General features: G+C 39.5%; 14 protein-coding genes and 2 long non-coding RNA genes across 31 annotated transcripts; 5 read left to right on the top strand and 11 right to left on the bottom strand.

Annotated features, from left to right (window-relative positions):
• Window positions 1–522: 522 nt before the first annotated feature.
• LOC130920890 (PRELI domain-containing protein 1, mitochondrial-like) lies at window positions 523–16659 on the bottom strand. Of its 2 annotated transcripts, XM_057844418.1 has the most exons (8): window positions 16458–16659; window positions 12465–12536; window positions 12080–12274; window positions 11785–12010; window positions 7605–7718; window positions 7232–7310; window positions 6833–6858; window positions 1227–1402 (listed from the first exon to the last, which is right to left on the bottom strand). In XM_057844418.1, exons 3-8 carry the CDS (start codon window positions 12169–12171, stop codon window positions 1367–1369), a joined length of 573 nt encoding a protein of 190 aa, XP_057700401.1. In that variant the 5' UTR covers window positions 12172–12274; window positions 12465–12536; window positions 16458–16659; the 3' UTR covers window positions 1227–1366. The 2 variants fall into 2 exon arrangements, with proteins under 2 accessions (XP_057700400.1, XP_057700401.1); XM_057844417.1 differs by lacking the exon at window positions 6833–6858 and having other exon boundaries at window positions 523–1402; window positions 16458–16658.
• Window positions 16660–18713: 2054 nt separating this feature from the next.
• Window positions 18714–24458, bottom strand: gpank1 (G patch domain and ankyrin repeats 1). Its single transcript, XM_057844415.1, has 4 exons — window positions 23702–24458; window positions 22577–22718; window positions 22439–22508; window positions 18714–19336 (listed from the first exon to the last, which is right to left on the bottom strand). The coding sequence occupies exons 1-4, from the start codon at window positions 24104–24106 to the stop codon at window positions 18901–18903; spliced, it is 1053 nt and encodes a 350-aa protein (XP_057700398.1). The 5' UTR covers window positions 24107–24458; the 3' UTR covers window positions 18714–18900.
• Window positions 24459–24603: 145 nt separating this feature from the next.
• On the bottom strand, window positions 24604–47501 carry LOC130920885 (zinc finger protein 420-like). 4 transcript variants are annotated; one of them, XM_057844410.1, is made up of 3 exons: window positions 46721–46905; window positions 34207–34278; window positions 24604–31172 (listed from the first exon to the last, which is right to left on the bottom strand). In XM_057844410.1, the coding sequence occupies exon 3, from the start codon at window positions 31096–31098 to the stop codon at window positions 28033–28035; it is 3066 nt and encodes a 1021-aa protein (XP_057700393.1). In that variant the 5' UTR covers window positions 31099–31172; window positions 34207–34278; window positions 46721–46905; the 3' UTR covers window positions 24604–28032. The 4 variants fall into 4 exon arrangements, with proteins under 4 accessions (XP_057700393.1, XP_057700392.1, XP_057700394.1 ...); XM_057844409.1 differs by lacking the exon at window positions 34207–34278 and adding an exon at window positions 45024–45142; XM_057844411.1 differs by lacking the exons at window positions 34207–34278; window positions 46721–46905 and adding an exon at window positions 47420–47501.
• A 5073-nt stretch (window positions 47502–52574) lies between these two features.
• LOC130919974 (uncharacterized) lies at window positions 52575–54417 on the bottom strand. Its single transcript, XR_009064057.1, has 3 exons — window positions 54278–54417; window positions 54125–54216; window positions 52575–53419 (listed from the first exon to the last, which is right to left on the bottom strand). It is a non-coding gene; the product is annotated as an uncharacterized LOC130919974 (long non-coding RNA).
• Window positions 54418–61291: 6874 nt separating this feature from the next.
• Window positions 61292–681308, bottom strand: sdk1b (sidekick cell adhesion molecule 1b). 4 transcript variants are annotated; one of them, XM_057843727.1, is made up of 46 exons: window positions 679987–681308; window positions 475393–475549; window positions 467406–467512; window positions 467184–467331; window positions 382559–382692; window positions 317633–317659; window positions 305070–305172; window positions 300797–300972; window positions 286654–286737; window positions 279996–280190; window positions 274757–274873; window positions 273136–273303; window positions 267044–267146; window positions 266758–266931; window positions 259233–259369; window positions 250015–250162; window positions 226826–226966; window positions 217148–217329; window positions 194661–194776; window positions 180499–180694; window positions 175862–175960; window positions 172462–172653; window positions 158660–158781; window positions 158457–158569; window positions 151607–151757; window positions 148010–148244; window positions 145016–145131; window positions 139598–139784; window positions 136926–137024; window positions 125221–125415; window positions 111042–111243; window positions 104407–104510; window positions 102741–102811; window positions 100060–100192; window positions 99493–99549; window positions 96248–96349; window positions 87882–87997; window positions 79083–79269; window positions 78046–78183; window positions 77802–77963; window positions 76409–76534; window positions 74956–75120; window positions 71844–71981; window positions 66665–66788; window positions 64476–64605; window positions 61292–62505 (listed from the first exon to the last, which is right to left on the bottom strand). In XM_057843727.1, exons 1-46 carry the CDS (start codon window positions 680123–680125, stop codon window positions 62194–62196), a joined length of 6528 nt encoding a protein of 2175 aa, XP_057699710.1. In that variant the 5' UTR covers window positions 680126–681308; the 3' UTR covers window positions 61292–62193. The 4 variants fall into 4 exon arrangements, with proteins under 4 accessions (XP_057699710.1, XP_057699711.1, XP_057699712.1 ...); XM_057843728.1 differs by lacking the exon at window positions 317633–317659; XM_057843729.1 differs by lacking the exons at window positions 382559–382692; window positions 467184–467331; window positions 467406–467512; window positions 475393–475549; window positions 679987–681308 and adding an exon at window positions 362216–363145.
• Window positions 681309–792846: 111538 nt separating this feature from the next.
• On the top strand, window positions 792847–794035 carry LOC130921075 (uncharacterized). Its single transcript, XR_009064282.1, has 3 exons — window positions 792847–792889; window positions 793062–793128; window positions 793498–794035. It is a non-coding gene; the product is annotated as an uncharacterized LOC130921075 (long non-coding RNA).
• A 13891-nt stretch (window positions 794036–807926) lies between these two features.
• Window positions 807927–815440, bottom strand: LOC130920445 (protein-glutamine gamma-glutamyltransferase 2-like). Its single transcript, XM_057843669.1, has 15 exons — window positions 815343–815440; window positions 815104–815271; window positions 814610–814843; window positions 814423–814541; window positions 812848–812976; window positions 812525–812702; window positions 812028–812163; window positions 811822–811925; window positions 811598–811740; window positions 811418–811517; window positions 809587–809732; window positions 808940–809069; window positions 808690–808850; window positions 808255–808391; window positions 807927–808166 (listed from the first exon to the last, which is right to left on the bottom strand). Exons 1-15 carry the CDS (start codon window positions 815356–815358, stop codon window positions 808013–808015), a joined length of 2055 nt encoding a protein of 684 aa, XP_057699652.1. The 5' UTR covers window positions 815359–815440; the 3' UTR covers window positions 807927–808012.
• A 45764-nt stretch (window positions 815441–861204) lies between these two features.
• On the top strand, window positions 861205–915221 carry gna12a (guanine nucleotide binding protein (G protein) alpha 12a). Its single transcript, XM_057843096.1, has 6 exons — window positions 861205–861938; window positions 865798–866016; window positions 895379–895429; window positions 895502–895702; window positions 898970–899176; window positions 904241–915221. Exons 1-6 carry the CDS (start codon window positions 861621–861623, stop codon window positions 904400–904402), a joined length of 1158 nt encoding a protein of 385 aa, XP_057699079.1. The 5' UTR covers window positions 861205–861620; the 3' UTR covers window positions 904403–915221.
• A 15933-nt stretch (window positions 915222–931154) lies between these two features.
• Window positions 931155–968519, bottom strand: ern2 (endoplasmic reticulum to nucleus signaling 2). 2 transcript variants are annotated; one of them, XM_057843411.1, is made up of 24 exons: window positions 968095–968519; window positions 965831–965948; window positions 964772–964805; window positions 964618–964690; window positions 964478–964550; window positions 960839–960961; window positions 960656–960781; window positions 954588–954647; window positions 954292–954511; window positions 946875–946953; window positions 946570–946720; window positions 945415–945557; window positions 945167–945343; window positions 942595–942739; window positions 942343–942441; window positions 942192–942282; window positions 941936–942125; window positions 941681–941777; window positions 940781–940980; window positions 940552–940699; window positions 937772–937899; window positions 936938–937061; window positions 933830–933897; window positions 931155–933741 (listed from the first exon to the last, which is right to left on the bottom strand). In XM_057843411.1, the coding sequence occupies exons 1-24, from the start codon at window positions 968152–968154 to the stop codon at window positions 933559–933561; spliced, it is 2910 nt and encodes a 969-aa protein (XP_057699394.1). In that variant the 5' UTR covers window positions 968155–968519; the 3' UTR covers window positions 931155–933558. The 2 variants fall into 2 exon arrangements, with proteins under 2 accessions (XP_057699394.1, XP_057699395.1); XM_057843412.1 differs by having other exon boundaries at window positions 931156–933741; window positions 960656–960757; window positions 968095–968517.
• A 162-nt stretch (window positions 968520–968681) lies between these two features.
• Window positions 968682–987570, bottom strand: LOC130920305 (carbohydrate sulfotransferase 12-like). The gene is made up of 6 exons (XM_057843413.1): window positions 987409–987570; window positions 983056–983645; window positions 980393–980535; window positions 974699–974827; window positions 972610–972802; window positions 968682–971860 (listed from the first exon to the last, which is right to left on the bottom strand). The coding sequence occupies exons 2-6, from the start codon at window positions 983524–983526 to the stop codon at window positions 971585–971587; spliced, it is 1212 nt and encodes a 403-aa protein (XP_057699396.1). The 5' UTR covers window positions 983527–983645; window positions 987409–987570; the 3' UTR covers window positions 968682–971584.
• A 7385-nt stretch (window positions 987571–994955) lies between these two features.
• Window positions 994956–1008715, bottom strand: eif3ba (eukaryotic translation initiation factor 3, subunit Ba). Its single transcript, XM_057844736.1, has 19 exons — window positions 1008484–1008715; window positions 1005435–1005627; window positions 1005242–1005361; window positions 1005108–1005165; window positions 1004888–1005016; window positions 1002098–1002255; window positions 1001841–1001972; window positions 1001713–1001779; window positions 1001589–1001635; window positions 1001297–1001507; window positions 1001143–1001215; window positions 1000928–1001050; window positions 1000762–1000840; window positions 998197–998335; window positions 997959–998084; window positions 996128–996205; window positions 995905–996013; window positions 995701–995813; window positions 994956–995413 (listed from the first exon to the last, which is right to left on the bottom strand). The coding sequence occupies exons 1-18, from the start codon at window positions 1008581–1008583 to the stop codon at window positions 995713–995715; spliced, it is 2043 nt and encodes a 680-aa protein (XP_057700719.1). The 5' UTR covers window positions 1008584–1008715; the 3' UTR covers window positions 994956–995413; window positions 995701–995712.
• A 152-nt stretch (window positions 1008716–1008867) lies between these two features.
• Window positions 1008868–1020349, top strand: brat1 (BRCA1-associated ATM activator 1). Of its 3 annotated transcripts, none has more exons than XM_057842860.1 (11): window positions 1008868–1009172; window positions 1010882–1011030; window positions 1011383–1011530; window positions 1012196–1012574; window positions 1012687–1012880; window positions 1012956–1013059; window positions 1015201–1015405; window positions 1015669–1015742; window positions 1015806–1015890; window positions 1017137–1017399; window positions 1018229–1020345. In XM_057842860.1, the coding sequence occupies exons 1-11, from the start codon at window positions 1009046–1009048 to the stop codon at window positions 1018946–1018948; spliced, it is 2448 nt and encodes an 815-aa protein (XP_057698843.1). In that variant the 5' UTR covers window positions 1008868–1009045; the 3' UTR covers window positions 1018949–1020345. The 3 variants fall into 3 exon arrangements, with proteins under 3 accessions (XP_057698843.1, XP_057698842.1, XP_057698841.1); XM_057842859.1 differs by having other exon boundaries at window positions 1012953–1013059; window positions 1018229–1020341; XM_057842858.1 differs by having other exon boundaries at window positions 1012687–1013059; window positions 1018229–1020349.
• A 1493-nt stretch (window positions 1020350–1021842) lies between these two features.
• On the top strand, window positions 1021843–1039324 carry LOC130920042 (GRB2-related adapter protein-like). 3 transcript variants are annotated; one of them, XM_057842864.1, is made up of 6 exons: window positions 1021843–1023361; window positions 1023480–1023604; window positions 1023706–1023803; window positions 1026572–1026691; window positions 1032266–1032578; window positions 1034500–1039324. In XM_057842864.1, exons 2-6 carry the CDS (start codon window positions 1023527–1023529, stop codon window positions 1034677–1034679), a joined length of 789 nt encoding a protein of 262 aa, XP_057698847.1. In that variant the 5' UTR covers window positions 1021843–1023361; window positions 1023480–1023526; the 3' UTR covers window positions 1034680–1039324. The 3 variants fall into 3 exon arrangements, with proteins under 3 accessions (XP_057698847.1, XP_057698849.1, XP_057698846.1); XM_057842866.1 differs by having other exon boundaries at window positions 1023485–1023604; XM_057842863.1 differs by having other exon boundaries at window positions 1021843–1023604.
• Window positions 1039245–1098569, bottom strand: slc5a10 (solute carrier family 5 member 10). Its single transcript, XM_057842867.1, has 14 exons — window positions 1096725–1098569; window positions 1094033–1094137; window positions 1093069–1093128; window positions 1092653–1092757; window positions 1092464–1092569; window positions 1090433–1090513; window positions 1090161–1090366; window positions 1082344–1082479; window positions 1061331–1061438; window positions 1061092–1061242; window positions 1059288–1059456; window positions 1047520–1047735; window positions 1044481–1044574; window positions 1039245–1040542 (listed from the first exon to the last, which is right to left on the bottom strand). The coding sequence occupies exons 1-14, from the start codon at window positions 1096968–1096970 to the stop codon at window positions 1040355–1040357; spliced, it is 1971 nt and encodes a 656-aa protein (XP_057698850.1). The 5' UTR covers window positions 1096971–1098569; the 3' UTR covers window positions 1039245–1040354.
• On the top strand, window positions 1066372–1091376 carry fam83gb (family with sequence similarity 83 member Gb). Of its 2 annotated transcripts, none has more exons than XM_057842862.1 (5): window positions 1066372–1066486; window positions 1078129–1078296; window positions 1079441–1079565; window positions 1080223–1081525; window positions 1087659–1091376. In XM_057842862.1, exons 1-5 carry the CDS (start codon window positions 1066403–1066405, stop codon window positions 1088019–1088021), a joined length of 2043 nt encoding a protein of 680 aa, XP_057698845.1. In that variant the 5' UTR covers window positions 1066372–1066402; the 3' UTR covers window positions 1088022–1091376. The 2 variants fall into 2 exon arrangements, with proteins under 2 accessions (XP_057698845.1, XP_057698844.1); XM_057842861.1 differs by having other exon boundaries at window positions 1066383–1067678; window positions 1087659–1091373.
• A 3716-nt stretch (window positions 1098570–1102285) lies between the features above and the next one.
• On the bottom strand, window positions 1102286–1146966 carry LOC130920765 (FERM and PDZ domain-containing protein 1). 3 transcript variants are annotated; one of them, XM_057844206.1, is made up of 17 exons: window positions 1146756–1146966; window positions 1134782–1134886; window positions 1133171–1133293; window positions 1131430–1131593; window positions 1128897–1128999; window positions 1128721–1128766; window positions 1123381–1123485; window positions 1119860–1119955; window positions 1117447–1117572; window positions 1117196–1117315; window positions 1114964–1115100; window positions 1114653–1114872; window positions 1114156–1114338; window positions 1113593–1113737; window positions 1111253–1112527; window positions 1109343–1109630; window positions 1102286–1109246 (listed from the first exon to the last, which is right to left on the bottom strand). In XM_057844206.1, exons 3-17 carry the CDS (start codon window positions 1133287–1133289, stop codon window positions 1106440–1106442), a joined length of 5934 nt encoding a protein of 1977 aa, XP_057700189.1. In that variant the 5' UTR covers window positions 1133290–1133293; window positions 1134782–1134886; window positions 1146756–1146966; the 3' UTR covers window positions 1102286–1106439. The 3 variants fall into 3 exon arrangements, with proteins under 3 accessions (XP_057700189.1, XP_057700188.1, XP_057700187.1); XM_057844205.1 differs by adding an exon at window positions 1136262–1136339 and having other exon boundaries at window positions 1102286–1109630; XM_057844204.1 differs by having other exon boundaries at window positions 1102286–1109630.
• Between the last annotated feature and the right edge of the window lie 6467 nt (window positions 1146967–1153433).

Here is a 1153433-nt window from a genome sequence, read left to right on the forward strand (position 1 = left end):
CCTCACGAGGGTCGCGGAGGTGCTGGAGCCTATCCCAGCTAACTACGGGCAGTAGGCAGGGGACACCCTGAACTGGTTGCCAGCCAATCGCAGGGCACAAGGAGACATACAACCATTCACGCACACACTCATACCTACGGACAATTTAGAGTGTTCAATCAGCCTACCATGCATGTTTTTGGGATGTGGGAGGAAACCGGAGTTCCCCGAGGAAACCCACGCAGGCACGGGGAGAACATGCAAACTCCACACAGGAAGGCTGAAGCCCGGGATTGAACCCTTGATCTCACAACTGTGAGGCAGACGTGCTAACCACTCAGCCACCGTGCCGCCTATACAGTATATATATATGGGTGCTTAAAAACAAATAGGTATGAAAATACATTTTGTCACAATGTATTGATGTTTTATGGTACCTCAAGGTTGTGAGTTGTTTTTTTCCAAATACAGTGGGGAGAACAAGTATTTGATACACTGCCAATTGGCAGTGTATCAAATACTTGTTCTCCCCACTGCACATATATATATATATATATATATTTTAAATTTTGCTTCATATGGTCACACAAGGCAGGTTTGTACATCATGAAGTTTCCTAGTAAGTATAATGCATACCAGCAGATCTCGGGAGCATTTTTTAAATTTATAGATTACAAAGAAAACCTGTTTTTGAAGCGTAATTACACGAAAAATGACAGTAGCTCTTTATTTAAAAAAGACATCTGAAATGTTTAGAAGTTTAAATTCAAGCAAGTTAAACAATCTCAGCTCCAAAGAGAAAAACATTTAAAGCCTAATATGAAAAACATTGTTATAATCATACCGCACACAGTTATAATCTACACAAATTCTCGCACAATGGTTCATCTTGAAGCTGATCATTGATGTTTCTTAGTTTCACATTGGCAGGCAGTGTGACAAAATTGCATATGTACATGACTTTTCAGTCTATAAATAGAATTCAATCAGTGCACTCCCACTCTTAAAAAAAGCGTGTTTGCCTTTACGCGCACACGTCAAATTCTGGGTTGATTCCAGTTGACATGAAACACAAAGGTGTGACTTAGAATACCTTACTAATCAAGCATAAACGATTAGTAAACAGCATCACCTGCAGGGTGATGTTACAAGCTTTCATTGTTTTGTCAAACCAAAATATCATGTTTAAGTGAGATCGAGACAAAAAGTGATAATCCTTAATAAAAATGCAAGTTTATAATAATACAGTGTGTCCAAATGATGGTTGCAGCGCCATTGGTCCTTCAATGTGTTCTCCGTCAGACGTATTGTGGAGGGTTCTGCGTGGTAGAAGCAGTGCTCGAGGCCAGACTCTTGTGGGCTCCTTTCGTCTTGTCGGGGCACTCCATCACCGAACCCCGGAGCAGCCGCTGGGGCGTCTCTCCTATGTCCACACAAAAACAAAACACCGGGTGTGACCTTAACACCAGTTTATTCAGACATGCTGAAGTCTATTTATGTCTCGACTTGATCTAAAAGCCTCGCCACTCACGTTGTAGAACATGCTGGTACAACGAGCCCATGAGTCACATTGAAAGTTGGCAACAGACAAGCCGACTGGGAAGGCTGGCAGTGAATGATCACGTTTCACTGCCGTTGACAGTGGTAGACACCCAATCTATTTGACCTGGGAGGGGATGGCAGCATTCGCTCACTCACTGTCAGCTCTCCCAGTTCAAATAGAGTAAACGTCTATCACCAGTGGGTCAAAATCCCAGAAGTACTAGACTATTCTAATGCATTCAGTGCTGGCAAAAAGTATTGGCACCCCTGCAATTCTGTCAGATAATGCTCAATTTCTCCCAGAAAATTATCGCAGTTACAAATGCTTCGGTAGTAATATCTTCTTTTGCTTGCAATGAAAAAACACAAAAGACAATGGGAAAAAATTAAATCATTATCATTTTACACAAAATTCCAAAAATCGGCCTGACAAAAGTATTCTCACCCTTTGAAAAATCATGTGATGCTTCTCTAATTTGTGTATTAACAGCACCTGTTACTTACCTGTGGCACATAACAGGTGATGGCAATAACTAAATCACACGTGCAGCCAGTTATAATGGATTAAAGTTGACTCAACCTCTGTCCTGCGACCCTGTGTGTACCTCGTTGAGCATGGAGAAAAGAAAGAAGACCAAAGAACTGTCTGAGGACATGAGAAGCAAAATTGTGAGGAAGCATGGACAATCTCAAGGCTACAAGTCCATCTCTAAAGACCTGAATGTTCCTGTGTCTGCCGTGCACAGTGTCATCAATAAGTGTAAACCCCATGCAACTGTGGCTAGCCTCCCTAGATGTGGATGGAAAAGAAAAATTGATGTGCACACAAGCCGGAATCCCGCTGCGTGCACGTTCCGTCAACAACATGAAACGGTCGCTCTGATAACGGCTCTCTTTATGGCATGAAGAGGAAATACATTCGTTCATGGACACACAAGAATTAATACTTCCTCTAAAAGGTGGCCATCCTATGTTCGAAATGCGCACCTTACGCCTATTCTCGGTCCCAGAATACACAGCGCGCATGACGTAGGACAATAACAGGAAATGGACTGGTTGGTATGGGAACAAACCAGCATACCCATGAAATCTGTCTAACAGGAGTATTAAAATTGCTAATAAAATCGTTTAGGATTATTTTAGATGCATATATGTTATGATTTCTATAGAGTATTCGACGAGGAATACGATGGACCCATTAAAACTTTTTGGGGAAAAAACCACCATTTCTTTAAGTAGTCTCATGAATAATGACTTGGCCTGTGAATACCACTGCTTTGTGACTCGGCTGGGACACCTTCTGGTACTTTTAGGTGGTTACACTGTGAGCATTCATGTTCTGATGTTTGCTTGCTTGTCGGTGTGTGTCATGCGTCAATTTTGTGACATTGATTGTAATGTGAGAAATCTATAAGAAAATCGTTAAATAATTTGCCAAACGATTCCATGGAATTGATACATGTGGAACCGGTTCTCGATTCCCATCCCTACTTTTGGGAAAAGGCATCAACATAGAGTTTACAGGTAAATAAAAATGAAGCCTTCAAAGAAAGGAACACGGTACCCACAGTCAAACATGGCAGAGGTTTCCTGATGTTTTGGGGTTGCTTTGCTTCCTCTGGCACTGGACTGCTTGACAGTGTGCATTGCATCATGAAGTCTGAACACTACCAACACATTTTGCAGCATAGTGTCTGGCCCAGTGTGAGAAAGCTGGGTCTCTCTCAGAGGTCATGGGTCTTCCAGCAGGACAATGACCCAAAACACACTTCAAAAAGCAGTAGAAAATGGTTTAAAATAAAGCACCGGAGACTTCTAAAGTGGCCAGCAATGAGTCCAGACCTGAATCCCATAGAACACCTGTGGAGGGATCTGAAAATGGTAGTTTGAAGAAGGTACCCTTCAAATCTTAGAGACCTGGAGCAGTCAGCCAAAGAAGAATAGTCTAAAATTCCAGCACAGCATTGTAAGAAACTCAATGATGGATACCGGAAGTGGTTGTTCCAAGTTATTTTGTCTAAAAGTTGTGCTACCAAGTATTAGGCTGAGGGGGTCAATACTTTTGTCTGGCCCATTTTTGGAATTTTGTGTAAAATTATATTTAAAAAAAAAAAATCATTCTCTTTTGTATTTTTTCATTGCAAGCAAAATAAATGATTACTACCAAAGCATTTTTAACTGCAATCATTTTCTGGGAGAAATTGAGCATTATATGACAGAATTGCAGGGGTGCCAATACTTTTGGCCAGCACTGTAAACGCATGGGAGCTGAGGACCTTATTCCCCCCCCCCCCCCCGCCCCCCCCCCCCAAAAAGAGACGTGTCAGTCCAAATTTGTCATGCTTGCACTTTTTTCTCCATACAAGGCGTGCACAATGGCAGGATACACGCATGCTGGATAGGATAGTTTACGTACTACTGCTAGGCTGCAACAAAGACAGTGTTCTTTTTCACCTACAGTGTGTGTTGGAGTTTTTGTATTGGAAATAAAAGCGCCCGTGTATTATAATGCAAATCCCGCAGCTAGACAGCGCAATGACACAAACACATTTGAAAACTAAAATGTCCAATAAACCTTGGTTTGACACCCACTTTTCACACCACTCAAATAAATTGCACACCAATATCCAACAGTGCTCTGTACGGTGGTGGCAGCTCGAAAGTAACAACAAATAATAATATGGCTACAATGCAAACTATCTGAAGTTCTCCATGGTTTAAAACGTTTCCTCGCTGTACACTACTGTAAACTATCATAATCATCTTCATTTTCGACTTCAAATTGAATTTTAGAATTTTTTTCCTGTTTTTGTAAAGAAAAGAAAAAACAAACTAAATCATTTTTGAGCCATGATAACGCCTAAATATCTTGTGCTGCTTTCTGTATGTGTAAAAGCGCAGTGTGCGCATGCTAGGAGATGGAAGTGATTTACTGTTCATTTTGACCCTTGCCTGAAAGGTAAATGATGATTGAATACAAGAAAAGAAACATTTTGTATTTCAAATATTTAATGCTACATGACAATATTCTTTTGCTTTTACCGTTATTGAAAGTGGTTTACCAGTCTGCTTAATATTTGATGAAAAATTCAGAAAAACAGTGAACGGCACACTCCAGTACTTTAAATGTGATGGAATACATGACGCAGATGGTGCATGTTTTGGTTTGCATATTGGATTAGTGCCAGTCAGTTTTATTAAATTTGGATTTTTGTCTGTTAAAAACAGTGGTACCCCGACATACGATCGCTTCGGCACACAACCTTTTCGACATCCAACGTAAAATTTGAGTCGCCATTTGTTTCTACATCCAACGACATGCTCGAAATACGATTTATGACAGCGCCGCAGTTTCTTTGTTTTCAGGGTGGATTTTCTTGTGAGAGAAATCAACATGGGTTCAAGAATGTTAGTGCAGGTGGTAAAAAATGAAAAAGGGGAGGCTTGTCATTGAAAGGAAGATGGAAATGGTAGAAAAATATGAATGTGGTGTGCGCATCCATGAATTGGCTCAAATATACGGCCGTAGAAATACCTACATTCTCAACAGTCCTCCGACGACCTCCGTTCACCAGTCTTTATAAGTGAAGGTAACAATTATTACTGTTGTAACATCACCAAAGAAATCTCCATCTTCGTCAGGTTTATAGTCATTTATTTCGGAACAACAGTCCTACTGTCTGCCGCAGCTGGACGACAGAACATGAAAAGTGAAATTAAAAATTCCTCTCTCAATTTGGCACGTCAGCCACGCGGTGCGTTCAGGTACACCATGGAAAACACATCTGCCACATTAGAACCTGATTCGTTACATTATTACAGCTATTATTATTATTACTATTATATTATTATTCCGAATTGTATTCATAATTTATTTATTTTTGCTCTGTGTAACTGCTATTTGGCAGTAGTACCAGCAGTATTTATTAAGGATTTAGTGTAAGTTTTTGGGCTGTGGAACGAATTAATGGAATTGTAATGTATTGTTATGGGAAAATCCTACTTGACATAAGACCATTTCGACTAACAAACAAGGTCCTGAAATGAATTACACTTTGTATGTAGAGGTACCACTGTACAAGTAAGACAGTTGACTGCACAATCCAGGACCAGAGGTGGGTAGTAACGTGTTACATGTACTCCGTTATATTTACTTGAGTAACTTTTTGAGAAAAATGCACTCCTAAGAGTATTGCATTTTCTCTACAATTTACAAGGCAGGGGAAGAGCAGTAGTTTCATTCAATTAACTCCTCTTTTAATCTGTAAGGTGTACTGAGTTAGTTGGGTGTGTCCAGATACATGTGGGAATGTATGTAAATTTAAAATTATTTCTAAATCATAACAAGCTTTTCAAAAGGTGCATACTACATCCAGTGCTCAACATTTCTTTGCTGCTATGAGGCATTATCTCAACACGGGGCATCCAAAAAGACACAAACTAAACCTATTGCAGCTTTTCACCGCGTACATGCACACACTTCTCTGCTACGTCACCCTCTGGATGCCCACAGGCCACAATACGAGGTAACCCTTGTACCACGCAACACAAGAGCTGCATCTGACAATTTACCATTAGACATTTTTGTGGTTCTTAAAAGGGTGAAGCGTACTTCAATTGCACCACACCTAAACAAACACGCTCATACCATGTGACCAGGATAAAGCGATTGAGAAAACAAACATGTTTTTGCAATGTCAAAAAAACTAAAGTCTTAAGTCAAACTATGTCACTTGATTTTTCATTCAAATTTTGAAAGTTATCACCTTAAACTAAAAATTTGAAGTAAACTGGATTTCCTTTAAGTAGTCTGAACTCAAAATTTAGGTAAACTGGATCAGGTTTAAGTACATATATATTTCATGAATTCAAGTGGAATTCAGACCAGAGTTGAACATAGACAATTGAGCTAAACAGGCTGACGTACGATGTTATTGCCTTTCAAGGCACTGGGAGTGAGGCTATGTTCATACCACTTAACATTTCAAGTTCACATTACTCAGAAATTTAACTGTAGCATACAAACTACATAATTCAAGTATATACAACTTATTTTTTTCAAGTTAACAGTATTAACTTGCCAAAATGAGTTAGGAATAGTGAAAATAGCAATAACTTCAGAAATCTTTAGTGTAAAATGTACTTAAAATCATAGGTTAGCATCAGCTGTAAGGAAGTGTTTTGGGTTTTGTGAACAGTATGGCTATTCTTCAGGTGAGCAGTAGTCACATAGAAGTACCCCTGCAGCTCTTGCGTTTATTGGTGCATTTGTACCTAATGTTGTGACTGGCGGTGCTGCTCGCATACTCACCAAGCCGCTCAGCCTGAGGCCGACATCTGAAGGTGAAGGCGGTGGAACAAAATCACACAAGAGGGGGACAGCGGTGACGCATCGGCACCACACACAACACATGCCAAAGCATGCATATCATATTGTGTGCTAACTTGTATGTCTGGCAGTGAACGTCCATGTTTGAGTCAAATGGGCGTCTATCAATGAGTTAACTTAAAATATAAGGATTCGGTTACATGACTGAGCAATAAAGTAAAATTTGTCAAATAGCGCCGCAGTGCAAATAAAGCCAGCATTAATGGCAACTGCTTGTTATTTTGCCAGTGTTGTGTTTCCACGAACTCCTCACAAGGGGCTTTTCCGCTAAATTAGATGCTGTGTGTTATTCATAAAGTGGATTTAGGCACGTGCACCGACCTTGTAAGTTGGACAATGCGTATTCCAGCCCTTTCATGGCTTTCACTTGGTTGCTTTTAAAGCGGGCCAATCCAAACTCCTGTGCGAAGAGGGGGCAAAAACAGGAAACGGGTTTACATAGAGGACAGATATGAAGAACACAACTTCCTGTTTTGAGGTTCTGAAGAATTTTTATCCCCATTGAAGTGGAGAACAATTTGTTGTTTTTTTGTTTGTTTTGGTTTTGACATTAGCAGAATGTACGTAATTACTCATTGGCTGCCATTGACGGCATCTACAATCGTCAATGGATCTGAAAGAGTTCATTGGAGGAATAAGCGCTCGCGTGTGCGTAAACATGCACTAATGAAGAAAGGAAAAAACACTAAAGAACCTGGATAGGTCTGGAAAATCCGTAAATGCTGGAGGATATCCATGCCTCTCGTTTCAGCTGGGTGACACCCGGTTGTTCTGCTGCATCTTGGAAAACGCATCGCTCCTCCACTGACTGGCCAAATGCACAGAAAAAAAGACAACAGAGCACTTGAAAAGAAAGATAACCACATTTTTATGCAACAGCTTCCAAATCTGCTTTGTCACAAGGAGAAACCCAATTTCATGCCATGTGACCAAGATCACTTTCTGCCAAATAAACTAGGGCTGTCAAACGATTAAAGTTTTTAATCGAGTTAATCACAGCTTAAAAATTAATTAATCGTAATTAACCGCAATTCAAACCATCTATAAAATATGCCATATTTTTCTGTAAACTATTGTTGGAATGGAAAGATAAGACACAAGATGGATATATACATTCAACATACGGTACATAAGTACTGTATTTGTTTATTATAACAATAAATCAACAAGATGGCATTAACATTATTAACTTTCTGTTAAAGCGTTCCATGGATAAAAAGACTTGTAGTTCTTAAAAAGATAAATGTTAGTACAAGTAAGCCTGTCGCAATATGCAATAATTCCATTTATCGCGCGATAAATAAAAATGAAGGCGGTAATTTTTCCGCTGCGATTCATCGCCTTGCGTGCACGTGCGTGCGCGCGTGCGGCAGACGTGCTGTTAAAAGTTAGGATTCCTCGTTACCAACTGCGCAAAATGCATCTTCGTTCCAGGTCCGGCAAAAACTCGCCGGAGCCAATCGTTCCCATTATATCCTATTGTTCAACGTATAGTGCTCCGGAGTGACTGTGGACCATCTATGGCGCGCCGGTGTTGTTGACGTGTGGACGCTCCCGTCAGGAGTGACATTTCACGCGGGGCGGCTATTTTTCGGCACAACGCCGGATATTTACAACGAAGTCCGCCAAAACATTGTTACCGACTTGGCTGCTACGAACAACCTCGCTTTGACAACGAACAGCTGAATGAAATTAAGAGCGCTGTGCTTCAAGCTCGTCCTGTTTATGAAAGTCGATTGTCATATGCTGGTATCGTGTCGTAATGAGCAGACGTGACTTGAACGGCGCTTGCTAACTTTTTTAATGCGCGCACACACTAGATATCATGAAATGGCAAACTAGATGTACTACGTCCCATGCCATTGGCTACGTGAGCCCAGAGTGATTATGGGACACGTAGTCCATATACTACATCGATGAATGCTAAACTGTCATGACTGAATGGAAGTTAAGAAGGCCAAATCAATCCATACCAGTGACTCTAGATAATGTAGCAAATATTGTTAATTCAGTACGTGACACAGATGGATTGGGACCACAAATAGGATGTCTTGCTCATGTAGTAAACCTAGCTGCTAAGAGGGTAGCAATCAACAGTGTGCCCTGCCTCACTTTACAAACAGTAAAGATAATCTCAGCACTTTTATACAAATTTTTTTCAGATCAGTAAGCACATAAATATTATGCACTAAAATGCGTGTGTATATGATGGCAATTGAATTTTTGCTCATTAGCAAAAAAAAAAAAAAAAAAAAAAAAAAAAAACCAAAAATATAATTGTTTTTTTTTTTTTTTTACAGCGCATTAAATGTATTGAATCGGATCGAAAATCGTGTCCCCCGTATCAAAAATTGTACCGAACCATGACTTAACTATATCGTTGCATCCCTATGGAACACCATTTCAGAAGCTATGACGGGAAAAGTTTTCATTTGCCTAAATGCTTAAGTTATTAAGTGCAATTTTTTTTTTTTAAACACATTTTATTTATCCTGTGTTTTTGTGCGGTATCAATATTGTTGTTTTTTACTTAAGAGGCATGGTCTATTGTTTTTAGTTGTGATTTCTTAAAAAGTATTTTTGAATTTAAGAGTAAATATCGTGTTTAAATGGGTGTACTTGATCTATTAATATATACTGTATTCTCACTGTGTTATTGTAAATTGGTTAAAAAAAATTGAGGGGATGCAATAATATCGCATTTCGCAAAAATTTATGAGAATAATTATCGCACACTAAAATTTGTTATCGCGACAGGCCTAAGTACAAGTTATAGAAATTTTATATTAAAACCCCTGATAATCTTTTCGTTTTCATAAAGTTTGTAAAACATTTCAATCAAAAAATAAACTAGTAGCTCGCCATTGTTGATGTCAGTAATTACACAATGCTCATGGGTGCTGAAACCCATAAAATAAGTCGCACCCAAGCGCCAGCAGAGGGCAACAAAACACCAAAAAACAAGTAACAAGTGGAAAGGACACTGTGCTGTCATTTTAATCTGTTTGAGCGGGGCATGTGCGTTCAATGCGTCAAATATTTTAACGTGATTAATTTAAAAAACTAATTACCTTCCGTTAACGCGATAATTTTGACAGCCCTAAAACAATTAACACATGTCAACCTAGTGTCTCACACTGTCACCAGGATGCGGAATGATGAAAGGAAAAAAGAGAAAATTTAGTAAGTTTTACGTGAATATCACCATTTGTTTTTGTAGAAACCCCCATTTTTCAGACTATAAGTCGCACTGGAGTACTGTATAAATTCATTCATTCATTCATTCATTTTCCATGCCGCTTATTCCTCACGAGGGTCGCGGAGGTGCTGGAGCCTATCCCAGCTAACTTCGGGCAGTAGGCAGGGGACACCCTGAATTGGTTGCCAGCCAATCGCAGGGCACAAGGAGACACACAACCATTCACGCACACACTCACACCTACGGACAATTTAGAGTGTTCAATCAGCCTACCATGCATGTTTTTGGGATGTGGGAGGAAACCGGAGTTCCCGGAGGAAACCCACGCAGGCACGGGGAGAACATGCAAACTCCACACAGGAAGGCCGAAGCCTGGGATTGAACCCTTGATCTCAGAACTGTGAGGCAGACGTGCTAACCACTCAGCCACAGTGCCGCCCACTGTATAAATTGCACCAGCCAAATATACACAATGAAGAGGGAAAGAATATATATATTACGCAAATGTATGAGTTGCATTTTGGGGGAGTTACTTTATCAGAGATCAAGAAAAAACAGAAAACTTTCACCAGGTAACTTGAGATTTTAAATTAGTACAACTCAAATTTTCAATTTTTTGTCAGTCAATTGGTTATTATGAGTATTCGCAACTTATTAAGTTGACATCTGGATAAAATGAGTTGTGCCAACTTGAATGATCAGATTCTGGGCATTTTTGAGGAAGCATACCTTGAAATGTTAAGTTGTCTTAACTTGAAATTTGACTTGTGTTTACTTGAAATTTTAAGTTGTGTTAACTTGGCCATTGCCTCACTCATGATGCCTTCAAAATGAGTACAGCGTCAGCTAGGTTCAAACCTGCTTGGGTTACCTTTATGTATGTACAGTGGGGAGAACAAGTATTTGATACACAATGGGTTGATACACTGCCAATGGGTTTTCCCATTGGCAGTTTATCAAATACTTGTTCTCCCCACTGTACTTAAAGTTCGGCTTACCTCCATTTTTATTTTCTGCTTACTTATCACAGGTTTTACTTAAATAACATTTTAAGTTGTGCTTGGTTCAAATTAATTTTTCAGTATTTGCTAGTTTTCCATCAAAACATGCAAATGCAAGTGAACTCCATTGAAATTTCAAGTTCTGCTAACTTCTCTTTTTCACAGTGTATGGATAAAATGGAGAACAACAGGCTAAAGAGGCATCTGTTAAAAATAACATTTGAAAAGTTATTCAGGTAAGTATGGCGGAAATACCACAATTTCATTTACTAAATGCTCAATCTCACTCCAAATCACAACCAAATCCACTATGTCCTCCTCATCAGTATCTCTGAAACTCTGAAAGTAAGAGGGCAACCCCAGAGCGCCTTTCTCATGGCTGTCAGTGCGAGAAAAATCAAAACAACAACTTATAATTCACACCTGCGTCTAACTTGTAGGCCCAGCAAAACCATGAAAAAGTACGATTTATATTCCGAAAAATATTGTATCAAGTTCGCGTGACACTTCCAAAGCGCCTCAATGTTAGAAATTGACTTTATCATTTGTCAATATTCCAATTTAATACTGTAAAAATGTTAAAATTGTCCATTTGGGACACTGTAAATTATCAGGTTAAGTTGTTTAAATATCACTGCACATTGTGCAATCAAAGCAAGAAAGGTTAATCTCACCATGAGAGTGGTGTGGTTGAGGTTCCAGGTATAGGTTGTGAGGCTCCGGCTGACCGGGTCCACGACGGAGTCCTCGATGATGTACACGGAGCGTGACATTCCGGCAGGGAAGAAGCGCTCTGCCCAGCGTGGAAGCCTGTTTGTCTTTGTGAGCAAGCGTCTCGAAAGAAGCCTGTGGTCTGTGGTCACCTCGCGGTACACGACATCCTCCGTGAGAACGTGAGTGCTGGCGAACCCACGAAGGCACTTTAGTGCACGGCAATACCTGATTTGGCAGTAAAGTGTCGTGCAGTACCTGAAGGGATTAGGATAGCGCTGCCAAAACGCCGACACGACATGGTCCCAGACGCTGTTAATGTCAATTTTGCTAGTAAAGTACTTGACCATTGTTTTTCTGTTGATGGGCCGATTGACGCATCAATGTGCAGTCACTTGTGACTACACAAAAAGAAAAACGGGATATCAACTCCATCCAAAGTGTGGTATGATCCTGCATAAGATGAAAGACAGTACACACAGTATGTATTTTAAGTGGGCATTTGGACTAATTACACAAAATGTTATTCATACATAGTTGTGTCTCCTGAGTGCATATGGTATTAAAAATGAGGGGTTTGTGTTTGGTAATGTCATTGTCTGTAACAAAATATGTTCTTTTCACATGCGTGACCCGTGTTTACCTTTGGTAGGAGTAAAAATGTCCTGATGCCGTTTTTCATCCAGGCCCCTTCACAAGCCCATATTCTGCTCCACTTTGGGAAACACAGGCAAATGACAAGGTTAAGGACAGTGATTTTTCCACCACCTTGCTTTGGCACATAGCGAAGACATTAGTGCAGTGTTTCTTAACCTTGTTAAAGTTACTGAACCGTACGGGTTTAACAGGTGAATTCACCGAACCTTACGAAATTTCATAATAAAGCCATTTCCTTACGAATTCAATACCTAGCAAACTAACATCTAAGTGAATTCCTGTTCAAATTTCTTCCAGATTTTAAGTTTACTGCAAATAATTTTGCCTTTTACCAGCGTAAAAATCTACAGCAAATGAAATAAAACTAATTTCATTTCACACTGTTCCTTTTTTGTCTCATGTCTACATTGTCATTTTGTTGTCACATACTATTTTCCTGACATAAAATGACGCAGTTTTTTTTTTTTTTTTTTTAATGATCTACGCAGTTCACCCTGTCTGTAGGTCTGTTATGCTTCTTCATACCAAGAGCCATTCAACCTTCCACTGAGCAAACAGATTTCTCCTCCCATTTGATAGAGGGCTAGCAGTTGAAAGAAATGGAATACAGCCTGTAAACTGAGGGCAAATCAGTCCAAAACCTGGTCTAAAATGCCACTTATCCTAGATTTAATACCGTAAAAAGTAGGGGTGCACGAAATCCATTTTTTAAAAAACCGATACCGATAACTTCCTGCTCCTCAAGGCTGATACCGATATGATAACCGATAGTATATATATGTAATTTTTAAATGTACTGTATATTAACATGGGTTTTTGAACACGTGTAGGTAAAAAAAATACTAGTGGTGGATTCAGCATAGACTTGCCTTTGACCTAACCAGAATTTTCATGATGACATGAACATTATTATAACGAACAACACAAACACAAGAACAGTTTTGACTTCAAATAAAGTGCCCATATTTATTTTTTCAAATAAATAAAATTTGAGTCAATCACAATAAATTTGTCAATATCATTGACGATGTGTTCCCCTGAACAATGAGCACTGAACTAAAACAAACATAAACCCAACAGGTATTGTGCTTTGTCAGCAGATAAAACATTTGGTGCAAGAGGAGATGAGACAACTCAAACGCACACATCCCAATCCACCGACACCGTGCCAAAAATATTATGTATTATCGGGCCTATTCATAATGTTATTGGATTTATTGTGATGAAGTCAAAATTCCTAGAGGTGCACGATAATTATCAGTCCGATAATTAAAGTGCACATCTAGTAAAAAGTAGGGCTCTGCAATTCTTAAGCTTCACCGAACTCCTGGGGTGCGATCTAACCCCAGTTAAGAACCACTGCATTAATGCCTTCCCTTTCTGCAGATTTCTCACTGCTTCACAAAGCTGCAATGTGTTCAACTGTATGTCAAAATGTTCTCATTAACACATGCAACACCACAGCACATTTGCTATTTCCGATTGGCTGCAAAAAATTATGAGTCATTTTAAAGTTTAAAATAAATAAATAAATAAAGCGGATATAGCAGTGTGAAAAAATACATAGCTGCCGCTGTGGTGTCGTTGCTTTACCCACAAGTCTAAAAGTTCCCACACTCTGGTCGCTAGACATTGTGTACTACTAGTTCGACAATCTGAAGGTTTGGAATTATTATGATAGATCTTAAAAACACTTATAAATGTTCAGGTTTGTATGACTTTTTTTTCTATAACTGAGGCGGTGGGATATAATTTTACAACAACTCTACTACATGTGGACAAAGCATCAAGCATGTCATTCTTTTTTTCTGAAAAAGCTTGCCAAATGGGAACAACACAAGTTGGGTAATTCACACATCGCTCGCATCAATGCGGTTCTTTAACTCATTCACAACCAAAAACGTTCAAACAATGTTGTTAATGATGTTCAACTAAAGAAGGAAATAAACTTTTTTTTTTTAAATGATGAAATATGAGATTCTAATTCTGTGTTAATGTAGCCATAGAACACAATATGTTTGGTTCTGTTTGGTAGTGAATGAATTAAACAGTATTTGGCTGCTGTGTTGCATTAAGAGCCATCATTATCAAGCCAGAGCTGAACTACGTGTCAAAGCTAAAAAGTAAGCATCAAGATATCCAGGATAGGTTTCCTTCCCACCTGTATTTAAGACCTAGCAGTGTGGTACTGCCACCTACAGGATTACAAGTGTAAATTTCATTAGTCTTCATGGATGTATAATCATTTTTTAAAAATCATAATGCTTGTCTGCTCCACAATTACCCAGGCATTCCTGTGTATTATTCATATGTTCTCCCCAAAGTAGCGTTGATTTTGTCCAGAGACCCTGGCTTTCCTCCCATGAATTTTCCCCCCCAAAAATGTCATCTGAACTGTTCACAAGTTTCAATTTGTAGTATCCATGTTTTTTTTTAAACATGTTTATTTATTTATATAATTAATGATTTATTAATTAATTTTACTTTGTTTCAAGAGTGACTTGCTTTCGACCAGTCCAGGGTGTATACCCCTCATACTCCTCCTTTTTCCCAAAGCCTGCTGGGTTAGGCCTCTGCTCACCTACCAGAGAAGATAAGTAGTATAGATAATGGATGATTGATAGTAGGGGTGTAACTAATTTCATGATGATATGATATCAATTCTCAATTCTGCCACGTTTCAATTTGATGCAACAGCCTTCGATCAGTTTCATACGATATGTACATATTTACCACACTCACTTGTGTTTCGCAAAAAAAAAAAAAAAAAAACAAAAAAAAACATTAAAATAATTTTTAAAATGCAGTGGTTTTTGACAAATTTGTTGCTGAAAATTTTCAGATACTTGAATTGAAAACCTTTGTTTTAACAAAAAGGCACATATAAAAGATTAGGATATTGATTTAAAAAAAAAAAAAAAAAAAAAATGTTGTAGCACTTTGAGATCCGTGATACAAAGAGCTTTAAGTAAAAAATTTATTTTTATAGTTTTGAGTTTCCACTGATAAGCAATTAACCAGTCGATATATTACTCAGTTTGGTGTATTATTACACCACTAGTTGATAGTACTTTACCCTTAAAGACCTGCAACTTGAAGCAATTATCAGAGAATCCCAAAATTTGAAAATATGGTCCTAATGAAACCTTTTTTTCAAATTTGTAAAAAGAAATGTCAAAATGAATATGTGTACTAATATCGAAACCCTAGCTAAATCCTGTTTTTTTCTCATGGAACCTGCAGATGCTTGTGTTGACTTGCATCCATCATTTAAATAAAAAAAAGTCAAAATTCTGAATTACTCTCCAAATCATGAAATTTTAGGTGCATCAAATGTGATACATTTGCCAATAAAGGGTTAAGATGGAAACTACAATGGTATTACAACCAAAGCAAAATATAACTACAGTAACATATCATAGACAGTAGTGATAATACGGTATAAAATATTGCAGTGTTTACTCAGCTGTCGACAAATAATGTCAATTAATAAATTTAATTTAAAAAAATAAATAAATAAATAATGTTGCCATAAACCACCCTTTACTTTGTTGAAATATTTAATGGTAATCTACTCATACTATCACAGGCATTAAATCATCGTTGATTAACCCATTTCAAAGTGTTTTTATGTTAAAATGACTTTGTCAACTCGACAACACTGACTTTCTGAAAAACGGACATTTTGTACATAGTGAAAACAAAGATAAATTTAACACTGACGTTTCGCCTTCTTCAGGTAAAGGCTAATTCTTTAGCGTGCTAATGTTGCTAAAGCTAAGCTACAGGGAGCGCTCAAATTCAAAGAAACACATCACATGGCGTCATTGTTGCTTCGTTGCATGACGCCACCTGATAATTTTCATTTGATACAATTTCTCCTGGGAAGGGACTCAAAATAAGTGAACGAGAGAGAAAGTTTGCTGGCAAATAGTAGCAGGGCACACGCCACCAACAATTAAGAAACATGAGCATTTACCTCCTATTTCGGCTACTGAAATGCTGGCAGTGGCAGGAGTCACCACGGACTCAGTATCTTCTTGGTCAGGCGTCTAACGGTTAGGATTTTATGCTAAAATTAGCCATTTTACATCATATAGACGGTTCGACAAACTTTGACACCATCATATTCACACGACCAAACAAGGAACTGCAACTATGGCGCTCGTCACGTGACCAAAAGATTAAAACAATAAACATGGCGGAAAACACTAAGGTCAACTGAAGTTCCGCTCTGAGACCCCCAATTTGGCCAACTTTCAAAATTGTCCGATATGCATGTGTGATACATCATTTGAAAGCTTAAAATGAAATCTCAATTTTCTGGGGGAAGAAAAATTTTGAACAGGGGGGCATTATTACTATTTTTTTTTTTTTAAATGTTTTTTAAACAGCAAAACCATATCGCGAGGTGAGAGCACGCGAGAGCAGAATTACAGACGCCATGACGTTAACGAGACATTATCGCGTACTTACCTTGTTTCGATCCAAAAACTCCATGTAATATGTATCACGAGTGTCAAGACACAGCTGTGAATGGCCACAGCTGGATTTTTGGGGGGATTTTATGGGTGAAACATGGTAATATAACAAGAGTCGCGATGTAGTAATCGCAGACATCAAGGAGTGGTCGAGATTTTCTTTTTCATAAACGTTATTTTTCAATTTTTCTTTGTTTGGATCAATTATTTATCATCTAACATAACGGAGAAAATGCGACAGTAACACACACACACACACACAAAAAAATACAATTAATTAATTAATTAATTTTTTACAGACGCCATTTGTTGTATTTGTGACATAATTTGTTTAAAAGTTCAAAATATGTGAATAATTTTTTAAAGTATTTTTTAAAATGAAATATTAGACATCAATTAATGATTTTAAGCTAATAACGACAGTAATTTTGAATAATAAATATAATTAATTACTTTCGTTTTATGGCTGGGTTGAAACAAAAGCGTTTTTGCGACGTCTGGAAACTGGGGTTTTCAGGGTAAAACGGACAAATTAAAAGTAGTTCGGGTGCTTAATGTGCCATGATTCTGCGATGGCAGCATATAGACATATTGTTCTATCAAACATAACAGTTGTTTTGGCTTAAAATACCAGTTTCTTTTAAAGAGTGCCAGAGCAGAAACTGCTTTTTCAGTCTTGTCTGTTTTCCGCCACATACATTTATCCCACTAACGCACTTGATTACAATAATCACATTCCAAGACACACGCACGCATGCACAGAATATGCATTATCAGCTCTTATAACAAATCGAAGTAGCCTTGGGAGATGTAGCATAACATTCAAATTACAATGATTTAATACCTTAACTGAATCATATATGTTATAGAAACTAAGCACAAAAAAATAAATGTTTTTATATAGTCCGTGGGGACTATTTTGGTGTTTCTTGACTCATTAAATCAATTCAAATCAACCGAAAGTAAAGTGTTTATTCCATATCTAAATGAAACAATTTTACTTGTCATTCACTTAAACAAAACTAAACGATGACGATAATCTGCCTTGAGCCAGAAAATCCTCTCTGTGTTCGACTGTCTTGGGTCCTTCCCACATTCATGAATCATTTCAAGCAAACTGGAACACCATACCGGCTGAAATGTGTCAAAGGCTGATCACCTCAAAACCGCATCCACACATATAAATTAGGAAGCCAAATTAGACAGTCAAACAATAAGCAAAGGAAGACAACCTGGCTCGTAAACAATAAGACAGTATAACCATCAAAATCAACAATATGGACACTAGGAGTGTCCAGAACAGGAAGTGACCTGGGAATCACCCAAATAAATAGGCAGTGACTCAAACTCAACAGGAAATGACCTGTAAATGCCCTACAATGAACAGCAAGTGACCTGTAAATACCCCGAAAATCGGACCGAATGACTGTGAATGCTCTGGCTTCGAATGAACGAACGTTCCCAGTCTGAATGGATTGGGCGTCCAGCACAGACAATTGCAGCCTTAGAGTTAACTGAGACACTATTATAGAGGAAGATTTTGGTAGCAACTTGATATTTTTTGTTTTTTTTTTAAACATTGACTCCTTTTCAAAACGATATCTCGATTCTTGACAGGAGCATATCGATGACCTTTTGGGATAGAAAGTATCACGCTATATCAGCATTTTGATATTTTATCACACTCCTAATGGACACTATGGCTCATACATTGTCATTTAGCTTAACGTTAAAAAACGAAACAACAATATAATGATTTTGAGAACATTTGCTGTGCAATGTATTTATTTATTTTTTAAACCTAGGCAGCTTTGCCAGCACCAATAAGTATGTAATGACATTAACATGTGCTATTGCAAGCTGTCGGAAGAGTCCAAATCTATCAAAAATAGCCCACTGGGCAATTCCAATTACCATGTGAAATGCCAAAAGACAAACATGTCAGGCATCACAATAAAAAGAGGCACGGAAATCTCGTTCCCATTCCTTGTCCTGCTGTTCTTTCCTCCAACTTTCCTCTTTCGTCTTGCCCTTCTCTTTCTTTGCAAGTGCTATTTTCACTGAGCCCCGATCACCCGCTTTGAAGTGAGTCACTCTTGCTTTCACCATCGGTCCATAGCCGAGGCCTTTCTGGTCCCTCTTTAAGACTGTGGCCACAGGTTGCATGGGCCCCTGCCCATCTGGGCCGAGGCCCTCGGCGGGCTGCCAGCCGCAGCTGAGCATCATTTTGTAACTCTTGGCTGAGGGCGGGAGACAGTAGTAGGGTACCAGTGGGGCGCGCTTTACATTGAACTGATGCAGCGTGGAGGAGAGATGTGATGACAGGTCGCTTGTGTACTCCACAGCACACACTTGGCACCACTGAGGCTGTGCCGACCTGGGGACACACAAAACGTTACAACGCTTTTATTAAAAAATACATAAGTAAGTTTTGCTGAAAGTATTGCTAACTCGAATATGTGGTTACCCATTTTATACAGTTGAATTACATTTTATGTATCAACCAAATCTGAAATATATATATAGTGGAAAATACTCAGGTGACTTGAAGTTCCGCTCTGAGACCCCCAATTTGGCCAACTTTCAAAATTGTCCAATATGCATGTGTGGTACATCATTGAAAAGCTTAAAATCTCAATTTTCTGGGGGAAGACAAATTTTGAACAGGAGGGCTTTTTTTTTTTTTTTTTTTTTTTTAATGTTTTTTAAACAGCAAAACCCTATATGGAGGTGAGAGCACGCGAGAGCAGAATTACAGACGCCATGACTTTAACGCGATATTATCACATACCTAACTTGTTTCGATCCAAAAACTCCATGTAGCATGTATCACCGAGTGTCAAGACACAGCTGTGAATAGCCACAGCTGGATTTTGGGGGGATTTTATGGGTGAAACATGGTCATATAAAAAGGGTCGCAATGCAGAAATGACAGACATCAAGGAGTGGTCGAGATTTTCTTTTTCATATACAGTGCCTTGCAAAAGTATTCGGCCCCCTTGAACCTTGCAACCTTTCGCCACATTTTAGGGTTCAAACATAAAGATATAAAATTTTAATTTTTTGTCAAGAATCAACAACAAGTGGGACACAATCGTGAAGTGGAACACAATTTATTGGATAATTTAAACTTTTTTAACAAATAAAAAACTGAAAAGTGGGGCGTGCAATATTATTCGGCCCCCTTGCGTTAATACTTTGTAGCGCCACCTTTTGCTCCAATTACAGCTGCAAGTCGCTTGGGGTATGTTTATATCAGTTTTGCACATCGAGAGACTTACATTCTTGCCCATTCTTCCTTGCAAAACAGCTCGAGCTCAGTGAGGTTGGATGGAGAGTGTTTGTGAACAGCAGTCTTCAGCTCTTTCCACAGATTCTCGATTGGATTCAGGTCTGGACTTTGACTTGGCCATTCTAACACCTGGATACGTTTATTTTTGAACCATTCCATTGTAGATTTGGCTTTATGTTTTGGATCATTGTCCTGTTGAAAGATAAATCTCCGTCCCAGTCTCAGGTCTTGTGCAGATGCCAACAGGTTTTCTTCCAGAATGTTCCTGTATTTGGCTGCATCCATCTTCCCGTCAATTTTAACCATCTTCCCTGTCCCTGCTGAAGAAAAGCAGGCCCAAACCACGATGCTGCCACCACCATGTTTGACAGTGGGGATGGTGTGTTCAGGGTGATGAGCTGTGTTGCTTTTACGCCAAACATATCGTTTTGCATTGTGGCCAAAAAGTTCAATTTTGGTTTCATCTGACCAGAGCACCTTCTTCCACATGTTTGGTGTGCATTTATACGAAGACTTGATTACACACAGTTGGATTCTATTTATCATCATTGGTCATTTAGGACAACATTGGATCATTCAGAGATCCTCACTGAACTTCTGGAGTGAGTTTGCTGCACTGAAAGTAAAGGGGCCGAATAATATTGCACGCCCCACTTTTCAGTTTTTTATTTGTTAAAAAAGTTTAAATTATCCAATAAATGTTGTTCCACTCCACGATTGTGTCCCACTTGTTGTTGATTCTTGACAAAAAAATTAAATTTCATATCTTTATGTTTGAAGCCTGAAATGTGGCGAAAGGTTGCAAGATTCAAGGGGGCCGAATACTTTTGCAAGGCACTGTATTTACCCTTTTAAACGATTTTTTTCTTTCAATTTTTCTTTGTTTGGATTGCTTATTTATCATCTAACATATCGGATACAATTAAGCGATAGTTATGAGGTAGATATGCATGACTTTTTTACAGACACCATCTTTTTCAGTGTGACGTCATTTGTTTAAAAGTTTAAAATATGCGAGTGAATATTTTTTTTAAGTAGTTTTTTTTTAAATGAAATATTAGACATCAAATAATGTTTCTAAGCTAAAAATGACGGACATTTTGAATAATAAATATAATTAATTACCTTCGTTTTATGGCTGGGTTGAAACAAAAGCGGTCGCGCGACGTCTGTAAACGGGAGTTTCCAGGGTAAAACGGACAAAATAAATAGTTTGGGGGCTTATTGCGCCATGAATCTGCTATGGCAGCATAAAGACATATTGTTCTATCAAACACAACAGTTCTTTTGGCTTAAAATACAGCAGTTTATTTTACAGACGGGTGCAAGAGCAGAAACTGCTTTTTCAGCAGTTTTATGCAAAATATTAAAACATGCAGTTTAGGAGTATGTGGTGGCTAGCACTACCACCACAATTTAGTGTTTCAAGATTATGTTAATTATTAGATATTTTTTTGGACTGTTTGAATGTTTACCGGATTTTGATTTTCTAATTTGAGGTAACGACCACAGCTGTTTAAGATCTGGCACCTACCACTCTGGAGGGTGGATATTTAAATTAATTTATTTATGATGGTTTGGAGTTGAGTTTTCACTGTTTGTTTAAATGCACATTGGTAGGTTATGGTTTGAAGTTGATGTAAGTTATTTTTCCATCTGTTGACAATGTTGGCAATTAAATTGGAAAACAATTGTACAGTGACATGCAAAATTTTGAAGTCTGCAATTATGAGTAAATGTACTTCATGTGAGAATTTTTCTTCTCATGAGCGAGACAAAAGAATGTGTGAAATTGTTTAAAAAAAAAAAAAAAAAAAAAAAAAAAAACAGGAGTACCCCCTTAGCTATGAAACAATTTCACTGTTTGTCAGTACAGTGACAGTAAAAACAGAATCCTTTTCACTGATATTTTCATAATTTATCATAATAACAGCATATTTAAACCAATTTTGAGGCAATTTCTCGACCAATCACTGAAAAAATATAAACTCATTCTTTCTTTGACAAACACACAACCTTTCACCAACTTTGATGACCGTGGAAAATAGTCTATGAATAGAGCGGGGTAAACAGACAGATTCTTGTGGATTAAAGTGACATAAAAATATATCCTTGGTGGAAGTAAAACAAATGTTTTAGGTGCATATGACAACACCCTCACACAATCAGTAAAGAAGGTAAGCTAACCTGCTATTAGCTTCTCTTGGTGGACTTCTACCGTAGTTCTCCAACTCTTCTAACACACCGCTGTGGCCCGCTGAGGAGGAACACGTTAATACTATAGCTAATGCAAACATAATCGATAAGAGGCGGGTGTTTACATACCCTGTGAGGCCAGATCTCTAGCATCCCGACCCTGAGTGTCCACAACACCCACCCAAGCAGCGCCTCTCTCCAGCAACAACCTCACGGCAGCTCTTTGTCCCGAAGAGCTCGCACACATGATGCCTGTCCAGAAAAAGGAATCCTAGAAGGACAATAAAATGTTTTGATTTTCCAAGCATCACTTCAATTGGGATGGAACTCCTGAAAATGCATCTTCTCTGAAAGTCACAAAAGGTTAGTATCTCTTGTCAAAATGATGTTTTGACTTATTGAGCAATGTAAAATGTTGTATTAACCCCTTCAAGCACAAATTATATATTTTTCTTCTTAAATGTTGCTGTGAGTCAAATTAGAGCCCAGGGGCCGATTACAACCCGCAGGAAACAATTTTGCGGCCCCCCTAACTGTAGTATTAATGTTGCCCGAACGTGTTTTGCAATGGCAAGAAAAATAAAACAAAAAACAAAAAAAATGTAGAATTCTATATAAAATTTTAAATTACAAGACTGAATTAACCGAAGGATTCATTTAAGAAAATAATCGAATTATTTCAACAGCAAGAAGTTAAAAAAATGTCATATTTTGGAAAAACATTCAAACAAAAGCCATGTGTAATAAGGAATATATAAATAAAAAGAAATCTATTAAAAAACAAAAAAACAACAGATTGTTATAAACTGAAAAAAGTTTAAAGACAAAAATTTAAATCAGTGTGCCCGTGTGAATTTTTCTCTGGGATTTTCTTGATTTTAGTCTTTTTTTCCTTCTTTTTTGATCAATCACGTGACCTCAACCAGCTTAACCCTTTGGTTGCCATTTACGTCGTTTTCATTCCAACTGGGAAGGGCCGTAAGCAATTGTTCTATCACATCCCTCCCCTCTTAGTTGAAATGGATTGGACGTCAATTGCTGTCAATAGGTGTGTTCAATATCAATTTCCCCCACTAAATACCACAACTCATACTAAGTGATAACTTTTGATTAAAGTCCACTGTAGTGACCACTGTCCCTGAAAGGGTTACATTCACAGTTCAGTTTCTTTTAATAGCTTTAAGAAAACCCTATGGATAATTTATGGTCATGTTTATTAGTTAACCAAAAGTCTCAAATCAAAGTATGACATACCTGGAAGTTGATGTCCACCCCTTTCGCAAGCAAGTCTTCCAACCCAGCAAGATCTCCCTCTTGCGCACAGCGCAACAGCTTGAGACCCAGGAGTTCTAAGGACATCTCAGAGTTGACGTATCCGCCGGTTGCGTTTCTTGTTCTGTTTCCTTCCCCTCCTGCTGCCCCTCTTCTTTGCATTATGCTAGAATCAGTTTCAGCCCTCCTTCTCCTGTCTCTTCGTCTGGAGCCACTCTTTGTCTGCTCATTCCAATGCTGTTTGAAAGTCACTTTATCGTCTTTCACAAGGTTTTCGTAAAATTCTCTGGCCTCTTGTCCACTGCAAGTGTTGCTTCTTGGTGAATTAAACGTCTCGATACTGAAAAGGTCTTGTTTTCTGGCAGGGGTAAAACCTAACCCAGCCATCGTAATGATTTATTAAGAATGACACGAATGTTACATTTGACAGTGTTTTGAAAGTTTTTTTTAAGTGTCGTTTAACCTAATAACTCAAAAAAGAGAAAAAAAAAGTCTGCTTATAAAAATTCACGACCAATCTGTACGTATCGTGACTGTTAACAATGCTACGGAGCTAGCTCTCACACCAATTAGCTTAAGAATTAAATTTACAGTTCACATGACTATAACCCAAAATCTTAGTCATTATAACGCAATACTTCACCTGCATAACGTTTTGTAGCTGTATATTGAAATATTCGAATGGAGAACGCAGCAGCAACAAGAAATTAGAGAATTAGCCTTAGCGTGATTTCTTCTTCCTGGGTAATAGAACGTAGCTATTACCCGGCTAAATATTGAGTGCTTCCCCCTACCGTGCTAGGGTGAAAGGTGCTGAAAATTTTGGTGGCATGTCACATTTACTGAATAACAAATTTCTTATTTTTGTTTATGAATCCAACACCGTTTCACTCAATAAACAACAAAAACAAAAATCATGAAAAACAAAACACATGCACTTGTGTTACTAAAAAAGGCATTCAAGGAAATATCAGAAACAGGTATGACTGCAATGTTTATTAAACACGATTACGTTATTTACAGATGGCCATTTGTGCGCATGTATTAAGAACATAATAAGTAGGTAAGCAGCAGAGGGAAAAAAATGACGTGATAGAGAAAAACCGAGATGAGTTTTGGATCCTGCATGCCAGCTATCAGACCTGAAACATTTTTTGAAAATTAAATTGGCCCAGTATATTTAACTGGTTCGATTGGAGAGAAGACAAAAAGGACTACCACTGATTATGAGCAAAGCAGAAGTCATTGTGATTCTTCTGAGCTACTATCAGAGAACTGTCACTTTCATATTATATTTCAATTCAAGTGGTACAGATGAATGAATGGCCAAACGCACACATAATTTTTAAGAAGGGGGGCCGGAGGGTATGTTCCAATTATAGAGGGATCACACTCCTTAGCCTCCCCGGTAAAGTCTATTCAGGGGTACTGTTGAATCTCGGATTCAGGAGCAGCAGTGTGGTTTTCGTCCCGGCCGTTGAACTGTGGACCAGCTATACACCCTCAGCAGGGTCCTTGAGGTTGCATGGGAGTTCGCCCAACCCGTCCACATGTTTTGTGGATCTGGAGAAAGCGTTTGACCGTGTGCCTCTGGGAGTCCTGTGGGAGGTGCTCCGGGAGTACGGAGTGCCGAACCCCTTGGTAAGGGCTGTCCGGTCCCTGTACGACCGGTGTCAGAGTTTGGTCAGCATTGCCGGCAGTGAGTCGAATTCATTCCCAGTGAGGGTTGGACTCTGCCAAGGCTGCCCTTTGTCACCGATTCTGTTCATAATTTTTATGGACAGAATTTCTAGGCGCAGCCGAAGCGTTGAGGGGTTCCGGTTTGGTGACCTCAGCATTGCATCACTTTTTGCAGATGATGTGGTGCTTTAGGCTTCATCAGGCAATGACCTCCAACTCTCACTGGAGCGGTTCGCAGCTGAGTGTGAAGCGGCTGGGATGAAGATCAGCACCTCCAAATCCGAGACCATGGTCCTCAGTCGGAAAAGGGTGGAGAGCCCTCTCCGGGTCGGGGATGAGATCCTGCTCCAAGTGGAGGAGTTCAAGTACCTTGGGATCTTGTTCACGAGTGAGGGTAGGAGGGAACAGGAGATCGACAGGCGGATCGGTGCAGCGTCTGCAGTAATGCAGACTCTGCACCAGTCTGTTGTGGTGAAGGAGCTGAGCCGAAAGGCGAAGCTCTCAATTTACCAGTCGATCTACGTTCCTTCCCTCACCTATGGTCACAAGCTGTGGGTCGTGACCGAAAGAACAAGATTCCGGATACAAGCGGCCGAAATGAGTTTTCTCTGCAGGGTGTCCGGGCTCTCCCCTAGAGATAGGGTGAGAAGCTCGGTCATCCGGGAAGGACTCGGCGTCAAGCCGCTACTCCTCCGCGTTGAGAGGAGCCAGCATGGTAAATGGTGTTATACTTGTATAGCGCTTTTCTACCTCTCAAGGTACTCAAAGCGCTTTACAATACATTGCCATCTACCTACTGGTGACACAGCACCAGGAGCAGTGCGGCGAGTTCATCAGGGTGGAGAATCGAACCCACAACCTCTAGGTTGAGGGACAACTACTCCACCACTGAGCACCGCCATCTGGTTAGGTGTCCAGGATGCCTCCTGGACACCTCCCTGGAGAGGTATTCCAGGCATGCCCCACCAGCTGGAGGCCCTGGGGGAGACCCAGGACACGCTGGAGAGACTATGTCTCTCGGCTGGCCTGGGAAAGCTTTGGGATCGTGCCGGAGGAGCTGGTTGAAGTGGCTGGGGAGAGGGAAGTCTGGGCTTCCCTGCCAAAACTGCTGCCCCCGCAACCCGACCTCGGAGCAAGCTGAAGATGATGGTATGGTACATATTGCATTGCTCATGGATGGTGCAATGCACCATGAGTTAAGTACCAAAAATTTCAGACTATAAGCCGCTACTTTTTTTTCCTTCATTCATTTATTTGGGTTAATAGGTAACACTTTATTTGACAGCGGGGTCATTAGGCTATCATAAAACGTCATAATTATGACATAAGCATTCAGTAATGCCAATGATAGTGTCATTAAGCGTCATCCGGCAAATTATGTCACAAACTCAATTTATGTCCAGTTTGGATCTTTTACATCCATTCAAAAGTAAGATAATTTGCCGTATAACACCAAATGACATCTGTTATAAGCATTCATTAATGCTCATGACAGTGTCATGTCCTAATTTTGATTGTCTATTGAGTCTTGTGATGGCACTGTCAAAAAAGTTACCAGATACTATAACTAGAAATTAATGAAACAACTAGAAGAGTACCTGAAGAAATATTTAGCAAAGAATATGAATTTTGATTGTTATTTACATCTATAGCGCTGCAGTGCATGCTAGGAGGCATGTTGGACAACAACAGTGTTGACAGCAGCTGGAAGCAGTGGTTGTATGTCTCCCCTAAGGGAGCAGTGATGGCCAAAATCAAATTTGGCTGCTTCGGGTATTCGTTTAATTAAACTGGCGTTGTAATGGTTTGTTTTGAAAGTGTTTGCATTTAGTTTTATTCATTTGGGTGGATACACTGCCCTGTAGTCTGCCTAGTTTCACATAGCTGACTTTAGCTGCTCCCTGTCAAGACCAACATAAGCTAAGTTTTTGTTGAAGCTAATTTTTTTTTTTTTAATGAATTTGTAATTTAGTTTATAGGTATACTTAGCAGGTTTTTGTGGGAATATGTGTCTGAATCATTTGTTAAGAGAATTGTAAAACAAAAAAAATAGCATTTTATAGCATTTAAGCTATTTGACTTTTGCTATGTAAGTTAGCCAATTGTTCTTTTGTTGCACATATCATTTATTTTTTTTCATATCGTTTGACGCTCAGTTATTTTAATTTTTTATGTTCCTTGTCCGCTTACTCGATTATTCGAACTAACTAATTCATCAATTAATCGACTACTAAAATAATCGATGGCTGCAAGCCTAGAATGATCATGGTGGTTCATTTGGTCTTATGACAGTCGTGTGATGTCTCTGTCAAATAAAGTGTTACCGGTTAATATCCTTTGGTGTAAATATCACTTAATACCGTGAGGACAGCGGCGGCTTATAGTCCAGTGTGGCTTATTTATGAACAAATGCCGTTTTCGTGCTAAATTTGGTGGGTCGCGGCTTATAGTCCGGTGCGCCTTATAGCGTGAAAATTACGGTAACAGATTTTCATCATGGCGGCTTAGAAAACCAACTTATCTGAACTGTAGTGCTTAGTGGAAACACGTCTTTTTGATTGGTGTGTTACTCGATCATTTCATTTCCACTACAAAATGTACAATGAGATTTACAGATCACAACCCAGCTATGATCAACCTTTGGTGGAAGTCAGTTCAGAGGCATTCGGGTGGAACTTATTCACATGTCTGTTTCTGTCTCCAGTCTGTCTGAAAGTCTGTTGACAGTGCGGGCATGAGTACGGCCTTTCCCCAGTGTGTATGCGAGTGTGCACCATCAGCTTGTGTTTGCTGATAAAGTTTTTATTGCAACTGATGCACGAGAAAGGCTTGTCTCCTGTGTGGTAGCGCTGATGCATCCTCAACTCGGTTACCCGGCCGTAAGTCCTGCCGCATTCAAGGCACTCGAAGCTAGGCGGCACGTCCATGTGTCGTCTTCTGTGCACCCTCAGTCCGCCGGCTGTGCGGAAGGTCTTGGTGCACTCAGAGCACGCAAAAGGCTTTTCGCCAGTGTGGGAAAGAATGTGCTGCCTGAGGTTTGCGGCGGTCGGGAAGCCGTTGCCACAGTGTGGGCACAGGTGGGGCCGCTCGCCCGTGTGGACGCTCAGGTGTTTCTCCAGCTTGCTGGCGTTGAGGAATGTGCGGGCGCAGATGTCGCAGCTGAGCGGCGACTCGCCTTTGTGGCTGTCCAAATGCGCCGTCAGCTCAGCCAGCGTGGCAAATGCGTCGTTGCAGCGTGTGCAGTTGTACGGGTGCTCCTTTCGGAACTTCCTGTGCTTGAGACAGTGGCGCTCCATCTCCTCGTTGTACACAAAGGTTTCCATGCAGTACATACACTGGTAAGGTCTCTCCTCAGTGTGTGTTTGTAGGTGATACTTAAAGGTTGTGAGCTTGAGGAAGACGCGCTCGCAGTGTGGACATTTGTTCTCGCGTCGATCGTGCACCGCCTTGTGCCGCTTGTATTCCAAATGGCTTCGGAAGTGCTTGCAGCACATAGCGCAGTAGTACTGCTGGTCTTTGTGTTTCTCCTCATGCTTCTTCAGCGCGCTTGCCAGCTTAAACTTCTTCCCGCAAACGCTGCATAGGTAGGTAATATTATGGGCCGCCATGTGAGCCTTCAGCTCTTCTTGGCTGGGGAAGTTCTGGTTACATCGCAGACATGTACCGCTGTTTTCTTTGGCATGTCTCTTCAGGTGTTTCTTCAGGTCCTCCGCCAAGGCAAAGTCTGCTTTACACTCTGCACAGGTGAAGTACCCTGTGTTGGCTGCTTTGTAATGCATCACCATGTGCCTCTTCAAGTGGTATCTCCGGCCAAACACTTTCCCACATTCGTCGCAGATGAGGGACAGGGGTGTGCGTGGGATCTTCGCATGTGACTTAAGATGGTTCTCCAAGTCATCCTTGTCTTTGAAGCTCATTTTGCAGGAGGGGCAAGTCAGGATTTTGTGAGTTTTACGATGCACCTTTAGTTTCAACCAGCTGGCAAACTTCTTGCCACACTTGCAGATGAACGTCTGCATGCCATGCTTTTGCCTCTGATGCCGGGTCATGTGGTACGACTGACTGAAGTTGAGCAAGCAGACTGTGCACTGGAAGGGCTTCTCTTTAGTGTGTGTACGCATATGTCGGGTGAGCTTGTTAACACCGGGGAAGCTCTGGTTGCATATAGAGCACACGTGGGTCTTCTTACAGGGGACGCTTGCGCCGCTTCTGCCGTCTATTGAAGCTGATTCTGTTTCAGTACGTACGTCTGATACCATACTTTCATCGGTTACACCGTCACCAACACTACAAATGTTTTCTTTAATCAATGACTCCAACATATTGGTTTTAACCTCCCGTCCTTGATTCATTTCGGCTCCTAACGGATTGTACTCTTTATGAGATGCTATGTGAAGTAAAAATGTGGAGTTGTTCGGCGACTTTTCGGGACAGTAGGGACACAGCAAAACATGCGGTGCGTGTGTAGCCTTGTGGCTCTTGAGTTCAGCGACGCTTCTGAAGCTGCTACAACATGTTGGGCACACGTGCTGGGCGGCGTTATGCTGGACCCGCATGTGCCGAGTCAGGTGGTATGATTGGCTGAAGACGGTGGCGCAAATTGGGCAGCAAAATGGTTTCTCTTTAGTGTGCACTCTTAAGTGTCTGGTCAGCTTGTGCAGACTTAAGTTTTTGTATTCACACATAGGACAAGAAAAACATGTAGGGGTCTGTGTGTTGCCATTCATACCCAGCTTGTCCTGCACGTCCCGCTGTATCGAGTTAGGTGGTGAGGACTTAGCGTTGGCTTTATAATTGTAATTTTCATCATCATCATCGTCATCATCAACTTCATAATTTGGGTCGTTTTTATCATCATCATCTTGCTGCTGTTCCTCCTCCTCCTCCTGCGGCTCATTTTCCTCCTGACCTTCCTCCTGCTGCTGCTCCTCCTCCTCCTGATCTTCTTGCGGCTGCTGCTCATCCTCCTGCTGCTTCTGCTGCTGCTCCTCCTCTAACTTGTGTTCACTGTGGCTATGGTTGGCTTTAAGCCCAGTCCTTTGGGTTTCAATTTTGACTTTCTCCGCTCGCCGAGGCCTTCCTCTTTTGCGTCGTTGTAGGCCGGGGTGATTGTGGTCCTGTGGCCTGTTTAAGGTAGTAGACTCCACGTCTTTGGCAATGCGCAAGGCGGCGGCAAGTGTGAGAGTTGCCCTCTTTGAGCATAGCCGCTTTCTGAGCTGTGGCCATTTTGTTTTCTCGATTAGCTGATTAAGGATCTTTTCATCGCTTCCATTGTTGCCGGGCGGCAGCAACTCTTCCAACGCTGCCACAAACTCAGCTGTGGTCTCGCCTGCCTTTTGATCTCTTTCGTGGAATCTGAGCAATCGCTGTCGGGTGGTGCGGCCGGCGGTAAAGTAGGCTGTCAAAGTCGAGATGACTGTTGCGTATGATTGGTCCTGCTGAATGAGTGCTGCGAAGATGCGCTGACCCTCTAGGCCCAGGCAGTTTTGCAGAAGCATGCACTTACTCTTGTCGGTCAGCTTCTCTTTGCCGAGTGCTTCGAGGTAGCGTTTAAAACCATTGAGCCACTTGGGCCAAACAATGGTCGGTTCACTGACCGTCGGTAGGAAAGGGGGCGGTAGGGCCAGAATGACTAGTTGCGGCTCTGGAAGAAGGACTTGTCTCACCATCTCATCCACAACGAGAGTCACATCACCCATCTTTCTTGATCAGACCTCTTTTTCAACTGATAGGCTTTCCAATGCTTCTTCACAGTCAAGTTGGTGTCACTACACTAAAAAACAAAAGGTTGAATCATGTTAATGGTTTGAATAAGTATTTAAAAAAACATACTGCCAGATGGTACCAGTGTGTGCACAGACAATGCATCAAAAATCGACATCAATATGTATAGGTTATCACCACACAGGCTCAGGAACACCCAAGAAAACCAATGGTAGTAAATACAGTTTGGTGCTACATCTGTGAATGCAACTTAAAAGCTAACTATGCAAAGTAAAAGCCATTTATCAACAACACCCAGAAATGCTGCCAGCCTCTCTAGGCCCGTGCTCATCTAAGATGTACCGATGCAAAGTGGAAAAGTGTTCTGCAGTCTGACGAGTCAGCATTTTAAATTGTTTTTGAAAAATTGGAGACAATGTGGCTTCCAGGCCAAAGAGGAAAATAACTACCCTGGGCTGCTATGGAAGCTACGTTGAAAAGTCAGAATCAGTGATATTATGGGGCTGTGTCTGTGCCTATTACATGGGTAACCTAAACTTATGTTAAGGCACCATTAATGCTGAACGGTACATAAAAGTTTTGTTGTTGTTTGCCATCCAAGCAATGTCTTTTGATGGACACTCCTGCTTATTTCAGCAAGGCAATGCCAAATCCATCATGCACGTGTTACCACAGCATGGATTCATCATAAATGAGTGCAGGTACTAGAATGGCCTGTCCAGACCTGTCTCCAATTGAAAATGTCTGGCGTAAAATATGACAATGGAAACCTCTGACTGTTGACCAGCTAAAGCTGTAGATCAAGCAAGGTTGGTAATTAATTGACCGACAAGGTTTTAACAATGTGTCCTCAGTTCTGAAATGTTAATTGAAAGATGTTAAACGAAAAGGAGCTGCAACACAGTGGTAAATAAGACCTTGTCCCAGCTTGATGCAGCCATAGTCATTACCTTAACTTAAAGCGGAAGTTCAGGATTTTTGCCATTAGGCTTAAAGAGCATACGACAGGAGAAAAAAAGTCCTAAATGGCATTATTATGTGAATTATAATCATATTTTGAGACGATTCGACTATATACAACAATTTAGCAAAGCGCAGATGATGAGAAATTAGTCTTTTAATCTGCCGGTTCGCCACGCCTACCATTATAGGGCTTTAGCGTCCCCAACAGGTGGATGACGTCAGCGGTAGACTGGGCTCATCGGTTTTACTATTCAGCCCATTGAGGGGGAATTATTCAGAACGAGGAAAACGCGACGAAGAGAGCCGCAAAATGTCATTGTTTCAGTCTCTCTACTCCAAAATTTTTACAGGATATTCTTTTTATCCAAGTATTTTTCCCCCCAATAGCTATATAAATGGCTTGAGAAGGACCAGTTAGCCCGTTGTGGGGGAACTATTCACAACGAGTAAAACGCGACGAAGAGAGCTGCAAAATGTCATTGTTTCTGTCTCTTTACTTCAATATTTTTACAGGATATTCTTTTTATCCAAGTATTTTCCCCAATCGCTAAATAAATGGCATGGTCATGACAAATAACAGTCTTGTGCTAAATGGAATATGAAATAATAAAAATGCATTTATTCAGGATGACATGGCAAAATTACTCCATAATGGTCAAAACTGTCGACTTCACCTTTACTGTCGCACCTCCCGAATAATATTTTATGACACCTAAATCGGACATATGTCATTTCCCTTCCCCGGCTTCGGAGAATGTAAACAAACCAAAAGGTGTGACAGCTAGCCGACATGCTAACCCGAACCGAGTGATGTTTCAAAGTCTTCCAAGCGGAAAATCACACATAAACTAGCCTGGATTATTTGACATGACGACTGAGTTGTCGATTGTCTTTGCGGATCGGCAAACCGCCCGGCGGAGAGCAATTTACAGTTCGTTCCCCGGAGGAGGGTGGCTGCAGTTGTTGTGCAGCTAACGTGCTGCTAATGTGCACGAGGAGAGCTTTTTACATGCCTATCAATGATCAAACGTAAGTAGTCCTTTATTTAAAGAAAGTTTGTAGTGTTTACTTTGTAATCGCTGGATTCGTATTTGACATAATACAAAACAAGATGTTTACTCACTTCCTCGTAAGTCCAATTGTCCCACAGTAAATATCCACGGTGAATGGGAACCTTTTGAAACTCCAAAAAGGCGCATACGCCTCTCCCTCATACAGAATGGTTTTTCTGCAGCCGTTTGGCTGGCGTGATGCGAAAAATAAATGTATTAATCCGCAAAATCAGCTGAATCCTTCGTCCTCATACACAACAGTACGCTGTATAGTGAAGAGGACGTCTTCTACCGTACACGTCACAGCGCCCTCCTCCTCAATGCAAGACCGAAGCCGGAAGTCACTCATTTTCATGGCGCGGGATTCAAAAAACTAAATAAATATAGCTATCGCTTCCACACACATCCAAGCGGTCCATATCATTCAGGAGCATAAAATACCGCGTGTATTATGAAATAAAAATGCTTTTTCGTGTCACATGCACTTTAATCTTTGAGTTAGCAGGGGTTTAGTTAGGTGGTGGAGTTGATTTCAAGAAATTCCGTTTCGTTTGCAAGTTATTTGTTAGTTCCAGGGCTCCGTAGTGGCTAAGCTCGCGCGAGTCAATGGCACCATTATAGGATGCAAATAAAAAAACGACACAGATCTACGAACAGATCCAACATAGTCAAATAAATTCCAAACACAGATCATTGTTTCAAAACACCCATGCAGCCAAAACAATGTCACACTAAACTGCTGTAATTCAATTCATTCTGCAGGACTATTTTTTTTTAGATGCGTAATACTACCCCAATAAAGAGGAGTGCTTCGATCACTTGTTCTCACTCTACATTCGAGGAAGGTGGGAAGTCGGACTTATCCTGCTCGGAGGGTACCAGTTGCGACCTTAAAGCATTCCAAGAGAATGTAAACAGCAAAGATGGCTGATCGCTACAAGTTGTTTTTTATTGTGGCCTTCAAAAGACGTTTTCACCTCCAGCAAACCTGACTTCTCATCAGCCGTCAAATAGTGGAGGCGTTCTAATGATATTTTTCCAGATCAGAGGTTGGAAACTGATTCCCACCTTCCTCGAATGCACCATCAGTCTGCTGAGTTAACCGACGGCTGGCAACATGGCGAAATGTCCATTTAGAGGCTGTGGAAACATACAGAAGAAACAGGCAAAGGAAAGTTCTCTATGAAGAACACGGAAAAATATAAAGTGGTCACTTGCTGCTGGTTACGACATAAAAAAATCAGCCGTGAAAAAAACTCGATGTGATATCACTCCGCCCTGCTCCTCTGCAGAGCTTCTGGATTACAAATATTGATCATACTGCAATTACTGACATGCAATGGCAAGAATAAATAATTTTATCCTGAAAACTAGAGGTGGGAATCTTTGGGCACTAGACGATTCGAATACGATTCAGAGGCTCCGATTCAATTATAAATCGATTATTGATAACCCCCTCGCTTTTAATGTTTTGTAAATTAGTTCCAAAATTGTTCAAAACTCCTCTCAGGCTAAACCAAACTACTAGTTCAGTATCAAGTTAACAGTTCAAAATAGCAAATAAAATACTCAAGTCCCCATTGTGTATCAGCAGCTTTAAAGTGCCTGTGACACGAAAAAGCATGTTTATTTCATAATACACATGGTATTTTATGCTCCTGAATGATATGGACCGCTTGGATGTGTGTGGAAGCGATCGCTATATTTATTTAGTTTTTTGAATCCCGCGCCAGGAAAATGAGTGACTTCCGGCTTCGGTCTTGCATTGAGGAGGAGGGCGCTGTGACGTGTACGGTAGAAGACGTCCTCTTCATTATACAGCGTACTGTTGTGTATGGGGACAAAGGATTCAGCTGATTTTGCGGATTAATACGTTTATTTTTCGCATCACGCCATCCAAACGGCTGCAGAAAAATCATTCTGCATGAGGGAGAGGCGTATGCGCCTTTTTGGAGTTTCAAAAGGTTCCCATTCACCATGGATATTTACAGTGGGACCATTGGACTTACGAGGAAGTGAGTAAACATCTTGTTTTGTATTATGTCAAATACGAATCCAGCGATTACAAAGTAAACACTACAAACTTCCTTTAAATAAAGGACTACTTACGTTTGATCATTGATAGGCATGTAAAAAGCTGTCCTAATGCTCATTAGCAGCAGCAGCACATTAGCTGCACAACAAGTCTAGCCACCCTCCTCCGGGGAACGAACTGTAAATTGCTCTCCGCCGGGCGGTTTGCCGATCCGCGACAACAATAGACAACCGGGTCGTCATGTCAAATAATCCAGGATAGTTATGTGTGATTTTCCGCTTTGAAGACTTTGAAACATCACTCGGTTCGGGTTAGCATGTCGGCTAGCTGTCACGCCTTCTGGTTTGTTTACATTCTCCGAAGCCGGGGAAGGGAAATGACATATGTCCGATTTAGGTGTCATAAAATATAGTTCGGGAGGTGCGACAGTAAAGGTGAAGTCGACAGTTTTGACCATTATGGAGTAATTTTGCCATGTCGTCCTGAATAAATGCATTTTTATTATTTCATATTCCATTCAGCACAAGACTGTTATTTGTCATGACCATGCCATTTATTTAGCAATTGGGGAAAATACTTGGATAAAAAGAATATCCTGTAAAAATATTGAAGTAAAGAGACAGAAACAATGACATTTTGCCGCTCTCTTCGTCGCGTTTTCCTCATTCTGAATAGTTCCCCCTTGACAGGCTGACTGGTCCTTCTCAAGCCATTTATATTGCTATTGGGGAAAAATACTTGGATAAAAAGAATATCCTGTAAAAATATTGGAGTAGAGAGACTGAAACAATGACATTTGGCGGCTTTCTTCGTCGCGTTTTCCTCGTTCTGAATAATTCCCCCTCAATGGGCTGAATAGTAAAATCGATGAGCCCAGTCTACCGCTGACGTCATCCACCTGTTGGGGACGCTAAAGCCCTATAATGGTAGGCGTGGCTAACTGGCAGATTAAAAGGCTAATTTCTCGTCATCTGTGCTTTGTTAAATTGTTGTATATAGTCGAATCGTCTCAAAATATGATTCTAATTCACATAATAATGTGAAACTTTTTTTCTCGTGTCGTATGCTCTTTAAAGCGGAAGTTCAGGATTTTTGCCATTAGGCTGAAAGAGCATACGGCAGGAGAAAAAAAGTCTTAAATGGCATTATTATGGGAATTATAATCATATTTTGAGACGATTCGACTATATACAACAATTTAGCAAAGCGCAGATGATGAGAAATTAGTCTTTTAATCTGTCGGTTCGCCACGCCTACCATTATAGGGCTTTAGCGTCCCCAACAGGTGGATGACGTCAGCGGTAGACTGGGCTCATCGGTTTTACTATTCAGCCCATTGAGGGGGAATTATTCAGAACGAGGAAAACGCGACGAAGAGAGCCGCAAAATGTCATTGTTTCAGTCTCTCTACTCCAATATTTTTACTAGATATTCTTTTTATCCAAGTATTTTTCCCCCAATAGGGAATGGGACGTACTACGTCACTGTTTGGCTAGGCCGCCATGCTGGCAATATCCTTCCGGCAGACTCAACGGGGATTGTAACGTGTGGTAGTGCTAACCTAATTCCTTCGGTGTATTAGAAAGAAAATATGGGTGTGCATTGTTGTGTTACCGGGTGCAACAGTGTCTCCTGCGACAAAAAAAAAAAGGGCGAGGAAAACTGGACTCACTTCTCACCGTTTTCCTGCATGGAGGACCAAATATCAGATCACGAAGGCACGGCGGATGGCTGGGTTGCAGCGGTTCGTCGGAAAATCAATTCTTTTGATCATATTTCTGCTGGAATGAGAGCGTGTTCCCGTCATCTCTACTCTTGTAAGTTGAACGATTTATCCGTTTTGGTTTCAATACGTTTTTTTATTTTTTTTACCATTGTGTAAATCTGACTCGGTAGCAATGCTAACCTACTCCTCCTCCTCACCTACCTGTTGTGTTACTAGGTAAACCTGCTGACAAGACATCCCGATTGGTCACCATCTCTCTTCTTGGATTATTTGACAAAGAAAATTTGTTCAATTGAGTGGTTCCATTTGTCTTGTGTCGGAATCAAACAAGCCCCTGCAGCAGACGCCGTCTTGGTCTGCCTTTCTTGCTGATAAACTGCGGGCTTTTAACTTGTGAAAATGCAAGAACTTTAATGCACATATTTATTCTGCCTGGCTATTTAACTAAGGCCAGTGAAGTGTTGTTGTTTTTTTTAACCACTTTGACAAAGACACGTTTCATTGTAATGTTGAATTGATAAATTCTATTATTATTTATAATTATTCTTGTTTGCACTAATGTAGACTTTAGACTGTCAATTCAAATAGTGTTGGAAAAGTTGCAATACCTAAAATAGAAATGCAAGAACTGTAATGTACATATTTATACACCTTTATCTACCTGAGGCCACTGAATGTTTTTTAACTGCTTTGAAAAATACAGGTTTTGTTGTGATCTTGTATTTATATAGTATATAGCTTTTTATAATGTATTATGTATTATAATATTTGCTACCCCCTGTCAGAGTGTGGGCCATTTTGCACTAAAAGGATTTTAAACTGTCAGTTCAAATATTGTGTTGGAGAACTTGCAATACTTAAAATGGAAATGCAAGAACTTTAAACCACATATTTATTCTGTCTGGCAATTTACCCAAGGCCAGTAAATAGTTTTTAAACTGCTTTGACAAAGACACATTTATGTTAAACTTGTATATATTACTTATAATTATATAATATTTGCTGACCCCGTCAGAGGGTGGGCCTTGTTTGCAGTAATTTAAAGATTTTAAACTGTCAGCTCAAATATTGTATTGGAGAAGTTGCATTACTTGAAATAAATCTATTGCAACTTATCAGTCCCAGTTCTTGTCTACAACACTGTCCACACATTGTCAATGCATATTCCAAATAGAATAACAAAATTAAGTCACCTGACTTTGTAATTATTACACCTGTTTATTATGAAGACCTGAAGTAAACAACAAGCAGTTACAGTTTGTCAAGAAGTTGTTCAAGTCATGTTTTGGTATTCATATTTTATTGACTTTTCACAACAACACTTGGGATCGTGTTTGTAAGAGCAGAGCGAACTGAAGTTTCAGCGTGCACTCTTCGCCTTTCCAACCTCTCATAACGCTCCGATGTGGTGCGCTTGACCTCAGAATAACCCAAGAAGAGATATGGTGACCAATCGGGATGTGTTGTCAGCATTTCATATGCAGGTTTTCCTAGTAACACAACAGGTAGGTAAGGAGGAGTAGGTTAGCATTGCTACCGAGGCAGATTTACACAACGGTAAAAAAAATAAAGAAACGTATTGAAACCAAAACGGATAAATCGTTCAACTTACAAGACTAGAGATGACGGGAACACGCTCTCATTCCAGCAGAAATATGATCAAAAGAAATGCTTTTCCGACGAACCGCTGCAACCCAGCCATCCGTCGTGCCTTCGTGATCTGATATTTGGTCCTCCATGCAGGAAAACGGTGAGAAGTGAGTCCAGTTTTCCTCGCCCCTTTTTTTTTTTGTCGCAGGAGACACTGTTGCACCCGGTAACACAACAATGCACACCCATATTTTCTTTCTAATACACCGAAGGAATTAGGTTAGCACTACCACACGTTACAATCCCCGTTGAGTCTGCCGGAAGGATATTGCCAGCATGGCGGCCTAGCCAAACAGTGACGTAGTACGTCCCATTCCCTATAGCTATATAAATGGCTTGAGAAGGACCAGTCAGCCCGTTGAGGGGGAACTATTCACAACGAGGAAAACGCGACGAAGAGAGCTGCAAAATGTCATTGTTTCTGTCTCTTTACTTCAATATTTTTACAGGATATTCTTTTTATCCAAGTATTTTCCCCAATTGCTAAATAAATGGCATGGTCATGGCAAATAACAGTCTTGTGCTAAATGGAATATGAAATAATAAAAATGGATTTATTCAGGACGACATGGCAAAATTACTCCATAATGGTCAAAACTGTCGACTTCACCTTTACTGTCGCACCTCCTGAACGATATTTTATGACACCTAAATCGGACATATGTCATTTCCCTTCCCCAGCTTCGGAGCATGTAAACAAACCAAAAGGTGTGACAGCTAGCCGACATGCTAACCCGAACCGAGTGATGTTCCAAAGTCTTCGAAGCGGAAAATCACACATAACTAGCCTGGATTATTTGACATGACGACTGAGTTGTCGATTGTCTTTGTGGATCGGCAAACCGCCCGGCGGAGAGCATATTACAGTTCGTTCCCCGGAGGAGGGTGGCTGCAGTTGTTGTGCAGCTAACGTGCTGCTAATGTGCACGAGGAGAGCTTTTTACATGCCTATCAATGATCAAACGTAAGTAGTCCTTTATTTAAAGAAAGTTTGTAGTGTTTACTTTGTAATCGCTGGATTCGTATTTGACATAATACAAAACAAGATGTTTACTCACTTCCTCGTAAGTCCAATGGTCCCACAGTAAATATCCACGGTGAATGGGAACCTTTTGAAACTCCAAAAAGGCGCATACGCCTCTCCCTCATACAGAATGGTTTTTCTCCAGCCGTTTGGCTGGCGTGATGCGAAAAATAAATGTATTAATCCGCAAAATCAGCTGAATCCTTCGTCCTCATACACAACAGTACGCTGTATAGTGAAGAGGACGTCTTCTACCGTACACGTCACAGCGCCCTCCTCCTCAATGCAAGACCGAAGTCGGAAGTCACTCATTTTCATGGCGCGGGATTAAAAAAACTAAATAAATATAGCTATCGCTTCCACACACATCCAAGCGGTCCATATCATTCAGGAGCATAAAATACCGCGTGTATTAAGAAATAAAAATGCTTTTTCGTGTCACATGCAGTTTAATCTTTGAGTTAGCAGGGGTTTAGTTAGTTGGTGGAGTTGATTTCAACAAATTCCGTTTCGTTTGCAAGTTATTTGTTAGTTCCAGGGCTCCGTAGTAGCTAAGCTAGCGCGAGTCAATGGCACCATTATATAGAGCTGGGAATCTTTGGGCACCTCACGATTCGATTACGATTCAGAGGCTCCGATTTGATTATAAAACGATTATTGATGCACCCCCCTCCTTTTTTTTTTCTATCTCTTTTTTTTTTTTTTTTTAATCTTTTGTACATTAGTTCCAAAATTGTTCAAAAATACTCTCAGGCTAAACCACACTACTATTTCAGTATCAAGTTAACATATAGCAGTATACAAATATACAAAAATAACATTAAATAAAAAACTCCAGTCCCCATTCTGTATCAGCAGCTTTAAACTACATTCAATTAATTTAATGTTGTGAATCAACCATTAAATTTGTCAAAATTGCTCCCGTTATTCCATAATTTCCCTTTTGTCTACTTTCGACATGTGAAAGTTTTAAAACTATTTTAAAGATAGATTCAAGTCAATATTTTACCGATTTAAGAGTATTTTAGATAAAAAGTTAATTAGGTTTGCTTGGAAGGTTCGCTACAACAGCCTTGCAGGGAAGTGTACTGCTTTAAGATGGCGGCCGTTTGTAACGCCCGCATCTAGCTTTTTGTAGATGTGCTGCTAACACTACCAAATTTTATTGCATCTAGTCCTATATAAATGATATCCACCGTAACATTATATGGATGTACTTTGGAGCAGCTTTTCGGCAGCAGTCAGGTATGTTGTTGTGTTTTTTTATCTCGTTGCATGAGTTGAGCTAGAGCCGTGAGTTGCGCATTGGCATTACCCGAGGGGCCGGGTAATGGGAAGCATGATGTTTAGCTACTCTCGCTCCGTTCCGTCCCGAAGACCGCGCGGCGCGCTGAGTGTTGTGTATTTCCGCTTTACTTCGCATATTTCAGTAATCGGAATTTGGATGTTTGTGAATCGTTCTGGAATCTTCCACGGCCGAATCGCGAATAATCTAAGAATCGGAAATTTTGCACACCTCTACCATTATAGGATGCAAATAAAAAAACGACACAGATCTACGAACAGATCCAACATAGTCAAATAAATTCCAAACACAGATCATTGTTTCAAAACACCCATGCAGCCAAAACAATGTCACACTAAACTGCTGTAATTCAATTCATTCTGCAGGACTATTTTTTTTTTTAGATGCGTAATACTACCCCAATAAAGAGGAGTGCTTCGTTCACTTGTTCTAACTCTACATTTGAGGAAGGTGGGAAGTCGGACTTATCCTGCTCGGAGGGTACCAGTTGCGACCTTAAAGCATTCCAAGAGAATGTAAACAGCAAAGATGGCTGATCGCTACAAGTTGTTTTTTATTGTGGCCTTCAAAAGACGTTTTCACCTCCAGCAAACCTGACTTCTCATCAGCGATCAAATAGTGGAGGCGTTCTAATGATATTTTTCCAGATCAGAGGTTGGAAACTGATTCCCACCTTCCTCGAATGCACCATCAGTCTGCTTAGTTAACCGACGGCTGGCAACATGGCGAAATGTGCATTTAGAGGCTGTGGAAACATACAGAAGAAACAGGCAAAGGAAAGTTCTCTATGAAGAACACGGAAAAATATAAAGTGGTCACTTGCTGCTGGCTACGACATAAAAAAATCAGCCGTGAAAAAAACTCGATGTGATATCACTCCGCCCTGCTCCTCTGCAGAGCTTCTGGATTACAAATATTGCTGATCATACTGCAATTACAGACATGCAATGGCAAGAATAAATAATTTTATCCTGAAAACTAGAGGTGGGAATCTTTGGGCACTAGACGATTCGAATACGATTCAGAGGCTCCGATTCAATTATAAATCGATTATTGATAACCCCCTCGCTTTTAATGTTTTGTAAATTAGTTCCAAAATTGTTCAAAACTCCTCTCAGGCTAAACCAAACTACTAGTTCAGTATCAAGTTAACAGTTCAAAATAGCAAATAAAAATACTCAAGTCCCCATCGTGTATCAGCAGCTTTAAACTACATTCAATTAATTTAATATTGTGAATAGGAGTGGGAACCTCTTGGTACCTCACGATACGATACCCGATACAAAGCTCACGATAACGATGATCTGACGATATGGTGATACAACGATTACCGATACATTGGTCAGGAAATCTTTCAATGATATTCTACAAACGACTAATAAACAGAAAAACAAGCTTCTGCTGCGAATTGGAATGAGTTGATCACTAGTAGACGTCCAATCCATTTGAACTGGGAGGGTGGCTGCGAATGAACGAATCCCTCCCACCTCAAACGGATTGAATGTCTATGGCCGTCAGTGGCAGCCAATGCCAGGCAATGAGGTAATTTTGGGCCATTTAAGGTCATTTACCTGTTGATTTTCAGTTACTTCCTGTTGATTTTGAGGTATTTTATGGGTCACTTCCTGTTTATTTTGAATTACAGTACATAACAGAAAGTGACCCAGGAATCACCTAAATGAACCGGCAGTTACTCAAACTCAACAGGAAATGACCTGTAAATGCCCTAAAATGAACAGCAAGTGACCTATAAATGCCCTGAAAATCGGACAGAATGACTGTAAATGCTCTGGTTTTGAATGAACGAACATTTCTAGTCTAAATGGATTGGGCGTCGAGCACCGTCAATGCAACCTTAGTTAACTGAGACACTATTATAGTTAGAGGTGTGCGAAATTTCCGATTCTTACATTATTCGCGATTCGGCCGTGGAAGATTGGAGAACGATTCACAAACATCCAAATTCCGATTATTGAAATATGTCAAGTAAAGCGGAAGTAAAACACACTCAGCGCGCTGCGCGGTCTTCGGGACACAATGAGGAACGGAGCGAGAGTAGCTAAACATCATGCTTGTCGTTACCCGGCCCCTCGGGTAATGCCAATGCTCAACTCACGGCTCTAGCTCAACTCATGCCGCGAGATAAAAAAACAACAACATATCTGACTGCTGCCGACAGCTGCTACAAAGTACGTCCACATAATGTTAAGGTAGATATCATATTTATATAGGACTAGATGCAAAATAGACTCAGTAGCGGTAGCAGCACATGTGCAGAAAGCTAGATACGGCGTTAGTAAACAGCCGCCATCTTAAAGCAGTAGACTTCCCTGCAAGGCTGTTGTAGCGAACCTTCCAAGCGAACCTAATTCACTTTTTATCTAAAATACTCCTAAATCGGTAAAATATTGACTTGAATCTATCTTTAAAATAGTTTTAAAACTTTCACATGTCGAAAATAGACAAAAGGAAAATTATGGAATAGCAGGAGCAATTTTAACAACTTTAACGGTTGATTCACAACATTAAATTCATTGAATGTAGTTTAAAGCTGCTGATACAGAATGGGGATTTGAGTATGTTATTTATTGTTTTTAACTGTTAACTTGATACTGAAATAGTCGTTAATTTAAGCCTGCGAGGGTTTATATATATATATATATATATATATTTTTTTTTTTTTTTTTTTTACAGTTTTTGTAACTAATGTACAAAACATTAGCAGCTAATAGCGGGGGGGCATCAATAATCGATTTATAATCGAATCGTAGCCTCTGAATCATAATCGTAATCGAATCGTTAGGTGCCCAAAGATTCCCACCTCTAATTATAGTGGAAGATTTTGGTAGCAACTTGTCGGTTCCTTTATATTTATTTATTTTTTTAAGACATTGACAGCTTTTTAAAACGATATCTCGATTCTTGGCAGTAGCATATCGATAACCTTTGGGGATACAAAGTGTCACGATATATCACCATTTCGATGTTTTGTCACACCCCTAGGTGTGAATCAACCGTTAAAGTTGTTAAAATTGCTCCCGTTATTCCATTATTTCCCTTCTGTATACTTTTGACATGTCAAAGTTATAAAACTGTTTCATCATTTAAAGATAGATTAAAGTCAATATTTTGCCGATTTAGGATTATTTTAGATAAAAAGTAAATTAGGTTCTCTACAACAGAGCTTTCTAGAGAAGTCTACTGCTTTAAAGAGCATACGACAGGAGAAAAAAAAAAAGTCTTAAATGGCATTATTATGTGAATTAGAATCATATTTTGAGACGATTCGACTTTATACAACAATTTAGCAATGCGCAGATGACGAGAAATTAAGTCTTTTAATCTGCCGGTTAGCCAGGCCTACCATTATAGGGCTTTAGCGTCCCCAACAGGTGGATGACGTCAGCGGTAGACTGGGCTCATCGGTTTTACTATTCAGCCCATTGAGGGGGAATTATTCAGAACGAGGAAAACGTGACGAAGAGAGCTGCAAAATGTCATTGTTTCAGTCTCTCTACTCCAATATTTTTACAGGATAATTTTTTTATCCAAGTATTTTCCCCAATTGCTAAATAAATGGCATGGTCATGACAAATAACAGTCTTGTGCTATATGGAATATGAAATAATAAAAATGCATTTATTCAGGACGACATGGCAAAATTACTCTATAATGGTCAAAACTGTCGACTTCACCTTTACTGTCGCACCTCCCGAACGATATTTTATGACACCTAAATCGGACATATGTCATTTCCCTTCCCCGGCTTCGGCGAATGTAAGCAAACCAAAAGGCGTGACAGCTAGCCGACATGCTAACCCGAACCGAGTGATGTTTCAAAGTCTTCGATGCGGAAAATCACACTTAACTAGCCTGGATTTATTGAGATGACGACTGGGTTGTCGATTGTCTTTGCGGATCGGCAAACCGCCCGGCGGAGAGCAATTTACAGTTCGTTCCCCGGAGGAGGGTGGTGTGCAGTTGTTGTGCAGCTAACATGCTGCTAATGAGCATGAGGAGAGCTTTTTACATGCCTATCAATGATCAAACGTACGCAGTCCTTTATTTAAAGAAAGTTTGTAGTGTTTACTTTGTAATCGCTGTACACGTATTTGACATAATACAAAACAAGATGTTTACTCACTTCCTTGTAAGTCCAATGGTCCCACAGTAAATATCCACGGTGAATGGGAACCTTTTGAAACTCCAAACAGGCGCATACGCCTCTCCCTCGTACAGAATGATTTTTCTGCAGCCGTTTGGCTGGCGTGATGCAAAAAATAAACATATTAATCCGCAAAATCAGCTGAATCCTTTGTCCTTATACACAACAGTACGCTGTATAGTGGAGAGGACGTCTTCTACCGTACACGTCACAGCGCCCTCCTCCTCAATGCAAGATTGAAGCCGGAAGTCACCCATTTTCATGGCGCGGGATTAAAAAAACAAAATAAATATAGCGATCGCTTCCACACACATCCAAGCGGTCCATATCATTCAGGAGCATAAAATGCCGCGTGTATTATGAAATAAACATGCTTTTTCATGTCACATGCACTTTAAGATGGCGGCTCTTTACTAACACCGCCGTCGTCTGTCATTTTGCATCTAATTCCACATATATGTGATATCTACTGTAGCCGTATGTTTGTAGCAACTAGCAACTGGGCGTTGTTTGTAGTGGCTGTCGGCCGCAGTCAGGTATGATTGTTTTTTTTAATCTAGCGGCATGAGTTGAACATATTTACTCTCGGTCCGTTCCTCATTGCGCCCCGAAGACTGCGCCGACTGTGTATTAGTTCCGCTTTACCTGGCATAATTCAATAATCGGAATTTGGATGTTTGTGAATCGTTATCGAATCTTCCATGGCCGAATCGCGAATAATCTAAGAATCGGAAATTTTGCACGCCTCTACTGAAAACACAGCCAACATTATTGATTTCATGGGTCATTGAGGATTTTCATGTGTGCATATGTTGCTTTTTTGGCATGCTATAATGGTGCCATTGACTCGCACAAGCTTAGCCTCTCCGGAGCCCTGAAACTAACAAATAACTTGCAAACGAAACGGAAGTTGTTGAAATCAACTCCACCAACTAACTAAACCCCTGCTAACTCGAAGATTAAGCCTAATGTCAAAAATCCTGAACTTCTGCTTTAAGTTAATGGTTATTTGCTAAAAGCGGTATCAGTTTGAACATTAAATACCATGTCTTTGTATTCAATTAAATATAAATTGAACATAAGCTGTTTAATTGCAGTAACCTTGTTCATAAAGTGATTTATTTTCTAAATTAACATTCGGGGTCACAGTATTGAATCTAAGGGCCTGCTTTAACTGGGGAAAATATCAATGTGACCACTTTCAGAGGCACAAAAATGCATTGAATTTCTGTTATGAGTGGGACTGCTGGCGACATTATTTTTTTATTTCCTTTGGGAAAATGTAAAGTAACAGGACACTTCAAAACGTTAGGTACATGACGCTTTGCCGCCCTTTATTTACTGATGTATTTAAAAGGTTTTGATGGAATTTGTGTGCATGCTATTTTCAATTTGGAAGGACGAATACATTTAGAATATAGAACCATATTATTGGTACTCAATGATCAGAAATCGACACACAAATAAGAATTATAATATACGCTACATCCTCCATTTGTTTGTAGAGTGATGCCGAGCGCATAACCTGATTATCATAACCTTAATAGTCACAATATGCCAAAAACACTAAGCTGAATTATCATATTGCCCAAATCGAAACGTAAAACTTTATTAGAGTGTTAGGTTCTAGGGAACCGTATACGTGAGCACTATAGACATAACGATTGCAAACTTACCACACCGAACACGAAAGCAGTCAGCGGTTTACCCGAACCGGTGTCGAAATTCTACAGCTTTCAAACAAATGCATTTGAGCGCGTCAAAAAGCATTCAAACGAATGCATGTATTGATTTGACAAACAAATAATAGCCTTGACGAGGTTTGTTCAAATTATTCCACCATGTTGAACTCTCAACGTCATCGACTATGGCAACGAGAGAGAGCGACCGACAGTGCTACCCTATGGCTGGGAGGTCCGTGAAGTTTTCGGTCATTCATTTTTTTCCCCTTCTAATTTTGGAGAACAAAAAACGGAACACGAACCTAAATTGGTCTGTTCTTTTGTTTTGTATCGGTGTCAAAGTAGCGTGGTGCAGGCAAATAGCAGTGCTTAATTTTATTGTGTTCTTTGTATTTGAATACAAAAAAACTTACACATTACCAGTTTGGCATGGCCAAGACGTCCCATGCGTATTCGCTTTAAAATGCCTCTTACATGAAACCCACTTAGCATATACAAATAAGAGTTTTGGCAAACCATATTTCATCTTTAGAGTATACAATGTTCGCTCGCTATTACTACCATAAAACATAGTCATACATTAACATACTAAACGTTTGACTTATTTTTAAACTATATTAAAATAAATACACATCAGTCTTTATAAAACAAATCAATCGGTTAATATACACATTCAAACCCCATTTTGCTCACCTGAGATACAAGAAAAAGAACGTATTTCAAACACAGCGCCAGTTTGGCTGGCATGGATGCTCAGACGGCTCCAGCGTCTTCTTCGCTCTAAAATGAGAAGCCGTCCTTCCCATGCGTGCCGAGCAGCGAACACTGTCCCCTGCTGGTTCAAATACGTCATTACGCCACTCTTTCAAATGAGACTTGTATTTTACCAACATAAACAAATAAAATGAAAGGATACATTTCAGACGGTGAACCAAATAACAATGGACACACCAAAATAGTAAAATCATTATTTTGAATTTAAGTGATTACCTAACTAGATCTGAATTGTTTCCCAATTAAAAATGGGTAATTCAATCACGGAAAACGAGCCTAACACTTGAAAGGCCGTAGTTCTACTGACCCAACCCACTCTGACTGGGTCAAGTCACCCACGGCATGATATGAGTTTATTGAACAGATTCTGGAAAAGCTATTTATTTATTTGATGACAGTCTATCTGCAACGTAGGATGAAAATTTGCGGACACCAGTGAGTCCTCTTACCACATAGGTTATGATTATTGCCTTTGTCAACAACAGAACAGTGTGAACAACAAAATTAGGCGTGGCACTCCAGTATAAATATATGTATTTGATAAATAAAATAAATAGAAAAATATATGCTCTGGAGCAATAAGAGCATAATCATAGCTTACTTAGAATGAGATACGTATGGTTCCAATTGCTTTATTTTCAATGTGCTTAATTCCCCAGTGTCACCCTGAAGTTCTTAATCAGAATTATCTGCATTATTTATCTAGTGCAGTGGTTCTTAACCTGGGTTTGACTGTACCCCAGGGGTTCGGTGCTTAAGTCTAATGGGTTTGGCGGAGGTAAAAAAAATGCAGAGCCCTATTTTCATACGTTGATTAAATCTAGGCATAGTGGCTTTTTAAACCAGGTTCTGGACTGGTTTGCTCCCAATTTACAGGCTCAACCCATTTCTTTTAACTGCTAGTTCTTGATCTGATGGGAGGAGGAACTGGTTTGCTCAGTGGAAGGTTGACTTGCACATGAGGGAATACAACAGACCAGTGGGCGGCGTGGTCTCAAATTTTGACCTGTTTGTAAAACATGCTGTCAAAATAAGAATTCTGAATTGGAATTTGTTAAATTATTAGCTTGCTAGCTTAGGTATACAGGTTCTGATTTGGAAAAAAAGTTGCTTTATTATCTAATTCCAAAGGGTTCGGTGAATCCACATCTGAAATTTGTGGGGTCGGTACCTTTAGCAAGGTTAAGAACCACTGATCTAGTGGTTTCTCAAATAAAAGTAACACAACTACACTGCGTCTTTATTACTTGCTCAGTGGCGCCTCTAGAAATTTTTCATAGGGGTGGCCAGATGGGGCCACTTAAAATCTTGGGGTGGCACACCAAAACTAACAGCCATAATTTCAGGTTTTCATTATATTATTGCAGTGAAAAGGTCAGGGGAAAACTATCAGAAAGACTTAAGGACACGGCTACTGATATACTTTGGTGTATTGTGTAATATTTTATGTTACTAATGATTTAATGTGCATAGTCCATAACTGTCCAGTCAACATTTTGAGTTCCACAACAATTCTTTTTTATTGTGTTACTTATATATTAGGCATAAGGTGTACATTTAACAAAACAAAATAATTACTGGGGAAAAGCAGGTACTGGCAGATTTGCATTTGGGATGAAATGCATAACTGATGCTACAACAATCTACGATTTACTGGCAAGCAGGGTGGCCAGTGGGGTGGCCAACAAATTTATAGGGGTGGCCAGGGCGCCACTGTACTTGCTCCTTGTTCTGAGCTGTGATACGTTCAAGTGTGAAGTAATGCTATTCCATTCTTTACCAGACTTGTTAGTGCTCTCCTCTTGTGGCAATTTTGAGGCATTGCAGCCAGTAATGATTTAATGTCCAACTGCTTGTTTTCCCATAGTCCTTAGTAGGGGTGAAAGTGGCTAGAATTTTTTACCGGAACTTCCTGACATGAAGGTCGCCACTGAGCCAGAAATTGTGTTTATTTATTTATTTATTTGGAGGGGGTGGGGTGGGGTGGGGGGGTCAAACCGCTGAAATGCAAAGAAAACTGTTTTGGCACAGTTATTTCTGTAGACCCTACCCACGTGACGTCACAACTCCGCCCTCCTGACTGGGGCCGCCCAATTGTCCGTCAACACATCGTGTTTACCTGTTACGGCTACGTACATTCCTCCTATTTACGGCGTGTTTTTCTGCTCGTTAACATTAATAATCAAAATGGTGAAGGCGTGTGTGGCGGTCGGTTGCAATAACAGAGAAGATAGACGGAGAGACTTGAAGTTCTACCGGATTCCGAGAGACCCGGAGAGGAGAGAGCGAAATGGGCTCGACGAGAAAACTGGGTTCCAAACGATTACCACAGATTATGTAGTAGTCATTTTATATCTGGTAAAATGCATTTAATATATATTTAGAGGGTTTTGGGCTGACAACCACAATTAAAATCATTGCTAGGCTAATCGCCGACAACATACACGTATGTATGTAGTGAGAGTGCTATCGCTAAACCATATAAACATTAAAAGCCCTAGCTCCATTGACAAATGACATGGAATACATTAGACTTGACAGTGGATGTTAGCAAGAACAAAAGATTTTGAATTGAAAATTTCGTAACTCACCTTTCCAAGCACAAGATAGATTCCTGCTGAATTTTCGTGGACGAGGACCTGTTTCACCCAACCAGCAACGAAGTATTTATAAGCCTCCAAGCTCTTGAAGTTTTTCAAACTTTCGTGAGAATAGGCTGATTTTGTGTGGACAAGATAGTTGTAAATATCAGGGTAGCTAGCAGATGTCAGGCAAATACGGCGAAGACAGCAGGTCGAAAAACATCGATTTAGGCATCAAATATGGATCTGGCGAATGGATAAACTGAAGCTTTTCCACATAACGCCTTTTATGCAACGCATCCAGTGAGTTTACGGCATCCGAAAGCACCGGGTCTTCCATGAAATGCATTATAAATTGCTCGATCAATTGAGACCATTGATAATACAGACACAAAATGACGGCTAAGGGGGCGGAACAATACAGCGATCACGTGATTTTGTGACGTCGGTGGGTAGGGTCTATAGACCCTACTCACATGACGTCACAACCACGCCTCCCCGCCATGTTGTCCGTCAACTCGTCCTGTTGACGCATTACCGCTATGTAAATTCCTCCTATTATGGCGTGTTTTTCTGCTCGTTAACATTAATAATCAAAATGGTGAAGGCGTGTGTGGCGGTTGGTTGCAATAACAGAGAAGATAGATGGAGAGACTTGAAGTTCTACCGTATTCCGAGAGACCCGGAGAGGAGAGCGAGATGGACTGCTGCAATTCGACGAGAAAACTGGGCTCCAAACGATTACCACAGATTATGTAGTAGTCATTTTATATCTGGTAAGATGCATTTAATATATATTTAAAGGGTTTTGGGCTGACAACCACAATTAAGATCATTGCGAGGCTAATCGCCGACAACATACAGTTTCAAATTCAAGATGCTTATTTCTTCCACCATCATTACATTTTGAATAATATTTAGCTGGAACCAAGTGAAAGAAGCCGGCCTCGTCTATGGATAATCAGTTAAACAAGTGTGTCCAAACCTTTTGCATAGGGGGCCAGATTTGGTGTGGTAAAAGTGCAGGGGGCTACCTTGGCTGATTTACATAGAACAATATATTTAAACATTTTAGCAAGCCCTTCTGTGTGTCACATTTGCTTTATTATTTTTTAAAATTCATAATTTCAACAGTCTCGTCTTTGTGGCGTTCTCTTTCGACACTCGGGCTCTTGCGAAATACTGATGCTGTGAAATTAAACTAGCTTCAAGTTGCTATAATTTCTCGCTGCGTATCTTCCCTGTAATGTTGTCGTACATGTCAGCGTGTCTTGTTCGGTAATATCCTTATCGCTAAGTGAGCAGACTGGGCATCGGAAAGGCTTTTCTTTAGTGTGTGTGAGCATATGTCGGGTGAGCTTGTAAAGACTGGTGAAGGTCATGTTGCACACGGAGCAGACGTTGGTCTTCTTACAGGGGACATTCGCACCGCTTCTGCTGTCAATGAAAGTTGTTTGTGTTTCAATACGGGCGTCTGTTTCCTCATTTTTAGATTCACCATCAGCAACACAACTGACATTATCTTTCTTTGATAACTCTGACACACTGGTTTTGACCTCATCCCCTTGTTTCGATTCGGCTCCATTCTGATAGTCCTCCTTGTGAGATGTGATGTGAAGTAAAAAGGAAGAGTTGCTTGGTGACCTTTCGGGACAGTAGGGACAAAGCAAAACCTGTGTAGCATGTGTCTTTTTGTGGCTCTTGAGGCGAGCCTTCTGAAGCTGCTACAGCATGTCGGACACACGTGCTGGGCAGCGTTGTGCTGGACTCGCATGTGCCGTGCCAGGTTGTATGACTCTCTAAAAACGGTGGCGCAAAATGGGCAGCTGAAGGGTTTCTCTTTAGTGTGTGTGCGCATGTGTCGATTTAGCTTGTCAACAAGGGTGAAACTCACGTTGCACATGGAGCACACGTGGGTCTTCTTAGATGGGACGCTCACACCGCTTCGGCTGTCTATGGAAGTCTTTTCTGTCCCAATACAGATGTCTGATTCCTCATTTTCAGATCCATTATCAAAAACACTACAGACAGTATCATTTATCAATGACTCTGATGTACTGGTTTTGACCTCCTCCCCTTGTTTTGATTCAGCGACTTTCTGTTTATATTCCTTGTGAGATGTGACGTGAAGTAAAAAGGCAGAGTCATTCAGCGACCTTTCAGGACAGTGGGGACAAAGCAAAACCTGTGTTGTGTGTATCGCCCTGTGGCTCTTGAGCTCCGCGAGGCTTTCGAAGCTGCTACAGCATGTCGGGCACACGTGCTGGGCGGCGTTATGCTGGACCCGCATGTGCCGCGTCAGATGGTATGATTGGCTGAAGACGGTGGTGCAAACTGGGCAGCAAAAGGGTTTCTCTTTAGTGTGCACTCTTAAGTGTCTGGTCAGTTTCTGCAGACTTAGGTTTTTGTACTCACACATAGGACAAGAAAAACATGTAGAGGTCTTTGTGTTGCTATTCATACCTTGCTAGTTCACGATGTCCTGCTGTAAGGTCGGTGGTGCAGATGTACCATTGGTTTTATAATTGTAATCTTCAGAATTGGGGTCGTTTTTGTCATTTTCTTCCTCTTCTTGATGCTCCTCCTCTTCTAACTTGTATTCATCATGGCTATGATGACTTTGAGTCCTTTTCATTTCAATCACGACTTTATTCCCTTGCCGAGGCCTTCGTCTTTTGCTTAGTTGTTGGCCGAGGTCATTGTGGTCCTGTGGCCTGTTTAAGGTAGTGTGAGACTTGCCCTTTTTGTGCACAGCCGCTTTCTGAGCTGTGGCGATTTTGTTTTCTCTATTAGCTGATTCAGGATTATTTCATTGCTTGCAGTGTCACCGGGCGGCAGCAAGTCTTCCAACGCTGCAACAAACTCAGCTGTGGTCTCTCCAGCCTTTTGATCTCTTTCGTGGAATCTGAGGTATCGCTGTCAGGTGGTGCGCCCGGCAGTAAAGTAGGCTGTCAGAGTCGAAATGACCATTGTGTAGGCTTGGTCCCGCGGGATGAGTGCTGCGAAGATACTCTGACCCTCTAGGCCTAGGCAGTTTTGTAGAAGCATGCACTTATTGTTATCAGTCAGCTTTTCTTCCCCGAGTGCGTCAATGTAACGTGTAAAAGCATTGAGCCACTTAGGCCAAACAATGGTCGGTTCATCAGCCGTTGGTAGGAAAGGGGTGGTAGGGCTAGAATGACTAGTTGTGGCTCTGGAAGAAGGACTTGTCTCACCAGCTCATCCCCTACGAGAGTCACTTCACCCATCTTCATTACTCAGACCAATTTTTCAACTGATAGAGGACTTCAACTCAGGTCTCCCCTTGCTTCGTCACAGTCACATTGATGTTGCGACACTAAAAAACACAAAAAATTGATTCATGTTAAAGGCTGAATTACCGTATTGGCCCGAATATAAGACGGCCCGGATTATAAGACAACCCCCCTCTTTTTCAAGACTTAAGTTTGAAAAATAACTTTTCGAACACAAAATTAATTTTTATACAGAAAATAATTACAGTACATCCGAAAAAATGAGTATAACAATATATCTGAGAGAAAAAGCATGTTATTTTGCCTCATTCAAATCTTAATATCTGAACATGTAAATATTTAAACTAAAGTGCACTCATATTGGTAAATGAATGGCTTCTGGTTTTTGAAATATAAATAAACCAATCTATTGTGATAAAACAACAAAATTGCAATAACTGCATTAACTATCAAAGGGAAGTCTAACTGTAACTGTAGTCTTGAAAAAAATCTGAATAAGGAAAAAACATTGCAATAAAATTATGCAAACTGGTTAAACTTGAGAGTAGCTAAAATCTGTCATGACAGAAAATCGCTTTAATGATATCTGGCGCCATCTAGCGTCGTGAATGGGGAGCGTAGCTGAGAGCTGTCATGACAGACCATTGCTTCAATGATATCTGGCGCCGTGAATGGGTATGACGTCTAGACCGCTAATATAAGACTACCCCCTCTTTTTCATTCTTATTTCAATGCAAAAAACACAGTCTTATATTCGGGCCAATACGGTAAGTATTGCAATTACATACCGTTAAATGGTTCTTACTCAGACCACTTTTTCAACTGATAGAGGACTTCAACTCTCCCCTTGCTTCGTGACAGTCACATTGATGTCGCGACACTGAAAAACACAAAAAAATTGATTCATGTTTACGGTTTAATTAAGTATTGCGATTACATACCGTTAAATGGTGCCATGGTGTTTGGTTCCTCAAGTTTAGAGATTTTTGGTACAGACAGGATTCCCAAAAAGTTGGGACGTTAAACAAATATTCAATAAAAACTGAATGCAATGATTTGGAAGGGCTACTTTTCAATATTGTATTCAAAATAGAACCCAGATGAATGATCATAAGTTTAAACTGACAAAATGTAGCATTTCAAGGGGAAAAATACGTTCATTTGGAATTTCATGGTGTCAAGTCAACAAATTTCAAAAGTTGGCACTGGTAGCAATAAGAGGCTGGAAACGTCAACTTCTCTTATGATGAACAGCTGAAAGACCAATTACCACTAATTAGGTCCAATGGCAACATGATCCATGACCCAAGTTGTTAACAGCGCTCCGTTGTGAAGTCTGCATCTGTGATGGTTCAGGGTTGCATGAGTGCAGGTGGCACATCTGGAAAGGCACATGTAATGCAGGTACATTCAGGTTCTAGAACAACATATAAATTTTGCTGCTTCAGGTATTCGTTTGTTTAAAGTGGCGTTGTAAAGGTTTGTTTTGAAAGTGTTTGCATTTAGTTTTATTGATTTGGGTGAATACACTGCCCTCTAGTCTGCCTCCTTTCACATGGCAAAATTCAGCTGCTAAGTTTTTGTCGAAGCTAATGTTTTTTTTAACAAATTCGTAATTTAGTTTATAGGTATACTTAGCAGGTTTTTGTGGGAATATGTGTCTGAATCATTTGTTAAGACCATTGTAAAAAAAAAAAAAAAAAAAAAAAAGTTAGCATTTTATAGCATTTAAGTTAGGACTTTTGCTATGTAAGTTAGCCACTTGTTCTTTTGTTGCACACAGATCCTCATTTAATTAATTTTTTCATACCGTTTGACGCAGTTATTTAAATTTTTTATGTTCCTCATCCGATTACTCGATTATTCGAACTAACTAATTCATCGATTAAATCGACGACTAAAATAATTGATAGCTGCAGCTCTAGTAGATTTCATGTAAAGTGCAGTGAAACGGTGCAAAAACACGAATGTAGTGTAAATAATCCTATTCCAATTCAATAATCACTCCAGTGTAGCCAACATTTTTTTCTTGGGTGCTCCTGGTGCTCCTGGGTGAAGCTTTCCTGTCTTCCCCTTATCGCCCTCTGGAAGTTTCCCCCGGTTCGGTTGTCGTAGCAACAACTTATAATTTAAAGAGTAGGCAATTATAACTAACGATTTTCAAGCTATACCATTGTTATGATGATATTATTTTCTCCGAAGTCACATGTGTAACATTTAAATTTTAATTCAAAAGTTGTCATCATTTTGAAAGAAAATCCAATTTAAATGAAGAGTGACAATCAACCCCGCAGGGTGTGACGACACAGTGTCAGGCTGACTGATAATAAAAAAAAATAGAAATGAAAACGAGAAGGTCTCACTCTAATAAATGAATGCTTATTATAAGATGTGCTGATTAGAGGATATTCATGAAAGAGTGAAAAATGTGACAACCAACACCACTCTCCTCTACCTACCGTTTGCTTACCGTAAGCCAAATGGTTCATTTATTTTCAATCATTATGCTGAATCCATAACCGATTATTATTACCATAACAGCAGCAATTTACCAAAATACGAAACGGAATTATTATTTAATCTAAATTTAAATGTAAAACCTTGTAGTGTGTTAGTGAAACGTATTCGAGCGCAGAAGTGACTAGAGTAGACGATAGCAAATTTACCACACAGAACTCGACAGCAATCAGCTGCATATCTCAACCGGTGTCTTAAGACTGAATACATTAAATTGAATTAAAAAAAAAAAACATTTAATACATTCTTTAATGATATAGACGTGACTGTTATTAAAATGTGACATGCCACCATGTTGTTACTTGTACATTTGGCTTTTAGAGAGCGACCAACTCACACCAACTGCGCCAATCCGTGGCTAGGATGCTATTTACACTAGATATTTTAGGGCGAAGTCAGCAGCGTTTGCAACGAGCGACCATCTTGGAACAGAAAGCTACTCTTGCAGGATGGATTTAAAATACTCTTGACGCGCTGAATTATTGGTTGATTTAGGAACGTTTCGGTCAATCCAAAAATTATATATTCTTTTTAAGAATATAATAAAAATACGGCATTTCTGACGCTCATGACAAACTATGCCATTTGAAACTTAAGCAATTTACAGTAAAGTTATTTCAAAGTACACAATCTTGAATTGAAGGGGTAGACAGCACCGAGTATCAGTGGTTATACCAGGATGCCAGGTGTGGGTGGGCATTGGTCTCACCTGGGGGGGGGGGGGCAAAACATTTTTTTGAATTGAAATTTGAAATTTTCAATGTAATCATTTAATTAAAAAAAATATTTAATTATTGATTTAATAATTAATTAAAAATTAAATATATATATATATATTATTTTTATTAATTTATTATTATTTTTAAAATTTATTTAATAATTTAATTTTGACATTTTTGAATGGAATTTTTTTAAAAAAATCAAAGCACCTTAATGTTTTCCCACACAGCCGTCTAGGGTACGTATTCAGAATGGGTTGTTATGGACGATCCAAGTTTAAGAAGGAGCACCCACTGCAGAGCCAGAGTGAGAGGACTGGACAGGAAGAACAGGAGGGACGCTTTCAGACGCCGTTGGCAGAGTGGCCGAGCTGCCGCCGAGACATGATGCGGCTGCCGGGCGCACATCACCTACAGGCCTAGGCTTGCCACCCGTCCCTTGAAATATGGAATCGTTCCGTAACTGGGAATTAAAAGTTGCGTTCTGCAGCCTTTTTGGCTGAGTGAGTCATGAACACCACATTTAAAAAAAAAAATGTAATTCCGTGAGAGCCATACAATATGTTTAAAACTAAAAACACAAGTAATGTGTGCCGTTGATGTAATTTCAATACTTTTATAGTATAAAGGTTTGGGTTACTCTCGGAATTCTTTTTAATAACATTGTTATGCTGTTGCTAATCAATGATGAGTATTTCTTACCATTAATGCGACTTCTGGTGCTGTATAGTTTTGCTGATGATTTTGCTTCATGAAGGAGTTCAGAAACTTAGGATGCGTCTCTTTTCATGTTCACGAAGCACTACGAATTCTGTTTTTCCCCTCCACGAACAGAGCACAATCAGTGCACACCGAAACAAGTTTATTCATCGTTAGATTTTTTTTGTGAACTCATTGAAGGACTTCAATAAATTCTCCCCTCTTGTTGTCCCTTTCATAGTCAAAACCTTGCAATCACGCTGAATTGGGATAAATTGCTTACGTCTATTGACTCATCCAAAGCGAGAGAAAAACGGTACCACATTTGTGTGCTTCCCCTGCGTTGCCTCAATTTAATTTGACATCATATTGGTCTTTATCCGAAAAGTCGTCAAAAACTCTCCACAAAGGCAAATTCCTCTGTCAGTTCCTGCTGAAAAGTACGATACTTCTCGTCATTTTATCTTTTTCCCATCTTCTCAAAAGGGTTTCTAAAATTAGCTGACAAACGCGGAAAACGGAACTAAAAACCAGGGTAGTTTACTTCAAGCACATGCGCACATCAACCGATATTTTGAACAGTGTCTCTGCCTCATCTGCGTTGGCAATTGCGATTGATAAATAAATAAAAATATAGACTGACACAACGACATGTATGTTTGCCACTTTCACACTAAAATTACTGCAAACCAGCTTTCTAAACGCCGGTTGTAGTATACGGACTACGTGTCCCATGATCACACTGGGCTCACGCAGCCAATGAATGGCATGGGAAATGGGGGATCTAACGTGGCACATCTAGGTAGCTACAATGGGTTTTCCCATTGGCAGTGTATCAAATACTTGCTCTCCCCACTGTATATGACGATATCTAGTGCGAATTGTGCAAGTGTTGTCGGAGCATTAAAAAAGTTAACATGCGCCGCAAAAGTCACGTCTGTTCATTACTGCACAATACCAGCATATGACCAGTGACCGTCGCTGTTTCGGGCAAAGTAGTATTTTAAAAAATAATTAAAGATTTGTCTGCAAGCCAGATGCAGCTGTCAAAAGAGCCAGATCTGGCTCACCAGCAATAGGTTCCCAACCCCTAGTATATGGTGCGGTATGATTTGGCATGGGCCGATATCAGTTTTTTACTGTGAGATAGCCTTGACCAAAATATTGAGGTATTATGGGATCAAACTTAAATCTCTAAAATGTGTTTTCAAAAATAAAAGAATGAATTATATGAATGTTATGACAAGTGATTAAAAGTATGACATCAAAAGTGATGCTATGAAAAATGTGGATGCGCTTTCATTTTTTGTTGGTGCAACTTAAGAAAAAAGTTAGCCGCACCAGTGCAACCAATGCAAAAAGTGAGTGTGGAGCCTTGGCAATATATTCACAATGTTAATATTTCCCAATATTGTTCAGGCCTATCCCAAAAGAGCTTTTCAGGTTAGCTGATTTTTTTCCTTTTATCAGAGGCAATTATTTTAGGTTGTTTTATTTACCTGACATGTTGTGGCAACTACCTTCGCCTTCATCAGAATGTCACTGGTGTTGGTGTGACTCGTGTTTATCAACTAATGGATGAAGGCGTCACTCAACTGTCAGATTTGACGGGCGAGTCACGCCCTCTGCTGACCATTCAGCCCTCCAGGATGCTGGTCCAGGTAGTAGAGAACATTTAAGCCCCCTTGTCCCTGTTGATGGTCCTCGGGCCCCGTTTGTGGATTTAAATGGCCTCCCTGATCCCGCGCTGATGTTTGCTTTCTTCAGTCCGGATGACTCTGGCCTTTGTCAAACCACACACAACACCCCGCCAGATACTGGTCTATCCAAAGGACAAAATCCACCTAGAAAACAAATGCAACTCCATATATGAAATTCATGCAAATCATGCAATCAATCATTTATCGGGGAGACAGAGAGGAACTTTGTTACATGAAAAAAAAAAACGGAGTGTGAGAAAGAGACAGCAACAAGAGCAATAAAAGAACAACCACAACAAGAACAGCACAAGTCAGCCATCACCGATAACTGCTAAAGGGAAAACCACATTATGGACTGGGAAAAGGCCAGAGTAATCTGCACCGAAGAAAAACATCAGCGCTGGATCAGGGAGGTCATTGAAATTTGCAAGCACAAGTGAGTCACGCCTTCATCCATCGGCTGATAAAGACGCGTCACACCAACACCAGTGACACTTTGATGAAGGTGGAAGTACCGTATTGGGCTGAATTTAAGATCGTGTTTTTTGTAATGAAATAAGACTGAAAAAGTGGGGGTCGTCTTATATTCGCGGTCTAGACATTATACCCATTCACGACGCTAGATGGCTCCAGATATCATTGAAGCGATGTTCTGTCATGACTGATCTCAGCTACTCTCAAGTTTAACCAGTTTGCATTATTTTATTGCAATGTTTTTCCTTATTCAGATTTGTTTCAAGACTACAGTTACAGTTAGACTTTACTTTGATGGTTAATCCAGTTATTGCAATTTTCTTGTTTTATCACAATAGATTGGTTTATTTACATTTCAAAAACCAGAAGCCATTCATTAACGAATGTGATTGCACTTTAGTTTACACATTTAAATGTTCAGATATTAAGATTTGAATCACGCAAAATAACATGCTTTTTCTCTCAAATATGTTGTTATAATCCTTTGTTTCAGATGTAATGTAATTATTTTCTGTATAAAAATTAATTTGGTGTTCAAAAAGTCTTTTTTTCAAACTTGAGTCTTGAAACAGAGGGGGTCGTCTTATAATCAGGGCCTTCTTATATTCGGGCCAATACGGTAGTTGCCAAAACATGTCAGGTAAATAAAACAAGCTAAAACAATTGTTTGTGATAAAAAAAAAAAAAAATCAACTAATCTATAAGTGTAGACAAAATGAACTCAATACAGCTATTAAAGTTACCTGGTGAAAATAGTTTTAATGTCGCAATATAATATCGCAATATTTCGCAAACCGCCAAAAAAATCATGCGGATAGTTTTTCCCAATATTGTTCAGGCCTAATTTACATGTTTATTTTACTTTTTACGGCTAAAAAGTTACGAAATATTCCAGAAATACAATTGCATTGCCAAAAGATACAAAAAAATTACACGAGTTATACTCCGCAACACTCCTGGCAAAAGTGGATGAGGAAGAACTGTCAAAAGTACAGTACTGTTACATGTTTGGAACTTTTGACCAAATAATAAAAAAAAAAGAACCTTTTTTTCGGTATCGGATCGGGACTCTTTTCCGCAGATTCTCAAGATCAGGTGACTTGGGTGCAAAAATATGCGATCGGGACATCCCAGGCTCTTCTATCACGAGTGGGCTATTTTCAGAAATTAAGTGGGCTATTAATGTGGTCATTAGCAACTACCTGATGCCTGCAGGCACCATGGTGCTGAACGTTGCTCAACAGACCAAAAAAACCCAACACATTTTTGCCCTGAACCATTTTCATCCTAAACCATCACGGACGAATAACAATAAACATTAGAATATGAACGTCATAAAGTAAATATTAGAAATATCATAAAAAGGTAGTAGTGGGATTCGAGAAAATAATATAAAAAAAAAAAAATTTTTTTTATCGCAACACTTTTTGTCCCTATTAAAAAAATAATAGTGATTGGAAATACATACACACAAATGTTAATATATGTTAACATTTAAATTTATAACAACACATTTTACCTGAGAAGTTGAGAAGTCTGATGGTTGTCTCTCTGTGTGTGTTGGGGGGCAGGGGGTTGCGTGTGTGTGTGCACGCAGAGTGCATGGACGTGCGTTTTGACAGCAGCTCTTGTAGCATAGGGCCATTCTTCATACCTCTCATGGTAATAAAGCTACTGAATTGCATCAAACAACTATGAGTATCTTGACCACAGCGACAACCTAACTCTATACTGTATACATCGTATACAGTATATATTTAATTAAAATGATTCAATAGTGATTGGGACACAATCACTGCGGGAACAAAAAAATACCCTTGTAGACACACATTTTAACAATGACCATTTATTCACACACCATATGGGCTTCAAAACGTGTGACAGAGTGCTGTAGGCTGCTGGCTGGCTTGAAAATTTAAATTATACATGTGGAGTACAAAGTATGTGTGTATCAGCTCAGTCTGGTCGGGTCAAAGCTCGGCCAATTTGAATTTGTTCTGACATATACAAAATCTATTTTGAAAAAATACAAACACAATGGCGCTCGTTGCGATTAAAGAAGATCCTTTCTGAGCGCATGCGTCGAACAAACACACTCAAAACTTGTGAAAAAAAAAAATGGTAAAAGAAAACGGAAAGGGGCATCAGCTGAGTAAAAGCATCACTTGTTGGCAGCATCAAATAAAATTGAAAAAATACAGTTTTCATGTAATCAGAAAGCACAATCACACACAATTCCAAGTGCTGGAGGAGAGTCCACACACGCTCACCTCCTAAAACAGTGATTTTCACTTACTTTTTCATTCCCCAAAAGTATTTTAAAGCTGTCATCTTCATATTTGTGCACAAGTCCACTCTTCTTGCTCCTGTGCCATCTTCTCCCCCAAAAACATGTCCAATCAGATGGTGCATGTGTGTATTTTGGGAGTGTGCGTGTGTGTAGGTAAAGACAGATGACAGACAAGAAGCTTTTTTGTGCTGATTTTTCCATGTACCACCGGCTCAGTTCTCTCCTTCTGAGAGTCTCTGTAGTGTCCATGTAGACGTGGACATGTGTGGGGGGGATGCTAATAGTGTGTGTATGTGTTGTGGGAGCACAGTGACACCCAAGCATGAAAGAGTTGGAGAGAAGAGTGTTGCATCAGTTCTTTTTTGTTTTTTTTTCTTTTGAGGCATTAAGTTCAAGTCTCCCCTTCCCTCAAGGCTTCTACTCTCCTGTCAAGGAGTGTCACGGTGTGCACACCCTGCTCAAACAAAGGAGGAAAATCCCGTCACGGGCGTGCGTGAGCCTTGCGGGTTGGTGTTTGGATTGGCGTGGGTGAGCGCCGGCTGTCCCGTGGGCGTGTAGACTCCGCCTGCGCTGTGTTGGGTGACCACGGTCTGGTAGTACGGCTCTGAGTCAGGGGCGGCGGTGGCACACTCCTCGTAGCTGAACGGCGAACCCAGTGGCTTGAGACCTTTGGGCTGCCGCTTCCACGAATTGTAGTAGGTAGGGTCACTCATGTAGTGGTTGACGAAGGAGTGCTTGGGCTGCTCGTCCTCGTAGTCGCTGTCCGTCAACTGGACCCACACACAGAAGAAATATGATAAGAAATATGACAAGAAGACTACTTTCCTCAATTACCGTATTGGCCCGAATATAAGACGGTGTTTTTTGCATTGAAATAAGACTGAAAAAGTGGGAGTTGTCTTATATTCGGGGTCTAGACATTATACCCATTCACGACGCTAGATGGCGCCAGATATCATTGAAGCGAATGCTGAACTTGAGTAATGTTCTCTCGTGACAGATCTCAGCGACTCTCAAGTTTAACCAGTTTGTATTATTTTATTGCAATGTTTTTCCTTATTCAGATTTGTTTCAAGACTACAGTTACAGTCAGACCTCACTTTGATGGTTAATGCAGTTATTGCAATTTTGTTGTTTTATCACAATAGATTGGTTTATTTACATTTCAAAAACCAGAAGCCATTCATTTACGAATGTGATTGCACTTTAGTTACCATATTTAAATGTTCAGATATTAAGATTTGAATGAGGCAAAATAACATGCTTTTTCTCTCAAATATATTGTTATAATAATTTGTTTCAGATGTACAGTAATTATTTTCTTGTATAAAAATTAATTTGGTGACCAAAAAGTCTTTTTTCAAACTTGAGTCTTGAAAAAGATGGGGGTCGTCTTCACAAGGAACAGTCATTTTACAAACAGTCACTTTACAATAGTCATTTTATAACAGTTACTTTATAAATAGTCACTTTATAACGGTCATTTTACAAATAGTCATCTAGTCATTTTATATAACCATCCCTTTTTGCACAACCATGTATGTAGGTATGTATGTATGTATGTATGTCTATGTGCGTAACTGCATGAGTATATATGCGTGTGTGGGTATGTACGTACATATGTGTGTATATGTGTATGTATATATATATATATATATATATATACAGTATGTATGTGTATATGTATGTATATAAGTGTGTATGTGTGTGTGTGTGTGTGTGTGTATGTATATAGAACAATACATTTGCACTACTGCAGTCAGCTTCTTTTCTATTCACCTGTTTTTATAATGTGTCTTGTTTCATAGATATTGTCAGACTGTACAGTTGTCTATTTTTATATATATTTTTATTTTAGGGCTGTCAAAATTATCGCGTCAACTGCCGGTAATTAATTTTTTAAATTAATCACATGAAAATACCTGATGCAATTAACATACATGCTCCGCTCAAACAGATTAAAATGACAGCAGAGTGTCATGTGCACTTGTTACTTGTGTTTTTTGGAGTTTTGTCGCCCTCTGCTGGCGCTTGGGTGCGACTGATTTATGGGTTCAGCACCATGAGAATTGTGTAATTATTGACATCAACAATGGCGAGCTACTAGTTTATTTTTTGATTGAAAATTTTACAAATTTTATTAAAACGAAAACATTAAGCGGGTTTTTAATATACATTTCTATAACTTGTACTAACATTTATCTTTTAAAAACTACAATTCTATCCATGGATCACTTTAACAGAATGTTAGTATTAATGCCATCTTGTTGATTTATTGTTATAATAAACAAATACAGTACTTATGTACAGTATATTGAATGTATATATCCGTCTTGTGTCTTATCTTTCCATTCCAACAATAATTTACAGAAAAATATGGCATATTTTATAGATGGTTTGAATTGCGATTAATTAGGATTAATTAATTTTTAAGCTGTGATTAACTCGATTAAAAATTTTAATCGTTTGACAGCCCTAATTTATTTCCTTTTTTACTTGCCACTGAGGTTAGAGAGTAACGCAATTTCAATTCTCTGTCTGTCCTTGCACATGTGGTAGAATTGACAATAAAGCAAACTTTGACTTTATAATCAGGGCCGTTTTATATTCTGGCTAACGGTATATTTCTAATCAAACAGACAAATTCAGAGACAGACTCGTTCAGCCAGCATCCTTAATGCAGCTTTTAGTAAATGAATGTAACACAAATGGGCTGAATGGACAATTGAAGAAGAGCTACCTCTGACTCAGAAACCTCGGTTGGTTTCTCAGTGAGTGTAGTGCTCTCTGTCAGAACCGCTCCATTGTAGTTGTTGCAGATGTCCTCATCTGAGTAGTGAAGTCCGCCTGGACTTGGTCTGGGAGGTGACCTGGAACCGTAACGCATGAACGTGAGAAGCTTTGTCTGAAACTAGGTTGAGGGTACTAAAAGGGACAGACAACACCTAGTACAGGGGCCGGCAACCCAAAATGTTAAAAGAGCCATATTGGACAAAAAAAATATATGTCTGGAGAGGCAAAAAATTAAAAGTCTTAAATACGCCTATTAATAAAGGCAACACATGCTGTATGTATCTGTATTAGCTTTATTAGCCTACTATCAAAATGACTAAGTCGGCTAAAAATACATAATGAGCTTTCATTATTTAATGTTTATTTTCTCTGCAGCACATTCAATGCACCACGTGACTATTCTGTTGTATGATGCTACATGAAGTTTAACTTGATTACAATATTGATGAATTGTTTCATTGCTTGTATGAAATTACAGAAATGCAATGAAGACATTCGATTTTTGATGTTGTTTTTATTTTGAGGTTTCGAAAAACAACAAAATGGAACGTGTAAATATTTTGATTTCCAAAAAAGAGGATACTCGGCCCGGCCTCGAGATACTTAAATTTTATTCAAAGTTCACTAAAAGATGCCTTGGCACTTTAATATATTTAAAGTGTGCCTTTTCCGTCTGGATAGAAAAATTCGTTTAAAAAAAAAAAAAAAAAAGCTATATAACCAAAGACACAAATTCAGATCCGCATACATTACTTAACAGGCTTTGTTATTCCTAAAATAATAAAGCAAAAAAAATGCCTCTTCTGTATTGGTGAATCCTTGAATCCTTGAACAAAATAATAGCTGTCATTTCAATTCTTACTGCACAAATAAATAATCTGACACAATGTTCTAAATAATACCTCTTCTTTAGAAAATCCAGCTTTAACAAAAAGATTGTTTCTTTTTGCAGTAAAATAATTTAATATAAACCGTAGCCCCAAGACTACAGCTACAACTGGTGTTGACAAATTGTTATTCCCATTCACTTATTATTCTCATTCAATGTTATAGATTACACACAATCAATAACTTAAATAAACAGGCAAACAATTCAACCAGCATGTTTCCAAACGCAGCACTTCAAAATTACATATCCCATAATGCCTGGTGCGGCTTACTTCACTGACACCTAGCACCGGTAGCCGAGGCAAAAATCAAACATTGCTATAGAAGTTTACAATCATCGGCAGCGTAACAATGCGACACCAAATGGGATTTTACAGATCACACCAGTATAAAGCTCCGACAGAAGTCAACAACTGCCGAAAGGTAAGTTTATCAATTGTGCATACCGATAGCCTGTGAGCTCCTGTCGTCACGACTCACAAAGGTTTGTTTGTGAATGAGAATTGACAGTTGACGCCATGATAAAGCCAGTCTATGACTGTGCACGCATGCGCAAATTTGTATCCAAAGTAGAATAAGGGTATTTTTGACGTTATTACACTTTTAGGCACATGAGCATTTGATTATGTATGTATTGAACACAAGTCTTAACAATTGGGCAACATGTCACAGACCCGACAGTACCGTAGTATTCTGTGCAAATTGTCAGTCAAAAAACTGGTCATTTTCATGAATTTATAAAACCCCGCCGGACGCCCCTGACAGGATGTAAAAAGTGGACATGTCCGGCAAAAGAGGATGTTTGGTCACCCTAAACTAAGCTATGTGGAACTTAATATGCGTGTGTATGTGTGAATCTGTGATGTTTCGTCATGAAAAGGCACATCCCATTAATTCTTCGTCTAATGACAGATGACAAGATTTAGCCAAGACATTGCCACGGAGACAGTCAAGAGGGTGCCTTGGGGCAAAGGTCTCAGGTGGACGGGAAATTGTGGGCGGGTTAAGCAAACGTAACTTCCAGGAGATTAGCTCCTCCCCTAGGCCAGGAAATCGATAAAAATCATTGTTTTGGGTGTTGGCAAACACAAGATTTTTGCATCTGCTTCTGAGTTTGTATCTGATTCAACTGGATTGTTTCCATAATTGAGATGTAATAGTGATGGTGTAAGAAGTAGGATTAAGTTGTATTAATCACAGAATACCCCCCATTAACAAATGTGTGTATATTTGTGTTAGACATGGCACCTTGTTCCGTTCTTTTTCAAGAAGGTGTTCTTGGTATTGGTAAGCGCTCTGCTATTGAGCTCCAGTGTGGTGAAACCTCCATTGTCCAGTGTGACAGACTCCTCTACTGAAGACATGTGTTTGCCTAAAGGAAGACAAGATGGAGCACATTGAAATAAAATAAGCATCAATGTTAATTATGTTCACTTTGTACTTTCAGTTGTTTCTCTTAATGCTGTCTGATTTAATTGGTTCGACTCATTTGCTTAAAGCAGGAACTTGAAGATTCTTAGACCACAAAATGGAATCAGTAGAACAACATAGTACCAGAGGTGGGTAGTAATGGGTTACATGTACTCCGTTACATTTACTTGAGTAACTTTTTGAGAAAAATGTAGTTCTAAGAGTAGTTTTACAAAGATATATTTTTGACTTTTACTTGATTTGTTTTTTTGTGAAGAAAAAAACACTACTCTTACTCCGCTACTTTGGGCTGCACAAGAGTTGAGAGACATTTTGCGATGCCAGAGTAGAGATTGTATTACCTGGTGTATTAACGAGGTAGCTCTACCGATTTCACTAATGAGACATCACAACAATAATCACATGATTACATTATACCAATCAGACGCAAGCTTGCTGTTCTATCTTTACGGCAGCCTGTTCAATTTTCAAAGCACTGTAAAAAATGAAGTATTTGATATAGAGTGCTGCCTTCAACATGATTGGAAAGCGTGGATTTTAACCCCTCTCCCAGTTTTTACCGAATGACCACGGAAAAACGGAAATATGATCCTTTTATTTCAAAATAGTAATTATGAAGGAACTCTTCACTATTCAAACTTGGAACTAATTCCTCCATCAGAGGGCAGTCATGCTCTTTAGACGAATAATGCTTCATTTATGTAATTTTTTTTCTCTTGCCGGGATTCAATAGTTTTTTATAACTTTTATTTCTTTAGCTTAATGTGGTTATAAAATGGGTTATTGGACAGTATCATTATAACAACAGTCCATATAGATTTGTGCTCAGAAAAAAATACCACTGTTTAAAAAAAAAAAAATATATATATATATATATATAATCAGTTACTCAGTATTCTTTTCACCAAATACTTTTATACTTGTACTTGAGTACATATTTTGGACGACTACCTTTACTTTTACTTTATATTATTGTGATACTTGAGTAAAATTTTTGGCTTCTCTTCCCACTTCTGCGTAGTAGAAGCAGAAATTGACTGGAATTTATAACCCCGGTTTTACACCAGGCGCGTCTGCGTCAACGCGGCTGTTAAAGTCAAGCGGCGAGTGCACACCAGTTGCAGAGAGGCTGCCTTTCAGATGCGTCCCAGAAGCGGTTAAACACGTCACATGTGTCGAAACGAATGGCAGACTTTATTATTTGTCGCGAGAGGGAACCCTCCTGCGTCAATCCAACCAGTTAGGATCGGTCAGACCGGAATTCAGTGGTGTACAAATACGGTGGATCCGGTCGATTTTCAAAATAATATGCATGTAACTTTAAAAAAATCATCAATAAAACTTTTTAAATCCTTTCATAAGAAAAAAGGATTCATTGAGGAGTTTGATTTTGAAAATACATGTTAAAGTCTTTCTTTGTCATTGCAATTTTGTTTATCTTCAGCACAGGACTTCTTTTTCTTCTTTATTTCAGAAAAAAAGTTGACCAACACACAGGGTCTGAAAGGCAAATGGTTGTTGTATTGTTTTCTTTAAATACCCGCTACTCTTGGACTCTCGCACGATCTTGCAGACCTCGCCTGAACTGATCGAGCAACTCCACACATGTTCTGCTCGTAGAATGCATCCTGTTGAAATTGGGTGCTAGCGTCAGCGTTGAGTTGACGCGCCTGGTGTAAAAAGGGGTCAGTCTGAGTTTGTCAAACGTGAGTCACTGTTTAATTTCCATTGCTGCAAGATACACAATTTGGATGAAATATGAATCAAAATTGGTCGGACAAAATGAAAATTTTGAGCAAATTAAATGATGTACAGTGTATCACAAAAGTGAGTACACCCCTCGCATTTCTGCAGATATTTAAATATATCTTTTCATGGGACATCATTGACAAAATGACACTCTGACACAATGAAAAGTAGTCTGTGTGCAGCTTATATAATAGAGTTAATTTATTTTCCCCTCAAAATAACTCAAAATATAGCCATTAATATCTAAACCCCTGGCAACAAAAGTGAGTACACCGCATGGGAACTACGTAGATCCCTAAATGTCCAAATTGAGTACTGCTTGTTATTTTCCCTCCAAAATGTCATGTGACTCATTACAGGAGTGCTCTCAGGAAATAGACAAACTTTTCATTGTGTCAAAGTGTCATTTTGTCAGTGTTGTCCCATGAAAAGATATACTTAAATATCTGCAGAAATGCGAGAGGTGTACTCACTTTTGTAATAAACTGTATATTGAACCTATAGTCTTGCAATATTTTTACATGATTTTACATGATTCTTACATATTTCCCCTCATTATGATATCACTTTTTGCTCACGATATTTATTGAAATTGATTTTTAACCCTTTAACACCTAAGCCTATTTTGGCCGAATTTGCATGCATTTGATGTTGCCTTTATATTTCAAAGAAAAAATTGTTCACAATGGCCAAGTTGAGTCCCTTTTTTCAGGACACGTTGAACTTCATGTCCAAACTGTTGTTTTCTTCACTCACCAATTATAATCCACATTTTGGACCCAAAAAGACAAAAAAAAATTTGTAATGTTGGTGTCCCATTGACAACCAAACATGCTCGACCAACCGTTTTGAAGCTTGATAATATTTATTCAACTTGTTAGGATAAACATTCAATCGAAAAAAATAAGATTGAATAGTTTTATGTTTGACTATTCAAAACAAACAGCGGGTATGGTCATAGGCGTTTTTGGCCTTTACACATACTATGGTCAAAACAGGTTACAGTATATACAGTGCAAAATAGTGAGAAAAAAAATTATATATATCATCTAACACAAAAAAGGTTTGGAGGATATCTCTTTGTGAAGTTAGGTATGATACTCATCACCTTATCTAAAGTATACGTACATGCAATCAAGCTTCTCGAACACACATCTATATAAAAATTGAAAAGATTCATAGTGAAGAAAAATATATATATAACATTGAAAAAAAGTATTTTCAAAAATATTGACAAGTAGTTCAGTTCAATTAAATTTTTTCAGGCATGCGACCCGATAGTTTTTTTTTTCTTCTTCTTTTTTTTTGCGCACTCAATAAAGTTTGTTTTTGAACAGGTCACTGAGCTGCGTCACATACAACGTCACACAGCCTATTCTTCTGCCGTTTGAGCGCTGCTATCACTTCTACTCGCCGAGACGCCGACTAATCCGAGGAAAACAACGACAAATGCAGCTCATCCTATTCCTTGAGTTGATGTAAAAATGCATTAGCTTGCGCTAAATTTAGTTTTCGATTCATTCTGCACGTTTCAAAGTCGCTCGCGCAATCCAACCGGTGTTCATGCCTCCTTTTCCTTAGTTGGCGCCTAGCTCGGCAATTTATTAAAAATGTTCACATTCGGTTCGTCCTTCTTGACATCACAACGGCTCTTGGGATCTGTAGTTTTTTGTGCTGCTTTCGGTTTTGAAAAAGGACAAGAAATGATGGAAATATGGAGATAGATACATGGTAAATGCATCGTTTTAATGCATATTTATGAGTGCAATAAAACTATAAAACTCAAATGACATTATCTCCCGTTTTTCTTGGTCGATTGACTTCAAATAAAAACTGACGTGGACATCAACTTCCGCACTTTCAAATGAGACCAACCAGCGGCACGTGGGTGACGTAATTACAGCGTGACGAAGCTTCAAAGACGACATGCGTAAACGCGTCGCTGCCGACACGTTCGGTGTTAAAGGGTTGATCACCTTTCCAGGAACAGCATTTGACATAGTATTAGTGGAATAGTAGGAATAGGAAGTTACTTCTAAAATTAATTAGTTTTAATCGCTCAAGGGTGTATTACATTTTGATATGACAATGTTCTCATTGAATTGTTATTTATTAACTACAAAAAAATAGGTATACTTAAAGAAATACTACAAGGTAATATTACACATTTAATTTTTTTGGGTCAATTTTGTTATTTTTACAAGCAACAAACTAGTAAGGAAACAAATCCATTGACTACAAACTATTGCATAAATACACATATACGTATGCAGTTCAAGGAGAATGTTTTTACAGAAATCGGATCACCAAAAAAAGAATGGGGACTTGGAACACTTACCAATCATCAAAAAAGTGGTTGATATCTAATTTACAATTACAGAAAAACAATCACTAATGACGCTGAACACTAATTGGCCCGTTAATGCAGTGAGCTATAGTAGATCACCCTTTCCAACTATATAAATTAGTTCAACTACTACTGGTGTAAAACAATCATTTTGTGGAACAAACTGATGAGTGAGTTTTTTTTTTTAGGGAATTCTCTCCTTAAACAGCCATCTAACTACTAAATGTCACATTTGCAAATTGTACCGAAACAGTGAGCTGGTAGCTATGATAATAATTGTTTCCATTCACTTTATTATGCAGTGATAATAATGTGTGTAGTGTATATCTCCAAGGTTTCACTCTTGAGTAGACTTGCCTGTTTATTTTTGGATTAGAAAGCAAAACGTACTGAAGCTGAGATAGTTTAAGCTTTAATTAAAAAGCTATTCCCAGTATCTGCCTGCAGCCTTATTCAGAATAGATTACAAAGACTATATACTGGATGTATACATTGCTTTGTCTTTTTTTTAGACTGAGATGCTTGAGGGCACCAGGGGAGGAATAAAGATACGACCTGGTTTTCGTCTACGAGGCTCATCTTGGGCTGCCCTAGGCAATCTTACTCTTAACTAGTCACCTTGTTGAAAAAATAGAACTCAAATTAAAAAAAAAAAAAAAAACATGTTTTCAACAATGATGTGCATATAATGAGCTGTCATATGGAGTATCAAATTGTCATGAGTGAATTGAACACATCAGTTTAAAAACAGTGTTGAAAAGTAATAAGTACAAATGCATACTGAACTTGAGTTTTTTTTAATTTTTTTTTTTACGGTATTCTATTTTTCTGGCGTCTCTGTGAACTTGTACAACAACAATGCAAGTACTTTTGTCACCCCTGGTTCCCATGTGGTCTTACCTGTGCCACAGGCTTTGTACTTGCTGCCGTGCCCATGCAGCAGCAAAGTGAAAACTAGGATGAGAATGAGGATGAGGCCCACCAGCGCCATGACCAGCAAGAACCACCACTCCTCATAGAATGGTCGCTCGGACAAAGCTGTAGACATAAAATAGGTTAAGAACGTCGTAAAAAGTGTATGACTAGCATGACATAAAAACAACTCAAACAGTTAAAAGAACGTCCCAGACTTTTTTGGGGGAGGTTTTTCGAGGTCATTAAGCACAACCTGAATTCATACATAAGGCGCACTGTCCAGTTTTGGGAAGAATAAAGAATTTTAAGCGAACCTTATAGACCGTAAAATATGGTACTGACGTACGAATTATTTGAAATGGGATATTTAAATATTTGTTCAACTTCCCTATGACCGTAATTTTCAGACTATAAGGTGCACCTGACGATAAGTCACCACCCACCAAATTTGACATGAAAACGGCATTTGTACGTAGATAAGCCGCACTGGACTATAAGTCGCAGCTGTACTAACTGTATTATGGGATATTTTCACAAAAAAAACCTTCTTAACCGGTAACACTTTATATGACAACAGCGTCATATGACTGTTATAAGACGGTCATAATTATGGCATGACACTGTCATGAGCATTAATGAATGCTTATGACGTCATGATAATTTTCATACAGAAAATAATTACATCTGAAACAAATGATTAAAGCAATATATTTGAGAGAAAAAGCATGTTATTTTGCCTCATTCAAATCTTAATATCTGAACATTTAAATATGTAAATCAAAGCAATCACATTCGTAAATGAATGGCTTCTGGTTTTTGAAATGTAAATAAACCAATCTATTGTGATAAAACAACAAAATTGCAATAACTGCATTAACCATCAAAGTGAGGTCTAACTGTAACTATAGTCTTGAAACAAATCTGAATAAGGAAAAACATTGCAATAAAATAATGCAAACTGGTTAAACTTGAGAGTAGCTGAGATCTGTCATGACAGAACATTACTGTTAGGGCCTCTGCTCCTCCCTCCTGAGTTCTCAGCTGCCTCCGGCAGGTGTGCATGTTTTATCCTAATTACAGGTTGGAGGTCAGACGGGTGGAGCAGCCACAGGTGCAGGCTATCACCATCAGCAGCCTTTAAAAGCCAGTGGACACCTCGCCTCGTCGCCAGATCAACTCGTCTAGTTCAGCTGTCAGTTGCATCACGCCTTGCTTATATATTGTCTTTGATTCTCGGCTCACAATATTCTGCTTTTCGCCCCAGGACCTGTTTCTGCACGCCACTTGTTGGATCCCAACGCCTGGTTCTTCCCTGAACACTGCCTGCTTCTCGCCGGTCTGTATTCCAGGAGCTTTGCTCGCAAATAAACTAAACATTTGTGGATCACAGTCAGTTGTACCGTTGTCTGCTCCGGGATCCCCTCCTATCTGCGCAACCGTAACAATTACTCCTCAAGTTCAGCATTCACTTCAATGATATCTGACGCCATCTGGCGTCGTGAATGGGTATAATATCTAGAGCCCGAATATAAGACGACGCTCACTTTTTTCATTTCAGTGCAAAAAACACCGCCTTATATTCGGGCCAATACGGTAGTTATGTTTGAGGCTAAGCTCAGGCGTGCATCCGACACCAGCAGTTTTGACGTGCTAAAAATGATAATACAGGATTTAGTTGAGCTTTACTTCCATCTTGGACTCAACTAGCAACTGAGCTCAGCCTCAAACAATACAAAAAAAAATAAAAAAGGAGGATCTAAGTCCAACAAAAGAACAATTGGCTAACTTGCATAGCATCTTAAATGCTAAATAATGCTAATGCCAGATTGTTTCTAGTGCGCACCACATACTATCTGCTGCGCACCAGATGGCTTAAATTTATTTTATTTCTGTCGATGTCTCTTTAGGGGCTTCGTAGTCAAGTGTCATGTTTGTCACCAACTCCATTTATGTCCAGCTTGGGTCGTTTACATCCATTCAAAAGGGAGATAATTTGCCGGTGGACACTCAATGATATCTGTCATAAGTGCTCATAACAGTGTCATGTCATAATTATAACTGTCTTATGACAGTATTATGACACCACTGTCAAATAAAGTATTACCCATTAACCCAAATAATTAAAAAAAATAAGCCGCACTGGACTATAAGCCGCAGAACTCAAAATGAAGGAAAAAAGTATCGGCTTACAGTCCGAAGATTACGGTAGTTTGGGAATTTCCTTAAAAAATAAAAATAAAAAAAAAACAAAAAACAGAATGAGTTCCTATTTTGACATTGAAATGGGTTTAACTGGAAGAGAATGCGGAAGTATAATGGTTATATAGCCACTAGATTGCAGGCGAGAAAATACAGTGTATCACAAAAGTGAGTACACCCCTAAGTACAGTATATCTTTTCATGTGACGACACTGACAAAATGTTACTTTGATACAATGAAAACTAGTCTGTGTGCAGCTTACATAAGAGAGTTACTTTATTTTCCCCTCAAAATAACTCTAAATATAGCCATTAATATCTAAACCCCTGGCAACAAAAGTGAGTGCACCCCTATGAAAAAACGCACATCCAAATTGAGTACTGCTTGTCATTTTCCCTCCCAAATGTCATGTGACTCGTGACAGGAGTGCTGTCAGCATTGCTGCAGAGATTGAAGAGGTAGGGGGTCAGCCTGTTAGTGCTCAGACCATACGCCACATACGACATCAAATTGGTGTGCATGGCTGTCACCCCAGAAGAAAGCCTCTTCTGAAGACTGTACAAAAGAAAGCCCACAGACAGTTTGCTGACAACATGTCAACAAAGCACATGGATCACTGGAACCATGTCCTATGGTCGGATGAGACGGGCGGGCTTTCTTGTGTACTGTATTCAGAAGAGGCTTCACACAGACTACTTTTTATTGTGTCAAAGTGTCATTTTGTCAGTGTTGTCCCATGAAAAGATATACTTAAATACTTTTTGTACTTTTGTATGTATGTTTTAAACCAACTGCTTTCATTTAATCGTCATCAAAATCAACTGAATGGGCATCCCAATTTTAATTTAACAGTGTGGTTATGTGCGTGTGTCATAGTATATGTGTGAGTGTGTTTACCAGCGAGTGCAGCTGAGGGTTTGCTCGGCTGACCGAAGCCAAAGCGGTTGACGGCAATGACTCGGAACTCGTAGCTGACCCCGGGTCGCAGGCGCTCCAGCGGCACCGCCACGGACCGGGTGCCGGGAGACAGCAGTCGGATGAAAGAGTCCCACAAACCCTCATCTGAGCACAAAGGGGGAAGGAAAGTTCCAAAAAAAGAACAAAAAAGAAAATGTGAAACCTTTATATTACTGTTTCTAATCGTAATTTTTTTCTCATAAAATTTGGACTTCATTCTGAAACAAGTAACTATTTTAATTTATGTATTGTATATTCACTTAATTTTAATATCTCGACTTTGTTGTTTCACATTCATACAAATTTAGGTGTTATTTTTCACATTTTTATCTTAATAATTCAACATTATTCTAGAAAAGTATGAACTTTATAATTTTGGCCATTTGTCGAGATATTATGACAATTTTAGAAGAAGGTGTCAACATTACTTACGTTATTATATACTGAATATTCATGAAATCCATTCTTCTAATTTCGCAGAACTATTTTTTCAACTAATAAAGCCATTACTTTGATAAATTTATTCAACTTCATTCTATTACTTTATAATTTATTATTGATAATTTATAATTTTATGATTTATTCCTTCATTACGTCTCGTAATTCTTGTGATAATTAGATATCTTTAAAATGATCTATATTATAATTCCAATATTTATTGTACCTCCGGCATTAATCTGGTAATATTTGCATTTTATTATCTCATAATATGAATAGAGAATATTTTTTAAGTAAAAATAATTTCAAGTGCTGTTTTTTTTAAAATTTATTTTATTTTAATTAATTCTTGGTATAATCTTTTATAACACATTTTAATGTAAAATTCTAACTATCTCTTAATATTACAAATCTATAGGCATAAAGTTGGTACTTTATATATTTGAATGATTCACATATGGCAACAAATTCACAATCATATACACATCTTGATTTTCTCATACTATCACAACATTAAAACACATTTATTTTAGTCATCATTGTTTGACTTTATTGTTCCAAGATCTCAACACAATCTTCATGCTATGAGCAAACATCTCAATGGTTTTGATGTACAGTAATTGCTCGATTTTGATGTAATGTACATAATGTTGAAAATTATGTCTTCATAGAGTTGTATTTATCTATTTATGAAGGTCTACAATTTGTACTTGACGAGCCTGCACTGTTCTGAGTAGCACTGGAGTAGTAAATATAATGATGTTTGATTGAGTTTACAATTCCAGTCGGGATCAGCATAATAGCCTCATATTTACCAAGGCCATTAAATCATTTGCCACTGATCATCTCTGATAGATCATCTCATTACAATATTGCAGCTGAGCTGATTAGTGTGGCGGGTGCATACATCCCGAGAGACGGAGACGTTAAAATACCCAAAAGGTCTAAACTTCACCTGAGGGACGCGACTCGATCACGTAACCGCTTATGGGCGCAGCCCCGTTGTCGCCCTCTGCCCAGTGGATGGTGAGTGAGGAGGACTCCTTTGTGATGGAGATTTCTGCAGGCGACCCGGGTGCGCCTGCATGGCCAAATAGGGACGCACACATGTACATATTGTATCAGATTGAAATAGTTTGCTGGTAGAATGACCCAAACACAAGTAAGGCACGGTCATCCTTTGTGGCCATGCAGTGGCTAACAGTGGAATTTTACCAGAAATAAATGGAAAGCAGAGAAAACTGGTGTAACAAAACTGTACATAAAGACAACTTTGCTATGCGGGAACATGCGATGGAGGTTGATTACTGAATTTGTTAATATTAAGTTTTTGGAGGTAGTTTAAGGAAAATCATATTTGGTAGCCTAGCAACCGCCTCCTACAATATGAGGCTTTAAAAAATAAAAGAAACAAGAACACTCCTATAATTTTGTGAAAAGCAAAAAAAATAGGAGTAATTTTCATTTGTATCAAAAGCAACAGAATATTAGTAAAGCATATTCCAATCAGTGACATAATTACTGCAATAAATTATAAAACTAATTCTTTGGAAATGACTTTTTTAGAAATTAGTTTTTTTTTTTTAAATAGAGAATTTACAATACTTCAAGTTACCTTTAAATGATCAAAAATATTATTATCCAGCTGCTTTTCTTGCTCACCAGTGCACAGCAGTTTACTGCTTGTTAGAGTCAACGATGAGTGACAGTTGTGGCTGACTTAAAAGACGCCGCATCTGTCAATCATCGTTGAGCTTGTTAAATACTTGCGTGTTCTATCAATGTGTTCTCAGCAGCCTGAGGAGATATGGGTGGACTCACTCAATGAAGCATTTAATAAAGGCAAGTATTTTTGTACGTTATTCTCGTTTAAAAATAATTCGGTGGGACAGCAACATGTTTATAACTTATCGTAATTATTACATTTGAAGTGCTTAAAAACCATTTATTAAAATGTACATAGTGCAAGGAATTTATTAAAAAAACCTGGCTCACAAGTTGTCTTTTCATGAGGTATGTAAAAAAACAAGAAAAAAACAATACTACCTCATCAGAGAAAACTAAGAGACCGTGGAGCGTAGAAATGTTGTATTTCCCCAATATTATTATTATTTTAACCAATAACACTATCATACTAATCATCATCATATTAATACTTTAAAATGTGCATCTTTGAGAACTACTTTTTTTTTCTTCTTATGAACCAGCAAGGACCAACACATTTGATCGATTAACTTGTCACTGTTCACTGAAATGGACCTTTATTTGTTTGCGATAAATGATCACAATCGATTAATTGCCTGGTCCTAATACAAACACACCACACTGACACACTGATTAATGCCCACCTTTCACAGGCTCTGCTGTAATGTTTGCACGTATCGGGGGTCCGTAGCTGACGGTGAGGGCTTGGACTGTGAACGTGTATGTGGCTCCTTTCACCAGGTCTCGAACCTTCAACCATCGCTGCCAGCTGCCCTTCACATCCACCGTCACCACTTTGCTGACGCCTGGCCAGATGTGGTACGTTGACTTTGTCTTTATTTTATATTGTAGTAAGAATCTGTGTGTTTACAAAATGAGTGTGCATACCTTGCACCGGAGCAGTGGGTTGGTAGATGACCTGGTACCCCTCCAGCAGGCCATTGGGGGTTAAAGGAGTCCCCCATGAGACGTTGACGCTCCCTTCCGTCACCTCAGAGAAGGAGAGGTAGCTTGGCTTGCTGGGGGCTGCAAGGTTGTCATGATGGTCACATTGTGTCCTCGCAAGCTATCCGGTCTTTTTAAATAGGGTTAACTTATAGAGAGTTTTCCTTTTCTGAATATATCTTTTAATATACACTGTATATATCTATATACAATGCTGGCCAAAAGTATCGGCACCCCTGCAATTCTATCATATAATGCTCGATTTCTCCCAGAAAATGATTGCAATTACAAATGTTTTGGTAGTATTATCCCAATTTATTTTTGCATGCGATGAAAAAGTACAAAAATGAATGAAAAAAAAAAAAAATCATTATCATTTTATACAAAGTATAATATAATATTTGTGACACACATTATTTGATGTGAAATATTTTTTTCTTTATGTGGGATTTTTTCCCCACTGAATAAATGCACTTGTATTGGAGGTTGGATTTTTCTCTTTTTTTCCCATTAAGGTCCCATATTATTTGAGTAAAAAAAATTATTAGAAGCTAAAAAACACATCTTTTTCAGGGGTGCCAATAATTATGGAGGGCACTGTAGTTTTTGCCACCACTTGTTATGTGCCACAGGTAAGTAAAAAGTGCTGTTAATTACACAAATTAGAGAAACATCACATGATTTTTCAAAGGGCGCCAATACTTTTAACCAGCCCATTATTGGAGTTTTGTGTAAAATGAAAATGTATATTTTTTTCCCCCATTCTATTTTGTGTTTTTTTCATTGCAAGCAAAATAAATGAAGATATTACTACCAAAGTGTTTGTAATTGCATTTGTAATCATTTTCTGGGAGAAATTGAGCATTATCTGACAGCCAATACTTTTGGCCAGCTGTGTATATATAATTGCTTTTTTCATGTTACTTTACAGCAAACACTTTTTAAAAAAAACTTTATCAGAACATATAAGTGTTTCTTACCCGACTGTAGGGTTTGTGCACCGCGTGGGTCGCTGGGCGGTCCGTCTCCAGCCGTGTTAAAGGCGGTGAGAGTGACCAAGTAATTTGTGTAGCTGCTTAGGTTACTCAGGAGCATGCGGGTGTCCGGTACAAAAATCACCTTCACCTTCTCTGTCTGGTTCTGCCTGCCCTTCTGCCAGTAGTGTACCTGCAACACGAGAGGAGCTGTAACCAACCCTGACCGACACCTCCACAGCCCATTTGTTGTTTTGCCTCATCATATCCACTGTTTACGTACAGACTGTTTGCTCCTCGACGCCCTCTCATTAATTCTGATAACATAAAACGGTGACAATGCTGCTTCATTAACAACAGCAGGACGTTGCTGTCAGGACACAAACAAGTACAGACAAATGTGGAGATTGAGTGGTTCATCGTGCAAATAGTTGTTTTTCATGGGTTTCTACTGAAGGGGTATTTCCTCACAGGTCACAATTCGATTACGTTTAATCCTGATACTACTCTTTAAGACGAGTATCAAGTATCTTTTTTTTTTTTTTTTTAAACAATATTTATCTATTTTATGTCCACTTATCCTCACAGGGTTGTGGGTATGGTCACCATAAATATTTTTGTTGCTTTTCAGGGAATTAAATGAGTGAATTCATTCATTCATTCATTCATTCATTTTCCATGCCGATTTTCCTCACAAGGGTCGACATTTGAATTTATTTCAATGAATTCATCCATTTCCAGCACTGCTGATCAGTGACCTTGCAACTACTGAAGTAAATTAAATTTTGGTACCACTCACGGAAAAGTAATTTAATATAAATGTAAACACCAACACATGCTTGTCAAGAGCTATTTCAATTAAAGCAGGTTTAGTTGGAATAATTAAAAGGCTATACACTGTAAGTGAGCAATGCACTCGCCAAGAGCAGACTGTGCAATGCATCTGATGCATTGAAATAGGCCTCCTCTCACCCGTAACACTGCAAGTGCAACTTCATTTCTTTGATCCACTTTAGCAAAGCACAACACACACTGATGGATCTCCACCGTGCGGAAAGGAAATAAATGAAGGTGCTAAGCGGCTGCAAATAAAGGCTCGACATGAAAAGTGCTTGAAAAGTCGTCCTTCTATCTGATTCACACTAATTGCAACAACTATGTCGGCTGAGCCTTGTGCATTATAAATGAATTAAGGAGAGGAAAAAAACGTATCTTGTATTCACAAGAGCTTTTAGAGAGAAGAGAGCCAAAGCAGATGTGACAGAACTTTTCACTTACTTGGTTTATTTATAGCTTTGGCTAAACATGCTAATTGAATGAAAAGATGGTAACAATGCATCAGAATGTTGAGCGCACATTATCCTGTACACTGAGATACATTGAATATACAACATAAATATAAAACTGTATGAAGAAATTTAAACATATGAATAATAATCTATATCTATTTAACAATTTACGTCATATTGACATATCGTATTTCATGTAATGTTTTATTATAATAATGTTTAACCGATTTTTACACATGTGTGACAGTTCATGTTTACTAAAAAGAGATGCATCTGTGATGTGACTAATGCCTTTGTGACATATTAATAATACATTTGTCAGTTGCTTTAAATAACAACAACAACAAGTCAAAAATAAAGCTGGAACTCCATTTGTAAATGAGTCAAATGCAAGTGCAAACTACTATTCAGCATTATCATCCCCATTTACAACCTTGGAGGCAGTCTCTTAGGAGAAGCACTTGAGGGCAGCACTATACCAGCAGTCTTTAGGCAGAGTGACTCAGGAAGCACAGCGGATGGTTTATGATAGAAAATTTCAAGAATTCTCACTCAGATTTACAACCTTGAAGGAATTATGGAACCATCTATGTTTGAAAGAACAATAGAATTAAAATTAACAATGCTGTGTTCTATTTCTTCGATTACTCTCTCAGGGGCGTTACCAGGGGTGAGCAGTGCCCACCCACGGACACGCTACTAACGGCAGTCTGGGCACAGCGTATGGTATCCCATTCATATAGTACTGATGTGTTTTAAGTTTTAACCTTTGCGTTGTTACCTCCTCTTTCACCTTAAAAAAAAAAAAGTAAAAATAAAAAAATAAATGTTGGTTTTGTTCCTAGAGGGCGCTACACATTTATGCATATTTTTTATTTTATTTATTTATTTATTTTAATCAAAGTTTTAACCACTGGATTTTCACCTGGATGTTGAGTTTGGTGAGTTTTGAAGCATTCTGAGGGGGTCAAAGTAGGGCTCAAAGCGTCGGCGGGACAAAGAATGACTGCTAGGGGGCGTTACGTAGTGTATTTGGAATTTGTCTTTACACGGTATCAAAGATTGCACCCGTCTTGACCTGCCTGCCGATTTTGGTGCATTTGAAAGCATTCTAAGGGGGTCAAATTGAACTCAAAGGGGCTGCGGAACAAAGAATAACTATAACTAGGCCTGCAAGCAGGACTGAACGGGCCCTCGCAATCTAGCGCAACTCGGACTATGTGCAGGTCAGGGTGGTGGCAGATCCTCCTCTCTAATCATCTCATTAGAACCTAACAAGCTCGAAAGTCGCCTCTTTACATTCACACACCTAACAGATTAAAAAAAAACCTAGTGGAGAGAGTACTACAAAAAAGGAGGTACTACTGAGCTGTGCAGCCAAGCCCTTATTCAAAACCAAAATTAATATTCTAACTGGGCCAATTCGACCAAGTGTGCCAAATATTGTGGCTCTATAAGCTGCCTGAGTCTCTGAAAAAAAGTATTTCCTTTAAATGGCGAATAAAGGGTCGTCACGGCAACAGACAGAGACACGTGGACATGGGCCGTAAATAAGTATTTTAATAGGTCTTGAAACTACAATGACCAACCTGAAAAGAACTGGACATCTATTGGAAAAACGAGTGACTTTCTATTGCCACTAGTTGGCGCTGTAGGGTTGATGCAAATGACCCCTACAAGGCCCTTCAGGGTATGACTCTCAACAAGCACGGGAAGTTTGGCGCAGATATGTTGTATATCTGCCGAGTTATGACTGTTCAAAGTTTTTGGAGAGAAAAATTGTTGACAGTCATTTTCACTTTCCTGTTTGGACCCCTCCGCTTCAACGAAACTTCAATATTTTTTATCAGGCACCTGAAGACAGGTCTTAAGGCTTCCCTTATGCAGCTTTGAGGTAGATTGATTTTTTCCCTTTAGAGGAGGAGTGTGTCCCGTAAAAAAAGGGCATTTCCTGTTCCCACTAGGAGGCGCCAAGCACAAATGGTAAATTTTCAATCCAGTCCTGCTCAGGCTGGTATACCTCACACACATGCCAGATTTAAAATAGATTGAACGTTGTATGAGGGAGTTATCAGTCATTTTCCGAATTCGGTGTTTTGGCGAAAAAATGGCCGACTTTGGCACCCCGCCCAGGTCAGGCCCGTGAATGAAAACACACCATTTTGATAACTTAAGATTTCATATGCCTCATGAACAGTCTCGCCAATTTTGAGAATGATCAAACTAATTCCCTAGGTGCCAAGGTGTAAAATGTGCACACTGTAAATCGATAAAAATTTCACATTCAATCCAAAATACCCGATTTCCTGTTGGGTTTGGAATACGCATGCAAGAGACTTTTTGGAGCAGTTTTGTACAAGGTATCGACTCTCCGAATTTCATACCTCTACGTTGAAAAAACCTAAATGGAGAGGCCTTTTTGAAAATTTCAAGGGGGCGCCACTGAGCCATTTTGTTACATGTTTTTGTAACGTTGCAAGATTATTGAACGTTATCCAAAGCCACATGTATGTCCAAATTTTTGTGAGTTTTCGTGCATGTTCAAGCCTCCAAATGTAAACTCCTACTGTGAACCGATAAAAATTTCACATTCGATCCAAAATACCCGATTTCCTGTTGGATTTGGAATACGGGTGTAAGAGACTTTTTGGAGCAGTTTTGCACAAGGTATCGACTCCCCAAATTTCATCACTCTATGTTAAAAAAACCTAATAGGAAACACCTTTTTGAAAAATTCAAGGGGGCGCCACTGAGGCATTTTGTTACATTTTTTCGTAACATTGCAAGATTATCGAACGTTATCCAAGGCCGTATGTATGTGCAAATTTTTACGAGTTTTTGTGCATATTCAAGCCTCCAAATGTAAACTCCTACTGTGAACCCATGAAAATTTCACATTCGATCCAAAATACCCGATTTCCTGTTGGATTTGGAATATGGGTGCAAGAGACTTTTTGGAGCAGTTTTGCATAAGGTATCTACTCCCCAAATTTCCTTGCTCTATGTTGAAAAAACCCAATAGGAAAGGCCTTTTTTAAAACTTCTTTCTGTCGCCACTAGTTGGCACTGTAGAGTTGATGCAAATGACCCCTACAAGAACCTTCAGGGTATGACTCTCAACAAACACGGGAAGTTTGGCGCAGATATGTTGTATATCTGCCGAGTTATGACTGTTCAAAGTTTTTTGCGTGACAAATTGTTGACGTTCATTTTCACTTTCCTGTTTGGACCCCTCCGCCTCAACGAAACCTCAATATTTTTCATCAGGCACCTGAACACAGGTCTTAAGGCTCCCCTGATGCAGGTTTGAGGTCAACAGATTTTTTTCCCTTGGAGGAGGAACCTGTCTCGTAAAAAAAGGCATTTCCTGTTCTCACTAGGGGGCGCTAGACCTAATGGGTAATATTTCAATGCACTCGTGTTAAGGGTGGGATACCACACATACATGCCAAATATGAAAAAGATTGAACGTTGTGTCAAGGAACTATAAGTCATTTACTGAATTTGTCATTTTGCCGAAAAAATGGTCGACTTTGGCACCACGCCCAGGTCAGACCCGTGAATGAAAACGCACCATTTTCAAAACTTAAGATTTCATATGTCTCCTGAACAGTCTCACCAATTTTGAAGATGATCCAACTAACTCCCTCGGCGAAAAGGTCTCAAATGTGCACCCTGTAAATCGATAAAAATTTCATATTTGATCCAAAATAACCGATTTCCTGTTGGGTTTGGAATATGCGTGTAAATGCTTTTTTGGAGCGGTTTTGGACAAGGTATAGACCCCCTAAATTTCATTGCTCTACGCTGACAGACCCTAATGTTATAGGCCAATTTTAAAATTTCAAGGGGGCGCCACTGAGCCATTTTGTTATATTTTTTTGCAACGTTGCAAAATTATCGAAATTTACAATTTTCCGGACGTATGTGCAAATTTTGGTGACTTTTCGTGCATGTTCAGGCCTCCAAATTGGCCGTTTTCATTTGCCCTGAAAAAAAAAAAAAAAAAAAAAAAAAAAAAAAAATCCTTTGCAAAACAATAGGGCCTTCGCACGCTTAGTGCTCGGGCCCTAATAATTATAATAAAACCGAGGAACCACAATAGGTTACCTAAAAAAACATTGTCACCTGCATCACCTCAATTATGGATGTGTTCTAAGTCAAAATCAAACCAACTTATATTTGTTTACACCAAATCACAACAACAGTTACAGTGGGGAGAACAAGTATTTGATACACTGCCAATTGGCAGTGTATCAAATACTTGTTCTCCCCACTGTATCTCAAGGAGAAAACAAGGTGCAGTAGCCCTACATTGTAGCTTTTTTTCGCTGTGAGTCACGTTCCGCATTCCTACATTGGGTATTGAAGTTTACAGTATTATTCACTGCATTGCTAAATTTAAACTATTTGATTATCTTCGTTGTAGCAGGTATATGTCTGCTGTAACATAATGTAGAAATGTTCCATAAATTAGAACATCGTGGAAGAGGAATGCTTCTCTGGTAATCAGTGGAACATTGTCGTAGTATACGTAGGAATGCTTCTCTGATAAATTCTACCCACTTGAAATAAAAACCCAAAAGGATGAAAAAAAGCACAGTTGTCTTGTGTGAATAACTGAAAATGTGAAGGAAAGAATGTAAATTGTGTTCAAATTCTGAAATGACCCAATAGAGCATCGTTGTAGCATACATAGAAGATAGAATGCTACTGTGATTACGTAAACGTGCACAATAAACACAGTTGTCAGACTGGCATACGGGAACCCTATCCTGATAAAGTACGCTGGTCTGGCAGAACACCGTCAGTGTTTAATCTACCGCGGTGCAGATTTACAGCATATAAATCTTGTGTGTAAATTTCTGTTACTTACTTACTCATCACACTCTCCCCACCCATATTGTTGGATAAGTTGTGGAGAGCTGCCAAAATTCCCGTGCCTTCATTTACTTATATTTAACGGTTTATATTTCTCTTTTATTGAATCGTGATTATTTTCTGCCTTGGATTTTTCGGAAGTAGTCGGGAATCTACAGAGTGGTAGTGGTTTGTTCATCTTTGCCGCAAAGTAATCTGGGACAGGGATTTAAACGGGCAGCACTTATATACGTATCTATATACATATATGAAAGCAATTTCCTGGATCGACTGACACAGAGAAGACGCGCAGGACATTTACCGAGTCGCGTCTTAGTATAATGTCAGGGACTATGCTGGGAAGCGGTGTGCGTGAAAGCAGGCGTTAAATTCATGGGTAACAGCACGATAGCTGATGATGTAAATATCATGGGGGGCCGTTCGTCACTTCGCGATAAACAAACATTGCAGTTATCAACATAGCAAGCTGGAAATAGCTAAATTAAACTGAAAACATAACAAAATTAAATTGCTACTCGATCGTAGAGCCGAGGAAGCGAGTCCATCGTCCATCTTTGGAAATGTGTGGTTTGTTTTGTTGCCGATGTTAGGGTCCGCAACTGCGGAAACAAGGTTGTACAGTACCTCAAAGCAAAAAACAACAGAGGGAGGCGTTCAAGGGTTTATTAAATACAAAAAAAATACTCGTCATCGCGGAAAAGGGGAAATAACATAAAGGGTCTGTGACAGTAGGTCGACTGGGATCAATAATACTAACGTAAGTGGTAGGCTGAGAGCAGCTAAGACAACAAAGCAAATACACTCAAATACCAGCACAACGTAGGGGATTTGAAAACAAGGGCGGCAGACGAACAAGCTTGCAAATACACAAAATTCGAGAGTACAAGGTGTTGAATTGCGCCTAGCAAGTTAATATCTCGGCACCCTTCTCTTGGAGCACCTGGGCTTGAATACAGTCTTGATAAGCTTGAATTGGCTGCAGTTACAACGTCGGGAACGCTACCACAACCGGCTCTGTAACAAAACACGATCTGACCAAAAGAATGTGACAGTCGATGCCGACCAAAAACGACGTAATGTCCGGGTTTTAAAATTGCACCAGCAGCCCTCTCCGCACAGAGAGCGCCGAGTGGGCTACACGGCACAAGTCTGTGAAAGTGTCCAACCCGCGTCATTGCCGGGATATTGCATGCGGGAAAGCAATGACGCAAGTAAATCCTGTGTCAGCTTACACAGGAATTTAGCGGGATATGTTTGTGAAAGGCGCTCAAGTTTGCTCTGTAGCTGATGAGGGTGGCGCGAGAACAACATCCGGGGACTCAACCGTTTTTGTTCTGATGCAAATTTAGGATTGGAACAGTATTCGGTCTGGCTCTGATGACATTTCACGAGCACACATGAAACAAGCACAGAAAAAACGCATGTTGAAAAACGGTCACAGAGAACGACGCAGTGCTCTGCTTCCAGCAATGCACTCTTAAACAAAGCATTACAAATGGAAATGGGGGAAAAAAAAAAAAAACAATCACATTTTGTTTTGCACATCTTCACAAAATTGGAATTTTGAATCTCCAAAGCTGCTTTTTTTGGTTATATGGGCGGATGTGTTTCTCTGGAGGAAAGATAAAACTTATTATAATTTTGCAGCTCTGATATTGTATTAGGAATCAGAACACACCATTGTCTCCAATCACAAACCTACACGAACAAACTTACACGAATCTTAAACCTCAAATTTGTCAATGGTAGCCAATCAGTGAATAAACTTTGGAAAAAAGGAATGTTTCCGTTAGCGTAAGCCCTCTGTCATATCTGACCACGATCAGCAAGTTTCAAAACGAACAATCCCATCTTCCATATTACTTGTATTTAAAAAGTAAACTGTAGACAAATGGTAACGCAACATGATGTTAGTACACCTGGTTAGGCATTTAAAAGCTAATCAAGAGTTGCCACAGTAATATACATCATTGATTTTCACTCCGCCTTCTTTGTTGACAACTCAATAGCATGTAATTTTGGTGATTGATTTTTGCTGAGTGCTATGATTGTTTTGTTTTCTATCAATGTTTCTAACAAGACCGCCAGGGCAATGCACTGAGATTGACTGGAAGAAAGTCTCTTCTCTTAAAAAGAAATGTTCCTTGTGCGCTACCTGAGGTCTGAGTGACTATTAGCACAAGTCAGAAGCTATCAATTCATTAAACATTCATTCTTTACTCCTATTGCTCTCCTCTTAATCTGCTTAACCTCGTCGCCGTGTCCGTACGTCTCTGACACTTTGATGCACTCCCCCTAATCAGGATTCTACAGGGACCGCGCTCTCGTCTCGTTCCTTCGCTCGGCAAATATTACATTCCCGTCTTTCTTCTCCATTCCACCTCTGCTCTGCTGCAGAAATCAATGTGTCCAAAGCGGGACAGATAACCTTGTGTTTGAAGTACTGAGAGCAGAAGGGAGGGGGTGCTTGTCAGGCTGAGTGGTGATAGTGAAACCATTAAAGTCCATTTCTCTAACTTAATTCTTTGCCGCTCTGCAGGACACTTGAAGGTGCAGCACAGCCACAGCCGCAAGGAGGAATGAAATAGTTTAATATTGAAACGACGCCGCGTGTACGACGGTTTGCGGCCCTCACCTTGTATCCTTGGATGAGTCCATTCTGGGTCTCCAGAGGGGGCGTGTCCCAGCTCACTTCCAGGCTGGAGGGAGACATGGCTGACACTCGGATGGAGTGCGGGGCCACCGATGGAGCTGGAAGTTAAACAACATTGTGAGATGTTGAACCGGGGCGTCTTACATGTTTGAGTTCAAGGCCTTCGCAAATAGTATTTCTTTTTCCCAAGAATCCCACCATAATCCTAATGACAGTTGAATAAATAACTACCATGTGTACTCCTGAATCTCCCAGGAATTTAAAAAGGTTGCTTATTTTTGCAGCACAAATTATCAGTAATGATTATTATCTTGGTCTGTTTCTAACTAATCATCTTAGGCAACTCTATATGTTGGCAATGCTGTGTAATTATTTACATATTGACAATATATTTTTTCTTTTCACAATTTACTATTTTGTGTATATGCTGCTAGTAAAAACTGCATTTTTCATTTCAGAAAATAAATCGGAACCTTGACAGTGGCCCGGGAAAGTTGCTTCTCCATTGACCTTAGCGTCAGCAACAACAACAACAATGGAGTACAGTATATGTGGTAGTTACTCTTGCAGGGTAATGATTAGAGATCAATCGATAAGAGTTTTTCAGGACCGATACGATTATTAGTAGTTAGAGTGCTCGATAACCGATTTTTGGAGCCGATATTTATTTGCAGTAAAAGTGTTAAAATTGGCATAAAAAATGGAATAATGCAAACACTGAACTTCATTGAAATGCCAAAAGCATGTTTATTGAATCAAACAAATAGAAAAATAATAGCTATAGAAGTGCCGGAATTTCCTAGATTCAGAAACATCTCTTATGAAGTTGAATAAAAGGTTAACTAAGTAGCTCTACGGGAAAAAAAGTGTTGTTTCAAAAAAAAAAAAAAGTTTTAAACATGCTACTGTCCCAACGTGCTGCCTTCATAATGCGAATTATTTTTTAACAAGAATAACTTAGAAAACTGCTTGTCTCTATTAAATGCTTCATTGAGTGAGTCCAGTCAAATTCGCTCACTGCTGAGAACAGCCGTACACACACACACACACACACACATAATGAGTTGCCCCAACACACTAGTGTTTAACAAGCTCAACGATGATCGACATATTCGGCGTCTTTGAAGGTAGTGCTGCCAAGCTTCTCTGGCAAGATCAAAGTTTCAACGCCTGTCAATCATCGTTAACCCTTTAACACCTATTTTGGCCGAATTTGCATGCATTTGATGTTGCCTTTATATTTCAAAGAAAAAATTGTTCACAATGGCCAAGTTGGGTCCCTTTTTTAAGGACACCTTGAACTTCATGTCCAAACTGTTGTTTTCTTCACTGACCAATTATAATCCCCATTTTGGACCCAAAAAGACAAAAAAATCCCTACATATTTTTTCAAAATTTGTAATGTTGATGTCCCATTGACAACCAAACATGCTCGACCAACCGTTTTGAAGCTTGATTATATTCATTCAACTTGTTAGGATAAACATTCAATAGAAAAAAATAAGATTGAATAGTTTTATGTTTGACAATTCAACACAAACAGCAAGTATGGTCATAGGCGTTTTTGGCCTTTACACATACTATGGTCAAAACAGGTTATATACAGTGCAAAATAGTGAGAAAAAAAAAAATATATATATCATCTAACACAAAAAGGGCTTGGAGGATATCTCTTTGTGAAGTTAGGTATGATACCCATCACCTTATCTAAAGTATATACGTACATGCAATCAAGCCTCTTGAACACTCATCTTTATAAAAATTGAAAAGATTATAGTGAAGAAAAAAATATATATAACATTGAAAAAAAGTATTTTCAAAAATATTGACAAGTAGTTCAGTTCAATTCAAATTTTTCTGGGATACGACCCAATAAAGTTTATTTTTTTTTTTTTTTTGCGCACTCAATAAAGCTTCTGCATGAACAGGTCACGGAGCTGCGTCACACACAACGTCACGCAGCCTACTCTTTCACGCGCTGCTGTCAATTCTACTCGCCGAGACGCCGACTCATCCCAGGAAAACAACGACAAATACGGCTCATCCTCTTCCTTGAGTTATGAAATAATGCATTAGCTTACGCTAAATTTAGTTTTAGATTCATTCTGCACGTTTCAAAGTCGCTCGCTCAATCGAACCGGTGCACAACACCGGCCGTTGCTTGCTTCGCATGCCTCGTTTTCCTTAGTTGGCGCCTCGCTCAGAAATTTGTTAAAAATGTCCACATTCGGTTCGTCCTTCTTGACATCACAACGGCTCTTGGGATCTGTAGTTTTTTGTGCTGCTTTCAGTTTTGAAAAAGGATAAGAAATGATGGAAATATGGAGATAGATACATGGTCCATGCAGCGTTTTAATGCATATTTATGAGTGCAATAAAACTATAAAACTCAAATGACATTATCTCCCGTTTTTCTTGATCGATTGACTTCAAATAAAAACTGGTGTGGACATCAACTTCCGCACGTTCAAATGAGACCAACCAGCGGCACGTGGGTGACGTAATTACAGCGTGACGAAGCTTCAAAGACGACATGCGTAAACGCGTCGCTGCCGACACGTTCGGTGTTAAAGGGTTAACTTTAACAGGCAAAATTTGCAGTGAACTGCTGACCAAGAAAAGCAGCAGCAGGGAGAGTGAGGCTGTATGAGCATGAAGCATAAAAACATAAAAATATATATTTTTTGTCACGGGGGCACACACCGCTGGACTCAAATGCAAGAGACGATGGGAGAAGTGCAGTTTTATTTTACTGGCATGTGACACAGGTCAGCTTCAAAGTACAAAATAAAGTGACAACATAAAATCTTCGGCAATATAGACTTGGGACAAAAAACATGCGAACAACAAACTTACTGAAGACGGAGTATTAGCTTACTGCAACTTTTCTCACAAGAAAGACACACTGGCACAAGAAAAGGAAAAAGAGGGGAATTTAAGGCCTAGGGCTAATGATACACAGGTGTGGGCACTCAGGTGATTAAGGGGAAGGCAAGGCAAGACTGACAAAAGTGAACACTGAGCAACAAAAGGGAACCCACCATAATAAAACATGATATGAACTAACATAAATCAACGCAATACTTTTCACCCGATTCTGATCCTCTGAAAAATGGCGTGATCCCTAGTCCCTATCCCTAGTTTTAAATGGACTTTTTCATATCGGCCGGTAGGATTAAAAGAACGGCGGACACTGACATAAGTAAGATTTCCAAATATCAGTCTATCTCTACTAGAGATGATTCCCATAAATTACTTCTAAAACACTAAATGTTCTCTTCAGAATTGGCCTGATGACCAACCCAATCAGGTCATCACTTACGGCTCATGATAAATATTCACATTTTCCATATTTGCTACATGGTGAACCCTCCCAATTAAAGTTGGCCTGGGGCTGGAGCCTTTTGACCGCACTGTGACCACACATGCACAAGCAGTATGCAGCCATGCACCGGAGGCACACACAGAAAAATGCCATATCACCGCATTTCATCATCATCACCCTCCAGCCATTTCCGCCACCCCGCTGGAGGCTGCTTATCCTCGAGTCATTTCTCATCATATGATACGTGCGGCCTTCTCAAGTCTCCGAAAAATGCACAACCCCTCATGAATATGAATGTGCGAGATTGCGCACCAACACATATCTTGGCCCGTTTTGTTTTGTGTGGTGAAAGGTAAATATTGGTGAGACTTCAAGATGTGTGCTTCTCCACAGCACACAAGGCTGGTTTTCTGGTCTATTTGTCATTCAAACAGTGGCACACAGCCGCCCGCAATGTAACATTTAAGGCTCAGCTGCAGCCGGCTCTTTTGCCAAACAAACCATCTCTCCACAATTTCATCAGAAAGAACATTCTGGACTATTATTTATTGCAAGCTGCCAATAACAAGCTTAGCAGATCAGTCAGTCACTCTTATATTCATAACTCTGCTACTGTTGACACAAAACATAATGAAATATCAGAAGCGTGTGGCAAGACTGAACATAACAGTCATGCAAAGGTTATATTTGAAATGGTAATTTGACTACTATTCATAAAGGGAGGAAATAAAGTATGGTACAGGACATTCATGTGTTGCAGTAAAAAAAAAAAAAAAAAAATCAAGGATATAAGCAAGTTGAAAATAATTTGAAAAAGCAAAACGAATATGTGATCAAAAATATATTTCTTTTAAACATAAATGCAGTACATTGTAAAATAAATAATGCAAAATGAAAAAAGTAATCGAAAATATGAAAGAAATATCAATTATTAAAAATACGTTATTTTTATTTATCGTGATTTTTTTTTGCCATTTCTTTGGTTTTTATTGTAATGAAAAAATGAGAAAAAAAGCCATATTTAAAGACCCCATATTATGGATTTTCACCTGATTTAATTGAAAGATAATCAGAAAGATGACAATTGCCACGTTTACATGGAGCCAAATATTCCAATTACAATCGGAATATTTTTTCAAACCGAATAAATGTGTTCCATATAAACACCTCATTCGGAATGAACAGGCCCAAACCGAATGGAATTTCATTCCGATTCACAGGGGTGGAATATTCCTTTTCCCAAACCGATTAGAAGTAAAATTATATCATGTAAACAGGGAAGCGGAATGGTGTCTGGTTGCGTTCTTTCTGCGCATGCTCCGTACTGACGTGGTGACGTCACTCGGTGACGTAAGTAACGGCACTTGCAACATGGCTTCCAAGCACACGCACAGCGCACCCACACAACTTTTTAAATGAACGGCGTATCATTCTGAAGTTTTGTTTCCACTCGAAAAGTTAAAACAGCAGCTGATCTGACGATCGATCTCCATGTTTTGCAACGTGACGCTTTGTTTTGATTAATCTGCGCATGTCAGACGGCAGTTGTCAAACGTCCTTTCGGAATAAAGGCAGTCACATGTAAACGCTGGATCGGAATAGATGAAGTGACATGTAAACAGCTGATGTGAAATTTCCATTCGGAATGATTTGAATCGGTATGAATAAAAGTCAGCATGTAAACGTGGCTATTGTCAATGAAGGGAAACCCTTTAGAAGCAAAATAAATAAATAAAATGGTCCAGAAGTTGTGTACTTTGTTTGTAAAGTACTTTTTTTTCTTCCAAAAACCAAGTTTAAAACAAGCAGTTTCATTACTCCGATACGTCTATGTCACATAGACTGAGCTCCCACCCTCAACTTCAAGGTCCCGCTTTCCCCCTCCTTTCCTATTACGCTGCACGCACCCTCCAGCCCCGCACATGCATGTTGAAATTCAACCAATCAGAAGGAAGCAACTGCAGCCAGAAGTTGCTTTCTTCTGATTGGTTGAATTTACTTTATTGGGTGTCTCTTTCTTTTTCAGGGGTCAATGTATAATTGGCAGACCAACTAAGGCTACGTCTACACTAGGACGGATAGTGGCCTTAAACGTGTAATCAGTTGGACAACACGGCATGTCGGCTACACTAGTATGCCTCTAATTTGGATTAGTTGTCATACGGATAATGTAGGCGGGTAACATTACCTGCTGCCTAATATGGACTGCTGTCTCCGTACAACAATCGGATACCAAGGAAGTGACATGATGCAGTTGCCATTTTTAGTGTGGCATGACGGCCTCGTAAACAATGGAGGCGGACGATCGTGACGTGGCATTCCCGCTCCTTTTTTCTTTTCCACACATTTTTCTTGAACCGTCGAACTACTTTACAATAATATGCTTCAATTCAGTGCCCATTTGTTGTCCTCCCATCACGGATGACGCGGAGATGAGCGTTTTTTTACAGAGCTCGTCCCACACCTTGTCTCCGATCAGCCAGCTGTGGGGCTGCCCCCCCCTGGGGCCCCCCCAACTCAATACCGACCGAACGTGAGAATGTAAAAATCCGTAGAGGAAAATGAAACCCTGAAAAGTGACCATGCGGGGTACCCCTAGTCAAAGAGGCACGCGATCAGTTTCAAGACATTTCTGCCTGTCAAATCTCGCCAATTTCTGGATCGCCACTGTTATGCACAAGCACTCCTGGTTGCGGCTTTCAGGAAATATATGTATCGCCACATCATATGTTTCATTTGTCATTTTCCAAGTGATGAGAACGCAACTGAGCATCCCAACATCCCAAGTAACGATGTCAGGCTTTTGTTGTTTTCTAAAGATTTATTTCAATCACAACTCGGCGACTGCTCGTAAAAGCAGAGATGCTCTCCCTTCAATCTCGCTCCCGCGTGATGCGTTCAATTGCGTTTACAAAAAACAGTGATAGCAAGATGGAGTTCCCGACCCTTGGTCTAGAATGTGTAGTAATTTAGAAATTTCATGCCAGCGAGTAATGATTTCCCAGTTCAGAGGTAAACTGCGCGGACAATGATGTAACATACGAGGCTGCTCCTTTCAACGCATGCGTAGTTTGCGCAAATGCAGGGCTACCTTGCAGAAGCGGGGTCCTTAAACGCACCTTAAACGTAAGTGTGAACAGGGACAATGATGTAACATACGAGGCTGCTCCTTTCAACGCATGCGTAGTTTGCGCAAATGCAGGGCTACCTTGCAGAAGCGGGGTCCTTAAACACACCTTAAACGTAAGTGTGAACAGGTACTGTATAAAAATAGTCAGCAAAATATCCTTGAGAAAGTTATCCGTCCTAGTGTAGACGTAGCCTAAATGGTGCGTTAACGCTTCCTCCACGTTAGCGGTTCCTGACCATAGTGGGTTGGGCTGTTTTTGTTTTTAAATTTGCTAATGATTTTAGGCATACATTACATCACTAATATTGCCTGGCACAGCCAGACTGTTCTCCCTGTATTTTTCAAACACTGTGAGAATAGCCTGGGACCCAGCCCACTAATGGCCTCTCGAGCAAGAACAAAATCAACCGTCCAATCAGATTAATTTATTTGCGTGCCGTGTTCTTGACGAGCAACGTCACTCTTCTGTATCGGAAGTTGTCTCCACAACAACACAGATGACAACCAGGAGAGCCGAAAATATGTTCCAATTCACGGTAAAATAAGTTTTAAATTAATAAAAACACATAGACACAAGTCACTGACAACAGGCTGTCTCGCGCTAGCCATGTTAAATAAACTTCTCCGTTCTCCGCTCGCGCCGCGCGAGTTGTCGCTTTACCAACGTCACGTCTGCCAGTCGCTGATTGGTCCACTCCGCTGTCTGTTTGCTGTGGGTTGCTCCACCCTGGAAATTTGATCGGCTCATTGGTCGCCAGACTCTATAGCTGGAATAGTGGTGAGTCTGGTGTACCAGGCTATCACTAATACATTACATCACTAATCGACACACTACTATTGAGGCTAAGTCTATACTAGGACGGATAAGTAACAGTTTATATTTATTTAGCCAACACCAAATGTAAGCCACAATAACCTACCTCCTCTCCAGAGATGTTTTTAAACGGGGTAGTTTGCCGTTCAATTTAAACCGCTTACTATAGAATGGGTCTCCGTTAAAGAATCATAAAGAAAGTGATTAAATAGACGTGACTTTGCTGCTCCTTATTTTACTGTATATGTATGGAAGAACTACGGAACATCTGTAGTCATTTGTTACATTCAGAATTATCCACATTGTCATCTTTAGTGTGGCTCTACTGGATTGTAGAAAAATGGAGGCAAACAGTACATATGCTCCTTATTTTACACATTGAAGTGCTTGTAGTCTGTAGTCATTTGTTACTCTCATTAACGACAACACCATTTCGTTCGTTTACACTATGAAATGTTTACGGTGTGTTTCTTCTCCAAGTCCAACTCCAAAATGAGCTTACAATTTCTTTTAGAAATTCCTGCCGGCAAATGAGCTTCCGGTTCAGTGGTATACCACGCTGACAATGACTCCTTTTCGTGCATGTATAGTCTGTGCAAATGCGGGTTTACCTGTCAGCGGCAGGGGGTCATAAACGTTCTTTAAACGTCTGTAGCCAGGTAGGACGGGTAGGTGTCAAACAACTTGTATAAAATCATTCATCCTACCGTAGACGTAGCCTGAGTGTATTATGAATTTGAGAAGTTTTTTTTCTTTCCCAAACGTGGGATGAAGAAAGCGCCGAAACATTAAATGAACTTTGCGCAATAATAAATAAAAAGCTCCAGTTTCCACCAAGAATCAAGATTCTTAGAAATTTAATGCTGATGATGAATTCCAAATGGAGTCCATAAGAGGGCTGCAGGGAGGATGGTCCGGAAATGATGCAACACATGCAAGATTTTGACCAAATGTTGCAGCAAAAGCAAAACCCAATAAAGCGGACAGAAGCTAATGAAGCACTTTCATCAATGACAGCTGCCACCTCACAAAGTGTCAGATAGGATTTGCCAAGAAAAAAGTGACAGGTTTTCACTTGCCTGCCTCTCCAACGGACACCTCGACGGGTTCAGAAGGAGGACTCTCGCCGACGATGTTGTAGCTCGTCATGACAATCTGATAGCGCTTGAACTTCTTCAATTCTGAAAAAGCAAATCGAGAATAATTCATTGATGGGTATAATTTAGTCCCTCAGTACTTGTTAGATTTGACAGCACATAAGTTTTTCATGCCTCTTTTTTTGAAAACATTTCCAATATAATTTTTTGCTTCTTTTAGGATAAACATTTTTGAATTACCATCGGTTCTTGTCATTAGTATAAAGTATTGTAGACATATATTTATTTCGTTTTATTCATATAAACATATATCTGTTCATTCCACATCGTCACTCATAATCATTTAATGTCCCCATAGCACTGTGTTTTGTCTACTTTGTGAATACCGTGGACAAGTACTGTTTCGCTTACAAGACGAAGGTTACTGATACTAATGTAAAGAGAGTTCTCCCTTTCCCCGAGATCCACATTTTATTACCTCAAGTGTTTTTCCACTGTTTTTCATAAAGAGGCTGGCTCTTAATGGGGGACCAGAACCCGCTGCAATAAGTGAAAAACTGCAAAGTAGCGCACCCAAAAAAAAAAAAAAAAATTGTGTGTGTTCAATGTATTTATTCAGATTTAGCATTGGAAAGAGATACTGTGGGGCAAATAAGTATTTAGTCAACCACTAATCGTGCAAGTTCTCCCACTTGAAAATATTAGAGACCTGTAATTGTCATCATGGGTAAACCTCAACCAAGAGAGACAGAATGTGGAAAAAAACCCCGAAAATCACATTGTTTGATTTTTAAAGAATTTATTTGGAAATAATGGTGGAAAATAAGTATTTGGTCAGTACAAAAAGTTCATCTCAATACTTTGTTATGTACCCTTTGTTGGCAATAACAGAGGCCAAACGTTTTCTGTAACTCTTCACAAGCTTTTCACACACTGTTGCTGGTATTTGGGCCCATTCCTCCAAGCAGATCTCCTCTAGAGCAGTGATGTTTTGGGATTCTCGTTCGGCAACACGGACTTTCAACTCCCTCCTAACCCCGTGGCGTCAAAATGATAACAAGAACGGTGAGAAAAAATCCCAGAACCACACGGGGGGACATAGTGAATGACCTAAAGAGAGCTGGGACCACAGTAACAAAGGCTACTATCAGTAACACAATGCACCGCCAGGGACTCAAATCCTGCACTGTCAGACGTGTCCCCCTGCTGAAGAAAGTACACGTCCAGGCCTGTCTGTGGTTCGCTAGAGAGCATTTGGATGATCCAGAAGAGGACTGGGAAAATGTGTTATGCTCAGATGAAACCAAAATCGAACTTTTTGGTGGAAACACAGCTTCTCGTGTTTGGAGGAAAAAGAGCACCATACCCACTGTGAAGCATGGGGGTGGAAACATCATGCTTTGGGGCTGTTTTTATGCAAAGGTACCAGGATGACTGATCTGTGTAAAGGAAAGAATGAATGGGGCCATGTATCGAGAGATTTTGAGTGAAAATCTCCTTCCATCAGCAAAGGCATTGAAGATGAGACGTGGCTGGGTCTTTCAGCATGACAATGATCCCAAACACACAGCCAGGGCAACAAAGGAGTGGCTTCGTAAGAAGCATTTCAAGGTCCTGGAGTGGCCTAGCCAGTCTCCAGATCTCAACCCCATAGAAAATCTGTGGAAGAAGTTGAAAGTCCGTGTTGCCCAACGACAGCCCCAAAACATCAATGCTCTAGAGGAGATCTGCATGGAGGTATGGGCCAAAATACCAGCAACAGTGTGTGAAAAGCTTGTGAAGAGTTACAGAAAACGTTTGGCCTCCGTTATTGCCAACAAAGGGTAGATAACAAAGTATTGAGATGAACTTTTGGTATTGACCAAATACTTATTTTCCACCATGATTTGCAAATAAATTCTTTAAAAATCAAACAATGTGATTTTCAGTTTTTTTTTCCTCCCACATTCTGTCTCTCGTGGTTGAGTTTTACCCATGTTGACAATTACAGGCCTCTCTAATATTTTCAAGTGGGAGAACTTGCACAATTAGTGGTTGACTAAATACTTTCAAATGTAAATTGCGTTATAAATAAAATATATTATTATTATTATTGTTATTTGCCACACTGTACATATAAGACATGTTTTTTCCACATAATTTCCCAAAGTATAATGAAAAAAATAACAAATAACAAACAAATAACAAATAGTTTTTAAGCACTTCAACTGTAATAAATATTATAAGTTTTAAACATGTTCCAGTCCCACCGAATTATTTTTAAACAAGAATAAAGTACTGTACTGTAGTAGAAAAATGCTTGGCTTTATTAAATGCTTCTGTTACCTCCCTTGGCTGTGACTCCTGGAGTGACATGACACAGTGATAAAGAGCCTGTCTGTTCCAAGGCAGCACTTCATTGATCTCACTTACACACAATGAGTTGCCACAGCAACTGTTTAACAAGTTGAACGATGATTGACGCATGCGGCGTTTTTGAAGCCTGTGACTCTCGCAAGATCAAACACAAACATCTGTCAACATCGTTAACTCCAATTAGCAACTCCAGTGCACTGCCTGCCTGGGAATTGCTAAGATCAGGGAGAGGGAGGGAGGGAGCGAGAGGGAGACTAAGCAATCGGCTCGGGACAGCTCATCTGAATTTGATTTTTTTTTTTTTAATTGGAAAAAATCCGCGATAGTCTGAGGGCACAAAGTTTTAAGCGCGAAGTACCAAGGGATTACTGTATAAACTGTATGATCTCGAAGGTCGGGGCAGATCTACTTGGGGGCAATGCGTGGGACTTCCAGGGACGTTTTTCCTGATTCTTTCCTTAATAATGTTTTTATCTTAGATGATTATGGCTTTCTTTTTGTTCCTGAATTGGGTCGTCATCCCCTGTTCGTTAAGAGAATAAAAGAACCTGAAAAAAGAGGAAATCAACTTTTTTTCTTCAGTATCTCTTCCTATTTACAGTATGATTTGAACCATTGAATTCAGTTTTTCTCCAATAGGATGATACAATTTAGTCAATGACAAGGAATTCAAAATAGTGCATTTCATTGTTTCCAAGTGGCCCAAACTTTCCACACTAGAGGCAAATAGCACAATCTGATGTAAACAGCTGCAATAAACAAATTGCAAGTTGACCAGCGACTGTTTGATTTAAGAGGTTATCACTGCATTTTGGTCCTTGTACAAGCTGTGTGTTCATAAAATTAACTAAAAATCAAGCAATATGACTTACGTGTCAACTCAAACTCTGTTAGCGAGGAGCTGCTGACTGTCTTGAAGGTGCTCTTGGCTTTGGACGAGAAAAATTAATGAATGAGAACACTGATAAATGGCTTCTGCAATTCAATTCATTTAACATTTATCGACAAAAACTAGACTAATGCAAAAGGAGAAATTTGATAACCTTTACACATGGAACAATTAAGGATGGTTTTTATCAGGGTAGAGCAAAGTATGGCCACATACAATTCCCGGTATTTTTTAATTCAGTCCACTAAGCAGTAATGGTGTACATGATAAAGGGTAAAACTTTAAACAGACAGTATTTGCTCCCCATGTGATCTAGGATGGACCCGGCTACTGGTGCATTTTCAATTGCTTTAATAAACATAATAAAATAAAATAAGGATCTCACACATTTGTTTACTTGGCGCATAGCCACACTGGCATAATACAAATGTTCTATTCTGCTGCATGTTAAATAGCGACCAAACAACACAATAAGAATGTTATAAAAATTTATCTTGCGAAGTTGTGTTTAAGGTAGATTTTAATAAGGATGTTGTGTGTGTCATCGTACTTGTAATGTGGGCGTCTGTGCTGCTTTTGCTTTGCTGGACATTATCGACAGAGGAAGACGAGTTAAACGGCAGCTCTCGGTAATACAGCCGGTATCCCGTCAGCACACCGTTGATGTGATCGTCACTCGGCCGCTGGGGAAACACACAAAAGAAATCAGTCTCTTTGTTCATTGACAAAAAATTCCTTGTTTTGACGGGAAATTCACTGGAAAAAACGGCCACTTCAAAAATGTGAAAAAAATATCTTTAAAACAAGTTACTTCTTATAACAAATAGAATAATCTGTTAGTGATAGCAGGAAAAAACGTCTTAAAAATATCCTTTATTTCTTACTAAAATTTTTAAGGGGTTTTATCCTTTTAAGTGATTTTTTTTAACTAGAAATGACAGATTCTTGGCAAAACTGATTTTTTTGAAGTGTAGAGAAGCTGACAAAGGCGACCTCTAAAGAGTGATGAGTTTGAGTTGTAATATTGGACACAAATGCTGGTGACTTTGTTTTCACAGCCTCCTGCTTTAGCTATTAAGCCAGAAGAAGATGCTACACGACTTCTGTTTCAACAGACGCCTGTCACGCTACACGACTTCTGTGTTTCAACATAGGCCTGTCCCTCTACTCGCGCCACCATTCCTTCAATCGTCACTTTATTCTTGTTTCCCACTTTGATGAATAATGTATTAAACACAAACACACATTCTGCAGGGCTTTTATCACCCCCGGTGAATTATTAACGTCTGTTTGGACTTTACTTCAAATGTCTTAGCATGTCAGGGGAGTAGATAATGGTCAGTTAGGCTAATGGGCTGGTTTTAGAGATAGCCATAAATGAGATTGGTAGCACAGTCGGTTGCAAAATACACAAGTCTGTCTTCAAATATGACAAAACCACATGTGGTATACAAGCTGATCTGAAATGCTAACGCAAATTGATGTGGTCCCTTTGACTAGCTCATTCAATCGCATATCAAAGACACAATCAAGACGCCACAGTTGGAAAATTTTGCAACCAACCACATAACACAATTACATGTTTTCAATACATTATTGAAAAGTATTACCTCTTTTAATAAAAAGACGAGGAAAGAAAAACATACTATTAAATAATCATACTGTAGCACAGTACTTCTCAATACTTGTGGTATGATGATGCCTTCTCATGATACTCAAAGATTTTACAGAATAAATTGTATGTAGATAAGTATATAAATTTGACTTTGTTTCTTTAAAATCCAGTACAGTAAAACTAGTGTACTAGTAGGAATGTGACGGTATGAAAGTCTGACAGTATGCTAACCTTAAGCCAAAATATCACGGTTTCACGGTATTGCAACTACAGCTCTAAAATGTGTTACTTTGAGATATCTGGGTTAAAAAAAAACAACATTTTCCCATTGAACAGGATTAGTATTTTTCAAAACATATTAGAAAATTGGAACATAAGTATGATGTTAAGTTAAAAAAAATATTCTAAATGAAATTAAAATAAATGCAGTCCTTTAGGTGAGCCTAAACCCACAGCCACAGCTCAAAATTATTACCAACAGAACAAAAATAATTGAAATTTTTTCCATAAAAAACATGTGTGTATGACTCGTATCATGTTTACCTCATACACACACTCTCTTTGTCAACACAGACAGTTGCCAGAAAGAAAAAAACACCACGTTTTACCACCGCAAGACACACTAACCACGTTAACTCTCGTAGCTGGTGGGAAATGTTCATGACAGTGTTAACTAACCTATAATTTTGTATAAATCGAAATCATATTGGAGGTATTGCCTCCTCGGCAGCCACCTTCCGCAAACATGTTTTACATTTCGGATGGCCCTCCTCCTCTAAGCCGTGGCCATCTGTAACTTTTCTGTAGCCGAAGTATTCCCATACCAGCTATTTCCTTTTCTTCAATGGGGGAAAAAGTTCAGGGGTTTCACCTCCTCCAGCCATCGCGTCATACAGCTGACAGTCACTGACACTGAGCAACAACCGGTGAGGGAGGGTTGAGCCTTGCAGCTGCAAGCGAGGGATTTCTCCGTACATTTTTGTGATATAAAAAATAACCAATACGGATGGACGGTAAGACGAAATATTTTGGCAGTTTTGAAACCTTGAAGTTTTTAAACCACGGTATACGCTGAAACCAGTAATCGGCACATGTCTATGTACTTGTGTACTGTACTGGATTGAGTACAGTTCAGTTAACTTACTGTATAACACATTTGCAATTAATTATTTTTTTAGTTCGTGTAATAGTTAAGCTATATAATTTTTTTTGATGCCACGATCTGCCCACAACTGGTAGATCTCGAGCGAAGTAATAAGCAACCCTGTTGTCCATGAACACTTGGGCTTACTACTGTATTCTAATGTTTGTCATTATGGTGGTACTTGGAGAGACATTAATTTTGGAGGTCATATTTGGTGTCCAAAGTTATAGAAACACTGCTGTGGATAGTAGCAAGCCTGCAGTTGTGTTTTGAAAATTGGTTTTGTGACCTGAGGGCTGAAAAAAATGTAAATTATATCGATTAGTCACAGTAGGAGTTGACTTAGAAATTGACACAGAAGACCTCTTATACTGCATTCCAAGCATGCTCTATGCAAATGCTATTCCTGTAACAAATATTGATGTTCACAGTTTTATTACAGTAGTAAAAAAAATATAGTCACAACATTTACCTTCCACTGGACCAAGATGGAGGTCGTTGTTGATGGTTTAACTGTGATGATCTCAGGCGGCTCATCAGGAGCTGGAACACAAGCAGAGTACATTAATATAAAAAAACTTCACATCTTTGCAGCACAGTTCTGTGCTCCTGTTGTGTTAGTTATGAGCACATATATTTACCAGTAGGTAAAATCTACGGAAGGGGAAGGTTATGTATTCGGTTCGGTGCGTATGTCTTTTTGCATGATTGTGCTCAAGATAACTATGCATAAAGGGGTTTCTGTCAAGGTTGCATGATGTGTTTGTAATATGACATGAAAGAGTTCATTGGGTCAAAGGTAAAAGAGAATTTCACTTTTTAACTTGATGACATACAGTATTAGCTGATTTAACTGAAATTTGCATGGTAAGTAATATGATGAGAAGAGAAAGACTGATGACATTTTGGGGCAAGTGACTGCGCACTCTACCAAAAAATGGCGATGCTTTGAATTGGGTTACTTAGGCATAAGTGTGCCCTATCAGATTACTCCTCTAGTGTATTATATAGTGGATATTTCTCCATCCAAATTAACTGCTGAAAGTGCAGGACATAAGAAGTTATTATGTATTTCATTACCATTTTTTTCTCCTTCATTAATACCGTATCGGCCCGAATATAAGACGCCCCTGATTATAAGACGATCCCCTCTTTTTCAAGACTCTAGTTTGAAAAAAAGACTTTTTGAACACCAAATTAGTTCTTATACAGAAAATAATTACAGTACATCTGAAACAAATGATTATAACAATATATTTGAGAGCAAAAGCATGTTATTTTGCCTCATTCCAAACTTAATATCTGAACATTTAAATGTGTAAACTAAAGTGCAATCACATTCGTAAATGAATGGCTTCTGGTTTTTGAAATATAAATAAACCAATCTATTGTGATAAACAACAACATTGCAACAACTGCATTAACCAGCAAAGTGAGGTATAACTGTAACTGTAGTCTTGAAACAAATCTGAAAAAGGAAAAACATTGCAAGAAAATACAATAAAATAATGTAAATTGGTTAAACTTGTGAGTAGCTGAGATCTGTCATGAAAAACATTGCTTCAATGATATCTGGCGCCATCTAGTGTCATGAATGGGTATAAAGTCTAGACCGTGAATGTAAGACGACCCCCTCTTTTTCAGTCTTATTCCAATGGAAAAAACACCGTCTTATATTCGGGCCAATACGGTAATACTATCTAAGGAGAAGTATTTCCTAATACAATTTAATGTGCAATTACAATTGACATATATTACCAAGATATGAAAACCATTCCTACTTTATAGGTAATTTTTTATAGTTTCATAATAGTGGGAAAAAAACCTTCAATGTCATTGTATATAATGGCATTGTTGGTGCAAATAAATACAAATAAAACATAAATAATATACAAGTTACATAAAGTAAGCTACTGTATATGTGAAAAGTAAAAATATAGTTTGTGGTTCAACTAACACCCATTCAACTGCTATTTTTTTTTCTTCAGTAAAGTTGCATTTGACATTAGAGCACTATTTGGTTTAAAATACTGTCCCTCTAGCCTTAAATGAGTTTTGAGAATAAATTATTGAATGAAGTCACAATTAAGTCAAATTCTGGTCATCTGCTCAGTTGGCGTCCATTGTCCAGCTCTCACCATCTTGCAATGTTGTGACAGCATCAGTCTCCTTACTGAAGACACTGTGTCCGATGTCATTGGTAGCCAGCATCCGCAGTCTGTATGAGGTGAAGGGCTTCAACCTGTACAAATGCGAGTAAACACACACATCATATTTCTTAATAATTTCCATTTGCATTCACATTCTCTTCTCACTATAGTACCATTAAAGAAAAATGAGTAAATCAATGTCTGGCAAGGCCATGGGGCGACCTAAAATTGCACTGGTTTTAAACAGCTGGAAAGGGTCCAGAATAATAACAACGCACATTTCAAACTGTTGTATGACCACAATATCTTATCTGCATTTTCTCCTTTGCGCAAGGTGACTGCATTAGTATGCAAAAAGCAAATAGCATTACACACATTGAGAAATACCACACTTCGAGTCAGCACAATAAACATGCACTCAAAACACAAACTAAAATTTCAAAGCACTTTAAAATGGTTTCTTTTTTTCCTTTGTACTTGATGTTAAAACATGTACAAAAGGTTTAAAATAGTTGTATTAATTCAAAACAAAACATCTAAGTTATCTCTAATGGATACGTCATTACACTGCTTTTCATACCTACAAATCATTCTTCACATTCTTTACAAAGAGCCTGAGAAATGATGGGAGATACTGAGACTGGGCCAAAAAGGAACAGGAACAGGCCCCCGTGGGGTTGCGGGTCTTGTAGGATCGAAACTACAAAAGGCGTCTAGCTCAGAGAGGCTGGTCTTACAACAACGCAGTGGGACCATGTTGAGGACAAGTGCCTTGAAGTGTCTGTTCTGGCCTGAGGACTTTGGTGTTTTTGTGTTCAGTGTTTTCTCAGTGGCACACTCAAAATGTCCTGGTGGCAAATCAAATAATTACAAAGGTATAGAATCCCAGCAATGAGATGGGAATATTTCATCAGGGACGGATGAAGGACGCATCTACCGAGTTCAGTCCAGGGAGTAAAGCTTAGTTGAGATTACCATTGTAGTGTTTTTGGCTCGTGTTTCAACTGCCAGAATGTAAAAGTGAGAAGGCGACACCCAAAAACATGTCGAACACCATCGGACAACTGCTTTCAATACAACAGGGCAGATGAGAAAGTGTCAGATATTAAATTTCACACTTCCATCTTGACATCAAGGAATCCACTTTCCAGTGTTGTTAATCTTACTTTTGAAAAAGTAATTACTTACAGTTAGAAATTACTTCTGCCAAAAGTAAATGAGTATGTAACTCAGTTACCTCAACGTAAGAGTAATTAGCTACTCCGCAAAGTAACTGACGTTACTTTTCATGTTCTACACGTTATTACATGATACATTCTATAACGTCTTTCACATCAAATATGTTCATATTAATTGATTGAACTGTGTTTTCATTTAAAAAAAACATACGTAACCTTTTTTTACATATTTTAAAATTTCACCAATGCAAGAGTGTAGTGGTATACAAACTATAACCATGACCCCAATACAAAGGTACGTACTGGTGACTTGTGTGTACTGTCACACCCCTAATATATATATAGAATTTTTTTCAATATGCGAGTGAGGCTGTGAATCTCTTCCCTCTTCTGTCTTTGCTCTAGTTGTTATGATTAAAAAAAAAAAAAAAAAATCACACAAGGTTTATGAATATGTCATACAAGAAAGGTTTAGGGCAAGTGACTATTTTTGGTAATAAACAAAAACAAATTATTATATTGTACCATCTGCAAGGACAATTTGGTGATGACAATGCATACTGAACAGGAAAACAGACAATTATTTTCAATTAATTGTACCCACCTGAATGCCACTAACTGTATGTAACTTGCCACGCTAAAGCGAGAACGCGAATACTATGCTAATGCTTAGAGCCACCTAGTAGGGATGTCCCGATCCAGGTTTTTGCACTTCCGATCCGATACCGATATTGTTTTGCACTTCCGATCCGATACCGATACTGGCCGATACCGATACCGGCCTATCTGAGCATGTATTAAAGTTTAAAGTTATTTAGCCTCCTTACTTAGTTGTCAGACTCATGTTTAAAAGGGTTTTAGTACTTTTGATAACAACTAGCCAGCTGAATTAGGTGAGTTTGAATAACACACAATGGTTGTTAACAAGAAACTGACCTGTTTATTCAGTGACAAACACAAAACATTATAAATGACAAACAGAAATGGCATAGTCAGTCAGTAAAATGTGCAAATAATATTGTAAACTGTCAGTGGAAAATCCCACAAACCCCGCAAGTTATTAGATGCTTTTAATGTTTCGTGCATTAGTTACAAAAATTGTATAAAAAGCCTCTCAGGTTTAAATAAACGACTATTTCAGTATCAAGTTTACATTTTAAAACAGTAAATAAAATACTCCAGTCCCCATTCTGTATCAGCAGCTTTGAACTACATTCAATTAATTAAATTTTGTGAATCAACTGTTGTCAAGTTGTTAAAATTGTTCCCGTTATTCCATAATTTCCCTTCTGTCTACTATTGACATGTGAAAGTTTTAAAACTGTTTTGAAGATAGATTCAAGTCAAGATTTTGCCTATTTAGGAGTATACTGCTCCCCTTGTGTGTGTAAGCGGACACAAGTTCGCAGCAAGCCAAACTCCATTCAAAAATGAACGCGGGAGTCAGGAAGTAGCATCCAAGCTCCAGGTGCTTTTATTTAGCTGCACTGTCACATCCAAAAATGAACCCAGGTGAAACTATAAGAAATAGAATGTACAGAACGAAAATGATTGACAGGTTTGACTATCCATATGCTATATATGTCAAATATATACGAAGCCAATTCCCATACAATGCCTCTCAATATTCTAATATGCAAATGAAGCATGCAGCAGGTACCAAAGTTTACAAAGTGGTCAAAACGCTCCAAATATGGCACATAAATCGCTAAATACTATATATAAAAAATGTTGTACTTACAGACGATGCCTTCGAAGGCGCAAACAACACGACAAGTTTAGGATAGCGTGAGCATAGTAAACAATGCTGCCCAGCTCTCGTCAAACGGCGGACTGACGAAATGACTACAAACATGGCCTCCGCACTACTTCTTTCCTGTCGGACGGCTGTCAAAATAACAGCAGGGACGAAAAATGCACATGGTAAATCGCGAAATGAAGGGCAGAACAAGGAGTATTTTAGATAAAAAGTTAATTAGGTTCGCTTAGAAGGTTCACTACAACAGCCTACAAGGGAAGTCTCCTGCTTTAAGATGGCGACTGTTTACTAACGCACCTAGTTTTCAATGCATGTGTATGTCGCTCTGCTCTCTCCATGTCTCTCAAACATTTCTCGTCATTCAACCAAATTGTAGTAACACACGGCATCACATCCTCAGTAACGGCGTTGCAAAGATGGGAAAAGTAATTAATTAGATTACTCACTAATGACAAAAATAACGCTGTTAGTAACGGCGTTATTAACAACACTGCCACTTTCACACCAGAGGCTCCTAAACCTTAATCTAAAAGACATTGACAAAAACAGAAAGAGAAATACAACCCTTAGCTAACTTCTAAACAAAATGTGGATATTAGTGGATTGACTTTTGGGTTGAAATTTTGGGGCTTGCTACAGGTGGTGTAAAAATGAGCCCTTGCTGCCAATTTGACTGTGTGTGGTTATCGAAGTGTGTAATTGCAGGTATAGACACTGGAGTGTTGAGCCAGTCAGCCGCTTCTTCAACACATTAAGCAGCCAGCTGCCTTTTCCTAGGCTGGTCTTAGACTGCACCACGCCGCCAGATCGTAAACACTCAACGTCAAACCTATTTCCTCCTCCCTGGCGCTCCTGCTTTAGTTCTTTTTCCCTGTCGGTACGAGGATGGCTTGCATTTTTTCCTGCCAAGAGCCTTTCATTTTCAGGGATTTTCATTACTTAAAAAAGAAAATTTCAATCTTATATCCGGTGATTGAATGTTTCTTATTGGCACCCGAGACAATCGGAACTCTACTATAACATTTACAACCAAAGTATATTTAAAAACAAAAAGAGGAAAAGCGTCCTGGACAAAATGGCAGATGTATGCAGGCTTCAAGTTATGTAAAAATGTTTTAAAAAGTGCTTTGTATTCTTTTCATTCCATCTTAGTTGGTGCACCAAAGTTACCATTCCCTCCATATGTCTCTCTCCATCTTTGAGGTATCAATACCACTGTCCTTGGGAATCCAAGAATTAGTCAATCTAAGATCAATTGTTACTGGTAGTGATGCACCGATACCGATAGCAGAATCAGCAGAGGGGGCTGATCCGGCCCGAAATGGTGGTATCGGTGAGTACCAATAAACAGGGCACCGATACCATTTACCGGTCCAGTAACACTGAACGCAGCCTTTTTTTCTCCTGACACTCACTATACTCTGTGTTGTGTGATCACACGTGATTACTTTGTATGCCAAGCAGCTATCGCTATTGACCTGCTCCAGACCAATGAGAGCGGGCCAGTAGTTGCTCTCAACCATGGCCTGGGCAGCCTTTTCATATGGAAGAAAAACAAACTAGGAGTAGAAGAAAATACTGGCGGTTTCAGAATATTTCAGTGTTGAGTACAATGGCTGGGGATGGACCGCAGCAACCAACCCTGGGCAGTGGGACGAGTGAAGCAGCAAGACAGGTGTCCGAAAAAAAGCTCAGAAATTACTGTTGTCTGTAAACTGAAAAGACTGTTGTCTGTGACCTGCCCCTTGCTTTCTTTGTACGCTGTTTGCATTTGTACGTTGCTATAGATGGAGTTGAGTTATGTTGATGCTGGTGCACAAAGAGGGAGGCTAACAGAGAGACAGGGTGCTTTGGTCAAATATAATTATTATTATTACTTATAATTTCATGAAAGTTGCACTGTTTGGCCTTTGAGAGTTTTAAAACAGTTTATTCAGTTCATTCAGAGTTAATTATTATGAATTTATTTTTACTTTCTTACTATTGGGATATTATTATACATGTTTTAATTTCACAAATTTTGCACTATTTTGCCCTTTGAGAGCCAAAGGTTTATTTAACTATTGTCACTCATCAAGATGTGCAGTTAAAAGTTGTACTGCCATAATAGGAATGATTTCACTTCCAAGTATGTACCTCTTTGAAAAAGAAAAAAATATAATGATGTATCGGTCGATACTGCACAGCCAGCTATCTGTATAGACCCCACTCACATGACGTCACAACCACGCCTCCGCGCCATATTGTCTGTCAGCTCGTCGTGTTTACGCATTACCGCTACGTAAATTCCTCCTATGGCGTGTTTTTCTTCTCGTTAACATTAATAATCAAAATGGTGAAGGCGTGTGTGGCGGTTGGTTGCAGTAACAGAGAAGATAGACGGAGAGACTTGAAGTTCTACCGTATTCCGAGAGACCCGGGAGAGGAGAGCGAGATGGACTGCTGCAATTCGACGAGAAAACTTGGCACCAAACGATCACCACAGACTATGTAGTAGTCATTTTATACCTGGTAAGATGCATTTAATATATATTTGGAGGGTTTTGGGCTGACAACTTCAGATCATTGCGAGGCTAATCACCGACAACATACAGTTTCAAATTCAAGATGTTGATTTCTTCCGCCATCATTATTTTTTGTACAATATTTAGCTGGTACCAAGTGAAAGAAGCTGGCCTCGTCTACGGATCATCAGTTAAACAGGGGTGTCCAAACTTTTTGCATAGGGGGCCAGATTTGGTGTGGTAAAAATGTGGGGGGCTACCTTGGCTGATTTACGTAGAACAATATATTTAAACAATTTTTAGCAAGCCGTTCTGTGTGTCACATTTGCTTTATTATTATTTTTTAAATTCATAATTTCAACAATCTCGCCTTTGTGGCGTTCTCTTTCGACACTCGGGCTCTTGCGAAATACTGCTGCTGTGAAATTAAACTAGCTTCAAGTTGCTAGAATTTCTCGCTGCGTATCTTCCTTGTAATGTTGTTGTAAATGTCAGCGTGTGTTGTTTAGTAATATCGCGTCACATCGAACTCTTTGAAAACAGCGACTGTCACTTTGCAAATGATGCAGACACAGTTGTTGCGTATGTATTGAAGAAATAGTCCAATATCCACTTATCCTTGAAGCGTCGGCCATCGCAGTCAACTTTTTTTTTATTGATTGTCGCCATTTTAGAAAATTGAAAGTAAAGGGTCACACGGGGTAATGTTGCTTAGAGTGCTGCTCTTAAAGTTTTTTCAAAGTTTCGTGAGAATAGGCTGAGTTTCTGTGGACAAGATAGTTGTAGATATCAGGGTAGCAGTATGTCAGGCAGAGATGGCGAAGACAGCGGGTCGAAAAATATCGATTTAGGCATCAAATATGGATCTGGCGAATGGATAGACTGAAGCTTTTCCACAGAACGCCTTTTATGCAACACATCCAATGAGTTTACAGCGTCTGAAAGCACCGGGGCTTCCATGAATTGCACTATAAATTCCACGACAAATTGAAACCATTGAGAATACGGATAAACAATGATGGACAATATGGTGGCCGGATACAGCGACATGTCATTGTGTGACGTTGGTGAGTGGGGTCTATAGGGGCCAAAAAATGATATCAGTGCAACACTAATTATTGGCATATTTCAAGCCAAACAGACACAAATTTGCGCCTCACAGTTTGGAGGCCTAGTACGTACCTGTCAATTGTCCAGACAGTTACGTTGTGTGGGATATCTGCTGTATTTGGGATCCAATCGCCATCGGGCAGCTCTTTAATTTGTACGGTCAAGTATCTTACTGGGGAGGAACCAGAGCTGCCCATAACCCAGTGAAGGCGCAGCCGACGTGCTTCCACCCCATCCTGTGGAACTGACAACTTCCTAGGTGGCTGTGGACGCTCTGTAAATATGAAGAAGGACAGTAAATAGGAAATCATGAGAGAGAAATTCTGATTATACCATGTTTTTTCCTCATGTGTGCATTCATCAGATATGCGTGACTGCATGCTCTTGCATACATTTTATGAGGTCATTTACTTATACATGTAAGTGAAAATGAATCAGGAAACAGGATATTTTCTTTTCATGACTTATGTTCCACAAATTAAATTTAATTGAGTGGAAAGCAGAAGAGGTAGAAGTGACAGGCAACATTACAGAGATATTTTTACCAATGATGCGGAGAGCATCCCAATACAGAGGTTGTATAAAATACATACTTACGATAAGTACAAATAATATATCTGTCTGTCTGCCTTTAGTATGCTGCATTAATTTTCCTCTACAAATTGTATATACTGTATATGTATAGTACAACCACATATACGATATTATATCTTATAAGGAAACATCACATACCAACTCAATGCCGTGATGATAAATTACTATTTTAGCGTAATACACTGCGGTATCAAAACAATCTAGCATGGCAATGTATCACAGAACAAATGGATTGTAGGCTATTTAATACATTTCATGACCTACAGTATAGTACACACTTAGACTTGATACATCACATGATCAAAATCTTGTATTGATTCCTCTAAATTCTGACCCTATACTTTGTGATACAAACACAAGACATTTTGATTGCCATAATAGGCATGGCAGTCTTGATATAATTCATTGCAAAGATGACTTTGCATCTGTAGGACAATTAATCCCACTACCAATATCATGCATGAAAATGTAAGTACCTACGTAATAATGCAATAATTATCATTTGTTGGATGACGGGGCGTTTCAGACAAGGCTTTGGTCATTTTCGGGCACAGGCGCAAGTCTTTGCTTTGTGTGAACATGACTGTTTGCATTGTATTACCAGGCTTTAATTCATTCCATTTCAGAGCGGCACGTTTGCTGGTGCACAAATTCTCACTTGTAAAGGGCAATCTAGAAAAACACACTCTCACTGGGTCGGCACACCTACTGTATATTGACACAGACCAGTCTACCAGATTCCAAAAGGCGCACACAAAACCAGCACAAAAATACATTTCCCTCACATTACATGCCAGGGCGCACGGGAAAAGTCTACAAATATAGAGCTCATTGTACAATTTTGTAAAAGTATTTAAAAAAAAACAACATTTTAACATATATTGAAGTTAGTGGTGTCAAATTTATCGCGTTAACGGGCAGTAATTTTTAAAATTAATCACGTTAAAATATTTGACACATTTGCATAATGCATGTGCGGAATGACCCGCTCGTGCATAGCTCTCAAACAGATTATAATGACGCCGTTTTTTGCACATTGAGAGCTAAGAGGCGTTCAGTGGACCGCACCGTTTATTGGCATAAGCTTCGGCAACTCCTTCACAACAAACATAAGTATCATTTTGTGAAAGCACAACAAAAATAATGTTCGTATCTCTCGCAAAAAAAAAAAACAAAGTTCGTTCCCAATCAAAATAGATATGCAAAATACACATAAAACTGACTCAGACTTTGGTCAAACTCTATTCAAATATTTTGTTTAGCTCAACAAATACACTGGATGGCAATATTTAGTCACAATATACAAACTGTCAGTGGTCTTGTACGTTGTGAAGCCAGCACTCAAATGACTGTGTACACAGTGTATGGACCAGTAAACAGGGAACTACGGCGTCAGTCAAGGGACAAAACACACTCATTGGCTTGATTTCTAAGTAATTCAAACGCCATTGACACCTTGTGGTGTATTTTAATCACTACCTCACATAGTTAAAGACACTGTGGAAGAATGGCAGGGAGCCAATGTGACGTCACCGCACGGCGACGTCAACAACGGCGAGCTACTAGTTTATTTTTTGATTGAAAATTTTACAAATTTTCTTAAAACGAAAACATTAAAAGTGGTTTTAATATAAAATTACTATAACTTGTACTAACATTTATCTTTTAAGAACTGTAAGTCTTTCTATCCGTGGATCCTTTTAGCAGAAAGAATGTTAATAATGTTAATGCCATCTTGTTGATTTATCGTTATAATAAACAAATACAGTACTTATGTACAGTATGTTGAATGTATATATCCGTCTTGTGTCTTATCTTTCCATTCCAACAATAATTTACAGAAAAATATGGCTTATTTTAGAGATGGTTTGAATTCCAATTAATTACGATTAATTTTCAAGCTGTGATTAACTCTATTAAAAATTTGAATCGTTTGACAGCCCTAATTGGAAGTATATGATGTCAACAGAACATGCATCTCGTTTTCTTACAAGGATGAAGTACCTGTATGTTGTGTGATATATTCAACAGCAACATAAAATAAGTATTTCACATGACATGACTTTGCATTCATCCGTTATGAATTGTTGACAGATTGGCTGTAGCTTTTTAAATTTAGCAATGATTCACACTTCCGTGAAGTACAGGGCATGCATATACAGTACATTTTTATCACTTGCACTTCTCTGTGACATGCACGTTCGCACTGATGAAATGAAACAAGACATAACAGCTGGTACCTCTAAGGTGAGAGACTCAATAGCATTAGTCTGTGTCTCGACTATTCAGTTAGAAAGATGGCATTCAGAACGTTGATGACAGAATGTGTATGGAGATGCTTAAAAAAAAAAAAAAAAAAGAAAACACAGTTAAAGGAAGCATGACTGTCTAATTTTCGGGCTTTGGAGATATTGACTGGGCCTGGAAATAAAAGCATTATTGATTCACTCTGAGGTATAATTAATCTGCACACGCATGCATAGAGAAAAGCATGGGTGCACACAGAAGCTTGCAATTCTCCATTCATCCTTATCGCAAGTAATTAAGACAAATCGGATTGCCATCCTTCTCTCCTTCTCTCCCCTTTTTTCCATCAATCTCCTTAAAATGATTTGACAGGACTAGGACCTCTGAAATTGAACAGAACCCAGTGAGTATAATTTAAAATTCGGACCAAAAGTAAACCAGAATAACTTTTTTCTTGAGCTTGTGTTTTGATTTTCCCTCCGGCTTTTGTAGCATACACATTATTATTAGCAGTAACATTTCCCCTTACTTTTTACCATCGTTCTAGTTTTTCAAACTGTCATGTTTCCTGATTTGAAATGATTTGCACTTGTCATTTATCATTCTTGTTTATATTTCAGCAGATTTAGAGTTATTTTAAAAACCTGTGAAATTATGATGTTGAAAACCTTTTGCACCCGACTAAGTTGAGGTGCAGAGAAGGCATGTGCCTATAAGCGGTTTCAAAGTATACCGAGGTATGATAATGTCCCGGTTTCAAAACCGCAAACATTTTCTGTCGTACCGTCCCTAAGGCATCAGCTATTTTTTATGTTACATAAATGCAGGGAGAAATCCCTTGCTTGTAGCTCAACCCTCCCCCACCGGCTGTTGCTCAGTCTCAGTGAGTCAGCTGTGCTACACAATGGCTGGAGGAGGTGAACCTCCTGAACCCCCGCCCCATCAAAGAAAACGAAATTGCTGGTATGGGAATACTTCAGGTAAAGAAAAGTTACAGACAGCCATGGCTTAGAGGAGGGGGGCCAACTGACATGTAAAACATGAATGTTTCCCATCAGCTACGACAGTTAACTCCAGCGTGTTTAGTGTGTCTAGCGGTGGTAAAACATGTGTTATTTTCTCTCTGGCAACTGTCTGTGTTGAGAAAGAGAGTGTGTGTAAACTGTAAACATGATACGAGTCACACACATGTGCTTTTTAGGGAATATAATTCAATCATTTTTGTTCTGATGATAATTATGTTAAGCTGTGGCAGTGGGTTTACGCTCACCTAAAGGACTGCATTTATTTTAATTTGATTTAGAATTTTTTTTTCTTTTTTTTTTTTTTTAAATATTTTAACTTAACATTATACTTACTGTATGTTCCAATTTGCTAGCATGTTTTGAAAAATAAAAATCCTGTTTGATGGAAAAAAAGTTTTTTTTAACCCAGATATCTCAAAGCACATTTTGGAGCTGTAATTGCAATAACGTGATACCGTGAAACCGTGATATTTTGGCTTAAGGTTATCATACTGTCATCATCTCATACTGGCACATGCCTAGTGCAGAGGCAGGTGTAAATTTGATCCTACTTTTATGACAACAATGGAGATGAAGTCAGAATGATATAATGCTCTGCAATGGTAAAATTAATGGGAATCACAATAATGGCTTAATGTTTGGACATTAATCAGCCAATCGAGACCCCTCAGTTGTGAATAAGGGTTAATTAAAGGTTGAATTTTAGAAGTTCAGTGAAATTCATTACATAACATTACATTGAAAGTGATTATTTCATGGCTGGAATGTACAAAGTTCCACAAGATGTCTAGAGTTCTGGTTATGTCATTGGGAAACGGATACTTCACTCTAGTGGTTCTGCCAAAATCTCTTTATAAAGTGAGTCTCTGTAACTGATTTTGCTGTGTTGGGTCACATATATTAATGTAGTCAAGGTGGTGTGCTGTTTCTACAAATCTTAAAGGCACGATTGTTAAAAAAACTCATCACATTACATATTTGTCCTAAAAAATGACTGTTTAATTACACAGTTACGTCAGCATAGCATGTTAAACGATGCTTAAAACATTGCTGGAAGACCCATATAGGATTAATTAAAGATTTGATTGATCCATTCATTCTATTAGTTCCTTCAAAACTAAATTCTAATAAATGAGATAGGTCTGTACTTATTGGCGATTCCATTGTCTGGCCATCTGTCCATCTATGATTATACAACAGAGATGAATTCCTATTCTGACAACGACCTTGTATTTCTGAGAGCAAGGGCCTTTTGTTAACTTTAACTGAACATTTTACCAAGCTAGATAAAGAACAGGCACGGAATGACATGTTTGATACTGAGAAAACTAAAGCAGAATGTCAGAAGTGATTCAAACGCCAATGGCAAACAGAACAGGTATTCAATAGTTAGAGCGTTTGTTGTAAATTGATTTTTAACCTTTCTGCCGAAAATATAAACATTTCTGGGAGAAAAGGAGTTATAATTTTTGTCACATCTCTCGACCCCCCCCCCACTCCAACACACACGCATCCCCATGCATGTGTAATCAAAGACCCTATTTCAATTTTGAGAAATTAATTTTGGCTTACAGTTTTCGCCATCATCTGAAAGAATTCTAAATGAGGCTATTCTCAATTGACTGCCATGCCAGTGAAGTGGAACAGCTAAGCAATGAATAGTGGTCTTGAGAAAAGCAGATAGGGATGCTATGTATGTGCATGTGCGTGATAAAAGAGCCAATTGAAGTGCTCATGAGAGGTCGTGAGGGCAGCGACATTTCTAATTGTCTGTTTCGTGTAAAGATTCACACCTTTAATACCATTTCAATGCTCTCCTGTTGGTCGAATTAAACAAGGACAGTTTAGTGTGAGTAGCGTTCAGAATATTTTTATTAGTGTTAGTCACCTTTCTTTATTGCCTCATAAGTACCACTATTCATCTGAATGTCAGTTTATTTGATCATCCTTCTTGGAAAATTCCTTTTTCTCTTTCAAATATCATTGTAATTTGTAACAGATGTGGATATTGCACCATATTTTCAGCAAAGCTTCTTAAGTCCAATGTAACAGATAACAGAGTAATAGCACCAGGCTGCAGGGGTGCACCTGCTGTGATTGTGCCCACAAATTCTTGAGAATGATTGACACCTCATCAGTCATGCATCAGTCACAAGATGGAGACAGAGAGGGTGCAATTTTCCAAAGATCATTTTACCCAATTATGCCTGTCAGGGCGTGCTGACATTCCCTCACCCTTTCTTTTTCATGTACAAAAATGACAAAAAGTTATTTTAAAACATCTCCTTTAAAAATGAACCAAGCTGCAATGGCACCTTTTTACTAGAGATGTGACTGAAAATTCGGCGCTGAAAGGTAAAATTGCGTTTTCGGTTGAAGGCCGAATGTTTACCACCAAAAAATGTGATTCATTTTTTTGCGATGACGTGATCAAAACACGGCGTAAAGCAACACGCTGGCTACTACTGGCTCACAGCCAACATCTCTAGGGTTTGGAAGATACGCGGAGTATAAGTTTGGTGGCCGAAAAGTATCATTGCATGTAATTGACTCTTCTCTATATGATTTTAAAATTTAGAGTTCTCCAGTAAAATATTGTCTGTATAAGTTGTAAAGCAATTAAACAAACAAAAAAAAATTAATGTAATGAACAAAATTTTTTTTTTTATAATGGGTTAATTTTTTTTTTTTTTAGAACATAGCATGTGACTAGCACCTTAGACGGTCATTTGCTTTGGTTAGCCAAAACCACCTGAGGACCGAAGAGGCAAGATGGATATACTGTACGTAATTTTTTCAAACCTAAACTTTCAAAAGCGACAACAACTACTGAGCAAAGAACCAAGGACTGAAAATGTGGACCATGAAACGCCAGCGAGCACCACCAAAATGGTGAGCAGAGTTTCAATTTGCACCACTAAAGGCGCTAATTGTACAACAGAGCCACCAACGGCGGGCATACCATATTCAACGGATGACGATCCTGGCGAAAGTTGTAGCTGTCCTAAGCAGCCTGATTTAGAATTCACCTTAAAGATGATGGGGAAACAAAAAAAAAAACAACCACTCACTTTCAACTTATTATTATAAATATTCTTGAAAGTAAATCTTATTGCTGACACTGCGTTTTGGGGTCATCAATATGTTGTGCGCTCCCTGCACCGAAAGACAAACTCCGCCTATGGTTTGGAAGTATTTTGAGGATATCAAAGAAATATATAAATTATTAAAAGAAGGAAAATAAAATAAATTTGCTCCATGGCTGCTACATGCTCATTCTGAAGTTGCTTTGTCTGTCCCACGTCATATCGAGTACAGTGCTTCGAGCCCGTGCGTGAGTAGTGGTTTAATCAAGTTTAATCAAGCGAACAGAATACAAATAGTATTTAAATGCAACATGTACATTTGCTGTGGTTTAGTGCAATACCTTTTATGGCACGACCACTTCCTCTTTTTGTCACATTTTTTTCCCGCGACTTCCACACCCCTTCTGACAGTCGCCGTTTAATCCGGTTGGGAGCGACTGTGCTCGGCTTCGTCGCCACTAGAACTTGGCCCACTTGCCTGGCTCTCGATCGATTCCACTTGCTTTACAAGAAAACAGCGAGTCTTATTTTAAGGAGTAGGAGAGATTGTACCGTATTAGCCCGAATATAAGACGGCCCTGATTATAAGATGACCCCCTCTTTTTCAATTAAATTTTATACAGAAATTATTTACAGTACATCTGAAACAAATGATTGTAACAATATGTTTGAGAGAAAAATCATGCTATTCTGCCTCATTCAAATCTTAATATCTGAACATTTAAATATGTAAACTAAAGTGCAATCACATTCGTAAATGAATGACTTCTGGTTTTTGAAATGTAAATAAACCAATCTATTGTGATAAAACAACAAAATTGCAATAACTGAATTAACCATAAGGGGTCGCTTTGGCCTGGGGAGTCAAGTTCAGCATTCGCTTCAATGATATCTGGTGCCATCTAGCGTCGTGAATGGGTATAATGTTTAGACCCCAAATATAAGACGACCCCCACTTGTTCAGCCTTATTTCAATGCAAAAAACACCGTCTTATATTCGGGCCAATACCGTAATACTGTAGCCTTGTAAAGGGGTTTACAAGTTTCGGCGAGAACGGAAGTTTTTTGATGTTGTTGTGAACTACAGTTCTACAGAAGCGTACATCGAGATCTCATTTAGTTTAGCAATTGGAGGTGTGAGAACCATTTTACGAGTGGGCCAATCTTCCAAGACAGCGCATTTACCAAGGTCTCTTCAGCGTCTACGTCCACCGAACAGAATGCTATGACGACGCAATTGCTCAATGCTGCCGGGAACGCCTCCTCCCATAGGGTTTCAGATTCTGCACATTTGAAACTAAATTTCTCGAGCCTCCAGGGTTGTAGAACCAATGCCAAGGAAAAGAGCATTATTTCGGAAAATAATTAAACAAAATATTAAAAAAAAAAAAAAAAAATGCATGTATATTTTTCAGCCGTTTGGTTTTCGGCCAAGTGCTTCCAATATTCAGTTTTTGCCAAGAATTTTGCTTTCGGTACATCCCTAATTTTTATCTTTGGGTCCTTTTCATACTCAACTACATTTCCCTCTCATAGTAAAAAATGTTGTCAATTTTAAATGATTATTTTAGTGTTACTTTTACTTTAAGACTATTGTAGTCCAAAATTTTGGCACATTTTGTGGTTTGTAACTTCCATCCATCCATTCTCATGCAAAGGGTATATAGCTTGGACTGGTCAGCAGACAATCATAGAGCTTATGAATAAAGAGAAACAACCACTCTTATTTAAATCTACGCATAATTTGACATGTTCAATCATCTCAACATAATGGTTTTGGAACAAGTCTGAATGTTCAGTGAGAAGATGTGAACCATACACAAAATGATTTGAACCTGTGACTGGTGAACAGGCCAATTACCTGCCCCCAATTATGACTCACTTTTATGAATAGATGGGCAAGCAAACACGCGCACGCAAAATTTGTTTATACATACACACCATTACCCAAATACAATAACGGCACTAAAATATAATTTCAGTGGCAAGTCATCTTGCAAAAGTCATTAAAATGTATTGAATGTTGCTGCCTGCTTTTCAGGGGAGAAAGTCGCGTAGCCTGGTCACCAGTAGAAAAATTCTCTTTTGACCTGAGAGAACAAATCAAGACAAAGTTGTCCATTTTTTTTTTAAAACTAAGGATTTTGTATGGTCAAAAACAGAATAATTTCTAATTTCCAATGACATCAACCACTTTGCTATTATGACGTTTCATCTTTGACAAATTGTGACTTGCTGGGTGGTACGTGCATCTTCTGAATTAGGAGAAAATTGATTCGGAAAAAGGTCCTTTTAGTTTATTAGGAAATTAATTACTTAGATTGGTCACACTGACAACGCTTAAGACCGAGGCATATCCAGGTGGGGTGCTTTGCATGCTGATGACCTGTATGCTGCCTTGTTTTTTTGTTGTTGTTTTTTTTTGTGTGTGTGCCACACACTGTACCTGCCTCTGTGAGTATTGTTTTATTATCTCATGGATCATTTTAATTGAACGTGGATTCCATTGCAGACAAGCGCATTCCTGTGCAGTGAATTTAACACAAGATGTGCGGTAAACATGTCAACTTTATGCGGGTAATTGAATTCTGCAGGCGATTGCATGAGTTCACTTTGACATTTCTATTTTTATGTACTTTTTCATATATGCATACTGTTTTAGAAATAAATAACACATGCAGTATTGGAGAGCTGAGATGGTGACAATATTTCCATTAGGCAATCTTTTTTATTTTTTTATTATTTTTTATTTTTTTATACTTTAGCACACATCTCTCTTCCCCAGGGGATATGTTTTTATGATATGTCACCAAAAGACCATATCACATTGCAAGCATTTCATTGTGCTGACACTGCATTCGTCAGCGTAAAACAGGTAGATTCACACATGAATATTTTCATGAGCAGCACAGTGGTTGAGTGGGTATGAGTTTTACAAAACCTTTTACCAGCTAATGGAATAGCTTTTGATTTTTCTGCCTGTCACTATACCTTCGGGGTACTGATAAGAAACAAGGAAATAGGTATAATTAACAAATAATAAGTTTCAGGCATATTGAGGGAAATTGGATAATTTTCCATGTCAGCCCTGATAACCTCTAATGGCATATTAGTGTGCCACAGCACCCTGGTTGGGAATTATTAATGTGATACATTTATTGCATTAGTCAGCACTTTTTCCTGTCAGTTGTCAAATGTGTCTTTTTTTTTTAGATTGCAATTCTTATTTTTCATTTGTATGTTTCATACATCTCTGGCTCTTCAGCAAATATTCAAAATCAAAATGTGTGTCAGTGGACTGAAAGTTTGCGCCTTTCCTTTTACTTTTCTATTCACGTAAATGCAACTGAATGGTTGTCTGTACATGTAATGCAGATGACTGGTGACCAGTCATGGGTGTGCTCTCCCATAGCAAAGCAAAATTGAAGATGAGATCTTGTTCATGTCTCATTTACATCTCTGAGAAATGAATCAGCAATAATCAAGACCAGAGTGGTTTTATCAGTTTTCTCAAATTTGTCTCATGAGAAGTAAGTCTCATAGTGAGCATTACATGAGAAGGTCTTGAGAATTGTTCTACTGGCAAGATTTTTCAATAATGTCTCACAGTTGTCTCCTTTCAAGATGTCACCAAGAGACAACTATTAGTACTTGTGTCGATCTCAAATGTGTCTCAATATACTGTATGTCCTTACTTGGAGTCACGATCTCAGAAATGTCTCAGTAAAAGATATTGATGAGCAAAGTATTTTATTTCTTCAACTTGCCTCAAAGCTGCCTCTTTTACTGATCTTGCAGAGCAACCTCATATTGTCCCAGTCACAAATATTTCTCAATTTGATCTCCTTCCAGTCTGCAAATGCTCATTTTGGGTTTTCAAGATTCTTTCATTGTAAGAAAGAGTAGTGTCTGCTCTGACATGTCCAATCACATCTTAATTCATCTCATGCCAAATCCAAGAAAATATTATAATTGGTCAAATAATTAAATAACATCTGGTTCATTTGGTTCATCTTGTTCAATGTAAAAATTAGAGATGTGACCGAAACTTTGGCACCGAAAACTATCGGCCGCTACAAATGCATTATCGGATTTTGGTTTCAAAGCCCGAAAGTTTACCACAAAATAGTGTGAAGAACCTTAGTCCTCTTGTTTGATGACGTAATCAAAACAGGCAACACGCTGGCTGACGATGTCTCGCTAAAACTACTGGCTCACAGGCAACATGTCTGCGATTTGGAATTTTAATTTATTTATTTTTAATATCAAAGAAACATATACATATTATTAAATGAACCAAAATATAATACATGTTCTTATTTGCTGCTACACGCACTTTCTGATGTTGCTTTCCATTGATGGTCCGCGTCACATTAAGCACAGTGCTCTGAGCCCGTGCGTGGCTCAGTGGTAGAGAAGTTGTTCCTCAACTCAGAGGTTGTGAGTTCAACTCTCTGTCCTGATAAATTCAAGTATCCTTGAGCAAGACACTGAACCCCGCGTTGTTGTGTCACCAGTAGGTAAATGAGGATATAGTGTCAAAGTGCTAAAAGTGCTGTACAAGTGTTAACTTCATTTTTAATGAAATAATTTCTCTTCTCAAATAATGCTCAAATCTGGTTTTCTAAAACCAATCTCCTTTGTCTCAATGATGTCTTTGCTCATTTTGACTCATCACTTGCTCCCAAGGGAACCCTTAGGAGCACAAACTCAGAAATAAATAAGCAGAGAATGAGATAAATTTGAGATGATCAAATTCGTCAAATTCGTCGTCAAATTCGAGATTAAGTAACAGATAAGTAACAAATTTTGCACACTTGCATAAACTCAGCACAAACTCATCTTAGGTAGCGTGCAGTTCACCCACGATCTGATTGAGGAGAAAGAGAAACAATTTATCAATATATTTCCAGCACCTCCGCGACCCTCGTGAGGATAAGAGGCATGAAAAATGAATGAATGGACGAATAATCTTAAAGGAACACTAGGTATCTTTTAAGTTTAGGTCGATTTTAGCAACGTAGGTGGACACAAGTGGTAGTGCTTTGACTTAAGGATGACTGCGTTTTCCATGAGGACCACGGCATAGTGTCGTAAAATCCTGATCTACCGTTCGCCTGCAGAAGGATTAAACGACATTTCTGTTTCCAGCAGCTGTGTGAAGGATGAATAGTAATGAGGTAACGAATCCTGAATCCTAAACAATAGCATATGACGATGTTGAAAATAGAAACATTTGATATGCACCATATTCCCCCACTGACCCTCCGAGGGGGGTAACGCCAGCAAGTGAAAGCCAGGCCAATGTTTATTCCTGGGTGTCCTTTTATCCTAGTAGCCTTCCTTTGTCTTTATTTTCTCATCGGAACAAAACGTTTTGTCTCTTTTGCTGCTCTGCCATCTGTGCAGAATTTGGCATCGACTTCCGTCTTCATAACGAATGGGGAAAGGGGGAAGTGACATATGCCGTAAAGAAGTCAGTACATTTGTAGTTTTTTTGTGTGCCAGGGTTCCTGCCAACCTCCTCTAAGTTAACTAGTGCCTGTGAAAGCGGTACAGACCCCCTCAAGATATAAGAGAGGTGTCATTCAACTATTGTCAGTCGACATAGCATCACAAATGTTATGAAAATATTTTTTAAATGTTGAAAAGTTACCTAGTGTTGCTTTAAATGCAATGTTATTCTCTTTAAATTATCAGACTTATGCACCAACTAAAAACAACTGGAAACAGAGATATGAGTTTAATTGGTTGCGTGACCCTGCTCACAGCTTAAAACACTCTAATCAAGAATTAAGCAGTATTAGTTATTGCATGAATTGAATGGTCATAAGTAGGGATGGGAATCGAAATCCGATTCCAATTCGGAACCGGTTCCGAGTGTTTCGAGGCCTCGACATCACAATCCCTTCACGATCCCTTTAACGATTCCTAAAGACGCGTATTGCGTCGTGACGTGTAAGTTGTTGTCCAGACGCATCAAACTAGCATGGCGCCAAGAACCACTCGCTCCAAAGTTTGACTACACTTCACCAGGAAAGAGTGTGAAAATGAAAGGTTACGACGGGTAAGCACGAGCATTGCAGCCATAAACATAACAATGACAGCACGTAAGTTCAAACGCTCGAAAGTGTGTCTTCACTTCATGAGGAAAAATTACAACAAAGCGACTTGCAGTCATTGCAAGGTGGAGATAACTGCATCGGCAGGGAATACGATTGCGCTGTCCTCACAGAGAGGATAAGGCTCAGTCCTGGCTATTAAAAAAAAAAAAAAAAAGTCCGGTGCTATACAGCTAGCTAAACTCCCAAATGACATGCAGAAGACGTTGGTATAATTTGCTGACTTTATTCAACCATCACTTGAAGAGTGAAACTAAGAATAGAAATGAAACAAATCAATTTCGTCCCCAATAACAAACAGGTTTGCATCAACGTAAATCAGCGATGATTAGCTGCTAATAACAGTATGGTTAGCATTCGTTCGCTAGCATTAGCACATCGTTCAAACCACTACACAACTGGATTTAAGTGTCCGATCGCGAGTGGAAACACAACAACAACAACACAAAAGATGATACATACAGGCGTTGCCTCTGTAGATATTAACATTAACAAAGAACGTAGGCTCGTAGAAGTGTTTCCCTCTCTCACTCACTTGGATGCGGCATTTCTTCTTTGGGTGTATGCGCGCTCCAGGAGTCCTCAAACTGCGGCCCGCGGCCCGCGGCCCAAATACGGCCCGCCTTCACATTTGGTCCGGCCATTTTGAATTTTTTTTTTTTTCCCCCTCAATCGTGTTATTTATTTTCTGGCCTTTTCCTTGAAGAATTCAGAGAGGGTTATTTGTTTATTATCTATTTAATTAATAGTGTTTTTATTATTAATTATTATTATTATTATAAAGAATCCAGAAAGGGTTATTTGATTGTGGCTTTCTGAAAAACAATAATTTTTTACATTTATGCACTTCTGCAATCGTCACACTTTTTCTGTAACAAACTGACCCCTGATCCCTTTAAAGGTTTTAAGTGTTGCTACATTGATGCTGTTAAGCATTAGAATTAAATTGGTGGACAGACAGGCTCAGCTATAAGGTTGTTTTAGATACATTGTTTTTGTTTTATGTTAAGTGTGGCAGTATAGCTTAACTGAGAGTGTGTGTAAACAGCTTGAAGTCTGTAATAAAGTTTTTTACACATAGTGATTGTTGACTCACTTGTATCTGGAGATGATGCCAAAGACTGAGCATGTTTTACATTTGTTCTTGTCTTGTTATTGTAGAGTTTGTCAATCTTACCTCTTCTTTCCGTGGTGACCACCAAGGCAACGTGTTCTTGGCCCCAGCCTACGGCGGTTCGTGCTACCAGCTGGAACACGTAGGTCTGCTCTGGGGTGAGTCCTGTGACAGTGAACTGACGTCCATTGGAGCCCACCTCCACCGTGGTCCACTGTTGACTGTCTCTGTGCTCCAGGCGATAGGCGATCTGGTAGCCTTGAGAGTGACAAACATAGAGTGATCGCTTTGTGACTATTGTCAATGTTCTGATTCTTCTTTCAAAAAACATGTTAGTAAAAGTGCAGATATAACAAACCATGAGGAGGAACAAAATCAATTCACAGCTAATGCTTACCCTTATAAAATTATTGACTCAGACCTAAAATTTGATAGCCATCTTAAGTCCGTCAATAAGTCCGCTTATTACCACCTAAAAAATATAGCCAGAATTAAGGGGCTTCTGACTCAACAAGACATGGAAAAACTTATGCATGCATTCATTTTCAGCAGATTGGACTATTGGAACGGTATATTTACAGGTCTTGATAAAAAATCAGTCAGGAAGCTGCAGCTAGTACAGAATGCTGCAGCCAGAGTCCTCACAAATACAAGGAAACTGGACCACATTACACCAGTTTTGAAATCGCAACACTGGCTTCCAGTGAGTCAAAGGATAGACTATAAAATACTACTGCTCGTCTACAAAACACTTAATGGCCTTGGACCAAAATACATGCTGGATTTGTTAGATTCCTATGAGACATCTAGACCCCTAAGGTCATCTGGAACCGGTCTCCTGCATGTTCCAAGAACAAGAACCAAGCAGAGTGAGGCAGCATTTAGTTAGTTGGCTCATCACCTATGGAACAAGTTACCTGAAGGTCTGAAGTATACTCAAACTGTTAGCTCGTTTAAATCAGGGCTAAAAACTCTATTTGCTTTCTATTCCTCTTGTGCTCATCTCCATTGCTGATTTCAGTTATTAGCAGTAGTATTTTTTATTTTTTTTTTCATTTATTTTTATTCTATGCGTGATTAAATGCGATTTTTATGTATAATTTTTAGGGCTGTCAAACGATTAAAATTTGTAATTGAGTTAATTACAGCATAAAAATTAATTAATCATAATTAATTGCAATTCAAACCATGTATAAAATATGACATATATTTCTGTACACTATTGTTGGAATGGAAAGATAAGACACAAGACGGATATATACATTCAACATACTGTACATAGGTACTGTATTTGTTTATTATAACAATAAATCAACAAGATGGCGTTAACATCACCAGGATTGCGGGTGACCCCACCCACCCATCCCTCTTCAGCTTGCTGCCGTCGGGGAGAAGACTGCGGAGTCTTCGGGCCAGAACCAGCAGGCTCAAGGACAGCTTCTTTCACCAGGCTGTCAGGGCTCTGAACTCCCTCCCTGCACTACCCCTTCGTACCCCTCAACCTTCTGCCAAATAAGGTAACCCCCCTTCCATCAACCCCTGCCGTCCAATGCACTAGCGTACTTTAATATTCACTAAGGACTGTTATATTCAGCTGCTATTTCTTTCTCTCTTGAAATGCACTACCTAACTTCAAGCCACTTTTGTACACATCTTTGCACCATATTACATTTCTAAATTATATTCATTTTGTTTGTACATAGTCCAGTTGTTATTTTATTTATTATTATTTTTATGTATTATTATTATTTCTTTATTTTTTATGCTCTGTGTTTTTATATGCATGTTTGCACGTGGGGAGAGAGGAAAGCAATTTCATCTGTGCTGTATGTTCTACGTATATGCGTATTTGACAATAAAGCTGAACTTGAACCTTGAACTTGAACATATTAACATTCTGTTAAAGCGGTCCATAGATAGAAAGACTTGTAGTTCTTAAAAGATAAATGTTAGTACAAGTTATAGAAATTTTATATTAAAACCCCTCTTAATGTTTTCGTTTTGATAAAATTTTTAAAAATTTTCAAACAAAAAATAAACTAGTAGCTCACCATTGTTGATGTAAATAATTACACAATGCTGAAACCCATAAAATCAGTCGCACCCAAACGCCAGCAGAGGGCGAAAAAACACCAAAAAACACAAGTAACAAATGGACATAACACTTTGCTGTCATTTTAATCTGTTTGAGCGGGGCATGTGCGTTAAATGCGTCAAATATTTTAACGTGATTAATTTAAAAAAAAAATTACCGCCAGTTAATGCGATAATTTGGATAGCCCTAATAATTTTATTTCCTATTTTGATTGTCTTTGTTTTTACGATCTAATTGATTCTAATGTGATTTTTATGATCTTCATGTGATGTAAAGCACTTTGAATTGCCTTGTGTTGAATTGTGCTATATAAATAAATTTCCCTTGCCTTGCCTTATTGGCAATCACTGTGTACTCGCACTCCCTGTCTCTTGTGCAGATGGCAATGCAATAACACTAACATCACTCAACACATACAATGGCTTCAACCCTAAAGGCATGATAGGTTAATTTAAGACTAACAGTGAGCACAGTCACGAATGCTTATTTGTACATACAGTATGTGTCCAACGATTGGCTGGCGACCAGTTCATAAAGGACAGATTTACTCCAAAAAGTTGTAAATCTTTATCCGGTACGTGTTCGGGCTGAGAAAAATAACAGCTCAATTTTCAAGAGCGGCGGTTTCTTCTTAGAATCTATCAAACTACGGTGCTATTAGGCGTAGTTTAAAAAAGAAATGGGGGCAATGCTTGTTGGTGCGCTGTCACACAATTCAAGTATATATCCTTTCACTCAAAATCCTGCTAAATTCACATGAGAAAAATCACAGCGATTGGTTCAGGTAACACTGTTGTGACAATAATCTGCTGACAAGCACTTAATCTGCTTGCTTTTTGCGATAATCTTATCAGATAGTCCGATTGTTTGCTCAATGTAAGCGGCGAGCGAGGCAGATTACCGGATAACGGCGAGATGGCAAATCCAGCGGCATCAAACAATCGTTTTCAGAGCTCTGAGTAATGTTCAGAATATCTCTGGGACATCCCTGACGATGAGATCCGTGCAGCCAAATCTCCATTACAAAAGGGGACGTTTCATTTTCGTAAAAAGCCCCTCTCTTACTGTTTTTTTTTTGCCGTGGGAAATATCCAGTGCATAAATATTTCATGTGGCCCGCTGGCTTTTGGCAAAATGTACGTCTATGGCAACGCTAGCGGCTCAGCGTGCTTGGCTGCGCTTGTATAGTTCATGAAATACTCATAACTGTGGCAACTTAACAAGCTCGCATGCGTTTGAGGGTATTTTTATCATCTTTCTTCGTAGTGCTTCAAAGAACATACAAGATGGCTTGTATCACACACATTGACACTTATCAACACTCTACATGAACTCTGTTTTACTTCTAAAATAGAAAAACCAAGAAACAAAATATACTTGTTTTATTGTTTTTGAAATGTGTAACTTGGAGCGTGCAGCATTATTTTATTTCATCATATTTCATGTTTATTTACATTTTTCAGTTTATCAGTACTCTGGAACAACACACAGCTTATAAAAACAGTGAGTATACTATTGATATTGGATAATACAGTTTTTCTCAATTGCTTAAACTAAAAATCCAACTCACTAAACCAAAGGAGTAGATGTCTAAACCCATTTAATAAACCAAGCCCCCATTTGTCAATACTCTAAACACATTTCACATGAAAACTGAAGTCACAAAACACAATCATCCTTTCTCATAAATCTGAACATAGACTGCTTTAAACTACAGTAGTTTGTAAAAAAAAAAAAAAAAATCATCACTGTGCAATACAAACTCAAGGCATACCATGTGCAATACAATTGGTGTGTCATATAACTGTAATGCTCAATAAATTAAATTAATAACAATATCTTATTTATACTTAGACCTGTATGTTACTCAGTTTTTATTAATTAATTATAGTATATTTTTCTCAGTGTATATGGTGGAAAACACTCAGGTGACTTGAAGTTCCGCTCTGAGACCCCCAATTTGGCCAAATTTCAAAATCGTCCTATATGCATGTGTGGTACATCATTGGAAAGCTTAAAATCTCAATTTCCTGGGTGAAGAAAAATTTTGAACAGGAAGGCATTTAAAAAAATGTAAACAGCAAAATCCTAACTGGATGTGAGAGCATGAGAGAGCATAATTAAAGGCGCCATGATTTTAACGAGATATTATCTCCATTAACTCCATGTAGCATGTATCACTGAGTGTGAAGACACAGCTGTGAATGGCCACAGCCAGATTTTTGGGGGATTTTATGGGTGAAACATGGTAATATAACAAGGGTCATGATGCAGAAATCGCAGACATCAAGGCGTGGTCAAGATTTTCTTTTTCATATATTTACGTTTTTCAACGTTTTTTTTTTTGTCAATTTTTTTGTTTGTTTGAATCAATTATTTATCATCTAAAATATTGGGGAAAATGTGACTAACAAAATACAATTAAATGATAGTTATGAGGTAGATATCCATGACTTACTTACAGATAAGTTTAAAAGTTTAAAAGCTTAAAATATGCAAGAAAATTATTTTAAAATGTCGTCTTTTTTTTTTTTTTTTTTTTAAACCAAATACTAGACATCAATTAATGATTCTAAGTTAAAAATGACAGACATTCCAAATAATGAATATAATTACTTACTTTCTTTTTATGGCTGGGTTGAAACAAAAACGGTTGCGCTACGTCTGTAAACAGGGGTCTCCAGGGTAAAACGGACAAATTAAAAATAGATCGGGGGGGCTTAATGCGCCATGAATCTGCTATGGCAGCATATAGACATATTGTTCTTTCAAACACGACAGTTGTTTTGGCTTAAAATACAGCATTTTATTTTGAAGAGGGGTGCAAGAGCAGAAACCACTTTTTCAGCCTTGTCTGTGTTTTCTGCCATATTTTTATACTGGCTTTATAGTTCTTTGTTTTGAATTTTTTAATTTTTAAAAATTTTTTTTATCATTTATATTTGATATTTTGTGTATTGATATGGAGAAGCTCCAATTTTATTTTGTAACTTGTTGAAGAAATTACAATAAAAGGCATTCTCATTCTGTAATGTGCACGTGTGTACGTGTGTGTGTGGGCCTGTGCACGGACGTGTGTGTACTACCATAGGGTTACATACAGTGAATAAAAAACTTCACACGCTGAACATAAATAAATACTTTTGTGTGCGATAAATTCTGTTTTTGCATTGAGTTGTGTAACTTGTTAGTTTGGTAATGTAGATAAAGTGTTTACAATAGATGTAAAACTCTTCCAAAGAAACTCACAAATCTACATGTCCAATCCTCTGTCCTTTCTAAGAACATCTGTTCTAATTTCTGAAAGTACGCAATGCTTGTTGTGAAACAGAAAACCTTCTCACAAATTGAACAGTGTGTTTTCAATTGTTTTGCTGTAGTGAGTATTAAGTAATAATTTGTACAGTGTTTACTGTTTTGAAAGCTTCGAACTGCTCTTTTGGTGTGAGTTTGGAATTAAGAAGGTGTGGTTGTGTTTATGAAGCTTTAGAGAAGTGTGTTGTGTTTAGACATTGGATAAAATGAAGGAGACTTTTATAAAATGTGTTTTAGCATTTGAGAAAATCTGTAATTGTATGCACATGCGATTCTTTATTTTATCTTTCGTTTAACAGCAAGCTGTGTGGCAACACACTGGTTAGATACTTTTCCTACCAAACTGCTCCTTCAGGTGAAGTAATTTGAGTTAGTCAAAAAAAAAAGTCGAACTAGTGGTTAAAAAAATTTGTAAGTTGAGTCACTCATAACTCAAGGTACCGCTATACTATACGTGTCATTTCATTGCATTTAATAATATTAATTTCAAGGTCTACCTCACAATTCTGAGGATATGGATTCAAATATAATGTTGTTTTTTCCTCGGGTACTTCATTTTGCCCTCGCAGTTCAAAAGTAGGCATATAAGGTTCACTAAATCACAAAATTGTCCATAGATTTTTGTGTAAATGTTATCGATGTCAGTTTACAGTATAAGTGCTCTCTGATTGGCTTGTGACCAGTCGAGGGATAGAGGTTCCAGCTAATTGGCAACTCTAATGAAGATGAGCACTATAAAACAAAAAATGATGCATGGATTTTAAGGTGTGTACTGACTGACCAGTTTGACCATGTTGCGTAGTACTGCGTAGCAACAGGATGAAGACAGTGTTAAAGGGCACACAGTAGCTATTATTCATAAAAGGCACCTTGCGCCAAATTAGATTGTACACTTTATGTGGACTTCGCCTCAATGCCACTGTTCATAAACATGCACGTACGCACACCATGGGTCCGAGCAAGGACACAGCAGGATCGAGGGGCTGTTGTGTGTTTCTGCCAGTGAGTGGCATAATTCTAAATGTCTTCCTGTGTACGTTAAGCTCTCCCATCATTCACGCTGTCCTGCTCAACTGACTTCCCCGCTGAGTGCGTTTCTCCACCCTCGACGCTGATACGTGTAAAACATAAAAACACACGCACAACCCTCATCTGCTACTGCAATGAGATAGCTGTCATGTGGTGCGCTTGTACCTCTGAAACCTTATCATTAATCTGCTGATTTCGATTCCGTAGGCTGTGTGTAACAGTGCATATATTTGTATGATGCTTTTTCAGTATGGTTTAGAACATATAGTATAGGCTGAGTTGCCAGGGGGAGGACATACTCTGATCACACTTTATTGGGTGCAAGCAAATGCAGGGTAGTTCAACAGATGGCTACAGGTGAAATCTTTATAACAATATGTTTAGGTATTACGCAAATATTAAGATAATCACAGCACAAAAAAAAAAAAAAAAAAAAAAACAAAAAGCCTGCAGGGCTATGGGAACTAAAAGTCCTGGGTAAGTTATAGAGGCATTTATTTATGTATTTATTTGTAAACCAAATCATAATCATTAAAACAAAACAAAAAATGCCTCTCCGCTATCTTGTTGGAGCCTTGTTACAAAGCACTGCTGGATGTTGAAAGGAATTGAGGAGCTTCACTTAGATACAAGTGTCAAATAAATATGTTATAATGAGTTTTGGAGCTTCGTTCAGTTAAGAGCAGTGCTTTGCCACTGTCTTGTTGGATATGGGCAATCCTAAACATTTCTGCGAGGGTATTAATTACTTAGATTATAATTGACATAAAAGGGTATACAAAGATTTTATTTTTGATAAACAGATAATTTTTAAATGATTAAGTGAAACTGGATACTTTTTAGGAGGAAATATTTCAACGAGCACTAGTTGGAAATCACTGCAAACGGTAACATTCACACAGTTAACTGGCAATCACAGCAGTGCTGTTAGTCCCAGTTGTAGAGTTTTGTTGTATTTTCACTAGGGCTGCAGCTATCGAATATTTTAGTAATCGAGTAATCGACTGAAAATTCTATCGATTAATCGAGTAATCGGATAAAACAAATATATTTTTAGATGAAGAGCAATTATAGATATACATGAGAAAACAAGACATTTTATCATTTTCAGTCAATCAATGTCTTTATTTTTTATGTATATTGTTGAAAACAGCCAACAATTGCATCTCAGATGTAACTAGAATTTTAAAAAATGACTAATTCACTGCTTTCACTCAAAAAACCTTTAGATCTTATTTTTTAAAAAGTATATATATATTATATATATATAAACACACCTAAAAATGCCTTTACGCTTGATAACACACATCACTTAAAAGTTAGGATTTTTCCCCACGTTTTTCAATTAAATTTCTATTTGTGTCAAGCCATTTTTAAGTTCTAGTTAAGTTTTAAGTTAGTCTAAACTGTAAGTCCTGATAGGATTTTGAGTTTTTGCACTGTTCAAAATAAATGTATGATACAGGCTGTATTGGAGCACATTAGGGACTAGTGCTACTTGTGGTATTTTCCAGCAATGACTACTGAGCTAAAATTGATAGTTAGCATTATTGAGTTTTTATTTGACACCCTCATCACTCCACAACGCTATGTTATGTTAAGCCTGTATGTAAGACACGTTAGCCACGCATCGAAAGCGGTCTTAATTAATTGAAACCTAGCCCTCCGCAGTGCTAACGTAAGGTGAGCTAGTAGTGACAGTAACGTTAATCTTATATATCAGCGCTTAGCGCTCTTTATTAGCGCTTAGCTCTCTACTGCTTTAAGATGGAGGCTGTTTGCTAACGCTGCCCAGACGCGGCCTAGTCTGTCATTGTGCATCCAGTTCAACATACATGTGATCTCTATGAGACTCATTGGACGCTACCTGCAACTAACGTAGCATGAGCGGGCTAGTATTTAGCAACGTCGGCGTCGTTTGTAGCGGTTGTCGGCTGCAGTAAGTTTTTTTTTTTGCTTCTTCCTCTACGCACGTGACATCAGCGCGTTGTCCCGCATTAAAAGTAGTCCGAGCAAAACGTGATGCTTAGAGCTGTCAAAATAAACGATTACTCGAGGTGAATAAAATTACTCGGATCAGTTTTTAAACTCGAGTTACTCGAGTTGCTCGAGTATTCGTTTCAGCTCTAATTTTCACTATTTTTTTCTTAGTTTTCAAGTCTTGGTAATTTTTTATCTCTATCTAGTTTCTACCAAGATATGAGTGACAAGCAGTGGGGGCTGGTGCTGCTGTGGCCTGGATGCTTTCAGACACATTATGGTTTAACCGGCTTTTTACCACTCATACCAGTATGTTCTCTCCTGACAAATAACAAAATGATGGTCTCCGACAGGTTTTTTTCTCATTCTGTCAATGTTGGGCAACTTTGGAGCACATTTGTGGCCCCACTCGGCAGATTGATTAAAACTTTACAGCCAGAGTCGGCGTCAGCGCTGAGATCATACTGTCACTTATCAATGGCTGACGTCAGCACTGAGAACATACTGTTTACTGTGTACTATTAAATATTAAACACTCACTCACTCACTCACTCACTCACTCACTCACTCACTCACTCACTCACTCACTCACTCACTCACTCACTCACTCACTCACTCACTCACTCACTCACTCACTCACTCACTCACTCACTCACTCACTCACTCACTCATGCTAGCAAGCAAAGTCATGAGATTTGCTTTTAAGTTTTTGGGCTTACTTTTGAATGTATTTAATTGTGTTTTTTTCTTTTCTTTTTATTTATTTTTTTATTTTTTAAATTTAGTGTATCTCAGTTTGGAGGTTCTCGATTTGCATAATTGCCGTTATACTAGTACATACGTGAGTATACTGTATACTTGCCCTGGTGGCCGAAAAGTGTCACTGCATGTAATTGACTTTCCTATGTATTTTTTTTTTAAATCAAGAGTTCCGGTAAAATATTGTCTATAAAAGTTTTAAAGCAATAAAACAAACAACAAAAATAATGAAATGAACAAAAAAAAGATATTTTTATAATGGGTAACAATTATTTTTCGAACGGATCATGTGACTAGCACCTTAGACCAGGGGTCCCCAACGACCGGGCCGCGGACCGGTACCGGTCCGTGGCGCATTTGGGGCTGCGCAGAAATAATAAATAATTTATTAACAACTGCATTCTGGCCAATTGACTTTGGCCTGTGCCGCTTAACACACCAATATCCCTGTCTACTTTAGATATACAACTACAGGATAGGAGGTCGTCATAGAAATGCATTGATTGGGCTGTTAGCACTAAATCTCGTTTTGTATATCTATGCGCACTTGGACTCGGTAATAACGTATGACGTAGGTTGTCGCCAATCGCATTTCTTCCCGGAAATAATTAGCCCATGGCTCACACTAGAATGACTGAATAACAGACGTCTTTGGACAGACACTTTTTATGGGGAAAAGGGAACCTGACGAGCCAGAAGATGTGCCTACAACCTCGAAGAAAACAAAATTTATGTTACTTCCCAATCACTAACGACCCACGAACGGCGAAGGAGTGAATTCGTGACCCGTATGTGAATAAACAGAATTATTCGAGCATGTCTGTGGAACAGGAATATCAGCTTGTAGAGATCGCGAATCACGGTGACTTAAACGTACATTTGAGACAACAACTCTACCGAAGTTCTGGATTAAAGTCATTTCGGAATATCCTGACATCGCTAGGAGCGCGCTGAAAACTGTGCTACAATTTCCAACATCGTGTATTTGTGATGCTAGCTTCTCTCACTCTCCCATCTCGGGACCATCTCGTCTCAACGAAACAAACTCAGGCCTCCCACTGATTCAGCGGGTGAGTTGTATTTTTTCCCTGCACTTAACACGATGGGGCTAAAAACAAATGCTATTTTATATTTGCTGTATTTTTCTGCCACACATTGCCAGTGTTCTGACAAAGTTGGCATGCGTGCAACGTTAAAAAGGACCGCGAATGCAGCGATTCTAAAGTACACACTTCAAACTTTCTTTAAAGAAAGGAATATTAACTTACGTTTGCCATGTTAGGTGCACACAACAACTGCACATAGTCCTCTCACTTAACGACTTTGCCGTGTCATTAAGCATTAATTTACGCCATTTCCGTGTTGCACATGTATGTTTATGATGTAAATAGTTTTTTAGCACCATTGGATAACATTGAGAGTCCAACTGAATATAAAAGAGGGCTTTTTTCACCGCCACAAAAGCTTTGGGAGCAAAATTTTATAAGGTTGCAAAATTTGACACGACACCGGTCTGTGAAAAAAAGACCCAAATCACACCGGTCCGTGGTGCAAAAAAGGTTGGGGACCCCTGCCTTAGACTGTCGTTTGCTTTGCTTAGCCAAAACCAGCCGAGGGCCGAAGAGGCAAGATGGATTTTTTCAAACCTAAGCTTTCAAAAGTGACAGCAACTACTTAGCAAGAACCAATGATTTAAAATGTGAACCATGAAACGCCAGAGAGCACCGCCAAATAATTGAGCGGAGTTTCAATTTGCCCCACTCCAGACGCTAATTGTACAACAGAGCTACCACCGGTATCTTGCCAATGTAGTTAGCCCCGTCAAAAATTGTATTCCCTGGCTGCGGGAGCACACACATTAGTTATGAGTTATGTCGACATATACAATTAGTTGAGGCCAGAAAAGAACCATAGTTATATATTTTGGACATTGACATTTATTAAACTGGAGGCTAAACGCCATACAGGACTTGAATTACAGTACTAATAGTTATAGGTCATCCTTCCAGTAAAACAGTAGAACATTGCCTTTTTTTACGTTCAGTATGTATGTTACGTTACACGACAGAAATGGGCCATGTTTTAAAACCTCGTAGATAACTACTGTACATCACCAAAACACGGAAATTAAGCAAATCATTGCACCGCAGTGGCTTCGCCCAAGGGGTTCAATTTTTGACAGGGGTAACTACATTGGCACGACACTGGCGGACGTACCATATTCAATCTTGGCGAAAAGTATAGCTGATTCTTGTATGTTAATTTGACTGCTGACACTGCATTTCGGGGTCATCAACATGTTGTGCCCACCCTGCACCAAAATTCAAACTCCGCCTATGAGTATACAGTATAATATAAAACTATTACTGGCACAGTCAAGCAAAAAGCTGAAGATACAACCATTTACCCACTAATTGCTTTCCTTTAAAAATAACCTTGTGTTCATCACTGTGTGCGTGTTCACTTTGTAAGTGCTTTTCTGTAAATGAGGATTTGTCCTTGAGCTGCACTAAAAAGAAACTACTGGATGATAATGTTTGCCCACATCCTTCACGGTGCATGTGTGTGTGTGTGCGTGTGTGTTTAATACCTAATATGATGCCGTTCGGATTTGTGGGAGGCTCCCACACCACCCTGGCTGATGACAAGTGGACCTCTGGAAACACCACCCTGACAGGTGACCCTGGGACTAAAGGGGTAGAAAAATAGAAGTAGGAGTTGTCAGCATAGCGGACAACTAATGACATACAAAGAGCTGCAGAGTATCTCAACATCAAGCACTTACATTTAATGTGTGACTATACTCTATATGAGGCAGAGAGGATGGTCCCCCCCAGCCCCATCACACAAACGTGTGCACACCCACGAACAGTATAGAGTGAGTGTCTTATAAATTTTTAAGACGTGCCTCTGAAAGATGCAAAAATAGAAAATGTAATTTTCTCTTAACCTCGCCTCATCTGCCTTTGAACCTGATAGAAGTACATGTTCCACACCATCAAATACATGTCAAAGTGACTCACACACCTACGTGTTCCTTAAGAGTAGTAGAGACACACATACACACACATGCACACAGTTCAGGTTCATTATTCTTTGACAAATTGACTTGTTCAGGTTCCACCTCGGAATGAGAAAAACTTCAAATGTGGCAGTGCTCACTGATGTGTGTGTGTGTGCTTGTGTTTTATTATTTTTTAATAAAGGCAGTAGAGGTTGCTGTAATGGTTACTACCTAAGATCTCTGCGTCTTCCAACATGAGTGCACACAAACATGCATGCTCTTTTGCTTCGTTCAACGTGTACAGCTGAACTGAAACTTGTGACACAGTGCCATAACACATACAGGTGAAGAGAAAATGGCGCATCTACTGTTCTAGATAAACTTTTGAGGAGTCTTCGGAGTGTGCCTAAGGAGTCTTTTTTTCTTACATTTGGAACTGAGAGAGATTCTGTTTAAATTAATTATTATGACTGATACTTTTTACACAGCAAAAGCATTCACACATAACCTAATTGAGCATAATAGGATATTCTTAGAGCTTCCTTAATTTGCCAAATATTTCTTATTAACTTTTTTGTTTTCTTGTTTATTAATTTAATCTTTTGTCTACTGTATTTCCTTTATTTCCTATAAGAGATACCTAATTCTGAAAGTTCAGTCTGTTGGAAATGTATTCAAACTAGGGCTGTCAAACGATTAATTTTTTAAATCGAGTTAATCACAGCTTAAAAATTAATTAATCGTAATTAATCGCAATTCAAACCGTCTCTAAAATATGCCATATTTTTCTGTAAATTGTTGTTGGAATGGAAAGATAAGACACAAGACGGACATAAACATTCAACATACTGTACAGAAGTACTGTATTTGTTTATTATAACAATACATCCACAAGACGGCATTAACATTATTAACATTCTTTCTGTTAAAGGGATCCACGGATAGAAAGACTTGTAGTTCTTAAAAGATAAATTTGAGAACAAGTTATAGTAATTTTATATTAAACCCCCTCTTAATGTTTTCGTTTTAATGAAATTTGTAAAATTTTGAATCAAAAAAATAAACTAATAGCTCGCCATTGTTGACGTCGGCGAGTGTGATGTGAGTTGAGCTCCCTACCGTTCTTCCACAGTGTCTTTAACTATGTAAGGTAGTGATTGGAATACACCACACGGTGTCAATGGCGAGTTTTAAATTAATTAGACATCTAGCCAAGGCAAAGTCTGAGTAAGTTTTACGTGTATTTTGCATAGCTATTTTGATTTGGAATGCCAGTTCTCTTTGCATTGAGCACTTTTCTTTTTGTGAAAATAATTTTTTTGAGAGAAAGGAATATTATTTTTGTTGTGCTTTCACCAAATGATACTGTAGCGGCTTAACTGTTCCGCTCAAATGCATGATGGGAAGTTGGGCAACAATGACTGTCAGTGGTGGCTGCAAATGGTATACAGTATGTTCTGCGTTATGTTCAATTAGGCTTGTTAAGAAAATGATTGTCTCCTGTGAGAGATAGGATTATTATTTTTGTTATGCATTCACTAAATGATACTGTAGCGACTTAACTGTTCCGCCCAAATGCATGATCGGTAGTTTGGCAACCATGACTGTCAGTGGTGGCTGCAAATGGTATACAGTATGTTCTGCGTTGTGTTCCATTAAACGTGTTAAGAAAAAGATTGTCTCCTGTGAGAGATAGGACTATTATTTTTGTTGTGCTTTCACTAAATGATACTGTAGCGACCTGTTGCGCCCAAATGCATGATGGGAGGTTGGGCAACCATGACTGTCAGTGGGGGCTGCAAATGGTATACAGTATGTTCTACGTTGTGTTCAATTAATCGTGTTAAGAAAAAGATCGTCTCCTGTCATTCTTCCCCACCTTGTTCGCCACAATACTTAATATTTATTGTGAAAGAGTTGCCAAAGCTTAAGCCATTAAAAGGCGTGGTCCAATGAATGCCTGCGTCCACACACATTTCTCTGCCTTTTTGCTCTCAATGTGCAACGGCGTCATTGTAAACTGTTTGAAGCAACGCATGAACGGGTCAGTCCGTGCAAATATTTTAACGTGATTAATTTTAAAAATTAATTACCGCGTGTTAACGCGATAAATTTGACAGCGCTAATTCAAACCTATTGTTTTTACTGTTTGTCAAAAATAATTATTGGTAATTAAGGTGAAAAGAGTTGAAGATGAAAATCAATCAAGTGAGTAAAGCTTGTAGATTAAAACTTGTTGTTGCTAAAACAGGTCTTACCATCTTCTTTGGTCCTCTGCAGCACAGGGCTGCTGGGGGGTCCGTCTCCCATCCGTGTGTATGCCAACACCTGCAGCGTGTATAGCGTGTACTTCCTCAGCATGCCGAGAAGCAGCGATACATTCCGCTCTCCTTCCGCCAAAACTACACTGGGGGGTTGTTCCGAGTCCTTCTCAGAATAAAAGACCTGAACACACAAACACAATCATTCTTGAGGGAAAAAAATTAAAGAAGACAAATTATCATATATGACTTTACATTAGGTGGATACTACATATTTTGTGACATTTAATGCTCTAGGAGTCTGATCACAAACAATGCCGTGGCCACAAAATGTATCTTGGTATTTCTCAGCATTCCTCCATGTGAGACTTGTTGAAATTGTTATTAATCTTACAATTACCTTCAATTAATTTGAATACATCGGCAAGAATGTTTTACATTATTAGAAAAATGTGTTTGTCCAAGGGCAGCTTAATGTATCAGTGGTTAGCTAGTTTGTTTCAGTTTGGAGGTTTTCTGCGAATAGCTGGTGAACAGTCCAGGGTGTACCGCCTCGTCTTAAATCAGCTGGGATAGGCAACAGATGACTGAAGGCCTCCCACATAACAATATGTTGCTCACTATGTGAAAAAATATATAATTTAGCAGATGTACTGGGGCGTTTATCTGTAGTGCTTATAATGACTTGGGCCACAGGTGAGTGGGAGCACTTAGCTGACTCAAGGCGAGAGGCAGGCTTCACCTTGTACTGGTCATCTTTGATCAACTTCACAAATTCACTGCCATTGTCGGATAGACATCATATCCATATTAACCAAGATGGCAGGCATTAAATGACCATGTTTCAGTGTCATTGAAAACTGCCAGCCCCTCCCAGACAAAATGGGTTGGACATCTAGCAAAATCAATACCAGCTCTTGGGTTAAAGCGCAGCTGAAGAGCTTTTCGGATTTCGTTCTTGAGCATTTTACTTGGTTAAATTATATTAAATGCATCATTTGCTGTCTCAAAACTCATCAAAAAAAAAATTTTTTTTTTAAATTGACCACATAGTTTTTGAGTTACTGCCATAGCAACACCTATTGCAAAAGTATAGCACCATGCTATCCTTGCCATATATTGCAAATATTTTCTTGGTTTTACTCGAGAGATTCGTCATGCCATCTCGATTGGTCGCGACGAATTGCTCACACGAAGGCTTGAGACTATGAGTGGCCCAAAAAACACTTCTGCACAGATTTGGACTGCTTTTGTGAGAGTGAAGCGGAAGAAATCCCTGGCTCCTCAATCGGTTCTTTGTTTTCATCATTTCAGCAACGACAGCTTTGAAAACCTACAACAACACCAACTTGGTTTTACAAAGATGTACTGGCTTTTCTAATTCTAAAATTTGATGCAATTCTGTTGATATAGGGTTAGGGTTTAGGGTTACTGCTGCCTGTTCGTTGAAGTGCAGCATGTTTTTTTTCTTTTGTTGTTGTTGCTTGCCTGTCAAAAGTAGATAGGTTAGCTGACAGGTCGTCTATTCATGTGAATTTGATACATTTATTGCTAGATCTATAGGTATTATGTAAATTAAAATGTCCCCAGCACCAAATAGGTCCTCTGCTAGTTTTTTTTTTTTGGGGCCTGTCACAGGGTAAATATAAAGCCTACTAGCCTAGCTGTGAATTTGGATTGAGCTTGATCAGTTGGTCATTACTTAGTTTGGTTGGTTATGATTTTGGGCTTTGGGTTGACATAAACTCCTCAACTGTTTTCGCAGTGACCACTAATTATATCACATAATGACTGGTGAAAGAAAGGCTCATAAGTAAAATCACGATGCTGGACATGTGCTTACCACTCTTCCGTTTGTGAATCTCGAGCTGGCAATCACCAACATCTGCTGTGCCGAGTAAATCATCATCTAACGCTTCAGGTTCAAACATGTAGGGATTAATTGTAGATCATCTTTCCTGGGAGCACTTGCTATCGTTAGCGTCATGACAGAGCGATCCTGAATTGCTACTTTCGGTTGAAATAGCATTGATATCGCTGCTGCTGCTATGTTTGCTGTGGAAAAAGTCCAACATGTGTTCAGTTCCCTTCTGGAAGTTACGTCACACTTCCGGGTTTAGGAAGGGACTATTAACGGAGTGAAAAAACGCCTAAAAAAATGCAAATTATCGTTGAAGTTACGTATTAAAAATTACATGGTTCTTTTGACCAACTGGTCCAAAGTTTATATTTATAAAATTACACCACATTCCAAAAAGGTTTCAGGAGTGTAAGCATACCTGTCAACCCGAGGCCGTTGGCAATCTTACAAATTGTTACGTATGCCCTTACAAATTGGTGACTAATCTTACAACGTTGTATATAGCGTGCAATATGAAACAAAAATAAAACTCAATTTTTAAAATAATATGAATTTATTGGTAATATTGTAAGACATAACTTGGAGCAATCAAAGAACAATCAATATCTTCTGCTACATCATGATTACTAAAATTTAACAGTAACTTTGTTATAATTGTACTGTATGTAGCACTTTTAACAATTTCTATCATGTCTTGATGGTTGCACTTCATGGCCATTCAGCTCGCAATTCAGTTTGACTTGAAGGTAGTTCGTTAGTGTGTCCAATTATAAATTAAAAAGGTCAATTGATAAAATTAACTTACCGATGCAATCTTTGAGTCAGGGAACATTTCTTTTGTTAATTCTGAGAAGTGATCAGCAATAGTTGCAGGCAAATTGTGTTCGGCAACAAATTGGCAGAATAAAATCTCCGCTTTCGTCACTTTTAATTCTACAGACTTCATGTTTATGACCAGTGTTGTTAATCTTACTTTTAAAAAGTAATTAATTACAGTTACAAATTACTTCTCCCAAAAAGTAATCGAGTTAGTAATTCAGTTACCTGAATGTAAGAGTAATTAATTACTTGGCAAAGTAACTGGTGTTACCGTTCATGTTTTTTTTCTTCATTAAAAAAAAAAAAAAAAAGTAACTTTTGCTATGTTTGGAAGTCATTTAATGTTGTGAATGAACTGTTAAAGTTGTTAAAATTGCTCCCGTTTTTGCATTACTTCCCTTCTACTTTCAACGTGTAAGGTTTTATTACCGTTTCATCATTTAAAGATAGATTCAAGTCAAGATTTTGCCGATTTAGGAGTATTTTAGATAAAAAGTTAAGTTCGCTAGGAAGATTCACTACAACAGCCTTTCTAAGAAGTCTACTGCTTTAAAATTTAAAATAACGCTGCCGAGTCTGTCATTTCGCATGTAGTTCTACTAGTATATGCATGTGATATGTAGGCGTAGATTGTAGGCTGTCGGCTACCGTCAGGAAATATTGTAGCCACCTAGCCTAGAATCGCATTTGCTACAGTGTCACAACAAACACTTTTCTCTCTCCGTGTCTGACTTTTCTCGCGTCATTCAACTAACGTAGTAACGCATAGTAACGCACAGTCTCGTTGCCAAAACGGGGACAAAATCCAAACGGAGAAAAAAAAAACGTAATGCACGAAAAATGTACAGATTTTGAACGTACGACGTACACATTTAAACATCAGTGCTCACTTGTACAAACTACGCCGAAACCGTACAACTTGACAGGTATGTTTAAGTGGTAATATGCCAAATACAGTTCATTCTTAGACCAACTCCAGTGTGTCTCTCAATGTCAGTTGCAGCCATTGTTCTGACATGCAAGTATTTCTGAGATGTATACAAAAAATAGGGAGTACATGCAAAGTTCACAAAGGAGGCCTGAGCTGAGATTCCAACTCAGAACTTTAGGACTGTGAGGTAAACGTGCTAACCACTGAATTGCTTTGCTTTTTCTGTGTGAATAGTTTTTTTTTTTTGTAGATCCTCCCTTAGCTTCTCAAACTGCCAGCCGCACCTTACAAGAAAGCAGAAAGGAAAATGTCAGGAATGACTTGAAGGGAGCGCAAAGCAAAAAGTCAGGAGGTGCTTGTGGCAGCTGGGAAAAAAAAACTATTGGGCCTCTAACGGCGAAAGGAAGCGAGCACTGCTGGCAGCTGCTTGTCATCTCAGCACAGTGGGCACGATCGCATGCTGCCACACACACCAGGGAACAATATAAGTGTGCCATGCGCTCGAGGCCTAACGGATTATATAAGCAGATTTCTTTCCTCTTTTTTTTTTGAAATCTCCAAACAATGGCTGGTGGAGTTATTTTGTTTCCTGCATATTAACACGAGCATGTCAACACAAGTGGAGACAAATCCTCCTTTATTCATTCCCTTTGCAGATTAAGACGCATACACAATTTCAACATCACATTAGCCAAAATAGTTTTGTTCTTCTCTGTGTTGGAAAAACACAGAAACAAAGCTACCAGTCGTCTCACTATGCTCAGATCAAAACAACAACGTACATTACAATAAGACCTCAGGGGATGTGAGGGGGAGGCTGTGAAAAGCAGCGGTACAGTGTAGCGCATGAAGAAGGAAATAGGAAAGATGAGCACATCTTGTAGTCTAGCTCTTCTATTTATCTATGTCTTGGTTTCGATGAAGAGGTTTGTGACATTGCGCAGGTTTGATAGATTGTATTTTTCTTTTCTTGTGGATGACACTCTAATGATGAATCACCGTCATCTTTTCTTCTGTCATGTCAATACATCTTGTTTTATGGCCGTGCAACTACTTCCTCTTTTTTTTCCTCATTAGCATGTTGGAATACGTTTGTCATGTATGTAAAGTCTGACATGTACATAATAGCTCACTCACAGACAGATTTTCAGAAAAAAAAAATCAGATGACTAAAGATTTATTGTTGTGTAGCTTCTCAGTCATTCAGCCATCTGTGTCAAACCAGAAAAGCTATCTCTACACAAAAGAGGAAGTTTAAGATGTCACCTAGCATCTGCCTATACAATGTCCTGACATCTCTCATCACTGAGATAACCTTCTTTCAAAGGGAAGCGTGGCTCTAATGAGCTGGAGAGAGAACCACAAATTGGTATGCAGTACTAACCAAGCCTGGCAACAACAAACACAACTTATCATTGACGGCCCACTGGAAAAACACTCACCGAGGAAAGTGTGGGGGAAAAAAGACTGCACTTAAACGCGAGCAGTCCAGTTGCCTTGATTCAACCTTTTTGGAATAAACATTTATTTTATACTTTGGGCAGCGTATTTGCCATGTGAAAAAGCCTCACAACAACCCATTGGGATATAAAGTATGCATCCCAGCCAGATAGATAACATTGCAGGAACTCATAGTTTGAAGTTATGTTTAAATAATGCAATTGCAGTTACTGGACATTACATCATGTCTAGCTTTTTTTTTTTTTTTTTTTTTTTTAACCCCAATCGTGTGAGAGTTGGGGTGTCTGTGTGACAACGAGGGCAGGGTGAAGGAGTGTAAATGGTGTGTCCATTTTGTGTGCACCTTGTATCCGAGGATGGCCCCATTCCGCTTCATTTGGGGAACGGGAGACCACATGAGCAGAATTTTGGAGGAACTCACGGCATCAGCAGTCACATTGACAGGAGATCCTGATGGGACTGTAGGAAAAACATGTTTGGGTCAGGTGTACTTAACGCTTGCAATCTACTTGCTCCTTCATCTGAATCACCTCCGCATTCCTCCTGTCAGTCCTCTACTCATTGAGGGGGAAGGAGAGAACATGATGTGAAAAAGAGGCTCAGGTAGTGTGGAAGGTTAGATTCTCTATGTGACTTACATTTAAATACTACAACATTAGCTACAGCATTTCAACAAAGGAGTAGATTCAATAAGGTATCAAAGAGCAGACATTAACTTGTATGTTCATTCTCAAGGCCTTTTCACACTAGCAGTGCAGGCAACGCACAGTTCATCTCTGACTAATGTATTCGTTGTGTCGTTACCCCCGCAAAGGAGCGTTGCTGGGCCTTTTAGGCAGCATGGCAAGAGTACATTTGCGCAATGCTCTGACCTCAAAGTGCCTCCAATAAGAGAGGTTTTGACAGAGAGATCTCATGCAAATAACAGTGTAAGGACAGTAGAGGAAGCCTTAATAAATGAATTTTCCAAACATTGGGACACTATAAAAGGCCATTTAAACTTCTCGTTCGGCAGCCTTAATGATATTTTTGGACAGTAAAGTGAGTTTGAGATCTTTTAATAGTATCTCAAATGCTGGGTGCTGATTTGTGTGTTGGCTTACTCTGACAAATCTTGTATGCTGTTGGCAAAATTTGTAAACAGTGGTGGAAAAAAACATATTTATAAAAAGGTTTAGCACTTGAGTTACTGCTATTGTTTTTAGTTTTCATCATGGAATTTTCTTGACTACATTTTAAATACAAAATAAAGTTTGAATTGATCTGATTGGAAATGGCAGTGGAAAAAGCAAACAGATAATGTAGTAACAATAAGTAATAATAATAAGGTAGAAGAAAAGGAATGTGCCTTTCCAACTGTGTAAAAGATGTTTTGCTTGTTTTTACATGTCTCTGAGTTTTGAAATGACACAGGGAAAAGAATGTTCTGAAAGGAGAATCAATCAAATGCTTATAAATTGCATTGCTGAGTACACAAAAGGCTGCAATTATTATTTTTTAAGAGGTAAAAATCTGTTCCTCTCTCGCTTCATATTTTGCCAACGTAACCCCTCTGTCTGAATGACAGGAGTCCTAGTTTGTATCTGCCTTTCGAATACAGTGCTTGAATATACAAAATCAGCCACCACTAGAGTTGTCTGATATTATCAATAAAAACATTTTAAAATGATATTGACATCGGTTTTTCATTATCGGTTTTGGGTCAATATGCATATAGCAGTGCTGCCATGTCCACTTATTGCCTGCCTGTGTTTCTGGTGTTTTGACTCCCCCTGCTGGCGCTAGCTGTAAATGGATTTGAAAAGTTCCAGCACTTTCTGCTGATGTCATCATATGTCGACCCGAGCTCATTGTGAATAGAGAGAGCTTAACGGACAAACTAACGTCTGCAGCCAACTTACAAGAGCAGTTCTTGCCATTCACCACATTGTTTTTGCCATATACAAGCATCACTTGTACCGTAATTTTCAGGCTATAAGCTACTACTTTTCCCCCTCATTTTTAATCCTCTGGTTTATAGTCCAGTGTGGCTTATTTGTTGATTTATTGGGTTAATAGGTAACGCTTTATTTGACAGTGGCATCATAAGACTGCCATAAGACAATCATAATTATGAGATGACACCATCGTGGGCATTAATGAATGCATATGACAGATGTCATTAAGTGTCATCGGGCAAATTATGGCACTAACTCCATTTATGTCCAGCTCACATCTTTTACATCCATTCAAAAATGAGATAATTTTCCGGATGACATAAAATGATATCCGTCATAAGCATTTATTAATGCTCATGCAGTGTCATGTCATAATTATGATGGAGTTATAGCGCCACTGTCAAATAGTGTTACCAAATACCACAACTAGCAATTACTGAAATAACTGGAACAGTAACTGAAGAAATAAATAGCACAGAACATGTTTTTGATTGTTATTTACATCTGTAGCGCTGCAATGCATGCTAAGAGGCATGTTGAACAACAACATTGTTGACAACAGGTGGCAGGAGAGGTTGCCTGTCCCCCCTTAAGGGAGCGGTGATGGCCAAATGAAGCTTCTTGAAGCAATGATGCTTTGTAGCCAATTGGTTCAAAGCTTCATGGTGGTTCATTTGGTCTTATGACAGTCTGATGTGCCGCTATCAAATAAAGTGTTACCTGTTAATATCTTTTGGTGTAAATATCCCATAATACAGTGAGGACAGCTGCGGCTTATAGTCCAGCGCGGATTATCTATGAACAAATGCCGTTTTTGTGTCAAATTTGGTGGGTGGCGGCTTATAGTCAGGTGCGCCATATAGTCCAAAAATTATGGTAAGTAATATTCTTCATTTGTTTTATATTCATGAGCATTGTGAAGTGTATTGGAGATGTGTATATTTCGTTTTGTTTGCATTTGTGGTAAAATGTGGTTACATTATGTAATTGCTTGCCAGCTGTACTACCAGTTGCTATTCAAATTGACACGTAGTGCATACTTTGCTTTATTTGAGTTCAACAATGAATATTGTGGAACATATGCATCTTTTCCATAACTTCAGTTGACGTGGTTCTCCTATTTTTCCACAGAATGTTTATTAGGAAAAAACCTTGAAGTTGTAACATTTATCATTGTTAAAGCATCCGGTGGGGGATCACAATACAATTAGCCATAATATGTTAAGTCCACGACCGCAAAAATCGGTATGGGTTTGATATCCGTATCGGATTTTGGAATTGGACAATACCGGGATATCGGTTAAAAAGTCATTATCGGATGACTGTAGCCACCACAATTCTTCTCAGGTTTGTGCCTGGTTTTGTACGGCCAAAATAAATCAGGCCCAATGAATTCTTACCAGATTCAGCTGTGCGTGCAGAGACAGCATCGCTCCAGGGGCCGGGTCCAATGGAGTTGTAGGCCTGTATCCGGGTCCGGTAGTGGGTCCAAGGATCCAGGCCTTCCATTGTGACCTCACCCGCGGCACCCTCGACCTCCACGGTCCGGTCCTCTGCCAGGCCGTCTGTCCTGCGTACGCGAAGCCGGTATCCCACCGTCTCCGGGCTGCTGTTGTACTCTGACTCAGGGAGAGGCTGGAGGAGGTTCATGATTACATTTCAATATTTGCTTCTTCAGTTTATGAAATAATACTATAAACTAAAAAATTTTTTTAATTACATATATTTTTATCATTTTTTTGTTCCATTGAAAGAAATTAAGGATCTGAAAGAAAACAAGGGGCAACCTATAGGGCCTAGCTAAGCACAAGAAACTATGACCTTATACGCAAAGATCTAAACATAGAGAAGTCAGTTTTCCTTGTTAATCATGACCCTGAATAAAACAGGAATGACTGGATTTGATTTGATATATTATTAATAATGTCTAAAAAAAAAAGTTAAGTCAAAGGTCTTTGACAACTTTTAAATCAATGTGTTTCACAAATTATATTAACATCCACAGTTTAAAACATTTTTAATAACTCAATTATTGTGCTCAATAATATAGTGGTACATAAAATGGATGGATGGACTGATGGATGGATGAATATAATCATGAGATCACAATTTAATGCTGATTTATGATATAAGGAACCTAGTAATTAAAAACAACCCAACACACAAACAACAAAGTAAACAACCAAACACACCCACCCACAAAAAAGACAATAAAACCTATACAAAAATGGATGCTTAGTCCAAACAGTTGACAGGAAGTCATTTGGTGCTAGCGAGATAAAATCTTACTATATTCATTCGTATGTCAATTTAAAATATATATGAAAGTCATAATTTAGACCCAAAAAGGATTGAATATGCTAATCTTGAATACAATTTAAGTTGCAGTCGGCAGTCCTATACAGTCGAAAAGATACCGCAAAAGCATTTGCTCTTCTGGTCATTTGAATGACACAGATGGTGTGGGAATCTTAAGTAGATCTTAAAAAAACCTTTTACAATCTTCTTCCCTTTGACATGCCGTCTCCTGATCACCTTCCTCTCCCATGTACCGTTCACCCTTCATCATCATCTTTGTGCTCGCCTCCTCTCTCATTTCCTGTCACCATCACCTCATGCGCCCTTCTACCCTTTATGCTTTGTCACCTCAATTTCTCCATCGTGTCATTATTTATTACCATCCATTCACTGTGTAAAAGAGCTTCCATGGCCACGGTTGCCTATAGCGCGTTTTGGACAATGTGTGCTATTGCACAGTTTACTTCGAATTTAACTTTTATTTATTTAATTTTAATAGAACCAGAAAAATACTTGCCACGCTTCTCTCTGCTGTGCAGACGGCCTTGGATGGGTGAAAATGTGTGCTTGTTTGCAGGTTAAAAAAAAAAAAAAAAGCCATTGACATGCTGCACAGGTAGTTGCATGCTGTCTACGTTTGATTTTACAGGGCAAAACTCTCATTCGAATTGCTTAAATGGAAAATTTCTCTGCTTCACACATTTACTTTGCTAGCGAGAGCTGGGAGCGACGAGGGGAAAAAACGGCTGCAAGGATAAAATGACAACGTTGTGCGGGGAGCGGGTGATATGACAGGATAAGAGGTTGAATCAATAAGGAGCAGAGATTTCGGAAGTTTTCAAATAAAACCTTGGCGACCTTACGCTGACCTATTATACTGTTTGCCCAGAGAAGAATTTTATTTGTGATACTAAGACAATGCTTTCTGATTTGTTTACTCTGGTTGGTTGGTTGGTTGTTTTGAGTGACTGCTGACTACCCCTTTAAGTACATTTCAAATATTATGAGTTTCGAATGCGTTTTTCTAATGAATTCATTTTATAATGTATTGACGGGACACGGGGCGCGGGGGCGATAAATAGGGGCCTGCACTGTTGGCGAGGCCGTCAAAGCTGACCGAGTGCAATCACAGACAAAGAGCTTTTTGCATTGAAAATTCTTGTGAATAAATGCTTAAATCCCTGAATTCTTTATAGATATCGACGTAAAACAGTCTCGATTCTTGGTTAAAAGCAAAAAAAAAAACAAAAAAAACGGACAGTTAGTATTTATTTTATTTAAATATGTCGACTGCGCTGCTAGTTAAGTCATTGTGGCGGCCCCTTAGTACAACAAACAGCTTTTTGCGTTGAAAATTTTTGTGAATAAATGTTTAAATCCCTGAATTCTTTATAGATGTGGACGTAAAACAGTCGCGATTCTTGGTTAAAAGCTAAAAAAACAAAAAAAAAAAAAATGGACAGTAAGTATTTATTTTATGTAAATATGTCGACTGTGCTGCTAGTTAAGTCACTGTGGCGGCCCCTTAGTACAACAAACAGCTTTTTGTGTTGAAAATTCTTGTGAATAAATGCTTAAATCCCTTAATTCTTTATAGATGTGGATGTAAAACAGTCTCGATTCTTGGTTAAAAGCAAAAAATCGAGCAGGTAGCATTTGTTTTACGTAAATATTTCAAACTATGAAGCTAGTCTGTAAAGAAATTAGCAGCCATATGTAAAAAAAAAAAAAAGCTTTTTCCGTTGAAAATTCTTGTGAATATATGCTTAAATCCCTGAATTCTTTATAGATATGGACGTAAAAGAGTCTCGATTCTTGGTTAAAAGCAAAAAAAAAAAAAAAAAAAAAAACTGGCAGTTTGTATTTACTTTATGTAAATATGTCGAAGAATGACGCTAGTCCGTAGCGGTTAATTTTTCCCATTTACTTTTTCACAACGATTCAAAATGCATGCATGGTACGAAAAATATAATAATTTCCTTGAATCCTCGAACAAATCGCTTCTGAGACAATTCGTTATATTTTTAGGCGGTACAGCTTTCGTACTTTTTCAATCCTACATCAGGTGTTGGATCACTGGATGTGTTGACTCTGCGACCGACTGTGAATAACTGAAGCGGACTGAAGGGTGAGCCCCAACTTAAAGGCGTTGTGCAGTGAGGGTGGAATCTGACCCGTCAACCATTATGAAGTCTATGTTACAGATTGTGAGTGCTATTGCTTCCTATGATTACAGATTAGTTGGCATTTACGCTGGTAAGCACACGCACGCAGACGAGACAGAATTAACGCTTCACAGACGAAACCCTTTAAAGCAGAGTACAGGTAGTCTCCAGGTTACGACATGAACGAGTTACGGGATTTCGACTTTACGATGCTGTAGTTTCATCCGCCATTTTGTCTCCAGTTTTTTTTTTTTTTTTTGTAAGACGCTTAACAGTGTCTTGGCCGCCATTTTGAGCTCCGTATTTTTCTGGTATCCATCAGCATTGATGGTCAGTACAGTATCTTATTTTTTACTTGATTTTATTAGTATGATGGATAATACATATTTTTACAGAGTTAATTTGAGATTTAGGGGGTATTTAGGGGTACTAAAAGGGTTCATTCCGATTTATGCAGAACTTCGGGTTACATCGCCAGTGTAGGAATGGAACTCTTCGTAACCCGGGGACTACCTGTAGTTTGTATGCGAATACCTTCCAGCTGAAGCAAATGCCGGTCTGCGTAGTAGACCGTGCTGTGAGGTCAGATGGGTGTGTGTCAGGGGCAGCCTGTAAGGTTTGGATAAGCCTGGAGGGGTCGCTCAGAGGGCTGGAGCCCACAATGTTCACCTGCTGCATCCTAAATCTAAGGAGAACACAAAAACAAAAGGAAAGGTAAATCAGCAGGAGGAAACAAGTTCACAAGAATACAATTAAATGAACAAACAGAGCAGAAAAAATGAATAAATTCTGTAGTAATTTGATAATATTTGATGTGCAACAAATCACAAATGTCGGCGTGTCTAAACTAACTTTAATTCATCCCTTTTTAACACTACTTTTCCTATTAAGATTGTGGGGTTCAGAACCCAAGCCTATGGAGGATCAGGAGTGCCAAAATTACATAAATAAATACACTAATAGATAATTAAACGTATCATTAAAATGTTATTATTTAGGTATTTAGTTATTTGTTTCTATATGTATTCATTCATTTCAATATTTATACAAGGTAATTGATTTATCATTTAATTTTTTTGGGATGTATTACTTATTTCAATTTTGATTTATTTGTATTTAATTACTTCAATATTTCCCTATGAATGTATGTATTTATTTATTCCAACATTTAATTATTTCAATATTTTATTTATTTATTTCAATATTATTCATTTCTAATTTTCTTTCTTTCTTTCTTTCATTATTTATTGATTTCAAAAGTTTTTTTTTTTTTTTTTTACCTTTTATTCATTACATTGTGGCCCTCTAGTAATAAGAACATTGTTATTTGGCCCATCAAACTGGGTGGGGTTAATGTTGATCAAGTCATGTTTGTTTCCTCACATGGTGGCAATTGTGGAAGTCCCGCCTGCGCTCACTCATGAGTCAATAACGAACGTATTCATTTCAGCAGAAGATATTCCTGTACGTTAAAAAACAGAGCAATGTATTGTTGTTATAGGTGTTATCTCGGCTCTCTGATCAAGATATTGATCAAAGAGTATTTGAAAATTTCAAGGACTTTTCCAGAGCATCTCCGTAAATGTAAATTCAAGGGCACATCACAAAAGAGACCAATGGTTTGTGACTTAGTAGATGCTAAAACTTCATGCAGTTCCCACCCAATCTCTTAAATTTGATGGACTAAATGAGTTATCCATTTCATGCTGTTAACGGGCAACCAGAGAATAGTATAGAATAGAATAGCCCTTTATTGTCATTATACAGTTGTACAATGAAATTGTGGAGCATCTCTCTTCATAGTCCAGGACAAATAAAAATCTCAAAAAGGACTTGCTAGTATAAAATACCACAAATTAAAAAGTTAAATAAATAAATATTGTCAGCAGGGCCGAGAACCAAAAGTGGTGTTTGCCATGTGGCATGTTTTTTTTCCATTTTGCCACATGGCAAAAACTTTTTGCCACATGCCAAAAAAATGCCACATGGCAACATTTTTTTGCCGCATGGCAAAAAACACTTTTGGTTCTCGGCCCTGCTGACCATTTACGTCACAGGTGTCAAACCGATTCCAGAAAGGGCCTAGTGGATGCTGGATTTTGTTCCAACCGATAACGCGCAGAGAGTTTAACCAATGAACTTCCTGCTGAAACAAGCAGCACCTAACAAAGTTTTACTGATTACATATGTAAAAGATCTAATTGGTGAAAAGGTGTCCTCTTCATTGGTTGGAAAGCAAACCTGCACCCACTAGGCCCTTTCTGGAATCGGTTTGACACCTGTGATTTACGTGTATGTTTATAGGCACATTTGTCTTTTACTTAAAGAAATGCTGCAGTAATTTGGGAACTGTTTCCAAAGTAGGGTTTCAGAAACAGAAGTAAGGGACTCCCCCAATCCCGAAAAAAGGAGGCTAATAGAGAGACGGGATGCTGTGGTCAATTATTATTACTTATAATTGTTAGCGTCCGCAAATGCGGAAACAAGGTTGGACCTCGAAGCGGACAACAACGGGAGATACGTACAAGGGTTTAATGATTGCAAACAATAAATAACACGTGGGATAGTAGAAATAACAAAAGAAGTCCGTGACAGCAGGTCGACGGAGCTCAATACTACAAACTCGAAGGTTAACTAAGACGATAGGCAGCGAGCCAAAAAGCCAAAATAAAAACACTCAAATACCTGCACACGGTAGAGGTTACAAACGAGTGCAGCACACTAACAAAAAAAACCCAATGCAGGGGCGTAACAAGCAAATGTAGCGAGATGTCAAATGGCGATCAGCAAAGCAAATATCTCGGCAGCCTTCTCTGAGATCACCCGTGCTTAAATGCTACATTGATGAGCCTGCATTGGATTCAGGTGCGACGTCAGGAACGCCCCCACTAACCCACTAGCCCAGCAACAAAACACAATCTAACCAGCAGCAGAATGTCACAATAATTTCATGAAAGTTGCACTCTTTGGCCTTTGAGAGGTTTAAAAAAGTTTACTCAGTTCATTCAGAGTTTATTATTATGAATTTATTTTTACTTTCTTACTGTTGGGCTAGTATTATACTTTGTACTAGTCTTTTTCCTATTTTGCAATGGTAAGCAACAGCCTGACAAAGTCTTGATAGCAATGATTTCACATCCAATTATGTAGCTCTTTGGGGAAAAAAAAAAAAAAAAATATATATATATATATATATATATATATATATATATATATATGTATATGTATATACATATAAACGGGGTGGTATCGGTATGGTATCGGTATCGGCCAATACTGCACAGCCAGGTATCGGTATCGGGGCCAAAAAATGGTATCGGTGCAACACTAACAAAAACCTGACGAAGCTGGTGATTTCTTTGGCGATGCTACCACAATAATAATTGCCCGGGCCCCGGGGGACCACCCTGGGTCCCGGGGGGGGGACGGTGGCTCCTTTGCTGGGCGGTGGGAGGAGGGATGGGCTGCGCATGGCCCCCCCATCCCCCCCGCCCGCCCTCCCTCCCCGGGCTGGCTGGGTGGGGGCCGTGGCCCTGGGTTGGCGCCCGCGCGGTTTCTCCGCCCGTCTGCGTGGCTGTCGCGCGCCCGGTGGGGTTTGCGTGCTGCTGGATGTGGTAGGGCATGCTCGGGTTGGGGGTTCCGGTGCCGGGATTGGCGATGCGGCGGCGTAGGGTTGGTCGCCAACGGGCTTACACTCATAAGAGATTCACACGATTACTGGGTTCTAGATCACAGAACTGATTTGTGTACACTCTACCCCTTTCAATCACTTAGCTTATAGTCTTATAGACACCCCCACCCCCATTCTCCTCTTTCACTGGCCAATTGGCCCCCACATGGTGTAAACCGGAAATACATCTCGCTGACGATAGCACCAGCATATTAGTAACTAGTTTAGATGTTCAATGTATTTCTTGTTGTTGTTTGTGTATGTGTTTCTTTTCTTTCTTCTCTTGTATTTCTTTTCTTCTGTCCCCCCATAATCCCTTCCTGTTCGCTGCTTTGTCATAATAAAAAGGTATTTTGAATGATCACAATGGGAGTATGTCAGACTCTCCATGTGAAACATTAAAACTGTTCAGAATCCGGGCACTTAGACTTCCATTCTCTGTGTCAAACAGCTGAACAGGACAGGTTTAAAAAAAAAAAAAAAAAAAAAAAAAAAAAAAAAAAAAAAAAACAATAATAATTGTCACCTTAACTTATGAAGACTGGCGAATGATGGTCGAAGGAGGACCATGGAGATCGTAAACATTCTACGGCTGTATTGTAGCTCACTAATGTGCACCCCACGCTCATATTTTTCTATCATTTGCATCTCCATTTCAATGGTAAGCGTCTGGTTTTTCCTTGTTTCACCACCTGTACCATTCTTTTCTAAACCTGTGTTGATTTCTCTCACAAAAAAACTGTCATGTGTCGTATTTCGAGCATGTCATCGGATGTAGGAAAAATTGGCGAGTCAAATTTTCCGCAGGATGTTGAAAAGATAGTGTTTTGAAGCCCTCGTACGTCGCGGTACCACTGTACTGCTTTACTCTCCTCAGAATCTCAGCATTAATGATCAAGCAAGAAATGTAGTTCATGTTAGAGGTTACTTTTGAAAGTCGAATTTCATATACACGATCCAAATCAAATGCATCACACCTTCACAGACGGAACACAACATGCAAGATATGTGGGGAGAAACAGAGAGAGGCCACACAGCTGTGTCACTGGCTACATATTTAAAAAGGTGAAGAAGAAAAAAAAAAAACAAATGTGATGGCATATATCTATATATATTTCTATTTACAGGAGAGCTTTTGCTGCCCAACACATGCAGTCACACGTATGATTGAGAAACGGCGTGGGCAGAAAGCGAGCACGTCTGTGTCGGTTATTTGAGAGAAGGGCTGTAAATGTGTTAAAAATCAACATACAAGTATACCACTTCACCTAATGTCCCAGTGGGTCCACGTGTGAAAATATAATCCACACATGTGCGCACACACGCATGCAGTGTCACATCCCATTACAGAACGAGTTGCATGCAGAGTGGATTCCAAACAAGAATAAAGTGATACCTGGATTTTTTCCCCCTTAATTCATTCCATGATGCTGTTCCCAGGTAATATTTACAACTGAAATGGAAATCATCCAGCCCTAGCAGAATTTAGTAATTATATTTCCCTTCGTCTTACCCTTTTTCTCTTTGCCGCTGGCAGACTCACAGCTGGGAATGAACCGCTTTAAAGTAGCCTCCGAAAGGTGAAACTCAGTCACACTTTTTTCTACCATCCAGCTCTCATTCTTATTTTCTGTGGAGTTCTGAGTTAATTGCTTCGTTCATAAGCCTATTACCAGCAAGCACTTCTCTGCTACCCAAATGCACATTTTTTCTCTACATCTTCAATGATGCCAATCGTTTAGTCACATTGCCATTTTGTTTTTCAGGATAGTGCAAATGGATGTTTAGCGGAACAAAACCGAACATACTCATGCTTTGTGGTGAGTTAAATTAGGCAGTTGACAAGAATGTCGTCGTTGAAGCTCAATTTTGGATTCTGGTTGACAGGTTTTCTCATTATTGGCATGGAAAGAGTAAAGGGGATTTGACAACGTTGACAAAAACAACAGCCGTTTGTAGGGATGGGAATCGAGAACCGGTGTGTACCGATGCAATGGAATCGTTTGGCAATTGATGTAATGATTCTCTTATAGATTCCAACCAGCACGATTTACATTTCGAAATTTAAGCATGTTACACACGTTTGAATCGGCAAGCGCGGCTACATAATTACTCTTGGAGAGACTTCTCATCAAGTGCAACCTGGAGAAAGTCGTTGACAAGTGAATTTGCATTGACTTTCACAGGCCAAGTCATTATTCATGAGACCACTTAAAGAAAGATGATTTCCCCCCCCCAAAAAAGCTATTAATGGGTCTATTGTATTCCTCGTCAAATACTCTATAAGAAGAATATAACATACATGCATCTAAAATAATCCTAAACAATTTTATTAGCAATTTTAATACTCCTGTTACAAAGATTCCATGGGTATCCGTTCGTTCCCATAGCAAACAGTCAGTTACTTCCTGTTATTGTCCTACGTCATGCGCGCTAAGTGTTCTGGGACCGAGAATAGGCGTAAGGTGCGCATTTCGAGCAGAGGACGGCCACCTGTTAGAGGAAGTATTAATCCGTGTGCGTCCATGAACGAATGTAAATATTCCCTTTTCTGAAATCTAAAATCATACGAGGAGATTAAGGAGGAGCCGGGGGGGCATAGCTCCTCCCTGGTGGCCGAAAATGTCATTGCATGTAACTGACTTTCTTATACAAGAATTTAAAATTAAGACTGCCGGTAAAATGTTGTTTATAAAAGTTGTAAAGCAATAAAACAAACAGCAAAAATGAATTAAATGTACAAAACATTTTTTTTGTTTTGTCATTTGTCAAAATTATTTTTCGAACACAAGTGACAAGCACCTTAGAGACGGCCATTTGCTTTGCTTAGCCAAAACCACCTGAGAAGAGATTCTACTTCTCCACTAGGTAAGCCAGAAAAACACGCGCTTACAGACACACGCACGCACGCACACACACACCCACACACACACAGCTGGGATGCCAGTATGTACGAGCAGGAGCTGAGCTATTATCCAAGCATATATTTTGAAAGTTAATTTTATTGCTGACACTGCGTTTTGGGGTCATCAACTGTTTTGCCCCATCCCCCCCCCCACTACAAAAGTCCAACGTTTGTACAACTTGAACAACTGTACAACCATTTCTGATTATTGCTGTTAACTTCTCCAATATACTAGTGACTTCATGTATAACAATATACTTTAATATAACTTTTAGTTCTTAATACAACCAATTAACCTATTTCTACACTTGCATGGCAGTTAAGAATGTTAAAACCATACTTTAAGTATTACTAAAGTTATTAGAGGCTGTCGACATATGTCATGTCAACTATTTGACATATTATTTCTCAGATTTTTTTACGAGGGAAAAAATAACCATGAAGAAATTGGAGTTAGCTAAGTGTCACGCTCTCTACTTCTCTACCTCTGTCTACTTTGTAATGAACTCTGTTCTCTCTTCGCTCATCTCCTTTCTTCTCCCAGTAACTCGCCCCTCTCTCCCCGCCTTGCTCACATCCCCACTATTTGCGAGAGGGTAATGAGGATCTGCATGCAGCAGCTGTAAGGTGCTGACAAACAAAAATAGTCTCATATCGAACTGTCTATGTGATTTATCTGACTTCACCTGAGGCTTGCAATACAGCAAAAACTGCCAGAGAATAACATTTGGGAGAGAGCCGATGTGTGAGAGTGGACAGTATATATAGAAATACTTTTCTACTATTTTAAAAGAGTGTTTCCCGCTTACCTATACTGAGTGAAGGGAGTGAGGTTGGGTATCTCCAGACTGTCAGCACCTGCCTGGTTGTCCAGCTGGTAAACTACCCTCCATGAGTCTTCAGTGCCATCCTGCTTCACCACCTAGGAACCACAAAGAGATGCCATTGTCTGATGGACTCTCTAAGGATGCCCAGGCTTTTGTGTGAATGCTGTAGGGACGCAAACACATACCTGGGCTTCTACAATCCAACGGGAGATAGCGGTCTTCCCGTCAGGACCGGGTCGAAAGCGTAGAGTCACGGCCCGAGGGCTGATGTTGGAGATGATCAAGTTTGAGGGTGCACCAGGAAGTTCTATAGAACACAGGGAAAGTATAATAAAGTCATTTTAAAACAAGGAAATACTCCAATTTAAAGCAATACTAAGGTAACTTTTCAATCTTTATAACATTTTTGTAACATTTGTGATATGTCGACTGACAACTAGTTGAATGATACTTCTTTTATATCTTGAGTGGGTCTGTATCGCTTTCACCGGCTCTAATTAACTTTGAGTGAGGAGGGTGGCAGGTAATGTTCCCTCTAATTTTTCATGTGTCTGAACAGACACACAAGCTCCTTGAGCACTCTGCGGAACACAGCAACATCAGATGTGTACAGGGTGGCCACTAAAGGTGTGCGAAATTTCCGAATCTCAGATTATTCGCGATTCGGCTGTGGAAGATTCGAGAACGATTCACAAACATCCAAATTCCGATTATTGAAATATGCGGAACTAAAACAGAGTTAGCGCAGTCTTCAGGATGCAATGAGGGACGGACCGGGAAAACACGGGCGGCGCAGGGCACTGAGAGAGGCAGGCTGCCACCAGACTCTATTGGAACGTCATGCTCAACTCATGCCGCTAGATAAAAAAACAATCGTAGCTGCTACAATCTACACTCACATAATGCTACAGTAGATATCGCATATATATAGAACAAAAGGCGAAATGACAGACTCGGCGGCATTAGCACATGTATTGAAAACTAGACGCAAAATGACAGACTGGCCGGCGTTAGTAAACAGCCGCCATCTTAAAGTAGTGGACATCTCTGGAAGTCTTTTGTAGCAAACCTTCCGAGCGAACCTTATTAACGTTTTTTCTAAAATACTTGACTTGAATCTGTCTTTAAATGATGAAACAGTTTTAAAACTTTCACAAGTCGAAAGGAGACACAAGGGAAATTATGGAATAACGGGAGTAATTTTAACAACTTTAACGGTTGATTAACAACATTCATTCAATGTAGTTTAAAGCTGTTACTGTTTTGAAGTGTTAACTTGATACTGAAATAGTTTATTTAAGCCTAAGAGGTTTCTTTTTTTTTTTTTTTTTTACAATTTTTGTAACTAATGTACGAAAAATTAAAAGCAGCTAATAGCTGAGGGGGGGTGCCTCAATAATCGATTTATAATCGAATCGTAGCCTCTAAATCGTAATCGTAATCGAATCGTTAGGTACCCCAAGATTCCCACCTCTAGTGGCCACACACCAATATCACACCTGTTCAAAACCTTGGATCAGAGCAAGTTACATGGCTTATTTAAAGAATGAAATTACAGCAGCATTTTATATTAGTTTACTTTTAATTTAATTTATTTGGCCTACTTAAAATTAAAAAAACCAAACTCTTGTTCATGAGATGTGTACTATGTTATATGTGAGATTCCTGTTTTAAACATAGGAAGAGGCCTGCTTTGGTCTGGGTAAGGTCCTGTTTGTGTTGACTTTTATCTCGTGCGCTGCATAGATTTTCTTGTTCGCTGAATATATGCAAGCAGTGCGCAATTGCGCACGCACACAGCTTAGAGGGAATATTGGTGGCAGGAACCCCGCCACACAAAAAATTACAAATGTACTGATTGGTTGACAGCATACGTCACTTCCCCCTTTCATTATAAAGACGGAAGTCGACGCGAACATTTTTGCACAAATTCTGCAAAGGTGGAAAAGCAACAAAAGAGACAAAAAATTTTGTCCGAGAAGGGAAAAAAGGGAGGCTACCAGGGATTAAAGCATACACAAGAATAAACATTGGCCCAGCTTTCACTCGCTGGCCTGACCCCAAGCCCCCCCCGCCCCCCAACCGAATTTGTCAGCGCTGATAAATTCGGGTGCTGCTGGAAACAGAAATGTTATTTAATTTATCTGCAGGCAACCGGAAGAACATGATTTTACAACACTGTGCGGGTGTGTGCCGGTCCTCATGGGAAACGCAGTCCTTAAGGCAAAACACTACAACTTTTGTCCACCGGCGTCGCTAAAATCGATCAAAACTGAAAAGTTACCTAGTGTTGCTTTAACTATGTAGCAAACGCTTGCTACATTGTTTTAATCTTTCACATCCCGTAATTCTGCATGGTAAGCCATCAGCCTTATGTAAGATATGTGTAGTGGCATGTCCCACGCTAAGCTTAAAAAATAGTCCCAGTGAGAATACAGTGGTGCTTTGAGGAATGAATCGAATTCCGTTTTTGACAACACTCTTATTTTCAAATTACTAATCTATCAAATCATTATTTACTTGCTTTTTGGCATAAATGAATGTGCCATTAATTCATTCCAGCATGACTCTAATTAAAAAAAAAGTTCTGCTCATCAGTTACAAAAATAAATGACACTTTCATTTAAACTTTTTTGTAAAAAAAAAAATATATATATGTTATATTTCTTTACCAGAGAGGTAAAATATTTCTTTAAACATCCCAAAATCCTCTAGGCTCACGTAGGTTAGGTTGCAAATTCAAAGTATGCGCAACTAAGGTTAGAGACTGATTAAACTTGTGATTGGAATAATGTGACTCAATTTGTTGCACCTTCTGGCATTCAATTGCATGTTAATGACCATTTGCAGGTTTGGTAGACTAGCACCTTAAAGAGCATACGACACCAGAAAAAAAGTCTTAAATGGCATTATTATGTGAATTGGAATCATATTTTGAGTCGATTCGACCATATACAACAATTTAGCAAAGCGCAGATGACGAGAAATTAGTCTTTTAATCTGCCGGTTAGCCACGCCTACAATTATAGGGCTTTAGCGTCCCCAACAGGTGGATGACGTCAGCGGTAGACTAGGCTCATCCGTTTTACTATTCAGCCCATTGAGGGGGAATAGTTCAGAACGAGGAAAACGAGACGAAGAGAGCTGCAAAATGTCATTGTTTCAGTCTCTCTACTCCCAATATTTTTACAGGATATTCTTTTTATCCAAGTATTTTCCCCAAAAGCTATATAAATGGCTTGAGAAGGACCAGTCAGCCCGTCGAGGGGGAACTATTCACAATGAGGAAAACGCGACGAAGAGAGCGGCAAAATGTCATTGTTTCTGTCTCTTTACTTCAATATTTTTACAGGATATTCTTTTTATCCAAGTATTTTTCCCCAATAGCTATATAAATGGCTTGAGAAGGACCAGTCAGCCCGTCGAGGGGGAACTATTCACAATGAGGAAAACGAGACGAAGAGAGCGGCAAAATGTCATTGTTTCTGTCTCTTTACTTCAATATTTTTACAGGATATTCTTTTTACCCAAGTACTTTCCCCAATTGCTAAATAAATGGCATGGTCATGACAAATAACTTGTGCTAAATGGAATATAAAATAATAAAAATCCATTTATTCAAGACGACATGGCAAAATTACTCCATAATGGTCAAAACAGTCGACTTTACCTTTACTGTCACACCTGCCAAACGATATTTTATGACACCTAAATCGGACATATGTCATTTCCCTTCCCCGGCTTCGGAGAATGTAAACAGACCAGAAGGAGTGACAGCTAGCCGACATGCTAACCCGAACCGAGGGATGTTTCAAAGTCTTCGAAGTGGAAAATCACACATAACTAGCCTGGATTATTTGACATGACGACCCGGTTGTCGAGTTTCTTTGCGGATCGGCAAACCGCCCGGCGGAGAGCAATTTACAGTTCGTTCCCTGGAGGAGGGTGGCTGGAATTGTTGTGTAGCTAACGTGCTAACAGCTAACTGCTAATGAGCGTGAGGATAGCTTTTTACATGCCTATCAATGATCAAACGTAAGTAGTCCTTTATTTAAAGGAATTTTATAGTGTTTACTTTGTAATCACTGTATTCGTATTTGACATAATACAAAACAAGATGTTTACTCACTTCCTTGTAAGTCCAATGGTCCCACAGTAAATATCCACGGTGAATGGGAACCTTTTGAAACTCCAAAAAGGCGCATACGCCTCTCCCGCATACAGAATGATTTTTCTGCAGCCGTTTGGCTGGCGTGATGCAAAAAATAAAAGTATTAATCCGCAAAATCAGCTGAATCCTTCGTCCTCATACACAACAGTACACTGTAGCGTGAAGAGGACGTCTTCTACCGTACACGTCACAGCGCCCTCCTCCTCAATGCGAGACCGAAGCCGGAAGTCACTCATTTTCCTGGCGCGGGATTAAAAAAACTAAATAAATATAGCGATCGCTTCCACACACATCCAAGCGGTCCATATCATTCAGGAGCATAAAATACCGCGTGTATTATGAAATAAACATGCTTTTTCGTGTCACAAGCACTTTAAAGGAGACTTGAAATAACAAATCTCAAAATGTCAGAACTTTCTGTTATGTTGTACTAGCATATGTACATATCTTTAGCTGATACAGTGGTACCTCTACATACGAAGTTAATTCGTTCCAGGACCTTGTTTGTAAATCGAAATGCTCGTATGTCGAGCAGGATTTTCCCATAAGAATCCATTAAAATTCAAGTAATTTGTTCCACAGCCCGAAAACCTACAATAACCTACTGCCCATAGTTCGCTGGGATAGGCTCCAGCACCTCCGCGACCCTCGTGAGGAAGAAGCGGCATGGAAAATGAATGAATGAATGAAATCCTCAATAAATACTGCTGGTACTATTATAAATGGCAATTACACATAGCAAAACAAAGAAATTATAAATACAAATCATAATAATAATACAGTATAATAATAATCATAATAATAATTCCTGTAATAATGGAACAAATCGATTTCTAATGTGCCGGATTTGTTTTGCGTACTGTACCTGAACGCACCGCGTGCCTGACAGGTGTGGTGGAGATTTTACTTTCTTTTTTAATGCTATGTTGTTTTTAGCGTCAACTTCAGCAGAGTGTAGGCGTGTTGAGTTGTACAAGTTCTGAAATACATGGTTAACAACCTGACGAAGCTGGCGATTTCTTTGGCAATGTTACCATTATAATAATTGTCAACTTAACTTATAAAGACTGGTGAACGGAGGTCGGAAGAGGACCATCAAGATCGTAGACATTCTACGGCCGTATTGTCAAGCCAGTTAACAGACCCGCACACCAGGCTCATATTTTTCTACCATTTCCATCTTCATTTCAATGGTAAGAGACACCTTTTTCCTTTTTTCACCACCTGCACAAACCTTCTTGGAACCCATGTTGATTTCTCTCACAAGTAAATCCGCAGTTTTCCCGTCTTGCGGCAAAACAAAGAAACTGGGGCGCTGTTATAAATCGTCATATTTTGAGTATGTCGAAGGATGTAGAAACAAATGACGAGTCAAATTTTACGTCGGATGTTGAAAAGATCATGTGTCGAAGCGATCATATGTCGAGTTACCACTGTATTTACATAAATCTACAAAGTATTTGCTGTAAATATATGATTAAAATGTCAAATCTGCCCAACACCTTGATAAATCATTAGTTAAATACTGTAGGCCCAAAAATGCAAATGTATTACAGTGGTACCTCAACATACATTTGTTTCGACACACGATCTTTTCGACATTTCGAAATTTGACACGCCATTTGTTTCTACATCCGACGAAATGCTCAAAATATGACGATTTGTGACAGCGTCGCAATTTCATTGTTTTTCGGCATGACTGACGCACAGTGGATTTTCTTGTGAGAGAAATCAACATGGGTTCCAAGAATGTTAAAGCAGGTAATGAAAAAAGAAAAAAAGGTGAGGCTTACCATTGAACTGAAGATTGAATGATAGAAAAATATGAGCGTGGGGTGCGCGTCCATGAACTGCTCGACAATACTCCTCCGACCTCCATTCGCCAGTCTTTATACGTTAAGGTGACAATTATTATTCTGGTACCATTGCCAAAGAGATCACCAACTTCGTTAGGTTTTTAATAATTTATTTCAGAACTTGTGGAACACAACATGCTTCGCCAACTGATAGCACCACCAGGACGTGAAAAGAGAAAGTCAACTGCACTCTCTCACTCTGTTGTTAGCCCCACGGTGCGTTCAGGAACACTACGCAAAATACATAATGTATTTGTTTTGCTCTTGTAATTGCTTTTTGCAATAGTAACAGCAGTTTTTATTTAGGATTTTGTATAAAAGCACTGCAGATAGTCCGGTTAGAACAATAATGATGCCCGTCCCGAATTTATCAGGCCAAAACTTTCTCTTCATCAACGCGTTGCCTTTTTATTTTCTTTCTATGCGAACGTAGGTCTTAACTTTCTTTAGGTGGCCAAAATATGCCTGATCAGAAAAACAACAAATTGCAACTCGCCACCAGGGGATCCAAGACACTTAACATGCAGGTTCTTGGGCTGTGGAACGAATAAATGGAATTATAGTGCATTTTTATAGGAAAATCCTGCTCAACTAACGACCATTTTGACTTACAAACAAGGTCTTGGTACGAATTAACTTCGTATGTAGAGGTACCACTGTAGTTTTTAAAATTATTTATTAATATAGTGATAATGCCAATGGTCAGCTGGGATTGGCTCCATGAGCCTCACGACACAGGCAAGCACACTTCTCTCTTTGAGAAGCATTGAAAGATGATTTTAGATGATAAGCGGTACGGAAGATGAAATATAATTGGATGAAAGACTGAATATGGTGCCGGAGTTTGCCATCTATAACCACGCCTTCAATTTTTCACAAAGGCAAATGTCTGTAGTTACATCACCTTCTCCAGCTTTTTCAAAGGTCCTTGGTGCCCGAGTTATGTAATGAATACAATGATAAAAGGACTAAGCAGTTCAATAGAAGGATATAAATCTGCCCACCTTTGTTGCTGACAAAGTATCGTGCCCCAAAGCATTACAGTGATCCTTTTTAACAAAACAGGCTTGTCCAAATGTATCTATCCTATTTATATTTATTATTGTGTGACACAAGAACAACAACAAAAAACAGCAGCCAAACTGAATCTTGAGGTGACACTTATGCCAAGGTGTGCGTGTGGTAATTATTTGGTCTCAAGCTGTTTTCAGGGGTTTAACATGGTTAATAATTTGTAAAAATAACAAGACAACATGGAGATAGACCAAAGGTACAGCAACTACAAATCCTACCCTCCATCTGTCAGCGGCAATTCAACAACAAAATTTGAGCAATGCAACAACCTTACTCAGATTAATTTTAATTAATCTGTTTCATTCTTATTCCATGAACAAAAAAATCATTTATAGGGTTTAGTTTCCCTGTTTTCAAGTGGAAAAATGTTGGATTCAAACCAAGAAAAAGAACTTAAATATAAGTGTCCATGACTGAGCATTTTTACAAGCAGCTGACAATATAATACAGGGAAGATAAATGTCAGGCGGTGAGAGATGAATTAAAGGTGCAGTGCAATGTAAGTTCATTAGAGGCCAGACAAGTATGGGCAGCGAGCCTCGTTAATCATGTTTGACCCTCATTAATTGCTCCATCTCCGCAGCAGTAACGGATGAAGGGGAGCCATTGGCGCACTCAAGTATTGTGGCTGCCAGCAGAAAGGTGAGAATGCCACCGACACATTTCAGAAAACAGCTTACACCACGTGATTGCAACAGCGAACCTCCAAATGCATTGGATGTGGTTGGTCGCTGCCTCACAGTGCAGACAATTTGAAGCAAAAGAGAGAAAAATAGAAACAAACAGACATTTTAGTCAGATGCAAATTACACTTTATAGTAAAGCTACTGTATTTGTCTACAAATAACTACCGTAATTTTGGGACTATAAACAGCTACTTTTTTCTTTCATTTTGAATCCTGCGGTTAATAGTCCAGTGCGGCTTATTTTTTTTATTTATTTGGGTTAATAGATAACACTTTATTTGAAAGTGGCGTCATTAAACTGTCATAAGACAGTCATAATTCTGACATAATACTATCATGTGCAATACTGATTGCTTATGACAGATGTCATAATGTGTCATCTGGCAAATTATGTCACTAACTCTATTTATGTCCAGATTAGATCTTTTACATTCATTCAAAAGTAGGCTAATTAGCTGGATAACACTAATTAACATCTGATATAAACATTCATTAATGCTCATGACACTGTCATGTCATAATTATGATTGTCTAATGACTAATCTTTTGGAGCCACCGTCAAATGAAGTGTTACCAAACACCATAACTAGCAATTAATGAAACAACTGGAAGAGTAACTGAAAAAATAATTAGCACAGAACTTTATTTTGATTGTTATTTACATCTGTAGCCCTGCAATGCATGCTAGGAGGCATGTTGGACAACAACAGTGTTGCCAGCAGGTGGCAGCAGAGGTTGACTGTCTCCCTCAAGGGAGCAGTAATTGCCAAATGAAGCTTTTTGAAGCATGAAGCTTTGTAGCCAATTGGTTCAAAGCTTCATAGTGGTTCATTTGGTCTTCTGACAGTCTTATGATGCCGCTCTTAAATAAACGGTTACCTGTTAATATCTTTTTGTGTAAATATCCCATAATACAGTGAGAATAGTTGTGGTTTATACCTATGTGAGGCTTATAGTCAGGTGCGCCTTAGAGTGCGAAAATTACGGTAACTGTATATTGTTAAATTACTGCATCTCTTGCATTATCTTTACAGCTCTTGAGTGGGATGTCATTAAATGCAGTTGCACTTAATGTTATGGCCAGTGAGCACAATGCACAATTTGTATAAGACAATTTGCCGCAGTTGGTAATTGCATGGGTTATTTAGTCCAAAGGCATGCATAGCGACTATTATTCTTCTCCAGGTATCAGCTGAAATACATTACACTTCAGTGATACACTTTAGGTTTCACAACTCGAAGGAAATATTAAAATTTAGCCTGCTTCTCCAATGACAACCACTGGAAACATGCCTGGCAGGCAGAACACTAGTAATGTATGTACAAGCTTGTTTCTGTTAATAAAATGTCAACGGGCAAAAGTGAGTGTGTGTGGAAGGGGGAATAAAAAAAAATCTCATTCCATTTTGCCAAGGATCGCCTCACTCAATCTCAAGAAGGGCGAGCACTTGAAAGTATGTTGGGTGAATACTTGATATCTGTGGACGCTCTGAGTAGTCTCCCGTGATGAGCTCTGATCTGTACCATTCTGCTACAACATCATATTTAGCTAACGTGGCAGAATACAGATGGGAATAGCCTAGTGTATATATATTAAAGAACTTCCCTTACGAATAAGCATTAAAAAGATAATACAGAGAGGGATTCCTAGTGTATTATTAGCAGATTGGTGGTATGTGCATATGTGTGACAAAAGGACAACTTTAAGCTGGTATTGTGATGATGATGTTGACACCAGGCGACTGGCTGTGATGAATGATCAAAAGCACTGAACTTCATGAATATATGAATAGAGAAAGATGAGAATCGAGGAATCCCGAGTCTCTTTGTTCATTCTTTTGCTTCATTTGAGCATCTTTAATCCTTTGGCCCCTGTCTTTCTTTGACTTGTTTTGCTTTCATTATTTAATGAATATCCTGTGAATCAGAGAACTGCCTGCATTAATCTTGCTCTCAATCTTGCTGCTTTTATTCATGAATTAGTCATCAGAAAGTATAACCATGCACGCATACACAAATCCTGCTGTATGAGCTGGGTATCGCTTGCTCACTCTTCGATCTCCTTTTTAAAATTTCACTGCCTTTAGGACACATTTTGTTCTTCCTCATTATGCTTTTCTACATTTTTTTCTGACCTCTCGTCTGTCCAGCCAAAGACATTTAGAGTCAGTCTGCTTGTAGAATGACTGCTGATGATCTGAACAAGTGCAATCAAAGTAACTCAGCAGGCACACTGAAGAGAACTTGCACAAAGTTCTCTCCGAGAAGTTAAAAATCACAAATTCTGTGTGTTGGTCTGACTCAGGCTGATGGTTCATGCACAGTAACGCGTTTTAAACAAGATAAACCATGTATTACGCCATTAAATCAAAAATGAATAAATAAATACTATTGCTTAGATTTGGAATCCTTGGTTATGTTAGATAATACTGCAGTACTTACTACTTAATACTGAAAGAAACTCTGGAAAATGACCAAAATCTGAAATGGCTCAGTTGTCAAATAACTTTCATAAATTCCATGCCTGAATATGGATGAAATTGTCATTATTCGGTATTAGCTGTTTCAATATTCATGTTTTTCTTGGTTTTGTGGGGAATGTCGCAGTAATAAGACTAAGATAAAATGGAATACTATCAACAGTCTATCAACAGTGTTCATCACAGGTGAGTTTTAACTGTTTTAAATGAGTTTGAATAGAAGCAGAATAAATTTTTTGTAAAGGTAGCTTAACTTAAATTTTTATCATTTATACCTTGACGAGATTAGTTTATCCGGTAAATGCAAAATACTCACATTTTTTTTTTCATGTCCAAAAAGGATTCATTCCAAATCATGAAATCTAAAAATTAAATTTGCTGTTTGCTTTGTTAAAATATTTAAGAATAGTAGAAAGAAATGTTTGAAAAATTGAACACTGAGTAGGCTTGCTTTGTCATGTCTTACCCTACACCCTTGGAATGAAAACTGTAATCTACATTTACTTGAGTGTGACAAGTGTATGTCTTATACTGAGCTGTAGCAAGCCGTCTGAAGTAAGCACACTTAAAACTGGAGACAAGTAGTGAGCTCATGAAGAGACAAAATACTTGCTGAAAGATACGTACTGTAAGTCTCATTGAAAGTTATACAGATCTTTTGAGTGCAGTGTTGGACTCAAAAGGTTGTACAACAGAATATTACGTTAAGAGGACAGTGCTACCTAGTTTTTCGCGGTTAACGGGGACCAGAATCCGCTGCGATAAGTGAAAAGCCGAAGAAGTAGCAACCCCCTCCTCCGAAAAAAAAAAAAAAAAAAAAATGTGTTCAATGTATTTATTCAGTTTTAGCATTGGTAAGAGATACATCTAAGACAAGTTTAATAAAAATAATTAGAAATAATAATAATAATTTAAAAAAATATATTATTTATACTGTATATGTTTCTTAAGTGATTTTTAAGCACTTCAAACGTAATATTTGAGTTTATTTGTAACAATGATGAGTTATTAAGTTTTAAAAATGTTACTATACTTATTATTTATTTGTAACTATTTTTTAAAAAGAAAAATGTTTGTCTTGATTACCTCATTCACTCCCAGCCATTTTCACCAGAACAACCCCCTTCGCTCCTGGCCGTTTTACTGGATTTTGACTGATTTTGCAATGCCCACAGAAAATTCTGTTCTATTGCTATATAAACATGGAACCCACCAAGAGAAAGATTACTCTCATCTTTTAGCAGGAAAAAAAGTAAGTTCATATCTTTTCCATTCTTTAGATATCAGCTCTGGAAAATAGCTTGGTTTGAGCAATTTTCCAATTTCTGATGAAAAAACAGAAATTGAGCTTTTGTAAAAGCATACATTTCAAACATATCTTTGACTTTAATAAAGCTATTTTTTGCTTTTGTGACATCCCAAACATCTGGATAATGTTTTCCTTCTACAAAATAACATAAACAACAAGACAAATAGAGCCATTGATAGAAAAGTAACAATTTATTTGTACATAACTTAACTAGTGAACTGAGAGATGACGCTGCTGTGGCTGCGGCTGTATCGGCAGACGGGGTAAATTTTTCCCCCATCATCGCCTGTCTGTCTCATCAAGATAGATTTTTTTTTTATCTTTCTTTTGTAGTGACCACTACCTCATAAGAGAATTCACCTAGGGGAACTTGTGTGGGGCATGTGCCTTGTGTTTACATCGTTCTCCACATTTTTCTCACGCTTCTTACTTCTTCCAACTTCCATTTCCTGACTATTTCTCTTCATTCATTTCCTTTCGCGGTTCGATAAGAGTTCTTACCAAATGCGCTACTGCCCTCCAGTGGCCAGTTTTATTGCTTTAAAATGGATTTTTAGCGTTGTGCTTTGGAGCGAACTTGCCTCAGAACCTAGAGATGTCCCTTGTGAAAAAAAAAAGGTAAAAGACCTATAATAACATTTTTGGTACACTGAAACAATTAAAAATAGAACGTATTTATACATTTTTGGGAGGAAATTAGTTAAATGCTTCATTGAGTGAGTCTAATCAAATCCACTCAAACTGCTCACTTACACACGATGAGTTGCCACAGCAACTGTTTAACAATTTAAACGGTTATTAATAGAGATGTCAGGATCGATCGGCATCCCGATCAATCGGGTCCGATCACGTCATTTTCAAAGTATCGGAATCGGCACAAAAATGTCGGCCATGCCTTTTTTTAATATATATACAGTATATATATATATATATATATTTATATATTAATTAAATCGTTTTCTAATTGTATTTAACGTTACAGACATAATATGTTACACTCTTCCAGAGTCTTTAGTTTAGGCTTAAGGTAGGGTTATCAAAAATATCCCGATAACGGCGGCAATTAATTTATTTAAAAATGTGTCACGTTAAAATATTTAACACAATTAATGTATGCGCTGCACGACCCTCTCACTCATTGTCGCGCTCAATCTGTAATGACACCGTTTTACCTATATAGAGAGATAAAAGGCAGCGCACAATGAGTAGAGTGAATTTTGGCAGCCTTTGGAGCCTTTTTTTAATTGGCTAAAGCCTTGCAATCCCTCTCCCTATGAATAGAAATATCATGGGAAGCAATGTGGGGAAGCAAGGTGGCAATTGATCTTTGTCTTAACACCTAAAGTTATTTCCCAACGCAGAGAAGATATATCAATTGGTAGCACGACGCACAGTCATGGTTCCACTTCCCATCATGCATTTGGGATGGCCACAGTATCATTTACTGAAGGCTCAACAAATACACTAGATGGCAATATTTAGTCACAATATACAAAGTCACAAGCCTTTGTAGCCGTGGATCCCTCTCACAGAAAGAATGTTAATACTGTAAATGCCATCTTGAGGATTTATTGTTATAATAAACAAATACAGTACTTATGTACTGTATGTTGAATGTATATATTTGTCCGAGTTTTATTCATTTTTTTCTTAATGCATTGCCAACATGTATATGATCAAGAAAAATTATCGGGAATGATTGGAATTGAATCGGGAGCAAAAAAAAAAAAGCAATCGGATCGGGAAATATTGGGATCGGCAGATACTCAAACTAAAACGATCGGGATCGGATCGGGAGCAAAAAAAAATGATCGGACCAATCCTAGTGATTAATGCATGTGGCACTTTGATGTTTCGGATCTCTGGCAAGATCAAACCTTAACGACTGTCAATCATTGTTAACTTTAATAAGCAAATCCAGTGCACTGCCTGACAAAGAAAAGGAGCAGGAGGGAGAGTGAGACTATGTGATCGGATAGGGACAGCTCATCTGTATTAATTTATTTTTTTGATTGAAAAACAAAATCCGTGATGGACCGACACCGCAAACTTTGAAGCGCGAAGTAGCGAGGGATCACTGTTCTATTTTTTTTTTTATTACAGCCAATTTTCCCCAGTTAGTTAAATATAATTTGATTTTCATATAATTTATAAAAAAGTATATTTAAGAAAAAAGGTTTCAAACACCTTTAAGCACAATTATGGGTACTGTTTTTTACCAATAAGTGTTTAAACTTTTGCAATTAACTATTTTGAAAACTTCAGAAAATGTTTTTTTTTTTTTTTCTCCTCTCTCCATACAGTCACACTCTAAGATGTCACTATTAACCATAACTGACCCATCTAAGAACTTGAAGACATTTATCCATATATACTTTATTCATGCCAGTATTCAATATGTTTTGTGGTACCTGGGGGAACGCCCGTGGAGATGTTGGACGATGTGACAACGCCCCGTCCGGCAGCAGTGAGGGCGGCCACCTTCAGAATGTACGTAGTGGTGGAGGTGAGGCCCGTTAGCTGGTATTGCAAGGTGGAATTGGACAGGGCTCGCTCCTCACGTCTGGATTGCACGCCAGACACCTCCCACCACAGCATGTACCCTGAAGGATGCATGCGGAGATTAAAAGGGACACTTGACCTTACACATGAGTTCACATATTGGCATGCGAATGGGGCAAAGGGAAAAAAATGCTAGACTGCACAGAGGTGTAACTAAAGTCTAAATCTGTCTCTGTCCGGTCACATCTTTACAGTCATGCATCACACGCTGATATCAAATGTGTAGGAAAAGCATGTTGCTGTGTTTGTGTGAAGCCCAGAGGAGAATATGCGGTCCCTCGTGAATCCCTCTGTTCACAGGGCGCAGGATGAAAAGCAGGTAGAGGATAAAAGAATAATGTGTGAGGTGAACCTGATTGAATAAGCCCTCTCACACTCTGCTGTGCAACTAAGACAGATACAGAAGTGCCACCACAACCTTGTGTCATTACAGTGTTCTTACTAGTGTCCGGTGAAGGAAAGGGTGACTGGAAGTGCAAATGGAATTTCTCCATCATTCCAGCAAAGAAGTTGCAAAGCACGGCCAGTGCTAGGGGATTATGACAGCTAGAGTATGTTTGTTTGTTGCACCATTCCTGCCGAAGGGATGTTGTGGCCCATAAAAAGAAGTTTACAAAACATGATCCACACTGAGAGATAAAGTTAGGTGTGTATTTATCCATTTGAACATCATGTACGTTTGGTAAAAATACTGGTCAATAAAGATAGGAATGTATGTGTGTTTCACCATTTCAGCCTGTAGAAAGTAGTAGTAATTTTTCCCTTCGCAGGTGATAGCTGGGTAGGCAATGGATGCCATACAAGTGAGCTAATAAGATTTTTAGGGCTGATATCAATAGCCGATAACTCTGGTGTTGTATTGTTTAATACTGCCACATCTTATCGTGGAGTAAAAAAAATGCATTTCCTCTAGCTGGATCTCTCTGCTGAGCGATTGCGTTACGTTTCTGTCACATTCAGGAAGAGAATTCTCAACAACAGACAAAAAGGAGACACCTGACATAATCTTAACTCAGAAAGTTAAATTATAACATGGGTTATATACTGAGTATGTGTCGCCATTGATTTTTTTCTGTTCCATAGTCTGCCATTGCCTTTCGCATTTGGTTGTTTTGCCATACTGAAATGTTGGGAGCAATTTGGTGCATTTTGGTTAGATGAGCGCAACGTGAGCATCTATAAAGCACGAGCTTCGGATACATATCCACATATAAAGGATCAGGAAAAAAATATATTTTACTGTTTACAGTTAAATGTCATATTTGGGGCCCCCAAAAAGGGAATGGACCTGCAGTGTGACCATCGGCAACCTAAAGAAAGGCACATATGCATGTCACACCATTCCTACCACAGAAAACCATATGGTCCATGAACATTTAAGAGTTAAAAAAATTAAATCATCTTTCGATGGTTTTCAAACAGAGAACTGCATGTGTGTGTGAGCGCACATTCGCGCTTCACCACGCAGGCTCTGTGACACGCGACTGAAGCCATGTTGGAGATAATGTGAGAAGACAAGATACGCGGTGTGAAGATTAGAGATTAGATTGACCGGGTGATGAATCGGTTGCACACAATCAGAGGCCTTGGGCGCTAGGTCCCAAACAGCAAATGAAGTACACCACAGAGAGTGTACGTGTTTTACTAGTACAGCAGAATTGGGGTTTCATAGATATGACATCCCTTCCAACCCGGCATTGGGTTATGACGGGGGTCGGCAACCCGAGCTTTGAGAGCCACATGCGGCTCTTTAGCGCTGCTTTAGTGGCTCTTTGGAGCATTTTCAAAAATGTTGGAAAATGGAAAAAGATGGTTGAGGGAAATAAGCTACAGTACGTGTTTTATATTATTTCAAATACTGGGATCATGGCACACGTTTTAATAAGGAAGTGGCTTGCATTTTATGGATGAACAGAGAAAATAATCCCTGTCCACCGAGAAGGCCACACGGCTGACGACCAGCGGCTTGTCCCACACCATGGTCACCGGCCAATATAGGCGTGCCCGCCAAGAATGCCCTTTTCTCGGCTTGGCTACGGGCATCACCCCGCTCCAACGTCAGCCGTTTTGGCTGGCCGATCCAGTCCGCTCGGTCATATTTGCGTGCCCGTTGAGAATGCGTTTTCCTCGGCTTGGGCACGAGCAACAACGTCAGCCAGTTTGTCCACCGAGACACCGGCGTTCATTCCCGGCTTCGAGCACTGCTGTGGCCGCAGCAGAACGGCGCTCTTTCCTCTGTGTCTGAAGCCAGGGCAGGGCAATGACAAAAGTTGGACTCAACTCCAGTGGCATAAAATACCGTTCGGCAGAGGACGAAGTTGCCAGTTTTGACCATTATGCAGTAATTCTGCCCAGTCGTATTGAATAAATGCATTTTTAATATTTCATATTCCATTTAGCACAAGACTGTTATTTGTCATGAGTCATGACCATACCATTTATTTAGCAATTTGGGAAAAATACTTAGATAAAAACAATATTCTGTAAAAAAAAATTGGAGTAGAAAGACTGAAACATTCATGACATTTTGTTCCTCTCTGTCGTATTTTCCTCATTATGAATCCCCCCCCCATGGGCTGAATTCTAAATCAGATGAAATCATGACCCTGCCGACACCATCATCCTGCTGGGGACGCTAGAGCGCTATACTGACAGGCAGGTCTAAACGGCAGATTAAAAAACTAATTTCTCGTCATCTGCGCTTTGCCAAGATGTTGTATATAGTCGAATCGTCTCAAAATATGATTCTAGTCCACAAAATAATGCTATCTAAGATTTTTTTCTGCTGTCACAAGCACTTTAAGGCTTGCAATTTTTTGCGGCTCCAGACATTTTTGTTTTTTGGGTCCAATATGACTCTTTCAAAATTTTGGGCTGCCGACCCCTGGGTTATGAGAAAGGTATGTGTCACATCAGTGCTTCCCTACTTTTGAGCGAAGGCACACAATTTAGTACACCACACGACACTTCACCCAAAAAAATGTTCTCAAAAGTATATGACTGGTAAAAGGATCTTGTCCTTATCTATTCAACTTACTCATATAAAATCTGAGCTCTTTTAGTTAGAAGGGAAACTCTTATTTGGCTGAATAAATGTCAAAAGGATCAAATATAAAATTATCAAATACTCTAAGACCTTTTGAATTAACATGGATTACATTATTTTCTTTTGTGCAACTGATTATGTCTCAGAGCACACTAATGGTCCCCGCCATAAAGGTGCAGAATGATTAGTATCAGTTTACTTACCAGTAACAATGCCATTCTTTTCTTCAGGCTCTGCCCAACTGACTTGCACGGACGTGTCCAAGATTTTGGTGAAACTCAAATGACGGACAGGTCCAGGGGCTGTAAATACATACACATAACAAGGAGGTATTGGACAGAATACAGTCCTGCTTTATCTTAATAATAGCGCCCCGGAATCAGAGTTTTTCAAGTTACTGCGGTGTATTAAGATGGTGATTTCCTGCTTCGTAAAATATGTTGCTTTTTGAGTGTGGTGAAAAAAGAGCGCCACTGTCGTCTAACTCATATGTAATGTTACTAAGTAGGTAATATAGTATTATTAATATTAGGAAAAATCTCACATAATTTAGAAGGAGGAGGAATTCATGGCAGGGCATCAAACATTTGGGGATGAACTGTATAATAAAGGAGGGGGCCATCTTTGACAAAGTGTTTTTGTATTACACCTTATAAATATGGCACAATGTGAAGTCAAAGAACATTTGGGTAGTGATAGGCACAAAACACAAAGAATAGCTGCCAACCAATAACCCCCCCACCCACAAACCCCCACATACGCAGGCGCGTGTCCAGGCGTGCCTGCCATTTCTCATCTCATCTATGGTTCTCTAAGCCCCTGTCCCAGCAGAGCGATTAAGCTATTCAGCTGAGGCATTCAATAACACACACACACCCACACGCATACAGGCATCATCAAGTAAGAATTACACCCACCGTTAACACTGCAACACACCCAGCACCCGATCAATGGCCATCAGCATTTATGTGCATATGTGTGTGTGTGTGATTGTGTGGGTCTATGCATACAGTATGTGCGTATCTGCACATGGCTTCTCATAGCACTCTACCACTCAATAATTGCTGCTCTGCCATAATGGCTTGCTCGTTCGCCGTCGGCTATTGTGTTTACTTGACAGTGCACCCGTGTGTGTCGCTATTTGCGATGCCAAGTGGTGGCCATTGTGTTTATCCACTGACCAATTGGCTATAAATCATTGCATGCCTGAAATGTACGTATATATATGGATTGGCACCTCGACTTTTGAAGTTTAATCTGTTGCGTGCACACTTGCAACTGAAATCCAATCAAATGTTTCTAAGCAATGCACATGGAAAAAATGTTGACACGTTTTAACAACCATGTGTCATGTGATGCATTTCATTCTGTTGCATCTATATTGAAATGCGCAGTAACTTTTTTTTTTTAATGTTAGTTTTTAATTTGGTTCAATTACGGTGGTTAAATGGTTAAATTGGTTGGTAAAAAAAAACACAAAAAAAACAGAGTCCTTTAATTTACAGTGTCAATTGCAATACTAATTAGAGTACATATTTGAAAATTACTGAATAGTTTTTGCTCTTGCCTTCATTCGGGATTAAGGTTAGGCAGGTGTGAAAGGGGCTACAATTTCTGCCGGAACTCCGTGACATAAAATTCGCCAATGAGCCAGAATTGTTTTTATAGTTTATTATTAATTAATTTATTTATTTTGGGGGGTAGGGGGGGGAATTAGCAGCTACGTACTTCTGGTAAATTCAACACATTTGAAAGCATGTTGTGTTTTAGAATCGGTTTTATAAATAATGATATCCTTAACATTTTGCCTCATCTAAATCGAATTACAAATAATGGAAGGATTTATACTAATGTTTTATCGTAGCTCCAAGCTACGGTACATGTACGTAAAGCGAGTAGCAGTTTACAGCTACATTGCCCCTACGTAATAGTCCGACTTTTTTCTCGTAGGAATAGTAAGACTTTAATCTTGTAGTCATTGTTTTTTTCCCCTCCTTAATTTGGCCCTAATACTCCATTGTAGTATGTAAATCTGGCGTTGGTAGACTATTTTCTTCTTGGAGATGAGACGCGTGTGTGGAAGCCTGGCAGTTTTTTTTTAAACATGTTTTTTTTTTGACAGCTGCTGACATAATTTCGGGATCAAAGCACCGTTCCGCCTTGTTCCAGCTCCAAATCTTTTACTGGAATCGCGTTCCAGTTCACTTTCAACCCTGGGGTTAGGAGAATTTACTCTGTAAAACTGAAACAACACAAACATATGGTACCTACAGTTGCTATGAAAAAAAAAATCAGGGCTGTCAATTTTATCACGTTAACGGTTCGGTAATTAATTTTTAAAAATTAATCACGTTAAAACATTTGACGCAATTAACGCATACACGGAATATGACTCGTTCATGCGTTGCCTCAAACAGTTTACAATGACACCGTTTTAGCACATTGAGAGCGAAAAGGCAGAGAAATGTGAGTGGACACAGGCGTTCTTTGGACCGCACTTTTTATTGGCTTAAGCTTTGGCAGCCACTACTAACAGTCTTGGTTGCCCAACTTCCCATCATGCATTTGGGCGGAGAAAGAGATGATCTTTTTCTTCACACGGTTAATTGAACATAATGGAGAACATATTGTATACCAATTGCAGCCACTAATGACAGTCATGGTTGCCCAACTTCCCATCATGCATTTTGGCGGAGCAGGAGAAGTTCTTTTTCTTAACACGCCTAATTGAACACAAAGCAGAACATACTGTATACCATTTGCAGCGACCACTGACAGTCATGGTTGCCCAACTTCCCATCATGCATTTGGGTGAAAAAGTTAAGTATCATTTATTGAAAACACAACAAAAATAATATTCCTAATAAGCGCTCAATGCAAAGAGAACTGGCATTCCCAATCAAAATAGCTATGCAAAATACACATAAAATTTACTCAGACTTTGCCTTGGCTAGATCTTTAATTAATTTAAAACTTGCCATTGACACCTTGTGGTGTATTTCAATCACTACCTTATGTAGTTAAAGACACTGTAGAAGAACGGCAGGGAGCCCGATGTGACGTCACCTCTCGGCGACGTCAACAATGGCGAGCTATTAGTTTATTTTTTGATTGAAAATTTTACAAATTTTATTATTACTATTATTGTGGGATAGTGATAGGGAAAAACCATTATGGAGGGCGCGGACAGTAATTGTGTACCGAATGGCACGTAACTTCACACAGATGTCTTGTACCTAAAGACAAACAAAAATAGCCTTGTGGAGGAGACATACATGTCGTCTAATATACAGTATATATTTAGTCAATGTTTACATTATCTTCAATTTTAATGTACTACACATTATATCTAATTAAGTAACTAAAATTGAGGTTTTGCATTTATATGTGAGGAAATGAGAGGAAAATAAAATTAAGGAGCTGGAGGTTGGGGTTAAACAAAAAAAAGTTGCTATGAAATGATGAATGTCAAACAAATGCAAAATGCAAAGTGTTATTTTGAAGAACTGAGCACAACTTGGAATGTAATGTAATGTGAAAATGTACTTAAGATTGAGTGCAACATTACTGCCATTTAACTGTAAATGTATTTTCAATGGCTACGTACAATGAAGACAATACACTATTACCCCTTTCCCACTGGCCAATAAAACCCATGTCAACCCACTAACAATTGGCTTTTGGTGGCAGTGGGAAAGGTGCAGCGACCCGCTTCGACCCGTGTCAATCAACCCGCCAAGCAACCCGCGTTAAAATCACCTCAGCTCTGATCCATGCAGCGTGAAAGCAAAACCCCGGGTCAACAGTCAACACCCTAATCTACGTGGTGACGTAGGCTCTTACGTGATGCGTCATAAAAACGTGCTAGTCGCCTCCCATTTAACACGCCCCACAACCGTAGTTACGTCGATGTGTATACGTCGATCAAACCAAAATTCACGTCGCCTACGTTGCCTCAGCACAAGCAGAGTGTTGATTCTTTGCTGCATTTCGACCATTTTGAGGGCAGTAAAAAGCATGAAAACAGAGAACACAAATGGAAAGGAAGCTTCCATGTTGCCCTGCATTGTTTACTTCCTTGAACTGAATGAATTTGGGCGCACTTTTCGAAGCGCATCTTAGCGTGGTGACGTCACGTAAGCTTACGCACGGCTGAGGAGGGGTGGAGGTTAGACGGGTGAAAAAAAAAAAAAGAGACACAGCTTTTTTTTTTGTCAATGGGCAAGGTGCCAAATCCCAATTGCTAGTGGGTTGCATCAGCTTGGAAAAAATGCACGTTTACCCACTAGTTTCAGTGGGAAAGGGGTGTATGTGATTCAAATTACAAAGTAAACACTACACAACCCAACAGACAACAATCTCACAAAGCACAAATTAGCACGAACAATGTAGGTAAACGATCAGAGGACATGTATGCTCAGGCACTGAAATAAAGCACTGAAATGTGTTTTCAATCGGTCTGGTTACCATCAGTTGCTTCGGAACCGGTACCAAATTGCTAAAGGGTTTCAATACCCAAGTCAAATATTTGCGGTTTATTATTGGTGAATTTGCATGTCTACGGATATACAGTATATATTTATATTTTTGAGGTGGTTGTGTTTTCTGTTAAACAAACCTATTTTTATTGTGCTGTGCTGAAGATGTCAATGTCAAGAAGAGCATTGAATTGGTGAATGACATTTACTGACACTTTGGCAAAAAAAGACAAACCGACTTGCTTATTATTTCTTCATGCTAGTATTCAATCTGTTTTTTTGTTGTTGTTGTTGTTGGGTTTTTTTTGAACGAACTGGGACTTAATTCCCACTATTGGATGTTACTAAGTGTGTACACTCACTGTCTTCATGTGTTTGGAGCAGTTTAGGAGGGCTGCGTGGTCCGTCTCCAGGTGTTGTGAAACACAGTATTGAGCTGAAGTACCAGGTGAATTTCTTCAGTCCGCTCACCAGGCCCGTGTGGCGCGAGCTGGGATAGTCTGGGGTGATGGTTACCACGGTGACATCCTCAGGAGCCTGTTCTGGCCAGACTAGCAGCTACAACAGGGAAAGTGAAAAGGTTAATATTCAAAGTTCATCTATACTGCCGTCAGTGTCTCAACATTTCTAGCCATTTCTGAGGTTGTCAGTAAATCCATCCATTCATCCCCCCTTTTTTTTTTTTTTATAACAGTGCTTATGTTCAACAGGGCACAAACGGCTAAATTTATTCATGCTCACTGTAAAATCAAAGGACTATTTAAAGTTTTGGGAGAACTTAACATAACCAACCACACCACCTATATTGTCTCAACCTGATCATTGAAATAAATATAGCCTAATAATAATTATAATACACCTATTTATATTATGCATGAATGGAAAAAAAATAGACATAGACCAGTTTCCCTCTGTAATTTCCATATTAAGTGTGGTAATCACACACGCTATCATACTCTTTTATGACAATGATTATATGGTGCTGGATATATTGTGACAAGGATCTCAGTCTTTCCTAGATTTTCTTTATGAAATTTCAGGCCTGGGAACTCCACCTGTCGAATCGCATCTCTGTCTACCTGCCCGCCCACTAACAGTGAATTAGCGGGCTGGTCGATCCCTACCATGTATTAAAATAGCATTCTAATGGAAATCTAAATGATGCATTAATCCCATATTGCTGCCGGCAGCACATTTACATTTGTCGTTGTACTGCCAGCGGTAGAGCAAATCAAAGAGGTGAGTAATCGTTTCTGAGGTGTGATGCATTGTGTTCACAGAGTGTTGAGATATCTTAATTACACTTTGCAGGTGTAAACGATCAACGATTACATGAACAAACTGTGTTGATAAGGCAAAACTAGCGTGTGCTATGAATAATTGGCGGGGGTTCCTTGCAAGCTCCCTCCAGGATACACAGCACTCCATTAGATTCCATCTTAATCTTAATGCAGCATGGCTTTCTTTAAGGAGTCTCTTTGAAAGGCAAATTATTAATTATAAGCTACCGTGTCCACAGCCACCAGCGTGTCGACAGCTTTAATCTAAAACGTCAATTGATCATCTCCTTTTTAATGGCTGAAAGTATGACACATAATGAACACAGTGGTACCTTGGCTTACAGTATGAGTTGTACTTATTCAGAGACTAAGGTCGTAACTCTATTTACTCATATTTTAACTCGATATTTCCTGCTGAAATGAATTGGAAATGTAATTATTTAATTTAGGCACTCTGGCCATATTCACATATAAAACACCACTATTTGTTGTTAGTTTTTTACAAACAAATAACATTTAAATATATAAAACAGGAATACAATCAAATGAAACCAAACAACCACTGAGCAGGCACACACACTTAGTCTTATACCTTTACCTGAATGAGAAGAAGCAGTCACTGAGAATAAAAATCTCCACAGAGCAGACCAACGGTTTGAATGAGGGGTGAAAGAGGCCATCTACATGAAGGTGGTAAGACCTTCTATAAACTTAAGCTGTATTTCAACACCACCTATCCATCCACAAACCATGACAAGAAAAGAAACCAAGTGATTTTGACTCCAACAGGAACAACATTTTGAGGAAAGCATGAATAATTCTCCGCTAGCATCACCCCGCTCGTCTCGTCCTCTCGAAGGGCACACAAACTAACAAAAGCCTCTGTTCGCCCATGGCACCATTTAGGCCAGGACCGCCTCTGACTACACTTTCTGTCAGTGGTGCGCAAACTTTTCCAATTTCGCAATTGGTGCGGGTTTTCGTTCCAACCTATCAAGAGAACACTTTCAGCAGGGCCGAGAACCAAAAGTGGTATTTGCCAGGTGGCATTTTTTTTTGCCATGTGGCAAAATGGATTTTGCCATGTGGTGTTTTTTTTTTTTTTTTGCCATGTGGCATTTTTTTTTTGCCATGTGTCAAAATGGATTTTGGTTTGTCGCATTTTTTTGGGGGGGGGGGGGGGGGGGGGGGCTATGTGGCCTTTTTTAGGGTATATGGCAGCCACACATGTTTTTCTGCCATTTAATATGAATGGAAAATTTGGACGTGCATAGCCTTCAATGGCATAGCCTGACTTGGGTGTCATTTGCTCTAATGTAAAGTGTATGGTCAAAAATCCCAGCCACACATTTTTTTTTCTTTTAAAATGAAAGGAAAATTTGGACGTGCATAGCCATCAATGGCATGGATGTGTATGGCCTGCAAAACTGCCATATACCCCTAAAAATGCCAATAGCCCCCCGCCAATGCCACAAACCAAAATCCATTTTGCCACATACCAGAAAAAAAAAATGCCACATGTCCAAATCAATTTTGCTACATGGCAAAAAAAATGCCACAAGGCAAAATCAGTTTTGCCATATGGCAAAATCAACTTTGCCACATGGCAAAAAAAAAAAATGCCACATGGCGAAATCCATTTTGCCACATTGCAAAAAAAAAGCCACATGGCAAATACCACTTTTGGTTCTCGCTGTCTCTCCCTTTTGACCAATCTGGTGTCTTACAAGTGCAATCACTTAATTACAGTCAGGTGCTTCTTGTTTCTGCAGAAACCTCATTGTTTAAACCAGTGGTCTCAAACCGGTCCTCAAAGGGCCGCAGGGGGTACTGGATTTCATTCCAACCAAACGAGACAAATACCTTTTCACCAATCTGGTTTCTTACAAGTGTAATCAGTTGATTGCAATCAGGTGCTGCTTATGTTAGTAGAAACCTCATTGGTTGAACTGTTTGTGCTGGATCTGTTGGAACAAAAACCAGGACCCACTGCGGCCCTTTGTGGAGTCGGTTTGAGACCGCTGGTTTAAACTGTTCGTGCTGGATTGGTTGGAACAAAGACCAGGACCCACTGCGGCCCACTAGGACCGGTTTGCGCACACCTGCTTTACGTAAAAAGCATCTAAAATACAGTCACTTGTAGACATGTGTCGATTACCGGTTTCAATGTATACCGCGGTATGAAAAGGTCAAAGGTTTCAAAAGCGCAAAAATCTTCCGTCATACCGTCCCTAAGGTATTAGCTATTTTTTTATGTCCCAAAAATACATGGAGAAATCCCTCGCTTGCAGCTGTAAGGCTCAACCCTCCCCCAACGGTTGTTGTTCAGTGTCAGTGAGTCAGCTGTGCTACACGATGGCTGGAGGAGGTGAAACTCCTGAACTTTTCCCCCATGGAAGAAAGCTAAATTGCTGATACGGAAATACTTCGACAACAAAAAAGTTACAGGCGGCCGCGGCTTAGAGGAGGAGGGCCAACTGACATGTAAAACATGTTTGCGGAGGGTGGCTCATATTTGAGACAATACCTTCAGTATGATTTCACATTTATACAAAATTAAAGGTTTGTAAACACTGTCATAAACGTTTCCCACCAGCGATGAGAGATAACTAGTGTGTTTAGTGTGTCTAGCGGTGGTAAAACATGTTTTTTTTTTCTCTCTGGCAACTGTCTGTGTTGAGAAAGAATGTGTGTGTAAAATGAAAAAAATGATACGAGTCATACACACGTGCTTTGTATGAAAATTCATTATTTTTGTTCTGATGGTAATAATGTTGAGCTGTGGCTGTGAGTTTACGCTAATTTAAAGGACAGCATTTATTTTAATTTTATTTAGAATATTTCAGTTTTAACTTAACATTATACTTAGCTTCCAATTTGCTAATATGTTTTGAAAAATAAAAATCCTATTCAATGGAAAAAAGTTTTTGCTTTTCTTTTCAAACCCAGATATCTCAAAGTAATACATTTTAGAGCTGTAACTGCAATACCGTGGTACCGTGAAGCCATGATACTTTGGCTTAAGGTTATCATATCAGAATCTCATACCGGCACGTGCCTCGTCACTTGGATTCCAAGAGAATGATGGCATTCGTGATATTGGGTTGTGCCTACAACTAGGAGCATATATAGCTGAATTTTCATACTAAAACATAGGTTGGTGCTGTCCTAACCCAAGCTATGTTGCATAAATTGATGGCACCTGTTCAGATAAGAAGTGCAATGTCTTCTAAGACAACCAAAATAGCCCACTTGCAACTGATTCAGTGCCCAGAGAATTAAATGGAAGGGAAGAATGATAATATTTGCAGGTATAAGAATATGACAAAAAAAACAACAACACAAAAGAGCTGTGATTCCCCTGGCAACCAACTCAGGGTGTACCCCTCCTACTGCCCATAGTTAAATAGGTTAGGAACCAGCACCTCCGCAACCCTTGTAAGGATAAGTGCAGGGGTGAAAGTGGCTAGAATTGCTTGCCGGAACTCCCAGATGTGAAGGTCGCCACAGAGCCAGAAATGTTATTTATTCATTTATTATTTTTTTTCCTTTTTTTGGGGGTGGGGGTGGGGATGGGGGGGGGTCAAACTTCTTAAACAACTGAAATACAAAGAAAACTGCTTTAGCACAGCTATTTCTATAACGCATACAAAAACAGATTTTCATTCAAAATTGTATTTTTTCAATGATTTGCAAAATAAAAGTTAACAAAAACAGCAAAAACCCCGACCTCCTTCTCCTAATTTTAATTTTCCTCATTTCCTCACATACTAAATACCAAATCTCAATTTTAACTACTTAAGAACATAGGATATATATTAAAATTGAAGTTAATGTAAACATTTACACTTTTTAAAAATACCTAATAAAGATATAAGTAACATACATTCAGCAAAATAAGCACAAATGACTTATATTATGCAGAGTGAAATGTAATATATTTTGAAGATCGCGCAAACATTGACTTTTTTTAAATCATAAGGAAGCGAATAAGTAGCCTAACATAAATGAACATATATAAGTCCAAAGTGCACATTGACAGCTAAGATGTTCTGAACCTCCCCATCAGAGCAAATAAAACTAAATATGATAAATACGTCTCGTCAACTCTTTCCTTGCTCTTAAAGATTTGATCCATTTTCTGTTGCATTGCCCTTTTTTGTCGCATCAATTCATCAAACTTTTTTTTTTTTTGCTGTTCCAGAAAACATGCACATTTGAACTAATCAGAGCTAACTATCTCTGCTGATCACGTCAGTATGTCAGCCAATTGAATGGATAGATGAGTCCAGGCGTTTTGCATTGCTGCGTGCATTTGCACATTGTCCGACTCGGATAACTGCAGCAGCTGGGGAAACCTCCATGCCGTCCGTGGAATAAAATTAAAAAAAATATATTGGTGGAAACGGATTACGCTACACAAGCACTTTATTATGCTTGTTGTTAACACTTGTGTATGTAAATCTGATGTTGGTAGATTGTTTTCTTCTTGGAGCTGCAATGCATGTGTGGCAGCTTAGCATTTTTTTTTTTTTCTTTACATAGCGTTTTGACAGTTGCTGTCATATTTTCGGAATCAAAGCACTGTGTAACGGAACAGCACTCCGGCCCTGAATCTTATACCGGAACTGCGTTCTGTCCCTGAATCTTATACCGGAACTGCGTTCCTGGCCCACTTTCACCCCTGGATAAGTGGCACAGAAGATAAAAATATGAATAAATGAATGTCACACATTTTAAAGTATGTGGTATAGGGAGCGATCCCAGTTAGTTAAGTAAGTGTGAGAGTCTTCTCCATGTTCCGTGGCTGTTGCCCATTTTCTTTCTTCACTTTTCTCAGGTGGAGTGGGTGCTCATCATTCAAATTTTAGGGGGGAAAGGCTGCAGCTCACCCATGACCCTTCAAAAAGTGATATAAAAATGTTTGGATAGTAAATTGTATTTAAAATAGAACATAAGAAGCTCTCTCAATACTGTATGACCAGAGTACTGCTTTAGAGTTCTGTTGTGGATGCAACTCAACTTACCATGACTGACATTATAGTTTTTTTCTTCTCTCCAAACTGCAATCTATTTGAAACTGTATTACACTTTTTAAAAGAGACCATTAAGGAAAAATCAATTCGATACAATTGGCATGACAACCATAACACGCTTGGAACAGAAAAGCATTGCAGGCTGTTTACCAAATGAAGAAATCATGAGAAACACTTTACACCGAAAGCCAGCAGTCTTATTTTCACCCCAACGGCAAGACCCCCAATCGACACATTAAATGTAACAGTAACCTCTATTTGGGAAGAACGCCGGTGACATCCGGTACGTTCTCATGGCCATTTTTTTCCTTGCCTCAGGGTGCAGCACTGCAGCCTGCTGTGATGAGATAAGGCCTTCTATTGTCGTTTATTATCAGCAAAGTACAGTTTTGGGCACAGTTAGAGAGTGCTGATTTGGCACCCAGAGCATCTGATTTTAGTCTCCCCATTTTCCCTTTTTGTTTAAACAAGGTGCCAATATGGATCATTCCTGCTGTTGCTAGTCACATGTTGATCTGAACTAGAAACGTGGAGGAGAGTTCAATTCACTGAGTGCTGGTCATAAGCAGGTAATGTGTTCAACAGAAATCACAGTGTTGCCATTTTTAACAGGCTCAGTTCACATTTGAAAGCCTAAGATCCACAAGCATTCCAATTTTGTTTGTATTAGGGACAAATGAAAACATGCACATCATAGTTGACTCCACAACAGATGGTCTCGCACAGTCTAAAATGTGTCCAACAGAGAGAAATTGCCAACATAATAAATTTAAATACTTTTTTATTATGCTCAAACATGTAGCCTGGTCTGTCATCCCTACCTTGTCTTTCCTGACTTTAACTGCCTGCTTTTAAAGTGCAACACAAGGTTTTGAGGAAGTGCATCTCAGAGAAAGTAAGAAAGAAAACATTTCCAGGAGGCAGGCAAAATAGCCTTTGTCAAAAATGCCAATAAGAGTTTAGCCAATCAAATGCGAGTATTTCAGATTGTGCCACCTACATCTCATGTATTGGCTACCCACTGTAATTTTCCTGGAGAAACAAGCTTTAATGGCTCCAGGAAGTGAAGTCTGCTTTGCCTGAGTCCCAAACAAAGAATGGAGAAAGACAAGGACAAAATTTCACAGGTACAGAAACTATAAAGAGTCTTTGCTTATTTTTTTAGTGTTACCTGGTTCATGTGTATCAGCATTTATGTGTTGTACGTGTGTAGCGTGACTGACATTACATATGTCGCACAAGGCTGCTCTCGTAAGCAATTTTAAAGTGACTGTGACACCAAAAAGCATGTTTATTTCATATTACACGCAGTATTTTATGATCCTGAATGAAATTGACTGCTTCGATGTGTGTGGAAGCGATCAATATATTTATTAAATTTTTTTGTATCCTGTGCCATGAAAATGAGTGACTTCCGGCTCCAGTCTCGGGTTGAGGAGGAAGGCGAATGTGACGTCAGCGGTAGAGATTATCTTCACAAGACAGCCATTAATGTATAGCATGCAGAAGGAATGCGGAGGCAACTGATTTTGCGGATTAATTTTTTTATTTTTTGCGTCATGCCAGCCCAATGCGCTGCAGGTTTTTGTTGCTACACCAGGGAGTGTGGTGTGATGCTTTTTTGGATTTCCAAAAGATCCATGTTCACCGCGATGGCCAAAACAAGTCTGACAACCGAGGAACCACTGGATGGACAAGGAAGTGAGTAAGCTTCGTGTTTTATATTATGTCAAATACTGGGATTATGGAAAATGTTTTAATAAGGTGGTGGCTTGCATTTTGAGGGTGATAATACTCCTCCTGTTTTGTTTACATTTTCGGCGTTTCCCCTTCTCTCCCCGGCGATGAGCACTGCCTGCCCGCCGGGGCGCAGCAGAATGACGAGCCGTAACTTGCTTGCCGCCAGAAGCTGGCCGACTGGTAAAGGCTGTCACCCTCGCCGCCGTGTGTGACATGAGTTGGGGTAGTTTTGTGTGACTTTTCGTTTTCACAAGGCAAAAAAGATTGGAACAGCCACTTTGTGGTCATTTTCCTCCTGCTTCCCCAGCAACGAGCACTCCTGCCTGCAGTAGGGGAACGAAGAGCCGAAACTTGCTCACCGCCGGGGGATAGGCAGATCGGTGAAGGCTGTCACCCTCGCCGCAGTGTGTGACATGAGTCGGGGGAGTTTTGTGTGAATTCTAAATTAGCTGAAATCTTGACCCTGCCGACGTAATCTGGGGACGCTAGAGCGCTATAATGAGAAACAGCAGATTAAAAGAATAATATGCGCTTTGCCAAATTGTTGTACATAGTCGAATATTCTCAAAATATGATTTTAATTCACATAATAATGCTATTTAAGACTTTTTTTTTATCCTGTCACAGGCAGTTTAAGTTTAAACATTGTTTTCTCTGTTATGGTAGTTCCAAATAATGTGTGCTTTTGCTTATTTGGATTCTTTGAGCAATCATATTTTACATTGTTATATATACTAGCTCTTGTCTTTTCCTTTAAAGTTCACATTTAATTTGAAATCTTTGCTGCAATTCCAAATGCAATAATTCAACACAACAGACGAGCTCTTATAATCAAGAAATACCCAGAATAAGTTAATACATCTGTTCAATCCATCCATTTTCTGAGGCAAGATTGGTCACACATAGTTAGCCAGCTAATCCCAAGGCACACAAAAATAAACAAACTTTCACAATTACCTTCACACTTTTGTCAATCAATCGATCAATCAATCAATCAATCAATCAATCAATCAATCAATCAATCAATCAATCAATCAATCAATCAATCAATCAATCAATCAATCAATCATGTTTGAGAATGTGGGAGGGAGTTGTAGTATCCGGAGGAAAAAAACACACACAAGCACAGGGAGAACATGCAGACTACACAATGGAATCTGGCTTTAAAACCTAACCTCTGAATCAGAACTGTGGGCCAGCTTCAAAAACCTTTTTCTTTTCATCAAATAGTTATAAAATAATTCAAGTCATACATATTTCAAGCAGTGTTGCAAGCAGATAAAAATGACCAGCTGCATTAAATGGAGATTAACTTCACGACGGCAAATATTGTCTTGCTGTCCACATGATGGATATATTATCGAACGGAGAAGATTTACAAACCCGACAGACGGATGGGTAAAAGAGCAGAACAAATTGAGAAGTTAGATGAAGACAAGTGAATGTAAAAGTCTGTGGTACATCTACTGTCATCATTCATTCCGTGGGGGAAGCTGTGCATGCAAGTAGACAGGTACGCTTTCAGGAATTACAATATCATGGAAAACCAAATATATTTCAGAAAGTCCCCTCAACTTGCAAGTTATTTTGGAGACTAATTGCAAACTGAAATATCTCATCACAGTGTTTTTGTTTATGTTGCGAGTGTTCAGTGGCCTGTACTACGAAGCCAGTTTTCTGGCTTATCAGGGTAACTTCATCACGTGCAACATAACTTCCCGGCCCACCGGGACTATGAAAGGTGGATATGTTGAAACTGGAGAATATTGCCATGGCAACACACGCTACACGTCAAACCTGGTCGTCTCAGAGTTCGATCTTGCTTAACTCCTGGTTTCCGATTAACCACGATCTATTTAAACAGCACTCCTCCGTGGACGTGTCCTCTTGACAATGAAAGCGTACCTGGACGACCCGTACGACATTGGCACGCGGATTGTGAGGGGCTCTCTTCGGAGGGCACGAGTATTTAGAGACCACCAGAATCCGCTGGCGTACCCGGACGATGTTCTCCAAGAAAGATATAGATTTTCAGCTGAGGGAATTTGTTACCTGTGCTAGCTGATCGAGGCGGACGTCTCTAATGTGACCCGCCGAAGTCAGGCGCTCACAATCGAGCAGAATGTGTGCCTGTTCTTGCGCTATTTCACCAGCGGACAATATACTAGTATGTATTCCATCGGTAATACAGTGGTACCTCAACATACGATCGCTTCGACACACGATCTTTTCGACATCTGATGTAAAATTTGACATGCCATTTGTTTCTGCATCCGACGAAATGCTTGAAATAGCGAAATACGACGATTCATGACAGCGTCGCAATTTCATTGTTTTCCCGCAAGACTGATGCACGGCAGATTTTCTTGTGAGGGAAATCAACATGGGTTCCAAGAATGTTAAAGCAGGTGGTGAAAAAAGAAAAAAAGGTGAGGCTTACCATAGAAATTAAGACGGAATGATAGAAAAATATGAGCGTGGGGTGCACTGTCCGTGACCTGTTTGACAATACCTCCAACCTCTGTTCACCAGTCTTTATAAGTTAAGGTGACAATTATTATTCTGGTACCATTGCCAAAAAGATCGTCTGCTTCGTATGGTTTTTTAATCATTTTTTTTCAGATCTTGTGCAACACAACACGCCAATTGAACTGATAGCAACAACATACGTGAAAAGAGCCAACTGCACTCGCTCACTCTGCCGTCAGCTACGCGGTGCGTTCAGGTACACCATGCAAAATACATCCGCCACATTAGAACCCGATTTGTTACATTATTACAGGTATTATTATTATTACGTATTATCATATTATTATTCCGATTTTTATTCATAATGTATTTGCTTTGCTCTTTGTAATTGCTTTTTGCAATAGTAACAGCAATTAAGGATTAAGGATTTTGTAAAATAGCGCTGGGCTGGTGTGACTAGAAGAATGGATACCTTTACAGATAGTCCAGTTAGAACAATAATGATGCCCGTCCCGAATTAATCAGACCAAAACTTTCTTTTCATCAACGCGTTGCCTTTTTATTTTCTTTCTATGAGAACGTAGGTCTTAGCTCTTTGGAGGCCAAAATATGCAATTCGCCACCAGGGGGGATCCAAACATGCAAACAACCTGGCATTTTTAACAGATTTAGTGTAGGTTTTCAGGCTGTGGAACGAATTAATGGAATTATAATGTATTCTTATGGGGAAATCCTGATCGACATACGACCATTTCGACTTACAAACAAGGTCTTGGAACGAGTTAACTTCGTATGTAGAGGTACCACTGTACTGACTATCTGAATAAGAACACTGTACGCCGTGTGATATGAAAGGCTTCAAATTGATTGTTGAAGATGCTATACAGAAACCTGTGTTGGCTTCGGTGAATGGTCTCATACGAGAAATATATTTAACGAACTTTTCCAGCATTATTAATTTGTTGTGTAAATGCATTTATAACGATCATAAAAATATGTAGACTATTTAAACATTGAGAGAACTGAGATTAAAATAAATATCAAATCCACTGATAGAACAGACACACAAATATAAAATATATAAATGTTTATTGAATGTGCATCTTACATTCTTAACCGTGAGAATTCGTTGCAAAAGACGGGCTTTAAGTTGTTATCATTATGCACAGGCATCGTCAAAAATGTGATCACACAAAACGCAACCATGCATCGCATCCCCACATTTCCTCCTTCTCCTGAGTCCTCACAAATATAACATAAAATTTTGGGGGGTTTTCGGGCTTGGGCCTGCAAATCAAATTAATTGAACGGGCTCGGGCCGGGTCGGGCTGGATTTTTTTAGGCCCGATCTAACCTCTACCCTGAAGATGTTCAAAGGACATACATACTCATACAGTCAAGAGGACTAAACATACAATCATCCTGCTTCATGTGGTGATGCACGTACAATAAATTATTTCTTATAGTTAACGTACCAAATCCTATTTTATTGTTCTGACAGGAGGCTTTATCTCTTTTCATGGACATAAGTAAACTGGCATATTGACGCATTCACACGATCTGTAATTCGCTGCCAATAGACCAGTCGCGCTCTACTCGCTGAAGCGGTGTTGGATTTCATGGCGAGGGTGGATTTAAATCCTTCATAACTCTGCATAATTATCACGCATTCCTCGTCTGTGAAATAAGGTGCCCGTGCCTTCGTCAAAAGTTGTGTTTGACTGCGGTATCTGCCCCTTTTTACGCGAACGCCTATTAACTCTGATTAGGTTAACACAGATTCAACAAATCAACCTCATAATCAGCGTCGAAGCAGCGATTGACCCCAAACTAGGTAACCAGGTTTTTCAACCCCTGTTTCCCGCTGGTACCCTGGGTTACTTCTGGGGAGGTTGAACTCCGTTCGTAGTATAGGCCACAGATAACCAAAAGCAGAACTTTGGATTACTACATGCACGAAGAGTGATCGCTTTGAATTGGAAGAACATGGAACCTCCTTCGTTACGACAGTGAATTAAGGAACTTTCGGAAGGCATAGCAATGGAAAGACTGACTTACATCGCTAAAGGAAAACAAAATAATTTTATGGGAATTATATACATACGTACATTGTATCAACACTCTAAAAAAATCTGGGAATGTAATTATGTCTTCTATATACATATATATCTATATATCTTCTATATAGTTCATTTTTTTTGCAAGCTGTGTGAATGCGTGTGTGAAAGTGTATGAGATTTTTTTTTTTTCTAATATCCTTAATTGGGTTGCGAAACATGAACTTGTGGTCATCATGTTTTGAATTTTCAGGGTTTTTTTGTAAAATCATAAAAATATGGGGAAAAAGCATAGGTTAGAAATCCTATAAAGTAAAGTATGTTTTTTATTGAGTACAGAGTAGTGATACTACTTCAACTACAACATCACAATATATACATACATATATATATATATATATATATATATATATATATATATATATATATATATATATATGTATGTATGTATGTTAGTATACACGCCATATATATATGTGTTAGTATACATGCCATATACATACTGTAAATTGTAAAATTCAACATTTTTTCTTTCTTTTACAGTTGCGATTTTCATCGATTGTAGCAGGCTTTTTTTTTTTCATTCGCGTATTGAAGCATTTAACAACAAAAACAACAAAAAATAGGTAGTTTGAAAGAGTGATTTTTTTGGGGAGGGGTAGTCATACTAAATAGTCAAGAAATTATATCATGTAATGTACAGTGCCAGTCATAACTGAGTACACTCCAATTGATGTTTCAGAAAACGTTTGACATTTTGAACGGCAAACCTCACTGCAAAATCATCCCATCTCATCAAAAGTGGGCTAGTGGTTTACAGCGATATTAGTTAGTTCGCACTTGTAAAAAAAAAAAAAAAAAAAAAAAAAAAACTGTTTTAACAAATTTGTAAAGCTCATGAAGCAGAAATGAATACACCCCTATGAAAGCATTGCGGTAAAAACAGGCAAACTTCTCCCTGACAAAATTTCAACCACAGAATAATTTTTCATTACATTGGGGTCGGGCAGGGAGGTGACTATAAAAGGGTATAAAGAAGGAACCCCTCAAGAATTCATGCTGTCATAAACGGCACCACATGGAGAAAATAACCTTTCTATAAAATTATAAATATATTACAAAATTATGAGCAGGATAATTACATGCTGGCCCAAAGGGAGGCAATGGGTTATACTTGTGACCTCATTATTATTAAAATATTACTGCTACAGTCTTGCCTTTTTAATACAATGTCTGTTTTTGGCATGAGAGTTAGACGTCATGATTACGCTTTCAAAACTGTAATTTTATCAGGTATGTTATTGAACTCAGTGGTTCTTAACTTTGCTAAAGGTACTGAACCCCACGAGTTTCAGAGGTGGATTCACTGAACCCTTCGGAATTTCATAATAAAGGCCTTTTTTTTCTTTTCAAATTAACGACAAATAATTGAGCCTTTTGCTGTTGATTTTCACATTGGAAAATGAAACTCATTTCACGCTGTTCCTTTTTTTGTTTTCATGTCTACATTCTCATTTTGTCGCATCCTTGCATCACATAATATTTTCATGGCGTAAAATGAAGCAAATGTTTGTTTGTTTTTTAATTATCTACGCAGTTCATGTTGTCTGTAGGTCTGTTATACTTCCTCATACTAAGTGCCAGTCAACCTTCCACTGAGCAAACTGATTTGTCCTCCCATTTGATAGAGGGCTAGCAGTTGAAAGAAATGGAATAAAGCCTGTAAATTGAGGGCAAACCAGTCCGAACCTGGTCTAAAACGCCACTTTGCCTAGATTTAGTCAGCGTACAAAATAGGGCTCTGTGTTTCTTAACCGTCACCGAACCCCTGAGGCTTACTCACCTAACCCCTGGGGTTCGATCTAATCCCAGTTAAGAACCACTGATTTAACTTTTTGAAATGTATTTTCTATTTGCATTTCTACCTTGTCTCTGTGTTTACCTTATATCCCTGGTTGATGCCGTTAATGAACTGCTGAGGTGGTGAGTTCCATGTGAAGCGGATAGTAGTGGAGTTGATAGCCAACACTTCCACTTCTTGTGGAGGCGCAGTGGGAACTAAAGACAAAGACACACATTCACACACTATATTTAGTTGTGTTGGTTCACCAAGGAGACAGGGTTGAATATGAAATACATTACACACTGTATATTTGTATGTAGGTGACTAAAATCAATCATTTGTTCTTGCAAAATACAATACATTCTAATGCAGTTATACGACAACTTTACCATACATGGAACCAATAGGATTGACAAAAAGATAAACGTCATTGCAAAATTGAGTGACTTCTCATGTAGAATCCCACTGTAATCCTGCATTCATCTATTTTGCATAGCATTGTAATGGAAAAAAATCAAATTAAGTAGGAGTAATGTAAAACAGCATGGCTGATGAAGACCAATAGCAGCTCATTAGAGGAGAGGTCATACTGCATATCAGTGATCCCCAACCACCGGGCCGGGGACCGATACGGGTCCGTAAATAAATAATAAATAATTTGTTAACGACCGCAATCTGTCCTGTGCCCTCTGGACACATCAATATGCCTGTCGACTGACTATTGACTAATCCGAGTAGAGATTTGGGTAGCTCGCCCTCTATTGATTAACCGCCATTACTGAGGTGTTTGCACACCTATAGCAGCCCAGTGTCAGTCAGTGTAAACACTAACTATAGCTGCTGTTGACTGTGTGCTACGGGCGGCGACGTCTCTGAACAACTTTTTTACGGGGAAAAGACCACCCGCTGAGCCAGAAGAGGAGCCTAAAAACAAGTCCATTCTGCATAATATGTGTCTAAAAGCTAGCAAACAAACTGGCAAACCGTATTGCAAAAGCTAAGAAACCTTTCACGATCAGAGAAGAACTCATTATGCCTGCGACCAAGAATATTTGCCGTCAAGTTTTAGGAGAGGCCGCAGATAAAAAAGGTTGATTCAGACACTGTATTTAATGTTCATTTTGAGCCCTGTCGTAGTATTTACGTATATATTTACTGTAATTTTCTGCCACACATTGCTGGTCTGTGAAAAAAAATGCCAACATCACACCGGTGCAAAAAAGACACACACATTCCAAGGCTAGTAGCTTGACAAATTCCTTTTAGTGAGTTGCCCAAATGAGCGCAAATCAGTTGCTGTTATTCTGGACAGATAGTAATGCTTTTAAACGGTAAAACTTTTAAATTTGTTTGTTTGAACATGTTTATTTCGAATATTCAATACAGTCACAATAATCAAATATGGGAAAAAGAAAACAAAATATGAGTGTTCGAAAAGGAGTGAGAAGAATAAAAACGTATTTACTCCCACGCCTTTTCCTTAAATTCTGACTTATCAGTTTCCGTCCATACATTTAAACAGAATTCTTATTTAACACATATACTTGTACAATCCCACCATATAACTCTACATGTTACCTATACACAAATGTCGCAAAAGCATAGTCCATAAATCAAACCCGGAAAAAAATAAAAAAATAAAAATAACCTGAATATCCCATATAAAAGTATGTGTCACAATTGTCACAACACACCTAGGTATTATCTACATCTCCCTCATCCTTATATTTTTCTAAACACATACCTTTATACAGTTTCTTAAATTGCCCCATTTCTGTATTCATTTAAATCCACATTAAATTTCTTCAGTTGTCTCACCCCACACAATGATAAGCAAAAACATTTTTTGTTGTCCGAAATCTGGGTTCTTTGAAGTCCCAATATCCCCGTAAATTGTAACAATTTTTATATTTCGTAAACAACTGCTGAATATTCTGAGGTAATCATTTTTTTCTAGCTTTGAACATTATTTGTGCTGCTTGGTATTGTACGATATCAGGAAACTTGAGCATTTTGAGAATGTTGACTTTAAAAAAATAATTTCTTTGTGTGATTCTGATAACCAGTTTTGTGAATGATCGATCCATAATGCCCTTTTCTGCAGTACATTTACTGAATATAAAGAAGTTTTGTAATTATTGCCACAAACCTCAGCACAGTATTCCAAATAAGGAGAGACTAGGGAATCGTATAGCATGTGGAGAGATTTGCAATCTAATAGCCTCTTTATTTAATATTGCAACGTTTTGTGAGATTTTGCCCTGTATTTATTTGATGTTGTTTCCAGTCAAGTTTTTCATCAATCATTACCCCCAAAAACCTAATTTCATGAACTACAGCTCCTAAATAATATTATTTTGATCTTCCTTAAAATTAATGATTATTTATTATTACGGAACCATATTTTTAATTTGTTCATTTCTGTTATATACTGCTATATTTGACACTGAATGTGGACAAAGCATTGGTAAGAATGTTGGAAAAGTTATTTTAAGCATTTATATGTTCTTTTAGGCAAATTCCAGGGCTCATACTTTGACAAACCACTTCCAAGTGAGCGCCATCAGGAAGAAGGTATCCAGATGTGTGAAAAGCTTTTTTTTCTTTGCCTATGCCACGGCTCCAAACTAACATTTGTTTTACTAGGACCACAGTGGCCCCAAACTTCAAGATTCAGGGGACTTATGAATCTGTATTTTACTCTCTATCAGTTTTAACATCAACAAGTGTACTGCTGAGAAATTAGGTTAACATGGGAATATTTTTATAGGGAGACCGAGCTGTAACATGGATACGTAGGGTCCCATTCATGACCAAAAATTAAATATAAATGAAAAATAAGTTAAAAAAAAATCAGAATCTAATGGTACTCATGGGTTTAAGTCAGAGGTCGGGAACCTTTTTGACCAAGAGAGCCAAACATTCGGTATATTTTAAAATATGATTACATGAGAGGCATACATTGTGTGTGTGTGTATGTATATACTGTATATACTGTATATACACACTGTACTGCATATTCTATGTTCTCTTGCCAGCTTGTCAGAGTCTGTTTTGTGAGCATTGTTTCTTTCGTGAGCGCATTTGAATGCATCACACGGGAGGGAGAGCGTGGTCACGACCAAGGGGACGTGTGTGTCACAGTGGCCGAGAAAGGTAGGTGGAGCCTCTCCGGCCGCCCGTTTTGTGAGTCTCGCTCTCCTGGAAGTGGCGACAATTTGACAGTTACTGTGTACGCCTGTGTGACTTGGGGTGCTACGCTGTTCCCTTTCGTGGTTTTATTTTCCCTTATGTATTTTTATATACTCCAGTTCGCTCGGAATCATGTCGGGACGGGCCGACCCCGTCGCTGGCCAAGCGGCGGCCGCTTGACACATGGCCCACCTTCTTTTTCTTTTGTTGTATTTTCCCTTGGCAAACTAGCTTGTTACATTACTGTCAACTAGTGTATTTTACCGTGAAGGAGTTTGTCAGCAATAAAAAACAAACAAAACAAAACAAAAAGAAGCCTGCAATGTCACTGGTTGTGCATGTGCAAGTAGATGGAAAAAAGTACTCGCACTGGCTCCAATTTTAGTCGCAAAATGCGAACATTTGGTGGCAGTCTGGAGATGGCCTATGCCATTTGATTTTGTGACAGTATCGTCAATTATAAAGAAATTCTAAACTGTTTTCCCATGGACACTCGGTTAAGGTGATCAACACAATAATACATCACAACACGATGTAGTGTGTCGTGTGTGCCACTCATGCATGGCCGAAAATGAACAGGGAGCTAGCCCTTTCCATGGTTTGACGCACTCTGATGAGGGAAGCCACTTAATTGAGCTCCAATAGGAAGCAGGTATCCAATAACAAATCACAAAGCACTATTTTGTATAATCAAATATGGGTGAAGTACGGGGTCAAAGTTTGACAAACAATTCAAGGTTTTTGCTGTGAAAAGAATATCTTCTAGTAGCTTTGATTGATACAATTAACAGTGTTCTTTCATGATGATAAGAAATATTGATGTAACGCCATAAGGTTCGTAAATGAGCCCTTCTGCCAAATGTCTCTGATAACCCAAATCAGATAAACTTACTACACTATACTTAAAGTGGGACCCCTGAGCCTTCTACACTCACCAGCCACCTTATTAGGTATGCTCTATATCAGGGGTCCCCAAACTTTTTCCTGTGAGGGCCACATAACTTTTCCCTTCTCTGATGAGGGGCCAGGGTCAGTTTGTAACAGAAAAAGTGTGACGATTGCATAAATGTAAAAATTTATTGTTTTTCAGAAAGCCACAATCAAATGCCCCTTTCTGGATTCTTCACGGAACAAAAGTAAATAAATAAAAATAATAATATAATATAATATAATATAATATAATATAATATAATATAATATAATATAATATAATATAATATAATATAATATCATATCATTAGGGCTGTCAAACGATTAAAAATTTTAATCGAGTTAATCACAGCTTAAAAATTAATTAATCGTAATTAATCGCAATTAAACCATTTATAAAATATGCCACATTTTTCTGTAAATTATTGTTGGAATGGAAAGATAAGACACAAGACGGATATATACAGTGCCTTGCAAAAGTATTCGGCCCCCTTGAACCTTGCAACTTTTGCCACATTTCAGGCTTCAAACATAAAAATATAAAATTTAAATTTTTTGTCAAGAATCAACAACAAGTGGGACACAATCATGAAGTGGAACAAAATTTTGGGATAATTTAAACTTTTTTAACAAATAAAAAACTGAAAAGTGGGGCGTGCAATATTATTCGGCCCCCTTGCGTTAATACTTTGTAGCGCCACCTTTTGCTCCAATTACAGCTGCAAGTCGCTTGGGGTATGTTTCTATCAGTTTTGCACATCGAGAGACTGACATTCTTGCCCATTCTTCCTTGCAAAACAGCTCGAGCTCAGTGAGGTTGGATGGAGAGTGTTTGTGAATAGCAGTCTTCAGCTCTTTCCACAGATTCTCGATTGGATTCAGGTCTGGACTTTGACTTGGCCATTCTAACACCTGGATACGTTTATTTTTTAACCATTCCATTGAAGATTTGGCTTTATGTTTTGGATCATTGTCCTGTTGGAAGATAAATCTCCGTCCCAGTCTCAGGTCTTGTGCAGATACCAACAGGTTTTCTTCCAGAATGTTCCTGTATTTGGCTGCATCCATCTTCCCGTCAATTTTAATCATCTTCCCTGTCCCTGCTGAAGAAAAGCAAGCCCAAACCATGATGCTGCCACCACCATGTTTGACAGTGGGGATGGTGAGTTCAGGGTGATGAGCTGTGTTGCTTTTACGCCAAACATATCGTTTTGCATTGTGGCCAAAAAGTTCAATTTTGGTTTCATCTGACCAGAGCACCTTCTTCCACATGTTTGGTGTGTTTCCCAGGTGGCTTGTGGCAAACTTTAAACGTGACTTTTTATGGATATCTTTGAGAAATGGCTTTCTTCTTGCCACTCTTCCATAAAGGCCAGATTGGTGCAGTGTACGACTGATTGTTGTCCTATGGACAGACTCTCCCACCTCAGCTGTAGATCTCTGCAGTTCATCCAGAGTGATCATGGGCCTCTTGGCTGCATCTCTGATCAGTTTTCTCCTTGTTTGAGAAGAAAGTTTGGAAGGACGGCCGGGTCTTGGTAGATTTGCAGTGGTCTGATGCTCCTTCCATTTCAATATGATGGCTTGCACAGTGCTCCTTGAGATGTTTAAAGCTTGGGAAATCTTTTTGTATCCAAATCCGGCTTTAAACTTCTCCACAACAGTATCTCGGACCTGCCTGGTGTGTTCCTTGGTTTTCATAATGCTCTCTGCACTTTAAACAGAACCCTGAGACTATCACAGAGCAGGTGCATTTATACGGAGACTTGATTACACACATTTGGATTCTATTTATCATCATCGGTCATTTAGGACAACATTGGATCATTCAGAGATCCTCACTGAACTTCTGGAGTGAGTTTGCTGCACTGAAAGTAAAGGGGCCGAATAATATTGCACGCCCCACTTTTCAGTTTTTTATTTGTTAAAAAAGTTTAAATTATCCAATAAATGTTGTTCCACTTCACGATTGTGTCCCACTTGTTGATGATTCTTGACAAAAAAATTAAATTTCATATCTTTATGTTTGAGGCCTGAAATGTGGCGAAAGGTTGCAAGATTCAAGGGGGCCGAATACTTTTGCAAGGCACTGTACATTCAACATACTGTACATAAGTACTGTATTTGTTTATTATAACAATAAATCAACAAATTATTAAATCTTATCTTATAAATCTTAATGTTTTCATTTTAATAAAGTTTGTCAAATTTTCAATCAAAAAATAAACTAGTAGCTCGCCATTGTTGATGTCAAAGATTACACAATGGTCATGATGCTTAAACCCATAAAATCAGTTGCACCCAAGCACCACACCAAAAACCGCAAGTAACAAGTGGAAATGACACTGTGCTGTTATTTTAATCTCTTTGAGCGGGGCATGTGCGTTAAATGCGTCAAATATTTTAACGTGATTAATTTTAAAAAATTAATTACCGCCCATTAATGCAATAATTTTGACAGTCCTAAATATAATATAATAATAATAAACAATAATAACATTATTAATTAAATAGATAATAACCAAATAACCCTCTGGGTTCTTCACAGAAAAATGCCAGGAAATAAATAACACTATATAAAAAAAAAAAAAAAAAAAAAAAAAAAAAAAAAAAATCAAAATGATCCCTGTTATTGTTCAGGGGGCCGGACCAGATGTGGAGGCGGCATGCGGCCCGCGGGCCGTAGTTTGGGGACCCCTGCTCGATATGAACAAAAATTGCATAGAAATTGTTGTACTTAATTATGAAGGAATGCAAAGAAGCCTTTATTCCAGCAAAACTTAATCCAAAAGGCAAAGCAAAATGGCAATCATTTGCAAAATGAAAACAAGAAAAGTGTTTTGAGCAGACAGTGAGGTAAGTGTGAGGAAACAAGGAGAGGAACCAGGAGACGTAACATTTAAATGCCAGCTTCATTTTTATGACTTATTATCAATTTGATTTTAAAGCAAAGAAGCTAGTATTAATATGGCTAAGAAAGATTTCTTACATGGAACGTACCAGAGTGGTCAGACGTAAGACGATCCAGCGGATTGCGGCGTATGACTCGAGCATGTTGAAAATGTTACGGTGATTACATGGTAAGAAGTTTATGCTGCTGCACGGGTAAGCTGGAGAGTGATAATACATGGCTGATATGATGGGAATGCCCTTTTATATCATATATAGGAGCCTACGGTAGAGAGCGGAATAAAACGCTGGTGAAAAATTGGAAAAAAAGCGGAGAGGAGGCTAAGGAGAAACGGGAGCGAGAAAGCGAAAGAGCAAGAGAGCGAGGGAGACGGAGATTAATTGATGCTAAAGATGCTCTCTTCCCCCCTGCCATGCTGAGTGCACTCGTGGGGCTCGGCTTCTTAACCCTGGCAGCTCACAGCTCCAGATAAAAGACTAAACTCTGTCCTCTGGGGAAATCTCACTATGCATGTATGCCAGAGTGTTGGAGAGCAGCAGCAGGAGAGAAATACTATTAGAACACAACTCAACTTCACATAAGACTGAATGTGACTCATCCACTAACTCCACGCCCTCAAAATCATGTTAATGAGCCACAGTTTTGAGTCTATAAATCTGTCCGCAGTTCTTGGTAATGACGACCTGGTTTATGGCCCGGTTTTAATTACAAGATACTCAAAATGATAAACAACAAATTGAAAATCTCCCCACCTTAAGTGATTGTATTTTATACAACCTTGATCACCCTGATTTCAAATTAAAACCACCAGGCCAGGTCAGGGAGCCAAGCACCCCTATGTAGGGTATTTGAACTCCCATAGAGACAAATTCAATGATGTGTGGTCTTTCAATCATGGTGTAAACTCTATATTTTATCCATCTGTCCATCCTGTTCTGTGCTTTTCCTTATTAAGGTCAAGGGGGAGCTATCCCAGCTGACTTTTCATAGTCATATTCACACCTAAAGACAATTCCATAAAGCTACAATACTTGTTTCGGAACATTAAGAGAAAATCACTGCACACGGATTAAAATCTCATTTTGGGAAGAACATAGAAAATGCACAAAGACCCCAAATTTTAGGACTCTAAAATGTTAGATCTCTGCTGTGAGGCAGAAATGCTAAAAAATAGGTTGGGCTGCTGAACAAAACTAATTACCGTATTTTTCGGACTATAAGTCGCAGTTTTTTTTCATAGTTTGGCTGGCAACTTATACTCAGGAGTAGGGATGGGAATTGATAGGATTTTTACGATTCCGATTCCATAATCGATATTGCTTAACGATTCGATTCTTTATCGATTCTCTTATCGATTCTAATTTGGGGGAAAAGAAGAACAAACGTTTTGATTGGCCTCGAGTTTGTTTAATCAGAAGTCACAACCTTACAAACTCACAACGAGATCAAAAGAGGCCCAAAAAAAATAATAATTCAAAATGGCCGGACCAAATGTGGAGGCGGGCCGTATTTGGGCCGCGGGCCGCAGTTTGGGGAATGCTGGGTTAACGTGTATTATTTACCATTACATTGAAATGCATGCCTTTTAGTTTTTGTGGCGCTTACACGCTCAAGTGGGGGCGCCCTTGCGCTTCCTCACGCGAAGAAGAACGCGCTCACGTGAAGAAGAGCGCGCCTACACCCGAAGAAGAAATGCCGCATCCAAGCGAGTGAGCAAGTTATTGAGAGAGGGAAACACTTCTACGAGCCTATGTTCTTTGTTAATGTTAATATCTACAGAGGCAACGCCTGTATGTATCATCTTTTGTGTTGTTGTTGTTGTGTTTCCACTCGCGATCGGACACTTAAATCCAGTTGTGTAGTGGTTTGAACGATGTGCTAATGCTAGCGAACGCATGCTAACCATTTGTTATTACTGTTATTAGCAGCTAATCATCGCTGATTTACGTTGATGCAAACCTTTTTGTTATTGGGGACGAAATTGATTTGTTTCATTTCTATTCTTAGTTTCACTCTTCAAGTGATGGTTGAATAAAGTCAGCAAATTATACCAACGTCTTCTGCATCGTCATTTGGGAGTTTAGCTAGCTGTATAGCCAGGACTGAGCCTTAGCCTCTCTGTGAGGACAGCGCAGTCGTATTCCCCCCCGATGCAGTTACCTTGCAATGACTGCAAGTCGCTTTGTTGTAATTTTTCCTCGTGAAGTGAAGACACACTTTCGAGCGTTTGAACCTACGCGCTGTCATTGTTATGTTTATGGCTGCAATGCTCGTGCTTACCCGTCGTAACTTTTCATTTTCACACTCTTTCCTGGTGAAGTGTAGTCAAACTTTGGAGCGAGTGGTTCTTGGCGCCATGCTAGTTTGATGCGTCTGGACAACAAGACACGTCACGACGCAATACGCGTCTTTAGGAATCGTTAAAGGGATCGTTAAGGCTTCTTCATTGTGATGTCGAGGCCTCGAAACACTCGGAACCGGTTCCGAATTGGAATCGGATTTCGATTCCCATCCCTACTCAGGAGCGACTTTGTGTGAAATTATTACCACATTATGATATCATTTCATATGTTATTTTGGTGTTTTGGAGAGACACTGATGGTTTGGTAAACGTGTTAGCATGTTCTTTATGCTATAGTTATCTGAATAACTTAATAGCTATGGCCACGTTCACGTTCTGCCTTTGGCAATGTGTGTTCAATTGTATTATCGACTTTTTTAGGGCCCGAGCACTAGGCGTGCGAAGGCCCTATTGTAATGCAAAGGATTATTATTATTATTATTATTATTATTATTCTTTCTTCATGGCAAATGAAAATGGCCAATTTGGAGGCCTGAACATGCACGAAAAGTCACCAAAATTTGCACATACGTGCAGATTCGCGTAAAATTTGATAATCTTGCGTCGTTTTGAAAAAATTTTTAAAAATGGCTCAGTGGCGCCCCCTTGACCCTTAAAATTTTCAAAAAGGCCTCTCCTCTCAGGTTTTCAACGTAGAGCGATGAAATTTGGGGAGTAGATACCTTATGCCTAACTGTTCAAAAAAGCCTCTTGCACCCATATTCCAAATCCGACAGGAAATCGGATATTTTGGATCAAATGTGAAATTTTTTCGGTTCACAGTTGGAGTTTACGTTTGGAGGCCTGAACATGCACGAAAACTCACCAAAATTTGCACATACATGCAACTTTGCGTAAATTTTGATAATCTACAAAAAAATTTAACAAAATCGCTCAGTGGCGCCCCCTTGAAATTTTCAAAAAGGCCTTTCCTATTAGGTTTTTTCAACGTAGAATGATGAAATTTGGTGAGTCGATACATTGCGTAAAACTGCTCCAAAAAGTCTCTTGCACCTATATTCCAAATCCAACAGGAAGTCGGAAATTTTGGATCAAATGCGAAATTTTATCGATTTACATTTGAGACCTTGTCGCTGAAGAAAATAGTTGGATCGTCTTCAAAATTGGTCAGACTATACAGGAGACATATGAGATCTTAAGTTTTCAAAATGGTGAGTTTTCATCCAAGGGTCTGGCCTGGGCGTAGTCCCAAAGTTGGCCATTTTTGGGCAAAACACCAAATTCAGAAAATGATTAAAAACTCCGTGATACAACGTTCAATCTTTTTCATTTCTAGCAAGTATATGAGATATCCCAGCCTGAACACGACTGCATTTAAATTTTACCCATTAGGCTTGGCGCCCCCTAGTGGGAACAGGAAATGGCCTTCTTTACGAGACAGGCTCCTCGTCCAAGGGAAAAAAATCTATTGACCTCAAACCTGTTTCAGGGGAGCCTCAAGACATGTGTTCAGGTGCCTAATGAAAAATATTGAGGTTTTGTAGAAGCGGAGAGGTACAAACTGGAAGTGAAAATGACCGTCAACAATTTGTCTCGCCAAAAACTTTGAACAGTCATAACTCGGCAGATATACAACATATCTGCGCCAAACTTCCCGTGTTTGTTGAGAGTCATACCCTGAAGGTTCGTGTAGGGGTCATTTGCATCAACTCTACAGTGCCAACTAGTGGCGACAGAAAGAAGTTTTAAAAAAGGCCTTTCCTATTGGGTTTTTCCAACATAGAGTGAGGAAATTTGGGGAGTTGATACCTTGTGCAAAACTGCTCCAAAAAGTCTCTTGCACCCATTTTCCAAATCCAACAGGAAATCGGGTATTTTGGATCAAATGTGAAATTTTTATCGGTTAACAGTAGGAGTTTACATTTGGAGGCTTGAACATGCACGAAAACTCACAAAAATTTCGACATACATGCGGCTTTGCATAACGTTCAATAATCTTGTAACGTTACGAAAAAATGTAACAAAATGGCTCAGTGGCGCCCCCTTGAAATTTTCAAAAAGCCCTCTCCATTTAGGTTTTTTCAACGTAGATGGATGAAATTCGGAGAGTCAATACCTTGTACAAAACTGCTCCAAAAAGTCTCTTGCATGCGTATTCCAAACCCAACAGGAAATCGGGTATTTTGGATTGAATGTGAATTTTTTATCGATTTACAGTGTGCACATTTTACACCTTGGCACCTAGGGAATTAGTTTGATCATTCTCAAAATTGGCGAGACTGTTCATGAGGCATATGAAATCTTAAGTTATCAAAATGGTGTGTTTTCATTCACGGGCCTGACCTGGGCGGGGTGCCAAAGTCGGCCATTTTTTCGCCAAAACACCGAATTCGGAAAATGACTGATAACTCCCTCATACAACGTTCAATCTATTTTAAATCTGCCATGTGTGTGAGGTATACCAGCCTGAGCAGGACTGGATTGAAAATTTACCATTTGTGCCTGGCGCCTCCTAGTGGGAACAGGAAATGCCCTTTTTTACGGTGACACACTCCTCCTCCAAGGGAAAAAATTAATCGACCTCAAACCTGCATAAGGGAAGCCTTAAGACCTGTCTTCAGGTGCCTGATGAAAAATATTGAAGTTTCGTTGAAGCGGAGGGGTCCAAACAGGAAAGTGAAAATGACTGTCAATAATTTTTCTCTCCAAAAATTTTGAACAGTCATAACTCGGCAGATATACAACATATCTGCGGCAAACTTCCCGTGCTTGTTGAGAGTCATACCCTGAAGGGCCTTGTAGGGGTCATTTGCATCAAACCTACAGCGCCAACTAGTGGCAATAGAAAGTCACTCGTTTTTCCAATACATGTTCAGTTCTTTTCAGGTTGGTCATTGTAGTTTCAAGACCTATTAAAATACTTATTTACGGCCCATGTCCACGTGTCTCTGTCTGTTGCCGTGACGACCCTTTGTTCGCCATTTAAAGGAAATATTTTTTTTCAGAGACTCAGGCAGCTTATAGAGCCACAGTATTTGGCACACTTGGTCGAATTGGCCGAGTTAGAAGATTAATTTTGGGTTTTGAATAAGGGCTTGGCTGCACAGCTCAGTAGTGGCTCCTTTTTTGTAGTACTCTCTCCAATAGGGGTTTTTATCTCTTGGGTGTGGGAATGTAAATAGGCGACTTTCGAGCATGTTAGGTTCTAATGAGATAATTAGAGAGGAGGATCTGCCACCAGCCTGACCTGCACACAGTCCGAGTTGCGTGACGTCCGAGTTGCGCTAAATTGCGAGGGCCCGTTTAGTCCTGCTTGCAGGCCTAGTTATTATTATTCTTTCTTCATGGCAAATGAAAATGGCCAATTTGGAGGCCTGAACATGCACGAAAAGTCACCAAAATTTGCACATACGTGCAGATTCGCGTAAAATTTGATAATCTTGCGTCGTTTTGAAAAAATTTCAAAAAATGGCTCAGTGGCGCCCCCTTGACCCTTAAAATTTTCAAAAAGGCCTCTCCTCTCAGGTTTTCAACGTAGAGCGATGAAATTTGGGGAGTAGATACCTTATGCCTAACTGTTCAAAAAAGCCTCTTGCACCCATATTCCAAATCCGACAGGAAATCGGATATTTTGGATCAAATGTGAAATTTTTTCGGTTCACAGTTGGAGTTTACGTTTGGAGGCCTGAACATGCACGAAAACTCACCAAAATTTGCACATACATGCAACTTTGCGTAAATTTTGATAATCTACAAAAAAATTTAACAAAATCGCTCAGTGGCGCCCCCTTGAAATTTTCAAAAAGGCCTTTCCTATTAGGTTTTTTCAACGTAGAATGATGAAATTTGGTGAGTCGATACATTGCGTAAAACTGCTCCAAAAAGTCTCTTGCACCTATATTCCAAATCCAACAGGAAGTCGGAAATTTTGGATCAAATGCGAAATTTTATCGATTTACATTTGAGACCTTGTCGCTGAAGAAAATAGTTGGATCGTCTTCAAAATTGGTCAGACTATACAGGAGACATATGAGATCTTAAGTTTTCAAAATGGTGAGTTTTCATCCAAGGGTCTGGCCTGGGCGTAGTCCCAAAGTTGGCCATTTTTGGGCAAAACACCAAATTCAGAAAATGATTAAAAACTCCGTGATACAACGTTCAATCTTTTTCATTTCTAGCAAGTATATGAGATATCCCAGCCTGAACACGACTGCATTTAAATTTTACCCATTAGGCTTGGCGCCCCCTAGTGGGAACAGGAAATGGCCTTCTTTACGAGACAGGCTCCTCCTCCAAGGGAAAAAAATCTATTGACCTCAAACCTGTTTCAGGGGAGCCTCAAGACATGTGTTCAGGTGCCTAATGAAAAATATTGAGGTTTTGTAGAAGCGGAGAGGTACAAACTGGAAGTGAAAATGACCGTCAACAATTTGTCTCGCCAAAAACTTTGAACAGTCATAACTCGGCAGATATACAACATATCTGCGCCAAACTTCCCGTGTTTGTTGAGAGTCATACCCTGAAGGTTCGTGTAGGGGTCATTTGCATCAACTCTACAGTGCCAACTAGTGGCGACAGAAAGAAGTTTTAAAAAAGGCCTTTCCTATTGGGTTTTTCCAACATAGAGTGAGGAAATTTGGGGAGTTGATACCTTGTGCAAAACTGCTCCAAAAAGTCTCTTGCACCCATTTTCCAAATCCAACAGGAAATCGGGTATTTTGGATCAAATGTGAAATTTTTATCGGTTCACAGTAGGAGTTTACATTTGGAGGCTTGAACATGCACGAAAACTCACAAAAATTTCGACATACATGCGGCTTTGCATAACGTTCAATAATCTTGCAACGTTACGAAAAAATGTAACAAAATGGCTCAGTGGCGCCCCCTTGAAATTTTCAAAAAGGCCTCTCCATTTAGGTTTTTTCAACGTAGATGGATGAAATTCGGAGAGTCAATACCTTGTACAAAACTGCTCCAAAAAGTCTCTTGCATGCGTATTCCAAACCCAACAGGAAATCGGGTATTTTGGATTGAATGTGAATTTTTTATCGATTTACAGTGTGCACATTTTACACCTTGGCACCTAGGGAATTAGTTTGATCATTCTCAAAATTGGCGAGACTGTTCATGAGGCATATGAAATCTTAAGTTATCAAAATGGTGTGTTTTCATTCACGGGCCTGACCTGGGCGGGGTGCCAAAGTCGGCCATTTTTTCGCCAAAACACCGAATTCGGAAAATGACTGATAACTCCCTCATACAACGTTCAATCTATTTTAAATCTGCCATGTGTGTGAGGTATACCAGCCTGAGCACGACTGGATTGAAAATTTACCATTTGTGCCTGGCGCCTCCTAGTGGGAACAGGAAATGCCCTTTTTTACGGTGACACACTCCTCCTCCAAGGGAAAAAATTAATCGACCTCAAACCTGCATAAGGGAAGCCTTAAGACCTGTCTTCAGGTGCCTGATGAAAAATATTGAAGTTTCGTTGAAGCGGAGGGGTCCAAACAGGAAAGTGAAAATGACTGTCAATAATTTTTCTCTCCAAAAATTTTGAACAGTCATAACTCGGCAGATATACAACATATCTGCGGCAAACTTCCCGTGCTTGTTGAGAGTCATACCCTGAAGGGCCTTGTAGGGGTCATTTGCATCAAACCTACAGCGCCAACTAGTGGCAATAGAAAGTCACTCGTTTTTCCAATACATGTTCAGTTCTTTTCAGGTTGGTCATTGTAGTTTCAAGACCTATTAAAATACTTATTTACGGCCCATGTCCACGTGTCTCTGTCTGTTGCCGTGACGACCCTTTGTTCGCCATTTAAAGGAAATATTTTTTTTCAGAGACTCAGGCAGCTTATAGAGCCACAGTATTTGGCACACTTGGTCGAATTGGCCGAGTTAGAAGATTAATTTTGGGTTTTGAATAAGGGCTTGGCTGCACAGCTCAGTAGTGGCTCCTTTTTTGTAGTACTCTCTCCAATAGGGGTTTTTATCTCTTGGGTGTGGGAATGTAAATAGGCGACTTTCGAGCATGTTAGGTTCTAATGAGATAATTAGAGAGGAGGATCTGCCACCAGCCTGACCTGCACACAGTCCGAGTTGCGTGACGTCCGAGTTGCGCTAGATTGCGAGGGCCCGTTCAGTCCTGCTTGCAGGCCTAGTTATTAGGGCCCGAGCACTAAGCGTGCGAAGGCCCTATTGTTTTGCAAAGGATTATTATTATTATTATTATTATTCTTCTTTTTTCAGGGCAAATGAAAATGGCCAATTTGGAGGCCTGAACATGCACGAAAAGTCACCAAAATTTGCACAAACGTGCGGCTTTGCGTAAATTTCGATAATCTTGTGTCGTTTTGAAAAAATGTCAAAAAATGGCTCAGTGGCGCCCCCTTGACCCTTAAAATTTTCAAAAAGGCCTCTCCTCTCAGGTTTTCAACGTAGAGCAATGAAATTTGGGGAGTAGATACCTTATGCCTAACTGTTCAAAAAAGCCTCTTGCACCCATATTCCAAATCCAACAGGAAATCGGATATTTTGGATCAAATGTGAAATTTTTATCGGTTCACAGTTTGAGTTTACATTTGGAGGCCTGAACATGCACGAAAACTCACCAAAATTTGCACATACATGCAAATTTGCGTAAATTTTGATAATCTACAAAAAAATTTAACAAAATGGCTCAGTGGCGCCCCCTTGAAATTTTCAAAAAGGCCTTTCCTATTAGGTTTTTTCAACGTAGAACGATGAAATTTGGCAAGTCGATACATTGTGCAAAACTGCTCCAAAAAGTCTCTTGCACCCATATTCCAAACCCAACAGGAAGCCGGAAATTTTGGATCAAATGTGAAATTTTATCGATTTACATTTGAGACCTTGTCGCTGAAGAAAATAGTTGGATAGTCTTCAAAATTGGTCAGACTATTCAGGAGACATATGAGATCTTAAGTTTTCAAAATGGTGAGTTTTCACTCAAGGGTCTGACCTGGGCGTGGTCCCAAAGTCGGCCATTTTTGGGCAAAATACCAAATTCAGAAAATGATTAAAAACTCCGTGATACAACGTTCAATCTTTTTCATTTCTAGCATGTATATGAGATATCCCAGCCTGAACACGACTGCATTGAAATATTACCCATTAGGCCTGGCGCCCCCTAGTGGGAACAGGAAATGGCCTTCTTTACGAGACAGGCTCCTCCTCCAAGGGAAAAAAATCTATTGACCTCAAACATGTTTCAGGGGAGCCTCAAGACATGTGTTCAGGTCCCTGATGAAAAATATTGAGGTTTCGTTGAAGCGGAGAGGTCCAAACTGGAAGTGAAAATGACCGTCAACAATTTGTCTCGCCAAAAATTTTGAACAGTCATAACTCGGCAGATATGCAACATATCTGCGCCAAACTTTCCGTGTTTGTTGAGAGTCATACCCTGAAGGTTCTTGTAGGGGTCATTAGCATCAACTCTACAGTGCCAACTAGTGGCGACAGAAAGAAGTTTTAAAAAAGGCCTTTCCTATTGGGTTTTTTCAACATAGAGCAAGGAAATTTGGGGAGTAGATACCTTATGCAAAACTGCTCCAAAAAGTCTCTTGCACCCATATTCCAGATCCAACAGGAAATCGGGTATTTTGGATCGAATGTGAAATTTTCATGGGTTCACAGTAAGAGTTTACATTTGGAGGCTTGAATATGCATAAAAACTCACCAAAATTTGCACATACATGCGGCTTTGGATAACGTTCGATAATCTTGCAACGTTACGAAACAATTTAAGAAAATGGCTCAGTGGCGCCCCCTTGAAATTTTCAAAAAGGCCTCTCCATTTAGGTTTTTCTAACATAGAGTGATGAAATTTGGAGAGTCAAAACTTTGTGCAAAACTGCTCCAAAAAGTCTCTTGCACACACATTCCAAATCCTACAGGAAATCGGGTATTTTGGATTGAATGTGAACTTTTTATCGATTTACAGTGTGCACATTTTACACCTTGACACCTAGGGAATTAGTTTGATCATTCTCAAAATTGGCGAGACTGTTCATGAGGCATATGAAATCTTAAGTTATAAAAATGGTGTGTTTTCATTCACGGGCCTGACCTGGGCGGGGCGCCAAATTCTTCCATTTTTTCGCCAAAACACCAAATTCGGAAAATGACTGATAACACCCTCATACAATGTTAAATCTATTTTAAATCTGGCATGTGTGTGAGGTATACCAGCCTGAGCAGGACTGGATTGAAAATTTACCATTTGTGCCTGGCGCCTCCTAGTGGAAACAGGAAATGCCCTTTTTTACGGGACACACTCCTCCTCTAAAGGGAAAAAACCAATCTACCTCAAACCTGCATAAGGGAAGCCTTAAGACCTGTCTTCAGGTGCCTGATGAAAAATATTGAAGTTTCGTTGAAGCGGAGGGGTCCAAACAGGAAAGTGAAAATGACTGTCAACAATTTTTCTCTCCAAAAACTTTGAACAATCATAACTCGGCAGATATAGAACATATCTGCGCCAAACTTCCCGTGCTTGTTGAGAGTCATACCCTGAAGGAACTTGTAGGGGTCATTTGCATCAACCCTACAGCGCCAACTAGTGGCGATAGGAAGTCACTCGTTTTTCCAAAACATGTCCAGTTCTTTTCATGTTGGTCATTGTAGTTTCAAGACCTATTAAAATACTTTTTTACGGCCCATGTCCACGTGTCTCTGTCTGTTGCCGTGACGACCCTTTGTTCGCCATTTAAAGGAAATATTTTTTTTCAGAGACTCAGGCAGCTTATAGAGCCACAATATTTGGCACACTTGGTCGAATTGGCCAAGTTAGAAGATTAATTTTGGTTTTGAATAAGGGCTTGGCTGCACAGCTCAGTAGTGGCTCCTTTTTTGTAGTACTCTCTCCAATAGGGGTTTTTATCTCTTGGGTGTGGGAATGTAATTAGGCGACTTTCGAGCATGTTAGGTTCTAATGAGATGATTAGAGAGGAGGATCTGCCACCACCCTGACCTGCACACAGTCCGACTTGCGTGACGTCCGAGTTGCGCTAGATTGCGAGGGCCCGTTCAGTCCTGCTTGCAGGCCTAGTTATTCTTCTTTCTTCATGGCAAATGAAAATGGCCAATTTGGAGGCCTGAACATGCACGAAAAGTCACCAAAATTTGCACATACGTGCAGATTCGCGTAAAATTTGATAATCTAGCGTCGTTTTGAAAAAATTTCAAAAAATGGCTCAGTGGCGCCCCCTTGACCCTTAAAATTTTCAAAAAGGCCTTTCCTCTCAGGTTTTCAACGTAGAGCGATGAAATTTGGGGAGTAGATACCTTATGCCTAACTGTTCAAAAAAGCCTCTTGCACCCATATTCCAAATCTGACAGGAAATCGGATATTTTGGATCAAATGTGAAATTTTTTCGGTTCACAGTTGGAGTTTACGTTTGGAGGCCTGAACATGCACGAAAACTCACCAAAATTTGCACATACATGCAACTTTGCGTAAATTTTGATAATCTACAAAAAAATTTAACAAAATCGCTCAGTGGCGCCCCCTTGAAATTTTCAAAAAGGCCTGTCCTATTAGGTTTTTTCAACGTAGAATGATGAAATTTGGTGAGTCGATACATTGTGTAAAACTGCTCCAAAAAGTCTCTTGCACCAATATTCCAAACCCAACAGGAAGCCGGAAATTTTGGATCAAATGTGAAATTTTATCGATTTACATTTGAGACCTTGTCGCTGAAGAAAATAGTTGGATCGTCTTCAAAATTGGTCAGACTATTCAGGAGACATATGAGATCTTAAGTTTTCAAAATGGTGAGTTTTCACTCAAGGGTCTGACCTGGGCGTGGTCCCAAAGTCGGCCATTTTTGGGCAAAATACCAAATTCAGAATATGATTAAAAACTCGGTGATACAACGTTCAATCTTTTTCATTTCTAGCAGGTATATGAGATATCCCAGCCTGAACACGACTGCATTGAAATATTACCCATTAGGCCTGGCGCCCCCTAGTGGAAACAGGAAATGGCCTTCTTTACGAGACAGGCTCCTCCTCCAAGGGAAAAAAATCTATTGACCTCAAACCTGTTTCAGGGGAGCCTCAAGACATGTGTTCAGGTCCCTGATGAAAAATATTGAGGTTTCGTTGAAGCGGAGAGGTCCAAACTGGAAGTGAAAATGACCGTCAACAATTTGTCTCGCCAAAAACTTTGAACAGTCATAACTCGGCAGATATGCAACATATCTGCGCCAAACTTTCCGTGTTTGTTGAGAGTCATACCCTGAAGGTTCTTGTAGGGGTCATTTGCATCAACTCTACAGTGCCAACTAGTGGCGACAGAAAGAAGTTTTAAAAAAGGCCTTTCCTATTGGGTTTTTTCAACATAGAGCAAGGAAATTTGGGGAGTAGATACCTTATGCAAAACTGCTCCAAAAAGTCTCTTGCACCCATATTCCAAATCCAACAGGAAATCGGGTATTTTGGATCGAATGTGAAATTTTCATGGGTTCACAGTAAGAGTTAACATTTGGAGGCTTGAATATGCATAAAAACTCACCAAAATTTGCACATACATGCGGCTTTGCATAACGTTCGATAATCTTGCAACGTTACGAAAACATGTAACAAAATGGCTCAGTGGCGCCCCCTTGAAATTTTCAAAAAGGCCTCTCCATTTAGGTTTTTTCAACGTAGAGGGATGAAATTCGGAGAGTCAATACCTTGTACAAAACTGCTCCAAAAAGTCTCTTGCATGCGTATTCCAAACCCAACAGGAAATCGGGTATTTTGGATTGAATGTGAAATTTTTATCGTTTTACAGTGTGCACATTTTACACCTTGGCACCTAGGGAATTAGTTTGATCATTCTCAAAATTGGCGAGACTGTTCATGAGGCATATGAAATCTTAAGTTATCAAAATGGTGTGTTTTCATTCACGGGCCTGAGCTGGGCGGGGTGCCAAAGTCGGCCATTTTTTCGCCATAACACCGAATTCGGAAAATGACTGATAACTCCCTCATACAAAGTTCAATCTATTTTAAATCTGGCATGTGTGTGAGGTATACCAGCCTGAGCAGGACTGGATTGAAAATTTATCATTTGTGCCTGGCGCCTTATAGTGGGAACAGGAAATGCCCTTTTTTACGGGACACACTCCTCCTCTAAAGGGAAAAAATCAATCTACCTCAAACCTGCATAAGGGAAGCCTTAAGACCTGTCTTCAGGTGCCTGATGAAAAATATTGAAGTTTCGTTGAAGCGGAGGGGTCCAAACAGGAAAGTGAAAATGACTGTCAACAATTTTTCTCTCCAAAAACTTTGAACAGTCATAACTCGGCAGATATACAAGATATCTGCGCCAAACTTCCCGTGCTTGTTGAGAGTCATACCCTGAAGGTTCTTGTAGGGGTCATTTGCATCAACCCTACAGCGCCAACTAGTGGCAATAGAAAGTCACTCGTTTTTCCAACACATGTCCAGTTCTTTTCAGGTTGGTCATTGTAGTTTCAAGACCTATTAAAATACTTATTTACGTTCCATGTCCACGTGTCTCTGTCTGTTGCCGTGACGACCCTTTATTCGCCATTGAAAGGAAATATTTTTTTTCAGAGACTCAGGCAGCTTATAGAGCCACAATATTTGGCACACTTGGTCGAATTGGCCCAGTTAGAAGATTAATTTTGGTTTTTAATAAGGGCTTGGCTGCACAGCTCAGTAGTACCTCCTTTTTTGTAGTACTCTCTCCAATAGGTTTTTTTTTACCTGTTAGGTGTGTGAATGTAAAGAGGCGACTTTCGAGCTTGTTAGGTTCTAATGAGATGATTAGAGAGGAGGATCTGCCACCACCCTGACCTGCACACAGTCCGAGTTGCGTGACGTCCGAGTTGCGCTAGATTGCGAGGGCCCGTTCAGTCCTGCTTGCAGGCCTAGTTTTATATTGAAATGCATGCTTTTAGTTTGTGGCGCCTTCACGCCCACGTGGGGGCGCACCCGCATTTGTTTACGTGAAGAAAAGCGCTCACACGCCAGAAGAAGACAGACAGCTACGCTAGTGTCTCTGAGCGAGTGGGCGAGAGAGAGAGAGAGAGAGAGAGAGAGAGAGAGTGTCACGGCTGCGAACCTACGTTAATTGTTTATGCTTATAAAATATCTCTACAGAGCTAACGCCTCTCTGTATGTATAATCTTTCCTGTTGTTGTAAGTTTTCCACCTAAGATCGGACACTTAGAGCCAGTTGTGTGGTTGTTTGAACGATGTGCTAACGCTAGAGAATGCCTGCTAACCGTTTGTGTCACTGCTGTAATAGAACCTAATATCATTTATTTACGTTGATGCAAACCTGTTTGCTGTCGAGGAAGAAATTGATTCAGCAAATTATACGGATGTCCAGCATCGTCATTTGGGAGTTTAGCTCGCTGTATAGCCAGGACCGAGCAGTAGCGTTCTGGTGAGGACAATATATTCGCATTTCGTTGTTCATGCATCATGTAAAATCATACTGTACACTTATTCAGCATGTTGTTCTCTATTGTATTTTTATATTAAATTGCCTTTCAAGATGACATATCTGTTCTATGTCTTGGATTTTATCAAGTAAATTTCCCACAAAAATGCGACTTATACTCCGGTGCGACTAATATATGTTTCTTCGTTTGGGCTTTTTATGGCTTGTGTGACTTATAGTTCGAAAAATACGGTATATTATTGAAAATAGTGCATGCCCTCCTGTAAAATTTGTTATTTTTGCCAACCACTGAGTTCTGCAATGGATTTATCCCACACACCATCAGAATGTTACACAACTCTTGAGTCATCTCTAACACACTACTTTTACTGACTCATTAAAATCGCTACTAGCCTCTACAATCACCGGACTTGGATGCAATTTGGTCTAGATGTGACTCCAGCTCACACAGTAACTAACACTTTGTCATTTCCGGAAATAATGGCAGCATTGGTAATGAAGTGGAACATCCTCGAGCCTCCCACAACTTTAAGTTAGAACATGAACTCTGCCTGTACGTGTCATGTTTCTATGTAAGATCACATAAAGAATGGGCTTATCCTCCAAGGTAGGTGGTATTAATATGCATTTTAAAACTGAAGACTGTGTAATTTAGTTACATGGTAAAAATTCTTAGAAACCAAAAAGTGATTTGAACAATCCAGAACATTTCTCATATATTACGTAAAAAAATAGTCAAATACATAAAAAGCACACATTTTTTTTCTGTATTAAGCATTTTCTTTTCAGTATGTTCTGACCTCCTTGCAGCGTATATTCAGTAACGGGACTGCTGTAGACGCCGAGGCCGGCGCCCGTGTAGGCAGCCACTTGGATCTGGTACTGGGTCCAGATGATCAGCTCCTTCAGCAAACAGTAGTTGGTCTCTGGACTGCTGATGTTCTTCTCTTGGTAGTCGCCCGGAAGCCCTGCTAGACGATACCTTTGCAGAGACAAGCACACACACATGTATAGGTTACACTAAATAAATTTACCTTTCAAATTGTAGATTAGATACTGAGTAATATGTTCTGCATTAATCTGAATGTGTACAAAGTGTTATGTGCCACACTGAACTCCTTATGCATTATCATCATTTTATAGAAATAGATTGGTAGTGTCGTAGAGTATTGTGTAAATTTTATGAGATTTCTTTACAATTTAAACAAATTTCAAACATATTTTAGCAGTTATATGCAGTACCTCTCATCCCACTGCACCCCCCCCCCCCCCCTCTTAAAAACTACCTTTTGCATGTTGTAATGAAATACAAATGCCAGCCCTTTGAAATGCCACGTACCTGAAATCTCAAATTAGAATATATCAGATATTCAACAACAGTTTACGGTGATCCCTCCCCACTTTGCGCTTCAAACTTTGTGCCCTCAGTCCATCGCAGATTTTTTTTTTTCAATTAAAAGGAAAAAAAATGCAGATGAGCTGTCCAGAGCTGATAGCATAGTCTTACTCTCGCTCCCTCCCTCCCACTTCCTGCTCTCTGTTGGTCAGGCAGTGAGTGCACTGGGGTTGCTTATTAAAGTTAACGACGATTGACAGACGTTTAATGTTTGAACTTGACAATTAAGTGGACTTCAAAGGGACGCATGTGTCAATCATCGCTTAACTTGTTAAAGAGTTGCTGTGGCAACTCATTGCGTGTAAGTGAGCAGCTTGAGCAGATCTGAGTGCGCTCACTCAATGAAGCATTTAATAAAGCCAAGCATTTTTCTGCATTATTCTTGTTTAAAAATAATGTGGTGGGACAGTCACATGATGAAAACTTATCATTATTATTGCATTTGAAGTGCGTAAAAACAATTTATTGAAATATATATATATATATTAGGGCTGTCAAAATTATCGCGTTGACGGGCGTTAATTATTTTTTTTAAATTAATCACGTTAAAATATTTGACGCAATTAACGCATGCACTGAATGACCCGCTCGCACATTGCCTCAAACAGATTACAGTGACGCCGTTTATGGACATGAAGAGTGAAGAGAATACCACCGGCCGCTTGGGGGCAGCGCCGTTCCATACTGATTTTATTCCTTCTAAACGTGGGAGAATTAGTAGTTGTGAGACGTTTATGCTGTTGCATTGTGCTATTTGTGCTCCACACATATTTCTGTAAGTTTTCTTTCTTTTATTGGCAATTATGTGTCTCTTGTTGTATTTTGGGGAAGATATGTACAGAGATATATATGTTATAAAGGCGAGTGGACACAGGCGTTCTTTGGACCGCGCCGTTTATTGGCATAAGCTTCGGCAACTCCTTCACAACAAACATAAGTATCGTTTAGTAAAAGCACAACAAAAATAATATTCCTATCTCTCAAAAAAAATATTGTTCCCAAAAAGAAAAGCACTTCAGTCTATAGTAATGAGGCCCTATTCTCACACAGTTAAACAACAATGCAAAATGAACGGCATTTCATATCAAAATAGCTATTCAAAATACACGTAAAACTTACTCAGACTTTTGTCACTCTATTCTTATTATTGTTATTTTTATTCTTATTATATTAACTCTACTTTTTGATTGAAAATTTTACAAATTTTATTAAAACGAAAACATGAAGAGGGGTTTTAATATAAAATTACTATAACTTGTAACTATAACACTTATCTTTTAAGAACTACAAGTCTTTCTATCCGTGGATCACTTTAACAGAAAGAATGTTAATAATGCCATTTGTGGATTTATTGTAATAATACACAAATACAGTACTTATGTACAGTATGTTGTATGTACAGTATATATCCGTCTTATGTCTTATCTTTCCATTCCAACAATAATTTAATTTACAGAAATATATGGCATATTTTAGAGATGGTTTGAATTGCGATTAATTACGATTAATTAATTTTTAAGCTGTGATTAACTCGATTAAAAATTTTAATCGTATGACAGCCCTAATATATATATACAGTGCCTTGCAAAAGTATTCGGCCCCCTTGAACCTTGCAACCTTTCGCCACATTTCAGGCTTCAAACATAAAGATATAAAATTTTAATTTTTTGTCAAGAATCAACAACAAGTGGGACACAATCGTGAAGTGGAACAAAATTTATTGGATAATTTAAACTTTTTTAACAAATAAAAAACTGAAAAGTGGGGCGTGCAATATTATTCGGCCCCCTTGCGTTAATACTTTGTAGCGCCACCTTTTGCTCCAATAACAGCTGCAAGTCGCTTGGGGTATGTTTCTATCAGTTTTGCACATGGAGAGACTGACATTCTTGCCCATTCTTCCTTGCAAAACAGCTCGAGCTCAGTGAGGTTGGATGGAGAGTGTTTGTGAACAGCAGTCTTCTAGAGGTGTGCATCGGTACTGCCATCACGATTCAATTCGATTACGATTCGGAGGGCCACGATTCGATTCAATTCGATTCGATTCGATTAAGAGGGTCACGATTCGATTCGGTTCGATTCGGCAAAGCATTGCGATGCCTTAAAGCCTGGGATGCATTAAAATTCTAAAGCAAAGCATATTTTTCGTGAATCATGAGCCAACACAAGCGGTCAGACATAAACAATAATAAATAATAAATAAATAATAAAAAATAATGAATTAAAATGAAGTGCAGCAGCATTTTAGCAGCCATAACAATCTGTTTCAACATGAGGAAATATCATTTTTTTGCAATTGAGAGAGCAGAGAGATAGTAGAGGTTAGATGGGGCCTAAAAAATCCAGCCCGACCCGACACGGCCCGCTGGTACTGAAGCCCGACCCGGCTTGGAGTGACGCGAAAAAAAAAAAAAACGCAGCAGCAGCAATTTATTTTCATTTCTCCGAGATGGCAGAAAAAACGCATGTTTCTTAATGTTTAAATAGTCTACATATTTTTGTGATCATTATAGAAGCAACGCGTTAACGAAATAACGCTGGGAAAGTTTAATATTAAAAAAAAAAATCCGATTTTGCAAACACACAGAGGAGAGGATTCAAAAGGATCACATTTGTGTTGCCTTTGTGTGCATAAAAAAGTGTCTTTCGTAACGAATTCTCAGTTGGCAGGAAAAAAACGCAAGTTTTCTTAATGTTTAAATAGTCTACATATTTTTGTGATAATTATAAAATCATTTTCACAACGAAATAACGTTGGGAAAGTTTAATATAAAAAACAAAAAAACGAGTTTGCAGACACACAGAGGAGAGGATTCAAAAGGATCACATTTGTGTTGCCTTTGTGTGCATAAATAAAAGTCTTTCGTAACGAATTCTCAGTTGGCAGAAAAAAACGCAAGTTTTCTTAATGTTTAAATAGTCTACATATTTTTGTGATCATTATAAAATCATTTTCACAACGAAATAACATTGGGAAAGTTTAATATAAAAAAAAAAAAAAAAAAACGAGTTTGCAGACACGCAGAGGAGAGGATTTAAAAGGACCACATTTGTGTTGCCTTTGTGTGCATAAATAAAAGTGTCTTTCGTAACGAATCGCAAGCGCCACAGCGGAGGAGAAGAAGAAAAAGCGGGCAGCGCCACTGCTTCATGTGAGTGCACAAGCAAATGCACAATACAGAGAGCCTGCTCTTGGTTTTATCCCATTTTTTTTTATTAGTCCAGCGCAGGGCGGCCCGACCCGACCCGTCCCGACCCGAACGTGAATGCTTAACATTTTGGGCCCGAACCCGAACTCGGGCACAAGATCTAACCTCTAAGAGATAGGACATAACATAACAATGGCTGAAGCGGAGAAAGAGGGTGCAAGAAAGATTCTTGATGCACCTAAGACATTGGAAGCTGACATCTGGAGACATTTTGGCTTCTATGAGGTTGGTGGCAAACTTGACCAGAGTTATGCAGTGTGTAAAAAATGAAACATGACAATAATAATACAAATGGGGAAACCAAATCCATTGCATCACCGGAATTGCGCAGGGAAGATTTTTGAACGTACTTATATATTTTAAAATGCGCTGAATCGATTCGGCTTGTTGCCCGCATCGAATCGAATCGTCCATGCCCCGCATCGGGATGCATCGCCGCATCGATTATTGTTGACACCACTACAGTCTTCAGCTCTTTCCACAGATTCTCGATTGGATTCAGGTCTGGACTTTGACTTGGCCATTCTAACACCTGGATATGTTTATTTTTGAACCATTCCATTGTAGATTTGGCTTTATGTTTTGGATCATTGTCCTGTTGGAAGATAAATCTCCATCCCAGTCTCAGGTCTTGTGCAGATACCAACAGGTTTTCTTCCAGAATGTTCCTGTATTTGGCTGCATCCATCTTCCCGTCAATTTTAACCATCTTCCCTGTCCCTGCTGAAGAAAAGCAGGCCCAAACCATGATGCTGCCACCACCATGTTTGACAGTGGGGATGGTGTGTTCAGGGTGATGAGCTGTGTTGCTTTTACGCCAAACATATCGTTTTGCATTGTGGCCAAAAAGTTCAATTTTGGTTTCATCTGACCAGAGCACCTTCTTCCACATGTTTGGTATGCCTCCCAGGTGGCTTGTGGCAAACTTTAAACGTGACTTTTTATGGATATCTTTGAGAAATGGCTTTCTTCTTGCCACTCTTCCATAAAGGCCAGATTGGTGCAGTGTACGACTGATTGTTGTCCTATGGACAGACTCTCCCACCTCAGCTGTAGATCTCTGCAGTTCATCCAGAGTGATCATGGGCCTCTTGGCTGCATCTCTGATCAGTTTTCTCCTTGTTTGAGAAGAAAGTTTGGAAGGACGGCCGGGTCTTGGTAGATTTGCAGTGGTCTGATGCTCCTTCCATTTCAATATGATGGCTTGCACAGTGCTCCTTGAGATGTTTAAAGCTTGGGAAATCTTTTTGTATCCAAATCCGGCTTTAAACTTCTCCACAACAGTATCTCGGACCTGCCTGGTGTGTTCCTTGGTTTTCATAATGCTCTCTGCACTTTAAAGAGAACCCTGAGACTATCACAGAGCAGGTGCATTTATACGGAGACTTGATTACACACAGGTGGATTCTATTTATCATCATCGGTCATTTAGGACAACATTGGATCATTCAGAGATCCTCACTGAACTTCTGGAGTGAGTTTGCTGCACTGAAAGTAAAGGGGCCGAATAATATTGCATGCCCCGCTTTTCAGTTTTTTATTTGTTAAAAAAAGTTTAAATTATCCAATAAATGTTGTTCCACTTCACGACTGTGTCCCACTTGTTGTTGATTCTTGACATAAAAATTAAATTTCATATCTTTATGTTTGAAGCCTGAAATGTGGCGAAAGGTTGCAAGATTCAAGGGGGGCGAATACTTTTGCAAGGCACTGTATATATATATATGTATATTAAAAAAAAAATATATATATATATACATACAAGTTTTTTTAAATTATACTTCGGGGAAAGAAATTGAAAAAACATGTCTTATATATACATCTCTTTCCAATGCTAAATCAGAATAAATACATTAAACACAATATACATATTTTTTTCTTTTTTTGGGGGGGGGACACTACTTCGTGGTTTATCGCGGCGGGTTCTGGTCATCATTAACCGCTGAAAACAAGGGATCATTGAATTTCAAAATGTGATTAAAAAAAAAAAAACAACACATAAAAATCTCAGCAGACATAACATTAGGTCTCAACATCCTGAGACTCATGTTTTGTTTTTGCAGAGAAAGATCCCCCCCAAATTCTTATGGCAACAAGTCATGCAGTGCATGCTAACACTTAGTTAACATCCAGCTGTTAGAGCAGAATGAATCGCTAATCCACATCAGCATCTTCATCCAACGTCAAAAATGTAACAAGATTTTTTGAGCAGCTGATTCAGCGCTTCAGTGGATGTGCAGTGTCTCATCAGAGTAGCACACTTGACGCATCAACCGAGAACCATCCAGTGGGAGCGCCACTGAAAGCTGGATGTTTTTCTATAATATAGGGGAGGTACACAGTGCAACACCCGGATGGGGGGCAGAGCAGGGGGTGAACAGAGCAGAAGAGAAAAGTGAACAAAGAAGAGGAGGTGGTGAGTCAGAAAATGACAAACTGGTACAATATGATGAAAGGATAATTGAGGCGAGGCACAGGCATGACTACCCCTACCCCAACTGAACAGGCACAGTTTGTTATTTTAATGGAGTGGGAGCAGATTACACAATAAGAACATATTAAAAGCATGAGCTGTGATTTAATGCAAATGTACAGGAGGAAGCTGAGGTTAGTTTGATTGCAAACAGTAAGACACATACATGTACACATCAATCTATATATTTCTTTATCATAGTGCTTTTCCTCATGAGGTTGAGGCTATTCCAGAAGGAGTGTGGTGGGGTTAAACAAAAATAGCGTTAGTGGTTTTCACCATCACAAATGATTTGGGATTGCATAGAAAGCACAAGCTTAAGTTTGAAGGAATGTAATCGAAAATGTTAGGAAAAGACTGCAAATGATTGCGTAAAATAAAATTAAAAAAATAATGTGTCTATGTCCACTTGACATATTATTGAGTTTAAAATTTAGGACAGTCCACCTGGAAAAAAAAACAACTGCAGCACCAATTGCCACATTGCACTGAAATTGTCAATACGCAGGGAAATATAGAGGTAAAATGAGTTTCACCTTATCGGTAACATGGGATAAGTCCTTTTTGTTACTTGCGACCATAGGTCATTAAGAAACTCTAAAATGGCAATGCCCAATAAATGATCTGTTCAGATAATTTTTGTTTTGGTAATTTCAAGCTTTTTATACAAGCAGAAAAGTTAACCCAGCTGCATCTCGTTAGGTGCTGGTTTGCATTTGCTTTTCAGATCAGCTATTTTGGTAGAAGCAATATTAGACATCGCTATTGCTCTCAGGTTTAATGAATCATAATGCACGTGCAGAATCAATTTTTTAAACCACCTGAAAGAAGGTCTCAAGTTCTTGTTAGACAACCCGAAGGGAGGTCTCGAGTTCTCGCTCACTTTGTTCTTCTTCATTTTGGTCACTAACAAAAATTATTTGTAGAAGGGTCACAATGAAATTCAATAAGTATAGTCTAGGGATGTAAATGCATCAATCCTTATTTTAGATGTGTTTTGTTTTTGTCTCTAGGCTAATTAATTACATTAATTTAATAATTAATTGCAGAATCAACTCCTTTCGTCATATATGGATGGATGAAAATGAAATTAAAATTTGTATATTCCAGGAATATATACCCATCGATCCTCGGAGCTTGATTTTATTTTTTTCTGTCTCAGGGCTGACTATTTGCATTACTTAATTAATTAAGTCTTATTTTGGCCTGTAGGTTTGCAGTTAGCCCGTAGAGGTCGTGCACGCTCTTTGGTTGTGTTTTTCATGTCTCTAGGCTGACGAGAGATTTAGGGTTTGGGCCGATCAGTTGTAGTTCAATTTGAACTTGTTTTCATTTTCCTCCTCAAGCAGTAGTAGATCCCACTATCACACACAACCCTGAATACCATGGGATGAGCTTCTACATCTCCATGTAGCTGTTTTTACATGTGGAAACCAGAAATACCCCAATTAACGGCCTTAAAGGGAACCTCAGACTTAAACTTGTAGGCTCTAAAAAGCCACAATTGTTCTCTTTTACCAAAATATGTTATTAGAAACACATAAAATATTGCCATTGATTTAAAAATCGATAACACTTAGTACATGTTTTGACCTACATAGGGCGCCATGTTTTATGCATGCAATGGACGCCCGGGGTGATGACGTAGTTTGTCACTGTCACTAAACGAACACTACCGGTGTTCTGGAATTCCTTCTGCACGGTGAGACGTCCAACATATACGCACATTGGTTAAAAGCGGCGAGTACTTACTATTTGTGTTTTTATTGAGTCTTTTATTACCTTTTCATTGCCTCAAAATACTTTTTGAATGTGTTTCCCTCTGATAGCTTTTAAGCATTTTGTTTTCTTGTGGTAGCTTTAAAGCAGATTGTTGATCTGTTGACCACATTAGTCACGTAGTGTATTTAAACCACCCTTATTTGATATTACTACTTTTAAGTATTTTCTTGATGCTGTATGTATGCAACTAAAATATATTACTCATACTCTGAAAGCCCGGTAGAGTGACCCAGTGACGTCACCGCCCTGCTATGTCAACAACAATGGCGACCTACTAGTTAAACTAATTTTACAAATTGTTTAAAAACAAAAACATCAAGAGGGGTTTTAATATCATATTATTATCATATTATTATTTAACTCATAGTAACGTTTATCTTTTAAGAACTACAAGTTTTTCTATCCATGGATCCCTTTAAATAATTAAGAACATTGAAATGAAACACAAACAAACATTCATTAAAGAAAAAAAACAAAAAAAAAACTTTAATATCGCTTTGATGTAATGGTAATATTATTACATTTAGCATATAGGGTGTAACAGAGTGTGCAGTACATTCATGTGAAATAACAAAATCATAGGGTCAGAGTATGTTATAGTGTTTAATTATGTATGGCATATACATTTGATTTAATGCATAGCCGTACACTTGACCAACACGGGATGTTCATTATGCAGATTGTGAATACATGTTACTGTACTGTTGTTGTTCATTGAGCAATGCAGTCTTGGCCGTAAATGAGAAAATAAGGCAGCAATAATACATACACACACACACACGTATATATATATATATATATATATATATATATATATATATATATATATATATATATATATAACTAATTTGCCCCTTGTAACGCTGTATTTTTAAGTTAAACACAAGTATATTGCAAGATTGTGAGCATGAATAATACATTTGTGGGTCTAGAGACACATTTTTACAGCAACTAATGTGCTACACTCCACTTGTGATGTACAGTCGTTGCCTTCCATAAACTCAGATTAGTTTTTAAAAATGTATACTGTAAAGCCACAAAATATTGCATTGCGGAAGACAGCTACCCATACAGATATTGTGGGGTTCAAAACGAGGGCACTAGTTAACTTTTACATGGGCTGGCTACTGTTTTTCAGGTGCAATATAGAGAATGCTTATATTTATCCCTACTGTATTCTTTAAGACCAGTGCACTCTATTTCAGCAAGGAGAATAAGGTGCCATACAAAGGACAATGGCTATTCAAAGCCATTGCCCAATTGTACTGTCCATCCATTTATCATTTTCTAGAGTTTGTCCTCATTACTGTCGTAGGTGAGCTGTAGCTTAACCCGGCTGACTTTGTTAAGAACAAAAAAAAAAAAAAGTTCACATAGACAACCGCTCACACGCAAACTCACACATATGGATAACATTTAATGAACAAAACACACATTTTATGGAATGTTGGAGAACACCAGACACTATCGAGAAAACCAAAGTAGGCTGGGAATGACACGTGAACTAGATCTGAACTGAGAACCCAAGAATGGTGAGGCAAAGGTGCCAACCATATGAAGAAGATGTCAGAGCTGCTTGATTTATTTACTTAAAATGTTTCTGCAACGGTATAAATACCTGAGCATGTATCCTCTGAGTACGCCATTAAGCTGCGGTTCTGGAGGAGGCTGCCACTGGACCATAATAGACTGGTTCGTCCGCCCGCTGGCCACAATGTTTTTTGGGGGTGCACTCGGAGCCTCCTCTCTCAGCATCAACCTGAATGATCATGAAAACAGACAGAATGATTAATAACAGACATTTCCGTATTCAAAATCAATGTTTTAAAAGAAGTCATAAATTTGTTTATAGTCACTTGAATTGCATAGTAAACTTGCACATACCTCAAACAATCATATCTCAAATGATCTTTTATTCAAATTATCTGCCCAGTGAATCGAAGGGGATTGTCATTTTTCACACCAATTATAAATAATATAATATAATAATATCATTGTGCTGCTCATTCTAGTGCACCCGCCTAGGCTACTAGGAGGCAGTATAAAGCTCTAGATTCATGCAGACACAAACAGAATAATAGACTGTAAGTGACTAAGTAAGATGCTGTAATATTAGTAATTATTTAAAAAAAAAAAAAAAAAAAAAAGCAGAATATATAACTGAGTATTGTTTTACTTTATGTCTATGTCTCATTGAGCTCAAATATTCATTGAAACTGTACCTATTGATACCACATGAATCTAATGGGTTAGGCTAAAAACAGTTAACGATGACGATAATGAAAATATTTCGTCAACGAACAATTTTTTTCATGACAATGACGCGCTGAAAACGTGTCTTGGGAGTCTAAAACATAACGAGATGGATGCCAGTTGTTGTCTGACGACACGAGAACGAGATGAAAATTCGCCATAGTTTCCGTTATAACTTCACAATGTGTGATATTTTCTTATTGGATGTGTAGTTAGAACACATTTAGCAGTGTTTGATCGTGTCACTCATGTGACGTGCTGCACGCCCCCCGGCCCACACACAGGCTTAAGCGTGTGCCCATTCCAGACTCCTTTGGTGAAACATGTCAGGTGCTGCTTGGTATTTTTTTTTTCTTATCTTGGCTATGCCATGTTGCTTTAGCCTTTAAAGGTCTGTGCTGAGTGATCATCACACACTAAACTAAATGGTAGCGTTAGCTTAGCATTCACGTTAGCATAGCGTTCACGTTAGCATTTAGTGCAGTGACTCGGCGTCTTATTAAACTCTTAGAAAACATTTTACATACAGTTTGAGACATCCAGGTGAGTTAATTAATTGCAAATAATGTGCTGTTTTCCTGCTGAGTGTGTATTATCATCATGAAAATTTTGATGTACTTGTAGACTTTACAGTTACATGCTCGTCTGTCATGTTCATTTGAAATTTTTGGAAACCTTTTATTTATTGATTTATTCATGGACTAAGACTTTTGAAGTTCATAGACGAAAACATTTTGAGAATTGTCCACTAAAACTAGACGAAATTTGTCTGAGTGTTCGTTGACTAAAACTCGACAAAGACGAACACATTTTGAAATGACTAAAATATGACGAATAAATATTTTCTTCCAAAAGACTAAGACTAACACGGAAATTAAAATGGCTGCCAAAAACAACACTGGCTTAAAATAACATTAATTGTTTTTAAAAAAAATAATGTAAACTTCTGTTTTTAAAAGTTTAGTTTGACTGCTTGTTTGTAAACTTGAACTGGAAGTGGCATTATATATCTTGAACCTTCTTATTACAGAAATGGCAAGTACCTTCTAAAGTGTTGCTTATTATGAATTGAGTTGAACTGAGTTCACTTCCACGTTACAGTGCTTTCATCTCAAGTTTACTCTCTTAAGGCAATAAATAAATAAAGAATAAAAAACCTGAAAAAACAGCTTGTATCTCCAAAAACTCTTAAGTTGGGTTGCTCATACTCGAGGGATCACTTTATTATACTATACTGTCCCTCTGCAGTCCAACAACATGCATGTTATAGTAGTTAATTAAAAACTCAAAATCATCAATAGGTGTATTAGGTATCAATGGTTGTTTATCTTTAGGTGCCAGGGCCCCACTATTAGATGCACCCTGTCTCTTAAAGTTAGCTGTCTACAAATGACGTTTGTTCATGGGGATGTGTGAGAATGCTGCAATTCATTAGAATAAATTGTTTAACAGCTTAAGCAGCAATCGTGTATAATTTTGCAATTCTGAACTCATTTCTCCCATTCCTCATTCTACTGTCACAGACACGCTGTGTCATGCAATTCATTTGTTTTCTTTCTCTTGCGGTACTGTTCATTTATTTCAAACAATCAGTGCTATAGCTTCAGCCAATGATGATGGAAGCGCTTTAGCCATCATCTCCTGGGACTGTTGGCACTAACACATGCGCTTCACAACCGCCAACTGTAGAATTCTTTGTGTGTTTCCATGGGTTGGGCGGGAGACAATAAAAGAGCATTTTGTTTACAGCTGCCGCAAATTATGATGAAAACGATGGACTTTCTCGCCATTTCCCATTTTGGTTGCGTTCATTCTTCTACACTTAATTTTTCCTTCAACAACCACCAGCCAAAAGCAATCACACTGCAGACCAGCATTACCATCAAAATAACGTGGACTCTCAGCGGCCCTACACAATACATTCTTGGCTTCTCGTCAGCCTCTTTTTGATTTTGACAAACAACAGAATGTAATGGCAGCCAAAATAATAGGTTTACCATCATAAAACCTTGACTAATACTACATGTTTTAAAGCCACTTAATTGCAGAGCATAACTATATAAGCACGTATTCACATTCACATATATGGAAATGTAAATTGCTATTAATTAATCTAAGATGCTTTTTTTTTTTTCAAGAACGTGGAAGGAAACACAAGTACTAGAGAAAGCATGCCAACTCTACATAGGGTTTGAATCTATTGTATAGAATATCTTCAAATGAACCTAACATAAAGAAAGAAAAAAAACACTGTGCTCTGTGGAGTGTGGGAGGAAGTACCTTGAGAAAATCCACACATACATTGGGAAACAAATATGTAAACTACAGAAGTAAAACTAAGGCCATGTCTACATGTAGAAGAGTATTTGGCAAAAAGAAGAACTTTTTCTACGGTTTGGCCTGTCATCCACACTTGCACACACATTTTGGGTATTGAAAACAAAGGTTCTTAAAACCTTCATTCAAAGTTAAGATGTGTGGGTTCTGTGTTTGTAGCTCTATTATTAGGACACTGATAACTGAAGATTTAACTGTGGAAACGTCACTGGCTGCGACAAACGTCCTACGTCATACATGAATCAAATCAAATCAAATTTATTTTTATAGCCCTTTACAAACCCGGAAAGGTCCCCAAAGTGCTTTACAATAAAAAAACATGGCTCATAGTAAATAAAAGGCAGGAAAGTATTATACAATGACATTAAGAAAAAAAAAGAAAAGAAACAAAACAACGCATCACGATAAAAGTCAGACTGCAAATAAAACAATAAAACAGATAAAATCTGAAAACTAGAAATGCCGATCGATCGGGTCTGATCACGTCATTTCCAAAGTATCGGAATCGGCAAAAAAATATTGGCCATGCCTTTTTTTAATATATATAAATATTTTTTTTTTAATTAAATCGTTTTCTAATTGTATTTAACGTTACAGACATAATATGTTACACTCATCCAGAGTCTTTAGTTTAGGCTTAAGGTAGGGTTATCAAATTGATCTCGATATCGGCGGCAAGTATTTAAAAAAAAAAAGTGTCACATTAAAATAATTAACGCAATTAATGCATGCGCTGCACGACCCTCTCACTCATTGTCGCGCTCAATCTGTAATTACGCCGTTTTACCTCTATAGAGAGATAAAAGGCAGCGCAGCCTTTGGAGGCAGCCTTTGGAGACTTTTTGTAATTGGCTAAAGCCTTGCAATCCCTCTCCCTATGATTAGAAATATCATGGGAAGCAATGTGTGGAAGCAAGGTGGCAATTGATCTTTGTCTTAACACCTTATATTATTTCCCAAAGCAGGGAAGATATATCATATATGGTAGCCCTACGCACAGTCATGGTTCCCATCATGCATTTGGGATGGCCACAGTATCATTTACTGAAAGCTCAACAAATACACTAGATGGCAATATTTAGTCATAATATACAAAGTCACAAGTCTTTCTATCCGTGGATCCCTCTCACAGAAAGAATGTTAATATTGTAAATGCCATCTTGAGGATTTATTGTCATAATAAACAAATACAGTACTTATGGACTGTATGCTGAATGTATATATTTGTCTGAGTTTTATTCATTTTTTTCTTAATGCATTGCCAAAATGTATATGATCGGGAAAAATTATCGGGAATGATTGGAATTGAATCGGGAGCAAAAAAAAGCAATCGGATCGGGAAATATCGGGATCAGCAGATACTCAAACTAAAACGATCGGGATCGGATCGGGAGCAAAAAAACATGATCGGAACAACTCTACTGAAAACATTAAAAACCCTTAAGAAATAAAACCAGGCTACACTAATCTGGGGGAAAGGCGAGTCTAAAAAGGTGTGTCTTTAACCGAGAATTAAAAAGGCCTAAATTTGTAGTGGTGCGGATTTCAGGGGGAATACTATTCCACAACCTGGGGAATGCAACCGCAAAAGATCGGTCTCCCCACTGTTTGACTTTGGACCTCGGAACGTGCCAGAATTACGGATGGTTAAAATTTCCGATGAGTAAGAAGGAGCCTGGCCATTAATAGAATTAAAAACAAACAGTAAAAGTTTGAAATCAATTCTAAAATGGACTGGAAGCCAGTGGAGCGATGGTAGCACGGGGGTAATATGTTCACGTCTAGGTGTATCTGTTAAAAATCGAGCAGCAGCATTTTGAACAAGCTGGAGACGAGAAATTGAGGTCTTGGGAAGACCAACATAAAGTGCGTTGCAGTAGTCCAGCCTTGAGCTTATAAAAGCGTGAATTGCTTTTTCAAGGTCATGGCGACTAAGAAAAGCCTTCACTTTGGCCAAGAGACGGAGCTGGGAAAAAACTTGCTCTTACAACAGAAATAATCTGTATTTCAAAGTTGAGCCTGCTATCAAATATCACTCCAAGATTTTTAATATGTGTCTTAAAAAAGGGAGCCAGAGCGCCAAAGTTGGGCTTAAGGCATTCAACATACAAGGGTTGCGAACAGTAATATATTCAGTTTTGCTTTCGTTAAGATGTAAAAAGTTTTGTGCTAGTCACTGTTTCACATCGGATATGCACTCCATTAATTTAGTGAGAGCAGTTTGTTTGTTGGATCTCAGGGGCAGCTACAGCTGCAGGTCATCAGCATAAAAATGAAAAGAAATATTATGTTTTTTTTTATAATTGATCCTAAAGGTAGGAGATAAAGTGCAAAGAGAACAGGCCCTAAAATAGAGCCTTGTGGCACCCCGCAAGACAGAGAAGTTTGTGAGGAGGAAAATTCCCCAATCATTACCAAGAAGGTCCGATGTTCCGGGATACCTATAAAGTGTTCTAAACAAGATACAAGGACTGTGTGTATCAAACACCGCTGTGAGGTCTAGTAAAACAAGGATAGCTGGGTTTCCATTGTCCACAGAAAGGACATGAGACCAATGTTTAAATTTAGAGTAATTATGGATACCTCGGCAGTGGGTTTAGATCTAAATATTAGACAGGTGCTTTTTGCTTCCATTTATTTACAAACTCATGCAGTGCTCCCTATTGAAGAAAACATGTGAAGGATGGAGGAATGATTGACAATTATTTGTCACGCATTGTTATGAACAGTGTTGTCAGTAACACGTTAGTTAGTAACGCGTTACTGTAATCTGATTACTTTTTTTCAGTAACAAGTAATCTAACGCGTTCATTTTTCTACACCAGTAATCTGATTAAAGTTAGTTTCCTTCGTGTCTCTGCGTTACTATTTTTTCATTGCCTCATAATGTATGTAAAATGAAGATTATTATAGTCATGTACGAAGAGCATTTTGAATAGAAAATGCTAAAAGGTTCCCGGTACGTGTTTCCATGACAACCTCTTAGCTATTTCCTGTTTTGGCCTCGTGTCACATGTGTTGTGGGACTGAAGGCGTGGGCCAGGCGGGTGGACATTGGTGCCGAGTGTTGACATGTTGCGAGGGAATGTTGATCTGTGGATATCCATGAATGAAGGTGAGTATTTTTCCTTCATTCTGGAGGGTATCAGCAAAAGGTTGGACTTCCTACATGCGCGGCCGTTTCGTAGCTTTGCCGTAGCAACGACGGGCAGTCATCGCTCCAAGTTGGCAAGCTTTGTTTACATCAGGGGTGGGCAAACCGGTCCTCGAGAGCCGCAGTGGGTCCTGGTCTTTGTTCCAACTGATTCAGCACAGACAGTTTAACCAATGAGGTTTCAGTGGAAACAAGAAGCACCTGACTGCAATCAACTGATTGCACTTGTAAGAAACCAGATTGGTGAAAAGTTGTCCTCATGATGAGTATGAACAAAAACCCGCACCCACTGCGTCCCTTTGTGGAATAGTTTGCCCACCCCTGGTTTACATCATATGCGTGTTGCACATTTATGCCATGAGGTGATGTGTTCGTTTAGCATCTGTGGGATGTGTTGTTAGTCCGATTGAGTGTAAAGTGCTTAGTTGCCGCCACGTTTTGTGGCCAAATTGACTGCGTGTGTGTTGAGAGGAGTACTTCCAGGTTGTGGACGCGCATCCGCGCCCGCCACCACCTTTGCAATTTTGTGCAGTCAGTTTGCATTGTTTTACATTGGCACTGATATGCTGTTAACCATAACCCGAAATTCACAAGTTTTGACATTAGGCTTAATCTTAGAGGGGTTTAATTGGTCGGTGGAGTTGATTTCAATAAATTCCAAACAGTTTGTCAGATATTTGTTAGTTTCAGGGCTCCGGAGTGGCTAAGCTAGCACGAAATTCTGATATTCCCCTTTAAATTCAATCATCGGAAAGTCAATTACATGTGATGACATTTTTCTGTTGTCATTCTTATGTTGAGGCGGCAAAGGGGAAAAAATGGGTAAAAAGTAACTGACAGATTACTTTTAAAGTAATTTAGTTACTTTGATAATGAAGTAATCAGTAAAGTAGCTAGAATACTCTTTTGGGGCATAATCAGTAATTAAATTACTTTTTCAAGTAATCTGTGACAACACTGGTTATGAATATACTTGAAAACCAATGAATGTGGTTAGCTGTGGAAGCTTTTTGTTTTCCTACAAATGTGCTGGTGCAGACGTTATTATGTTTTCCGGACGTATGAGGGCAGGATTCTCGTTTTTAAAAAACCCTGCAAGGTGTAGACATGGCCTAAGAGTTGAACCACGCAACTGAGAGATAGGTGCCTGAATTGGAAATTATTGTGGACTCCACTATTTCGCAGTGTTTTAGGCAATACATTTTAATGTATCGCTTAAAAACAAGTCAAAACAAGTTAAAAGTTAACAGTCACGAATCATAACATTGTACCGCAATATCAAGGCCAACACTGAGACTGACTGTCAAAGATGTAGCGAAATTAAAAGCAAGAAAAAGGGGCAAAAAGCAGAGCAGAGCAGAGCAAATGCATCCCGGTATATTCATGTGACTAATGTTATTGGGTGGTGACCACTGTAGGGTTTACTCTGCCTCGCCCCAAAGTCAGTTGACATCGGAGCCAGCTCACTTGCTACCCTAATGAGGGTAAGGGTTCATGAAAATCAAAAATAATCAACACAATAACTTAGACGTCAGCTGCATTTGGATGTGGTGCTTAGCCCAAACTTTAAATATCCCACTACCCAATCACCTTGTCCCCAGCTGCTTTTCAGCTTTTCAATATCCTGTGCCCTCATTTCCTCCACGCAATAAACCAGCATTTTCTCCACCTCCTTTGAGCCGTGGTCGACTCGAGCGTTTCATTTAAAAGTCGATATGCAATGTGGATTCGGCGCGAGGAAAGCATGTGGGCATTAAATAGTGGAGGATGACACAGATAGAAACTTCTGCTAATTCCTGCAGCGTGGGAATTACACAGACACATACAGAGATAAAATGCACATCTCTTCTAGAAATCCATCCTCTTTTCCTTAATAGCAGGGGACAGATAAAGTGTGTCAAACAGCTTCAGACAAATTTATGAGCTTGAGTTCTGTTTTTTTAGCCGTATACGGTGTTATACATATTTTTGTGGGAAAGCGCCTCGTCGTCGGCTGGGGCTTTATGACTCGAGTTTATGTGAAGTTAAGTCCCCGTGTTGAACCCTCTTGATATGAAATATTTACTTTTAAATGGTTTGGGCGGGAATTAAGGCAATTCACTAGATGTTTTTGCTGTAGGGTACAAGAGCTAGTGAATGTGTGTATACTTCTGTGGCACGCTAATGTGCATCATCGATTTTAGTCCAAAAAGCTGTGGCATAGTCAAAAGATTAAGTATAGCTTGACTCCAGAGGGCTTCACCAGTGCCAGAGCTCTGTTTTATTAAAAAATCTGCTTATTTAATGCAAACAAACAATGCAAAATGCCATTGACATTTGACATGGTGGTGTTTAGCATCAATACATCTGGCTTCAGAAGTACTGTAACACATATTTGGCCATGGTGGAGCAACAAATGTACGTAGACACATACCGTATTTTTCGGACTATAAGTCGCAGTTTTTTTCATAGTTTGGCTGGGGGTGCGACTTGTACTCTGGAGCAATTTATGTGTTAATTATTAACACATTATTATATCACTTCACATGTTATTTTGGTGTTTTGGAGTGACACTGGTGGTTTGGTAAACTTATTAGCATGTTTTTTATGCTATAGTTATCTGAATAACTCTTAATACGCTATGTTACGTTAACATATCGGCCACGTTCGCATTTCGTTGTTCATGCATCATGTAACATTATCATACTGTACACTTATTCAGCATGTTGTTCTCTATTGTATTTTTATTTTAAATTGCCTTTCAAGAGGACATACTGTATATGCTGTATGTGTTGGATTACAACAAGTAAATTTCCCCCAAAAATGCGATTTATACTCCAGTGCGACTTAAAGTCTGAAAAATAAAATATAAAGACAATGACAGGAATATATGTTTAGACGTCCTTTAATTACATGTATGAATACAGTGCCTTGCGAAAGTATTCGGCCCACATGAACTTTTCAACCTTTCGCCACATTTCAGCCTTCAACCCGAAGACATAAAATTTCAATTTTTTTGTCAGGACTCATCAACAATTTGGATGTAATTGTGAAGTGAAACGAAAATGATTGGCTATTTTATACTTTTTTAACAAATAAAAACCTGAGAGAAACCTGGGGCGAGAAATATTATTCAGCCCTCTTGCATTAATACTTTGTAATGCCATCTTTTCCTGCAATTACGGCTGCAAGTCGCATGGGGTGTGTCTCTATCAGTTTTGCAGATCAAGAGACTGAAACTCTGGCCAATTCTTCCTTGCAAAACAGCTCGAGCTCAGTGAGGGTTAGTCGTCAAGTGTGTCCACAAATTCTTGATTGGATTCAGGTCTGAACTTTGACTTGGCCATTCTAACACCTGGATAAGTTTATTTGTAGGCCTGAACGATATATCGTTTAAACATCGCCATCGCGATGTGCGCATGTGCAATAGTCCCATCGCAAGGACGTGCGATAGTTTTTTAATTTCCTTTTTTTTAATCCACAAACGTTTGTTTTGAGGAAGGAGAGGGGAAAAAAAGCGCACAGCTTCTCTTTCTCTCCAGCAAGTCATCGGCTCCTCCCCCTCCCCCTGCACCAGCGGAGTGGAGGGAGGAGGGGCCGAACAGCAGAGCGGAGGGAGGAGGGCCCGTTCTCAAAGTGAAAGCAAGCAATCAACACGTTGGAGGAGCAAGGAAGACTGTATCCAAAAGGAGTTTTGGAAGTATTTTGGCAAGAACAAGACTATAAGGGACAAAAAACAGCCCTGTCGACAGTGCCTCGCCATGGTTGCCTCAACAAGAAGTAATCTGTCAAACATGTGGGACCATTTAAAACGCAGGTATCTATGCATTCCTGCTACGAGCTCCCCATCAGAGGCTTTTTAGCACAGGTGGGAACATTGTTAAGTGCCAACGTTCTTGTCTCAAGCCTGCTATAGTGGATAAACTAATAGTCTTGGCCAAAAACCTATGAGACCCAGTTGAGAATTGCTGAGCAAGGAAGGTGGACGATATGCAGACAAATACATAACACAGCTGAAGGAATGTCTTTTCTTCTTTTTATTCATGCTATCAGGAAGGCAGGAAATTTGGGAGTTAAAATGGTTCTGTTATTCATCACAGTTATTTGCAGTTATTCAGTTCAATTATTTACAAGTTCAATTGAGTTTGTTTCTTTTATATTTAAATTTATTGTAAACCGTATTTTTCAAATAACTATATATAGTACAGCTGCACATAAAGTTTTGATACTTAATATTTTTGTTGAAATATTTTTACAACTTTGTTGCCGTTTTGCAGTTTTATATTGTTATATTTTGTGTAAACAACTCAGGGGACTAATGCACTTGCACTTTTATTAGTCAGATTTAATATTTAAGTTCAAATATGTTGACAACTTTGTTGTTTAACTGAGGTTTTTATGTATTGTTATAGTTTGTGAACTCTTTTGTCATATTTAATATTTTTGTTCAAATATGTTGACAACTTTGTTGTTTTACTGAGGTTTTTATTTATTGTTATAGTTCGCGAACAGCTTTTTTATTTGTCATATTTAATATTTTTGTTCAAATATGTTGACAACTTTGTTGTTATTTTACAGAAGTTTTTATTTATTGTTATATTTTGTCAAAAACTTAGGGGACTAATGCACCTGCTCTTTTATTTATCATTTAATTTATTTGCTGCTGTTGAAGTGTAAAATATTGTATTCAATAAATGATCTATTTTGTGCAGACATGACTTCCTGGATACCTTCATACAGAAATCTTCATCATTCACAAATTAAACGGTATTATATGAATACACTGTGGTCACGGTGTGTTATGTAAAGTATTTCCAAACAGCTATTCAAGTCATTTAGTGAAAATTTCTTTAAAAAAGATAGATCTTTTTTTTTTTTTTTAATATCGCAATATATTGCAAACCTAAAAAAAATCGCAACAATAGTTTTTTCCAATATTGTTCAGGCCTAATTTTGTGAACCACTCCATGGTAGATTTGGCTTTGTGTCCTTTGTGTCATTGTCCTGTCGGAAGATAAATCTCCGTCCAAGTCTCAGGTCTTTTGCAGACTTCAACGGGTTTTGTTCCAGAATAGTCCTGTATTTGGCTCCATTCATCTTCCCATCAATTTTAACCATCGTCCCTGTCCCTGCTGAAGAAAAGCAGGCACAAAAATATGAGGCTGCCACCACCATGTTTAACAGTGGTGATTGTGTGTTCAGGGAGATGAGCTGTGTTGCTTTTATGCCAAACATATCGTTTTGCATTGCGGCCAAAAAAGTTTGATTTTTGTTTCATTTGGCCAGAGCACCTTCTTCCACATGTTTAGTGTGTCTTCCAGGTGGCTTCTGGCAAACATTAACTCATTCACTCCCAGCCATTTTCACCGGAGCAAGGCCTTTCGCTCCCGCCCGTTTTACTGGATTTTGACTGATTTTGCATGGCCCACAGAAAATTCTGTTCTATTGCTATATAAACATGGAACCCACCAAAAGAAAGATTAGACTCTCTTCTTTCAGCAGAAAAAAAGTTAGTTCATATCTTTTTCCATTCTTTAGAAATCAGCATTAGAAAATACAGTAGTTTGAGCAATTTTCCAATTTCTGATGAAAAACGGAGAAATTGAGCTTTTTGTGAAAGCATACAATTTAAAAATATACTTGACTTATACACAGCTATTTTTTGCTTTAGTTACATCCAAAACATCTGAATAATGTTTTCCTTTTACAAAATAAGATAAATAACAAGACAAATAGAGCTTTTGATAGCAAAGTAACAAATTTACACATAACTAACTGAAAGATGACGCTGTTCTGGCCGCGACAGCCGGTTAAACTTTTCCCTCATCACCGTCTGTCTCATACAGATGAATCTTTTTGAGTCTCTGCGGGCTCAGCTCGCGAGCAGCACGGACTCAAAGACATCGTTCTGCTGAGTCGTCCCGGTCGTTCTGCTCAGTCATCCAGCGCCTGGCATCCCGGGCGTCCTACTAGTTGTTCTGCTCGGTCGTCCGCCGCCTGGCATCCATTCGGTCGTCTTCCGCCGGCGCCCAAACGTGCGGCTTTGCCGTTCGTTGCCGTTGAATCTGGTTGCGGGTCTTACCAAATGCGCTACTGCCCTCCAGTGGTCAGTTTTATTGCTTTAAAATGGATTTTCAGCTTTGTGCTTTGAAGCTAAATTGAATCAAGACCCAGAGATGTCTTTTATGAAAAAAAAAAAAAAGGTATACAGTATGTTCTGCTTTGTGATCAAATAGGAACAATAGAAATAGAAACAATTAAAAATGTATTTATATGTTTTTGAGAGCAAATGAGTTAAACGAGACTTTTTATGGATATCTTTGAGAAATGGCTTTCTTCTTGCTACTCTCCAATAAAGGCCAGATTTGTGCAGTGTACAACTGATTGTTGTGCTTTGGACAAACTCTACCACCTTAGCTGTAGATCTCTGCAATTCGTCCAGAGTGATCATAGGCCTCTTGACTCCATCTCTGATCAGTCTTCTCCTTGTTCGAGATGAAAGTTTAGAAGGATCGCCGGGTCTTGGTAGACTTACACTGGCTTGACACACCTTCTTTTCAATATGATTGCTTGAGATGTTTAAAGCGTGGGAAGTCTTCCTGCATCCAAATCCGGCTTTAAACTTCTCCACAACAGAATCTCGGACCTGCCTGGTGTGTTCTTTGGTCTTCATTAAGCTCTCTGCACTTTAAACAGAACCCTGACACTATCAAAGAGCAGGTGCATTTATGCGGAGACTTGATTACACACAGATTGATTCTATTTATCATCATCAGTCATTTAGGACAACATTGGATCATTCAGGGATCCTCACTGAACTTGTGGATTGACTTTGCTGCTCTGAAAGTAAAAGGGCCGAATAATATCGCACACCCCACCTTTTAGGTTTTTAGTCGTTATAAAAGTATAAATAATCCAATAAATTTTATTCCACTTCACTATTGTGTCCCAATTGTTGTTGATTCTTGGCAAAATAAATTTGAATTTTATATCTTTATGTTTGAAGCCTGAAATGCTTACTTTTGCAAGCCACTGTATATCAGCAGTTTACTGAGTTACTCAGAGTGGTAGAAATAAAGGGCCAGTGGACTTGTGATTAGCGCTGTGGTTCTTAAGGGGTCGGCGAATGCTTCAGGCATCTTTATATCTGTAAAGATAAAAGCATGAAACATAACATTCTGACCTGTTTAAAAACAGGCAGCCAATATGAGAAGAAATTTGAATGGGAATTCGCTTACTGTTGATATTAGTTTGTTTCCTTACATCGGTTTTGAATTTGTAAAATATGCACATGAGAAACTCATGTTGTTTTGTACCCTTACCAAGGTTAAGAACCAATGGTTTATAGAATAGACGTGACTCGTCTGTCTGAAATTGTCTCTTGTGGAGGATAATCCGTTTGGACTATGGACTAGCAGACAACAAGTCAAAAGTCGTACACCTGCACGGTATAAGGAGTACTAAAAAAAAAAAAACGTTTGTAAATGAGCCTAATGGTTCGCTCCCTTTTGCAAGCCTTAGCTAGTCCAGTTACCACTCATATTAAAAGATTTAGGTCTCCAGCTAACAATTTTAACAAAAGTGCACATATGCACACACTCACACACACTTGCGCGAATGAGCTAATGGCTCAGTAGCTTGGAACATCTTCACTCAAGAGGGAGATGTGGCAAGTGGCAAATCGTAATCCGTGCCAAGGAAAAGGCCATCGGATCGGCTGGGCATATCCTAAGCCGAGCGACAAATGTGATGCTTGTGTGTGTGAACACATACGCCACTGATTATGTAAACTGAGCAGCTTACAGTAAAGCCACAGGCTAGGCCAGCTCATGCTCTTTTTTTCTTCTCCGCATCAACGGGTCTGGGATCTGTAATCAACAGTGAGGTGAGGTCAGGTCAGGGTTGAACGCCGAGTGAGGTTAACAGGAAGGAAGAAGAGGGCAAGTGAAGATGAGATAATTGAGGGCAGAGGATATGATGGACAAAAGGTGAAAGGTTTCCAAAATGGCTGTAGAAAAATGGAAGGTGATCAGTCTGTTTGAGGAAATTGGATGGTGGAGGAGAAAGTGAGAGAGGTCAGGAGGGATCACACAGCTCCACTGCTAAAAAGTAATTCAAGTACAATGGAACATTAGTTCCTAAGGCTGTACCAATCCGATCTGGGCAAAAATATGAAAATGTGTCTTAAATGTCACACTTTACTGAAAACAGCCGTCATTAAGACATCACTTGAGACCTTAATCATGAAAGTTCTAATTTCATATTGTGCCTGTATACTGTATATTCTCTCTATACAGGTGCAACTTATATAATATCGTGAAATAGTCCAATAATTTTTGTCTGACATTTTTGAAAGTGAAACGTTTTTTTCACAAAGATGCATTACACGGAGTGAACTAATTTCGATGACAATCACTTATCGGTAATACAAAACTAAAATGTATCTTAGAAAAATTGAATATGACACGACCAATAAAAAAAAAAGGATACTTTAAGCAACAATGTCAGGTATGCAAAAGTACAGTATGTTCATTTCCATGCTGTCAACATGGTTTCAAACCAACAAACTTAACTTTTAGCCAGATATATGAACCAGTCATACCCCATTGTCTTAGTCTCTAATAATATTTCAACAATTAATGACCAGATACGTAAATAAGGAGCATGGACTTGTTAACATAATGATGATAATAACCCCATATGTTATCAAAAGTTAATCGAATGTTTCTAAACAAATCACTAAACTAAAACGTGTGACTGAAACAATAAACACTTGTTATAAACTGTCAGACATCTTGCAGATGATAGCATATGCTCCACAACCCGACACCCAACACCAATGAAATTAAAATGTATTTAGATGTGAAATGATTGGAAGGGAAAGTAACAAGCAGTAAAATATATTTATAATACACTAGGCAGTGTGAATATCTACCTCACTAATTGCCCAAAGAAGTGGGCAGTCCGTTTCGCTCTGTGTTATTAATCTGATTCATTTGAATGGGTTTATTTTAGAGAAACTTGTCACGTTCACGAGTCTTTGCATGCTAAATGAGCGTAAAGTGGTGAGTTGACCTGAAACCTGCATGTCATACTGGTTTGAGATGGGTGATTAACATTGCTGAGGTGGCAACCTTTGCACAGCAGGTAAAAACTGATACTTAGCCACAATAACTACCTTTATAGCAACACTCCCTGAAATATTTGGAGACGATTCTGATTTGCCTTAATAGCTTAATAGTAGCTTTTCTTAGACAGAGGGATACATTGCGACATTGGTTGGACCCATTCTGTGAAAATGCTCGCGTCCCAAATCATGTGAGTATTTGAGAATACAGTAAACAATAGTGTTGACCCTGCACAGCATGTCACAGTGAGCCATGGCTTGAGCAAAAATCGTATTATGTTTGCTCTTCAATGAAATATCAACACTTTTGCTATGATGTTTCATTCCAGAGAAATTGTTCCTTGAATTTGGGGTGGGGGGTGTCTATCTTGGATTCCCAAAATTATTACAAAAATGCACTCGTAAAATAGCACGTTTTGTATGTATTGTTAGGACAGTTTATGATAGTGTCAGCTACAAAAAGTTTACCCAGTACAGCATAGTTAATAGCAGTGTTGTTTTCGTTAACGACGGCGACAACGAAAACAATTCGTTAACGAACATTTTTTTCATGACGATGACGTCACGATGACGAGCTGAAAACGCGTATTTGATGACTTTAACATGACAAAAAGATTGCCAATTTACGTCTGACAAGACGACAACAACATGAAAATCTGCCATTGTATATGTTCACAATGTGTGACATTTGATAGTTGTGCACGTATTTTTTATTTTTATTTTTTTGTGTTGTAGTCAGTCAGCCTGCTTCCTAGCCAGCTGTCATTTACATGACTTGCGCAAGCCCCCACCCTCCTCCAAGGCACACCAGATGAGCAGTGATCTAACATCAACATTAATATTATAGACTTAGACTTTTATCCGGCAAACAGTCTGTTATCATTTTGATGTGTATTTTCCACATTTTTGGTGTAAATGGAGCGCCAAGTTTAAGCTAATATTTTAGTTTATTTGCGCTGCTGTTATTAATAAGCCTTTGAAAGCGAAGAATGTGCAGCCTGCTAACATCATGTCATGGCGAGAGTATTTGGCCATATTTGATCACGCAGCACTCGCTTTAACCTGTATTTGGACTGTCTAAAAGATGGTGTAAAAACATGTTGCTGTTCCCCAGAGGTTTAAAATGACTTCTGCGGTTCATGTCAACTTTTTAAATGCCCCGAAAACACTCGCGCACCTCGCACTCGATATCATAAGACAGCAACCTAGATATACTACGTTAGATCCCCCCAAGTCCATGCCATAGGCTTCATGAGCCAAGGGTGATCATGGGATACATAGGCCATATACTACAGTATATAAGATTGTACTTTGGATTATCATAACAGTCTGTAACGGAGTCCATTTTCACCCCCTTTCTTGATAGTTAACTCGTTCACTTACATTGACAGAAATAGACGTCCCAACGTTTGACTCTTTTCATTCTTCTGCTGTACAGTTGCGAGTTTGTAGACAGTTTCTAGGTTGGCAGCGAATATTAACATTCTTTGCCAGCCCTCCCACTTTTAATGAATTTGACGTATAGCGCCGTCAATGGCAGCCAATGAGTTTATATAAAACACTAAACAGACCAGTTGCAGACTTTTTACATTAGTCATTTTCATGGTCCAGCCAATACAGGGGGGCAAATAAGTTTATTCAACGACTACTTGTGCAAGTTCTCCCACTTGAAAATATTAGAGAGGCCTGTAATTGTCAACATGGATAAACCTCAACCACGAGAATGTGGACAGAATGTGGAAAAAAAAAAACAGAAAATCACATTGTTTGATTTTTAAAGAATTTTATTTGCAAATCATGGCGGAAAATAAGTATTTGGTCAATACCAAAAGTTAAGCCTGTCGCAATATGCAATAATTCCATTTATCGCATGATAAATAAAAATGAAGGTGGTAATTTTTCCGCTGCGATTTATCGCCTTGCGTGCACGTGCGTGCGCGCGTGCGGCAGATGTGCTGTTAAAAGTTCGGATTCCTTGTTACTAACTGCGCAAAATGCATCTTGGTTCCAGGTCCGGCAAAAAATAGCGCCGGAGCCAATCGTTCCCATTATATCCTATTGTTCAACATATACCGGCCGCGTCAGTGCTCCGGAGTGACTGTGGACCATCTCCGGCGTGCCGGTGTTGTTGACGTGTGGGCGCTCCCGTCAGGGGTGACATTTCACGCGGGGCAATATTTTTCGGCACAAAACCGGATATTTACAACAAAGACCGCCAAAACATCGTTACCGACTTGGCTGCTACGAACAACCTTGCTTTGACAACGGACATGATGAACATTGAGTGGCAAATTAAGCGCGCTGTGCTTCAAACTCGTCCTGTTTATGAAAGTCGATTGTCATATGCTGGTGTTGTGCAGTAATGAGCAGACGTGACTTCTGTGGCGTTTGCTAATTTTTGTAATGCGCGCACACACTAGATATTATGAAATAGCAAACTAGATGTGCTACGTCCCTTGCCATTGGCTACGTGAGCCCAGAGTGATTATGGGACACGTGTTCCATATACTACATCGATGAATTATAAACCGCCATGACTGTATAAATGGAATTTAAGAAGGCCAAATCAATCCATACCAGTGACTATAGATAATGCTGCAAATATTGTTAATTCAGTACGTGACACAGATGGATTCGGACCACAAATAGGATGTTTTGCTCATGTAGTAAACCTGGCTGCTAAGAGAGCTGTAACAATCAACAGTGTGCCCCGCCTCACTTTGCAAACAGTAAAGATTGTTCTCAGCACTTTTATACAAAATTTCTTCAGATCAGTAAGAAGTAAGCACATAAATATTATGCACTGAAATGCATGCTTATATGATGGCAATTTAGTTTTTGCTCATTAGCAAAAAAAAATATATATATATTATTATTAATTTATTCTGTGTTTCTGTGCGGTATTAATATTGTTGTCTTTTACTTAAGAGGCATGGTCTATTGTTTTTAGTTGTTATTTTTTAAAAAGTATTTTTGAATTTAAGAGTAAATATTTATCGCGTTTAAATGGGTGTACTTCATCTATTAATATACTGTATACTGTATTCTCACTGTGTTATTGTAAATTGTTTTTAAAAAAATTGAGGGGGGACCCGATAATATCGCATATCGCAATAATTTATGAGATAAATTATCGCACACTATAATTTGTTATTGCGACAGGCCTACCAAAAGTTCATCTCAATATGTACCCTTTGTTGGCAATAACGGAGGCCAAACGTTTTCTGTAACTCTTCACAAGCTTTTCACACACTGTTGCTGGTATTTTGGCCCATTCCTCCATGCAGATCTCCCCTAGAGCAGTGATGTTTTAGGACTGTCGTTGGGCAACACGGACTTTCAACTCCCTCCACAGATTTTCTATGGGGTTGAGATCTGGAGACTGGCTAGGCCACTCCAGGACCTTGAAATGCTTCTTACGAAGCTACTCCTTTGTTGCCCTGGCTGTGTGTTTGGGATCATTGTCATGCTGAAAGACCCAGCCACGTCTCATCTTCAATGCCCTTGCTGATGGAAGGAGATTTTCACTCAAAAAAATCTTTCGATACATGGCCCCATTCATTCTTTCCTTTACACTGATCAGTCGTCCTGGTCCCTTTGCAGAAAAACAGCCCCAAATGATGTTTCCACCCCCATGCTTCACAGTGGGTATGGTGTTCTTCGGATGCAATTCAGTATTCTTTCTCCTCCAAACAAGAGAACCTGTGTTTCTACCAAAAAGTTCTATTTTGGTTTCATCTGACCGTAACACATTCTCCCAGTCCTCTTCTGGATCATCCAAATACTCTCTAGCAAACCGCAGACGGGCCTGGACGTGTACTTTCTTCAGCAGGGGGACACATCTGGCAGTGCAGGATTTGAGTCCCTGGCGGCGCTTCATGTTACTGATAGTCCCCCCGTGTGGTTTTTGCTCACCGTTCTTGTTATCATTTTGACGCCATGGGAAGCGCTCTTGCATGGAGCCCCAGATTTAGGGAGATTATCAGTGGTCTTGTATGTCCTCCATTTTCTAATAATTGCTCCCACAATTGATTTCTTTACACCAAACGTTTTACCTATTGCAGATTCAGTCTTCCCAGCCTAGTGCAGGTCTACAATTTTGTCTCTGGTGTCCTTCGACAGCTCTTTGGTCTTGGCCATAGTGGAGTTTGGAATGTGACTGACTGAGATTGTGGACAGGAGTCTTTTATACCAATAATGAGTTAAAACAGGTGCCATTAATACAGGTAATGAGTGGAGCCTCGTTAGACCTCATTAGAAGAAGTTAAACCTCTTTGACAGCCAGAAATCTTGCTTGTCTGTAGGTGACCAAATACTTATTTTCCACTCTAACTTGGAAATAAATTCTTTAAAAATCAAACAATGTGATTTTCTGTTTTTTTCCACATTCTGTCTTTCATGGTTGAGGTTTACCCATGTTGACAATTACAGGCCTCTCTAATCTTTTCAAGTAGCAGAACTTGCCCAATTGGGGGCTGACTAAATACTTATTTGCCCTACTGTATATTTCACCAAAATAAAGGCAGTGTTGTGATGTTTTCTTGATTTTCAATGTTCATTCGAAATTTTTTTGGTAAAACCTTGTGTATCCATCAACCAATACAAGTCTATAATTTGAGTTTTTGTCAATTAAAACTAGTATAAAACTAACACATTTTGAAATGACTAAAATATGGCTAAAACTCATATTTAAAAAATATATAAAATATATATAATATTATAATAATATATTATAAAAGTATTTTCGTCCAAAAGACAAAGACTTAGATTAGGGATGCCAAAAACAACACTGGTCAATAGATTATAAGTAAAGTTCATTTCTTTTGATGACTACTGTACTTACGTTACTGTAATAGGTATAGTTGTTTGCACAATTGCATGACTGGACCACTGTTTTTTTTAATTTATTTTTTTTAATTAATGTTATTTTAAAGTTTTTAAACATACATGAGTATGCATTGGCATTTCTCGATTTGAGTGCATTGGTTTTAAGCAAGGTTAACACTAAACCTTAAGTTTTTTACTTCAGTGTAGCTGATTTTCTCTTATGTTTTACAAATTGATTGTGACTAAAGTACGTCTCCTTTCAATTAGGCTTTTTGCCACCAGTATCTAAAGCCACGTTTCCATTCTGGCCACAATGAAGCATTTGGTCATGCCTCAAGTTTGGAACTGCAGCAAGCACGGAGTGCCGAGTCCACCAAGCGTCTTTTTGGGTACTTGTGCGCGTGTGTTGTCACATGCCAGCTAAAGTTCAGGAGATTAAAAACGTCTCGCGTGTGGTCACATACGAAGCGAAGGCTGATGAAGAGCCTTGTCCATCTGCTCTGATACGCTGACCACTGATGACTTGTCTGCCTGCCAGTCTCTCATTTGGGAGGATCAATGCACTCTGTTTTCCAGTGCTTCTAACAAGCGTCTTTATGCTGAGGAGTAGGTGGCCCACTGCCTGATGGAAACTGACGCACACGGTGATGGGAAGGAAGTACTGAAGATTGGCAATCAACAAACAAAGGCTACGTCTGTACAAGTTGTTGCAAAGCACACAGGAATTAAAAGTGATGTGGCCAAACCAATCTGTTCGCAAATTGAGACAACTGGGATAATCATGACTCATTTTAGTCAGATAAAATCAGCGTTCACCATTAAAATGCCACTGAGTTGTTTCAGACCACAAAATATTTTTTGTTACATTTAAAATAAGAAAAAAATCCAGGTTACGGTAAATTATAAAGATAATATCCTGCAATAAACTCGTTTGATGACTTTTCCTGCAGTACTGTAGTTTATTTGCCAAAGCAGGGATTAGTGTGGTGAATTGAGCTGTCAGTGGTCATTTACCATAAGATAATGCAGACTGCATGAAAACACCTGGGAGATTTACATCAGATTTGGGCTTGAAACACACTCACAATAAAAAAAAAAATAAATAAAAATAAAAAAAAACAAACAAGAAAAATAAAATGACCAAGTTGAATCTGCGCCAAGAGAAGGTACCGCTATAGTTGTAGTAGTACTCAGAGGTGGGTAGAGTCGCCAAAATTTTTAAATCAAGTAAGAATAGCGTTACTTCAAAATAATATTACTCAAGTAAAAGTAAAAGTAGTCATCCCCAAAAAAATACTCAATATTTAAAAAAAAGTATTTGGTGAAAAAAATAATCAAGTAACGTGTAACATTGTGCGTAACTGCTTACATTTTTGTTAGATTTTTTTTTTTTTTAAACAATGGTATTTTTTTTTTTCTCAGCACAAAGTTATCAACAGTATATGACCTGTTATAATGATACAGTACAATAACCCATTGCATAACCACATTAAGCCAAAGAAATACAAAATAAAGAAAAATCATTGAATTCCGCCAAGAGGAAAAAAAAAATGACAGAAATGAAGCATTATTCGCCCAAAGAGCATGAGTGCCCGCTAGTGGAGAAAATAGTCCCTAGTTTGAATAGTGAATTATTCCTTCATAGCAACTGTTATGAATTAAAAGGATCATACCTCTGGTTTTCGGTGGTCAACCGCGTGATTGAATAGGCTGGGGCCAGTTGCTTGAATAACAACGGCAAGCTTGCGTCTGATTGGTATAATGGAGTCATGTGATTATTGTTGCGATGTCTCATTGATAAAATTTGTAGAGATAATCTTACCATCGCTTGCAAAAAAAAAATAAATCTGATATGTAGAATAATGAGGAAAAATGTAACGACTCTTGTGTAGCTAACAGTAGCTTTACTTCTTCATAAATCTACTCAGGTAAAAGTAAGGAGTATGGCTTAGTAAAACTACTCTTAGCAGTATATTTTTCTCAAAAAGTTACTCAAGTAAATGTAACAGAGTACATGTAACGCGTTACTCCCCACCTCTGGGTGTACTATACTTCAAATCTCTGTCTACCCATCAAGTGTGAAATTAGAATACCAAATACACATTTTTGCTGTCTGGTTATCTGTCTATTTTTAATGCAAATTATATTTATTGATCAAAACTACATCAAAGTCAAAATGTGTGCTGAGTTGTAATGAGTTTTTTTGGGGTCACACTTTTTTCTGTGTGCTTTACAAAGAAGAAAATAGATGTAAAGAATTCTATATTTCTTGAGTCTCTTGGTATTTTGATGAAAGCACGTAACGAAAAGGAATTGGACACCAGAATTTTTTTTTTTTAATATTAAAAATAATAATAAATCAATAAATAAAACACATATACAGTGGGGAGAACAAGTATTTGATGCACTGTCAATGGGAAAACCCATTGGCAGTGTATCAAATACTTGTTCTCCCCACTGTACTTACTGTATCTGCTCATTTCCTGTCAGATTAGTTTGGGCTATAAAATGCATGCACTCACAACATACGTTCTCTATAATTACTTCCAATTGGCAGCAGCTCCCTTGCTGAGATTATGTTTGGAGAAGCGACATCTGGCATTTGTCAATGGTCACATCTGTGGCATTATGCGTGTGTGTGCATGTACGTGTACTCAGAAGCACAATTGTAAACCACACCTTCTCTAAATCCTCTCTACATTCATGTCGCGGTGACACAAACACACACCTGCACAACAATGGATGCGCTTTTAAGGCCAAATCGACTCTCCCACATTCGCTAAAAGACACCCCCTAGCCACACACACGCACCTACATTTCCAATAACACACATCTACAACAAGGATGTGAGAATAGAAAAGCAACAAACTTTCACATTAGAATGCACTCAGAGTTGCAATTCCCGTGGCAACGCACGCAGAAACACCAGAGTATGCCCTCCTATGGGAATGGTTATTATAATTATCCTGCCTTTTGACTATCATTCAGTTTGCAGCACACTCTATTTCATAGGAATCACTGTGTGTTCCATGTAGCAAATTGGTTTCACGCTTTCAACAGCCACCCAATAAAACAGCAGAGTGTCTTGAATAAAGCCCATGCCACTGAGTGATAAATGAGTTGCTCTTACCGCTGCGTCTCTGCGCTGTACTGACCCCGACCCACATGATTGACAGCACAAAGTCGGAACTGATAAGTCCGGGCAGGTGTGAGTCCGCCCACTGATATGTTGGTCACAGTAGGATCCACCTCGGACAGGTAGACCTTCCATGGAGAGTCTGGAGACACGAAGGGAAAAAGAAGAAATATAAATAGAGAGGTCTTGGAATCAATAAGACCACAGTTATGTAACAAGTACAGTGATACCTCAGCTCACGAACGCTTAAGTTCCACATAACGCCTTTTATGCAACGCATCCAATGAGTTTACGGCGTCAGATAACACCGGGGCTTCCATGAATTGCTCTATAACTTGCACGACTAATTGAAAACAATGAGAATAGGTATAAAAAATACGGACAATATGGCGGCCGGATACAGCGACACGTCATTTTGTGACGTAAGTGAGTAGGGTCTATAGTCTCTGCTGACGAACTAGTTTTCGGCGGACGAACCAAACCACGCGGTCGAACAGCGCCACGGTGGCGGCCACGAGAAGCTGACGCACGCTCACGGCGTCCCAGTTCGTCCCCCTCCCTTTCGTTGAGTGCGGACGTGGCTTGTGTTTGATAGACATTTTGGACCATATTGAGTGTACTTTTGTTATTATGGGACCGAAAAAGACCCCACCACAGGCTAGTGTTAAGCCTAAGAAGACATTAAAGAAAATTACGATCGAGCAGAAGAAGGAGATCATTGAAAAATACGAACGAGGTGTGCTTTTGTGTGACTTAGCGTCCCAGTACCAGTAGCCTACGCTAAGTCTACCATTGCTACCATCCTTAAGAACAAGGAAGCTATTAAGGGTGCAAAGAAGACAAGCTTTAGTTTATTTCTTTAATTACAATACAATAGCACATTTATTATACATAAAATAAGGTATGTTTTTGTGTAGTTTTAAGGCTTATTTAGTAGAAAATTATGTTTTATGGGGACTTGGGAACGGATTATTCTCATTTTAATGGTTTCTTATGGGAAATAAATGTTCGGAAGACGAACTTTTCGCCTTACACACACTTTCTGGGAACCAATTATGTTCATGAGCTGAGGTATCACTGTACCGTATTTTTCAAACTATAAGTCGCAGTTTTTTTTTCCCGTAGTTTGGCTGGGGGTGCGACTTATACTCAGGAGCGACATATGTGTGAAATTATTGACATATTATGATATCATTTCACATGTTATTTTGGTGTTTTGGAGTGACACTGATGGTTTGGTAAACTTGTTAGCGTCTTCTTTATGCTATAGTTATCTGAATAACTCTTAATAGCTTTGGCCATGTTCGCGTTCTGCCTTTGGCAATGTGTGTTCAATTGTATTATTGACTTTTTTATATTGAAATGCATGCTTTTAGTTTGTGGCGCTTTCACGCCCACGTGGAGGCGCACTCGCACTTGTTTACGCAAAGGAGAGCGCTCACACGCCAGAGGAAGATGGATAGCTACGTAGCTGTGAGTGAGTGGGCGAGTTAGCAAGAGAGAAACACGGCTGCGAACCTACGTTCATTGTTTATGCTTGTAAAAAATCTCTACAGAGGCAACGCCTGTGTGGATCATCTTTTCTGTTGTTGTTGTGTGTTTTCCACCCGTGATCGGACACTTAAAGCCAGTTGTGTGGTTGTTTGAACGATGTGCTAATGCTAGCGAACGCATGTTAACCGTTTGTGTCATTCCTGTAATAACACCTAATTATCATTTATTTACGTTGATTCGAACCTGTTTGGTATCGAGGACGAAATTGATTCAGCAAATTATACGGACGTGCAGCATCTCATTTGGGAATTTAGCTCGCTGTATAGCCAGGACCGAGCCGTAGCGTCCTGGTGAGGACAGTATATTCGCATTTCGTTGTTCATGAACTGTACACTTATCCAGCATGTTGTTCTCTACAGTATTTTTATATTAAATTTCCTTTCAAGATGACATATCTGTTCTATGTGTTGGATTTTATCCAGTAAATTTTCCCCAAAAATGCCACTTATACTCCGGTGCGACTTATATGTTTGTTTGTTTTTTCTCTTCGTTGGGCATTTTATGGCTGGTGCGACTTATACTCAGGTGTGACGTGTTGTCCGAAAAATACAGTAGTTATTCAAATGTCTGCTGCCTTTCAATCCAAACCAGTCTGCCATTTTCCTCTGACCTATAGCATGACAAGGTATTTTTGCCCACAGAACTGCAGCTCACTGGATGTTTTCTCTTTTTCGGACTATTTTCTGTAAACCCTAAAGTTAGTTGTGTGTGATAATGCCAGCATGTCAGCAGTTTCTGAAATACTCAGATCAGCCTATCTGGCACCAACAACAATGGCACATTCAAAGTTGCCTGGCACGGCCAGACTGTTCTCCCTGTATTTTTCAAACACTGAGAGAAAAGTCTGGGAACCAGCCCATTAACGGCCCCTCGAGCAGGTACAAAATCAATCGACAAATCAGATTCGTTTATCTGCGTGACGTGGTCCTAACGAGCAACGTCACTCTTGTGCGTCAAAAGTCGTCTCCACAACAACACAGATGGTGAACGGGAGAGCCGAGAATATGTTCCAATCCACGGTAAAATCGGTTTGAAATTACCAAAAACACATCGACACGAGTCATTGACAACAGTCTGTCTCGCGCTAGCCATGTTGAATAAACTCCGCTCTCTTCGTATGTTTACTTCCGCACGCAAGTCCCTCGTCCTGCCCTCGTCATTTTACTAACTGTCCGTCTGCCCGTCGCTGATTGGTCCACTCCGCTGCCTGTTTGCTGTGGCTTGCTCCGCCCTGGAAATTGCATCCGCTGAATGGTGGCCAGACTCAATAGCTGGAACAGCGGTGAGTCTGGTGTACCAGGCAACATTCAAAGCCACTTAAATCACCTATCTTCCCCATTCTGATGCTCGATTTGGACAGCAGCCTTGACCATATATAGGTGCCTAAATGCATTCAGTTGCTACCATCTGATTGGCAGATTAGAAATTTAGGTTAATGAGCAGTTGGACAGGAGTGCCTAATAAAGTGGTCTGTAAGTGTAATTTTGAGGCTATATTGCCCCACCCTTTGAATATATGAAATTTGAATTCAGGAGTTACACACTTGAGCACACCACAATTGTCTTAATTTTTAAAGTATATTTCATGGGAAAAATTTAACTAGTATTTACAATATAAAATATAATCTAAATATTTACATACTGTAGGTTTGCTCATGATTTTAGATTTTTCATATTCAAAATGAGTTACATTGAAATATAATCTAAATATTTACATACTGTAAGTTTGCTGATGATTTTAGATTTTTCATATTCAAAATGAGTTACATTGCCAAGCTCTTGGTGCATATAACTGACTTTTGTTTTGTTTATATTATTGTAGTCAAATTGTGATTATTTTGGTGATTATATGATGGGATATTTTCCACATCATTTCAACACTATATGTAGTGCAATACAGCATGAAAAATGCACAATGTAACAATAATAAAGAAGCCCATATGTATACGGTATTGTCATCAGCTTATCATCGTCTGTTTGTACCTTAAGAAGCAAGGGACAGATGTGCTATTCTCATCTCACTGGCCACTTGTGTATTTATTTGAATGACAGGCATAATGTGGGAGTGAATGCAAATGAAGTGTAGTCAGGCAGCAAAGGCAACAAAGCCATTGTGTGATGTATAAATGTGAACATTATGAGCAGAAGTCCCAAGCATCTAATAATATGCTATTAATGCGTGTGGGTGCACTTATAACAAAACAACTTTTGTCCATCTCTCAATTTCTGCAGGCTCTCTGTATCTCCCCCCTTCACACTTCTTTTCTTCTCATAAGAAGATATTTTTCACATTTAGGTGTAAGCATGCAAAAAGAAGCTCATAAAAAAAAAAAAAAAATCCCTTGCCTTCTTCTAAGAAGCGAAGGGATATTGTATAAACCTTCCAATCTTTTCACAGTGACAAAAAAGACTTTCCTGCACCTTATAGTAACATTTAAACCGCCTGGAGGGAGGTCTCGAGTTCGAACTCATTGGGTTGTTTTTTTATTGCTCCAGTTCTTCTTTTCGATGAGGACACAAACTAAAATTGTTACTCCTGCGTTATTGACGGAGGGATAACAATCAAACTTACTATGTATATTTTAGGAATAAATACGCAGGCAGATTTCTTTTTTGTTGTTGTCTTTTTTTTGGGGTCTCAGGGCTTATTTTTTAAAATTAATTAATTAATTAATTAATTGCTGACTCAAAATAGCTATTCCTCCATTATTCATGGATGGATCACAATTATTTAAAACTTATTTGTCTCATAGCAAACATTAATTAAATGCGGACTTATTGTTGCCTCTAGCAGAGATCCCCTACCACTGGGCTGGGGACCGGTACCGGTCTGTGGCGAATTTGTTAATAAATAATTTGTTAACGACCCCAATCTGGCCTGTGCCTCTTGACTAATCTGAGTAGAGATTCGTGTACATCGCCCTCTAGTGGTTGGCCTCCATTACTGGGGTTTTTACACACCAATAGCAGCCCAGCGTCAGACAAACTAAACATTAACGTCAGTACGGTCAGTTTGTCCCGACTCTCGGCCATTTTAGCCGGTGATCGCCAACCACGGAGGCCAGGGACCAGTACTGGTCCGTTGTGCATTTGCTAACGGGCCGTGGAGACATAATGGATAATTTGTTAAAGCCTCTTGACTCGTCTATTCTAATCTGAGTGGAGATGTGCGGACGTCACCTTTTAGTGGATGGCCGCCCTTACTAGGGTGTTTGCAGCTCAGTGTCAGTCGATACAAACAGTAGTAACGTTAGCTGTTATTGGCTACGTGCTGCGGGCGGCGACATCTTTGGACAGCTTTTTAACAGGGAAAAGGCCGCCTGCTAAGCCAGAAGAGGACCCTACAACCATGTCCATACTGCATATTATGTGGCTAAATGCTAGCAAACGAGGCAACAAAAGTGAATGCACTGAGAGCATCATACTTTGTGGCAAACTGTATTGCTAATAGCCAATAAGTCGTTCACAATTGTAGAAAAACTCTTTATGCCTGGGACCAAGAATATTTGCCTTCAAGTTTTAGGAGAGGCCGCTGTTAAAAAAAGGTTGATTAAGTGTATGGTGTGAGTTACAATTTCCCTGAACTTAATGTTTATTTTTAGCCCTGACTGGGTTCTTTACATTCGCCGGCCACTTTATTAGGTACACCATGCTAGTAACGGGTTGGACTCCCTTCTGCCTTCAGAACTGCCTCCATTCTTCGTGGCATAGATTCAACAAGGTGCTGGAAGCATTACTCAGCGAGTTTGGTCCATATTGACATGATGGCATCACACAGTTGGTGCAGATTTGTCGGCTGCACATCCATGATGTGAATCTCCTGTTCCACCACACCCCAAAGATGCTCTATTGGATTGAGATCTGGTGACTGTGGAGGCCATTTGAGTACAGTGAACTCATTGTCATGTTCAAGAAACCAGTCTGAGATGATTCCAGCTTTATGACATGGCGCATTATCCTGCTGAAAGTAGCCATCAGAAGTTGGGTACATTGTGGTCATAAAGGGATGGACATGGTCAGCAACAACACTCAGGTAGGCTGTGGCGTTCCAACGATGATCAAATGGTACCAAGGGGCCCAAAGAGTGCCAAGAAAATATTCCCCACACTATTACACCACCACCACCACCAGCCTGAACCGTTGATACAAGGCAGGATGGATCCATGCTTTCATGTTGTTGACGCCAAATTCTGACCCTACCATCCGAATGTCGCAGCAGAAATCGAGACTCATCAGATGCGGCAACGTTTTTCCAATCTTTTATTGTCCAATTTCGATGAGCTTGTGCAAATTGTAGCCTCAGTTTCCTGTTCTTAGCTGAGAGGAGTGGCACCCGGTGTGGTCTTCTGCTGCTGTAGCCCATCTGCCTCAAAGTTCGACGTACTGTGCGTTCAGAGATGCTCTTCTGCCTACCTTGGTTGTAACGGGTGGTTATTTGAGTCACTGATGCCTTTCTATCAGCTCGAACCAGTCTGGCCATTCTCCTCTGACCTCTGGCATCAACAAGGCATTTCCGCCCACATAACTGCCGCTCAATGGATATTTTTCTTTTTTGGACCGTTCTCTGTAAACCCTTGAGATGGTTGTGCGTGAAAATCCTAGGGAGATCAGCAGTTTCTGAAATACTCAGACCAGCCCTTCTGGCACCAGCAACCATGCCAAGTTCAAAGTCACTCAAATCACCTTTCTTCCCCATACTGATGCTCGGTTTCAACTGCAGGAGATTATCTTAAACCATGTCTACATGCCTATATGCACTGAGTTGCCGCCATGTCATTGGCTGATTAGAAATTAGGTGTTAACGAGCAGTTGGACAGGTGTACCTAATAAAGTGGCCGATAAGTGTATATTTACTGTAATTTTCTGCTTGCCGGTCTTGCCGGTCCATGAAAAAAAGGCCCACTTCACACCGGTCGGTGGTACAAAAAAGGTTGGTGACCACTGGAAAGGCTCCAAGTTAGTCAGCAGTGGGCAAGCACACTTTTTGTTTCTGTTTTATCCATAATATTGCCCAACTCTAGGACTGATAAAGCTGTGTTTAACCAGGCAATATGAATAAGATAAATTGCATTATGTCAATTAAATACTGAGGAAAAACATAATTGAACACAAAAAAAAAAAAAAAAAACTAGCTTAGTGGGGCTTTGCAATATAATTGCCTTGACTTAGACGTTCTCTGGGATGAGAGCCATCTTGCAAATGTTGTGTCTTCAGAAAAAAAAATGAAATATGAGGGCACTTAAGACACACAAAGATGGTTGTAGATGTGGGGAGAACAAGTATTTGATACACTGCCAATGGGAAAACCCATTGGCAGTGTATCAAATACTTGTTCTCCCCACTGTAAGTAGACTGGAATACAGTGATATAAAAAGTATCTGAACATTTTGGATTTTCCCACATTTCTGCATAAAATCACCATCAAATGTGATCTGATCCTTGTCAAAATCACACAGATGAAAAAAACTGTCTGCTTTAACTAAAACCACCCAAACACTTTGGCAGCAATAACTTCAAAAAGACTTCCTGTAGCTGCAAATCAGTCTGGCACATCGATCAGGACTAATCTTGGCCCATTTTTCTTGACAAAACTGTTGTAGTTCAGTCAGATTCCTGGGATGTCTGGCATGAATCGCTGTCTTTAGGTCAAGCCACATCATCTCAATGGGGTTCCACTGGACTTTGACTTGGCCACTCCAGAACGGGTATTTTGTTCTTCTGAAACCATTCTGAAGATGATTTAGTTCTGTGTTTTGGATCATTGTTTTGTTGCAGTATCGATCCTCTTTTTAGCTTCAACTGTCTGACAGACGGTCTTAGGTTTTCCTGCAAAACATCCTGATAAACCTTTGATTTAATTCTTCCATTAATGATTGCAAGTTGTCCAGGCCCTGAGGTAGCAAAACAGCCCCAAATGATGATGCTCTCCACCATGCTTGACGGTGGGGATGAGTTGTTGCTGTTGGTGAGCTGTTCCATTTTTCCTCCACATGTGTTGTTGTGTGTTCCTATCTAACAATTCAACTTCGGTTTCATCAGTCCACAAAATATTTTGCCAGAACTTCTCTGGAGTGTCCAAGTGCCTTTTTGCGAAGGTTAAACAATGTTTTTTTTTTTTTTTAGCCAGCAGTGGCTTCCTCCATGGAGTCCTCTCATGAACACAATTTTTGGCCATAGTTTTACATACTGGTATAGTTGATGTGTCCACAGAGAATTTGGACTGTGCCAGTAATTTCTGTAAGTCTTTAGCAGAAACTCCAGGGTTCTTTTTTTTACCTCTCTGCGTATTTTGCAATGAACTCTTGGCGTCACCTTTGGTGGACGGTCACTCATTGGGAGAGAAGCAACAGTGCTTAACTCTCTCCATGTGTAGAAAACTTCTCTACCGTCAACTGATGAACATCCAGACTTTTAGAGATGGTTTTGTATCCTTTCCCAGCTTTATACAAATCAACAATCCTTGATTGCAGGTCTTCAGACAGCTCTTTTGACCGAGCCATGATGCACATCAGACATGGCTTCTCATCAAGACAATTTTTACCAGGTGTGTGTTTTATAGTAGGCAGGGCAGCTTTAAACAACTCATCAGTGATTGAGCACACACCTGCTTGGTAAAAAATGGTTTCAATTTCTCTTTAAGTCTCCTTAAGCAGAAGGTTCAGTGACTTGTTTTTCCCCCTTCTGTCATTGTTTGCATGCCATCCACATTAAAATATGAAAACCTATAAACGTTTGGTTGGTTTTAGTTAAAGCAGACATTGTGTTTTCATTGGTGTGATTTTGACAAAGATCAAAGACATTTGATGGTGATTTTATGCAGAAATGTGAGAAATTCCAAAAGGATCAGATGCTTTTTCATACCACTGTACGTCGTGGTCTGCACTGGCACGTAAATAAAGTTGTTCCAGGTTCTATACCAGCGCACACAGGCTCAGTCTACAAAAATAGGGCCTTATATTGTAAGTCAAGTGAGTTAAAAAAAAAAAAATATTTGACTTAAGGCCGAATGGAAATCATCTAAATGCATAATCATTAACTTGGACACATACACACAAGAGAGACGGTCAGACTTCTGGAATTCTAAGCATCGTCACAAACTGTAACGTAAGCTCATCTGAAAAATTTATTTGGGAAAATATGTGGTATAAGACAAAATATGGCAATTAGGATATACTAGTACGGTATATCAAGTGTTTCCGCCCAAAAAGTTAAACATTTTTCAACTATTTCGAGTGCCCATGGTTAAGCGCAGAGTCCATAAGCTGAACTTTTATGATGGTTGGTTTCAAAGTGCTTCTATGTGCACATAACAGAAGGATAGAGGAAGTCAGTGTAGCCATCTTATCATTCATTTCCTCGATCCTTCTTTTGCTCTGTGTGCCATCTCAAAGGGGTGCAGCCTGCTGTTACAAACATCTGTGCTGACAGAGTGACAAGAGAGGGGGAAAGAGAGTGAGAGAGAGAGAGTTGGGGGGGCCTTGGGGGCAGAGAATTTATTTATAGGCAACCTGGACGTACATTTACGCAGCAGCAACACTATTCCCCATATGTCTACCTTATAAATGAGCGCACGTCGGTGCCAGCTAGACAGCAAGTAAACAGCTGTTTGCTGCTCTGGGGCTATAAATTACCCCCCCTAACCCCCGAATGCATACGTACTGTTCTCCGAGAGCTCCAACAGATAGTAGAGAAGCGGAGAGTTTCCGTCAAACGGGCGCAGCCAGGAAAGCAGGACTGAGCGTGAATCGGAGTCATTGAGAAGTGCCACCAGGGAGCGAGGAGAGTGTGGCAGCTCACTGCAACAGAAAAAGAAACAAATTAATAGCTGTAACTCTTAGTATGTATTTAACAAAGTTTGATATTGATATGCAAAGCGTGACAAAAGTGAGTATAGCCCAAAAATTCTGTTAATGTACAGACAGATTCTGCACTAAGAACTGTATACTGTTATACAAAAAGTACACCCACTACTTAAAAAAAAAAAGTGAATGATGTGATTATTTTTACAGGATACTGTATACACCGCATTGAATAGAGTCCGAGTCTTCAGTGTGATAGAAACAAGAACCTGAACAATGTGTTAAGTTGTGCCAGGTTTGTGCAAAAGATGTTATTCAGCACCCAAATATCTGTCCTGCAATGAGCAAAGAAAACAGCAGCTGTATTTAAGATCTAGCTATATAGCGCAATTACATTAAGGATATGTTTAATTGATCCCGAAGGCAATTTTAGCGCAACTGTAAGTGCTACGCCATTATCTTTCAAGAAAAGAACGGGGTTAAAAAAAGCTCACCAACCCAAATACTCATTGTGCTTGCACACACTTTATGTAAAATAAAGTTGTAGACACATCCAGAGATTCAATGAGGGTTACACACATAATAATCGGGGTGAATTTATTCACCCCCCCCCCCCCCCCCCCCATACAAATGTCAGCTAATGCACAATTGTCAGATGACTTTGAAAGATGATCCTGAGTGAATGCCCTCAGTTTCTCCCTGCCTTATCTCCTTGGATCAATTGTAATTGTTAAACAGTGTGCTCAACACAGAGGTTGGCCCAACCTGGGATCCCGACATTGTGGCATGAAATAGAACCGAAGCCAATTAATGAACTAGTTAACCCCACCTGTCACCTGGAAATCACCTTAGAGGGGTAACCCACCAGAAGCAATTAGCTAAAGTGCTACAGTTACACAGTTAAATATAATCACTTATTAACTTTATTCCCACCCCTCCGTGAGTCGTTACCTTATCGTGGTGGAGGGGTTTGCGTGTCCCAATAATCCTAGGAGCTATGTTGTCTGGGGCTTTATGCCCCTGGCAGGGTCACCCATGGCAAAAAGGTCCTAGGTGAGGGACCAGACAAAGCATGACTCCAAAGACCCCTTATGATGATAAACACAAATGGAGTCAGTTTACCCTTGCCCGGACGCGGGTTACCGGGCCCCCCCTTTTGGAGCCAGGCCTGGAGGTGGGCCTCGAAGGCTAGCGTCTGTTGGCCGGGACTGTTCCCATGGGGCTCGGCCAGACATAGCCCGAGAAGGAAACGTGGGTCCCCCTTCCCATGGTCTCACCACCTGTGAGAGGGGCCAAAGGGGCCGGGTGCGTAGGGAGTTGGGCGGAAGCCAAAGGCGGGGGCCTTGGCGGTCCGACCCCGAGCAACAGAAGCTGAAGAACTCTTGGGACGTGGAGTGTCACCTCTCTGGCAGGGAAGGAGCCCAAGCTTGTGTCTGAGGCAGAGAAGTTTTGACTAGATATAGTCGGACTCTCCTCCACACACAGTTTGGGTTCTGGTACCAATCCTCTTGAGAGGGGTTGGACCCTCTTCCACTCTGGAGTTGCCCACGGTGAGAGGCGCCGAGCAGGTGTGGGCAGACTGATTTCCGATGGCTTGGCGCCTGTACGTTGGGGTTTACCCCAGTGGATGAGAGGGTAGCCTACCTCCGCCTTCGGGTGGCAGCTCAGAGTGCCGACCCTTTTTGGAGTCCTTGGAGGGTGTGCTGGAGAGCGCCCCCTCTGGGGACTCCCTCGTTCTTCTGGGGGACTTCAACGCTCATGTGGGCCATGACAGTGAGACCTAGAGGGGCAGGATTGGGAGGAACGGCCCCTCCGATTAGAACACGAGTGGTGTTCTGTTATTGGACTTCTGTGCTCATCACGGTTCGTCCATGACAAACACAATGTTCAAACATAGGGGTGTCCATATATGCACTTGGCACCAGGACACCCTACCTTGCAATCGTGTCATCGGACTTGCGGCTGCATGTTTTGGACACTCCGGTGAAGAGAGAGGCGGAGCTGTCTGGCTTGGGCATCTGGTTCAGACGCCTCCTGGATGCCTCCCCGGAGAGGTGTTCCGGGCATGACTCACCGGCGGGAGGCCCCGGGGACGACCCAGAACACACTGGAGAGACTGCGTATCTCAGCTGGCCTTGGGATCCCGCCGGAGGAGCTGGTTGAAGTGGCTGGGGAGAGGGAAGTCTGGGCTTCCCTGTTAAAGCTGCTGCCCCCGCTGCCTGACCCCGGAGCAAGCGGATGATGGATGGATGGATGGATGGATGGATGGATGGATGGATGGATGGATGGCTTTATTCCCAAACTGCGTACCGGTAACCTGTTTTTTATATTAGCCTTATTGTACTTTAGTTTTTATACGGTGCACTTTACGGCGAAGCTTTATAATGCCTGTGACACAAAAAAGCATTTTTATTTCATATTACGTGGGGTATTTTATTCTCCTGAATGAAATGAACCGCTTGAATGTGTGTGGAAGTGATCGATATATTTATTCAATTTTTTTAATCCGGCGCCATAAAAATGAGTGACTTCCGGCTCGAGTCTCGGTTTGAAGAAGAAGGCGAATGTGACGTCAGCGGTAGAGATTATCTTCACAAGACATCCATTACTATATAGCATGCAAAAGGACTGCAGATTCATCTGATTTTGTGGATTACTCCGTTTATTTTTTGCGTCACACCAGCCCAGTGTGCTTCAGGCTTTTCTTTGCTACACCTGGGAGAGTGGTGTGAGACTTTTTGGATTTCTAAAAGAACCTTGTTCACCGCCATGATCAAAACAAGTCCAACAACCGAGGAACCATTGGACGGACAAGGAATTGAGTGAGCTTCGTGTTTTATATTATATCAAATACTGGGATCATGGCAAACGTTTTGATAAGGAGGTGGTTTGTATTTTGTGGGTGATAATACTACTCCTGTTCTGTTTACATTTTCAGCGTTTCCCCTTCTCTCCCCGGCGACGAGCACTGTCTGCTTGCTGGGGCGCAGCACAACGACGAGCCGTAACTTGATTGCCGCCGTGGCCTGGCCGATCGGTGAAGACAATCAATCCCGTCGCTGTGTGTAACATGAGTTAGGGTAGTTTTGAGCAATTTTTTTGTTTACGGCGTTTCTCTTTCTCTCCCCGGTGACGAACATTGCCTGCCTGCCGGGGCGCAGCAGAACGACGAACCGTAACTTGCTCACTGCCGTGAGCTGGCCGATCGGTGAGACAATCGACCCTGCCGCCGTGTCTGACATGAGTCGGGGTAGTATTGTGTGATTTTTTTTGTTTTCGAAAGGCGAGAAAAAGACGGAAACGCCGCTCGGTTCGGTTTAGCATGTTGGCCAGCTGTCACGCCTCCTGTTTTGTTTACACTCTTTACTCCGTCTCTGAAGCCGGGAAATGACAAAAGTCTGACTAACTCTGGTGGCATAAAATACCGTTCTGGATGTGCAAGACGTCGACAGTTTTGACCATTATGGAGTTATTTTGCCCTGTCGTACTGAATAAATGCATTTCATATTCCATTTAGCACAAGACTTATTTGTCATGACCATAGCATTTATTTAGCAATTGGGGAAAATACTTAGATTAAAAACAATATCCTGTAAAAATATTGGAGTAGATAGATTGAAACAATGACATTTTGCTGCTCTGTCGCACTTTTCCTCATTCTGAATCTTCCCACTCAATGGGCTAAATTCTAAATGAGATGAAATCGTGACCCTGCCGACATCTAGCTGGGAACGCTAGAGCGCTATAATGACAGGCGGGGCTAAACGGCAGATTAAAAGACTAATTTATCATCATCTGCGCTTTGCCAAATTGTTGTATATAGTCGAATCTCAACATATGATTTTAATTCACATAGTAATGCTATTTAAGACTTTTTTATCCTTTCATAGGCACTTTAAGTCTCGTTGTACTCTGTATAATAACAAAAAAAATGCTTTCTATTCTATTCTATTCTATTCTAAAAATGGATGGCTCAGTGATTGTGGTTTCCAAGGATCCCCTAGTGCTGTTCTCTCAACATCAACTCCAGTCTTGAGATATTAACCTGTGTCTTTTTGTTGTCGCTTATAAGTCGTTCCATATTTTAATACTGAAGTGAGAGTGAAGATGATGATGGCAGACAGATGAAGGAGATGTTAAAGGTGGCGACGTGCTGAGAGGATACAAGAAAGAGAAAGAAGGACGAGGGGAAATGAGATTGATGTTTTCTTCTCAGAGCTGACATGACAGGATTAATTAATGGATGAGCATCGAGAATGTTGGAGGGTTTACCTTCGCAGAGCCCACGCACACACACATGCACACACCCACACGCTCCCCAAAAGTGCCGAACACATGGATGGGCCTTATGAGAGTTGAACCAATAACCTGCAGGTAATTAGTCTGTCTCCTCAGCAGGCAGCGTCTGTTAGCCTCCATGACCCGTTGATAGCGAGCTAACGAGAATGTCATTCTCACACACGCGCCAAAGTCCTAATTCACCATCCGTGTTTTTCATTGGCATAAACACGCAGCCACTCAGCTTGACACATAACCTCTCCACTTACTATCTTCGCAAAGTATGCGGACCCAGGTTTTTCGCTCTCCTGCCATTTAATTTTTATAATATGGCACAAGTAGCTTTTATAAATACAACATACAAGTGCTTATTAATATATAATGGACTCTATCTGCAAGTGTTCTATCACAGGGGCTCTAATTAGAGTTGTGGTAGGTAAAATAGGCTTGCAGCGTCATGTAATATTAGTAACTTGTCACAAGGGAGGTACTTTGCGACACATTTGCACATTAGGCTCGCTCTAAGGTTGGACAAAGACAGAGCACTTAGGGAAAATCGACAAAAACACTGAACAGAGCATGCAAAGTTCAGATAACAACCCGGAACATCAGAAATGCAGGGTGGTTGTGGTAACCACTGAACGTAGTCAATGCGTGTAAAAAGCAGGAAGAAAATAATCCGTCCGTTTATTTCTCAATCTGCCCAATTGAAGAATGCTTGTTAGCGATGCATGCAACCTTTAGAAATTATTAAGTCAGACCGATGAATCCAATAACGTTATGAAAAAAAATATATATTTATGCAAGAATGAAGATGATGGAAGATGCCTAGCTAAATCATATCTGAAATATCCCATTTCTAAGAGTTTATTACTAGCACACAAACCTGTTTCGCCCGTTCGAACTCTGTTGCTAACCAAAACTGAAGCACGTAAACAGTCTGTCAGATTAATTATTGAGTTTAGTCCCGTGTGATTAGAAAATGATTCAAATGATCTCCGAACAGAATCAGTTAACCTAGAGGGCTTTTTAATCCTGTTGATTAAATGTGAGTGGTATCAAAGCTTCATGATCAATTAGAGGATTCACCATGGAAAAGGGCACAGTCCATTGCTACCTTTTGGCTAGCAATATAAAAGATAACTTTATGCTCTTTTCCAGTAAATAATAATTACTCTGTTTGGCATGGTCCTAATATTAACTATTGCCACGTTCCTATGAGCCAAAACAATAAAACTTCCTGTTTTTTGTTTTCATCCCATTCAGGACTCACAAATCCTCAATTTGTGCTAAACACAGTTTTACTCAGTGTAGGATTCTACATAGAGAACATTATACTCCTCCACTTGTGATCGATGAAAGCAGGCTCTGGCCGATGATGTACACGTTTTGGTTATGTCATTGTCTAACTGCATATTGGTCTGACATTATCAAAGATCACTGGGATAGATACTGCTCCAAATGCCTTGACTGCTCTGTTTGGTGTGATTCCAGCAGTACGTTTTCTACCTTCTCAGAAACGGGACCTTATAGCATTTCCAACCTTGCTGGCTAGGAGGCTCATTCTTTTGAGATGGAAGTCTCCAGTCCCACCTACGCAAGCCTATTGAATCAAAAAGATGTTTTATTTTCTCAAAATGGAAAAAAGGAGATTGACACGATCGGCTGGGTCCTTTGAGGACGTCTGGAACCCTTTTTTGTTGTATGTTAGAAGCACAGAATGTTGTCTTTCTGTGTGTGTATGTTTGAACTTTGCCTGGGAAATCACCAAATATATACTGTATGTATACAGCGGAAAACACACACAAGACTGAAAAAGCAGTTTCTGCTCTTGCACTCCTCTTTAAAAGAAACTGCTGTATTTTAAGCCAAATTAACTGTCGTGTTTGATAGAACAATATGTCTATATGTTGCCGTAGCAGATTCATGGCGCATTAAGCCCCCAAACTATTTTTAATTTGTCCATTTTACCCTGAAAACCCCCGTTTACAGACGTCGCGCAAACGCTTTTGTTTCAACCCAGCCATAAAACGAAGGTAATTAATTATATTTATTATTCAAAACGCCTGTCGTTTTTAGCTTAGAATCATTAAATTGATGTCTCATATTTCATTTAAAAAAACAACTTAAAAAAAATTATTCACTCACATATTTTAAACTTTTAAACAAATTATGTCACAATGAAAAAAATGGCATCTGTAAAAAAGTCACGGATAGCTACCTCAAAACTATCGCTTAATTGTATTTTTTTTGTTACTGTCGCATTTTCTCCGATATCTTAGATGATAAATAATCGATCCAAACAAAGATCATTGGAAAAAAAAAAAAAAAACGTTTAAAAGGGTAAATATATGAAAAAGAAAATCTCGACCACTCCTTGATGTCTGCGATTTCTGTATTGCGACCCTTGTTATATTACCATGTTTCACCCATAAAATCCCCCCAAAATCCGGCTGTGGCTATTCACAGCTATGTCTTGACAATCAGTGATACATGTTACATGGAGTTTTTGGATCGAAGCAAGGTACGTACGTGTTAATATCTTGTTAAAGTCATGGCGTCTGTAATTCTGCTCTCGCGTGCTCTCACCTCCAGATAGGGTTTTGCTGTTTATTGATTGATTGATTTATTTTTTTAAATGCCCTCCTGTTCAAAATTTTTCTTCCCCAAGAAAATTGAGATTTAATGCTTTCCAATGATGTATAATACATGCATATCGGACAGTTTTGAAGGTTGGCCAAATTGGGCGTCTCAGAGCGGAACTTCAAGTCACCTGAGTGTTTTCCGCCATATAGTTTTTTTGATCAGTGCCCTTTTCCCTTTTAAAGGGAAACAATAACCATATAATTTTTGGGAGCTATGTGCTGTGGGTATTGGGGGGTTGAGGGTTTTTTCTTCTTTTGGCGGGAGTTTTGTCGTTTATTTGATTTGGTTGTTTTTTGCTTTTGTTTTGCTTTTATATGTTAAAAAAGGGGAAAAAAATGCTCAAACAGTGTCACCTCATTTTGTCATGAGACTCATGTGACCAATAAACAAAAATTACTAATCCCATTCAGTTTTCTAAGCCTTCCTTTTTCTGTTATTAGGAATGAGTGTTGTAGACTTACATGACTTCCAGACGCGCAGAGCGGGAATCGTTGCCGGCCTTTGAGGTCACAGTGCAGGTGTAATCCCCAATGTCACCTGACCATGTCTGGCCAATGGTGAGAGAGCCATGGCGTACAGAGACACGCCCCCCACTGCTGGTAAGGATAGGCACGCCGCCTCGATCCCACTTGAAGCTATAACAGCAATGACGTGGTACACAAATATTTTAAAACACACTCTCAGAGTATTGACTGCAGTCATTAAACTAAATAAGCTTCCACTTTCAAACTAACAGACTAGTAGTACCTGACATTGACTCTGGGGTCATGTGTTGCATTGCAGGCCAAAAAAGCTGTGGTGCCTTTGATTACACGCAGATCTGACGGGGGCTCAGAGATGACGGTCCGACCTGGAAACAATGATTCAACCAGGGAGTAAAACAACAGTCTAATAGAGATGTGAACACAGGTTTTTATTTATATATTTAGATACAATTTGGAAAGAACATTTAGCTCTCAAGGTAGCAAAACTATGGACTCCTGTACAAAAAGCTGCTCAGTCGTTTGCTGTCTGAGGACAACTGCATCATTTCTAAAGCTGTGTGACGTGCAAGACCAAACGGCAATTTGAAGAATGTTTTTTTTAAGACGCTTGCATCATCTTACCTACTTGGATATTAAAGTATGAATAAATAATTTTTTTCCAAACATTGTAGTTGTATCCTGTGAAAAGTGTAACAGTGGCTAACAATATTTTGATGTACACTTAAAAAAATAAAAAAAAACACTTCATCCTAGGCCTGTTGCGATAACAAATTTTAGTAAGCGATACATTGTCTCATAAATAATTGCCCATATGCAATATTGTTGTCAATGTTTTTAAACCAATTCAACCGCTAATGTAGTGACAATACATCCTAATGAATCACCTAAAAATTTGCATAAACTGTGATTCTTAAATAAAACACAAACTACAGTATATAAAAAAATAATAAATATTCAAGAAAAAAAAAAAACACACACACACAACGCATAATGAGTCATTTGAAAGCTAGTTAAGTCCAGAATATTAAATGGGTGAGATACCCAACGTCATTTTTGTTCTCTGCCAATTAGAGCCCATCATAAGTGTTTATTTGATCCAAAATGACTGTCATCTTGTGCTGCAAAGTGCGCATGCTAGCAAATTGGAAGCCAAATTAGTAAGTGCCAATCAGATTTTTCTTAATGGGTGTCATTTTAAAGCTATTCTTTGTACAGAATCTGAAGTGAGACTAATGCCAGAAATTACTTTTTACATGTTGAACATTTTATTTTGAAATGTTCACCGTAAGTACGTTTTATAAGCCGCTAACAGTAAGCTTTACACTCATATACACTCATACACTCAAAAAAAAAAAAGCCCTTTTTTTTTTTCAATTTTCGTCTTGCACGTGGTGTCATTAATAGATTTTTTCTGTTTTTCGCATCATTTGCAAATGCTGTAAACCAGCGAGTTTTCAAGTTTGAAGTGTCACCTTTTAACCGTAAGTTTGCATTTTGGCGAAGACTGCCAGTGTTTTACAGCAGGCTAAAGTGGTTAGTATAGTGTTTTTTTCTTTCATTAGCTTCAATGTAGCAATGTTAACATTTTACATTTTTGATATAGATGTGTTTCCTTATTTTGTACGTCTGACCTTTAATTCTACGGTGTGTTGATGACCAATAAACATCTGTGAAAGGAACTGGAATCTCATAAGCAATCCACATGCACGTATGCTGAGTGGACGCATCACACGCACAAATGTATGCACGCACGCACACACACGGCGCTAAATTGCAGCCGGAAAAATTACCGAACTCATTTTTATTTATTGTGCGATTAATTTTCTTAATGCATATCGTGACAGGCTTACTCCATCCCATTGGTCTTTCTTGGAAGGAAATTTATTTTTTCAGAACCTCTGTGTACTCGATTACATAGAAGCAAGACGGAACACACAAATCCATAAAAGTGACACATGTCCAAGATTCCAAATAGATTTGTTAACATGATGCTGTGTTATTCCAAATATGCACGCAAGACTACTTCCGACTAGTGAAAAATCAATTAGTCACCAATTGAGCCAGGAGCTAGTGAAGCAAAACGGTAACAGGACCTGCTTTATCTGCTAGAAACAAACACCTCTGTGCTCTGTTGTCGTCTTAAAAGTGCTGAGTACATTGTATTCAATTCCAGTCATGAAAAGGAAATAAAAATGCACGGGTGCACAAGGGTGAGGGGCGTGTATGAGAACGTCACTGGCTCATTCACTGTGTACGCGAGTGATTTAGATGAATCACCCAGCAAAGAAGCATTGACGGCGAGCATCCCACAGGCCGCGGGCCTAATCGAATCCTGCAGTATTTAATGTGAAGCTGGCAGAATAAATGTAAAAATGAGCCGATCGATACATTTAGCGGCCACTCAGTCGTTCTCCTGCCTGGCCAATCAGATGATTTATTCGCCATCGCATCTCCCTGTGACATCGATCGTCAATCGCGCGGCTGTTTGCTATGCTGAACTAATGCCACTCGACAGCGACGGCTTAATTAGTGTTTCGCGTCTGTTGGGCAAATACATATTGAAGGATTTTACGTGGCTGCTCCTTTGCCAAGGACGTCATGCCCCTCCAAGTTTGTTATTTATATATATACACTCAAATCCTAAAACACTTTGTAGAGGGTAGCATGGTGGTTTTGTGGTTTGCACTTCTGCCTAAAACATATGAGGTGCAGATTATATATCGGCGACAGTCTTCATGAATGGAGTTTGCATGTGTTGACCATGCTTCCATATCTTTTACGGAGTATAAACTTGATACAACCAATTACCGCATTTTCTGCACTATAAGGTGGTCCTCCAATTTTCTCAAATGCCGATAGTGTGCCTTATAATAAGATGTACCTTATACAGTGGTACCTCTACATACGAAGTTAGTTCGTTCCAGGACCTTGTTTCTAAGTCGAAATGGTTGTATGTCGAGCAGGATTTTCCCATAAGTATACATTATAATCCCATTAATTCGTTCCACAGCCTGAAAACTTAATAAACTAAATTCTTAATAAATGCTGCTGGTACTACTGCAAATAGCAATTACACAGAGCATAACAAATAAATAATACATTAAAAATCAGAATAATAATATGATAATAGTAATAATAATCATAATACCTGTAATATTGTAACGAATGGGGTTCTAATGTGGCAGATGTGTTTTGGGTGGTGCACCTGAACGCACCGTGTGGCTGAATTGATGGAGTGAGGGAGGATTTCTACTTACTTTCACAGTTTCCAGCTGCTGCAGGCATGTTTTGTTGCATAAGTACTGGAATAAATGATTAAAAACCTGACGAAGCTGGGGACTTTTTGGCGATGTTACCACAATAAAAATTGTAACCTTAACTTATAAAGAGTGGCGCCGTTGAGATTCTTGACATTCTACGGCGGTATTGTCAAGTCAGTTCACGGACGCGCCCACCATGCTCATTTTTTGTATAATTTCCATGGTAAGCTTTTTCCTTTTTTTTTGCCACTTGCACTAACATTCTTGGAACCCATATTGATTTCTCTCGAGAAAATCCGGTGTGCGTCAGTCTTGCGGAAAAACCAAGTAACTGCTACGCTGTCATGAAGTGTCGTATTTCGAGCACGTCGTCGGATGTAGAAACAAATTGCGAGTCAAATTTTACGTCGGATGTCGAAAAGATCTTGTGTTAAAGCGATCGTCGGTCGAGGTACCACTATATATTGATTAATATTGGTTAATCGTGGTGTTACATTCCCTTTAGCACAGCTCCATCTAGTGGATTCATAACAAAACCCCAACCGCTACTACTACTACAACTGCGCCTTATAATGTGGTGTGCCCTATATATGAATACGGTTTTAAAATAGGCCATTCATTGAAGGTGTGCCTTATACGCCCACCATGCTCATTTTTTGTATAATTTCCATGGTAAGCTTTTTCCTTTTTTTTGCCACTTGCACTAACATTCTTGGAACCCATGTTGATTTCTCTCAAGAAAATCCGGTGTGCGTCAGTCTTGCGGAAAAACCAAGTAAATGCTACGCTGTCATGAAGTGTCGTATTTCGAGCACGTCGTCGGATGTAGAAACAAATTGCGAGTCAAATTTTACGTCGGATGTCGAAAAGATCTTGTGTTAAAGCGATCGTAGGTCGAGGTACCGCTATATATTGATTAATAATGGTTAATCATGGTGTGACATTCCCTTTAGCACAGCTCCATCTAGTGGATTCATAACAAAACCCCAACCGCTACTACTACTACTATAACTGCGCCTTATAATGTTGTGTGCCCTATATATGAATATGGTTTTAAAATAGGGCATTCATTGAAGGTGTGCCTTATACGCCGATGTGTGTTGTTGTGCGGAAAATACTGTACTTTCAATGAAGACAAAGATAAGACATTTTCAACTTAAAAAAAAATGTTCAATTTTAACAAAAAAGACATCTGTAGGTTGAAGTGTCCTGCAAAACTCACCTAGGTTCAAAATAAGTTAATATGAGGCTTTCTAAAGTTGTAATGCGTAATGAAAATAAAAGTAATTTGTAAGTGCACTTAATTTACTTTTTACATTTTTAATGTAAATTGATTTCACACACTGAGATTTTTTTTCCGCCAGCAAATCTAAAAAGAGAATATTCAAATTAGGGCTGTCAAAATTATCACGTTAATGGGCGGTAATTAATTTTTTTTAATTAATCATGTTAAAATATTTGACGCAATTAACGCACATGCCCCGCTCAGACAGATTTAAATGACAGTACAGTAAAATGCCCATGTGTTAATTGTGTTTTGTGGAGTTTTGCCGCCCTCTGCTGGGTGCGACTGATTTTATAGGCATCAGCACCCATGAGCATTGTGTAAGTAATTATTGACATCAACAATGGCGTGCTACTAGTTTATTTGTTGATTGAAAATTTTACAAATTTTATTAAAACGAAAACATTAAGAGGGGTTATAATATAAAATTTCTATAACTTGTACTAACATTATCTTTTAAGAAGTCTTTCTATCCATGGATCGCTTTAACAGAATGTTAATAGTGTTAATGCCATCTTGTTGATTTTTTTGTTATAATAAACAAATACAGTCCTTGTGTACAGTATGTTGAATGTACATATCCATCTTGAGTCTTATCTTTCCATTCCAACAATAATTTACAGAAAAATATGGCATTTTACTGATGGTTTGAATTGCGATTAATTGCGATTAATTACGATGAATTAATTTTTAAGATGTAATTAACTCGATTAAAAATTTTAATCGTTTGACAGCCCTAATTCAAATCCATTCGAATGTCAGCATTTGAAATTTGGGGTACAAGTCCCAGCTCTAACATTAACACTCCTGGTGTAAAGCCCGCATTGCTACTAAAACTTTCCTACAGTAAATCTCCATCAAAATATTTAATTGAGCAATTAAGTTAGTGTTAAATTATGCCGAGCTGAAACCACAGAATTTTTGAGTCGTACCGGACTGTCAGAGTGTCAGATAAGAAGACGTGTTATGAAATCGTAGCGTGCCTTGGAATGGACTACTGGTCACCCTACATGACCAAAGCCCGATCATCGCGTACTGCACCGAAGAGCATGGTCCTACTTCAGGAGTCATCGGAAGGCAGTACAAGCTGTTGATGAATTAAGTTATAGCAACAGAGGTAGACACTTTGTATCATATTATAGTGGCAAATTAAAAACAAACAAAACAAAAAAAAAGTAAAAATCATTCTACTCCTTCGATGGCTGGGAGAGGACAGTACGGACTGTACATCCTCCAAAATTGATTTGATGTTACGCATTTCTTACCACCTTAATACGTTACCACAATTGCTATAAAGAGGAAAGGATGCACTGTTTATTTTGTTACTCAGTCTTACCTACACTTTGCAAGGTGGGTGGAGGAAGGGGTGGTAGTTTGTGGGTCAGCAGGACCACAGGACACAAGTGTGTCCCCGTTCTTAGCCACAATGAATGATACCAATATCATGTTATGATGGTCAATATTGAGCAATATTTCATAGGAACACATAGGACATACCACTTTCTGACATTCTGAACGCCAGCTTTTTTTTTTCTTTTTCTTACCTGTCCTGTTCAGGTGCTTAGACACGGAGAATAGGAATGTGAGTGTCCTTATGGTCTGAACAGTTTTACATGCCAGTCTTTCTGCATATTGGTCATTGGGCGTCTGAGACGCCAGATCGGCAGAAGTTAATATGTGTAGTACTACACAAGGCGATAGGCTCATCCACCCTCTCGACATTACAGTCAACATTTCTCCACGACGTGTCTGCTGGATCATAGTCGGGCTACAAAAGTGTAGTCTTAGCTGGACGTAAGTCATACTTACTCCAGACAGTTAGCGCGGCTGTGGCGTTGATGGTCCTGTCCGAATTAGAAGCAATGCAGGTGTATTCTCCTGAATCCTGGAAGTTGACGGGTTGAACCTGCAAGCTACCTGATTGCAACAGTGTGAACCTGGACACTTGCACAGACCCACTTGCTAAAACCTGCAATCCTAAAACACAGATAGGGAGAAATTTAACTTAGACTCATACTGTAGAACAGGGGCCTCCAAGCTATTCCACATAGGGTTACAGTGGGTGCAGGATTTCATCCCACCAAAACAAGAACACATGCACACACTGTGTGTGCAGCATGACGCACACACATACGTTCAGTTTGCCCCGCCTCTCTGCCAATATTGAAATATTGCTAATTTGGCGCACTGTAAGAAAACCCAGCATTCTCAGGCGTATCCTTTAATAAAAAAAAAAAAAAAAAAAAAAACATACAGTGAAGCCCGCCTCCTCCCTAAAAGCAGAGTTCAAGCTAGGCGCTACACCAGGGGTTGGCAAACTATTCCACAAAGGACCACAGTGGGTGCAGGTGGGTGCAGCTTTTCACCAATCTGCTGTTTTACAAGTGCAATCACATGATTGCAGACATGTGCTTCTTGTTTCCGCAGAGACCTCATGGGTTAAACTCTGTGTGCTGGGTCAGTTGGAACAAAGACCAGGACCCACTGCGGCCCTCGAGGACTTATTTGCCCACCCCTGCGCTAAACGGTAATGCACAGCTCCATTGCTGCGGTCCTCCCTGCCTCTCTTTCTCTTTGCTGACGTAACTGCTGCATGAATTCCAATTTGGGAGACTTGACAGTTCAGACCGACGCCACATTTTGCAAAATGTGGCCCGGATCGGATTTTAACCACGTACGAGATCGGATTTGAAATAGTCCACTTCCATGCGACTTGTCCCATTCAGACCAAGTTAATGCCTCATTCGAGTCAAAAAACAAACAAACAAACAAAAAAAATCAATTGTGCAATTAGACCTGCGGTCTCAACCTATTTTAAGTGTAATCAGTTGGTTGGACCAAAATCCAGGACCTGCGGCGGCCCTTTGGAGACCCCTGCTGTAGAGCCTGTTTGTGTAAAAGGGGCAGTAACACCCAAACTAGGTGCAAGGCTCCAGCTGATTACAGGAACAACATCGGCTCAAAAATAAGTAAAACACTAATTTTGAGGGAGAGGAGGAATGCTGATATAAAGCTTTATAAAGCAAAATTGTCATTGCATCGTGTCTACAGAAGTGCATGAAAGTTACAAATTTGATCAATTTAAAATCATGTTTTTTTTTCTGAAACTGTGAAATGATTAGACTTTCAAATCCGTTCGAATGTGATTTACCACTCCAGCATGAATAGTCAATCAGGATTCATAGTGTGAGTCGAAGCTCTAATAAAATACATTTTTGACAATCAAGCCTTTTTGTTATTCGGAAATAAAAGTACATTATATGTGTCACACTAAACCATTGTTCCCTAAGAATGGTTGCCAGGTGAGAAAGTTTGAGTTGCGGTCTGAAATCTATTTGCAATTGTACAGTTCAGTCACATTTGGCCCCGTCGCTTATCAGATTTCAAGATGCATTGTTTGAGTGTGTCTGTATCTTTGTGTATATCTTACCTTTCCTCCAGGTTATGGCAGGCTTTGGGGCGCCATTCGTCTGGCATATAAACACAGCGGTGTTCCCTTCAGTTACGGTTATGTTGGAGGGGTGCACGGAGAAGGAAGGAGGCACATCTGAAACAGAAAGAAAAGAGGGTTGTTGGGAGCAAACAAAAGACAGGATGTAAATTGTGGTGCTAAAGCAGTGTGATGCTTAGGGGGAGCGCTCAGAAAACTTGGGTGAATGATTCTAAAACATGCAACGCAACCTACACAGACTCCGATAACACAAGAAAGGATGTAGAAAAAAAGCAGAATATAAACAAACATTATATTGGAAAGTATTCACAGCTTTTTTTTTTTACCCCTGCGAGAGCTATGCCTCAAGGGATTAATTTCCGCTCAAGATTCTATACACAAAACCCATCATTAGAACAAAGGGGGGAAAAAAGCATATGTTTTAAACTTCTTTGCAATAGTTAATACACCTTTGCTCAATACAGTGGTTCCTCGACATCCAAATTTAATTTGTTCCAGTTTGTTCCTGGTTTGTAAGTCGAAATGGTTGTATGTTGAGCGGGATTTTCCCATAAGAATCCATTATTATTCATTTAATTTGTTCCACAGCCCAACAACCTACGCTAAATCCTTAATAAATACTGCTGGTACAATTAAATAGCAATTACACATTGTAAAACAAAGAAATATTATGAATAAAAATCGGAAAAATAATTATAATGTAATGTAACGAATCGGGTTCTAATTTGGCTGTTGTGTTGGGCATCCTGTATCTGAACGCACCATGTGACTGATGAGCGAGAGAGAGAGAGAGAGAGAGAGAGAGAGAGAGAGAGAGAGAGAGAGAGACAGAGCGTGAAGTTTTTACTTTTTTTCCATTTTGTTGATTTGAGTTGCACAAGTTCTGAAATAAATGATGAAAAAACTGACGAAGCTGGCGACTTCCTTGCCGATCTCATAATAATAATAATTAAAAATTGGGGGGGGGATTTGTATTATCACCCTAACTTATAGAGACTGGATGTCAGAGGAGACCGGCCATATAGTCAAGCCAATTCACTCACACGCACACCACGCTTATATATATATATTTTTTTATTCTTAATTTCAATGATAAGTGTCATTCTTAAATTCAATGATAAGTGTCACATTTTTCCTTTTTTCACCACCTGCACTAAAATTCTTGAGGCCCATGTTAATTTCTCTCACAAGAAAATTACTGTGCGTCCGTCTGTTGCGACTTGCGAAGCTGTCATAAATCGCAGTATTTGGAGCATGTCGTCAAATGCCGAGATAAATGACGAGTCAAATTTTAAGTCGGATGTCGAAAGGATCGTATGTCGAGGTACCACTGTAATATGTACAGCACATACACCTTTGACAGCAATGAAAGCCTTAACTTTTTTTTTTTTTTCATTTAGTCAGTATGCCTGAAGCTACTCCTTTGATAACTTGGCTATGTGTTTAGGGAGGTTTTAGGAAGGTTGACCAACTGATGAACAGATGCCTCAGTCAGAGGTAAAGAGCATTCGGGAGCTTGTGCTGTATTTGAATGAGTCAGTTCAGGTGGGTGGCCAGCTTAAGAAATACTCTTGCTGCCCATAGCAAAGCAAAATTGAAGATGAGATCTTGTTCATGTCTCTGAGAAGTGCAACAGCAACAATCGAGACCAGACTGGTTTTCTCAGTTATCTTAAATTTGTCTCGTGAGAAGTAAGTCTCACAGTGAGCCTTACATGAGAAGGTCTTCATCAATAGTTCTTGCTGTCCATAGCAAAGCAAAATTGAAGATGAAGTCTTGTTCATGTCTCATTTACATCTCTGAGAAGTGTAACAGCAACAATCAAGACCAGAGTGTTTTTTTTTTCCCAGTTTTCTCAAATTTGTCTCGTGTCACAGTGAGTATAACATGAGAAGGTCTTGAGAAATACTGGCACAATTTCCCAATAATGTCTCAGAGCTGTCTCCCTTCAAGATCTCACCAAGAGACAACTGTGAGATCTTTTGTTGACCTCAAATGCGTCTCAATTTGATCTCCTTACTTGGACTCACCATCTCACTCATTGAAAGATATGGATAAGCAAAGTATTTTATTTCTTAAACTACCCTCAAAGCTGCCTCTTTTCCTGATTTTGCCAAGCGACCCTATACCGTGCCAGTTAAAAATATTTCTCAATTTGATCTCCTTCCAGTCTGTAATTGCTCTTTTTGTGTTCTCAAGATGCTTTCATTGAAAGAAAAGAGTAGTGTTTACTCTGACTAGTCCAATAACATCTTAATTCATCTCGTGCCAAAATCTGAGAAAATAATACAATTAGGCAAGTACAGCGGTACCTCGACATACGATCGCTTCGACACACGATCTTTTCGACATCCGACGTAAACTTTGACTCGCCATTTGTTCTACATCCAACGACATGCTCGAAATACGATGACATGATAGCACCGCAGACGAACGCACGGCAGATTTTTTTGTGTGAGCAATCAACACAGATTCAAACAGGTTGATACAGGTGGTGAAACAAAGATAAAGGTGACGCTTACCTTCTAAATGAAGATGCAAATTAAAGAGAAATATGAGCGTGGGGTGTGCATCGGTGAACTGGCTTAACAATACATCTCCACGGTCCTCCTTTGACCACCGTTCGCCAGTCTTTTTAAGTTAAGGTGACAATTATTATTGTGGTAACATTGCCAAAGAAATCGCCAGCTTCGTCACGTTATTATCATTTATTTCACAACTTATCCAACACAAAATGCCTACCGCAGTTGACGGTCTTCTCAAGAAAACATTGAAAACGAAAGTAAACTCAAGCTCACTGCTCCCTCTCTCTGTCACATGCGGCGCGTTCGGGTACAGCAAAAAACGTCCGCCATGTTAGAACCATGTTCGTTACATTATTACAGGAATCATATTATTGTTATTATTATATTATTCTGATTTTTATTTACCGTATTGGCCCGGATATAAGACAATGTTTTTTGCATTGAAATAAGACTTAAAAAAGTGGGGGTTGTCTTATATTCGGGGTCGAGACATTATACCCATTCACGACGCTAGATGGCGGAAGATATCATTGAAGCGAATGCTGAACTTGACTACCCAGGCTAAAGGGAACCCCTTATGGTTAATGCAGTTATTGCAATTTTGTTGTTTTATCACAATAGATTGGTTTATTTACATTTCAAAAACCAGAAGCCATTCATTTACGAATGTGATTGCACTTTAGTTTACATATTTAAATGTTCAGATATTAAGATTTGAATGAGGAAAAATATTGTTATAATAATTTGTTTCACATGTACTGTAATTATTTTCTGTATAAAAAATAATTTGGTGTTCAAAAAGTCTTTTTTCAAACTTGAGTCTTGAAAAAGAGGGGGTCGTCTTATAATCAGGGCCGTCTTATATTCGGGCCAATACGCTATAATGTATTTGTTTTGCTATGTGTAATTGCCATTCGTAATAGTACCAGCAGTATTGTCAAGTTCAAAAATAGACCCTTCGGTAGAATTTGTAAAATTACCCAAAAATAAGGAGAGAAGACACTCAGTTTTCTTGGCCAAGGAGAGCAAAGAGGGACTAGACAGAGGAATGCTAGATTACGCTGTATAGTCACCAAAATTGATCTAAGGAAAAAAAACCCTCCTTGCACTTTTTATTTAGGGGTTTGTCCTAACACAGAAGGGTGCCGCCCTGAAGGGAGGGGGAAAGCAAGCTGGAGACACCCATGTGATTTTGGTTGGCTATGTGTGAGCATGTAGGTGGAACTAACTAAATACACGTGTGTAAGCAAAGGCACAGGTAAAAATGGTCAGAATTACCCAGACACTTCAGTTATTCAATCAATCAAGCAAATATTCAATCAACCCTCGATAATTACCTCAACAAGTATTATTAAGGATTTAATGGAGGTCTTTCGGGCTGGGGAAAGAATTAATGGAATTATAATGTATTCCTATGGGAAAATCCTTCTCGACATACGACCATTTCGAATTACAAACAAGGTCCTGGAACGAATTAACTTCGTATGTAGAGGTACCACTGCAATTCACTCACATATTAGGTTCATTTACACATGGTAAAAATGAGAGATTTGACCGAAATTTCGACGCCGAAAACTATCGACTGAAAATCGCTAAAAATGCATGATCAGTTTTCGGTTTTGAAGACCGAACGTTTACCACCGAATAGTGTGAAGAATTTTAGTCCACACGCAACTAGTTAATCAAAACACGGCGAGAAGCAGCACGCCGGCAGATGCTGTCTTGATAGAACTACTGGCTCACAGCAATGTCCGCAATTTGGAAGTATTTTGAAGTCACAAAGAAATATATAGATTATTAACTGGAGGAAAATAAGATCAATTTGCTTCATCGCTGCTACTGAAGTTACTTTCAAATGATGTCCCGCATCACATCGAGTACAGTTAACTAGAGCCCGTGCATGGCTCAGTGGTAGAGTAGTCGTTCCCCAATCCAGAGGTTGTAAGTTCAATTGTCCGTCCTGATGAACTTGTCTAAGTATCCTTGAGCAAGACACTGAACCCCACGTTGCTCCTGGTGCTGCGTCAGCAGTAGGTCGATGATAATATAGTGTCAAAGGCACTGTTTAAGAATAACTCCATTTTCAATTATGAGAATTTCTCTCACTGCTCAAATATTGCTCAAATATGTTTTTCTCAAATCAATCTCATTTGTCTCAATGATGTCTTTGCTCATTTCAACTCATCTCTTGCTCCTAAGGGTACCTTTAGGAGCACAAACTCAGAAACAAATAAGCAGGGAATGAGATAAATTTGAGATGATCAAATTTGTCTCACAAGACGAGATTAAGCAACAGATGAGCAGCAAATTGTTGCTATGGGTGATCCTGAACTTCTTTCTTTATGAATGATGAAGACCACTTTGTTCAGTGGGACAGTCAAAGCATTAGCAATTTCCTTTACTTAATGCTCAATTTTTGCTCTGAAATGGATTGCCAACTGTGGGGCCTGATTAAAAACAATGAATTTTTTCAAATCTGGGGGGAAGAAAATGAAATTTGCAGCAGGGTACCGTCCCTCAGAGGTGGAATTGCCTCACTGTAACATTCTAAGAATGAGAGCTTGCTGAACTTATTACTATTGTGTCAACCAGTGGGAGAGTTCGAGAAATCAAAGTGAGTGCTTGTTAACTGTGTTTGTGTGTGCAAGCCAGTGAAGAAAGAGACTACAACAATACTACACTGAAAGACTTACTGGAGACGAGTAGCTGCGCATGGGCTTGCGTCTCTCCTGCGGCATTGCGGGCAAAGCACTGGAAGATCCCGCTGTCCCCTGGCTGCACTCGGCGCAGCGTCAGGCCCATTGCGCTGTTGATCTTATAGCGAGGGTTGGCTAGCTTGGACAGGGGCACAGCGTCCTTGTACCACTCAATTCTGGGTGGAGGCACACCTATATGCATATATGACAAGACCCAAAGGGGAGACAATAGATTACGTAAGGGCTTGGCAAACATTATAGCTTAAGGGACCACATATGACTTTAGAAATTTACAGATGGGCCAGTAGATGAGGTTTAAAAAAACAAACAAAACAAAAAAAGTTTAATTTTTAATCTTTAAAAATGTTATAAACAAGGGAAATTATGATTGAATAATACTTATAATTTCGTAATATAATAGAACACAATGTTTAAAATACAGTTCATATAACCAGACTCCACTCACCTGAGGCAACTGGTGATTCAACTTAAATTTTCATTACCAACATAATGTACTTCTTGATGAATTAAACACGATATATTACTTGATACATTTAATTTTGCTTTATAGGGTCTTAAAGGGAACCTTGGATTAAAGACTTATAAGCTCTAATAAGCCACAATTGTTCTCTTTTACTAAACTATGTAATTAGAAACACATAAAATATTGCCATTGATTTAAAACTCTATAATATTTAGTACATGTTTTGACCTACGGATGGTGCCATGTTTTATGGCCGCAATGGACACTCGGGGTGATGACGTAAATTGTCACTGTCACGAGACGAACAATACCAGGTAACTGCAATTACTTTTATGTGGCGAGATGTCCAACACATGCGCACATTGGTTAAAACTGGCAAGTACTCACTATTTGTGTTCTTATTGAGTCTTTTATTACCTTTTCATTGCCTCAGATTGCCCTATATTGTTGATCTGTTGACCACATTAGTCACTTAGCGTATTTACATATTACTATGTTTTAGTATATTCTTAAGGCCTCTTTAGTATGTTCCATCTGTATGCATCTAAACAAAATAAGCTGAAAGAGCATGGTAGTACTTTGAGTGTCAAATTCCCCTCATGTAGGATGTGTAGCACATTTTGGCAGAACACCAGTTTTGTCATACTCTCGTCTCGTCTCATCTCGTCTTTCCTGTTCATTTTGCGTTTGCTGCTCATTTTGTGATGTACCGGCAGTGCTGTTATGCTCATTAATGTTCCTCTCGGGTTCAAATTGAAAGGGTTGGACAGATAACATGTTTATGTTGCTAGAGTCATACCCTGGAAGCCCGGTAGCATAACCATGTGATGTCACCGCCCTGCGACGTCAACAACAATGTAGACCTACTAGTTAACTAATGTAACAAATTGCATAAAAACGAAACATCAAGAGGGGCTTCAATACCAAATTCTTTTAACTCCTAATAACGTTTATCTTAAAAAAAAAAAAAAAAAAAAAAAAACTACAAGTCTTTCTATCTGTGTTCCTCTCGTTTCAAACTGAAAGGGTTGGACAGATGACATGTTTACGTTGCTAGAGTCATACCCTGGAAGCCCGGCAGCATAACCATGTGATGTCACCGCCCTGCGACGTCAACAACAATGGCAACCTAGTAGTTAACTAATTTAACAAATTGCATAAAAACGAAACATCAAGATCTTCAATACCAAATTCTTTTAACTCATAATAGCGTTTATCTTAAAAAAAAAAAAATACAAGTCTTTCTATCTGTGGATCCCTTTTAAAGTTATGAATAGAAAGTTATGAAAGATATGAATGCCCTACTTTTGTCAAATTTAACCCCTTCAGACCCGTATTTTTTCTGCTAGGCAAAGAAAAATCGGCGCTGATGCTTACTCTACTCAAACACCAGAACAAAGTGCAAAGTTTTGATCGGAGATTTTATGCTTTTATTAGTTGTTTTTAATGTTAATATCATGTGTTTTTAATGAGAAATCAGCACTTTACGTTATCGTTTTTGAAGTTGCATTTGGTCTGCCATTTTCAAAGCGCCAAGAATAGCAAAGAGGGCATGCCAAACCTCATTATTTGATTTCAATGGGTAACGTTTCATCCAATTATCTCCCAGAAGTGGCAGTAGCAACAAAATTCAGTGTATTTATTGTTTTAGAGACATGAATGCGTCATGTCCTTCAGCAGCATGCGTAGGTCTGAAGGGGTTAAAGGGAAAAAAAATAATTTTTTTTTCACTACATTGAGACCTAAAATATTTTTTTCAACATGAAAAATACAGTGCGCGCACATACACAAACAAACACTACATGTCTGATTTATTCTTTTGGGATACAATTAAAAAACATTTGACCTCAATAAGCTGTGCAAACGTTCACCGCTTCAACAATCTGTTTCCCTGCTCTCGTCTTCTATAAATATGCATGTAGACATAATGACTGCTAATAATATATTGATTGCAGCCTATGTCTAGGTGGTGGGGGCAGCTGAAAAACACTGAATAAATTATAGCAGCAACTATCTACAGTATGAGCGCTAGCCTACCTGACACACGAGTCAAATGTGACGGGCACGAGGCTAATGTAATTACCCCGAGCTCTCCATGCTAATTTGTACTCTATGTGTGTGGGTGTCGTGAGAGGATGTTCCACAGTAAGAATTTCAGATATTTGCCTCAATCCGTTGGTGTCAAACTTCCAGCAAACAGGCGTAAAGTATTCTTCATCCCCTCTACGCCTGTCACTCTCCCTCCGAGCGTCCATCACTCTGCTCTGCCCTCACCCCAAGGCGCTCAGCCTATTTAATTACACCGTCGCAGGATCGACGTAGAACGTCAAACTCGCTCATCAGATGCGACAGACGCAAGAATGACATTTTTTGTTGAAGTCGTTCGTGTCCGCTTCTACATATTTAATCATCGTCACGTAATCCACTTTCTAGCAGCTGTCATGAACAATGGGCTTTGGTGTCACTGTGTTAATCTGCTCCAACTGCAAAATACACTTATAGTATTCACAACCCACACTGCATGAAACACAATGAGGGAAACTGTTAAAATGCTTGGAATTTGAGAATTCAACCCTGATCTTGCCACCGCGCAGAAAAAGCAATTATATAAAGTAGAGCTGTACCGACTAGTCGACGTTGTCGACGTCATTGACGACGTAAATGCGTCGATGGCCAAGACATACCGTCGACGGTTAATGATGGGTTAAAAAGAAAATTCCATGAGGATAAAGTTTAGAATGGCGGGCACTCGCGATGCAAGCGGTGAGAGCGGCATAAAGCCAAAAAAGCGGCTATAAACACTTGAAGCGCCGTCACCCAGGTGTAATTTTGGAAGACAACAAAAAAACAACAAGCTAGCGGATTGTAAGTCCATACAACTTTCAAACGATTTTTTAAAATTGAAGTTGCCTTTATGTGTGTCGTATCAATGTGCAGCATTAATTTTTTCCCCCACGCACTTCACATTTTTAATCTACTCTGCTGCTGCTCCCGAAACCTGTAGATCTCGAAATCTCTGCGCACAGCATGCAGATTGTATTTATTAGGATCATGGAAGCTCCCACTTGGAGAATTTTTTTTTTATACATAAAAGTACTGTGCAAATGTTTTAGGCAGGACACCTGCCTAAAACTTTTGCACAGTACTGTATATTTTTATTATATTATGTATATACAGATTATACTGTATGTATATATTTTCCCCAAGTGGAAGCTTCCATGATCCTAATAAAGTTAACAATAAAAAAATATATATATATCCTATATATACATAATAAAAATATAAACTGTATAGAAACAAAGCACTGGCCTACTTACTATAATCAATGACTGCAATAACGTAAGTTACTTTATATTATAAAGTAATATTGTGTATATATTAGGGCTGTCAAAATTATCGCGTTAACGCGCGGTAATTAATTTTTTAAATTAATCACGTTAAAATATTTGACGCAATTAACGCACATGTCCCGCTCAGACAGTATTCTGCCTTTTGGTAAGTTTTACAGCAAGGTTTTTTGTGCTGTCTAACAGCGAACTCTTGTGGTCGCTTTGCGACATGGTTTATTGCTTTCTTGCCTGTTCAATATGGCTACGACGTCTCGGGCTGACGCCTACGTTGTAATGTTGTGCTTATATGATCCTTGGACAAGATTTGTCCGTAAGTATGGTTGTTGTAAAGAATGTACATATTATGTTAGTAAGCGAAATGTTATATTTTTTGTATGAGACGCTTTTTGTTTATGTTTAGTGAACATGTATAGCGTGCTAAGCTAACGTTGTTGCTAATGCAATGCTTGTGTACTTTTTTTTGTAGTTTCACTACGGTCTAAAGAGGACAGTGGTTTGAGGCCATTTTATTAATAAATCAGATGAGAAAGGAATAAGTCTGATTATTAAGGCGTCGTTCACTAGCTGTCTAGCTTTGGAAAAAGTAGACGCTTCGGAGTGAGGACAGAATAGACAGATTCAAATGACAGTACAGTGAAATGCCCACTACAGTCCTTATGTACCGTATGTTGAATGTATATATCCATCTTGTGTCTTATCTTTCCATTCCAACAAATTATTTTACAGAATATATATATAATTTACAGAAAAATATGGCATATTTTATGATGGTTTCAATTGTGATTAATTGCGATTAATTATGATTAATTAATTTTTAAGCTGTAATTAACTCGATTAAAAATTTTAATCGTTTGACAGCCCTAGTATATATTATATATATATACTTTAAAATAAATACTTTATATTAATTTTTTATTACTATGACTATGTGTGGCTTTCATTCAAAATAATTATATTTATTTATTTATTTATATTTCAGTGTGCCCTGTGCTTTATCTATTTTCAGGTTAAAACAAACAAAAGTTGAACAGTTTTTCCCTTTCCCAAAAAATGCGAAATGCACACCAGAAAGAGCATCTAAACTCACAAAAAGTGTTCTGAAAATGATTGTCTGGGACATGTGGCCGATTGCAATTCATTTTAACATTTAGAACAATATGGACATATCACAAAAAGAGTATGAATTGTTTTGACTCCTTTTAAAAAGGTAAAGTCACAGTGTTTCCGTTTACATTTTTTTTTTTGCACTAGTTAATGCCAGCAGCATTCGACATCATTGTCTGTGATTTATTTTTTATATTTATGTTATTTATTTATACATTAATAAAGAATTTGGGTGTTTCAAAATGTTTTTTTGTGAATTAATAAGCTTCAACAAAAATGTCATTATTAAATTAGTAAAAAGAAAAAAAAAAAAAAAATTATATATTACATTAGTCGACTAATCATAAAAATAGTCGGTTGACTAATCGGGAGGATATTAGTCGTTTGGGACAGCCCTAATATAAAATGTAAGTTATTAAACAAAAAAAAAAACAAAAAATGATCGATGAACAGATTAATATATTTCGCTGTACAAATAAAATTAAAAACAGTTAATATCATCAGTATAATGAGACCACAATGACACATGACAATTGATCAGTCGTATAAACATGTTTGCTCTGAGGCAACTAGCTACAGAGTTGAAAGTTTAAAGGGGTGTCATCATTAGAAATACAAAAATAGAGGAAGAGTTACAGAAAGTTATAGAAGTAAACTGCCTTAGGAATGTTCATGGATCAAAAGCTTGTCATGGCAAAGTACTAAAACCTGCATTATTTTATACCCAAAAATATATTTTACCTTAACACTCTAATCTCGGTTGAAGAGCCTCTTTTGACAGGTACACTTGCCATTACAGAAAGATCAAATGTGATTTTGGTATTAAGCGATGTTTTCCTCTGGCATAAGAGTTACATTCAGTGCATGTCTGATTTATTTTAGATTGATCCGTAAACTTCTAAGCTGAATGTTAAAAAAAAAAAAAAAAGAAAGAAAATCCCTTTTTTGAGTCACAGTGGCAATAAAGTGAACAGCCCTTGTGGAAATGTGGCTTTAGGACCATTAAAAAGCCAAATATAAATTTCTTTGATCACTCAAGTTGTACGCCTCATAGTATGTATTGTTGTGTAAGTTGCTTGGCTGACCTCATGTTAAAAAGAACAGCACCTTGGAACAGCGAAATGCTCAACGCATTATTTGAAAATATCAAAATAAACACAAAAAATTAACAGTATTTGTCAGGGTCTCTGAGAATAAAATGCTTCAAAAGACTAAATGGTTTGTGTGACCTTCTTTTACAGCTGACAATGCGAAGCAGCAAATGCTCAATGGAATGGAAGACTATTCATTGCCAGTTTAATAAATCTGTAAATTGTGGTATACAGAACACCAATGAACTTGGGGTTACAAACTAACCTAATACAAAAAGAAACGTTCAACTTATTCTGATACTAACTGATTATATCAACATTGATACTGTACATTTGGAGTTAGGAAAAAAAACAAAAACAAATTTATATCAGTAATCGTAAGTAATGTTATTACAATCTTAGTTTTTTTTTTTTTTTTCTTCAAATATGTTAGCGCTTAAAAAGCGATCTTTGATAATTTGCAAATTTGTGTATTTCCTAACTCCCCTACAAAAACAAGATACAGAATAATCTCAAGGAGAAAGAATTACTCTGAAAATGACCTTTGACTTGCAATGGTTTAGGGAATGCTTGGAAAATGTGAAAGGAAATAAACCTCCTATCTGCTTATGCAAAATGCAAAATACCTGTGGCCAAGCAGGGAATATCCACATTTTTGTCGATCTGAGCAGAAATCGTCAAATGAGGCTGAGCAGACAGAGAAGGTGGCTCTGGAGAGAAAAACATGGGGCATGATAAATTAACACCACTGTCAATGTACAATACACAATAATATCCAATCAAAACAACATATCAACCTGGAATTTCTCATCACGACTCATAACTGTGTCCTTGAGTTAATCATATAATTCAAATACTTTGTACATATTCCGTAATAGACTGGTAGAAAAAAAGAACAGAAAATTAAATCATTTAGCAGCAGAAGAAAGGAAATCATTCCTCGAGTGGCAAAGTGGTCCTTCGTTTCCACGAATAGCTCCTTTTTGTCAAACAATGGATTGACTGATTGTCCTTATGTAAAGTGGGGAAAATACTATGAGCATAATATATCCATAATGAGTTCCTATTAATATGAAAATTAACTCATGATATTAAAGGAATAACCTTGTTAAATAACAAGACAAATACTACAGAGTCAATCACCTGCTGCTGATTCAAAGGTCACCTTCAAATCTAAACCATATTGTCCCCACTGTAACACAAACAATAATTTCTTGAACAACTGTAAAAACGTCAGGCAGCTGTCCACAAGTGAAGTGGACCCCAGCTGGGAAGCGGTGCTTCAAGTGCGGTCACCATTGTGTTGTAGGGCAGTGGTCTCCAAACAAGAGATCGACCGATATCGATTATTAGTAGTTAGAGGGGCCGAGAACCAATTTTTGGAGCCGATATTCGTTTTTAGTGTAGGTGTATAAAATTTTTAAACAATGCTAACAATGAACTTCATTGAAATGCCTAAAGCATGTTTTCTGAATAACACAAATAGAAAATAATAGCTCCAGCAGTGCCTGAAGTTCCTAGACTCAGAAATATCTCTTATAAAGTTGCGTAAAAGTTAAATAAATAGCTCTCTCAAAACTTTCCACAGAAAATAAAGCCCTGATGACCTTGTCTAAGTATCCTTGAGCAAGATACTAAACCCCACGTTGCTCCTGGTGCTGTGTCACCAGTAGGTAGATGAGGATATAGTGTGAAGCGCTTTGAGAGCCTTAAAAAGGTGGAAAGGTGCAGTAAAAGTGTAACACCATTTATCATTACCGTTTAATCAATCAGAGGATGGGGTCAATACTAGTGCAGGAGACAGCAGGCACCTGAGCCAAAATAACCTAGTTTTAAATAGATTATTTTTTTCATATCGGCCGGTTGGATTGAAAAAAAAAAGGCCGATATCGATGTACATCAAATTTCCAAATGTCGGCGCCGATAATCTACCTCTATCTATCTCTACTCCGAACTATTGTAAAATTTCATTCCAACAAAACAAGAGGACAAGATGTGTGAAGAACTACATCTCACAGCTCTGCACAAGTTCATACAGCAGATCCATGTGTACATATGTTTGCTGTGAATCTGAGACTTCTTTTTCACACTTCTAGATATGAAGAATAAAGCACAGGTTTGGTGTCAGAAGAGCTGTTTTGATCTTTAATTTTCAACAACAGTTCACACACACACACTTGATACATCGTCACTGATTGAGAGTGCCTTGGTGCTTTTATGATAACAGATGGGGGGGGGGGGTTGATGATGGCTTTCCCCACTTTATTGTGGCGACAATAAAATAAATGACAAAATAATAGCGGGCTGCCACAACATGCAACCACTAACTTTCGCTGCCTCCCATTCGTTCTACTCGCTTCCCGCTACGTCCGCGCATAGTTTTTACAGTATGATCAACAGTTGTTGTTCAATGCTGATGAGCTGACGGTCCAGATTCGGGCATTCCATATCCGTTGGTTATTGTGTAACTGGAAGAAAACTAGAGGAAGTTGACAAGAGTCCCCCCAAACCGTACAAACACAACACCACACCCCTCTAGTGGCTTGGCGGTGAATTACAGAGCAAAACATTCCCTTGCCACGGAACTATCGAAAGCTCATTGACGCCGCAACGCAGAAGCATAACTCAGGCTTAGCCGTAAACTAGCACATTTGCCGTTTTTACGTTTTTGGTGCTGATTAACGGGCCGAACGGTCGTTGCTTTATCTATAAGCGTGTGCTCCATGCACAAGCTAAACACAGGCTGCAGTTACACTTTTGGCCAGAGGTGGCAGTCTCGAGTAAAAAAAGTGACAAACTCCATATAGACCCCACTCACATGACGTCACAACCACGCCTCCGCGCCATATTGTCCGTCAGTTCGTCGTGTTTACGCATTACCGCTACGTAAATTCCTCCTATTATGGTGTGTTTTTCTGCTCGTTAACATTAATAATCAAAATGGTGAAGGCGCGTGTGGCGGTTGGTTGCAGTAACAGAGAAGATAGACAGCGAGACTTGAAGTTCTACCGTATTCCGAGAGACCCGGAGAGGAGAGCGAGATAGACTGCTGCAATTCAACGAGAAAACTGGGCACCAAACGATCACCACAGACTATGTAGTAGTCATTTTATACCTGGTAAGATGCATTTAATATATATTTAGAGGGTTTTGGGCTGACAACCACAATTAAGATCATTGGGAGGCTAATCGCCGACAACATACAGTTTCAAATTCAAGATGTTTATTTCTTCCGCCATCATTATTTTTTGAATAATATTTAGCTGGTACCAAGTGAAAGAAGCTGGCCTCGTCTATGGATCAGCAGTTAAACATGAGTGTCCAAACTTTTTGCAAAGGGGGCCAGATTTGGTGTGGTAAAAAGGTGGGGGGTTACCTTGGCTGATTTACGTAGAACAATATATTTAAACAATTTTTAGCAAGCCCTTTTGTGTGTCACATTTGCTTTATTATTATTATTTTAAATTCATAATTTCAACAATCTCGCCTTTGTGGCGTTCTCTTTCGACACTCGGGCTCTTGCGAAATACTGCTGCTGTGAAATTAAACTAGCTTCAAGTTGCTAGAATTTCTCGCTGCGTATCTTCCTTGTAATGTTGTACATGTCAGCGTGTCTTGTTTGGTAAAATCGCGTCACATCGAACTCTTTGAAAACAGCGACTGTCTCTTTGCAAATGAGGCAGACACAGTTGTTGCGTATTGTATTGAAGAAATAGTCCATTATCCACCTATTCTTGAAGCGTCAGCCATCGCAGTCAACTTTTTATTTTATTGATTGTCGCCATTTTAGAAAATTGAAAGTAAAGGGTCACACGGGGTAATGTTGCTTAGAGTGCTGCTCTTAAAGTTTTTCAAAGTTTTGTGAGAATAGGCTGAGTTTCTGTGGACAAGATAGTTGTAGATATCAGGGTAGCAGATGTCAGGCAGAGACGGCGAAGACAGCGGGTCGAAAAATATCGCTTTAGGCATCAAATATGGATCTGGCTAATGGATAGACTGAAGCTTTTCCACATGACGCCTTCTATGCAACGCATCCAATGAGTTTACAGCGTCTGAAAGCACCGGGGCTTCCATGAATTGCACTATAAATTGCCCAACAAATTGAAACCATTGAGAATACGGATAAACAATGACGCACACTATGGTGGTCGGATACAGCGATACGTCATTGTGTGACGTTGGTGAGTGGGGTCTATAGCAGCTTTAACTTCTTTACATTTTTTTAATAAGACTGGTTTTGTCAGTAATAAAGCATACTGCTAAATAGCAATTTTTTCTTTTAATATTACACTGTAATTCTTGTAAAATCAAGATTTTTTTTTTCAATATTTGTTTTTATGTACCCCCAGCCCTTTTTTCCTTTAAAATAAACTTTTCATTTCAATTACAATCAGTCCAGTGTAACTTTTCTCGATTTTCTTTCAATATTACGTTTTGTACATACTTCTACTTTTAAAATGTAAAATTAAGATAGTAATATCAATCTATTTTCCCCATAAACTTATGATTTTTTTTTTTTCTTAAAAGTGTGTTTTAATGCCCTTTACATGATGACCTTCCCGTTTTTACTATTTTTCCAACTTTCTTACACGTAGCAATCACACTGTTCCCCCTTTTCATGGGGGCTCTATATTGCTTCTATGTAATTTTGTGTGCTCTGTTGTCATTGCTAACTCCACAGTACAAAAAGGTTGAGTGGGACACTTCCATTTGAATATCAGAAAAATACATCAAAAACAAATCTTCAATTGTGCAGAATCTGAGCAACACACGTAAAAAAAGAATAAGTTTATGACGGCGTACAGGGAACTAGCAGCTTCGACATTTATTCTATTTGACTATGGTGGCTTTTAAGTCGTGCTTTGTGCTTCTCCTTTAAAGCACAGGAGGCCCATCTCGTATACTTATTGAGCACAGTTGGAGCTGCATGTGATTTTGACTGGAGAAGCATGTCATGAAGAAAAACAAGAGATTGAGCATAAAAATAACCCAAAAAACAAGAAGAGTGTTGGTGTGAAACTGATAAAACTCGCACTTTAATCCCCTTTAGTCAGGTGAGTTTCAAGGACCAAGACGTGTATGCGCACACACACGCACATCAATAGGCACACAAAGAAAACCACCGTTTTTCTAGTATGGGTTGAAAGATGCTTCTGCCAGTGTCCCACTTGTGTGGTGGGAAAGCAGCGGGAGAACAACAACAGATCTATTGTTGTTTGCGGCTGCAACACAACACGCCAAACCCCATGTCATACATATTCCGATTAGTGGGCAGAATAGAAATGCGACTGAATAATGAAGACCTTTGAGGCGCACTCACTCAGATGCGCACACATACACTGTACAAAAATTAATTTCAGAGCACATGGGCCAATTTATTCACAGTGAAGCCTAGCATTAAATTAAAAGAAGTCATATATGTTAAAACATTTATTAGAGCTCTACAGTAATGCATACTATGTGTGGGGGGAAAAACAGCCATCTCTGGCACCATCTTAAGTCTTGAAATTTGATATTGTAAAAAAAAAAAAAAAAAGAAAAGAAAAACGACCATGCACCTCAAAACAACCAATCCAAGACAAAAGTTGTTACTTGAATGTGTTTTGCCCAGGGGTAAAAGTGGCTAGAATTTCTTGCCGGAACTCGCTGACAAAAAAATCGCTACGAAGCCAGATTTTTTTTTTTTTACCCTTATTTGCGGGGGTGAGGTGGACATCAAACCTCCTAAAACCACAGAAATGCAAAGAAAACTGTTTTTGGCAGTTCTGAACCGAAAACACAAAATATAACACAACAGGTTTTACACATGCATTAGGCTACTGCATTATACTTACTATAACAAAACATACATGCGCAGTGTTGTTAATCTTACTTTAAAAAAGTTATTAATTACAGTTACAAATTACTTTTCCCAAAAAGTAATTGGGTTAGTAACTCGGTTAACTCAATGTATGAGTTACTTTTCATGTTTTATATGTTACGTATTACAAGACCCATTCAATAATGTCTTTCACATCAAATATTTTTATATTAACTGATTGAATTGAACTGTTTTTTCCCATTCAAAAAAATAAAAAATAAAAAATATATTTTCTTTAATTCCAAAAAAAAAAAAAAAACAGATCACGCGATGTGAAGATGAAAGGGTTTTTGGGACAATAGACCCAAGCCCAATTCTTTACCCTAAACTTAACTAGACACATTTGTATTGCGGGTATTGTGATAACTATTTTGTAACCTTTGCTATGTTTGGAAGCCAAAACCGTTAAAGTTGTTAAAATTGCTCCCGTTATTGCATTACTTCCCTTCTGTCTACTTTCGACATGTGAAAGTTTTAAAACTGTTTCATCATTTAAAGATAGAATCAATGAGGATTTTGCTGATTTAAAAGTATTTTAGGTGAAAAAGTTACTTAGGTTAGCTAGGAAGTTTCGCTACAAAAGAACCCTCCTGAGAAGTACACTGTCTTATGATGGCGGCTATTTACAAACGCCGGTGAGTCTGTCATTTCGCATCTAGTTCTCTAGACATGTTCTAACGCCACCGAGTCTGTCATTTTGCATCTAGTTCTATATACATGTGATATCTACCGTAGCATTATGTTGGCGTACTAGCCGTAGTTTGTAGGCTGTCCGCTGCAGTCAGCAACCTGGAGCCACCTAGCATCGAATTTGCAACTGCGTCAAAACTCCCTTCCTTCCTCCGCACTCCCGTTCCGCTCACTCCGTGACTCTCAGACATTTCTCGCGTCATTCAACCAACGTAGTAATGCATAGTAACGCACGCCTTAACATCCTCAGTGACGGTCATGGTGTTGCAAAGATGAGAAAAGTAATTAATTAGATTACTCACTACTGAAAAAAATAAAGCCGTTAGTAACGCCGTTATACTTTAACGCCGTTATTAACAAAACTGTGCATGAGAAACTGATTTTCATTCAGAGTTGTATTTTTTCAATGATGTCCAAAAAAAAAAAAAAACAACATCCATTAACAAAAATAAGGACAAATGACTTACATTATGCACAATGAAATGGAATTTTGAAGAAAATGCAACCATTGACTTTTTTTTTTTTATTAGTAAAGAAACAAATAAGCAGCCTAACATAGGTAAATGAACAAACAAAAAAGTCCAAAGTGCACATTAACTATATTGCCAATATCACATTTAAGACAAGCATATCTTGATCTCAATGCAGTAAAAAAAACAATGTTTAAAACCCTATTATGTGCAATCTCACTTTATATTTGTTTTACCACGAGAACTTCATGTCATGCTTAATGTATCATTTTTGATTCAAATTAGAGAACATATCTATACAAATTAAAATAAAAAATATTCAAAATGTTTTATTATGTGTAAGGACAACATAAATCTTTCAAATTAAAGAAATCTGAATTCTCTGTTCATTATTTCTGGGGTCAGTCGTTATAGGGTTAACATGCTCTGAACTTCTCCATCAGAGAAAATAAGTTTATTCAACTCTTTCCTTTCTCTTAAAGATCTGATCCATTTTCCATTACATTGCCCCTTTTTATTGCATTAATTCAACAAGCTTTTGTTGTCCCAGAAAACATGTCCATTTGAACCAATCAGAGCTAACTATCCATGCTGATCACATGTCAGTATGTCACCCAATGAATGGACAACTGGAGTCAAGGCCAGGAAAGGGTGGTTAGCTGAACGCATACACACATCAAGTCATCGACGCGAATCGCCAGACACACGCAGGGAGAACTCCGTGCTCTCAGTGGAATAAATAAATAATAAATATTATTGGAAACAGATGACGCTACACAAGTATTTTATTAGGCTTGTTGTGTATGTAAATCTGATGTTAGTAAATTGTTGTCTTCTTGGGGATGCATGTGTGACAGCCTGGAAGTTTTTTTTTTTTTTTTTTAAATTTAACATGGAGCTTTGACAGTTGCCGTCATGTGTTAGGGATCAAAGCACCATTCCACACCGTTCCGCCCCCGAATTTTATGCTGGAACTTCGTTCCGAACCGTTCCTGCCCACTTTCACCCGTGGTTTTGCCTAAAGATCTGCTTGGAAAGCAGCCTTGGTCGACAATCATAAATGTTAATTAAACCTGTTCAATATTTATAATTAAATCCTTACACTGTGAATGATATAAAAACAGTTTTTTTAAGTACAAGTTTTGGCTACGTCTTTGTTTATACCAGAATTTTGTCCCTGTTAACGAGATTTTTCTTGTTGAGGGTGTTAACTCTGTTCATGCATGAATGTATATTAGATGGTTTCCCGCCTTCTCTTTAGAACACAGTTGTGTCTAATTATTTTCTGGTTTTCTGGTTTCATTTAATATTATATTTAGTTATCCAAACTGAAGTGTGGTCAAAAGTTGCTGTGTTAAGTTGTAGCAGCTTTATGGATGAGTGAGCGAGACTGAATGTCATTATTAAATGTGTCTGCTCCATAAAATAAAGTTATAAGGGTTTAATATTATGTTAATAGAATGTTTAATGTTTAGTGAGAACTTTTTTATTTATAAGTACATTGTTTTATATACAGTGAGGCAAATAAGTATTTAGTCAACCACTAATTTCTCCCACTTGAAAATATTAGAGAGGCCTGTAATTGTCAACATGGGTAAACCTCAACCATGAGAGACAGAATGTGGGGGAAAAAAAACTAGAAACTCACATTATTTGATTTTTAAAGAATGTATTTGCAAATCATGGCGGAAAATAAGTATTTGGTCAATACCAAAAGTTCATCTCAATACTATTTGATGTACCCTTTGTTGGCAATAACAGAGGCCAAATGTTTTTACTGTAACTCTTCACAAGCTTTTCACACACTGTTGCTGGTATTTTGCCCCATTCCTCCATGCAGCTCTCCTCTAGAGCAGTGATGTTTTGGGACTGTCGTTGGGCAACATGGACTTTCAACTCCCCCCACAGATTTTCTATGGGATTGAGATCTGGAGACTTGCTAGGCCACTCCAGTACCTCGAAATGCTTCTTACGAAGCCACTCCTTTGTTGCCCTGGCTGTGTGTTTGGGATCATTGTCATGCTGAAAGACCCAGCCACGTCTCATCTTCAGTGCCCTTGCTGATGGAAGGAGATTTTCACTCAAAATCTCTCAATACATGGCCTCATTCATTCTTTTCTTTACACAGATCAGTCGTCCTGATCCCTTTGCAGAAAAACAGCCCCAAAGCATGATGTTTCCACCTCCATGCTTCACAGTGGGTATGGTGTTCTTCGGATGCAATTCAGTATTCTTTTCCTCCAAACACAAGAACCTGTGTTTCTCCCCAAAAGTTATCTATTATGGTTTCAGCTGACCATAACATATTCTCCCAGTCCTCTTCTAGATCATCGTAATGCTCTCTAGTAGGCCTGAACAATATTGGAAAAAACTATTGTTGCGATTTTTTTTAGGTTTGCAATATATTGCGATATTAAAAAAAAAAAAAAAGATCTATCTTTTTTAAAGAAATTTTCACTAAATGACTTGAATAGCTGTTTGGAAATACTTTACATAACACACCGTGACCACAGTGTATTCATATAATACCGTTTAATTTGTGAATGATGAAGATTTCTGTATGAAGGTATCCAGGAAGTCATGTCTGCACAAAATAGATCATTTATTGAATACAATATTTTACACTTCAACAGCAGCAAATAAATTAAATGATAAATAAAAGAGCAGGTGCATTAGTCCCCTAAGTTTTTGACAAAATATAACAATAAATAAAAACTTCTGTAAAATAACAACAAAGTTGTCAACATATTTGAACAAAAATATTAAATATGACAAATAAAAAAGCTGTTCGCGAACTATAACAATAAATAAAAACCTCAGTAAAACAACAAAGTTGTCAACATATTTGAACAAAAATATTAAATATGACAAAAGAGTTCACAAACTATAACAATACATAAAAACCTCAGTTAAACAACAAAGTTGTCAACATATTTGAACTTAAATATTAAATCTGACTAATAAAAGTGCAAGTGCATTAGTCCCCTGAGTTGTTTACACAAAATATAACAATATAAAACTGCAAAACGGCAACAAAGTTGTAAAAATATTTCAACAAAAATATTAAGTATCAAAACTTTATGTGCAGCTGTACTATATATAGTTATTTGAAAAATACGGTTTACAATAAATTTAAATATAAAAGAAACAAACTCAATTGAACTTGTAAATAATTGAACTGAATAACTGCAAATAACTGTGATGAATAACAGAACCATTTTAACTCCCAAATTTCCTGCCTTCCTGATAGCATGAATAAAAAGAAGAAAAGACATTCCTTCAGCTGTGTTATGTATTTGTCTGCATATCGTCCACCTTCCTTGCTCAGCAATTCTCAACTGGGTCTCATAGGTTTTTGGCCAAGACTATTAGTTTATCCACTATAGCAGGCTTGAGACAAGAACGTTGGCACTTAACAATGTTCCCACCTGTGCTAAAAAGCCTCTGATGGGGAGCTCGTAGCAGGAATGCATAGATACCTGCGTTTTAAATGGTCCCACATGTTTGACAGATTACTTCTTGTTGAGGCAACCATGGCGAGGCACTGTCGACAGGGCTGTTTTTTGTCCCTTATAGTCTTGTTCTTGCCAAAATACTTCCAAAACTCCTTTTGGATACAGTCTTCCTTGCTCCTCCAACGTGTTGATTGCTTGCTTTCACTTTGAGAACGGGCCCTCCTCCCTCCGCTCTGCTGTTCGGCCCCTCCTCCCTCCACTCCGCTGGTGCAGGGGGAGGGGGAGGAGCCGATGACTTGCTGGAGAGAAAGAGAAGCTGTGCGCTTTTTTTCCCCTCTCCTTCCTCAAAACAAACGTTTGTGGATTAAAAAAAAGGAAATTAAAAAACTATCGCACGTCCTTGCGATGGGACTATTGCACATGCGCACATCGCGATGGCGATGTTTAAACGATATATCGTTCAGGCCTACTCTCTAGCGAACCGGTGTACTTTCTTCAGCAGGGGGACACATCTGGCAGTGCAGGATTTGAGTACCTGGCGGCGCATTGTGTTACAGATAGTAGCCTTTGTTTCTGTGGTCCCAGCTCTCTGTAGGTCATTCACTAGGTCCCCCTGTGTGGTTCTGGGATTTTTGCTCACCGTTCATGTTCTCATTTTGACGCCACGGGGTGAGATCTTGCATGGAGCCCCAGATCGAGGGAGATTATCAGTGGTCTTGTATGTCTTCCATAATTGCTCCCACAGTTGATTTCTTTACACCAAGCATTTTACCTATTGCAGATTCAGTCTTCCCAGCCTGGTGCAGGTCTAAAATTTTGTCCCTGGTGTCCTTTGACAGCTCTTTTCCACAGGTCTTGGCCATAGTCGAGTTTGGAGTGTGACTGACTGAGGTTGTGAACAGGTGTCTTTTATACCGATAATGAGTTAAAAAAGGTGCCATTAATACAGGTAACGAGTGGAGCCTCATTAGACCTCATTAGAAGTAAAATAATAAATAATAAGTAATAAATTCTTTAAAAATCAAACAATCTGATTTTCTTTTTTTTTTCCACATTCTGTCTCTCATGGTTGAGGTTTACCCATGTTGACAATTACAGGCCTCTCTAATCTTTTCAAGTAGGAGAACTTGTACAATTGGTGGTTGACTAAATACTTATTTGCCCCACTGTATGTTAAATTATTTGTCAAAACCTATGTAAAGTATATGGATATTTGGAACCGATTATTTGGGAATATATAACCGGTTTTGTTTTTTGTAAATTTTGGCTTCAATCAGATTTTCTGGAACAGATTTATTACAAACAACTCAAGCTTGGGCTGTTGCTGGCACATGTCGGAGCAACTGCTTGTGTAGAGTGTTTGCATGACGTGGTATCAAATCATTGACAATGACAAAGAGTTTGCAAATGTAGTTAGCACATTAGATAAAAACGTCCTATTTCTTCTTTCACTAAACATTCTCTACATTTTACCTCAGTCTGGAAAGCCCTGCGGCACTACAAGAACTACAGCAAGCGTCTGGTTTGGAGTCTCCTCGTTGTTGGACTTTATAATGGTTTAGGTGCGCGCAGTAATGCATAGTGTGAGAAGGGCTAACACACTCCGGCAAGTCCAATGTGACTAGTGAGAATTCTATTGGCCTTGCTAGTTTGCGCTCTGCGTTAAGGCACTGCCACACTCCAACAATCACAGTAGATCAAAAAAGACGCTGACACGCAGGTAGGAGGGAGTGCTTCATCAATCACACGTTGGCTGCCAGGGTCTATGTTGTTTTCTATTTACACACAAATATCCAGGACAACCACCGCTTGTGACGAGAGCTCCTGTGCGACTGCCTCCAGGTTTTTTTGTTTGTGTTTTTCACAGCATTGATTTGTGACTCTGGGGAACAAAATTCATTTAGCTGGCGGGCAAAAAGCCACGTGTGTTCATGGTGCCATTTTGCCATGACGTTTAAAGCAAAGAATCCACTCACGTACACACACTATTGCACCGATTTATGTGTACGGACATGTTGTTGACACCAATTTATTGATGGACAAGAGATTTAGCTGGAACTGTCTTGTGGTGGACATTTAACACCCTCCATGTGTACATTTGCAATTTCTAGGGACGTGTTACGATTTGATTGATTACACTAGTCTTATTCCCGGAGGAAATTCACTCTTCAATTTGTTGTAATTTTTACATTTGATCAAGTCCAACAGCCTTGGAGACTCACAGACACACACACAAAAAATCCACAGTTTGAGACCGCTGTGACTGGAGATGTAACATGACTAGCTCAGTGAGGAAGGAAATGTCCGTCCGTCCGTCAGTCCATACATCCGCCGCTTAATCCGGGGTTGGCTAGCGGGGACAGCAGCTTTAGCAGGGAAGCCCAGACGTCCCTCTCCCCAGCCACTTCAACCAGCTAAACTGGGGGATCCCAAGGTGTTCCCAGGCCAGCCGAGAGACATGGTCTCTCCAGCGTGTCCTGGGTCAACCCCAGGGCCTCCCGCCGGTGGGACATGCCCAAAACAACTCTCCAGGGAGGCGCCCAGGAGGCATCTGAAACAGATGCCTGAGCCACCTCAACTGGCTCCTCTCAATGCGGAGGAGTAGCGATTCGACACCTAGTCCCTCCCGGATGACCGAGCTTCTCACCCTATCTCTCAGGGAGAGCCCGGACACTCTGCGGAGGAAACTCATTTAGGCCACTTGTATCCAGGATCTTGTTATTTTGGTCACGACCCACAGCTCATGACCATAGGTGAGGGTAGGAACTTAGATCGACTGGGAAATCCTTCTTCACCACTACGAACCGGTGCAGAGTACACATCACTGCAGACGCCGGCCCAATCCGCCTGTCGATCTCCCGCTTCTTCCTACCCTCACTCGTGAACAAGACCCCAAGATACTTGAACTCTCCACTTGGGGCAGAATCTCATCCCCGACCCGGAGAGGGCACGCCACCCTTTTCTGACTGAGGACCATGGTCTCGGATTTGGAAGTGCTCATCTTCATCCCAACCGCTTCACACTCGGCTGCGAACCACTCCAGTAAGAGTTGGAGGTCACGGCTTGATGAAGCCAACAACACAACATCGTCTGTAAAAAGCAGAGATGCAATGCTGAGGCCACCAAACCAGACACCCTCAACGCTTCAGGACCCGTCCCCCCACCTGAAGGTGGAGGGAGGCTACCCTCTCATCTACTGAAGTAACCCCATCTTACAGGCGCCAAGCCGGGAGGCAATAAGTATGCCCACATCTGCTCGGCGCCTCTAACCGTGGACAACTCAAGAGTGGAAGAGAGTCCAACCCCTCTCGAGAGGATTGGTACCAGAACCCATACTGTGCGTGGGGGCGTGTCCGACTATATCTAGTCGGAACTTCTCTGCCTCACACACCAGCTTGGGCCCCTTCTCCACCATAGAGGTGACATTCCATGTCCCAAGAGTTAGCTCCTGTAGCCGGGGGTCAGACCGCCAAGGCCCCCGCCTTTGGCTGCCACCCAAATCACTACGCACCCGAGCCCTTTTGCCTTTCCCACAGGCGGACCCACGTTGCCTTTTCGAGCTGTGCCTGGCCTGGCCCCATGGGAACAGGCCCGGCCACCAGATGCTCGCCTTCGAGCCCCACCCCCAGGTCTGGCTCCAGAGGGGGGACCCGGTAACCTGCGTCCGGGCAAGGAAAACCTGAGTCCATTAACATTATTCATCATTAGGGGTCATTTTGAGCCATGCTTTGTCTGGCCGCTCACCTAGGACCTGTTTGCCATGGGTGACCCGGCCAAGGGCTTAAAGCCCCAGACAACATATGTCCTTGGATCATTATTACATGCAAACCCCTCCACCACGATAAGGTGATGACTCAAGGAAGGGCTTTTGAAGACGCCATCAGAGAGAGCATTCCATTGATGACAAAAAAAGAAAAGCATTGTTTGGAAATGATACAAATAGTTAAGTAGACCATACATACACACGGTTAAGTAGTGGAAAGTTGTTTTTTTAGGCATCAAATCCCAAATTGAGTGTGCATACAATGGTGGCATTTCCAAAATTTTCATTTCACTAACATTGAAGCATTTTCAAAGGAAGTTTTTTTTCCTCCACAATAGGCTCCAGCACCTCCGTGACCCTTGTGAGGAAAAGCGGCATGGAAAATGAATGATTGAATGATGATTATTGCATGTTGCTGGTTTAAAATTTGTTTAATTTCCATGCAAACATCCAAATTCCCCAAATTTTTCAAAATATTTTATTTTGCTTAAGGTTAATACGGTAAATGACATTGTATACATCTTTGCTTACCAATCACAAAGAGGTGCGCCCTGGCCTCGGCAGCTTTGGTGGTGCTGTTGCCAAGCAGAGCTTCGCAAACATACAAGCCACCATTTGAGGAAGCTATGGCGGGAATCACCAGTCGCCGCCCACTGGCAAAGGGATTTCCATCGCGTTTCCACACCATAAGTAGGCTGTCCACATCTCTGAGTAGGGGGAGAACAGAATGAAGCGACAGAATAGAACATATTAAATGCATCACTTTGAGTGCCAATGAGGCAGCAAATGAATGGTGACAGTGTATGTCGGAGGAGTCACAACTTGTCTGCATGAAGCAGCTGGAGATCAGAGAAGGACTTTCATTGAAATCAAGACTTTATGGGTCTTACATTAAGGATTTATTATAATTATGATTGTGAAAGTGTGCTGTGTCTGCTATGTCCTATTCTATTTTTTTTTTTTTTTGGTTTGTGTTTTTTAATAACTATGATGCATTGTGCATTTGTATAAACTAATTATGTTATTAATGGTAAAGTATTTGCTCAATTTGCATTGGAAAATACATAAATCCATTACTTATGCTCCGAGTTTAGAGAGCATTATAGTGTTAGTTAGTGGGGGCTTAAATATTTATGGCTATATTGTAAATAAATTAACCAGACCTAATGATGATGATTTAAAGTGCTAATTTATTTCAATAAATGTTCATTTTGTTCATTTTTAATTAACCAGAAAGACTCAGGGACCTGTGAGATGAATGCTAACACTGATCATGCTGCTCAAGATTTTGTGATTAAAGAGGCTCAAAGGCTCCACAACTACTCCACTTTCTCCTTCAGTATTTCTTTCTATTTCCACCTCTTAACATTTATCGTTTGCTTGCACTGTACAAACTTTTTTTGAGGGGTATTATTTAAGGGGTTTATAACAGAGGCAGAGAATCAGAAACTCATTAACAAAGTACTGCTGTTTCCTTTATTTGTACTTTCCACCTTATTATAATTGCGTTGTGCTAAACGTTTTGCCATTTGAACAATTGCCGCCAAGACACATGAGTTACACAACCAGCCAATATGTCAAAAGCCGTCTACAAATACTTGCGCGCTTTGAAGGTGTGTGCAGCTTTTCACCTGTTGATTTGATAAGTCAGTATCCAAACGCTAATTAAACTGAGCAAACCCACATAAAATGTCCATGCCTGGTGTTATTTTGCCACTGGACATTATGGCGTGTTATACATAAAAACGACATTGCCTCAAGCTAAAAATAAAGAGGAAAAAAAGTCTTCATTGGTATTCCTACTCCCCATAGTTTAATGTATTTTATTATTTGCTGAAAAACTCATCTTTGATTTTGCAGCACCGAGAGCAGGAGTCAGCCACCTTTAACAGTTTTCAAACAGGTTTCCATGGAAAATATTGGCAGCTACACACAATTGTTATCATAGAAAATTGATATGTTAGCCCAGGTATATGTTCAAGTATTGCTCGTCGCTTAGAAGATCAAGCCTTGCTCACTTTTTACACACAAATATTCACATAACACTCACGTATGTCATCAAATCACCAACGATGTAAAGTCAAGGTGCCACTCGGTAGGTGTGTATTTGTCTTTGCACCATTCACAGTGTGAATCCCACAAGTGTGAATAGCGCAAAGACATTTTCCGATTGCCACCGTGACTTTACTTGGTTGGTAAAATAATGGCCTGCGTGAGTGTTCTGTCGACAGAGATGCTAAATAAGTGACACTGACTTGTTCTGCTTAACAAAGGGAAGATAAGTTCCCGTTCCCATTTTAACGAATTTAAATATTTTAACTGCATATTAATTTTCTATTATTAAAACTGAGCCGCATGAGAGGCATCAAAGAGCCACAGGTTTTTGACCGCTGATCAAATCCGATCTGGGCGACTTTCGTCTGTGGTTTAAATCCGATCTGGGCACATTTTTTCCAGAATGTTGCACGCCATCTGAACAGTCAGGTCTCCCATATCGGAATTCATGCAGCAATTACGTTATCAAAGAGCAAGTGAGACGCCGCGCTAAGGTAGTGCTGCAGCTGTGCGTTAGCGCCTAGCTTGCCTTGAACACAACTTTTTGGGAACGGTCGGGACAGTCATTAAAAAAATAAAAATGGGTTGAGGATAAGCCTGAGAATGATCGGTTATCTCTCTGCTCTATACGAGCAATATTTCAAGATTGCTTACACTGCCGAGAGTCTGGGAAAACTGCCCGTATGTGTGTGTGACATGCACGGACAGTGTGCGCATGCTATCGATCCATATAAACTTTGAATATAAGCCTAAACGGGGATTATTTATGTCTGTTATTTGTGGTTTATTTTTGAAAATTCTCCCTGGAATCTCCCTGGAATGACGGATGACAGCCAGCATGTGTGGTCATTTGTTTTGATGCTTCAGCGCATGCAGGTCTTCTTGCTCAGCACATGTCAGACTGCAAATTAGTGCGCATGCGTAATACTTGAACGGTCTCAATAGACAAAGGCAGTCTGAACCGGCACACCAAAAAAAAACAGATATGACAAAAAAATCGGATTTGTGCATTAAGACCTGCAGTATGAACCTAACCATAGTGATTTTATTTTCAAATATGGTGGGATATACCTTATGTGCAACTACAAAACATTTTCAGGCAGGAGCATCAATTACTTACAATGTTGTGTCCAGGGTTAAGCTTTTGTTTCCCTTATTTGGTTGGTGTTTAGTGTATTATGTAGAGAAGTGGTCTCCAACCCGGTCTTCAAAGGCCTGCTGTGGGTGCAGGATTTCATTCCAACCAAACAAATGACAACACTTTTTCACCAATATGGTGTTTTACAAGTGCAATCAGTCGATTGCAATTAGGTGCTGCTTGTTTTAGCAGAAACCTCATTGGTTCAACTATCGGTGCTGGATCAGCAGGAACCAAAACCACGACCCACAGCGGGCCTTTGAGGACCGGGTTGGAGACCACTGATGTAGAGTACTTCAATATCATGTGTGGACTATTTTAAAATGTGATCAAGTATGTTTATAAAAAAAAAAAAAAAAAACTGACTTCACATTAAAATTTCTAATTCCAGTTCAAAACTGTTAAGAACTCACAGGGTACAAAAGAAAGTACTGTGATGTGAGATCAAATATTTATTATACAGTATATATAAAATAGTGCTGTCAAATTTATCGCGTTAACGGGCGGTAATTATTTTTTTAAAAAAATTAATAACAATAAAATATTTGACGCATATAACGCATACGCGGAATGACCCGCTCATGCATTGCCTCAAACGGATTACAATGATGCCGTTTTTTGCACATTAAGAGCAAAGAGGCAGAGAAAGGCGAGTGGACCCAGGTGTTCATTGGACCGCGTCGATTATTGGGATAAGCTTCGGCAACTCCTTCACAACAAACATAAGTATCATTTAGTGAAAGCACAACAAAAAAAATATTCCTATCCCTCAAAAAATATAATGTTCACAAAAAGAAAAGCGCTTCAATCATTTAGTTCAACAAATACAGTGGATGGCAATATTTAGTCACAATATATAAAACTATCAGAAGTCTCGTATATTGTGAAGCCAGCACTCAAATGACCGTGAAGTACAATGGCAACAGGGAACTACGGCGTCAGTCGAGGGACAAGACACACTGATTGGCTTGATTTTTAAGTAATTTAAAACTGGCCATTGACACCTTGTGGTGTATTTCAAACACTACCTTATGTGGTTAAAGACACTGTGGAAGAACGGCAGGGAGCCCGTGTGATGTCACCGCTCGGCGACGTCAACAATGGCGAGCTACTAGTTTATTTTTTTGATTGAAAATTTTACAAATTTTATTAAAACGAAAACATTAAGAGGGGTTTTAATATAAAATTACTATAACTTGTACTAACATTTATCTTTTAAGAACTACAAGTCTTTCTATCTGTGGATCCCTTTAACGGGAAGAATGTTAATAATGTTAATGCCATCTTGTGGATTTATTGCTATAATAAACAAATACAGTTATGTACAGTATGTTGAATGTATATATCCGTCTTGTGTCTTATCTTTCCGTTCCAACAATAATTTACAGAAAAATATGGCATATTTTAGAGATGGTTTGAATTGCAATTAATTACGATTAATATTTTTAAGCTGTGATTAACTCGGTTAAAAATTTTAATTGTTTGACAGTCCTAATATAAAATAAATGATATGCTTTCTAAAATGTTTTCTATAACTCTTGTATTGATCATGTGTCGGTGAAATACTGTGGCCAGTCAATACACCTTTGAGGAGATACATCAAAATTATACCTGGCATTAGCAATGCACTCCAGGATGGCTGTAGCCCCTGCAAGGACTGTTGTATTTTTAGGTTCGATCACAATGGCTGGAGGATCAACTTCGGTCTCAGAATCTGCAATAGAGAGATGACAACATTGGGTCACACAGCAGCCAAGACCTTTATAGTGATCTAATTGGGTTATTGGCAGTAAACTAGCTACGCATGCCAATGTAAACCCCTTCAAAACACTGAATATGCTCATAGTACGTTTTTTTAAATAATCGATTACTACTCATTGAACTTTTTTTGTCCTCTTTCTAGTCTGTTGAAAAACGAACATACTAGTATTTGCTGTTTTTTTTCCTGAGGCCAAAGTCATGTCTAACCTAAAACTTTTGCATTGTCATTTTTGTGACGGCAACTATATGCAAGAACAAACATTTTCGATTGGAATTGAATACAAATGGATTAACTTGATGTGTCATTGCATTCCTATTTCCATTGTAAAATGAATTGCATAATAAACCTACTATCCACAAACGCTCACGATTTCCTCCTCCCCAAAACTATTTCCCATCCTTCAGGGAAGTAATGATGAATTGCAAAGAGTATAACACTACACATGTGTTACAGTGATAACATGAAAAATAGTACACTGGTGTGTATTAAGAGTGATTTATGTCCCCGCTGGTAATATAAATGGTGGCTTGAGTAAGAGATTATGATGATGATGTGTGTGTGTCTGAGGAGCGAGGGAGAAGATGATTTATGACCCAAATGGCCTCTCACATTTAAAAAAAAAAAAAAAAAGACTCAATAGGATTCTTATCACAGCTTGAATAGAGTATAATGTGCTCAGCAGAATTAGTATGAAAAGAAGTACGGCCTACACACACACACACACACACACACACACACACACACACACACACACACACACACACACAGACACGCACATGTATGAACGTCATCGGATTGGCCATGGCACTACGTAGTTATGAATATGCAAATTTGCAATCAGTCAGAAGTAGAAAGTACAAATTAAAGAGGCCAACTGTGACAGGAGTTGGATGGGGATGTGAGCGTCGGAACGTGAAGGATTGTGCAAAGGGTTTGGGGGGGTTAGAAAGCCAATGGAGATGGAGGTGAGGAAGGCCTTTCATCTCCCCTTTGAAGCGAAGGACCCAAAAGGTGGTAATTGAGACTCTGCTCTTAATTCCTCCTCCTTCTCGCTGAGACACATTCGAGAGCCAAAAGAATCATATCCCACTGTCACATGGAATAAGACATAAAGCAGGCAAATCGCTACGCATACATAGACACATGCACAGCACACATAGAATTTCACTCTCACACACTTAAAACATGCCAACAAGTTGTCACTGACACCCACTGATGCTCTCACCAAAGAGTGCAGGTTGAGTCACTAATCGTAAAATGAGGGTAATGCCACAAAGAAAATATTTGGTAGGGATATGAAGTTTAAAGTTTAATATGATTTTTTTTGTCCCCGTAGAAATGAATAGATGTCGGAATAATTTGTATCTTAACTCATTCCATCTTTAATCTTTTATTAAGTGCGCAGGCTTGTAACATAAAAAATTTTATAAAGGAAAAATGAGTTTTTGAAAAAAGCCTTTTTGAAAGGGGGACCAGGCGACATAATGAGATAGAAGAAAAACCTACCTTAATTTTCAGACTATAAACAGCTACTTTATTCCCTCATTTTGAATACTGCGGTTTATAGTCCAGTGTGGCTTATTTGTTGATTTATTTGGGTGAACAGGTAGCACGTTATTTGACAACGGCGTCATAACACTGCCATAAGACCGTCATAATTATGACACTATCATGGGCATTACTGAATGCTGATGACAGATGCCAATAAGGCTAGGTTCATACTACAGGTCTTAATGCACGAATCCGATTTTTTCGTGTTTTTCCGACTCGAGCATTAACTTGACGGTCTGAACGTGACAAGTCGCATAGAACTGGACCATTTCAAATCTGATCTGGGTCACTTTCGTATGTGGTTCAAATCCGATCTGGGCCACATTTTTCCGGACTGTCGCGGCGGTCTGTACTGTCCAGTCTCCCAAATTGGAATTCATGCAGCAATTATGTCATCAAATAGTGAGAGAGACGCTAAGGTAGCGGTGCAGCTGTGCGTTATTAGCACCTAGCTTGCAGTGTACACGGTTTTTGGGAAATGGCCGGGCTTGTCAACAGTCATTCAAAATAAAAATGGGTTGGGGATAAGCCTGAGAATGATCCTTTTCTCTCTGCTCTATGTAAGCAATATTTCAACATTGTCTACACGGCCGAGAGTCGGGGCAAACTGCCCGTATGTGTGTGTGTGACATGCACGGACATATACACTTTGATTATAAGCCTAAACGGGGATTATTTATGTCTGTTATTTGTGTCCTCTTTTTGAAAAGAAAAATATGATATCCCTGGAATGACAGATGACATGTGTGTCATTTGTTTTGATGCTTCTGCGCATGCGGGTCTTCTTGCTCAGCGAGTGTCGGACTGCGAATTAGTGCGCATGTGTAATACTCGAATGGTCTCAATGAACAAAGGCAGTCTGAACGGGCACGGCAAAAAAACGGTTATGACGAAAAATCTGATTTGTGCATTAAGACCTGTAGTATGAACCTAGCCTAAGTGTCATCCGGCAGATTATGTCACTGACTCCATTTATGTCCAGCTCAGATTTTTTACATCCATTCAAAAGTGAGATAAAGTCTTACCAAATACCTTAACTAGCAATTAATGAAACAACTGGAACCGTAACTGAAAAGATAATTAAAGACTTTTAATTAAAAATTAATTAATTCATTAATTATTTTAAAAAATAAGCACAGAAGATGAATTTTGATTGTTATTTACATCTGCAGCGCTGCAATGCATGCTAAGAGGCATATTGGACGACAACAGTGTTGACAGCAGGTGGCAGCAGAGGTTGACTGTCTCCCCCAAGGGAGCAGTAATGGCCAAATGAAGCTTCTTTAAGCAATGAAGCTTTGTAGCCAATTGGTTTAAAGCTTAATGATGGTTCATTTGACTTATGACAGTCTTATGATGCCGCTCTCAAATAAACTGTTACCTGTTGATATCTTTTGGTGCAAATATCCCAAAATACAGTGAGGACAGTTGCGGTCATGTGTGGCTTATCTATGAACAAATGCGTTTTCCGTGTCAAATTTGGTGGGTGGCGGCTTATAGTCCAAAATTTACTGTACAATTTTTTTAAGTTCCAAGAAAAATACATTTCTATTTAAGAACAATAAAAGCAGTCCTGCTTAAGCTCTCGGTGGCTTGTAAGTTGACAGCCATGCGCCAAATACTCTTTACTAATATGTTGCAACATAATCACAAATGAGAGAATGAATCAATCAGAACTGCTTCGGCATATGGGCAGATACCAAGCAATGTGACCAGCTTGTAAAGAAGAGAGATACCGGTAAGTACAAAGCTTGCACTCATTCCAACACCGACATTGGGCTTGATGGGGAGATCTTCGTTTAAATGAGGTCTCCAACTTGCAAGGTCTTAAAATTGCGGTCATGGGGCCAATTAAAGCCTGTGGGGTAATATTTTGCTGCCCATACTTGACTTGGGGAGTTTTGATGCTACCATAGCTCGGGCTCATGAGGGTGTTAGCCATGGTAGATAACAAGTTGACAGGCATTTTGAATTTGGAATATTAGTCAACATAGCTCAGCGCAGTGGTCTCCCAACCCAAAAGGTTGTGGGTTCGATCCCCTCTTTGTTGACTATGTCAAGGCAAGGCAAAGCAAGGCAAATTTATCTATATAGCACAATTCAACTCAAGGCAATTTTAAGTGCTTTACATCACATGAAGATCATAAAAATTAAAATCAATACAACGTAAAAACCAAGACAATCAAAATAGGAAATAAAATTATACATAAAAATCGCATTTAATCACAAATAGAATAAAATAAAATAAAAACTACTACTACTAATAATAATTGAAATCAGCAATGGAGATAAGCACAAGAGGAATAGAAAGCAAGTAGATTGAAATATATAGACAGTTATGGATATGCAGTGCTAAACAAAAGCGTTTTTAGCCCTGATTTAAAGGAGCTAATAGTTTGAGCATACTTCAGACGTTCAGGTAACTTGTTCCAGAGGTGAGTAGCATAATGACTAAATGCTGCCTCACCCTGCTTGGTTCTTGGAACATGCAGGAGACCGGTTCCAGATGACCTTAGGGGTCTAGATGTCTCATAGGAATCTAACAAATCAAGCATGTATTTTGGTCCAAGGCCATCAAGTGTTTTATAGACGAGCAGTAGTATTTTATAGTCTATCCTTTGACTCACTGGAAGCCAGTGTAGCGATTTCAAAACCGGTGTAATGTGGTCCAGCTTCCTTGTATTTGTGAGGACTCTGGCTGTAGCATTCTGTACTAGCTGGTGGATAGCTCAAAGTATCCTTGAGTAAGATACAGTACTCCACATGGCTCCTGATGCGTTGTCATCAGTAGGTGAGTGACATGACAGTATTAAAAGTTTACTTGTTTGAAATGTAATTCAGAATTGACACCAGGTGGAACAAAAATGTACTTTGCCAGCCAGTTCCAGTCATGTTTTTCTCAAGACCTGCCAATAAGACAAAGTTTGACAATCAATGCAGACCAAAATAAAAAGGAAAGTGGGAAAATAATGTTTTTCCTCATTCCTGCAGCGGCCCCCTTTCACCCTTTAGTCCTCACTTTGGTCCCCTCTATCCTGGTGTCCTGGATTGGCCTTGACTACAGTGTACCTGAACTGTCTCTCTCCCGCATAATGGCTGCTACTGAAAAGGGAGGTACCCCTGTGAGTATTGGAAGTGTGGTGGTGGCTATGTGCTGGGTGATGCCAACTTTTGGGGTTGGTCAAGACGTCTTGGTTGGATCAGGGAACCACCCTGGGTACGTGGAGGTGCATGCTCCCTCGGCTCCCCTTGGGGGTTGCTTAGGCAGTGTTACTCTACGTTATTCTTTTTATATCAGATGTTTAAAATGTGTGACATTTCTGTCAATTGACACACAAATATCCAGCACAACCACTGCCTTTAACCAGAGCTCCTATGCGACTGCCGTCAGGTTTGTCCAATGTTAAGAGGAATGTTTCTTCAAAGGTACAGTGGGATACAACAAGTCCTCACAACATTTTCTCAACAATTGTGATACATTCTATAGTAATATAATAGTTTTCTACATAAACTCTGCTGTAGGTGGGCTGCTATTTAGCATCAGGATAGTTAGTGTTGTTGTGCTATCGTCAGTTCATTAGCATTTTGTGGGTATTTTTGTTGTGTGAAGAATATGCTGATTTTTTTTTTTTTTTTTTTTTGTCTGAGCAGCAAATGTAATGTGCTTCCATACTGACCAATATTTGAAAGAACGTCTGAATGGATTGGAATATAATATTTTAGACCTGTTGTTGTTCCCTGAGCATCTAAATAAACAGCACACTTGGGTTCTGGAACATTACCAACATGTTTATAATAAAGTAGTTTTTGTTTGTTTCATAGTTAAGGCCATTTTATTGCAAATGAATAATTTTGTGTTTTTTCTCTCTCTGAGAATGGGTGTAATGGTGAATATATTTTTTTACGTACACGTACACACACACACACACACACAAACACACACACCCCTACACCCACACACACAGAACCTTGTCATCGTGCAAAGGCCAACGTGTAGTACAACACGTCGTAATATATATATATATAAAAAGAGACCTCATCCCTGTAGCAGGTGAACGAGATGGAAGGTGGTCATTAAGAGGAGGTCGGCCAAGCAGACATGGGTGGCTGTGTTTAACGTTGATAGTGGCCCCAAGTAATGTGCTAAAGGTGACAGCCTGTTAGCTCGGACAGCGGGAGGCAGACGGAATCCCAAGAGAGGGTGAAAGGAGGTAAATGAAAGTGAGACAGAACATATCGGGGGGAGTATTGCAGATGGCAGTCACGCCGCCGGAGGAAAAGATGGCGGAAGAGTAGGAGAAATGAAAATGCCATATGGATGTGTGATCTTCCCTACTGTCTCCTCTCTCTAACGGCGTCTCACTCTGGGGAAATATTATTTCATCTTGTCAGGATTGCACATTCCGTCATTCGCTGAACGCCGCTTTAATGTTTGAGCATTTTCCAGTTCTTGCTACGCAGAGATTATGAGAGGCAAAAGTTATTTTGCTTTTAATTCTTTGTTCATGTGCAAGATGCGCCAGCTCGAACGGCTCCCTGCAAATACATGACAAGGAGAGTCCAGACGTTTCATCAAAATACTGTGTATTGTATTGCTCTTAAAACAATCAACCTTTGATTAGGAAAAAAAAAAATAAAACAAAACAAAACAAACAAACACTGGAGACACCAGACTTGACAGTCAATTGTTAGCTACTTTGTACTAGATTTGAATGCTAATGACTTCACAGTCTCAACATTCAGTATAAACAACCTTCAAGTGAAAGATGCTGTCATGCCTTGAGTTGAGTTTTGTTAGGATTTTGCCCTAGTGTTTCTTGTCCATGTGATTGCCCATTGATTTCACCTGTTGTGGCCTGCTCCTTGTGTCTTGACCAATCCGCTGCCTCTTATATCAACCACCTGTCTCTCATTGTCTTGTTACCCCATGTCTGTATTTAAGCTCCCCATGTGCTGTCTGTTCTTGTTCGGTCATTGTTTATCCAAGTGTCTATCCAAGTGTCTACTCAGCGTCTATTTCTCCGTCCAAGCCCTTGTTCCTCTTTAAGTAAGTTTTGATACCTTTGTTAGTACCCTGAGTTTCGTTTGCTTTGTCTTTTTTATTTTTTTAGTTTTCCACCACCATGCTTTTTCATTCTTGCCGCATTTTGTTTCTCTGCATTTGGGTCCTCCATGCCCCGTCTTCACAGATGGTTGCTCAAAGTATTTAAGAATGAAAAAATCTCTCATTTCTTAGAGCTTTGATAACGTTGACAATAATGTTTGAACACAAAAATTAACACCACTTATGTATGCAACCATTGTATGATGATTTTTACATCAGTTATACACATGCATGACGGTAGTGACGACAGATAAGATTTATGCAGGTATTAAGTTTAATATCATTTTGGATTTATACACTATACTGACTCCCTGATGCAGGTAAGTGTAATCCCATTCCTAATCAATAGGTTTTAGTATGACTTCGGCCCGTCACTCAAACTAAAACAGCTAAAACTACACTGGGAAGATCTTATACGGGTTTAGGAATGTGCGTAGGTGACTGTTTCACTATGCTTTGAGATGCTATTTGTGAGGTTATACACTGACATTGGATGTGATGGCCGTTCTCTCCGTTTCTGCTCTTATTCATGCCAAACAGGTTCTGTCAGGTTGAGGTTATACTCTGCATGCCAGTTAAATTCATCCACACACAAAAAATGTTTAATTCATTTCTTTATGGACCTTGTATTTAGCACTGGTGCACAGTAAAGTTTGAGCAGGAATTGACTTTTGTTTGTTTGTTTGTTTGTTTGTTTAAACCTGTCCTGTTTAGCTGTTTGACACGGAGAATGGAAATCTGCGTGTCCGGTTGGTCCTAACAGTTTTAATGTTTCACATTGGAGAATAACATACTCAAATTGTGATAATTCAACATACTTTCTTTACTAAGTCAAAGCAGCGAACAGGAATGGGTTATGGGGGAACAGAAGAAAAGAAGGAGAGAGAGAGAGACACTTTTATTTTGGTAGTGTAGTTCCTCCTTGATTTAACTTTACTTCCTGCTCTTGCCAAACAGGCTGATCGTGTCCAGCTGTGACCCTCTGTATAAATAGTCTGCATCTAACCTGTGTCGGATTGTCTGCTATCCTGCCACGTCCTACGCCACATCCTTGTGTAAGCCCTTTTTGACCACGATTGATGGTAAATGGTGTTTTATGTATTTTAACCAATGCCTTTTGTTTTTTTGTGGAATTTACTCAGTTGATAGGTGTCTTACTGTTACTGTGAATTTTCATTATCCTCCTCCATTATCCTTATGAACCGGAAAATAAACTTTTGTTTGAACTGAACTGTCGAGCGTTTGGGTCCTTTGGTGCAGCCTTGTCAGTGCATTTATCAAGGCTTCCTTTGCTTTACCTTTTTAAGTATATTTCTGCCAAAACTGCCCAAAATGCTGAAGCCTCAGTGCTCTTTTCAGTTGGCCAATATTCTTGACAATTCCATGGTCCCAACTTTGTGGATAGAGTTTAGGGATGGGCTGTTCCGGTTCTAAAATGACTTTGCACCAGTGTACAAAGTAAAGACATGTATGAGATATCTTGGTCGAGATCAACCCGACTTGTCTTTATAAAGGTTCTGACCCCAACCGAATATGGATAAATTAGAACAAAAAAAAAAAGAAGGCCAGTCACCCAAATCACTGTTTGACGTCACAAATGTGCTTCTGAAAGAATTGTAAAAAGGTTCTATGAACACACTCCAAATCAATGTGAGAAGCCCTCCCAGAAGAGATGAAGTTTTTATGGGATGTGACTTGAATTTATAAGCGAGTCAAAGCCTGTGAGAAAATACATTTGGATATATAATATAGAGTAGGCCTACTGTATATCGTCATATTACAAAGGTGAGCATAGTGGATAAGAATATAGTGGTTCTTAGCATGTTTGTGTGTGTGATTTATTACATATTATTTGGCAGGAAAGCAAAGCAGCAAAACTACATTACTGTCGTCAGTGTATCACTGCTGATTGACAGGTTAGAGTGTGTGCACCACAGTGTGTACACGTGAATGGGTGTTTGAGTGTGTTTGCTCCATATTTGGTCAGAGGCACAAAAATCCAAAATTAAATCAAGGTTAGGAATGATTAAAAAAACAGCTAGTAAATGTATTGGTGCAGCTTTAGGACAGAGAAGAGCTAGAGATGGATAAAGAGAAAGAGACAGCGCAAGAGGGAGATGAAAAGTGATTCCATCCAGATTACAGGGTAATCCCGCTTTGAATGGATTCTCTTGGATTACAGCTTGTTCTCCTATTAAATCTGTCACTCACTCAACACTCCATGTAGTCTGGGAGTCATCCAATGTGCGTGAGGGAGAGAGTTTTAAGCCTTTTAAACAAATTGTTGCAAGGACCTCGAGAGCAGAGGGACTGACTGTAGGATGAACACACACACACGCACCCACCCCAAACAGTGATGCCTTAACACACAAGTTTAATTAAGTGACCGTGCTTATGTTAGGAAAAAAAGGTCAAGAAAAGTGGGGGAAAGAAAAAGAGTAAAACACAAGTATGATGGAAAGCGTTTTGGGGGGAAGGTGAGGAGAAGGTGATCATTTGCCTCACTGCCTTGAGAATACCACATGTGAGTGCGAGAATGAGGCAAGTGTTTGTGCATGTCACTGCACTCATTAATGCTGCACACTGACAGCTAAGTGTCAGGGTTTGACTGCACTAGCCTCTCAATGTCGCTACATCACCACCAGCACCAGGCAAGAAATGACCCCCGTCGACCCACACAGAGTGATGCTCTATTTTAAATATTCATCCCTCGCCTCTCAGTTGCCAAAATGCTCAATCATCTTTCTGATTGAGAGGAAGGAAAAATATATAGGAAACTGATTAAAAAATATACAGTATATATATATTCACTACATCACTTCTACAAATCCCAGTGACACGAGTAACAGTGACACCGGATTAGAGAGCACAATGTCAAATTGACAAATGTCTGGTTAGCATGGTAAGCATTTTGTTTTCGTAATTATTATTTTTGACAGACACTCGAGGTAATTATGTGTCATACAAAAAAATTAATAAAATAAAGGTGGTCAAAAATGTTCTCTTACAGGAGGATAACAAGCGATATATACTTGTAGTACAACAATGTACCCCTATGACGTTAATTGAATAGACTTTCCGGAAATCATCAAGTAGATCTACGAAATGATGCTTCAACAAGATGCATAAGTGACTTTTAAAAAGAATTATAAGAAAAAATAAGGAAGCTGATTTCTACGTTGTCTTTTGTTGATTGAACATGGGTGGGATGAAACTCAGTATATCATTGGTGTCTAATGAAGAGTGTGGTGTCTTCAAATACAAATGGCCTGACTTGTATTTTAGCTTTGACTTTGAGCACAAAATTAATCACACTATTTTGGCCTCCATCCAAATGCCAGAAATATAGACGTAACTGTATGTTAGGTTAATTGAAGAATCTAAATAGTCTATAACAGTAAACGTGAATGTGGCTGGATGTTTTTACAATTTGACTGCTGGAGACCACAACTGTATGAACCTTGCATTCTGCCCAGAATTACCTGAGGTAGGATCGAGGTCAGCAATCAATTTAAGGACACAAGCTACAGAGAATTAGTTTAGAGCAGTATAGCTAATATCCAAGCATTTCTTAGGGATTTGACTCCATTATAATACAATAGTTTAGTCATAGTAGTGCATTACTTGCCCTGTAATTAATTGTTGACCAGTTTTTAAATTTTTATCCTTCCTTAGAATGTATGCAAGGAGGATGGGTGTGACAACCAAACCACTAAGTTGGTAGAGTGCTAAACCATCTGTTTTCTGTATCACCTATCATTTTTTAAGTAGCAGAGATTTGGGTTCTAATCCAGCTGACTTTGGGTGAAAATCAGACACCCTAGACCAGTGTTCCCAAACCACCAGGCCCCGGACTGGTACTGGTCCGTGGCGCATTTGCTACCGGGACGCAGAGAAATAAATAATTTATTAACGACTGCAACCTGGCCTGTGGTGCTTGACACATCAACATCCCTGTCTACTCTAGAGATTAATCCGTGTAAAGATTTGTATAGCTAGTGGTTGACTGCAATTACTAAGGTGTTTGCACATCTATATCAGCCCAGCGCCAGTAAATGTAAACAGAAATTCTAGCTGCTGTTGGCTGTGTGTTGTGGGCGGCAACGTCTTTGGACAGCTTTTTTACGGGGAAAAGGCCACCTGCTGAGCCAGAAGAGGAGCCTACAACCAAGTCCATTCTGCCTAATTTGTGGCTACTAGCTAGCAAACGAGGCAACAAAAGTGAATGCAGTGAGAGCATCATATCTCATGGCGAAAAGTATTGCTAAAGCTAAGAAACCTTTCACGATTGGAGAAGAACTCATTATGCTTGCGACCACGGACATCTGCCGACAAGTTTTAGGAGACGGCGCTGTTAAAAAAAAGTTGATTCAGTGTACGGTGAGTGACATTTTCCCTGTACTTAATATTTGTTTCTAGCCTTGACGTGTCATTTTATGTTTACTGTCATTTTCTGCCACACATTGCCGGCCTGTGAAAAAAAGGCCCACATTAAACCGGTCCGTGCTGCAAAGTGGTTGGGGACCACTGCTCTAGACGAGTCGCCAGTCAGACAAAAGGCAGGCAACGACCGTCAAGACCAAAAACATCCTTTCTGAAAATACATCGATGTTCTTGTCAACAGCCTCAATATGAGCATCAATCCCAGTTCTCATCCTCCAAAGTGAAATCCATTTAGGGGATTTTGCGTTTCAGCCATCAATATAAAGACACATAACCATTCACACTCGGCTCGAGTGTTTTTGTTGGTAAGCACAGGTATCAGTCAGTTGATGCTGTCAGAAGAGATTGTTCAAATGGAGCCAAGTGAGTGTGTCAGCTTGAAAGTGCGACAGCACTAACATCCTGTCACTTAAACAACATTGGTAAGGGCTATCTGAAGGGCGGCCAGCTAAACCTACAAACCATCGTCTTTAAAAGTAGCTCCAATAAGTTCTTAATTTTCCCAGGAGGCTTTACTCATATACTATACAAGAAATGATAGAGCCTCACCGAATAATTGTTGGACCAGTGAGAGCGCTTGTATATATATATATATATATATATATATAGTGAAGTAAACAAAGATCATGTGCAACTGTTGAATGCCAGTTTACAATCCTTATGTTGAAAGTATTCTTCATTAATGTTACATATTTTAATATGGAAATGTTCTTTTTGTTTATCTGGAATCATATTTTGGCCATTAATATTCAGTCCATATATTAATGTTCCTATTAGCCAATATATATTGTGTGTTTTTTTAAGTCCTTAATATTGGTATCAGTCCCAAAGGTCCCACAAAAGTCTGACACTAATAAATACCCTGCTTAGCATCTACCCGTGTGTACGTGTGCGTGTATGTGTGGGTGTTTCAAGTCCTCTCTGATGACTGCCTGGTTGACCTTGCTTTTTCATTGTGGTGAGCAATGAGGTCAGACATTTGACACCAATTAACAGCGGTGTACATAATTTACATCCTCATCATAATGTGAGCTGAAGCGACAGGCCCAAATAACAGGTTCTCCCTGAGTCAGTCACCATGTAAGATTCCACAGTACAATAACACGGGAGGACATTACATTTTCTTAATGTTTAAACCACATAAAAATTGTGTTTTTCCATAGTTAGCTATTCATGATAGATGTGCGTCTGTAGTAATGGGTGCACCCCCAGAGAAAAGCCCTCATTTTTCGAAATGTGGCTCACACAAATAATGTGGTCCAGGACAACAAAGACAGATGACACATGGATATCTAATGTAAATGTTATCTTTACCTGTTGACCCACGGCTCTTCTTGCCCACTGTCAGCAAATGTGTGAACAGAAAGAGGGAGAGAAGAAAATACATTTGAGTAATACGTATTAGAAATGTAAGGTCCGTTTTGAATCAGCTGATGATTTGGAAGTCTTGTCCATTTCCCTCAGGTTTTTCTATAAATTATATTATAATCTTAAGTGCAAAAAAAAAACGGGCCACTGTTCTCTTCTTTTATTGGTTGCATAAATGCTCCGGGTTCTGGTAAGGTAAATAGCCGAAATACACAACTGATGGTGAATGGGTCACACTAGCATCATGTCTCCAGGCTTTGTTTGGCCATTTCTATATAGCTAGTGGATTGTACGGATGAGTAAGTAATGGCAATGACATTTTATTGGCCAAAAGTCTGCTCTGGCTCTGCATCCATCAATACATGAGCTTATTCATGCTTCTATTCTCATATACTCAGTGGCTGCCTATTCCAAATGCATGCGCGCCTCACGTCTCTTCAGTGAATATTGTGCAAGAAGCCCATAAATTAGATTCAGATGAATCATATCGCCATCGTCCTAGCATTCGCTCAGTGGCGACCTACAGAAAAACATCACATACACACAATGCCAACTGGCTGCACAGCCAAACAAATTAGATGTTAGCTCATTACAAAAGAAAAAATATGAATCTGAGCAGATTAATAGGAGAATTAAACTGCAGGAGGATGTTTTAACAGATAATAATGTCAACGTAAAACAAGACCGATTAGTAAAGCAGACCTGGGCAATGGATGGTCCTTGAGACATAGGAGGGTAGGAGAATGTGGTGTATTAGTGCATTAAAAAAAAAATCATTGAATCATTATATAACTGTTGATAATTTTACAGAATTCCTATGTTCTTCCTACACATGTAACTGTATTCTAGTATTTTAACTATAGTAATTTACAATAAAAGGCAGGTGCAGTGGGATATGACATAATTTCATACATTATACTAGTATATCACCAGAAGACCAATAGGCTATAAAGGGAAGGGTTCCAAATTATTATAAATATGCTTTTAAATGAAACGATCTTTCATTTCATTCATTTAGTTTCAGCTAAGTGTTATGCTGATAACAGGTAGTCCCCGGGTTACAATGTACCCGACTTACCTGATTTTGACTTTAGGACGCCAGAGTCTCGTCCGCCATTTTTGTCTCTAGTTGTTGTTGTTTTTTTTGTCGCGTAGCAGTGTCTTGCCCTCCATTTGTCACCAGTTGTGATCTTATTTTTTACTTTTTTTTTTTTTAACATGACATATAATACATGTTTTTGATAGTTATTTTGACATTTTGGGGGTGTTTAGGGGTACTTAACAGGTTCATTCTGATTTATGTGGAAGTTACGTTACGTCGCCAGCGTAGGACCATTGGTAACCCGGGGACTACATGTACAAATAAAGTTTGCTAAAGGAGCCACACCTGCTTTAACTATAGTGACCGTTCCTATGGAGTCCATTGTATTAATCTCCTGTGCATGTTTGGACTACTTCCGCATTAATATAGTCCACTATTGTATGTAAGGGTTTTGTTTTGTCCTCTTTTATGTGTGCTTCTCGGCAAATACTGGTTTTTAGTTCTTGATATTGTTGAAGAGGCAGCTCTTGCTCCATGGGAGTAAATGTATAAAAGCATGCGTTGTTGATTGTTTCAGCGGTGATTCTATGAACGATTTCGTGGACTTGTTGAGAATGCTGTGCCCGTGTGTTTATCCTAAACGTCCACAGCGGACTTGAATTAAATGTATCTCTTATTCCTGGCACGACAAACGTGCAACCAACTCATCATAGAAAGCGCCGATCAGGTTTAGTCATAATTTTGTGCACTATCCCTCAAGAGTTAAAATGAGTGGTGGCAGATTTCAAGGGTTTTCTGTCAGAAAACCAAAGCTCCATCTCCAACTCTACACCAATACTCACCGCTACCACTATAATGACAACATCACGAAATTCTATTCATTACGATATACATGTTAGCAGGAACATTTCAAGTTCGAGGATGTTGATTTCATAAGTGGGTTGGCAACATTTATACAAAAATATGACAGGTGGCAAAGCATTGTTTCAGACTGTAATGGCAAAAAGGTTGTTGGAATAATTATACACAGATTTAACATTTATGCCTTATTATACTACGCATAGTTGGTCATCAGATAAAATAACTTCTGTCTAGCCAGGCTTTGGCTTTAAAGTCTTCCTGTGTTCGATGTTAAATTTGCTTGCCTGCCCCAAACTTTGCCGTCTTCTGTCCCTTCCCTGTTCCCTCTGGCCCCTAGATAAAAGGGGATGGCTAAGCAACTTAAAGTCAGTTTCTAACCCCCTGTAGCTAACTTAGAGTTTGGTTGTGACTATCAACCAAAGAGAAATTCATTTATCTCCTGTGCATAGTTTTTTGCTAAATATTAGATAATTAAACCTAGCATTTCCCGAATAACCCTGTCAAAGGCTGAATATCATACATTGTCAATTTATTCTGGGAATGCCAAACTAATCACAGGCTTCATGAATTCAAAGCTAAACTAATTTCAGGATTTGATCGCAGGGATATCAATCATTCCTTCAAGAATGAGTTTCAGAAAACAAGGCATTTTGGAAAGTGCTCTGCAAAAAGAGCAAAGAAGGTATGTTTGTCTCAAATCCTTGAGGTTTTGGGAAAAGACTCAGCTGCGCATGGTGACTTCAAATGATAAAAAAAAAAGTAATAATAATAATTTGGGTTGAATATGTATAATTGCTGGGCTTTAAAGTATGAGATAAGAATTCTTCATTGATCCCCCATAGAAAAACACGGGAGACAACGTCGCTCTCGGTCAATACATTTGCCATGGAACGAGCGCAACGAGGCGAAAACCCTCTTGCAGCGAAGCAACATTTAACGTTCATGCACGTGGAACTTCGCGTATAAATAGCAAATGGCTCCATTTCTGTCACTGTCGCCTGGCGCTACGACCAGTCAGCAACGGATTTATTGATCGACAAATCACCTGCGAAGACAGTGGCCAACCCGTAAATTGACATCCACACGCCACACATTGAGGTGGGTATAATTTTAGCAGTGTGCGACCAGCACGTACTTTATGATACCTTTCGGCATGATTTCCGGAACATAAAAAAAACAGCACTATGTTTTTGTTGAAGTTGTTGGCGCTCAGAAAAGACATCAGAAATTTTTAAATGCTCTCCAAATTCATAGCCAATCAGAAACGGGAAATGTGCTCAGTATGATATGGCAGAGTTCTACAACCATGCAAACCACAACATCCAATATTTTTTTTAATATATACAGTACATTAATGAAAGGATGAAAGTAGTGGATCCTGTTTTAATAATAGATCAATTATACAACATTGGGATTTTCTAGGAATGTTTTAGAAGTTGTCATTTAAAATGTAGTCACTGCCAAAGGCGAAAAATAAAGTGTGTAGCTCTGGTATGAAGAGTGCAGTTGCAAATGACACCGGCAATCAAAAGTGAACATCATTATCTTTGTCAAGGAAGAATTTTGATGAGCTGCCTCGTTAGTCAGTGTTTTGTATATGTAGAGTAAATTGGCCAATATATAATGTGAATTAATTACCTTAAGTACTGTGACATTTGATCGACGTGATCACAGATGGTGGATAAAAAAAAAAATGTAGATGTAAATAATATTGTTACAAGTGCTGTCTATTGTTCTCGAGTGGTGTCAAAAAGGGGTCACTGTCTGAGTGAGCACACAGGCTTTGGTTTGGAGGCATTCAAGTCTGTCTGTTGCGGATTCAAATTTTGTGTCACAGTAAGTCTTCTTCAGTTGGGAGCACAGAGAGAAAGTGAGGACATCAGGGCAACAATTGTCATGTTTTGTAGCCTTTAACAGCAAGAAAAAGTTAAGAGTGATGTGTCATACAATCAAAGCTTTTGGTTTGTTTGATTGTTTATAAATTTAAATTTTGTTTCATCCCTTGTGAAAATATTTGTGGCCTCTGGTATGATTTGTATTCATGAATTCAGAGAAGTGTATTAAACTGCCCAAAGGACCTAGAGACAAGCAGGTCACAAGCATGTCCTCATTGTGTGTATGTGTGTTGTTTTTGTGTTCCTTTGTACTACCTGCCTTCTTTTAATGTGTGTGTTTGTCTGGGCGGGTGTGTGTGTGTGTGTTTCAAGGTTGTTATGTTTGTCATGGCTTATTGTGTTGACCTGAGTCCCTGCAGTGACTAACCTATTAGATGAGGTGACTTTAGAGCCCTCTGGACACACATACACACATGGACACACACGAGCAAACGTCCTTTGACCTTGGTGGCAGACTCGCTTAGTCACCAATTTTTATATTGAGACATTGGGGAGTTTCTTTCTCCCTGGTGTCTCCAACCTCTAAAAAACCCTTGCACTCCAATTTACCCTGTCAATCTTACTGCACCTCCAACTCTCCCCTCATCCTCCTCTTCTCTCGTCACATTTGAAATTCATATCAAGCACCAGACAGACGTACAGTAACACTTTGGTTTCCAGCGCAGACAAATTTATAGAGGTTCACGCACGCACGTTTCCGGACACGCACACACCCACACACACTGTCGGGGAGGCAACAACACACTGGTAAAATAATGGGCTGGCAGCAGTTTATGGCCTCTGACCCCAGTGATTCCTGCAGGACTCCAATTCTTTTAGAGGTCTCACTTTGAAACATTGGCCAGGGAAGATACGAGCTATTATTTATGCACAACGTATGTACAGTTTTTAACATTGCTGCTCTTTCCCGCTTCATCTACTCCAGTAAACAGTGATGTCAGTAATGTAACGACTACCAATTCATCTGCCCTGAAGACACTACCAATGCTTGACCTTTCCAATTTGACATGCCAATCATGCCTGCTAGCACTGCGAATATACAGACACACAGAAACTCAGTCTACTGAATTTATTGTATGTAGGCAGCTGTCAATAATCGTTGTGCAGAGACCAAAACATCCAAAACTTGACCCTCAGGACCCTTAGAGTATTACCATGCATCAGACAGGGTCATTCAAGTCTAGAAAGCAACATTGCTGGATTTTTGCACAAGCGCAAACCAAGCCACATGAGTTCTGTAATCGAGTCAGTCAGTCTTTGCCAAGTTAGGTGTATTTGGACAACAAGATTGTATTCTTGTGGAAATATTCGGTGAAATTTGGTAGGCAAAATGTTTATTTCTAGTGAAAGGTCGACCCGCTGGTTTAAGGCGATTTTCATGATCGTGCAATTGAAGCCAATATAGATAGACACAACTCTACTGAAATTTGAGGCGGACGTCCAAGTGTTTCATTCACAAATATGTAAACAGGAGGCATCAAACGCTGTGAAACAAGGTAAAAATCAACCCATCGTAGATCTCCCTGGCCAGCTTAACGTTATCTGCTTATGAGGTCAACTCGAACCTCCTCAGACTAATCGCTCATCGATGTTCTACTGAACAAGTTCCTAAAATGCCCTTTTGTTTTTCCCAGGGTTGCTACACCTCGAAGAAATTTGAATTTAAGATTACTAAAGACTTTCTTTAATAGCTTTTGAAAATAATTTTAGAACTACCTCAACCACAAAACAAAATTGAAAAGACTCACTACGGGACGTCAAGTAGGGTTAGAGTTAGTCATTGCTAGATGTTACACCCAACGCATGGCATACACAGAGGAGGAGCCACGTCAAAAACAGAGAATCAGGAAATTAAATCATTTTATTGTACATGGGTACCTCGACATATGAACACATCGACATACGATTCTTTTGACATACGACATAAACTGTGACTCGTCATCTGTCAGCATCCAATTGAATTGTTTTCCCACAAGATGGCTGCCCGTCGGAATTTCTTATGAGAGAAATCATCATGGGTCCAAGAAGGTTATTGCAGGTGGTAGCATTGGTGAAAAAAGAAAGAAGGTGATCCTACCATTAAAATGAGGGAAGAAATCATAGAAAAATATTAGCGTAGTGTCCGTGTGAGTGAATTGGGTAGACAACAAGGATTTCCGTACCCTCCTCTACCTCAACACCAGCTGTCTTCTCCGACCTCTGTTCACCAGTATGTTAAGGTGACAATAAAACACTTTTAACTCCTTATTTATTCATAATTTGTTTAACATGTGTTTAATTTAATGCATTTGATAAATTACACAGAACATGGCTCACCGTATCCCCCCCTACTTCCACAGCCTCCATGTCCTCCGACCTCCGTTTGCCAGTCTGTAAGTTAAGGTGACAATAAAAATGCTATTTTGTTTCCGATGTGGTTATAATTTATTTGATTTGCAATGTGTAAATGGTATTTGTAATTGTGCCTGGCGTATTTATTAAGGATTTATCGTTGGTTTTCGGGTTGTGGAACGAATTATAATGTGGAAATCCTTCTTGACATATACTGTATGACCATTTCGACATACAAACCAAGTCCTGGAACAAATTCAATTTGTATGTCAGTTACCACTGTATCTGTTTTAGTCTTACTACAAAAAAATGTTAAAAGCCTTGCAAAAGACACAATTCCCACTAAATTTAGCTGTTTTGTCAGCACCACTGTTTAGTGAAACCTCACGAGAACCAACGAGATCGGCACCACATCTCTTTTCATAATCATATACAGGACGGGTTTTAGAAGTTTTAAAACGATTAACTGTGTTTGTTTGATTAGATAACTACTACCTTTATGTGCTCTCATTTTAAGACTTTGAAAATTGTCTTTTTTTAATGATGAATTCAATGCCCTTTAAGACTTTTCAAGGATCTGCAAAAACCCTGTTTTCTGGATTCGCGGGACTCGCAAAGTAGAGTTTAGAGTCCTCTTCCCTTAATGGATGCTATTTGCTTCAATTACTGGAAGACATGGGAGCTAATGTCAGGCACATATGTTTTTTTTGTTCGTTTGTTTTTTGTTTTGCTTTTTTCCCCTGGTGCTTTTTTTGCGTAAGTGGCACTTGTAACATTAAAAACAACAAAATAAGTAATAATAATTTGTCAGATTTAAAAAAAGAAAAGAAAAAAAAAAGTTTCCAAAAGCTGCTGATTGACTATGGCAAAAAGTTAAAAATGGCAGGCTGGATGGATGGGCGGACAGATAAATAGATGGATACTGTACACAAGTTTCCTAGAAGAAAATTGGGCATTGCCATTTTTGACATTTTCTGCTACGGACGCCTGGTTTAGACAGAATAACATGAAGTGCGGTTGAAGTAAGCAGAGTGTAGACAAAGTGAAAACTGCAAAATCTAACCAGAGGAACCCACAGAATTTCCAAAAATTGATTCAGCACAACGTAGACTAGGCTCCGGGTCTTTCTGTGCTGTTGCTGAACTCCTGAAAGCGCCTTTATATATGGTTGGAAGTGGAATCTTTTGATCAGCGACAAAGCGCCTGTGTGGGTCTACCTCGCCTTACGCCTTGAATCGAGACCAGCAGCAGACAATAAATTGAGGATGTGCTTTAGACCTAAAAGATCCACATAAAAGTTTGTCTGTTTGTTCTTATCACTTTGTGGATCGTTGGACAAAATTCTAACAATCTATGCAGCCTGTGTTAACATGAGATGTAGATTGATACGCCGGCCACTTGAGTACCAAAATGAGGCAAATTTAGAAATAATATTACATTTGCCGAAGGCGGAAGGGCTGACACGGATTTTGTTGTTACAAGGAAATACCACAAAGTATTGTATTTTTAATCTGGGTGGATTATATTTATGGTATTATGAGCTCATCACACATGTACATTTAAACACAAATAGAATGTCATTCTTTTTTATTGAAGATATTGATCGCAATAAAACTTTTAGACAACATGATTCTATTTCTTGTATACCGTATTTTTTGGACTATAAGTCGCACCTGAGTATACGTCGCACCAGCCAAAAAATGCGCAATGAAAAGGAAAAAAACATATATAAGTCGCACCGGAGTATAAGTCGCATTTTTGGGGGGAAATTTATTTGATAGAATCCAGCACCAAGAACAGACATGTCATCTTGAAAGGCAATTTAAAAATACAATAGAGAACAACAGGCTGAATAGGTGTATGGTAAGCTAACATTACATGATGCTAAAAGTTAGATCGGGCCTAAAAAATCCAGCCTGACCGGCCCGAGGGTATTTAAGCCCGACCCGGCCCACCGATCAATTATCTTGATTTGCAGGCCCGAGCTTGAAAAAAAAACAAACAAACAAAAAACTAAATTCTATGTCTTATTTGTGAAGACTCAGGAGAAGGAGGAAATGTGGGGATGCAATGCGCGGTTGCGTTTTGTGCAATCACATTGGTGACGATGCCTGTGCATAATGTATATGCATAATGATAACAAATTAAAGCCTGTCTTTTGTAACAAATTCTCCCAGTTAAACAAGACTAAGATGGATATTCAATAAACATTTATATCTTTTTTATTTGTGTGTCTGTTCTAACAGGTGGATAGTGGATTTGACATTTATTTCAATCTCTTCGAGTTGGCAGAAAAAACGTTTTCTCAATGTTTAAATAGTCTACATATTTTTAGGATAATTATAAATGCATTTACACAACGAAATAATGCTGGAAAAGTTTGTTAAATATATTTGTCGTATGAGACCAAAGCGCCACATTCGTTTACATTCAGCAAAGCCGACACAGGTTTCTGTATAGCATCTTCAACAATTTGAATTATTTCCATACCCCACTCCTACCGCAGTTGTTTGCTTTTAAATTCCCCTGTATTTAGTTTGTTTTTCACTCCTAGCTGCTGCTTATCGAAAAGGAAATACCAGGATGTGGACTCGCGGAGGGCGTCAGGGTGGGAGGGGAACATTAAAAAGAGAGCCCGGCCACGGTGTTCACGTGTGCAGGCATGCACAGCGCCTTCTCTGTTTTACCCAATTGATTTATTTTATATAACTTCCATACATCGTTTTGGTATAAATATATGAATATATATTTATTTTTAACAAAGTTAGCGAAAGAGAGGTCCGGCCCGACCAGACCGGAAATAATCACACATAAGTCGCTCCAGATTATGAGACGCACCCTCTGCCAAACTATGACTGTGAATTATAGTCCGAAAAGTACGGTAATTTCAATCAAATGGTGAAAAACAAGGTCAATAAACCACAATTTATAAACTTATTAGAAACATTTTAATGAAGGTGGAGCATACATCGAGCCTTCCATCATCAAGTTAGATTGCACATATATGTCCATCAAGATACAGTAAGTGTTGTTGTAAGACACATCAAGTTGTCTTCCCTTGCCTAACAGCGTTTTCCACTTGTAAACAAGCAATTAACAATTGCATTCATACTGCTTATAGCTGGACTCTGCTTTGCTCAAGCTTAGTTCCAGAGTATTCTCTTTCCAAAGCCCATGCTTCCTTGTGTCAAGAAAATTATCAAAATCTGGTCTAAATTGTCTCGACTTAGAGTAGAAAAATAGTCCACATTGTGACAACACCGGTCAAACATTTTAAAAACATTCACATTATAAACCCACACTAAACTGAACAGTGTAAGACGCTTAAATGACTAAGAATAAGCTAATTACATTTAAGTTGACATATTTGAATATTTTCAGACTGAGCAGTGGTATGGCAGTGATGCTATTAGCAGTTATTTGTTATTATGCTATTTGTTAGCAGTCTTTAAATTTTGGCAGCCTTCAAGCTGCGTTATTACGGCCTTCAAGGAAGGACACAACATTTAAATGCATTGATTACATAATGATTTGATGATTTATATTTCTCAAAATACCAGGCAAGAAAACAAATTGCATTAAGAATACCGCTGGGATAAAACTGATCGATCTTTTGAAAGGTAACATAAAGTAGTGAATGCTGTCTAGTGTCAATATGTCAGTCTGCATACTGCTTGATACTATATATATGAAGACTGGGTATGCACCTAAACTTATTCATCCTTTCCATTCAATTAGCAACTTCTGGACAGCCAAATATGAAAGTGCAGGATTGCTCTGGAGGCTCTTCCTGGCGGCAAGACACCATATGGAGGACAGGCAGCAACAGTGACCATCCGTCCTCATCTAATCAGGTGCTTTTCTCCTTATGTTCTCCTCCAGAGAGTGGCATGGTAATCCTCCTCATACATCATACTCCTTCATTGTCTCACCTCCTTTGTATTTATGTCCTCAATGCTCTTTAGTGCCTCATTCATATCCGGTAGACACGAATAAGCGAGCACAGCAGACCCTCAGCACAAGTAAATTTCTTGGCATGTGAAAGGATATTGAATTTCAAGTGTCCCCTTAAGGAAGGAAAGATATTCTGGCTGAGTGTTCATGACTCTTCGCGTACACCATCCTCTTTTTTGGCACTGTCCATTTAGACACGGCTGGCAGACATGTGACGGATCAATAGAGGTTGACACAGCCTTGGCATTGCTTTGGGGAAGACACATAGATTTTTTATTTTTTTATTAATTTCTTTGAGGGGGCATGCAAATACTGTATAACTAGGTAGGGAATATTGATTTGAAAGAAAGCCTGCTGGTTCAATAAGACTTCTGGAAGCAGCAGGCGACTCATTTTAATGACAATGATGGCGGAAGAATGTGGCATTATCCCCTTCATATGAAAACATAAATAAAAAAAAACATGGAAAATAAGACTGCTTGCAGCCATTAACTTCCACAACCTTACAATGATCATCAAACTTTCACACCATGCTCTTATACTGTGGAGGTGAAACCATTTTTTTTATGTTTATCTGTGGAATGTACTAGCGGTGCAACGGTTTGCGGTTCAAAGCTGAACCGTTCGGTTCGCCCTGCACGGTTCAATGCGCCTTTATGAACCGCGCCTTTTCGGTTTTGCAATTAATGTATTCCGAACGCTTATGGAATGAATTGATCGAGATCTGTGTGCCTGTGTGTGACGTGAAGCACCGCTGTGGAGAAATTCCCGCCCCGCAAGTAAATGTCGGATCACTGTCAAGCACCTGTGTAATAGAAGCCGAGTAACACCCTCTCTCGCTTATGAGCGAAGTGAAAGTGAAACAAGAAAGAAAACAAATAGCTATGGCGAGCGGAGGAGTGGCGAGACTGAATTTTGAGGAAGCACCGGCTTTTTTCAAATCTGCGGTGTGGCAACATTTTGGTTTCCCCGTGGATTACAATGCGGAGGGAGAGAAAATATTGAAAAAAATAAATAAATAAATTGCAAGCATTGCTCAGCGCTTGTTCCCCATGCTAATGGCAACACTTTTATAACATGACTCCGGCACCTCAGCCAGCATCACCCACAGATATCACTTTCTCCGGGTAGGACAACACCGAAGATGACACCAGTGAAAACACACGGCGGGCTTCGTTAATTTCCTCGCGGACATATTTCTCCAACAACGTAATCCCCGACATTTATGAAATGGCATGCAAAGCCATCGAAGATGATTTTGCTAAAGCACATAGTTTCGCCCTGACCACTGATAGTTGGAAGTTGGACGTCCCGTGCTACAGAGTGCTACTACCTAACTGTGACGGTCCACTATAATTCATACCTGTCAAATTGTACGGTCTCGTCGTAATTTGTACAAGTGAGCACTCATTTTTGAATGTGTACGCCATACATTTCGTTCAAAATCTGCACGTTTTTCGTGCATTACGTTTTTTTTCTTTTTATCCGTTCGGATTTGGTCACCGTTTCTGCAACGAGACAATGCGTTGCTTGAATGACGCGAGAAAAGTCAGAGACTTGGAGAGGGAAGAGTGTTTGTTGATACGCTGTAGCAAACGCGATGCTAGGCAAGGTGGCTCCAATATTACCTGACTTAGCCGACAACATACAATCTACGCCTAGATGTCTCATGCATATAGAACTACATGCGAAATGACAGACTCAGTAGCGTTAGTAAACAGCCGCCATTTTAGAGCAGTAAACTTCTCAGAAAGGCTCTGTTGTAGTAAACCTTACGAGCGAACCTAAGCAACTTTTTATCTAAAATACTCCTAAATTGGCAAAATCTTGACTTGAGTCTATCTTTAAAGGATGAACCAGTTTTAAATTTTTCACATGTCGAAAGTAGACAGAAGGGAACTAATGCAAAAACGGGAGCAATTTTATCAACTTTAACGGTTGATTCACAATATTAAATGACCTCCAAACATAGCAAAGGTTACTATGTTTATTTTTGTTGTTGTTTTTTTTGTTTTGTTTTTTGGTTTTAATGGAAAAAAAAACATGAACGGTATCACGAGTTACTTTGCCAAGTAACTTTTTTACTACTGTGTGTGTATTTCAGTAGTCAGTCACTACACTAGCCAAAGAGCTAAGAGGCATTTTAACAGTCGAAAATGTTTACATTTTAAGTGTTTATTTCATTTTTTAAAAAAGCAAAATAAAGGCAGTTTAAAAAAAAAAAAAAAAAAAAAAAAAAAAAAAAAAAAAAGCAAAACGCAAACCGAAACCAAACCGAAACCGTGATCCCAAAACCGAGGTTCAAACCGAACTGTGGGCTAACTGAACCGTTGCACCCCTAGAATGTACCGTAATGGCCCGAATATAAGACGGCCCTGATTTTAGGACGACCCCCTCTTTTTCAAGACTCAAGTTTGAAAAAAGACTTTATGAACACCAAATTAATTTTCATACAGAAAAAAATTACAGTACATATAAAACAAATGATTACAACAATATATTTGAGAGAAAAAGCATGTTATTTTGCCTCATTCAAATCTTAATATCTGAACATTTAAATATATAAACTAAAGTGCAATCACATTCGTAAATGAATGGCTTCTGGTTTTTGAAATGTAAATAATCTATTTGATAAAACAACAAAATTGCAATAACTGCATTAACCATCAAAGTGAATTCTAACTGTAACTGTAGTCTTGAAACAAATCTGGATAAGGAAAAACATTGCAATAAAATAATGCAAACTGGTTAAACTTGAGAGAGGCTGAGATCTGTCATGAAAGAACATCGTTTCAATGATATATAGCGCCACCTAGCGCCGTGAATGGATATAATGTCTAGCTCGCAAATATAAGACGACCCCCACTTTTTCCAATCTTATTTCAATGCAAAAAACACCGTCTTATATTCGGGCCAATACAGTTTATACCTTACATCTAGAATATCTGCTTCACAGTGGGGCTCATTTAGGCAAATTTATTAGAAGTAGTTTGGAATTCACCTACAGTAGAATGTCTGTTTAAAGCCAAAATAACATATCGAGTTAAAGTTCAAGCAGGGATACATGTGACTATTGCGTGCGCTTTGCCATGTCCATCGATTATCACGCCAATCATTTAAACTGGTGCCTGGCAGTGTTGTTTTCGTCACCGATGATTATATTAAAAATATTTACCGTATTTTTCGGACTACAAGTCGCACCTGTGTCGCATCAGCCATAAAATGCCCAACGAAGAGAAAAAAAACATATATAAGTCGCACCGGAGTATAAGTCACATTTTTACTTGATAAAATTCAACACATAGAACAGATATGTCATCTTGAAAGGCAATTTAATACACAAATACAATAGAGAACAACATGCTGAATAAATGTACAGTGTACAGTGCATGAACAACGAAATGCGAATATACTGTCCTCACCAGGACGCTACGGCTCGGTCCTGGCTATACAGCGAACTCCCAAATGACGATGCTGGACGTCCGTATAATTTGCTGAATCAATTTGGTCCTCAATACCAAACAGGTTCGCATCAACGTAAATAAATTACAATTAGGTGCTCTTACAGCAAGGATATAAACGGTTAGCATGCGTTCGCTAGCATTAGTACATCGTTCAAACAACCACACAACTGGCTCTAAGTCTCCGATCGCGGGTGGAAAACACACAACAACAACAGAAAAGATTATACACACAGGCGTTGCCGCTGTAGAGATATTTTAAAAGCATAAACAATGGACATAGGTTCGCAGCTGTGTTTCTCTCTCGCTAACTCGCCCACTCACTCACAGCTACGTAGCTGTCCATCTTCTTCTGGCGTGTAAGCGCTCTTCTTCACGTAAACAAGTGCGTAAAATTACTAGTGAAACATGAACAAATATGACTTTAAATTGAAATATATAAGAATGATGTAACAGTGACCACAATGGACCTATATTTTTGAAGTTCACTGTATCATCAATGCATTGACAATATGTTGTTGATTCAAAGTTGCGGAAAAGGTCATTGAATACAAATTACTGAAGTAAACTGGATTCAAATTCATATTTCAATGTACAGCGATGTTTTAAATGTATGATTAAAGCTTGATATCCTACATTGACTTGGGAGCTTTATTCATTACAGACACACAAACTATTAAATGTTCCACTGTTAAAACAGGAAATCAGACAATTTGTGATTTTGAATACAAGTCTGATTGCTTGTACTGTTTATATTCCCTAATCGACTCCCTCGAAGGTTATTAGGCCAACTATCTGAGAACATAATCATGCACTATAGAACACACTTTGATAAATGGAAGTATGCTAGTTTATTAATAGAATGTGTATGTGTTTGTGGGTGTGTGCTTGAGTAGATGCGTGTGTATAACATGTTCAGAGGGTGTCACGTCATCTAAACTGCATGATGATGATATGTGGTTGAGGGCCACATGCAGCCTGCTTTATTCTTAAATCTAGCTGACCGAGGAATTATATTATTAACTAATTGGCCATAGGCGGAGTTTGACTTTTGTAGTGGGGGGGGGCAAAACATGTTGATGACCTCGAAACGGGGTGTCAGCACTAAAATTAACTTACAAGATATATGCTCGGTTAGTAGCTTAGCCCATGCTCGTCAATGCAGGCATTTCACTGTTTTTAGTGTGGAAAAGTAGACGCTGATTTTCTCGTTCCGCGGAGATAGACATTTTAATACTAAGTTTTTCCAGGCACTTACACCCTTGCGAAACGAATCCTCACCGTGGTGAGTTTGAGAATAGTGACAGGCAAAACAGGGGACAGCATCCTTTTTGACTGAATATTCCAGATAGGTATATTGATAATCATACATTGAAATGAGCATTTTTTGGTTTTGTTTTTTGTTTCCCATCATTTTTGAGTTGAATTCTAAATCAGGCTGCTTAGGACAGATATGCTTTTGCCCAAGGATGTCGTCCATTGGTAAGCCCAGTTGTGGCCCTGTTGTAAAATTAGCATCTTTAGTGGGGGCAACTGAAACTCCGCTCACCATTTTGGCAGTTTCATGGTCCACATCTTCAATCCTTGGTTTTCGCTCAGTAGTTATTGTCGCTTTTGAAAGCTTAGGTTTGAAAAAAATTACATATATCCATTTTGTTTCTTCTATCCTGAGGTGGAGGGCAGGATAGAGCGATAAGAGCTTTGGCGGACTTTCTAGTTGCCACCGGGCTGAAATGGATATAAACGTCATTACGTGATTTAACCCCATTGAGAAAGGCAGCAATGTGCCAGTAGGCATTGACTCTGCCGGAATTCAACAGAAGAAGAAAAAGTATCCTGAGTTGGTTTTGGCTAAGCAAAGCAAATAAACATATCTAACGTGCTAGTCACATGATCTGTTCGAATTTTGACCCATTATAAAAAAAAAAAATTTTGTTCATTCCATTCATTTTGTTGTTGGTTTTATTGCTTTACAACTTTTATAGACAATATTTTAGCGGCAAAGTCAATTTGGAATTTGTATACTGTATTGGAAAGTCAATTACATGCAATGACATTTTCGGCCTCCTTAATATCCGTGTTGGTAATTGGCTACCATTGACAGCATAGAAGCCCAATCCATTTTTACTGGGATTGCTAGGTGTCATCATTTACTAGCAGCATTATCCAGACAAACTGGATTGCGGTCAATGGCAGGCAATTAGTTTAGTCTTCTAATATTTCTTGGATATATGATTTAGTTTTCAAAAATTATTGCTCTCATTAAATAATTGGACTATTTTTTTCATTTGTTTAATATGGGTGGTAGCTGACGAAATCCACATGAGCATGAGGAGAACATACAAACTCCACAAAGGAAGGCCTCAAACCCGTGACCTCTTGACAGTATGGCAGATGTACTAACCACCCACTCAGCCGTTCTGCCAACAAAGTGTTTCAATTTGTTCCGCCTGATGATAACTCCCTTTCCAAGCACTTTGCACACTCACTGACTCCCAAGTTAAGTGCACGTGTAGTGTGTTTTTTTGTCCATGTTTATATGTAATGTGATCACTCATGGCCCCCAGTCCTCTGGCAAGAACAGTTGGGGTCCGCATCTGATTAATGGCCTAATTGATTAAGTGGCTCAAAGATTGATTGTTTGGGTCTGGCCATAACAGATTCATTAGAGCGGCAATAGATCAGTGTGATCTGGCTGCAGCTGTTCCACCTGGCTTGGGCAGCCTCGTAATAGCCGTCATCTGTCTGTAGATCACAGAATGGCAACATACAACACACTTCTGCTGCATGAGGACTAGTGTGCGTTTTAAAATAAGCACACACAGAAAGTGACAGAGAGGTAAGAAACAGGAACTATATTTGGATTAAAGAGCCTGTTGATCTATTCCTGTTTTCAGCAACCCTTTCAATATTCATTTCACCCTCCCTTTCGTCTTCCCATTTTTGTCCTCAAAGAAGTTGCATCTTTTTCACCACCTCGTCATTTTTTCCTCATATTTACCCCATACTTTCCATGCACTCTTTTTACTTCTTCCCCCCTTTACTGTATATCTATTTGTCTCCAATGACTTTCGTGTTGTCGTGTTTGTTTGCAGAGAAACAATGCTTAAAACAATGCAGTACACTTGAAGCCAACCAAAAACTCGACTGAAGGTTTAAACTGGAAATGCAACATGAGAAAATATAATTATAATATTAAATCATTTAAAAATAATTCATGACATTGCTCTTGGAAATAAATATCTTACAGATGATTTTTAAAACAAACAAATACAAAAATGCATTGGAAATGTGCACCAAGAATCACTAATAACCCAGGCTAGGACGCATACCTCCCACTATAGCAATCGGAATGTTCTGTTCATATATGCCCAAATGAACCGATCCTCAAGTTTGTTTCGGAACAAATGCTACAAATGCTGTGACGGCATGCTTGAATGGCCATGATGAGCAGCGCCAAAACTCATATGGCAAATGCCATTAACTCATTTGCTCCCAAAAACGTAAAAATACATTCTATTTTTAATTGTTTCAGTGTCCTAAAGACGCATTTATACGTCTTTTACGTTTTTTTTCCACAAGAGACATCTCTGGTTTCTGATTTAACTTAGCTCCAAAGCACTAAGCAGAAAATCCATTTTAAAGCAATAAAACTGGCCACTGGAGGGCAGTAGCGCATTTGGTAAGACCCGCAACCTGATTCAATGGAACGAACGGCCAGGCCGCACGGCCGGGGCGGCGGCGGAAGACGACCAAATGGACGTCCAGAATGCCAGGCGGCGGACAACCGAGCAGAACAACAGGGAGGACGCCCGGGATGCCAGGGGCTGGACGACCGAGCAGAACGACCGGGACCACCAGTGTTGCGGACGATGCCGTTGAGTCCGTGCGGCTCGCCGAGCAGAGACAGGCGGCGATGAGGGAAAAGTTTCCCTCAGCTGTTGCGGCCACAACAGCGTCATCTCTCAGTTAGTTATGTGTAAATGAATTGTTACTTTCCCATCCAAAGCTCTGTTTGTTTTGTTGTTGTTATTTTGTAAAAGGAAAACCTTATTCAGATGTTTGGGATGTAACTAAAGTAGGGCTGTCAAAATTATCGCGTTGATAATCAAACATTAAAATGACAGCACAGTGTAATGTCCACTTCTTACTCGTGTTTTGTCGCCCTCTGCTGGTGCTTGGGTGCGACTGATTTTATGGGTTTCAGCACCCATGAGCATTGTGTAATTATTGACATCAACAATGGCGAGCTACTAGTTTATTTTTTGATTGAAAATGTTACAAATTTTATTAAAACGAAAACATTAAGAGGGGTTTTAATATAAAATTTCTATAACTTGTACTAACATTTATCTTTCAAGAACTACAAGTCTTTCTATCCATGTATCACTTTAACAGAATGGTAATGTTAATGCCATCTTGGTGATTTATTGTTATAATAAACACAGTAATGATGTACTCTATGTTGAATGTATATATCCATCCTGTGTCTTATCTTTCCATTGCAACAATAATTTACAGAAAAATATGGCATATTTTATAGATGGTTTGAATTGTAATTAATTACAATTAATTATTTTTAAGCTGTATTTAACTCGATTAAAAATTTTAGTCGTTTGAAAGCCCTAATCTAAAGCAAAAAATAGCTGTGTTAAAGTCAAAGTTATGTTTGAAATGTATGCTTTCAAAAAAAACTCAATTTCTCTGAGCAATTTTCCAATTTCTGAAAAAACATACTAAGAAAACTATTTTCTAATGCTGATTTCTAAAGAATGGAAAAAGATATGAACTAACTATTTTTCCTGCTGAAAGAAAAGTGCATAATCTTTCTTTTGGTGGGTTCCATGTTTATATAGCATAGAACAGAATTTTCTGTGGGCCTTGCAAAATTGGTCAAAATCCAGTAAAACGGCCGGGAGCGAAGGGGGTTGCACCGGTGAAAATGGCTGGGAGTGAATGAGTTAAATGTGCTCGACACTGCTTAAATGCCAAAATAAACTTTAGACTAATTATTCCGTTCAAATGAAGGTGTTTTTTTGTTGTTCATTTCCGAATGGAATAAACCAACAGCTAAAAAAGAAAGAGCCAAAGATTTTGAATCTTACTGGGTGCTCTTTATGCGGCAAAGCCAGTGTAGGCTTTACGGTTGCAGTTTTAGTGTCTGGCAAAAAAGGGCAGGCCAATTACATGTGAGCCGTCGCTGAGAGATGAAACAGGGAGAGAGCTAAAGACTACAGCACAAGAGAAAATTGAGAAAGTGACGGATTAAGGGAAAGAAAATAAGGAGCAAATGGCGCTCCCTCCACAGAAGTTGAAAATCCAGTGGAGAGTCATCATTCCAAACTCGTTTATTTTATTTTTAATTGAATTCTTAACAAAAGCAGAAAGCATTTGGGAAAAGAACAATCACTTAACTAATCACAACATTAAAGAATATAATACAAGTCCATGTCAAGTCGTTGATGATAATACGTAGATAAATTTTTTTTAAAAAAAATGTGCTAGGCCTTGTCATTATATGAGTGCAACTGTACACTTTGGCAGTGATAAATATCGGTTGAATTATGTCAGGTAACAATAAAAAAGTAAAGAGGATTTTTGCAATATAAAGCAAAACATAAAATGTCAAAACTAGGCTACTTAAAAACTGAAATAAAATAGTTGGACATAATCATCTTCCAGACATTCCGTATTTGTTTTAAAAACCCTTGCCTTAGTCCAAAGTACCGTACACACACTCACACACACATATACAGTGGGGCAAATGAGTATTTAGTCAACCACTAATTGTGCAAGTTCTCCCACTTGAAAATATTAGAGAGGCCTGTAATTGTCAACATAGGTAAACCTCAACCATGAGAGACAGAATGTGGGAGAAAAAAAAAAAACTGAAAATCACATTGTTTGATTTTCAAAGCATTTATTTGCAAATCATTGTGGAAAATAATTATTTGGTCGATACCAGAAGTTCATCTGAATACTTTGTTATGTACACTTTGTTGGCCATAATGGAGGCCAAACGTTATCTGTAACTCTTCACAAGCTTTTTACACACTGTTGCTGGTAATATGGCCCATTCCTCCATGCAGATTTCCTCTAGAGCAGTGATGTTTTGGGGCTGTCGTTACTGTATACCATATACATATTTGTGTTGCACCGATACCGATACCAGGATCGGAAGGTTTGCATAATATGTACTCTAAACATTTAGTTACCAAACACTGGTTGTCCTCCTCATGATGGGTGCCAGTTACGAAGGCTGCCGTAAAAGAAGTCCACTCATACCATCTAAGGCACCCCGCGATTCGATTCAAATACGATTCAGGGTGCTACGATTCGATTATTGATCAATTACCTTCACGGTATTTACGATAATCACGATATTCGACGCAGCTATCCCCCTACCTTTTAGGATATCTTTTTTCTTACTTTGTGGCTACTTCATTCTTTTAAGCAAGGTATATTTGCCAGTAGTAATTAATTGAAGCAGCCAAACAAATTTATGTCCGTTACGTTTTATTTCCAATCACTTAATGATCCAACAAGATCCATGAAAACATGTCTATACAACACAAAGCTGACCTTAAGCTGCTCTTTTTCACAAGAAGATGCATTAGCTGTTTCAAAGGCAGTACTTATTTTTCCAACCAATACAATAAAACTTACACTGGTGGAATGAATTCCACATTTTCTGGATTTTTTTTTTTTATTAAAGTGCCTTGAGAAGTAAGACTTCTTTTAACCAATTTACTTTGTTTTCACAGATTTCGGTACTATATCCCATGTTTGTAGTGGTACCGCTGTACTTAATAATGGTTTTACACGTTCTGCATATCGAGTAACTTTTGTACACCAACAAACAACGCACATATAGACATGGAAATACAAGTTAGCGAAGTCGCTAATTAGCTTAGCGCTCAGCGCTAACTGTTAATATCTCAAAAACAACAATAAAGGCTAAACAGTGCAAGAGGTTCCGGTACTCGCCTCTTATAGACACACACAGGACTTACCAACATACTCACGACATTTTTCAATTAACATGGACAACTGAAAGGCAAGAAGCAGTGAACTATCTTCCCCCTGCCACATCCTCACCTTGTGCGTCCCTTAAGGTGTCCGGGTGGCAGACGTGTCTTGAATTTCATTCTGTTAGCAGCGGCAGTCATTAAGTTATTAGGGAAAATCAGCGTTTTTGAACATTTATGAATTGTAATCGATGTATTGGCACACCGCTACTTATACATCTTTCCCTTTCCAAGACAGCCCCCAATAAAAAATTCTGCCAATGAAGAAAATGAAGACGAAAGAACTACAGGTTTAAAAAAAAAAAAAAAAAAAAAAAAAAAAAAAAGATTTATTTATTTATTTATTTAGTAAGATAGAAAATGAGAGTCAAGTCTTGGTCTTGGGTGCTTTGAGCCAAGAAGAGGAACTTTTATTCTCTCGGCATCAGGAGCAAAACATTGTATCGGTGCAACACTATTGCATACATAGCATACTATCATCCAGAATGACTACACATATGTAAACTGATGGATGGATGGATCGATCATTTGCTGAGCTAAGCAGTCAATGTTCACACATCCTTTTTTTCTGTCTGGTGTGAACTCTGCATGGACTATTTCCCTTTCTCAGCACCTCATTATCTCGTGTTCCACCCTTCCTTTAGCTTTCTTTTCTTCCTATACAGCGTCACACTTGCTTTGACATGCACTCTCATCATTCACTGGCGCGTCTGCCTGCTTTTTTTCTGTTGCGACAAATGAGCATCTGCCGACCAGCCCGAAACTCTCATCTAACCTGTTACGCAGTGCACACCAGAGGAAGCAGCGGCGCACAGAGACGGGGAGGTGAATTTGCATGCATAATAATATTTCATTTATATTCTGGATACTTTGCAAGTGTTTATGAAAGCCCTGGCTTTACAAGCAGAACGCAGTGATACAAGAGAGGGTAAGAACAATGTAATCCTGTCTGGTTGCTCATTTTGGACAAGTCTGACAATGACTTCCACCAAGACCAGAAACATGATGAGAAGATATATTCAATTCTGTTTTTCTCTATTCCCAATTTGAATCAGAGAAGTGTTCCTCCAACCCAGAATAAAACATAAGTACAGTTCCGTCATCCAAGAAGTTGCCCCTTAGCTTACAAATGCACAAATATAGCATTGTTCTTTGTGGGGGTTATTTTTCTTAACACTTTTTTGAGAATTGTTATTTCTTGCCATTTGAGTCACAAAGACATATCTCTCTTAAATCATCCAATGTGAACCACTAGGTAGCTATCTAACATTCTAATTCTGCGCTGAATGATGTGGTTTTCATTGCTTTTGAGGGGAAATTCATCACTTTTGTTGTGCCATTTCATTCATAATGAAAATGGTCCCCATTCTAAAGAATAAAATATGGTCAGGCCCAGTAGTCTGTGGCAGAAAACACACACAAAGCTTGAAAAAGCAGTTTCTGCTCATACAGCCCTGTTTTAAATGAACTAATGTATTTTAAGATAATGTATTATAAGACAAAACAATTGTTGTGTTTGATAGAACAATATATACGGCCATAGCAGTTTAATGGCACAATATACCCCCGGACTATTTTTCATTTGTCAATTTTACCCCTGAGACCCCCGTTTACGGACACATCACAACTTCTGTTTCAACCCAGCCATAAAAAGAAGGGAAGTATATTCATTATTCAAATGATCATTTTTAGAATCATTAATTGATGTCTAATATTTAGTTTAAAAAAACACTTTAAAAAGTCATTCACTCGCGTATTTTAAAATTCTAAAGAAATTCAGCCACAATGGAAAAAAAATTGTAAATAGGTCATGATATCTACCTCAAACTTAATAGCTTAATTGTATTTTTTTTTTGTTACTGTTGCATTTTCCCAATACTTTAGATGATAAATATTCAATCAAAACAAAGAGAAATTGGAAAAAAAAGTTTAAATGGGAAAATGTTTGATTGAGAAAATCTCAACCACTCGTTTTGTCTGTGACTTTCGTCTCGCGCTCCATGCGAAATTACTGTATTTAAGCTATAAAAGCCAAACAAAGCCCAGCTGTGGCCATTCACAGCTGTGTCTTTATACTCGGTGATACATGTTACACAGAGTTTTTAGAGTGAATAATGGTAAGTACGCGATAATATCTCTTTAAAATCAGTGCATGTTTGATTCTGCTCGCGCTTGATTGCACATCGAGTTACCGACGCGAGCCAGAAAAAAGACGTACATTGGAGTCTAATGCTAGCGTGAGAAGAATTACGGACACAGCAGGCTAACAGATTAGCGTGCTATTCATTAACTTTTCAACCTGTGTTGCCATTTGGATTGCTTATTATGGGATAATATTGATGTATTAGATACAATAGATGCTTAAATTATAAAGCCCATGTCCTAGCCTTCGAGGCTAAACACAAGAGATAGTGGTATGTACACATATTTATATGTTCAAATGTATGCATGATGTAGTCTTTTATTCTCAGTCAAAGCAAATGTGCATTCTCATTCTTTAATCATAATTGAAAAATTATTAAGATTTAAAAAAAAAAAAAAAAAAAAAAAAAAAATCAAAATATTATGGTATTGGAATTTAACCCCTAAAATTCCCCTGATTTTTTTTTTTTTTTTTCACGGATTAAAATCAAGCCAAAATAAAAAATGTATGCAATGAAGTTATCATTAACTATTGACTAATCTGAGTAGAGATTAGTGTATGTCACCATCTAGTGGTTGGCCGCCATTACTGGGGTGTTTGCACACATATAGGAGCCCAGCGTCATTGTAAGTAAACAGTAACTTTATCTAGCTGTGTGCTGCGGGTGGCACACCTCACCAATGGCGGAGAGGGTACCTCCGTTTGTTTTGCTCGGATTAGTCTATACAGTTAACTCGCCCTGTTAAGCCATGTTTATTTACAAAATAAAACACAGGGCTAAATTAAATCTACAGTTAATAACACACACCAATTTCCTTTAAAATTGGACACTCACCCACAAGTGTCTCAGTGCATGCATATTGATTATCAAAGGCTTGAACAAACTAAGGGTGATCGTGTTACACCTTTGTGTTAATCAAAGGACTGAGATAACTGGGTTTACTTCTATGACACTAAATGGTACATGTTAAAACCAACCAGCATGTGAATGCATGATTGCTTTGACAGAGAATAAAAGGCTACATAATGCATACAAGTGAACATATAAATAGACAAATGGAGAGATGACAGTGAAAAGGCTGACAAGGTGGAGTACAAGGTAGGTTTTGTTTATCAGTGTGTCATGTAGGGTCTTTTTTTGTTTGTTTATGTGATTATTCATCATTTCTATTGCTGCCATTCATCAAAATAAATCAACATTTCATGTCTAGAGAATGCTGCCCCTGCAAGGCTCAAAATTGCTTCAATGGCTCTGTGCACGGCAAAGGGCAAGAGTGATGGAGGGATTGGCTTCCTCTCCCAGGCTCTCAGAAGAGCCGTGCCTCCGGAAAAAACCTCCGCAACACCAAGGACATGGTTGAGTATCTCTCCGAGAAGCATGGCATGGCCTTAAGGTAACAGTTACATTTTTTTTTTCATACAAGTCGATGTGTCCTTTGACCCAACGACTATGAAATGACAAGGAGAGGGGAAATCTTTGAGAAATATATAAAATAAAGTTTCTCTTACAAATTGTGACTTGAAGTGTTTGCTATTGATTATGTAGCAGGGTGGTGTCTAAAACCTTTTTTTAAAAAACTCATTTGCTCCTAAAAACATACAAATATGTTCTATTTTTAATTGCTTCAATGTCCCAAAACGTATTTATACGTCTTTTGCATTTTATTTTTTTTTATTTTTATTTTTTTACAAGAGGCATCTATAGGTTCCGATCTTTTTAAAATGTAATGCACAAAGCTCAAAACCCATTTTAAAGACAAAAAACTGGCGACTGGAGGTCAGTAGCCCATTTGGTGGGAACTCATCTCAGGCCAATTAAGTGAAGAAAAATAATCAGGAAGCGGAAGTTTGAGGGATCTTGTAAAGACGCGTGAGATTTTGAGAAAAATGTGACGAACGATCGGGAAAAAAAAAGGCAAACGACACTGGAGGAGTGCTTTGAAAAGAAAACGAAACCATCGTCAAAGAAGGATTAAAAAAAATCTGTCTTGATGAGACAGACGGTGACGTCCACAACAGCGTCAGGTTCCATACGCGTTCTGCGGAGCCACGGGAGCAGCCGAGAGCCTTCCCTGTTGTTATGTGGGCAAATACTTCAACAGTTCAATAGTTTAGTTATGTGTAAACAAATTTTTACTTCACGATCAAAAGCTCTATTTGTCTTGTTGTTTATGTTATTTTGTAAAAGGAAAACATTATTCAGATGTTTGGGATGTAACTAAAGCAAAGAATAGCTGTGTATAAGTCAAGGATATGTTTGAAATGTATGCTTTCACAAAAGCTCAATTTCAATTGCTCAAACTAAGCTATTTTCTAATGCTGATTTCTCAAGAATGGAAAAAGATATGAACTTACTTTCTTTTCTGCTGAAAGAAAAGAGTCTAATCTTTCTTTTGGTGGGTTCTATGTTTATATAGCAATAGAACAGAATTTTCTGTGGGCCTTGCAAAATCAGTCAAAATCCAGTAAAACCGCAGGGAGCGAAGGGCCTTGCTCCAGTGAAAATGGCTGGGAGTGAATGAGTTAATGAGAAACATACATTTCATAGGTCTCAAAAATGTAATATTTTTAACTCACCTGATTTAACCTGCTTTTAAGGTGTCAAAAAATGCCATCCAGTTCAAAATGTTTCTTCCCCCAGAAAAGAGAGATTTTAAGTTTTCCAATGATGGATCACACATGCAAATAACGCAATTTTAAAATTTGGCCAAATTGGGGGGTCTCAGAGTGGAACTTAAGCCACCTCAGTGTTTTCCATCCTCTCGCATTCTCTAAAAACTAGGGAGTATCCTGCTGCCTACCAAAAGCCAGGAAAAAACAAACACAAATAGACCCTACTCACGTGACGTCACAGCCACGCCCCCGCGCCATGTTGTCCGGATACTAGTCATGTTAATGCATTAGCGCTTCGTAAATTCCTCCTATTATGGCGTGTTTTTCTGCTCGTTAACATTAATAATCAAAATGGTGAAGTCGTGTGTGGCGGTCGGTTGCAAAAACAGAGAAGATAGACGGAGAGACTTGAATTTTTACCGTATTCCGAGAGACCCGAAGAGGAGACCGAGATTGACTGCTGCAATTCGACGAGAAAACGGCTCCAAACGACTACCACAGATTACGTAGTAGTCATTTTATATCTGGTAAGATGCATTTAATATATATTTAGAGGGTTTTGGGCTGAGAACCACAATTAAGATCATTGCTAGGCTAATCGCCGACAACATACACTCAGACGTTGTGAATGAACTACCTGAAAATATATAATTATAAGGGGATAATCAGACAGTTGTCATACAATTAATTTACAATTTCACTATTGAGGTCAAAAGCCAAAAAATAAATTCAACTAGGGACAATCTGGAGTAGTGCTATCGCACTTCATATTTATTACGTATTATATATGTATACAGTGAGAGTGCTATCGCTAAACCATATAAACATTAAAAGCCCTAGCTCCATTGACAAATGATATGAAATACATTAGACTTGACAGTGGATGTTAGCAAGAACAAAAGATTTTGAATGGAAAATTTCGTAACTCACCTTCCGAGCACAAGATTCCTGCCGAATTTTCGTGTACGAGGACCTGTTTCACCCAACCAGCAACGTAGCATTTATAAGCCTCCAAGCTCTTAAAGTTTTTCAAACTTTCGTGAGAATAGGCTGATTTTGTGTGGACAAGATAGTTGTAAATATCAGGATATCAGATGTCAGGCGAAGCCAGCGGGTCGAAAAACATCGATTTAGGCATCAAATACGGATCTGGCGAATGGATAAACTGAAGCTTTTCCACGTAACGCCTTTTATGCAACGGATCCAATGAGTTTACAGCGTCAGATAACACCGGGGCTTCCATGAATTGCTCTATAACTTGCTCGACTAATTGAAAACAATGAGAATAGGTCTGAAAAAGAGGTACATTATGGCGGCCGGAAACAGCGACACGCCCATTTTGTGACGTAGGTGAGTAGGGTCTATAGGTCCACTCTTGAAAAGTGTTTCTATTGCAATTAAATAAAAACTGGTAACTTTTGTGTTCCATAATAATCATTAAAGCAGAATTCGAACTACTGGCTTACTACCCAACAAATAGACACACGTTGAATGCTTGGTCCCCCCCCCCCCCCCCCCATCATTATTTGAGAACACCCCCCCCCCCCCCCGCACACACACTGTATAGCTGTCGCCAGATAAAAACAAAGGTGACGTATTGTCTGAGACAACCAGAAGAGTCCAGTTGCGATCAATTGAATGCCCTGAGAATGAAACTACGGGGATAAATGAGAATATCTCTAGGCAGTTTCAAAAAGGTTGGCTCAGACAATAACACACTTTTTCATGTGATATTCGATAATTGTTGTTTATTTGTTTGTTTTTAACTTTAACTTTGCACGTTCTGTTCTGCATTGGTTTACACGCGCATCGACAACTACTTCTCAAAAAGAAAAACTAATGACAGCATGTACTCCCCCAAGCTGTTATCCATGTGAATTTGCATACACATATGTAACAACAGTTTCTGCTTGCAGGGTTGGCGGTGAGGACAGAGGCCTAGCGGCACCATTAAAACACAAGAGACTTATCGGTGTGCTTAACACCTCATTCAGAATCCAAGAGTGGCTTTCATGTGTGCTCGTGCATTCAATCTCCTTCAAGAAAATCTCTGCACGCAAAAGCTCGCATGTGTGCCTGTAAATTAGTCAGTGTCGATGGCATATCATCCTCTCTTTCAGTTGGCATGCTTCACAATAACGCCACATTATTCCGCCCAGCAAGCCCCCTCAGCTATTCCTAACACTGTTCCACCGCTCTCTCGCCTGATTCAACGAAGGATATTGATCCATCTGCTTCGTTTGCATATTGCCACGAGACACGTTGATGCATACAAATAACACCATGATACTCGTTTCCCGTTGAGCATGCAGCATGTTGCTGTTTGTGCAACTGAGGCAAAAATAAAGTTTAGCCAGGCTTCAGTTTTGTTTTTCTCTGTGGCCCATGAGCCCCACAGCTTGTACAAAACACTTGTCACAAGCAGCATCTGCCTTTAGTTGTTTGTTCAGTTACTTGGTCTCCCACTCTCTAATTACATCCATTTTCCATCAAATGATTCTTGAGATTTGGCCTGCGTGAGTGGGTGTGCGCCTACACGACTCTGTCAAAACAATACACGTGCATGTTATCAGTCCTATGAAGAAAAACACAACGGGAAGGAAAAAGGTAAAACGCACAAAGCAGTGACAAAGCAGTCACACTGTGAGCATATTGCTTGTCAAACCGACATACAGTGCATGACTCACTCTCCTGTCCATCACTCCGTCTCTTTGTTTCTACGCTTGGATTTTAATTATAGAAGCACGCAAGAGACAAAGACAGCAAAATGAGAGTGCTCGGGGGCGGTCGGCATGAACGGAGGCCGGTCTGATGCTTCTGCAGCTGCAATAGTCAATAGAATCATTTCAGATGCAAACTGTTGTGGCAGGAATTAATAGGTGTTCAGAGACATTAGCTAAGCAGAGCTGTGTGGTAATATATGTACAAGCTTGGCTCTGCTATAACAAAGTAGGGCATATTTAACAAAACGGCTTTTGTCCTTCTTTGTTTTGGCTTTCACAAAAACCCAGCAAAGTAGAAGATTGCAATCACGGTCAGCATCTCAATAAAGTATCCCTGGCATCATCATTATAATCAATCACTCATTATGAAAATGTAATGGAATTGAGGGCCTTTAACTGTGTGGCCAAACATTTTCAGACAAAGCAGTAATAACGTTCAGTATCTCAATAAAGTATCTCTGGCTTCATCATTAGAATCAATTAGTCATTACAAAAATGTAATAGAACTGAGGGCCTTTAACTGTATGCCCAAACATTTTCACCCAAAGCAGTAACTATAATAAGGCTTTTGTAATGTCTTAGCTTAAGAGTGCAACTAATGATTATTTTAAAAAGTGATTGATCTGTCGATTTTTGGGGGGTGATTAATCAATAAAAAAGAGGGGGGGAAATCACTTTCATAATTCATAATAGGACAAAAAAATAAATTGTGGCTTGTTTTGATATAAATTATGCAAAACTTTTCATCATCTGGAAAGATGAAAGATATGAAGATTTAAATATATGCTGTAGAATGGCTAAAACTAGAAATTTTAGACTTAAAAAAAAAAAAAACCTCTTAACCATTAATCGATTCTCAAAAATGATTGTTGGCTAAATTGATAATTGGTTAGTTGATGGTTAATCATTGCAACCTCAGTCTTACTTATTTGACATAGCATGCCATTTTGATAATCTATTTTCCCATTTTCGAAATCATATTGAACATTTTGCATTTGGCCTGAAACGTATTTCCATTTTCTCATTTTGAATCCACTCATGCTTTCAGTGACATGACTGGCAGTATTTTTTCACTGTAGGCTAAACTGTGGCTGATTTAAAAAATGTGCAAAAAAATATACACTTAACATATTGATATACTATTGATATAAATGCCTTGAAAAAACTGCCATCTATTTATTAAACAGGACAGTGTCAGCCTGTAACAGAATCATGTTGTTAAGGTCTAGTTACACTCATAAAATGCTAACATAAGATTAGCTAAAAATGTCTTCCATCAGCAAAGAGTCATGAAGATTTTCTGCTAGCGATTAATGTATTTAAAAAATGCATATCTAATAGCAAAACATCTACTTGATGAAGTTTAATGGATCATCTCAGATTTTGTGGGATGAAAGGGAGAAGGCGCCATATGGTGATATTACTTTGCTCGTGTGCACTTCCACAAAGTCACACTGCATGCTACCATAAAATACATATGACGTCTGGTGTGACACATAAAACACTTCAACAGCATAACGACAATTTTACTCCGGGTACACATACACACACACACGCACACATACAACACCCGCGTACAAGTAGACTGAACACACCACACAACACAGGGTAATTGCTTAGGATAATCTCACAAAGACAACCTAATCGAAAGAAACATTATCCAAACTTCAGGTCTCTTCCTAATTGGCTATCATTAAGTTTCAGTTTATTGGTCCGACTCCAGAGCATGCGGCACAGGATCAATTACCGCTCAGTGATGGTGTGAATGTTAGTGTGAATGGTTGTCCGAATGTCTGTCTATCTGCCCTGCAACCAGTTAAGAATGTAGTCTGCCTTTCGACCAAAGCCAGCTAAGATAGGCGCGAGTACCCAGTGATCCTGAACAGGAAAAACGGTGTTGAAAAAGGGTGAATAGTTTCAGGCTGCAAACATTGAGTCGGTTGCTCTGTTGACCACACCCTTTAGATTTGCAATCATACAGTAGGTTGAACATATTTTGATTTCCAAAAAAGAGGACACTCAGCCTGGCCTCGAGATACTTGAATTTTACTCACACACACAGTAGGCTAAGTGCCAACTAAAAATATTTTAACTTATTTGCTCCCAAAAACGTATAAATACATTCTATTTTTATTTTTTTCAGTGTCCAAAAGACCTATTTATATGTATTCTATACTGCTGATTCAACTCAGCTCCAAAGCACAAGGCTGAAAATCCATTTTAAAGCAATAAAACTGGCCACTGGAGGGCAGTAGCGCATTTAGTAAGACCCGCAACCTGATTCAACAGCAACGAACGGCCGGGCCTGCACGGCCGGGGTGCCGGCGGAAGGATGCCAGGCGGCGGACGACCGAGCAGAACAACCGAGAGGACGCCTGGGATGCCAGGCGCTGGATGACCGAGCAGAACGACAGGGACCACCAGTGCAGCGGACGATGTCGTTGAGTCCGTGTTGCTCGCCGAGCAGACCCCGCAGAAACTAAAAAAAAAAATCTATCTTTATGAGACAGGCGGTGAAGAGCGAAAAGTTTACCCAGCTGTCGCGGCGACAATGTCATCTCTCAGTTAGTTATGTGTAAATAAATCGTTACTTTGCAATCAGAAGCTCTATTTGTCTTGTTGTTTATGTTATTTTGTAAAAGGAAAACATTGTACAGATGTTTGTGATGTAACTAAAGCAAAAAAATAGCTGTGTTAAAGTCAAATTTATGTTTGAAATGTATGCTTTCACAAAAGCTCAATTTCAATGTTTTTTCATCAGAAATTGGAACATTTCTCAAACTAAGCTATTTTCTAATGCTAATTTCTAAAGAATGGAAAAAGATATGAACCTACTTTTTTCCTGCTGAAAGAAGAGAGTTTAATCTTTCTTTTGGTGGGTTCCATGTTTATATAGCAATAGAACAGAATTGTCTGTGGGCCTTACAAAATCAGTCAAAATCCAGTAAACCGGCCAGGAGCGAAGGGCCTTACTTCGGTGAAAATGGCTGGGACTGAATGAGTTAATTGTCGTTGACAAATGTTTTTTCCCACTCAATTGTTATTCTCATTCAATGTTGTAGATTGCACGCAAACAATAACCGAAATCAACCGACAAACGATTCAACCAGCATGTTTCCAAACACAGCAGTTTAAAACTACATTTCCCATAATGCCTAGCACTGCTTAGCTCACAGACACCATTAGCGAGCACTTGTAGCTGAGGCTAAATCAAACATTGCTATAAACGTTAACAATCATCGTCAGCGCATCGATTCGCGGCACCAAACGGGATTTTAGAGATCACACCCGTACAAAGCTCCAACAGAAGTCAATACTAGGGATGCACGATATCTATTTTTTGAAACCAATATCGATAACTTCCTGCTCCTCAAGGCTGATACCGATACGATAACCGATAATATATATATATAATTTTTCAATGTATATTCACCTGAGTTTTTGAACACCTGTAGGTAAAAATACTAGTAGTTGATTCAGCTTAGATTTGCCTTTGACCGAACCAGAATTTTCATGATGACATGAACATTATTATAATGAACAAAACAAAGACAGTAACAAAACTTCGCATACTGGAAGAACATGAGTGGAAACAAACGCACAAATCCCAATCCGACACCGTGCCAAAAATATTATTAATAGGGACGATAATATATGATGTTATCGGATTTATTGGGATGACGTCATAATTCCTATTATCGGACCGCTAATTATCGTGCACCTCTAGTCAACAGTTGCCAAAGGTGTACATACCGATAGCATGTGAGCTCCTGTTGTGACGAAGGTTTGTCTGTGAATGGGAATTGACAGTTGACACTATGATGGTTTTGATTGTAATAAAAGCCTTAACAACCTGGCAGGCTCTCTGGAAACACGTCACACGCAGCACAGCACTTTAGTTTTCTGTGCAAAGCGTTGGTCAATTTCAACACATGCTAATTGGTCCCGGGAAAAATAATAAAAAATGGACATTTCCTTGAAGATATAAAACCCCGCCAGACGCCCCGAAAAGGATGTGAAAAGAGGACATGTTCGGGCACAAGAGGATGCTTGGTCACCCTATCATAAAGTAAATCTTCAAAATTTACGTTTGGTCCCTACTGTTTCCTGAGAAGATTGGAGAGGAAAATAAATCACTTCAGCATATCACACAACAGTGTAATTGCTCAGGATAATCTTTTAGAAACACCCATTACTCGGGTCTTTGATTCTTTGATCAGAAAAGTGGAAACATCACTTCCAACCCCAGTGCTGACAATGTAAATCTGGAACTTTGGCTAATCTTATTAAGTCTGACTAAAGCAACCATACATTTACCTAATTAAAAAATGTGACATAAAACACTATAGTATTTTAAAAGTACCTCATAATTTACTAATACTCAATAGATCTAAGTAATAGTACAGAATATAGAAGAGTGCAAAATGGAAGCGTGAATATCTTTACCATGTTGGTGAACGATAAACATTCGGAGCTGCTTGTGTACAACAGTAACAAAAGGCTGTGCGAGCAATTCATTAAAAGTCATTTGAGCAGAATTTAATGTCACTGTTCAGTGCTCACATGCTCATATCAGGGGTGAGCAACCTGATTCAACATCCAATTTGAGACTTGTTTTGTCTTAGGGGTGGGTCACCCAACAAACAATTTGGAAAGAATCACCCAGCCGTCTAATCAGTAGTGGGAATCTTGTCATGTTGACTGGGGAGCAGAAATGCACAATATTTTTTCATGTTTTTGTTCAAATTAATTTGTGTTCGAAGTCATTGACAAAAACACTTTTGTTTCATGTTTACGACAACCACTGTGGGAGTCTTCCTATTTTTACAACTTAAAATATATTGTCACTTGTCAGTTTCTCGCAACGGCCAATGAAAAAAAAAAAAAGAAAAAAAGAAAAACATTTTGACAAAGTGTCAAGGCTGTTTACAGCGAAGCAGATATGCTTATAAAGTCCTTTATTGTGTTCAAGCGGAGGGAGGTTTTCACGTGGTCGAAGCGAAAAACGTGCAGCCAACCACCATAAAAACTGTTCAGAACTGTGTTGGCGACCTGCTATGACGGCCAACTTCAAAACAAGCATAACAAGTAGCACAAGGACATCAATGTATGCCTTGTGTTTTTTTTCCAGCAATATGCACAATGACAAGTGAAATCGGGAGCATGCTTAGTTTGCATGCACACCTGAACACCACTCATGGTATGTGCACCCCTGTGAATGCCTCAACAGAGTATTTCTTTGTTATAGCCTGGAAAGTGGTTGTTTTGGCAATACTGGGTTTTCACACAGGTTCAGTGATAATAAAATGTAACGCAAGTAAATAATAAACTGTTTTCAAAAGGCATACTTACATTTCACTGAGACAAGCTGAGCGTCACAACAAACATTAAGCTTCTAGCATTAGTGTACTGAAACCCTAACGCATACATGATGTTCCACATGTGCACAAGTTGAGACACAGAGGGAGATTACAGTCCAAGCGCCACAACAATCACAAGGACAGTAAAATACCTCCAATTAGACGCACTGCAGAACAACTGGGATGGGACCTGGAGCAAACACACACAGATGGGTACCGGCACATGCACAAAAAGCGCAACGGCAGACTCTCATTTAAGATTCATTCATGTGGAACGGAAACATCTGGTCGAGTAGGGGGACTACGGATGGAAATAAATGCCACATTGGCGCACAAATATAACAACAAATATTGTCATGAAGCACACATGTTCACACATTTGCATACGATGATTATTTTCAAGTACTCTTAAAGGACCGAAAGCATCAAAATGGTCTAGTTTTGACTAACAGGCTCACTTGATGTGTTTTTTGCTCAGGAGAAATAAATTTGCATTCATTTTTAATAGATCTCATTCACTGCCAACTTTCTCTGTAAACATGGATGTTTACCTCCAATGGCAGTGAACGAATGACTATGAATCTGTTTTGAACAATCTGCAAATTACTTACACCTGAAATTCCTCTTTTAAAGGGTATTAAAACACTAAGGGGCTGTGAGATATCAATAGAACCGTTATGTGGCAAGATAACAAATATTATTAAAGTTAACAAAAAAATAAATCGCATTCATGAGCAATTATCGAAAATAGATCGAAAATTCCGAACATTTCTGAAAGTATTCTGGAAACAGCCGAATGGGGCGGAGACGTCATAACAAGGAAACGAAAGGTCGAGGCAGGTGCAATCCTTGTTTATCGACGAGGGAGTTGCGTTCGTGTTTTATCAAAAAAATCGCTAAAATGGTTCAAACCTGTCATGCTATGTGGTCTACAAATAGCCATTTGTCGCAATGTAGTACCCATGAGTTCCCGAACGCGAGAAAAAGAGCTGGACGGCCAGCTCACTCAAGAGAGTAATTCTCTTTTATAATAAAAACATATCACGCATTGGATATAGGACTGGACACATGTATAAATTATGGCTCGTAAAATATATAGAACAAATCCTCGAATCTCATTCATATTTGTGTCTGTTGGCAGAGCGAAAAGCTATGATAGCACTATAAATGATAATTATTCTATATATTACATTATTTTGCGGTCACGGTGTATAAGCTTCACAAAAAGAAATGCAAAACAAACCATTCGGTGTTTCCCAGCCAATCTTGCCGGTGTTTCATCAGTGTGATTGCTCCTCTCAATGATCCTTTCATTAGGCTGCATTGGCTTTCGTTTGGGCTCAAATTAATAACCCAAAACACCAAAGAAAGGTTCATAACTCTCCTCGTTACCATTAGAAGAATGGTCGTTGCGTCGGATTCGTCGCTGCAACTAGAAACAAAATTGTCCGCTATCATCGCCGCCATTCAGTACTAAGCACTGAGCCGGTTGTTTCCTCGTAGTGACGTCACGCACACAATATGCTAGATTTCCGGGATCTCGTGGGCGGGTCCTTTTAGCTTGACAATCGATCCAAATTTCTATCATTTTCTTGGTGTTGCGATGTGTTTAATTACACGAAGTGGCATGATATGAATCCAAAAGGCATGCGTTTATGGATAAATGATGGAATATTAGCATTTCCCCAGGTGTTGTCATACCCTTTAAGTTGTCATAATTGACACGCCCTTTACATCTTGGGTGCTTTAGAAGTGGACATGCTCTGATACACTCCAAATCATTTGGAAATTGCATACATTGTTTGTACAAGGTCCAAAAACCCATTTCATAGAGATGTTTATCAAACCTATCTGACCCTGTTGGTGCAGAGTCCGCATCACGGACCGATCCATTGGTCGATCTCCCACTTCCTCCTACCCTCAGTCGTGAACAAGACTCCAAGATACTTGAACTCCTCCACTTGGGGCAGAATCTCATCCCCGACCCTGAGAGGGAACGTCACCCTTTTCCGACTGGTGACCATGGTCTCGGATTTGGAGATGCTGATCTTCATCCCAACCGCTTCACACTCGGCTGCGAACCACTCCAGTGAGAGTTGAAGGTCACGGCTTGATGAAGCAAACAGCACCACATCATCTGCAAAAAGCAGCGATGCAATGCTGAGGCTACCAAACTGGATCCCCTCAACGCTTCGACTGCGCCTGGAAATGGCAAAGGGCAACCTTGGCAGAGTCCGACCCTCACTGGGAACAAATTCGACTTACTGCAATGCGGACCAAACTCTGACACCGGTCGTACAGGGACCGAACAAACCCTACCAAGGGGCTTGGTACTCCCGGAGCACCCTCCACAGGACCCCCAGGCACACGGTTGAACGCCTTCTCCAAATCTACAAAACTCATGTAGACTGGTTGGGTGAACTCCCATGCACCCTCGAGGACCCTGCCGAGGGTGTAGAGCTGGTCCACCATTCCACGGCCAGGACGAAAACCACACTGCTCCTCCTGAATCTGAGATTCGACTTCCTGACGGACCATCCTCTCCAGCACCCTTGAATAGACTTTACCGGGGAGGCTGAGGAGTGTGATCCCTCTGTAATTGAAACGATCCCCCTTCTTAAAAATGGGGACCACCACCCCGGTCTGCCAATCCAGCCCCACAACATCCAGAGCCTTTAGGAACTCTGGGCAGTTCTCATCCACCCCCAGGGCCTTGCCGAGGAGCATGCTTGCTACAGAGTTTATCCTCTGAGGACTTCCTCGTTCTGCTGGGGGACTTCAACGCTGACGTTTGAGGGGCATAATTGGGAGGAACGGCCCCCCCAATCGGAGTTCTGTTATAGGACTATTGTGCGCATCACGGCTTGTCCATAACGAACACCATGTTCAAACATAGGGGTGTCCATACGTGCACTTGACACCAGGGCACCCTAGGCCACAGTTCGATGATCGACTTTGTAATCGTGTCATCAGATTTGCGGCCGCATGTTTTGGACACTCGGATGAAGAGAGGGGCGAAGCTGTCAACTGATCACCAACTGGTGGTGTGTTGGCTCCGATGGTGGGGGAAAATGCTGTCCAGACCCAAACGTAATTGTGAGGGTCTGCTGGGAAACGTCTGGCAGAATCCCCTGTCAGAAAGAGCCTTAACACCCACCTCTGGCAGAACTTCTCTCTTGTCCCGGGGGAGGTGGGGGATATTGAGTCCGATGGGCCATGTTCCGCACTTCCTTCAGTGAGGCGGCTGATCGGAGTTGTGGCTGTAAAGTGGTTGGTGCCTGTTGTGGCGGCAATCCCCGAACCCGCTGGTGGTCACCAGCAGTGAGGGGTGCCGTCAATCTCAAGAAGGAGGCCTACCAGGGCTTTTTGGCCTGTGGGACTCCAGAAGCAGCTGACAGGTGCCGGCTGGCCAAACGGAATGCAGCTTCGGCGGTCGCTGAGGCAAAAACTCAGACATGGGAGGAGTTTGGCGTGGCCATGGAATGGATTCATTATTTCAAGTAAAATTTTAATTTATTTAATCTACGTTTTGCTTAAGGATGCACAATTTAAGATTGATGGCCAAAAATGATACTGCAACTAGATCAAAATATTGACAAGAAAAATATACCGTCCTCCTTCAGGTTGCCAAAATACCGCTTCACGTGATTGGCTGATGATGCACGCGGAAGCTAAATGGGAACTAATTTGCGACGTTTAAACTGTCTTTTAACCCTTTAACACCAAACATGTCGGCAGCGACGCGTTTACGCATATCGTCTTTGAAGCTTCGTCACGCTGTAATTACGTCACCCACATGCCGCTGAATGGTCTCATTTGAAAGTGCGGAAGTTGATGTCCACACCAGTTTTTATTTGAAGTCAATCGACCAAGTAAAATGGGAGACAATGTCATTTGAGTTTTATAGTTTATTGCACTCATAAATTATAAGGATTAAAACGCTGCATGGACCATGTGTTTATCTCCATAGTTCCATCATTTTTTTGTCCTTTTTCAAAACCAAAAAGCAGCACTAAAGACTACGTATCCCAGGATCCAGCCGTTTTGAGGTCAAGAAGGACGAACCTAATGTGAATATTTTTAATAAATTGCCACTATAAATTGCCGAGCGAGGCGCCATCTAAGGAAAGGGAGGCATGCAAAGTGAGCAACGGCCAGTTGGATTGAGCGAGCGACTTTAAAACATATGGAAGGAATCGAAAACTAAATTTAGCGCAAGCTAATGCATTATTTCATCAACTCAAGGAAGACGATCAGACGTATGTCGTTGTTTTCCTCGACAGGCTGACAGCAGTGCGAAAACGGCGGAAAAGTAGGCTGTGTGACGTTGTGTGTGACGTAGACGTAGCTCTGTGTCCTGTTCAAGAGGAAACTTTGTGTTGCAGTCCTGAAAAAAATGAACTGAACTAGTTTATTGTCAATATTTTTGAAAAGAATTTTTTTCAATGTTATATTTGATTTTTTCTTCTTCACTATCAATCTTTTCAATTCATGTATAGATGTGTGTTCGAGAAGCTTCGTTACATGTACTGTATATACTTTTGATAAGGTGATGGGTACAATACCTAAACTCACAAAGAAATATCATCCAAACCCTTTTTGTGTTAGATGATATTTATATACATACAAAACAGTATATATCATAATATATTTTTTTTCTCATTTTGCACTGTATATAACCTGTTTTGACCATAGTATGTGTAAAGGTCAAAAACACCTATGACCGCAACTGCTATTTGTGATGAATTGTCAAACATAAAACTATTTAGTCTATATTTTTTTTCTATTGAATGTTTATCTTAACAAGTTGAATAAGCATTATCAAGCTTCAAAACGGTTGGTCGAGCATGTTTGGTTGTCAATGGGACATCAACATTTCAAATTTTGAAAAACTATTTTACGATTTTTTTGTCTTTTTGGGTCCAAAATGTTGATTATAATTGGTCAGTGAGGAAAACAACAGTTTGGACATGAAGGTTATGGTGTCCTGAAAAAATGGACCCAACCTGGCCATTGGGAACATTTTTTTCTTTGAAATATAAAGGCAACATCAAAGGCATGCAAATTTGGCCAAAATAGGCTTAGGTGTTAAAGGGTTAAAATGGGAAAATATGTGCTTAAGCATTGAGATCAATTTTAAAAGTATAAAAAAAAAAAGTTTATTTAATGTTACTGAAATATTATTGCTATTTCATGAATAATTGAAGTGAAAATCTGATGTTGTGCACCTTTGACTTTACGACAGTGTAAAATACAGGTGACGGAGTGTTAAACTTAGCTTACCTCAGCATGTCTTTTACAATCATTAAGTCTGTTGTGTGGCACAAAGTTCAACTTGCCTTGGACAAGCTGAATCCATACACACAGCATTTAACTTCGCATTTGTATTGTATTGTCATATAAAACTATTTTCCAAAGTCACAAGCATACAAATGTGAATGAGTAACTCTACAATTTGGTCTCTAAAAAAAATATAATACAAAAACTGCTCCCACTTCAGAAACATTAAGAATTCAACAACATCATCCGATTTTTTTCTACCAAACTACTGAATTTGAACGAGCTTACAATACCTTCAACAATTTCATTACTCATATTCAAAACTTCTGTCTGACAAAGGACCATTCTGTGACTGACTATATCTGCATTTCCTAAAGAAATGGTATGTGTTCTGCAAAATCCCAGTCAAAAGTAAGCGTAAAATCAATACTGATCTCGCACAATCACCAACCCATACTATGATTACTGTTATGTGAGTTTAGAAGGTTATTACAAGGTTATTTCACTATTCACTTTTCAGAAAATGCAGTCAATCAGCTCTATTTCAGTATATCTCCTTGTCAGTTCTGCAATGGACATGCTTTCAGCAGCATTGCTTGAAAGAAAAAAAGGGGGCGAAAAATGACTAACATTATCTTTTCTTTATTCAGAATAATCCAAACCCTTATAGTGCAGGGGAATGATTTGGAAGCATATTTATTTGATAGATTCCTTACACTCCGATGAAACTGTATAAATTATTTTGCAAAAAAAAAAAAAAAAAAAAAGTAAACTTTAGAAATGATTTAGGCTTCTCCCTAATTTGTGTGTATTGGTTTTTAGGTAACGTGAATTGTTCAATTGATTTGGATTTGTTTTTGACGTAGTCAATAGCTGATGTTTAAGCATTAAAATGACAAATTGGTTGTGCAAGAGCAAGAATATGTTCATTTTTAATACCAATATTTGCAGTAAAGACTACGGTTTTATTGTAGACAAGTGAGGAACTACACCCCATTCTGCACTAGGACACCTTTGGTTTTGTCTTTCCATAATTGTGCCCTTGATTTCATAAGTCTCAAGAATAAACGGAGGCTTTTTTATGGTTTGTTTTTGGTACATGAGTAACAGCAATGGTTTGCACCATTTTCAAAACTTTTAATTTTTACATTGCTTCATGAAAATGACATTTTGAATGAAAATTGAAATAATTGTGTTCAATGGCCAACAGTTTGGCCTGATCTCAGCCTGGTTATATGCTTAGTTTTGTCATGTCAAAAATCAATCCAACAAAAACATATTTCAAAATGATTTCCACAACTCAGTTGAAGAATAAAGTAAACACTTTGAGAGGGGAAGTAAAATCAAATGCAATACAATAAGAAGGTATTGCTGCATAATATGTATGCGCACCCTTGCCGATCTTACCCATTTGGACACACTCATGGGGACCACTCATGGGGACCCCTGTTGTGTTCATAGACTGACAGAAGAATATGGGGAAAAAAACAAAACAAAAATGCCAACTGCATCAAGCAGGAACAGAATTGGGAGGACACAGCAAAGGCCCATTTGCACCCCACATTTCCCAGACCCACAATTGTAGTGTCCTTAAGCAAGACACCGATACACTGAAGTCGTCCCTGTCTGCTGAAGCACCACTGCGCTCCACTGTGTGTTTGCTGTAATCACTACTCAAATGAGTGAATTGTGAAGGTTTTTTTTCTTTTTTGTACGTGTATTTTTGACCACAAAAATGATTGTTATTCCACTTCTTAATGTAAAAGTAGGGAATTTCAAATATTCTTTAATCAGGTACAAAGTACTAAGGTACAAAATACAGCAATATAGTGAAAATAAATGACCTATACTAACCATTAAAACACATAGTAATTAAAATACTGTGTAAAGTAGTACCTCGACATATGATCGCTTCGACACACAATCTTTTCGACATTCGACGTAAAATTTGACTCGCCATTTGTTTCTATATCCGGCGACCAGCTCGAAATACAACAATTTATGACAGCGCCGCAGTTTCGTTTTGCCGGAAGACGGACGCACAGCGGCTTTTCTTGTGGGAGAAATCAACATGGGTTCCAAGGATGTTAGTGCAGGTGGTGAAAAAAAAGAAAAGGGGACGCTTACCATTGAAGTAAAAATGGAAACGATAGAAAAATATGAGCGCACTGTGCGCATCCGTAAACTGGCTCGACATTATACATCTCGACGGTCCTCCTCCGACCTCCGTTCGCCACTCTTTATAAGTTAAGGCGACAATTATTATTACGGTAACATCACCAAAGAATATGCCAGTTTCGTCAGGTTTCCAAACATTCATTCCATCAACTTTTGCAACAAAACGTGCCTACTGTCCGCGGCAGTTGACGCCAGTAACAAAACATTAAAAGAGGAAAATCTCTACCGCACTCTCTATCTCACTGTCATGTCAGCCACGCGGTGTGTTCAGGTATAGCGCGCAAAAAACGTCAGCCACATTAAAACCCGATTCGTTACATTATTACAGGAATTATTATTATTATTATTATATTATTCCGATTTTTATTCGTAATTTATTTCCTTTGCTATGTGTAATCATTTGTAATCGTACCAGCAGTATTTATTAGGGATTTAGTGTAGATTTTTGAGCTGTGGAACGAATTAATGGAATTGCAATGTATTCTTATGGGAAAATCCTGCTCGACATACGACCATTTCGACAAACAAGGTCCTGGAACGAATTAACTTCGTATCGGGAAGTACCACTGTATGTTGATAATAAAATTATGGTTAATGCACTCTAAAATCACTAAATTATAGACGCCCATGTTGCCAGGATTCCTTCAGTCCCAGCCATTTTTCACAAGACATCCCCGTCTTTCGAGTGCCATAAACTATTGTGTTCTACGGCTACATGAACACTGAACTTTCGATTACATTTCCACCTTTCATAAACAAAAAGGTTTGTTTCTACTGTTTTTCTTTCTTTAGTAGAGAGCAGTTGACCATTATAAGGAACACCACTTATACGTCTGTGGTAGTCAATTAGATAACAGTTTTTCTGATTGTTATTGTTGTTTTTACAGTGCAGTTGTGTGTTTCTCATGAGGGTCGCGGTGGTGCTGGGGCCTATACCAGTTCACTAGGGGCAGTAGGAGGGGTACTGAATTGGTTGCCAGCCAATTGCAGAGCACAAGAATAGGGATGTGGAAGGAAAATAAGAACTGCAAGTGGGCAAACTGCATGTACATACTGGATTATTTCCAATTGAATAGCTTAACCAACTCTGCATCTCAGTTATAAAAGGTTGAGCAACATTATGCATTATGTAATTATATTTATCCAGTCATTTACTTCTCCTCTCAAATTATTCAAAAGTAATTGAATTTTACAGGTTATACTGTATGTAATGTTAATGGTAGATTTTCTAAAAACATGATTTATCATGGTCTTATTTTCAAACCATCATGAACTGGCATTTAAACATTGTTATGTAGCACTTTTACATCTGTATTCAAGTATGAATGTACTATTTGAATCAGCATATTTTGAGCAATTTTCCTGCAGTTCAGCAATCGTTAACAAGCATGACATTAGCGCCTTCGCTCTAGAAAAGATAGAGGCGGCTGATCAATTATTGAGCCTGAAGCTGAGTGCTATAATAATTGTGGTAGCGTGTACTTCTGGGCACTGCCACTAGCTCCTCGTTCTTCTGGGCTTTTATCTCCACTGTTTGATCCACGTCCTTGCGCCTACAATGTGGCTACTTCCTTCACCTCGTCAGCTTCGTTCAAAAATCACATTCTGATCTCTTTTTCTATGAGTGTCCATGCCTAAAGTTTTTCCCTTATCCTTGTTTCTTTACTCTCCTAAATGCTCATCTAGTCTTTGATGCTATCCAAGACAAGACAAGCGCCTCCGGGCTTGCACCTTTGCTGTGTTTGTGTGTCTTTCATGTACCTGTGTGCGGGTCTGTCTTTGGGGATATTTTGCTCTAATGGTCTGCAGCAGGAATCTACAAAGACCTCCACTGTGCTGAAGTGAAGGGAAGGAGGCACGCCGACATGAAGGCTACGCTGCCGCTCCTTTGATTGACAGGCTGAGGTATGTTGGTGTGGTTGTGCATCAAAGAGAGATTATAGGATGTGTGTGTGGACTTTAATTAATTGGACTAGAGAGACTCATCTCTTATCACTTACAGGAAAAGAAAAGCCCTTGGGCAATGGGAAGTGGTTCTCTGTCATGTAATAAACAGACACACAAAAACACACATCACCCATCTATTTTCTACAGTGCTTTTCCTCATTAGGGTCACACCGGCAAACAGAATCCAATGTCATTCTGACTTTGGGTGGGCGCACCCTGCCCTGGTCATGACTAACACCTGACTTTTGCAAATAGCTTAGGTACTTGTACTACAAGGTACAACAACATTTGCATGTAATATCCATCCCTGACGAGCAGTCGGTGGCAACCACGTAGCCCCCGGATACAAAATTTAAGATTCCAGACGGCATGGAGGGAATCGGAAAAACATTTCTCTCTGTTATGACCCTCTGTGTCGAGATGAAATAGAGTGTAAATATGCGTCTGTTCTGTGTGCTGACAGCAACGTGGGTAGAACTCAGGAGTCTAGTGGAGAGATCTTAGAGACATCGATACCTTCAAATCCGAGGAAACTTGTTGGATATTTGCCTACCAGAAACTTGAATCCTTTCAATTTTGTACCACTTATAGCTTTCCACTGAATGACTATGGGTGTGAAAATAGAAGATACTTTGTCTGTTTCAGGGTTGCAACCTGCCTTTCACACAATTCAGTTGAGATTATACTGTGACTCTTTGCGACCCTGAACAGCATAAGTAGTATAGAAAATGAATAAATGGTTATTTTGCTTAGAGCATTATTAAATCAGTAAGCTAAGATGGAGATATTCTATGTAAAACTGCTGGCAATATGGTTGGCAAGCCTTCGACTCAACTCTACAATGAACACTCGTTATTTGTATGAATCAGAAAACCAATTTCTAACACGGGGAACATGACCTAACCCCGAAATCAGTGGTGTCAAACCCTTTCTTCGAAACTATAGGTTTATCTATTCTTACGTATATTCACAGAATAAACTCAACATTGTATTCTAGTATGATAAAAAAACAACAACAATTCAATATCATTTAAAAGTGATCCAAAATTATTAGCTGAAAATGACATTGTTTACAGAGTATTCCTTTCTTATGTTTTACTGAATACATCAAGATACTGGTATATTACAACCTCCAAAAATAAGAATGACTACTTTCCTACAAGCCATACTCTTTTTCTTTTTTTTTCTTTTTCTTGTTTTTAACATGTGATAAATGGAAACCTTAACTATAACCACTCAAGTTAGCAGCATTATGCTTTTGGTCTGATTTACTTTAGTTAAAACTGAGGCTTTTTGACAAGGTTGAGGGAATTAGGAGCTCTGCAACAAATCACAAAACCTTCTGGATTTTGCTAAAAAGCAAATATATACAGGTAATACAATAGGGCTGCAGCTAACGAATATTTTAGTAATCGAGTAATCGACTGAAAATTCTATCGATTAATCGAGAAATCGGATAAAACATATTTATATTTTTATTTTTTAAGTAAAGAGCAATTATAATAAATATAGATGAGAAAACAAGACATATCTAATATTGAACCATTTTCAGTCTATCAATGTCTTTATTTTCGATGTACTTTGTTGAAAACAGCCAATAATTGCATCTCAAATGTGACTAAAAAAATAAATAAATGAAAAGACTAATTCACTGCTTTCACTCAAAAAACTTTTAGAGCTTAGAAAAAAAAAATATATATATATATTTCTTACCTAAAAACTGTCAGGAATGAACGGGCAGGCAGGCAGGTTGTTATGGACCCAAATGCAGGGAAAACGAAAAAGGCAGCGAGGCAGGTGGCAGAGAACTCAAAAGGGCTTTAATGATAACTAACAAAAGGCACAAAGTACAAAACAAAGGCTGTGGTGATCAAAAAACTATCAACAAATAACTTAGGTCACTAACAAAGGCTGAATATCAAAAACTTACTGAGACGAACACGAGGGCTAGGACTGGACTTCAACTTTGACGCAGGCACAGACATTGACATAGACATAGACAATGACGCAGCAAGGAGTGAACAGAAAATGGGAGCATATATACACAAGCAGACAAGGGATAACGAGACAAGGAACAGCTGGGTAACACAGGTGGATGCAGATTGCCGAATACACTGGGAAAACACACACAGGTGAGAGTAATGGGTAATCACAGGACAAGTCACACAAGGAGAAACCAAACACAAAACCTAACAGTACCCCCCCCTCAAGGGACGGATCCCAGACGTCCCGAGGAAACAAAAAGTCAGAAGGTTGCTCGGAGGAGGGAGCAACACCAGCCCGTCACGGCCAGTCAGGCGGGCGTCCAGGACGCCAGACGTGGGCCGATCGCACGGGTCGATCGGGAGGGCGCCCGGGGCGCCAGACATTGGGCGACCGCACAGGCAGATCAGGCGGGCGTCCCCGACGAGGTAGTGCTCGGTTGTCCATACCGCCACGTTTTGGCAGGAAACGGGGAGCAGCATCATCGGGGCGAGGGTCCGGAACAGAGTCGGAGTCGTCGTGCGGACCAGGAACAGAGTCGGAGTCGGAGTCGTCGTGCGGACCAGGAACAGAGTCGGAGTCGGAGTCGTCGTGCGGACCAGAAACAGAGTCGGAGTCGGAGTCGTCGTGCGGACCAGAAACAGAGTCGGAGTCGGAGTCGTCGTGCGGACCAGAAACAGAGTCGGAGTCGGAGTCGTCGTCGGTGTCGTCGTCTGCTGGCGGGACAGCAGCGGTGTCGTCTGCTGGCGGGACAGCAGCGGTGTCGTCTGCTGGCGGGACAGCAGCGGTGTCGTCTGCTGGCGGGACAGCAGCGGTGTCGTCTGCTGGCGGGACAGCAGCGGTGTCGTCTGCTGGCGGGACAGCAGCGGTGTCGTCTGCTGGCGGGACAGCAGCGGTGTCGTCTGCTGGCGGGACAGCAGCGGTGTCGTCTGCTGGCGGGACAGCAGCGGTGTCGTCTGCTGGCGGGACAGCAGCGGAGTCGTCTGCTGGCGGGACAGCAGCGGAGTCGCAGGAGACTGCTGGCGGGACAGCAGCGGAGTCGCAGGAGGCTGCTGGCGGGACAGCAGCGGAGTCGCAGGAGGCTGCTGGCGGGACAGCAGCGGAGTCGCAGGAGGCTGCTGGCGGGACAGCAGCGGCGTCGCAGGAGGCTGCTGGCGGGACAGCAGCGGAGTCGCAGGAGGCTGCTGGCGGGACAGCAGCGGCGTCGCAGGAGGCTGCTGGCGGGACAGCAGCGGCGTCGCAGGAGGCTGCTGGCGGAGCAGCAGCGGAGTCGTCTGCTGGCGGGACAGCAGCGGCGTCGTCTGCTGGCGGGACAGCAGCGGAGTCGTCTGCTGGCGGGACAGCAGCGGAGTCGTCTGCTGGCGGGACAGCAGCGGAGTCGTCTGCTGGCGGGACAGCAGCGGAGTCGTCTGCTGGCGGGACAGCAGCGGAGTCGTCTGCTGGCGGGACAGCAGCGGAGTCGTCTGCTGGCGGGACAGCAGCGGAGTCGTCTGCTGGCGGGACAGCAGCGGAGTCGTCTGCTGGCGGGACAGCAGCGGAGTCGTCTGCTGGCGGGACAGCAGCGGAGTCGTCTGCTGGCGGGACAGCAGCGGAGTCGTCTGCTGGCGGGACAGCAGCGGAGTCGTCTGCTGGCGGGACAGCAGCGGAGTCGTCTGCTGGCGGGACAGCAGCGGAGTCGTCTGCTGGCGGGACAGCAGCGGAGTCGCAGGAGACTGCTGGCGGAGCAGCAGCGGAGTCGCAGGAGACTGCTGGCGGAGCAGCAGCGGCGTCGCAGGAGGCTGCTGGCGGAGCAGCAGCGGCGTCGCAGGAGGCTGCTGGCGGAGCAGCAGCGGCGTCGCAGGAGGCTGCTGGCGGAGCAGCAGCGGCGTCGCAGGAGGCTGCTGGCGGAGCAGCAGCGGCGTCGCAGGAGGCTGCTGGCGGAGCAGCAGCGGCGTCGCAGGAGGCTGCTGGCGGAGCAGCAGCGGCGTCGCAGGAGGCTGCTGGCGGAACAGCAGCGGCGTCGCAGGAGGCTGCTGGCGGAACAGCAGCGGCGTCGCAGGAGGCTGCTGGCGGAACAGCAGCGGCGTCGCAGGAGTCTGCTGGCGGAACAGCAGCGGCGTCGCAGGAGTCTGCTGGCGGAACAGCAGCGGCGTCGCAGGAGTCTGCTGGCGGAACAGCAGCGGAGTCGCAGGAGTCTGCTGGCGGAACAGCAGCGGAGTCGCAGGAGTCTGCTGGCGGAACAGCAGCGGAGTCGCAGGAGTCTGCTGGCGGAACAGCAGCGGAGTCGCAGGAGTCTGCTGGCGGAACAGCAGCGGAGTCGCAGGAGTCTGCTGGCGGAACAGCAGCGGAGTCGTCGGGCACTGGAACGAAGGTCAGACGGCGAGGCGCCGGGACAGGGACTAGGCGACGAGGCGCCGGGACGGGCACCTCGGGCAGCTTGGACTTTGGCGCGGGCACTGGACTGCGTGGAATCAGCGCAGGCACTGGAACGGAGGCCAGACGGCGAGGTGCCGGGACAAGGACTAGGCGACGAGGCGCCGGGACGGGCACCTCGGGCAGCTTGGGCGCCGGGACGGGCATTGGACTGCGGGGAGCCGGCGCGGGAGGAGCTGGACTGCGGGGAGCCGGCGCGGGAGGAGCTGGACTGCGGGGAGCCGGCGCGGGAGGAGCTGGACTGCGGGGAGCCGGCGCGGGAGGAACTTGACTGCGGGGAGCCGGCGCGGGAGGAACTTGACTGCGGGGAGCCGGCGCGGGAGGAACTTGACTGCGGGGAGCCGGCGCGGGAGGAACTTGACTGCGGGGAGCCGGCGCGGGAGGAACTTGACTGCGTGGAGCCGGCGCGGGAGGAACTTGACTGCGTGGAGCCGGCGCGGGAGGAACTTGACTGCGTGGAGCCGGCGCGGGAGGAACTTGACTGCGTGGAGCCGGCGCGGGAGGAACTTGACTGCGTGGAGCCGGCGCGGGAGGAACTTGACTGCGTGGAGCCGGCGCGGGAGGAACTTGACTGCGTGGAGCCGGCGCGGGAGGAACTTGACTGCGTGGAGCCGGCGCGGGAGGAACTTGACTGCGTGGAGCCGGCGCGGGAGGAACTTGACTGCGTGGAGCCGGCGCGGGAGGAACTTGACTGCGTGGAGCCGGCGCGGGAGGAACTTGACTGCGGGGAGCCGGCGTCGGCGGAACTTGACTGCGGGGAGCCGGCGTCGGCGGAACTTGACTGCGGGGAGCCGGCGTCGGCGGAACTTGACTGCGGGGAGCCGGCGTCGGCGGAACTTGACTGCGGGGAGCCGGCGCGGGAGCTTCGGGAACCCACGACGTCAGCACCGCCGCCCGCCGTCGGCGTTGACGGCCAAGCCGAGGCTTTTGCTGAGGGCCTTCAGGTGGCAGGGGCGGCAGAATAGCCCCATTAGGCCGCAGTGAGCCTGGGCGTCCCCGCAGACCACCCCGGGGGGGTCCCCGATAGATGGCCCACCGGGATCCCAGGTAGGAGTCTTTGGCCAAGATTTCAGAACGGGATATAAAGTGCGACGGGTGGAAAGAAAAATTACCAGGGGAAACGGAGGGCGTGAAATCAAAATCCAGGTCGGAGTCGGAATCAGAATGGAAATCATATGAATCGTGATCTTCAAAATCAGAAAAATCTGAATCTAAAAAAACGTGGCGAGGCAGAATATAATCAGGGGAACATGCGGATGGTCGTCGGCGTGTACGCCGGTGCTGGATTTTTCCCGCTGGGTCCACTAGTGGCTGCGTCATTCTGTCAGGAATGAACGGGCAGGCAGGCAGGTTGTTATGGACCCAAATGCAGGGAAAACGAAAAAGGCAGCGAGGCAGGTGGCAGAGAACTCAAAAGGGCTTTAATGATAACTAACAAAAGGCACAAAGTACAAAACAAAGGCTGTGGTGATCAAAAAACTATCAACAAATAACTTAGGTCACTAACAAAGGCTGAATATCAAAAACTTACTGAGACGAACACGAGGGCTAGGACTGGACTTCAACTTTGACGCAGGCACAGACATTGACATAGACATAGACAATGACGCAGCAAGGAGTGAACAGAAAATGGGAGCATATATACACAAGCAGACAAGGGATAACGAGACAAGGAACAGCTGGGTAACACAGGTGGATGCAGATTGCCGAATACACTGGGAAAACACACACAGGTGAGAGTAATGGGTAATCACAGGACAAGTCACACAAGGAGAAACCAAACACAAAACCTAACAAAAAACATCATTACGCTTGATAACACTTAAAAGTTAGGTGTTTTCCCCACGTTTCAATTGAATTTCCACGTGTGTCTAGCTATACAGGGTGACCCCAAAAAAAGTTTACACTGCCATAATACAACTTAAATGCCATGTTTATTCATCTTAGAATTAGAATTGAATCACAAATTATACATTATTGTAAAGAACATGTACAGTACACTCTATTTTTCAATGTGTCCTCTCTTAAGTGTCATAACAGCCTCCAGGCACCTGCGGAACGCTTGACAGGTCTTCTTTATGTAGGATGCTGTCATCTTTTCCCAAGATCTAACAATGGACCTCTCCAAGGCTGCCACAGAAGTTTGTGGCTTCTTACAGGCACTGTCCTCCACAGTTGCCCATATGCTATAATCCAGGGGATTGAGATCTGGACTCTGGGGTGGCCACATATCACCTTGTCAATCAACTTTTTGGTCCGCACAGATCGTCACTTCCAGACCCAGGTTTTCGTGAGGCTGTTCCAGTATCTTTCAGCTTCTTTTTAACTTTGTAGACTGCACATCTGGATATTCTCAGATTTGCTGCAATCTCAGTAGGTGTCAGACCGGCATGCAGCAATTCAGCTACAGCTAAAGTTTTCTTCATTTTCAGCAGAAGCACAGGAATTGTAGAGATGAGAGATTACCAGCTGCATTGAGTGACCTTAATGTATCAATTAACCATGACAACCTATTTAGATATGTTTCAATGGCTTTTAAACAAGCAGTCAACTGAGTGTAAACTTTTTTTTGGGTCACCCTGTAAGTTCTAGTTAAGTATTAAGTTAGTCTAAACTGTAATTTCTGATAGGTATAGGATTTTGAGTTTTTGCAGTGTTCAAAATAAATGCTGTGCTGTATTGGAGCACATTAGGCACCAGTGCTACTTGGTGTTTTATCCAGCAATGACTACTGAGCTAAAATTGACAGTTAGCATTATTAAGTTTTTATTTTACACCCTAATCACTCTACAGCGCCGTTTTCACAGATTAAATAAAGCCTGTATATAAGAGCTAGCCACGCATCGACAGTGGTCATAATGAATAGACACCTAGCCCTCCGCAGGGATAACGTTAAGTGAGCGAGTGACAGTAACGTTATATATGAGCACTAAAAGAGGTTTACTACTTTAAGATAGCGGCTGTTTTATTAACGCCGCCGATTCGGTCATTTTGCATCTGATTCTACGTACATGTGATATCTATGACACGCATCAGACGCTACCCGCTACCACCGTAGCAACATGCGGGAGTGTTTTTTAGCAACGTCGGCACAGTTTGTAATGGCTGTCGGCTGCAGTAAGGTATTTTTTTATTGCTTCTTCTTTTACGCATGTGACGTCACCGCGTTGTCCCGCATTAAAAGGAGTCCGGACAAAACGTGATGCTTAGAGCTAGCAAAATTAAACGATTCCTCGAGGTGAATAAAATTACTCGGATCAGTTTTTAAACTCGAGTTCCTCGAGTATTCGTATTAACTCGATAATACAATGTCCAGAAAAGTCTGATAGAACAATTACAACAGCAGTTATAATTGAGAACAGCCAAACCCCAGCTATAACAATGTGCTTACACTTGTGCAACCTCAGTTATTTATTCGATTCCCTCTTTAGGAACGATGCCACCCTCAAACAAGTTAACTCAGTCAGAGGTCAACATATTTTGATTGATCTCAATTTGATTTTACTGAATAAAAATAAATAAATAAATGAAAAAAAACTGATATTTGAACAGGGCAGTGGTGCGTAGTCATTTTACATCCACATGTGACAGAGCAAATGATGATGTTTGTGTTTGTTATTTATTGTTCCACCCAGGAGTGACAAAATATATTGTTCTCCCTGTGTCCTGCTGTACATGTTGCGCCTCAGTGACTGAGGATGTTAAGTTTATGGCCATATACTGTATTGTCTTTGGCGTTAAAGTGCTGCAGGAGCTGTTTATTTTAGAGTTGTGTTGTATTCTCAGTGATTATAGTGTGACCTCTCACCGTGCTGCCGAGCCGCCATCAATTGTGCCTGTTCTATCTCGAGAGCGGGCGACAGCTAACGCTTTTTTATCTTCAGCCGTCTCCAAGGCACTCGTAGGAAAAGCGGGCGGGTGCATGGAGATAATGGATCTGTCAAGTGGGCAGGTCATGTGGCCGGTCGCACGCTGCCATCTAACAGGCTGTGCAGATTAGGCAAATGATTTGGACTGTCCATCACGAGGAAGCATGATTGCGACAAGCAGACGCTCTCTCACCTGTAATGGTTTACTCGTGCGCGGAGAGAAAAAAAATACTGCAAAGTCTTCAGCTCCAGCTCCGATTTGATATTCTCGCTCTGTGCCCAATGACTCACTTCATTACTTCCTTTTTGTGTCTGCCGCCGATAATTTTACGTTCCCTCTGTTCTTTTTTGCAGAGCGCAAAGTTGGAATCAAAGTAAGAAAAAGGAGAATAGGAAATAGGTGTCTAATTTATTCCGGCAATTTTTTTCCCATTTTTTTTTTTTTTTAATAGAAGGCTTGACAGACAACTCTGAAAATGTGTCTTTGTCTGTGCCGGCTGTTTAACAGAGAGAAGGTGAATAAGGCAATGGAAGTTCATTCATTTGTCACATGTGAAATATCATACCATGGCATGAATCATAATGTGTTTTTCTGCTTTTCAACTCAGAATACTTGGCAGACAAATTCCTCTTTCAATTTTTTTCCCCCATTGTTGCCCTATGTCTGCTTTACAAGCAAGAGTAGCTATAAGCGTGCTATAAGTAACAATAAAGATTTGAAACCTACCAAATTGTTATTATTTTTTTTTAAATCAATATATCTAATCAACATATCTGCGCCAAACTTCCCGTACTTGATGAGACTGGAACCCTGAAAGGGTCCTGTAGGGGTCATTTGCATCAACCCTACAGCAACAACCCTACTCTTTCTATTCCTCTTGTGCTTTATCTCCATTGCTGATTTCAATAGTAGTAGTATTTTTTTATTTATTATTTTATTCTATTCGTGATCAAATTCAATTTTATGTATAATTTTATTTCCTGTTTCGACTGACTTTGTTTTTATGTTTTATTGATTTAATGTGATTTCTATGATCTTCATGTGATGTAAAGCACTTTGAATTGCCTTGTGTTGAATTGTGCTATATAAATAAATTTGCCTTGCCTTGCCTACAGCGACAACTAGTGGCGACAGAAAGTCATTAATTTTACTTACAAGTATACATGGTGTCCAGTTCCTTTCAGGTTGGTCAGTGTAGTTACAAGACGTCTTGTAGAACTACATTTTAAAGCACATGTCCACATGTCTGTCTGTTGCCATGACTACCCTTTGTTCGCCATTGGAGTAGATTTTTTTCAGGGACTTCTGCAGCTTGTACAGCCACTAAATTTTGCATACTTGGTCGAATTGGCCCAATTAGAAGATTATTATTATTATGTTTTAATAAGGGCGTGGCTACACAGCTCAGTAGCGCCTCCTTTTTTATAGGGCACTTTTCAATAGGTTTTTTTTTTCACCTAGGTGTATGTGTGAATGAATATCTCATCTCAAGATATAGAAAAACATCTCTGGCAGCCATGCTCACAAAACAAAAAATGTTCCACACATAAAAAGAGGAGAGTTTCCAGGGGGACGATCTACTACCACCCGGAGCTGTGTGACGTCTGAGTTGCGCCAAACTGTGAGGGCTTGTTCAGTCCTGCTTGCAGGTCTAGTTTGATTCAGCTTTCGTAGTGGTTTCAATCACGTTGTGAAGATTTTCCTTCTCTACTTAGTTTATTTGAACTTTCAGGGCTGGCCACTCCCATCCAAGATGTATGCGTACACGTTTCCTCTTGTTAAAGCAACACTAGATAACTTTTCAACCTTTATAAATTATTTTGATAACATTTGTGATGATACAGTGGGGCAAATAAGTATTTAGTCAACCACTAATTGTGCAAGTTCTCCCACTTGAAAATATTAGAGAGGCCTGTAATTGTCAACATGGGTAAACCTCAACCATGAGAGGCAGAATGTGGAAAAAAACCCAGAAAATCACATTGTTTGATTTTTAAAGAATTTATTTGCAAATCATGGTGGAAAATAAGTATTTGGTCAATACCAAAAGTTCATCTCAATACTTTGTTATGTACTCTTTGTTGGCAATTACAGAGGCCAAACGTTTTCTGTAACTCTTCACAAGCTTTTCACACACTGTTGCTGGTATTTTTGCCCATTCCTCCATGCAGATCTCCTCTAAAGCAGTGATGTTTTGGGGCTGTCGTTGGGCAACACGGACTTTCAACTCCCTCCACAGATTGTCTATGCGGTTGAGATCTGGAGACTGGCTAGGCCACTCCAGGACCTTGAAATGCTTCTTACGAAGCCTCTGTTTTTGATTCAAGTCACGAGTCTCTTCTAGTTCAGTGCAAAATTCAGTCATATTTACAACAACAACAACAACAAAAATCATACCATTAAAACTATTTAAGCTATTACTAATAAGTACACGCAAGTGCTATGCACGTCTTTTTTGTTCATTACTTTCTGCCATACATATCTGAATATGTTAATTAGGTTATATTTTATAAACAAATATATATAAACATTAGTGCTGTCAAACGATTAAAAAATTTAATCTAGTTAATCATATGTCAATTGTGTGATTAATCATGATTAATCACATTTCCTTCGGGATGAATAAAGTTGCTCTTCAGGAAAAAAAATCTAGGAAAATACTATAATTGACTTAAAAATTGTTTTAAGATGAAATGTATGATGTGTGAATGAATTAATAATTAACCAAATAGAGTTTTAAAATTTTATTTAACAACTCAGCTCGTATAAAATAAAAAATAAAAAAAATTGTCTGTATTATACAGCAAAGAGTTTTAACAGATTAAAGTGCCTCAGACTAACAATGTGGCTCAAGTACCGTTTGGCATATTACCCAAAATTGACTCCCAATTTACAAAGCAGACAAGCACAATACAGTAACAATAGCTAGTATTTCAAAAAATGTGTAAACAACTTGTCTGTTAAATTCAACATTTGAAAACAAATAAATGCAGCACTTGCAGTTTTACACTATATGGCCTGAAAGCTTAGTGAGATATATATATATATATATTTTAAACAATTTTCACACACTTAACTGAAAAACATTACACTAAACTGTGTGTAAAGGTGTTTAGAAACACTAAGTTAGCCATACTCTTATTATTATTTTTTTTAACCAACTTCTCAGGCAAACTAGCTTGTTGACATTTTCAGATAACAGAGCAGATCTTTTCTTTTGAACAATGTACCCTGTCAAAGAAAATAGTCTCTCGCAAGGAGGCAGGTGTGACCAGATACTTTTTTTGCCAGGTGGGCCAGCTTACTGTGGGCACTATTGTGCGCAGACCACCACTGTAGTGGACATGGTCCATTCTGGCACTGCCTTGTACCGGTCTAGTGGTTCGTCATTGGTTGTTGCTGTTTGTTGTCATTGGATTTTCAAAGCCCTCGTCTTCGACTATGTTAATGGGTCTACACTCTACAGTCTCTGGCTACCCCTGTAGCGATAGCAGTAGTGAACCTACTTGGTTTCTTTTTGTTGGCAAGTCCGAGTCCGCACTCTGCCAGTGAAGCTTGATGACTCCGGCTTGTTCCTGCAGTGTTAGCGTCATTGCTAACACTAGCGAAGATGTGCCTTGCCCGAAGGTGGTACTTTAGGCTGGTTGAGCTTCGATCCGAAGGACAGTTCATTACAGCAGTATGTGCACACAACTTTGGTTTTATCCAGGTTTCCATTAGGCAGCTTTTTAAAACGGAATTTGGTCATCATCCTCACTCATCGTGGCTGGCTGCATTATGTCCTGCATTGCCGCGCGGAGAATGTAAACATTAGCGTGTGGGACTACGGGAGGCAGTTGTGGCCAAACTTAGTGTGAGCGGTAAATTACGTTATTTTTTTTTTAATGCGTTAATATTTCCAGATTAATCATGGTCGTTAACGCGTTATTTTTGACAGGCCTAATAAACATATTTTCTTTAATATACATTTTTTTAATGTCCTAATATAGCTGTTCATTGTACATAATTCATAAGTAAATATATTGCATATATTTCGTAATGGACTAATTAAATCAAACAGAGTGAGGGTTGATCTATTGAGGTACCGTATTGGCACGAATATAAGACGGCCCTGATTATAATACAACCCCCTCTTTTTCAAGACTCAAGTTTGAAAAAAGACTTTTTGAACACCAAATTAATTTTTATACAGAAAATAATTACAGTGCATCCGAAACAAATGATTATTTGCCTGGTACACCAGACTCACCCCTGTTCCAGCTATTGAGTTTGGCCACCATTCAGGGGATACAATTTCCAGGGCGGAGCAAGCCACAGCAAACAGACAGCGGAGTGGACCAATCAGCGACGGGCAGACGTGACGTTAGTAAAACGACGAGGGCAGGACGAGGGACTTGCGCGCAGAAGTAAACATACGAGGAGAGCGGAGTTTATTCAACATGGCTAGCGCGAGACAGACTGTTGTCAATGAGTCGTGTCGATGTGTTTTTGGTAATTTAAAACTGATTTTACCGTGGATTGGAAAATATTCTTGGCTCTCCTGTTCACCATCTGTGTTGTTGTGGAGACGACTTTCGACGCGCAAGAGTGACGTTGCTCGTTAAGAACACGCAAATAAACGAATCTGATTTGTCGATTGATTTTGTACCTGCTCGAGAGGCCGTTAATGGGCTGGGTCCCAGACTTTTCTCTCAGTGTTTGAAAAATACAGGGAGAACAGTCTGGCCGTGCCAGGCAAAATGATTATACCAATATATTTGAGAGAAAAAGCATGTTATGTTGCCTCATTCAAATCTTAATATCTGAACATTTAAATATGTAAAGTGCTATCAAATTCGTAAATGAATGGTTTATTTACATTTCAAAAACCAGAAGCCAATCAATTGTGATAAAACAACAACATTTCAATAACTGCATTAACCATCAAAGTCTAACTGTAACTGTAGTCTTGAAACAAATCTGAATAAGGAAAAACATTGCAATAAAATAATGCAAACTGGTTAAACTAAAAAGGGTAGCTGAGATCTGTCATGACAGAACATCGCTTCAATGATATCGGGCGCCATCTAGCATCATGAATGGGTATAATGTCTAGACCGCGAATATAAGACAACCTCCTCTTTTTCAATGTTATTTAAATGCGAAAAACACAGTCTTATATTCGGGCCATTATGGTCATTTAATGCTATGCATTTTTTTTTTTTTTGGGGGGGGGGGGGGGGGGGTTATTAAAATGTGAAACATCAATATTTCCTGTAAAAAGTGAAGGGATTTTCTCAATAATATGTACTGTAATCATGACTTAATTGCTGTGTTAATGTAACATATGGGCTGACTTTTGTACAATTACAGAAACAGGTAGAGTAGGTTTATATCAAAATCACCCCAAAAACCTAGGAGATCTGAGACACAGTTTTACTGTAAATTATTTAAAAAGGGAGTTCATATTCTGTTCCCTGTTGTGTAACAAATTGGATGGCTGAAATATAAATTTTCAATACAAGTCAGACTGGTTCAACACTGCCTCAAACTAATTGTACTGAATGAATGTAATGTAATGGAATGCATGATGATTAATACACAGAGGTCCCTTCATCAATATAATTTCTGATTAAATTTATGGTGGAAAAAACAACAACTTTTTTTCTCCAAATTCCTTCCAAACTGTTTTTTCTCTTTCACTCTTAATAAAAACAGCAGCTAACATGCTTGTTTTATAACAAAGGACATTTCTGAGAGGAAAGTTTACTGTGGGAAAACAGAAGCTGATAAAAAGAGACAAACATACACACAAAAAAGCAAGCAGGCATTTTACGACCAGAGTCTTATCAGTAAAGTCTAACTATGCCCCTCTTACCAATTCTTAGAAAGCACCCAGGGGAACACTTCATGCTGACAGCTGTAACAAGGTGCTTTGTGTAGGGGTGGGGGTGTTTCTGTGTGTGTTTGTGTGTGCGTGCGTATGAGAGTGTATATGTGACAAAAGATGCCAAAGGATACAACCCCGTAAAGAAAATCTAATTAAAAATCTATACAGCCACGAGGGACGGAGCATGAGCTGCCTCTCTCTCCCTCTCTTTCTCCAGTGAACATCTGAGCTGAAAGACTTGATAGACGTTGTAGTCTATCATCTCACTCCCACAGAGATAAAGAGGAATGTTATGGGAAACCAAAGTGATAGAATAATTCTGGGAATGTCACTAGTCGGAGATCCTGCGAGTCCAATTTCATCCCGTAAGTATGGTAAAGCAGCACTCCAAAAGTACTACCATTTGGAACTGAAACTAAATTTTCAAGAGGCACAAAACTTATCAGCTGTTATACAGTCAAGCACTTATATAATGAACACTGATATAATTCTCATGTTTTTGTCTCTGTATACCATCACATCTTATTTGTCATAATTGATATGGATTACATACATTCACTATTTACGGCTTTAGTTGATTTAATATATCTGAAAAGGGACATGTAGATATATTGATTTGCAATGAATCGTAGACTTCACTATCAGTTGACGGGCCGATCTGTAGGGGGCCTATTTTCAAAAACCTAAAATTAAAAATATTTTCAAAACCAAAGCCGCTAGCAACCTAAAAACCGAAACAGGCAGCTCCCATACGCATATGGCGGAAAACACAGACAAGACTGAAAAGCAGCTTCTGCTCTTGCAACTCTCTATAAAATAAAATGCTGTAATTTAAGCCAAAAGATCTGTTGTGTTTGATAGAACAATATGTCTATATACTGCCATAGCAGATTCATGGCGCATTAAGCCCCTAACTATTTTTAATTTGTCCCTTTTACCCTGGAAACCCCCATTTACAGACATTGTGCAACCGCGTTTGTTTCAACCTAGCCATAAAAAGGAAGTAAGTAATCGTATTTATTAATCGAAATGGCTGTCATTTTTAGCTTAGAATCAATATTTGATGTCTAATATTTCATTTAAAAAAAAAATTTAAAAAAAGACTTTAAAAAATATTCACTTGTAAAATTTTTAACTTTTAAACAAATTACATCACAATGAAAAAATTGGCATCTGTAAAAAAGTCACAGATATCTACCTCATAACTATCGCTTAATTGTATTTTTTTCGTTGCTGTCGCATTTCCCCCAATATATTAGATGATAAATAATCCAAAAAAAGAAAAAAGAAAAAAAAACGTTTAAAAGGGTAAATACAGTGGGGTAAATAAGTATTTAGTCAACCACTAATTGTGCAAGTTCTCCCACTTGAAACTATTAGAGAGGCCTATAATTGTCAACATGGTTAAACCTCAACCATGAGAGACAGAATGTGGAAAAAAAACAAAATTATTGATTTTTAGATAATTTATTTGCAAATCATGGTGGAAAATAAGTATTTGGTCAATATCAAAAGTTCATCTCAATACTTTGTTATGTACCCTTTGTTGGCAATAACGGAGGCCGAATGTTTTCTGTAACTCTTCACAAGCTTTTCACACACTGTTGCTGGTATTTTGGCCCATTCCTCCATGCAGATCTCCTCTAGAGCAGTGATGTTTTGCGGCTGTCGTTGGGCAATTAGTGGTTGACTAAATACTTATTTGCCCCACTGTACATGAAAAAGAAAATGTCGACCACTCCTTGATGTCTGAGATTTCTGCATCGCGACCCTTGTTATATTACCATGTTTCACCCATAAAATCCCCCAAAAATCCAGCTATGGCCATTCACAGCTGTGTCTTGACACTCAGTGATACATGCTACATGAAGTTTTTGGATCGAAACAAGGTAAGTAGGAATTAATATCTCGTTAAAGTCATGGCGTCTGTAATTCTGCTCTTGTGTGCTCTCAACTCCAGATAGGGCTTTGCTTTTATTTATTTATTTTTGCCCTCTTGTTCAAAAATTGTCTTCCCACAGAAAATTGAGATTTTAAGCTTTCCAGTGATGTATCAAACATGCATATCGGACAATTTTGAAATTTGGCCAAATTGGGGGTCTCAGAGCGGAACTTCAAGTCACCTGAGTGTTTTCCACCATATATGAGTCTCCATGAGCAGCGACATAAAACAATTCGAAGTCATTCACTAATAAAATCTCGATTAATCATTTTCTATAAAGTATAACAAAACTTAAAATGGCTATAAAAATTCTCAAATTTTACGCTAGATGCACAAAAATCACCAAATTCAGAGATAATCAACTACAGTGCCTTGCAAAAGTATTCGGCCCCCTTGAACCTTGCAACCTTTCGCCACATTTCAGGCTTCAAACATAAAGATGTAAAATTTTAATTTTTTGTCAAGAATCCACAACAAGTGGGACACAATCGTGAAGAGGAACAAAATTTATTGGATAATCGAAACTTTTTTAACAAATAAAAAACTGAAAAGTGGGGTGTGCAATATTATTCGGCCCCCTTGTGTTAATACTTTGTAGCGCCCCCTTTTGCTCCAATTACAGCTGCAAGTCGCTTGGGGTATGTTTCTATCAGTTTTGCACATCGAAAGACTGACATTCTTGCCCATTCTTCCTTGCAAAACAGCTCGAGCTCAGTGAGGTTGGATGGAGAGTGTTTGTGAACAGCAGTCTTCAGCTCTTTCCACAGATTCTCCATTGGATTCAGGTCTGGACTTTGACTTGGCCATTCTAACACCTGGATACGTTTATTTTTTAACCATTCCATTGTAGATTTGGCTTTATGTTTTGGATCATTGTGCTGTTGGAAGATAAATCTCCGTCCCAGTCTCAGGTCTTGTGCAGATACCAACAGGTTTTCTTCCAGAATGTTCCTGTATTTGGCTGCATCCATCTTCCCGTCAATTTTAACCATCTTCCCTGTCCCTGCTGAAGAAAAGCAGGCCCAAACCATGATGCTGCCACCACCATGTTTGACAGTGGGGATGGTGTGTTCAGGGTGATGAGCTGTGTTGCTTTTACGTCAAACATATCGTTTTGCATTGTGGCCAAAAAGTTCAATTTTGGTTTCATCTGGCCAGAGCAACTTCTTCCACATGTTTGGTGTGTCTCCCAGGTGGCTTGTGGCAAACTTTAAACGAGACTTTTTATGGAAATCTTTGAGAAATGGCTTTCTTCTCGCGCACTCTTCCATAAAGGCCAGATTTGTGCAGTGTACGACTGATTGTTGTCCTATGGACAGACTCTCCCACCTCAGCTGTAGATCTCTGCAGTTCATCCAGAGTGATCATGGGCCTCTTGGCTGCATCTCTGATCAGTTTTCTCCTTGTTTGAGAAGAAAGTTTGGAAGGACGGCCGGGTCTTGGTAGATTTGCAGTGGTCTGATGCTCCTTCCATTTCAATATGATGGCTTGCACAGTGCTCCTTGAGATGTTTAAAGCTTGGGAAATCTTTTTGTATCCAAATCCGGCTTTAAACTTCTCCACAACAGTATCTCGGACGTGCCTGGTGTGTTCCTTGGTTTTCATATCGCTCTCTGCACTTTAAACAGAACCCTGAGACTATCACAGAGCAGGTGCATTTATACGGAGACTTGATTACACACAGGTGGATTCTATTTATCATCATCGGTCATTTAAGACAACATTGGATCATTCAGAGATCCTCACTGAACTTCTGGAGTGAGTTTGCTGCACTGAAAGTAAAGGGGCTGAATAATATTGCACGCCCCACTTTTCAGTTTTTTATTTGTTAAAAAAGTTTAAATTATCCAATAAATGTTGTTCCACTTCACGATTGTGTCCCACTTGTTGTTGATTCTTGACAAAAAAATTAAATTTCATATCTTTATGTTTGAAGCCTGAAATGTGGCGAAAGGTTGCAAGATTCAAGGGGGCCGAATACTTTTGCAAGGCACTGTATATTTTCAGGATCAATAGCAATATTTAACATATCATATACGTTACTTTTTCCCAGAAATATCAACTGTTTTTTTTGTTGTTGTTTTTTTTTTTTTTAGTGCAAGCTTTCAACAGCAAGTCAATCACTAAATTTTCACATCAGAAACGTAATACTTGAGGAAAGCATGCAAAATCATCTTAGTTTTATGCAACAAAAGCAAAATTTGCATTTTTCTACATACAATCTAATTTAGGTTGAATTCCGATGTTACCATTGCCTCAGCATGGAGGCACGTCTTACCGGCTACCTGGCCCTCATCGTCTTTTGATTGAAATGTTACATAAAATAAAATACGTAAAATGCTATTTTTTTTGTATGGACGCAGAACTGTCTAAATTACTACTTTTGTTGCCAAAAAACATGCAGTTGGCCAAAAATTACCTGATCATTTGAATGTAAACGCTACTGTGTATGAATACAACATGGCGGCCACCACAAAACAAAGAGGTGAAAATTCTTGTGAATACATGCGTACATCCCACAGTTTCTATAGATATGAACATAGAACAGTCTAGATTCTTGGTTAAAAGTAAAAAAAAAAAAAAAACTGCCAGTTATCATTCCTTTTACGTAAATATTTCGAGCTAAAATTACGCTATTGTGTAAATCCAACGTGGCGGACATCATCACAAAACAAGGAGCTTTTTGAGTTGAAAATTCTTGTAAATAAATGCGTACATCCCTGAATTTCTATAGATATGAACATAGAACAGTCTAGATTATTGGTTAAAAGGAAAAACAAAACAGGCAGTTATCGTTAGTTTTATCAACGTAAATATTTTGAAGTAAAGTTACGGTAATTTTTCCGTGCATTTTTTGACAACGTTTCAAAGTGCATGCATGGGGCTATGTTATATAATTAATTACCTTGAATCCTCGACCAAATCACTCTTGAGACACTCCTGCCTGCTTGTATGCAGTAAAACTTTCGTCCTTTTTCCGCCTAAATTTGGCGTTTGAACGCAGTGTGTGTTTGAGTTTATCACAGTGAAAGTCAAATGCTCTGCCTGAGTCGGCCCCCAACGGGAAGGTGCGGTGCAATGTTTGTGGGAGCCGTCTTGTCAACTGATGGTGAAGTCTAAGAATATAATCCATTTTGAAATGGAATTATGACCAATCATGCCCAAATTTTAAGGCTCTAAAACCTGACTAACATTGAAATAACATTACAGGAATTTAAAATGAAAATTGTGGCAAGGAATATTGCAGTTACACATATCTCAAATGTTGTTTTTGACTATGCAAAACTTAAATCTCTGAAAAACACAAGACACCCCGGTGGTTAAGTGGACATTAAGTCAGGGTTGCTTACTATTTTTTGTCCCAGATCTACTTTTCAAGGAGACAACCTCTCGCAATCTACTTTGGTAGGGTGTTCTAATTTCGACAGCGGGGGCGGTAATGGCGCCTGGAAAGCCCAGTAGCAGTAGATGTTGTATGTCAAAATTATCTGAGTTCTTAAGACTTATGATGTATGTTGCATAAACCCATATGTTGCACACACAACATAAATAACTACTGTATGTACAAATGTTTGCCCACCTCCCCCCCAAAAAATACATTTTTCTTTGTGTTTTTCTTTTTTTAATGCCGCAATCTACCGCCTGCGATCGACTGTTTGATTGTGATCGATGTAATGAGCACCCCCTGAATTAAGTGTACGTCTGTTTAAACTGTGGTAGGTGATTGTTTAGCTATGTTTTCTGAATGCAGCATACTGGTGAGAGAAGACAAAAAACATAAGAAATGCATACCCACCTGCATTTACTGTAAAATTAAGTGATATATGCTAATTTTTTGAGCCCTTTGAATTAAATAGTCTGTGATGAGTAGGGATGGGAATCGAAATCCGATTCCAATTCGGAAAAGGTTCCGAGTGTTTCGAGGCCTCGACATCACAATGAAAAAGCCTTAATGATCCCTTTAACGATTCCTAAAGACGCGTATTGCGTCGTGACGTGTGTTGTTGTCCAGACGCATCAAACTAGCATGGCGGCAAGAACCACTCGCTCCAAAGTTTGACTACACTTCACCAGGAAAGAGTGTGAAAATGAAAGGTTACGACGGGTAAGCACGAGCATTGCAGCCATAAACAGCAATGACAGCACATAGGTTCAAACGCTCGAAAGTGTGTCTTCACTTCACGAGGAAAAATTACAACAAAGCGACTTGCAGTCATTGCAAGGTGAAGATAACTGCATCGGGAGGGAATACGACTGCGCTGTCCTCACAGAGAGGCTAAGGCTCAGTCCTGGCTATACAGCAAGCTAAATTCCCAAATGACGATGCAGAAGACGTTGGTATAATTTGCTGACTTTATTCAACCATCATTTGAAGAGTAAAACTAAGAATAGAAATGAAACAAATCAATTTCGTCCCCAATAACAAACAGGTTTGCATCAACGTAAATCAGCGATGATTAGCTGCTAATAACAGTACGGTTAGCATTCGTTCGCTAGCATTAGCACATCGTTAAAACCACTACACAACTGGATTTAAGTGTCCGATCGCGAGTGGAAACACAACAACAACAACACAAAAGATGATACATACAGGCGCTGCCTCTGTAGATATTAACATTACAATAACAAAGAACGTAGGCTCGTAGAAGTGTTTCCCTCTCTCACTAACTCGCTCACTCACTTGGATGCGGCATTTCTTCTTTGGGTGTAAGCACGCTCTTCTTCACGTGAGCGCATTCTTCTTCGCGTGAGGAAGCGCAAGGGCGCCCCCACTTGAGCGTGTAAGCGCCACAAAAACTAAAAGGCATGCAATTCAATGTAATGGTAAAATAATACACGTTAACCCAGCAGTTCCCAAACTGCGGCCCGCGGCCCAAATACGGCCCGCTTCCACATTTGGTCCGGCCATTTTGAATTTTTTTTTTTCCTCAATCGTGTTATTTATTTTCTGGCCTTTTCCTTGAAGAATTCAGAGAGGGTTATTTGGTTATTATCTATTTAATTAATAGTCTTTTTATTATTAATTATTATTATTATTATATAGAATCCAGAAAGGGTTATTTGATTGTGGCTTTCTGAAAAACAATATTTTTTTACATTTATGCACTTCTGCAATCGTCACACTTTTTCCATTACAAACTGACCCCGGCCCCTCATCAGAGAAGGGAAAAGTTATGTGGCCCTCACAGGAAAAAGTTTGGGGACCCCTGCTTTAACACATATTGCCAAAGGCAGAACAAAAACCTATCTGCCAATATATACCAATATTTTTTATTTCTATTAGATAAATGTTTCAGTAAAATGTTACACATTCTTGTGTATTTGCTACTTATTGCCACAGTTAACAATGAGGCTTTGGGCCTCTTTTGATCTCGTTGTGAGTTTGTAAGGTTGTGACTTCTGATTAAACAAACTCGATGCCAATCAAAACGTTTGTTCTTCTTTTTCCCCAAATTAGAATCGATAAGAGAATCGATAAAGAATCGAATCGTTAAGCAATATCGATAATGGAATCGGAATCGTAAAAATCCTATCAATTCCCATCCCTAGTGATGAGCCCTTTGAATTAAATAGTCTGTGACTGAATTTGAGTCCAGTCCTATTTGTGAAGATTATCAAGAATGAGGGAATGCTTATTTCAAATATAATTAATCTCATTGGGAAATTTGTGTTTTCAAAGTCCAAACATCAATTTTGTATAGTGTGATTTGGAGCTTATCCCAGCTAACTTTGGGAGGGATGCTGGTTACCTTCTGTACTGATTGTCTCTTAATTGAGAGAGAAATACAAAGTAAATTCACCATTCTCACTCCCGTTCTGACCATTGGATAAATTAGTTGTAAATGAGCCTAAAGTGCATTCTCGGAATGTGGCAAGATGGCAGAAAACCCATGCAAAGCATGGAGAAAGTATGACACACAAGCACATCAATGAACAACACCTTGAAGACATGTTTCTCATTATTTCATTGTTTTCTTACCTGAGATGCTCAAGTACATGGCGGGACTGGTCACATTATCGCCCGTCATCTCGTTCACGGCCTCCACGTGATAGCGTCCCGCGTCCGCTGTGGTAGTTGCTAGGACAACCAGCTGATTATCCAAGGTGATGGTTCTGTGAGAGACACGCATAGAGAAAGTTACAAAACAATAAAACTCCGGGTCGCTACATTGATAAACCGACCTATTGGGAGGAGAGAATTTAGGATGTTGGGAATCTCAAGAAACAAAGCAACAATTAAATGAAAGCGTCAGACAGGAACGAGGTTTCAGCTAGACTATTAGTATGGCCATTGTTATTTTGTGCTATTGTGCATCAGTCTCTCTGCTGATCCATCGTCATTTTGCCCGGAAACTAGCTAGAATCAATAGCGCTGGCAAAGGACAATAACAATAGACCTGATTTTTCAGAGGAGAGTCTTACAGTGTTTTGTGTCAAGCACGTTGAGTGACTAACAAGTTTCAACCCGGTGCTCTGGGAGGTGACACACAGGTTGATGGTTTATTGATGCTACTTATGTTGTTGTTGTTTTTTTATTATTATTATTATTATTATTATTATTATTCTTGCAGCAACTAGAACCCCCAATACATTTTGGAAAACATGAACTCTAGTGGTAAGACAAAATCAATATTAGAAAAGGCAGAAGAAAGCATATTAAAGCATGAAGAGTGCCTGATTTCTTCTGTCTTCTGTACACTGTGTTCTGATACATGGGACCCTGGGAGACCCACTAAAGATTTTAGGCCACATGAATAACACATTGAGTGGGATAAGATATGTGCATAAAAATTATTAATGTTGTCTATAGACAGTTTTTTGAAGATAAGTATGTCTGTAGGCACAGTTGGCAAGGGTTAGTGTGCTGCGTGTGCTATAAAAACTGTTTGGCAGACTTTGACAAGTGAAATGAAAAAAAAAAAGGCTTATTAAACACTTATTAGAACCAATAGGATAGCATGACTGAAAGACTCACCAGATGATAATTAACAAACAATTAAAATGTAATTAAGATAATAGTCGGCCATTACTTAACCTTTCATGGGGGATCCGGTTATTTCGTCAGCAATGATTGCTGAATTTTAGAAGAGGGTGTAAGGAATCTGTGACAATCCTCAGCACCTTGTGAAGGGCACTGGATAGATTGTAGAAAGCATTTGTTGATCTGCTCACAGTCCTTCGTCAAGCTGTAGCATAGCTGTTAGGGCTGCTGTTATTATTACTCCAATACCAAGAAAAAGTGGTTAAAGTGGCCCTGTAAAGAGTCAAAAACGTGCTCAATGATCCCTCTCTAGAAAGATGAGGGGATGTTAAAGGAGAGAAATTCCCCTGAAAATGCAATCTCGGCTGGAACTACTCATGGGAAGAGAATATTTCAAAATCTGCCTTTCAAGAACTTTCCAGTTTGTTGTTGCTATTGCCTTTCAACCTTCATTTGGGCATTAACTGTTTGATCGTAATCTACTTCCAATGAGCTAGTTTCGCTGAATCAGTGATGGACCCTGGTATTCCAGCACTACACTCCAGACAAAATACAAAAACATGAACAACTACTATATCACAATTCATAATCCGTACTTCCACTAATAAAGCCAATGTATTAATTTATTGGTTTGTTAATATATTTTGACATTCTTTAGGAGCAATCCAAACGTTGTTTAACATGTACCACAGTAAGTCACAACATGTTGGGCAATTCTGAGGTTAAGTGGTAGCGATACATCATTTTATATCGTCTTTTTATACAGCTCAATTTTCTATCATCTTTGAATTTCAATGTACAGGGGTACCTCTACATATGAATTTAATTTGTTCCAGGACCAGGGTTGTAAGTCAAAATGGTTGTACAGTGTATCACAGAAGTGAGTACACCCCTCGCATTTCTGCAGATATTTAAGTATATTTTTTCATGGGACAACACTGACAAAATGACACATTAACACAATGAAAAGTAGTCTGTGTGCAGCTTATATAATAGAGTTAATTTATTTTCCCCTCAAAATAACTCAAAATATAGCCATTAATATCTAAACCCCTTGCAACAAAAGTGAGTACATGGGAAAAGTGAGTACACCCACATGGGAACTACGTACATCCCTAAATGTCCAAATTGAGTATTGCATGTTCCCTCCAAAATGTCATCTGACTCGTTACAGGAGTGCTGTCAGCATTGCTGCAGAGAATGAAGAGGTGGGGGGTCAGCCTTTTAGTGCTCAGACCGTACGCTGTACTCTACATCAAATTGGTGTCCATGGCTGTCACCCCAGGAGGAAGCCTCTTCTGAAGACGGTACACAAGAAAGCCCGCAAACAGTTTGCTGAAGACATGTCAAAGCACATGGATTACTGGAACCATGTCCTATGGTCTGATGAGACGAAGATTAGTTTGTTTGGTTCCGATGGTCTCGAGCATGTGTGGCGGCGACCAGGTGAGGAGGGCAAAGATAAGTGTGTCATGCCTACAGTCAAGCATGGTGGTGGGAATGACCACCCCACCGCTTCAATCTCTGTAGCAATGCTGACAGCACTTCTGTAATGAGTCACATGACATTTTTAGAGGATAAATGACAAGCAGTACTCAGTTTGGAAATTTAGGGATGTACGTAGTTCCCATGCGGTGTACTCACTTTTGTTGGCAGGGGTTTAGATACGTATTAATGGCTATATTTTGAGTTATTTAGAGGGGAAAATAAATTAACTCTTGTATATAAGCTGCACACAGACTACTTTTCATTGTGTCAAAGTGTCATTTTGTCAGTGTTGTCCCATGAAAAGATTTACTTAAATATCTGTAGAAATGCTAGGGGTGTACTAACTTTTGTGATACACTGTGTGTCGAGTGGGATTTTCCCATAAGAATACATTATATAATTTGATTAATTCCACGGCCCAAAAACTTACGCCAAACCCATCATAAATACTGCAGGTAGAATTACATATAGTAATTACACATAGCCAAACTAATCATTATAAATACCGTATTGGCCCGTATATAAGACGACCCTGATTATAAGATGACCCCCTCTTTTTCAAGACTCAAGTTTGAAAAAAGACTTTTTGAACACCAAATTCATTTTTTTTTAGAAAATTACAGTACATCTGAAAGAAATTATAACAATATATTTGAGAGAAAAAGCATGTTATTTTGCCTCATTCAAATCTTAATATCTGAACATTTAAATATGTAAAGTGCAATCACATTAGAAAATGAATGGCTTATGGTTTTTGAAACGTAAATAAACCAATCTATTGTGATTAAACAACAAAATTGCAATAACTGCATTAACCATCAAAGTGAAGTCTAACTGTAACTGTTGTCTTGAAACAAATTTGAATAAGGAAAAACATTGCAATGAAATAATGCAAACTGGTCATGACAGAACATCGCTTCACTGATAAATGGCGCCATCTAGCGTCATAAATGGGGAGAGTAGCTGAGAGCTATCATGAAGGAACATCGCTTCAATGATATCTGGCGCCATCTAGCGTCGTGAATGGGTATAATGTCTAGACCGCGAATATAAGACGACCCCCTTTTTCAATCTTATTTCAAAGCAAAAAACCGTCTTATATTCGGGCCAATATGGTACAAATCGGAATAATGATAATATAATAATAATCTAACGAATCGGGTTCTAATGTGGCGGGTGTGTTTTACAAGGTGTTCCTGAACGTACCGTATGACTGACAAAAGAGTGATCGAGTTTTTACTTTCACTTTTCATATTCTGTTGTTGTTGGCATTGGCTTGGCCAGAGAAGAGCAGTGTGGTCTTGCACAAATTCTGAAATCAATGATTAAAAACCTGAAGAAGCTGGCGACTTCCTTTCCGATGTTGCAATAATAATAACTGTCACCTTAAAGCAGTGCTTCTCAATTATTTTCTGTTACGCCCCCCCAAGGAAGACGTAAATGTTTCGCGCCCCCCCCAACTCTCTGCCACCACTGTAAATAGTATCATTCGTCTATATTACTATTATAAGTACGCCTCAGCCTAACATTGTGTCCTTTTTTTCTATTAAAGAAAAAAAGTAACATAGATCAACTTATAATAAAGTATAACTTTTTTAACATTGTGTTGCTTGTAACAGAAAAGACTTAACGCGCATCAATTTGCCTGAAGTTAAAAAAAAAAAAAAAAAAAGTCACATCCAAACTGTAAAAATACACTCAAGGTACATTTTTGACCATTTGATACTGAAAAATAAAATGTAATAAAATCAGTAAATAATAACAAATTCAAATTGATTAGAAACATTTACTCTTCAGGACAACGTGCCAAAACATTTGACCGAAAAACAAAACTGAATAGAAGGGGGGGAAAAAAAGTCTTTGGACAGAAGGAAAGTTTTTATTTTCGCTGATTCACCACAGTGCTCACTGGTTTACTGATATAACACTGACAAAGCGGGACGATTGTGACAATTGGCAATATTCGGCACATTTTCGCTGAAAAACAATCAAGCGGCTTATCAATGAGATTGAGGTCGAATGTCTTTAAGTGGCGTCTTAACTGATTTGGCTTCTCCGCTATAATCATTTTTAGACTCAGTAAACAGTGGTCTTTCCTCATTTCCCACTATATTAAAAGTCAAAGGCAAACGGCCCCAAAAAAGTACATTCTCGGCGGCCGAGGTAGAACCGTAGGTGAGGGCGGTGGTCGTGACGATCCCAAGCCGAAAACGGCACTTCTCGGCCGGACACGTGAGAACCGAAGAAGACAGTGGGTCGCTGCGTGAGTCCAGCTCTGCATGAGTCTCTTCCGTGTGCTCTTGCTTACTTCAAAAATACTGCACGCACTTTGAAAATGAGAGCGCCACTGCCACCCACGGAGCGGATGTGCAAGGACACTTTATTCTAGTACGGCAAAAAAAATTAAAAAAATAAAAGCATGTTCCCCGAGGTCACTCGCGCCCCCCCTGGCATCGCTCTGCGCCCCCCTGGGGGGGCGCGCCCCACCATTTGAGAAGTACTGCCTTAAAGCAACACGAGGTAACTCTTCAACCTGTATAATGTATTCTCATAACATTTCTGATAATATGTCGACTGACATCTCGTTGATTGACCCATCCTTTATATCTTGAGGGGTTCTGTATCGCCTTCGCCGGCACTAAGTAACTTTGAGGAGGGTGGCAGGAACCCTGCCACACACAAAAAACTAATGTGCTGAATGCTTTACGGCATACATCACTTATCCCGTTCCCCATTCATTGTAAAGACAAGTCAATTTGAACGCTTTCGCGCAAATTATGCATAGATGGCTGAGCAACTAAAGAGACAAAAAAAAATCTCTGAGGAGGAAAAAAAAGGGAGGCTACCAGGATAGACAGAATAAACATTGGCACGGCTTTCAATCGCTGGCGTGACACCCCTCCCTCCCCCTCAACCGAACTCATCAGCGCTGATGAGGTTGGGTGGGGTAGGGGGATTAGCCACACTAAGCCACACTGTTGCTAACTGTCATAGGCTATTGTTAAACCACAACTGGATTTATTACCTTCTAATTATTCATCCTTCACACAGCTGCTGGAAACAGAAATGTTGTTTAATCCATCTGTAGGCGACCAGGAGATTGATTTTTGATCGACTTAAGATTTTATGACACTGTGCGCTGGTCCTCATGGGAAACGCAATCTTCCTTAAGGCAAAACACTACTGCTTTTGTCCAACGGCGTCGCTAAAATTGACCAAATCTGAAAAGTTACTAAGTGTTACTTTAACTTATAAGGACTGGCGAATGGAGGTCGGCGGAGGACTGTCGAGATCGTAGACATATTTCATCATTTCCATCTTAATTTCACTTACCGTATTGGCCCGAATATAGGACGGTGTTTTTTGCATTGAAATAAGACTCAAAAAGTGGGAGTCGTCTTATATTCAGGGTCTAGACATTATACCCATTCACAACGCTAGATGGAGGCAGATATGATTGAAGCGAATGCTGAACTTGAGGAGTAATGTTCTGTCATGACAGATCTCAGCAACTCTCAAGTTTAACCAGTTTGCATTATTTTATTGCAATGTTTTTCCTTATTCAGATTTGTTCCAAGACTACAGTTACAGTTAGACCTCACTTTGATGGTTAATGCAGTTATTGCAATTTTGTTGTTTTATCACAATAGATCAAAAACCAGAAGCCATTCATTTACGAATGTGATTGCACTTTAGTTTACACATTTAAATGTTCAGATATTAAAATTTGAATGAGGCAAAATAACATGCTTTTTACTTCTAATATATTGTTATAATCATTTGTTTCAGATGTACTGTAATTATTTCTGTATAAAAATTAATTTGGTGTTCAAAAAGTCTTTTTTCAAAATTGAGTCTTGAAAAAGAGGGGGTTGTCTTATAATCAGAGCCGTCTTATATTCGGGCCAATACGGTAATTCCTGCACTAACCTTCTTGGGACCGATGTTGATTTCTCTCACAAAAAAATCCGTGCTACCGTCTTGTGGGAAAACAATGAAATTGCGACGCTCGTGTAAATTGTTATAATTCGAGTATGTCGTCATATGTCGAGACAAATGACGAGTCCGATTTCACGTTGGATGTCGAAAAGATGTCGAGGTACCACTGTATACTACTTGTAACATACAGTGAAGAAAACAAGTATTTGAACACGCTGCAATTTTGCAAGTTCCTCCACTTAGAAATGATGGGCGGGTTTAAAAATTTTATGGTAGGTGCTTCAATCAATCAATGCAGCATACTTCAATAAATTTTTCTTCTAAGGAATTATTCTTTGAAAATTTGTGGAAAAACATGAACCATTTTCTAATCTTCCAAAAGTGAAAGCAGAAGAGCAGCGATGTGCTAAGGGGATCACATCCATCGTATAACAAGAGCTTTTTGACATACACTCAGACCAACACACACTCGCATCCAGAATGTCTCAGGTCTAATTTTATTCTGCGTGATTTCCCAGGAGGGGCTAGACAAGAGCAAAAGACTCAACACGTTGGCTGGTATTCTACCTGAGCACGGCGTTCAGTTTTAACCTTGCATGTTCTCTGTAGCCAAGGCACAACATGCAGGGAATCTCTAACTTCACTGTAAGGGTTCTTTAATGCAATTCGCAGCTCCTAAACCCATTAATTGCACTGGCCAGCCCCATTTCATTTCAACTGTTTTATTCAGCAGATGCTGATTAATAGACAGGGACAGTGCTCTTTTCCTCTTGCCTATCATGTGCAAGGCTGGCGGTTTGAGAGAATTCAGGCACATGAAGTTAATATTCAAAAACAGAAGAGCGCTGCGTGGGGCTCTAAGAAAGCAGCGAGGCCAATTAAGATAGAACATTAACATCTTCACATTTGTCGAGCTTAAAAGAACATGTTCATTTTCAGCGTATTTTCTTCCACCCTCATTTGCATTTTTCCATTTAAAATGTGCAATTTGCACGTGAAATTACTGACGATGACACGGGCTGATGTTTGCGGTGATTCTCCCTGCTCGTTTGTTTCAAAGTGGGAGAGCTCAGGCTTGATTTCCTATTAAATAAACGCATAGAGCGCTCTTATCGGAAGAAAACCAGCAGAAAATAAATGAAATGTGCCTATGTGTGTCTGCAGTAGCTTCAGCAGCAGAGATTAAAGACACCTCAATTTATTGGAATTTTTTCCCTCCCAAATAATAATAGGATTCTGTTAGCTGGAAGGCAGTCATACAGTTTCCCACAACAAATTATATATACTGTATATGTGTGTGTGTGTATACCTACATATATAAGAGACAGACAGACAGAGTGAGTGAGAAAGGTGTCAGAATGTAAAATTGGATTTATAATATTTTCTTTAGGAAAAATAACTGATTTTTGAACTATTTGGTCTTAGTTGGACTTTCTAATATGGACAAATCATAAAAACAGAGGTTTTAACACTTTTCTAAAATTGATAAAGATAATTTAAATTTATTTCAATAGGGAACATAGATTTGAAATACCATTAATTTGAGTCATATGTAAATTAAAGCTGCAAAAAGTACATTAAAGGTGTCACTGTACAGTGTAATACAATAACTATTGAGATAATGAAGTTAATGAATTAACAAGCAATCACAGTGGAACACTGGATTCATTCACAGCCACTGTGAAACATACCTAACCAAAAGCTCACTCCTAACAGCAGCGAGGACTAAATGCTGCTGGCTGTGTCAGTCATGAGCGGTAAGGTGCGCGGTTATGTCCGACGGATGTGTAGCCGCTTGCCTGCCGATCAATTTTTGGAGGGGAAGCTGCCAAAAAAAGCTTTCCTCAGCGGTAACTGCCGCAAGCCTACAGTACCTGCCGTCAACACAGTGTCCTCTTAAGAGGCATCAAGCTGCCTATTGAGGTTGGAGAAGAAATGTGGGCACAGCTGCCATGAGCTCTGCTGGGACTGACATGGATCCCCCAACCTTTTCAGTCGTGCACTTCTAAATGCAAAAAAACATGAGTGTTGAAGGAAATGACTTCCTTCAGGAAAGACAGCGACTTTAGCTGAAAAACGTTAAAGACAATTACTGGTGAAATTGGAAAGAATGACTGGGAGGTACACAGGCAGTAACAATGCCGGAAAGGCTGTCCACCGACCCACATACACACACACACTTGTACGCACCATGTTGTATTAGTGTGGTGAGTAAGTTTCTAATTACAAGACAGTTTGGCTCAATGTAATTTTGGAATGAACTACTTTTGTTGCAGAGGTGGACAGTACTGTATTACGTTTATTCTGTTGACTGTAACAAAGTAGTTTTTCATGCGCCCATTTTGATTTAACATTGCTAATTCACAAAAATGATACATCACGTTCAATTCCCTTCCATTGCTACTAATGGTTCAGTTCAACAATATATATTTTGGATGTTTTTGTCAAAAATCAATGATGATGCTCAGCCGAGACCACTCAACTTGTTTGTTTGCTTGTATGTTTTAAAAACTTACCACCTTTACAAATCTTGCAAAATTCAACATGTACACAGAAAAAGACATATTTATCGTCATTCAAAAGTGAATGTGTTTTCACTCAATTTTCAAGGTCAATCAGATCATCGAAGTCAAATGTTCGAGCAATGCAAAGAAAAAAAACACACCATCTGTTTCCATTGTCGTCAGACAAAGATTTTGAAAAGTGATTCAATAAAGTGCCTGTGACACGAAAAAGCATGTTTATTTCATAATACACGCGGTATTTTATGCTCCTAAATGATATGGACCGCCTGGATGTGAGTGGAAGCGATCGCTATATTTATTTAGTTTTTTGAATTCCGTGCCTCAAAAATGAGTGACTTCCGGCAACAGTCTCGAGTTGAGAAAGAGGGCGCTGTGACGTGTACGGGTTAGGGTTAGTAGTAGTAGTAGTAGTAGTAGTAGTAGTAGTAGTAGTAGTAGTCCTCTTCACTATACAGCCGTACTGTTGTATGAGAAGGACTAAGGATTTAGCTGATTTTGCGGATTAATACGTATATTTTTCGCATCACGCCAGCCAAACGGCTGCAGAAAAAAATCTTGCTGTATGAGGGAGAGGCGTGTGCGCCTTTTTGGTGTTTCAAAAGTTTCCCATTCACCGGTAGATAGTGGCCAAAACAAGCCCTACTACTGTGGGACCATGGGACGAGGAAGTGAGTAAACATCATGTTTTGTATTATGTCAAATACTGGGATCATTTTAATACAGAGGTGGCTTGCATTTTGTGGCTGACAAGTTTCTTGTCCCCTTGGCCGACAATCAGCCGTTTACTGCACATCCCCCCGCCGGGCGAGCACTATACTCGGCTTTTGCTCTCTTGGTGTGCCCGGTGTTCTGTAAAATTTTCCACCCGATCAGAAATTGCAACTTTGCGTTAAAAATAGCCGCGAATACAGCAATTACAAAGTAAACATTACAAACTTTCTTTAAATAAAGGACTACTTACGTTTGATCATTGCTAGGTATGTAAAAAGCTCTCCTCATGCACATTAGCTGCACGTTAGTTGCACAACAACTGCAGCCGCCCTCCTCCGGGGAACGAGCTGTAAATTGCTCTCCGCCGGGTGGTTTGCCGATCGGCATAGACAATCGACAACCCAGTCGTCATGTCAAATGACCAGGGCTAGTTATGTGTGATTTTCCACTTCGAAGACTTTGAAACATCACTCGGTTCGGGTTAGCATGTCGGATAGCTGTCACGCCTCTTGGTTTGTTTACATTCTCCGAAGCCAGGGAAGGGAAATGACATAAGCCCGATTTAGGTGTCATAAATTGTCGTACGGGAGGGGCGACAGGAAAGGTGAAGTCGACGGTTTTGACCGTTATGGAGTAATTTTGCCATGTCGTCCTGAATAAGTGCATTTTTATTATTTCATATTCCATTTAGCACAACACTGTTATTTGTCATGACCATGCCATTTATTTAGCAATTGAGGAAAAATATTTGGATATAAAGAATATCCTGTAAAGATATTGAAGAAGAGAGACAGAAACAATGATTTTTTGCAGCTCTCTTCGTCACGTTTTCCCCGTTCTGAATAATTCCCCCTCAACGGCTGACTGGTCCTTCTCAAGCCATTTATTTAGCTTTGGGGAAAAAAAAATACTTGGATAAAAAGAATATCCTGTAAAAATATTGGAGTACAGAGACTGAAGCAATGACATTTTGCAGCTCTCTTCGTCGCGTTTTCCTCGTTGTGAATAATTCCCCTCAATGGGCTGCATACTAAATCAGATGAAATCGTGACTCCGCTGACGTCATCCACCTGTTGGGGACGCTAGAGCCTTATAATGGTAGGCGTGGCTAACCGGCAGATTAAAAAAATTCTCGTCATCAGTGCTTTGCTAAATTGTTGTATATAGCCGAATTGTCTCAAAATATGATTCTAATTCACATAACAATCCTATTTAAGACTTTTTTTTCTCCTGTTGTGCGCATTTTAAATATAGCATTAAAATTTTATTGTGGCTAACTACACTCAAATGTGGATAGAAGTTTTGCATTTTCATAATGCTAAGCCACATTGACCATCACCCTGCTGACATTTGAACACTCACCACTACTGAGTACTGATGTTACCAGAGAATCAATCCAACTGTGTGATCGCACTGAGTCAAAGCCTCCAACACTATTCATGTCATAATGCTTGACAGAAAACAATGAACAAATTCACTTTTAATGTGCAAACATACCTGAAAGCAGTTCACACAGCTGTTATGTGTCTACTTGTGTAAACACAAATTACACTTTAGTGCAAGCCAGCATTAATTACACGACAGACGGGTAATGACTGTGGAATAGAAAAGAGGAGCAGGAATGCCACGTCTTGATCGCCCGCCTCCATTGTTTACAATGCCGTCATGAAGCACTAAAAAATGGCGATGGCACACTCCATGATGTCACTTCCTTAGTATCCAATTGTTGTACAGAGACACTTGTCTATATTAAGCGGCGGGTAATATTAGCCGGCTAACTTATCTGTGCAAGTTCTTGCACGGATGACAGGCACATGCCGTATAGCAGGGGTCCCCAACCGCCGGGCCGCGGACCGGTACCGGTCCGTGGCGCATTTGGTACTGGGCCGCAAAAGAAATAATAATTTATTAACGACTGTATAATGGCCTAATTTACTTTGGCCTGTGCCCCTTAACACACCAGTATCCCTGTCTACTCTAGATATAATACTATAGGATGGAATGTCGTCATAGAAATCCATTGACTGGACTATTAGCAGTACATCTTGTTTTGTGTATCTATGTGCGCTTGTCCTCGATAATAATGTCTGACCGAGGGCGGGCGGATCACATTTGTTCCCGGAAATAATTAGCCCCCACATTAGAATGACTGAAAATCAGATGTCTTTGGACAGATTTTTACGGGGAAAAGGGCACCTGACGAGCCAGAGGATGAGCCTACAACCTTGAAGAAAACAAATCTACGCTACTTCCCAATCACTAAAGACCCACCAACTGCGAAGGAGTGGATTCGTGACCCGTTTGTGATTCGAGCATGTCTGTGCAACAGGAGGGTCTGTGCAACAGGAGGATCAATTTATAGAGATCACAAATGACGTCAACCTTAAACGTACATTTTAGACAAGAACTCTACCAAGGTTCTGGATTAAAGTCCTTTCAGAATATTCTGAAATCGCAAGGAGAGCATTGAAAACTGTGCTATAATTTTCAACATCATATCTTTGTGAAGCGGGCTTCTCTCACTCTCCCATCACACTTTGAGGGCCTCCCACTGATTCAGCGGATGAGTAATTTTTCCCCCTGCACTTAACACAATGGGGCTAAAAACAAATGTTATTTTATGTTTGCGGTATTTTTCTGCCTCACATTGCCGGTGTTCTGACAAATTTTCCATGCGCGTAACGGTAAAAATGGCCGCTAATGCAGTGATTCCAACGTAAACACTACAAACTTTCTTTAAAGAAGGGAATATTAACTTACGTTTGCCATGTTAGCTGCACACAACAACTGCACGCAGCTCTCTCACTTATCAACTTCGCCGTGTCATTAAGCATTAATTTACGCCATTTTCGTGTTGCACATGTATGTTTATGATGTATAGTTTTTTAGCACCGTTGGATACATTACATTGGACATTTAGAGTCCAACTGAATATAAAAGAGGGCTTTTCACTGCCACAAAAGCTTTGGGAGAAAAATTTTATAAGGGTGCAAAACTTGACAGAACACCGGTCCTTGAAAAAAAGACCCAAATCACACCAGTCTGTGGTGCAAAAAAGATTGGGGACCCCTTTACAGGTAGTGACTTCAAATGCAATACCTGCATATGACCAAGATTTAAAGTATCCGAAAAACATTTTAATATCAAATCATATTCTAATAACAAAGCCAATTCTTGCTCAAATTATCTCAATGACAAACTTTGACAAAATAAGCAAAAACCTACACTTTGTCAAATTTGTTATGAATATCTAAAACCGTTTGAAAATGTCAAATTTCCAATTCATTCAATTATCTCTTACGTGTTGGCAATAGCTATAAATTAACATTAAACAAATGTATAGGTACATACAGTATGTCAACATTTTTAAAGAGCTTGCATATTAACATTGATGTTGCTTTACAGTGCAACGAATTACAAAATAAAGCAAGCATTTTTTCTTCTACAATAGCAAAAAATGACTGTCAGTCATCAGCATGCTAGCTACTGCTGGTTCAAAATTAATGCACTTTGAAAAGAATATTTTTGCAGGCCTTATGCGAAACCAAAGGGCGAAACACAACAATTGCACATTGCAATAATGAGTCTGCTGGAGCTTATCCAAATGAGAAGAAATAATAGAAGCAGGCTGCCAACGCATTAAAATTGTGCATCAACTATTAAGAACTCGTGGAGGCTGTCTGCTTGGATCCGGGACTTTTACAATGATAACAGGGAAGCACGGATGATCGTTGAACTTGCTAATAGGGAAATATGAAGCTACACAATCAGGTTAAGAAGCCCGAGACTTATTGTTATTCAGTGTCTTCCCATTTCCACTGCCTGTTCGTTAGTTGATACAGCAGAACGCCAGACCTGCTTCCGCAACCTGAGTGCATCAATGAGAATTTGTTGGCCATAGAGTAACCCACAGTATTGTGAACAAGGCCAACCATATACACAAGTACACAAGAAGTTGAATCATTACTTTGTGTACAGTCAGGAGAAAGGAGAAAATCTTTGGATTAAATATTCTTGTCAAACAAAAACAGGCTATTTTGGGATGGAAGCATAGGCGGAGTTTGACTTTCTGGACAGGGGGGCACAACATGTAGATGACCCTGAAATGCAGTGTCAGCAATAAAATTAACTTACAAGAATATTTATTATAAATTGACAATGAGCGTTTTTTTTCTTTCCCATCATTCTTGAAGGGATTTCTAAATCAGGCTGCTTAGGCAATACTTTTCGCCAATATCGTCAACCATTGAATATGGTACGCCCGCCTGTGTCGTGCCAATGTAGTTACCCCAGTAAAAAATTGTATCCCCTGGGCGGAGCCATATGGAGGTAAATTTGTGTTTTTATTATTTAATTCCCAAAATATATTATTTTTAAAAATATATTTTCAACCAAAAAAAGGCGCTTCAATAAAAAAAAGTGTTTGAATGCAAAAATAAAATTGAAACTCAAAAGAACGCATGTTAAAACAATTTTTCCTTAATTTATTTATTTATTTATTTATTTTTGTTAAGATTGTGGAAACATTTTTGATTGAAGTAATGTTGATTTGTGTTTGGCTAGGACATTTTTGTCTTATTCAATCAAAAAATAAGTTGCTTCAAAAAATATACATTTTCAAAAAGAAAAACCAGTTCAATCAAAACAAAAAAATTCAATCATAGAAAACGTTTTTGAATGCGAAAAAAAAATATTTGAGATTGAAAAATTTGCATTTGAACACTTAATTTTTGTGTTTTATTTGATTGAAGAGATCCTTTTTGTGTTTGGGCCATATTATGGGTAGGACATTTGTGTCTAAATCATTCAACTCCCAAAAAAAGTTGCTTCAATCAAAAAAAAAAAAAAAAAAAAATCTTTATCAATCAAAAAAAAAAAAAAAAAATCACTTGAAAAATAAAATTGTCCTCCTCTTTTTTTTTGTTGTTAAAAATTATATGCAAAGCAAATGACCGTCAAAGGTACCATTATAAAAAAAAAACATTTTTTGTTCATTCCATTCATTTATGTTGCAGTTTTATTGCTTTACAACGTAGGAAAGTCAATTTCATGCAGTGACACTTTTCGACCTGACCCCCCCCCCTGGCCCCACCTTAAAATCCGCCTATGGATGGAAGATATGTGAATGCTAAACTGGGGAAAGGGGTAAATTTTTGGAGATTACATGAAACTATTCATGACAAAAATCTGTGATTAAAGCTGATATAACTGTTTTTCTCAATTGCTTTGGTACGTTTTGCACATCAGAATTGAAATTCTCAAAACTGCTTGTTCAATCCTCGCAACATCGTATCACTAGTGTACATAGAAAAAGCGGTTTCTCATTTCTTTGAGCAAGTTGCAGATGTTTTTGTGCATCCGGGCAAATGATTTTGTACAATTCTCTGATGTTTCTTACATTATCAGTTGCATCTGTCATGATGATCAAAATGGATGAACATGGGTCTCTGTTGAATAGTCTCACCACCCACAAAAATTTAGTCAAGTTCATTGCATAAGTCTTTACATGCAAAATGGACAAACATGTTTTCAGAATATGTCAAAATCTGTGTGTGTGTACGTAAGAATTTTCGTTAAATTATTTTACGTAACTCATTTTAACCTGCCAAAATTTGTGATAGTTTGGGACAATGTAACATAACAACATATTCAGGGAATGGTTTGCAACCCACAAAAGAATGGTAATGAAGTTCCTCCCACCATACTACCCATTACTCAATCCCATAGAATATTTTTTCTCCACATGGTGATGGCAAGTGTTTGACCGCCAGCCTCACATTCTGGATGCCATGAATGCAGCATGCATTGACATCACAGCATTTTTTCTATGCTGTATAGCAAGAGAGGACATCCATTGTGACGTGGATGAAGATTTGTGGCTCAACAGCGAGGAATGTCAAAATGTGTAGAAAGAATGCGGCAAAAATTCCGACATGTAGCTAGGAGTGGGAACCTCTTGGTACCTCACGATACGATACAATTTGCGATACAAAGCTCACGATAACGATGATGTGACGATACAACGATTATCGATACATTGGTCAGGAAATCATTCTACGATATTCTACAAACAACTAATAAACAGAAAAACAAGCTTGTGCTGTGAATTGTGTTAGGTCCTCTTCCCCTTCTTTCTGAGACCTGCCCACCTCCGGCAGGTGTGCATGTTTTTATTGATTGCAGGTTGGACAACAGACGGGTGGAGCGGCCACAGGTGCTGGCAATGCCAATCAGCCATCCATAAAAGCCAGTGGACGCTGCCACCTCGTCGCCCGATCAACTTGTCTGCTTCACACGTCAGTTGTATCTCGCCTTGTATTTGCTATCTTTTGATCTCCGGCTTACGACTGCATTGCTTTCGTCCCAGGTCCTGCCTATTGCGCGCCGCTCATCGGATTACACGCCTGCCTCTCTTCCGAGCCTCCTCATCCCACGTCAACTCCCCAACTCCGCTCCCAGCAATCTACACCCGAGACAGCCTTGTGATCTTCAATAAACGATTGCTCATTTTTACCACTGTGTGTCCACTCTGGGATCCCCTATTGCTCTCGCACCTTAACAGTTTGATCGGGCCATCATGGATCCCACGGACAACACAGCCAGCTCGCCCACGTCACTCCTTGACCACCACCAAGCAATCGAATATCTATTCAGTAAGGTAACGGACATTTCTGAGTCACTTCAAGCCATCCAGGCACAACTCACGCCGCTGCCTCATGCACGCACAGCCCCGCCTCCCCTCCGCCACACCGCCGCTTCGCCGAGTCATGTTCCTGCAACTAACCTGGCGTCAACAGCTGCGGCGCGGGAACCCCACGTCCCGGCTCCGTCTCCTTACGACGGCAACCTTGGTACATGTCGTGCTTTTTTAGTCCAGTGCAGCCTTGTCTTCGAACAGCAGCCATCCATGTACCAGGGGGACCGAACAAAGATTGCTTATTTGATCGGATGCCTACGCGGAGCGGCTCTCGATTGGGCTTCCTCTATACGGGAGCAGGGGTCCGCGCTGTGTAGTTCGTATGCCCACTTCACCGATGAAATGCGAAAGATCTTCGACCATCCTATCCGTGGTAAAGAGGCTGCCAAGCGGATGATGTCCATTCACCAGGGGTCACGGAGCGTCGCCGAATTCTCGGTGGAATTCCGCACGTTGGCCGCTGAGAGCCGTTTTAACGATGCGGCGCTACAGGAGATCTTCACCCGCGGCTTAACGGAGTCCCTCAAAGACGAATTGGCCACGCGGGATGAGCCCGGGTCTTTGGACGACCTTATTAAATTAGCGATCCAAATTGACAATCGCTTGCGGGAGCGAAGAAGACAACGCCGGGAACCGCCGAACCCCCCCGGCCCGCGCCTAGCTGCCCTTCCATGCCCGTCTTCGCTCCCTGTTCAGGCCACTGATGCGGCTCAGGCGACACCGCCCCCTGCTGACAAACCTGAACCAATGCAGTTGGGCCGCGCCAGGCTATCCAAGGAGGAACGCACTCGCAGGTACAGCGCTCAGTTGTGTATTTACTGGGCAAGGGGGGCATTTTATTCGCAGCTGCCCGGTGCGTCCGGGAAACTGCTAGGCTCACCATTAGAATAGGGACTACTGGTGAGCCACATGTCCCACAGTTCTTCACGCCGGCTCCAGCTCACCGCCAGGCTGTCCTGGAGGGGCCAATCCCGCACTCACACCGCCCTTGTAGATTGTGGTTCCGACGAAAATTTCATTGATCAAACCTTGGTGAGCCAGTTGGAGTTGAGTACACACCCGCTTCCTGCCCCTTTAAAGACTACTGCGCTGGATGGACAGCCCCTGTTCAGCGTGAGCAGACAGACCGAAGCCGTTGATGTCCTCTTATCTGGCAACCATCGAGAGGTGAGCTCCTTTTTTGTTTTCCGTAGTCCCCGCACACCTCTGGTCCTTGGTCTGCCTTGGCTAAGAACTCATTACCCCGCCATAGACTGGACCCACCCTAAGTTAACTGCATGGAGTAACTATTGTCACTCACACTGTCTTAAATCTGCCTTAGTGCCTACCTGTTCGGTCCAGGAACCGACGCAACCTGACCTCTCCGCTGTGCCAGAATGCTACCATGACCTTGGACTGGTTTTTAGTAAGGACCATGCGGTGTCACTCCCTCCTCACCGTCCGTACGACTGTGCCATCTCTCTCCTTCCTGGTGCGACCCTCCCCAAGGGACGACTTTACAACATCTCTCTACCAGAAAGGGAGGCAATGAAGTCATACATCACGGAGTCCCTGGCCACAGGTATTATTCGCCCTTCCTCCTCCCCTGTCGGGGCAGGGTTCTTTTTTTGTGAATAAAAAAGATGGCGGCCTCAGACCCACCATCGACTACCGGGGGCTGAATGAAATCACAATTAAAAACAAATACCCTCTTCCTCTTATTGATTCCACTTTCACCCCCCTCCACGGGGCTACCATCTTTACGAAGCTCGACCTACGTAACGCCTACCACCTCGTCCGTATTAAGGAAGGCGACGAATGGAAGACTGCCTTTAACACGCCCATGGGCCATTATGAATATCTTGTTATGCCCTTCGGGCTCACTAACGCCCTTGCAGTCTCCAAAACCTGGTGAATGACGTCCTGAGTGATATGATTAACAGGTTCGTCGTGGTGTATTTGGATGACATTCTGGTGTTCTCTGGCACCCCATCAGAACATGAGGATCATGTCCGCCAAGTACTCAGGAGGCTGCTAGAGAACAGGCTGTACGTAAAAGCCGAGAAATGCGAGTTCAGTGTTCCCGAAACTGCCTTCCTTGGCTACATTGTGGGGCATGGGAAGCTACGAATGGACCCGGCAAAAGTGACTGCTGTTCTGGACTGGCCTCGCCCCTCTGACAGGAAGCAACTACAACTGTTTCTCAGTTTTGCAAACTTCTATAGGAGATTCATTCGCAATTACAGCCGGATTGCAGCTCCCCTCACGGCCCTCACCTCTACCGCCAAACCGTTCCTCTGGTCCGTCGCTGCAGACGCCGCTTTCAGCGACCTCAAGAGTCGTTTCACCTCAGACCCTGTGCTGGTCCACCCCGACCCGTCACTCCAGTTCATTGTGGAGGTTGATGCCTCAGAGTCGGGGGTGGGCGCAGTGTTCTCCCAACGCCAGCCCGCCGATAGCAAAATCCACTCATGTGCCTTTTTCTCCCGCAGGCTCTCACCCGCTGAACGCAATTACAGTATCGGGGACAGGGAGCTCCTAGCAGTAAAACTGGCTCTGGAAGAATGGCGTCACCACCTGGAAGGCACACCACAGCCATTCCTCGTACTCACTGACCATAAGAACCTGGAGTACCTCAAGGCGGCTAGGAGACTGAATCCACGACAGGCCAGGTGGGCTTTGTTTTTCTGCCGTTTTGACTTTGTGCTCTCTTACATCCCAAGCTCCAAAAACACAAAACCCGACGCCCTGTCACGCCAATTTCAAACCAGTGAACCTAAGGAAGAACCCGCGCCGATTCTTCCTCAAACCCGCTTCCTGGCCTCCGTGGAATGGGAGATAGAGCGCAAAGTAAAGGATTCCCATGCTGAGCACCCAGATCCTCGAGCTGGTCCCCAGTCTAACCTGTTTGTGCCCCAGAGTCTCCGTTCCCAGGTCTTGGAGTGGGCTCACTCATCCCGGCTGTTCTGCCACCCCGGTATCCGTAGGACATTGGCTGTCCTACGCCAGCTGTTCTGGTGGCCATCCATGCCAGAAGATACTAGATCCTATGTCCTAGCCTGTACAGTATGTGCGCGCAGCAAAACGTCCACCAAGCCCAGCTCTGGACTCCTTCGCCCACTACCTGTCCCAAGCCGACCCTGGTCCCACATAGCCCTGGATTTCGTCACCGGTTTGCCCCCCTCCAAAGGTAATACTGTAATTCTCACTATTGTGGACAGATTCTCCAAAGCCGCTCATTTCATTCCCCTTCGCAAACTTCCATTAGCTACGGAAACTACAACCCTGCTCACTAACCATGTCTTCTGTTTGCATGGCATCCCGTCAGATATAGTCTCCGACAGGGGACCCCAGTTTACTTCTCAGGTCTGGAGGGCTTTCTGTGCGGCCCTGGGCGTGGGAGTGAGCCTCTCCTCCGGTTACCACCCACAGACAAATGACCAGTGTGAGCGTGCAAACCAGCAGCTCAAGGCGGCCCTCCGGTGCACCACTCAAGCCCACCCCAACACTTGGAGCGACCAGTTGCCCTGGATTGAATACGCGCACAACGTCCTGCCGAATGCCTCATCGCGTATGTCACCTTTCATGTGTTCCTTGGCTTACCAACCCCCGTTGTTCCCCACCCAGGAAAGTGAGATAGCCGTCCCGTCTGTCCAAGGCCACATAGACCGTTGCTCCAGAGTCTGGGAACAAGCGCGCGCCGCTCTCCTCCGCGCCTCTGAGAGGTCTCGTACCCAGTCCGATCGTCGCCGCTCGCCCACACCGATTTACACTGTCGGCCAAAAGGTGTGGCTGTCTTCCAAGTCCTTGCCCTTGAAGACAGGGTCCGTGAAGCTCACCCCCCGGTTCGTTGGGCCCTTTGAGATCACGAAGGTGGTGAACCCTAACGCGGTGCGTCTCCGGCTCCCTGCACATTACCGGGTCCACCCCACGTTCCATGTCTCCCTCGTGAAAGGTCTCCACTAGTCCCTTGGCCCCCCCTGTTCCGCCCCCTCCGCCGCCTCTGTCAGTCGACGGGGATCCGGCCTACCGGGTGGAGCGGCTTCTGGATGTCCGCCGCCGTGGCCGTGGGTTCCAGCACCTTGTTGACTGGGAGGGCTATGGCCCGGAGGAGCGGTCCTGGATCCCTGCCCGGTGGGTGCTGTCACGGGCGCTCATCCGGGACTTCCACCGCACCCATCCTGGGCGTCTCCGTCGGGGGGGGTGTCCTGTTAAGTCCGCTTCCCCTTCTGAGACCTGCCCACCTCCGGCAGGTGTGCATGTTTTTATTGATTGCAGGTTGGACGACAGACGGGTGGAGCGGCCACAGGTGCTGGCAATGCCAATCAGCCATCCATAAAAGCCAGTGGACGCTGCCACCTCGTCGCCCGATCAACTTGTCTGCTTCACACGTCAGTTGTATCTCGCCTTGTATTTGCTATCTTTTGATCTCCGGCTTACGACGACATTGCTTTCGTCCCAGGACCTGCCTATTGCGCGCCCCTCATCGGATTACACGCCTGCCTCTCTTCCGAGCCTCCTCATCCCACGTCAGCTCCCCAACTCCGCTCCCAGCAATCTACACCCGAGACAGCCTTGTGATCTTCAATAAACGATTGCTCATTTTTACCACTATGTGTCCACTCTGGGATCCCCTATTGCTCTCGCACCTTAACAAATTGGAATGAGCTTATTATTTGTAGACGTCCAATCCATTTGAACTTCAAACGGATTGAACGTCTATGGCACGTAATAGTAGCCAATGCAAGGCAATGAGGTAATTTTGGGCCATTCAAGGTCATTTACCTGGTCATTTTCAGTTAATTCCTGTTGATTTTGGGGTATTTTATGGGTCTCTTCCTGTTTATTTTGAGTTACAGAACAGGAAATGACCTAGGAATCACCCAAATGAATAGGCAGTGACTCAAACTCAACAAAAAATGACCTGTAAATGCCCTAAAATGAACAGCAAGTGACCTGTAAATGCCCTGAAAATCGGACATAATGACTGAATGCTCTGGTTTCGAATGAACGAATGTTCCCAGTCTAAATGGATTGCGCGTCGAGCACCGTCAATGCAGCCTTTTGCACACCTTTTCAAAACGATCTTGATTCTTGTCAGGAGCATGTCGATAACCTTTAGGGATACAAAGTATCACGATAAATCACCAGTTCGATATTTTGTCACACACCTACATGTAGCACTCAAAGTTTAATTGTCCCGATTGTCTTATGTTCACATTTCTAATTTGGCTTTTTTTTTTTTTTCTTTGTGATACCCAGTGCCGTCTTTTGCGTTCTGTATCACAGTGCCATGGTCTGTCAAGAAAATGTAAAAACAGTAAAAGTGTAAACTGAATCTTGTCCAGTCTCTTGCAATCAATCTCCCCCACATAGAGGAAATTTGCAATTTTCATCAAAACGTATGTGACAGACCTGGATGACGAGGCGGACTCAGCTGCGGAGGTTCAGGCAAAACTTTTATTTTGAAAAACAGGTTCTTCCGCTGACATGCGGGAATGAGAAAAATGCACAAACAAAAAACTCTCCAACGGAGGAATAAGTCAAAGCAATCACGATCAGGGTTCAAACAAAAAAGCACTCCATAAGGGAGGAAAGGGCAAAAACACAAAACGCTCCTAATGGAGGAAAAAGCCAAGATAGCGAAGATGAAAAAAGTCAAACAAAGCGCTCCAATGGAGGTTAACATTCAATAGAACTGCACTCGACTATGACGATAGGCTATGACGAGAGGCTGACGTGACTGACCTTGGATGAAAGACACTTCTGCACTAGACAAGGGAAACTAAGGCAATATATACACAGGGGGTAATGTGGAACAGGTGGAAACAATAGGTGATTAGGCGACCAGAGGAAGGGCAAGTACGCAGACACAAGGAGGGTGAAGCTTTCAAAATAAAACAGGAAATGACATGGCATGACAGAACCCCCCCCTCTAGGACCGGCTACCAGACGGTCCAGGTTGGTCGGGGTGATCCCTGTGGAAGTCTCTGATCAACGAGGGGTCCAGGATGAACCGCGAGGGAACCCATTGTCTCTCTTCCGGGCCGTAGCCCTCCCAGTCCACCAGGTATTGGTGGCCACGACCTCGGGGTCGCACCGCCAGCAGCCTCTTGACCTGGTAGGCAGGGCCACCGTCGAGCTCCAGAGGAGGTGGAGGCGCTGGCGTAGGTACCATGGAGCTCTCAACAACAGGCTTGACTTGGCTAACGTGGAAGGTGGGGTGGACCCTCAGGGAGCGTGGAAGACGTAGACGCACTGCTGCCGGGCCTACGACCTTCGCGATGGGATACGGACCCACGAAGCGGGGGGCCAACTTCCGGCAGGTGGCCCGGAGGGGAAGGTTTCTGGCACTTAGCCACACTCGCTGTCCCTCCTGGTAGGTGGGTGCTGGGCGTCGGTGGCGGTCTGCGGCCTTCTTCACTCGATCCCCTTGGCGGACGAGGACTTGGCGAGCTGCTTCCCAGATGTGTCTGCTACGGCGGACCAAAGCATGTGCGGACGGGACAGAGACTTCCCGCTCCTGTGCGGCAAACAAAGGCGGATCGTAGCCATGGACGCATTTGAAGGGTGACATACCTGTGGCGGAGGTGGGAAGAGTGTTGTGAGCATATTCAACCCAGACCAGGTGGTTGCTCCATGTGGATGGGTTCTGGGATACCAAACACCGGAGGCCGGTCTCCAACTGTTGATTGAGGCGCTCGGTCTGGCCGTTGGACTCCGGATGGTATCCTGACGTGAGGCTGGCCTTGGCCCCGATGAGGTTGCAGAATTCCTTCCAGAAGCGTGACACGAACTGTGGCCCCCGATCCGAGACAATGTCCCGGGGGAAGCCGTGAATGCGGAATACCTCCCGCATCATGATCCCTGCAGTATCTTTGGCCGAGGGCAAGGCAGGCAGGGCTATGAAGTGGGCCATCTTTGAGAAGCGGTCGACCACAGTCAGGATTGTGGTGTTCCCCTGGGATACAGGGAGCCCCGTGACAAAGTCCAAGGAGATATCAGCCCATGGTCTGGAGGGAATCGGGAGAGGCTGAAGAAGGCCCATGCGTGGTCTGGTGGACGTCTTGTTTCGGGCGCAGACCGAGCAAGCCTCGACGTACTCCCGGACCTCCGGCTCCATGCCTGGCCACCAGAACCTCCGGGAGATGGCGTGCATGGTGCGCCTGACTCCCGGATGACAGGAAAGCGGCGTGGAGTGGGCCCATTGGATCACCCGGGGGCGTAGGTCAGCCGGGACGAATAGTCTGTTCTCAGGGCACCCCCGAGGTGTCCGGACCCCCCCTAATGCCTGCTTAACCTCCGTTTCTATTTGCCAAGTTACCGCCCCTACCACACAATTCAGTGGCAGGATGGGTTCAGGTTCCTTGGCTACAGGCTCGGGGTCGTAGAGGCGAGAGAGGGCGTCTGCTTTGATGTTCTGGGACCCCGGCCTGTAAGAGATAGAAAAGGAGAATCTGTCAAAAAAGAGTGCCCACCTCGCTTGGCGAGAATTGAGTCGCTTAGCAGTTTTGAGATACTCAAGATTGCGATGATCAGTCCAGACTATGAAGGGTTGCTCTGCCCCCTCGAGCCAATGCCGCCACTCCTCCAGAGCGGTTTTGATGGCGAGTAGTTCTCGGTCGCCCACGCTGTAGTTCCGCTCCGCTGGCGACAGGCGGCGGGAAAGGAAGGCACAGGGATGCATCTTCCCATCATGCTCAGCTCGTTGGGACAGTATTGCCCCAATGCCCTCACAGGATGCGTCGACCTCCACCACGAACTGACGACGGGGATCAGGCATGGTCAGTATGGGGGCGGTGGTGAAGCGGGTCTTCAAGGCCAGGAACGCTGCTTCAGCCGCAGGGGTCCATTGGAACTGCACCTTGGAGGAAGTAATAGCGTGGAGAGGGCCTGCAATTTTACTAAAACCGCGGATAAACCGCCTGTAAAAGTTGGCGAAACCAAGGAACTGCTGAAGCTTCTTTCGACTGCCAGGTGTGGGCCAGTTAACCACTGTTTCCACTTTTGCAGGGTCCATCTGGATACCCCCAAGAGTTATTATAAAGCCCAAAAAGGAAATAGTCTTGACATGAAATTCACTTTTCTCAGCTTTGACAAAAAGATCGTTGGCGAGAAGGCGCTTTAAAACCGACTCAACATGGTGCTTGTGGGTCGTTATATCCGGGGAGTAAATAAGGATGTCGTCTAAATAAACAAAAACAAAACGGTCAAGAAATTCTCGGAGAACGTCATTGATCAACGCTTGGAAGAACGCGGGGGCGTTAGTGAGGCCGAAGGGCATAACTAGATACTCGTAATGGCCGTCTGGGGTGTTAAAGGCCGTCTTCCACTCATCTCCCTCCCTAATGCGGACTAAGTGGTAGGCGTTGCGTAGATCTAATTTAGTGAAGACCTTGGCCTGCTGCAATTGGTCGAATACTGAGGACATAAGGGGGAGTGGATAGCGATTCTTAATGGTGATGTCATTGAGCTGGCGGTAGTCTATGGTGGGACGGAGTGATCCATCCTTCTTTCCTACAAAAAAGAAGCCCGCCCCAGCAGCGGACGAGGAAGGACGGATGAGCCCTGCTTTCAGGGAAGCTTGAATGTATTCACGCATGGCGACTTTTTCAGGACCGGAAATAGGATAAAGGCGCCCCCTGGGGATAGTGGAGCCTGGGATAAGGTCAATAGCACAGTCATAGGGACGGTGGTGTGGCAGAGACTGGGCTCGGGTCTTGTCGAAAACCTGGCGTAAATGGTGATAGCACTCTGGGATGGTGCTCAAGTTGATTTCTGCTTCTGGAGTGACAGAGAGAAAACTTGTTAATTGCGGTCTCACCATTAACATGACCTTTGACCCCAGGGTTCTTTTCTCCTAGACAACGTTCCTTACAGTCCGCACCCCACCCCAGTATAGAGCCAGAGTTCCAATCAATATGAGGTTGGTGTTTGCGGAGCCACGAAAGACCTAACACCAGTGTCTGGGCTTGAGCAGAAAACAAATGAAAAGACATTGTCTCAGTGTGTCCTTGAACAGTGACTTCTAAGGGCTCGCATGAGTGGGTGATAGAAAACAGTTTTTCACCATTGAGAGATCTGGCCACCAGGGGCCGATCGAGAGGGATAGCCCGAAGGCCCATGAGATGGCAAACCCCCCAAGGCATCAGACAGTCGTCCGCGCCGGAGTCTATCAGGGCGGCGAGTGCATGTGACAAGGCTCTGTGCTTTACCTGGACTGTGGTCGTTGAGCGGTGGGTGGGGCTCGCTGGTTGACTGCTATGGCTGGGCCTGGGTCTGCGAGCGGTGCAACCTGCCACAAGGTGTCCCGAGCTCCCGCAGTAGAAGCATAGCCCCTGTAGTTGTCGGCGCTTACGTTCCTCAGGGGAGGTGCATGTGGGACCAAGCTGCATGGGTATGGGGTCGTTAGGATCCCTAGGAGGTGAGGCCGGCAGGGTGTGGGTACGGCGAGGTCCTGTCTGCTCCAGCGACTGGGGAGGTGGTCTCACAGCTTGGATAGGTCGGGTCCTGCTCAACTCCTCAAGGCGATGGTCGGTGCGTATGGCGAGGGGGATGAGGTTGTCCAACCCCTCCGGGAGGTCGAGTGGCACAAGGCGATCCCGGATAGTGGAGGAGAGCCCCTTAAAAAAGGTATCATAGAGTGCAGTGTGGCACCAGCCGCAACCTGCGGCCAGAGTACGGAATCGTATGGCATAGTCATTGACCGAGGCTTTACCCTGACGCAGGCTGCTGAGCTCTCGTGCTCGGTCTCTTTCGGAACACACTGGGTCAAAAGTGGTCTTAAGTGTATCTGTGAATGAGGACAAGTTATGGCACGAATACGAATCACGCTCCCACTCAGCCATGGCCCAGGCTCGGGCCCGTCCCGACATATGGGACACCATGAAGGCAATGCGAGAGCGGTCAGTGGTGAACTCGTGGGGAGAACAGTCAAAATGCATACTGCATTCCGTGATGAAAGCTTGGCTAGTACCTGGGTCCCCGCAGAATCGCTCTGGCGAAGCCAACCTTGGTCCTCTTCCAGGAACCAGGGAGGAAGAAACAGGAGGGGGGCAGTCAGGCTTATTGGAAACGGAACCTGGTTGTGCTGGGAGTAGCCGGGCTGTGAGTTCCATCAGCTGATTGTTCATTTGGACCAGCTGTGCCGCCATCGTGGCTTGGAAGTCCTCCTGGCGGGTGAGACGAGCAGATTGCTCTCGGAGAGTGGCAAACAATTCGGGGGCCTCCGCTGGGTCCATTTCTGGCAGAAGTGTACTGACAGACCTGGATGACGAGGCGGACTCAGCTGCGGAGGTTCAGGCAAAACTTTTATTTTGAAAAACAGGTTCTTCCGCTGACATGCGGGAATGAGAAAAATGCACAAACAAAAAACTCTCCAACGGAGGAATAAGTCAAAGCAATCACGATCAGGGTTCAAACAAAAAAGCACTCCATAAGGGAGGAAAGGGCAAAAACACAAAACGCTCCTAATGGAGGAAAAAGCCAAGATAGCGAAGATGAAAAAAGTCAAACACAAAGCGCTCCAATGGAGGTTAACATTCAATAGAACTGCACTCGACTATGACGATAGGCTATGACGAGAGGCTGACGTGACTGACCTTGGATGAAAGACACTTCTGCACTAGACAAGGGAAACTAAGGCAATATATACACAGGGGGTAATGTGGAACAGGTGGAAACAATAGGTGATTAGGCGACCAGAGGAAGGGCAAGTACGCAGACACAAGGAGGGTGAAGCTTTCAAAATAAAACAGGAAATGACATGGCATGACAGTATGTACACCATCTTCAGCATCAGAGCCTTCCACAAGAGTAACTGTTCAATTGAGAGCATGACTAAGCAATTTGACTGTCTTGTCTGTACACAATGAAACAAGGACTTGTCATTCTGACAGCACTGACATGGTCATTTACACAGAAATTTAATTTTGAGCGATAGATTAATGTATTTTGCACGAAAAAATGGCTTTTGCAAGTAATCCATGTTGTTTTGCTACTTGTGCAACATGCTGTGAGTCTGATCTGAGAAACGTACCAAAGCAATTGAGAAAAAACTGTAATTGATTTAATTGAAATAGTTGAACACATGCAAATACAAGAGTTACTGTGAAAATTTACCCTTCAACAACATTACCTGTCTTACAAAATGACCTTTTTTCCCCCCCAACTTATTACATCTGACCAATATATGTTTTAACATTATTTATTTGATTTTTTTTTTGAGATGGAAAGATGGAACGCAAACAAAATGGATATAATAAGAATCTGCATGAAAGTATTATTCCAATGATAAATTATTTTTCAACAACAAATTATAAAAAAAGATGTCGGGTCAGGTAAGTAGGGCTAGTTTTGGTCAGCGAGTGTAATAGAAATTCCAATAGATCTCCAGATCTGACTTTGTGACCCATTATGCCACTACAATGGTGAAAGGCCTCTCACGTGCTTGTTTTATGCCCCGTTTGTAATTGAAAAAAATATGTGCTAAATATTAAGTAAATGATCAAAATAAAATAGAGTATGAGTATTCAGCAAGAAAAATTGGTTAGTTCAAATAAACAATTCAGTTGAGTGTACGTTAACCCTTATTCCACATCAGGCCTGGTCACACCCTTCTGTGAGGTGGCCGTCAAAATTTGAAATGTGGCATCTTTCAAACCAAAATTTGCCAAAATGAAGAAAAACGAGGGAGGAAAGTGCATTCCACTGTTGCATGACTGTTTATGTAATTTTATACATTTTGACAAGAGATTTTGTTGAACAAAAACATCGTTAAAATTCAAACCAACAGCTCGCCACTTAAAGTTGACAACCGTATTGGCCTGAATGTAAGACGGTGTTTTTTGCATTGAAATAAGATTGAAAAAGAGGGGGTCGTTTTATATTCGCGGTCTAGACATTATAGCCATTCACGACGCTAGATGACGCCAGATACCATTGAAGCGATGTTCTGTTGCGACAGATCTGTTACTCTCCCCATTCACGACGCTAGATGGCACCAGATATAATTGAAGCTATGTTGTCATGACAGATCTCAGCTACTCTCAAGTTTAAGCAGTTTGCATTATTTTATTGCAATGTTTTTCCTTATGCAGATTTGTTTCAAGACTAGAGTTACAGTTAGACTTCACTTTGATGGTTAATGCAGTTATTGCAATTTTTGTTGTTTTATCACAATAGATTGGTTTATTTACATTTCAAAAACCAGAAGCCATTCATTTACGAATGTGATTGCACTTTAGTTTACATATTTAAATGTTCAGATATTAAGATTTGAATGAGGCAAAATAACATGCTTTTTCTCTCAAATATATTGTTATAATCATTTGTTTCAGATGTACTGTAAATATTTTCTGTATAAAAATTAATTTGGTGTTCAAAAAGTCTTTTTTCAAACTTGAGTCTTGAAAAAGAAGGGGTCGTCTTATAATCAGGGCCGTCTTATATTCGGGCCAATACGGTAATTGCAATCATTCTAAAGCGAGGAAAATTCTCCTACATGTTTGTGTACATTGAATCAGCCCTTGTTTTAACAAAACGAGGGAAATAATTGAGTTTTCTTACGTGTTCGTAAACAGTCAAACATGTTTACATAAGTATAAATATGCACATGCCTATAGTTTGGCATAATTTCTTGTCTTGTATTAAAGCCCAACCTTTTCCACCAAAAGAAAACAAAAAATCTGAAATTTCAATCAAATTGGAGCCCACACCATGTTAATATATTCAAGCCTTCTGTTTATGTCTTAGTTCTGCTTCATAAATCCCATTTTTTTCCCGGGCCTTAGAAATATAGGCAATATATGTGACTGCAAATGAGAGCAATAAATGGGGGAGAGAGAAGGGGTAAAAAAAGAAATATGGTAAAGGTTACAGCAGTAATGAACCCTGATGTGTTTGTGGGATATTTTAACAGCCCCCTTCACTGAGTCAGAAAACATTTTACTGCCATCTACCCCTACACTCTGCAGCTTTGTGACTTGTAATTAATGCACTGCTTAAATCACCCGCTTTCTTCCTCAATCACCTTTAGAGCTCCTTCAAGCCTTCACGCCGCCACAGAGAGGGTGACCTCGCCACCATGGCTCTGTGAGATAACGCTGACATTAAAAAAAAGCACACAGGTACAACTTCCTGACGCACATACACACACACTGTGCTGTTCAGTGCCAAGCGCTGTCTCTTTTTTCCTCTATAAGAAAGAAAATAATTTTCTTCTGGGAGTAATCCATAAAAACAACAATACAACAGTGACAAGACAGATTTAATACCTGAAATGTTTTCCATTCACACTCTAAATTCGATTTTTCGATGCACTTCGTACCTTGGACCTAGTACTTACGAATGACAAAATAAAATTTTTTAAAGCTTTTAAAGCTTGGTGAGCTGTGGGGGGAAAAAACAAAATGCTTTCACAATGACTTAAAATTAGATATTATCCTTAATAACAAAGAAACATCTTCAAAATTGTGAACATTAGAGGCCAACAAAAAAAAAAAAAAAAACCCAGAGCAATTTAACGTTACCTGTCTATATAGTGTACAGTTTTATGCAAACATTTGAGGCCCCTAGATAACCCCAAGGAAATAGGTTTGAGAAAGAAAACTGATGTAATTATATTTTTTTGCGAAATGGAGGCCATGCGAGATCGCTCAGAGAAGTAATTAAGATTCCATACCCATTTTTCCATCTATTAAGATGTACCCCCGATCTCTGCTTTTACAACCATTTGTATAGCACATACACCATTAGTGACCATGCAGGCTTTCACTCACAAAGAATTGCTAAGTTCACATAGGGAATACATCCTATGTTCATGGTCTTCATTCTTAACATGCTAGTGCAATTCTAAACAAGACAGCTAATGTTGTGTGTGTGTGTGCGTGTGCGTTCATGCGTGTGTGCATTCAGGCTCAACACCAATGTAGGCGGCTGGAAGTCTAGACAAACCGCCTTTTTTTCCAATTAACACTAATTACATGTGGTACCAATTAACTGCACTGCCGATGAGCTCCCCAGTTGTCTTTTTGTCTGATGCGGACAGTGTAAATCCAGCTCTAAACGTGGTTCAATTGATAATTTTAAATATTTGTCTTCTACTTTGATAAGAGTATTCCGACTTGTTTAGATTGGGATCAGAAAACTTTCAAATGTGGCTAAAAATCAGATAACTGCCAATGCTTGCCTACTGTACATTTGAGATTAAAGTGCATACGACACGATAAAGAAAGTCTTAAATAGTATTATTATGTGAATTAGAATCATATTTTGAGACGATTCGACTATATACAACAAATTGGCAAAGCACAGATAACTAGAAATTAGTCCTTTAATCTGTCGTTTAGCCACGCCTACCATTATAGGGCTCTAGCGTCCCCAACAGGAGGATGACGTCAGCAGGAGAATGGTTTCATCTGATTTAGACTTCAGCCCATTGAGGGGGAATTATTCGTAACGAGGAAAATGTGATGAAGACAGCAGCAAAATGTCATTCTTTCAATCTCTGTACTCCAGTATTTTTACAGTATATTCTTATTATCAAAAGTATTTTTCCCCAATTGATAAATAAATTGTATGTTCATGACAAATAAGTCTTGTGCTAAATGGAATATTAAAACATAAAAATGCATTTATTCAGTACGACATGGCAAAATTACTCCACAATGGTCAAAAGTGTCCACTTCTTGCACCTTCATAACGATATTTTATGCCACCGGCTTTTGTCATTTCCCTGCCCGCCCTGGCTTCCGAAACGGGAGAAAGAGCCTAAACAACGCTGGGCTGGCAGTGCTCGTTTCCGGGAATAAACGCTGAAAATAGCCCATTCTCGGTGGAAAAAAAAAACGGCAAATGTCGGAGCACTGAGCTGCGCATGGCCAAGCCGAGGAAAGCGCATTCTCGGCGGGCACGCGAAGAGGACCGGCCACAAAATGCAAGCCACTTCCTTAATAACACGTGTGCCATGTTCCCAGTATTTGACATAATACAAAACACGATGTTTACTCACTTCCTCGTAAGTCCAATGGTCCCACAGCTGTCAGAATTGTTTACACCAATCTCAGAGTGAACGGGAACTATTTGAAACCCAAAAAGGCTCATACGCTTCTTCCTGGTTCGGCAAAACTTTTCTCCAGCACATTTGGCTGGCGTGATGCGAAAAATAAACAAATTATTCAGCAAAATCAACTGACTCCACAGTCGTTCTGCATACTGCAGTACTGGACGTATACTGAAGATGACTATCCCACTGACGTCACACTCGGAATCCTCGTCAATCCAGGAAGTTGCTCATTTTCATGGCGCGAGATTCAAAAAAACAATAAATATATCGATCGCTTCCACACACATACAAGCGGTCCATTTCATTCGGGAGCATAAAATACTGCAGAAAATATTAAATAAACATGCTTTTTGCTGTCATGCGCACTTTAAATACATCAAATCAATGGAAACCTGATGGTGACTTGATTCTTCATTGTTTGCAGAGTCATCTCAGCGACATCTGCTGGGGACTGGCTATTTTGCCATTGAGTCAGCATTAATTTAAACTTTAAAGGGAACCACGGATAGAAAGACATGTAGTTCTTAAAATATAAATGTTAGTATGAGATATATAATAATTTGATATTCAAACCCCTCTTAATGTTTTCGTTTTTTTAAAATTGGAAAAATTTGTTTAACTAGTATGTTGCCATTGTTGTTGATGACAAAATGGACTCTGGAGCGGTGATGTCGCTGGGCTGCGCTGCCGTACTTCCACAGTGTTACTCACATAAACATGTCGTCGGTTCTTCCCTTCCAATTTGAAACCGAGCGGAAAAGTGATAAGCATTACAGCACTGTCGGTAGTTCACAAAACAAGCAGCAAAAGCAATTAAATGAAGGTCTCCAGCTGGATTCAAACCTGCATTTCCCGTGCTACAGACCGGCGCGTAGACCACAGAATTATACTTCTGCGTGACGTTGGAGTCATGATTTTCTTTATAAAGCAATCGCAACCCACGTGTTGTATGTCTGTGCGGTAAAACCTGAAAGGGAAACGCAACTGAAAACAAAGTGTGGCTGGCTTGACCACGGAATTAGAAAATGTGGTTCACTTCAGACAGCAAGAAGAAGACAATAACATCGGGATTACATATGAGGGTTTATTGAACACACAAAAAAAGCACGCGATTGCGAAAAGGGAGACACAAAAAAAGTCTGTGACAGTAGGTCAGGATCAATAAAAAAAAAAAAAAACGAGGGACAACCGCGGTGAGAGGCAGACAAATGAAAAAAACAAGGCAACGAGGCAACTAGCACGAAGGTATATACAAATTGTCAAATATCAGCAAGTCAATATCTCGGCAAGCTGCCTAGGATCAGTTTAAAGACAATGCTGATGAGCTGGAATTGGATGCATTTACGACGTTGGGAGCTCATCCCACAATCTGACAGGCAGCAGAATGTTACAAAATCATTCCAGTCTATAGACTTCATAATATATTGACGGGACACGGGGCCGATTAATAGGGGGCCCATCTCTGTCAAAGCTGACCTAGTGCAAACACAGACAAAGAGCTTTTTACATTGAAAATTCTTGTCAACAAATGCTTAAATCCCTGAATTCTTTAGAGATACAGACGTAAAACATTCTCGATTCTTGGTTAAAAGCCAGGAAAAATAAATAAATAAATAACTAAACGGGCAGTTAGCATTTATTTTACGTAAATATGTCGACTGTGCTGCTAGTCTTTACGCCACTGTGGTGCCCACTTTTCACCAGAAAAAGCTTTTTACGTTAAAAATTCTTGTGAATAAATGCTTAATTCTGAATTCTTTATAGATGTGGATGTTAAACAGTCTTGATTAATGGTTAAAAGCAAAAAAAAAAAAAAAAAAAAAAAAAAAAAAAAAAAAAACGGGCAGGTAGCATTTATTTTACGCAAATACGTCGAATGTGCTGCTAGTCTTTAAGCCACTGTGGCGCCACCTTATCACCACAACAAGCTTTTTAGGTTGAAAATTCTTGGGAATAATTGCTTAAATCCCTAAATTCTTCATAGATATGGACGTCTCGATTCTTGGTTAAAGGCAAAAAAAAAAAAAAAAATCCAGTTAGCATTTATTTTACGTAAATATTGCAAATTATGATGCCAATGACGTAGCGGTTAATTTCTTCAAAATGCATGCATGGTACGAAAAATATAATAATGACCTTGAATCCTTGAACAAATCACTCCTGAGACAATCCTTCTTGCTTGTATGCTGTACAGCTTTCGTACTTTTTCAACCTAAATCCGGCGTTGGATCGCTACATATGTTTGAGAATAACTGCGACCGACTTCGACCGACTGAAGCGAAGTGTGGTACGGCCCCCAAATGAAGGCGTGGCGCAGTGTCTGGGTATTGTGTCCCGTCAATATCATTATGGAGTCTATGTCTGTTCGTTATACTTGCTTCGCTTGCTAGCTAGCACAGCTATTCTCCCAGTCCATTCCAACCACGTCATCGTCCCTAGTGTGCATTGCACAGGTAAACCATGGTGCCCTCCGTAGGTCAAAACATATACTAAATATTATAGAAATTTAAATCAATGGCAACATTATACAGTATGTGTTTCTAATAACATATTTTAGTAAAAGCGAACAATTGTGGCTTATTAGAGCTTACAAGTCCTTAAGTCCTTTTGAAGAGTCCTTTTAGTCCGTGACTAGCGCCATGTCTCAGTGAGGTCTCTGTGCTATATATATATATATGAGACCTGTTAGACGCCAAGGAGACATTACGAAGAAATCTACATCTTTGCTTGTTCACAGAAAAGTATATGTGGAATTGCTTGACCTAATAGAGCAGTAATTATTTACTATGCGTTACTATGTTGGTTGACTGATGCGAGAAAAGTCTGAGAGGGACCGACTCACGGAGACGAGAGAGCAGAGCAGGAGTGGGGAGGAGGCAAGGGTTGTTGTGATGGCGTTGCAAATGCGATGCTAGGTGGCTCCAATAATACCTGACTGTAGCCGATAGCCTACAAACTACGCCCACATGATGCTACGGTAGATATCAGATAATATAGAACTAGATGATAATGACAGACACGGCGGCAGTAGCAACATGTATAAAGAACTAGATGCGTTAGTAAACAGCCGCCATCTTAAAGCAGTAGACCTCTCAGAAAGGCTTTGTTGTAGAGAAATGTCCTAGCGAACTTAAGTGTTTTTATCTAAAATGCTCCTAAATCTGCAAAATCTTAATTTAAATCTATTTTTAAATGATGAAACAGTTTTAAAACTTACACATGTCAAAAGTAGACAGAAGGGAAGTAACACAATAACGGGAAAAATTTTAACAAATTTAACGGTTGATTCACAACATTAAATGACTTCCACACATAAGAAAGGTTACAATCTAGTTATCGCAATATCTGCAATACCCCTATGTCTAGTTAAGTTTAGGGTAAAGAATTGGGCTAGGGACAATTCTCCCAAAAACCCTTCAAACTTCACATTGTGTGACCTGTTTTTTTTTTTTTGTTGAGAAAAAAAACCAAACCAAAAAAAAAAACATGAAAATTATCACCAGTTACTTTGCCAAGTAACTACTCTTACATTTAGAGTTACTAACGCAATTACTTTTTGGGAGAAGTTATTTGTAACTGTAATTAATTATGTTTTTAAAGTAAGATTATCAACACTGGCCATAATGTTCATGGATAGAGCAAATATAAATTAGAGCTGTTGCACACTACAATCAGGCATGAAAATGGGTCAGGGGTTAAAAAGGTGAGAAGGGTGTGGAGGAAATATGTTCCAGTACACTGTACACCCCAACAAAATATTGAGCTCTGTCGACCCACACTGTGTTTCAGCAGGGCCGTGCAGAGACCGGTGGAGGGGCGGGTGCTCGTAGATCAAAAGGGGCACATGAACAAGTATTTAATACACCTTAAAACAACATAACTTCAATTTTAACCAGCTTTAGATAATAATTGGCTGCGACTGTGACATACTTTAATTGGGAGGGGGCAACAGTGAATAGAAATCAAAACTGTCATCCACACTTTCTGGCTGTGACTCAGTCAGTCTGCCTATTTTCTTCCTTCAACCTCTGCATCAAAACTTCCTTCCTCAACTTGTTCATCTGAGAACAAACCACGTCAGATGGTCACTGAGCCACCAACAGCACAGTTTTCTCAAAACTATGATTTCATTATTATCCATACTTAACAACTCTAGCACCTAATGATTAATAAAGCAATGACATAAAATCTTATGGAAAAATAACATTGTAATTGTGTTTATAATTGTATTTAATACCCGACTATCCTTGCAAACTTGTTCTTACCAGGTCTGCTATTCACCCAGCTGATGAGGTATCCACTGCCTTTAGCAGCCTCATCCAACTCCTTTTTTTATCCCTCAATCTCCTTTCCCTACGAGGCATGTCTATGTAATGAAATATAAATATTTAAAAAATAATAATAATAAAAATTTTTTTTAAAAAAAACGACTCCCCGGCGGCTTTTAGTTTTAAAGTTTTCTTAATTTCTTTCTCTCTCAATAACGATGGAAGTAGATTTGTGTTTTTATTATTCAATCAAAAAACAAAGTTACTTCTATCAAAAACAAAGTTCCTTCAATCAAAATACAGTATATACTTTTAATCCCCAAAAAGTCACTTCAATTAAAAAATTTGTTTTTGATTGCAAAAATAAATTTGAGACAAAAAAGCATTTGAAAACTATTTTTCTTGATTGAAACAAATTTTTCCATTGAAGTAATGTTGTTTTGTGTTTGGGCCACATTTTGGCCAGGACATTTGTCTCTTTATTATTCAATCATATAAGTTGCTTCAAACAAAAAAAATATATATAAAAAGAAAAACTTTGCACATGTGTCAATCACCGTTTAACAAAGCCTGAGAGGGTTTGAGTAGACTCACTATGAAGCATTTAATAAAGCCAAGCATTTTCTTACTACTTTATTCTTGTTTAAAAATAATTCGGTGGGGCAGTAACATATTTAAAACTTATCATAATTCTTACATTTTGAACTGCTTGAAAACCATTTATAAATGATACTTTGGTGAAAAAAAGTGAAAAAACATGTCTTTTTTCCAATGTAAAATCTGAATAAATACATTGAACACGCACAAAAAAAATGGGGGGCGCTACTTCGCGGTTTTCACTTATTGCGGCGGGTTGTGGTCCCCATTAACCGCGAAAAACGAGGGATCCCTGTATTTCTGAAAAGCTTTAAGAAGCAAGAGTCATTCCCACCAGTCGTCGGGCCGGTGTTGTGCCGACACCGGCCGTCAGCTCAAGTCCCGAAAATAACGCGTCTCAGGCGGACGACGGGAGCGATACAGGGCGCCCCCCTCCATCCGAGAGCATGGCGCTTAATTTGACTCAGCAGTGCGTTTCTTCGTTTATATTACCGCTAAATACACAAGCTTGACGCCAATTTAACGGGAGGTATTTTTTTTTCATGGGAGATTTGGCTAGCTCTGGCAGTGTTCAACGCAAGCTGCAACGAATGGCAGTAACTTTTTTATATCGCAAAATGTGAAAACGATTGAAACCATTACTCACCAAATTCAATCTGCTGGCAAATACAGGCAAGTGTGTATGCTGCGCTCTGGTCTGCCCCGGTGTGGATAAGGCCTGCTTTTTGTTTTCGCAGCTTTGCAATGCAACCAAAGGCTCTCCGAGCACTCCATGTACACGTATGGAGTGCGCGCGTTTGGAATAATGGAACACAGCTTGGGCCGATGATTGGTTCTCGTCGGCGAAGCATCTAGAAGGATTTGCTGTCTTTTTAAAAGAACCGATTTCTTAAGTGCTCAGTTTACGTACTAAGTTAATCACATGATGATGATAATAATAATAATTAAATAAAACCTCCCGACCTCCCCCCCTCCCAAAAAGAATTTCTCCTCGGATCTACGCAATTCACGTAGGTCGCCCTTTTTGACTTCAAAACGGCAAATTTCGCCGAAAGGTGAGAGATTTTCATGCCTGTACAATGTTGCTACACACGACTGAACTATCATGCTGTTTGCTTGATTTGACATCTGTTTCAATAAGTATTTGCAAATGTATTCTTTTTTTAAATTCATATTGTTTCCTCTACATCTTAGCACTAAGATCAAAGATGGCATCTATACTTTTGATCTATATTTCCACAATTTGATTTATTTCTACTTTCTTACCCAGCTCCTCCTCCTATTTCTACTCTTATATTTATTATTTTAGTTGCTGTCAACCACACACTCATTTTATACAATGCTTTCAGTGTTTAGACTGAGAGACCACAATTAATATGGCTTTCAAAACAAGCTGACAGATTTGTGGTCATAAAACTCAATTGGTAAATGTTTTACCTTTTTTACTGGTTAGATTGCAGGCATACTCTAATGTTATTTATAGTACTTCATGTTATCTGATTTACTGTATTTTAAATTATTTGCACATTATTGCATTCACTGGAAACTGCTAAAACCTAAATATGTGGGCTCATGTTAATCTTATCAAATTCTGGCTCATACGTAACTAAAAACAAATACAGAAGTCATTAAAGCCAACTCTGTTTCCAGCTTTTACAACTTTACTAAGTGAGTCTGTCACTGCACTACTGAAGAAAAAAGCTCTCTGTGTATTGGGCTGGCTATTGAATCCACATAACAAATGAGCCCTGGGGGCTAAATTACCAAGTTAGATGAAGAAAATTAAGAAAATGGGTCTTTTAATCCTACCAAGTCCTTTTCTAATTTTCATTAAGAGTCAGACATTCATCTCCGTGGCCCAATCGTTATTCCCTCACCTACATGAGAGTCTGCTTCCTCTCATGAAACATTTTAACTTGTTCGTAGAGACTAATAAATCGCATCTTCTCTTGAAAAAGTCATCAGACTGCCTTTCCACCAGATGTCAACGAAGATGAGGATAAGCGTGTGGACTATGTGAAGCAAACATGTCAGCCAGTCAGGATCAGCAAAAAGAGCTGATGGCGCACTCAGATGGAGGGCAAGGAAAGTAAATCAATAGGAATCCGGTAGAATTCACACAGTGACACTTTGACAGCATCTGTTTCACCTGACGGGCACTTTAACGGCCCCCTCAAAGCAGGGACGGCCTTGCATTAAGTTCAAACTGTACATGCAGATCCATATAGAAGGTTGTTTGGAAGGAGAGCAAAGGAGCATTAAGACGTCACTCACTGAGGTACTTGAGAGCATATCTTTCAGTGGGTTTAAGAATTAGCTCATGTCGTGGCCAGGAAAGTTCATTTACTTAACTGCCAAGAGTACATGACATCTTCAGAGGAATTGCGTGTGTTTGTGTGTGCGTGAGTGTATGTGTGTGAGAGAGCGGAGGGCTGGGTTATATTTGTCCAGCATCCATATTTTATTGTAACACAACAAAGTGTTTTTCGCAGCCACTGGGTGTAATTCATATTTATTGAATGAATGAATTCATTCAGCAAATGCTATGCTATTAAAATTCAAATTTATTGAGCCCCCACGTTTTTACAAATTAAAATGATTGTAAGTAGACTGGCTTGCTGGTAAGGTTGACATTTTTACCTATTGTTAGCATTTAGTTAACAACCCAATTTAGATAGCAAGCTGACGGTACAATTTGAAAAAAGATAGTTCAAAGATCTGGTAAGTTTTTAATACTTGATACAATATTTCAGTATGACAGAACATATCTGTTTAGTAGGGGTGTACCGCTACACAAAAATCTTGGTTTGGTACGTACCTCGGTTTTGGTTAATTTTCGGTACAGTAAGAAAACAAAATGCAAAATATACATGTGCTAGTTGTTTATTACACACTTTTGTGCTTTCAACAATAGGAACATTAGCCTATACAAAGCCAGAATTCTGCTCAAAAAGTAGAGGGTATTTAAAGATAATCCAATAACAATTTGCCTTTCAGACCCCGCGTATTGGTCAGCTTTTTTCTGAAAGAAAGAAGAAAAAAGAAGTCCTGTGCTGAATTCAATTCGATTCAATTCAATTCAATTTTATTTGTATAGCCCTAAATCACAACAACAATTGCCACGTTTACATGGAGCCAAATATTCCAATTACAATCGGAATATTTGTTCAAACCGAATAAATGTGTTCCATATAAACACCTCATTCGGAATGAACAGGCCCAAACCGAATGGAATTTCATTCTGATTCACAGGGGTGGAATATTCCTTTTCCCAAACCGATTAGAAGTAAAATGATATCATGTAAACAGGGAAGCGGAATGGTGTCTGGTTGCGTTCTTTCTGCACATGCTCCGTACTGACATGGTGACGTCACTTTGTGACATAAGTAACGTCACTTGCAACATGGCTTCAAAGCACAGCGCACCTAATTGGAGTCCGGCGGAAAGATTGTATTTAATTCAAACTTTAAAAGAATTGAATATAATTGCTCGCTTAGACGGGCGTAAAACGAGGAACAGTGAACTATTTAAAAAAAGTTCACGAGAGGTTACACGAAGCCGGAATAGACCGGAGCGTTGACCAGATTAGAAACCGGTGGAAAACCGGCTACTACAAGGCAAAAGAGCAAAACAGCAGAAGCGGATACGACCCCACAAACACAACAAGTGGGTTAAAGTTAAAACAGCAGCACTCCGACGATCGATCTCCATGTTTTGCAACGTGACGCTTTGTTTTGATTAATCTGCGCATGTTAGACGGCAGTTGTCAAACGTCCTTTCGGAATAAAGGCAGTCACATGTAAACGCTGGATCGGAATAGATGAAGTGACATGTAAACAGCTGATCTGAAATTTCCATTCGGAATGATTTGAATCGGTATGAATAAAAGTCAGCATGTAAACGTGGCTAATGTCTCAAAGGGCTTTACACTCCTGGAAGGGAGTCTTTAGGTCCCAGTTGGTCACGAGAGTTTTTAAGTGATACTTGCCGCCACGTTAATCGCAAATCAATGCAACGGAAACAAGTATTCTGCCCTGAGGCAATAACATTTTTATCTACATTACTCTGTAACCTTACACCCACACAAGCACACACTTCAGCGTATGTTCACGCTTTGAGATGCACAAAAAAACAAACCAAAAAAAGGCCTGCAGCTATATTTTCAAGTCAATGCACTGGGCGCATTGACCCTATCTATAGCATAAACTGCACAGTCGGACAGTTTTGTTAACTTTCATGAAGTTTTGTTTTGACAGAATAAACTGTATAAACAAGGTGACAAAAGAATAATGGGTTTGTGATTCAACAAAGTCAAACATGGGACAGTGTACATAGGTTGATAATTGAGAAAAGGAAGAAAAATAAATAAATAAAACATCCTTCAATTTGTAAATCTGTGTCAGCCAAACAATGAACTGCACTGGATTGAGGCCCACTGTCTTGGTTGCTAAGGTAACACTACAATGAAAGGTTGAATCATTCTTTGAATCATTCGCCATTCTTTTGATAACCCTCATACATATACAAAGTAAATTGGGGGAGGGATACAAGGACATAGACTGATGTGATGGTCTGCAGAAGATAGTTCAAGGCTTTTAGCAAAATATTGTTGTTGCCCAATAAAAAACATATTGGACAGCATACACATTTGTTTAGTTGCTATAATCGTCATCTTTCCTTTATTCTGCAAAACTCCTACACAACTGTTTTGTTTCTTGTTTTAATAATCTTCAAAGCAACATCATTTTTTTCTAGTAGTGGTACCTCGACATACAGTACACATTTTATTTGTTCCAGGACCTGGTTTATATGCCAAAATGGTCGTATTTCGAGAGAAATTTCCCCACAACAATACATTATAATTCGAATAATTCGTTCCACAGCTCAAAAACCTATGCTAACTCCTTAATAAATATTGTAGGTGCAATTAACAATAGCAATTACACATAGCAAAACAAAATAATTACAAATAACTGGGTTCTTGCACCACTTTAAAAGCAAATTCAATGCTTTTAAAGACATTTTTAAGACCTTAAAAATATAAGACCAAAACATGTCGCAACAAGTTTTGATGAAGAAAAAAAATAATTTCATTTCACTGTAAACACAGAGCTGCTGCCACAGACCGCTGGTGTTTTTCTGAAAATCAGACGTGCTGCCGTCTTACGGGAAAACAATGAAATTGAAATGCTGTCGTAAATCGGCGTATTTCGAGCATACCGTCATATGTCGAGACAGATGACGAGTTGAAAGAATCGTATGTCGATGCGTTCAAATGTCGAGGTACCACTGTCTTTAAAAAATGAGCAGAGAGTAGGAACGCAGTTTTTCTTGTAGTCCACGCTCTGCTATGTGTCAAAGTAAACACATGCGTTGCCAAAGCCTATAAACGACCCACCAACACACCCACTCCACCAATAGCCAATCAGAGCAAAGAGTTGAAATTTAAAATATTACCGTAATTTCCGGACTACAAGCCGCTACTTTTTTCCCTTATTTTGAATCCTGCGGCATTTTTCTAACGGCCGCCAGGGGCGCTCGAGCAGAAAATGTAAGAGTGAGACACATGGGATATATGTGTCAAGGAAGAGTAGTTTGCACTATTATGGGTTATTTAACTTTGTGCTTTGTGTTTGAATAAAAGTAGCAGACCCTCATCTTTAGACATTAGGTGTGAATCGTGCATTCAAAGTGGCACTCAGAGTTGAATGGGATGCTTAGATGACCAGCCGCGAGAGATCGTTTACCAAAACTGTCTGCATGCGAAGAGCAACTTTTGCACAAATGTGCCAGTGGATACTGACAGCAGTGTGAAAAAAAATCCACCATCACCAACGGATTCGAAAAATCGGTCTGCTGCGTGATGAAGAGGACGGCACAAGCTCAGGAGTGAATTTGCCTCATTATGAGAGACATTGAAAGCGACAACGAAAGAGAGACTAAGAAGGTAAGTGGCGAAGTGTATCTGAGTCTATTCCTTTCCGACACTGAGGGTGAAAACTTCCATGGTTTCAGTGCACAGGAGGAAGATGAAGATGGCTAACAAAGACTTTTATGTTTCCACTAACCAGCCCAGTTAGTGCTGTACTGCTGTGTTGCTGCTATGTAACTGCCGTGTTGCTGGCGCTATTTGGAAAGAAAAGTTAAGGTATGTTATTAAAAATTTAGAAAACTCTGTGTATTTCTTTGTAAATATCTCATGTTACTGTATGGGCACACACGGCTTATAGACAGGCGAGGATTATGTATGTACAAAATGGTTTTTACTTTAAAAATGTACTGGGTGACACTTGTAATTAAGGGCGCTCAATAGTCCAGAAATTACGGTAAATATTCAAATTGGATTCAGTCAGCTGCATATTAATGAGAATTGGGATTTTGCAGAAAGCCAAAGAAATGGACCAACTAAAATTGTCTTGGACATTCTGGACACTTTCAACACAAATTGTAATGTCAACCTGGTAAAATGGCCAGCAATGTTATGAAAAAAATTTTTTTTCATAACATTGAATTGGGGAGGGGCATGATAAAACTTTTATCACACTAACAGTTTTGTCATGGTGACACAAGACTTTCTGTGTATAAATACTTGTCATAGGGGTGCAATCTTATTCCATGGAGTGTTAATTTAAAGTGTGAATGTATAAGTGTTCAGATAACTTCTCCTTTTATCATGTCTGCTTGTGATAGAAAACAGAAATACATGGTAAAACAGACGTTCTCTGCATAAAAAACCCAAGCTACTCAACCAAAATTACCAAAGTCAGTGTCAGTCAGTCGGTGAGCTTTTGTTTGTTCCCCTGTAATTAAATGCCGAGATAAGAACATTGTATCAGAAAAATAGATGTTCAAAGTTTCCAACCAGATGCTGTAGGTGAACCGTGTCAAGAGTATAAACTCAACATAATAAATATGACCTTTTACGTATCGATCCAAGGCTGAATTTAGAAACAATTGGACAATATGACACTTCAATACAACACCCAGTCCCCTGGAGATTAAAAAAAAAAAAAAAGTAAAAAAATCTACTTTATGTTTGTTACACACTGTAGTTTTTTGCATGACTATATTCTGTTGCCTCATGCATGGGAATAGATAACTGTCCATCTCAAGCTGTCTCGAGAAAAATAGAAAATTTAGAATAAATCTGACTTTTATAATAACGAAATCTTGCATAGATAGCTGGCATAGGCTGTAGTACACCCTGATCTTTGGGAGGAAAAACAGTACGAATAATGAATGAATGAATGAATGAATGAATCAATCAATCAATCAATCAGTATCTGGGTTTCCATTGCCCTTCTAAAATACGCAAAATGCAAATTGTGCAAATAGCAAAGTGGTAATGGAAACAGAAAAAAAAAACTCCCAAATATTGCCCGTCGCGCCAATAAAATTAAAAACACATCAGGTGGTTTTTAAGAGGTTTCAATATTAAAATATTCTGCAAAGGAAACACTCTTTTGAATTTAAATGCCAAATGACGTGACATACCCAGTCACAGGATCACTTCTTCTTAATTCTCTCTGACTAACCATGGCATGCTAAAACTAAAAGAAAGCAAAATGAAAGGGAAAAAAATACGACAAACCATGGTACTGTTTGCTCTCTGAAGAAAGTGGAAATTTCCAAAGGAGTGCTACTTAGCAGAACTTAGCGGAGCTGGGCGGGATGGCAAAATGGGTGCCGAAGAGAAGATCCACGAGAAGGGGCCAGAGCATCCAGAATTGCTGTGAAATGACACTTTGACACAATGAAACATAGTCTGTGTGCAGTGTATCGATTAGAGTTAATTTATTTCCCGTCAAAATAACTCAAAATGTAGCCATTATTATCTAAACCCCTGGCAACAAAAGTGAGTACACCCCTTAGAAACTACGTACATCCCTAAATGTCCAAATTGAGTACTGCTTGTCATTTTCTCTCCAAAATGTCATGTGACTCATTACAGGAGTGCTGTCATCATTGCTGGGGTGGGGGGTCAGATGAGACGGGCGGGCTTTCTTGTGTACCATAAGAAAGCCCGCCCGTTTCATCAGACCATAGGAGATGGTTCCAGTAATCCATGTGCTTTGTTGACATGTCTTCAGCAAACTGTTTGTGGGCTTTCTTCAGAAGAGGCTTCCTCCAGGGGTGACAGCTATGCGCACCAATTTCATGTAGAGTGCGGCGTATGGTCTGAGCACTAACAGGCTGACCCCCCCACCTCTTCAATCTCTGCAGCAATGCTAGCAGCACTCCTGAAACGAGTCACATGACATTTTGGAGGGAAAATGACAAGCAGTACTCAATTTGGACATTTAGGGATGTACATAGTTTCTAAGGGGTGTACTCACTTTTGTTGCCAGGGGTTTAGATATTAATGGCTATATTTTGAGTTATTTTGAGGGGGGAAAATTTTAACTCTAGTATATAAGCTGCACACAGACTACTTTTAATTGTGTCAAAGTGTCATTTTGTCTGTGTTGTCCCATGAATACTTAAATATCTGCAGAAATGTGTGGGGTGTACTCACTTTTGTGATACACTGTAGATGGTTCATCAAATCACTGAATCTAATTTTTTACGGCCTACAAGTGTTTCTATGATGATGAATTACTGTATATATATGATGTAATATTATGCCAACAGGAAAATAAAATCTGCAGTAATTTATTGTGATAGTTTTAGGAAAATGATACTGTCCTAAAAATGTTATCTTGACATGACTCTTCTGTGTGTTTGTAAAGGGTGTTGCTTTTCTATGTTTGACTGCATTCTGTATACTATCCAGAAAACTCTGGTGGGACGTCAAAGCCTGCAAAGCCTTCTCTGCTGGCCTAAAAAAATCTGAATCACAGACTGATGTTATTTATATATTTTTGTCCATGAATATGTATTCAATCATTCCAAATGGTCTGCCTGATTCCTTTCATTGCTATCCCCCTTGTTGCATTGCATCCAGACTTGTATTTTCATATTTAAGCATTTAACCAATCAAATTCAGCCACTATTTGTTACCAGGCAGGGTCATAGTAATATGCATGGGGGGGGGGGCTCCTCAATCAGTTCTGCGGGCCATGTAGCATAAAATAAAATGCGATCAAACTGTTGCTTTAACCAATCAGATTTTGAGTTGGCGACACCAAGGCCTCCTAGCGGGCGTACGGCGTATTCCCACGCTTTGATTGGCTAATCAGAGACTGTACTAGCCAGAGCTAGCAAACTGCATCTCTAGCGAGCTGCACAATAAATTTAATCATTTAATAGCTGTTTTGTCAACCCGCAATGGCTGAAGGAGGAGAACAAATGGATTTAGTCGCAGATTTACTGTGAAAGGCATTTTCAAGACGGACTTTTCAAGAAAAGCGGGACATTGTTAAGCAAGGTCGGGCAACTCCGAAGCTAGCAAGCCTGTCGCAACCGGGAAAAAGATTTGTCCGCCACTTCCAGTCCACTAATTACGAGTGGTACTCCTGGCTCACAGACTCCGAGGACAGGTGGAACAAATTTTGACAGAACACCGGGACACTTGCGAGCAACGGTGCTTTCCAAAACTTTTCGGGAAACTAGAGGGGATCTACAGCTGAGCGAGCAGGTGCATATGGAAACGGAGTACCACAACAAAAAGTTGAAGAAAAATAGGGAAATTTTGAAAAGACAGATAGACTGTCATTTTTTTGGGCAAGCAAAAAAATGCTTTACATACTGTAAATTTTACATTATGTTGGAACTGGGGCTGCAGCTATCGAATATTTTAGTTATCGAGTATTCAACTGAAAACTTTATCGATTAATTGAGTAATTGAATAAACCTATTTATAGCCACATACATATTTTTACATGAGAAAACAAGAGATTTCACCTAATATTGAACAATTTTCATACAATCAATGTCTTTATTTGCGATGTACATTGTTGGATATAGCCAACAATTGCATCTCAGATGTGACTAGGAAAAATAAAACCAATTCATGGCTTTCACTCAAAAAAACTTCTACATCTTACAAAAAAAAAAAAAAAAAAAAAAAAAAATCTTATTTCTTACCTAAAAAATGTCATTATGCTTAAACACATCACTTAAAAGTTAGGTGTTTTTACTACATGCTTCAATTGAATTTCCATTTGTGTTAAGCTATCTTTAAGTTCTAGTTAAGTTTTAAATTAGTCTAAATTGTAAGTCCTGACAGGATTTTGAGTTTTTGCAGTGTTCAAAATAAGTGTATGATACCTGCAGTATTGGAGCACGTTTGACACCAGTGCCGTTTGGTGTTTTATCCAGCATTGAGTATTGCGCTAAAATTGATAGCTTTAGCTTTATTATATTTTTATTTTACACTCTTATCACTCTACAGCGCTGTGTTTTTACAGATTAAATAAATCCTGTATGTAAGACACGTTAGCCACGCATCGACAGTTGTCATAATTAATAGTAACCAAGCCCTCCGTGTCGTTTGTAGCAACGTTGGCATAGTTAGTAGTGGCTAAAATCAGGTATGGCTTCTTCCTCTACAGCAGGGCCGGCCCAGCCTTTACGCAGACTATGCATCTGCTTAGGGCCCCTGACCACTGGGGGGCCCCCAATCTGGCAATTGTTTCATTTATAGTCTATTATGTTTACTACAGTTTGCTTTATTTGACTTTTGTCAGTTTTGATACTTGATTACAAGCTTAAAAAAATAAAAGTTCTTCCTTAACTTCGTTCTGTTCCGCTTTTAGAAAAAGGTTTGGCGCTATGTACTGTAAGTACTGACAATCATTTGGGGTGAGAAGTTTGAAGAATGCAGTGCAACAAAATCTGATTAATATACAAAATATGGACGTATGGGTTGGATTGCATGTATGGGTTTCACAGTACACTGTGATGAAATGGTGGGCCAAAAATATGGGCCCCTTGGCATTATTTTGCTTAGGGCCCCCAAATGGCCTGGGCCGGCCCTGCTTTACAGACTTGACGTCAGCGCGCTGCCCCGCATTAAAAGTAGTCCGGGCAAAACGTGATGCTTCGAGCTGGCAAAATTAAACCATTCCTCGAGGCGAATAAAATTACTCGGATCAATTTCTAAACTCGAGTTACGCGAGTTATTCGAGTATTCGTTTCAGCTCTAGTTGGAACATGTTGAAGATGATCAATCACTCGATAAGCCTCCCGATATAAGCTTTAGCTTTATCAAATGAGTGAATACAAGAAGATGCAGAGAAGTGGAAGAGGAGGGAAAGAAGACAAGCATGTTCAGAATGAATTACCGACTGTGACACAAAGTGGACACGTGCACAAGCGTGCATTTCTCTCGCCGACATTGAGTGATTGGCGCGGACAGGAGCAGCTGCTCCTTGGCAGGCAGAAGTAGAGGAGCACCAAATCATTAAAGCAGGATTCAACTCAAATACATGCAGACACCAACAGTTAAAGAGAGAATTGCTTGCGCAACTGACTTGCCATTTTCATTTTCATGAGAACGCTTTGTCTTTGTTTGCAAACCTTTCAAACTTTTGAACATTGAAGTCATCTCTATTGCAGCAAAACACATTTTGTCTTGAAATGCATTAGCATAATTCATAAAGGGGGCCTACTAATGTGTTGTGTGTCTCAGCACAGATGAGTGGATGCTATTGTCAAAGCGATGTGTTAACACCTTGCATGAGCATGTTTTTCCATGCCTGCATATTTTATATCAGGGCCAGGGGTACTATTACTGTCAAAAATTGCAGCAAAAGGAGGTCTGTGTTTTGTACCAACACAGGAATACAAATTTACAAGGTCCTTCAAACATGCAAAGAAAACAAGGAAACAGTTCAGGGTTTCCCCTACGTATGGCGCACCACCATACCAAAACAAAAACCGCCATGCCTTGCAAATGAGATTTTTTTTATTTTAACATTTAAAGATAAATAATGCAAATTGTAAATTAGTATGTAACATGATGTCTAAAGGAATATATATATGGCTCATTATTTACGCACTATTTGCCATAAGTCATCTGAAAGAGCATGTCAAATACAAATTGTTCCTTTAAAAGCTTTATTTTGAAAATCTCATTGGTTCTCCTTTTTTAAACTTGTGTCTGCGACTATGTCGGCGCGGAGTTGGAAATCTGGAGAAAAATCCACCGAAAGGTATTTAAACTAAATGAATGTAATTCTGATTCAAGCCTGTGAAAACGACCTTTATCTGGATATAAACGTAACGTTTAAGTTCTTTATGGCGTTGTCTTTGACTGGGATTGTCACATCCTAGCATAGCTAGGGATGGGAATCGAAATCCGATTCCAATTCCGAACTGGTCCCTAGTGTTTTGAGGCCTCGACATCACAATGAAAAAGCCTTAACGATCCCTTTAACGATTCCTAAAGATGCATATTGCGTCGTGAGGGTCTTGTTGTCAAGACGCATCAAACTAGCATAGCGCCAAGAACCACCCGCTCCAAAGTTTGGCTACACTTCACCAGGAAAGAGGGTGAAAATGAAAGGTTACAATGGTTTAGCACAAGCATTGCAGCCGTAAATATAACAATGACAGCACATAGGTTCAAACGCTCGAAATTATGTCTTCACTTCACGAGGAAAAATTACAACAAAACGACTTGCAGTCATCGCAAGGTGGAGATAACTGCATCGGGAGGGAAGGTGGAGATAACTGCATCGGGAGGGAATAGACTGCACTGTCCTCACCGAGACAGCTATACAGCTAGCTAAACTCCGAAATGACGATACAGAAGACGTTGGTATAATTTGCTGACTTTATTCAACCATCATTTGAAGAGTGAAACTAAAAATAGAAATGAAACAAATCAATTTCGTCCCCAATATCAAACAGGTTTGCATCAATGTATATCTGCTCAAGAATTAGCTGCTAATTCAGTAATAACAAAACGGTTAGAATGCGTTCCCTAGCATTAGCATATCGTTCAAACCTCTACACAACTGGATTTAAGTGTCCGATCGCGAGTGGAAACACACAATAACACAAAAGATGATACATACAGGCATTGCCTCTGTAGATATTTTACAAACATTAACAAAGAACGCAGGCTCATAGCAGTGCTTCCCTCTCTCACTAACTCGCTCACTCGCTTGGATTTCTTCTTCTTCACGTGTAAGCACGCTCTTCTTCACGTGAGCGCGTACTTCGCGTGAGGAAGCGCAAGGGCGCCCCTACTTGAGCGTGAAAGCATCATAAAAACTAAAAGGCATGCATTTCAATATACTGGTAAATAATACACTTTAACAGGGGTCCCCAAACTACGGCCGCGCCGCCCCAACATTTGGTCCTGCCCCCTGAACAATACCAGAGAGCATTTTGAAATTTTTTTTCTTTCTCAATAGTGTTATTTATTTTCTGGACTTTTTCTGTGAAGAATTCAGAAAGGGTTATTATCTATTTGATTAATAGTGTTATTATTATTAATTATTATTATACTATATTATTATTTTTATCTTATTTACTTTTGTTCCGTGAAGAATCCAGAAAGGGTTATTTGATTGTGGCTTTCTGAAAAACAATATTTTTTTACATTTAGGCACTCCTGCAATCGTCACAATTTTTCTGTTACAAACTGACCCCGTCCCCTCATCAGAGAAGGGAAAAGTTATGTGGCCCTCACGGGAAAAGGTTTGGGGACCCCTGCAAGTTTAACACATATTGCCAACGGCAGACCAACGACCTATATGCCAATATTTTTTATTTCTATTAGAAAAATGTTTCAGTAAAATGTGACACATTCTTGTGCATTTGCCACTTATTGTGACAGTTAATATTGAGGCTTTGGGCCTCTTTTGACCTCGTTGTGAGTTTGTAAGGTTGTGACTTCTGATTAAACAAACTCGATGCCAATCAAAACGTTTGTTCTTCTTTTCCTCCCAAATTAGAATCAATAAAGAATCAAATCGTTAAGCAATATCGATAATGGAATCGGAATCGTAAAAATCCTATCAATTCCCATCCCTAAGCATAGCATTTGTTCATTTGTTGATGTCACTGCTTGTAATTTTAGATGAGTATTTTGGAAAGAGAAAAGTTCTTGAGGAGGAAGGTCATGTAACAAAAAGACTTATTGTTGTGGTGATGTAGACCATCACATTCCGAGATATTAAATTAGCCTCTGAGGCTAATTAAATATTTCACACGTTCCGAGGTGCCCCTCTTTTCCTAAGGTCACTTTCTGAGGAGTAGAAATAACCAAATGTTTATGGTAAGCATTGGATTTTAATGAAGAAAAAAGGTAAACACGGAATCTGGTTGTGACCCAACATGGAGAGAAATGGCAAAGTTCAAGCCCTGGCTGTAACACACAGATAAAGGTGAGTATTAAGAATTGTGCAACTATTATTTTTATTCATCATAATTGTTTTAAGTTCAGTCAAAAAAGGTTCATTGTTTATAAATTTACATATTCCTTATCCGAAAAAATTACAAAGCAGATAGTGAATTTTAGGGCTGTAACGGTACACAAAAATCTCGGTTCGGTACGTACCTTGGTTTTGAGGTCACGGTTTGGTTCATTTTTGGTACAGTAAGAAAACAAAATGCAAAATATAAATGTGCTAGTTGTTTATTACACACTTTTGTGCTTTCAACAATACGAACATTAGCATAGACAAAGCTAGAATTCTGCTAAAAAAGTAGCGGGTATTTAAAGATAATCCAACAACAATTTGCTTTTCAGACCCCGCGTATTGGTCAGCTTTCTTTCTGAAAGAAAAGAAAAAAGAAGTCCTGTGCTAAAAAGAAAAGCAATCCCAATGACAAAGATTTTAACATGTATTTTACAAATGAAATCCCTCAATGAAACATATTTTTTTCTAATGAACGGTTTTCAAAAGCTTTATTGGTGGATTTTCTCAAGCCACACAGAAATTAATAAATTTAATTGTGTAAGCAGGATGTGTGTATTATTCTTATTATTTAATTACAGGTGTTTAGCTCATTTCAATTTATTTTATTTTATTTAAATGGGCTATTATTTGTTTTATTATGTGTTTATATTTTACAAATTTGATGTAGTATTTATTTATATTGTATATTTTATGTTGTATAACTTTAGTTCCTATGTGAAAATTAGTTCCTACTTGTTTTGTTGTGGTAGGAGGGTTCTGCATTGAACACGGGGCCGTGTTGGTTATTAATATAGCAGACAGCAGTAAATTAAAAAAGACAAGTCAACTGTGCCCCGATCTACCACTCAAGAGATCTGATGGACTCAAAAAGTAGGTTACGATTGCATATTAGTTTAAAAATCGACCGGATCCACCGTATTTTTACACGAGTGACTTCCGGCCCGATCCTAGCTACCGGCAGTATTATTGACGCAGAAGGGCCGCATCTTGCATCAAATAACAAACTCTGCCGTTCTTTTCGCGTGTGTCGCGTTGCGCCGCTTCTGGGAGGCATCTAACATGCGGCCGCACTGCGACTGGTGTGCATTGGCTGATTAACTCTAACGCCCACGTTTCACTGCGTTCTCGCGGCGGCCACGTTGTCGCACCGTTGACGTTTCTGGGTTATAATGTCCTACGGTGTTGGTCCTCATTATAGTAGAGAAGACGGAGTAAATATAATCTACACAAACAAACCGTAACCCGATTGACTCACATCCTTGAAAAGTAAGGGTTATATTACATCAGAAACTCGTTCGGTACGTGTCCGTTCCGAATCGAGCACCACGTACCGAAACGGTTCAATACTATTACATGTACCGTTACACCCTTAGTGAATTTGCATTGAAATAAGTATTTTCATCAAATTAAAACAAATCATCATTATTTTTTTATATATTTCAGTTTGCACGAGGGACTAGCTTTAAAACAGTCAGAAAAGTATCTCTCACAAAGACACTTTAGTTTTAATTTAAATAGAATTGACTAATGTAAACTGCGAAAACATGGGACTGAAACAGTATAGTCCTAATAGCTAATCCATTGAATGTGTTTCAGAATATTGATCAGATCAGCATGATATCAAAGATGGCATCACAGACTGATAAACGGGAAGGGCTGTACCATTGCTTGACCCAACGGTTGGCCATTGCGTTGACGGTGCCCGTCTCAACAGTGAACTGTGAGAGAGAGTTCTCTGCCATGAACAGAGTAAGACATTTGGTCAACTGTACAATGTAAGTTAGAGATGCTAAATAGATCTTTGTTATGGTTCTTCTTGGAAAAATTAAATGTTAAAAAAAAAAAAAAATCTTATTTGTCATGATATGAAAAAAATCTCGCTGCGGGACACTGTCCAACTCCTATGCAGCCCACCACCACCACCACAGCTTCAAAAAATCCTAGGGAGAAACCCTACAGTTATCCATTTCAGGTGGAACTTAACTATTAGCTTGCATAGTTCGAAAACAAACCTTAAACACTATTTCTAGGGGGGGAAAAAAATCTTAAAATCTTATATTGCACATGAAAGTGGTGTACAAAGATGGGTAGTAACTCACTACTTTGACATTACATTACCGTGACAATGAGGTTTTGTGTGAGTTAAAGTTATGGAATGCATTGGAATGACTTTCATTCCTGCATAAATTGGTCATAAAACTGGTATGCTCATCTAAATCAAATGAATTTGAATTTTTACATTTGTATGTCTGTTAAGTGTTATCGAGATACTTACAGTAGATGTAGAGTAAAGCTTTACAATGCAGTATAGTTGAAAACCTATTTTTGTTATTTCCTAGGAGAAGATTGCTTCAAATTCGACCAGTGTCCCAGAACAGACATTGTTCAAACTTGCAGGTTTCACTGAATTTGGAAATACTTGTCGCATCTGTCTCATGGCATTTAAGGAATTCTTTGTTCCCACTCTTCCGCCATCCTTCCAGCGGAAGGTCCCTTAAGCGCACGAAGCAGAATAAGCTCGAGTCCTCGGGGAGCGTCATTAAGTACAGCCTCAGAGACTCACCACTTCCTGCTTTTAAGAAAAGTTTTGTCTTACCTCTGCTGTGTGACAGTAAATATCAGCGCATTTGAAACACAGCCACACTGGATGTACACGAGTGTGATGTATTTATCAGACACTGGATTTTGACTAAATAATTCTGACTGAAATGGTGTTGTCTACAATGCATCGATCAAATGATGCAACAGATAAATGTATTACTGCATTGGTTGGGTCAGCACGTGGCAAAAACGACTTTTCTCCATGCTAACAATACATCCATACATCTGCAGAAAAGGCCCCAAATTACTCACTGCAAGGGAAAATCTAACGGTGATTCCCACATGCCCACTCGCCAATCGTAAAATCTTGCCTACTGTAACACCCACAGCCAACATCAGCCAACTGAAACAGCTTTAAAAAGGACAATATAGACATTTTCAGTGCAAATTGTCTTGCAAAATCTGATAAATATGGCATTAAATATTGCAAAAAACATGTATGTAGAAAGGACATCTTTAAGTATTTATTCATCTTGTTTCCATTTGGACTTTTGTTATTCGAGCAAAGTGTAGCGGCAGAAGTTTGTGTGTACTGAATTACAGCAATTACAGCGTAAATTTCACTCGGCTGTGTTTCATGGGCAATTTAGGTAGCAACACACGACATTCTTGTGAATATTCTATATTACTTATTGAACCAGAATGTGTTATTAACTCATTTGCTCCCAAAAACAATATAAATATGTTCTATTTTTAACTGTTTCAGTGTCCCAAAAACGTATGTATACGTCTTTTACGTTTTTTTTTTTTAACAAGAGGCATCTCTAGGTTCAGTTGCACCTAAACTGCAATGCACAATGCTCAAAACTCATTTTAAAGCAATAAAAGTGGCCACTGGAGGGCAGTAGCGCATTTTGTAAAAACTCATCTCGGGCCAAGAAAGGAAGTGAAGAAAAATAGTTAGGAAACGGAAGTTGGAGGGATCTTGTGAAGACGCGTGAGAATTTGAGAAAAATGTGGAGAACGATCGGGGAAAAAAAAGGCAAACGACGCTGGAGGAGTGTTTTGAAAGGAAACAAAACCATCGTCAAAGAAGGATTAAAAAATATCTATCTTGATGAGCCAGACGGTGACAGCCACAACAGCATTCTGCGGAGCTCACGTTGCATTACTCCTGAGCCTGAGGTTGAAACCAACGATGAAGATGATGAAAAAAGTAAGGCCGATCTTGATCCGGACTCCTCAGATTACTGGGACCCACCTCATTCAACCGGGAGCAGCCGAGAGCCTTCCCCGTTGTTATGTGCACAAATAGTTCAACAGTGTAATAGTTTAGTTATGTGTAAATAAATTGTTACTTTGCAATCAAAAGCTCTATTTGTCTTGTTGTTTATGTTATTTTGTTGGAACGAAAACATTATTCAGATGTTTGGGATGTCACAAAAGCGAAAAATAGCTGTGTTAAAGTCAATGTTATGTTTGAAATGTATGCTTTTACAAAAAGCTCAAGTTCCGTTTTTTCATCAGAAATTGGAAAATTGCTCAAACTAAACTATTTTCTAATGCTGATTTCTACAGAATGGAAAAAGATATGAACTAACTTTGGGAGTGAATTATTTAGGTGTGTTTTTAAGCCATACTTATGTGTATTGATTGCTAAGTAAGCCACTTTGTACAAAGTATGTTTGCCTTTCAGAATAAAAGCACAATAGAGGAAGTGATTAGTTAACTGTGTAAATGGTGTAAACTTGACAGTACTTTTGATAACATGTGTAAGTGTACTCATTTGATTACTGTGATTTTGTATACAATGTTTAGGTTCATTTAATCTGCATTTGTTTATTATTCCTTACAGTCAAAGTATGACACTCACATATACAGTACATTTCCTTTTTCTTTTCTTTCTATTTCTTTTCTTAGTGTCGTTCTGTTTGTATTCAAAAATAGCATTTTACTTACAATATATATACTTATGTTTTCTCTGGAGTTATGATGGATGCCGCTTTGATTTGTTTATCAACTGTTTATTTCATTTAATAGTAAAATGGAACCAACAATTCGAGATAGTTCATTTGCAAAATGAATTTTGTTTAGAATATTATATTATCTGACATCTCAGCAACCAAATTAAATAGTCATCTGACACATTAAAAAAACATTTGTGGCTGTGTATTAACCACGTAAATTATAGTACTGATGGTCAAAATGTAACCTGCCTATCAGTCAGGGGTGTACACCACTTCTTGACCAAAGTCATCTGGGATGATCTCAGGATATGCTCCATAGAAAACAAATGGATAAATTATTATTCACGTGGTTGCTTAGCTCCTCATTTTCATACAGTCCAAGACTGGCTCAAGAAGGAGCCTCTGCATTGACCAACAACAAATTGCTTTCTGCATTGTAACGCATGAATATTCATTGTGTGAAAACAGGCCCTAAAGTGCTGTCTCCATCGTGCTATTCCACTACACTCTACACAGACAATGAATAATATTACGAGAAAATGCAATTAAGGAAAGTTTAGCAACCCCCTTGTTCCCTTCCTGACTTCATGTCACATGTCACTCGCCCATTAAGTCCAACACACCTCCCGCACATCATGTCCCACCCCCACCATGGAGTAACAGTGGTAATATTAAAAATTTAACAAGTCATCTGAATTTCTTTTAATGCAAAATTCATGAAAGACGGACATTCAGACAGGACGAATCATTGACAGAAAGTATTCATTAAGTGTAGCAATCTAAAATTTAGGCCTTACAAATTGGAAACTTGTTGGCACGCAGTTGGGAGAAAATGTCTTGGTGAATGATTTAAAAGTCCAGAATGTACCATTTACATGCAGCAAACCCAGAGGAAATAAGCGCCTGTCTTTAATAGATGCCTCATTTTCAATCAGGGGAATCAAACAGGCACTGTAATTATCTGAGTTCAGAGACGGTATCATTGTAAAATAGTTTTTAAAATGATCTGTCGTTAAATAGCCTTCCAGTTCACTGTTCTCGACCACTTTCCTTTCAGCCTGCATCCGTCTGTGCGCTTTTTCTGTGCATTAGCTTTGATAAAGGACTCTCCTCTAATAGATACTCCCTTGTGATTGAGCAAGCAAATTGTCAATGTGAACTACTAGTAAGCGTTCTGTGTGTCACTTGACCAAACCAGAAAACAGCATCCTGCGCGCTCAGCAATGACTGATGACATAATACTGTATAAAAACTGCTGTAATGAGAAGAATTGCTGTTTTACTGCGCCAGAACACAGTGACACATTTTAAGTCCAAATCTACCAGTTTAGGTGAGCTGTTTGTTGTTGGTCATCTACTGACATAAAACATTAACAAATTGTACTATTTTTAGGTCTCATTGGTTTGTGTTTCATTTAGGGCTGTCCCAAACGACTACTTTTCTCCCAATTAATCAGCCGACTATTTTTACAATTAGTCGACTAATCTAATAATTAAAAAACTTTTTTTTTTTTTTCACTAATTTAGGAATGAAATTTTTGTTGACGCTTATCAATTCACAAAAACATTTTGGAACACTTAAATTCTTTATTAAAGTACGAATAAACACATAAATAACAATAATAAATCACAAATAAACAATGAGTTCAAATGCTGCTAGAATTAACTAGTTCAAAAGAATGGAATGTAAACAGATTCAGAACACTGACTTTGCCTTTCCAACATGATTCAAAACAATTCTTAAAAAAACACCTAACATTAATATTATAGTATGGGACTATATATAATAGTATAATAATAATTATAATAATTATTCATTGCCAATCAGATTTTTCATAAAAGTCATTTTTAAGGTATTCTTAGTGTAGAATCTGAATTCTGATGTGGGATTAACTCCAGAAATCGTTACTTATTTGACAAACATGGCATGCTTTTATTTTGAAATGTTAACCGGAAGTACGTTCGCTAAACAGCTAACTTAAGCTTTATACGCTGCAAAAAAAAAGCACTTTTTGTCATTGCATGTGGTGTCAGTAATATATATATATATATATATTTTTTTTTTCGTTTGCAAATGCTGTTAACCAGCGATTTTTCATGTTTGAAGTGTCACCTTTTAACCACAAGTTAGCGTTTACAGGAAGACTGCCAATGTTTTATAGCAGGCAGTAGGTTGACTCCCCCCCCCCCCCCCCCCCATTCACCTCAGTGTAGCAATGCCAACGTTACAGTGTTTAACCCATTCACTCCCAGCCATTTTCACTGGAGCAAGGCCCTTCGCTCCCGGCCGTTTTATTGGATTTTGACTGATTTTGCAAGGCCCACAGAAAATTCTGTTCTATTGCTATATAAACATGAAACCCACCAAAAGAAATACTAGACTCACTTCTTTCAGCAGAAAAAAAGTAAGTTCGTATCTTTTTCCATTCTTTAGAAATTAGCATTAGAAAATAGCTTAGTTTGAGCAATTTTCCAATTACTGATAAAAAAAAAAATGGAGAAAATGAGCTTTTTGTAAACGCATGCATTTCAAACATAACTTTCACTTTAACACAGCTGTTTTTTGCTTTAGTTACATCCCAAACATCTGAATAATGTTTTCCTTTTACAAAATAACATAAAAAAGCAGACAAATAGAGCTTTTGATAGCAAAGTAACAATTTATTACACGTAACTAACTGAGAGATGACGCCGTGGTGGCCGCGACAGCGGGTTAAACTTTTCCCTGATCGCCGCCTGTCTCGTAAAGATGGATTTTTTTTTGTCTTTCTTTTGTGGTGACCACTGCCTCAATCGCTTTCCATGCGGGACACTGGAGGGTGCGGGGGACGCAAGCGGCGAGCACGGCGGCGCGGGCTCTGCTCGGCAAGCAGCAAGGACTCAACGCTGCACTGGTTAAATTGTGTTGGGGGTCTTACCAAATGCGCTACTGCCCTCCAGTGGCCAGATTTATTGCTTTAAAATAGGTTTTGAGCTTTGTGCATTGTATCTTAGATACATGGGAACCTCTCGTTGCCTATTGTAAAAAAAAAAACAAAACAAAAAAAAACACAAAAGACATATAAATATGTTTTTTGGACACTGAAGCAATTAAAATAGAACGTATTTATACGTTTTTGGGAGCAAATGAGTTAATATAGATGTGTTTTCTTATTTTGTATGTCTGAACTTTAATTCTACAGCGTGTTGATAAGAGAAAGGAACTGGAGTCTCATATGCTATCAGCACACACGAATAAATGTATACACGCACGCACGCGCGCGCGCATCGATAAATCGCAGCCATGAAACTTACCGCCCTCATTTTTATTTGTTGTGTGATAAATGGACTCCTTGAATATCGTGACAGGCTTCAATAAAACATGTTATTAGTTAGTTAGATGGACTTACTCCTGTCGTCTTCGAAAATTACAACTGGGTGACAGCGTAGGTGTTTATTCACAGCTGACGTGCAGCCAAGCTTGGCATTGAAGAGACAGGACACAACAGTGTACCCTCCTTTGTTTCTTTGAAATAAGTCAATGTTTTGGACACTCTGGTGCTCTTTTTTGGCTTGTGTCTCTTTCCCCGCTTGCATACCGAGCGTCCGACATTCGGAACTTTCCACGCATATATTTTTTTAACCCTTCATTAACGTCGTCGACGAGATGTTGTGCTCTTCGACTGATTTACGTCATTGATGATGTCGACTAATTCGACTAGTCGGGACAGCTCTAGTTTCATTAAACATAAAAAAGCTGACGTTGGCAAACAGACACATTACATACCTTCACAGACACTCATTTAGAGCAACACTTGGTAGCTTTTCAGTTTTGGTCGATTTTAGCAACACCGGTGAACAAAAGTGGTAGTGTTTTAGTTAAAGGAAGACTGTGTTTCCCATGAGGACAAGCGCACACCCGCAGTGTCGTAAAATCATCAATCAATCAAAAGTCAATCTCCCGGCCGCCTGCAGATGGATTAAACAACATTTCTGTTTCCAGCAGCAGTATGAAGGATGACTATTATTAAGGTAATGAATCCAGCTGTGGCTAAACAATAGCATATGACAGTTAGCAACCGTGTGGCTAAGCGTGGCTAACCCTGCCACCTTCGACTTCAGTCTTTATAATGAATGGGGAAAAGGGGAAGTGACGTAAGTCATAAAGCAGTCCGCACATTTGTAGTTTTTTTTTGTGTGTGTGTGTGTGTGTGTGTGTGGCAGGGTTCCTGCCACCCTCCTCAAAGTTATACAGACCACCTCAAGGTATAAAACAGGTGTCAATCAACTAGTTAGTCGACATATTATCACAAATGTTAAAAAAAATATTTCATAAAAGGTGAAAGGGTACCTCGTGTTGCATTAAGATGAAGCACAAGGCTTTTGAATCATTTGTACATGGTCTGATGTCACCGTGTCATCTAATATGGTCATCTTTGGTAGCTCCTAATGACACTATTGTGACATTATTGAGATGGAAGGGCTGTGATTTTCTTTTGATAAATGTGAACGTTATATTACTATATTATATTATATATACATATTCAGGGGTGCACATAAGTGGTCCGCATGCGCGCATGCGTACTGGATGTAGACAAACGCGCTGGCCCTCAACGGTTTCCATACGCTTTTGCGTACCGATGGCTGACCACTGTATTTGCGGCGGACACGAGAAAATAACTTCTCAAAATGTCGAAGAGGCAGGCCGCACTGAGTAATTACTTCCGTGTTCCCCCACCCCCGTCAAAAGACAGACAGACGACAGAGACGTCACCAGAGCTACCGAAAAAAAGGACTTTTGCTGAAAAGTGGCTACAGGAGGTACCATGGCTAGAAGCAAATGATGCTCGCACGGAAATGCGTTACAAAATGTGCCGTGAGAATCCCAATGTCGCCGATAAGAGCAGCGCATTTTATGTAGGGTCAAAGAATTTCAGCCATCCAAACTTTGAAAAGCACGAAAAAAACAGCATGTGGCAATTAAGCAAACTATCGATGTCAGACAAGTGGCGGAATAGGGCGGAACAAAGGTAATGAACAGCGACATGCACTGACAAACGTGTTTTTGCTCGCATTTTACAAAGCTTAACATGCACGTTCAATGAGGTCTTATGAGGAGGACATCCCACTTTTAAAAAGGCTTGGAGTTAATGTGGGAGCCGCATAATGCCCGTTATTTTGAATTGGTGCTTTTATGTTTATTTCTTTACATTTCACTTCAAAGTAATGCCAATTTAGTTGTGCCAGTTGATGTTAATCAAGCATTAATTGTTAATATAATTAATTAAAGTTAATTGGCTCTAAGTAAAGCTTGTCATAAATTTATCACATCAGGCGGGTCGGCTCTCAAGCTCAATGAGGACCAAGTCACATCTCCAGGTCCTCCTCTGAGAACCTGGGCAAAAAAATTATGTGCACCCCTGTATATATTGCTCTATATACTATATTGGATCGAAGATTAATATAAGAACAACTGGGGGACTTTGGTGCCCTAGTCAAGAACACTTCAGGTTTGCACACAGGTGAGCTTTGAAATGTGATAGTACATAGCACATGTCATATTAGCAGAATATGCCGAAAACAGCCGCAGGTGAAAATAGTAAATACATAAAAATAATGCTTGTGATTTTGGAGGGCAGAAATACATCATACCCACCTGGCCTTTGACTATTGTTATTCATGGTTTCAGCTGCATCAGTCTCACACCCCCAAAGTACAAATCTGTCCCAAGTGTCACTGGCATCAATGTTTTTTCCACAGGAAAAAACCTTGTCTGTGGAAGGTTGTGTAAAAAGTACAAAATAAAGGCAGTAAGAAAATTTAGGTCACAATGCAAAATAAAGGAATTTACGGTGGACAGGAGGATTTTTTAACATTTATTTGAGAGGTGAGACTCAACGGGGAATAACTGAGCACAAAATAAACATCTATTTAGACAGTAAAAATGGAAATGGACAAGTTTACAATAGAGTGTTTATTCAGGTCTTTGGCAAGGCATTAGAGGCGCAAAGGGAGTCATTCAATATTAGAGAAAAAAGATGCTAAAAGAAGGGGGAGGAGACTGAAGCGAGTGGTAAGTGTTGAAGGAGATAGTACCTTTTCTCGTAGGCACCGTCAAACTGTTGGCATTACTCTAACACACATAATATAATAAATCAGGGAATAGTATTGTTTATCTAATTTAGTTTTTGAACATTTGTATTATTTTAACACACTCAATATAAAATAAATAGCACTTACACCATAGTTTAAGGAAACTAGCAGAATATAGGGCATAAGAGATAAACAACGCCTTCTTATCACAGAAGCCCAACATGTGTGTCATGCAACTGACCGAGCAAGATTGACGCTGACAAGCTCATGTCTGCACCACCAACTCTCGCAATCAATTCTCCCGGCCAGTCCAGAACAAATGGTTGGACACCCTGTCCCAATACAAGGAACACCGGAGAACAACAGATATCCAACTGATAACATGACTGACAAGACTCCAAGAGCCCCCTTTGACGCTGTGGGGGCAAAATCCACAACCCTCGTTGCCCTGACAACAGTAACTCACGAATCATCCTGTCCAATCCACAAACAGACAATAATCCCAAACACACCCTTCTTTCTGCTCACCACTCGCCACACGAGAACCTTCAAGAGACTGAATGTTTAACAAAGCGTTGTCAGTTTTCTCGGGAACCTTTTGTTGACGTGTGATAGGGTGACCTTGCCTCCCCGCCTGAGTCTGTTTCTGTTTCGCCTTGCTGTTTAATCGCCGTTGACCTGAATAAATTGTCAACTTGTTTTCGGTGAGCCTTCTTTAAATCTTTAAAAATTGAGTCAGTACAAAGGGTTAAGACTAAGGTGAACGCGCTGAGTTTGGCCTTTTGGCCAGGATGTCGGGCCCGCCGGCCCGGGTCGTTGGAGCTGCGCCAGCGCGATTCCGGCAGTCTGGCTAAAAGGTCAGATTCCTTCAGTGTAAACTATGAAATCATCAAAAATGGTGGAAGATTTATCCAAAAATCCTTTATCTTCTATTGGGATGGCCATTTTATCTGATCAATTAACAACTGCGTGAAACTAATTGATTAATCATCGTTTGTACTGTACATCATTTTCCATCAATGCAGACCCAAAAAAAGATTACTATGCTGATCAGATCAGATCAAAAAAAGTTGACAAGAGCTTTTTCCAACACTACAAGCTTCGTGTTTACAGACTAGCTCTAATTAGTCACCTGTAAACATAAGTCAACATCAGTTACCGTAATTTCCCGAATATAACGCACACTTTTTTTCCCCAAAATCAACTTTTAAAATCATGGTGCACATTATAAATGGGTACAGGGATGGACACAAAAAAATATATATATGTGTGTGTATATATATATATATTAGGGCTGTCAAACGATTAAAAATGTTAATCGAGTTAATTACAGCTAAAAAATTAATTAATCGTAATTAATCGCAATTAATCGCAATTCAAACCATCTATAAAATATGCCATATTTTTCTGTGAATTATATATATATTCTGTAAAATAAGTTGTTGGAATGGAAAGATAAGACACAAGATGGATATATATATATACATTCAACATACGGTACATAAGGACTGTAGTGGGCATTTCAATCTACTGTCATTCAAATCTGTCTATGCTGTCCTCACTCCGAAGCGTCTACTTTTTCCAACGCTAGACAGCTAGTGAACGACGCCTTAATAATCAGACTTCTTCCTTTTTCATCTGATTTATTAATAAATTGGTCTCAAACCATTGTCCCCTTTAAAACTACAAAAAAAAAGTACACAAGCATTGCATTAGCAACAATGTTAGCTTAGCACGCTATACAGGTTAACTAAACATAAACAAAAAGCGTCTCATACAAAAAATATAACATTTCGCTTATTAACATAATATGTACATTCTTTACAACAACCATACTTACGGACAAATCTTGTCCAAGGATCATATAAGCACAACAGAGACGTCTTGCAGCCATATTGAACGAGAGGAGAAAACCAATAAACCATGTCGCAAAGCGACCACAAGAGTTCGCTGTTACAGCACAAAAAGCCTTGCTGTAAAACTTAACAAAAGGCAGAATACTGTCTGAGCGGGACATGTGCGTTAATTGCGTCAAATATTTTAACGTGATTAATTTAAAAAATTAATTACCGCGCGTTAACGCGTTAATTTTGACAGCCCTAATATATATATATAAGGCCGTTTTTTTTTTTTTTTTTTTTTTTTATTGACACGGCCATGTTGTGTTGAAGAAACGTATGCGGCGATCCGTCACCATTTTGTTTCAGTTGTGGCAAGCTCGGGAAGGAGTCGGAGGCGGAGTATCAAACAACGGAGCTAATCTGCGTTGCTTTATTGACATTTAGGCTGCAACAAAATACGGTAGCAATGTCTGTCTCACATGCAACCCGCGGAATATAACTATCTTTCCGGCTGTTCCCTCAACAAAATACCTCCCCCCGGGAACTATCAAACGTGCCAACATAAGTTCCGCCGGTTAATTCTGTTATAACTCGCTACATGGTAATACTTCACTCTGATTGGTCGAATGATTTCGTCTGTGTTAAATTCTGCTTTTTTCACTCTTCATAAAGCACAGAATTTAGTTTCTTGAACTCATTTGAGTCAACGTTTATTGCAGCTCTGCAACTCGGCCCGTAACAAACGTAACACAACACAGACTTTCTCTGTCCGCCAACTATATCTGTCCCTAGGGAAACTCAAATCCAAATAACAATAGTTCCTATTGTTATATTCTAGTCAACAGCGATGCACTGTTCTGATTTCCGACCTAAATCACCACTTTTATTTTACCGTATCAATCCAGTGAAGAAACATTTATTCATCATGATGAAACGAGCAAGTTATACAGCAGCGTTTACAAGAAAAGTCACATCTGTTTTGTTTTCTCCTGGATTCTGGTAAGTTGAAGAAGTTGTCAGATCATATTATTACCATACATTTTGTCAGTTTACGGTAATGTTTTTTCTGTATCTGTACACGATCTCTGTTTTCTTGTATTGTTCTACGGGTACAATAATTTCCCCAAGATTTTACAAGTAAATTCGGGGTGCGCGTTATACACGGGTGCCCCTTATATTCGGGAAATTACGGTAATCTATGTATATATTGAGGCAATGGCAGAATTCAGATCAGTACGATAAACGAAGTGGAAAAAAGGAGTTTGAAACAGTTTGAGAGTTTCTCTTGAACTTAAACAATGAAATAGTGAATACCAAGCTAACCAAAATTTGTAGTTTGTGACTTCACTTTACAGTGTATTCAAATAGCTTTTCAAGAATGCACTGTTTTTTTTTTTTTTTTTTTTTTTAACCACAGATATTTTGTCACCTTAAATGATTTTCACAGGTCCTATTGGAGCCATCAGTTCCACATGACAGCACAATGTATACCGAAAGCAATGCCAGACTGGTGTGCGCTCTGTCTCCATTTATTTTTAATTCTCATAATTTTGCCTGGCAAAAACCCCACATTAACACGCGAGTGGAAAGTACCCTGCAAATGAAGATGTACTGCGTTGGCATTTTGGCCAAACAAGTCAGGCAACGAAGCTGTTCTGGGGGAGAACTAATGTAGGAGACATTACTATAATTGAAACACAGCTGGCATAAAACCCAGCACACCAGTGGCTTGTGATTAATGTAAAATTTGCTTTTTAAAAGCGCTTGAAATGTTTGGAGAGGCTCTGATTTAGCTTTTGGACTCAATTGTTTAAATATGCATAACACAGGAGTCGGTTAAAAACAAACAAGAACGATAACATATAATGGAAGTCACATGGATTTGCTGATATAAGTCTGACAGTGATAATGCAAAATATATCTCCACAATAACTTACGTCGCTCTCTGTTTAGCTAAGGGAAGAGACAGCCAGATAAATCCAGTGAGTTTATGAAAGATGGATTCAGATAGGCGGGTATGCAAACTGTGGAAAACTGATCAAACGATAGTTGCTCTAACACTGATTTAACAAAAAATCTAAACACGTGGATATTACGTAAATGCAGACAAAAGGAAATATGCACATGGTGGAGCACAGACAAGCATCAAGGCAAAAAACTTTCGATTGGAATGAGTGCCAAATTTCACGCCTTCATAGATTGTATTTCCCTGTGTGTGCCAAAATGTTGTCATCTCAAGTATTATTTATTGTCAAATTAGGGAAAGTGCATCTTTATCTGTACACCAAAAGTTAACTCCTTGAATTATACTCTGACAGGGTAACGAAAAGTTGCTTGGAAATAATTCATCCATTTTCTGTTCAGCTTACTCTCATTGCTGGAGCCTATCCAAGCTAACTATGGGCCAGAGGCAGCGTAAATGCAGAATTTCAATTGAAGTCGCTAGCAGCCCATGGAAATTAGTTTGGACATTTTAGCGTGAACTCGCAGGCATACAACACATCAATACTTCAAGATAGGATATGTTCCCAACTTTGTAGATTATTTGACTGCTCGCCAGTCAATTGCAGGACAGAGACAAAAAAAAACTGTTACCATGTATGGACAATTTTAAAACTTCAATTGACCCTAAATGCATTTGGGCATGTGGAAAGACCCCCAAAACCCCTGGTCTAATAGGAACAGCAAGTAAGTGAAATGATGTGTTGTGGAATAATACTGTAGTTTGTGGTCTATTTACATTTTAAAATATTCATAAAGGCAATTATTAACATTATGGGAGCATCAATTACATGCACTTTTCTGCTAGACTATTTCCCATGAATAGGGTTCTTGAGGTACGAGTAACCTAATTTGAGAGATGCCAGTTTGCTTTGGACAGCTTTTCCAGTCATGATTCAGTCCAACACAGATAGTTCACCCAATGAGTCCCTGATATGAGTTGTCAAGGGTACCTGAACATCGCACAAATTGCCTAGTTCAAGTGTGCCCTTATGCTTTACCGAAGGAAGCAATCTTGTTAATGTGTATTTCCTACAAAATCTGAGAAAGTGATTCATCAAAGGAAACAGAAAATAGGCAAGCAAACATTTGATACATGGCTATTTTTTGCAGCCATACATATGCCTTAAAATGCTCCGTTTGTTTCCCTAATCTCGAAAGTAACCAAAACATATCATTGGAAAGAGAGTCACATACACTATCTAAGCCCCTGCGACTCCAGAGATTAAGTTCCAGACACAATGGATTGAGAAGAGCTTAAACTCCTAAACTCCACACTCATTTCCTGTTTTCAAGTGTTCTGCTCCCAACAGTCACTGTGATCCTCCACCAACACACTCCCTCCCTTGGCCCTGTGGCTGTCGTGAGAAAGGGGCACTGTCAACATTGGAAGAGTGTCAAAATGGCCTTTTGTATTAACGATATGTGGTTGGTAGTGATGGCCGATTAAGCTTTTGGAAAGCTTCGAACCAGTTCCTTCAAAAATAGATTTAGTACATGACACTTCATTACCAGTGACCTCTCCTGGAAAAAACTAAAACTCGATGGACTATCAATGCATCTTTCCTTTAAGTTTGATGCTCACAGAAAAGCTGAATCTGAATATAATCGGATTAGCGAATATTAACAGAGGTGGCCAATCCTGAGGAAATTTGAAAGGAACAAAAGTACATTTTTATGACAACACGACTTACGCAAATATTTCAAGAGGGTCACTATTAAAGGGATCCTCTATTTTTAAAAGTAATTCTTAAAAGATAAATGTTAGTATGAGTTATAATAATTTGATATTAAAACCCCTCTTAATGTTTTTGTTTTAATAAAGTTTGTAAAATTATTTTAAGTGATAGGTCGCCATTCTTGTTACGTCGCAGTGCGTGACGTCACCGGTCCCGTTGCCAGAATTCCAGCGTGTCAGTCGTTAGCTTTCCCAACATGTCGTCAGTTCTACCCTTCCTATTTGAACCAGATCTGAAAAGTGAAGAGCAGGACAGCACTGTCGGTCGTTCACAAGACGAGTTTCAGGGAAAAATTTGTGCAGCAAATACCTGATAAGACAAAAGTTGGGCAAACCTGGTGATGCGAGAGAGTACTGTTGGGAACTCCGGTTGGGAGCGAGAGTGTATGCTGTTTGGAACTCCGTTTTAATCAGCAGATATTCAGGGTAAGCATATTGCGTTTTCAAACTTATCCCAATATAATTATGTAGATTGTTAGCATCCAGAGCTGTTTTGTGCTTTACATACAGTACAGGCCAAAGAGCACACCTTGTGTAATCCATGTCTTGTACACTGTAACGCGTGGTAGCTAGGATACGTGTATAAAAGTACCATAAAGGGGAGAAGCTTCCACTTTTGCACATATCCACAAAAAATAATATTTCCACCTAGACCACTCTTCACTCAGGAGCTCAGCAGTACGCACGCGTTCCCTGATTAACTCCAACATTGTTGTAAGGCCCACGTCAGAGTCACTGTCGTCACTGTAGCGTGCCATAGTGCTTTAATTATTTAGTATGATTTGGGGAAAACTCCCACGAAGAATAGTCAACAAAAAAATAGCAATAGTAATCCAAATCCGCGATTTTTACTCACTCGAAGATCCAGGAATTAGACCAATCCCATGGCAATGTCGCAGCCACGATCAGGCCGTCAATTCCACAAAATAGACTGATCCGAAAAGCCATTGTGGGACTGACGAATCAAAAAAATGGACAGATCCGCAACCAATATTGAAGACACGGTGGGACCGTCGGATCCAAAAAATAGACGGATCCCTTACTTGACTGAGGATCCAGGAAAAATGTTCCGGCACCAGTTGTAATGCGTGGTGGGTAGGATACGTGCATACTGACAGGGATCAAAGAACAAACAGACCAGATAAAGCTGTGCTCAGAGCAGATTTGGGTGATTTGGGTGTTTATGTAGGGAGGCTGTCGTAATGACCAGGTGTGGAGGACAGGTGTGTGGAATTAGTGCTGATGACTGGGAGGGGAAAAAAAAGGAAAAGGCATGCAGGCCTGCTGTGGGGCTCTAACACATACAGGGACCAAAAAGGGGGAGAAGCTTCCACTTATGCACATTTATTCACTAAAAATAATAATTCCACCTTGACCACTCACTTCACTCTCCTTGTTTCCATTTGACTGGAAATTGCATTCAAAAGCAGCACATCGTGGCATTTTACTTCGCGAGTTTAGGCAGCAATAAGCAATTGCTGAACACGCTACACATTTGGAAAATCCCAATTACGTCATCACTGCCAGCCCGCAAACCATGGCGCCAACTAACGGTCAAAATATGGACTAAATATTATAAAATATTGCCATTGATTTAACATTTTATGTGTTTCTAACAACATATTTTAGTACAAGAGAACAATTGTGGTTTATTAGAGCCTGCATGTATTTAAGTTAGAGGATCATTTTAAGATTAAAGTGCCTATGACAGCAAAAAGCATGTTTATTTCACATTTTATTTTTACATTTTATCCTCCTGAATGAAATGGACCGCTTGAATGTGTGTGGAAGCGATCGATTTATATATTCAATTTTTTTAATCCGGCGCCATAAAAATAAGTGAATTCCTGGATTGAGGAGGAATGCGAATGTGACGTCACCCGGGTCAGCATTTCACGATACAGCATGCAGATTTTGCAGATTTTGCAGATTAATTCAATTAATTTTCGTATCATGTCAGCCAAATGTGCTGCAGTTTTATTGCTCTACCATGGAGAGGCATGTGAACCTTTTTGGGTGTCAAAAATTCCCATTCACCGCGGAGATTGGCAAAAACAAGTTCAACAACTGTGGGACCATTGGACTTACGAGGAAGTAAGTAAACATCGTGTTTTGTATTATGTCACATACTGGGATCATGGCACACGTTTTAATAAGGAGGTGGCGTGCGTTTTGTGGCTGACATTGCTCATTGTCCATCGAGAAGGCCACTCGGCCGACAATCGGCAGCTTGTCGCACACCCCCCTCCGTCCTCTTTTCGCATGCCTGCCGGGAAAGCGGTATACTCATCTTATGCTCGTGCAGCCCCCCACTCTCGTCTAAGGTTCTCCATATCGTCCAGAGTTCCAATGCCCTCTGCCCTCTTCGTGTGCCCGGCAATAGACCACTATCCTCGGGGTGGGCTCAGGCAGCTACGCGCTCCTCCGACGTCGGCCGGTTTGTCGAACGGTCATTCTCCAGCTGCTTCCCCGGCAACGAGCAGTCCTGCCCGAAGCAGGGGAACCACAAGCTGTAATGTGCTTGCTGCCAGGTGGTTGCCAATCGGTGAAAATAATCAATAAACAACCCCGCTGTTGTGTGACGTGATCCGGGCTAGATTTGTGTGATTTCTAGTTTTCGAAAGGCGAGAATAAGACTTGGAAACACCGCTCGGTTCGGGATAGCATGTCGACTAGCTGTCACGCCTCCTGTTTTTTTGTCTATCCTCTCCAAGGCCGGGGCAGGGAAATGACAAAAGCCAGACTAATGCCGGTGGCATAAAATATCGTTCGGGAGTCGCAAGAAGTCGACAGTTTTGACCATTATGGGATAATTTTGCCCTGTTGTACTGAATAAATGCATTTTTAATATTTCATATTCCATTTAGCACAACACTGTTATTTGTCATGAACATACCATTTATTTAGCGATTGGGGAAAAATACTTAGATAAAAAGAATATCCTGTAAAAATATTGGAGTAGAGAGATTAAAACAATGACATTTTACTGCGCTCCTCATTTTGAATCTTCCCCCTCAATGGGCTAAATTCTAAATCAAGATGACATTGTGACCCTGTCGACGTCATCCTCCAGGTGGGGACGCTAGAGCGCTATAATGGCAGGCGGGGCTAAAAGGCAGATTAAAAGACTAATTTCCTGTCATCTGCACTTTGCCAAGTTGTTGTATGTAGTTGAATCTTCTCAAAATATTATTTTAATTCACATAATAATGCTATTTAAGATTTTTTAATGCCGTCACAGGCACTTTAACGAATGACAATTAAAGACTTAAGCGTGTGTTTTGTCTTACTGATGAGAGCGACTTGGGGAAGAAAATTGACGGTATGTTTGTGTTACTATAGCCATTATATGGGATGTGGAACACTCAGGTTTTTTTTAGCTACATTATTATCTGAACACTTTTTGGACGGCGTCAATTTCTTTTTTGCACAAAATTTCTCCACATTTGGAAAATATTCAGTCACAATTTATAGATGATGCTGGTGTATATACAAATGTTTTGCTAACTGGAACAGATGAAGGTACACATTTTGATGGTTCTGCCAGTAAATGAGTGGGTGTTCTGCTCTTCCCAGTGGTGGATCAGTAAAGTATCGCTGCACCTCCATTGCCGCATCTGCTAAGGCATTCCTTGACCTTCTGGCATCAGAAGCATCTCTATCTAGAGTATCTGTCCTGAACTTTACCTTTGTTAGCTGTGTAACTTTTTAAAATGACATTTTATATGTTACGTGTTTTTAGACAGCACACGTACCTTTAATCAGATTATAGTGTTCAAACATTTCAGAACCTCTCTTCCTAGCTTGCTCCTTAATGATCAAACAAAATAGATTTCTCAGCAAGTCAACCGCAACAACGCACGTGCACCACGTCGACAAAGACCCACAAATTTTACATTTGTTAGCGGAGTTATGTCGTAATGAGGTGCCCATATTCAAATCGTCTCAGCCAGTCACCTGTTAGAAACGAGACAGCCCCTATCTGTGACCCACCTGACTGGACCATGAACCAATAGGGGTAGTTCATTCAAGAAACGAAACAATTCCTTTTTCATACGTCATATGTCAAGGTATTTGAGAAGAGCACTGGAGCAGTGGGTTCATCAGAAATATACGTCTTCATTCCGGAGCAGTTTCAAGCTGCCATCACTAGTGATTGGATTACACAGATACTTCTTTCTACTCTCCACAATTTATGTATTTTGCCTTTCCAACAATGCACACACACCTGCACCTGTTCCATAGATTCAAACACCGAGAAAATTGATTCTGTTCAAGGTTTAGACCTTGTGTGTGTGTGTGTGTAATGAAAGCGGGATAATGAATTGTCTCCCCCCATTAAAGCAGTGTGTGACAAATTAAAACAAATGAATGTCAAAACACACACACACACAGTTATAAAACATATGCCTGGCTTCCGCACTGAAAAATGTAGCAGTAAAATCACTGTCCTGTCCCGCCATGCCACTGCATAGATCACCGACAGATTATTCATCAGGAGGGATCTAATTCTCCACATTCTTTCTCTGCTTTTTGAGACATCTTCATCACATTCACTTCACGTCCATCTGCCACAGGCTTCAGAGCTAATTAAAGGCAGTGGCTCACTCCTCACTGCCCAGGTCTGCAGGGGTCACCGCTAAAATATACATCAGCGAGGGTCAGCAGGGAGAACCGTCCCAAAGTTGTTTTGATCACCTGCGGAAAACTCTGACGAAATGAATCTAATATGTCGAATGGGAGACGATATGTAAGAAGAGGACAAACATTTTGATGGTGAATTAGGTGAATTGTGGCGTTAAAAGAATTGTTGTGGTCCGAGGAATTGGGGAACATTTAGATGGGCCTGATAATGTTGGAATCCTTGTTAGATGGCAATGTAGTGTAAAGCGCTTTGAGTACCTTGAGATGTAGAAAAGCACTATATAAGTATACCACCATTTTATGAGGGCAAAATCTTTTGTCCGTGCATTTCAGTATTATCCGTCCTGTATTTAAATAAACGTAATCTTAAACTTAAATCACTTAATGTCTTAGTTGAATAGTTTGTATAACATTGCTACCTGTCCCAAATTTTCAGAGTTTTGTTGACACTACTTAACGATACTATGTAATTCAAAATTAAAAATATATTTCATTTAAAATTATACATTTTCTCAGTTTAAACTTTTTATCAGTCGTTTATGTTCTATTTTGGTACAAAAAAAAAACAAAAACAAAAACATTGAAATTAGGAACGAGCACATAATTGCATACAGTATTCATTCAATTGCATAGCATCCCAACTAGACCTGTGCCAATTACCTGTTTCAAGGAATACCGTGGTATGAAAATGTCTTGGCTTCAAAACCCAATTTTTTTCCTGTTATACCGTCCCTCCAGTATTAGCTATTTTTATGTGCCAAACATGCAGGGAGAAATCCCTCATTTGAAACTGCAAGGCTCAACCCTCCCACACCGGTTGTTACCCATTGTCATTGAATCAGCGGTGCTGCACGATGGCTGGAAGAGGTGAAACTTCTGAACTTTTTTCCCCATCAAAGAAAACGAAATCGCTGGTATGGCAATATTTCAGCTACTTCATGGCGTAGTTATTGACTCAGACCTAAAATTTGATAGCTAATTTGATAGCTAGCTAATCTAAAGTCAGTCACTAAATTTGCTTATTCCCACCTAAAAAATATAGCCAGAATTAACTGGCTTATGACTCAACAAGGGATGAATAACTTATGAATGCATTCATTTTCAGTAGTATTGCAATGGTATGTTTACAGGTCTTGATAAAAAATCAGTCAGGAAGCTGCAGCTAGTACAGAATGCTGCTGCCAAAGTCCTTAAAAATACAAGGAAACTGGACCACATTACACTGTCTTTGAAATCGTTACACTAGCGCACAGTGAATAAAAGGATAGATCATAAAATACTACTGCTCGTCTACAAAACACTAAATGGCCTTGGACCAAAGTCCATGCTTGATTTTTTGGATCCCTATGAAACATCTAGACCCCTAAGGTCGTCTGGAACCGGTCTCCTGTATGTTCCAAGAACAAGAACCAGGCAGGGCGAGGCAGCATTTAGTTATTAAGCTCCTCACCTCTGGAAGAAATTACCTGATGGTCTGAAATGTGCTCAAACTGTTAGCTCCTTTAAATCAGGGCTGAAAACGCTTTTGTTTATTACAGCATATCCATAACTGTCTATATATTTCAAATTTTAAGCTATTTGCCTTTTATTCATTTTGTGCTTCATCATTTCTGATTTAGATTAGTTTGTTTTTTTAAATTCTATTCGTGATTTAATGTGATTTTTATGTCTAATTTTATTTCCTGTTTCAATTGTCTTTGTTTTAACTTTCTTCTGATTTAATGTGATTTTTATGATGTTCATGTGATGTAAAGCACTTTGAATTGCTTTGTGTTGAATTGTGCTATACAAATAAATTTGCCTTGCCTTGACTTGCCTTACAGAAAAGTTACGGCTTAGAGGAGGAGGGCCAACCGACATGTAAAACATGTTTGCGGAGGGTGGCTGCTGAGGAGGCAATACCTCCTATATGAATTCAAATTTATACAAGATTAAAGGTTAGTAAACACTGTCGTGACCGTTCGTCACCAGCTACGAGAGATAACTCCAGCGTGTTTAGTGTGTCTCGCGGTAAATGGTGTTATACTTGTATAGCTCTTTTCAACCTTTCAAGGCCCTCAAAGCGCTTTACACTACATCGCCATCCACCTACTGGTGACGCAGCACCAGGAGCAACGTGGGGTTCAGTATCTTGCTCAAGGATACTAAGACAAGTTCAGGGCGGAGAATCTAACCCACAACCTCTAGGTTGGGGGCCAACTACTCTGCCACTTAGCCAAGCCAGTTATCTCAAAGTAACACATTTTAGAGCAGTAGTTGCAATACCGTGATACCATGAAACCATGATATTTTGACTTAAGGTTATCATACCGTCAGAATCTAATACCGGCACATGCCTAATCCAATTTTTTTTTTTTTTGGAATATGAAATTCGGCTTTGGCTTTCAATAAAAAATAAAAAGTGGTTCAGATTCAGACTGATGGTCATGCCTCTGCGCATGTGTGCGTATGCAGAGTGAGATTGAATGTAGACGCCTGGACATAAAGTGCAAGCTGTGTGCAAAGGCTGAAAAGACAGCGAGATGGAGCGCATAACGGATCAATAAACTTCATAAACGACATCATCAGCTTGGTCACAGCCAAGATAGCCGACCGCCAGGCACCATCTGGCCTCATCTCACAGGACCGCGAGATCGGCCAGCGTATCCTCGCTCAAACACACGCACACAAATACAAAACTGCAGACAGTCAGTAAGCTCCCAGTCTTCGCATGACTGCATGTTGAGAGGTTTCCGGCCAGGTAGTGTATATGTAAGTGAGATAGGTCTTTGGAGAGACTTTGTGTTTGTGTGTGTATGGTGAGTGCGTAACAGACATTCATGGCTTCTCTACCGGTACATCCTCGGACGTAGTAATGACCAGAAAAAAAGATGGTGAAAGCGAGGGAACGTGGTGGAATAAAGAATCATTTAGAGGCAGAAAAGCTGAGACGTAAGGGGGATGGGGGGGGGCATGTCTTGTTGAGACAAGAGGGGTGCTGTGAAGAAAGGTGCAAATTAGTCTTATGAAGGTTCAAAGGAAGTGCCAAGCACAAGTCTTCAAATAGTATGCCTGTGTGTGTGTGTGTGTCCAAATGTGGGTGGCAAGCCAATCAGGGAAATTTCATTTCAAGATGAAGAAATAAAGGTTTCTGTCCAGATTATTCTCATGCTTGAAAAGGCAGCCGTATAGAGTGTCTTAGAAGAAAATGAGATTCTGACACGTGTGTCAAACTAATCAGAACTCAAAAATATTGCCAGCATCACACAGCCGCAGTGATTACACAAGCACATCAAAATAAGAAATGCAGGATAGATAAATGGACAATGTCTTCCATTTATCTTTGATTGACTGCTCAACAAGTAAATAACATGTCAAGTCCAATTAAACTAACTAAAAGTAGAGTGGAAGAGATTGATGCACTTGTTGGAGAAGTGCAAACAACAAGACAAAAATATTGTTTGGAACCAAGGGCGTAGGTTTGGTCTCAACATTGGTAGGGACACTATTAGGCCTGAATGATATTGGAAAAAAGTATTGTTGCGATTTTTGGGGGCTTGCGATATATTGCGTAGTATATTGAGATATTAAAAATGTATATATTAGGGGTGTAATGGTACACAAAAATCTCGGTTTGGTACGTACCTCGGTTTTGAGGTCACGGTTCGGTTCATTTTCGGTACAGTAAGAAAACAAAATGCAAGATATAAATGTACTAGTTGTTTATTACACACCTTTGTGCTTTCAACAATAGGAACATTAGCCTATACAAAGCTAGAATTCTGCTCATAAAGTAGCGGGTTTAAAGATAATCCAACAACATTTTCCTTTCAGACCTCGGCTACTGGTCAGCTTTCTTTCTGAAAGAAAGAACAAAAAAGAAGTCCTGTGCTAAAGAGAAAAGCAATCCCAATGACAAAGATTTTAACATGTATTTTACAAATGAAATGCCTCAATGAATCGTTTTTTTTTTTTCTTATGAACGGTTTTCAAAAGCTTTATTGGTGGATTTTCTCAAGTTAAAGTGCCACACAGAAATTAATAAATTTAATTGTGTAAGCAGCTGTCTATTATTCTTATTATTTAATTACAGGTGTTTTATGTCATTTCAATTTATTATATTCAAATGGTCTATTATTTATTTATTATGTGTTTATATTTTAAAAATGTGATGTAGTATTCATTTATATTGTATATTTTATGTTGTATAACTTTAGTTCCTATGTGAATATTAGCTCCTACTTGTTTTGTTGTGGTAGGAGGGTTTTGTATTGAACAGGGGCCGTGTTGGTTATTATTATAGAAGAGAAGACAGCAGTAAATCAACAAAGACAAGTCAACTGTGCCTCGATCTACCACTCAAGAGATCTGATGGAGTCAAAAAGTAGGTTACGATTGCATATTAGTTTGAAAATCGACCGGATCCACCGTATTTTTACACGAGTGACTTCCGGTCTGCCAGATCCTAGCTACCGGTAGTAGTATTGACGCAGGAGGGTCGTGTCTCGCGTTAAATAATAAACTCCGCCGTTCTTTTCACGTGCGTCACGTTGAGCCGCTTCTGGGACGCGTCTAACACGCGGCTGCACTGCAACTGGGGTGCATTGGCTGATCGACTTCAGCGCCCGCGTTTCACTGCGTTCTTGCAGCGGCCACGTTGGCGCGCCGTTGACGTTTCAGGGTTATATACTGTCATACCGTGTTGGTCCTCATTATAGTAGAGAAGACGGAGTAAATATAATCCACACAAAGAAACTGTAACCCGATCGACTCACAGCCTCAAAAAGTAAGGGTTACATTACGTCAGAAACTCGTCTGGTACGCCTCCATTCCGAACCGAGCACCACGTACCGAAACGGTTCAATACAAATACATGGACCGTTACACCCTTAATATATGTATATATAATGTATGTATATAATATGTATATATATATATATATATATATATTTTTTTTTTTTTTTAAAGAAATTTTCACTAGGTGACTTAAACAGGTGTTTGGAAAGACTTTGGATGATTCACCGTGACCACAGTGTACAGAGATCCCTCGTTTTTCGTGGTTAGTGGGGGACCAGAACCCACCACGATAAGTTTTTTTTGGTGTGTGTTCAATGTACGGTATTTATTCAGATTTAGCATTGGAAAGAGAGACATATAAGTATATAAGACATATTTTCGCTTTTTTCCCCAAAGTATGATTTTAAAAAATGTATGTATATTAGGGCTGTCAAAATTATCGCGTTTATGCGCGGTAATTAATTTTTTAAATTAATCACGTTAAAATATTTGACGCAATTAACGCACATGTCCCGCTCAGAAAGTATTCTGCCTTTTGGTAAGTTTTACAGCAAGGCTTTTTTTGCTGTCCAACAGCGAACTCTTGTGGTCGCTTTGCGACATGGTTTATTATTTTCTTGCCAGTTCATTATGGCTGCACGACGTCTCGGACTGATAATGTTGTGCTTATATGATCCTTGGACAAGATTTGTCCGTAAGTATGGTTGTTGTAAAGAATGTACATATTATGTTAGTAAGCGAAATGTTATATTTTTTGTATGAGACGCTTTTTGTTTATGTTTAGTGAACCTGTATAGCGTGCTAAGCTAACGTTTTTGCTAATGCAATGCTTGTGTACTTTTATTTTGTAGTTTTACGACGGTCTAAAGAGGACAATGGTTTGAGGCCATTTTATTAATAAATCAGATGAAAAAGGAAGAAGTCTAATTATTAAGGCGTCGTTCACTAGCTGTCTAGCTTTGGAAAAAGTTGACGCTTCGGAGTGAGGACAGCATAGACAGATTTAAATGACAGTAGAGTGAAATGCCCACTACAGTCCTTATGTACCGTATGTTGAATGTATATATCCATCTTGTGTTTTATCTTTCCATTCCAACAATTTATTTTACAGAATATATATATATAATTTACAGAAAAATATGGCATATTTTATAGATGGTTTGAATTGCGATTAATTGCGATTAATTACGATTAATTAATTTTTAAGCTGTAATTAACTCGATTAAAAATTTTAATCGTTTGACAGCCCTAATGTATATTAAATATTATTATATATTTTAATAAATGGTTTTTAAGCACTTCAAATGTAATGAATATGATCAGTTTTAAACATTACTATCCCACTGAATCATTTTCAGACAAGAGTAAAGTACTGTAGTAGAAAAATGCTTGACTTTATTTTATGCTTCTGTTTACCTCCCTTGGCAATGACTCCTACAGTGGCACGTAGAAATTACAAACTCCTCAAGATCACTTCTAGTGTTTTTTGCCACGACATAACATGTCTGGCTGCCTCGAACGTCTCGACACACACACATTCATTCCAGCGCACAGTTCCTTGCGCAGCAACTATTTAACAAGTTAAACGATGATTGACATATCAGGCGCATGTGAAGTCGGCTTCTGTGGCAAGATCAAACAAAATCAACATCTTAACTTTAATATGCGAGTGCCACAGTGACTAAATAACAAAGAGCGAGAGAGAACGAGGGAGGCTGTACGAGGGCATGAAGTTTGTGGGATTAAAAAAAAAAAAAAATCGCACGTCCTTGCGATGGGACTATTGCACATGCGCACATCATGATGGCGATGTTTAAACGATATATCGTTTAGGCTCAGACACTATAACAGCATAACCTGCATGTACAGTTTTTGCTGGGGACAGTACTTTAATACAGGGTCTCTGCAGGGTTCTAGAGGCCAAATTTAAGACTTTTAAAGACTTTTTAAGATCATAACAAGAAAAATTTAAGACCCAATTCACATCGATACCAATAGAAAATGTACAAAAGATTTAAAGGAAAATTGGAGGCCCAGAATTACTTATAGAGTATATGAATTTATTCCCAGCTCTACCACACTGTGCTACAAAATGCTTAACTACACAAAAAACACTAGAACTTTCTCTTTTGGTAACCAACAAGTGAACCTCAAACGGTGTTTACTGCTGGCATTTTATTGATCGCCTTGTGCTTTTCAGATTTGCAATGGGATTCCAATGCCTTGATACCCAATGTTCCCAGTTTTAACATTTTTCTTGCACAAAGTGCAAGAAAAACTTCATACGAGTTTCCCTCCACTGGCTTCAACCATGCGCCATATTGTACATTCTCAAGCCACAAATCATTAAGTTTGCACTTACTCATTTATGTAACTACTGTAAATCGGTTCTGCTGAGTTTTCTCCGCCATGACTATGCGAACTAAGATGTTAACACGCAACTGCGTGCGCACAACAAAACCTGCTTGTGTTCGATAAATTCTGACCGGGCAACAACGGTAGTTCCGCTTCGTAGTTTTGTTATAGTGTCCTCAAAAACTGAAACATTTAAAAGTGAGACTGAAATATATGCATGTAATAAATAATCAATAGATTTTTAAGACCTTTGAAATTTGTCGTTAAGACCTGTTATGATATTTTTGGATAATTTTAGACATTTTAAGGCCTTAAATTCAAATTATTGGATTTAAGACCTTTTTTTACTTTTGAAGACCCCGCAGATACCCTGTAATAAGACCAAACAGATTAGGTGAACAGGGGTCAGGGTCCCACGAATATGCTGATGTGTTTCTAATGTAAAATGAAAAAAGTTAAAATGATTATTTTTATGGGGGAAAGTCACTTTTCAAAATAGGGGAATTCCCCCTTGCTTCATATAAAGGAAATTTACAGTGGAGGTTTTTATTTTGGGGGGGGGGGGGGGGGCAGGGGCAGATACGACTTAACCTATACATGGAATCAGTCATCAGTCAATCAAACGTGCGTTTGTACTTTCAAGAAATTGAATAAGCGATGTTGAAATGCTGAGCATACTCCTGGACTACTTCTCAGGTGAGATTTTCTTTTCCTGCAACATTACATCAAATTTTAATCAAATTAGAGGTCAAAAATATTAAAGCGAGGTTGCAGAGAACCTTTGACAGGCAAACATGTCTGTATTACTTTGGCAACTGTTATGTGCTGTAGATGTTGCCTTTTGCCACTGCTTCAATAGCCGGAAGACAAGAAAAACTAGTCAGAAATCCATCCAGTTAGCTTTTTTAACTGCCTCTCCTTGCCATCTTATATACGGCATTTGCCCAGCAACAGATAAAAGTAATCCGCAATCATTACGGCTGCCTAACTGCACAGGTTGATATCCCAATAGTGTGGTCTAGTACAATGCGATGATAATGCATTCCCTCTGTTTTGTGAAAGTTTATTTGAGGTTTCACTCCGTTATTCACCTCAGGAGGTCAGAATATTGTCAAGGACATATGTGTTGTGGATCTGTGATTCATCTCCCTCTCTCTATTAAATACAAAATGCTTTACCGGCAACATATGAGGTATTAATTGTAGCTCCCTAGTCCCAGGGTCACTGGCAAGCTATTGCTTGAAAAATGTACATTTCATATTCCATCAAATAAAACTGTTATTCCACTGGGAGAACCATTTCAGAATCACAAAAATGAAGAAGAGTCTGCATTCAATTTACGCTACATAGACATCCGTCCATTATGGGATGTGAAAATAGGAGAAAATATGAAGTTGATCAAAAATTCAGCTGCAGTTTCCACTCTTTTGGGAACACTTACAGTGGAGATGATGTTATAGCAGTCAATGATGACCCTCTTTGGGATGCATGAGTAGTGTGACAGGGTTGAACCCTGGGCTCTATAGCTCTTCCAACATTTATAAAGAGATGTGCATCAAAGATAGTATGTTATCTCGGTTATGGTTGAGGTCTAATAATTGTTAATCCATCTGTTTTTGTCATTTTTGTTTGTTTGTTTGTTTGCTTGTGTTTTTCCCAAATCACCTTTAACCTAAAGCATTGGTGTTTTCTCTGTGCAATCACATCATCTTCAGCAATAAAATTTCAGTGATCATTAGCTTTAATTTATGGAATTCTTATGGCCTACTGTAACAATGTTCAGTTCTCTACAAAATTCTGTAGAAATTTTGATTGTACCTTGTTAAAAAAGGAGAATGTGTGGAATTTGTAGTCTACAAACTGAACAAGGACATTTAGTGAAATGGGAGTCATATATTTGATTGAGATTTAGCAGTAATCAATACACATTCAAATGGAATCCCTTAACAAACTGATCAGATAAAACAAGTGTTTTATAGCTTCACCTTTGCTTTTTGTTTCCACAAAAACTCAAACCTAAACTATGTCATCAAATGATGAGCTAAACAAACAGAGCATATTATGTCTGAGTATAATCAAAATGATAATAGTCATTTTAGAATCTTATAATAGTCTTCCGTTCCGTAAGGTATTAGTTGAAATGATACGTGATAAAAATGAATTTATTTGTTAATGACCTCGTAGAGTTTTGGGAAAGTGCTATTAAGGATTGAAAAAGCAGCAGACTGACCATTTACGTGCACAGAGAGGCCACAGACAATTTCATTCTATAGCACGCTCGGGAGCAGTTAATGCTCTTAATGGTTAGATATGCCGGCACGCGACAGCTTCACATCTTTCACCATTGAGGACGCTCCAACTGATTTTTTTTATTTTTTATTTTTTTATCAAAATCGATTTCAGACGCAACCTGAATTATTCAGGCTTCATTTTGGGAGCTGGGGGGAGTTATGCCTTGCAAAGAAGTTGTGCTAACTTGCCTGCTTATATACAAATTAACATGGTGCAGATGTCACAAGTAGATGTGTGCAAAGTTTCCGATTCTTAGATTATACGCGATTCGGCCGTGGAAGATTCAAGAACGATTCAAAAACATCTATATTCTGATTATTGAAACAAGCCAAGTAAAGCGGAACTAAAACACAGTCAGCGCCGTATTACGGGCATCCCCAAAGGGCCTCTGTGCTTTTCAATCTGACCGACGTTGCCAATTTTGCCAATTTAGCGTAGAAGAAAAAGTGGATGAGTGAGGGGGAGAGAAAGGCAGGTGTTGAGAGACTTACACAGGAGCCCTGTGTTAAATGGCTTTGTCCCCCGCTGGTTTGTTGTGTTTGTTAATAAAGTCTCCACTGCAAAAGCCATCCACAGTATCCAGGTGTTTTTATGCACTACCCGAAGTAAGAGCCGGATGTAGGAGCGATGAACGAACCACAGAAAACACCGGTCCACTCCCAACCACGGTCCGGAGTTGAGAGCACAGCAATTGCCAAAGAGTTCATACTGGTAACAGCGGTCTTTGGGACACAATGAGGAACGAAACAATTGTAAACATCATGCTCAACTCATGCCGCTAGATAAAAAAAACAATAATACCTGACTGTGGCAGACAGCGGCTACAAACTACGCCCACATAGTACTATGCTAGATATCACATGTATATAGAACTAGATGCTAAATGAAAGACTCACCGGCGTTAGCACATGTACAGTGGGGCAAATAAGTATTTAGTCAACCACTAATTGTTCTTCCACTTGAAAAGATTAGAGAGGCCTGTAATTGTCAACATGGGTAAACCTCAACCATGAGAGACAGAATGTGGAAAAAAAAACCAGAAAATGTTTAAAGAATTTATTTGCAAATCATGGTGGAAAATAAGTATTTGGTCAATACCAAAAGTTCATCTCAATACTTTGTTACGTACCCTTTGTTGGCAATAAAGGAGGTCAAACGTCTTCTTTAACTCTTCACAAGCTTTTCACACACTGTTGCTGGTATTTTGGCCCATTCTTCCATGCAGATCTCCTCTAGAGCAGTGATGTTTTGGGGCTGTCGTTGCGCAACACGGACGTTCAACTCCCTCCACAGATTTTCTATGGGGTTGAGATCTGGAGACTGGCTAGGTCAGTCCAGGACCTTGAAATGCTTCTTACGAAGCCACTCCTTTGTTGCCCTGGCTGTGTGTTTGGGATCATTGTCATGCTGAAAGACCCAGCCAAGTCCGATCTGCAATGCCCTTGCTGATGGAAGGAGATTTTCACACAAAATCTCTCGATACATGGCCCAATTCATTCTTTCCTTTACACAGATCAGTCGTCCTGGTCCCTTTGCAGAAAAACAGCTCCAAAGCATGATGTTTCCACCCCCATGCTTCACAGTGGGTATGGTGTTCTTCAAATGGAATTCAGTATTCTTTCTCCTCCAAACAAGAGAACCTGTGTTTCTACTAAAAAGTTCTATTTTGGTTTCATCTGACCATAACACATTCTCCCAGTCCTCTTCTGGATCATCCAAATGCTCTCTAGCGAACCTCAGACGGGCCTGGACGTGTACTGGCTTCAGCAGGGGGACACGTCTGGCAGTGCAGGATTTGAGTCCCTGGCAGCGCATTGTGTTACTGATAGTAGTAGCCTTTGTTACTGTGGTCCCAGCTCTCTGTAGGTCATTCACTAGGTTCCCCCGTGTGGTTCTGGGATTTTTGCTCACCGTTCTTGTTATCATTTTGACGCGACAGGGTGAGATCTTGCATGGAGCCCCAGATCGAGGGACATTATCAGTGGTCTTGTATGTCTTCCATTTTCTAATAACTGCTCCCACATTTGGTTTCTTTACACCAAGTGTTTTACCTATTGCAGATTCAGTCTTCCCAGCCTGGTGTAAGTCTAAAATTTTGTCTCTAGTGTCCTTCGACAGCTCTTTGGTCTTGGCCATAGTGGAGTTTGGAGTGTGACTGACTGAGATTGTGGACAGGTGTCTTTTATACCGATAATGAGTTAAAACAGGGGCCAATAATACAGGTAACGAGTGGAGCCTCGTTAGACCTCGTTAGAAAAAGTTAGACCTCTGTGACAGCCAGAAATCTTGCTTGTTTGTAGGTGACCAAATACTTATTTTCCACTCTAATTTGGAAATAAATTATTTAAAAATCAAACAATGTGATTATCTGGGGTTTTTTTTCACATTCTGTCTCTCATGGTTGAGGTTTACCCATGTTGACAATTACAGGCCTCTCTAATCTTTTCAAGTAGGAGAACTTGCACAATTTGTGGTTGACTAAATACTTATTTGCCCCACTGTATAGTAAACTGGATGCGAAATGATAGACTTGCCAGTGTTAGTAAACTGCCACCACCATGAAGCAGTAGACTTCTCTGGAAGGCTGTTTTCGCGAACGTAATTAACGAGTGAACCTAATTAACTTTTCATTTAAAATACTCCTAAATCGGCAAAATCTTGACTTGAATCTATCTTTAAATGATTAAACAGTTTTAAAACTGTCACATGTCAAAAGTAGACGGAAGGGAAATTATGGAATAACGGGAGCAATTTTAACAACTTTAACGGTTGATTCACAACATTAAATTAATGTTGTTTAAAGCTGCTGGTACAGAATTGCGACTTGAGTATTTTATTTACTGTTTAGAACTGTTAACTTAATACTGAAATAGTAGTTTATTTAAGCCTGAGAGGATTTTTGTACAATTGTTGTAACTAATGTACAAAACATTAAAAACAACTAATAGCTGGGGGGGTGGGGGGTGTATCAATAATCGATTTACAATCGAATCGTAGCCTCTGAATCGTAATCGTAATCGAATCGTTAGGTGCCCCAAGATTCCCACCTCTAGTTGCCATACAGTTAATAATCCAAGTTTGAACCAGGCATTAAACTGTTTTATTTTGATTGTGAAATTCTGCAGTTTAGAGGAGCCAGATCCACTGGCCATTGTCTGGTAGTACAAGTTTTTTCAAACACTTGTTTATTTTGTAAGACGGGAGGTTGGGCCTTGGATACAGTATGTACTGTTAAGAGGCTCGGCCTGGTTATAGGAAGAAAATTGATTGAGTGACCATGACTACTGTCCTTGGCCACATAAATACAGGACAATAAACGACATCAGTAAAATGAAACAAACAAGCAAAAAATGTGAAAAAAGAATCACAAGAGCACACTTGAACGACAAAGAGATATTGTGTAAACTCCAATCCCTTACCCACCACCCGACCCCACTTGTTTTCATCCATCTACTTAGGTTTGTACAAAAGAAAATATGCCAAAACATTATCATCTGTCAGCCAATGTGAGCTGGACACTTTTTTTGGACACACAAAGAATCCCACACAGATGCACAACTTCATTGAAAGGTTTCTTGAGTCAGTGTGTTGTTTCAAGAAAATCATTCTCTACTTATTTATTAGGCATGATTGTTTGTTGAGTTACCATGAACCAGAAAGAACGTTCTAAGCCCTAGAATAAAAACGAGAACACCGCAGGATGCAAGAAAGAACTCAAAGGCATGTACAAAAATCGTGACAACCGACGTGATTTTTTTCCCCCTCTCATCATGCATACAACATATCAAAAATCACTTTACTGGGAAGAACTTACATTCGATTGTTGGGAATAATCTTGTGCCCGTCTTTGTACCAAGTGACCAAAGGTTGAGGGAAGGATGCCAGGGGAGGTGGGCTGATGACAGCAGCATGGCCTTGGCTGGCTGTCGTTCTCTGCTCTGCACCTGAGAACCTTCCCATAACTAGTGAAAGAGAGATCTTCTGTTACATACCATACCATTGAAGTTCTACATCACAGTTAGTTTCTGTTACTCACAGGCAACTTGCACCTCCGTTCTCCCATGAATAATGGCGCCCATCCTGTTCCTCACTGTACATTGATAAAGGCCAGCATCTGTCCTCTGCAGCGACGGCACAAACAGCCTATACATGGCATAAGTGACAAGAAATATGATAGTCATGTTCAATGTATTGTAGCAAACCCTTTCATGAATGGAAGCCGCTTGGAAAATGAAATGGAATAAATGCAGATTATATACAAACCAATACAATTTTCTTGTAAACTTTGGTGGATGTTGTTTACAGTAAGGTGTAGTGCTGCAACGATTAATCGATTAACTCGAGTAATTCGATTAGAAAAGAGCTTCAAATCAAATCTTGGTGGTTTGAGTATTCGTTTAATTAGAGTGGCATTGTAATGGTTTGTTTTGAAAGTGTTTGCGTTTAGTTCTATTGATTTGGGTGGATATATTGCCCTGTTATGTCAACAGTGAATATGACATAACTCATTTAACATGGCTGAATCCAGCTGCTCTCTGTTGAGACCAACATCAGGTAAGTTTTTGCTCGAGGTAATATGTCTTTTATGCATTCATAATTTAGTTTACAGGTATATTTATCCATTTTTTGTGGCAATATATGTTTGAAGAATTTGTTAAGAGCATTGTTAAAAAAAATAAATAAATAAAATTACAGCATTTAAGCTAGCAGACTTTTGCTATGCAAGTTAGCCAATTGTTCTGTTGTTGTACTTAAATCCTCATTTATTTATTTATTGATTGATTGATTGATTGATTTTATACCGGTTGAGGCTAAGGTCAGGCATTTTAATTTATTTTTAAGTGGAAGTGCAATTTCTGCATAGTTTGAAGAAACACTCGGGAATTTTCTTTTGTATTTGCATTTAATGCTCTTTTCAAAGTGCAATCTTAGCAAGCCTTTGTTTTATATCTCCTAGAATTTATTATGCAGCCCATAAAATGTTCGTGATCCAATTAGTGCTGCAGCTATCGAATATTTTATTAGTCGACAGAAAATTCTACCGATTAATCGGATAAAAGATCTTTTTTTTTAAGTAAAGAGCAATTATAAATATACATGAGAAAACGAGATATTTCATGTAATATTGAACCATTCTCAGTGAATCAATGTCTTTATTTTCAATGTAAATTGTTGAAAACAGCCAACAATTGCATCTCAGATGTACTCTTGGATCACAGAAGCACTGCCTCGCATCGAAGTCATCCACCTTAGGTGAGCTATTTTCGGCTTGAACTCCTCTAGCTGAGTCCGATGGTTTCCTGGAGCCCTGGTGACCATTATTCTTGCTTCATCATGCTTTTATGCCATTGGCCTAATCACCTGTCACTCAAAAATGTCGGAAGTAGCGGCGAAGTTGGATCTTTGTGTCAAAATGATCAATCAAAACTTTTTCTACTTAAAAAGTGCGTTCAAAACTTTTAGTACTTCAAATAAAAAATGAGTACAAAACTTTTTGCTCTACAAAAAACGTGACACTTCAATAAAAAAAAAAAAAAAAATCAAATTAAAAAATATACTTAAAAAAAAAATACCGGTAGGCTATATATATATTTTTTAGGGAAGGGCAATTTTATTTTTGCAAATGATTTTTTTTTTTTTTGACTGAAAATAGCTTTTTTGATTGAAGCAACTTTTTCTGGGATTGAAAGATTTAGACACAAATGTCCTACCCATAATATGGCCCAAACAAAAAAAGGATTGCTTTAATCAAATAAAACAGTTTAAATGAAAAATTAAGTGTTCCAATGCAAACGTTACGTGAGCGAGTGACAGCTAGCGACATTTTATTGGTTCTTCCTCTATGCACGTGACGTCAGCGCGTTGTCCCGCATTAAAAGTAGTTCGGACAAAACGTGATGCTTAGAGCTGGCAAAATTAAACGATTCCTCGAGGTGAATAAAATTACTCGGACCAGTTTTTAAACTCGAGTTGCTCGAGTATTCGTTTCAGCTCTAAATCCGATTACTCGATTATTCGAACTAATTAGTTGATAGATTAATGAACTAGTAAAATAATAGATGGCTGTCTTCCTTCTAGGGTGCGGCTTATATTATTTACAGGCCAGATGCCTATGAATTAGATATAGAGATTGTGTATGTTTTCATGAAAAACTTGATTTGTGTGCGGTTTTGATTCAAAGTAAAACAGCGATATTTACATTTGCTAGATAGTGATAGCTGCAACAAGAACTTGCCCACTTCACTACTTAGCAAAGATTGGAAAAATATACAGACAAAAGTGAAAACGTTAATGAACTTTCATTGCAATCAAACAAAGTAATGTAATAGAAAATATGAAATAGATCCACCCATCTACTCTCTGCACTGCTTCTCCGCACTAGGGTTGCAGGTGTGCTGGAGACTTTGGGTGGGATACATCCTCAAATACTTAACAGCCATTGCAGGGCACATATAGACAGAGGAAAACCATTCACTCACATTCACACCTATGGAAAAATCTGAGCATTCAATTAACCGCTCTAATGTGGCCTCAGAAAATCCTTTGATACTAACAATGCAATTAAGTGTCATAAAAATGTTTGACTTTATTATATATAAATTTAAAAAAAAAAAAAAAAAAAAAGATTTTTCCCACCTTTTATGCACAAATAAAATGCATTTTTATAATGCGTAAGAAAATTAAATAGAAAGAATTACAATTACAGATTGATGAGCGCTGTTTGGTTCTACTGTTACAATGTTACTCTTTGGCACCCGTATGCTGGGCTAGCACCCACATGATTATTTTGTATGAATATTTCCCCCCTAAGAGGTTATTAATGGCTTTTAAATGGACAGGGATTCTCTAATGGCAATCTTGGCATAGAATCCTAGTTGCCACCATGCTGGACAAATTCACCAATGCAAATACACACACACACAACTGGTCATCGCTTAGGGGCTCATTATAAATAATAGGCCAGCCAAGTACTTAACTCCCAGGCTGTCAGTGCATGATGCCAAAATGTGCGCACAACACTCATACACACATACTGTAGAATGCTGTATATGCATTGTTTGCATGCTGGCATCCCCCTTAAAAGGCTCGTATAACTCACTTTAATCAGGAATAGCACATAACATAATAAAACAGTAGCTCTCTCTCTTCGGCTGTCATACTGGGGAACATTACATTTCTATTTGACGAGTGCAGCAGAGCTGTCAGCGCAGTTTTTAATCACCCTGCAACTTTAGCTGTTATATATCTCACTAAACTCATAGTTCAATGTTGACAGTTGCCAATCAATACAATCATTTTGGTGACACAGTCGCAGCCTCGCTTGCAGTGCCCAATTCTCAAGATGATTTAGAACAGGTTCAGCAGCTTTTACTGGCAGTGGCAGCTTGGAATCGACCTGGCCTGTTGCGCCAAACTGAACACTGGGTGGGCTCAAAGTGTTTTCACCATGAGCTATTTTAGAAAAGAGTTTGTGAATACAAAATGGAAGGTGCGCTAATCTGTTTTTTTTTTTTTTTTCGAATTCATTGTATATTTTCACAACACTGAAACATCTATATAATTTTGCATTTTTTAAGTCTGAGTCTTTTAAAATAGGACAAGAAAAGGGAATAAAACACAATCTAAATTACATAAACATCAAAGAAAAAATGTGTCAAATAATCATGTGCTCGTAATTTGGTGGCCTGGGCAAATTCAGTCACGTTAAGATGACCTTGCATTATTTCTTTATTTATTTGACGTCATTTTGTCAGATTTGCAATACAATTTGCGTTGAACATGCCCAGAATGCCTATTTTAGTAACATTTTTCTTGCTTCTGCAAACAGCAGTATTCTCATTAATTTGTTGCTGACAAGATTGAATTAGATTACTTAATATTAAGATTTAAGAGAAAGTATAAATGGCCTTCGTGTGAAATATGGTTGCACAAATAATACTAATAGGCAATTTTCATGACAATTTTTTTTTAAATATGTTAACAGAGAAGTTAGTGCTTAAACACAAAAATGAAGCCACTTGCATGCACAACCATTCCGTGACAAATGCGACGACAGTCACGCGACTCTCGTCCGGCACATATATGCTAATACACTCAAAACAGGTAAAAAAAAAAAAAAAAAAAAAAAAAAAATCGAGGCACACACTTTTTGTAGTTTCTGTACCCATGCAATAAAGTCCCTTTCACAGATATCTAAACACCGTTAAAATCCTGGGATTTATACGGGTAGCCCTTACGCGTGAAAGCAATTTTCCGGGTCGACTGACGCAAAGATGATGCGGACATTTACCGAGTCATGTGACGTCATATTATAATATCCGAGACTTTCCCGGGAAGCAGTATATTTGAAAGCAGATGTTACATTCCCAGGTCACAGCGTGATGGCTGATGAAGTAAATGTCATGGTGCGCCGATCGTCATTTCCTCTTTCTTCGCAGTAAGACAAAAAGCGGTAAACAAACATTGCAATTATACATGGAAAACTGGGAATTAAACTGAAAACATAACAAAATTAAATTGCTACTAGATCGTAAAGCCAAGGAAGAGATCGTCCATCTTTGGAAATGTGTGGTTTATTTTGTTGCTGATGCCAACCAAAAATGACGTAATGTCCGGGTTACAAAATCGCGCTAGCACACAGAGAGAGATAAGTCGGTAACACGGGACAAGTCTGTGAAAGTGTCCAACCCGCGTTATTTCCGGGATAGCTCTCCATGTGTGAAAGCAATGATGCGGGTAAATCCCGCATCACCTTACACGGGAATTTACCGGGATATAAGTCTGAAAGGGGCTTCAGTCTCTGTCATTCTCAGTTCTCCATGTGAGACCCATGCAAACCCAGCTTTACGTCCTGGAACAATTAAAGCATGTTTCTCCAATAGACAGCGGAAAAGACAGACAAGACTGAAAAAGCAGTTTTTGATCTTGCACTCCTCTTTAAAAGAAACTGCTGTATTTTAAGCCAAAACAACTGTTGTGTTTGATTGAACAATATGTCTATATGCTGCAATAGCAGATTCATGGTGCATTAAGCCCCTGAACTATTTTTAATTTGTCCGTTTTACCCTGAAAACCCCCGTTTATAGACATTGCGCAACCGCTTTTGTTTCAACCCAGCCATAAAACAAAGGTAATTAATTATATTTATTATTCAAAATGTCAGTCATTTTTAGCTTAGAATCATTAATGGATGTCTAATGTTTCGTGTAAAAAAAAAAAAAAAAAAAAAACTTAAAAAAATTATTCACTCGCATATTCGCATATTTTAAAATTTTGAACAAATGACGTCACAATGAAAAAAATGTCATATGTAAAAAAGCCATGGATATCTACTTCATAACTATTGCTTAATTGTTTTTGGGGTTTTTTTTGTTACTGTTGTATTTTCTCCCATATGTTAGATCATAAATAATCGATCCAAACAAAGAAAAATTGAAAAAAAACGTTTAAAAGGGTATATATATATGAAGAAAATCTCGACCACTCCTTGATGTCTGCGATTTCTGCATCACGACCCTTGTTATATGACCATGTTTCACCCATGAAATCCCCCAAAAATCCAGCTATGCCCATTCACAGCTGTGTCTTCACAATCAGTGATACATGCTACATGGAGTTTTTGGATGGAATCAAGGTTAGTACGCGATACGCGATAATATCTTGTTAAAGTCATGGCGTCTGTAATTCTGCTCTCGCGTTCCCCCAGAAAATTCAGATTTTAAGCTTTCCAATGATGTATCACACATGCATATAGGGCAATTTTGAAATTTGGCCAAATTGGGGGTCTCAGAGCGGAACTTTCCGCCAGACACAGATTTTACAGTGGGATCCCAATATGTGACGAGTAGGTGAGACAATCTAAAATACTCACATTTGATTGGCTAAAATAGTACTGGCATTTAAAAATGACAACTGTCATTTTAGAAATTCGGAAAACATTGGCTTTTGTTACTAATCATATCATCATTATCATAAAAATGTTTTTATTAACTGTTAATCAAGATTCTCTCTGTTGAGATGCACTTGATGAAAACCTTGTCTTCCACAATATACTATTAGCTCTAATTTGCCGTTGAACAAGTGGGTTGATGAGTTGCCAAGTGCATGAAAAGAAATTAAAGCCTTAGGTGGGATTTCAGCTGAATGCCAGGCAACCAGGTCCCTGATAAAGAGAGATCTACTAACTTTTTGAGAAACACCACACTGATTTGTTTAGAGCTTCCAAAAGTTGCTGTTTAATCAGTCTTTGACTGATCAATGGTAAAATGTTGTTATAAAATCCAATCGCTTTCTGTCCTCTTGTGTGTCTGTTCTCACATCAGACTTGTTATATATTTTGACAGCAGTGCAAAGACGACACACACAGCACCCTGCCAATCTGCTGTAGTGTCGACCTCATCAAACTACAGCTGCCAGAATGTTGAGCGCTGTCCAAGGTGTTACACAACACCTCCTGCTGTCTCAATCTCACCCTCAACCAAGACGATCAGCTCTCCTGAATTTGCCACGGTTTTAAATTATGATGAAAAATCTTATTACAAAGCTACATTTTTGCCAACAGGAACAGCTTGGCTCTTATTAAACAAAACAAGGGAGATGGAGAAAGATAACAGAATTGTGGAATGGTGTTCTTGGATTTGTCATCTAAATGTTTGGATCACCTCTTGAAAGGAGATAGGTGGTGCATTTTTTCTTACTGTTCAATTCAAAACAGTATTCACTTGTTACAATAAAAATAATAATAAATGAATTACATCAAAATATATGAGCCCAACGTCTCAAGTCAAAGCCAGCCATTATCACCACCAAATTACTTATAGACTTCTGGATAGGGGTGTGACAAAATATCGAAATAGTGATGTATCGTGATACTTTGTATCCCAAAACGTTATCGATATGCTCCTGTCAAGAATCGAGATATCGTTTTAAAGTGATGTCAATATGTACATATATTTTTATAGGAACCATCCAGTTGCTACCAAAATCTTCCACCATAATAGTGTCTCAGGTAACTCTAAGGCTGCCATTGACGGTGCTCGACGCCCAATCCATTTAGACTGGGAACGATCGTTCATTCAAAACCAGAGCATTCAGTCATTCGGTCCAATTTTCGGGGCATTTACTGGTCATTTGCTGTTCATTTTAGGGTATTTCCAGGTCACGTCCTGTTCTGTAACTCAAAATAAACAGGAAGTGACCCGTAAAATACCCCAAAATCAACAGGAAGTAACTGAAAATCAACAGGTAAATGACCTTAAATGGCCTAAAATTACCGCATTGCCTGGCATTGGCTGCCACTGACGGCCATAGACGTTCAATCCGTTTGAAGTTCAAATGGATTGGATGTCTACTAGTGATATATACACAGCCGACGGATGAAAATTGTGTTTTCTGTTAATTAGTTGCTTGTAGAATATCCTAGAATGATTTCCTGACCAATGTATCGATAATCGTTGTATCGCCATATCGTCAGATCATTGTTACCGTGAGCTTTGTATCGCAAATTGTATCATATTGTGAGGTACCAAGAGGTTCCCACTCCTACTTCTGGATAAGTGTATGTCCTTCGAAATGCAAATATACGTACCTTGACTAAGTAAGTTGATCACTGTTTCTGTAAACTATTTTTCTAAGGCAGTTAAAACGATTATTTATCTTGGTCAAACACTGACGACACAAAGGCCATGATTATTTCATGGTTTCTCTGTAACTATTCCACAAAACTAACACAAGTGTTATTTTATTTTTAAAAAACAACGTATTTTTATGATCTTCAACTTTTGTTGTTGTTGTTGTTATTGTTGTTGATTTTCTTATGGTTTCTGTTTGCCTTAATTGTCCCTAAAGTTAGGTTTTAGTGCTTTCAGGAATATACAAACGCGTTTCGAACGATAATATTTTTCAGGGGTTCATTTTTATGTTACTACAGATGTTTATTTGATGAAAATTAAAATGCTTTGGATCCCATTAGCCTCCTACACGGAAGCCAACAAGATCAAGGCAGCCAGTTGGCGCCAGCTGACCTGTACTGCGGCGTCCAGTCCGTGATGTTGCTGCTGTTGAGAGACCAGCGGTACTGCAGTGGCCAGCTGCCACCAGCCAAGCAGGTCAGCACCAGTCTGTTTCCCTCCAGTACCACTTGTTGCCTCAGGCCGACCCCTCGCAGATAGGGTGCCACCTCTAAAAAACATGAGAAACATGCTTTCAATATATATATATTTTTTTTTTTTGGGGGGGGGGGGGGGTTAATGGCAAGCATTCATTAATACATGGCACAGCAAGACAGTCAAACAGTCGCTTGTATTTTTTGCCCATAGTACAGTGATCCCTCGTTTTTCGCGGTTAATGGGGACCCATAAACCCGCCACGATAAGTGAAAAACCGCAAAGTAGTGCTCCCCCCCCCCCCCCCCCAAAAAAAAAAAAGTGTTTTTCTTGTGTGTTCAATGTATTTGTTCAGATTTAGCACTGGAAAGAGATACATATAAGACATGTTTTTTCATTTTTTCCCCACAATATTATAATAAAAAAAAAACACAAAAAACTTATGTATATGTATATTTTAATAATGTTTTTTAAGCACTTCAAATATAAGTTTTAAACATGTTATATGTCCCACCGAATTATATCTAAACAATAATAAACTATAAAAATGTCTTTATTAAATGCATCATTGAGTGAGTCCACTTAACTCCACTCCATCTCCTCACTTACACACAATGAGTTGCCACAGCAACTGTTTAACAAGAAAAACAAAACGATGATTGACTCATGTAGCGCTTTGATGCAGAGGCTTCCATTGATCTGTGGCAAGATCAAACAAAAGCCGTCCATAACTTTAATAAGCACCTCCAGTGCATTGCCCGAACAAAAAAAGAGCAGGGAGAAGGAGGGAGCATGAGGCTACACCGATCAGCTCAGGGCAGCTCACTTGTATTATTCTTTTTTTTTAATTGAAAAAAAATCCGCAATGGACTGCGGGCGCGAAGTTTGAAGCAGGAAGTAGTGAGGGATCACTGTATTTGCATTCGACCTGAAAATTTTGCATATGTATCAGACTTTAATGTGCAGAGAGAGGTCTTGAAGAAGAAGTCACAGCAAAGCGCCTCATATTTTTTCTTTTATAAACGAGTCAGTTCTCGACATGTTGGTATCTAGATATGAGGTTCTGTTCCTTAACTGATTTGCTCCCAAAAATGTATAAATACGTTCTATTTTTAATTCATTCAGTGTCCCAAAGACGTATTTATACGTCTTTTATGTTTTTTTTTTTTTTTTTTTAAAAAGACATCTCTGGGTCATGATTCAATTTAGCTGCAAAGCACAAAGCTGAAAATCCATTTTAAAGCAATAAAACTGGCCACTGGAGGACAGTAGCGCATTTGGTAAGCCCCGCAACGCGATTCAACGGTAACGAACAGCCAAGCCGCACAGCCGGGCGCCAGCGGAAGATGACCGAATGGATGCCAGGCGGCGGACGACCGAGCAGAACAACCGGTAGGACGCCCGGGATGCCAGGCGCTGCACGACCGAGCAGAACGACCGGGACCACTAGTGCAGCGGACGGTGCGGCTCGCGAGCAGAGCCCGCAGAGACTAAAAAAAAATTAATCTTTATGAGACAGTCGGCGATGAGGGAAAAGTTTAACCGGCTGTAGCTGCCAGAACAGCGTCATCTTTCAGTTAGTTATGTGTACATAAATTGTTACTTTGCTATCAAAAGCTCTATTTGTCTTGTTGTTTATCTTATTTTGTAAAAGGAAAACATTATTCAGATGTTTGGGATGTAACTAAAGCAAAAAACAGCTGTGTATAAGTCAGTTATGTTTGAAATGTATGCATTCACAAAAAGCTCAATTTCTCCGATTTTCATCAGAAATTGGAAAATTGCTCAAACAGCTATTTTCTAATGCTGATTTCTAAAGAATGGAAAAAGATATGAACTTTTTTTTCTGCTGAAAGAAGAGAGTCTAATCTTTCTTTGGTGGGTTCCATGTTTATGTAGCAATAGAGCAGAATTTTCTGTGGGCCTTGCAAAATCAGTCAAAATCCAGTAAAGCGGCCGGGAGCGAAGGGCCTTGCGCCGGTGAAAATGGCTGGGAGTGAATGAGTTAACCTACGCTACGTTCAGACTGGTATTTTTTGTTATATCTTTTCGTGTGGCCGCTTAGAATGCCGTTATCCATCGTGGCCCTGAAAGTGTCACATAGGTAAGCAATTTACCTCCACCATGCGCTGAGCAAAACTGTTTTGTGTGTGCAGAAGCATAATAACAAAAGTCCTTTCTTGCCGCCCAAACATGCCGGGTATATCATCCAGCACGTTATTCAGCGCCTTGTAAGACAGACGCTTTCCATCCAAGACCAATTCACTAATTGGATTCTTTTGCCTCCTTAAATCTAGCTTTAAGGTTCTTTATTTAGCTTTTATTTTTTACGACTGCTGTCATACCAGTCTCTAGTGGGACAAAGTCAAGCCAGCTACTACAGTAGGCTCCATCAAGTTGAATTTAATGGAATTCCAAATAGATACTGTATTAGTTTTGACATTTTGCTACCCAACCACTGTACAACTCCCATAATGCTGTCCTTGGTCCATTTAACGCAGTTGCTAAACAATAAAAATTTGTGTCAATGTTACTTAAATTCCAATTTTGGGTCACTGGACTGTTCAGACCACAGTCAAATTCCGGAAAATCTAAACCCTGTCAGATTTAAAACCGCATACGAAAAGTAGCCTTGATTGGATTTGAAAATATCAAGATCCATGTGACTTGGCCAGTTCAGACCATCATAAAGAACCTCACTCAAGTCAGATTAAGGCAAAAAGATCAGATTTGGGTCACTTCAAGCTGCGGTCTGAAAGCAGCATAAGAGCACTTCAGTTTGAGTGCCCAACTGATGGGTTGATCGACAGCAAAATTCATTGGATTCATTGTTCCATTATTCAAAGCAGGTCATCCTGGTCAAAAAGCAAGGCAGCCTCACAATTCAATGTCACGTTATTTTCACTCTAGTTGTAACAGGCCTCGTTGCTAATAACTTAAACCAATTAATTGTTCAAAAAAAACAAACAGGGTTGGATTGGTTTCCTTTAATAAATAAAATCATCATTTAGTAAAAACTGTGATTATTTAATTGTTCTGCATGTGTGTTTGTGAAAAGCGACAAATTTGTGATTCATATCACAGAAGATTACAAATGGTTTGTCAAAAGTCACTTAAAACTTCTTTATTTTTCTACATCGTTTTGTGGTATCATTCAGATGGACATGAGACATCAGTTTGAGATCTTAGGTGTTGCAGTTTTTGTAAGCATATCACCTTTAGGTTGTTTAGATTATTCAAGAGGAAGATCTGATGTTCAACAACCTGAAGTCTGTTCACATAAAGCTTTATTACTCTCCAAAGTATACGCTCAATCGAGCTTTTTGTTGATGCTGAGCTCCCCGGCAGCACTCTGAATGTATTTTCCCTAGCTATCTTCAAAAAGCCCAAGAGTTAGTTTTCAGCTGGTGTTAGCAAGCCTTCAGGTAAATGGATAAATTCTACTAAGCTTTGGAGCAGTGTGACCGCCATTAGCTTTTAATCTGCAATCTGGTAGTGAAAAACAGCTAGCTAGCTAGCTAGGTGGCAATTTGTAGCGCTGTTCCAATGTCAGTTTGTTAGTCATAGGCAAGGAAATTATATGCTTACAAAAACTAAGGTCGAAGCAGTCAAATGATTATTGGCTTGCACCTTTCGTAATGATAGCTGACACAGAATAAAGAGAAATAAGTGTATAGTGACCAGTGTTGTCACGAGTGTAATTTGATTAATTTCTTTCAGTAACAAGCAATCTAACGCGTTCATTTTTCCAGACCAGTAATCTGATTAAAATTGGTTACCTTAGTGTCTGTGCGTTAGTATTTTGTTATTGCCTCATAATGTATGTACAATGAAAAATATTGTAGTCATGTACATTCCCATTACGCATTCATTTCCATGGTAGCTGCTCATAGTTACTTCCTGTTTTGGTCTCGAGTCACACGCGCTACGTGTTTTAGGATGCGTGAGGATTGCGGGTGCACATTTGAGCCAAGTGCAGCCAACTGTTGATATGTGCGAGTGAATGTTGATCTGTGTGCATCCATGAATGTACGTGAGTATTTTTCCTTCATCTTGGAGGGTTCCAGTGATAGTTGGAGCCGCTACATGCGTGGCCGTTTCGTAGCTTTGCCTTTGCAACGGCAAGTAGTCGTCGGCAAGCATTGTTTACATCATATTGGTGTTGCTCATTTATGCCGTGAGGTGACGTGTTCGTTAAGCATCTTTGGGATGAGTTGTAACTCCGACTGACTGTAAAGTGCTTATTTGTCACCACGTTTTGTGGCCAAATTCACTGCGGTTGTGTACTGCGTACTTCTGGGTTGTGCACGCGCATTAGCGCCCGCCTCCACCTTTGGGTTTATTTTACATTGGCACTGATATGCTGTTAACCCCTAACCCGAAGTTCAGAATTTTTGACATTATCTTAATCTTTGAGTTAACGGGGGTTTAATTAGTCGGTGGAGTAGATTTCAATAAACTCCATGATCTTACCCCTTTAAATTTAATTATCAGAAAGACAATTACATGCGATGACATTTTTCTGTTGTCATTCTTATATTTAAGGCAGCAAATAGAAAAAATTGGTAAAAAGTAATTAACAAATTAATTTTAAAGTAACTTAGTTACTTTAATAAAGAAGTAATCAGTAAAGTAACTAGATTACTTCTTTGAGGCGTAATCAGTAATAAATTACTTTTTCAAGTAATTTGTGACAACACTGAGTGACTATTGGACTGTATACAGAATACAATAGTGTAAAGTTCACCTGCGACATTTAGCGAAAGTCAAGGCGAAAGCACGGTTAAGAAAAAGACATCTGAAATTGCAGAAAAACTTGTGCAATGTACTGTAAACTTTGCATTTCATGTTCTTAAAATCAAGACAGAAAATTCCTTATAAAAGGCAACACAGAAAAAAAGGCCACAATGTTACTTTTGCAAAGAAACAACAGACACAGGTCATGATGTAAGGCGTTGAAGGTATATGTCAATTAATTATTTGCCTTTACAAAAGGTTTTCTGGAGGTTTTTTTTTTTTTTTTTTTTTTTAACGTTTTAATTAAAATAATTGAAGGCATTGACTTGGTCTTCCATGGTACATGTGCCAAAAGGTCCAGATACCATCAAAATAATACTACTATTCATCTTTAATACACTAGTGATTCCTCTCACCTCTGCATTCATTTCATTTTGATTAAAAATGAATCACCCATGAAAAGGGAGCCGACAGTCGTAACTTAGTTTTAACAAACCAAGTGCTGACAACCTTGGAAAATGAATGTCTCCAGCGAACAATTTGATTTATATATACATAAAACTCCTCTATTTCGCGATCAAGAAAAAAAAACAAAAAACAAAAAAACAAAAACAGGTGGTAATTCTGTAATCCTAATCTCAATCTAAAAATGGAGATTTAATTTCAATTGAGATGCAAACCAAAAATGAACCACTGAAGCATCTAAACATCCTCTCACACCAATTTAAGTGTCAAGTCTGAACACATATTGCTATCAATTTAAGCATTCCAGTAGACTGATACGATTTTTCCACAATATTGCATATGTCACGGTCCATGATTTTGATTTCCATGATATTGATTTCCATTTATAGTTACCATATTTTTCAGACTATAATGTTGAACCCTTTATAGTCTATTTGTTAAAAATCTTATAGAAAAATAAAACGCTGAAACCACTTTTCCTCCAATTATAAACTAAAGAAAACTATCAGGCTTCACAAGCACACCCTACAAGATTTGTCAAATCATATTAGAGTCTGACCCCAACAACGTACCACAACGCACTACAAAAAGTGGTACAGCCGCAGGTGCACGAGTCAACAGCACATGCAGGTGCAAAATCACAGACTTTATCGAAAGTGAGGAGTCTGTCACTTTTGATTGGAGTATGTACTGTACAATTACTTCTCCAGTACCAGATGACTGGTGACCCAAATGGAAAAGTTTTCATTCAGGATTAGTTCAAACAAAAAAAAGAAATTCCCAAAAGGACTTCATCTTCTGAATATACTGTGTAACTTCATGATAGTTGACTCTAATTTAACCTTGGATTCATACTCTAGTCTGTAGGCAGTTAAATTATGTGTTGAACTACTACTTCTTTCTTGTGGACTTTGAAATTTGCCCAACACCAAACTATAAAAACTTCAACTAGTCAACTTCAAAAGTCAACTAGTCTGACTTTTTATAAGATTAAATATGATTGAATATGGTGTTTCGACACCGAAAAACTGTCCTGCCACAACATGCTGGTCATTCTGGCAGAGCGGGACTCAGACAGACAGTGGCCCTAGTTGTCTATCCAATTTTAATCCAACATTGCTCTTCAGGATTTGATCTGCAATCACTTCTGGTTGTATAATGCCTTTTTTTTTTTTAACAAAAACTCAGTTGAGATAAAATAAGAGGACAAGTGCTATGGAGCAGGGGTCTTCAAATACAAATCCACAATTATTTTTTTTCATACAAGCATGGTCAAGTACAAGGCAGGTCAAAGGTGGTAAAGGTGGTTTTCTTTTGACCAAACAAAAATACAATGCACATTCTGATTAAATAAAATTAACAAAACATTTTCTTGACTTAAAATACAAATACAAAAAAAAAACCCCAAAAAACATGCAGGTACAATATTTACACATGTACACTAAATAATTGATGATCTGTCATTAAGGTGCAAATAATAACTATAGACAGTACATTTTTTAACTGTACAACACTGCTGGAAATAGTAGTACAGTACATGTTCACGTGTACAGAACATAAATGACAAGCTGTCATTAAGGTGCAAACATAATAATTATTGACAGTAACTTTAACTGTAAAACACTGCTCAATGAGAGAAATGGCATTTGGGGGTCACAAAGCTGTTTACTCACAGCATCAGCCAGTACTTCAGTGCGTCTTGTGGTTGATGAATCTGAGCGTGAGATATGTTTGACTTTTGTTGTCATTTCCTCCTTTTCTTTTCCTTCGAACATTGCTGGCTTCACTTCAGTCATACGCTCTTTTATTATTTCTCAATCAGAGAACGGCTTCTTATGTTTGGCCAACATCCACGACGCTCTGAGTGAGCACTCTGTTGCAATTTGTTGTTGTGTCATAGATTTAACAATAACCTTGCTAGACTCTTGATATGACTGCTTCAAACTGTTAATTTCTTGCCTTCTCAATTCTGATTTAGGAGGAAACTTATCTTGAAAAGAGCTGTACTCTTTAACATAATGGCATTTCACAATTTCACTTTTTATTAGAGAAACTGTCTTGAAGCATATAAAGCACATACAGTGGGGAGAACAAGTATTTGATACACTGCCGATCCCTCACCTTCCTCATGATCAGTGATGCCCCACGAGGTGAGATCGTGCATGGAGCCCCAGAACGAGGCAGATTGACCGTCAACTTGAACTTCTTCCATTTTCTAATAATCGCTCCAACAGTTGTTACCTTCTCACCAAGCTACTTGCTTATTTTCCTGTAGCCCATCCCAGCCTTGTGCAGGTCTATTATTTTATCCCTGATGTCCTTACACAGTTCTTTAGTCTTGGCCATTGTGGAGAGGTTGGAGTTTGTTTGTTTGTTTGAGCATGTGAACAGGTGTCTTTTATACAGGTAACAAGTTCAAACAGGTGCAGTTACTTCTGGTAATGAGTGGAGAACAGGAGGGGCTCTTAAAAAAGAAGTGAGAGCCGAAATATTTACTAGTTAGTAATGTATCAAATACTTATTTCATGCAGTTAAATACAAATGTATTATTTAAAAATTATACAATGTGATTTTCTGGATTTTTGTATTACATTCCGTCCCTCACAGTTGAAGAGAACTTATGATACAAATTACAGACCTCTACATGGCTTGCAAGTGGGAAAACCAGCAAAATCGGCAGTGTATCAAATACTTGTTCTCCCCACTGTAGGTTTGGTACTTGCAGTTGGTAAAATAGACGCATATTTGTCAGTCCATTCCTCATTAAACAGCGATTTTCGTTGTCCACTTTTCGTCTCTCGGTCAATTTTGAGCATGCCATTTTGTAAGATTCGGTCTTCTACTGGGATTGCAAAGTGCCGGGTGTGACTTATGTTTTCACATGCTTGACCAACTGTTTTGAAGCTTGATAATATTTATTCAACTTGTTAGGAAAAACATTCAACAGAAAAAAATAAATAATATAGTAAATAAATAAATATAATAATAAATAAATAATAAATAAAATAATTATATAAAATCATCTAACACAAAAAGGGTATAGAGGAGCCCGCCGGATGGTTTAAGCTATTTTTTATTTTTGCCAGAGACGCATCCGTCAAAATAGGCGGAGCCAGGCCTGGAGTCAACAGCCCAGTTGCTTATTCAAGGTTTAACCAGCTAACATGGACGAAGAACGCTCCATCATGGAGGTGGAAAGTCACAAAGTGATTTGTGATGCACCAGATCATCATTATAAGGACATCATCATTAAAAAGGAGACTGTATGGCAGGGGTCGCGTTAACCGGATGTTTTCCGTCGTTGACCGTTTTTTTAAAACGGTGACGGAAAAAACTGAAGTCCGCCCGTCATTTTGACAGGTTGCAATTCACACCCCAGACCACAGGGTGGCGAGTTAGCATATTAATTAGCTATTGTCTCTCTTAATGCATGACGTCGTTGGCTATTCTGTCAGAATATTGTAGCGTCACCGGGGTCTGGCGGCTGCACCGTGATTGACACATCAACGCGAGGTTCTTATTGGTGCACCCGGTGTGCCAACGCGTGATCCAATTGGTGGACTAGATTGCCGCCTGTGTATAGACAAGTTTTCGAGGTACCGGTTTACTTCCTTATGTCTTCCTTCCCCTTCCGTTTCCGCCTGTTTACCATTGTAGTCAATGGCGGTGGAATCGAAGTTGGAAGGTCTTTATACAAGATCCCGGGAATGTTATTTTGATGTAGGCGGGTGGAGAACCAAGCCAAGGCCTCCATGCTTCGTACCATGTCAATTTCCAAACCATGGGTGCTCGTACTCGTCATACAGGAGGGACGGAAGGAGATGTACAAAACTGACAGCTCCTGCAGTCATGCCCCCGCTGTTACGGAAGGTAATGTGCTCTAAAAATACGAAACCTAAAATCTGGCGCATGAAACGACTTGTTGCCTTTGCTATTGATATTACGATGATGATTGTAATTACGAAGTTTAATTGTTTTTACAACAACTAGCTTCTGCTACTGCTGCTATCCGCCTGTTGCTAATCGTGTTTGAATGCACCGCATAAATCCAAGTGTTACAAGTTTTTATTCGTTTCTTTACAGCTGGGAAACGCTGTTATAAAAGGGAAGACAACTTGACTTGTACGTTGATGGACATATATCGAACATATATCGTTTGCGTTCCACAATGATGATGACAGCTCGACTCCCGGGAGAGGCCGAGAGAGAGAGGCAGGAATTGTGACAGACTGTGGTTCGCCGAGATCGCCGTGATCCAACTACGAACTTGTGAACGGCAGCATCTTTAAATATATGCTATTGGAGCTGGAATTACCGAGGACGGGAAAAAAGCACATCTAAATGCCGCCGAGGGCCTCCGTGATGTCGCTATTTGTTCACGAGGCTCCGGAGCTCTGCGGTCTGATATCACATTCTCGTATGCTATTTTTGCAATACTTTTATAAATGTGATTTATTGACCTGTTTTGGAGTGCACCAATCGTTTTAAAAAAAACAAGAAATGGAATCATATCTAAATGTTTTATTGCGATCAATGCCTGCAATAAAAAAAAAAGAATGACATACTATCTGGGTTAACATCATATGTACATAACCTTGTAGCATTTCCTTGTAACAAAACAATCCATGTCAGCCCTTCTGCAGTCGGCAAATGTAATATAACTTGTAATTTCACCACATTTTGGTCACTAATGGCCGTAGTCTCAATCCATTCCTCACGTTAACACAGGCTGACCGTTGTTAATAGTTTTGTCCACGAATGATCAATGAAGTGACACGAACTGCTATCCAATCTCATCTACGTGTCATCTAGGTCGTGCTGAATCAATTTTTGAAGATTCCATGGGTTGCTCTGGCTTGATTTCGTAGTTTTATCGTTGTCAATACACTGCTAATACACTGCTACTCAACCGGACCGGAAGTGCGAAGCAGACATTTTCCTAGATGGCGGCGCCCATATTTCGCTCAGGAAACTTGTCTATAGAACCCAATCACATGACGTCACAACTCCGCCCCCTGACTGGAGCAGCCATATTGTCCATCAGCTCGTCGTGTTTACACATTACCGCTACGTACATGCCTCCTATTACGGCGTGTTTTTCTGCTCGTTAACATTAATAATCAAAATGGCGAAGGCGTGTGTGGCGGTCGGTTGCAGTAACAGAGAAGATAGACGGAGAGACTTGAAGTTCTACCGTATTCTGAGAGACCCGAAGAGGAGAGCGAGATGGACTGCTGTAATTCGACAAGAAATCTGGGCACCAAACGATCACCACAGACTATGTAGTAGTCATTTTATATCTGGTAAGATGCATTTAATATATATTTAGAAGATTTTGGGCTGACAACCACAATTAAGATCATTGTGTGACGTTGGTGATTGGGGTCTATATGGTTGCCTCTTTTTCTTTGGGAGTGGAGTTGTTTTGTTGGTGTTGTTGGCGGTAAGCAGGGTAAAAAGAGGGAGAAAAATACAACTTCAGTGTCTAATTTTTCGCCGCCAAGCAAGCGTTACAAAATTAAAAATGAATGAAAACTAAATACTATTGAATATGTCATCATTATCATTTAAAAAATTTCAGTGACTGGTAAAAATAGATTATGACCGGATTTTTATGACCCTGTCAGTCAAAATGACAGACAACGAAAATGTCTAGCGCAACCTCTGCTGTATGGTGTCCTACATTGTGCGTTTTTCTGGCAGTGATATCAAACACACGACGTGCTGACAACTTTGTTTTTTATTAACACACAGCGCTAACAACACTTCCTCAACCTGCTGCTGTCGGCAGGCTCTGCCGCGTCACATGGACAAAACAACACCGTTGCGTGCGCTTCAGGGTGCCTCGGAAAACATCTAATCAGAATATTACACATGGAATGCCATAGAAGAAGCTATGAGGGGAAAAGTTTGGACATAAACACATGGTCCATGCAGCGTTTTAATGCTTATTTATGAGGGCAATAAAACTATAAAACTCAAATTGACATTGTCTCCCATTTTAGTTGGTTGATTGACTTCAAGTAAAAACGAACTTGGACCTCAACTTCCGCACTTTCCAAATGAGTCCAACCAGCGGCACCTGGCTGACATATTTATAGCATGACGAGGTTTCAAAGATGATATGCGTAATTTTGTCAACGCCGACACCTTCGTTGTCATGGGGTTAGAGAGAGAAAACAATAACATAATTGCAAAAATAAACTACGTGGTACCAGTAATTAAAAGGTGGTATTACGCTATTAATACTCGTTCGTAGACTACGTGTTACACCAAATTTTAACATAATGTGTGTTGTAACCAGTTGATAACCTAGTGGTTTGAACAAAATCTTAGCAGATTCGGAATCCAGGAACCCAATATCGACTAAAAAATCCGACACACATAATGTATATAACATTCATCGTATTCTTGCATAAAAAATGAATCTGGGTTGCGTTCCCCTTAAAGGTCAAAAGTGTTTCACCCTCAGGTCTTTTTCCTCATTCTAAGCAGCTCTCTCATTCAGTCCCTGCTGCATTTACTTCCATACTCCTTTTTCCCCATGGAGCTCCCAGGGCCACATTTACCTCTCTTTTCGCCATCTTTAGTCGCCCCCTCTACTTTGGATTGATAGCTGCCTTCGCTGTGCACACGAGGGAAATGTTCCATCTACACTTGATTTATATGTGAGCCTGTGTGTGTGTGTGTGCCTGTTTTAAAGAGAGTGTGTTGAGGAGGACAGGGAAATGGTGAGTAGTGTTAACGCACCTCCAAGAATTAATTTGGACACTTCCCCAATGGATGGCTAACAGTGCCTAATTCTGTTATTTTTTCGACCAGCGTCATGACTCATTTTACTTTGCGTGTATGTTTATGTGTGTAGCAGAAATGCAACCTTAACAGTTTATCAGACCATATGACTTGGCTGAGAGAGAAAGACATGGGTACACAAAGTAAAAATAGGACCATGTGTTTTAAGTGCTCCTACTTTTTCACTTATCTGCACTTTCTTCATAGCCCACTCCACTCCTCATGGCCCTTTAATCCCACCTTATACTTTAAAGCCAAGTCCATTAGACGACAGATGGAGATGGCAAATGCTAGCAACCATCTGAGAGGAGCTTGCCATCTATGTCGCCTGCTGTCAACAAACTACTCTCCGATGTTATACGTTAAGTACCTGTCCAACTATTGAATGGCGTGGTCACTCTCATTACTCATCACTCCAACTGAACCGGAGTGCAAGCAACTGATCTGCCCTGTTGTTTTGCTGTTTGGATTAAAAAAAAAAAAAAACACACAAACAGAGAGGCTAGCAAATGTGTCAGTCAAAAGGAGAAGAGAGAGAGGAGAATGAGTGCGCACAAAGAAAAGGTTACCTTTTGTATTTCTAATGTAGCTAGCAATTTCTTTATTTTACATATTGACTTTATTTTTGTCAGAGATGCCAACAGTAGCGCTTGCTACTTGTTTCACCAATAAGACAATAAACTAGGGCTGTCAAAATTATCCCGTTAACGGGCGGTAATTCATTTTTTTAATTAATCCCGTTAAAATATTTGACGCACATGCCCCGCTCAAACAGATTAAAATGACAGTACAGAGTCATGTGCACTTGTTACTTGTGTTTTTGGAGTTGTCGCACTCTGCTGGTGCTTGGGTGCGACTGGTTTTATGGTTTTCAGCCCCATGAGAATTGGTGGTGCTGAACAATGGCGAGCTACTAGTATATTTTTTGTTTGAAAATTTTACAAATTTTAATAAAATTAAAACATTGAAGGGTTTTAATATAAAATTTCTATAACTTGTACTAACATTTATCTTTTAAGAACTACAAGTCTTTCTATCCATGGATCGCTTTAACAGAATGTTAATGTTAATGCCATCTTGTTGATTTATTGTTTATATAATAAACAAATGCAGTACTTATGTACAGTATGTTGAATGTATATATCCGTCTTGTGTCTTATCTTTCCATTCCAACAATAATTTACAGAAAAATATGGCATATTTTATAAATGGTCTAAATTGCGATTAATTGCGATTAATCACGTTTAATTAATTTTTAAGCTGTGATTATCTCGATTAAAAATTTTAATCATTTGACAGCCCTACAATAAACACATGACTCCATTAGAGGGCAGTCATGCTCTTTGGACAGGTCATGGGTGATGCTGTTCTGGTTTAAATTTGCTGATTTTGGTTTCATCCTTTTGGCATGATATGGCATGTTATCACATACAGCAACTCAGCAGGGATCCCCAACCATCAGGCCGGGGACCGGTACCAGTCCATGATGCATTTGCTACCAGGACGTAGTGAAATAATAAATAAATTGCTAATCGCCGCAATCTGGCCAGTGCCTCTTGACTAATCTGAGTATAGATTTGCGTACGTCACCCTCTTTGGTTGGCCGCCACTATTGGGATGTTTGCACATCTATAGCAGCCCATCGTCAGTCAATGTACACAGTAACATTAGCTGCTGTTGCCTGTGTGCTGCAGGCGGTGACGTCGTTGGACAGCTTTTTTTTTTTTTTTTTTTTTTTTTAAACAAGGAAAAAGCCACTTGCTGAGCCAGACGAGGAGCCTACAACCAAGTCCATTCTGCATAATATGTGGCTAAAAGCTAGCAAACGAGGCAATAAAAGCGAATGCACTGAGAGAATCACACCTCGTGGCGAAACGAATTGCTAAAGCCAAGAAACCTTTCACGATTGTAAAATAATATTATCAAGAGAAGCTTTCGTTAAAAAACGGTTGATTCAGCGTACGGTGAGTTACATTTTCCCTGCACTGAATGTTGTTTTTTTAGCCCCGTCGTGTTATTTTATATTTGCTGTAATTTTCTTCCACACATTGCCAATATCACACCAGTCCGTGGTACAAAAAAGGTTGGGGACCACTGGACTGTAGTACAGTGTAATAATGACCTGTTCATATAGATAAGGTTGTGCTGAGAATAAAAAATATACCACCATTTTTTAAAATCAGACATTGTAAGCAGTTATTCACAATGTTACTCATTACTTGAGTATTCTTTTAATTTTTGGATGACTAATTTTGCTTGGGTAATATTATTTAGAAGTAACACTACTCTTCCATGAGTAGAACAAAACCCCCCAAAAAAACTATACCCACCTCTTCTTGGAAGACTAATGTAAGGGGTACATTAATAGGATTTCTATCACCAAAATCCCTGTCAAAACAGGTCGTTTTTGATGATGCAAGGAAAAACACGATGCCACGCACTAAACCGAAAAAAAGGCACAAATCGAGGATAGCTGTCAGAGCACCGACAGGACCGCAGCAGGACCACAGAATGGCAATTAGTACTAAGGGTAGTGACATAAATTGTAGCTTCATCAAAATAAAATAAAATGAAAACTGTTCTCACATAAAAAAGAGCATCTGAGAGCACCATTTGCTTCCATTTATGTAAAATCTCACATGTCCAAATTTTGTAAGATATTAATTTTTTTTTTTATATTCTTTTACAAATGGATATTAATGGTTGCCCCCCACGTGTATTTTTGGGGAAAAATAGGCTACTGTCTTGGGACACAGCAAGGAATGTGTTCTCCAGCTTTCCTTGGCAGTGTTGATTTAAATCGCTATGTGAGCAAGTCCTTTCACTAAAAATCTAATCAAATCTCACCTCTTCTACATTGAGCGGTCTTAACACGGTCAGCTAATGATTCAAACCCAAAAAGAACAGGAAAGGTATATGTAAAAAGTCCACCAATTTTGGAGGCATCACCAGAGGAAAGTGTTTTTATTCCCCACAGAGGAAACCATGTGGTGCTAATGAATTTAAGTGGGAGAGGTCAGCATAGGAGGGAATCACCCGAGAAAAATCACTTAATCTTCATAAAACTACACCACTGGCGTGTGACTGGGCTGACAGAATTGACTGTTATCTACGATACATACTGGTTGGTTGTATCACCACGCACGTACACATTTTTGCCGCATAGGAATGAAGGGGTGAAAATACCTAAATCAGTCCATTTTATGATGTCTAATTTGACTTTTAATAGGCAGTAGCAATTTGTACGGCTAAGCATTTTTTCCCACCACAGAAGACGACTTTTTGATTACTGAGTGCAAATGAGTTCTAGTCCGTTTTGATCTAATAAATCTGCCTGCACTTGTTTTAATAGGCATTTAAAACACGCAATTACGCTACACAGTGGTTGGGAAGGAGAAAGATTTATGAGTTAATATTTATTTTGCATGTTAATACCTTGCCAAAAGAAATAGGGGTGAAAGACAATTAATGAGACAATGCAAGGTGAAGGGGTTGATGATGATGATGATGAATTAGGTCATAGTTAGATGACACTATAGTGTGTCTATAGCCAGGATTTCAAGCAGTGCTGTTAATGGAGCATTTATCTTGTACTAAAAGCATTATTAGCAACATTTATTATCTTTGTGACTCTAAACTGTGATTTCTACAATTCATATAAAGGCTATTTTTAATCTCATTATGTGAAGAACGTTGTGTTTGTATGAAAAAAGCTATCCAAATACAGTTTGATTCCATTTGATTTGATTAGAAGTAATCATTTCTTCAGCTAAAAGCTATTTTTTTTTGTCTACAGGATATTTCTGCTTATAGTTAGCGAGTTATATTTTCTCCAACTATGGGCTAATTTTGCCACAACGACAATTATTTTCTACAATTACAAGTTACGTTTCCACCAATGTTACCTTTAAAATGTCAAATTAGTATTTTAAAATGAGTTTTTTTTCTACCTAAATACAGTGGTACCTCTACATACAAAGTTAATTCGTTCCAGGACCTTGTTTGTAAGTCGAAATGGTCGTATGTCGAGCAGGATTTTCCCATAAGAATACAGTACATTATAATTCCAATAATTCGTTAACAGCCCGAAAACCTACACGAAATCCTTAATAAATACTGCTGTTACGATTGCAAATAGCAATTACACAGAGTAAAACAAATACATTATGAATAAAACTCGGAATGATAATAATAGTAATAATAATAATGATAATAATACCTGTAACAAATCGAGTTCTAATGTGGCGAATGTATTTTGTGTGGTGTACCTGAATCCACTGCGGGGCTGACGGCAGAGTGAGACAGAGTGCTGTTGAGATATTACTTTCTCTTTTAATGTCTTGTTGTTGCTGGCAATTGGTGTGTTGTGTTGCACAAGTTCTAAAAATAAATGATTAAAAAGTTGACGAAGCTGGAGATCTCTTTAGTAATGATACCACAATAATAATTGTCACCTTAAATTATAAAACTGGCGAACGCAGGTCGGAGGAGTATTGTCAAGCAGTTCACAGACGCGCACCCCACGTTCATATTTGTCCATCATTCCATCTTCATTTCAACGGTAAGCCTCACCTTTTTTCTTTTCTCACCACCTGCTTTAACATTTTTGGAACCCATGTTGATTTCTTTAACAAGAAAATCCGCCGTGCGTCCGTATTGCAGGAAAACAAAGAATTGCAACGCTGTCATAAATCGTCGTATTTCGAGCGTTTCCTCAGATGTAGAAACAAATGGCGAGTCAAATTTTACGTCGGACGTCGAAAAGATCGTGTATTGAAGCGATCGTATGTCGAGGTACCACTGTATTACAAAAAACAAAATTTATATATAAATACAAAATTGATAATCCTTGCAAGTGGGTAACTAATACATCAGTAAAGAAGCATGTGACAATTTCACAGATGAATTTGAAAAGGACGTTTTAAACTCCACACTCACTAACCTAACCCTAACCCTAAGTTTAAACTGTTCGTTTTGAGGCTAAATTCAAATCTTTCAACTAGTTTTAACACTGTTAACTTTCCCTTTATTTAAAAAAATAAAATTAAAAAATGTTAAAAAAACACGTGACGACGTGTGCGAGCAATAAGTATGTATGTGACAAATAATTCATTTTCATTCATCATGTGTCAATGATTATTTTCCATTTTGGTTCAATCCCACCTATGTTATAGGTATTGTATAATAATTCAAAAGTGAAACATAGCCATCAGATGATGGTGAAGTCTATGAGTGAAGTGAGAAATATATATTATGACATCTGAGTATTACTAATCAACAAGTGTGATCAGTGTCCAGGAATATGTAGATTTACTATTGTACAGATCTTTTACCCAAACCAATTAGGAGTGTTATATGAGACAAGACCTCCTGCCTTAATCCATGATTAAGTTAAAGTGGCCCAGAAACTAACACCCGTGGTGCCCTGCTGACTCGTAAAGGCTGAACTTGTTGGGGAAACGATGCCACAGGCTAAAGGAGAAGATGCTCTATTCCTGGATGAGAATACAACAGATGCACACACAGGAACAAAATGTTTCCTTGGCTTGCAGCTATAACAACACATCCTCTTTTCTTTTCCAGCAATTCCCAAACAGAAGGCTGCAGGTAGTGCCAGTACTTTGCTATTATTATCATTAAAATGCTAACAATAGCAGCGGCGGTGTTAAAAGAGTACAAGAGATTACACATCCTTTCTCCCACACCGCCGGGATCCATCTGCGCCGAATCCTATCACACTCTACATGAGCTGTGAATGATAGCTATCAGATCACAGCCGACAGGTGACTGACTGATCCCGACTTTCCTGATCGACAGATGTCAGAACAGAACCAGAAGTTAGCCAAGATGCCGCAAAACATTTAAGCAGGCGCATATGCACACAAGCAAACTGCTGTTAGCTGGATTAATCACAATTTTGACTACCAATTTTAAAATCCTGCAGTGGTCCCTTGAGGTATGAGCTTGTGACCATGCTCTTAACTAAAAAAAAAAAAAAAAAAAAAAAACACTCAAAGTTCTAATCACCACTACACTAAGCAGTAAGGTATTAGCCACTTTTGTAAAGAGTAAATATGCGCTAAGGAGTATTGTGAATAAAGACGTCGCTGATCCGATGTCAGTGCAATTAAACAATAAAATCTGTCCTTGAGGCATTTACCAATGCAAGCATGTTACTAAGGAATTGTGCATTAATGACCTAAATTAGAATTTATAAGAAAATGTCAGCTTGTATTAGATATTGCATTCAATGGCATTTAATAATACTGTGATATTGCATGCGTGTGTGTTAATTCAAAAGGGACAGAGAGAGAGAAAGTCAGACGGACAGAGAGAGAGAGAAAGAAAGACAGAGAGAGGGGAAATCAGATGGAAGAGACCGTGATCAGTGACATTTCTAAGAGGTGGGCCACCCTGCAGGGCACATCTGCTGGAGGACACACAAATGCTAGATGATACTGTCGGCTCTGATCGCCTGATGAGGACACATCAGACATGAACAGACAGTGGGAGGCCCGATTTCCTGAATCTTCTTTTAATGCAGAAGATGCAGACAGAAACTGTAAAAGCAGGGAATATACTTGGGAATTGTTAAATTATGCATTCCTTTATTAAATGAAATCAATGTTTTCCTTCAGTTTTCAAATACTTTTTAAAACGAAATTCCCGGTCATGATCAAAAGATAATCAATAGATCACTGGATGATTCAGCACTCAATTTTCTGTTCTAAAATGAATAAAAGAAAGAATTATACATTATGTATTTAAAACAACACATACAGTGCTGGCCAAAAGTATTGGCACCCCTGAAATTTTGTCAGATAATGCTCAATTTCTCCCAGAAGATGATTGCAATTACAAATGCTTTGGTAGTAATATCTTCTTTGATTTTGCTTGGAATGAAAAAACAAAAAAGAGAATGGGGGGTGGGGGGATCATAACTTTACGCAAAACTCCAAAAATGGGCCGGACAAAAGTATTCGCACCCTTTGAAAAATCATGTGATGCTTCTGTAATTTGTGTAATTAAAAGCACCTGTTACTTACCTGTGGCACATAGCAGGCGGTGGCAATAACTAAATCACACTTGCAGCCAGTTAAAATGGATTAAAGTTGACTCAACCTCTGTTCTGTGTCCTTGTGTGTACCACATTGAGCATGGAGAAAAGAAGACCAAAGAACTGTCTGAGGACTTAAGAAGCAAAATTGTGAGGAAGCATGGGCAAACTCCAAAGACCTGAATGTTCATGTGTCTACCGTGCAGAGTGGTATCAACAAGTGTAAAGCGCATGTCATTGGCAAACCTCCCTAGATGTGGACGGATAAGAAAAATTGACGAGAGATTTCAATGAAAGATTATGCGGGTGGTGAATAGAGGACCTTGACTAACATCCAAACAAGTTCAAGCTGTCCTGCAGTCAGAGGGTAGGACAGTGTCAACACGTAATATCCATCAGCGTCTGAATGAAAAGGGACGCTATGGTAGGCTACCCAGGAAGACCCCACTTCTGACCCAGAGACATAAAAAAGCCAGGCCAAAAGTTTTCCAAAACTTACCTGAGAAAGCCAAAAACGTTTTAGAAGAATGTTCTCTGGTCAAATGAGACAAAAGTAGAGCTTTTGGGAAAAGGCATCAACATAGAGTTTACAGGGAAAAAAAAACAAGGCCTTCAAAGAAAAGAACACGATCCCCACAGTCAAACATGGCGGAGGTTCCCTGATGTTTTGGGGTTGCTTTGCTGCCTCTGGCACTGCACTGCTTGACCGTGTGCATGGCATTATGAAGTCTGAAGACAACCAACAAATTTAGCAGCTTAATGTATGGCCCAGTGTGCGAAAGCTGGGTCTCCCTCAGAGGTGACTGGTCTTCCAGCAGGACCATGACCCCCCCAAAAAAACACTTCAAAAAGCACTAGAAAATGGTTTGAAAGAAAGCACTGGAGACTTCTAAAGTGGCCAGCAATGAGTCCAGACCTGAATACCATAGAACACCTGTGGAGCAATCTGAAAATGGCGGTTTGGGGAAGGCACCTTTCAAATCTCAGAGACATGTAGCAGTTGGCCAAAGAAGAATGGTCTCAAATTCCAGCAGAGCATTGTAAGAATCTCACTGATGGATACTGGAAGCGGTTGTTCGCAGTTATTTTGTCTAAAGGTTGTGCTACCAATTATTAGGCTGAGGTTGCCAATACTTTTGTCCCGCCCATTTTTGGAGTTATGTGTAAAATAATAATGATTTAATTTGCTACCTGCTATGTACCACAGGTAAGTAACAGGTGCTGTTAATTACACAATTACAGAAGCATCACATGATTTCACCGCGTTTGGTATCCCATTCATAAAGTACTGATGTGTTCTAAGTTTTAACCTTTGCGTTGTTACCTCCTCTTTCACCTTAGAAAGAAAGAAAGAAAGAAAGAAAGAAAGAAAGAAAGAAAGAAAGAAAGAAAGAAAGAAAGAAAGAAAGAAAGAAAGAAAGAAAGAAAGAAAGAAAGAAAGAAAGAAAGAAAGAAAGAAAGAAAGAGAAAAAAAGCCCCTTCAAGGATAAGACAACCTTGCGAAATTAGTCATTTTCATGTTAACATTATTACTATTTCTTCGTGTGTTTCTTCAATGACTAGTGACTGACTATGACATTATATTAATCTGCCAAGTCAATTATAAGAAATGAAATAAATGAAAATGAATATGAGGAAAATATCAGAAATTCCCTCAACATTGTAGTTAATGTATGCTTTGTGAAGAGCACACTTGAGTATGTGCGCACCTTGACTGCTGTAAGGCAGCACTTCGCAGAAAAGCGCTGGCATTGGTACATTAGTTGAAGAAGAACTAATGGAAGGATCACTAGATATTTGAACAGAAACAGTGGAGCAAACACACAGACAGATGATTGAAAATCCCTTGATTTATCACAGGGTTACCTTAGACAACCTCTTCTGTAAGCGACTAACAACCATATATCTATTTCATTACTGTATTTAAATTATTCATGTGACACAGTCAGGGGTTTCATCCTGGGCTTCAGCCTTCTTGTATAGAGTTTGCTTGTGCCTGCATGTATAGTATATGTCTGCGTACTACGGTTTCCTCCCACATTCCCAAAACATGCAGGCTAGGTTGATTGAACACTTCAAATACACAGTTTAAAGTTCCTGTGACACCATAAAAAAACATTAAATAGCATTATTATTGGAAGGAAAATCATATGTTAAGACGAATCGACAATATGCAACAATTTGGCAAAGCGCAGATGACGAAAAATGAGTCTTTTAATCTGCCCTTTAGCCCTGCCTGTCATTATGGCGCTCTGGCACTTCCATCTGGGTGATGAAGTGGGCGGAGAAGTGATTTAAGAACTTAGCCCAGTGAAGAAGGAAGTGTTTTTCAGTGATGCTGGTTCAAGTGTGGACTTTCACATCCAGAGGAAGCCTGTGGCATACAGCATATACGTATGTTTGAGTCATATTTGGAAGAAAAGGAAGATTCAGAATGACAACAAACACGAGGCTGATGACTAGAGCAAACTGTAAAATGTCATCATTGTTTTTTTTCTCTACTCCAATATTTTTACATGATATTCTTTGTATCTAAGTATTTTTCTCTGATTGCTAAATAAATTGTATGGTCACGGCAAATAACAGTCTTGTGCTGAATGGAATATGTAATATTAAGAATGCATTTATTCAGTACGACAGGGCTAAATTACTGCAAACTGGTCAAAACTGCCGACTTCTTAAACCTCCCGAACGGTATTTTATGCCACCGGAGTTAGTACAGCTCTTGTCATTTCCCTCCCAGCGACTCGGAGATCGAGGATTGAGTGTAAGCAAAAGTGGAAGCGTAAGAGCTAGGCTTCATGCTAACCCGAACCGAGCGGCTCTTCAAAGTCTCTTCCTAGACTTCGGAAAACGAAAAATCACACCAAACTACCCCGAATCATGTCACAAACGGTGGCGGGGGTGACAGCGTGGCTGGCCGAGCCCAAGCCGAGGATAGTGCTCAAACGGCGGGCACACGAGGGCCGAGAGGGGTGGAAATCTCTACACAATCGAGAACCGGAGACGAGAGCGCGTGGCTGCCCGAGCACGGCCGCTGATCGTCCGGCGATCATTATGTGCGACAAGCCGCCGGTCGTTGGTCAAGGGAGGCGGCCACTTCTGCCTTTTCGGTGGACAGGAGCATTGTCACCCAAAAAATGCAAGCCACCTCCTTATTAAAACGTGTACCATGATCCAAGTATTTGACATAATATAAAACACGTAGCTTACATACTTCCTTATCCGTCACATGGTCACACAGTTGTATGACTTGTTTTTGTCCATTCTTCGCGGTGAACAGGATCCTTTTGAAACTCAATAAGGCTTACATGCCTCTCCCTGGTGCAGCAACAAAGCCTGCAGCACATTGGGCTGGCGTGAGGCGAAAAATAAACAAATTAATCCGCAAAATGAGCTAAATCTGTAGTCGTACTGCATATTAAAGTAATGGCTGTACTAGTCCTTCTAAAAAAAATAGCATATTGTGATAAAGTTCATTATTTTCTGTTATGTACTGATACACATTAGACTTTCATATATTTTAGATTCATTACACACAACTGAAGTAGTTCAAGCCTTTTATTATTTTAATATTGATGATTTTGGCAAAAAAGTAAAGAAAAAACAAAAATCCATATCTCAAAAAAATTAGGTACTCTAAAGAAGCTACTAACCTAATCATCTGAATCAACAAATTAACTCAAAACCCCTGCGAAAGATTCCTGAGGCTTTTATAAACTCCCAGCCTGGTTCATTACTCAAAACTGCAATCATGGGCAAGACTGCCGACCTGACTGCTGTCCAGAAGGCCATCATTGACACCCTCAAGCAAGAGGCTAAGACACAGAAAGAAATTTCTGAGTGAATAGGCTGTTCCCAGAGCGCTGTATCAAGGCTCCTCAGTGGGAAGGAAAAAGTGTGGGAGGAAACGCTGCACAATCAGAAGAGGGGACCTCACACTCAGTGGTCCAAAGTACTTTTTTCAGATGAAAGCAAACTTTGCATGTCATTCGGAAATCAAGGTGCCAGAGTTTGGAGGAAGACTGGGGATAAGGAAATGCCATAATCCCGTAAGTCCAGTGTCAAGTACCCACAGTCAGTGATGGTCTGGGGTGCCATGTCAGCTGCTGGTGTTGGTCTACTGTGTTTTATCAAGGGCAGGGTCAATGCAGCTAGCTATCATTTTGGAGCACTTCATGCTTCCATCTGCTGAAAAGCTTTATGGAGATGAAGATTTCATATTTCAGCACGACCTGACTCCTGCTCACAGTGCCAAAACCACTGGTAAATGGTTTACTGACCATAGCATTACTGTGCTCAATTGGCCTGTCAACTCTCCTGACCTGAACCCCATACAGAATCTGTGGGATATTATAAAGAGGAAGTTGAGAGACACCAGACCCAACACTGTGGATGAGCTTAAGGCTGCTATCGAAGAATCCTGGGCCTCCATAACACCTCAGCAGTGTCACAGGCTGATTGCCTCCATGCCACGATGCATTGAAGCAGTCATTTCTGCAAAAGGATTCACGACCAAGTATTGAGTGCATAGCTGATATAATTAATTGAAGGTTGGCTTTTTTGTATTAAAAAACACTTTTATGTATTGGTCGGATGAAATATGCAAATTTTTTGAGATAGGGATTTTTGTTTTTTCTTGACTTTTTTGCCAAAATCATCAATTTTAAAACAATAAAAGGCTTGAACTACTTCAGTTGTATGTAATGAATCTAAAATATATGAAAGTCTAATGTTTATCAGTACATTAGAGAAAATAATGAACTTTATCACAATATGCTAATTTTTTTGAGAAGGACTAGTATATTGAAGATGATTAGTCCGCTGACGTCACATTCGCCTTCTTCCTCAATCCAGACTCTGGCCGGAAGTCACGCATTTTCATGTCGCGGGATTCAAAAAATTGAATAAATTCCGCACACATCCAAGCGGTCCATTTCATTCAGGAGCATAGAATACCACGTGAAATATGAAATAAACATGCTTTTTGTTGTCATAGGCACTTTAATAGTCAGTGTGACAGGTTTGTTTGTCTACCTGTGCCCTGTGATTGGCTGACAACCAGTTCAAAGTACACACTACCTCCTGCCCATAGTCAGCTGGGACAGGCTTCAGCAACCCTGTGACCCTCTGGAAGATGAGCAGGAGGGAAGATGGAGCAATGTGGTCCAGTATAGTGATGCACTTCAGCAAACTAGCAGACAATGTTAAATTAACTCTTGACATGTTTAAACTTTGTAAAGCAGATTTGTTTCCATTTATAGTTCTATTGGTTCCAATTAAACGAGTGGTGTGTGTGGGGGGGATGTTTAAGAATACAGAACTAAATAAGAGTCTTAAACCACTTTGTCATTTAGTCCAGCTTCTGTTCTTTTGGAAGAGGATGAAATAAATAGCTCCCACTGCAACTGAGGATTCCGCTGAAAAAACTGACTGTGAAAGTGACTGTGACACTTTACTGTGACTGACACACACAATCATTAAGTCCCTTTTTTATCCACATTGCTTCATCTCACACCCACCACTTACATAGACCTTATGTATCTCTAAACACTTTACTTTTCCTTGTTAAAACATGTTCAATTAGGAATATACGGATGGTGTGTGTTTGTTTGCGTGTGTGTGTTGGATGGTGTGTGTTTGTTTGCGTGTGATTGTTGGGTGGGGGTCAATAACAACTCGCTCCGGCTGGGATCTACACTGCATCATCAGCCTGGGCTCCACAAACACTCGACCCAGATACAGACTAATCCCGAGTCGGGCACCTTCTTTCAAGCCAACCGAAGCTATGAAAAGTGTCGCAAGCTTTACCTCATTAGCACTTGAAATTACACACAGTAGAAGCCCGCACATGAAGAATAAGTGAAGGTGATATCCATCCAGCAGCTTATGCATTATCTACTGTATTTAGCGACCTTGCTTCACTTTCGCTTTTTCTGATCCAATTGATGGCAAGTGATTGTAATTGTACTATTGTTTAATTATCCCTATCTTGTCTCACCTCTTTGGAGGACCATTTAAACCGAGCTTGCTTCATCCTCCTTGTTTTTTTCTATTTTCTCAGCTTTTTTCTTTTTTTGCACTAAAGTGAACCATCCATCCTTTTCTCGCTTGTTCTCTTGAGTGTGCACGCATCCAGGCACCAATCATATCGCCCCGCTGACAGCTGCCACTGGCCTGACCTTGGACATTGTTGCCTGCCTTCTACTGAAGTGATTGACGAATTGTATCCTCTCATTCATTATTGAAGGTGGAGATCGCGAGTGCGGCGCCAAGGGGTATCGCCGTTACAGAGACAGAGCAGACGGCGGTAAAGTAGTATGGTGGAGGGGAGGTCATCCGAACAAACAAGTACAGCCGGAGAGAAAGGAATAGATGCTCTCATAGAATAAAAATGGCTGGCTAGGATACGGGTGTCCTTAATAGTTGATAATTTCGAGAATATTGACACACAATTGTTATGAAGGAAAATTTGAAATTTCACATGACTGTGTTTTGAGGCTTTTGAAACGCAAATATTTGACAAAACATATCCGTACCAGTGTTTTTGTCAAGGATGACTATAAAGAAAATATTTCGTCAACGAACAATTTTTTTAATGATGATGAAGCACGATGACGAGCTGAAAACGTGTCTTGGGAGACTAAAACATAATGAGATGGATGCCAGTTGTCGTCTGAAAACACAAGACAAGATGAAAACTCGCCACAGTTAGTCATACATTCACCATATGTGATATTTTCTTATTGTATGTGTAGTTAGCACGCATTTAGCAGTTTTTGGTCGTGTCACTCATGTGACGTGCTGCAACCCCCCCCCCCCCCCACACACACACACACACACACACGTGTGCCGAGTATGCCTGTGCCCATTCCAGACTCCCTTTGTGAAACTTGTCAGGTGCTGTTTTGTAAGTTTTTCTTTCTTATCTTGGCTAGATATGCTATGATGTTGCTTTAGCCTTTAAAGGTCTGTGCTGAGTGATCATCACACACTTAACTAACTTGTAGCAATAGCATAGCGTTCACGTTAGCATAGCGTTCATGATAGCATTAGCATTTAGCGCGGTGACTCTGTGTCTTTTTAAGTTTGTGGCATCCAGGGGAGTTTAATTACGGTAATTGCAAATAATGTGCTGTTTTCCTGCTGAGTGTGTATGATCATGAAAATGGTGATGTCCTTGTAGACTCTACGGCAGGGTTGTCCAAACTTTCTTCAAAGGGGGCCAGATTCGGTGTGGTAAAAATGTGGGGGGCCGACCTTAGCTGACGTCCTTAACGTAGAACAATACATTCAAGCAAATTTTGGCAAGCCATTCAGTGTGTCGCATTTGCTTTATTATTTTTTTAATGAATAATTTCAACAATCTCACAACTAGACTTTGTGGCGCTCTCTTTCGATTCTCGGGCTCTTGCGAAATACTGCTGCTGTGAAGTTAAACTAGCTTAAAGTTGCTTCAATTTCTCCCTACAAATCTTCCCTGTTATCTTTTCGTACATGTCAGCGTGTCTTGTTTGGTAATATTGCCTCACATTGAACTCTTTAAAAACAGCGACTGTCTCTTTGCAAATGAGGCACACACAGTTGTTGCGTATTTTAGTGAAGAAATAGACCAATTTCCACCTATCCTTGAAGCGTCGGCAGTCGTAGTCAACTTTTTTTTGTTGTTGATTGTCTTAATTTTAGAAAATTGGAAGGGTCACATGGGGTAATGTTGTTTAGAGTGCTGTTGCCTTTTAGCGGGTAAATGAGGAGCAGCATTTAGTGTGTAAGCTACTTCATATGCTGGTAGCAGTACTGCTGACCAATTTATTAAGTCTGTGACAGACGTTATTGTTTTTATGACAGAGGCTGGGGGCCGGATGAAATTTGACCACGGGCCGCATTGGGCCCCCGGGCCAGACTTTGGACATGTCTGCTCTACAGTAATGTGCTCGCCTGTCATGTTCATTAAAAATTGTTGGAAACCTTTCATTTATTGATTTATTCATGGACTAAAACTATTGAAGTTTATAGATAAAACATTTTGAGAACTGTCGACTACAAATAGATGAACTTTGAGTTTTCGTTGACTAAAACTAGACAAAGACGAACACATTTCAAAAATGACTAAAGTATGACCAAGACGAATAAATATTATCGTCCAAAAGACTAAGACCAAGACGAAAATTAAAATGGCTGCCAAAAACAACACTGATCCGTACCAATTTGATTACATTTCCTCGATAATTGTTTGATTTCTTCAGCGTGAGCTAGTGATGTTATCACATCGGACATAAGCCAGTACATTTTTTCTACAGTGTTTGTCTACATAAAACAAGTCGCTCTCTTTTACATTGCTTTTCTAAATCTTCTGTACCTCTGTGCTCTTCTGTTTTGTCTCACCATAATGAATCGCATTTTAGTTAACCATGATAAACTGCAATGTGATATGCTGCCGCAACCTCTCAAGTGAAATATGATTGGTTACTGATTCCAAGCAGGTCACGCTCTACTGCATCTACTGCACCGTCACTTGCATGTCCAGGCCATATACTACACGTTACTAACAGATAGGACTGCAGCCAACGATTATTATTATTATTATTTTTTTTTTTTAATAATATCTGCATCTGTCAGTCATTGTTCGGTTAATCGATGAACCAGACAAAGAACATGATTATTTATTATATAATTACTGTGTTTATTTACAAAAAAAAAAAAAAAAAAAAAACATTGTTTGGAATTGACAGTAAAAATAAATGCCGAAACACTTGGTCTATCACAAGTGAGAAAACAGACATAAAATGCAATTGGCATACTGTATTTCTGAAATAAAAACATGTTTTCAAATGTCTTATTTTGATTACGATAAACAAAAATGATTAGTTTTCTATAATTGAGTCTCATAGAAACCTGAGACTACTCTATTGAGACATTGAAATCCCGAGGATAAGGACAACTTGAAGCTGATCTAAACGATTATCATGACCATGTTTGTGACGCGTGTGTCGTCGCACGCGGAACCACGGAACTCATTTTGGCCTTGTTGGTCCGTGTTCAGTATGCTAAGAGTGCATACTTAACAAACAAAAAAAAAAAAACATACAGTACAAGCAAACAGTTACTTTACAACAGGTAGTTAATGAAGAAACAGTATGTACAGTGAACGCACCTTCACACTATTGCTGCACGCGGTACCAGCAGTTGGTTATGTGTAAAGGTGTCTGCCTATGTATGCAATGTGAAAATAAAGGTATCAGCTTCTCACCCCTGTAGCAGTGTTAAAGGAGCTTTCACCTAGAAGCAGCAAACTTGACTGGGCTCGGCTGGCAGTGCATACAAGGGGAGTTGCTATCACATCCATTGGTATAGTGAGGCACGGGAATGGGTGTATGAAAGAATCTGGTATTTTCCCCAGTTAATGGCTTTACCATTCAATCAATTTGGCACTTAGCCACTTCAAATTTCGAAAGAAAAAAAAAAAAATGATGTTCATGCTGTATCTTTCCAAAAAGACTGCAACCAAATCAACTGAAACATTTGGTCACACCATAAAGACTGCTGAAACAGTTCGCTGTAGAGCTGTGTACCAGAGAAAAATATACATGTTGTTGAAATCCTCACATATTAGACCAGGTTGTCACAACTCGGTTGTTCATTTCTGGCGATATTGCTCCATCACAAAAGAGCCAGATATGTCTAGCGAGCCATAAGTTCCTGACCCACATCTTTGACTGGGACCTTGAATGTGTATTGCTCCTTTCCGTCACACTTTCTAAGTCTCCCTTTAACTGTTGAGGTTAAACTAAACTGTCCTCAAAGTGTATTGTAGATAAAGCTTTAGTTATGTAGTATTCAATAATACTAAAAGTTGAATCTTAAGATTTTCTTGATATAACCTAAAATCAGATCAAATTTATTTCTATAACTTTTTATAAAAACCTGAAAGGGCCACAAAGTGCTTTACAGCAACGATATAGTTCATGATAAATAAAAGGCAGGAAAGTATTATGTAATGACTGACACAAATGAAAACAAACAACAACAACAAAACACATCGCGATAAAAGTGACAACAACTAATAAAACAATAAAACAGATAAAATCCAAAGCATTAAAACCCTTAAGAAATAAAACCAGGCTACCATAGTCTGGATAAAAATCTACTTCTTGTTTAACCCACCACACTACAGATCACCAGGGTTGTATGTGTTCAGTTGAGGGAATTTATATTCAAAGCGTATCTCATCCGTGTGGGTGTCATACACAAAATGCCTTTTTTATTCAGTAGTTTCTTTCCATGCCAGTAAATAATGAGGAAATTATAATAACAAAGTCAGAATTGCCTGCAAGCTTTCATTAATTAAAAAAATAAAATATGGATGTGTAGGTTACCTATCTGGGAACTACACTAGAGCTGTCCCGACTAGTCGACGTCATCGATGACGTAAACGCATCGATTAACACACCATCCCGTCGACAGTTACTAAAGGGTTAAAAAATATATGCGCATGGAAAGTTGAAAATGGCGGACATCTTGCATGAGAGAATATACAATGTTGCTTTCGCCTTTAAGGTGTTTTCTGAATGATCCTTACACTTTAAATGTAACTTGTAGCGTAGGCGTAGGATTCGAATCGGCATTCGCTTGAGCATGGCAAGAATCCTCTTAAACTTTCACTTGTTTACCTCTCGTCTTGACGTTCTGGTGGGTTTAAATATTTGAAAATAATGTACTTTCCTTCCTGAGTGTGGATAATCATAAAAAGAAGGGCTTCGTTCGTTGGTTTGGTAGCACTAGATCGAATTAATCATTTAAGTCAAAGTTGAAGCATTTTTTTTTTTTTGTATTCTTCTGTCTTCATCATGACTACACAGTACATATACCTATGTACATATCCATATTTCTACACAAACAAACATGTTTTTGCCAATGTGATAACTATTACAAAGTGAGTTGAGTTCACTGCCATCATACTGTGCTTCTATCACAAGTTTGGCACTCAAAAAACAAACAAACAAACCAAAAAAGTTATAAAAACAGTTAAATGTCAGCAACTTGTCTTTAAAAAGTCAGAGTCGTCTAACTTCAGCGTAAAGTTGTAGTAATCTACTATTCAATTTGGGATTGTATCTCAGTACTTCAGTCTATGTCCTATGATACACACCCCAAGAAAGTGTGTACCTGTGTGCATTTAAACAAGACTGCTCAAATATGGATGTTTATTATCTACTTTCAACGATGTACAAACATCTGCCACTGGCTGATATCTTGTTGCACTCTGTCACCTGCCCCGAATTACCTCAGTGACTGGCTCCTCTGGGATTTAGGCACACTCTGTCTCAGTAAACGTAGTTTTCTCAGTTGAAGTCATTAGATAAAGCGGAACAAAGATGTCCTTCCAAATGAAAGAACGACATTGTCTTTGCAATGTTCTTATTTGCATTTGAACAAAATAAAAGTTGACTTACTATAGAAAGAAGGTCAACCACTACTCCAGCAGAGATGTTTCTGGTAACAGCAAACAACCATTACTGATGAAGAACCCGCACAGAGATATACACTCGATTTGCCAAATAGCTCATTGTTTCAACTTTTCAATTCCTCCATAGAGCTATCGCAGTGGGTTTTTCTATTTTTGGATTGTTTTTTTTTTTTTTTTTCCCATGATGCAAATGGCACTTTTGAGGGGTACTTTTTTAAGATAGCTGCTCGGAATATCTTTAATCAGCTTGCTGTCACCGCTACTCTTTGAGACAAACTGAAGTTGTGCTTGTTTGCAGGTGCTCTTGCACTCTCACAAACACTAACAACAGACTGCTGTCCCAATTTAACATGCGGGATGGCGGGCAAGATGGGTGACATTACTTCCCATCATTTTCGTTTCAACTACCAAATGATGGAAATTCTTCGAGTAGGAATGTCTGGTTTATGACCGCCTCATCTCTTCATCGCTATGGATATACTAGTCCTTCTCAAAAAATTAGAGGACAGTTGGCAGGCCAATTGAGCACAGTAATGCCATCGTCAGTAAACCATTTACTTTTGGTTTTGGCACTGTGAGCAGGTGCCAGGTCGTGCTGAAATATGAAATCTTCATCTCCATAAAGCTTTTCAGCGGATGGAAGCATGAAGTGCTCCAAAATATCCTGATAGCTAGCTGCATTGACTCTGCCCTTGATAAAACAGAGTAGACTAACACCAGCAGCTGACATGGCACCCCAGACCATCACTGACTGTGGGTACTTGACACTGGACTTCAGGCATTTTGGCATTTCCTTATCCCCAGTCTTCCTCCAAACTCTGGCACCTTGATTTCCGAATGACAAGCAAAATTTGCTTTCATCTGAAAAAAGTACTTTGGACCACTAAGCAACAGTCCAGTGCTGCTTCTCTGTAGCCCAGGTCATGCGCTTCTGCCGCTGTTTCAGGTTCAAAAGTGGCTTGACCTGGGGAATGCGGCACCTGTACTGTAGCCCATTTCCAGCACACGCCGGTGCACGGTGGCTCTGGATGTTTCTACTCCAGACTCAGTCCACTGTTTCTGCAGGTCCCCCAAGGTCTGGAATCGGCCCTTCTCCATAATCTTTCTTTAATTTTTGGTTTTTCTTGACTTTTTTTTGCAAAAAACATCAATATTAAAACAATAAAAGCCTTGAACTACTTCAGTTGTGTGTAATGAATCTAAAATGTATGAAAGTCTAATGTTTATCAGTACATTAAAGAAAATAATGAACTTTTATCACAATATGCCATTTTTTTTTTAAGAATATATATTCTATATATTTTTAAAAATATATATACAGTACAGGCCAAAAGTTTGGACACACCTTCTCATTTGTGCATTTTCTTTATTTTCATGACTATTTACATTCTGACTGAAGGTAATAAAACTATGTATGAACATGTGTGGAATTATGTACTTGCTAAAAAAGGTGAAATAACTATGAATAAATGAACTAAAAATGTATAATATTCTAGTATCTTCTAAGTAGCTACCCTTTGCTCTGATTTTTGCACACTCTTGCCATTCTCTTGATGAGCTTCAAGACGGAGTCACCTAAAATGTTTTTTAACTTCACAGATATGCCTTTTCAGGGTTAATTGGTGGAATTTATTGCTTTATCAATAGGGTTGGGACCTTCATTTGTGTTGCATTGAATGAGGCGTGTCTAACTTATGGCCTGTACTGTATAACAGGGTTCCCCAACCGGTGTGATATGGGTCTTTTTTTTACGGACCAGTGTTCTGTCAAGTTTTGCACCCTTATAAAATTATGCTCCCAAAGCTTTTGTGGTAGTGAAAAAGCCCTCTTTTATATTCAGTTGGACTCTCAATGTTATCCAACGGCGCTAAAAAACTATACATCATAAACATTAATGTGCAACACGAAAATGGCGTAAATTAATGCTTAATGACACGGCGAAGTCGTTAAGTGAGAGAGCTGCGTGCAGTTGTTGTGTGCAGCTAACATGGCAAACGAAAGTTAATATTCCTTTCTTTAAAGAAAGTTTGTACTGTTTACTTTGGAATCCCTGCATTCGCGGCCATTTTTAACATTACGTGCATAGAAAATTTGTCAGAACACCGGCAATGTGCAGCAGAAAAATACAGCAAACATAAAATAACCTTTTTTTTTAGCCCTGTTGTGTTAAGTGCAGGGGAAAAAAATAACTCACCCGCTGAATCAGTGGGAGGCCCTCAATGTGTGATGGGAGAGTGAGAGAAGCCCGCTTCACAAAGATACGATGTTGGAAATTATAGTGAGGTTTTCAATGTTCTCCTAGCGATTTGAGGATATTGCGGAAGGACTTTAATCCAGAACCTTGGTAGAGTTCTTGTCTCAAATATACGTTTAAGGTTGCCATCATTTGTGATCTCCACAAATTGATCCTCCTGTTGCACAGACATGCTCGAATCCCTCGGTTTATTCACAAATGGGTCACGAATCCACTCCTTCGCAGTTCGTGGGTCTTTAGTGATTGGGAAGAAACGTAGATTTTGTTTTCTTCAAGGTTGTAGGCTCATCCTCTGGCTCGTCAGGTGCCCTTTTCCCCGTAAAGATCCGTCCAAAGACGTCTGTTTTTAAGTCATTCTAGTGTGGGGGCTAATTATTTACGGGAACAAATGTGATGCGCCCGCCCTACGTCAGACATTATTATCGAAGACAAGCGCACATAGATATACAAAACAAGATGTACTGCTAGCAGTCCAATCAATGGATTACTATGATGACATTCCATCCTGTAGTATTATATCTAGAGTAGACAGGGATACTGGTGTGGTAAGGGGCACAGCCCAAAGTTAATTTGGCCAATTTGCAGTCATTAATAAATTATTATTTCTTTTGCGGCCCGGTACCAAATGCGCCACGGACCGGTACCGGTCCGCGGCCCGGCGGTTAGGGACCCCTGCTGTATAAAAACAACAAATAGTACCAACTCTAAAAGTAACGGTCATTTACTCATATAAATGACCTTAATGTAAAAGATGGTTGCTCAAAGAATAACTATACAAAGCAAACACTTCTGAGAACTATAACAGAGAAAACAATGTTTAAACAACAGGTGCACAATAATCATTGGTCCGATAATTATCGGTCCGATAATAGGAATTACCATGTCATCCCAATAAATCTGATAACATTATTAATAGGCCCGATAATATATTTGGCACGGTGCCGGAGGATTGAGATGTGTGTTTTTATTTCCACTCCTGTTTTGCCAGCACAATGTATCAATGACTCAGTATATCAAGCGCTCCCTTTCTTTGACGTAACACTCAAGCGAGGGCAGTGTGCAGCACCGCTGGCTATTAAATAACAAGCATGGCGTCAATAGTGTGGGATTTTTTCAAGTTGTCAGTGGAAAACTGACAAGTCAAAACTGTTCCATTACTGTTTTGTTCATTATAATAATGTTCATGTCATCATGAAAGAGCTCGTTAGGTCAAAGGCAAATCTATGCTGAATCCACAACTAGTATTTTTGACCCCAAGGTGTTCAGAAACTCAGGAGAATAAACATTTTTAAATTATTTATATATTATCGGTTATCGTATCGGTATCGGCCTTGAGGAGCAGGAAGTCATCAATATTGGTATCGGTTTTAAAAAAAATGGATATCCTGCCCCCTAGTTTAAACGCAGAAAATGACTCTGGGGTGCTGACATTTTGGAACGATCGGAAAGTCTAACACACCCAAGTTCTTTTGTAACTTCCGGACTTTCTCCAGCATGTCAGAACAACAGAGAAGACTGCGGGCTTACATGTTTTGGGAAAATGGCAAATGAAGCTCCTTAGTTCGATATATTCTGTAAGTCTTTTCTAAAATTATGTACTGATGCGAGACCGGCTGCTGCTGCACCCAACAGTTTGATTATTAGAAAATGGAAGACATACAGTACAAGACCAAAGAGCTGTCAAAGGACACCAGAGACAAAATTGTAGACTTGCACCAGGCTGGGAAGACTGAATCTGCAATAGGTAAAACGCTTGGTGTAAAGAAATCAACTGTGGGAGCAATTATTAGAAAATGGAAGACATACAAGACCACTGATAATCTCCCCCGATCTGGGGCTCCATGCAAGATCTCACCCCGTGGCGTCAAAATGATAACAAGAACGGTGGGCAAAAATCCCAGAACCACACGGGGGGACCTAGTGAATGACCTACAGAGAGCTGGGACCACAGTAACAAGGCTACTATCAGTAACACAATGTGCGGCCAGGGACTCAAATCCTGCACTGCCAGACGTGTCCCCCTGCTGAAGAAAGTACACGTCCAGGTCCATCTGCGGTTCGCAAGAGAGCATTTGGATGATCCAGAAGAGGACTGGGAGAATGTGTTATGGTCAGATGAAACCAAAATTAAACCTTTTGGTAGAAACACAGGTTCTCGTGTTTGGAGGAGAAAGAATACTGAAGTGCATCCGAAGAACACCATATGTACTGTGCATGGGGGTGGAAACATCGTGCTTTGGGGCTGTTTTTCTGCAAAGGGACCAGGATGACTGATCTGCGTAAAGGAAAGAATGAATGGAGCCATGTATCGAGAGATTTTGAGTGAAAATCTCCTTCCATCAGCAAGGGCTTTGAAGATGAGACGTGGCTGGGTCTTTCAGCATGACAATGACCCTAAACACACAGCCAGGGCAACAAAGGAGTGGCTTCGTAAAAAGGATTTCAAGGTCCTGTAGTGGCCTAGCCACTCTCCAAAACTCAACCCCATAGAAAATCTGTGGAGGGAGTTGAAAGTCCATGTTGCCCAACGACAGTCTTAAAACATCACTGCTCTAGAGGAGATCTGCATGGAGGAATGGGCCAAAATACCAGCAACAGTGTATGATAAGCTTGGGAAGAGTTACAGAAAACGTTTGGCCTCCGTTATTGCCAACAAAGGGTACATAACAAAGTATTGAGATGACCTTTTGGTATTGACTAAATACTTATTTGCCACCATGATTTGCAAATAAATTATTTAAAAATCAAACGGTGTGATTTTCTGTTTTTTTTCCACATTCTGTCTCTCATGATTGAGGTTTACCCATGTTGACAATTACAGGCCTCTCTGATATTTTCAAGGGGGAGAAGTTGCACAATTAGAGGTTGACTAAATACTTACCGTAATTTCCCGAATACAACGCACACTTTTTTTCCCCAAAATCAACTTGTAAAATCATGCTGCGCATTATACACGGGTACATGGATTGAGACAGAAATATATATATATATACAGTATGTTTTATATATATATATATATATATATATTAGGCCTGAACGATATATCGTTTAAACATCGCCATCGCGATGTGCGCATGCGCAATAGTCCCATCGCAAGGACGTGCGATAGTTTTTTCATTTCATTTTTTTAAATCCACAAACGTTTGTTTTGAGCAAGGAGCGAGAAGGAGAGTGAACAGTCTCTCATTCTCTCCAGCTCGCAGTCATCGGCTCCTCCCCCTCCCCTGCTAGAGCGGAGTGGAGGGAGGAGGGGCCGAACAGCAGAGCGGAGGGAGGAGGGGCCGTTTTCAAAGTGAAAGCAAGCAATCAAGCAGCACGTTGAATAGGGAAGACTGTCTCCAAAAGGAGTTTTGGAAGTATTTTGGCTATCGACAAGAATATAAGGAACAAAAAACAGCCCTGTTGACAGTGCCTCGCCATGGTTGCCTCAACAAGAAGTAATCCGTCGAACATGTGGGACCATTTAAAACGCAGGTATCTATGCATTCCTGCTACGAGCTTCCCATCAGAGGCTTTTTAGTACAGGTGGGAACATTGTTACGTGCCAACGTTGTTGTCTCAAGCCTGCAATGGTGGATAAACTAGTAGTCTTGGCCAAAAACCTATGAGACCCAGTTGAGAATTGCTGAGCAAGGAAGGTGGACGATATGCAGACAAATACATAAATTTGGGAGTTAAAATGGTTCTGTTATTCATCAGTTATTTGCTGTTATTCAGTTCAATTATTTACAAGTTCAATTGAGTTTCTGTTTCTTTTATATTTAAATTAACTGTAAATCGCATTTTTCAAATAACTATAGTACAGCTGCACATAAAGTTTTGATACTTAATATTTTTAAAATATTTTTACAACTTTGTTGCAGTTTTGCAGTTCTATATTGTTATATTTTGTGTAAACAACTCAGGGGACTAATGCACTTGCACTTTTATTTGACAGATTTAATATTTAAGTTCAAATATGTTGACAACTTTATTGTTTTACTGAGGTTCTTATTTATTGTTATAGTTTGTGAACAACTCTTATTTGTCATATTTAATATTTTTGTTCAAATATGTTTACAACTTTATTGTTATTTTACCGAAGTTGTTATTTATTGTTATATTTTGTCAAAAACTCAGGGGACGAATGCACCTGCTCTTTTATTTGTCATTTAATGTATTTGCTGCTGTTGAAGTGTCAAATATTGTGTTCAAGAAATTATCTATTTTGTGCAGACATGGCTTCCTGGATCCCTTCATAATAATACAGCAATCTTAATCATTCACAAATGAAACGGTATTATATGAATACACTGTGGTCACGGTGTGTCATGCAAAGTATTTCCAAACAGCTATTCAAGTCATCTAGTGAATATTTCTTTAAAAAAAATTTTTTTTTTTTTTTTCGCAATATAATATCGCAATATATTGCACACCTAAAAAAAATCGCAACAATAGTTTTTTCCAATATATATATATATATATATATATATATATATATATATATATATATATATATATATATATATATATATATATATATATATAAACCGTTGTTGTTGTTGTTTTTTTTATTACCACGGTCATGTGTTGAAGAAACGTATGTGGCGATCCGTTGCCGACCATTACCGTACGTCACGTCACCATTTTGTTTCGGTAATACTTCACTCTGATCGGCCGAATGATTTCGTCCGTGTTAAATTCAGCTTTTTTCACTCTTCATAAAGCACAGAATTTAGTTTCTTGAACTCATTTGAGTCAACGTTTATTGCAGCTCCGCAACTTGGACCATAACAAACGTAACACAACAAAAGACTTCCTGTGTCCGTCAACTATATCTGTCCCTCAGGAAACTCAAACCCAAAAAACAATAGTTCCTATTGTTACTGTCTTGTCGACAGCGATGAGCTCTCTCGGATTTCCGTCTTACGTTGTCACTTTCATTTTGCCATATCAATCCATGGAGGAAACATTTATTCATCATGATGAAACTAGCCAGTTATACAGCAGCCTTTAAAAGAAAAGTCACATCTGTTTTGTTTTCTCCTGGATTCTGGTAAGTTCAAGAAGTTATCAGATCATATTATTACCGTAAATATTGTCAGTTTACGGTAATGTTTTGAACTACCAATGTGCTATGCTTGTGCTGTTTCACCAGTCAGTAAAATGACATTTCTCTATCTGTACACGAGCTCTGTTTTCTTGTATTCTTCTATTTATTGGTGCTAAAATTAGGGTGCGCGTTATCCACGGGCACAATAATTTTTCCAAGATTTTACAAGTAAATTTGGGGTGCGCGTTATACACGGGTGCGCCTTATATTCGGGAAATTACGGTAATTGCCCTACTGTAACTATGACAATGACAAATATTCAGATGTTAGCAGGCACTGTTAGCCCAAAGCACGTAAACGTTGACAGACTCAAACAAAGGTATAAAGCAGCAAAAAATATATACCTGTATATAAGCACAGACTGTTTAACGTTATTATACCTCTTCCGTTGCGACATTCTTTCTCTTTTTTTTCCCATTTTGGACGCAGACGAAGCCTTTCGTTAAGCAAAATCCATCTTTCTTGCGTTTCTTTTCTCCTAATATTCCATTTACCCTCGGTCCTCTCCATACAACCAAAAGCTGAACACTGCCTTTGCCTTTTCTCTATGTTGTTTTTCCAAATAAAATCTGTGTATGAATTGATTATACAGTACGGGACTGAGTGGTAGCACAGCTGAAGAACTGCAAACTGGGAGCAGCTGACAGCCACATCAAAAGAAACTATGGCAAGATAGACTAACCTACTGCAATATGAGTAGTAGAATACATACAGTAGCATTCTCCTTTTCATATATTTTTTGTTTGGGCAAAATTAGTGTATAAGAGACTATAGAAGTGATGACTTGCATGTAAAAAAACATTGCCATCGCAATAGCCTAGGAAACGTTCGGTGTATCTGACTTCATGAGCGATGCGGACTCTCTAAAATACTTGCATTTGATTGGCTAAAACACTTCTAGCATTTATAAAATGATTGCTCACAGCATGTTTGCCTACTTTCTGGAAATATTGGCCTTTATTTAAGTTTTTTTCCACTATTGATCAGCAGAAAAAAAAAAAAAAAGATTTCTGCTAGGATGCACTTGATCAAAAAGATGAGAATTCCTTTAAGAAAAGCTTCCAGAATTTGGGTTCAATGTTGGTCTATACCAGTGCTTCTCATTTATTTTTTGTTAACCCCCCCAAAGGAAGACATAAATGTTTCGCGCCACCCCCAACTCACTGCTGCCACTGTAAATACTGTCATTTGTCTATAAAATTATTTGAATTATACTGTATGTACACCTCTGCCTAACACTCTGTCCTTCTTTCTATGAAAGGAAAAAGTAACATAGATCAACTTACAATGAAGTATAACTTTATTAACATTTTGTTTGTAACAGAAAACTTTGAAAGCGCATCAATTTGCCTGAATTAAAAGATTGAAAAAAAAAAAAGTCACATCCAACTGTTAAAACATATTCTAGGTACATTTATGCCAATTGGATACTGACAAATAAAATTTAATAAAATCAGTGAATAATAATAAATGTAAATTGATTAGCAACATTAACTCACGAGGACAATATACCAAACAATTTGACCAAAAAATCAAAAATAAATAGAACAAAAATGACAGTGTCATCGGAAAGAGGAACAGTTTTTATTTTTGCTGCAGACAGTATTAGCTCCTTTGCAATGGTGTGGGGTTATTTTGTTCTGAGCATGCTTAACAGTGCACGCTGGTTCACTGATGTAAAACTGACAAAGCGGGACGATTGTTGGCAATATTTGACACGTTTTCGTTGGAAAACAATCATGTGGCTTATCTATGAGATTTGGGTCTAATGTCTGTAAGTGACGTGCTAATGGATATGACTTAAATCTGTCTGCTACAAACATTTTTAGACACAGTAAACAGAGTGGTCTTTCCTTGTCTCCCACTGTAGTAAAAGTCAAAGCTAGAAGCCAAATGGCCCGGAAATGTCAGTCGTCGTGACGCTCTCTAGCCTAACATGGCCAAACATCTCGGGCGGACATGTGAGAACCTGAGAAGACAGTGGGTCACTGCCTGAGAGAGGCCCGAAAAACGGCCCACAGCTCCTCATGTCTCTTTACTGTGTGCCCTTGTTTGGTCAAAAATAATGTGCATACTCTTAAAATGAGGGCGCTACTGCCACCTACTAAGTGGATGTGCAATTACCCTTTATTTCAGTAAGACAAAAAAGTATGTTCCCCGAGGTCACATGTGCCACCCCCGTCATCGCTCTGCGTCCCCCGGGCACTCCCTACAATTTGAGAAGAACTGGTCTAAACCCAGGAGTAAGGCAATATTTGGAACCTCTAGGAAAACAGTTATCATCACATAATGTACAGAGACAGGACCACTCATTTTAACTGTGCCCGCCCTTAACTCATGTCAAGAAAGATAGATAAATCTACAAAACATTGAATGAATTTTTGGGTTGTAATATTGATACCAATGTCCGCTTTGTTTGGCTTCTTGTTTTAAACAATATATATATATTTCTTTAAAGGATATAGCCATATCCCTGCAGAAGACAGAAGCTACAGATCTTTCATTCTCACTAACGCAAACATATGCTATGGCTGAGGAACGAGTTTGGTGTGAACGAGAATGAACCAGGAAAACTTCAAAGGTGGCATAGAATTTAAAGTTCAGAGTTTCATCTCCTCACTTCTCGCAATTTGTAAGTCAATGTGGGTGGATGTGTGTCAGTGCGTTTGCGGAGTGTATCACACGTGTCTTTGCTGTGAAACCTTTGAATTCGCCAAGATAAAGTATGGTGATCAAAGACTAGCCAATGAATCATCATATCATGGTTAATATGATATATTATATATATTTGAAACACAAATCATTCTATCTTAGAATCCCTTCATTTTTAACTTCCACGCTATCAATTAGTATTTCAGCAATTATCACCAACTATGCAGTACATATTTAGTTCACTTAGTTCTTCATACTTTTCCATCGGCAGAAACATGGTACTAGTTCTAGTTTCAGTTAAAGGTCGACCGATATATTTGTCAGTCGATATATCGGTCGATGTATGGACTTTTTTCCAAGATCGGCCATCAGCCAATACATAGCTGATGTAATAGAGGAACTTATGCGAGCTATTTGGGTGCTGATACTTTTATACAGGCCGACCAATTTATTGACGGGCTAATATATCAGGCCGATAGATCGGACTTTTTTCAAGATCGGTCGATATCAGCTAATATATAGCCAATATAATGGAATAACCTATGTTTACTGTTTTGGTGGTGATCTTTGTTAATTGTGATATTGCACCACCTACTAGCCAGTGTTACAAAAGGAAGTAGCAGAAGAAAAAAATAACCTCTAATATAGATACTGTATCGATATAATGAGTGTTTCAATTACCTTTCACTATCAATCTGCTTAAATAAAAGATGTCGGCCTCAACTATCAGTTTAAGAAATCGTTTTTAAACACTGGCAATTCAATGACTTTATTCGTTTAAAAATCAGTATCGGCATCGGTGTTTGAAAATTCAATATCCGACAATCTCTACTTTCAGGTCAGAGATAGTTCATTGTTCAATCAAATTATTATCAATCTGTTACTATCACGGTATGTGTATGCCATTCCTCATGTATGTTTAAGAACATACTGTACAAGAAATTTGCCTTTGATGGTTTGAGCCACTGTATCAGTACAATAAACAGGCCACAATGACCAAATATACAGTACATTTTGGACATAAACCGAGTCTTTGGGCAATGAGTGTGGGTAAGAATGAATGCTGATGCAATTACACTTAAGCAAATGTTGCAAATTTGCAACATGGCTAAAGCCACATGAAGCCATTTATAAGTGATCAGTAGTGCACTTTAAAGTATCCAGCAGTGTATTGTTACTGTTCAAAAGCATTTATTAAAACAAATATATGCAGCTCTGTGATAAGGGGAATAAATGTGTCTCCAAGTCAGCAACTGGCTGCTGTTGTCACTGTAAAGCAGAGGTCAGCAACCTTTTTAGTGTAGAGTGCCACTTTCAAATTTTCTTGTCCCACACCAAGATTAATGATGCACATCCAAAATTTTATATCCGACAGAGCTGTAATTTTACTCCAAAGAAAACATGGACATACATTGAAATCCTATAACTACCATTCTTCTTTATCAATTAATTTAAATGCATATTGGAGAAAAATCAAAACTTGAAAATAAGTGTAACAGTAATAACACCTGTACAGCACCATCATCTTATGTAAACATATGACACACACACATACCCCAGCAGGAAAAGGGGAACCGGTGTGATTCTAAGTGCAGGTCTCTCAGAGTAAAGCGGTCTGTTTTAACCTTTTAAGTCAGAACAGGTGACTCTTACATTTTGTCTTCTTCACAAGCAACCTAAACAGTGAATTCTATGCATAATTTTTGATTTTATATTACAAGTGGTAAATGGTGTTATAGACAAGTTTCCCGAGCGAAATATGGGCGGCGCCATCTTGGACAATGTCTGCCTCGAACTTCCGGTTCAGAAAAAAAAAGACATGAATTACGGGTGAAGTAAGCAGTGTTTTATCAAAGTTAAAACTGCAAAATTAAAGCAGAGGAACTCACAGAATCTCCATAAATGGATTCAGCACAACATTGATGAGACGTAGGTGAGATCATATGATTGTTCTTATCACTTCGTTGATCATTCGTGGAAAAAAACTATAACAACCTGTCAGCCTGTGTTGACGGGAGGTATAGATTGATAGGCCGGCCACTTGAGTGACCAATATGAGATTAAATTACACATTATATTACATTTGCCGAAAGCAGAAGGGCTGACACGGATTTTGTTGTTACAAGGAAATACTACAAGCTAAAAAAAAAAAAAAAAAAAGTATATCATTCTTTTTTATTGAAGATAATGATAGCAATAAAAAACATTTGGACAACAGGATTCCATTTCGTTTTATTTAAAACGATTGATGCATGTGCAAAACAGGTCAATAAATCACAATTGATTAAATGATTAGAAAAATATTAACGAAGGTTAAGCATACGAGGAATGTGTTAGCAGACAGCAGAGCTTAAGGGAGCCAAACTTTCACCCGACATTACGAGACACTCTACGGCATTCAGACAGGCTTTCTCTCGCTGTCCTCGATAATTCCAGCTCCAATAGCATTTCTTAAAGATGCTGCAGGTAAAAAGTTCGTAGTTGGATCTAGGTGAGCTCGGCGAACCACCGTCTGTCCCAGCCTCTGCCTCTCGGCTGCCCCCGGGAGTCAAGCCGTCTATCATCAAAGTAGAACACAAGTAGTCTCGATATATGTCCATCAACGTGCAAGTCAAGTTGTCTTTCCTTGCCTAACAGCGTTTTCCAGCTGTAAGCAAACGAACAAAAACTTGTAACACTTGGATTTATGCGGTGCCATCCAACACGTACTGATTAGCAACAGGCTAGCAGCAGTAGTTGTAGTAAATTATTAAACTTCATGATTACAATCATCTTCGTAATTATCAATGGAAAAGGCAACAAGTCGTCTCATGCGGCAGATTTTATGTTTCGTATTTTTGGAGAACATACCTTTCATAAGACAGCGTCAGACACGAACGGCCGTCACCCGCAGGACACCCTGCAGTTTGGACGTCTCCTTCCCTCCGGTATTTTACGAGCACCCATGGTTTGCGGTACGGAGCATTAAGGCACTGCCTTGGTTCTACATCCGCCTTCATGAAGAAAAAATTCCCGTGTTCGTGAATGAGGACATCCAACTTTTGGGTGTGCAACTAGTACTGGAATGCCTCGGAGCTTCCTAATGGCGTTTTCATCGACTGCTGTAGAGTCATTAAAAGACGATAATATTTTACTTTTGGTCACCCTCAGCCACATGTTGTCTTCCCATGTCGAGATGGCAGAAGGATGCGGTATTTCCAAATCGTGTTTTTTAAGGGGTTTTAGTGAGTGACGCGACTCCACCGCCATTGACTTAAAAGGTAAAAAAATCAGAAACTGAAGTGGTAGGCAGGCATAAGGAAGTAAACCGGAAGTACCTCGGAAACTTGTCTATACTTAATATAAAAGAATTTTCATGTTTTGTCTTCGCTATCGAGGCATAATGCACAAGCAGAGCTAGCGGATGTAACCAGCCAACCTGTTGTTACCGGCATCCCAAAGGGGCCACTGTCCCCCACAATATGACCGGCTTACTAGTTAAGCGTAGAAGAAGAAGTGGGCGTCTGGGCGAGAAAAAGAGAGGCAGCGAAGCAAGGTGTTGGGAGAGAGTTGCACGGTGAGTGGCGTGAAAAGTGGCTGTGTCCCATGCTGGTTTTTCTTTTGTTAATAAAAGTCTCCAGCAAAATGCCATCCGACGCATCACTGTGTTTTTATATACTTCGGCACCTCTTCGAAGTAAGCACCGGACAAATTGACGACAATGAGCCACGTTAATCGCCGGTCCACTCCACACAATGGTGCGGAGTTGAAAGCACCGCAATTACCAAAAAGTGCAGATTGGTAACACAGTGTACTTCCGCCAGCTCTCTGATTTAGGAGTGGGAACCTCTTGGTACCTCAGGATATGATACGATTATCGATACAAAGCTCACAATAACGATGATCTGACGATATGGCAGTACAACGATTATAGATACATTGGTCAGGAACTCATTCTAGGATATTCTACAAACAACTAATAAACAGAAAATCAAGCTTCTGCTGTGAATTGGAATGAGCTATCACTTGTTGACGTACAATCCATTTGAACTTCATTCACTGCCATCCCTCCCACTTCAAACGGATTGAACGTCTAGGGCCGTTAGTGGCAGCCAATGCGAGGCAATGAGGTAATTTTGGGTCATTTAAAGTCATTTACCTGTTGATGATTTTCAGTTATTTCCTGTTGATTTTGGGGCATTTTATGAGTCACTTCCTGTTTAATTTGAGTTACAGAACAGTAAGTGACCTGGGAATCACCCAAATAAATAGGCAGTGACTCAAACTCAACAGAATACGACCTGTAAATGCCTTAAAATGAACAGCAAGTAACCTGTAAACGACTGTGAATGCTCTGGTTTCGAATGAACGAACGTTCCCAGTCTAAATGGATTGGGCTTTGAGCACCGTCAATGGCTGCCTTAGAGTTAACTGAGACACTATTATGGTGGAAGATTTTGGTAGCACCTTGTTGGTTCCTTTCTTTTTTTTCTTTTCTTTTTTTTTTTTAAACATTGACACCTTTTTAAAATGATATCTCGATTCTTGACAAGAGCATATCGATAACCTTTTGGGATACAAAGTATCACGATATATCACGATGTCGATATTTTGTCACACTCCTACTCTGATTGGTTGGCTTCGTGACACGTTAGTAGCGTGGGCTGAATTGAGCGCGGAGAGAAAAAAATCCATTATTGCATATAGACCCCAATCACGTGACGTCACAACTCCGCCCATCTGACTGGTGCCGCCATATTGTCCGTCACCTCATCGTGTTTACATATTACCGCTACGTACATTCCTCCTATTACTGCGTGTTTTTCTGCTTGTCTAAGGAATCACCGCCTAGTAAACGAATCCAAAAACCTTCCTGACAATCGTTAACATTGATTAATCAAAATGGTAAAGGCATGTGTGGCGGTTGGTTGCAGTAACAGAGAAGATAAACGGTCATTTTAGTAGTTGCTGTGTGCCCATTGTTAAAAGGGCAAATCTCGGTCCGTGATGGGTTTGTGTCAACAGCCGTTAGACAGCGGCGATAACATCAATATGATGCCAACAACATCGCAGACATCATCAGACGGAGACTACGAAGCTCGTCGCCATGGTCGCGCAGCAAGAAGGTGAGCGCAACAACAGGTGTTGTGCCGAAAAATTGTCCTCTAACGAAAACGAACACGAATGGAACCTTGAGGATTAATCATTTAACAGGTAATTTAAAACACAGGTTCCTTTAACGTCAATAAAGCGTTATAAATAAACGCTCCCGTCAGGGGGGACATTTCACACGGGGCAGCTATTTTTCGACACACACCGGCCCGTTGTCGATCAAGTTTCATTTTACAATCATGACAACGGTTACGCTCAGCTGACCAAATGTCGGTTTATAGTCGGGCCGGTGCTGATTTTAGGTACCCGACTCCTCATCGTGACATAAACTGGAGTATGATTGGAAATTTTGTGGTCTCAGGACGAGCTCCGACACACGCGACGGAGCCGGACGGGAGGAAACATTGGTTTGGGCATCAAATATGGATCTGGCGACTGGATCGACCGAAGCATTTCCAAATAACGGCTTTTATGCAACTCATCCAATGAGTTTACAGCGTCTGAAAGCACAGGGGCTTCTATAATTTGCAAGTGAATCCACCTTTAGAAACTACGATCATTGACAATACAGACACAAAATGACGGACAATATGGCGGCACAATACAGCGATCACGTGATTGTGTGACGTTGGTGATTGGGGTCAATAGACCCTACTCACCTACGTCACAAAATGACTTGTCGCTGTATCCGGCCGCCATATTGTCCGTCATTTTTAAGCCCTATTCTCAATGGTTTCAATTAGTCGTGCAATTTATAGAGCAATTCATGGGAGCCCCGGTGTTATCTGACGCTGTAAACTCATTGGATGCGTTGCATAAAAGGCGTTATGTGGAAAAGCTTCAGTTTATCCATTCGCCAGATCCATATTTGATGCCTAAATCGATGTTTTTCGCCCCGTTGTCTTCGCCGTCTCTGCCTGACATCTGCTACCCTGATATTTACAACTATCTTGTCCACACAAAATCAGCCTATTCTCACGAAAGTTTGAAAAACTTTAAGAGCTTGGAGGCTTATAAATACTTCGTTGCTGGTTGGGTGAAACAGGTCCTCGTCCACGAAAATTTGGCAGGAATCTATCTTGTGCTCGGGAAGGTGAGTTAAGAAATGTTCAATTCAAAATCTTTTGTTCTTGCTAACAACCACTGTCAAGTCTAATGTATTTCATGTCATTTGTCAATGGAGCTAGGGCTTTTAATGTTTATATGGTTTAGCGATAGCACTCTCACTACATACATATATAATATGTAATAAAAATGAAGTGCGATAGCACTACTCCAGATTGTCCCTAGTTGAATTTATTTTTTGGCTTTTGACCTCAATAGTGAAATTGTAAATTAATTGTATGACAACTGTCTTATTATCCCCTTATAATTATATATTTTCAGGTAGTTCATTCACAACGTCTGAGTGTATGTTGTTGGCGATTAGCCTAGCAATGATCTTAATTGTGGTTGTCAGCCCAAAACCCTCTAAATATATATTAAATGCATCTTACCAGATATAAAATGACTACTACATAAGCTGTGGTAATCGTTTGGAGCCTAGTTTTCTCGTCGAATTGCAGCAGTCCATCTCGCTCTCCTCTCCGGGTCTCTCGGATTACGGTAGAACTTCAAGTCTCTCCGTCTATCTTCTCTGTTATTGCAACCGACCGCCACACACGCCTTCACCATTTTGATTATTAATGTTAACGAGCAGAAAAACACGCCATAATAGGAGGAATTTACGTAGCGGTAATGCTTCAACACGACGAGTTGACAGACAATATGGCGCGGGGGCGTGGTTGTGACGTCATGTGAGTAGGGTCTATAACCCCATAGGCAGAGGGGGTGGGAGGAGTGCTCCCATAAAGCTCCTAAATAACAGGGCGCGCAACTAAAAATGCCTTAATTTCAGGTAAAAAGGCGCATTTTATTTTTTTATTTAGCCATGTGCTCGCTTGTCACTGGTTAACCCTTCGCGTGCCAGTGCTGACACGCGTGTCATAGGTTACCAACCCCTGCTGTATAGCAAGGGTCTCAAAACGATTCCACAAAGGGCTGTAGTGCGACCTGGTCTTTGTTCCAACTGATGTAACACAGACAGTTTAACCAATTAACTTCTTTGGTTGGAATGAAAACCTGCACCCACTGCAGCCCTTCGAGGACCGGCTTGAGACTCCTGCTTAAAAGAGTCTGCCCTAAGAGCCTTGTTTGTGACTAACACTGGTTGGCTGATCTCACAGGGGGGAAACGTGTCTATAAAAAAAGGGTGTGGGAAATTATTTCATAATATCGATATATCACCAAGGCATTTGCAAGTTCAATGAATAACGTGATGGACGAATGACTACCAGCAAACTGCTCCACTGGCAGGGGTGGCACAAACCACTGCCAGTTGCTCAGTGGTCTGTGATATATGTCATTGAGTCACTGGAACACATTCAAACTGACTCAGTGTCATGATGAAGCGGTGACAAAATCCAAGTACTTCATTGTATCCAGTTGCTGTGCTTAAGATCAGGACACAGTCCCCAGTCTTCACTTTACTGCAAGTGGCTTGTTTTTTGTCTCCTATCAGTGGTCCACTAGCATCAGAAAAATATTCATTTTTTTCCCAACAACACCAAGTTTAAGGGACAAAAACAAAATAGCAAGCTGGCTTAGATCTGCAAAACACCTTGTGGTTTTTTGCCACTGTACCTGCAGAACCACACCTTGGCAGACACATCAAATATACCATGTGTTTCTGATTTAAAAATTAAATGGCACTGGTCAAGACCTTATTTTAGATAGCCTGATTATGATGAATAGGCAATCTCACATTTTCCCCCTCCAGGATGCATCACACGCTTGCATTAGATGTGACACTCTCGTTATATCCGCATTCAGTCAGGTATGCAGACCTGACCGAGACAGTGGCGCTCATGAATAGCTAACAGGAGAGACGAACCAAAGCTCAGATATACAGAAAATGGCCCTCTACCAACAGTTCCTGTATTGGCTGCCGGTGAAGATGGATGGAGCAGAAAGGGTGAGAAAGTAATGCAACAGAAGTGTAGGAGGGGGGAGTAATCAAATGTGTATGTGAGAGCGGTAGCAAGAGTGAAAGAGAAAGAGGGAGAGAGAAAGCATTGCTATGTGTGAAGAAAAATGGAAGATATTATATGAAGTTATTGGAAAAAGAAGGAAAAAGTAATTTCACATTCAGCCCATCTGCCAGTCTGTCTGAAAGGCTTATCAGTTTGCATGATAAACAAACTTGATAAATGAACAGGAGTCTTTTCTTCAGCAGACACAGCAGATCTCACATGCATTTTTGGTTGGTGTGTCAGGGTGCGATGATAGTGAATTTGGCAGATCTCTTGAAAAAAAAGAAATGTGGACGAGTAGTTAGGAGGGGCGAGATATCATGGCCGCAATAAACGGATTATCATATTATTCTATACTGTCTTCACCTACATTTGTCCTTATTTTCTAAAATTCAATTACATCTTCCAGTCTGTCATACAACCAGTTTTTATTCCAGAATGTAAGTTTGTTTTTGGAGTTGGTTTGCTTTGTCAGCAATGAACACTGTAATAGAATGCAAGCCAAATTGCTTGACATAGTTGAAACAAACTATGGAACGATTCCCTGTGCAGAAAATGCAAATCAATGTCAATCAGATCCAACTACAAATAAAGCAGTGATGATGTCTGACAGGTATTTTCGTCATGTCAAGGACCGTAGTTCAAGAAAGACTACTACTTCTGTAGCCTTGCATCGAGAGGTTTACCTATTCAAATAAGTGGCAATACATGTGGTAATATCTGTTGTTGTTGCTCACTAGAGTAAAAAACTTTTTTAATAGACACTTGATCAAGTACCTGCCTATATAGATAACTACGGTACATGTTCTGTTGTAAAACCAGATGCAATTACTCGGCCAGCAAAACAATCTACTCACTGGTACAATTAAAGTAATACTAAACCTTGAAGCTTGAGATATGACCACAGTCACAGAAGGTTCCAAAGATTAAAAAGTGAGTTTGAACTGAATTTTGTACAAAGGCCAATGGAGCTGCTTCACTACGCAGCAACAGCAATAAACCATGAACTGTCAATGTTTTTTAACTGTCCTTCTATTTTGGAATAGAAGGAAAAAAAAATCTTTGAACGCAGAAATATTCTTTTTTCACATTGTCAGGAGACTGACAATTTCTATCACATTTTCAGAAAACTATCTGGGGTTGTAGTTTTCAAACAACAAAAGTGACAACAGATTTTATTTACTTTTTCTTCATTGGATGAACTGATCATGAATATGTGATAAAAAATGAAGGTTTGGTCCGTACACACTCAGTAAACCATAATATTTAGGAATTATTTTAAACTTGAAATAACAATTAATTGATTAAACTTGTTTTCATATGAGGACTAGTGAAAGGTGAAATGTTTTCAACACCACTGTTCTGTGCGATGGTGGATACAGCAAAATTGTTCACTGCTAATATGTTGTACTTCCACAAATAGTAGTGTCATGGTCTGTATTTCGTTTAGTGTATGTTGCAGTGGTACCTTGATGTGTCTTGTTTCTGTCGTAGTGCCGTTTGTGTTTCTTGTCCTTGTAATTGCAAATTCATGTCGCCTGCTCCTCGTATCCCTGACCAATCAGCTTCCTCTCGTGTCACCCACCTGTTTCTTATTGTCATGTTACCCCGTCTGTGTATGTAAGCATCCTGTTTTTGTTCAGTCTTTGCCATGCGTGTGTTGTGTCAGCCTGTTCTTTGTTTTTGTCCCATATCCCAGGTAAGTGTTAGGTTTTTGGTTTGCTACTGTGTCCTTTTCTTATATACATATACTTTGGGTCTGCATTGACAATTAAGTAACCACCAACAATGCACTAATTATTTAATATAATTTCTTAAGGATACACCAGAAATTCATCTTTAAGGCCAATAAGCAGTTCACTGACCAATCAGTCATATCGTTCATCCTTAGTAATACTCACTAATAGGGAAAAGGGATTAGAATTACTTTCAGTCTTTGTGAATATATTTTTTGAAATATACAAAGAAGCTTGTTGCGGAAAGCAACACAGCAGGATATGAAACAAAGCAGTAGCATTGTTACAGTCATAGATATGGGTTGAGATAAGAACAAACAAGATGTTTATTCATAGGAGAGAGAGTGAGAGCAAAAAAAGAAAAGCCAACAGGTACACTAGACCGCATAAAAACAGTTCCAACTGCGCTCCTAACTCGTAGCGTGTTTGTACATTGACTCCAAATATCACACAAACTGAGTCGAGGTCTAATTAATCAAGCTCATCGGCGGGGGGCTGGCAGCTCATTCTGCCCACTCTGCGGTCTCTCTTCCAGGCTCTCGCTCTGCCGCAGTTTGCGCACAGTGGAGGGTAACTATTGGCATGGGAAACTTTCTTTACTTTTCATGGCTGGTACACAAGACTTCAAGCCAAGAGTAAACATGTAAAAACCGCCCACCAACTTCATAAATGTGACCTCGCATTGCAGGGGTTCAAACACTTTACAGAACTTGGGCAAAAGTATTTGTGTTTTCCCCTAGCAGAATTGATGGATGTGGCATATCACTGCTAAGAAAAAAATTGAGATATGGAAACATAAAGCATTTTTTTCCAATGTTCAACACTCTTGTCAGGGGTTGAAGCGTAGCAATTTATTACAACCAAGATTTTTGATACAAAAGCAGTTTTATTATTTAATGACTAAGTAACGATTAATAGACCTATGATTTATGCATCACAGTGAGTTGTCATTGTGAAGAAGCTGCAGGCGAAATAAAGCATGTCGACTATCACATTGAAAAGTAGGAGGGGGTTGAAAAAAAAACAAAAATGAGATTTTTCAGTTTGACAAGAAAGAAGTGCTTTGGTACTGCAATATCTAATTTTATTCTTATGAAAAAAGTAGGCATTTACATCTGACTGAATACTATCCTTGGTCTGCTTTGAAACATTAATGATAAATGAATGGTCATTGTTATTTGGTGAATATTTGCTCAAATGGGACAGGAGAATCTCTCTGAATCATCTGAACTACAACTTTGAGCATCGGGACGTAAGAGCTAATTAAGCTCCCTTGTTGTTGTCGTAAATGACGATCACGAAACTATTTTGTCGACGAACAATTTTTTCATGACGAGACAATAATTAGCTAAAAATGTGTCTTGGAGACTGAAACATTATGAGATGAATGCCAGTTTTTGTCTGACGAGACGAGAACAAGATGGAAATGTGTCATAGTTTTCATCGTATGTTCACAATGTGTGGCATATTCTTATTGCACGTCTAGTGAACCTGCATTGTGGTGGTGGTGTTTAGTTGTGTCACTCATGTTATGTGTAAAGGTCATTTGAAATTGTCCCAGAGTCGCAACATTAGAAAGAGCAATAGTTTGTTCAAAAATATATTTAAAATCTGTTGAAACTAGATTCCGATTGACTGGGTCCGATCACATCATTTTCAAAGTATCGGAATCGGCAAAAAAATATCGGCCATGCCTTTTTTTTAATATACGTATATTTTTTAATGAAATCGTTTCCTAATTGTATTTAATGTTACAGACATAATATGTTACACTTATCCAGAGTCTTTAGGCTTAAGGTAGGGTTATCAAATTTATCCCGATAACGGCGGTAATTAATTTTTTTGAAAATGTATCACGTTAAAATATTTAAAGCAATTAATGCATGCGTTGCACGACCCACTCACGCATTGTCACGCTCAATCTGTAATGGCGCCGTTTTACCTATATAGAGAGATAAAAGGCAGCGTAAAATGAGTAGAGTGAATTTCGACAGCCTTTGGAGCCTTTTTTTAAAAAGCTAAAGCCTTACAATCCCTCTCCCTACGATTGGAAATATCATGGAAGGCAATGTGGGGAAGCAAGATAGCAATTGATCTTTTTCCTAACACCTTATGTTATTTCCCAACGCAGAGAAGATATATCAATTGGTAGCACTACGCACATTCATGGGTCCACTTCCCATCATGCAATTGGGTTGAATGGCTGCAGTATCATTTACTGAAAGCTCAACAAATACACTAGATGGCAATATTTACTCACAATATACAAAGTCACAAGTCTTTCTATCAGTGGATCCCTCTCACAGAAAGAATGTTAATAATGTAAATACCATCTTGAGGATTTATTGTCATAATAAACAAATACAGTGCTTATGTACTGTATGTTGAATGTATATATTAGTCCGAGTTTTATTCATGTTTTTCTTAATGCATTGCCAAAATGTATATGATTGGGAAAAATTATCTGGAATGATTGGAATTGAATCGGGAGCAAAAAAAAGCAATCGGATCGGGAAATATCGGGATCGGCAGATACTCAAACTAAAACGATCAGGATCGGATTGGGAGCAAAAAAAACATGATCGGAAGAACCCTAGTTGAAACCATTGTAATTGTAGTTAGCATGCATTTAGCAGTGTTTAGTTGTGTCACTCATGTGACGAGTTGCGCCGACCTCCCCGCCTCACACACATACGCGCTTACTCACCGGCCGGTGAGCCTGTGCTTATTCCAGACTCCTTTTGTGAAACATATGTGTCAGGTGCTGCTTGGTAAGTTTTGCTTTCTTATCTTAGCTAGAAATGCCATGTTGCTTTTGCCTTTCAAGGTCTGTACTGAGCGATCATCACACACTAAAGTAACTTGTAGCGTTAGCATAGCATTCACGTTAGCATTAGCATTAAGCGCGGTGACTCGGTGTCTTCTTAAACTCTCGGAAAACATTTTACATACAATTCGTGCCGTCCAGGTGAGTAATTATTTGCAAATAATGTGCTGTTTTTCTACTGAGTGTGTATTAGCATCACGCAAATGGTGATATCCTTGTAGACTCTCCCGTTATGTAGTCGTCTGTCATGTTAATTCGAAATTGATGGAAACCATTTGTTTATTAATTTATTCATGGACTAAAACTTTTAAAGTTTATTGACGAAAACATTTTGAGAATTGTCGACTACAACTAGACAAAGACAAACACATTTTTAAATGACTAAAACATGACTAAGACTAATAAATATTTTCGTCCAAAAGATTAAGTTGAAAATTAAAATGGCTGGATTAATCATACGTGTTGCCCGAGCAATTATTCTTTGGGTATTGCCAGTAATTATCAAGGACATTCTTTGCCCAGGTAAAACTACAGCATCTAATGCTGAGTCAGCCCTAATTAGAGCATTCATTCCAGCCTCACTGAATTACAACATCACCCCAGTCCAGAACAGTGCTTTGTACAACTTGTTTTTTTACGACCAAACCTCGATCACTAAACACTTCTTAGCATCTTGAGCAGACTTTTGACTTTGACCTTTCGAGTCGCCCTTCAATCAGCCCCTCACTGTCCTCAATCCACCACCCCCCACTGCCCGTCTCGACAGACACGGGCACTTATCAGCATCCCTCTGTCTCTCACACCAGTGCGCAAAACAGATGCGCACACACGCGGTGACACTTCCTGTCTTCACTTGACAGGCTTTTATATCACGTCAAGTCATCCAGACCCACCTCGCCTAAGCACCATCCTCCCGCCTGACCCTACGACCACACCATGATGAGCTATGGGACAATCTGCTCGGTGACAGCTAACGGCTACTCACACACACACGCGTATGGGAGCACTTACACACCCTTTATCAAAAAGGCAAACTCATTGAACACAAAATAATGGAGGGCAAGACGCAATTTAACGTATGCCCGCATCAAGTGCAAAGTCTGGGAATTCCACAACAAAGATTGTGGCAGCCTTTTAAAAGAAGGCTTTGTAACACATGCTCATCATAACAGTGAAAGAGTAGCTCGAGGGCTTGGCAGCGTGAAGCAATTTCACTCTCGTTAGACCAAGTGCGTATTAACCTCAACCAAACGTCAAGCACACAAACACGCCATGTGTGCCATTTAACTGTCAAATCACATAGTGGGAACAATGTTGTTGTTGTGTTGCAAGTCAGTTTTAGTGCAGCTATACATTCTATAACCCAATTTGATATGCAACCAAGTGGAATTGGACGCTCATTGTGGGATGTCTTAATTCAGAATGGCAGACAGTGAAAGACATCCGGGGAGTCGCACGATTTTTTTTGTTACGCTAAAACAGTCTTGACTCACGTATATTAGTCCGCATCAGGGGCGGAACTTAGGGGGGACTGTTGTTGCGGCCCCAGCCAGGCCACGCCTTGAGTGTCTTGCATGAAGGGGGGCATGATTGATAAATGTATGATGATGTACGATGGAGCTGTAAGACCCCCCGCCCCCAAAGGGAGGAATGTCTTGAGGGGCCCTAACATTTGTGGAGGGGCCCGTTGAAAAACAGCACCCCATCGCCCTCAAGTGGTTGGCCGCCATTACTGGGGTGTTTACACACCTATGGCAGGCCAGCGTCAGTCTATGTAAACAGTAACATTAGCTGCTTTTGGCTGTGTACTAACCTCAGCAATGGTGGACGGGGTGCTTCCTTTTTTAAGTCTGCAGTTTGAATGTATTTTGGCTTTTACTGCAAAAACGAAGGCATGGAGTATTTAGAATACTGCATTTAAGCAGGTTTGCACCGAAAAAGATAAAATGTTATAATGAAAGCCATATGTTGTTCAAACATAAAACTAAAACATTTTTCTTTGAGTGCTGCATATGGTTTCAGGAATAAATTGATAAAAATGTACTTTTATGCATATGCAGAGATTGAGGGGATGCAGGCGGGGCAGAGCCTCCCCTAGTGGTCGAAAATGTCATTGCATGTAGTTGACTTTCCTATATAGATGAATTTAAAATCAAGACCTACCTGGTATTTTTTTTCTACAAAAGCAATAAAACAACAAAAATGAATTAATGAAAATGAACAAGAATCCTACAAAGTATTTCATAATGGGTCAAAATTATTTTTCGAACAGAACATGTGACTAGAAACTCAAAGACAGTCTTTTGCTTTGCTTAGCTAAAACTACACCTGAGGAGGCAAGATGGATATTTGGAATTTCTTTGTTTCATGTTTTGCCCACCTCCTCCCACAAAAGTCAAACTCCATCTATGCTTTGATGTCCATTTTGATTATTTTTTTTCTAAAGTTATATAAAAATATGGCAATAATCATCTTCAAGTGTAGTATCGGAATCAATCGGAACCGAATCTGATCTTGACACGTATCGTATCGCCAGTAATGAGGCAATATATTCCCCTAGTAGCCAGTGTAGCAGAGCTCTCTGACGGTATTTGGTCAAACTAACAAACACAGTTCAAAACAGTACCCTGTAAAGCTCCCTTTTGTTCCACACATCCAAGCAGTCTTCAGACGTTTAGACTGATCCAACTCAGCTCAGCTGTGAGCACAACAAAACCATGGCACTCATTCCATCCATAAAAGTCTCATTTACGAACACACTCACTGCATTTATCCCTCCCCGGGGATCCATGATGGAACGATTGTCCGCTTCCAGCAAAGACTGTTTGGCTTCTCTCATTGCTCATTTCTTTCACTTAGCGTCTTCCCTACAACCATCTGCTGATCAAACGTCATTGATCACCACTGCTTGTTGCTTGACTCTGTGATTGACCTGCAAGTGGTCCATGGTGTTGTCTCTCTTTCGGCCAATGTCAGGTGGGATTGGCTCCAGTTTGCCGTGACTCTGAACAGGATTTGGAGCATTGAAATGAACGGATAGATCAGGCGTGGGCAAACACAGCAGGTGCGGGTTTTCGTTGCAACTGATCAAGAGGACACTTTTTCACCAATCTGGTGTCTTACAACTGCAATCAGTTGATTGCAGTCGGGTGCTTCTTTTTTCCCCCGGATGCATCATTGGTTAAACTGCCTGTGCTGGATCAGTTGTAACAAAGACCAGGACCCACTGTGGCCCTTGAGGACCGGTTTGCCCACCCCTTGGATTGATACTTGCTTGTTTCTTGCTTCATCTATCTGTCCTTCCTGCTTATCCAATGCAGGTGGGCTTAAAGCGAAAACCAACTAAAACCCGGAATGATCACCATTCACAAGTCGATTGTGAAGAGCACATTGAATAGGAATTGATCCCATTAAAGAGGGACAAAAGTCAGTAGTGATGTGACAAAAGGTTAAATGAGAGGTCACATAATGACAAAATCATTAGGGGAAACAGGATCGGAGAATCAGGAAGAGCAGGAAAAAGGAGGGGAAAAGACGTCTTGCCAGCAAGAGGACAGCAGCTAAACGGTCAACCTAGTGCAGTTTATGCAATCACATCACGTAACTTAAGAAACAACATGCATTGTGGCAGCCCGGAGGTAAACTGCTTTAATTAGAGGCATCACATTTACACCTTGCTGTAAGACTGTACCATTTCACACTAGAGTTACTGTGTCCAATTATGCACTCAATGTATCCATAATAAAACTACATTTTGCTTGGATAAAACCGTACTTAATGCAGTGTCAAACAATGACTGTGCTATAAGCGATGTAAGTATCTTGCCAGATGAAGGAGACAAAATTTGCAGACTCAATATTAGGAGTCAAAAATTTTTATTTTGGTACAAGTGAATGGGAGCAATGTCTGTTTTCATCTCATTGTGCATAATGTGCTTGATTGGTATTCAAGGTTTGTGCAGGTGAGAGACAAGCTTAGCCAAGTCGTATAAGACAGAAATTAACCAGAAAAGACTGCAAGGTTCTGTGAGAGTGGGAAACAGGAAGCACTGTATTAGTGAAAACAATTCAAGTTGAACTGATTGTCCAGGACAATGTTATTCCTAGGAGTGGGTGAAATAGCCTTAAAATTATATCATGATATCTAAATGAAATTTCAAATGACGTTATGGGAACAAAAATACTGAAGCATATGTACAGTATGTAATTGCGGCATTTAAATTGCACTTAATATTTAAGAAACCCTTTATATATTATGCTGTAAATGAAAACAGCTCAAATCTAGTGCAATTCATAACTAACACAGCTTGAAACGGACCAAGTGGTGCTTAACCTCAGAAGTCAAATGTAACATAAGATTTTAAAACCAACAGCAGTGTAAAACATGTAAGTTTGCTTTTACATTTTAGCATACCAACGAGGAAAACCAAAACTGAGGAAAAGCTGCTTCCAGTGCCCCAAGAATAACGCTCTACGAACTATGTCTGGACATTTCAACCCATTTTTCTAAAACCACAACTTTCACTGTATTTCACATTAGCCAGCAAGTCCCCACTGATTCTCTGGTCCACATAAACAATCACAAATTCTCAGCTGAAGATTTTTGGTGCATCCCTACTAAATACTAATTTGACGACAGTCAATGTTGTTGTGCTACTCTCACTCTTCAATATTGTTGTATATACTTTATATATTATATACTAGTATATAATTGTTATGTAATTATTTGCTATGTGTATTTGCTATTAGTAATTGTACCTGCAGTATTTATTAGGGATTGAGGGTTTTGGGGCTCTGGAATGAATAAATCAAATTATAAAGTATTGTTAGGGGAAAATCCCACTCGACATACGACCATTTCAACTTACAAACCAGGTCCTGGAACTAATTAAATTTGCATGTAGAGGTACCACGGTATTAATCCAATGCATTATTATAACACTGCAGCATAACCACCGCAATGTTTCAAAATTCATATTACTTCCAAAAATATAACGGTCATATTAGCAACAGTATATAGCAATGCCTTAGATGTTATCAGTTCACACTGGTTGCCTTGCTGGTGTTTTAGGTTTTCTTTGCACTTTTTTTTCTGAGAAATACATTGCTAGCATTTACAGATCAACAATGGATATGTTGTATAGCTTTTTATATTTAGAAACACAAATTCTGTTAATGTCGCAATGCACCAGAAAGCCTCACCTCCCACAGGTTCAAGGACGACAAAGCTTTAAATCCAATGGTAAGTCACACCTTGAAAGGCCAATAACACATTTCTGGAGTTGGATGGATTCAGATGACACCATGACCTTTTCCTGAACATGTGTTTTTTCTGTTCCATTGTGGCTCCTATCCTCTGGTGCACATCATAGTCACACATCCACTCAGTGTCTTGCCTTGCTGTCTTGGGCTATGGACAGTATACGTGGTAATACCGTGGGGAAAATAAGTATTTAGTCAACCACTAATTGTGCAAGTTCTCCCACTTGAAAATATTAGAGAGACCTGTAATTGTCAACATGGGTAAACCTCAACCATGAGAGACAGAATGTGGAAAAAAAACAGAAAATCACATTGTTTCATTTTTAAAGAATTTATTTGCAAATCATGGTGGAAAATAAGTATTTGGTCAATACCAAAAGTTCATCTCAGTACTTTGTTATGCGCCGTTTGTTGGCAATAACGGAGGCCAAACGTTTTCTGTAACTCTTTACAGGCTTTTCACAAACTGTTGCTGGTAGTTTGGCCCATTCCTCCATGCAGATCTCCTCTAGAGCAGTGATGTTTTGCGGCTGTCGTTGGGCAACATGGACTTTCAACTCCCTCCCTCCATTTTCTATGGGGTTGAGATCTGGAGACTGGCTAGGCCACTCCACGACCTTGAAATGCGTCTTACGAAATCACTCCTTTGTTGCCCTGGCTGTGAGTTTAGGATCACTGTCATGCTGAAAGACCCAGTCACGTCTCATCTTCAATGCCCTTGCTGACGGAAGGAGATTTTCACTCAAAATCTCTCGATACATGGCCCCATTCATTCTGTCCTTTACACATATCAGTCGTCCTGGTCTTTTTGCAGAAAAACAGCCCCAAAGCATGATGTTTCACCCCCATGCTTCACAGTGGGTATGGTGTTCTTCGGATGCAATTCAGTATTCGTTCTCCTCCAAACACGAGGACCTGTGTTTCTACCAAAAAGTTCTATTTTGGTTTCATCTGACCATAACACATTCTCCCAGTCACAGAGGTTGCACTAGACTTTTTTGTTGTCTGTCATTTTGACTGACAGGGTCATAAAAATCCAGTCATAATCTATTTTTACCCGTCACTTAAATTTTTTAAATGATAATAATGACATATTCAATAGTATTTAGTTTTCATTCATTTTTAATTAATATTCTGTCTGAACAAGTTTAACAGAGAATCCACACCGTGCCATCACACATCAACCAGATGAATATGTAACTTTTTCTCCGCAGTGACAAAAACAGCTGACTGTGTCCCCAGTAGGTAGGGTACATATGGAACAATGAAATTAACAGTTCACCTGCTGTGGCCTGAACGCAGTCTCACACCTTCCTCCTGGTGCGCATGGACTTGAATTGCGTGCCCGCTTGTGCATAATCAAATGTCTCAAGTGGGATTGCTGCAGAGGCTATTGTCACGAGGTTTTGGACTTTTGCCTTGGACAGACGACTTCTCATGGCCGTTTTGATGTAGTTCTGGAGGCTGAATCCGCGCTCTGCGGCCACACTCTTTTTTCACCTCTTTTATCAACACCATCGTTGTTTTGGGGCTTTTTGAAGAAACTTCGGACACTCAGTTGCCTTGACATTTTTCCGAGTAAGGCCAACGACGTCATGCATCAAGAGAGACAATAGCTAATTAATATGCTCACTCGCCACCCTGTGGTCTGGGGTGTGAATTGCAACCTGTCAAAATGGCAGATGGACTTCAGTTTTTTCTGTCCCCGTTTTAAAAAAACGGTCAACGACGGAAAATATTCGGTTAACGCGACCCCTGCCCAGTCCGCTTCTGGATCATCCAAATGCTCTCTAGCGAACCGCAGACGGGCCTGGACATTTACTTTCTTCAGCAGGGGGACACGTCTGGCAGTGCAAGATATGAGTCCCTGGCAGCGCATTGTGTTACTGATAGTAGCCTTTGTTACTGTGGTCCCAGCTCTCTGTAGGTCATTCACAAGGTCCCCTCGTGTGGTTCTGGGATTTTTGCTCACCGTTCTTGTTATCATTTTGACGCCACGTGGTGAGATCTTGCATGGAGCCCAATATCAAGGGAGATTATCAGTGGTCTTGTATGTCTTCCATTTTCTAATAATTGCTCCCACAGTTGATTTCTTTACACCAAGCGTTTTACCTATTGCAGATTCAGTCTTCCCACCCTGGTGCAGGGCTACAGTTTTGTCTCTGGTGTCCTTCGACAGCTTTTTGGTCTTGGCCATAGATGAGTTTTGAGTGTGACTGACTGAAGTTGAGGACAGGTGTCTTTTATACCGATAATGAGTTAAAACAGGTGCCATTAATACAGGTAACGAGTGGAGCCTCGTTAGACCTCCTTAGACCTCGTTCGAAGAAGTTAAACCTCTTTGACAGCCAGAAATCTTGCTTGTTTGAAGGTGACCAAATACGTATTTTCTACTCTAATTTGAAAATAAATGCTTTAAAAATCAAACAATGTGATTTGCTGGGTTTTTTTTCACATTCTGTCTCTCATGGTTGAGGTTTACCAATGTTGAAAATTAAAGGCCTTGCTAATCTTTTCAAGTAGGAGAACTTGCACAATTGGTGGTTGACTAAATACTTATTTGCCCCACTGTATACCGTGGTGCCTTGAGATACAATTGAACACACTTTCTTTCCCAGAAACGAGCTGTTGTTTGACCAATTTTGTACTTTGGCTTGCGAACAAACTTATAGACACAGTATGGCGGAAAACACTTAGGTGACTTGAAGTTCTTCTCTGAGACCCCCAATTTGGCCTAATTTCAAAATTGTCCTATATGCATGTGTGATACATCATTGGAAAGCTTAAAATCTCAATTTTCTGGGGGAAGAAAAATTTTGAACAGGAGGGCATTTAAAAAGAATAAAATAAAATAATTGAAACAGCAAAACCTTAACTGGAGGTGAGAGCACGCAAGACCATAACAAAGACATAATAAAGATTTTTTGGGGGATTTTATGGGGGAAACATGGTAATGTACAAGGGTCGCAATGCAGAAATCGCAGACATTAAGGAGTAATCGAGATTTTCATTTTCATATATTTTCCCTTTTTAAACCTTTTTTTCCCTTTGTTTGGATTGATTATCATCTAACACATAGGAGAAAATGCGACAGTAAAAAAAAAAAAAAAAAAAAAAAAAAAAAATTAAGCCATAGTTATGAGGTAGATAGCCGTTACTTATTTACAGACACCATATTTTTCATTGTTACATAATTTGTTTAAAAGTGAAATATACGAGTGAATACTTTTTTAAAGTAGTTTTTTTTTTTTTATACGACATATTAGACATATTTAATTATTGTAATCTAAAAATGACAGACATTTTCAATAATAAATAAAAATACCTCTTTTTATGGCTGCGTTGAAACAAAAGCGGTTGCACGACATCTGTAAACAGGGGTTTCCAGGGTAAAACGGACATAATAAAAATAGTTCGGGGGCGTAATGCACCATGAGTCCGCATATAGACACATTGTTCTATCAAACACAACAGTTCTTTTGGCTTAAAATACAGCAGTTTATTTTAAAGAAATCTGGTCTGTGTTTTCCGGCATATATAAACACATATGATGACCTAAATTCAACTCATTACATAAGGATGACATGTTTAGCATATTATTCTTTCTTAACTGGTGACTGGCTGGCTTTTATAGCGAAGAAGGACTGCAGCTTGTAGATAACTAGCATTCTTTCTGGGGCCGACCTGACCTAAAGAGAATAGACAGCCTCCACTATAACACGGAGGCACCATCACTCCTTCTAGAAACAGATTACTGTTTAACTTTCCATGACTACTTAAATACCACCTGTTTGGGTGGTAGGAGGCCTGTGATCCTCTAAGGACAGGATTGGAGTCTGTAAGGCTAGAGGTAGTGCAGCGCTGTATACTAGACTCCAAAACACATAGATTTTGTTTAATAAAGCGTCGTCACTTCTGTATAAATTGATATAAACTTATCAGAGACCATGATCATAGTACAATTGTTCTTCCTAAGACTTGGTTAACACAATAAGCTTTCCAACTTACAGTACTAGGTGTCTCCTCCAAAATCTAAGTTCACAGGTTACACAGCTTTTCACACAGTACGATGTGACACTGAACAAAATATTTTTTTAAATTATTATTTAAAAGTACAGTGGTACTTCTATACATGAATTTAATTTGTTCCAGGAAATGTAAGTTGAAATATTGGTAATTGTATGTTGAGCGGGATTTTCCTATAGGAATATGAATCCATTAATTCGTTCCACAGCCCAAAACCCTACACAAAATCCTTAATAAATACCGTAATTTCCCGAATATAAGGCGTAACCGTGTATAACGCGCACCCCAACTTTACCTGTAAAATCTAGGGAAAATTCTTATACCCCTATATAATGCGCACCATAATTTTAGCACCAATAAATATGAGTATCGTGTCTCGAACTTTTATAAAGTAAGCGGTTGCAGCATTTTTGAATCCTTTTGTCAAATATTTAAAAAAAAAAAAAAAATTGAATATTAATTTTCGGTGGTAAAATTGCTCACAGTATACGATAATAATTTTCACAAAGTAAGGAGTTGTAACGAATTTTAACAGAATTCACCAGCGGAACTAATGTTGGCAAGTTGTGTAGTTCCCGGGGGGAAGAGTTTAGTTAAGGGAACAGCCAGAAGTAAACAAATGTCCTGCGATTTGCGTGCAAGACGTATGTTGTTACTTTGTGAGTTTCAATGTAAATAAAACAACGCGGCTTGGCTCAGTGATTCGACACTCTTCTTCAGACTCCTGTCCTCGCTCGCCACACGGTCAGCATTTATACGAAACGAATCGCCGTATACGTTCTCTTCAAGACATGCCATGTGCCGGCATGTTGCAACGCAAAGGTAAGAAAAATGTACCGGTAAATAATAAACGAGTAGTACAATTTTTTTTTTTTTTTTTATTAGATGTGAAAAATATCATGAAAACAATTACTTACCACGTGAAACTTGATTATTATATCACTGTCGTTCGGATTAGGTAATATTGTGTTGGTCCATGCTTACAATGGAACATGAATCATGATGATTTTTTTCTGTCCCCGCTCCTGTACCCGTGAATAGACCCTACCCACCGACGTCACAAAATCACGTGCTCGCTGTATGGTTCCGCCCACTTGTCCGTCATTTTGTGTCTGTATTATCAATGGTCTCAATTGATCGAGCAATTTATAATGCATTTCATGGAAGACCCGGTGCTTTCGGATGCCGTAAACTCACTTGATGCGTTGCATAAAAGGCGTTATGTGGAAAAGCTTCAGTTTATCCATTCGCCAGATCCATATTTGATGCCTAAATCGATGTTTTTCGACCCGCTGTCTCCGCCGTATTTGCCTGACATCTGCTAGCTACCCTGAACTGTACAACTATCTTGTCCACACAAAATCAGCCTATTCTCACGAAAGTTTGAAAAACTTTAAGAGCTTGGAGGCTTATAAATACTTCGTTGCTGGTTGGGTGAAACAGGTCCTCGTCCACGAAAATTTGGCAGGAATCTATCTTGTGCTTGGAAAGGTGAGTTACGAAATTTTCAATTCAAAATCTTTTGTTATTGCTAACATCCACTGTCAAGTCTAATGTATTTCATGTCGTTTGTCAATGGAGTTAGGGCTTTTAATGTTTATATGGTTTAGCGATAGCACTCTCACTACATACATACGTGTATGTTGTCGGCGATTAGCCTAGCAATGATCTTAATTGTGGTTGTCAGCCCAAAACCCTCTAAATATATATTAAATGCATCTTACCAGATATAAAATGACTACTACATAATCTGTGGTAATCGTTTGGAGCCCAGTTTTTTCGTCGAATTGCAGCAGCCCATCTCGCTCTCTTCTCTCCGGGTCTCTCGGAATCCGGTAGAACTTCCTCCGTCTCCGTCTATCTTCTCTGTTATTGCAACCGACCGCCACACACGCCTTCACCATTTTGATTATTAATGTTAACGAGCAGAAAAACACGTCGTAAATAGGAGGAATGTACGTAGCCGTAACAGGGAAACATGATGTGTTGACGGACAATTGGGCGGCACCAGTCAGGAGGAAGGAGTTGTGACGTCACGTGGGTAGGGTCTATAATGCGCACCCATGATTTTACGAGTAAATTTTGGGGAAAAAAGTGCGCGTTATATTTGGAAAATTACGGTACTGCTGGTACTAATTCAAATAGCAATTGAACATAGCAAAACAAATAAATTATAACAAAAAAATCAGATTCCTGTCATAATGTAACAAATCTGGTTCTAATGTGGCTGATGTGTTTTGCGTGCTGTACCTGAGCGCATCGTGTGGCTGACGTGACAGAGTGAGATAGGTGCGGTACAGATTTAACTTTCGTTTTTCATATTCTGTTGTTGGTGGCTTCAGCTGCTGCGGACAGTAGGCGAGTTGTGTTGCACAAGTTCTCAAATGATTGTTTAAAAACCTGACGAAGCTGACGATATCTTTGGCGATTTTACAATAATAATAATTGTCACCTTAACTTATAAAAACTGGCGAACGGAGGTCGGAGGAGGACCGTCGAGATCGTAGACATTCTACGGCCGTATTGTTGAGCCAGTTCCCAGAAGCGCACACCCTGATCATATTTCTATTATTTCTACCTTCATTTCAATTGTAAGTGTCACCTTTTTTCCTTATTTTCACCACCTGCACTAATCTTGCGGGAAAACAAAGAAACTGCGGCGCTGTCATAAATCGTCATTTTTGAGCATGTCGTCGGATGTAGAAACGAATGGCGAGTCAAATTTTACGTCGGATGTCGAAAAGTTCGTATATCGAAGCGATCGTATGTCGAGGAAACATAGATATATGATGATATATAGAAAATGGATTGTTGATTGTTTGTCCACTGGGCACTAAAGACATCCAGTTTGTGTGGTACGTTAGATGATATGGAACTGAGTGAAGATTCCCATTTGCAGAGATATTTGACACTCTTTAATTCAAAGGAGCAAGCTGTGAGGTAGGATAGAATTCTCTTCTGTTGCATCACCGCCAAGCTGATTACCTATAGACTGGTCTAAATAGCCTTGCAAATACTGTCTCAATAAGTATATACCGTACATTTTGTTTGAATGTTTGTATGCAAGTCCTGGTCAAACACCAGTTGTATGTGCAATCCTTACTTTGTGACTTTTAAGAATAAACACTCATTAATACATAGGCCGATTGCCTCCATGCTATTTACCATTGGGGTTTTATTAGGACTGATTGAACGGGCAGCACCAAAACAACCTCGATCAATAGTGTGAGGAGAATGACATCACTGGCTGAGATAGACCCAGGTTAAATGGTCATCAGTCCAATCAGCTGCTCTTCTGACATTAATGGCTTCATTGCTGAGAGCCAAAACAGCTGAATGATTGTTCTGGCCTTCAATGGCGGAATCAATTATGTTCTCTACAAGCAATCCACAAAAATAAAACTTCTGAACACGTAATGATATACTTCTCCACATCTTATCAACCCTTCACACAGAACTTTCTTTCAGCTGTGTTCCACAGAAAAATAACAGTTTTATATTTATTGAAAATATTTAGATCTTTATTAGAGTTACAAGAAAATAGGAAAGCTGACAAAACTGCCAACCCCCAGCATTTAAATGTTATGCAAAGGATAGGGTTTGATGGAGGCAATTGATTCACTGTGGCGACCCCTGAAAGTAAAAACCGAAAGGAGAAGATCACAACACAAAACAAAAAAACCCATATTTTTCAGAATAAATAACTTCAGTACATACCAGCCATGCCGCAAGTATGTGGCCACAGCCTGCAGCATGGGAAACATCTCAAGTAAAATTTGAAGAAATCCAGTTAAGTCTGTTGAAGCAAAGATCCTGTCTTACTATTTGTAATATAATGTGTTGTATAAAACTTTGTTTTCTTGTTAAATGTGAAATTTCACAGCTAAACTAACGCACAGATATTAAAATATACAATGAAATCTTCCATAATCCCAACCTGTTTTGAAATAATACAGTGGCATAATGTTTTAATAGGCATTTATTTATCAGTGTAACAGATCGTCAGTTACAAATTTGCAGTTCCAAAAGTGCAGCAAACCCGACGCTATTTTCAAGAATCTGGACGACCGGCGGCTTGTCACACACCATTGGTCACTGGCCGATGAAGACGGGAGCACCCGTGCTAAGCCAGCCAGTCGCTCTTGTCTCCGGTTCTCGATTGTGTCAAGACTTCCACCACCCTGGGCCCTCTTTGCGTGCCCACCTAGAGAGCGCTATCCTCAGCTGGGGCCCGGGGAGCCACGTGCTCTTGTCTACGGTTCTCGATTGTGTCGAAAATGTCATACCCCTGGGCCTTCTTTGCGTGCCCGCCTAGAGAGCGCTATACTCAGCTTGGGCTTGGGCAACCACGCGCTCAGACGTTGGCTGGTTTGTCCACCGGTATTGCGCCATTTTTGGCGTTCATTCGCCTGCTGCATCCCCGGCGATGAGCAGTCGCGTCCTGCAGGACCCAGGGCAATGTCAGCGCGCATCCAGCGGGACTGCCTGCCGGGTCTGCAGCAAGGGAACAACGAGCCAAAACTTGCTTGCCACCGGGTTCTGGCCGATCCGTGAAGGCAATCACCCCCGCAGCCGTACGTGACATGAGTCGGGGTAGTTTTGTTTGATTTTTCGTGTTCGAAAGGCAAGGAAGAGACTTGGAAAATCTGCACAGTTCGGGTTAGCATGTAGCCTACCTCTCACCCTCCTCTTGTTTACACTCTTTCCGCCATCTCATAGTCGCCGCAGGGGAATGACAAGATCCGGACGAAATCCGGTGGCATAAAATACCGTTCGGGAGATTTAAGAAGTCGGCAGTTTTTACCTATATACACCATGTCGTACTGAATAAATGCATTTTTCATATTTCATATTCCATTTAGCACAAGACTGTTATTTGTCATGACCGTAAAATGTATTCAGCAATCGGGAAATAAAATACTTAGATTCAAAGAATATCCTGTAAAAATGTTGGAGTATAGAGATAAAAACAAATATGACATTTTGCAGTCTGCTCTAGTCATCAGCCTCGTGTTTGTTGTATCTGTTGCCTTTTTCTCTTTCCAAATCTTCATCCTCCTCCAAATACGACTCAAACATACATATATGGCTGTATGTCGCATACTTCCTCTGGATTGACAATATGATTCAAAAAATCCACACTTGATCCAGAATCGCTGAAAAACGCTTCCTCCTCCATTGGGCTCAATGCTAAATCCACTGAAATCGCTCATTCTCTGATGTCATCACCAAGATGGAGGCGCCAGAGCGCTCTAATTACAGTAAGAGCCAAACAGCAGATTTAAAGACGCATTTATCCTCATCTGCGTTTGCCAAATTGTTGTATGTAGTTGAATCGTCTAAAATATGATTTTAATTCCAATAATAATACTGTTTAAGATTTTTTTTTTTGTCATGTCATATGCATTTATCACAGAAAGGGAAGGCAAGTGAAAAGATCATGTTGATGTGATTTCCAGGAATTATGCATCTTTCTCATTCAAAGATCTAGTTCATCTTTCAATTGAGAAAGATTCATTATCTGCGATCACTTCAACGATGTATTCTGCATGAAAATGCACTCCGCATTACAATCATTCCAACTCCTCATCCATAAAGTACTCTATAGTCCGTCACAACGTTTTTCGCATGAAGGCGACATACCTTCCTTTGGTTAATTAGCCAAAAACTATATTTTCTGTATTCCTACGTTTGGTAAAGAGCTAACCTAAAATTCACATGGACCAATCTGTACTGTATTAACTACTTTCTTCAGAGTAATAATTTTAACTCCATCCCTACGCTTGTTTGGTCGTCTTAATATAGATCACTTTTTATTATACCCCCCATCCTTCTAGCGCTTTTAGGGCAGTAACTCTGTAAATTTCCCAGCCGTGAGACTAATAAAATATTATTTTATAGCTTGATGACTGTTAAATCACAGTTACTTGGAGACAATACGAACAGACTGCTTCACTTTAATCACTTTTTAAATCAATTACACACAAATTCAGTGCCTCTGCGTGGATACAGAGCAAACCTAGTGAATAGCTGGATGCCGAAAGTGCAAAGAAAAGCAGGTCAAAGATGATACAAACACAAAACCAACACAAAATATTTTTGTAATGCATAAAATATGAATAAAATGTTTTGGAACACAAAAGAACGGTTTCCCTCAATAAATACTGAACTGCATGACATCTGAAATCCAAATATCAATCAAAGTTTTCATGAATGTAGTGTCATGCCAAAGAAGAAAACGTGAATATTTGACGACATTATAGTGCCTTAGACACCATAAAAAAAAATCTTAAATTGCATTATTATAAGAATTAAAATCATATTTTGAGACGATTAGACTATATACAACAATTTGGCGAAGCGCAGATGATGATTTAATCAATAATAATTATGTAATCTGCCGTTTATCCACGCCTATCATTATAGCTCTCTAGCGTCCCCAGCTGGAGGATGACGTCGGCCTGTCACGATTTCAGCTAATTTAGAATTCAGCCCATTGAGAGGGAAGATTCTGAACGAGGAAAATACGACACAGAGGAGCAAAATGTCATTTTTTCAATCTCTCTACTCCTATATTTTTACAGGGTATTCTTTTTATTTTTAGTATTTTGTCCCGATTGCTAAATAAATGGTATTGTCATGACAAATAACAGTCTTTTGCTAAATGGAAAATGAAATATTAAAATGCATTTATTCAGTACGACAGGGCAAAATTACTGCATAATGGTCAAAACTGGCAACTTCTTCCTCTCTCGAACGGTATTTTGTGCCACCGGAGTTAGTCTGACTTTTGTCATTTCCCTGCCCCGGCTTCGGAGAGCGTAAACAAACCATGAGACAGCTAGCCGACATGCTAACCCGAACCGAGCGGCGTTTCAAAGTTTTATTTCGCCTTTCGAAGCGATAAAAATCACACAAAACTACCCCGGATCATATCACACGGCGGCGGGGTTGGCGATTGTCTTTACTGATCCGCAACCCTCCGGCGGCGAGCAAGTGACAACTCATCGTTCCCATGCTGCGGGCAGGAGAGCTCGTTTGCCAGGGAAGAAGCTGGATAATGAGTGCCGGACAATTTGGCCGACATCGGAGGAGTGCGGAGTGCGTAGCTGCCCGAGCCCAACCCGAGGATAGTGGTCTATTGCCGGTGTTCTGCCAAAATTTTTCACCCTTATCATATTTTCCTCCCAAATCTGTTGTGGATGTGAATAAGACCTCTTTTACATTCAGTTGGATTCTTAATGTTATCCACAGGCGCTAAATAAACAAGTAACATTGTAAGCATACATGTTCAACACAAATATGGCGTAAATCAATGCTTAACGACACGGCGAAGACGTAAACAGTGAGAGAGCGGCGTGCAGTTGATGTGTGCAGCTCATTTGGCAGGATGTGTCTGAAGAGAACTTTTCTACATATCTGTCCATGATCAAATGTAAGTAAATATTCCCTTAATAAAAGAAAGTTCGTAGTGTTTACTTTGTAATCGCTGTATTCGCGGCCATTTTTAACAGAAAGTCGCAATTTCTGATGGGGTGCAAAATTTGACAGAGCACCGGGGACACGAAGAGGGCAATTAGCCGAGTATAGTGGTCGTCGGCCGAGTGGCATTCTTGGTGGACAAGGAGCATTGTCAGCCGCAAAATGCAAGCCACCTCCGTATTAAGACGTGTGCCATGATCCCAGTATTTGACATAATACAAAACACGATGTTTACTAACTTCCTCGTAAGTCCAATGGTCCCACAGTTGTCGGACTTGTTTTGGCCAATCTCGGGGTGGGGGTTTTTGAAACAAAACCCTGCAACAGATTTGCAACATTTGGCTGGCATGATGCGAAAAAAACCCGAATTAATCAGCAAAATCAGCTGAATCTGCAGTCCATCTGCATGCTATAAAGCAATGCTGTATTGTGAGATGCTGACCCGGCTGACGTCACATTCGCATTCCTCCTCAAAGCTGGAAGTTATTCATTTTCATGGCACGAGATTCAAAAAATGGAATAAATAAAATCCAAGCGGTCCATTTCATTCAGGAGCACAAAATACCGCATTAAATATTTGAAATAAACATGCTCTTTTTCCAGTCATAGGCACTTTAAACGTTGAAAGGAGATATACTATGTATTTTCCTTCACAATTTAAATTCATTCATTCTCCGGACCGCTTGATATCATGAGCGTCACAGGTGTGCTGGAGCCTATCCCACCTGTGGGCAGAAAGTTGCCAACCAATCCCTGGGCAGAAACAGACTAACAATAACAACCAATCACATCCAAATTAAAAACTACGGACAATTCGGACCATTAAAATCTATTATTACTATTTCACTTTGCTCTTCACTGAAGTATGTAGTAGTTGAGCAGCCATGTTTATCAAGTGGAAAAAAAGACATGTAAAAATATATCACATTGGCAATGTGATTGTGATCACATGACAGGGAAGAAAAGTGGGATTAAAAAACAAAATGTGTGTGTTTTTTTACTGGGAGGCAGAAACAGATTATGGTTTTGGATCACATGCGTGGCCACAGAAAAAATTAAATTTATGTCAAGGCACCACTGTACTTTACTAAGTTTTCAGGTACTAGATCCAACAATATATATATATTACAATTTAAAAACTAAATGCTGCACAATACAATTTATTTATTTATTTTTAAAGGAACAAAGGGAGGCAGTTGAGAGCTGCTCTGCGAAAACATGCATTAGCAAGCAGTGAATTAACAGGAAGTAAAAGCCCTTCCATTTCTCTGATTGTTCCCAATTACACACTTTCATGCAAACTACTCTAAATTATTACAGCATTAGCCTTTAGTAGTAATGCAGAAGCTACTCACAAAGTAAGCAAAACGAGAGTGGGAGGGCCAGGCAAACAGCTCTCGGCCTTGCAGAGCGTGGGCGACGTGGCGAATGGCAAATGGAAAGAGCACGACAGCGGCAAAGAGAAAGAGCACATGCTAGGGGTGGAGGCCAGACAAATATGGCACATTTACAGGGGTTAAAAAAAAACTCAAACATTAATTCAAAAGTCATTTCTCACGTATGTGGCCAGCTGTGTCCGAGCAGATACAAACGCACGCGCCCACTCGATTCAATCACGGCAGGTGCCGTTTCACTGGCGATGCACAATGAATCATGGGATTGATGATGCGCCCTAGCAAGTGGACAAGTAATTTCTACTGGCTAGGAGATGAAGGGAGGAAGGAATGGATGTTGAGGGGCTGAGGCAAGACAAAAGAGCCAAAAGCGAGGCTGAGTTAAAAGAATTGAGTGGACTGGGAGCAGGGCATAATGCAGCTGCCCTCTTAAACTCTCTAACAAGATCGCGGAATCCCTGAAAACTGGCAATGAGTGGTGGATGCAACTTATCACAATGAAGAGTTCGATACACTATATATAGTTTGACCTGAGCACACGTTTGCAGGAGGGTAGTAGTGTCCTTCTTAGAAAGAGACAATCAACATTGCACCACTGACTCTTTTCGTATCTTCAGGGGCAGTAGCTGTTCTATTCAGAACATTAAACCAGGCTTCCTTCAACACCGGCGAGCAAACTCTCTCTGGAGTGTCAAAAGAAGAAATAGTGACAAAAACCAAGGACACAAGAGTGGGGAATGATGATAGCTTCAAGGAGGAAAGGTGATAAGAAAAAGACAAATGTGGTCGATGGCAACATAAAGACCACCCATCCGTTTGTCCTGTTCGGGATCACTACAAGGTCAGGAACCGATCACAGGTGTCAACACCCTTGACTGGTGGTCTAGCTAATCCCAAAACACTGTACATATACTGCATATTGTATTTACATATACTGTACAGCGTTTTCCCCACATAGGATTTATTGTGGCGGGCCGCTACACCAAAATAAAAGCCGCCACGTCTTGCAAATGCGATTTTTTTTTTTTTTTTTTAAGATTTAAAGATCCATTCGAATTTTTAAATTGTATAATTTAACATGACTTCTAAATGAATATATGAGGCTCATTTGTACGCACGATTTACCATAAGTCGTCTAAAATAGCATGTAAAATACAAATTGTTCCTTTACACGCTTTATTGTGAAAAGCATATCATTTCTATTGAAAGCTTATGGCTGGTACGTCGGCCCGGTGCAGAAATGGAAATCGGGAGACAAAACCACAGAAAGGCATTTGAAATTAATTAATGTTCTTCTGGTTTAAAACTGTGACAATGACCTTAATATACTGACATTGATGTAACGTTTAAATTCATTATGGTGTGTTTTTGACCCGAATCGGTCGCGTCCAACTCCTCGCATAGCATTTGTTCGGCGCTGACGTCACTCGTTGTTATTGAAGTACAGTATTTTGGAAAGAGAAAAGTTCCTGAGGACAAGGGTCCGCTAATAAAGTGACGATTATTGTTATGATGATTTAGACCATCACGCTCCGAAATATTTCATTAGCGTCTGAGGCTAATTAAAAATTTCGGAACGTACCGGAGGGCTCATGCTCTCAGGTGCTCTAAATTTGCAAATGTATTAGCTCTCACGTTCAGAGGAAGAGAAATAACCAAATGGTTATGGCAAGCGTAGTATTTTAATGTTGAGATAAGGTTTTCAAAAACTGAATGAGACCAGATAGCACGTAGAGACGCAGATCAGGATTACGCACAGTCCAGGGTAGGAGAAGTAAGCAAAAAAGCAAACAGGAAATCTAGCTGGGACCCAACATGGACAAAAATGGCAAAGTTCAAGCCGTGGCTGTCCCACAAAAATCAAGCTGAGTGTTTGTAATCGTGCACCGATCATTTTTAGTTATAATATTTGTATTATTTTACCTTGAATTGTGATATTGAAAAAGGTTCATTGTCTCTAACCTGGCATAATCCTTTTTGAAAAAAATTACGAAACAGATGGTGTATTTGCATTTAAAGAAGTATTTTTAATCTCATTGAAACAAATCATTATTTGAATTTGTACTAACAATCACAAAAGTAACTCCCACAAAGACATTTCAGTTTGAACTGAAGTTGGATTTAAATCCAAATGGGTAATCCATTGAATGTGTTTCAGAATAAGGACCAGGTCAGCATGATGGCATCTAGCGGTGCAACGGTTTGCGGTTCAAAGCCGAACTGTACGGTTCGCCCTGTATGGTTCAATACGCCTTTATGAACCACACCTTTTCGGTTTTGCAATTAATGTATTCCGAACGCTTGAGCTCTGTGTGCCTGCGTGTGACATGAAGCACCGCTGTGGAGAAATTCCCGCCCCGCAAGTAAATGTCAGATCGCTGTCAAGCACCTGTGTAATAGAAGCCGAGTAACGCCCTCTCTCGCTTACGAGCGAAGTGAAAGTGAAACAAGAAAGAAAACAAATATCTATGGCGAGCGGAGGAGTGGAGAGACCGAATTTTGAGGAAGCACCGGCTTCTTTCAAATCTGCGGTGTGGCAACATTTTGGTTTCCCCGTGGACTACAATGCGTAGGGAGAGAAAATATTGGAAAAAAAATTATAATTGCATGCATTGCTCAGCGCTTGTTCCCCATACTGATGGCAACACTTTTATAACATGACTCCAGCACCTCAGCTGGCATCACCCACAGATATTACTTTCTCAGGGTAGGACAACGCCGAAGATGACACCAGTGAAAACATGCGGCGGGCTTCGTTAATTTATTTGCAACGCTTGACCCGCATTACATTGTTCCCTCGCGGACATATTTCTCCAACAACGTAATCCCGGACATTTATGAAATGGCACGCAAAGCCATCGAAGATGATTTCGCTAAAGCACATAGTTTCACCCTGACCACTGATAGTTAGAAGTTGGACGTCCCGTGCTACAGAGTGCTATTACCCAACTGTGACGGTCCACTATAATTCATACCTGTCAAGTTGTACGGTCTCGTCGTATTTTCTACAAGTGAGCACTCATTTTTAAATGTGTACGCCGTACGTTACGTTCAAAATCTGTACGTTTTTCGTGCATTACGTTTTTTTTTTCATCCGTTCGGATTTGATCACCGTTTGTGCAACGAGACAATGTTCGTTAATACTTTGGTTGAATGATGCGAGAAAAGTCAGAGACACGGAGAGGGAAGAGTTTGTTGAGACGCTGTAGCAAATGCGATGCTAGGCTAGGTGGCTCCAATATTTCCTGACTTAGCCGACAGCATACAATCTACGGCTAGATATCTCATGCATATAGAACTACATGGGAAATGACTGACTCGGTAGCGTTAGTAAACAGCCGCCATTTTAGAGCAGTAAACTTCTCAGAAAGGCTCTGTTGTAGTAAACCTTACGAGCGAACCTAAGCAACTTTTTATCTAAAATACTCCTAAATCGGCAAAATCTTGACTTGAGTCTATCTTTAAAGGATGAAACAGTTTTCAAATTTTCACATGTCGAAAGTAGACAGAAGGGAACTAATGCAAAAACGGGAGCAATTTTATCAACTTTAACGGTTGATTCACAACATTAAATGACCTCCAAACATAGCAAAGGTTACCGTTTTTTTTTTTTTTTTTTTTAATGAAAAAAAAAAACATGAAAGGTATCACCAGTTACTTCGCCAAGTAACTTTTTTACTACTGTGTGTGTATTGCAGTAGTCAGTCACTACACTAGCCAAAGAGCTAAGAGGCATTTTAACAGTCGAACATGTTTACATTTTAAGTGTTTATTTCATTTTTTTAAAAGCAAAATAAAGGCAGTTAAAAAAAAAATGCAAAACGCAAAACGCAAACTGAAACCGAACCGAAACCGTGATCCCAAAACCGAGGTTCAAAACGAACCGTGGGCTAACTGAACCGTTGCACCCCTAGTGGCATCACAGACTGATGAATGGGGAGTGCTGCTGACCGCCACTGTCGGCCATTGTGTTGACAGTGCCCATCTCAACAGTGAACTTAGTGAGCTTTTTCTTCAATGAATTGAGTAAGACATTTGGTCAACTGTACATTGTACAGAACTGTTGAAATATTCTAATTCCGGTGTAGGTGAAGACAGACTTGAGGAACAGGGGGACCATCTTGTAGTATGCCTCACATTGACTATAAATGGACCACCTATTGCTGATCCCCCCTCTCCCCCTGTTTTTTTTTTTTAAGTTCAGGAAAATCAAGTGTCCCCAGGCAGGATGCAAACTTTGCAAATAGATCTTTGTTATGGTTCTTGAAAAAAGTAAATAATAAAAAACAATTTTTAAAAATCTTAATTGTCATGATACGAAACAAATTCGCCGCAGCACAACATGCCACCACCACAGCTTCAAAAAATCCTAGGGGAAACCCTGCTGTAGATATAACAGCATTCACATCTAGAGTTTTCAGTAAATCTATTACATTTGATACGGGAATTTTGCTAAAGTTATCAGTACCCGAAGATTTAAATAACCTGCATGAATGAGAATATTCACAGGCATGTTTTCTAAAGGCTGAAGTTCTCAGAGAAAAAAAAAACCCACACAGGCAGGATGGAGCAAGGATTAGAATCCCAATTCTCAGAAGTGTGATGCAGATGTGTCAACTACAAGTAGATGTGCTGCCCCAATTTTAAAACTCATTTTCCTGGAATATTGTAAAAACAAAAAACAAACACAAGGAAAGCATATTTTTCCCCTAGAAACCAATTATGTCATGAATTAAGTAATGTAGTACTCTGAGATTATAATGAAACATTACAGATATGACAAAAATGATTTTTTGAAGGGGGGTGGGGTTGTTTGTTTCTTGTTAGGTTGTGTTTTCATTGCATATGTGCCCTTTAACAGGCAAATATTCTCACATAAAAATGAACTTAGTTATGCAATTTCACACTTGATGGGTGTAAGGGCACTCCTGAGAATAAAATATGTGTACAAAGGAGTCAGTTTTCACTTGTACGCCCTCTTAATTGCTTTATGAGCAACCACAAAACTGATTAGTCTGTTGACACAAATGAAAATGAAATGAGGACTTTTAAAGTTATGTTATCCATTTAACATCTAGGTCGAGCATGGAGAGTAACAAAGTCCCTGGACCAGTGGTTTTTACCATCATAATGTGTTTGTTTGTCAGGATTATGCCAAAAACTACTTCACTGATTTTGACAACACTGTTTTGCAAAGACCAAAGCATAATCCTATGAAGAGATTTTTTTTTTTTTTTTGGTAACTATTTTTTTGTTTGTTTGGTTCAGGTCTCCAGACTAACATTTTTATTAGGAGCACAGTGGCCTCGGACTTAAAGTTTTAGGGGTGCAAGCAGAAGATTCAGGGGCACACACTGTAAGTCGACATGCAAAATTTTCTCCTAATTTTCACTGTTTAACCGATAAATACTTTCATGATAAATGCATAAAACTACAAACTTATGAATCTATAGTTTATCCTCTAACAGTTTTGACATCGACCAGTATAATGCTTACAAATTAGGTTACCATGGGAATTATTTTTAGGGAGACCCAGCTGTTTACGACATACCCAACTTACGTGATTTCGACTTTACGACACTGGAGACTCGTCTGCAATTTTGGCTGCAGTGGATTTTTTTTAAGTTACAGTGTAGAGTGTGTTTTTGAGTTCTGTATTTTCTCAGCGTAACGGCAAGTTTCTCTGTGAGTATTTGTTTCGCCAATAAGAGGCGCTGTTGTCTCACTAAGGTTACCTAATTAAAAACTTACATGATGTGAGACTTTTTTTTTTTTTTTTTGCGTACATTGTTTTTGTTTACCTGTCATCATTGTACAATTCTTGGGACTATATTGCTAATAATAATTTGTCTCCAAGTTAAATTAACATGGTGAAATTTATAAGTTTAATTACAGTCAGCGAACACCGAATCAAGTCGCTTTCTGTTTTCTACTAAGGTAGTAGAATCCGATGCAGCAAGCAACGATGTCGCATTAGCAGCTCGACATAATCTAAGTTGCTGAAGTCAAGCTTTAAATAAGCTTCATAAATCACATTGACCTAATTTTTTGTTCAATAGCAGGCCAAAGTGTTCTACGGTGTGTCTGTGGTTTAAAAGTAAAATGACAGTAAACATTAGGTAATGTACCATCCACCAGCATTTTTTTTTTACTTTATTTGATTAATAAGATGTATAATACATGTTTTTGCATCGTTATTTTGAGATTTATGGGGTATCTAGAGGTACTTAAAGTGCATGTGACACGAAAAAGCATGTTGATTTCATAATACACGCGGTATTTTATGCTCCTGAATGATATGGACCGCTTGGATGTGTGTGGAAGTGATCGCTATATTTATTTAGTTTTTTGAATCCCGCGCCATGAAAATGAGTGACTTCCGGCTTCGGTCTTGCATTGAGGAGGAGGGCGCTGTGACGTGTACGGTAGAAGGCGTCATCTTCACTATACAGCGTACTGTTGTGTATGAGAACGAAGGAGTCAGCTGATTTTGCTGATTAATACGTTTATTTTTTTGCATCACGCCAGCCAAACGGCTGCAGAAAAATCATTCTGTATGAGGGAGAGGCGTATGCGCCTTTTTGGAGTTTCAAAAGGTCCCCATTCACCGTGGATATTGGCCAAAACAAGCCCGACTACTGTGGGAGCATTGGACTTACGAGCAAGTGAGTAAACATCTTGTTCAGTATTATGTCAAATATTAATACAGCTATTACAAAGTAAACACTATAAACTTTCTTTAAATAAAGGACTACTTACGTTTGATCATCTATAGGCATGTAAAAAGCTCTCCTCATGCACATTAGCAGCACGTTAGCTGCACAACAACTGCAGCCGCCCTCCTCCGGGGAACGAACTGTAAATTGCTCTCCGCCGGGCGGTTTGCCGATCCGCAACGACAATCGACAACCCAGTCGTCATGTCAAATAATCCAGGCTAGTTATGTGTGATTTTCCGCTTTGAAGACTTTGAAACATCACTCGGTTCGGGTAAGCATGTCGGCTAGCTGTCACGCCTTTTGGTTTGTTTACATTCTCCGAAGCCGGGGAAGGGAAATGACATGTCCGATTTAGGTGTCATAAAATATCGTTCGGGAGGTGCAACAGTAAAGGTGAAGTCAACAGTTTTGACCATTATGGAGTAATTCTGCCATGTCGTCCTGAATAAATGCATTTTTATTATTTCATATTCCATTTAGCACAAGACTGTTATTTGTCATGACCATTATTTAGCAATTGGGGAAAATACTTGGATAAAAAGAATATCCTGTAAAAATATTGAAGTAAAGAGACTGAAACAATGACATTTTGTGGCTCTCTTCGTCGCGTTTTCCTCGTTCTGAATAATTGCCCCTCAATGGGCTGAATAGTAAAATCGATGAGCCCCGTCTACCACTGACGTCATCCACCTGTTGGGGACGCTAAAGCCCTATAATGATAGGCGTGGCTAACCGGCAGATTAAAAGACTAATTTCTCGTCCTCTGCGCTTTGCTAAATTGTTGTATATAGTCAAATCGTCTCAAAATATGATTCTAATTCACATAATAATGCCATTTAAGACTTTTTTCTCCTGTCGTATGCTCTTTAAAAGGTTAATTCCACCTTACGCGGAAGTTCGGGTTACGTCGCCAGCGTAGGAGGGAACTCGTTTGTAACCCGGGGACTACCTGTAAATATTATGAAAAAAGGGTTTTAAAAAAGCTGAATCTAACGATAGTCATGGGTTTAGGTCAGGGGTTAGGAACCTTTTGACCGAGAGACCCAAAACACCCAAACATATTTTAAAATGTGATTCCACGAGAACTATGCAGTGTGTGTGTGTGTTTGTCTATGTGTGTGTGTGTACATACAGTACATTACAGTATCCAGTATATATATTATACATGTATTTATTACAAAAACAGACAAGACTGAAAAAGCAGTTTCTGCTCTCGCACCCCTCTTAAAATAAACTGCTGTATTTTAGGCCAAAAGAACTGTTGTGTTTGATAGAACAATATGTCGATATGCTGCAAAAGCAGATTCATGGCGCATTAATCCCCTGAACTATTTTTAATTTGTCTGTTTTACTGTGGAAACACCCGTTTACAGACGTCACGCAACCGCTTTTGTTCCAACTCAGCCATAAAAAGTAATAGTATAATAGTAAGTAATCATATTTTTTCTTCAAAATGTCATTTTTATCTTAGAATCATTAATTCATGTCTAATATTTCGTCTAAAAAAAAAAAAAAACTTTAAAAAATTGTTTTATTATTTTAAACTTTTAAACAAATTACATCACAATGACAAAAATGGTGTCTGTAAATAAGATATCTTCCTCATAACTATGGCTTAATTAATTTTTTTTCTGTTACTGTCGCATTTTCCCCGATATGTTTGATGATTAATAATTGATCCAAACAAATAAAACTTTTGAGAGAAAAAACACTTTTAAAAGGGTAAAAAAATGAAAAAGAACATCTCGATCACTCCTTGATGTCTGCTATTTCTGCATCGCAACCCTTGTTATATTACCATGTTTCACCCATAAAATCCCCCAAAAATCCAGCTGTGGCCATTCACATCTGTGTCTTGACAATCGATGATACATGCTACATGGAATTTTTGGATCGAAAAAAGGTAAGTAGGTGATAATATGTCGTTAAAATCATGGCATCTTTAATCATGCTCTTGCGTGCTCTCACCTCCAGTTAGGGTTTTGCTGTTTAAAAATGTATTTATTTTTTTAAGATTGCTCTCCTGTTCAAAATTTTTCGTCCCCCAGAAAATTGAGATTTTAAGCTTTCCAATGATGTATCACACATGCATATAGGACAATTTTGAAATTTGGCCAAATTAGGGGTTTTAGAGCGTTTTCCGCCAGTGTGTATCATATATATATATATATATATATATATATATATATATATATGTGTGTGTGTGTATATATATATGTATATGTATATATATATATGTATATATATACATATATATATATATGTATATGTATATATATATATATATACAGTGCTTTGCAAAAGTATTCGGCCCCCTTGAATCTTGCAACCTTTCGCCACATTTCAGGCTTCAAACATAAAGATATGAAATTTAATTTTTTTGTCAAGAATCAACAACAAGTGGGACACAATCTTGAAGTGGAACAACATTTATTGGATAATTTAAACTTTTTTAACAAATAAAAAACTGAAAAGTGGGGCGTGCAATATTATTCGGCCCCTTTACTTTCAGTGCAGCAAACTCACTCCAGAAGTTCAGTGAGGATCTCTGAATGATCCAATGTTGTCCTAAATGACCGATGATGATAAATAGAATCCACCTGTGTGTAATCAAGTCTCCGTATAAATGCACCTGCTCTGTGATAGTCTCAGGGTTCTGTTAAAAGTGCATAGAGCATTATGAAAACCAAGGAACACACCAGGCAGGTCCGAGATACTGTTGTGGAGAAGTTTAAAGCCGGATTTGGATACAAAAAGATTTCCCAAGCTTTAAACATCTCAAGGAGCACTGTGCAAGCCATCATATTGAAATGGAAGGAGCATCAGACCACTGCAAATCTACCAAGACCCGGCCGTCCTTCCAAACTTTCTTCTCAAACAAGGAGAAAACTGATCAGAGATGCAGCCAAGAGGCCCATGATCACTCTGGATGAACTGCAGAGATCTACAGCTGAGGTGGGAGAGTCTGTCCATAGGACAACAATCAGTTGTACACTGCACAAATCTGGCCTTTATGGAAGAATGGCAAGAAGAAAGCCATTTCTCAAAGATATCCATAAAAAGTCTCGTTTAAAGTTTGCCACAAGCCACCTGGGAGACACACCAAACATGTGGAAGAAGGTGCTCTGGTCAGATGAAACCAAAATTGAATTTTTTGGCCACAATGCAAAACGATATGTTTGGCGTAAAAGCAACACACCTCATCACCCTGAACACACCATCCCCACTGTCAAACATGGTGGTGGCAGCATCATGGTTTGGGCCTGCTTTTCTTCAGCAGGGACAGGGAAGATGGTTAAAATTGACGGGAAGATGGATGCAGCCAAATACAGGAACATTCTGGAAGAAAACCTGTTGGTATCTGCACAAGACCTGAGACTGGGACGGAGATTTATCTTCCAACAGGACAATGATCCAAAACATAAAGCCAAATCTACAATGGAATGGTTAAAAAATAAACGTATCCAGGTGTTAGAATGGCCAAGTCAAAGTCCAGACCTGAATCCAATCGAGAATCTGTGGAAAGAGCTGAAGACTGCTGTTCACGAACACTCTCCATCCAACCTCACTGAGCTCGAGCTGTTTTGCAAGGAAGAATGGGCAAGAATGTCAGTCTCTCGATGTGCAAAACTGATAGAAACATACCCCAAGCGACTTGCAGCTGTAATTGGAGCAAAAGGTGGCGCTACAAAGTATTACCGCAAGGGGGCCGAATAATATTGCACGCCCCACTTTTCAGTTTTTTATTTGTTAAAAAAGTTTAAATTATCCAATAAATTTTGTTCCACTTCACGATTGTGTCCCACTTGTTGTTGATTCTTGACAAAAAATTAAAATTTTATATCTTTATGTTTGAAGCCTGAAATGTGGCGAAAGGTTGCAAGGTTCAAGGGGGCTGAATACTTTTGCAAGGCACTGTATATATATATACACATATATATATACATATATATACACACACATATATATATATATATATATACATATATATATATATATATATATATATACACATATATAACAGTATATTCTATGTTCTGTTGCCAGGTTGTCTGAGTCCATTTTGTGAGCACTGTTTCTTTCGTGAATGCATTTGAATGACATATATACTCCAGTTCGCTCGGCATCGAGTCAGGAGGACTGAGTGGCGACCGCTTCACACATCGTCCACCTCCACCTTCTTTCTTTTATTGTATTATTTATTTTATTGTATTTTACCATAGCAGACCAGCTCTTTACATTACCGCCAACTAGTGGATTTAACCGTGAAGGAGTTTGTCAGGAACAAAAAACACACAACCTTAATGGTCGCGCATGTGCAAGTAAATGAAAAAAAAAAACTAACACTGGCTGTACTTTTAGTCGCAAAATGCGGCCCTGTTAGCGCCTCGGCCCCTCCCTCCTGAGCCCTGGCCCACCTTGGGCAGGTGTGAGTGTTTTTATTGATTGCAGGTTGTACGCCAGACGGGTGGAGCGGCCACGGCTGCTGGCAATGACAATCAGCCATCCTCATAAGCCAGTGGTCGCAACCACCTCGTCGCCCGATCAACTAGTCTGTTTACCACGTCAGTTGCATCTCGCGTACTTAATCATTTATCTGATCTCCAGCTCACGACTTTTATCTTTTCGCCCCAGGTCCTGACTTTGCGCGCCCCAGCCAGATTCCACGCCTGCCTTCCTTCCGAGCTTCCACACCCCACGTCGGCTCAGCTACCCCGAATGAATGACCTACGCCCACCACGTTATTGTTTGTGCTCGCCAATAAGATATTACTCGCCACAACCCCTGCTTGTCTGCATTTGGATCCCCTCTCGTTGCACACCCTAACAGACCCTTTGGTTGCAGTCTGGAGCGCTGTGGTTGTTGTTGTAAATAATGGGTTTAAAAATGCACAATATCTGTCTGCCGAACAGGCCAGGTTTCACTCTACCTTCGCCCAAAGTCAGATTGAAAAGGATCTTCTTCCATGCGACCCCAATGAGGACATGCACTATTTTAAAAGGATGGATGAATGGAAAAACAGGCTCATGAGGCATGTACACAATTACCTCTTTGGTGGTGACCCAAATGAGGATTTTGTAGCCTTGAGTGAGGTTCTGCATTCCACTGTGATCCATTCCAGCACTTTACCAGTCAGTCATTATTTAAGGCAAAATGCCATCACCTTCCCATACATACACCCACATGTACCAAAACAATGTCTCTAGCCTGCTCTCTCGGTCCAGTGTGACATCCTTTTAAAACCCACACACATTCTCTCTCCTGCCAAAGTGCTACAGACAAAAAAAAAAAAATAAATACATAACACTCATAGAGAGAGATGTCATAGCAGCCTGTCTGGACAAAATAAAGACGATGTCAGCATAAATATCCCAATCGGTGACTGTTGCGATGATTTTCTTCCCTTTCAGCCCACTCACCAGAAATCAGCCAAAGTCGATAATAATCACCATTAACATAATTACTGCAGATTAACATTTGGGTCTTTGGGGCTTTATGATGGCAATAAAGCAAAAATCCTTAAGAACCCACATTGCAATCCATCACGGAAATATATTTAATTAGTGCGCCACCAGCAAGTTAAAAAGATTTCGGAAATAAAAGAAATACAAACTCTGGGGGACTCCAGCAGATATACTTCTGCCAATAAAGTGCCACTGAATTGGTTTAGCAATCGTAGGAAAGAATGCTCCAGTACACATTTGTTTTTCAGTCTCAAGTATGAGCCATGGTATTTGAGGAAATTGCACACTACTAAATAAATTTGCCCATTTCAGACTCAGTCTTTAGTGCTTTTGTGTTCTTGGGTAAGAGACTTGACCACAGGTGCCCTCAGTGGGTCTGGCAGCGCCTTGCGTGGCAGCAGCAGCCCGTTGGTATAGATTAATCCGAGCAACCCCGTCTGCTATTTCTGAGGTGTGCCGCCCGCAGCACACAACCAACAGCAGCTCAGGTTACTGTTTACATTGTCTCACACTAGGCTGCTGTAGGTGTGCAAACAACCCAGTTATGGCGGCAAACCATTAGAGGGCGACATCCACAAATCTCTACTCGGAATAGTCAATATTAATGTGTGAATGCGTCACTAAGAGTTTTGGCGCTACAATAGTGTGTCAACGCGACTTTCCTATTCGTGCGTTCGAAGTGGCAATGTGACGCTACCACTGGTTTTAAATAGTTGTTGAATGCGTGAAATAAGTGAGTGCGGTGTAAAGTATGTTTGAAAAGAAAGTTTCACTCTTGCGTTTAATTCAGGGAAGCATATTCCTGCTGTTAATCCTTGCTATTGAAGTCTTTGTGTCTGCAAATCCAACCGATGGGAGCATCGCTTTGCCATTTCAAAGGCACCAACAGGAAAAGTCACGCTGGCACACCATCGCGGCAGCAGTACTCCTAGTGACACTACAATATAATATTTATTTATATAAATGAATATTTTAATTCGGGACATATGTATGAAGTAATATTTTACTTAAATACAGTGGTACCTCCACATACGATCCTTTCGACATCCGACGTAAAATTTCTCTTTACATATCAATCATTTGTCTTGACATATGACATGCTATAAATACGAAGATTTATGACAGCGTCTCAATTTAATAGTTTTCCCGCAAGACGGACACACGGTGGATTTTCTCGTCAGAGAAATCAACATTGGTCTAAAGAAGTTTAGAGCAGCTGGTGAAAAAAGGACAAAGGTGAAATTGAAATTAAGAAGGAAATAGTTGGAAAATATGAGCGTGGTGTGCACGTCAGCGAACGGGCTGGACAATACGGTTGGAATATTTCTACGATCTCGATTATTATTATTATTATTTAACATCGGCAAGGAAGTAGCCAGCTTCATCAGGTTTTTAATCATTTATTTTAGAAATTGTACAACACAACACGGGTACTGTTTTCCGTAGCTGACACCAACAACAACAGAACACGCAAAGAGAAAGTAAAAACTCTGCAAGCACCTCTCTCACTCTCTTGTGAGTCACACAGTGCGTTCAGATGCAGGATGCAAAACACAACCGCCACATTAAAACCCAAGTCATTACCTTATTATTATTATGCTGATTGATTTATTTTTATTTTACTGTTTTGCTATGTGCAATTGCTATTTGTAATTGTACCTGCAGTGTTTATTCAGGATTTGGCGGTGGTTTTTGGAACAAAATAATTAATTTATAATGTATTCTTTAAGGAAAATCCTGCTCGACATACAACCATTTTTACATACACTAAACTACCAAACTAAACTAATAAATTTCATATGTACAGGTACCACTGTATTTTACTTCATCTGTAGTAAGCCTGAACGATATATCGTTTAAACATCGCCATCGCGATGTGCGTGTGCGCAATAGTCCCATCGCAAGCACGTGCGATAGTTTTTCTTTTTTTTGATCCACCTCACTTTCTGGTCTGCGCACAGCCTCCTACCCTCCCTCTCCCAGCCTTTTGATCCTCTCAGTCACTGCGGCACAACAATGGCTTTGATCTGGCCAAAGAAGCAGACTTCACACGGGCATCTGTCAATCATCGTTTAACTTGTTAAACAGTTAAAAGGAAGCCGCGCTGGAATGAATGTGTGTACTGTGGGGACGTTGGAGACATTTAAATGCTAGAAGTGATCATGAGGAGTTTGAAATTTCTACAAGTCACTTCAACGGTCACAGCTAAAGTAGATAAACAGAAGCATTTAATAAAGCCAAGCATTTATCTGCTACAGTACTTTATTCTTGTTCAAAAATGATTTGGTTGGACAGTTATGTTTAAAACTTATCATAATTATGAAATTTGAAGTGCTTAAAAACCATTTATTTTTATACATTTTTTAAATCACTTTGGGGGGGGGATGGGGGGGTGAGAAAAAAACATGTCTTATACACGGTGACCCAAAAAAAAGTTTACACTGCCATAATACATCTTAAATGCCATGTTTATTCATTTTAGAATTAGAATTGAATCACAAATTATACATTATTGTAAAGAACATGTACAGTACACTCTATTTTTCAATGTGTCCTCCCTTAAGTGTCACAACAGCCTCCAGGCGCCTGCGGAACGCTTCTTTATGTAGGATGCTGTCATCTTTTCCCAAGATCTAACAAGGCTGCCACAGAAGGGTGTGGCTTCTTACAGGCACTGTCCTCCACAGTTGCCCATATGCTATAATCCAGGGGATTGAGATCTGGACTCTGGGGTGGCCACATATCACCTTGTCAATCAACTTTTTGGTCCGCACAGATCGGCACTTCCAGACCCAGGTTTTCGTGAGGCTGTTCCAATATCTTTCAGCTTCTTTTTAACTTTGTAGACTGCACATCTGGATATGCTCAGATTTGCTGCAATCTCAGTAGGTGTCAGACCGGCACGCAGCAATTCAGGTACAGCTAAAGTTTTCTTCATTTTCAGCAGAAGCACAGGAATTGTAGAGACGAGAGATTACCAGCTGCATTGAGTGACCTTAATGAATCACTTAAGCATGACAACCTATTTAGATATGTTTCAATGGCTTTTAAACAAGCAGTCAACTGAGTGTAAACTTTTTTTTGGGTCAACCTGTATGTATCTCTTTCCAATGCTAAATCTGAATAAATACATTGGGCACAAAAAACACACACACAAAAAAATAATTAAAATGGGGGGGGTGGGCTACTTCGCGGTTTTTCACTTATCGTGGCGGGTTCTGGTCCCCATTAACCGCAAAAAACAAGGGATGACTGTACACTGTGGTGATCTAAAGTCTTTCCAAACAGCTATTTAAGTCATCTTGTGAAAATATCTTGAAAAAAATATATAAATGTTTTTTAATATCGCAATATAATATCGCAATATATCGCAAACCCCCAAAAAATCGCAGCAATAGTTTTTCCCAATATCGTTCAGGCCTAATCTGTAGGTCCCAAATAAAAATATTAATTCATTGCAGAGGCCACGTTCACGTTTTTGGTAATGCTCTTTTTCAAATCCCACGCCAGAAGAGGAATAACATCCTAGTTTATCAGGACCTACCGATTAGGGTAGATTCGTCCAATCAGCGATGGGTGTACTTTTTGACTGGTAACGACCTTTTCCGGTTCCTTAATGTAATTTAGTTATATGATTTGCCATTGTGTATTTTAATTTGTTTATTGGATATGTGATTTGCTGTTGTGTTTTTTGATTTGCCATTGTGCTTTTGAATGTCTGTAAAATGTGCTATAGAAGTAAATTTGCTTTGCTTTGATTTCAGCAGGAAAAGTGGCCCTATGTAAATCTCCCATGACTCCATAGTTGACTGAATGCACATCTTGGGCTAAATCCCATAAATCAACAGGACACTCTTGGAAACTGAGAAATAATTCAACATGCATCTATTACATGGCTTCTTTTATGCCAAAATATGCTTAAGGAAGTATCTAAAGCTAGACTTGAGGGTTAAAGTATGTTCTAACAAAGGCATCACACCGATAAAATGATATTGTTAACCTGCTAGGCTGGGTGCCCAAGTGAGGTCCTTAAGAACCCCTATCCAGCTTGTTTTCCATGTCTCTCGCCTTCAACACACCTTAATCAAATAATAAGGATCCTTATCAGGCTCCTGCAGAGCTTGCTGATGAGCTGATCATTTGATTCACGTGTGTTAAAGGAGGGAGACACGGAAAACAAGCTGGATAAGGGCTCTCGACGACCAGACTTGGGCACCCCTGTGCTAGGCTAACACCAATGTACTGCAGATATTAGCCTTATATATTAAAATGATTAAGACCTTCAGTGCCCTTTGGATGCAGACACATTCCATTGTGTACCAGCTAACTGCATTAAATTCATAAATCAAAATGCTTTTACTCAGGAGCTGGGACTTTGCCAACTATTTTACATGACTAGAAGAGATAAGACATAACCACTTAAAGCCAGACATTCACTATCAGAGTCCTCTAATGTGTATTGCCTTAGTAAGAAAAATATAACTTACCTAAGGGTGCAGGCATGTCCAGGTTCAGGAGAAAGAAAGTCAGAAAAAAAAGAGGAAGAGAAAAAGAAATAAAATTAGCTTGACATTGCAACAGAACAAATTTCTTTTGTGGAAAGATGCTGTAAAAGAAAAGCAGCTTAAACTATGATACAAGTTGAATTATAAGCATAAGTGGATAAACAAGGCTGCAAAATAAAATGTGGCTTCCCTATGGATTCCGAAACAGCTAGGCAGATTTTTGACGAAATTTTTCAGAGTTGTACTTTATGTGGCTTGGACTGTTCTTTGATGGGTTTTACCTCTGTAGGCCTCCATTTAGTGCGGAAAATTAATTCAAAACTTCAAAAATTTGCATAGAAAATGAGACCTGATGGTGAAGGTAACAGCGCCATCTTTGGGGCAGAGGACGTGTCTCATGTGACTGCAATGTTGCAGTTGGCTTTCAAACTTTACCGTTTCATGTATTTCAATTTTAAATGTGCTGCGTTGATACGCTGTGGCTTTGAGTACACCACAACAAGATGTTGGATTTTTAAAAAAGATTTTACAATTTTCGAGACTATTACTAAGGGATTAATTTGGGCTGGATATCTTAATCTCTGTAAAGGTAAATTTGTGTGGCTGCCTCTGTGTTCATGTTTTATGGACGCCGAAACGGCTTGGCGGATTTTGATTTTACACAGTTGTACTTTATGTGTCTGGGAGTGATCTCTGTAGCTTTAATTTGAAACTGAAAAAATTATCAGAAAATATTTGAAAATGCTAATCTTCACTTTTTCACCCCAGCAACGCCAGATCATACTGCTCGATTAGCATATATAATTTTAAAGAATCATGGGGAAGCACTGATTTCAGGTTTCTAATGTGTCAATTTAATGAACTTTGGCCTTCTATCAATGAGTCTATCTTGAGTGTCTTTTTATGGCTGGTAGCCTACCTTTTTCTTTTTTTGTCTCCTCTGACAAAACGTTTTGTCTCTTCTGTTGCTCTGCCGTCTTTGCAGAATTTGCATCGACTTCTGTCTTTATAACGAATGGGGAAAGAGGGAAGTGACGTATGACGTAAAGCAGCTAATTTGTAGGGTTTTTTTTTATGTGGCAGGGTTCCTGCCACCCTCCTCAAAGTTAATTAGTGCCAGTGTAAACGATACAGACCCCCTCAAGATATAAAAGAGGTGTCATTCAACTAGTTGTCAGTCGACATATCATCACAAATGTGATGAAAATATTTAATAAAGGTTTAAAAGTTACCTAGTGTTGCTTTAAGTTAAGACTGATTATTCACAGGAGCCAAACAAAAACAAATCTGCAAACCTAAGCACATACACAGTCTTTCTGTGTTCGCTTTCTTCTTGTAAAAGGAAGAAATTGAATAACTATGCCGTGAACGCATTGAGACGCAGCGCGACTTTGCCATTTGCAACCACAGAGTGAGTGTAGAACCTGCATTCGGCAATCTGCCAACTTGTGACTCACACTCTAACTGAACTGGAAAATAAGTCTCCCTCACATACAGACACACACGCACACTACCACACTGTGTACCACACAAAAAGGCAAAGACCTTTCCATCAACTCTGCCGACGACATATTAAATGCAGCATTTTCGCAAAAGTGAGCACGCTTTGAGAGCGTAATTACTTTTTACAAATTTATACGCCCCAAAAAATTATATATGCTTGCTACAGCACTCCCACAATGCATCTGGATGAATGAGACAATCACAGGGTACAGCATCCTCCCACAGCTTCAAAGAAATGAGCATTATTATCCTGCCCCCACATCGTCTGTGTCTGCATGCGCCCGTCCATGCATGCTTGGGATCGATGAGACAAGAGCCTAGCAGCACTTCCTGTGTGCCGGAGGGGTTGGGGGGATGGGGGCACATTGGCCCTAGTGAGTCTTCATTCTAGCTGTCCTGTCAAGCAAAAAAACAAGGGAGAACTAAAGGTCAAATGCATCCTTGTGGTGCGTGAGTCTTTGATCAAGTTGAACCTGTTCCATAGCTTTGGCTCTGCTGCTTGCTCTTCAAATCTAATACAAGTACCTTAAAAATATGACAAGGGCAGAATAAAACTTTTTCATTGTTTCACAGGACATCAGGTACCAGTCATGACAACGATGGAAAGAGCAATGTTAACTAGAGATGTCCCGATCCGATATCTGGATCGGATCGGACGCCGATATGGGCAAAAAAACGCGTATCGGTATCGGATCGACCGACACGGAAAATTCCGATCCAGACTTCCGATCAAGTTTTTTTGATCCGGGTTTCCAGTGCACCGACTTACATAATCCATTCCAGTTTTTGCTTCGGTTTCCCTAAATTCTGGTCCACATTTTACGCACACCTTCAACACACTACATTACCGTCTCCCAAATGACTGAGAGACTCTCGGTAAAAATGTCAGCTGTGTGGGATTATTTCACTTTAAAGGACGACAAAGGCGAAGAGGCAGAGTGCAACATATGCCACAATAAAGTCAAGTGTGGTGGTAAAGCTGTAAGAAGTGTTAATACAACCAAACTAATCAAGCATTTATGGAAATACCACAACAAACAATACAAGGAGTATGAGGAGTATATGAGGAGTAAAAGAAAACCGTAGACAGAAAGAAAGGTCATACACAACGAACACTGGTAGAAACTTTTGCTATGCGTGACAAACTGGCACTTGACAGTCCCAAAGCCCAGGGAAGAGTCATTGCCGAAGGAATCATTGTGGATGACGAGCCATTATCTCTCGTGAGTAAAAAGGGATTTAGACGCATCGGGCAGACTTTTTTCAAAAAATATATATTCATATATTTATACTAAAATGATGTATGTATGTATGTACTTTTCCAGCGTTATTTCGCTGTGTAAATGCATTTATAATGATAAAAATATGAAGAGTATTTAAACATTGAGAAAACTTGCGTTTTTTTTTCTGCCAACTCGAGGAGATTAAAATAAAGGTCAAATCCACTATCCACCTGTTAGAACACACATGCAAATATAAAATATATAAATGTTTATTGAATATCCATCTTACAGTCTTGTTTAACTGGGAGAATTTGTTACAAAAGACAGGCTATAATTTGTTATCATTATGCATATATGCACTGGCGTCACCAAACGTGATCACACAAAACGTAACCACACATCGCTCCTGAGTCCTCACAAATAAAGCATAAAATTTTGTTTTTTTTGGGCTCGTGCCTACAAATAAAACATAAAATTTTGGGTTTTTTCGGGCTAGGCAAGCAAGTCAAAGGGAGTGTGTAATAGTTAATAGTTTGAGGTTGTTTGTGTGTTTTGCTTTTTTAAGACAGTTTACAATATTATTTGCACGTTTTACTGACTGACTATGCCATTTCTGTTTGTTATTTATAATGTTTTGTGTTTGTCACTGAATAAACAGGTCAGTTTCTTGTTACCAACCATTATGTGTTATTCCAACTCACCTAATTCAGCTGGCAAGTTGTGATCAAGACTACTAAAACCTTTTTCAACATGAGTCTGACAACTAAGTAAGGAGGCTAAATAACTTTAAACTTTAATACATGCTCAGAGAGGCCGGTATCGGTATCGGCCAGTATCGGTATCGGATCGGAAGTGCAAAACAATATCGGTATCGGATCGGAAGTGCAAAAACCTGGATCGGGACATCCCTAATGTTAACTATAGAAATAGAGGCCTGTGCCGGAACTGGACACTTTATGGTTTCGAGGCGCACAGCCGGGGTTAGGTGTGCTAGTATATTACAATGGACTTCCACCCCTACTCATCATATATTGGTATTCCTCCAATTGCCATTATTACAGCAGCAATAATTACTATGCTACAGTATGCTTTAAGCCTGTCGCAATATGCAATAATTCCATTTATCGCACGGTAAATAAAAATGAAGGCGATAATTTTTTCGCTGCGATTTATCGCCTTGCGTGCACCTGCATGCGCGCGTGCGGCTGACGTGCTGTTAAAAGTTCGACTTCCTTGTTACCAACTATGCAAAATGCATTTTAGTTCTGTTTTTAGTTTAGTGCAGTTTAAGTTTAGTGCAGGTGGAGAAAAAAAAAGAAAAGGTGACGCTAAACACTGAAATGAAGATGTGAATGATAGCAAAATATAAGCATGGTGTGTGCATCCATGAACTGAGTCGTAGAATGCCGATCTCGACCGGCGGTCCCCCTCCGTTCGCCAGTCTTTATAAGTTAAGGTGACAGTTCTTATTGTGGTAACATCACCTAAGAAATCGCCAGCTTCCTCAGGTTTCAAATAATTTATTCCATCAACTCGCCGAGTGTCCACTGCTGTTGACGCCAGGATCGAAACAGAAAGTAAAATAGCGCTCTCCTGCTCACCGTCAGCCCCGCGGTGCGTTCAGCAACAGCAAAAAAAGTCCGCCACATTAGAAGCCGATTCGTTACATTATTACAGGTACTGTACTGTATTAGTGTTATTATTGCTATAATTATATTATTGTTATTCTGATTTTTATTCATATTTTATTTGTTTTGCTCTTTGTAATTGCTATTTGCACTACTAACAGCAGTATTTATTAAGTATGTAGTGTGGGTTTTTGGGCTGTGGAACGAATTATTGGAATTATAATGTATTCTTATGGGAAAATCCTGCTCGACATACGACCATTTTGACTTACAAACAAGCTCCTGGAACGAATTAACTTCGTATGTAGAGGTACCACTGTGTTACACATGGAACCCCATAGCAGAAGCTATGAGGGGAAACGTTTTCATTTGCCTAGATGCTTAAATTATTAAGTGGAATTTTATTTTTCTTAAAAAACACATTTTATTTATTCTGTGTTTCTGTGCAGTATTAATATTGTTGTCTTTTACTTAAAAGAGGCATGGTCTATTGTTTTTAGTTGTGATTTCCTAAAAAGTATTTTTGAATTCAAGAGTAAACATTTATTCTGTTTAAATGGGTGTACTTGATCTATTAATATATACTGTATTCTCACAGTGTTATTGTATTTTTTTTTTTTTTTTTAGATGGGGGGGTGCAATAATATCGCATATCGCAACAATTTATGAAATAAATTACCGCACACAAAAATTTGCTATCACGACAGGCCTAGTATGCTTGCAATAGCAAAACAGTCCAGCGATTTGATTTGAGTTCATGCCATTGAACAGCATCTGCATCTCAAGTATGCACTTGCAAGTCAAAGCAAACAAAAAACAGTCAAATGACTGTTCGTTAGAGGAGTGCGAAATTCACGATTCTTAGATTATTCGCGATTGGGCCGTGGAAGATTCGAGAACGATTCACGAACATCCAAATTCAGATTACTAAAATATGCAAAGTAAAGCGGAACTAAAACACAGTCAGCGCAGTCTTCGTGAAGCAATGAGGAACGGACCGAGAGTAAACTTCATGCTTGTCATTACCCGGGTAATGACAATGCTCCACTCACGGCTCTGGCTCAACTCCTGCCGCTAGATAAAAAAAAACAATAATACCTGACTGCGCCGACAGCAGCTACAAACTACACCCACATAATGCTATGGTAGATATCACATGTATAAAGAACTAGATGCGATATGACAGATTCAGCGGTGTTAGCATATGTACAGAAAATTGGATGCAAAATGACAGACTCGTCGGCGTTAGTAAACAGCCGCCATCTTAAAGCAGCCTTCCCTGGAAGGCTGTTGTAGCGAACCTCATTAACTTTTTATCTAAAATACCCCTAAATTGACAGAATCTTGACTTGAATCTATCTTTAAATGATGAAACAGTTTTCAAATGTTCACACGTCGAAAGTAGTCAGAAGGGAAATAATGGAATAATGGGCGCAATTTCAACAACTTTAACGGTTGATTCAAATTTAATTGAATGTAGTTTAAAGCTGCTAATACAGAATGGGGACTTGAGTATTTTATTTACCGTTCTGAACTGTTAACTTGACACTGAAATAGTAGTTTAATTAAGCCCGAGAGGCTTTTTGTAGCATTTTTGTAACTAATGTACGAAACACAAAAAGCAGCTTATAGCTGGGGGTGCATTAATAATCCATTTATAATCGAATCGTAGCCTCTGAATCGTAATCAAATCATTAGGTGCCCCAAGATTCCTAACCTGGAACTCCAGACTCACCGCTGTTCCAGCTTTCGACTCTGGAATCCTCCTTATTGGCCTCTCGAGCCAAAACTAAATCGTTCGTGCAATCAGATTAGTTTATTTGCGTGACATGGTCTTACGAGCAACGTCACTCTTGCGCGCCGGAAGTCGTCCCCACAACAACACAGATGGCGAATGGGAGAGCCGAGAATATGTTCCTTTCTGCGGTAAATTCAGATTTAAATGACCAAAAACACATTGAGTCGCATTACATTACACATTACACATAACTAAAGTAGTTCAAGCCTTTTTGTTTTAATATTGATTTTGACAAAAAAAATCAAGAAAAACAAAAAATCCCTTTCTCAAAAATTTGCATATTTCATCCGACCAATACAAAAAAGTGTTTTTTAATGCAGAAAAAGTCAACCTTCAATTAATTATATCAGCTATGCAATCAATACTTGGTCGGGAATCCTTTTGCAGAAATGACTGCTTCGATGCGGCGTGGCATGGAGAAAATCAGCCTGTGGCACTGCTTAGGTGTTATGGAGGCCCAGGATGCTTCGATAGTGGCCTTAAGCTCATCCACAGTGTTGAGTCTTGTGTCTCTCAACTTCCCCTTCACAATATCCCACATTTTCTCTATGGGGTTCAGGTCAGGAGAGTTGGCAGGCCAGTTGAGCACAGTAATGCAATGGGCATTTACCTTTGGTTTTGGCACTGTGAGCAGGTGCCAGGTCGTGCTGAAAAATGAAATCTTCATCTCCATAAAGCTTTTCAGCAGCTGGAAGCATGAAGTGCTCCAAAATCTCCTGATAGCTAGCTGCATTGACCCTGCCCTTGATAAAACACAGTAGGCAAACACCAGCAGCTGACATGGCACCCCAGACCATCACTGACTGTGGGTACTTGACACTGGACTTCAGGCATTTTGGCATTTCCTTCTCCCCAGTCTTCCTCCAAACTCTGGCACCTTGTTGTCCGAATGACACGCAAAATTTGCTTTCATCTGAAAAAAGTACTTTGGACCACTGAGCAACAGTCCAGTGCTGCTTTTCTGTAGCCCAGGTCAGGCGCTTCTGCCGCTGTTTCAGGTTCAAAAGTGGCTTGACCTGGGGAATGCGGCACCTGTAGCCCATTTCCAGCACACGCCTGTGCACTGTGGCTCTGGATGTTTCAACTCCAGACTCCCACAGACTTCCCAATGAGGTGCCTTGATACAGCACTCTGGGAACACCCTATTCGCTCAGAAATTTCTTTCTGTGTCTTAGCCTCTTGCTTGAGGGTGTCAATGAGGGCCTTCTGGACAGCAGTCAGGTTGGCAGTGTTGCCCATGATTGCGGTTTTGAGTAATGAACCAGGCTGGGAGTTTTTAAAAGCCTCAGGAATCTTTCACGGGGGTTTTGAGTGAGATTAGTTGATTCAGATGATTAGGTTAGTAGCTTCTTTAGAGTACATTTTCATTATATTTTTGAGATAGGAATTTTTGATTTTTGCAACAACAACAAAAAATCAATATTAAAACAATAAAAGGCTTGAACTACTTCAGTTGTGTGTAATGAATCTAAAATATATGAAAGTCTAATGTTTATCAGTGCATTACAGAAAATAATGAACTTTATCACAATATGCTAATTTTTTTAGAAGAACCAGTATACAACAATCATTCACAGATGAACCCCCTTAGCCTTGATTAAACGGTCTTATATGAGTACAATGTAGTCATGGTGAGTCACCCAAATTCTTCCAAACAGAGCTTTTTAAATCATTCCTTCATTTTCCGAGCCACTTATCCTCACTAGGGTCGCGGGGATGCTAAAGCCTATCCCAGGTAACTATGTGCAGTAGGCGGGGTACACCCTGAATCGGTTACCAGCCAATCGCAGGGCACAACGAGATGAACCATTCGCGTGCACACTCAAACTTAGGGACAATTTAGAGTGTTCAATTCATGTTTTTGGGAGAAAACCAAAGTACCCGGAGAAAACCCAAGCTATTCAAATAATTGGGTGAAAATTCTTCTAGTTTTAATATCGAAATATATATCACAATAAATCGCAAACCCCCAAAAAGTCACAATGTCACTTTTTTCCAATATTGTTCAGCCCTATTTTGTACCTCCAAAACCTGTAAGATTTGTATTTGAAGGCACCACTGTGCTCCAGATATACTGCACTTCCAGTGTATGCCTATTTTAACTTTTGGAACGAACTCAACATTGTGTTAGTTTAATTACGAGATAAGGACTTTTTAACAGCTCCCTGAAACAGTAATTATTTTAACTTGAAATATACTGATTCCACTTAATGCCCCTAATTCTGCTGTAGGCTTTGAGGAGGAGGGAAAAAAAGTAAATCCAGTGTGTCTTGCACACGGCATATTCCAGTGTCATACAATGCCAAGAATGTATATGTGCTAACCTATTTCAGCATATGTTAAACGGCAATTGCTGTGTCATAATAATGTTTATTTATCTTGAGCCATGTTTTTGTTGTAAAGCACTTTGAGGGCCTTTCGGGTTTTGTAAAGTGCTATATAAATTTGATTGATTGATTGATTGATTGATTGATTGATTGATTGATTGATTGATTGATTGATTGATTAAAAATGCCATTGATGTACTACATACTGATGTACTGTACTTGGGTCTTTAATGCATGTGTTTGTGTGTGCGTGAATGTGTCTGCGTGCATGAAAGACGAAGCGATGCAGCAAAATGTTACCTATCACACAATAAAGGACTACAACGGTATTAGGAAAAAAAGCTCTATTTCGAGCCTCTGGAGCATTTAAAAGGCGTAATAATGAGACCAAACAAGTTATGACAGCTCATTCTTCATGCTCCTCCGTAAACACACACATACACAACCAGAGACCATTGTTGGCTAAAGTGAAAGAGATCAGTGAATGTGAAAGTTTGGATCGAAAACACACCAGGGGAAAGCTCATGTTAAAATGCATAGGGTCAGATGGCCATATGGGTGGATAAAAGCAGATGGAGTGGGGTGGCGGATGAAGACGGTGGGGTGAAACAGTTAAGGGAGTGACTTGTGCAAGGATAAGATGAGTAGGAAATTTCCTAAATGGAGGATGATGGAGAAAACAAGGGGCAGAGAGGCAAGTGGGGAGGCAGCGTGGTGGACCCACAGTGAAAGAGCGGTGAAGGGATGAGAAAAAAATGAAGAGGGGTAAGGAGTGGGGAGGCTGGTAAAAGTATATCAGTTCAATGCCTCATACAAGGCTAATTAGGATGGCGGCAGTGCTTGGCGTGTGAAAGATTACAGAAGGTACAGAAGACATGGATAGCTGAAAAATGCATCTATCCATCTTTGCCCCACACTCACCTCTTCTTTGGTTCAGCCACCATCGCAACAAGCATAGGGAAGAGGCAATGTCTACATACTAAGCTGTGTGGAGCAAGTTTTACATCGAGGTTGGTTATAAGAGAATAAATACCGTATTTTTCGGACTGGAAGCCACAACTTTTTTTCTCTGCCTTGTAAAGGCCAAATTATACCGGATGCGTGTGCAGTACGGATCCGCCAAGATATAGCGGCAGAGCCAATCCGTTTCCATTCTATCATGTATTTCAAATTATACCGGCTGCATATGCACTACAGATTGACTGTGGACCATCTCTGACATGCCGGAGCCCACCGGATGGTTTGGGCTATTTTCAATTTTTGCCTGAGACGCACCCGTCAAAATAGGCGGAGCCATGCCTGGATTCAACAGGCCAGGTGCTTATTCACGGTTTAAACACCAGTGAACATGGACGATGACAGCTTCATTATGGAGGTGGGATGTCACAAAGTGATTTATGATACAGCAGATCCTTTTTATAAGGACAACTTTAAAAAGCAAGCTGCATGAAACGCCATAGCAGAATCTATGATGATGGACGGTGAGTTTTTATGCAAGTTATGTAATTTAAAACAGTAATTACATAGTAGAGAATTGGTTGTTGACATGGTCCAGGTGTCACAAACTCATGGTAAAAGCGAAAAAAAATATGTTTAGTCAAATCAAGTCCACATCTCCTTCTGCTTCTCCGTACGCGCATCCGCTATAATTTGGCCTTAATCTTTTTTTTTTTTTTTTTAATACATTTAGCTTCACGGCCAGCATGGTCACAGTGACATCGCTACTTTGGGATCATTCAGAAGTGTGCATTACCAAATAACTCTCTTCATTTGCAAGCATAGCAGCATTTTTATTTTTTTTTTTTCGTTTTCACACATTTCAGACTTCCCTTTACATAGATGTTGAGTGTGAATTATTTGTGTGATTCTTTTTTTTTTTTTCGATTAATTTTGGCATAACAGGGTAATATTTCACGAGATAATTTCTATTTGAAGCGATTTTAGAGCACAACACACAGCCTATTTTAAAATTATATCATCAGCAATTAAATGAAGACATGCTTGATATAATGGTACAAATCCAGTCAAATACAAGTCATCTTAGTGCATGCATCGTAATATATTAATTTTTATACAATATATATGTATTAGATATGCTGTATATAAATTGATCATTAGTGTAACGTGAGTAGTTTTTTTTTTTTTTTTTTTTAATTTCACACTCTTATTTTCTTATCAAGAGTATTTAAAATGGTACTGTCTGTTTTTTTTTCCCCTTTAAATCTGCTAACAAAATATCAATAGACCACATCTTACTGTAATTACAATTTCGTGTTTTCAACATGTTAAGAAGAACAGAAAATTAGAGCGGCAATAAGGTCCAGCAGAGCATAAAACAATGGCTACGCTAAACCCACATCAAATCATATTTATACAATCGAATAACAACAGAAATAGCCTATGGGATTATGCTGAATTGAGGAAATTAAATAACTATACAGTGGTACCTCGACATACAATGCTTTCGACATTCAACGTAAAATTTGAAAAGAAAGCTTCATTTGTCTCGACAAAAGATGACATGCTCATTCCGTGGCTGAACTTCACCATGTAAAGACTCACTCTCTGAGCTCCTGAAGCACTCTCTTAACCGATAAGCGCTCAGGGCCAGCAAGCTCGACTCCCACTATGGCTCCAAACAATTTGAAACCTGGAGACTTGGATGAAATAAAATCCTCCATACAGAAGTTGGAGGTCTCCTTGACTGGCTTGATTCAAAACCAGAATCAAGAAATCGTCAGAGAGCTCCAGTTAATTTGCGCTGAAAACGAGAAACTCAAGCAGGCGGTCAAGGAGAGAGATATTCGCATCAAGAGGCTGGAAATTATGGCTGACGATCTCAACCAGTGCCGACGTGCAAATGAGCTCATCTCAAATGTCTAGTTTACTGAGTATATGGAAAAGATACTGTATAAAACGAATAATAATCTTTGTGTGCGCCAATTGTTGCCACCATGTACACCTTAGCAATGTATCCTTTTAAGAGACTTATAAGAAAAGCATTTTGACTCGCTACTCACACCAGCTGTGATAACACATAATCACTTTTGCCACACACATAGCCACAACAAAATGTTCCCACAGCAAACAGATGCAAAAATGTCAGGGACATGACAAAGCCATAACCTTGTATGCCCTAAAATTAATCGAGCTGCTGACTGGACGCTGAGTTACTAAACCCAGATTGTTTATTGTACAGTTTTGTGGCCATCTGATGTATGTACCATGTCTGAATGTGCGTCTTTAGTTGTATGGTGGTCGGGAAACTGATAAGCATATGCTTCTTCCCGTCCTCCTTTGTCTTCTTCTTCGGTTCCTTCGGGCAAATCATATCACATTTTGTAATTGTCAATGATTGTCAATGATACCGACGATGATGACAATAAAATTAATTTTTAAAAAAATAAAAAATACGCAAGATGGCAGTACGGTGGATTTTCTTGTGAGAGAAATCAACATGGGTCCCAAGAAGGTTAGTACAGGTAGTGAAAAAAGGAAAAAGGTGATGCTTTCATTTGAAATTAAGATGGAAATGATAGAAAAATATGAGCGTGGTGGGCACATCAGTGAACTGGCATGGTATATAGGTCTACGATCTTGACGGTCAACCTCCGACCTCCGTTCGCCTCTCTTTATAAGCTAAGTTAAGGTGACAATTTTTATTGTTGTAACATCGGCAAGGAAGTTGCCAGCTCCGTCAGGTTTTAAATCATTTATTTCAGAACTTGTGCAACACAACACGGCTACTGTCCGCCGTAGCCGACGCCAACAACAGAACATGAAATTTCTTACTTTCCTACTTTTTCTCCTTTCTCAACTCTTCCAGCAGTCTGTTCAAGAATAGCATGCAAAACACCACCAAAAAACCAATTTGTTACATTATCATTATTATATTATTATTATTACAATTTGCATTTATAATTTATTTGTTTTGCTAGGTGTAATTCCTATTTGTTTTGTACTTGCATTATTTATGAAGGATTTAGCGGAGACTTTTGGGCTGTGGAATGAATTAATAGAAATATGATGTATTTTTTGGGCGGAGAAATCCCGCTCGACATACGACCATTTTGGCTCACAAACCAGGTACTGGAACAAATTAAATTTGTATGTAGCGGTACCACTGTATTTTCAAAATTATGTATAGAAAAGAGGTTATTTAATGCTGTTAGTGCACTATAAGAGACTCTCATACATATGCAGTCTACATTTAAGATGTGCTAAAAGCAAACAACTATAAATACGCATGTGCACCAGAGAACCCTTTACCCTGAAAAACATGTTCTGAGCTCTATTTCCTCTGAGAGGTCCTGAGGAGATAATTTGCTTGGAAAATGTACGGTTTTGCAAATACTACTAGACATACACTTAAGAGGTTCTCTCCCAATATATAAGTGAAACCATTGAAGAAAAGTATTTCTGAGAGGCAATTTGACCACTTTACGTAGGATTAGTCATTGAGGTTCAATCTATCCTTGCAGTGACACTCTTAAATGCAGCATAATACATTTACACAAGCAGTGAAAAAACAGGTCTCTTGTCAACCTTTGAAAACACATTGCATTTACTAAATGTCAAACTGGCTATTATTAAAAAAAGTTTTTCCATAGTGAACTCCAGCTGGATCACTAGAAGTATGTATTTCTGTAATCAGATAACAATAATCGTACTTGTACAGAGTATAATTTTAAGCCAGCAATGCTATTCTAATGCAGTTATTAAAACAACAGCCATAGAGTGGCATTATACCAATTTAGGCTGCCACTAAGCTCATCAGAACATATTTTTATCCAAAGAAACCTGTATCTGTTAAGTTTTTCACTTACAAGTACGGAAAGAGAAACCATTAAACCATCACTGTCTGCTCTACTACTTGGTCGAGGGGCAAGCTTTGCTGATGCAGAGAACATTACAGGAGATGAGAGAGCCACAGCTGTGTTGTATAAAAACATCGTACTGGCTGAGGGACAGCACGGATACCTCCTGTAACTGTTTAATTGCTAGGGTCAAGGAATATTAGCCAGGATTCTGTCTCTTGCCTTTCAATATCTTTGGAATATCAATAGATACGGAACAAATTGCAGTCGGTCTGTAAGTCTACGCCTGTCGCGATAACAAATTTTAGTGTGCGATAATTTATCTAATAAATTATTGCGATATGCGATATTATTGCGCCCCCCCCATTAAAAAGAAAAAAAAATTTCAGTGTTGTCACAGATTACTTGAATAAGTAATTTAATTACTGATTACTGATTATGCCTCAAAAAAGTAATCTAGTTACTTTACTGATTACTCCATGATCAAAGTAACTAGGTTACTTTAAAAGTAATCTATCAGTTACTTTTTACCCATTTTTCTCCCTTTGGCGCTTCAACATAAGAATGACAACAGAAAAATGTCATCACATGTAATTGACTTTCCGATGATTGAATTTAAAGGGGAATATCAGAATTTTGAGCTAGCTTAGCCATTTCGGAGTCCTGAAACTAACAAATATCTGACAAACTGCTTGGAATTTGTTGAAATCAACTCCACCGACCAATTAAACCCCGCTAACTCTAAGATTAAGCCTAATGTCAAAACTTGTGAATTTCGGGTTATGGTTAACAGCATATCAGTGCCAATGTAAAACAATGCAAACTGACTGCACAATAATCAACAACACACAAGTTGATTGTACAGTGCAATAAACACAAAGGTGGTGGCGGGCGTGGATGTGTGTGCACAACCCAGTACTCCTCTCAACACACACGCGGTCAATTTGGCCACAAAACGTGGCGGCAACTAAGCACTTTACACTCAATCGGACTTAAAACACATCACCTCACAGCATAAATGTGAAACACGCATAGGATGTAAAAAAGCTTGCCAACTCGGAGCGATGACTGCCCATCGTTGCTACGGCAAAGCTACGAAACGGCCGCGCATGTAGGGGGTCCAACCTTTTGCTGATACCCTCCAGAATAAAGGAAAAATACTCACCTTCGTTCATGGATAGCCACAGATCAACATTCCCTCGCAAAGTCTTAACACTCGGCTCGATTGTCCACCCGCCTGGCCCACGCCTTTCTCAGTCCCACAACACATGTGACACGAGACCAAAACAGGAAATAGCTGAGAGGTTGTCATGGAAACATGTACCGGGAACCTTTTATTTTAGCATTTTCTATTCAAAATGCTCTTCGTACATGACTACAATATTCTTCATTGTACATACCTTATGAGGCAACGAAAAAATAGTAACGCAGAGACACTAAGGAAACTAACTTTAATCAGACTACTGGTGTAGAAAAATAAACGTGTTAGATTACTCGTTGCTGGAAGAAAGTAATCAGATTACCGTAACGCATTACTAACACGTTACTGACAACACTGTTTTTTTTTACCAATTTACAATAACACTGTGAGAATACAGTATATATTAATAGATCAACTACACCCATTTAAACGCGATAAATGTTTACTCTTAAATTCAAAAATACTTTTTAGGACATCACAACTAAAAAGAATAGACCATGCCTCTTTTAAGTAAAAGACATCAATATTAATACCGCACGGAAACACAGAATAAATAAAATGTATTTTTCAAGAAAATAAATTAAATTTCACTTAATAACTTAAGCATTTAAGCAAATGAAAACTTTTCCCCTCATAGCTTCTGCTATGGCGTTCCATGTGTAATATTCTGATTGTATGTTTTCCGAGGCACCCTGAACGCAATGGTGATATTGTTTTGTTCATGCGACATGGCAGTGAGAGAGAGAGCTAGAGAGAGAGAGAGCTAGAGAGAGAGAGAAAGAGAGAGACAGCCTGCCGACTGCCGAGAGCTACAGGTTGAGGCGACGTGTGTTAACAAAAAACAAATTTGTCAGCACGCCGTGTGTTTGATATCATTGCCAGAAAAACACACATAATAGGACACCATACAGCTTCTTTTTTAATGTTGTCCTTATAATGATGATCTGCTGCATCATAAATCACTTTGTGACTTTCCACCTCCATGATGGAGGGTTCTTCGTCCATGTTTGCTGGTTAAACAGTGAATAAGCAACTGGGCTGTTGACTCAAGGCCCGGCTTCACCCATTTTGACGGATGCGTCTCCGGCAGAAATAAAAAATTGCCTAAACCATCCGGCGGGCTCCAGCACAGTGTAGATGATCCGCAGTCAATCCGGAGCACTGACGCAGCCGGTATATGTTGAACAATAGGATATAATGGGAACGGATTGGCTCCGGTGCTATTTTTTGCTGGACCCGGAACGAAGATGCATTTTGCGTAGTTGGTAACAAGGAAGCTGAACTTTTAACAGCACATCTGCCGCATGCGCATGCAAGGCGATAAATCGCAGCGGAAAACTTATGGCCTTCATTTTTATTTACCGTGAGATAAATGGAATTATTGCATATTGCGACAGGCTTACGTGAATCATTACTTATTCTCTGTTCCTGGTCATTTTGAACAAGCAGTTAAGTAAGCAAGTAATTACCGTATTGGCCCGAATATAATGTGGTGTCTTTTGCATTGATATAAGACTGAAAAAGAGGGGGTCGTCTTATATTCGCGGTCGAGACATTATACCCATTCACGACGCTAAATGGCGCCAGATATCATTGTAACAATGTTCTGTCATGACAGATCTCAGGTACTCTCCCCATTCACGATGCTAGATGGCGCAAGATATCATTGAAGCGATGTTCTGTCATTACAGATCTCAGTTTCTCTTAAGTTTACCCAGTTTGCATTATTTTATTGAAATGTTTTTCCTTATTCAGATTTGTTTCAAGACTACAGTTAGTTAGACTTCACTTTGATGGTTAATGCAGTTATTGCAATTTTGTTGTTTTATCACAATAGATTGGTTTATTTACATTTCAAAAACCAGAAGCCATTCATTTACGAATGTCATTGCACTGTAGTTCACATATTTAAATGTTCAGATATTAAGATTTGAATGAGGCAAAATAACATGCTTTTTCCCACAAATATGTTGTCATAACCATTTGTTTCGGATGTACGGTAATTGTTTTCTGTATAAAAATTAATTTGGTGTTCAAAAAGTCTTTTTTCAATATTGAGTCTTGAAAAAGAGGGGGGTCATTTTATAATCAGGGCCGTCTTATATCCGGGCCACTACGGTAATGTCATTTACCTAGGCCTCGCGTCGGGCCTTAGGGAGTCCCAGTCCCCTTATCTTTAACACTGTACATACAGTCCTGCTTAGATGGCTGTGTCACCTCATCTTGCTCCTATTGATGTGTTCTACTATGAACACTGGTGATGTAGATATTAATGGGTAGCTGATAATATCGATCGATAAAAGCATTTTAAAAATATCGGATAATATTGACAAAACATACATACAATATGATTTACAACATACGTTTTAATACACAGTGTACATCACAATACAATTACCCATAATATGTTAAGTCCACAACTGCATATATCGGCATCGGTTTGACTTCAGTATCGGATTTTTAGAGTTGGACAATACCAGGATATAGATTATCATTTAAAAGGTCATTATCGCACAACACAATATTAAGTCATCATTAAAGTAAGTACAGGGCTCCAGTTTTTACTAGGAGCACAGTGGCGCATAACTTAAAATGTTAGGGGCGCAAGCAGAATATTCAGGGGCGCAACCTGTAAATGGACAAGTTTTCGTCTAATTTTCACTGTATAACCGATAAATACTTTCATAATAAAGGCATAAATCTACAAACTTATGTATCTACATTTTGTTCTCTATCAGTTTTGACATCAACCAGTATACTGCTTAGAAATTAGGTTAGCATGGGAATTTTATTCTGTTTCTGTCGCTGGCACCTGGCACTACAACCAATCAGCAACGGATTTATTGATCGAAAAATCACCTGCGAGGACACTGGCCAACCCAGAAATTGACATCCACAGGTTACACTTTGTCAACATGTAGGAGCATATAATTTTAGCAATGTACGACCAGCACATACTTTATAATACCTCTGCATTATTTCCCGGGACATAAATATAAAGCAGCAGTATGTGAAGTTGTTGACGCTCAGAAAAGACTGATTTTTTTTTTAAATGCCCTCCAAATTCATAGCTAATCAGAGACGAGCAATGACGTGCAGGAGGTGCGCGTCGCTGCCGCTTTCCGCTGCAATCGCATCGGGCCCTGTGTGGTTGCTTTCAACTCAACGGCGAAGACTTTCACATTTCGCCATCGCTCATTGCCTCCCGTTTGTCAGATCCATTCCCCCCGTCAGCCTACTTTGAAACAGTTCCAGCGGGTTGGAAACAAAGTGGTCACTTATTGACCTTTTTGCCAAGTGCTGTCAACTTTTCACGCTTACCCAATTGTAACCCACTCCAAAGAGTCCACATATTGCCCGCCTCTGCCTCCTTTTTCTTCTGTTGTATTTTCCCATGGCAAACCAGCTTGTTACATTACCGCCAACCAGTGTTGTTTTTGACATCCCTTTTAATTTTCATTGTATCAGTCTTTTGGAAGATAATACTTATTCCTAGTCATATTTTAGTCATTTCAAAATGTGTTTGTCTTCGTCTAGTTTTTATTGACGAAAACCCAAGACTAATTTCGTCTAGATTTAGTCGACGTTTACGTAATATTTCCATCTGTAAAATTTAAAAATATCGCTCCAAAAATAAATAAATTTAATTTTAAAAAAATTTAAAAAAAGATTTACAACGATTTCATCTCAACATTGACAGACGAGCACATCTTTTAGGATCTACAGGCATCTCCAAATATATCACGTGATAATACACATTCAGCAGGAAAACGATAAATTATTTTCAATTAATCATACCCTCCTGGATGCCACGAACTGTATGTAAAAAAAAAAAAAAAAAAAAAAAAAGTTGCCTGAGAGTTTAAGAGGGTGCTCGCCATTAGCAATAGCCTAATAGCCTAATGCTAACGTGGATGTGAATGCTATGCTAACGCTATGAGTTGCATTTAGTGTGATGATCACTCAGCAAAGACCTTGAAAGGCTAAAGCAACATTGTATATTCTCTCTTGCAAAGACAAGAAGTCAAATCTTACCGTGTGTGTCACAAAACAAGCAATGGGGAGACTGGAGATTGTTGTGGTTGTGGGTGATTTGAGGGGGGGCCAGCACGTCATATGAGTGACACAACCAGACACTGCTACGATGCAGGCTAACTACACATACTGTATGATGCCACACATTGTGAGCATGTGACGAAAACTATGCACATTTTTGTTTCGTTCTCGTCTCATCAGACGAAAACTGGCATTCGTGTAGTTACATAGTTACAGTCTCCCGATACACATTTTTAGCTTGTTATTGTCTCGTCATCGTCACGAAAAAAATTGTTCATCGATGAAATATTTTTGTTATAGTCATCATTAACGAAAACAACAATGCTGCCAACTAGCGGATTTAGCCATGAAGGAGTTTGTTAGCAACAAAAACAAACAAAAAACAAAACCGCAATGTTACTGGTCATGCATGTGCGAGTAGATGGAAAAAAAAATATTTGTACTGGCTCTAATTTTAATCGCGAAATGCGACCATTTGGTCGCAATCTGGAGCCCCGATGTAAGAAAGTACAGCGTTAACTGAGTGTTTCTTAATGTTACACCAAAGCAGAAATTAGCTTATTTAAAAACTTGTACCGGTAAAAACAACCAAAAAAATGGTTTGAAATTTTAAAATGCCAAGGTTGACTGGGATCTCTAGCTGTTTTAAAACACTGTTTAACTGCTAGCTAAGCTTACTCGCTTATGTCAGACATAAACACTTGAAACTTTCATGCTTTGCATCTTTCATCACATCTCTGTACATCTTTCTTCCTCACTCCAGCGCTCTCCCTAATGAGGCAGAAAACGGGGAACTCTGTGTACCGATCATGGAAAGAAACAACTTTCTGCACAGCAAGTAAAAGATCTCCACGCCATCTTTTCTGGAAGCACTTTCCTTTATTCTTTGGCTGATCTCAGCCTTCTCAGTCTTTGATCGATCAGAAGGGAGGAAAGTTGGATCGTGATCGGCACCCAGCGCATCAAATGTGATAAACTAGAATTTTGCAGGAGTGCGGGTGCATGAGGTTGCAAAACATGGGGTTAGCTCTTCCCTGGGGGAATGTTGGCACCGTGCCTGAAGCTATATGTTGATGTCACACTCACTGTGCCAGCATAGTGACAAGATCTAAAGTGAGACATCCAAACACGGTGGCCGACTCCAGTTCAGTTCAGTCTCTGCAGGAATGAAAACATGGATGACCCGAAAAAGCATTTTACATTCATTTTAGTGTCCCTTGTAACAGTGGAGGAGTGATGCTGGATGGAATGATGGAGGGATGTAAAATAAAAGGGCAGAGGTGATGCTAAAAGTGCTTTGCCATCTCTGAAGCAAATGCAAATAGTCACCACAGCACTAATGCATGACCACACCGAGCAAGGTAAATGTGTGTGCCTAAGTGAATGGGTTAGATAGAAGTGCAACCTTACATCAGTATGGATGAACGCCTGCATTGCTGTAATATAGTGCTTATCTCTAGATTATGCTGACTTGCAGCTATTAGGAACTTTTACATTTAAGCCGACGGGGAGCTATTTCTAAAACTGCATAGGCCGTTTATCAGCCCATTGTCTGTCCCTGTGCATAAGCCAATAGGAGTATATAAAGCTGTAAAACGAGCGGACTTGATGTGCGGAGTGGTAGATAGCAGAATATAATGGGCAACAGATAGTAGGGATGTCAGAATTGATAAGCAAGCGTGGCAGGCAGAAAGAAAGCGTTAAGGATGGATGATACAGGGAGACGAGCCGATGGCGTAAGCAGTCACGCGACAGCATTGACGGCGCCCCTCGATCAAAAGCGACATAATGAGACTTGACGGAACGCAATGTGACAGAGGGCCGTGCAAGGGATGTTACCCGCCATTGAAACAGACAGGGCGTGGATCAGCATTATAGTGATCACCACCGAGATCGTCAATTCAATACAGTCAGGCCAGCAGACTCAGAACTTGCACACTTGTTTTCCCATAAAGTTACTATTTAGTCAGAATTAATAAAGGTGGAATTTTTCAAAAGAAAAGAAAAGAAGGCTCTCTGCTCAGTTAATGACCAAGAGACCTGATCACCTCTGAGCTCACAGTATAAAGCAACTAACCAAATCAGTGTATTTTGAGCTAATACTAACAAGGTACGTGCGGCCTGTGCATTCGTCCAAACACAAACATAGCAGATTTGTTTGCCCATTTAGAAGACCTTATTCTAATCAGAACAGTCTGAGTTTTTTTAAGTGTGTTATACCGATTCCTGGCTGTGCAGTATCGGTCGATACCGATATCATACCGTCACCTTTTGTTTGAAATATCTAAATATATAAATATATTTGGCGGAAAACACTGACAAGACTGAAAAAGCCGTTTCTGCTCTTGCACTCCTCTTTAAAAGAAACTGCTGTATTTAAAGCCAAAACAATTGTTGTGTTTGATAGAACTATATGTCTATATGCTGCCATAGCAGATTCATGGTGAATTAAGCCCCCGAACGATTTTTAATTTATCTGTTTTACCCTGAAAACCCCCGTTTACAGACGTCGCGCAACCGCTTTTGTTTCAACCCAGCCATAAAACGAAGGTAATTAATTATATTTATTATTCAAAATGTCATTTTTAGCTTAGAATAATTAATTGATGACTAATTCTTCGTTTAAAAAAAAAAAAAAAAAAGAAAAAAAATTTTTGCACTTGCATATTTTAAACTTTTAAACAAATGACATCACAATGAAAAAAATGCCGTCTGTAAAAAAAAAAGTCACGGCTGTCAACCTCATAACTATCCCTTAATTGTATTTTTTTTGTTACTGTCGCATTTTCTCTGATATGTTAGATAATAAATGGATCCAAACAAAGAAGCATTGAAAAAAAAACGTTTAAAAGGGCAAATATATGAAAAGGAACATCTCGACCACTCCTTGACGTCTGCGATTTCTGCATTGCGACCCTTGTTATATTACCATATTTCACCCATAAAAGCCCCCAAAAGTCTAGCTGTGGCCATTCACAGCTGTGGCTTGACACTCAGTGATAAATGCTACATGGAGTTTTTGTATCGCTACAAGGTAAGTACGCAATAATATCTCGTTAAAGTCATGGCGTCTGTAATTCTGCTCTCGCGTGTTCTCACCTCCAGATTGGGTTTTGCTGTTTATAAAAATTTTTGGGTTTTTAAAAATGCCCTCCTGTTCAAAAATTTTCTTCCCCCAGAAAATTGAGATTTTAAGCTTTCCATTGATGTATCATACATGCATATCAGGCAATTTTGAAATTTGGCCAAATTGGGGGTCTCAGAGCGGGACTTCAAGACACCTGAGTGTTTTCCGCCATATACAAAGTGGATCCAGTAGAACTTTTTATTAACATACCTGGTATGGGTGACAATATTTAAATATACCTTTGGCTCTCAAATGCCAAAATAGTGCTAAATTCATGAAATTTAAACATGTATAATACTAGCCCAAAAGCAAGAAAGTAATAAACAATGAATGGCTCTCAAAGGCAAAACAGTGCAACTTCCATGAAATTTTAAGTAATAATAATGGACCACCACGACCAGTCTCTCTATTAGCCTCCCTCTCTGTGCACCAGCAGCAACACACACTTTGCCGCTTAGCTTAGCTTACTTCTACATGACTTTTGAATAGGCTTGCCACCAGTCCTTTGAAATAAGGAATCGTTTCTAATTGGGAATTAAAAGATGTGTTCCGTATTGAACCAATAAGGAATATATATAAATAGATACATTTCTATGCATTTTAGTCATTTTGGGGATGTCCCTTTTTTTTTTTCATCACCTGTAAGGCTATGGGCGCGAGGGGGGCATCCCTTATTTCTCTTTCTGAAAGGTGGCAACCCTACTTTTGAAACATGTCTCAAATTACTGCGGCATTTCTTTCAGTAAAAGACAATAAAAGTAAAATAGACGAATAAGCTGACCAGGGTTTGTTGTTCCAGTGTTCTGCCAAAATCTGCTACATAGGCGAAATGTCCTACATTTGTCGAATTTGACACCCAAAGTACTACTGTGCGCTCTAAACTTGTTTTGTTTAGATGCATACAAGAATAACGTAATAAAAAATGCCTGCAGAAAATAAATAAATGTAGTTTTAGCGGTTTAAATACCCTACGTGACTAATGTGGTCAACTCCTTCAAAGCTCACAAAAAAAAAAAAACAATGGTTAAAAGTATGAGAGGGTAATACATGCAAAAAGTATCTTTGAGGCAGTGAAGAGGTTCTAAATAACTAAGTAAACACAAAATAGTGAGTACTCGCTGCTTCTAACCGATGTGCGCATGGGTGTGGGTGCTTGCGCAAGCGCGCTGAGCATTGTGTAGCACGTTTCGCCGCGCAGTAAGGAATGGCCGAACACCGGTCCATCCCCCTTTTTCTTGGTAGCAATTGCTGCTGTTGTAGCCTCAAACTCTTTGCGTTCCTTCACGTTTCCCCTTCAAATGTTTTATCAGGTTCGAGGTATTGAAACTGGCCGATTTAACTCCGCCTCTTGAAATTTTCAGGCCGCAAATCTTGCATGCAGCCATTGTACTCGACGGAGATTATAAAATGAAATATTTCCAGGCCGCCGCCATTTTCCTCTCGCAGTTTGTTTTTTCTACATATGAAAAACCTTCCCCTGCACTGGTTAAGAGCGGCTATTGGCCCGCTCTTATTGGTCTGGAGCACGTCAATAGCGATAGCTGCTCGGCATGTAAAGTGATCACGTGTCATCACACAACAAAGAGTGTAGTGAGCGTCAAGAGGAAAAGACGGTGCGGTCAAGTGTTATAATACTGGACAGGTAAATGGTATCGGCGCCCTCTTTGTTGGTACCCGCCGATACCGATACCGCCATAGAAATAAATTTTAAAATCCTCCTTCTTACATTTAAGACCATTAACGGGTTGGGGCCATCTTATCTCACCGATGTTCTGGTTCCATACCGCCCCAACAGAACACTCCGTTCTCAGAATGCAGGTCTACTGGTAGTTCCCAGGGTTTCTAAAAGTATAGTCGGAGCTAGAGCCTTTAGCCACCAAGCTCCTGTTTTATGGAATCAGCGTCCAGCTAGTATTAAAGAAGCCGAGACAGTCTGTACATTAAAGATTAGACTAAAAACGTTCCTGTTCGACAAAGCTTATGTTCAGGCTAGTTGAAATTGGACTAGACTCACAGTTCAGTCTAAGCTGCACTAGAAGCTATAATGCTGGGGGAAGTACAGCCACTGAGTCCTATCTTCTTTTTCTTACTCCACCTACCTCTTGTCTTACTTTATTTCTATTTTCTAATTTTAATATCTAGTTGACTAGTCTCTTCATCACTAGTCACCCGGTGTCCCCTTTCCCCCATCCCCTCTGGGGAGGGGCTATTTTTCAGCTGCAGCCTCCAGACTATTCGGACCACTGGCTGGATGGACTGGATTGTTCTATTTATGCTGCCATGATTCAAATCCCAGTTGTAAAACTTGAGAAGGAAAGAAATATTTTTTGTCACTTAAAGCACGCAGAGTAAATTCAATCTTAGGCTAGGATCATACTACAGGTCTTAATGCACGAATCCGATTTTTTCATGTTTTTCCGACTCAAGTGAGGCATTAACTTGACGCTCTGAACGGGACAAGTCGCAGAGAAGTGGACCATTTAAAATCCGATCTGGGTCACTTTCGTATGTTGTTTAAATCCGATCTGGGCCACATTTTTCCAGAATGTCGCAGCAGTCTGAATTGTCAAGTCTCCCCCAAATCGGAATTCATGCAGCAACGACGTCATCAAAGAGCAAGAGAGACAGGGCGGTACGAAGGGTCATAAAAAAATCAAATGGGTTGAGGATGAGCCTGAGAATGCTCGGTTTTCTCTCTGCTCCATATGAACAATATTTCAAGATTTATTACCCAGCCGAGAGTCGGGGCAAACTGTCCGTATGCGTGTGTGTCATGCACGGACACTGCGTGCATGCTATCGATCAATATTAACTTTGAATATAAGACTAAACTGGGATTATTTATGTCTGTTATTTGTGTCCTCTTTTTGCAAATCAGAATATGATGACCTTTGAATGACGTTTCGCCAGCATGTGTGGTCATTTGTTTTGATGCTCCTGCACATGTTTCCTCAACGCATCTTGGACTGCGAATTAGTGCGCATGTGTGATACTTGAACGGGCTCAATGGACAAACGCAGTCTGAACGGGAATGCCAAAAAAACGTGACAAAAAATCGGATTTGTGCATTAAGACCTGCGGTATGAACTTAGCCTTAGTCATATGAGGGCTTTACTATTTGAACATTGTTGTTAATAGGGATGTACCGATCGAATATTTTCCACCTGTGTCACCTGATTTTGAGAATCTGCCAATACTGAGTCCCAATCCAATACAAAATAATAATTTGAACAAAAGTTCAAAACATGTAACACTACTGTACTGTTTACAGTAGTTCTGCTTCCACTTTTTTTTCATATATATACCATGATTTTTTCATATCATACCCGATCAGCCCGATTTCCGATCACGTGATCGGATCGGGGACATCCCTAGTTGATAATAAAGAAAACCAAAAAACAAAAGGTGTTTTTAATTTCCCCATTTCTTATTAACGAAATCAATTTGAATCACCATTATTCTTTTTGATTGTCAAAGAAAAGAATTATTTCCTCAAAATGTGACCAATACAGCACATTGCACGGATAAATACACAGCAGCCCACACAAACTCAATCACTCAAACCGCAAATGTGTCAAAATGACACATGTGCCGGCATACCTAATGCACTTGCGCCTGGGTATTATTGAATATATGTCTAGGATTTCCTGTGTTCCTCATATTATGTGCATGTAGTACGTGCACCTGTCCAGGGAGTCAGAGATGGCGAGACAGAAGGAGAACCTTACACATTATTGAAAGGTCTCATATGCATATGCATTGCATACTAATATAAGAATGGTCAAAGGGGTGCAGGGTGTGATGGATGAGTGGGGCAACACAATCAATTTCAAGAAGCAATTAGAAGATGAGGCTCAATTCTGCAGTTCACCAGCAAACACGCACAAGTTGTAAATCACATTTAAAGGGTCTATATACACTTACCTTCAAGTTGTCAGAGCCTGATTGGTGATGTAATGACAGACTTGCAAGGTAAAAGCCGCAAGATTGCAGGCCTCAATTGGAAAAGTGCCTACAAGAATAGTCTATTCTCAGGTAAAAGCACTCTGGCAAAGTTAGAATCGGATGAAGTGGGTTTAGGATGCAAGTGACTTTGCTTCTTTGTTGGTTCCCATTCCTATTTTATGAGTCACTGGCATTCTGTGTCATTACGACGAGATGGAGAGGCTAGCTAGATGTGCTAAAATGACCACTCAGTTCGCTCACTCTGTTCCAATTTCAAAAGGACAGTTGTTAAATCATTGAGATAGAAAGAGATGCTCCAGTGCTAAAATGGCTGTCTATTTGGTGGGAATGTCCATGAAGACATATTTGCATTATCGGGTGACAGGTGCGAACAACCCCTCTCAAACTTCTATTTAGGTTCAGCAGCAGTGTAAAAGCTCTCTTGAGAACATGAAGTGATGCATGCTCGTTTTTAGGAGATTAAAATAGACCTGAAGATAATAATAATAATAATAATAATAAACTGATGAATGTATGTATTAAAGTATTTGTTAGTTGCAGCCCTCGAGTCAATGCACCAATGTTTCTTGTTAATGAAAATTTTGATACAATTTCACAGTCGCAACAGGAAATAATTGTTAATGCAGCAAAACAGTCATTTATCATGGTGGTTACATTCCAAACCACCATGGAAAATGATGATTGAGCATGCATTCATCTGGTGAAGCGTCAGGTATAGCAGTGCTTCGCAAATGTATTCTGTTACGCCCCCCCAGGAAGAAGTAAATGCTTTGCACCCCCACCCACCTTCTGCCGCCAGTGTAAATAGTATCAGTTGTCTATAAAATTATTAAGTACACTAGGGCTGCAGCTATCAAATATTTTAGTAATCGAGTAATCGACTGAAAATTCTATCGATTAATCGAGTAATCGGATAAAACAAATGTTTTAGGTAAAGAGCAATTATAAATATACATGAGAAAACAAGACATTTTATCTAATATTGAACCATTTTCAGTCAATCAAAGTCTACATTGTTGAAAACAGCCAGCAGTTGCATCTCAAGTGTGACTAGAATTTTTTAAAAAAAAGACTAATTTACTGCTTTCACTCAAAAAAAAACTTTTAGATCTCATATATACAGTACTGTGCAAAAGTTTTAGGCAGGACAGCTGCCCAAAACTTTTGCACAGTTCTGTATTTTTTTTTTTTTTTTTTTTTTTTAAAGGATCATGGAAGCTTCCACTTGGGGAAAATATATACATACAGTATATCCTGTATATACATAATATAATAAAAATATACAGTACTGTGCAAAAGTTTTAGGCACCTGCCTAAAACTTTTGCACAGTACTGTATATATATTTCAAAATGTTAATTTCTATATATTGAAAATGCGATTATGCTTGATAATACACATCACTTAAAACTTTGTTTTTCCCATGTGTTTCAATTGATTTTCCATTTGTGTCAAGCTATTTTTAAGTTCTAGCGAAGTTTTAAGTTAGTCTAAACCAGGGGTGGGCAATTAATTCCACAAAGGGCCGCAGTGGGTGCGGGTTTTTGTTCATACCCATCATGAGGACAGCCTTTCACCAATCTGGTTTCTTACAAGTGCAATCAGTTGATTGCAGTCAGGTGCTCCTTCTTTCCACTGAAACCTCATTGGTTATGCTGTGTGTGTGCTGAATCAGTTGGAACAAAGACCAGGACCAACTGCGGCCCTCGAGGACGGGTTTGCCCACTCCTGGTCTAAACTGTAAGTCCTGACAGGATTTTGAGTTTTTGCCGTGTTCAAAGTAAATGTATTGCAACATATCAGGTTATAATATGGCGGGGATATTTGCATGCGTTCCTGAATGCACCGCGTGACGTGCGGAGGTGAGGGAGGTGCGGGAGAGCAAGAAACGTGCCTTCCTGTTTTTGTCGTTCTGGCAGGTGCATGTGTGACGGCTGCGCAGACTGCAGTCGTGTGTTGGTTGTTCCACAAGTTCCCAAAAATAAATACTAATTGCAATCTAACGAAGCGGGTGACTCTTTGTCAACGTTACAGTATGATACCTGCTGTATTGGAACACATTAGGGACCAGTGCTACTTGGTGTTTTATCCAGCAATGACTACTGAGGTAAAATTGACAGTTGGCATTATTAAGTTTTTATTTTACACCCTCATCACTCTACAGGGTGATCCAAAAAAAAGTTTACACTGCCATAATACAACTTAAATGCCATGTTTATTCAGCTTAGAATTAGAATTGAATCACAAATTATACATTGTTGTAAAGAACATGTACAGTACACTCTATTTTTCAATGTGTCCTCCCTTAAGTGTCACAACAGCCTCCAGGCTACCAGCTGCATTGAGTGACCTTAATGTATCACTTAACCATGACAACCTATTTAGATATGTTTCAATGGCTTTTAAACAAGCAGTCAACTGAGTGTAAACTGTTTTTTGGGTCACCCTGTACAGCGCTATGTTTTCATAGATTAAATAAAGCCTGCATGTAAGACACGTTGCCCACGCATCGACAGTGGTCATAATTAATAGAAACTTTGCTCTCCGCAGGGCTAACCTTACGTGAGCGAGTGACACTCATTTATTAGAACTAAAAAGTCTACTGCTGTTTACGAACGCCGCTGACTCTGTCAATTCGCATCTAGTTCAACATATATGTGATATCTATAAGACGCATCCGACGCTATCAGCTAGTGCTAACACCGTAGCATCATGCGGGCTAGTTTTTAGCAACGTCCGCGTAGTAGAAAGTCCGTGTTGCCCAATGACAGCCCCAAAACATCACTGCTCTAGAGGAGATCTGCATGGAGGAATGAGCCAAAATACCAGCAACAGTGTGTTAAAAGCTTGTGAAGAGTTACAGAAAACTTTTGGCCTCCGTTATTGCCAACAAAGGGTACATAACAAAGTATTTGGATGAACTTTTGGTATTGACCAAATACTTATTTTCCACCATGATTTGCAAATAAAATATTTAAAAATCAAACAATGTGATTTTCTGGGTTTTTTTTGTCCACATTCTGTCTCGTGGTTGAGGTTTAACCATGTTGACAATTACAGGCCTCTCTAGTATTTTCAAGTGGGAGAACTTGCACAATTAGTGGTTGACTAAATACTTACTGTATTTGCCCCACTGTACCTGCACCCACTGCAGCCCAATGTGGAACAGTTTGGAAACACCTGGTTTAACTAGCTGTGTCAGTTGAGGCCAAAGGCAAGTTGGCTCAGAATGTGTGTTTCTTTTATTATCATTTGATTGTTGGAGTTTAAAGACCATCATGGGTTGTGTTTACCCTCTCTCTGTCCAAATCCATTGTCAATTATAATTTGTTCTTACTAAATATGGTAGGCTTTATTTAACTGGCTAAAAAGTTTACTTTTCCAGGGACGTTCCTATGTGTAATTCAAGCCTATTTTACTTAGTGATAACCAAATTGCACATTAGCATCTTTTATGAAGTATTTTCATAACAACGAAATTACTTTAATGGTGCAAAAAAATCCTTTTGGCATTGCCTACACCGCACCTGTGTTTTATTACGTCTTATTAAAAAACTTATGCATTTGTTGAAACAAGTATGTGGTTGGTGTGTGATAGACAAATGATTTGTTGCTCTTCTTTTCACAGTTCTTCAAAGGGCCTGCCAAGGTGAGCCTTGTATTTATGTTTCTGTTGTCTAGATATGAACATATTCTTTAAATATGATGTTTCCCTGAGGCAACAAGCAACATTTCCAATGCATCCAAGTGAAGTGCATATGCGTGTGTGGGTGCAATTTACTGCCTGGGATTTACAAGATGGTTGTAATTGGGCCCTATCTTTTGTTGTGTGCTTTGCAGCATCTTTATCAAACATGTCTGCCGATATCATAGCGCAGATCTGCGAGCAGTTCCTCAACTCCAGTATCAGCTTGTGAACACCCCCCCTGCTCTTGACACTATCTTCTCTCCAGTCGGTCTTTTTCTTTGTCTTCTACTCACAAGCCAGAGGAAAAGCACACACTGATCAAGAGCCACTTTTGGAGCCACAACAGAACTTATTTCACAATAACATTTTAAAAAGCAAATCAATCCCAGATCGTAAAGTGTACTTTAGTGATTATTATTTTTTTTTTTTAGGGGTTAGAGGTTGTCATAGAATAAAAAATAGCAAGTTAAAAATGTGGAACTGGCGCATAAAGCAGGGGAGCTTTGCCTTTGCTGACTACGAGCTTGGCCAGACTGCAGATGTAGTGAGACAAAATGGAGCGGGTCCAAAAGGTGGGCATCTGATGAAACAAAGGGGTGCATGCAATCTCATCAAGCTAATGCAGCCACATTCAATTAGCCAGCTCTTTTTTTGAACATGATCCTCTCAATATGATAGCAATGTAGTTAAGAATCATTTACAACAATACCAGCCTTGCTTTTTAAACAATAAGAAGATGAAGAGGTGCGGCTTGAGGGTATGTATGGTGTAGTGCTGCACGGTATTAGATATGATGCAACATGGGTGTTGAAAATCACAATATCTATATCAAGACGCTTTTTAACACACCCCTTAAGAATTTATATTCTTTTTTTAGAGGTTGACCAGTTTTCAGCGCCGATTAAGGGTGTAACGGTACATGTATTTGTATTGAACGGTTTCGGTTCAGGGTGCTCGGTTCGGAACGGAGGTGTACCAAACGAGTTTCTGACGTAACGTAACCCTTTTCGAGGCTGTGAGTCGATCGGGTTACAGTTTCTTTGTGTAGATTGTATATACTCCGTCTTCTCTACTATAATGAGGACCAACACGGCGCGACAACGTAGCCGCCGCGAGAACACAGTGAAACGCGGGCGTTAAAGTCAATCAGCCAATGCACACCAGTCGCAGTGCGGCCGCGTGTTAGACTCGTCCCAGAGGCGGCTCAACGCGACGCACGAGAAAAGAACAGCAGAGTTTATTATTTGACGCAAGACGCGGCCCTCCTGCGTCAATACTACTAGCTAGGCAAACCGGAAGTCACTCGTGTAAAAATACGGTGGATCCGGTCGATTTTCAAACTAATATGCAATCGTAACCCACTTTTTGAGTCCATCAGATCTCTTGAGTTGTAGATCAGGGCACAGTTGACTTGTTTTTGTGTATTTACTGCTGTCTTCTCTGCTATAATAATAACCAACACGGCCCCATGTTCAATACAAAACCCTCCCACCCCAACAAAACAAGTAGGAACTAATATTCACATAGGAACTAAAGTTATACAACTTAAAATATACAATATAAATGAATACTAAATCACATTTGTAAAATATAAACACATAATAAAATAAATAATAGCCCATTTTAATAAAATGAAATGAGCTAAAACACCTGTAATTAAACAATAAGAATAATACACAGATCCTGCTTACACAATTAAATTTATTCATTTCTGTGTGGCGCTTTAACTTGAGAAAATCCACCAATAAAGCTTTTGAAAACCGTTCATAAGAAAAAAAATAAGAATCATTTAGTTATTTTATTTGTAAAATACGTTAAAATCTTTGTCATTGGGATTGCTTTTCTCTTCAGCACAGGACTTCTTTTTTCTCCTTTCTTTCAGAAAGAAAGCTGACCAATACGCGGGGTCTGAAAGGCAAATTGTTATTGGATTATTATCTTTAAATACCCACTACTTTTTGAGCAGAATTCTAGCTTTGTATGGACTAATGTTCCTATTGTTGAAAGTACAAAAGTGTGTAATAAACAACCAACACATTTATATTTTGCATTTTGTTTTCTTACTGTACCGAAAATGAACCGAACCGTGACCTCAAAACCGAGGTACGTACCGAACCGAGATTTTTGTGTACCCTTACACCCCTAGCGGCGATTTATGGAATTGTGATGTATATTGGCATCTGCCTTATTTTGAATCAAACAGGCGGTATCAAGAACATTTTTTTGTTTTTGTAAGTTGCCTAATCTATCTGCACCTCTCCCTTCTCTCGCCCGCACTTCTGTCTCAACCATTGCTCCACCTACAATGCTACCTGATTGGCAAAGGAAACCAAAGCACCCGTAAGTGAAGCCAATCTGAAGCAGAAGTGGTCGGCAGATTGGGAAGGTTTTCTCATTTAGATAAGCGCTGAGTCCAACCGCAATCAAAAGTTTTGAGACACTTCACAACTCAGTTGGATGAAAACGTGTCTCAAAAGCTTTGACCATGCATGTAAACGTGTCGAAGGTGTATGCAGAAAAATTCTGCAGAACAGTGGTTCTTAACCTTGCTAAAGCTTTTGATCCCCATGAGTTTCACAGGTGCCGAACCCTTGGGAATTTCATCATGAAGCCATTTTTTACGAATTCAAAACCGAGCAAGCTAACATCTAGCGTAAGTGAATTCCTGTTAAATTTCTTCCAGATTTCGAATTTACTACAAATACTTTTGCCTTTTGCTGTTGATTTTCACGTTGGAAAATAAAAGTCATTTCATTCCACACTGTTTTTTTTTTTTTTTTTAATGTCTACGTTCTCATTTTATTTTCCGGGCGTAAAATTAAGCTTTTTTTTTTTTTTTTTTTTTATTATCCACGCAGTTTACGTTGTTTGTTTGTCTGTTATACTTCTTCATATCAAGTGACAGTCAACCTTCCACTGAGCAAACCGATTTCTCCTCCCAATAGATAAAGGGCTAGCAGTTGAAAGAAATAGTCCAAACCAGAGCAAACCAGTCCAAAACCTAGTCAAAAATGCCACTTTGCCTAGATATAGTCAGCGTACAAAAAAGAGCTCTGCATTTCTTAACCTTCACTGAACCCCTGAGGCTTACTCACTGAACCCCAGTTAAGAACCACTGCTCTAGAAACTGTACTTAAAAACCCACATGGTCTCTATCTCATAATTAGGACTAACATTACAGTGATCAGCAGCTCCTGTTGTCGGTGATGGAGTTCAAATGGTTTGAACATCAATCGACGTTAATGGCAGCCAATGAGTTAAGCGCGTCGTAACATTAGCATTATAACATTATTTTTAGAGGTGTGCAAAATTTCAGATTCTTAGATTATTCGCGATTCGGCCGTAGAAGATTCGAGAACGATTCACAAACATCCAAATTTCGATTATTGAAATATGCAAAGTAAAGCGGAAGTACAACACACTCAGCGCGCCGCGCGGTCTTCAGGACAATAAGGAACGCAGCGAGAGTAGCTAAACATCATGCTTCTCATTACCCGGCCCCTCGGGTAATGCCAATGCTCAACTCACGGCTCTAGCTCAACTCATGCCACGAGATAAAAAAAACAAAACAACATACCTGACTGCTGCTACAAAGTACATCCACATAATGTTACGGTAGATATCATTTATATAGGACTAGATGCATTATAGATTCGGTAGCGTTAGCAGCACAGCTAGAAAAATCTAGATGCGGGCGTAGTAAACGGCCGCCATCTTAAAGCAGGACTCTTCCCTGCAAGGCTGTTGTAGCGAACCTTCCAAGCAAACCTAATTAACTTTTTATCTAAAATACTCCTAAATCAGTAAAATATTGACTTGAATCTATCTTTAAAATAGTTTTAAAACTTTCACATGTCGAAAGTAGACAAAAGGGAAATTATTAAATGACGGGAGCAATTTTAACAACTTTAACGGTTGATTCACATCATTAAAATAATTAAATGTAGTTTAAAGCTGCTGATATAGAATGGGGACTAGAGTTTTTTATTTACTGCTATTTTTGTATTTTTTTTTTACTGCTATGTTAACTTGATACTGAAATAGTAGTTTGGTTTAGCCTGAGAGTATTTTTGAACAATTTTGGAACTAATGTACAAAACATTTTTTTTAAAAATGTTGTTTTTTTTTTAAAAAAGGAGGGGGGTGCATCAATAATCGTTTTATAATCGAATCGGAGCCTCTGAATCGTAATCGTAAACGAATCGTTAGGTGCCCAAAGATTCCCAGCTCTAATTATTTTCCCTACTCATTCTCAAATTTGGTCGATATAATGGTCGATACATATGTACTGTCTATATATATAATGGCAGCCAATGAGTTAAGAGCGTCGTAACATTAGCATTATAACACTATTTTCCCTACTCATTTTAAAATACTCAAGTTTGGTCGATACAGATTTGGGAGGGGCCAGCCCCGCCGGTGTCTGTGTAGAATGAGCTCTATGGCCAAACATCTTTGAGTCACAGAAGACTATCACTAACACCTGCACATTTCGCAATAGGCAGACCACCGATGGGCACCGAATTGAAACATTATTGTGGCCTATACATTTGAAGTATCCAATGTGGCTAATGATGCACCGATACGGACACCAATTTCGGCGGCAGAGCCAATCCGGCACTAAAATGGTGGTATTGGTATCGGCGATTAACAACAAATAAGGGCGCTGATCCCATTTACCGGTCCAGACCGTCCAGTATTATAAGACTTGACTGCAGCCTTCTTTCTCCTTAAGCTCACTAAACTCTGTTGTAGTGTGATCACTTAGCATGCCAAGCAGTTATCAATATTGGCCTGCTCCAGACCAATGAGAGCAGGCCAATAGCCGCTCTTAACCAATGCCGGGGCAGCTTTTACCATATGGAGGAAAAACAAACAAGGAGAAGTAAATGTCGTTGGTCTGGAAATATTTCAGCGAAGAAACTCCGTCGAGTACAATGGTTGATGCATGCAAGATTTGTGGCCTGAAAGTTTCGAGAGGTGGAGTTAAATCGGCCAGTTTTAATTCCTCGAACCTGATAAAACATTTCAACCGACTTCTGGAGCAGCTGAGTCTCCCTACATTCCCTGCTCTGCTTGACAGCCCACTGGAAAACGTAGTACTATACTTCATGCGAATGAATTCAAGGGATCACACACCGGCCAAGCTACTGCAGGAGCAATAGAGAACGTGCTGCTCAACTGGTCAAAGGTACTTTACTTTTCTTGTCTTTTACTAAAAGAAATGCCACAGTCATTTCAGACCTGTTTCAAAAGTGGTGTAGAAGTAAACAAAGTAAACTAAGTGGCTAAATTGTGTATCTGTGTGTTTTGGTGTGTGTGTGTGTATCTGAGAGAGTTAGAGTCTCACTCGTGCGCTGCTATGAAGATGAGTTGTGTGGCTGCTGGTGCACAGAATGGGAGGCTGATAGAGAAACAGGATACTGTGGTTAATTAGTATTATCATTACATATAATTTCATGAAAGTTGCACTGTGTGCCTTTGAGAGCCAAAACTCAGGGTTTAAAAAAAGTTTATTCAGTTCATTCAAAATTTATTATTATTATTAATGGATTTGTACTTTCTTACTGTTGGGCTAGTAGAATAATTTTAATTTTAATTTCAAGAACTTAGCACTATTTTAGCCTTTGAGAGCCACTGGTTTATTAAACTATTGTCACCCATACAAGGTATGCAATAAAAAGTTCTCCTGGATTCACAATGTATTGTCTTTTTCCTGTTTCACAAAGGTAAGCAGCAGCCTGACAAAGCCATGATAGCAATGATTTCACATCCAAGTATGTAGCTCTTCATATATATATACACCAGTATATACGGTATATTTCAAACAGAGTGGTATCGGTATGGTATCGGCCGATACTGCACAGCCAGGTATCGGTATCGGGGCCAAAAAAATGGTATCGGTGGAACACTAAACGTGGCAATGCACGAGCAGCTCGTCAAAGTTCATAGTTCATGTCAACTAGGCAGCCAGTCCAACACTTGAAGATGCCGGGTGCAGTCGGAGTCAGTGGAGAGCCAGTGGGCTCCTCAAAATTGCCAGATGTTATGTAGACAGTCAAACAATTTGTGTCAGTAAAAGCATGTGTATGTAGGCCTGTCGCGATAACAAATTTTAGTGTGCGATAATTATTCTCATAAATTATTGCAATATGCAATATTATTGCGCCCCCCCATTTTTTTTTAACCAATTTACAATACCACAGTGCGAATACAGTATATATTAATAGATCAAATACACCCATTTAAACGCGAAAAGTATTTATTCTTAAATTCAAAAATACTTTTTAAGAAATCACAACTAAAAACAATAGACCATGCCTCTTAAGTTAAAAACAACAATATTGATAACGCACAGAAACACAGAATAAATAAAATGTCTTTTAAAAAAATGGCACTTAATAACTTAAGCATTTAGGCAAATGAAAACTTTTCCCGTCATAGCTTCTGCAATGGTGTTCCATAGGGATGCAACGATACAGTTAAGTCATGGTTCGGTACGATTTTTGATACGGGGGACACAATTTTTGATCCGATTCAATACATTTAATGCTCTGTAATAAAAAAAAAAATTATATTTTTTCTTTTCGTTTTTTTTTTTTTTTTTTTTTTCCTAACGAGCAAAAATTAAATTACCATCATATAAACATGCATTTTAGTGAATAATATTTATGTGCTTACTTCTGAAAAAATCTGAAATCTGAAAAAATTTTGTATAAAAGTGCTGAGAACAATCAAACTGTTTGTAAAGTGAGGCAGGGCACACTGTTGATTGCTGCAGCTCTCTTAGCAGCTAGGTTTACTACATGAGCAAGACATCCCATTTGTGGTCCGAATCCATCTGTGTCACGTACTTAATTAACAATATTTGCAACATTATCTATAGTCACTGGTATGGATTGAATTGGCCTTCTTAACTTCCATTCAGTCATGACAGTTTGGAATTCATCGATGTAGTATATGGACTACGTGTCCCATAATCACTGTGGGCTCACGTAGCCAATGGCATGGTACGTAGCACATTTAGTTTGCCATTTCATGATATCTAGTGTGTGCGCGCATTAAAAAAAGTTAGCAAGGGCCGCTGAAGTCACGTCTGCTCAGTACTACACAACACCAGCATATGACAATCGACTTTCATAAACAGGACGAGTTTGAAGCACAGCGCTCTTAATTTCATTCAGCTGTTCGTTGTCAAAGTGAGGTTGTTTGTAGCAGCCAAGTTGGTAACAATGTTTTGGCGGACTTCATTGTAAATATGCGGCGTTGTGCCTAAAAATAGCCGCCCCGCGTGAAATGTCACTCCTAACGGGAGCGCCCACACGTCAACAACACCGGCGCGCCATAGATGGTCCACAGTCACTCCGGAGCACTGACACGGCCGGTATACGTTGAACAATAGGATATAATGGGAACGATTGGCTCCGGCGCTAGTTTTTGCCGGACCTGGACCGAAGATGCATTTTGCGCAGTTGGTAACGAGGAATCCGAACTTTTAACAGCACGTCTGCCGCACCCACACACGCACGTGCACGCGAGGCGATAAATCGCAGCGGAAAAATTACCGCCTTCATTTTTATTTATTGAGTGATAAATGGAATTATTGCATATTGCGACAGGCTTATGTGTATGCAATTGAGATTTAATGCACTTATTTCATTGTCAAAAAGCAAGCTAAGGTAGAAGACTATTAGCTTTTACCATAACATTAATTTTTAATTTCCAGTCTGGCTCTAAACGCTCAGCAGACTATGTTTTAGGAATGAAAAGAATGTAGAGTATGTAGTGTATATATGGTATGTAATGTGTGTAATGTATCTGTAACAGTTGAATCTTTCACATATGCTCTTTTTAGACCCAATCATAGCATTGACCGGTTTTCAATTAACCTGTTCCTGTGCAGAATGTTGCAACCAGATGGAGGAATTACTTTTTAGCGTAAACCTTTCCTTTGTTTTTCTCTCTAATTTATTGGAACAATGTTCCAGGCAGCCAATTCTAATTTATAGATTAAAAATAAATAAAAATAACAACAATGTTTAAAATTAAATAATTTTTATTTGTTGAAATTGTCATGGGTTGAAAACAATTTGTTTCTTTTCCCCCATATATTTTTTCACAATGACCCCACTTCATTAGAATTGTTTTCGCATTTGTCAAGGTTTTACCACACCAACCTTTTTTGAATCACGGCACGTTTTTACATTAGAAAAAAATCTCGTGGCACACCACAAACGAAAAATGTTCCAAATTACTTTCTGTACGTAACATTTAATTATAAAATAACTTCTCAGAATTGATACTTACTCATTGTGAAACTTGAGCCTGTTTAGATGAACACAAAGCCGATATCCTGGCAGGAATCTTCTTCAACAACTCTCAGTTTCTCTGTCTTTTTATGTTTTATCACAGTTAGGCTTGATAATCTCAGAATTATTAGACAGGGGGACTTTAGCAATGTCTTTAACCGCATCAGGGCCGAACATCTCGCTGACAATGGCTTTGCAAACAGGTAGTATTAATGTCCCAGCCACAGTGTGGGACTTTTTGTTCAGCAACAAGGTACCTGGCTTTAAGGGCTTTCTCATTTACCTTTGTAGTTTTTATTTTTTTAAAAAGGTGCCTGTTTCTCTCTGTTTTCACGAAGGCGAACAAAATAGTCCATCGATTTGTTTTGAAGCGACGGGTGTTTCGTTTGGAGATGACGTTTAAGCTTGCTTGGCACCATGGTGCTGCTCGTGTCGCGTTCAAGAACTGGTTGGATTTCTGGCTATCAGCCACCTTGCTATCCTTGACAATGTGTTGGAATAAAACACAGGGGCAGGATTGACGGTCCTCACATATGGATAAAATGGAAAGGACACTTTCGTGTATTTTGACACTTGACGAGTCTAATCAAATGACGTACAGAAGACGTGCTGGGCTCCACATTGTCACGGACAGCAAGGTGGCTGATGGCTAGAAATTTGAGCAATACCTCGCTCATCTGCACACCACCGAGAACTTTCTATCTACTCTTTTCTTCCTACTGCAGCTCCGCCCCGCGAAAAATAAAAAAGTTTGGAAAGTTTCTCGCAGCACACCTGACAATCTCTCACGGCACACTAGTGTGCTGCGGCACACCGATTGAAAAACACTGATATAGTGTATATTTGCAAAGTATATATATACACACACACGCATACACATGAAAAAGTCTGTGTGCAGCTTATATAATAGAGTTAATTTATTTTCTCCTCAAAATAACTCAAATATAGCCATTAATATCCAAACCCCTGGCAACAAAAGTGAGTACACCCCTTAGTGAAAGTTGTCAATATTAACATACAACATGTCAACTGTCAATATTTTGTGTGGCCACCACTATTATCCAGAACTGCCTTTACTCTCCTGGGCATGGAGTTGACAGGAGCTTCACCAGAGCTTCCTCCATGACGACTTTGCGGAGCTGCCGGATATTTGAGACTTGGCGCACCTCTACCTTCCGCTTGAGGATCCCCCAAAGATGTTCAATTGGGTTCAAGTCTAGAGACATGCTTGGCCAGTCCATCACCTTTACCCTCAGCCTCTTCAGTAAAGCAGTGGTCATCTTGGAGGTGTGTTTGGGGTCATTGTCATGCTGGAACACTGCCCTGCGACCCAGTTTCTGGCAGTGTCCCATGAAAAGATATACCTAAATATCAGCAGAAATGCGAGGGGTGTACTCACTTTTGTGATACACTGTATATAGATATATACTGTATTTATCAATCACAAAGAACCCACTTCACTGGAACTGGAATTTGCACATCTTTATTTAATCACTGTGAAAACAGGATTGGATGCAGTGAGATAAGAACATTAGCATATATTTAAAAAAGACAAAAGGATAGAAAATGCAAGTTTTCTTTTGTGAGAGAGCACACACAAAAGAACTTTTAAAAACAAGACTACCCATGAACCCTTTGCCATGCCTTTGTCATTTCTCTTTTCAGTTATACGTTCCACTTTTTTTTCAAGACGGCGCATGTGTCTGTGCGCGCATTTGTGCGTGCACGTGGGGGTGGGGGTGTTTGGGTGAATTTGTGCATGTGCATTTCTGTGTATGGTAGGAGAGACCCTCCCACATCTATGAACACCACTAAAACTGAGGAATACAAGAGGGAAAGAGTGGAGGTGGATTTGTGGCTTAGACCAAAGTAATGTGAAATGACAAAGGCACTATCAGTCAGACAGACTGTATGACCTCTTGACACCTTGGTGTCAACGGCACCGAGTTTCCATTTGACCAGTATTTTAACAGTGTGAGTGTGTGCATGCGTGTCCGTGTTTGACAATGATCTATCTACCCGGTGATGTATCCATACAGTGCACGAGACCTACAGATCAAATCACCTCTCCGAGGAAACCCATTGCTCTTTCCCAGCAAAGATGGTCATCCACACACACTTGCACACCCAAACACGTGCACACACGCAAAAGCGAACACAAAATGCGTAGAGACATGCGTCATCTGTGGTATCGAAAGGTCACTGACCTCTGAACTCAAAGCATATATTAGACAGTAACTCAAAGCATATATTACACTGAGGTGATGATTTACATCTTTTCTCTACCTTCCTATTGACTCTCATCCATCTTAATATAAGTACCCAGTTACCTCGCAAATTACCTGTCAACAGCAGGTCATGGGAGTTTAGGTTAAGAAAAAAACAAAAACAAAATTAGACTGTCATCCCTCTTCCTTAAAACTTCGAACCGCCACAGCAGCATTTTAATTAGAAACATAAGCCGCATTACGAGTGAATAAAGTGCAAAGCAAAGGTAAACATTAAAATCAGGCGGCCTGTTTGGCAATGAAACGAACTAGCTCAACTAATAAATGTGTATCCAGATGAGGAAAGGACTAAAGTGCGATTGTTCTTCAACGGAGTCAGCAGAGGAATACTAAATACTAAACAAGTAGATTTTGTGGTGACAGAAAAAGAGGCTGCAGAGTGAGCAGAGAGAGCGAGAGAGAGAGAGAGAGAGCGAGAGAGAGTATACGGTAGTATACCATTTTAGGCAAAGAACAGTGAGAACATGAGAGACAAGGAATATGGTATAGGTTGTACGCAAGATCGAGATACTACTAAGTCTCTATTAGAAATGTGCCAATTACTGGTTTCAAGGTATACCGTGGTATGAGGCAATAACTCCAAAATGATTTCGATTATACAAATTAAAGGTGAGTAAACACTGTCATGAACGTGTTCCACCAGCTACAAGAGTTAAATCCAGCGTGTTTAGTGTCTTTAGCAGTGGTAAAACGTGTTTTTTTTTCTCTCTGGCAACTTACTGTGTTGAGAAAGAGAGTGTGTATATACCGTATTTTTCGGACTATAAGTCGCAGTTTTTTCATAGTTTGGCTGGGGGTGCAACTTATACTCAGGAGCGACTTATGTGTGAAATTATTAACACATTATGATATCATTTCACATGTTATTTTGGTGTTTTGGAGGGACACTGATGGTTTGGTAAACTTGTTAGCATGTTCTTTATGCTATAGTTATTTGAATAACTCTTAATAACTATGGCCACGTTCGCGTTCTGCCTTTGGCAATGTGTGTTCAATTGTATTATTGACTTTCTTATATTGAAATGCATGCTTTTAGTTTGTGGCGCTTTCACGCCCACGTGGGGGCGCACTCGCACTTGTTTATGTGAAGAAGAGCACTCACACGCCATAATAAGATGGACAGCTACGCAGCTCTGAGTGAGTGGGTGAGTTAGGGAGAGAGAAACATGGCTGTGAACCTACGTTCATTGTTTATGCTTGTAAAATATCTCTACAGAGGCAACGCCTGTGTGTATAATCTTTTCTGTTGTTGTTGTGTGTTTTCAATCCCGCGATTGGACACTTAGAGCCAGTTGTGTGGTTGTTTGAACAATGTGCTAATGCTAGCGAACGCATGCTAACCGTTTGTGTCATTGCTGTAATAGCACCTAATTATCATTTATTTACATTGATGCGAACCTGTTTGGTATCGAGGACAAAATTGATTCAGCAAATTATACGGACGTCCAGCATCGTCATTTGGGAGTTTAGCTCGCTGTATAGCCAGAACCGAGCCGTAGCGTCCTGTTGAGGACAGTATATTCGCATTTCGTTTTTCATGTACTGTACACTTATTCAGCATGTTGTACTCTATTGTATTTTCATTTTAAATTGCCTTTCAAGATGACATATCTGTTCTATGTGTTGGATTTTATCAAGTAAATTTCCCCTAAAATGCGACTTATACCCCGGTGGGACTTATATATGTTTTTTTTTCTCTTCGTTGGGCATTTTATGGGATGTGCGACTTATACTCAGGTGTAACTTGTAGTCCGAAAAATACGGTAAACATGATTCGAGTCATACACACGTGCTTTTTATAAAAAAACAATTCAATTATTTTTGTTCTGATGGTAAAAATGTTGAGCTGTGGCTGTGGGTTTAGGCTCATCAAAAGGACTGCATTTATTTTAATTTTATTTAGAATATAGCCTATATATATTTAACTTATTGTAATATTATATTTATGTTTTAATATGCCAATATATTTAAAAAAAAAATAAAAATCCTGTTTATTTGTTTTTTAAACCCAGATATCTCAAACACATTATAGAGCTGTAATTGCAATACCGTGAAACCGTGATATTTTGGCTTAAGGTTATCATGCAGTCAGAATATCATACTGGCATATGCTTGGTCTCTATACATAACAGAAACAAATCTAACATGCAAATCGACTGTTTCGCTGTGTTGACCACTGAGGAATCTCAGGGTCCCCCCAGGATTGATAAATCTAAATTCAAGACTTTTAAAACCTTTTTTAATGCCATTTCAACTGAAAATTAATACTTTTCTCGCACTCATTATTTAGATAATATTGAATCATATTAAGAAATAAAGCACTGAACATCAAATTTAACCTCAATTACTAAGTGTGTTTGACAAAAGAATGCACATTTATTGAAGATACAATTAAAACATTTAAATATAAGGTCTTTCATAATTTTTTTCCCAGGATAAAATGGATTTTAAACTATGATTGTAAAGCAACTTCAGAAATTACATTTGCAATACAACAGGTTTCCCTTTTAAGAGGACCTTGTCAAGGTGGTAGGTAGGTGATTGTCAAATGGCCACCTTAACTGTAAAGCGCTTGCAATTGGCAGTGAAAGTTTAAAAAACAGCCACTAAATGACAGTAGTTTACCATTAATTACCACAAAATAAAAAAGCTACATATGACCATTTCCCTTGGTAATCGTTTTTTTTTCCTAATCACATTACAAGAAGTATACAAAACACATGTTAATCCTTTGTTAGCTATTGAAGACATTTCTTTTAATCAGAGAAAATCCATACTCTTATTTAATCAAGAAAAACATTTAAATATACCAGGAGGTGTTTTACTATCACTTACATTATAATTTGCCTATCACCATGCCATGTTATTCAGATCAACGTTACCCCGCACTCGTTCCAATAATAGACAGTGTCAACCGTGTTGTGTATCTGAGCGTGATGGTGAATCTACGACTCCGGTTTATCCATGCTAAGGCTACTAGTGCACCTGCCAATGCCTCATTTAACATGGTTATCTTGAGTTAAAACTGCGAAATTCACATTCATTCGAAAGGCAAACCATGCAGAAATACATTGCATCTAACACACTTTAATTGGAGAAATTGGCAACTTACTTTGAAATGTTAAGCAGGTCCACTGCCTTCGCATGACCCATAAACTGCGACCCGAAGTATCTGGATGCTGGATGCGACTTGGTCGCCGATCCAATACCTCACATGCCGGTCACACTGTTTGGACTTGGTTGTCTTGTTGAGGCTTTCGTCGAACATAACAACTAAGGCATCTGAGCAATTCCTCGCGTTAGCACACAGTACTGTGCGATTGCCTACTGTTGTGATGCTAATGATGCTAACGGTGCGCTCGCATGAGGTGCAGTGCATCGTAAAAATTCTACGCGTCATCTTCGTTATGGATTAAAAAAAAAAAAAAAACTTCGTCACGGGTTGCACTGAGATTTTCTTAAAAATTAAAACCACGGTGAAAACATTCCAGACTTACGACAGCTAATTTAATACTTTTAATACCTTTGGAAAACTAAATTCAATGCTTTTTTAATACTTTTAATAACCCGCGGGTACCCTGAATCTTATAGTGTGCTGTACCCTTGATTTTTAACAATCCTGAAGTGTGTACATCTGAAACGAAAATCCTGTAGTATGTAATGCTACCAAATGTAATCCCCTCATTATCTTGTAGTTTAAAGCTACCGTTAGCTACTTATTTCTCAATGAGGGAGAGGTAATACTGTAATACCTCCAGCTCTTCACAAGCAGTCATAGTTTTGGCTGAAAATTTCAATTGACTCATTAAATCTGTGGAGGTTTTGTGGATACAGTGTTTTCCAAAGATTTTAACCGTAGAAAGGTAGTCTGCTCTTTTAGCACTGTCCTCTGTGATATGACGAAGAGAGAGAACAGAGTTTCATGCAGAGACATTTAGACTCCTCCGTTCTCTATCTTTCCCTCTCGCACATCCTGGCACATAACATGCTGAAGGGAAACTCCTACAGTTACAAAGCAAATGTTCACCCAGAGCAGCGTTTCCATCCGTCTCTACCGTAGTAGTTAACTCAACATGACTTACAGCCCCAGAGAGGTTTTTTATAGCTGTACCTGAAATCTGAACTGGTTTGTGTATCAAAGAGCTCCTGTGCATGCATGTTCCATCAGGTGCCCTCACTTGCCGTGTTTTACTGAGAGTGTTTTGTGTTCGCACACTCCTCAGAGACCGCTATCTGATCCATTGAGATGAATGGCCTGTCTGTATCTCCTCTATACAGCTGACACTATCAAATAGCCACTGCCTTTCTCTCTTTATACTCCGCTGCCCTACAGCCCACTTTGCCTTAACCGTTGCACGCCTGTTTCCTTGTACTCTCCTCTCAGCACTCACTTGTTGTTTATGATCAGAGCCAAGGATGACTGGCATTTTATCTCACAGACGAGAGGAGCAACAAAGATAGAGAGAGGAAATAATGGAAGGAGAGGGAAGGAGATTCAAAGGAAGCCACTGTGTGTGCCAGCATCTGTTGCTGCAGGGCAGAGACAGAGAGGTGTGTATGCGGGTGCATGTGCGTGTGTGTGCCTGTGAAGGAAAGCATAATGGGTCAGATCAGCTCCGACAGACCATTTGATGCTTAAAATCCCCCACATTGTTTCAACGGCAAATGCACTGATGTACACGTGGTTATTTTCCTCTCCTTGTAAACCTCCTCTGCGTTCTCCCTTCAGAGGGTTTCTCCAATACATTATTAACAGTCTAAAGTGTTGCAACAAATAAGTGAAAGATCAATCAGACGTCAGAGGTAAACGGAAACTCTGATTTATTCATATTTCTTAGCAATTAATATAATTGTAGGGTTGGGAGATGGGGTAAGGGATATGTTCATTAACTGTTTAAAAAAATGACAGTACAAAGTTGCCTCAACATAAAATCGCTTCGACACATGATCTTTCCGAGATCCGACGTAAGATTTGCCTCGCCATTTGTTTCTACATCCAACGACATGCTCGAAATACGACGATTTATGACAGCCCCACAGTTTGTTTTGCCGCAAGACAGACGCACGGTGGATTTTCTTGTAAGAGAAATCAACACGGATTCCAAGAAGGTTAGTACAGGTGGTGAAAAAAAAGGAAATGGTGAAACTTACCATTGAAATGAAGATGGAAATGATATAAAATATGAGGGTACTATGCGCATCTGTGAACTGGCTCTTCAATACAGCCATAGAATGTCTACGATCTCGACGGTCATCATCGGACCTCCGTTCGCCAGTCTTTATAAGTTAAGGTGACAATTCTATTGTGGTAACATCACCAAAGAAATCGCCAGCTTCGTCAGGTTTTTAATCATTTATTCCATCAACTCGTGCAACACAACACAACTACTGTCCGCCGCAGTTGATGCCAATGACAAAACATTAAAAGCTAAAGTTAAAATCTCTTATGCACCTTTCTCTTTCACGTCAGCCACGCGGTGCGTTAAGGTACAGCACGCAAAACACGTGCGCCACATTACAACCCGATTCGTTACAATATTACACCAATTATTATTATACTTTATTATTCGATTTTTATTTATAATTTATTTGTTTTGCTATGTGTAATTTCAATTTTTAATTGTATCAGCAGTATTTATTAAGGATTTAGTGTAGGTTTTCGAGCTGTGGAACAAATTAATGGCATTGTAATGTATTCTTATCGGAAAATCCGGCTGGATATGCGACCATTTCGTCTTACAAAGCCCAGGAACGAATGTTGAGGTACCACTGTATATAAACGTACATACTGTATACATATTTATAGTTTTTGTTTTTCCCCCTTAAACAACATAAGAATCCTACCATTTATCAAACCGTCCCTTAATCACAATGAAAAAAGGCAAAGTGTTAGGGTTGAAGTTGTTACTGGGTCGTGGTGGGTTAATGAAACATGAATCTAACGTAATTGTTAATTATTGTAATAATGAAGTAGAAATTTACCAGATAAGAGCTGGTCTTAAATATTGTTCATAACCCATCATGGAAAGCTAGCATTTGGTATCAAATACCAAATACTTTAGATATTTCCAATGAATTGGTCAAATTTTAACATTTTAGTTGTTCTACTCCAGTCTCTCTCTCTCTCAAATAAATTTTTTTTAAAAAATCCATAAGATGCCAAACATCACATTCATATTCACATGATACTGTAGTCCTGTGCATGTAAGTGTTCAGAAACATTTATGTCATTTTTGCACGTTTGACTGATATGGCGTGTTGTGCCCAATCTTCTGTGCGACTTGCTCCTTAGTGCTGAGTGGGAGGCTATGCCTCATTGAGAAACATTAGCAGCTCAACTGGGCAGCAAGAACTCAATAAATCACAATGTTGTAGCCCATAATTCTTCTCGCGTTATGGCCTTTATATACTTTGAGGAATATAACAAATATGTGGTGAAACGTGGAGGCAGTCATTGCATCGTTTGTTGGACAGTCAAAATTTGACGGTTTCCAAGCTTTAGTATCACACTATTCGTTGCTGCAGGCTGCTTTGTAAAACACAATGCGAACAAATCACTAAATACTGTAGCAAACTCAATTGGGTGTTATTTTAGGACTGGAACAGGGAAACATGAGATACCTTCACACTTTCATAAGATCCAATAAAAGAAAAAAAAACTCTAAAATATGATCATGCATAGCTTTTATTGAGACTGTCAGCGACATCCTAGTCCAATTAGTTGAATTTTTCTTTTATCACAGACAAATGTTTTAGGTTGTTTTATTTACCTGACCTGACATTCTGGTCATTTAACAAAACAGGGAGTTTTTGATTTACATGGAGTTCTGTTTGGACATTGCCCATGTTACCAGAAATTGTATGCAAGTCAGAACCAACAGTAATCTATTACAAACCTAAGCCAACACAATGGTAAAATCCTAATTAGAATGTATATTTGTAATAAATCCAGAACATTCAAAATGCCATATGTCTCTATAGTGGCAAGCCATTACCTGTGCCGTAAAATGACATCCAATCTATTGTGGTAAAGCAGTTACCTTTGCTGTAAAATTACTTCCAATTCATTGCATAGCAAAACAGATTCAGCTTTTTTACAAAGCGAGAGTCCATTTTCACTAGGTAGTCTGGCTTCCTATCACAATCCAATTCCAAAGTAAGTTTAACGAAACACTCAATATTTCCAACCTTGCTGCACATTCTTGAGAATTTAGCCAAGCGCTTTGATACACGCATTGTGAGTGTGTAACCTTGACCTCATGCCTGCCAGAAGAGACTATTTTGTGGCAGAAAATGTGTTTTGAAGCAGGGATTTCACATGTACGGCAAGCGTCAGATTTGGCAAAGAAATTCTGAATGTCATTTAAGTTATTTTTATTACAGTGGTTTGAAAAAGTTTGGGTAACTCTGATGATTTTCAAGATTTTCCTTTATAGCTCATACATGGATCAGCAATTTCACTTAAATATACAATATAGAAGACAAATTATATTTTAGAAGTGAAAAAAAGTTTGTCGCTGTTTCTCGAGTTTCGTAAAGTGTGCAGTCAACACTGAAAAAAACATTCTGTGAAAATGTTTACCTCCTGTAAAAACTAATTTTAGAGAGACTACTGCAAATGCAACATTCAACAGTTGCCTTTCAGACCCTTTTTTTAACGTAAATTAAGTATTTACATACATATGTAGTCACATTAACAAGACAGGGAGACAACTGCAGTTTCATTCTGAAAAGTTCTTTAGTTTGTAGTATGTAGTGATGAGTCAGTTGAAGTCAAAATTTCCAGATAGGTGTGGAAATCCATCCGCCCATTTTCAACACTGTTTATCCTTGTCAGGGTCGTGGAGTTCTGGAGCCAATCCCAGCTGACCTTGGACGAAAGGTGGACTACATCCCCTAAAATGGAAAAATGCGTATGCCAATGCCAATTCAAAATTATTTCTATAACAGATGTGGTTTCACACAGTTTTCTCCTAAAATCACGAGCCAAATTAATAATCCGAAATACACTCACGCTAAAGTAATCTCAGGTAAGAGGTCAAATGCCAAGATTAAACAAGAAGTAGCAAAATAAAATAAAATATTGTTGAGGTCAGCGAATTATTTGTAGGCTTTTGAGGAGCTTCAAATGTAAAAAGCAACTGTCTGTATATTCATCTCGACAGTGATTTTGTTACTTTGGCGATCATAGTGTTCAGAATTAACAAAAGCTGAGCTTGAAAACAAAGAAAACCATTAATTTGACAGACAATTTGTCTTGATTTCAGTTCTTACTGCAACATTAGGTGGATCTGCAGATTGGATAGGTACAGTGGGGCAAATAAGTATTTAGTCAACCACTAATTGTGCAAGTTCTCCCACTTGAAAATATTAGAGATGCCTGTAATTGTCAACATGGGTAAACCTCAACCATGACAGACAGAATGTGGAAAAAAAACAGAAAATCACATTGTTTGATTTTTAAAGAAATTATTTACAAATCATAGTGGAAAAATAAGTATTTGGTCAATACCAAAAGTTCATCTCAATACTTTGTTATGTACCCTTTGTTGGCAATAACGGAGGCCAAACGTTTTCTGTAACTCTTCACAAGCTTTTCACACACTGTTGCTGGTATTTTGGCCCATTCCTCCATGCAGATCTCCTCTAGAGCAGTGATGTTTTGGGGCTGTCGTTGGGCAACACGGACTTTCAACTCCCTCCACAGATTTTCTATGGGGTTGAGATCTGGAGACTGGCTAGGCCACTCCAGGACCTTGAAATTCTTCTTACGAAGCAACTCCTTTGTTGCCCTGGCTTTGTGTTTGGGATCATTGTCATGCTGAAAGACCCAGCCACGTCTTATCTTCAATGCCTTTGCAGATGGAAGGAGATTTTCACTCAAAATCTCTTGATACATGTCCCCATTCATTCTTTCCTTTACACAGATCAGTCGTCTTGGTCCCTCTGCAGAAAAATAGCCCCAAAGCATGATGTTTCCACCCCCATGCTTCACAGTGGGTATGGTGTTCTTCGGATGCAATTCGGTATTCTTTCTCCTCCAAACACGAGAACCTGTGTTTCTACCAAAAGCTTCTATTTTGGTTTCATCTGACCATAACACATTCTCCCAGTCCTTTTCTAGATCATCCAAATAATCTCTAGCAAACCGCAGACGGGCCTGGACGTGTACTTTCTTCAGCAGGGGGACACGTCTGGCAGTGCAGGATTTGAGTCCCTAACGGCGAATTGTGTTACTGATAGTAGCCTTTGTTACTGTGGTCCCGGCTCTCTGTAGGTCATTTACTAGGTTCCCCCGTGTGGTTCTGGGATTTCTGCTCACCGTTCTTGTTATCATTTTGACGCCACGGGGTGAGATCTTGCATGGAGCCCCAGATCGAGGGAGATTATCAGTGGTCTTGTATGTCTTCCATTTTCTAATAATTGCTCCAACAATTGATTTCTTTATACCAAGCGCTTTACCGCTTGCAGATTCAGTCTTCCCAGCCTGAAAAAGGTCTACAATTTTGTCTCTGGTGTCATTCGACAGCTCTTTGGTCTTGGCCATAGTGGAGTTTGGAGTGTGACTGACTGAGGTTGTGGAAAGGTGTCTTTTATAGCGATAATGAGTTAAAACAGGTGCCAATAATACAGGTAACGAGAGGAGCCTCGTTAGACCTCGTTAGAAGAAGTTAGGCCTCTTTGACAGCCAGAAATCTTGCTTGTTTGTAGGTGTCCAAATACTTTTTTTCCACTCTAACTTGGAAATAAATTCTTTAAAAATCAAACAATGTGATTTTCTGTTTTTCCACATTCTGTCTCTCATGGTTGAGGTTTACCCATGTTGACAATTACAGGCCTCTCTAATCTTTTCAAGTAGGAGAACTTGCACTATTGGTGGTTGCCTAAATACTTATTTGCCCCACTGTACATGTAACAGAGGAAGAAGCGGTCCAATACATTGAAAAGAAGCGCTATATGTTTTCAGGAATTTTATCACGGGTGCTCTCTGTTAAGTGTTTGTTTTTAAAGCTAGTGAGATAACCAGGCTTAGCAGCCCCCATTCCTTCATCCAGCCAAATCTCCTGCTATTGGCTTTTCGCGTTCCTCTTCCAACTTGTTTAAATCAAGACCTGCCTCAGCTTCTTAGATAAAAGCCATGGCCCATTTTCTTTCGTTTTAACATGCATAAGGGATATATTAGTTGACAATACAATTCAGAAGGACAGCATTGAAAGTCTAAATACAGAGCAGAAGCAGGGTGAGCAGAGTATGAAAATGATTCTGTATATCCGTATTTAAGTTAAAGGATCTCTGTAAATCTAGCTGCACTGTGAAAGTGTACATAGTCGGATTGGGTAAAAGCAACACGCAATTAATTCATGAATGATTACTTTGGGATGGAAATAGCTTTCTCTGAATCTTCTCAACACATTTATTGATCCTGATTCTTCAAGTTTTAACTTGACTACATGAGGCACCTCATTTACGGTCAACTATTTTCTTAAACAATTCACCCCAATATGCATGTGCATTGACATTTATAAATATTAAAATCATAAAATAAAAACAATTACACAGAATATTTTACTCTGACCAGCTATGACTGCTATGCTTAAATTTTGGGGTATTATCCGCCTATTGAATTTGGGTTGTTGTGTGTGTGTGTGTTGGGGGGGCGGCACTTTAAGAGCTTGGGTGAACAGGTCTAAAGCTGTGTTTAGGAGATAAAGGAAGTCATTAGTGATGTCTGCCTCATAAGACCCTTTAATACTTTGGATGGGACCCTGGCCAGAGGTTAGGATGCACATGTGTGTGTCTACTGTACACGTGTGTATGTGTGCGGGCTGCGAGTGTTTTGCTGTCCTTCAGTCTGTGAGGTTACACATGCAAGTGGTGCTATAATTCCATTGCTTCACTTGGGATAATAGATAACGAACACTGCAAACAGATTTGAGTGAGTTTCATGTTATTGGAGCAGCAAACAGTTCAGACACAAATTTAAATGAATCCTTCACGTCACTGATCACATGCAAACATTTTTATCCAGATTATATTCCAGCAGTTTTACTGTTTTCATGTGTCCGTAGCGCACACTACTCAAGTTCACTCAAAACATATTGCTGCAACACACGATGTTTACCTTAGAAAATAGCTAATTTGAGTTGCCTTGTCTCCTGTTATTCCTTCTTGTAAACACATTAAATTGACACACCTCATTGTGTTTCTTTCCGTGCATGTAGACTTAGCCACAAGAATGATAGAGACAGTCAGGGGATTGGGATATGGTAGGATGAAAGAGGGTTTATAGGCTCATAATGTATCAGAGGGCTTTTTGATCAGCATTTAGTGGGCTTAACAGAGCTCTCGATCAATACAACTGCAGATAGATGCATGGATCTGCATCTATTACAGCTCACCACAACATTTGACTGCCACACACTCAACCCTACGAACCCACAAATCTGCACGTAATAGAAAACACACTGGCACACAGTGGCATTTTATGGGCATCGGGTGGCACGAATCCCTGACAATAATATGTCTCACCACATCTATTAGGATTCATAAAATGTAAGTTTAAAAAGCCGCAAGACATACTGTATCTAAACAAACAACCACTAAGGTCATACATACATAATGACGCTTTGTCCCTGTACAGTTAACATACTTGTAAAGAAGAAAATTAAAATGTTGCATACAGTATGTCGCACAAGTAGGTTTTTTGAGAGGAAAAAAAATGCACCAAAATCGACATAAATCGACATTGGAACTTGATTTCAACCATGGATACGGTGTGGCCGCACTCAAAAGTTTGGCTCAACAACAAAGAAAAATGACCAGTAAGCTCAGTGCAACATTTGCAACAAAGCTATATCATGCAAAGGTGGCTACACGACCAATATGGTTAAATACCTCCAGCTTCATAGAATACAAGTGCCGAGTAGTGCATAGCTGAGTGCCGCATATTTGACACGCTGCCCCGGTCCTCTAACCAGTCAGAACCAGGTAAGTAAAACAACAAATTACATCTGTCTTCTGCTGTCCCCCAGACCCAACCCCGGATTAAGCAGTAGATGATGGATGGACGGACGGACGGACAGATGAGTACGAGAATATGTCATATTATCAGTTCAGTTCAGTTTAAGTTTATTGTCCCCTATGAAGGGGACTCTTGTCTTACAGCATGCAAGCATAAGGATAACACAACAATAACTCATAACCATACAATAAATAACACACAGACTACAATTTAAAAATGCTATAGACAGCTTCGCATTCTAAGTGCAAGAATTGTGCAAATTTAGCAACCTAATCGCACTTGGTAAGAAGGAGTTCTTTGTCTTGTTGGACTTAAAACAAGGGACTTCGAATCTCCTTCCTGAAGGGAGGACCTCAAATGATTCACTGTGCATTTATTTTTGTTATTTTTTTATAGTCTTTGCCCTATGTGCCTATCAGCTTTTACAGTTGTCTATGTATAGGATGCTGTTTAGCTGTTTGATGGTTCATCTTTAGCTGTTTACGGCTTTGGACAGCATTTTTCTCATTAGGGGCACTATGTAACAGTCACTTCTGTGATCGTCTTTGTTTCTTAGGACATCCACCACACGGTGGCGCCTCTTTATATTCACTTTCATCTTCTTCTTTCCTCAGTTGCTACCTACTTTTTGGGGAGTCAAGTGTGATCATGTGTGCGTGGTCCGTTGCACTAACGAGTGACGAGTGGTTGAGCTGGATTTGTTTTTTTGTGTATTAAAAGTGCATAAGTGGAAGACTGCTTCCTTTTTTACTTTTTATGCACTCATCCTACCTTGCCAGGTGTTACCTCGGGCTACGGTAGATATCACATGTATAGAGAACTCGATGCGAAATGACACTCACCGGCGTTAGTAAGCAGCTGCCATCTTAAAGCAGTCTATCTAGCCTAAATAAGCAACTACGTACTTTACGTAGCAAGTTGCCGCCTCCGTTAAAATCAACAGTATTAAAAGATCATCAAATTATAATCAGGGGTGAAAGTGGCCGAGAACGGTCAGGAACGCAGTTCCGGTATAAGATTCAGGGCAGGAACGCAGTTCCGGTATAAGATTCAGGGCCGGAATGCTGTTCCGGTACATGGTGCTTTGATTCCAAAAATATGACGGCAACTGTCAAAACGTTATGTAAAAAAAAAAAAAATGCTGAGCTGCCACACATGCATTTCATCTGCAAGAAGAAAACAATTTACCAACATCAGATTTACATACAGAAGTGTTAACAACAAGCATAATAAAGTGCTTGTTTAGCCTAATCCGTTTCCACCGATATTTATTATTTATTGTATTCCACGGACGGCATGGAGGTTTCCCTAGCTGCTGCAGTTATCAGAGTCTACGATGATGAGTCATGTCAATAAGCGAATGCACGCAGCAAAGCAAAACGCCTGGACTCATTTATCCGTTCAATTGGCTGACATACTGACATGTGATCAGCAGAGATAGTTAGCTAGCTAGTGCATGTTTTCTGGAAAAGCAACAACAACAACAAAAAGTTTTTTGAATTGATGTGACAAAAAAAGGGCAATGCAACAGAAAATGGATCTATAAGAGTAAGGAAAGAGTTGAGGAGGCTTATTTATCATATTTAGTTTTATTTGCTCTGATGGGGAGGTTCAGAACATCTTAGCTGTCAATGTGCACTTTGGACTAATACCGGTATTTGTTCATTTATGTTAGGCTACTTATTCATTTCCGTATGATTTAAAAAAAAGTCAGTGTTTGCGCGATCTTCAAATATATTTCATTTCACGCTGTATAAGTCTTTTGTATATTTCTGAATGTATGTTACTTATATCTTTATTATTAAAAAAAAAAAAAAAAGAAATTAAAAGTAAATGTTGACATTAACTTCAGTTTTAATATACATTATGTGTTCTTAAATAGTTAAAATTTAGATTTGGCATTTAGTATGTGAGGAAATCAGGGAAAATAAAAATTAGGAGATGGAGGTCGGGGTTATTGCTGTTTTTATTAACTTTTATTTTGCAAATCATTGAAAAAATACAATTTTGAATGAAAATCAGTTTTTGTATGTTTTATAAAAATAACTGTTCCAAAACAGTTTTCTTTGCATTTCAGTAGTTTAAGCAGTCCCCCCCCCCCCCACACCCAAATAAATAAATAAATAAATAAAATAAACAACATTTCTGGCTCCGAGGCGACCTTCACGTCGGGGAGTTCCTGCAAGAAATTCTAGCCATTTTCACTCACCCCTGATTATAATCAATAGAAGAATTTACACTAATGCTTCGTCGTAGCTTCCAGCTACGGTATATGTATGTAAAGTGCGTAGCGGCTCAAAGCTACTTTACCCCTACGTAATATTTGCGACTTTTTCTCGTTTTCCAATCTTGTTTGTTTGTTTGTTTGTTTGATAGTCTGCGCGAGGTAAGCCCATTAGTAGGGGCTCAATAACGTGTAAAAATGCCTGCAGCATAAGACACTCTGAAACAAAAGAATATGTGTAAATGTTTTCTCCGTGAGCTTTTGAAAAATAATCTTCATTAAATCTTTGTAAAAGTGCACTCTGTGGAAAGAAAATTCCTCATTTTCAAGTTCAAAGGCTGATATTTATATACAAGTCAAAAATAGCCCTGTGAGAAATTTGTAGTTAATTGAAAGTTCATATAATTTAAAAATCAATCGAGAAGAAATCAATATAAACTATGCAATTTTTTCGACCCTGCCATTTAAAAGAATCGGAATCAAGTAATGTGGACACATTAAAATAACAGTTGAATCCAGGAGTCGAGGTTTAGAAGCAAAAAATAAACATCTACAGAGAAACATTAAATTTATAAATTGGCAAATTCCTTTGTAGCATGTGCGCGAAAGGGCAGATGAAAATTCACTTGCAAAGGCTCCAATCTTAGAGAAAAACAACAACCATGTAGGGGTAGTCTGATGAACTTGCAAATGAAAATCTGTTCTCAATTACCTTAGCTGTGTAAATGAAGTTATTTTTTAAGGGGTAGGTGGCTTATATTCATAAATAGAATCTCCAATCTGGTCACCCAGTCCGTAATTGTTAAGTGGCAATATTAAATGAAGACACGAACAAGCACAGCAGGAGAACAGTCTCATTTGCCTGCAATAAGCTAACCGTTACCATTACTATTGAATTACACTTAAAGAATAACTGGTAAGAATACTTAAAAGTGTGACATTGATGGCTTTCAGTAGTTTAATTGTATTTTTTTTTTTAATAATATAGCATTTTGTTTGATTTATGATTGTTTAAAACATTACAGTTTTGATTCAAATGTTGCTCTTTTAGTCATTTAAATACGTATGTAAATTCTCACCCAGAATTTTAAGACAAGCACACACGTCTGCTTGAGCAAATCCTTACTAACTCATAGAACAAATTAATAAATAAATGTCAAGCATTTCTTGGCGAATAGTGAAAGAAATTTTAAAAATTGCGAGAGACAGACATGGACCAAAAGTGCAGTTAAAAAGGCATGCAGAAAAAAAAATAAAATTAAAAAATGGAATTAGACAAACATCAAAGTGCATATATCCTCACTGCTTTTTCCCTTTTTTCCTTTCATGTTTCCCTTTATATACACCTGATTTCCTTCACAAGTAGATTGTGTCCCCTCTGGGTATAAGGAATATAAAAATGGTTTTGAATGCAATTCAGCATCTTACAAAAACTATTTCTGTCCACCTGCCCACTGTGGTTTGAGGGCTGACAATAAGCCAACAGCAATCTCATTTTAACGCCATGTGAAAATCAATATTACACAGTGACTATTTCTATAAATAAGCAATTTGTACATAATCAAGGAACTATTCTAACGGAAAGAAAGACAAACTCTCTCCACTCTGACTTCTCTTGTGCAGACAAAGCAAATCACTAGAGGAGAAATTTGAAACTATGAGAATGAGGACTTTATATTGTAGGCTCAGCATGGACACTTGGTGCAACTACTCAGCCTTAAAAATCAATGATGAGTTGAAATAATTAACACTGCTATGCAAATGTCCCTATGACAAATAATGGAAACATAAACTATTGAATAAAGTATCTTGATTTCTAAGCAGGGATATACATAACATTTTTTTTTGCACCCCACCTTTGTGGAGAGGTTCGATCTTTTCAATCTTACCGGAGACCCTAATGAAAAGAAGTGTAATTAGAAAAAAATAGTTAAAAAATAATAATAATAATAATATTTTTTTACCCCATTTGAGTTATATATATAAAACATTATATTAATGGCCACAAAGTTTTTTTTTAATTAAAAAAATAATAAAAAATAAAATAAAATACAAAAAAAGGCATAACCTTTCATTTTGTGTGACTTTTGTGGCAGTGTATTCTTCACCAATGAATTTTGGTTCAGTTCCAAAAGTTAAAACATGAGTGACATTTAACAGTCCAGGTTCCAACCACAATGCTGTGTGTTTCTCCGTGCAACTTTGCTTGATAAGAGTAGTTCCAATAGTAACTTTATGCACTTACATTCCTCCTCTGCCTCCTTGTTGAGTGAAACAAGCACACTTGTAACTTGATTTGAAAGTAATGAAACTCATACTTACCCGTCACCATGGCTTCAAGTTTCAGCAAATTAATGTGCCACTACATAAAAATCGCCCACACTTGGCAGACTAATTCCCACCCTGTGCGCTCATCACACAAACAAAGAGGGAAAAAAATGTTCCCAATCACATATCTCCCTGCAGATTTCATGCAGGAGAAAAAGCAATTTATTAAGCTGTCTCTTAAGAGCCAGGCATAAACTAAACTGCTACAATGGCCTACTTAGACGCACTCCCTCAAAAGGAGACACTTCTTTAACTGCTTTCCTCTGCTCCCATTCATACAAAAAAAAGCCTCCAATAACTCTTACAAAGAGCTCCCTGCAGAGTCTCATCAATGATCAGGTGAATAAAGCAACTAATGGAACCTGCAGTCTATTATAATTTGATGAGCTTCAAACTGACGCTAACAACCGTTCCATGTCCTACACAAGAAGCAACTGGTCCTGGGGGAGCTCTGTTGCTATAGTAACCAGGAGTCGACCAACCTCTCCTGACAGGGCCCCAAACTTTGCTTTGACCTCTTCTTTCATTCTTTGAGGATTGCTGATAATCCTATAGCCACTCTTGAAAAGGCACAGTGTAGGAGAGAGAACAAATGAAAGCAAGGTAGGTTTCAACATGAGACATGATGAAGAAACTTAATATTTTGAATTATAAACATATGCAAGGTGGTCTTTTGTTCTGGGTAGAAATACTGCATTATTTCACAGCATTAGTGAAAACAATGTCAGGAGTGTGTTACAGAATGTAAGTACATTGGGGAGAACAAGTATTTGATACACTGCCGATTTTGCTGGTTTTCCCACTTGCAAAGCATGTAGAGGTCTGTAATTTGTATCATAAGTTCTCTTCAACTGTGAGGGACGGAATGTAATACAAAAATCCAGAAAATCACGTTGTATGATTTTTAAATAATAAATTTGCATTTAATTGCATGAAATAAGTATTTGATACATCACAAAAATCGAACTTAATATTTGGTACAGAAACCTTTGTTTGCTATTACAGATACCAAAGGTTTCCTGGAGTCCTTGACAAGGTTTGCACACACTGCAGCAGGGATTTTGGCCTACTCCTCCATGCAGATCTTCTCCAGAGCCTTCAGGTTTCGGGGCTGCTGCCGGGCAACACGGACTTTCAGCTCCCTCCATAGATTTTCTATCGGGTTCAGATCTGGTGACTGGCTAGGTCACTCCAGGACCTTAAGATGCTTCGTACGGAGCCACTCTTTAGTTGCCTTTGCTGTGTGCTTTGGGTCGTTGTCATGCTGGAAGACCCAGCCACGACCCATCTTCAGGGCTCTCACTGAAGGAAGGAGGTTGTCAGCCAAGATCTGGCGATACATAGCCCCATCCATCCTCCCCTCAATACGGTGCAGTCCTCCTGTACCCTTGGCAGACAAGCAGCCCCAAAAAATGATGTTTCCTCCTCCATGTTTCACGGTTGGGATGGTGTTCTTGGGGTTGTACTCATCCTTCTTTTTCCTCCAAACACGACGAGCCGAGTTCAGACCAAAAGGTTCCATTTTGGTCTCATCCGACCACATGACCTTCTCCCATTGCTCCTCTGGATCATTCAAATGGTCAGTGGCAAACTTCAGACATGTCTGGACATGCACTGGCTTCAGCAGCGGGACCTTGCGTGCGCTGTAGGATTTTAATCCATGACGGCGTAATGTGTTTCCGATGGTTTTCTTCGAGACTGTGGTTCCAGCTCTCTTCAGGTCATTGACCAGGTCCTGCCGTGTAGTTCTGGGCTGATACCTCACCTTCCTCATGATCAGTGATGCCCCACGAGGTGAGATCTTGCATGGAGCCCCAGAACGAGGCAGATTGACCATCAACTTGAACTTCTTCCATTTTCTAATAATCGCTCCAACAGTTGTTACCTTCTCACCAAGCTGCTTGCTTATTTTCCTGTAGCACATCCCAGCCTTGTGCAGGTCTATTATTTTATCCCTGATGTCCTTACACAGCTCTTTGGTCTTGGCCATTGTGGAGAGGTTGGAGTTTGTTTGTTTGAGCTTGTGAACAGCTGTCTTTTATACAGGTAACAAGTTCAAACAGGTGCAGTTACTTCCGGTAATGAGTGGAGAACAGGAGTGAAGAACTAAGAGCCGAAATATTTACTAGTTGGTAATGTATCAGATACTTATTTCATGCAGTTAAATACAAATTTATTATTTAAAAATTATACAATGTGATTTTCTGGATTTTTGTATTAGATTCCGTCCCTCGCAGTTGAAGAGAACTTATGATACATATTACAGACCTCTACATGGCTTGCAAGTGGGAAAACCAGCAAAATCAGCAGTGTATCAAATACTTGTTCTCCCCACTGTAGATCCAAAGCTACATGCAGTAATGAATAAGACCTCGCGCCTGTGTTCAGTCTCACCAAAATATAAACTTCCACTACGATGCACCCGCTTGCAAGAATTGGTGAAGTTGAGATTGCTGAATCCCCAAAAAGTACAATGAATAAGAATACAGTGATCCCTAGTTTTACGTGGTTAATAGAGAAATACATATAAGACATGTTTTTCACCTTTTTCCGAAAGGTATAATTAAATATATATATATGGTTTTTTTCAATAAATGTTTTTTAAGCACTTCAAACATTTTACTGTCCCACCGAATTGTTTTGAAACAAGAATAACGTAGAAAAATGCTTGTCTTTTTTAAATGCTTCATTGAGTGAGTCCACTCAATCCGCTCACGGTGCTCACTTACACGCAATGTGTTGCCACAGCAAGTGTTTAACAAGCGAAACGATGATTGACAGATGCGGCGCTTTCAAGTTTGGGCTTCCAACCTTCTTTGGCAAGATCGAAACTTAACATTTGTCAATCACCGTCAACTTTAACAACCAACACCAGTGCACTGCCAGCGAGAGAAGAAGAAAAGCAGCAGGAGGGAGGGAGGGAGACAATGTGATCAGATCAGGACACAATGTGATCTGATCAGGACAGCTCTTCTGTATTTTTATTTTATTTTTTATTTTTTGAACTTTTATTGAAAAAATCCGTGATGGACTAAGGGCGCGAAGTTTGAAGCGCGAAGTAGCGCGGGATCATTGTAAATACAATTCCAAAACCTCATTCAGTGGCCAGGCTCATACCGCAAACACACTCTAGCCAAGTCGTACTTCAGGGTTTCCCCTAGGATTTTTGGAAGCTGTGGTGGTGGGCTGCATCGGAGAAGGACAGCCTCACAATGTCGTGCCACGGCGAAATTCCGTCATGTCATGACAAATGGGAATTTTTTTTCACGTTTTTTTTTTTCCCAAGAAGAACCATAACAAAGATATATTTGAAATATTTTATCAGCCAGGCTAATGTTGTAGCTCTCAACTACGGTGCATGTGCTTAAAATGTGTAGCTGATTACAGCTACGTTACCCTACGTAACAATGCGACTTTTTTTCTCGTAGCAATCATACGACTTACATCTCGTAGTGACGTAGTCCTTCTTTTTCCTTTTATTTGGCCCTAATAAGTACACATTTTTTATGTGTACCAGAGCTCGCGAAACTTGAAAATAAGCGCATTTATCAGATTTTGTCAACCGTGATCGCGTTTATCCGTCTGCCGAAACAGCCTGATAGCACAGATATAAGTACGCCTGCCCCTCTGCTATTGGATGAGTTGTTGACGTTAGCGCAGCGGCGCTCTGAAAGTAGAGCACGGCTCTATTTTGGGCCCCGCCTCTCAGCGCAAATTCATTCAAACTTGGCCGTCCGTCCAAGACGGCCAGCCACTGCTCGCTTTCGTCGAAAAGTCCAATCCAAACTACTGTAATGCCCCGTATATGGGGAAGAAGGAGAGGAGAGAGGAGTCAGTATTGGCTTCCTCACTTTATTGTGGCATCAATAATAAAGAAAAACAATAATAAAATAACAGCAGGCTGCAAGACATGCGACCACGATCTCTCGCTATCTCGCCTGTTCTCCCATTCTTCCTACTCGCTATCCTCCTTTGTATCAGCTCCCCAGTCCGATTGTCTCTTAAAGGGGCTGCTCATAGTTACAAACATTACAATACACGATAATTGGGTTGCTGCTGAACCCTTCACACTAGGCTTCCGCTAGTTTGAAATGGCCTTCAAAAAAAGAAAAAAAAAAACTCATTTGCAAGGTGTGACGGCTTTTATTTTGGTGTGGCGGTGCACCACAACCTTGTGTATGCAGGGGAAACCCTATACTTTGTCCATTTTTCCTATTGTAATGGAGGTAGTAAGTAATATTAGTTATCCTGTGCGATATATTTAATTGCTCAACGCGATCAGTATTTTATTAAATAATGTGGAAACAGATTATCAAGTTTATTTTGTTTACGACTGACAAATTTTGTCGGCGAGACTTCCGCATGAGCACTGGGTTCATATATACAAAGGCTACGTTTTTTTTCTCAACTGAAACTCTGAATGATTTCTTTGAAAAAAATAATCTGTCAATTACAATCAATGTTCACGCTGTGCACTTTACCAACAGTGAATAAAACGTGGCTTGGCGATGCACATATTTGCTAACCCTGTCCAACCTTGATGGTTGTTTGCTTATTTGTTCTCTGTGATTGGCTAATGACCAGTTTCAGGCATACCCCTCTTCTTGCCTGAACGAAGCTGGGAGATTTCAGCCAACCTGCAACCTTTTTTTCCTCATTAGCAACTTAAAAAATTGGATGGATGCATGTAATCATAACAATAAACTATGTTGTTCTGTGTGCTAGGTAAACATGCATCATTGTTTTAGACCTGTGAACTCTGTGGAATTAACAAGTGAGATATGCATCCTACCTAAAATAAATCTATGTGCCTGGATAAACTGTTTTCCCCACCATTATTTAAGGCGTACAAAGGTGTGCACACAACCGTGTATAATTTCATTTCACTAAAACAGTCTCAGTATTTACAACCTGCTTGTGAAAACAGGTTTCTGCTTAATTAGATTAAACAAATGTGTGCGTGTATGTGTGTGTACTCATTTACATGCAGTGAACAACAGGTGAGGCATGGAGACGGGCCGATATGCCGAAAAAAAGACGCAGGGAGAGGGAGAGACTAGACCTTCATTTTATATTCATGGACGTGGTGTAGATCGTTAGCTCAATAAATTAGAGCCTTGCGGCTGTGGATATCACACTGCCATATGTCAGAGTGAGAGAGTGGAAGAAGAGGCAAAAGACGAAGAGAGGAAGAGAAGAAAAATGTGTTTGCTACATTAAGTGTTAATGAATGCACACAAATGCAAAAAAAAAAGAAGCAGATGTGATTCCTCGGCGGAGAAAGAAAAACTTGGGATGGAGCCGGAATGATGAAACTGGTGACCACGAGAGAGGACAGAAGCTAATCCGATAAAGTTGAACTCAGAGCAGTTGTAAGCACAGAAAAGCTTCCTGCCTGAAGGCTTCAGAGCTCCCAAACTGACAAGTGTGAAGATTAAGATGAGTCACAAAAAAGACCATTAATTATTATTATAGAAAGTGTTGGTGTGAGGATGACCTTATTATCGACAAGGCAAGAAGACAATCCAAGATAGCACATAGGGTCAATAAGTGAGACTAGGGGTTAATTTGAGCCGGATCTTGCCGGAAAAAGATCTGGCACCTCTTGATTTTGGCCTCTCTGTGTTCCGGGACTTATTTGGGCAGATCCGGCACCTCTCGTGCATATAGAAGAATAATAACATAAAAACGTTGGGGGGAAAGAAGGAGGAGTCGTTGATGGCTTTATTGTGGCAACAATAAGAAAACAATAAACAAAATAATAACGGACTGCCGCCACATTCGACCGAGAACTTTTGCTTCTCGCTCGTCTCCTCCTCGCTTCCTACTACTCACAGCTCTCTCGGCCCAACGTCTCTTAAACGAATCATGCATAGTGTCTTGTTTTGAGCTTTTTGTTGACAAAGGTATCGAAAACACGACGTGCTGACAACTTTGTTTTTTTGGGGGGCTCTCGGCAGGCTGTGCCTCTCTATCGCACTCCCGCATCACGTGACCAAAACAACAGTAACGTTGCATGCACTTCAGGGTGCCTCGGAAAACATATTAGAATATTACACACAGTCACGGACGTCACAGTATAAAATAAAATAATACTATGCATAAATTCATTTACACAACAAATCCAAAGAATTGCATGTTGTATATAAAAATTTAACCTCATTTGAATGAGTCGGAGATTTGTTGATGCACTGAAAAGCTGGACCAACAAATCACGCCCCTGACATTAAAAAAAATAATAAAAAATTGAAATTGAAATTTGCGGCATCCGGGGCGCAAGCAGCCAGGATCAAATGGTATTTCAACATGCCAAAAAGACAATTGCATTTACTGTCTTTTTTCAAAAAGAGGGAAGATGGTTGAAAAAAAGAGTCAGAAAAGCACAGAGAAAAGAAAGAAAAAAAGAAAAGTACCAGAGCATGGCAAGTGAGCGGGCATTTGCATTTTGTTTTCAGCACCATTTTCTGCATATGTTCGGGGACCTGTCCCCGTGTCGTCATCCCTGCGCTGTCATAGGTCCTTTGCGTTCCGGAACCTTAAGATTTACAAATTAAACACTGAGTGAGACCCACATGTACTGTAGTAACAGTAAAACTGTTAAGGTAAAATCAAATCTTTTCAGGATGTCATCTATGTATAATTTGTTCACGTTTAAGAATTTTTTAAAAATAGATAACAAGTAATATCACCTTTAATTACCATTGTCCTAATTAAGAGTGACAAGCAGTCACCTGATCGATTTGTTGTAGTGAAGTCCCGAGCCGATCACGTAATCGGAAGTCGGGCCGATCGCGCCATTTTTCAGAGGATCGGAATCGAGTTTTTAATTAAAAAATAACATTTAGGTTTCTCAGCTTCATGCTCGTACTGCCTTCACTCTCCCCCCTATTGCTTTTCTTTTCTTGCTCACCAGTGCACTCTCCAGTTTGCTTGTTAAAGTTAATGATGAGTTATGGCCAGTGTTGTCACAGATTACTTGAAAAAGTAATTTAATTACTGATTGCGCCTCAAAAAAGTAATGTCGTTACTTTACTGATTATTATCAAAGTAACTACGTTACTTTAAAAGTAATTTATCGGTTACTTTTTACCAATTTTTCTCCCTTTGTTGCCACCACATAAGAACGACAACAGAAAAATGTAATCACATGTAATTCACTTTCCGATAACTAATTTTAAAGAGGACTAAAGAGAACTAAATCTTCAAGTTAGAGAGTGTTTAATTAGTCGATGGAGTTGATTTCAACCACCATTGACTTGCGCTAGCTTACCCACTCAGGAACCCTGAAACTAACAAATAACTGACAAACTGCATGATATTTTTTGAAATCATTTTCACCGACTAATTAAAGCCCCGTTAACTCAAAGACCAAGCCTAATGTCATAAATATTGACCGACAGGTGAGAGTTTACAGTTAACACGATAACTGTGACAATGTTAAACAATGCAAATTGACTGCACAATAATCAACAACACACAAATGAATTGTGTAATAAACAGTGCAATAAACACATGTGGGGGCAGGCGTGATTGCGCGCGCACAACCCGGAAGTAGGCCGTACACACACACGTGGACGATTTGGCCACAAAATGTGGCGGCAAATAAGCACTTTACACTCAGTCGGACTTAGAACACATCCAAAAGATGCTAAACAAACACGTCACCTCACGTCATAAATGTGCAACACCAATATTACGTAAACAATGCTTGCCAACTTGGAGCAATAACTACCCGCCTTTGCAACGGCAAAGCTACGAAACAGCCCCATATGTAGCTGCTTCAACCTATTGTTGGAACCCTCCAGATTGAAGGAAAAATACATTCATTCGTGGATGCACACAGATCAACACTCCCTCGCACATCTCAACAGGTGGCTGCACTCGGGTCGAATGGGCACCCGCGTTCGTCACGCCTTTCTCAGCCCCAAAACACTTAGCACGTGTGACTTGAGACCAAAACCGGAAGTTACTAGGAGCGGTTACCATGGAAACAAACATTTGGGAACCTTTCTAACATTTTCTATCTAAAATGCTCTCTGTACACGATTACAATATTCTTCATTCTACATATACTGTATTATGAGGCAATAACAAAATAGTAACGCACAGCCACTAAGGAAACTAACTTTAATCAGATTAATGGTTTGGAAAAATGAGCGTGCTGGATTGCTTGTTACTGAAAGAAAGTAATCAGATTACAGTAATTCATTACTGACAACACTGGTTACAGTCGTCAGAGCTTTGATGTTGCCAGAGAAGCCTGGGAGCGCAATACTTGCCTGACGCCGCATGTGTCAATCATGGCTGAGCTTGTTAAACTCTAGTGCCAGTGAGAGTGGTAAGTCATTGTGTGTGTCAAGTGTTCTCAGTATCGTGAACGGATTTGAGTGGACTCACACAAAGAAGCATATAATAAAGGCCAGTATTTTTCTACAGTATTCTTGTTTTAAAATAATTCGGTGGGCAATTCTTGTTCAGTCTACGAGGGGCATTCAAAAAGTAATGCACTCAAGTGCATTGCTCGTACAGGATTTTACCAATCTTGTTTATATTTGGCACAAACATGATAGGACACATCTTTATGCGATTGTTATATGTGTTTTTTTTTTTTTTCAGTTTTTTAAGGCTTAAATTAGCTTCCAAAATGGCTGCCCCTCTTGAAGCTCGTCAGAAACAAAGAGCTGTAATCTGTTGCAGAGGGAGAAACCCCTCTGAGGATTCACAACCGGCTGGAAAATGTCCACAAGGACGATACCATAGACTATAGTACTGTAAAAAGATGGGGACAGCGGTTTAAAAACAATACTGAAGACCATTAAGACAATGAATGAGAGAATTCACCAAGGACAAAAAAGTTCAAGGCCCAAAAGTCAGCTGGCAAAATTATGGCCACCATGTTTTGTGATTCTCAAGGTGTAATCCTTGTGGATTTTTTTGCCGAAGAGGGAAACCATTAACTCTGAGGTATACATTGAGACTCTTAGGAAGCTCAAAGCAAGAATTCGACGTGTTCGGCCTAACTTGGACATGGCAAATGTGCTCTTCCAGCATGACAATGCACATCCTCAAACAAGCATCAGGACTATGGAGGTCATCACTTCATTTGGATGGACTGTGATACCACATCCGCCATATTCTCCTGATTTGGCACCATCAGACTACCACCTCTTTGGTCCAATGAAAGAAGGACTCCGGGGCAACCGATACGGCAATGACGATGAAGTGAAAACTGCTGTCAAGAATTGGCTTAGAGATCAACCGGCTGAGTTCTACAACACTGGTATACATGCCCTCGTTCATAGGTGGACTGTAGCTCTTGAGAGAGGTGGAGACTATGTGGAGGAGTAAAAATGTAATCCTCACACTTGTACCTTTCTTTTGATACATGTTGCTATTATAATTTGTCTGTACATCATAAAGTTGGGTGCATTACTTTTTGAATACCCCTCGTAGAATCGGGATTCAGTACCGGCAGATTCTCATAATCTGGTGACTCGGACTCTGGTGCAAAAATATGCAATCGGGACACCCCTAATTTTTGGCTATGTTGCAAGCAAAATTTTGACTTACGAGTAAGTTCAGTAGACAGTTCAATACCATTCTAGTGAGGGGAACAATGTCTCAGATGGAGCTGAGCTAAAACGTCTCACCTGCTGCCAGAGAGGTTTTAACACTCCTGTTTATTGCCCAGGTAGGTGCACACTGCACAGTCACTCTTGTACTTGCACACACGCATTTCAACATGCACACTCGCAAACTTCAGAATAGACTTTCTCAAAAACAATCAAAACACAACCAACAATAGAAAAGTACATAAGGCAGCCTGGCGTCACTGCAGCATAGCAATGTCTATTAATAAATCCTACAGCCTGCACGGGACTAGCAATATTCCCACCCACTTTTAAGTCTCTTGTCTCTCTATCACCCTCTGGCTTCACCGTCAATGTGCAGAAAAAGTACAGTGGGAACACAACCTGTTCTGTGCCGCGGGTTGATTTCCAAGGAGTTCCCATATCAACAAAATTTCAAAGTTAATTAATTTGTTCCAGGCTCAAACTGCAGCCATCATAAAACCTCATTAAACGTACTGCAAAGTCAATTTCATGATTTGTTTCTAAAAATATTAAATATGTTTGAAGTGCTAAAAACGTGTGCAATTACTAAGGAACATTTTTGTGCTGGATTGCTGAGCTATAGCAAATATATATATATATATATTTTACCTACTCAGCCAGCAGGATTTTTGGGGGCATTTGTTTCAACATCAGTGAAAACCTGGGTTCACTCTGTGTCCAGTTACTTCACTAAAAAGACACATATGGTCAAGATTTTTTAAGATGTAGTAAGCGGCCTTCCATTGCCAGCTACTACAGCAATCTAAAAAAGGTGTTTCATTTTATCTTTTATCTCTGCCGGTACGTGAACCCTGTGGAGGGCGGAGGTTATGGATCCGGTTCCATAAGTCTGTTTGTTTACCTATATGTTTGTGTTCAAGATACCTCAAGAAGGAATATATGTATTATTATCAAACTTTTAGGATATGTTTGTTTTATGAAAGAATAACATTTTGGGGCGATGAGGTCGAATTCACAAGAGTCAGAAAAGGAATTTTGTGATAAATCGGCTTGTCCGTTTTCAAGGTAACTCAAATTTGCACAGTGTGTATGATGAGAAGAGGAAGAATGATGACATTTACGGGCATGAGGACAAAAGTAAAATACCGTAATTTCCCGAATAAAGGCGCACCCATGTATAATGCGCACCCCAAATTTACTTGTAAAATCTAGGGGAAATTATTGTACCCGTTTATAACGCACACCCTAATTTCAGCACCAATAAATAGAATACAAGAAAACAGAGCTCGTGTACAGATAAAGAAATGTCATTTTACTGACTGGTGAAACAGCACAAGCATAGCACATTGATAGTTCAAAATATTACCATAAACTGACAATATTTACAGTAATAATATGATTTAACAACTTCTCCAACTTACCAGAATCTAGGAGAAAACAAAACAGATGTGACTTTTCTTTTAAAGGCTGCTGTATAACTTGTTCGTTTCATCATGATGAATAAATGTTTCTTCCATGGATTGATACGGTAAAATGAAAGTGAGAACGTAAGTCGGAAATCCGTGAGAGCTCATCGCTGTCAACACGACAGTAACAATAGGAACTATTGTTATTTGGGACAGATATAGCTGACGGACACAGGAAGTCTGTGTGCTTACGTTTGTTATTGTCCGAGTTGCGGAGCTGCAATAAACGTTGACTCAAATGAGTTAAAGAAACTAAATTCTGTGCTTTATGAAGAGTGAAAAAAGCAGAATTTAACACAGACGAAATCATTCGTCCGATCAGAGTGAAGTATTACCGAAACAAAATGGTGACGTCACGTACCGTAATGGTCGGCAACGGGTCGCCGCATACATTTCTTCAACACAACGTGGCCGTGTCAATTAAAAAAAAAAAATCGGTTTATATATATATATATATATATTTATATGTAATATATATATGTTTCTGTCCCCATCCATGTACCCGTTTATAATACGCACCATGATTTTACAAGTTGATTTTGGGGGGGAAAAGTGCGCGATATATATTCGGGAAATTACGGTAGGTCAAATGTACACGACACTGGAAGTCACTGTGATGATGAGGGTTGAATTTGGCTACTTGGGCTGAGATCTGCTCTTTCAGAGCGCTCCTCTGGTTAGAAAATATTTTTGTCTGTGGTATGTAATTTGTGGACTATCCCTAATACAGACAGTAGGAGACACAGCGTCTATGTCATTTTTTTTTTCCCTTGGAAAAAAAAAATTGTCAAGGCAACAAATACAGACAAAGTTGATGGAATGCTGTTTGAGAATTTTTCTTTCAAAGTGATTCTGAGACGTCACCTAGGAAAATCCCTTCGAATTTGGCCTGTGCAAGCGTATTAGTAGATTTTGTTTTTATTGAAACATTTCAGCCAATTGCAGAAGTGATTTAATAAATGCAAAACTTGATTGTGCATGTTGACATCTTTATGATGATGCCAAAGATGTCTAAAATGTGGCCTTACGTGTGTGAAATGGACATTTCTCAAAATTTTAGTACAGTATTACCTCTATACGAAGTTAATTCGTTCCAGAACCTTGTTTGTAAGTCGAAATGGTCGTACGTCGAGCAAGATTTTCCCATAAGAATACATTATACTTTCATTAACTCGTTCCACAGCCCGAAAACCTACACTAAATCCTAAATAAATACTGCCGGTACTATTGCAAATAGCAATTACACAGAGCAAAACAAATAAATTATGAATAAAAATCGGAATATAATAATACCTGTAAAAATATAACGAATGGGATTCTAATCTAGCGGATGTATTTTGCGTGGTGTACCTGAAGCGTGGCTAACTTGACAGAGTGAGGGAGAACTTTTTACTTTCACTTTGTTTAGCTGCGCCGGACAGTAGGCATGTTGTGTTGCACAAGTTCTGAAATAAATGATTAAAAACCTGACGAGGCTGGCATCTTTTTGTCAATGTTACGATAATAATAATTGTCACCTTAACGTATAAAGACTAGCGAACGGAGGAGAACCGTCGAGATTGTAGACAGTCTACGGCCTTATTGTCAAGCCAATTCACGGACGCACCCAGCAAGCTCATATTTTTCTATTATTTCCATCTACATTTCAATGGTAAGTCACATTTGTTTTCCTTTTTTCACCACCTGCACTAACATTCTTGGAACCCATGTTGAATTGTGCATCCGTCATGCGGGAAAACAAAGAAACTGCGACGCTGTCATAAATCCTCTTATTTCAAGCATGTCGTCGGATATAGAAAAAAATATCGAGTAGAATTTTACGCGGGATGTCGAAAAGATCGTGTGTCGAAGCAATCGTATGTCGAGGTACCACTGTATATTCCTTGAGAATCATGACCAATGATGGTATCTAAAAAGTTATGGATTATTCGTTTTTCATTAAGTAACTGAGAATTGATTGAATTTGCAAGAACATGTGGCTTTAAGCTATCATTTGGTATGAACTCAAACATTATGTATTTAGCTCTGAATGTTTACATGGACTTTCATAAGCTCACATAATGATTATTGGAACTCACATATTTCATAACACATTTCTGGTTTAACATAAATATAGCATAACTACTGAGGTGTTTGACTTTAGAAGCGTCACTGTCTTATTTCTTTTCGGCTTACTTGCTTGTTTTGGAAGTCTAAATTCCCATTTGAGAAAGGATGCCTAATTTTACTCAAGAAAAGTCTCTGGCCTAATATATAATGTGCATAATGAGTAATACTTTAGTGTTACTTCATTCACGCCTGTTATCTATCAAACTTGGGATAGAAATCACCAGAAACGATAACATCCCTATTTGAATTTTAGGAGTCTTGGAACATTTCCTCATGTATTATTCCTTTTCTACACAAACACACACATACAGACACACACACACGTTTTATTCATGAGTTTCAAATCAGTTTTCTGCATTTACCTGAAAGTATTTAGATATATTCAAAGTTTCACAAACCTAGTTCCCGTGAAAAATGATTAGAACTATAGGACATGAGTACATTTTATTTGTGCATTAGGGCTGAAGTGGAGCATATTGTGATGCATTATTGCTATTTTACAGAGGAAAAACACTCACACTTAAATCTTTAATTATAGTTAACTATGGATTGGCAAGAATTAGAATTATCCTGTGAGTTAATTTATTAAACGTGGCTGGTTGTAATTGATATTCTTTAGCATTCGATCATGGTCTGGACAGGAGTTGTTTTTATTTGAATTGTTTTCTTTTTTTTACGCACCCACACACATTTTATAATAATACAAAATGCACTTCGTGGAACAGCAGGGAATGTGAATACACCTGAAGTGTAATGCAAAAAATACATCTCTGTAATGAAAAAAAACTCTTAATATAGTGGTACCTCTAGGTACCTCTACATATAAAGTTATTTGGTTCCAGGAACTTGTTTGTAAGTCAAAATGGTCATATGGTGAGCAGTATTTTCCCATAAGAATACATTATAATTCCATTAATTTGTTCCACAGCCCAAAAACCTACACTAAATCCTTAATAAGTACTGGTAGCGGTACTATTGCAAATAGCAATTACACAGAGGAAAACAAATAAATTATATATAAAATCGGATTAATAATATAATAATAGTAATAATAAAAATAATGTCAATGTGGCGGATGTGTTTTGCGTGGTGTACCTGAAAGCACCGCGTGGCTGGCGTGACAGAGTGAGAGAGAGGTGCAATAGAGTTTTTAATTTTCATGATCTGTTGCTGAAATAAATAATTTACCTGACAAAGCTGGTGACTTCTTGGAATGCTACATTCATAATAATCGTCACACTAACTTATAAAGAATGGCGGACAAAGGTCAGAGGAGGACCGTCGAGATAGTAGACATTCTACAGCTGTATTGTCGAGCCAGTTCACGGACGTGCACGCCACGCTCATATTTTTCTATCATTTTCATCTTCATTTCAATGGTAAGTGTCACCTTTTCCCTTACTTCACCACCTGCACTAACATTCTTGGAACCTACTGTATGTATGCAATGTCTTATTTTCATTGGTTATTCACATTTTTAAGCATGTGTACACATGTAAGAAATTTGTTTGTGCACGGTACATTCTTCATTTCACCTTCAATTTAATAGAGAAATCATTGTTAGTCAACTGATTTTTAGTTCCGATTTTATAACAACGTATACTAATCTAACATTGCAACCTCTCTTTTTCTCTCCCTCACCCTCTTTTGCTCCTTCTGTCTTCAGGGTGATCAGCGATTTATGTCTTTAAAAGGAAGTATAAAACCAAAAGCAACGGGTGAAACGAACTGTGAGATTAAACCAACCCTCCTTCAGTGCCTCCCATGCTGCCCCCCTCCTTTCTTTATTATCTGAGAGCTGTAATTAAAAAAGTAGTCTTTGGTTCTCACAATGTGCTAACAAGCTAGCTAAAACACACACAGAGAGTTGTATTTTTGCTGTGGTGTTAAAGGGCTGATTCACACTACCACCTTTCACACCGTTTTAATTGAACTTGTAGTGTGCTTTACCCCCTTGGTAAGATTTAGTCTACAGAAAAAGAAATCGACCATGCAAAAACCTACCTGCAGCCCGTTTGGTCAAATAAGAATTATGTCACGATTCATTTGCCATTAGAAAGCCATCTGACCTAACTTGAAAATGGGCAAATTTTCATGCAAGGCAGAGCAAGATTTTATTTTTTAAAACTGGACTGAAATTGTCAATGAATGATTATTTCTATAATTGATCAATATGTTGTTGTTGTTGTTGTTTTTTATTCTATGTATCAGATTCTTGAAAACAGGACATCATTTACAATGTATACAGTCTACAAAAATTTGATATTCGAAAAAATGATTATGATTCTGTTATTAGTTAAGTTTGCAAAATTGGCAAGATTTTATTTTTTGTGTGTGTGGGGTGTGTGTATGTGTAAGTGTTCAGTGTGTTTATTCAGATTTAACAGCATTGGATACATATAACACATGTTTTTTTACCCTCAAAATATAATTAATTAAAGAAAATGAAAAGAAAAAAAATGAATATGTATATTTTAATAAATGGTTTTAAAGCACTGCAAATATAATAAAAAAGAGAAATATAAAACAAAACAATGATTTGTACATGTATTAGAAGTATTGTCTAATTTCCTTGCCAACATGTCTCAGATAATATTTATGACCAGTCGACTAGTCTATAAGCAAGAAAACAATAAAACTTTAATACACATATTAAACAAAAAGTCTAAAATGCAAAAGTTTTGTATATTTACGGGCTATTTTAGCCCAAACATTCAGGAAAAGTAAAGCAAAAATTGACTGAAGAAAGGTAAACAAATAAATCCAAATCCATTCCTGATACTTTCGACAAAACTTCCCCAAACTCTGTGTCCTCAGTCTGTTTGTAAAGAGGCAGAGGCGGGAAGACCGAAGCCCCTTTCTGACTTACCGTATTTTTCGGAGTATAAGTCGCAGTTTTTCTTCATAGTTTGGCTGTGGGTGCGACTTATACTCAGGAGCGACTTATGAGTAAAATGATTAACACATTATGAGATCATTTCACATGTTATTTTGGTGTTTTGGAGTGAAACTGATGGTTTGGTAAACTTGTTAGCATGTTCTTAATGCTATAGTCATCTGAATAACTCTTAATAGTTATGGCCACTTTCGCGTTCTGCCTTTAGCAATGTGTGTTCAATTGTATTGTTGACTTTTTTATATTGAAATGCATGCTTTTAGTTTGTGCCATTTTCACGCCCACGTGGGGGCACACTCGCACTTGTTTACGCGAAGAAGAGCGCTCACACGCCAGAAGAAGATGGACAGCTACGCAGCATCTCTGAGCAAGTGGGAGAGAGAGAGAGAGAGAGAGAGAGAGAGAGAGAGAGAGAGAGAGAGAGAGAGAGAGAGAGAGAGAGAGAGACATGGCTGCGAACCTACGTTCATTGTTTATGCTTGTAAAATATCTCTACAGAGGCAACGCCTGTGTGGATCATCTTCTCTGTTGTTGTTGTGTGTTTTCCACCCGCGATCGGACACTTAGAGCCAGTTGTGTGGTTGTTTGAACGATGTGCTAATGCTAGCGAACGCATGCTAACTGTTTGTGTCATTGCTGTAATCGCACATAATTATCATTTATTTACGTTGATGCGAACCTGTTTGGTATCGACGACGAATTTGATTCAGCAAATTATACGGACGTCCAGCATCGTCATTTGGTAATTTAGCTCGCTGTATAGCCAGGACCGAGCCGTAGCGTCCTGGTGAGGACAGTATATTTGCATTTCGTTGTTCATGCACTGTACAGTGTACATTTATTCAGCATGTTGTTCTCTATTGTATTTTTATATTGAATTGCCTTTCAAGATGACATATCTGTGCTATGTGTTGGATTTTATCAAGTAAATTTCCCCCAAAAAATGCGACTTATACTCCGGTGCGACTTGTAGTCCAAAAAATACAGTATATCACGCTAAATTTCCGTGTAATGTGATGCAGGATTTCCCCTTGTCATAGCTTTCAGACACTGGGAAACGTACCTGGAATTACGGACACTTTCAGATTGTAATGTGTTGGCAACTCGGCGCTCTGCGTGCATGGAGGGAGAGGGACGGGATTTTATAACCCGGACGTTATGTCATTTTTGGTCAGCATTGGCAAAAAAACAAACCACACAGTTCCAAAGAAAGGGCCGGTGAAGTCCCGGACATTACACTTGGACGCGACTCGGTTAATGTCCGTTTCATCTCCGTGTCAGTCGACCCGGGAAATTGCTTTCAGACATAAGGGATACCCATTTAAATCCTAGGATTTACCGGATTTCAGTATATGTCTGAAAGAGGCTCAAGATGCACGATGCTGCGTTTAATCGACTAGTAAAATACGAAACGTTTTATTATAAGTACGCAGTTAAACGATTAAACAACTAGTCGCACACACCCCTAGCATGTACAGCAGGGGTAGCCAACTCCGGTCCTCAAGGGTCCCTATCCAGCTTGTTTTCCATGTCTCCCTCATTTAAAACACCTGAATCAAATTATCAGCTCATCAGTAAGCTCTGCAGGAGCCTGATAACGATCCTGATTATCTGAGTCAGGTGTGATGGAGGAGGGAGACATGGAAAACAAGCTGGATTGGGGCCCTCAAGGACCGGAGTTGGCTACCCCTGATGTACAGTATATATGCGTAAATCAACATTTTTAAATAAAATGCTGCATTTTTTTTTTTTTTTAATTGAAAAAAATCTGCATCGGACTGAGCACGCGAAATTTGAAGCACTTAATAGTGAGGGATCACTTTACAATAATTTGCAAATTATGTTCAATCTATGATTCATTGAGTAAACTACAAAGACGTGATATTTTTTATGTTCAAACTGATAAACTTCATTGTTTTCATAAAACAATCTATAAAGGAGCAATGAAAGATCAATGAAACTTGGCCTGCTTTTATTTCAACTCTTGTTTTGACTAATGCCAGTCTTCAATCTGAGACGAGGCTGCCAATTAAGACTCAGAAATGAGTCTCAAATGTGAACTGTGAATCTATGGGTACTAATGGTGTAATTTTTTTCTAAATCTCAACAAACATCTTGAGATGTGAGCCCAACATTAGTCAATGTCAAAACCCTTTGCTGATGCTACTGATGACCATCTTAATACAGATGGTCACAATCACGTCTCGTTTTGACTCACCTTTCTCCTCGGTTATAAGACCCCCCTGGTGTCTACGGGTAAATGTAATTAGCTAACGATAGCACCACTTTTTTAATAGGTAAAATAGGCTTGTAATAACGTATGTTTGTTGTGTTTTCTTCTCCTCTTCTGTCTGCTTCCTTCCTTTCTGTCTTCCAATAACCTCTTCCTGTTCACTGCTTTGTCTTAATTCATAAAACATAATAAACAACCACAATTGGAGTACAGCGATCTCTCGCTATATCGTGCTTCATATTTCGCGCTGCTCAGATTCCTATTCTCTGTGTCTAAGCAGGTGAACAGGACAGGTACAAAAATTTTTTTTAAATAAATAAACATGGTGCCCAACTAAAGTTGATTTACTATTCTGTTTAATTCGTATTGCACAAATACAATGTCAATCAAAGCGTGTTGACTTGCACTTCCATATAGAATTTTTAACCTTTTAGTTTAGTTTAGATTAGTTATACTACCCGTCCTTTCGTCTGTGTCTAATGCGCAATAATGGTTTGTTTTGAAATTGTGTGCATTTAGTTTTATTGATTTGGGTGGATACACTGCCCTCTGGTGACAACAGTGAATATGACATAACTCATAGTCCAGCTGGTCCCTGTTTAGACCAACATAAGCTAATGTTTTTCATGCATTTGTAATTTAGTTTATAAGTATATGTACCGTAGCTTTTTTTTACGCGGGAACATGTGTTTGAACAATTTGTTGAGAGTATTGCTAAAAAAAAGTTTGCATCCTCTCGCATTTAAGCAAGCAGACTTTTGCTATGCGAGTTAGACAATTTTTCTTTTGTTGTAGTTGGTTTTACATAGTCTAAAATTGATTCTGCAACACATTAAATGTTGCTAATAAGATTACTCGATTATTTTAACTAATTAGTGGATGGATTTATGGTCCACAAAAATAATCAATGGCTGCAGCCATTATATATATATATATATATATATATATATATATATATATATATATATATATATATATATATATATATATATATATAATTTATTTATTTATTTGTATATATATGTATATATATACATATATACATACATATATACATATTTTTTTATTATTTATTATATTTTTATGTAAATTATTGTTGGAATGGAAAGATAAGACACAAGACAGATATATACATTCAACATACGGTACATAAGTACTGTATTTCTTTATTATAACAATAAATCAACAAGATGGCGTTAACATTATTAACATTCTCTTAAAGCGATCCATGGATAGAAAGACTTGTAGTTCTTAAAAGATAAATGTTAGTACAAGTTAGATAAATTTTATATTAAAACCCCTCTTAATGTTTTCGTTTTATTAAAATTTGTAAAATTTTTAATCAAAAAATAAACTAGTAGCTCGCCATTGTGGATGTCAATAATTACACCATGCTCACTCATTGTGCTTAAACCCATAAAATCATTTGGACCCAAGCGCCAGCAGAGGGCGCCAAACACCAAAAACAAGTACTAAGCGGACATTGCACTGCTGTCATTTTAATCTGTTTGAGCGGGGCATCACTTGCGTCAAATATTTTAACGTGATTAATTTTAAAAATTAATTAACGCCCGTTAACGCGATAATTTTGACAGCCCTAATACATATATATATGGTATATATTATATATATTAGTTCATAAATATTTGATAGTTATAACCCTATTGGTGACTAGTTAAGGTTGGCTTGACTCTCATTTAGGGCTTCAGCTATCGAATATTTTAGTAATTGAGTAATCGACTGAAAATTCTATCAATTAATCAGTAATCGGATAAAACAAATATATTTTTAGGTGAAGAGCAATTATGAATATACATGAAAAAACAAGACATTTCATCTAATCTTGAACCATTTTCAGTCAATCTATGTCTTTATTTTCGATGTATATTGTTGAAAACAGCCAACAATTGCATCTCAGATGTAACTAGAATAAAAAAATTTTTTAAAAAGACTAATTTACTGCTTTCACTCAAAAAAACCTTTAGATCTTATTAAATTGAATTTCTATTTGTGTCAAGCCATTTTTAAGTTCTGGTTAAGTTTTAAGTTAGTTTAACCTGTAAGTCCTGATAGGATTTTGAGTTTTTGCAGTGTTCAAAATAAATGTATGATACAGGCTGTATTGGAGCACATTAGGGACCAGTGCGACTTGGTGTTTTATCCAACAATGACTACTGAGCTAAAATTGATAGTTCGCATTATTGAGTTTTTATTTTACACCCTCATCACTCCACAACGCTATGTTATGTTAAAGCCTGTATGTAAGACACATTAGCCACGCATCTAAAGTGGTCATAATTAATAGAAACCTAGCCCTCCGCTGGGCTAATGTTACGTGAGCTAGTGACAGTAACGTTAATCTTTATTTATTAGCGCTTAACGCTCTTTATTAGCGCTTAGCGCTCTACTGCTTTAAGATGGCAACTGTTTACTAACGCTTCCCAGACGCGGCCAAGTCTGTCATTTCGCATCTAGTTCAACATACATGTGATCTCTATGAGACTCAACAGACGCTACCTGCTACCAACGTAGCATCGTGCGGGCTAGTATTTAGCAACGTCGGCGTCGTTTGTAGCGGCTGTCGGTTGCAGTGTTTTTTATTTTGTTTTTTTTTTGCTTTTGCTTCTTCCTCTACGCACGTGACATCAGCGCGTTGTCCCGCATTAAAAGTAGTCCGAGCAAAACGTGATGCTTAGAGCTGTCAAAATAAACGATTACTCGAGGTGAATAAAATTACTCAGATCAGTTTGTAAACTTGAGTTACTCGAGTTGCTCGAGTATTCGTTTCAGCTCTACTCTCATTACAAATGCTGTCCACAACCTCTAAATGTTCATAGAAAAACAAAATTATTCCGCACAGCTCTTGTGTGTCTTTTTTCCCCAATTACTTAGTGTAGCAAAAACACAAAAATGCCTGCAGCTATGTCTTTACCTGGATAAATCCAAATATGTAACTAGAGATGTCCCGATCCAATATTTGGATCCGATTGAACGCTGATATGGACGATATCAGATCGGCCAACACGGGAAAAATTCCGATCCAGACTTCCGGTCCAGTTTTTCTGAATGTCCGGTCCGGGTTTTCCAGCGCACCGATTTACATAATCCATTCCAGTTTTTGCTTCGGTTTCCCTAAAATCCGGTCCGCATTTTAAGACAAACCTTCAACACACTACATTACCGTCTCCCAGTTTACCGAGAGGCTTTATCGGTAAAAATGTCAGCTGTGTGGGATCATTTCACCTTAAAGGACGACAAAGACGAAGAGGCAGAGTGCAACATATGCCACAATAAAGTCAAGAGTGGTGGTAAAGCTGTAAGAAGTTTTAGTACAACCAACCTAATCAAGCATTTAGCGAAATACCAACACAAACAATATAAGGAGTATCATGTTAAGAAAACCGAAGACAAAAAGAAAGGTCCTACGCAACTAACACAGGCAGAAACTTTTGCTATGTGTGACAAACTGGCACTAGACAGTCCCAAAGCATTGCCGAAGAATTCATTCTGGATGATGAGCCATTATCTCTCGTGAGTAAAGACGCACCATCCAACACTTAGAACCAAGGTACAACATGCCCAGCCGTCATTACATCCTTGAGCGATTCGGCCGTGGAAGATTCGAGAACGATTCATAAATATCCAAATTCCGATTATTGAAATATGTCGAGTAAAGCGGAACTAATACACAGCGCGGTCTTCAGGACGCAATGAGTAACGGACCACATTGCGTCCCGAGAGTAAACATCATGCTTGTCATAGACCCGGGAAATGCCAATGCTCAACTCACGCCACTGGATAAAAAAACACAAGAATACCTGACTGCTGCTGACAGCCGCTACAAACTACGTCAACATCGTTTTACTGTAGATAACAGATATCATATGTATATAGAAAAAACGACTGACTCGACGGCGTTAGCAACATTGAAGTATGGGAAACTACTGTAGATGCGTTAGTAAACGGCCGCCATCTTAAAGCAGAAGACTTCCCTAGTAGGCTGTTGTGAACCTTCCAAGAGAACCTAATTAACTTTTTATCTAAAATACTCAGAAATCGGCAAAATCTTGACTTGAATCTATCTTCAAAACAGTATTAAAACTTTCACATGTCGAAAGTAGACAGAAGGGAAATTATGGAATCACGGGAGCAATTTTAACAACTTTAACAGTTGATTCGCAAAACTAAATGAATGTAGTTTAAAGCTGCATATACAGAATGGGGACTTGAGTATTTATTGACTGTTTTAAAATGTTAACTTGATACTGAAATAGTCGTTTATTTAAACCTTTGAGGCTTTTTATACAATTATTCTAACTAGTGCACGAAACATTAAAAGCATCTAATATCTTGGTGGGTTTGTGGGATTTTCCACTGAGGTTGTTTGTGTGTTTTGCTTTTTTAAGACAGTTTCCAATATAATTTGCACGTTTTACTGACTGACTACGCCATTTCTGCTTGTTATTTATAATGTTTTGTGTTTGTCACTGAATAAACAGGTCAGTTTCTTGTTACCAACCGTTGTTTGTTATTCAAACTCACCTAATTCAGCTGGCTAGTTGTTATCAAGAGTACTAAAACCCTTTTCAACATGAGTCTGACAACTAAGTAAGGAGGCTAAATAACTTTAAACTTTAATACATGCTCAGATAGGCCGGTATCGGTATCGGTCAGTATCGATATCGGATCGGAAGTGTAAAACAATATTGGTATCGGATCGGAAGTGCAAAAACCCATGATCGGGACATCCCTATATGTAACTTTTCCATTGACTAACTTTAGTACAGTAGGAGAAAAAAGAATATGCAGCATAAATGTCGCTGCAGGTAGAAACAACTTTTGAACTGTTCAACTTGAGTCAAGCGGTGACGTCTGAAAAGGGTGGATCTACAAAAGCTTCATGAACTTCAATCTGGCAAGCATAGCTTTTTTTCCCTTTCCGTTTTATGTTGCTCTAATGTGTAATTTGTTGGTTAGTGTGTTGTGGTTACTCTTATCCTCTGGGAGATGTTGTAATGTTTGGTGTCCTGCTGGGTTGCAAGGCCAAAGAAGATCAGACAACAACTCAATGTGTATAATGAAAACTGTGTAAAAATTGTTGCATCATGGATAATTGCCATACATTTCACACTATTGTACCACCTTTTATTTTGTCACTTGGTATGTTTGTTTGTGTTTGGACTGCAGTTGTTTAACCATTTACAAATTGATTGGAAGACAGCAAGAGCATTAGAGTGCATTTGAGATTAGCTGAGCTTTAGGCTTTTTCCATGCTTAGAGAAATTAGAACACTGAGCTAAAAAGCAGACTAGTTTTGCAACTCCACTCACAAAACATTTTAGAATCACTTGCATAAAGATCTTACATTTATGCATTACTTGTCTTATATAAAAAGGTGTTATGGCCTTATTTTGTGAACCTGAGCAATAGAACAAAAATTCCATTTATTGAATAAAACAGGTGCTGCCACCACTTGGGAATAATAAATTATGATGCCATTGAGAAATCTGTCAATTGTGTATAGTTGATTAATGATTAATTCCGCCAAATGCCCATTCTGAGCTATCAGGCATCCCCTGAGAATACTGGGGGCAACAACTTATTTGATGATTGTACAGAAAACATTAAAAGGGCTGCTGAAAATGTTGCACACAGACATTTATGGACATAACTGATGCACGCGAGACTAATTCAATACCCATTTCAGTCCATAAAATACACACTTCCTTACATGTAAAGAAAAAAAGCAGCGTAAGGCACATTATGGACCATGGAAGTAAAAGGAAAGATTATTTCTGGGATTGTGCCCGTGCCCTGGGAACATATAACTAATTACTTTTTCAAATTTACATATTGGATATACAGTAACACTGCGAGAACCATGTCCCCGATGCTGCTGAAAAGGACAAATGAGATTGTCTAATATGAGAGAAAAGGCAGGTGCTGACTGCACACAAATCTACAGGTTTCACATTCGCATACATGTCAATCATGAACAAAGGCAAACAGGATTTTCAGTACTTGCTTTCTCATAATCAAACTATTGTAATTTTGGGCTATAGAGCCTACCCACGTACCACGTGCTCGCTGTATGGTTCCGCCCACTTGTCCGTCAAAACATAGTGTTAACCTGTTACGGCTACGTACATTTCTCCTATTTACGGCGTGTTTTTCTGCTCCTTAACATTAATAATCAAAATGGTGAAGGCGTGTGTGGCTGTTGGTTGCACTAACAGAGAAGATGGAAGGAGAGACTTGAAGTTTTACCGTATTCCAAGGGATCCAAAGAGGAGAGCGAAATGGACGGCTGCAATTCGATGTGAAAACTGGACACCAAAAAATCACCACAGACTATGTAGTAGTCATTTTATATCCGGTAAGATGCATTTAATATATATTTAGAGGGTTTTGGCCTGACAACCACAATTAAGATCATTGCTAGGCTAATCGCCGACAACATACGACGTAGTACGACATAGTTTCAAATTCAAGATGTTTGTGACTTCCCTTTCTTCCACCATCGTTATTTTTTGAATAATATTTAGCTGGTACCAAGTGAAAGAAACTGGCCTCGTCTACGGGGCTGACAAATAACCACAATTAAGATCATTGCGAGGCTAATCGCCGACAACATACGACGTAGTACGACATAGTTTCAAATTCAAGATGTTTGTGACTTCCCTTTCTTCCACCATCGTTATTTTTTGAATAATATTTAGCTGGTACCAAGTGAAAGAAACTGGCCTCGTCTACGGGGCTGACAAATAACCACAATTAAGATCATTGCTAGGCTAATCGCCAACAACATACACGTATGTATGTAGTGAGAGTGCTATCGCTAAACCATATAAACATTAAAAGCCTTAACTCCATTGACAAACGACATGAAATACATTAGACTTGACAGTGGATGTTAGCAATAACAAAAGATTTTGAATTGAAAATTTCGTAACTTACCTTTCCAAGCACAAGATAGATTCCTGCCAAATTTTCGTGGACGAAGACCTGTTTCACCCAACCAGCAACGAAGTATTTATAAGCCTCCAAGCTCTTGAAGTTTTTCATATTTTCGTGAGAATAGGCTGATTTAGTGTGGACAAGATAATTGTAAATATCTGCGTAGCAGATGTCAGGCAGACAGGGCGAAGACAGTGGGTCGAAAAACATCGATTTGGGCATCAAATATGGATCTGGCGACTGTATAGAACGAAGCTTTTCCTCATAACGCCTTTTATGCAACAGATCCAGTGAGTTTGCGGCATCAGAAAGCACCGGGTCTTCCATGAAATGCATTTTAAATTCCGCCATCAATTGAAAACAATGCTAATACAGAGTCAAAATGACGGACAAGTGGGCGGAACCATACAGCGAGCACGTGGTACGTGGGTAGGCTCTATAGGCCGCTACTTTTTTCTCTCAGATTGAAGCCAGAGGCTTTTACAACGAAGCGGCTTATTCATACATTTTTGAGAAACAAAAGAGCTTAATATTTTCTCGTATTTTGTCTTTTTTAAACAAAATTTTCATTTAATTTTGCTCTGCGGCTTGTGTGTCATGATGATGGTGTAATAACGCTCAAGTTCTTGTGTGCTCTAACACAAACCATCCTTAGCTTTCTTCTAGCATTTAAGAAACTAAGAAAGAGACAGAAAGAGAGAGAGAAACGCATAGAGGATGCGGGAGAGAATCACACACCAATGTAGCAGTATTCTGCTTGTGATAAAGGCAAAATACAGAGATAAGTGCTTGTCTTCTATTACGGTTCTTATGGTGTAATTCTGCTGCGACTCTGTGTATAAGTGGTTAGTGAAACATATGATTTGCTCACCCGCTATTTCCGGCCACCCGTATGCCTGTGATTGGCCGACAGAGGGTGACTAATGAATAACTACATGACGACCGGAGACTTATTCTGGTCTGATTAATGTGTTTTCCTCCGTGCCAATTATACACTGATTATACAAATTAACAACTCTGGGTCCCCATAATCACTGACTGCTCAACAATGCCCCCCAACTTCCCACCTACACACACACACACACACACACACTCCTCTAAGGTTCCACACCCCATTTGTCCTTCTATCCTTGCCCCAGCAAATGCTGGCAGGCCTGGCAGTTGTTAAAACCTAATGCACTTAACTCCATGCGGCCCCAGATTGGGTTACTAACGACATAAACCAAACACACCACGAGTCTGACTCATTTGTTCTCACTCACCCTCTTTCTCGCTCTCTCACACACACACGCACACAGTAAAAGAGTACAAAGTGAATGGGACTCAAATTGACAGCTGGTGCCAGAGGATGAAGTTAATGGATCACCCCTATGGAATGGATCCCCTTGTATGAAAAGAGTGATACCAAAATGTGAGAGAGAAGGTAGAAAATTGGGACAGGAGTGTGTACATGTTTGCATGTGAGGGAATGGGGCAGCCGGACAACACACATAGCAAGAGAAGTCGAATTTAAAAAAAGGAAAGTTTGTGTGCAGTTGCAGTTACGTGACACCGCGATGGGGGAGGTGCGGGTGATGGAATGGAAAATAAGAGTGAGTTAAGACCAAGAAGTAACATGAAAGGGGATCCGAAAAATCTCCTTAAAATTTGGAAACAACCACAAATGTATGTTAGTAATGCATGCATGCACAAAGTAAGATAAGCACAGCTGTACTACTCTAATACTAAGCCTAATACATCCATATTACAAACAAATCAGACTTAGAAAATAATTGGACAGAGCGACCAAAAAGAGGATGAAGGTGTACCGTATTTTTCAGACTACAAGTCGCACCTGAGTATAAGTCGATCCAGCCATAAAATGCCCAACGAAGAGAAAAAAAACATATACAAGTCGCACCGGAGTATAAATCGAATTTTTGGGGGAAATTTACTTGATAAAATCCAACACATAGTCATCTTGAAAGGCAATTTAATATAAAAATACAATAGAGAACAACATGCTAAATAAATGTACAGTGTACAGTGCATGAACAACGAAATGTGAATATACTGTCCTACGCTACGGCTCGGTCCTGGTTAACTCCCAAAAGACAATGCTGGACGTCCGTATAATTTGCTGAATCAATTTGGTCCTCGATAGCAAACAGGTTTGCATCAACGTAAATAAACGATAATTAGGTACTATTACAGTAATAAATAACAGGTTAGCATGCGTTCGCTATCATTAGCACATCGTTCAAACAACCACACAACTGGCTCTAAGTGTCCGATCGCGGGTGGAAAACACACAACAACAACAGAAAAGATGATACACGCAGGCGTTGCTTCTGTAGAGATAATTTAAAAGCATAAACAATGAAAGTAGGTTCGCAGCCGTCTTTTCTCTCTCGCTAGCTCGCCCACTCACTCACTCAGAGCTACGTAGCTGTCCGTCTTCTTCTGGCGTGTGAGCACTCTTCTTCACGTAAACAAGTGTGAGTGCGCCCTCACGTGGGCGTGAAAGCGCCACAAACTAAATGCATCCATTTCAAGATAAAAAAGTCAATAATACAATTGGACATACACTGCCAAAGGCAGAATGCGAACATAGCCATAGCTATAGAGTTATTCAGATAACTATAGCATAAGAACATGCTAACAACTTTACAAAACCATCAGTGTCACTGCAAAACACCAAAATAACATGTGAAATTATATCATAATGTGTTAATAATTCCACACATAAGTCGCTCCTGAGTATAAGTCGCACCCCCAGCCAAAATATGAAAAAAAAAACGCGACTTATAGTCCGAAAAATACGGTAAATGAAAAGGCTGGCTGAAGCGCTCAATTTCACAACAAGGGGGAAAAAAAACTTCGAAAAGATGTGCTTTTAAAGCCAAATCAAATGCAAGGCAATTATCCACAAGCATAATGGGCTAAAATGCTCCGGTACACAAGGTAAACACCACACACACATACAGTACCTTGATCTGTGTGACATCCTAATAAGCCAGTGAAGAAGACAAAGTGAGTGTGCAAGCACTAATCTAGTCAATTTGGCAAAGAAGTATACGGAGCAGAAAATGCAGAGACCCGAATGCAACACTAGCAAACACAAAAGGCTTGCTGGCCGGGCATGAGGACGTCTGAATGGCAGAGCGGCATATTGTTTGAGCCAATCCTACACAATACCTTTGAAAAGAAATATTACTTCACAGAATATTTAGAGGCTACAGTCACGAGAGCAATCAAATAGCATGCTGCAGAAAATGAGACCTTTTTTGGAAGTGTGCAACAGATATTTAGCCACAAGTGTTACAAATTGGCCTTCTGTAACTGCAGACAGGTGGTTGTTATGAGTTCTAATAATACACCAATGAAAAGGTGGAACTTAGTAGAAAGTAGTGCTGCAACGATTAATCGATTTAACTCGAGTATTCGATTAGAAGAAAATATTCAAATACAATTTTGTTGCTTCGAGTATTCGTTTAATTAAAGTGGCGTTGTAATGGTTTATTTTGAAAGTGTTTGCATTCAGTTTGATTAAGGTGGATACACTGCCGTCTGGACTGCCTCTTTTCACATGGCTGAATCCAACTGCTCCCTGTTAAGACCAAAGTAAGCTAAGTTCTTGTTTGAGCTAATGTTTTTTAATGCATTCATTATTTAGTTTATAGGTATATTCAACCATTTTTGTGGGAATATGTATCTGAAAAATGTGTTAAGAGCATTGTAAAACGAAAAACTTTAGCATTTTACAGCACTTAAGCTAGCAAACCTTTTCTATGTAAGTTAGCCAATTGTTTTTTCTTGTACATAGAGCCTCATTTAAAAATACATATATATATATATATATATATATATATATATATATATATACACACCGTTTGAGGCTCAGCTCATGTATTTGAATTTTTCATGTTCCTTATCCGATTACTCGATTATTCGAACTAACTAGTCCATCGATTAATCGACTACTAAAATATTCGATAGCTGCAGCCCTAGTAGAAAGCCTTGACAGAACAAAGGCAAATAATAGATCAATATATCATTCTAAACTATTTAAAAATGCACAGTGGAAGGGACCTTAACGGTCGTCCAAAATTCATTTGGATATGCCTCAATCTTTCATTGGTTGGGATTTAGGGGAAAAACAGAAAGACCCTGCAACCCTAAAGTCTTAATTAAATGCACAGGCAAATGCAACATTTTGTCACGAGTGAAAAAGAACATTCCTCCAAGTAGTCAAGGATAGACACAGCCGCTAGACAGAGACAGCAATCATTGCAGTCAATCACCAAAAAATACTGTAGTTATTTGGGGGCTTTTAATAGGACTCCTCCATAGCACATTACCTCAAGAATTGTATTGCTTAGGGTAAATTTTGACAAAACAAAAATTAGAGTTTAACATTTTCTTATTTGTGATGTTGATAATTATTACACAAAAATTATCTTCTAAAATTTAGACCAACATGGTCAGGTTCAATTTTATAAGTTTCTTAAATCTTGCTGATAATGACAGCCTTCGACATCCAATCCATTTTGACTCAGAGGGCTGGCAGTGAAAACATCAATCGAAATTGTAATGTTTTAGATATACTGTTTTGCTAAGAGGTTTTCATTCAAATATCAAAACTGTTTCAGCAACAAAATTGTCAAAAATGCCAAATTTCTATGTATTTTTTCCATTGCATTAGGAGTAGAATGAGAACATATTATTGTTTAAAATCAAAAGACCCTTGAATCGGTCGGAATCTTGGCAGAGTTTGCAATTTCGTAAAAATAACGTAACGTTGTCAAAAATGTATCGTGTCGTCATAAAATTGGTGATTTAGATCACTAAGCAAGGCAAGCCGAACATGTGGCTGATAGATGCTTCAACCCACATTTGCGCCCACAAAGCCTTGCTGACATGGGAGATGAATTATGTAGATATGGACAGACAAAGTTGCATCCATTTTGACAAATAGGGGTAGCATGTGTTTAAAATGTAAGACAGGACCATGATCAAATGCAATAGAAAATATATATATATTTTTTTTTAATTCAGTGAAAAGAAACAGAATTTTTCAGATGTGTTGTAGGGGAGAAAAACGCCAATACAGTGGTACCTCTACATACAAAGTTAATTCGTTCCAAGACCTTGTTTGTAAGTCGAAATGGTCGTTGTTCGAGCAGGATTTTCCCATAACAATATATTATATTTCCATTAATTCGTTCCACAGTCCTAAAACCTACACTAAGTCTGTTAAAAATGCCAGGTTGTTTGCATGTTACGTGTTTTGGATCCCCCTGGTGGTGAGTTGCAATTGTTTGTGCAAATTGTTTTTCTGATCGGACATAAAGACCTACGTTCTCATAGAAAGAAAATAAAAAGGCAACACGTTGAGGAAGAGAAAGTTTTGGTCTGATTAATTCAGAACGGGCAGCATTATTGTTATAACCAGACTATCTGCAGTGGTATCCATTCTTCTAGTCACACCAACCCAGCCCTATTTCACAAAAGCCTTAATAAATACTGGGTTTGCTATTGCAAAAAGCAATTACAAAGAGCAAAACAATTACATTATGAATAAAAATCATAATAATAATAATAATGTTACAAATCGGGTTCTAATGTGGCGGGTGTATTTTGCGTGGTGTACCTGAACGCACCGCGGGACTACCGGCAGAGTGAGAGAGAGTGCAGTTGACTTTCTCTTTCCACGTCCTGTTGTTCCTATCAGTTGGCGTGTTGTGTTGCACAAGTTCTGAAATAAATGATCAAAAACCTGACGGAGCTAGCGATCTCTTTGGCGATGGTTCCAGAATAATAATTGTCACCTTAACTTATAAAGACTTGCGAACAGAGGTCGGAGGAGTATTGTCAAGCAGTTCACGGGCACGCACCCCACGCTTTTTCACCACCTGCTTTAACATTCTTGGAACCCATGTTGATTTCTCTCACAAGAAAATCCGTCAGTTTTGCGGGAAAACAATGAAATTGTGACGCTGTCATGAATCATTGTATTTCGAGCATATTTCGTCGGATGTAGAAACAAATGGCACGTCAAATTTTACGTCGGATGTTGAAAAGATCGTATGTCGAAGTGATCTTATTTCGAGGTACCACTGTATTTCCCAGAAGTAGGAAAAATAGCTGTTCTCAGACATTTCTCAATTACATTTTTAGCCGATCAAATGTGAGCACCTCACATTGTCACAACAACTCGTCACACATTGGCTACTCACTGTGCTATGCGGACGACAATGGCCTTTACCCGCTTTAATGGACCAAGGACATGAAGCAGGCTCCATCAGTTTCAGACGGAGAAAGTAGAGAGACAGACATATTGCACAGGTATAGAAACTATATAGAGTGTGTATCTATTTTCTTAGCCACTTTTTACCCGTTTCGAATGTATCAGCATTTATGTGGCGTCGTCACATTTGTCACACAATGGCTGCAACAAGTGCTCTCCATTACCATAGTTCTGAGAAATTTGTCATTTTTATATTTAGATTATTTGAGCAACCATCTTTCACATTTTACACAAGGTCTTGTCTTTTCCTTTAAGTATAGCAGCTGTCTAACAGTTCTTTCAAATTTCAAATGTTAGCTCCAGCCTTGCTCTTTGGAGTTTTAGTGCTCTCCAGTGGTGTTACCATGATGCCAGGTTTGGGTGGGCATTAGTCTTACCTGGGGGGGGAGGGAATAACTGTTGTTGTGATTTGGTCAAAACAAATAAAAGTTGATTTGACTTTATTTGACTTAAAACACATCCATAACTGAACAGTATGGATATGCAGGTGACAATGTTTTTTTTAGGTAACCTATTGTGGTTCCTCGGTTTTATTACTATTATTATGGTTTTTCTTTGTTCCGCAGCCCCTTTGAGGTCAATTTGACCCCCTTAAAATGCTTCAAAATGCACCAAAATCGGCAGGCAGGTCAAGACAGGTGCAATCTTTGATACCGTGTAAAGACAAATTTCAAATACACTATGTAGCGCCCCCTAGCAGCCATTCTTTGTCCCGCCGACACTTTGAGCCCTACTTTGACCCCCTCAAAATGCTTCAAAACTCACAAAACTCAACAGCCAGGTGAACACTGGTGAAAACTTTGATAAAATGTAAAAAAAAAAAAAAAAAAAAATCAAAATATGCGTAAATGTGTGTAGCGCCCCCTAGGAACAAAACCAACATTTCTTTTTTTTTTTTTTTTTTTTTTTTTTTTTTAAGGTGGAAGAGGAGGTAACAACGCAAAGGTTAAAACTTAGAACACATCAGTACTATATGGATGGGATACCGTACGCAGTGCCCAGACTGCTGTTAGTACTACATCCAGTTTTCTTTGGGTGGGGAGAGCGTGTCCGTGAATGGGCACTGCCCACCCATGCCCCCCCCGGTAACACCCCTGGTGCTCTCCTTAGACTTACTTGAATATTTCTTCCATCCCCTTTCAAAAATATGCATGGAAGGTTAATAAAAGACTATAGTCTTTTATACAATAAATACGTGAGACTATCACTTACTCTAAGGTCAGTTTCCATCAAACACTTCTGATATTTCATCACTGTTATGGTAATTAATTAATTTGTTGGTTTATATTTTCAACTTGTATGGCATTAAGTACATATGAATTGTGAGGTTTCATTGTACATGCAGTGTTTGCGCACAATATAACATTTTAGAACAAGCACACTCATACACACACAATTACAGTTTCTGAACTAAAAAGCTTAAGCTCATGAAAGGGGGTAATATAATGGCACATTGAAAATGCAGTGGCAAGGACATTTCGCTGAGTCAAACACAAGCACAATGCCATAAGCTGCAAAAGCCGATAGTTTGGAGTATAAGACAAGATGACTGAGTGTATGAGGCTCTGTGTCTGTGTCTTTGTACAAACACTGAGGCAGCCTGCTGCATGGTGCAACAGAGAGGAGTTTGCATGAACAAGCAAATGGGATAATTAATTTCTCCTTTCTCTCCACGCGAATGCTTTCATTTGTTTGCTTTTCTCCTCCCACACAAATGAAACAGTAAATCGGGGGTGAGAGGACACATTTACTTTACTTCAAGACAGTAAAAATGGGAGAAGAGCATGCATTGGTGTGGTTGGATCTTCTCAGTTAAAGAGTGGAACATGTACTAAAGAAGCAAAAAATGGCAAAATAAAGGCCAATGGTTAGATAAAAGAGTTGGGACAGCAGCTGGAAAAGAATTAGAGGATGATATTGGAAAGCAGGTCTATTAACATCAAATTATTTTCTCTTTGAGGAGTTTTCTTCATCATTCAGAACTAACAATCTCAGACTGCCTCCACCACAGTCTTTCCTTTCCATGCCGTCCTCTAATATCCATCCATCTTCTCTTGTGACCCAAAACTTTGACAACCTATCCACTTTTTAATTCACTTTCTTTTTAAACCGCCACCCCATTTGATTACTTTTACTCTTTTCTCATTTTATCCATCACCATTCATTTCCTCATTCTTCCATTAACATCCTCTAACCATCATCCAAATGACATTTCAGTCAAAATAACCTTTTCATTAGATCAGGAATACTAGCCTAGTATCCATGACGGATCATATTGGGGGAAAGCTTTAAGGCATACTTCTATTAGTTTGCTCCCTCCAGGCACATTGTCATGGAGTCCCTCAAGTTTTTTTTACATACTGTTAAGCTTTTTACAAGATAAAATGTGGACTCCAGGCAGCTTTGGGGGCACAACTGGGGACTTTGCAGAGTTGGGTGAAGCTCCCTAGTTTCAGAGCTGGCGTCGGCGTGAATTTTTCTGCAAAAAATGAATTTGTTAATCCATTTGTTGAACTAAAATATGTAATTCACACACACTGCACACTCCCCCTCACTCTCTCTGGTTGTCTCTTTTCTCCCGACCCCTTTTCATTGTTATTTATTTTTAACTTACCGAGGTTCAGGTCTAGCATTTGAAGCTAATGTCTACGGCACCAAAATCACAGCCTTTCATGTTTACTAATCCTATACCCCGACAATTTTTCACAACCATTCCGTCGGTGATCAAAAATAAGGCTGCCTTTGCCAACAGGAAGATGTGTGTATATCAATTCTAACCATAATGTGATGAATTGAATAGAACTACACCTGTTGGTTGGCTGTCATGAAGCCATAACTGCAGTAGATATACAGTATGTCAGACAAACATTTCTAAGTCATGAATATAAAACAGATTAAGGTTGAGTGTCGTGCCATATGACGGCATAGTCTAACCTCAAAATTTCCTGTCGTAAACTGAGGACCTGTATATGAATAAATTAAATGCTTGCAGAATGACAATCCAGAGCTAGAAGCACTGTTTTTTTGTGTAATTTTTTTATTTTTGTGGAAAGTCACCATATGCTGTGGAGGAGGCTGAAGCGGACATCATGACTTTGGCTTGGTCTCCACTCTTCACTATAATTTGATCATGTCAAAGTGCACCTTCTATATGCGAATATCACAAATCTATACCTAAAAGCTCCTATATTCCATAAACATTTGAGTAGACAAGCAGTATAACCGCCAGAATATTGACTCAGCACTGTCAGAACTGTCCTTCTGCTGGGGAGCTTCATTGTCAATGCGATAGAAGGGATTGTGCGTGCCAGATGAGGGGAATGTGCTTTTTACTTGTGCTTGGTTTTTTCCTCCTATTCTTCCCTTTCATCCCTCCTATTCATTCTCTCAAGGTGCCGACAACCTGATTGGTTTTCACCTGAGCATTCCAGTCTTGTGCTCATTGATTCCTTCAGACTGGAGGCTTGAGGCACATCAAGGATTCTGGGCTCACAGGAACAGAAGCATGTCACAAAAGTTCACTCTTCCTGATATTAGCCTGTCTGAGCCCTGGTGGATTGAACTTGGGGGAGATTAAAACTTCTTCCTAAAGGCATTGTGTTGATATTAGTTTCAGTGACTGAATACATTTGAACAGTAATTTTTTTGAATATTCCTTGTTTGCTTCGTTAGGTTTATGTACACTATATGGCAGCTAATGACTGTCGTCTTATTATTTACTGTATTCCATTGACATGGAATTGTTTTCTCCCTCTTTGAGCCCTGCGACTTTTATAACGAGACAAATTATTCATTAAAATTTTCCGGTTAACGAGCTTCATGCTTACTTGTTGCAGCTAGCCGACTTTCCATTCATTTTGCTTAGCAACCTGCAACTTCATGGTGACATTGCTACTTTGGGTGCTTTCGGAATCTTTAAATACTAGAGCGAGTGTTCTATCATCCAACAACACTGCGTCTCTGAGAGTACCGGTGTTCACTCAGAGAACTGTCGAATGCACCATTAGCTATGTTGCAAGGGTAGCATTCCCGACGCTATGTTTGCGTGAAGGCAAGTAATTTACAGGTACAAGCCGACGTCGTAGTCGGCCAGTGCATTTTTTAATTTAAACAACATTAAATTAATCAGAAATTATGTAAACTATGTGCTAAAAGAAAGAATATCCTAGAATGAAAAGCTAAGTGACAGCCAAAACTTTGATCAGGAAAGGTCAAAGATAAGCAGGCAACTTAGCAAAATGTCACTTACAGCTACAAATCAAGTCGGAAATCTTGGCGTAATTATTGACTCAGACCTAAAATTTGATAGCCATCTAAAGTCCGTCACTAAATCTGCTTATTACCACCTAAAAATATAGCTAGAATTAAGGTGCTTCTTACTCAACAAGACATGGAAAAACTTATGCATGCATTCATTTTTAGCAGATTGGACTATTGCAATGGTATATTTACAGGTCTTGATAAAACATCAGTCAGGAAGCTGCAGCTAGTACAGAATGCTGCAGCCAGAGTCCTCACAAATACAAGGAAACTGGACCACATTACACCGGTTTCGAAATCGTTACACTGCCTTCCAGCGAGTCAAAGGATAGACTATAAAATACTACTGCTCGTCTACAAAACACTTAATGGCCTTTTAGACCAAAATACATACTTGATTTGTTAGATTCCTATGAAACATCTACACCCCTAAGGTCGTCCGGAACCTGCTGTATGCTGTCTTCTGTATGTTCCAAGAACAAGAACCAAGCAGGGTGAGGCAGCATTTTGCTATTATGCTCCTCACCTCTGGAACAAGTTACCTGAAGGTCTGAAGTATGCTCAAACTGTTAGCTCCTTTAAATCAGGGCTAAAAACGCTTTTGTTTAGCACAGCATATCCATAACTGTCTATATATTTCAATCTATTTGCTTTCTAATTCTCCTGTGCTTTATCTCCATTGCTGATTTCAATTATTATTACTAGTAGTAGTATTTTTTTTTTATTCATTTTTTTTGTTTGTTTTTTTATTCTATTGGTGATTAAATGCGATTTTTATGTATAATTGTATTTCCTGTTTCGATTGTCTTTGTTTTTACGTTGTATTGATTTAATGTGATTTTTATGATCTTCATGTGATGTAAAGCACTTTGAATTGCCTTGTGATGAATTGTGCTATATAAATAAATTTGACTTGAAAATTTGCCTTGAAGTGTTTATTTATAAAGCTATGTGTTTTCATGGAAAACGGGAGAATTGTATTTTAAATGGTTGTGTCTAACCCTAACCTAACCCTGTACTAACTTTGAATCGTTCACATTTTAGGTTTCACCGAAAACCTTAAAAACAGGTTCATTCCTTACATTGAGTGGTGAATGTGAATTATTTTACAAGTACCAATCTGACTTCCGGTGTTCATATTTATCAGTTACCAGTAAAGGCTGATTTATGCTTCTGCGTAGCATTGACGACAGACCTACACCGTTAACGCAGACCGTAGCCTGACGCGCACGTCCAAAAAAATCCTGACAACGCGTCACGTCAATGCGTGTGACGTGAACGTCGAAGGACCGTGATTGGTCCGCCCAGAACATTATTTCCGGTTCAACACAACAAAACAGCCATTTTTAAACATTAGCAAACATCCTCTGTGTCGCCTACGCTTCAACATTTGTATTAACAACATTTGTTGTTTAATATTGATTAGCTGCAGCTGCAAATACACTTTCAATCTCCGTCAATGACCGAAGGAAAACTAAAGGAATTCGCCCAAAACCGTACAAAGACAAAGCCACGCCCCTTTAATGGCATGGCGGTGAATTACAGAGCAACGAGTTTCCTTGACGCAGAACTTCGAATACACAATTACGGCGTAGAGTCTACACCGTCACTCCGCCGTCACCGGAACGCAGAAGCATAAATCAGCTTTAACAGAGCTTACCTTGTATTTCAAAGAGTAGCCATGTTTGTGTCATATATACCAGACTTTCGTTCTCACACAACAAACACAGGCACTTTTATTTTAATTTCATTATGGACTGCATGCACCGAGGCACACATGCGCATATGTTGTGCATGTCAGGTCTGGAGCCACCTGCCATGGCGATGCCCTCCTCCAGTCAAGATCAAAGGAATTGGTTTATTAAAAAAAAAGAAAAAAAAAACTGGCCAGACACACATGCAGCAATTCCTGCCTATTTCTGGGTGACATCAAAAGGGATCTCTTTTTTTTCCTTTGCTTGGAGCTTATACTGTAGAAATGAAACACACACACACACGTACGAATGCAAAGCCAGCCTCCCTCTCAAACACCTGTGGCGGATCAAACATCACAGTGGGAACATGCACCTGCAGAAGGGTGCAGCTTGTGTACTGAACAAGCAAATCACGGAGTTCAAAAACACAGTGTAAACAATAACGCATATGAAACACTTGTTTTGTTGTCATCGCGACCTTGCTAATATTCAGGGACTGGCAGTTCATACGCCACGGCAGTGTTCAAACAACACCGCTGCTACAGAAGCCTTCAAAAACGAAAAAAACATGCAGACCTGAGAAATGTGAATTTGCTATGGGCAGTCAAGTGAAGGACTGAGACAGGGAGATTCAAGATGGAAGAATGTAGACCTGTCATGTTTTCAATATTCTTTTAATAAAGTTTGTGTCTTAGAAAACGTCACAGCCCTAATTTGCTACGAAGATCAATTTTGCAATATACTAACATGAGTTCTCCATATTATAAGAGCAGCCGGGCACAATAGTATAGCACAATAGTCGTTGGACCAAATAGCTGTTCGATTCCTACAGATGACCTTCCTCTGCCAAAGTGCTCTTGGGCAAGACACTTAACCCTACTTTTCCATAAGTGGGCTGACAGTAGGAGTTGGAAACTCTTGGTACCTCACGATACGATACGATTTGCAATACAAAGCTCACAGTAACGATAATCTGACGATATGGCGATGCAACGATTATTGATACGTTGGTCAGGAAATCATTCTAGAATATTCTACAAACAACTAATAAACAGAAAAACAAGCTTCTGCCGTGAATTGGAATCAGTTTATCACTAGTAGACGTCCAATCCATTTGAACGTCTATGGCCGTCAGTGGCAGCCAATGCCAGGCAACGAGGTAATTTTGGGCTATTTAAGGTCATTTACCTGTTGATTTTCAGTTACTTCCTGTTGATTTGGGTATTTTACGGATTACTTCCTGTTTATTTTGAGTTACAGAACAGGAATTGACCTGGGAATCACCCAAATGAATAGGCAGTGACTCAAACTCAACAGAAAATGCCCTGGAAATCGGACAGAATGACTGTGAATGCTGGTTTCGAATGAACGAACGTTCCCAGTCTAAATGGATTCGGCTTCGTGCATCGTCAATGCAGCCGTAGAGTTAACTGATACACTATTATCGTGGAAGATTTTGGTAGCAACTTGTTGGTTCCTTTTATACATGGGCGATATGACGATATAAAACCGTCTCACAGTCTTAAGTGCTGAAGGTACGTATTTTTTAGGACATCGTTATACCGCGGTTTATTAACCTTTATTTCAAACCCACTCACATCACTAGTCTCCCTTTCTCCCATTTTACACTTCCTCGTCAGGCTCTCTAGTCTAGGCCAATCAATATACAGGAAAGTGAGTGACGCCGCCCGGTAGCACACACCCACTGTTACCACTTTCACAAAGGAGGTGTGTGTCATAGCGGAGGTAGCAGAGAGCGAACTTAGCGAGGCAGAAGAGTTTACCACTAAGAAAAACTCCACATCGATTGTTTGGAACTGGTTTGGCTTCAAAGTGGACAATATAGATAAAAAAAACATAATTTGTAAGATTTGCAAGGAACACGTAAAGGCAAGTGACGGCAACACATCAAACTTATTCCACCATTTGAAACGAAAACATCCAAAGCAATATACTGAGAGCCAAACTGCCAAAGCTAAAAAGCCAACCTCCGCTACAGCTCCAAAGCAACAAAAACTTTCAGATGCTTTCCTAAAATGCACTCCCTACGAGAAAAGTGGTAAACGATGGAATGACATTACTGACGCAATAACCTTTTATCTGGTAAAAGATATGTGTCCTATTCAAACAGTTGATGGAGTCGGTTTCGCGAAAACGATTAAAGTTTTAGATCCTCGCTACCAGCTGCCTAGTCGAAAATATTTCTCAAACACAGCAATTCCGACCATGTACGCACAGTGCAAAGAGACTGTCTGTGACAAAGTGAATAAAGTGAAGTTTTTTTGCCACAACAAGTGATCTCTGGTCCAGCCGAACTGCCGAGCCGTATCTCGGGCTGACAATACATTTCATTGACGGCCAATGGGAACTGTGCAATGCAACGCTACAAACAACGTATTTCCCCGCGGACCACACAGGGGAGCAGATCGCCATGGGACTAAGAGATGCGCTGGAAATGTGGCACCTTGATGAAAAAAATATGACCTCAATGACGACGGACAGCGGCACAAACATGATCAAGGCCCTTGAGCTCAACGGCTGGACTCGTTTACAATGCTTCGGACACAGATTGCATTCGGCAATTGGTGAGTAGGCTAAAAATGTTTAATAATTTTGGTGTAATATTATAATGTTATTATATTTATATTAAAATCATTGTTGGCTAAATTAAACGTATTATAGCCTATTTACTACAGCTGTCAGTATTACAGCTCTTCACTTTTTTCAGCATGCATTACAAATACAAAGGGGGTCATTTTTCAATTGTGCGTGCAAACTGAAAAATTCAGTGCTTCTTTTTAGCTATCTTGCATAATAATCATAATGATTACATTGTGGATATGAAGGTTTCTATAATACAACAAAAATAATAAATCTGTGTAATGGGAAGAAGATAATGTAACAGGTTGTGAAATGTGTAAGTAACTCTTTTGTGCATGCAATTTGTTTTGTACATAAATGGCCCTCAAAGTCCAAAAAGAGTAGGAAGAAGCAGGCTTAAAGGGACATGCCCCTTTTCTATTTTTTATACATGATGAGTCAGTCACTGTATTTTCTCGAATGAAAAGTCTGTCTAGCTTAATCATGTTATTGTGTTTTGTTTTTAGAGAATGGATCCAGGGACCCTCGGATTGAAAGAGTGATTTCGGTCTGCAAAAAAGTAGTCAGCACTTTTTCATTCAGCTGGAAAAAGAAGCGAGCTCTGATGGAAGCTCAAACAAGTCTAAGTCTTCCCCAGCTAAAACTAAAAACTGAATCACCAACTCGTTGGGGCTCCAGATTGGCGATGGTTGAGAGAATACTGGAGAATTCCAAGGCCATCTCACAAGTCTTAAAAGCTGACAAGAAGACAAAACATCTCGTTCCTATATGGCAAGATCTTGACGTCATGGAGTCTTTGAAAAAGGCCATGGGACCACTAAAATACTTTACATATGCACTGTCAGGGGAGGATTATGTCAGTGTGTCTTCTGTGAAGCCTGTTCTCCATCTTCTCCAAAACAGCCTGTTGCAGCCAGAGGAAGATGACACTGAACTGACAGTACAAATTAAGACCAAAATAGTTGCCTACATCACAGAAAAATACAAAGACCCTGCTACTGATGCTTTGTTGGACATGGCATCACTTGTAGACCCAAGATTTAAGACCCAATATTTTAAGAGTGAAAAGAGAGAAGAAATTCTTTCCAGAGCCATGGCAGAGCTACAGGATCTACATTGTGATTCAGCATCTGATGACCCAGGCCTTCTTCTACAGCAGCCCAGGAACCACAGCCAGCAAAGAAAACAAGAAAGAGTCTGGCTAGTTTTCTGAAAACAGCTGCAGTACCAACTGATTCCGCAGCAGAGCCCACATTGAAAGAAGAGATCGAAAGGGAGCTCCATTCTTATTTGGCCCAACCAAATGTGGACAGTGAGATGCACCCTCTGGTCTGGTGGAAGGCTCATCAGGTGAACTTTCCGAAATTGAGTCAACTTGCACAAAAATATTTGTGCATCCCTGCAACAAGTTCTCCTTCAGAGAGTCTTTAACACAGGAGGCAATATTGTGACATGCCAAAGAGCTTTACTTAAACCAGAAAAAGTGGACAAACTGATATTTCTGGCAAAAAACCTGTGACTTTCTTGAACTCTTTTTTTTTTTTTTTTATGTGCGTATAGTAAGTTCATGTTTACTGCATAATGACTGCCATATACTTTGCACTGAAGGCTGAACCAAATTGGCAGCAGCAACATGTTTTAGAGCTTACTGTATTGGTTACTTGAATATTGGGCACATTTGCACAGTGCGTTTTTTATATATATATATTTTTTTTATTTTTTTCCCTTTTTGAGTGACTTTAATTTTTACTATATGGCTGCTATATTGTATTTGCACACAACCAAGGTCAGATTGGGACCAGAACATTTAAAAGTTTACTAGTTTCTTTAGTTATTGACCTTAGGTATTCGAATAGTGTTACTATCAGTGTTGTTAATAACGGCGTTACAATATAACGGCGTTACTAACGGCGTTATTTTTTTCAGTAGTGTGTAATCTAATTAATTACTTTTCTCATCTTGGCAACGCCGTTACCGTTACTGAGGACGGAAAGGCATGCGTTACTATATTGGTCGAAAAGTCTGAGGAAGACGGACTCACCGAGACGACAGAGCAGAGCAGGAGCGAGGAGGAGGCAAGAAAGTTATGACGCCAAGCAAACGCAATGCTAGGTAGCTCCAATAATACATGTTGTAGCCGATAGCCGACAAACTACGCCCGCTTGTTATGGTAGATATGGTAGACATGGTAGATATCACATGTACTGTATATAGATATAACTAGATGCAAAATGACGGACATGGCTCTAAATGCGTTAGTAGACAGCCGCCATCTTAAAGCAGTAGGCTTTTTAGGACGGCTCTGTTGTAGAGAACCTTCCTAGCGAACCTAAATAACTTTTTATCTAAAATACTTCTAAATCGGCAAAATCTTGACTTGAATCTATCTTTAAATGATTCAATCATTCAACAGTTTTCAAAACTTTCATATGTTGAAAGTAGAGAGAAGGGAACTAATGCAATAATGGGAGCAATTTTAACAACTTTTAACAGGTGATTCAGGGTAAAAGGGTAAATTAGGGTAAAGAATTGGGCTCGGGCCAATTGTACCAAAAACCTCCACAAAAAACTTCACATAGTGTGGCCAATGTTTTTTTTTTTTTTTTTTTTTTTTTTTTTTTGAGGAAAAAAAAAAGTAATTATCACCAATTACTTTGCCAAGTAACTAATTACTCTTACATTCAGGTAATTGAGTTACTAACGCAATTACTTTTTGTAACTATAATTAATTACTTTTTTTCAGTAAGATTAACAACACTGGTTACTATTGATATTTGTTTAATATACTGTAATTTTGCACAGTGCATTTCCGTTTTGTTGAAAATACTCTCTCCTTTTTGAGTAATTTAATGTTTACTACTATACAGCTGCTATATTTTTTTGTATTTGCACTGAATCAAACTCAGATTGGCTGCATTGGTTGGCACCAGCACATTAAAAAGTTTACTAGTTTCTTTTGTTATTGACCTTAAGTATTTGATTATGTCATGAGTGTTACCATTGATATTTGTTTAATATATTTTAATTTTGCACAGTGCATTTCCGGATTGTTGAAAATACTCTTTTTTGAGTAATTTAATGTTTACTACTATACAGCTGCTATATTTTTTTGTATTTGCACTGAATCAAACTCAGATTGGCTGTGTTGGTTGGCACCAGCACATTTAAAAGTTTATTAGTTTTCTTGCATTGTGTTATTCACCCATATTCATAGTATTAAGTTTTTAATAAATATCTTTAAAAATATCTTACTCAATGTTTTATTTTAAGTGTTTTAAAAATATCGTGATGACATCGAAACCGTGATATTGTCTTGGGAATACCGTGATATATATTTTTTCCCATATCGTCCAAACCTAGTTCCTTTTTATTTTTTTATTTTTTTAGACATTGACACCTTTTTAAAACGATATCTCAATTCTTGGCAAGAGCATATCGATAAACCTTTGGGATACAAAGTATCACGATATATCAACATTTCGATATTTTGTCACACCCCTAGTTGACAGCACCCTGCATGGCTGCAGTACCAGGCACAAGGGGACTTAATGCCCGACGAGGCAGGGGCATTGACAGTCGAAACGTCGCAGGTCTAGGACATCGTAACCAGAGGACTCAGTGTGTAATAAAACCCGAAGTTTTGGGAACATACTCAGTTGCACATGGCAACTTTAAAAAAAAATATTTTAACCCGGGTTAAAAAAATATAATATGTGGCCATTAATGTTAAAAGTCACTGTATCATTCCTACTTCTGATCCCAATACAAATTTAATCATTTTAAGAGAAAGTCAACTCAACGGCAGTAAGAATTGTATTAGCATTGCTTTAAAGTGCCTGTGACACGAAAAAGCATGTTTATATTATAATACACGCGGTATTTTATGCTCCTGAATGAAATGGACCACTTGGATGTGTGAAGAAGCGATCGATACATTTATTCCATTTTTTTTTAATCCCGCGCTGCGAAAATGACTGACTTCCGGCTTCGGTCTTGCATTAAGGAAGAGGGCGCTGTGACGTGTACGGGAGAAGGAGTCCTCTTCACTATACAGCCGTACTGTTGTATGAGAAGGACTAAGGCGTCAGCTGATTTTGCGGATTAATTCATTTATTTTTCGCATCACTCCAGCCAAACGGCTGCTATACGAGGGAGAGGCGTATGAGCCTTTTTTGGGTTTCAAAAGGATATTGGCCAAAACAAGCCCTACTACTGCGGGCCCATGGGACTTACGAGGAAGTGAGTAAACATCGTGTTTTGTATTATCTCAAATACTGGGATCATTTTAATATGTAGGTGGCTTGCATTTTGTGGCTGACCTGCTCCTTGTCCCCTCGGCCGACAACCGGCGGCTTGTCGCACACACCCCCGCCGGGAGTGCGCTATACTCGGCTTATTACTCTTCATGTGCCCGGTGTTCTGTCAAATTTTCCAACCGATCAGAAATTGCAACTTTGTGTTAAAAATAACCGCGAATACAGCGATTACAAAGTGAACACTACAAACTTTTTTTCAATAAAGGACTACTTACGTTTGATCATGGATGGGCATATAAAAAGCTCTCCTCATACATGTTAGCTGCATAACAACTGCAGCCGCCCTCCTATGAGTCTCTCACTGTTTACGAGCCGTGTAGTGAAGCATTATTTTGCCATATTCGTGTTAACCATTTGGCAGCAACACGCTCCTCCGACGTCGGCCGGTTTGTATGGCGGTCATTGTCCAGCTGCTTCCCCGCAAACTAGCCCTCTGCCCTCAGCAGGGGAACGACGAGCTCTAACTTGTTCGCCGCCGGGCGGGTTGCCGCTCGGTGCAGACAATCGACAACCCAGTCGTCATGTGAAATGATCCAGATTAGTTATGTGGGATTTTCCGCTCCGAAGACTTTGAAATAGGGATTTCCCGATCCAGGTTTTTGCACTTCCGATCCAATACCGATATTGTTTTGCACTTCCGATCCGATACCGATACTGGCCGATACAGATACCGACCTATCTGAGCATGTATTAAAGTTTAAAGTTATTTAGCCTCCTTACTTAGTTGTCAGACTCATGTTGAAAAAGGTTTTAGTACTCTTGATAACAACTAGCCAGCTGAATTAGGTGAGTTTGAATAACACACAACGGTTGGTAACAAGAAACTGACCTGTTTATTCAGTGACAAACACAAAACATTATAAATAACAAACAGAAATGGCATAGTCAGTCAGTAAAACGTGCAAATAATATTGTAAACTGTCTTAAAAAAGCAAAACACACCAACAACCTCAGTGGAAAATCCCACAAATCCCCCAAGCGATTAGATGCTTTTAACGTTTCGTGCATTAGTTACAAAAATCGTATAAAAAGCCTCTCAGGTTGAAATAAAAGACTATTTCAGTATCAAGTTAACATTTTAAAACAGTAAATAAAATACTCAAGTCCCCATTCTGTATCAGCAGCTTTAAACTACATTCAATTCATTTAATTTTTCGAACCAACTGTTAAAGTTGTTAAAATTGCTTCCGTTATTTCATAATTTCCCTTCTGTCTACTTTCGACATGTGAAAGTTATAAAACTGTTTTGAAGATAGATTCAAGCAAGATTTTGCCGATTTAGGAGTATTTTAGATGAAAAGTTAATTAGGTTCGCTTGGAAGGTTCACAACAGCCTACTAGGGAAGTCTTCTGCTTTAAGATGGTGGCGGTTTACTAACGCATCTGGTTTTCAATACTTCAATGTTGCTAACGCAGTCGAGTCTGTCGTGTAGCATCTGGTTCTATGTACATATGATATCTATTATCTCCAGTAAAACGACGTTGACGTAGTTTGTAGCGGCTGTCAGTATCAGTCAGGTATTCTTGTGTTTTTTTTATCCAGCGGCATGAGTTGAGCATTGGCATTTCCCGGGTCTAAGACAAGTTATGTTTACTTTCGGGACGCAATGCGGTCAGTTTCTCATTGCGTCCCGAAGACCGCGCTGTGTATTAGTCCTGCTTTACTTGACATATTTCAATAATCGGAATTTGGATGTTTGTGAATCGTTCTCGAATCTTCCATGGCCGAATCGCGTGTTGGATGGTGCGTCTTTACTTACGTGAGATAATGGCTCGTCATCCAGAATGAATTCTTCGGCAATTACTTCTGTTATTCCCTGGGCTTTGGGACTGTCGAGTGCCAGTTTGTCACGCATAGCAAAAGTTTCTGCCAGTGTTAGTTGCCTAGGACCTTTCTTTTTGTCTTCGGTTTTCTTAACATACTCCTCATATTGTTTGTGGTGGTATTTCACTAAATGCTTGATTAGGTTGGTTGTATTAAAACTTCTTACAGCTTTACCACTACGCTTGACTTTATTGTGGCATATGTTGCTCTCTGCCTCTTCGTCTTTGTCGTCCTTTAAGGTGAAATGATTCCACACAGCTGACATTTTTACCGATAAAGTCTCTCGGTAAATTGGGAGATGGTAATGTAAATGTAGTGTGTTGAAGGTGTGCCGTAAAGTGCGGACCGGATTTTAGGGAAACCTAAGCAAAAGCTGGAATGGATTATGTAAATCGGTGTGCTGGAAAACCCGGACCGGACTTTTTAAAAAACTGGATCGGAAGTCTGGATCTGAATTTTTCCCGTGTTCCGATCCGATACCGATGCGCATTTTTTTGCCCATATTGGCGTCCGATCCGATCCAAATATCGAATCGGGACATCTCTACTTTGAAACATCACTCAGTTCGGGTTAGCATGTCGGCTAGCTGTCACACCTCTTGGTTTGTTTACATTCTCCGAAGCCGGGGATGGGAAATGACATAAGCCCGACTTAGATGGCATAAAATATCATTCGGGAGGTGCTACAGTAAATGTGAAGTCGACAGTTTTGACCATTATGGAGTAATTTTGCCATGTCATCCTGAATAAGTGCATTTTTATTATTTCATATTCCATTTAGCACATGACTGTTATTTGTCATGACCATGCCATTTATTTAGCTATTGGGGAAAAAAATACTTGGATAAAAAGAATATCCTGTAAAAATATTGGCGTAGAGGGACTGAAACAATTACATTTTGCGGCTCTCTTCGTCGCATTTCCCTTGTTCTGAATAATTCCCCCCTCAATGGGCTGAATAGTAAAACCGATGAGCCCATTCTCCCGCTGACGTCATCCACCTGTTGGGGACGCCAGAGCCCTATAATGGTAGGCGTGGCTAACCGGCAGATTAAAAGACTAATTTCTCGTCATCTGCGCTTTGCTAAATTGTTTTATATAGTCGAATTGTTTCAAAATATGATTCTAATTCACATAATAATGCTATTTAAGTCTTTTTTTCTCCTGTCGTACGCACTTTAAAATTAATAGAACGGTTTGATCCACTTGAAGATGTGGAGGAGTGTGATGTTGCATGAAAATTTTTTTACAGTGTCTGTATCATGAGAAGTTGCACTGTTTCCACCTAGTTAATAAATATTTTCATTCATTGGAATATACTATTTACATTCATTGGAGTATACAGTCTTAACTTTGGGTACTGGGATGGTGTAGATAATGCTATAGACATTTACTGTAAGTACATGCGGTTAAATATTTCTTGCTTAGGTCATTGCTTTGTTAAAATAGACAGTCTGTGTTTTGGCATTCAATTTTCTATCTACATTTCAATTTAAACCACGCAGATTTAGATTTGCAGACCACTTTTCTTCAAGTCATGTTTTCAATACTAACATAGAACCACATGCCGCTTTGGTACGCACACTGTGTAGAGGTAGTATTCTCAAAAAAATAAAAAAATAAATAAATAAAAAATGGGGGGTTTGACCTTAAAACAAGTTGCAGAAATATTTTTAATATTTACTTTACTAAAGTTAAAGCCAGCTAGCAATGTCAACATACAACCATATTATTTCTAGTTGTATGTTCAATATTACTTTGAGAGTGAACAAAACTTTCTACCCTTCTGTTTGTGTTTCATTATCGGTGTCAATGACTAATACTGCTGAGCGTGGAAGCCATTTCAGCACACAGGATCCTCGCCAGTACCACTGAGCTGGCTTAGAGAAGTCACCATCAATTACCAGGGGTTTGTGTGCCTGTGTGAGTACAGAGGCTGCATCCTCCTTTGTGGACCTGACTTTGAATCCCTTATAAACACACAGGTGATAATATTCTATGTTCTCTTTTTAAAAGACTGCCTTTCATACTTGATAAACTAGTGAGAATAAATTTGACATCTCACATACTGTATGAACTCATTCAATAGGCTACAGTTCTTGCACAAACACATCATCGGAAAGACACAGACGCTCATAAAAATGTGCAAAGTGTCATATGACTGTGTGGAGGCACTGGAGGGTTAGTGATTTGTTCCTCCTGACAGACAAGAAATAGGGGAGTCAACCAGGGACCTCACTCTCTCTTAAACCTGTTTAACCCCGACATCGATCATAGAATCATACACACTGCTGACTCCTGTGTGACTCCGAGGTTGCCAGTATTCAAACTACCGTACTTGATTGGAAGTAAAATAAAGTATTGCCTTTCTGCACTGGGAAAGGATTTAGGTACTTCCTTGCTGTCTACTCTTTGGAGTACCACAGATCCTTCAATGGCGTACTGCACGGATGCTATTTTTAGACCGTGACGTTGCATCGTAAAGTGGAAGTAAAGCAGGAGTGGGACATTATAGACCCGCCCTCGCATAGAAACCATGTTAATTGTGCTACTTGTCTCTGGTAACCTTTCAAAAACGAACATGCCAATCACGCATTGCTTTTTGGAACTTTTCGAAACGACTCTAGACATTAAGGATGTTTTCTTCATACGTTTCCCGAAACCAAAAACTCGGAGGAAAAAATGTGAAGAATGAATCAACTTGTGCGGACGCTTTACCGCCAGCTAGGTCGAGCCAGGGTGAAGGCATTCACATTTCATATGCAGTAAACATTTTGTTGGGTTGGCATGCTCCTTCAGAGGACAACGAGGTAAGCTATTTTGATATTTTTAACTAAACGTGATGTTGTGGCATGCTGCTTCTGTCTGAAAATTAATGACCTGAAAAGAATTAAAATGGTATTTTACTGCCAGTTACCTTTTCTGTTGTAAAAAAAAAACAACTTTAGTAAGGGGGAAGTGTAAATAAATTATTGAATTAAGATTTGTTATCAATGAAAAAATTAAAAGTGTTCGTTGGCTGTCACTGAGTAGCATTAGCATTTGCTACACAAAACTAACTAAATTACCCCCAAGAACAGTCAGAGAAGTAGGACAACCAGAGGATATAATATATAAGCAAGACAGGGCTGGTGGTAAAGGATACCTTGTTGAAACAGGAGAATGTCGTCAGCCGCGTGACCGCGTCGTTATAAAAGCTAAGGCTATGCTTAGGCCGGCTCGTTTTTTTTTCTCGTCTTTTTCAGCCTTCGACACTCTAGCCATCTCTTTAACTGAACATTTTTATGTTCTTCCACATCTTTGCCAGTGAATTTGGCACCAGGGACATAATTTTCGGAGAGAATTGGTAGGTTTAGCTCTGTAAACATCTCCTTAACACACGATTTCCATTCATTTACTATTGGGGACAAGCTCTCGTTTGTCCCCCACTTAGCAACAGTAGCTAACGCTATGAATATTAATGAGCAGAAGTGACGTGTTGCTTGCGGTACGCCATTGTATTCTAAAGTTATTTGAGAAAATGGTTGACCTGTGTATGTGCATAGCTTCCAAAATGAATATAATATCCATAAAGGTAAAAAAAACTTCTAAAACAATTCAAATTGAGCTTCAAGAGTGTTGAAAAGGAGAAAAGTAATAGGGTGTGGGTGGTGGAGTGTAATTACTTCAATAGGTTTTTAATTTACCCTCTTCTCAGTACAACACACTGAAGCAAATTTTCCCGTTTGGTTTAACAGTTTGATAATGATGTGTGTGTATTAATATAATGCTGCATGCTAGTCTTTCTGATTGAGGACTCCCCCAGTTCTAGGCTCACAATGAAACATTCCTGTCAATGACATCATGTCACTTAAACTCAGCATGGTAATGTCTAATAATGATGGAGCTTTGGCTCAACTCAGCGAATGGTATTTGTGTGCGCGTGCATCAAATCAGACCTAATCATATTCATGGATCCAAACTGGGTGAGCATGACAATGGGATTTGTTTGCTTGACCCAGTTAAGGATAAAGAAAAATGTCATTCAAGTCCCAAAATGGGGTGGTCTTGTTTCAAACATGCAGACAAACACAATGATTAGGAAGGTTTTGGAGGGAACTTTATCATATCCTCGATGAAATATAATGGCCATTGCCAGGTTTGCAAGGATAAGGCCAAAATCGCTTCCCTGGCACGGCCAGACTGTTCTCCCTGTATTTTTCAAACACTGTCAGAATAGTCTGGGACCCATCTCCTTAACACCCTCTCGAGCCAGTACGAAATGATACGTCCAATCAGATTTGTTTATCTAAATGACGGATTCTTAACAAGCAACGTCACTCTTCCGCGTCGGAAGTGGTCTCCCCAACAACACAGATGGCGAACAGGAGAGCCGAGAATATGTTCCAATCCACGGTAAAATCAGTTTTAAATTAACAAAAACACATCAACACAAGTCATTGACAACAGTCTGTCTCGCGCTAACCATGTTAAATAAACTTCTCCATTCTTCGCTCGCACCGCGCGAGAGTTGTCGCTTTACCAACGTCACGTCTGTTCGTTTGGCCGCCAGCCTCTATACATGGAACAGCGGTGAGTCTGGTGTACCAGGCTACAAAATCGCCAATTGTTCAATTGAGGATAAGTCCTTTGAATGAACACGTGTGGAATTATGTACAGTACTTAGCAAAAAAGGTGAAATATGTAAATACATGTATCTTTAAAGTAGCCACCCTTTGATCTGATTACGGTACTTTTTTGCACACTCTTGCCATTTTCTTGAAGAGCTTCAAGGAGTCACTTAAAATGGTTTTGACTTCACAATGATGCCTTTTTAAGGTTGTTTGGTGAATTTTTTTGCTTTATCAATGGGGTTGGGACCTTCATTTGTGTTACATTGAATGTTTTGTGTCCAAACTTTTGGCCTGTACTGTATATACATGCAGTGGGGCAAATAAGTATTTAGTCAACCACTAATTGTGCAGGTTCTCCCACTTGAAAATATTAGACAGGCCTGTAATTGTCAACATGGGTAAACCTCAACCATGAGAGACAGAATGTGGGAAAAAAACAATCACATTGTTTGATTTTTAAAGAAATTATTTGCAAATCATGGTGGAAAATAAGTATTTGGTCAATAACAAAAGTTCATTTCAATACTTTGTTATGTACCCTTTGTTGGCAATAACGGAGTCCAAACGTTTTCTCTAACTCTTCACAAGCTTTTCACACACCGTTGCTGGTATTTTGGCCCATTCCTCCATGCAGATTTCCTCTAGAGCAATGATGTTTTGGGGCTGTCGTTGAACAACACGGACTTTCAACTCCCTCCACAGATTTTCTATGGGGTTGAGATCTGGAGACTGGCTAGGCCACTCCAGGACCTTGAAATGTTTCTTACGAAGCCACTCCTTTGTTGCCCTGGCTGTGTGTTTGGGATCATTGTCATGCTGAAAGACCCAGCCACGTCTCATCTTCAATGCCTTTGCTGATGGAAGGAGATTTTCACTCAAAATCTCTCGATACATGGCCCCATTCATTCTTTCCTTTCCTTCAGTCGTCCTGGTCCCTTTGCAGAAAAACAGCCCCAAAGCATGTTTCCACCCCCATGCTTTACAGTGGGTATGGTGTTCTTCGGATACAATTCAGTATTCTTTATCCTCCAAACACGCGAACCTATGTTTCTACCAAAAAGTTCTATTTTGGTTTCATCTGACCATAACACATTCTCCCAGTCCTCTTCTGGATCATCCAAATGCTCTCTCGCGAACCGCAGACGAGCCTGGACGTGTACTTTCTTCAGCAGGTGGACTCGTCTGTCTGGCAGTGCAGGATTTGAGTCCCTGGCGGCGCATTGTGTTACTGATAGTAGCCTTTGTTACTGTGGTCCCAGCTCTCTGTAGGTCATTCACTAGGTCCCCCCGTGTGGTTCTGGGATTTTTGCTCACCGTTCTTGTTATCATTTTGACGCCACGGGGTGAGATCTTGCATGGAGCCCCAGATCGAGGGAGATTATCAGTGGTCTTGTATGTCTTCCATTTTCTAATAATTGCTCCAACAATTGATTTCTTTATACCAAGCGCTTTACCTCTTGCAGATTCAGTCTTCCCAGACTGGTGCAGGTCTACAATTTTGTCTCTGGTGTCCTTCGACAGCTCTTTGGTCTTGGCCATAGTGGAGTTTGGAGTGTGACTGACTGAGTTTGTGGACAGGTGTCTTTTATACCGATAATGAGTTAAAACAGGTGCCATTAATACAGGTAATGAGTGGAGCCTCGTTAGACCTTGTTAGAAGAAGTTAGACCTCTTTGACAGCCAGAAATCTTACTTGTTTGTAGGTGACCAAATAGTTATTTTCCACACTGATTTGGAAATAAATTCTTTAAAAATCAAACAATGTGATTTTCTGCGGGGGGGGTGGGGGGGGGGTCCACATTCTGTCTCTCATGGTTGACGTTTACCCATGTTGAGGATTACAGGCCTCTCTAATCTTTTCAAGTAGGAGAACTTGCACAATTGGTGGTTGACTAAATACTTATTTGTCCCACTGTACTGTATAGTCAATACATTCACATGTACTTTATAAGTTTTTCTTTGTTTTGTATTTTTAATTTTGGGGGTCCGAGCCAATTTTTGGGATTCATTTTTATCTCATCCAACCAAATGGCAAATTTGAACTCTAAAGTTTTTTAACCAAAAGCTTATTTATTGAGGTTTATTTTGCCTGCAATTTTATACTCACCCAAAATACTCCATACTCCTTTAACCTTTAAAATTGAGTCATGTTCTACTCTTCAGTCCTTCTATGACTTTATTTTTGTCGTCCACAGAGGGTTACATCACTCAAGGTGTGCCAGAAAAGCTTCAGTACATAGATATATCGCAAATTCAGAATAAAAAGTACAAGTTTTCCTCTTTAATGTGAGTCTTACAAAATATATGGCAAGTTTACAAAGAGATCTTGTGGTCTTTACTGAGGTTGGGAATCAGGCCAATTCAATATGTATCTAGCTAGATACAGGGGTTGCATTTCGATACAAAAATATATCATGAAAGCGATAATTGTTCCAATACAATATCGTTCAGTTTGGAAGTGATACGATTAACTACGATATAGGGAAACAAAGTGGTACAATTTAATACCACATGGAAACTGCAATATTATTAGAAAAACACTATAATAAAAATAATTTTATAAAAATCTAACATTTGTTTTGGCAAGAGGGAAAAATAGGCAACAATTGTGCAATATTTTGCTTTGAATAAATGTTTAGCTCTTTGAACAGAACAACTAAAAAGTTCAAGACTTCAAACTGTTTATGCAGAATTTCATGACAAAATGTTTTAAATATGTGATGGAGATAAAGTATTTTTGGGATGGCAAGTAATATTGTAAAATATATAAATATTAATAAATAATAAATATTATATATATATATATAAATATATATTATATATAAATATATATATATATATTATATAATATATATAATATTATTAATAAATAATAATAAATATTGTAAAATATAATATTGAATGTTATTGTCCGAAGAGTGTGGAGTTTCTGTAGCAAGTTAAAGTGCATGTGACACGAAAAAGCATGTTTATTTCATAATACACGCGGTATTTTATGCCCCAGAATTATATGGACCGCTTGGATGTGTGTGGAAGCGATCGCTATTTTTATTTAGTTTTTTTAATCCCCCGCCATGAAAATGAGTGACTTCCGGCTTTGGTCTTGCATTGAGGAGGAGGGCGCTGTTACGTGTACGGTAGAAGACGTCCTCTTCACGCTACAGTGTATTGTTGTGTATGAGGACGAAGGATTCAGCTGATTTTGCGGATTAATACGTTTATTTTTCGCATCACGCAGACCAAACGGCTGCAGAAAAATCATTCTGTATGAGGGAGAGGCATATGCAACTTTTTGGAGTTTCAAAAGGTTCCCATTCACCGTGGATATTTACTGTGGGACCATTGGACGTACGAGGAAGTGAGTAAACATCTTGTTTTGTATTATGTGAAATACGAAGACAGCGATTACAAAGTAAACACTACAAACTTCCTTTAAATAAAGGACTACTTACGTTTGATCATTGATAGGCATGTAAAAAGCTCTCCTAATGCTCATTAGCAGCAGCACGTTAAACGCACAACAACTCCAGCCACCCTCCTCCGGGGAACGAACTGTAAATTGCTCTCCGCCGGGCGGTTTGCCGATCCACAAAGACAATGGACAACCGGGTCGTCATGTCAAATAATCCAGGCTAGTTATGTGTGATTTTCTGCTTCGAAGACTTTGAAACATCACTCGGTTCGGGTTAGCATGTCGGCTAGCTGTCACGCCTTCTGGTTTGTTTACATTCTCCGAAGCTGGGGAAGGGAAATGACATATGTCCGATTTAGGTGTCATAAAATATCGTTCCGGAGGTGCGACAGTAAAGGTGAAGTCGACAGTTTTGACCATTATGGAGTAATTTTGCCATGTCGTCCTGAATAAATGCATTTTTATTATTTCATATTCCATTCAGCACAAGACTGTTATTTGTCACGACCATGCCATTTATTTAACAATTGGGGAAAATACTTGGATAAAAAGAATATCCTGTAAAAATATTGAAGTAAAGAGACAGAAACAGCGACATTTTGCCACTCTCTTCGTCGTGTTTTCCTCGTTGTGAATAGTTCCCCCTCGACGGGCTGACTGGTCCTTCTCAAGCCATTTATATAGCTATTGGGGAAAAATACTTGGATAAAAAGAATATCCTGTAAAAATATTGGAGTAGAGAGACTGAAACAATCACATTTTGTGGCTCTCTTCGTCGCGTTTTCCTCGTTCTGAATAATTCCCCCTCAATGGGCTGAATAGTAAAACCGATGAGCCCAGTCTACCCCTGACGTCATCCACCTGTTGGGGACGCTAAAGCCCTATAATGGTAGGCGTGGCTAACCGGCAGATTAAAAGACTAATTTCTCGTCATCTGTGCTTTGCTAAATTGTTGTATATAGTTGAATCGTCTCAAAATATTATTCTAATTCACATAATAATGCCATTTAAGACTTTTATTCTCGTGTCGTATGCTCTTTAAGCATGCCGCCGCAACGATCTCGGAAACACGTTGGCAGGCTTCAAAATAAAAGCCCAATAAATCATGGATTACATGAAGCAGGATGTGGTACAGCTTTCATTTTGAAGGTGGTCTACGACTGCAGTCATGTGGATACTTCATCCTTGCTATTTGCTAGTACAACGGCGCGCTTACAATGTTTTAAAAAACACATTCTACTACTACAAAGGGCTCACAATGTTCATAAAGAGAAAACAATGAAATGACTTAGATAACCGATTACTAACATCACGATAGCCGATGCAATGCTCGAAAATCGATGTATAGTAGTACAATGGTACCTGTACATACAAAGTTAATTCATTCCATGACCTTGTTTGTAAGTCCAAATGGTCATATGTCAAGCAGGATTTTCCCATACGAATACAGTACAATTCCATTAATTGGTTACACAGCCCGAAAACCTACACTAAATCCTTAATAAATACTGCTAGTACTATACCTCCACTAAATCCTTAATAAATACTGCTAGTACTATTACAAATTACAATTACACATAGCAAAACAAATAAATTATAGATAAAATCGGAATATAGTTATAATAATTCCTGTAATAATGTTACGAATCAGGTTCTAATGCGGCGGATGTGTTTTGTGTCCTGTACCTGAACGCACCGCGCGGCTGACGTGACAGAGTGATAAAGCTGCGGTCACTTTCTCATTTAATGTTTTGTTGTTGGCGTCAACTACGGCGGACAGTAAGCGTGTTGTCTTGCAAAAGTTCTAAAATAAATGATTAAAAACCTACGAAGCTGGCGATTTCTTTGGCCATGTTACCACATTAATAATTGCCACCTTAACTTATAAAGACTGGTAAACGTAGGTCGGAGAAGGGCCGTCCAGATCGTAGAAATTCTACGGCCATATTGTCGAGCCAGTTCACAGATGCACACACCATGCTCATATTTTTCCATCGTTTTCATCTTCATTTAACCAATTGGAACCCATGTTGATTTCTCTCACAAGAAAATCCGCCATTTGTCCCTCTTGCAATAAAACAAAGAAACTGCGGCGCTGTCATAAATTGTTGTATTTCGAGCATGTCGGAGGTAGAAACAAATGGTGATTTAAATTTTAAGTCGGATGTCAAAAAGATCGTATGTCAAGGCATTACTGTAACTTTATATCACTGGCAGATTTTGTTTGCTATCGATACACTCGTATCACATCTTCACAAAAAAATATTTAGTCGAATTGAATTAATTTTTTTTGTCACAAGTCTAGTATTTACTTCCTTTAATGCACAAGATGGTTAAACACTTTTGGTAGGTGTGGGCTCTTTACCATGACAACGCACCTTCTCAAATTGCCCTGAGCATATGACAGTTCCTCACCTGACTTTGCTTCCTGTAAGTATGTCCGCTTACCAAAGCACAAGTAAGTGACCAAGGGAACCCATTGTGAAGATGAGGACAACATCAACATGGCTGTGAAGTTAAAGATAAGCAGATACCCCCAAAATTCTTCCAAATGTGCATGAAGGCGTGACAGAAAAGCCTGCAAAAGTTCATTCCAAACCGTAGGCGAGTTCGAGGGAAAATGTGTAGCTCAAAACATCCTTTGTGACACTATTCCTGGTAGTTTTCAGACACTCCCCATATGTCTGAACTATATTCATTCATGAATGGAAAGGGCAGAGGCACACTGCAATTACCTTGGCCAAGGTTAGAAATATTAACAACATCCAGACATATTTTCATTACACTTGTTCTACTAATAAACCATTATCATTATTGCACAGTAACCAGGACAGCTGTTAGAAACCAAATGATCCGTGTCACTGTTGTTATGTTAACCTCAGCTGACTTTAGGCGTCTGACTAATTTTACATGGAACTCTGTCAGGGCTCATAAAAGAATGCTACCAAATTAAAACAATAGTGTAGTCAATTTACAGTGGGCACTGTTGGAAAAATCCAAGCATGCTCCTTGACGGCAGCATCTTCGTAGGATTCATACGGCTTGCGGTATTGAAAATGATGTACTCTGGCAATTAAATATCCCATTCTCAGACAACTTCCCAAGCTGAATGGAAAGTACTGAATGCAAAGTACTGAATGAGGCTCTGTCAAGTATCTATGCTGGAAAAGTAAATCAGTCCAACAGCTGCGGGGCTGAACCCACTCAATGACACGGGGGCAGTCGGGAGGCGGCGGGATAAGTTATGAATAGAAGGAAAGAGAGCAGAGAGGTGAACAGATGAGAGACAGGGGGAGGGCGAAGGGAGACTGGGGAGGAGAGACAGTAAAATGCTGCCGTCACTTAAACTCTAAAATGAAAGATCGATGAGCTTATTTAAATTTGCTCCCTGAGACGAGGGTTGGCTCATATAAAGCCTTGCATTTATGAGGGTGAGGGCATCGATTGACTGGAGGCTAGTGAGAGGGAGCTAGAGGAAGGAAGATGGCAAGATGAGTGGGATCAACTTTTGAATTTCACCCATCTCCAGCTGAAATAAAATGTCCTAATAAATGCTTAAGGTTAGAGGGACACCTGAAAAGTCTTAGGCTTTCGATTCGTGGCACGATCAACTCAATAGTACTACAGCACCAAATGCTATTGGCCCTTCCATCTGCTCGGAATATCCTTGTTACTTTTATTATCATGAGTAGTGCAAAATCAAATTTCTCCCAAGACAACCAATTTCTGATGACCTTTGGTAGTGCAACAAAACAGCAGCGGCGACCAGATGGGCTAAGTAGCGATGCTTTTCCAATCAAATAGCTTTTCCGGATGTAACATTTCAGGATTGATACCTAATACTTTTCGATAGTTTGACAACCCTGGATTGATTTAATTATATGACCAAAAACAACACAGTTGTGTTGAGGTACAACTTTATTTTGTTCTGTGACTCTGCTTGAAACTCAAAATACTTGCACTTAGGGATGTCCCGATCCAATACTCAGTATCGGTATCGCTATCTGATACGGCTATTTTTGGAGTATCGGGCAGTATCGGATTTGGTCACAAGATCAGATCCAATCCAGTAGATGCGTGTTTTCAGTAACATCATGATTTTCTGCTGCTGTATATAAATTCCAGTAGGCAAATATGTCCGCTGAGTGAGACTACTGCTCTTTAGAAAGTAATGATAGTAATAGCGCATCAGGTAATATTTATGAGAAGGTATCATCAGAGCTCAGTTTAATACAAAAATATGAATTATTTTGCATTATTTTTGCTGTTCTAAAAAAAAAAAAAAAAGTATCGGACCAGCATTGGTTTCGGCAAAACATATCTTGAAAAAAAAAAAAAAAACATCAGAAGTAAACAGATGCAATAACTACCTGTTATTAGCCGTCAAAGAGGAGTGGGCTAATTACAGTGGCACGCCTGATTAGTTGATCGAATTGTCTGTGTTGACAGTGGAATGACTACAAAAAATGGGAGCCGTGGAAAATAAGCAGCTCTGACCAGAGCTTACCTGTTACTCCCTTGTTGGAAAATGTGCTTGGTTTAGACAATGGAAACACATTAATTAAAATCATTGGGTACACTTGTGTGGTGGTGTTGCTTTACGGACCATGACATTGCATTGAGGAGAAAGGGGAGCTGGCTCTGCAGTCACACCACACCTACACCTCAAACCTCCACTCTCAACATCCAAGATGGACAGGTGAAGTGAGACAGTGTGCAAATAGGAAAAAGAGAAGGTACACAGAGAAGAGCTGTCATACCGCCATCATCGATTAAACTGCTGGCACGCTGCAAAGCTGTATTCCCCATTTTGCCAATAGCAGCATCTCTAACATGCATCTCCCCCACCCCAGCTTCCTCCCCAGTGCTTTGTGCTGTTTTTTCACACTGACATTGACACTTTCAAACACGCAGATTCTCTGAAGGTTCACAAATAGTGAAATCCCCCCACCATCCCACACCACACGGGCACCTCACACATTCCTCAAACTCCCTCCTCCTCATAACCCCACATCTCAGCCTTTGCCCACCACGCACCATCTGTGACCCAGAGAACATTTGTGTGCTGACACAGGCCTGACCTTCTTCTTTGCTTCTTTGTTTTGCCTAGTTTGCCCCCCCCCCCCGTCCCCCATCACACACACAGACACACACACACACATTTTCCCTGCTATTTAAAATGACAAAACACAGACAACCATAACACATTTAAGGGTAGATGGATATCATAAGTCTAATTTGCCATTGCTGTGTTAAAAATTACAGTTGGTCAACACCGGGTCGGGAATGAACCAACATGGTGTTTGTGTGGGTGAATTGCACTTTTGTTGCTTTAGGTTCAAAACAGGGTCCTCAGTTAAGCAGGTCATGATCTATAGGGGGATTATCAATGTTTGGGTAAGGTAACACTCATACAATGCACAATACCTTAATCCTGCATATATCCATCTGCATATCATAACTGTCACAAACAAGGCTTGAATCAATGTTGTAGAATGAACGTGGAGAATAATGCAAATAGCAAACATCTTTGTTAAGAACTCAGCTGCCCAAGTTCACCCCACTTGCAAGATGATACATTTTGGGGACATGCAGTATGATAAATGCTTATATGAAATACATTTAGCAGGTTTAAAATACACATCACTTATGAGCTTTTTTTGTTCTGATTTACCTTGGCCGTGCAACATGTGGCAGCTGCAGCTGAGGAGTAGTAGCAGGTAAAGAAGAGGCGACCGCATGCCTCTCAGCATCCTCTCACTCCCTGTAGAGAAGACCTCCGGGGAGCCAGTGAACCGACAAAATTCCAACATACGGGAGCCTCGGGCAGCAGTGTCCACTCCCGGGAATGTACACACAAAGTCCCAGATCCGGAAGTTCTGGTGCGGCTCACGGCGGGTGACTTCAGTCGGCCGCGGTGTTCAAAAAGTCAAATGGGGAGGATGGGAACCACTAAGGCAGCAAGACTTCTCGGTTAGAGCACCCGGTGATATGGACGTGTAGTATCAGAGTCCGCGTGTACCGTCGCACGGCCGGTGCACCTCGCTTCCATGTGGATTGATCGGCGCGCTGAATTAATACATTTAAGTGTGTAGTCTTATCGTCTTACTTTCTGTTATCGACCTCCAATCCCACTTTGTCCAAGGCTTGTTTTATTGTCACAGGGGAATTTGTTCCGCGGATCTCTGCTGTTGTAATGAAGGACGTAAATTTTGCCCGAATTAAGCCTCTCTCCAGGGATCGATTCCGTGATTGATTCGGAGAACAGCCTTTTGGGGGGAGTGGGGGTCCGTTGAGTCTCCGAATGTTGTTATGAGAGATCAGTTGATTGCACTTACTGGGTAAGTTATTAGTCCGGTTGCAGAGACGTGTCACTCTCCCCCAAGTGGTGTAGCCTTCCTCGGATGTGCTTGGCGGGCACTACCGGTGGCACAACAGGTTAGCATTAAAACCAAAAGAGTGAGATTAAATACCTTGTTTTGAGTTCTTCGGTCACAGTTGATATCTTTTGGGCTTGTAATGGTCAGGAAGAGTTTTTTTGTTTTGTTTTGTTTTTTTAGAAGAGGGCAAAAGTTGGTTTTTGAGCGGCGGAGGCACAGTCGGGTCTCTGTGCTCTTCCGCTGCGTCAGTGTGCCCTTTCACTATGACAGCCGCTGTTATCCCAGACTTGTCACCAGTCCTCCGCGGTAGTCCTTTGACTCGCAGCCGCTCCACAAATTTCTTTCGGGCTTCTGTCTTTTGTCGGGGCGTGTGATTCTCAAAGCTGACGTTTCTTTCCGTAGCCCCACAGCACTCTGTTGAAGCTCTGGGTGCAGACTGAGTGAAGCGACCAGCTCTCTCGCGAGCGAACACCTGCCAAGCTCCTCGGCGCACACTTGGGGAGAGAGAGCTCCTTAGTGTAGCCTCCTTATAAATACTGAGAGTAATCCAGGTTTTGGGGATCTCAAAATGGGAATATTTGTCTCTCTGTGCTTTAATCGTAAATTTCACACACAGTCCGTCTATGAGACAACTGTATTTTTCACTCGATCCATCCCAAAGTCAAAAACTTCCATTCAGTAGCATCTCTCGTTGCTGATTGGCACGAGCCAAACACGTCGGTGTTTCTATTGGTCATTCTGAATTATGGGGTGGGACGAAAGGACGAGGGGTGTGCATGTTTCAACAACCGGTCACAATGTTTACTACACTTTAAAAACATATATACAGGATATATATAGAGCCTGGGAACTAGGTTTGCCACCCGTCCCTTGAAATAAGGAATCGTTCCGAATTGGGGAATAAAATCTGCGTTACATATTGAACCAATACGGAATAGATATAAATAGATACATTTGTATGCATTTTAGGAGTTTTGGGGATGCCCCTTTTTTCCGCCTGTACGGCTTGGCCGCGAGGGGGGCGTCCCTTTTTTTCTATTTCTGAAAGGTGGCAACCCTAATGGGAACGCCTTGGAATCCCTCTCCTACTAAATATAGCAGATGGATGGATGGATGGATGGATGGATGGATGGATGGATGGATGGATGGATGGATGGATGGATGGATGGATGGATGGATGGATGGATGGATGGATGGATGGATGGATGGATGGATGGATGGATGGATGGATGGATGGATGGATGGATGGATGGATGGATCGATCTAGAACAATATGAGGTGGCGAGAGGAGGACATATTTTTAGAGTGGCAAAGATTTCACAATGGTATATTACATCATTGATTCTTTGTACAATAATACGATATTCTGTGACAATTTGATTCAAAGGCCTTCCATCGATTTGACACAGAATTATGAAGACATTTAACACAAACAGTTCCAGTTTACCTAAAGCAATAAAAAATACAAATCTGTTTTGATGTGAATGACAGTTTTGATTTTTTTTTTTTTTTTTTTGACAAAAATGCTTATCGAAATTATAATCATTTTGCGTTTTGATTTAATTACATTCAGTTATGCTTAATAGGTCGATATAATGATCCATGATCCTATGGAAGATATGTACACATACTGAATCAGAGTTTGAAGTCTTAAGGAGACACCAGAGGCGTCGCGTCCCATTAGGCAAACCAGGCGATTGCCGAGGGCCCCCAGCCAGCAGGGGCCCCTAGAGGGCCAACGGATTTAGCACACGCAGCTTTACTGCGACCATGCAAGTGAAAGCCTTGTGTCTGAGTTCCCTGAAGGGGCCCTTTCACTCGCTCTACACTCCCCCCACCCCTTCCCTTCCAGTGAGCGGCGATTTGGCTTTTTTTTTTTATTGGCGTATATCCAAAATGAAGAGAAATTATCCTTCTGGAAGCGACGAAAGAAAGAAAAAAAGCAGAAGAGGAGAAAAGGAAGCAAGACAGCTGTGAGTGTACTATGTTACTGTAGTTTTATGTACTAATGTAGTAGAAGCCGGGCACTTTGAGTGTCCTAAAAAGCGCTCTATGAGACCGAGGCGTTATTATACTTTTATTAAATATGCTATTGCTCTAAGTCCAACTGTCCCCTTTACCTGCACACGCTCGAAGGGCCCCATGTTGTTTGTTGCCTGGGGCCCCCGGGGACCCTTGCTACGCCTCTGGTAGACACTAGAGGTGAGAATCTCAGGGCACCTAACGATTCGATTACGATTCAGAGGCTATGATTCGATTATAAATCGATTATTGATTCACCCCCGCCCCCACCCATCGCCATCGCAATGTGCGCATGCACAATTGTCACATCGCAGGACGTGCAAGTTTTTGTTTTTTTTTTACATGTAAACTTTTGTTTTACTTCGTCCAAGCCGCAAGTGTGTTTTCCTAATTAATGCTCGTACAGCGCCCAGCCTCTCACCCTCCCTCCTGCGAAACAGTGTAACCGAACTGTTTTTCTTGGTCACCAGTGCAGATGGCGTTACTTACTTAACATTATTGATGATTGATAGGTTAGTAGCTTTGATCTGGCAAGAGAAGCCTTGGTAGCGCTACGATGAAAGGCAGAAATGTGTTAATAATTGTTAAACATGCAGCCCAGTCTGTAGTGTGCTTTGTCAACTCATTCATTTTGTAAGTGAGAGGCTGTTCTCGGCAACGTGAGCGTTAAAGCGTGAGTGAATTTGAGTGGACTCACTCAATGAAGCATTTAAAAAAGACAAGAGTTTTCTATGTTAATCTTGTTTAAAAATAATTCACATTATGAAGGTGGGACAGTGGTTGGCACGTCCACCTCACAGTTTTGGGATCGTGGGTGCAATTCCAGCTCCGGCTTTCCTAGGTGGAGTTTGCATGTTCTTCTCATCCTTACGTGGGTTTTCTCCGGGTTTCTGTCACATCCCAAAAAAACGTGCATGGTATTCTGATTGAAACTCCAAATTTTCCGTAGGTGTGAGTGTGTGTTTGAATGCTTGTGTGTCTATATGTGCCCTGTGACTGGCTGGCAACCTGTTGAGGGTGTACCCTGCCTTCTGCCTGGAGTTAACTGTGATAAGCTCCAGCGCCCTCGCGACCCTCATGAGGATAAGTGGTTCAGAAGATGAATGAATGAAAGAATTATATGAATGTTATGGAGAGTGATTAAAAGTGTGGTGTTAAAGGTGATACAATGAAAAATGTGGGTGCGCCCCCATTTTGTGCTGGTGCACCTTAAGAAAAACTTTAGGTGCAACCAGTGCAACCAATGCAAAAAGTAAGTGTGGAGCCTTGGCAATATATATCGCAACGTTAATGTTCTCTAATATCGTTCAGGCCTATTCCAAACAGAGCTATTCAAGTTATCTGGTGAAAAATTCATGTTGTTAAAATATCGCAATATAATATCACAATATATCGCAAAACCCCAAAAATCGCAATGATAGTTTTTTTTTTCCAATATAGTTCAGGCCTGGTATAAGAATGCTCACTGACACTACTACTGAATTGATGGCAGTAAATGTCAAATTGACTAGAAATTGACTTTTTTTTTCTTGTCATCGGTATCGACTGACGTGAGAACTGGGGTGGCAAGCCTGTCCTTTAGGGTGGCAGTTGCCATCCCATGTTACGCTGGTGGATCCCACCCTATCATGGATGGATGGATGGATGGATGGAAAAATATTTCGAGAATACACACATAAGCAAGAGCAGAATATGCAAACTGGCAAAACATGCAAACTATACAGGAAAAAGAGAGCCTAAATTTGAATTCTGAACCTCAGAACTGTGAGGCAGACAAGCTCACCACTCCCTTCACTGTGCTGCCGGGTATTTTGCTGTTGTTGTTCAACTTTTACAATGAAACAGGTCACACAGGGTCGTCCTTCCTGTGTGAAATTTGCATGTTATCCACATATCTACATGTGTTTTTTCCAGGTTCTCCAGTTTTCCTCGCACATCCAGAAAAACGTGCATCTTAGGCTGATTAGACACCCCAAATTCTCCGTTGTTGTGGTTGTGTGTGTGAAAGGTTGTAACCAGTTCAGGGTGTATCCGACCTCCTGCCCGTAGGTATCTGGGATACGCTCCTCCACCCACCAACCCTCGTGAGATTAAGCAGTACGGACGATGACTGCACGAATAATGAAATTAACAAATTCAAGCAAATAAACACACACACAAAACAGATACCATACGTTTAAAATATTGATTTTAAAATATAGCTCTCCTATTGGATCACACTACATTTGACAGGTGGACCTATGGCTGTGACAACTTTAAGGACTTTGCAATGGAGCTCTCTCCAAGTACATGATTAGATGTGCTTTTTTGGAGTGTGGTGTAATTACCAAGCTAATTACACGTTATTTTTTGTAAGTGATGCCTGTCTCTATAGTGAGGATGGTACAATGAGAAGACTAGCCCGTGGATTGTCTTATTCTCCTCATCCTATTTAAAGATAATATCATGTAATTCTGGAAAACAGACCCCGTGAAGCACCACTGGTGGTCCAGTAGCAGCGGCAGCAGCAGTACACCAAATAAGAGCCTGGAGCTATATCTTGCTATTAGTGAAAAGCTACTTTCCAACACGGTAAGGGTCATTAAATAGCACATTAATATTAAAGCTTACAACACAGTGACCTTATCTTTTATTTCCTCTATAAATTCAGATAGACTTCCCATTTCTCGATTGGCCAAATAGTCTCCCCACTTGTCGAGCTGTGCCCAACATACTCTCCTAAAGCAGCTGCACCTCATCTAATGCTTTTCACACCAAACTCGTTTCACAGTAGACTCTCAAATTGCTATTTTCTGTAGTAAAGTAGCTATAATGCTATTTTGCAGGTAGGCTTTTTATTCTGCAGGCCCAAATCTCAGCATTTTTGTTGTTTTCATTCACAAGTGGAAATCAAATACTGGAAAACATTAAAGGGGAACAGATTATGGAGGTTTTATTTTTAATTGCTTGTCGACAATGAATAGAGGTATTTGAGTCTCTAGGGTATCTGTTGACCAATCAATTAAACAAGTAATTCCCTCTTTCTGCCTATTTCTAAAAATGTGTCAGTGAGCTAGCAATTTCTGGATTTTGTCCCCCAGGTATCTAACATTGGGGTCAAGCTACACTATATTTCCAAAGAATCTGTGTGCCTGTGTGTTTATCTGGCACCATCAAAGTATTCAAAGTCAAAAGGGTTTTACACTAAAGTGACATCATAAAAGTATTAAACAAATTAAAGGCAATCAGTTTTTAAGGTAATAAAAGATTAGAGATACGAAACTCAGTGCGTTGTGTGTTAGGTGTTACTTTGAAATTGGCGCCACTGTAAAATAAAGGTGGTCAAAGTCCCTAACGGCTCACTGGCAGACACAATTTTTGAAAGGAAGGTAACTAATGATTTACTTGATTGTTTAATATGCAGAGACAAACCGGTTTGTATTCAGTCTAATAAATCGGCAATTTTCTCAAATACCGCCCTTCTAGGATTTTCCTAAAGAATTCTAGATAGATTATTCGATTGCTAGGTGACACCATGCCATCTTGCATTATTAAGACTTCATTTTTAAAGGATAGTTCATATGATAGAATTTAAAGCAGCACTTTTTTTTTTATCTAGCATTACTATGAGCCACAGGTTTGAAATAAACTATTGAATTGAACTGAACTGAGTAATTAAACACAACCATTCATTCTCATCTTCAAGTTATACTTGTTAATTAAACCAACAAACATTTTTGGGAAACCCAAAACACATAGTTCACTCAGAATAGGCGTCTTACTATCAGGGGGGTGATATTCGTTAAAGGGGAAAAAATACTCCTTTTTTTTGAGGACGTCATAATTTCTTGAATATTTCGTCTATTTCTAACAAAAGGCTCACACGAGGCCTCACGGCTCTTAGCATGCCAAGTGTTGTCAGAGTGCAATTCTGAAACCCATTTAGCTTCCAATTACATGTGTATCCTCTGCAGTTACCTCTGCATTTTGTACTTTCAGCTTCTCTGTGGCTCACAAAAAAAAAAAAAACACCTGAAAATTTCAACTATGTATTTCTGGCCACACCATGGCCCTTTGTAATTGGTGGTTCATCTTGATAAAATGTCTTCCTGCTTCTATCTGGGAGCTTTCACATTAGACCGAGAGCACCAGGGTCCGGTTGGAGAGCTACCTCGCAAAAACACTTGCAAATGACTTGTTGAAAAGGTTCAGCATTCACAATGCGCCAACCAAAGTTTCCGAGTAGTATCATGTGGACCAGGGGTCTCCAAACCGGTCCTCGAGGGCCACTGTGGGTCCTAGTTTTTGTTCATACCGATCAATTACAGACCTTTTTAACCAATGTGGTTTGTACTAAAACACTGAAAACTGAAAACTGATTACACTTACAAAACACCAGATTGGTGAAAAGGTCTGTGCTTGATCGGTATAAACAAAAACCAGGACCCACAGCGGCCCTATGTGGAATAGTTTGGAGACCAGTGATGTGGACGAAAGGTGCAGTCATTGATTGAAAAAATAGAAGAGGAAATACCTCTGTCCTGGGAGAGGAAGGGAGCATGCAGTGTCACAACGTGATGCTGTGATGCTGCACGTAATGTAGCATAACTTAAGTCCTCGCTTGGTCAGTGGCATGGTCACTTCCCCGCGACTCTATGCCGAGTGAACTGGAGTATATAAAAAAAATACATAGGGCAATATTAAACTACGAAAGGGAACCGCGTGGTACCCCAAGTGACACAGGCACGCCTTTGCTCTCACTTTCGTGACTTTTTGGACTGTCAAATTGTCGCCATTTTGAGAGGCTCCGCCTGTCTCTGCCACTGTCACTCTCACACGGTCCGTTCAGGAACAGCATGCAACACAAAGCCGCCACATTAGAACCTGATTCTGTGTATCAAAAGCAACTGCTTAGCGCAGCACAACAACATTTGCCCATGATTAATTGTCTGCCATTTTGCATAGCGTGCACGCTACAACTTTGCTTGTTCCAAGGACGCCCTGCGTGTAGCGTCACAGCTTGGAGCATCACAGCTCGACGATGCACATAAGTATCTAAAGCGCAATACTAAGTTAGCTGTCAAAAAGATTTGTATCTGTGACCATAAAATTCTGATGGTGGATTTTTTTTGTAGGTGTGCGAATACAACTCACTTTTAGACGAATACGAATCTTGTCTGTGAACGAATTGAAGTTCACGGCTACAGGTCAAAAGCTTTGAGATGACGTCACGAAGATCTCAGGGAAACTAATAGCTCCTCGAATCCTCTAACGGCGCATGCGCCAAAAACAATAACAGTTGTCCACTCAGCGCCAAAACATAACTGACAGCAGTGAAGCTCATGGAGTTGCCAGCTCTGGAGAAGCATCAGAGGTAATGTCAACACGGTGTTTATCCAACATTTACTTTAGTCAATTGTATTTTATGAAACAAAGTTTATGGACAATGTAATGTTCGTGGATTTACATACTTACCAACTTATTCCAAGTCAATTCCCTAAGGCGGTGTTTTTCAACCAGTGTGCCGTGGCACACTACGTGAGAAATTATCCTATATCGTTTTTTTTTTTTTTTTTATACAACGGGCCGAATTGCAGTAGGAAGGAAGGATTAGATAGAAAGTTGCAGTCGTGTCCAGATAAGCGAAGTATTTCTCGTGTCGCGTTCAATAACTGCTTGGATTTCTAGCCAGCAGCCACCTTGCTGTCCGCAACAATGTGGACCACAGCACGTCTACTGTACATCATTTGATTAGACTAGTCAAGAGTCAATATACACGAACATGTCCTTTCCATTATATCCATATGTGACGACCGTCAATCCTCCCCGTGTTTTATTCCAACACATTATTGAGGACAGCAAAATGGCTGATGGCTAGAAATCCGAGCAGTTCTTGAACGCGACCAAGCAGCTATCTTCAACGTCATCTCCAAACGAAACACCCGTCACTTCAAAACTAGTCGATGGACTATACACAGAGAAACAGTCAACTTTTCTGAGGAAAACCTACACAGGTAAATGAGAAAACCCTCAAACCCAGTAACCCTGTGTTGCTAAAACAAAGTCCCACACTGTGGCAGAGACCTTAATACTACCTGCCTGCAAAGCTATTGTCAGCAAATTGCTCAGCCCTTATGCGGTTAAAGACATTATTAAGTCCCCCTGTCTGATAATTCTGAGCTTTTAAAGCCTAACTGCAATAAAAAATAATCACAGAGAGAGACAGAGCTGTCGACGATGATTCCTGCTAGGATATCGGCTTTGTGTTCATCTAAACAGACTCGTTTCACACTGCGTGAGTATAAATATTGAGAATTTATTTTAAAATTAAATATACTGCTCAGAAAGTAATTTTTTAGGGTCTGTGGTGTGCCGCGAGATTCTTTCCGATGTAAAAACGTACCTCGACTCAGAAAAGGTTGAAAAACACTGCCCTAAGGCACACCCTTCAACGATTTTTGAGCAGACCAGAGTTTGCTTGTTTGGTCCAAACTAGACTTCGGATGCGCGTTCACATTTACAAAACGAAGAGGTTTATCTGAGAAAAAGAACTCTGGTTTGTTTAAAACAGACCAAACAGTGCTAGTGTGAAACTCTCTCACATACATTCTCCCACTGACAGACACAACCAGCCCTCCTGTACTTTTCCACATTAAACTGCCATGATCGGCCTGAGCGATGCCACCAATCTGTTCTTCTCGCTGAGATAAAGCTCTGAACTGCCCTCATCTCTTTAACACGTTAGAACTGGCTAATGACTTTCATCCTAGTAATCAACATGACTTTACGGGCATGCACACAAAAACACACTGGCGGAGGTGCACCCTGCTTCCCATACAAGTCTAGGCGCAGTTAATGAGTGGCTTCCTGTAGCTTGAGCTGTCATTGTGCGGAGAGAGATAATGTCAATATTAACTGACCTGTCATAGTAGCTGGGATGATAAACACCGCAGGGAAGTGGATACAGACAGGGATGTGTGCATCATAGTAGAGAATCTCAGTTGCTCTTGTTCAGGAAATCTTGCGCTCATTGGCATAATGGTGTGCATGTGTGTGTTTTAAAACACTCCTTTGTTATCATTTTAGTCTGGTGACATTTATGAGCACATCTTCAAAATTTTAGGGATTACTCTTTAATGTCATGCATTTTGAATTAATGATCTGAGGTCAATAGCCTGGATTAACGTTAATTGTCAATTAAAATACAATTTACACGGTGTACCAAGTATCTAACCTCATTCCTACTATGAGTATTTGAATAGCAACATATACAGATTGATTGTTGCATGTTGACAGAACAGAATTAGAATTTTCGTCAAGACACTTAGTAATGGTTTTAACATGTGGAGGTTAAAAAAAGTGAATTATGTGTATTTAAAACAAAACAATTCCGTAAATTTTTTGGAACAGGAAATTAGTCAGATTTACTCCAACAAAAGAATTATAGTCAGTCATCAGTAGGATAATATTGGAGTTAAGTTTCCTTAGTGGCGATGCAATTAAAATTTGTACTTCAGTTGAGCATGTTGTAGTTAATGACTAAAGCTATGTTCATAACGCAGGTCTTACTGCAGAAATCCAATTTTTTTGTGTTTTACCGACTTGAGTCAGGCATTAACCTGATGGGACAGGTCACATTAAAGTGGACCATTTAAAATCCAATCTAGGTCACTTTCATATGTGTTTAAAATCCAATCTGGGCCGCATTTTTCCAGAATGTGGCTGTGGTCCAAATTGTGAAGTCCCTCAAATCAGAATTCATGCAGCAATTACGTCAGCAAAGAGCGAGAGAGACAGGGTGCTACTTTAGCGATGGAGCTGTGCATTAGCACCTAGCTTGAACACGGCTTTTAGGGAAGAGGCAAGCTTGAAAACAGCCATTGAAAAATAAAATGGGAGCAGATAAGCCTGGGAATGCTTGGTATTTCAACATTGCTATGCGGCCGAGAGTGGACGCAAACTGTACGTATATTTGTACGTCATGCATGCACACTGCATGCATACTATCAATCCATATAAACTTTAAATATGAGACTAAATTTATTTAGATTATTTAGGTCTGTTATTTGTGTCCTCTTTTTGGAAATTAAAATATGCAGTCTCGGACTGCAAATTAGTGCACATGCGTGATACTTGAACAGACTTAATGGAAAAGGCAGTCCGAACAGGCCCCCCCAAAAAAAGACAAAAAATCGGAATTGTGCATTAAGTAGGGGTGCACGGTATCAGTTTTTTGAAACCGATACCGCTAAATTCCTGCTCCTCAATGCCGATACCGATACGATAACCGATACATACGATACATATATAATTTTGAAATGTATGTTCAGTTTTTGAACACGTTGAGGTAAAAAAATAAAATAAAAAATAGTAGTGGTGGATTCAACATAGATTTGACTTTGACCTAACCAGATTTTTCATGATGACATGAACATTATTATACTGTAATTAACAAAACTAAGATAAGAACAGTCTTGACTTCAAATAATACAAACACACAAGTACAACAGTCACTGGGTTTGCCTTCTTATCATCGCCTTCTCATGACCTGACCATATATTCTGCGCTAACTAGTTTATTGTGTGGCCTTCGGGAACTCAAAACTTCGTATGTCAGTACTGTTCCAAACTGAAGACACCCTTTAAAATGCGGTCTTGCAGTCTATCACGCTTTTCAGATTCCAATTTCTTTTACAACTGCATTTTTCAGGAAGAAGTCTGACACACAAAGAAACTATCTTCGATACACCAATTTTAGGATCCATAACAGTTTGTTGTGATTAAATCTGTGTTAACACACCTGTGCTTCCAGAAATAGAGGTGTGTTATAGTGGGGCAAATAAGTGTTTAGTCAACCACTAATTGTGCAAGTTCTCCCACTTGAAAATATTAGAGAGGCCTGTAATTGTCAACATGGTTAAACCCCAACCATGAGAGACAGAATGTGGAAAAAAAAAAAAAAAGAAAATCACATTGTTTAAAGAATTTCTTTGCAAATCATGGTGGAACATAAGAATTTGGTCAATACCAAAAGTTCATCTCAATACTTTGTTATGTACCCTTTGTTGGCAATAACGGAGGTCAAACGTTTTCTGTAACTCTTCACAAGCTTTTCACACACTGTTACTGGTATTTTGGCCCATTCCTCCATTCCTCCTCTAGAGCAGTGATGTTTTTGGGCTGTCGCTGGGCAACACTGACTTTCAACTCTCTCCACAGATTTTCTATGGAGTTGAGGTCTGGAGACTGGCTAGGCCACTCCAGGACCTTGAAGTGCTTCTTACGAAGCTACTCCTTTTTGCCCTGGCTTTGTGTTTGGGATCAATGTCATGCTGAAAGACCCAGCCACGTCTAATCTTCAATGCCCTTGCTGATGGAAGGAGATTTCCACTCAAAATCTCTCGATACATGGCCCCATTCATTCTTTCCTTTATACAGATCAGTCGTCCTGGTACCTTTGCAGAAAAACAGCCATAAAGCATGATGTTTCCACTCCCATGCTTCACAGTGGGTATGGTGTTCTTCGGATGCAATTCAGTATTCTTTCTCCTCAAAACACAAGAACCGATGTTTCTACCAAAAAGTTGTATTTTGGTTTCATCTGACCATTCCCAGTCCTCTTCTGGATCATCCAAATGCTCTCTAGCGAACCGCAGACGGGCCTAGACGTGTACTGGCTTCAGCAGCGGGACACGTCTGGCAGTGCAGAATTTGAGTCGCTGGCGGCGCATTGTGTTACTGATAGTAGCCTTTGTTACTGTGGTCATTCACTAGGTCCCCCCATGTGGTTCTAGGATTTTTGCTCACCATTCTTGTTATCATTTTGACGCCGCGGGGTGAGATCTTGCATGGAGCCCCAGATCGAGTGAACTTATCAGTGGTCTTGTATGTCTTCCATTTTCTAATAGTTGCTCCCACAGTTGATTTCTTTACACCAAGCATTTTACCTATTGCAGATTCGGTCTTCCCAGCCTGGTGCAGCTCTACAATTTTGTCTCTGGTGTGCTTCGACAGCTCTTTGGTCTTGGCCATAGTGGAGTTTGGAGTGTGACTGAATGAGCTTGTAGACAGGTGTCTTTTATGTTGATAATGAGTTAAAACAGGTGCCATTAATACAGGTAACGAGTGGAGCTTTGTTGCACCTCGTTAGAAGAGGTTAGACCTCTTTGACAGCCAGAAATCTTGCTTGTTTGTAGGTGACCAAATACTAATTTTCCACTCTAATTTGGAAATAAATTCTTTGAAAATCAAACATGTGATTTTCTGTTGTTTTTTTTTTTCCATATTCTGTCTCTAATGGTTGAGGTTTACCTATGTTGACAATTACAGGGCCTCTCGTACAATTGGTGTTTGACTAAATACTTATTTGCCCCACTGTATTTACCTGACAAGTTTAAATGGAGAGTTCTTGTCTTCATCAGAGGAGGTAGCAGAGGTCCACCCTCACCTTAGATGGACAAGATCTCCAGCAACTCCAGTCAAAAACACACCTACGTGTCTGAAAAGAAGAAATTCCAATATATAGCAATTTAAGGTTAAAGGTTTAAAGTTTGCAAGTAAAGTTATTCTCCATTGTCATCACTGGTGACAATGGTCTCACTAAATGGCCTGTCAGCGTCCTTTCATGTGTGGAAGCATGCAACTGTGTCTTGTATTGTTTAGATCCATTGTAGCCTGGGGCGACATGGTGCTATTATGTTTCAAGGAAGGGAACTTGATCATCCCCCCCAAAAAACTGTGGCTTCACCTGATATCCAGATTGTCCCTTCAGGCGCCATGTGAGGGTGAACTGAGGGTAGTGGAAAGGCTTTCATGTGGATGGGTGTACCGAAAAAAAAAGTTAGAATTGTAAGCGGGGTTAGGTCACACCTGTGTTGGACTGAAAGAGATGGGGAGGGATGTTCGGATAAGTGTAATACCAGTGGGGGAATGGGAGAATTGTGAGGGAAAGGAATCTTCTTTAGTGAGTCAAACAGAGAAGAGAGTGTGGAAATCATAGTTCAAGCTTGTGGCTCTTTTTATATGGAAAAATGAGTGAAGCAAAGCAGGTGAGAAAGAGTGGGACAATGAGCCTGAAGTTACTTTGGGGGGGGGGGGGGGGGGGGGTATAATTTGCAGTGTGAACTAGGCATAGAGAAATGTGATATAAAGGGCATACAATGCACATAAGGAGATGTTTGTTTTGCTAGCTTTTTTACATTTGTACGCTTGATCTTAACTCCTCCAGCGTGCCTGTAGCAACAAAGCCGACAGCTAATCTGGGCCTCTGCCTGGGCTCATGCAGCCCAGCTCCTTAGGTGTCCGCCATGACAAGAGGGAGCCTCACAGCTTGTCCCAGGGACCTGCAGTGCGTACGTCTGGGATTTTTCTGAAGCTCTTCCCAGTGCACCTGTAATCACATAAAATTATCCAGCTCCACACTGTGGGGCAAGAACGGCCTGAAAACAAACTATAGTCACAACCCATCCAGGACTACAGTATAAACTTTAAAAGGGAGCATGTAAACAGCAAATCAGAGCATACATCATAGCCTGAAATCAAACAATATGCACAAAATGAGCTTATCACAACACAAGTGGTTGAGCATATACACTTCTAAAAAAAAATTTAAAAAAACAGCTGCTCTACTAATAACACAACTCTTTTAAATATGCAAAAAGACAAGGTGTTCTCTCACTATGTTTGAGAATGTTCTAAACTACAAAGATATTAGAGAGATGTGAAACAAATCATATGAAGGTCGTTAGAATTGATGGACCCCACCAAGCAAAGTGTTTTGTACTGGGTATTGACTCAAAGGATTTTGGGATCTGTCCAAATAAATCTACTTGTGGTGACTTTGAATGCAGAGCCCAAAAATAAATGTGTGGATAATGGAAATGAAAAGCTAAGTCACATTCGTAAAATACTGACCTATGGTAAAAGAAGAAGGCCGAACATAGCAGAAATATGGACACCTTCATGGAAATGTATTAGGGACAGTCATCATCATATTTTTTCTGTCTTTGATTTGTTATCCTCGTGTCTTGTACTAAGTACAGTATGTGAAAATTGCTAAAGATATCACCACTGTTGAGCTGAAACTTCGTCTGACTAAATGTTATCCATTTCATATTTTTCATAAATCAATACATTTTCTGTTCCCATGTCACCGGTTATTTGTTTGTATAGTTGTGGCTCGACATACGATCGCTTCGACACACGATCTTTTCGACATCCGACGTAAAACTTCACTCGCCATTTGTTTCCACAGCCGACGACATGCTCGAAATACGACGATTTATGACAGCGCCGCAGTTTCTTTGTTTTGCCGGAAGACGGACGCACGGCGGATTTTCTTGTGAGAGAAAACAATTCCAATGTTTAAGATCTCGGCACTCCTTCGACAACCTCCGTTCGCCAGTCTTTATAAGTTAAGGTGACAATTACTAATGTGGTAACATCGCCAAAGAAATCGCCAGCTTCGTTAGGGTTCTAATAATTTTTTCCATCAACTTGTCCAACAAAATACGCCTACTGTCCGTCGCAGCTGATGCCAGCAACAAAACATTAAAAGCGAAAAAGTTTTTCACTCTGTCATGTCAGCCACGCGGTGCGTTCAGTTACAGCATGCAAAACATTGGTATAGGAATTATTATTATCATTATATTATTCCGATTTTTATTCATAAATTATTTGTTTTTCTATATATAATTGCCGTTTTTTATAGCACCAGCAGTATTTATTAAGGATTTACTGTTGGTTTTCGGGCTGCGGAACGAATTAATGGAATTATAATGTATTCTTACGGGAAAATGCTGATCGACATATGACCATTTCAACTTACAAACAAGGTCCTGGAACAAAATAACTTCATATGTAGAGGTAACACGGTATTATTATTTTTTTCTACTACTATCTTTATCCTGTAGTTTGTTTTAAGGATTGCTTTTGACTGGCACTATGTATTTTAATCTCATTGGTGATGGTTACTTACAAGTCACAGTCTTAACTCAAGTTTTTGTAATGGAACGGTGAGTATGCAATACTTGTGCTGGTGGAATTAATGAATTGAATTTGTGTCATCCAGGAAGCGCTCCAACAATTATTTAATTTTAAAGATTAATTTTAGTTGGAAGCATTATTTTCTGTGTGAAAAGCATAAAATTAGACAGCACAGAGTGATGTGGTTCTCTCGCTCCCTCATAGTTAGGTGAGGTTAAGACTTCAAATCTCTTCCTGCATGGTTTACTTCCTCGGAGCACTATTTTTGATTCTTTGTGATTCTTTGTATCAGAGCTGATTAATTAAATGCGGACTTCTGTCCCTGTGGGTTCAGAGTTGGCCAGTCGAGGTCATTAGTGCACAGCCTTCAGCCTGTTATTGTGCTGGGGCACACACTTTGTTTCCTCAGAATTGAGTGATGTTATATTTTATCTGTATTTTCAATAAAGAAAACGGTCACTGAGAACAACAATTTTGAAAACTTTTGAATTGAAATATTTTGTGTAGTGGGAGCACTGGTTCTGCATCTCTTGCAGAAGGACAGTGTTTAGCTCATCTGCCAACACAGCAGCTCCATACACCAGATGACTAACATGCATGTGAGGCAGTTTTTATTCACTAATAGGTTTACATACATACATAACAAAATTTAGTTGTTTGCGCTGGAACTGCTAACAATGACCCATTGTGCATCAAGATGTCAATTCCTTGGATTTTACAAGAGACTAAACACTATAAGAGCTCTAAAGGCCGAGTTATACTTCTGCGTCAGACCTACGCCGTCAAGGAAGAATCGAGTTACGACCCTACGCCGTAGCCTGACGCGCACCTCTCGATTTTTGTAACCTTCGCGTCGCGTAGACGCGTAGACGTAGCGAAAACGGACTGTGATTGGTCCGCTCAGACTGTTGTTTCCGGGCGAAAACACCGCCATTGTAGAATAGAATCAAACATTATTTTCTACACGCAAAAATGCACCAAGCCGACGGGAGTATCATCGAAGAGCAAGTCTCGTCAAGAAATTATTATTGTGACTGCCAAATGGTAAGGTCGGCGATCGAAAAAAATAAATAAATGGAAGAACCACCGAGACGTGGGTGGTCGGAATCGAGTGGCCACACGAAGCGGTGACACAGTCGGCCAAAAACTGCCAACTTTTTATCACTTTATGTCGTATTTTTGGTTGGTGCACTTCATCATTTACTGTGTACATATGTTTCAAGTACAGTATATGAAGAATAAAGCACAGATCTGGTGTCAAAAGAGTTGTTTTGATCTTTAATTTTCAATAACAGACAGTTCACACACACAATACATCATCACTGATTGAGAGTACCTCGGTGCTTTTTATGATAACCTTAAAATCAAGCCTCCCAACGCAGTTTGGGAAGTTCCCTAGACGCCAGAAATCTGCTATGGCTTCCCACTGGCTGGTTGCAGGACACGGCAAACAGGCTGGAGGGCTTTGTAGACCTTGAACGCAGTGCTCGACGCCAGTTTGAAGCTAGCCGCCACAGCTAGCTCTCTCCACCCGAGTCTCTGTGCGGCATCAAAAGTCGGCCAGACCGCCTCGAAACCGTCTTCTGCGTCGCCTGCCCGTCAACATTTGTATGTTCAATATTTATTCAGTGTTGATGAGCAGAATATTTACTTTCAAGAGTTCCATCTTGCATTGTTTATTTTTTCTACGACTAGCGGAAGTAAACAAGCATGCCCCAAAACCGTACAAACATAACGCCACATCCCTCTAGTGGCTTGGCGGTGAATTACAGAGCAACGCGTTCCCTCACCGCAGAACTATCGAATGTCGAATGACGCCGTAGTCGCTACGCCGTCACCGCAACGCGGGAGTATAACTCAGGCTTAACTTATCCACACTTAGTAGTATTGTCAAAAGATATTTCAAAAGAGGTAGAGATATACTATGTGAATGAGAGTATTATTATATCATCTGTGGTGCTCCATTGGTTGTGATGAAATCATCAACAACATTGTGTTTGAAGATTTATGGGCATTTTCCATTCTATGTTACTATTGAGCTAGCAGCGGATAGCCCCTAAGGCAACATTTTCTTTTCCTAAATAATTTAAATTGACAGAAAACTGGGATTGACATGAGATGACCTGAAGCCAGTTTTCTAAAGAATTACAGTATTCATCATCAGCCAAACTGCTGCTTATTGTGAAATGAGTCATTACCAAGGACATAGGTTTGCATTGGGATTGTAGGGACCACTAACTTTTAAGCAACCTTATTTCATTATTTAAATAGTTCAAATATATACATAATTTAGATTGTCTTACCATATGTTGTAAGGATAGAATAGTCCCTACCATTATTAAGTGAATTATGTTCATTATGTTCAGACTTACATTTATCCTTTTTCACTTGCTGAATGTGCCAGTCCATCTTTTTCCCCCTCAAACGAACGTATGATTGGCTGATGACTTGAAGCCCCCCATCCCGATACAAAGACACACACCGATATCTCACACAGCCCCGACAGATTCATGTCGATAACATGCCGCTACCTCCGGAGAAGAGGGGATATTAGAAGTTTTTTTTCGGCCAACAGCAGCCACTGTAAGTGATGTATAAAGATGTCAATGTTGCGGAGGTGTGGGAAACACCACTAATATTGCTACTGAAAGTCCGACCTGCAACAGTTAGCATAACATTAAACTTGCTAACCGTCAAAACTACTGCAGTCAGGCAAGCCTCCACAAGGAACAACGAAGTCAAGCTCTTCGTCCCTTATTCGGATCATTGTTTGAATTATGTGCATTACGGTAATATCATCCCTACCAATGTTGAGACCAAACCTATGCCCTTTAGTCAATACCACCACCCTAGTAGTCACCCTCTCGTACCAGTGTTGTAAATAACGGCGTTAGAATATAACGGCGTTACTAACAGCGTTATTTTCTTCAGTGGTGAGTAATCTAATGAATTACTTTTCTCATCTTGGCAACGCCATTGCCGTTACTGAAGCGGGAAAGGCGTGCGTTACGATGCGTTAAGATGTTGGTTGACTGACGCGAGAAAAGACTGAGAAAGACGGACTCACGGAGACGAGAGAGCAGAGCAGGAGTGGGAAGGAGGCAAGAGAGTGTGACGCCGTTGCAAACACGATGCTACTATGCTAGGTGGCTCCAATAATACCTGACTGTAGCCGATGGCCTCCAAACTACGCCCACATGATGCAAACTACGCCCACATGATGCTTCGGTAGATATCACATATATACAGAACTATATCCAAATGACAGACACAGCGGCATTAGCAACATGTATACAAAAGAACTAGATTCGTAAGTAAACAGCTACCATCTTAAAGCAGTAGACTTCTCAGGAAGGCTCTGTTGTAGAGAACCTTCCTAGCGAACCTAAGTATTTTTATCTAAAATGCTCCTAAATCGGCAAAACTTGAACTTAAATCTATCATTAAATGATGAAACAGTTTTAAAACTTACACGTCGAAAATAGACAGAAGGGAGCTAATGCAACAACGGGAGCAATTTTAACAACTTTAAAGGTTGATTAACAACATTAAATGACTTCCACACATAGCAAAGGTTACTATCTCGTTATCGCAATATCCGCAATACCCCTGTGTCTAGTTAAGTTTAGGGTAAAGAATTGGGCCAAGGCCAATTGTCCAAAAACCCTTTAAACTTCACATTGTGCAACCTGTTTTTTTTGTTTTGTTTTTTGTTTTGTTTTTTGAGAAAAAAAAAACGTGAAAATTATCACCAGTTACTTTGCCAAGTAACTAATTACCCTTACATTCAGGTAACTGAGTTACTAAGACAATTACTTTTTGGGAGAAGTAATTTGTAACTGTAATTAATTAGTTTTTAAAGCAAGATTAACAACACTGTCTAGTACCCACAGTTTGCATTCAAAAGTCATAGCAAAAAATGCTCCGGTACACTAACTTTTCCCTAATTTTTAATCATATTCCAAACTGTATTAAACTGAAGCTATCCATTATAAAACATATAAAGCTGAAAACCAAATACACATTAGTGATTATAAAAGCTAATAAGTATTAGTGTTCATTTATTCACTGCTATATGAGTATGTGGAGAAGCAAACACTTGAACAAGCAGGCCCCTGAGGCATTCCCGCCCCATCGGTCTACTGGGTGTGGACGGCCTTCTCGGATCTCCCAGGAAAAGTGATGGCATACCCCAAGGGAAGCACACCATTAGCTTTCAACTCTTTCATCCATCTGGTCCCATGCTCTTTATCCGCCATCATCAAAACTCAAGTCCCCATATCCGTCAAATACTGTATACATTTTCTCCTCCCTCTGGAGCTTACAAAATGACTTTTTTAAGGCCCCACCCTTGCCGGTTTACGCCAGTGCCTATATTGCTTAGTTCTTTTTTCTCCCCCTTGTTGTTTATTCCTCCAGCCATTCACTTAAATGTGCCAGCAAAATAATTCATTTTAGATCAACATATTTAATTAAACTAATGCAAATCAACTAATATAAACACAAAGAAAGCAATTAAGAGCCTCCCCAGACTAATCAAAGGAAAAACCCTCTTGAATATGAAGTATCTTCCTCTTAGAAGACAGACAAACACATTTAACATTTTGGGGGGAGTAAAAAGAAGACTATATAAGTGGGAAAGCTTTGTTTGTTCAGAAATTCTTCAACAAGCTGTGGTATTAATCAGTTGGTTATTAACAATTATTTGACCATCACCCTCATCCATTATTATCTTGCTAAATTCCTATCTCTCAAATCAATGTCACCATGTAAACTTGAACCCCATAGTGCTCCCACTCCTGATTTTTACTCATAATCAATGTTTAACTGCTAAAAGAAGTGTCACTGGCATGAATTCAGCTAGAAAATGACAGTCAGATATATGTTAAGAATAATAATAATAACAATAAAAACCACCGATAATGGATTTACAACCCATCTGACCCAACAGTAGAGAATTATTGGTCTGAAATGCATTTTGTTTATTTTTTTTTTCTTCCCACATTTTTGTCTTTTGGCTATCATGTTTCTAGTTATTGTATGATTAGTTCATCCGTTTTTCTTTGTTTCTTTCTTTATTTTTTATCTAAAGGCACAATGAGTCAGCGTCACAAAAGAAAGTGCAGAATAATTCAGAAAATATATTTAAATGTGTGATAGCGCAAAATCGTAATAATAATAATAAAAAACAACTCTTCAGCCCATGGCTCATGATTTACGCTTTACACACATGCACTCACACATATTTTATTCAGACATGCACTCACCTGGCTGAGCTAGTAACTGGTGCATGTACATCCCTGACATGCTTTCCACATGCACATCTGTCACAGATGAATTCAGGACATGCTGTCGGTCCCCCACAGCTTCTCTTTCCTTTTTGAGTAAAGGACACACACAACACACACATGCATTAATGGGCAAATACACACACGTCTTCAATACAGTTGTCAAAACCAGCTAATAGTTGATTGGACTTCTTGGCAGATATAAAACAAGGTAGACTGTATCACTTAACAGCAGCCATTGCATGAATCGTACACAACAAATTGCTTAGGAGAGGCCTTGGCATAGGCGCGTTTTGTCTTACTTTACATACAACACCAACAATTGCTACATAATCTCAAGAATTGTAGATGATATGTTGTTTTTTTAGTTTACATGCTGTAACTTTTAGGATATGCTTTGACTTCATTTCCATCTCCATCTTTTTTTCCTTTACCCATTTTATGGGCAAGTTTGTGCTACTGGTTCACAGTCAGAGCTACACTGCCCCCCACAGGATGGCTATTCCTGCATCCATCCTAGCAGAAAAGGGCAAAAATGTTTGCATGACACAAAAGCAAAAGAAAATATGTCTGCAACCTTTGATCTATTTATAGTAAATAAAATAAAATGACTGTAATGGAAGTCTCTGATGATGACTTTGTTCACTCGTCTGACTCCCTGTTACGACCCGGTCTAGGGGAACCAGGGCGTAACACGCATCTCTGCTCCTCCCAAACAACTCTCACCCAGAAAGGCTATCGAAATCAGTATTTAAAGAGCAGTTTCTTTATTTGCTTCAGAGGGAAAACTTTGTCAAATTAACAAACAAAAGAATCTGACAAAACCCTACCTAATGAGGGTAGCATAGATCCAGTTTCCCACCCTGTCATGTTTTGAACATTTGTCCATGTGGTGATTGTCACAACTGAAATTATCAGCCTGACAGCTACAATTAGTAGAGATACGTCAAAATAGAGGCATAAAGTTTTTGTTTCCTGTCTCAGTTGACTTTCAACCAAATAAGACTAAGATAATTTCACATTGTGTGTAAAGGAGAAGACAGTATACTTGCATCATGTACTGTATACAGTTGTGGTCAAAAGTTTACATACACTTGTGAAGAACATAATGTCATGGCTCTCTTGAGTTTCCAGTTATTTCTACAACTCTGATTTTTCTCCGATAGAGTGATTGGAACAGATGCTTCTTTGTCACAAAAAACATTAATGAAGTTTGGTTCTTTTATGACTTTATTATGGGTTAACAGAAAAAGTGATCAAATCTGCTGGGTCAAAAATATACATACATGGATCTGAAAAAGCGAATCATTGACTTGAACAAGTCAGGAAAGTCACTTGGAGCCATTTCAAAGCAGCTGCAGGTCCCAAGAGCAACAGTGCAAACAATTGTTTGTAAGTATAAAGTGCATGGCACTGTTTTGTCACTGCCACGATGAGGAAGAAAACGCAAGCTATCACCTGCTGCTGAGAGAAAATTGGTCGGGAGGGTGAAGAGTCAACCGAGAATCACCAAAAAGCAGATCTGCCAAGAATTAGAAGCTGCTGGAACACAGGCGTCAGTGTCCACAGTCAAGCGTGTTTTGCATCTCCATGGACTGAGAGGCTGCCATGCAAGAAGGAAGCCCTTGCTCCAAAAGCGGCACCTTAAGGCTCGACTGAAGTTTGCTGCTGATCACATGGACAAAGATAAGACCTTCTGGAGGAAAGTTCTGTGGTCAGACGAAACAAAAATCGAGCTGTTTGGCCACAATGCCCAGCAATATGTTTGGAGGAGAAAAGGTGAGGCCTTTAACCCCAAGTACACCATGCCTACCGTCAAGCACGGTGGTGGTATAAAAATAGAAAATCACATTGTTTGATTTTTAAAGAATTTGCAAATCATGGTGGAAAATAAGTATTTGGTCAATACCAAAAGTTTATCTCAATACTTTGTTATGTACCCTTTGTTGGCAATAACGGAGGCCAAACGTTTTCTGTAACTCTTCACTCTTCGCTTGGTGTAAAGAAATCAACTGTGGGAGCATTTATTAGAAAATGGAAGACATACAAGACCACTGATAATCTCCCTCGCTCTGGGGCTCCATGCAAGATTTCACCCCGTGGCATCAAAATGATAACAAGAACGGTGAGCAAAAATCCCAGAACCATAAAGAGGGTCCTGGTGAATGGCCTACAGAGAGCTGGGACCACAGTAACAAAGGCTACTATCAGTAACACAATGCACCGCCAGGGACTCAAATCCTGCACTGCCAGACGTGTCCCCTCAGACGGGCCAGTACACCTCCAGGCCCGTCTGTGGTTCGCTAGAGAGCATTTGGATGATCCAGAAGAGGACTAGGAGAATGTGTTATGGTCAGATGAAAACAAAAGAGAACTTTTTGGTAGAAACACAGGTTCTCGTCTTTGGAGGAGAAGGAATACTGAATTGCATCTGAGGAACACCATACCCACTTTGAAGCATGGGGGTGGAAACATGCTTTGGGGCTGTTTTTCTGCAAAGGGACCAGGACGACTGATCTGTGTAAAGGAAAGAATGAATGCGGCCATGTATCAAGAGATTTTGAGTGAAAATCTCCTTCCATCAGCAAGGACATTGAAGATGTGACTTGACTGGGTCTTTCAACATTACAATGATCCCAAACACACAGCCAGGGCAACAAAAGAGTGGCTTCGTAAGAAGCATTTTAAGGCCGTGGAGTGGCCTAGCCAGTCTACAGATCTCAACCCACTAGAAAATCTGTGGAGGGAGTTGAAAGTCCGTGTTGCCCAACGACTAGGGATGGGAATTGATAGGATTTTTACGATTCCGATTCCATTATCGATATTGCTTAACGATTCGATTCTTTATCGATTCCCTTATCGATTCTAATTTGGGGAAAAAGAAGAACAAACGTTTTGATTGGCATTGAGTTTGTTTAATCAGAAGTCACAACCTTAAAAACTCACAACAAGGTCAAAAGAGGCCCAAAGCCTCAATATTAACTGAGGCAATCAGTGACAAATGCACAAGAATGTAACATTTTACTGAAACATTTTTCTAATAGAAATAAAAAAATATTGGTATATATTGGCATATAGGTCGTTGGTCTGCAGTTAGCAATATGTGTTAAACTTGCAGGGGTCCCCAAACTTTTTCCAGTGAGGGCCGCATAACTTTTCCCTTCTCTGATGAGGGGCCGGGGTCAGTTTGTAACAGAAAAAGTGTGACGATTGCAGGAGTGCCTAAATGTCAAAAAATCATTGTTTTCCAGAAAGCCACAATCAAATAACCCTTTCTGGATATTTCACGGAACAAAAGTAAATAAAACAAAAATAATAATATAATATAATAATAATTAATAATAACAACACTATTAATCAAATAGATAATAACCAAATAACCCTCTCTGAGTTCTTCACAGAAAAAGGCCAGAAAATAATTAACACTATTGAGAGAAAAAAAAAAAATTCAAAATGCTCTCTGGTGTTGTTCAGGGGGCCGGACCAAATGTCGGGGCGGGCCGTATTCGGCCCGCGGGCCGTAGTTTTGGGACCCCTGCTAAAGTATTATTTACCAGTATATTGAAATGCATGCCTTTTAGTTTTTATGGTGCTTTCACGCTCAAGTGGGGGCGCCCTTGCGCTTCCTCACGCAAAGAAGAACGCGCTCACGTGAAGAAGAGCGCTCTTACACACGAAGAAGAAATGCCACATCCAAGCGAGTGAGCAAGTTAGTGAGAGAGGGAAGCACTGCTACGACTATACGTTCTTTGTTAATGATTGTAAAATATCTACAGAGGCAACGCCTGTATGTATCATCTTTTGTGTTGTTGTTGTGTGTTTCCACTCGTGATCGGACACTTAAATCCAGTTGTGCAGTGGTTTGAACGATGTGCTAATGCTAGCGAACGCATGCTAACTGTTTAGTTATTACTGAATTAGCAGCTAATCATCGCTGATTTACGTTGATGCAAACCTGTTTGTTATTGGGGACGAAATTGATTTGTTTCATTTCTATTTTTAGTTTCACTCTTCAAGTGATGGTTGAATAAAGTCAGCAAATTATACCAACGTCTTCTGTATCGTCATTTCGGAGTTTAGCTGTATAGCTGTCTCGGTGAGGACAGTGCAGTCTATTCCCTCCCGACGCAGTTATCTCCACCTTCCCTCCCGATGCAGTTATCTCCACCTTGCAATGATTGCAAGTCGTTTTGTTGTAATTTTTCCTCGTGAAGTAAAGACACACTTTCGAGCGTTTGAACCTACGTGCTGTCATTCTTATGTTTACAGCTGCAATGCTCGTGCTAAACCATCGCCACCTTTCATTTTCACCCTCTTTCCTGGTGAAGTGTAGCCAAACTTTGGAGCGGGTGGTTCTTGGCGCCATGCTAGTTTGATGTGTTTGGACAACAAGACAGTCACGACGCAGAATGCGTCTTCAGGACTCGTTAAAGGGATCATTAAGGCTTTTTCATTGTGATGTCGAGGCCTCGAAACACTAGGAACCGGTTCCGAATTGGAATCGGATTTCGATTCCCATCCCCACCAATGACAGCCCCAAAACATCACTGCTCTAGAGGAGATCTGCATGGAGGAATGGGACAAAATACCAGCAACAGTGTGTGAAAAGCTTGTGAAGAGTTACAGAAAACGTTTGGCCTCTGTTATTGCCAACAAAAATTACATAACAAAGTATTGAGATTAACGTTTGGTATTCACCAAATACTTATTTTCCACCATGATTTGCAAATAAATTCTTTAAAAATCAAACAATGTGATTTTCTGTTCCCCCCCCCCCCCCCCCCCCCCCCACACATTCTGTCTCTCACGGTTGAGGTTTACCCATGTGGACAATTATAGGCCTCTCATATTTTCAAGTGGGAGAACTTGCACAATTAGTGGTTGACTAAATAATTATTTGCCCCACTGTAAAAGCGACTATGTATTATGATGCAAATCCCTGCAGCTAGACGGCGCAATGACATACAAACACATTTGAAAACTAAAAGGGCAAATAAGCCTCAGTTTAACACCCACTTTTCACAACATTCAAATACATTGAACACACAATATCCAACAGCACTCTGCACGGCGGCATCTTAACAGCAACAACAAACAATAATATGGCTAGAATGCAAATCATTTGACCTTCTCCACGGTCTAAATCTGCAGATAACGTTTCCTCGCAGGGCACTATTATAAACTATCATAATCATCTTCATTTTTGACCTCGAATTAAATTTTAGAAAATGTTGCTGTTTTTGTACTGAAAAAAATCGCTAATTCGTTTTTGCACTATGTTAACGCTCCATTTGTCAAGAGTTAACTTTCCGTTCCAATAGCGCCTTATCCAATATGACCTGGTTGACTAAATACTTATTTGCCCCACTGCTAGAATAGAGAGAAAAAATATAATGACTCTAGTGTAGCCCAAAGTAGCGGAGTAAGAGTAGTGTTTCTTCTTAACAAATCTACTCAAGTGAAAGTAAAAAGTATTGCGTGGTAAAACTACTTTAAGATGTAATACATTTCTCAAACAGCTACTCGAGTAATTCTACCAGAGTACAGTAAATTTAATGCATTTCTACCCACCTCTGCTGACAGAATATGGAAACAGCCTACAAGAAAAAAAAAATCAAAGTAACAATTGGCATACAGTATGTGTGCTTACATGCAAACTTGCCAGGTCACCTGAATGAATCACAGCCCACATTCAGCAAATGACCTGACCTCCAAAAGATCACCAGGCGTGAGATGGCTGACAAGCAAGTGCATTTCCCGCGCAACCAACCGCCTGATGCGTGCATACAAAATTGCTTCCATGTACACACAAACACACACATGCCGTGGCACAGCTGCATTTGAAAAGTAAATGCGCAGAGTAAAATCATAAAGTCAAATAACCTCGTGGCTGAGAGGGCAGGTGTTCCACAGGGGTTACTCTCAGATTTGGATGTGACGTTCATGTGTGTTTCAATGTGTTAAGGGATGAGAAAGTAAGTGAGCAAGGTCTCAGCTGCGGAGGTAACAAATCAATTCAATAGAAAACATGTTTTCCCGCCACACACATAAATGTTCTACACGGCCCCCTTTGCTGTCTCCTAACAGCTTGGGAGACATTCTTCAAAATGTTGCGTATTTGAATGCCATGGTGGTGCTCCCATTTGATGTAGTGCTCTCTTAAAACCTCTTGACATTATTTACCACCATTACAAATGCTGCTCTACTGCCGTTATTATATAGTTGTTGAAATGCAATTTAGCTGTGCGCGGTCGACCGCAGTTCATATTGGATAGGAGAACAGTAGCAGTCATGCTTCATCATGTTCTGCTGTTCACGCACTGACTAATCACAGGGTCCATTTCAGAGCTGATAACGATTTTGAGAGCTGTCAATCAGAAGAAGACAGAATCATTGCGTATAAGGAAAGTTATTGGAAATTCACGTCTCGTGTCATTACTCTAATGCAGTAATTCTTAACCTTGCTAGAGGTACTGAACCCCCATGAGTTTCACATGTGCCTTAAACAAACGCTTTGGATATAAAAAATAAAAAAAAATCTTTGTTCTCTCTCTCAAATTCAAAATCAATATATCTAAGCTCCCAAGCTAAAACTTAAGTGAATTTCCATTCAAATTTCTTCTTATTTAGACAGCATGTTTTTAAACAGACCAAAATGTGTTTTTTATCTTTATGCCTGCAGCATCATCAGACCACTGAACCAAGACTGGCCCATTGCACATACTGTATCTTAGTTTCATTCAAATTTGGAGGAATGTATCTTATAGTGTCCAACATTAAACCTGCTTGGTTGCATTAAACTTGACCGTGCAGTTGTTGTCATGTCATCTCAAATGATATTAAAATAAATGAAACACCCTGCACAAAATGATCGCCAAATTTGTACACAACGTCATTATGTTAAAAAAAAAAACAACAACATTAATTTTCCCACAAATCGAATAAACTGTGTTAATTTACAACAAATAATTTTGCCTTTTGATTTGCTTTTCACATTAGAAAATGAAATTAAACTCAATTTATTTCACACTGTTTCTAATTTGTTTTCATGTCGACGTTCCCATTCTATTGCATCCTTTTTTCATGGTGTAAAATGTGGCACAAATGTTTTTTATGTCAACACAGTGCACACCACCTGTAGGTCTGTTGTACATCCTCATACAAGTGAGTCAACCTTCCACTGAGCTAACCAGTTTCTCCGCCCATCAGATAGAGAACTAGCAGTTGAAAGAATTGGAATAAAGCCTGTAAATTGGGGACTAACCATTCCAAAACCTGGTTTAAAACGCCACTTTGCCTAGGTTTAGTCAGCTTCCAAAAATAGGGCCCTGCATGTCTTAACCTTCACTGAACCCCTTAGACCACAGGTGTCAAACCGATTCCAGAAAGGGCCTAGTGGGTGCTGGATTTTGTTCCAACCGATAACGGGCAGAGAGTTTAACCAATGAACTTCCTGCTGAAACAAGCAGCACCTGACAAAGTTTAACTGATTACACATGTAAGAGATCTAATTGGTGAAAAGGTGTCCTCTTCATTGGTTGGAAAGCAAACCTGCACCCACTAGGCCCTTTCTGGAATCGGTTTGACACCTGTGCCTTAGACTGACTTACCAAACCCCTGGGGTTCGATCGAACCACTGCTCTGATTATATTATAATAATATTGCCTGAGCTTTCTAGACAAGGTCGCAATGTAGCGGCTTTTAGATTTAATGCTCACTCAAAACACAGCCAGGGTTTCCCTGATTACTTACTGGATCACTACTGGCACCAATATAGACCTTAATTAAGAACGGTATTAACTGTGACATGACTGTTCTCGTTCAATTTCCACAACAATATCTGGCTGGCGCAATTTGGTTTACTGTTATTTGCATTGGGAAGAGAGAGCACCAAATTAGCACTGGTTATGACCAGACAAATTAAACTCAGATATCTTTACTGGTTAGGGGAATAATTTTGTTCTTTCAATTTGAGTAATTGAAACGTTAGAACCAAATGTTAGTAACAATTAGGCGGGCTCAGAAGACTGGTTGAATTTGGACAGTGTTTTCCTCCTTCTGATGAAAGTAAGCTAACATTATTTACTGAACATTAACACCGCATTGAATTAAAGGAAACTTTGCTTAGATGCGGTTTCATTAAAAAGGTACTTCACATGAAAATGAATAAAATTTTGTCTTTTTCCAACTGGGATGGGCTACAGCTCAGCAGTGATTCTAGGAAGGATATAAGCTTCAGATACAGCGGGGCAAATAGGTACTTAGTCAACCACTAATTGTGCAGGTTCTCCCACTTGAAAATATTAGAGAGGCCTGTAATTGTCAACATGGGTAAACCTCAACCATGAGAGACAGAATGTGGGAAAAAAAAAAAGAAAATCACATTGTTTGATTTTTTAAAGAATTTATTCGCAAATCGTGGTGGAAAATAAGTAACCCCAACCCTAACACAGATTTTCAACTCCCTCCACAGATTTTGTATGGGGTAGAGATCTGGAGACTGGCTAGGCCACTCCAGGACCTTGAAATGCTTCTTACGAAGCCACTCCTTTGTTGCCCTGGCTGTGTGTTTGGGATCATTGTCATGCTGAAAGACCTAGCCACGTCTCATCTTCAATGCCCTTGCTGATGGAAGGAGATTTTCACTCAAAATCTCTCGATAATGGCCCCATTCATTTTTTTCCTTTACACAGATCAGTCGTCCTGGTCCCTTTGCAGAAAAACAGCCCCAAAGCGTGATGTTTCCACCCCCATGCTTCACAGTGGGTATGGTGTTCTTCGGATGCAATTCAGTATTCTTTCTCCTTCAAACACGAGAACCTGTGTTTCTACCAAAAAGTTCTATTTTGGTTTTATCTGACCATAACACATTCTCCCAGTCCTCTTCTGGGTCATCCAAATGCCCTCTAGCGAACCGCAGACGGGCCTGGACGTGTAATTTCTTCAGCAAAGGGACACGTACTCCCAGCTTAGTGCAGGTCTACAATTTTGTCTCTGGTGTCCTTCGACAGCTCTTTGGTCTTGGCCATAGTGGAGTTTGGAGTGTGACTGACTGAGGTTGTGGACAGGTGTCTTTTATACCGATAATGAGTTAAAACAGGTGCCATCAATACAGGTAACGAGTGAAGCCTCGTTAGAACTCGTTAGACCTTGTTAGAAAGACCTCTTTGACAGCCAGAAATCTAGTTTGGAGGTGACCAAATACTTATTTTCCACTCTAATTTGGAAATAAATTCTTTAAAAATCAAACAATGTGATTTTCTGTTTTTTTTCCACATTCTGTCTCTCATGTTTAAGGTTTACCCATGTTGACAATTACAGGCCTCTCTAATCTTTTCAATAGGAGAACTTGCACAACTGGTGGTTGACTAAATACTTATTTGCCCCACTGTAAATGGATGTATGGGTTTTCAAATTTCGGTCTGCCAAAAAGTAGGATTTCTATGTAATATGCACTTTTTAATGCATACATTTCTACCATTTACAGGACACGGACGGGTATTCATGACCAGTGTTGTGTAATCTGATGACTTTCTTTCAGTAACGAGCAATCTAACGTGTTCATTTTTCCAAGCAAGTAATCTGATTAAAGTTAGTTTCCTCGGTGCCTGTGCGTTACTATTTTGTTGTTGCCTCATACTGTATGTAGAATGACGAATATTGTAGTCATGTACGAAGGTCATTTGAAAAGAAAATACTGCGCTTGAGTTTGAGAGTGACATCACATCTCAAGTTTTCTCATCGGGGAAAAAAAACTGGTCACGTGTATTACCATGCTGCCTGTGCGCGCGCCGTCTGCCACGGCGGTCAACAACATAGCCTGGCTAGTGGCTACCTATGAGGATGCTAACAGTAAAGGAGCCGGAGAGATACAACAAACGACTGCATTTGCTCACTGGAGATACAGCCATTACTTCACATATCCATCCAGTAAAGATGACAAAAATATTTCCGTGCGTTGCAAACTCTGCGCTGGCTCAGAAAGACTGTCGACCACTAAAAACTTGACATCCAATTCAACAAAGAAGCACTTGGAGTTACAGCACAACGCGAAAAAACTCGAAACAAAGCGGACAGTTAATGAGACAGCCAGCACTTCTACAGTTTGTAACCAGCCTTTGTAATATGTGTAATTATGTACATTTTATAGTTAGAGTTTGTAATCATAGGCCAAGTTTTACATTTGAGGGACTGGGGGAAAAGCATGTTGAAGACTGAAACAAAAGTCAAAAGTTTGGACGCACTTCATGATTTTTGCGTTTTATATATTTTCACTACTATTGTATATTCTCACTGAAGACATCAAAACTATGAATGAACATGTGGAATGGCAAAACAAAGTGAAATAAATGAAAACAGGTATTGTGTTCTACATTCTTCAAAGTATCCACCTTTGAGGTGTCTCCAAACTTTTGGCCAATACATATATATATATATATATATATATATATATATATATATATATATATACACACACATCTTAACACTGTTCGAGTTCAATCAACTGTTCAAGCTGTTGTTTGCAGCGTTTGAAAGCTTAGGTTTATAGAAATTCTAAATATCTATCTTGCCTCCTCTGGTGTAGTTTTGGCTAAGCAAAGCATAGTCTCCAAGGTGCTCGTCACATGATCTGTTCGAAAAATGATTTTGACCCATTATGAAAACTTTACGTTGTAGGATTTTTGTTCATTTCATTAATTTTTGATGTTTTATTGCTTTACAACTTTTAGAGACATTTTAACGGCTAGGTCTTTATTTCAAAAGGGAAGTTCAGAATTTTTTACATTAGGCTTAATCTTGGAGTTAGCTGGGGGGGGGGGGGGGGGGGTAATTAGTTGTTCGAGTTGATTTAAACAAATTAATGCAGTTTGTCAGTTACAGTGCCTTGCAAAAGTATTCGGCCCCCTTGAACCTTGCAACCTTTCGCCACATTTCAGGCTTCAAACATAAAGATATAAAATTTTAATTTTTTGTCAAGAATCAACAACAAGTGGGACATAATCGTGAAGTGGAACAACATTTATTGGATAATTTAAACTTTTTTAACAAATAAAAAACTGAAAAGTGGGGCGTGCAATATTATTCGGCCCCCTTGCGTTAATACTTTGTAGCGCCACCTTTTGCTCCAATTACAGCTGCAAGTCGCTTGGGGTATCTTTCTATCAGTTTTGCACATTGAGAGACTGACATTCTTGCCCATTCTTCCTTGCAAAACAGCTCGAGCTCAGTGAGGTTGGATGGAGAGTGTTTGTGAACAGCAGTCTTCAGCTCTTTCCACAGATTCTCGATTGGATTCAGGTCTGGACTTTGACTTGGCCATTCTAACACCTGGATACGTTTATTTTTGAACCATTCCATTGTAGATTTGGCTTTATGTTTTGGATCATTGTCCTGTTGGAAGATAAATCTCCGTCCCAGTCTCAGGTCTTGTGCAGATACCAACAGGTTTTCTTCCAGAATGTTCCTGTATTTGGCTGCATCCATCTTCCCGTCAATTTTAACCCTCTTCCCTGTCCCTGCTGAAGAAAAGCAGGCCCAAACTATGATGCTGCCACCACCATGTTTGACAGTGGGGATAGTGTGTTCAGGGTGATGAGCTGTGTTGCTTTTACGCCAAACATATCGTTTTGCATTGTGGCCAAAAAGTTCAATTTTGGTTTCATCTGACCAGAGCACCTTCTTCCACATATTTGGTGTGTCTCCCAGGTGGCTTGTGGCAAACTTTAAACGAGACTTTTTATGGATATTGTAAGATAAGCTTGTTTTTGGGTGCCAAATATACAGTATTATGCCAGTTTGCTCTTCCACAGCTATTATACGCGCACTCCCAAGCTATTATGAAGAATACAGTTTTAGCCATCATCATGTGCTTACAGGTCATTGTTCACATTCTGCTGATTGATAGAAGCACACACATATATTGATTCATCACACAACCTTTCCACCAAGCTACAGTACTATGAGTACAAATGTGTGTTTAAAACAATGTTATCTTGCCTGCTCAGGTAATTCAATCAGGAAGTTTTAATCAGGAAGTGTGACTGTTCACTCACTGACTAGAATAAGGAATTTGCCCGACCGAACCTGCCACGTTGGACAACAGTGTTGTAACTGTACTTTGCTCATCAACAAGCCCTTAATAAAAGCACCGAGCCCCAGGAAGAGAGGGAGAGAGAATTACTGACTTGCGAGCAGAGCGCAAAGCTCTGTCAAGTCCTCTCCCCCTGGCGGCCGCCGGTGGAAACATATCTCCGTACCTGGTCTGATCCTTCTCCCTCCCTTTCTGGGTCTTTAATTAATTACAAAAGTAAGTTTAGACCTAACAGATATCTTTGAGAAATGGCTTTCTTCTTGCCACTCTTCCATAAAGGCCAGATTTGTGCAGTGTACGACTGATTGTTGTCCTATGGACAGACTCTCCCACCTCAGCTGTAGATCTCTGCAGTTCATCCAGAGTGATCATGGGCCTCTTGGCTGCATCTCTGATCAGTTTTCTCCTTGTTTGAGAAGAAAGTTTGGAAGGACGGCCGGGTCTTGGTAGATTTGCAGTGGTCTGATGCTCCTTCCATTTCAATATGATGGCTTGCACAGTGCTCCTTGAGATGTTTAAAGCTTGGGAAATCTTTTTGTATCCAAATCCGGCTTTAAACTTCTCCACAACAGTATCTCGGACCTGCCTGGTGTGTTCCTTGGTTTTCATAATGCTCTCTGCACTTTAAACAGAACCCTGAGACTATCACAGAGCAGGTGCATTTATACGGAGACTTGATTACACACATTTGGATTCTATTTATCATCATCGGCCATTTAGGACAACATTGGGTCATTCAGAGATCCTCACTGAACTTCTGGAGTGAGTTTGCTGCACTGAAAGTAAAGGGGCCGAATAATATTGCACGCCCCACTTTTCAGTTTTTTATTTGTTAAAAAAGTTTAAATTATCCAATAAATGTTGTTTCACTTCACGATTGTGTCCCACTTGTTGTTGATTCTTGACAAAAAAATTAAATTTCATATCTTTATGTTTGAAGCCTGAAATGTGGTGAAAGGTTGCAAGATTCAAGGGGGCCGAATACTTTTGCAAGGCACTGTATTTGTTAGTTTTAAGGCTCCAGAATGTCTAAGCTAGGGCGAGTCAATGGTGGTCGACTAATTAAACCCCCGAGAACTCAAAGATTAAGCCTTATGTGAAAAACTCAATTACACGCGATGACATTTTTCTGTTATTTTTATGTTGAGGCAGCAAAAGGAAAAAAAAAATGGTAAAAAGTAACTGATGTTACTTTTAAAATCAAGTTTGATAATAAAGTAATCAGTAAAGTAACTAGATTACTTTTTTTAGGTGTAATCAGTAATCAGTAATTAAATTACTTTAAGTAATCCGTGACAACACTGTTCATGACTACTTCAAGGATCGGGCAGGACTGTTTTGGCTTGGCATGGCAGTAGTCTGCACTCCAAAAAAGCAATCAAGTGTACTTTGTTTCTACCAGTTGCAATTACCGTGTGTAAGGTGATATTTGTCCAAATTGTACAGCTGAAGAGAAGAGGACTCTGAGAGACATTCAAACAGATGAATTGTTCATTAGCCTTTATTCCCCTTTTAGATGAAAACCTTGGCGTGAACATTTTTCTCTATTGTACTGAATTCTGTTAAGTCCTTCAGGTAGTTTTTTTTTTTTTTTTTTTTTTTTCTGTCACAATGTATTACAACCATTTGATCCCTTTGAGCGTCCAATTTCCCGATTAAAGTGAAAAATGTTTGTCAAAACATGGCTTTCACAAACTATGTTCAAAAATAGTTTGATGGTGCATCTTCTATATGACTACGTTACTCACTGGTTTGACATTGAAGTATATCATTCATCAAGAAAGGTTTTTTTCCCCAAATGTTCTCATTCACTCTTGGATGCTTCTTCTCTACTTTTCATCAACATGAGACATCAAGTAGTGCAGCATTTGCCTCAAAGTGACCAGAGAAAGGGACTGGAGAATGCCCAAATGGATGTAAAGCAAGACATGAGGCATCCCCTTGTCTTGACGTACAGTGGGGCAAATAAGTATTTAGTCAACCACCAATTGTGCAAATTCTCCTACTTGAAAAGATTAGAGAGGCCTGTAATTGTCAACATGGGTAAACCTCAACCATGAGAGACAGAATGTGAATGTGAAAAAAAAGAAAATTACATTGTTTGATTTTTCTATCATTTATATCCAAATTAGAGTGGAAAATAAGTGTTTGGTCACCTACAAACAAGCAAGATTTCTGGCTGTCAAAGAGGTCAAACTTCTAATGAGGTTTAACGAGGCTCCACTCGTTACGTGTATTAATGGCACCCGTTTTAACTCATTATCGGTATAAAAGACACCTGTCCACAATGTCAGTCAGTCAGCCACACGCCAAACTCCACTATGGCCAGGACCAAAGAGCTGTCGAAGGACACCAGCGACAAAATTGTAGACCTGCAGCAGACTGGGAAGACTGAATCTGCAATAGGTAAAACACTTGGTGTAAAGAAATCAACTGTGGAAGCAATTATTAGAAAACGGAAGACATACAAGACCACTGATAATCTCCCTCGATCTGGGGCTCCATGTAAGATCTCACCCCATGGTGTAAAAATGATAACAAGAACGGTCAGCAAACATCCCAGAACCACGCGGGGGGACCTAGTGAATGACCTACAGAGAGCTGGGACCACAGTAACAAAGGCTACTATCAGTAACACATTGCGCCGCTAGGGACTCAAATCCTGCACTGCCAGACGTGTCCCTCTGCTGAAAAAAGTACACATCCAGGCCCGTCTGCGGTTCACTAGAGAGCATTTGGATGGTCCAGAAGAGGACTGGGTGAATGTGTTCTGGTCAAATGACACCAAAATAGAACTTTTTGGTAGAAACATAGGTTCTCGTGTTTGGAGGACAAAGAATACTGAATTGCATCCGAAGAACACCATACCCACTGTGAAGCATGGCTGGCTGTTTTTCTGCAAAGGGACCAGGACGACTGATCTGTGTAAAGAAAAGAATGAATGGGGCCATGTATCGAGAGATCATGAGTGAAAATCTTCTTCCATCAGCAAGGGCATTGAAGATAAGACCTGGTTGGGTCTTTCAGCATGACAATGATCCCAAACACACAGCCAGGGCAACAAAGGTGTGGCTTCATAAGAAGCATTTCAAGGTCCTGGGGTGGCCTAGCCAGTCTCCAGATCTCAATCCCATAGAAAATCTGTGGAGGGAGTTGAAAGTTCGTGTTGCCCAACGACAGCCCCAAAACATCACTGCTCTAGAGGAGATTGGCATGGAGGAATGGGCCAAAATACCAGCAACAGTGTGTGAAAATCTTGTGAAGAGTTACAGAAAACATTTGGCCTCCATTATTGCCAACAAAGGGTACATAACAAAGTATTGAGATGAACTTTTGGTATTGATCAAATATTTATTTTCCACCATGATTTGCAAATAAATTCTTTAAAAATCAAACAATGTGATTTTCTGTTTTTTCCCCCCCACAGTCTGTCTCTCATGGTTGAGGTTTACCCATGTTGACAATTACAGGCCTCTCTAAGGCTTCGTTCATACTACAGGTCTTAATGCACGAATCCGATTTTTTCGTGTTTTTCCGACTCGAGTGAGGCATTAACTTAACGGTCTGAACGTGACAAGTCGCATAGAACTGGACCATTTCAAATCCGATCTGGGTCACTTTCGTATGTGGTTCAAATCCGATCTGGGCCACATTTTTCCAGACTGTCGCGGCGGTCTGTACTGTCCACTCTCCCAAATCGGATTTCATGCAGCAATTAAGTCATCAAATAGCGAGAGAGACGCTTACCGTAGCGGTGCCGCTGTGCGTTATTAGCGCCTAGCTTGCAGTGAACACGGCTTTGGGGGAAGAGCTGGGCTTGACAACAGTCATAAAAAATAAAAATGGGTTGAGGATAAGCCTGAGAATGCTCAGTTTTCTCTCTGCTCCAAGTGAGCAATATTTCAACATTGCCTACACGGCCGAGAGTCGGGGCAAACTGCCCGTATGTGTGTGTTACGTGCACGGACCGCGCGTGCATGCTATCGATCCATATAAACTTTGAATATAAGCCTAAACGGGGATTATTTATGTGTTATTTGTGTCCTCCTTTTGAAAAGCAAAATATAATATCCCTGGAATGACAGAAGACGTGTCATTTGTTTAGAGTCTTCTGCGCATGCGGGTCGTCTTGCTCAGCGCGTGTCAGACTGCGAAATAGTGCGCATGCGTAATACTGGAACGGTCTCAATGGACAAAGTCAGTCTGAACGGGCATGCCAAAAAAACAGATATGACAAAAAATCGGATTTGTGCATTAAGACCTGTAGTATGAACGTAGCCTAATATTTTCAAGTGGGAGAACTTGCACAATTAAGGCTACGTTCATACTACAGGTCTTAATGCACGAATCCGATTTTTTGTCATATCCGTTTTTTTGGCGTGCCCGTTCAGACTGACTTTGTCCATTGAGACCGTTCAAGTATTACGCATGCGCACTAATTCGGAGTCCGACACGCGCTGAGCATGAAGACCCGCATGCGCAGAAGCATCAAAACAAATGACACACATCATCCGTCATTCCAGGGATATCATATTTTGCTTTTCAAAAGGACACAAATAACAGACATAAATAATCCCCGTTTAGGCTTATATTCAAAGTTTATATGGATCGATAGCATGCACGCACTGTCCCTGCATATCACACACACATATGCGCAGTTTGCCCCGACTCTCGGCCGTGTAGGCAATGTTGAAATATTGCTCACTTGGAGCAAAGAGAAAACTGAGCATTCTCAGGTTTATCCTCAACCCATTTTTATTTTTTATGATTGTTGTCAAGCCCAGCCCTTCCCCAAAAGCCGTCTTCACTGCAAGCTAGGCGGTAATAACGCACAGCGGCACCGATACGGTAAGCGTCTCTCTCGCTATTTGATGACGTAATTGCTGCATGAAATCCGATTTGGGAGAGTGGACAGTACAGACCGCCGCGACAGTCTGGAAAAATGTGGCCCAGATCGGATTTGAACCACATACGAAAGTGACCCAGATCGGATTTGAAATGGTCCAGTTCTATGCGACTTGTCACGTTCAGACCGTCAAGTTAATGCCTCACTCGAGTCGGAAAAACTCGAAAAAATCGGATTCGTGCATTAAGACCTGTAGTATGAACGTAGCCTTAGTGGTTGACTAAATACTTATTTGCCCCAATGTAACAGTCTTGTGCCGCTACATCAGCAATGACAACATTGACCCAAAATCCACAGTGCAGGTCAACAGTATCTCAATCAATTATAAGAGAGTGCTGGCCTCTAGTTGAGCTGCTCCATTTCTATTCCTGCCCCATGGTTTTAATGCATCATACAATTATCTGCGACGTGGGTGCGGTGTTGGGCTAGGGAGGACACTGGGCAACACAAGTGTCTTCACAATATACAACAACCTTACCACTCATAGACACGATTTAGGGCCAATGATTCCCAGTCCTGGATCTGGAAACCATGGGTGGCAATCGGGGGTTGGTGATGTGAAACCTTTGTCGCTCTCTTGGAGGCTGGTCTAACCACCATCGTAGAATGTAATTGTAGTCATATATCATGATTATTCAGCTATTGTTCTTTTGGTAATCCCTTTATCCCATCTTCTCTAATGCTTTTCTGTTCGGCTGGATTTCAATAAACATCACTATAAACAATTACGGCGCACATACAGGGGCAGACAGCCATTCAGAATGTCACTGAGAAGCAATTGAAGTTAGGTAGGTCAACTACTATGCCTTAAGTGACTCCACCCCCAAACTTCCTACTTTTTCCACAGTCACTGGTTAATTAGCCACAGTCATAAATGCATTCACAGTTACTATGGATTATCTTAAATGAATATAACAAGCATATTTCTCAAATGTGGGAGAAAACTGGAGTACATAAAGAAAACTCAATTATGGGGCGAACAAATGAAAATGAACTTATATTTTAATTTGAGATATGAATACATTTTGTTGGAATTTTCAGTTAAAAAGATAGGAATAGCATCCATTACACGAGTTTTGGCTTGACAAAAGACTTTTGACTCTCTAAAAGCCTTGAATGAGTCAGAAAGGTAATGAAAGCCTTGAAAACCCAATTCGATTTTCATCTTTTGAATCTCCTAAACAAAACTGATCCATCTTTGGACATAGTATGGAATTGATGCATTATACCTTTTCATAGGCCCGTTCAAATGCTAATGCTATTGTGTTTCATCGTTTTGTTGTATTTAACCAACAGGATTATCTTCTTGTCTTGGAGCGAGCGTTGTTTGCTGTAACTATTGATGTATGTGTGAAATGAACTCAGCCTCTCGGGGGGAAGTAGCCTGCTGACAGAGATTAGTTTACATCATCCTCTTTTCATTCTCCCCTCCGTTTCTGTACTCCGTTGTAACACGCACACACTCTGGTAAATATAAGCCACGAGTGGCGAGACAGATGGAATCGGATTAAGTATACATTTTTTTTCCATTCATGGCTCGATGTCACCTTGTGCTCTTCTTAGAGTGTTGAAGGATGAAAGTACGCCAAGAACAAATCACAATTGGAGTAGAGGCAGGTTACAGAGGGGGGATGGTTGTCATGGATACAGAGATTAACTCTTTTTACCACCTTTAATGATACTATAGTGTCAATGTCAATATAGTGTATGGCTGCAACTTGGTGTGTTTATGTTACCACATTTACAGGCGCTTTTGTGTTTGAGTCAAAGCAAAGAAAAAAAAAAAATCTTGTACTGTATCTTAAACACATTAGTGGGATCATTCGTATCTCTTAGTGCAACTGTATTTAACGTCCTTATTCTCCAACAAACTTTAATTAAAAAAATAAATGAATAAAAATTAAGCGCTACTCATGACTTCATTTGCCTACCCAAGTGTTTCTCAATTATTACTATTACTATACTATACTAACTATAAATCGTGTCATTTGCCAATAAAAAGCATTAGCACACCTCGACATAAAATTGTATCTTTTTTACAGTTGAAGAACGAAGACAACCAAAATTTACAGCAAAAAAATGGCTGGAATGATACATTGTTAATCAGTAAAATAAAAGCTTTAAAGTGCCTCAATTTTCCTTTCAAAAAATACCAATAAAATCGTTATCTAAATTATAAACAGTACTATACACGCTTTGTCATATATACTTGTCTTGGTGTTTGGGTAACTCTTTTGTCTCTCTTTCCGCCCCTATTTACATCCCTGTGCAAAACGTTATCTTTTGAAGTTTGTTTTATGTTCTTCATATTGTTTGCTTGTTGCAGAAAAGCCCTGGCCTCTACCATAACAACAATGAAAGAGCCACTGCCATCTACTCTAGTGGATTTTCCATAGCGTACCGCACGAAGGCTATTTTTAGACCGTGACGTTGCCATCGTAACGCGGAAGTGGGTCAACATAGACACGCCCTGGCCTACAATCCATGTTATTTCTGCTCGTTTTCTCTGGTAATCTTTCAAAAAAAGAACATGCCGAGTAAACACTGCTGCTATGGAACTTGTAGAAACGACTCTAGACATTACAACATATGAAGGATGTTTTCTTCATACATTTCCCCAAACCAAAATCTCACAGGAAAAAAATGAAGAATGGATCAACTTGTGCGGAAGTCCAAAAGACCAGTTTAACGCCAGCAAGGGGAAGCCATTTACCATTTCATATGCGTTAAACATTTTGTTGGGGGCCATTGTCCCACAAAGGACAAAGAGGTAGGCCATTTTGATATTTGTACTTATTTTTTAGCGTGGTGTTTTGCCGTGCTGCTTCTGTCTGACATTGAATGACCTGAAAAAAATTAATATGGTATGTGACTGCCATTGTTGCCTTTTCTGTTGTAAAAAACAACCAGTAAGAGGGAAGTGTAAATAAATTATAGAATTAATAGGGGTGTAACGGTACCCAAAAATCTCGGTTCGGTACGTACCTCGGTTTTGAGGTCACGGTTCGGTTCATTTTCAGTACAGTAAGAAAACAAAATGCAAAATATAAATGTGCTAGTTGTTTATTACACACTTTTGTGCTTTCAACAGTAGGAACATTAACCTATTCAAAGCTAGAATTCTGCTCAAAAATAGAAAATACAATATTCTGAAATGTAGATATTTTGAAAAACAAAATAAAAATAAATAACTTTGGCTAAGATTTTTTCTTAAAAAAAAAAAAACTGATGTGCAAAATTGAACAGTTGCAGCGCTGAACAGTTTCAAGTTTCTCATATTAACTTTATGACCACAGCCTCGAAAAGTACGGGTTATTAGGGCTGTCAAACGATCAAAATTTTTACTAACCCTAACCCTACAAATTAATTGTAATTAATCGCAATTCAAACCATCTCTAAAATATGCCATATTTTTCTGTAAATTATTTTTGGAATGGTAAGATAAGACAAGACTGATATATACTGTACATTCAACATACTGTACATAAGTATGAATGAATGAATTATTTTATTGTCATTGTCATCATCATCATCATCAAATCATCAAAAAAAAATCATCAAAATCATTATTATCAAAATCATTAACAGTTTCAGAGTGTGGAACATTTTCAGAGTGTGGAATTTTGTTTACCCGAAGGAAAGACGAAGATGAAGACAGACAAGGAAGACGGGAAAAGCAAATGCTTATCGGAAACCAGTCCCCCATCAGCCCGGGTCGAACAAACAGCATATTGTGTATCAGTCCAGTCATAGTCTAACGCATTTTGTTCAAAAGTCATTGATTGCCATGGAATTTTCTCATATTGTCAATTTGAGTTCATTGTACCAGTTGATGTCCAAGTAGGTGAAGGGAGGGAAGGCCTGGGGTGCTATGGAGGCTCGCGTGTGCAGTATCCTCTTCAGGAGATTAGTCCTCATCCTCCCTTGCCCGGTTTGGTCGAGCGAGTCTCTCATGATCACGCAGCTCCGCGTCGATTTTTGTGACCAGTCGTGCGGCGGCGTCACTTAGCGTTGCTTGCTCCTTCGTCAGCTGTGCCAATTTGTCGCCGTTGTGACGAGCAACCTCCAGTATCTCATGGAGTTGGTTCTTCATCCTCATCGAGAATCGGCAAACCCAGAGGGCACCAAGAAGCAACAGGAAGGCAAGAGCCATCAGAGAGCCGAAGATATACAGGTCCTCGGCGTCCTCTATCTGGAGGGACGTTAGGCATAACGGCCTCCATTTACCCCAGGCATCCTCCACATAACCAGACGTGAAGGTGCTGGCTGGACATGGGGGTTGGTTGGATGTCGGTCTCATCGTAGAAAATATTTTATCCATAGAACTCAGTGCCCAATCTACAAGTTCCATTTTGTCTCAGGTTTAAACTCAGCACGCACGTTGCAATGGCAGTTCAGTAGTGTGATTTTGCTGAAGGGCATGTCCTAAGCAAGTGTTATGTCTTATTCTCTGACCCTGACATTTAATCATCCTTTGCTGCGAGAACATCTTATCTGTGATGTGTGTGCGTTTTACAGTTGAGTTTGGTCAATGTACCGTTTTATTATATTTTGTTTATGCATTTTTTTGAAGTAACTTAAATGAATTTATATTCGTTAGCGCTGCATCACATGTATTCCATAGGCGAGCCCCAGTGTTTACAATCGAGAACGATTTCTGTTAGGTGTCAGGAGGGAGGGGCGGAGGCCCTAACCCACCTTGGGCAGGTGCACGTGTTTTTATCTGATTACAGGTTGAGACGGGTGGAGCGGCCACAGGTGAGGGCAACTAACAATCAGCCTGCCTTAAAAGCCAGTGGACGCCACCACCTCGTCGCCCGATCAACTCGTCTGGTTCCACCGTCAGTTGTTTCTCGCATTGCTTTGATACGTTCCTCTGATCACCGGCTCACGAATTGTTTTTTCTCTCGCCCCAGGACCTGTTCTCTGCGCGCCCCTTGTCGGATTCCACGCCTGTCTCCCTCCGAGCTCCCTTGCCTCACGCCAGCTCAACTACCCCGAGCCAAGTCACCAGCCCTCGCCACATTCTTGTGATCACTAATAAAAAGATTACGCATCTCACCCCTGTGTGTCTGCTCCGGGATCCTCTCTTGCTCACGCAACCCTAACAGTTTGATCGGGCCATAATGGATCTTGCAGACAACCTCGCCAGCTCGCCTACATCACTCATTGACCACCACCAGGCCATAGAATCGCTCTTCCATAAGGTAACGGACATCACTCATTCACTCCAAGCCATACAAGAGCAGCTCACACCACTGCCCCAAGCCCGCTTAGCCGAGCCAGCACCACGTTACGCCGCTACTCCTCCGTTCCACATACCCACAAATAACCCGGCGTCATCGTTTACTTTCCGAGAGCCTCACGTGCTCGCACCGGCGCCTTACGACGGCAATCTCGGCACTTGTCGCGCCTTTTTGGTGCAATGTAGCTTAGTTTTTGAGCAACAGCCGTCCACATACCACGAAGACAGAGCAAAAATCGCCTACCTCTTTGGCTGTTTACGGGGCACCGCGCTGGATTGGGCGTGCTCAGTGTGGCAGAGTGGTTCGCCCGTATGTGCCACGTATCCTCGTTTCACGGAGGAAATGAGGAAAATATTCGATCATCCAGTCCGTGGAAAAGAAGCCGCCAAGCGGCTCTTGTCTGCTCACCAGGGGACTCGGAGCGTCGCCGAGTTCGCAGTTGAGTTCCGGACGTTAGCGGCTGAAAGTCGCTTTAATGACCAGGCGCTGCAGGAGGTGTTCGTCCGCGGTCTTAATGAACGCCTCCAAGATTAATTGGCCGCCCGTGATGCACAATCTTCCTTGGACGCTGTCATAAAACTTTCCATCAATATTGACAATCGTTTACGCGAACGTCAGAGAGAGCATAACGCACAGTTAACCACCATGCCTCCCCCCTCCACTGTCTTCCGTCGGCCAGCTCCACGTCAACTTCCTCTCCAGGCCACAGGCGTTGCACCCGCGATATCGCCCCCTGCTGTCGACGCCGAGCAACTGCAACTGGGGCGCACCAGGCTGTCTCGGGAGGAGCGCACACGTAGGTTTGACGCACGCTTGTGTATTTACTGTGGGAAAAGTGGTCATTTTCCGTGTAGCTGCCCAGTGCGTCCAGGCTCACCAGTAGAGACGCTACTCGTAAGCCACATGTCACACAATTCCTCAGGTCGGCTGCAGCTCACAGCTACCCTCTCTTTGCGGGGCCAGTCACGCTCGGTAAATGCCCTAGTTGATTGCGGTTCAGACGAGAACTTTATTGATCAAGAGCTCGTGGCACAACTAGGGCTGATTACGCACCCGCTCACCTTGCCGTTGAGGACCACTGCACTCGACGGGCAGCTCCTCTTCAGTGTGGATCAGAAAACTGAGGCCATCAAGCTGCTCCTGTCAGGCAACCACCAAGAGGTGAGCACTTTCCTAGTTTTTGTGAGTCCCCGCACACCCTTGGTCCTTGGGTTACCTTGGCTCAAAAAACATAATCCCACCATAGACTGGACCCTTCCCAAAGTAACCACTTGGAGTCCGTTCTGCCACATTAACTGTCTCAAATCTGCTCTAGTGCCATCCTGTCCTGCCCAGAAGCTGGAGCAACCAGACCTGTCAACTGTCCCGGAATGCTACTACGAGCTCTGGCAGGTTTTTAGTAAGGATCGTGCGATGTCGCTCCCTCCTCATCGTCCGTACGACTGCGCCATCGACCTCCTTCCTGGTGCTGCTCTGCCCAAGGGTCGGCTATTCAACATCTCACAACCAGAGAGGGAGGCGATGGACAAGTACATCTCCGAATCCCTGGCCACCGGCACCATCCGTCCCTCCTCCTCCCCGGTCGGTGCAGGCTTCTTTTTCATAGGCAAGAAGGATGGTGGCCTGCGGCCCTGCATCGACTACCGAGCCCTAAACGACATTACCATCAAGAATAGGTACCCTCTTCCACTCATGGACTCCGCGTTCACCCCCCTCCATAGTGCTACGATTTTTACAAAGCTCGACCTGCGCAGCGCTTATCACCTCGTCCGCATCAGAGAGGGGGACGAGTGGAAAACCGCATTTAATACGCCCCTGGGGCATTATGAATATTTAGTCATGCCTTTTGGCCTCACTAACGCCCCTGCAGTTTTTCAGAACTTGGTTAATGATGTCATCCGAGACTTCATCAACAGATCCGTGGTGGTCTACCTTGATGACATCCTGATATTCTCACGCACCCCCTCTGAACACAAAGATCATGTCCATAAAGTTCTCCAGCGTCTTCTCGAGAACAGACTCTTTGTAAAAGCTGAGAAATGTGAGTTTCATGTCAACGAGATCACATTTCTTGGCTACATCGTTGGCAAGGGCCAATTGCGCATGGACCCAGCGAAAGTTAAGGCAGTCCTGGAATGGCCACGCCCCTCTAACAGAAAGCAGCTCCAGCGCTTTCTCGGCTTCGCCAATTATTACCGAAGGTTCATCCAAAATTACAGCAGGATTGCAGCTCCCCTCACAGCCCTCACCTCTACCACCACACAATTCCGTTGGTCTGATCCTGCCGGCTCCGCTTTCAGTGACCTCAAGGCCCGTTTCACTTCGGCACCTATATTGGCCCCTCCTAACCCATCGCTTCAGTTCATTGTAGAGGTTGGCGCTTCAGAGACGGGCGTGGGGGCAGTGCTGTCACAACGGGGGCCTGCCGATGGTAAGGTTCACCCATGCGCCTTCTTCTCCCGCAAACTGTCTCCTGCAGAGCGCAATTACACCATCGGAGACAGAGAACTCTTGGCAGTCAAGCTGGCCTTGGAGGAATGGCGCCACCATCTGGAGGGAACATCGCGACCCTTCCTTGTGTTAACTGATCACAAGAACCTCGACTGCCTTAAGTCAGCCAAGCGACTAAATCCACGACAGGCGAGGTGGGCCATGTTTTTCTCCCGTTTCAACTTTACTCTGTCTTACATCCCAGGTTCAAAAAACACCAAGCCAGATGCCCTCTCACGTCAGTTCCAGGCCAGCGAACCAAGGGAAGAGCCCGCACCCATCCTCCCACAGACCTGTTTCCTTGCTTCGATGGAGTGGGAGATCGAGGGAATGGTGAAGGAAGCCCACGGTGAGCACCCGGACCCCCGAGAGGGCCCTCAGTCTGACCTCTTTGTTCCCGAGTCCCTACGTTCCCAGGTGCTGGAGTGGGCACACTCGTCCCGCCTCTTCTGCCACCCCGGCATCAGACGGACACTCGCCGTGCTGCGCCAGCAGTTTTGGTGGCCATCCATGTCGGAAGACACAAGGTCATTTGTCCTCGCCTGTACAGTTTGCGCCCGCAGCAAAACTTCCACCAAGCCCAGCTCTGGACTCCTTCGCCCCTTACCAATTCCGAGCCGTCCTTGGTCACACATCGCTCTAGATTTCGTCACTGGTCTCCCCCCTTCCAGAGGTAACACAGTCATTCTCACCGTGGTAGACAGATTCTCCAAAGCAGCCCATTTCATCCCCCTTCGCAAGCTTCCCTCAGCCAAGGAAACTTCAGACTTGCTCACTCATCATGTATTCCGCTTACACGGCATCCCAGCAGACATTGTCTCTGACCGAGGACCGCAATTCACATCTCAGGTCTGGAGAGCTTTTTGCACTGCACTGGGTATCGGGGTGAGTGTCGTCGGGGTAGCACCCTCAAACAAACGGGCAATGCGAGCGCACGAACCAGCAGCTCGAAGCGGCCCTCCGCTGTACCACACAGGCCCGTCCTAACACCTGGAGCGACCAGCTTCTGTGGATAGAATATGCGCACAACTCTCTGCCAAACGCCTCCTCCGGTATGTCCCCATTCCTTTGCTCCTTGGGCTACCAACCTCCATTGTTTCCCACGCAGGAACAAGACATTGCGGTTCCGTCCGTCCAGACGCATATCAATCGTTGCTCCAGGGTTTGGGAACAGGCACGCTCCGCGCTCCTACAGGCCTCCGAGAAGTCATGCGCTCAGTCTGACCGCCGCCGCACACCTGCGCCTGCCTATACGGTTGGTCAAAAGGTGTGGCTCTCTTCGAAGTCCTTGCCGCTGAAGACTGAGTCGGCAAAGCTCGCCCCCCGGTTCGTCGGCCCCTTTGAGGTCATCAAGGTGGTAAACCCCAACGCAGTGCGTCTTCGCCTCCCTTCTCATTACCGGGTGCACCCCACGTTCCATGTCTCCCACGTCAAGCCGGTTTCCACAAGTCCCTTGGCCCCCCCTGTTCCGCCCCCTCCGCCGCCTCTGTCGGTCGACAGGCATCCGGCCTACAGGGTGGAGCGGCTTCTGGATGTTCGCCGCCGTGGCCGGGGGCTCCAGTACCTGGTTGACTGGGAGGGCTATGGCCCGGAGGAGCGGTCCTGGATCCCGGCCCGGTGGGTGTTGTCCCGTGCGCTCATCCGAGATTTCCACCATGCCCATCCCGGGGCTCTTCGTCGTGCGCCGGGTGGCGCTCGTAGGCGGGGGGGTCCTGTTAGGGCCTCCGCCCCTCCCTCCTGACACCTAACCCACCTTAGGCAGGTGCACGTGTTTTTATCTGATTACAGGTTGAGACGGGTGGAGCGGCCACAGGTGAGGGCAACTAACAATCAGCCTGCCTTAAAAGCCAGTGGACGCCACCACCTCGTCGCCCGATCAACTCGTCTGGTTCCACCGTCAGTTGTTTCTTGCATTGCTTTGATACGTTCCTTTGATCACCGGCTCACGACTTGTTTTTTCTCTCGCCCCAGGACCTGTTCTCTGCGCGCCCCTTGTCGGATTCCACGCCTGTCTCCCTCCGAACTCCCTTGCCTCACGCCAGCTCAACTACCCCGAGCCAAGTCACCAGCCCTCTCCACATTCTTGTGATCACTAATAAAAAGATTACGCATCTCACCCCTGTGTGTCTGCTCCGGGATCCTCTCTTGCTCACGCAGCCCTAACAGATTTCATTGTAGTCCTAATGGTCTGATAGCAAAACATTCTGCTTCTGTACTGTACTGTATTTGTTGATTATAACGATATAACATTCTGTTGAAGACATTTTTTTTCTCTGCAAAAACAAACACACAACAGAGCCTTAGAACAGTAACTGAAACAGTATTATTTATAATGTGTGCAAAGTGTGTGTAGTGTACACATAAATGTGGCCCTCTTCCCTACTCATCCTCTAGCCAATCGCTGAGGCAAGCCAACTTATTTACATTTTCAGAGAGTTGTTCCATCTATATTCTTTTTTAATTTGAATTCCCCACCCAGAGGGCCAACCTGCTTCCATGTTTACATTTAACCGTTACCCACACTGCTCACTGCACTTCTGAGTGGTGCGACGACCCTGGCCGTTTAATTGTTATCTTTGAGACTGTCAGTCATCTGATCGCCGCGTCCGCCAGCTGACTGCCTCCTCACCCAAAGTAGCATACTCCGATTGACGCCGGACGGGCAGACGACGTCGCCACCGCTGATGGGCCACCCGAACTAGCCGCTGTCTGACATGTATCCATTATGCAGCGCTTTGTTTACATTTGCGGCAATAACGACACTTGCTTTAGGCAGCTAATCCGATACACGGTAGTACTATTAGGCCGTTGTTTGAGCTTGCATACCCGTGTGTGTGTTGTATTGTGCCTGAGTCTTAACCAAATAAAGGCAGCGTTAACAAAAGTCTTCTGACCGCTCGTCATTTTACAGTCAACACTCTGAGAGTTCGCAACTTCGCATTTGACAGCGTACGTGCCGCGTACCTCCTCACCGGCTGTTTGCTCGCCATTCATTCACCTGTGCATTTGATTGCTATTTTGTTACACTCCCGCTTTTTCGGTGAGGTATTTTGTGTTCATTCGTTATTGGATCGTTTTTGTTCACCACTGCAAATAAGAGCACCGCAGCAGTAGAGGTAAACTGCCGTTTTCGTTCAACCCGTTTTGTTTAGTGTAAAAGCCAGGGTAGTGGCTGTTTTGTTTTTTTCTTTTTTACAATCAGCGTTTACCTAGCGGGTGGGGTTTAAGCAGTGGTGGGACGTCAAAGCCTGCAAAGCCTTCTCTGCTGGCCTAAAAAAATCTGAATCACAGACTGATGTTATTTATATATTTTTGTCCATGAATATGTATTCAATCATTCCAAATGGTCTGCCTGATTCCGTTCATTGCTATCCCCCTGGTTGCATTGCATCCAGCCTTGTATTTTCATATTTAAGCATTTAACCAATCAAATTCAGCCACTATTTGTTACCAGGCAGGGTCATAGTAATATGCCTGGGGGGGGCCTCCGCAATCAGTTCTGCGGGCCATGTAGCATAAAATAAAATGCGATCAAACTGTTGCTTTAACCAATCAGATTTTGAGTTGGCGACACCAAGGCCTCCTAGCGGGCGTACGGAAACGTCAGCGTATTCCCACGCTTTGATTGGCTAGTCAGAGACTGTACTAGCCAGAGCTAGCAAACTGCATCTCTAGCGAGCTGCACGATCAATTTAATCATTTAATAGCTGTTTTGTCAACCCGCAATGGCTGAAGGAGGAGAACAAATGGATTTAGTCGCAGATTTATTTCCATTTCCAAGACTGACTTTTCAAGAAAAGCGGGACATTGTTAAGCAAGGTCGGGCAACCCCGAAGCTAGCAAGCCTGTCACAACCGGGAAAACGATTTGTCCGCCACTTCCAGTCCACGAATTACGAGTGGTACTCCTGGCTCACAGACTCCGAGGACAGGTGGAGCAAATTTTGACAGAACACCGGGACACTTGCGAGCAACGGTGCTTTCCAAAACTTTTCGGGAAACTAGAGGGGATCTACAGCTGAGCGAGCAGGTGCATATGGAAACAGAGTACCACAACAAAAAGTTGAAGAAAAATAGGGAAATTTTGAAAAGACAGATAGACTGTCATTTTTTTGGGCAAGCAGGAACTTTCATTTCGGGGGCACGATGAAAGCGCTGGATCAAAAAAACAGAGGAAATAATGTGGAGCTTATGTCTCTCATTGCTGAGAGCAACACGGATCAACATTACCACCAGTCCACTAATAGTCTTTAGTGGGACGTCGGGCAAAATACAAAATGACCTGATTGCTGCTATTGATGATCTTCTTAAGGAAAAGAAAGGAGGATGGACTTTGTGTACAAATAATCTGGATTTTTGGTGAGTAAAATGTTGCTCTTTTCTTAAATAATATGCAGTTTTATCTGGTTATTTTTTTATGCGTTTTATGTGTGTCGTGGCTGTACCTGCAGTAAAAGTAGAAGCCATAAAATAGATATTGAGGGTTGGATTGATTCAGACGGAGAACTACTGAAGGCCTAGTTGTGAAATGCACGGTCCGCCACTGGGTTTAAGTGTAGTGTCATTTTGTTTGATGTTTTGGCCTGGACTTACGCTGAAGCCAGCTTCTTCCGCATTTTGTATATTTTGTTCAATGCGAGTTTGACTTGTGTGAATAAATTTGTGTCCACTTGCAACTTGTGTGCGAGGATCGTTTTATGTTACGCCCTTAGCGAGCCGTCCGTGGGACGTAACAGTGGGCTTATGGGATGCATGAGCGGGCATTCCGGACTTGCGTTAAATGGGTCAAATATTTTAACGTGATTAATTCAAAATATTAATTACCGCCCGCTAACGCGCTAAATTTGACAGCACTTTACATTACGTCAGAAACTCGTTCGGTACGAAACGGTTCAACACAAATACACGTACGGTTACACCCTTAAGAATTAAGATTTGTTATTCTTGAAAAAAATGAAAGTGTTCGTTGGGTGTCACTGAGTAGCATTTGCTTTATTCATACAGTGGTACTATGTATCACAAAAGTAAGTACACCCCTCACATTTCTGCAGATATTTAAGTATATCTTTTCATGGGACAACACTGACAAAATGACACTTTGACACAATGAAAAGTAGTCTGTGTACAGCTTATATAATAGAGTTAATTTATTTCCCCCCAAAACAACTCAAAATATAGCCATTAATATCGAGACCCCGGCAACAAAAGTGAGTACACCCCTTAGTAAATACATACATCCCTAAATGTCCAAATTGAATACTGCTTGTCATTTTCCCTTCAAAATGTCATGTGACTTGTTACAATACAATACTGACAGCACGTATTGCTGCAGAGATTGAAGAGGTGGGGGGTCAGCCTGTTAGTGCTCAGACCATACGCAGCACTCTACATGAAATGGTCTGAGCACTAACAGGCTGACCCCCCGACCTCTTCAATCTCTGCAGCAATGCTGACAGCACTCCTGTAACGAGTCACATGATATTTTGGAGGGAAAATGCCAAGCAGTACTCAATTTGGACATTTAAGGATGTACATATTTACTAAGGGGGTGTACTCACTTTTGTTGCCAGCGGTTTAGATATTAATGGCTATATTTTGAGTTATTTTGAGGGAAAAATAAATGAACTCTATTATATAGACTGCAAACAGGCTACTTTTCATTGTGTCAAAGTGTCATTTTGTCAATGTTGTCCCATGAAAAGATATACTTGAATATCTGCAGAAATGCAAGGGGTGTACTCACTTTTGTGATACACTGTACCTCGACATACGAACGCATCGACATGGGATCCTTTCGACATCCAACATGAAATTGGACTTGTCATTTGTCTCGACATACGAAGACATGCTCAAAATACGATGATTTAGGACAGCTTCGCAAATTCATTGTTTTCCTCCAAGACAGCAGCACGGCGGATTTTCTTTTGAGAGAAATCAACATATGTCCCAAGAATGGGTGCTGGTGAAAAAAGGAAAAGGTGATGCTTCCCATTGGAATTAAGACGGAAATGATAGAAAAATATCAGCGTGGTGTGAGCATCGGTAAACTGGCTCGATAAAGATACTGTACCTCCACCCGTCATCTCCAACTGGTCACAAGGTAGTCGCACGCCACACATAAAGATAAACAAACATTCACACTCTCAATCACACAGCCACTGAGTGGGAATTGATCATACTCTGCCAGGGTCCAAGTCAGGCAAATGTACCACTACACCATCAGGGGGGAGAGAGAAGGAGCAAAAAGGAGAGTTGCGCTGGAGCACGTGTTGACTGGCTGATTGTACCCCGCTGGTTTTTGTTTAGGTAATAAAAGTCTCAATGCAACAGCCATCTGAGGCCTCTCTGTTTTTATACACTACACCACCTCCCCGAAGGAAGAACCGGACGTAGGAGCGACGACGAACGAGCCACGGAAATCGCCGGTCCACATATATTGTTATTTTCTATACACGAGAGTTGCTAGATCTGCCCAAATACGTCCCGGAACACAGGGAGGCCAAAAGGTGCCGGATCTTGTTCCGGCAAGATCCAGCACAAATTAACCCCTGCTAATGCTACTTTAAAAAATGATCAAGCAGCGCAAATAGTACAAAACAAGACCAGACTAATAAATATAGTGTTACAAATAAGTAGGAAGCTACACAGCAAAGTAAAAACAAAGAAAATTTTATAAAATGGAGGATTCTAGCAGGGAGATTTCTCTTAGCAATAATCCTGCTAAAACGAAGACAAAAAAAGAAGTACAGGTAGACATTAATAAAATCAGCAAAGCTCAGTTTCAGAATATATGGACTACAATCCTGAAATAGGCCTATTTAGATGGAGACATTTGTCTTTAATGGATGACGCCCACAAGGTCTTCTAGCCAGACTGCAGTTATTATAATCTGTGTTCAAATGTAGACAAGGCAAACAACACCATTGAGACTTTTTAGATCATGCCGGAATAGGAATGGCAAATGGAGAGAAACGGTTAGATAAGTCTGTTTTTGTGCTTCTGTCAAACATGCTTTACCCACAATGACTTTGACTTTGCTAATCCATTCTTCCCAAAGAGGACGTTTGTGCCAAATATAATGAAATTCCTTCCACGCGTTCCTGAGATATTGTGCACACAGGAGAGGGTCTGGCCAGACAGACGACCTAAAAAACATAATGCCCGTGGATGGATTAGACAACACTGAACGACATTAAAAGTCTTCTTAAAGGTTACACAGGGGGAGTAGGTAAATCATTCTGGCAATTCATTCTCTGCATTAGGGTGCACCGCATCCCTGCGTAAAACCTTGTCATGCGATTCAGTTGGGAAATCTGAAAGTACAAAAATGAAAATGGAAAGAATTGAGACTTGTACAGAATGCAAACCTCCATCAACATGGTCATCTGATTTTGAAAAGTCATGACCACTGCCTAGTAGGTGCTGTTGCATCAAGTGGATTTAGGTAGTGCGAAAAGGGTCGGTGGTGTTCACGTCTCCAGCAGTGCAAAATGCCCAATTTCCAATGTACCTGTTTGCACACCCATGAAATTTACAAACACGGTTGTGCCACACCCACACACAACAAATTACAAGTTGTGTTGGACATAAAAATAGAGCTGATTTTGTTCATCCCCATGTGGCTCTGTTAACCCCCCACCTCCTTTGAGAATATAAAGCATTGGAAGGGTTGAAAATGCCTCACCCTCTTTAATGAATGATTTTTTTTGTTTTGTATTTACATTTTTTCGGTATTCAGAAAAATAATGGTTTTGGAGATGAGGTGATTTATTTAACATTTTTAGTTTAATAAAACAATTAGTATTTTATTATAAATACATATTTACTTCAACTGTAGTTATTAAACCAATTACTCCACACAACATACACATCAAATTCTGAATATTCATTCATTCTTTCATTTTCCGAACTGCTTGTTAATTAATATTTTTCAATTTAATAAATCATATATTTTTAAATCTTGCATTTTCTTTATTGAATATCCCATAGTACTAGCCAGACATCAGGATACAAACTTGCAATTGTCAAAGGTGATAAAGTTACATGTTTAGTGTGAGGTATTTGTCATCTGAAGTGCAACACTGAGTTTATGAGCAGTAAGAACAAGCGTGTGTATCATCTTTATCCAAAAAATGTGGCATCTCTCACAATTTGGAAACCACTTACAATATTGAAAATGTGTTTGAGATGTCAGTATCTTCAAAATGAAGACTAACTGTAGCTTAGCCAATGTGTATTTTTTTAAACAAAGCATTAGATTTTTTGGGTTGTAATTTCAAACAAGTATGTGCATCATCTTTGCATGCATTGAGAGAATTCACCATTTCTTTATTCGTCCGAATCCCCTCAATAAGCAGATAAAGGGTAATTACATAGCTATAGCGTATTCCAACAGGTCTCTTTCACTATATAAGCATTGATAATACTGCTTAATTAAATTAAGTGCTTCTTTTCCATCAGCTCTCCAACATGGATACACCCCTAACAAAAAAAAAGGCTTGATTAAGCTCTTTTATCAGATCAACCTTAATGTCATTTTCTGGTGAAGTAGACATTAAAGACTCAAGTTTGACATTCCAAGGAAATGTAAATGAATAGGTTTTACAAGGATTAATCAGTACTCACTAACTGACTTGAGGTTATATCATTCTTTTACTTTTGCTAACTGAATCGTTTCATGCCATTCACAGTTGAAGTTTACTGAATAAAAGTGTAACAAGGAGAGCTACAAGTTGTGTATTGTGCTCAGCATTTAGTCTGAAGTCTTAATGCTAATGCTTGGATTGGAAATTTATAAATAGATCTAAATTGGGACAACCAATATGACTTGTAGATAGTGTATATTTTGATCATTTGGGAGGAGTTGAGACCAATTATAATGCATTTACTTTAGAGGCGTCAATAGGCTGTTTCTTACATTGGTCCCAGGTGAGCAAGAAGGGACATTTTACAATAGCCATTCAAGACATGCAAAATGTGGCAAAGATTAGAGGGCTATTGATTTCATAAATTCATCACAGTGTATTGATGTATTGATTTATTTTGTTAAAAACAAAATAAATTCTCCAAATGATGCAGAGTAATAAGGCTAAATTGAAGACTACAATAATAACAGCATGACTGAATAGTGCTTAACTGCAAGACAAGCAAAATTGCATCTATCTACAATTGTATGAAAAGTATCTGAACCTTTTGGAACTTCTCACATTTCTGCATAAAATAACTATCAAATGTGATCTGATCTTTGTCAAAATCACAGAGATGAAAAAACTGTCTGCTTTAACGAAAACCACCCATTGATAGGTTTTCATATTTTAATAAGGATAGCATGCAAACAATGACAGAAGGGGGTAAAATGAGTAAGTGAAACATCACATTTTATATTTTTGCCCCCCCCCACCCTATTTTGACAGCAATAACTTCAACCAGACACTTCATGTAGCTGCAGATTGGTTTGGAACATCGATCAGGACATTGATCTTAGCCCATTCTTATCGACAAAACTGCTGTAGTTAAACCAGATTCCTGGGCTGTCTGGCATGAATCGCAGTCTTTAGGTCATGCCACAGCATCTCAATGAGGTTCAAGTCTGGACTTCGACTTGGCCACACCAGAACGTGTATTTCGTTCTTCTGAAACCATTCTGAAGTTAATTTACTTCTGTCATCCTGATAAACTTTTTAATCCATTCTTCTATTAATGATTGCAAGTTGTCCAGGCCCTGAGGCAGCAAAACAGCCTCAAATCATGATGCTCCCTCCACCATGCTTGACGGTGGGGATGAGGTGTTGATGTTTATGAGCTGTTCCAATTTTCCTTCACACATGACGTTGTGTGTTACTCCCGAATTCTGGTTTCATCAGTCCACAAAATGTTTTGCCAAAACTTCTGTAGACTGTCCAAGTGCCTTTTTGCAAACATTAAACGAGCAACAATGTTTTTTTTTTAGACAGCAGTGGCTTCCTCTGTGGAGTCCTTCCATGAACACCAGTCCTGGCCATAGTTTTACATATAGTTGATGTGTGCAGAAAGATATTGGACTGTGCCAGTGATTTCTGTAAGTCTTTAGCAGACATGCTAGGGTTCTTTTTTTACCTCTGAGTATTCTGCGCTGAACTATTTGCGTCATCTTTGGTGGATGGCCACTCCTTGGGAGAGAAGCAACAGTGTCAAACTCTCTCCATTTGTAGACATCTTCTCTACTGTCGATTGATGGACATCCAGACTTTTACAGATGGTTTTGTATCCTTTCCAAGCTTTATACAAATCAACAATCCTTGATCGCAGGTCTTCAGATAGCTCTTTTGACCGTGCCATGATGCACATCAGACAATGCTTCTCATCAAGACAACTCTTACCAGGTGTGTGTTTTATTGTGGGCAGGGCAGATTTAAACCACTCATCAGTGATTGGGCACACAGCTGACTTAAATTGTTTGGTAAAAATTGGTTTCAATTGCTTTTTAGGTCTCCTTAGGCAGAGGGTTCACTTACTTATTTTTCCCCTTCTGTCATTGTTTGCTTGCTATCCTCATTAAAATATGAAAACCGATAAAGGTTTGGGTGGTTTTAGTTAAAGCAGCCAATGTTTTTACATATCCCATTTAATGGTGATGTTATCACTGTAGTTGAGGGATCCCACTTCTGACACTGCATTTATGTGACATTTTTTCCCCACTGATTTAGCATTTGCTTGAACAAGAGTCCTATAATCTGACTTCCCAAATTCACCTTGGATAGATGATTGGATGCATGGATTGATGGTTAACCCAACCACGTCCATTTTACAGCACTGAAGCTGCCAAATTTTTGCCTGTCTGTCATGAAGTCAGTAGTGCACTCGTTTTGATCAATTCTAATATATTTCACATCCTCTTCTTGGCCTCTGACTGTCCCAGCTCATTTGATTTTTTATTGGGGTGCTATTTCTTCCCTTATTCATGTCGCACTTAACCTGTCCCTTTGTGCGTGTATATGTGTGTATGACTGTCTTTATCTTTCCCAACTTGTTCTCCGAAGCCTATAAGCTGTTATTCCTCTCCATCCATCATTTCCAGTCATTAATGTGTTGCTCCCTTGGGAATGGGGGGGACTAGGTTCTAATAACCAAAGCTGCGGTATGGGCTCCACACCAACCGCCCAAGCCTAGTTCAGTTTGCATTGCAGTTTGTGGTCGTCTTTAGGCATTTGGTCTTCAGGAAGGGTTGTTCTCCTGAGATCCCACCTATGGTGTCTTTTTTCACACTGTATGGACTCTCAAATTGTATTTGGTTTCATTGTATAGTATCATTCATTTCGTTAGATGTTTCCCACACGACATCCATTGTTGCCTCGTCATCCTGGAAGGGGACCCTGCCATCTGTGGTCCTTCTGAAGCTTTCCTATTTCCCCTTGTTGTGGTGTTGCACTCTTTTGGGGGTTCAGATCCGTGTATGTGACAATTATATGTCAACTGTGGGCTTCTGAAGCTGATATTTGCTACGATCAAGAACTTTTTAAAAAATGCGACTGAAAGTAACTCTTGCCTTCAGTTTCTCATCTTTCGCTAGACACACACACTATTCAACACTATGTGCTCTTCCACCTTTACATGAGTGTTTCTACTGTTTTGCTCTCAGTCTCCTCATTATTCTCCTCTCAGTCTTTTACCCATTCACGGCTTCATATTCCTATTGGCATTCTTCCTCTCATCCACCCACTCTTAGCACTCCATTCAACTATATTGTATATTTGTGCATGCATGTGTGTTTTTTCTCACGTGTTGCTGTCTTCAGGGCATGATGTTCACTTCTGCGGATGTTAACATGCTGTTAGATAATAAAGTATTTAAACATTTCCCAAAGGCAGAATGTGAGCTTCCGTGTCCTTTGGTTCATACAGTTCCCTTAAATGGGCAAAAGTCATCCTTTATCGTTGTTCCTCAAAAGTTGCACAACGCATTGGAGTAGTTTTCAATTATCTTTTTTGCTCTTTATGAAAGCCCTGTGAATGCAGTTGCAACAGTGATCTCTATTGACAAAAGTGGTTATTGCAGCATGTTTTGTCCATACTTGTGAATGGGAACCAGGGTGGAGCTTGTGGGGGTGCTGGCTGTGTTGCCACACCCGGGCCCCAGCCTCTGGGGGCCCCGGTTTGTGGGCATATAGGGGAGCCGGGTGGGTGTGGGGAGGGGCTAAAACTCTAGTATAATGATGTGTGGACCTACAGAATAAATGTGTGTTTAAAGAGCATACGACAGGAGAAAAAAAGTCTTAAATGGCATTATTATGTGAATTAGAATCATATTTTGAGACGATTCACAACAATTTAGCAAAGCGCAGATGACGAGAAATTAGTTTTTTAATCTGACGGTTAGCCACGCCTACCATTATAGGGCTTTAGCGTCCCCAACAGGTGGATGACGTCAGCGGTAGACTGGGCTCATCGGTTTTACTATTAAGCCCATTGAGGGGGAATTATTCAGAACGAGGAAAACGCAACGAAGAGAGCCGCAAAATGTCATTGTTTCAGTCTCTCTACTCCAATATTTTTACAGGATATTCTTTTTATCCAAGTATTTTTCCCCAATAGCCATATAAATGGCTTGAGAAGGACCAGTCAGCCCGTCAAGGGGGAACTATTCAAAACGAGGAAAACGCGACGAAGAGAGCTGCAAAATGTCATTGTTTCTGTCTCTTCAATATTTTTACAGGATATTCTTTTTATCCAAGTATTTTCCCCAATTGCTAAATAAATGGCGTGGTCATGACAAATAACAGTCTTGTGTTAAATAGAATATGAAATAATAAAAATGCATTTATTCAGGACGACATGGCAAAATTACTCCATAATGGTCAAAACTGTCGACTTCACCTTTACTGTCGCACCTCCCGAACGATATTTTATGACACCTAAATCGGACATATGTCATTTCCCTTCCCCGGCTTCGGAGAATGTAAACAAACCAAAAGGTGTGACAGCTAGCCGACATGCTAACTTGAACCGAGTGATGTTTCAATGTCTTCGAAGCGGAAAATCACACATAACTAGCCTGGATTTATTGACATGACGACTGGGTTGTAGATGGTCTTCGCAGATCGGCAAACCACCCGGCGGAGAGCAATTTACAGTTCGTTCCCCGGAGGAGGGTGGCTGCAGTTGTTGTGCAGCCAACGTGCTGCTAATGAGCATGAGGAGAGCTTTTTAATGCCTATCAATGATCAAACGTAAGTAGTCCTTTATTTAAATAAAGTTTGAAGTGTTTACTTTGTAATCGCTGTAATAATAATTGACATAATACAAAACAAGATGTTTACTCACTTCCTCGTAAGTCCAATGGTCCCACAGTAAATATCCACGGTGAATGGGAACCTTTTGAAACTCCAAAAAGGTGCATACGCCTCTCCCTCATACAGAATGATTTTTCTGCAGCCGTTTGGCTGGCGTGATGCGAAAAATAAACGTATTAATCCGCAAAATCAGCTGAATCCTTCGTCCTCATACACAACAGTACGCTGTATAATAAAGAGGACGTCTTCTACCGTACACGTCACAGCGCCCTCCTCCTCAATGCAAGACCGAAGCTGGAAGTTTCTCATTTTCATGGCGCAGGATTCAAAAAACTAAATAAATATAGCGATCGCTTCCACACACATCCAAGTGGTCCATATCATTGAGGAGCATAAAATACCGCGTGTATTATGAAATAAACATGCTTTTTCGTGTCACATGCACTTTAAGCGGGCATACATATCACATCTGACATCAAACTCTCCGACATATTCCTTCCTACACCTCATTTCATTAATGTTTTCCCTCTGAGACCTCGTCAACAGCCAATCAGAGCAAGGCATTTCCATTAAAATATCAAATATTTCAAGTGTTAGCAAACTACAAAAGGTAATCCCTAAACATAGTTTATAGATTATTACATGACGTGCATGTGTATATGGTGGAAAACACAGACAAGACCGAAAAAGCAGTTTCTGCTCTTGCACTCCTCTTTAGAATAAACTGCTGTATTTTAAGCCAAAACAACTATTGTGTTTGATAGAACAATATGTCTATGTGCTGCCATCGAAGACTCATGGCGCATTAAGCCCCCAAACTATTTTTAATTTGTCCGTTTTACCCTGGAAACCTCCGTTTACAGACGTTGCGCAACCGCTTTTGTTTCAACCTAGCAATAAAACGAAGGTAATTAATTATATTTATTATTCAAAATGTCTGGCATTTTTAGCTTAGAATCATTAATTGATGCCTAATATTTTGTTTAAAAAAAAAAAAAAAAAAAAGGGTTTAAATTATGCCACAATGAAAAAAAGTGTCTGTAAAAAAGTCACGCATATCTACCTCATAACTATCGCTTAATTGTATTTTTTTGTTGCTGTTGCATTTTCTCCAATAAGTTAGATGATAAATAATAATAATATAATATGGTGTTTATTCTGACATAATTCACCTAAAGGAACTTTCTAAGTGTGTTGAACGTTCCGCCCGGACCTCTTCTTTATTGGTTACACTACGCACGTGTCTGCGGACTGATAGTTTGTAAGCTCGAGCTGAGCAGGGAAATAAATGTTCCCAGTTGGTGATCCCATCACTCCGCCTACGACTCCTTTTTCCTGGCGCCACAATAATAATAATAAAAACAAAGAAAAGTTGAAAAAAAAAAAAAAAAAAGTTTAAAAGAGTAAATATATGAAAATGAACATCTCGACCACTCCTTGAGTCTGCGACTTCTGCATCGCGACCCTTATTATATTAACATGTTTCACCCATAAAATCCGCCACAAATCAGCCTGTGGCCATTCCCAGCTGTGTCTTGACATTCGGTGATACATGCTACATGGAGTTTTTGGATCGAAAGAGGTAAGCACGCGATAATATCTCGTTAAAATCATGGCGTCTTTAATACTGCTCTCGCGTGCTCTCACCTCCAGTTAGGGTTTTGCTGTTTAATTTTTTTATTTATTTTTTTTTTTTTAAATATCCTCCTGTTCAAAATTTTTCTTCCCCCAGAAAAATGTGATTTTAATATTTCAAATGATGTATCACACATGCACATAGGACAATTTTGAAATCTGGCCAAACTAGGGGTCTCAGAGCGGAACTTCAAGTCACCCAAGTGGTTTCCGCCATATACACACGTGACGAAGACGAGTCACATCAGCCAAGGCTACACCTAACTCCTCCCCAACACACAAACCCTGTCTCACAGACCAGTTGTACCACTAAAGCATCCATCTTTGACCAACTACAACAACAGCGTCTTGACTTATGACTGCCGCAAACTAATTTTTTGACTGCAGGAATGTTTTCGTCCACGTCAAAAGTCAGGCCATGGCATTTTGTACTAATCGCAAGCTTTTAATACTAGACGTGGGAAGACCAATGAGCAACACATGACAGTAGTTTCAGTTGAGACATAACTAATGCATGAACTATAGCCTCATTAGCAACTAAAATTATGAAGATGGAAGAATGTAGTTTGAGTCATATTCCTAATATGCAACTGAAAATAAAGATTTGGGTCAAAAATAAATGGCCGGGTTCTCTGCCTAGTCACCTTGAGAAATTGTATTCTCGAAGCTTTTAGAATGGTGTCCTCCAACAGCCTGGACCCTTGGGTCTACCAATAATCAGGATGTCAGTTTTCTCAGGATTTAGAAGGAAAAAGTTAAAGGACTTCCATTGTTTAATCTCAGCAGAAACATTTTGCATCACTCCTGGACCCAAAAGTAAAACTGACTTCAAATCAGCAGGACGAAGGTTGACAGCCCATTTTTCCTTATAACACGAAAATTGTTGTGATGGACAATCAGGCAAATGAGCCTTGCCTTGCATTTATTCCATGAGTCCGCATATCAAAACTCTGGCAATCAACTAAAACAAAATGGAGAGCCTACAAATAGTGAAATCCTGTGCCCAGACATTTTATTTTTGATTACACATACACAGCAACCTGCAGAGCAAATGGCACAGAGACATCCTAAGGGTTGTTTTCTGTTTCGGTCCGAAATTGTTCTGTATACCAAGGATGATTGCCATTTTAGTCTCTGTGAATGACTGATAAAGAACTCTGTAAATGCAAAATAGCTGTAATGTGCTTGCACCCAATCTCGATAGGCATTGAATTGATTTTATTTTCACCATTTCATTCTAACGTGACGCGAATACAGTCTCCACCATATACATTACATTGGTGCAGCAGGGTGTCTGCATAAATCCCCAATACAGGCCACCTCATAGTAAGCATATATTGAAGCTCAAGCAAAAAGTGAAGTCTGAGAGCCTCCAATCAGGGTTAAAGTCACAAACCTACGCATATGAAATCTGACCAAAATCCTCTTTCAACTAGAAACACAAAAATAAAAATATTGCTAGATTAGGAAAGGAAAGACTAAGATCTCAGAAACTAATACAAAGACAAATAAATATGACTGACATGTAGATAGGCCAATACAGTAAAACCCTTGGACAAAGACTGAATAGAAAGCAGCACTTATTCGCAGGGCACCAATTCTATTGAAACAACATTTTACCCAATGTATTATATCATTATTGAAGTACAATAGTATATAGTTCATAACAATTTGTTTTTTTGTTGTTGTTGTTGTTGTTGGGAAGGGGCAGAAATTGATGATGATTTTAATGGGCTAAGATGATTTTAAGGGCAAGATTTAAATTACGACCACAGTCATGGAGCCAATGAGGCCTACATCTAGAAGCACCACTGTCTACTGTTTGGTAATCTGTTACTTGTGTATACTATGCATTTGTCTGTTTGCAAACAATCACATAATACATACAGTATGCATACAGTGGTATGAAAAAGTATCTGAACCTTTTGGAATTCTCTCATTTCTGCATGAAATTACCATCAAATGTAATCATACAGATGAAAAAACAGTGTCTGCTTTAACTAAAACCACCTAAACATTTATAGGTTTTAATATTTTAATGAGGATAGTATGCAAACAATGACAGAAAGGGGAAAAGTAAGTAAGTGAACCATCACATTCAATATTTTGTGCCCCGCACCCCACCACCACCACCACCTTTGGCAGCAATAACTTCAACCAGACGCTTCCTGTAGCTCAGGATTAATCTTGGTCCATTCTTCTCCACAAAACTGCTGTAGTTCAGTCAGATTCCTGGGATGTCTGGCATGAATCGCTGTCTTTTGGTCATGACACAGCATCTCAATGGGGTTCAAGTCTGGACTTTTACTTGGCCACTCCAGAACATGTATTTTGTTCTTCTAAAACCATTCTGAAGTTGATATACTTCAGTGTTTTGGATCATTGTCTTATTGCAGCATCCATCCTCTATGTAGCGTCTGACAGACGGCCTCAGGTTTTCCTGCAAAACATCCTGATAAACCTTTGAATTCATTCTCCCATTAATAATTGCACGTTGTCCAGCCCCTGAGGTAGCAAAACAGCACCAAATCATGATGCTCCCTCCACCATGGGGATGAGGTGTTGATGTTGGTGAGCTGTTCCATTTGTCTTACACACATGATGTTGTGTGTTACTCCCAAACAATTCAACTTTGGTTTCATCAGTCCACAAAGTATTTTGCCAAAACGTCTGTGAGACATTAAACGACCAACAATTTTTTTTTTTTCAGACAGCAGTCACGTCCTCCGTGGAGTCCTCCCATGAAGACCATTTTTGGCCAAAGTTTTACATATAGTTGATGTGTGCAAAGAGATATTGGACTGTACCAGTGATTTCTGTAAGTCTTTAGCAGACACTTTAGGGTTCTTTTTTACCTCTCTGACTATTCTGCACTGAAATCCTTTGCCAGCTTTACACAAATCAACAATACTTCATCGCAGGTCTTCAGACAGCTGTTTTGACCGAGCCATGATGCACATCAGACAATGCTTCTCATCAAGACAATTCTTACCAGGTAGGTGTTTTATAGTGGGCAGAGCAGCTTTAAACCATTCATCAGTGATTGGGCAAACACCTGACTTAAATTGTTTGGTAAAAAATGGTTTAAATTGCTCTTTAGGTTTTCTTAGGCAGAGGGTTGACTTACTTATTTTACCTTTCTGTCACTGTTTACATGCTATTCTCATTAAAATATGAAAACCTATAAATGTTTGGGTGGTTTTAGTTAAAGCAAACACTGTTTTTACATATGTGTAATTTTGACAAAGATCAGATCAGATTTGATGGTGATTTTATGCAGAAATGTGAGAAATTGCGAAAGGTTCAGATACTTTTTCATACCACTGTACTATAAGTGTCTGAAGTGTTCTTTGATAGGCTTGATCTCTGTAGGCCTCCATTTAGTGCGGAAAATTTGAAAAAAAAAAATAAAATTAGCATACAAAATTCCTGATTGTGGATGCGACAGCGTCTCTTGTGATTTCAATGTTGCTGTTGGCTTACAAACTTTACTGTTTCATGTGCCAATTTAAATGTGCTGTAATGATACATTGCGGCTTTAAGTACTCCATAAGAAGATGCTGGATTTAATAAGAAAAAATGAACAATTTTCCGGAATATTACTAAGGATTAATTGGACATCAATACTGTACACAGTGATGGAAAAGCGATCCTGCATTAGTTCTTGTACTATTACTACATTACAGCTGCATCTCTAAGGAAAGTAGGTTTTATCTGCGATTCGGTTGTTTTGCATTCACGTTAAGAATTAATAAAAGCATTTTAAAATGATATCAGATAATATCGACATCTGTTTTGGGCCAATATGCATATGGCAGGGCTGTCAAGTCCACTTACTGCCTGCCTGTGTTTCTGGTGTCTCGACACCGCCTGCAGGCGCTTAGGTGTATCTAATTTTGAGAAGTTCCAGCACTTTCTGCTGACGTAATCATATGTAGACGCGATCCATTACGAATAGAGAGCTAAATGAACGAGCTAACGTCTGCAGCTAATGTACCAAGCAGTTCTTGCCATCTCACCATGTTGTTTGTGCCTTATCAAGCATTGTTTGTAAGTTATATTTTTCCTTTGTTTCATATTCATGAGCACTGTGTAGTATATTGGAGATGTCTATATTTCTGTTTGTTTGCATTTGTGGTAAAATGTGGTCACATAAATTCATTGCTTGCAATTTATACGACCATTCCAAATGACACGTGGTGTATACTTTATTTGTGACTTAATTTCATATTATAGACATAATTAGGGCCCGAGCACTAAGCGTGCGAAGGCCCTATTGTTTTGCAAACGATTGTTAGGGCCCGAGCACTAAGCGTGCGAAGGCCCTATTGTTTTGCAAAGGATTTTTTTTTTTTTTTTTTCCAGGGCAAATGAAAACGGCCAATTTGGAGGCCTGAACATGCACGAAAAGTCACCAAAATTTGCACATATGTGCGGAAAATTGTAAATTTCGATAATTTTGCAACGTTGCAAAAAAATTTAACAAAATGGCTCAGTGGCGCCCCCTTGAAATTTTAAAATTGGCCTATAACACGAGGGTCTGTCAGCGTAGAGCGATGAAATTTGGGGAGTCTATACCTTGTCCAAAACCGCTCCAAAAAAGCATTGGCACCCATATTCCAAACCCAACAGGAAATCTGTTATTGTGGATCGAATATAAAATTTTTATCGATTTACAGGGTGCACATTTGAGACCTTTTCGCCGAGGAAGTTAGTTGGATCATCTTCAAAATTGGTTAGACTGTTCAAGAGACATATGAGATCTTAAGTTTTTAAAATGGTGCATTCATTACATTCACGGGTCTGACCTGGGCGTGCTGCCAAAGTCGGCCATTTTTTCGGCAAAATGACAAATTCAGTAAATGACTAATAGTTCCTTGACACAACATTCAATCATTTTCATATCTGGCGTGTATGTGCGGTATCCCACCCTTAACACAAGTGCATTGAAATATTACCCATTAGGCCTAGCGCCCCCTAGTGAGAAAAGGAAATGCCTTTTTTTACAAGACAGGTTCCTCCTCCAAGGGAAAAAAATCTGTTGACCTCAAACCTGCATCAGGAGAGCCTTAAGACCTGTGATCAGGTGCCTGATGAAAAATATTGAGGTTTCGTTGAAGCGGAGGGGTCCAAACAGGAAAGTGAAAATGACCGTCAACAATTTGTCTCGCAAAAAACTTTGAACAATCATAACTCAGCAGATATACAACATATCTGCGCCAAACTTCCCATGCTTGATAAGAGTCATACCCTGAAGGGTCTTGTAAGGGTCATTTGCATCAACTCTACAGTGCCAACTAGTGGCGACAGAAAGGACTTTTAAAACAGGCCTTTGCTATTGAGTTTTTTCAACGTAGAGCAATGAAATTTGGGGAGTCCATACCTTATGCAAAACTGTTCCAAAAAGTCTCCTGCACCCATTTTCCAAATCCAACAGGAAATCGGGTATTTTGGATCGAATGTGAAATTTTTATCCATTTGTAGTATAGTTTACATTTGGAGGCCTGAACAAAACTCACCAAATTTTGCACATACATGCGGCTTTGCGTGGATTTTGATAATCTTGCGACGTTACAAAAAAATGTAACAAAATGGCTCAGTGGCGCCCCCTTGAATTTTTCAAAATGGCGTTTCCTATTAGGTTTTTTTAACGTAGAGCAATGAAATTTGGGGAGTCGATACCTTGTGCAAAACTGCTCCAAAAAGTCTCTTGAACCCATATTCCAAACCCAACAGGAAATCGGGTATTTTGGATCGAATGTGAAATTTTTATCAATTAACAGGGTGCACATTTGAGACCTTGTCACAGAGGGAGTTAGTTGGATCATTTTCAAAATCGGTGAGACTATTCAGGAGACATAGGAGATCTACAATTTTCAAAATGGTGCGTTTTCATTCATGGGTCTGACCTGGGCGTGGTGCCAAAGTCGGCCATTTTTTCGGCAAAATGACAAATTCAGTAAAAGACTAATAGCTCCTTGACACATCGTTCAATCTTTTTCATATCTGGCATGTATGTGCTGGATCCCACCCTCAACACGAGTGCATTGAAACATTACCCATTAGGCCTAGCGCCCCCTAGTGGGAACAGGAAATGCCTTTTTTTACTAAACAGGCTCTTCCTCCAAGGAAAAAAATATATTCACCTGAAACCTGCATCAGGGGAGCCATAAAACATGTGTTCAGGTGCCTGATGAAAAATACTGATGTTTGGTTGAAGCAGAAGAGTCTAACAGGAGAAGTGAAAATGACTGATGCCATTTCGTCTCACCACAAGTTTTGAACGGTCATAACTTCTACAACATATCTGCGCCAAACATCTCGTGCTTGTTGAGTCATACTCTGAAGGATCCTGTAGGGGTCATTTGCATCAACCCTACAGCGCCAACTAGTGGCAATAGAAAGTCACTCATTTTTCTAATATATGTCCAGGTCTTTTCAGGTTGATCATTGTAGTTTCAAGACCTTTTGAAATACTTATTTTACGGCCCATGTCCACATGTCTCTGTCTGTTGCCGTGACGACCCTTTATTCGCACCTTTTTTGTAGTACTCTCTCCAATAGGGATTTTTATCTCTTAGGTGTGTGAATGTAAAGAGGTGACTTTCGAGCATGTTAGGTTCTAATGAGATGATTAGAGAGGACGATCTGCCACCACCCTGACCTGCACACTGTCCGAGTTGTGTGACGTCCGAGTTGCGTTAGATTGCGAGGGCCCGTTCAGTCCTGCTTGCAGGCCTAGTGTTTTATTGTTTTTACTTTTACAAAAAAAGTATCAGTGCTCTTGTCAAGAGAAAGATGACCACAGTAAAGCCCCTTCAACTTACTCCAGCGTCTGGCTTCTCTTTAGAGCCCGATTTGTTCACAGTCTGTCAACTTGTGTACCCACACACAGTGAGGACAGACGAAGTGCCTTATTGGCACTTTGCACTTGCACTTTATCCAAAAAACTGATGTTTTAGTGTGCAATATAACCACTTTTTCCAGAAACTAAGTTGTTTTCTTATTTTTCACCGAATGTTTATTGGGAAAAACCTTGAAGTTGTTACACTTATTAGTAAAGCATCCAGTGGAGCATCACAATACAATTAGCCATAATACGTATGTTCAGTCCACGACTGCATATATCGGTATCGATTTGATATCAGTATCAACTTTTTGGCGTTGGACAATATCGGGATATCGGTTAAAAAGTCATTATGGGACAACTCTTCACGTTACACAAAACCGAGCAACGCCAGGCCATACTGTTAGTACAATACATACATATCAGTGACGTGCGGTGAGGTTCATGGCTGGGGATGCACTCACATCTCATATCTGCCTTCTTCACGCATACAAATGTATACTCTTTTCCTTTATTGTTGCGCTTAATTCAGTATTCCATTCTTTAGTCATGGGCTCAAATGTTGTGATTTCTTTTCATGTGTGGATTATTTGAGTTAATACGAATGTCTAGTACAAATTTCATTTTTGGCCATCCCCCTATTTCTGTCTTCCCCGTTGTATGTGTGTATACATACTGTACACACATACATATACACACACACATATATACATATATTATATATACAGTGCTGCTCGAAAGTTTGTGAACCCCACAGCGATGGTCAGATTTTTTGTAAAAAAAACTAAAATAACCTTATTAAATGTTAAGTTATACCCAAATCCACAATACTGACATTCCAAATAATGGACTGAAACAAAAGAAATAGTTATATTGTCATTCTTTATTTAACAAAAGTGGTTGATTTAAGAAAAACTCAGATATCATGTGTGCAAAAGTATGTGAACCCCTTCAGTTAATAGGATATTGCGCCTCCTTTTGCAGAGATTACCTCAACCAAACGGTTTCTGTAGTGACTAATCAGCCTCTCACATCTACTTTGGGGGATTTTTGCCCATTCTTCCTTGCAGAACGCAGTCAGTTGAGAGAGGTTTGATGGGCGTCTGGCATGAACTGCTCGCTTCAGGTCCCGCCACAGCATTTCAATGGGATTTAGGTCAGGACTTTGACTGGGCCAGTCCAGAACACGAATCTTCTTCTTTTTCAGCCATTCCTTGGTTGTATTGCTGGAATGCTTTGGATCATTATCATGTTGCATGATCCACCTTCTGCCAAGCTTTAACTTCAAAACAGATGGCGTCAGGTTATGTTCTAGGATTTGACAATATTCCTCAGAATTCATGATTCCCTGGACTATGTGGAGTTGTCCAGGTCCTGAGGATGAAAAGCAAGCCCAGATCTTGACATTCCCACCTCCATGCTTCACTGTTGGGAGAAGGTTCTTTTGGTGGTATGCAGTGTTGACTTTTCGCCAGACATGGTGGTTTTGGTTGTGACCAAACAGTTCAATTTTGCACCTACATCAGTTGATGAAAACTCTTTTTAATTTAGTCTCGACAACACAACTGTTAAAAAAACACAAAAAAACTACTGAATTGATTGATTAGGAAATCAGGTTGAAATAATAGAAAATTCCAAAATGTTGAGGGGGTTCACAAACTTTTGAGCAGCACTGTATATATATATATATATATATATATATACACACACACACACACACACACACACACAGTGGGGCAAATAAGTATTTAGTCAACCCTTAAGTTGCAAGTGCAAGTTCTCCCACTTAAAAATATTAGAGAGGCCGGTTATTGTCAACATGGCTAAACCTCAACCATGAGAGACAGAATATGGAAAAAACCCAGAAAATCACATTGATTTTTAAATAATTTATTTGCAAATCATGGTGGAAAATAAGTATTTGGTGTTGCCCAACGACAGCCCCCAAACATCACTGCTCTAGAGTAGATCTACATGGAGGAATGGGCCAAAATACCAGCAACAGTGTGTGAAAAGCTTGTGAAGAGTTACAGAAAACGTTTGGCCTCCGTTATTGCCAACAAAGGGTACAAAGTATTGAGATGAACTTTTGGTATAGACCAAATACCTATTTTCCACCATGATTTGCAAATAAATTCTTTAAAAAAACAAACAATGTGATTTTCTGTTTTTTTTTTTTCCACATTCTGTCTCTCATGGTTGAGGTTTACCCATGTTGACAATTACACGCCTCTGTAATATTTTCAAGTGGGAGAACTTTTTTAACCACAATTTGTGGTTGACTAAATACTTATTTGCCCCAATGTATATGTACACATATATACTGTATATCTATATTTCAAATTAAATAATTCTTTCTGGGAAAGCCGCACAAAATGTCAAGGAATTCAGAGTAATATTACCTCTCTTTGCTGGGTACAACAATTGATTGCAATGAATGGGTGCAATTCATTTTTTATCTTTCATGGATGAGAACATGATGGTCAAGTGCAACAAGGTGAAAAAATCGGGTTACGGAGAACTATCGCTGGGAATTTACAACAGTCTAAACATGAAAGAGTGTCCACTATTTAAACAACAGATTGTGCATATCGTGTCTTGTCCAACATTCCAAAAACAATTCTGTTAAATCAATATGATAAATAAGCAGGGCGTACTGCTCTATTGACCAACAGATAAATAAAATTGTCAAAGGGTTATATTGAATTAACCTGGGTTATGTTTCATCACTGTGCTTGGCCTTGTCTCTGGAAACGACTTTTAAAATGGTAAATACAATCCATGTGTGATTTATCTGGGAGTGCTGCTGTAACATAAACAAGGACAGAGCTTTGGCATGCATGTGACTAGAGGGGTAGCTTATACTCAATACCAGGGGTGAGCGAACCGGTCCTCTAGGGTCGCAGTGGGTCCTGTTTTTTGTTCCAATTGAACCAGCACAGAGTTTAACCAATTAGGTCTCTGCAGAAGCAAGAAGCACATGACTGCAATCATCTGATTGCACTTGTAAAACACCAGATTGGTGAAAAAGATGGAACAAAAACCCACACCCTTTGCGGCCCTTTGTGGAATAGTTTGCCAAACTCCTGTCCTGTACTTTATGAATCTACAGTAAAGATGCTTGCCCACCTCCCTCCTGGCTTTTGTTAGAGGCTAAACCAAGTTGCACACATATGTATGATTGAACCAGAATTAGGCATTTTACCCCTTGTCCAATCTAAGTCAGCAAAGGTCCGGTTGCTGGATGTCTCATAGCAATGTTCCCTGTAATTTTTCATGTGTTTGAGCAGACACACAAGCTCCCTGAGCACACTGAAGACCACAGTGAGCAACATTAGATGTGTACGCTGTGGCCACACAGCAGTTTCACGCATTCAGTTTCACGCATTCCGCCCTCCCCTGGTGGCCAAAAAGTATCATTGCATGTAATTGACTTTCCTATATATGAATTTAAAATTAGGACTTTGCCGGTAAAATGTTGTCTGTGAAATTTGTAAAGCAATAACACCACAAAAATGAATGAAATGAACAAAAAAATAATTTTGTGATGGTTCAAAATTATTTTTCGAACATATCATGTGACTAGCACCTTAGACGGTCATTTACTTTGCTTAGCCCAAACCACCTGAGAGCAGAAGACGCAACACGGATATACATAACTTTTTCAAACTAAGCTTTCAAAAGCGACAACAACAACTGCGCAAGAACCTAGGATTGAAGATGTGTGTGTATGTGAAACGCCGGCGAGCACCGCCAAAATGGTGAGCGGAGTTTCAATTTCCCCCACTAAAGACGTTAATTGTACAACAGAGCCACCAACGGGCGTACAATACTCTTTTTTTTCCCCACTAGGTAAGAAAGAAAAACGCGCGCGCTCACACACACACACACACACACACACACACACACACACACACAGCTGGGATGCCTGTATTTACAAGCTTAGGCAAAGCTACTAAACGAGCATTTATTGTGTAAGTTAATTTTATTGCTAACTGTGCGTTTTGGGGTCATCAACACCTTTTGCCTCCCACCCGCTACAAGTCAAACTCCGCCAATGCTATCACGCCTGTTCAAAACCTTGGATCATAGTGAGTTACATGGCTTATTAAAACGTACTTATTATAATTGTTTTGGCTCACTTAAAATGAAAAACACAAAAATCTTATTGTTCATGAGATGTGTACTATGTTATATGTGAGAGTCCTGCTTTAACCATAGGAAGCGGCTGTGGCCTGGGTAAGGACCAGTTGTGGCATGGGTGAGTTAATTGTTAATAACTAAAAGATAATGAACAACTACAATGGTAGAATTTCAAACTCCCACATTAAAATTGTTCAGACAATAAGGACACTCAAGATTCCTATTCTCCGGGTCTAAGCAACTACCATATTTTTCGGACTACAAGTCGCACCTGAGTATAAGTCGCACCAGCCATAAAATGCCCAACGAAGAAAAAAAAAAGACATATATAAGTCGCACCGGAGTATAAGTCGCATTTTTGGGGGAAATTTACTTGATAAAATCCAACACATTGAACAGATATGTCATCTTGAAAGGCAATTTAATATAAAAATACAATAGAGAACAACATGCTGAATAAGTGTACAGTGTACAGTGCATGAACAACGAAATGCGAATATACTGTCCTCACCAGGACGCTACGGCTCGGTCCTGGCTATACAAGGAGTTAAACTCCCAAATGACGATGCTGGACGTTCGTATAATTTGCTGAATCAATTTTGTCCTCGATACCAAACAGGTTCGCATCAACGTAAATAAATGATAATTAGGTGATATTACAGCTATGACACAAACGGTTAGCATGCGTTCGCTAGCATTAGCACATCGTTCAAACAACCACACAACTGGCTGTAAGTGTCCGATCGCGGTTGGAAAACGCACAACAACAACAGAAAAGATGATACACACAGGCGTTGCCTCTGTAGAGATATTTTACAAGCATAAACAATGAACGTAGGTTCGCAGCCGTGTTTCTCTCTCGCTAACTTCCACTCACTATGAGCTGCGTTGCTGTCGGTCGTCTGGCGTGTGAGTGCTCTTCTTCACGTAAACAAGTGCGGGTGCGCCCCACATGGGTGTGAAAGCGCCACAAACTAAAAGCATGCATTTCAATATAAAAAAGTCAATAATACAATTAAACACACATTGCCAAAGGCAGAACGCGAACGTGGCCATAGCTATTAAGAGCTATTCAGATAACTATAGCATAAAGAATATGCTAACAAGTTTACCAAACCATCAGTGTCACTCCAAAACATCAAAATAACATGTGAAATGATATCATAATGTATTAATAATTTCACACATAAGTCGCTCCTGAGTATAAGTCACACCCCCAGCCAAACTATGAAAAAAACTGCGACTTATAGTCTGAAAAATACGGTATACAGAAGAGGTTTAAAACACAAAATATTTTTTAAAAAAAGAAGAAAAAAAAACAATTTCACCGCTTGTTCTTCTATTTGCGCATAGGCCGACAGCCATTCCATCTCAAAAGGCCTGCATTTCTTTGTTACTTTGGCACGATGAGTGTAGTGTCGCTGACTATTCGTTTCAGCATGATAACGGGTTAGCATTTGCGTCTCGTAACTCTGCTGCACTGTTGTTACCTAGCTAACCTGCACAGCGCGTATACACAAGGCACATATGCAAACACAGTCAATGCTATGATTGGCTTCGTAGTGGAAGTGAACTGTATCGTATTATTGGTTAGACACCTGTCGCTCATTGGAGTTACGTTACAAAATGGTACGAAAAACAATATTCTTGGTCTAATTAACTAGATTATATTGGTTCTAAAATTAGATTTTAATACGTTTGTTGAATTGTATTTTGTGCATTGCATAGCTTTTTTTGTGCGCAGAGTCTGTGCAAGCAGTGCGCAATTGCGCACGCATACAGATTTGAGGGAATATTGTCTCAAAGAGATAATTCAGTCACTCCTCCCTAGGCACTCAACATATCGTGGTGCAGGTGTTTGTGTTTCCCAACGATTCTAGGAGCTAAGTTGTCTGGGGCTTTGTGCAGGGTCACCTAAGTCAAACAGGTCCTAGGTGAGGGACCAGAACAAGCACAGCTCAAAAACCTCCTGTGATGAGAAAAATAAATTGAACTCGAGTTCCCTCGCCCAGACATGGGTCACGGGGGCCCCTAAGGAGCTTGGCCTAGAAGTGAGGCACGTTGGTGAGTGCCAGGTGGTGTGCCCTAATAGGGTCCCAAAGAGGCAACGCGGGCCCCCTTCTCACAACGAGTTCACGGACTGGATATATCTATATGTGTACCGGTATAAGGAACTCAGTTGATTTTGTAATGATGTTTTCAGGGGAGATATAAAAAAAAAAAAAAACTGAAGTACTGTGGTTGCAAAAGTGAGCATTGCTTGTTATAAAAAGGGTATGTTACGTCACACACAATTTCAAAAGCAATTTAAACACACAACAGTATGATTGCATATAGCATTCACACAGAACACAGGTTAAGTGGACAAAAGGTAGGTTTTTTTTTTGGCCCGAACACGCTGAGATGCTGTTTACAGCAACAATTATTATCCACTACTTTAGAGTGATATACTGTACTGACGAGGGGGAGGCTATAAAACCTTTAATACTGTTTCTGACCACTGTTTCAATCACAGAGGGATCCACACATACATGCACTCACGCACAAACACACACGACTGTGGATCTCAGCAAAGAGAAGATTACTTTTCCTCTGCTGTGGAAATCAATAGGAGTGCTCCATCGCTCAATTTAATGCCCAACACCTTCTGCAACAAGCCTGCACGTGCACACGCACACAAACACACACCTCCACAAACACATGCACACCCCCACATACACTAACACACAAACCCAAGTTGTGATTGCGTGAAGGGAAGTGGGCTGTAAATATTCAGTCGATTCTTACAACAGACACTGAGAGAATAAAGATACCTTTGTCGAAGCGTAAATGCTTTTTATTTTAAAATAAAAACAAAAAATAAATGACGGTGTTTTGCAATGTCGTTTGCAGCTACACACTGTAACAACCCGTAAGATCAATTCTGGATGAAACTTATTGGAATGTAGAGAAACTTTTTGCAGCTTCAAACAGGGGGAAATAGGTTGGCGTGACGTAATGAAAACATGGCTAAGTTGTCAGAGAATCATGTCTGTTTGGCTTTCACTGGCTTATTTCCAGTTTAGCATGATTTCTGTGTCAGAAAAGAAAAAAAGCCCACATTTAAGAAAAAAAAAATAATCATATACTCCAGATGACCAATGTGCAAAACATGTCACACAGATCAGTATTGACTAGGTGCACGAATATGGTGACTGCTGATTGGTGGTAAACCCACCTGCTTCCGATCTAAAACGCTGGTAATTTGACTGCAAGAGAAAATTTTGAAGAATGAGTCTTTTAAGCATTGAAAAGAGACTATACAGTATTCCTTTCAGGGCGCAGGAACATAATTATTTGTTGCTGTGTGTCAGGGGCGTAACTTAGGGGGGTGCGACTGCAGGAGGGCCCGCGGGCATAAAAAGGGCGTGGTTGGGCGAGGGTAAGGTCTAATAGAAAGGTAAGATGATGAGGAGAGCTGTAATATAGTGTTATAAGTTATTTTAACATTTATACTAACTATATATCAGCCCGCAACAAAACAAAAAAAACAAAAAACACTTGCACCACGCACACCGGACGATTTTCACTAGTATCACCGCCCCACCCCTGCAGACGATGCATTCGAGGGGTCCTGTTTATACTCATCGCACCCAGCCCCTGTATACATTTGTTCTACCACTGCTGTGTTCAACACGTTACAACAAAGAAGTGAGAGAGTTTCCACACTTTCCCTGTCAACGCTGCGGTACAACTAGTTTAAAAATAAGTTTTTTAATGTCATGTTAAATACATTAAAATCCTTTTTTTCTGCTGTTGTATGTCCTTTATTATGTCAGTTATGTATCATAAATAGACCGAGTTTGGGAACAATACTATTGCCATGTATCAGACAGCACATATGAGTACACCCCTCGCATTTCTGCAGATATTTAAGCATATATTTTCATGGGACAACATTGACAAAATGACACTTTGACACAATGAAAAGTAGTCTGTGTGCAGCTTACCCAATAAGAGTTAATTTATCATCCACTCAAAATCACTCAAAATATAGCCTTTAATATCTAAACCCCTGGCATCAAAAGTGAGTACACCCCTTAGAAACTACGTACATCCCTAAATTTCCAAATTGAATACTGCTTGTCATTTTCCCCCCAAAATGTCCTGTGACTCGTTACAGGAATGCTGTCAGCATTGCTGCAGAGATTGAAGAGGTGTGTGTGTGTGTGGGGGGGGGGGGGATTCCTGGCAGTGCTCAGACTATACGCCGCACTCTACATCAAATTGGTGTGCATGGTTGTCACCCCAGGAGGAAGCCTCTTCTGAAGACTGTAAACAAGACAGCCCATCCGTCTCATCAGACCATAGGATATGGTTCCAGTAATCCATGTGCTTTGCTGACATGTCTTCAGCAAACTGTTTGCGGGCTTTCTGTGAAATGTGATCTGATCTTTGTCAAAATCGCACAGATGTAAAAACAGTGTCTGCTTTAACTAAAACTACCCAAACATTTATGAATTTTTAATATTTTAATGAGGATAGCATGCGAACAATGACAGAAGGGGGGAAAATAAGTAAGTAATTTAAATCAGGTGTGTGCCCAATCACTTATGAGTGGTTTAAAGCTGCCCTGCCTACTATAAAACACACACCCGGTAAGAATTGTCTTGATGAAAAGCATTGTCTGATGTGCATCATGACTCAGTAAAAAGAGCTATCTGAAGACCTGCAATCAAGGATTGTGGATTTGTATAAAGCTGGAAAAGGATACAAACCCATCTCTAAAAGTCTGGATGTTCATCAATCGACAGTCAGAGAAGTTGTCTCCAAATACAGGAGTTTGACACTGTTGCTTCTCTCCCAAGGAGTGGCCGTACAATAAAGATGACTCCAAGAGTTTAGCACTTTAGAGTGTATGCTAAAGACCTACATAAATCACTGGCACAGTCCAATATCTCTGTGCACATATCAATTATGTATAAAACTATAAAACTACAGCTGTCTAAACAAACAACAAAAACATTGTTGCTCGTTTAATGTTCGCAAAAAGGCACTTGGACACTTAACAGAGGTTTTGGCAAAAGATTTTGTGGACTGATGAAACCAAAGTTCAATTATTTGGGAGTAACACACAATGTCATGTGTAGAGGAAAAATAGAACAGCTCACCAACATCAACACATCCTCACTGTGAAGCATGGTGGAGGGAGCATCATGATTTGGGGCTGTTTTGTTGCCTCACAACTTGGACAACTTGCAATCATTAATGGAAGAATGAGTTCAAAACTTTATCAAAATGTTTTGCAGGAAAACCTGAGGCCGTCTGTCAGACAGTTGAGGCTAAAACAGAGGATGCATGATGCAACAAGACAATGATCCAAAAAACAGAATTAAATCAACTTCAGAATGGTTTCAGAAGAACAAAATACACGTTCTGGAGTGGCCAAGTCAAAGTCCAGATGTGAACCCCATTGAGATGTTGTGGCATGACCTAAAGACAGTGATTCATGCCAACCATCCCAGGAATCTGACTGAACTACACCAGTTTTGTAGAGAAGAATGGGCCAAGATTAGTCCTGATCGATGTGCCAGACTGATCTGCAGCTACAGGAAGTGTCTGGTTGAAGTTATTGCTGCCAAAGGGGGGGCCACAAAATATTACATGTGATGGTTCACTTATTTATTTTTCCCCCCCTTCTCTCATTGTTTGCATACTATCCTCATTAAAATATGAAAACCTATTAATGATTGGGTGGTTTTAGTTAAAGCAGACACTTTTTACATCCGTGTGAGTTTGACAAAGATCAGATCACATTTGATGATGATTTTATGCAAAAATGTGAGAAATTCCAAAAGGTTCAGATACATTTTCATACCACTGTATAATGTAATAACGTATAGAAGATTAAGAGTCAGTTACTTTGCTGAGTAACTAATTACTATTACAATGAGATAACTGAGTTACTAATTCAATTACATTCGGGATAAGTTATTTGTAACTAACTAATTACTTTTTTAAAACTAAGATTACCAACATTGGACGCCATCCCCAGGCATTTATGGGCAGTTTTGGGGGGAGTAATTTCGGCACCTCCACCCACTACTTCTCATTCTCATCTTACACCGCATTACTGTTACAACAAAGTAAGAAAGAGTTGTCCTTAAACACAATCTCTTCATTAAGCGCAACTGCCACAACAGTAGAACACACAAGCGAGAGAAAAAAATATATATATACACTCTTAAAAAGCCAACTACAGTGTTGTACTGTAGCGTCGGCAGGGAAAGCATGGACTCTCACTCACTTTGTTGTAACGTAAGAAAATGACACACAGCCACAAATAATTATGTCCTTGCGGCCTAAAAGAAATATCGTCTTTTTAATGCTCAAAAGACGTGTTCTTTGCTGTCAAATTACCAGCGTTTTAGACCACAGGGAGGTGAGCTCACACTAGTCAGCTATCACTATATTTGTACGCCTAATCAGTATCTTCCAACTGATATGTCCGTCGTACTAACCAGGCTAACCTGTTCGAAGCAGCATGGTGCTTTAGGGCATTCAGGCTTCAAAAACATAAAACAAAAAGCAGAAAAATATTGTTGATGATGAGACACATAAGAATTTGCGATCATGTAACATTGTACAGGTTTGACTAAAAGACTGTGTGGCCATTTAGAAAGAGAAATTGTCCTATCCTATGCAACAGCATAAGATCTCAGAATAATTTGTAAGATATGTGTTGAATGGGACACCTCAAATTTGGCCCAATTACCAGTATTTGTTGACCCTGTTAAAGTCAGGTGATTTTTTTCTCTTGTCATTTGACAAAACTGACAAAACGACTTTATATATTGCCAAAATAGAAAGCCACATGGTTATGTGAAGAAGTAGAAAGAAAAAAAGTCACTGAGGACAAAGAAGAGGGAGAAGAAGAGCGATGGCCTGTGACGAGATAAGGCAGGCTGTTATTGACCTTGTTGTAAAGAACGGTATCTCCCTGAGTGAGGAGTGTGCAAGTAATTCTCCTTTTCCATCAATAGCGCCATTTTCTCAGCACAACAACAGGTGAGATGAATGATGATTGATCTGCGTTTAGCCACTAATTATAGCATAATCCAGCCATGCTGGGAAATAGACCATAATTAGTGTTCAGATGGGAGGATTGCCTCGTCACCACGGGCTGCTGTTACATTGACAAATCAGCAGAGTGGCAAAGTCAACTTCTCATTCCTGCTTTTTAATTGTTGTCAGAGATCAAAATTAAAAGTGTGCATATTGTATACTACCGTGTATGCTTTATGCATCAATGTACATGTATTCATGCATTTAATGATAGCATTTTCAAGGTCAAGATCAATACTTGGACACAATTCCCAAAAGACTCAGTCTCGGTCTTGTGTGATTTTTCGTTTTAGAAAGGCGAGGAAAAGACTTAGAAATGCCGCTCGGCTCGGGTTAGCATGTCGCCTAGCTCTCACGCCCCCTGTTTTGTTTACGCTCTTTCCTCAGTCTCTGAAGCCGGGGCAGGGATATGACAAGAGCCGGTGGCATAATATACCATTCGGGAGGTTTAAGAAGTGGGCAGGTTTGACCATTATGCAGTAATTTAGCCCTGTCATACTAATGAAATGCATTTTAAACATTTCATATTTCATTTACTACAAGATTGTTATTTGTGATGACCATACAATTTATTTAGCAATTGGGGAAAAATACTTTAAAAAAAATATCCTGTAAAAATATTGGAGTGCAGAGATTAAAACAATGATGACATTTTACTCCTCTCTGTCACATTTTCCTCATTCTGAATTTTCCCCCTCAATGGGCTGAAATCTAAATCTGCTCAATCGTTACTCTGCTGACGTAATTCATAGGCGGGGCTAAACGGCAGATTAAAAGACCTTTCTTATCATCTGCGCTTTGCCAAATTGTTTTATACAGTCAAATATTCTCAAAATATGATTTTAAATAATATAATGAATAATAATGCTATTGAAGATTTTTTTTTTATCGTGTCATTTTGAACATTTATGAACCACAATCAAGTCATCACGTCGAATCTCGATGAATCTAATAAACGCTGTATTGGCAAGCCGCTAGGAAAAAGTGACTTCCATTCCAATTATGGATGTGTGGACCTGACATAAATCACCTCCGGCTCCAATGAATTAGCATGTAAAACTTAATTGTTCTTCTTTGACCTTCCTTTTGATCCACACTGTGATATAATATCTGCTAAGAGACTAAAGCCCTGACACTGGCCAGCCGAAGCTGGCATTTTTTCATCTAGTCGTTTTCCAGTTGAAAATGAGAGGTCAACCAAGGTGGTGTCAGAAGCCTCACGGAGGTTTTACATTTCTGAGTTTCGTGGGATATGCCTATATGTTATTTTCATTATTATACATTTTTTACTCAACACAAATGGCTTTATTATTAGTTGAGAAAAAGTGCACAATGAACAAGAAAAGGGCCAAATGTTATAATTTCGTGTGCTAGGACTTTCTACTACACGCAAACACACACACATGCACAGACAGACAGGAACATAAGAAAAGACCTCTCCTCTTCTCTTCTTCCACTGTGCTGTCTTGTTCCCACAGTGTGTATAAAAGGTCATGTGGCACATTGAAGGCACAGCAGGTCAACTTTTGCAATTTTTGTGGGTGTATGCGTGTATGCGTCTGTGTGTCAAAAGCACTGAGCCAGAGTAATGGGTTTGCCCAGCCGTCCATTGCGGTTGTTTTGCTGCTGAAAAAAATCCAGCAAAGCATTGAGAATGACCAATTATGCTCACGCTTCATTCGCAGCCACGCACACATACCCCCCCCCCCCCACCACCACCACACACACACACACCAAATTAATGCATGCACGAAATGCATTCATTAACAGTGTTATCCAATCCAGTTACTCCAAAGGTGCAAGGTGAACGTAATCCGCAATTGTTTCTTGTGGAACAACTATTGAACAATTCCACATTAACATGCTACTTGTCTCTCAAGTCACCAACTCTCACATCACCCTGCACTGCAGCCCGTCTGAGCCACTTTGCAGTCGCACTGTAGCCTCTGGGCATTTGTGGTCCAACAGTGGATCACTGAAGTGGAACCTGACAAAGAGGTGCAAGGCCAAATAATCCATAATAACATGTTTAGGACAGTCACACGCTGTGTAAAATGTGCTCACGGCATCCATTAGCTCTGCCCAGGTTGTCGTAGGAAAAGCACGGTTGAGCTCAGGCATCCTCAAAACTAAATGGGCCACTTTGGTTTAATCTGCATCTGAGACAAGCGCTTGTATCTAGATAGCCACCTAAGAGAAAGCATTAGAGTCCTTGTACAAGTAGCTTAATATTTCTTCAGTAGCGCTGGAGAGTCACTCCGGAGGTGGGTGGCGTAGCCAAAAATTTTACTCAAGTAAGAGTAGTGTTACTTCTAAATAATATTACTCAAGTAAAAGTAGCCATCGAAAAATGTACTATAGTACAAGTAAAAAAAGTATGTTGAAAAGAGTACCATATTCAAGCAATGAGTGAAATTGTGAGTAACTTCTTACAATGTTTGATTTTTTTATTTAAATAATATTTTTCTTAGCACTTCATCTATATGAACTGTTATTATTATACTGTGCTATAACCTAGTACATGACCATATTAGGACAAAAAGATAACCCAAAAAATAATCGAATTCAGACGAGAACAGGCTATGAAAAATCACCTGTCCAAAGAGCATGAGTGCCCTCTAGTGGAGAAAAAAAAACAGTTACCTCTGGTTGTTATAATGGAGTCATGTAGTTATTGTTGCGAGGTCTCATTGAAACTGTCGGCATCTCCGGCAAAAACAAAGTCATGATGTAGAAAGTATTGTTGCACCGATACCAATTTCTGGCGCCGATACCTGGCTATGCAGTATCGGCCAATACTGATACCACTTTGTTTGAAATTCATATATATATATATATATATATATATATATATATATATATACACACACATACATTAGGGCTGTCAAACGATTAAAATTTTTAATCAAGTTAATCACAGCCTAAAAATTAATTAATCGAATTAATCGCAATTCAAACCATCTCTAAAATAAGCCATATTTTTCCGTAAATTGTTGTTGGAATGGAAAGATAAGACAAGACAGATTTATACATTCAACATACGGTGCATAAGTACTGTATTTGTTTATTATAACAATAAATCCACAATATGGCATTAACATTATTAACATTCGCGGATAGAAAGACTTGTTATTCTTGAAAGTTAAATGTGAGTACAAGTTATAGTAATTTTGATAGTTTGTTATTGTGACTAAATATTGCCATCTAGTGTATTTGTTGAGCTAAACGAAATGTTTGAATAGGTTTGACCAAAGTCTGAGTATTATTTTGCATAGCTATTTTGATTGGGATTGCCAGTTCTCTTTGCATTGAGCGCTTTTCTTTTTGTGAACATTATTTTTTTTTGAAAGATAGTAATATTTTTGTTGGGCTTTCGCCAAATGATACTGTAGCGACTTTACTATTCTTAACAGCCCAAATGCATGATGGGAAGTTGGGCAACCATGACTCAGCTGTGGCTGCAAATGTTATATCTTCTCTGTGTTGTGTTCAATTGTGTTTTTGTTAAGAAAAAGCTCATCTCCTGTCATTCTTCCCCACGTCGCTTGCCACAATAGTTATAATTGTTGTGGAAGATATGCCAAAGCTTATTCCAATAGATAGCGCGGCTCCAATGAATGCCTGTGTCCACTCCACTCGCTTGTCTCTGCCTCTCAGCTCAATATACATAAAACGGCGCCATTGTAGTCTGTTTGCGGCAATGCGTGAGTGGGTCGTTCCATGCATTCGTTAAATGTGCTAAATATTTTAACGTGATTAATTTAAGAAAATTAATTATCGCCCGTTAACGTGATAATTTTGACAGCCCTAATATATGTACAGTATATTCATATACAAAGTGAATCCAGTAAAACTTTTTATTGCATACCTGGTATGGGTGACAAATTAGTTAAATAAAACACAAAGGCCAAAATTATGCTAAAATCATTAAATTAAATCATGTATAATACTAGCCCAACAGTAAGAAAGTAAAAATACAATGAATGAATAATTAATAAACTTTTTTAAACCCTGAGTTTTGGCTCTCATAGGCCAAACAGTGCAAGTTTCATGAAATTATAAGTAATAATTGATCACAGCATCCTGTCCCTTTATTAGCCTCCCTCTCTGTGCACCAGCAGCAACACACACTTAGCCACTTAGCTTAGCTAACTTTGCTTACTTCTACAGCACTTTTTTGAAGTCTCAAATTACTGCGGCGTTTCTTTCAGTAAAAGACAATACAAGTAAAGTAAACAAGGTAAACTGACCAGGGCTTGTTGCTCCAGTCCAGCGTCCTTTCTTTTGGTAGCAGTTGCTGCTGTTATAGCCTCAAACTCTTTGTGTTCATTCACGTTTCTTCTTCAAATGTTTTATCTGGTTCGAGGTATTGAAACTGGCAGATTTAACTCCACCTCTCGAAACTTTCAGGCCGCAAATCTTGCATGCCACCATTGTACTCGACGGAGATTATAAACTGAAATATATCTTCAGACCGCCGACATTTTCCTTTCGTAATTTGTTTTTTCCATATATGAAAAGCTTCCCCGGCATTGGTTAAGAGCGTCTATTGGCGATTGGAGCAGGCCAATAGCGATAGCTGCTTGGCATGCAAAGTGATCACGTGTCATCACACAACAAAGAGTGTAGTGAGCGTCAGGAGAAAAAAAGGCTGCGGTCAAGTGTTATAATACTGGACCAGTAAATGGTATCAGCGCTCTCTTTGTTCGTACTCGCCGATATAGATACCACCATTTCGGGCTGGACCGCCCCACCCCTGCAGATACTGGTATCGATATCGGTGCATCTTTAGTAGAAAGAGGAAAAATGTAACAATTCTAGTGTAGCCCAAAGTAGCGGAGTAAGAGTATTGTGCCTTATTTACAAATCTATTCAATTAAAAGTAAAAGGTATTGCTTGGTAAAACTACTCTAAGTACATTTTTCTCAAAGTTACTCAAGTAGATGTAATGGAGTAAATGTTATGCGTTACTACTAGAGGTGTCCCGATCGATTGGGTCCGATCACGTCATTTTCAAAGTATCGGAATCGGCAAAAAAATATCGGCCATGCCTTTTTTTAAGATATATATATTTTAATTAAATCGTTTTCTAATTGTATTTAACGTTACAGACATAATATGTTACACTCATTCAGAGTCTTTAGATTAGGCTTTAGGTAGGGTTATCAGAAATATCCCGATAACGGCGGCATACAGTATGTAACGCTATTATTACATGCGCTGCACAACCTTCTCACTCATTGTCGCGCTCAATCTGTAATGAAGCAGTTTTACCTCCAGTATATAGAGAGATAAAAGGCAGCGCAAAATGAGTAGTGTGAGTTTTGACAGCCTTCAGAGCCTTTCTTCAATTGGTTATAACCTTGCAATCCCTCTCCCTATGATTAGAAATATCTTGGGAAGCAATGAGGGGAAGCAAGGTGGCAATTGATCTTTGTTTTAACACCTTAAGTTACTTCCCAAAGCAGAGAAGATATATCCATTGGTAGCACGACACACAGTCATGGTTTTACTGCCCATCATGTTTCCACTTCCCATCATGCATTGGGGCATGGCTGCAGTATCATTTACTGAAAGCTCAACAAATACACTAGATGGCAATATTTAGTCACAATATACACAGTCACAAGTCTTTCTATCCGTGGATCTCTCTCACAGAAAAAATGTTAATAATGTAAATGCTATCTTGAGGATTTATTGTCATAATAAACAAATTCAACATACAGTACTTATGTACTGTATGTTGAATGTATATATTCGTCCGAGTTTCATTCATTTTTTGTCTTAATGCATTGCCAAAATGTATATGATCGGGAAAAATTATCACGAATGATTGGAATTGAATGGGGGGCAAAAAAAAGCAATCGGATCGGGAACCATCGGGATCGGCAGATACTCAAACTAAAACAATCGGGATCGGATCGGGAGGAAAAAAAACATGATCGGAACAACCCTAGTTACTACCCACCTCTGCTCTGGAGAGTGCACAACGGCACCAGGACAAAACTTCTATGATTGTGTAAGACAAATTGGTAGGACTGTCACCCTTCCTCAGGGTCAGAACAGGAATTCAGAAAGAGCAGAAACACCCCTCCTCAACAGGATGAACAAAGCCAAGATCCTCACCTCATTGCTCAAAGGGAAAATAAAACACTTCACTTTTTGAAGACATCAAAGACTTTTAGGTTGGAAAAACTTTGCCAAAGAGCTGTATGCCGGAGATAGATAAGAATCCTGTGGCTCTCTCATGGACCGTTGGTAACACCAAGAGGAGGTTGACGGAAACGACACTAAGAAACTAATTGCGGCGTCCCTAGTTTAATGCGTGATCAAAAAAGGGGACAGAGAACTGTTGAATTGTGTTCATCTGCACTGGTTGCTGGTCCAAGATTTAATGAATGCTGAATCTTCACACTTAGATTGCAATATACTAACACACACAGAGAAGAAACAAAATTTTGTCATTTCAATAGCTGAGACACATAAAGGTTTTTCCTTTAAAGCTGTTCTAATGAACGTAAACTAGTGAACAATTTTAGGGTGTGGCCCGCTTTTCAACCGCAGTCAGCTGGGATTCTCTCCAACACCCTGTGACCCTTATCAGGATAGGCGGTGTTAAAGTGCCTGTGACACGATTAAAAAAAAAAAAATCTTAACATTACTATTGGAATTAAAATCATATTTTGAGACGATTCGACTATATCCAACAATTTGACAAAGCGCAAATGATTAGAAATGAGTCTTAATCTGCCGTTTAGCTCCTCCTGTCATTACGGTGCTCTGGCGCCTCCAGTTGGATGATGACGTCGACGGAGTAGTGATTTCAGCAGATTTACAATCCAGCCTAATGGAGGAGGAAGCGTTTTCAGCGATTCTGGTGTGGATCTTTCAAAGGATATTGTCGATCCAGAGGAAGCCTGTTGCATACCGCCATATACGTGTGAGTCGTATTTCGTGGAGGAGGAAGTTACAGAACGACAACAAACACGAGGCTGATGACTACTTTCTCCCTACTCCAATATTTATACAGGATATTTTTTGTATCTTGGTATTTTTCCCCGATTGCTAAATACTTTGTATGGTAATGACAAATAACAGTCTTGTGCTAGATGGAATATGAAATATTAAAAATGCATGTATTCAGTAAGACAGGGCTAAATTACTGCATAATGGTCAAAACTGCAGACCCGTTAAATGGTATTTTATGCCACTTGAGTTAGTCCGACTCTTGTCATTTTCCAGCGGGGTCTCGGAGACGGCGGAGAGAGTGTAAACAAAAGAGGAGTGTTAGACCTATGGTACACGCTAACCCAAACAGGTCAGCAACTTCAGCCCTCTTGGTGGACAAGGAGCATGGTCACAAACATTTATTAAAACGTGTGCCATGATCCCACCATTTGACATAATATAAAACATGTAGCGTACTCACTTCCTCGTCCATCTAATGGTCGCTTTTGCCTATTCTCCGCGGTGAACAGGATCTTTTTGAAACCCAGAAAGGCTTACACCACTCTCCCTGGTGTAGCAACAAAAGCCTGCAGCACATTGGGCTGGTATGACACAAAAAATAAACTAATTAATCCGCAAACTCAGCTGGATCTGCAGTGTTTTTGTAAACAATTGTATAGTGAAGACGATATCTCCCATTAACGTCAGATTATTCGCCTTCTTCCTCAATCCGAGACTGTGGCCGGGAGTCCCTCATTTTAGTAGCGCGGGACTCAAAAAACTGTATAAATATATCGATTGCTTCTGCACACATCCAAGTGATCCATTTCATTCAAGAGCATAAAATACCACGCGTAATATGAAATAAACATGTTTTTTGTGTCTCAGGCACTTTACTGAAATTGAATGAGTGGATTAAGAAAAACTGGTTAGGGCATCTTCATGTTATTTTTTTATTAATTTGTATTGATTTTGCATGTAAACATGCCGGCATGTTAACTTGTAAAGACGATTATATTCGATTTTTGTAAATTTATGTAAATCGCTGATGGGGGAATGCTGTATAAAACTACGCCAAGGGCATCACATTGGTTAGATTGCCTGAAGAAAACTTACCTAAGCCTCGGGAAAACATGCCATTTTCAAATGAGCAAACTGAGCTGAGCTCGAAAATCCAAGCTTCAAAACGATGATGTGTACATTCTAACTGATAAAATCATCACGTTAGCATTAATTAGAAAACATCCAGGATTTTCCCTTTTTGGGGGTAGGGGGATCTGTTCCGAACTAATTTAATAATTAAGATTATTTTAAGTATGAACTGATTAAACATAAACTGATGTTTATGTCAGTATAATTCCCAAGACGGGAAAGCTCTCATTACCTTTTATTCAAGTTGATTAAGCACGATAATCGCCTCCATGTCTGCCAATGATGAATATTTGTAAGCGGCATATGAGACCTTGTCTGTGTGTGCGCCTGTTGACTTTGACTTGTGCTTGATGTAGATGAGTAGGTGTTACATGAAAGGCATTCCCCGCTTCACTCGATTCGTCACAAAGCTCTGATCCAAAGTGTCATTCCGTATTACATCTGCGCGTGTGTGTGTCTGCGTCTATGTTCAACAACGTCCAAATGGCTGCCAAGCTGTTTTTCGACAAACACACAAACAGGAAGTGACAGACAAATTTCTGTCTGATCATGTTCACATTAAGCCGTACACCCTCCCCAAAAATGTTCAAGCTGTTCCCTCGGTTTGACATGGGTGCAGTAAAGCGGCAGCAACAGTGAAACTTTTTGTATTTTTAGCACCTTCATGAATAAACATCTTCTCCTTGCGATGCTTTATTTATTCACAACATTTGATGCGGAACTAAAAAGAGAGGCAGTTGATTAATTAATTAGTCCAACAACAAGAAAAGCTTTGAATAACAGCGCTTTCATCCCAGTGCTTACTGTTCACTTCTAAAATTCAAGTTTCAGGCGCAGTGGAACATCAGAAATCGAACAGTTTCGAAGAACTGAGTTGAGGAGCTTCATTCAGATAAAAGTAGTGGTTTGCTACCAACTTGGGGCATATCTGGGATTTTTTAAAGCCTTTTTGTGGGGGGAATTTACAACAGCAGGTGTACACTTTTGCTCATATGCCACAACTGTATGTTTCATATTGCTTTGTATAACATTTGTCCGATATTAATCGCTTAGCCGACAATATCGTCTGATAAAGGCATTTTAAAATGATATCGGATAATATAAACATTGGTTTTGGCCAATATGCATATGGCAGTGCTGTCATGTCCACGTATTGCTTTCCTGTGTTTCTGGTGTTTTGACACCGCCTGCAGGCGCTTTGGTGTATTTAATTTTGAAACGTTCCAAGTGCCAACATAATCATATGTCAACGCGAGCCATTGCGAACAGAGCTAAATCGGCAAGCTAATGTCTGCAATAAATGTGTCATAACAGTTCTTGCCATTTCACCATGTTGTTTTTGCCTCATACAAGCATCTCTTGCTATTTATATTCTTCCTTTGTTATATATTCATGAGTGTTGTGTAGTATATTGGAGATGTGTACTAGTATATTTCGTTTTGTTTGCATTTGTGTTAAAATGTGGTTAGATTTTTTTTTATTCTTCCTTTGTTATATATTCATGAGCGTTGTGTAGTATATTAGAGATGTGTACTAGTATATTTCATTTTGTTTGCATTTGTGGTCAAATGTGGTTAGATTTTTTTTAATACTTCCAGTTGCTATTCAAATTGACACGTGGTGTATACTTTGCATTATTTTTTATTTTATTTCATATTGTTTAGTCATGATGTTATCAATGTTTTTTTTTTTTTGTTTTGTTTTGTTTTTGGTATTACAAAAAAAGTATCTGTGCTCCTGTCAAGAGAAAAGTGACAACAGTAAAGCAAATTCAACTTTACTCAACGTCTGACTTCTTTTTAGAGGCTGATTTATTCACTATGTGTCGATTTGTGTACCCACACACATATTGAGGACAGAATAAGTGCCTTATTGGAACTTTGCACTTGATTAAAAAAAAAACAAAAAAAACTGTTTGCACTATTTTGATTTCAACAATACAGTAAATATAGTGGTGCAATATAAGCACTTTTAACCATAACTTCAGTTGCATTTGTTATCTTATTTTTTTACAGAATGTTTATTTGGAAAACTTTGAAGTTCTTACATTTATAATTAATTAATCCAGTTGGGCATCACAATACAATTAGCCATAGTATGTTAAGTCCACGACTGCATTTACCAGTATCGGTTTGATATCCGTATTGGATTTTTGTAGTTGGACATTGTCGGGATATCTGTTAAAAAGTCATCAATTGACAACTCTAATTCACATTACACAAAACCGAGCATTTTGATCTTACAGGAAAAAGGGATCCACCCCACTACAAATGTGACGTTTTAACATTAACCAGTATGTTGGCAACAGATGTTAGGAAAAAGATGACTTTCAACACACCCAACAGTAAAGAATACGTCCATAAGCAATGACAATTTTCAAAGACTGTGTAAAGCAAAAATATGTGCATGCCCAAGTAAATCACAAGGGCACGAAAATATCAGGAAAAGGAAACGTCATATGTCATACACAGTCAATCTTCAAATATGCAGAACATATTTAAAAGAACATCTCATTTCACTTTACCGAAACTCCAAGCAGCATTCAGAATCAATTTTGTTGACTTTGATCAGAAGGAAGGTGAAATGGTCAAATACGGAATGGTACCATCTGTGCATATTTACACCGTTACAGTACTTGACTTATTCATACACTGGCTCGAATGGTATTGAGTTGTCATTTGTAATTAAAGCACAAACTCTGTATTGTTCTTTTATTTATTTATTTATATTATTTTTTTTAAATAACGTTAATAGCAATTAATTTTTGTTTAAGTATTTTTTTTCTGAAAGAATGTTTTTATGCGAAATGGGTACAGTATTTCTGAGTCTCTGGAATTAAAGTGCGTACGACAGGAGAAAAAAAAAGTCTTAAATAGGATTATTATGTGAATTAGAATCATATTTTGAGACAATTTGACTATGCACAACAATTTAGCAAATCGCAGATGACGAGAAATTAGTCTTTTAAGCTGCTGTCTGCCGTGCTGTCATTATAGGGCTTTAGCGTCCCCAGCTTGAGGATGATGTCAACGGAGTCACGATTTCATCTGATTTAGTATGCAGCCCATTGAGGGGGAATTATTCACAACGAGGAAAACGCAAAATGTCATTGTTTCAATCTCTCTACTCCAATATTTTTACAGGGTATACTTTTTATCCAAGCATTTTTCCCCAATAGCTAAATAAATGGCATGGTCATGACAAATAACAGTCTTGTGCTAAATGGAATATGAAATAATAAAAATGCATTTATGCAAGACGACATGGCAAAATTACTCCATAATGGTCAAAACTGTCGACTTCACCTTTACTGTCGCACCTCCCGAACGATATTTTATGCCACCTAAATCCGGTTTATGTCATTTTCTTTCCCCGGCTTCGGAGAATGTAAACAAACCAAGAGGCGTGACAGCTTGCCGATATGCTAACCCGAACAGAGAGATGTTTCAAAGTCTTCGAAGCGGAAAATCACACATAACTAGCCCGGAACATTTGACATGACGACTGGGTTGTCGATTGTCTTCACCGATCGGCAAACCTCTGGCGGAGAGCAATTTACAGCTCGTTCCCCTGTAAGCAGAGTATAGTGCTCTTCCAGCGGGGGGATGTGCAACAAGCCGCTGGTTGTCGGCCGAGAGGACAGGGAGCATGTTAGCCACAAAATGCAAGCCACCAACATATTAAAATGATCCCAGTATTTGACATAATACAAAACACGATGTTTACTCACTTCCTTGTAAATCCCATGGTCCCACAGTAGTAGGGCTTGTTTTGGCCAATATCCACCGGTGAATGGGAACCTTTTGAAACCCCAAAAAGGTGCACACGCCTCTCCCTCATACAGCAAGATTTCTCTGCAGCCGTTTGGCTGAAGTGATGCGAAAAATGAACGTATTAATCCGCAAAATCAGCTGAATCGTTAGTCCTTCTTATACAACAGTATGGCTGTATAGTGAAGAGGACTCCTTCCTCCGTACACGCCACAGCGCCCTCTTTCTCAAGTCGAGACTGTTGCCGGAAGTCACTCATTTTTTTGGCGCGGCATTCAAAAAACTAAATAAATATAGCGATCGCTTCCACACTCATCCAAGCGGTCCATATCATTCAGAAGCATAAAATATCGCGTGTATTATGAAATAAACATGCTTTTTCGTGTCACAGGCACTTTAAACCTTTTACAAAATAATGTATTCCCACAGTAACATATTAAGGCTAATCAAAGCAGACAAATTTACAATGCAGAAAAAAAAGATTCCTTTTTATACATGCACTTTTCAATAATTAGACTACTGTTGAAAAGTTCACCTAGTTCATTAAAAAATGGATTCACAAAATATATAGAAAAATGCAGTATTGAAAATCGATTCCCAGTTAGGGTATTTTCTTTTAAATCGTTGATTCATGTGTAATATTTCATTTTTGAGATGGTTAATATGGGATTACTCTTAGCTGTAAACTATCATCATCAAGGGTAATAAAATAAAATCATGAAATATGTTACTGTGTACTGATGTATTTAATATACAACTGTCATGTGTTGATTTAACCATCTAAAATGGTGTTTTCCATAATAACCTAATTTAGAGATCTGCATCCATACATCACATTTAAGTCAGAGGGAGTATATTTACATTGACTGCAGTTCTCTTTCCAAACATGACAAATTACAAGAAAATCCCTCTTCCTATATGCATTGAGATTTGTTTTGCAAAGCATCCCACTGTGTTCCAGGTGGCTGCTGCGCAACCTTCACTAAAACGAACAAGCGGAAAATCGCTTGACGCCTTCTGAGCGTCAAATGGAAAAATGTGGGATTGGTTTTTCGTGAAGAAAAATCAAAGTGGCACGTCTTACTTTTCTTACGGCGCTGATGAGTAAACTAAGTTGAAGTTCTTATTATAGGGATTGCATGAACATAGTTGCTAGCTGGAGCTCTGACAGAAAAATGTTCACCTTTTAGAGATTTTAGTAAATTTTAAAATCATACAATTGTCAATTTCATACTTTTAGGTTTATTTGGGAGCCAAACTATTCAGGCTACAGCCCTGGAACTTTGCTTAACTGCAACCGTTTAGTAAAGAGAAATGATCCAGTACTTTGCTTAACTGCAACCGTTTAGTTAAGAGAAATGATCCAGTATTCACCCTGATGGTCGAACAGATTTCCTCTGCAACTACAGGAAACATTTGGATTAGGTTAGTTCTGCCAAAGAAGGGTCAACAACTTGTCAAATCATAGGGTTCACCTACTTTCTCCAGTGACTGATTTTGCAATAAAAACATGAATATAATCTGAATGTGATGAATTTTAGACCACATTTTATGACCAATTTGATGCAGAAATTCCAAAAGATTTCACCAACATTTTCTTCCTCATTACTTTATGTAAATATGTGGTTTCAAATGTTCATAATAAGACAAACATTCGGCTTACATATTGAATGACTGTTGACAAGAAGAACTACTTAGTAATTTGATGGCTGAATAGAAATGGGCCCTTTGCTGCCTTCCTACCAGCTGATTTCAACATCCTAGTGATGAAGACCTTGTCAGTCAGCATGTCTTTGTCTGGTGTTTGATGGCGGGATGCATATCTGGCACCAGGCAGCATTTCTATACAAATACAAATAGCATGTTTTCTGGCTTTTCACTCACTCACCAGCCTATCCATGGCAACATTTGCAGATGTCATCTTTGGCACCCCCCATCTAAAATGCTTTCGATGACATGTCAGGAGACGACTCCAAGATAATGTGCTGCTGCCTGGAAGCTTCATGTTGAAACATAATACGTACTAATATACAGTATATACTATAGAACTGCAGCTATCGATTATTTTAGTAGTCGATTAATCGATGAACTAGTTAGTTCGAATAATCGAGTAATCGGATAAACATGTAAAAAATTAAATACCTGAGCTAAGCCTCAAACGGGATAAAAAATATAAATAAATAGGGATCTATGTACAACAAAAGAACAACTGGCTAACTTACATAGCAAAAGTCTGCTAGTTTAATGCTATAAAACGCTAACGTTTTTTTTTTTTTTTTTTTTTTTTACGATGCTCTTAACAAATGGTTCGGACACATATTCCCACAAAAAATGGCGAAATATACCTTTAAACTAAATTGCGAATGCATTTAAAAAAACAAAACAAAAAAAACATTAGCTCAAACAAAAATCTTATGTTGGTCTTAACAGGGAGCAGCTGGATTTGGATTTGCCTCCAGTAAAATGAGCAGACTAAAGGGCAGTGTATCCACCCAAATCAATAAAACTAATGCAAACACTTTCAAAAACAAACCATTACAATGCCACTCTAATTAAACGAATACTCGATGCAGCAAAATTTTATTTAATTTTTTTTCTAATCGAATACTCCAGTTAAATCGATTAATCGTTGCAGCACTAATATACTATAAATGGCACTCAGCAACCGAACATCCACCAACATGATTTTTGACTTTAGATTTTTGATTATAATTCATTCTCGCATAAATTATTATTATTATTATTTTTTTAATAATTACATCTTGATACTTTTTAAAATCGAACTGTGGTTACGGTGAACTTGACCTTTTAGTAATCTTAATTCATTATCAAACAATTCAAGATAAAAAGTCCCTGGAAATTTAGAATTTGTTCTTGTATGATTTTAACCATCTGAATAATTTTACTTTAATTAGACTTAGGCCATGTCTACACATAGCAGGATATTTGGCAAAAAGAAGAACTTTTTCTACGGTTTGGCCTGTCATCCATACGCACATTTAAACGAGGGTTCTTGAAAACTGCGCCGAGAGTGAAGATGTGCGGATTCTGCGTTTGTGGCGCCATCATGTGGACACAGATAACAGAAGCTTTAGCTGTGGAAACTTCACTGACTGCAACAAACTTCGTCCCACGTCACACAAGACCAATTTTTACATTTGGAGTAAATTAGACAGGTGCTACAGTGGTACCTCGACATACGATTGCTTCAACACACGATCTTTTGGACAGACGTAAAATTTGACTCGATATTTGTTTCTACATCAAACGACATACTCGAAATACAACAATTTATGACAGTGCCGCAGTTTCCTTGTTTTCCCGCGGGACAGGGGCACAGCAGAGTTTCTTGTGAAAGAAATCAACATGGGTTCCAAGAGTGTTTGTGCAGGTGGTGAAAAAGGAAAAACGTGAAGCTTACCATTGAAATGAAGATGAAAATGATAGAAAAATATGAGCGAGCTAATCACACCCACATGTTCTGGTCTTGCCCATCTTTATATAACTTTTGTTTGGAGGTATTTAAGACAGTTTCAGAAATATGCCGCAGACAAATAAATCCAGACCCCACTATAGCATTGTTTGGAACGTCGTCATCCATGTCGAAATTATCCAAGATGGACCAGGATAAAATTGCCTTTGTTACCCTTTTGGCAAGGCGACTCATAATTCTTGCATGGAAATCTCCCATTTCGCCCACTCACATGCTCTGGATAAAGTCAATCTTAAACTGTGTCCAGTTAGAGAAGATCCGATGTACGCTTGGGGGCTGCAGGAACAAATTTTATGTTAGGTGGAATACTTTTCTGACGTATGCTAGGGCCTTGAATTTCCCTCATATTCCGGAATGACGATATTTCCTTGCTTGTTTTTTCTCTTTCTTCTTTTTCCCGTTAGCAACATACGATATGGGGCTGCTTCTCCAACCGGACTTAAAGTTCATATTTGAATGTCAATTATTGGGGAGCGCGGTGTGGGGCTATCTGGTGCTGCGTAACAAGGGAAACATTGCCCTATTATATAGGATTTATCTATATATATATTAGGGCTGTCAAACGATTAAAATGTTTAATCGAGTTAATCACAGCTTAAAAATTAATTAATCGTAATTAATCGCAATTCAAACCATCTCTAAAATATGCCATATTTTTCTGTAAATTATATATAATATATAAAGAACGCCTGTGTCCATTCGCCTTTTTAGAATATATATCTCTGTACATATCTTACCCAAAATACAACAAGAGACACATAATTGCCACTAAAAGAAAGAAAACTTACCGAAATATGTGTGGAGCACAAATAGCAATTTGCATTGCATTGTGCATACAGCATAAACGTCTCACAAAGACTAATTCTCCCACGTTTAGAAGAAATAACATTAGTATGGAACGGCGCTGCCCCCAAGCGGCCGGTGGCATTCTCTTCACTCTTAATGTCCATAAACGGCCTCATTGCAACCTGTTTGAGGCAATGTGCGAGCGGGTCATTCAGTGCATGCGTTAATTGCGTCAAATATTTTAACGTGATTAATTTAAAAAATTAATTACCGGCCCATTAACGCGATAATTTTGACAGCCCTAATATTTTTTTTTTTTTTTTTTTTTTTTTTTTAATAACTGACGAGGTTTTTTTGTATTGCATGTATGCTTATAATCAAGGTCACATAGCATGTAAGTTGGATCCCATTGCTGAGACATATATGAAGAACTTAAAAAATATATATATATGAGCGTGGTGTGCGCATCCATGAACTGACTCGACTATACAGTCGTAGAATGCCTACAATCTCGATGGTCTTCCTCAGACCTTCGTTCACCAGTTTTTATGAGTTAAGGTGACAATTACTATTGTGGTAACATCATCAAAGAAATTGTCAGCCTCGTCAGGTTTCTAATCATTTATTCCATCAATTTGTGCAACACAACATGCCTACTGTCCGCCGCAGTTGACAGCAGTATCAAAACATTAAAAGAGAAAGTAAAATCTCTACCGCACTCTCCATCTCACCAGCACGTCAGCCACGTGGTGCGTTCAGGTACAGCAAGCAAAAAACGTCCGCCACTTAGAACCCAATTCGTTACAATTTTTCTGGGATCATTATAATATCATCCCAATTTCATTCATAATTTATTTGTTTTGCTATGTGTAATTGCCATTTGTAATAGTACCAGCAGTATTTATTAATGATTAAGTGTAGGTTTTTGGGCTGCTGAACGAATTAATGGAATTATAATGTATTCTTATGGGAAAATCCTGCTCAACATAAGACCATTTCGACTTACAAACAAGTTCCTGGAACGAATTAACTTCGTATGTAAAGATACCACTGTATTTAGACTCTTGCAGTGGACACATGCGAAGGATGGGGGTGTTATGGACAAATATATATATATATATATATATATATAATATATACATTTGTGATTCTTCTACAAATATTATATGTATTTACCGTATTGGCCCGATATAAGACCGCCCTGATTACAAGACGACCCCCCCTCTTTTTCAAGACTCAAGTTTGAAAAAACACTTTTTGAACACCAAATTAATTTTTATACAGAAAATAATCACAGTACATCCGAAACAAATGATTATAACATGATATTTGAGAGAAAAAGCATGTTATTTTGCCTCATTCAAATCTTAATATCTGAACATTTAAATACGTAAACTAAAGTGCAATCACATTCGTAAATGAATGGCTTCTGGTTTTTGAAATGTAAATAAACCAATCTATTTTGATAAAACAACAAAATTGCAATAACTGCATTACCCATCAAAGTGAAGTCTAACTGTTACTGTAGTCTTGAAACAAATCTGAATAAGGAAAAATATTGCAATAAAATAATGCAAACTGCTTAAACTTGAGAGTATCTGAGATCTGTCATGACAGAACATCGCTTCAATGATATCTGGCGCCATCTAGCGTCGTGAATGGGAAGAGTAGCTGAGATCTAACATGACAGAACATCGCTTCAATGATATCTGGCGCCATCTAGCGTCGTAAATGGGTATAATGTCTAGACCGCGAATATAAGAGGACCCCCTCTTTTTAAGTCTTATTTCAATGCAAAAAACACCGTCTTATACTCGGGCCAATACGGTACAAACTTTGTCTTGTATAATGGTATCTTATTTTTATTGTTGTTGTTGATCGTAAAGTTTCAACCGTTTTCCTGTAAAATTCAGAATACCTGTGAAATACACTAAAACCCAAAATAGTTATTTATTCATTCATCTTCTGTTCCACTTATCGTTATAAGGATTTTTTAGGAGGGCTGCAAAGGTGTTGGAGCCTATCCCCAAAAAAAACTAGGGCCAGCAGGTGTGGACCACCCTGAATTGGTTGCCAGCCAATCACTGGGCGCAACAAGACAGATAACCTACCATGCACACATACTCATACCAAGAGAAAATTTTAATGGTCACCCTACCGTACATGTTGTCACGAAGGGGAGGCAAACACTGCTGGATTCAAATGCATGAGACGAGCTGTGAGACGCAGGTGTTATTGGACAGTTTATCGACTTGGGCACGTGATAAGAGTCCAACTTGAAAGTCCAAAAAACACAACTAGCAACAAAGACCTTCGACAGCGTATACTTGAGACAAAAACATGGCAAGGAAAAAACAGAAGACTGTCGTTGTTTCCTACTGCTTTTTAAACAAGAATGACAAACTGGTACAAGACAGGGAACAATAGAGGTATATAAGAACTTGGGGCTAATGATATACAGGTGTGGGCACTCAGGTAATTAGGGGAGACAAGACAAGGCTGAGAAGCTGTTCACAAACTAATTGAGGAACCCACCAAAATAAAACGGGATGTGAACTCACACAAATCAACACCACTGACAGCAGCGTACAACATTCTTAGGGGATGCGGGAGGAAACCCTGGCACCCAAAGAAAACCCACGCAGGCACGGGAAGAATATGACTCCACACACACCATAACCACCATACCACAATGCTGTAAAATGGATACTAAAGTTATAATTACTAATTGTATTTTCTGAATACATTTTCCTTTTTTGCATTTGGCTGGCAACCAGTTAAGGACATATTCCGCCTCCTGTCTATGGTCAGAATGGACAGGCTCCAGCACCCTTGCGGCCCTCCTAAACAGTAGAACTACCAAGGGTGGATCAGTTGATACAAATCACTTTTGTATCCGGGCAAGGGTCATCTGACTCTAATAAGCATATGGCCGGAAAACACAGACAATGCTGAAAAAGCAGTTTCTGGTCTTGCACCCCTCTTTAAAAGAAACTGCTGTATTTTAAGCTAAAAGAACTTTTGTGTTTGATAGAACAATATGTCTATATGCTGCCATAGCATATTCATGGCGCATTAAGCCCCCAAACTATTTTTAATTTGTCCGTTTTACCCTGGAGACCCCAGTTTACAGACGTCACGCAACCGCTTTTGTTTCAACCCAGCCTTTATTATTCGAAATGTATGTCATTTTTAGCTTTGAATCATTAATGTTTGTCTAATATTTAGGTTAAAAAAAAAAAAAAACTTTAAAAAAATATTCAATCGCATATTTTAAACTTTTAAACAAATTATGTCACAATGAAAAAAATGGTGTCTGTAAATAAGTCACGGATATCTACCTCATAACTATCGCTTAATTGTAAATGTCATATTTCCTCCCAATATCTTAAATGATAAATAGAAAAAATAAAATAATTTAAAAAATTTAAAAAAAAATTTTTTTTAAACGTTTATGAGGGTAAATAAATGAAAAAGAAAATCTCGACCACTCCTTGATGTCTGTGATTTCTGCATCGCGACTCTTGTTATATTACCATGTTTCACCAATAAAATCCCCCAAAAATCTGGCTGTGGCCATTCACAGCTGTGTCTTGACACTCGGTGATATACGCTACATGTTTTTGGATTTAAAAAAAAAAAAAAGATAAGTACGCGATACTTTCTCGTTAAAATCATGGCGTCTTTAATTATGCTCTCTCATGCTCTCACCTCAAGTTATGGTTTTGCTGTAGAATTTTTTATTTTTAAATGCCCTCAAATTTTTTTCTTCCATCTGAAAATTTAGATTTCCAATGATGTATCACACATCCATATAGGACAATTGTTAAATTTGGCCAAATTGGAGGTCTCAGAGCGCAACTTCAAGTCACGGGAAGGTTTTCCGCCATCTTTTGTGAGCATTGATGTCCTCATTAGTCATTCCCATTCACTCTCGCAAAACCACAGGGTTGGATTGCTCCAATTATCTTGAGTGTTTGCAGGGCTGCCTTGTTTCAGTGTTTGGTAACTGCTCAGTATGGTTGTCTCATGTGATGACAATATAGGGATTTGTTGCGGAGGACTGTCTGACATTATAGCACTGAGAAAGAACAGCTGTCTCAATCTCTCTAAATATTTAGTTGCACTGTTTCTTGTATGCATGAAACAACACAAGTCATTTTTTCCACAAAAAAGCTTTTCATTCAATAAAGAAATGTATGTGAAAAAGACAACAAAATTAACTATATACAAGGGATGGTGTAATAAAAAACAAAACATTTTTATGTGGTGACATAATGTATGACACTTCACCCTTTTCCCGGGGCTAGGTTTTGGAGGTGGTTGACGAAGAATTTTTTCCTTCTGCGCCTTCTTTGCGCCAATTTCAGTGCAAGACCCACCAAGAAGTTCACCCGTCTCTCTTTCCTTCCGGTGCATGCCTGATAAAACACATTTGCATGTAGTGCTGCCATGTCAATCATATTGTTGAACATGGTGACTGGCCATCTCCATGTTCCTCTGTGTTTGACAAAGCCAAGGGAGCCCTGGATTTGCAAATATTCAAGATGCTAATTGCAGCTATCCAGAACGAAACCCACCCTTCACACCTAGGCAGCAACTCCACAGGAATGTGTAGGGGGGGTTGTCTTTGATTGTTTCTTTGAGGGGTCTATTTTTTGACAAAGCAAAGTAGTCAGTTTGGTATCAGGGTCATTTGACGCCTTTCTTGTCTTTCTTTATAGCCAAAAAAAAAAAAAACCCGGGACCTGCAGTGTATAGAATTAGAAATAGAGCTAATGAATGAATGACATTTTCCTTTTCCTCATAATACAGTATTTTGACTTTATATTTTAACATTCAACAATTGCCTTTTTTTTTTTATATAACCGTGGTCAAAAGTTTTGAGACACTTTCTCATCTTACTGAATGGTGAAGTGTCTCAGAACTTGACCGTGGGTGTGTATTATGACTTTTTATTTTGTAGAATGCAATCCTTTCAAGGCTTAGACCACCTCATCAAAACATCTTGAAAGTAGTATACTATATAAAAATGTGTTATATGGATGTGCTGTGGTCTTTATTTGTAACAAAGCAATCTCTCGCACAGTAATAATGTGCGAGCTTCTGTCCAATTAGATCTCCTCTCGTCTCGCTGCATGTCATTCCAATGAATGTTTCCCTCATCTGTCTGCTTTGCATATAAATTGCTAAACGCGCTGTTGTAACGGCTGTCAAATAAGGCTATCCAGACGTATGCAGCAGACAGTGATTATGCAACAAACATGTATTATGTGAGTATTGAATGGGCAGCAGGGGATATATTAAATACTACTGTAAAGTTTAAACAAAATATCTCAATACAGGATAAGAGTGGCTGTTTGCAATTTAGAATGTTGTACATCGTTCCATTTTGCTTGCAAGTTAGTGGTGTGCTTAACTATCCGGGACCAAGACTTGCCTGAGACAAGACTCACTTAGACCAAGACAACACAATGACATTTGAGAGGCAAGACAAGTTTCTCAGTCTGTCAATATACAGATTCAGATCGATATATAGATGGCTTAAGCAAAATTGAATCGAAATTGATCAAAATGCAAACAAATTGATTAACATCGTCTTTTCCTTAGCCCTTTTGTTAAATATTTGCCTAAACATTTCAGCAACATAATTGTCAAAATTCTTAAAATTGCTTTGTATTTTCTATTACTTTAGATGAAATGTAACTGATTGTGGTAAAAGTGTTTACAATACCGTATTAAATCAATTGAAGGCCCTTGAATCGAATCAAATCGAACTGTGGCTTTACAATATTGGCAATTATGACATCGTTGTCCAAAGAATTTGCTTTAAAGTATTTACTGTCGCTATAAATAATATACTAACATTACCATTACATCTTAAAATTCCAACTTTATTTTCTTGACGTCACAGCATTTCTCACCTGGAAAAAATACACATGAGTTTTCTGGATGTGTAAAATATATTTATACATTCAAAATCTTCATACATACCTATAAATATATATACTATATACTGCATTTATATATATGTATACACTTCTAATATTGAAAGGTGGGTAGTAACGCGTTGCATGTACTCCGTTACATTTACTTGAGTAACATTTTGAGAATAATGTTCTTATAAGAGTAGTTTTACAAAGCAATACCTTTTACTTTTACTTGAGTTGATTTGTGAAAAAACACTACTCTTACTCCGCCACTTGGGCTACATAAAAGTCGTTAAATATTTCCTCTTTATTCTACATATTAGATTTTTTGCCAGTGATACCAACAGTAGCTCTACCAATTTCACCAATGAGACATCGTAAAAAAAAAGAAGTATTTGACATAGGGCGCTGCCCTCAATGTGACTCAAAAGCGCAAGTTTAAACCTCTTTCCCAGTTTTTATTTGGCACCGATTAACCACGGAAAACCGGAGATATGATCCTTTTAATTTCATAATAGTAACTGTGAAAGAACTAGTCACTATTCAAACAAGGAACTATTTTTTCCAGTAGCGGGCACTCACGCTCTTTGAACGAATAATGCTTCATTTCTCAGTTTTTTTTCTCTCGCCGGTTTCCAAGGATTTTTTTTTTTGTTGTATTTTTTTTGGTATCTAATGGGTTATCGGACAGTATCATTATAACAACAGTTCATATACTAGTACATAACTTTGTGCGTATAAAAAAAATGTTTTTAAAAAATCCAACAAAAACAAGCAGTTACTCATAATCTTATTTATTACAGTACTTGAGTATTCTTCTCACTGGATACTTTTTTTTTTACTTGTACTTGAGTACATTTTTCGGATGACTACTTATACTTGAGTAACATTATTATGAAGTAATGTTACTCTTACTTGAATAAAATCTTTGGCTACTCTAACCATCTCTGCTAATATTTGTGTACCGTATTTTTCGGACTATAAGTCGCATCTGAATATAAGTCGCACCAGCCCAAAGATGCGCAATGAAGAGGAAAAACATATAAGTCGCAAAGGAGTATAAGTCGCATTTTGGGGGGAAATTTACTTGATAAAATCCAACACATAGAACAGATATGTCATCTTGAAAGGCAATTTCAAATAAAAATACAATAGAGAACAACATGCTGAATAAGTGTACAGTATGATAATCTTACATGATGCATGAACAACGAAATGCGAACGTGGCCGGTATGTTAACGTAACATAGCTATTAAGAGTTATTCAGGTAACTATAGCATAACGAACATGCTAACAAGTTTACCAAACCATCAGTGTCACTCCAAAACACCGAAATAACATGTGAAATGATATAATAATTTGTTAATAATTTCATACATAAGTCGCTTCAGTGTTTAAGTCGCACCCCCAGCCAAACTATGAAAAGAACTGCGACTTATAGTCCGAAAAATACGGTATTGGCTTCGTTTTTGCATGTTTTTTTTTTTTTCTCTGTCTTTCATTTTCACAACATACATGAAATTGTTTTGTCAATGTTTGATCATTTTTAATTGGGAAGGCCTCGCAGGTTAGTTAAGAATAATTTTCCCTTACCCTATGATATGAGTATTAAATTATGATTTTCTCACTGTAACACAAAGTCACATCTCATGTTAGAGCGAAATTGTCTTTCCCAAGCATAATTGTTGCCATTTGCAAAATGATACGACGGCAAGAGGCCAAAGCAATCACATGGAAGCTTTAATTAAGATCACGAGTGTAGCTGTTTACTCCACGGGAAAACAATCTTAAGTGCTTGTTCATCTTGGAGAACTCACACAGCTTTAATCATGAATTGGCTGATCGCAGAATACTGAAAGGAGCTCTCCATTTGCTACGAAATTAGAAAATGCTATCAGAATCGCACAGGACTCTCACAAAACCAACTACACACTCTGACAATCACATGCATTCTCACACAAACTTCTCTCTCACACACAATTGCACACACGTAAATTACCACACTTACCATACACATACTTGGGATACACTCACATATTTTCAAACAGTTGCAAATACTTCCTCTCACACTCACATTCACGCGCATACACAAACAATCAACAGACACAAATATTCACTTACACGTGCACTCACCCCCCACACACACACACGTGCACCCCCTTTACAAACACACTCTCTCACAAATGCACGCCTCTTTCACACATGCAAACACAGAGGAATGTTTTTTGTTGTTGTTTTTTCGGCTTTCACAGCTCATCTCATTGCATTTTCTTCTGACTCATTCATTCCCAATTCTCTTAGAAGTTGGTCTTTGAAGACTTGCAGTACTGTCGCTCCGCTCTTGTCCTGCTTTTGTTCATATTTCTCTTCCAGATTTTCATTTGACACCCATGTATATGTGCGTGGCCATGGGTGAGTGCGTGTTTGTTGGGGGTGTTTGTGTGTGTGCCCCTCTGGGTGGTTGTTGAGCAATCTCACGCAAAGCTGCCTGACAAATGTATTCAGTACATCGCTTCTCTAATTAATGAAAATATAAACAGAAGAATGCACTTCACACAGACAGATTGATACACACATAAGTACAAACAGAACACTTTACATTTAAAACCGTTTTTGATACCTATGTTGGTCTCCAAAAATTATGACAGAAATCGATTGGAAAATAATTCCAGATACCGATCAAATTTAGCATTCCACTTTCAAACGCGCTGAGGACCAGATTCACAATTCTTTAGTTGTCAGCAATGGATCTGATATAAAGCACAGGTAGTCCCCGGGTTACGACGTACCTGACTTACGTGCAGTGTTGTTAATATTACTTTTAAAAAGTAATTAATTACAGTTACAAATTACTTCTCCCAAAAAGTAATTGAGTTAGTAACTCTGAACCTGAAAGGAGGAGTAATGAGTTAATTGGGAAAGTACCTGGTTTTACTTTTCATGTTTTTTTTCCATTAAAAAAAAAAAAACATAGGTCACATTCAGTGTTGTCAGTAACGCGTTACTTAGTTACTAAGTAACGCGTTACTGTAATCTGATTACTTTCCTCAGTAACGAGTAATCTAACGCGTTCATTTTTCCAAGCCAGTAATCCAATTAAAGTTAGTTTCCTTAGTGCCTGTGCGTTACTATTTTGTTTTTGCCTCATAATGTATGTAGAATGAAGAATACTGAAGTCATGTACGAAGAGCAATTCTCATCGGGAAAAAAAAAACGGGTCACGTGTATTACGATGCTGTTTGAGGCTGTCTGCCACGGCGGTCAACAACATAGCATTCTGACGAGGCAGCGAGGCTAACAGTGAAAGGCAGGATATATACCACAAATACATGCCTTTGCTCACTGTAAATACAGCCATTACTTCACATTTCTGTCCAGTAAAGATGACAAAAATATCTCAGTGTGTTGCAAACTCTGCGCTGGCTCAGAAAGACTGTTGACCGCTAAAAACTCGACATCCAATTCAACAAGGAAGCACTCGGAATTACAGGACAACGCGCCAAAACTCGAAACAAAGCGTACAGCTACAAGACAGCCAGCACTTCTAAGTTTGTAACCAGCCTTTATGCACATTTTATTGTCAGTGTTTGTAACCATAGGCCGAGTTTTACTTTTGTGGGGCTGTGGGCAAAGCATGTTGATGACTGAAACAAAAGTCAAAAGTTTGGACACACCTAAACATTTTTACGTTTTATATATTTTCACTACTATTGTAAATCCTCTCTGAATATATCAAAACTATGAACGAACATGTGGAATGGCAAAAAAAAGTGAAATAACTGAAAACAGGTTTTATATTCTACATTCTTCAAAGTATCCACCTTTGAGGTGTCGCCAAACTTTTGGCCAATACTGTATATATACATACATATAAAACTGTTCAAGCTTTGTTGTTGTTGGTTGCGTTTAAAAGATTAGGTTTACAGAAATTCTAAATACCCATCTTGCCTCCACTGGTGTAGTTTTGGCTTAGCAAAGCAAAAGCTAGTGTCTTAGGTGCTAGTCACATCATCTGCTAGAAAAATGATTTTGATCCATTATAGAAATACGTTGTAGGAGTCTTGTTCATTTCATTAATTTTTGTTGTTTGTTGTATTGCTTTACAACTTTTATAGACAATATTTTAACAGCTAGGTCTTTATTTTAAAGGGGAAGTTCAGAATTTTTTACATTAGGCTTTATCTTGGTGTTAGCGGGGGTTTATTTAGTCGTTGGAGTTGATTTGAACAAATTCCGTGCAGTTTGTCAGTTATTTGTTAGCTTCAGGGCTCCGGGGTGGCTAAGCTAGAGCGAGTCAATCGACTAATTACCCCTGCTAACTCAAAGATTAAGCCTTATGTGAAAAATTCAATTACATGCGATGACATTTTTTGTTGTCATTTTATGTTATGTAACTGATAAGTTAGTTTTAAAGTAACTTAGTTACTTTGATAATAAAGTAATCAGTAAAGTAACTAGATTACTTGTTTGAGGTGTAATCAGTAATTAAATTACTTTTTTAAGTAATCTGTGACAACACTGGTCACATTATGTGAAGTTCAAAGGGTTTTTGGGACAGTCGCCCTAGCCCAATTCTTTACCCTAAACTTAACTAGACACAGGGGTATTGTGGATATTGCGATAACTAGACCTTTGCTATGTTTGGAAGTCATTTAATGTTGTGAATCAACCGTTAAAGTTGTTAAAATCTCTCCTGTTATTACATTAGTTCCCTTATGTCTACGTTCGACATGTGAAAAGTTTTAAAACTGTTTCATCATTTAAAAATAGATTCAAGTCAACATTTTGCCGATTTAGGAGTATTGTAGATAAAAAGTTACTTAGGTTCGCTGGGAAGGTTCTCTTCAAAAGAACCATTCTGAGAAGTCTACTGCTTTAAGATGTCGGCTGTTTACCAACGCCAGCAAATGTATCATTTCACATCTAGTTCATATACATGTGATATCTACCATAACATCAAGTAGGTTTGTACACTGTCGGCTTAAGGCCGAGTTATGCTTCTGCGGCAGACTTGCGCCGTCAAGGAAGACCCGGTTTACGACCCGCCACCGTAGCCTCTCATGTGTCACGCGTGTGACGTGGTGGAAATGGACTGTGATTGGTCCGCTCAGACTGTTGTTTCCAGTTCAGTGCAAAATCACAGCCATTGTCAAACATTATTTTGCTACACGCAAAAATGGACCAAGTCGACGAGAGTATCAACGAACAGCAAGTACAACAACATCTACAATGTCTCGTCGAGACATTATGAAAATTGCCAAATGGCAAGCAATTCGTGGGAGGAGATTGCTGAAAATACGGGGCTGGAGGTCAGCCAGCGATTGAATAAAAAAATGGAAGAACCACCAAGACAAGTATGTGTGTGTTCGGAATCGAATGGCCACACGAAGCGGTGACCCAGTCGGCCAAAAACTCCAAGCTTTTTATCACTTTATATCGTATTTTTGGTTGGTGCAGTTCATCATTTATTGTGTACGTATGTTTGCAGTGAGTCTGTGACTTATTTACGTGTCAAACTTCAAGTACATGAAGAATAAAGCACAGGTTTAGTGACAAAAGAATTGTTTTGATGTTTAATTTTCAACTAGACAGTTCACACACTTGATACATCATCACAGATTGAGAGTGCCTCGGTTCTTTTATGATAACATGTTTACCATCAAGGCTCACAACGCAGTTTGGGAAATTCCGTAGCAGCCAGAAATCTGCTACAGCTTCCCACTGGCTGGTTGTAGGACACGGCAAAAAAAAAATCGGGCTAGTGGGCTGTCTGCAATTCTTTGCAGACTTCGGACAAAATGGTGGACACAGTACTCAACGCCACTTTGAAGCTAGCCACAACAGCTTGCTGGCTTCCAACCAAGGCTAGAATTCGTAATGTGACGGTATCAACAGTCCAACAGACCGCCTCCGAAACAGTCTTCTGCGTCGCCTGCGCCTCAACATTTGTATGATCAACATTTGTTGTTCAATGTTGATGAGCTGAAGATCCACATTCAAGCGTTTTATCTCCGTTAGCATTTTAGCATAGCAGTATAACTGGAAGAAAACTAGAGGTCGTCAAGAGTCCCCCAAACCCTACAAACACAACGCAGAACTATCGAATGCTCATTGACATCGTAGTCGCTTCGCTGTCACCGCAACGCAGTAGCATAACTCGGGCTTTACTCGGCTACAGTCAGGTATTATTGGAGCCACCTAACCTAGCATCGCGTTTGCAACGGCGTCACAACTCCCTGTTTCCCACTCCCACTAGTCTCTCTCCGTGTCTCGCAGACTTTTCTCGCGTCAGTCAACCAACGTATAACGCAAAGTAACGCACGTCTTTACTACCTCAGTAACAATAACAGCGTTGCAAAGGTGAGAAAAGTAATTAATTAGCTTACTCACTCCTGAAAAAAATAACGTCGTTCGTAACGCCGTTATACTCTAACGCCGTTTTTAACAACACTGCTTACGTGATTTGGACTTTTCGACGTTGGAGTCTCATCCGCCATTTGGTCTCTAATCATTTTTTTGAGTCCCTTTCAGACTTATATCCAGCTAAAATCCTGTGTAATGTGACATGGGAATTACCCGTGTCATACCTTTCAGACATTGGGAGACCAAGAATTACTCAAGTTGGACACTTTCAGACTTTTTCCGTGTTAGCGACTCGGCGCCGTCTGTGTGGGGAGTGTTGGGGACAGGATTTTCTAACCCGGACATTACTTAATTATTGGGCAGCATCGACAACAAAATAAACCACGCATTTCCTAAAGTGGAATTTCTTCCCTTTGCTCTAAGATCCGGTAACAATATAGTTTCATTTCATGTTTTCAGTTTAATGTTTTCAATTGAATTTTGCCATGTTGATAATTGCGATGTTTGTTTCCGATTTTTATCTTACTGCAAAGAAAGAGGAAATGACAATCACACCCCTGATATTTACGTCATCAGCCTTCGCGCTGTGACCCGGGAATTAACCGCCTGCTTTCATACATGCAGCATCTCGGTTGAATCTCGTACATTATACTACGACATGACCTGGTTAATGTCTGTGTCATCTCCGTGTCAGTCGACCCGGAAAATTGCCTTCAGACATAAGGGCTACCCGTTTAAATCCCGGGACTTAATCGGAGTTTAGTGAATGTCTGAAAGGGGCTTAACAGTAACACTCAGCATTGATAGTAAGTATAGTATCTTGTTTTTTAAAATGTATTTTATTGATATGACGCATAATATTTGTTTTGGATAGTTATTTTGAGATTTAGGAGGTATTTAGGGGTACTTGAAGAGTTCATTTCAATTTACGCGGAAATTTGGCTAATGTTGCAAGCGTAGGAATAGAACCCGTTTGTAACCCAGGAACTACCTATATTTATTTCATGAACATAAGTTTGCACATTTTCAGGACATTCATCCAATTACCGTATTTTACAAACACGTTTTAGCCAGGCCCATTCAGAGGCAGACAAGGGCCATGAATAAAAGTGAAGAAATATATAAAACGAGTGTGCTACAGCACATTGCAGGCTAAAGGCAGTGACGGAGAGCATGCATGCCCTGACTGACTAACTCGTAACCTACAGCAACAATAAGAAACAACAATAAGAAATAATTACTACTACACTTGAGTGGCGACTTGACAGGCCTTCAGCCTGTAAAACAAGAATGATTGTGCTCCAGTTCAGGCTGAAAGCTGTCACAAAGAGTGCAATTGCCTTCTAGTGGCTAACACTTAGCCTACAGACAACAAAAAGTCTGCAATTAATTAATCAGCCTTCATACAAAAAATAAAAAATGGGGCTCCGAGGATTGATAAATACTGGCCCATGCTACACGATTGGTTCGAAAATAATAGAGTAGGACTTCAAAGTTCAATTCTGCAAGAAGAAGAATAACAACAATAACAACTACTTGAGTGGTAACTCAACAGCCTGTAATAATTTATTAACTATCATACTGCATGTGCATTTTAAATTGGTTCAGTGCCATTGATAGGTACATGCGTGAGATATACATGTTAACTTGGAAGGTTGGCGATATGACGATGGTGGACCTATTGGATGAGAGATGTTGGTAAGTATACGTGTGACTGTATTGATGTAAACTCGGTTACTGTTAGGGAAATTGTGATAGGCGGAGATAAACCTAACAGTTATCAACAGCTCGCCAAGATTAGTGTGCGCTTATTGGTTAGATGTTTAAAGACCAAATGTGAAGTAATTTCATAAAATGCCAAATTGGGTCACAATTAAAGTAATTAAACATTGCCCAACAAATAAAGCATGAAAAAAATAATTCATATGTTGTATATTTGACAAAATAATCGTGTTTCTGAAGTTCGAGCGTGAAAGGGGACGAACTCGGAAGTGATACGTCACACGGAGAACAGCAATGGCAGCGCTCCATACGGCCGCCATACAAAGCCCTTCAAACAATGATTCAAACAGCGATATAAGCGATAGATCGAGCGCAAGTGAGGAGATCAAAGTTTTTGAAGAGTTGGAGGAAGAGGAGGAGGTTGTAATTTTATGTTGGACCGTACATGTATTAGCCAGACGCTAATCCGGATGCAAACAATGTGCCCAGACTACCTGACATGGAATGGAGACAAGACCCATCGAGATTACAAGATTGGTAAGATATAGGCTGTTATTATTTTTATGATTTGAAGCATGTCAGGTAAATAAACTACCTACTATTGCCTGGGATAAAAGAAAAGTTTTGACGAATCCCCGATCATGTTGTGGAATGAAAAGTAGAAGCTAGCGATGTTAGCTTTTATTTTTCTGACATGTTTCAGCGAACACCTCCGCCTTCGGACCCTCTGACGAAGGCGGAAGTGTTCGCCGAAGCATGTCAGGTAAATAAACCACCTACTATTGCCTGGGATAAAAGAAAAGTTTTGACGAATCCCCGATCATGTTGTGGGATGAACAGTAGAAGCTAGCGACGTTAGCTTTTATTTACCTGACATGTTTCGGCGAACACTTCCGCCTTCGGACCTTCTGATGAAGGGTATTCGCTGAAACATGTCAGGTAAATAAACCACCTAGTATTGCCTGGGGTGCAGGCAAAATGAACTCAATACAACAATGATCGGGGATTGACACGAGTTAGCTTTCGGCTAACGTCGCTAGCTTCTACTGTTCATTCCACAACACGATCGGGGTTTTGTCTCGAGTTACCTTTCGGTTAACGTTGCTACCTTCTGCTGTTCATTCCACAACAGTTGGCAGCTCTGCTTTGACATAGTCATCAGTCATCTATCCAAAAATCACACTTAACTTTTTTGCAAATCCTTGATCATATGCAGACCGGTTGAGGAAGCAGGCATCTTCGAAGTGTTTGAAGCAGAGAACACTACTTGATGATGGAGTGAAATTAATTCACTTCATGTGAGCGGAAGATGTCCATTTACGTGCCCTGCTATCCTTTGGCCACTCATACACGTTTTCTTTAGATTGAGAACAATACATCGCCACACACCGCCGTGGCATCTTACCGAGAAGCAATGCAACAATACTGTTCTATGGCGGACTTCCCTCACAGTTCTCTGTGTGACGTCATTTGCGAAGATTTCCGAAGATTGTCGAAGAAAAGCATTTTCGTTGTCAAGGGTGTTGCTATGGGTTAAACAAAGAATCTGGAAGGGTTGTGTTAAAAAAATAACGAAAATATGCTTATAATTGTTTAGCCATTGATATTATTCAAAAACATGGTTTAGTTGGACTATACGGCATGTCAGCTACACTAATGTACCTCTTCTTTTCAGTATGCACAGAGTAGAAAGCCGCATAATGTTACCTGCCGTTTAATATAGACGGGTGTCTCCGCATAACGATCAAATACAAAGGAAGTGACCCCATGGAGCACCCCATCATCATTTTCAGTGTGGTATTATGGCATTTTAAACAATGGAGGCGGACGATCAAGACGTGGCATTCCTGCTCCTCTTTTCAAAACTACTGTTAGCATTTTATCTTCTAGAGCAGGGGTGCTCATACTTATTTAAGGAGACAACCTCCAATCAACGTAATGGGCAATGTTCTAGACTCTAGAACAGGGGTCAGGAACCTGTGTCTCATGAGTCATACCTGGCACTTTTGATGACTGCATCTGTCTCTCCGCTAACCCATAATTTTAAATGTGGAACCGGCTGGCTCGCATGTCATGAACGAGCTGTGATAAGCTGATCATGTATTCATGCATACAATAACATGCTTCAATTCGATGCCTATTGGTGGTCCTCCAATCACGGATTACACGTAGGTGAGCATTATTACAGAGCTTGCTCCTCCCAACTCAATGCTGACCAAACTGGAGTATATAAAAATGCGTAGGGGAAAATTAAACCACCAAAAGTGAACTGCGTGATACCGCAAGTCACAGAGGCGCCATCAGTTTCACTTTCGTCAGTTTTTCACCTGTCAAACTCGCAAAACGGCTGCCCTCAGAGGCTCCACCTGTTTCGCCCACTATTATGCACACGCCCTCCTTGTTGTAGTTTTCTTGCCTGGCACGGCCAGACTGTTCTCCCTGTGTTTTCCAAACACTGAGAGAATAGTCTGGGACCCAGCCCATTAACGGCCTCTCGAGCAAGTACAAAATCAATCGACAAATCAGATTCTTTATTTGCGTGACGTGTTCTTAACGAGCAACGTCACTCTTCCGCATCGGAAGTCATCTCCACAACAACACAGATGGCGAACAGGAGAGCCGAGAATATGTTCCAATCCATGGTAAAATCAGTTTTAAATTACCAAAAACACATCGATACAAGTCATTGACAACAGTCTGTCTCACGCGAGCCATGTTTAATAAAACTCCGCTCTCCTCGTATGTTTACTTCCGCGCGCAAGTCCCTCGTCCCGCCTGTCGCTGATTGGTCCACTTCGCTGTCTGTTTGCTGTGGCTTGCTCCGCCCTGGAAATTTTATCCGCTTAATGGTGGCCAGACTCAATAGCTGGAACAGCGGTGAGTCTGGAGTACCAGGCTAGTGATTTTCACTTCCAGGAAATATACACAGTGCCAGACCATATTTCTATTTATTATTTTCTAAGTGGTGAGTGTGCAACTGAGCAACAATTGTAACATCCCAAGTAACGGTGACAGGCTTTTGTTGTTTTTTCCTAAAGATTTATTTCAATCACAACTCGCCGACTGTTCGTAAAAGCCGAGCGTGCCCTCAGTCCCTTCACTCTCGTTCCCGCGTGATGCGTTCAAATCCCTTCACGAAAAACATTGCTCACAAAACGGACTTCCTGACCCCTGGTCTAAAAGGTGTCCTATTACGAAATTTCCCGCCGTCAAGTAGTTTCCAGTTAAGAGGTAAACCGCGAGGACAATGACGTTCAACATGAGGCTGCTCCTTTCTTCGCATGTCTGCACAAATGCAGGTGTACCTTTCAGAAGCGGGGGGCTTAAACGCGCCTTTAACCAGTATTGTCAGTAACGCGTTACTTAGCATTACTGTAGTCTGATTACTTTCTTTCAGTAACGAGCAATCTAACGCGTTCATTTTTCCAAGCCAGTAATCTGATTAAAGTTAGTTTCCTCAGTGCCTTTGCGTTACTATTTTGTTGTTGCCTCATACTGTATGTAGAATAAAGAATACTGTAGTCATGTACGAAGAGCATTTGAATTGAAAATGCTCTTGAGTTCGGGAGTGACATCACATCTCACGTTTTCTCATCGAAAAAAAACAGGTCACGTGTATTACCATGCTGTGTGCGCGCCATCTGCCACGGCGTCAACAACATAGCCTGGCTACCTATCAGGATGCTAACAGTAAAGGAGCCAGAGAGATACATGTAACCCACATGAGCAAAAGTGCACAATTAAAAAAAAAAAAAAAATGTGTACGTAATTGTATCAAATTTTGCTAAATATATTATTTCACATTTAATTAGAATTTATTTTTTAATCAACGTAATGAAAAATAAATAAAACGATTGCAAGCAATAATTCAGCCTATTAGTTGCTCTTATGGCAGGAAGTCCCGCCCTTGTATGTTTCAGTTGGTAGCACGATAGGTTGCAGAACACAATTGAGCGGCAACGCAGACAGAAAGAACTGCCTAACTGGCGAGTGAACACACAACCTGGAAAGCTTATCTACAGAAAAGATAAATGTGAGTTTAAGTTAATATATTGTTGCAATTTATGAGAAACTAGCTACTATTCTCACTACGAACGAGTTTGCTGTGCTCTGTATTTTGTTTTACTCGCCGCTAGCGTTAGCAAAAAGTCCGCGCTAATGTTAGCATAGCGTGCTAACGTGCTACGTTGCCGATTTATCTATAGAGCAAGACCAACGCGTGGAGCGACAAAACGCGGCCCAACTGTGTTCAAAACACGGTGTGAGAGATCGGTGAGCATGTAGTGAAGCTCCTATGTTCACAGCAGTAATGTGTTTTTTGGGGGGGGGGGGAAGAAAAAAAAAAAAGTGCTATATTGTTATGTGTATGTTACATGTAAGTTTCACCACCTCATTGAGTTGATGGAAGGTTTGAGGGTTCCTTAATTTTTGCTCAAAGGAGAACATTTAAAAAAAAGAAAGAATTGTTAAGCTGTTTAAAATTGTTAATTGTTTAAATATATATACTGTATACTTTCTGTCAATTTCAGTTATTTTATGTGCAATGTGAATTTAGTTGAAAATGAAAAATAGATGTATCTCATCATTGAGCTACAGATTTGAATTGAAACTCATAATTGATCTGACACTGTCCATTGACAGGTCAGGTTTTTTTTTTCCCCTTAGACCTTGTTTCAACTGGTCTTTGTGTCAGATTGGATATTGGACCAACTGTTCTGGATTTTGATGGCGAGCTAACCACTTGGATCTAGATTGAGATAACCTGGATACCTCTTTGCTGCATTCTCTTGGTGTGGTAGGACAAAAAACAAACAAACTTGGAGCTAATACCTCACCATTCAGCATTACGCTGTGCCTTACATTGACAGGACTTTGACCATTTTTTTAAATGGACTTCTTTTGATTAATATCCCGGGAACTGTGAACTGAATATCTTTTTGTTAGGACAATTTTGACTGAACAATTGCACATGTGTAATTTTGCATAAGGATTTGAAACAATTTCCCATGCTGAAGAAAAAAAAGTATTTGAACTTTGATTGTGCCACTATTTTTGGGGCAATAGATTGAAAATCAGAAATTCCAGTTAGACTAAAAGGTACTGCCTAAATATTCTAACTTTGGAAGGGTGCACCCAAACCAACCCAAAATCGAAAATATTGACTTAATTAATTGGCCAAATATAGGTTATAACTGTGTATATGTGTGAAATGTGTTTTGTTTTTTTGTATGTGTATAAAGTTTGTGTTTTTTTTTTTCTTCACTAAAGCTGGCAATATAAAACTCTCTTGTAGTCTGTCTCAACTTATTCACTCCACTAAGCTCGAGTAGACGAACCTAGTTGTCCACAATTATTTTATAATTTGGTACAAAAACAAAAGCCTGTGTTACATACAACAAACGGTTGCATTTGCTCACTGGAGATACACCCATTACTTCACATATCCGTCCAGTAAAGATGACAAAAATATCTCTGTGCGTTGCAAACTCGCCTCTGGCTCAGAAAGACTGTCGACCGCTAAAAACTCGACATTCAATTCAACAAGGAAGCACTTGGAATTCCCACACAACGCGAAAAAACTCAAAACAAAGCCGACAGGTAACGAGACAGCAAGCGCTTCTACAGATTGTAACCAGCCTTTATAATATGTGTAATTATGTACATTTTATAGTATATATATATATATATATATATATATATATATATATATATATATATATATATATATATATATATATATATATATATATATATATATATATATATATATATTGGTAGCGTTTGAAAGCTTAGGTTTAAAGAAATTCGAAATATCCATCTTGCCTGCTCTGGTGTAGTTTTGGCTAAGCAAAGCAAAGGATAGTCTCCAAGGAGCTAGTCACATGATCTGTTCGAAAAATGATTTTGACCCATTATGAAAACTTTACGTTGTAGGATTTTTGTTCATTTCATTAATTTTTGTTGTTTGTTTTATTGCTTTACAACTCTTATAGACATAATTTTAACGGCTAGGTCTTTATTTCAAAGGGGAAGTTCAGAATTTTTTACATTAGGCTTAATCTTGGAGTTAGCGGGGGTTTAATTAGTTGTTGGAGTTGATTTAAACAAATATGAGGTGTCTCCAAACTTTTGGCCCATACAAATTCGAAATATCCATCTTGCCTCCTCTCGTGTAGTTTTGGCTAAGTAAAGCAAAGGATAGTCTCCAAGGTGCTAGTCACATGATCTGTCCGAAAAATGATTTTGACCCATTATGAAAACTTTACATTGTAGGAGTTTTATTAATTTCATTAAATTTTGTTGTTTGTTTTATTGCTTTACAACTTTTATAGACAACATTTTAACGGCTAGGTCTTTATTTCAAAGGGGAACTTCAGAATTTTTTACATTAGGCTTCATCTTGGAGTTAGCGGGGGTTTAATTAGTCGTTGGAGTTGATTTAAACAAATTTCGTGCAGTTTGTCAGTTATTTGTTAGTTTTAGGGCTCCGGAATGGCTAAGCTAGGGCGAGTCAATGGTGGTTGAAATCAACTCCATTGACTAATTAAACCCCCGCTAACTCAAAGATTAAGCCTTATGTGAAAAACTCAATTACACGCAATGACATTTTTCTATTATTTTTATGTTTAGGCAGCAAAAGGAGAAAAAATGGTAAAAAGTAACGGATAAGTTACTTTTAAAAAAACTTGTTACTTTGATAATAAAGTAACCAGTAAAGTAACTAGATTACTTTTTTGAGGGGTAATCAGTAATCAGTAATTAAATAACTTTTTTAAGTAATCCGTGACAACACTGCCTTTAACGCACCATGAACGTAGTGCGGACATGTTTAAAAACAGTCTGCAAAATGATCGAAAGTTAAGCCTCCTAGTATAGATGTAGCTTTATTCAATAGGTGATGAGAAAGTAAATCAGCAATGTGGCTTTCAATGAGAAGAAATGTTCAAATTGAGCGCATGAGGGTCGCAGAGAGGGTGTTCTTTTTTTGGTGGCTACTCAGACGTATGTATTGTGTGTGCTCATTCATGCAGGAAAGGCTTGGCCTTGGCATAGCAGATGGGTGAAAGAGGTCATACTCTGTGTGTATTTGTGTCACGCCGACATTAGAACCTGAAAAATGCAGTTGAGTTGTTATTACATGGTTGTCACTCACAAAATATTTACAGCAGAAATAACACAAAAATCTCAGAGCTGCAGGAGCAGAATTTAGTGGAAGACGAAACTTCCCAGCATGAATTATTTATTATTACTTTATTATACTTATTATTAGGCTAATTTCAACTATACAGACGGTCAAAAAAAACAAAAACAAAAAAACACCAGAAAGTCCTAGTAGAGCCAGACAGGCTTGTTGATTTGAAATGTGCCACATGTAATTGCTCTTATCACACACATGCACACACATGAATACTTTCCATTCAAATAACACGTAGCTTTAGTCGCCTTGTAATCCAGGATTAGTCTGATTGGGATCTTCACACATCGTATGTGTGTGCATGTGCGTTAAAACGATTAAAGGCAGACAGGATATTTAATGATGAAATCAACAGATCTGCAGTGAAGTGAAAGCATATGTTCACGTGAAAGTTTTTTTGGTTGAAAAATTGTATAGCATATAATAATATTTGCTCAACTCATTGGCTGATAGAACTGGGAGAATTAGCCTAAATACAGTTAATATACCTAAACAGTGCCATGAAAAAGTAGTGTTCCCTTCTTAACTTTTTTTTTTTTTAGTGCATAGTAACTATCAAACATTGCTAACCTATGTAAATTCCGTTTTTAAATAGTCACTTTATTTATCCAGGGGAAACAAATTTTAAAAGCTTCCTGATGCTGTGTGACAAAGTAATAGGCCCATTAAAACTGGTTAGGCCACCCCTAGCAGCAATAACTGAAAAATGATATATTTTGGCCAAACCTTCGTGGCAGAATTGTTTTTATTTCAATTCAACAGCATTTCAATCAAATTAAAGTGCTGTCTCTATATCCACCTTTGACAGATTTTCATTTGGTTCATTTAGATCCTGCTGTAAAATTAATGCTTTGGCAAATGAACAATTTGGAAATATTGTACCAGGCAAAGTAAATTGAATAAACCTAAAAAAAATATACACATATCAAAATTTGAAAGCATACTCCAACACATTTTCTCCCAAAAACGTATAAATACATTCTATTTTTAATTCTTTCAGTGTCCCAAAAACGTATTTATATGTCTTTTACATGTTTTTTCCACAAGAGACAACTCTAGGTTCTGATGCAACTTTGCTCCAAAGCACAACGCTCAAAATCCATTTAAAAGCAATAAAAGCGGCCACTGGAGGGCAGTAGCACATTTGGTAAGAACTCATATTCGACCATGAAAGGAATTGAGGAGAGGAGGCATAACCCGTGGAACGAACGGTCGGGTTGCACGGCTGAGGCGCTGGTGAAAGACGACAGAATGGATGATCAGGAGAACGTCCAGGATGCCAGGTGTGGGAAGCGTGTAGGACGATCGGGAGGACGTCCAGGATGTTTGGCCGTTCTTGTCTCTCGTGGCTCTCTAGTGTCTCTTGACACAGCTGGAAACACGCACGGCTAAATTAATTCCCCCCCAGGAACACAACATGCCCCAGACAAGTTCCGTAGGTGAATTCTGTTATGATGAAGTGGTCACTACAAAAGAAAGATTCAAAAAAATCTATCTTGATGAGACAGGCGATGATGAGGGAAAAGTTTACCCCTTCTGGCGAGACAGCCGCAGCCACAACAGTGTCATCTCTCAGTTCAGTAGTTTAGTTATGTCTTATGTGTAAATAAATTTTTACTTTGTTATCAAAAGCTCTATTGGTCTTGTTGTTTATGTTATTTTGTAGAAGGAGAACATTATTCAGATGTTTTGGGATGTTACAAAAGCAAAAAATAGCTGTGTTAAAGTCGTTATGTTTCAAATGTATGCTTTTACAAAAAGCTCAATTTCTGTTTTTTTCATCAGAAATTGGAAAATTGCTCACACTAAGCTATTTTCTAATGCTGATTTCTAAAGAATGGAAAAAGATATGAACTAACTTTTTTTTCCTGCTGAAAGAAGAGAGTCTAATCTTTCTTTTTCTTCTTTCATGTTTATATAGCAATACAACGGAAATTTCTGTGGGCCTCGCAAAATCAGTCAAAACCAGTAAAACGGCCGAGAGCGAAAGGGGGTCGCTCTGGTGAAAATGGCTGGGAGTGAATGAGTTAATGGCAGATTTCACAAATCCTTTATCCATTGAAATATTTTGTGTCAAAACCTGCTTCCCAGGTAACGTATTTTAATTGAACTTGAAATACACTGTTATCGAAGTGTATGCTGCACATTCATTTGACTGTATTCAAAGATTCTTGAACACAAAAGCCGCTTTTTTATTGGAAGTGAATACCGTAATTTCCCGAATATAACGCACATTTTTCCCCCCAAAATCAACTTGTAAAACCGTGGTGCGCATTATAAACGGGTACATGGATGGAGACAGAAATATGTATGTATATATATATATATATATATATATATATTAGTGGTGGGACTCGATTAAAATTTTTAATCGAGTTAATTACAGGGTCTGTAATTAATTAATCGAAATTAATCGCATTCTAATTGAAAACCATATATTGACAAAACACATCATGTTCTCAATAAAAAAAGCCTTTTTGAGCTTAACAACAAATTTATTACTGTTAATATGTAATGTCATCAGCAAACAATTGGTCAAAGTGCTCATACAGCTATTCAGGTTTCAAGTGTTTCAGGCCCCGGATTATTTATGTTCTTTGAAAACATTTTTCTTTAGCTATGTATACAGTTAAAAAACAGTAACTAACTACTTTTCAGTAGTTACAAGATGAAACTATGAGGCATAAAATACTGCCAAACATTTTCTTTCAAATAGTGAAATGTAAACACTGATAATTAAACTGCAAGAAAATAACAAAGTGCAACACTTCAACATTAAGTTTTTTAACAATCCGTACCAATTGTTGTGACTTTTCGTTCAATCTCCCAGGACTCAGCTACCAAAAAAAAAAAAACTGGTCTGCACAGTTTACTCTTTAGCGTCTGTCAGGACGAAAGACGCCAAATGCCATTCATTGTTAATGACTTGTATTGTATGTGCGGTCACTCCGAGATAGTTAGAATTGCTCAAGAAAGTCCAGTGGTCCCGTGTCAAACCAACATACTCGACAGACTTCAATCGGTCTTCTTTGGTCTGCTTTTCGTAATCGTATAGCAGCTTGCACAAGCGCCGGCCGAGGCAGCCCGCCGGGTGCAACCGTGACCCTCGCCGCCGCCGCCGCGCCCTGGTTAAAGGGCGGGCGGGAAGAGGGGAACGAGGAAGGCGCACGGCCGCGTCGGCAGCTTGCACAAAACGATGCTCCTGTCCATTGTCCCATCAGGATGCGTTTTATAGGGGAAAACTAGCCCATAACTGTCCAAATAAAATGTCACCTCCCATCACTGCTGCTGTTAGCGTTTGTTTTTGTGCATCAGATTTACCGGCGTACCAGAAACACATGAGTAGGAAGGTTCCGCATGCGGACAAATGGAACTGAAACAATTAATTGCGTTAAAATTTTTAACGCGTTAAAAGCTTTATAATTAATTAATCGAAATTAACGCGTTAAAGTCCCAGCCTTAATATATATATATATATATATATATATATATATATACATATATACATATATATATATGTATATATGTATATTGTCACGTCATGGGGGAGTTGTCACGTAATTTCCTGTTTTACTTTGAAGGCATCACCCTCTTCATAGTTGCGTACTTGCCCTTCCTCTTGTCATCTAATTACCTATTGTTTCCACCTGTTCCCAATTACCTTGTGTGTGTATATAATGCCCAAGTTCCCCTAGTCTTGTGCAGAAGTGTCTTTCTACCAAGGTCAGTCACGTCAGCCTCTCGCCATAGCCTGTCATAGTGATACTGAATATTATCCTCCACTTGGAGCGCTTTGTGTTTGAGCCTTTTTTGATCTTAGCCATCTTGACTTTTTCATCCATTAGGAGTGTTTTTAGTTTTTGCCTTTCCTCCCTTTTGGAGTGCGTTTTTATTTGAACTGTGGTTGCCCTGACTTATTCCTCTGTTGGAGAGCTTTTTGTTTGTATTTTTTCTCATCCCCGCATGTCAGCGGAAGAACCTCTGTTTTCAAAATAAAGTTTTTTGCCTGAACCTCCGCAACTGAGTCCGCCTCTTCGTCTCGGCCTGACAGAACACTTCTGCCAGAAATGGACCCAGCGGAGTCTACCGAATTTTTTGCCACGCTCCGAGAGCAATCGGCTCGTCTCGCCCGCCAGGAGGACTTCCAAGCCACGATGGCTGCACAGCTGGTCCAAATGACCAATCAGCTGATGGAGCTCACAGCCCAGCTGCTCCCAGCACAACCAGCTTCCGTTTCCAATTCCCCTGCCTGCACCCCTCCTGCTTCTTCCTCCCTGGTTCCCGGAAGAGGACCAAGATTGGCACCGCCAGAGCGATTCTGCGGGGACCCAGGTACTAGCCGAGCTTTTGTCACGGAATGCTGTATGCACTTTGACTGTTCTCCCCACGAGTTCAGTGACCGTTCTCGCATCGCCTTCATGGTGTCCTACATGTCGGGACGGGCCCGAGCCTGGGCCATGGCTGAGTGGGAGTGCGATTCATATTCGTGCCACGACTTGTCCTCGTTCATAGACGCCCTAAAGACCACTTTCGACCCAGTTTGCTCGGAAAGAGACCGAGCACGAGAGCTCAGCAGCCTGTGTCAGGGTAAAGCCTCGGTCAATGACTATGCCATTCAGTTTCGCACCCTGGCCGCAGGTTGCGGCTGGTGCCACACCGCACTCTATGACACTTTTTTTAAGGGGCTCTCTCCCACTATCCGGGATCGTATCGTACCACTCGACCTCCCGGAGAAGTTGGACGACCTCATCGCACTCGCCATACGCACCGACCATCGCCTTGAGGAGTTGAGTAGGATCCGGCCGATCCAAGCTGTGAGACCGCCTCCCCAGTCGCTGGAGCAGTCCGGACCTCGCCGCGCCCACAACCCGTCGGCCTCACCTTCTAGGGATTCCAACGATGCTATACCCATGCAACTTGGTCCCACACGTACCTCCCCTGAGGAACGCAAGCGCCGACAACAGGAGGGCCTATGCTTCTACTGTGGGAGCCCGGGACACCTGGTGGCGGGTTGCGCCACCCGCAGACCAAGGCCCAGCCACGTCAGTCAACCAGCGGGTCCCAACCCCCGCTCTACGACCACCGTTCAGGTAAAGCACAAAGCTTTGACATACGCACTCGCTGCCCTGATAGACTCTGGCGCTGATGACTGTCTGATGCCTTGGGGGGTTTGCCATCTCATGGGCCTACGTGCCATCCCTCTCGATCGGCCCCTGGTGGCCAGATCTCTCAACGGTGAGAGACTTTTTTCTATCACCCACTCATGCGAGCCTGTAGAGGTCACTGTCCAAGGACATACTGAGAAAATGTCTTTCCATTTGTTTTCTGCCCCAGCCCAGACACTGGTTTTAGGACTGTCATGGCTCCGCAATCACCAACCTTATATAGATTGGAACTCTGGGTCCGTACTGGGGTGGGGTGCGAACTGTAAGGGACGTTGTCTTGTGGAGAAGAACCCTGGGGTCAAGGTTCCTGTTGTTGGCGAGACCGCAATTAACAAATTTTCTCTCTCTGTCACTCCAGAACCAGAAATTGACTTGAGCACCGTCCCAAAGTGCTATCACCATTTACGCCAGGCTTTTGACAAGGCTCGAGCCCAGGCTCTGCCACCCCATCGCCCCTATGACTGCGCTATTGATCTCGTTCCCGGCTCCACCATCCCCAGGGGGCGCCTCTATCCCATCTCCGGACCTGAGAAGGCCACCATGCGCGAATATATCCAGGCCTCCCTGAAAGCGGGGCTCATCCGTCCTTCCTCATCCGCGGCTGGGGCAGGTTTCTTTTTGTTGGAAAAAAGGACGGGTCGCTCCGTCCCTGTATAGACTATCGCCAGCTCAACGACATCACAGTCAAAAACCGCTATCCCCTCCCCCTCATGTCTTCGGTGTTCGACCAATTACAGCAGGCCAAGGTATTCACAAAGTTAGACCTGCGCAACGCCTACCATCTAGTCCGCATTAGGGAGGGGGATGAGTGGAAGACTGCCTTTAACACCCCAGATGGCCACTACGAATATTTAGTCATGCCCTTCGGCCTCACTAACGCACCCGCGTTCTTCCAGGCATTAATCAATGACGTACTCAGAGAATTTCTTGACCGTTTCATTTTTTTTTTATTTATTTTTTTTTTAAACCTGTCCTGTTCAGCTGTTTGACACAGAGAATGGAAGTCTAAGTGCCCGGATTCTGAACAGTTTTAATGTTTCACATGGAGAGTCTGACATACTCCCATTGTGATCCTTCAAAATACCTTTTTATTATGACAAAGCAGCGAACAGGAAGGGATTATGGGGGGACAGAAGAAAAGAAATACAAGAGAAGAAAGAAAAGAAACACATACACAAACAACAACAAGAAATACATTGAACATCTAAACTAGTTACTAATATGCTGGTGCTATCGTCAGCGAGATGTATTTCCGGTTTACACCATGTGGGGGCCAATTGGCCAGTGAAAGAGGAGAATGGGGGTGGGGGTGTCTATAAGACTATAAGCTAAGTGATTGAAAGGGGTAGAGTGTACACAAATCAGTTCTGTGATCTAGAACCCAGTAATCGTGTGAATCTCTTATGAGTGTAAGCCCGTTGGCGACCAACCCTACGCCGCCGCATCGCCAATCCCGGCACCGGAACCCCCAACCCGAGCATGCCCTACCACATCCAGCAGCACGCAAGCCCCACCGGGCGCGCGACAGCCACGCAGACGGGTGGAGAAACCGCGCGGGCGCCAACCCAGGGCCACGGCCCCCACCCAGCCAGCCAATTTCTGACCGTTTCGTTTTCGTTTATCTAGACGACATCCTTATTTACTCCCCAGATATAGCCACCCACAAGCAACATGTTGAATCAGTTTTAATGCGTCTTCTCGCCAATGACCTTTTTGTTAAAGCCGAGAAAAGTGAATTCCATGTCGACACTATTTCCTTTTTGGGTTTTATTGTATCTCCTGGGGGTGTTCAGATGGACCCTGCTAAAGTAAGCACGGTAGTTAACTGGCCCACACCGAGCAGTTGTAAGAAGCTTCAGCAGTTCCTCGGTTTCGCCAACTTTTACAGGCGGTTTATCCGCGGTTTTAGTACTATCGCAGCCCCTCTCCACGCTCTTACCTCCACCAAGGGGCGTTTTGAGTGGACCCCTGCGGCGGAGGCAGCGTTCCAGGCCTTGAAGACCCGTTTCACCACAGCCCCGACCCTGACCATGCCTGATCCCCATCGTCAGTTCGTGGTGGAGGTCGACGCCTCCTGTGAGGGCATTGGGGCTATACTGTCCCAACGATCTGAGCATGATGGGAAGATGCATCCCTGCGCCTTCCTTTCCCGCCGCCTGTCACCAGCGGAGCGGAACTACAGCGTGGGCGACCGAGAACTACTCGCCATCAAAACTGCTCTGGAGGAGTGGCGGCATTGGCTCGAGGGGGCGGAGCAACCCTTCATAGTCTGGACTGATCATCGCAATCTTGAGTATCTCAAGACGGCTAAGAGAGTCAATTCTCGCCAGGCCAGGTGGGCGCTCTTTTTTGACAGTTTCTCCTTTTCTATCTCTTACAGGCCGGGGTCCCAGAACATCAAAGCAGATGCCCTCTCTCGCCTCTACGACCCCGAGCCTGTAGCCAAGAAACCTGAACCCATCCTGCCACTGAATTGTGTGGTAGGGGCGGTAACTTGGCAAATAGAAACGGAGGTTAAGCGGGCATTAGGGGGGGTCCGGACACCTCGGGGGTGCCCTGAGAACCGACTATTTGTCCCGGCAAACCTACGCCCCAGGGTGATCCAATGGGCCCACTCCACGCCGCTTTCCTGTCACCCGGGAGTCAGGCGCACCATGCACGCCATCTCCCGGAGGTTCTGGTGGCCAGGCATGGAGCCGGAGGTCCGGGAGTACGTCGAGGCTTGCTCGGTCTGTGCCCGAAACAAGACTTCCACCAGACCACGCACGGGCCTCCTTCAACCTCTTCCAATTCCCTCCAGACCATGGGCAGAGATATCTTTGGACTTTGTCACGGGGCTCCCTGTCTCCCAGGGAAACACCACGATCCTGACAGTGGTTGACCGCTTCTCTAAGATGGCCCACTTCATAGCCCTGCCAGCCTTGCCCTCAGCTAAGGACACAGCAGGCATCATGATGCGACAGATATTCCGCATTCACGGCTTCCCCCGGGACATCGTCTCAGACCGGGGGCCACAGTTTGTCTCACTCTTTTGGAAGGAGTTTCGCCGTCTCATCGGGGCCAGGGCCAGCCTCACGTCAGGATGCCATCCAGAGTCCAACGGCCAGACCGAGCGCCTCAATCAACAGTTAGAGACCGGCTTCCGGTGTTTGGTATCCCAGAACCCATCTACATGGAGCAACCACCTGGTCTGGGTCGAATACGCCCACAACACACTTCCCACCTCTGCCACAGGTATGTTTCCCTTCAAGTGCGTCCATGGATATGAACCACCTCTGTTTGCAGCGCAAGAGCAGGAGGTCTATGTCCCGTCCGCCCATGCCCTGGTTCGCCGTTGCCGACGTATCTGGGAGGCAGCTCGCCAGGTGCTCGTCCGCCAAGGGGATCGGGTGAAGAGGGCCGCTGACCGACACCGACGCCCTGCACCGGCCTATCAGTCAGGACAGCGAGTATGGCTAAGTGCCCGCAATCTGCTCCTCCGGGCTACCTGCCGGAAATTGGCACCCCGCTTCGTGGGTCCGTTCCCTATTTCTAAGCTTGTAGGTCCGGCGGCGGTGCGCCTGCGTCTTCTTCGTTCTCTGAAAGTGCACCCCACCTTCCACGTCAGCCAGGTCAAGCCTGTGGTGGAGAACCCCATGGTGGCTACGCCTTCCCCTCCACCTCCTCTGGACATCGATGGCGGCCCGGCCTACAAGGTCAAGAGGCTACTGGCAGTGCGGTCCCGAGGCCGAGGCCGCCAATATCTTGTGGACTGGGTGGGCTACAGTCCAGAGGAAAGACAATGGGTTCCCTCTCGGTTTATCCTGGAGCCCACCTTAATCAGGGACTTCCATAGGGACCAGCCTGGACCGTCTGGTAGCCGATCCTAGGGGAGGGGGGGGGGGGTTGTCACGTCATGGGGGAGTTGTCACGTAATTTCCTGTTTTATTTTGAAGGCTTCACCCTCTTCATAGTTGCGTACTTGCCCTTCCACTTGTCATCTAATTACCTATTGTTTCCACCTGTTCCCAATTACCTTGTGTGTGTATATACACACCAGTACTTCTCAAGTAGTGGGGCGCGCCCCCCTGGGGGGGCGCAGAGCAATGCCAGAGGGGGCGCATGTGACCTCGGGGAACATGTTTTATGTGGGTTTTTTTTTTTTTTTGCCGTACTGGAATAAAGTGTACTTGCACATCCACTCAGTAGGTGGCAGTGGCGCTCTCATTTTCAGAGTGCGCGCAGTATTTTTGAACTAAGGAAGAGCACTCAGCACACACAGACAACAGATATGAAGAGCAGTGTGCCACCGCCGTTTTCGAAAGCCGTTTTCCGACCGGACTCACTCACACAGCGACCCACTGACTTGTCCGGTTCTCACGTCGCCGCCCGAGAAGTGCCATTTTCGGCTTGGGATCGTCACGACGACTGCCCTCACCTACGGTTCTACCTCGGCCGCCATGAATGCGCTTTTTTCGTGCCGTTTGTCTTTTAGCTTTGACTTTTAATACAGTGGGTGATGATGAAAGACCACTGTTTACTGTGTCTAAAAATAATTATAGCAGACAGCAAGAAGCCAAATCAATCATTGTTAAGCCACTTGATTTTTTCAGTGAAAACGTGCCGTATATTGCCAACAATTGTCCTGCTTTGTCAGTGTTATATCAGTAAGCCAGTGAGCATTGTTAGCATGCTAATTGAAAAATAACTCCACATCATTGCAAAGGAGGTAAATACTGTGAGCAGCAAAAATAAAAACTGTCCTGTCCAAGGACACTTTTTTCCCCCCTTTTATTCAGATTTGTTTTTTCGGTCAAATTTTTTGGCACATTGTCCTCATGAGTGAATGTTTCTAATCAATTTTAATTTGGTATTATTTACTGATTTTATTACATTTTATTTTTCTGTATCAAATGGTCAAAAATGTACCTTGAGTGTATTTTTTAGTTTGGATGTGAATTTTTTTTTTTTAATTCAGGCAAATTGATGCACATCAAGTCTTCTCTGTTACAAACAAAACAATGTTTATAATAAAGTTATACTTTATTATAAGTTGATCTATGTTACTTTTTTTCTTTATTAGAAAAAAAGGACACAATGTTAGGCAGATGCGTATTTATAATAGTAATTTTATAGACAAATGATACTATTTACAGTGGCGGCAGAGAGTTTGGGGGGGCGCGAAACATTTACGTCTTCCTTGGGGGGGCGTGACAGAAAATAATTGAGAAGCACTGATATAATGCCCTAGTTCCCCTAGTCTTGTGCAGAAGTGTCTTTCTACCAAGGTCAGTCACGTCAGCCTCTCGCCATAGCCTGTCATAGTGATACTGAATATTATCCTCCACTTGGAGCGCTTTGTGTTTGAGCCTTTTTTGATCTTAGCCATCTTGACTTTTTCATCCATTAGGAGTGTTTTTAGTTTTTGCCTTTCCTCCCTTTTGGAGTGCGTTTTTATTTGAACTGTGGTTGCCCTGACTTATTCCTCCGTTGGAGAGCTTTTTGTTTGTATTTTTTCTCATCCCCGCATGTCAGCGGAAGAACCTCTGTTTTCAAAATAAAGTTTTTTGCCTGAACCTCCGCAACTGAGTCCGCCTCTTCGTCTCGGCCTGACATATATATGTATATATACATATATAAAAACTGATTTTTTTAATTTTTTTTTTTCATTGACATGGCCACATTGTGTTGAAGAAACGTATGCGGCGATCCGTTGCCGATCATTACGGTACGTGATGTCACCATTTGTTCCGCTAATACTTCACTCTGATCGGCCGAATGATTTCGTCTGTTTAATTCTGCTTTTTTCACTCTTCATAAAGCACAGAATTTAGTTTCTTGAACTCATTTGAGTCAACGTTTATTGCAGCTCCGCAACTCGGACCATTAGAAACGTAACAACACAGACTTCCTGTGTGTGTACGTCAACTATATCTGTCCCTCGGGAAACTCAAACCCAAATAACAATAGTTCCTATTGTTACTGTCGTGTCGACAGCGATGAGCACTCTCGGATTTCCGACTTACGTTTCTGACTTTCATTTTACCGTATCAATCCATGGAAGAAACACTTATTCATCATGATGAAACGAGCAAGTTATACAGCAGCCTTTAAAAGAAAAGTCACATCTGTTTTGTTTTCTGCTAGATTCTGGTAAGTTGGAGAAGTTGGTCAAATCATATTATTAACGTAAATATTGTCAGTTTATGGTAATGTTTTGAACTACCAATATGCTATGCTTGTGCTGTGTTTCACCAGTCAGTAAAATGACGTTTCTGTATCTGTACACGAGCTCTGTTTTCTTGTATTCTTCTATTTATTGGTGCTAAAATTAGAGTGCGCGTGATAAACGGGTACAATAATTTCCCCTAGATTTTACAAGTAAATTTTGGGTGCGCATTATACACGGGTGCGCGTTATATTCGGGAAATTACGGAAACAAATTGATAAAAAATGTAGAACATTACACTGACAATAAGCTCATTTGACTGTAAATCAGCTTCTAGACTATGAAATGTTCAAATTCTTCTGTCCATTTTCTGAAACTCCAAATGTATAATTTGTTGATGTTCTGCTGCCTGAAGTGCGCACCCATTACTCATCCCATTTACCGGTAGCACCCATTACTCGTCCCATTTACCGGTAATCTATTGCTTGTGATGCAGAACAGCTTCAGAGCCAGGTTAGTCAAGTTCAAATAATGACAAACAAAAGAGGGTTTCTTATTTATATGATCTTTATTTTTATCGCACTCAGGAGATTTTGAAGGAAAAAGTGTTAGATACACTGTAAATAATTCCTGCGTTTCACATTTCTTTTAGTATCTGAACTTGCGAACAATCACTGTAGCATTTCCCTTCACATCTTTGAGCTCATCTGAGAAGAAGTCAACCAGGAGTTTCCTGATGCCCGGACGCACAGGATTGAAGGCAAGTTTGACAAATGCCTTTTGGCCGGGACCAATGTCACTGCTGAGAGACAGTAGGAGCATTTTAGGTGTTGAATAAGTGATGAATGGTAATGAAGTTCTGCACTGGAGCTTTTAGCGTCTGCACTTACTTGACCTTAACCTCAGTGGGACACAATAGGCCGGCACCTTCCACAGTGAAAACACCGCCTTTCAGAGGAACTTTGAGAGGATTGGTGAAGGAGAGGGTGCATGTTGACTGTTGTCTTCGATAAGCCTTACCAGAAACCTGCACAGAATCAATTGAACAATGTCAAAAGAACCTATAAGCAGAGTTTTTCAAAATAGCAGAATAGTGATTTCAACTGAAAATGATGATGTTTTAAGTGACACCACCAGACATACTCCAAAATTGTCAATTTAATTCCTCAATTCCTGAGGTTTTCATGGTGCATGTCAACAGAAAACATCCAAAAAAAACTTGGTGGAACTTTCTAAGCAAAAACAATAACCTTAAACTTGGCATGTTTAACAAACACAACTTGGACGAAGACCACCATTCTTGCCTTCTCTTAGTGTTCACCCACCTGGACAATGACTTTAGGCATGATGGGTGAGATCCTGCCCGCGGCCATGACGGGTCTGTCCAGACCCTCGGCCTGCAGCAACGCAGTCAGCTTGATGGTTTGTTTTCCACATATGTATTTGACGTAGTCGTCATAGCATACTGACACCACCTCCTTGTGAACTGGATGAGTAGGCATTTTGGTCAAAAAAGAAAAAAATAGGTACAGTTGAGACTAATTTGTTTGATACGTCTATTTTCAAGCTACCAACCCTTGTTGGCCGGCACAGAAATCTGCTTGGTTTCCCTCTGCAACAGCCCAAGCATTAAATTGTTGTATGTTTCTGCTGTGGCTGACATGGTCAAACAAACATCAGCTTTTCTTTCCCCTCTGTTCTCCACCTGCAAAACACAAACATTATGTGATTTTGGAACCATTTCTAAGACCAGAAATGGCAATCTGTCCATTACTCATATACCGCCACCCACCTTGCTCCCCAACAACCCGAAATAAATGACAACTGAAAATTACTACTAAAGCTAAAATTAAACATTTAAACAATTTTGAAGAATTTTGACCCACTTTTTGCACATCTTCTTTTTCAATGTTTCCCAACATTTTACACAACCTGCTGTTCCCTGACAGGGGTGACAACAGAACAGTTTGGTAATGACATTTATCTCTGTATTAAGTCAATACCCGAAATCCTGATATACTTTCGTGTTTGTGAATGGCATTTACAAAATAGTAAAAGTTAGCCAAAAAGTGACTACTTTTTACAACAGCTTCCATTGGCATAGTTTACCCAAGTTTACGGTCAACAATACTTACATAAAAACTAAAGTTACAAAAATCAATTGGCATATGTGACGTTAATATAGCCGAGTAATTATTTATCAATTGCTTGGTGTGTCCTACCTCAACAATGATTTTAACCTCGGATCCAAACACAAATTGTTCAGGTTTGACCGACAACAACAGTTTGATTGATTCCTGCCTCTCAGGGGATGGTTCTCTAAGTGAACGTTGCGCCTTTTCGTACACCTCTCTCTCTTTCTTGGAGCCTGGAGAAGAACATATATATCAACTCATTACAGTTAAACCACATCTAAACCAGATGACCTCAGGTGACTACCACATGCAAGGGGTATTTCACACATATTTATCAACTCATTACAATTAAACCACATCTACACCAGATGACCTCAGGTGACCACCACATACAAGGGGTATTTCACAAAGTAAGCTCAATGGATCAACAGTATTCAATCCCCCAAAATTCTTGAATAAGAACTGAAAAAGCCACTGCACGGTTGTCACAGCATGTTCTCCTCAAAATGAAACTCACTCACTGTTGTCATAGAAGAGTAAACTATGACTACTTTTCAACATGAAGGAGACAGTATTATGTTCAGGGTGTTGTTTTCCGCACTTGGCAGAGAGTGTCTTGAATCTTTGCAGAATACAATGAAACCATAAAGGAATCCACGGATTGAAGCCTTGTAGTTCTTAAAAGATAAACGTTATTATGAATTAAAATAATTTGATCTTGAAACCCCTCTCGATGTTTTTGTTTTTATACAATTTGTAAAATTAGTCATACTAGTAGGTCGCCATTGTTGTTGACGTCGCAGGGCGGTGACATCACATGGTTACGCTGCCGGATTTCCAGAGTATGACTAGCGAGATAAACATGTCATCTGTTCAACCCTTTCAATTTGAACCCGAGAGGAATATTAATGAGCATGACAGCAGTGTCGATAGTTTACAAAATGAGCAGCAAAAGCAAACTGAACAGGAAAGACGGGATGAGACAAGACCAGAGTAGGACCTGTGTTTAGCCAAAATGTGCCACAGCAGCGAAACGTCTTACAACAGGCGAATTTGACACCCAAAGTACCACCGTGCGCTTTCAGCTTGTTTTGTTCAGATTCATCCATACAGAACATACTAAAGATGCCTTAAGAAGACACTTAAACGTAGTAATATCAAATATAAGTGGTTTATATACGCTACGTGACTAATGAGGTCAACAGATCAACAATCTGCTTTAAAGCTACCACAAGAAAACACAATGCTTAAAAGTGTGAGAGGGAATCACATGCAATAAGTATTTTGAGGCAATGAAAAGGTAATAACAGACTCGATAAAAACATAGTAAGTAGTCTCCGCTTTTAACCGATGTGTGCATGTGTTGGGCGTCTCGCCGTGTGGAAGGAATTGCAGTAAGCCAGTAGTGTTCGTCTAGTGACAGTGACAAACTACGTCATCACCCCGAGCGTCCATTGCGCGCATAAAACATGGCGCCCTATGTACATCAAAACATGCACTAAATATTAAAGATTTTTATTTTTTTGTATTTATTTTATTTATTATCATCATCTGTATCATTGACAGTTTTAAATCAATGGCAATATTTTATGTGTTTCTAATAACATATTTTAGTAAAAGAGAATAATTGTCTTTAAGTCTGAGGTTCCCTTTAAGACTATCAAGCTAGAAATGTGCTCCCCAGTGTCGGAAAGTTTAGTGTCAGTCGCAATCAGCGGACTTGCAACTGGATAAAGTTTCTGAAACCACCCAAAAATTGCTGAAACAAATTGGATTGCTCTGAAGTGGCCTTCAATGAGCCCAAATCTAACTCTTATTTGATTTCAGTTGTGTAGCTCTTTATCTCCTGGAATAACGACGTGCGACCCCCCCCCCCCCCCCAAAAAAAAAATACTTATTTGACTTGCTCTTAACTAACCTTCAGGATACTTGTACTCAAGAGTGATATCTTGTCTGCGATTCCCAAAAACACTTTTGGTGCTGATGTTCCTGCCAGTACTGTCCTGGTTCACTCTCATCTGTTACATAGAGTCACCATTTTTAGTCAAAAACTGTATGTATAACACGTTTTGGGGGCAAAAGGATGAATGTGGTTCACCTTCTGACGTTTGCCATCACTTTTCACCATCCAATAGACGATATCAGCATTCACCTCAGCAAATATGAACGGTGCATCGTACTTGACGCTCAGATTTCCCTCCTTGATGGCCTTAACAGGGCATGGACCACAGCGGTAATCACCTGAAATGCAAAAGGTAATTTCATTATTCCTCTTCATGCAACTTCTAATGCACGAAGGTAAAGGGATTTGGATATCCATACCATCGCTTAGTTCTTGTGGAGTTGGGTCCAAAACCTGCCAGCCGTCATTTCCCTCTGGGAGATCATTTCTCTTCATCCAAGACTCAATCCAACAATGGTAGTTCCTAAAAACAGAGAGGTTGGGACAAACATGGATGACAACTGATACGTTGATTGATCACATAATCATTTCACGGTTCACCTAATGCGGTTCCCTGCCAACCTACCAGCTGCTATCAGAGCTTCCTTTAATACCCTCCAGTTTTTCATTGTACAGGTAGTCCAAAGAGAGGTTTCCGTCAGTGTCATGTGCAGAATCAAAGTTCGTAACATGGCGTGTTGGGATTCCCAGGCAACGCAGCACTGCAAAGAGCAAATACTACAGTATATCCCACAAGAAATACAAGACAAAATGCTTTGATTCTCCCCCCAAAAATGACACATCCTAAAAAAAAAAATGGCCAATGTTAAGTGATAGGCATGCTACTCAATCACAGTGCTGTGGGTTGTAATTGAATGATGAATTAAGATGTACAAGAGATGCATGAGAGGCCCTACCAGTCACTGGTGTGTATTGTGCAATGACTGACCCATTAAAACATCATTCAAAAGTGGCTGAAAAATCACTGGTTAGATGTCTCGTGACTGACAAATCAGGAAGGAGCTACAAAGCACTTAAAAGAGAAAACGTTGACAAAGGGCACATGACGACTCAATGGCTCACCTGTGCAGGCGACAGCAGCGAAAACCCAGCACTGGCCATATTTGACTGGCTTAGCTCCACTGTCGCTCCACTTTTGAAGTATAGAAACACTGCCGGTCCATCTATAAGGAGCGACTCCACCATCGTACGGCTCCTGCCAGCGGCCTTGCAACACGCCTTGGTCGCGATTGCTGTTAACCTAAACATAAATATTAAATGGTTAGTGTTTTCAACTTGTACCTTCATTTTTTATCTCTGTACCAAATTGGTTATTTTGTAGACAAATTATAGACAAACAGAATGAGATTTTTTTTTCGGGATGTGTGTGTTATTGTTGTTATCACCATGGCAGTGATGATCCTGCTGACATAGACGGGGTCATATCTTTGGTTAAGGTCTTTTTTTGAGTCTCTCCGTGCCTCCCTGGAGTTGTCCAGAATTTCAAAACAAATGTCCATCACTTTGTCCTCAAACTGTGATGGAAGGAGGAAAAAGACACTCACGTTACGTATACACTCACAAAATATGTTCATCTACACAAATCTGTCACATGCCCCGACAGACATAAACATGTCATTCAAATACTAGAGGTGTAACACTTAAATTGCTCTGGATGCAATTGTTTGAGCACAATCCAATTGAAATCAATCAAAACACCGAACATTTTTTTTTTTTTTTAAAGAATGGTGTTCATTCAAATTTTCCGTAATGTTTCAGCGGGAAAATTGCAAAAAACATCAAAATTGCACTAGATGAAATTTAACCAACTGCATTAAAAGTGTACGTAACATGTCAATCACATCGTGGTAGGCAGTGTTGTTTATCTTACTTCAAAAAAGTAATTAATTACAGTTTCAAATTACTTCTTCCAAATAGTAATTGAGCTAGTAACTCAATTACCTGAACGTAAGAGTAATTAGTTACTTTACAAAGTAACTGGTGTTACTTTTCATGTTTTTTTGTTTTGTTTTTTGTTTTGTTTTTAATTCTCAAAAAAAAAAAAAAAAAACAGGTCACACTGTGTGAAATTCGAGGGGTTTTTGGGACAATTGGCCCTAGCCCAATTCTTTACCCTAAACTTAACTAGACACAAGGGTATTGCGAATATTGTGATAAATAGATAGTAACCTTTGCTATGTTTGGACGTATTTTAATGTTGTGAATCAACCATTAAAGTTGTTAAAATTGTCCCATTATTGCATTAGTTCCCTTCTGTCTACTTTCGACATGTGAAAGTTTTAAAACTGTTTCATCATGTAAAAATAGATTCATGTCAAGATTTCGCCGATTTAGGAGTATTTTAGATAAAAAGTTATTTAAGTTCGCTAGGAAGGTTCACTGCAACAGAGCCTTTCTGCGAAGTCTACTGCATTAAGATGGTGGCTGTTTACTAACGCCGGCGAGTCTAGCATTTCGCATCTAGTTCTCTATATGTGTCCTTAACACCGCTGTGTCTCTCATTTCGCACCTAGTTCTATATACATGTGATATCTACCGTAGCAACATGTGGGCGTAGATTGTAGGCTATTGTCTTGGAGATACTACAGTCAGGTATTATTGGAGCCACCTAGCATCACGTTTGCAACGGCGTCACAACTACCTTGCCTCCTCCCCACTCCCGCTTCAATTCAATTCAATTCAACGCTCTGCTCTCTCATCTCCGTGAGTCCGTGTCTCACAGGCTTTTCTCACATCATTCAACCAACGTAGTAACACATAGTAACGCACGCATTTATATCCTCAGTAACAGTAACGGCGTTGCAAAGATGAGAAAAGTAATGAATTAGATTATTAACTACTGAAAAAAATAACGCGGTTAGTAACACCGTTATTAACAGCACTGGTGGTAGGCTTCATAATATTGGCAAATACCGTACCGTATCGTAGTAAAATTGGGGATTAACACCCCAAAAACATACCTGCCCAAAATTCCAACGTCTGGTACTGATGGAGTCCCACTCGCCCACGTAAAGGATTCCATTCTCATTCATAACATACTCTTGAATGAGATTCTCATCAGGGAGATACACCACATCATCTGTGTGACAATATAGGAATTACATCAAAATACAGTTCATTAGCAACCGTGGGTCTTGATGGATTCACCTTTGCACCATGGGTTGTATAGCAGGTGGAACTTGGTCACTTTGTTGGAGTCGAGAACACGTCCACTAGACAAGCACACCAGTGACACACCCAGACGATAAGGGCTGACGATGGCATTCGCTGGGCTATACACAGTCAGCAGTAGTTCATCATAGATGTAACGCTGGGTAAACCACCAGTCTTTGTCGGTGCCTCTCTCCCTCTTCACACTGATCATTTCCTCTTCTCGTTTGCCTGAAGAAAGGAAAAATGAAAACTGTAGTACGTTGAAAACAAATTCTAAAGCCATGTAAGAATGAAATGGTGAGCAAGCTTAATACTTAAATGAGTGTCCCAGAAACATTAATAAATATACAGTACAGAGTACATTCAACATTCATATCAAAGTTTTTACCTGTTAGCTCTGCGGATTACTTATTTCAGTGTAGCACAATTTCCATATATATGGCTGACCTGATCACCCAGCTGTCGCTTCAGGATCAGGTTTTACTCACCAACATGGAGGTCCAAAGCTGCAGTGCATCCACGCACATCCCCGGAGCACTGCACTGAGATGGAGAAGGACTGACCCCTACGGACAATCAACCGTGTTTGGTCGATCTCCCGAGTGCGGTGAGCCGAATTGTTTTCACGGCATCTCGGGTCCACGGTCACAATGTTAACTGAAGACAGAAGAAGTTAGTTTGGCTTACATTAAACAATACTATATATACTAGTACATAGATGGGCTCACCCTTGTTGTTTGCCATCGCTGGTTCTCTCAGAAAGTTCGTGTCTTCAAGAAGTTCACTCACTTGTCTCACTGGACATCCTTGTCCTTTATTTATACAACACAAAGCCAACCCTCTAGACTCCTGCAATAACCCCTAAACCATACGCCACACTCCCAGATTCCATCAAAAGTTGCACTGGTTTCATCATGTATCAGACGTTTTTTTGCACTAATTTACAGTAGTACACCTCTTGCACTGCTTTTCAACCAATATCTCAACTAGACAGATGTCACAGAGTGCAAACTTCACTGATATCACCATCATCCCATCAGCAAACACCAGGCATGACGGTTTGCGAAACTTAGTATGATGACATTGCACAGGCACGCAACACAAGCAGCCTATCCAGAATGCAATACATTGTCATTATTGTACAAATTTTTCACGTCTGCGCTGTAAAGATAAGAATTAAAGCCAGTCCTGAATATAAAACATAAACACAGATCATAAACCAACACATACACACAAGATAAAATTTAAGACAAGTCACTACAAGTATTTCTCTATATTCAGCACAAACAAGTTCCCAATAAAGCTGTTACAACAAGTACAAATGGTTTTTAAAACTTATGCTGAAGAGTTTTGAAGAAACTGTACTTTATAAATGTCTTATCTTTTCAGTTCGGAGAAGAATGAAAGCAAACCAACTTGCATTGCTTAATATGTCATTGCTTTTTTAGGTAAGGACCTACTCCCATGGCAAGATTAAAATACAGAGCTCTGTCTCTGTCTAACTCATACAGTGGATCGATCATGTTTATTCTGTACTGGATCCCACTTATGATGGAAATGTCAAAATATCTGTTTACATACACAGAGCAGCGACAAAATTAGGTATGCCAGGTACCATATATTGGGATACAACACCCGAGTTATTTAATAAATACTCCATTTTAATTCAGACCTTTTCATTATTTAAATTAAGTATATGGCGGAAAACACACACAAGACTAAAAAATCAGTTTCTGCTTTTGCACTCCTCTTTAAAAGAAACTGCTGAATTTTAATCCAAAACAACTGTTGTGTTTGATAGCACAATATGTCTATATGCTGCCATAGCAGATTCATGGCGCATTAAGCCCCGGAACTATTTTTAATTTGTCCGTTTTACCCTGGAAACCCCTGTTTACAGACGTCGCGCAACCGCTTTTGTTTCAACCCAGCCATAAAACCAAGGAAATTAATTATATTTATTGTTCAAAATGTCCTCCATTTTTATCTTAGAATCATAAATTGATGTCTAATATTTCTTTTCTAAATAAAAGGCGTCTGTAAAAAAAAAAAGTCACGGATAATCTACCTCATAACTATCACTTAATTTTTTAATTTTTTTTTTACTTTCGCATTTTCCCCATTATTTGAGATGATAGATAATCTATCCAAATAAAGAAAATGGGAAAATACGTTTAAAAGGGTAAATATATGAAAAAGAACATCTCGACCACTCCTTAATGTCTGCGATTTCTGCATCGCGACCCTTGTTATATTACCATGTTTCACCCATAAAACCCCCCCAAAATCCAGCTGTGGCCATTCCTGTCTGTGTCTTGACACTCAGTGATACATGCTAAATGGAGTTTTTTAATCTAAACAAGGTAAGTACGCGATAATATCTCGTTAAAGTCATTGCGACTATAATTCTGCTCTCACGTGCCTTCACCTCCAGATAGGGTTTTGCTGTTTAAAATACTTTTTTTTTTAAATGCCCTCCTGTTCAAAAATTTTCTTCCCCCAGAAAATATAGATTTTAAGCTTTCCAATGATGTATCACATATGCATATAGGTTAATTTTGAAATTTGGCCAAATTGGGGGTCTCAGAGCGGAACTTCAAGTCACCTCAGTGTTTTCCGCCATATATATTGTTGCTTGATGCTAGTATGAAAGTGTTTATTGTGTGTTTTATTTTGGCACAGTTTGTTCAATATGGAAGCGAGCGACTGACCGGCGTACGTTGGTTCATACGCTGCTATTTTGTTCATTTGTATACAGGTAGTCCCCGGGTTACGAATGAGTTCGTTCCCACGCTGGCAACGTAACTTGAATTTCCGCGCTAGCCAGAATTAACCCTTTAAGTACCCCTGAATGTCCCCTAAATCTCAAAATAACTATCAAAAAATATGCATTATATGTCATATTTATAAAGTAAAAAATAAGATACTTTGAGATATGCTGTGTTAAATGCTGTTATATTCAAGGACTATTCAGGCTTTACTCGCGAGAGAAAAGGGCGCTGTAGAAAGAGTAGGGAGGCGAGAGAGGGGGATATCATAGACGCTCAGAACGCCAGCGTCAGCTCTATCATTGTGAGCCCGTTGGCCAAACTAAAAATAAAACAGCTCGGGACTGGAAAGAGGAGTCAGCGTTGGGGGAGAAGCAGCGGCAGCATGACAACAAGGAAGCGGCAGATCTCCCGGCTGAAAGGAACTGCAGGACAGTGGCAACACAGCTGGGGGATGAGGGGATCCTGACATGAAGAACGGCAATGGGATCTAGGTACTGTTTATGCAACAAAAAAAAATAAAGACTGGAGACAAAATCCCCTTTCACACACACCTAAACACAAATTTAAACGTGTAGCCCTTATGTGTGAAAGCAATTTCCCGGTTCGACTGACACAGAAATGACGCGAACATTTACCGAGTAGCGTTTTAGTATAATGTCTGGGACTTTCCCGGGAAGCGGTATGTGTGAAAGCAGGCATTAAATTCCCGGGTCACAGCACGATGGCTGATGGCGGGCAGATCGTCATTTCCTTTTTCTTCGCAGTAACACGAAAAGCGATAAACAAACATCACAATTATCAACATGGCAAGCTGGAAATAGCAAAATTAAACTGAAAACATAAAGAAATTAAATTGCTACTGGATAATAAAGCCGAAGAAGAGAGTCCATTGTCCATCTTTGGAAATGTGTGGTTTATTTTGTTGGTCGATCCCGACTAAATATGACGCAATGTCTGGGTTATAAAATCTCGTCAGCTGCCCTCCCCGCACAGAGAATGTCAATTCGGCAACACGGGACTGTGTGACTCTGTCAAAGTGATCAACCTGCGTCATTCCGGGGATATCTCTCCATGTGTGAAAGCAATGACGCGGGTAAATCCTGCGTCACCTTATATGAGAATTTACCGGCATATAAGTCTGAAAGGGGCTAAAATAGCGGACTAGACTCCGCTGTCCTAAAAAATCGTGTAAGTCAGGTACGTCCATCCTTGTTTTAGCTTTTGTTATTTTGTTTTCCGGAATGTAAATTTGCTTTGGCTTTTGATAATTTGTTTTTTTTTACTAAAATATGAATATTTTGGCTTTTGTCAATCTTGTTCGTTAAGTGTAGAGTTGTTTTATACAAAGTAGAAAAGTTTCACAATTTTTTAATAGTGTTTTGCACTTTTCAGGCACTGTAGTAAATTTAAAAACATGGAGTGGACGCAGATCAAAGAAGGAATTCGCAATTTGACACTGTTCATACATTTAAAATGAATTTGGTCAATGCAAATTAGAGAGCCTAAATTTGAAGTGAAGAGAGAAGCTTGATGATTAAAAAAAAAGATGGATGCTCCCTGCAATGATCAAATAAAAGAGTAAAAATAATCAAGATTCAACACAGAAGCTGTTGTGATGGAGAAGTGAGGGACTAATGAAGATTTGAAATGAGAAGGTTCCTGGGAAAACCAGATAACAGATAACCATCCTTGCTCCTTCCCGCCGACACGTCTTCATCCTCCCATCCACCTCTTGCACCATAAATACTGCATTATTTTAATTAGGGCTTGTACATTCCCTTCCTAATTCTACCTAGCAGTCAGACTTTTTACAAGTTGTAAATTCGCACTGTGCTAAGCTCATAATCATAATAATGTTTTTATTTTTATTTTTTTTATTATTATTGTTATTTATTTATTTATTTATTTATTTTTTATGAAAAAGCTCTGAGGAATGATTTGACAGCAGTTTTATGAGCTAATATCTCATTCACGTGAACATTTAGGTTTTTAGTAAGTATGGGGGAAGGTAGCTGTGTGGCAGTGGGAGAGGTTATCCCAGTGCCTTTTGTTTTTGACAAATTCATTGTTTGGCTGAATCTAGGAGCGCAAAATTTGGTTATTTACCTGTGGTAATTGGTTTTCCCCAAATTGAACTTTACACGCACACCCTCATCCCCATGCACTTACACACAGCAACACACAAACACATAAAGAGTAAATAATGGATAATTAAACAACAAAGATGCCATTTAAGATAGGGGTTAAACAAACACACAGATAGACGCATGAATGAAGTGACACACCCACACCCACACACATCTTATCCCTGGGTATAAATGTCCATCAAAATGTAAGAACTAATCAAACTCACATAAGCCCCTTTCACACATACCTTAACATTGTCAATATCCTGGGATTTAAACAGGTAGCCCTTGTTTGTGAAAGCAATTTCCTGGGTCGACTGAAACGGAGATTATGCTGACTTTTAACGAGTCGCGTATTGTTATTATGTCCGGGACTTTCCCGGGACGAGGTATATGTGAAAGCATGCGCTTGATTCCAGGGTCACAGCACGAAGGCTGATGAAGTAAATATCATGGCTGGCCGATCATCATTTCCTCTTTCTTTGCAATAAGACGAAAAGACGAAAAAAACAAACATCTCAATAATTAAATGGCAAACTGGAAATGGCAAAATTAAACTGAAAATATGACAAAATTAAATTGCTATTGGATCGTAGGGCAGAGTAAGAGAGTCCATCGTCCATCTTTGGAGATGTGTGGTTTATTTTGTTGTTATGGTCCACAACTGAGGAGACAAGTGGCCTATACTACGAAGCCGGTTTTCTGGCTTAGCGGGGTAACTTCTAGAGTAACTTCTTCACGTGCGACCTAAGTTCGCAGCTATGCGAGGCTACGAAAGGTGGATATGTTGGAACGGAGAAGTGATGCCATGGCAACACACACCACACGCCAAACATGGTCGTCTCAGAGTTAACCCCAGGATTCCAATTAACCTATTTATCTCTATTTAAACAGCACTCCTCCGCGGACGTGTCCTCCTGACAATGATAGCGTACCTGGACGACCCATACGACATTGGCGTGCGGATTGTGAGGGGCTCTCTTCGGAGGGCACAGGTTTTTGGAGACCGCCAGAATCCAGCGTTATTTCGTTGTGTAAATGCATTTATAATAATCATAGAAATATGTAGACTATTTAAACATTGAGAAAACTTACGTTTTTTTCTGCCAACTCGAAGAGATTGAAATAAATGTCAAATCCACTGATAGGACAGACGCACAAATAAAAAAAGATAAATGTTTATTGAATATGCATCTTACAGTCTTGTTTAACTGTGAAAATTTGTTACAAACGACTGGCTTTAATTTACGCAACAGCGCATGGCATCCCCACATTTCCTTCTTCTCCTGAGTCTTCACAAATATAACATTTCGGGGCGGGGGGGTCGGGCTCGGGCCTGCAAATCAAGTTAATTGATTGGGCTCGGGCTGGGTCGGGCTGGATTTCTTAGGCCCAAACTAAAAAAAAAAACAAAAAAACTCCGCCAACTCCGTCCCCTGGTGAGCTATCGCGTGATCGCGCCCAATAATGTGCCATTTAAAACAACGACAAACACACGGAGTCTGTACTCATCAGAGAAGGAGAGAGAGCACATTTTTTTCCTTGCATATTGATATTGTAACGTTTGCTAAGCGGAAGTTTGGCCGCGAAAACAACACACGAGCTTCAACGCCTTTTTCCTCTTTTTCTTTATTAACTTCCCGCCACCTCACCAATGCATAAACAACAACTATATACACTGACGCTATCTAGTCCACCAATCGGAGCGTCACACTGGTGCACCAGCACACCAATGACAGCCCCGCGTTGGTGCATAAATTAACCCACCGATGACAACCCCGGCGACGCTACAATATTTTAGTTGTGTCTGTCTCTTAATTCCAGATTGACTGTATCATGTTGAGATCAGGGCTCCGTGTGTGGGGTGAAGGGGGGCTATTATGCCCTTGGTTGTGTCGGTGTGTTTATATCTTTGTGCACATTTAAAATTTATGGCACATAACATCTCATTGAGCTGTTATAAACAACTGTTAAATAATCTGTAATATTTATAAAATGGATAGCGAATTCTATACTACACAAACTAAAAAACAGCCTACTTGGAATTGGTGTCTCAACACTGCAGATTCCTGTGCCCAGCGCAAACTGTTGTTTTTTCTATGAAGAGTCAAGTGAAATGTAGGAAAAAAAGAGAAATGTCTTGAATAGACCACCAGGTTGAAACTTGTGGGTCTCTTTTTTCTCTTTCGTACTTTTCCCCCCTCGACTCTGTATACAAACCGACATTGTGTGTGCGCCGGGCACGAGAATTTCTTCAGTGGAACCACTTCCAGATACGCTGCTTTTTTTTTTTTTTTTTTTTCCGCTCAAAGTTGTCAGCACGCCGTGTGTTTGATATCATTGCCAGAAAAACACACATAATAGGACACCTTGCAGCTTCGCTTTTAATGCTGTCCTTATAATAACGATTTGCTGCATCGTATATTACTTTGTGACTTTCCAGTTTCCACCTCCATGATGAAGTGCTCATCATCCATCTTCGCTCGTCTTTAAACCGTAATTAGGCACCTGGGCTTTTGACGTCAGGCCCAGCTCCGCCCATTTTGTCGGATGCGTGTCTGGCAAAAATAGAAAATAGCCTATACCATCCGGCGGGCATGTGGCATGCCGGAGGTGGTTCGCAGTCAATCTGGAGCACTGACGCGGCCGTTATACGTTGAACAATAGGATGTAATGGGAACGGATTGGCTCCGGCGCTATTTTTACCGGAGTCGGACCGGAACCGCAACGATCATGCATCTGGTGTACTTGGGCCCTAACTCTGACTGGGTTGACACAGGTTCGACTGATCAACCTCATAATCAGCGTCGTAGCACCGATTGACCACAAACTAGACAACCAGGTTTTGTCAACTCCGGTTACCCGCAGGGAAACTGGATTACTTCTGGGGAGGTTGAACTCCGTTCGTAGTATAGGCCAAAGGTTGCACCTCAAAGCACCCTATGGAGGGATGCGTTCAAGGGTTTATTAAATGCAAACAAAACTACACGCGATCACGGAAAAGGGGGAATAACACAATGGGTCCGTGACAGTAGGTTAGACAGGGATCAATAATACTAACCTAAACGGTAGGCAGAGAGCCGATAAGACAATAAAATAAATACACACAAATACCAGCACAACGTAGAGCCGGGGTCCTCATTTAGCGGAACGCGGTCCACGACCAGACCACGGCACTTTAAAAATATATATATACAAATTTTAACATATATATTGTTTGTATGAATCGCCGATCTATCACTGTGCGCTACTATTCTATCGCTAAATTCAGTTTCATTTTTAGTCAAATATCTTCCATGTTCCCACTTCTGTTGTCATCGCTAAGACAACAATGCGCTGATTGGCTGAGAGAGCCTGCATGGATGTGCTGTTTGGCTGAGAGAGCGTGCATGGATGCGCTGATTGGCTGAGAGAGCCTGCATGCTGCTAGCTAGCTATAGTGGACAGACCGCAGCAGTGTGAAACACGAGTCGCACCCGGCACTTTTCAGTTTGTTTGTTTACATACCACCAGTAAAGGACCGAATCTAACAAAATGGCATGCTCAAAGTTGACCAAGAGAAGAAAAGTGGACAACGAAAATCGCCGTTTCAATGAGGAATGGACTGTCAAATATGCATCCATTTTACCAACTGCAAGTACCAAACCTATGTGCTTAATATGCTTCAAGACAGTTGCTCTGATAAAAAGTGAATATGTGAAACACCATTATGTTAATGAGCAGAGCTCTTTTGAAGATAAGTTTCCTCCTAAATCAGAATTGAGAAGGCAAGAAATTAACAGGTTGAAGCAGTCATATCACGAGTCAAGCAAGGTTATTGTTAAGACAAAATAACCAAACGAACAACAAATTGCAACAAAGTGCTCACGCAGTGTTGTGGGTGTTGGCCAAACATAAGAAGCAGTTCTTTGACGGAGAAATAATAAAAGAGTGTATGACTGAAGTGATGGCAGCAATGTTCGACGGAAAAGAAAAGGAGAAAATGACAACAAAAATTAAACAAATCTCACTCTCAGATTCATCAACCACAAGATGCACTGAAGTACTGGCTGATGATGTGAGTAAACAGCTTTGTGACCCCCAAATGCCATTTCTCTCATTGAGCAGTGTTTTACAGTAAAAGTTATTGTCAATCATTATTATGTTTGCACCTTAATGACAGAGCTTGACATTTATGTTCTGTACATGTGAACATGTACTGCACTAGTTTCACGTTTTCTTTTTTGTCCAGCAGTGTTTTACTGTTACAAAATGTGCTGACAATAGTTACTGTTTGCACCTTAATTAATGACAGATCTAGTCAATTATTTAGTGTCCATGTGTAAACATTGTACTTGCATGCTTTTTTTTTTTTTTTGTATTGTTATTTTAAGTCAAGAAAATGTTTTGTTAATTTATTTTTATTTCATCAGAATGTGCACTGTATTTTTGTTTGGTCAAAAGAAAACCACCTTTACCACCTTCTGCCTGCCTTGTACTTGACTGACATTAATAAATGCACCCATGCTTGTATGAAAAAAATTAATGTGGACCTTCCAGATTTGTATTTGAGGACCCCTGGGCTATACAGTGTCTGTCACACAAACTCTAAATGATTTAGTCCTAATTGCCATCTTACCCTATCCGGAACTGGCTTTTTTCTGAAATAATGAGTTCACAGCGAAACCTCCCCACAATTGGGGTTGTAAAATTGTCATTGTCAATTGTATGAACAAAAAGTCTTTGGTTGCCAAAAACGTATCAGTTTATGGACGCATGAGGCATAACCATGGTTCAGTGAGCAGGAGGGAATAACTCTGGGCCTTCATTTCACTTACTAGTAGTCTTCTTCAAAGCACTTACTTTACTCATCAGAGCGCAGTCAACCAGCCCATTCATTGTCTGTAAGGCTGGCGATGCTCAAGTTGTTTTCCCTAGCTGTTTGTTGGTTGGTTTGACACAACACAACAGCCAGCCTTTTACTGGGTCACTAAATTCATTGCTGCGCCTGCAATTTTTATCATTCACTGAAAAGGGTTCACGTTTGGTACTAAATGAAAAGTGCACAGTGAAAAATGGCAATTCAAAGAAGAATGGACAGAACAGTTTGTATTTGTTACCCATCAAACGAGCACAATGTACCCATGTGCTTGATATGCCAGGAAACGGACAAATGCAGAATTGTTCAAATTATGAATGACTTGAAACATAGGGGAGTTAGATTCACCTGACATCAGCACAGGCAGCATGGGATCGATTCCTACTCAATGGCAGTGTTATAGTAAGTGTGGATGGTCGTGTGTCGCCATGTGTGCCCTTTGATTGACAAGCAACCAGTTCAGGCTGTAGTCTGCCTGTCGCCCAAAGTCATGTGCATACCTGTCAACCTGAGGCCGTTGGCAATCTTACAAATAGTGATGTATGCCCTTAAAAATTGGTGACTAATCTTACAACATCGTATATAGCGTGCAATATGAAAGAAAAATAAAACTCAATATTTAAAATAATATGAATTTATTGGTAAGATTGTAACATACAGTGGGGCAAGTAAGTATTTAGTCAACCACCAATTGTACAAGTTCTCCTTCTTGAAAAGATTAGAGCAGCCTGTAATTGTCAACATGGGTAAACCTCAACCATGAGAGACAGAATGTGGAAGAAAGAAAAAAAAAAAAAACAGAAAATCACATTGTTTGATTTTTAAAGAATTTATTTCCAAATTAGAGTGGAAAATAAGTATATGGTCACCTACAAACAAGCAAGATTTCTGACTGTCAAAGAGGTCTAACTTCTTCTAACGAGGTCCAATGAGGTCTAACTAGGCTCGACTCGTTACCTGTATTAATGGCACCTGTTTTAACTCATTATCAGAATAAAAGACACCTGTCCACAATCTCAGTCAGTCACACTCCAAACTCCACTATGGCCAAGACCTGTGGACAAGAGCTGTCAAAGGACACCAGAGACAAAATTTTAGACCTGCACCAGGCTGGGAAGACTGAATCTGCAATAGGTAAAATGCTTGGTGTAAAGAAATCAACTGTGGGAGCAATTATGGAAGACATACAAGACCACTGATAATCTCCCTCGATCTGGGGCTCCATGCAAGATCTCACCCCGTGGCGTCAAAATGATAACAAGAACGGTGAGCAAAAATCCCAGAACCACACAGGGACACCTAGTGAACGACCTACAGAGAGCTGGGACCACAGTAACAAAGGCTACTATCAGTAACACATTGCGCCGCCAGGGACTCAAATCCTGCACTGCCAGACGTGTCCCCCTGCTGAAGAAAGTACATGTCCAGGCCCGTCTGCGGTTCGCTAGAGAGCATTTGGATGATCCAGAAGAGGACTGGGAGAATGTGTTATGGTCAGATGAAACCAAAATAGAACTTTTTGGTAGAAACACAGGTTCTCGTGTTTGGAGGGGAAAGAATACTGAATTGCATCCGAAGAACACCATACCCACTGTGAAGCATGGGAGTGGAAACATCCATCATGCTTTGGGGCTGTTTTTCTGCAAAGGGACCAGGACGACTGATCTGTGTAAACGAAAGAATAAATGGGGCCATGTATCGAGAGATTTTGAGTGAAAATCTCCTTCCATCAGCAAGGGCATTGAAGATGAGACGTGGCTAGGTCTTTCAGCATGACAATGATCTCAAACACACAGCCAGGGCAACAGAGGAGTTTGCTTCGTAAGAAGCATTTCAAGGTCCTGGAGTGCCCTAGCCAGTCTCCAGATCTTTACCCCATCGAAAATCTGTGGAGGGAGTTGAAAGTCCGTGTTGCCTAACAACAGCCCCAAAACATTACTGCTTTAGAGATCTGCATGGAGGAATGGGCCAAAATACCAGCAAAAGTGTGTGAAAAGCTTGTGAAGAGTTACAGAAAACGTTTGGCCTCCGTTATTGCCAACAAAGGGTACATAACAAAGTATTGAGATGAACTTTTGGTATTGACCAAATACTTATTTTCCACCATGATTTGCAAATAAATTCTTTAAAAATCAAACAATTTGATTTTCTGTTTTGTTTTCCACATTCTGTCTCTCATGGTTGAGGTTTACCCACGTTGACAATTACAGGCCTCCCTAATATTTTCAAGTGGGAGAATTTGCACAATTAGTAGTTGACTAAATACTTATTTGCCCCACTGTATAACCTGGTGCAATCAAAGAACAATCAATATCTTCAGCTACATCATGATTACGAAAATTTAACAGTGACTTTTATTATAATTGTATGTAGCACTTTTGGCAATTTCTATCATGTCTTTTGATGGCTGCACTTCATGGCACTTCAGCTCGCAATTCAGTTTGACTTGAAGGTAGTTCGTTAGCAGTGTTGTAAATCTTACTGAAAAAAAGTAATTAATTATAGTTACAAATTACTTCTCCCAAAAAGTAATTGCGTTAGTAACTCAAAACTCAATTACGTGAATGTAAGAGTAATTAGTTACTTGGCAAAGTAATTGGTGATAATTACTTTTTTTTCCCCTCAAAAAAAAAAAAAAAAAAAAAAAAACATTGGCCACACTATGTGAAGTTTTTTGTGAAGGTTTTTGGTACAATTGGCCCGAGCCCAATTCTTTACCCTAATTTACCCTTTACCCTGAATCAACTGTTAAAAGTTGTTAAAATTGCTCCCATTATTGCATTAGTTCCCTTCTCTCTACTTTCGACATATGAAAGTTTTAAAACTGTTTCATCATTAAAAGATAGATTCAAGTCAAGATTTTGCCGATTTAGAAGTATTTTAGATAAAAAGTTACTTAGGTTCGCTAGGAAGGTTCTCTACAACAGAGCCGTCCAAAAAAGTCTACTGCTTTAAGATGGCGGCTGTTTACTAACGCATCTAGTGCCGTGTCTGTAATTTTGCATCTAGTTATATCTATATACAGTATATGTGATATCTACCATGTCTACCATATCTACCATAACATGCGGGCGTAGTTTGTAGGCTATCGGCTACAACATGTATTATTGGAGCTACCTAGCATCGCGTTTGCTCGACGTCACAACTTTCTTGCCTCCTCCCCACTCCTGCTCTGCTCTGTCGTCTCGGTGAGTCCGTCTCCCTCAGACTTTTCGACCAATATAATAACGCATAGTAACGCATGCCTTTCCGTCCTCAGTAACGGTAACGGCGTTGCCAAGATGAGAAAAGTAATTAATTACATTACCCGCTACTGAAAAAAATAACGCCGTTAGTAACGCCGTTATATTGTAACGCCGTTATTTACAACACTGTTCGTTAGTGTGTCCAATAATAAATTAAAAAGGTCAATAGATAAAATTAACTCACCGATGCAATCTTTGAGTCAGGGAACATTTCTTTTGCTAATTCTGAGAAAAGATCAGCAATAGTTGCGGGCAAATTGTGTTCGGCAACAAATTGGCAGAATAAAATCTCCGCTTTCGTCACTTTTCATTCTGCAGACTTCATCTTATGACCAGTGTTGTTAATCTTACTTTTAAAAGGTAATTGATGTTGTGAATCAACCGTTAAAGTTGTTAAAATTGCTCCCGTTTTTGCATTAATTCCCGTCAGTCTACTTTTGACATGTGAAAGTTTTAAAACTGTTTCATCATTTAAAGATAGATTCAAGTCAAGATTTTGCCGATTAAGGAGTATTTTAGATAAAAAGTTACTTAGGTTAGCTAGGAAGGTTCACTACAACAGAGCCTTTCTGAGAAGTCTACTGCTTGAAAATGGCTGCAGTTTACCAACGCCGCCGAGTCTGTCATTTTGCATGTAGTTCTATATGCATGTGATATCTAGGCGTAAATTGTAGGCTGTCGGCTACAGTCAGGAAATATTGGCGCCACCTAGCCTAGCATCGCGTTTGCCACAGTGTCACAACAAACACTCTTCTCTCTCCGTGTCTCTGACTTTTCTTGCGTCATTCAACCAACGTAACGCATAGTAACGCACATTGTCTCATTGCCAAAACGGTGACAAAATCCGAACGGAGGGGGAAAAAAATGTAATGCACGAAAAACGCACAGATTTTGAACGTACGGCATACACATTTAAAAATCTGTCCTCACTTGTACAAATTACGTCGAAACCGTACAACTTGACAGGTATGCATGTGAGACAGACGCAAGCACTGCACGACTCTGACAAGGATAAGCTATGTTGAAAATGGAAGGGACAGTGGATAGACATGTTTTGTTAGCAAGTAAAAAAAAAAGGCAAATGACTGTGTAAGCAAATTTCCCTCATAGAATCCATGGCAACAAAACGCATTGAAGCCCTGGGTAGTGATATATTCCAGCAGCTATGTGATGCAATTAAATGCCGAGTGCCTTTCTCTAGCTATAGATGAGTTCACTGACATCACTGATGATGCTTAGAGGAAAACAAGGAGTTTGTTGGGCATCAAAATTGAAATGACAATTTTTCAGTGGTATCTGTGTTGTTGTAATGAATCAAAATGACATTTTCTTTTGAATATTAATGAATGCAATATTGCATGTGGCCTCAGCGATAAAAAAATTAAAATGACTGGGAAATTTGTTTATGGCCATATAAGATTCTTATTTGAGTAGAGTTTCTGCTCTGAACTGAATCAGTCAGTCTCGGGTTCAACAGTGATCAAGACAGTGTTTGCACATTTTGTTAACCCCACTTGTATGATGGGTGATGTCAAGCACTACTTCGCCATCATTGGCCACATGCTGTTTGTTATAACATAGCTGTGATCAATAATTTGCTAGGATAGTTAAGATAACAAAAATGGAAGAAAATGAACAGACTTGGTTGCCAAAATGAAACATAGCGCAACACTTGCCAAGGTCATGCCACACATTTCAGAACTTTGTCTCTGTAAGGCAACAGCAAAAGTCACATTGAATTGCACTAAATATTAATTGAGTTATTGTTCTTTGAGAAAGAGACTCTTGAGTGCAACTAATAAAATACTTTAGATGTGTTTTGAATGTTAAGAAAATAATATACCGTATTGGCCCGAATATAAGACTGTGTTTTTTGCATTGAAATAAGACTGAAAAAGTGGGGGTTGTCTTCTATTCGGGGTCTAGACATTATACCCATTCATGACGCTAGATGGCGCCAGATATCATTGAAGCGAATGCTGAACTTGACTCCCAGGCCAAAGCGACCCCTTATGGTTAATGCAGTTATTGCAGTTTTGTTGTTTTATCACATTAGATTGGTTTATTTACATTTCAAACACCAGAAGCCATTTATTTACTAATGTGATTGCACTTTAGTTTACATATTTAATTGTTCAGATATTAAGATTTGAATGAGGCAAAATAACATGCTTTTTCCCTTTAAATATATTGTTATAATCATTTGTTTCAGATGTACTGTAATTATTTTCTGTACAAAAATTAATTTAGTGTTCAAAAAGTCTTTTTTTAAACTTGAGTCTTGAAAAAGAGGGGGTCGTCTTGTAATCAGGGCCGTCTTATATTCGGGCCAATACGGTATTTTGCCTATTTTTAGTCTTCAGTGAATCCATATATTGCCCTTCCAGGGACAGTGGTCACTACAGTGGACAGCTAGGTTATTATATCTGATCATGCCTACTGAGTTATAAAAACAGTTGGTAAAAGAATACTTCTCTAGGTTATCATAATTCGTGAATGAAAAGGCTTAAACGTGGAGGTTCACGTCCACAACAAGATTAAGAACCATTGGGTTAAATTGTCCTAACCCTAAAAAGTTGTTGTTGTTGCCTTGTGTGGCTAGTGCAGTACTTCTCAAATAGTGGGGCACGCAGAGCCATGCAGGGGTAGCGCATGTGACCTGGGGAAAACATACTTTTTTTCCATACTAGAATAAAGTGTACTTGCACACTCAGTGGGTGGCAGTGGCACCCTCATTTTCAGAGTGTGGGCAGTATTTTTTAACCAAAATAGAGCACACAGCGAAGAGCACTGGAGTTATGAAGAGCTAGACGATGTAGCGTTTGGCTTTGACTTTCAATACAGTTGGAGACGAGGAAAAAAACAGTTTGTTTACTGTGACGTCACTTAAAGAAATTAGACCCAATCACATTGACAAGCCACATGATTGTTTCTCAGCGAAAACATGCCAGTAATCGTCCCTCTTTGTCAGTGTTACATCAGTAAACCAGCGAGCACTGTTAGCATAATTGGTGCAAAATAGCCACACGCCATAGCAAAGGAGCTGATACTGCCTGCAGCAAAAATAAAAACAGTCCCCCTGTCCAATGAAACTGTCGTTTTTGTTCTATTTTTGTTTTTCCATCAAATTGTTTGGCATATTCTCTTCCTAAGTTAATGTTACTACCGTAATCAATTTGAATTTATTAATATTGATTGATTTTATTAAATTTAAATTTTCAGTATCCAATGGTCAAAAAAATGTACCTTGAGTGTATTTTTACAGTTTTGATGTGACTTTTTTGTTTTTATTCAGACAAATTGATGTGCTTTAAATCTTTTCTGTTACAAACAAAACAATGTTAATACAGTTATACTTTATTGTAAGTTGATCTATATTACATTTTTTCTTTAATATTAAAAATGACACAGTGTTATGCACGATAAGGTGATAAGGAGGGGTTTGCGTGTCCCAATGATCCTAGGAGCTATGTTGTCTGGGGCTTTAAGCCCCTGGCAGGGTCACCCATGGCAAACAGGTCCTAGGTGAGGGGCCAGACTAAGCATGACTCAAACTGACCCCTTATGATGAGAAAAAGAAATGAACTCCAGTTTCCCTTGCCCGGACGCAGGTTACCGGGGCCCCCCTCTGGAGCCAGGCCTGGAGGTGGGGCTCGAAGGCAAGCGTCTGGTGGCCGGGCCTGTCCCCATGGGGCCCGGCCGGGCACAGCCCGAAAAGGCAACATGGGTTCCCCTTCCCATGGGCTCACCACCTGTGGGAGGGGCCAAAGGGGTCGGGTGCATAGAGAGTTGGGCGGTCCAACCCCCAGCTGCAGAAGCTAACTCTTGGGACATGGAATGTCACCTCTCTGACAGGGAAGGAGCCTGAGCTGGTGGGTGAGGTAGAGAAGTTCCGACTAGATATAGTCGGACTCTCCTCCACACACAGCTTGGGTTCTGGTACCAATCCTCTCGAGAGGGGTTGGACTCCCTTCCATTCTGGAGTTGCCCACGGTGAGAGGCGCCGAGCAGGTGTGGGCATACTTATTGCCCCCCGGCTTGGTGCCTGTACGTTGGGGTTTAGCCCCGTAGACGAGAGGGTAGCCTCCCTCCGCCTTCGGGTGGGGGGACGGGTTCTGACTGTTGTTTGCGCTTATGCACCGAACAGCAGCTCAGAATACCCACCCTTTTTGGAGTCCTTGGAGGGTGTGCTGGAGAGCGCCCCCTCTGGGGACTCCCTCGTTCTACTGGGGGACTTCAACGCTCACGTGGGCAATGACAGTGTGACCTGGAGGGGCGTGATTGGGAGGAACGGTCCCCCCGATCAGAACTCGAGTGGTGTTCTGTTATTGGACTTTTGTGCTCGTCACGGTTTGTCCATAACGAACACCATGTTCAAACATAGGGGTGTCCACATGTGCACTTGGCACCAGGACACCCTAGGCCGCAGTTCAATGATCGACTTTGTAATCGTGTCATCGGACTTGCGGCCACATGTTTTGGACACTCGGGTGAAGAGAGGGGCGTAGCTGTCAACTGATCACCACCTGGTGGTGTGTTGGCTCCGATGGCGGGGGAAGTTGCTGGCCAGACCTGGCAGGCCCAAACGTATTGTGAGGGTCTGCTGGGAACGTCTGGCAGAATCCCCTGTCAGAAAGAGTTTCAACGCCAACCTCCGGCAGAACTTCTCCCTTGTCCCGGGGGAGGTGAGGGACATTGAGTCCGAGTGGGCCATGTTCCGCACCTCCATTGTTGAGGCGGCCGATCGGAGCTGTGGCCGTAAGGTGGTTGGTGCCTGTCGTGGCGGCAATCCCCGAACCCGCTGGTGGACACCAGCGGTAAGGGATGCCGTCAGGCTGAAGAAGGAGGCCTATCAGGCCTTTTTGGCCTGTGGGACTCCGGAGGCAGCTGACAGGTACCGGCTGGCCAAGCGGACTGCGGCTTCGGCGGTCGCCGAGGCAAAAACTCGGACATGGGAGGAGTTCGGTGAGGCCATGAAAAAACGACTTCCGGACGGCTTCGAGGAAATTCTGGTCCACCATCCGGCGTCTGAGGAGAGGAAAGCGGTGCACCATTAACACTGTGTATAGTGAAGATGGTGTACTGCTGACCTCGACTCGGGATGTCGTGAGTAGGTGGGGAGAATACTTCGAAGCCCTCCTCAATTCCACCGACACGCCTTCCTTTGAGGGAGCAGAGTCTGGGGACTCTGAGGTGGGCTCTTCGATCTCTGGGGTTGAAGTCACTGAGGCGGTTGGTAAGCTCCTCGGTGGGAAGGCCGCAGGGGTAGATGAGATCCGCCCGGAGTTCCTAAAGGCTCTGGATGTTGTAGGGCTGTCATGGCTGACACGTCTCTACAACATTGCGTGGACATCGGGGACAGTGCCTCTGGATTGGCAGACCGGGGTGGTGGTCCCCCTTTTTAAAAAGGGGGACCGTAGGGTGTGTTCCAATTATAGAGGGATCACACTCCTCAGCCTCCCCGGTAAAGTCTATTCAGGGGTGCTGGAGAGGAGGGTCCGTCGGGAAGTCGAATCTCGGATTCAGGAGGAGCAGTGTGGTTTTCGTCCCGGCCGTGGAACAGTGGACCAGCTCTACACCCTTGGCAGGGTCCTCGAGGGTGCATGGGAGTTCGCCCAACCAGTCCACATGTGTTTTGTGGATTTGGAGAAGGCGTTCAACCGTGTGCCTAGGGGAGTCCTGTGGAGGGTGCTCCGGGAGTACGGGGTACCGAGCCCCTTGGTAAGGGCTGATCGGTCCCTGTACGACCGGTGTCAGAGTCTGGTCCGCATTGCCGGCAGTAAGTCGAATTCGTTCCTAGTGAGGATTGGACTCTGCCAAGGCTGCCCTTTGTCACCGATTCTGTTCATAATTTTTATGGAAAGAATTTCTAGGCGCAGCCGAAGCGTTAAGGGTGTCCGGTTTGGTGGCCTCAGCATTGCATCTCTGCTTTTTGCAGATGATGTGGTGCTGTTGGCTTCATCAAGCCGTGACCTCCAACTCTCACTGGGGCGGTTCGCGGCCGAGTGTGAAGCGGTTGGGATGAAGATCAGCACCTCCAAATCCGAGACCATGGTCCTCAGCCGGAAAAGGGTGGAGTGCCCTCTCCGGGTCGGGGATGAGATCCTGCCCCAAGTGGAGGAGTTCAAGTATCTTGGGGTCTTGTTCACGAGTGAGGGTATGAGGGAGCGAGAGATTGACTGGCAGATCGGTGCAGCGTCTGCAGTGATGCGGACTCTGCACCGGTCCGTTGTGGTGAAGAAGGAGCTGAGCCAAAAGGCGAAGCTCTCGATTTACCGGTCGATCTACGGTCCTACCCTCACCTATGGTCACGAGCTGTGGGTTGTGACGACCAAAAGAACAAGATCCCAGATACAAGCGGCCGAAATGAGTTTCCTCCGCAGGGTGTCCGGGCTCTCCCTTAGAGATAGGGTGAGAAGCTCGGTCATCCGGGAGGGGCTTGGTGTCGAGCCGTTACTCCTCCACGTTGAGAGGAGCCAGTTGAGGTGGCTCGGGCATCTGGTTCGGATGCCTCCTGGACGCCTCCCTGGAGAAGTGTTCCGGGCATGTCCCACCGGCAGGAGACCCCGGGGTCAACCCAGGACACGCTGGAGAGACTATGTCGCTCGGCTGGCCTGGGAACTCCTTGGAATCCCGCCGGAGGAGCTGGCTGAAGTGGCTGGGGAGAGGGAAGTCTGGGCTTCCCTACTAAAGCTGCTGCCCCCGCGACCTGACCCTGGATTAAGCGGAAGATAATGGATGGATGGATGGACAGTGTTATGCAAAGTTGTACGTATAGTAATAAGAATTCTGTAGACAAATGATACTATTTACATTGGCGGTAGAGAGTTGAGGAGGTGCGAAACGTTTACGTCTTCCTTGGGGGGTAATAGAAAATAATTGAGAAGCACTGGGCTAGTTGAACGAGCGTACTATACATCAGTAAGTTTTTCACTGGTCTTGTGGCAAAGCTGATGCCTTCTTCCTGTAAGTAAGGCAATCTGCATTTTAACACAATTGGAAGGAGAAAGTCAGTATTAAAATGTTAAAACCAGTTTTGGCATTGTGGAATTTCCTCACAGACAAGCAATGGTCGTCTCTGTAAATCAATTTCCATACACAGAACAATGTGCTTGTTTGTAGAGAACAGTTAAAAAGGTGGCAAAATTTCTGCCTTTACAGACAACCTCAAAGGGGTTTCTGTTTTCATGCTTACCTTTAGCTGCAATGTTCTTAATACCCCTGTATGACAGATGGCCAGAGCTTCTCTCATGCACCCACTTTCCGAATCCCAGCAGCTATTACTCAAAGCAATCATGGGCCAAAAGTGAGCTCCGATACCTTGACTGTTTTCTGTGAGAGTTATAGCCAGAAAACAGTTTGAATCATAGCAAGACTCTGAGGTCATGCTTGCCCTTCTGGCCGCAACGCTGGTGCCATTGATATCCCATTTTGAAACGGTCCACCTCAGCATCCACCTGAGAGCCCACAGTCTATTGTACCCACAGGCTAAGTTATTATTGTTGCTGCCAATTTTTCACCGTTATGCTTTGGAGTGGCTGGCAGTGAGGTCAGTGCCCCCACATCAATACTGTACATAGTCTACACATCTTATGTGACCCACTGTTGACCTCAGACAAGTCCAGTCTTGGAGAGATGTAATAAAGGGAAAGAATGGAAATGCACTTTCCGTTATGCCTGTGTTAACACTACATGGTGCAAAATTACACATTATTGATTTTTTTTTTTTTTTTTTTAATCTCAAGTGGCATAACTGTAATAAGTGCCACATTTAAAAAATGCATGGAATCAGGAAATCCTCCTCAAGATTATACTTATCGGATGTCTAACAAAAATGTGAGTGCAGTATAACAGAACAGAACTGGGAAACTTAGTAAGTTTAATGTCATCAAACTACAACTGAGCAATGAAAATACATTTGCCCAAACAATGTAAACAAATCAGCATGTTAATAATCATTGGGAGAAACTGCAACCTGAAGTGAGATTCAAAATTCAAGCTGATTTTTATTTAAAGTAATTTTGCCTACCTAAGAGAGTAACTTGATTTTGACATAATTTCAATTATTAGAATGCGTGAAGCCGAAATTGCAACGTGAACATACACTACAGACATGAAAATGTAATAGAGTAAAGAACATTTATGTGTTTCACCTACGTTGCAGCAAAATTTCCATGAGGGTGAAAGGAGTTTACAGTATGTTTACAAGCTTCAAGTTGGTTGCCGCTTTCACACCCTCTAAACGTCGGACACTAGTCGCCACCACTGCTGGTGCAAACAATCATCCATTTACGGCTTATGCGGCTTACAATTGTTTGTCATTGTTTATGGCATGGTCGTATTTCGTAGGCCTGACTGTTTGTGGCTCCGTTTATTTCACTAGCTGCTAAGCGCCAATAAATTATGTACAGCAAAACAAAATCACCTTTGTCTCTGCATGAGTCTGAAAAAGGACAAAGGAAGTCCATAATCTCAAACACCAGTGTAAAGGGACATAAACGTAGGGAAAGTAAAAGACACTGGACAACATATTTTATTGTTGCACTCTACCTTATACTGCTGACATTGACCATTGAGTCTTGTGGTCCTCGAGTATCAAATCTCAGTTGGGTAGCAGAGTAAAAAAAAAAAAGGAAAAAAACACAAAACTAATGCAAACACAGACAACAAATTGCACTGCATATTATACTGTAGTTACTCAATATGTACTGTACATTATCTTGCGTTATAGCACACAGTGACAGTGGCGCCACCAGGGGGTGGCCAGGGGTGGTCACGGCCACCCCTATAAATTGGTTGGCCACCCCACTGGCCACCCCCTGGTGGCGCCACTGTCACTGTGTGCTATAACGCAAGATAATGTACAGTACATATTGAGTAACTACAGTATAATATGCAGTGCAATTTGTTGTCTGTGTTTGCATTAGTTTTATATCGCTAGATTGTTGTAGCATCAGTTATGCATTTCATCCCAAATGAAAGCATTTATTTTGTTTTGTTAAATGTAGGGCTGTCAAATTTATCGCGTTAACGGGCATTAATTTTTTTTTTTTAATTATTCACGTGAAAATATTTATCGCAATTAACGCATTCGCGGTATGACTCATTCACGCATTGCCGCAAACAGCCTACAATGGCGCCGTTTTACTTATATACAGAGATATGAGGCAGAGTGAAGTAGGTACAAGCATTCATTGGGGACGTGCTTTTAAATGGCAAAAGCTTTGTCAACTCTCTCACAGCAACTATAAATTTTGTGGGAAGCGATGTGGGGAAGAATGCCAGGAGTTGATCTTTTTCTTAACACCCTGTAGTCTACACAACGCAGAGAAGATATAGCATTTGCAGCCACCACACACAGTCATGGTTGCACCACTTCCCATAATGCATTTGGGCAGAACAGTTAAGTCGCTTCAGGATCATTTACTGAAAGCTCAACAAATACACTAGATGGCAATATTTAGTCACAATATACAAACTCCCATTTATCCTTTAAGAATTACAAGTCTTTCTATCTGTGAATCCCTTTCACAGAAACAATGTTAATAATGTTAATGCCATCTTGTGGATTTATTGTTATAATAAACAAATACAATACTTATGTACAGTATCTTGAATGTATATATCCGTCTTGTCTTATCTTTCCATTCCAACAATAATTTACAGAAAAGTATGGCATATTTTAGAGATGGTTTGAACTGCGATTAATTACGATTAATTAATTTTTAAGCTGTGATTATCTCGATTAAAAATTTTAATCATTTGACAGCCCTAGTTAAATGTACACCTTATGCCTAATATATACTGTACATAACATAATAAAACAGAATTGTTGTGGAACTCAAAATGTTGCACATTAAATCATTAATAACATCAAATATTAAACAATACACCAAAGTATATCAGTAGCCGTGTCCTTAAGTCTTTCTGATAGTTTTCCCCTGACCTTTTTACTGCAATAATATAATGAAAACCTGAAATTATGGCTTTTAGTTTTGGCCACCCCAAGATTTTAAGTGGCCCCATCTGGCCACCCCTATGAAAAATTTCTGGAGGCGCCACTGCACAGTGAATAAAAACAGGGGCACCATCCTTCAGTCACTCACTTTTTAAATGATGATTTTGGGATGAATGAGGTGTGGTTTTCGTTGTTGTTGTTGTTGCTGCTGCCTGTCCCAATCGATTAGGGTGGAAAATTGAATGAGAGTTTGACCAAAAGTAGTATTGCAATCAATCCAGCCTAGCCTAGGGATTCTTTCTGAAACGAAATTGCTATTGACTGGCTTGGCTTGCATATTACAATGTTTTGGCAGTTGTTTTTGTGGGTGAGGATGAACTATCTTGTCACCTATACAAAAACATAAATTCCCCTTTTCACTGTGGCATGTAAATGCAACCTTAAATAAGTTCTGCAATAATTGCTTTCTTTTTACCATAGAAAGTCATTTTCTTACAAAAAAAAAGAAAAAATAGCTAAAATCTACTGTACTGTCCACAGTACTGATCGAACAAAACAGAATTGTCTTTATTATCCAGTCTTATCAAGAAAGACTTTGAAACCATTTTTTACCAAACAATTTAAGGGGCCGTTTACATGGTGACTCTCCGAGAAGATGAAAAATTTCTTGTTTGCATTTATATGGGCCCGTCTCCATTCAAACAATGCTGCAATTCCGCATAAAAACGATGTAGTATTCATGCCAGGCCCTAGGGGGCAGTGCAGATTTACAAGGCGACAGCGAATGATGCACTTTGACCCCACCAAAGTTCCTCAGCCCGGAAAAAAAAATGCCCGGCCACTCGAAGCGATGGCATTTTTCTTTTGTTCAAAAAGGCACAAAAATGGAAACATTCAACATATTTAATTTAAAAATATTATTCAAACAGTAAATTAAAGCCAACATTCCGCCATATTTGCTGTTTTTAATGTTTAGTAGCACCGCTGCGCACGTCCAATGTGATGTGTACAAGTGCTGACGTTATCAGCGCGGTGTCGCGCCACGGGAGTCTTTGATATGCATGCGGAGATAGCCCCCCTCAATCCCCCGCAATCGAATTCTTCCACTTTGGAGGCAGGATTCAGAATTTTTCGTCTTCGCCGACACCATATGCACGCGAGGCAACTCCGCAACACAGTCATTGCGTCTTCGTGTTGCAGAGACGCCATGTAAACTGCCACTAAGTCTGTGTGTGCCCAATCAATGATGAGTGGTTTAAAGCTGCCCTGCCCACTATAAAACACACCACCTGGTAAGAATTGTCTTGATGCGAAGCATTGTCTGATGTGCATCATGGCTTGGTCAAAAGAGCTGTCTGAAGACCTGTGATCAAGGATTGTTGATTTGTATAAAGCTGGGATACAAAACCATTTCTAAAAGTCTGGATGTTCATCAATCGACAGTCAGAGAAGTGGTCTACAAATGGAGAGAGTTTGGAGAGATTGTTGCTTCTCTCCCAAGGAGTGGCTGTCCACCAAAGACAACAACAAGAGTTCAGCGCAGAATACTCAGAGAGGTAAAAAAGAACCCTAGAGTGTCTGCTAAAGACTTACAGAAATCACTGGCACAGTCCAATATCTGTGTGCACACATCAACTATATGTAAAACTATGGCCAAGAATGTTGTTCATGGAAGGATTCCACAGAGGAAGCCACTGCTGTCCAAAAAAAAAACATTGTTGCATGTTTAATGTTCGCAAATAGACACTTGGACACTCCACACAAAAATTGGCAAAATATTTTGTGCAAAGTTGAATTGTTTGGGAGTTACACACACTGTCATGTGTGGAGGAAAAATGGAACAGCACACCAACATTAACACCTCATCCCCACTGTGAAGCAAGGTGGAGGGAGCATCATGATTTGGGGCTGTTTTGCTTCCGCAGGGCCTGAACAACTTGCAATTATTAATGGAAGAATGAATTCAAAAGTTTATCAGGATGTTTTGCAGGAAAACCTGAGGCCGTCTGTCAGACAGTTGAAGCTATAAAGATGATGGATGCTGATACAAGACAATAATCCAAAACACAGAATTGAATAAACTTCAGAATGGTTTCAGAAGAACAAAATACACATATCCTAGGAATCTGACTGAACTAGAGCAGTTTTGTTGAGAAGAATGGATTAGTCCTGATCGATGTGCCAGACAAATCTGCAGCTACAGGGAGTGTCTGGTTGAAGTTATTGCTGTCAAAGGGAGGCCACAAAATATTAAATGTGTTGGTTCACTTACTTATTTTCCCCCTTCTGTCATTGTTTGCAAGCTATCCTCATTAAAATATGTAAACCTATAAATTTTTAGGTGGTTTCATTCAAAGCAGACACTGCTTTTACATCTGTGTGATTTTGACAAAGATCAGATCACATTTGATGGTGATTTCATGCAGAAATGTGAGAAATTCCAATAGGTTCAGATACTTTCTCATACCGCTGTACGTACAGTATCGAAAGTGTAATTATCACACAATTTGTGCGACCATTCTGTTGACACAAACTACAGCGGGACAGAAATGTGCACCAATAAAGACACAACTCCAGCTGCGCAGGAGCTAGAACATTGATGTAATTGTGTTTTTTTTATTTGTTTGGTTTTTTTTGTTTGTTTTTGTTAAACGCTTTGCATTACATTTATGGTTCTTTTTCATTAGTCCTTCAAATACCTTCACCCAATACTTCAAGGTCTTATGTCTTTTTGTGAGTACAATTATGGGAAATTCTTAACAGTCATATAAATTTCGTTAACTCTTATTTTGCTGCACATGCGATTTTCCCTCTAGCAAAAGGTGTTCAGAAGAAACCCACCATGAATAGAGTACTGTTACACCTTATGAACAGAGAAAATAATTTGAAAGAGCAGCTTTATTTGTCAATAGTTAAAAGAATAGTAACACCAACACCAGTTAACACGAAAGTTTGTGTTCTTGTTCACTCCAATGCAGCTTATTGCACAAGTACAGAATGTTTCTTCAGCCATGCTGAAGTTGCGCACCCGTTTTTGTGCTCGAGAAGCAGGACTCAATATCCCTTCCCTCATTCGCCCAAACTATTGGCAAGTGAATGATCTATAGAAAACCCCCAAGACACATACCGTAATTTTCGCACTATAAGGCGCACCTGACTATAAGCCGCCACCCACCAAATTTTCACAAAAACGACAATTGTCCATAGATAAGTTGTTAGATAGTTGTTTCATTAATTGCTAGTTATGGTATTTGGTAAGACTTTATTTGACAGTGGTGTCATAAGACTGCAATTGTTATAATCATGAAATGAAACTGTCATGAGCATTAATAAATGCTTATAACAGATGTCATTCTGTGTTATCCGACAAATTATGTCACTTTTGAATGGAGGTAAAAGATCCAAGCTGGACATAATGGAGTTAGTGACATAATTTGCTGGATGAAACTTAATGACATAAGCATTCAGTATTGCCAATGATAATGTCATGTCATAACATGACAGTCTTATGACGCCTCTCTCAAAATAGAGTGTTACCTATTAACCCAAATAAATCAACAAATAAGCCGCACTGGACTATATCAATCAATCAATCAACTTTATTTGTATAGCACATTTAAAAAATCCGCCAAGGAGTCCAAAGTGCTCTACATACCATAAAACACCAAAATAAATTAACTTTCAAACATAAAACAAACAAATAAAAATAAAATAAATAAAAGACGAGGTCATAAACAGTCATTGCACATTGAAAGCTGAAGAAAAATAAAATGTTTTAAGGCGTGATTTAAAATCCATAAGTGAAGGGCCCTGTCTAATAGTAAGTGATAATTGGTTCCACAGACTGGGCGCCATCACCGCAAATGAACGGTCACCCCTAAGCTTTAGCCTTGATCTTGGGACTTCTAGAAGCAGGTGGTCTGGTTCTGGTTTGTCTGTAAGGTTGAAGCAGTTCTGACAGATATGGCGGCGCAAGATTATTCAAACATTTAAAAACAAATAATAATATCTAAAATGTATTTGGTAATGTACTGGGAGCCAGTGGAGAGATGCTAAAATCGGGGTGATATGTTCACGTCTGCGGGTTCTAGTTAGGAGTCGAGCAGCAGAGTTTTGTGCAAGGTGCAGACAGGCCAGTGCAGCCTGACCGACGCCTGCATACAAAGAATTACCATAATCCAGCCGAGTTATGACAAAAGCATGAATCAATTTCTCCAAAACAGAGCGTGAAACAATAGATTTCACCTTACCAATCTGGCAAAGCTGATAAAAACAGTCCCGTACAACACAAGACATCTGCTTCTCAAATTTAAAATCTGAATCAAATTGGACCCCTAGATTTTTGACATAGTTCTTAAGAAATGGAGACAATGAACTGAGGTCAACATTCAGGGAGGCTTCAGTCTTGCTGTCATTCAAGCTTAAAAAATTAAGTGAACGCCACGACTTTATACCGTTGAGTCATTCAATGAGTTGACATAAAGTGACATTTTACGCCATTGGAAAATAAATCTGACAGTCATCAGCATACAAATGAAATAAAACACCATGTTTCCTAAAACCAGAACAAAGCGGCAATAAATAAAGCGAAAATAAAAGAGGGACGAGAACAGATCCCTGGGGAACCCAGTGTGGAAGTCATGCATTTTTGGACATGAAATTGCCCATTTTTACACAAAAACTCTGTTCATTTAGGTACAACTTGAACCATTCAAGAGCGACACCTTGAAATGTGGCATGTTCTATAAGCGACAGGTAACAAAATGAAGAAAAAAAGAAGCGGTTTATAGTCTGAAAATTACAGTACTTAAAAACATGGTAGTGTGAGTTCCACAATCCTTTCTTAAATTAGTTCAAATGTGAAATGTCATTACAGTACAAAACATTATGGTTTTGAGCTGGGTTTTTATCAAAAGTATTGATTTTTGTGAACTCAAAGAAAACCAGCAAAAGAAAATGCAACACTTATAATTTTTAATTTTTTAAATCATTCATTTTATTATTGCACGTCTCTGTCAGCCTCTTGGCTCTTGCAGGAGATAAACCTACGCAGCCATTGAGAGATCATGCAAACTCCACACAGGAAGGCATTACATTCTAATTTATTGAGATGCATCTGTGTAGCCTGGCATGTTCTGAGAAAAATCCTTCTTGAATTTGAATTTAAAGTGAGACCATTTCTGTTTTAAAACAGTAAAGGCCACCATATAGAAAGCAAAAGAAGGTGAGATGCAAATAGAACATGTCAGCCAGCAGTCATCCCGCTGGCTCTGATCCCTCTGATGTTCTCAGTGGAAGCCTGGTTGAGTGTGGGCCTGTCACTCAAGCCACTTTGGCATTTTAGTCAAGTACAGGGGCAGGGGCGGGGGTTCTGTTGGGTGCCAAAATACCTCCAGTCAGACAGCATCCAGACAATAACAATATTTCATCACAATCACAGCAAAGAAAAAGTGCAGGAGGAGGGCGAGAGGGATAAACATAGTTCAGGTGAAGCCGTCAAATGTGTTGTGATGACTTTCTTGCAGGAAAGAAAGCCAATGAATGTCTTTAACGTTCTCTGCAGCTAACTCTGGTGTCTCTTCCTCCTCCTCTTCTTCTACCGACACAAGCTATCTACTTACTCTGTGTGGCCTTCCACGTTCATTAGCATATAAATGACTCATGAAACACGCACAGCAAGGCAACACTGTCATAGCTTTCACACAGTGGCCTTGCAGCTGTGAAAGTCTTATAGCTTTCTTTTAGGGCACTTTAACACTAGCACTGTTTGGTCCGTTTAAAACGGACCAGAGTCCTTTTTTCTAGATTGTCTGCTTTGTTTTGTAAATGTGAGCGCGCATCCGAACTCTAGTTCGGACCAAACAAACAAACTCTTGTCCACACAGAAATCATGGGTCTCGGTCCGCTTTACGCGCACCCTTCTTCTCTTTTGAATGCAACTGGAGCAGGGTCCGCTTTTGCTACTTTATGTGCAGCTTCAGAGCGTGGAACTGTGATGCTCCAGGCTGTGATGGTACACGCAGGGCATCCTTGGATCGAAAGTCCAGAGCGCACGCTATTCAAAATCAACAATGGCAAGATGACAGACGATTAGCCATGGGCCAATGATTTTGTGCTGCAGTCAGCAGTTGCATTTGATACACAGAATTGGGTTCTACAGTGGCGGTTGTATTTCGCATCCTGTTGCTGAACGTACCGTGTGAGAGTGACTGGCCCAGACAGGCGGAGCCTCTCGGGGCAGCCATTTTGTGAGTCTCGCTTTCTTGGGATTGGCAACAATTTGACAGTCCAAAAAGTCACGGAGGTCAGAGCGATGCACCTGTGTGACTTGGAGTCCCTTTGGTGGTTTAATTTTCCCCTATGCATTTTATATATTTTCGACATCCGACGTAAAATTCGACTCGCCATTTGTTTCTACATCCGACGACATGCTCGAAATACAACAATTTTTGACAGCGCCACAGTTTCTTTGTTTTGCCGGAAGACAGACGCACAGCTGATTTTCTTGTGAGAAAAATCAACACTGGATCCAAAAACGTTAGTGCAGGTGGAGAAAAAAAGAAAAGGTGACACTTCCCATTGAAATGAAGACGTAAATGACAGCAAAATAAAAGCATGGTGTGTGCATCCAAGAACTGGGTCGACAATAGGGCCGTAGAATGTCGATCTCGGCCGGCGGTCCTCATCCGTTCGCCAGTCTTTATAAGTAAAGGTGACAATTCTTATTGTGGTATCATCGCCTAAGAAGTTGTCAGCTTCGTCAGGTTTCTAATTATTTATTCCATCAACTTGTGTAACACTGACGCCAATATCAAATCAGGATGTGAAATAGAACCGCGCTCTCTTGCTCAGGGTCACGTCAGCTCCGCGGTGCGTTCAAATACAGCAAAAAAAGTCCGCCATATTAGAACCCGATTCGTTACAGTATTACAGGTATTATTATTACTATAATTATATTATTATTATTATGATTTATATTCTTAATGTATTTGTTTTGCTCTTTTTGTTTTTGAACTTACGTGCATACCAACTTCTGCTTCACAAAACAGTCAGTTGACAAAAAATTGACACATGCAGATGCACGGTTACATTATCATTGCAAAATTAAACACAATAAGAAAAAAAAATATATAGTTTATCATCTAAAAGTAATGCTATGCTACATTATGTTCCACGCTCCCTCCTCTCCCAGAAGGGAGGTATTTCCTCTTCTATCTGTCCAATCAATGAGTGAGCCTTTCGTCCATGTGATGCTACTCGGAAAGTTCGGTTGGTGCATTGCTGCAAGTGTTGCTGCCAGGTAGCTCTCCAACCAGCCCCTGGTCTTCTTGGTCTAGTGTTAAAGCGTCCAAAGAATCTCTAGCATTGAGCGGGAAAAACACATTTAAGCCCACCCAAACACACCCAGTCAGTTTGGTCTTATAAATGTCCCGTCCCCAGCAAAAAGTGTACATGCAAGTTATGCTCTTATATCGTCCCTACCAATGTTGAGACCAAACCTACGCCCCTGATTCTACCTTACAACCCCCCCACCAAAATGACATACAGTATATCCTGTATGAATATGTATAACTCGACCATTGTCATAGTTAAAAATTTTAAATTGTTTCATTTACTTTTGCCGCAGCCGACATATTGATATAAAGAAGATGTTCCAGTACATTATGTGGTCCATCTGCACGACTGCCTTGTTCCAATTCAGGGTTGCACACTGCTTGGCCTGCTCCTTCCACCATGGAAGAAGGATACTGGACAACATTGTCGACGGAGGAGGGACCTTCCCCCTCGGGAACCAAATGAGACAGTCTAACCTTCAGTGTATTCCTTATGGGTACCCCCATTCTCTTATATCCTTTTACTACTTTAAAATATACAGTCCTCCCAAGCCGCGATGGCGCTAGAGTTATTTACATGATTAATTCAAACATAGAAAACCTTTATTCTAACCATTATATCTTATAATTGTTGGCTCAAAGAAGTTTTGACTCATTTTAAGCTAGAGAAGATGAGGTTTTCACTCATTGGTAGGGGAGGTATCTTCCACAAAACCTGGCAGCCCTTTAAGGACTACCTAGATGGACTCACAATCTCTCAAGAAAGTGACTAGAAGCCCCCCCACTTCCCCTTTTATCTCGTCAAATTTAGTTAGTTTAGTTAAAGGGCAACTGAAGACCTTTCCGGATTTTGGTGTAATTTTATGAATATAGACTTTGGAGGAGTTCGTCAAAACAACCATGACATTATCAACACGTAATTGTAAGGATAATTTGCGTTTTTTTTTTTTAGTTTTTTTGCACTCCGTTAATGGTCCCTTCGCAAACCCGGAAGTGTGACGTAGGCAACAGAAGACTACCCACAGCTAGCATAGCAGCAACAACGATGTCAGTGATATTTCCACCAAAGGTAACCATTCAAGATCGCTCTTTCGTGACGCTACCGATGGCAAAGGCTCCCAGGAAAGATGAACTACAATTAACCCCCTACATGTTTGAACCTGAGGCATCAGATGACGGCGATTTACTTGATACAGCAGATGGCGTCATGACGCCATTTGACAGCTCGACACTTCACGAACGGGAGAGTGAGTGGTAAGCCTAAATCCAGCATCGTGATTTTTTTATTAGAGAGAATGCGATTATGTGGTTGTATATTTTTCCATGCTCTCCACATAGCTAAAATTGGATATTAGGTAATGGGACAGCTCCTACCGATCTAAATATGGTAAAGCTAGCCCAAATGTGGCTAAATGAATGCTATGTTATTGATTTTTCAAAATAAATGACAAAACGATTTTATTTTCCAGGTGTTGCTGTAAACCGTCAAGTAATTACCCTTCCAACATTTTGCCTGTGTCGTCAGGAGATCCTGGCTGAAGCACTGACAGGGGCATGAATTACATTAAAAAAATAAAACCATAAATTGTAAACAACATTGACACATTTTGTTGACTGTTTAATGTATTCTATTGGTATATAATATATTGTAATTATATTACATTCTGAAAAAAATATTCAATAGGCCACAATAATAAATGATACCAGATTTATGTTGAATCAGCATCAGCTTTCGCTGTCAGATAACATAAATAACATAAATTTAGTAAGCAAAACAAAGGATAGCAACGGACTAGCGCAACATTGAAAAATGATAATGGCAGTGGGAAATATGTATTTATATGATAAATATGTATTATGTATGAAGGTAACTAGATTTTTCTTTTAAAAAATGTGTACTGTATATATGACTAGTTTATGATTTCTTGTCATCAAAATTTGCTACATTTATTTCTCCTAAGTCATCGTCATCTGATGTCGCAGACGGAAGAAATTCAGCATCTGGCAGGCCTCATAGGATCTCTTCAGTCGTCATCGCTGGACACCGCATCACTTGGGTCATCATATGACTCGACCCACTCTCTCTTGATTTTGGGAAACTGGGTGGCGACTGACTTGCAACGATTTTTTCGTGTTGAGGGTTTCCGCCACTTTTATGTTTGGCTTCCTGGAGAGAAAAAAAATCACAGCATCATGAAAATATTGGATGAATCATAATTTTAATTTAATAATAATTTCTTGGTGATCAAATAATAATGCCCCAGTCAAAGCAGCATCTATTTGATGCTATTGTTCCCTCTTAAAATAGGCAGACCTTGATGTGGAAGTATAACAAGTTATTGTGCTTTATATCTACCCTGTGACAGGCCAAAAAACAACGAGCCAAGGACCTATTTGGTGCTGGGGACATTTGAATTTACATAATACCTATTGATATAGTAATAAAATCACATGAGTAGACGACATGCCAGCCAACCTATCTACTTATGACAGGCCAACAGCAACAACAACAAAAAATGTCGCACTTCAACAAACAGGCAGTAGGAGTGACCCTCGTTTATCAAAAAAAGCCATTGATGTTCTACTTACGTCTTTGTAAAACCAATGTTGCATTGTTGTAGGTTTTCAAAGCTGTTGTGGCTGAAATGATGAAAACAATGAGCCGATTGGGGATCTGTATGCATGCTAACAAAAACGGTCCAAACCTTTGCAGGAGAAATTTTTGGACCACTCCTAGAGTAGGGAGTCTTCCTGTGAATAATTCATCGCTACACATCGAGATGGCATGACGAATCCCGCGAGTAAAACCCAGAAAATGTTTGCAATATATGGCGAGGATAGCGTGGTGCTATATTTCCGTGTTCAGAGTGGTGGCGAGGCTTCCTGGAAGTTACGTCATGAGGTAGCGGTCGGCAGGACGGCGCGTCCCTCGTTGCTATGGTGTTGCTATGGCCATAACTCAAAAACTACGCGGTCAATTATTTATTATTTTTTTTAATGTGACTTTTTGAGAGCGCGAATGATGCATTTAATACAATTCAACTAAGTAAAACACTTAAGAGCGAAATCTGAAAACCTCTTCAGTTGCCCTTTAATAATTAATTTAACTTTTATTTAGAATTTGTTGTTGTTGTTGTTGTTATTATAATATCACTGCTACCTATTGTATAATCAAACTTCATGCGTTTTGTTTCTTGGTTATTATTCTTTCATTTATTTATTTATGGTTAAATTTATTTCCATGTATTTATTTTTTTATTTTTGTGTAAGTGTGTGTGTGAGTGTGTGTGCGTCTCCCTGGGTTTTTTTTTTTTTTTTTCGTTAGTGATGTATATGTGGTCTGTGTAAAAATGATAAAGGACCTGTTTATGACACAGCCAATCACAACTTTGGAATTAAGACAAAGACTAAGCGTTTACCTTTCCGCTGTTACCAAATGGACCATGAATAAGATTGTTCTGTTACTTTCGTTTTGGCTGAGATGTTTTGAATTCTGTTAAAAAACTCAAATAAAAAGATGTAAACAAAAAAAAGAAAACCATTATTCAACATACAGTGGTACCTCTACATACAAAGTTAATTCGTTCCATGACCTTGTTTGTAGGTCTAAAAGGTCAGATGTCAAGCTTGCTTTTCCCATTGAAAACATAATAATTCCATTAATTCGTTCCAAAGCCCAAAAACCTAAACTAAATCCTTATTAAATATTGCTGGTACTATTACAAATGGCAATTACACATAGTACTGTAATAATGTAACGAATTGGGTTCTAACGTGGCGGATGTGTTTTGCGTGCTGTACCTGAACACATCGCGTGGCTGAAGTGACGGGGTGAGAAAGGTGCGGTAGAGGTGTTACTTTCTCTTTTATTGTTCTGTTGTTGGCGTCAACTGCGGGGGAAAGTAGGCGTGTTATGTTGCACAAGTGCAGAAATAAACAAGTAAAAACCTGACGAAGATGGTGATATCTTTGGCGATGTTGCCACAATAATAATTGTCACCTTATCTTATAAAGACTGGCAAACGGAGGCAGGAGAAGGACCGTCGAGATCGTAGACCTTCTACGGCCGTATTATCGAGCCAGTTCATGGATGCGCACACCATGCCCATATTTTTCCATCATTTCTATATTCATTTCAATGGTAAGCGTTTTTTGTAAGCGTAACCTTTTTCCATTTTTAACACCTGCACTAACCTTCTTGGAGCCCGTGTGAATTTCTCTCACAAGAAAATCCATCATGCGTCCGTCTTGCGGGAAAACAAAGAAACTGTGGCGCTTTCATAAATTTCAAGCATATTGTCGGATTTAGAAACAAATGGCGAGTCAAAGTTTACGTCGGATGTCGAAAAGATCTTGTGTCGGGGAGCAACTGTATATTCAATACTCATGCCTGACTGGTTGAAACATAATTTCTACGTCTGAATCTATCGCATATCCAGACATAAAAATACATTATTGTTTGACACAGGACATGTGCAGGCTGTGAAAATATATAAGCAATAATTCAGACATTCAAAAAATATTTTTCACACATGCTGAACCAGAGCAGCACAGTGGGAGAGTGGTTAACACATGCGCCACACAGTTCTGAGATCAAGGGTTCAATCACGGGTTAGGGTTAGGCCTAAGGCCTTCTTGTGTTCTCCCCCGTGCTTGCATGGGTTATCTCCGGGTTATCCCCTCCCACATCCCCAAAATATGCATAGTAGGCTGACTGACCTCACCAAAGTGTCCCAAGTGTGTGCATGAATGCTTTGTCTTCTTGTGACCTGCAATTGTCTGGCAACTGATTCAGTATGTATCCCTATGTGCATATTGGGATAGGCTCCAGCACCCTTGCGACCCTCTTGAGAACGAGTGGCTCGTAAAATGAGAATTAGTGCCGAACCAGTTGATGGAAAAGAAAGAGAGAGTTTGGGGTGCGTGCCCGCATGTAGGTTGGTGCAGGCCTCATGAGAATGCTTTTAGGGTAATTACACTAGACTAGTCATTAGTGACTAGAGGACGAGGGTGCAGCTTTTCTTGATTTCAATTTGACTTACACAGGCAGATTCACCCTGCTGCCTAGCTAAAGAGGGAATGCTGTCATTTGTGTGAGTGGATAGCCTGTGTGAAGAACGTGATGTTCTCTAGGTGTTCACTCCTGCTGGTTAATTAGTGATCTGACTGTGCATGTGCACTCGAAGAACGTTGGTTTAAAAAAAAAAAAAAAAAATCTAAATTTTAAATCTTAGCTAACAGCGTCCTCTGTGGATGTGCTGTGGAATTGCATCCATGACTATAATTATAAATTGGTCCGTAACACTTTATGCGTTTGTTTACCATTTTAAAAATGCTCCCTTTGTGCATTTTTGTCATATTTTTGAAATACCCTAAAGATCAATTATTTCACACTTTGCACTCCATCCTTTTGTCTTCACTGCAATTAGGAGCCCTGTCTCTGGCAAGTAATCCTATATATCCTATTTTTCTGCTGGGCTGGTTTTATCACTACGACAACTGGAGGTGCAGCAAGGGAACGAAGTGCTTTTAACAGTGTATGTGTGTGTGTTCACTGATAGCAGTCTATATTCCAAACTATGTGTATGCGGTGTATGGAGTTGTGTTCCTTCAAAATAATTTTACTCAAGTCAAAGTACTCATCCACAAAATGTACGCAAGTACAAGTAAAAAAGTCTTTGGTAAAAAGAAGACACAAGTAATGAGTAGCATTGTGATTAACTGCTTAAAATGTTTGATTTTTTTTTTTTATAACAATTGTATTCTTTTTTTCTCAGCACAAAGTTTTCTATATGAACTGTCATTATTATACTTTATTATAACATATTACATAACCACATTAAGCCGAAGAAGTACAACAACAACAACAAAAATTCAATTCCAGCAAGACCAAATAATCAATTAAGCATTATTCGTCCAAAGAGCATAAGTGCCCTCTAGTGAAAACATAATTCCTATTATGAAACTAAAAGGATCATATCTCCAGTTTTCTGTGGTCAGTCGGTGCCAAATAAAAACTGGGAGAGAGATTAAAATCCACGCTTTCAAGTCATGTTGACAGCCAGGCTCTATGTCAAATACTTAATTTTTTATGGTGTGTTAAAGACACCACGTGCAAGCTTGAGTCTAATTGGTATAACAGAGTCATGTGATTATTAATGCGACATGTCATTGGTGAAACTGGTAGCACCACTGTTGGCGTCTCTAGCCCCTTTCAGACATACGCTGAACTCCATTTAAATCCTGGGATTTATACGGGTAGCCACAGACCCGTGCGGTCCTTGCCTGGCACGGCCAGACTGTTCTCCCTGTATTATTCAAACACTGTGAGAATAGTCTGGGACCCAGCTCCTTAATGGCCTCTCAAGGCGAACGAAATCATCCGTCCAATCAGATTCGATTATTTGCGTGACGTGTTCTTAACTAGCAACGTCACTCTTACGTGTCGGACGTGGTCTCCACAACAACACAGATGGCGAACAGGAGAGCCGAAATCTGCGCGAATCTGCGCTAAAATCAGTTTTAAATGACCAAAAACCCATCAACACAACTCATTGACAACAGTCTGTTTCGCGCTAGCCATGTTGAATAAACTTCTCCATTCACCGCTCGCGCTAGTTTCTTGTCGCGTTACCAACATCACATCCACCCGTCGCTGATTGGTCCACTCCGCTGTCTGTTTGCTGTGGCTTGCTCCGCCCTGGAAATTTGATTCGCCGGACGGTCGCCAGACTCAATCACTGGAACAGCGGTGAGTCTGGAGTTCACGGGCTTGTGCGGTCCATAAGGCGACCTAAGCAAATGCTAGGGGTGTCGCAGCGTCCAAAAAGGGGCGTAAAAAAAAAGTCCTAAAACTTTTTGATGATAGCAGTATTAAAAAAAAAACACGCCCTTAATGCACCAAACAATATATAGCATTGCATTTTGGTATATATTATTATATACCTGTTTCTCTCAATATTTTCCTTGTCCGCTGTCATTGGTGCACCTCTTTTATCTGTCTGTTATTGCTGGAGATGAGGCTGGGCGCCAGTGTTGTTGTTGCCACTGTGCTGCCCTAGTAGATCATATTTTCTGTTATTATATGTCACATTGACTAGTACTAGAATTATTATTACTATTATTCTTGTGAAAAACACATTTGTACCAATCACATCCCCCTTCCTAGTAATTTGTTTCATCCAATAGATGCTATGGACTCTTCATAGTCTGCCATGATGAATGTGAAATTATTGTCAACACACGGATGAAGTGTGTTATGGAGCAAACACTTTTGAGTTTGACAATCAAAAACTTTGCGCACAAAACCACACGGACCTTGACTGAGGACAAACGGTACATAAACACATAAGCATTTGGCCCATGCTCATAAAACTTACTGTAACCTTGTGTTTGCAAGACACTTTTACATTTAATTGGAGACTTTGCTGAGGTCTTCAGTGAGGCACACTAGTATAGCACGGATGTCAATTTTCATTTATTTCATTCAAACTCATAGATTTACTGGAGCATATTCATTATACTTATACCTTGACATATGATGTGGCTGTTTCATTGTTTTTATTTATTTATTTTTTTTTCTGCTGTTTATTTTTGCTTTTTGTCAGGTTTAACCTTTTGTGATAAGAGAAGCTGCTGGTGAGGTTAGGTTATAGATAATATAAAAAAAATAATAATAAATTAAAAAAAAATTTTTTTAAAAGCATTGATAGCTTAAGTTCCATTCTTCTACATTACAGGTCTGCCATTAGCTGAATGAATACTAAAATAAGTCAGTGTTAATTATAACACCGCCTGTATGTCCCTGAACAGCACATTGACGAAATATGAATGCCTGTGACACGATGCTTGTGACCTTCTCAAGGATTTTTGCATTATTTATGTCAAAAAGCAGAAAATCTTTACTTACCTTTAAGTGATTACAATGAAAAATCACACTTAAAATTATGTCAGCGCAATAAAGTACCTACCTAACTACCTACCTACCTACTGTACCTAATAAAAACCTGGCTTGGACACTACAGACAATCTCTGCGCACGTCTTACCTTTGTTTTTTTTGTGGTCAAAAGTTACATTCCAGCTCTAAAAAAAATGCTGCTACTTAGCTGCTGCCAGCTAGTTAGTCTGAAATGCATCGCGAAGATCCTAGTACAGTTAAGTGTGCACTCTTTTTACCACTATCTTTGCGGTGACTTCCTTCGGGAGCATCAGCTGTGTTTCTCACTTCTCGCATGGATAAGTTCAGGAGTTGAGCTTATTCACGTATGATTATCATCAGTGGATAGTCATAATAATACACTAATAATAATCACTTCACCACTTTTATTGGCCTGTAGGAGTCAGAGCAGATGAACAAACAGGGCGACAGGGGAGAGACCTCTACTGGAAAGGTGAGTAGGAGAGTAATGATTAGAAAGTGGAGAAAGCCAAGAAGATGATTATATATAGCATACATACACCCCCCCCCCCCCCCCCCCATACACACCTACAAACACACATATACAGTACAGGCCAAAAGTTGGACACAGCTCATTCAATGCAACACAAATGGAGGTTCCAACCCCATTGATATAGCAATTAATTTCCACTAATTAACCCTGACAAAGCAAACCTGTGAAGTCAAAAACAATTTAAGGTGACTCCTTCTTGAAGCTCATCAAGAGAATGGCAAGAGTGTGCAAAAAAGTAATCAGAGCAAAGGGTGGCTACTTTGAAGATACTAGAGCTATTATACATTTTTAGGTATTTATTTTTGTAGTGCATAATTCCATACATGTTCATTCATAGTTTTATTACCTTCAGTGAGAATTTACAATGTAAATAGTCATGAAAATAAAGAAAACACACGAATGAGAAGGTGTGTCCAAACTTTTGGCCTGTACAGTATGTATGTATGTATGTATGTATGTATGTATGTATGTATGTATGTACTGTATGTATGTATGTACAGTATGTATGTATGTATGTATGTATGTATGTCTATATAATGTTTGAATATATGTTTGTGTGCATGTGTGTGTGTGTGTAAGGCAAATTAGCCTGATCCAGATATTACTTAAATCCATGTAATTAGTAGTATTTTTCAGGGTTTGAAATTGCAGCCATTTTTGTTACATATGTGCCCAAAATGTAATCTGTGCGACTTACAAATATTTGGGAACATGCAATTACTGTGTTGTGAGTGAAAGTCATGACATTAGCCTCTATGATTATTTATACAGTACTTATATATAATTTATCAGTTTTTGTTAGCTGTTTGTGAAGTTTTGTGCTTGTATGCGACATTCACTTACATCCAGTGTTGTTAATCTTACTTTAAAAAAGTAATTAATTACAGTTACAAATTACTTCTCCCAAAAAGTAATTGAGTTAGTAACTCAGGTACCTAAAAGTAAGACTAATTAATTACCTAGAAAAGTACCTTTCATGTTTTGCTTTGTTTTGTTTTCATTCAAAAAAAAAAAAAACTTGGTAATCTTTGCTATGTTTGGAAGTCATTTAATGTTGTGAATCAACCGTAAAAGTTGCTAAAATTGCTCCCGTTATTGCATTAGTTTTCTTCTGTCTACTTTCGATGTGTGAAAGTTTTAAAACTGTTTCATCATTTAAAGATAAATTTAAGTCAAGATTTTGCCAATTTAGAAGTATTTTAGGAAAAAAAAATTACTTAGGTTTGCTAGGAAGGTTCTCTACAACAGAACCTTCCTGAGAAGTCTACTGCTTTAAGATGGCGGCTGTTTACTAATGCCGGCGAGTCTATCATTTTGCATCTAGTTGTCTATACATGTGCTAACGTCGTCGTGTCTGTCATTTCGCATCTAGTTCTATATAAATGTGATATCTACCGTGGCATCATGTGGGCGTAGTTTGTAGGCTGTCTGCTACAGTCAGGTATTATTGGAGCCACTAAGCATCGTGTTTGCAATGGCGTCACAACTCCCTTCCCTCCTCCCCACTCCTGCTCCGCTCTTTTGTCTCCGTGAGTCCGAGTCTCTCAGATTTTTCTCGCGTCATTTAACCAACGTAGTAACGCATAGCAACACACGCCTTTACATCCTCAGTAACGGCGTTGACAAGATGAGAAAAGTAATTACGTAAGTAGATTATTCACTACTGAAAAAAATAACGCCGTTCGTAACACCGTTATCCTCTAACACCATTATTAACAACACTGCTTACATCACTGTACATCAGCGGTCCCCAACCTTTTTTGCACCACGGATCGGTGTGATTGGGGTCTTTTTTTTCACGGACCGCTGTTCTGTCAAATTTTGCACCCTTTAAAATTTTGCTCCCAAAGCTTTTCTGGTGTAAAAGCCCTCTTTTATAAAAATTAATGCTTAACGACACGGCAAAGTCGTTAAGGAAGAGAGCGGCGTGCAGTTGTTGTGTACAGCTAACATGGCAGGATGTGTCTAAGGAGAGCATTTCTACATGTGCGTCCATGGTCAAACGTAAGTTAATATTCTTTAAAGAAAGTTTGTAGTGTTTACTTTGGAATCACAGCATTCGCAGCCTTTTTTAACGTTAAGCGCATGCAAAATTTCTCACAACACCAGCAATGTGCGGCAGAAAAATACAGCAAATATATAACATTTGTTTTTAGCCACGTCGTGTTAAGTGCAGGGAAAATCTAACTCACCCGCTGAGTCAGTGAGAGGCCTGAGCTTTTTTAGTTGAGACGAGATGGTCCCATCTAGGTGTGATGGGCGAGTGAGAGAAGCCCGCTTCATAAAGATGCGATGTTGGAAATTGTAGCACGGTTTTCAGTACTCTCGTAGCGAAGTCAGGATATTCCGGAATGACTTTAATCCAAAACCTCGGTAGAGTATTTGTGTCAAATGTACAGTATGTTTAAGGTTGCCGCCATTTGCGATCGCGACAAGTTGATCCTATTGTTGCACACACACGCTCGAATCACTCGGTTTATTTGCAAACGGGTCACGAATCCACTCCTTCGCAGTTCGTGGGTCTTTAGTGATTGGGAAGTAGCGTAGATTTTGTTTTCTTTGAGGTTGCAGGCTCATCTTCTGGCTCGTCAGGTGCCTTTTCCCTGTAAAAAAATCTGTCCATAGACGTCTGTTTTTCAGTCATTCTAGTGTGGGGGCTAATTATTTCTGGGAACAAATGTGATACGCACGCCCTACGTCATACGTTATTATCAAGGAAAGCGCACATAGATACACAAAACAAGATGTACTGCTAGCAGTCCAATCAATGGATTTCTATGACGACATTCTTTCCTGTAGTATTATATCTAGAGTAGACAGGGATATTGGTGTGTTATTGGGCACAGGCCAAAGTTAATTCGGCCAGAATGCAGTCGTTAATAAAGTACTATTTCTGTGCGGCCAGGTAGCAAATGCGCCACGGACCGGTACCGGTGTTCAGCCATTCCTTACTACGCGGCGAAATGTCCTACACAATGCTCAGCGCGCTTGCGCAAGCATCCGCACACATGCACACATTGGTTAGAAGCGACAAGTACTCACTATTTTTGTTTTTATTAAGGGGCAGTTTACATGGCAACTCTGCGACACAAAGACGCAATGACTGAGTAGCGGAATGGCCTCGCGTGCATATGGTGTCGGCGAAGACGAAAAATTCTGAATCCAGCCTCCAAAGTGGACAAATTCGATTGCGGTGGTTTGAGGGGGCTTGCTCTGCATGCATATCAAAGGCTCCCGCAGCGCGAGACCGCACTGATAACGTCAGCACTCGTACACGTCACATTGGGCGTGCGCAGCCGTGCTACTAAACACTAAAAACAGCAAATATGGCGGAATGTCGGCTTTAATTTACTGTTTTAATATTATTTTTAAATTAAATATGTTGAATGTTTCCATTTTTTTTGCCTTTTTGAACAAAAGAAAAATGCCATTGCTTCGAGTGGGCGGGCATATTTTTTTCCGGGTTGAGGAGCTTGGTGGGGTCAAAGTGCATCATTCGCTGTCGCCTTGTAAATCTGCACTGCCCCCTAGGGCCTGGCATGAATACTACATCGTTTTCATGCGGAATTGCGACATTTTTCGAATGGAGACGGGCCCATATAAATGCAAATTTGAAATTTTTTGTATTCTCTGAGAGTCACCATTTAAACGGCCCTTTAGTTTTTTAGAACCTTTTCATTGCCTCAAAAATACTTTTTGCATGTATTACCCTCTCATACTTTTAACCATTGAGTTTTTTTTGTGTTAGCTTTGAAGCAGTTGACCACATTAGTCACGTCGCGTATTTTAACCGTCCTTATTTGATATAACTACATTTAAAAACCAAATGTGAAGTAAGATTGGCCAACCATGTTTTTATATAATATTAATGGCTAAACAATTATAAGCATATTTTCGTTATTTTTGTTTTAACGTAACACTTCCAGATTCTTTGTTTAACCCATAGCAACGCCCTTGAAAATGCTTTTCTTCGACAATCTTCGGAAATTACGTCACACCGAGAACTGCGAGGGAAGTCCGCCATACACTGCCACGGCGGTGTTTGGCGATGTATTGTTCTCAATCTAAAGAAAAGTTGTATGAGTGGCTGAAGGATAGCAGGGCACGTAAATGGACATCTTTTGTTCGCACTAAGCGAATGAATCTCACACCATCATCGAGTCGTGTTCTCTGCTACAAAGACTTCGAAGATGTCTGCTTCCTCAACCGGTCTGCTTATGATCAAGGATTTGCCAAAAAGTAAGTGTGATTTTCGGATAGATGACTGATGACTTTGTCAAAGCAGAGCTGCCAACTGTTGTGGAATGAACAGCAGAAGCTAGCGACGTTAGCCGAAAGCTAACTCGTGGCAATCCCCGATCATAGTTGTTATTGCGTTCACTAGGTTAAGCGTGTTTAAATTGTGCGTCATCTACGATCTTGTCCGAAAGGGTTAATCTACTGTCAATTAGGAAAGGGGTGTGGATGTGCATATAAGCGGGTTGGCGTCGCGGTAATTCACGGTCACATTGCCGTAAGAGGCACACAACGCCGGTGAGTTTGTGCACATTTATTTGTATTTGTATTATGTATTTCCACCTTCATGCTTCAAGCATTGCATTGCTTTTGGACGGTTCGGCGTTTCTTCTACGGTGATCGCATGATAGCCTTCTAGTTTGTATTTTACGAGGTGACAGTTGACAACTACCGTGTTGGTTTAGCATAGCCATTGAGTCAAGCTCGCAGCGAATCAGCGAGCGGCGCAGTTCACGCAGTGAATCATGGGAAATGCAGTCTCGGGACAACACTGAAAGTGTGCTTTGTAATCTGGTCGCTTGTGTGAAAAAACTACTTTTCCTCATGCCATTAGACGCCACTTCTACAGTCTCTATCTATCGCTCCGCACACCCTTCCGAGAGCCCCAAGTTGTGTTCGTACAGTTAGCTCCATGTGTTAATACAGAAACAAAGTTGTCAGCACGTCGTGTGTTCGATACCTTTGTCAACAAAAAGCTCATAACAAGACACTATGCACGATCCATTTAAGAGACGCTGGGACTGGAGCGCTGTGAGTAGTAGGAAGCGAGGGGGAGATGAGCGAGAAGCAAAACTTTGCGGTCAAATATGGCGGCAGTCCGCGATTATTTTGTTTTCTTATTGTTGCCACAATAAAGTGGAGAAAGCCATCAACGACACATCTCCTTCTTTCCCCCCAACGTTTTTATATTATTATTTTATATGCACGAGAGCTGCCGGATCTGCCAAAATGAACATGAATTATTTTTTTTAAACAATGTCATCAGATAGACAAAAACATAAAATGATGTGCAAATGCCTGCATCTTCAAATCATGAAAATAATAACAGCCTAAATCTTACCAATCTTGTAATCTCAATGGGTCTTGTCTCCATTCCATGTCAGGTAGTCCAGTCACATTGTTTGCATCCTGATTAGCGTCTGGCTAATACATGTTAGGTCCAACATAAAATTCCAACCTCCTCTTCTTCCTACAACTCTTCAAAAACTTGGATCTCCTCCCTTGTGCTCGATCTATCGCTTATATCGCTGTTTGAATCATTGTTTGAAGGGCTTTCTATGGCGGCCGTATGGAGCGCTGCCATCGCTGTTCTCGGTGTGACGTATCACTTCCGGGTTCGTCCCCTTTCAGGCTCGAACTTCGGAAACGCGATTATTTTGTCAAATATACAACATACAGGGGCGCTGCCAGGGATTTTGGGCCCCATGAAAAAATATCACTTTGGGCCCCACCATCAGTGCCGGGACACACACACACATTTAGAGTATCAACTACGTAACTTCCTGCATTCTGGTGAATCTTTACACACTAATTTGTGCATTTTCTGCATTAATTTAAGATGAAAATATATTTATGTAAACATACAGCGTATAGAGCAATAATGAGTAGACTGATATCATCTTTAAGAAATGTACTGAAGCCCATCTTTTACAATCTTAATATATTTTTATTAGAAATATTCTCAAATACCACAATGAATGACTTAAGTTAAAACAAAACTTTTATTCTAACAATACTACAGCATACATTGCCAGGGCCAGCAGCACTGTCTTTTTGGCTCCCTACACTCCTTCCTGGCAAAACTGAAGATGGTCCTGGCTCTGTAGTGTACATAAAATGACAAATATAACAATATCTTCTATATTATTCTAGTATCTTAATTTAATTATTAATTATGTATCATTAATTAATAATAATAATAATTATTATTATTACTTATTACTATTTGTCTCTTAGCCACTGATATTTTATGTGTGGTGTGGCAGTGTTCAAGTTGATTCCTCACCTCCTTCAGTTGGGAGTAAAGATGAGGCTGGCTCATAAAGGGTGTCAGGAGACAGCTGCTGAGCCAGACGCAGCAAGAGGAGTTGTGCTTGTGCCTATTACAACAGGCGAGGGCAGAGACAACTGTTTTGGTGTGGAGAGCTTGCGAAAGGGTTAACCTGCTGTACTAATTAAATGTAAGCTAAAAGTGGAGCAAACACTAGCTAGCAAACAGTTACAGTATTTCATTATGGAGTAGGCTTAGCCCCATTTGAAAACTTACAATCTCCACTATAGGCTACAGCTCCGAAGCCAGGTCCCTTCCTTGTTAACTAACTAAATTTAATTGATGACAAACTAAATTCAATAAATTCTTGACAAACTGGATTCAACCAGATTAAAAAAAAAAAAAATCCACACCAACTTTCAACATCTGTATGATACCAAAAAATGCCGTCATTATTTGGAATTCATGTTCTTGAATTGGTCAAAGTCGCTCACTGAGGTCGGGAAAATCCCGTATTTCTTACGGAGTGAGCTGGGACCTGCTTCTGAGCTTTCTAATAGACGTCGCGTGAGCTAAAATAACAGGTTAATTTTCAGCACTACACTGACACAATTTACACCAACCTTCCTTTGTGAAGTACTTTTTCACATCCTGTTGGCCTTTTCTACCCCTCTCCTGCTTTGCTTTATTTTCTTTCCTGTTTTGATAGCCTGATTTCTGTTTTGAAAACATTTTTGATGTAGCCTACCGCACGCACAGTACTCAGAGTCATTGACTGGCGTAGCCGTAAATGCAGTAATGCACCGCTGCTCAGCCTGCGCGCGGTCTGATCAAAGGAAGGGCGGACGAAACCAATTAATGAAAATACGCGGGGGGGGTTGCTGGCAATACATACAGGTATGCTCTCTGGATGTTTACTTTTTGCCAAAAACAAAACAAGAAAAAGAAACTCTTCGTTTTAAACCTTTTAAAATTATAATGATTAATATTTAAATTTGCAAACGATTACCTAATGCTCTAATTTTCTTTGTGGGCCCCCTCAGGCCATGGGCCCTTAGAATCAGTACCACTTTTCCCCCCTATACGGCGCCCCTGACAACATATAATTTTTTTTTCATGCTTTATTTGTTGGACAATGTTTAATTACTTTAATTGTGACCCTATTTGGCATGTTATGAAATTACTTCACATTTGGTCTTTAAGTATTTTCTTAAGGCATTTTTAGTACGTTCTGCCTGTATGCATCTAAACAAAACAAGTTTAGAGCGCACTGTAGTACTTTAGGTGTCAAATTCGACTAATGTACACGTTTCGCCGATGTAGGAGATTTTGGCAGAACATCGGTCCGTGGCCCGGCAGTTGGGGACCCCTGCTGTGCATCACTGTGTAACTCCTGGGGGCTTAGCCCCCGTGTTCTTAAGACCTAGTGACACCCCTGCGTCCGTCCGTCCATCCATCATACCCATAGAAGGAAAAAAATACACCTTATGCGGTCAACCCATACTGGAATTAAGTGTGTCATGGTGGAGTATGGCAAGCCTTGTGAGCATTTGTGGAGTGCACAGGGAACCCTCTCTCCACCTCCGTCTGGGCATGTCCACCGCGGATGGGCCGTCCCACCATTGCTCCTTTCCTCCCAAGTTATTATCCACCGCTGGCCGGCTACTGGGCTGCGTTCGGAAAGTTTGAAAGCGCTCTCGCCGAGTTGTTGGATTTTAGAACGTTCTTTTTACACAGCCGCCCTTGTTTTGTTTTTTAAATTCCAGGTAGATATAGAGTGCTTTTGACTCAACACTTTATGGACATATAAACTTTTCGTGTATCGCCATTTCCATTTTAATTTTCATGGCGTGCTCCGACCAAGGTTCGTCCTGTCTATGGGTCCGCGACCAGACGTTTCCCGCTCGCTCTGACTGTTGAAATCATTTCCCAAAGTAAAGGACTGTTGAAATTAAATGTAGGCCTAACAAGGAAAGTATGTCGGGAGTGGTTCGCACCCTGAGCCGCTGCCTGCTGCCGGCCGACGCAGGCCGAGACGCTGGCGGCAGCAAGGAGAACCGCCGGGGCAGGGACGCCGCGCAGGAGAGGGAGGCTCGTCGGAGGAGCCGAGAGATTGACGCCATGCTAGCCCGAGAGAGGAGAGCCGTGAGGCGGCTGGTGAAGATCCTGCTGCTCGGGGCCGGAGAGAGCGGAAAGTCGACTTTTCTTAAGCAGATGCGCATCATTAACGGGCAGGAATTTGACAAGAAAGCCCTTCTGGACTTCAGGGACACTATTTATGAAAATATACTGAAGGTAAGAGATAATTTGAAATTGAAATTATACTTCAGGGCGAACTTTGTACTAGTTTGGGAACTACTATATTCAAGACAATGTGTAACACAAAAATTATAAAGTATTTTAGGTTTCAAAAAAAAAACAAAACATTTGAACAAAGTGAATTTAAGAAGAGCCTGATAAACTAATTCCCAAAGTTAATTAGAATAATTGTCACAAACTAACAAGACTTTATCTTTCCAGTTCCCACCATGCTGACGTTTGTTGACATGGTACATATTTTTACCCTTGTGTGTGTGTCTGTCTATATGTGTAAACGTCCCTTTGTTTGCTGCTGTAGCCAGGCCTCCTTCATCAGCTAACAATACCAGACTATTCCTGAGGGATGAGAACATCCGCTCAGCCCCCACCATGATAATAAGAGGCTCCAGTTTGACCAGCAAACCAATACAATGCTCCACTGCCATCTCTTGCTATTATTCATCTGTACAGTCCCTTTTAAATCAGTAGAAAGAGACATTTGAGGAATATCTGCAATACTGTGTGTCCAATTGTGAAATAAGTATGAAGGGAGCCCAGTTTCCATTATGTAGTTTTGATCATTTCAGTTCAGGAGGTCCTGTCCTTAGTTCATGATACAGGTCAGTTCATCGGTCGTAACAGAATTGACACATGTTGTAAAGGGACATCTTCTGCAGTACATTTATACAGTAGTCAAGTTTTCATACAAATATTCATAGTTATTATAAGTACTTTAAGGCCATAACAACAATATGCAATCCTCTAATGAAAAAGCAGTAGGTACTTTAGAACCTTAAAAAAAAAAAATGTATGGCACGACTGTCTTAAAACGAGGAACCTTTTGTATTATGAGTTTTAAAACCACCAAATGTTGAAGGGTGCCTGAATAATATAATTTTTGGCATATGTCATTTGGAATTTCAGCTGCAGTGATTCAGTACTGTATAGGGCAGAGGTAAACACTTTCTATGTTTATTGATAAATACTCAAACACTTGCAAGTGATAATGAAAATAGAAATGGGAACAGACAAGCCATATTGTAGCCCTTTATGCTTGTCTTTTTTTTTTTTTTATAGCTTTTTACATGTTCGCTGTATTGTGTGTTAGGTACCAAATATGAATGCATGACAGAGAATTTATGGCTACAAAGTTGTTGTATAAGAGGTGAGCAGTACAACGAGTGTGTTTAACACCAACGACACACTGATTGGCGACTTGGTTTTGAAATTAATTGTTACTGTCCGAGATCTCATCATCATGGGTTTATCCATTAGTGTAAAGATGACTTTCCTAGCACAGATTTTTGATTGGACTAAATTCAAAGGAGAAAAGTAAACATAGTCATCTTAAATTACCAATCATAGTCATCTTAAATTACCAGTCATAATTTCATCCATCCATCCAGACAAATATTCTGACTTTCAAAATGCATTCTCATAGTACCTAAGTTCCCCTGTACAATGTCAGTGATGCCGGCAGTTTTCTTCAGACATTTACTGTACTCTATACCATGTGCATCTGTGAATGGACAAACTGACAACAAACATTACATAATCCTACTGGTCCCACACGAAGTTTATTTCAGCCTGTATCAATTAGAGCGTTACAACCTGCCATAAACACATTGATTTTGGAATGCCTCAAGTGAAATCTACGGTGGTTTAAAGGGATCAGGATTGTTTTTTCTAATGTTGTTGTCGTTTTCTGTAACGAATTCTCTTAAATGGGTTAGAAGCTAGATCAGAGTTTACCATTAGATTATGACCTCAACTGAACTGGACTACTTGTTTAGAACATGAGGATGTTAAATTTGATGTTTTCTTTTGAGGACTGGCAGTAGATTATACATTAGCTTTTCTCTTGGTGGCTCAATGTCAAGCTCCAAAACCTATCTGACTAGACTCAAAATCAATTTTTTCGCTTTTAATTCTGGTCAAAAGCTGCAGTATCCTTTCCGACATCCATCCAGGCTACTATTTCCAGACCCCAAATTTGGTGACCTACTACGCTAGTGAAACAAACAACTGGATGTTTATAACAGAGAAGAGCAACTAATTAGAAAGAATTCTACAAATTGTGTGAAATTGATTGATTGATTTTTCTTTAAAAAATAAATAAATAAAACTATATTTGGCAAGAAAGAACCTGATGCCTGAGACGATTTTTAGAAGCTTATCTGTTCCTAAAGGGAGACTATGAATCTGTGGAATACCTCTTTGCTGTCAGAGATAGAAAACAGAGTCACATCCAAACCTAATACAGGCCCTGTCTCTGCAAAGGGGGTAATTAAAACAAAAAAACGACTCATAAAAAGTAGAAAATAGCACAGTGAGGCTGACAAGCTGCTCTTCCTCCTGCCATGTAAAACATCCAATAAAATAAGCAACATTCATGCAAGCCAGATCTGTTCTGTGACTTTAGATTCCAAATAACTGGAATCAGCTATGTATTGTGATGTTTTAGCGCCAGGAGTTTTAGAAACCATCAAGCATTTTTTTGTCAAACAGTAAAAATACATAACAGGGAAATAAAAATTAATAGAAAAAAAAGTAAAGGGATGTGACTCATATATACATACTGTAACTATGATTTATATAAATCTTTTTAATGTGTCTGTGTTACTGCGTGCTGTGTGTCATACAAAGTGTTACACATGGCTGTCTTTGTGGTAAACACCAGTTCAGCTGCGGGGCGTCTATGTTTGTTTAGTTTTTTTGTCGGTCCTGAACACACTACTTAGTCACTGAGGTCATCAAGGGCCAATGCAGTCAGATTGCCAATACACACACAGGAATTCCAGCAAACCACATCTCGGTGATAAATCGGACTCTATTTCCCGATGAATCTTCTCTTGGTCATCATTCATTAAGCAGAAAAAACATTGACTGTACACGATTGCAGAAGTCACTTTAAAATGGCTCCATTTCATCTCTGTGACTAAAGTTGAATTAAACTTTACAGTATGACTTTGAACACCCTTAAAGTGAACATGCTGTTGTTTAACTCACACGGTGCAAACATGGCAGCAAGTGGTGTGTTGCAATTCTGTGTGGAGATTGTATGTTCTTCCTGTCTAATTACACCAGTGACCTACGACCACATTCAAAAAAACATTCACTGAAGAGGCTAAATTTTCTATATGTATGAACTGGAGGTGTGACAAAATATTGAAATTGTGATATATCGTGATACTTTGCATCCCAAAAGGTTATCCATATGCTCATGCCAATAATCGAGATATTGTTTTAAAAAGATGTCAATGTTTAAAAAAAAAAAAAAAAAAAAAAAAAAAAAAAAAAAAAGGGACCATTCCAATATCGTAGCGGCTAATTTCTCGCATTGTTTTTTTTCCACAACATTTCAAAATGCATGCATGGTACGAAAAATATAATAATTACCTTGAATCCTCGAACAAATCACTTCTCAGACAAGCCTTCCTGTTTGTATATGGTTCCAGCTTTTGTACTTTTTCAACCTAAATCCGGCGTTAGATTGCTGCGTGCGTGTGTTTGAGAATAATCATTGACGTGGCCAGGCCACCTACTTGAAGGCGAGGCGCAGTGTATGACGGGTGTGACCCGTTAATATCATTATGAAGTCCATGATTGGATAACCCGTATATCAAGGCACCACTGGATTTTAGTCAGGAATGGTAATAATACTCTATGGACAATTATTAGGCAAGTGGCAAGTTTTGACTGTATATTTTTATTCATAATTTACAACTTCAAGTTGTATAAACTTGAATGCTTATAGTAGTAGCGAGTTTTTGGCTGTTCTACCCTCTTTTTGTTATTTCACTATGCACTATGCCAATGTCACAGTCCTGTTTGTGTGACTACTGTGTTCCCGCAGGGCATGCGCGTGCTGGTGGATGCCCGTGACAAGCTTGGCATCAGCTGGCAGAGCTGCGAGAATGAGAAGCAAGGCATGCTGGTGATGTCGTGGGAGGGACGGGCAGGCGCCGTGGGTGTTGAGCCCAGTGAGTTCCAGCTGTACGTGATGGCACTGAGCGCGCTGTGGTCCGATGCCAGTATCCAGCAGGCTTACGCAAGGCGCTCCGAGTTCCAGCTGGTGAGTAGTGCAATGGTCAGCTGTCTATGGGTCATCATAATCTCCTACTTGTGAACCAGGCTTGTGTAATTTCAAGGTAGGCCGGTTTTCCCGTAATAATTTGTAGCCCATCCACCATGTGTAAGTACCAATGTGTGTGCTACTGCTTAGAAGCGTGACTCATTGAAGTCTGATGCTTGCTATAAATCAAGAAGAATGCCATTTTCTGGCCACAGGTGAGTGGCCTAGAAAACCATTTGGAAATTAACCCACACTATAAATGCTCGGAAAACCCTTAAAGGGGAACTCCGGATTTTTTGACATCAGGCTTAATCATCGAGTTAGGGGGGGGTTAATTAGTCAGTGGAGTAGATTTCAAAATATTACGTAGCGTTTGTTAGTCTTTTGTTATTTTTCAGGGCACCGGAGTGGCTATGCTAATGCAAGTCTATGAGCCCAATTAGCATACCAATAAAAAAAACATATGCACGCAGGAGAATCACCGATGACGCATGCAATCAGTAGTGTTGGCTATGTTTTCAGGATAAAGTTATTAAAACTTACCATTGCATGTCTATAACTGCAGTATGAAGAGCAACATTAGTAATTCAGTTGCTTTGCAGAGAACAAGCGCCGGGCACTCAGGGCGGAGGGATATCACGTTGGTCTTTTCACCGCAGTTTTTTTTTTTGTTTTTTTTGTTTGTTTTTTTTTGTAGCAACGACGCAACTTCCCGACACGAGTTTTCATGAACTCAATATATCGCTGCATAGTGACGATGAAAAAGCATTTCGATGCATAAGTGACCACGAAGACTTTTTACCACTAATCAACAAAGGTGTTTTAGAAAACTTTTTTCTTCGTTGACAAGATCAACTGAAAGAAAAAAACAAGGCCAGCAGGCCCAAATGGACAGCTGTCAACAAGGTAAGTGAATTGCATGCCTTATTTTGCCGCTGGACGAATATTCGTAATGGTCTCATAATAAAACTTCCTATGGTATACTCTAAGCTTCATTCTACTTCATGTAAGCAGCTATATCATCTCAACTGTAATGCATTGTGAGCGTAAAAGCATGATGTCATTACCAAAAGCAGTACCTGTATGGCAATTATTTACGAGAATGTGCCTAAATCATCACGGGATATGTCAAAAATGAAAAACATTAGAAAACCCTGACATAGGCAAATGTGTTGAACATAACTTCAAGTATCATTTCATGTATTACAAGTGCCGGTGATGGGCACCTTTGAGCACTTGAAGTTACGTAACTTGCGGACTATAAGTCGCTTCTTTTTCCCCTCATTTTGAATCCTGCTGCTTGTAGTCAAGTGCTGCTTATTTGTTGGGTATATTTAAAATGTATATTGCTAAATAATCTAGAGTTCTGTAACTTTTTATTATATACTGTTGATCTACAACATGATGATTTTGGAACTTTCTTGTTGAATCACCCTCTATTATGGTTTTGTTTTAGGCAACTCTGATTGGTAGCGTATAGGGTTGTTCTTGAGTGGGCGTTGAAAGGTGAACATCTGGGAAGAGGCCAGCGACGTGTTCTTCCATCGTGTGTCGTCTCCTGCATCCGTGAGAAGTACCCTTCTGTCAGTGAGAACTACAATGGTTTTAGGGAAGCTGAAGATGCTATGCAATTTTTCTAAGTACGACTTACCTACATACCTTTTCATACCATTTCCTCCATACCCAGAAACTTTTTATCTTTTAAACCTTCACATTTCACAAATTATACAATATGTGTGTGTTTTTTTTATTGTCGTTCATTCAAAAATATGTACATTGTAAAATATCTATTAAAAAAAAAAGGAAAATGTCTGCCGACTTATTTTTTAAAGCGACTGACATGTTGTAAAATAACTTTTTGTTTTTCTTTTGTTCTTTGTGTTTCTTTCTTCTTTCAGGCCTTTCGATGTTTACAATGTTCGGTGGAATAGTAGTTGGAGGCTTGAAATAGAAGTCTGGCTCAGCAAACTTTAATGATGAATCCTGCAGTCTTTCCAGGACACGCTTCCACCAAATTCTCTCTGAATGTCTGCGTTGTTGGCTCGTAACAGCTCCGGGCAACCCATCTTTTTGTTTGCTTTGGAAACTCCGAGCTGTATTTCAAAGTGCCTAATAGAGTAAATTTGATAGAGATATGTACACGATAAGAAAGGTAGAGTGCAATTGTAATGGGACAAATGTTGACAGATTTCAATTTGGTTCATGACGTATGAGTAAGCCTACCATCAGCGTTCCTCTGTTGCTGGCGCCCGACATTTTCATTGTGGTCCATAACAGACATAAGTGTCCTTGCCTTCATGGAGTTATAGACAAAGTGGAGCCTCTTTTGGGTGTACTTCAGCATCGCACTGTGGTATACCTCCAGGTCACCTACAGATCACAATAAAAATTAGCTTGTGAGATGTCATGATATACGCCATTGTTATAGACACAACCGCACCACAGAGTAAGGCAAACCCAAGTATCAGAAAAAAATAAATAATGCAGTATTTTCATGTTCAGCCAAAAAATACAGGAGACCAAAAAGATTTAATTGATCTGGTGTCCTGATGAGGCAACAACTTAGTCAAAAATTTGCTCCTGTCGATCATCATTGTGTACTTTTGTTTTAAACAAAAACTAAAATTGCATTTATATTATGTATGTGTAATGGACTAGGGATGTCAATGGCAGAGGATAACATTTTCTACTGCAATAAAATAAATGTTTGGAAAATTGCTTCTAATTCAATCAGAAATCAAGTGAGCTATTAGTGTTGTAAATAGTGTAGTAGTGTGTAAATGGTCTAGTCCTTCAGTGTTTCGGAATGTCAATCTATCTCTCATAGTTAAAGAGGCTAAACAAACAGGATGCATGTCTAGAGGTGTGACAATATATAGAAAAGATGATATATTGCGATAGTCTGTAGCCCAAAAGGTTATCGATATACTCCCACCAAAAAGTGATATACTGTATATTTAAAACACTAGAAGTGCAGGGGGATTGTGTTTTTGGCTATAAAGAAAGACTAGAAAGTCATTAGATGACCACTATACCAAACTCAGGTGGATAGGTACAATTAACATCTGAATGTTTGCAAATGCAGGACTACCTTGGCTTTGTCAAACAACAGACCACTCAAACAAGCAATCAAGCAGAGTCGCTGCCTGAGTGTGAAGGGGGAGGGGGCACTCTTTATAGTTGCGAATAGCATTTGAATATTTGCAAATGCAGGACTCCCTTAGCTGCAGTTTCCTACTTACGTACGTCAGTGCCCTGAGGAATTCTGTGGCCAAGAGCTGGTGGAAATGATCCTGATTGAAGTCCACCCATGTGACTGAGATGGAGAGGAGATCAACCTTCAGCTGTGTTGGGACTTTGAGCTGTTTTTTTCTATCTTCCTAATTTTGTTAAAAAGCGCACAATTCAATCACATTAGACAACCATACTGAGCAGTTAACAAACACTAAAACATAATTATCAGGACATAAAGCTATAGAGATTTGTAGCGTAAAATAGAGGAAGTAAGTAAGTAGAGAGTAAATGAGAGGTGGTGTCGTAACTTTGCACCTCAATTCACATACAGGAATATGTAAAAATGTCGTCTGCTTGATTTTCTGACAAAGCCAAGGTAGCCCTGCATTTGCAAATACATATTTAAGATGCTTGCTAGTGTGAATGCGAATGCCAAATGAGGACCTCAATGCTCAAAAAAATATTCTGATTAGAGTTAGATGACCCTTCTCTGGAAACAACAGGGATTTGTATCAACTGATCCACCTTTGCCCCGGCCAGTGTTCAAAAGGTGTCACTGTTTAGAAATATAAAATAAAGAAAATCTTTTATTAGATGAGTGTCTATGTTTGCTCAATGGCTGCCATTGACGGCGCTAGACATGCAATTCATTTTGAGTGGACTGGACATTGAGCACAGTCAATGGCACTGAAACCAGAGCATGTCATTTACAGGTCATTTCTTGTTCATTTTAGGGCATTTTACAGGTTACTTCCTGTTGCATTGGAGTTGCTTCCTAACTGTTTGGGGACATTTTTGAGTGGTCAGTAAGCCTAAATCAACAGGAAGTGACCCGTTTAAAGGAAGTTATCGAAAATAAACTGGAAATGATGTGAAATGCCCCAAATCGAGCTCATTGAGAGCCATATACAGTGGGGAGAACAAGTATTTGATACACTGCAAATGGGTTTATCAAATAATTGTTCTCCCCACTGTACGTCCAATCCATTTGAAGTGGAAAGTTGGCTGGCAGCGAATAACTATCCACTGCCATCCCTCCCTCTTCGAACTAATTGGATCTCTAGTAGAGGTCCAATCAGTTTCTGTTTATGTATTTTTTTGTTGAATATCCTAGAAGCATTTCCTGACCGATTTATCGATAATTGTTGTATTGTTTGTGAGATCATCTTTATCATAAGTCTTGTATCGCAAATCGTATCGTATCGTGAGGCACCCAGAGGTTCCCAACCCTAATATTGTGTGGCAATTATTACTAGATGATCACTTACTGGTGATGATTGTTGAATTGTCCTCGGCTGGGCTGATGTTGATGTGGTATCCTTCACTGGCGTGGACTGTGGTACAGTGGATCTTACCTATATTTCATTATCACAAAAGAAAGTATGAACAAATGCTTGGCTTAGTAAGGCCTATCATACAAAAGAGAGAACTGCTCGCTTTGTTTTTTTTTCATGTCATTTCAGGCATTTACATTAATATTTACAAATACAGTTCTGCTTTTACGCAAACGACAAAATTTTAAATAAATGCCTGAATGGGAATGGGACGAAGAAAACTACTTACTATAGGTAGGGTGACAATATTTAGATTTCCAAAAAAAAGGGGAAACTCGACCCGGCCTCGAATAACTTAAATTATAATATTTATACACTAATTATACTATAATATAGGATGATTCAAAAAGAATGTGCCAAAATCCTCATGTGATAGAGCGCAAGTATATAGGTTACAGAAGTCTAGCTTGGACACATTTTCAATTCACCCAACAAATAAGCAACACTGGACTATAAGCAGCAGGGTTTAAAATGAGGGGAAAACATAGCGGATTATAGTCCGCAAATTACGCAACTTCAAGTTTTTAAATCAAGTGTTCAAAGGGGCCACTTGTAATTCAAGAAATAATACTTGAAGTTATGTTCAACACATTTGCGTATGTTCGAGTTTTATAAAAATGAAAGTAGAACGCAGACAGAAAAAGCAGCAGCATCTACATGAATTTAGAAAACCTCTCGGGACGCGCGAGGACATGACAGAGGAAAAGATCACCCTACGAAGTTACGAACGGCACAACATAAACCAATTACGAACCATTTGTAAACCGAACCCAAGCCAAATTGGAATAATTTACTGCATTTGGGATGGTTATATGAAAGTTGATCGTTGTTTCCTATTTAAAAACACGAACCATAAATATGTCCGATGTTTGTTACAAGTAGCTCGCTTTTGGCGTGCATGTACACCAACACCTAGTAGAAGTGTATATGCGATATATTTCCATACATGATTTTTTTTTTTTTTACCTGTTTATCAGAAGATCTTGAAGCTGTTTGGGCAGTCGAAGGCACAGCATTTGATTTCAGGAGAGAATAGCCACAAAATGTTTTCCTGATGTCGATTGTTGCGAAATGCTTGCTGCAAATTCGCCATTTTAGTCCTTTTTCCACCGGTGTGTGAATGTCATATCCAGCAGAGAGTAACCAAAGTTTATATAGTTCCTCGTTCTTCACAGGGAAGCGGTGGACACTTCCTTTTGTCCATTTCTTCTGTATGTTTCCACAAGTTCTAAAAAGCACATTTCACCATGCTGACGTCCTTTCGTGCAGACTGACGTGAAGACAAGTGGCCGTAGCACTGCTCTCTAGTGGAGTGTCATTACGCATATGAAACAATAGTCCCGCAGAATTGAATAAATTACGGCAGTTTGGTGCGACATTTTTTTTGGCTGCAGGGGATTTTTGTACATTGAGCTGCGTTTTCAGTTTATTTGACTGTGTTAGATCTGTGAATATCGCTTTTTATTAGCATGCTAATTGGGCACATTGACTTGCATTAGCATAGCCACTCCGGAGCCCTGAAAAATAATAAAAGACTAACAAACGCTACGTAATATTTTGAAATCTACTCCACTGACTAATTAACCCCCCCTAACTCGATGATTAAGCCTGATGTCAAAAAATCCGGAGTTCCCCTTTAAGTTAGTGCTCTCGTCAGTCAAGGTACCACTGTTTAGGTGATACTGTATGTACAGTACATCTCAACTGGCAGACCAAGTTTAGCCTGGTTTTCCTTTAAATTCCCATGACATTATTTGATGGGGAAAAAATGCACAAAGCAAGTACATGCACATGCAGTAAATTGAGTCCACTTTCGTAAATGTAAAATCTCTTCAGTATTCAAGAACCCACATCTCCTTGTGTTTAGTCTATACTAGATGAGTAATTGTGATGTGAACTGAAAGAACAGCCAATCAGCAAACAAACTGAAGAATGAGCTTTTTTCTGCTGCTTCTACTCCCTCTTGTTCTACTGTTCTTAACAGCAGTTGTGATGCACTGTAGCACCAAGCTGCCTCTCACTGGTCAATTCTGGTACTAAGACATCTGCTGCTTTGGAGGAGAAGAATCATTATTATAAGTTTGTTTGATTGTGTGTCGTTTACTGTGTTGGTCATCTCAAGTACACCCAGCACACACTATAAGCTGAGTAAGAACATTTTTTTAGTCGTTTGTGGTTTTCAGACTGCCAACTTTAAGATGCAATTAATTAACAATCAGTTTTATACCCGAGGTAATGTAAAATTATACAACTATATTTTTGTGGGGCTTTCTTTGAGTCATGCTGGAAATGAAAAAAGTCTTCCCCAAACGCATTCCACCAAGTTAGCGACACAATTTTTTGAAAGGATAAAAATTTAGGAGGTCCACTGATATTATTTTGCTTTTTACAGCCAGACAATCATTTCTCCAAGAGTTTAGTCTCCCCCTCTGATCTCTGAGAACAAAGAAAAGGAGACCCTAAAGGGCTGCTTTATTTGTGCTTGGGGGGAAAAACTGAGTTGTACAAGGGATGGAGAAGCACTCTGCTCAGCAAGTAATGTCAGTGCCAACAAATCCTCTGTGATGGACCAGACAGATGCTTAATGACACCAAAAGGTTGAGTTTCATAGAAGGATCACAAGCTGCATTGTTCTCTCAGCTCCACCGGCCGCCTGCTTTAGCTGCTATTGCACTTTTTATTTCCCTGCGATTTGATCTTTTTGTGACACTAAAGCAAAGTATTCAACTGAAAAGCTCGACCTTCTACCTCGTTACGCATTTATCAGTGACAAAAAAAGTCAGACAGTAAGTCACTTCCGTCTCACCCTCACAAACTGTACGTGTGCGAGACGTCTGCAAACAGCTTTATGTCACGCCGCCTCACCTTATCTGGAGACCCTCACTGATAAAGTCAACATGCTGCAGCTGCACAGGCTCACAGGCATTTGGAGTTTTTTATTTTAAACAGCTAATTTTAAAAAACGGTATATCCACGTTCTGCGGTCAGCCATCTATCGTCCCCGCTTTTCCGTCTGCATGTGAACTACCTGTAAATTATCAGGCGCTGAGCTAACTTGACCTCCAGTTATGAACTCTGGCTGTCTAAATAGTGCAACTAAATTCTGTCCTTTCTCATTCCGGAGCTGCTCCTCAAAGTCACAAATCATTGTGTTAATGGTGGTGATTTCTAACAAGTATAATTATCACTATAGCAGGACAAGGAACTAATCATTTGACACACCAGGAAGCAAGAATAGGAAAAGACAGAAACCATTCTAACTGCTAAGCTAACATTACAGTACTAACTTCTTCCCGAGTAAGTCCTTAGGTAATCCAGGAGAACTTTAATTAATGTCTGGAACTGCACTACAAAAGCTAGTAATCAACGACAAACGGCAAATTACCCCTATTTTTCACCATAACTTGATGACTTCTACTTTTGAGTCCAATAAATCCAGAATAATTGTTGGTAATTACTGTTTTTCATGTTGTTTTTCAACTTTTAGTCAATTTAGCTGAGCCAGGTGAAAATGTAACCCTTTTGGAAATACACTGCAGTGATCCCTTGTTTTATGGTTAATGGTGACCAGAACCTGCCGCAATAAGTGAAAAACTGCCAAAGTACCAAAAAAAATCTATATATATGTTTTTGTGTGTGTATTTAGTATATTTATTCAGATTTAGCAATGGAAAGAGGTACATATAAGACATGTTTTTTTCACTTTCCCCCCCCCCCAAAGTATAATTAAAAAAAAAAAAAAAGTTTATGTATATATATATATATATATATATATATACATACATACATACATACATATGTATGTATGTATGTATGTATGTATGTACAGTGCCTTGCAAAAGTATTCAGCCCCCTTGAATCTTGCAACCTTTCGCCACATTTCAGGCTTCAAACATAAAGATATGAAATTTAATTTTTTTGTCAAGAATCAACAACAAGTGGGACACAATCGTGAAGTGGAACAACATTAATTGGATAATTTAAACTTTTTTAACAAATAAAAAACTGAAAAGTGGGGCATGCAATATTATTCGGCCCCTTTACTTTCAGTGCAGCAAACTCACTCCAGAAGTTCAGTGAGGATCTCTGAATGATCCAATGTTGTCCTAAATGACCGATGATGATAAATAGAATCCGCCTGTGTGTAATCAAGTCTCCGTATAAATGCACCTGCTCTGTGATAGTCTCAGGGTTCTGTTTAAAGTGCAGAGAGCATTATGAAAACCAAGGAACACACCAGGCAGGTCCGAGATACTGTTGTGGAGAAGTTTAAAGCCGGATTTTGATACAAAAAGATTTCCCAAGCTTTAAACATCTCAAGGAGCACTGTGCAAGCCATCATATTGAAATGGAAGGAGCATCAGACCACTGCAAATCTACCAAGACCTGGCCGTCCTTCCAAACTTTCTTCTCAAACAATGAGAAAACTGATCAGAGATGCAGCCAAGAGGCCCATGATCACGCTGGATGAACTGCAGAGATCTACAGCTGAGGTGGGAGAGTCTGTCCATAGGACAACAATCAGTCGTACACTGCACAAATCTGGCCTTTATGGAAGAGTGGCAAGAAGAAAGCCATTTCTCAAAGATATCCATAAAAAGTCGCGTTTAAAGTTTGCCACAAGCCACCTGGAAGACACACCAAACATTGTCCGGATCGGGGATGAGATCCTGCCCCAAGTGGAGGAGTTCAAGTATCTTGGGGTCTTGTTCACGAGTGAGGGTAGGAGGGAGCGGGAGATTGACAGGCGGATCGGTGCAGCGTCTGCAGTAATGCGGACGCTGCACCAGTCCGTAGTGGTGAAGAAGGAAAAGAGCCGAAAGGCGAAGCTCTCAATTTACCAGTCAATCTATGTTCCTACCCTCACCTATGGTCACGAGCTGTGGGTTCGTGACCGAAAGAACAAGAACCCGGATACAAGCAGCCGAAATGAGTTCTCCGCTTAGTGTTCGGGCTCTCCCTTAAAGATAGGGTGAGAAGCTCGGTCATCCACGAGGGACTCGGCGTCGAGCCGCTACTCCTCCGCGTTGAGAGGAGCCAGCTGAGGTGGCTCAGGCATCTGGTTAGGATGCCCCCTGGACGCCTCCCTAGAGAGGTATTCCGGCCATGTCCAACCGGCGGGAGGCCCCGGGGAAGACCCAGGACACGTTGGAGAGACTATGCCTCTCGGCTGGCCTGGGAACGCCTTGGGATCCCGCCGGAGGAGCTGCTTGAAGTGGCTGGGGAGAGGGAAGTCTGGGCTTCCCTGCTAAAACTGCTGCCCCAGCCACCCGACCTCAGAGCAAGCGGAAGATGATGGTTATGGTTATGGTTATGGTTATGGTTATGGTATGGTATGGTATGGTATGGTATGGTATGGTATGGTATGGTATGGTATGGTATGGTATGGTATGGTATGGTATGGTATGGTATGGTATGGTATGGTATGGTATGGTATGAAAAAAATAAGAATACACAGATAAATGAGAAAAACAAGGGGCATACCAAAGTCTTTCCAAACAGAGCTATTCATGTCATCTGGTGAAAATTCTTCTGGTTTTAATATTGCAATATATATCGCAAACCCCCAAAAAGTCGCAATTGCCCCTTTCCCACTGAAACTAGTGGGTCAACGTGCGTTTTTTCCTAGCCGATGCAACCCACTAATAATTGGCATTTGGCACCTTTCCCATTGACAAAAAAAAGCCGTGTCTTCTTTTTCTTTCACCCGTCTAACCCCCCACCCCTCCTAAGCCGTGCGTAAGTTTACGTGACGTCACCACGCTAAGAGGCGCGTTGACACAAGTGCGACCGAATTCATTCAATTCAAGGAAGTAAACAATGCAGAGCATCATGAAAGCCTCCTTTCCGTTTGTGTTCTCTTTTTTTCATGCTTTTTACTGCCCTCAAAATGGTCGAAATTGTTATGACGCATCACGTAAAAGCCTACGTCACCACGTAGATTTGGGTGTTGACTGTTGACCTGGGGTTTTGCTTTCACACTGCATGACGATCAGAGCCGAGGTGATTTTAACGCGGTTTGCTTTGCGGGTTGATTGACACGGGTCGATTCGGGTCGCTGCACCTTTCCCACTGCCACCAAAAGCCGATTGTTAGTGGGTTGACATGGGTTTTTTTGGCCAGTGGGATAGGGGTAAATGTAAGTTTTTTTCCAATATCGTTCAGCCCTACTGTAAACTCATAAAAAGAAAAAAAAATATGCATCATCAGACAAAAATCGTTTTTTTCCCAAAATGTTGTTCAAAATAGGGTTAAAAATGCACTTAAGGCTGGAATACACCAGGTGCGCCTGCGCTACAGCAATGTTGCCGCCGCGTCAACTCAGTGAAATGCGGCCGTTAAAATCAGGCAGCGAGTGCACACCAGTTGTAGAGCACCTGCAATTCAGACGGGTCCCAGAATTGCTTCAATGCGTCACACCCGAAACAAACAGGAGAGTTTATTATTGAACTAGGTATAATCGGGAAGACCAGAAGTCACTCGTTTAAAAATACGGTGGATCCGATCAATTTTCAAAATAATATGCAATTAATCCTATCAATTTCTGCATGGCGCTTTAACTTGAGAAAATGTATCACAGGCATGAAAATCTCTCACCTTTCGGCGAAATTCGCCGTTTTGAAGTCAAAAAGGATGACCTACGTGAATCGTGTAGATCCGAGGAGAAAAATTTTTAAGGGGGGGTGGGTCGTTTGTAGGCATGTGCCAGTTACCTTCACGGATTACCATGCTATGAAAACGTCGCGGTTACAAAACCACTAAAATTTTCCGTCATACAGTAGTGCGTATTCTTATTTTTCATGTGTCGAAAATGCAGCCAGAATTAGCTTGGCGCGGCAGCGCTTACCCCTTCCCCTGTTTGATGCTGCGTGTGTCAGTGACGCTATTCCAGCAAACCCAAAAACAAGCACTCCAAACGCAAGGTGTAAATTCTTCAATTTGTTGATCTCTCAAATCGTGGTAACTGAAATATACCAAATGAATACATTTAAAACGTTGTACACTCGTATTTTTCCACATGTGAGTAGCTTCAACAGTTTAGCTTCATGAAAAAGTTCGTCAAAAACAAAACACGCATTTTCCTTTCAAATTCAATACACAAAGTTACTAAAAACTTACAAAGACGAATGATAGGCAAGGCTTAGCTAGGACAGCAACTTCATTGAGGTTAATCACAGCCGCTGAGAGAGAAACAAGTTTGTATGCGGGGAGGAAAAAAAAAAAAAAAGAGCGTCAAAGATCGCTAATTGCGACAGATGATCTTGTACTAAGCACAAATTCACATTCGCTGGAGGAGGTAAAGTATCACTCCCAATTGTTTTTAGATGAATGCATTTGTCAGCATATTGAATTTAGTGAGTAATGGTTTTCGTTTTCATATTTTGTGGTATGACAAAGTTACTGCCGTTCGTTGCAGCTTGCGTTGAACACTGCCGGAGCGTCCGGTGAAAAAATAGCTCCCGTTAAGGTAGCGTCAAGCTTGTGTATTTAACGGTAATATAAAAGCAGTTTTGTCAATAACGCGGTATCGTAATGCGTAACTAATCTGATTACTTTCTTTCAGTAAAGAACAATCTAACGCGTTCATTTTTCTAAATCAGTAATCTGAGTAAAATTACTTTCCTTGATGCCTGTGCGTTACTATTTTGTTACTGCCCCATAATGTGTGTAGAATGAAGAATACTGTAGTCATGGGAGTGACATCACATGTCACATTTTTTAATCGGGGATGGAACAAAAAGGGTCACCTGTATTACCATGAAGCGTGAGCGCTGGGAGTTTGCGGCCAAAACAACATAGCCTTGCTACCTCGCCAGGATGCAATGAAATAGGCAGGAGATATACTACAAACGGCTGCATTTGCACACTGGAAACACAGCCATTACTTCACATTTTTGTCCAGTAAAGATAACAAAAATATCTCCGTGCGCTGCAAACTTTGCGCTGGCTCAAAAAGACTGTCCACCGCTATAAGCATCCAATTCAAGCACCACTTGGAATTACAGCACAACAGGTAACACGACAGCCAGGACTTTTTGATACTGCTCGTGCTCAATCCTCGGTTCAAGCTCAGTTGTTGTTGAGGGTTTTGAAAGCTTAGGTTTAAAGAAATTCTAAATATCCATCTTGCCTCCTCAGCTGTAGTTTTGGCTAAGCAATGCAAACGGCTGTCTCTAAGGTTCTATAGTCACATGATCTGTTCGAAAAATAATTTGGACCCATTATGAAATACTTTGAAGGATTCCTGTTCATTTTATTCATTTGTGTTGTTTGTTTTATTGCTCTAAAACTTTTATAGACAACATTTTAAGGGCCATATTCAATGGTCTTTATTTTAAAGGGGAAGTTCAGAATTTTTTACATTAGGCTTAATCTTTGAGTTAGCCGGGGTTTAATTAGTCGTTGGAAATGATTTGAACAAATTCTGTGCAGTTTGACAGTTATTTGTTAGTTTCAGGGCTCCGGAGTGGCTAAGCTAGCGCGAGTCAATGGTGGTTGAAATCAACTCCTTCAACTAATTAAACCCCCGTTAACTCGAATATTAAGCCTTATGTGAAAAATTAAAATGGTCAAATTCGCCACATGTAGGACATTTTGCCGACGGCGGACATTTTGGCAGAACGCCGGAACATATTTCCTCCACACCTTTCTCACCTTTTTAACCCCTGACCCATTTTCATGCCTGGTATCAATAAAGCTTTTTAAAATCTTTCATGAGAAAAAAAATGATTGATTGAGGCAGTTCATTTGTAAAATACATGTTAAAATCTTTGTCGTTGCAATTGTTTTTCTCTTTAGCACAGGGCTTTTTTCTTCTTTCATTCAGAAAGAAAGCTATCCAACACATGGGGTAGGAAAGGCAAATGGTTGTTGTATTTTTATCTTTAAATACCCGTTATTCTCGCGCGATCATTCAAACCTCGCGTGGTCCGACTGAGCCGCTCCACAGACGCTCTGCTCGTAAAACACATCCTGTGGAAATTGGAGGCGGGCGTCAGCAACTCTGATGTGCCGCAGATGCGCCTGGTATGTTACCGGGGTTGGATTCATTCTAATTAGTGGTAAGGTGACATATCGTGGAATTCAAATTTTTTTCCAATTTCATGCAAAACAGATCAAAACGAGTGTGTGACCTGTTTGAAGTTTGTCATCTGTGCATTTTTTGATTAGTCAGGTTTCATTTGGAAAAAGTAACTGCAAATGAGCTGTTTTGAAATTGACTGTGAGGCCTGTGTTTTTATGCAAATACCTGCCCACTTTGTGCTTACCACACGCCCCCTCATCTAAGAATAAGTGATGAAGCGGCTCAATGCTACATTCATAACGTTTAAACTAAAGTTGCTCAAGTCAGCCAAACTCAGACGAGTTTGTAAATGACGTCAAATTATTTTGTGAAAAACACCTATGCTGTGGCCAAGCCATACAATTATTTTATATAAATGTACTGCGGACGTATTCTGTGGAAAAATGAAGCTGGGATTATGCTTGGATCTTTTTTGTAATTGAATTATAATTGCAGCCTGAAATATAAGTGCCACATGACCGCACATTTTCATAATACTGTACGAAGTCAGTGCCAGCATTAGACGGTTGAAATACACAGCAACACGGATCAGATACTGTATTTCTATTGCGCATAGGCATTTGAATAAATTGCTTTTCTCCGAGTGGAATGAATCAATAACTTATCAATAACATTCCTCGGAAGAATCTGAACCATCACAAGAATTTATTTAAAGCTTCCATCACCACTAACCCTGCACTCAGCGCCACTTGATGGGGTTGTTAATAGTTTCTGTTCCAATGTTATGACATTAATTGACACTATTGCCCCAATCCAATTAACCCAAAGATTCTGTCAGGAAGGAGAAATGCCATACTTGTAAAAGTACAGAAAATAGGCACAGATGGCAAAAAAGCAAACTCCAGGTATGTTATGACATCTATAAAGAATATATATATATTTGACATTAGAAAAGTAGTGTGCAGCTCCAGTTCAGCAATGTAAACACTCATGCTTTCTCAGCCCCCCCCCCCCCCCAATCATCTTGGACATTTTAGCCTTTTGGACTATGCAGAATTAATTACATCTCACAACCTGCTGTCTTGATACTCTTCCTTCAATTTAAAAAAAAATTGTTTTCTATTGTATCTCCAGACGTACTGCAGATTAGAAATACTTCTCTCCAAACAGGAGGGTTTCCACAGACTTTGAAAACCCCAGTAGTAAAACCTCTTCTCAAAAAAAAAAAAAAAAAAAAATCTGGATTCCTGGACAATTTGTAGCTATTGACCAAGATCAAATCTGCCAAATAATTGAAAGGGTTGGTCTAAAGAAAAGATGTAAATGCTTTTATGATGCAAAACAATCTTTTTAGATCATGTCAGTTGAGATTCGGCCACGCCACAGCACTGTGTCTGTGTTTATCAAAGACTTAAATGATATTCGACAGAAGAATGACGCAGGCAAATCACCTGTTCTGGTATTACTGAATCTCAGTACTGCATTTGACACAGTTGATCTTAACTAGTGATGCACGATAATACATTTTTCAACCGATACCGATAATTTCCTCCTCTTTCCAACCGATAACCGATAATGTCAAGCCGATAATTCTATTAAAATATTTATGTAAAATTTTAAAGTATACACAAGAGAAAATATTGCTGTGCAAAAATATAATTTATTGCTTTTTTTTTCCTAAATCAAATGTGTACAAGTAGTAAATTCCAACATCTAAAGACAGATTGTCTGACATTGTGTAATGATAAACTTTTGGCAACAATTACTTAGAGTACATACCTAAGTTACACAAAAATGCCTTTAAAAGTAAGCCATTCCTAACATATAACTTTACTACACTGCAAAAACACACCTCCTTAAAACTAGTTATATTCCCTTTAGTGATGCACGATAATACATTTTCAAACCGATACCGATAACCGATAATTTCCTCCTCGTTCCAACCGATAACCGATAATGTCAAGTCGATAATTCTGTTAAAAGATTTATGTAAAATTTTAAAGTATACACAAGAGAAAATAATACTGTGCAAAAATATAATTTATTGCTCTTTTTTTTTTTTTTTCAACAAATGTTAACAAGTTAGTACATTCCAACATATAAAGACAGATTGTCTGAAATTGTGTAATGGCAAACTTTTGGCAACGATTACTTAGAGTAAATACCTAAGTTACACAAAAATGCCTTTAAAAGTAAGCCATTCCTAACATATAACTTTACTACACTGCAAAAACACATCTCCTTAAAACTAGTTAAATTCCCTTGTTATCAGTGTAAATATATTGGAAATAAGTGAAATCATCTGCCAGCACTTCAAGTATATTTCACTCACATTTCTTGAAGAAAAATAGCTATCTGAAAATAAGTTTAACAGCCTTATTTTGAGCAATAAATTATAGTTAATCCTAAAAAAAAAAAATTGTCAGAAATGTTCTTTATTCAAGAATAGGTATGGTTGAAAACATTATTTGAAAGCAAATTTTCTTGATTTAGGTGAAAAATGACCTTTTTTTTTTTTTTTTTTATGTGTGGGCTTAATAAGAACAAATGGCAATATTTACTTCAAGTAAGCGGAATAATCTGGTGCATTTATCTGTTAACTAGTCTTCGACACTCAAAACAAGATGGGGAAAATCATTTGACTAGATTTAAGAAGAATGATCTGATTAAGACGTCATAAATTTACAGCATACTGAATGCATTACTGACTGGCTGACTTTTTTGTGTGGTCTGGTGCATGTTACAATTATCATCTAACCAGCATGCTTACTTGTCCAAATGTCCGTGGTGAAACTGATGTGATCGGCATGTTTTTCACGAAGAATGGTGTATACATTTTTTTAATCCGAGGGCTTGGGCTCTCTGGTCACTTCGGTAAAAAAAAACGTCCGGCCGCCAAATTACCATCCGCGCCAGGCCTCTGTGTGGCTCTTTCTGGCCGTAGTGCTTGATGAGTTGAACCTGCGGCAGCTACGTTCGTCGCGGTGTATTCAGGTGGCGCGCGCCTCGCATCCCGCACGCCGTGGAGAAACGCTCGAGAAACCCGGGTGTTCGCCGGAGGTCCCGCCGCCAGGGAACCGATCTCGGCCAGCCTGCAGTGTATCCATCCAAATCAATAAAACTAAATGCAAAACCTTTCAAAACAAACTATTACAACGCCACTGTAATTAAACTACTCTTCGAAGCAACAGAATTTGATTCAAAGCTTTTTTGTCATCGAATTATTCGAGTTAATCGATTAAACGTTGCAGCACTAAATAAAATAGAGATATACAGTGATACCTCAGCTCACGAACGCTTAAGCTCACGAACTTTTCGCCTCAAGAACATTAAATTCGCGAGCATATAGTCTCTGCTGACGAACTAGTTTTCGGCGGACGAACCAATTCACGCGGTCGAAAAGCGCCACGAGAAGCTGACGCACGCTCACGGCGTCCCAGTTCGTCCCCTCACTTTCGTTGAGTGCGGACGTGGTTTGTGTTTGATAGACATTTTGGACCATATTGAGTGTACTTTTGCTATTATGGGACCGAAAAAGAGTTACCTACAGTCCTTATGGAAGGTGACTCGTGTCACCAATTCGCCCTCGACTGGTAATTGGCGGTGCTTTCAGCTTCCCACCGTAGTGAGAAGTGGACCGGCGAGTCACGTTGGCTCGTTGTCGTCGGTTGTCTTCGGTTCGCCCGATTTCCTCTCCAGAAAGGTGGCGGCGTGCATACAAACACCCAGAGGCGTCGGATGGCTTTTATTAACAACCAAAAGCATGTGGGGGGCACAGCAGTGGAGTCTACGCTAACTGCGCACTTTGCTGGTAACACTCTCCTTCCAAACAGTAACTCCCTCCCTCCCTCCTCCTCCCACTCCATTCCATCAAGCCATCAACTACCATCACAAAGGTAAATAAAACGACTTTATTATACAGTACAGTTTATTTCTTTAATTATAATACAATAGCACATTTATTATACATAAAATAAGGTATATTTTTGTGTAGTTTTAAGGCTTATTTAGTAGAAAATTATGTTTTATGGGGACCTGGGAACGGATTATTCTCATTTTAATGGTTTCTTATGGGAAATAAATGTTCGGAAGACGAACTTTTCGCCTTACACACACTTTCTGGGAACCAATTATGTTCGTGAGCTGAGATATCACTGTACTATTATTATTTGAATTCATTGTGAGTCAAACTGCCAACTGAGCAAAGTCGTGGCCCGTCCTCTTGTCTTGCACACACGCACGCTCACCCCACCACACACTTTCACAGTAATTTTAATTTCTATCACAAGAAATTGAACATCCAGATTATTAAATAGTGGAGACATTCAAAGGGAAATATCACTTTAAATTTAGTTTATAAGATGAAATATGAAGGTTTTCACAGCATTTGCCAGAGTTATTGATGAAAATAGAAATAAAGTGCTCTGTGTGTGGTGAGTTGAGGGAGAGGAATGTGTCCATTGCACATATTCACAGATTACCGGTAGTAGCTTTTTTGCCGCAAAGACCACAATAGGTCAAATTCTACTGTGTGTGAGTCAAGGTAGTATATGCAAGTTAAATGACTGTGTATGCGTCTGCACGAATCTTTCTGTGTTTGCATCTCATCTCTGGGAATTCCGCTCATCATTCCCCCTGCCCTCCTCTCAATCCATGTCCTGCTTAGCCAATCGAGTTTTGTGGCTTTGTGTGCTTTCTACTGCCGTCACATTCAGGGTCAGCCGGTGGGTCACGGGGTCCTTTCCCCCGGGTCGATGCTTGACATGTGCTGATTCATTTCAAAAAGCTACGTTGCCACTAAATGAATTGGTTCCTTCAGGGGGACAGGAAGTCGCAAAGTTTGAAAGATGAAAACGAGCTCTGTGTTTTTGACATCTAAAATGACTTTGTAACTCATTTCTGTCAGGCTTGCTCGCTCCCCCATGTCTCTCCTCACTGTTTTCACACACACACAGCTGTTTCCTGTTGTGTGTGTGTATGCATGTATGGGGGGGATTTGAAGTAAGAACAAGATGTTCAGTTTCATTATTGGAGTCAATGGACAACTGTTTTTTTGTTGTTATTTCATGTGCCATAAATGATCTTTGTGTCAATGGAAGTTAGCATTTAATTTTTCCCCAAAATAATTTCGGCACATTCCAACTCAAAGTGGGTATATTGTGCACATAGTTGAGTTTCAAAGAAACACCCATCAAGTGTGATATTGGTGGTTAGGATTACTGTTGCACGATATTTATTGGTCCGATAATTATCGGTCCGATAATAGGAATTATGACGTCATCCGGATAAATCCAATAACATTTATAATTGGACCGATAATATGTCCCGTTCTGGCTTTGCATTTTACACAATAGTATGAGAAATCAGTTGACCATTTGCGGGGCATTGCTCCCACCTGCTGGTCAGAATAATTCAATGCACCTATTTTTTGTTACAGTAGTTTGGTTCAATCACTTACACATTTCGGTGTCAAGCGGTAGCATTGACAGTCATGAATGCTTTCTGTTACGTTTCCGCCTCGGATATATGCAAGTATTTTATGTTTACTATTACATATGGATGTGATAAATATGTTTACTTCTGTGGTGAAGGGTCATATGTACAGAACTTCATAAGTTGTGTTATAGAAGCAAGCCAATGCTTTAGTAGCTCAGGCTAGTGTGCTATGCTATACATATAATAGTTGTGTGTTTATAAGTGTATTGGGCAGTTTGTTGTATATTGAGTATTGAATATGTGTATTTTTTTGGTGTACTTTCACAATATTAAGACGAGTGTCTTCCCATAAAAGCAAGAAAAGACTAAGCCTTGTGGTTTATGGAAGTGCATTCATTCTTAGCTGGCTGTCGGGCAGTGCAGAAGTGAAACGCACTGTTTTGTTCATGTCATTATGAAAAATCTGATGAGATCAAAGACAAATCTATGTTGAATCCACCACTTTTTTTTTTAAACCTCCAGGTGTTCAAAAACTCAGGTTATACATTTAAAAAATTATATATTTATTATCGGTTATCAATATCGGTATCAGCTTTGAGGAGCAGGAAGTTATCGATATCGGTTTCAAAAAATGGATATCGTGCACCCCTAGTTAGGATATGATTACCAGGGTTCCGGAGTAACATTTTTTTACTAGGAGCACAGTGGCCCCTAACTTAAAATTTTAGGGGCGCAAGCAGAATATTCAGGGGCATAAACTGTAAATCGACATGCAAAGTTTTCCTCTAATTTTCACTGTTTAACTGATAAATACTTCCATAATAAATGCATAAAATTACAAACTTACCGTATTGGCCCGAATATAAGATGGTGTTTTTTGCATTGAAATAACACTGGGGGTCGTTTTATGTTCGCGGTCTAGACGTTAATCCCATTCACGACGCTAGACAGCGCTAGATATCATTGAAGCGATGTTCTGTCATGATAAATCTCAACGACTCTCAAGTTTAACCAGTTTGCATTATTTTATTGCAATTTTTCTCCTTATTCAGATTTGTTTCAAGACTAGTTACAGTTAGACTTCACTTTGATGGTTAATGCAGTTAAGGCAATTTTGTTGTTTTATCACAATAGATCGGTTTATCTCCATTTCAAAAACCAGAAGCCATTCATTTACGAATGTGATTGCACTTTAGTTTACATATTTAAATGTTCAGATATTAAGATTTGAATGAGGCAAAAAATGAGGCTAGGCTTATAATCAGGGCCGTCTTATATTCGGGCCAATACGGTATTAATCTATTTTCTCTATCAGTTTTGACATCAACTAGTATACTGCTTAGAAATTAGGGTAACATGGGAATTTTGTTTTCTGTCGCTGTCACCTGGCACCACAACCAATGAACAATGGATTTATTGATCGACAAATCACCTGCGAGGACACTGGCCAACCCAGAAATTGACATCCACACGCCACACTTTGTCAATGTGGGTGAGCAAATCATTTTAGCAGTGTGCGACCGGCACATACTTTATGGTACCTCTCGGTATGATTTTTGTGACATAAAAAGAAAAACAGCAGTATGGGAAGTTGTTGGCGCTCAGAAAAGACGGGAAATTTTAAGATTCCCTCTAAATTCATAGCTAATCAGAGACGAGCAATAACGCACAGGTAGGGGCGTTGCATGTCGCTGTCGCTTGCCGCTGCAGTCGTATTTCGCCCGGTGTGTTAGCTTTTAGCTCAACAGCGTTGACATTTGCATTTCACCATCGCCTCACTTACGTCGAGCCCCTGAGTCGGACTTATTCCCCCCGTTGTCCTCCTTTGAAACAATGCAGGTGGGTTTTTGGGAAAAAACGTAGTCACTTAAGACCCTTTCACACATACCTAAACACCGTTAGAATCCCGGGATTTAAACGGGTAGCCCTTATGTGTGAAAGCAATTTCCTGGGTCGACTGACATGGTGATGACGCAGACATTTGCTGAGTCATGTTTTAGTATAATGTCCGAAACATTCCCGGGAAGCGGTATGAAAGCATGCGTTAAATTCCCGGGTCACAGCGCGATGGCTGATGACGTAAAGATCATGGCGTGTCATTTCCTCTTTCTTGGCACTAAAACAAAAAGGGGTAAACAACCATCGCAATTATCAACATCGCAAACTTGAAATAACTAGATTAAAATGAAAACATAACAAAATTAAATTGCTACTGGATTGTAGAGCTGAGAAATAGAGTCCATCAACCATCTTTGGAAATGTGTGGTTTATTTTTTTGACGATTTCGACCAAAAATGCCGTAATGTCCGGGTCATAGAATCGCGCCAGCAGCCCTCCCTGCACAGAGAGCGCCAAGGCGGCAACACGAAACAAGTCTGTGAAAGTGTCCAACCCGCGCTGATGCCGAGCTATCTCTCCATGTGTGAAAGCAATGAGGCGCGTAAATCCCATGTCACTTTACATGGGAATTTACTGGGATATAAGTCTGAAAGGGGCTCTATTGTCCTTTTCACCATTGTTCGCAAGTGCTGTCAAGAGTTCCCATTGCCCCAATTATAACCTGCTCAACACATCGCCCACCTCCACCTTCTTTTTCATCAATTGTATTTTCCATTGGAAAACCAGCTCGTTACATGACTGCCAACTAGTGGATTTTACCAGGAAGAAGTTTGTTAGCAACAACAACAACAACAACAAAAAACAAGCCATAATGTTACTGGTCACACATATGCAAATAGATGAAAATAAAAATTTAGGTTGCAATCTGGAGCCCTGGTTACATCGCTCCACCTCATTTACAGTACGGAAGAGGAGGAGGAAATCTATTATTCTAAAATACAGTATTTGCCAGTTATGGTCCTCACGTGAATGGAAGTTATGTCATTCAGAAATATCTTTAAAATATGAGTTATTAAATTTAAAGGTTTTGCGGGGAATAAGGTGCCAATTGGCCTTTTTTTTTTTTTTTTTTTGCTTCGACTAACAAGCACAAACATGAGATAATGGGGCTGGTTAAATGACTGTGAGCTAAAGCCTGAAAGAGATTTGCCTGGTAAACAACTTTTTTGAATTCTATGTCTAGCAAACACTTGTGTATTTTCTGGATTACACTTCAAAAGCTGATAGCACAAAAACAAAATACGGTAATATGCACATTTTTCCCCAAGTTGACTTTCTTCTCTAAAATATGACTTGCTTCCCACTTTATTTGGACTTTAATCTGAAAGAGTAAATTTCTAACCAGCAAATATACAGCTTTTCACACTTGAAATGACTTTATTATTGGAAATTGAAATTAATTAAAATGTCATGGTATACAGTGGGGCAGATAAGTATTTAGTCAACCACCAATTGTGCAAGTTCTACTTGAAAAAATTACAGAGGCCTGTAATTGTCAACATGGGAAAACCTCAACCATGAGAGACAGAATGTGAAAAAAAAACAGAAAATCACATTGTCTAATTTTTAAAGAATTTATTTCCAGATTAGAGTGAAAAATAAGTATTTGGTCACCTACAAACAAGCAAGATTTCTGGCTATCAAAGAGGTCTAACGAGGTCTAACGAGGCTCCACTCGTTACCTGTATTAATGGCACCTGTTTCAACTCATTGTCTGTATAAAAGACACATGTGCACAACTTCAGTCAGTCACAGTCCAAACTCCACTATGGCCAAGACCAAAGAGCTGTCGAAGGACACCAGAGACAAAATTTTAGACCTGCACCAAGTTGGGAAGACTGAATCTGCAATAGGTAAAACGCTTGGTGTAAAGAAATCAACTGTGGGAGCCATCATTAGAAGATCGAAGACATTCACGACCACTGATAATCTCCCTCGGTCTGGGGCTCCATGCAAGATCTCACCCCGTGGCATCAAAATGATAACAAGAACGGTGAGCAAAAATCCCAGAACCACACGGGGGGACTTAGTAAATGACCTACAGAGAGCTGGGAACATAGTAACAAAGGCTACTATCAGTAACACAATTTGCCGCCAGGGACTCAAATCCTGCACTGCCAGACGTGTCCACTTGCTGAAGCCAGTACACGTCCAGGCCCGTCTGCGGTTCGCTACAGAGCATTTGGATGATCCAGAAGAGGACTGGGAGAATGTGTTATGGTCAGATGAAACCAAAATAGAACTTTTTGGTAGAAACTAGGGCTGTCAAAATTATCGCGTTAACGGGCGGTAATTCATTTTTTAAATTAATCACGTTAAAATATTTGGCGCAATTAACGCACATGCCCCGCTCAGATTAAAATGAGAGCAGTGTATTGTCCGCTTGTTACTTGTTACCTGTTTTTTATTGTTTGGCGCCCTCTGTGGCGCTTGGGTCCAAATGATTTTATGGGTTTGGGGAGTGAGCATGGTGTAATGACATCAACAACTACTACAACAACTACTAGTTTATTTTTTGATTGAAAATTTTACAAATTGTAATAAAACGAAAACATTAAGAGGGGTTTTAATATAAAATTTCTATAACTTGTACTAACATTTATCTTTTAAGAACTACAGGTTTTTCTATCCATGGATCCATGGATTAAGAGAATGTTAATAATGTTAATGGCATCTTGTTGATTTATTGTTATAATAAACAAATACAACACTTATGTACCGTAGGATGAATGTATATATCCGTCTTGTGTCATATCATTTCATTCCAACAATAATTTACAGAAAAATATGGCATATTTTATAGATTGTTTGAATTGCGATTAATTACGATTAATTAATTTTTAAGCTGTAATTAACTCAATTAAAAATCTTAATCGTTTGATAGCCCTAGTAGAAACACATGTTCTCGTGTTTGGAGGAGAAAGAATACTGAATTGCATCCGAAAAACACCACACCCACTGTAAAGCATGGGGGCTGTTTTTCTGCAAAGGGACCAGGACGACTGATCTGTGTAAAGGAAAGAATGAATGAGGCCATGTATTGAAAGATTTTGAGTGAAAATCTCCTTTCATCAGCAAAGGCATTGAAAATGAGACGTGGCTGGGTGTTTGAGCATGACAATGATTCCAAACACACTGCCAGGGCAACAAAGGAGTGGCTTCGTGAGAAGAATTTTGTGGTCCTGGAGTGGCCTAGCCAGTCTCCAGATCTCAACCCCATAGAAAATCTGTGGGGGGAGTTGAAAGTCCGTGTTGCCCAAAGACAGCCCCAAAACATCACTGCTCTAGAGGAGATCTGCTTGGAGAAATGGGCCAAAATACCAGCAACAGTGTGTGAAAAGCTTGTGAAGAGTTACAGAAAATGTTTGGCCTCCGTTATTGCCAACAAAGGGTACATAACAAAGTATTGAGATGAACTTTTGGTATTGACCAAATACTTATTTTCCACCATGATTTGCAAATAAATTCTTTAAAAATCAAACAATGTGATTTTCTGGGGGGGGTTTTCTCCACATTCTCTCTCTCACGGTTGAGGTTTACCCATGTTGACAATGACAGGCGTCTCTACAATTTTCAAGTGGGAGAACTTGCACAATTAGTGGTTGACTCAATACTTATTTGCCCCACTGTGTATTGGGGAATTGGTTGGGATTGTAGTCATTCAGTCATGTAGTCATTTATAGTTATACAGTCAATCGAAAGGGATGAAAAATGACTTATAATTTATATGGTCAATATATGCATTGTCTCACCATTGTTCAGGTTGTCCAAAAGGTTATTTTGTCCAGCTTGCTGGAAAGTACACAAAATAGAATTACAACACAACATGGATTATCAAAAGTGGGTCAGCTTAGTTCTGGCGCCTCACATTTTATCTAACTGGTCACTCCAATTATCTCAATTCACAATGTTCACAAGTGTGAACAGAGGAGACGTTTTGTTCAAGAAAAATTAATGTGCGCTCTTGTTTCTGACCTTTAAGAATTTTATTGAATATAATACATCTTTCGCCTTACGTCACATGGTCCTTGTCTTTTTTTTTTTTTTTTTTTTCATAAAAGTGAACAGCCTTGTTTAAGGGGAATTTGGTTTTAGATAATTACATTAAAACAGACAGGGGGAAGTCTTTCTTCTATCTAGTTATTTGAGTTTTTATGGTCAAATGTTCATTTTTATGTATCACAAGCACATTTGGGTCACATTTTGTCTTTCTTTGAATTGTTATGTATAATTCTTTTCTTTCGATGACTTAACTATTTGCAGGCATGAAAATGTCTCACATTTCTGCGAAATTCGCAGTTTTCAAGTCGAAAAAGTGTGACCTACGTGAATTGTGTAGATCCGAGGAGAAATTTATTTCGGGGGGGGGGTCAAAAAATTATTATTATTAATATCATGTGATTAACTTACGTACGTAAACTGAGCACTTCAAAAACCTTTAAAAAAATGACACTTGAGCAGTCAGCAAATCCTTCTGGCTGCTTCGCTGACGAGAACCAATCATAGGCCCAGACTGCGTTCCATTATTCCAATCGCACTCTTCACGTGTAGCGTGAGCCTTTGGTTGCATTGCAAAGCTGCGACAACAAAAAGCAGGCCTTATCCATCCGGGGCAAACCAGAGCACAGCATACACACTTGCCTGCATTTGCCAGCAGATTGAATTTGGTGAGTAATGGTTTCAATCGTTTTCATATTTTGCGATATAATAAAGTTACTGCCGTTCGTTGCAGCTTGCGTTGAACACTGCCAGAGCTAGGCAAATCTCCCGTGAAAAAATAGCTCCCGTTACGTTAGCGTCAAGCTTGTGTATTTAACAGTAATATAAACGAAAAAACACACTGTTGAGTCAAACTAAGCGTCATGCTCAGATGGAGGGGGGCGCCTTGCATCGATCCCGTCGTCCGAATGAATTCTTGCTTCTTAAAGCTTTTCAGAAATACAGTGATCCCTTGTTTTTCGCAGTTAATGGGGACCAGAACCCGCCGCGATAAGTGAAACTGCGAAGTGGCGCAACCCCCCACCCAGACCCGGCGGCATAGGAGGGCATTAGGGGGCCGTGCCCGCCCTGAGGGACGGCTGTGTCCGCCCTAGCTCGATTAAACTGTACTGTGTAATTTTTTTTTTTCTTTTTTTAATCTTCCACAAAAACACACACACACGGGGAGAATGAACCCTATATTCCAGTGTTTTTCAACCGATTGTGCCGCCGCCGCGAGAAATTATCCAATGTCGCTTTTTTTTAACATCGTCGGGCAAAGTTGCAGTAGGAAGGAAGGAATGTGGAAAAAGTTCTCGGTTGTGTGCAGATGAGTCGTGTTGCGTTCAAGAACTGCTCGGATTTCTAGCCGTCAGCCACCTTGCTCTCCGTAACAATGTGGACCCCAGCACTTCTAATGTTCATTATTTGACTCGTCAAGTGTCGATATATACAAAAGTGTCCTTTCCATTTTATCCATATGTGACGACCGTTAATCCTCCCTCTTTGTTTTATTCCAACACATTATCGAGGACAGCTAGGTGGGAGATACCTAGAAATCCGAGCAGTTCTTGAACGCGACACGAGCGGCTATCTAGCGCCATGGCGCCATACAAGCTTAAACTCATCTCCAAATGAACCCCCGTCGCTTCAGAACAAGTCGATGGATTATTTTGTACGCTTTCGTGAAAACACAGAGAAATGGGCAACTTTTTTGGGGAATACTACAAAGGTAAATAAGAACGCCTTGAAAGCCAGTTACTTTGTTGCTAAATCCCAAAAGTCCCAAACTGTGCCAGAGACGTTAATACTACCTCTCTGCAAAGCCATTGTCAGCGAGACGACCAGCCCTGATGTGCTTAAATGCATTGCTCAAGTCCCCTGTCTGATAGTTTTTCAAGCCTAATTGCTAAACGTTTCACACTGAGTAAGTATAAATACTGAGAAATTATTTTGTAATTAAATATACTATACAGAAAGTAATTTTGGAACATTTTGGTGTGGTGTGCCGCGAGATTTTTTCCAACGTAAAAACGTCCCGTGACTCAGAAAAAGTTGAAAAACACTGCTCTAGTCATCCTATCTTGATCTGTCGTCACAATCAGAGCAGCGAATGTAGGCAATTTCTAGCCAATCACAGATAAGGGGGGCGGGCTGAGTAGCCGGGCATTGTGTACTGCGATTGGATAGGGATTGCTCCGGTTACAGAAATGGCGATTGAGCGGCTCCTCCGTTGCTAATTCAAGTTGGAATGGACATCGGTGTTTTTTTTTCAAGAAACTAAAGACGAACTCAAGCCATGACAAAGACGCGGCCAAAAGTCAACATGAAGGGATAGCGCTGCCACCTCCTGCAGTTTCACTGACTGACACTATCATCAGAAAATATAACGGGTAAAAACGCCACTGTTACGGCTAAATTTACATTATAGAAGTGTGCCCCCCCCCCAAAAAAAGTAAAGCCCCCCCGTAATTTCTTTCTGCAGCCGGGTCTGCCCCCACCCATTTTTATTTATTTTTTTTTTTGCGTGTTTAATTTATTTATTCAGATTAGCATTGGAAAAAAGATACACGTATGAGACATGTTTTTTCACTTTTTTTCCCCAAAGTATAATTAATAAATTGTTTTTAAGCACCTCAAAATGTAATAATTATGATAAGATTTAAACATGTTACCGTCTCACCGAATTATTTTTAAACAAGAATAAAGTAGTGACAAAATGCTTGGCTTCATTAAATGCTTCATAGTGAGTCTACTCAAATTCTCTCAATCTACTTACTTAGTTAAACGATGATTGACGCATGCGCAAACTTTTTCTATGATTGATTTTTTTTTTTTTTTTGAAGCAACTTATTTTTTCATTGAATAATAAAGACACAAATGTCCTAGCCAAAATGTGGCTGAAACGCAAAACAACATTACTTCAATCGAAAAGGTTGTTTCAATCAAGAAAAATAGTTTTCAAATGCTTTTTTTTTTTTGGTCTCAAATTTATTTTTGCATTCAAACACATTTTTTTATGAAGTGAAATTTTTTTGGATTGAAAATATATAATTTGATTGAAGCCCCTTTGTTTTTGATCAAAGCAACTTTTTTTTTTTTTTTTGAATGATAAAGACATAAATCTACCTCCATAGTTATTGAAAGAGAAAGAAATTAAGAAGGCCTTGAAAATAAATGCCAGCGGGAGTCTGTTTTTTTTTTTAAGTTAAAATTTATATTTCATTATGTAGACATCCCTCGTAAGAAAAGGAGACTGAGGGATAAAAAAAAAGGAGTTGGATGAGGCTGCTAAAGCTGGGTGTATAGCACACTTGGTAAGAATAACAGTTTGCAAGGATAGTCGGGTATAAAATACAATTATAAACACAATTACAATGTTATTTTTCTATAAGATTTTAGGTCATTGCTTTATTATTAGGTGCTAGAGTTGTCAAATATGGATAATAATGAAATAATAGTTTTGAGGAAACTGTGCTGTTGGTGGTTCAGCGACCATCTGACGTGGTTTGTTCTCAGATAAACAACAAGTTGAGGAAGGAAGTTTTGATGTAGAGGTTGAAGGAAGAAAAGAGGCAGTGACTGAGTCACAGCCAAAAAGTGTTGATGACAGTGTTGATTTCTATTAACTGTTGCCCCATCCCAATTAAAGTATGTCACATTCATTATGTATGTCACAGTCACAGCCAATTATAATCTATTGCTGGTTAAAATTGAATTTATGTTGTTGTAAGGTGTATTAAATACTTGTTCATGTGCCCCTTTTTATTTATGAGCACCTGCCATGGGCCCTGCTGAAAAACATTGTGGTTCGACAGAGCTCAGTATTTTGTTGGGTTGTGCAGTGTACCGTAACATATTTCCTGCACAACCTTCTCACCTTTTTAACCCCCGACCCGTTTTCATGCCTGTATTTGGTTCTTTTTTTATTTATTCGCCATTTTTCTTTCAAGTTTGATTCTACCTTAGCGTAACCAGAATGCTTTAGTATTTTTGCTTGCATCATCACATTTCTTTTTTCAGTGAAGTTTTGTCTGAAAATCCAACATTTTTATTAACCACATTTTCGAAGCATAACAAACTACTTCAATAATTGAAAAGAATTCTACCCAAGTAAATGTTAGAAAAAAATAAGGTTCTTGAGATTAAGTAGAAGTTAAATACAACTGACTGTTCTTTAGCAGTGGTTCTTATCCATATGACTAGAAAGAGTCCACATACTTTGAGAATCACTTTCCTACACATATACTGTAGGTAATGCTAAATTGTTGAAACTTTTTTCCTACATCATCCATTGTAGCCGGAGTAAGGCATGTTAGGCATAAAAAATTTGATCGTTTTGTGGACTGGCCGTGAAAAAAGGGTGCAAGGGCCTAGTTGCCTCCGCTTGGTTGTTCATGGTGAACCTACTGTATGTTTTAAATCTAAAGCATTTTTCCCTCTCCCTTGTCTGCAGAGTGAGTCGGTCAAATACTTCCTGGATAACCTGGAGCGCATTGGTCAGCTGGTGAGTCACGTTGATGTTGAGAAGTTAGCTTAGTTAAAGCTCGGTCTAACGTTATAGGTAATCCCATTTCAGAGCTACAGCCCAAGCAGGCAGGACATTCTGTTCGCCAGGAAGGCCACCAAGGGCATTGTTGAGCACGACTTTGTCATCAAGAAGATCCCTTTCAAAATGGTAGACGTGGGCGGGCAGCGTTCGCAAAGGCAGAAGTGGTTCCAGTGCTTCGATGGAATCACCTCTATCCTCTTCATGGTGTCGTCGTCCGAGTACGACCAGGTACACGATGCTAAAATCACGTAAGCCCCATTCGGCAGACAGTGGTGTCTTTATTCTACCGTATGTCCTTCCCAAAAGCACAAAATTGACAAGAAACATCTGAGGTTTTGAAAGCACAAAGCTCTCTTTATGGTCGCTCTTGAACAAACTCCACTGTTGCCTCAGTGTCAGCTCCTCTTCCAATAAGCAGTCATATGATGTACTTGATGAAAACTGATTTCTTGATTTCCGTGTATAGAAAATGGCTCCCAACTAGGGTTCTGTGGCTCACACGTGTGTGATGAGAGATCAATGGATTACTGCAGAAAGTTGACCAGTAACACTGATATATTGATATACTGTACTGGCATTTCAACTCGAATGCCTTGGAGTATTGTTTTATTATTGGTCTACATGTGTTGCAGTGAAGTTTTTGCTTATATGAAGCAACACTCCCACATCGATGCACAGATTGTTAGTTTATAGTGTTTCCCAGAGGCTGTGTGACTAATGAAACTGCAGATGTAAAATTGGGAAACAAGAAAAAAAATCAATAAGTGCAATTGTGGTGGTCTAGGCACAAGCGGCAATCATATCTATCATTATCTCATTTAAGAAGAAAAGTTACTTACTGTACATGCAGATGCACTGTCTGGCACCCAAGCTGATGATATGAGGTATTAGTGTAAATATTTTTAATTTTTGGAAACAAAAGGTGCCAGCATAATTACATAAGGTATACCAGTGACTACCAGTTACCAGAGTTTTAACTATCAAACACATATTTTTAAATTAGTATTTTTTTAAAATGTATAATTATTTCTTCACCCTCCAACATTTATATGAATCCAGCAGATGTTGAGGTTTCAGTAAATGATACTGTAGCCATTTAACTGTTCTGCCCAAATGCATGATGGGAAGTGCAACCATGACTATGCGTAGTGGCAGCAATTGATATATCTTCTCTGCGTTGAGAAATAACATAGGGTGTTAAGAGAAAGATCAACCACTACCTTTCTTCCCCACATTGCTTCTCACGATATTTCTAATTGTTGAGAGAGGAATTTTAAGGCTTTAGCCAATTAAAAAAAGGCTCCAAAGCCTGCCATAATTCACTCTACACATTTTACGCTGCCTTTTACCTCTATATATAGATAAATCGGCGCCAATATAGATTGAGCGCGACAATGCGTGAGTGGGTCATGCAGCGCATGCGGTAATTGCGTTAAGTATTTTAACGTGATTAATTTTTTAAAAATTAATGACCGCCGTTAACGCGATAAATTTGATAGCCCTATTTTAAGCCAAAACTAAAGACTCTGGATGAGTGTAAGACATTTTGTCTGTAACGTTAAATACAATTAGAAAACGATTCAAATAAAAAAATATATATATTAAATAAAGGCATGTCCGATATTTTTTTCCGATACTTTGAAAATGACGTGATCGGACCCGATCAATCGGGACATCTTTACTTAAGATATTATTATTATAATATATATATATATATATATATATATATATATTAGGGCTGTCAAACGATTAAAATTTTTTATCGAGTTAATTACAGCTTAAAAATTAATTAATCGTAATCGCAATTAATCGCAATTCAAACCATCTATAAAATATGCCATATTTTTCTGTAAATTATATATATATTCTGTAAAATAAATTGTTGGAATGGAAAGATAAGACACAAGATGGATATATAAGTTCAACATACGGTACATAAGGACTGTAGTGGGCATTTCACTCTACTGTCATTTAAATCTGTCTATGCTGTCCTCACTCCGAAGCGTCTACTTTTTCCAAAGCTAGACAGCTAGTGAATGACGCCTTAATAATCAGACTTCTTCCTTTTTCATCTGATTTATTAGTAAAATGGCCTCAAACCATTGTCCTCTTTAGACCGTCGTAAAACTACAAAAAAAAAGTACACAAGCATTGCATTAGCAACAACGTTAGCTTAGCACGCTATACAGGTTCACTAAACATAAACAAAAAGCGTCTCATACAAAAAATATAACATTTCGCTTACTAACATAATATGTACATTCTTTACAACAACCATACAAATCTTGTCCAAGGATCATATAAGCACAACATTACAACGTAGGCATCAGCCCGAGACATCATGCAGCCATATTGAACTGGCAAGAAGACAATAAACCATGTTGCAAAGCGACCACAAGAGTTCGCTGTTAGACAGCACAAAAAGCCTTGCTGTAAAACTTACCAAAAGGCAGAATACTGTCTGAGCGGGACATGTGCGTTAAATGCGTCAAAGATTTTAACGTGATTAATTTAAAAAATTAATTACCGCGCATTAACCCGATAATTTTGACAGCCCTAATATATATATATATATATATATATATATATATATATTTTTTTTTTTTTTTATTTATTTTTTTTTTATTAATGATTTTCATTTTTGCAGCGCTATAGTGCAAAGGATGCACAATGTAGATTGTATGTAGGGATGTCTCGATACGATCACGCAATAATAAATTGGGCCGATCGCGCTTTTTTTCAGAGGATCAAAACTGAGTGAAAAGGATTGTTTTTAATTGAAAAACTATATTTGTTTTTCTGCTTCATGCTCATACAGCGCCACAGCCTCTCACCCTCCCTCCTGCTAAGCAGTGCGACCAAACTGTCCAGCTTGCGTTTGGTACTTAAAGTTAACGATGATTGACAGGTTTGTAGATTTGATTTTGCCAGCGAACCTTGGTAGCGCTACAATCAAAGGCACAAAAGTGTCAATCATCGTTAAAGTTGCATTAGTGTGCTGTGTTTTTTTTTTTTTTCGGTATTGGATCGGCACTCTTATTGGCAGATTCTTAAAATTTAGGTGACTCGGACTCTGACTCGGGTGCAAAAATATGTGATCGGGACATCCCTAGTATACAGTATAGCTGATGTAGACTTTGCTCCTGAAACCTGCCATCTAAACAAGGTTGTCAATATCAGACAACAAATTCGGAATAATTTATAAAGCATTTAAGTGGTTGTCAACGTGCCTTCCAGTTGACACAATTTAGCAAAACACACTCATGTTCTGTATATTTGTATGTTTGACAATCCTGCCATAATTGAAATAGCTCATCCATCGTTGACCTTTTCATCAATGCCTCTGAATTTCTACCGTGGCTAATTGCATCGTTCAAGCTATTTACTGTTGCGCAAACGGCTGTACTTTGCTGAAAGATCGTTTTTACTAGTAGTGCCATAGAAATTATGCCATCCATAATTTGTCTCTGTATTCAACGCATTTGTTGATTCAAGGTCTTAATGGAAGATCGGCGCACCAACCGCCTGGTGGAGAGCATGAACATCTTTGAGACCATTGTCAACAACAAGCTCTTCCTCAACGTCTCTATCATCCTCTTCCTCAACAAGACCGACCTGCTGGTGGACAAGATCCGGACCGCCGACATCCGCAAGAACTTCCCTGAGTTTAGGGGGAACCCGCGCAGGCTGGAGGACGTGCAGGTACCCACACACATTAACTGTTACGACAACACTGTTTTCCCGATCTGCGGATCGTATGATGTTGATGGAAAACTTTCTTTTTAAACTGTCACTTTTTTAAAGTCATATTATACTTAGCAGCAAGGACAAACAACCTTGTACTACTGTCATATTTTGATTTTAAAAAATTGCAATTCTTGTTCTAGGGTTATCATCACATAGTTCTAATTGCCACTACTAAGCCCTCTTCAGACATACACTGAACTCGATTAGGTTTGGGTATTTAAACGGGTAGCCCTTATGTTCTCGGGCTGATTGACACAGAGATGACACGGACATTAACCGGGATGGGTCCTAGTATAATGTCCAGGACTTAACCAGTAGCGTACTGTATGAAAACAGCCAGTTAAGTCAAGCCTGGGTGACGGCGGGAAGGCTGATTAAGTACAGTACATACAGTATCATGGCAGGCCGATCGTCATTTCCTCTTTCTTCGTAGACATCGCAATTATCAACATGGCAAACAGTAAAGATAAAGATAGCAAAATTAAATTGGAAGCATAACTAAATTAAAATGCTACTGGATCTTAGAGCCGAAGAAGAGACAGTCCGTTGTCCATCTTTGGAAATGTGTGGTTTATTTTGTTGCTGGTGCCGACCAAAAATGACGCAATGTCCGGTTTATAAAATCCTGCTTCCCGCACAGAGAGCGGTGAGTCTGAAAGTGTCTTACCCAGGTAATTCTCGGTCTATCTAGCCATGTATGGAAGCCATGGCACTGGTAAATCCCCCGTCATCTTACATGGGAATTTAGCGTGATATAAGTCTGAAATTGGCTCTAGTATTCTTCTGAAGTGGCATTACTGAAAAAGTTCTTGCAGTCACAATTGTGGGGAAGTTGTTGTCTTGGGTTCCTTTTTTTCACAACACAATAACGATCCCTTCGATAACTGATGACTGGTATTTTTTTGTCAAGTCATCATTCTTCAAGTTCTGGAATTGTGATTCTCAAAGTGTGGTGCCCCCAGGCTACCTCGAGGGGAACAGGAGTTAAATCATCAAACTTAACATAATGTTTATGTGGCAACAATTTGTCTTTGAAATAATTATTTAATACTGTACATTAGTGGTCCCCAACCTTTTTTGCATTACGAACCGGTGTGGTGTGGGCCATTTTTTCACGGACCGGCAATGTGTGGCAGAAAAGTGCAGTACATTTAAAATAACACGACAGGGCTAAAAACACAGAAAAGTGCAGTACATATAAAATAACACGACAGGGCTAAAAACAAACATTAAGTGCAGGGAAAATGTAACTCACTTTACTCCTCAAACTTGATTGCAAATATCCTTGGTCACAGGCATGTTGAGCTCTTCTCCAATCATGAACGATTTCTTGACTTTAGGAATACGGTTCGTCACGAGGTAATTATGCGGAATGGACTTGGTTGTAGCAGTGTTGTTTTTCGTCAACGATGACAAGCAATTTTTTCATGACAATGATGTCACGATGACATGCTGAAAAGGTGTCTTGGGAGACTAAAACATATGGAGGTAGATTTGTGTCTTTATTATTCAATCCCAAAAAAAGTTGCGTCAATCAAATAAAAAGTTGCTTCAATCAAAATATATATTTTCAATCGAAGAAAAAGTCACTTCAATCAAAAAAAATGCGTTTGAATGCAAAAATAAGTTTGAAACTCAAAAATATATATTTGAAAACTATTTTTCTTTGATTGAATTTTTGTTTTTTTGATTTAAGTTGTTTTTTTTTAATTGAAACAACATTTTGGATTGAAGTCATGTAATTTTGCGTTTGGACTACATTTTGGCTACGACATTTGTGTCTTTATTATTCAATCAAAAAATAAGTTGCTTCAAACAAAAAAATATTCATTCATTCATTTTCCATGCCGCTTCTCCTCACGAGGGTCGCGGAGGTGCTGGAGCTTATCCCAGCTAACTACGGGCAGTAGGCAGGGGACACCCTGAACTGGTTGCCAGCCAATCGCAGGGCACAAGGAGACATACAACCATTCACGCACACGCTCATACCTACGGACAATTTAGAGTGTTCAATCAGCCTACCATGCATGTTTTTGGGATGTGGGAGGAAACCGGAGTTCCCGGAGGAAACCCACACAGGCACGGGGAGAACATGCAAACTCCACACAGGAAGGCCGAAGCCCGGGATTGAACCCTTGATCTCAGAACTGTGAGGCAGACGTGCTAACCACTCAGCCACAGTGCCGCCACACAAAAATATTTATATTTTCAAAAGAAAAATCACTTCAATCAAAAAAATTTTTTAAATTCAATAGTAGAAAAAAAGGTTTGAATGTGAAAAAATATTTGAGACTTAGCAATTCGCATTTGAACACTTTATTTTTCATTCAAACTGTTTTCTTTGATTGAAGCAATCCTTTTTGTGTTTGAGCCATATTAAGGGTAAGACATTTGTGTCTAAATCATTCAATCGCAATAAAAGTTGCTTTAATCAAAGAACTATTTTTAATCAAAGAAAAAAATCATTTGCAAAAATATTTTTTTTGAAAATGTATTTTTTTTATTTGAAATATATATATATATATATTTTGAAGTGTCACTTTTTTTGAAAAGCAAAAAGTTTTAAACACTTTTTTTTTTTTTTTTTAATGGAAAAAGCTTTGAAGGCAGTTTTTTTTTTTTTAAGTGGAAAAAGTTTTGAAGGCACTTTTTTTCGATTGAATCATTTTGACACAAAGATTCAACTTCAACGCTAGTTCCGGTGTGTTTGAGTGGCAGGTGACTACGTCAATGGCATAAAAGTATGAGGCAAGAATAATGGCCACCAGGGCTCCATACATCGGCATCTCACCGGAGTACGGTGCCCTGCTGCTTAATGTGATTCAACACGGCGAACTTCACCCGCTGCCCTGACGGTTGGCAATTGGTTCCTTCTGGAGTGTCCGCGACGCGCCGGTACGATAGTGGTCGGCGAGTGGCCCGACACTAGCCTGCCCAGTAAGCGAGTGGACTACCGGCGAGTCGCAGGCGTCCACGCCGGGAGCCCCGTCGGGAGCCCCGTCGCTTCAGCTTTGAATGAGTGTCGTGTCATTCGCGGGCCGTCCACTCGACAGCCGGCCTCCGCGCCTGGGGAGTGATATCGGGGTCCGACCAGTGTGCCGCGACAGGGCAACGTACCGTCGTGGGTACTCCGGTGAGATGCCGATGTCACACCCCCGTACCAGTGCCCTATATTCGGCTTGGACTCCAGCAGACTCCGATGGCTGGATGGAGCCCTGGTGGCCATTATTCTTGCCTCATACTTTTATGCCTACTTATGCATACTTAGTTTGAATGAAAAATGTGTTCAAATGCGAATTTCTGAGTCTCAAATATTTTTTCACATTCAAACCTTTTTTTCTGCGATTTTTTTTTTTTTCGATTGAAGTGATTTTTCTTTTGAAAATATATATTTTTTTTATGTGAAGCAACTTATTTTTTGATTGAATAATAAAGACACAAATTTCCTAGCCAAAATGTGGTCCAAACGCAAAATTACATGACTTCAATCAAAAATGTTGACTTAAATAAAAAAAAAAATCAATCAAAGAAAAATAGTTTTCAAATATATTTTTTTGAGTTTCAAATTTAGTTTTGCATTCAAACATATTTTTTTCTATTGACGTGACTTTTTCTTCGATTGAAAATATATATTTTGATTGAAGCAACTTTTTATTTGATTGAAGCAACTTTTTTTTTTGGATTGAAAAATAAAGACACAAATCTACCTCCATAAAACATAGCGAGATGGATGCCAGTTGTTGTCTGACGACACGAGAACGAGATGAAAATTTGCTATACTTTCATTCATATTTTCACAATGTGTGATATTTTCTTATTTTATGTGTAGTTAGCATGCATTTAGCAGTGTTTGGTCATGTCACTCATGTAACGTGCTGTAGACTCTACAGCTATGTGCTCGTCTGACTTGTTCTTTCGAAATAGTTGGAAACCTTTTATTCATTTATTCATGGACTAAAACTTTTGAGGTTTATAGAAGAAAACATTTTGAGAATTGTCGACTAAAACTAGATTAAATTTTGAGTTATCCGTTGACTAAAGCTTGACAAAGACGAACGCATTTTGAAATGACTAAAATATGACCAAGACTAAAAAGTATTTTTGTGCCAAAGACTAAGACGAAAATTAAAATGGCTGCCAAAAACAACAGTGGGTTGTAGGCTCATCTTCTGGCTCAGCAGGTGGACTTTTCCCCTTAAAAAAACTGTTCAAAGACGTCGCCGCCCGCAGCACACAGTCAACAGCAGCTAAAGTTACTGTTTACATTAACTGACACTGGGCTACTGTAGGTGTGCAAACACCTCAGTGATGGTGGCCAACCACTAGAGGGCGATGGACACAAATCTTTACTCAAATTAGTCAATAGAGTAGACAGGCATATTGATGTGTCAAGAGGCACAGGCCAGACTGTTTAAATACGTCTAAGAGTAAGTGGTTTATTTTATGAAGTATTTCAATAGATTTAATTGACGTTTTTAAATTTTAGGGAGTATTTCAGTGGATTTTATCGAGCTCACTTATAGGGTATATTTAGCCAACTTTAAGTAAATTTAGTAGTATTTAAGGAGTGTTTACGGAGATCAATGCATATAAGTACATTTTAAAAGATATTTGAGAAGATCTATGAGTCTTTAAGTCATATTCTATTGTTTTGCAACTGTATTTTTATGTTGGTCTTTAGTGTGGTATTTGGACGGAAAATTGTTTTTGGCGGTGGTATTTGGTGTTAAAGTTACCTGTGCCCTGGTGAATATTTTGATATTCTGTTGCACTTTTACAGCCAAAGTTGGTCACGTTAGAATGATGTCTAAAAAAGACATAGTGTCATTTACAATGGTACTGTATATACATTCATTTTAAGATCAGGTATTTTGAGTTATGAACCTGGTCACAGAGCAAATTAAACTTTAATCTCAAGGTATTTGCATACAAAAAAATAAATGGTAAATTTGATTTAGATGTGGTAGTACATTCTAGTCAAAAAGGCACACTCACTTTTGCAATGTCTTGTTCCTGCAGGCGTTTCTAGTGCAGTCGTTCAGCCGTAAAAGGAGAAACCGAGGCAAGCCGCTGTTCCACCACTTCACCACTGCTGTGGACACAGAAAACATCCGCTTTGTCTTTCACGCAGTCAAGGACACCATCCTGCAGGAGAACCTCAAGGACATCATGCTGCAGTAACAATTTAAACACTCTTGTATCGTTTAAAAAAAAAAAAGTCTGTGGAAGCCCAACGGGGCCTGGCTGTATTAATACTGACCTGTGGAGCATTTTAGTGGACCCACTACGTGGTTCTAACACAACCTGTGGAGCAGTGACCCAACCTACAGTATATGATACATGCTAATGTGTGTCAATTTGCATTGGAGTCACATTTAGTATTAGGATTTGATCAACACAAAGTGTTTGCTTTTATAGATGTCTAAAAGACAAATGACAACAGTCACTAAATCAAATCCAGGGTTGGAGTGAGAGGGAGGGGGTCCGCGTGACCAAAGGTTTGGAGCAATTTTGGTCATATGCCGTGTTATGTGATGAGCTTGCACAAGTCCTCCTGCCAATGAACTTGAAATCGGGAAGGCAAAAATCATAATGATGATTTGACATCCATTTGTCTTCTCTCCTAAGTTCACATCAACAGACAGCTGCGGGTAACTTAACATTTACAGCAAGCCACTTGAGCTCTTACTCAATATCCTTGATATGAAGCTTAAGATTTATGTGCTAGTATACATGTTGTCTCACTAGCACATCAATTTAGGGCATTAGAAGAGTGGCTTTGTCCTGCTGGTAACCATTTTACCTATTAGTTTGACCTTAAAATACAGCCATTTTTGGTACATTAAGGTTGATATATCGTCACCTTAAAATAATTGTCCAAGTCATTTTTGTTAGTAAATATCAACATTTCAAGAAATGATGCCGTTTTTTTTGGGGTTTGTTTTTTTTTGGTGGGGCATAGGCGATTGTTTTAAATTGACTTGTTTCCTATAATCTATTACCGCTAAATGATATCCTAACTCATTCATTGCCATTGATGCTGATGGACATCCAACCCATTTGAGGGGGGAGGGCCAACTGCTCCTAGTAGGCATGTGCGGGTATGAGATTCTGACGGTGTGATAACCTTAAGCAAAAATATCACGGTTTCACGGTATCACGGTATTGGAATTACAGCTCTAAAATGTGTTACCGTATTTTTCGGACTATAAGTCGAAGTTTTTTTCATAGTTTGGCTGGGGGTGCGACTTACACTCCGGAGCGACTTATGTGTGAGATTATTGACACATTATTATATCATTCCACATGTTGTTTTGGTGTTTTGGAGTGACACTGGTGGTTTGGTAAACTTGTTAGCATGTTCTTTATGGTATAGTTATCTGAATAAGTCTTAATAGCTATGTTACGTTAACATACCGGCCACGTTCGCATTTCGTTGTTCATGCATCATGTAACATTATCATACTGTGCACTTATTCAGCATGCTGTTCTCTATTGTATTTTCATTTTAAATTGCCTTTCAAGATGACATATCTGTTCTATGTGTTGGATTTTATCAAGTACATTTCACCCGAAAATGCGACTTATACTCCAGTGCGACTTATATATGATTTTTTTCCTCTTCGTTGGGCCTTTTATGGCTGGTGCGACTTATACTCATGTGCGACTTATAGTCCGAAAAATACGGTACTTTGAGATATTGGGGTTAAAAAAAATACTTTTTTCCATAGAGCAGGATTTTAATTTTTCAAACATATTAGGAAATTGGAACATAAGTATAATGATAAGTTAAGATAATGAAATATTCTGAATAAAATTAAAATAAATGCAGTCCTTTAGGTGAGCATAAACCCACAGCCACAGCTCAACATTATTACCATTCGAACAAAAATAAATGAATTATTTTTCCATAAAAAGCACATGTATGACTCGTATCATGTTTACATTATACACACACACTCTTTCTCAACACAGACAGTTGCCAGAGACAAAAAAGCCAACGCTAGACACACTAAATTCGCTGGAGGAAACGTTCATTATCGTGTTTACTAACCTTTAATTTTGAAAGAATGCAAAATCATATTGGAGGAATTGCCTCCTCAGCAGACACCCTCCACAGACATATTTTAAATGTCTGTTGGCCCTCCTCCTCTAAGTCGCAGCCGTCTGTTACTTTTCTGTAGCCGAAGTTTTCCCATACCAGCGATTTCGTTTTTTTCGATGGGGTAAAAAGTTTAGGAGTTTCACCTCCTCCAGCCATCGTGGAGTACAGCTGACTCACTGTCACTTTGCAACAACTGGTGGTGGAGGGTGTAGCCTTGCTTCTGCAAGCGAGACATTTCTGCCTGCATTTCGGGACATAAAAAATAGCTAATACCGTAAGGACGGTATGACAGAATTGTTTGCGGTCTTGAAACCGTGACGTTTTAATACCACGGTAAACCTTGAAAACTGTTACCGGCACATGTCTTGCTCCTTGTTAAATTGAATTGGGTGAATTGGGAATTGCCCTCATTGGCATAGAAACATGATCATTCACTGCCAGCAATCCCAGTTAAAATGGATTGGATTTAATGGCAATGAATGAGTTAAATCTTTTAAAATACTCCTTAGGTCTGAAGTGTAACATTTATCCTAGTAATAGGGTCCGAAAGTGCACATGGCTGACGCGCTTGAATATTAAAAGCGTTTAATATTTTGAACAAAGTGACAGAAATTAAAACGACCTGGTAACCAATGTTGTTTTTGTAGAGAACAAGATTTCAATATTTTTGGGGGGGAAAAAAATACTAGTGAGGACAAAGAGCATACTAGACTTTGGATAGAAACTAGGGATATCACATAAACAACATTTCTACTAAGTGGTACAATTTGGTTCCATTCACTATGTTAAGGTCTACTAGTCTAATCATCAGTTACCAGTTGGCCTATCGACAAACAATAAGGCAGCTGCAGTAGTTTTACTTGTAAAATTACTCCAGTTGACCTCGAAACGCGCTTACCAAATTTAACTGTGCTGCTTGGCAAAAACGAACACAAATTAAAAATTGGGAAAAAATGTGTTTAGACACTTCATTTTAAAAAAAAAAAAAATCAATTTTGTGGCAGGGCATGCAAACAATATTTTGGAGAGGAATGTGATTGGAGATTTACTAATGATTACCATGCACTTGTTGCTTCTACCAGCTTGAAAACATTTTAAAATTCAGCATCCTTTTACAATGTGTAGTTCAGAACATTTTATTGTGTGTAAGTCCCAATAACTCCTCTTTTTGTTTACCTGTCAAGTATTAGCTTCTTTTCAGCCGTTATAAAAAAATTTTGGGTGGGAGCCAACAAAAATTGTTGAAAACATTACTGTACATATTAAGTTGTGTTTTTAATCTGTCTGCATTTTCCAAACTGCAAGAAAAGGCGCAAAAACAATGTACCACTGTGATTATTGGTTGTTATTTTTATGTGTGTGGTATGCTGGCCATCTGGAGTACACCGCACACTCAAATAGTACAAAGAACACAACTATTGATTTTTTCACCTCATTATATGTAGTGTCCGTTAAAAAATCTAAATATATGTACCCCATTTTAGTGGAGATGTTAATTAGTCCTTATTCAACCCAACTGAATATTAAAGTGGCACTAAAGTTTTATTTTTGTTATTACATTATTCTTTTTTTATAACGTTGAATGCCCCGTTTACCAATTTAGGTTGAAAACGCCCAGAATGTCATTTTTCAAGCTACTTTAGTTGGTCCTTTATAGGCATGTGCTGGTATGAGATTCTGACTGTATGATAACCTAAAGCCAAAATATCACGGTTTCACGGTATTGCAATTACAGCTCTAAAATGTTTTACCTTGAGATATCTGGATTTAGAAAGAAAAAAAAAACTTTTTTTTCCATTGAACGGGCTTTTTATTTTTCAAAACCTATTAGCAAATTGTAACATAACTGTAATGTTAAGTTAAAATACATTTTAAAAAAAACAACAACAAAAAACTAAATATTCAAAATTAAAATAAATGCAGTCCTTTAGGTGTGCCTAAACCAACAGCCACAGCTCAACATTATTACCATCAGAACAAAAATAATTGAAATCTTTTCCATCAAAAGCAAGTGTGTAAGAGTCATATGATGTTTACATGATACACACACTCTCTTTCTCAAAACAGACAGTTGTCAGAGAGGAGAAAAAAAAAACATGTTTTACCACTGCTAGACACACTAAACACGCTGGAGTTACGGGAACTCTTGTAGCTGGTGGGAAACGTCCATGACAGTGTTTACTCACCTTTCATTTTGTAGAAATGCAAAATCATATTGGAGGTATTGCCTCCTCGGCAGCCACCCTGCGCAAACATATTTTACATGTCGGTCGGCCCTCCTCCTCTAACCCGCGGCCGTCTGGAACTTTCCTGTAGCTGAAATATTCCCATAGCAGCGATTTCGTTTTCTTTGATTGGGGGGGGGGGGGGTAAAGAGTTTCACCTCCTCCAGCCATCGTGTAGCAAAGCTGTCTCACCAACACTGAGCAAAAACAAATGGGGGAGGGTTGAGCCTTGCAGCTACAAGCAAGGGATTTCTCCCTGCATATTTGGGACATAAAAAATAGCTAATACCATAAGGATACTGTGACGGAAAATTTTTGCGATTTTGAAGCCTTGACGGTTTCACACCACGGTATACCTTGCAACCGGTAATCGGCACATGTCTAGTCCTTTAATGGCTTTTCTACAGATGAGCAGTTTCACATTAATATGCAGCTGGCTGGATCTAATTTGAATGCAGTGGTGTCTCTACATACAGAGTTAATTCATTCCAGGACCTTGTTTGTAAGTCGAAATGGTCGTATGTCGAGCAGGATTTTCCCATAAGAATACATTATAATTCCATCAATTCGTTCCACAGCTCAAAAACCAACACTAAATCCTTAATCGATACTGCTGGTTCTATTACAAATGGCAATTACACATAGAAAAAGAAGTAAATTATGAATAAAATTGGAATAATAATATAATAATAATAATGTAACGAATCAGGTTCTAATGTGGCTGGGATTTTTTTGCTGACGTGACAGAGAGAGGGAGCAGTGCGGTTGAGAGTTTACTTTGAATTTTAATGTTTTGTTGAGAACACCGTCAACTGCGGTGGACATTAGGTGTTTTGTGTTGGACAAGTTCTGAAATAAATGATAAAAACCTGATAAAGCTGGCGATTTCTTTGGCGATGTTACCACAATAATAGTCACCTCAACTTATAAAGACTGGCGAACGGTGGTCGGAGGAGGACTGTGGAGATCGTATATATTCTGCGACTGTATTGTTGAGCCAGTTCATGGATGCGCGCCCCACGCTCATATTTTTCCATCATTTGCATTTTCATTTCAATGGTAAGCGTCACCTTTTTACTTGTTTCACCACCTGTACTAACCTTTTTGAAACCTGTGTTGATGTCTCTCATAAGAAAATCTGCCGTGGGTCCGTCTGCAGTGCTGTCATGCCATCGTATTTCGAGCATGTCATCTGATGTCGAAACAAATGGCTAGTCAAATTTTACGTCGGATGTCGAAAAGGTCGTGTGTCGAAGTGATCGTATGTCGAGGTACCACTGTATTTAATATTTAAATTTCAGCACTTTGCTCTGATTGACTGTCAATTAAGTGGGTGTGTGGGTGACTTTGACACATTGCAGAGAGGCAGCTTTAAATTGTTCTTCAACTAACCAAGCTTCGCTATTTCACAATTACACAAAAATAAAACATTCACTTAACACTCCCGCTTCAGTGGGGTTCTGGGCACGCTATATGCAGAGAGACGTATTTCAGTCAGGAGGCAAGATTTCACTTGGATTTCCTAGGTCCAGAATGCTGAGATAATCCTTATTTTTAAGAAAACGTTCACTCAGTTCACGCCAACGCACCTACACGGTGCGTCGAGGTTGGAGGTCATATCCAGAGGCGACGCGCAGGAGATCAATAACCAGGCAAGAAAGCCAATTTTTGCCAGCGCGCAAGCTGAGAAAAGTGCCTATTGGCCGAAGTGGAGTTGAGGTTGGAGGCTGCGGGAAAAAAAAGTGACAAAGACAGGAACTGGCCATTTTACAAAGGTATTGTACCAAACCACAGCACACATGTATAGATTTAAATGATGCATTATGTATTTAATGTATGCTTGATCCGGCTCAGTTTAAACCAGGAATAGGCGACAAGCTTGCTGCTTTTATAGGGCATGGAGGTAGAACAAAGAGGCCAGGTACTTGAATGATAAGGCGCGGTGTAATGTCACACCATAACCGAATTCAAAACATACTGTTTGCAGAACAATTTCAATCGCGATTCGATTCGATGAAAATATCTTTACAGATATATATACTTCAACCAGGCATCTTATGCATAAAAATACAGTGGTACCTCGACACACGATCACTTCGACACGCGATCTTTTCGACATTCGACGTAAAATTTGACTCGCCATATATTTCTACATCCGATGACATGCTCAAAATACGATGATTTATGACAGCCGTAGTTTCTTTGTTTTCCCACAAGACGGATCCACGGCGGATTTCTTGTGAGAGAAATCAACATGGGTTCCAACAATGTTAGGGATAAAATGTGGCTTACCGTTGAAATGAAGATGGAAATGATAGAAAAATATGAGCTTGGTGGGCGCTTCCGTGAACTGGCTTGACAATACACCCATAGAATGTGTACAATCTCGACAGTTCTCCTCCGATCTCCGTTCGCCAGTCTTTATAAGTTAACAATTATTATTATTGTAACATCGCCAAAAAATTGCCAGCTCCGTCAGGTTTTTAATCATTTATTTCAGAACTTGTGCAACACAACATGCTTACTGTCCGCCGCAGCTGAACAAAGTGAAAGTAAAGCCCCTGTCTCACTCTGTCGAGTCAGCCACGCGGTACGTTCAGGCACACCAAGCAAAGCACTTCCGCCAGATTACAACCCGATTCGTTACATTACTATTGGTATTGTAATTATTATTATTAAGGGAGTGCCAAAAAATCGATTATTAGAGGCATCGCGATTCGACACGTGACGATTCGATTACGATTTATAAATGTTGAAAAACGATGATTTTCCCTAATAACTTTATGACAGCTGCTAGTAGCGAAACGAAATTCAAGACACGTTTTCAGCCCGGACACATTTAACGGACGCACGCACAACGTTATGATGGATGCTGCCGGTTACTGAGCGAGAGATTTACTCCTTTTCAAAAGACTGGAAAATAAATTTGTGTATGAGACCTGGTGGTCGCGCTTCTATGCGCAAGTTATTTTTTTTTGAGCGAGAAGGAAAGAGAGATAGTTCGTTGCTCCTTGTCTTTCAGTTGTCCAGCAGTAGGTTCAAGTCGTGTTAATTGGAAAAAGTCCCGAGTGTTTTGCTAAGTCCCGTGTTCGTCTATCAAAGGTGAGTACACAAACCCTCTTGTACTGTTTAGCCTTTATTGTTGTTGTTTTTGAGATGTTACTAGTTTGCGCCGAGCGCTATGTTCATTAGCGACTTCGCTAACATGTATTTCCGTGCCAAGTTGTGCGTTGTTTGGTGGTGTACATAAGTTACTCCAGATGCAGAAGATGTAAAACCATGATTAAGTACAGCGGTAACACTACAAACATGCGTAACAGTACAGAAATCTGTGAAAACAAATTATACTGGTTAAAAGAAGTCTTTTTCTAAAGACACTTTGTTTGTTTCCAGAAAATGTGGAATTATTTCCACCAGTGTAAATTTTATTGTACTGTTGAGAGAAATAAGTACTGGCTTTGAAACAGCTAATGTTTTTGCACCTTCTTGTGAAAAAGAATATCGCAAGGTCAGCTGTGTGTTGTATGGGCATGTTGAGAAATAAGTACTGCTTTTAAAATGGTTCATGTTTTTGCACTTTCTTGTTAAAAAAAAAAAAGCAGTTCACGAGCAGCTTTTTGTTGAATCATTAGGATATTTTACACAAATAATGGACATACATTTGTTTGGCTACTTTTTAAATTAGTAATGTACGATGCATCGATAATTGCGATAACTGTGATCATCGCCAGTACCGTATCATCGTTCAATAATCGAATCGTAGCACCCTGAATCGTAATCGAATCAAATCGTGGGGTGCCTAAGATAGCACACCCCTAATTATTTTTACTATTATTATATTATTATTCCGATTTTTATTCATAATTTATTTGTTTTGTTCTGTGAAATCGCTTTTTGCAATTGTACCAGCAGTATTTATTAAGGATTTAGTGTAGGTTTTCGGGCTGTGGAACGAATTAATGGATTTATAATATATTCTAATGGGAAAATCCTGCTCGACAAACGACAATTTCGACTTACGAAAAAGGTCCTGGAACAAACTAACTTCTTATGTAGAGGTACCACTGTATTTGAAAACGACTTTAGTGCCGCTAACAAAATAATGTCACAAGGATAGTAGGAGTGCAAGTCAGTCGTTTTCCCAATGCCAATGAATATAATGTATCATAATATGACGTTATTATTTGACTTGATGCTACATAAGCAGGATAGTATTTCATGCTTTTTGTAAGGGCTCTGATAAAAAGGTTCCCCACACTCTGCTTCAAAGGGTAAACGAGCACCTCCTCATGTTGTTATTAATAACATATAATACCGTTTTACAACTGTAATTTATGATCGCTTTGAATTGAACTGATGACCTTTTGTTCCTGCTCATATTTCCTGTATATAGACGTGGCGTGTTAAAGCGTCGTGTGTATGTGTGCTTCTGTGGAAAAACGTATTACCCTGTAACAGCAGCACTGTACAACTAACCCACTTGAAACACCTTTTTTGAGGGAAAAAAAAAATGTAAATAAAAGTTGTCATGGCACTGGATGCGTGCTGAGAGACAACAGTGACTGACAAAATCTGGAGTGCGGCAAAGAAGAAGACAAGATGGAGGCTTGCAAAAGTCTTCGTCTCTCCCTTGTTTGACCTTCTACTTTTGTTTTTTCGTTTTTCTTTCTTGGTGCCTAATTGGCTCTATGTTTTGTGGTGAAATACACTGCTGTTTGCTTAAACGCTGTTTCCATCTGTGTTTGTTTCTGTTTGCATGTGGTTAAGCAAGAGGTCACCACCCTCATGATTGTGACTTGAGCATCGAAGAATGATAGCACAGTTCTGAGTCGAAACGGTGCCTTTAAAACTTGGCAGAGTTTGACTAAAAAGCACACTCAAATCTTTTGTTTACTTGGCAGATAAGTGACCTTCCACTAAGGATCATTAATCCATCTTTGGCTCAGTCAGCACCAAATTGTACACTGTTCTAAGATACCCAATTCTTGCATTTAATTTTTTTCTAAAAGACTCAAGCTTTGTTCACTGACAAGATAATAAAATGTGTAAATTATGAAATATAATGTATGTAAATAGAAATGTAAATAGCCTATTCAATATTTAGCACATTATTTACTATACTATCAACAACAACAAAAACAAGAAAACATGAAATGGATCTGTAGTGAAATATTTTTATGCATTATTTACTGGAGAAAAAAAAAATAAAATACAATAAATTAAAATATTTTCATGCTGCATTCACTGAAAAAAATGTTTTGGGGGATTTTTTTTAACATATATTTTGCAGCCATATGTTTTTTTGTTTTTGTTTGTTTTTTGTTTGTTTTTTTGCGCAAACTAATCCTATTGTTTTTTTAACTGCACTTATTATTTTTGTGCTGTTGTTAATTTAAATCTAGTAAAAATCTACCATAATTTTCAGACTATAAGGCGCACCTGACTATAAACCACCACCCACCAGATTTGAAACGAAAAAGGCATTTGTTCTTAGATAAGCCGCACTGGACTATGAACTGCAGCATATGGGATATTTACACCAAAAGATATTAACCGGTAACATTTTGTTTGACAGCAGTGTTATAAGGCTGTCATAATTATGACACTGTCACATGACACTGTAATGAGCATTAATGAATGCTCATGACAGATGTCATTTAGTGTCATCCGGAAAATCATCTCATTTTTCTATGGCTGTATAAGATCCGAGCTGGACATAAATCAACTAAGTGACAAATTTGACGGATGATTCTTAGGCTAGGTTCATACTGCAGGTCTTAATACACAATTCCAATTTTTAGTCATATCTGTTTATTTGGCGTGCCCGTTCAGACTGCCTCTGTCCATTGAGCATGTTCAAGTGCACACTGACTCGCAGTCCGACATACGCTGAGCAAACTGACCCGCATGCGCAGAAGCATCAAAACATCAAAAGAAATTACTACACATACTAGCTCTGCATCATTTTAGGGTGATCATATTTTCATTTCCAAAAAGAGGACACAGATAACAAACATGAATATTCCCTGTTTAGTCTTATATTCAGTTTATACTGATTGATAAAATGCATGCATCGGATGTGTGTGCGTTGTCCATGCACGCACCCACATAAGAACAGTTTGCCCCAACTCTAGGCCATGTAAGCAATATTGAAATACAGTACTGGTCATATAGCACACCGAAAGAAAACCGAGCATTCTCAGGCCTGCCCCCCACCCTTTTATTTATTTATTTATTTATTTTTTTTTTTATGAATGTTGTTGTCTCTTCCCAAAAATCCGAATTCAGGCTAGGCGCCAACGCTAATGTACAGCTCCATCGTTGCCGTCCTCCGTGCCTCTCGCTCTTTGCTGACGTTAATTGCTGCATAAATTCAGATTTAGGAGATTTGACAGTTCAGACCGCAGCCACAATCTGGAATAATGTGGCCCAGATCGGATTTGAAATGGTCCACCTCTATGCGACTTGTCATGTTCAGACCGTCAAGTTCATGCCTCACTTGAGTCGGAAAAACACGAAAAAATCGTATTTGTGCATTAAGAGCTGCGGTATAAACCTAGCCTTAGTAACATTTGCCATAAGCATTCATTAATGCCCATGACAGTGTCATGTCATAATTATGAGTCTTATGACGCAACTGTCAAAGTCTCACATATGAACCCAAATAAATTAACAAAAGAGTCGCACAGGATTTAAAATAAGGGAAAAAAGTAGCGGCTCATAGTATGAAAATTACGGCATTCTGTTACAGAGACCACAAGACCTTTTCACTCTCACAGGAAACATTAAAACCCCTCGGTGTCATCCATCAAATTATTACAAAAAAAATTTATTTAAATGTATGATTAAAGGCCTGATAGGAACAAATATGCTTCATGTACACACCTCATTCGGAATACACTGCTGGCCAAAAGTATTGGCACCCCTGCAATTCTGTCAGATAATGCTCAATTTCTCCCAGAAAATGATTGCAATTACAAACTCTTTGGTAGTAATATCTTTATATTTATTTTGCTTGCGATGAAAAAACACAAAAGAGAATGGGAAAAAAAAACATCATTATCATTTTACACAAAACGCCAAAAATGGGCCGGACAAAAGTATTGGCACCCTCAGCCTAATACTTGGCAGCACAACCTTTAGACAAAATAACTGCGAACAACCGCTTCCGGTATCATCAACGAGTTTCTTACAATGCTCTGCTGGAATTTTAGACCATTCTTCTTTAGCCAACTGCTCCAGGTCTCTGAGATTTGAAGGGTGCCTTCTCCAAACTGCCACTCCACAGGTGTTCCATGGGATTCAGGTCTGGACTAATTGCTGGCCACTTTAGAAGTATCCAGTGCTTTCTCTCAAACCATTTTCTAGTACTTTTTAAAGTGTGTTTTGGGTCATTGTCCTGCTGGAAGACCCATGACCTCTGAGGGAGACCCAGCTTTCTCACACTGGCCCCTATATTATGCTGCAAAATTTGTTGGTAGTCTTCAGACTTCATAATGCCATGCACACGGTCAAGCAGTCCAGTGCCAGAGGTAGCAAAGCAATCCCAAAACATCAGGGAACCTCTGCCACCGTGTTCTTATGCCTCGTTTTTTTCCTGTAAACTCTATGTCGATGCCGTTTCCCAAAAAGCTCAACTTTTGTCTCATCTGACCAGAGAAAATTCTTCCAAAACGTTTTGGGCTTTCTCAGGTAAGTTTTGGCAAACTCCAGCCTGGCTTTTTATGTCTCTAGGTTAGAAGTGGGGTCTTGCTGGGTATCCCACCCTTCCTGGGTTTCATACCGAAGAGTCCCTTTTCATTCAGACGCCGACAGATAGTACGGGTTGACACTGTTATACCCTTGAACTCCAGGAGAGCTTAAACTTGTTTGGATTTAAGTTGAGGTTCTTTATCCACCATCCGCAAAATCTTTAGTTGAAATCTCTCGACAATTTTTCTTTTCCGTCCACATTTAGGGAAGTTAGCCACCGTGCCATGGGCTTTACACTTATTGATGACACTGCGCACGGTGGACAAAAGAACATTCAGGTCTTTGGGGATGGACTTGTAGCCTTGACATTGCCCATGCTTCCTCACAATTTTGCTTCTCAAGTTTTCAGACAGTTCTTTGGTCCTTTTTCTTTTCTCCATGCTCAATGTGGTACACACAAGGACACAGGACAGAGGTTAAGTCAACTTTAATCCATTTTAACTGGCTGCAAGAGTGATTTAGTTATCGCCACCACCTGTTATGTGCCACAGGTACGTAACAGGTGCTTTTAATTACACACTGTAGAGAAGCATCACATGATTTTTCAAAGGGGGACAATACTTTTTTCCAGCCCATTTTTGGAGTTTTGTGTAAAATGATAATGGTTTTTTATTATTATTATTATTATTATTTTTCATTCTCTTTTGTGTTTTTTCATTGCCAGCAAAATAAATGACGAGATTACAATCATCAATCATTTTCTGGGAGAAATTGAGCATTATCTGACAGAATTGCAGGGGTGCCAATACTTTTGGCCAGCAGTGTATTATAACCAGCAAATTCCGATCAAAATAGGTGTTTTTTGTTGATTGATAATCGGCGGACATGAAAACATTTTATTCCAACATTTCAGAATTATCTGTCTTTACCGCTCATGTCTGTGTTGTTGTCAGTATACGCGTTTCTCTTATTCCTGGAAGCTAGTAGAAGCAGAGCGAGTAGAAGACGGGTAGGCGCAAGACTAAACTCATCCGTGTCTGAGATGAAAACGTTGCTGGGGATATTAAAAGTTTTTAAAGTTGCTGAAATATTAGAAAAACTGGTAAAATACACGAAATAACTCACGTTTAATGTAAAAATTGACAGAGCGATGTTTTGTTCACACAGAAGTCAGTACAACTCGTGAGTACGGCCTCGGGAGCCAGCAATTTCTATGTGCGTGGAAGTGTGCATGGAAAAAGATATGAAAACGCGCGCGTAGAGATTAATGTGTGTTAGAAGCAGCTGGTCGTGTTTGTGTTCGTTTCAATAAAGCCTTTCGTTAAGTGTGATTTTTTTGTTTTTTTTTTCCTGATCCATATCTTCTGCTGATCACATTAAGAGCCACAGTGAAGGGAAGTAACAGGCTTCTTCTACTACTATTTCCAGTATATTTGGTCAATCTGTGCATGTCACATTTTTTTCTGACCGAAAATAATGCATGAACAAGTCCTTAACGAATCAAAATTTGTAGCTGTCCATTAAAACTGCATCCGTTCATCGCAAAATTCCCCAAAATTGATCGGATGTCCATGTGAACCCAGCCATTGTCCTAACTCCGATGAAATATTCTTTGATTCTTATGACACAGTTTTCATCAGATTACTGTATTTTGATTGGTCTTGTACATCTTGTATATTTTATCGTTTTAAGTTTTGTTCCACTTTAAGTCACTGCTGCTTAATAAGAAAAATCCCCACACTTTTTCTCAGTGCCTCCATTTACAGCGTGTAGACAGTAATACGATAGGAGACTGGAATTATGTCTGCTGGAATGAAAGAAAAACTAAAGAGGTGGGGAGGATTTACAAAGGGCGGAAGGCAAGCAAAAGTACCAAGAGGGAGATGAGGGGGCGTTGTGTGGTAGGGGCTCAAGTTTCCTCTGTGGAGTCCACTTCCTGTCCTGTTACTCAAATGGAGCAAATGTAAAAAAAAATCTTCCCTCTGTTGCACACACACAACAGACCTCCACTAGTGTTGTCCAACAGGAGGCGAGAGAAAAAACAAAATAACATAAGCCGAAACCCCCAGTGGTCTGTGAAACAAAAGGAAGTACTTTCATAGATCCAGCAGCTTTGGTTGTTAGTGTGCATCATTTTGCGCACATGTAAACCAAACTAACACAAGACTACAAATTGCCGTTAATATTTTCTCACAAGAAAAAGACAACATTTAAGGAATAAGATCACCTTGACTATAGTATGTATATATAAAAATTACAAAAAAAGCGTTATCTCGCCCACCCGGGCGGTATGGTCTCTCATCTGAAGCTCGGGTCCTCTACCAGAGGCCTGGGAGCTTGAGGGTTCTGCACAGGATCTTAGCTGTCCCTAGGGTTGCACTCTTCTGAACGGAGATGTCGGTCGTTGTTCCTGGTATCTGTTGGAGCCATGCACCCAGCTTGGGGGTTACTGCTCCTAGTGTCCCGATCACTACTGACACCATTGTTGCCTTCACTCCCCACATTTTCTCCAACTCTTCCTTCAACCCTTGAAATTTCTCCAGCTTTTCGTCCTGATGTTGCTATCGCTCGGGATTGCTACATCTATCACTACTGCTGTCTTCTGATGTTTATCCACCACCACTATGTCAGGCTGGTTGGCCATCACCAGTTTGTCTGTCTGGATCTGGAAGTCCGAAAGGATCTTGGCTCGGTTGTTCTCGACCACCTTTGGAGGTGTCGCCCACCTTGACTCCGGGGTCTCCGGTCCGTACTCGGCGCAGATGTTCCTGTACACTATGCCTGCTACCTGGTAATGTCGTTCCATGTATGCCTTGTCTGCCAGCATCTTACCCCCTGCTGTGATGTGCTGGACTGTCTCAGGGGCCTCCTTGCATATCCTGCACCTGGGGTCCTGTCTGGTGTGATAGACCCCAGCCTATTTTGATCTTGTGTTTAAGGCCTGTTCTTGTGCTGCCATGATCAAAAATTGGGCCCAAAAATTGAGATTTTAAGCTTTCCAATAATGTATCACACATGCATATCGGACAATTTTGAAATTTATATATACATAGTATATATATATAGTATAGGCCTACATATACTGGACTGTCTCAGGAAATTGGAATACACAATATTCTAATTTTTTGAGACAGTCCTGTGTATATATACAGGACTGTCTCAGGAAATTAGAATACACAATATTCTAATTTTTTGAGACAGTCCTGTATATTAGGGCTGTCAAAACTATCGCGTTAACGCGCGGTAGTTAATTTTTTAAATTAATCACGTTAAAATATTTGACGCAATTAACGCACATGTCCCGCTCAGACAGTATTCTGCCTTTTGGTAAGTTTTACAGCAAGGCTTTTTGTTCTGTCTAACAGTGAACTCTTGTGGTCGCTTTGCGACATGGTTTATTGTTTTCTTGCCAGTTCAATATGGCTGCACGACGTCTCGGGCTGACGCCTACATTGTAATGTTGTGCTTATATGATCCTTGGACAAGATTTGTCCGTAAGTATGGTTGTTGTAAAGAATGTACATATTATGTTAGTAAGCGAAATGTTATATTTTTTGTATGAGACGCTTTTTGTTTATGTTTAGTGAACCTGTATAGCGTGCTAAGCTAACGTTGTTGCTAATGCAATGCTTGTGTACTTTTTTTTTTGTAGTTTTACGACGGTCTAAAGAGAACAATGGTTTGAGGCCATTTTATTTATAAATCAGATGAAAAATGAAGAAGTCTGATTATTAAGGCGTCGTTCACTAGCTGTCTAGCTTTGGAAAAAGTAGACGCTTCGGAGTGAGGACAGCATAGACAGATTTAAATGACAGTAGAGTGAAATGCCCACTACAGTCCTTATGTACCGTATGTTGAATGTATATATCCATCTTGTGTCTTTCCATTCCAACAATTTATTTTACAGAATATATATATATAATTTACAGAAAAATATGGCATATTTTATAGATGGTTTGAATTGCGATTAATTATGATTAATTAATTTTTAAGCTGTAATTAACTCGATTAAAAATTTTAATCGTTTGACAGCCCTAATATATATATATATATACATACAGTGGGGCAAATAAGTATTTTGTCAACCACTAATTGTGCAAGTACTCCCACTTGAAAATATTAAAGAAGCCTGTAATTGTCAACATAGGTAAGCCTCAACCATGAAAGACAGAATGTGAAAAAAAAAACTGAAAATTTTAAAGAATTTATTTGCAAATCATGGTGGAAAATAAGTATTTGGTTTATACCAAAAGTTCATCTCATTACTTTGTTATGTACCCTTAGTTGGGAATAACGGAGGCCAAACGTTTTTTGTAACTCTTCACAAGCTTTTCACACACTGTTGCTGGTATTTTGTCCCATTCCTCCATGCAGATCTCCTCTAGAGCAGTGATGTTTTGGGGCTGTCGTTGGGCAACACGGACTTTCAACTCCCTCCTCACCCCGTGGCGTCAAAATGATAACAAGAACGGTGAGCAAAAATCCCAGAACCACACGGGGGGACCAGTTGAATGACCTACAGAGACCTGGGACCACAGTAACAGAGGCTACTATCAGTAACACAATGCGCCGCCAGGGACTCAAATCCTGCACTGCTAGACGTGTCCCCCTGCTGAATAAAGTACACATCCAGGCCCTTTTGCGGTTCGCTAGAGAGCATTTGGATGATCCAGAAGAGGACTGGGAGAATGTGTTATGGTCAGATGAAACCAAAATAGAACTTTTTGCTAGAAACACAGGTTCTCTTGTTTGGAGGAAAAAGAATACTAAATTGAACCATACCCACTGTGAAGCATGGGGGTGGAAACATCATGCTTTGGGGCTGTTTTTCTGCAGAGAGACCAGGACGACTGATCTGTGTAAAGGAAAGAATGAATGGGGCCATGTATCGAGAGATTTTGAGTGAAAATCTCCTTCCATCAGCAAGGGCATTGAAGATGAGACGTGGCTGGGTCTTTCAGCATGACAATGATGCCAAACACACAGCCAGGGCAACAAAGGAGTGGCTTCGTAAGAAGCATTTCAAGGTCCTGGAGTGGCCTAGCCAGTCTCCAGATCTCAACCTCATTGAAAATCTGCGGAGGGAGTTGAAAGTCCGTGTTGCCCAACGACAGCCCCAAAACATCACTGCTCTAGAGGATATCTGCATGGAGGAATGGGCCAAAGTACCAGCAACAGTGTGTGAAAAGCTTGTGAAGAGTTACAGAAAACGTTTGGCCTTTGTTATTGCCAACAGAGGGTACATAACAAAGTATTGAGATGAACTTTTGGTATTGACCAAATACTTATTTTCCACCATGATTTATAAATAAATTGGATGTGCAGCCGACAAATCTGCGCCAACTGTGTGATGCCATCATGTCAATATGGACCAAACTCTCTGAGGAATGCTTCCAGCACCTTGTTGAATCTATGCCACGAAGAATTGAGGCAGTTCTGAAGGCAAAAGGGGGTCCAACCCGTGACTAGCATGGTGTACCTAATAAAGTGGCCGGTGAGTGTATATACTAGTATATACATGTATAAGGTGGGCTGCCCAGGACTGAAATGCCAGGGCCATTTTTTGTGTTCCAGTCCACCCCAGCTATCCTGTACTGCTTCCTGTTGGCAAAGACAGACGAATGAGACGGAACAGTACAACAACGCACTCAATTGCAGCATTAAATTAGTAAAAATCTAATCTGATCATCATCTAATTCTGTACATCCTACCATTTTTAAAGCAGTACAATATAAAAGGCAGCTGGAACAAATTGCCTTTACATTTATTACAGGAGCTCATGATACTTTGCGATAAATAGCGTGATAGTGCGGTAACGGAAAAACTAAACACTATTGTAACACTTGGGAAGGTTTTTTGTCTTGGCAAAGTGTTGTTTTCAGATTGTGTGTTCTTGAACACATCACTATGTAATATGCATCCCAGGACATGGCTTTATTTACACAGTAATTAAATAATTGTTGCAGTAAGATGCCAAATCAGGGCATTCTCTTCTTGTTAATGGGCTTCATCTTCTGACTTTGGTTGGGGTGGTGGCCCCCCATGGTGCATTTTGACTGGAGCCACTGTCAAAATCTGCAATTATTCCACACTCTCACACACACAAAAGGGAAAATGTAGCACATACAATTGTACAACCAAACGTTTCAATATGGTTCATTCGCTGATGATTTGGTCATGAAATTACATTGGATGTTTCGCAGATTCCACTAAAAGGTGAGACATTCTCCTCTGTTGGCCAACATAAAGTAATGCGACATATTAATATACTGTACTTCGAGCCATGTTTTCAAAATGTAAATTTTTTTTTTAAGCTTTAACGTTTTAATGTACAGCAATCATTTATATTACACTTACATTGACAAAAAGTTAAATCCAGTGAATCCGTTTTCCCTTATGAGCTCAACAGCCCAAGTGTGTAGTAAAAATAAATACAGAGGCTCACATTAAGGATAAGTGGTCTCCAACGTGAACAAATAAAAAATAATTTATGATAAGCAAAACAAACAAAACAATTGTCTGTCTTTACGGCTTATCAAGTGGTGACATTTCCATTACCAGTTTTTCCACAGAACTTTAAGACTGCTAGCAAATTTGTCCATTTTAAGACAATGACAACACAGTGGTTCACATTCAAAGTCAAAGAGCACTTCATTTTTAAAAATGATATAAAATGCGGCACAAAACACAGTGTATAGCATACCTCAAAGAATAGTTTTGCAGGTAACACTGGAAAGCAAGTGACAAGAGAATCAGAAATCCTCCACTTAAAGCAGTAATGTGAAGTAAGGTTGGCCAACCATGTTTTAGAACAATATCAATGGCTAAACAGTTATAAGCATATTTTCGTTTTTTTTTTTTTTTTTTTTTTTTTAACGCAACCCTTCCAGATTCTTTGTTTAACCCATAGCAACGCCCTTGACAACGAAAATGCTTTTCTTGGCAATCTTCGGAAGTTACGTCATACCGGGAAGTGCGAGGGAAGTCCGCCATAGAACAGTATTGTTTGTTGCATTGCTTCTCGGTAAGATGCCACGGCGATGTTTTGTTCTCACTCAAATGAAAAGTTGTATGAGTGGCCAAAGGATAGCAGGGCAGGGCACGTAAATGGACATCTTTCGTTCGCACGAAGCGAATGAATTTCACGCCATCATCGAGTAGTGTTCTCTGCTGCAAACACTTCGAAGATGCCTGCTTCCTTAACCGGTCTGTTTATGATCAAGGATTTGCCAAAAAGTAAGTGTGATTTTTGGATAGATGACTGATGACTTTGTCAAAGCAGAGCTACCAACTGTTGTGGAATGAACAGTATAAGCTAGCGACGTTAGCCGAAAGTTAACTCGTGGCAATCCCCAATCATAGTTGTTGTTGCGTTCGCTAGGTTAAGCGTGTTTAAATTGTGAGTCATCTACGATCTTGTCCGAAAGGGTTAATCCACTGTCAATCGGGAAGGGGGTGTGGATGTGCATATAAGCGGGGCGGCGTCGCGGTAATTCACGGTCACGTTGTCGTAAGAGACACACACCGCCGGTGAGTTTGTGCACATTTATTCGTATTTGTATTATGTTTTTCCACCTTCATGCTTCAAGCATTGCATTGCATTTGTACGGTTCGGCGTTTCTTTCACGGTGATCGCTTGATAGGCTCCTAGTTTGTGTTTTACTGTACGAGAGCCGCTGACAGGTGACAACAACAAGCGCGTTGCTTTTAATGTCTGGCAGCGAATCAGCGAGCGCGCAGGTCACGCAGTGAATCATGGGAAATGTAGTTTCGGGACAACACTGAAGTGGTGCTTTGTAATCTGTTCGCTTGTGTGAAAAAACTACATTTCCTCACGCCATTAGACGCCACTTCCTCCCGAGAGCCCCGAGCTGTGTTATACTGTTAGCTCCATGTGTTAATAACTTAGGTTACTAAAGTTACTATAATGTGATTACTTTCTTCAGTAAAGAGTAATCTAACGCGTTCATTTTTCCAAGCCAGTAATCAGATTAAAGTTAGTTTCCCTAGTGCCTGTGCGTTACTATTTTGTTTTTGCCCCATAATGTATGTAGAATGAAGAATACTGTAGTCATGTACGAAGAGCATTTCTCATTGCGGGGGGAAAAAAAACGGGTCACGTGTTTTACGATGCTGTTTGAGGCTGTCTGCCACGGCGGTCAACAACATAGCATTCTGACGAGGCAGCGAGGCTAACAGTGAAAGGCAGGTTATATGCCGCAAATGGATGCATTTGCTCACTGGAAATACAGCCATTACTTCACATTTCTGTCCAGTAAAGATGACAAAAATATCTCAGTGCATTGCAAACTTTACGCTGGCTGAAAAAGATTGTCGGCCGCTAAAAACTCTACATCCAATTCAACAAGGAATACAGGACAACGCGACGAAACTCGAAACAAAGCCTACAGACACCAAGACAGCCAGCACTTCTACTGTTAGTAACCAGCCTTTATGCACATTTTGTTGTCAGTGTTTGTAACCATAGGCGGAGTTTTACTTTTGTGGGGCTGGGGGCAAAGCATGTTGATGACTGAAACAAAAGTCAAAAGTTTGGACACACCTAAACATTTTTACGTTTGATATATTTTTCCCTATTATTGTAAATCCTCTCTGAATACCTCAAAACTATGAACGAATATGTTGAATGGCAAAAAAAGTGAAATAACTGAAAACAGGTTTTATACATTCTTCAAATTGTCCACCTTTGAGGTGTCCCCAAACGTTTGGCCAATACTGTATATATACGTATATATAAAACTGTTCCAGCTCAGTTCTTGTTGGTTGCGTTTGAAAGCTTAGGTTTACAGAAATTCTAAATACCCATCTTGCTTCCACAGGTGTAGTTTTGGCTTAGCAAAGCAAAAGCTAGTGTCTTAGGTGCTAGAAAAATCTGCTCGAAAAATGATTTTGACCCATTATGAAATACGTTGTAGGATTCTTGTTCATTTCAATAATTTTTGTTGTTTTATTGCTTTACAACTTTTATAGACAATATTTTAACAGCTAGGTCTTTATTTTAAAGGGGAAGTTCAGAATTTTTGACATTAGGCTTTATCTTGGAGTTAGCGGGGGTTTATTTAGTAGTGTTGTATCGGTCGCGAACGATTCGTTCTTTTTGAACGAATTGTTTGGGTGAACGAGACCGAACTAATCACCATCTGCACTGATTCGTTCTCTGAAGTTGGTGGCGCTTGTTCGCTGCGTGGGAGGGCGTTGAGCAAGCGGCAGCGTCTTCTGACATCGCACACGACCAATCAGACGCCAGCCTCATCGCGGGCAGGGGAGGGAGCGGAAACAGAATCATGGCGTATGTCACTCATTTCCACGTGTGGCCAATAAGCAGCCAGCGTGCAGGCAGGGGGGAAAGACTGAGTTTTGTCACTTCCCGTTCAGTGATTCGGTCCTCCGGTTCCTGACCTAGCTTGCTGCTAACTTGACTTTCCAGTAATGACTATGCGGTGAACGAGTCATAAAATGAAAGGAAACGACTTTGTCACATATTTGTTAACGTGGAGCCTATCAAATGCTGCTCAAAAAGACAAAAACACCACACAAATCTAGCGAGCATGGTTTAGTGTTCTACTTTTCTCAACAGACTCGGGACTGTGCCTATGACGATATACTATCAAATTTACAGTAATTTAAAACACACGTAGCTACGAGGCAAGCAAAACCTGAGCTGCGGTCGCGTGACGGCAGTGAAGCGGGCAGAGAACTGTCACTATATGGAGGCTTCATGGCAGCGATATGTACCTCATATGTGCACAGAAAAAAAATAATATTTAGTATGATCGCCATAATACTGATTTGCAATGAAACTGTATATACATGTCAATTTTTTCCGAGTGTTTTTTTTTTTTTTCGTGTCAGAGGGTGTCGGTTGGTTTGACAAATTATGTCAATCCGTCCATCATGTGCTACTCAAGCGCCCCAAAAACAAAGCGCGCGGACACGGGAGATGTCGCAATATGTCTACATTTTTCTTAACAGACTAATAAGAGTAGAAAGGCGAAATCATAAAGCAAACAATTATTTCTCGTCAGCATTTGACGATCTGAGATGCGGGGACGACAGGGGAGCTGACCGGATTATTTTATTTATTAATACCAGTGCAAAAATTCAAAACGATCATCTTAATAATAAAAAACAAAAATACAGCAGAGCGAGAGGTTAATATGATGTGTTGGCCGTTCCATAATTAGAAATTAAACTTTCGATTTATTTTTATTTTCGTGACAGCAAGCATGCCGCGTTGGCTGTTAGCAGCAGCATTGTATATGTGAGCAAGATCATGCTAAAGAAAGTCCGTGCGCCCCCGACCCCAAACCCCGACTTCCCCCTCAAAAGGAAAATGTTTAACCGTGTCCTAATTCGAAATGCAAGCACGAGCCATGACTTTGAGCCCATAGAACTAGGACAGACGACGCGGAAGTCCTCCCTCGCTTTTGCAGCAGCGGGAGGGAGACGAGGCTGTCTCTGAGAGCAGAATGATATCGCCTGTCACTCATTTCTGAAACTACGACGAGTGGTCAATGTGCAAGAGAGGGAGGGACCAAGCAATGTCACTTCCCGTTCAGTTATACTGCGAAGCGGTCTTTGGTGATTCGTTCGGCAACGTCACTTCCCGTTCACTAACCGAACGATTCATTTGGGTGGGGAGGGAGATGAGGGGGGCGAACGATTCGTTGAACGATTCGTTTGAACGAATCGTTTTACTGAACGAACCGGAATGGATTCGTTTACTCAAGTGAACGACAGATCCCGTCACTATTATTTAGTCGTTAGGAGTTGATTTGGACAAATTCCGTGCAGTTTGTCAGTTATTTGTTAGTTTCAGGGCTCCGGGGTGGCTAAGCTAGCGCGAGTCAATGGTGGTTGATATCAACTCCATCGACTAATTAAACCCCCGCTAACTCAAAGATTAAGCCTTATGTGAAAAATTCAATTACATGCGATGACATTTTTTGTTGTCATTTTTATGTTGAGGCAGCAAAAGGAGAAAAATTGTTAAAAAGTAATTGATAAGTTACTTTTAAAGTAACTGAGTTACTTTGACGATAAAGTAATCAGATAAGTAACTAGATTACTTTTTTTAGGTGTAATCAATAATCAGTAATTACTTTTTTAAGTAATCTGTGACAAAACTGGTTAATAAAGAAAGTTATCAGCACATCGTGTGTTCGATACATTTGTAAACAAAAAGCTCATAACAAGACACTATGCACGATCCGTTTAAGAGACGCTGGAGTAATAGGAGGCGAGGAGGAGATCAGCGAGAAGCAACATTTCGCGGTCGAATGTGGCGGCAGTCCGCTATTATTTTGTTTTCTTATTGTTGCCACAATAAAGTGGAAAAAGCCATCAACGACTCATGTCCTTCTTTCCCCCCAACGTTTTTATATTATTATTTTATACGCACGAGAGCTGCCGGATCTGCCAAAATGAACATGAAGTCTGATTTTTTTTTTTTTTTAACAATGTCATCAGATAGACAAAAACATAAAATTATGTGCAAATGCCTGAATCTTCAAATCATGAAAATAATAACAGCCTATATCTTACCAATCTTGTAATCTCGATTGGTCTTGTATCCATTCCATGTCAGGTAGTCTAGGCACATTGTTTGCATCCTGATTAGCGTCTGGCTAATACATGTTAGGTCCAACATAAAATTCCAACCTCCTCTTCTTCCTCAAACTTTTCAAAAACTTTGATCTCCTCCCTTGCGCTCGATCTATCGCTTATATCGCTGTTTGAATCATTGTTTGAAGGGCTTTGTATGGCGGCCGTATGTATGGAGCTGCCATCGCTGTTCCCGGTGTGACGTATCACTTCCGGGTTCGTCCCCTTTCAGGCTTGAACTTCGGAAACGCAAATATTTGTCAAATATACAACATATAAATTATTTTTTTCATGCTTTATTTGTTGGACAATGTTTAATTACTTTAATTGTGACCCTATTTGGCATGTTATGAAATTACTTCACATTACTGCTTTAAGTCCATCAAGAAGATGGTGAAGGCTGGAACCCCGTGGAACTTGTACTGTGTGTTATACACTACTGTAAAAAAAAGTATTTGCCCCCTTCTCAGTTCCTGTGTTTATTCACCTATTTATCACAAAGGTTTCACAGGGTTTCTGCAGGGTTAAACAAGGCGAATGTAAGACTTTTAAAAACATTTTTTAATACCATAATACATAAATTTTAAGACCCATTTCAGATCGATACCGGCAAAAAACATACAGTCGATTGAAGGAAAATTGGAGGCTCGGAATTACTTGCAAAGTACCGTATTTTCCGGTCTACAAGGCGCACCCTAAAGCCTGGAATTATCTCAAAAGAAGACAGTGCGCCTTATAATCCGATGCGCCTTATACAGGCGGTCAGTGCATTACGACGTACCCGACTTACGTGATTTTGACTTTACAGTCTCGTTTTTTTGTTGTTGTTTTTTTCAAAATAATGTTGACTTTCGTTTTGTGCATGCTTTTATCTTGGGGCATGAAGAGTAGAGCAGGTAGTACTAATGAAACACAAGTAATAGCGCATTTACACACGCAGAATGTATTTCCACACATGAGGAGGAGCGCACGGGCACGCACGCACACACACGAGGAAGCGCGCATTTGTTCCAAGAAGTCGAGCCGAGTGTGAAAGAAAGGGGAAAGCCTGCAAGCCTGCGCGCATATTCGTTAAAAAGCCAAAAAATGTTCTCTTTTACTAAAATGCTATTAGAAACACATAAAATATCGCCATTGATTTAAAAATCTATAATATTTAGTACGTATTTTGACCTACGGAGGGTGCCATGTTTTAGTCCATAGTTTGACCTACGGAGGGCGCCATACTTTTATATTTGCAACGGACGCCCGGGGTGATGACGTAGATTGTCACTGTCACTTGACGAATCCTACCGGGTTACTGCAATTCCTTCTACGCGGTGAGACATCCAACACATGCGCTCATCAGTTAAAAGCGGCCAGTCCTGACTTTTTATGTTTTTGTTGAGTCTTTTATTTCCTTTTCATTGCCTCAAAGTACTTATTGCATGTGACTCCCTCTCATACTTTTAAGCATTGTGTTTTATTTTGGTAGCTTTAAAGCAGATTGTTGATCTGTTGACCACAATAGTCACATAGCATATTTAAACCACCCTTATTTGATATTACTACATTTAAGTATTTTATTTAGTCTGTTCTGTCTGTATGCATGTAATCAAAACAAGCTGAAACCGCACGGTAGTACTTTGGGTGTCAATTTCGCCTCTTTCAGGACGTTTCGCCGGTGTAGCATGTTTTTGCAGAACACAGTTTTTTTTCCTACTGTCATCACGTCTTATCCCGTCTTTCCTGTTCATTTTGGTTTTGCTGCTCGTTTTGTAAAATATTGACAGTGCTGTCATGCTCATTAATGTTCCTCTCGGTTTCAAATTGGAAATGTTAAACAGATGACATGTTTAAGCCCAGCAGTGTAACCATGTGACGTCACCGCCCTGCGATGTCAACAACAATGGCGACCTACTAGTTAAGCTAATTTTACTAATTGTATAAAAACGAAAACATCAAGAGGGGTTTCAATATCAAATTATTTCAACTCATAATAACAATTATCTTTTAAGAAGTACAAGTCTTTCTAATGTGTTAAACCCGGACAGGACCAGCCCTTCTGACTGGCCGGCCCACTGGTATTTGTCCCGATCCTCCCAATTAGCCACTGCGGGCCTGGTCGCCAGCATAGAACCAGAACTAATTCGTAACGCGGGGGTCGACCTGTATATGGGTCAATATTAGTTAATCATGGCATGACATTCCCTTTAGTGCAGCTTCATTTAGTGCATGCATTATGCAATTCCAACCACTACTACTGTGTCTTATAATGCAATGCGCGCTTTACATGAAAAGTTTTAAATACAGTACAGTACTTAATGTAATGTGGAAAACATGATATAGGAATTTATTACCATCTCTTTAACACCTTGATACATATGAGCATGAAGTACTAGTAGTTTAGTAAAATAATGACAATAGATTAGGACCTTTCAAATTGTATTTAAGACCTTTTATGGGGTTTTAGGAGAATTTTAGGCATTTTAAGTCCACACATTCAAATGATTGAAGTTAAAACTTTTCAGACTATTTAAAGTGCATGTGACACGAAAAAGCAAGTTTATTTCATAATACACACGGTATTTTATGCTCCTGAATGGTATGGACCGCTTGGATGTGTGTGGAAGCGATCGCTATATTTATTTAGTTTTTTTAATCCCGCGCCATGAAAATGAGTGACTTCCGGCTTCGGTCTTGCATTGAGGAGGAGGGCGCTGTGACGTGTACGGGTGAAGGCGTCCTCTTCACTAAACAGCCATACTGTTGTGTATGAGGACTAAGGATTCAGCTGATTTTGCGGATTAATACGTTTATTTTTCACATCACGCCAGCCAAACGGCTGCAGAAAAATCTTGCTTTATGAGGGAGAGGCGTGTGCGCCTTTTTGGAGTTTCAAAAGGTTTCCATTCACCGTGGATATTGGCCAAGCCCTACTACTGTGGGACTATTGGACTTACGAGGAAGTGAGTAAACATCTTGTTTTGTATTATGTCAAATATTAATACAGCGATTACAAAGTAAACACTACAAACTTTCTTTAAATAACGGACTGCTTACGTTTGATCATTGATAGGCATGTAAAAAGCTCTCCTCATTATCACCTACATTAGCTGCACATTTGCTGCACAACAACTGCAGCCACCCTCCTCTGGGGAACGAACTGTAAATTGCTCTCCGCCGGGCGGTTTGCTGATCCGCGAAGACAATCAACAACCCAGTTGTCATGTCAAATAATCCGGGTTTGTTATGTGCGATTTTCCGATTCGAAGACTTTGAAACATCACTCGGTTCGGGTTAGCATGTCGGCTAGCTGTCACACCAGAAACAATGACATTTTGCAGCTCTCTTCGTCGCATTTTCCTCGTTGTGATTTGTTCCCCCTCAACGGGCTGACTGGTCCTTCTCAAGCCATTTATTTAGCTATTGGGGAAAAATACTTGGATAAAAAGAATATCCTGTAAAAATATTGGAGAGACTGAAACAATGACATTTTCTTCATCGCGTTTTCCTCGTTCTGAATAATTCCCCCTCAATGAGCTGAATAGTAAAACCGATGAGCCCAGTCTCCCGCTGACGTCATCCACCTGTTGGAGACGCTAGAGCCCTATAATGCTAGGCGTGGCTAACCGGCAGATTAAAAGACTAATTTCTCGTCATCAGCGCTTTGCTAAATAGTTGTATAGAGTCGAATCGTCTCAAAATATGATTCTAATTTACATAATAATGCTATTTAAGCTATTTTTTTTCTCATGTCGTATGCTCTTTAAGACCCCCCAGATACCGTTTCAGTTGGACAATTCGAACGAAACTCTTCGGTCATTAGTTTGTGCCCTTAAATGCGGGACAAAAATCCGAAACACACCAGCAAGTCCACCTTTAAATGGTTAAACAATTTTTGTTTAAATGAAAAAAAAAAGGTATTGGATTGGCAAAGTAAAAGTCCAGCTTTAAATCCAAAATGAGATGCTTTAGTGTGACCTTGCAGTTCATGCAAGAAAAACCCAAAATTATGACAAAGTGGAAAAGAAAATCTGCAATGAATGCTGTGCAGCAATATGAAAGACTCATCACCAGTTCTCGCAAATGCCCGATTTTAGTTATTGCTGTCAAGGGTTTCACAACCAGTTATTAGTTTCAAGGGGGCATTTCCTTGCGATATTGGAAATTTTAGAAAATAAATTGTGGTTATGACACCAAATAAAACTACAATAGATTTTTTTGAATTTCATAGTGTAAGTGCCCTATAAACGGTTAAAGCCTCTGGTAGATGAGATTAACGTTATTTTAGAGACAGGGAACAGACTCCACTCATGAATGAAAATTTAATTTAGAAAATCAGTCAATACCACATTGTTTGTTCAGCAGAACATGCTCGTAGTAAACAGCATAAGAACAAGTTCAAAAAAAGGTATGGAAGTGTATTGCTGGTGTGTGTGTATATATGTGTTGGGGGGGGGGGGGGGGGGGTCAGTAATTGTGCCATGTTTCACGCAATAACAGGGTAACTTTGACTCAGGTCACTAATGGTGCCTAGGTCTTCCTAATATACACTACCGTTCAAAAGTTTGGGGTCTATGTAAACCCAAACTTTTGAACCGTATAGTGTATCATATGTGATTTTTCATTATTTACACCACGGTTCAAAAGTTTGGGGTCGCTTAGACCCCCACTTTTGAACGGTAGTGTATTTATTTCAAGACTTGGCCAAAATTTTTCAAAATATTATAGCAATTAAATTACTAAGACAAAAAAATTGTGATATTTTTCACATTAAAATGTAATGATTTTCACATTTCAACCTGAAAATTCCACAACATGAATTAGCAAAGAAAAATGTTACCAGTAGCTTGATATCCAGTTGAGGTCGGAGCTCTTTTCGTCACATAAATCAAGTTTCTTGAGATATGTACAGTAACAATGCTGCCACTACTGACCTGAAGCAGAGGGATTTACAGGTAAAACTCAGAAAATTAGAATATACTTTCAGATCAGCAGTCTTCCCTGTGTCTGACGTCTTTTAGTAAGATTCTTTCCCTTACCATAACCCTGAGGGGCATTTGACAGTTTCTGAGTTTGTGGTTTTAGTAAGCTAAAAATCTTAATCAGCAAAGTTACAAGGAACTGCTTGAGATACGTCAAAAAAAGTTTTTGGTTTCATCATTTTACGTTAAATATGCCAAAATAAATCAACTTTTACTTGATATTCTATTTTTTGGGTAGTACTGGACGTATTTACGTTTTGCTAACGAAAACCTATTATGTTATTAAGCAAAACAAATCACATTCTTGTCAGTGCAGATGAATTGATTAATAAATGTCAGCAGGTTTGAGTAAAAATGTCAGTTACTGAATGGAGCACAGTGGTTTGTATGGATACCTGCAGAATTTCATGTCAATACATTTTTTCAGTCAGTGTCGCTACTTTCGCAAGTGCACAAGTTTCAAATATAAAAAAGTTCTCAATTGATTATTGCAACAAGTGCTAGAAATAGCTGTTGAAACCGCTTCAAAACCACAAAGCAAAATATCCGTTTTCCTAATGTAACTCAGAGCAGTTACTGATGTGTTCAGCATTTAAATTCATCTCTCAGGCCTGTTAACAAATACATACCGTATATAACACCAAGCAAAAGTACCTTATGGTGTATCTAAATGCAGTAACGGCTTTATAAAAGCAATAACAAGGAGTAAGATTGGTGTGGTTGCTATTTGGAACCAGGGGGCATGTAGTAGGAGTGAAACGGTTTCTCATTTGCACACACTTCCAGTGCAGCATGTGTGTGCATCAATAACATTGGGAAGCGAGAGGTGAAGTAGCCCACGAAGCCCTGAGGCAACTCTCCGAGGCTCTCCTGCACGTCAGGCGACAGCTCATGGTAGTGATGCTTCTGTTCAACAAAACAAAAGCCAAGAAAGACATGACATCACAGTGAAAAGCGTCGTGAAGACGTGCGGAAAAGAACTGAGCAGGCAGACCTTGTTCCTCAAAGCCCTCAGCAATTCTCGCACCGAGTTGCCTTTGTACTTCCTGAAACGTCTCAGGTCTACGGAGGGAAATAGAAAAAACAGCCATGTGAAGGACCTCTAAACCAGGTTGTGAAACATTTTACAAGTACCACCTCAAAGAATACTTGGCTCCCCACTATCAGGGGTGACATTAACGGCGCTAGACATCCTGTGCATTTTGACAGGGAGAACCTTATTTTTGCTGCAGGCAGCATCAGCACCTTTGCTATGGTGTGGGGTTATTTTGCACTGAGTAACTTGGTATGCTACCTTACGTGATGCTAATAGTGCTCGCTGGTTTACTGATGTAACACTGATAAAGTGGGATGATTGTTGAAAGTATTCGGCACGTTTTTGCTAAAAAACAAATCAAGTGGCTTATCAATGTGATTGGGGTCGACTGTCTTGAAGTGACATCTTAATTCAGGGTCCCCCCAGGATTGATAAATCTAAATTCAAGACTTTTAAGACCTTTTTTAATGGAATTTCAACTGAAAATTAATACTTTTCTCGCACCCATTATTTAGATCATATTGAATCATATTAAATAAATAAAGCACTGAACATCAAATTTAACCTCAATTACTAAGTGTGTTTGACAAAAGAATGCACATATATTGAAGATACAATTAAAACACATTTAAAGTAACATTATAAAGTCTGTCAGAATTTTTTTAAACACACACACGCACACAATAATTATGGACAAAAAGAGGAGGAGGACAGGACTCAGACCAGCCATCTTCTGTAACAGGCTAGCCACTAGTGCACCTGCCAAGACCCCAGTGAACATGGCTAACTCTTGAGTTAAAACGGCGAAATTCACATTCATTCGAAAGGCAAACCGAAATGTTTAAGCAGGTCCACTGCCCTCGCATGACCCATAAACTGCAACCTAAAGTATCTGGATGTAACTTGAGCCCCTATCACATACTCCAAAACAACGGGGATATCGCGGACTTAACCGAGCAGCAGTTGTGGGTGAAAACAATTTCCCGTGTCGACTGACATGGCAAGCAGTGTGCGTGAAAGCAGGCGTTAAATTCCCGGGTCACAGCAGATGGCTGATGACTTAAATATCATAGCGGCGGCCGATGTAACTTCCTCCATCTTCACAGTAAGAGGAAAAGCGGTAAACAAACATCGCAATTATAAACATAGCAAGCTGGAAACAGCTAAATTAAACTGAAAACATGACCAAAATTAAAATGTCAATTATTACGTCGGGCCGGGCCAGGGTTCTTTCTCGCTAACTTTTTGAAATAACTATATATTAAAAATGTATGAATGATAAACTAAGGAATACTTGTTATAAAATAAATAATTTGGATTAAAAAAAAAGGCACTTTATGGTCATTGCAGAGCCAGAGCGTGCCTATACGCCCTTTTTAATCTTCCCCTCTGCAAGTCCGCAAAACTGCACCTGTTTATTTATATTTAACAAACTTTTCCAGCGTTATTTCGTTGAGTAAATGAATTTATAATGATCATAAAAATATGTAGTCTATTTAAACATGAAGAAAATGTGCGGTTTTTTTTCTGCCAACTAAGAATTCGTTATAAAAGACAGGCTTTTATGCAGACATCGTCACAAATGTTATCACACAAAACGCGGGTCGGGCTTTAATACCCGAGGACCAGTTCGGGTCGGGCTGGACTTTTTAGGCCCGATTTTACCTCTATCTTAAAGTCTTGATGAGCTTAAATTGGCTGCAGTTACGAAGTCGGGAATGCTCCCTCCGGAAAAAAAAAAACACGATTTGAGCAACATTATGTTTAACAAACTTTTCCAGCGTTATTTCATTGTCTAAATGCATTTACAATGGTCATAAAAATATGTAGACTATTTAAACATTAAGAAAATGTGTGTTTTTTTCTGAGAACTGAAAATTCGTTACAAAAGACAGTTAAGACATCGGGAACGCTCCCTCTGGGACAAAACACAATATGACCAACATTGTGACAGCCGATGCCGACCAAAAATGGCGTAATATCCGAAACAGATCACCAATGGACTCATTTGAAGTATATGAATGGTGGTCTGTTTTGGTGTTCCACAATACTTCTGCCTGCAGGGTTTTCGTTCCACCGACAAACGGACGCATTCCCGATGCAGGGGTGGATGGATTCTCCGTTTTGCCGGTTGTGGTGGTTTGGCACGCACGAGTTGCATTTCGATTTGTAGTGCAGTGCATTGTAAAAATTCTATGCGTCATCTTCGTTATGGATTAAAAAAAAAAAAAAACTTCTTCACGGATATAATTTAGGTTGCACTGAGATGTTCTTGAAAATTAAGACCACGGTGAAAAAATTCCAGACTTACAACAGCTAAATTAATACTTTTAATACCTTTAATAATGGAAAACTAAATTCAATGCTTTTTTAATACTTTTAATAACCCGCGGTTTTTGTCATGTACTTCACTCCAATGGTATGTGACATTTATTATATTTATCTACTCTCCTGGATCTCACTCTAATGCTGACAACAATATAGACATACCACAAAAACAGAAAGTACCGTAAGAATTGTTTTCAATCCTGTTGGAAAAGTGAAGTCACAGAGTTCTGAATATGTTTACATTCCATTCTTTTGCACGAGTTAATGCCATCAGCATTTGACCTCATTGTTTATTTGTGATTTATTGTTATTTATGTGTTTATTTGTACTTTAAGAATTTAAGTATTCCTAAATGTTTTTGTGAATTAATAATCGTCAACAAAAATTGAACTGCAAGGTTAGTTAAAAAAAAATTTTTTTTTTTAAAGTTCATAAAAAATTATTAAACTAATCATTAATAAAATGTCTGCACAATAATTTTTAAAAAAATTATAATCGTTTAAAACAGCCGTAGATCGTTGGATGGTATAAAATAACTCAATTCAACTTTTGGCATTAACAAACAATAATAAATTTAGGGCAATAAAGGTGAATTACGCTAAAGGACACAACAGGACTATCAATAACATTAATGGAAGATATTTGACACGCTCAGCACAATTTTATCCCCTCAAAATTTAATTAAAACAGCAACATTTTTCAAAGGCACACTATGGGAGGTTCCACTGTGCATCCTACCCCTCTGCAGTGGTACTGAGATGTGCAGCCTCCAGTTAGTCCGAATCACCCCTCGGCAGTTGCTTTCGAGATTAACCATAATTTCACCATCAAGTGGTTCGTTCTCAATTCTGTCACTGACATCCTGTGTGAAGAAACATGCACAGCAATTAGTGTAGTTAAAAAGAAAATGCATTTTAAATAGTCCCCTATGGTTCCAGATGGCATTCAGGATTTCAACAAAAGTTGCTGTAATTTTACTTGTAATGTTCTTGTGTAAAAACACATTATAGCCTGTACAGCAGAACATATTTAATGAGATTTATGACCTTTATTTTGAATTGCTTTCAAATTCTAATTGATAAGATCTGTTAAACGTGAAGCAGGATATGTATCGTTTTGTTTCATTACTAATACTGTGTCAATGAATTGATGTAATTGATAATCATTAGTTATGATAAAAAAAAAAAAAGAAATTAAAAAAAAGGAGACACAAATTGTACTCAAGTAAATGTACCGGTACTACTACAGGAGCAATTCCACAAATCAAGTCCAGAGCTGAACTCAAAACCTCTTATCCATGAGGCTGTTGTACAGACTCCATGCTCTACTGTGCCACTAAATACAGTAGTAAACATAAAACTACCAAAAAATAAAATAAAACCAATTGTCTGTTGACAGTTTAAGTGACTTAACATTTTGGCAGAACTGCTGGAGACATTTCCATAAACATGTTTTTCTATAAAAGTCAGTTTCCAAATTTTCAGACATGACTCAACAGGGCTGCACAGAGTGTGTTTGACATATTCCAAACAAGTACTAGTGAGTAAAGAGTGAGTTAGTGACAGAACTGACTTGAAAGAAGAGCAGCTGCTTTTCGGGGCTCCAGAAGAAGGGATGTTTAAGCACGCGGGCACAAGAGGGACGGCACGCCGCCTTAGCAGAGATCATCTTCTCGATCAGGTCCTGAGCCACAATGTCCTCTGATGAGACACAACATGTTCAGAAGTTAGTAACTGGAATTGCATAATTTCTTAGCATACAAAAATTGAATGAATGAATGAATGAATGCTTTATTTAGACATGAGAAAAAAAATAAAAATAATCGAGATAACAGAAACAATAGTTAAGACAATAATAATAATAATAATAATAATAATAAAAAAGATCAGAATTTACTCATTTTGTCCAAAAAGGAGTAGGATGAAGCATTTGCTTATTAAAACCTACCCCCCATTTCTATTCCTTAATTATATCTGTCCGCCCTATGTAACTAGTCCTCATATTAACAATGAAATAAACTAAATAACCATATACATAAGATGCAAGATAAACAAAAATTGAACGGAAAGTGACGATATTAGGCTTAAAACAATAAAAATAAAAGAAGAAAAAAACACAAAGACCAGATGGCTCAACAAAATGTTAGTATTGCTTAGGCCTGAACGATATATCGTTTAAACATCGCCATCGCGATGTGCGCATGCACAATAGTCCCATCGCAAATACGTGCGATAGTTTTTTCATTTCATTTTTTAAATTCCACAAACGTTTGTTTTGAGGAAGGAGCGGGAAGGAGAGCGCACAGCCTCTCATTCCCTCCAACTCGCAGTCATCGGCTCCTCCCCCTCCCCTGCTACAGCGGAGTGGAGGGAGGAGGGGGCAAACAGCAGAGCGGAGGGAGGAGGGGCCGTTTTCAAAGTGAAAGCAAGCAAGCAAGCAATACACTGAATAGGGAAGACTGTCTCCAAAAGGAGTTTTGGAAGTATTTTGGCTATCGACAAGAATATAAGGAACAAAAAACAGCCCTGTTGACAGTGCCTCGCCGTGGTTGCCTCAACAAGAAGTAATCCGTCGAACATGTGGGACCATTTAAAACGCAGGTATCTATGCATTCCTGCTACGAGCTTCCCATCAGAGGCTTTTTAGTACAGGTGGGAACATTGTTACGTGCCAACGTTCTTGTCTCAAGCCTGCAATGGTGGATAAACTAGTAGTCTTGGCCAAAAACCTATGAGACCCAGTTGAGAATTGCTGAGCAAGGAAGGTGGACGATATGCTGACAAATACATAACACAGCTGCAGGAATGTCTTTTCTTCTTTTTATTCATGTGACAGCTATCAGGAAGGCAGGAAATTTGGGAGTTAAAATGGTTCTGTTATTCATCAGTTATTTGCTGTTATTCAGTTCAATTATTTACAAGTTCAATTGAGTTTCTGTTTCTTTTATATTTAAATTAATTGTAAATCTTATTTTTCAAATAACTATAGTACAGCTGCACATAAAGTTTTGATACTTAATATTTTTAAAATATTTTTACAACTTTGTTGCAGTTTTGCAGTTTTATATTGTTATGTGTAAACAACTCAGGGGACTAATGCACTTGCACTTTTATTTGACAGATTTAATATTTAAGTTCAAATATGTTGACAACTTTATTGTTTTACTGAGGTTTTTATTTATTGTTATAGTTTGTGAACAACTCTTATTTGTCATATTTAATATTTTTGTTCAAATATGTTTACAACTTTGTTGTTATTTTACAGAAGTTTTTATTTATTGTTATATTTTGTCAAAAACTTAGGGGACGAATGCACCTGCTCTTTTATTTGTCATTTAATGTATTTGCTGCTGTTGAAGTGTCAAATATTGTGTTCAATAAATTATCTATTTTGTGCAGACATGGCTTCCTGGATCCCTTCATAATAATACAGCAATCTTAATCATTCACAAATGAAACGGTATTATACGAATACACTGTGGTCACGGTGTGTCATGCAAAGTATTTCCAAACAGCTATTCAAGTCATCTAGTGAAAATTTCTTTAAAGAAAAAAAAAAATATATATATATATATATATATATATATTTTTTTTTTTTTACTATTGCAATATAATATCGCAATATATTGCACACCTCAAAAAAATCGCAACAATAGTTTTTTCCAATATCGTTCAGGCCTAGTATTGCTTTTCCACTATTGTCCAATTACACACACTTTCAAGGTACACATTCATATAAATATTGAAATTCAAAATTCCACTCTGACCCTTTTGATGACTTTAGAATTTATCATATTTTTTTCTTAATTTAATTAATTGTGGATTTATTGTTGCTTGTAGGTTCCATGTTAGCCAGTAGAGGGCATGTGCACTCTTCGGCTGTGGTTTTCATGTCTCTTGGCTGATGAGATGTTTAGAGAGCAAACCGATAATCGCAGTTAATTTTAAATTTGTTTGCATAATCTCGACAATATTTTCAGAAATAAATGGAGATTTACAAATTTGTATAATCAAGACCTTTTAGTATTTTAACAAAGGAAATAGAACATATATTTTCAATTTAATAACTTTTTCAGAAGACATTCCAAATTATGTACTTGAAAATAATCACGGGTGTCAAACTTGGTGAGCAGTACTGTCATCATCTTTGTTACGTTTAGTTTGGTAGTATACATAGACTGGGAATGGCAATAAACAGCTTGAAGCCTCTTTTATAAAGGAACATAACTGCGTTGGAAGAACACCAAGCATCCAGTACGGTAATAAATTCTTCAAAAAGATTTTGGACTGCCACCCACCCCTCTCCCAAAAAAGACCAAAGCAGCAGATTGCACATATACCATCCATCCTCACCGTGTAAATTCTGCATGAAATATGGGAGTTGATATTCGCCTGACAGGATCTTCCCTTGCCGCATCAGAGTTTCGCCAAACGGGTGTTTACCCCTGCTGAGCACATAGTAGAAGACGCAGCCTGCTGAGAAGATATCCACAGCAGTGGTCTAAAGAGAAGTAAGAGCAGTCATCCAGATGGTAAACCAAAAATATACTTTTAGGATTAGCTAGGAGTATTGAAGACTCACCAATTTGTTGCAAGCAACAGTTGTCATCAGCTCGGGAGCCATCCAGCCTTCAGTGCCGAGTTCACCCGAGCGTAAGGAGAAACTGCTCCGACCATCCTTGATCTTTTTGCACAGCCCAAAGTCAGAAATTAGAGCTCGGACCTTACCCAGTGTACAGGGAAAGGAGAGTAGGATATTCCGAGGCTTCAGGTCCCTATGGACTGGATGAAGATAACAGCATTTTGTCCCATTTATTGTTTTAAATTTTAGTTCAGATGTGAAATTCATGTTTTACACTCCGTAAAAAGTTTTGATTCAGGCGACTACACACAGGATTGGTCACCATTCGGTTGAAGGCGCAGTAACAGACAACCACTTACACCGTCACTAATTGGGAACTGAACCCAAGATAAAAAAACATTTAAAAGGGTAAATATATGAAAAAGAAAATCTCGACCACTCCTTGATGTCTGTGATTTCCGCATCGCGACCCTTGTTATATTACCATGTTTCACCCAAATCCCCCCAAAATCCAGCCATGGCCATTCACAGCTGTGTCTTGACACTCAGCAACACATGCTACATGGAGTTTTTGGGTTGAAACAAGGTAACTACGCCATAATAACTTGTTGAAGTCATGGCGTCTGTAATTCTGCTCTCACGTGCTCTCACCTTCAGATAGGGTTTTGCTGTTTAAAAAACTTTTTTTTTTTAAAAATGCCCTCCTGTTCAAAATTTTTCTTCCCCCAGAAAATTGAGGTTTTAAGCTTTCCAATGATGTATCACACATGCATTTTGGACAATTTTGAAATTTGGCCAAATTGGGGGTCTCAGAGCGGAATTTTCAAGTCACCTGAGTGTTTTCCGCCATATACAAATCAAATTGTAACTTGATGTATAGAGTGTGTGTTAGTTACAAACCTATATTGAGTGAGTGGAGGTGTGAGAGGCCACACATAGTCTGCTCCAACAAAATAATTGGACTCAGCTCGGGAAAATTAGATGGATCTTCCACATACTGCAGGAAAAGTAGTATAAAGATACTTTAAAAGAGGCTTCAGTCGCGATTTACAATTATCTAACATGATGTTGAATTTTTACTGTATAAAAAGTAATTGTAAGAATAAAAAAACAAAAGACGTTTAACACAAAAGAACACAAAGAAAACACACTGACCTGCTGCACGGTGGCGGCACACAGCTCAATGGCAATGTACGTAAAGAGGCTGTCCCTTTCAGTACAGAAGTACCTGATGACATTGGGATGAGTGTCAGACTGTCGCAGGAGCTGCACTTCACGCTCTGCCAACTCGTAACACTTGGGGAGGATTCGCTTTACCGCAGCAGGGCGTCCGTCGAAGTTGCCCCTGCATCGGGTACAAGGTGGAGACCATGACTGCTCAGTGGATGTACACAGTAACTTTCAAACATACCTGAAGACAAATGTTCCTGAGTTGCCATGCCCAAGGGATTCGGATGTGTTAAAAGATATCTTACCAACATGTACCTCATCATTGTTTTCTGCTGAGAGAAGAGAACATTAATATCATTTGTGGGAGAGAAAATAAGCAAGTGGGTTGTTACCTCTGGCAGTTGGACAATTTGAGGTGCTGGTTTTATTCACACTTGAGCCTCTACTGCTGTGAAAGTAAGAAGTAGTTTCTGCTGCTGCATGCTGCGAGTCTGGAAAGAGAGGGGAATAAGCAGTGTTGGGGTTCTGTCACCACAGAGAACGGATTTAAAAACTCATCAAGTTGATGTTTACATCACCAGGTGACACAGCATTTTTTGTGTGCCTGTTACCGCATTAATGCAAGAACATTTTCTTGTGCTTACTGCTTGATATGCTTGTGTTGGTGGAAACTGAGAAGTCAGAAGAATCAGGGGTCGCTGTCGGTGTCTTGCTCTGTGTATAGTGGACACAAGATTCAAAAACTTCCTGTAGCTTTTGCCATTGAGCCTCTACCTTAATGGGTACTCGCTGTTAAGAAACAAAGATATAAGTAATGTTAACTTTGAGAGCTCAGGGATCCATTAAAAAAATGAAGAAAGTGAAGGTGAAGAACCAAATGTCTTTAGGCCAGTACACACAATCGAATTGTTTTTGTCCAGACCGAAAATGGATTATCTCATGTTTGTATGGGTTTATCATATATTCATTCATTTTCCGTTCCGCTATCCTCACGAGGGTTGCGCGGGTTACGATCGACAATCCTAAATATTCAGTGTTGTCAGTAACGCGTTATCAAGTAATGCGTTATTGTAATCTGATTACCGTATTGGCCCGAATATAAGAAGGCCCTGATGACAAGACGACCCCCTCTTTTTCAAGACTCAAGTTTGAAAAAAGACTTTTTGAACACCAAATTAATTTTTATACAGAAACTAATTACAGTACATCTGAAACAAATGATTATAACAATATATGAGAGAAAAAGCATGTTATTTTACCTGATTCAAATCTTAATATCTAAACATTTGAATATGTAAACTCAAGTGCAATCACATTCGTAAATGAATGGCTTCTGGTTTTTGAAATGTAAATAAACCAATCTATTGTGACAAAACAACAAAATTGCAATAACTGCATTAACCATCAAAGTGAAGTCTAGCTGTAACTGTAGTCTTGGAACAAATCTGAATAAGGAAAAACATTGCAATAAAATAATGCAAACTGGTTAAACTTGAGAGTAGCTGAGATCTGTCATGACAGAACATCGCTTCAATGATATCTGGCGCCATCTAGCGTCATGAATGGGCATAATGTGTAAACCGCAAATATAAGATGACCCCCACTTTTTCAGTCTTATTTCAATGCAAAAAACACCATCTTATATTCGGGCCAATACGGTTCTTTCCTCAGTAAGGAGTAATCTAATGCGTTAATTTTTACAAACCAGTAATCTGATTTCCTTAGTGTCTGTGTGGTATTATTTTGTTATTGTCTCATATTGTATGTAGAATGAAGAATGTCGTCATGTACAAAGAGCATTTTGAATAGAAAATGTTCGTTTCCATGGAAACCGTTCATTGATCTTCCTGTTTTGGTCTGAGTCACACGTGCTAAGTGTTTTGGGACTGACATGTGCCAGCGCCGATGCACATTCGAGCCGAATGCAGCCACTTGTGGAGATGTGCGAGGGTATATTGATCAGTTTGCATCCATGAATGAACTTGAGTATTTTTCCTTCATTCTGGAGTTTCGTTAGAGCCGGTACATGCGTGGCCATTTCGTAGCTTTGCTGTAGCAACGGCGGGTAGTCGTCACTCCTGCTCGTCTTCGCAAAGTCGGCGACCAATTTTTACATATTTGTGTTGCACAGTTATGCCGTGAGGTGACGTGTTCGTTTAGCATCTTTGGGATGTGTTGTAAGTCCGATTGAGTGTAAAGTGCTTAGTTGCCGCCACATTTTGTGGCCAATTTGACCGTGTGTGTGTGTGTGTAGGGCGTACTTCCAGGTTGTGCGCTAGCATTTGTGCCTGCCCCGACCTTTGTGTTTATTGCACTATGCAATTCATTTGTGTGTTGTGATTTTTGTGCAGTCAATTTGCATTGTTTTATATTAGCACTGATATGCTTTTAAACCCAACCCCTAACCTCTTACCCGAAATTCAGAATTTTTGACATGAGGCTCAATCTTCCGTTAGCGGAATTTTTAATTAGTCAGTAGAGTTGATTTCAACAAATTCCATGCAGTTTGTCCGTTATTTGTTAGTTGCAGGGCTCCGGAGTGGCTAAGCTAGCGCGAGTCAATGGTGGTTGAAATCAACTCCATCGACTAATTAAACCACCACAAACTCAAAGATCAAGTCTTATGTGAAACATTCTGATCGTTTCCTTTAAATTCAATTATCGGAAATTCAATTACATGCGATGACATTTTTCTGTTGTCATTCTTATGTTGAGGCGGCAAAGTGATCATTCTGATCTTTCCCTTCAAATTCAATTATCGGAAAGTAAATTACATGCGATGACATTTTTCTGTTGTCATTCTTATGTTGAGGCGGCAAAGTGAGAAAAATTGGTAAAAAGTAACTGATAAATTACTTTTAAAGTAACTTACTTTTCTAGTAAAGTAATCAGTAAAGTAACCACATTTTTTTGAGGCGTACACAGTGATTAAATTACTTTTTCAAGTAATCTGTGACAACAGTGTAAATATTTCACGCGTTCAATAAGGCCATAAATCTCCGTGTGTGGGGAAAACCGACGTCTCCCGAGTCACGACTTTGTGAACTTTGCCATAGACCAAAATGTTGCCAAAATACAACTGACTTTTTTGATAATAATGACAATCTACAACACACCTGTTGCCCTTCGGAAAGACTAAAAAAATGATTACCTGCTCATACAAGTACTTTTACAACTTACAAAAACTTTGTACAAGGCCTAAATGTATTGACTCACAATGCATGCGAGGGCAAATGCAAACCATCCTCCCAGCAATATGGTCAGCACAGCTACAGCCATGTAGTCCTGTGCCACAGTCAAGTGACACACAGTGGCGGAATTCTGGGGCTCTCCCGATCTCCTGTTGCCAACTATTCCAACATCTTTGCTGTTGCCCCAGCCTAGTGACCAGAACTTGATGGAACAGAACACAGTCATGATATGAGGGACATGAGAAAACAGTTATGACACAGATGAGAACTCACATGGCGCTGGTTGTAGGTAGAGGTGGGTGAGGACGGAGAAGCAGAAGGTCGAGAAGGAATGACAGCATCACCGGAACGTGGCAAATTGACTCCGAACTCTCTTAACATGGTGGTGTGTGCTACTGGAGGGAGCTCGTGGTGCCCTGCAAGCAAGACATTACATTTAGATATTTAAAAGGTTGCACACACAATTTGAAGAATAAGAAAACAATGTTAGAAATAACTCGTCGTTTTCTTTGAATCACTTAAATTGTCCTAACATTGCGAGAATTTAGGAATGTCATCATCTACGGTTCAACATATCAACACTCAGAATATCTGGAGAAATCTTTACACGTAAACGGCAAGCCAGAAAACTGGAATAAATGCACTTGAGCTTCGATCGCTCTTGAAGGAGTGGCACTGTTTTAGAAAAAAAAAAAACTGCAAACATTGAGTAAAGGACATTGCAACACGAACTCAAAGGCCTACTTCATAAAACCTGTAGCATCTCTTGGCCAAAAGCCATCTGAGCAGGACTTATTGAAATAAATATATATATATATATGTATACATTTTTTTTTCTTAAAGGAAATGTACTGTATAATTTGTCAGGACTTAACATTTAATAAGTTTTTGGGGGGGAAATCATCGATTGCTTTCTGTGCCAAAGAGGAAAAAGATCAGATAGTTATCAGTGCAAAGTTCAAACAACAGTGTCTGTGAAGGTGATGGACAAAATATGACCAGAACCAAACTCTTCAGAAATTCAAGTTGTACACCAAGCAAGAAAGGGAAAAAAAATTCCAACTTCAAAGTTTCAACAATTGGAGACCTCAGTTCCCATAACGCTAAGGTGACCACTGTTTACCATTCCGGTAGACATGATACCATCTCATCTCTTTTTTGCAAAGGGTTGCAATTACAAAAAAAAAAAAAAATCAGCTAAAAAATTAATCATCTAATCTTTATATTATAGTAAACAGAATATGGGTTGAAAATGATTGGAAAATCATTTTCTTAAGTCCATATTATTTATTTGCATTTTACTTCCCGGTTTTGCTGGAATTAGGGTTTACAGTCCCTTTTGGTGTAATACCCTACCCAATTAAGTGAGATTAAATTTGACAGTGAGGATGCCTGGATCTATCTAGCTTGTGATAAAAGTGTGTGTACCTATTAATAACCAGTGGTTTTTCCAGGTGTTAGTGCTCCCAGGAGGATAGCGCACATCAGTGGATGGCATGATTTCACACTCCCCTTGCCCGCTGACAGTCACACCGGCCGTCTTTGGACCCTCAATACGAGCCAAAGTCAGACCCCGAGGCTGCCAAGGAAACAAGGGCTCGCCATTGGGTCAGCTCGTCACATCGTGTGCACCACATGGGGTATAATATTACTGTTGTTGCGCTAGTTCTGCAGCAACGCCTCCAAACTTTGGCTCTGATGGTCACAGAAAATACATTTGGAATTAGACTCACCACTAAGGAAAATCCTTGGTGAACAAGGGAAGGGGAAGCATAGAAATGAGAGGCCAGTTTTCCTACGTATAGAGTGGGCCTGAAAGAAAGAGGAGAAGGCAGGTTATTAGAAAAATAATTTTTATCCTGCTTTTATTTGTTATATTGCACGTTGTTGGTTTTGACAAATACCGCTAGTTAATAACAGTGTTGCGCTGTCCTTGGTCTGATTCTACAGTGCCTTGCAAAAGTATTCGGCCCCCTTGAATCTTGCAACCTTTCGCCACATTTCAGGCTTCAAACATAAAGATATGAAATTTAATTTTTTTGTCAAGAATCAACAACAAGTGGGACACAATCGTGAAGGGGAACAACATTTATTGGATAATTTAAACTTTTTTAACAAATAAAAAACTGAAAAGTGGGGCGTGCAATATTATTCGGCCCCTTTACTTTCAGTGCAGCAAACTCACTCCAGAAGTTCAGTGAGGATCTCTGAATGATCCAATGTTGTCCTAAATGACCGATGATGATAAATAGAATCCACCTGTGTGTAATCAAGTCTCCGTATAAATGCACCTGCTCTGTGATAGTCTCAGGGTTCTGTTTAAAGTGCAGAGAGCATTATGAAAACCAAGGAACACACCAGGCAGGTCTGAGATACTGTTGTGGAGAAGTTTAAAGCCGGATTTGGATACAAAAATATTTCCCAAGCTTTAAACATCTCAAGGAGCACTGTGCAAGCCATCATATTGAAATGGAAGGAGCATCAGACCACTGCAAATCTACCAAGACCCGGCCATCCTTCCAAACTTTCTTCTCAAACAAGGAGAAACTGATCAGAGATGCAGCCAAGAGGCCCATGATCACTCTGGATGAACTGCAGAGATCTACAGCTGAGGTGGGAGAGTCTGTCCACAGGACAACAATCAGTCGTACACTGCACAAATCTGGCCTTTATGGAAGAGTGGCAAGAAGAAAGCCATTTCTCAAAGATATCCATAAAAAGTCTCGTTTAAAGTTTGCCACAAGCCACCTGGGAGCCACACCAAACATGTGGAAGAAGGTGCTCTGGTCAGATGAAACCAAAATTGAACTTTTTGGCCACAATGCAAAACGATATGTTTGGCGTAAAAGCAACACAGCTTATCACCCTGAACACACCATCCCCACTGTCAAACATGGTGGTAGCAGCATCATGGTTTGGGCCTGCTTTTCTTCAGCAGGGACAGGGAAGATGGTTAAAATTGACGGGAAGATGGATGCAGCCAAATACAGGAACATTCTGGAAGAAAACCTGTTGGTATCTGCACAAGACCTGAGACTGGGACGGAGATTTATCTTCCAACAGGACAATGATCCAAAACAAAGCCAAATCTACAATGGAATGGTTAAAAAATAAACGTATCCAGGTGTTAGAATGGCCAAGTCAAAGTCCAGACCTGAATCCAATCGAGAATCTGTGAAAAGAGCTGAAGACTGCTGTTCACAAACACTCTCCATCCAACCTCACTGAGCTCGAGCTGTTTTGCAAGGAAGAATGGGCAAGAATGTCAGTCTCTCGATGTGCAAAACTGATAGAAACATACCCCAAGCGACTTGCAGCTGTAATTGGAGCAAAAGGTGGCGCTACAAAGTATTAACGCAAGGGGGCCGAATAATACTTTTGCAAGGCACTGTATATTCCACCTCTTTGCCATATAACCAAAATCATTCATACTTCACATTCTGTATTGCCTTATCCTCACGAGGGTCGTGTATGGTGCTAAGTCAAGACCGAAAATTTTGTAATCTTAAAAAAAGAAACTATTGTAAAACCCAAAAAAATGAATGCTGAATATAAGTTTTTTCTTAAATCTTTCAAAACCCTAAAAAAACAACAACAAAAAAACACGTTTCAGTTTTTTTCAAGTACAAAGTTGATATTTTGAGGTTCGAATACTTACTTTTTGGTTATCTTCGGATTCTTTTTTTTTTTTTTTTTCACTTTCAGATCTTTTTTTTTTTTTTATGTTTGAAACTTTTGGGCATGTTCTGGCGCATGGGGCGTGGTCTTGACGAGGGGTGTGTTGGCTTGTGAAAGATAGCCTATCAGAGCAACCCCAAATTATGTTGCTTTTTGTAAACATGGGTACTGTGATGAATTCTGAATCCTCAAAATGGTGTTCTAGGATGCCATTGTGAGGATTCGACTTTTAAACACAATGCTGCACTGCGTTCGCCTTTTTGTTTGGATTTCAAACACATCGATTTATTAGGTAAAGGTCAACAACCTGGCAAATTTTTCAATTTTCATTCATCAAAACTGACCGGAGTTGCCTAGAATGACTTACTAAAGACCCCCCTTAGCATTACTTTATCAACAGCAATCAAGAAAATAAAGTGAGGTGAGTGAGTGTTGAGTAAGCCTGTCGCGATATGCAATAATTCCATTTATCGCACGGTAAATAAAAATGAAGGCTGCGACGAGGACTCACTCTTTTTTATTGACGTCTGGGTATGTTCGTTTTATACATTTGAGTTTGAATGACCATCATTCAGTAGAGTGAGGCGGGGCCGAGTGCACTGTCGGTGCACAGCAATGAGTGAGCCAATTTCCAAGCCAAACACCACAGCCCCGGTGTGGGAATATTTTGATTTTAAACCAAATGAAAATGGCGGGGCAACCAAAAATGATGAACCAGTCTGCAAAATGTGTTTGGGGGTTGTTTCAACAAAGAGGGCCAACAGAACAAATCTACATGCTCATTTGAAACACTATCACCCTCTTTATTTGTCACTGCTTGGTAAGAAAACTGCATCGCAACAAGCGGAGCCTTCCTCGTCAAGTCAGTCGACAATTACAGATACAGAGGTGTGAGTTTGATGTTGGAAATACAAACGATACCGCGCAAAGTGGCATTCCGTCACGGAAAGTGTAGTACACTATATGATTGAAAAAATGAGACAGTTTTTATCTATAATATTGTTTGATACTTATTGAAGCCAAATTTTTGTTACTGCTACTTAATTTTTCTCTGTTGTTGCGTAGGTGCAATTGTTTGTGTTACTACAACTTTATACCTCTGTGCCTAAATTCCTAAGTTATTGAGTGCAATTTTATTTTTTCTTGAAATTGTTTTTTATTCTGTGTTTCTGTGCAGTATTGTTGTCTTTTACTTAAAAGAGGCATAGTTTATAGTCTATAGTCAGCAAAAAGTATTTTTGAATTTTGGAGTAAACATTTAATGCGTTTAAATGGATGTACTTGATCTATTAATATATACTGTTATATATAGACCCCAATCAACAACGTCACACAATCACGTGATCGCTGTATTGTGCCGCCATATTGTCCGTCATTGTGTGTCCGTATTGTCAATGATCGTAGTTTCTAAAGGTGGATTCACTTGCAAATTATGGAGGCCCCGGTGCTTTCAGACGCTGTAAACTCATTGGATGAGTAGCATAAAGGCCGTTATTTGGAAAAACTTCGGTCGATCCAGTCACCAGATCCATATTTGATGCCCAAACCGTTGTTTCCTCCTGTCCGGTCCCGTCCCGTGTGTCAGAGCTCGTCCTGAGACCACAACATTTCCAATCATACTCCAGTATATGTCACGATGAGGAGTCGGGTACCCAAAACCGGCCCGAATACAAACAGACATTTGGTCAGCTGAGCGTCACCGTTGTCACCATTGTAAAATGAAACTTGATCGACAACGGGCTGGTGTGTGCCGAAAAATAGCTGTCCCGCGTGAAATGCCTCCCCCCCCCCCCCCCCCCGACAGGAGCGCTTATTTATAACGCTTTATTGACGTGGAAACATCAAATGTTTTCATGGACGCATTACAGTAATTGATTTATGACTGTAAGATCAGTTTTAAATAATTAGATTACGCAAAATATTAGTACTGTATTTTAGTAACAAATCGTGGACTGGGCCACATAACCATCTTTGAACAGAAATGTATTAGTCTACAGGTTTTCACGACCATATCCCAATGACAATCACACAGGTATGACATTTATTAATTCAAGCAGAGTCAAATAATACATATTCATGGTACAAGAAAGTCGTTTCCGTGTGGGCGCTCCCGTCAGGGGGGACATTTCACGCAGGGTGGCTATTTTTCGGCACAACACCTGTTGTTACGCTCACATTTTTGCTTCGCGACCGTGGCGACGAGCTTCGTAGTCTCCGTCTGATGATGTCTGCGATCGTGTTGGCATCATATTGATGTTTTCGCCGTTGTCTGATGGCTGTCGACACAAACGCATCATGGACAGGATAAACAAACCGTGCTGCTTTAGAGATTTGCCCTTTTAACAATGGGCACACAGCAACTACTAAAATGACCGTTTATCTTCTCTGTTACTGCAACCAACCGCCACACATGCCTTCACCATTTTGATTAATCAATGTTAACGATTGTCAGGAAGGTTTTTGGGTTCATTTAATAGGCGGCGATTCCTTAGACAAGCAGAAAAACACGCAATAATAGGAGGAATGAACGCAGCGGTAATATGTAAACACGATGAGCTGACGGACAATATGGCGGCACCAGTCAGGGGGGCGGAGTTGTGACGTCATGTGATTGGGGTCTATACTTCTCACTGTGTTATTTTAAATTGGTAAAAAAAAAAAAAATGTGGGGGGAGGGGCAATAATATTGCAATATTTGATGAGATAATTTATCGCCCACTAAAATTTGTTATCACGACAGGCCTAGTGTGGAGTCATAGCCCATCAACGTTTTCTGAGGGCAATAGTCGTATGGGTGCTGGGACCTATTCCAACTGAACTGGTTGCCTGCTATCATAAGGCACAATGATACAAACAACCATTGGTGTGTTTTATCAGCCTACCATGCATATTTTTAGGGATGTGGAAGAAAATGGAGAACATGGAGAAAACCCTCACACGCATGGAAAGAACACACAAACTCCACACAGAAATGCCATTTTCGATCAAAATGGACAACTGCTCAGATTCCCCCTCCCTACATATTAAGAGTCTGTGTCTTATTGATAGCACTATCGCATTTCAGTCAACTCTCCAACTGCTCATCTGCTTACTTTCACTTAAGCAACATTTTTCCATTTCCGTCCTTTTATCTTACCTAAATGTACTGCCACTATTACTCATACACAAGTTACAATCCATCTTGTCACTGGACTACTGAACAAATTTACCTGTAAATTATTTTTTTTCAATTACTCCGTTGTCTATATACTCACATAATCCTCTAAAATAGGTCAAATTACACTAGTCATACTGTAACTTTAACTGGTTAATCATTACACAACACATTCCTCCTCACCTTAGCCTTCAGTATCTCATCAACCTCTTCCAAATTAACAGACTCACCACCCACACTCTTCGGTCATCTTCCTCAAGTTAACATGTTCCAACTCTAGGCATGAAAATGGGTCAGGAGTTAAAAAGATGAGAAGGGTGTGGAGGAAAAATGTTCTGTTACACTGTACAACTAGGGCTGTCCCAAACGACTAATTTTCTCCCAATTAATCAGCCGACAATTTCTACGATTAGTCGACTAATCTAATAATCCCCCCCCCCCCTTTTTTTTTTTTTTTTTACTAATTTAGCAATTAAGTTTTTGCTGAAAACATTTTGGAACACTTAAATTCTTTATTAAGGTACAAACAAACACGTAAATAACAATTTATCACAAATAACCCTTGAGAGTCGAAGGACGCGCCGGCGCGTCCTCAGTGCACGTCGTCTTTGAAGCGCCCTCACGTTTTAATTACGTCACCCACATGCCGTTGGTTGGTCTCGTTTTAAAGTGCGGAAGTTGCGGTTTACTCTCGTTATTATTTCAAGTCAATCGACCAACTAAAGATATGAACAGATTCAGAACACTGACTACGCCTTTCCAACATGATTCAAAACTATTCTTAAAAAAAATATCTAGCATTAATATTATAGTATACTACTATACAGTATATTATAGTGGTATAATAACTACTCATTGCCAATAGGATTTTCATAAAGGGTGTCATTTTAAAGCTATTCTTAGTGTAGAATCTGAATTCGGAAGTATGTGGGATTAACTCCAGAAATCGTTATTTGTATGACGATCATGACATGCTTTTTTTAATTTTTTAAATGTTCACCGGAAGTACATTCGCTAAACCGCTAACCGTAAGCTTTACACACCGCAAAAAAAGCTCTTTTTGTCATTGAATGTGGTGTCAGCAATCAATTATTTTTTTCGCTTGCAAATGCTGTTAGTCAGCGATTTTTCATTTTTGAAGTGTCACCTTTTAACCGCAAGTTTGCGCTTTGGTGAAAACTGCCAATGTTTTATAGCAGGCTACAGTCGGAGGTCTTTTTTCCCCATTAGCCTCAATGTAGAAACGCTAACGTTTACAGTGTTTAATATAGATATGTTTCCTTATTTTGTATGTCTGAACTTTAATTCTACGGTGTTGATGACCAATAAACATCTGTTTTAGGAACTGTTGTCTCATATGCCATCAGCACACACACACAAATGTATGCGTGAAAATTACCGCCCTCATTTTTATTTACCGTGCGATAAATAGACTCGTTGCCTATTGCGACAGGCTTAGCAACATCAATAAAACATGTCATTAGTTAGTTAGATTGACTTAACGACTAGCTTGTAATTTTCTCCTGTCGTCTTCCAAAATTACAACTGGGTGACGGAGCTTTAGGTGTTCATTCACGGCGCACGTGCAGCCAAGCTTGGCATTGAAGAGACAGGACACAACAGTGTACCCTCCTTTGTTTCGTTGAAAAAAGAATGTTCTGGCCATTGTGGTGCGATTTTTTGGCTTTGTGCCGCTTTCCCTGCTTGTATACCAAGCGTCAGACATTAAAAAAAAAATCTCCCCCCCTCCTTAAAAATGTTCTTCTCGGATCTACACAATTAACGTAGGTCACCCTTTTTTACTTCAAAATGAAGAATTTAGCCGAGAGGTTAGAGATTTTCATGCCTGACTTCACACTATTCGATCACCATGAAGTCAAGACGAACAGCCTTCAGACAGTCAAACGGCCACCGTAGGACCATTCTCCCCTCTCATGTTAGGAAAAAGCAGTTGCTGCCACTCTGATGCTCATTTGTTTTTCGTCATCTTGGTGATTATTTTTCCTTAAATCACTTTTTGTCATTCTCATTTGGTGTTTGCGGTCCCACATGTGGATCAATTGTGCAATGCTTTGTTTTTGACATTTATTGAAGGAAAGTATCATTATTTGAGTTCCACATTATTTTGGCAGTGCATGCTTGTAGCAGCACCAATTCCATTGAGGGCAATGGTGCCTCTATTTGACAGTGAATTTAAATGATTCTGTAGGTTAAGTTGTAGGATGGCTACTACAGTAGATGGTTACTACAAGAATTCCAGGTGTGATATTGTTAACGCCACTCGTTTTTGTGTGTGTAGGTGTGCATCTGACTCTTACACAAGTTGTGTTTGTGTGCTGGCTTGCTCCTTCACAAACTGGTAGCTCCACTTCAGAGTAGAATAGACGTCTGTCTGCTTGTCGACTGGGGAGGAGTACGTGAGGTAGCGCAGCGTCTCAAGGGCAAGCGACAGGTGTGGGGCGTGTCTGAGTGATTCACCCGAGTAAAGATAGACCCCCACCACGGGTGAGCCGTAGTTCTGACTCCAAAGCACGTCACCTGGATCACATTATATTGGAATCTCACTCCGGCTTAAGATGTAATCAGAACCCTTTTTGTGAATATAAGTACTTACCTGACGCTCTGTCAACAGTGACAACAAGGCCATCGCCACTGGACACAAGATGAGCCATTCCTGAAATTGAAGACACAGATACTTCAATTTAAGTTTTATCATCTAAAAAGACTTCTAGGTAGGATTGCATGATGCACCAGCATTTAGTCATAAATGAAACTGTAAAAAAAAATTTATACAAGCAATAGTTTTCTTAAAAAATGTTGCGACAGAGTTCTTCAAATTTGTGGTGGGAGCTGCCTTTTTCTTTGGCTGCAACATTGTCCTGCAAGGTAAATTGCATCATTTGGGAAACTTTCAAACAAAAAAATATGCATGCCGGGTGAAGCAAACTAAATATGTAGGAGTCCTGTCAAATCTAGCCATGCGTGAATTTTTCTACTGACTGAAGCACCTTCTCTTTTATCGCTCTGAAGGAGGTAAAATATTATGGACAACATTTGGACTCATTTAACTGTTCAGTGGTGGAGCACTCATGGTTAATAAGTACTGGGCAAAAGCCATCATAATGTGTCAATACAACAAAGACTGTCCAAAATCAACATATTTAACCAAATAAACAGCGAGAAATGTCGGCACTGCTTCAAACATGCTACTGGCTGCTTGAAGCATTTTCTGGGGGGAAAGCGCAGGGCTCCCACTAAAAAAAAAGGCAAGTTCCCGAGGTACTTCCGCTTTTCTTCTGCATTTCTGCTCGCAACTTCAGTTTTCCACGTCCTCCAACCAAAACAACAGTGGGGCTGGAGTGGCATCACTCGTCAAAATCCCCTAAAAAAAGACAATTTGGAAATACTGCATCCATCTGTAATCATCACGACATGGGAGGACAACATGTTCATGAAGGCAGTTGTGGAACCAAGCCCGTGACCCCATGTTGCCGCTGTGTTATGGAAGGTATGTTCAACCTATCCCTGCAGTTTCATGTGTTCAGTTCTCCAAAAATGCTAAAGCTAAAATCTTGCGCATGAAACGACTTGTTGTCTTTGATATTGTTATTATAATGATGATTATATTTATGATGTTTTATGTATTACAATTACTTAACTGCTCTGGCTGCAAGCCTGCAACACATGCTATCTTGCTGCTAGCCTGTTGCTAATCAGTACGTGTAGGATGACACAATTATGTTCAATTTGACTACAATTCTGTGTTTTGCGTCACAGCTGAGACATAATTAACTGCAAAATGTAGTTATACAACGATAATGAAACTGATAACAAATACTGTATTTTTCGGACTACAAGTCGCACCTGAGTATACGTTGCACCAGCCATAAAATGCCCAACGAAGAAAAAAAAAACATATATAAGTCGCACTGGAGTATACAGGCATGAAAATGGGTCAGGGATTAAAAAGGTGAGAAGGGTGTGGAGGAAATATGTTCCAGTACACTGTATTGTACACCCCAACAAAATATTGAGCTCTGTCGACCCACACTGTGTTTCAGCAGGGCCATGCAGAGACCGGTGGAGGGGTGGGTGCTCGTAGATCAAAAGGGGCACATGAACAAGTATTTAATACACCTTAAAACAACATAACTTAAATTTTAACCAGCTTTAGATAATAATTGGCTGCGACTGTGACATACTTTAATTGGGAGGGGGCAACAGTGAATAGAAATCAAAACTGTCATCAACACTTTCTGGCTGTGACTCAGTCAGTCTGCCTCTTTTCTTCCTTCAACGTCTGCATCAAAACTTCCTTCCTCAACTTGTTCATCTGAGAACAAACCACATCAGATGGTCACTGAGCCACCAACAGCACAGTTTTCTTAAAACTATTATTTCATTATTATCCATACTTAACAACTCTAGCACCTAATGATTAATAAAGCAATGACATAAAAATCTTTTAGAAAAATAACATTGTAATTGTGTTTATAATTGGATTTAATACCCGACTATCCTTGCAAACTTGTTCTTACCAGGTCTGCTATTCACCCAGCTGATGAGGTATCCACTGCCTTTAGCAGCCTCATCTAACTCCTTTTTTTATCCCTCAATCTCCCTTCCCTACGACGCATGTCTATGTAATGAAATATAAATATTTAAAAAAACAAACAGACTCCCCGGTGGCTTTTAGTTTTAAAGCTTTCTTAATTTCTTTCTCACTCAATAACGATGGAGTTAGATTTGTGTTTTTATTATTCAATCAAAAAACTAAGTTACTTCTATCAAAAACAAAGTTGCTTCAATCAAAATACAGTATATACTTTTAATCCCAAAAAGTAGCTTCAATAAAAAAAAAAAGTTTTTGATTGGAATAATAAATTTGAGACAAAAAAAGCATTTGAAAACTATTTTTCTTGATTGAAACAAATTTTTCCATTTAAGTAATGTTCTGCGTTTGGGCCACATTTTGGCTAGGACATTTGTGTCTTTATTATTCAATCAAATAAGTTGCTTCAAACAAAAAAATATATATAAAAAGAAAAACTTTGCACATGTGCCAATCACCGTTTACCAAAGCCTGAGAGGGTTTGAGTAGACTCACTATGAAGCTTTTAATAAAGCCAAGCATTTTCTAACTACTTTATTCTTGTTTAAAAATAATTTGGTGGGGCAGTAACATGTTTAAAACATCATAATTCTTACATTTTGAAGTGCTTGAAAACCATTTATAAATGATACTTTGGTGAAAAAAGTGAAAAAACATGTCATATATATATATATCTTTTTTCCAGTGTAAAATCTGAATAAATGCATTGAACACGCACAAAAAAATGGGGGGGGGGGCGCGCTACTTCGCGGTTTTCACTTATTGCGGCGGGTTCTGGTCCCCATTAACCGCGAAAAACGAGGGATCCCTGTATTTCTGAAAAGCTTTAAGAAGCAGGACTCATTCCCACCACTCGTCGGGCCGCTGTTGTGCCGACACCGGCCGTCAGCTCAAATCCAAGCCGAAAATAACGCGTCTCCGGCGGACGACGGGAGCGATGTGAGGCGCCCCCTCCATCCGAGAGAATGCCGCTTAATTTGACTCAACAGTGTGTTTCTTCGTTTATATTACCGCTAAATACACAAGCTTGACGCCAATTTAACGGGAGCTATTTTTTTTCATGGGAGATTTGGCTAGCTCTGGCAGTGTTCAACGCAAGCTGCAACGAATGGCAGTAACTTTTTTATATCGCAAAACGTGAAAACGATTGAAACCATGACTCACCAAATTCAATCTGCTGGCAAATACAGGCAAGTGTGTATGCTGCGCTCTGGTCTGCCCCGATGTGGATAAGGCCTGCTTTTTGTTTTCGCTGCTTTGCAATGCAACCGAAGGCTCTCCGAGCACTCCGTGTACACGCGTAAGGAGTGCGCGCGTTTGGAATAATGGAACGCAGCTTGGGCCGATGATTGGTTCTCGTCAGCGAAGCATCAAGAAGGATTTGCTGACTGTGTTCTTAAGTGCTCAGTTTACGTACTAAGTTAATCACATGATGATAATAATAATAATTAAATAAAACCTCCCGAACCCCCCCCCCCCCCAAAAAGAATTTCTCCTCGGATCTACGCAATTCACGTAGGTCGCCCTTTTTGACTTCAAAACGGCGAATTTCGCCGAAAGGTGAGAGATTTTCATGCCTGAGTATAAGTAGCATTTTTCGGGGAAATTTACTTGATAAAATCCAACACATAGAACAGACATGTCATCTTCAAAGGCAATTTAATATAAAAATACAATATAGAACAACATGCTGAATAAGTGTACAGTGTACATGAACAACGAAATGCGAATATACTGTCCTCACCAGGATGCTATGGCTCCGTCCTGGCTATTCAACGGGCTAAACTCCCTAATGACGATGCTGGACGTCCGTATAATTTGCTGAATCAATTTCGTCCTCGATACAAAACAGGTTCGCATCAACATAAATAAATGATAATTAGGTGCTTTTACAGCAATGACAAAAATGGTTAGCATGCTTTGGCTAGCATTAGCACATTGTTCAAGCAACCACACAACTGGCTCTAAGTGTCCGATCGCGGGTGGAAAACACAACAACAACAGAAAAGATGATACACACAGGCATTGCCTCAGTAGAGATATTTTACAAGCATAAACAATGAACGTAGGTTAGCAGCCGTGTTATTCTCTCGCGAACTCGCCCATTCACTCAGAGCTTCGTAGCTGTCGGTCTTCTTTGGCGTGTGAGCGCTCTTCTTCACGTAAACAAGTGCAAGTGCACCCCCACGTGGGCGTGAAAGCGCCACAAACTAAAAGCATGGATTTCAATATAAAAAAGTCAAGAATACAATTCAACACATATTGCCAAAGGCAGAACGCGAACGTAGCCATAGCTATTAAGAGTTATTCAGATAACTATAGCATAAAGAACATGCTAACAAGTTTACCAAACCATCAGTGTCACTCCAAAACACCAAAATAACATAATGTGTTAATAATTTCCCACATAAGTCGCTCCTAAGTAAAATTCGCACCCCCAGCCAAACTATGAAAAAAACTGCGACTTATAGTCCGAAAAATACGGTACTCATCTACTACAAGTAATACATGGGCTTCTTACCCTAAATGCATCAATGCGAGGGTTACAAGTTTTTGTTCGTTTGTTTATCAATCTACACCTCATGTTAACACAGGTTGCACGGATTGTTAGAATTTCGTCCAGGCACGATCAACAAGGTGATAAGAACAAACGCACAGCACAAAAAGTCCCGGAGCTTCATCTATGTGGTGCTGAATAAATTTTTGGAGATTCCATGGGTTCCTCTGGTTTGATTTTGCAGTTTTACCTTTGTCTCCACACTGCTTACTTCAACCGCAATTAATGTTGTTCTGTCTAAACTGAAAGTCCGTAGCAGAATATGTCAAAGATGGCGCCGCCCATGTTACGCTCTGGAAACTTGTCTATAATCAATGCAATGACGTGTTGGTGAGTTATATACTAGGGACGCTTCCTGTTTATTAACTGCCTGACTGACACGCATGAAGAGTAGAACAGTGTCCTATTATTGTTAATGTTTGCATTAACATTTGAGAAAAAAATAAAAATATAAAACCCCCCAAAATATTAAAGCAATAGTAATCATTTAGTATAAAGGTGGTTGTGCACAAAATCTAAATATGCAAATGAATTCTTAGAACTATGATGACGGAGAAAATGATGTTTGAACACAGAAAATGAAACACTCCAAGCGGCTCATCTTTTCGGACGAGTTTAACGTCAAATACTCCCAAGCTCCAGGCCAGATCATATGTAACTTAATAATTGTCACTTATACCAGTCACCAACATATGAGAACGCCAAAGAGCGATAAGTCTTTTCTCAAACTATGTATTGGATGCAAGAGCGTCTCCGGGCAGCAGTCTAACAGTTTGAGCCGATCTATTGGATTTAGCGTCTACATTGGGAGAAGAATCCGTGTAAGCGACCAAGTAATCAAGGTGGGGATGAATTGTTTAACATTCTTGCATACTTATATTACACACTGTTGCATATAAGTGACAAATATTCTGATGTTTGTGTACAACATTAGCAGTCACTGTTAGCGCACAGCACTTAAACACTGATGGACTTGAACGCAGGTATAAATTATTATTATTTGCTTGAGCAAAATCAGGGTCTATACGACTACTTTAGTGAGGATTCATAAATAAAAATCGCCATCGCTAAGAAATTTATGGGGTATCTGACGTCATGAGCAATGGCAGACCATCTGAAATACGAGCATTTGATTGGCTAAAACACTTCCAGCATTTAAATATGGCTGCTTCCTGGAAATATTGGCATTTATTGATGTTTTTCCCTATTATTACACAGCTGAAAAATCGAAACCTTTTCTTTCTGCTGTGATGCACTTCATTAAAATGATTCCTACTCCTTGGATGATTAATATCCTAACATTATTTTGGGTTAAAAAACAAATATATATATATATATATATACATATGGCATTTTAAGCTTGTTTTTGTCATCTACTATTCAATTGCAATTAGTACTAAATCAGATATATGATATCGCAACGAAGTTGTAAGTCCTGTTTTGCACCAGTGACAATCTTTATATTTGATTAGTCTACCTCGAGGAAAAAAAAAAAAGAATAAGTGATTCTTACTATAGTCGAGTTTCTCATCATAGGGTGGAGCAGAGTAATCGTTGTATGTTGCATTCCATCGCAGCTCCTGCTTCTTGGTATCAAACATGGTAACCATGTACTCTGCAATATGGAAATCGGAAAATACTGAAAGGAGGATGGATAAGTAGTGAACATTAGTCAGTACTTATGTGACGGTTTCACCTGTGCGTCCAATGTACATCAGTGGAGTGTTGGCACACATGGAATCAGAGGAGGATGTTGTTATACTGGTTTGCTTTGCTCCTGTTTCAGGATCAACGACAAACCACACATCCTGCTTTTTGCCTTTAAAAAAAAAAACAGAAACATAAGTAAACTTTGACCTTCTAGATGAATAGCAAAGGTGTAACATTTATTTTTTTCTCACTACAGTACAGAGGTTAGCAGGATTTTGTACAATGGCCACCTCCAGATCTAACTCATTTTGTTCTTCTTCTTCTTGGTGAGGACCCCAACTATATTGCTACTTCTAAGGTATTTGTGCATTGATCAGAATAAAATTTGGTAGGTATATTCTAAGGATGTATATGCATCGATCCTCTGAGCCCAATTTTTTTTTTTTTTTTGTCTCGGCTGATTAATTAATTGAAGACTTATTGTTGCTTGTAGATTTCCAGTTTGCCAGTAGAAGGCATGCATGCTCTTGGGGTGTGCTTATCATGTCTCTGGGCTGATGAGACATCAAGGGAGCCGGGTGGTCGTAGTTTAGTTTCAAGTTGTTTAGCAGTCATTTTCCGTAACTTTCTTTTAGACATATTAATAACATCAGCATAGCATTTCACTCAGTTTACAAGACTGAAAAATAAGTGATTTCAAGGGACTGAAAATGAAGTGCGCAAAGCCAACAAACCACTATCTAAAACACCGTAGTGGGTTTTTCTGTAATCAATGGCTCTTCACTTTGTTGGGAGGTATGGACCCCAAAAAAATGAATGCATTGCTTTTACTAAACCCTTTGTATTTTGAAAAATAAAGATGATTTCTTTTATACTCAAAACGTGTCTGTCTATATATTGTAATTACGACATAGAATTAACCATTTATTAGTTCAACGGTGTTAAAAAAGCAAATAATAATTTCACATTAAAAACAAAAACTTTTGTCTTGTAACAATCTCTTGTCATTTTTCGCTACAAATTCTGCCCATTCCCTTATTTTTGTTTACAATCCACCAAAGGAATGCTCCCAAATAGATACATTGTAATAAACGTATGTCAACACACACTGCTGAACCCAGAACTGGCACAGCAAACCCTTATGATTCAGTTGAATCTTGTCAAGAACCACTCAGCTAAATTAAACCTGAGATACATCTTGGTACAGTTTGTCATGTTTTAATTGCAACAGCAGCAGCATTAACGCAGTTATAAATAAAATTTAACAGATGAACAATCTGGCCTCTCTCCATCATAGAGCTCAAACGAAACGGAGAACAAAAAAATGCATTTGAGATAGGAATAAAATTCCCTAATTTTATAGATAAAAATAACACGTACCATCGTGATAAATATAAGTTACACATTCAATTTCCCCTCACCAAATTTACACTTCTTAGCAATCTGTCTATCGTTCGTGCATCTGGAAAAGTTTCATTTACCTTTAATGCTCCCAAAACATTAGCTTTCAGACATTTTGTTGTCATTACATGCCTGCCTTGCTGTTAAAATTGAAGCCATAGCGGGACTGGCCGTCTGTGTCAGTGCAGTGGAAAGTGCAGTAACACCATCACCTGTTGCAATAAACTCTCTTGAGGGAGTTGCTTTTAAAGTAGTCGGCAACTGCTTAATGTACAGTGACACAGTCTACGGACTTCAAGCAAAGTAATCAGTTTGCAGATCCTCATCCACTAATTGACTGAAACTAACAGCGATAGACTCACACTAACCAGTTTAGATCTAAAAATGAACCGTTTGACCACTGACCACACAGTAACTTTGGCATATTACCACAATACAACACTCATTACAACACAGAAACTTAAAAGTGATCCTCTAACTTAAATACATGTAGGCTCTAATAAACCACAATTGTTCTCTTGTACTAAAATATGTTGTTAGAAACACATAAAATGTTAAATTAATGGCAATATTTTATAATATTTAGTCCATATTTTGACCGTTAGTTGGCGCCATGGTTTGCGGGCTCGCAGTGATGACGTCATTGGTATCTTTCGTGTTCAACAATTGCTTATTGCTGCCTAAACTCGCTAAGTAAAATGCCACGATGTGCTGCTTTTGGATGCAATTTCCAGTCAAATGGAAACAAGGGGAGTGAAGTGAGTGGTCATGGTGGAATTATTATTTTTACTGAATAAATGTGCATAAGTGGAAGCTTCTCCCCCTTTTTGGTACCTGTATGCACGCATCCTACCCACCACGCGTTACAACTAGCGCCCGAACATTTTTCCTGGATCCTCAGTCAAGTAAGGGATCCGTCTGTTTTCTGGATCCGACAGTCCCACTGCGTCTGCAATATTGGTTTCAGATCTGTCCATTTTTTTGATTCGTCGGTCCCACAGCGGTTTTTCGGATCAGTCTATTTCGTGGAATCGACGGCCTAATCGCGGCTGTGACATTGCCATGGTATCGGTCTAATTCCTGGATCTTCGAGTCAGTAAAAAAACGCAGATTTGGATTACTATTGCTATCTTTTTTGTTGACTATTCTTCGTGGGAATTTTCCCCAAATCATATTAAATGATTAAAGCACTATGGCACGCTACAGTGACGACAGTGACTCTGACGTGGACCTTACAACAATGTTGGGAGTTCGTCAGGGAACGCGTGTGTGTGTACTGCTGAGCTCACGAGTGAAGAGTAGTCAAGGTGGAAATATTATTTTTTGTGAATAAATGTGCATAAGTGGAAGCTTCTCCCCTTTTTGGTACTTTTATACACGTATCCTTACTATCCTAGCTACCACGCATTACAATGTACAAGACATGGATTACACAAGGTGTGCTCTTTGGCCTGTACTGTAAGCACACGACAGCTCTGGATGCTAACAATCTACATAATTATATTGGGATAGGTTTGAAAACGAAATATGCTTACCTTGAATATCTGCTAATAAAACCGGACAGCATACACTCTCGCTCCCAACCGGACTTCCCAACAGGACTCTCTCGCATCACCAATTTTGCCCAACTTTTGTCTTATCAGGTATTTGCTGCACGCATTTTCCCTGAAGCTCGTCTTGTGAACGACCGACAGTGCTGTCCTGCTCTTCACTTTTCAGATCTGGTTCAAATAGGAAGGGTAAAACTGACGATATATTGAAAAAGCTAACGAGTGACACGCTGGAATTTCCGCAACGGGACCAGTGACGTCACGCACTGCGACGTCACAAGAATGGCGACCTATCACTTAAAATAATTTTACAAACTTATTAAAACAAAAACATTAAGAGGGGTTTTAATATCAAATTATTATAACTCATACTAACATGTATCTTTTAAGAATTACTTGTCTTAAAAACAGAGGATCCCTTTAAGCCTAACAACCTGCCTACGATTATTACTGCTTTAATTTTAATTCATATGTTACGGAGCCGATTACCCCTTAAAAAGAAAACCCATTTTGTTGAAACTACACTTTGTTCGCAAATATAAGAATTCAAAATCCCCATCAGCCTCAGCCTCTTACAAGTGGACATTATAACACATGATACATCTTTGGCCTTATGTCAAAATTTTAGGAGTTGGTACAGTTTCCAATTTACTAGTCAGTTATGGTGGTTATTTTTACATGTTTGATTTGATGAATGGTTGATGAAGGGTTGGTAGCATTAGTGTGCACCTCACCTGTATAGAGGATACCATCAGAGCTCCTGCAGGGAGCAGACTGGACCAGCTCCGGAATTGTGAATGGAAGTTTCTGAGGAACACATGCCCAAGACAACATTATAAATTTACCTCACACAATCTTGCACTTCATCCCTCACCATCAAGCCTTCTTTGCGTTTGCCACCAAGAATGTACAAGCTGCCATCGTTGGGGTCTGGGAGAAAACCTGGCCTGACAAAAAATATATATATAAACTTCGCTGAGATGTAAATGTACATTATGTGTATATGTGTGTGTTTGTGTGTTACTCACTCAGTGATATTTAAGGACACTTGAATGACAGGGTCTGGCAATTTAAAAAAAAGGCTGTAATTACATAAAAAGAGCACTTCCTGGCAACTAAACTAGAGCCGGACCATATTTATAGGTTAAGGTTAGCCCTCAAATGCGCGCACACACCCCCACACAGAGAAATGGCTTTACAACAACAACAATAGTTGCATTTTGCAAATTAAACTAAACTATCTTAGTAATTTATTTGATAAATTTTAACTTCGTTGTTTATTTTAACCAATGTTTCCGCTAATGTGTTCTGTGATGCCTAATTAAGATTTGAATTTATTGTGTAATTTGTACATGATTTTATAGCTTTGTTACCCATGTAAAATAAGAGGATACAGCATCACAGCAACTAATAAAAGCAAGCATTGTAAAACACTTAAACATCCCACCTCTATTCATATCATTGTTGTTGTAAGCATAACTTACTTCACAGACTTAATATACACTACTTTAAAAAAAAAAAAATGGGAACAATGAAGTAACACATTGTAAATATGAATGAATAAAATATATACTTTGTTCTTTCTATAGTTGAATGCGCTTAAAACAAAATCACACAAACATTATCAATGAAAATAAATTTATCAACCCATGGTGGTCTGGATTTGGAATTATACTTAAATGAAAGTGGAAAACACACTACAGTACACATTTATGGACTGTAATGTCCTTTACACAAGCCAAAATGAGGCACAGTAGTGTGTGTGACCTCCGTGTGCCAGTATGACCTCCCTACAACACCTGGGCATGTTCTTAATGAGACGATGGAGGGTGTCCTGGGGAATCTCCTCTTAGATCTGGACCAGAGCATCACTGAGCTACTGGACAGTCTGAGGAGCAACCTGGCTCTGCCAGATGAACCTAAACATAATGTCCCAGCGGTGTGAAGGAAGAAGTAATTGATAACATTCACTGGCCCCCTCGTTCGCCTGACCTGCTGGGAGATTATGTTTACGTCCCACTGGCAGAGCCAGGTTGCTCCTTAGACTGTCCAAAAACTACCCATAGCTGTCACAACCTAATACAAACCTTCTTTTAGAGTCCATTTGATGTCTCCTGTTTGTTTGGAGACAGCATGCAGACTGCCATCCAGCGTTGAGATGAACAGAAGTGATTCTGGAAGGGTGACTGTCTTCACCCCCATCACCTGATGGCCATGAAGGAATAATGTGAGTGTGTGTGGAACTGAGTCGAGTGTCGGGTATTCCACGGTTTTTAGTCCATAAAATATACAGTAATAAGTTCCTCATATACCAGGATATCCTGAAATAAATGCCTCCTTGAGTGTGTATTCACCACTCCCATGTTTACAGACACTGGACGACAAGCATTGTCCAAACAGAAGCGAGACCAGACCCTGCTGTAGATAGAATAATTTATATTAAAAAAAAAAAAAAAAAACATTTTCTTCTAAACTACAAACTAGACATGAAACAATGTTGATTAGGATTATCAGTTTCTCAAACATCTGCTAAAATGACAGAGTGGAAATGACGCATTTCACATACCAATGGGCTTGTCATGCATTTGAAAAAAAGCTAATAATGATAATTTTTTGCGCTTCTGTACCAGAACTTTTAACACATCACCTGGAACTTCTCATCAATTCGAAGTACATATTGTACTGCCCCTGGTGGCCAAGCAATGTAGAGCAGAGGGAACGCCATAATCAGAGGAAGGTCATGAAACAAATTAAAATAATAGCTGAAATTACCAAGATGTCGGATTTTCAGCGAATAAAATAAGAGGCTGTAGACAAAAACAACAACAAAGCCACACACACACACAAACACCCCTAACCCACCAGCAACAACCTTACTTTACACAAAAATACAAACGCACGACAAACAAAATAAATATAATATATGCAGTTTACAAAACAGACGACTTTTAAAAGATATTTCACTGGGTAAAAAAATGTTTTAGCTTTGACAGTTGGTTTAAACCCATTTTTGGTGGCAGAATGGAAAAACGGATCAGTTTTTTTCCCATTGTGTCAAGTTTTTTTTCCACAGTTTAACTATCTACTATGTTGTTAGTACATACACACAATCAACCACTGCAGTTATGACTTTCTTTTGAATTTCATTGTAGCTAGAACTGCACGATAATTATCGGACCAATCGGTCCGATAATAGGAATTATAACGTCATTCCAATAAATCCAATAAAATTATTAAAAGGCCCGATAATATATATTATTTTTTGCACGGTGTCGGTGGATTGGAATGTGTGCATTTGTTTCCTCTACTGTTTTGCCAGTATGCAAAGATTTGTTACTGTTCTAGAAGCCGCATTTTTCCATCACCGAGTTATTAACCTTACTATGGCAGTCAGCAAATGTTTGCATTTTACAGTGTTATGTTTACAAGTTCTTGAGAGGCCTTTTGGTTGTTGATAGGCTTGCTGTCCTATAATTGCCAAGTTAAGAAGGTTGTTTCATGGACCAAGACCACAAAAGTCTCCTCTCCTGTTGCACCAAATGTTTTATCTGCTGACAAAGCACAATACCTGTTGAGTTATGTTTTAGTTCAGTGATCATTGTTCAGGGGAACACATCGTCAATGATATTGACTGATTGATTGTGATTGACTCAAATTAGATTTATTGGAAAAAAAGAATATGGGCTCTTTATTTTGAAGTCAAAATTGTTCGTCTTTGCTTTTGTTCATTATAATTATGTTCATGTCATCATGAAAATTCTGGTTAGGTCAAAGGCAAATCTATGCTATATCCACCACTCGTATTTTTTTACCTACGTGTGTTCAAAAACTCAGGTGAATATACATTGAATATATATATATATATATATATATATTATCGGTTATCGTATCGGTATCTGCCTCGAGGAGCAAGAAGTTATTGATATCGTATCAGTTTCAAAAAATGGATATCGTGCACCCCCTAATTGTAGCCTATGTCAATATTTATTTACAAAACAAGCAGTGAAGCACATAAATCAAGTACATTATTTATGTTTCTATTTTGGATTACGGGGATCTTTAGTTCTATTTTAGAATACATTTTTAGTTCCAAAACTTGATGTGATAAGACAAAAACAGAACCGATTTGGATTCCGCACCCAAATTTCATCCATTAACTTTCCGTAGTTTACCCACACAAGGGTCGCTCAAACAATACAAATGCTATGGAAATTCTATGAAAAGTTGTGTAAAATACCGCAGTCATTACTTCTCTTAACCGAGATAAGTCCTGTAAAACGACCGCTCACTGTCAACAGTAGTACATACACGACTTCAAAGAATACCAAGATTTAAAAAAAAAATGGTTCACCTGCCATATATGCCAGGAGAGAAGCAGAGGGCACAGCAGCGCGCACCCCAAAGCCTTCATGACAGCCACGAACTGAACTCAAAACCAAAGGTCGAACTGCCCCTCGAAATCTCAGAGCAAGGCTCCACAAGTCCACGCGTCGTATCAAAGCGTCTGTTTCACATCACAACAGGTGGATGTTCCTGGTTTTAAGATAGCGGTCTCATTTTTAACTCAACTACTGACAAGGCATTGCAAGAGTAAACATGCATTTCCGTGTTGGGACGGAGTTGTGACGTCACAACATAACGTGGGAGGGCCCGTTTTGTTTTGACTGATGTTCACGGCCAATGGGGGAAGCGATATGGCATGGAAGGGGCGGGGTTTAAGGAAGCGTCGGGAACACGTGGAGAAAGACAGCAGGGCAGTTGAAAGCGTCACAGTGCGTCGTTTTGTGTAATAGAATGTAGTGGAGCCACCCTGTTCTAACTTTGTGACCTGTCTTTGACCCTCAAACGTTGTCTAACCACAAATGGGCAATGGATTTGCAGTTGTTGTTGTTTTTTTTTATCTTTCTTTTATTATTATTGTTTTTTAATTTGATACAAAAAGCCTACATGAGGACATACATGTAAAAACTACTACTATTACTATTTTTTGTAAGTCATAAAAAAAAAAAGGAATTTGCTTTACCTGCACTCCAACTACAGGTACAGTCAGGGCCGGCCCAGGCCATTTGGGGACTCTAAGCAAAATAATGCCAAGGGGCCCATATTTTTGGCCCACCATTTCGTCACACTGTACTGTGAAACCCATACATGCAATCCAACCCATACGTCCATACTTTGTATATTAATAAGATTTTGTTGCACTGCATACATCAAACTTCTCACCCCAAATGATTTTCAGTACTTACAGTAGATAGCTCCAAACCTTATTCTAAAAGAGGAAAAGATAAAAGTTAAGGAAGAACTTTTATTTTTCTAAGCTTGAAATTAAGTATCAAAACTCACAAAAGTCAACTAAAGCAAAATGTAGTAAACAAAATAAAATATGAATTAAACAATTGCCAGATTGGGGCCCCCCGGTGGTCAGGGGCCCTAAGCAGCTGCATAGTCCGCGTATAGACTGGGTACAGTTACCAAAAGATAACAAAGTTGTACCAAATACATTTGTAGTTGTGACCAAAATAATTTTAGTTGTCGCAAAAAAAAAAAAACAAAAAAAAATTATGAAAGAATTATGTTTTTTTTTTTTTACCTCCCTCCAACCCTTATAATGGCATTCATTTAACTACTACCATTGATGGCACTCTACATCCAAACCATTTTGACTGGGAGAGATAAATGAACATCAAAATGAATTTGACGTCTATGCCATCGGTGGCATGCAATTACAGGGAAAAAAAAAAAAACTTTAGTGTTGCTTGGGGTAGTAACCAATGTGTATATTTGTTTTATTTAAATTTTCTTAATTTAGTTTTTAACATTGCCTTAATTCACGAATGTATTCATATTTATAGAAAATATAAAAATACAATTATTTATAATGAGGCTGTATAATAACAAACGCTAGTTTGACAAATAGTCATATGCCCTATAAAATGGGCCTTAACGTCAAAAATAATTACTAAAAATATGATTCTGTTCTATAAAGGGTTAAAGGTCTTAAGTACCAACTTATCTGTCAACATAGCTGTCCATTGTTGTGACCACTTTCCCTGAGAGTTACCTGCAGGTCTAAAAAAATATAACTTAGCTGTAGCTGTGAATTCGGCCACTAGGAGTCACAAGTGCTGTGTATTCGCTCTACAAACACAAGGGTTTTTCACCAAATCGGGCCTAAGTGGTACAAATTTACAAAAGTGATGTTTTTGAAGAATTAGAGGACGCTGAATGCAACAGCGAGCCAATTGGACCGATCAGAAAGGCCCGTTTGACTTCTCAAAAAGTTTGAGTTTGTCCTGCATGATAAAATGTCTGAGTGAGTGCTCGTCCGAGACTGGTGATTCCATACTTTTTGCTAGGGGTTGTATAAATAAAATTGTCCCCCCCCCGGTCTTTCATTGTCAGACAGAAGCAGCATGGCAAAACGCCACGCTAAAAAATAACTAAATTATCAAAATGGCTTACCTCTTTGGAGCAGGCTGTGGTAGGCAATGGATCAGTCCCACCAAAATGTTTACTGCACAAACTGGTCTTTTGGACATCCGCACAAGTTGATCCATTGTTCACATTTTTTCCCTCTGAGGTTTTGGCTTCGGGAAATGTATGAAGAAAACATCCTTCATATGTGGACGGTCGTAATGTCGAGTTGTTTCTACGAGTACCATAGCAACAGTGTTTACTCGGCATGTTCTTTTTTTGAAAGATTACCGGCAGAAAACAAGCATTACTAGCATGGGTTGTATGGGAGCGCGCCTCGATGTTGACCCCCTTCCGGTTTACAATGGTGACGTCACGCAGACTTGCGGTCTAAAAATGGCATTCGTGCGGTACGCTATTAAGATATCACTTAAAGACATTAGATTGCAATCACAGTGATAAGCTCCTTGTTTTTTTTTTTGTTTTCAGCAAAGACGTGCCGAATATTGCCAACAATTTGCCAGTGTTACATCAGTAAACCAGCGAGCGCTGTTGGGATCATATAAGGTGGCATAACCAGTTGCAAGTTGAGAAAAGAAAAATACCATTATTAAACAAACATCAACATTGTAAGCAGTTTCTCACAATGTTACTCGTCATGAGTATTCTTTCCAACAAATACTTTTTTTCTTGTACATGAGTAAATTTTGGGATGACTACTTATACTTTTGTAATATGATTTAGAAGTATAGCTACTCTTACTTGAGTCAAATTTTTGGCTACCCTACCCACCTCTGCATGTACATATTTTTATTTAATCTTTGAGCTTTTTATTCTTATTTGGCTATAATTTTATTCACCTGTGCAATTAATTTTCATGTCATCTCTATGTTTGTTAAAAAAAAATCTGGTTAACATTTTCACTTTACACCTGCACTTGTTTTCCCCCCCCTCATATTTTGACCATGTTACTGAAACAAAAGTGAAAAAAAGTGCCGAAGGAAGAAAAAAATGGATAGATGGACAGCAATAGCTTGCTACCGACCTGAGTAGTAAATTTGTTGTTACAGCATAGTAGTAGCAAGACATTGTGTTGTTTTTTAAAAAATGATAGTGAAATACCATGCTCTCAGCAAACTGAATTCTTTCAATTCAAACTATTGGAAAGTAAATTAGATGCAATCATATTTTTTATTACCCTGCGAAATAAGTCTTTGTCCCTTAAATTCTATTATAATTTAATCTTTAAAAAAAAAAACATCAAAGTGCTTTAACGTAGGCAAACTTGTTGGAACAGAGTACCTTGCAAGTTGGCCACAAAATACAAAAATACCACAACTATACTGGTAGGCACATGTTGTTTGTGAGGTATTTTCTGAAACAAACAGCATCTCAGGCGGGGCTTTTTTGACGGGGTGGCGCTTGGTTTACTGGTGGCGGAGCACGCTTACAGGTTCAGGATAGCCAAAGAGCTCAAAGTCTGGTTGGTAAAGCTTGTACAGCTCTGTCATCATTGAGACAGGAATCTGTGCAAACCAGTCTCTTTCCCAGCTGGCCGCAGTTCGGTTATCCGGTCCCGAGGGGAATCGCAGCAAATGATCCACTTGAAGAAGCTTCAGAAGTTGCTCGGCATCCGTTTCCAGTGTTTCCAGTCGCCCAATGAAGTCATACTTCACCTGGCATGGATGGCAGAGACGATATACCTAAAAAACAACATGTATGAGAAAGCGCTCGCTCTCAGCATGATCTAGTAATATTTATTTCATTAAGTCGATATTTTCTAAAAATGACAAAAATGCATGTATGTATAGAGTATGTTATATATTTATATGTATGTGTAGTTTTCCAGTATATACAGTATTAAATTTAAAGCCTTATTTGCTTTTATGAGGTATTTAAACTTGGTCCCAAAAGTGTGTCATTCTTGAACTGCATAAAGTGGCCCTTTATTCTAAGTATCGCACCTGCCAAAATAAAATGAATTAAGCACACTGTTCAATTCATAGGCATGATATAACAGTAGAACGGAAACACGTGTGAGGTCACTGGTACATTAGTCAAGGCATTTACACACGATTACGCAGTAGTGCAGGAAGTAATAAATACGTCTACCGAAGTAGAGTTTTAGCTGTAATTCTGAGTATTTATTTGTTTTTTTACTTTTGTGGTGGTGCCTTAAGACACAAGTTGAATTAATTCTGACCACACATAACTGAAAACAAAGCTCAACTCATCATCAATGTGTTTTTCATTAAGAAACAATAGTAAAAAAAAACACATACAGTATTATTGCACTTTGCAAAAACATACAATAATGACATTATTAACTGGAAATGTAAAAAAGATTAAACAGTTGTTACCGCATTGCTTTGCTTCAAGTCAGTGAATGTGGAGTTTGGCGCTTTGCACATAAGGAGGTTTTGCCCCATTCTAATGTACTGTCATGTATTACCTGGCGCCAGTGTTCATTGAAGATGCTGTCCCTCTCAGTTTCTGCATCCAGCAGGTATGAGACAAACTGCTGGAAGGTTGGTTTGATCCCTGCCGCAAACGCATCGGCCGCAGTTTCCGGCAAACTCCCTGATAGGTTGCCGAAGCGCCGAAGGATGACCGAGCCAAACATGCGATAGAAGTCCTCGTTGGGCCTAATGGTCACATCATGAAACAGATTGACGGAGTCATCCAGGTGTTCTGGCATTACGCCTGTCATGATACCCATTTTTAAAGGACAACATATGTTCTCAAAAACTAATGCAATAAATTGTAGAATCATTGATTTATTTTTCAGCTGGCGAATTATTATAACACACATAAATTAGTCATCAGGGTCGGGGAAAATGTAGCGATTTGATGAGCCATCTACCTTAAATATTAAATACTATCTGTATAGGAAATAGTGGCCCTGTAGTCACTTGGACCAGATCAATGCTAAAATATGCAGTACTGCATACAATAATTATCCACAATGTCTGTGTGTATTGGTGCAAGTCCCACCTCCCGCAGAGAATTAGTTAGCTTATAAGGGCGAGAAGAAGACAGCTTGAATGAATCCTCGTTAAGTTTCTACGACACAAGGGCAAATTAGAAGCCCTCAACAGGGCCAAAACCCTAAAAGGTTATACATTAATGAAGATTTTCCTGAAGCCGTCAGCTTGAGATGTAAAGAACTTCTCCAAACCATGAGGGCTGCCAGTGAAAAGGAGGACATTGCTGACTTGATGTACAACAAACTCATTGTGCATGTGCATCCGTCATCTCAACAATCCAGAAACTATAACAGAATTGGTACTGTATAAAAATAAGGATTTTATGAAAAGTAACATGTCATGTGATGGTCAGCTGCTTCTACTTTGATTCTCTCCAATCAAATTGTGTCCTGCACTTTTTTTTTCTTACTTATATAGCGCATTTATCTACATGGTTACCATGCCCAAAGCGCTTTACATTAGCACACATTTACCCTTTTACGCCCACATTCACACACCAATGGTGTTGCTGCCATGCAAGGTGCTGCCAACCCATTGGGGCCAAATTAGGGGTTCAGTGCTTTGCCCAAGGGCACTTCGACAGTGGGCAGTCATAGCCGGGACTCGAACCACTGACCCTTTGGTCCAAGGACAATTCCAGCTACTAACTGCCCCCCCCCCCCCCCAAAATAAAATGAATGCACAACTCTTAACTACCCTGAATCAAATCAATTCAAACTCTTGAATTTGATCGACTTGTTTCCATTCTCTTGTATTCCGACCTTAATGATGAAGCATGAATTGAGGTTTATATATTAACCATAAGAATAAAGGTGATGTCTATTCTTGGAAGTGTGACTCTTAAAATTGTGATTTTAAAAACCATGTTAAACTATTTGGGGTCACTGGAACCTGACACAAATTTTCTTCAACCCTAACTTCTGAATCAGAAGGCTGTGATTATCTTAGTATTAAAACATTTAATAGTCTTTTACAAAACTTATGTTTTAGCTTTTATTATTTTGATAATGGGGTTCATAAACCTTTCGAGGTTTTATGGTCTTACCTGCACAATCATTTCTCTATAGTTTTGTTGTGTGACTTTTATCCATTCATTCATTCATTCCTTTTCCATGCCGCTTTTCCTCACGAGGGTCGCTGAGGTGCTGGAGCCTATCCCAGCTAACTACGGGCAGTAGGCAGGGGACACCCTGAACTGGTTGCCAGCCAATCGCAGGGCACAAGGAGACATACAACCATTCACGCACACACTCATACCTACGGACAATTTAGAGTGTTCAATCAGCCTACCATGCATGTTTTTGGGATGTGGGAGGAAACCGGAGTTCCCGGAGGAAACCCACGCAGGCACGGGGAGAACATGGGGACTTTTATCCAATTATGTTTATATTTGTGCAAATAATGAAATTTTAAAAAAGTAACATAATGTTAATGACACATGTAATTTATCACACATACTGTCAATGGCCGTATTATACTGTATATTGGACGATAAGTTGATATAGTAATTGTCGTGTCGGGACAATCTCTCTGGCGTCTCTCTGGTAATCACACCTTCCGAACTTGCTCCTGAAGGCCGAAATGAGTCGGACAAAGGGGTCCCGTACGAACAGGAACTTGGTGTAGTGCTGTAGCTTGACCTCCATCAAGTGGCGGGACAGAGAACCATATTGGCGCCAAAACCTGGAGGACATACACAGTATGGGACATACATATTTTTGTGTTACAATATTCGCGTGCATATTCACGATGTTCTATTTGCAAAACTGCATATTTTTATTGAACTATTTATCAATTATTCATTGAAAAGCTCACATGTTCCCTGTTTGTGTTCTTAACATACAGTGTGGCAAATAAGTATATAGTCAACCACTAATTGTGCAAGTTCTCCGACTTGAAAATATTAGAGAGGCCTGTAATTGTCATCATGGGTAAACCTCAACCATGAGAGACAGAATGTGGAAAAAAAACCAGAAAATCACATTGTTTGATTTTTAAAGAATTTATTTGAAAATCATGGTGGAAAATAAATATTTGGTCAATACCAAAAGTTAATCTCAATACTTTGTTATGTACCCTTTGTGAGCAATAACGGAGGCCAAACGTTTTCTGTAATTCTTCACAAGCTTTTCACACACTGTTGCTGGTATTTTGGCCCATTCCTCCATGCACATCTCCTCTAGAGCAGTGATGTTTTGGGGCTGTTGTTGCGCAACACGGACTTTCAACTCCCTCCACAGATTTTCTATGGGGTTGAGATCTGGAGAATGGCTAGGCCACTCCAGGACCTGGAAATGCTTCTTACGAAGCCACTCCTTTGTTGCCCTGGCTGTGTGTTTGGGATCAATGTCATGCTGAAAGACCCAGCCACAACTCATCTTCAATGCCCTTGCTGATGGAAAGAGATTTTCACTCAAAATCTCTCAGTACATGGCCCCATTCATTCTTTCCTTTACACAGATCAGTCGTCCTGGTCCTTTTGCAGAAAAACAGCCCCAAAGCATGAGGTTTCCACCCCAATGCTTCACCGTGGGTATGGTGTCCTTCGGATGCAATTCAGTATTCTTTCTCCTCCAAACACAAGAACCTGTTTTTCTACCAAAAAGTTCTATTTTGGTTTCATCTGACCATAACACATTCTCCTAGTCCTCTTCTAGATCATCCAAATGCTCTCTAGCAAACCGCAGACAGGCCTGGACATGTACTTTCTTCAGCAGAGGGACACGTCTGGCAGTGCAGGATTTGAGTCCCTGGCGGCGCATTGTGTTACTAATAGTAGCCTTTGTTACTGTGGTCCCAGCTCTCTGTACGTCATTCACTAGATCCCCCCGTGTGGTTCTGGCATTTTTGCTCACCGTTCTTGTTATCATTTTGACGCCACGGGGTAAGATCTTGCATGGAGCTCCAGATCGAGGGAGATTATTAGTGGTCTTGTATGTCTTCCATTTTCTAATAATTGCTCCCACAGTTGATTTCTTTACACTAAGCATTTTACCTATTGCAGATTCAGTCTTCCCAGCCTGGTGCAGGTCTACAATTTTGTCTATGGTGTCCTTTGACAGCTCTTTGATCTTGGCCATAGTGGAGTTTGGAGTGTGACTGACTGAGATGGTGGACAGGTGTCTTTTATAGTAACGAGTGGAGCATCTTTAGACCTCGTTAAAAGACCTCTTTGACAGCCAGAAATCTTGCTTGTTTGTAGGTGACCAAATACTTATTTTCAACTCTAATTTGGAAAGAAATTCTTTAAAAATCAAACAATGTGATTACTGTGTCACTGTTTTTTTCCCCCCACATTCTGTCTCTCATGGTTGAGGTTTACCCATGTTGACGATTACAGGCCTCTCTAATCTTTTCAAGTAGGAGAATTTGCACAATTGGTGGTTGACGAAATACTTATTAGCCCCAATGTGTCTAATATTAAAATAAAGCTTGGGTGCCATCAAGAAACTACAGTAGAGTTCATGCCCTCAGAGTTCCATGCCACCATATTACATAAGTGTGACCTCGATGGCTTCCCTGATACAGCGGTTGTACTTGGTGCTTTTAGCATGGGTGACCCTGTCATTATTCCAGTTAATCCGATCCGGAAACGACAGACAAATTTGATGAAACGGGACGACTGGGCGTACTTCATAACGCAAACCTGGGACATCGTTCTGAAAAAGGCTTCAATCGGTAAGGAGTGTAAATTGCCCCTACCGGCTGGCAAAACCAACATAAGCAGCCTTCAACGCATCGCTACACTACCACGAGACGCTTCTGAAGACTACAGAAAGTAGCCGAAACTGACTAAGCAGATAAACACATCATTCCATCTTTATAAAATAATACAATTTGCTATTAATATAATGAAAATCACTATAAGTAGGGCCATAGCATAGGGTAGTTGAAAATGTTATTAGAAGTATGTAAACCATTGCATGGTAGTCTCATTGTAACAATCAGTAGCTGAGAAGTATCTCTCAGTTCCAAAAAGGTTGGTGAACCATAATCTAGCAACATTAGGAAACCACGTTAGCTAATGACTGGATTCAATAGTTCACAAACCACCTTCACATGAGGCTCATCAATATTATTAAGTACCATAAGCCTAAACAACATGCTAGCACAAAGTGATGTAACATCACACCTGGGCAAACAAATAATTACAGTAGCACTTTACGCAAACAGTATTAAGTCATTCAACTCAACTTTTGGTATTCACACAGTAATTAATGTTAGGGAACACGCAAATTGTAATTAAAACACAGCAGCAAAGAGTGGCTATTAGTAGCTCCATTGGCTAAGAAGCAGAAACATTGTTTCTGCATTTGTTACACAGTACATTTGAGGACCACCAAAAAAAAAAAAAAAAAAAAAGGAAATCTCAAATGCAGATGTATAAACACAATCAAGTAATTAAACCGAACAAAACCAAGATCATGCTAGTTTTTCAGCCAACAAGATTGGTTCTAAAAAGAGAAAAAGTGAGCGTATAGAGAGGAAAGTGGCCAATGAAAAACCCAATAACCAGGGAATATTGCATTGCAATAGCAAAATCCATTCTTGCAACGAGAAAAAAAATCAAAATAATGTCAGATGTGTCACAGAAGTAGCCTGAGAGGAGCCAGTTGACTCAGCTTCACAAAGTCACGCTAACACTGAGCTGCCACCACCACCAGTTTGTAAAGAAAGGCCCATTTGTGCTGCCTGCTTTTTCTGATGTTTTCATCCAACTCAGTAAATAACCAATTTTTTGGCCAATGGATAGTTAGCAAAACAGCATACCGGTACTCTAAATGTTATGGTGGAACGCTTTGCATGCACACTGCAAAGAGGAAAGTTTTTGCACTGAATCAGAATGACTGGAGATGTACAGTACATTGACTTGCACATTCAGGGTTAGAGGTGAATGGCAATGTTGTTTTTCATACAAAACATCCAAGAGGACAATGAAGTTATGATGAAGGAAAAAATAAACAATATTTAGCAACCATCATTCCAGAGCCACGAAATATTGTGCTCAATCATTATATACTAGTTCTTCTCAAAAAATTTGTATATTGTGATAGAGTTCATTATTTTCTGTAATGTACGGATAAACATTAGACTTTCATATATTTTAGATTCATTACACACAAACGAAGTAATTCAAGCCTTTTATTGTTTTAATACTGATGATTTTGGCAAAAAAGTCAAGAAAAAACAAAAATCCCTATCTCAAAAAATTAGCATATCATGAAAAGGTACTCTAAAGAAGCTACTAACCTAATCATCTGAATCAACGAATTAACTCTAAGCCCTTGCGAAAGATTCTTGAGGCTTTTAAAAACTCCCAGCCCGGTTCATTACTCAAAACCGCAATCATGGGCAAGACTGCCGACCTGACTGCTGTCCAGAAGGCCATCATTGACACCCTCAAGCAAAAGGCTAAGACACAAAGAAATTTCTGAGCGAATAGGCTGTTCCCAGAGTGCTGTATCAAGGCACATCAGTGGGAAGTCTGTAGGAAGGAAAAGGTGTGGCAGGAAACGCTGCACAACCAGAAGAGGTGACCACATCCTGAGAAAGATTGTGGAGAAGGGCCGATTCCAGACCTTGGGGGACCTGCAGAAACAGTGGACTGAGTCTGGAGTAGAAACATCCAGAGCCATCGTGCACAGGCGTGTGCTGGAAATGGGCTACAGGTGCCGCATTCCCCAGGTCAAGCCACTTTTGAACCTGAAACAGCGGCAGAAGCGCCTGACCTGGGCTACAGAGAAGCAGCACCGGGCTGTAGCTCAGTGGTCCAAAGTACTTTTTGCAGATGAAAGCAAATTTTGCATGTCATCCGGAAATCAAGGTGCCAGAGTTTGGAGGAAGACTGGGGACAAGGAAATGCCAAAATGCCTGAGGTCCAGTGTCAAGTACCCACAGCCAGTGATGGTCTGGGGTGCCATGTCAGCTGCTGGTATTGGTCTACTGTGTTTTATCAAGGGCAGGGTCAATGCAGCTAGCTGTCAGGAGATTTTGGAGCACTTCATGCTTCCATCTGCTGAAAAGCTTTATGGCAATGACGATTTCATTTTTCAGCACAACCTGGCACCTGTTCACAGTGCCAAAATCACTGGTAAATGGTTTACTGACTATAGCATTACTGTGCTCAATTGGCCTGCCAACTCTCCTGACCTAATCCCCATAGAGAATATGTGGGATATTGTGAAGAAGTTGAGAGACACCAGACCCAACACTGAGGATGAGCTTAAGGCCGCTATCGAAGCATCCTGGGCCTCTGTAACACCTCAGCAGTGCCACAGGCTGATTGCCTCCATGCCACGCCGCATTGAAGCAGTCATTTCTGCAACCAAGTATTGAGTGCATAGCTGATATAATTAACTGAAGGTTGACTTTTTTTGTATTTAAAAACACTTTTTTTGCATTGCTCGGATGAAATATGCTTATTTTTTTAGATAGGGATTTTTGTTTTTTCTTGACTTTTTTTGCCAAAATCATCAATATTAAAACAATAAAAGGCTTGAACTACTTCAGTTGTGTGTAATGAATCTAAAATATATGAAAGTCTAATGTTTATCAGTACATTACAGGAAATAATGAACTTTATCACAATATGCTAAATTTTTGAGAAGGAAAAGTATTCACCAAATGGAGGACATGGAAAAACACAAATCCCAAAACACACAGAAAAATATTCTATCTTCTTCTGTTTTTTAGTAATCAGCAGCATGAGTTTTATGAATTTAATGTGTATCTGTAAAAAGAGAAAAAATATTTGGGTCAGTGAGCTTTTGGACAACGGGCTGATATTTTTGGTGGTTGGAAAGACCTGTATCTTATTTTGGGAGGTGTGATTTTTGCGAGCAGTGCGAGAGGTCAAATCATCAAATCGTTTGATGCACCACACGCTCCCTCTAAAAAAAACTGTTTTCGTCTTTATTTTGTACAAGCCTGGTACCAAATAGCTTGTGGCCTGGTATCTTTGGTTGGGGACCACCGTTATAATGGTAAACATCCATCAATCCGTCCCCATGCTGCTTAGTTCTTCTTTGTTAGACTATCAATTGGTGTGAAGTTGTGTTTGAGTTTTTGTTCATCTGTAATTGGCTGGTGACCAGTCCAAGCTAATGGAGGTAAGTGGCAGAGAAAAGTTATGGATACGTACATTAACAGAAGAAAGGAATTCAATTGTGATAGAAGTCAATTCTAGATTGATCCAAATGTCATGCAATCATAATTTCATTGGTGGAGGTAGTAATAAATGGGTCGTACTTGGCAAAAGTGAGGTGAAGCGAAGTTTTGTGCACAACGTTTGCAGGAATTGACCCCGGGTCAGTGTAAGGCTTTCCTGAGATGGGAGAGACCAGAGACTCTGACAGGACCACCATCACCCTCTTCCAGTTGGTGCACGCAACCTGAAAAGAGGAACATCATTGTTTGTTAATTAATAAAAATTTCTGTGAACTAAAATTGACATTACACAAGAAGTGGGCAGCTCAATTGCTCACCCAGGATTATTCAGAGAGCACACATAGAAAAAAAAAAACACATTCATGGACATGAATCTCTTTAACAAATCTAATATGGTTCCTTTTTGAGAGAAAAAAACTTGGAAAAAAATTACACATTTTGCGATTTAAAAAGATTGGGTATGTGCTTCAGACTCTCCATCACTAGACGGGAGCTGAAAACTCAACATCCAGCCCCCGTCAGTTTTTAAAGTGTAAAGCATGTTTTGTTCTATGATTTTTCAATCATTTCTTTTTGTAACCATGGCTCATAAATGAATGCTGTTAAGAAGCGAATGATGTCTCTTGACTTAACCTTGAAACTATAGAAAAACTTAAGTGAGGTATGTGTGGGTCAACTTGGCGAAGCAGTAGAAGCACAGTAGTTCTACGATATGTGCAATACCAGGGGCTTGTGACGTTTGGATCGAGAGTCACATTCGGCTCTTTTATCATTCTGCTGTGGCTCCCGGTGACTTTGGAATCTAAATAATGAATGTTAAATTAAAACTATAATGACCTCATACATTTTTTATATTTAATTCTAAATTTGATGATAATGGTGCATTGAAATTGTGCATTGAACAAATGTCACTTCAAAGTGCTACAGGGCTTTTTGGGGCAGTCTCAATTTAAATGTCATGGATCTGTGTACTCATCAAGGCATTGATGGAGCGCGCATGGAGTACAAAGGTATTCTACATTCACACTATAAATTTCATATCAAGTGATCCCTCGTTTTTCGCAGTTAATGGGGACCAGAATCCGCCGCGATAAGTGAAAAACCGCGAAGTAGGGCCCCCCAGCCCATTTTTTTTTTTTTTTTATGTGTATGTATTTATTCAGATTTATCATTGGAAAGAGATAAATATAAGACATTGCAATAATAAGTTATGTTTTCAACTTTTTTCCCCAAAGTACTTAAAAAAACTTTTAAGAGTGTATATATATATTTTTTTTAATAAATGGTTTTTAAGCACTTTAAATGTAACAATTATGATTATGAAGTTTTAAACATGTTACTGTCACACAGAATTTTTTTAAACAACTAAAAAGAAGATGCCCAATCCATTAAAAAAAAAAAAAAGTACAAAAAAAAATGCTTGTCATTATTAAATGCTTCATTGAGTCCACTCAAATCCGCTTCAGCTGGTCACTGACACACAATGAGTTGCCGCAGCAACTGTTGAACAAGTTAAACTATGATTGACGCATGCAGCGCTTTGAAGGTCGAGTCTCTGGGAAGATCAAAGATCAAACGTCTGTCAATCATCGTTTACTTTGATAAGCAACTCCAGTTCACTCTCTGACAAACAAAGAGCAGGGAGAGGGAGGCTAGGAGGGAGAGTGAGACTAAGCGATCGGCTCGAGACAGCTCATCTGCATTCATTTATTTATTTATTTTTTAACTGAAAAAAATCCACGATGGACTGAGGCCGCAAAGTTTGAAGCGCGAAGTAGCGAAGGATTACTGCAGTACCTTTAAAATATTCAGTCACTGAAATGCATAACTCAAGTCATGAATTTGTAATTTATGTGAGTTGTGAATACTGGGCTTCTGGATTGGATGTCATCTGACACATGACTACTTTCAGTCTTGCTGCTCAATATTCACAAATTAGCGCAGCGATTTGCGAATGTGTGTGGAAGACTGTAAAAAATGTGTTGCACCATAATTATCATAAATTAGCATACCACAAGGGGGCGCAACGCAAAAATCATTGGACGCCAACTCTGCACTCGATTTTTTATCCTCGCTAATCAGATCTATTGAATTGATTAAACTTCTCTTCTGCTGCTCTGTTCCTCATATTTGTACACTGTGTAATATAATCTGAACTTTTTGGGTAATACAATGTTTTCATACTAATTCTAATTGCCCACCATATTTATGCACTGCCATCCAATGACCTTTTATCTAAATTATGCATGTGACTACCTCTACCAGTAAGAATTGCAACCGGTTTACATGCACATGTCTCCAAGCGACATAGATTAAAAAAAAAAAAAAAAAAAAAAACGAAAAAACAACTCTCGACATGTAACATATAGAACATTTACAATGCACACACACATACAACTCTTTATATGCATTTGGAAATCACTGCATGCATTTATGACTCTTGTGTGGCAAGACTATAGCACGTCGCGTGTAAAATCACATCGAATCCAGAGGCCCAGTTTTCACAGGTCACACATTGAATACGCATTCATGACTTGAGACTTGAGTAGCAAATTTGTATGACATATTTGTGACTTGGCTTGCACTTTTGCCACTCCAGTTACATTCTTGTGACTAACCACATAATTGGGATTGAGCTATATATTTTTGACTCTAGTTACACATTTGAAAACTATTTTTGCAACAATATTAACCCCATTTTACATTTGCAAATGTTTTTGCTATATCATCCTCATATTTTCTACCTTAGGAACATAGCAGTAGATGATCTTGTGCTTGTCATCGACTATCAGGTGGTCCAATTCCCTGTTTGGAATCTGTTCAAATGCACGGGTACTTCCAGGAAAGTCCTTCCCTGCACAAACATCCATAATCCTTTGCTTCCTCGCCGTCTGCTGCTGACGTCCAGCCGTATCCCTGCTCTCGTCCCCTTCGTTATTCGCCACTGCATACCCTCTTCCAGTCTGCAGTTGCTTTCTCCCCTCCACACTTTTGTTCATGCCCTCAGGAGACCACATCATGCTGGATGTTGCTGCAATGGATGCCGGGAGCGTGGAAGAGGGGTTAGTGGCAGTCTGAGGACAACACTCAAGGTTGCGGTCCCGCAGAGGGTAGAGGTTGAACCCGCCAACGTCATCCCAATAGGCGATGATTAGCAGGATCACGAACACAGAGCCCAAAATAAACGCCACGCGCAAGCTTCGCCACGTCCCCATGGTTAATATGCAGAAGATCCAATGGGGGCCGAGCTTGGTGCAAGAGGAAGAGGTTATCTCAGCTCCATGGTGCAGGACTGCTATCACGGAAGGAAACCCTTCCTGTTTAACAACTGTAGCTGAAACAAGCAGGAAATGTGATTTAGACTTAGCTTTTTTTATGAAATAGACAACAAACTGATTGAGTCCATGTTCTGAATGACGTCACCGCATTCTCAGCTAAACCACTGATTAGTCTTTTCACATCCTGAATTGTATGAACATACATTAACAAATGGGTCGTGATGTTGTAATGTACAGCAGTAACTTCAGTGTAGGCATGCAGTTTCAACAATTTGAAAGTGACTGTGAATGGCTGGCTGGCTGTCTCTAACTGCCCTTAAAATATTTCAGTATTTTTTCATTTTTTCATTTTTTAAAGACTTCAAAAGAGTAGCATGCATGTTTGAGAGAGCCTAAATGCACTAGATTTGAACTGGGCAGGCATGTTAACCACAAGACACTTGTTGTAATGATGTTGCACTTATACACACACGGTCATATTTTTTTCCCATTTAGAATAGATTTAATTAAGGGTTGAGAATCAGACACTCTTTTTTGCAACCGTTAATAATATGAAAAGATCCACATGAATAAGGATTAGTCTAAGATGATGGTAAAGTAGAACACTCTTTGGTCTCATGTAATCCATAAATTAATCACGATCCGTTTTCAGAACCATGCAGTCTCTAACATCTGTCATTGTAATCCCCATTTTGTGTCATTCGATTTAAATGTTGACCGGCTTTGTCCCACTTTCCAAAAAACATGCACATTTGCTCTAGTGAAAATGTTGCTTTCTCTTTATATGAATGTGAGCATGAATGCTTGTTTGTCTTTATGTGACCTGTAGTTGACAGGCAACCAACTTAGATTAGATTGCGCATGAAATATAATGCACTAAGATACAGTGGGGAAAACAAGTATTTGATACACTGCCATTGGCAGTGTATCAAATACTTGTTCTCCCCACTATACTATACTTATACTGTATATATATATATATATATATATATATATATATATATATATATATATATATATATATATATATATTATATATATATTATATATTAGAGCTGTCAAACGATTAACATTTGTAATTGAGTTAATCACAGCTTAAAAATTTATTAATCGTAATTAATTGCAATTCAAACCATCTCTAAAATATGCCATATTTTTCTGTAAATTATTGTTGGAATGGAAAGGCATGGCAAAACGGATATATACATTCAACATACTGTACATAAGTACTGTTTTAGTTTAATATAACAATAAATCCACAAGATGGCATGAACATTATTAACATTCTTCACAGATAGAAAGACTTGTAATTCTTAAAAGATAAATGCGAGTACAAGTAATAAACAAGTAATTTTATATTAAAACCCCTCTGTATTTTTTTGTTTTAATAAAATTTGTAAAATTGTCAACTAAAAAATAAATTAATGGCTTGTCATTGTGGAATATAGTGATTGAAATACACCACAAGGTGTCAAGGGCAAGTTTAAAATTAATTAGAGATCTAGCCAAGTTTTTCTAGTGCGTTTTCCCCCTCGACTGACGCCGTAGTTTCCGGGTTCATTGTACCTTATGTTCATTTGAGTGTTGACTTCACAACGTACGAGACCTCTGGTAGTTTGTATATTGTGACTAAATATTGCCATCTAGTGTATTTGTTGAGCTAAACAAAATGTTTGAATAGAGTCTGACCAAAGTCTGAGTATTATTTTGCATAGCTATTTTGATTGGGAACACCAGTTCTCTTTGCATTGAGCACTTTTCTTTTTGTGAACATTATTTTTTTGGGAGATAGGAATATTATTTTTTGTTGTGCTTTCAGGAAATGATACTGTAGCGACTTAACTGTTCCGCTCAAATGCTTGATGGGAAGTTGGGCAACCATGATTGTCAGTGGTGGCAGCAAATTGTATATTTTCTCTGCATTGCGTACAATACAGGGAGTTAAGAAAAAGATTTGTCTCCTGTCATTCTTCCTCACGTCTCTCCCCTCATTAGTTATAATTGTTATGGAAGAGATGCCAAAGCTTATGCCAATAAATAGCGCGACCCCAATGAATGCCTGTGTCGACTCCACTCGCTTATCTCTGACTCTTGGCTCTCAATATACATAAAACAGCGCCATTGTAGTCTGTTTGCGGCAACGCATGAGTGGGTCGTTCCGCGCATGCGTTTAATGCGTTAAATGTTTTAACGTGATTAATTTTAAAAATTAATTTCCGCCCGTTAACGCGATAATTTGACAGTCTTAACATATATATACACAGTATATATACTGTATATACACACCGTAGACCTAATGTTTTATCCTCTGCAGAAACACGGACAAAATGTTTTCGCATGATCTCACAGTGTGCAGTGCATCAAGACAAAGCATGAATAAAAACAATGCAGTGATGGTGTTAGATAATTGCACTAATCTCTACACTAGTGAGGTCGTTTCATTCTTTTTTTCACTAGGGAGGTTGGAAGAGACCCAGGGGCTGTGGGAAGCACACTGGCCTCTCTGTTGGCCCCTCAACTATCGTGGAGATGTGAACAAACAGAGATGAGGGGGTTGATCACCTTCACTGGACTCGAGATTCATGGCCATCTGACACAAGGCCTCGGGCCCACCTAGGTAACGGTATGCCTGTCAGGTTTCTTGCTAAATGGATTTGTTCTTTTCATTTTGACAGAAAACTGTGCCGAAATTTCATTTTTTGCTCACTTTTAACACCTATATTGGATGGATTTGTTTTCCACCTAACTATATCCTATTAACATTGTTTCGACAATATCTATATGTATAAATATTTGCTTTTCACAATTTCCTGTGATTTTGTTATTTCAGATGACACCAGTTGTTAACACTATACATACTGTATATTACAACTATAATGTGGGAAGTAATTGTGTAATATTTGTAAATCGGTTTTTTTTGTTTTGTTTGTTTTTTTGTTTTTTTTTTACAATTTTTTTTTAACCTAATGTTCAATACATGACAGTTTACAATGTACATGTTTCATTATACAGACATACGTAAATATGGCCTTTTTAATTTTTATACTGTGCATAATGTTACAGAGGCTAAAATAAATACTATAATAAACACTTTAGCTATATGTTCCAGTAGGGGAGTTCTATTTTAATCTTGGTGATGATGGTGGCTCTCGGAGAGCAAAATATTTTTAGAGTTGTACTGAGTGTAAAAAGTTTGAGAACCACTCGTCTAGAAAATTTGTATGTTTGTATTTTGGAGGAACGCCTGGTTCTGCTGGTAAAATAAGCACAGAGGCAGTGGACCCATTCAAACAAGCCTGAAACTTACAAAAGCAAAGGAAATTTGTTTTTTTCCCCCATTGCATGAGCTTCCTTTCCACTTATAAACACTCCACGTTGACTTCATCATGCTTTTATTGGAAGAACTCAAGTGTCACGAAGACGCAAATAGTGTTGAGGTGGGCGACGAATTATTCATTCTCGAAGAGTCGAAGCACCATACCGTGAATGTAAAGATCAGTGAAGGATATCTTAAGGAAATGTGGGGAGTGGGGGCGGTTTCAAAATCGTTTTGAGTCTTCTAAACGCGCTACAATGTGACCTTTCATGCGTAAAAACACTTGGCGCTCGTCTTCCATCACATCCAGCAGCTGCCGAGAAAAAGAGCCCATCTACCCCCGCAAATCCTTTCATCCAGTTCCCATTGAGCACGAATAACGCCAGCTTCTGTTCTGTTCACTCCCTTCACACTAGGTGCATCACGGCGGCTATTAAAACCAAAACGTACCTCCTCGTATATCATTTTAAATTGTCAAATGACGATAGGTGTTTTGGACTTACGCGACAAAAAAGCTTCATGGTTCGGTCCGGAAGATGGACAGCGATGTGTAGACGTCCTTCAGTCTGGTGTGCCTAGCGCCCAGGCGGACAAGCTTTGCAGGAGGGCTGGGTGAGTGCTGATTATATAGTGAACTCCAGGCTGGTTCGGACTTGAGGCGGCATGTGAATCGTGAGAGCGCAGCGGCAATATGCAATACATCTCGCGAGATTTGTGCCACGCGCGCAAAACCACCACCAATGATGCATAAATCTTACATACATACATATATATATATATATATTTTTTTTTTGTTTTTTTTTTTTTTTTAATCTTACATACAGTGCAGTATGGGAGACTGGGGCAATCAATGTGAGACATTTTTTTTTTTTTACATTTCCTCCCATCCAAGCAAGCTAAAACAACAAACCAGTAATGCTTACATATTTCCCATCAATTTAGAATGTTTCCTACAAATGGAAATATATCAGAATGTAGTACATTCAAGGGTGTGCAAGGGCGTAGGTTTGGTCTCAACATTGGTAGGGAATATGGCATTACCTGCATGTACATTTTTTGCTGGGGACAGGACATTCTTAATGATCATTGCAAAATAAATCTGTATTGACTTATACTAACCAGTGGTGTTACCAGGATGCAAGGTGTGGGTGGGCATTAGTCTTACCTGGTGGGGCACCAAAAAAAAAATAATAATAAATAAAAACAAAAAAGCTACAATGCTCAAATTGGTCGAAATCCAGCGTAAAGCTAGTTGACCTTAAAACATGTTTTGTTTTCTCCTTAAGATAACTGTTGTTGTGATTTGGTCTAGACAAATAAAAGTTGATTTGATTTTATTTGACTTAGAACACATCCATAACTAAACAGCATGGACATGCAGGTGACAATGTTTTTTTTAGGTAACCTATTGTGGTTCCTCGGTTTTATTATTATTATTATCATAGTTATTCTTTGTTCCGCAGCCCCTTTGAGCACAGTTTGACCCCCTTAGAATGCTTCAAAATGCACCAAAATCGTCAGGGAGGTCAAGACAGGTGCAATCTTTGATACCGTGTAAAGACAAATTCCAAATACATTGTGTAGCGCCCCCAAGCAGTCATTCTTTGTCCCGCCGACGCTTTGAGCCCTACTTTGACCCCCTCAGAATGCTTCAAAACTCACTCAACTCAACAGCTAGGTGAACCCTGGTGAAAACTTCGATAAAATGTAAAAAAAAAAAAAAAAAAAAAAAAAAAAAAAAACACAAAAAAAAAACCACACACACAAAAAAACCATCAAAATCAAAATATGCGTAAATGTGTGTAGCGCCCCCTAGGGACAAAACCAACATTTCTTTTTTTTTTTTTTTGGGGGGGGGGGGGGTGAAAGAGGAGGTCACAATGCAAAGGTTAAAACTTAGAACACATTAGTACTATATGAATGGGACAACAATAACATATGTGGTGCCCAGACTGCCGTTAGTACTACATCCAGTTTTCTTTGGGTGGGCAGCGCGTGTCCGTGGGTGGGCACGCTCTGTTCCCCCCCCGGTATAACGCCCCTGATACTAACTTTTATGTGTATTGGTTCAGCCTATACCATTCAATTCAAACCTCTGTTTTCAAAAATGACTAAAACTATTCCAGGAAAAATGTCTGGATTGTTTGAGCAAATTTAAATTGCATTATTTCGACATAAATTAACGTTCACAATAAATACAAGCTTGTTAATCATCTTTTAACTATCCAGAAATGGAAAAAAAAAAATCTTAAGACCACTCAACATTGTCTAAATAAAGAAATTAAATATAACTGAAAAAAACTTTGTCAGGGAATAAAAAAAATAAAATTTGAGCCGTACTTCAGGTAAAACACTATTGATTTTGTCAACAAGCACAGCCAAACTCAACAAAAAAATGAAAGCTCCTGTGGGCTTCTTTAAGACAACATAAATAAAATAAAAAGTAAAATTGGGGAGAATGGAGTAAAACGTAGTTCACTCCATTTCTCACAGTTTATTTAACGTGAACGGCAGAAAATACATACAGGAGGACACTTCTAAGCAGCTACCTACTCGAGTTTTGCAGGTTAGCAAGTTCTCACAGTTTAATGTTATGCTAACTCTGATGCAGGTCTGGCTTTCAGTAGCAAAATTAGTTTTGTGTTCCCTACTTCCACAACATTGACGTCTTGGGGAAAAAAAGTCTAATATCCCTAATATGTAGTGTGTGTGTGTGTGTGTGTGTATGGGGGGTGGGGGTCCAAGTCATCAGCGTTTAGGAGGGAAAAAAATGGAGCGGCACATTCAGAAAGTGAAAAGAGGTACATGTAAGTTTGACCATAATTGAAAATAATTCACTCTTGATCTCCTCAAGTTCATGTCTTCGCTTCCACCCTGTACCTGTCACACCCGACAGGTGCCAGGGGAAGATGGCAACAAACCAACCAGCCTCCCCTGGAATTCTCTCGGGGCAAAGCCAAAGCACTACAACTCTGGAACTACACGGTATTATCCTTCTATGGAGGAAGCCATGTTTGCGACACCAATATGATATGCACCGGGTCCAGGCTGTGACAACATTACAAAGACTGTTCTGTCCCAGCAAAAGCCGGGGCCCTATGGAGTACAGTCTGTATGCTCAACAATCCCAGTGGTGATAAACAACACAAAAAGGAGATTGGTGAGAAATAAAAAACGTTCAATCAACTCTGCCAACCTGTTAAGCATAGTATGTCATTCCCAAAACTCACCAGTGAATCCAGTCTGGCATCTCCAATTGGCTCTGCTAAATATAAGATCTTTAGCTGGCAAATCTTTCTTAATTAATGATTTTATCAGCAAACATAACCTTGACATGATGTTCCTAACAGAAACTTGGTTAGATAAAGATAAGAGCTCGACAGTTCTGATTGAGGCAACCCCCACAAACTTCAATTTCTTTAGTGCGCCAAGAACCCATAAGAAAGGAGGTGGGGTTGCCAGTCTGATCAGGGACAGTTTCCAATGCACAAATATTTCATGTGGTCAGTTTGATTCCTTTGAATATATTGTCATTCAGCTAAAAAGCCCTTGCAGAGCTGCCTTGGTAACACTTTACAGACCACCAAAGTATAACACAATGTTTTTTGATGAGTTTACCAAAATGCTGTCTTCTGTCTGCATGGACTTTGATTGTGTTGTTCTAGTGGGTGACTTTAACATTCATGTTGATAATCCTGAAGAAGGATGTGCTATAGAGCTTTTAAATATTTTGGATACATTTGGTTTATCTCAGCATGTCACAGTTCCAACACATAACAGAGGGCACATACTGGATTTAATAATATCCAAAGGTCTTAACATCTCTGAGGTCACAGTGAATGATGTTGCTCTGTCTGATCACTACTGCATTATGTTTAAAATGACCACCCCTGTCCATCCTCTGAAAAGGGAAACAGAGGTGATTAGGAAGCGTTACATAAGTGATAACACTTGTGCGTTATTCACACAGGCCTATGCCTCACCATTAACCCCTACAATAGCTCCAGTGGAAGAACTTGTAAATAGTTTCAGTTCCAGTGTGATGACTGTAATTGACACTATTGCCCCGATTAAGACAAAATCTTTGTCAAGAAAGAAGAGGTCACCCTGGAGAAATGCCATACTAGCTATAAAACAAAAGCAAGTTTGTAGACGAGCAGAACGCAGATGGCGAAAAAACAAACTCCTAGTTTTTTTATGATATCTACAAAGACGGTCTTTGCAAATACAACCAAGAACTGAAAAATGCTAGACAGTTATATTTTTCAGAGATCATTAGTAGAAACACTAACAATACCCGCACACTATTTTCTGTTGTTGACAAACTGACAAACCCACAAGCATCAATATCTCAGGAATTGGCATCTGAGGTGTCCTGTAATAATTTCGCAGCATTCTTTACACACAAAGTACTAAAGATTAGACAGACTGTGTGCAACTCCAGATTAACAAATGTTACACTAAATGCCTCCCAAAATGTCCCCCACGTCAATCTTAGACAGTTTAGCCTCTTGGACTATGCCACTTTAACAGAAATTGTGTCGAAATTAAAGCCCACAACATGCTGCCTTGACATCCTTCCTTCAAACTTTTTCAAAACTGTTTTTCATTGCATAGCCCCAGACATACTTCAGATTATAAATACTTCTCTCCAAACAGGAGAGTTTCCTCAGACTTTAAAAACTGCAGTAATAAAACCTCTCCTAAAAAAAACCTAATCTGGATGCCTCAACCATTAGTAATTACAGGCCAATATCAAATCTGACATTCCTGGGGAAAATTATCGAAAGGGTTGTGTTCGAACAGATCCAGAATTATATGATGCAAAACAATCTTTTTAACTCATTTCAGTCTGGATTTCGACCACAACACAGCACCGAGACTGTGTTTATCAAAGTCCTAAATGATATCCGTCGGAATACCGATGCAGGCAAATCATCTGTTCTGCTACTATTGGATCTCAGCGCCGCATTTGACACGTTTGATCACAACATACTACTCAGCAGATTGGAACAGTGGGTAGGGCTTACTGACACTATTCTTCAGTGGTTCACATCCTATTTACATGATAGGGATTTCTTTGTGTCAATCGGAAACCATCAGTCAGAACGAACCAAATTCTCGTGTGGAGTCCCTCAAGGGTCAATTCTTGGACCACTCTTATTTAACATCTATATGCTTCCGTTAGCTCAGATAATGGAACAGTATGACATCTCCTATCACGCCTATGCAGATGACACACAACTGTACATTTCTGTGTCCCCACATGATTATAGTCCCTTAGTCACCCTGAGCAAATGCATTCATCAAATCAATGAATGGATGTGCCAGAATTTTCTCCAGTTAAATGTGCAGAAGACAGAGGTGATCATTTTTGGGCCAAAAAAGGAAAGGTCAAAGATAAGCAGCCAACTTAGCACAATGTCACTTACAGCTACAAATCAAGTCAGAAACCTTGGCGTAATTATTGACTCAGACCTAAAATTTGATAGCCATTTAAAGTCCGTCACTAAATCCGCTTATTACCACCTAAAAAATATAACCAGAATTAAGGGGCTTCTGACTCAACAAGACATGGAAAAACTTATGCATGCATTCATTTTCAGCAGATTGGACTATTGCAACGGTATATTTACAGGTCTTGATAAAAAATCAGTCAGGAAGTTGCAGCTGGTACAGAATGCTGCAGCCAGAGTCTTCACAAATACAAGGAAGCTGGACCACATTACACCAGTTTTGAAATCGCTACACTGGCTTCCAGTAAGTCAAAGGATAGACTATAAAATACTACTGCTCGTCTACAAAACACTTAATGGCCTTGGACCAAAATACATGCATGACTTGTTAGAGCCCTATGAGACATCTAGACCCCTAAGGTCGTCTGGAACCGGTCTTCTGCATGTTCCAAGAACAAGAACCAAGCAGGGTGAGGCAGCATTTAGTTATTATGCTCCTCACCTCTGGAACAAGTTACCCGAACGTCTGAAGTATGCTCAAACTGTTAGCTCTTTTAAATCAGGGCTAAAAACGCTTTTGTTTAGCACTGCATATCTATAACTGTCTATATATTTCAATCTACCTGCTTTCTATTCCTCTTGTTTTTATCTCCATTGCTGATTTCAATTATTATTAGTAGTAGTAGTTTTTGTTTTATTTTTATTTTATTTATTTTTATTCTGTGATTAAATGCGATCTTTTGTCTTCGTTTCTACGTTGTGATTTAAATGTGATTTTTATGATCTTCGTGTGATGTAAAGCACTTTGAATTGCCTTGTGTTGAATTGTGCTATATAAATAAATTTGCCTTGCCTTGCCTAATAATTGGTGAGGTCAATTACAAAAATTAAAACATATGGGACGAAAATCTAAATGACCTGTATCACTGATGTCATTATAGAACGCAAATAAAGTTGCTTAAAAGTTGGTGGGGACAATTTGAGCATCCTGAAAAGTTGCTGTTTTGTCCCTATGCATGTCTCTATGCAAACCTACGTCCCTGGAATGTATTCAGGATGAATAGTATTGAAAATATAAATAATGGTATTGTGTCTTACTTTACCCATCTAAAGTGCAAACTGACACAGACTAGAAAAAATAAAGGGGTAAAGTGAACCAATGAGGGTTTAACTGATTTACTTTTCCATTTTTATATAAAAAAAAAAATCATAATAGCAAATGTTGTGAAAGTTACAGTCCTAACAGGTTGATTGACAGTAAGACAATTCAGAATTAATGTCAGAATAGTAACAGCCTCCTCGGGTTTGGTCGATTCAACAGATTTTTAAACACCTGAACTTGCAACTCAAGATCTACTACACCATAATAGAATGTCATCATACCATAATTCAACAAAATTATTTATGGTCAGATCTATGTTTCCTGTATCACGTCTTTCATCTTCAGAACTGTCTTCATCGGGCAAGTGGGACGAGGGTATCAATCTCATCAGAGCTGCTGACCACAAATTTCTTTGTGGTTTTCTTTTTCAGGTTGGTCTTTTCTTTGCAACTTTGCCTTTTCCCAATTTCTGACTGGAACCATGTGGCACATCAGCGTCAGCTGACCTGGCTTGTACAGGTGGACCATGTGCAGTGGATGGATTAGTATCAGTTACTGAATTTTTTTGAAGCGAGTAGAACATCTGCAAGTGTATCATTTGCCTGGGTGGGCCATCCATATGTTCTACAGTGGAAGGCTGCAGGTCAAGGTTTTTGCCGGTCTTACTCCATGGATGGTACAAATGCTTAATCAGAGAACATTCTATAGGATCTAAATCCAGATGTGTTGTGTAGTGTCACTGCTGAAGTGAAGAACTGAGTCATTTCACTTTACCCCCATCACAATTTTGTGAAAAACAACCTCCCCTAGCAATACGGGCTAATCTTAAACTTCCATCATCACATGGTTTTATATCTTGTCTGAGATCAAATATTTTCAAGCTAAATCAGTTTGCTTTGGCTCAAGAACCAATTAACTTGACAAAGAAAATGGACTTTTACAAGCAAAAAATATATTTTTGTGGAAAAAACATGTTTACCACAGTAGGAGGATGATCTCTTCTTCACGGTCAAGGTGAATTGGTAAGAACTTCAAAAATTGATGGTTGCATGATCACAAATGTGCTCCCTCACTTACAGGGGGCGTCTCACATTACCCCAATCTCCCCTACACGTACACACACTTCAGTACTGTAATTGATATTTTGCTGACAGTGTATACACCAAACGATGTACCATTTTACTACATAAAATGTAAGTAATGAACATCAGTACACCAGGTTGCAGAGCTGTGAGACATGACAAATTTATGTCTTGTGCAAAATTATATTTTTTAAGGGTGTGGAAGGAACCAGCATGATGCATTATTTTGACACCTTTCATTGTACATGTATGTGCAAATGGTTAGCCACTTATACCTGTTTCATTATTCTGCGACATTATTACATTTGATTCTAACGACCATGTTACTTCAGTGATATCGACCCTTACAGCCCTTGTTGTAGACAAATGATCAATTGGTAGAAATAAGATTCACACAAAGCAGGCTCGAATCAGGTTTAAGGGTTTATTTAAATTTATTCCCACTGCGCATCCCCTCCCTGTGTGAAAGGCTAGTCTGAAAGGAGGAGGATACAGGCCACTATAGCGCCACATCAGCACATTTACTAACAAGGCTACAAGTTTAGCACCTCGACACCCCACTGCTTTGGCACTCAGAGCTGCACACCCACAACAAGGCAGCATGATGAGAGCAGGCCAGGTTAGGAATCACAACTGACTCCAATTAAACAACAAGGGGCGCTTTCAATAGATATTAAGTTCCACAAGGGAAAGAAAACAGGTGCGTGTGATGAGTCCTCAATGTGGCTGTTGATCCGTTAGGCGTGTTCTGATGAGGTCACTAGGAGTGAATGTTGAAACCTATAACGCTGAACCCCAAAATTCACTGTGTGGTCGTCCTCCTTCTCCAGTCAATGATTCTTCTCTCTTCCACAAATACACGGATGGACTGTGAAAGACAGATGGTAGATGATGATATATGGTACAAATACAGAATTTAAGATGAAATCCTCAAGTACAGTTTGCATGCCATGAGCAGAAATTGCTATGAACGTTATTGAGGATCACTAATGTGGTCGCAAAATCATTTACTGTCGATGCTTGGGAGGGACAAATTCAGTCAAACGAGATCTCATCACAACATGAATACGACGGGCTGCACCACTTTTACTTTTTGAGGCAGTGCAGGCAAAATGCTATTTGGGATATTAGTAAATCAAGCTGTCAGTGCATCACCTGCGTAAGGGACTACAGATCTCCGATGGGAATGATTTCTTCGTTGATAAAAAATTCAATCGTCTCCTCCTCCCAGTCGTCCACATTACTGTCTGGCTCATCAGTGTCCACTCCTAGTAAGATAACATGAAAATGCATATGAAAACAGAGCATTAGAGGGCAACATGGCTAGATAAAAACAAATAAAATTGGACATAGGCCAACCTCCTCGGAGTTCTATGCGAGCGTCTTTCTGCTCCTGATAGAGCTGTAGAGCCTGCTCCCTGTAGCGACGGTAGTCATCCATCATGGCTCTACGCTTGTCCACCAATTCCTACTCACACACAAACATCGACATTTGCTGAGGAGTAACAAACTCAAGCATATGTAATTCTTGTTACGATCGAGTGTCGAGTAGGACAGAGAGCGAATGAAAACAACATCGAACCTTGGAAGCCTTGGACTGGCTCAGACGATCCTTCTGCTCAAATATCTTGGAATATTTCTTCAGATCCTTCTTGATCATCTTATAGAAAACAACAGCAACAACAATGGAAATGATTACTAATCAAATGAAACATGAAAAAGACGAGAGTGAAACCAATTAGGAGGTGCCGTGCAGTTCTTATAAAACAGCAAAGCCATCAAATTTGTCATCACAGGATTTCACAAGTAGTACACTAAGTTGGAAAAACAGTGGGCTGCAAATTTCTTCTGGACATCACCGCAAAGGTGGTCCATGTTTAAACAGACAGCTGTCCCGAGACAATGCTGCGAAGCAACACATGCTCAATTCGCGTCAAAAGGCACACTCACTTAACATTGTACTTCCCTCTGCGGATTACTGTATTTTTAGATTTCTTTTTGTGTATTTTGCATCTCGTCATATACAATTTTGTGTTTCTACAAAATTTTTTTAAAAAAGATTTCCTTATGCATGTTAGATTTTCTTCATTTTTTAAAATATTCTTGTCTGGATTGTCGCCTGTTTTTCTTCTATATCTGTTTTTAAACTTTTGAATATTTTCGTATACTCCATATTTCTTAATATTATTCAATTGATTATTTTTTTATTTAACCATCAATTGTGAAGTTTATCTTAAAATTATTTATTATTATTTAACATTTTTTTGTTTCCATTGTTTACACGATTTATAATATTTTTGTATTGTTTTTCTGTCCCAAAAAATGCGCTGTTCGATATCTATTAGGGCTGTCCCAAACGACAAATTTTCTCCCGATTAGTCAGCCGACTATTTTTACGATTAGTCGACTAATCTAATAATTAAAAAATATATGTATATATTTTTTTGTTTACTAATTTAGCAATGACATTTTTGTTGACGCTTATCAATTCACAAAAAACATATTGGAACACTTATTTACTAAAGTACAAATAAACACGTAAATAACAATAATAAATCACAAATAAACTGACTTCAAATGCTGATAGAATTAACTAGTGTAGCATCCCGATTGAAAAGATGGTCTCTTAAACTGATGGTTTACAACTTTTATTCCATCCTTGATGTAATCACACTGTAAGAGCTACGGTGCACACAAATAAAACAACACAATTAGAAATTAACGAAAACTTTTCACCTTTTTCCTTTTAAACCTTATTTATATATCAATGAATTGCCTATATGAATTGCCTTTACCTTAACTTATTACCTTATCATTGACAATCTCTTCCTTGAGTGCAATCACTGTATATATTGTATATATTTATGACCTTTTAACGTTATATAATTTTCTATACCATAAAATAAACCATAAGATGAAATAAACCTTTCAGTTAGCAATACTAATAGCACTTTTAGGCCCATTGTCAATGAAACATTATTACCCTCTGGTGTACAAAAAAAAAAAAAAATTACAAACAGTGACGGCGCTTGAGGTGTTTATTCACGGCCGACGTGCAGCCAAGCTTGGCAGTGAAGAGACAGGACACAAGAGTGTACCCTCCTTTATTTCTTTGAAATAAGTCAATGTTTTGGACACTCTGGTGCGCTTCTTTGGCTTTGTGCCGCTTTCCCCGCTTGCATACAGAGCATCCGACATTCTGAACTTTCCGCGCATATATTTTTGTAACCCTTCATTAACCGTCGACGGGATGTTGTGCTCGTCGTTGTGCTATGTCATCGATGACGTCGACTATGTCGACTAGTCGGGACAGCTCTAATATCTATCACAATAAACTCTCAAACAGAGGAATCCTCTATATGTTTGTATTAAATAAAATGCAGAAAAAAAAACAAGGTAGGAAAAAATCATACCTTGATCTGATCTGCACTGAGCAGGCTATTCGGTCGGGGTCTCCACAACAACTGGCAGAAGCGGTCTTTGTTGTTCTTTTGAAGAAGGCGACCCTGGAATGTCCACAGCCAATAAGCATTGTCCACCTGTAAAAAACAATGCCCCCAAAAAACAAACAAACAACAAAGGTTGGGTTAAGATAAGGAACAGAGGAAGTTCCAACATCAGACCAAACAGAAGCAGAATGTGTCACAGTACCTTGTGGCTCCACCAAGAAACTGAAGTGACCACATAGCGTCCGGTAGGGTCCCACTCCACATCGGAGGCCATGTAGTGCTCCGCTATGTTCATCAAGGTGCAGTCCGAAGTATCCACAAAGGCAAGCGCGCCATTCATACTACACACACACACACACACACACACACACACAAAAAAGCATAATTAAATTTTTACACATGGGGTAATTATCAGTACACTCATCAATAGACAGTACTGTAGATATGGCAACAAAATAAATCAACTTAGTCGGGTATGTTGTCGACCACAAAAACGGGTTGGGAAATTTTTTTGTTCCAGAGCACTGCCTGCACCATGTGATGTTATTCTACAGGGACACACACTTTCTAAACACTTTAATTAAATGAACTTACTGTATCTCGAAAAGGTTAATTAAATGAAAACTCAATTTTGTTGGTCTGTGATAATTCAGGTGTATAAATAAGTACAAGTATGTACAAGTAAAAGAAGCAATAACTTCGATTCATCCACCATGAGAAAAAAAAAACTGATATTCATTTAATCGATTGCATAATCAATAGGATGATTCCATAATCAATTTCAAAAAGATTTGTTCATGGCAACCCTAACTGAGGAGCAAATATTTTTTTGTGTACTATGAGCACAAGAGGCACGTCGTCTCCCTCTAGTGGTATGTTCAAACTACACTGTTATACTGGTTTAACCTTTTCCTAAAACTAGAACAGCATATTTATTTGGTAAATTAAGTTGCATTCAACTTTTTAAACGCAAAATGTAGTTGCATTTATTAGAACAGTTTACATTTAGGTACAACTTGTTTTTAACCCGTGCATTACAGTTGTCTGTCACCATCGCATCTCACGTCATGTTTTATGGTTTCACTGTATTGTGGATTTTCAAATCATACAGTTCCAGTTGTGCATAGCAAATTTTTCACTAGATTGCCAGTTTGTGGTGATACTGTCTGCTTACTTAGCAATATGCATGTGCAAGGAGGTAGCAATAAAGAATTTTTTTAAAAGTCCAAAGTATGTGATTTCACACTTAAGACAAGGTGCAATGTGTCTTACAACAAAATACCCTGCCTTACACAACAGCGTAAACACTACATGTTAAAGACAAACAATATGTAATAAACACATTAATACAAGCTTCCGAGGCCCCACTTCCACCAGATAATTTAACAAGAATACAGGCTTATGGTTAACCACATGACCTCTGTCATATTTACACAGGTATGAGCAAAGCATTTGATGAAGTTGTACTTGGTGTAAATGGTTTAGGAACTACTCCAGTGGAATAGTAGAATTTGTTACTATTAAGATTAAAGCTGAAATGAATACTCAAGCAACTCGAGTTTAAAAACTGATCCGAGTAATTTTATTCACCTCGAGTAATCGTTTATTTTGACAGCTCTAAGCATCACGTTTTGCTCGGACTACTTTTAATGCGGGACAACGCGCTGATGTCATGTGCGTAGAGGAAGAACCCCCCCCCCAAAAAAACGTACTGCAACCGACAGCTGCTACAAACGACGCCGACGTTGCTAAATACTAGCCCGCACGATGCTACGTTGGTAGGTAGCGTCTGATGAGTCTCATAGAGATTACATGTATGTTGAACTAGATGCGAAATGACAGACTCGGCCGCGTCTGCACTAAGCGCTAATAAAGAGCACTAAGCGCTAATAAATAAAGATTAACGTTACTGTCACTAACTCAAGTAACGTTAGCCCTGCGGAGGGCTAGGTTTCTATTAATTATGACCACTGTCGATGCGTGGCTAACGTGTCTTACATAAAGCCTTTAACATAACATAGCGTTGTGGAGTGATGAGAGTGTAAAATGAAAACTCAATAATGCTAACTATCAATTTTAGCTCAGTAGTCATTGCTGGATAAAACACCAAGTAGCACTGGTCCCTAATGTGCTCCAATACAGCCTGTATCATACATTCATTTTGAACACTGCAAAAACTCAAAAATCCTATCAGGACTTACAGTTTAGACTAACTTAAAACTTAACTAGAACTTAAACATGGCTTGACACAAATAGAAATTCAATTGAAACACGTGGGAAAAAATCATAACTTTTAAGTGATGTGTGTTATCAAGCGTAACGGCATTTTTAGGTATATATATATATATATATATATATATATATATATATATATATATATATATTTTAAATAAGATCTATAGGTTTTTTGAGTGAAAGCAGTGACTTAGTTTTTTTTTTTTTCTAGTTACATCTGATATGCAATTGTTGTCTGTTTTCGACAATATACATCGAAAATAAAGACATTGATTGACTGTATATGGTTCAAGATTAGATGAAATGTCTTGTTTTTTCATGTATATTTATAATTGCTCTTCACCTAAAAATATATTTGTTTCATCCGATTACTTGATTAATCGATAGAATTTTTAGTCGATTACTCGATTACTAAAATATTTGATAGCTGCAGCCCTAATTAAGATCCCTTTCAAGGAGTCAGAAATGTTTATCATTTGAGGCTTTTTTTTTTTTTTTTTTTTTTTAAACACAAACCAACTCAACAACTGACCTCCTGAGTCCAGCCAGAACCAAGAACTGTCCCTGAGGGCTCCAGAAGATGCTGTTAGCCTGCTGCTTGTCAAACATCTCTGCAGAGTCCAAAAGAGTAAACTTAGTGCCAGTAAAGGTGTTTAAATAGTCAAAAGCTCCTTTTTGTGGCTGTTCGATCAACATACTTATGAGCTCGATCTTGCCGTTGTTTTTGACATGGTAGAACGAGGCGTTGATCCTGGGAGATTCCCCATGCAGGACAGCAAATTTACAGCCATTAGGCTCCCACGCGAATGCAATAATGCTCTCTGTTAAAAAAAACAAAACAGCATTTTACTAATTAGTTTTGTTTTTTTTTGCTTTTTTTTAAATTGAAACATTTGTTTTCAAGCACTCTTACCCTTCATCTCCACCACATCAACAGGAACTTGCTTCTCTCTCATGCGGAAGATTTCAAAGTTTGTGACCACGCCCTTCATATGAGAGCACAGTATTGTTAACATTTCTTCATATAATCCCAATGTTTGTTTCCTTAAAATGATTGTGGCACACACCTGTGTTCCCTTGGGAGTCCTGTCTACTTTCACACAGAGATAGTCACCATTCCTCTGCCAGTGCAGCTTGCAGTCTACCACATTGAAGAGGTTGCGAACACGGATCTCCTGGCGTGAGGGCAGCTGCATCAGAGTCACCCTGGCCGGGATGTCCTTGTCCTCTGGTACCCAGAACGCGATGATGTTGTCGCCCGGTGACCACGAGAAGTCCCTGTGAACACACATGCAACATATGAGCACAGAAACGAAAACAAAATCATGAAACCAATAAATGTGGATGAATGATCCTCACTTGATTCCACTGATCTTTAGACTCTTCTTGTCAAGCAGCCCCATAGACTGAAAGTAGCACAAGGAGTTTTAGAGACAGTAATTTAACACTTTACGCGACTAACATTTTTATTCTATCTTCTTACTGGAGTCTCATAGATGCTCAGCGTATCTGGTGTCATCCTGGCAAAGAACTTTCCATCGTGGCTCCATCTAAAAACAAACATATTTAAATTCTGCAGGGGAAAAAATCAGATTGTAAAGAAGTGCTCACTTGAATATAGGCCAGTGTGCGGCGCTTTCGCAGTGGAAACCCCTCTTCTTCTGACCGGTCAGAATGTCCCAGATGATGATGGCCTGTGGGTCCTCTTTGGTGTCCATCAACGGACTGAAAGTCACGACGTACCTGCATGACGTCAGATACATGAATTGTGAAAAAGTCGAAGGACAAGATAGTCGGTCTTCTATAATAATAGTCTTCTAAAAAAATAATATAGGACGTTCAAGCTTCCGATTAGCACTTTTAGTTACCTTTCACAGGGAGAGAAGTCGATCAAGGACACCCCTTGATGACTAAACCTCTGAATTTGCTTGAACTTCTCGCCGCCCCACAAAGCAATGCCCCTTTGGTGGAAGGTGGCCAGGTAAGTGCCTTTGGGGGACCAGCGCACGTACGTCTCTGTCCAGCGCTGCATCCACACACACAAGTGAAGGTTAAATACATGGTTACATTATTATTAATAGGGGTGCACGATATCCCTTTTTTGAAAAAGGTACCGATATCTATAACTTCCTGCTCCTCAGGGCCGATGCCGATATGATAATCGATAATATATATTTAATTTTTCAATGTATATTCACCTGAGTTTTTGAAAACCCATAGGTCAAAAATACTAGTGGTTGATTCAGCATAGATTTGCCTTTGAAAGGACCAGAATTTTCATGATGACACGAACATTATTATAATGAAAAAAACAAAAGAACAGTTTTGTTTTCAAATAAAGTGTCCATATTATTTTTTTCAAATAAATATAATTTGAGTCAATCACAGTCAATCAATCAGTCAATATCACAGCTGATGTGTTCCCCTGAACAATGAGCACTGATCTAAAACTAACATAAATCCAACAGGTATTATGCTTTGTCAGCAGATAAAAAATTTCGTGCAACAGAGGAGACTTTTGTCATCTTGGTCCATGAAACAACTTTAACTTGGCAATTATAGAACAGCGAGCCTACCAAGAACCAAAAGGCCTCTCAAGAACTTGTAAACATAACACTGTAAAATGCAAACATTTGCTAATTGCCATAGTAAGGTTTATAACTCAGTGAAGGAAAAATATGGCCTCTAGAACAGTGAAAAACAGGAGTAGAAACAAATGCACATATCCCAATCAGACACCGTGCCAAAAATATGATTAATAGGCCCGATAACATATTGCAGGGTCCCCCCAGGATTGATAAATCTAAATTCAATACTTTTAACACCCTCTTTAATGCCATTTCAATTGAAAATTAATACTTTTCTCGCACCCATTATTTAGATAATATTGAATCATATTAAAAAAATAAAGCAATGAACATCAAATTTAACCTCAATTACCAAGTGTGTTTGACAAAAGAATGCACATTTACTGAAGATACAATTAAAACACATTTAAATAGAAGGTCTTTAAGATTTTTTTCCCTCCAGGATAAAATGGATTTTACACTATTTCTGTAAAGCAACTTCAGAAATTACATTTGCAATACAACAGGTTTCCCTTTTAAGAGGACCTAATCAAGGTGGTAGGTTGGTGATTGTCAAGTTGGTCACCTTAACTGTAAAGTGCTTGGGAAAATCTTGCAATTGGCAGTGAACGTTTAAAAAATAGCCACTAAATGGCAGTAGTTTACCATTAATTACCACAAAATATAAAAGCTACACATGACCATTTTCCTTGGTAATTGTTTTTTTTCTAATCACATTACAAGTATACAAAACACATGTTAATCCTTTGTTAGCTATTGAAGACATTTCTTTTAATCAGATAGAGAAAATCCATACTCTTATTCAATCAAGAATTTTTTTTAAATATACCAGGTGTTTTACTATCACCTACATTATAATTTGCCTATCACCATGCAATGTGATTCAGATCAAAGTTAGCCCACACTCGTTCCAATAATAGTGTCAACCGTGTTGTGTATCTAAAGGTGATGGTGGTGTTGTGCTGAAAAATGTCGTCCCCCCCGCGTGAAATGTCCGCCCTGACGGGAACGCTTATTTATAATGCTTTATTGAGGTGAAAACATCAAATGTTTTCATGGACGCAGAGTAAAATAATACATATTCACGGTACAAGAAAATCGTTTCCATGTCCGTCGTTTGGTAAGAAAAAGCTGTTTGTACGAGTGACGTGTGGGCGCTCAATAATAAAATAAATAAGCAAATAAATAAAATAAACGCTCAATAAAGCGTTATAAATAAGCGTTCCCGTCAGGGGGGACATTTCACGCGAGGCGGCTATTTTTCGGCACAACAGTACGACTCCGGTTTATCCATGCTAAGGCTAGTACACCTGCCAATACCCCATTGAACATGGCTAACTCTTGAGTTAAAACTACTAAATTCACATTAATTCGAAAGGCAAACCGTGCAGAAATACATTATTGCATCTAACACATTTTAATTGGAGAAATTGGCAACTTACTTTGAAATGTTAAGCAGGTCCACTGCCTTCGCATGACCCATAAACTGCGACCCAAAGTATCTGGATGCGACTTGGTCGCCGATCCATTACCTCACATGCTGGTCCAACTGTTTGGACTTGGTTGTCTTGTTGAGGCTTTCGTCGAACATAACATCTAAGGCGTCCGAGCAGTTCCTTACGTTAGCACACAGTACTGTGCGATTGCCTGCTGTTGTGATGTTCATGCTAATGATGCTAACAGCGCGCACGCACGAGGTGCATTATGATTTGTAGTGCAGTGCATCGTAAAAATTCTACGCGTCATCTTCGTTATGGATTAAAAAAAAAAAAAAAAAAAAAAAAAACTTTGTCACGGATATAATTTAGGTTGCAATGAAATGTTCTTCAAAATTAAAACCACGGTGAAAAAATTCCAGACTTACGACAGCTAATTTAATACTTTTAATACCTTTAATAATGGAAAACTAAATTCAATGCTTTTTAAATATTTTTAATAACCCGCGGGTACCCTGTATTGTTATCGGATTTATTGGGATGACGTCATAATTCCTATTATCGGACCGATAATTATCGTGCACCACTAATTATTAATAATACATTCTCAATGTGGTAATATTTAATCACATACCGCCCTCTCTTCAGAGATGACTGGATCTTTGGCGTCGTTGGAGAATATGGCTGTCCTCTCACCAGCTTCGTAGATGACACTGTACTGGTCCCGACAGTCAGCGTCCTCGATCCAATGACGCATATTACCCTGTACAGGCAGAGTGAAAATTACCGAGTTCACATTCAATGTAAATTTAAGACAATCTTGTCCATATGTACAGTAATAATGCACCACTTACAAAGTCTTTAAAGGGCTGCTTCTCGGGAGTTTCCCACTCATCACTGATGTTCATGTACCTATAAAATAGTAATAGATGTTATTCATTTCCATTAAAAACATCCAACTTCCATTTTCCCGGACTTGACTGCGTACTTGTCGAAGTCGGTGAAGAGGTTGACCCTAAATGTATGTTGTTTGTCCAGTTTGTATCCATCTGCATTTTTCACCGCCTCCAGAGCCTGGCTGGGTGAAGCATACTCCAAAAATATATACCTGAAAGAAAAAAGGAAGTCTCACATATTTCTTCGTTGATCACCAAGCTATGAGAGAAAATGAGTCTAGGTACCCTTTGGTCGTGCCATCGGTCTCTGGATAGAACTCGGTGGTTATCTTTCCAAACTTGGAGAAGATCTTGTGGATGACATTCTTGAGTTTTTCCAATCGCTCCGGACCAACCTGTGGCACGTTGTCCACCACCACCATAGAGTCGATGCCATCAGCCTCCTGGGGTTTCTCCCTCAGGATGTCTTCAAGGAGTTCTGTAGGGGAGAGAAAGAGTTGGTGACAATCTGTCAACACCACTTTGAGCTAATAGGCATTTGAGTCATGAGAATTCACATTTATAACATCTTTCACTACCATGGTTTATCTACAGGTCTGGATCTTGCCGTATAACTCATCTATCGTGACTACAGTAGGGAAAAAAAAACACTTATTTCCACTCATTCAATATGTACAGTGAGTGAAGTCCCACATATTGATAGTTGCTATTTATGAATTAAACTAGGAGTGGGAACCTCTTGGTACCTCACAATACGATACGGTTTGTGATACAAAGCTCACGATAATGATGATCTGACGACATGGCAATACAGCGATTATTGATACAGTGGTCAGGAAATCATTCTAGGATATTCTAAAAACAACTAATAAACAGAAAAACAAGCTTCTGCTGTGAATTAGAATGAGTTCATCACTAGTAGACGTTCAATCGTTTGAAGTGGGAGGGATGGCAGCGAATGAACGATTCGCTGCCATCCCTCCCACTTCAAACGGCTTGAATGTCTATGGCCGTCAGTGGCAGCAAATGCCAGGCAATGAGGTAATTTTGGGCCATTTAAGGCAATTTACCTGTTGATTTTCAGTTGCTTCCTGTTGATTTTGGGGTATTTTATGGGTCACTTCCTGTTAATTTTGTGTTACAGACCTGGGAATCACCCAAATGAATAGGTAGTAAGCCTGAATGATATATCGTTTAAACATCGCCATCGCAATGTGTGCGTGCGCAATATTCCCATCGCAAGGACGTGCAATAGTTTTTTTTTGGTTTTTATTCCACATACGCCCTGCTTTCTGCTCTGATCAGAGCCTCACACGCTCTTTGAACCTCACAGTCACTGCTGCACTCGCTTCTTCAAATTAACGATGCTAGTATCTTTGATCTTGCCAAAGAAGCGGACATCACAGCGCAGCAGCTGTCAATCATCATTTAACTTTAAGTTAAACAGTTTCTGCAAGGAAGCCGCTTTGGAATGAATATGTGTGTGTGTGTGTGTGGAGACGTTTTAGACATATAAATTAAATGCCATAAGTGATCATGAGGAGTTTGTAATTTCTACATGTCCACCAAGAGTCACAGCTAAGGTAGCTAAACAGAAGTATTTAATAAAGCCAAGCATTTTTCTACTACAGTACTTTATTCTTGTTCAAAAATGATTTGGTTGGACAGTTATGTTTAAAACTGATTATAATTATTACATTTGAAGTGCTTAAAACCATTTATTAATATATACATGTATACATTTTTTTAAAAAATCATACTTTGGGGAAAAGGTGAGAAAAAAACATGCCTTATATGTATCTCGTTCCAATGCTAAATCTGAATAAATACATTGAGCACACACACACACAAAAAAAAAAAGAAAATTTGGGGGGCGGGGTGCGCAACTTCGCCGTTTTTCACTTATCGCGGCGGGTTCTGGTCCCCATTAACCGCGAAAAACGAGGGATCACTGTACACTGGTCATTGTGAGTCATCCAAAGTCTTTCCAAACAGCTATTCAAGTCATCTAGTGAAAATTTCTTTAAAAAAAAAAAAAAAGTTTTTTAAATATCGCAATATAATATTGCAAACCCCCCCAAAAATCGCAGCAATAGTTTTTTACAATATCGTTCAGGCCTAATAGGTAGCGATTCAAACTCAACAGGAAATGAAATATCCTAAAATGAACAGCAAGTGACCTATAAATGCCCTGAAAATCTGACAGAATGACTGTGAATGTTCTGGTTTCGAATGAACTAACTTTCCCAGTCTAAATGTATTGGGTGTCGAGCACCGTCAAGGCAGCCTTAGAGTTAACTGAGACACTGTTATGGTGGAAGATTTTGGTAGCAACTTGTTGATTCTTTATTCTTAATCTTTTTTTTTTTTTGGGGGGGGGGGGGGGGGGGGGGCATTGACACCTTTTTAAAATGAGATCTCGATTTTTGCAGGAGCATATCGATAACCTTTTGGGATACAAAGTATCACGATATATCACCATTTCGATATTTTGTCACACCCCTAAATTAAAGTGGTCATCATTTTTTTCCTATGTGCTACTTATCCTCAGCTATTCTCACTATTACACTCCAATTAGCCCTGGCCCAAGTATGTTGAAGTGGTGCATAAAACTAAGAAACAAACACTTTTTAAATGTTAGAGAGGAGCTATGTTTAGCCATTGCTGTTTTCATAAGTTACATAGAGTGTTGACTGCAATTGTGTTTTTAACTCTGCTTTATGGCTTCTAAACAGCTTGGGTAAAAAGTGATGTAATCATGCAATTCTGATGCATTTTCCCTATAAGACTCTTGAAGAAGAGTGTAATGATGAGTTTAAAATAACAATTAAGTGTTTCATGACCAAAGTTCGTGGTCTATTTACCATTTTTGTTATTAACATAGGTAATTGTCAGCACTTTGGCGTCACGCCAATTAATGTAGAACATTTATTGTGCGCATTTTTTGGGACTGCGAAGAACATGGAAGCAATGTCAATGTGTGCATCTGTATAGCTTGCTCTGGTTCATATTATGACGACATTATAGTAAAAATCTTTCAAAGAAAACTTCGCTGCAACATACTGAGTTTTCCAATTGAAAATCGTTCAGTCGAACAGCTGCTTGTTTAAAACGAGAGGCTAATATACAGACTGTTAATGTCTTTGTTACCCTCCAATTGATTCAACATAATCAAAACAAGAACAATGTTGAACTTTGACTCAATTAGTCGTGAAGTCTTTTTCCAACCGTGACAAGACGGATGGTACTGTAGTATAGGCCGGTTACGCCAGCTGACAGTACGGCTAGGAAAGAAGTAGGCCGAAAAGCCGGCGAGTTTCCTGGCTCCGCTCACCCTCGTCATCGACGTCATCCTCGAAGTCCTCCGGGTCGCTAAAGGAGGGCTCCTCTTCCTCATATTCGGGGTCGTCCACCATATCCACCGTTTCTTGCATTTAATACGTTTAGCGAGATGGGCTTTCTCGTGACCGCGAAGTTACTGCAAAGAAGAACGGGAGGCTGACGGTCTTCGACCGGCGGGATACCATGTGCGGTTTCTGTGAAAATGGACGACGTGACGGAACTGTGACACAGGAAGCAGTTCGTGGACCCGGATGTTTAGGTAAAATATAACAAAGTTGTATCACAAGTGGATGAGCGGTTTCACATAGCTGTCTATCATCCGTATTATTGTAAATTAGTCAAAACATTGCATGACCACTCGCGGAAGTAAGAAAAGGGAAGCCATTTGCCGGTTGTACGAAAAAGATTTCCCGCGAGATTATGAGAGCGCCACAACATTGCTGCCGAAAGGCATTGTATCTATTTTATTAAGAACACTTTTAAAAATACCACATTGAGAATTAATCCATTACGATGTGAATCAGCTGTCTGTTGAATTACATTCACAAACAACCATGGATAACGACACTGCGACACTGCTGCCCGGCGTATGCGCGCTCTTAGCGGACTCCGGGAAGCCTCTGCCTGATGACACCAGCCTGGAGAAACTACTAGACCGGCTCACTGAAGTCTCCGAAGCTGGTGAGTGTTCCTTTTGTCCCTCACCATGACTCAAATGATCACCCACTGCCACTGCCCATTGCCCAAGAGTTTCCCCCAAGGAAATTAGCGGATAGCATATTCTAGGGCAGTGGTTCTTAACCTGGGTGTGATCGAACCCCAGGGGTTCGGTGAGTAAGTCTAAGGGGTTCGGAGAAAGTTAAGACACACAGGGCCCAATTTGCATACACTGACCAAAGTCAAAGTGGACTGGTTTTCTTCCAATTTGCATGCTTTACTAGTATTTCATTTCTTTCAACTGCTAGTCCTCTAATGGGAGGAGAAACTGGTTTGCTCAGTGGAAGGTTGACTAGCACTTAGTATGTAGAGGTATAACAGACCTCCAGGTATCATGGACTGCGGATAATAAAAAAAAAAAAAAAAGTTAATTCTCCATCCACCCATCCATCCATCCATCCATCCATCCATCCATCCATCCATTTTTTCCTGATTCACCGAGGTCAGGTCGCAGGGGCAGAAGCTTTAGCAGAGAAGCCCAGACTTCCCTCTTCTCAACCACTTCATCCAGGTTTTCTTGGAGGATCCCAAGGTGTTCCCAGGCCAGTTAGGGGACAGTCTCCCCAACATGTTCATGCAGCCTCCTCCTAGTGGGACATGCCTGGAACACTTCACTAGGGAGCCGTCCAGGAGGCATCAGATGTCCGAGCCACCTCATCTGGCTCCTTTCGATGCTGAGGAACAGGAGCTCTACTCCGAGCCCTCCCGGATGATCGTCCCGGATGATCGAGCTTCTTACCTTATCTCTAAGGGAGAGCTGAGACACCATACAGAGGAAACGCAGTTTGGCCGCCTATATTCGGGATCTTGTTCTTTCGGTCACGAGCTTTAGGATTGTAGTTCAACCAGTAAATCTTATGCCATGAAAATAGTATGTGATGCGAAGATGCGACAATAAAATGAGAATATACATAAAAACGAAAAGCAGGAACAGTTTAAATGAGTTTCATTTAATTTTCCAACATGAAAATCAATCACAAAAGCCAAAATTATTTGTAGTAAATTTGAAGGAATTTGAACGGGAATTTACTTAAATATTAGCTTGCTTGCTTGCTTAGTTAGAACGGTTTTGAATTGAAAAAATGCTTTTTTTGTTAATTAACTTTCAAAGCGTTTGGTGAATGCACATGTAAAACTAGTGGGATTCGGTGACTTTAGCAAGGTTAAGAACCACTGTTCTAGGGTCAAACAGTCGCCATAACATCTTATAAATGCAATTAACAACGTGAGATTTCTAACTGATGCCCCAGGACACTAATTAATCTTGGATAAATGATCTGGCAAATTTACCACTACACTATGGGTAACAGTATCTAATTGGCAGTAGGATTATAAATGGGCCCTTGGAATAGTCTGTCTCGATTATTTAAGGATCACTGGTCTGGGGCGCCGTTTGTAAAGCAGCACATGCTGAATATTGCAGCAACATTTTGTGACTTTTGGCGTCACCCAGTGTTTAAAATCTCGTGTGAAAACTTTACAATGGGCAATCATCTGTTTTGAAGGGGAAATATTACTTTAAAAACTTTTTAAATGTGAATTTAAATGACCAATTAAATCCTTTGTTGTCTGCCCATACTATGTTATCTGCCTTATACATGTGTAACACATAGACTACACTACCAGTTAGGTATAAATGTCCTAGATATGTTTCACACTTTCTTTCATTGAAGGTGTATCGCTTCCGGAGAATTTCCCGTGTCTGCTTGACCTCATATCTACCATGGCCTCCAACACTACTTCTGATCCCAGTATCCTTTCCTTCGCTCTCAAACTCTGCGGCCTGATGGCAGCCACCGAAGACGGCTTCATGGCCTTGCAGGTAGAGAGGAAACAGAATATTGCCACATAAAATAAATGATTGAAAGAGTTACAATTACAAAAAATATATTCATTGCACACATGTCCCAAGTGCAAAGAAGCAAAATGAATATTACAGTTTCAAGCCACCCAAGAAACATGGAAAAACTATGACTCATAAAAGGTTGAGCACAGGAACGTTAGAGAACAGTCAGGTTGCAACTGGGCGCTGCTCCAATTCTTTAGATGGGGGGGGACGAGAAGAGAGAGGAAACATTTTAACTAAATGAATAAACTGCTCAAAACTATGCTGCCAATGGGGACAGTGTGGAATTAGGGAAAATTCAGTACCAGTGTTGTCCTTTTCTAAACAGGAATGCTTCGCTCTGGAGGCTTTCTTTAGCGTTCAGCGCTGGAAGGACACTGAACTCTGGGAAGATCCCTGCATCCGAATTGGCTGGATTCATGGCCTCAGTAAAATGCTGCTGCACCCAAGGGCGCTCAGTTTCTTCGTGCAGTCAGGTCTGCCCTCTTCTAATTAATGGAGTGAAAAGGTTTTTTCAATGACCATCTTTGTAATTTAAATTACTCCTGTGTCAAATCATATTTCCTGTTGAAATGAACTGGAATTCAATTTATATTCAACCGACCCATTCCAGCCAGCCCAAAAAATGTTTTGTATTGTGCTTTGCATGCTGTGAGTATTTTGCTGTATCGTTTTTTTTTTTTTTTTTTTTTGTTCAAATTTTTGTTGCTCAAAGTTTTCTTAAACCATATCATCGATTGTAATCGTCAGCAGGTAAATTAATTAACTAGTTTATTACTGATTAGGTTAGCATCCAGCTAAACTGTCTGTCAGAAAACAGATTTGTAGTTATTTGTAATACAGTACCAATTTTCTATTTATTATTGATCTTTCTTATACATTAACCCTAACTCTGTTTTTAATCAAACGTTTTTTTTGTTTTTGTTTTTTTTTAAAGAAGAATTGTTTACTATCCAAACTGCTGCTCGTTGTGAAGTGAGTTGAGTTCTTTTGTTGCATTTCTCAAATTTCTGCTTGCAAGTCAAAGTAAAAAAAAAAAAAAAAAAAAGAAGCTCTTATTTTGGATCACAGGACACAGGGTATCTCAGGCACAAGTTTAATGAAATTAGCCTAATTCAGTTTTTACTGTGTTTCTGGCTAGGCTTCACCAACCCACTCCTGCAGCTCCAATTAGATCCAAGCATGTTTGTTTCTTCTGCCGCTAACCAACTACTGGCCCACATCCTGCTCTCCATTCAGCCAGAAGAAGTGCATGCAAATACCAAAATCAGTGCAGAATACAGCGCTGTTGTCCTGCAATTGTCTAACCACATAAAGGAGGCACTGGTACCCAAAGAAGGTGTGCTGGTAACTGGTAGCCTGCAGGTCCTCAAGCTGCTGGCCCTGATCTTGGACCAGGCACACCATTCTCTGCGGGACCAGCTGCTCAATGCAGTCGCTGCCTCCCTGGAGGAGCTGATTGAGGCGGGATACAGTCAGCTCACCCTGCCTCTTATGGATGTCATTATGGCCAGATACAGGTAAACTGACTGGCTTGATTGTCTGTCTGTTTCCCTGCCCGTCCACCCAATTTACAGTATATAATAAAGTACTATAAATTTGTTTGCCTGTCCGACTCATGTTTGTCAACAGCCCTGACAGTCACGATGTCACCAGCCATCTTCTGTCCTCCATGTTTAAAAACAACAATCTCATCGACCTCGTCCATGCTGCGGATGCGTTTCTCCACCGAGGTCATTTACGTGACTCTGTTCACACAAGCCAGGCAGTGAGAATCCTTCTGCTGCCCCTCCACTGCGTCACTGAGCATCCCTTGTTAGAAACAGGTATGAATTTCACATCAAATTCAAATGACAAATGTTTTTTTTTTTTTTTTTCACAAATATTTGCACCTACAGCAGCAGACAACCATCATGCAATGATGGCAGCGCAGCTAAAGAATAAAAGCAAATTCATCTCCATGATTTGTGTTTGTCTAAGAAACACCCCGCAGCTGGCATTTATGGTAAGATGTATTTTGATGACTTTAGTTGTCACAGATATTTCAGTTTTTGTAATCTATCCAATTGTGGTACCTAACATTTAGTTAAGAAACCCCAAACCGTACATTTCATTAGGGCAAGGGCGTAGGTTTGCGTAGAGACGTTAGGGACATAACGCGATCAACTTTTCAGGATGCTCTAATCGTCCCCACCAACTTTTACACAACCTTATTTGCATTTTATAATGACTTCAATTATATACATAATTTAGATTGTCTTCCCATGTTGTAAGGATAGAATTAACCCTACCATTATTAAGTGAATTACATTAATTTCAATATGTTCAGACTTACATTGACCCCTTTTCACTTGCTGAATGTGCTAGTCCACCCCCCCCCCCCACGCAAGTTTGATTGGCTGATGACTTGAGCCCCCCCCACACACACACACACACGCGTTCACAGCCGGTGTTCTGTCAAATTTTTCACCATGATAATATTTTGCTCCTGAAGCTTTTGTGGTGGTGAATAAGCACTCTTTTACATTCAGTTGGACTCTCAATGTTATCCAAAGGTGCTAAATAAACAAGTTACATCATAAACCAACACATGCAACATGAATACGAAAACGAAAAACTTCCCTTGTTTTCAGTGTAAATCTACTAGAAATAAGTGAAATTATCTGCTAGTGCTTCAAGTAAATTTTACTCGCTTAGATTTTGTAAAATAAGAAAAATACCTAGCTGAAAATAAGCTTAACAGAAATCTTTTAAGCAAAAAGTTTGTATATTTGATATTAAAAAAAAAAACTTATTTGTCACAAATGTGAAAAATAATAAGCTTTTAGATGTATGGCCTTAATAGGAAAAAATACTGTAGTGATATTTACTTAAAATAAGTGGAAGAATCTGACACATTGATCTGTTAACTAGCCTTCAATACTCAAAACAAGATGGAGTAAATTATTCGACTAGATTTAAGAAAAATTATCAGATAAGGACGTTAAAATTCATTTTTTTAATCAATTAAATTTGCAGTGTGAAAGTTAGTATAAGTCAATAGAGATTTATTTTGCATTAATCATTTGGCTTATCAATGAATAAGTTTCATATTGGTGAGAAATGTAGCCCTGACCCCCGTTCACCCAATCTGTTTTGCCCGTCCCCGGCAAAAAGTGTACATGCAGGTTATGCTGTTATATCGTCCCTACCAATATTGAGATCAACCCTACGCCCTTGCATTAGGACCTAGTGCTGTGACTGTCTTGGCATAAAAAGATGTGAAAAACAAATAATACATTAGATGTTATAAATATTCACAAATACTTATGTAATATAGAGTGATTTAAAAAAATAATGCACTAAAATCAGCGCATAAATTGCAAAAACAAAAATCATGAAAAAGCAATGGGACATAATCTCTGTCTTGAATATACCACAGCAACCTGAAAATATTGATGACATTAAAGATCAAACAATGGCTATAATATATCAATACTATGAACTGCGATATGCTGAGGCAAATTTTGGAGGAATTCTCATATCGGCTTGATGTTGTTCACGCTGCCAATAGTGGCCACTTTTCAGCAATTGAATTAGATGAAATGAAACTTAGTTGTGTTCAACTCGTGTCTAAGCAAGAGTTTTATAATTTGTTTTTCGTTTTTGACAAATACCATGCTGATTTTGGTGAATTTTACTTTAATCACCCTATATACAGTATAAAGGGATAATAGCATTAACCTCTGCTACTCACGCGGTCTCGAGAATGCGCCCCTCTGCAAATAGCAACATTCTGGAAACAACTTATCCTCCTAAAATGGTTTGACTTGAACCCAAATAATAAAAATGAGTTTTAGGCACTTTTTAATTGACAGTGATTGGAGGCTTCCCTAATATGTTAAGGAAGGTCATTCCGCAGCAACTTAAAAGTGCTTCTGTCTATGAGCTTTATCTTAAACCCCGGTACCTTCAGAACCCTCCTGACATGAGGCACCGAGCTGGAGGAATTCAAAGATTTAAAAAAATAAAAATTTTGAAATGAATTCTAAAATACACAGGTAGCCAGTGGGGAATCTGACTGTCCTCCCTCTTACATGTGTGTTCCTCATTTTTGGACTACATTAATCAAAGACTAACATGTATATAACATTCTCTTTCCATTAGCCTCCTGATGTCCTTCCGTGCTCCCCGACGATGATTGTCCTCTCGGTTGTTACACTGCTAAGAATGTTCAGTGGTGATACTTCCTCTACCTCCTCCTCATCCTTGTTCAATGGCTACAAGAATGAGAAAGTCCAGTGCATCATCAGCAGTAGAAAAGTTCAGAAATGTGCTTTGGAGATGTTGGTTTCCCTTAGCGCCAGTCCAGGTGATCAACAAACAAAATTCCCTCCCCAGGATACAAAAACATATTGGTTTTTAACTTTGTCCAAATATTGAAATGTAAGATTCAGATTCACAAGTTATTGCCATGAATTAGCATTATATATTTTTTACACTTACAGCCATTAACCTCAAACATGTATAAGGCTAGGAACAAATCTAACAAAAAAAAAAAAAGCCTGAACAAAGAAACTTAATGATGTAATTAATAAAGTAATAAAATCTATTTTGATGTTGTTTGTGTTTCAGGTGTGACCAACACAGTTAAAGAGATCTCTGAAGTCCTGATACATAATATTAATAACCCCATTTCAGATCCAACTGTAAGTATTTTTGATTGTAGGCCTTATCACGTTCATTGCTTATTGTACTTTGTGTGTTTTTAGGTACTGCAAAAGTCCTACAAGGCCTTAATACAGTGGTTGAGTGTTTGTAAAGACCACTCATCCATTCCACAGCTACTCAGAGAAGGTAATGTTCAGCAAACATGTACACCCTCTACTTGTATTATATATTTTAAATCTGTGGTTCTTGAACCACCTCAAAATTGTTTGGTTCTTGAAGTACAGTATCTGCGTAATGAAGGGAATAGTTAACTTTCTCGCAGACACCATATAATTGTTTGCATTACTCTAACACACTTAATATAATCAATCAGGGAATAGTATCGTTTCTCATATTTACTGTAGGACTGTTTGCGTTACTCTAACACACCTAATATAAAATAAATAGCACTTATACAATAGTTAAATGAAAAGAAGCAGAACAGAGGGCATAAAAGATACACAACGCCATGTTATCACAGAAGCCCAACGTGTCTCATGAGCAAGATTGACGCACAAACTCTCGCAATCAGCTCTCCCGGACACTCCAGGACAAAGAGCAGGGTGTTCTGTCCTAAAACAAGTAGCATCGGAGAACGCCCGATATCCAACAGATAACACAACCAACAAGACTCCAAGAGCCCCCGTTTGACGCTGAGGGGGCAGAATCCACATCCTCGTTGCCCGGACAACAGTAACTCCCAAATCCTCCTGGCCGGGCAACAAAAGACAATAATCCCACACACACCCTTCTTCTTCCTTCTTTACACCCTTCTTCCTGCCCACGACCCACCCCCGCGAGATGAAACATTTAGATAACAAATGTCGCTTCTCGGGAATATTTCTATGTAGCCGTTGTTTTGCTGACCCTGGATCCAGCATTGTCTCTCTTTCGTCTGTTTTGCCTTGTTTTTTTACCATTGTCGATGAATAAATATTCAACCTGTTTTTGGTGAGCCTTGTTTGAACCGTTCAAAATGGAGTCAGTACAAAGGGATAACACCGGAGTGAACGCGCGTGAATTGCCCCTTCCGGCCGACTTGCGGGAGCGGTGCCAGCGGAACACCATTTCATTTGGCTGTCGCTGTTTCCGCAGCTTGGCCAGGGGGGCGAATTCCTTCAATAATGACCATATTTAAAATATAATAACATAACTGTGTTATTTACAAATAAGACCAAAGTTTTATTTCTATTGTACAAAGTAGGGTTAGGTTATTTGTTGTAACCCACTGTAACGTTATGCACAGCTTGAACAATAAAACTGTGCTTAAATGCCTGTATAGGAAAATCTGTACTCGTATAACTTAAAAGATGACACCCTAGCGATATTTACCTACTCCACTTTGAGAAGAATGATATTGTTTCAATAAAATGCATTCAAACTTTGCTTTCAGAACTCCTAATGTCAGTGAAGAAGCGTGCCTGCGATCCACGCTGGGAGGTGAGAGACTCCACCATAGAGTTTTTAGGGCAGCTACCCTGCATCACGTCAAAGAAATCAGCTGATGAGGCTTTGCTGAGCGAGTGCTGTACCGCCCCACTGCTTTGGGAGGCGCTGCAGGATCCGGAGAGCTACGTGAGAGCCAGTGCCATCTTAGCTTTGGCGCATATAGGCACGTCCAGTTGGCAGCAAGGAACAGAAATGCCTCTAGAGCAGGTTGGCAAATTTGAACAAGTTGTGAGCATTTGTTGTGTCTCTGTGATAAACTGGTGACCAGTCCTAGGTGGACCCCACTTCAATAACATGAGTCAGCCTGCTGCCAAATAAAGCTGTAAAGTAATGTGCCTAATATAGGGTTGCACAATTATTGCTAAAATGACAATCACGATGATTTTTAAAATTTTTATGTGGTAATTACATTTGTAATGTACAGTAATTCATCACTTTACGGAAACATATTTTACTGCAGTGCTTTTTAACAAATGCATTAATAGTTTTCAGTGCATAATGAACATTTAAAAAGGATAATCATTTTACAAAAAAAAAAAAAATTCAAAGAATCAAATCTAGCATAGAATTTTGAATTTACCAAGCGCTTACTGAATAAATTTGCTATTACCTTAACATTACTTGCCCTGAATCCGAAATAAGTCCAGACAATAGAAGCTGATCCCAATCGAGGCACTTAAAAGTAGTTCTTCACTGTGATGGTCCTAATCTCCAATTTATTCCTGTACTTTCTTCCCTCTCCAGCAGAATATGTAAGCTTAGTCAGGCAAGTACGCATATTATTACAAGAAGTGAACATCTTGTGAGGGCGCCTCATTTGTGTTTAATAATGTAACTACTGACTTCCCATCATTGACCAAATATGATTGTCAACCCGACAGTTTTGCAAAACGAAAAAAAATCATAACTCACATCACACCACAAGATATTCGCTCAGGATAATATTTTTGAGACATCAGATAATTGGACCTTTTTTACCGTATGCATGTCCCGATTTAGTCAATGATCCAGTTTTAAACATCTGCTGTATTTCCAGGCTGACACGGTGAGCCGCCTATTGGACATTCTACGCGAGGATACAGAGGGTTTTGCCAGGCGGGCTGTTGTCCGCTACTTTATTGCCTTGTTCGCCACTTACTCCTCCACTCCTTTGTCAACCCCCTCAATTCTCATTGATTCCATTGGCGTTGTCCTTTCCCGAGGCAGCTTGGATCTGGACTGGGAGGTAAAGGTGCACACGTTGGAGTTGGTGGAGCTTCTGCTGGATTCCACCTTTTTGGAACACAGGAGGCATTGTGCTTATGGACATATGCATGGCGGGGATGCCACTTTAGACTCGCCTTTGAGTTCTTTAGTGAATCAGGGCGTATTTTCCGTGTTGCTGAGAAGTCTGCTGGATTGCGACCGACCCGTTGCACTGAAAGCTTGTGAACTCCTCATAACAATTAGAGACAAAATCTGCTCAGCAGGTGTCTTGACCGGTGTGTGCTGCGAATTGCCAGAACAGGAATGGGGAAAGGAGATCAGGACGCTTCTGAAGAATGAAGGGAATGAAGGAAATGAAGGGGGACTCGTAGGGGTGTACGAAGTGTTGGCGTCACTGGGATTAGATGAACGTCGAGTTCTTCTGAGCCAGAGCAGCGATCACGTTCACAACTCCTTCCAGTCTCTTCTGCAGGACATCCTCAGTACAGGGGCGACTCTCGGGTGCAAGGAACAGCAAGATGATCAGGAAGTGATTGTCGACTGTTACTGACTCATAACAATTTGGGGATAAAGGGATTTAGGGTGACATTTCAGGACAATAAAATAACACCATAAACTTTACAAGTGAACTTAATATAAATTTCTATTTCAACTTGTACCTCTTCCTGGTGGGTTAATCAGATCCAATTCCACACCTGTCTTGGGTTTGGTCATAATCCCTGGGTGCCAGGAAGTGACCTCTATGGCCTTCCAAAACTATCATGTTAGGTTCATTAAAGACTAAGTTGTCCATAGGAGTAAGTGTGAATTGTAGTTTGTTGTCCTGCGATTGGTGAACAATGCAGGGCGTACCCAGCTGGTTGCGATAAACTTTATCTTTCCTGCCCCTTATAATGACAAGATGTTCTTGTCACAGCGATTCATACAATGCCAAGCAAAAAGGTTAAGATGACTTTATTTATACCCATAGGTAGATTTGTTTTGCAATAATAAAACAGAGGACTGGTAAAAACAGCATAAAACCAAACATGGCAGGTAGTAAGACTATAAGGCTAGGTTCATACCGCAGGTCTTAATGCACAAATCCGATTTCTTGTCATATCTGTTTTTTGGCGTGCCCATCCAGACTGTCCATTGAGCTCGTTCAAGTATCACGCAGGCGCACCAATTCGCACTCCGAGATGCGCTGAGGAAAGTGACCCGCATGCGCAGGAGGACACAAATAACAGACATAAATAATCCCCGTTTAGTTTTATATTCAAATTTTATATGGATCGATAGCATGCACACACTGTCCGTGCATGACACAAACACACATACAGACAGGTTGCCTCGACTGCGGCTGTGTAAGCAATCTTGAAATATTGCTCATATGGAACATAGAGGAAACCGAGCATTCTCAGGCTCATCCTCAACCCATTTTACTTTTTTATGACTCATGTCAAGCCCGACCCTTCCCCAAAAGCCGTGTTCAAGACAAGCTAGGCGCTAACGCACAGCTGCACCGCTACAGTAGCGCCCTGTCTCGCTCGCTCTTTGATGACGTAGTTGCTGCATGAATTCCGATTTGGGAGACTTGTCAGTTCAGACCGCCGCGACTAGGGGTGTGACAAAATATCGAAATGGTGATATATCGTGATACGTTGTATCTCAAAAGGTTATCGATATGCTCCTGCCAAGAATCGAGATATCGTTTAAAAAAGGTGTCAATGTCTAAAAAATAAAACAAAAATGAACCAACAAGTTGCTACCAAAATCTTCCACCATAATAGTGTCTCAGTTAACTCTAAGGCTGCATTGACGGTGCTCGACGCCCAATTCATTTAGAATGGGAACTTTTTTTTGTCATATCCGAAACCAGAGCATTCACAGTCATTCTGTCCGATTTTCAGGGCATTTACAGGTCCTTGCTGTTCATTTTAGGGCATTTACAGGTAATTTCCTGTTGAGTTTAAGTCACTGCCTATTCATTTGGGTGATTCCCAGGTCATTTCCTGTTCTGTAACTTAAAATAAACACGAAGAGACCCCTAAAATACCCCAAAATCAACAGGAAGTAACTGAAAATCAACAGGTAAATGACCTTAAATGGCCCAAAATTACCTCATTGCCTGGCATTGGCTGCCACCGACCGCCATAGACGAACGAACGAATGTTCATTCGCTGCCACCCTCCCAGTTCAAATGGATTGGACGTCTACTGGTGATAAACTCATTCCAATTCACAGCAGAAGCTTGTTTTTCTGTTTATTAGTTGTTTGTAGAATATCCTAGTATGATTTCCTGACCAGTGTATCGATAATCGTTGCATCGCCATATCGTCAGATAATCGTTATCGTGAGCTTTGTATCGCAAACCGTATCGTATCGTGAGATACCAAGAAGTTCCCACTCCTAGTCAACAGCAAGCACTGCAGGAGCTTGATCATGATCCTGATTATTTGAATCAGGTGTGTTAAAGAAGGGAGACATAGAAAACAAGCTGGATAGTGGCTCTCGAGGAGTGTACTTGGATACCCCTTTCCTAGTTATTGAAACTTTATGTATCTGCACCTGCATAGCAACAGCTGGAACTCACTTGTCACTGGAAGGGAAAGCCTTTTTGTTTTTTCATTTATTTTCGATGTAATGTTAAATAATACCCTTAGATATTTTGATACTTTTTAATTTTCATATTTGTTTTGCTATTAAAGTAATAGTAAGTGACATTCTAATCGGCTCTTTCCCACCATAAATAAATTAACTGCGACAGAGTTACATAATGATAAATAATTAAATGAGAAGCAGGGAATTAGTGTCCTCTATTGGACTGCATGGAGCAATATTTTTATTTATAGACACGTAAGTTATTATTCATTAATATAGTCGCACAGATTTTTTTTTTTTTGGGGGGGGGCAAATATTACATATATCACTGTCATTGTGAGGAATAAGCGGCATGGAAGATGAATGAATGAATTATTTAGTTCTATGAAATTAATTACTAAAGGGAAAGATTTAAGTACACACTGGCCATAATTTATGCTGGGACAATCTAATGACATCTAGAAGGCAAGGCAAGGCAAATTTATTTATATAGCACAATTCAACACAAGGCAATTCAAAGTGATTTACATCACATGAAGATCATAAAAATCACATTTAAATCAATACAACGTAAAAACCAAGACAATCAAAATCGGAAATAAAATTATACATAAAAATCGCATTTAGTAACAAATAGAATAAAGATGAATAAAAATAAAACAAAAACTACTACTACTAATAATAATTGAAATCAGCAATGAAGATAAGCACAAGAGGAATAGAAAGCAAGTAGATTCAAATATATAGACAGTTATAGATATGCAGTGCTAAACAAAAGCGTTTTTAGCCCTGATTTAAAAGAGCTAACAGTTTGAGCATACTTCAGACGTTCAGGTAACTTGTTCCAGAGGTGAGGAGCATAATAACTAAATGCTGCCTCATCCTGCTTGGTTCTTGTTCTTGGAACATGCAGAAGATCGGTTCCAGACGACCTTAGGGGTCTAGATGTCTCATAGGAATCTAACAAATCAAGCATGTATTTTGGTCCAAGGCCATTAAGTATTTTGTAGACGAGCAGTAGTATTTTATAGTCTATCCTTTGACTCACTGGAAGCCAGTGTGGCGATTTCAAAACTGGTGTAATGTGGTCCAGCTTCCTTGTATTTGTGAGGACTGCAGCATTCTGTACTAGCTGCAGCTTCCTGACTGATTTTTTTTATCAAGACCCGTAAATATACCGTTGCAATAGTCCAATCTGCTGAAAATGTTTTTCCATGTCTTGTTGAGTCAGAAGCCTCTTAATTCTGGTTATATTTTTTAGGTGGTAATAAGCGAATTTAGTGACGGACTTTCGATGGCTATCAAATTTTAGGTCTGAGTCAATAATTACGCCAAGGTTTCTGACTTGATTTGTAGCTGTAAGTGACATTGAGCTAAGTTGCCTGCTTATCTTTGACCTTTCCTTTTTTGGCCCAAAAATGATCACCTCTGTCTTCTCCACATTTAACTGGAGAAAATTCTGGCACATCCATTCATTGATTTGATGAATGCATTTACTCAGGGAGACTAAGGGACTATAATCATGTGGGGACACAGAAATGTACAGTTGTGTGTCATCTGCATAGGCATGATAGGAGATGTCATACTGTTCCATTATCTGAGCTAAGGGAAGCATATAGATGTTAAATAAGAGTGGTCCCAGAATTGACCCTTGAGGGACTCCACACGTGAATTTGGTTCGTTCTGACTGATGGTTTCCGATTGACACAAAGAAATCTCTATCATGTAAATAGGATGTGAACCACTGAAGTAGAACAAAAACTACCACTTTTTTTTTTAACTGATTAATTAGTCATACTGTATGTTCAATTTTTATATTGTTGTTGCTTTGTATATACTGTTTGTGGTATCGGAGAAGAGCATCAATAGAGCATCGCTACAATCTACTGTACATTAAAAGTTTTAACTACTCATTTACTGATGGGAGGGCTGTTAGTGCTCATTCACTGGCAGCCCTCCCTTTGAAAATTGATCTGACGTCTAACCCCATCAATCGCCGCCAATGAGTTAAACTGTACCGTATTTGGAGTGATATTTTAAAATGCATTTTTAATTTAGTGTTATTTTGGGTTTAGTTCTCCTAATATTACCCAGTCATTCAAACTACTGTATCAACTAATTTGAGATATCTTGGGAATTATTTCCACTTCCATATCCACAATTTGATTTAAGCTTTACCTAATTTAAGTGTAATTTCTACAGAATTGCATATAATTTTGTACTAAATTTTAATCTGACAGTGCATTCTATTTTAAGCCCCATTGCCTTCACAGTGTATGATGTGTGTAGACATGAGCTGGAGTCAGAGGAGGCAGTCGCTGTGTTCACGTGTTCTCGCTCACACAAACTCAGTCACATGGATGAACAGAGGCACACACGGGTAGAGAAACTCCTCATTAACTAATGAGCGCTAAGATACACATATGGACTGATTCTGTAGAGCAATCCACATCAGCGCGCTGGTCTCTCACTGCTGTCATCTCTCCTCATTGATGAAGTGAAGCATTCTGCTGGTGGCCCGTCTCTCTTCTCCTGACTCCAAAGCATGGAGGCTGTGGCGCTTTTCTCCTTCACTGCATCCGAAGCAGACGAACTCAGCTTCCAGAAAGGGGACATCGTCAAGGTAGATGATCGTGTGTTGAAAGGACCTGATGTTGAGTAATAAAGACAATAATAATAATAATACTTATTATTATGATAATCATGTATGTGTATTGTATGTAGGTGACAGAAATGGAGGAGGATTCATGCTGGTTTACAGCTGAGATCGAAGGCAAAAAGGGCTTTGTGCCAGAGAACTACATTTCTCTCCTGCCTCATCCGTAAGAAAAAGTCACTTGTGTTACTCTCTTGAACCATATTTAGTACCCTAAGGTCAAAATATATACCCACGTGCCTGACTATAAGGCATGTGAACAATTTTCTTTAGCCATTTTTGCATGATGAAACTTTTGTACTTTACTATACTGTACTGGGATGTAGTTGACTTATTATGTTTGATTTCCAAGTATTCCTTTGCAATATTGCATAGTTTGACAAGTCACTACAGCATGAAAATACATTATAAGACCTTATATCCAAGATTCAATCGAACAATTTTTATTACATGATTAATCATTGTTTATAATACTTGGTATAATCACAGCAACAGAGTTGCTAATCTATACTTTGAGCTTTCTCCCAGGACTAGAAACTGGCTGTTTTGGTAGCTCTCCGTGTTAACTAAGTGGACACCCTTCTGTAAATGAGTAAATTAAAAATAAAATAAAAAGGACGTGTGTGCTACTACAGGCAGAACCTGCCCAAACACAGACATCAGTAAGTCCTCGAACTGTGTGCATAACTCAATAAATGTTCACACAGTTACATGACACAGGAAGGAATAAAATAATGAAACAAAACTAATAATTTAAATGTCCTTTGAACTTTTTTATTATTTTCAATTTGGTCATTGGGACTAGAAAAAAATGGCATGTAGATAATTTAGAAATTTGTTGGGTAGGACTTAAAATGTGCTGCATTTCTGGAATCACCCTACTATTATTAATATTCCTTTAGTTCTATAGTTATTGTTAGATTGTTCTCAATTTTATCTTCATTACTTTTAGTTGAAGTATTTCTTCGATTTTACTATACAGAATTTGATTTTCCTCCCTAATTATTATTAGTATATTAATTTCTTATTGTAGATGCGCTGTAGTTTTATTTTTTATTTTTATTTTATTTTATTTTTTTTAAATTTTAACATACCGTAACCTATAATTATTACTATTTTATTTACTAGTTGTAGTCGAGGTATACAGTACGACGGTATGAAAAAGTATATGAACCTTTTGGAATTTCTCACATTTCTGCATAAAATCACAATCAAATGTGATCTGATCTTTGTCAAAATCACATAGATAAAAAAAACAGTGTCTGCTTTAATTAAAACCACCCAAGATTTATATGTTTAACATTTATAAGTTTTCATATTTTAATGAGGATAGTATGCAAACAATGACAGAAGGAAATAAGTAAGTGAACCATCTCATTTAATATTTTTTTGCCGCCCAGCCCCCCCCCCTTGGCAGCAATAACTTCAACCAAATGCTTCCTGTAGCTGCAGATCAGTCTGGCACATCGATCAGGACTAATCTGTTCTATAAAACTGCTGTAGTTCAGTCAGATTTCTGGGATGTCTGACATGAATTGCTGTCTTTAGGTCATTCCACAGCATCTCAATGGGGTTCAAGTCTGGACTTTGACTTTTGTTCTTCTGAACCCATTCTAAAGATGATTTACTTCTGTGTTTTGGATCATTGTCTTGTTGCAGCATCCATCCTCTTTTTAGCTTAAACTGTCTGACAGATGGCCTGAAGTTTTCCTGAAAAAAATCCTGTTAACGTATGAATTCATTCCCTCATTAATGATTGCAAGTTGTCCAGGCCCTGAGGTAGCAAAACAGCCCCAAATCATGATGCTCCCTCCACCATACTTCACTGAGGGGATGAGGTGTTGATGTTGGTGAGGTGTTCCATTTTTTTCCCCACACAAGATGTTGTGTGTTACACCCAAACAATTCAACTTTGGTTTCATCAGTCCACAAAATTTCTGTGGAGTGTCCAAGTGCCTTTTTGCGAACATTAAACGAGCAACAATGTTTGTTTTTTGACAGCAGTGGCTTTCTCCATGGACTCCTCCCGTAAAACCTATTCTTGGCCATAGTTTTACATATAGTTGATGTGTGCACAGAGATATTGGGCTGTGCCAATGATTTCTGTAAGTCTTTCGCAGACACTCTAGGGTTCTTTTTTTTTACATTTTTGAGTATTCTGCGCTGAACTCTTGGCGTCATCTGTGGTGGACGGCCAATCCTTGGGAGAGAAGCAACAGTGCCAAACTCTCTATTTGTAGACAACTTCTCTGACTGTCGACTGATGAACATCCAGACTTTTAGAGATGGTTTTGTATCCTTTCCAAGCTTTACACAAATCAACAATCCTTGATCGCTGGTCTTCAGACAGCTCTTTTAACTGAGCCATGATACACATCAAGACAATTTCAGCCGGGTGTGTGTTATAAAGGGGGCAGGGCAGCTTTAAACCATTCATCAGTGATTGGGCACATGCCTGACTTAAATTGTTTGGTAAAAATTGGTTTCAATTGCTCTTTAAGTCTTCTCAGGTAGAGGGTTTACTTACTTACAGTATTTTTCCCCCTTCTGTCGTTGTTTGCATGCTATCCTCAATAACAATATGAAAACCTATAAATCTTGAGTTGTTTTAGTTAAAGCAGACACTGTTTTTACATCTGTGTGATTTTGACAAAGATCGGATCACATTTGATGGTGATTTCATGCAGAAATGTGAGAAATTCCAAAAGGTTCAGATACTTTTTCATACCACTGTATATTAGAACCAGCACCCAGTATGATCCAGGACAAGCCACAGCTACACAAAACAGAGTGTTTGACCTTTTTAATCGATTATTTGGATTTGTATTGAGTATTGGATTATCATTTGATATTACAATAGTATAACTTATTGGGTCTGTACATCAGTGTATCATTCTTAGTTTTTCCTTGCTTTGACGTCGCTGTAATGTGCAGGTGGTTCGCGGGCCGAGTGTCGAGACTGGAGGCGGAGCGGCGTCTGCACTGGCGGGACAGCGGAGTGTTTGTAGTGAGGGAGAGTGAGTCAGCTCCTGGAGAGTTCTCCTTATCTGTTAGGTAAGTACAAAGCACAACTTGACTGCGTTTGGTGTACGTTTACTGTTATTACTATGTTTCTACCTGTGGTGGATACTTAGAAGCGTTGACCTACTTTATTCCTTTTGTTGTGACATTTGTTTCGTGGAATTGCATATATTTACTCCCAACTGTCTATTGTTTTCACTTCATAGCATTTCTCTTGTCTGAACTATACTTGCAACTATCTGGCCCAATGTCCAAAAGTAATTGCGCCCTTGAAATTAGTTGTGCCAACCTTGGGAACAATAACTGGAATCAAGCGTTTGCAATAATTGGTGAAGTCTTTCACATCACTTTGGAAGAATTTTAGCCTACTCTTCTTTGCATAATTGTTTCAACTCTGCCATATCGGAGAGCTTTCTAGCATGAACTGCCTGTTACGGTCACACCACAGCACCTTAATTGAATGACTTATACTTGACCACTTCAAAACCTTCATTTTATGCTGTTCTGAGTTGGATATGCTGGTGTGTTTTGTACCATTGTCCTGCTGCATGATACAAGGGGGTGTGAGTTTCAAGGCACAAACTGATGGCTGGAAGTTTTCTTAAAGGATTTTCAGGTAGACAGCAGAATTCATTGTTCCATCAATAACCGGAAGTTTTACTCATGATGAAGCAAATCAGGCCCAGATTATTCTTTACTGTTGGTGTAATGTTTTTTTTACTGTGTCGGTTTTACACCAGATGTAACGGGATGCACAGTGTCTTTTTTATGGTACCGTCATAAACCCTGGCCCAAACTGAGGCCAGCAAGGCCTGCTGTTCTTTGGATGTTGTTTTAGTTTCTTTGGTGACCTAACGTGAAATAATTTTAGTTGGTCGGCCACTCCTGGGAAGGTTTTCGACATTTCCCAGTTTTTGCCATATGCAGTTAATGGCTCCCAAAGTCTTGGCTTTGTGGCTTTTTCCATGCTGATAGATTACAATTACTCCCCCCCCCCAATTTCTTCTTGAATGTATTTGCATTGTGGCATAAAGGGTTTGTTCTTGAGATCTTGTTGCTTACTTTTCTTATCTGACATGTTCTATTTATGTGATTTCTTTATTCAACAAATGTCGTGGCATCAGGTATGGCCAGTGAAATTGAACTCAGCTTCGCCAAAGCTGTAGCTCCTAACAGGTACAGATACATGGGGGCAATAACCTTTTCCTATGATACAGTGCCTTGCAAAGGTATTCGGCCCCCTTGAACCTTGCAACCTTTCGCCACATTTCAGGCTTCAAACATAAAGATATAAAATTTTAATTTTTTGTCAAGAATCAACAACAAGTGGGACACAATCGTGAAGTGGAACAAAATTTATTGGATAATTTAAACTTTTTTAACAAATAAAAAACTGAAAAGTGGGGCATGCAATATTATTCGGCCCCCTTGCGTTAATACTTTGTAGCGCCACCTTTTGCTCCAATTACAGCTGCAAGTCGCTTGGGGTATGTTTCTATCAGTTTTGCACATCGAGAGACTGACATTCTTGCCCATTCTTCCTTGCAAAACAGCTCGAGCTCAGTGAGGTTGGATGGAGAGTGTTTGTGAACAGCAGTCTTCAGCTCTTTCCACAGATTCTCGATTGGATTCAGGTCTGGACTTTGACTTGGCCATTCTAACACCTGGATACGTTTATTTTTGAACCATTCCATTGTAGATTTGGCTTTATGTTTTGGATCATTGTCCTGTTGGAAGATAAATATCCGTCCCAGTCTCAGGTCTTGTGCAGATACCAACAGGTTTTCTTCCAGAATGTTCCTGTATTTGGCTGCATCCATCTTCCCGTCAATTTCAACCATCTTCCCTGTCCCTGCCGAAGAAAAGCAGGCCCAAACCATGATGCTGCCACCACCATGTTTGACAGAGGGGATGGTGTGTTAAGGGTGATGAGCTGTGTTGCTTTTACGTCAAACATATCGTTTTGCATTTTGGCCAAAAAGTTCAATTTTGGTTTGATCTGACCAGAGCACCTTCTTCCACATGTTTGGTGTGTCTCCCAGGTGGCTTGTGGCAAACTTTAAACGAGACTTTTTATGGATATCTTTGAGAAATGGCATTCTTCTTGCCACTCTTCCATAAAGGCCAGATTTGTGCAGTGTACGACTGATTGGTGTCCTATGGACAGACTCTCCCACCTCAGCTGTTGATCTCTGCAGTTCATCCAGAGTGATCATGGGCCTCTTGGCTGCATCTCTGATCAGTTTTCTCCTTGTTTGAGAAGAAAGTTTGGAAGGACGGCCGGGTCTTGGTAGATTTGCAGTGGTCTGATGCTCCTTCCATTTCAATATGATGGCTTGCACAGTGCTCCTTGAGATGTTTAAAGCTTGGGAAATCTTTTTGTATCCAAATTCGGCTTTAAACTTCTCCACAACAGTATCTCGGACCTGCCTGGTGTGTTCCTTGGTTTTCATAATGCTCTCTGCACTTTAAACAGAACCCTGAGACTATCACAGAGCAGGTGCATTTATACGGAGACTTGATTACACACAGGTGGATTCTATTTATCATCATCGGTCATTTAGGACAATATTGGATCATTCAGAGATCCTCACTGAACTTCTGGAGTGAGTTTGCTGCACTGAAAGTAAAGGGGCCGAATAATATTGCACGCCCCACTTTTCAGTTTTTTATTTGTTAAAAAAGTTTAAATTATCCAATAAATGTTGTTCCACTTCACGATTGTGCCCCACTTGTTGTTGATTCTTGACAAAAAAATTAAATTTCATATCTTTATGTTTGAAGCCTGAAATGTGGCGAAAGGTTGCAAGATTCAAGGGGGCCGAATACTTTTGCAAGGCACTGTAAGTTTGTAGCCCCCCAACCCAGCATTCGGTAAATAAAATTATCATTAAGGAACTGCATTTTATATTTCCTTGGCTTGTGTCTGTGTGATAAGATTGGTTTGATTTCCTGCAACCTTTGTGTGTGATGAATATGGGAAAAAAATAAGTCAAGAAGAGGGCAAATACTTTTTCATGGCACTCTTTGTGTTGTCATGACATTTTAATCTGCCCCTTCACAATCAGGAGTGCCGGCCGATATCATTTTACACCATCTGGTGAACCTCCACCCATTTACAGTTGGAAATTCACAAACCTGCCCAGTTTCTTGTGGGGGTTGGTGCACTTATCATGCCTAATATGCGTAAAATCGCTACAGCATCTGTTGGCATCTTGATGCCAAACACACAATTTGAAGTGATATGAGGAGCTTCTTTTAACTAAAAACACTCTCGTACACCAGACACCAAATGCAAGTGGTGTAACAATTCATCAGTCTGATCAATATAGCATTTGCTTAAGAACAATTGAATTAAAACAATATCATCATTTAGATATGCTCTTTTGTTAATAAGATTGGTTTTCATTCAAATGTATGAATGTTTCAGCAACAAAACTGTCAAAAACATGTACTTATACATATATTATATTGAGTTAAATGTAACAGATTATGTTAAACGGGTATATGATATCATTTTAAAACGATCAAACGCTCTTGAATGAATCAAATCTTGACAGACTTTGTAATAGCCAATATTGTACCTTTGCCCAAAGAATTCATATAGTATTGTACTGTTGTGAAATTGCTGATTCACACCCTCACCAAATGCATGGTTCCCCACTGTTACCACTTTTTGTGCGTGTTGTGTTAAAGTGGCTATGCATTCCTCAGCAGCTACACTAAAATTATAGCTTTACCAGGCACTAAAACAGGCACTTACAACTGTTTTTTCCCCCCTTCCAGTTTGTTTTCCATGCCACTGAGCACATTAGGAACTTGCAGCATCCACGTGTCTGTGAGCGTGCATATGTCTGGGGAAGCGCATATCTAAATATGTTCAGCTAGAACCCATTTTGACTAAAAATATCACACCCCAATGGACAGCCATTGCATGCCTAGCTGTAATTTGGGTCAGCAAAAGTGCTGAAGGGACAGTGTAATCATGAAATGTAGTCAATAATCGGGGTCGTTACATAAGAGAGTTAGATTAATTACAACGAAGGTAAGTTATGCAATTGATGCATTTGACAGAGGCGCACATGTAGCAGTACATGATTGCAGGTATGAATGTTGCAAGGCATAACATCAGCCGGCCCGATGAGAGGTCACGTGAGTGCTTTATTTCTATTCAGGCTGTCATTCCATAATACGTCGCAATACTCAAAACGGTCAATAGAGTGCGATAAAGCTCTGGCTCAAATAGATGTTGTTGAAGGCCTTTTGAATATTCTCAATACTCCGGGTCAGGTAGCTCCATAAAGAGTATTTAATATTATTTGTTTCTAGAAATGAACCCTAAAATATAAATTGTATATAAAATATAATGAATGATTATTGTATAGGACATTTAAAACGTGATCTAGCATCACGGCAGTGTGGTTGCGTGGTTGACATGTCTGCTTCATAAATTCACACACCATAATTTTCGCACTATAAGGCACACCTGACTATAAGCCGCCACCCACCAGATTTGACATGAAAACGGCATTTGTTCATAGACAAGCAGATAAGCCGCATCGGACTATAAGCCGCAGCTGTCCATACTGTATTATGAGATATTTACACCAATCGGTAACACTTTATTTGACAGTGGCATCATAGACTGTCATAAGACCAAATGAACCACCATGAAGCTTTGAACCTGCAAAGCTACGTTGCTTCAAGAAGGTTCATTTGGCCATCACTGTTCTCTTGGGGGAGACGCTCAACCTCTGCTGCTGCCTGCTGTTGTCCAACATGCTTCCAAGCATGCATTGCAGCGCTACATAAGTAAATAACATTCAAAATTCATTTTTGTGCTAATTATTTCTTCAGTTACTGTTCTAGTTGTTTCATTATTGCTAGTTATGGAAATTGGTAACACTTTATTTGACAGTAGCGCCATAAGACTGTCATAAGATGATCATAATTATGACATGACTCTACCATTATGACAGACATCATTTTGTGCCATCCAGCAAATTATCTCACTTTTGAATGGATGTAAAAGATCCAAGTTTAACGTAAGTGGAGTTAGTGACATAATTTGCCGGATGACACATAATGGCATCTGTCATAAGCATACATTATTAATACCCATGATAATGTCATGTCATAATTATGACGGTCTTATGGCAGTTCTATGACACCGCTGTCAAATAAAATGTTACCTATTAACCCAAATAAATCAACAAATAAGCCGCACCGGACTATAAGACACAGGATTTAATATGAGTGAAAAAAGTAGCGGCTTATAGTCCAAAAATTACAGTAATTTCTAAGTTTATATCTAATGTCGAGGGTGAAAAAGGGGTGGAGGGGTGTGGCTACTTTTGCAGGCAATATAAAAATGACGACTGTGATGGCCAAATTTGGACCCCGGTCCTTGAGTTTGACGCCTGTTTTCGTGTCACTAATGCATACGAACTTCTAGACTACTAGCAATAACAAGCTTCACGGGATTTGACAAAGATTGACTTATAAGAGCATCAGTGTCTACAAGTTTCACAAGATGTTCAAAGAAGGTACCAGAGGAAAATAGGGCCTCTTTCCTCCTTTTATTTCACACACATTTCTCTCTGGCAGCTACGGGGACAGGGTGGAACATTTCCGAGTGCTGGAGGGGGGAGGTCAGTACTGCATCTGGGATGAGTCCTTTATTTCCCTTAACCGGCTGGTGGACTTCTACAAGACGCACAGCATAGCTGTGGAGAAGGTGGTCTACCTCCAAGATCCGCCTTCGGATGTGTCATCCCGCCAGGGTACTCACAGTGGCCGTAACCCTTACCCCAACCCGTACAAGAGCTCCTCTCTGGAGTCCCTCCCTTCTGCACGCCTCCACGGGCCACATCCCCTGAGAGAGGCATCCTCCATGCAGCTGCTGGAACACATTTTGGGGGTACGACCATTCACTTAACGTTGGGAGCAAGGGTGTAGGTTTGGTCTCAACATTGGTAGGGGGAAAATAACATGCCAACCTACATGTACTCTTTCTGGTGGGAACGGGCCATTATTAAGACCAAACCGATTGGGTGAATGGGAGTCAGGGCTACATTTCTCAAGAATATGAACCTAACTAATTGATAGGCTAAATGATCAATGCAAAATAAATCTGTATTGACTTACACTAACTTTCATGTGTATTGGTACCGGTGATATACCGTTCAATTCAAACCTTCGTTTGAAAAAAAACTACCAAAGAAACATTGTGAAAACTTCCAGAATAAATGTCTGGATTTTATTAGCAAATTTAAATTGCTATATTTGAACATAACTTACATTATATTAACATACACAATAAATACAAACTTGTTAATAATCTCTTAACTATCCGGGAATGCAAAAAAATAAATAAAATAAAAAATTAAGACTAATCAACATTGTAAATAAATGAAATATAACTGAAAAAACTTTTTCGTCGGGGAATAACAAAAATAAATTAAAATGGAGTCTTCATTTTGGTAAAACGCTACTGCTTTTGTCTCTAAGCGGCTTCTTACTCGAGTTTTGCAGGTTAACAGGTTTACACAGTCTAATGTTATGATAACTCTGATGCAGGTTGGACTTTCAGTAGCAAAATTAGTGGTGTGTTCCTCACCTACACAACATTGATGTCTTTTTACATTACTTACAGTGGCTGCTCCTGCTGTTGCCGACTGGAAAAAAAAAAAAAAAACCTTCTAATATCACTCCTCTTCGAAGGGGGCGGAGGAGGTGACATGCCATGATTCTGTAAGGGCTGTGCGCGTGAGTGTGTGGGGTGGGGGGGGGGGATCCAAGTCATCAGCCAGTCAAACGTGTGTTTGAGGGAAAAAAACAATGGACCGGCACATTCAGCAAGTGAAAAGGGAGAAATGTAAGTTGGAACATAATGAAAATAGTTCAATTAATTCCATTCAATCAATTCTATTCTTACAACATACAGTCTATGAAGACAATCTAAATTACCTATTTAACTGAACTCATTATATAATGGAAATAAGGTTGCTTAAAAGTTAGTGGGGATAATGTGAGCATCCTGAAAAATTGCTAGTGTTATTTCTCTACCGTCCCCTTGCAAACCTACGCCCTTAGTTGGGAGGGAGGTCTTTTTCCATCAGAATTTTGATTACTCTCAGGAGCATGCTTATTGAAAATGTGATGCAACAAATATATTTCATATAATATGGATATTTGTATAATGAAATTTAAGAATTTCAGTATTCTATTTTTTAAAAATGTGTTTTATGTTATTTTTTTTAATAAAAAAAAAGGAAAAACCAATATTAAATAGTTCTATATTTATTTATTTATTATGCATTTTTGTGTTTTATTTAAAATTCATAAACAAAAAGGGGTCTTTTTCATTTTTAGATTTAATTAAAACAGTAACAAACGGTAAATATTCTTTCTTTAATCATTTAATTAGTTTTTAAAAAATGTATTTTGTTAAAAAACAAAAAGCAGTAAATATTCTCCAATTTTTGGATTACGGAAAAAGGGATACATTTTATTTTAGCGAAAAACATGAAGTTGATGCATGCGATTTACTTTCATGCAAAATGATGCGGCAGCTGATCAGGCCTCCCAGCTGCCAGTTTGACACCCCTGTCGTAATGTAAAGTAAATACTGTATAATTCATTGTTTCATTTCTAGAGAAGTAAATATGATACTTTTAATTATTTACATTTTAATTAATATAAAGAAAAAGATGTAATAATTTTGGAGTTTTTTTTTTTTTTCTTTTTTAGATTTAATGTGAACATGGTGACCCACATCCCAGAGGTTGCGCAACCTCTATACCTTTTTACATCTCCTTCCACTTGTGTCTTTTGTGCAGAAACCACGCCTGGCTCATGCCCTATGTGACTATGCCCCGCCGCACACCGCCCACCTGCACTTCCTGCGCGGTGACCTCATCGACCTGCTGGACTGCTCCAGCTCACGTTGCTGGAGGGGGCGCTGCCGCGGGCGAGTTGGAGTCTTTCCTCCACAGTGCGTGCAACCGTTGTACCACTGATAAAAAAAATATCACATCAAACACAGAGCAAATACAGAGCTGTATCACTGCCACTGAAACATGGCCTGCCAAGTAATCAAACAATTCAGTTGAACCTCTAATTCAGGAGCGTCAAACTAATTTTTGCCACAGGCTACATCGTAGGTACACAAGGCCATTATAATAACGAACCCATAAAAACTGATCATCATCTCACGTACACAAATTCTGTGGTACCTGGTTTTAACCCTTCCAGGCACAGCGGTCACAACAGTGGCCAGCGATTCAAAAGTTGACACTTAAGACATTTAACCATTTATAGCGCAAGTGAATATTTTTTTGTACTTTTTTTAAGACACTTAACACCTTTAACCCTTTATAATAATAATACATTTTATTTATAGAGCGCTTTTCAAGACACGCAAGTATGCTTTACAAGAAAGATGGTAACACAATAGTCCAAAAGGAATAATAAAACAATCATAAAAGTAGATTAAAAGCATAAGATAAGCAGGATAAGAGTACTGTCATTTTTGGACTATAAGCCGTTACTTTTTTCTTTCACTTTGAATCCTGCGGCTTATCGTCCAGTGTGGCTTATTTGTTGATTTATTTGGGTTAATAGGTAACACTTTATTTGACAGCGGTGTCAAAAGACTGGATCTTTTACATCCATTCAAAAGTGAGATACTTTGACGGATAACACTAAATAATATCTGTTATAAGCATTCATTAATGCTCACAATAGTGTCATATCCTAATTATGATAGTCTTATGACAGTTTTATGGCACCACTGTCAAATAAAGTGTTACCAAACACCATAACTAGCAATTAATGAAATAACTGGAACAGTAACTGAAGAGATAATTACCACTGAACATGAGTTTTGATTGTTATTTACATCTGTAGAGCTGCAATGCATGCTAAGAGGCATGTTGAACTACAACTGCAGCAGAGATTGACTGTCTCCCCCAAGAGAGCAGTGACAGCCAAATGAAGCATCTTGAAGCAATGAAGCTTTGAACCAATTGGCTGCAAAGCGTCATTGCTTCAAGATGCTTAATTTCATGGTGGTTCATTTGGTCTTATGACAGTTGTATGATGCCGCTGTCAAATAAAGGGTTATCGGTGAATATATTTTGGTGTAAATATCCGATATTTCAGTGAGGACAGCTGCGTCTAGTACAGTGCAGCTTATCTATGAACAAATGCCGTTTTTCTGCCAAATTTGGTGGGTGCGGCTTATAGTCAGGTGCGCCTTATCGTGCTAAAATTACGGTAAATTAAAAGTTTAAGAGGTCAGGATAAAACCAAGATAAGGATCATGGTGGGTAAGAAAGTGTAAACAGGTGTGTTTTGAGTCTTGATTTGAAAAGTGAGAAAGTAGATACTGTATATTGCGAAGATCGGGGAGAAGGGAGTTCCAGAGCTTGGGGGCACAGTGACTAAAAGCTCTGGAACCGAAGGTGGCGAGACGGATACAGGCGACCAAAAGGTGGAGGATAGAGGAGGAGCGAAGTGAACGGGGGGGACAGTTAATTCAGAGAAGATTGCAAAGGTAGGAAGGAGCCAGGCCATGGAGTGCTTTAAAGATCATTACAAGGATCTTGTAATTGATTCTTAGTTTTACTTGGAGCCAGTGAAGTTGACGGAGGATGAGGGTGATGTGGTGGGGGTCCGAGTGATGAGGCTTGCTGCTGAGTTTTGGAGGAGCTGCAGTTTCTGGAGGGACTTATTTGGGAGACCGAAGAGCAGTGAGTTACAGCAATTGAGCCGGGAAGTGACTAGACTACAGACAAGAGTGGAAGCGGTATGGTAGGTGAGAGAATGGAGGAGGCGAGAAATATTGCGAAGATGGAAGTAGGCCTATCTTGTGATGTCGTTGATATGGGAGCGGAAGGAGAGCGTGCTGTCAAGGTAATACACCTTTTATATAGCAACTGCCTTTTGATTCTCATTTTAAAAAAAACAACACTTTGCTATTATTTACAGTATGTAATATATACAATTCCTAATCAGTACTGTATTTTTACATTATTTTTTATAACTTTATCTAAATGTGAAATGAATACAGAGTTAATAAAGACTAAATACAAATAAAATGAATAAAACAGAACACATTGGTTACGGCCCCAAGTAAAGCGCTAAAGTTGTTGTTTTTTTCTTGGATTTAACTCATTGCATGCTATTGATGGCGATAGATGTCCAATTAATTTAAACCGGGAATACTGGTTGTAAATGCTCATATTTCAGTGCTACTGTCGGCGTGCGTTCATTGGCCTACAGCTGTCAATGGCAGCCAATGAGTTAAAAAAAAAAAAAAATCTTAATTTGTGCAAGAAAGGGTCAAAATCAGAAACCATTAAAATCTTTTTGCAAGAATTTATTTCAAACAAACTCCCCATTTATCTTAATTTATTTAAATGTATCCATCCACAATGTTGATATTTTGGCAATGAACAGATACTTAATGCATAGGATTTGCTCTCGTGGTTTTGCAAGCCACAACAAATAATATGGCGGGCCTGGTTTGAATTTGACACATGTGCTCCAAGGGCTCATATAGTGTTGTCCAGTTTGGAATTTGACCAAAATTACCTTTTTTTTGCCTTTTCCTTTAGTCCTCCCACACCCGATATTATTTGTTGAAAAAAGAACAGCATTAAATGAGTAGACTATAAAGGGAAGATTATATCAGGCAGATTCACATCCTGAGTAGGAAGTCCAGAATCTTTCGCCAGGCTTGACCACGTGTATTTAATAAGTTTTACGTTGTATTTAATTAACAGGACTACAGTGTGTGAGGCATATCTGCAACATAAGTCTCCCTTAACTTCACTATACACACATTCACAACATTTAGGTTAAGATTGACATTAATTGTCAGTATTATAAACTGCATTTGAAGCATCCAGTAAGGCACAGAGTATGCATGTTTATTAAGAATGTGGTGGTGGTCAAGCTACAATAGATGAAGAGCCTTATTCTAAATGTGTTGAACAATTTAATATTACCAGAGGGCTGCTTATTTTAAACCTCGTATGGCAATTAAGATTGGATTAAGTTTTTGCAATGCAAACAGATTGCATTTTAAATTTTGAGGTTACACTTTAAAGTAAAACTTGGAAAATATCTTATTAAATATTTTGCTTTATGATAGTTTCTTTTAAAATCCAATCAGGAATTAGCATCTAAATTTTTATACACTTGATGTCAGCTAGTTTGTCTCACAAACGTATGTTTTTTCCCACTTTACTCTGTACGACTTATACTCAACAGAAGCTTTACTGTTTTCATGCTATTGCAATTGTCAGGCACAAATGCTCAATATTTGCACATGCTTTAACTTTCTAAATGCTCTACTATGATGACCAAAACAGTGCTGCAGCTTTTGATTATTTAAGTAATCGATTAATCTATCAATTAGCTTGAATCATCGAGTAATCTGATTGGAAATATTTAACGCGTAAATTTAAGGAAATGTTATACAAAGTTTTGCTAAAATAGCACTTTCAAAATGCAAAATAAAATTCCCAAGTGTTTTTTCAAAGCATGCAGAATTGCACTTTCATTTCATAAGAGCAATAAATTAAAAATGCAAAAATAAAAACACCTGAGCTTAGCCTCAAATGGTAAAAATAAATTAATAATAAATGGGGATCGTAATATAACAAAGGAACAATTGGTTAACTTGCATAGCAAGAGTCGGCCAGTTTAAATGCTATAAAATGCAAACTTTTTTTTTTTAACAATGCTCTCAACAATTGTTCAAACAGATATTCCCACAATAAACTGCTAAATATACCTTAAAATTAAATTATGAATGCATACACAGTCATATTCCCTCAAACATAAACTCACAACCTTATGTTGGTCTTAACAGGAAATATGTTAACGTGTTAGATGAGTTGTGTCATATTCACTGTTGCCACTAGAGGGCGGTGTACCCACCTAAATCAATAAAACTAAATGCAAACACTTTCCAAACATACCATTACAAAACCACTCAAATTAAACGAATCCTTAAACCAGCAAAATTTGATTCGAAGCTTTTTTCCAATCGAATTACTCGAGTTTATCGATTAATCGTTGCAGCACTTGACCAAAAGACAGCAATACACGCTATATTAATAGTTTAATTGGTTTATATTTGTGTGAATATTGTGAATGTTGCAAACCGTGTTCTTCATCTTGTAACCCTTTTTAAGCTTGTATTATAAATACTAATAAAAAAATATTTTACGGTTGCTGTGGTTATTTTTTATATCTCTGTCTGTCTGTTGTGAATGTTTGATAAGCCAAATGAAATCAAGTGTGGGGGGAAACAGGCATATGCAATATGAGGAGTCCTTTACCTCTTTATATATTGAAAATGAGGCCCACATATTTTCTAAGGCTATTGTCTTCATTAGGGTCACAGGGTATGAATTCCTGCAGCCTTTGGGCAAGAGGGACAGTACAGCCTGGACTGGTCCCCAACTAATCACAAACACAGACGTTCACGGACACATGTGATTACTGATCATCTATTGTGCTGCCTGGAAAAAGAAAAAAAAAAAAAGAGACCAAGACCAAATTTGCTCAACATTTAATAATTTTTCAAATTCTTTACTCCTTATTCAGTGATCAAATGCATGTCATTATACAGGTGTCCATAAAGTCTACTATTTAAAAAAATATTAAAAATGCAATTGATTAGCTATTTTATTCAGATTTGTTCTATTGTATTCAGTGTTTATTAAAGTTTTTTATTACACTGCATTTATGTGTTTTTCTTCATCGAGACATAAATTTCTGCAAATGTTTACTTTGACCTTTTAACTGAATATGTGGCACCACAACTGAATGACCTTCAACCAACCATCATTTTTCAGCAAGATGGTGCACCACCACATTGGGCGCTGCATGTTTGTGGGTTCCTCAATCAAGCATTTCCTGACCGATGGATTGGAAGGGATGGGCCAATTCCTTGGCCGCCACGTTCACCAGATATCACTCCCCTGGACTTCTTTCTATGGGGCAGTGTTAAAGATATCGTGTATCAAACAAAGATAAGGGACATTACTGACCTTAAGTGAAGGATTACTGATGCATTTGCCACAACTGATGAGGCTATGCTACAGCTAAAATGGCAAGAAATCGAGTACCGTTTTGATGTGCTTCGTGCAACTCATGGTGCCCGTGTAGAAGTGTATTAAAAGAGGTAAAAACTTCAATAAACGCTGAATACAATAGAATAAATCTGAATAAAATATCTAATCGATTGCATTTTTAATACATTTTTGAAATGGTAAAGAGACTTTATGGACACCCTGTATTTTGTGTGATAAAATACTCATCAAAACAATTTTGTGAAAGCCATATATGCTAATTATCAATGAAATGACTAAAACATTGAAGAAATTCTGAAAATTACACAATCAAATTTTACATTTTTTTTCTATCTCTATCTATCTATCTACTGTATATATACAGTATATAATTCACATTTTCTTAAATGTTTGAAACTAGGCACCAGAAACCCGGCTAATTTCCCCTCCTTGTTAGAAACAAAAACCTTGAAGAAAAACAAAGCAGAAGTGTCCCCTCCTCTTTCTGGCAGGGGAGAGCAACAAGATTTTGTGGTTCCTGTTGTAGATATTGGCTGGTGCTGAACGGAATCAGGGTGAGGCAGGATGTGTCCACGAGTTAAAGCTCAGGCAAAGTATGCATAGAGAAAAATGTTAATGCTGACAAGCAGGAGGGCGTTTGCGCAGCAGAATCTTGACCAGAAAGCACTCTCGCGTACGCTTGGAACTCTGGGAGTCTCCTGAAAGCGCTGGACTGCTGCCATGCACAATCGCAGGCCATGACCACAAGTCATCTGATGCGCTGGCTCAGCGTCTGCACACTCGCATGCACACACATACACACACATACACAACAGGAAGTTGCTCAATAACTGTGTCATCATTCATGTGCATGGACGACTGTGATGGATGCTTTCCTTTCACAGTTTGGTGGAATTGTTTAATTTGTAAAATCAGGGATAACTTTGGTGAGGGTATGTGTTGGCTAAAGAGGGAACCCCAGTCAATTGGTGCACATGCAGTGGACTAGATACCTACATTTCCACAACTAGATACAGTGGTACCTCTACATACGAAGTTAATTCGTTCCAGCACCTTATTTGTAAGTCGAAATGGTCGTATGTCGATCAGGATTTTCCCATGAGAATACCGTAATTTCCCGAATGTAACGCGCACTTTTTTTCCCCAAAATCAACTTGTAAAATCATGGTGCGCATTATACACGGGGACAGCGATAGGAGACAGACATATATATACAGTGCCTTGCAAAAGTATTCGGCCCCCTTGAATCTTGCAACCTTTCACCACATTTCAGGCTTCAAACATAAAGATATGGAATTTAATTTTTTTGTCAAGAATCAACAACAAGTGGGACACAATCGTGAAGTGGAACAACATTTATTGGATAATTTAAAAATTTTTAACAAATAAAAAACTGAAAAGTGGGGCGTGCAATATTATTCGGCCCCTTTACTTTCAGTGCAGCAAACTCACTCCAGAAGTTCAGTGAGGATCTCTGAATGATCCAATGTTGTCCTAAATGACCGATGATGATAAATAGAATCCAAATGTGTGTAATCAAGTCTCCGTATAAATGCACCTGCTCTGTGATAGTCTCAGGATTCTGTTTAAAGTGCAGAGAGCATTATGAAAACCAAGGAACACACCAGGCAGGTCCGAGACACTGTTGTGGAGAAGTTTAAAGCCGGATTTGGATACAAAAAGATTTCCCAAGCTTTAAACATCTCAAGGAGCACTGTGCAAGCCATCATATTGAAATGGAAGGAGCATCAGACCACAGCAAATCTACGAAGACCCGGCCGTCCTTCCAAACTTTCCTCTCAAACAAGGAGAAAACTGATCAGAGATGCAGCCAAGAGGCCCATGATCACTCTGGATGAACTGCAGAGATCTACAGCTGAGGTGGGAGAGTCTGTCCATAGGACAACAATCAGTCGTACACTGCACAAATCTGGCCTTTATGGAAGAGTGGCAAGAAGAAAGCCATTTCTCAAAGATATCCATAAAAAGTCTCGTTTAAAGTTTGCCACAAGCCACCTGGGAGACACACCAAACATGTGGAAGAAGGTGCTCTGGTCAGATGAAACCAAAATTGAACTTTTTGGCCACAATGCAAAACAATATGTTTGGCGTAAAAGCAACACAGCTCATCACCCTGAACACACTATCCCCACTGTCAAACATGGTGGTGGCAGCATCATGGTTTGGGCCTGCTTTTCTTCAGCAGGGACAGGGAAGATGGTTAAAATTGACGGGAAGATGGATGCAGCCAAACACAGGAACATTCTGGAAGAAAACCTGTTGGTATCTGCACAAGACCTGAGACTGGGACGGAGATTTATCTTCCAACAGGACAATGATCCAAAACATAAAGCCAAATCTACAATGGAATGGTTCAAAAATAAACATATCCAGGTGTTAGAATGGCCAAGTCAAAGTCCAGACCTGAATCCAATCGAGAATCTGTGGAAAGAGCTGAAGACTGCTGTTCACAAACACTCTCCATCCAACCTCACTGAGCTCGAGCTGTTTTGCAAGGAAGAATGGGCAAGAATGTCAGTCTCTCTATGTGCAAAACTGATAGAAAGATACCCCAAGCGACTTGCAGCTGTAATTGGAGCAAATGGTGGCGCTACAAAGTATTAACGCAAGGGGGCCGAATAATATTGCACGCCCCACTTTTCAGTTTTTTGTTAAAAAAGTTTAAATTATCCAATAAATGTTGTTCCACTTCACGATTGTGTCCCACTTGTTGTTGATTCTTGACAAAAAATTAAAATTTTATATCTTTATGTTTGAAGCCTGAAATGTGGCGAAAGGTTGCAAGGTTCAAGGGGGCCGAATACTTTTGCAAGGCACTGTATATTATTTATATATATATATTAAAACCGATTTTTTTTAATGACACGGCCATGTTGTGTTGAAGAAACGTATGCGGTGATCCGTTGCCGAACATTACGATACGTGACGTCACCATTTTGTTTCGGTAAAACTTCACTCTGATCGGTCGAATGATTTCGTCTGTGTTAAATTCTGCTTTTTTCACTCTTCATAAAGCACAGAATTTAGTTTGTTGAACTCATTTGAGTCAACGTTTATTGCAGCTCCACAACTCGGACCATAACAAATGTAACACAACACGTACCTGTGTCCGTCAACTATATCTGTCCCTCGGGAAACTCAAACCCAAATAACAATAGTTCCTATTGTTACTGTCGTGTCTACAGCGATGAGCTCTCGGTTTTCCGACTTACGTTCCCACTTTCATTTTACCGTATCAATCCATGGAGGAAACATTTATTCATAATGATGGAACGAGCAAATTATACAGCAGCCTTTAAAAGAAAAGTCACATCTGTTTTGTTTTCTCCTAGATTCTGGTAAGTTGAAGAAGTTATCAGGTCATATTATTACTGTACATATTGTCAGTTTTACTACCAATGTGCTATGCTTGTGCTGTGTTTCACCAGTCAGTAAAATGACATTTCTGTATCTTTACACGAGCTCTGTTTTCTTGTATTCTTCTATTTATTGTTCCTAAAATTAGGGTGCGCGTTATACCAGGGTACAATAATTTCCCCTAGATTTTACAAGTAAATTTGGGGTGCGTGTTATACACGGGTGCGCCTTATATTTGGGAAATTACAGTACATTATAATTCCATTAATTCGTTCCACAGCCCTAAAACCTACACTAAATCCTTAATAAATACTGCTGGTACTATTACAAATGTCAGTTACACATAACAAAACAAATAAATTATAAATGAAAATCGGAATAATATAATAATAAGTCCTGTAATAATGTAATGAATCGGGTTTTGCGTGCTGTACCTGAATGCACCGCGTGACTGACGTCACAGATAAGAATGGTGCAGCTGAGATTTTACTTTCTCTTTTAATGTTCTGTTGTTGCTGTCAACTGGAGTGGACGGTAGGCGTGTTGTGTTGCATAAGTTTTGAAATAAATTGTCCGAAAGCACTGCGGTTCTCAGTTCGCGGGGACGGGGCCCCCTCACCCCCTGCGCGGCCGCCAATTGTGGCGTGGCGGACTGGGACTTCTTCCCCGGCGGCTTTTAGGCTGACTCCCCACCGCCGGCGGCTGCTCATCTTTATTGCACCTTGGGGTTACATCGCTGGGAGAACCCTCCGGGTAAGCGTCACCTTTTTCCTTTCACCACCTGCAATAACCTTCTTGGAACCTGTGTTGATTTCTCTCACAAGAAAATCCGCTGTATGCCCGTCTGCAGCTCTGTCATGTCGTAGTATTTCGAGCATGTTGTCGGATGTAGAAAAAAATGGCGAGTCAAATTTTACGTCGGATGTCGAAAAGATCGCATGTCAAAGTTATCATATGTCGAGGTACCATTGCATTTGCAAATTCACTTAACTGTGGAACCTAACTTGCCTATTTGTTGTTACTGTATGTTTTATCTGCCTCATAAAAGTATTGCTTTTGGACTGAAGAATGAGGCATAATTGATAATTGAATATGTTTTAAGCAGTGCCTGATAGGAAATAGTGCTTTGCTGGCACTTTGGAACAGCTAACATTTTACCTGTGTCAAAGTTTCTAGTGAGCAACAATTACTCATAGGTCCCCTACACCTGGCATTTCAAATTCGTATAATCGGTAAGAATGTAAAAATACTGCTTTTAGAAATATTTTATGATGCTGTCATTTTATTTCTATTTACAAAAGATTGTACTGTATTTCAGGATTTGATGCCCACCTTGAGAATTACGGTGACTGGCAGAGGAGACTTTCTGTAGAGGGATTTGTCTGGGAGACTCCTCGGTCAGAGTCCACCAGGTCAAGTTCCTCAACTGCAGATCAAAGAGGTTTATTATTTTTTTTTATATAATAATAAAGTAATAGATAAACACAATTCATACTTTTGATAGGTGTGAAGTCAGTGATGTGAGTCATGTTAAAGTATTTGCAATAATGTTACCTTCCTCTGAATTTGTTTCAATATAAACACGGCGATGTGTACAAGCTAAATATGTACACAAACTTGACTTTTGTGTAAACAAATTACAATAAATCAGCTTTAGATTACATATTAAAAAAACGTTTTAGTTCTTTAGCTTTAATGGTGACCTACTTTTTCCAGATAGAATCAGCATCTTCTGGATGTGTGAGTACACTGAAAAAAGTAAACATTTAAAAACTATTGTCTAATCAATCGCACCTAAACTTTTACTGCTAATAATTGTACTAGCGGTAAAATTTTAGGTGTGATTGATTAGCCAATATATTTTCAAAATGAGCCAATGTTTACTTTTTTCAATGTAAGTGACATATTTTCAGTATGGTGGAACTGAACTTTGAATCATTCACCAAAACTTTCTATTTAAAATTATGTATCACACTTATTAATATTCTCGCAAAAAGTAATATTTTTACAAATATTTTGATGATAAACCATGAGGATTTTATTTGGGCGGGAGTAAGCATGTGCCTTTATGACATTCTGACATTATGATAACTTTAAGCAAAAATATCACGGTTTCACAGTATCACCGTATTGCAATTGCAGCTCTAAAATGTGTTACTTTGAGATGTCTGGGTTTAAAAAAAAAAGTTTTAAAAGTATAATGTTCAGTAAAAATAAATAAATTAAAAATAAAGAAAAACGTGAAATATTCTAAATAAAATTAAAATTAGGGCAGTCAAAATTATCGCGTTAACGGGCGGTAACAAATTTTTAAAATTATTAACGTTAAAATATTTGACGCATTTAACGCACATGCCCCGCTCAAACAGATTAAAATGACAGCACACTTGTTACCAGTGTTTTTTGGTGTTTTGTCACCCTCTGCTGGCGCTTGGGTGCGACTGATTTTATGGGTTTTAGCACCATGAGCATTGTGTAATTATTGAAATCAACAATGGCGAGCGACTAGTTTATTTTTTGATTGAAAATGTTACACATTTTATTAAAATGAAAACATTAAGAGGGGTTTTAATATAAAATTTCTATAACTTCTACTAACATTTATCTTTTAAGAACTACAAGTCTTTCTATCCATGGATAATTTTAACAGAATGTTAATAATGTTAATGCCATCTTGTTGATTTATTGTTATCATAAACAAATACAGTACTTATGTACCGTATGTTGAATGTATATATCCGTCTTGTCTTATCTTTCCATTTGAACAATAATTTACAGAAGAATATGGCATATTTTATAGATGGTTTGAATTGCGATTAATTACGATGAATTAATTTTTAAGCTGTAATTAAATTGATTAAAATTTTAATCATTTGACAGCCATAATTAAAATAAATGCAGTCCTTTAGGTGTGCATCAACCTACAGCCCCAGCTCAACATTATTACAATTAGAACAAAAATAATCGAATTGTTTTCCATAAAAACCACGTGTGTATGACTCGTATCATGTTACACACATGCTTTTTCTCAACACAGACAGTTGCTTGAGAGAAAAAAACACCACGTTTTATCACTGCAAGACACGCTGGAGTTAACTTGTAGCTGGTGGGAAACGTTCATGATCGTGTTTATTACCCTTTAATTTTGTGTAAATGCAAAATCATATTGGAGGTATTGCTTCCTCGGCAGCCACCCTCCGCAGACATGTTTTACATGTCAGTTGGCCCTCCTCCTTTAAGCCGCATCCGTCTGTAACTTTTCTGTAGCTATAGTATTCCCATACTAGCGATTTCGTTTTCTTTGATGTGGGGAAAAAATTGAGGAGTTTCACCTCTTCCAGCCATCGTGTAGCACAGCTGACTCACTGACACTAAGCAACAACCGGTGGGGGAGGGTTGAGCCTTGCAGCTGCAAGCAAGGGATTTCTCCCTGCATTTTTGGGACATAAAAAATAGCTAATACCGTCGGGAATGTATGATGGAAAATTTTTGCAGATTTGAAACCGTGACGTTTTCATTCCACTGTGTTCCTTCAAACCGGTAATCGGGACATGTCTAGGCGGGAGACTATTGCTTTAGAGTTCTGTTTTTATTTGACTTGAATTAAACATAACCTGGACAGTGCTGATATAACATTGTATGTATTTTAGACAAAACAAAAAGTTCAATCTAGTTAGAGGAAAGATTATTTTTGCTTGCTACAATGCATGTACTACATTTGGCCAGTGTGTGCTTCACTGGATGTTGGGGGAAAAAAACCCAAAAAGGGTTTATGTGGGGTCAACTGTGGCAATGACAAAGACACTATTGTATTTATTTCCAAGCTAGTTTTACTCTCAACGTGATTGTCAAGATGCCATTTTAGGCTCTAATGTCTACATAGTGTTGTTTTAGGGCAAAGAAACTGGAGATTACCAGTTGAATTGCATTCAAGCTCTCAGGCCTGGTCAACAGCTTTTTGTCTAGTGACTGAAAGAATGTATGTTCCGTAGCCAACAAATTCGGAGCTGTTCCGGGCTGCTTCATGAATGAGAATGAACGAGAATACACACTTGTTGTTGCTTTGGCCAACACTGTTGAGGCAAATTTACTGTACAGTAAGATACTGTGCTCAATCAGTTTGAAGTAAGAATCAGTCGTTGGCTCAAGTTCAAATGCCGGGCAGAGTCAAGTCAGCAGGCGTTCATGAGGTGACAAAGATGAAAAGCTGATTGTGTCATTGTCGGGTGTGCATGAAATGTTGTGCTGTACTGTGAGGCAGTTTGCATGCATTGCGTTTTAGATATTAACAGATCTAGAACACAAAGTCCAACCAAACGACAACCACGTTCCATAGCTGCAAGTAAATCATATCAAATGGGATCCAAATACCTGGTCATGGCCCGGGGGAGGTGTAAGCAGTGACACCACGGTGACCACAATAGCGGTGAGCCCACAAAGTAAAATGGCAAAGTGGAGGTAGTGAACGCGGCGCAGAACGGCAGGCGCTGAGTCAATGACGCCACACCTGGCAGGCGGGAAGGCAAACTCCAGCACCATCCGGCACACCCCCACAACCAAGCCAACCATAAGGCCCCAGAATGCGCCCTGACAACACAAACACACTGACAGATTCATATTGAAGTGCCTTATTCATCTTATAGTACTATATGTTTTTCAATTGTAATATGTCACGACTAATTTATTACTCACTTATATTCAGTACATGTCCAAAAAATACAGCACTATACTGTACTTGGTATCTACGTCTGTTGCTCCCTATGCTGAAATTCTGCATTCCAACCACAAAGCCTGCTTTGACATGACATGGCATACTGTGTAAACTCTGCCTCAGCACTGCAGGGTGGTGGGGCTCGCTCAACTGGGTTCTGGCAAAAATACTGTATATGTTCTGATACATGGCAGTGGTTCAAACTTGTTTTATGTGATTTTAAAAGCATTTTTTTACCCAAAATATTTTATTGGATTTCAAATTGCTCGACTTCACAGGTCTGGTTTGAAGCAATCCGATGTGCAATAGAAGAAATTTAAAAGTTGGAAGGTTTGCAAGGAGTAATTGTAGGTCTCACTTAAGATGTGTTTGCCACACAACAATCACACTTTCTCAAACTCAAACTCCTGTCACCGTTGTGCTACTTCTCACAGTTTTCACACGTGCAGTGACACCATTCAATTATCTCGCTTAAGCCTGCAAAGAATGCCATCCGTGTGGTTGAATCAGTCATGCTACAAAGAAAGCAAATGTCAACAACTGCACCTGTTGGGCTTTATTATATTTGTTTACTTCTTAAACTGAATGTGGAAAGTTGTATTGTAAATTTTAGTAATTAGATCACCATACAGGACATACCACACGTGAGATGCAAGGCCACCCAGACTCAGCACGTGTTACACACAAAGCCAAACTATACCTATCTGGTTTAAAACAAACAAACAAACAAAACAAAAAAAACAATGAATATTCAGATTGAGTATCTTTAAGCAAATTTAGGCAAGAGGACATTTTCTTTTTCTTTTTTTTTTTTTTTAAGGTAATTGTACAGTAATCATTTATTGTGTGGTTCTATGGCAAAACACAGGCAGCCAACTGTTCAGTGAAAATTTTGCAAAAAGACAAAGGAAGCTCTCCGAGGAACTTATTAGGAATCTATTTTTAGGAAGAAGAATGTTTAAAAATGTCTGTATTTATTTACATGCATACATATTCTGTTGCTAGTGTCATTTTATTTGTATTCTTTTTCTGTTTTATATGAAAAACTGTATGTACATCACATTTTACTCTAAAGTGTTTTTTAAAGAAATTGTAATCAAGTGCTTCCTAGCAGAAAGAATCTTGTCTAAGAATTTGAAATATATCACAATTTAATTTCTCTGTTAATAGAGGAGAAAAACCTGGCACGCCAGATTGATTATTCCTTATATCTACTACGAATATTATTCCACATATCAATCTGTGAAAGATCCAGTTGAGACGTGTTTAATGGGAGAACCGTCAAAAATATATGGCCACTGACTGGACAAAGTCACTTTTTATCACACTTGTGAAAATATCCTATGTTCCTGTCAAAAAAACTTTTAGCGACATTCTTTGCTTCTCTTTTAATGAGGAAATCAAGTGTATTTCAGACAAAACTTGGAACATTGACCTATCTACATATACCGCTTTGCATGCCGCCGTAGTATTCAAGCAGATAGTACTTCCTGGTCACTTCTGCAGCTCCTGTGAACTATCCACTCACAAAAAAAAAAATAAGAAAAGAAACATGATTTGAAGTGGTTACACACAACTGCTTTATGTAACTATTAACTTTTGTAGTTAAATGAAAAATGCCTAATTGATTTAAGTAAGACTTAAGAAATTACTTGAACAAGGTAATCAATTCCTATTCAAACCTTTTACATGCAAAACGTGTAACTATCTTTTGTTTTCTCAAAATAGGAGTGTTAATTTTAAATATTCAATGTGATGTTGTTAATATTCTGGACGAGTGGGGGACCCTAGTGCAGAACATGCGACTAACTGGCAACTGTACCCTACCCTTGCGCTCGCAAAGGGAACAGAGGGACTTTGCATCCCTTAAGTAAGCATAGAAGTGAGGCTCACAATTACAGTGGGGCAAATAAATATTGAGTCAACCACTGCAAGTTCTCCCCCTTGAAAATATTAGAGAGGCCTGTAATTGTCAACATGGTTAACCTCAACCATGAGAGACAGAATGTATAAAAAACAACAACAGAAAATCACATTGTTTGATTTTTAAATAATTTATTTGCAAATCATGGTGGAAAATAAGTATTTGGTCAATACCAAAAGTTCATCTCAATACTTTGTTATGTACCCTTTGTTGGCAATAACGGAGACCAAACGTTTTCTGTAACTCTTCACAAGCTTTTCACACACTGTTGCTGGTATTTTGGCAAATTCCTGCATGCAGATCTCCTCTAGAGCAGTGATGTTTTGGGGCTGTCAGTGGGCAACACGGGCTTTCAACTCCCTTCGCAGATTTTCTATGGGGTTGAGACCTGGAGACTGGCTAGGCCACTCCAGGACCTTGAAATGCTTCTTACGAAGCCACACCTTTGTTGCCCTGGCTGTGTGTTTGGGATCATTGTCATGCTGAAAGATCCAACCACGTCTCATCTTCAATGCCCTTGCTGATGGAAGGAGATTTTCACTCAAAATCTCTCGATACATGGCCCCATTCATTCTTTCCTTTACACAGATCAGTCGTCCTGGTTCCTTTGCAGAAAAACAGCCCCAAAGCATGATGTTTCCAACCCCATGCTTCACAGTGGGTATGGTGCAATTCAGTATTCTTTTTCCTCCAAACAACAGAACCTGTGTTTCTACCAAAAAGTTCTGTTTTGGTTTCATCTGACCATAACACAGTCTCCCAGTCCTCTTCTGGATCATCCAAATGCTCTCTAGCGAATGCAGACGGGCCTGGACGTGTACTTTCTTCAGCAGGGGGACACGTCTGGCAGTGCAGCATTTGAGTCCCTGGCGGTGCATTGTGTTACTGATAGTAGCCTTTGTTACTGTGGTCCCAGCTCTCTGTAGGTCATTCACTAGGTCCCCCCGTGTGGTTCTGGGATTTTTGCTCCCTGTTCTTGTTATCATTTTGACGCCACAGGGTGAGGAGGGAGTTGAAAGTTGAAAGTTATTGCCAACAAAGGGTACATAACAAAGTATTGAGATGAACTTTTGGTATAGACCAAATACTTATTTTCCACCATGATTTGCAAATAAATTATTTATAAATCAAACAATGTGATTTTCAGTTTTTTTTCCACATTCTGTCTCTCATGGTTGAGGTTTACCCATGTTAACAATTACAGGCCTCTCTAATATTTTCACCTGGGAGAACTTGCACAATTAGTGGTTGACTAAATACTTATTTGCCCCACTGTATGTGTTTTAACAACTTTAGGCTTGTTGCCCGCATCGAATCGAATCGTCCATGCCCCGCATCGGGATGCATCGCCGCATCGATTATTGTTGACACCCTTAGTATATACAATGAAATACACCTATTTAAAATATTCATTCATTTTTGGTGCCACTTATAATTGTATTTAATTTAATCACGTTACAAATATATTAAGCAATGTTTTTTCTTAAGTTTAATTGACTCTTACATAATTAATACATAAAGGGATTCAGTAATTTGTAAAAACACAAGGCTAAAGAAAATACCTATTTAAAGTTAAAATCACGCGACGTATGTATTAAGCAAGGCTTATTAATAAGTGTTTTAATAGCGTACCGCAAGAATGCTATTTTTAGACCGTGACGTCACCATCGTAAACTGGAAGAGGGTCAACATAGAAGCGCCCTCGCATACAACCCATGTTAATACTGCTTGTTTTTCTGCCAGTAATCTTTCAAAAAAGAACATGGCGAGTAAAAACTGCTGCTATGGAACTTGTAGAAACGACTCTAGACATTACAACATATGAAGGATGTTTTCTTCATACGTTTCCCGAAGCCAAAAACTAAGAGGAAAAAATGTGAACAATGGCTCAACTTGTGCGGACGTCCAAAAGACCAGTTTAACGCCAACAAGGTGAAGCCATTCACCTTCATATGCAGTCAACATTTTGTTGGGGGCCATGGTCCTACAGAGAACGAAGATGTAACCCATTTTGATATTTGTACTTATTTTATTAGCGTGGCGTTTTGCCGTGCTGCTTCTGTCTGACAATGAATGACCAGAAAAAAATTAAAATGGGATCTTACTGCCACTGTTGTTACCTTTTCTGTTGTAGAAAACAGCTTTAGTAAAGGGGAAGTGTAAATAGATTATGCAATTAAGATTTGTTATTTATGAAAAAACTAAAAGTGTTCGTTGGCTGTCTCAGGGGTAGCTTTTGTGATCGCTATACAAAAATAGCAGTGCAAATTATCTCCAAGAATGGTCAAAGACGTGAGACAACCAGAGGATATGATATATGAGAAAGACAGGACATATAGTGGTAAAGGATAGCTTGTTGAAACACGAGAATTTTATGTTCAGTGGCGTTAAGGCAATGCATACAAGAAAAAGGTGCCGATAAAAAAACTACCTCTTGATCAGGTCGTCTCTTTTTCCCTTATTTTTCAGCCCTCGGCACTCAAACCATCTATTTAACTGAACATTTGTATGTTCTTCCACATCTTTACCAGTGAATTTGGCACCAGAGACATCATTTTCGAACAGAATTGGTAGGTTTAGCTCAGTATACATCCCGTCCGTACACTATTTACATGCATTTAGCATGAGGGACAGTTGTTAACGTCATGAATATTAATGAGCAAAAGTGATGTGTTATGTGCGCTATCGACTCTCTTACATCAGGGGTGTCCAAACGTTTTGCAAAGGGGGCCAGATTTGGTGTGGTAAAAATGTGGGGGGCCGACCTTGGCTGACGTCCTTTATGTGGAACAATATATCTAAGCAAATATTAGCAAGCCATTCTGTGTCTCACATTTGGTTTATTACTTTTTTCAATTAATAATTTCCACAAAATCTTGCAGCAAGCCTTAGTGGCTTTCTCTTTCATCTCTTGGGCTCTTGCGAAATACTGGTGCTGTAAAATTAAACTAGCTTTAAGTTGCTTCAATTTCTCGCTACGTATCTTCCCTGTAATCTTGTCGTACATGTCAGCGTGTCTTGTTTGGTAATATTGTCTCACATTGAAAGCTTTAAAAACAGCGACTGTCTCTTTGCAAATGAGGCAGACACAGGTTTTGCATATTTTAGTGAAGAAATAGTCCAATTTCCACCTATCCTTGAAGCGTCGGCCGTTGCAGTCAACTTTTTTTTTTTGTGTTGATTGTCATCATTTTAGAAAATTGGGAGTAAAGAGTCACGCGGGGTAAAGTTGCTTCAAGTGCTGCTGCCTTTTAGTGGGTAAATGAGGAGCAGCATTTAATGTGTAAGCTATTTCATATGCTGGTAGCAGTACTGCTAACAAATTCATTAGGTCTGTGTGCGGGCCAGACATTATTGATTTTATGACAGAGGCTGGGGGCCAGATGAAATTTGACCACGGGCCGCATTTGGTCCCCGGGCCGGACTTTGGACATGTCTGCTCTTAGATGATAAACACAACAATGGATTTAGTAATTTGTAAAAACACAAAGCTAATGTGTATATACAATGAAAACCACCTATTTAAAAGTTAAAATAGTGCATGGTCAGTTTTTTGAATGTACAAGAACCGCTTTGCACTTCGACATTGTATTCAACCAAATACAGTAGTTATTTCCTGGTCATGTCTGCAGCTCCCGCCTCTTTTTACTGATTGGCTCGAACATCAGATGACAGGGAAAGTGGTTAGCAGCTGAAGTTTGCAAGACGGTACTGCATGATAAATCAATGAATCGGGAAGTACTGTCTTGCTTGCAAAGCTAGAGAAAAACTTCAATAAAGCCCAATATTTCCAGAAAGTAGGAAAAATTGCCATTAGAAGCCATTTTTAAATAACAGAAGTGTTTTAGCCATTCAAATGTGAATGTTTCAGCATAGACTTCATAACCTATTGACATGACACGGGAAACAGGGCCGATTTGTAGGGGGCCTATTTTCAAAAACTTCAAATTCAAATATTTACGAAACCAAAGTTGCTACCGGCCTAAAACCAAAACAGGCACCTACCTTAGCCATATATGAATCTCCATGAGCAGCAACATCAAAAAATTCAAAGCCGTTCCCTTATAAGACCCTGATTAATTATTTTCTATATACAGTAAGTATAACACAACTTAAAATGGCTATAAAAGTCTCAGATTTTACACTAGATGCACAAAAATCACCGAATGCAGAGATAATCACCTATATTTTCAGGATCAATAGCAATATTTAACATATCATATAAGTTTTTGAACAAAATAGCAACTTAATTTTTTTTTTTTATTTACTGCAAGTTTTCAACAGCTAATAAATGAAACAGTTTAACATCAGAAACTTGATACTTGAGGAAAACATGCAGAATCAATCATAAATAATATGTAAATAGATAAATAATAAATTCTATATACAACAACTTATTATAGACTGGAATATCCCTTTATCGTCATTATACACTATATACTGTTAGCGAGTGAGGCTAGCGGCCGCCTAGCGTAAACAGAGCTGTTCTGGCAAAAATTCTTGTGAATAAATGCTTAAATCCCCGAATTCTTCATAGATATGGACGTAAAACAGTCTCGATTCTTGGTTAAAAGCAAAGAAACAGTACGGTTAGCATTTACTTTACGTATATTGACGAAGTACCATGCTACTACAGTATGTTAGCAAATGAGGCTAGCGGCCGCCCGGCGTAAAAGGAGCTTTTCTAGTGAAAATCCTTGTGAATAAATGCTTAAATCCCTGAATTTTTCATAGATATGGACGTAAAACAGTCTCGATTCTTGTTTTAAAGCAAAGAAACCGTGCAGGTAGCATTTATTTCACGTAAATATTGCCAACCATGAGGCTAGTCAGTTACGAAAATCAGCCGCCTCCATGTGTCAACAAAGAAGAAAATCCCTGCGAATAAATGCTTCAATCACGCATGCATCGTATGAAAAATATAATATTTACCTTGAATCCTCGAACAAATCACTCCTGAGAAAATCCTTCTTGTTTGTATGTGGTACAGCTTTCGTAGATACATCCAATCGTAAGTAAATCCAAGCTTAAATCCAACATGAGCGTGTGCTGTCTTCGGCTATTACTAAATAAAGCACGGTCCCCTCTGATAAGGCGTGGCGCAAAGAATGACGAAGTGTCAGGTCAATAGATTTTTGGAGTTTATGGTTTCAGATAGTCCATGTCAAATACAGCCCAAATTCCCCAGGCTATTTCGATGGCAATGTTGTTTACATTTGAGTTATCACTTTTATAGTGGCATATACACTGATTTTTCTTAAAAAATAGATATATATATATATATATATATATATATATATTAGGGCTGTCAAAATTATCGCGTTAACGAGCGGTAATTAATTTTATTAATTAATCCTGTTAAAAATATTTGACGCAATTAACGCACAAATGCCCCGCTCAAACAGATTAAAATGACAGCACAGTGAAAGGTGTACTTGTTGTGTTTTTGGAGTTTTGCCGCCCTCTGCTGGCGCTTGGGTGCGACTGATCTTATAGGCTTCAGCACCCATGAGCATTGTGTAAGTATTTATTGACATCAACAATGGCGGGCTACTAGTTTATTTTTTGATTGAAAATGTTACAAATTTTATTAAAATGAAAACATGAAGAGGGGTTTTAATATAAAATGTCTATAACTTGTACTAACATTTATCTTTTAAGAACTACAAGTCTTTCTATCTATGGATCGCTTTAACAGAATGTTAATAATGGTAATGCCATCTTGATGATTTATTGTTATAATAAAGAAATACAGTACTTATGTACCGTATGTTGAATGTATATATCCATCTTGTGTCTTATCTTTCCATTCCAACAATAATTTACAGAAAAATACGGCATATTTTATAGATGGTTTGAATTGCGATTAATTGCGATTAAGTACGATTAATTAATTTTTAAGCTGTAATTAACTGGATTAAAAAATTTTATATATATATATATGTATATACAGTATATATATACATATAATGTGAAGGAAAATTAGGTTAGTCTCTCCTGCCTTACCTTCATTTAGTGTGGCTATTTGCCGCTCCCAGTCGGCTGTTTTGGAGCTGTGCTACAGTCCTGAAGTATATTCAGAGCTAAAATGGGCAATGAGCTAAGTTTCAACCAAAGATTTTGTCTGTCCAATATGGGAAAAAGAATTAGAATTAGATACCAGAGGAGGTATACTAACTTTAAAGATTGTTCGCCTGTGTGATTAGACCAAAAAAACACATTTTCAATTTACACAAATATAAACATACCTAAAATCTTAATAAAACCTGAACATTTGTTTTAATGTTAGATCAGATTAATTGGCTGTCATTACCAGTGTTGGGAGTAACGCTGTCATAAATAACGCCGTTACGTAACGGCGTTATTTTTTTCAGTAACGGGGTAATCTAACTAATTACTTTTTCCGCCATTACAACGCCGTTACCGTTACTGACGGTCAAAAGCAGTGCGTTACTTACTCTGAATAAATTGAAGAAACTACCAGCCGTGTCGAGTCGACTCTCTGCTGTGTTGATTTGTCATCCAAGACTTCGGGTGTGTTCAGGTTCGAGAATAGCGCACGTACTTCTGACTTCAAGCTGTTTGTCCCTGCTCATTCAATTAGACAATGCTTTCCAAAGTTTGGTAACGTTTCTGTGTTTGCTACACCTGATGCTAGCCTCGTTCCCATCTCCTACTGTCAGCCAGCAATAATTCTGCTTCTATTTTGAGGACGACAGACGTTTTGAAGGTGACGTGAATTGTCGGGAAACTAGCCTACCTGAATGCAGCCCCTCGAGAGATGCGATGGAAGTGATTGTGATTGGCTGAGGGTTAGAGTCATGTGTCGCGGTAAGCCAATCAGAGCCGGTGATTTCACAAGCAAACCGGAACAGCGCGTGCGGCAGACACACACACGCAAAGCAGATGCACAGGGTCGGGATGGCAGAGCAGTCAGAAGAAAAATTGTCCTTTAAGAGGTGGAGATATAGACACTATTTCAAGTTTGTCGAAATTAAAGGAAAGAACCTGCATGTAATGTGTAATTTATGTCCCGGGGCAAAGCTTTTGTCGACATCTGTGGTAAGCAATTCAAATCTGCTGAAGCACCTAAGAAGTTAACAACCTGTCTGTTCTTCTCTATTCCACTGACTCGAATACTGCTCAGAAAATTTCAAATTGTTTGACATACAACAAGTTCTTTTTAAAGTAACGGAAATAGTTACTTTCCCTGGTAACTAGTTACTTTTACTATAGAGTGATTCAGTTACTAACTCAGTTACTTTTTGGAAGAAGTAGTGAGTAATGTAACTAATTACTTTTTTAAAGTAACGTGCCCAACACTGGTCATTACATATAAGTGGATGTAATTTCATGACTGATCTCTGCATGACAGATCATATTTGAGTGTTACACACTAATCATTTCCTGTTTCAGGTGGCTTTGTTTAAGTGCCGGTTGTTTTTAAAGTGCTTCATAAATTAGGTGTCACATTCGCAAATGTATCATATCGTTTGGCAGGTCTTGTTTGCTCATTCCTGAGTCTGCTATAGAGCATCACAGCATGTGTAACTGCTTGTTTGCTCAAGCCTGACCTTTTATTGCCAGTAGCTAAAACCCCCTCTGCCCCCCAACACCCCCATAAAAGAAAAGCATAACCCTTTTGTTTTGTGTAATACTAGTACAAGTAGAGATATGGGCTAACTTGAAATCAAACATGATATGGATATGGTTAAATGTTGCATAAAAGAGAATATGTAGGCATTCCTAAACTGGGACATGAACATGATTCTATTCTCTTTGGCTTTAAGCACCACCACAATGGATTATATCTAATTATATAACACATACTCAATGCTGTAATTACTACATCGTTCACCTGATTTGTACATAAATATCCTGTAATTTATGTTTTCAGATAAAACAAGCTCCTTTTAATTCAAATCAATTTTCCTTCCAAAAAGACAAAAATTGTGACAATGTCCTAATATTTACTGTATGGTCCTGCCTGTAGATAGTTTCATTTGTATATTTTATTATGTGAATGAGAGAAACAGTTTAACGTGTCAAGGGCTGAAGGTGAAGGGAAGTGGGGTAAGTGTGTCAAAAAAAAATAAAAAACCCTTATACAATCTGAAGTTGCTTTACTGAACATCTACTCAGTTTTGAGCCCCAGTTGAGCCGGTCTTTACTTGCATTTAAAGTATATTTGTCCATGTTTTGCTCCACCTCTTTTATCTTTCCTGCGCCACCTTCTAATCCTTTTTTCCTCTATCTGATAGCAATAACTTTTGTCTTTGCCTTCGCTCTGTTATCTGACGTGAACACTCACTTCACCAGTCATTTGTTCGCACGATAGAGTGCATTAAATTTGATCTTGACAATCCTGACACCAGGAATGAAAACAATATGCGATACACATTCCCGCAGACGCGTGCACACACACATAGAAATACACACACTCGCACACAGTTGATTGAGGAATGTTGGTGCTCGGCTGTATCCCATATGAGGCTAATAAAAGTGCAGGAAGGGAACACTCCAGAATGCTCAGCATAGAACTCCGGTTTAGATAAGGATTAACTTTGTAATGAACTTTGATATAATCGCCATATATGAGCACATTATGCAATGGTGTGTTCCTTTGGTTCCTAAAACAACAACTGCTAGTTAAACTAGTTGTTTTCCGTTTTTCTTTGTTTTGTGACTGAAAATGTGTCACAAGGATTCAAAATGGGTGGAAAAAATACTGCATTCATGACAGCCTAATTTGGATAGACACTTAAATAGATTCCCAATTCCTGCAAGTGCCCTTTAATTCCATTATTCTTTACAGGCAATCCATGCAAAAATGTCATAAAACTATCCCTATTATCTAGATTCGTGCAAAGATTTATAGGGTAGGGACTTGGCCTTAAGTTACCGGTATGTGAAAATCAATGTGGTGTTGTTAAATAACGCACAACAAATTCCAATGTAAATAGAGACCTTGGTAGAGATCATTGTGATTGACAGTCACAGATATATGATATCAGTGCTTGTTATAGTCCATTTGACTTCTTTTTTAGTGCTTCCTTTGTTTGTGTGAACTATTATTTTCCACTGAAAAAAAACCAGTGGATAATTACTATGAATTAATGCTGCTACTTAACATAAGATTTCACGTCACACCACAGTATTCATGATCTCATCCGAGTTTCAACTATAATCACAAATTTCATTTATTATAAATTTGGACCTGTTAAGCTGCGTTTTTATCCTTAATTCTATAAATCGGATGTCATTCTTGTGCATAAATAATATCAAAAGAAGGATATTCGCTCTACCTACTCCGACTAAAGGAGCATTTTTATGTTTGACACGAAATGTTGTTGGCAAAGATAGATGAATACATTCATTTTGAGCAATTAAGTGAATGTAATACTATCCCACAGTATACCGGATGATCGTTCTTAGCAAATTACTGTCACATACATTACTGTGTCATGACTCAGTGGTTGGGAATCACATAAAATCAGGCCTCACCTGCTCATTGGTTCTCCTCCAGAAGACTGCCAGGGTGAACACAGCCGTGACGGGTGGCGCCAGGTAACTAGTCACGGACTGAATGTAAACATACAGCTGGCCGCTGTTGGCGGACTGCAAGATGGGGATCCACACCACACTCACCACCACCAAAATCACTGTCACAATCCTGGGGCAAAACCACAATACAGATATTATTTTTTTGTGAACCTACTTTGCAATGATTACCGTAATTTCCCGAATATAAGGCGCACCGGTGTATAACGCGCACCCCCAATTTACCTGCAAAATCCAGGGAAAATTCTTATACCCGTGTATAACGCGCACCCTAATTTTAGCACCAAAAAATATGGTAGAATACAAGAAAACAGCTCGTGTAGAAATACAGAAATGTCATTTTAATTTAACAAATTATAAACAGACATAAGACAGCACAAGCATAGCACAGTGATAATTACCGTTCCGGTAGTGCAAAACATTACTCTAACAACCTTTAACTACTTCTCCAACTTAAGAGAACCCGTGAGAAAACAAACAGCCATATCTGTATTATACATGAACATCTAAAGCATTCTTATAAGTGCTTTTCTGCCCCTACCAATTGCTTTTGCTGATGACTTTGCTTGTTCCAGCTGCTTCTTCATTCGTTTCCAATTTCGCACACTCGATTCTCCGACGTCATACCGTCTTGCCGCTTCACGAATTCCAGCTTCCTCAGATACGGAAATTACTTTCCTTTTGAAGGCTGCCGTGTAGCTTGCTCATTTCATCATCATGAAATACTGCAAATGTATCTTCCTTGGAATTATACTGTAAAATTAAAGTGACGACTGAAGTGGGAAAACGAAAGGAGCTCATAACAGTGCAGATGAAACGAACTCACGGAAGTCATTCGACCAATCAGAGTGAAGTATTACCAAAACAAACGGTGACGTAATATACCGTAATGGCGGCAACAGATCACCGTATGCGTTTTCTTCACAACATGGCCGTGTCAATAAAGAAAAAGTCTTAAAATATACATATTTATATGTATTTATTTCTGTCTCCATCCATATACCCGTGTATAATGCGCACCCTCGATTTTACAAGTGGATTTGGGGAAAAAAAGTGCGCCTTATTTTCGGGAAATTACGGTATGTTACAGTATGTACAAACTGCCTACTTTTAAAAGTGACCGCTGGCAGGATTCCAATTTTTATCACTGTTTCATACTACAGGCACCAAAATTAGTGTTTGATCTGGATGACGTTTGTCATCTACTGTATGTGATTTGTGATTTGATTGCAATCACTTTTGTAAGTCAAACTGCTCAGCAAATAAGCAAATTTGAAATTGGTGTCAATGTGACGTCACACCATGCCCTTTTATGCAGGTACCCCAGGCCAATTTGTGCTTTCTCCACTCATTCAACTCAGGAGAGCCTGGTTCTGACAGCACTGACGTTTGCGGTTCAAGTTTGTGTATCTTATGTGGAGTTTGTTTTTCTCCCCATGCTTGAGAGACTTTTCTGTATAATTTAGCCAATTCTTATATTTCAAAACATGCATGGGAGGTCCATTGAACACGATCCTCAATGCCCGAAGGCGTCAATGCGAGTGTGAATGTTTGTTTGCCTACCGAATGTGTCCTGCAATTTATTGACACTGAGCTTTGGTTGAACGTCTTGTTAAATATCTGCTAGGATAGGATCCAGATCGCTTCTGGACTAAATAAGTGTTCAACACTAAATAAATTGGATGGAAATATAGATAAATAACTGCTTCCACCATGTTTTGGACTTTAAAATACTGTAGTTTCATACCTGCCAACCAGTAGCAACTCTTTCTCTGAGGCTCGCGGCCGATGCTTCTTCCAGATGTCCATGGTGAACAATGTGGAGCTGCTGTTGAAAATGGAGGTCAGCGATGACATCAGAGCAGCCATCATCACTGATATCATGAGGCCCCGCAATCCTGTCAGAAGTACATACTGTATGAACAAATTTATACTTCAAAAAATTGAAGAGGCCATACTTCTCTGGAGTTAGAGACATGTTCTCACCACTTGGCATGAGCTCAATGACAAGTTTGGGGAAGGCGATGTTGGAGCATCCCACCTCGGCTCCGCAAACTCGCACACAGTCCTCGGGGTCGACGCATCCCACTGTATCTGAAACATGAGGAGGTTGGCCCTCCAGCGGTCATTTACAAACAAAGGAATGGAAGCGGTAACTAAATATTCTTCTCATTCACAATTCATGTTCCTTTACTCTCATTTCTTCTCTTGAAAAGACTCTCAAATTGTCAGTATATGGTAGGCAATTACCAGTAAATTTAAAAGTAGCTCCTGTAAACTGACAGTCTTATTATGTTCAATATGCAAATGTTCTGCATATAAACACATAATAAGAAATACAAAGACGAGTTGTGACACTTTGGAACACAGGCAATTTTTACTTCCCCTTGTTAGTAATTGTGGCTTAGCCTGTTTCCGTGAAACTGTGGTTGTGTGGGGCATGGCACCAGGAAGAGTTAAAGCCAAATAAATGTTGGCTTAGGTTGAACACGTATGTCTGAGAAATTTGCATGCATCTTCAGTAAATGCCAAATATTGTCATTTGCAGAAAATTAGTATTTATGACAGTATCGTGATCAAATCAAGGATTATCTACGGAGCATGATGGTATTGTGATTAACATGTCTGCCTCTGAAGTTCAGCATTCAAATCTCAGGTCCAACCTTACTATTCCTCCCTTTTCTAATGTGGGTTTTTTCCCACGTCCTCAAAAATGGCCTTTTAGTCTTTTTTTTTTTGTTTTTTTTTTTGAAATGTGATTTAAAAAAAAAAAAAAAATTCTACAGTAGGGGCCAGTGGTTAGGCCTATTATGGGGGGGGGGCTTCAGCCCATATTCTTACCCCCTCCCCAAATACTTTGGTGTTTTTTTCATTGAAGATAATAAATAAATAAATAAATAAATTTTAAAAAATGCTGACATATTCACTATGAATTTGCCAGAAAGTTTGGGCACAACTTCTCATTCGTGCGTTTTCTTTATTTTTATGACTATTTACATTACATTACAAATTCTCACTGAATGTAATAAAACTATTAATGAACATGTGGGGAATCACAGTAGGGCAAATAAGTATTTAGTCAACTACTAATTGTGCAAGTTCTCCCACTTGAAAATATTAGAGAGGCCTGTAATTGTCAACATGTGTAAACCTCAACCATGAGAGACAGAATGTGGAAAAAAAAACAAAATACCAAGCAACCCGTCTGCGGTTTGCTAGAGAGCATTTGGATGATCCAGAAGAGGACTGGGAGACTGTGTTATGGTCAGATGAAACCAAAATAGAACTTTTTGGTAGAAACACAGTTTCTGTTGTTTGGAGGAAAAAGAATACTGAATTGCACCATACCCACTGTGAAGCATGGGGGTGGAAACATCATGCTTTGGGGGTGTTTTTCTGCAAAGGAACCAGGACGACTGATCTGTGCAAAGGAAAGAATGAATGGGGCCATGTATCGAGAGATTTTGAGTGAAAATCTCCTTCCATCAGCAAGGGCATTGAAGATGAGACGTGGCTGGATCTTTTAGCATGACAATGATCCCAAACACACAGCTAGGGCAACAAAGGTGTGGCTTCGTAAGAAGCATTTCAAGGTCCTGGAGTGGCCTAGCCAGTCTCCAGGTCTCAACCCCATAGAAAATCTGCGAAGGGAGTTGAAAGCCCGTGTTGCCCCCTGACAGCCCCAAAACATCACTGCTCTAGAGGAGATCTGCATGCAGGAATTTGCAAAAATACCAGCAACAGTGTGTGAAAAGCTTGTGAAGAGTTACAGAAAACGTTTGGCCTCCGTTATTGCCAACAAAGGTTACATAACAAAGTATTGAGATGAACTTTTGGTATTGACTTAATCTTATTTTCCACCATGATTTGCAAATAAATTCTTTAAAAATCATACAATGTGAGTTTCTGTTTTTTTTTTTCCCCACATTCTGTCTCTCACGTTTACACACGTTGACAATTACAGGCCTCTCTAATATTTTCAAGTGGGAGAACTTGCACAATTAGTGGTTGACTAAATACTTATTTGCCCCACTGGATGTACTTAGCAAAAAAAGGTGAAATAACTAAAACGCCTAATATTCTAGTATCTTTAAAGTAGCCACACTTTTCTCTGATTACTTTTTTGCACTCTTACCATTCTCTTGATGAGCGTCAAGAAGGAGCCACCTTAAATGGTAGACTTCACAGGTATGCCTTTTAAGAGTTAATTGGTGGAATTTATTGCTTTATCGATTTGATTGGAACATTTATTTTTGTTGCACTGAATGAGGTTTGTCTAAACTTTTGGCCTGTACTGTATGTATAATGTTTGGATACATGTTTGTGTGCATGTGTGTGAGAGTAAGGCAAATTAGCCTGATCCAGATATTACTTAACTTCAAGTAATTAGTAGTATTTTTCAGGTTTTGAAATTGCAGCCATTTTTGTTACATATGTGCCCAAAATGTAATCTGTGCGATTTACAAATATTTGGGAACAAACAATTACTGTGTTGTGAGTGAAAGTCATGGCGTTAGCCTCTATGATTAAATATATATGGCGGAAAACACAGACAAGACTGAAAAAGCAGTTTCTGCTCTTTAAAAGAAACTGCTGTGTTTTAAGCCAAAACATGTTGTGTTTGATAGAACAATATGTCTATATGCTGCCATAGCAGATTCATGGCACATTAAGCCCCTGAACTATTTTTAATTTGTCCGTTTTACCCTGGAAACCCCCATTTACAGGCGTCGCGCAACGACGTTTGTTTCAACCCAGCCATAAAACGAAGGTAATTAATTATATCTATTATTCAAAATGTCTGTCATTTTTAGCTTAGAATCATTAATTGATGTCTTTTTGTTTAAAAAAAACTTTTAAAAATTATTAACTCGCATATTTTAAACTTTTAAACACATTATGTCACAACGAAAAAAATGGCATCTGTAAAAAAGTCATGGAGACCTACCTCATAACCATCGCTTGACTGTATTTTTTTTTTTGTTACTGTCGCATTTTCTCTGATATGTTAGATAATAAATAATTGATCCAAACAAAGGAAAGTTGAAAAAAAAAAACATTTAAAAGGGTAAATATATGAAAAAGAAAATCTCAACCACTCCTTGATGTCTGCGATTTCTGCATCGCGACCCTTGTTATATTACCATGTTTCACCCATAAAATCCCCAAAAATCCAGCTGTGGCCATTCAAAGCTGTGTCTTTACAAGGTAAGTACGCGATAATATCTCGTGAAAGTCATGCCGTCTGTAATTTTGCTCTCGTGTGCTGTCACCTTCAGATAGGGTTTTGCTGTTTAAATTTTTTTTTTTTAATGCCCTCCTGTTCCAAATTTTTCTTCCCCCAGAAAATATAGATTTTAAGCTTTCAATGATGTATCACACATGCATATCGGACAATTTTAAAATTTGGCCAAAATGGGGGTCTCACAGCGGAACTTCAAGTCACCTGAGTGTTTTCCACCATTCACATATCACGTTTTAGGACAAAGCGCTTTGTCCTTGGAGTTTGCTGGGAGAGCTGATTGCACGAGTTGGTGTGTCAATCTTGTGATAAGACGGCATTGTGTATCTCTTCTATTACTTCTCATTAAACTATGGTGTGCTATTTATTTTATATTAGTAGTGTAGTCCTACCGTAAATATGAAAATGATACTATTTCCGGATTAATTATATTACGTGTGTTAGAGTAATGCAAACAGTTAGACGGTGCCTACGAGAACCTGTACCATATGTATGTGTTAGACTATATATGTGTTAGACTAATGCAAACAATTATATGGTGTGTGCGATGACAATATCTTTTCCCCTTCAATATATATATATATATATATATATATATATTTATATACAGTATATATTTGTATTAGGGCTGTCAAACGATTAAAATTTTTAATCGAATTAATCACAGCTTAAAAATTAATTAATCTTAATTAAACGCATTTCAAACCATCTATAAAATATGCCATATTTTTCTGTAAATTATTGTTGGAACGGAAAGATAAGACACAAGATGGATATATACATTCAACATACTGTACATAAGTACTGTATTTGTTTATTATAACAATAAATCAACAAGATGGCATTAACATAAACATTCTGTTAAAGCGATCCATGGATAGAAAGACTTGTAGTTCTTAAAAGATAAATGTTAGTACAAGTTATATTCAAACCCCGCTTAATGCTTAATGTTTTCGTTTTAATAAAATTTGTAAAATTTTCAATCAAAAAATAAACTAGTAGCTCGCCATTGTTGATGTTAATAATTACACAATGCTCATGGTGCTTAAACCCATAAAATCAGTTGCACCCAAGCACCAGCAGAGGGCGACAAAACACCAAAAAACACAAGTAACAAGTGGACATGACACTGCTGTCATTTTAATCTGTTTGAGCGGGGCATGTGCGTTAATTGCGTCAAATATTTTAACGTGATTAATTTAAAAAAATAAATTACCGCCCGTTAACGCGATAATTTTGACAGCCCTAATTTGTATATATATATAAAACTATCAGTCTTTGTTTGCTGTCTGTAAAGTTTTATGCTTGTACGCTACGTTCACTTACATCCTATGTAAGTTCTGGGGGCTAAGCCTCCCTGTTCTTAAAACCTAGTGACGCCCCTGGTAGAGGCCTAATGTGCCCTTTGATTGGATGGCACTATTGAAAATGAATGAGTTGCTTGTGAAAGGCAGGCATCTGTAATTCATGAAAGCAAGTAAATAACTCGAGACATGCGTTTGAGCCACACGAGTATTTCATTGTGGCCCAGCAATCAAAATTGGGTTAGCTTTTCACTGATAATCCATTTGAGGCTGAGAATTACAGTATGTCACTTTTTTTTTTAAAACAACACTCTGATGATATTTGTTTTACCCTAATAGATCATTACCTCATATCAGCATGTTCAGCAATCTGTCTACTCTACTCATTCTTACGTGTTTTTTTTTTTTTTTTAATCAGCAGCTACCATAGTTTGTACATAAACAAGACTTTCGGGCGAAAACAAGTTTATCTCCCACTTCCCAGAAAGAGGGGTGGAGTTTAGACTCGCTCCATGGACAACCGGACGACGCCACTCCGCCTCTTGGTCCCCTGGCATTCAAGCTTCCGTTGCCGAATTCCAGGTTCTCACGCACCGGTATCTACACCTCTACACTAACTTTCTGCGGACGTCGAATTACTTTTCTTTTTTACTTTGATGCAAACTTGATTAAATTAAGCGGATTTTTTGCTTCCATTACACTCGAAGCTTTTCGTGCCACGTAGACGCGCCATATTCAGCAACTTTCGTTTTTTTGTGTCTTTCGTGGACCTCGACCGTTGCCATCTTTGAGCCGCCGCACAAAAAGTGTCTCGTCAGACTGAGTCACTCGCTTTGCTTCAGCACTTGTACGCGAAGAGGATTCATGACTCCCCCCGCTCATTCCGCTCAAACTTGACTCACAGTCTGACACGAGATATACTCCTCCGCCAGACAGCCGCCTCCTCCATGTTTGCCGGGCCCTGTTGAACCGGGTTGCCGGTGTCGTCTATATGTCCTCCTTTGGCAGGTGTAAGGCGTGGCTTTGGGCGGGGGAACTACACCTTGAGTTTGTTTGAGAGAAAGTCGACATTCGTGTTTGTTTAGACCTTTTTCCAGGACTTTTAATTTCCGTCCAATGAGAAGCTCCACGGTGGAGGTTTTCTGCTCGTGTTTACCACTTAACTGTGTGGCTCACGAGATAACCGTAATGAAAGCCGGATAATTTGTGGAATTCTGAACGACCGGGAAGTGGAAAAGAGTTGCTGTTTTCCAACTTACTATTTAAACAAGTGGATTCGTCACGACCATGGCACTGTCTCAAATCCAATGTCTGGACGACCACCACGTCAACTGGCGTGTGAGCGAGAGCAAGCCGGAGTTTTTCTACAGTGAGGACCAGCGGCTGGCTTTAGAAAAGCTCATCACTCAGGGTCGTGATGCGTTCAGGGAATACCTCCTTGAAAATAAAGTCCGGGACTTCCTGTCAGAAGCCGAGCTGGAGCGGATCGCCCACACGGCCGAGCTTTACCGGCCCGGGTACGAGTACCACCAGAGGCCGGAGACCCCCGGGGGTCACGCGGGGAACACGACCCCTGGGTCTGGGGAAGATGGAGCTTTGGACGGACAGGTTTCGCTTCAGTACTGGCCGGACCGGTCTGAGGCCTCAGTGGCAGAGCTGGACCTCGGTTGGCCTGAAGCCATCTCGTACCGTGGGGTGACGCGCGTAAATGTATACACGCAGCCCCCCACCTACGGTCAATCACACATCAAAGAGGTCGTGCGCAAGAGTATCGCTTCGGCCCAAAAGGTAGAAATGAATTCTGCACAAATTAACACTGGGAGGAAGTAACAAAGTAAATATGCATATAGTAGGTCAAGCATTAACACCTTTAAGTGGTTAGGTGTCTGACATTGTATTTTTACTCTCAACTAGCAGAGGTGGGTAGAGTAGCCAAAACTTTTACTCAAGTAAGTAGCGTTACTTCAAAATAATATTACAAAAGTAAAAGTAATCCCCCAAAAAATTTACTCAAGTACAAGTAAAAAGTATCCGGTAAAAAGAATACTCAAGTAACGAGTAACATTGTGAGTAACTGCTTTTTTTTTTTCTTTCAAACAATGTTTTTTTTTTTTTTTTTTTGTCTCAGCACAAACTTATCTATATGAAGTATTGTTATAATAATACTGTACAATAACACGTTACATAACGTTAAGCAAAAGAAATACAAAAAAACCCCCATTGAATTCCAGCAAGAGAAAAAGAAAAAAGACAGAAATGAAGCATTATTCGTCCAAAGAGCATGAGTGCCCGCTAGCGGAGAAAGTAGTTCCTAGTTTGAATTATGAATACAGTAGTTCCTTCATAGTTACTATTATGACATTAAAAAGATCTCCGGTTTTCCGTGGTCAATCAGTGCCAAATAAAAAACTGGGAGAGAGGTTTAAATCCGTACTTTCGAGTCATGTTGAGGGCAGTGCTCTATGTCAAATACTTTTTACGGTGCTTTAAAGACGCCACGTGATTGAACAGGCTGGCGTGATCATAGAACGGCAAGCTTGCATCTGATTGGTGGAATGGAGTCATGTGATTATTGTTGCGACGGCTCATTGGTGAAATTGGTAGAGCCGCTCTTGGCATCACTGGCAAAAAAATAATAAATCTAATATGAAGAATAAAGAGGAAAAATGTAACGACTCTTGTGTAGTCAAAGGTAGGTGGGTAAGAGTAGTGTTTTTTCTTCACAAATCTACTCAAGTAAAAGTAAAAAAGTATGGCATAGTAAAACTACTTTTGAAGTACATTTCTCCCAAAACGTTACTCAAGTAAATAACGGGGTACGTGTCACGCGTTACTACCCACCTCTGTGAACTAGGCATGTGCTGGTATGAGATTCTGACGGTATGATCGCAGTTTCACGGTATTGCAATTGCAGTTCTAAAATGTGTTACATTTGAGATATCTGGGTTGGAAAAAAAAAGAAAAGAAAATCCATTGAACAGTATATTATTTTTCACAACAGTAGCAAATTGGAACATAAGTATAATGTTAAAATAAATAAATGAATAAATAGTTATAAAAAAAAAAAAAAAACTGAAATATTCTAAATAAAATTAAAATAAATGCAGTGCTTTCGGTGAACCCACAGCCACAGCTCAACATTATTACCATCAGAAAAGAAAAAAAAATTCCATAAAAAGCGTGTGTGTATGACTCATATCATGTTTGCATTATACACACACTCTTTCTCAACACAGAAAGTCGCCAGAGAGAAAAAACACGTTTTACCACTGCTAGACACACTAACCATGCTGGATTTGACACTCGTAGCTGGCGGGAAACTTTTATGACACTGTTTACTAACCTTTAATTTTGTGTAAATGCAAAATCATATTGGAGGTATTGCCTCCTATGCAGCCACCCTCCGCAAAAATGTTTTACATGTCAGTTGGACCACCTTTACTAAGCCGCGGCCGTCTGTAACTTACCATATAACTACCATACTAACGATTTCGTTTTCTTTGATGGGGGGAAAAAAGTTCAGGAGTTTCACCTCCTCCAGCCATCGCGTAGCACAGCTGACTCACTGACACTGAGCAACAACCGGTGGGGGAGGGTTGAGCCTTACAGCTGCAAGCGAATGGGATTCCTCCCTGCATTTTTGTGACATAAAAAATAGCCAAATCCGTAGGGACGGTATGATGGAAAATTTTTACGGTTTTGAAACCGTGACGTTTTCATACTACAGTATACATTGAAACCGGTAATCGGCACATGTAATCTCAACATTTCAAATAATATATCTATTATTCTAATTTTCTACTCTATAATGTTGAAAATAGGCTTTTTAACTAATTTTGCAAGACAAGATAAAAAAAAAAATCACTTCAATAAAAAGAGGTAAAGTCCATGTGTCATTATCGGGGAGTTATGCTAACCTAAAAAAATTCCTGCTTGTGGCAAATTTAGAATTCTGTAGTCTAATAAAATGCATACTAATTAGGTGTTATTTTGTTGTTGTCATAAGATCAGCTATCTTTTTTTGCTGCTCACAAATTTAGCAAAACCATAGGAATATAGTGCCTTGATCTCATAAAATAAAATCAAAATTAGCTACTTACCATCAAGCTTCTACATCTTCTTCTACATCTATATTCTCGATAGTGCTATCTGTATTCATCTTAAAAGACCCCAAGAATTCATTGAATCAAAATCTCATCCATGGTTGACTGTGCCTCTGTCAGTTTATGCCTATTATTTATTTATACATGCCAGTATATACCGTGTGTGTAAAATATATAAAGGGAGTAAAAGTTAATAAGGCCACACTTAAAAGTTTTTGGGGCAAATTATGGACGTCGTGTCCTCCAGGCTGCAGAAGAAAAGGACAATTTGGATTTTTATCTGCGTAAATTTCAAAAGCTAACATCTGTAATGTATGTATGTATGTATCTATGTATGCCCTGTATATATGAGTAACTTGCGTCTCTATGAAGGCTCCATTAATGGCTCAAAGGTACAATCAGTTTTTTGAGCAACATATGCTACTCTCCTAGCAACAACATTTTCAGGGCGAGTCATGCTTATTTCAGCATGACTACCTTGACCAGTATTCGGCACATGTCACTACAGTGGGGCAAATAAGTAATTAGTCAACCACTAATTGTGAAAGTTCTCCCACTTGAAAATATTAGAGAGGGCTGTAATTGTCAACATGGGTAAACCTCAACCATGAGAGACAGAATGTGGAAAAAAACAGAAAATCACATTGTTTGATTTTAAAGAATTTATTTGCAAATCATGGTGGAAAATAAGTATTTGGTCTATACCAAAAGTTCATCTCAATACTTTGTTATGTACCCTTTGTTGGCAATAACGGAGGCTAATAACTCTTGAATAACTCTTCACAAGCTTTTCACACACTGTTGCTGGTATTTTGACCCATTCCTTCATGCAGATCTCCTCTAGTGATGATTTGGGGCTGTTTTTTCGCAACACGGACTTTCAACTCCCTCCACAGATTTTCTATGGGGTTGAGATCTGGAAACTGGCTAGGCCACTCCAGGACCTTGAAATGCTTCTTATGAAGCCACTCCTTTGTTGCCCTGGCTGTGTGTTTGGGATCATTGTCATGCTGAAAGACCCAGCCACGTCTCATCTTCAATGCCCTTGCCGATGGAAGGAGATTTTCACTCAAAATCTCTCGATACATGGCCCCATTCATTCTTTCCTTTACACAGATCAGTTGTCCTGGTCCCTATGCAGAAAAACTGCAACTGCAAACTCCAAAGCATGATGTTTGCACCCCCATGCTTCACAGTGGGTATGGTGCAATTCAGTATTCTTTTTCCTCCAAACAAGATAACCTGTGTTTCTACCAAAAAGTTCTATTTTGGTTTCATCTGACCATAACACATTCTCCCAGTCCTCTTCTGGATCATCCAAATGCTCTCTAGCGACCCGCAGACGGGCCTGGACGTGTACTTTCTTCAGCAGGGGGACACGTCTGGCAGTGCAGGATTTGAGTCCCTGGTGGTGCATTGTTGATAGTAGCCTTTGTTACTGTGGTCCCAGCTCTCTGTAGGTCATTCACTAGGTCCCCCCGTGTGGTTCTGGGATTTTTGCTCCCCGTTCTTGTTATCATTTTGACGCCATGGGGTGAGCAGGGAGTTGAAAGTCCGTGTGTCCCAACGACAGCCCCAAAACATCACTGCTCTAGAGGAGATCTGCATGGAGGAATGGGCCAAAATACCAGCAACGGTGTGTGAAAAGCTTGTGAAGAGTTACAGAAAACGTTTGGCCTCCGTTATTGCCAACAAAGGGTACATAACAAAGTATTGAGATGAACTTTTGGTATAGACCAAATACTTATTTTCCACCATGATTAGCAAATACATTCTTTAAAAATGAAACAATGTGATTTTCTGTTTTTTTTTTTTTTTTTTTCACATTCTGTCTCTCATGGTTGAGGTTTACCCATGTTGACAATTACAGCCCTCTCTAATATTTTCAAGTGGAAGAACTTGCACAATTAGTGGTTGACTGAATACTTATTTGCCCCACTGTATACGCTTCTGTAGTATCCAACTGGCCCGCCAACAGTCTAGCTTTGTGCCCCATTGAAAATGTTTAAGTATAAAATACAACAGCTGAGACCCAGACTCTTGAGCAATTGAAGTTGTAAATCAAGTAAGAATGGAAAAGAATTTCGACTTTGACAAACTACAAAGCTTCAACAATTACTGTCCTCGGTTGCTAAACACTAAGTGGAGGAATGGTACGGTAAGGTAAACATTACCCTGCCTCATCTTTTTTTGTGAGTCGTTCCAGGCATCTTATTCAAAATGAATGGATATTTGCTAAACAAGTTTATCAATTTGAACTTTATCAATGTACTGTACACTCTCGGTCAAAAGTTAAAACACTTAACCCTACTGAAAAGATCAAATGTTTTGAGACACTTTCTCATCCTACTGAATGGGGGAGTGTCTCAAAACTGACTGCAGGTGTAAGACAACCATTAACGCTCAGATTCGCACCCACAGGCAATTTGGAATGGTCAGTCAACCTTCCCTGCGTCTTTTTGGGATATATAGTAGGAAACTGGAATACCTGGCAAAAACCCTCGAAGGCACAGGGAGACCATGAAAACTCCACACAGGAAGGCCAAAGCCTGGAATTTAATTGTTGATCTCAAAGCTGTGAGATGGCGTGCTAACCAGCCAGCTACCGTGCCGCCCAACAATTCAACAACATAATTTTAATTTATTTTCAAATCCAAACATGTATGCCTAACTTGTTGGCATCCACCTAATGGGTTGGTATTTATAGTCAAGATTGACTACCTAAGTATTTTTCACCATTCTCAGTGCTTCAGCTGAAGCAATAAAAACGACAGCGTTTTATTATTTATTTATTTTATTATTTTTTTGACAATTCTGTTGCTAAACCCTGGCCTTGCTAAAGCAGAGTATAAATTTGTGACATGTTAACATACTTTTTAAAAATGTTAGCAATCCCACAGAGGATGCTGAAGGAAAACAAATTGCCAGGTGCGTGTTGACTGCTTTTATAGTGTATTGTGTGCTTGAGATGAATAACACAACTGACTAAAATTCATAAAGTATCACGTAAATCAGATGCGTATAGTTATAACCCAGACCTTTAAAGTCGTAACATAGCAGAATTAAAAAAAAATAGAAGACGTTACGGTAAAGTGGCCGTTTACTTAATGGCTACATCGATTCGTTTCACATGCCCATCACACAATCTGTGGCTCGGTTAAATTCACTGTTGAGCAAAGATTTGTGGTTTCAATATTGATTTTTTTACTATTGCAATTGTTGTAATGTTTTGCAGGTAGATAGGGAGCATAATATAACTCTTCAAACACTGTTCACTACAGGATTGTCTTTCAGACACATTAAATAATCTAACCTTTTTCAACTTTGATCACAAGGAAGGCTACAAATTTGCCTGACTGTTAATTTTGCACACCCACTTTAAACTTCAATTTTTGTCTGGGGTGAGGAATTTGCGGCCACTCAGGTCTCTGCCATCAGCTTGTTAGAAAAACAAATCACAGATATTTTCTTAAAGCTCTTATGCAAATAATTCAAATTTTGATCTCTTTTCAGATCCTGAATTTTCTTTTTAACTTGGCTGTTGATTCACTGGGTTTGTTTAATCTCTAATAGACTAAAGTTGGGTTAAGTTGAGGTTTGACATACTGGACAGATTTCTACATTCCCAGTGCTTCACTCTGCAGACGCGTCAGCCAAACTAACTGGGTCATCGTGGCTTGTCATCTGCAGCGCTGTCGAGGATTGATCCTCTAGAGGTGTTTTTGCACACGTGTTGCTTTCGCACATGCACACACATGCAAAGTATTCACCAAACAAGATTTACTAGAACACGCCTGTGCATATTAGAAAAAAACAAACAAAACTGACATCATAAGTCATATGATATACAGTGCCTTGCAAAAGTATTCGGCCCCCTTGAATCTTGCAACCTTTCGCCACATTTCAGGCTTCAAACATAAAGATATGAAATTTAATTTTTTTGTCAAGAATCAACAACAAGTGGGACACAATCGTGAAGTGGAACAACATTTTTTGGATAATTTAAACTTTTTTAACAAATAAAAAACTGAAAAGTGGGGCGTGCAATATTATTCGGCCCCTTTACTTTCATGCAGCAAACTCACTCCAGAAGTTCAGTGAGGATCTCTGAATGATCCAATGTTGTCCTAAATGACCGATGATGATAAATAGAATCCACCTGTGTGTAATCAAGTCTCCGTATAAATGCACCTGCTCTGTGATAGTCTCAGGGTTCTGTTTAAAGTGCAGAGAGCATTATGAAAAACAAGGAACACACCAGGCAGGTCCGAGATACTGTTGTGGAGAAGTTTAAAGCCGGATTTGGGTACAAAAAGATTTCCCAAGCTTTAAACATCTCAAGGAGCACTGTGCAAGCCATCATATTGAAATGGAAGGAGCATCAGACCACTGCAAATCTACCAAGACCCGGCCATCCTTCCAAACTTTCTTCTCAAACAAGGAGAAAACTGATCAGAGATGCAGCCAAGAGGCCCATGATCACTCTGGATGAACTGCAGAGATCTACAGCTGAGGTGGGAGAGTCTGTCCATAGGACAACAATCAGTCGTACACTGCACAAATCTGGCCTTTATGGAAGAGTGGCAAGAAGAAAGCCATTTCTCAAAGATATCCATAAAAAGTCTCGTTTAAAGTTTGCCACAAGCCACCTGGGAGACACACCAAAAATGTGGAAGAAGGTGCTCTGGTCAGATGAAACCAAAATGGAACTTTTTGGCCACAATGCAAAACGATATGTTTGGCGTAAAAGCAACACAGCTCATCACCCTGAGCACACCATCCCCACTGTCAAACATGGTGGTGGCAGCATCATGGTTTGGGCCTGCTTTTCTTCAGCAGGGACAGGGAAGATGGTTAAAATTGACGGGAAGATGGATGCAGCCAAATACAGGAACATTCTGGAAGAAAACCTGTTGGTATCTGCACAAGACCTGAGACTGGGACGGATATTTATCTTCCAACAGGACAATGATCCAAAACATAAAGCCAAATCTACAATGGAATGGTTAAAAAATAAACGTATCCAGGTGTTAGAATGGCCAAGTCAAAGTCCAGACCTGAATCCAATCGAGAATCTGTGGAAAGAGCTGAAGACTGCTGTTCACAAACACTCTCCATCCAACCTCACTGAGCTCGAGCTGTTTTGCAAGGAAGAATGGGCAAGAATGTCAGTCTCTCGATGTGCAAAACTGATAGAAACGTACCCCAAGCGACTTGCAGCTGTAATTGGAGCAAAAGGTGGCGCTACAAAGTATTAACGCAAGGGGGCCGAATAATATTGCACGCCCCACTTTTCAGTTTTTTATTTGTTAAAAAAGTTTAAATGATCCAATAAATTTTGTTCCACTTCACGATTGTGTCCCACTTGTTGTTGATTCTTGACAAAAAATTAAAATTTTATAACTTTATGTTTGAAGCCTGAAATGTGGCGAAAGGTTGCAAGGTTCAAGGGGGCCGAATACTTTTGCAAGGCACTGTAGGTCTTGGAATAACACCTTTATTAGGTAGGTGTTTGACCTTGAAAAACACAAAAAGGTTCATCTTCTAATTAAGAGGGGTTTTTTTTTTTTTTTTTTAAACCACTGGAATGGTGCCTTGAGAGAAATGTAAGAGCCAAAATGAAAGTCAACCCCCCATAATCAATCTACAGTGATCCTTCGTTTTTGCGGTCAATGGAAAAGTAGAGGCCGAACTTATGTACATTGGCGTGTTCAATGTATTTATTCAGATTTAACAGCATTGGAAAGAGATACATATAAGACATGTGTGGTGCCTTCAGAGAAACGTAAGCGCCAAAATGAAAGTCAACTTCCCAAAATCAGTCTACAGTGATCCCTCGTTGTCACGGTCAATGTGGAAGTAGAGGCGGAGCTTATTGACATAAGTATGAAAAAGTATCTGAACCTTTTGGAATGTCTCACATTTCTGCGTAAAATCACCATTAAATGTGATCTGATCTTTGACAAAATCACACAGATGAAAAAACGGTGTCTGCTTTAACTAAAACCACATTTATAGATTTTCATATTTTAATGAGGATAGTATGCAAACGATGACAGAAGGGGGGAAAAATAAGTAAGTGAACATCACATTTGATATTTTGTGGTCCCCCTTTGGCAGCAATAACTTCAACCAGACGTTTCCTGTAGGAAACTCTCGAAACTCCTCTACGAAACTGCTGTAGTTCAGTCAGATTCCTGGGATGTCTGGCATGAATCGTTGTCTTTAGGTCATGCCACAGCATCCCATAGGGTTCAAGTCTGGACTTTGACTTGGCCACTCCAGAACATGTATTTTGTTCTTCTGAAACCATTCTGAAGTACATTTACTTCTGTGTTTTGGATCATTGTCTTGTTGCAGCATCCATTCTCTTTTAGCTTCAACTGTCTGACAGGCGGCCTCAGGTTTTCCTGCAAAACATTCTGATAAACTTTTGAATTCATTCTTCCATTAATGATTGCAAGTTGTCCAGGCCCTGAGTCAGCAAAAAAGCCCTAAACCATGATGCTCCCTCCACCATGCATCACGGTGGGGATGAGGTGTTGATGTTGGTTTCATTTTTCCTCCACACGTGACGTTGTGTGTTACTCCCAGTCCACAAACTATTTTGCCAAAATTTCTGTGGAGTGCCAAAGTGTTTTTTTTTTTGCGAACATTACACAAACAACAATGTTTTTTTTTTTTAGAAAGCAATGGTTTCCTCCGTGGAGTCCTCCCATGAACAGCATACTTGGCCATAGTTTTACATATAGGTAATGTGTGCACAGAAATATTGGACTGTGCCAGTGATTGCTGTAAGTCTTTAGCAGACACTCTGTGGTTCTTTTTTACCTCTCTGAGTGTTCTGCGCTGGACTCTTGGAGTCATCTTTGGTGGACGGCCACTCCTTGGGAGCGAAACAACAGTGCCAAACTCTCTCCATTTGTTGACAGCTTCTCTGACTGTCGATTGATGAACATTCAGACTTTTAGAGATGGTTTTGTATCCTTTCCCAGCTTTATACAAATCAACAATCATTGATCGCAGGTCTTCAGACAGCTCTTTTTACCGAGCCATGATGCACATCAGACAATGCCTCTTATCGAGACATTTTTTACCAGGTGTGTTTTATAGTGGACAGGGCAGCTTTAAACCACTCATCAGTGATTGGGCACACACCTAACTTAATTTTTTTGGTAAAAATTGGTTTCAGTTGCTCTTTAAACCTCCTCAGGCAGAGGGTTCACTGACTTATTTTTCCACCCTTCTCTCATTGTTTGCATGCTATCCTCATTAAAATATGAAAACCTATAAATGTTTGGGTGGTTTTAGGTAAAGCAGACACTGTTTTTACGTCTGTGTGATTTTGACAAAGATCAGATCACATTTGATGGTGATTTTATGTAGAAATGTAAGGATTTCAAAAAGGTTTACTACTTTACTTTTTCATATCACTGTGTATTTGTGTGTTCAATGTATTCACATTTAACAGCATTCGAAAGAGATACATATAAGACATGTTTTTCACTTTTTTCCCAAGTATAATTAAAAAAAAAAAAAAAAACTTGTATAAGTTGTATAACTTGTATAAGTATGTGTGTATGAATATTTTAATAAATGTTTTTAAGCACTGCAAATGTAAAAAATTATGATATAAATTATATATATATATATATATATATATATATATATATACATATACATACATATATGAAAAAGCGGCATGGAAAATGAATGAATGAATTATATATATATATATATATATATATATATATATGTATAATTTTAAACTGAAATAAATTTTAAACCTTGTGGCAGTATGTCTCAGTAGGTTGTGCAAACCCATAATCTAATCAAATTTGAACTCTTTCAAAATTTGCCTTATTTTGGTAATATTTCTATAAGACTGTGTGTACTGCATTTCACTTGCCAGTTTGGGATCATTCACCTTTTCAGAAAAATAAAGTGTTTTCTCGTTGGTCAATTAGATTCATTAAATATTTTCATAGTCATTATTTTTAGTTTCAGGCCCACTGTAATATGCCATCAATGGTTGTAAAATGCTCAGTAAGCGGTATCAAGGTAAATTTGTAAAGGTTTGACACAAAAACTATTGCCATTTCTCTTCCGTCTAATATGTGTGTGTGTCTGTGCAGGTAATAGCTGTGGTAATGGATGCCTTTACTGATGTGGATATATTTCGAGACCTGCTGGATGCAGGATACAGACGGAAAGTTCCTGTATACATAATTATTGACATGGCGGCAGTGCCCTCTTTTCTTTCCATGTGTGGCCGAGCTGATATGCATCGTGGACACCTAAAGGTACACCCCCCCCCACACACACACACACACACAGCTATAAATACAGATGGGCAGACAGTGTTTTGATGTTGAACTAAGAGATGAAGTCGATGAACAGATGGCTGCTATTGATAAGTTAATTTTCTATGGCTGATTTAATGAAACTATTGAAGTTTATTCTTCAGGACATTAAAAAGAAAAGAAAAGAAAAAAAAAGATTAGATTTTTATCGACGAGCATCCACAATGCCCCGTTGGTATAGTAACATGACTGTGAACAGTGTCCAACTATACTTTACAAAAGCACAGTCAGTTTTGCCATACTATATACTTATTATTTTAAAATTTTGTAACTCTTAACCCTAATTTACGGTAATGCTCAAAAACAGAAAAAAAACTTTCTTGAAAAAAAATACTTCAAAGGTTATTTGGATTTAGGAGAAACAAGAAATAAAAGGGGAAAACCGAAAAGGGCACAAACAATTTTGAATAGTGTTATTTGCTTTTTCTAAAATTCTAGGAAGCAAAAAAAATGTTAAACAGAAATCTGATTTCAGTGGGGTAGTGAGTAGTGAAATTGCTGAAGTGTTTTAAAGCGGAAAACGATGGACAAATCCGCCACATTTTCACTTGAAGGCCTTGATAAACTCAACAAGCTGCAGCATGTAAGGCGCTATAGGCTATATTTCTATGTGATTCACTCCCTCTGAGTGAAACTGGTCAGGGCACTAACAGAAAACACTTAAGCGGAGCTCTTGCAAATATGGCAGGCTGGAGTCATTCCACTGAAAAAAACACAGTGTAACCCTTTCCTTTTCATACAAACCATCCATACCTCTCTTTTCAACCTTTCCATCTTATCAGCCATTATCACCTTCACTCTCGCGTTTATAACTTCTTTATGACCATGTGAAATTTTACCCACAACTTTATCCATGAGGTAACTGATTGCCTTGCACCACACCCTTTTATCACAGGACAAAAGACAACACTGCAGGGTGTGACACACATGCACACAGATAATCTGTAGCATCTGTAAACAACACAGGCATCAAAGGAAAGTCATCTTGTCATTAAGTAAAAACTATTTGGTGTTCTTTCTCCTTTTGTTCCCCCCAAATCCTTTGTCCCTTCAGTAGATCATCTTTCACATTTTGTTTGTTTAGAATCTTCGCGTGCGCTGCTGTGGAGGTGCGGAGTTCTTCACACGCTCAGCTCAAAAGGTTCGGGGCTCCCTGAGCCAGAAGTTCCTCCTGGTAGATGGAGACAGAGCCATCTCTGGTTCATACAGGTGAGCATGGCATAACACTATTTGGAGATTTTTCAATCAATAAATTAATCAAATGCACACTTCTGGGATGAGCCAGAACAAACCCTTATGACTAAAAAATTCACTCTAACATCTCCATGAAAGTCATCTTGCCATAGTCTGTTGCCATTTCTTCCCATGTTGTTTACTTGTTGTGGTGTTGAACAATATCAAAATATAGTTGTCATTTTAAACCTATAATCAACTCGGAAACCAGATTTGCCAAACTATTGCTAGACAATGCTAATTGTGGTAAAACACTACAGTAGTTCCTCAGTTTACAATGTTCTTCCAGTACCAACGTAACGTAACATTTGTATGTACCGGTAAGTTGGAAAGTAGTAGTAACACTAACCTAAGATAGTATAGTAGAAAAGTTATTGTTACATTGAATACTGACTTGTTGAAAAAAATATTTCTTGGCCGTAAATATTAAACAAGTGAATGAACAACAGTAAGTGCAATTGTAATACAGTGTGCCGTCTTTTGCCATGTAAAAGAAAAAGAGTGGAAAAAAAAAAAAAGTATTCTTCATAACACAAGAGGTAAAATATTAGTTTTATTGAAAAAGGTTTGAAAGTAAGTAAGTAAGTAAAAGTTCACTAGCATTTAATAATGTCTGGTGTTTGGTTATTTCAGCTTCACATGGTCCTCATCCCGCTTGGACCGTAACCTCATCACCGTGATTACAGGACAAGCCATGGAGACCTTTGACTTCCAGTTTCGGGAACTATTCCTCTTGTCACGGAGCGTGTCTCTCAGCAAGGTTCCCATGGTCGACGAGCCCATTCCCGACCCGCTTCCTCAGGCCACCCCTGTTGTCGTGCCAGCCACTGTTGCTAAGAAGCTCATCAATCCAAAGTATGCCCTGGTTGCCGTGGGATCTCACACAAGTCCCACATCTTCAGACCAGAACTCCAGCCATAAGAACTCACAGGTCCCCGTTGGCGTAAAAATTCATAGGGGGCGTCTAAAGCATGTTTCTGAGGAGCCGGAGATACATCCAGCGTTGGTCAATATGGAGAAAGCCTACCTGATCCCGTATCTTCCCACTTGGCCGGAGCCAGACCCGCCGAGCGACGTAATCGGCTTCATTAACATTAGGGACGAGAAAAGAGCCAATCAGGTTCACTTGCAAAGGTCCGAGCGCTTTGAGGTCAGTCAGGCCATTCGCTTCAGCTCACCACTGACGGGTCCTGCTGAGGGGTCCAGTCAGGATGCAAAATGTGACACGCAACCTGCATTAGGGAATACATCTGCTCCACAGCCTGCAACCAGCAAAGCGTCGCAGGAACAGCCAACTCCAAAAAAAGACAGTGCTGATGTAACAGATTCCAGGGGGCCTCCACAGGCTGACGCACCTCGCAAACTGGAGACACAACAAACACATGCTCCCTCTGTAGAGCCTCAACCATCAGACAACTCGAGAGAAACTCCAGCAGCCCCTCCTGTACCTAAGCGACGAACGCTGCACTTGGTCATCGACCCAGTCCCCTCAGACCAGCTCACCGAAGCGCAGGTCACTCTGGTTAAAATTGACAACACCGTGAGCGCCTCCAACGACAATGACAATGCCCCACCTGACCTTGCCCGTGTCACCTCCAAGGAAGAGGGCACCGACTCGGGTAGCAACGATAACGGTAGCCAGGACAGCACCAAGGTCATGTGCGACAGAGGGGCCGTCGATGACCCGTCGAGCGCTTCTACAGCTTCCGACGACGAGTACTACGACTGCTCTCCGCCGCCGGATCCTGAAAGAGTCAGCACAGGATCCGGCCGTGGCAACCGGCTTATGGATGGCGTCAACATGATGGCCCGGCTCTCTCAGAGCATGTTGGACCTGCGGGAGCCTAAAGGGACGGAGGACAGCGCAGCCCTTATCCGCCAGTCGCAGCAGCTGCGGAGGCAGGGCCATGGCTCACCCCATAGACGCTTAGGGCAGGTGAGACAGTGTCCTTTCATTAAATATTTTTTACCCATGATTTGAAACTTTTCCTAACACTTAGCATGCACAAATTACTCCTAGCAGCAAGAAGTAGTCCCTTTTTTCACACCCAATATTAAAAGGCTCTGGATCCTCACCTAGCCTCGCTGATAATGGTGGATGGACCTGGTGCTTAAGATGTGAATTTGCCTGGATGTTTAGAATGACTAACAGACGCATTTTCAGATGCTGTATAGGCAGATAAAACTGTCTTTTAGGATTGGATTGGCATTTGTATACAAGCACAAGTACAATTTCCATACTTTATCTCTTTAAATTGTTAGTGTTGTGACTGTTGTCAAGTGTGTTATTAAGTCCCAGCAAGGGTTACAGTCTATCTCACTATGTTACATGTTTGGAACAGTAAACCCAGCCTTGTTATCACAACTGAATCTGTTTATCACAGGGCACTCGCTCCAGTATGTGAGCTGTGATGTAGCTTCTGTGAGAATATTGTAGAATACAGTGACGACGACGACTAAACAATTGTCTCAATTACCAAATTTGTATTTTAGTCTTTCAGGTCTGGACATGATTGCCACAAAGCAACAGTACTTCAAAATACTTTTATCTATTGAAATAAATCTAAGATCATACTAAAGTAGTCTGTAAAGACTGACATTCAGGATGCAGCTTATGAAGAACATGAAGGATATGACACAAAAAGTGGTAACCTGTAACAATGCTCCACTTGATGCTCTTTTACTCACCTATTCCCATGCTCATTTACTCACATGAATCCCCTAACCCCCACATCTGTATCCAAGCGTCCTTACCTGGATAGAGAGCACGGCTGATCATGCCCGGAAGGATGATGAAGATGAAGGGCAGCATCTTCAGATAGGCAGCCAGGATGGACGCTCCCTTCACATGGCTCATGTTTTTTGCCGAGAGGGATCGTTGAACAATCACCTCAAAACGTCAAGAAATAGCAAAATTAGGGCTGTCAAATGATTAAAATTTTTAATCAAGTTAATCACAGCTTTAAAATTAATTAATCGTAATTAATCGCAATTCAAACCATCTATAAAATATGCCATATTTAAATATTTTTATGTAAATTATTGCTGGAATGAAAAGACACAAGACGGATGTATACATTCAACATACTGTACATAAGTACTGTATTTATTTATTATAACAATAAATCAACAAGATGGCATTAACATTATTAACATTCTGTTAAAGTGATCCATGGATAGAAAGACTTTTAGTTCATAAATGATAAATGTTAGTACAAGTTATAGAAATTTTATATTAAAAGCCCACTTAATGTTTTCGTTTTAATAAAATTGTAAAATTTTCAAACAAAAAATAAACTAGTAGCTCGCCATTGTTGATGTCAATAATTACACAATGCTCATGGTGCTGAAACCCCCCCCCCCAAAAAAAAATCAGTCGCACCCAAGCGCCAGCAGAGGGCGACAAAACACCAAAAAACATAAGTAACAAATGGACATGACACTGTGCTGTCAGTTTAATCTGTTTGAGCGGGGCATGTGCGTTAAATGCGTAAAATATTTTAACGTGATTAATTTTAAAAATTAATTACCGCCCGTTAACGCGATAATTTTGACAGCCCTAAGCAAAATGTTATTCATCCAAAATTCACCCAATAATCTTCTTTTCCCTTAATTCATTTTTGGGTTCGAGCAACGGATAGTCTGTTCCTGCAAATTTAGTGGACAACGCCTGGACAAGCTCAGTGAATGCCCACCCCTCCCTTCTCCTGGAGAAAGCCGCACAGATGGCCCTATCTCTTGCCCTTGATCTCTTCCCAAGGCTGGTCGCAGGGCCCTGCGACTCTTATTTTGTCTACAGACACGTACAAATATTGATACACTTGCGCATACACATACTGACACACAACCTCCCCCCCTTCAGTGCGCCACCGCCTTTTTCTTACTATCACTGATTCCCCCCCCCCCCCCCCCCCCTTCCTCCAGCCATGACTGGTAGTTCTCCTTTTTTTTTGCGTACAAAAATCCCTGCACGTGACCTGTGCGTCATGTCATACCCATGCTATGTTGTACGATATATGTGGGTCTACTTGTAACTTGCTCTGTAATTTATGAAGAAGAGAGAGAAGTGGCGGCGCGGAACAAAGTTTGCAGTGGCCCGATGCCCACTCATCGAACGGAATTTCGTTGCATCTGTTGTCATCTTGTGAGAGCTGGTGTCAATGACAAATAAATCTCTGAATCAGGAATAGATCACATGTCAGCTGCATCAAAGTCATTTACACTTTAACTCATCAATATACTGTATACAGTAATCCTAAATTCTTATAACAAGCAGAGTTTACCTTGGCCCTAAAGTTTGATTAATATTATTTTTTTAAATATTTCTCATAACTATGGATTAGAGCTGAAACAAATACTTGAGCAACTCAAGTAACTCGAGTTTAAAAACTGATCCGAGTAATTTTATCTGCCTCGAGTAATCGTTTATTTTGACAGCTCTAAGCATCACGTTTTGCTCGGACTACTTTTAATGCGGGACAACGCGCTGATGTCATGTGCGTAGAGGAAGAAGCAAAAAAAAAAAAACTTACACAGTGTTTCCCCTAGGATTTTTTGAAGCTGTGGTGGTGGGCTGCATCGGAGTCGGACAGCCTCACCATGTCGTGCCACAGCGAATTTTTTTTTCTTCATTTTTTCCCCCAAGAAGAACCATAACAAAGATATATTTGAAATATTTCATTAGCCAGGCTAATGTTGTACCTCTCAGCTACAGTACATGTATGTAAAATGCGTAGCTGATTACAGCTACATTACCCGATGTACTAATGCGACTTTTTTTCTCGTGGCAATAGTACGACTTACATCTCGTAGTGACTCAGGGTTGGCAACCCAAACTGTTGAAAGAGCCATATTTGACCCCCAAAAAAACACAAAAAAAACTGATACAGTATGTCTGGAGCCACAAAAAATTAAAAGCCTTTTACAAGCCTTATAATTATCGATACTAGCTATATTAGCCTAATATAGAAATACGTAATTAGCCTTCATGATTAAATGTTTGTTTTCCCTGCAGTGGATCCTATAGAGAATGACGCACCACGTGACTACTCTGTTGTACTATGCCACCACAAGTTTAACTTCATTACAATATTAATGAATTGAAAGAATGTTTGTGTCATGTTTGTCCTCCTAGAAATCCTATTAAAACAAAAAAATATATTTCCCTCCCCCATCTTTTTCCATTTAAAAAAAAAAAAAAAAAAGCTCCGAAGCATCGCTAAAGAGCCGCATGCGGCCCGAGAGCCGCGGGTTGCAGACCACCGTCGTAGTCCTCCTTTTTCCTTTTATTTGACCCTCATAAGTACTACATTACCACAACAATAACAGTCCTTCTGTCAACTGACCCATTTAGAGCACTGGGGGAATTCTAATAGCCGTGTAAAGAGTTTTACTTGATTCGGTGAGAAGGTGAATAGTTTTTTCCCCGTTGTTCGTAAACTAAATTTCCACACAAAGGCACGTCGAGGTACCATTAACTTAGCAAGGAGAGGTATGAGAGTCATTTTTCGAGTGTCCCAGAGCTCGCGAAATTTGGGTGGGGGGGCGCATTTATCAAAGTTTCGTCAGCCGTAATTGTCTGAAGTTGGCGCGCCGGTGTTGTGCCGAAAAATAGCCACTCCACGTGAAATGTCCCCCCTGACGGGAGCGCCCACACGTCACTCGTACAAACAGCCTTTTCTTACCAATCGATGGACACAGAAACGACGTTCTTGTACCGTGAATATGTATCATTTTACTCTGCTTGAACTGATAAATCGTTTACTGTGACCAACGCTCTGAAAATAGAGCAAGGCTTTATTTTGGGCCCCGCCTCTCCGCAGTCTCTCAGCGCAAGTTAGTCAAAGTTTGCTTTCCGTCCAAGACGGCCGTCCACCGCTCACTTTCGCCGAAAAGTCCGATCCAAATTATTGTAATGCCCCGGATATGGGCAAGAAGGAGAGAAGTCTGTATTTGCTTACCCACTTTATTGTGGTAACAATAATAAAGAAAAACAATAACAAAATAACAGCGGGCTGCTACAACATGCGACCGCTATCTCTCGCTATCTCGCTCGTTCTCCCATTCTTCCTACTCGTTCCCCTTGCGTCTCTTAAGGGGGGGCCTGCATAGTTACGAACATTAGGCTACAATACACAATGAATAGGTTTCCGCTGAACTCCTCCCACTCGGCTGCCGCTAGTTTGAAGCGGCCTTAAATTTTTTTTTTTTAATTTAAATAAATAAATAAAATACATCTCATTTGCCAGGCGTGGCGGCTTTCATTTTAGTGTGGCGGTGCGCCACAATCTGTTGAATATAGGGGAATCCCTGTTACATCAGCCGACAGCCGCTACAAACGACGCCGACGTTGCTAAATACTAGCCCGCACGATGCTACGTTGATAGCAGGTAACGTCTGATGAGTCTCATAGAGATCACATGTATGTTGAACTAGATGCGAAATGACAGACTCGGCCGCGTCTGTGCAGCGTTAGTAAACAGCCGCTATCTTAAAGCAGTAGAGCGCTAAGCGCTAATAAAGAGCGCTAAGCGCTAATAAATAAGATTTAAGTTACTGTCACGAGCTCACTTAACGTTAGCCCTGCGGAGGGCTAGGTTTCTATTTATTATGACCACTGTCGATGCGTGGCTAACGTGTCTTACATACAGGCTTTAACATAACATAGCGTTGTGGAGTGATGAGGGTGTAAAATAAAAACTCAATAATGCTAACTATCAATTTTAGCTCAGTAGTCATTGCTGGATAAAACACCAAGAAGCACTGGTCCCTAATGTGCGCCAATACAGCCTGTATCATACATTTATTTTGAACACTGGAAAAACTCAAAATCCTATCAGGATTTACAGTTTAGACTAACTTAAAACTTAACTAGAACTTAAAAATCGCTTGACACAAATAGAAATTCAATTGAAACACGTGGGGGAAAAAATCCTAACTTTTAATTGATGTGTGTTGTCAAGCGTAGCGGCATTTTTTTTAGGTATATACCCTGTGTGTGTGTGTGTACATATATATATATATAAATATATAATGTATTTTTTTAATAAGATCTAAAGGTTTTTTTTTTGTAAAAGCAGTGAATTAGTCTTTTTTTTTTTTATTCTAGTTACATCTGAGATGCAGTTGTTGGCTGTTTTTAACAATATACATCGAAAATAGAGACAATGATTGACTGAAAATGGTTCAAGATTAGATGAAATGTCTTGTTTTCTCATGTATGTTTATAATTGCTCTTCACCTAAAAATATATTTGTTTTATCCGATTACTCGATTAATCGATAGAATTTTCACTCGATTACTAAAATATTCGATAGCTGCAGCCCTACTTTGGATACCATTTACCAGGTTTGCATGGCAATTGGCATTTAAAGGGCTCAGAATGTCATTTTAAAGCCATTTAATTTTTTTTCTTTGCAGTTATGTAAAATCCTAAATATACGGCTTCCTGGATGCAATTTAAATATTCAATATTTCGAATTTAATGTCTTTGCTCTGACTGTCCGTGGAATGGGTGTGTCACTGAAATACACAAAGCTTTTGCAATGCTAGTGGTGGCTTTGACACATCGCAGATGGACTATTATGTGGACTAGAAGGTTCTTCAGTGACATCAAGCTTTGCTGTTCACTACTGTACTATACAAAGAGAACTTATTCAAAGTGACAAAGGCGGGACTTGGTCACGCGACAAAAGTATTGTAATAATCCACAGCCAATGCACATGTATAAATTTAAATGCTGCAATTTTTATATATTGTATGCATAGTGCAGCTCAGTTAAGCACCAGGAAATAGCCACTCCCTTGACACAATGAGTTAAATTTGCAAACACAATTGCAATCAAATAAAAAAAAATACACAGTTAACACATTTCAACTGGGCACACTCCCATTTTGACTCATCTTATGCGTGAAACAGTTAAAAATATTGAAAAACTTTTAAAGAAATAAAAAAAATATTCATGTTAAATTGTGACAATGTGGGACAAAGTAATAACTGAGAAGTTATTCCAGGTGAGAAGTACACAAAATGATTGTCGTTGCTAATGAAAATTCCCTGTCTATGTGCAGATGTTTCCCTTTTCGAGATCTCCCAATCGCGATGGGAGGCTGAGAGGCCCAAAAGTCATCATCGCCAAACCAGGGAGCTTCCACCGCCCTCAACGATCGAGCGGCCTTGTAATAGGAGGACATCGATACTGGCAGGGACAAACACTTCAGCCGCCCAACGCAACACGATCCAGCCGCTCGCCACGCCGCCACAGCCCGGGCTACAGCAAGAGGGCCGCTAACACTTTCTCACCATCACGGGCAGCCAACCCCACTGGGGGAATTACACCTATGTCCAAGCTGAACAATTGTAAATATTTTAAGGGACGAGGTGGAGACATGCAGAAGAAAGTTTCTCAAAGCAGCAACAAGGCTTCCAGATAGAAATGATGGCAAGTCCAGGTACTCTGAGAATGCTTTTAGATATTGACATGCTTTTGGGGTAACGCTTACTCTAAGAATGGAATCTTTGATTTGAATTTACATATCATGAATAGGAATTGTAAGTAAATGAATTACATTAACATCTTGGTTAACTGTAAATATATGCAATCATATTTTTCACTGGATTAATACCTAATAATGCAGTCTTACAAATGAGACCTCCATTTTACTTGAGCCCCGTGACAATGACTCTTTCAGAAATTTGCACTGTAAAATCTTTTACATACATCACACATAAACTCAAGATTGTTGACGTGTTGTGCCGGGAGTCAGTGAACTAAGTTTTAAATGACCACTATGCTGAAATCACTGATTGGTCACTGACATTGAGGGCAGGGCTTGCTGTCGACAATGTTTTCCTTTTTGTTTTTTTTTTCCCCATCATTAGGTGTTGTCCCTTGTGTGGTCCTGTTGTGGACTGCTTTCAGTGTTTTGCCTGTGCCATTCATTGGACGAGTGTATCAGTACTTGATCGGTTCAGCTTCTATGGTGCACTCACTTGCAACAGCACCGTTTCTTTCGGGGGCAACCTCGGCACATTTCAACTATTGCCTCTTGCCGGTCGCATGGCACTTGTTGTTTCGTGGATTGATGGGCACATTCTTTCTGTATGTGAGTATGTTACTCGCCAAGGAAGCTACATTTGCATACTTCGAAAGCTTGTTAGCTGGAATGAGTGACATCATGATCGTGACATCTCTGATCCACTCCTGAAAGGAGACTTTAGATCTCTCCCCTTTCATCTTTTACCGTTTCAAAAACACAGAGGAATAAGAAGATTTCATTGGTTACCTGATGATTGTATTACTGTTTTTGTGTTATGTCAGGTGTTCTGTCAAGCACTTTGTTACGGCTGTGGCTATTGTGAGATCGCTTTATGAATAAAGTTATTGAATTGTAAAGATCTACTATGGGGTTTATTGACATGATGTGGAACGAAAAATGAATGTTGCAAAAAGCATTTCTGCTTATATATTATACCCTTTTTTGTCCTAAATACATGAGTTAGAATGTCATCAACATTAACCATAATTCAGGACCCAAAAAACGCTTACTTTTCAAACATTAATAGTTATACAAAATCTTTTAATACAATTAAATTCTACATTTAAAAATGCTCAAACTGCACGAGCTGATGGTCAGCACCTGAAGGCCTCACTGCAAAAGCAAAAAGGATGTGCACCAACATGAATCACTTATTCCTTGGGACCGTCCCGTGATCAAGTTTTGTTGGATTCTTTATTTTTTTGCCTGATGCTAAAAAAAAAAAAAAAAACTTAAAAAACATAATGTGATAATGCCTGGGCCAAACCTAGCGAGTCTGATATTTTCGATTGAGAGCTGGGGTGTCAAACTAGTTTTGTCACGGGCAACATAATTGTTACGGTTTCCTTCAGAGGGCTATCATTCATCTTATGCATCGCTTATCCACACGAGGGTCGTGGTGGAGCTGAAGCCTATCCTGCTAAATCTGGGCATGAGGCGAGGTACCCCCTGAACTGGTTGCCAGCCAATCGCAGGCCAACATATAATTATTGCATTCGCAACAAATTGAATGTTACTTTTTAAAATCAGAAGCTAGTAAAAACTGATTACCGGTAATCGTTCAATTTAATTTAAAAGGGGGACTCGTCACAAAGTAAAGCTTGCAATATTATAATGTTTTTAAAAGAGACCACAATCTTGGTATTATATAAAGAAACAAGAAGTAAATGCATACGATTTCCATTTGCGTGCCACAGAAAATAATGTAACTGGCCGGATCTGAGTTTGACACTTGTGATTTAGTGATTAATTGTGGATTATTAAGTGGATGCCTGCTCACTGCCGAACACAAGCTTTATTTCAATACAGTTATCATGAACATAAACTACCAAATGAAATTTGGACTGCATTGGCATTCACTTTTGCTCAAGTCCGAACAATATCTAACTTATCGGTGTGATATGTTTGACATTATAGCAAAGATGAATTTGGATGACCATATAAAGGGGAAAAAAATCCTCGATCTGAGACGTTAACCAAAATCAATTCGATAAATTCAGTGAAAGCACAAAGGTTTCATTTGTGCAGATTTACCTGATCAGTGCACCAGTACCAAGTAGCCAGGATTGTGAGTCCTAAGGTCATGCCAGGCCAGGGCAAGTCTCCAGTGACAGCGTCTCGGAACAGGTGCATGGCGTCCTTTCGAGGTAGATGGCAGGTACTGTTGGGTATGATCTTGCTGGGCACTGCCATGCTGTACACTTTCTCCAGGTTACTATAGCCTCCAATCTTGTTGAAAGCTGTGACCGACATCCACACTTTTGAGCACATTTCTGTAGTAATGGGTGAAAAATGAGTGCACATACCAGTGATGGTGAGAATGATTGCTCCTACAATCATCACCAATGTTTGCAGCGTGTCTGTATAGATGACAGCAGCAAGACCACCTGTAAGGAGGTTAGTGTGAGTTTTTACCTGAAACATCTGACAGGTAACACTGCTGAACACAGCTAAGCGTCTATCAGTTTTCTATAAATGGTTGTTTTCATTAGTGTTTAGGATAAACTGGAGCCAGCCGTGGCTGATTTTGAGGAGGTGGTCGACAGCCTGGAATGGTCACTGGTAATCGACATGGAGTAAAGAAATAACAGAAATTGTGCTCACATGTAGTACAATTAAAAGTTTTGAAACAAACTTACATCCATTTTATGGAATGTTTGGAAGAGTTACGGTGACCCGAATAATGCAAGTACCTGCCCTCTTCTTGCTTGCGACATGCACACGACGATAATAGGGCTTAAGACTGCGTTCATGTGCCAAAATCCAATACTGTGTGCAACTGTGTTTTTAATAGCAAATCTTGCGGTAAATAATCCCAAAATGGATGAAATTGCCATGTGATTGAATGTGAGCATTCTGTCAAAAAATCGTTAAAACATTTAATTCAGCCACATCCCTTCTGTGGGCTTCGGCCAACGCTTGGTGAATTCTACTTCCCGATGATTGGAACACTTCAAACACCCCACATTAAATGATCAAAACACATGGTCATTATACTAGTATTACAGATATTGTGAACTGAGACCACACTCAGGGCCAATCACAGGAAAGCGTTGTCCCATACTAAATTTCATCAAATCAGTTTTCGATATTATTGAGAATCTGCCAATCTGCACAGCTAGGTGAAAAAAACTATTGTGAATACTGTAATTTTCGGACTAGAAGCCACTACTTTTTCCCCTCATTTTGAATCCCGCGGTTTAAAGTCCACTGCAGCTTATTTGTTGATTTATTGGGTTGATAGGTAACACTTTATTTGACAGCGGTGTCATAAGACCATCATAATTATGACATGACACTATCATGGGCATTACTGAATACTTATGACAGATTTCATTAAGTGTCATCCAGCAAATTATTTCACTAACTCCATTTATGTCCACCTCAGATCTTTTACTTCATTCACAAGTGAGCTAATTTGCGGAACGACACTAAATGACAGCTGTTAAGCACTCATAAATGTTGACGACAGTGTCATGTCATAATTATGATTGTCTTATGAAAGTAGAATAATATACAAAAATACAATAACTAGCAGTTAATGAAACTACTAGAACAGTAACTGAAGAAATAATTAGCACAGAACATGAATATTTATTGTTATTTACATCTATACCGCTGCATTGCTTGCTAGGAGGCATGTTGGATGACAACAGGGTCGGCAGCAGAGGTTGACTGTCTCCCCTAAGGGAGCAGTAATGGCCAAATGAAGCTTCTTGAAGCAATGAAGCTTTGTAGCCAAGTGTTTCAAAGCGTCGTGGTGGTTCATTTGGTCTTATGACAGTCTTATGATGCCGCTGAATTCAATGAATTGTTACCGGTTAATATGTTTTGGTGTAAACATCCCATAATACAGTGAAGACAACTGTGGTTTATAGTCGACTTCGGCTTATCTATGACAAGTGCCGCTTTTGTGTCAAATTTGATGGGTGGCAGCTTGTAGTCAGGTGCGCCTTGTAGTCCGAAAATTACAGTAACTTGAAATAGGAAATTTTCAATAAAATTATCATGTGAAACCACAAAAAGGATATCAAAGATGGGAAAAATTAGAAGAATGGGGGGGGGGGGTCAATAGAAAGTAGTTTTAATACTTTTTCCACTACTGATCAATACATTTTTCATTGGATTTCAAAAGATTGTGCAGATGTACCTAATAAAGTGTCACAGCACACTTTGTATATTTATACTTGCATATATTCAATCCATCTTGAGTTTAGTGTGTTTACATGCCATTATCGACTAACATGGTCTCAAGCAAAGTACTGTAGCGTAATGATCGCCATCAGTCATTGAAGCTTCTGTGTGTCTGTGAACCTAATGTTTTTCTGTTTGCATACCAGCAATAGTATACAGCGCCGTGACCACCAGCATGAGGACAGTGGACAGGTAAAGGTTCCATCCTAGACACACTTGGACAAACAGGGCTCCTGAATAGAGGTCAGTCTGGTGAAGGGGAATAACAACAAGCTTTTGTGTGTTTGTGTATTGCCAACTGGGTCAAGGAGGTGTCATTTTGTGCTTCATACTGATATCTTTGTGAAGACGGACAGAAGCAATGAGAGAACAGCCAAGTAGGTTCGAATCCTCTCTCCTCCGAAACGCCGGCCTAGGTACTCAGGCATTGTCACGATCTGGATAAACACACTTTTTTTGTCAACTGTGCGTGATCTGCTGATCAGCACAAAAGTGTCATTGGCTCTCCCATCTGTTCTGAAATTCATTATGAGACTAATAAGATATAATTTATCATGCCGGAGAATAGCTGAGCTGTGTGTTGTAGTTGTGTGACACCCTGCCGGGGAATTTTCAAGGCGGGGAATGCTTGTAAGGACAAAGCCTCTGCTGGAAGGCACCTCAATGTACCTGCTGAACCAGCCGTGACAAGCAGAGCCAGCGGTGCACATATGTGTGTGGGTGTGCGTGTATGTGTGTGCAGTCGAACCCCTGAGGAGATGTAGACCGGAACGAACACCCAAGCTAGAGCCAGCAACACATAAGTGGCCTGAAAGAAAGGGTGAAGCAGAGTGGAGAGGTACAATCAAATGATTCACAATGCAAAGGAGTTGTGAAAATTCCTCTTACAGTAATAATCTCCCAAGTTTGTGAAATGATCTGCTGTGGCGTCATCCACAGCTGAGCAGTGAGGTTTTGTTTTTTTAAACCAGGTATGGGCAAAATATAGCTCAGCATGGCTACATATTGCCCACCCCTACAGGGTGCCAGAAACTGCAGTCCATTAAGGGGATAAAGCAGTTGTTTTTTGGGGGGCTTAACTAAAACACCCCTCAGTGACACATTTGATTTGGTTGCCCAGCATGAGTCAACCCTCCAACACTATTCAAGTATAAAGCCCTTTCATTCACAATTGTAGTTAATTTACTGTAGCTAAGTTATTGCAAGGCCAACTTCCTCTCCTATCCCTACATTGTGCAGTTAGCTAGCTAGCAAAATGTATCTTCCCTGGATGACACAATTCCCAGAAAACTCAATCATTTTTAAAATTCTTCAATCAACTTGTTTGAGCTAGCTGGCGCTAAGTGCCGCTCCAATCTGCTCAGAAACTACAGCGCCAGTGACCAGATGGTAATTTTTATTTCCAGGATTTTTTTTTTTTTTTTTTTCATTAAACAAGGTGATGTGTCGGCGTAAGAAAGATGCAAAACAACGTTACATCTACTTAATTTCCAGGTCAAGGTGTTGTATTTCAGTGAAGGTTGGAAGTTTATGTGAATTAGATAAACTACACATGACAGCATGGCGATAATATATCTTTATACTTACAAATAATTAAAAAATAAAAAAGTCACACAAATATGTACTGCAGATCTAAATTCTGTACTGTATTTTGTTCATATCAAAAGCTACTGTAGATTCTTGCTTTGTTTAATCTATGGGTGTCCACTCACGTTCCATTCAAAGCCTGCGACAGCAATGCCCCCAGCAGCTCCTGTCCCGGCAAGACCAATGAACAGACCTGAGCCCTCTGAACTGGCAAACAATGAAGCTCCAATCTGAGAAATTCAACATTTTAAAATGATTGTAGTTTATTGAAAGAATATATGATAGTTAGATAGACAGACGTGGTAAATAAAATATATATTTGACCAGCTGTCATTCGAATGATAACAAACCAGTGTTTTTAAATTTCAGTGATTAACATTATCATTAAGAAGGCTTAGTAATGGAGAACAATTCAAATTCTAGAAAACTTTTGTTTGTTTTGTTCTTTCCCTCCCGTAAAATGGAACACATAGTGAACAAAACAGTTTATTTAATTTTACTTGTTCTCCCCACTGTACAGTACATATTTTAGCAGAATATAATTTTACCCCAGAAAAGTATTAGAATTCGTTGCCATTTCTCCCCTTTGTTTTCTTAAGATAAAGTCCATCCATCCATCCATCCATCCATCCATCCATCCATCCATCCATCCATCCATCCATCCATCCATCCATCCATCCATCCATCCATCCATCCATCCATCCATCCATCCATCCATCCATCCATCCATCCATCCATCCATCCATCCATCCATCCATCCATCCATCCATCCATCCATCCATCCATCTACTGCATAATCTGGGATCAGGTCACGGGGGCAGCAGCTTTAGCAGGGAAGCCCAGACTTCCCTCTCCCCAGCCACTTCAACCAGCTCCTCCGGCGGGATGCCAAGGCGTTCCAAGGCTAGCCGAGAGACATAGTCTCTCCAGTTTGTCCTGGGTCGTCCTCAGGGCCTCCCGCCGGTGGGACATGCTTGGAACACCTCTCCAGGGAGGTATCCGAACCAGATGCCTGAGCCACCTCAACTGGCTCCTCTCAACGCAGAGGAGTAACGGCTGGACACCGAGTCCCTCACCGATGAGCTTCTCACCCTATCCAAGGGAGAGCCTAGACACCCTGTGGGCGAAACTCATTTTGGCCGCCTGTATCCGTGATCTTGTTCTTTCGGTCACAACCCACAGCTCGTGACCATAGGTGAGGGTAGGAACGTAGATCGACCGGTAAATCGAGAACTTCGCCTTTTGGCTCAGCTCCTTCTTCACCACTACGGACCAAAGCAGAGTCTGCATCACTGCAGACGCTGCATCGATCCGCCTGTCAATCTCCCGTTCCATCCTACCCTCACTCGTGAACAAGACCCCAAAATACTTGAACTCCTCCACTTGGATTAGGATCTCGTGAGCAGCCCGGAGAGGGCACTCCACCCATTTCGGACTGAGGACCTTGGTCTCGGATTTAAAGGTGCTTACTGTATCTTCATCCCAACCGCTTCACACTCCAGTGAGATTTGGAGGCCCCGGTTTGATGAAGCCAACAGCAACACATCATCTGCAAAAAGCAGAGATGCAATGCTGAGACCACCAAACTTGACACCCTCAACACTTTGCCTAGAAGTTGTGTCCATAAAAGTTATGAACAGAATCGGTGGCAAGGGGCAACCTTAGCAGAGTCCAACCCTGACTGGGAACAAATCTGACTTATTGCTGGCAATGTGGACCAAACTCTGACACCGGTCCCACAGGGACCGAACAGCCCTTACCAAGGGGCTCGGTACCCTGTACTCCCGAGGCACCCCCCGGATGAATCCCCGAGGGACACGGTCGAATAACTTTTCCAAATCCACAAATTAAGATAGAGTAAAAAATTAATTAAAAATAAAATAAAAATAATTGCAGTAAAATACAGAAAAATTCTGACAAATAACATTGGTGGGGCATTCAAAAAGATTTTTGAAATATCAGTATTATTATAGTTGTAAAGCAGTGGTCCCCAAACTACGGCCCGCCTCTACATTTGGTCTGGCCCCCTGAACAATACCAGAGAGCATTTTGATTTTTTTTTTTTCCCCAATAGTGTTATTTATTCCCGGGCTTTTTTCTATGAAGAACCCAGAGAGGGTTATTTGGTTATTATCTATTTAATAGTGTTATTATTATTTTATATTTTTTATTATTTTTATTTTTTTTTTGCTATTATATTATATTATATTATATTATATTATATTATATTATATTATATTATATTATATTATATTATATTATATTATATTATATTATTTACTTTTGTTCCGTGATGAATCCAGAAAGGGTTATTTGATTGTGGCTTTCTGAAAAACCATAAATTTTTACATTTAGGCACTCCTGCAATCATCACACTTTTTCGGTTACAAACTGACCCCGGCCCCTCTTTAGAGAAGAGAAAAGTTATGTGGCACTCACAGGAAAAAGTTTGGGGACACCTGTTGTAAAGTCTCTAGGTACCACTGTATACGGATTAGTTTTTGACCCATACTACAGTATGAAATAAGACTAACAATCCCTATCATTCATATTAAAGATTACAGGAGTGTATTGCTATTACATGAACACTCTGTTAGAAATTAGACAAGTTCCTTTACATTAATTGTTTATAAAAGGCTATAAAAACTAATATACTGTACTGAATGTAAATTTGGTATTCTTGCCTTTTAACGGTGCCAAACAGGGATCACAACAACCCAACGGACAAAAGCACAAGAGTGTCTCAAAAACACTTGCTGTGGTTCACTATGATTCCTTCAAACCAGAATGGTGTAAAAGTTGCCATGGAAAACTCACCGGCCACCAGGCCATGTCTCGCCCCGCAAGGAAGTAGCCACTTAGCGTGTTCCTGCTCACCCTGCATGATGACTTACATACACACAAGCGACAGGTTTTAAAAATCAGTATAAATCTAAACGCATCTCTGCGACTTACCCATATGCCTACGGCCAGGTTGAGAAGGAAGTAAATTACGATGACAATGATGTCAGAGAAGCTGAAGGACTGAGACAGCGCGTAGAAGTTGGTGGTGGAATTGGACATCCTTGCACTCTTGTGTAAAATCTCTTATTCTGTAGCACTACTCTCTAAATGCTTTTTAAAAGGACACCAGTATCCCCATTAATATATCACAGTTTTTCTTGCTAAGCTCCTGAAGAAAAACATTGCGGTTATTTTCACCTCACCCCTTCTGTGCTGACCCGTCTGCATCGAGTAAGGCAGAAAGTTGAGGTGTGTAAGAGTGTGTGGATGTACCTGTAAAAGAGTGCCACCCCCCACGTGAAGGGTGTGAACACATCACTTAATATTGAACGCACACACACGCATGTAGGCCCTGCTAGGGGATAATGAAGTACATGTGGGGGTAAGCTATGGAGTACAGCAGATGCCAATGTGGACCATAGTCCACATACACACACTCACACACATACACACTGATAGTCAATCAGGCTGTGTGACAAGTGTATAATCATTAGCGCTGTCTAAACACACAAACGTGTGCTGGTAAGTGTCAAGTGGAGTCAGTCACATTGTGTGTGCTGTGTTTTTGGGTATGTGGGTGCCATTGGGAGTGGTGTGTGTTAACTGCTGTTACTTTTTGTTTTGTTTTTTTAAAATCACAGATTTAAAATTTCGATGATATGCAATGAAACCTTCAAAATGGAACACAACCTATTCACCTTTTTAAAATATTTTAATATCAAGTAATTTATTTATTTGCCTGTAACCAGTTTTTAGGGTATTGAATCAAAAGTAATTAGACTGATCTGGTCATCGAATAAAATTCTCTCCTCATCTGAGCAGGCTTCACCATTTCATGCTTGCAGAAGAGCTTTTTCCAACGCCACAGCCTCAACCCCAAACCTCTTCTTTGCCATCATAAGAACGAAAACATCACAATGTCATCAGTAGGTAAGGGGATCCTTAAAACAAAATCTACTCTAACAATGTACTCACTTTTCAATGAATATCCACAAGAAACCATTTATGGCGTTTATTACTTACTAGACTTAGTCCGTCCAACACGATTCTGCATATCAGGGAGTCAAGAGGCTCCAATCTTATCTGTTTCCTGCATAACTTTCACTGCAGTTTTTTTTTTGCAGTATTTTTAGAACGTTCTTAAATGTTATCAAGGAGTTCCTTGGTCAGCCTAATTTTCCTTTCCTATATTGAGCTTCCAAGGTTGCTGTTTTTGAATTGTGGCTGTTGTGCTGTCCCAAGATGTTTCCAGCAATTTAAAGGGAGAAATCCGATATTAGCTCATTCCAAAGTCTTTTCATTTGTTACGAGATAATCGAGTTGTTTCAATACTCTTTAAAGGCGTTCAATAATTACAAAGCTGTTACACATTTCACTGGATTGTATTGCAGTGTAAGCACAACGATGGATTGATACAGATGCATTTTGCTTGCTCAGCGAATTGTTGATGTTGACCTGATCTTGTTCTTTTGAAGACAATAGCATGGAGATCATCATTACTGACAGGTCAGCTTGGCCATGCACTGCACAACTCCTTCAAGCAGGGGGGCCACCCACATCAAGAGGAGCAATTCACAAACACACGCACGCAGCAAACTAACGGTGGATTTTGGTACAAAAAGTACGAAAGCTGTACCACATACAAACAGGAACGATTGTCTCAGGAGTGATTTGTTCGAGGATTCAAGGTAATTATTATATTTTTTGTACCATGCATGTATTTTGAAACGTTGTGAGAAAAAATGGAGAAATTAGCCGCTAAGGCATTGGCATCATAGTTTGTATTATTTACGTAAAATGCTACATGCACGTTTTTTTTTGCTTTTAACCAAGAATCGAGACTGTTTTACATCCATATCTATAAAGAATTCAGGGATTTAAACATTTATTCACAAGAATTTCAACATAAAAAGCTCTTAGTTGTGGTAAGGCGGCGCCACTGTGAACTTAAAGGTGAGCCGCACATTCGACATATTTACGTAAAATAAATGCTACCTGCATGGTTTCTTTTGCTTTCAACCAACCACCTTTGTCTGTGATTCCACTTGGTCAGCTATGATGGCCTCGCCAACAATACAGGCTCCCTATTTATCGGCCCCGCGCCCCGTCAATTACATTATGAAGTCTATGACAATAGCGTCTTTACTGATTCTTCATTTGAAATCAATTGACCACTGGTGTTGTGCATCATAGTGCCCTAGTACAGTTTTCTGGCAGTAGTCTCTCACTGTCCGGCATTTGTGGTCTGCCAAAAATACACTAACGGACACCTCTCATTGTCAGCAACATCACCTCTGACTGTGACTTCCAAAGTATGTGCCCTTGGTTGTCACCACACTATTTTCAAAACACAATATAGTTAGTTGATAATGTCAGAAACTTTTGTTGTTGTTATTACGAAATAGCTTGAGTTTGTCACATCTATAGGTTCAGAATTATTTAGAAAATGACAAGAGTTTTGATGGTTTTATAAATACAGCAGTGATAATGAAACCAGTCAATGTGTGATTGAAATGTTGACTTTCAGCTTCACTGTAACATCAAGACACTTTGTCAGTGTAAATCCAGAAGGATTACAAGAAAGTGGCATCAGAGGGAACATTCATGAATAGAGTGTGATTTTGCATTCATGCTCCTTGGTGTAAAATTAACACGCACACGCATTCAGACGCCGCTGTACAACATGTTTGTCTGAACCGAGGAGCAGATGGCAGTAACGGGGGCGCCCTGACGTCATGCACATCATCATCATTAATCTCTTTTACACACACATATGTACATCCAGGCAGCAGAAAGTGTAGAAAGTGATGAAGACTCACCATTTACGTATAGCATTTAAAGGTACCCTCCATGCAGAATGGCCCATTTTTCTCTAACAAATTAGTATTTTTGCTCAGGAAAATGAAAATATGATTCATTTTCTATATAATTTATCAATTCTGCATTTTGTGAATATTGACTCATTCCTGAAATGTTTACTTTTTATCGACAAAAATAGACACTGACTCTCTTATGTGTACATCTCTACCTAACCCACTTCAACCTTAGTGGTGTGCACACTCACAGACCACTTCTGTTCGTAAATTACTAGTAAGGATCTGTGAGATTTAAGTAGGAAGAGTTGCACTTTAATATTAGTAATGATTGGCCACGATTTTCTGACTGTTCTTATAAGCATATTTACATAGACAACAGCTCTGATTTTAGTTCTCAGGGAGAGATTACTGTATTTTTTTGGACTATAAGTCGCAGTTTTTTTCATAGTTTTTCTGGGGGTGCGACTTATACTCTGGAGCGACTTATGTGTGAAATTATTGACACATTATTATATCATTTCACATGTTATTTTGGTGTTTTGGACTAGTCTGACACTGATGGTTTGGTAAACTTGTTAGCATGTTCTTTATGCTATAGTTGTCTGAATAACTCTTAATAGCTATGTTACGTTAACATACCAGCCACGTTCGCATTTCGTTGTTCATACATCATGTAACATTTTCATAGTGTGCACTTATACAGCATGTTGTTCTCTATTGTGTTTTCATTTTAAATTGCCTTTCAAGATGACTTATCTGTTCTATGTGTTTGAGTAAATTTCCCCCAAAAATGCGATTTATGCTCCAATGTGACTTATATATGATTTTTTCCTCTTCGTTGGACGTTTTATGGCTGGTGCGACTTATACTCAGGTGCGACTTATAGTCCGAAAATACGGTATGTATGCTGATTCTGACAAAGAAGTAAAAGAAGCCCAGCCCTTAACATCAAAATGTACTACAAAAGCCACTCTCCTATTTGTGCGCAGTCTTCCCATCTGTTACTTTTCCGAACTTCTACCCAAGGCCCTTCATCTATCAATAAAATGCACAATCAGTGGCGTTGTCAGTGAAGTCATTTTCACTTGAGAAGTCTATGTTTTGTCACTTTTTCATGCTTATGGAAATTTGCCAGGCTGGCTGCTACTTTTAGTTGTATTTGCTAAGCCCAGCCACAATTATTATTATTATTATTTTGTGGGATATTTGTCTAAATATTTTAAATTCGTCCTAAAACAAACAAACAAAAACTCAGGATGCACTCAGATGTAAACAGTAGTAAATCTTGAGATAGTTCCTTCACTGAAATAGTGATGGTGATCTGTCAATAAAGCAGTCTCAACCCCCCAAAATTGGAGCGTCATATAATGTGCTGAAAACCTTCACAAAATAAAACAAACAAACAAACAAACAAACAAAAAAACTAAAAAAAAAAAAAAAAAAAAAAAAAAACACATTTAAAGGGCTACTGAGCTTTTTAAGGGGGTGAATTTTAATGTTGACATCTTTATTACACACCAGACCTTTGACCTAAGTGCCAATGTTCAACTCAATCAAGGGTTCCTTTAAGGATAGGCTCAAAAATGTATGCTCATCACAATATGCTGTAATAATCTAGCAAATGAAGATAGTTTAGAGTTAGGCATAATCAAATTTATATAAAGTTTAATCATGTATTTTCTGTAGTGTTCGACCGTGGGTTTCCTGGAGAAATGTAAAACAGGATTCAGAACAAGTGTCCTGACTCTGTACGTCAACAGCGCCCTCTAGCCGCAGTGCCGCGGCCGAACCTAAAAGAAGCTCCTGATAGTGGATATACCCCTCCTGGCGGCAAAAACAAATTAAAGTCTACTAACTTTATCACATGCAACCGCTTGGATGCCATTTATTCCTTACGTAAAGGGTCGGAAAAACGTAAGGAGAATGGAATTATACCCAATAATAAATATAAAAACCCGTTTCATTCACCATTTATTGAAGGTCACGTACAGTATGTAATCTATTTAACCCCTTATTTTAATATATAATATATTTAAATATATACTGTGTTCAAAATCCACATCTCAGATAAATGATATTGCATTCTATATAAACTAGGGCTGTCAAACGATTAAAAATTTTAATCGAGTTAATCACAGCTTAGAAATTAATTAATCGTAATTAATCGCAATTCAAAACCATCTATAAAATATGCCATATTTCTCTGTAAATTATTGTTGGAATGGAAAGATAAGACACAAGACGGATATATAAATTCAACATACTGTACACAAGTACTGTATTTGTTTATTACAATAATAAATCAAAGATGGCATTAACATTAACATTCTGTTAAAGCGATCCATGGATAGAAAGACTTGTAGTTCTTAAAAGATAAATGTTATTACAAGTGATAGAAATTTTATATTTAACCCTTGAGAGTCGAAGGACGCGCCGGCGCGTCCTCAGCGCACGTCGTCTTTGAAGCGCCCTCACGTTTTAATTACGTCACCCACATGCCGTTGGTTGGTCTCGTTTTAAAGTGCGGAAGTTGCGGTTTACTCTCGTTATTATTTGAAGTCAATCGACCAACTAAAACGTGAGATATTGTCATTTAAGTTTTATAGTTTTATTGTCCTCTCAAAAAAACATTAAAACGCTGCATGGATCATTTGTTTATGTCTATATTTCCATCATTTCTTGTCCTTTTTCAAAACGGAAGCTCCATGAAAAAAACACAAATCAAACGAACCCTTTCGAAGTCACAGTGGAAGCACAAAATGCGTTTTTTTAATGAATATAACTGCCGTGCGAGGTTCCACCGAACGAGAGGGAGGAGTGTTCTAAAGCAGCGAGGTGGCGAGCGACGGCCGTTTGGATCGAGCAGCGACTTTGTGTGACTTTGACAATGAACGGAAAACTAAATTTAGCACAAGCAATTGTGCTTTTTGATCAACTTGAGGAAAAGGATGGTCCAAATTCGTCATCATCGTCTTCTTCGGAAGAGTCCTCGAGTGAAGATAGTGACGGATTTGAACACGTGGGTGACGCCATCGACGAGCAGAGGTAAGCCAACTCACTTTTTTTTTTTTTATGCTGAAAAAGTTTCTTTTGAAAGTTTCTTTTGATATTGCAAGACAAAGTTAATTTTGATGCAATATAAGTGTGTGTTTGTGTATATAATAATAAAATGTGCATATCAGATCAAAGTCGTACGTGCACTGTGGGTATCCCAGGCAGGAATTTATCATTTGTGGTGTTCTTCTTTCTATATGAAGATTAGGGATGTAGCACATATTCAGCTATGGTATTCTTTCTATTGTCATACATATAGATTTCCATTATTATTTATTGCTGTATATATTTTTATTTTATACTTTATTATTTTCATAAATACTGACTTTTTTCATGTACATTCATAGTGACAATGAAAGTAAAGTGAAATGAAAATGGAAGGGTGGAAAGAGGACCGACACCCCATGGAAGTGTGGCCTGTGTGATGTAGCCCTGTGTCTAATTCCAGGACGAAACTGCTTTTCGGAGTGGCATGCCTGAAAAATTTTTAACTTGTTTATTGTAAATATTTTTGAAAATACTTTTTTCCCCAATGTTATATATATATATATTTTCCCCCCACAATCAGTCTTCACAATTTGTGTATATAAATGTGTGTTCAAGAAGCTTGATTGTGTGTACATAGTTTTCATCAGGTGATGGGCCGCAATACCTAAACTCATAAAGTGATGGCCTCTAAACATTTTTTGTGTTAGATGGTATATATTTTTTCACTGTTCTTCACTGTTTTGACTAGAGCATGTATAAAGGCAAAAAACGCCTATGGCTATACCTGTTGTTTATGTTGAATTGTCAAATATAAGACTATTTATTCTAAATTTTTTGGGTTGAATGTTCATCCTAACATGTTGAATAAATATTACAAAGTTTCAAAACGGTTCGTTACGCATGTTTGGTTGTCAATTGGACATCAATATTAAAAATTTTGACAAAACGATTTTGGAATTTTTGGTCTTTTTGGGCCCAAAATGATGATTTATAATTGGTCAGTGAAGGAAACAACAGTTTGGACATGAAGTTCAAGGTGTCACAAAAAAAGGGACCAAACCAGGCCATCGTAAACAATTCTTTCTTTGAAATATAAAGGCAACTTCAAAGGCATGCAAAATCTGACAAAATAGGCCCAGACCTTAAAGGGTTAAACCCCTCTTAATGTTTTCGTTTTAATAAAATTTATAAAATTTTCAATCAAATAATAAACTAGTAGCTCGCCATTGTTGATGTCAATAATTACACAATGGTTCTGAAACCCATAAAATCAATCGCACCCAAGCGCCAGCAGAGGGCGACAAAACACCCAAAAACACAAGTAACAAGTGGACATGACACTGTGCTATCATTCTAATCTCTTTGAGCGGGGCATGTGTGGTAATTGCGTCAAACATTTTAACGTGATTAATTCACAAAATTAATTACCGCCCGTTAACGCGATAATTTTGACAGCCCTAATATAAACCTATTATGGAGATGTTTTAGAACGCAAAGCTAGTCTCATACTATAAAAATCTTTTTTCTTTTCCATCTAATTTTTGGCACGCTGCACAGTCCGCATGCTTTAACTTTAATTCAATTTTAATGTTAACTGTTCCAACTTACAATTGTTAAAAAAAAAAAAAATCACATGACACAGGGTCTCTTTCAATATCATCCCTAATGTTCATGGTTGCGCAAAATAAACAAACAAATAAATAAATAAATAAATAGGGTTTCCATTCATTTTCAATTGCAAAGGGGTTAATTCAAAATACTACTTGTCCAACGATTTTCCCACCTAATTCAGACACCAAAAAAGTCACAAAATCAAAGCGTACAAAAGTTATGGGCATTTTTTTCCTTCTTTTTAGCAAAAACATACATTTCTGCTAAACATTGACAAAATCAACTACATTATATGTATTTCCAATGGAACATACAACACCCACAACATATTTTTGTTGAAAAAAACTTAGAAGCCCTAAAATCAAGTGGAAATGACCCAGGAATGTTACTAAATCAACAGGAAGTGAGTGAAAATCAGGAGGAATTAATAACCCTCAAATGCCCAAAACCAATGAGACGTGACTCAGTATGCGTCAAATTCAACAGGAACTGATCCCTAAATTCCCTAAAATTATTAAAATCAATAAAATATGACAGGCATTTTTAATTCCTGTTACAAAAAAAAAATGGTGACAAATTTATGTAATTGGCATTTTAAATACATCCCATGGAAATACTGCCCATCCCTGTCTGGTGCTTTGCATTGAATTACACTACCAAGCGGTAACAAAAATAAATCTGAATGCACTTTTTAATCATAGAATAGAGCAGTACAAAGCAAGGGTAACAAGTTATCATTCAGCCTTTCAGACACAATCCCTGATATTACAATACATTGTATGGCTTAACTGCATGCTTCTTGAGCACATAAGATATAGAGTTGAAAAACACACTTTTGTTATGAAAGTTAACAGTTCTAGTCAGTATCTACTACTGGTATTGGTGTTAAAGACATACAGTGTTCAGGTACTGTAGTCATTGTAAACAATTGAATGTTTTGTTTCCAGTGCCTCTCCTGTGAATCATAATTCTTTAGGCATGCTTCAGTTGCATCTGCATACAACTAAAAAAATGAAAATAAAACAAACAAAAAAGCTAACAAATCTCCACAAAAGAGCTTCATTCATTGACTGAATACTGTGACTGGTGTTCTTTGAAGCGCTTTGTCACTTACTGTACATGTTGAGCTACCTTTTGTTTGCCAGCTCAGTTTCGGCTCCGAATTTGATTGTGATCATTTTACTAGGTTTCTTGGTTTTGTTGCTATACCGGGAAATTGCTGATTAAAATGCACTTGGTGTTAACGCAAATATTTCTAAAATGAGCAAAAAGTACTTTGTTCGCCCCACAAAAGTGCTATCATTCAATACCATTTGATTCAGAGGGAGGTAGCTAAAGCAAGAACTAAAGCAAAAGGCATAGTACCAACTCAGACCATTTTAAATAAGTTTACACAATAACCTTATTTGTGGTTTAGCAATTAATGCAGGTACTTTGCAAAAATAGTTTATAAAATTGCAACCACAGCTAGATGCTTGATTTGTGTAATTTCACTGAAACAAAAGCATTAGAGGATTAGAGAGCCTCAATGTAAAAATACTGTTTATACGTAGTAGTACAGATGTTTTAACAAATATTTTGGCCCTAAAGTATAAAATGAGATCATGAAATAAAATACAATGGCAAACCTAAAAACATCCCATAATTTATAATGTTAACATTTTGTGAAACATTAGGAGGTCCAGACCTCAGGACAACAAATGAAAAAGTCTCACCACTGTCGCAAGCCAAAACTCCTGAGAGTAAAGCTATGTAAACAATTACAAATATATATATATTTTTAAATTTTTATTCATTTATTTTTAAATATAGTTAACATTGCTTACTCAATAAAACACAGTAGTAACGTTCATTAGCTGAATTATTTGATAATCATAATACAGCATACATTCAAAAACAAATCTACACAGGAATTCAAGCAGATTTGCATAGGCAGATTGCAAGAGGGTTACTGGCAGACTGTTGAGTTTGTGCACATCATACAAGAAGCAAACACATGCACATCACCATTCCACACTTAACATGCCAGCTGAGGTTTTGCACTAGCGGTTGATGCCGCCTCACAGTGCAGTGAGTGTACGGAAGATCTGTGTGAGGCAGAAGACAGATGCGGTAAGTGCAGTGCACTGTTTGGCAAGCAGCTTGGTGCTCAGGTCGTGGCAACTACGCTTTCTGCCGGCTCTCTCTGCTGCCAGACAGAAGTCCCTGAATGAACGTGCCACATCTTGCAGTCCAGCAACTGCTTCGGCATTCCTCCGCTCACACCTGTCGCAACTAGAAAACCATATGCATGTGCCCGCCAACTCCACCAAGGTACGGAAACTATCAGCCAAAGAATTAAGCATTTCCTCTGGACTCTGGTCAATGGCCACCACTTTCTGGCAGGAAGTCGTCAACCGCCTTGCCTCAGTTTGAAGCACTTGCTTGTTCTCTGTAAAGTGAGAAACACACGTATCCCTTGGGTGGCAACCTCCTTGACCAGCCAAAGAACAGTCAGCGCTGCTATTTTCCAAGACAGAAAGAAGGTGGTCTACATCAGCACGTAGTACTTGGAACCCATTAGGCGGTTCAGGGTAACGTTGCTTTCCAAGGCTTTTAATGGTGTCCTTTTGTGTTTGGGTGTGAAGATACTCTGCATCAGATAGCGGTGAGAGGAGTGGACTGAGCTCGTTTGTTTGGGAGGATAGTATGGGGTGTGGACAGGAAGGAGAGTCTGTGGGAGAGGAGGAAAGAAGGGTTGATGTTGGAGGATCAGTTATGAGCGGAAGAGGTAATCTGGCACTTTGTATTTCACCACTGCCTTGACATGAGAACTCATAAACAGTCAAGTCCTCATCAAAACTGCCCTCTCTGTTAAAGCAGTTGGTGTAGCCTACTGGGCAACCACAAGGATCCATATTTAATCCCTCCACTACTGACTCACATCCAGATGTCAGCACAGAAGTGCATCCAACCTCAGGTTTCAAGTTTAAAGTAGTCCCTACCTCGGGCGAGATTTGGGATGGTTCCTCACAAAAGTTGAACGCCCTGCAGCCTGAAGAAAGGGGCTGCAATGCTTGTTCTGCTGGCCTACAAACACCCATCAAGGGCCTGTCACTGCTGGTCCTTTGCACATGAAAATGTAAACCTGGTCCATTTAAATTTTGTGTAGTCACCACAATCGGAGAAGGGCTGGGGGCTGAGTGTGGGCCTACTTTATAAACTGGAATGCTTTCAACAGTTGTTGTATCTAGCATCTTTGATACTGGTGGTACAGTTATTGGGCCAGGCGTGTCCATTGAAAGACCTGTTGGATCTCTTTGGAGGCAACCCAGCATGGATATTGGGGGCTCTGTTACTGGTTCGAGTGTATTCTTGTTAGGTTTGGGAAAAAGTCCATTTGGTTCATGTGGTTGGGTTTCATCCTGGACAGCTAAGAATGTCGTTTCATGGTCTACTAACATTTTATCTGTGGTTTCCTTTACTTCTGATATTAAGCTAGAGTTCTTGGCTGTGGTTGTTGCGACAAAGAACTCACAGTCTACTTCGGATCCTGTAACAGTGGAATCTGAATCATCTGACTCAACAACCTCTGTCATTGTCTCTCTGGTTTCATGAATGTTTTTCACAATGTGCAAGTTACCACTGTTGGCCACGCTGTCTTTAATAGGACTTGTGGCATTATTCTCCCATTCAACTTGGTTAAGGGTCTCTTGGGAACGTGACAAATAGAGAGGCAACTTTTGAATCTTTCCTCTAAGTGTGGAGGCAGACAAACGGCCCATGATGTTGGGGGAACAAGACTGAAAGATGAAATGAGTTGGCAGAGGAGGCTCTTTGGCAAGATCTTGGATCGTAGGGGTGTTAGGTTGAAGGGAGCTAGATTCAGCACCTGGAGAAGAGTCTCTATCTCTTGGTGTATTTAAAGTTTTGATCATACATAAAGTATTAGAAGCTTCAGTTTTCAAACCAGAAGTAAGCATTGTTGCAACCCCAAGCTTTGCGGTAATGGAGTTTATCGTATCAGTGTGTTCAGTATGAACATTACCTTTTGTGTGAGCTTCAGTGGTATTTTCAATATCAGATTTTATCAAAACATCATCATCAAAAACATCTGAGTTTATGCTGTCAGTAACTTCATCACTATCAGGCATAGCCATTGTAATCATATCAGTGGCTTGATCTTCATTTGTCGTAATTTCTAAATGTAATTGTGTTTCTTTGACTTCATTTTGTTTTTGCTCAGCGTTGGATGAAGCCAAGTGCTGTAATTCTGTGCATTCTCTATGCAAACAGTCACTATCGGATTTATTGCAAGGCAGCATTGGGGGCCGAGGGGATGAAGGTGGCGGGGGTGGGGGCGAGGGGGAATAGGACGCAAGTGTTGAATCCTCCTCTTCAAATGAGTTTTGAATAGAAGCAATCCGGTGGACGTTCTTATTATCCAACTCTATCAGCTGTGATGTCAATTTGGTAGCTTCAAGCTCACCTTTACTGCAATAAATCAGTCCTTTTGAAATATTTTGTTTTTCAGAAACCTCCGACAAGAAGATATGAGGTGGGAATGGTATATTTTCTGTCATCCGTTTCTCCTTGTCCGCCTCTGGTTTGTTCTCTCCTGTGCGCGCCTCGTCCCATCCTGTCTCTGGTCTGTCACCGCTGCAATCAGCAGTCTCCTTTCCATCTGGATCCACCCGGCATCGGACAACAGTGATGGAAGGAGCTACTATCTTAATATGATCCGTGATAGATTTTGATTCCATCGCATCAGGTTCCATCTCCATATCATGTTTCCTGTTCCTGCTTGCTGATGCCAGATGGTCACGAGCGCGCTCACTGGAACCAATATTAGAGAGAATTGGTTTTGACTCGAGCTGTGCTGGTTCCCCTTCAAAGTAAGTCAAACAGCAAACAGTAGAAGAATATTGATTATCTGCTTGTCCTAAAAGTTCAGAATCAGAAGTCAGTGTGTAGGAATCAGTACCTTTGGCCAAAAAGTTGGTATTTAGCATGGAATGGACCTGGCTCTGCATTGATGTTGGTTCGGGTTCGGGATATGATACCCTGGAGGTATAATCTGTTTCCACATAGGAACGACGCTTACGGGATCTTTTTCTCAGCTCATACAATGCCTTTTTGTCACCCTCTTCCTTGTCATTTTGCTGTCTCTCCTCTTCTGAATTACCATCTTTCTTTGCATCTCCCACAGAGACTCTGATGTCACTGAGGTTGAGTGAATTGACAAAATGTACTTTCATTTCGGTGTAGTTATCTGTAAGAAAGAAAATAGAACAGGTAAAACTTAGTTCTGTAATACTGCAGTTGGTATGTTAAAACTGCTGCTATTTTGCTGCCTCTTGGAAGGTCAATTGGGGAAAAAAATAATCTCAAAGATTGTATGCAACTTCACTTATGTGTGCATATGGTTGTCATGATGGTAGCAACTATGTAATGACTATCCACTTTGTGAACCTCAACCACCAGATGGGAGACACACAGTAATAGTCTACGTTTTTTTTTACATTAGCACACTGTATTTTCATATTATACTGCTTACAATCATTGAAATGACCAGTGTTGGGCAGGGTTAGGTAAGTTATAGTTACTCACTACTTCTTCCAAAAAGTAGCTAAGTTAGTAACTGAATTACTCTATAGTAAAAGTAACTAGTTACCAGGGAAAGTGACTACTGTATTTCCGTTACTTTAAAAAGAAGTTGTTGTATGTCAAAGAATTTGAAATTTTCTGAGCAGTATTCGAGTCAGTTGAATAGAGAAGAACAGACAGGAAGTTGTGTTATAGAATCTTGTAATATTTATTGCACCTCACCAGCAACAGATTTATCCTACACTTGAAGTGCAACAAAAATAAACAGATTTGAATTGCTTACCACAGATGTCGACAAAAGCTTTGCCCAGGGACATAAATTACACTTTACATGCATGTCCTTTCCTTTAATTTCGACCAACTTGAAATAGTGTTTATATCTCCACCTCGTAAAGGACAAATTTTCCTCTGAATGCTCTGTCATCATATCCCTCTGCATCTGTTTTGCGTGTGTGTGTTTGCCGCACGCGCTGTTACAGTTTGTACGTGCGCTATTAGGCTCGAGCGTTTACGTCACAGAATGGGGAATCACGTGAGATTTGACAACAACGCAGCCATATTGGAAGCAGGTCTGGCTCGCGGGACATTAAACTTTAACTTGCCAGTTCAATAAAGAGACGAACTCGTTACTAATGCGAAGAACAGATATGTGATCAAACTTAAGGATGTGAACAATGTTGAGCCTTATGAGCAAGCCGAAGACAAATGGAGTAAAGATGATGACGGGCTTCCACAATTACGCGAAATGGACATTCTGCTGTATTTATTGTTTGTTGTATGTTACTCCAAACAATAAACTGATCTGCGATTCCGAAATTACAAATCGCTACAAAGCTACGAACAGTTTTGCTGCGGATGGGTGTAGGACCTGCACATTATGACAGTATCAAACGGCAACTCCATCGTTCTTGCAAAGGTAGGCTATGTGTGTTTACTATTTTCATTGCCATGAACCTGAACGCACCCTAAGTCTTGGATGACAAATAAACAGCAGAGTAGACTCGCGACAGCTGGTAGTTTCTTCAATTTATTCAAAGTAAGTAACGCACCGCTTTTGACCGTCAGTAACGGTAACGGCGGAAAAAAATAATTAGTTAGATTACCCCGTTACTGAAAAAAATAACACCGTCATGTGCCGGCGTTATTTATAACGGCGTTATTCCCAACACTGGAAATGACACACAAAACCACATACTTGTAAGGCAGTACTAGAGCAATTCCACCCTAAGACTGGCAAATCATTTAAGTAGGCCAGTACCAGAAACTTCACAGCAAAATTAAAATCACCTTTTAGATCCATGTCATCAGGTGATGTGAAGCCATCTCTGGCATCAAAGAACTCTTCATCAGAGCTGCTATCCCCAAAGCCAGGTGGTGGCTGGAGAATGGGAGCTGATTCCAGTTCATTAGTGTGACGCTGTTCCTCCTTAGTCTTCTCTTTGTCACTTCTCTTAGTATCATTCACAGGCTGGGGAAGGCTGCGAGCACTGTCAGGGGTGATGTTGGAGCAGAGTTTGTAGTAACAGCTGGCATCTCTCTGGTCAAAGTTGAACACAAATTCAGAGGAGGAAGATGCTGAGGACAAAGATGGGGACTGGGGGTGTCCTCTACTGCTGCTCTTCCCACTTGTTTTTGTTACTTCACCTATTTTGTTTACAGTATCGTCTTTGCTGCTATTTAGCATATTTCTCTTTTTCCAAGAGTCCTTTTCTTCATTCCGTTCATCATCACTGGCCTCTGGGGGGCTGGGGAGGAGATCCACAAAGCGAGAGAGCTCAGCAAAACATATGGTGTCATCGTCTTCAGTGTATGAGCTGGTTGACTGTTTAGTAAGGTGAATTTCAAGTGACGTAGGAACAGCTTCGAAATGTGTGTGGGGGGTTATGTCGTCTGACCTTCTGTTGTCCCCTTCATCATTATTGTAAGATGTGACGTGGAGAAGAGGATGGGAATGAGCAGGTGGAGGAACAAGTAGGTTGTCCTCAGAGTGTGAGTGAGTGAAAGGGTAAAGCTCAAGGGTTGAAGAGATCTGAGCATGATTTAGTGTTGAGACCATGGGCTGCATAGATGATGAGGAGCATGAAATCAAGTCATCTTCCTCTAAGAGGTCCAGCGAATCGCTGGAAGGACTAGTAACGACACGAGAGTCAGTATGACAGGAATCAGAGAGGGATGGCTGGTCCTCTGCTACTCCACTTCCCAATTTAGATTGCTGTGTCTCACTTTCAAGCTTCACATAATCCTTTTTTGTGTGTCCAGCAATCTGGGCTTCTTTCTCCTCAAGCAGTGTGTCCTCATTCTCACACTCAGGTAAATTTTTGTCTTTTTCGGTATCAGCATCTTTATCTTCTTTTTGCCTCTTGTCTGATGATTTATTATTTCTATATTCACTGTCGTGTTTGTTTCTCCTGGCGTGCCCTTCTCGTCTTTTCCTTGCCTCTGGGTCTGAAGAGGATCTGACACGTGGGCGGCGTTTGGCATTTACAGACACACGGGTGACAAGTGGCTCCATGTCTAAGTCAGACGAGTGGTCAGAATCACTACCACAACGTGACACATAACCTGTTGACCGAAAGACAAAATTATTTCAACAACTGAATGCATCAAATCAAGTCGAACCCCTGTATTTGGCGCTTTGCCCAAGTCCATAAACTAGTGGCTAATTTCTGATCTTCTTTACATTTACAGTAAGTACAGCTTTTCTTTAGTAAAGCTAAAGTGCCTCTCTAGTCACTTGTTTTCACAGTAATATTAATACAGGCAATTATCACAATCACTTCATCAAAAATGATTTTACCGAGAGGGGTATCGTTGAGCATTTGTGGGAACTGCTTACGGTCAGGTTACACCCGCTGATTGGAGGACGTGCACTGCCCTCTATTTTGAAATCATCTATTGTTCTAGGGCTAATGCAACTTCTTGTAAATAAAAAAGTACAATACAGTGATCCCTCGCTACCTCACGCTTCAAACTTTGCGCCCTCAGTCCGTTGCGGATTTTTTTCCTATTGTCCCGATCTGATCACGTAGTCTCACTCTACATCCTGCGGCTTTTCTTGGTCAGGCAGTGCACTGGAGTTTCTTATAAAGGTTAACGATGATTGACAGACGCTAAGGTTTGATTTTGCAAGAGATTCTTGGAAGCCGAAATTTCAAAGCGTTGCATGTGTCAATCTTTCTTTAACTTGTTAAACAGTTGCTATGGCAAATCATTTTGAGTAAGTGAGCAGCTTGAGCGGATTTGAGTGGACCCACTCAAATAAGCATTTATTAAAGACAAGCATCTCTACTTTATTCTTGTTTAAAAATAATTCGGTGGGACAGTAACATGTTTAAAACCTATCATAATTATTACATTTGAAGTGCTTAAAACCCATGTATTAAAATATATGCCTAGATACATTTTTTTAAAATCATACTTTGGGGAAAAAGTGAAAAAACATGTCTTATATGTTTTCAATGCTAAATCTGAATAAATACATTGAACACACACACACACACAAAAAAAAAAAAAACATTTTTTTTGACTTAGCTGTTTTTCACTTATAGCGGCGGGTTCTGGTCCCCATGAACTTCGAAAACCAAGGGTTCACTGTATGTGATTTGTGTATTGCAGCTCTCTATGTACCTTCCTCAGCAGACACTCTCTGCTTTTTGGGGACATCCAACCAGGGAAATATGTTGATATTGGGGTCAACAAACACTCGACAGTATCCTGCTATTAGGCATGACATATCCTTCGCTGCAACTGTCTCCAATAGTAATGTAATTGGCTGAGAGTGAGAAAGAACAGCATCATTAGGACAAAGACAGAGTGCATTAAAAATGTATTCAAAGAAAAAAAAAATCTTATGAATGTTTTATGATGAATCACAATTGAAATAAAAACATAACAGTCATTGGGCACCGCCTATAATCATTTTACCTCATGCTGCTACAGATAGCATGATATGAACAAATACGTAAGAATTCATGAACAATAAATTAGATAACAAAGAAGTAATTTTTATCTTATGTTTTAACAAATAAAAAAATAGTTACACAGTTTTTTTTGTATTAATTTTTTTTAAATTTTTAGTGTATTTTATGTAGGTTGCTTTTCTGATCCGGCAAACCAAAAGGTACTGCTGTAATTCTCGGGGACGAACAGTATATTATGCCAAAATGAAATTTAATTTCTTCTAGTCTTACCATAATGTCTTGCAGGTATATCTTAACCAAGCTGACCTTGTCAGACTCAGGAATGAGCTCGAGGCGTGTGATGGTGGTAAACTCTGTGAGGGTGGACAGGATGCTAAGCTTGTTGTTGATCACCTGACTCACTCCATAACGTGCACCCACTAACAGTGTAACCGTGGACTCTCTGTCCTGGAGCTGAAGAGAAGGGAGGGAACTCACTTACCAAACAGATTTAAAATCTCAAAACGTCTAGGCAGACATGCTGAATTAACTCATTCACTACCAAAGACGTCTAAACAATGTTGTTCATGATGTTCGCTCATAGCTAAAGAACAAAAAAAGAGTAGAAACAAACTTTTTATGACGAAAGATGGGAATTTATTCTTTCATTTTGAAGGATCTGTGTTCATCTAGCAAAAGACCACAATATTCTATGGCAATGGAAAGAAGGGGTTGTCTTGTGACATGATGTTTGGTAGTGAATATTGAAATGTAAAATATATCCTCACCATCATTGTTGCGCTAAAGGATTTCCCACCATAAGACTTGAGATCACTGAGCTCTTCCAGGTAATTTATACGAGCTTGGTTGACTGTCAGGCCCCTCTGTTTGGAATCATTTTCTGATTGGTTCTTCTTCAGCTGGAAATTAATGGCTTTCATCAAATCTTTCTCTCGCATGTTCCGCAGCAATGTGGATGATACAAAGTTGTCGATGCCCCAAGTCTTACTGTAGTAAACACATTAACACAAAACATGACTGAATGAGGGAATTAAAGATGAAAAAAATACTTTAAATACAGTATACTTTATATAATTACGTGACTATCTTCAGGTTGGTCTTTGGGGACAGTCCACAGCTTGCCAACCTTTCCTGGATGTGCAGTGCGCCAAGTCGCAGAGCAGTGTTACACCTCATTTCTACTGCAAAGCGCTCTTGCAGGACATCATTCACTCCCTTACACAAACAGAAACACACCACTCAGCCTCATATTTCTTGATTTACACCCATTTGCTTTTATCCTAAAGTGGCTGGATGATTGCCAGTCTCTTCTGTCTAGTTTAAGGAAGCTATCACAGTCCTAACTTGCAGTACAACAACAACCTCCTTACATTGGTCCCCACAAATTCAATTTTAAAATTGTTGTATTGATTTTTAAATTATTCAATGGCTGGGCCTTATTATATTTGTCTGATAGCCTCCTTTCAAGTCTCTAGCACAGACCTGATGAATGTTGGAATACCAACTTGAATTATTTAATATGTTAAACTAAATCTATGAGCATTTATGCCCATCCCTTTTCCAATGTTGAATAAAGAACTCACCCAAGGCATGTCTAAGGAATATTCAAGCATGTAAATGAACTTGTCCACAAAATGAGTTGCTTAATAACTAACGAAACACTACTCCACCATTCATATCATATCATGACATCTGCATAACTGCTGCCTGTCGTTGAAGTAATTACATTGAAGAGCTTAAAATTCAACGCCTCTAATTATATTTAGCACAGTACAAATAATTCAGTCGATAAACAAAATTCCGCTACAGTGGGGCAAATAAGTATTTAGTCAACCACTAATTGTGCCAGTTCTTGAAAATAACTTGAATCTTGAAAATATTAGAGAGGCCTGTAATTGTCAACATGGGTAAACCTCAACCATGAAAGACAGAATGTGGAAACAAAACAAACAAAAAATCACATTGTATGATTTTTAAAGAATTTATTTACAAATCATGGTGGAAAATAAGTATTTGGTCAATACCAAAAGTTCATCTCAATACTTTTTTATATACCCTTTGTTGGCACTAACGGAGGCCAAACGTTTTCAGTAGGCTTTTCACACACTGTTGTGGGTATTTTGGCCCATTCCTCCATGCAGATCTCCTCTAGAGCAGTATGTTTTGGGGCTGTCCTTGGGCAACACGGACTTTCAACTCCCTCCAAAGATTTTCTATGGGGTTGAGATCTGGAGACTGGCTGGGCCACTCCAGGACCTTTAAATGCTTCTTACGAAGCCACTCCTTTGTTGCCCTGGCTGTGTGTTTGGGATGATTGTCATCCTGAAAGACCCAGCCACGTCAGACCAGTCGTCTTGGTCCCTTTGCAGAAAAACAGCTCCAAAGCATGATGTTTCCACCCCCATGCTTCACAGTGGGTATGGTGTTCTTCGGATGCAATTCAGTATTCTTTCTCCTCCAAACACGAGAACCTGCGTTTCTACCAAAAAGCTCTATTTTGGTTTCATCTGACCATAACACATTCTTCTTCTAGTGAACCGCAGACGGGCCTAGACGTGTACTTTCATCAGCAGGGGGACACGTCTGGCAGTGCAGGATTTGAGTCCCTGGCGGCGCATTGTGTTACTGATAGTAGCCTTTGTTACTGTGGTCCCAGCTCTCTGTAGGTCTCTGTAGGTCCCCCCGTGTGGTTCTGGGATTTTTGCTCACCGTTCTTGTTATCATTTTGACGCCACGGGGTGAGATCTTGCATGGAGCCCCAGATTGAGAGAGATTATCAGTGGTCTTGTATGTCTTCCATTTTCTAATAATTGCTCACACAGTTGATTTCTTTACACCAAGCGTTTTACCAATTGCAGATTCAGTCTTCCCAGCCTGGTGCAGGTCTACAGTTTTGTCTCTGGTGTCCTTCGACAGCTCTTTGGTCTTGGCCATAGTGGAGTTTGGAGTGTGACTGACTGAGATTATGGACAGGTGTCTTTTATACCGATAATGAGTTAAAATAGGTGCCATTAATACAGGTAACGAGTGGAGCCTCGTTAGACCTCGTTAGAAGAAAGACCTCTTTGACAGCCAGAAATTTTGCTTGTTTGCAGGTGACCAAATACTTATTTTCCACTCTAATTTGGAAATAAATTCTTCAAAAATCAAACTATGTGGTTTTCTGTTTTTTTTTCTCCACATTCTGTCTCTCATGGTTGAACAGTTGATGGTTGACTAAATACTTATTTTCCCCACTATATATCAGAATAGTGACTTTTGGCAAAGGGTTGGCATGATGCTAAATGACTGGTTTCCCAATATACTCTACCTGCAGGTAAAGATACTCAAAGGCAGTCGGATCATCTTGTAGCAGAGTCTCAGGTAGTTTTGGAATGAAACAAACACGAAATAGACATCTGTAGTCACGGGACTCCTTCTTCTGGACCACCTGAACTCATACCAAGAGTCACAAAATGCAGACATTCACTGCGCTTAGGTCAAATAAACGTATTTTGCTTGTACATACTGTAGACTAATTTCAATACATGCAGCTGAAAAATGGTAGTGTTATATGAATACCTGTTGTATCTTCTCTTCATCATGTAACAATAACAGTTTAGTGACACTGTATTGCTGCTCAAGCACCAGGGAGAAATGTTCAATATTTCTCAGCGAAAGTTTTTCCTTGAGTGTCATTACAATGTCCTGAGTAAAAAAAAAGGCACAGACTTATTTGGAATTGCGATAAGCATAAGAAAGCTCAACATCACCCATCGGCTAGTACGATGGTGACTGTGTGGTCCTTGCAAAAAAGAAAAAAGTATTTTGATAAAATTATGTTGCTGTACAAGTCATTTTATGCAACAATAACGTAAATGTTTTATTCTTCTACAATATCGGTTGGAACTTGAATAATGTGAGTGGCTATGAGCACAATTACCTTCTTTCAAAGGTGGGTAACAACGCGTTACATTTACTTAGTTACATTTTTCAGAAAAATATACTTTTTAGAGAAATTTTACCAGGCAATATTTCTTACTTTTACTTGAGTAGATTTGTGAAGAGGAAACACTACTCTTACTCCACTACTTTGGGCTACACTAGAGTTGTTACATTTTTTAAAATCTTTATTCTACATAATTACTCTATTTTTGCCAGAGTTGCCGCCAGCGGCCATCTCAGTTTCACCAATGAATCGTTGCAACAATAATCACATGACTCCATTATACCAATCAGAGGTAACAATGTTTGTTCTCCACTAGAGGGCACTCATGACTTGAGTATTGTTTTCAACGAATACTATTTTACTTGTACTTGAGTAGAATTTTTGGATGGCTATTGTTACTTTTACTTGAGTATTATTTAGGGCTGTCAAAATTATCGCGTTACGGGCGTTAATTAATTTTTTAAATTAATCACCTTAAAATATTTGATGCAATTAACGCATGCACTGAATGACCAGCTCGCACATTGCCTTAAACAGATTACAATGAGGCCGTTTATGGACATTAAGAGTGAAGAGAATGCCACCGGCCGCTTGGGGGCAGCGCCGTTCCATACTAATGTTATTTCTTCTAAACGTGGGAGAATTAGCAGTTGTGAAATGTTTATGCTGTATGCACAATGCAATGCAAATTGCTATTTGTGCTCCACACATATTTTGGTAAGTTTTCTTTCTTTTAGTGGCAATTATGTGTCTCTTGTTGTATTTTGGGTAAGATATGTACAAAGATACAGTATATATTTTATAAAGGCGAGTGGACACAGGCGTTCTTTGGACCGCGCCGTTTATTGGCATAAGCTTCTCCTTTACAACAAACATACTGTAAGTATCGTTTAGTGAAAGCACAACAAAAATAATATTCCTATCTCTCTCAAAAAAATAATGTTCACTAAAAGAAAAGCACTTCAGTCTATAGTCATGAGGCCCTATTCCCACAGTTAAACAACAATGCAAAATGAACTGGCATTCCATATAAAAATAGCTATGCAAAATACACGTAAAACTTACTCAGACTTTGGTCACTCTATTCTTATTATTGTTATTTTTATTCTTATTCTTATTATATTAACTCTACTTTTGATTGAAAATTTTACAAATGTTATTAAAACGAACACATGAAGAGGGGTTTTAATATAAAATTACTATAACTTGTAAAACATTTGTCTTTTAAAAACTACAAGTCTTTCTATCCGTGGATCACTTTAACAGAAAGAATGTTAATAATGCCATTTGTGGATTTATTGTTACAATAAACAAATACAGTACTTATGTACAGTATGTTGTATGTATATATCCACCTTGTATCTTATCTTTCCATTCCAACAATAATTTACAGAAAAATATGGTATATTTTATAGATGGTTTGAATTGCGATTAATTGCGATTAATTACGATTAATTAATTTTTAAGCTGTAATTAACTCGATTAAAAATTTTAATCGTTTGACACCCCTAGTATTATTATTTAGAAGTAACGCTACTCTTACTTGAGTAAAGTTTTTGGATACTCTGCCCACCTTTGCCTTCTTTCTACCATCCTGACGACTCCAAAGAATGATAACCATCATCGATTATCCTGTGGTGTGCTGTGTGTTAAAAGTGATTTTTCTACCCAAGAAATGTCAAAAATGGTTTAATTTTAAAAAATAAAATATCTTTATTAGTTGAAAGTATGTTTGAGCCACAGACTATGCATTGTAGTTTGGAAGAAAAGTCCAGAAGAAGTGAACATAGAAGAACCAAGAAAGTAGTGCTCATGCTATTGCCAGACTGAGAAATGGAGGAGCACCTGGTCGAGTTGTGTGTTTGTATGTGTCCTCTATTCATAAGAATAGAAATGACAAGCAAAATAACTAACAAGGATATCACGTCCTGTCCTCGATGAATATGTCACAAGTATTTTTACTTAAACTTAGATTTGTTACACTTATTGTTCAGTTAGACTATAGGCAATATTACATTGGTTGGTAATTGTGTATACATCTTGTACCTTGACTGTTGTGCTGGGTTCAAATTTAAAGGCCTTCGTCTGCCCATTCTCCAGATATACCTTCAGAACATTAGGTAGGAATAGCAGCGAGTTGCCCTGGAAACCAGACAAGGAACGGGGTCAAAAAAGGAATGAGACCATCCTAAACCCCGCCATGAGTTTTACATAATAAAAACTAAAGTAAAGGAGCAGCATGAATTTGGGTTTAAGTACCCGAGGGAAAAAAATATAGTTTAATTTTGAAAAATAAATACAAAATGTATTTTTTACATAGTACAGTTGGTCCTCTCCTCTTATTATGCATGGAGCAAAACGTGCTTTAAAAGTCATCAATAAAATACCTATTGACAATCAATAATTTAACTAAAAGTCAATGTTCTGATGCTAAAATTTACTGTGTTGTTATGTCATCTCACTCAGTAAGAAGCCTGCCCTCTGCATTCTGAAGCAGAGGCAAAAGATTGATTGATACTAGAGAGGAGTGAGTTTATCTAATCCAGACAGGTGAAAATAAAAATTTAAGATTGATTTTTCAATGTCTGCTTTGATAATGATATATACGTAGTCATCTGCATATTTCTGAAAATGGGCTCTGGTCTCCACATAGCGTGGTATTTTACTCTTGGCTTATGTTACAGTGTATTTTTCATGGTAGGGATTAACTAGACCAGTGTTTTTCAAACTTTTCTGAGTCACGGCACGTTTTTACATCTGAAAAAATCTCGCAGCACACCACACCAAAATGTTCCAAAATTACTTTCTGTACAGTATATTTAATTTTAAAATATTTTTTCAGTATTTATATTTACTCATTGTAAAACTTGAGCCTGTTAAGATGAACACAAAGACGAAAAACAGGAATCTTCTTCAACAGCTCTCAGTCTCTTTCTGTTTTTATTTTTATTTTTTTAGCAGTTAGGCTTGAAAATCTCAAAATTATCAGACAGGAGGACTGTAGCAATGTCTTTAACCACATCAGGGCTGGTCATCTCGCTGACAATGGCTTTGCAAGCAGGTAGTATTAACGTCTCTGCCACAGTTTGGGACTTTTTGGATTTAGCAACAAGTTCAGCAACAAAGTAACTAACTGGCTTTCAGGGCTTTCTTATTTACCTTTGTAGTTTTTCTAAAAAAGTTGCCCGTTTCTCTGTGTTTTTACAAAGGCGAACAAAATAGTCTATCAACTTGTTTTGAAGTGACGGGTGTTTCCTTTGCAGATGATGTTTAAGCTTGCTTGGCACAGTGGCGCTAGATAGCTTCTCATGTCATGCTCAAGAATTGTTCGGATTTCAAGCCATCAGCCACCTGTACATCATTTGATCAAGTGTCGATATACACAAAAGTGTCCTTTCCATTTTATCCATATGTGACGACCGTCAATCCTCCTCCAACACATTGTCAAGGACAGCAAGGTGGCTGATGGCTAGAAATCTTGAACGCAACACGAACCATACCTCGCTCATCTGCACACAACCGAGGACTTTGTGCCTACTCCTTCCTTCGTATTGCAACTCCGCCCGACAACGTGAAAAAAAAAAGCGACATTGGATAATTTCTCACGGCACACTAGTGTGCCGCGGCACAACGGTTAAAAAACACTGAACTAGACCACGAACAGAGAAATAAAATATGTCTGCCTCAATACAGAAATCAGAATGTTGTTTTTGTCTTGTTATTAGTTGCGGTAAAAACTACAAATAAAAGGGTTTCTAAAACAATGAGAAAAGGTGTCGATATACTCTAAACACCAAGTGTATGGTGGCACATCTTTCAACAATTTCTTGAAAATATGCATGTGAGCGACTTGTTCTGCATTTATGCCCTGCTGTAAACAAAGCGGACATTTTACATAAAGTAATAACCACACCTACAACATGTTTTCTTAGCCAACTCAAACCATGTCCAGAATAGAAGATCGATTTGTCTGAAACTCTATCATGAGGAGAAAACCTCGTATAGAAGACCATATACAATCTAGCATACAAAGTGTTACCTTCATGATTAAAAATGCTTTTAATGTTTTTATGGGCTACACACTGGGCTATGCTCCCACAAATCAGAAACCACGCTTGTCATGATGTAAGTGAGCTGCCATGGTTGTCATGGTAACAAAAGCCACACTCGCCATTAGCCCAACAGTCGCAGCATCTTCTGTGGAGTTGCTTGCTTACAAGAAATAGTCATAGTGTGAAAAACATAAATCTTGACCCTTGGGATATTTTGAGAAAAGCATGTCACAGAAACACCACCCTCAAAAAACTGAACATTTTTGGATAAGTAGACACATCACAAATTATTTTATTGTTTTGTAATGATGCACTTGATGAGTAACTAAATATGAAGTAAAAATACAATAATAAAGTGTAAGTATTACAATAAGTTGTTTCTAAATATTATAAAAGAAACAGTTCTAAAATATTTAATGTGAACCTTTTGAAGTTTAAGTTAAATAAAACTAAACTGTACTTGATGAATGCAATGTAGTGGATTAATAAAAATGATTAAACATTTTATTATGTCAATATTTCAAATACCACTGGTGATTCCCATGCCTTGCTCATCTCTAGAGGTTTTTTTTTTCTTTTCTTCAAATGAAGTTGTAATGGTAATGTAGAGGTTACATTAATGGTGGAATTAGTTTTTAAGTGTTTTTTTTTTTTTAAGTGTCATTACTTTATTTGATAAAAATTTAACAGCTGAACAGCTGGACAGGGCTCCTCATATTGACCGAATGTACGTCCCCTGAAAATAATCTTGTCAGCCCTACTTTGAAGATCTCACTATGACGGTATGATTACAGTATATACAGTAATATATTTTATCTGCTATTGTTGTATTTAAATTGGTTTATGCACCTACTCAGTGTGTTAAGAGCTCCGCAAATCTCTCCCAAATACAGATAGCCTAGTCTTGCGTGTTAATCACAGTTATAATTGCGAGATGAGGCAGATATCGACCATGCATTTTCTATGGGAATAGTAATGGGCACTCCAGCTTCAGTGGTTTTTCACATCCAGCTAATTTCACATCCGGTAACAGAATGGGAACAGCCAGAGCCAGCCTTGTGTGAAGAAAGGCATCACTTATCTTGAGTGCATACAAGCTCAGCGTACAAACAAGTTTAGTTCATAGAACATGTGAATATTCACGCATAAAAAGAGAGAAAATGTGACACGTGTTTACCCTTGTACTGCATCTTAAACTATGACATAATTAGGATATGAATCTGCAAAAGCAAAACATCTAGTAAGAATATACTGTATATGACTGGATAAATCTAATAGTGGTCTTTCCATATAACCACAAACTGTGATATTTGTCAGACAGGTGTTACAGTACGCTCTGAAAAAGATGTGCAAGTATCTGTGCCTTGAAGACAAACATTTGACATTACCATACGTCAGCACTACAGTATGTCTAGCTGATCTGTGAAAGTGGTACATTATATGGGGTGGGGGGAACTCTCCTCGAGAAGAGAGTCAGGGCACAGTTGTGTAAGTGGATACTGTTTAAACACTAACCTGAGAATGTCCATTGACCTCCACCTCCTCAGCAAAGCGAACCTTTACCGGGTTAGATTTAAGCTTGGCTCTCTTCTCAGGTGTGATGAAGGATGACTTAGGGCCCTTAAAGATATACATACAAGGTACTAAATGTTTGTGGAAATCTTCCATAATTAAATTAGCACAAGGGCGTCGGTTTCCGTTGGGACGGTACGGACATAACATTACTAACTTTTCAGGATGGTCAAATTGTCCCCACCAACTTTAAGCAACCTTATATGCATGATATAATAAGTTCAGTTGTATAGGTCAATTAGATTGTCTTCCCATATGTTGCAAGGATAGAATTGACCCTATCATTATTAAGTGAACTATTTTCATTATGTTCAAACTTACATTTAGTCCTTCTTGCTTGCTGAATATGCCTGTCCATTTCCCCCCCGCAAACGCACGTTTCATTAGCTGATGGCTTGACCCACCCCCGACACACACACACAGACGCACGCTCACACTCACACAGCCCCAGCAGAAATACATGTCAAAAAACATGCCGCCTCCTCCACCCCCTTCGAAGAGGAGGGATATTAGAAGTTTTTTTCGGCCAGCAGCAGCCACTGCAAGTAATTTAAAAAGAGACTAATATTGTGCAAAACTCAAGTAGGAAGTTGCTTAGAGACAAGTGTCCTGATTGTGTTTTCTACTGTTAACGTTAATGAAACTGTGAGAAATGTCGTGAATTCTGTTGGAAACTATATAGAACTAGAAAAACGTGAGCAAGAAGCTGCTTAGAGAGAGAGGACACAATATACACACAAAATAATCATAATTAACAATGTACATTTAAAAAAAAAAAAGTGTTTTTTTGGGGGGAGGAGAGTGATGCCGTGAGCTACCCACATTAGCGTTACGATCGACTGGTCGATCGTGATCGATGTAATGAGCACCCCTGATTTAGGATATCGATTAATTAGGTTCATATTCAGGAGAAATGCAATATGTAAGGTGGTTTTATGCCTGAGTTGTATTTATAGACAGTACTTTTTTTTTTGCGATTTTTAAGTGCTTTTTAGAAAAATTGGGTTGAATTCCTGAGCAAAATGTAATTTAGACGCAAGCAATTTCAGTAGTGGTGAACATGCAGTCAACTGTTAACCACATCTGATGCAATAGTCAATGTGATTACGCTGCACATGCATTAGTGTTGTACCGATACCCGTATTGGAAGGGCCTGGAGACAGCACTAAAATGGTGGCATCGGTAGTGCTACCAAACAACACGCCGATGCCATTTACCAACATTAACGTTGAACAGTGAGAGCAGCCCTTTGTGTCTCCTCTTGCCTTACACTCATTGTTGTTTTATGCTCCATGAGATTGATATTGTATACATGCTCCATGTGAAAAATGGCTTTTCAATTTGTTTTCTATATTATGATCTGTACTAGCTGGAGTTTTACAAAGTTTGGCTGTGCCTGCGACTTACAGTACATTCAGGTGCAACGTATACATTTTTAGACCACTCGGAGGGCTCAAGTTCCCACGTGCAATGTTGTTGTTGTGGTTTTTCTTGTTCTTGGTGAGGACTCCAACCAAATGTCTAGTCCTCTGTTATTTGTGGACGAATCAGAATAACATTTGGGGGGTAGCGGATGTATGTATAAGTACTGTAGATTCTTGGAGCCCGACTAATGTTTTTTGTCTAAGGACTGATTACTGTATTTTTCGGACTATACGTCGCAGTTTTTTTCATAGTTTGGCTGGGGGTGCGACTTATACTTAAGAGCGATTTATGTGTGAAATTATTAAAAAATTATGATATCATTTCAAATGGTATTTTGGTGTTTTGGAGTGACACTGATGGTTTGGTTGTTAGCATGTTCTTTATGCTAAAGTTATCTGAATAACTCTTAATAGCTATGGCCACGTTCGCGTTCTCCCTTTGGCAATGTGTATAATTGCATTATTGAATTTTTTCTATTGAAATGCATGCTTTTAGTTTGTGGCACTTTCACGCCCACATGAGGGCGCACTCGCACTTGTTTACGTGAAGAAGAGCGCTCACATGCCAGAAGAAGACCGACAGCTACGCAGCACTGCGTGAGTGGGCGAGTTAGCGAGAGAGAAACACGGCTGTGAACCTACGTTCATTGTTTATGCTTGTAAAATATCTCTACAGAGGCAACACCTGTGTGTATCATCTTTTCTGTTGTTGTTTTTCACCCACCATCGGACACTTAGAGCCAGTTGTGTGGTTGTTTGAACGATGTGCTAATGCTAGCGAACGCATGCTAACCATTTGTGTCATTGCTGTAGTATAGGGTGACCATATTTCAATTTCCAAAAAAGAGGACACTCGGCCCCGCCTCGAGATACTTAAATTTTACTCGCAGTTCACTCAAAGATGCCTATATCACTTTAATATATTTAAAGTGTGCCTCCTGAGTCTGGACAGAAAAAATCAGTTTTATCAGTTTTATTTTTTTAAAAATGCCATATAGTATATATTATATACTATACGAAAATAAGTTTTTTACTTAATAGGCTTTATTCTTACACAAAAAAAAAAAGGCAAAAAAAAAAAAAAAAATATATATATATATATATATATATATATATATATATATATATATATATATATATATATATATATATATATATATATTTCATGCAGACCCATGGAAATATAGTGCAGTCAAGACAGACACACAGTAGGCTTGTGCCACATTTTTTTTTTTTTTTTTTAATAAATTACTATCATGACAATTGTCGTTGAGAAATTGTTATTCCCACTCAATTTTTATTCTCATTCAATGTTCTAGATTACACGCAAACAATAACCAAAATAAACCGACAAACTATTCAACCAGCATGTTTCCAAATGCAGCAGTTCAAAACTACGTTTCCCATAATGCCTAGCGCGGCTTAGCTCACTGATAGCTACCCTATTAGCGAGTACCGGGAGACGAGGCAAAATCAAACTTTGCTATCTAAGTTTACAATCATCGGTAGCGCAACGATTTGACATCAAACGGGATTTTACAGATCACGCCAGTAAAAAGCTCCGACAGAAGTCAAAAGTTGCCATTATATACGTATTTATCGTAAAAAACTTAACAACTGGGCAGGCGCTCCTACTTAAAATATATACTAACATTAAACCAAATACACGAACGCAGAACAGTTAATACAAGACTAATACAACATACTGCATCACTTTGTACCCATATATTGTATAATATAAAACAGAAGACCGATGAGCGACATTAACAGAAGATAAACTTACAGAAAGGTACTATATTAGAACTGAGCACTATAAACGTCTCTTAAAACTACTCCTTATTGTAGTCTGTAACTGCCTCTTCTCTTGCCAAACCGTCAAACCTGTAGATGGCGGTAATGCCCCATAATACAAGGGGTAAACTGTACTCCTTCTCCCGCCCCTAATAGTAGGAGCCACGACAACACAGGTAAGCGCTGCCCCCCAGCGGCCGGAGATATTCTCTTCAAGTTGGTCCCATGAAAAATCATAAAAAACGGACATTTTCATGAATTTATAAAACCCGGCCGGATGACGTTTGGTCACCCTACAGTAGGAGCACCTAATTATCATTTATTTACGTTGATGCGAACCTGTTTGGTATCGAGGACGAAATTGATTCAGCAAATTATACGGACGTCCAGCATCGTCATTTGGGAGTTTAGCTCGCTGTATAGCCAGGACCGAGCCGTAGCGTCCTGGTGAGGACAGTATATTCGCATTTCGTTGTTCATGCACTGTACACGCTACACTTATTCAGCATGTTGTTTTCTATTGTATTTTTATATTAAATTGCCTTTCAAGAAGACATATCTATGTGTTGGATTTTATCAAGTAAATTTCCCCCCAAAATGCGATTTATACTCCGGTGCATTTTTTTTCTCTTCGTTGGGCATTTTATGGCTGGTGTGACTTATACTCAGGTGCGACTTGTAGTCCGAAAATACGGTAATTACATTAATTAATTGCGTACGTACTTTATAGAGGGCATGCATGCGTTATCATGTCTCTGGCTAGCGATTATTGTTGCCTGTAGGTTCTGAGTTAACTAGTTGAGGGCACGTGCGTTCTTCCAGTGTACTTATTATGTATCTGGGCTGATGAGATGCTTAGGGAGTGAGCCAGGCAGTTCTTGTACTAGTATTTCTACACTATCAGCCGTGAGAAGGGTGCTAAAGGCATGCTCTTTATTTCCAGAGTTGGCGGAGTTGTTCAGAAGTGACAGTGGAGATGAAGACTTTAATGGTTTTGGTTTGATGTGAGATCCAGAATTTGGAAAACAAGTTATGTTATATTGCTTGTTATCTGAATACCTGTTAATATTATATTACCAGGCACTCATTTAGCCTGGTCTGCATTTTATCCTTATTACTTTAATATATAATGTTTGTTCTTGGTCTATATTAAAATCCCCCAGATACAGCTTTAAACTGAATGTGTGCTCATTCAAAATACATTCTTTGTTATTAATTTTTGTTATTAATCTTGAGTTCAATCTAAATCTATATCTTTAGTAGCATTCAGTAGCAGATGCAGAGCCATCAATCAAATAAGATTTGAGTTGCTTTCTTGAGCAGTGGCAGGAAGGAGAATTGAGGTTCAGCCACATTTATTTAGTGACCTCCTTCAAATGGGACCAAACATAAATTTGCTTCTGGGATTCTGATTAAGTCCAGAGATTGGACACTTGCGTGTCAACATTCACATACAATACACCCAACATACACACTGATGAAGTGGTATTATCAGGGATGTAGTGATAAGACCTTGGTAACAGGAGAGTTGTGCAGGATGACGCTTAACCCCTAGTCTTGGTGACATGTACAGCAGATTTCTTGGTTTGATGAACATACATCTGAGTATCAAGGGACACATACACACAGTACACCAGTTATATTAGAAAAGCCTGAAAGAGTCCTTCTAAGAGTGTATAAAGGTGTAGCAGAGAAGGATAGGAAAGTTCATCAGACTAGGAATACGGTAAACATTTTTGTTTTTTGAATTTGCATTTGATTTTTTGTTCTTGTTATTGTTTTGACACCAATGGAATTGGAACTTTTATGACACACCTTGTGCACACAGCAGTTGGTGTTTCTTCACCTGGATGCTATCCACCTCGATCTCAGTTCCTTAGAACCTATTTTTAAACTGCATTGAGCGGGCGTGTTGTCTAGGTCGTTGTGGACTAGTGGCATGAAGAGTTCAAGTTTATCTATTAAAAATATTTTGCGTTGCAGGTTTTTGGAATAAAAGCACGTCATCAAGTTTGATAGATGCAAATAACAGCTATTTCATGTGAATTGGTGAGATATCATGACTTACCAGCATTTTTCTGAGTATAGTCACAGATAACGAATCTTGACACTCTCTGAGGAAAATGAAAAGTAAAGTCAAATTAAAGACATGCACAACTTAATTTGAATTTGATGTTTACATTACTACTCCTGCATGCATTGTGTGTAGTGCTTCTTGTTCTTGTTGCTAGTGATAGCATGAACCTGATAATTTCAGCAGCTTGCTCAGGGGTCAGGTCATCGACAGCGACGTTATTGATCTTCACAAGCTGGTCACCAGGGATGAGCCGGCCATCTGCAGGACCACCTGGATATAGAAAGTGTTCTTGGACAGTCACGTTTAGGGGTTGTGTTGTACATTAATCGTGAAATTAACAAAATATGATGTATTTAACACAAATCAATGTTATTTTAGCTTAGTGATATAATTTTCATACAGGGAGATTTGGAAAAATCAACATGTTTTAACTTTTCATTTTTACATAATAGGAAATAGCAGTCAATATAATTGTTTATTTATCAAATTTATTTTTGAGGGCAAAGTACTTCTGGCACCAGACTCATTTGACATATTAATACCGTAATTTTGACACTATAAGGAGCACCTGACTATAAGCTGCCACCCACAAAATGTGACACGAAAACAGCATCTGTTCACAGATAAGATGCATCTGACTATAAGCCGTAGCTGTCTTCACTGAAATATGGGATGTTTACAGCAAAAGATATTAACTGGGAACACTTTATTTGAGAGCGACAACACCATGAACCACCATGAAGCTTTGAACCAATTGGCTTCAAAGTTTCATTGCTTCAAGAAGCTTCATTTGGCCATCTCTGCTCCCTTGGGGGAGACAGTCAACCTCTTCTCCCACCTGCTGTTAACACTGTTGTTGTCCAACAAGACTCCTAGCATGCATTGCAGTGCTACAGATGTAAATAACAATCAAAATTCATGTTCAGTGCTAATTATTTTTTTCAGTTACTGTTTCAGTTTTTTCATTAATTGATAGTTATGGTATTTGGCATTTATTTGACAATGGCGCCTAGAGACTCATTAGAAAATCATAATTTTGACCTGACACTGTCATGAGCCTTCACGAAGGCTTATAACGGATGTCATTCAGTGTCTTCCGGCAAATTATCTCACTTTTGAATGGATGTAAAAGATCCGAGCTGGACATACATGGCGTTAGTAATATAATTTGCCGGATGACACTTAATGACACCTGTCATAAGCATTCAGTAATGCCCATGATAGTGTCATGTCATAATTATGACTGTCTTATGACAGTCTTATGATGCCGCTCTCAAATAAAGTATTACCAAATACCATAACAAGCAATTAATGAAACAACTGGAACAGTAACTGAATAAATAATTAGCAAAGAACATGAATTTTGACTGTTATTTACATCTGTGGCGCTGGAATGCATGCTAGGAGGGATGTGTTACTTGTTAACCCAAATAAATAAAAAATGGACTATACACTATATCAGGGGTGGGCAAACCGGTCCTCGAGGGCCGCAGTGGGTCCTGGTCTTTGTTCCAACTGACCCAGCACAGATAGTTTAACCAATGCGGTTTCAGCAAAAATGAGAAGCACCTGACTGCTATCGACTGATTGCACTTCAGATTGGTGAAAAGGTGTCCTCTTAATGGGTTGCAACAAAAATCCGCACCCACTACGGCCCTTTGTGGAATAGTTTGCCCACCCCTGCACTATATACTGGACTATATGCCGCAGGATTCAAAATGAAGGAAAAAGTAGTGGCTTGTAGTCCAAAAATTACGGTACGAAAAAAGTGGCGGAGTCCAAATAAAGCCAGGCACCTCCAAAACCCGCCTCAGCCTACCCTATGACTTCTGGCGAGATGCCGGTTGCAAATGAAACAGCTATTTAAGGTGAAAAACAGCAGCTGGCTGCTGAATAACAGACATTTTTCTTCCCACAAAGCAAAGTCATGTGATTGGTTTATTGCAGCAACCAGCAATTATGCTCATAATCGCACGCACATACACATATACTGTACAGTACGTTTAAAAGCCAAGTCTGTGCAAGAAGATTTCAATCAACTGATTTATCAGTTCTTTAAAGATAAGTCATAAATACTGGCTGAAAAGTATGACAAATGCTTGTTGATAGATAGAAACAGTGTAGGAACTAGGTGAACCAATATTTCACATCACACTTGTGTTGTACGTCCTGTACGTATTTGAGTCAGAATGTATTAGTTTAAACCTTTCTAGATTAGAGCACTGTGTTCCAATCTCGATTTAGGCAAGGCAACCCCCAAATGGTAACAATATAGATACTGAAAATATGCTGATCTTATTTGAGCGGACTCACACATTTATTTACAGTATTTGGTGTGAAATGCAGACGTTTTTAACTGGATTGCAGGAGGCCACAGCTCATTCTCTCTTATGAATGGCTAAGGATTAATTTTACCTTCAGCCGGGAGCATTTAGTGTAGCTGATCTGTCTAGTTCAATATGATGTTTAAATGTGTAGATCAACAAAGATATATTTGCAATTAAAAGAAAATTTTCAAAAATATAGGTCAACGTGAGTATTTCCATCTAACAAGTGTGCCAATGGAGGTCCTGGATTATTGACCATTTGTAAGACAATAAAAAGTGTGCACTTGATGGAAGCATTAAGGTTAGTGTCTTGTATTGTCATTTCACCATCATAAATAATACACAATACCATGGAACACATTTCTTGTCATACCTTGGGTGACCTCTTGTACCAAGATTGGCATCTGTGAGGATAGTGTGAGGCCATGAGATTTGTGTTTTGGGTCTTGCTGGATCAAAACATTCAAGCGGAAGGGATTGTTTCTTCCATCTGTGCTCATATATTCTTCTGGTCTCCCGTCTATTGTAACTCTGTCTCTGCAAATGGTCAGAAAAGAACACAGGATTCATTGTCGGCTGGCAAATGATTGCCAGTTTTAGTGATGCCCATAGACCCAACTCTTATCTGCACACTATGCAGTACATACTGAATACCTAAAGACAAAATGTATATATTAGTGCTGTCAAATTTATCGCGTTGACGGGCGGTAATTAATTTTTTAAATTAATCACGTTAAAATATTTGACGCATTTAATGCATGCGCGGAACGACACGCTCATGCATTGCCTCAAACAGATTACAGTAATGCTGTTTTTTGTGCACAAAAAAAAGAGGCAGAGAAAGGCAGTGGACAAAGGCGTTCATTGGACCGTGCCGTTCATTGGCATAAGCTTCGGCAACTCCTTCACAACAAACATAAGTATCATTTAGTGAAAGAACAACAACAATAATATTCCTATCTCTCCAAAAAAATAATGTTCACAAAAAGAAAAGCTGGCATTCCCAATCAAAATAGCTATGCAAAATATACATAAAACTTACTCAGACTTTGGTCAAACTCTCTTCAAACATAAAAATACATAATAATATGGCATATTTGAGAGATGGTTTGAACTGCAATTAACTACGATTAATTAATTTTTAAGTTGTGATTAACTCGATTAAAAATTCTAACCGTTTGACAGCCCTAGTACATATATGTATATATATTTTTAAATAAATAAATAAATAAATAGATAAATAAATAAATAACTATTTCTTATGTTTGCTTTTCATCTCCTACTTTACATTTACTGTGTTATCTTTGGCTGTTTGCATGGCTTCACAGATCTTTCCTATTGATTTACCATAATATTAATAATAATAATAATAATAAATTTTATTTGAAGGCCCCTTTCTAGCACTCAAGGTCACCGTACAATCATTTAAAATATAATTAGACAAATTAAGGACTAAAAACAGTCAAAACAATTGAGTATGGAACGTTCGAAACAATAAAATACCAATCTATGAAAATAATTAGCAGAACAGTATAACTCAAAGAAATCAGGGATTATTATGGTTATGAGAGTCTGAACAGGTGAGTTTTGAGTTTCGATTGAAAAAGGGGGAGTGAGTCTGTGTTCCTGAGGTCGGGTGGTAGTGAATTCCAAAGCTGGGTTCAGAGCAGCTGAAATCCCCATGGTGCCGAGGCGAGCAGGGGGGACAGACAAGTGCATGGAGGTAGAGGACCTAAGGGCACGGGAGGGCGTTGTAATATAGAGGAGGTCGGACAGGTAGGGAGGGGCAAGGTTGTGGATGGCCTTGACTTATCTTAACTTGGGGGGAGGGTGAAACAGTGGAGTTGTCGATGGTGAGGGGATGGCTATGGTATTTGGATACGGTGGATTTGGAGCTGATAAAGAGCACCTCGGTTTTACTGCTGTTGAGTTTGAGGAAATTTTGGGTGAGTTACTTTTTTATTCGGTGATACAGTCAGTCAGGAAGGTGGGCAGGGGTGGCCATTATGGATGCTAGATTAATGTCTTAGAAGAGCACCTTCTAATATTTGTACTAACGAAAGACCTGGTTGGTAACACCTTTCAGACATTAAATTAGATGTTCAGAGTTTGACCTGCTCAAAGAGTGAGACCTGCTGCCCAATTCTCGGGACCGCCTCAGCCATCTTCCCACCACCTGCTCGACCCTGCTGGTCCTACGGGACGGGGATCGACTCCTGTCCTGCAGTTCCATTTACCTGAGAAGGTCACACATACGGTACGGAATAATTTATTTTATTTAATGTTTTTTCATTTTTCAAAAAGAAACAATTACAAAAAAAATGGATTTTTATATGCATTAAAATTTATAAACAGATAAAACAAAAGGCCAAGGGTAAATGAGACATTTTGCATAAATATGACACACGTACAATGTAAATTCACACACGCCATAATTTATTCCAAACTTCTGTTATAAAATGGCATCCTTATTAATATAATTTTATTATTTATATTTTGGGATTTTTTAAAAAATGATGGATGGCATGGGTTATCAGGGTTGTGGTGTATCCCACAGCTGCAGGAAGCAGTCTCTAGCAGACGTGCTTTGCTGATGATGGGCATTAGCACCATCCATTAGAGGGAACAACGAGATGAGGAGGAATGACTTGCTAATTTACAGGAAAGAAAGCAAAAAAAAAAAAAAAAAAAAAGAAAGGAGGACAGAAAATGAAAATATTATGATGACAGCTTGAGGGGGTGGAGGCTTTTACATAGAAGTGCTGAGACACAGTTGATAATGTCAGCTTGAATTTTTGTGTTATAAGCAAATCATCCATGTCTTAAATATCCTCTGTATCTTTCATATTTCATTTTTATCTTACCCATGCTTTTCTCTGGCATTTATTGACCCTTCCTCACAAGCTCCCTTCTCATGTTACAGAGACACAAAATGTGTCTTGGTCTACAAAAGGTTGTAAACTTAAATTACCACCAATTGATGTTGTAATAGAAATGAAAATAACTGTGGAATATACCCTTGTATTTTCCTTGGATGGCGTAATCATGGATTTTCAACGACAAAGCAATTCCTTTCCCATCTATCCATCCATTTACCTTGCCAATAATCCTCTGCTTGGCTGGAGCTTGACCCTAACCCAGTGTTTGTCATTGTAAATAATCATCATTATAATACTCTAATTCAAAATGTGGTGATAACGTTAAGCAATAGCAGTATCTGTGTGCAAATATGTGGTATGAAATACACAGCTCGATTGACACTTTGACAACCATGTCTCATGGTAATTTGATACAAAGTTGATTTTTACAGCAGCAGATAATGTTGCCAATATGATTTCTATAAAAAAGTTATTTGAAGAAAAAAAAAAAAAACAAACGGAAAGATTATTTGTTGTAACATGGATAATCATAATTGTACTATGCTTTCTGAAAGTGTGAAAGTCACACAGTGCGGGCAAATGAGATTACAAAGTACTGTATGTCTGCAGGCAATGACAGGGACTTTGTGCGTCACCCGTACTTAACCAGATTAGAACGAGCTTTTCCTTAACCTTAGAGGTCTGGTTAGGGCAAGGGACTAAGCTAAACGCTATCACAGACAGTGTCTGTGGTTCACTACAAACCTCCCTCTCAACTTCTGCCCCCTTTCTTAATTGTTTGATTATTGCCCGTTGTCTTTTCATTCACTTTTAAAAATGGTTTCAAGTTCGCAGACCAGCACACACCTGCTCTCAGCCCTATCAGTCAGGGCTCCACGTGGGCGCCACTTAAAGTCCCATCCTGTAATTTCCCCATCCATCACTCTGTTGAGGAGGACCAGTCTTCATTACCTAATGACAAACACAAAGTTATGGATTACAGTTATGGCGCATATAAAAACAAACCAAAATAGGAATTAGATACCCCCCCAAAAAAATCAACATTTCAATACGCCATATTTTATATTTTTTGGGTGACAAGCAAAGTGACTGTTATAACCTTGACTTAGGCAACATGCAAAATAAGTCAGTAGTTGAGCATTACCTTTATTGTCTGAGCAACCTGTGCAAGTTAGACGGTGGATATTGCCATTTTATTCATAACCCCTTAATGGCTGCAATATGTAGCAATTGTCAGAGAATCACAAAATTTGAAAAATAAGGTCTTAATGAAACCTTTTTTTTTTCAAATTTGTAAAAAAGAAAAAAAATAGTATGTGTAATAAGTGCTCTAATATCTATAACCCTTGCTAAAATCCTGTTTTTTTTTGGTCATGGAACCTGCAGATGCAAGAGCTGATTTGCATCCACTATTTTTTTTTTTTTTTTTGAGGAAAGATATTTCAAAATTCTGAATTAGTCTCAAATCATGAAATTCTAAGTGTATCAAATGTGATACATTTGGCAAGAAGATGTGTATAAATGTGTATAACTCATAAGGAATTTAATACTTTGTGAGGTACTGTATGTAAATCAGAGGTTGGTAGAGTAGCCAAAAACTGTACTCAAGTAAGAGTAGCGTTACTTCAAAAGAATATTACTCAAGTAAAAGTAAAAGTTGTCATCTAATAAATGTTATCAAGTACAAGTAAAAAATTATTTGGTGAAAAGAATACTCGAGTAATGAGTAACATTGTGAGTAACTGCTTACAAATTAGATTTTTTTTTCTCAGCACAAAGTTATCTATATGAACTGTTGTTACAATGATACTGTACAATAACCAATTGCATAACCACATTAAGCCAAAGAAATACAAAAGGCAAGGCAAATTTATTTATATCGCACAATTCAACACAAGGCAATTCAAAGTGCTTTACATCACATGAAGAATATACTGTAAAAATCACATAAAATCAATAGAACCTAAAAACAACGACGATCGAAACAGGAAATAAAATAATACATGAATATCGCATTTAATCGCGAATAGAATTAAAAAAAAAAAAAATACTACAATGCAGTGTAAAGCGCTTTGAGTACCTTGAGAGGTAGAAAAGCGCTATACAAGTATAACACCATTTACTACTATTGAAATCAGCAATTGAGATAAAGCACAAGAGGAATAGAAAACAAATAGATTGAAATATATAGGCAGTTATGGATATGCAGTGCTAAACAAAAGCGTTTTCAGCCCTGATTTAAAGGAGCTAACAGTTTGAGCATAATTCAGAACTTCAGGTAAGTTGTTCCAGAGGTGAGGAGCATAATAACTAAATACTGACTCACCCTGCTTGGTTCTTGTTCTTGGAACATACAGGAGACCGGTTCCAGACGACCTTTGGGGTCTAGATGTTTCATCGGAATCTAACAAATCAAGCATGTATTTTGGTCCAAGGCCATTAAGTGTTTTGGAGACGAGCAGTAGTATTTTATAGTCTGTCCTTTAACTCACTGGAAGCCAGTGTAACGATTTCAAAACTGGTGTAATGTGGTCCAGTTTCCTTGTATTTGTGAGGACTCTGGCTGCAGCATTCTGTACTAGCTGCAGCTTCCTGACTGATTTTTTTATCAAGACCCGTAAATATACCGTTGCAATAGTCCAATCTGCTGAAAATAAATGCATGCTTAAGTTTTTCCATGTCTTGCTGAGTCAGCAGCTATATTTTTTAGGTGGTAATAAGCAGATTTAGTGACGGACTTCAGATGGCTATCAAATTTTAGGTCTAAGTCAATAATTACGCCAAGGTTTCTGACTTGGTTTGTAGCTGTAAGTGACATTGTGCTAAGGTGCCCGCTTATCTTTGAACTTTCCTTTTTTGGCCCAAAAATGATCACTTCTGTTTTCTTCTCATTTACCTGGAGAAAATTCTGGCTCATCCATTTATTTGATTTTTCATTACATTTACTCAGGGAGACTAAGGGACTATAATCATGTGGGGACACAGATATGTAGATTTGTGTGTCATCTGCATAGGTGTGATAGGAGATGTCATACAGTTCCATAATCTGAGCGAGGGGAAGCTAAACAATAACAATAAAAAAAAGCAAAAATGAGAAATCATTAATTTCCGACAAGAGAAAAAAAATGACAGGAATGAAGCATTATTCGTCCAAGGGAGCATGAGTGCCCTTTAGTGGAGAAAATAGTTCCTAGTTTGAATAGTGTTCCTTCATTGTTACTATTATGAAATTATAAGGATATTATCTCCGGTTTTCCGTGGTCAATCGGTGCTAAATAAAGACTGGGAGAGAGGTAAAAATCTGTGCTTTCGAGTCATGTTGAGAGCAGCGCTCTATGTCAATTACCTAATTTTTTTACGGTGCTTTAAAGACGCCACGTGATTGAACAAGCTACCGTGATCATAGAACGGCAAGCTTGCCTCTGATTGGTATAATGGTGTCATGTGATTATTGTTGCGACGTCTCATTGGTGAAATTGGTAGAGCTACTCTTGGCATCGCTAGCAAAATAATAAATGAATAAATCTAATATGAAAAATAAAGAGGAAAAATGTAACGACTCTTGTGTAGCCCAAAGTAGCGGAGTAGGAGTTTTTTCTTCACAAATCTACTCAAGTAAAAGAAAATAGTATGGCTTAGTAAAACTACACTTGGAAGTACATTTTTCTCAAAAAGTTACTCAAGTAAATCTAATGGAGTACGTGTAACGCAGCACTATCCACCTCTTATGTAAATACAAGGTATGGTATGTGAATAACTTCTAAAATTGGTCTCAATTTGAATAGATGACTACTATCTTAACATAATCAATCACAATCAGACAAACTCCATTAGAAAGCTGGCTCCCTTTGTGATTACAGCACTTATAGCATTGCAAGCTGCTGCAAAACATTACTACTTCCCTGCAAACCTCTCTACTAAAACGTTTTAGTAGAGGGAGGAGCAAGAAAAAGTGGGCAAAGGGTGAGAGAGAGTGTTGATTAGAGCTGAGGCACACAGTTGGAAGAAGCAGCAATGAACAAAACAGAAAAGAGAAGGCAAATGAAATGACATACAGCTCAGTACAGAGCAAAAGCAGTGGGATAGTTACAAAAAAATCAAAGAGTGATGGAGGCAAAAGAATCTGGAAATTGGAGAAAGAACAGGAGACAGCTAGGGAGATGGACAAGAGGGAAAAAAGCATGATCGTCCTGGCTGCCAGTCTGGGCTCTTTGTGCAGTTTGTTGAGTCCCACTTGCCCCAGCTCCAAACAACATCCATATTTAATGAGGACCTCGCAAAGCCCCGAGAAATGTCCCATCAGCCCAACTGTCAAATACTGACTCGAGACTTTTCTTTCCCGTAACTCTCTAGTCAATATTTATTTCTTGGCTTTACTTAATAATACTTACAGTGGATTGCAAGAGTACTGTGTTCACCCATTTTGTCTATTTTAACATGCTTTTTTTCTCCTTGTACATGATTTGTCCGTCTACATCACAAAAACATGATAATTGAAAGCTCCAAATTGTCTGGAGGTGTGAATATGAGTATGAATGCTTTGTCTCTTTGTGCCCTGCGATTGGCTTGCAGCCAGTTAAGGATGGACCTCGCCTCCTCTCCATAGTCAGCCAGGATAGGCTCCAGCATCCCCCAAAACCCTCGAGAGAATAAGCGTTACGAATGACTAGAGAAAGAATACATTCATCAACTGCCATTGACCGACAAAAGTTATTTCATGGATTTAGTTAAGATAGTTCATGTTCTTAAGTGAGTATTAGTAGTTAAAATAAATAAAGTTTATTTTTTTAATTGCATATGGTGGAAAACACAGACAAGACTGAAAAAGCAGATTCTGCTCTTGCACTCCTCTTTAAAAGAAACTGCTTTATTATAAGCCATAGAAGATTCAAGGCGCATTAAGCCCCCAAACTATTTTTAATTTACCCGTTTTATTCTGGAATTCCCCATTTACAGACGTTGCGCAACCGTTTTTGTTTCAACCCAGCCATGAAAACAAGGTAAGTAATTAAATTTATTATTCAAAATGTCTGTCATTTTTAGCTTAGAATTATTAAATCATGTCTAATATTTCGTTTAAAAAAAAAAAAAAAAAAAAAAACACTTCAAAAAATTCTTCACTCGCATATTTTAAACTTTCAAACAAATTATGTCACAATGAAAAAATGGCGTCTGTAAAAGTCACGGATATCTACCTCATAACTATCGCTAAATTGTATATTTTGTTACTCTCGCATTTTCCCCGATATGTTAGGTGATAAATAATCGATCAAAACATAGAACAATTGAGAAAAAACGTTTAAATGGGTAAATATATGAAAAAGAAAATCTCGACCACTCCTTGATGTCTGCGATTCCTGCATTGCGACCATTGTTATATTACCATGTTTCACCCATAAAATCCCCCAAAAATCCAGCTGTGGCCATTCACTGCTGTGTCTTGACACTCGGTGATACAAGCGACATGGAGTTTTTGGATCGAAACAAGGTAAGTACGCAATAATATCTTATTAAAGTCATGGCGTCTGTAATTCTGCTCTCGTGTGCTCTCACCTCCATATAGGGTTTCGCTGTTTAAAAAAACATAAAAAAAAAAAAAAAGCCCTCCCGTCCAAAATTTGTCTTCCCCAAGAAAATTGAGATTTTAAGCTTTCCAATGATGTATCACACATGCATACAGTATTTTCATAATTTTGAAATTTGGCCAAATTGGGGGTCTCAGATCGGAACTTCAAGTCACCTGAGTGTTTTCCGTCATATATTAGGATGTGCAAATGCTTACATTCTTTCTCACGAGGAAAAAAAAGCTCTGATGCAAATAATTACTTTCAAAATTCATATAGCTATACACTGTATATGATATTTTAGTGCATACAGACCTTTTCTCGCTAAACCAAGAGGCCCCGTTATTCAAACACAGCAATAATGACCATGAAAATCTCTGAAGAAGTTTCAAAACAAGCATTAATCTTTTGTCTGCAGACCTGCCTAGCAAAACTCATGGATCAGGTAAGAAAGAGATGGATAGACGAAGCATTGAAGAGGGTGAAGGTAACACTAGTCCAGCTGCAGAGGTCCACAACAGAGGCTGGAGTATCTAGGACAGGACCACAACAAGATATGCGCTACTCCAGCGTGTATTATTTCTCATTTCACTTCAATATTGAAGACAACAACAACAATAAAAGAATAATTTGAGATTTAAATGAAACAACCTGGGTTCAATATTTCTTTCAAATAATTACATCACTACAGTTACAACTGCTTACTTTGCATTTTGCCAATGGGTTTCTATCTTCACTGAACTTAACTAGTCATTGATTTAAATGTTTCATCAAAAACAAACTCCCAGGTCCATTTTCTAATAATTTCTGCCACAGTCGATTTATTCAGAGTTCACACGAAATTGCTTGCCTACTGTACAAGTAGATTCACTCTTCTCTGCCTGGTGCAGGTCCTGCAATTGTTATTTGGGTCCTTCAACAGCTCCTTGGCCTAAGCCATTGTTTAGTTTGGAGTCAACTGTTTGAGGCTGTGGACAAATGTCTTTTATTTAGATATTGATCTTAAAGAGGTGCATAAATGGAGGCAACAACTGGAGGACCTAGCAGATACAGGGCAATGAAAGTAAAAAAATTATTACCAAATATTTATTTTAAACCATCATTTAAAGAAAAAAATCATAAAAAGTCCTATTGACTGATTGATTATTTGAACTGATTGAACTGATTTGACTGATTATTGATTGATTAATTTGAATTCATTTTTTGTGACATCCTGTTTCTCAAAGTTGAAGTGCTTCTATGATGAAATTTACAGAGCTCTGTTATCGTTTTAAGTCAGAGAACTTGTATAATCTGTGGCTGACTACCGTAAGTACTTTCTTACTAACTGTATGTGTATGTGATACAATACCAATATAAAATAAATACCTGTACTCTGCACACACAAAAACAGAATCTCATACTTGTAGAAAGCATAGAATGCATCCCATTACATTTACACAAAGATCCATGCTTGAGTATTTGAATATCGGTGTGTCTTATTCAAAGGGCTGCTTACATCAATAATGTATTCAGATAATGCAGCCGCTTCACTTTGGCAAACATTTATAAGCATATGAGCACACAGACCATGGTAGATGGTCCAGCACAAAAGTGATCGTTTAGGTAAAAATAGTGGGCTGAGGTATAACTATCTTTTGAAAGGACATTAAAAATGGTTTCTAGTGAGGTTCATCTAATATGCCCAATATATAAAAAAAAGAACAACAAAAAAAAAACAACAACAAAGACAACAACAAAAAACGGCCAGTTTACTCTGCAATTAGATTTTTGACTGACATGCAGGTAAACCAACAGAGGACCCATCGTAGGGCCCCTTTAGCCAATCACCCACCCGTTTGCAGTTTAGCATGTTTTTGCTGAAGTCACAACACATGCTGCACACCCAACCTTGTTTGCAGTACTTTTTTTCATAGTTGTCATACTTTTAAACTTGTTATACTACTGAAACACTAAGAGGGAGCTGAGACAGAGAAAGGCGAAGGAGTGAAAATTAGATGCATTTATTTATTAGTATTTATTAGTAATTCGATTTGAAAAAAAGCTTCGAATCAAATTTGACTGCTTCGAAGATTTGTTTAACATTGTAATGGTTTGTTTTAATAGTGTTGCATTTAGTTTTATTGATTTGGGTGGATACACTTCCCTCTAGTGACAGTGAATATGCCATAACTCTTCTAACAGGGCTCAATCCAGCTGCTCCCTGTTGAGACCAACATGAGATATGTTTTAGTTTGAGCTAATATGTTTGTTTATGCATTTGTTTTTTAGTTTAGTAGTATATTCAGTCATTTCTTGTGGGAATATGTGTTTGAATGATTTGTTAAGAGCTTTGTAAAAAAGAAAAAAACTTAGCATTTTATAGCGTTTAAGCTAGCGGACTTTTGGGATGCAAGATAGCCAATTGTTCTTTTGTTGTACTTAGATTGTCATTTATTTTTTTATTCAGTTTGACGTGAGGCTCAGATATTTTAATTAAGTTTTAAATGCATTTAATGCTCTTTTGAAATGATAGTCCAATTCCGCAGTTTGAATATACTCTCCGGAATTTTATTTTGTATTGCATTTAATGCTCTTTTGCAAGTGCAATCTTAGCAAGCCAAAACAAATGTTACTGCAGGCATTAAAATTTATTCTGCTATGCATTAATTGTTCGTAATCCGATTACTTGATTATTCGAACTAACTAATTGATAGAATAATCGATTACCTGAACAATCGATTGCCACAGCCCTACAATGAGTGCATGTCATCAGAGTAAGCTGTTAAAATCTTGACAATTTATAAAGGTAAAAACATATTATCTCATCTCTGGCGATATGATTTGTATCATAATTCATAGGTCATGATTCGATTTGATCCCGATTAATCCCGATCCTACATTTGAAGACGATTATTGTGATATTTGTATATCACTTTAGTAAAAACAAATCAAAAGGGAAATAAGTGCATCTATATCAATGTATTCCTGAAACGTCATCCAGCACTCAAGTTATAATGTTTTATGTATGGCTTACATTATAACATTTTCTGCTTTAGTCCAAACCTGCTTAAATGCGTGATTCTAAATACTCCACGCCTCCGTTTTTATAGCTAAAGCAAAAAATGAGCCTAAATTTCAGTCTTATAAAGGGACTAATCCAAACAACAACTAGAGGGCGCTGTACACAAATCTCTACTCGGATTAGTTTAATGTTGTTGTTACTTCAACAGACTGCAAGGCAATGCTGCGGCGCAAGTGCAGCAACTGAATTGTTTATTTTCACCAAAGACACACGTGTAAAGGCCGAGTTATGCTTCTGCGGCAGACCTTCGCTGCCAATGCAGACCCAATTTACTACCCTTCGCCGTAGCCTGACGTGCACCTCCTCAAATTCCTGGCTTCGCGTCGTGTCAACGCGTGGAGATGTGACGCAAATGGACTGTGATTGTTCTGCTCGGACTGTTGTTCATGGTTCAGCGCGAAATCACTGCCATTTTCAAACATCAAACACTACACGCAAAAATGGACCGAGCCGACGAGTGTATCATCGAAGAGGTCTGCAAGTACGACAACCTCTAAAATGTCTCGTCAATACATTATAAAGATAGCCAAACGGCAAGCAATTCGTGGAAGGAGATCGATGAAAATACGGGGCAGGAGGTAAGCGGTTGCATAAAAAAAGGGAAGAACCTCCATAATAAGTATGTATGTGTTCGGAAGCGAACGGCCACACGAAGCGGTGACACAGTCGGCCAAAAACTGCCAGCTTTTTATCACTATGTCGCATTTTTGGTTGGTGCAATTTATCATTTATTTTGTACGTATGTTTGCTGTGAGTCTGTGACTTATTTACATTTTACACTTCAAGTATATAATGAATAAAGCACAGGTTTGCAGTCAAAAGAGTTTTTTTGATGTTTAATTTTCAACTACAGACAGGTCGGACACTTGATACATCATCACTGATTGAGAGTGCCTCGGTGTGTTCACCATCAAGGCTTCAACAAAGCAGTTTGGGAAGTTCCATAGCCACCAGAAATCTGCTAAGGCTTCCCACTGGCTGGTTGTAGGACACAGCAAAGAAATCTGACAAAACGACGCAGCTTGCTGGCTTCTAATCGATGCTAGAAGAAGGAGAGGAGTCGATGATGGCTTTCCCCACTTTATTGTAGCAAAAATAAACTGAATAACAAAATAATAGGCTGCCGCAACATCCGCTAACTTTCGCTTTCTCCCATTTCTTTCCACTCGCTTCCCGCTACGTCACCGCTCCCCAGTCTGATCGCCTCTTAAAAGATCCGCTCATTACACACATTTCACTATGATCAACATTTGTTGTTCGATGTTGACGAGCTGAAGATCCACATCCAAGCCTTCCATCTCCATTGGCATTATGGTGTAACCGGAAAAAATCTAGAGGAAGTCGACAAACGTCCCCCAAAACCATACAAATACAAGGCCAAACCCCTCAGTGCCTTGGCAGTGAATTACAGACCAACGCGTTCCCTTGGCGCAGAACTATTGAATGCTCATTGACGCCGTAGTTGCTTCACCGTCACCGCAACACAGGAGCATAACGCAGGCTTAAGAATTGATACAGACGGATTTTGAACTGATACGAGAACTGTAGTATTGTGATATACTGAATCGATTTTTTTTAAACACCTCTACTAAAAACAACACTAAAAGTGCAACAATGCCGCTATCAGTTGTATGTCATACACAAAACGTCCAGATAGAGACCCAGTCATGTACAGGCACACATTTATTATTCATTTTTAATTAATTAAATTTTTTTTTGCTCAGTGAAGCCACACCTCTCAAAATAAAGTTCTACATTACAGTACTGGATCCGTTAATTTATTTCGAGATTTGGCAAAATATGTGTAAGCCTATACCTGTTTATGTAAGACGCAAAATATGACCTTTACAGTCAGTCACAGGACAGACAAATAATGATTACCCCTCCATCTTAGATTCAACAACAAGGACGTTTTGAAACGTTAACGTTTAGGAACTTTGAGTTGGCGTAGTCGCCGTGGTACACAAATGCAATGATAACAACAACAAAACTCAGACCGGAGCATTAGCAAGCTCTTTTTGCTGCAACGCATATGCTACCCATACAGTAAAAACTTCATCTTGACACGAAAAGTGGCAGGCCAAATTTTACCCACTTTTTTGTATTTTTAACTCATTCACTCCCAGCCATTTTCACTGGAGCAACCCCCTTCGCTCCCGGCAGTTTTACTGGATTTTGACTGATTTTGCAAGGCGGAGAGAAATTCTGTTCTATTGCTATATAAACATGGAACCCACTAAAAGAAAGATTAGACTCTCTTCTTTCAGTAATAAAAAAAGTTAGTTCATATTTTTTTCCATACATTAGAAATCATCAATAGAAAATAGCTTAGTTTGAGCAATTTGCCAATTTCTGATGAAAAAAACAAAGAAATTGAGCTTTTTGTAAAAGCATACATTTCAAACATAACTTTGACTTTAACAAAGCTATTTTTTGCTTTTGTGACATCCTAAACATCTGAATAATGTTTTCCTTCTACAAAATAACATAAACAACAAGACAAATAGAGCTTTTGATAGCAAAGTAACAATTAATTTACATATTTATTTATTTATTTATTTACATAACTAAACTATTGAACTGAGAGATGACGCTGTTGTGGCCGCGGCTGTATCGGTAGACGGGGTAAATTTTTCCCTCATCACCGCCTGTCTCATTAAGATAGATTTTTTAAAAAATCTTTCTTTTGTAGTGACCACTACCTCATAACAGAATTCACCTAGGGAACTTGTGTGGGGCATGTGCCTTGTGTTTAACATCGTTCTTCACATTTTTGTCACGCTTCTTACTTCTTCCAACTTCCGTTTCTTGACTATTTCTCCTTATTCATTTCCTTTCATGGTCCGATATGAGGTCTTACCAAAAGTGCTACTGCCCTCCAGTGGCCAGTTTTATTGTTTTAAAATGGATTTTGAGCGTTGTGCTTAGGCATCAGAACCTAGAGATGTCTCTTGTGAAAAAAAAAAACGTAAAAGACGCATAAAAACGTAAATGACGTATAAATACGTTTTTGGGACATAAACAATTAAAAATAGAACGTATTTATACATTTTTTGGAGCAAATGAGTTAATTTATCAAAGCCAAGTATGACAATCAATAACAATGCTACTACACACAATGTGTCTTTGTATTAGTGTTTGAAAAATGTACAAGAAATTACATGCAAACACTGATAGACACACACAAACTTCAACCGGTATTACATTTGATAAATGCAATTGCATCAAAAATGTATCCAAGCCTAAAAATAACGTCATAAATTAATAAAGCCTGGAAAGGCCTTCAGATCTTGGCGGGTCTCATTTCATCTGCTGAACAAGTCTCAGTGCTCATTTTGATTCCGAATCTGGCCATGACAGATCGACATAACAAGAGCACATACACACTGTCTGCAGCATAAAGAAAATGTGACATACAGTATACTTCAGCACATGGTTGAGTGCATGCAAGAGCAATAATAAAGGTTTTGTTGTTCATGGAGGCATGATGCAGCAAAATATTCAGAGCAACATTGTGCTAAAAAAAATTGCACATGAGTGTGTGTGCACTAAGGGTAGCATTGGTTACTGAATAAAATTATTGATTTGTCACTGACTGTGATTTATTTGTATACTGTGGTCATCAATTCCTCCAAAGATGCTGAATAAAGAAGTTGCTTTCTTTTCGAGAATGTGCCCCCCCCCCCCCAAGCTTTTTTCTGTCAGTACAGAGACATCCTAAGCATTAAGTTCACCTTCTTTCAGCATCACCCACCTGTCAGACTGTCCCCAAATAAACCTTCCGCCTCCTCATTTCTGTGCATGGCTTTCAAAACATCAATCAGTGGATCTGAACATGTAAAGTTGAGTAGTTGAGCAATGGCAGCACTCCCTTGCCTGCATTATCCCTGAGTAGTGTACTTAATCACTGTGTGAAACTTTAATGATAGTGTGTTCCTTTTGGTAGGTCTCCTAAATGTATTAGCGTACTATTTTATTTGTTCCATTTTGAGTGTATAAAATCTACAAAAAATATCAGACAGTGCAACGATTTCGCACGGAACCTCTGAGCAGGACAATAATTTTTGACAGCGATGCAGCCAGGGCTAAAAATAAACATGCAATAACAATTTTAGTTAACATAATCTATGGCAGACAGTTTTCTAACGTAGCGTTGTTATTCATTCTTGTTAATGAGAGTTAAAGACCTTACCGAGCGGGTTTGTGTTTCTAATCCCCTCCTGAGTGTGGAGGGTGGAGGTTCACACTGTCCCGGACGAGGAATTATAGCGTCCCCACAAAATAAAGACAAGTAAAATATGCGATGGAAAAAAAACAAAAAAAATTACATTGTGCAATCAGGCAAGACAATCCTCCATGTTATCGCAATGGACGCACGTTATCCACAATGCGCGCGGGACGATGAAAGGTAAGCCGCGTGCCCGCCGTACCATAATCTCTCTCTCTCTCTCTCTCTCTCTCTCTCTCTCTCTCTCTCTCTCTCTCTCTCTCTCTCTCTCTCTCTCTCTCTCTCTCTCTCAAGACCCTCCCATGCATGTATATTTTATTTTTCCACAATTTTCATAATAAATAGAAACACTTTAGCTGCAAACAAAGAATAAAATATACTTTATTAACAGGGTTCAGATTTTTCTTCCCCCCCAACAGAACAAACAACAATACAACCCAAAAATAGACAAACAATCAACAATACAACCCTCCGAAATAAAACAAACAAACAAACAAATAAATAAATAAATACACCAGGCAGAGGTTGCGCTAGACTTTTTCGTTGTCTGTCATTTTGACTGACAGGGTCATAAAAATCCGGTCATAATCTATTTTTACCCGTCACTTAAATTTTTAAAATGATGATAATGACATTGTGGTGACCCTTTGTTTGGCATAATTCACCTTCCGTACTTGTGTGTCCATTTGGCCGAGCGCGTTAGCGGCTACGACACAGTCACGTGACAGAGACACTTACGAGCCGCGCGCGTTCCGGCTTGAATATGAAGAGAGAGTTCACAGAGAGCAGCAGAGCTACAGCGGCTGGACACAGCAATTCGGGCTAACAAGACTCTTAACATTGCATACCGCTTCAACATATTCAATAGTATTTAGTTTTCATTCATTTTAAATTACAGTTTTTCTCGATTGCTAAAGCACAATTTCTTGATCTCTGAGCTCAATGACCAGTTGCCTAAACACATTTATTAAATAAATTTATAAATTTATAGTTGGCTTAACTATAAACACATTTTACCTCAATCTCCAATTTCATAAAACTCTAAACACAATTGCAATTCTCTAAACACATTTACGCTTAGGCTAAACACTTTTGCACTTGCTAAAACACACTTTGCGCAATCATATGAACACATTCTCATTCACTGAACACATTTTGCTCACACAATTCAAAATGGTAGACTCAGACATCAAAAGTTGAACACAATGAAAGCACGGGCGTCATTGCTTAAACACGGTAACTCAAAATTGAAGACACATGAGACTATCCACGTTGGCCTGTTGAGAATGCACAACGACTCAAAATTGATGCTCTCCTTGGGTCCTTCAACAACCAGTGTCTCCTCACATTCTTGGGAGAGCTACAGCATATCCTGATTGACCGTGAGCAGCAGAATCTGGTTCCAGCACAGCCTCCTCCTATCTACAGTATGTCATCATCTGGGATAACATCAGCTTTCACCACACCAGATTACAGAGTGGTTCAGTATACACCAACAATTCCTCAACGTATGTCTGCCACCCTACACACCTTTCCTCAACCCCATAGAGGAGTTCTTCTCATCATGGCGGTGGAAGGTGTATGACCGGGAACCATATAGTGGAGAGAACCTCCTCAGGGCCATAGACCTGGCCTGCGATGATGCGGGGGATTACTCAGGCTGGGTCCGGCATGCCAGAGCTTTCTTCCCCAGCTGCCTGGCGAGGGAAAATATAGCCTGCGATGTGGACGAGATCATGTGGCCTGACCCCACCCGACGACGTGATGTGCAGGCCCCTGCACAGGCCCCCCCCGCAGACCCCATAGTACCTCTTTACTGTACATACATACTTTTGTTCTCTTTTGAAATATTTGTTTTGGGAAAAGTACGTTTGTACAGGTTGTCATCAATAAATGGGGTTCAATTCCCCTAAAAATCTGTGACTTACTATTGATGACTATACAGATGATGGGGTACTTAGAACATCATACCCTGAACATTGTGTTTTCAATTTTTATTGAAGTGTGCAATAGATATCCAATAGTGTTTATATTTTTGCAAGCTGTGAGGACCATTTTGTTGTCAAAGTTTACTCTTGGCCATAGGAGCAACAGTTTTGTGGTGAAACTTTGGGTTTTGTGGTTGAAAGTTTGGGTTTTGGAGTGAGAGTTTCATTTTGCAAAGAGAATGCGAGTTTTTGTGGAGCTAGCTTGAGAAAAGTGTTTTGTGTTTAGAGTTCAGAGAAAACAGAGGGCAGTTACCTGAAATGTGTTCTGAAATTCGAGAAAAACTGTAATATTCTGTCCGAACAAGCTTAACAGAATCCACACCGTGGATCAATCAAGCAGATGAATATGTAACTTTTTCTCCGCAGTGACAAAAACAGCTGACTGTGGCCCCAGTAGGTAGGCTACATATGAAACAATGAAATTAACAGTTCACCTGCTGTGGCCTGAACGTAGTCTCACACTTTCCTCCTGGTGCGCATGGACTTGAATTGCGTGCCCGCTTGTGCAGTCCCTCTTTTTTCACCTCTTTTATCAACACCATCGTCGTTTGGGGGCTTTTTGAAGAAACTTCGGACACTCAGTTGCCTTGACATTTTTCAGAGTAAAGGCTCAAACACACCAGGAATGTGAACGTCGTGTCAACGATCTCGCCGCGATTACGCTTCGAAACGCGGCCGTTAAAGTCAATCAGCCAATGCACACCAGTCGCAGTGCGTCCGCGTGTTAGATGCGTCCCAGAAGCGCTAAACGCGACGCACGCGAAAAGAACAGCAGAGTTTGTTTTTTGACGCGAGACGAGGCCCCCCTGCGTCAATACTACTAGGTAGGATCGGGCAGGGCAGAAGTCACTCGTGTAAAAATACGGTGGATCCGGTCGATTTTCAAAATAATATGCAATCGTAACTTACTATATAAATAAAATAAACTGAAATGAGCTAAAACACCTGCAATTAATATGAATAATACACAAATCCTGCTACACAATTAAATTAATTCCTGCGTGGTGCTTTAACTTGAGAAAAAACATCAATAAAGCTTAGAAAAATGTTCATAAGAAAAAAAATGTTAAAATCTTTGTCATTGGGATTGCTTTTTACTTTAGCACATGACTTCTTTTTTCTTCTTTCTTTCAAAAAGAAAGCTGGCCAATACGCGGGGTCTGAAAGGCAAAGTGTTGTTTTATTACCTTTAAATACCTGGTATTCTCACGCGTTCTTGCAATCCTCGCGTGAACCAATCGAGACGCTCCACAGACGCGCTGCTCGTGAAACGCGTCCTATGGAAATTGACGCTGAGCGTCACTGGTGCGTTATCGTTGACGCGACGTTGACGTTTCTAGTGTGTTTGAGCCTTAAGGCCAACGACGTCATGCATCAAGAGAGACAATAGCTAATTAATTTGCTCACTCGCCACCCTGTGGTCTGGGGTGTGAATTGCAACCTGTCAAAATGACAGATGGACTTCAGTTTTTTCCGTCACCGTTTTAAAAAATCGGTCAACGACGGAAAATATTCGGTTAACGCGACCCCTGATACCAGGGTGTATAAATAGTCCAAACATTGCACAACAGAGAAAAAATTAATAATTTTGTAAGCAGTTATTCACAAAAGAGTTTTAGCTTTTCACAAATATCAATTATTTTTTTCCGCTTTCAGATTCTTTGATTTTTTAAAAACAGATTTATGTAGCAGACAGTTTCATTATGAAAGTGAGAAAAAGATGGCAACAGCTTGCTAAATTTAGATTTGTGGAGGTAAAATTTTGACAACAAAATGAGTAGATTAATAATAAAAACCTAGTCATTCCTGCGTGTTTTATACAAACAAAAAATGTCAAAACTCTTTCTAAAATTTATTGGAAAAAGAGCAGGTCCAAAAAAAGCCGCTGAATTGTTTCTGGAATACTTCCACAGAACGAACAGTTTGTATCAATATCGCTTTTGAATTTTTTCATGTAGTGGTTTGCAGGGTAGCATCTATGAATAATTTTGAAAGCGACTTCTTTGACTTTATTCGTCAACAGGAACATGTTGGTGATAGTCCATACCCTAGATACCTCCTACAAACTGATTCCAAAAAGATTTCACAAACGGTGTGGATCTGAGTTGATTCTGAAAAAGCGATCGAACATATCTATTCGATTTTTTGAACAGGGTTGATATTATTTGTTATTTACATGACGTGTACATGTAAGTGTTATTGATGTCCACTTGGGGTCGCCTTGCTTCCATAAACTTTCAGGGTGTTGGCGCCTATAAAAACTCACTTTGTGCAGGTGGCGAGATACACTGAAAAGTCATCCAGTCAATGCTCCAAACAATTTGTCCAATGTATAATTTTTTTCTTATGCTCGGAATATGTTCAGACTTTACAGGACTCACGGATAACACATCTCTGTAATCCTGGTCACTGAACTGTGACGCAGACTTCCAAATCAGTTTTTACTGCTATCAAAAGTGGACCTGAATACTCAGGACTAAAGGAGGAAGGGGGCCCAATGAAAATCCTGATTACTGTAGTTGATTGATGCATTTATTTAGTTTTTCATTTTAAATGAATTGGAACCTCTAATAAAAATCACTACCAAAAACATATTTATACATACAGTGCTGGCCAAAAGTATTGGCACCCTTGCAATTCTGTCGGATAATGCTCAAATTCTCCCAGAAAATGATTGCAATTACAAATGCTTTAGTAGTAATATCTTCATTTATTCTGCTTGCAATGAAAAAACACAAAAGAGAATGAAAAAAAATTAAATATCATTTTACACAAAACTCCAAAAATGGGCTGGACAAAATTATTGGCACCATCAGCCTAAAACTTGGTAGCCAGTGTTGGGCACGTTACTTTAAAAAAGTAATTAGTTACATTACTCACTACTTCTTCCAAAAAGTAACTGAGTTAGTAACTGAATTACTCTATAGTAAAAGTAACTAGTTACCAGGGAAAGTAACTATTTCCGTTACTTTAATAAGAACTTGTTGGATATCAAAGAATTTGAAATTTTCTGAGCAGTATTCGAGTCAGTGGAATAGAGAAGAACAGACAGGTAGTTAACTTGTTAGGTGCTTCAGCAGATTTGAATTGCTTACCACAGATGTCGACAAAAGCTTTGCCCCGGGACATAAATTACACATTACATGCAAGTTCTTTCCTTTAATTTTGACAAACTTGAAATAGTGTCTATACCTCCACCTCTTAAGGGACAATTTTCCTTCTGAATGCTCTGCCATCCCGACCCTGTGCATCTGTTTTGCGTGTGTGTTTGCCACACGCGCTGTTCCGGTTTGCTTGTGAAATCACCGGCTCTGATTGGCTTACCACGACACATGACTCTAACCCTCAGCCAATCACAATCACTTCCATCGCATCTCTCCAGGGGCTGCATTCAGGTAGGCTCGTTTCCCGCAATACACGTCACCTTCAAAGCGTCTGCCGTCCTCAAGATGGAAGCAGAATTATTGCTGGCTGACAGTGGAAGATGGGAACGAGGCTAGCATCAGGTGTAGCAAACACAGAAACGTTACCTAACTTTGGAAAGCATTGTCTAATTGAATGAGCAGGGACAAACAGCTTGGAGTCAGAGGTACGTGCGCTATTCTCGAACCTGAACGCACCCCAAGTCTTGGATGACAAATCAACAGAGCAGAGAGTCGACTTGACATGGCTGGTAGTTTCTTCAATTTATTCAGAGTAAGTAACGCACCGCTTTTGACTGTCAGTAACGGTAACGGCGTTGTAACGGCGGAAAAAGTAATTAGTTAGATTACCCTGTTACTGAAAAAATAACGCCGTTACGTAACAGCGTTATTTATAACGGCGTTACTTCCAACACTGTTGGTAGCACAACCTTTAGACAAAATAACTGTGAACAACCACTTCCGGTATCAATCAATGAGTTTCTTACAATGCACTGCTGGAAGTTTAGACCATCCTTCTTTGGCCAACTGCTGCAGGTCTCTGAGATTTGAAGAGTGCCTTCTCCAAACTGCCATTTTCATTTTCACTGGGCCCTACATAACGCTGCAAAATTTGTTGGTAGTCTTCAGACTTCATAATGCCATGCACATGGTCTAACAGTCCAGTGCCAGAAGCAGCAAAGCAACCCCAAAACATCAGGGAACCTCCACCATGTTTGACTGTAGGGACCGTGTTCTTTTTTTTGAAGGTGTGACGGCCCTGGCCGTTTAATTATTGTTTTTTTTTTTTTTAGGCTCTTTCAGTCAGCTGATCGTCGCCACGCCAGCTGGCTGCTTCCCCTCCCACTGTGACGTAAGATGATCGGTGCCAGATGGACCGAAGACGTCGCCGCTGTCGATTGGTCACGAGAAAGGGTGCCAAGCTTGAAAAACCAGACGCTGTCAACTGACAGCTGAGGTCGCATTTGACAGCATTCGTCTCGCGATCCTCCTCGCCAGCTTTTCGCTCGCCATTCACTCTCGTGTGCGTTTGATCGCTACTTTGTTACACTCCCGCTTTTTCGATGAAGTCTTTTGTGTTTATTCATTATTGGATTGTTTTTGTCCACCACTGTAAATAAGAGCACTGAAGCAGTAGGGATAAGCTGCCATTTCTGTTTAACCTGTTTTCTCCTGTTTTGTTTAGTGTAACAAGCTACGGTAGTGGCTGTCTTTTTGTTCTTTCCTTTATA

This window comes from Corythoichthys intestinalis, chromosome 8 (genome assembly GCF_030265065.1).
Source record: "Corythoichthys intestinalis isolate RoL2023-P3 chromosome 8, ASM3026506v1, whole genome shotgun sequence".
Taxonomy (NCBI): domain Eukaryota; kingdom Metazoa; phylum Chordata; class Actinopteri; order Syngnathiformes; family Syngnathidae; genus Corythoichthys; species Corythoichthys intestinalis.

Excerpts from the sequence above, each read along its gene's own strand:
- LOC130920890 (XM_057844417.1), bottom strand. The coding sequence starts at position 12,171 with ATGGTCAAGTACTTTACTAGCAAAATTGACATTAACAGCGTCTGGGAC. Across the intron at positions 7,311-7,604 it reads GATTTTCCAGACCTATCCAG|GAGTTTGGATTGGCCCGCTT; the intron begins GTTCTTTAGTGT and ends CTCTTCGCACAG. Across the intron at positions 1,403-7,231 it reads CGCATTGTCCAACTTACAAG|GAGAGACGCCCCAGCGGCTG; the intron begins GTCGGTGCACGT and ends GTGTGGACATAG.
- gpank1 (XM_057844415.1), bottom strand. The coding sequence starts at position 24,106 with ATGGCTGGGTTAGGTTTTACCCCTGCCAGAAAACAAGACCTTTTCAGT. Across the intron at positions 22,719-23,701 it reads GGGTGGACATCAACTTCCAG|GATTCCTTTTTCTGGACAGG; the intron begins GTATGTCATACT and ends TTGTCCTTCTAG. Across the intron at positions 19,337-22,438 it reads CCAAGAGAAGCTAATAGCAG|GTCGGCACAGCCTCAGTGGT; the intron begins GTTAGCTTACCT and ends GTGTGTCCCCAG.
- LOC130920885 (XM_057844411.1), bottom strand. The coding sequence starts at position 31,098 with ATGGGTGATGTGACTCTCGTTGTGGATGAGATGGTGAGACAAGTCCTT.
- sdk1b (XM_057843727.1), bottom strand. The coding sequence starts at position 680,125 with ATGTTGGAATTTTGTCGGTTCACTGGCTCCCCGGAGGTCTTCTCTACA. Across the intron at positions 148,245-151,606 it reads GCATTTGCTTCAGCTGGAAG|CCTCTCCCTGAGTCAGAGTA; the intron begins GTATTCGCATAC and ends AACCTCCTCCAG. Across the intron at positions 75,121-76,408 it reads GATCGAGTCGCGTCCCTCAG|ATGAGGGTTTGTGGGACTCT; the intron begins GTGAAGTTTAGA and ends CTTTGTGCTCAG.
- LOC130920445 (XM_057843669.1), bottom strand. Across the intron at positions 814,542-814,609 it reads ATACAACCCATGGTGCAAAG|ATGATGTGGTGTATCTCCCT; the intron begins GTGAATCCATCA and ends ATTGTCACACAG. Across the intron at positions 811,926-812,027 it reads GGAAGCTCTGATAGCAGCTG|GAACTACCATTGTTGGATTG; the intron begins GTAGGTTGGCAG and ends CTCTGTTTTTAG.
- gna12a (XM_057843096.1), top strand. The coding sequence starts at position 861,621 with ATGTCGGGAGTGGTTCGCACCCTGAGCCGCTGCCTGCTGCCGGCCGAC. Across the intron at positions 861,939-865,797 it reads TTTATGAAAATATACTGAAG|GGCATGCGCGTGCTGGTGGA; the intron begins GTAAGAGATAAT and ends GTGTTCCCGCAG. Across the intron at positions 866,017-895,378 it reads GGCGCTCCGAGTTCCAGCTG|AGTGAGTCGGTCAAATACTT; the intron begins GTGAGTAGTGCA and ends CCTTGTCTGCAG.
- ern2 (XM_057843411.1), bottom strand. The coding sequence starts at position 968,154 with ATGAAGGCTTTGGGGTGCGCGCTGCTGTGCCCTCTGCTTCTCTCCTGG. Across the intron at positions 942,740-945,166 it reads CATTTGCCCTCGCATGCATT|CGAGTACCCATTAAGGTAGA; the intron begins GTGAGTCAATAC and ends GTTTCTTAACAG. Across the intron at positions 937,900-940,551 it reads TTTCATGCAGAATTTACACG|AGGACATTGTGGCTCAGGAC; the intron begins GTGAGGATGGAT and ends GTGTCTCATCAG.
- LOC130920305 (XM_057843413.1), bottom strand. The coding sequence starts at position 983,526 with ATGGGGACGTGGCGAAGCTTGCGCGTGGCGTTTATTTTGGGCTCTGTG. Across the intron at positions 974,828-980,392 it reads CTTCACCTCACTTTTGCCAA|GTTTTGGCGCCAATATGGTT; the intron begins GTACGACCCATT and ends TATGTCCTCCAG. Across the intron at positions 972,803-974,698 it reads TTCAGGAGCAAGTTCGGAAG|GCCCAACGAGGACTTCTATC; the intron begins GTGTGATTACCA and ends TGTGACCATTAG.
- eif3ba (XM_057844736.1), bottom strand. The coding sequence starts at position 1,008,583 with ATGCAAGAAACGGTGGATATGGTGGACGACCCCGAATATGAGGAAGAG. Across the intron at positions 1,001,973-1,002,097 it reads GACTTCTCTCCCTGTGAAAG|GTACGTCGTGACTTTCAGTC; the intron begins GTAACTAAAAGT and ends GACGTCATGCAG. Across the intron at positions 1,001,216-1,001,296 it reads GGACTCCCAAGGGAACACAG|GGCGTGGTCACAAACTTTGA; the intron begins GTGTGTGCCACA and ends TCTCATATGAAG.
- brat1 (XM_057842858.1), top strand. The coding sequence starts at position 1,009,046 with ATGGATAACGACACTGCGACACTGCTGCCCGGCGTATGCGCGCTCTTA. Across the intron at positions 1,011,031-1,011,382 it reads ACGGCTTCATGGCCTTGCAG|GAATGCTTCGCTCTGGAGGC; the intron begins GTAGAGAGGAAA and ends TTTTCTAAACAG. Across the intron at positions 1,011,531-1,012,195 it reads CAGTTTCTTCGTGCAGTCAG|GCTTCACCAACCCACTCCTG; the intron begins GTCTGCCCTCTT and ends GTTTCTGGCTAG.
- LOC130920042 (XM_057842863.1), top strand. The coding sequence starts at position 1,023,527 with ATGGAGGCTGTGGCGCTTTTCTCCTTCACTGCATCCGAAGCAGACGAA. Across the intron at positions 1,026,692-1,032,265 it reads GAGTTCTCCTTATCTGTTAG|CTACGGGGACAGGGTGGAAC; the intron begins GTAAGTACAAAG and ends TCTCTCTGGCAG. Across the intron at positions 1,032,579-1,034,499 it reads TGCTGGAACACATTTTGGGG|AAACCACGCCTGGCTCATGC; the intron begins GTACGACCATTC and ends TCTTTTGTGCAG.
- fam83gb (XM_057842861.1), top strand. The coding sequence starts at position 1,067,178 with ATGGCACTGTCTCAAATCCAATGTCTGGACGACCACCACGTCAACTGG. Across the intron at positions 1,079,566-1,080,222 it reads GCCATCTCTGGTTCATACAG|CTTCACATGGTCCTCATCCC; the intron begins GTGAGCATGGCA and ends TGGTTATTTCAG. Across the intron at positions 1,081,526-1,087,658 it reads CCCATAGACGCTTAGGGCAG|ATGTTTCCCTTTTCGAGATC; the intron begins GTGAGACAGTGT and ends GTCTATGTGCAG.
- slc5a10 (XM_057842867.1), bottom strand. The coding sequence starts at position 1,096,970 with ATGTCCAATTCCACCACCAACTTCTACGCGCTGTCTCAGTCCTTCAGC. Across the intron at positions 1,061,439-1,082,343 it reads CAGCCGTGCTCTCTATCCAG|ATACAGTGGGATGCGTCGAC; the intron begins GTAAGGACGCTT and ends CTCATGTTTCAG. Across the intron at positions 1,040,543-1,044,480 it reads CAGTCACCGTAATTCTCAAG|ACGCTGAGCCAGCGCATCAG; the intron begins GTGGGCATCAAA and ends GCGAGTGTGCAG.
- LOC130920765 (XM_057844204.1), bottom strand. The coding sequence starts at position 1,133,289 with ATGGAACTGCAGGACAGGAGTCGATCCCCGTCCCGTAGGACCAGCAGG. Across the intron at positions 1,114,873-1,114,963 it reads ACCAACCTGAAGATAGTCAC|TAAGACTTGGGGCATCGACA; the intron begins GTAATTATATAA and ends TGTTTACTACAG. Across the intron at positions 1,109,631-1,111,252 it reads TGATGACATGGATCTAAAAG|ATAACTACACCGAAATGAAA; the intron begins GTGATTTTAATT and ends TCTTTCTTACAG.